Here is a 1,006,512-nt window from a genome sequence, read left to right as displayed (position 1 = left end):
CTCAGCAATTCTTTTCTTCTATATCAAAACTTGCCTCCATCTCTATTCCTTCATCAGACTCTACATTCAAAAATCTTTCTGCTAAGCACACATATCTGTGAGACTTTCTTGTCAAACTTTCATCCTTCCCAACAGTTAGGGAAGCATTCCCTGCTCTAGGAGGCATCCAGAGCTGACACCTCAGAAGGGAATTATCCTTCACTGCCGGTCTTGGTTCAGCTTGAAAGCTCTGCATCCACTCCATCTGAATCCACCTGCACCTCCCACCTCCTGAAATCCACTCAGGCAAACCCTAGATGGTTCTCATTGTAGGATCCATCAGGGAGGTAGAGGACATCTTTTTTTTGAGGACAATTTGAGGAAAATTTGAGGACAAATGGAGTGTGTTTTAACTGTCTCTGAAAATGAATGATTTAACCATGTCCTTAAAGGATATAGTGATGAAGTGGCACCTTCTTCCTTGCTTTCATACCAAGCTATCTTTAGTTGGCAGTTTTTTTCTACTTCTAGACCTATTTTCTTGAGGAGAACAGAGCTGATGATTATTATTAGCTGTAACTAGATGATCTTTAAGGTCCCTTCCAACCCAAGCTATGATTCTGTGATTCTATCCATGGTCTCTCTGTGTAGGATGTGTCACCATCCTCACATGACATCTTTCTAAAATAAAAAATCCTTTCCCCCTCCTCTATTTCCATCTAAGTGGTGACTCAGGCATTATTTGCAAACTGAGCCACCCTCCAGGCTTTAAATGTGCCCAGCCTGCAGCATGAGGAGCACAAATGAGCAATCCTGTGGGATCCTCTCAAAGCACCGAGACATTTCCCTCTGACCACCCCGTGATGCAGACAGGGGACAGCTCCCATGTGTCCCCAAATCATTTCCACTGACCCACTAAATCAAATCAAATCACATGCAAGGGTGAGGCACGGCCACAACATGACACAATGCACTAGCAAAGTGATTTTTTTGAAAAGAGAGCTTTCCAAAATGTTTGTGAGAGCAGTCCCATTGAGACTATTCTGGCATGCTTACAGCAGCCCTGGGCAGCTTTTGTTTTGTGCCCACATTGTGACAAACATCAGTGCATCCACCTGAACATTCTTGAACAAAACACAGAGATTTCAGCAACAAACTGCTCAGCCTTCCATTTGTGGGAATGTCCAAAATCCTTCTTCCCAATTTGTCCAACTCTGCTGCACAATGCTGCAATTAATTCTGCTCATATCAAAGGGCTCCAATGGAAGCACTTCAGGAATAAGTGTATATGGTCATTGTTTATTCTGTATGCTTTTTGGAACCATTTTTCTGAGGCAAAAATCTGCTTTCTTACCTTCTCTTTCTGAAACAAGGCATTATGTTGACTTTTATTTTCAGGGCAGTGTTAAGTTGATATTTTTTGAGCCTCCTATAGTTGGAAAAAAATGAGAAAATGGGAACCTTTGCCCCCTTGAAAGATAGAACATGATTAAGGCAAAGCAGTTTGGTGTTACATTGCAATCTGAGACAATGATATGCCAGCAGTGCCCTGCTGAACCCGACACAGAACAGTGTCTAAGGCAATGTGAGTTTCCCTCAGCAGAGGAAATGTTAAACAAATGGGCAGCAAAACCTACCAATCACTTGAGCATGGCAAAAGGGGAAAGTGATTGTGCTCCACACACTGCACAGAAGAGGAGGAGTAACACAAAATTTAAAAAATGGCCATGCCCACTGAAAAACATCTGGGGATTCTTGGCACAGCCACATTTTCTGAAAAAGCCTTTCCTGAGGATTTTTCCTCCTGAGAAGCTGAGAGGCCTCAGGAACAAAATGTAACCAATGGTTATCTGCTGCTGTGGGATGCAACAGGTGCATCTGGAATTGGTCTCATGTGGTTGTTTCTAATTAATGGCCAATCACAGTCCAGCTGTCTCAGACTGTCTGGTCAGTCACAAGCCTTTGTTATCATTCTTTTTCTATTCTTAGCTGGCCTTCTGATGAAATCCTTTCTTCTATTCTTTTAGTATAGTTTTAATGTAATATATATCATAAAATAATAAATCAAGCCTTCTGAAACACGGAGTCAACATTCTTGTCTCCTCCCTCATCCTCAGACCCCTGTGAACACGGTCACAGGTTATCCCACACTGTGAGGGTTGTTCTGGAGCCTGTTTTACCCATTTTAAATGGGATTTTGGTCCTCTCTAAACCCCATTCCATTGGTTATCTCACTGTCATCTTCTGGCTCTTCTGGCCAGGTCAGCCTTAGGGCAGGGCAAAGTGATTGTGCACAGAAAAGGAGGTGTAACACGAGATTAAAAAAATGGCCATGCCCATTGAAAAACATCTGGGGGTTATTCCACACTGTGGGGGTTGTTCTGGAGCCTGTTTTACCCATTTTAAATTGGATTTTGGTCCTCTCTAAACCCCATTCCATTGGTTATCTCACTGTCATCTTCTGGCTCTTCTGGCCAGGTCAGCCCTAGGCCCTCAGGAATATTCATAAAAAGTCAGATCAATCCATGCAGCACACCCAGCCCTTGCATGGAGAGTGTACAAACATTTAACCTGTCCTTGCATAAAAGGAGGCTCTGAAATTGCTTCCTTCTCTTTGAAAACTGTGATTGGAGTTCACTGCTGTCTTTTCAAAGTGACACTCAGCACCTTTCATGTCATTTGGTGGTGGCTGGAGAGCTCAGCATGAAAGCAGGAGGCTCAGCTCCCCTCCTTTTTCATTCTGAAAGGGTTTCAGCCCACTTATTTCACCTTGCAGGAGAGAAATTTGATCTTTTTCCACTTTGGGCTATTCTGGGTACTTTGTACTTCAACTCTTAATGCTACTATTTGATGCATGTGTACAGGAGGGAAAAATGGCATAAATATGTCTCTCTGTAGCCTGGTGCTTCAGCACAGGGAGGTCTCTGGTTTTCAGTGCTTCCTGGGACAGTTCCTGTAATTTAGCACTCATAGAATGTGCTTAAGCTGTCCAGGTAAGATGGAGAGAATGCAGAATTACTTTTTTCTCTTATCTGTCAGCAAAAATTGGCAGTAAACTGATTTTTTATATATATATTATGGGGTTTCTTGGTTCCTTGATTTGTTCTTTGGCTGGAAAGAGCAGCAGCTTCAAAGCAGCCCAGTGGCAAATACCTCACCTAAACTATTCCTTCATGACCCCATAAATGATGCCTGTGTGTCAGGGGCTGAATATTTTCTTGTTCTCTTGGAAAAGATGAAGGCTCTCAAGCTGAGGATGGATTTCAGAGCAGCACTCTCACCTCAAGGATGAATGTACCATTCCCTAAGTCACTGCATTTTAAGGTGGAGATCCCAGTCTATCCTTGGGTGTCCTGTGAAGGTGTTTGTATTTGGGACTCCTTCACATCCCTTCATCTATTCCAGCTTAAATCAAAGCCAGGTTTTAAAATTCTTGTTGCAGGCCAGGTGGATCTGTAGCAGGAGAAGCATTTTTGAGCTGCTTTTAGGCAGTTAATAACTGTATGCATTGTATAAATCATAATTTATGAGCTGTGTTCTTTATTTTCACCCAGATCCTGAGCTTCTGTCCTTTTTTAAGGACCCTCTCTCCATCATCTGCAGCAGAAATCAGCAGCATCTCAGCTCCTGTGCCAGACACTGAATATTGGATGTGGGCTTTGCCACAGTGTGCAATTAGCTGGAATGCCTGGAGTGGAGAGGGCTTCAATGCCATCCCTGTGGTGTGTCTGTGATTTTCCTCCTCCTGTGCATATTTAGGACTCATAGATTTTCTTTTTATCTGCAAGTCACATCAAGCTCCAACTGATGCTTGTGGCTTTAAATACCTGTAAAAAAGCATTTTATTTTGCCTTTTGTGTTCTGACAGCTGCCATAGGGGGTTTATTATTTCTTCTTGAATACAAGTGTTCTTTTACCTTGTATACCCCAGGACTGTTAAAAATTAGCAAATCAGAAGTGTTGTTTTTATTTGGATAATCTTAATATCACACAAGCATCAGATTTTCCCTGACCTCAATTCCTCCCCTTCCTGCATTGCATAACCTGGCAGCTCAGACTTCTGATTAATTCTTTGTAATTCCTCAAATGTGTCAGAACATATATGTTACAATCATTTGACATATCTAAGTGTAACAGGTGAAACCACAGGAAAACTATTCTCCTGAAAATTGAAATGGTTTCCTTTTTTTTTCTATGTGGAATAAATACACCCTTTTTTTTTTTGACTTCTCACCTCCTCATGTGTTTGCAGTGCCATGAATTTTGATGTAATAAAATAGCCTTGTATTTGCACTAAAAATATTTGCATTAAAAATATAGGCCACATTACAAAAGTCAATAATTTCAAAGGTTTTTTTTTCCCCCCTCAGAAGAGTTTGTGGGTTTGTTTTAAACCAACCATTTTTCAACAAAGATGTTATATCCACAAGGAAATATAAAGAGATACAAACCCAGTCTGGTTTAAAGCTTTTGGGACATCTGAGCTTCTCTTAACATTTCATAACATCATTTTTTAGGAGGGAGAGTCAGTCTGGGTTTTTTGCCATTTTGCCTTTTTTCCCCATGCTTTATTTCAGCTGGTTTTGGTCTTATTTTTCAGAGAGGGCTCACCATGCTGGGCAGAAGTGATAACAGGCTGATGAACATTGGACAGGCTCTGGGGAAACTGAGAAAAAAGGAAGTTCTTGAAGTGTGTGAGGTTTTGCCCTGGCTTTTTTTTTTCTTATTATTCTTTCATTTTATTTTTTTTTATTCTGTGGAGAAGAGCTTTCAGATGAGAAAAACTAGCAGCAATCCAGAAACATGTAGCTGTGTCCCTCTGGAAACTGGGAACTGCTGATTGCTACAAATCTGTTTAAGGCTGGAAAATCTGCAGCTGGCAGAGGCAGAGCTGGGCTCCCAGGGCTGCCCCCAAGGCTCGAGGGGACCAAGGGAGCACATCCAGGTGTCACTCAGCCCCTGTCCCTCACTGTGCTTTAGCCTGGAAATCAACCCCCTAAGATCAGCCCCATAGGGAGATATGGGAATGAGAGCCTGAAGAAAAGCAGCAAAAATTTCATATTGCACCAGAAGGGAGCTTGACATGACATAAAGACAAACCATGAATAAATCGGTGTTGACTCAAATTCGTTTGTACAACCACACAAAACCCCATTTTTCATGGTGACTGCCCAACCCCCAGCCCTCCAAACACTGCAAGGTTGAAGAGTGGAGGGTTTGGGGGAGTCTTGAATTTTCAGGGACTCCTGTGGCAGGAAGGAATGATGAATCTGACTCCATGTTCTCAGAAGGCTAATTTATTATTTTATGATACTATATTATATTAAAGAATACTTGACTAAACTATACTAAAGAATACAGAAAGGATAGTTACAGAAGGCTGAAAAGATAATAATGAAAACTCTTGACTCTTTCCAGAGTCCCAACACAGCTTGGCCCTGATTGGCCAAAGAGTGAAAACAACTCACAGCAGAATCCAATGGAACAATCACCTGTGGGTAAACAATCTCCAAACACATTCCACATGAGCACAACACAGGAGAAGCAAATGAGATAAGAATTGTTTTCCTTTTCCTCTGAGGCTTCTCAGCTTCCCAGGAGAAGAATCCTGGGCAAAGGGATTTTTCAGAAAATGTGAATGCCACAGCACCCAGCTCTCCAAACACTGCAAGGCTTGAGTGAGGAGGGTTTGAGGGATGTGAACAGCTTTCAGCTGCTGGTGGGCGAGCTGCAGCCCAGAGCCTCCCATGAGGAGGTGATGTGAGGATGAACCAAGGAGAGGATAATGAAGCAAAAGGCACTGACCACAGGATGCTAATGTGAACGGCTGCCATGGTGAGTGCTCCACACTGCCCCTTCCTGGGGCTGTCCTCACCACTGACTCCGAAGCTTTGGTGAGAAAAAAAGCACTTTTTAAAAATTATTGTGCTTGCTCTGAGTGTAAAACGTTTGGAGTTTCAATGAATCAAAGGCAAAGAATTCAGCTTATCCCAGACACGGAGATCTCAATCCTTCAGAGAGATGAAACAGCACTAATGCTGAGTGGCTGTGTGCACTTCCAGTAATTACTAAAGAATAAAGTCTGATATCAGTGGTATAGAAATGTTAGGTTATGTAAAGCTTGCCTTGAATGAAGGGAATTTTGGGGAGAGAAGGATGTGCATTCATGGCTTCATTTTCATTTGAAAAGTATTACTACTGGTAATGTAAATATGCTGTCTCTTCATTAAATAAAATAAAAAACGTGCCATTTCCCTGGAAAGCCTTAACAAACCCCTACTTTTCCCTGTCAAACCTGGCCATTCTCCAGTTCTATGATTCTGAATTTAAATCAGGGGACTTGAACTCTGGATTCTTTTTCTTGCCTTATATAAAAACCCTTCTATTTTTCCTTGACTGAACCATTAAATCTGTAAAAATCTAGAAAAAACCTCCTGGCTCTGGATGCCATGAAACACTGACAAGTCTGCCAGTTTCCAAAGGTGCTCAGTGCCAACAAAATGATTGAAATCAGTAAAGCCTGAAGATATTCATAACCCAGTAAAGACAACGTGTGCCCAAAACCTGAGGCACTCACAGATAGCAGGGAAATGTGAAAATGGATTCCTACACATCCAAGGCACCCTTGAGTAGAAGTGAACCAGGAGAGGTTTAGATTGAGTACTGGGGAACATTTCTTCACAGAAAAAGTTTTTAAGCCCTGGCACAGAGTGTCCAAGGGTGTGATGGAGTTCCCATCCCTGGAGGGATTTAAAAGCCATGTGGATGTGGTACATGGGTGTCACTGTCATATTTTCTGAAAAATCCTCTTTGCCCAGGATTCTTCTCCTAGGAAGCTGAGAAGCCTCAGAGAAAAAGGGAAACAATTCTTATCTCATTTACTTCTCCTATGTTTTGCTGCTTTGGAATGTGTTTGGAGATTGTTTATCCAAAAGGTGATTTTTTGATAGGTTTCATGTGAATTGTTTTGACTTAATGACCAATCACAGCCAGCTGTGTCAGGACTTTGGAGAGAGTCATGAGTTTTTCATTAGTATCTTGTTAGGCCTTCTGTAAGTATCTTTTCTCTATTCTTTAATATAGTTTTAATACAGTATTCTTTACTATCATATCATATATCATATAATATCATATCCTATAATAAAATAATAAATTAGCCTTCTAAGAACATGGAGTCAGATTCATCATTTCCTTCCCTCATCTGGGGACCCCAAAAATACCACACCTGGGGACAGAAGTTAGGGGTGGCCTTAGCAGTGCTGGGGGAATGGTTGAACTGGATGATCCTAGAGGGTTTTTCCAACCTAAATGATTCTGTGATTCTACAGAGGAGAAAGGGCTGAATTGGAAGAGGTGTCCTAATAGATGATTAATTCAGTATCTACCCAAAATGTCACCAATATTGTAGGTATCTTTTCATTACTGCAAATATTTGGCACTCTGGCAAGCTCCTTTCAAGCACTTTTAATTCTCTTTGCATCTGAGGATCATCTCCACCTTCTGCATGGAGAATCAAGGTTTTAAAAGGTGAGACTGTGAGCCAGAAATAGATTTGTGCTGTCTGACATCTGCCTTCCTCATGGGACTGGAATAATAGATCAGCATCAGGGAGGGATTCCTTGCTGCTGCTTTATTTGTGCTTCTGCAGAGGTTTTTCTGCTGTCACTCAGCAGTGCTCAGGCATAAATTCCTCTCTGTGCCATTGCCAAGAGAGGAGCCTCTCGACACTTGGGGGTGTGAACGTGGTGAGTGCAGTTTATTTGAGTGCATGGCAGGGGGCCAGGCAGGTGGGTGGTTTGGCTGGAGCCAGAAGCTGCCAAACACACAGGGTGAGATATCTTGGGAGGAAAATAGCTCTGAATCCTTCCTGTGCCAGCCTGATCCTCTTGGTTAAAGGTAGAAGATGAGCAGGGACATAAAATGATATTTAAGATCCGTTCCACCAAAGCCATTCTGTGCAATAAAGATGAAATTTTAAACCATCTTTCCCCACTCCTAATACAGCAAAAAGGCATGGTTTGGCTGTGCCAAACACACAGGGTGAGATGTCTTGGGAGGAAAATAGCTCTGAATCCTTCCTGTACCAGGCTGATCCTCTTGGTTAAAGGTAGAAGATGTTCCTGCTCATAGCAGGGACATAAAATGATATTTAAGGTCCATTCCACCAAAGCCGTTCTGTGATTAAAGATGAAATTTTAAACCATCTTTCCCCACCCCAACACACACAGATGCAGAAAAATTGAGAACTTTTCCACTACTGTTTCTTGCAAGAAAGAGAAATCCTGTAGCAGGATGGAATTTCATTCTTTCTTTAATTCCTCTGATAGTGAGATTTAATCATTCCCTTAGGACACAAGGGATGCTTTCTGAAGATGCCCATTGCAGTCATTAGAGAGTTTCTTATTTTCTCTTCTTCACATTGCAAGGAGAAGTAGAGAAGATGTCCAGATTGCCATAAAATCTCAGTGGTTTGAATTTTTTTAAAGAAAGTAATATAAGAAAAATAGTGATTAAGAAAAACCTACAACAACAAGAAAACCTGCCACAAAAGAACAAAAAAAAGGGCAAAAAGCAGGGCTCCTGAATGAGTTACAAATTCAAAATACTCAAAAGTGGGAGGGGAAATGACTCACCCCAAGGTCACACAACAGCTTGGGAGCAACAGCAGTGAAAAAATGCAAAAATCCCAGTTGGTTGCCTTAGAGAGAGGGACCCCCAGCATTCCTGAGAATCTCTGGAAGCAGCTGGGCAATGGAAGCGACTCTCCCTGCCTGTTTCCTTGGAGATGGAGAGCAATGTTTGCAGCAGCAAGCCTGAGAGAAGTTTCCTCCTTGTAAAGGGAGCCAGGTATCATCCTGCCTTCAGCCTGCTGGGATTCATGTAATCCAAAACCTGTACACACAAAAAGATCTTAAAACTCAATGTGTGGGACATGGGGATAGGGAGAGAGGTTATTTCAGGGCAGGATGTAGGAAATCCAAACCTAAAGCTGACTTTTCCTTCAAAGGCTGTGCTTCCAAGCTGCAGGGAATGAGGTACATTGAATATGCAGGAGCCTGGAGAAGGAAGGAGTTTGCCAAGTTACGTAATGCAGTTGGATGTTCTTGCTCTGACTGCTGACCTGGATCAAATCTGCTGCCAACTTGCTCGTGCAGAAGTCAGCAGCTGGTTCCTGTACTGGCCTGGGACACACTCTGTTCATAACATGCATTTTCCAGTGCAAAACTGTCACTGCCATATTTCCTTGAAAAATCCCTTCGCCAGGATTTCTTCTCCTGGGAAGCTGAGAAGCCTCAGAGAAAAACAAGATTAATATTATCTCAGTGCTTCTCCCTGTTTTGCAGCTTTGGAATGTGGTTGGAGATTTTTTTTTATCCAACAGGTGGTTGTTTTATTGGTTTCATGTAAGTTGTTTTTACTTAATGAGCAATCACTGTCCAGCTGAGTAGGAGTCATCTGAGGAGTCAGTCACGAGTTTTAAATTAGTATCTTGTTGAGCTTTCTGTCTGTATCCTTTCTGTATTCTTTAGTATAGTTTTAGTATAGTATTATTTAATATAATATATAACATAAAATATATATATATATATATATATATAAGTTAGGCTTTTAAGAACATAAAGAGAGTTGGATTCTCAATCCTTCCTTCATCCTGGGGACCCAGCAAATACCACAGAAAACCTACCAGAGAACTCAGAGGAAAAACATCCCTCTACAGATTATATATGCAGAGCTATCCACTAGAGCTAAAAATACTCCTTCTCATGCACCTCCGTGTAGTTTCGTGACTTTTGGCATTTTGTGCAAGTGTCTGTGCTTGTTCCAGGGTGTTCTGTGGAGGAGTTTGTGTCTCCTGAGGTGCAGGAGTGGCAGGGAGGGATGTGAGACTTTGCTGGGTGGGTGAAGGCGCTGCCAGACGCCCGCGCCGGGACATGGGCTGCGAGCACAGCCCCCTCTGCAGAGATGCCTCCCCAGCTCCAGGGGGCTGTGCCCATGCACTCAGAAAAGCTTTTTTAAAGCTTTTTCTATTGCCTGACAGATCTGTGTTGTGTGCTGGCATCACTTTGCACTAAGGCAGCTCAGATTTGTGGCTCAGCCCGAGAGCAGCCTCCCAGTTTATCTGAGCTGTTGGGTAATGGGACCTGACTCTTTTACAGGCAGCACCTTTTGGCTCTTTCATCTTGATCTAATTTTTATTTGTTTATTTCCTTTATCACAGAATCTTATCATTTTAAGGAATTATAAAATGGTTTGAACTGGAAGGGGCCACAAAACTCATCTCATTCCAACTCCCTGCCTTGGGTAGGGACACCTTCCACTGTCCCAGGGTGCTCCAAGCCCCATCCAGCCTGGCCTTGGACACTTCCAGGGATCCAGGGGCAGCCACAGCTTCTCTGGGCACCCTGTGCCAGGACCTCCCCACCCTCACAGGGAAAGAATTTTTTCCCAATACCCCACCTAACTCTGGCTTGTGTTAATTATAAGCCATTCCCCCTTGTCCCACCCCTCCATCCCTTGTCCCAAGTCCCTCTCCAACTCTCTTGGACCCTGTTTAGGTGCCAAAAGGCCAAATTAATTATTTTCTATTAATTTTCATTTGCAAGAATAGCTGTTTGTGAAGTCACTAAACTGGCAGGCTGGTCTGATTCTTCTCTGGTGTGAAATACTCATGCTTTGAAATGCTGGAAATCTGTGACTTCTCCACCTTCCCACTATCTCCACAACTCAATTTCTTTCAGTCACCTCAGCTGTAGCAGCAACACTATTCTAACATCTTTGCATTGAAGTCAAAGTCATTACTCATGCTTGCAGGCAGTCATAACAACCCCAAAGAATCATTGTTGTAGATCAAAGGGCAAATGAATTTATGACAGCCAATTAAGGCACAATTAATAATTAAATGGTGATGTGAATCCTTAACATGAATATTGTTTTTTTTCTAGCAAGAATGCTGGCATCTGACTCCGCATCTCAGTCGAGTCTGTGGCTAAGTATTAAATAACACAGCACACCAACAGAGTGGTGTCACTCCAACAGAGTTAATGAAATATTACACTGGAATCTGCTCCATGTTGCTCAGCTTCCAAATAAAGCACAGAGATTTTAAGAGAATACATTTGATGAGAAAAATAAGTAACATATTTATGCCTTGCTTTCAGTTTTGCTGCAGGCCCTGTCTCTGCAGAGATCTCTCTGCTGGATGGCTTGCCATAAACTTGCCAAAGGGTCATAAATTAAACAAAGAAAGAAAAAAGAGGCAAAGTAAGAAGCTGCAATATGGTTAGATTTCCCTTCCTCAAGCTTTTAAGTGAGGAAGGGAGATCTGCTCCATCCCTGGGATTGTCCAAGGCCAGGTTGGATGGTTGGAGCAACCTGGGATAGTGGAAGGTGTCCCTGCCCATGGCAAAGGCTGGAAAAAGATGATTTTTATTGTCCTTCCTACCCAAATTATTCTGTGACAGATCCAAGACAGAAATTGCAGGTGGATTTCTGGCTCTCACAGGAGAGGGAGGAAAATAAACTGGGTTATAAAGCACAGCAAAGCTCCTGCAGCCCCAAGGGAAATGTGAGCATTCCTGATGCTGTAGTTGGTCCCTGGACACCGATGAGTACAGAAGGCCCCAAAAAGGGATTTGGGCAGCATCCTGAGCTGTTCTCATGGGAGGTGTAGTGATTGACCCTGGCTGGACACCAGGCACCCACCAAAGCCACTCTGCCACTGCCCTGCACAGCTGGACAGGGGAGAGAAAATCTAACAAAGGGTTCATGGGTCAAGATAAGCACAGAGGGAGATCCCCCACCAAACACCATCATGGGCAAAGCAAATTCAACCTCTGCACTGACCAGGGGGCTGCAGGGCTGCTCCTCCTGGAACTGGCTCCATGGACATTGCAGCAGATTCCCACAGCAGCCACCCCTGTATCCCCCTCCCCACCAAAACCTGGCCATGCCAAGCCCATCCAGCTGAGAAACACCTACCAGGGACAGGGTTTGGTTGTTTATTCTTCCCCAAAGCCTCACAGTTCAGAGGATTTGCTGTTATTTTATTAGTCCTTCTCTGCCCCCTGTTATTTTTTTAACAGCTTCCTCTTTAAAATGTTTTAAAATAACAGTTTATCTTCATGCAACCAGTATGAAAACAGTTTCCTACCTCTACCCATGTGGTTGGGAAACCCTTATTTAAAATGCTTTCTCTCTCCCCACCTCCTTCCTGTACAAAAACAACCCAAACAAATAAAAGAGGGATTTTTTTTTTCTTTTTGAAAGTTGGCAGCAGTTTTCAGAGCTCCCACTGTCATTTCTTTAAGATCTTCAACTTGTTTGTTTAAATGTTCATGTCTTTAGGCCTTTCTTCCTGCTTTTATTGCTGGAAACCATGAGAGCTGCTATTTGTTCCAGAAAATAGATTTATTATTTCTTCTCTACCCCAACTATGACTTTCCTTCCATTTAAAGGAAAAAACTCAATTTAGTCTTCCAATATGCACTTTATCTCCTGTGACTTAGAGCCCCAAGCTGTGAAACAGCACATCTTTGGTGGGTTGTGACAATTGAAAATCAAGAGTAGAAGGCACTCTATAAAATTTAGGTGATGCATGCCCCAACCAGCTTCAATCTCATCAGTTCCAGGGTATGGCCTGATGATGGGAGGCAATAACAAAATGTTATAAAAACAAGGATAAATATGCATTTTGCATTACACCATATCAAACCTTGTCAGAAGGGAGCTGGCTGGGGAATTCACAGATGATAACAGTTATGTGGTGGGTATTTGAAATTTTAATGAGGCTTTCTCAGGTTTGGGGAGATGCATTTTCTGGAAGCACAGGGTGGGTGGGGGTTTGGGAGCCTGGCTGGGGAGTGTGAGAGGGGTCAGCCCTGCCACTGCCCCAGGCTGAATGTGCCACTGTGCCAGCACAAGCCCAAAGTGACACCTGGGAGAGCAGGGAGCAGAGCACAAAGGGGTTGGGAAAAGGGGCACCTTAACTCACAGATGTGCACAAGACCCGAGATCATTTGTCCAAATGAAAACTTTACCCAAGGAGTACATTTATTTAGTGAAAAAATACTCCCACATCAAATGCAATTTTTCTTACTCTCCCCCAAGAAAAGGCTCAATAAAGAGTAATGACAGAAAAATCCAGGAGACTCTGAGAAGGTGAATGCCCAGGATTACTTCTTTCTATGGCATTTCAACAGATAAGGAGGAGGAATTTGAATCCAGCCTCCCCACACCTCACAGCAGAGCTCCAGACTCTCTGCGTGTTCTAAAGAAGGCAAAGGGTTGTTTTGTATTTGTCACCAAAAATGCATTTAGAAAACTTCATTTCTGTTCTACATCAGCCTGGAAAACACATTTTGAAACCTGAATTTTCCATGAAACACACTTCTGGACTTCTTGCTATTCTGCTTCAGAGATCAGCATCTCAAATGGAGCAGTGGTCTTTTGATTGCCTTCAGAGACCTGGTTCATCTGTATGTGTAAAAAGGTAATTCAGGTCATTCAGTTGTAAATAGAAAGATGATTTCTGGCAAGCACTGAAATGCATGTAGGAATTTATTTATTTTCCACACTGAAGGAAGTTCTCCCTGCTAACCAATCCTGCCCTGAACACCATCACAGCTAGTGGCTGCCAACCATGCTGTTCCTTTGAGATACAATAAAGAGGAGTACAAAGAAGGATTGGTGATAAGAAAACCTGGGTAGAAAAAAGGCTTCTGTGCTGATTGTATTTAAAGATTTCTCAATTCAAAGCAAAACTGTTAAAAACTCACAATAAAAGAAATTGTGCTTTTAATGAAAGTTTAGTGGTGCACAATTTTGACAAGGAGCATATGGCAGATAATCTGAAATATTTCAGGATCCGTATGAGTATGTAGTACTACAGATTGTGATCTCAGAGTTTTGGAAGTTACACTGGCTCCTGATAGTCCTTAGATTTTACTTATTATTCTTTTCTATGTGAATTATTTTAAGATAAAACCTCACCTTAGAGGAATAAACTTATATTTTCCACCCGTTGGTTCTGGGGCAGCCTGGGCACTGTTATAATTTATAATTTTACAGAGCTGTGACTGTTTTCCATGGCTAGAGGGGATCAGTGTGAGAGGGAAATTGATAGAATATGAGGATGTTTAAATTGGGCCTCTGCAGGAGAGTTTCAGGGAAATGTCCTGGTCTGCCAGCATTTTCTCCACACATTGAACAGCAAAAAGGATGAATCAAACATCTTTGCCACCTGTCACAGATGCAGATAACCAGGCAGGAGGCAGCAGGAACTTAAGCAGAGATGTGAACAAAAAAAAAAAATAAAATAAATAGTGATTCAGTCCAATCCATGACTCCAGACTCACCAGGATCTTCCCCATAAATAACCATGAGGTTGTTTTCATTTCTTTTTCTGGAGTTCAACTCCACTCCCACAGGCCTACATGTGTATTTCCCACAGTGTCTCAGTGGAAAAAAATCTGCTTTTAATGGGGAGCAAACTGGTAGATCCCAGCAGCCCCAGCTGCAATCAATTCAAGCTACCCAATGAGGAGACAGTGATGCAAGGAACAGAATTCAGCCACTCCCATCCAGGAGAGCAGTGATACCTCAGTAGGGTCTGAACAGGGTGAGGAAGAAGAAGATCTGTGTGCTTCTTTCTTTTAATCTATTCATTTTCACTAGAAAAATATTGTATTCATATTCTGTTTGCCTTGCCTGCACCCAAAGCACACGTGGGTAAGGGGCTGTTTTCTGTCTGCTATAAAATTTATAAATGACTCTACTATTTCAGCATTTTCTCCCTCTGCATTTTGATCCCTGAATCTGAGGAAATTAGGACCTTATGGCTGTAAATATCAGCAACTGCTGTTGATTTTTCTCCCTCTGAAAGATGCCTTAAACCTCATAACAGGCCACATGCAGTAGGCAAGCATAGTTTCAGAACAGCCTGGCTGAGGCAACCATTCAGTACTATCCTATAAGTGAATCCCTATCTTAAAAGTAAATAAAACTGCATTAAGGCTGGGGAGAAGGAAGAAGAGCTTAAGTTAAGAAGGATTTTAAAGCTGTTTCTTCTTTGAAGTAGTTTTATTGCAAATCATCTCATGGTGTAAAACTCAGCATTAAAACTCATGTCTTCTTCCCAGATCATCAGTGTGGGGTTCACCCAGACTTTGTGGAATCCAAAAGCAGACTTTGTACATCACTGAAGTATTGCCACGGGGTGGGAAGCTTCATAATCCATGGATGGTGTCAGCTAATTCTCAGGTCAGGCTGCAGGAGAGGTCTGAAAAATCATTAAATTTGGAGTGAGCTGTGTCATATTGGTTCCCATCATGGACTGGCTTTGGAGAAGCTGCTGCACCATGTTTGGAAGGATGGGTGTTACTCCACCATGAAAATACTTTGAAAATACACAGGGTGGGCCAAACGTTTCACCCCATAGAACTGTTCTTACATGACTTAGTGTTTTAGGTTGGAAATGGGGGTGTGTATCTATTTGCCATCTGTCAGAGGTGGGGCAGTTATCTGCTGTTCATTGGGCAGTTTTCTTTATCTCTTCCACAGCCAATCCTCCCTCCAGGAGATCTCTGCTCTTCATGGGCCATTCATTATTAATTCTCTTCTGTCCATGGCCAGTGAGTGTCCCTGCATGGCTGATCCAATTCCATCATCCCATGGGGAGATGCTCCGCCCAGGGGAGGAGCCAAGCATTCCTACCTGGATCCAATCTGAGGTTTGGGACAGCCCAGCAGCCTTTGCCCAGTGCATTGCCAGAGGAGCAGCTTCTGCTGCCCTGCATTGCCAGAGGGAGCCCAGGCCCATCTGCAGCAGCCCTGGAGCTGCAGAGGAAAACTCCCCCCTTGTGCAGGATCCCTGCTCCAGCAGAGCCACAGCTGGCACTGCAGGAGGGCTGAGCCCCCATGGGATGGGGCTGTGCCACCCCCTGACACACAGGGGACAGGGCATGGTCTGACTCTGGCAGTGGTTTGGTTTTGTTTGTACTATTACATTTGTATTTTTAATTTTCCTAGTAAAGAACTGTTATTCCTACTCTCATATCTTTGCCTGAGAGCCCTTTAATTTAAAAATTATAATAATCCAGAGGGAGGGGGTTTATATTTTCCATTTCAAGGGAGGCTCCTGTCTTCCTTAGCAGGCACGAGGCTTTTCAAACCAAGACACTTAGCAACGCAGCAGTGGCCACAGAGCATCCCAGAAATCCCCAGCTGCAGAAGAACCATGGAAAAATGGTCTTTCCATTAGCAAGGCCACCTTTAGGACCTGAGTGCTGAAATCCCGAGTGCCATTTCCTCTTCCGAGCAAGTGCAATGAATCCTCACCGATTCTTCATCAAAAGTGGAGCTTTAATTGAATTCCTCTGCTCGTTCCCAGCAGGATGATGGTTTGCAATTGTCCTGTAGCTGCATGCCTGACTGCAGCCCTGCTTTATCTCACACACTGTGATTATGAAAACTGGCTGTACAGTGAATCATGCTGTGATTTACTTTGAAGAGGTCAGCTTAAAAAAATTCCCTTAGAGGAATTTTATTAGATGCAAACAGCACCAGGACTGAATTAAAATGCAGCCTCAGTAGTCTTATATCCATTTCATCAATATCATTATATTCCTCCCTCTGTTCCACCGTTATAAACTGATTGGAGGTGTTTTTTTCTTTAAAGTGGACGGGTCAAAAGAAGTTGTCTACAAACACAGGGTCAACTGTGCTCCACTGAAAATTATAATAAATAGCTGCAAAGCCTCAGTTACACTCTGTGATGAGTGGATAGAGGGTGTAATGGAAGGGCAGATGTGGAAAGTATCATTTAGTAATCACTCAGCCCAGAGGTTTGCTGCGTTTTTACCAACAGGCATGAAATGATGAGGCCACTGGATAATGAAATGACCATTTCCCTCTTCATCTGAGCCAGATCTTCCTAAAGCCTGTGTCTGTGCATATCCTCCTTGGCTAAATAGAATAAATCATAAGCACTGATGTAACACATATTACAGACTTTGTTCAGTGCTCCACTGGCACCTGATTTCATCACCACCTTCTGCTTGAGGGCACGGCCCTGAACTAGAACCCTTGGATCTGTCCTGTGGAGTCTGTGAAGGCTGTGAGATCTTGTAGAGAAAGAAATTCTTCCCTGTGAGGGTGGGCAGGCCCTGGCACAGGGTGCCCAGAGAAGCTGTGGCTGCCCCTGGATCCCTGAAGTGTCCAAGACCAGGTGGGATGGGACTTGGAGCAGCCTGGGACAGTGGAAGGTGTCCCTGGGAGTGGGACTGGGTGATCTTAGGGGTCCCTTCCAACTCCAAACCAATATTCTATAAATATTTGTGTTTGATTTGAATGTAGTAGAGGAATCCCTCTCTCATGTCCAGAGTAGCCAGGAAAGTTGATTATTTTTCTGTGTTACCTAATAGGAAAGGAATAAAGGATGCAAAAAACAGTTCAGCAGGTTTGCCAGTAAATTTGTTTTTCTGTACCAGGAATGGATGCCTTTTACCAATCTACACATGCTCTTAATGACACAATTTCCTTTATTATAACTAAGGACGCTGCAGAGCTTTTAAATGACAAAAACTTTGCTGCAGTTTTGCCTGGATTGCCATCTTTAATCACATCACTCCAAAATAGTTTATGGAAATCCAAGATTGGCTTGGAGCATGCATTAATCTCTCCTTCCCAAGGTGGAGATGGGCAGAGGAAATGCAACATTTCCTGGTGTGGCAGAGCACTCTGACAACCTGCCCATGGATCCGGCAGGGGGAATGGACACACCTAGCAGGAGGGCAGAATTAGGGAGAATTTTGAGGATTGGTGCATTTCTGCTCTGGAAGAAGTAGTAGTAATATCGTATTCAGTGAGTAAATGTTGGAATTCAGGACATCCCTCTGGCTGTCCTGGATGGCTCAAACCCCTGCCAGGGGGCTCAGAGACCTTGGCACAGAGCCCAGGACACCTTTGGTGACTTTGGTTACGACCCCTGGAAAAAGTTACCAACCTCATATGAGGATCTGCAAGCCACGAAAGTCTAAGTAGAATAATAATTAGTTTGTCATGGGGTGAAAAATAGATTTTTGGGGTTTTTAGAATGGGGGTTCAGGAGGCAAGATGGAGGAATCTGGGCATGTCCAGCCTTTCTCCTTCTTCTTCTTGGCCTCCATCTTCTGCTGTGATGGTGGCACTTTTGGATTGGTTTAAGGTAGAAGCTCACTGTCTAACATAGGTGATAGGTATTGGGAAGTTATGGTAAATAATGCACAGGTAGTTTTTAGTATAAAAAGATAACACCACCCTGAGGGTGGCCAGTGTGCCTCAACCCGCCCTGCTGAACGGAGCTCAGCAGGCCAGAGACAGAATTTTATAGATAAGAAACAATAAACAACCTTGAGAATGAGAACAGAAGAGTTCTGATCCCTTCTTTGACCACCAGGCTGGGAAAAGAACCTTTCTAACACATCTTGGGGTGACTCTGAGCAGCAGAAGTCCCAAGAAGTAAATATTTCACACACAGGCATTGGGGCGTAGCTCTGCACGTACATGACAAGGATTGTACATAGTCCTGTGCCACCAACATGCAGAAAATACTTGGGTATCTGCTAAAATTATAACAAGAAATTTCTGCCAACATACAGAAAACACTTAGGTATCTGCTAAAAGGATAAAAAGAAATAAAGAAGTTTAAAAGAATATAAAAATAATAATTTTTTTTTTTTTAAATTCTACCTGTTCCTGTTTCTTGAATTATCTATGTTACAAGCTCTTCAGGAAACACTATTTGTATCTATAGCCTAATATTTTCTATGGCTCATTAGCCAACTTTTGATTGTAATGATTCTTTATTCAAAGAGCCAGTGGTGCTCAAAGACATCATGTTATATGCCTAAAATCACTTTTTAGAGGACTGTGAGTTGCAAAATTAAGCTTCTAATGAGGTTGTTATAAATTTCTAAGTTGATTTTCAAAATTCTGCCGCTACAGTTGTCTGTGAGAATGGGAATTGTTGAAAAGAAAATACCATAGTGATTTAAAAGCACTTAAATTAAAATATTCATGCAATCTTTCCCTGATACTGGCCCAATTTAGAATGAAGAGGCCCCAGCTCTCAATTTTTTTATTTTACACTGCCTAAGCTGATGTAATTCAAGGTATATGATTAATTGATTTTAGCTGTGTGAAAACCTGCACTAAACCACAGCTTTATGTCAGAAAGGCAGAACTAAAAGTCAGGGAAACATTGTCATTTGAATCCCTCTGAAGATATAATTGTATATCATCTGCATAAAATTAAAAGCAGGTGCACTCTCAGGAAACAAAGAGGTAACACTGAAAAATTCAGTAAAACACAAGTCTGAGATACACAGAGCGCTTCCAGAAGATAATTAATCATCCTGGGACACCATAAAGACAAATTAAATGGAGTTCCTGATATAGCATGTTGGGAAAGTTCATTTGTAAATTTTCCTGAATGACTTAAAAAACTATGAACTGCCAGGAGTGGAGGTGATGGATCAAAAAAGATGCCACAGGAAACTGGGGGTGAGGAGAGGAATTGCCCCTGTTTGAATGAAAACCCAAAGGTCTGTGCTTCATTCCCTGGGGAGCATCCAGAGGATGCCAGTCCCTGCTACTGGCACCTGTTCCAGCTGTGGGGAGAAATTTGGGATTTATGCCTAAACAAAAAGGGTCCAGCTCTTGCCCTCACACTTGCCCTGACAGTTCCTTACCACTCTATTCTTCTTTTCATTTTCTAACTCATTATTCCCTTTCTTGACTCAAAGTCCATTCCTATCAAGGGGAATTTTTCCAGCAATGAGTTTGAGTTTATGTCCTAATTTATCCATTCTCCAGAAAGTGAGTCAGGACCTATCTGACTGCTGTAAAAGCAGCATTCAGAAATGTTCCTTTAGACTCAGAATGGTTGTTCAGTTCTTGTTTTGAACTGAACTCTGTAGAATCAGGTATTTGCCCAGTGTTCAGCTCTGCACCTATATTCTTACATGCACAATATTATACAATTGTTATTTTCCATCTCTTATTTAACATCCTCCTATGAGATGTCATTGATTTTTAAATTTCTTTTTTTTTTAAGAGAACCATCATTTCTCAAGAAATCTTATTTTTCTCTTTGCAGTCATCGGTTTTTCAAACAGAACAAAAAGCACACCAGTATTTTTGACTATTGTCTTCTTTATTTTTCCCCATCTTTCTTTCTCCCATGGCTTTTACTGGATAATGGGGAAGGAAAATGAAAACCTGAACACATATTATTTGTTCAATAAAGAAAATGAGAGTTCCAAAAAAATTATGATCATTTCTTTTTCAATCATCCCCACTTTGATATTTCAGACACCTATTCAGGGAAGAAGAATGCCATGTCTCATTCAGCAAAAGAAAAAAATACCCCTTAAATCTAAATAAATAGTGCACGAACACGTCATGAGCTGAAATGGGTTCACTTAAATTAGTATTGAACAATTCCAGACAAGAAATAAGGATGCAAGAAATTCAGTGTGATTTGCAAATTATTTGAGAACAGGAAAAGAGCAGCCAAATACACGGGATAACTGATTAATTGTAATTAGAATGTGGGTCCCTGGTCATGCATAGCAAATTTCCCACTGATTTGATTTCACTGAAAATAGGGTTTGGTCCCTGTTAATGAAATCTCTCCTCAAGTCAATTGATTTTTACTTCTCCTAAGGAAAATATTTGGTTCAGTTCAACAATAAAAACTGTCCCCATTACCTAAAAAGCTTCATAAAAATAGCACATTACCTCTGTACAAAGTGAGAAAAAGAGATGTTTCTACAGGACCTGTTGCTGTCTGACAAAAGTATTTGGATTTTTGGTAGCACAACACTGCATGGCATGGCAGCAGCAAATGCCCCAAATTAATTCATATTGATGGGAAATAAAAGTTTTGGATCAACATACTCCAAGGTGTGTATTTATAACAATCTCTTCCTCCATTAGAGCAGCAAACCAGCAGCAGCAGTGGATTTTTCAAGAAAATCTGTATTTTTTCTACATGGCTTGGTAGGTGGATCAGCTGCCAGAGCAGGTGATCTTCAGTGTGGCAATTGTAAAGAAGTAGTAAAAAAAAGAAACTAACCTGAATGTACCAAAATGGCTCCAAAATTCAGATGTTTCCCTACAAATCACCTAATTCAGAGGTATTTTCACCTTATTTTCCTCACTGCTGAATAAGTCATGCAAGAGTTTTGCCAGGAATTTTGGGGTTCACGAGGTCCAATGAGACTCACAGGTCGGAGAGAAGGAATATTGGAAATTGCTCATGTTAAATCTGAGATTAAAAATTACTTTTTGCTTCCTAACTGTAAGCAAACGGAAATTAAATAAGCAGAAACAAACCAAAGGAAATACTGCTTGGTTGAAAGCAGTAAGTTACTCATTTTCCAGCTTTAAAAATGAAAGATTTTTTTTGTAACAAATTGGAGACAGAATATTTCCTCAATTTTGAATCAAGGAATTAACAACCTGAAGATACATTAATTGTCCAAATGTTATGAGGTAATTGTTGAATTATTCAGAAATCATCAAGGAATCATCATTAGGAGGCTGACACAGTTTAACCTGGTGATTTGCAGAGGCAAAGAGGCAGAACCCAGAACTGGGGCACTTTGAGTTCTCACAAGAAACACAAAAAGGGGGAAAAATGCATTCAAAACCCAAATTTTCTCAGAGAATTTGGGAGAGGCAAAAGATTGGGTGGCTAAAAGAGAAGTGCACTGAAGCACTATAGTGCAAAGAACAATATTGCAGAGCTCTGATGAGTGTCACAGACAGTCAGGCTTGTAGTAAATAAATGTTATTAGGCTGCCACAATTACAGCATCTTCCTGTTTCCAGGCTGGTTGAGCCATCTGGCATGGGCATCCAGATAAAAGTTATGCAATTATTAAAACAAGCTAAATTAAATTATCTTAAATTAATCACAGTGTAGGAAAATAACTGGCCAGAAGCATTGAATCACAGTTGTTTTGAACATTATGACCTATTTTTCTGTTTTTCCTGGGCTTTCTCTAATTATGAGATAACATGTTCTCTTTGAAACCAGTGGCAAAAGTCCAGCTGAGTGAAAAGAAAGATGTGCACAGGGTAATATCTCCCTTGTACTCTACCAGTGTGACATGCACAATAAACAGCATGCACCTAATGAGGGGCACAGATGAGGATTTTTATTTCTCTGTTTAGGATGTGAAGATATCACATTGCAGCAAATTGTTTCCCAGGCTTTTTTGGGAAGATCCAAAAGACTTTTGTTCCCCTGAAGTTCTTCAAAGGGTTCATAACTAGGTGGTTTTTACTTAGATGTTTCCAAGATAATTGTTTAAATGCTTTATTTGCCACAAATTTAGGGGGTTTGTTACAAATTCAGCCAATGTTTTGGTGACAATGTGCTTAGAAAACAGTGTAAAATATGACTAAGTGAAAATGGCTTGGCTTAAAGTGCTGAAGAAATTGGGAAGGCATTCAACTAACAGCCTCCCAGAGCTGCTGGGAATAAGAGCAGCTGAGAGGGAGAACCCCAAGAAGGAGATTCCTGAAGAATTTCTTTCTGTATTTACCAAACCTGCTTGCTGGGACAAGGAGGGAGGAGCCAGCATCTTGCTGCTGCTTTCTCAGGGGCAGCCTGGCTCCAGGTTTAGGGACAGGTTTGTGTCCTGGCTCCAGGTTTATGGAGATGCTCATGTCCTGGCTCCAGGTTTATGGAGATGTTTGTGTCCTGGCTCCAGGTTTATGGAGATGCTCATGTCCTGCTGATCCAGGTTTATGGAGATGCTCATGTCCTGGCTCCAGGTTAGGGACATGTTTGTGTGCTGGCTCCAGGTTTAGGGAGATGCTCATGTCCTGGCTCCAGGTTTATGGAGATGCTCATGTCTGGCTCCAGGTTTATGGACATGTTCATGTCCTGGCTCCAGGTTTAGGGAGATGCTCATGTCCTGCTGATCCACGTTTAGGGAGATCCTCATGTCCTGCTGATCCAGGTTTATGGAGATGCTCATGTCCTGCTGATCCAGGTTTAGGGAGATGTTCATGTCCTGGCTCCAGGTTTATGGAGATGCTCATGTCCTGGCTCCAGGTTTATGGAGATGCTCATGTCCTGCTAATCCAGGTTTAGGGAGATGCTCATGTCCTGCTGATCCAGGTTTATGGAGATGTTCATGTCCTGCTGATGCAGGTTTAGGGAGATGCTTTCTGGAAAGTTCTGTTTAAATATCAAGCCTAAACTTGCTGTTCATCACCTACCTAACAAAATTAAATTGCAGAGGTGTAACAGTTGCAGAGAAACCCAGCTGTGATACACGTGACTTGGACCACTATGAAGTGAAACGTTAGAGGGGATTCTGTAGCTGTAATTAGATTTCAAGCATAAGGAGCCTCAATTTTACGAATTCCTTCCCCTTCCAAATTGCAGAAAAACCCTTTGGAGTAAAGCTGATTATCAACATACCAGTCTACAGAAATGAAAATGAATAAATTACTCGCCCAAAACGACAGAAGCCTTTACAATAGGAATCCTATCTGTAATAGCATTGTTATTACCATCATAATTGCTGCAATAATTTTTCTTTTACAATCTCATAAGTCTGTTTCTCATATGGGCATTTAATTCAGATTCTCTTTCAATTAACTATCATTCTTCTTATGTCTAGGCCTCAGTAGATTTGCCTAAAATATTTTCTTTTGTAAGTTTGTAAGTTAAGTTCTCCCTTTCTGAGCATGTAATTGATCCATGGCTATCTGCTGGGGAGAGAGATTAGGAGTCTGGAGGTGTGATCTTCCTTGGCCTTCTCATTTGGTATTTGTGAACTTTAGCAAAGCACCACAAAAAAAGAACAACAACAACAAAAATAGGCAGTACATTGGCCTTCACATTTCTTCTTTGAGTCACTGAGTTTTGCAAAAGGCATGGACTAAATGTAAACCTAACTATTTTTTTTTTTCCACAAACAAGGTTTCAGATCTTCAGCTGGAAGTCCCTAGAAGTGCTAATTATTTTTATTCCAGCATCTCTGTATAAACAATCCTGCTGAACAATCAAACACTGCAGCCTTTTATTATATTTTTTTTAATCTGGTTTGCTCCACTAGGATTAAAGTTATTTTAAAATACACATGAAAGACATCGGTTATTAGCAAAAGCCTTAGAGATTCCTCTTGACAGTGAGGAGCAGAGGGTTAAAGTCAGCTATTTGGAAATGCCTGCCTCAAAAACACCCACCAGACACTCAAGATGCCTGGGTGTGTGTACCAGGGTTAGCCATCTGCATTTGTCAGCTAATAAACCCCTGCACAAATTCCTGATTTATATTCATACCTTGAGGTTTGGACACACAAAAAGCGGCAAGGGCAAATCCCTGGGAACAATTTCATTTGCCTCACTTGGAAAATGTGGATCTGTCAGTGTATTTTGAGAAAGAGCCCATCTTCCTCCTTCCTCCTGAGTGATTAATGCTGTAAGGACCAAGTTAGACAGGAAGCACAGGGAAAACAGGTGAACGTTTAAAAGGGGGCAAGAGAGAGAGAGAGGAGTTCCCATCAGATGATTAATCAGACAAATGGGTTATTTGGAGAGAACTGTTTGCATGCAGCTGAGTTTTCTAAGATGTAATGAAGTAATTGCATTATGAAAATAATCAGCTGCTCTGCATTCTGATCATTAGATGCTGATGATATAATTGTGGTATAATGAAAAGCAGTCTGGTGATTATTCCATAGAGAAGTTCTCAGCAGATAATATTCAAATTTACTTTATTTTGGCATCTTTTCAAAGGAGCTGGAAGTACAATATAAACAGCTGGATGGTGAGGTAATGTTGTTAGAACTTCTGAAATATGTCCCCTTTTTAAACTATAATCTTGAAAAAGTTCTTTGAGCTTATCTGCATAATGCCAACTGAACTTGTTTGTGTTTTATGGCAGCTCATTAAATAACTTTGTTCTCTATTTCCATTGGGAACCAGCAGTTGTTTTTTGGGTTTTTTTCCCCTCTGAATAATTAATTAGAAAACATCCTGAAGCCATACAGAATCAATTCTCTTATATCCTGAATTATATTTTACCACTTACTCTCTTCTTCTGATACACTGTGATAAATCCCAACACCATGTATGACAGGTGACTGATATTTATGGTCCTTTGCAGGGTACAACACCAATCTGATCTTCCTCCAGATGTAATTTCACTGCTGTTTGAAAGCCAGGACACTGGATTTTCTCAAGTTAATCATTGATCTCCAAATCAGGCACCTGGTATCTAAATTGGGATTGCCTTCCCAATTTTTTGACACAAGTCAAGCCATTGGGCTTTGATGGGACAAACAGCTCCAAGCAGAAATCTGCTTTCTTGCTGAACATCTGGCAAGTTGTGAGGAAATTAATCTCCTGGCCAAGTAAGAAATCCAAGTTATTTTGCTGTCTTGTTAAAAGCTGTGTATTTTTCTGCTATCACCACTGTATTTGAATGCACCTTGAACAGTAAAATGTAGTTTTATGCTCTGCTGGCTATATTGCTTGCAGGGAAATGTCTGGGCTACAACATGGGCTAATCTTTGACTGGTAACAAGCTCTTTGTTTTCTACTCACAGTTTCTTCATTATCCTTCCCCAGACAAATGTGTAACTGCAGCCCTGTGTGATGGGGAATAGTGGTGAGAAAGCAGAGTTGAACATCCTGCTACTCAGTAAGACCCATTAGCTTCCCTTTGTTATAAACAAGCATTTCCAACCTCAGAATTTCCCAGCTGATTTAAATCCCCTCCCTGCCTTTCTATCCATGATACACATGGCTGTTTTTTGAATTTGTTCTCTAATGCAAAGAGAAAAAAATTGCCAATTCAGTGTGGTGTGAGGCCAGCCAAGTCTAGTAGCAGGAATGGGTGGAAAGGGAAATAGTGAGTGTTGAACAGGGGATCCTGAGATCCTGACCTCAAACATCCTCCTGCTGTATTGAAAATATGCTAAATACAAAGTTCTTGAATTGAGGTTATCTTGAGCTCTTAAGGAACATTTTTTTTGGTAGTTACAGCCTTGCATAGCCAAGCCTGCACTGTCTGGGAGGTCACTGTACTCTCTGGGTCACTTTATGCTTGTTCCACCTAGACCTGTTGTAAAACCAGAGTAATCAAATGATTGTAGCTCTTAATGCACAAAAACAGCTCCATCTTCTCTCATTCTCAGGGCTGCAAAAAATATGTTTACAACTTCACTAACACACCTGTGATGTGCTGAATCGAGTGAAAAGGCTGGAATAAAATGCTCTGTTTCATTTGATGATGTTTTAACAGGGGAAGTAGCAGCCCACACCTCTCATTGACTCTAATTAGAACAGCACATAATTGGCAGGGCTGAAATTAAAGCATTAAAAAAGCCCACAGATGTTTATTGTTGTCTCAGAAATCCAAAAGAAGGGGGGAAAAAAGGCAGGACCAGAACTTGAAAGGGATCTGTAAGCTTTTGAAAGGTGCTTAGTAGCTTAATTCTAAATTGATTTAGTAAAACTTAAGCACCTGTACCTTAAAGCTGTACATATATATATATTTCTCATATATATAATGAAACAATAACTCAATTTTAGACCTTTAGAGCCAGAATTCCATTTCCTGCTTTAGCTACTAAGAGTCACTGCCAGGTGGAAAGAGGTAGAAAAAGCCAACAGGACAGAAAAATATTGCCGTGCTCCAGCCTTTGCATTTCAGCCAGCCCAGGGAACTTTGGAGTCCAAATGCACTAAAGCTGGAGTTGATATATCTTAGTCTATTGGCCTGTGGAGTTGATTGCTGACTTGCTTTTCCTGACTTTGCTGCAGCAAGGATCTCCAAATGGCATTGTTACTCTAAAGTGCTGTAACAAGGAGTAACGACCGTGACTCCCTCCTCATTACCTTTCTTCACAGGGAGCTGGATTTTTCATGTAACTGTAAGGTAAGTTTCTCAGATGTTGCTTTTTCAGTGCTTTTTATTTTACTGCAGTAATCAAAGAGAAAAATCATTTCTTTGACATGTTATGTGAATCCAACAGAGAAATGCCTGAGGGAGACTTTGGGAATTGCTGGCTGTGTATTCTACTGGCAGCAGACGGGAAGGATGGGGATGATTCCTGCACTTTTGATGGGTTGTGCTGTCTCCAGATATTGCAGAATCATTGAGGCTGTAGAACTTCCACCTGGAACTCGTAAAAATGTTGAGGGCAAGCAGCATTTATGTCTAAAAATTACCACATTGAAGCACGTACTGAATTAACTTCTTTTGTTTCCTCTTTAAATGCTGCCAAGGAGAAAATCGCTGGATATACCTACAGGAGTTTGGTTTTTTTTTTTTCCTCACTACCACCCTCCAGTCTATCTAGGACACAAAAGGAAGCTCTGGATATGTGGGTCTTGTGGATAAAAAGAATAACTTTTTCTAGCTTTTCAATGGTGTATAAATGGATTTATTAAAAGTATGAAATAAAAGACGATTTCATTACTTTCACTGAGTATTGACATCACCTTTGCATTGAACAGCAGAAGGAAATCTCTGAACGTCCAAGAGACACAGTCAGATGAATCATGGATCCAAATGTGGTGGGAGAAAAGTCCTGGGAAATGTCAGAGCTGCTGGCAGGATGTGATAAACACAGGTTATACCTCTGCCACTGACTACACCTCCGAGAAGGGTCCTCAGAGAAACTATAGCAGAACATCTCTATTTTAAGTATTTTGAGACCAGAGCTCTGCTAACAGCTATGCTTGGGTATATTATTATTATATGCACTCCTGGGGCAGCACAGCTGATAATACTAAAAAGAATAGTCAAAAATATTAAAAGTTCAAAACTTACACATCAGCCAAGCTATTTTCTGCTTCCTCCCGTGCCCACTGTGCTAAGCAAATCACAGGTATAGTTAAATAAAGAAATCCTACCCATTCTTACTCCTAATTCACACAGTTTAAACATTCTGCAGAGCAGGGTGTTGGTAACAGATGGATTGTTACAGTGTGTGCCATGAATACCTAGGAAGAATGGAAAGTATTTTGTATCAATATTGTGATTGGGAAGTAAAAATCCTTGTGAACACTCATTCCTGTGAGTAAGCAGAATAATCTGGTGGTGTAAACTGGTGGAGTGGTGGGGAACAAGAAAATAATCATCCCCTGTAATGGAATAACTACCTCCAACAAATCCCTTTCCACAGGCAGGCAATTCTGATTTGTAAATAGCACACAAGCTAAATTAAGGGAAATATTAATGGCTCACAGATCAAAACTTTAGAGAGGAAATTTTAGCACTTGCTGTACTTTTGCAGCCAATTTAAATAAGGTGTTGGGGGAAGATTTGAACGACCTTAAATTAAGATAATTTAAGGGAAGCCCTTGCAGCTCAGACTGATCTTTCTCATAATGCATCATGCATGTCCTTGGTCTCTGCCATAATGTTATCATTTCCTCTGGTAATTATAGCCAACTTCTGTGTAGTGAGACTCCCTATCTACAAAGCCTCATGTTTCACATCTCACTTTATGCTCTCCTGCTGAAAGCAGTTTTCTGCTGCAACTGGATTGTCATTGCATGTCCCACCCATACTGAACATGGTGAGTTATGGCCCATTTCCTCCTTTCCCCTGTCCTGATTGAAAAACAACCAATTTTGACTGCTTCTAATAGACGCATTGCTCAGAGCTGAAACATTTTGGTCTTTGCTGACCACTTTCATTGAGCCCAAGAGTTGTGACCAGTGGCAGAGTCCAGCTGGAGGCCTGTAGGCAGTTGTGTGCCCCAGGGGCCTGTGCTGGGTTTAGTCCTGTTCTTATTATTCAGCAGTGAGCTGGATGAAGGGACAGTGTCCCCTGAACACGTTTGCTGATCGTACAGAGCTGGAAGGAGTGGCTGATCCATCTGGAGGTCGTGGTGCCATTCAGCAGGACCTTGGACAGGTTGGAGACTCAGCTAAAGAGAAACCCAGTGAATCTCAAAAAAGGCAAATGCAGGGTCCTGCACTTGGGGAAGAATAACCCTGAGCACCAGAAATCCTTCCCTGTGAGGGTGGTGAGGCCTGGCACAGGGTGCCCAGAGGAGCTGTGGCTGCCCCTGGATCCCTGGAAGTGCCCAAGGCCAGGCTGGACAGGGCTTGGAGCTGTTTGGGCTAGAGGAAACTGTCCCTGCTCATGGCAGGGGGATTGGAAGTGGATGATCTTCAAGGTCCCTTCCAAGGTCCCAAACCATTCTAGAATTCTGTGATATGTAAAGAACTGAGAAAATGCCCAACAAATATCTGGTACTTTTTCATTTTTATTACCAGTGGAATGTTATCTGAAAAGTAATTGGTGCTTGATTCCTTTGTTAGGATAAAAAAAGTCCTGAATTTTAGCAAAGCTCTGAAATTCAAATGCAAATGTGGGGTCCTGTACTTGGGGAGAACAACCTCAGGCACCAGCTCAGGCTGGGGCTGACCTGATGGAGCAGTTCTGGGAAGAAGGACGTGGGGTTGTGATGGACAAGAAGTGTCCATGACAAGGCCAACAGGATCCTGGGATTTATTAGAGAATTCCCAGGATGTTAAGGGAGGTGGTCCTGCCCCTCTGCTCAGCCACATTCCAGATTCCACACCTGAAATGCTACGTGCAGTTCTGAGCTCCTCAGGGCAGGAGGAACCTGGAGCTTCTGGAGATGGTCCAGTAGAGGCTACAGTGATGAAGAGGGGACTGGAGCATCTCCCTAACAGTGGAAGGCTCAGGGAGCTGGGGCTGCTCAGCCACGAGAAGAGACAGCTGAAAAGGGATTTATCCATGCATATAAATATCTTAATGGTGGGTGTCAAGAGGAAGGGGCCAGACTCTTTTCTGTGATGCTCAGCAACAGGACCATGGGCAGTGGGCACAAAGTGAAGCACAGGAAGTTCCACCTAAATATGAGGAAAATCATTTTATCCTGTGAGAGTGACAGCACTGGAGCACACTGCCTGGAGAGATTGTGGAGTCTTTTTCTTTGGAGCTATTCAAAACCTGTTTGAGGGGAGTGGTTGGACTGAATGATCTTAGAGGTTCCTTCCAACTCCAACCATTCTGCAATTCTCTAAAAAATTCCATTCCCATCGATGAAGCCAGGATTTGTCTGCAGCTGTTTATTTGGAAAAGTGGGCTAGGTTTGTGCTTGGAGGCTTTGCTATGTCCTTCCAAGAAGCTGATAACCTTTCCACAAATGCCTTCCCTGAAAGGAAACAATCAGCAGAATGAGAATTTAAATGAGTTGAAGCAGAAAATTAATCAACCAGGAGGCGTTAATGGATTAACTCCTTTCCAGGCAATGTCCCTTCCAGCATCCTTCCACCTTCCCAAGGACAGGGTGAGCAGGACAAGTGTCCCCGAGCCTGGAGATGTGCCTAGCAAAGCCTGGCTCAGCTGGTCAGGGAAGAATGCCCAGTCCTCTGAACCATTTGCTGAACAAACAATCATTTAATCTCCAATTAATCAGGTCTCTTAGGCAAATGCTGAACTGACCCCTAATACTTCTCTCTCTGACTTCTGCAACAAAGTACTGAGAAGCCTGAGTTACTTGGGGCTTTTCTTTTTTTTATTATGCATATTATTTTATTTCATATTATTTTATTATTTGATTTTCAAAGAAGGCAAATGATTGCATTATACAAAAGAGTATCTGACTCACCCTTAAAACTATCTTTAATGTTTTTGCAAACCCCAGGATTGCTAATGTTTAAATCAACAAGAAACAAAATTAGTTCCATCATTCTTTTTATCAGGAACTCAGCGACTAAAAAAGAAAATCTCTCAGTAAAATTGCTTCCCACTCCTAAATCCTGTGCTGTGTCACAATTTAAATAATTCAAAATTCCCACAAAGTCCCTCTGTTCCTGAAGGAGGTAATCTATCAGCTTTTTCATTGTTTGCAGGTTAAATATTCACTAATGGTTTATTAGCACATATATTGTAGATGATCAGCTTTGATTAATGTCTGAATGCCACAAAGTTTCTCATATTTAATAAATATTTTCAGTACTCCCTTATTGCTTTATCAACATAAATTACAATAACTGTCTAATAATTGTAAATCAATACAAACCCTGCAGTAAATCATTCTGAAGCAGAGAGCTGTTAAAAAGGGAAATCACAGAATCATTTAGGTTGGAAAAGCCTTCTAAGATCATCAAGTCCAACAGCACTGCCCAGGCCACCACTAAACCACATCCCCAAGTGCCACATATGTGGTTTTTTACCACCCCCAGGGATGTTTCAGAGCTGCCATAATTTTCCTGTTCCTTTCCTATCTAATGCAATGCCAATCTGAACTTCTCTTTCATTCCTTTTTATACTTTCATTACTAATTTTTACTTCTTTTTTCCCCTGAACCCTCAGCAAGTGGGACAATATATTGGTTAAATTACCTCATTTGAAAATAATTTTTTACCTTGCCTCAATTCACTGAGATTAGGAATGTGGGGCATTTGGGGTTTTTTTGCTATGGGCTGAAGATGCCAAGTGTGATTCTTGAAGTCTTGTGGTTATTTTTACTTTGCCTCTGCTTACCTCCTGATTCCTCTTCTATTTAAATATTTTCCTGCACCTTGTGTATGCACTGAATCCAACACTCCTTTGTGCAGATACCTTGGAGAGAGTGAATCACAGAGCCTTGGTTTCAGCAGAGTGGGACTGCTGAGAATCACAGGATGGTTTGGGTTGGAAGGGACCTTAAAAATCATCTCATTCCAACCCCCAACACCTTCCACTATCCAGGTTGCTCCAAGCCTGTCCAACCTGGCCTTGGACACTGCCAGGGATGGGACAGCCACAGCTTTCCTTGGCAATTTAGAGATAGAGCAATCCTGTCTAGATTTAGTTTGTAAGATGTTTTCTGCTGGCTGTTCCCCTGGGTATCCTCCATGGCAGTGGATAAATAGCAGTTCCCAAAGTGGTTCTCTGAAGCAGGCAGGAGACATCTTCCTCCACAAGTGACAAAAAAGGAGTGACTAACTTGGATTCCACACCTACCTTTTGGATGGCTGAAGTTAAGGAGGGTGAATCATGCTGCTGCTGCACTGGTTTCCCTCCTCTTTACAGAACAAGGGCTTTATTGTTGCTTCTATCTTTATGCAGTCCTTGCCCCAAAATCTCTCCTAGTTTTACAGTCTTGGAAAGACCTGTTTTACAGAGTCATGCTGCTGAGCTGAAATCACAGGCTGGAGTCTTGGTAGGAGGAAAACAAAACACCCTGGATTGAACTGCAGGATATGCTATTTGGTGAGCTGCCTTTCAATAAATTTTCCTATGGTTATTTTCTCTGGATTGGACAATCTGTTTAATGTTTCCTGCTCTTTCAAAGTGGGCCATTATGTCTGGGATGATTTCAGGCTCCTAATGTGAGTGTAAGTACTTTTAACAACAAAGTCTTTACTGTGCTGGAGTGAGTCACTCCCAGCCAGCAGAACTGTTTGTTAAAATTACTGCCAGTTCCTGCATTATTTGTCAAAAATCACTTCTCACCAATTCTATTTACTAGGAGTGATATGCCCTGCCTGAACATTTCTGCTAAAAAACCTCTGCTCAAGTCTTCCAGTGCTTGATGAGCACAACTTATAACACCCTCCACACACCCCCTTTATAGCTTGGTATCTATATTTGCTTTGCTGTGTGAAATCAGCCTATCTTCAATTTTTTTTTTCACTAAACAAACCAGCTATAATTTACTAGTATCAGAAAATGCTCTCAAATTCTTCCCTCTTGCTCAATAAACTAATCTGTCAATATATATATATATTTAGCAATATCCTGTAATATTCCCACAGAGATTGGTCCCACTTAAAACTTTTAAAACCATATCCAAAATTCCAGCTGCAGCAATAGATGCAGAAACAAACCAACACACCACAGAAATGAAGGTTATACCAGTATTTAGGTGCTGCTGCTCTCTAGGAAGTTTTCTGAATTTCTTAAAAAATATCAGGAAAAAAAAAAAAGGAACAAGTGATGTGTGTGGGAGAATGATGGACACAAGATATTAATTCTTGGAATCTGTGAGCTGTAGTGTACAAAATGAAGCCCAGAGCCATATGTTTTGGAAGTGTTAAATAACACCAGCTCTCCTTTCCAGCAGGCACAAACCAGCCAGCTAGACTGGGAGATGTCATTAAATGAAAAGAAAAGAATAGAATTATCAACTATCAACTTTATTTTTCTTCAAAGAACAGTACAACTTCTCTCAGAAGCTACAGATATGCATAACTATGGCCTAATATTAAAGATTTACAGGTTATAAACTCAGAAGACAACAGCATGTTCACTTAATGTGAATTTGGTGCAATTCATGCACTTTCACAGAGCACTTCTTGCATCAAGGCTTTTGTAACTTTTGACAACATTAGGGCTCTTCCAGAAAAAACCCCAAAGACTTGAAATGATGGGGAATCAATAAGCTGCTTTAGTGATCTGTTACACAGAACCCCCATGGTTTCAAAGTGTGTGTTTCATTTCCAAAACGATTTAAGTGATTTTGTCCATTGGCTTTTGCCATGCTTCTGTCAGCCAGATTAAAGAGCTTTCCATTATCAGAAGTCTTCTCTCCATGTTCCTACTTATGGATTAGAAGGTGACTTAATCATAATCTTTCCTCAGATAAACTAAACAAATCAATATTGTTCAGTCCTTGGCTGTAAAAAAGCCTTTCCAGACCTCTAGAAATCCAAACACTCTCTTGGACTCACTACTTTGCAAGGCGTGGTTTCATATCTGAAATATCTGACATATTTTCTGCTCCTATTTGTATGATTTCTCTGGTTTTATTGAAGTTTCTGTAGCTTAAATCAGGCCACCTCACCAAAGGGTTCAGAACATTCTGTGAAAGCAGTTTTTTATTGATATTATTTTTTATCAGTGAAAGCTCTTGTTGATAAATGATGTAGGGGTGCAGTCTGACTACTTACCCCATTTATAATCCAGATTTTATTTAGGTTTTACAGAGTTATGATGGATTTTGTTCACATTTTGTTTATAGACTCCTCTCAGAAAACCACTAAAATACTCTTCCTCTATGATCTTGGATGTCTTTTCCAGGAAATGATTCTATAATTTATTTTTATCAGAGTTTCACATGCTGCTTCAGCTTTTCACTTCTGGATGGCTTTTTGATAGACAACATCTGATGACCAAGCTTGGAAAATGCTATGACTTGATTGATTGATTGATTGATTTGCTTTTAACTGAACAGGTTTGGGGGTCCTGGTCTGGCTTTAGTGAGGCAATATTTTCCTCTGAAATGTGCCAAAGTAACTCATAGAGTTTACATCCTGATTGGGCAAAGGCTGCAAATACCATGGGATATTCTCTTTATTTGCAGGTACAAGAAGTGCTGACAGTATTTGTCACAGCTTGTGGGCTTGTTTCACATCATTGCTAAAATATTTCCAAATTTACCTCATACGGTGGAGTAGCCAGAGATATTTTCACGTGGTTCTCCTGCAAATGTACAGCAGGAAAGTCTTTTGTATCTCTAAGCTTAGAGGGGACAATGTAGGGAAGAGTCTCATTATGTTGCCAAATATTTCTATATATATACTTTAAAACTTCTCATTTACATGTGTTTCAACAGTCTTACAGAAGGTGGTAGCAGCTACCCTAAAGAAAGCTTTGAGCCTCTTGCATGACTTCCTTTTCCAGGAAATACATGTCTTTTTTTTTTCAGCTGGAGACCTCTTTGCTCTTTAATCCTATATAGGTTTTACAGAGGAAGCAGTTGAATCACTCTTTTCAAGTGAAAATATGTTAAAGAATAAGAACATTTCATGGGTTGTTCATGTGTTTACGACCAAAAAGTCAAATTTAAATCAGAATCTCAGCACCATAATCTTTTAGCAAATGTTACCAGCTGTTCAGCTCCACACTTTCTTCCTTCTTGAAGTAAGTAGGAAAGTGAAAATCCATCATATCAGTCAGCTAGAGGTTCTTAGTCCCTTTACCTTGACAGATGATACATCAGAGTGCCTGCCTTTCTGGAAATTTTAGTTTTAATGGGCTGGGATCCATCTTCCTGCAGATACTAAAATAAAAATATGCATCAAGTCATTTAGATGACTTAAGCCTATATATATAGGCTCACTTTGAGATGTTCTTCTGAGAAATAGGACTTAATTTTTCTTCCATGTCTATTTATTATGTCACACACAGCCTATTTTTCTTCATTGAAATGGCCAATGAAAACAGCATGGCTGCTCTGCAATTATGATATTCTTCCAAATGCTAACAAGTGTGAATTTATTAAAAAAAAAAAAAACAAACTAGAGGTGTGTAATAGGCAGAAAAATTCATCTCAGTGAAATTCTGAGAAATTTGCCAACAAAATTAATGTAAGAGAGGAAAAAGAAATCATGGAAGGACAATTGGAAAAAAAAAACCACCCCACCCACATGGAGAAATATTTTCTAAGTGTTTCACAGTAAATTGGATATCAGGAAAATTCCTTCTTCAGGCACATAGAATTCTTTATTACATATAAACCTAAATTACATGTATGAAATAGAAATACATTGTTTCCTGTGTGGCATAATACCTACTCTGCATTCTTCCCTCATAGCTGTGCAGAGCCCTGCATGACAGAGTGTGGATGCTAAACATCCTGTTAGATGATACTGTAATAAAGATCAATATACAAATTTACTGCAGTAAAGACAAGCAAATTATCCAGGGGTGAGTGTGGCTTTTGAACACTATAATCTTTGTCCACACAGCAGCAAAACAAGGTCAAGCTCTGAATATCTGAAATGCAGGAAGTAAAACAGCCTCTTTAATGAGGATTTTTTCCACATAGGTGTGGTAATGGGAAATAACAGACAGATCGCACTGTAGATTTCAGGTAACACAGGAACGGTCCTGGAATTAAGGGTTTTAAATTTTTTCTCCCCTTTGGCAAATAAGAACTTTGAAAAGTGAGCTGAGTGAGACCTTGTGCTGCCTCATGTACCACCCAGGGTGGCTTAATGTCTCTGGGGCATTTGACAGGAATAAGGGATGAGAAAATGAGGGAAACAAATGAGGGACGTTTATATCCATGACATTTTGTATTGGTACTTTTCATACAGAATCATCAAGGTTGGAAATTCCCTCTAAGATCATTGAGTCCAACCATTCCCCCAGCACTTCCAAGGCCACCACTGCCCATGTCCCCAAGTGCCACAATCACATGGCTTTTAAACCCCTCCAGGGATGGGAACTCCAAACTGCCCCAGGCTGCTGTGCCAGGGCTGGACACCCTTTGGGTGAGGAAATTTTCCCCAATATCCAAACTAAACCTCCTGGTACAATCTGAGGCCATTCTGTCACTCACTGGTTTGAGAAGAGCCCAACCCTAAATCTGGGGGAAGTTGCCCCAACCAGGATGGCTCAGCTGGAGCCTCCAGTGCACCTCTCCAGCAAGGAGTGGCTCCTTGGCTTTGTGCTCTCACCCCAGAAATTCCCAGCTCCAGATTTTTGATCCTTTAACTCATCAGGACTCCAAACTTTCCCAGCATTCCTAAATTTTTCTGTCCAGCTGTCAATTTATCCTGGATCTCCACCCTGTCCCTTGGACTGCTCATCAAATGGAGAAGTATCATCTTGAAATTCAAACATCTGCTGCTTTATCTTTCTTTAAATCCTGGTTTGCAGCTCATTTTTCTCATGTCCCCAAGTGCCACAATCACATGGCTTTTAAACCCCTCCAGGGATGGGAACTCCAACACTGCCCTGAGCAGCTGTGCCAGGGCTGGACAAACCTTTGGGTGAGGAAATTTTCCCCAATATCCCAACTAAACCTCCTGGTACAATCCATGGCCAGTTCCTCTTGTCCTGTCACTCACTGGTTTGAGAAGAGCCCAACCCCAAATTTGGGGGAAGTTGCCCCAACCAGGATGGCTCAGCTGGAGCCTCCAGTGCACCTCTCCAGCAAGGAGTGGCTCCTTGGCTTTGTGCTCACACCCCAGCAATTCTCAGCTCCAGATTTTTGATCCTTCAATTCATTAGGACTCCAAACTTTCCCAGCATTCCTAAATTTTTCTGTCCAGCTGTCAATTTATCCTGGATCTCCACCCTGTCCCTTGGACTGCTCATCAAATGGAGAAGTATCAAATTGAAATTCAAACATCTATTATCTTATCTTTCTTTAAATCCTGGTTTGCAGCTCTTTTTTCTCATGTAGCCTACTCACGATTTCCATTTGCTACTTGTTTACTTCCAACCTCTACCCTGCATTAACAGCAACAAAAATACTAGAAATGCCTAATTACCTCATTTCATTTTTGTTATTGTCCGTGGACTGAAATATTTTCTTGTGATAATTCATTTTACTTTCATTTCTAGTCAGCCTGGCAAAAAATGAAAAGAAAGATTAAATGATTTTGACTTGAAAGAGTATTTGTTTGACCTTAAACAAAGTAATTAGAATTCTTTCTTAAACCCTATCTTTTACTATAAAGAAATTGACTTTTTAAACACTACTTTTGGTTTGAAATGATCCTTTTTTTTTTGAAACATTATGCATATATTTTGCTTGATATGATTCAGCTTTTTATTTTCATCAAAAAGATTTGATAGAAAAATTTACCATACTCAGAGACATAAATGGACCACAAAATGTTTTAATACTTTAATATGTTCATTTATGTGCAAATTCAGACTTTATGTCCAATTTAATGTGTTTTTGTTTGAATCTATAGAGTTTTCTGGGCAATGATGCCTCCATTTAATGTTTGTGCAACACCTGCCACAACAATGTTTGGACCTTAGTGTGGATTTTTTATTCATAGTCCAAACCAAATGCCAGGAAAGGATGGAAATTTTCTACTTTTCCTGTCCTTTCCAGATTTAAACTTGGGTCAGGTATCTCTCAACAAATGTGCTGAACAGAAATATTCACATGAATAAAAGCCTTATTTATACAGCCAAGTGGGAGCACTTAAGGGTTGTTTAACTTCTAAGTACAATACTATTAACAAGGACATAAATTTTGCCAAGAATGTTGGCAAGAGAAGATGTATTCCTTCAAGGATTTATCTGCACCCATTAGTTTAGACCTTCAGCAAGATGTTAAACATCAGAAAAATTAGTTAAAGTGTCACTTTAAGGGCCTGACAAATGTTGGAGAGGGTTTGGACAGGAAAAATCACCCTTTGGTTTGTTTGGTGTGTTCTAAATAGCTCCCAAACCCTCTGGGACATGAGTGTGCAATCACTTGAGGAATATTGAGTTGGCTGCACGTGGCTGCTGTTGGGAGATGAGGGTGGGAGAGGAAGCCAAACACAACTTGCTGTGCTTGTGCCACCAGAACAGGCAACTACAAAGGGCCACCTAATTTTGGGAGTTGTCAGTCTTGTATCCACAAAATAACAATGATCCTGAATTTTAAGCTATGATGGAATCAAAGAATGGTTTGGGTTGGGAGGGAGCTTAAAAATCATCTTGTTCCACCCCTGCCATGGGCAGGGACACCTTCCACTAGCCCAGGTTGTCCAAGCTCTGTCCAACTTGGACCCTTCCAGGGATGTTTGGCTTCTTCATGCCATCAGAGGCAAATTATTGAAGAAGCAAAAGATAATGGCACAGCATTAGCTGTGTCTCCAGTGCTCCTCAACTGAATTATATGACAATTTTTGGAGACTTAGGGCTTCCAGCTGTATGGAAATGTCCCATTCAGTGGCAGAAATGCTGGTGGGGAGCAATGATCTCAAATTTCTGGTCCATTTTCAATTGGGATCTGCAGTGCCTTTTTCTGGTACCACACAAAGGACAGCAAGTTTTAGTATATCCTTAGGATATAATTTAAAATAACTGCACTAATTATTCCTAGCTGAATGATCCAGTCAATTTGTTAAAATATTTTTATTATCCCTTCCCCCTATGATCCTGCAGCACTTTGCAGGTTTGGGACTATAACCAGCAGGTTTGGGACTATAACCAGTGAAAACTTATCACCTGATGAAACACTATTGGTTCAAGTTGATAGGAAGAATTGCCTAAAAATGAGGAATCAGTTTTAAGCCAAGGGTTGTACTTTTAAAACCACTACTTAAAAAGGACAGGGTAATGTAATTACTCAGGGATGTAATTAGAAACATTTCAGTGATGGCTTGAGTGACATTTCTTGCTTTGCTGTGCATTTTGGAAATGTTAGACCCTGATTCAAGTTCTCAAAGGAACTTTTGTCTTGAACTTTGAACATGGTAGAAGTGGAAAAACCAGCTGGCAATTGCTTTGAGGGGATGCTCTTCTGAGGCTCCCCAAAATGCCTTTGCTACAACCTTGCCCTGTATTGTGGCCTTTTTTTCAGGTTGAAAGGGAATTTCAATCAACAGTGTCAGCTTGACCAAAGAGCAATCAGGCTTTGGATCTTGAAGAGATTTAAGGCAGCAGCTTCTAGAGACACAGTGATATTTGGGCTAGGACTGACTTCTGGCTCATGTTCAAAGATTTGGCTCTGGGATAACTTAAAGTGACACAGGGCAGGGATGGATGGGATATTGGGAATTAGGAATTGTTCCCTGTGAGGGTGGGGAGCCCTGGCACAGGGTGCCCAGAGAAGCTGTGACTGCCCCTGGATCCCTGGAAGTGCCCAAGGCCGGGCTGGGCAGGGCTTGGAGCCACCTGGGACAGTGGAAGCTGCATCTGTCCATGGCAGGGGGTTGAATTTAGCTGGTCTTTATGGTCTCTTCCAACCCAAACCCTTCCAGAATTCTAAGACAGCTTAAAATTCAGGATTGTTGTAATTTCATGGATGAGACTGAAAACTCTCCAAATTAGGTGGCCCTTTGCAGTTGCTTCTTCTAGCAGGGGTTTTGGGGCCAGATGTTATCTTATAATTGCTTTGGTAGAAACCCAGTGAAGAAAGGTGCTTTTTGAAGGGTTAATAAACATGAACAGAGCAATATGAAATGGATCAGGATAGAAAAGATTCATTGAGGGTCAGTGTTATGGATTGTTCTGGATGAACCTTAGGAAGGCAAAATGGTTTGGAATTGAATTGGGACTACAGCTCTAAGAACAGGTTTGAGTTTGGCAATGTAAAATCTCAAGCTTTTCATATGTAGGATCTGAATCTGCATTTATATCTTTAATTGAATGCTTTTCTTTTTTTAAATAAAACACATTTCCCTGGTATATTTGAAAGCTCTTCATGGTAGGAGAACAACTGATATTTTTAATGACTAGCTGTTCAGAAACAGCCTTGTACACACAAAAAAGCTGTACATAAATTTGCTTCTGTGTACACAAAAGAAAAATGGAATATTTTCAAGGCTGTATAACCTGTTCTTTTTTCCCCCTATGTAAAAGCTGAAGGGTTTAGCCTCTCTGCAATTTGCCAAATCAAATGTTCTTTCCCATTATCAGTGATGGATGGAATGTACAGATGTTTCATCATCCTTTAATACTGAGAAAACCCCTCCAGAGTTTCTCCAGACCTCCTTATCTGTTATGTAGTACCTGTTTAAAATTATGACTGGTATTTTTTTTTAATATATTAAATCCTTTCTTTAACAGGATGTCATTGATTATTTTCCTGTTTGATTTCTTTTTAATGTCTGGCCTTGTGGGGTTTGGGTTTTTTTTAAATTGTTTGGAGGAGGTGTGGGGTCTGGTGAGGTATTTTGGGATGAACCTATCTTTCACTGGAGGTAGTATCAGTTAAAACCCCTTCTCTCTGCCCCAGGCTTGGTATTTCTGGTGGCCCAGCTGAGCCCAGGGAAGGGTTAAAGCTGTGTTGTGGCAACTGCTTGGCACAGGGCAGCGAGTCCCCAGCTCAGATGACACTGCAGCCACTGTGGGAGAGGGACTGGTTAACCACCAGAGCCTCAGAGGAAAGCTTTGCCTTGCACCCTGTGACTTGTTTTTCTTGCTTGTGACACGGCGCAGGCTTTTGTTTAAAATGTGCATAATTTTGTAGCTACAGTAGTTACAGACTTTAATCAGCAGTAAAGATAAAACAGTGTCGCTTTTGTTCCCTTGCTAAAGCTCTTTTCATGTGGTGTCACCGGCTGCTCAACAGCCACAATTTAGCCTGGGTGTTTTGTCCAGCCTGGCCAGTCCATGGGAGAAAGAACATTCCTCATTTTTTTCTTACTACAGCAAAACATTTTCCACACATTTTCTCTCCCAAGTTTATGAACCACAGAATTCCCAGAATGACCAGGTTGGAAGAGACCTTCAAGATGATCAAGTCCAACCCAGCCCCAGCACCTCACCCAAACCCTGGCACCCAGTGCCACATCCAGGCTTTGTTAAACACACCCAGGGATGGGGACTCCACCACCTCCCCAGGCAGCCATTCCAGAACTTTATCACCCTTTCTGTGAAAAAATTTTCCTGTTATCCAACCTGTATTTCCCTTGATGCAGCTTGAGCCATGACCAATCCAGGAGTATCATCCATCCTTGCTCATCCCACAGCTGTGTATGACCCCCCAAAAATGTCAGAGCACAATTCCCCCACTATTCCACCACCCTCTCGCTTGGCTGATGGGCCTGATCTGGCTAAAAACTCCCAAATGTGAATGGTGGAGAAGGAGGTCAATTTGATCCCTAACAAGATACTCATGACAAAATCAGGTAGGAGGATTTATTTTCCCTTCACACCAGCAGATATGCAGACCAGAACCAGCAAGTGCCAGTTATAAATCTCATTTGAATGGAGTAACCCAGCTCTCTCTCATCTGATGATTTGGCCCTTCATTTCTCATCGGTAAGAAATAAATAAACTTTTATTGATAGAAGAAAGAAAAATGCTCTTAAGGCAGTCCATCAGTTGTGTAACGCTACTTGGATTAAGATGGGAAAACTTAAATGGAAACCACAACATTTAAATTTCTTATCAGAAATTAAGAGCAACATGCTTCCTTCTTTCTCCCTATGTGCCTGACCCATTTGTTGTTAATTTTGTTACCATACTGGAGATTATTGAAACAAAACTGAATCAGTGGACTCTGGTTGCATTGTGCTGTTTAGGGACAGTTTTGTGCTCTCCTCATAGCAAGGGACAGGAAAGAACCTGACATTTACCTCTGCTGTTTGCCAGGAGCCAGCTGGTCTGACAGCATATGTGTATTAGCAGGACAACTGGCAAAGCCAAGCTTTGTGTAGCACGTGCTCATTTCTTGCAGTGAGGGGGTCAAAAACCTGGCACAATAAAAACTGGAGATAGTTTAAGATTTTGAGGAGAATGTATAGAAAATATAGGACAGAAATGCACAGAAAGGAGAGTCTTTTAATGCTATTCATAGAGGAGCTTATTCTGTGCATAACTGAATAAGGAGGTCCATTAAAATGAGCTTTCCCAGAAAAGCTGCAATACCTTTTCTGTTTTAGTCTCTCATACTTAAATAATTTTGAGTCTATTCTTGTTAGTACAGAAAAGTCTATAGCTGAAAGGTTTTTCTTCCCTCTCTTTAATTTGTGGTGCAAGAACTGATGTCTCATTCTCATTAGTGTAGGGTTTTGTCTGGGAAAGGGTGTTTGACCTTATTGGACCAAGAAGAATTTGGCAAGAGAAGAGGTAATAAAGAATTTGGGTGCCTTAAGTTGATACCTGATTGTAAGAGTCCCTAACAGAGGGATATTGCTCTAGACTAACTCAAAGGAGTGGAAATTAGGACCCTAATTTTATGGCATTTGCTGGAACCTTCTTGTTTGCTGAGCAGGAGGAGAGGATAAGCAGGGCCCAGATCTCCCGTTTGGCATGAGAAATGAAAAGCTTGGAAACCATTTCTTGCCTGAAACTGTACTCTGCTGATCTGCAATCTACTTTTCCCTTCAGCACTGGAAGATGGCATCTCTAATTTCCACTTTCCTGACACTGAAGTGGTTCTGGGATGAAATGTAAAGGCACAGAAGGCTGGGAAGGCACATCTGAGCCAGCATGCAGGAGGTCTGTGTGCCAGCCAGAGCCAGCACCTCCTCTGCTGTGCTGCAGTCCCACATCTATGCACACATAATTTTCCAAGTCTCTATCATTATGGTCATTTACTTCAGCCATTTAGACTGACTCATTAAAAAGCCACCCCTTCGTCTTCCCAGATGAGGCACATTTAATGGGTATTTTACACAACCTCACACCTACCAGGGCTGCTCTGAACTCACATGAAGGGCAGCTCAGCTCTGTTCCACCACATTTATCTGAGCACCCAAGTCCCATTTTGAAGGTGCCAAGTGTTCTGTCAATTACTATTCTGGTCACTTTTTTGAGTTTCATTACAATTTCTAATGATACAGTTTTCAGAGGGAATCTGGAGATAAAACATGCACGAGATTAGGCAATTTTTCAAGAGATAACCACTGTCACCTTACAGAGAAAAAAACCCTGTCCTTAGTGTATTAGAATGTCTTGGAACACCTGAATGTTTGCCTACTAAGGAAACACTCCTGATACTTATTGGTTGGAAATAACATTGCAAAAAATGTCCGAGAAGGGAGATGTGAGATGCATAACAGGGTATTATTTAAGCTTATTTGCTCAATATCTGACATTTACAATTTCAGCCTCTATCTGATGTCCATGCAGGTGTAACTCATCAAATTACCATGTAATTTACAGCTTTATAATTCCCTGCAATTAATAACAGGCACAAGAATTAAGGTTTTAAGTGAGCAAGTGGAGGATCTTGTGGCAACTTGTGCTCACTCCTTCCCTTTTCACCCCTGCTAATCCCATTAGGTGCTTTGTAATGTCACATTCAGAGCACGTTATTCCTTTATTCTTACACCACCCTGGGCTGTGGGCAGCAACCTGGAGCCTCCCTCCTCTCACTCTTTTAATGGGAAACAGGGAGTTTTTATCAGGAGGCAAAAAAAATAAGGAGCCAGTACACAAAATCATCATCATCACTGCATTTTTACAGCACCAAAGAAAAATATTTCAAGATAATTTGCCATTAATATATATTAGACCACATCCTGTGGCTGTTGCTCTGAGTTTAGGCAGACCAAGGTCAGAGGATATCACAAAATACAGGATTTGGACCCTTTTGCTGTGTTAGCTCCTTCTGTACCTTTGGGATTTTCCTTTTAAGAGGGACCCACGTTGGAAATGCAGACTACGTAAGCCTTGACCCACTTTTGGGGAAGAGATGTTATTATACATTACCTTAAAAGGCTCTTAAGATATTTTTGGCCACTCAATACATAATGAAAAAATATATTCAATACTTTAATGCAGCATATTTCTTAATAGTCTAAATGGGTCAAGGAGGCACCACACCCACACTGACTTTAGATAATGCTCATTTTTTCTGCTGGTTTCCATGTCTTTTTCTTAAATCATTAGCAAGATTTTAAAAGCATTTACAGTGTCAAATAAATCACAGGTTTGAACTACTCTGACAGCATTTTACTCTTGGGTAAATTGAGATATTATCAGCAACAGAGTTGAGCACCTTGTGGGATGCCCTATATTGGCCACTCACCTTCAGAAAATCAGACACTAAATGGTAAATTTTGCTTTTTTTGTTGATTCTTTCCACATCTCCTGGAACATCTTTTTTTTTTGTCACTTGCTCTTATGACTTCTATGACCCTGCTGCCTCAAATGTTATCATTTGATCACATCTAGTGCAGCAGTTATCATTTGATCACATCTAGTGCAGCAGTTGCTGATATTCTTAGCACTCATGGCTTTTTTTGCTGGTTCATTTACACCTGTTGAGCCTTGAAAGGAGCTGTGCTACACAAGCTGACTCCCAGTTTTAAATGTATTTTCCATGTCTAGAACCCAGCTGATTGTCTTAGTGACAGCAGAAATCTGGACACAGAATCAGTCTGTGTATTATCAAGACATACTGGCATTTAGAGAAAATAAATATATGATACAAAGCACCTGATACATGTTGTTTTTCCACTCCCAGCACAAAGCAGTGCAATAACAGACACACCTAGATTTGTGCTCAGCAAGTACCCTGTCCTTGAGCAAAATATCCTTTAAGAGACTCAGGGCTCCCCATAAAACACTTGTTTTCTCATCAGCTTTATATAAATAAGCAATTTCCCAGAAGCACTTTCAATTTTACTCCCTATGACTCCAAAATCTCCCAAACCCATATGCATTTATAACCTGCTAAGGGGAAAAAAAACATTGAAGCATTAAAATAAAAGTATAAAATATGTGTATCTTGGTCCTTCAACTCAATTGCAAAAGTTGTATTAATGTCAGTGTGTGTGGGTGGGAAGGAAAGAGTGAAGTTAGCTAGAGCTTGAATATATAAAAAACCAACAAACCAGGAGTTTTTCCTAAAATTTCATGATTAGAATCACTTTTCACAGGGCTCTGTGACATCTCATCACAGTTCTACTGAGCACTTTTCCATGCTTTATGTAACTGAGACAGCTCCATGGCTTGGGGTAGAAAAGACCAAGAGAAAAGTCTGTGTTCTATTTCTTTGAGCATAAAGCCTTTCACCATGTGCTGGAAAAATGTAGGTACCACTGGCTCCTGCAGTTCCTCATCTCCTTGATCTTAAATCTGCTCTTTTCCAGATGCTTTTTCAGAATATTCTACCCTCTGTTGCTTTTATTTCAGTGCGGTTTCTGCTTGTTTCTCACTTTGGGATGTTCCCTTTTCCTTTTTTCTCAGCAACTTCACATCACCAGAAAACAAACTGCCACTAATCAAATGATTTCTACTTTTTCTGACAAAATTCAAGTATTTATTTCTGCCACGTTGTAGTTCTTGAATCACTTTTTGAGAGACTACAGCACAAAGCAAGGCAGATGTCAGCCCCTCTGAGGAGATGCATCAGTTGATAATCTGTGATTAAACCCATGCTTAACTCATGTATAGGACACATCTGGGTTAATTTAAGGGAGGAATATATATGAATTTCAATTTAAGAAATTGCATGAACTGTAATTCAGCAACTTTATTGCCTCACACAAATAAACTCTATCTTTGCCAACTCCTTTTCCATCTATTCTTCTGATGTAAAAAAATCCCAAATCTGAAAATACCCAGTCATTTAAATATCTCTGAAGGAAAAGACTCAACTGCCAACTTGGTAAATATCCCTCACAAAAAGACACTTTTTTTACTTACAGTGGTCCACCTGCAGAAAATGCAATGAGTTCCTTATGTGGGGTTTCATCAATGATGTCTGCATGATAAACCTGTGCTAGTTTTATGTCTTTGAGATTCCACCTGATTCTTATTGACAAAGGATTAGATGCAATTCCCTGTATCCACTTTGATTTCACTTAGATTTTACTACTGAAACAAACCCCAAAACCAATAACATTGTTGGCAATGGCTTGTGCTTGTTGACTTCCAGTTCAGAAACCACTAGAAAAGGTTTCACCAATGTTAAATGACTTTTATTTTTCAATCACTGCTATACAGAGTAGCAAACAGAGTCAATTAAAATAAGAATACTGTATCTAATGACATTACTTATTTATAAGACTAAAGCTATGTCCTTGTGGGTTTATGGTTATGCAGATCTAAGTTACAGCATTTGAAATTAGTCTTCCTCTTGACTGTGGCAAATAAGAAATATTTTTTTAAAGCCTGGAAATTTTTTGTTTGGACAGAAATGGCTTCATTTTGACATATTTATAATACAAAATAGAGCTAAAAGATTTGTAGGAACTGTCATAGCAAAATGTTTTGCTTTAAATTGCCAAAATTCTGTTATGGAAATCACTCAGGTTTTATAAAATATTTTATGTAGTTTGCATGAAGAAATCATGAAGTGGAATGGATCCTAGTTTCCTGTCAGAGAAATTCCCCAATTAGGATATTGGTAGTTTTTTTCCCCCACATTAGTGCAAGTCCTGTGACCACTCTGGTTTGCTGTGTCCCTTCAATATTTCTGAGCAGGTTCACCAATTTAATGAAAAAACATTTTCTGTCTTCTTCCTTTAGGTTTTTTGGGGTTTTTTTAAAGGGGCAGTTCATTCAGCTGCTATTTAAATAGGAAGAATGATTTGAAAATGTCAATATTCCTGCAGTGCCATTCCTGTTTTAGGTGTGCTTGATGTAAGGCCTGTGAGCCCTTAGGTACCTCTTGACCTGACTGACCAAGAGCTACAAACCCTTCCAGAAGCAATAAAGCTGCATAATTCAATGAACATTTCAATGAACTGAAACGTTCACAGCATTTCTGATACCGAAATCAAGGTTTTTATCTAAATGTGGCACCCTTGTTTCACAAGGGGCATTCTTCTCACACAATTCTCAGGTCCATGTGGGGTTTTGGAATGTTATTTTCCTTCTCTGTGGAATTACCTCCATCTCCAGGCTCCAGAGGATGAGCCTGCTGCTGGATAAATGCATAACCCTGGGATCATTCATACACACAAACACAAAAAGGAATTATTTAATGAGGACAGGGCAAAGGGTGTGGAATACTCCATGCATATTGCTCATGATCCATTAATATGTTCAGAATGAAAACCACCTGAATTTTATGTTGCTGCATTGTTCTGTAGATGAGAAAAGATTTCTTGGTTGAAGTACATGACCTTTAGCGGAAAAAAAGGGTTTGACCTTTCTAAAAAAGTTAATTAACAAGGAAGACTCTGTAAATTAGGTCAAAACATCCATTAAGATTCATGAAAATTCCAGCTTACAACACACTGGTCACCACCAGTAGTAGCTCCTGTCATCAGATGTCTGTATTTTAGTTTTTTCCTTGATTTTTTTCCTCTTCTTTTACTTACAGAACCTGCTCCATTAGAAAAATTAGCTTTCTATCATTTTCATGACTCATCAAGGCCTGAAGGAAGAAACCAGAATCATCCACAGTCTTCTCATTTGTGACACAGACTATTAACAACTTCATTAACTTTCTTCAGGCCATGTTTTTGTTCAAGGTCTCTTGTGCATTTTTACAGGAGTTACTGGAAGGATAAGCATTGTCTTGGGCTTCTGTCAAGAGGAAAAAAAACGGAATTAGAAAGTTTACATTCATTAAGACATGGGAAATGATTCCTGTAAACATTATTGTAAGTGAAACAAGTCTTGGTCACTGCTTTGTGCTCAAAAGATAGAGAATAAATATGATTGCATTTCTTCTCATTAGGAAACAATATATCACAACCATCTGCTTTAACCCTTTTAAGCACAGAGAACCATTGATGTAGTGCAAACCAGAAACTATAAACAAGTAGAAAAGTTTCTAAACCCGAGTTTCTTATTCTAGACTACCAACATGTAATATTATATCAGATAGAAATAATCCCTGTCATGTTCTGTCCTCTATAAATCTCATAAAGGCAACAGGAGATTGCATAATAAGGCCTGAGAAAGGATCAAAATTTAGCCCAATCCTCAGGACATGGAAGAGCAGTACTGGGATACTGAGGAATGCAGCAATTTTCACTGTGATGAGCAGGTACTGGACAGCTCTGCATCCCACCTGGGTGTAGAAAGCACAGGAAGATGTAAGAGTGGAAAAAGCAGAAGGTTTGAGGGCAGTAACTTCCCTCAAGTGGAGCAAATCCATTGGCTGCTTTCTTCAAGAGCAGAAGAGTTCCTGAAGTGGATGTGCAGCCGTGGCAGCACAGAAACCCTTCTGCCCCTCACACTGACCATTCTGGAGTCAATCCTAATTTGTGACAGTTACATTAAGATCTGGATGTTAATCCTTCTCCCTATGCTTTTCTTTGGCTGGGAAAAGAAAGGGATTCTAGTGACAGGGAAATTCCAGAAGACAACTTTTACCTAGTTCTGCAAAGGCATGAGCCAAAAATACATCCTGCAGTTCTTAATCTGTTCACCTTCTGCCTCATTCCTCTGCCACCTCCTGTCCCTTCTCTCACACACTCAGCCCAGCTCCCTCCTCCTCTGGTGTCTCCCTCTCCTTGCTCTTCCCTCCTGGCCAAGACTCCCAGAACACAAATTCTGTGCACAGATGAACCACACTGAATTACAGCTTGCATCATCACTGTTTACCTCTGACAAGTTTCCTTAATTGAGATCCCCAGCAAGAAAACAACGATCCTGGCGTTGCGTGGGCTTCCCAGGCATGGACAGATTTCCTGTTGTTTTGATGCAGTGTGCAAACAGAAGAAAATAGAAGTTGTTTTTCAAGGAGCTGACAACATCAGCAGCACGAGGCATGAAGTGTTTACAAACAACAGATGGGAGACAAACAGCTCGAAGGTGGGGGTCAACGTGGGAAACAGAGCCCTCTGCCTAAGAGCTGCTTGTCTGAACAAGGGGCTTGGAGGAAAGAAGAGCTCTGAGGAGAGAGAGAAAATGATTTTTTTTTTTCTCATATATGTACAATTAAAAAAGCTCTGAGGTAAGAGAAATGGAGGCAGCTTTAAAGAAGTCAAGTAAGTTGTTGAAGAAGAGCAGAGAAGATACATTTCCCTGAGTCTCAGTCTTTGAGACAGAAATATATTCATTTTATAAATGTGAGAAAAAGAAGTTATGGTATTTGAACTGAATATTCCAACTTTTATATCACATTCTCTGAATATATGCAAAACTTCTAAACCCTTCTTTCTCTATCCCCCTTCGAAATAACTCTGTATGAATCTACTGCAAAGTGTCTTTGCAATTAAAGGTGACAGATGATCTCCACTAACACACAACCCCCTGCTCTGATAATTGGTGGCATCAACTGAAGTTCAAAGGAAAATTTTAACAAAATTTAAAGCCTGTTCCTATGGTTTTCAGAAGAAACTCTTTAAGGAAAAGGCCTTTTAACAGCCAGCTCTGGTGGGCATTGATCTAAGTCCAACACCAGCAAACAGCAGGCGTACTCTCTGTGTTTCTCCTGAATTTTTAAATTCAGCTTTCTGAAAGCAGTGAAGGTACCTGCCCCATCCTCTCTGGCATTAATAGACAGACCTCCTGTGGTTCTCTCCAAGCAAACTGCATCTGCTGCTTGCCTGCAAGTCTCTTCAGGGGTCTGAGGCAGGCTAAGCCCCTGGATGTTCAGCCTGGCAAGGGGTGGCAGAGGCCTCCGTGTCACAGCCCACCTTGCGAGTGACTGTGGTATTTTTGGGGTCCCCCATCGTGGGGAGGAAAGATGAATCTGACTCCATGTTCTTAGAAGGCTAATTTATTATTTTATGATATTATATTATATTAAAGAATGCTATATTAAACTATACTAAAGAATAGAGAATGGACACTTACAGAAGGCCAAAAAGGTAATAATGAAAACTTGTGACTCTCTCCAGAGTCCCGACACAGCTGGCTGTGATTGGTCATTAAGTCAAAACAATTCACATGTTGGATAAACAATCTCCAAACCACATTCCAAAGCAGCAAAACACAGGAGAAGCAAATGAGATAAGAATTGTTTTCCTTTTTCTCTGAGGCTTCTCAGCTTCCCAGGAGAGAAATCCTGGCGAAGCGATTTTTCCAGAAAATATCACAGTGAAAAGTGACTCTCCATAAAATTTAATTTAAATTTAAATTTAAATATCCTGCAGGATGGAAAGGCCTCACTGTGCTGCTCATGGAACACCCAGCACAGTAGGAAATATTCAGTGCAGGAAATATTTTTGACACATCTACTTGAGCAATACAGACCTCAAGTAAATGTGTCAAAAATTACACACCCAAAGTGAAATTCAGATAATCAAATGTGTTCAGGGACAGGGAGTGATGTTACTCAATCCCTGGTTATTTATCTCCACTCAGTTAAGTCCAAAAAGAAATGTCTTATTATTATACAAGGCACTGAAAGACCTTTTGGGAGCTGCTGACAACCTGCCTTCAGTACAGGTAGCCAATTATCTACATTAAAGCAAGTTGGTTTGTCTTTAAACATCACTGGGCCTAAAAGAAGCTTCAAGTATTCCAAGTTCCACCTGCAGCTTTCAGTCTGAATTGCCTGTGAGATAGATTCTCCTCAATTTCTCTCACTTAGAGATCATTTAAATGATTATTTTCCTTAAAAGCCCTCACTAGTCTTAGCTTCCCTGTTCTCCAAAATTCTCTTTTTCACTAAAGCAACAAATGCTGTACGAATAGGAAAAGGCATTCAGGATCAGGTGGTGAAGAAAGCCCATTTTGACACAGAGGTATTGAGATAATAACAGAAGATGCAAGAACTCAAAAAAGTTCTTGAAGCAAACAATCAAAATGGTTTTCAGCAATGATCTCTCTTGGTGCAGAAGAAAGTTCTACAACAGAAAAGATGAGTAAAAGGTGTGGAGAGTTTTTTTATGTGTACACAGACACAATGCTGAGACTTTATGCTGGGGAAAGGGGGGAAATTCCTGCTGTGGTATTCTCCCAAGAGTGAGATGTAGAGATAAAAACACAGTTTGTAATGCTTCAAGAAGCAGACTAAGCTATTGTAAGACTGAAAACACGTCAAATATTTAGTCTAACTGAAGAAGCTGATATTGTACAGTACTTAGATGCAAGGAAAATACAGAGGAAAAAAAGAAAAAAGAGATAAATTACGTGACAGATATTATAGCAAAAGATAAATGTCCAGGTAAGCCAGTTGTGAGGGAAAAAAGAGATTTTTTTTAAATGTAACTGATTGTTACATTTAAAAAAAAGGACAAAAAGCTAGAATTAGCATGAAGAAATAATATAGTGATTATATTTATAAACATGTTCAGTTTAATTTTAGATCTATCCTCAATGTAAATCCTTCTGGCATGCTGGAAAAGATGAAAGTTTTAGGCTGTTGTCCTCACTATCAAAGTAACTTTGTCAGAGAACACATGTCACATGTAATTTTATGGAGAAAATCTGTATTTGCTGGAGTTTAATGGTAGGCAGAAGAAAATTATTTACACTACACTACATCATGTCAAGGTCCCTCCTTTCTAATATTGTCATTGAAGAGAAAAAAATTCCAAAGACGATTCAGAAAGTCAAGTTCAGATCTGTCTGGGCATCAGCAAACTATAGATTAACATTTGGAAGCCAGACTGCTGTGTGCTGAAATTTGCTGTGTGATAGATACCCTGGAACCAACCATCTGCCTGGAAAGCCACATTTACCAAAGCAGAGTTCCTTGAGCAGAGAAACTCAAACTCCCCTTGATTTCCTTTCCTTGTTATCCCAGGGAGCACACAGCTTTGGGTTCTTCCCAGAGGAACGCACTCAGAGAACCCCAGCGCTCATCCTGCCGTGTAAATCCTGTGAACTGGCCCCAGAGCTCACAAGACACCACAAATTCTGTGCATCCTCCTTCTGCTTGGTCCCTCTGTCCTCACAGAGTTCAATCCATGATCCCACTCCTGCCCTGATGGCCTTTCCAGATCTGAGGGCTGCTCCACCTTTAGGAGGTCAATGGGCACAGCCAGGGGGGTTCATCTTGCACAAAACCCGCTTAATAACTGGGTTCTAGATCATGACAGGCAGCTCCACAGTTGATACACAACTAAAAAAAAAGCAAAAAAAACCCATCCATGCATATTTCCCTCAAGCAGAACAGTCCTTTTGTCTTGCTAGTCCAAGTGCCCAATATCTCCACTGGTTTGGTGATGTTTCTTCTCTCTCCATGGCTGGATGTTGGCAGTGGGAGATGTCATGGAGTCAAGAGCATTTGTTTGGAGCTGTCCCCTGGCTGGTGTGGGCTACATTCACTCACTAAGCAGCTTAGCAGCTTACCTCAGTTTTTAGTAAACAAAGTTTTTCGTGGCATCAAATTCAGTTTTCTTCTTTTTCTTTGAGACAGTGATAAAAATAAGAGTGATTTCTTTCTTTTAGTGGCATCAAATTCAGTTTTCTTCTTTTTCTTTGGGACAGTGATAAAAATAAGAGTGATTTCAAAAATCACTCAATAACCTAAAGGAAAGAAAGAAATGACAGAGCTTCCTTCAGGACCATGGAAAAGTAAGTTCACAGAGCTCTTCCAGATCTTCAGATTTCTTCATGGAATTCTGGGAGATCTCTTAGCAACATGTCCAGCAATCCATGTCTTCTGTCTCAGATAAAAGTGATCTGGACCAGGTAAGTAACCTCATTTATTTCTGAAAGTGACACACTTTAAACCAAAACATACCAAACCAGCTGAATGAATCCTTAGGTTTAAATTTACAAGAGATGCATTTGAAGCCTTGCTACTGGTGAAGGGGAGAAATACTATTTTTCATAATCATGCTGATTTATTATTTGTGGTCTTACACGTACACTATAGCTCATGCTCATTTCAGTCAGATGCCTGAAGGAACATTTAGCTGACATTCAATTAGCAAAGTAATGCAGGGTGAGAAAGCAGTAGGTAATTTACCATGTTCTGTTTGGGAACTTTCCTTGTTGCCATTAATATTCACAATACATCAGCCAGATCCAAAGGAAGGCACTGCCCCTACCTAGAACAACAAGCAATCCAAAAACATTTGGATTACAAAAATATAGGCAAGAAACAGAAGGTCAGTAGGTAACAGTTTCCTCACATCACAGATCCATTTAACAGGGTGGGAAGGACAACAGTACCTAGAAAAGGAATTTGGTGCCACCTGCAAACCTATTAAAGCACAAACTAAACCCCCAGTTTGCCTTGCACCAAGAATTTGCATCTCATTATAAAGCCTCTGCTCACACCTGACACTGTGAGATTATAATAATTTCATGTATTTCTGTACACTACTGACTGTGACTACTTCCAGCTACATGGCTGCACCAAGTATGTGCCATGCAGCATCTGGTCACATTTAAATTCATATTTAAATGAGTTCTTGCCTAAGAATTTTTTTTCCCCAGCTTCAGTCCCTGAGAGAAGGTTCCTATGCAGCTCCACTCCTCACTTATTCCCTGTAAGAATGAATATAGATCCTGACTGTATTTTTATATGGGAAAAGAGAAGAAAAAGACTGGAAACTGCTGCCTCTACTTGAGGCCCATCAGTCACCTGTACCACTAGCATCATTCCCATAGAGGCTGAGGCAGGGAAATTGTTTTGGCAAGATCCCTGCAAGCCTAAAACTGTCAAGCAAAGGTAAAAGCATGGGAGGACTCCTCCCCCTCCCCTCCTTGGTGCCTGTGAGTTTCTGTAGAAGCCAGGGAAGCAGATGGATGCCACAAGAGGTGCAAAGGATGCCTGGAACGACAGCACGTCAGTGGGATCTGCATGGGAATGGCAAAATCCCCTGGTGACACCCACGCTCCACAGGGATCTTCCTCCACACCTGGGGTTTGGAGCAGGATGGTGGCAGCACGTTCTGGCCAAGAGAGACAGCAGAAGGTGCTGCCAGCGTAGTGAAAAAGAAAAAATAAGGTTGGTAGGATGAGCAAGAGGGAAATGAAAGTGCAAGGCTTTGCAGAGAGGACCAAAGCCTGGTGTTTGGTGCACAGAATCAGCAAATCACAGAATCAATTAGGTTGGAAAAGACCTCCAAGATTTGAGTCCAACCAACAACCCAACACCACCGAGTGCCACGTCCAGTCTTTCCTCAAACACCTCCAGGGATGGTGACTCCATCACCTCCCTGGACAGCCCTGACCCAACATCACCGAGTGCCACGTCCAGTCTTTCCTCAAACACCTCCAGGGATGGTGACTCCATCACCTCCATCACCTCCCTGGACAGCCCATCCCAATGTCTAACCACCCCTTCTGTGAAGAAATCCCTCCTAAAGTCCAACCTGAAGGTCCCCTGGAGGAGCTTAAGGCTGTGACCTGTCATCCTGTCGCTGGCTCCCTGGGACCCTGCACCCTCCTGCCAGGTAGGGCTGCCGAACACCCAAGGAAGAAAGGACACACACAGAGTTTCTGCAGTTGAACAGAACAGGGGAACCGAGGCTCCTGCCATCAGTCCTGACGGTCCATCCATGCCCCACCGCTCTTCCTTCTCCTGCGAGGCGCCTGAGGCAGCGCTCGGGCCATGACGGGGGCGCACCCAGAGAGCGTCTCCAGCTCGTCGTCCCAGCCCTGCTGCTCCCGGCGCTGTTCCCGGGCCACTCGGCTGTGCCCGGAGAGCCCCCGCTGCCGGCACTGCCTGCAGAGAATCTCGGGGTGGTTTGGGCTGGAAGGGCACCCCGGAGCCCATCTCGATCCATCCCTGCCTTGGGCAGGGACAGCTCCCACTGTGCCAGCTCGCTGCAAGCCGGTCCAACCCGGCCTTGGGCACTTCCAGGGATGGAGCGCCCGCAGCTTCCCTAGGCAACCTGTGCCAGGGCCTCACCGCCCTAATACAGGGATTTATTCCTATTATCTAATCCAAACGCCCTCTCTTTCAGTGCGAACCCATTCCCTTCGTGCTGTCACAGCCCGCTCTCGTAAACAGCCTCTCCATCCCTCCCGTGCCTCCCGCCGCTCCTGCGCCTCCCGCTCCGCACCGCCCGCACCGGGGCCGCGTCCCCCGCTCCCGCAGCGCCCGTGCCCCGCTCTCAGCCCCGCACCTGGCGCAGCCGTGCCCGCTCCATACTCACGGCCGGCCCCGGAGCCGGGAAAGCGGCGGGTCCATCCCTCCCTCCCTCGTCGGCAGCGCCCGGCGGCGCAGGCGCGCTGCCGCCTCCTCCCCCCGTGGCTGTGGCGGGGCGGCCGCGGCGGCAGCGCCCGGCTCCCCTCAGAGCCGAGCGAGCGCGGCTCGGGCCGGCGGCGGGAGGAGGGAGCGAGGCGAGCGGGGAGGCGGGGACCGGGCGAGGGAGCCGCGCCGCACACCCGGCCCGTCAGTGACCGGCGCTGCTGGGGAGGAGGAGGAGGTGGCGGAGGAGGAGGCGGCGGCGGCGGCGGCGGCGGCGAGAGATTCTCCCACCCCCACCCACCGAGCTGAGGTGAGGCCAGGGCAAAGCATCCTCCTTTCTTCCCCTCATCCCTTCCTCCCTTTCATCCTTCCTCCCGACCTCCTTCCTTTCATCCTTCTTTCCTTATCCTCCTTCCCCCTTATCTCGCCTTCCCCTCATCCTTCCCTGCGCTTCCTAGTCCTCCTTTCCTTTCTTCTCTCCTTAGCCACCTTTCTCTACTCCTCCCCATCCCCCAGGCTCCCTCTCCCCGTGCCCACATTTCGCACCCTCCAGATATAATAATCTTGCCTTCCCCCCCACCCCCCCTCCGGTTTTCCTTTTTTTTTTTTTTTTTAATGCAATTTCAATTCTCGCGCAGTGAAAGACCGGGAGAGGGAAAGAGACAGAGTCGGTCACAGAGATAATCCCCCCCTCCTGTAAAGAATAGATTTGAATTAATGGTCATTTGGTGGTGCGTGTATTATGGGAAGAAGGGGATTATATTTAGGGAAGAAAAGAGAGGGTCAGAGGTGTGTTGTTCCACTTATTCATCTATTTACCCGCCATCACTTCGAGGTGAAACCTGGCTCCGTATTATCTTAAGTCTTTTTTTTTTTTTTTTTTTTTTTTGTGGGTATTGTTTGAAATTATTCTCCTTTCTTCGGGCGTTGGACGCTCCTTCCTCCCTTTTATCCATCGCCCTGTGCGTCCCTGCGCTCTGCGGTCGCCGCTGCTCCGATTGTGTGCGGGGAAGGGTCGCGGGCAGCGGGGAGGGGGCTGCGGGCACCTCCTCCATCTCCATCCCCATCCCTTCCCTCCAGGCCTCTCCCGGGCTCTGAGACCTTCCCGAGCCCCCGCTGCACATCCCGAGAGGTGCCAGCTCCCAGCAGAAGATCCGCTCCGCTGGCGAGGAGCGAAAGTTTAAAGCGTGGCTTTGTCTTTGCGAGGAGCCGTGGGGATGCTGGCTGGCAAGCGACGGCAGCCCAAGTGTCTCCTTGCGGGGCTCCTTGGGCTGGGAGAAGTTTTTTCCTCGGCCATGGTGGTGGTGATGGGGAGTGCCAGGCTTGCCTGGCTGCCGTGCCCACCTGGGAGGTGGCGTTGGGGATGCTCGGCGGGATACCCGAGTGCCAGGGCTTCGGGAAAGAAACTTTTATACATATTTACAGTGGGTTTTAACAGGCACTCCCTCCTCTGGAGGATGGAGGGGTGAGTGCCCTCCCTGGTGTCTCCCTGGCTGTGTGTTATGCCTGAGTTCTTCTAAGGTTCTTTTTCTCTGTCACTTGGTGGTTGTGTCTCTCTCCTGTGGAGCATTGATTTGGTTGCAGGCGTGCTTCGGACAATTCCAGCCTTTTGAAACTTCTGCTTGCTGAATTTGAAGTTAGTTCATTCTTCAGCAGGATAGAAACGTTTCAGCTCCCTTGTTGTTTTAGAAATTGACAGATACCACAGCAGCTGATGCTACAGCACAACTCTGTGAGCCTGGACATTTAACGTGTATGTTGTACATTACCTTGGCATGTATTCCTGGAAAATGTTGGATTTGTCAAGACTGCTGGGAGTGCTGTGTGTGTTTTGGAGTGCCAGGTGGATGAGGAGCATAAACAGGGGCAGGCTCAAAGGATGCTGCTGATGTGCACACCAGATTTTCCTGGCTTTGTGGCTATTACAATGCTGCTGGTTTTCCTTTCTTACCTGTAGTGCCTGTGATTGATACAATGCATTGTATCAGCCTTTTCATACTCCAGGTCAAACAGGATTCTTTCTAGAGGAGAAAAAGTACTGACACGAAGGGTGAAGTTCTGCACTCAATTGTGTAAATGCTTGTTTACAGAAATACCACCTCAGCTGGGTACCAGGGAGCTGTAATTCCATTAATGGGCTCTGCTGGTGACAGAAGCCTCAACAGGAAAGCTCCAGTGTCACTCGAGCCCTTACATGGAAATACAACTGTAATTCATGCAGATTTGCTGAGAGGTCTTTTAATATTAATGTTGAGCATGCATGGTAGTACTGAAATGCCTTTGAAGCACTGAAAACCAGGAGTATTTGTAGACTGAGGCTTGGAAGCCAAAGGAAGCAATTAGATCTCCTGCTCTGACCCCTGACTGTTGGAGTCAGTTGGATTTCACCCAGTTACTCTTGAATGCAATAACGTGCATTTGGCTGAAACATGTTTGCCAGAGAAATTGGAATTTTGATCGGAAGACAGTGAGAGGTAGAGAATCTGCTGTTTATTAAGTTATTTGGCTTCAGCTTCCAGTCACTGGTTAATGATGTGCCTTTCTCCACTGTGCTAAAGAACTCAAAGTATTTTCTTACCATCGAAGTATTTATCTGCTGTAACCCAGTATTCCCTCTCTTTTCTACTTGAAAAACCAAGTGAGCTGAAATTCTTTAAATTTGTCACTGCATGCATTTTCCTCACAACTCAGTTTCTGGGGATTGTTTTTTCCAAATCCACTTTTTCAGCATTTTTACGAAAACGTGAGCTGGATGCAGCACACCAGAGCTTTGTCTCAGGAGTGTTTTGTGTGTTTAAATATTACCTTTCTGGTGTTACTCTCCTGCTTCTGTATCACATTTACATATTAAACCTTCCTTTGCAGCCTTGCATTTTGATCTCCTTTTCTCTGGGTACTCTCACTGTGGCAAACCCTTTGCAGGACTGTTTCTTTCCACAAGAGTTCATCATTCCCTAGACTGGCATGCGCTTTCCTGACTACAGCTTTACAACTTTGTACTCGGCTTTTTAAAGCAACACTTTGTTTCTAGCATTGATTGATTATACCCAACACTCCTGATGGCTTTTTGGAACTGATTTATCTCAGTTATGTAGCACTCTATCAATTTATACTTGTGCAAATTATGTCATGATTTATGGTGTAGACTTACAAATAGTTGAAAAGGTGTTTTGTGGTAGTGGCTCCCCTTTGGGGAGCTCCATGATAATGTGAGTTATGTTGTGATGAGTTCTTCTCAAAAGCTGCTCTTTTTTCTTTCTGAGATGTCACTTAACCAGTTCTTCACCAGTTTAATTGGTTCTGTTTGGTTGTCAGGCTCTCACAGAACACTGCACTAATGCCAGAGAAGTTTATACAGGCAGACAGATATTTCTGCCAATTGGAAGTATCAGTCATATCAAGGAATTAAATCACAATCTTTTTAGTAAGTCAGCTTTCATTATTTTACTTCCTATTATTTGTTACAGAGAGCTCTGAGGTATCAGTTGAGTCCCCCATAATTTCTCTTTAATTATTGTTTTGTTCAGAACTGCCATTGTTCTAACCTTCCTATGGTGACAGCCACAGCATATTTGTAACCTAAGTGTTCATTCAGACTGCTGGAATCACCCCAGGATTTTCAGAATTCCTAAAAATCTGTGCTGGTAGGACAGAGAACTCCTTGGACTCTTCTGGGAGTGCTTCTCCATGGTGATCTTTGGTCCTGCTGACCAAAAATATTTACTGCAAAGTAACACTCTTTTCACATGGTACTTACGATGAGATGGAAAAGTAATTAATATTCTCATGAGGTACCAGGGAATCATCAGCTTCTTTGCACATGCAGAATTACTTTTTGAATGCATCTGCCCTTTTGCACTATTGGTGTAGCTCAGAGTCCCTGTTTAGCACCACACCTGTGTGACAGCTGAGATTTATTTCTTTTGTTCCTGCAGTTCCCCCCTGCTTTTTTTTTTCCTGCTGCCAAGAATTGTCTTCATCCTCACCTATTAGTTTTTTACACCTACTGTTTCAAAAAGTATGATTTTTTTTTTATCCCTTAACACTTTTCTTCTTGTTACATATGAATTAGAACCACAGTATTTATTGAAATCTGTTTTGTGGTCAAATTGTGGTAGTTATGACAATGCCTTGCAGGTATTACATGCTGTCTGAACATACCAGCATGAGATTATTTTATTTTTTTTTCTGTCTAGAATGACAGAGAGATGTTTTGTTACATTTTAGGTGAGTAGGCTTTGCTTTTAATACAGCTTATTCTAAGGATTGGCTAAAGAAAGCTGAACTCTTTATTCACTTGCTCCACAGTTTGTTCATAGGTGTATAAAGCAAAGGAATACTTTGAATTTAGATATAATATCAAATGGTCATGGGAAGATGAAGGGCAGCTATGCAGAAATAATAATAAAAAAAAATCACAGAATGGTTTAGGTTGAAAGAGACCTTAAAGCTCATCCAGTCCCACTCCCCTGCCATGGGCAGGGACCTTCATTATCCCAGCTGCTCCAAGAACCAATGTCCAACCTGGCTTTGGACACTTGCAGGGATCCAGGGGCAGCCACAGCTTCTCTGTGCCTCACTCACAGGGAAGCAGAAGTAAGTAAAGAATACAATATGCAGTTGGAAATGAGAAGGGCAATGTGCAGGAATGAAGAGTAGCAGCCCTAACCTGTTAGTCCTTAGAGTGACACACTTAGGACATAACTTGCTGGGAGGTTTTGTGGCTCAGGTCTGTAGGAATTGCTCCCTTAGAGCTGCTTTGGGTGAGATGCAAGAAGGAGATGGGAAAAAGACCAGAATGGGAAGATGAAAGTTACAAAAAGAAAGTTGTATTTCACAGGAGAGTGAGAGCCACTCCTGACTAGGATGAACTTGTTGATTTTGTATAAACACTACATTTGTTACATTTGTTGGGATTAAGTGCTGTGAAAACTTTGCTGAGGCACAGCTTTCCAAGGGAGCAGGGGCAGCTGAGGCTCTCCTTCCTCTCTGGAGCTCCAGGACTGATGGGTGAGATCCTCCAGCTGGATCCACAGCACCTGAACCTGGCTGGGAGCAAAGTCAGTCTGAGTCCAGCCTGCCCTGGGCAGTGCTGGAAATTAAAAAAGACAGGATTTTTTTAAAGACTACTGTAGAAAAGGTTGAAGTGACAACAAAGATCAGAAACCAGTTTGTTTTTTTATATAAAGAAGTGGTTGGTATCTCAGCCACTGCAAGTTCTGTTAACCACTGGTACCACCCCTGTAAGTTCTGGTGCCCCCAAGAAGGACATGGAATTGCTGGAGCAGGTCCAGAGGAGAGCCAAGAAGTTGCTAAGAGGAACAGAGCATCCTCCCCATGGAGACAGGCTGGGAAAGTTGAGGTTGTTCACTCTGGAGAGGAGAAGGTTGTGTGGGGACCTCACAGCACCTCCCAGGATCTGAAGGGGCTGCAGGAAATCCACAGTGGGATCCTTCATCAGGAACTGCAGTGACAGGACAAGGAGTGATGGGTTTAAGTTGAAAGAGGGGAAATTTAGGTTAGAAATACAGAGAAATTCATCCCTGTGAGGATGATGAGGCCCTGGCACAGGGTGCCCAGAGAAGCTGTGGCTGTCCTTGGATCCCTGGAAGTGTCTCAAGGCCAAGTTGGACAGGGCTTGGAGCAACCTGGGATAGTGGAAGGTGCCCTGCCCATGGCAGGGGGTAGAACAAAATGGTCTTTAATAATTCCAAACCATTCCATGATTCTATTCTGATTTTAAGTTAATCCATTGTGGCTTCTTACTGTCTTAGAGGAATCCATGGTGCATCTGAATATATCCCAGAGTGATAACACTGTTGTATCAAGTCTTTGGTTGGGCAGGCTCAGCACTCTGTGGCTGTAAATGAATTTTGTATCAGGTTTCTGTACAAGAGCTCTACATCTCAGTTTTCCCATGGTTTCCTCAGCATCACACATGGAGTGAGCAGTGATATCTGGTTCCAAGCCCTGGTTGCTTACAGAAAGGCTTTCCTGAATGTTTCCAAACACTAGGATAGGTTGAAGTCATATTTATACAACAAAAGATCAGCTGCTCTGGAGAAATAAACTGCTGTGACCATCAGTTACCAGTACAATTGGTTGGAAGGCAGGATTTGTGTGTTCCTTGTGTTTTGAATAATTTTTTTGTTTTGGCATGAAACAAACAGGTGAATTTTAAAATTGCCAGCAAAATGAACAATCTTTCCCCTGGCAGGACTCTCCCTTCTCCCCCCACCCCCATACACATTTTATTGTTTCAGATTCAGATGTCTTGTGCTGTCATCAGACAAAGCATTTTGACTTTGGAAGGGGCAGGAGGAAAGCTTTTCTCTAGTTTTTCTTTGGTTGTGTGGACAAAGCACACCTTTCCTTGAAGTACTTTAACTCTGCTGAATCAGCATTTTCTGATAGCCAGGCCTTTTTTTTTTCCTTTTTTTTCCCCCTCCTTTGGAATATTTTTTGTCTAGCTGTGCTTTTCAGCCACATCACCCCCTGCATTAGTATTCTGCTACAGAGAACAGTGGGGAGACATTTTCAACGTTGCAGCAGAGACTGCCCAAGTTTTCAGGCTCCTTAAGTAATGAGAATTGCTCAGTTAAGTGAACCAGAATCCTGTAACATTAAGAACATCTCACAGGGGTTGCATTTGAAAGGTAAGAAAACCAGCAGATTTTGTAGTTATACCAAATAATTTCTGTGTTCAGAGTTTTTTCAAGCTATTTTTGTAGATACACCACTCTGCTGTTTTTTACTGGTGTTACAGTCATTATTATGTGACATTTCTTTCTCCTGTGGACTTGTCCTTTTCTTTGAAGCTTTGTATTAAAAAAAACCAACAAGCATATGTTACAATATGCTTAATGCAGACAAGAATTTTCAGATGGAAGGCAATTTGAGTGTAAGTGGAACTTAAATTCTGAATACAAGAAGTGGAAGTGGTTTTGGTCAGGGGAGGCTCCCAGTTGCCCAGGTGACTTCTGCAAATGGGGCTTAAGCTTTTAAGTTACTTAAAGCTTCTAAATGGATTATTCCCTTTGCCCTTTTCTACAACTAATCAAGCTTAATTTTTGATATGCTGTTATTTACTAACAAAACCCACTCACTCTTGCATATTTCATCTTTGTGGCATTTCTCCATTAAAGCCCATTCAGCACAGCAGGAGCAGCTGAATCTCCCAGTTCTCTCAGTTGTGCTTGTAAGGGAAGGATCAATTGGAAATATTCCTTATGTTTTAAACACAGAAGCTACGTCCATCCTGTGCAGAGCTGACAAAACCACTTTTATCAGTTCTCTGTGTCTTTTCAAACGTCAAAAGGAACTCCAGAAGGCTTCTTCCTAGAGACTGAACTTTCAAGTTAGACTGTGGAGTAAAGCACTTAAAAATGGAGTAAAATGTTGGTCAGCACTGGTTTTAGTTCTGTTCTAATGCCATTATGGCCGTGGCAATAGCTGTGTCCTTTGCAGAGGCTCTACACTAAGAAAAATGAATAAACTCTTGCAATAAGAGGCATAAGAATTATTTTCAAACAGATAATGTGAGGCACTTGTTTTTATGTAATTATTTTTTTTTCTCCTTTGCTACTTCTAGAAAAAGATTTTGTTGTATGCTTCTTGGGATAGTGAAATTTCTTCTTCAAGGCTGTTCTGTAACTTTAATTCAGAGGCTTCTGTAAATTAATATTTTAAAGTAAACGAATGAACATGAATCAACAGGACATAGGTGTGATGTCCTCTGTCGTTAAATACTAACTTTCTTGAATGTTGTTATCAGGCTTTCTTCCAGATATAAAATTACCAGCTGTGATAAGTTACTCATGGTTAATTCTTCATGATATTTGTGGAGAAACTGAATATAGAACCCAAATACTATTTTTCCTTCTGCATCTGTGTAAAAAATCATACTATGAAAATGGTTACTTTATTTTTTACAAGAATAGAACAAGATTGATTCTAACATTTTTTTTATTGAGACAGAATATTTAAGTAAAATTGTGTCATCTGTGCTTGGTTTTGATAGAGAATTTATCAAAGTGCTTCATAAATTGTTATCCCATGGTTACAAATGTTGACTGCTCAGATAAGAGACTATAGAGACTTATAAGGAAAGGTATAAAATGGATAACTACTAAAATATGAAATGAGAAAAATCCATGGTAATCAGGAGAATAGTAAAAGATAATGAAAATATATTGTAAAATACAGGAAAGCTGGTTACTTTAATTCTTGCAATTAAAATCCACAGGTGACTCCTTCAAATGAAGTTAGAGAATAGCAAAGAAACAACTTCCATAAAAGTGCCATTTGTTATCTTTTTTTTCCCCCCTTAATGGGGTCAAAGTGAAAGAGATTGATATATTTGTATTGCAGCACATGAACTCCTTCCTAATTCTTGTGCAGATAGTCTTCAGTGCTTACTATAATCAAGTCAGAAATGCAAATTCAGAATTACAGCTGCTTAGTCTAATTTTAAACGTCTCTATTATCTCCGTCATCTCCATTCCCAGTGCTTGGATGCTCCCAGAAATACTTCTAAGAACAAGAAACCCTCAGGAAGCCTGTGAATGAAGGAGGATGAGGTGTAGCAGGGAGAGAAGCAGGATAAAAACGCTCTGACAAATGTCCTGCTCAGCAGGAGCGCTGCTGGGAGGCTGCAGAGTTTGCTGGGCTGTTCCTTGCCTTGCATGGGTGGCCCATGCTCCCCCTAAAATTCCAGCTGAATTTTTTGTTCAGCGTGTTTTGGACTCTTGGCCTTGCCAAGTGTTGTTTCTGGGTCACATCTGACACCCAGCAAGAACAGGAAGGTGAGGAAAAGGAAAGAGGAGAGCTATTTCTATCCTGTGATTTGATTTTCCTCGTGTGGCTCAGGGAGAATTCTGTGTGTGGCTAAGGCAGCAAACTGAATCCCTCGATGCTCTCACACGCTTTTGCATCCTTGAACAAAGTTGGGCTTTTTTCTTTCACACTCCAGTTCCAGTCCTTGCATTCAGGCCTGAGCCCAGGGGATGTAGGTGAGTGTGGAGGAAGTGCTCAGGTGCTTTGTAGGTGCTAAGGAGCAGGGGGCACCCAGCTCCTGGGCAGGATTGTCTTTGCTCATTCAGGGTTTGGATGAAAATCAGCATCAAATCTCACACACATGGTATCATTCTCTGTATGTTTTCCTTATCTTCTGAATAACTAAAGTGCATTTCCAAAGCATTTTCTGCAAATGCTTTATGGTTTGCTTTGTTCTAATTCTGTACCTACTACAAATTTTGTTTACAAATTCAGCCTAAGCACTAGAGAATGTCTCTGTTCAGATATTTACCTTCAGTTGGCTGGGTAAGAAACAGCATTTCATTATTGTTTTAAATTATATTTAATATATCTAATTATAATTTCCTTAATGTGATCAGTGAAACTATCACCTTGCTTCTTGTGGAGTCTTCTTGAAACTCCAGCCAAAGGTATTGGATGGTCCCAGGTGATCTCAAACGCTGCAGCACAACCTAATTTACATGACAGAGTAGTATGGAAGCATACATTTTGTGCAAACATAGCCAAAAAGCCTTCAGAATTCATGTCTTGAAGCAGTTGAGAAAGCTGAGTGACTGTAGTAGCCATGGTAACTTTTTTTTCCCTTTTGCTTTTAAGTGGAAACCTCAGTGATTACAAGGCTCTGTGTGAGCCTTAAGCTGGGGATCTGCTCAGCAAACTACAAATGTGGTGGCAGCAGAGGAGAAATCCCAGCTAGCTGGACAGATTGAACACAGGGAGAGCAGTGTGGATTGGGTGCAAAAATAGTAGGCTTGCAAACACAATGAGGTTGAGAGCTCTAATTGTGGCAGAGATGCTTTTTTGGAGGCTCCACACTCCATGCTCTCCTTTTTTGCTGCTAGTTTTAGAACTGTTTTGGCTTGACATGTGCTGAAGCTGCACATCCCCTTTAGCTCAGATGCTGCCAGACACTGACTTTGGACTGACAGATCCTCGCAAAGTTGGTTGCATCCTAAGGGTGGAGTCAGCTTAACTTTATTTTAATTTTTTTATTGCTTTTGGGTTCACAAGAGTGATGCTGAGATGCACTGGCAACATGAGTGTGTTCAGGTCTCTTGTCAGCTTAATGAGTTTATTTTTGCTAGGTGGTTGACAGTCAGCCAAAAGAAAGAAAAAATTACATAGCCCAAGAACAGCTTCTTGGCTGGTTTTTCATAAAAAGATCAGTCAGGAGGAAGAGGAAACACTAGAGATGGGTATTTTTAATATCACTTTTCCATAATGGTGTAAAAATGGGGATCTCTTTATTTTGCTCTCTCTGCACCATAAACACATTAAAGGTGGGGTGAGGTCTGTTCTGTTGCCACAATATCCACAAAAAGGTTCTGTGCCACCCTTGGGGTGCTGCAGGATTTGTGATGTCTAAAGCTTGTCCTGGTCAACCCTTGGCAGATAATCCACAGGAATTAAATGTTTCTTGAACCAGAATGAGAGGGGCTGTGGAATGGTTAGGACATGGGTGGATGAGGGAAATTGATGTTTGATTACACAAAAAGAACCTTTGAGGAAGGACTGAAAACCCCATTGCCCAGGAATACATAGGAAGTGTTTCAAGGGCAAATCCTGGATGTGTGGACACACTGAAGAATGATATCCAGCTCAGGATATTCTGTGATTCTGTAAAACAAGACATTGGAATTTAAACCCTTCAGGTGTGTTTGAAATTACTGCTGAGAATTGCACAGTCTGATTGTGCCTCCAAAAGCTTTGAGTGACCCTCTACACTCACCCCTTGGCTGGGCTGGTTTGGATATTTCTCTTTCATTGCTGTTTTTCATTAATAAATTGTTTTTCATTGAGGTGAAAGCAAGATCGTGTAAATGAGGAAAGAATTTTGAAATCACTCTTTAAAAAAAAACCTGGTTTTAATAATTTCCACCTTGCTTTAACTGGAAATTGGAATGGAAGTCAGCTGCAATGCTCAGGTATGGGAAACACAGCAAAGCACAGCTGCTGTGGGACAGGTACATCACAGCAGGACTTTTAACAGCTGCAAGTAACTTAGAGGTCCTTTTATTAAGAGGAAAATATGTAAATACAAAAAAAGAAAAAATCCTGTGTCTGAGCAGGTAAAGCTCCTTTATGTATTAAAATAAAACTAAAGCACCCACATTGAATCTAAGCTCTGGTCTTCACTTAATCCTCCTTTTGCAGTAAATTCAGTGCTTTGAATCGGAAATCCATTCCTCCAGTTTCAAGAAATGTGCAAAACATGAGGAACACTTAACAAGGACTGAGTAGAAAGATTTATTTTACCAGGAGCCTCTTCCAGCAGATGGTTTCTGGCTGTCTTGTTTAAGGGACTAGTTTGGGTGTTCAGATTATGCAAGATTAAATCCTTGATCCTCTGAAATTAATTACAGAATTTTCATCAGTGTTGCAAAGCTCTTTCCCAACACTTCTGGAGCTGGTTCTGCCTTTGGCTGTGGATTTTCTGTGTGTTTTAAGTGGAGCTGGAGCCAGTCCTGTGTGCTATTACAGTGATGTATAAATTGCTTCTATCTCTGGAAAGTTCAAATGTTTTTCTGTGTTACCTTGTAGAGCAGTCATGAGCACTGATTGTGTCTGTTACATGCTTTAGAAAGCAAATGATTTATGTGAGCAAGAGGTTTTTTCCTTTTTTCTATTTTAACATTAAAAAAAAATTAGCAATAAGTGTCTGGAACATCAGCTCTTCTTTGCATCTGATTTCTGAGCTGCTGCAAATACACAATGCATACTGCTCAACCTTTCATTTTAATGAGTTATTTTTGTGTTGTTGTTGAATCCAAAGCCTGCTTTTCCTCTGAAGTGAAAAGCTTCTGTTGTCATGTTGGGCCAGTAGAAGAAAACATTACAGGTGGATTTAATTCCCTAAATATGACAGAGAGAGCTGGCAGTGTTCAGCTTTGCTCTTCACTTAGGGCACGGGGCTCGTGCAGCTCTGATTCTGTACAACATTCTGGGTAATAACTCAGTGCCAGAAACAGCCCCAGCCATACCAAAGCACTGAGTATTTAATAAATTTCACTGTATTTCTCCCCAAAGGTGCCCACATGGATGGAAAGATGCCCTGGGAGGAACTACAACTCAGGGTCAGTCTTTAGTGTGACAGGGTACATGAAATAATGGTGAAATTCCATGAGAGAACCAACATTTTGGCAAAGTGAAAATAAAATTTCAATTGTCTTAAATTCTGGTTATTACAGGCATGTGTTTATGTTCTGTGTGATGAATCTGAATTAACTCTGGGCATGTTGCTAAACACAGAGTTCTGTGGAAAACATCACAAGGAGGTGCAAGGTGTGTCAAGGGCAGTGGTCACAGTCAGCCTGTTAGAAAGGATTCATTATTTGTTCCTCCAAGGAAGTTCTGGTGTCTGAGGAGAAACTGTTGTGTTTTCATTTTTGGATCCCCCTAAATAAAATGGATTTGGTGGAGGTGTGTAATCACTTGGATTTCTTCTGTCCCAGCAGTGATACCATGCCACCCCTTACAGTCCTTGCACATCTTTAATCACCATTAAAGAAGCTGTTGGGTTTTTAATCTTATTTATTATGGTCCTCTAGTGAAAATGCCAAGCAAAAACTCACTTTTACTGAAAGGTGTCCTTGCCCATGGCAGGAGGTTTGAAAGTAAATGATCATTAAAGGCTCCTTGCAACCCAAACCACTGTGTAATCCTATTATTTTATTATTTTAAGAAATATTTTATGAAATATTTTAAGAAATGATTTTATTATTTTAAATAATTTTGTTGAGAGTCATTCCTAAAATTCAGACCAAAAAAGTGGATGTTTATATATTTCTAAATAATGGAGAGCAAATTACTTGTCAGTAATATTTTTAAAGCTAAAACCATTTGAATGGGTTACAATTGAGTTCTGCACAATATTGTGAAAAAGCTGAAAAATATGAAATGCTGTTTTTTATTATGCTAAATTATTGTGCTTCAGGTGATTCCTAGATATCTTATGTGTCAAAGTAATGAGCACTTTCCATGCTGCATTAGTTTTTGCTAAGTTAGGTTCTAAAGCCCAAGGAAAAATTTAAGTTTTTAGAGGTGCATTTCTGTGAAGGTTGTTACAAAATGTGAATCATTGTAGTGAGGCCTCAGTAAAATGCAATCTATTATTCCCTGTGTTTTATTTCAAGCCAGCTCAGTGTTGGGAGATGCTTTTTTGCTCCACTCTGGCTCAGAGTTGCTGCAGTCCAATGTTTTCTGTCCTGGTGCTATTTTTGTTGCTGCTGTTTGTGTTGAAGGCTTGTGATTTCATTAACAGTTATTTTAAAACCTGAACAACCTGACAGAGGGCTAAATAGAGCATAATTCTGTTTCCCATGTAGATAAGCTCAACAACACAGGAATAAAAATCAGGTTGGCCTCTCCTCCACGCTTCACAGGTCCCCCGTGTCGCTTTGGGAGCCTTTGGGAAATGGGCCGTGTTATCTTTAATTTTTTAAATAATTAGCATTGCTTTAATCCAAAGTGTATTTCTGGATGAATTTGCAAATAATAATGGATGTAGTTGTTAAGCTTCCTTTATTCCTGGCTGGTTTTGTCTGTGTTTCTAGCATGGGGGAGTGGGATCTTATCCCCGTCTCTGGGTGGGAAGCCATGCATTGAATGAAGGAGTCAAACAATTTTCCCAGACTTTGAACCCATTTAAGGTTGTGATAACCCTTGAAACCCCAAACTTGTGTCTTCCATGTTAACTGCACCTGTAAAGTCATCCTAAGAGTCTTTGTCACTCGGGGTGTCACAACACAGGCTGGCAGCTGTCCTTAGAATGAAGGAACTTTGATTAAATTCCACAGGCCCTCCTGATCCCTGTTTTCCTGGCACTAAGGATTGTGTGGTGACCTTCTGCTGCCACTACACAGAATGTGGGCTTTGTTGATGAATTTGAGATGTGCCCCTGAAGTTTCACCCCAGAGCTGCTTGTTCTACACGAGCTCTACACGAGTTCTACCAATGTGGTATTTGCTGGGTCGCCAGGATGGAGGAGGAATTGATGTATCTGAGTCCATGTTCTTAGAAGGATATTATATTATATAATATATATTATATTATATTATATTATATTATATTATATTATATTATATTATATTATATTATATTATATTATATTATATTATATTATATTATATTATATTATATTATATTATATTATATTATATTATATTACATTATATTATATTACATTATATTGCATTATATTACATTACATTATATTATATTATATTGCATTATATTGCATTATATTATATTGCATTATATTATATTGCATTATATTACATTATATTATATTCTAAAACTATACTAAAGAATAGAGAGAGGATGCAGACAGAAGGTTACAAAGAATGATAATGAAAGCTCATGACCCTCTCCAGAGTCTGACACAGCTGATGGGGATTGGTCATTAAGTAAAAACAATTCACATTAAATCACTGAATTATGCACCTGCTGGACAAACAATCTCCAACCACATTCCAAAGCAGCAAAACAGGAGAAAAGAAATGAGATAATATTGTTTTCATTCTTCTTTGAGGCTTCTCAGCTTCCCAGGAGAAAAATCCTGGGCAAAGAGGATTTTTCAGAAAATATGATGGTGACACTGCCAACTTTGTTTTTTGGGGCTATCCCTGTGACATTTGTCCCTTCTCCACATTAGGTTCTGTGTTTTGATATTTGTATTCATTTCATGTGATTTGTTCAATATAAGAAAACAAGCCTGTGCTACGTTTGTTTTTAAGTGAAGAGAAAAAAAATGCCTTTCTCTGGGATGATGACAATGAGCTGTTTATTACCACAAGCTGTGCATTTTATTTTCTTTTACTTAGAAAGTAGTGATTTGTCTGAATTTTTGGAGTGGTTTTTAAGTGAATAATGATATAAGAGCCTTCTTACTTGAGGCTTCTTATAAATGTAGTTATTTATATGAGGAGAAATTGTTCAAGCGTGGATTATTTATGCGGAGGAGAAAACTGGCTCTGGATTGATATAATTTTTCTTTCCCATCTGCTCTGAACGAATTTGTTTTCTCTGTGAGCCATGAGTGCTTGCTTGCAACTTTGTTTTAGATACTTAGGAACTCCTTTTAGTACTTCCCTTAATGAAGTGAATCCAATTCCAGCCTCACCTTTTGTTCTTCAAGGCAAACTTTGTTCTCTCATGGCTTCAAAGAGGTGTTGTGGCCTTTCCCCTTTCATTTTTAGCAGATTTGGTTTCATCAGGTGGTTAAGAAGTAGAACCATTCTTTTTTTCTTTGGCCTAGTGATATTGTCATGTTTTTTCCTTCATTTTTTCTTTTTTTTTTTTCCTACCAACAACTAAGAAGATTAATTGCACTTTGCTCCCACCCCCTTTTGATCTCACTTTTGGTGCCAGTCCCTTCCTAAGATGCTCCAGTCTATGCCTGGAGCCTGGGCTCAGCCTCCTGAGGGAACTGTGATGCCAATTTTCCCACCAGATTGTTTCCAAATGGGAAATTCTGTCACTGGGAATGTGCAGTTGTTGGTTAAAAGAGCATCCAAGCAACCTTCCTAAAGCATTGTTAATTATTGACAGCAAAGAGAGACGTGGAGGGGTTTATATCAATAAAGATCTCTCCTACCTACAGCCAAGAATGACCTTATTTTATTTTTTTTTTTTAGGAACACCAGCAGGATTTGTCTGTAAACAGTTTCTAAGCAACAGTTCCCTGTCCTCTAGAGAGAAATGTCACATTTTAGCCCTGACTCCTGGGTTTTGCAGCCCAGATCTGCCCTGGTTTGGGGGGAGCTTGGAGGAGCCTCTCCTGCAAGGATGATTCTCCTCCTCTTTTGTAGTACCAGCACCCACCCAGGGCTCGCTGAGGTGTTGGAAATTCAATCACTGTCTCCCTTCGTGCTGCTTTGCCAACAACTTTGCTGTCACAGGCCAGCACTGTGAATTATTTCTGTGCAGCTTCATAAACATTCTGGAATGATCAAAGAGCCCATATTTCTACTTCCATTTAAATCCAGGAGGTGACAAACCAGAAACACCTCGGTAATTTATTTTTTTCTTTAAATGATTACATGGTTTGAGCTGGTTTTAAGGGAAAAAAAGTGAGTTTTCCCCAAAGCACAACAGGTCTCTCTTTTCACCAAGACTTGTGTGGCATCTGTCTCAGACTGGGGGAAATTCAGAGGTAAAGAAAAAGAGCCCTTTGTCATCAGGTTTTTATTAATCCTGTCCCTGGAAGTAAATGTTTAGTTTGTTGAAGATCTGGGAGGAAGAAGAGTCACAACCTCATCAGTTAGCAGAGGATGGTGGGACCTACAGAAATGTTTTGTTCATTTTACTTGGTTATTTTTAATTTGCTCTGTTTTCTGCTACTGTTACACAGTATTTCAGTTTGAAAAAATTGTCTTGCTGCTTTTATTAACAGGAAAGGCCTGTGGATGTTGGGACTGTTTGGATTTGAGTAATGGCTATGATTGATCATATAGGCTGTAGCCTATGGCCTGATTTAAAGGAATTGTAGGGTTTATTTCTCCTCTAGATGAGGTGAAATGATAGGTCTTGTGTTTGAGAAAAACAGAGCTCTCTGTATGTTTCCTCTGCTATTGTGAGGAGCTGTCTAGTTCCTTACAACTCTCTTTGATTTCAAATCAAACAAAGGAAATAGAGATTTCTGCCCTGTGCAGAATGGGGAGTGGAAAAGCAGTGGAGGCACTTTCCTGGCTTGCATTAAGAAATAAAAATGAGTAGAAGGAATTCTGTGAGAGAGGGTTGGGTGTTCTGATGTGCAAGTGGAAAGCACAACAAGAAAAGAAGTTGAAAATACCTGTCTGTTTAAAACTTACCATCAAAGTCAAAAAATCTGGAGTTAGAAGATTGATGAAACGTGAGCTTTTGAAGAACTTTTTTATGAAAAGGGCAATAAAACTAAGATTTGTGATGTTCTTACTCTTTAGGGGCTGCTAGGGTGGCTTCCTGTCAAATACCATAAAAACAGGCTGATGAAAGAGGGAGAGTAAATTCTGGTTTTTACTGTTTTCAGCGTTCTCGCCTTCTCCATTACATTTTGACCAAGAGTAGTGCATCATCATAAAATTCAGACTGAAAGTGAGCTTTTGGGCCTTTGTGCCTTTCTGTTCATTTCTTAGGTAAAGAAAATGGTAATCTCAGGCAATCCCTACCAATATTTGGCTGATAATTCCCTCTAGCTTTGGGCCAAATTTACCTGATTATTTGTCTTTCATGTAGAATAATTCCTCATTATTGTCATTATTTCTCTGTTACTTCATTATTTCTGGGTTATTATGTATAAATAATGGATAAATCTCACTGAAAGAATGTGTCTGTTCCTTAAATATTTCACTGTATACTAAATATTCTTTTCTGTGCAAGGCAAATTCTTACACCTTTGCAAGCTCTAGGTTTATAGAAAAACCTCCCTTTTCATAAGCAAACGATTGTAGCTTTGTTTCCTGCATATATTAACAAAATGTTTGAAGATTGAAAGGAGTGAACATGCAGTGAGTCATCTTGTGTGGAGAATAAAACCTGATAGATTTGTGAATGAAATCCAGCTTTGGGAAGTGGAGCATGTAGTTTATTATTGCTGCTCTTTGGGGTTGTTTGGGGTTTTTTTTTTTAGTTTATTTTTGCTTTTAACAGATGTGTGAGGAAGGTTTTAATTAAAGTTGGGAAGTGCTGTCTTATACATTTGTAAATCAGCAAATACTGGGATGAATTGAATTCAGTGGAATTTTAATATGGGTGGGAATATCTGCCTGAGATATTTTGAAGAATTTTTGGAAGTGCCTCCATTGACTATTTCAGGAGCTTTGATTCCCAAACCTAAACACAAACATGTGGATGCCTAAAAAGTTTGAAAGTGAACCGAAAACTGAAAGTTTGGTGAAGTTCCTTTTATGGGTAGAACAAGTGTAGGATTTTAGCAGAATTGTGGGTAGGTCTGATGACATCTCTGGGATGCCAAACTCTGCCCTGTGTTGTACAAAGACTTCTCCAACTCAGAAAATACTAAACATGCTGATCACAGGGGAAGTGAATAATCCAATCTGTCCTTCTTTCTGTGCTGGTGGTTGGAAACAAGAGGATATGTGTGGTGGGATTGATCCCTGGGTATTCCATCCAGCCCCCAAGAACCAGCTGCTCATGGACTCCCTGAGCATCAGGGCAGCAACTGGAGCAGGGTTTTTCATTAAGGACAGAAATGTTATTGTTTCATGGATTCCCTCCTCCATGTTCCCTTCACTTCTGGAACATCCTGCTCTAATTGGTTCCACCAATCTGAGGGGACAAGTGTTGCCTGTTGGATGGTTTGAAATCTCTTGGGTGAGGAGTTTGAGGAGCATTTGAGTTCTTGTGTCATAGGAGCTGTCCTGAGCTCTGTGCCACTCTGTGCCATCTGTCTTCACCCAGAATCATGGAATGGTTTGGGGTGGAAGGGACCTTAAAACCACCCAGTCCCCACCCTCTGCCATGGGCAGGGACACCTCCCACTGTCCCAGGTCTCTCCAAGCCCCATCCAACCTGGCCTTGGACACTTCTGGGGACCCAGGGGTGTGGTTTAATAATATTTCTTCTCTGGGATTTATTTAAAAATTGAATAATGAGCTGTGTTTAGACTCTCTTCATATGGAAAGCATGCCATGTCACCTGACATGGAGGCTCTATAGATCCATCTTCTGGTTCTGCCAGAATGTAGATGTAAAATAGATAGTGACATACAAGGATTTTGCATTTTTTTTCCTGAACAAAGCTGTGCAGAGCTTTAATTTTTCAGAGGGCTCTGGGATTGGTTGCTATCTTCAAGCCAACCCTTTTACACATAGAGTTACTTTTCCCCATGTTATTCCCACGTTGTTCTTCGTTTTATGCACTGGTGAAAAATGCATTTTCATTACCCATTTTTGCCCCTGGTCACTGAGCTTGATAATATCTGCAATCTGAACAGGGAGATTTATGATGGAGTGTTCTGCTTTATTTATTTATTTCTATTAATCATTAGAAATGATTTACTTTTCTCTTTCACTTTACTCTTCACCTCCTTTTTTTTCCTAAAGTGGTGGCAGGAATTCCTTCTGGGGATTGGTGATGCTGTTCAAATCATAGAGGGAAGACGTGAGGTTGTGTTTTACTTTCCAGAAAGCTCAGAATCCAATTAAATAAAGGAGTTAATTTAGCAGGCAGTATAATTATACTGCATGGACTGAAGTTCTGCAATGAAGTAGGAAAAGCTCAGAGAGGATGAGGCAGAATTTGTCTGAAGACAACTTCACTGAAGTGTAGGCAGGGATCACAGGAGAGGAAAAACTTGGTTCTGAATGAGCTTGGGACTAAAACTGCAACTGTTGAAAACATCTGAAAAACGGGGATCACAGAAATTTTGGTTCAAAGCCTTGTAGGAGGTGGGGGAAAAAGGCAAATTCACGATGGTAGTGTTTAATCTCCAAAGAGAACTACACATACAGGGAGATATGATTAAAAGGCAATTAAAAAGAACACTTGGGGATTTTGTTCTTGAGAAACTTCACAGAGTCATAGAATCATTTAGGTTGGAAGAGACCTGGGAAATCATAGAGTCCAACCATTTCAAGGAAGTAAGGAAAATAAATAATACTCATTAAAACAGAAAATGAAGGAAAGACAATGAGGACTCAGGACAGCAGCAAAAGCTACTTTTGGATAAGAGAAGTTTTTAAAAAAAGTATCATAATGTGCAAGTATTCAAAGCCCAAAACGTTACATGGGAGGCCAAAAATATTTCTGCAGAAACGTTCAAGATGTGAAAAGCAATTATGAATCTTTTTCAAGTGCCTTGGAAGCAAGAAGTGTTGCAGAGAGTTGGCAGCCAGCAGCAAAAGGAGGTAGGAAAGGTAAAATGCAAAGAGGATGAGGCCCAGAGGAAAAAACAGGGAGAGCCTGAGCATCCTTGTTCATAGGGAAGCTTCCAGAAAGGATGGCTGGCACTGAAGTGTTGGTTAAAGGTGTTTTAGAGGAAACAGATACAATGAGTGATATCATGTCACTAAAATTGAATTATTTTCTAGCTCACCATGCACTCATGTGTTGCCCTGCCTCAGGTACAGCAGCTGCCTCAGGGGTCAGGTTTCATAGCACAGAGAGCATTGATTAGATCCTGCATTGACATTGCCTGCCTTGTGCCAATTTGTAGCACTTCTTAATATATTACTTCCTTAGAAAAGGTGCCAGTTTCATCTTGTTTTCCTTTTTTCCTTTTTTTATCTTTTTTTTATTTTCCTTTTTTTTCCTTTTTCCCCTTTTTTTTTTTTTCCTTTTTTCCCTTTTTTCTTTTTTTTTCTTTTTTCATTTTTTCCCTTTTTTCTTTTTTTTTCTTTTTTCCTTTTTTCCCTTTTTCCTTTTTTTCCTTTTCCCCTTTTTTCCCCCTTTTCCCCCCTTTTTCCCCCTTTCCCTCCCTTTTTCCCCCTTTTCCCCCTTCCCCCCCTTTTTCCTCTTTTCCCCCTTTTTCTCTTTCCCCTTTTTTCCCCTTTTTTCCCCTTTTTCCCTTTTTTTCCCCTTTCCCCCCCTTTTCCCCCTTTTTCCCCCTTTCCCCCCCTTTTTCCTCTTTTCCCCCTTTTTCTCCCTTTTCCCCCTTTTTCCCTTTTTTCCCCCTTTCCCCCTTTTCCCCTTTTCCCCCCTTTTCCCCCCTTTTCCCCCTTTCCCCCCCTTTTCCCCCCCATTTCCCCCTTTTTCCCCCCTTTTCCCCTTTTCCTGTTTTTTCCTTTTTTTCCTTTTTTCCCTTTTTCCTTTTTTCCTTTTTTCCTTTTTTCCCCTTTTTTTCCCTTTCTTATGTTTGCTCATTTGTTCTTTTGTGGGTTTTTGTTTTGTTTTTAAACCTGATCATTTTCCATCCTAATCCTATATGAAAACTCTTTGTATTCCACCAAGGTGCCTGTGATAATTTATTTACCTGATAGCCTGAAAGTTTCATTGCCTCTCCCGAGTTTATCTGGGTTCCTTTGTTTTCTTAATCTTCACAGAGATTATTTTTTTTTTTCAGAGACACTGATCAAAGATTCACTATCAAGATGAAAACTGTATATGAAAAGTTCCCCTGTGGAAAAATTAATCTGATGTTAGGAAAATTGATTGCTTCTTTTGAAGGACTGGCATTCCATTGTCACCTATTTACTCCTCATATTTCCTTTAGCCTGCAAATACTAATCACTTGTTAATTAATCCCATCAGAATGCAGCTTTTTATATATTTATGCAAGAAGTTACTGCATGTTTTAATGTTGGTAAAGAAGAAAATGCATTTTCTGTCTTTCTCCTTGACTTGGGGGATTTTCAGTTCCAGTAAGAGTCAGAGTGGAGAGGTTTTTTGAAGAGTGAAAACCAGATTAGATGTGTTGGTTTCCTCTGTGGTCAGAGCACAGAGTGAAGGTAATTGCTTGGACAAGTTGCAAACAATTCAAAATACAACTCTGCAGTTACTGTACCATTTTGTCTTGGATTTTCTGTTCAATATATCTCTCTCTATATTTTTTTTTCTGAGTTGGTATTATTCCCTTCTGTATTGCTTCTCCAAATTCTTCTCAGATACATTAGTGGTGAAATCAGTTTCCTTCTGAGAACAACACCATAGCACCAGTGAAAAACTGCTTTAAACTCTTTAAAATACCCTTGCACTGAACCTCATGCAATAAGTTGGATTTCTTTTTTTTTTGTGTTTAAATTTCAGTTATTTTGAGAACCGGTAATCTTTAAAATTTCCATATTCATTTTGAAAGGGCCACTTAGAGGATGTGGCAGTGCAGAACCACAGGCATCTCAGATTTATGTCATCTGACCATATGGATCTGGCTGCTGCTTTTCCAGATGAGTGAATTTGGAGGATTCTCAGTGAAATACCTGACACAGGCTGTCTCTCTCTGGACCTGTAAATGTGTGTTTATAGGTGACTCTTGGTTCAGAAAGTACAATTGTATAATGATGGATATTTTAAGGATCAAGCACTGTTCATCAGACCTCTTTATGTGAGAGATATAGAAAAATTCCACATTTAAATGCTATTTTTTTGTCCTAGCATAGGGATTTTTCTAAGTTTTAGGGGTCAGCCAGCTTTCTTTCCTCTGTGGAGTTAGGACAAAACCAAGTAAGCTGAGTAACTTCTGTGTATTTGTCTCACACCCTGCTGCTCTCTCCTTCCCAAGAGCAGAGATTTGTATCTGGAAATCCAAATATTTTCTCTCTGCCATTTCCTAGAGTGCTTTCCCAAGACAACTGCTGGCCTGCTTTGGGTACAAATGGATGGGGTCAGGGCAGTCTCTAATCCATGACAGCTCCAGGTTTCTTTGAAGTCCATGGGTGTCCTGAGCATCCTCTTCCAGGCTCAGCAGAGGGGATGTTTGAACAGCTTTCTCTGCACAGCAGACTTCCCACCAACTCCACAAAGCCACTGCATTTCTCTCAGCTGTTTAAAATTCATGTGCTCCCAGCTTATTAAGGCTGTTTTTCCTCTCTTTTCTCTGTGTTTGTGATTCTTTCACCTTCAGTCAGTTATGGGAAATCCTGTGCAGATTGAAAAGGCTGTAGAACCCAGCTGTCAGTCATAATGCCTCAGTCTTCCTTCGAATCAGTTGTTTTCAAAGGACAAGAAAATTGTTCATTATACGTATATTTAATGAAATCACACCGCTCATTGAGTTTATGCAGGTTTGCCTGGGGGTGGGAATAAAACCATGATCAATTTAAACATAGCATCAGTTCCTGTTCAGCCTTACTGTAAAAAGGATAATCAGGTTTTCATTACAGTCTTTGCTTTTCCAGAGGTTTATATCACCTACTAATTTACTCATTATAAGAACATTACATGGAAGGTTCGTGTACTAATCAAATTCCATTTGCAGAAAAATGCTCTCCAAACAGCCTTTCCACCTGCTCCAGAAGACAGGTGGTTTGCAAAAATTGCACTGAAACTTCCAGACACTTTGCTTCAGAGAGAAGGGAATGTCTCATCAGGGTTCTCTCCATCCTGGTGCAGGAGCTCCCTGGTTTTTATTCCTCTCTTTCATCTCATCCCAGGACTTTTGCCATGTGAGAAAGTGCTCTGAGGCTGGAGCTCCTCTGCTCTGGAGCCAGGCTGGGAGAGCTGGGGGTGCTCAGCTGGAGAAGGGAAGGCTCCAGGGAGAGCTCAGACCTTCCAGGGCCTAAAGGGCTCCAGGAGAGCTGGAGAGGGACTGGGGACAAGGGATGGAGGGACAGGACACAGGGAATGGCTCCCACTGCCAGAGGGCAGGGATGGATGGGATATTGGGAATTAGGAATTGTTCCCTGTGAGGGTGAGGAGCCTGGTACAGGGTGCCCAGAGGAGCTGTGGCTGCCCCTGGATCCTTGGAAGTGCCCAAGGCCAGGCTGGATGGGGCTTGGAGCACCCTGGGATGGTGGAAGTTGTCTCTGCCCATGGCACTGGGGGGAGCTGGATGATCTTTATGGTTCTTTCCAACCCAAACCAGGCTGTGATTTGATGAACATTATATCAGCACTTCCAGATTGGATTTCTGTTTCAATAAAAAAGAGGGAGATGGGGAACAAGAGAACTTCACCTTGTTGTTGTCATGTGGGTAGTGATGGTTTCTGTAATGGTTTTTATGACTCTTTGAGAGAGAAGGGGAGGCTGGGGTGTCACTTATTGCAGTACCTTTGGTTCTGAGTCTTGGGCAGCATTCCCATTCTGTTTGTGCCAGGTGCACTGCAAATACCTGGCAGAACCAGATTTAGCCCCTCTATTCCAAGTGAAAGCTGGATTTTTGCAGATGGAGTGCAAACACAGAGTTAGAACTGGTCACCAAGGCAAGGCTTTGTGATACCAACCCTTCCCAATCCCAGCCACTGCTGGGTTTCTCTCCATGGTGCAGCCAAGCCAAGCCCTGGGAGGAGGCTGAGAGGAAGCTATGAGGGAAGGGATCTTTGGAAGAATTTCCTTGCAGGTGTCTGTGGCATTCACATTCTCTGGAAAAATCCCTTCACCCAGGATTTTTCTCCTGGGAAGCTGAGAGGCCTCAGAGAAAAGGAAAACAATTCTTATCTCATTTGCTTCTCCTGTGTTGTGCTCATGTGGAATGTGTTTGGAGATTGTTCACCCACAGGTGATTGTTTCATTGGATTCTGCTGGGAGTTGTTTTCACTCTTTGGCCAATCAGGGCCAAGCTGTGTCGGGACTCTGGAAAGAGTCAGGAGTTTTCATTATTATCTTTTTAGCCTTCTGTAAGTATCCTTTCTGTATTCTTTAGTATAGTTTAGTATAGTATTCTTCAATATAATATAGTATCATAAAATAATAAATTATCCTTCTGAGAACAGTCAGACTCATCATTCCTGCCTTCATCAGGGCATCCCTGTGAATACAATGGGTGTCAAGCCCAGCCCCTGAGAGGTTGCAGTGTTACCTGTTTAACAGTTTGGTCAGCTGCTTTATGGGATGTTTGGAGCTGGACTCAATGTCCTGTTGCAGAAAGCTTATTTTCAGTAATTCCTTAGCTCCAGGGCTAAGTCAAGCAGCTGCTGTTGATGATTCTCATTCTGTGCCAGCTCCTGAGCTGTGCTCTGTCATTTGTGCACAGCTGATGTACCCTAAATTAACTTTCATTTTAGAAATACTTACTCCAAACCTGGATTTTTTTTTTTTCTGAGGTTCACTCAGTTTGTTCTGCACCTGAACAAGTCCTTGTGTGAGCAGAACTGGGAACAGAGCATGTGGATGGGAAGAAGTGGTGAGGAACAGGTGGATGCTGCTGAAACCATCAGTGCTGCAGCAGGGAAGGCTCATTAAACTGCAGCCCAGTGGGTGTCTGAGTGAAGTTTTGAAAAGCTTTAAAAGTGAAGGTGAGCAGAGTGATGCAGAGAGGTGATTTAGTTCTTGGGAGAAGTTTTGAGAAAGCACTGACTTTACAGAAAACTGAAGTACCTTTGTAGTAGTTTTCTGAGTGCATGTGTTGGAATAAGATTGCTGTTGGCAGAGTGCAGACAGTGAGGTGCAGGATGATAACATCAAGAAGAGGAGGGGGGAAGCATTGCTCCAGGTATGGGGATGAGTCACAATGTCACAAGAGCAGTATCTTGGGAGATTTAAGTGTAGGTTGGATTGAACAACATAAGAAGAAATCCAAAAATAATACCTGTATAATGGGACAGAGATAATAATTTCATTTTTGACTGGGAGTGTGATTCTCTAGGTAGAAAGTTTAGAGGCCACATGACTTCCTTCTGTACCTCTTGTTCCTTGGTAACTGCTCTAAAAGCTGAGTATCCAGACTGAATGCACCATGGCAGTTCTGCTGCTTTCCATATGACCTTTAAAACCTTTTAGTCTCTCCTTTCCACACTATTTCCACTCCCTTCAGAAGCAGTTAGTTTTGTTCTTTCTGTTTTATTTTACTTTTGATTTTTTTTTATATTGCATTGATTTTCATGAATAATCTCAATTTACCAAATAATCAGATTTTGTGGCTGAACTATTTTTAGTGCTCTCTTTATCCTTGTAGTGGTTGCAATTTCCTTCACTTTACCTAATTTTTTTCTTTTTGTCTTCTTTCTTTTTTAATTTCTTCTGTAGAAAATAGAAGATGCTTGGGGAAAATGTTTTATTTCAAGTAATGGACAGCCAGCTTGGACAGGCTGAAAATCTTCCTTCTGTGGCATCTTGGGAACATTTAAGCTGATTTTCTGCAGGCAGGTGGATAATGGATTTTATCAGGGAGATTTTTTTGCTCATAGCAGGTAGTTAAAGCATTGGATTTGGTCAGTGCTTGTTAGTCTTGGTGGAAGAAAGGTAAAGCAATAAAACTTTATTTGGAGTGGTTATTTTGGTCACCTGAATGTTGATCTAAGTCTTGGGCAGTTGTTCCACGTTTAACTTGGGGGTGCAGATATTCTTACATCTCACTTCTGGTTTTTTGTAGCAGTGAACATAGTTCTGTTGGTTTTGAGGGAGCAAATATCGGATGAATAAGGTCTCTATTGATACTTTGGAACAAGTGAAAATTTACTGATGAGTTTTCTACAAGTTACCTGCAAGGCTAAACATTCTTTCTGCATGGATTAAGGTTGAAGTCACAATAAAATCACAGTTTGAATGGAGATGTGTGTAAACAGTATTTGATAATTTCAGTGTTTAACTTCTGTTGTTTATTGCTGCATTCCGTGTTAATCAAAAGCTGGAAAAAAATACCAATCATCATTAAATCTATTAATTTCTGCCCTCATGCATGCTTTTGAAGAAACTCTAAATTATACATGGATGTTGGCACAGAAAATCATGAGGTGGAACATATTACATTAGCATTTGATATTACACCCTCCCCTCCCTTAGTCTGGGATGCCCTAGGTGTAATTTCAGGAAAGATTTCAAGCAGAACATTTTGTATGATGGGAACTTAGACTCATTGCAGAGATTAAACAAAGGTAGAAGAATTCAAATGTTAAGCAGGACTGAAAATGCCTCTGTAGCCAAAATTTGTGTTTGAAGAAATTATCATATTTTAGAATAATTATATGAATTAGCAAATTTAAAAGAGTTTTTCATTTATAGGGCAATAAAAGTATAGTCAAGCTCTTCCATGGTGCAGTTGTGGTATTAAAAACTTTTCTCAAACACTTTAAAAGTCAACAGTTTGCTCATGATTTACAAAAAATAAGCAAATGACCAAAAAACTAGAGAGACAATTTGCATAATATTGTTGTGAACTTCTCTCTTTATAAAAGAAATAATTACTGGGTTGAAAAGAACTGCTGATTTGCCTAAATGCTGAATTTCCCATTTGTACAGCAAACTTTATGTGGCATGAAATCTTAAATGATTGAGAAATCTCATCTGGGACCTGCAAAGGCAAAGCTGGAATAAAAAGACAGTTCTAGAGACAGTGATTTCTTGATTTCCTTCATGGAATTATAGAACTGTTGAGGTTGGTCAAGACCTCTGAGATCACTGAGCCCAACCATGGATTTAATGGCAAATTTGTGGTGAATTTGAACTGTGGAATTGACAAAGGAAAAGCCTGGGCCTGTTATTCCATACAAGAAATAAAATTGCTTCAGATGTATTAAACTTTTTAAATTTGGAATTTAAAAAAGGTGTTTTTTTTTCCCCCCCTCCTCTTTATTGTTATAATAGATCCCTCTTAGCCTTTAGAGTAATAGCACTTAATTTAGCCAGGAATTCAAACCAGCAAGTTCATTAGATAAGTTCCAGTTCAGTGGCACCTGAAATTTCCTCCCAGCTCTTCCTCCTCCAGTTCAGTTCTGACTGAGGCTAATAAGAGTTTGTTAATTTGTTCACATCAGAAAAAAAAAAAAAAAAAAGAAACCAGAAGCTGCAGTTTGCAGTTAACCTGTTTGGTCCCTGTGTTTCACTGCCACAGCTCAGGCACCGTTTGTGGTTCACGTGCTGCTGTCCTTCAAGTGTGCAATGGGAGCAGCTCAGGAGATGCAGCTTTTTTGGGGTACCTCGAGGGTGAAAGGGGTGCTCAGGGAGGTGGGGCAGGAGCAGGAGCCCTCCCACATCTACAAAACAGCAAAACACTGTTTTTTTGAGCATTTCTTAGATGCAGGAAATGAAGATGTTTGAGTAGTGCAGCACTGCAGTGCAGGAAGAAATGTTGATGGGTCATGGAATCACGGGATGGTTTGGGTTGGAGAGGACATGGAATCATGGAATGGTTTGGGTTGGAAAGGACATGGAATCATGGGATGGTTTGGGTTGGAGAGGACATGGAATCATGGGATGGTTTGGGTTGGAGAGGACATGGAATCATGGGATGGTTTGGGTTGGAAAGGACATGGAATCATGGGATGGTTTGGGTTGGAAAGGACATGGAATCATGGGATGGTTTGGGTTGGAAAGGTCCTTGGAAAGGACCTTTGGGTTGGAAAGGTCCAGTTCCACCCTCTGCCATGTTCAGGGACACTTTCTACCAGCCCAGGTTGCTCCAAGCCCCATCCAGCCTGGCCTTGGACACTTGCAGGGATCCAGGGGCAGCCACAGCTTCTCTGGGCTCTCTGGTCCAATGCCTCATGACCCATTTAGAAATTTGTTCCTAAAATATAATCTAACCCGTCCCTCTTCCAGTTTGAAGCCATTCTCTTCTGTCCTTTCCCTCCATCCCTTGTCCCCAGTCCCTCTCCAGCTCTCCTGGAGCCTCTTAGGCCCTGGAAGGAGCTCTGAGCTCTCCCTGGAGCCTTCTCTTCTCCAGCTGAGCATCCCCAGCTCTCCCAGCCTGGCTCCAGCCCTGGAGCATTTTCTCATATGGCAAAATTCCTGGGATGGGAGGAAATGTGGGACAAGATGAGCAGACAGTTTTTCACCATGATGTTGCTGGACCGGTTCTTGCTGGGATGCCAGTGTGTAGTAAACTCAGACTATCAACTAGAATAAAAAAAAAATAATTTCAGTTACAGCTCTAATTAGATTTCTGAGCAGCACATCCAGCTGGGTCTGCTTTAATAAAAAGAAATGGCTTGCAATGTGTTTTTTGGTTTTTTTATTTATTTGGATTAAATTTTGGGCTATAGCCGAAACTGGTTGTGTTAAATTTTGTTATTTGACTGTGGATATGAAGGTGATGCTCTTGGAGAGTGTAGATCAGAAATCTGTAAGTGATGTCACAAATTCTGTTTTCTAGGAGAAATGGTTGATAATCACATGATCTTTTTTAAGTTTTATCACCATTTCCTGTCTAAAAAAATACAAAAATTTAAAGTATGTATTTTCATGAGACAGCTTTTCTGAATAATTTGCTTAGTCTGCTCCTTTTTTTCTGTGTGTATAATTATCATCATACCATTGCCAGCATTATTTAATTTCTATAATTATCAGTATTAAAATGAAAAGCCTTGTTTTTTTGTCAGGCACTTTAGGTGATTTATCCTCTGACAGATTTCTCTTTCCTCCTTTGGTTTGTTTATTGAAAAGATTGGCAGTTATATAGAATATGAAGTTTTTAGATGCACATTGGCTTTCATATATTAAGGAAAAAATAATTATCACTCTTTTACTTCTGATTATTCCTGAATCATTGCAAGGTTTCAGAAATGGGATATTGGGCACGTGGTTGATGGGTGCTGGGTTCAGATGCTCTGGAGTGCAGCCTGCTCCAGAAATCCGTGCTCTTTTCCAGCACACACTTGGAAAATAGAGGGGATTTGTCATTTCTACAGCATAGAAATGTAGCTTTGAGATGTTTTATTAAACTAGGAGATAAGGAAAATGGGGATTTGGAGAGATCATATGTGCCTGTTTGTTTAACAAGAGGTGCTGAGTTGACCATCCCTATCCCAGGAAGTGAAGGTGCTTTAGGTTGAAAGTTGGTTGGAGAATTTTTCCTTGAGGCAGAGGTTACATTTCCAACCACATTGGTGTGGCAGCAGCTCTCTGGCCACAGAGAGAAGCAGACAACTCTCCCAGGCATCATTCTGGGGTATGGCTGTGAGAAAATCAGAGAAAAGGATGAGAAACAATTCTTACCTTAACTTGCACCTGGTGTTGTGAGCATGTGGAATGTCTTATGGAGATTTGTTTACTAAACAAATGGTAAAACAAACAAATAGTTTCTTAATTAGCCAGTGATGATGGTGTTTTGATTGGAGGACCTGTTAGGTCCAGCTGTATTGTAACTGTCTATAACAGTACAGGTTTCTTAATAAAGAAATCTGAATACGTGGAGTCTATGTCAATTATTACCCAGCAGGGACCTGCCTGTGCTGACACATTTGTCCCTCAAATCCAGCTCAGTTTTCAGATCCCAAAAAATGACTTCCCCCCCTAACTGAATCTACTGACAGATCTGCCTGAAGGACTTCATCCCTTCATCCCCACCCCCACCATTTTAGGTCAGAGGGATTTTTCCGCTTCAGCCCTGGAGTTGTTGAATCTTTTACTATTGGGAGTTGGATTGATCAGTCCTCTTCTCCTTCCCCCATGTTCTGCTTTAGGAATTCACTGAATTATTCCTGTTCAAGTCTGTCCCCTGCTTGCTGTCTGAAACAGCAGTGACCAGGGCAGGGATTGTCCCCCTGTGCTGGGCATTGGTGAGGCCACACCTTGAGTGCTGTGTCCAGTTCTGGGTCCCTTGTGGCAGGAGAGACCTGGAGGGGCTGGAGCTGTCCAGGGAAGGGAACAGAGCTGGGGAAGGGTCTGGAGCTCCAGGAGAGGCTGAGGGAGCTGGGCAGGGGCTCAGCCTGGAGCAAAGGAGGCTCAGGGGGCCCTTGTGGCTCTGCACAGCTCCTGACAGGAGGGGACAGCCGGGGGGGTCGGGCTGTGCTCCAGGGAACAGGGACAGGAGCAGAGGGAACGGCCTCAGGCTGGGCCAGGGGAGGTTTAGATTGGACATCAGGAATAATTCCCTCTGGAAAAGTTGTTGAGCATTGGCAGGAGCTGCCCAGGGAGGTGTTGACATCCCCATCCCTGGAGGTGTCCAAGGAAGGCCTGGCTGTGGCACTCAGTGCTTTGCTGTGGGCTGGTCACAGGTTGGACTCCACCATCGTGGTGGTCTTTTCAACCTAAATAATTCTGTGATTTTTGTGATTCCCATGCAGAGCAACCACCATCCACAGGAGGCAAAGCTCTAATGTCACCCCAAGGAGCCAAATTCAAATTTACAAGGATTGAAAGTAAAGGCCAGCAGGGAGATATTTTATCCCACCTTTCCTCTGGCAGCAATATGCATGAGAAGGATGCTGGACTGCCCAGTTGGAATATTTTGCTCATCTTTGTCTCAGCTCTGTCTTCCAAGAAGTTCTGTTCCATTTAAACTTGTTTAAATCCAGGATGGCTTCAAGTTACTGCTTTAGAGCTACATTTTAGTGTTTTGTTGTTTTTTTTTTTAAAGAAAGATAAAGGTTGAAAATAACTGTAGTCTAGCCTAGACGGTTGAATAATGTTTGGACAGAACAGAAATAAATTGTAAACATAATTCTTTTCCTTGAAAATCCTAAAGCTGCATTTAATAGAGATACTCTTAGATAGTTAAAGAATAATAAAGAAGTCTTGCCCTATCACTGAATGGTTATAGAGTCATTATTATTTCACAGTATCTTTCTTTCTCACCCTATATTTCCAGATAACACACAGTGGATGAAACTTTTTAATTTCACTTTGTTTAGATTAGTAATATTCTTACAAACACAGACTATTTGTTCTGTATTTGATAAGGAACATGATAACCCATTTGTATGGAAAGGGAAGTAACAGATACCTCTGTGCTTTTATTTTTAATTATTAGGTAGTGTAGAAGAGCACAGACAAATCCTGTGACATAAACACACACTGCTGGCAGCCACAACTTAAATTTGAAAGGCCATCAGCACTTCTCTGGGGTTTTTTTGCTGATGTTTTGGGCAGTGGAGCTGTGTCTTAAACACTCCTTGCTCTGTTTTGTTGTGGGCTAATGTGTGATCCACAGGGCTCAACATTGAAGGAATTAGAGGGGGGAAAAGACCTATTAGGTTTTATGGCTTATTTTTTTGACAATGCAGGATTCTTACCCCTTCAACAATGTTGTCAAATGTGTGTCTGTTGTTAGCACAAATGATCTTTTGAAGAGTTTTTTCCACAGTTTCTAAATGCAGATCACCACAGGAAAGGCATCCAGTATCTCAGTTTTTGTGGTTTCCTTGTTGTACGTTTCATTCATATTAAAGAATTGTGATGAGGAAAAAAAAATAAATTGAAGTTTGTTCCATTTTCCCCCTCATCAGTTACTTTTCTAAAGGCAAATCATTCTTCTTGATCAGTGACCTCTAAAACTACTTGATTTACATTTAAATACAATCTGTCATTTACATTCCTAATAAAAGGGGAGTGAAAGGGCCACAATGTTCACGTTGAAACATTAGTTTTCATCTATCACTGTAAAAACAATTTATTGTAAGCATCATATCTATGGAAAATGCTAACATTAAAATTAAAAGTAGAAGTCAATACTTGACAGACTGACATAATGTTATATTCTACATTTCCTTTGTGGTTTCTCCTTTGTCTGCCTGCTTATGAGCTGTTTAAATTCCTTTGCCTAATTTTAAAATTTTTAGAATAATTTGCATTTATATAGTGCTGGAAAATATTATTTGAGATGCTTGATTTTTTTTTTTTTTCACTTTTGGATGGAAATTTTAATTAACATACAGAAAATTGACATTTAAATAGTTCTTATTTTAAGACCATATACATATGCAGGGTGAATGCATTATTTTTCTTACTGTTTAGATCTGTTTAACAAACGTTATCTGTAGCTGTAAATGATTTTATTTATTTTTTGGGTATGAATGTATATTATCATATCCTTTCAATTTTAGAAGTGGGAGATTTCTGGTTATTGTACTGATTTTTTTTTTTCTTTAAATACTCAAATGAATAAAAGAAACAAAACTTCCCAGGATTTTCAAATACCATTTAGATCCTGAACCTTGGATGAAGGTGTGGAATTAGACATGACATAGATGTGATATAAATTCCAAAGCTGGAACATAAATCCAACTGTGATTTAGAGTATATGCATAGCACTAAAAAATGCAGATGGAGTTCTGACCTCAAGAGCTCCTGCAGAGAATAAAGGGCATTTTTACCCTGCTTCTCTCTGTGTAATAAATAAATTGAGGATTGGCTTAAAATTCAATGTATTACTTATTAAAAAAAATCAACCAAACAATAAAACATGATTTTGAAAAGTGTTCCTGGGTAAGATTTCCAAAAGCTTGCAAAAAGGAAACCATAAAGAGGTTTTCTCTTCAGCTTCATTATGAATTGATGAACCTTGCAATTTAAATCAGTTTTGCTCATTAATTTTCATGTTGGTGAGCTGAAGTTCATTGTATTGATCAGAAGTTCTAAACCTGATGAGATTAAAATCCATAAGTGCTGCAAGAGAACAAACACTGCTGTTGATCTCTGATGTGATTTCTTCTTCAAATTAACAGGATCTGGTTAATTTGCTGCAGTGGAAGAGATCTGGGCAGGTTTAATAATTCATTTTATGGAACAGGTGTCGAGGGCACTGAGTGCCACATCCTGTCTCACTGATTCTGATTTTTGAGGCTCAGTTTAAGATCATATCAGTAACTCATTCACAGAAGTTTCCAAGATGACCTTCAATATTATATTATTTTATATTAATTTGAAATCATCTCTCAGGAATGTGAAGCCAGGTTTCACTCCAGAGCTGTGCTGTGCAAAAATGAGGAAGGTGGAGCAAATGCTCTTGCAGCTGCCACTCGCCCATGGGCAGATTTTTGTTTTTTGTGTGTAGATGTCTGAGTAAAAGTGACAGAACCAGCCATATTTCAGTTGCCCCTGGAGAAGTTTTGGAAATTTGCCGCGAAGCTGGAGAAAAGCACATTTTAAAATCCTTTTTTTGGGCAGATTTTTCCTTTGCTCCCGCCTTCCCTCCCCGCTCCTTTCAGGAGTCAATGTTTATTTCTGTTTTGTGTTATTTTTAAGTGACCTCTCTCTCTAGAGTAATCAACTGACTGCTTGATTAAAATTGGATGTTTTGCATAATCAAATGAGCTTTTTGGCCTTTCTTGCTTTGAGGCTTGGTTTTAGTGGAGACCTCAGTGGTGCTGCTGCTGCTCCAGGTGTTTGGAGGATTTGGAAGTTCTAGTGAGTAGGATTTTGTTTAATTTTGATGGGCATGAATACCTTCCTGTAACTGATAAATTTTCAGAGGTTATATGATTAAAGAGAACCTAAGTTGTGCTTTCTCTGCTTAGGCTTTCTACAGTCTAATTTCCCTTTTTTTTCTTTATGTCACCATTATTTATAGACCTTTCAGTGTGAATAATTTACAGGTGAAGGCCTTTTGACTTTAATAAATTGGGATATATTTGGTTTTCCTGGTTCTGTGATATTTTATTTTAATTCTTTAGTCAGTGGTTGAAGGAGCAGAGGGACACCTTGGGGAATCCTCTTCTCAATGTCCTGATTTCCTCTCTGCTTTTTGTAAAGCTTCTGTACTCCCTTCAGCCAGTAATTTTGATTTTTCTATGACTTTGTGATGCATCTTAGACGAACATATTGCACTCTCCCTTTCCCCTTTCCACCACACTTTTTCTCTTGAAGCTCACAATGAATTTTCCGTTGTTTTTAACACATCCCCTTTAAATGGGAAAGCTTTCATAAGGATGAGCTGACCGAAATCAAAGGTTGAGCTCTTTGTCACCTGTCTGTCTCTACCAGTACCTGTGAGAATTATTTCTGTACCAGTAAACACACTTTTCTGTGGGCTTTTAATCACTCAACAGTTTCTGTGGCCATTCAGTTAGAAAAACACTCTTTGTCTTGCTTTTGATTGAAGACTTTCCATTAACTGTTTCTCAGATGTTGCTGAAACATTGGCTGCTTTGATGTCTCTGCATTTGAGTGCCATTATCTATTAATGAATTTAATAAAAAACCTCACCCATCAATAACCTTTAGTGCCTTAAACCCAGGAATTTCTTAGTCTGGCTGTTATGAACTTGGAGGTAGCTTCAGTCACATTGTTTACATATCCTTAATTATTATTTTTTCAGATCTATCATCTGATGTCCTACAGAATAATGAGAAAATGGATTTAAGATAGTGTCTGTTCTGTTTCCAGCCACTATTTCATGTGGCATCCTGCTCTGAGTGGGGCTAATTTGAAGCTCTGTTGATAACAGATAAAAATACTGATAAATACAGGATAAATACTGATAAATACTCTACTGAGGGCTGCTTCAGCAAAATTCAGTATTGCAGCAATGAATTTACCCAGGAAGAATTAAATTTTTGACATGAATCTGGTGATTTCAGCAGGAGGACAAGTAGGCTGTGTAAAAACAGGCAAGCAAAAAATTGCTTGTGAAGTGTCTGCATTCTTCTGGTTCTGATCTCCAGCCTGGTTTACCAATTTAGCTTGAATTTTCTTGTGTAAGGAAAATTATTCTGGGAATGTGCCTTCGTTCCTATATCATGGGAGTTGCCTGGTGGGAAGAGGCAATGAGATTTTGCACTGTTGGATGGGAATTTTTACCTGAGAAGAGAGAAAATTTTCCCTTTTTCCTGTCAAGAAAACCAGTACTAATATATTTTGTAATAAGCAAAAATATAGCCAGGTGTGTCTTAAGTAAAAAATCTCACTTCAATGAGCTTATTCTGGAATAATGCATCTTGTCATCTCTGATATTATAAGACTAAATATCCCATGTTTTGAGACTTAGATTATAGTAAAGATTTTCACAGTAGAATCAAAATCTCTTCTGAGATGTTTGGAGTTGATAGTTTGTACTTGTTCATCCAGAAGAATGATTATACTCTACACAGTGCACTCATAGTGATATCTTGTCATGAGAGATCCAAGTGTGCAAATCCCCAAAGATTTTACAAAATTAATCTACTCCAAACCTTAAAAAACAATCTAAATGGAAAAAGAAATTAAAAAAGCCTCACTGCACTCAATTATTCTTTATTTTTGTATCTTTTTGCTCTGGAAAATTATTTTTTGATTTAAAAATCTGTGTAAATTCTATTTTTATGTGATGTCACTGTAGATGTTTCAAATATTAAAACAAATTCTTGGTTGTAATGTCTTTAGAATCACAGCTCCTTTAGGGATCATTCATCTGGTGAAGTTTAGTTTTTAATAATAAGTTCCTATGAAATTCTTCCTGCCCAATATTAATATTTCCACTTGAACATAGATAAAGCCAGATTTTAAAAAAAATAGATAAAGAAAAGCCTTGGTCAAAGTCCATAAAATTTTATGATAAAAATGACTGAACTGTGTTCCTTGGAATAGTTGCTATGGAAATGCTTTTTTTTTTTTCCCACTGGGTTTTTGTTGTGTATGCAATGAGGCATTTAAATAACAGAAGAGATTACAGAGAAAGTCTGAAAAATAGGAGTCAACCTTTTAGTGCAAACACTTGGAATAATCATCCCATCCTGGGTCACTTAGCGCTGTCCCTTCCCTTTTGGCTTTAGGGATTCTGCTCTGAAGTGTCTCTTCAGAGTTTGTGCTATAATAAGGAAAATAGGAAATTGGAAAATTTGGCTAAAGAGAATAAACAGGCCACATTGGATATTGGCTTTATGGTCAGTGGTTTTATTTCTGACTAAGAATAAAGTTCAGTTCTGCTAAGTCTGTCACACTTCATTGGCTTGATATTATAAAGGGAACCAAAAGGAATCCAAATTTGCCCCCCATTTATTTGTCTTTTTGATCATTAATTTTATTTTCAAACATTTAAATGCGCTGGGCCTCAGTGTATGTTTGATTTAAAAACAAACTAGCAAAAATGCAATTATGATCACTCTGTCAAAAGAAAGAAAAATGTCTTTGAAATGCTGTGTTGATAGGAAAAGGTAGTTATAGAAAGTTTTTGAAAACTACTTGGGAAGAAAGAATTGGGACAAGTCATCTGCTGCACCAAATTTAGAAGTATTCTCCAAAGGTTGTTAATAAAGCAATAACGTGTGCCTATAATAAAAAGGAAATGGGAAACTGGAAAAAAATAGCTGCCTTTCAAAAAGACTAGGGGCTAAATCACATTTGAGAATTTTTGAAGTCATCATCAATCCTATATAATAGGAAGTCAAATCTTTTACCAGTTGAAGGCAATAGAGCAAATTGCTGCTGGTTTCAATAAAGCAGGTTTAGAGCCTGTATCATGGTCTGTAAGGGCAGACAGAAATCTCTGCTCTTGGGAGATCCTCTCGTGTCTGACACACTCCAGGCTTGCCAAGCTCCTCGTGAATCCTATCTCAATCTGCAGCACTCGGGGTCATAATTGTAACCTAAATGGGGTGGATTGACTGTAGTGCCAGTAAGTACAGCTTGAAAAGAAAACTGAAGTTATTTCAAGTAATCTGAAGAATGAGAATGTATGAACCTCGAGTATCAGGTTTTTCATTAGGTTCACAATAAAAAGTCTGAAAAAGATCCAATTAGAATCTAGTTTGGCTTTGAAATTCGTGTAATATTTAAGTAGTTTTTGAAAGTTATTTTGCCAAGGTTTTTAATGAATCTGCTGAGATTGCACAACTCAAACAAATAATGAATTATGTGATTTTTTTCAGCTACTGCAAATAACTTGGGCATTGGGAAACTCATGAATTCAGCAATGCCAAGTGCAGGGTGCTGCACCTGGGTCAGAGCAATCCCAGGCACAAACACAGCCTGAGAGTGGCCCTGCTGGAGCAGCTCTGTGGAAAAGTGCTGGTTCTTTAAAAAGTCTGATATATAATGAAAAGTAATGATAATACACTCCTCCTTTATGTTTTTAATTAATGAGCTGCCACTCACTTCAACGCCCAAGTCCTCTTTGAGTACACCAAATTTCCATTCTAAATGTAAACTTCAATGACCAAGTCCTCTTTGAGTACACCAAATTTCCATTCTAAATGTAATATATGTTCTCCTTTCTTGCATAACACAATACATTGTATAGCTGAAATCATAACATGGGATGTCTCACAAAACCAATTTATTTACTCTGTCCTTTGGCAAGCTGGAAATGCCGTTTGTCTGTTGCAGAGAATGGCACAGATGAGGTGGCATCTTGAAATTACTAAAAAAAACCCCAAAAACTGAGGAAAGGATTTGAAACAAAATTCAGTGGCTTCTACTCCAGTGTAATACCACACCCCAGAAGGATAATTACCTGTGGTGGGGCTGGCTCTCAAAAGGTCCCTGAGGAGAAGAGGAGGTGAGTGTGAGGTGTCGGAATTGTTCTGACATTAACAGCTCCCTGCAAGCTTCTGGCCTTGGGTAGGATGAGGAACCCTGGGATGCATCTTTTCACGTGGGCACTGCAGAGTTGTAAACTCTGCCATCACCACAATTTATTTCATTTCTGGCTGCCATGACTTCCATCCACGAGTAGGTTGCCTTCATCTTGCTGTAGCTGGAGCCACCTCATATGAACAGGCTAAGCTAATGTTCTTCTTGGCTGAAAAATTTGGGCACCATTGAGCCTGAAGAGTCATCAAAAAGTGGAGCTGCTTCCTTGGAGCAGTCACCACCATGACTGCAAGATTCCCTGTTAATCAACACAATTTAGTGAATTGCATCACTGGCATCCAGAACTGTCACTTCCTGTAGACAGCCAGGCTCACTGGTGTGATCTGTGGGATGGATAATTTATGGGATTTATGATCCCTGAAGGATTTTATAAATAACTCCAGCTTCACTGGGAGGTGCTGTCTGTGACTGGCATTAGTGGTGGAATTCAAAGTTCTGTATTGGCGTGGAGGTTCTGCACTGAAATAAATGTTCCTGAAAGGTCAAGTGGAATGTAGGCAGTCAGGTCTGGCCCCGTTCCCAGATTTTATGAATGAAAACATAATATTGGGCCTGTAAAATCATATCCTTTCTCTTTTAGTGGAAAGTAGTCCTTTTAGCATACTTCCTTTAGAATTTGTAACTGCTTGTGTGATGTGGTGTGAAAAATGAGGTGCTTTGCTGTTCTGTTTCCTTGGGTACAAGGTTGTCTTCTGTGTGGTCCTTTTTTCAGCTGATTGCTCCCTTTGTGTTACAGAGGGAATGCCATTCTCACATTCTGGCTTGAGTAAACATCTGTGTATCCATGGCAGATACTGAAGCTCTTTCTGTCCAAAAGCTTGTGCAGATGTCTCCTTATTACCCAAGTTTTAGGTTTCCATACACGGTAAAGGAAAACAACAAGAGCAAAAACAAAAACCAAACCAAAAAACCCAAACCAAAATTAACCCCCCAAAACCCCCTAACCAACAACAAAACCAAAAAATACCCCAATAACACCCCCTGCAAAAAAACCCAAACCAAACAAAAATAACCCCAGAAAAAAAAAAAAAAGGGACAAATTAATGCATTTTTTCTGCAGTACAAGAAAATGACTTAGAAGTTTCTGTGGGAGTTACACAGCATGAAGCAAAGCTGAAGTGCTTAATAATACCAGAGTCCTAAATGAAGTATATATATTTTACCTTGATTTGTTCTGCTTATTATTTTATGAAATTTAGCTTTTATTTTTTTTTTCTCCCTCAACATCTTTCATGAAAAATCTTGATGATCGTAATGTGGCTGTCAATGGGAACTTTGCTTTTTGTTTAGCTTTTTGAGAGTCGCTGGTGTATTTTAACTTTTTCCTTCCCATTTTACCTTCCGAAGTAAACACTCATTTGAGAACTTGGCTCTGTTTTTTGCTTATAATCTAGTTGAGTATTTTATCATGGACAAACTGCCTTAATTACCTGTGGAGTTTCTGCCTAGGTTACAGGAAAAGTAGCTGCTTAAAATATCAAAGTGTGGCACTGGTAGGAAGGCAAATGTGTATTCTGTGCCCAGAGGATTTCACTGTGAATGGTGGTGGAGTCATTAATCAAATATAGTTCCTTATTTTCCTGATAAAGGAGGAAAGAATGGGAGTTCAGTAAATGGAGATTTCAGTGATTTGAGTGGGAGAATGCTCTGCCTTTTTTTTTTTTTTTTTTTTTTGTTTTAATGAAATTGAAAATGTCATTCAGCCTTATCTGGAAGTTCCATCCAGCACTCTCAGGTTCGTGAGTTTTAGTGGTGCATTGAGCAGGAGTAATGTTACCTCTGAAACTGAATTATTGGGCCCTTCAGTTACTGTGTGTGAGCCTGGCTCAAACTGGGAAGTGTTTCAGCTGAAGGAGACCTTGGTGACGCAAATGACAATTTAAATACTTGGTTAAATATCAGGAAACACAAATCTCTTCAGAGAACTAATAAAACCTTCCACAACATAAATGCTGTTTTCTGGAGGAGGCTGTGCACACCAGAAGATATGCAAATATTGGATTTAAAGGTAATTTGTGTAAGCTAACACTGCTAATAATTGGAATTTACGTATGTGCTGGCATATGGGAAAAACTAATTAACCACTCATGCCTAATGTTGCATAATAGGAAATGGTAACTTGCAGGCAAATAAATGCATGAAAAACCCATCAGGTTCTTGTAAGCAGGAGCCATGATTCAGATTTTGGGATTCAGGCTGGGTGCTGCAGCGTTCTGTGGGATCAGCAGCGTGCAGTGTTGGGCTGCCTGTGAGCTGCATTGAAAAACAACCCTAGGACAAATCCCATTTCAGCCCTGGAGTGTGGGAGTGGAAAACTCTGAGGGATCCTTGGAGGTGAGATTGGACATGGGCTGTGGCACTCTCAGTCCTGGCTGGAAATCCTGTAGGGACTGGAATGTTGGGAGCGGGCAGTGGGAAAGGCAGGTAATGCCTGGAACGTCCCAAAATTATCAATTGAAACAGACTTTGGGACAGAATTGAAATTACTTTGGAATTTCCTCATCTAGCAGTCATAGGGAATTTCTGATTTTGCATGCAAAATGCAGAATTATGCATGAATATGTATATATTGATATATATATATATGATTTCAAACCAGCTATGTGCAATTCTTTATTTAAACACTTCAGCAATTATCACTTGAGAGAAGGAGGTAGAAGGTGTACAACTGCTGATATACAAGTTAGGGTTTATTCCTGTTTAACCATGAAAGTTGAATTGTCTCCTGTGTTAGAAAGCTGGCTTATACAGTTTGGTGTTCCTAATAATATTTATCCATATATTATGTTCTTTTGTGATGGATGTGGAAATTTAGAGTAACTTGTCAAATGGTTCTTTTTAATTTCAGGAAGAACTAGAAATGCTTTTCTGTTCCCTTTAACTAGAGGGATTAACTCTAATTTCCTACTTCACTTAAAAGTACCTGTACTTCTTTATTTGTTTGTTTTGCATTTGAGGAAAGTAAGAATAAAGAAAAAAAAATCATAATTCCTAAATCAACAACAATTTTTCAGCCATATAAATATATTTAAATTATCTCCCAAGAAGGCAAATTAAATATTTAGTATATAACTGTGGATTTCCATATGTTTTCAGCTATAATTTTAAGCTGCAGTTTACAACAACAGTACAAAATTACACCATTGAGACAGTGCAATTTATGAGATGTGTTTGTAGTTTTGCAGCTGATAAGGACAGGATATGAAAAGGAAAAATCACAGCCACAGTGCAGTGAAGTGACAAAGGAGACAATTTCTGTGATTCAGACATGACAGTGCAGAAGATTGTTTCAGGGAGCAAGGTCAACTGTGTACAGAGCTGCTCCTGAAAATGTTACATTTAAATTAATTAAGTTTGTTTTAATGGAACTCAAAGTGACTGGGTCCACACCGGGTATGGCTTTTATTTGCCCAGGGTAACTGAGCTACTTTGCGTTCCTCTGCCTCTGGCTGGTGAAATGAAACATTATCTTAAGGCATTCTGAGAGGATGGAGCAGTGGATGATGGAGAGATAACTCTGAATAAGAGTAAGGAACAGCAGTGGTGATTAGAACACTGATTGTATCAAGAACATTTAAGAAATCATCATTTTTCCCCTCCTCTTATCCACTTGTCTCACTGATGGCAGGATCAAAATTAATTCCACAAAATAATCTCTTCTGATTTCGTGCTTTCTTCTCATGAATACCATGTTTTGAGAGGGAATGCAGAGCATCAAAAATATTAATGGGAAGAGATAAGTTTGTGGCTCCCCATCTGAAGAGAGTTGTGCAGGAGGTGCAGGTGTGAGTGAAGATGAATGCTGAAGGTTTGCTCCCTTTGGGTTATCCCATCCTCAGAGTGCTGCCTTTGTCCTCAGGTGACTCCGAACAAAAGGCCCAGGACAGGTCATAAACGATGCCAAAAAAGTGCTGTCAATGTGTCTGATAACCAGAAATATTTACAATAATGGCATTATTTGGTCTACTTGAAGGTAGGCTTTGAGTATGAGATCTCAGTGCCAATAGAAATAAAATATTAAGCCCTTTATAAATGGTACTTTTCATTGTTATTTTTGTAAGGAAAATAATAAGCTGAGTTGTCTTAGTTAAAAGTAATGCACACAAATGTATTGCTGTGATATTCCTGGCAAAAGCCTCTGACCCATAAATCTGATTTCCAGGATTGTAATTTATTGCAAACACTACCTTAATTGAAATGACCCCATTTAGTTGTAGACTTCGGACCTGTGTTTGTGCAAACAAATTTTGCCACACAGAAGTAGGCAGGATAACAGTGAAATTCTGGGATTAACATTTTGTGTAATTCAGTTATAAACTGTATAGCATGGCTTGGATTTGGCATATGTTAATAGGTGAGATTCATTTATGGATTTGATGAAATGTGCTCATTGTTGTGAAATATTTTGTTGCAAGACTTACCTTAGGTTATTAGTTTAATTTACTTTGCTTACTTGCAATAGACTGGTGGAATTTTGTAGAAGTAGATTTTTCTTCCAAAATTGTATCAGTTATTACCAAGCCTTGCTCAAAAGTTTCCTTATGAGGCCAGGCCTGTGGTGATGTTCCCAAATTTCTATCTAACAAGGAAATTCAAAGTAATGGAAGTTCAGTACCTGGGGTTTCATAATGACCTCATGCATAATTAATTTTTCACCCACTGTGAGAATTTAGGGATGGTTTTTGTGGTGGTAGAAATAGAACAGTAGTAGTTTATTGATATATTTTTGATTGTAGTGTATTTTATATATTTGGAATTAAAGTTTCAGAAGGCAAGTATTTTCTTATTAATATCTGGTTTCAGTTGAGTTTGCTCTGATTATATTAAAAAAATTAATTGCTGGTAGGAATGTTTGATTTCCTTTCTGTGATCTGAGGAAGTAATTAAGTGCTGTTAAATGGAATTCTATTTCTTGAAATGAGCTCACTTTCCTTTGAATTTCCTCATTAGCTTCTAGCTTACAATTAAGTAATTGTGCAAGATCATCATTGATTAAAAGTAGTGTAGAGGATTTAAATGTGTATTTCTGCTTTTGGGAATGTGGGAACTATTGAGGGGCTAGGGAAGGGAAGAGGTGCAGAAAAAAGTGGGAATATTTGATTTAATGTGACTTTTTGTTTTCCTGTGAAATTAAAATGATAGTAAAGAGCTGATCAACCTGAAAGGGACTTAAAGGTGTTTTTTACAAGGCCAGAGAAAGGGATAGTGGGAAACAGCCTCAAGTTACACCAGGGTAGGTTCAGGTTGGATAGCAGGAGAAAATTCTTCACTGAAAGAGTGGCCAAGCATTGGAGGGGGCTGTCCAGGGCTGTGGTGGGGTCACCATCCTTGCAAGTGTTCAAAAAAATGAGTATTTGTGGTGCTTAATATGGTTTAGGGGGTGTGGGAAATGGAGAGAGAAGAACTTCCACAGACAAAGGAGGGTTTGGTCTGCAGCCTTGGAAGAAGCTTGGATTGATGTAAAAATAAAGTACACAGACATGAAGTAGAAAAATCATCAGCTTATGTTTCTAGAGTTGTAAGTAAGGATATGCCTTAAATAAGTGAGAAGCTGTATTGATGAGATGGTGAAGGGTTTATAATGTAGGGGTGTGGTTGTGTAGAGTGAGCTAAGTGTTTAAAAGTTATAATATATATAACATGTATTTCATCTGTGCAGGTGAGATAGCAGCTCATGGGATAAAATATCCACAATGCAGAAGTGAGTAAAGGTGATAGGTCAGAAAAGCAAAATAAACCCTGTATAGCAACTGTCCATTGGATTAAAAAGTTCTATATTGTCTTGTAATGAAGAGCTTGTTACTACTCTGAGCTGTGGCCAACTGTTTGCTCCTCTAAAATCTCACAGCCTCTGAGATTGATGTTTATCAGAACAATAAATTATTCTTAGCCCAGCTGTGGTCCCATCCCTTCATTAAAAGTGGTGATAAAAATAAGTGGGAACGGTGATACTCAGAGGTTGGACTTACTGATCTGGGGGTCTTTTCCAGCCTTAATCTGTGTTAGAAGACAAAAAAAAAGGCTTCTCTTTCTGCCTGATAAGTAGATCATATATAATGTTTAGAATCTGTTTTTTCTGTTGTGTTTTCTGTCCCTTTTGGCACCAGCAGCCCATGGAGAGTTGTCTGAACCTCCCTCTTGTCAGGCTGTGAGAGCACTGACAGCAGAGCCACTGTGCCACTGCAGTGTAGACAGTGAAGAAAATGCCACCACCAGTTCTACCCTTGAGTTTTTTCCCATGCCTGCCCTTCTCACTAGTGATTCCTCACTTCCAGGAACATCGTGGCTCTGTGATAAAAAGTAATTTTCATGAGTGCCTCTGTGTGAAACTGAATGGTTCCTCCATGTGCCTCTTTTAGTAAACGAAGCTGCTGATGCTTGAAAGGCAAATTGGAGCTGTCATCTCCGTGCTTCCCCTCAGATCCACTGAATTCCTTGGTTCCTGATCCTCCCTGTCAGGGCAAAGCCATTCCTGCTCTAAGAGCCTGGCACCACGTGCCCTGCTTGCTTTATCACAAGGGAAGTGGAAAGGGAGTAGATTTATCTCACTCCCAAGAGCTGGCCCAATCTTTTGTACCCTGGAGGTTTCCTTATCTGCTGGAGATCGTCTCCAAGTGATTTGTCTTGCTCTCCATCCTAGAGCAGGCAGCAGGCTGGGGTGACAACAGTTTCCACTCCATTTAATGAGGGGATGAAGTGGCTGATGCCTCTGAGTAAAAGTGTAGGAGAGCACTCCCTGATAGTTTCCTGGACTCCTCTCAAGCCTCAGGCAGCCTGCAGCTCAGCAGCTTCAGGGCAGTCTGTTAGGGGGTTTTTGCCTGTTTTGTGGGTTTTTTCCCTTTCTCTTCCCTTTCATGAATGAATGAAAGCATTTTATGAGCTGGTGTAAATTTCTCACATCTGTAGTGCACTATGACAGGGAGTTCCTAAAACTTTCTCGATAACGCCAAAAGGGTTTTGGTAATTTTTTATTTCCGTTGGGAAAGGGAAAAGCAAAACATTGTATAATTTTATCCATGACATAAAAGGTTATTATTATTCTCCTCCTTCTCCTTCTCCTTCTCCTTCTCCTTCTCCTCCTCCTTCTCCTTCTCCTTCTCCTTCTCCTTCTCCTTCTCCTTCTCCTTCTCCTTCTCCTTCTCCTTCTCCTTCTCCTTCTCCTTCTCCTTCTCCTTCTCCTTCTCCTCCTTCTCCTTCTCCTTCTCCTTCTCCTTCTCCTTCTCCTTCTCCTTCTCCTCCTCCTCCTCCTCCTTCTCCTCCTCCTATTACTATTTTAGGAAAAGGTTTTCCCCCCAGAGGGTGCTGGGCACTGCCCAGGCTCCCCAGGGGCTGGGCACGACCCCAAGGCTTCCAGAGCTCCCGGAGAGTTTGGACAACTCTCCAGGGAAGCCCAGGGTGGGATTGTTGGGATTCACCTGTACCACACCAGCAGTTTGACTTTGATGATCCTTGTGGGAGCCTTCCAGCTCAGGATATTTTATGTTTCTATGATTTTAGGTTTCTTTTGTTCTGTGAAGACTTTTTAATCTCTGTGGTTTTTTCCTTGAAGTCCTTGACTGCCCTTGTTGCCACTGTGCTCCTCTGTTCTGCAATATTCTTTGTAGGAAAGTGATGGCTAAATTATATTAATGATATGGATTTATATTGTCATAATGCTGTTTTCTGGTTTGTTCTTGCTCCCTTTTAGAATAATTCCTCACCTTATTTTTGTTGCTGCTCCGTGTTAAGCTGGCATTTACAGAAAGCTATTATAACTCACAGATTGCATTCCTGGGTGTTAATAACCAATTCAGAGCCCATCGTTATGCATGCAGGCAGGATCCTGGTCCTTCCTGGTTTTTACCACTTTGCATCTATCAAAGTTCAATTTAATCTGTCTTTTTTCACTGCCATTGTAAGAACTTCAAAGCAATCCTGGTCCATGGTTCTTGTTTGTTTGGAAGGAAAGAAGGGAGGAGCAGGTAAATGATCACATTCTGTGGGCTGGCATTTTGCATTTCAGTAATGTGTTCAGTCCTGAGATCAGTTAATTTATTGTCAGTAACCAGGTTTCCTGGAGACATAAGAGAAGAGGGAAATGACATGAAAGTAAAGGAAAATAATAAATGTTGGGCTATCTATTTTGAGTTCTTCCTGGATAGTTTGAATTCTTTCTGTATTTCTTTTCTGTATTGAGATACAGAAGTGAGAATGGAACCTGCAGCATTCCCAAAACCTGATGCCTTCTGAAGAGTCATGAATAGATGCCCAAACAGATGTCCTGCCAATGTTATAACAGGGTGGAAATGGACTTTCTGAGGCTGCCAAAGACAGGGCAAAATATGGTGTTACCCAGCAAACCTCCCCAAAGTGCTAGAGCTGAGAGCAAAGCCAAAGGAAGAGCTCAACCCTGAAAGGAGATTACATCTGTTCATAAATCCCTTTCATTTTCATTCTCTCTTCCTGAATTTTCTTTATTGTAATGGCCAAGCTGTCTTCTAATAAAATCTGGCTTTACTAATTCAAAGCTCTTGTAGTGTTTTTGGTTCACCTAGGTGAAAGAAAAGCTGTGAGTAGATGTGGCTCAAAGTAGGGGTTGACAACAGGGCCCAAATAAAGTCTCAGTGATGAATCTGAGAAATTCTTTCAGTTACCAGATGTAGTTTAGACCGACACTGATTTATTGAACTGTCTTGTCTTGACTCGTGGTCACACCAGAAATACCAGAAGCTAAATCAAAAACAGAAAATTCCCAAAATTTCTAGAACAGTGACCACAGAAGTTCTAGCTGGTAGAATTGACACATCTTTGTGTATGACAGTTGACTGATGAAAACTAAAAAAAATCCAAATTTGGTTTGCCAGTAAGTTTTTTTCCTTGGGTTTTGTTTTTTGGGGTGTAGGGGATTTTTTGTTTTGTTTTGTTTTGGCTCTTTGTTTTTCTGGTTGATTTTTTTGGTTTGGTTTGGTTTTGGTTTTTTTCTTTGTTGTTTTTTTTTTTCCCCTCCTTATTTCAGATGTTGAGTAATACAAATCTGAGGCATCTAAACATATCTTTTATAAGATATAATGCTGGGCTTTTGTAAAGCACAACATTATTGAAAAGTTATTTATGTTCCGAAGGTGTTGCAGGTCATGGTGGCTTGGACAGCAAATGAAAGCTAAGAGGACAACACAATTACATCTCAGATAAAAAAACTCTCCCATGTCCTTGGGATGATGGATTTCTTAATGGAATAGGTGGGGAAAAAACATGTTTAGTTCTAAGTACTACACAGAAATCAAAAAGTCCAGGCTGATGTTGATAAATTAGATTTTCTGTTGCAAAGTGGAGCATTAATAGAACAGAGTGGATGAGAAACAGCCCCGTCAGTCTGCTCTCAGACAGCAGAAAGCTGGAGCCACAGTGATAAGAATTATTTTTGAAGAAATAGGATGGCACAGAGGAATTAGCGAGGACAAATGGGGAATTTAAGGAGTGGGATGTAAACATATAGTTAAAACCAAGTGAACAACAACAAAACAGCCACAAGGGATAAGCTTAGAGTGCTTTGTACGTGGCAGCAGCAGGAGTGAGAGGATGCCATGGATTAGTGAGGGCAGCAGAATCACCTATTGACTGCCTGTTGGGATGCAGGGAACAAAACAAAAAAGAACTCGGGCTTAAAGGCTGAACATCCCTTGATCAGGGACAAATGGTGATTTTGGATACTTTCCATGCCTGTGCAATGAAGAGAAACTGTGATGACACTTGTCACTATTGAATTATCTGCTTGGTTTTCTTTCATTCTGCTGCAAATACCCCACTAAAGCCCAGGAACATTTCATGCTTTGTTGTGGTGGCTGGCAGCATACTCTGGAGTTATTAAAGACAGGGATGTAAGCCAAATCAAAGAAACTTACTGCCTTGAAAACTGGGTTTGTTCATAAGAAAATGTAAAAGAGGAAGCTTTAAAATACTGGCCATTAGGAAATTAACAACCGTGATGGGGAGTTTTTATTCTACTGCTGTGTATGTGTAATGGAAATACCAGCTGCCACTAGGTTGGGATTTTTCTGTCTGGAAAGGTGTTCAAGGCCAGGCTGGATGGGGTTTGGAGCAACCTGGCCTAGTGGGAATGTCCCTGCCCATGGCAGAGGGTGGGACAAAATGAACTTTAAGGACCCTTCCAACCCAAACCATTTTGTGATTCTGTGATTATATCATCTCTAGCTCTGAAAGTAATCCCTTTATTTGGAGAAATATTGCTTAAAATTCTCTGACCATTCTATGACCACACAGTTCTCTGTGTTTTATGGGTAGTTTTAAACAAATAGTGGATTGTACCAGGCGGTGCCAGTGCCTTTCCAGCTCCATAAATTGTGTTGCCATGGAGCATAAATCTCCCGATGTCACTGGCCTGTCTGACCCATTCCAGCACATTTATAATTAGTGGCAACTCTTAAATCTATATGCTCCTTATCTTAATGGAAGGTAGTGCTGTAGATTTTGTGGTGTTCTCTGCTGGAGTTCAAGGGGTCTGGAATTCAGTTGGATAAAAGCAGTTTAGTTCTTGCTTGGAGCGTGTGAATTGACTTTTCTGGAAACTTGGTTGTTTTTTTGGGACTGCAAAATGACCTTCAGGGTGTTTGTGTGGCTGTACAGGACTTTTTGCAATGAAGCCAGATCCCATCCTTTGCCTTTTTTTTAATTTTGTTTTTTGTTGACAGTGTCCTGCAGGAAGGAAGAGATGTGATTAGTGTAATCACCTCCCTGTCATGCACTGTATCTTCTAATGAAGTCAGTTCTGCTTAAAGTATTCCTTATCTTGGAGACTGTAAAGTTCTGAATTTAAAATAAGCATGGATGAAAAATCCATCTCAGGTTCCTGTTCCTCATACATATTTTTTTCCCTATTTAAAAATCTTTTAAAAGCTGTTTATTTCTGTGAAAAACTTGTGTAATTTCAGCTTTCATTCACTTTGCCTTTACTGGGGAATCTGTTACAATAATTTTTTATTCTTTGTTTTTATGGTTTTTAAAGTTCTCTTAAATAAAAATCTATAAATCTGTGATACCAAGTTTAATTTTGTTACCTCCCATGTAATACTTTGTTACATGTTCAAGTGTCTTCTTCTCCCATTGTTTTGTGAGAGATTAATGTTGAATTGTCAGCCTTGCTCTGACATAATTCTGCTTCTTTTCTGGATTGTCTTCAGTACTCTGCATACTCAGGAAAAATAAGAGAGAAGTCAGGTGTTAGAAGCCTTATCTCTCTCTTTCCATGACATTTTTCCAAAGTTGTGCATAAATTTTGGGAGAATCAGCTATTTATTTTTTTTTCTCCTATGCAAGTTACATTCTTTAAAGATGGCATCTTTTACATTAGAAATTGTACATGTCCCCTGATTGTCTGCAAGTTCTTTTTGAATAAAGAACTTTTCTGAATAGGAAACATTTATTATCTTTAATTCAGTGAATTCAGTTGAGAATATAATGTGATGCAGTTCTTATACCACATTGTATTTCAGTTTTTCCCAACTAACAGAACTACAGCAAATCCTGTGAATGTACAACTGGGGAAGAGGATAAAACTTTTGGGATATTATCATGCATTGTGCCTTATTTAAAACATCCATCAGCATAAAAATAACATCAGGAAAGTTTTCAATAATAAGTGACCAAGCAGAATTAAGCAGTTACAGTTCTTATTCTTGCCATTTAGTTCTATTGTTGCAGATTTTTACTTTGTCCCTATTTTGGATTGGTGATAAATAATTATGGAGTAGTACCTGTGGCTTGTCTCGGAATGAGGCCTATTCTGAACAGGTTTTTCCAAGGATAAAGGAACTTTCTGTAAAATTTTTAAAGGAAGAGCAGATTTAATGAACACAAGGTTAGATGATAAATTTCTCTGAGATTCTTAGGAGTTTCTCAGAGGCAGTTGATGAGCAGCTGGACAGATCAGATCCAGGATGATGTGACAGCTGGAAGTTGGTGGGAATGTTCAGAGAGGTGCTTAATGACCCCAGATATTAATTGCTGAGGAAAATGTCAGCTGTGCCTCCACTGGGCCTTGTTTGAAGCCAGCCCTGTTTAATGTGTTAATGATGGAGTTGGAAAATGGCACAGCTCCTTCTCCATCGTGTGGAGGCTTGTGGGCTTTCCAAGGGCAAGGGGAGACTCTTCTCATCCAGTGAAATTGTGCAGTCTTTGGGCTGGTTGTGTCTGTAGTTCACATAACTAAAGTTCACATAACTAAAGTTCACATAACCAAAAGATTCTGTTTAGTGCAGAACAGTGTTGCACCTGTAGGAACAACAGAAAAAAAAAAACCCTTTAATTAAAATGATGAATAATTGGATAATTTAAAACCTAATGAAAAGGAAATGTGTGTAGAGATGCTGCTACAGCCTTGCCATTCTAGTAAAACCAGCAGGGAAACAGCCTCCTGAAAAAGCCAAGCAAACTAAAAAAAAAAGCTCAAAACCCCCTAAAGCTTTGACTCTCCATAGGAAAATCTGTCAATTGTTTCATTTGGAGGCAGCAGTGGTTGATCTGCCTGGAATAAAGAGTTCCCTCTCAGAGAAGTGAAGAGCAGCTGCAGGGTAATACAGAGGTAAGGTTAATTGTAGTTTCCAAGGATGAGGAATTGTAAATAGGATTCTTTTGGTGAAAGGATGACCCCTACATGCAGGAACAGAAGCTTGCAAAGTCATGGTTAGGATTAAGTTCAAGAACTCTTTTTGAAGAGCCGTTGGAACTTGAGATGCTAATTCTATTGTTGTAAGGGGAGCAAATGTGTTAATTTAAACCAAAGATTGTCAGTACTTCTCTGCCTTTGTAAAATGTGAGCTGGTATTACTAATGCCAAGTTCATACAATGAAGAAAAGTAGGAAGTGAAATAGAAGAAGTGAAGAAATGTTTCTTTGGATTTTTTTTTTCCTGCAAGGTAATGGTGCCTTAAGTGGAAGCAGAAAAAAGTTTCCAAAACTTACAGTTTTATTACTAAAAAGGAAGGTAATTTCTGTAAATTCAGCATATCTACAGTAATTTATCTGTCTTTTACAGATATTACTTTGCTGAATGTAGAAATTTGCATCATTGGGGGAGGAAATGTGATGGACAGAGAAGGCAGAGTGCAGGATCTGCACTGAGGACCTGATTTAAAATGATTTGGTTTTCCTGGGCTTGCAGCATGACCTGACATGAACCAGCCTCTCAGCAGCACTGAGCTCAGGGGCTTTGATCACGTCCAGAGCTGTGAGAGAACTTTTATTAGGAGGTGTTGAGGAGCTGTGTGAATACAGAGCAATCTGGGGGAAAATCTATGGTTGTACAGAACAGACAGGACAGCCTTTTGCTGAGGTTTGGGCTGCCTTGTAGCACAGATTCCTTAAAATCTTTTATTTCACTGAGCTTTTAGGGAAGCTCCCCTACCTTGGCTGTAAAAGTTACTCAGTGGAAAAAAAGCCATGCTTGTATAAATAATACAAAATGAGTTATTTGAATATAGGAATTTTATGTATGGCTGTTCAAAGCAGCTTTCAAGCACTTTGATTGCTTACTCATATTGGAGTAAATTACTTTTCATGTGGTTCTACTTGGAATATTTATTAAAGCAAAGAAATGCCAACAATCCTATTTTTCATCCTTCCTAGGAATAGCACTCCCTAAATCTCCAGACTTCTCATGGAGAACCAACCATTAGAAATTTAGGTGTTTTAAGGATTGGATATTAGATATAACATCCCCCTGGAGTGAAGATCTTCTAAATAATAAACTTCACCTGAGTGCTGAATGATGGGAGAGCCTAAATAGACACTCAGACTCAGCTGTAGGTGTGTGAGCCCTTAAAGCAGAATTATTTTCCTAGGACATAGAGTAGATAAAAGCTGTTTGGACACTGCATGCAGTAAAGGTTTGCACAGAATTTCGAGGTCCATTCTCACTTTCTGGTCAAAGCAGAGGCAGCAGAGGGTCAGGCAGGTGGGTGGGGTGGGATCTCTCTGTTACTCCAACCCTTACACTGGTGTTTGCACCTTTCCTGGGAGATTTTCAGGGTCTCTCTGATTTCTGAAGGCCTCACACCTGATGCAGGTCTTGTTGTAGGCTGTTGCCTCCAAGACTGAGCTGGTTAATATGAGTGAAAAATGTCAATCTCTCCATCATTGCTGTTTTTAGCTTTTTTAGCCAGTTCTTGTGTTGGGGCTCTGCATGGTCTCTGTCCCACTGGCTCTGTTACCACACTACCTCTGTTACCTCCCCTTGAAAAACATAGGGGGATAGAAAATAAGTAAATAAAGGTAGTGTAGAAAGTAATCTTACCCCCTAAAGAGTTGCAGCTGAGCCAATTATTAAGGATTAATAGCAGGCCTGGTTTTAACAGGCCACACCTGTAGCCAATAAGAAGAGTGTTATAAAAGAGTGGATTGGTTGGCTGAGGGGGAGCTGGAGTCAGTTGGTTGCTGTGAGGATGAGGAAGAGTCAGTGCCTGGAGCTGCCTGCAAGAAACATCAAGGAGGTACTGAACTCTGGCAATATGGAACCCTTGCAATGTAATGACAATAGAACTCTTGCACTATAATGACAACAAGTGCTGACTCCGACGTGATTTGGGATAAAGGACTCAAATACTAAACTGTATGACCCCATAAATTTGGGACTAAACTATAAAACCCCATGGATTTGGGGAAACAGAGCTTGAATACGAAACTATTGGTAAAATATATCAATTGCAGCTATTAGTGTTTGTTAACTATGAGTATAAAAGATCTTGAAGATAAGTACTTTGTAAACTGAAAAAGCTGCAAAACTGAACGAACATTTAGAAATATATCTACATGTACTATAATATGTTGTCTGAACATTTGTATAACTATTAGTTCTGAATGAAATATATGAATGTGTCATAATGTAAATTTATTTGAACATTTCCTTCTAGAAATGCTGCGACTCCATAATTAAAAGGAAAAGGGGGAATTGTAGGGGGATAGAACATAAGTAAATAAAGGTAGTATAGAAAGCAATCTTACCCTGTTAAGGAGTTGCAGTTGAGCCAATTATTAAGGATAAGGAGCAGGTGTGATTTTAACAGGCTGCAGCTATAGCCAATTAAGAAGAGTGTTATAAAAGAGTGGATTAGTTGGCTGAGGAGGAGCTGGAGTCAGTTGGCTGCTGTGAGGACAAGGAAGAGTCAGTGCCTGGGGGAGCTGCCTACAAGAAACATCAAAGAGGTACAAAACTCTGGCAATATGGAGCCCTTGCAATGTAATGACAATGGAACTTTTGCTGTATAATGACAACAGTAAAGCCCTTTTCCCGCCTTCCTTGGTGGTTTATTGGTTAGAAATCTGAGTTTGCATCTTGGGCTGCTTCCATTTAAGAACTTGGTTTTGTTGAGGCCAAAGCAGAATCTCGCCCTGCTGTGGAGGTGGAGGGTTAGCAGAAGGAGAAAGGATTGTGAATCCAAAGGGAAGTTGAGAGCTTAGAAAAGCTCCAATTAATTTTTCTTCTGTGTGATTAGGCTTGGGAGTAGGGCCTAAAGGTTTAGTTTGGCTTGTTTCTTCCTCACCTAAATTTTAAAAGAAGAGAGGAGTCATATTCTTTAAACAAAATAAACGAGTATGTCAGGAAGTTGTTGTTCAAGTGTGGAGACAGACACTCCTTATACTCCTCCAAACCATCCTGCTCTCTTTATTATTTTTTTCCTTTCTCTGCTTTTTTAAGCAAGGTGATGGGAAGTGCCCACTTGAACTCTGATTGTTTCAGCCAGATCTGCTGGAGGCTGTGCTGGGCTGTCATTGACTAATGATAAGAGCTTTTTATCTGCAGAAAGGCATGTTCCCTATTCCCTTTCCCACTGCACTTTTACTCCTCACAGTAAGTCTCTGTCCTCTTAGCATTTCTGTTTTATTTCCTTTCCCTGCAATTGTTATGTGCTCCTGCTTTTTGTCCTTCTATCTCTATTTGTATTCTTGTGGGAGCGGAGACAGAGAATGAGCAAATGGGTTGGGAATTGTGCTGGAAACCAGGCTCCCTTGAGGATCAGAGCTCTTGCAGCTTCACTTTCTGCTGCTCAGGTCAGAGCAGAGGTGCAGCTGCATTGCTCAGCACTGCAGATAAATGTCAGGGAGCAGAATCTTGGCTATGTGTATGTAGGTTTATGTATATAAATATGTATATGTATATATCTGAGTGCAGCCCTCTGCCAGCCAGGCCAGCCACAGCTGGGCTCTCCAGGGCTCTGTGTGTTTGTAGGATTTCTGATGTCTGAGCTGCTTTGTCCTGTGCTCCTGCCTGCCCTGTACCAATCCAGAGCCAGCTTGTGCATCTCTGCTATGCTCTGTAGGCAGCCCCAAGGGTATAACCATTCATGTGTTTAGATTTCCACCTCCCAGTGAAGCAAATGTCTGTGGAATCAGTCAGATTTTTTTTTTTTTCCTCTGTCTGTCTCAAGGGCTTGTGTATCCTGCTGGAAGGAATTCCATATTCCTGGCAGAAGTCTGTCTCTGTGCAGAGAGGTGTTTGTTTTGACGTGGTTCTCAATCTTCAGATGAGAACCAAGGAAGTGCAGGCTGTGTTGTGCAGTTTTTAACTCATCTCAAATCGCTTTGTGTCTGGAGAGGCTGCCCTGCCCTCCGCCTGTGCTGCTCTTCTCAGGGCTTTGGTTGTCACCTGTGCTGCTGTGAGCCTGGCTGCAGAGGCAGGCAGGGGGCTGAGCCCTCCTGAAGGGTGAATTATCGTTCAGGCAGGTTCTGCTCCTGTGGAATTCACCAAGGGAGAAGGGTGGAAACCTGCAGGAAGAGCTGAACTGGGAGATCAGCTGGCCTTAAACCATGTGTGGAACTGCCCTATTGGCCTGGACATGGGGATTGCAAAATGATAATTAAATCCAGGGTGGTGACTGATGGAGAATCAGATGTAAAGCAGATTTTCTTCACTAGTCCATGTAAATGCCTTAAGCATAAGTTGTTAAACACTGAATATTAAAAAGTTAGTATTTTAACTTTACTATTTGGAAAGATTGTTACTCTTTTGCTAAATTATTCCTATTTAGCCTTTTGAGTCCTCTCACCTTACTGCTTCTCAACTTTGCTGGACATCTTTCTTTCACAAATAAATAAAATTTTTTGCCTTCCAGTGTCAAGTAGAGTGTTGGAAGTACAGACTTGTACTGCCAGCATTGCCAATTTACTCCTGCCAGCTGATTAATCCTACAGCTTTGCTATGAGTCAGGTAGAAAGGGTTTTAACTTTATTCTGGATGGAATGTTTACCATCTGCCTTTCATGTCTGCATTGCAGATGTGAGCTGGACTAACAGCTGGAGGTCTGCTCAAGACTGGCAATGTTTATATTTCTAAAAAAGTTATCACTTTGCTTCAGCAAAGGTTGCTTTTGCCGATGTAGATTTTAAATATTTTTACTCTTATGTTGGAGTTGCAGCACAGAAATGAGTTGCAATCACTCGTGAGCAGCTTTGACCCTCAGAAATCTGTGTGAGTCACAGGGAGAGTGGATCTGTTGTGGAGGAAAACCAGGCAGTTGTAGTGTGACAGACAAACAATGCCACATGCTGAACATTTTGGGTTTGTAGGATGTTCCAAAAAGTAAAATTATGCTGTGTGAAGAGGCTGGTGGCAAGGGTGGTGTGGGGTTAGACTTCTACTGTTGTGCCTTGTATTTGCAGGGTTCCCAGATGAAGGCAGGGATGATGAATCTGACTCTGTGTTCTTAGAAGGATAACTTGTTATTTTATGATACTGTATTATATTAAAGAATACTATACTAAAGAATACAGAAAGGATACAGACAGAAGGCTAAAAGATAATAATGAAAACTCCCGACTCCTTCCAGAGTCCTGACACAGCTTAATTGTGATTTGTCACTAAATCAAAACAATTCACATGAAACCAATGAAACAATCTCCACATTCCACATGTGAGCACAACACAGGAGAAGCAAATGAGATAAGAATTTGTTTTCCTTTTTCTCTGAGGCTTCTCAGCTTCCTAGGAGAAGAATCCCAGGCAAAGGGATTTTCCCAGAAAATATGACAGTGACAGATGTGGATTTTGGCTCCACTTGTTCCACTTGTCCAAGTAAATACTTGTTAGTATTTGCTAAAGTAAATACTTATTTTCTTTACAGATAGGCTTTGAAGACAGACTAGGTAAACAAATGCTCACACTGAACATTACTGAGCTGGATAGAGACATTTCTGTATTTAGGAAAAGCTAAAAGCTTAGAACAAGAGACATTTTGGCACATGCTCAAGGAAGGAGAAACACAGGCAATAGAATTCCTAAAATATATTCTTGAAGGAAGTCTGGAGCTGGTTTCAGGATTAGGACTGCAATGTCTCTATACTTCTACGGCAGTATTATTACAGCACTATTAAATTATATTTCCTTTCAGTGGAGTACTTAAAGCTACTTTTGGGGAATATTTGGTCAAATAGTCATAAAATACTCTGAGCATCCAGTTCTTTATCCAGCTGAGCAGTCCCTGTTTGCTGTAGGAAGTTCAGTGTAGAAATTGCAAGGAAGAAACACTCCATCTATTCTTACATAAACGCTTGGGCAGGTAACTTCTTTTTAGTCTTGTCATTTAAAATTGCTGTTGTGACAGCAGCTGAAGGAGTGTTGAAAAAAATACATTAATTTTACTTTTTACTTATTTGCTGTTGTGGTGTAGATTTGACTGCAAATGAAAAACTGTCATAAGTTTTTAATAAGGTTTTTTCTTGCGTGTTCCCTTTTTATATTTGAAAGCCACTGTGATGGATTTAGTGTTGGTTAATTGTTAGTGTATTTATTTTTTGTTGAGAGGTAGGATTGGGAAAAAAGTAAAGTAGGTTTAAAATTTTAAAAGGGTATAAAGAAAAATTTATTAATAGTAACTAAAAGAAAAAGGAATAAAAATTAGAATAAAATCACCTTTTATATTGAGTTCTGAGGGATATTTGCTTTGTTTTTTAGTAAAGGTTCTATTCTGGCAATGTTCTGGCTCTAACAACTGATCACCCAGGTTATTTTTAGTATCACCTGCATGACTGCCATCCGCTGAAGTTAATTTGCTTTTGTAGGCTCTGGAGCATGGCACAGCTTTGAATTTGTTTTTGAATTATGACAAGTTTGAGTACTCATGTTAATAGTTAGTGAGGAGAAGTGTGCTTAGTGAAAAGACTGTGACACATTTGAAAATATCATGACTCATAATTAACCAATTAGAATAATTGTCTACTTCAGGTTTATTGTTTGAATTCCAGAGACCAACTGGAGTGGAAACCAACTTTATATGAAAAAGAAACAGGCTCAGAAAGATAATTAAATATTATCTGTTGGAAGAATGATGGCTCCCACATCACCCATGTTTACAGCAGCTAGAAACTGTCTCACAAATTTCTTTAATCACGCCTGGGTGTTTTCAGCACTGTAAAACATGAAACCTAATGGGTTTTTGTGGGAGACTGGAAACTGAATAATAGCGATTTTAGCACTCACTAGATATTATCTGATAATTCTGTTACCAAATGTTTGCAAGTGAGAGGAGGCTAATGATGGTTTTATGTGTGATTTATAAATATATTGATTAGGGAGTTCTGATATGCCTCTCTTTTTGAGCAAGTATGTAAACCCAGTGAGAATCTTTTGCAGAGACTCACCAGCCTGTTTATATTGATTGATAGTGATTCCTCAAGACACTCTCCTGAGTAGAGCAGCAGAATTTATTTTGTATATTCTGGATAATGCTGCTAAATCCTGAGTAAGTACCTTGCTGAATTCATGAAGTGCATTGTGACCCAAGGAGCAATAGCTGAGTTTCTTTTGATTTTGTTCCCTTAATTACGCTGGTGATTAAGTCGTTTATTTATTTGTAAATTCTAGTACTGAAATTAGCTTATTGATTAAAAATGCGAAGATAAAATACAGAAGTTGCTAAGTTAAAAGTAGTAAAATTGTTTTCTGAAGAAAACAACTTAAAACTTTTGGGATATTGTATGCAGAAGGGCCTGACTCGAATCTCACATGAAATCCAGTATGATATTGCTGGTTTGCCTTTACCTGTTAAGTGTTCTCATGGTATACAGGACTTCTCATTTTTAATTTTAATTTTGAAATAAAGGGAAATATATATCAGAATTCTTTAAAATGAGCTTTTTTTATTAGATTTTTCTGTCTTCTTTGGTTTGGTGGACAGGTTAATTTACACGTGGCTTTGCTTGTCACCAAATACTTAAATCACTTTCCAGCTCAATAAGGTGCATTGGATGTGTCTTACAGCCTGACAGCTGGACTTCTCTGTATCTGGAATTTGCAGAATGAAGTCAGCTGTTTAGAAAATTGCATGAAAACCTGAAATGGTGACTGAAATGACAGCAATTTGCTGTTGTCTTCATTATGGGCTTTGTTTAAGCTTTTAAGCCTAAGGTGGTCTGGAGAATCTGTTTTAAGTGAGTACTCCTCTTCTTGATGCAAAATTAAGAAATGCTGAATACTGTGGGGGAAGTTTGATTCAAAAATCTGAACAGAGTTGTTGGATTTGTTTTATTCCACTTCTGACTCTTCCAGATCCTTGCCTCTCTCATGCTGAGTGGTGCAGTGGGATATGGGGGTTGCAGTAAGTTCATAAAACTTCCTTACACTTTTCCCCTGCTCCAGTTTGGGGTGTCTTTATGGGATGGAGTCCTTCAGGATAAACCTGGTTCCTGCCTGTGCCCTCCATGGGGTGTGGTTCTTTCAGGACACACCCATCTGCTGTGGTGTTGGAGGTACAGGAGTAAAAATAATTCAGAATATAAACATCTAAGCACCCATTGGATATGGCAGCAGTGCACCTTGGTATTCTTGTGAGTAGAGGCACACCAGCAAGATTATGGAGAAGTATTTAATATGTGGCTACATGTATTTATTCTTTAAATAAATGCTCTGCAGTATGTGGATATTGCAGTAGTAATTTTCATGCTGTGTGATTTTATCTGTTCCAGGGAGTATGACTTCTGCAACGTCACCAATCATTTTGAAATGGGACCCCAAAAGTTTGGAAATCAGGACTCTCACAGTAGAGAGACTATTGGAGCCACTTGTTACCCAGGCAAGTGTCTTTGGTTTGTTTTGTTTCTTCCTTCAGCCTGATGCTGTATTTACTCTCTTCACATAATTATCTTAATAGTAGTTGATAATAAAAACATGAGCGGTTTTTGTTCGTGATCTCTGTTGGAAAGCTCTGTTCAAACATGTTTAGAGACTCTTGTTCTAAATAATTTATAGTCTCAAAATGTGAGCAGGAATACAGTAGCAACAACTATTTGCTTATGTCTGTCTTATAAAGCAATTTAGAAACTTAACAAACAGTCAGTCTAAAATAAGGGTCTGACTGAGACATGCTTCTGGTTGGTTATTTCACCATGAAAGACAGGTTCAAAATGAAAACAAACCAAAACCAACCATCCAAATTGCAGAAACTATTAAAACCTGTTTTTATGGAGTGTTTGTAGAGGCCTGGTGCCTTTTTGTTTCCACGCTGCTGTTAATAAGGGAAAGCTGCATCTTTAATTCCCCCAAAATGATTTCTCTGTATGGTTCCTCTGCTCTTTCAGTGAGTCACTTTCCAAAGAAATGACATCTGGTTGTCTTTCTTTGTTTTTGAAAAAAAAACCGTTTTTTCTCTACAACTTATTCTGGACATGAAAGTCTCTAACTGTGTAACTGTGTGCATGACTTCACAGACTCGAGGCAGAGAGTTTGTTCTTTCATTCCACATGGTGATAGCATGGTAACTAACTTCCATTATAAACCCTTATAATTTTGTTCTTGGTATGAAAGACAGACTAAAATCCTGAATTCACTGTGAAACCAGCTGAAAATGAGGTGGCCAGTTCTCTGATAAACTGACCAGCATCAGCAAGTGAAGCTGCTGTGCACCAAACTCTGTTGTGAAACCCAAGTTATTGTGTCCTCTGGGAGGAATTTCTTGTTCTCCTTTTGCTTTATTTTCCACTGCTTTGCCCAAAAAGAGAACATCAGCCCAGAAGTACCATTGTAGCTTCACAGTTTCTCCAGGTGCTGGGTTAACTTTGGGCTCAGCTACACCTTGGTTTGATAGCATGCTTGAGCAGATGCCAATCAGGAGATGACAAGCTGAGCTGCAGGACTTGGATTTCTTCAATGATAAAAACTCATGTTCCCAAGATTGTATTTTGATGAGCAACAATGTGTTTCTATTTTAGCGGTGTGTCAAGGAGACTAGGGAAAATAAAATGCTGTCAAGAGAGGGTAGAGAAATGTTAGGCTATTGTTTTATTCAACTTTTATGAATATTTCCATTCTGAGTTCTTCTTTTCATGGAATTCTAGATAATATGAATAAATAAAGTAAAACCTCCTTTTTGAACATGTGATTTGATTTCTTGTATTAGGGAAATGAGTAGATTTGCTTATTTCCCTCTACTTTGATTCCAGTGTAGTATGTTTGACTAAAACCTGTTTTATATGAGCCACACAAATGAAATCACGAAAGCTCCAAGTGATGAAAAATGTGTTACCTTCAGATTGCCTTTATCTGTTGCATTTCTAGCTGAGGCTGTTCAGCTGCTCTTTCTGTTTTTTCTCAGATAAGTTAACGATCATCCCAGTTCTAAAGACCTTTTGTTTTTTTTTTCTCTGCTTGAAATAGCATTTGCAGCCTGCTCAGGTCAGGAATAATCTCTGGTTTACCTCTGCCTGTGCACTGCCAGCCTCCACAAGATGCCACATGCAAAAAGATTGGGATCTCCTTAAAAACTTTCAAAGCAATTTCCTTCCTGAGGGAGAGAACGTCTAATTTGAAACTTTATCTTGGCAAATAAGTAAATAAATAGATAAACTGAATGGGATTAAATACCTATACATTTGAGCTCTGAAGGCCACTTGTGGATTCAAATGAGCTGCTTAATGAGGAGGAGATCTTGGAGATGGGAACTTCTTCCATAAGTCATTGAAACAGGTCACTGGGTAGAAAGAGAGATTTGATGGCCACAAAATGCAGCAGAACTTTGACAAAAGTTTCTGAGCAGCTTTTGAAGGGCAGTCCTACTTCCATGGAATAATTCAGATTGGAAAAGCCCTTCAAGATGATAGAGTCCAACTTTTGCCCAGTGCTGACCTTGTCCCCAGCCCAGAGCACTGAGTGCCACTCCCAGCCATTCCTTGGACACCTCCAGGGATGGGGACTCCAAACCTCCCTGGGCAGTTCCAGTGCCTGACCACCCTTTCTTGGCAAATAAATAAATAGGTAAATGTATTGGTATTTAATCTCATTCTGTTTGAGTTCTGAAGGCCACTTGTGGATTCAATGAGCTGCTCAACAAGGAGGCCTTGGAGATGGGAACTTCTTCCATAAGTCATTGAAACAGGTCACTGGAGAGAAGAGAGAGATTTAATGGCCACAAAATGCAGCAGAACTTTCACAGAAGTTTCTGAGCAGTTTTTGAAGGCAGTCCTACTTCCATGGAATAATTCAGATTGGAAAAGCTCTCCAAGATCCGAGTGCAACCTGTGCCCAGTCCCCACCTTGTCCCCAGCCCGGAGCACTGAGTGCCACTCCCAGCCATTCCTTGGACACCTCCAGGGATGGGGACTCCAAACCTCCCTGGCAGTTCCAATGCCTGACCACCCTTTCAGTGAGAAAATTCCTCCTGATTTCCAACCTGACCACAGCTCCAGGCTGTGTCCTCTCATTCTCTTGCTTGTCTGGGGGATGAGACAATCCCTGCCTTGGCACAACCTCCTTTCAGGGAGTTGTAGAGGAATTTTGACCAGCAGTTTGGAGCAGATTAAATCCTGAGTCCCCTACAGCTAAATTTTGCCTGATCCTGTGATTTCCAGCACCAGCATGACAAATTCATGTTTCATTTTGGCTTTTTCCTTTGAATAATCAGAGTATCTTTTTGTTCTCCATGCTGTGTATGATTTTGGACAATGCTGGAAAAACTGGAAATTGTTGTACACAAGTTTTAGGGCTCCAAAAGTCCTAATTTAGTCCTTTGTATCTGTGAAGTTAGACCCTAAACTCAGTGTATGTGTACAAGCATGACTGACAGGTTTCCAGATGATGGTACATCCACTGCTCTCTGTCACCATTATATTTTCTGAAAATCCTCTTTGCCCAGGCTTTTCTCCTGGGAAGCTGAGAGGAATGAAAACAATAATTATTTGATTGCTGCTCCTGTGTTTGCTGCTTTGGAACGTGGTCTGGACATTGTTTACCAGCAGGTGAATGTTTGGTTGGTTCCATGTGAATTGTTTTTTCCTAATGGCCAATCACAACCAGCTGTGTCAGACTCTGAGTCAGTCACGAGTTTTTATTCTTCATTCTTGTTAAGCCTTCTGATGTACTGTTTCTCTTTCTTTTAGTATAGTTTAGTACAGCATTCTTTGAAAGAATATTGAAAGAATATTGAAAGAATATTGAAAGAATATTATAATAAATCAGCCTTCTGAGAACATGGAGTCAGATTCTCATCTCTCACCACGTCCTGGGGACCCTCACAAACACCACAGATCTCTACTGATACTTTGGAGAGTAATGCAGAAATGTGATGTGGGTTTGACAAAGAGCACCTCAGTGAGTCAGGGTAGGAGAATGGTGCATTAAAAGTGAATTTTAGACAAGCTCATTAGTGTTCCAGATGAGAAAATATGGATAACCTAGGAACTGATTGAGAAGAAATTAGAAGACAAGAAGGTTGTCTGAGCTGGAGGCAAAAAAAATCCAAAAATCCATTAACTGATCATGAGAATGCATTAGAAATGACAGAACTGCATTTATTCTAGGAAGCCCTGAACTAGCAAACTAATTAAAACATTGTGTGGCTGTCAGAGCTGTGAGAGGCTTGGAGCTGGCTGGGGGACCTCGTTCCCAGTGCTTGTTGTCATGGTGGAAGAGGAGCAGGTAGCCCCTGTCATGTCATTTATTAACTTGCCATTACTGAGATTTTCTAAGAAATACGTGCTGGAAAAAAATCATTAGAATGTCTGTTCTCCACTGGGTTGAAATTACTAATTGAAATGTGTTTATTTCCTGTGGCTTTAGTGTCACAATTAGCTAAAAGTATAAGGTAATTGTATTTGTTGGTAGTTTTGTTTTCTGACCTTTTGTTTTACCATGAGTCTTATAATTTTTAATTCCATTACATGTTTATAAGGAAATATATAACTAGAACATATTCTGAAGGGTTGCTGCCTATTACTCTCACCTTCCTGCATAGTTACCAAGTGGGTTGCAATTTTATTTGTTAGACTGTGGGTGGTTTTCCTAAGAAAAAAGAATTACATTTTTAGGAAGGTTTTAACTGCAATTACGTGATATTTTATGTATAGCTGAAAAATAAGACTGTTGGAGGTTATCCATAAGGAGTCAGGGGATTTTTTTGGTTGCTGTTGGTTTTGAGTGGTGATTAAATATGAATATGAATGCAATATATATATGTTAAGAAGAGAAAATAAATAATAGCCAACTATAAACCACCAACATCCATGCAATTGTTGGTTGAAAAGCACCAAAAAATAATCATGTATGTACAAACAGATAAAAAGATGAAGGAGCTGTGTCAAGTTTTTGAAGATGAGAAGATGAGATTTTCTCTGTTGCTAAGGTTTAAATTTTCTAATGTCAATCTGTGGTTCTTTTCATTAGTTTTGCCTAGGAATTTTAAATACTCAGCCTACGTGGGTGTTTACAACTGTACCTTTATTTACCAGAGCCATGCAGCAGTTGTGCCTTTTGGGATCTTTACATTTTTTGACTGTTACTTATTATTCCAGGGTTTTAACAACAGCACAAATAATGGTGAGCGTTCCTGTTGCAGATTGTTTGTGACTGATTCTGTTTTCCTTCAGTGTGACACACTTTTGTCTTTCTAGATTTGCTGTGGAGAGACAGTTCTGATTGCAGTGCATGTTCTGTGGGTTTTTTCCAATGAATTTAAGATACCACTTTCAGCATCTTAAAGGAAGCAACAATCTATCATGAGGCAGACTAAAAATAATTGATTAATGATTTTGCATTTTTTAAAATAATAGCATCACTCAGTAAAATTAATTGGCTATATCTGTGAAATAGATAAGCCATTGGGTAAAATTACAAATAGTATTATTTTGTGTTGTTTATATAGAAAATCATAATAATCATGGTTGATGTTATTATTCATGAACTTAGGGCTAATCCAATCCCTTGTACTCTGTGTTTGGAAAAAGAGCAAATTTCTATATTGCCATAAATAAATAAATATAACTGTACTCCCAACAATTCCAATGAATTGGATATTACTAATATTTGGTGAACCTTGGTTTTACTGCATTTGAACCCTAAATCTGGTGTGCTCTTTTCCATGAGAAAGACATTTATTAATCTGTCAGCTGCATTTGAACCACAGCTTTACTTTTATAGGGTTGGTGAATGTCTTTGCATATTTCAAACAAGTTGGGGAGAAGGTGGGTAATGGAGCACTTCATGCCTGATACCTGTTGCACTTGTTTCAGTAATTGCACTGAATTCTCCAGTAATTTCTTTATTTGGTAGCTGGATTCAGCTGAATTTGCCTTCAAGACAGACCTAAGGGAAAATGAGTTCTAAAGGTTTATTTTTTGATCACTCATGCTCAATTCAATTGTATAATAAGGTTAATATTAGGTCAGTATTATTATTATTTTTTTACCTGAACAGGACTATTCTCTCAGTAGTGAAACTAATTCTTGTTTAGGCTCTTCCTGTCAGAGCAGTCCCAAATCTCTGGTGTTTCTGGGAGTGTGGTAGCTTGGACTGTGCATGGATTGGGTGATGGCTGATCCATGCTGGGGAGACAAAGTCAAATCATAGCACAGAAGGAATATGGAACTTTTCTCTCTGAAACTGAACTTCAAACATTTTTACGAGGTTATTATGTTGAATAGGAAGAGAATCCTCCTTTCCTTCTCCAGCATTATAGAAGCATGCAATTGTTCAAGTGGAAAAAACCCTCCAAGATCATCAAGTCCAACTGTTCTCCAGCACTGCCAAGGCCACCACTGATCATGTCCCCAAGTGCCACATCCACACAGTTTTTACATCATGCCAGGGATGGGGGCTCCATCACTGCCCTGGGCAGCCTGTTCTGGTGCTTGACCACCCTTCCAGTGAAGAATTTTTCCTTGATATCCAATCTGAACCTCCCATGGCACAACTTGTGCTGTTTGTTCTTGTCCTAAGTTTGTGCTATGTATTGCCTAAAATAATTCCTGAATGGAGCATTGCCAGCTGCCTTTTTACTTCAGGATGTTTTTTAACCATTAGAGAGGCATCTGCTGCACTCTGGCTATCCCTGTTTCTTGTTTACCATTGTTTCAGTAACATTTGTGCCAGCTCTAGTTGGGATCCTCTCAACGTGGAGACTTTTTGTGCTGTCTAGGAGAACCTTTAGCTAAATTTTGTCATTTCTATTTTTTACTCTCCCGTGCTTGAAAGCTGCAGGGTATTTTTGGCATGCAGTGTCCTGTAAGATCTGGACCTTGTCAGTCTGTGCCTCCCATTTTACTCACTGTTCAGAGGTGTTTACGTTTGTACTTTGGATTTTATGCATGTTGGCGTTTGCAGAGGGGAGAATGAGGACTCAGAGGGATTTAGGACTCATCCATTACTTCCATGTTCCATGTTCCATTTTATGGAATGATGGTTCTTAACTCAGAGCAAGGCAAATATGATGGCTGCTTTTTCTCCTCTCCTGCTGCACAAGCCAGTGTGCAGAGATGGTGGAAAGATGGTGAGAAAATTTGTCACTGGTGTATCATAGCTGGAAATGCAGATCGTGCTGGGAGCATCTTGGGTGTGCAATAAGCTGTGACTGAAAAAGCTCATGGCTAAAATGAACCTGCTCTAATTTGTAATTCTTTGTATAAAATGCTGGATTTTCTGTGCATTGGATAACTCCTCAATTTTCTTCATCATTAGGCAATTTTTAGCAGCTCGGGGCTACTGGAAAGTGTTTTTGTCTTTATGTGATATGGACAAAATAATTTTATTTGAAGAATGGTTTGGTTGGAAAGGACCTGAAAGATCACCTTGTTCCAAGCCCCTGGACAGGCAGGGACACCTTCCACTATCCCAGGTGGCTCTGAGCCCTGCCCAGCCTGGCTCTTTCCTGTCAGTGTAGGGAATAATTAGTGTGACCAGTTCCACTGCTGGAGCCCAGGGAGGTCCCTGATCCTGTCTCCATCCTGTATCCTGAAATATCATCTTTGGAGCTTGTCTAGACAGCTTTCTAACCCAGTTCTATTCCTGCAGATGGTTTTCTGGCAGCTTTCATGGAAGGCTTTTCAGAAAACATTCTTGCCTGGGATTTCCAAGCTCTAATCAAGAAGATCAGTCTAATTACTGAAGTGTTCTTCTTCTGCTTGTGTCCTTGAAGATGTATAGAGAGGTCTAGTGAGACAGGGATGAGTCTTTTTCACATCCCCAAATCCACAACTCAGCAGGTTCTTAACAATCCTGTTGATTTAATTTGGGTCATCCCTGCAGAAGGGGAACATCTAAAGGTTTTGAGGGAAAATTGGCTCTGGTTGCATTTTTAGATGATTTTTTCCCAGTTTGCTGAAAAGCAGTTCTCTGTTTTGGGGTTTTTTTTAAAAACATCTTGTGAACTGCCTGTCACTTCCAAAATTTCTCAGGGTTAACAAATATATTAGCAAATTACATTTTCTTTTATGCTAAAAATGCTGATTAAAGCAGGACAGGTATATCACCTTATGTTTTAAAAGATGGTTGCATAATTGAAAGGCAGTGGCATGGATACAAAATCAGAAATGGATTTTCATTTTGGCTGATAAGGAAATCCTTGTTGATAACATAAAATTTCATTTACTCAAAGTCTTTGACACATTTGTTTTCCAGTGGTTAAATTAAAGACTGCAGAATTACTGCAGCAGATACAAGTGCTAATATAATAATTTATATAACTGGAATGGTTCTAAGTCTAGGATATTTTTGTCATACAAATGTGGTGCTTTAACGGGGGGGGGGGGGGCAACTTAAATAAAATGTTTTTAATATCACTAAATGTGAATCAAATGTATTAAAATAAAGAATTTTAGTCACATACTGTATGAGCAGGGTCTTGGTATGGTTTGTTAAGCAGCAGCTTCAAAATAGATTTTCAAATATCCAACTGAATGTGAGCTCATCGTAACATGATAAAATGATCCTTAAGTGCATCAGCTGCTGGGTGTAAAGTAAATTTTATTTAAGCATTGTTATTGTTGTAACATGGTATTTGTTAATGAGATTATTATTGGAAGGATTTCCCCTTCTCAAAAGAGCTGTTGACAAATTGGAATGAGATCAGAGAAAAATTATGTGAATTATTGTGGTTTTGTCTTTTAATGGAAGCCTAAAGACTTGGGATGCATTTCATCTATGCAAAGGCTTATCAATTAAAAAGAAATTGTCTTAAATTTGCTGCCAGTATAGATTTTGAGACTATTTCTGGTAGCACTTACAATGTAAATAGTATTTTATGATTCTAATCTTAACTAAACTAGGATATGGCATTCACACCCCGAAAATAGAACATCCAAACACTAAACAGCCTCATCAGGGATTTTGAAGTGGGATTTGCAGGACAAGTAGTAACTTAGTAAGTTAAGAGGTATTGTGGTCTTAACCCCAGTGTATGTTGGTGTATCAGCAAGAGATTGTCTTGTAGAGAAGGTTTTTTATTAATCCTACACAATCCTCTCCCTTGAAAATGAAATGATAAGTGAATATAAACTAGAAATAAAGGGTAAATTACATACAAGCTGGAAAAATGGGAACATCAGTGCTACCTGAATCTTTGATGAAGAATTGGATACATTTTTGAAGCGTGGCACTCATGAGGCATTTTAAACCCTGGGGTCAGTTTGGGCCCCTCATGGCAAGAGAGACCTGGAGGGGCTGGAGCTGTCCAGAGAAGGGAACAGAGCTGGGGAAGGATCTGGAGCCCCAGGAGAGGCTGAGGGAGCTGGGCAGGGGCTGAGCCTGGAGCAAAGGAGGCTCAGGGGGCCCTTGTGGCTCTGCACAGCTCCTGACAGGAGGGGACAGCCGGGGGGGTCGGGCTGTGCTCCAGGGAACAGGGACAGGAGCAGAGGGAACGGCCTCAGGCTGGGCCAGGGGAGCTTTAGATTGGATATTTGGGAAAATTTCATCATGGAAGGAGTTGTGAAGGGAGTGGAGTCACCATCTGTGGAAGTGGTCAGAAAACCTGTGGATGTGGCACTTGAGGGTGTGGTTTAGTTGTCCTCAGTTAATGGTTGGACTTGTGGATCTTAAAGGTCTTTTCCAACCTTAATAACTCTGTGAGGTGCTCTAGGTCTGCCAGGAGTTATAAAACTGGGAAAATAATTCCTGGAAGAACAAAACCCTGCAGTAATGGGTCTTCTCTCTTTCTGAATCATGGAGGGAGCAATCCCTCCCTCCCTCCCTTATTTTGTGTCATTGATCAGATTTGCCAGGGAAAAGAGAAACTAGAGCAGCACCTCTGTGATTAAATATGTGTGTTTCTAATGACTTTGGGGGCAATTTGGATATTGAAGTTTGTAATCCATCTTAGCTTCATTCTTCAGAGTGATCTGAAAATCTTACTCACTTTCTTCTTGTTCATTAACTTCATTAGCTGTGTGTGTCATCAGTCTGCAAAAGTTAGAACAGCTAGAAAATAATCCTAATTACAAAAATAATACCCTAATTACAAGATTTTGCTTTGAGGTGTTAATTAACCTAATTCTAATGATCCATGTTCTGAGAAGCAGTGGCAGTTTCTGTTCCATTGCCCTTCAATATGTATTTCTGAACATGGACTGATTTATTTGCAGTTCAAGGGACTCAGGGCATGGATACATGGATATTTTGGGTTTGATTTCTGTTTGTTTCCTTTGTTAATTTCTTTGGAATATTGATTCCATTGGGTGTGCAACCTTTAATGGATCCAAGTAGATTTTTTGGTAATATTGGCTGTTTTATGAAAATATTTTTTTTTTGGTAACAAGAGATATCTGAGCTTTTGGTGTATTTTAAAGATGACCTTGATTTTCAGCCAGAGAAATTTAGATGAAGTTTTGCATTAAGAAAGTGGTGTGATTGTGCCTTAAGCACATGGTGTAAATTACCATATTTATTTTCCTGTTTGGTATATTAATTTTCAGTATCTTTTCTCACAAGCTTATCAGTGGTCGGTGTTCTTGAATATTATGTGTCTGAGCAGCAAATGCTCAGATTGGGAAGAAATATTCTCTTCTACTTGTCTCTTTCAATGGCATGATTAATATTTTCCCCTTTGTATATTGGAGTCTCTCTCTTCTTTAGTCTATTTCTCTCTACTCCTGTAGTGCTTTGGTCCTCATTGATGGAACTTCAAACCTTTTACTAATTTATAATGAGGGTATTAAGGATATATAACTCTTGCTTAGCTTATTCAACACAGATTAATTCAATATTGTGCAGATGACCTTTGATGAATACAAGGAATATTTCTCTGCTGAGTAGAAATTTTCTTTTTTGTAGATATCTTTTTTTTTTTTAAGTAAGCCTTTTTAATATCCTAAATGAAGCCAGCGCTAGAATTTTAATTCTCATTCAGTTTCTTGGGTCAGTGTGGAACAAAGGACTATCTGCACAAATTTCCTCTCTTCCTTCATGAATAAAAGGGTGCTTAGCAAAAAAAAAAAAAAAGCATGGTCATAACAAAGTAACCTTGACATTTAATGTGTGTATTGCTCTTTATAAACCTCTTTTAAAGATGAAAATACATGAAATTGATTATATGTAAAATTTTAAGAAATACAGATTAATTTTCACTTAAGAAAGTGGTAATGTGGAAAAAGATAAACCAAAAATATTGAGTTTTCATGCCAGCTTTTGGTAGGGAGGGGACTACAGGGCTCAGTGAGAAGCTGCTGGAAGCTTCCCCATGTCCAGGGAGCCAATCCCAGCCAGCTCCAGGCTGGACTCACAACTGAACAAGGCTGAAACCTCTGCACTTTCTTGCTCTAAATCCTTATCTCCTTGTACAAACAATTAATCTGTAAGTTTTCAGAGAAGGGTTTTGGAGAAAAGAGATTTGCAACAAGAATTAATTTTTCTGATTCATTTCATCTTGCTCCCTAGTAATGAAAATGTATTGTATCTGCTTATGCTAATAATAAATACTTCCACTGGAAGGTGTTCGTGTAAAAACATAATGAACCCAGTGTGCTGAATGGCTTCTGAATGTGGAGTTGTTTCCAGGGAAGCTGTATTAATGTATTCCACTTTTTCCCAGGGAATTACACTCATCTACACCCTTAGTGTGGTGTGATTAAGCTTTTACTACTCTGCTTGAAATACTTTAATTGGCAGGTACATTTATACTTTCCTGACAAGGATGGAAAAAATTGAGGGAAATGCATGCATATAAGGCATAAGAAAAAGAAGATAGATATCTATCCTAGCTCCTATAATATCAGTATCTATAGATATTAAAATAGATATAGATAGATACCTGTTGTCTTTTTCTTCTTCCTTTTCTGTCTCCTTGGTACGTATTCTTTAAATCTGCTTCATTCCTGTGTTCCACCTCATGAGATCTTTATGAATGCTTCCATAGCCTGTAATATTTATATTTTTAATTTCTTTTTAGGCTGAGGGACTGAGTGTTTTCATGTACGTGCAATGTGATATTGTTGACTGTTGGAATGTGGTGGATTAACAAAGTTTGTGGCAGTGTTTTTACCCTTCATGGAAAAGGAAATGGTTTTTATTTGAGCAGTTCCTGTCTGACACAACTGAAGTACTTGCTAGAGGAGCTGGAAACAGGCAGGTGTATCCTTGTTGTAGTGCTGACTGTGATCAGTGAGTTAACTTTATAATGGTCCATGCCCTGTAAAATCAGCATTTCTTTTTGAGCCACTGAGAATGATGATTATACCCAGTGGCAAAGAGATATGTGCATTTTGGAGTTCCTGAATTCAGCAGCATTCCAGCTCCTGTGTTCAGGATGTATCAGGGTCACATCATTTAGTTCCAGCCAGGAATCACTGCCATGACTTTACACACGACCCTTCTCATCCACAGAATATTTTTAATGCTGTTACTGTAACTCTCAAGAGCTCCTGAAAGTCAATTTAATTTTGTGTTGGAATCCAAAATGCAGAGAACTCTCAGAACTTTGGGCCTGCAAGCCAAAGCTTAGAATTAAACACAAGATTTGATCTAGGACCTTGGAAAAGGCTTCCAAACTTAGGTGCTAGAAGCAAGAATTTAGGTTTATAGCTCAAAGAGACAAGTTAGGCTAATTAAAAGAAAGTTTAGAGTTTAAGATATAAAAAAATAAAATAGCTACAAAAGTAAACCAAGAGATTAGAATGCAGTACAGTAACAGTACCACAACATGATTGGCTAAAAAAGTTACACTGTACCATAAATCCATAAGACAATATTTAAAGATTAGGTAAAAAATAAATATCCTTGTTAGCAGGGTTTTATTTGTCAATAAATCCTTAAAAAGTCATGTAACTATAAGTCCTGTAACTTTCTAAACCATACTATAACAATTTGAGCCAAACTCATCCTTCCTGCTTATGTGAAAATTAAGAAAATGAACTGAATTATCAAAACCAACTCAGAAGTGCCACCTCAAATTCCTTCCAAAATTCCCCACAAGTGAATTATCACAATTGTGCTTGTGTTTGAGCACAGAAGAAGAAAATCCAGGCTGTGAGCTGCATCTGTTCCCATCCCTGAGTGGCAGACAGCTCTGGAGACAGAATTTTCTATTTCCTTGCTGGTTTGCTTGGCCAATAAGACAAAATTAGGAACATTATTTTATATTTTCTTATTGCTAGAGATTTCAGTCTCTTTGTAAGGGGCTTTCCTGTGTTTCCACCTTGGTTGTCTTTCAGGTTTTGTTTTACCCTCTCCAAGGGCATTCTGTGAGTCCATCTCTGTACTTAGATTTTAGTTGTTCTGAATATTGGGTAGAAAGTAGTGTTACATTTTTGTTAAAAGTTTAAAGGTTTAAAAGGTTTTGTTTAAGAAAAGGATGGTTTTTGACACTGCTAAAAAATTCAGTATTTGTACTGGTCTTTAGGGGATTTGGTCTCTTTTAAAAATTAACTTTTTTCTAGCAGTAGACAAGCTGCAAGAGTGGAAATGATCATTGTGATCATCATCCTAGACCTTTTTCAGGTGTTTAAATTTTACTGAACAAAAGTTACTAAGCACTTTGGAACTGAAGTCTGAAATTTTGAGCTCAGTGTAGCAAGTCACTGCATAATATTTTATACATCTTTGATGAGAGATTAGTAATGCATTTGTTCTGCACACCTCTCGGCCTTTTTCATTGAACTTAAAGTGTCCAAGAGTAAAATTGATACAATCAAGTTACAAAACTGTGTTCCTTTTTCAAGTGATTTGCCCTGCAGTTTTCTCAAAAGACATTACAGTCTGTGAGGGATGCTGGCTCTGGGTTTTTTTGTGGTTTTTTTTTTTTTTTTTTTTTTTTTTGTTTCTTTTTTTGTGGTTTTTTTTTGGTTTTTTTTTTTGGTTTTTTTTTTTTTGTTTTTTTGTTTTTTTTGTTTTTTTAATTTTGTAGCTGTTTTGGTTGTTTGATTTCAGTACTTTGTATTTATTTTCTTTGTTTTGTGACTGTTTTGGTTTTACAACTCAGCACCAGCCCTGGATGAGCCAGCAAAGACGTCAAACATCCATAGATCTTTTATTTTCTCATGGAAATGAGATGGAAAGCCTGGAATATCAGTTTGTACTGAGCTGTGGGAGTTTTGTGTATAATCAAATAGTGGCTTTATACATACTTTTGTAAGCAGAGGAATTAGAAACCGATTTTGTCAAAAACTAAGAATAAATGAAGATGTTTATGAGCTTTCCTTTTCATTAACAGTGATGCTGCTAAAGCTGGTTTGCCCTGAAGTGGGATAAATCCTTCAAAAGTCTTGTGCAACCTTTGCTATAAGACTTTTGGGAACCCAAAGGATCTTTAAATTTCTGTAACATCCTCATCCTCCTGGGCTCCCCTCCAGCCCTTTGCTCTCACCAATCACTTGGGTTTGTCCCCAGGCCCCATCCTGTTCCAAAATACCTATGGAACTTAGGAATTGTCAAGAAAGTGCAATTAAATATTTTTGAACTGGAAAGAAAACTACTGAAAATATGAAAGGTCTTGTTCTTTATGGAATGGAATTCTGTGAAGGAAAGCAGTTTTAGAACACTGGAGGTGAGGGTGTGAGAAGTTCAATTTCAGATTTTAGCTTCCTGCAGTGGCTTTATGAAGGATTGTCTTACTGCTCCCACTTGACTATTTTGTCTGTTCTTTCAAATACCTCCCTTTGCCAAATAAAAAAAAAATTCTGGTTATTTGTTCATCAATCTAGGTCCTGTAGTAATTTCTTCTCTTTTTTTTTTTCTTCCTCCTTATTCTTCCTGGATATAACACCTGGGTCCTCTTAAATTCTTTTCAGAATCTTTGCTTGAAAAAAGAAATTAAAAATCACTGCAGTTTTACCCAGAGGTTGTTGAGCCTTTCTTCAGGCCACACTCTGTGGTGGTCCTTGATTTTCTCTGCCAAACTCTCTAAGCAGGTCCTTGCTTTTACAGTTCTTGTGTCAGTGGTAACATCTGCTTCCAGGTTTTTCTTTACCCTTGACTCCAACACAGCTTTTGAATTTGTGTGTTTTTATTACAGGAAAGGGCAGAAATCAGCAGGGTTGCATTTATTAGTTTGGAATTACCTGTTTTAGAGAAAATGGTTTCAGGTTAACGGCCTGTTGGGTCTGGATTCATTGGCTGGCTGCTTATTGAGTTTCATGAGGCCTGTTTAAAGAAGCCTTCATTGGAAAATCAGTCATGTTACAACTGTTCTGGGGAGCTGGCAGTCTGAGCTTCAGGTTTAGCTGCAAATTTCACATTGAATTGCTGGCAGATACAGAGGTAATGCACACTGTGGATGAGTCAACTCAGTTGCTGCGAGTCAGGAGCTCTTCCAATGTGCCTGTTACTGCTGTGGCCATCAGAATGCTGAGGCTTCAAAGGAAGGTAGAAAATTGAACATAATGTATCATTTTTTATATCCCTTTTCTCCATCTGACTGTACAGAACATTTTTCTATTGATTTCCTCGTTGGTGGCTGCTCTGAACTTGCACAGGGCTGGGGTGGGGCTGTGGGGCCGTCACTGTGCGCTCTGTGAGGTGATGGATTTGTCACCACAGCTCCTGAGCTCTCTGCAAGGAGCTCACTGAGCCAGAAAATGAGTGTGTGTGTAATCAGCAGCTCATTTCACAGAAGTCCAGCAGGGAAGCCTGTGCTGGGTTTCCAGAATTTCCATTTCTGTGGGGTGGAACTATCAAAAACTTAATTGTGGCATCAAAATGTGCCTTTTGCTGGAGTCATTAAGCCCCACTTTTGTCCACTGAGAATATGTGGGAAACTTGATATTCATAAAGCCTTTATTAACATTTGTAATTTCATTTTATACTCCTGCACAACTCATTTTTACTTTTCATGAGATTTTTATGATGCTGCTTATCCTTGTAAATGTATTTATTGCAGTCTTAGTTTAGAAAAACTCATACAGGTTACTGAAGAACTTTACATAAAAAAACATGATCTGATGCTTTTTTATTGTGTCTTTTCCTGGTTTGACACATTTTCTTTTGAAGTAACTAAATCTCTGTATTTCAGATGTGTCTGAGACTTAGCCCAGATTTAGATTTAATAGATTTTGGATTTAGTTAAGATTGTCTCAATACAAGGTGCATATATATATATATATATATATATATATAAAGTTGCATATATATATATATATAAAGTTGCATATATATATATATATAAAGCATTTTGCATTACATTTTCCATATTGATCAGGTCAACACATTCTGTTGACCCTATTGATCAAGTTTGATTAACCACCTTAGACCTGAAAGCTCAAAGCTCAATTATTTTATGGCAACATTCACACATTAATCAAATATTTTTCCTTTTATAGGTGTTTTAGAGGAGGGTGATCTGTCCACACACACACAAAAAAAAGGGGGAGAAGGACGAAGGGAAAACAAAGTTTTACTGAATCAGATTATTTGATGCTGCTTCTAAATGAATTTGGAAAATATGTTTTGAATATTTTTCCCCCATGTAAGACTTTTGATTATATTGTATCCCCCAGAACAGTTAATATTCTGAAATTGCTTCTGCTTGGAGATGAGATGCCAATGATGGTTCACTGATCATTTCTGTTTGCTGTATCCTATTTCTTCATTTAGCACACACCTTTATTTTTTATATGTAAGTTATTCCACACAGGGAAGCAGAAGGCAGCTGTTCCCATGGGAGGACAGGGAGCCCTTCTGCAGCTGGAGAGGTGGAAACTGGGTGTACTGGGGAGAAAATGGTGAAATCTGGGAAATCACAACCTTCAGGGGCTGAAATGCTCGTGGAATGAGTGCTCACAGAACAGCCCTGTCTGACTTAGTGTGAGCATTTCATCCAAAACAAAGAAACTGCTTGCAGACTTCTCCTCCCAAGGTAAATTTCTATGACAGCAACGCTGTCCCCGAGTCTCTTACCAGATGTGTGTAAAAGATCAGCAAAATTTAGTCACAATGAGAACCTGACCTGCCTTTGCCTTGCTTCTGCAGTAGCTGATTGGAATAAAACATTGCTGGATGAGACAGCTGAGCAGTCATCTCACTTGATGAAAGAAGAAAAATAACAAAATCCTCAAGTATGTGCAGAGTGCCGCAGGCAATTGGGAAGTTTTGGAGCTCAGAAGAAGAGAGATTGCTGTTTTGTGACACTTGTTTGAGGTGCTGTGGTACTGCAGGGGTGATACACCAGCATGCTTTGAAAGAAAATGTCTGTAAAACATCAGTGTTTGCTCCATAGGTTTGTTTTTTTCCTGGCATGGTTGTCCTGCAGTAGTACATGATAAAAATAGATTCTTTTTACCCAACTTTAGTTTTACTTTATCAACTAATTTTTTTTTACCCAACTTTTACTTTATCAACTCATCCAAAATAGGAGTATTTGTAAACAGAGCTAAAATTGGAAGGTTTGCAGGCATTTTGTTGTTATTTTTGGCAAGGCACAGGGTGCCCAGAGCAGCTGTGGCTGCCCCTGGATCCCTGGCAGTGCCCAAGGCTGGGCTGGACGTGGAGCACCCTGGGCCTTGGGAAGGTGTCCCATGGCAGGGGCTGGAACTGGATGTTCTGCAAACTCAAACCATTCTGTGATTCTCTGATTCTTGAGTTGTACAAACACTGCATGTTTAAAATCTGCAGATTTAAATAAATAAATTTAATAATGCAGATTTAAAATCTGCATTACTCAAAGCAAGGATTTTTTTTTATAGTCAAGCATAGGAGAGTGAAATTATGATTAAAAAAAAAATATGGGTGAAAAATTGAGTTGTTGGGGAGAGGTCCCTTTGAGCTTATGACTTGTTCCTATTTATTGTTATTTTGAGATTTCTGAAGGAGAGAGGTGTGGAAATCACTTGGACTTGTTTTTGCAAAAAGGTTCAAGGTGGAATGAAAGCCAAAGCAGCCAATGTCACCTTGGGCAGCCTCTTCTGCCTCTGGTGCCTTCCTGAGCTGCACCTCAGCCATGCAGGGGATGGGGACACAAGGTCTGCTCAGCAAACAGCCTGCAGAACACTGGCAAAAAAACATTTTTCAATGATACTGGTCTGGAAATGGTAAAACCACCTTTGATGAGCTTCTTCACAAAAATGTAGTGTAATATCAACAGCCAGAGTGTGAAACTGGAGCAAGAGGGGAGATATAATTTCATGTAAATCCATAAATACTTGAAATCAGAGTATTAGTAGCAGATTGTCTCAAGTCTAATATTCTCCACTTATTTGTTTATGAGCTGAGAGGAATTAATTTTTTTTGCTTTCTCATCCTAACAAGTTTTGCTGTGAGAAATACTGTGGCATTTATAACGTGGTATCTTATAATTCTGCTGCATGACTCTGGGATTTACTGGTTCATTTTTATTCACTTGATTTATGAAAACAATTCAAACTCCTGCTAATTTTAATGCAAATACTTGTTTAGTGCTAAGGACATACTAAGTGCTGTGCTGGGTACAGGTTTTCCTTGAAATTCCTCCTTGGTAAGAACTGGAACTTTCAGTCCTCTGTTTCTTTTTAGCTGGTGCTTGTTAGGAAGAAGTTTAAAAAGAAATAAAAAAAAAAAAAAAGAAAAACAAAACAAACCCCAAAAGAAAGAAAAACAAAAACTCAGAAAAAGAAAGGGAAAATAGGATCTTACTCCTTTTAGCCTGTGAAATCAATGGGACTGTCCTGGACTGATTTTTGTAGCTCTACTGAAGAGACATTTTTCTTAAATGATACAATCTTAATTCTTTTTATAGTTGAGTAAAAATATTTTAAACATTTATGTTAACTTTGCTGTTAATGTGTGACAGGAAATTGCTGTAAAATACATTTTTAAAAAGCGTTAGGGCTGATAAAAGTTTTACCTTGTAGATTCCACAAGTATCTCTAGATTTGTTTTAAATCACGTACGCTTTTAGATACAGATTCCTACACATAAATGTAAAATCAAATTATTCAAAGATGGAATAAACAGAAGTGCTTTTCCTTGTGAAGGAGCATTATAGATAAAACCTTTTTAAAAAGGAAATCTGTATTTTGCTAAAGGAGATACTCAAGCTTTAAAATTCTGGTGGTTTTTTAGATGTTAGAATAAAAATTACTCATCATGGCCTTAACTATGCAGAGACTGCAAAAAGACAATTAAAATTATTTGTGCCATACCCTGGCACAGCACATGAGGAATATTTTCTGTCACTCACTCAGCTGCCCTAACACATCTCTGCTTTCAGCATGGGGAGATCTGGGCAGATTTTGGGCCATCTCTGAACGTATCCATGGACTTGAACAACCCAGTTTCTAGGCAATTCTTACACAGATTTTTCAGGTGGGACTGAATATGGTTTTTAGTACTCTGGTAGCCAGGAAATAATCTTTCCATGGCAAAAATTGAAATTTTAAAATTTTGAAATTTCTGTTGAAATTTTCTTCCAGCCTTTCAAGAGGGATAACACACTGACACAGGAATTATCACCTGCTGCATCCAGGCAGCAGAGGCACAAGTCCTGTTGATTCCTTTGCCTTTCAGAGGCAGAGTCCTGTTAAACAGCAGCAAAACCCCCTGAAGGATGGATGCTTTGCTGAGATGTGGTGCTGGGAAGGGCAGCCAGGCTGAGCTGGGGGTTGCCCTGGTTGCTGTTGTTAGCAGGGTCCAGGAGCAGGGGGCTCTCGGGGTCTCTTGCTGCTCACAGTGACCCCAAGGAAAGCTGGAAAGTCTCTTTTCCCAGCCCAGTGCTTGAAGAAAGAGTCAGGGCTCCTCAGTTCTCAGTCTCAAGGTTGTTTATTGTTTCTTTTCTATAGAATTCTTTCTCCTGTCCTGCCACGGTCTGTTCAGCAGGTCAGACAGAGGCACTCTGCCTGCCCCTGGGGTGGTGTTATCTTTTTATACTAAAAACTTTTTATACAAAAACTATGTGTACAATATTTATCATAACTTCCCAATTCCTATCACCTGTGTTAGACAGTGAGCATCTACTCTAAACCAATCTAAAAGTGCCAACATCCCAGCAGAAGATGGAGGCCAAAAAGAAGAAGAAGGAGAAGGGCTGGACGCACCCAGATGCTTCCATTTTGCTGCCCTGAATCCCCATTCTAAAAACCCCAAAATCTACTTTTTCACCCCATGATAAATTTGCTATAATTCTACTTAATTTGTTGTGGTTTGCAGATCTTCATCTAAGGTTGGTAACTTGCTCCATGGGTCATAATCAAACCCACAGGGGCATCTTGGGCTCTGTGCCAGGGTCTGTGAGACCCCAGGCAGGGCTCTGGGCTGCTCAGGACAGCCAGGGGGATGTCCTGGCTCCTGACAGGTGGCTGTGGGAGATTGCTTGGTTGGTAAATTTTGAGGGATCAATCTCCTTGATTGTCAAGAGCCAAGACTTCCTCAGCCTCAGATTTGGGCAAAAAAGGAGGTAGAACACAAAACTGGTGAAAATTTCACAAAGGGGATGTGCAGGGAGGAAGTTCTGCTCTCTGCAGTCACTCTCCTCTCTCTGTTTTTTGTTCCAGTTCCACTGTCTGTTTTTTGAGGCAGTGATTTGATTCTCAGCTAATTCTTGTCAGCACTTTTTGTGGTGTTTGTACAGGGTGTAAGAAATGTGGATTTTTGCAGTTACCTCCTGTATCTGGGATAAAACTTGACTAAATAAGGAGAGCCTGGTGCTGCTTTTCTTGACCTGTTTAAAACTTTTAATACTGCTTTAAGTGGCAATGCAGGGGGAAGCCATGGTTTAGGTGCATCTGCTGTGGACTGAGATTTACTCCCTGCTTTCACTGTCAATAAAGGTGTGTCAGCTGAATGGTATTCTGAGTTTTTCAGTGTTTTAACCAAAGGTCCAGGTGATGGAATGGAGAAATGCCTTCAACACCAAGCTTGAGCTGGAAGCCTGCTGGGAGACAGAATGAGGAGTCAACATAACCTTGGCAAAGTGCAAATGATAATCTGAAAATATAGAATCTAATTCAGTCCAGACAATTAGAAAGCTCTGCCTTTGGCCAAGTGTAATTAACTGCATAAATACACATCAGTGCCCTGCCATCACAGAGGGGACAAGGAACTGTAGAATCCCTCGTAGATGAGCATGGCAAGAGTGTTGTGATTTACTGAACAGGCCTGCACTAAATCAGCTGTGCATCAGAGATAATCCATCCTGAAAAGTATTCCTGCCATGCTTTTCAGCCCTGCTGGGGCTGTACTGGTCAAGCAAGGTCAGGGAATCAGGGAATATCCTGAGCATGAAGGGACCCACAAGGATGATCCAGTCCAGCTCCTGGCCCTGCACAGACACCCCAACAACCCCATCCTGTCCCTGGGAGCGCTGTCCAAACTCTCCTGGAGCTCTGGCAGCCTTGGGGCTGTGCCCATTCCCTGGGGAGCCTGGGCAGTGCCAGCACCCTCTGGGGGAAGAACCTTTCCTGATATCCAGCATAAATCCCCCTGAGCCAGCTCCAGCCATTCCCTGTCCTGTCCCTGTCACAGAGAGCAGAGATCAGTGTCTGTCCCTCCAGGATTTGATATAATGCCCAGTTTTAAACCCTGCATTGAGTAAAGGTTTGAGTTACAGGGTGTCTAGATAAGAGTGATAACTAAGATTAGAAACCTTGAAAACATGACTTTCAAAGAAAGATGGGACAAAATGGTTCTAAGGAAAGGTGAGTGAAGTGGAAAGTAGCACTTCTCAAATACATGAGGAGGCAATGGGACAATTTGTTTTCTGTGGCAGGGGTGGGTAGGAAGAGAAATAATGGAGTTAATTTCCAACCCAGAAGATTGCAAATTGATATTGGAAGGAGCTCTCTTGCAGTAAGACTGGGGAGGCATTGAAATAGATTTCCCAAGGAAGTCATGCAGGGGATGGATTCACAGAATCACAGAACCATTAAAGCTGGGAAAGACTTTAAGATAATCAAGTCCAACATCAGCACAGCACCACCAGGTTCACCCCTGTGTCCCCAAGTGCCACATCCACGCGTTTTTTGAACACTGCCAGACATGGCAACTCCACCACTGCCCTGCAGGGTCTGTTGCAATGCTGGACAACCCTTTCTGTGAGAAAGCTTTTCCTGATACCTGATCTAAGCCTCCCCTGCTGCAGCTTGGGGTCATTTCAAGGACTAAAACCAGAGTTCTGCTGTGCCAGTGCCAGGAAGGACAGAGAGGTGGAGCTGGTTCTGTTTTGGAGTGAGATGGCACCAATATTTTTACACCCTTTCCATGAATATAGTGCCAGAATGATTGTTTTGTCTTTTGTTTTTCCTAAATTTCATTCTTTGCCTTTCTGAACAGTGACAGTCACATCACAGCATCTCTTTGGAGCAACAATAGCTTTATGTATATCCTTGTTTTTTCCTCTGTGTGCTAACTTTTAATTTTAGCATTGAAGTTTGTCTCCCATTTTGTCCCTAAAAGCAGCAAGTGTCCTCTGTGCTACTTTGTGGTCAGCTTTAGTTTGATTAATTTCATTAGCATAATAGTGAATTTTATGCATACTGTGCCATCTGTTTCCTTTCCACTTTATTCATATATCAAATGCCAGAAGTGTTCTTGAGGTCCTTTTATTCCTATGTCCTTTTATTTATTATGTCCTTTTATTTATTATCCCTCAGCTGAATTTGAAGGCTGAAGTATTTCACTTCCAAGATCTCTATCACAGGCCTGGGAGAGAGTAAGGAAACTGATGGAGACCTTTGATGAGCAGAGGTGCTCTGTATGTAAGGTCTTGAGTCCAGGGATCTTAGCTGTTACATTTTAATTACATTTATTATTGAGTTATATTATTCTGGGCTTTGGGAAAGGTTATGATTACAGTCTGAGCAATTTCCTGAAAAGGAAAAAAAAAAAAAGAAAAAGATGTGAACAAACACAAGTCATAATATTAAGATTTTTTTCATAGTGCAAGCAGGAAAGGTTATGATGCTTTTTTTTGACCTTTCTCCCATTTCAGTTCTCAAGACATTTTTTGTTAAGAATAAAAAGATTGTTAGATTGTGCCAGTCTAAAAAAGCTGTAAGATTTTTATTAAGTTGTGGGATTGAGATCAAGGCCTGGGTCAAGAATAAACAAACACACTGTCTTCACACAGAGACTGATAATCAGAAACAATGAGAAAGGCAACTTTAAAGAAGTGTTGTGGGAGTCTTTGTGGTGTTTTGTATTTTTCTGGGAATTTTTTCTGCTATCTCTGAAAGGGTGATTCTTTCCTGTGTGTTAAACAGAAGGAAGGAATGTGCTCCTCTGGAGTGTGTGTGTGTGTAGGTTTTCCTTTTTATTATTTTTAGAGACTGCATAGTTTCAGGTCAGCACTGAGACTCCTCATTCTCCTAACAAATCATTCCTTTCCACGTCGTGTGAAAGAGCCTAAATATTCTTGGTGAGGAAGTTCTGGCTTCCCCCTGAGCTGGCTGCTCAAATTTTTGAGACTAATAAGCAACCTAACACCTTCTTAAAAATCAGGGAATTCATCAGCTGGAGATAAACCAGCTGCTTTTTTTGTGGCAACAGGATTTTAAATGGGGACTTTATCAGTGAGTGCAAGCTGTGCCCCAAGTCAGAGCAGGGCAAAGCTGGGATTCACTCCTCAGGCAGGAGCATCATGAGCTTAATGAACAATGGCACCTCCTTGGGCTTCAGTCCCTTCCCAGCCTCTGCTGCAGCTAAAAAGTTCATCAGAGATGTTGGAGCAGCAGGGGGACCACAGCCTTCAGAGCCTCTGGGGCTAAGCAGGAAATATTTGGGGTTTTCAGATGTTAGCAGGTGTGAAAACCTTTGCTTGTGCATGAAATTAAATCATTTTTCCATTTCTAACAGATTGTATTTAAGAGAGCATAAATACTTAATGACTTGAATTCATTTGCTGGCCAAAAATATTTAACAGATGTAAGTGGGTTTCTATGGTAATTGTCTGAGGTTGTCTCACTTAATGCCCTTTCTGTGACTCCTGCTTCATTTATGAATAAAAGTGAATATTTTAGCCTCATGAACATATTACTTCCACCTGCACTTGCCTGTGTGGGAAAACATCAGGTTATTTAGATCTCAAGTTTGCTTGGTGGTGACACATATGGGGAACATTGAAGGTGTTCTGTGTGTGAATTGTGTTTGTAAAACAACATCTGTCACTTAAAGGCAGATCCTGCCTCATTTAGAGGAGAGGTTTGTTGTTTGCCCCTTGTTTTCATGTTATATTATGATTTTCTTTTACCATATCATTTAATTTTGTCTCACCCACTCAATAGTCAACATTATTTAAAAAAAAATATCTAGAACATTTCCTATAAAATCTGAATTCCCAAGAAAGCCTTTGGGGGAGAATAAACATATCAATGGTTATTCCAGTACTGACCAGCTTCTAATTCTTATGGAAATCTGAATATATTAATTGAAGCAGCTTCTGCTTGTCTAATACTGCATGAAATCTTTGGGTGCTGACCTGGGTTAATTTAGTTGCTTAGGAATGGAACCTTTCCTCCTGATTTTATTTTAATTAATTTGTATTCACAGTCATAGGTGCAAATTTTTCAAATTATTAAAATCAACAAAAACAACAATACACAGAGGAAAATTAGAAAAGAGAAAGTGACACCCAAGAAATGTAAATATTTCTAACTATTCTTGTGTGGCTCAGTGATCTGTTTGTGTTCCTGAAAACAAACATTTCCTGCTCCTCAATGTGTGTAATCCCATCCTTAATTTCATATAACTACATCCAAAAAAGACACTTGTTCTTTTCAGACTCATCCTTCTTAATTGCTGATATTTTCAAGATGTTTGTTAAGATAGTTGTTGAACTTTAGAGTTTCTTGTCAGCTAAAAGCAATTCCTTCACAAATTAATAACTTCAATAATTCTGTGGATGTGTTTTTGGGCACTGCCCCTCTGTTGCAGACCTATGTGACTCTGCTGGGATCAGTGCAGGGATTGTTCATCCAAGTTTCTCTGAAGTTGTGGATTAACTTTGAACAATTCAGCATAAATCAATATATTTTTGTTTTCTGGAGATGGTGTTTTCCTGTTTCAGAAGCAATCTGACCAACCAGATTTATTAAAATTTACTTAGCAGTTTGTATCTAAAATGCAGATTCTTGGCTTGCACAGATTTGAGGAATCTCATAATTAAATTTCAGAGTGCTGATGATTTTATTTATCTGAAATGTATGCACTGAAAAGTCTCTTCTCTTCCTTGTGTCATGTAAAACTGAACAAACCTTTTGAAAGGGTTTTCCACAGGATGTGTTTCTTCTTTTTTTCTTCCAGTGCAATATTAAAAACAACCAAAAAAAAACCCTCAAACACCCCAACAACCTTTGCCAGGCATGTGCTGTTCTATATCCCACTCCCACACCTTCCTCTAAATCCTCTTCTCACCTTTCCAACAGTTTGTCAGCACAGCAAATCACATTTATTTGGTCCAAGATCTATTGCAAAACCAGTTCACTTAAGAAAGGCCTTCAAACTTACAAATAGGCCTTTGAAATACTAAATGGTTTACTTAATAAGTGGTAACAAATAAGTGTAATTTGTAAGACTGACATTTATTTTTCAGTTTGCAGGAAACTCCTTCTGTCATCAAAACTTGTGTGTGTACAGGAAAGGTTTGGCTGTTTATTTATTAATGAGAAAACTTGAGGCAAAAAGTATTAGGAGAAAGTAAATAATTGGAACAAGGGAGCAAAAGCAGCTTGCAGTACAATCCTGATGGAATTTTTAAATGGAGTGTTTCAATAAATAGAAATAGAGTCTGAATGTGCTGTCCTGCATTAAAGTAAGAAAGTTCATTTTCTCCTTCTGCCATTGTTTTATTTTAAATGTCAGGAGTCCCAAAGAGAATTGCCTTGAAGAGGTCCAGTATTTACATATTGAGTGGAAAAAGTGCAAGATCATAATTTTTGATAGCTAAATCCTAAACAGCATCTAAACACTGATGTGGTACAAGCAACCTTTGCATAAGGGTTCTTAGTTCTGCTAACACTGTAGTGTCATGTGTATGAAATCCTTTCAGCAGCTTGGTCTTGGTTTTAGATTCACAATTATTTGCCATGGTGAGCTTTGCACAGGTTTAACTCCATCAGTGGGTGCATAAGAGAATTTATTTGAGCCAAGTGGAAATGGGGTGCAGCTGTGGCTGCTGGTGGAGCAGGACCAGCAGCTGCAAACCATCGACTGCTGCTCCTGATGGGCCAGTGCTGCTGCCTAAAAAAAGATCCTTGTTGTGGCTGCAGATCAGAAAAAAAAGCTGTTCTGGTGGGAGAGGAGATGCAGTGGCAGCTCTGGCAGGGAATCTTTCCAGTATAGTTTTGTAATAATCAAATAAATAACTTTATTTTGTATCTCTCTTATCCTGGTGGTACCTCCAAAACTTCGTACATTTGCATTAAAGAAAGTACTGGTTTCAATTACTCATCATTCTGTTATCCTGGTGGATAGACCCCATAAATAACAAATTATAGAATTTGATATATAAATCTTAGTGAAGGTTTTGTTCAGTGATGTAGAATTATCTTCTAAAGTGATTTAACACCAAACTGCCTTCTGTTAACTCACTCCAGAACATACCTAATCTTTTACTCTATAGAAATGTAATGCCCTTTAAAATTATAAGGCAGTATTTTCTGTAAGGACTCAGAACTGTGTTCTTTATTACAAAACAAAACAAAAACTAAAACAAAAAAAACCACCCAAAAAACCAAAAAGGAAAAAAAAAAAGGAAGAAGGAAAATCAAGTATTTTCTTCCTTCCTTGATACTTATATTCATGTAATTTACAGCAAACAGCAAAAAAGAGAATTTATCTAGGAACAGTGCAGGAGATGCATTCATATTTAAATGAAACTTTAATCAATTGACACGGTTAATAACAAGAGGTTCATTATATCTAAGATAAAAGAACACAAACAATACCCAACCCAAGTATAAACACACTCCTTGAAGCAGCAGTAGGAGCAGTACTTAGCCTAATGTGCAAGCTTTCAAGTGGCAGACTGGAAGAATTTTTATGTTTAGTTTGACTAAAGGCTTGTTCTTTTAATCCTTTTTTTTTCTGCTTTTACTGTGGTACTTAACAAACCACTCGTAGATACTAATCTGAATTTTACTATTCCCAGTCTCTGGAGTCTCCTAGGTTATAGTATGGATGGTATTTTTACCAGCTGTTACATTCCCTGTGGTAACTGCCTGAAACTTCTCATACTGTACGTTCAGCTGGATTTATTTGCAAATTTTTGGACTTTTTGTGAGTCAATCCTTGTAGGGTTTTTTTGCTACTTAGAGATGTACAGATTTCTACTGACTTGATGCATTGCTCTGAAGGCAGAGAAATTAAACTGCATCCCCAAAGACTTAAAGTTGGGTGGTTTTCAACATTTCTAAGTAGCATTTGTGAAGAACAGCCACTCTTTGCCTGAGCAGTATTTTGTGGGAAAGGAGATTTGTGTTACAGGGCTTTGTGTACTCTTTACAGTTGTGCTGGAGAATTTTGGCATTTTTTAAAGGCTTTCCTTTTAATAATTAAAGAAAACACTTTAGACATGCTTGTTAGGAAGCTGACTGAAAAGATCTGTTCTTTTCCTTTTTAAATTTTAGCAGTAATAGCCTACTGAGATAATTGTTTTTAAAAGGTAGTATGGAATTATATGCTGTTAAGGATGACATCTCTGTTAAATAGCTTATTCTTACAAATACAGCCTGAAGTCCATATATTTAGTGTTAATTAATGCATTTGGGTTTTAGTAAAAAGCTTATTTGGTGTCTCTTTGCTTTAGTCAGAAAAACTGAAAACCAATTTAATGTCACTTTGTGTTTCAGACACACCAACTTCTCCTTGGCACCTGCTGTTCTGTTCTGCCAATTGCCACTTAGTGCTGGGAATATATATCAGATTCTTTTCTTTTACATTTCTAAGACTTTTCTTGGCTGTCACTGCCAGTTGAGGTTATAGCCCTTCAAATTTTGTGATTTTGTTGTTTCCCTCCCTGCAGGGTTAAGTTTAATCCAGAGTTCCTGGCATTGTGCTGCTATTCAGAAAATCAGTGCTGATGGTGGCAATGGCAAGGGACAGTGGGTTAGGAAGGAGTATTTAATTTGCAGCAGGAGGGGAAAAACGGCCTGAACTTTGCCATGGGGGAGAAAAAACACAATCCCAAATCCAGGATCAGGTGGGCAGACAAATGCCTGGTGCTGGGGTGATCAGGAAGGTTTAGGTGCCATATGCAGTGGCATAATTATGTGTATTACTCATGGTTCTGTTGAAACAAACAAAGGGGGGAAAAAAAAGAAAAGTTGATGTCTCCTCAACCAGATCTGTCTGTGGAGTGTGTGGGACAGAAGTGGCTGTTGGTTCTGTGTGGGATGATGTTGCTGCTCTCTGTTCTTCTGACAAAATATCTAGAACAGCAGGAGGAGGACAGAGATGGATCAGTTCCTGGAGAAGCCTGGGAGAAAGCCAGTGCTTACTTCAGGTTTGACCAAAGGAGGTTTCTGGAAATGTTCTCTTTTGCCATGTCTGGAATTCTGTCTCTGAACAACAGGCTGTTTGAATTAGCATCTGTTCTGCCTTGGCAGGTCCCCAGTGATGAAATTCCAAAACAAATGTGCATCCAAAGGAGTGTGGCCAGCAGCTCGAGGGAGGCGATTGTCGCCCTTTGCTCTGCTCTTGAGAGACCCCACTTGCAGTGCTGGGTACATTCTGGGTGCCCACAGTATAGGAAGGACATGGAACTGATGGAACAAATCCAGAGGAGGCCACCAAGTTGAGAAGGGGACCAGAGGACCTCCCCTATGAGGACAGGGTGAGAGAGTTGGGACTGGAGAGGAAAAGATGGTGTGGAGACCTCAAAGCACCTTCCAGTATCCAAGGGGATACAGGGAAGCCAGAGTGGGATTCTTCATCAGGAACTGTAGTGGTAGGACAAGAAGTAATGGGTTAGACTGAAAAAGGTAAAATTTAGGTTAGATATTGGGAGGAAATTCTTCCCTATGAGATCCTGGCACAGGTTTCCCAGAGAAACCGTGGCTGTCCCTGGATCCCTGGAAGTGTCCCAGGCCAGGCTGGACAGGGCTTGGAGCAACCTGGGATAGTGGAAGGTGTCCTTGTCCCTGAGAGGGGACTTGGAACCAGATGGTCTTAAAGTCCCTTCCACCCCAAACCATTCCATGATTCTGTGATTCTGTTTTTGTGTGCCAGCTTAGCACCATACCCTTGTAATTCATGAAATATGCTGTACTGGAAGGGGATGTGAGACCCCCCCAGCCTAAGTGGATGAGGTGGTTGATCTCCAATGGCAGATACAGCCTGTGCATCACCATCAAAAGATAGCTTTGAGTCTCATTTTAGCTATATAGTAATGACTTAAAAGCTCAGTCTGTTGCTATTAAAAAAAAAAAAAAGCAAAACAAACCAAAACGATCCTAAGAAACCTTTCTACAGACTCCATCAAATCTTTCAAACAAGTTGTTTATAACAATACAATTCTGTTCTTTTTCTGGTGGTGTTCTTTTAAGGATAGTTTTTTTTTCCTGTATTGCTGTGAAAAGATACACAATAGAGAGAAACATAGATGAAATATAGGCTGTGCTTTCTAACTGTAGATGAAATACAGGCTCTGTCTTCCAAGTCTCTTTAGAATGTTCAGGGGATATGGGGACTACAGAGGAGGTCAAAAATTGGCTGGGCTTCAATGGTAGGGGTGGCCACCAATTGCAAGGGAGTTCTGCAGAGCCTGGACAAAGTTGACCTTGTTTAATGTCTTGTCATTGGTCTGGGCAGGGGTGAAATGCACCCTCAAGAAATTTCCAGACAGCACCAATTTGGGAGGAAGGTCAATACACTCAGGAAGCAGGGCTGGCATGAGGAGTATCTCAGCAGGTGGGGAAATGGGCTGGCAGAACCAAGGGAAGCTCAGCAAAAGCCAGTGCAGAGTCCAGCAGGGGGATGGAGTCACCGGGTGCTGTGGTGTGGGCTGGGTGGAGGCTGACTGAGCACTGCCCTGCAAGGGAGAATGTCAGAGTCCTGCTGGAAAATTCAGAGCATGGCACTGGAGAGCCACATCAATGTGGAGCTGTTCTGGTGGGATTAACATAATAGAGAGTGGAGGGAAGCAAGAGATCCCCTCTCAGTACATCTGCAGTACTGAGTCCTTTTTGGAGCTCATGTCTTGTGTTTGTGGGGTTCCCAGACGAAGGAATGATGAATCTGACTCCATGTTCTCAGAAGGCTAATTTATTATTTTAAGATGCTATATTATATTAAAAAATACTGTACTAAACTATACTAAAGAATACAGAAAGGACACTTACAGAAGGCTAAAAAGATACTAAAGAAAAACTCGTGACTATCTCCAGAGTCCGACATAGCTTTGCCCTGATTGGTCATTAAGTCAAAACAATTCAGATAAAACCAATGAAACAACCACCTGTTGGATAAACAATCTCCAAACACATTCCAGAAGCAAATGAGATAAGAATTGTTTTCCTTTTCTTTGAGGCTTCTCAGCTTCCCAAGAGAACAATCCTGGGCAAGAGGATTTTTTTAGAAAATATGACGGTGACACTCATGAATAAACCAGACATTGCAGTGCTGGATCAAATCCTTATCCTACTTTGAAGGTGACCCTGCTTAGTTGAGGAGCTGGGCTAGGTATTCCAGAGGTCCCTTCCAGCCTCAGTGGAGCTCTGATGATGAGTGTGACAGCTATGAAGATGGTGAAGGCTCTAGGGGGGCGTACGAGGAGTGGCTGAGGTTGCTGGGCTTGTGCAGCTGGAGAAGAGTCAGGGTCTGCAGCTCCAATCTCTGCTCCCTGTGATGGTGACAGGGCCCAAGGGAGTGGCTGGACCTGTCCCAGGGAAGGCTTGGGTTGGGTTTCAGGGAAAGGTTCCTCCCCCAGAGGGTGCTGGCCCTGCCCAGGCTCCCCAGGGAATGGGCACAGCCCCGAGGCTGCCAGAGCTCCAGGAGAGTTTGGACACTGCTCCAGACACAGGGTGGGATTGTTGGGGTGTCTGTGCAGGGCCAGGAGCTGGACTGGATGATCCTTGTGGGTCCCTTCCAGCTCAAGATATTCTGTGATTCTGTGCTAATTTGAGAATTTTATGTTGGCGATGGAGATTTTCTGCAGTGTGTGAAATGTGCAAAATAAACAACCTAAATAAAGCACCCTTCAGGGAATACTCTCTTCTGCTTTCCTGTGTGGGAATTCATAGGTGCTCTGGATTTGCAGTCTCACCAGGACACTCTGTGCTGTTCATAACATAAGCCTGAGTGCAATGGAATGGCATGAAAAAGAAGTTAATTTCATTATTTTTCTTAATATTCAGAATAGACCCCCCAGAAAGTTAAGTAGTATCAGTTTTGGGGGGAGTTTTGATTTAATCTATATATATATATAGAGTGGAAGATTGCTTGCTTCTGTTTTCTGCAGTTCTTTATGGGCAAGGTTTTCATTAAAAAAAGATATATTAGTTGTTACAGAGAAACCAGAGCACTAACTCAGCACATATGTCTGAAATACTTTACTTCCTTCACTTACAGTACTTTACATCAACTGAAACAGAAACTCCTGGGAATCGTTTGCCTTTGGTATTTAGTGATGAATGAGATTGTTTTCAGTGCTGTTTAGGGCAGTTCACAAACAACAACATTACCCTGAGGAAGCAACTCCTGGTGGAGCAACTCCTCTCTCCAGCCTGGGGAGATCAGCTGCCTGTGAGAAGCTTAAATATTGTTCTACCTGCCTTTGTAGTTGTCTGCTATCTTATTTTGGTATCCAGTTGAGGATTATTTCAATCCTTTTGTGTTATTTCTTCTCGTACAATGTCTGAGTCATTGGAGAAAAAACCTAAAGAAAGATAATATTGAAGTTTCTATTCCAGATGTGGTATCTAGTAAGGTAGGAAATAAAACGTTCAGGTGTTTTAGTCCCTCAGTGTAATTCTAGAATGGTTTGAGTTGGAAGGGATATTGAAATCATCCAGTTCCACCCCCTGCCAGGGGCAGGGACACCTTCCACTATCCCAGGTTGCTTGAAGCTCCCTCCAGCCTGGCCCTGGACACTTCAAGGGATGGAGAGTCCACAACCCCAGAATTGGTTATGAAAAGCTGTAGAACCTCACTAAAGCAATTGCTATCTCACTTTTTCCTTCATTTTTTCCCCCTAGCCAGTACAACTTGCTGCCTGCTCTGTGGTTGAGTTCCTTTGATAACTACATCTTAAATACTGCTGCTTTTAACATTGCTAGCAGATTTTTAAACCAACAAGTGGCAAGAAAATACTGCATTAAATATCAGCTAAGAATTTCCCTTTGTCAGAGGTGCGCTGTTTACAGTGCCAAGGCTCGTGCTCTCCTATAGATCCAATAAAACAACACAAGTACAATGAATCCAGGGCTTTCACAGGACTTTTTATATTACTCTAGTGTGGTGTGCCCTCATGTGGTTAAATGCAATATCTTCCTTGGATCAGTCTCAGACCCTCTGGATTTATTCTCTGTTCTGCTAAAGAACCAGGAGAAATAAAGGCTGCTGGTGGAATGGGAGGCAGTGGGATGCCACGGAGGTTTTTAGCTTTTTTTGAGATGAGTATAAATGCACTTGCATTTGGTTCTAATTCAACTACAGATGTGTGTGTTTTCCTTGTCTTGGGTTTTGGTGGGTTTTTTTTGTTGTTTTTTTTTTTTTTTTTTTGAGATTTTGAGGATCCACTTAGTAATATTTAGGCCAAGGTGGTTTGTTTCTGATGATTAATGCTGAGAACTGAGTATGGGCATGAAAACTTGCTTGTTGATTTTCTCACACATAATACATAATAACAGCAATCTTTTATTTTTGATACTCTTTGAGACTTAATACAGAACTATTGGCTACATATTCAATGTGATGTGTTTGTAAGCTTGACTACCAGTGCTGTATTCAGTTTTGGAAGGAATTGGAGTTATTAGAGTTATGAGGTGTTGCTTTATACTTTGTTTTGTACTTTTTATTTATCATTCACATAGATTGTGGGCAGCTTTCTTGGGGGGGCTTCCTATCCTGACAGCAAACTGGAGATGATGATGGCTTTTATTCTACATCCAAAAGTAGTGCAACAAAATTTTTCCCAAAATTAAAAGTTGGTAAAACTGCAGAAAAACACGTACTTATGGATGGCATCAGTGACATTTACTGTTTTAATTAACAAGGAAAATAACAGATGTCAGCAGGGGCTTGCAGTAGTAATAACTTATTAACTATGAGAAATTAACTAAAGTTACTGAATGCAAAAAATTACTTCATCCTCAATTACTGCTCAGTGGTTGCCAAGATCATTTAACACAGCACTGGAAGTTGACATTTTTGGCTGCTTTGATGTCACTCTATTTAATGTATATTTACTGATTATCAGGTAGATTCCAGCTTTCTGAACTTTTTTAGCTGGGGTAAGATAAACTTCATGTTTTACTCTTTCAAGGAATGTTTTGTGCATTGTGGTCTGTTAAACCACTGCTGAGTTGCACAGAGATGATCATTTGGAGCCAAATAACTTTGCCTTTGGTGGTTTCAGCATTTTAAGTTCCCACATGGATACGTGATGTTGTCTCACATGGACAATGAGAAACAGAAGGAAGATAGTGACAGGATCACAAGCAGGAAGGATTTGCCAAATGTTGCTCCAATTAAAATTCAATCTCTGCTATATAAAACCCAGAAGGATCCTTGATTTAGAGCTTTGGAAGACTTGAAGGTTTGGAGGTGCCAAGTCCATTTAGGCACCCAGCTCTGGGAGTGTAATCCATAAACAGAAGTTACATGATTAGTTCTCCTTTTCAACACATGCAGAAGAGAAGAGAGAAGCTTAGGAGTGAGATTTGGAAGATGTTGTGGGAGAGATGTGAAAGGGAGCTTTTTGAAATCCCATCCCTTTCCAGAATTGACATGCTGAACTCTGAGCCTGCAGAGGGGAGCTTCCATCACATGGTGATTAATGGAGCACAAGTTTGCTTGGACTTAGCTTGAAATCTTCCTTCAGGGTTAAAAAATGGCTCATTCTTCTTCATGGGCTTCATTCCTCGAGCCCAAGCACGCTGGTGTTGCAGCCCACCTTCTTATGAAATAGCCCAGGTGTTGAGGTGGTCACCCCTGAAGGAAGAAGACCTGGTTCACTTCTCTCTGAGCCTGAGGAACTTCAGACTCACATTTCTTACCCCCAAGACAATGCTGTGTCCCCCAGTTCATGGTCTGGCCCCTCAGGTGGTCATCCTGCCAAAATTAGGCCATTGTGGGGGGAGGAATTCTTTTTTCTCTTTTCATCTTAGTGGGATCATGAATTACTCATGCATAATGAAGAAAGAGATGAGAGAAAATGCATGTTTAACACAAGGCATAGATATGAATTTTTGAAATGGTACAGCCTAATGTGCTTTGGTGTTACATAAAAAAATGAAATGATGGGAATCTGTGGATTCTGTGCTGTCTTTGGCTGCTGGACTTGTACTGGGATCAAGCCCTTTTGTGCAATTAGAAAACCCACAATGATTTACACATCGAGAGGAACATCTTAAAACTTGACTTTCATTATTTTCTTGCATTTGAAGGCATTGAACAAATTTTTTTAGAAGTCAGATTAAGCCGATGGTTTTGCTATAGTATGTGTAGTTGCTCCAATTAAACACCTGCTTCAGCTTTTCTCTCTTGGCAAAAGCTGTAATTGCCAAAATCCTAACAAGACACTGGAAGCACGTGCTCAGGAATGGGGTTGTTTAGTTTTTAAAAGTGAGGTTTTGCAATCCTGCCAGCACAGAGAGGGGACAGTAATGGATGCTGCTGCTTGTGCTGCCAGTTCCAAGAGATGGTCAACTCCTGGAGTCACCAGCTGACAATAGAATGGTGTGAGGAACCTCAAGGTTCAAGGTAAGGAGCAAGTGAATCCTTGGGAAACTTGAAGAATAGAAATCTTCTGTCTTTCAGGAGTGGAATATTAGCATAATTTCTTTTTCCTGTCTACCAGGTGATTCCTGGAATTCATATTTGGCTTCTAAATAGCATCACAGTCCTTTAGTGCCAATTAACAGGAGAAATTTGTCACAAAAGGAGAATTTAATAACCTTTGCATCTAATTTGTTACAAATTAGAGACAAATTGTATTATGGGAGACATTTTATTAGCTTAATTTAAATTGATTCTTGTTTCAGTTATGGGAGAGTCAGTGAAAACATGCTGCAGGTTTTGGTGCCTTCATTTTTCATGAAGATTTGTAGGAGGAACATAACCATGATTCTTCATTTAATTGTGTTTTTGTAGTCTTCTTTTTCTTAACAATATGTTTTGTGAAAACATATTTCAGGCTTGTATGTCTGTTGTAGACATTTTTGATAGGTTTTTGTGAAGATTTGTAGGAGGAAAGTAAGTGTGGGGTGGTTTATTTATTTTTTATTCATTTTGATAGCATAACAAGGAGTCAGAAATTCCACTGAGAATTAATACTTGCTGAAGAACTTTAAAAGTGCCTTATATAATATTCAATCACATTGGCCAGGATGTAAACCTCTTCCCGTGGTGGGAGCACTGATAAGAAAACTAAAAATTAGCAGCAGTGGTGTTGCTATCTCCAAATTGCATCCTAAAGGTGCATCATGTGGGCAGAATATAAATATGCAGATTTGTTCAGGAGTCAGTGTTTGGCAGCAGAAATGTGAATCAGGGCTGCTTGCTGTCCTCAAGCTACACTGAGGATTAAAATATAAAATATCCTGGCTCTAATCAGTGTTGCCTCAGTTATCTGGGTGCTTCCCAGCCAAAAGGGAGGTGGGGCACTGGCATTTTGTAGCACCCCAGCCAATAATTTCTGCATTAGGGAGAGGAGCCTGCTCATTTCTGAATGCCTCTCACCCCCAGGTGTTTGCAAACACTGAGGGGAGCTGGAAGGAGTACAAAAAGCTGGGTTAAACCACTGGAATTCAACGTGGATGGGCAAAGTTCTGTTCATCAATGAGAATCCAAATACCACATAGAATAGAAAGAGAATTTCAGTTCTATGAATTAGGTAGACAGCTGGTGCTAATCGTGCGGGGATAATTACAAGAGTTAATTATGTAAGCTGTTATGATTTATGGGGTAAGGACAGTGGCAAATTACTCAAGTTGATAGGGAAAATTGAAGAACAGTTATTATCAAAAAATGGAGCTTTGTTACAGACTGAATCGTGCTCAGCAGAACATCTGTGTTCACACATATTGGTGTAATAGGGGAAAAATACTCTTCTTTTTGTGTGGCACTAGAAAATAAGCACAAATATGGGAAAAAAACCCCAGCAAGTTATCTTCTTCTCTGCAGAAATGTGGAAAAAATCCAATGTAGTTGCTTTTCTGTTTTGTATGTGAATGAGAAGTAGTTGTTGAAAGCATTTTCTCCTGTGCTTTGCTCAATAACACCTTGCAGTTGGAGTGGGATCAGCTAATGAGCTGCTGCTGAGAGCCACAGCATAACTTGAGTCTTTGGTGTGCAGAGCCAGGAATTTGTATGGCAAAATCCCCTCCCTGTGTTTGCTGTGCTGCTGGATGGTCCAAGGGAAGGTCACAAACACAGTGCTCAGGTCTGTTCTCCACCTCATTTGGAGCAGGGAATCAAATTAGATCTTCCCCAACACAATCTGCTTCTCTCTCCAGGTGTTTTGAAAGGTCTCTTCTGCCAAAGGAAACCAAACAAAAAACCAACAAACCCATCCGTGAGACAGTTCAAAAAAAGATGTTTTGTGTTTCCAGACAGTTGTATTGGTTTATTTTTTTTTTCCTTTGATGCAACAAACTTCTTTTGGAAGCAGCAGGATTTGGAGTGCTCGGGGGGTGACTGTTGTACAGCCAGTGAGGCAATGAGAGGGTGCAGTGGAGTGGAAGGGCAGCTGATACCCAGAAGAAAAAAGGCCCTTCCACTGAAATGTCAGGGCTGTCTTTGCTCAGGACATTGAGTGTTTCCAGCACCTTGGTGACCTATGAGTGCATGAGAAGAGAGGAGTAACTTGTAGCTGTTCACATCCAAAAAATGCCACTAGGAAGAACAAATAATACTTACTTGAAAATACAAGGAGCATACGGGAGAATAGTGAATTTATTTTTTTTTTTTGCAAATAATTAGTCATCCTTCAGAGAAGCTCTTTTACATTGATTGCAACTGTCACAACCAGAGCCAAGTATTTGAATTGTTTTCAAATTTTCAGAGCTGTATTTGATTTGCCTGCTTTGCTCTGTTAAAAACAAGGAGACATATAAATGCTGTCCACTCTCAGAAAAACTCCCAACAACCTCTGTCGTTGATACTTAAACTTGTAGAATCACAGAATCATGAAATTATTTGTGCTGAAAGAGGCCTTTAAAGTTCCCCTGGTCCAGTCCCTGTGCCATATGCCACCAGTGTCCTCAAGCCTTTCTCCAAAGGGCTGCTCTCAATCCTTTCATCACCCAATCTGTGCTGAAACCACAATACCAAGGATTCTGTCTTGTGTGAGGGACTAGAGAGAAAACATAAGGATTAGCAAGATAATTAAAAAATAAAAAAAAGAAAAAAAAAAGGTCTATAATATTTGCCTCAAGAGTTGTCAATATGTGCTTGTCTTTAATGTGGTTATGGAAAGTCTTGGGTCACTCGTGCAATTTGAGCAGATACTGAGCAAAGGGAAGGCAGAGGGGGAGAATTACAACTCTGAAACTTGTGGCCCACCCCTTTCAGAAATCTGTAGGGAAGACAGGTGAGTTCAGAGAGCCAGGAATGTCCTTGTGTGAGCTGGAGCTGCTGAGAGGGGATTGATTTGATGAGTGTGTGATCCACCTCTGTCCCCTTTCACTTCTGCCATTCCCTGCCCGCACCTGACCTCTGCCACAGGGAAATCCATGCTAATAGAATATTCTGCTTTTAGCAAAGACATCCTCACCTTTCTTTTGTGCTGCTGGAGCTGGGTAAGGAGGCCTTAATGCAGGATGGGGCTGAACTATTAATTAGTGAAGTTCTGTTATTCCAGCAGAGATCTGTGCTAGGACTGTGTGAAGCTTCTTTAATAAAATAAGAGAGCAAGGTTCCCTAGTGTGATCACAAAGCCAGGATCATTACAAGGCTGCCAAATGAGCTTATGGTAATTATCAAGTGATATATTTGATAATTGTACAGAATTTTGGGTGACTTCTGCATTAATTAGTAACAGAAGCTGATAGAGACATTCTTTCCTTTGTATCACTTTAGGTGGGGTAAGATATTTAAAATAAACCAGTTAGCTTGAAAGCCCTGCTGAAAAACTGAGCTATTTTATTAAGATAAAATGCTGTTATTATTTTTGCCTCATTTGTTATATGCAATTTATATAAATTCATAGGTTATTGGATTTTTAAAAATAGGATGCCATGGATTTTTCTGTCACTGGTATCAGAAGCCTTTCTTCCCCTTTGCCCTGATCCAGTACAGCTGACTTTGTGGAACAGGAATTCTAATTTTGGAAGAGACTGCTTTTTTAGCACCTTAACTCATAATTTAATGTAATTTAAAGAAGCTGACACAAGGTGGGTAAAATGGCAATATTCCAGTTTTTATGAGTGATTTTCTTCCTATGAGATCTCATTATTACCCAGAACCCAACCTGTTGGTGCAGAGACTGGAATCCAGAATTCCTTTTCCAAGGGAATGTCCTAGCCCCACATGGAAATTTCTCTCCTTGCTTCATCTGAATGCTGTTGATCAGAGGGCAGTGAGATGTTCCTTTTTTTTTTAGATTTCATGCCAGTAGATCTTGTTTAAAATTTTAAAGCCTTTTCTTCCAGTTTACAAATCATTGAGCCAAACAAAGCCTCTAGCACCGTTTGTGATCTTGTGTTCTCTAGCTGGCACACTTCCATGATTATATTTGAGTCTCACCTTTTGACATGATGGAAACTTTTTTTTTTTTAATGTTTGAAACAAAATAAGTAAGAAAAAATAGAGCAGCAAAACATTTATGTAGTGGGCTCAAACAGCATACACCAGTATTTCCTTTTGAAAAAGAGGATTGACTTTGGGAGTGCTGTTTTCTACATGTGGGTTATGAGAAGTGGTAGAAGAAAACTCCATCTTCTGTGGTAATTTGGATTTTCCTATGGACTGTGTTAGTTCTGGACTCAGCAGCTCAGAGCATTGGCAAAGGTTTTCTGCCAGTGCTGGATCCTCTTCCTCTCTAGGACTTGCACATGTTCATCTGCTCTACACAGAAGTTCTAAACTGAGAGAAGATTTTGAGCACTTGTAGACAATTTGATTGTTATCTATTTCTGCATATTAAGCAGCATAACAAAAAGCAGTTCTTTTATTTCAAAAAGGCCCTAAAGAAAATAGTACTAAATATTTTATTTCAATATATTTATAACTATTTCCACATTGGGAAGTTCTGATAAACTTTTCTTATGGTTTAGTGGTGGGTTAGAATTATTTGCATTTCTGTAGGTGTCCATAGCTAGATGCCAATGACAATGATCAACTATGAAAGATCTTCAGGAAATTTCATGAGGAATATTTGCAAGGGAAAGCTAATAAAGAAAATATTATTTCTAGATATAAAGAGTGGAAAAAACCCCATATGATGGATGAATATTACATTCCAGTGGCCAAGCAGACTCCTTCCTGAAAGGAGACCCTGGATTACTTTTTTTTCTCCCAATACATCCATGTATATGGTATTTTCAAGCCCTGATTATATATATAGATATAGGTACATATATTTATTCTTCCACAGTCTGTAGTTTTAGGATGTGATTTGGAAAAAAGAAACTGGCTGAAAGAAAATAAAGTAGCACAAAGAGCACGGTAAAAGGCTTTTTGGTCAAAACTGTACCACAGACTTTTTCACTCTTCTGCTAATAGGGATGAGAGGACGGTGAATTTTCATACTTGTTTTAGAATCTTTTGGTTTGTAGTGAAATGTCTTTATTACAAAGGCATTTATTTTCTTACAGCAAATTTGTGGCTTAGAACACTGATACAACGCTAAAGGTGCCCTGGTTTGTATCCTGGTTAGGGAGAACTGCATCCCTGCTCATTTTTTGGTGCATTTAACACCTGATGGTACCCAATTCAATATTCCAGTTTTACTGGAATAAATATTCCAGTTTTATTCCAGTTTTACAGAGCAGCAGCCTGGTCCTGCTGGAGTGATGCAGGATTCCCTCTTTGCCCAGCACTCAGCTGTGGGATGTACACACTGGGCTGTGATTTTAAGCTTTTTAATCAGTTTATTGACAGCTCAATAAAGAATTCCTTCAGGAGATTCTGCAAACATGGAAGCAGTTTCCTTCTGTTTAAATACTGGTAGGATCATTTTGCTGCCTGCTGTGGTTTTATTACAAAATATTCGGAATATAGTGAAGCAGCGCTAAGGCAAAGAGTTTTAACCTGTATAATCTTTGCAGGAGGAGCTCTTTGTACCTTTCATGTCTGCAAAATGGCCAGAATGTTTTTGTCACCACTTGCATGTCACTGCAAGTACATTATCTCAAGGGACAATTGCTTTTTGAGTGGTTTCTGACCCTTGTGTGTTCAGATTCCATTTTATCGGTGTCTTCATTTTTAAAAAATGAAAACAAGTAACAAAAACGAGGCTTTGGCACCACAGCCCTGCCATGCCTGGTTCTTATCTTTTTCTTTTTGCTGCTTGGCTTTGATTTGCTTAGCCCAGACTGAGGAGAGGTTAAAAGGAAAACCCTCTTTTGGGGGACGTGCCGCTGGATTTTATACTTACAATTCTATCTATTCAAAACATGTGGCCACTGCGTCCCTTCCAGGGCACAGAAAATAGTGTGAGGATTGAATTAGGTGTTCCTATAAATAGAGAATTGTTCAAACTGACAAAAGCTTGTTTTTCCTGCCCAAAGGTAACGACGCTGGTGAACACGAGCAATAAAGGACCATCTGGCAAGAAGAAAGGGCGCTCGAAGAAGGCTCATGTTTTGGCTGCCTCAGTGGAGCAGGCCACTCAGAACTTCTTGGAAAAAGGAGACCAAATTGCTAAAGAGAGCCAGGATCTCAAGGAGGAGTTGGTTGCTGCTGTAGATGATGTTCGAAAACAAGGTATGTGGGAAAATGTCTTTTTTTTTTTTTTTTCACTTTTCTGCCAGGGTTGGCATTAAATGTGTGAGATGGTGTTTCTTGTTTGGACTCAAATCTTTATTAGTTCTTATGTATGTTACAGTCTCACAGAGTGTGAGTTATACAGCATTTCACTAACAAGGTAAAAATGGAGCCCCGTCTCTCTCTCTACAAGGTCTTTTAAGGATAAACTGGCCAATTAAGAAATTAAGTATTTTTACTTTTAACCCAATAACCAACCACCCATGGCCTGCAATGTGGGCTTTTTATCCAATTACACAAAACCACCCAAACCCGTGAAGAAGAAGGTAAAGAGGAAGGACCAGCCTCTGCCCTACAACCTCCATCTTGCTTTATGTATATTACTATATTCTAAAAACTTAAACTCTTAAGTTTCTCACCATGTGATATTACACACTTCTATTCAAACTCCCCACCCACAATCCCAATTCTGTCATTCCATTTTGGAAGTCTTCTCCACAGCCTCAGGTTAAATGCAGTGTTCTCTTGGGGGTCAGTGTCTGTCAGCACAGAAAGTCTGAAATTCTCAGGGTTCTAACAGTAAAAAATGCTTGATGGGAGTAGAGCTTTGCCCAGTGCCAAAACCTACTGTTCCACTTTCAGCCTGGTTTTTATTCTGCTCTGTGACAAAATGATGTGATTTTTTTCACTTGGCTGAATTTGAGCAGTGGTTTAAAGCCTGTGGGTGCAAATGTAGCACTACGATTATGGTACATGTGTTTCTGAACAATCTAACAATTATCAACCAGATAAAAGAGCAATATAGAAATACTTGTGATTTCAAAAATGTAAAAAAATAGTTTCAAAGCCTAAAAATACAGGTATAATAACAACATCAAGACAATTATTTTCTGGGTGTTGGTGATAAAATAAATGGATACTCACAAGGTCTGACAATTTTTTTTCAAAAGATCAAATGGGTATGAGGTGCTTCCAAATTTACCTGTGTGGTAGGAGAAAAGTATGTTTTCAATATATGCCTATGACAAAATGTTTCAGTTGTATTGACTTTGCAATTATTTTTATTGCAGCAGAATTAAGTACCTTTCAGGTTTATTCCATTGTAACTCCTACATCTAAAGATACCATCTGCCAGTATCATCAGCCCTGGGTTTTTAGAACAAGACTGCGAGATCTTCAACTGAGATTTTAAAGGGAGTCTAAAGGATTTGGGTGTAAAATACTGATATTCAGTGAGTTACTCCCCCAGAACTCATACTATGCTTTTTTTTTATCTTGTGAAAATTGGACTGAAGTGATCATAAGAGAGGGCAGGGTTAAATTTTGTGTATATAAGCCCTGATTAGTGAATATTCCAGTCTGTTCTATCCTGAGGGTATTTTTTCCTCCTCTCCACTCTGTTTTCATGTTCCTGTGTGGTTTGGGTTTTCTCAAACATCCAATTGTCAGTACATCAGAATAAGTTAAGTATTTGCTGTATACTCTATGTACAATGATATTCCAGTATTCTAGTGGAGTTTTATGGGTTTTGTGGGTTATTTTTTCTGCTGGATGTTTTTTGTTGTGATGGTGGGGTTTTGGTTGGGTAGGTTTTTCAGATTTTTAATGCTTATGTCTGGCTGTTCTGGCATTAATTTTCATTTGTCAACTACTTCAGTTTCTGTTGCTTACATGACTTATTTTGTGTTGTGTCAAGTTGTAGCTCAGCATCTTCAGTGGTGACATGAGTGCCCATGTGCTCTCTGAATTTATTAACATTTTCCCTTTTGGGTTTGTGATGCTGACTCAGCTTCTCCTCAGGAGCCTTCTCCTGAGTTAGAGACATCAAGCTAAACTTAGACATTCTTTATCCAGACTGAATTTCTGTCTTTTTACATGACAAAAAGACTTTTACTTTTCTTAACCTATATTTAAAAAAAAAAAACCAACCAACCCAAACAACAATGAAGAAGCAGAGAGGAGGAAAAAGATCTTAAACAGAATGACACAGACATTCATCTCTTGTCAACACTCCAGGCTGGGGAAAAAAAGCCTGTCAGAAAAGTGGAGCAGCTTTTTTTGGGGCCTGTTCAACACGATCCCATAATGAGGAGAGCAGGAGACACCACACACCATTATTAGCACCCACGAGCCGTGTAAATGAGAGCAGCCCTGGTGTGATGTGAAATGATATGTTTAGCTGGGTGGCATAAAGAGCTGGATTAATGAACTGAGGCTGTGTTTTCCTGGCTGATTTCCTGGCAGGGTTCCAGCTGGGATAATTACATCGTCAACCTAAAAATGTCTGCGGCACTTACAGCTGCCTCTTGGTGTGCTCCTCATTTCCTGCCCTGCCTTGCTGGGTAATGTTGTGTCCTACTAAAGGCAGCAATTCACTCCAGGGACTCCTGCTTTCCATTGATAGGTGTGGAACAAATGCTCTGCATCAATACAAAATGCTTTGCAATGAATGAGAATGTCCATGGTTGTTAAGATTCTTGTTCCTTCTGTAGTGTGGAAGGGTAATTTCTGTTGGCCGTAGAAAACTTTGGTGATAAACTGGTTTGATTTATGAAACATGTTCTAAAAACACAAAGAGCAAAAACCAAAAGTGTAAGAGCCTAAATGAGAGATGTGGGACTCCGGGCAGCTCTTCAAAATGCAGTTTATTGTACCCAAGGTGTCACAGCAGCCCAGGGTGGTGGGTGACAGAGCTGTGCCTACAGCTGTCAGCTCCAGCTGCAGGCAGGCCTGGAGACCCTGAGTTTAGGTTACAATGCATTATAGACTTTGCTTTTGGTCACAATGCATTATAGACTTTTCTTTGCTGAGCATCTTCATACAGTAGAACCAATCTAGACCTTAACTTTTATCTCTAGCCCATCATAACTACTGTCATTACCATATTCATGTCACTATTCTCCAATCACTATAAGTCAGTACATTACAGTTTAAGCCAGAAGTTGTTTTTCAGTTTTCTTGCAGTGGAAAATTCTGAGACCTTTTTTCTACTTGCACCATTTGCTGCCTTGTTTGCCTGTGCTCTCTTTCTGCTTGGTAAAAACATCTCCTTGTTTGGGGTGGGTTTATCTTTTGCTCTAAGCCATAAAAACCCCTTGTAACTCACACACCCTTTGCCTCCTTGGTTATCCAGTGACACTGGCTCAGCAATTCTTTTTTTCTATAATAAAACTTGCTTCCATCTCTATTCCTTCATCAGACTCTACATTCAAAAATCTGCCAGGCATACATATCTGTGAGACTTTCTTGTCAAACTTTCATCCTTACCAACACAAAAGATAGGATACCTAAAGCTCATCCCTGTGTATCTCTGTATCCCATAATGATTCCATGATAGGAACACTTACACTTCAGAACCACCTAAGTGAGGTTTTCCAGTTGGTGGATATTGAATGCTTTGCCGTGTGGATGTTTATTCTGGTACTGTCAGAGTTGTGTAAAAGAGCTCCCAGATGGGGGACAAAGAAGACCTGGGAAATTGGGAAGTTTATCAATCATGCCTTTTTATATTAAGGAATATAAATTAAGGAAAAGCAGACAGGTGTTGGAACCAGATGATCTGTAAGGTCCCTTCCAACCCAAACCATTCCATGATTCCATGACCATAAAGAGTGAAGCTACAAACCCTTAGAAGAGCAGAGAAGTGAAGGTGAACCCACAGGAATTAAAATACAGCATATGCTGTACTCACAGCATGAGTGTCTAAATGCAAATGGTCTTTTATTGATCAGTTGAGAACAAGGAAATTCCCTGTGGAGGAGAAATTCAAGCCATGATTGACACAAAAATCTATCAAGAACTGCAGTTCCACTGGGCTCCAGTTTGATTTAATGTGTTAGGACACAGCCTGGGATGCTGCAGAAAGCAGCACAAGGAAATAGGCTATATTCATGTAAATTTATTCAATCTGGTAAATGGCTTTGGCAATGTCTGTCTGTAGGTATGTGCTGGTGACTGCCTGATTTTAATGTAATTTTCCTGGAAGTTTTTCTGGTATGTAGCTGAAACTTCCATTAGAAACATAATTCAGTCCAGCTGCTGGTTGTTGTGTTTTAATTTTTTTTTGCTTTTCAAGCATGGTAGATAAAATTTCACGCCATAATAGGAAATTCATCAAGGGAAACAAAATACATATTGATGCTTTTTGTGTTTGAAGATAGGGTAAAATTGAGGTAGACTTAAATTTTGTTCATGCAGATTTATGGACATTGTGAAAAAGAATGCGGTCTGTGTACTCTGTGACTATCTTGACATTGGATCAACATCTCTGAGACATGAAAGTGACTTTAACTTTCTTGGCATTTTTTTCCTGACAGAACACACTAAAAATAATATTTTTAGTGCTTTAATGCTTTTAACTATCTACTTTTGAAAATTTTTGAGTGAAATTTTAAAACTAGAAGTAATTCTATGAAAGATGGTTTCTAGAGAAATCTAGAGAATCTAGAATCTAGATAACCTGTTTTTTAGACAAAAAAAAGCCCCTGATCTTTTCACTTAAACATATGCTCTCTCTATGCTTATTTATAACCTTTTCACTGAAGTATATGAAAACTTTTTTTTTTTTTTGCTTACAAAAGTTAGCAGGTGCTAGTTCTTGATAGTGGAAAAAGTGTCTGTGGAAAGAAATTACTGAGAAACAGATTTTTTTTAGGCATACTAGAATTTATATTCATCCTGAAAGGTGAAGTGGGTCATGTGAGCACTCCTGCTTAGTGGGACAATGAATCTTGGTCTGCACTTTTGAAAGAACCTGTATCTACAATAAACATATTCTCTTTTTTCCAGTATTATCTGTGATGAGCTGCCCTGCAACTTGCTTTTTGTCTGGCTGGTGGCTCATGCCTGGGCTGAAAGCTTTTAGCACAAAGATTTGAAGTCTTCTATTCAGTAAATCACTGGAGCCATGGCCTGAAAACTCTTACCTTGTTAATAAAAGTTATTCCTTTTCTATTTTGAATTGCTTGTTATGTAGGGAAGTGACTTCAATTGTTATTCATGTTTGCAATGCTCCTCTTGAGAAATCTGGGCCCTCAAGTACCATTCCATGCTAATTCTGGCTCTTTCAGACTCTTTTCCATCCATTAATTATCTTTCAGCTCTCTGAGAATTGAGCTGCAGAAAGACATCAAAATTCCTACTCCGAAATTATTTAAAGCACTTATGAGGAGCAAGCAGATGTTGTAGAGCATCTCTCAGAGTTGCTGTAGAGAAAAGTAGGGTCAGGGCTTCCCAAAAGCAGGAGTGAGGCTGCTGCAGCTCCATGGCCCCAGTTTGAAGCAGGAACAAGACTGGTGCTGTATTTCCAGTACTTGCACACAAACACGTCACCACCTTTCTCTTCACAGAGAAAAGCAAGGCACAATTCTTCCCAAGAATATTTCTGGGTTTCACATTCTCTGAACCTCAGAGAAAGAAAAAACAATTCTTACCTCATTTACTGCTCCTGTGTTGTTCACAAGTGGAATGCATCATGGAAGATTGTTTACCTGAAGGGAATTGGTAATTGGATTCTGGTGTGAGTGTTTTGATTCACTGAGCAACTGAATTCAGGTGTGTGTGTCAGGACTGTCACTGACAGTCACGAGATTCTGGGCAGTGGAGTGCAGTTGAGTGCTTGGCATATTCAGTTTAGATGTAATGTAACATAGTGTAATATAGAATAATATAGTATAATAAAGTAATTAATTAGCCTTCTGATAAGATGGAGTCCTCATCATTCCTTTCCTTTGTTGGGGGCAAAAATATCCACTATACAAGCACATATACACAGCTGATATATATGATAGATAAATAATATACATGTATATCATTTCTATTTATGGCTGACCACACACATCAGCCTCTCAGCACTCACTGTTCTATGATTCTGTGAGACACTGGAACTGTCTGCCCAAAGAGGTCATACTTTGTAGGGGGATAGAACATAAGTAAATAAAGGTAGTGTAGAAAGTAATCTTACCCCATTAAGAGTTGCAGCTGAGCCAATTATTAAGGATTAGGAGCAGGTGTGATGTTAACAGGCCACAGCTGTAGCCAATCAGAAGAGTGTTATAAAAGAGTGGATTGGTTGGCTGAGAGGGAACTGGAGTCAGTTGGCTGCTGTGAGGATGAGGAAGAGTCAGTGCCTGGAGGAGCTGCCCACAAGAAACATCAAGGAGGTACAAAACTCTGGCAATATGGAACCCTTGCAATGTAATGACAATAGAACTGTTGCATTATGTGTGACAACAGTGCTTGCTGCATCACTGGAAATATTCAAGGCCAGGTTGGATGGGGCTCTGAGCAACCTGGTCTAGTTAAGATGTCCCTGCTCATTGCAAGGGATGGACTAGGTAACCTTCAAAGTCCCTTCTAACCCAAGCTATTTTATCTTTCTCTGAAACAAACCCAACAACACCAATGTCTTGTCCTGCTCCACTCTGTTCCTGATTAGGATTGATCTTTAAGAAGAAAACTAAATGTGGAGAAAAAATGAAATGCATACAGGGCATGGCAGACGGGTTGGAACTAGATATTTTTTAAGGTCCCTTCCAACCCAAACCATTCCATGATTTTCTGTGCACATTAGATTTAGGCTTTTTGGGAGAACTGCTGGTGATATTGGTTCTTGGTAAAGCCAGCTGGCTGTCCAAGGATCTTCACTTCTTCTCTATTCTCTGCACCATTTCCAAAAGGTTTCTTTCTGTTTAGTCTTGGCTGGAGTTCTTCTGATATTCATTTCACTTTTCAGTGTTTTGTTTAAGCTCATGTTAGTTTAAATATTTTAAAGTGACTTTCATCTCCCGGGTGTGTTTGTTATAAGGGGTAGTTGGTGTTTGATATATTGCCTGAACATGAGAGTTTGAAACAGATTTTGCAAAAGCAGTGATATAAGTTTGAAAAGTAATATAAATTAATATATTTCTTATCCTATGTTTATTTACATTGTCTTTCTTGAAGATTTTATATTATTGTGGCTTTATATCAGGATGAAATCAGAATAATTTTTTTTTTAACCTGCCAACTTCTGACAGTTGTCAAAAATAAAATTATACTCAGAAACTGAAAGATAGGGAAGTAGTGTTTCCTCCAGAAATATTTCTTTTGAGTATTAAAATCAAATCCTAAAATTACTGCTTGTTCTTTTAGAAGAAATATTTCTGTTAGTAAAGGTTTTATTTGAGAAAGTATTACAGAAATTCAGCACAGTTAAAAAAAAAATCACTATCAAGGGACTGTAACTAGGCCATGTTTTGCAGTAAATATTTAACTCCACCACCCATTAGTATGCATGAAATTTCTGGATTCAGGTCAGATTTGGAGAATAGCTTCACTAGGATTTAAATTAAGAAAATTATTAAAAGAAAAAAAAAAATCTTACAAATTGGGATAGGTACCACAGGCAGTTATCTTGCCCTGTTCTGTCTTCCAGCAGTAATTCCCAAGCTGGATAGGCTTAATCCATAGTGAGTAATCCTCAGTAGCATTTAATGTACAGCCTTTTCAATTAAGTTTTGAACTAACCATGAGCAATATTCTGCAAGATTTCCTCCATGCATGAAATTTGTATTTGTGTCCCCTCTGTGCTAATTCAATGTGGAGATGGGAGCTGAAGTCCCTGACCCCTCAGAATGGTTCTGTGAAGCTGCAAAGCACCACGGGGTGAGCATCTCGACTTCTCTTTTTGAAGCTGTTCTGATTTATGTGTTATTGGAACTTCCTCTGACTCCCAGCTGAGTGCTGGAAATGAAATCACTGTTGATTCATTAGGCAGAAATTCTGAACTGAAATTCTTTTTCTTCAACATTAAAAAAAAAAAAAGAGAAGAAGAAGGAAATAGAAAAGGAAAAGTTTGAGTCATCTTTGAACTGGAAAATCAGTTATTTTAGTCTGTCAGATCAAAAGTATTTGGAAGGAAATTCCTTTTAGCCTGGCACAGGAGTGACCTCAGATGACTGTGTAGGTCAGTGATGGAAGTTTTTAGCAGAGCAAAGGAACTGAGAGTTTCACCAGCTGTCTGATGAAGGATAGGAAAACTGGTGGGAGATCAGGAGTGGTGCAGAGACTTTGTCAGGGATATTTAAATTGGGAAGTAGCATACTGAAGGGAGAAAGAGTTAAGGAGTTGAGCTTAAGGTTTGGTCATTGCTTTTTGCTTCAGTCACTGAACAGTGAATTTTCAGTCTTTCAAAAACTAGCTGGAAAATTTCAAGAATGACTTTGTGATGATTATACACACACACAAAATAAAGAATTGCTAACAAACTTTTACAATAAAATTTCATTCTGTTGAGTAAATTGTGCAATGGAGTTCAGTTTTTAAAAGTGTTAATTTCTGTGTTTAGACTGTAACTGTAAATACTGCTGTGATTTATCTAACATGGGAAGATCTAAAGTTTGGATCCATGTTACTAGGATTATTTCTTCTTAGTTAAAAGGGGGAATGGCATTAAACTGTACAAGGATAGGTTTAGATTAGAAATGAGGGGAAAATCCTCCCTGTGAGGGTGGTGAGGCTATGGCACAGGTTGCCCAGAGAAGCTGTGGGAGCAGAGGCTCTTCCTTTCAGAAATGGTGGCTTTTGTGTAGGTGGGAGCTTCTCTTCAGAGGTGCTTGTTTACAGTTTGCAACTGTAGCTACTGCTAAAGATGCATTTCACAATTAGAAACTGTTTCAAGGTGAATTTTGCAACCTCTGGGGGCAGCAAGAAAAGCCAGCAAGGTCCTGTGTGGGACCTCTTAACCGGAGAGAAGCAGAGAAAAGAATGATCAAAACAATTCTTGTCTCATTTGCTGCGCCTGCGTTGTGCCAAAGCAGAATGCAATATGGAGATTGTTTATCCAGAGTGATGGCGTTTTGTTTCCTTGACCAAGTGTGTGCGTGTGTCAGGGCTGTCGGCTGACACTCATGAGATTCTGTGCAGTGGAGTGCATTTGAATGCTTGACAGATTCAGTTTAAATGTAGTGTAATACAGTGTAGAATAATATAGTTTAATAAAGCAATTAATTAGCCTTCTGATAAGATGGAGTCCCTCTCATCATTTCTCTCCCCCTCATTGGGGTTGCACTGCATTTACCATAGTCCTGCGGTGAGGCCGCCGTGTGCCTGTGTGGACAGAGCCTCCTCTCATCCCCTCACGCCACAGCGGCCGTGGCAAGGCCTGGAAATGGCGGGAACCAGCAGCAGGAGCAACGCAGGCCCCACGTGAGCTGAAAAATTTTTATTTACCTCTAGAACTGCTCTGTGGGCTCCTGTATTTCTGGTAGTGTTGCTGCCATCTTGTGTCTTTGTTCCTGGGGCCTGCAGTCTCCCTTTTGGAGGGGATGGGTGTGGCGCCATCTTCCCTTTGTCCCTCAGCCACACGGCCGCCTCAGGCGGGCGCCATCTTGGGAAGGCTCATTCCAACATTTTGGGTCTCTCTTTGTGTCTCTGAGGGTTGTGAGATTGGACAGTTTTGTATCTAGCAGTTATTTTGTGTTGTTTTTTGTCTGTTGCTGCTCCATTTGTTAGTAAACAGTTGTTTTTTCACTTATATCTAATCTTTCCTTACTGGTGGCAAGGGATTGGTTGGAATTCAGCGGACGTGGCTCATTTTGGAGTGTCCAACTTTATAAATGGTCTTAAACCAAGACACTGTCCCATCTCTGGAAGGGTTCAAGGCCAAGCTGGATGGGGCTTGGAGCAACCTGGTCTAGTGGAAGGTGCCCCTGTCCGTGGTAGGGGATGGAAAAAGATGAGCTGTAAGGTCTCTCACAACCCAAACCATTTCATGATTCTGTGATTACCCAGTGGGGTTTAATGAGAAAGATGCAAGCAGTCCTTGGGGCACTAAGCTCTATCCTGGAGTCTTCCTTGCCCCTCTGCTCAGTCCTCCTATTTGCCTACAGTACATTTTGTTCTGTGTTCTTTATTTTTTGACTGCATTTTCCATGGCAGTCATCCAACTTTAAAAGTTGTATAAAAGCTTCTTTCTCCCATACAGATTAGGCTTTAATTTTGGATATGGTTTCAGAAAGCAGTATTGGATAAGAGAAGTATTAAAAATGACAGCATGAAAATTTGAAATATACTTTCTAATATCTGAGTCCTAAAAGATGCTTAGTCAGTATATAAAAGGCTTTAATTTACTGCCTTTACATTTACCATTTTGAGCACGTCTTTTTCTGAAGTACATTTTTCACATACTACAAAGGCCAGTAATACTTTACAGAGTGAGGGAATATAAAATGGTATAATCAAATAAGAGGCACTGATTTCCTCTGAGAAGTGTCAAATTATAGCATTCTGATCTCCAGCTATCTTGTTCTCTCTGTTTTAATCCCTTTATCAGAGACAAATTCTTTTTAGACTTTAGATCTATGAGATATTTCAGCTGCTGTTTATATATGAACATGGGAAAAGGAGCCTGTTCTGTATAGCTGATGGAATTTAGAATTATTTTCATATCTACTAAAAATTAAATTGTAGGCTCTCCACTGATTTTGATTTCGGATGTTTGCAAATTTCCTTCAGCTATAATTGTTTCAATTTACTTTGAGATCTGTGCTTTTTTCTTTTTTTTTGGTATTTTAGTTGTAGATAAGTCAGTTGTTAACCTCTGTTCATATTATGTGATTCCTACAGTATGTGATGAAATATGTGTTTTCTCTTCAGAAAATGTCACCTCTACTTCTTTTCACTTGTTTGTGGTGGACTTTATGGTTTTAAATCTCTCCTTATTTTATTTATTCAACACTTAGCTGTCTGAACAGAGAATTTGGCTGGAACTTGGGCAAAAAAGGAGAGTCAGTGACTTTTGTGAAAAGGGACAAGGGATGGACAGCTCAGGAAAGCTACAGGGATGTTTGGAGGTCATGCAGGGAGAAAATGGCAAAGCCCAGCTAGAACTGAAATCTGGCTGCTGCCATAGAAAACCAATAAAAAAGGATTCTACAAATTCATTAACAACAGGAGTAGAACCAATTTTGGGGGCTTCATTCTGTTCCCATGTCTGCCCTTCAGCTCAGAGCGCTGGGTACCTGAAGGACAACTCCTCTTACTGCTGGAGAGTGAGGCAAAGCAGGAATTTCGTACCTCAGCATTTTCCTCATCCTTGTGACTGAATTTTGCTCAGTCACAAAGGATGAGGATGAACATAAATCAAAAGGATGGACATAATGGGATCATGGAATGGTTTGGGATGAAAGGGACCTCAAAGCTCATTTAGTTCCAACTCTCTGCCATGGCAGGGACACCTTCCACTAGACCAGGTTGCTCAGAGCCATCTCCAGCTTTGATTCCCCTCCAGCCTCCCTTCTGCCATGCCCAGCTATTTATAAAGGACAGTCCTAACACTCAACCATTGTTTTTTTTTTCTATTACCTATACAGGCTTAGACTGATGATCATTTCTTTCTGTTCTCATTACAAACCTAATGATAATCATGTTTTGTTTATGAGCCTTTTCCTGTGCACAACAGCAATCTGCCTTTCTGGGTGTTGATGGAGGGCTATAGATTAGTTTTGTGTTTTGATCTCTGCCCTGGAATGTAAATTCACACCATGAGGCTCAGTTATCTCATTATCTCTGCAGAGAAGCTTTTGCAATTTTTAGACATTCAAGCAATGAGTATGGTTATATAAAGGAGCTCTTATATTAACACATAGGTGTCACTGCATGTATGTGAATTCCCATTGAAACTGGCAATAAATTATTAGGTTACTAAAATGTTGCCAAGTCAAAATTAGTTTTTTAGTCTTCAAGAATTAATTTTTAAATATAGTTCTCAATTTTGAAAAGATAAACTTAATTTTCATGTAACCTGAGGTTTTGAGCATGATTTTAGAATCTTTGGTTGTTTTATGGCAAAAAAATAACTGCATTGGATCTCAAATATAGGTTATTATAAACAATGTGTGCAGATTATGTGAACTAATTGAAGAATTGAAATAATTTTTTTAAAGTGCTCTTGTACTTTCAGTCTATTTCTCTGTGTAAACCTGCAGATGCTCTCTCTGTATTTTATGTTGTCTTCTTTATCATCTTTTTCTTACTGTAAGTCTATACTGTAGATTTTCCTTCTGTTGATGACTCTCCCATATCTGCTTTTCTCCTTTCTCATCCTTTCTCATACAGGAGTTATCTTTCTAAATTTTTGTATTTAAATTTTTCCTGTTTTATTTCTTTCTTGGCTGCAGACCCCTCAGTTGTCCAGCATTAACGTGCCTGTCCTCTTAATTCCCGCTGGGGCTGTGGGAAGGGTTTTTTTTCTACTTTTAGCTATGTCTGTTCCCTAGATTAAGCAGTGTTCCCTCCTTCTCTTACTGCTTCAAGACATTCAGGTAGGATCTAAGTGTAAGGAAAAGCACAAATTAGCAGGAACACAAAAGTGACCCTCAAAACAAACAGGGAGCTGATAATCCACCAGAGTGATCAATCTCAGCATCAATCCTTCCCCCTCCTCACAGTGCTGCCCATGTGCTGACATTATCAGCTTGCTGCTCCCTCTTTTTCACAGATCACTGGGATTTTTTGATAAATTTTGGTATGAAAACGCATCTTGCTGGAAAATATCAACCCTTTGAACTGAAGCTTATCTCAAAAAATATCTATTTCAAATAAACTCTTTATTGGGTATTTTCTATTCATGTGATGATAGAGAGTGATGGAACTGATTCTAATTATGATTTTGAACTTGGTTCACGGTGCCTTGGGCACAGATAGAATCTACCCTTGAACTTGCTTTCCTGTACAGTATTTGTGAGCCTCTTCAAGCCCCAGAATGAAAATAATATCCAGAATGGTTGAATCTGTGTGCCTAATGCCACAGTGGTTTTCTTGGTGGGCTTCCTTTTCCATGAATTTTGGGTGCTTTTCAAGTGTTGTTCCCTTCTGTACCTGATATGTTAAATTTATTAATGACAGCTCTATTTAAATTAATAAATTGTTATGCAGAAACCTATTAAATGATTAAACTCAAGATGTTAATCACTAGGACTTACAGATTTTTCTTTGTCAGTTCCATTCATTTTAGTCCTTTTTTACAATAATGATTTCAATGAATGTACCATGCACAGTTCACCAGAAAGACAGCAACTTTCCTGAACATTTTCCACTGCAGTTTCTTACTTAGGTGTTGAACTATTCTACTCATTTTGAATGTGCTTCTTGATGCAACCTTGCAGCTTTTGGATAAAGAGGAAAATATTTATTTTAAATTAGAAATTTCAAATTTTTAGTATGAACGTTGGAATTGTGGGAAAATTGGTACTGAACTCCTTGTTGATAGGACAAGGGAGAAGATATTTCAACTTAGAGTAGATGTAGATGGGATATTGGGAAAAAAATTGTTCTCTGAGAGGGTGAGGAGGCCCTGCACAGGTGCCCAGAGAAGCTGTGGCTGGCTCTGGATCCCTGCAAGTGTCCAAGACCAGGCTGGATGGGGTTTGGAGCACCCTGGGATGGTGGAAGGTGTCCCTGCCCATGGCAGAAGGTGGAACAAGATGGGGTTTATGATCCCTTCCATTCCAAACCTCTCTGTGATTCCATGTTCTGTCAAACATAGTTCAGCAGCGTGATTTTTTTTACCAGGATACAAATAAAGCCACATTATAATTCAGCTGAGCTTGATTTTTAAAATTTGCCTCTGTATTTATTGATATCTCGAGAGGTCCAATGTGGTTTTGTGTTCCCAGACACAGTGCTGAGCATCTGAAATGTTCATGTTGATGTTCCCTGAACTCTCCAGCTCAGTGAGGGCAGATCAGTTTCGTGTGTCCCTGAAGGATGTTAATCCTTGGGGTAACTGAGTTGCAGACAAAGAGGGATTAGAGATGCTAATGTATCCTCACATCCCAAATAATTTTGGTTTTAATTGAAATTTAATTGGGTTTTTATTGTACTTAAGTGTGTCAGTGATGTTCCAAATGCACGATTAATTCTGACTATTAATTAGAAAAAGTTCCTTCTAAAACATAACATTAGTGGATAAATTGTCTTACGTTGTCGTAGATATTGGCTAAATACCCAAAAGTTCTGTATTCTTGCTATTTTCAGTCCCTCAGGAAAGAAGTAGTTGGGTTAATTAAAATTACATATTTTTATGGTCCATGAAGTGAATGATGTGATGTGTTCTTGGATCTAAGAGAGAACATTGAATCTAAAATACCTACTAGATTTAAGGATATCCATCCATTGTGCTTTAAAATTCAGAGTGATTCATCTTCCATCCCTCTGTCTAAATATCAAATGTAGAGTGAGTCAAATGTAAGTGAACTGGATTGTCTGTACAATCAGTTCCACAGAGACACAGCTCCAGGAGCTGAAAAGTGACAGGAAAAGTCTGGGCTCGATCAGACATTGCCTTTTCTGGCCCTGCAATCCATTAAAATGATGAGAACAGTGGTCATCCTCCCACAGATGGAGAACAAAGTCCCAGCTGCAAATGGAAGAGGAGATTTAGGGGACATAGTAGTAAAGATTTAGGAAAAAGACTTTAAGGAAAGGGGAGACTAAACAGCCATTGGTGTGAAGCTTTTAGAATTATCAATAGAATTTTTAATGCATATTTGTATTTAGTAAGTATGTAGGATGAAAGTGGTCTACAAATAACTTCCACATTCTGATAATAGCAAACAGGTTAATACTGAAATGAACATTTTCAATTATGGAGAATGATTATTTACCACATCTCTTAAAACATCGTATTTTGTTTACAGGATTTTAAAAACCAATGTGATTAATAAGGTATGAGGAATATAGACAGTGAGAAACCAACCATCCAGGATCAGATTAAGGTCATTATTCCTAAAATTTGGCTGTTCAGATACATACTGGTATGGAAAATGGGTGATCCTACTCTATTTGGTGAATTTCTAGACACATCCAAGGGGTGTAAAACTGCAGATCTTTGCATCCTGAAGGGTTTGCTTTTGTTTCTTAAGACAACGTCCGTGGTGAAAGGATTAAAAACCTGCTTACATGATTTAAATATACCTTATTAACAATTATGGGTTGTTCAAATCTATCATATTATCATTTAGTATAATTCTCACTCTTTTAGATGGAATCTGCAACTCATTTTGGGTCTATATATTATTATTATAATTTATGATAGCTTCATAACAGTGCATTTGCTCTAATTACAAGGAGAGCACTCTAAAATACTTCCATTCTGTCATGGATCAGTTGTTCTGTCTTTTTAATCACGGACATGTAGAACAAAAGGAAAAATCTGAAAGAAATGGATTAATTAGACTACAGCTTTATTAACTTCTTCCATTTGGGAACTGCTCAGGAGTGGTGCATCCAATCAATTTGTCATTGTTCTGGTAATTATTTCCAGGTGTTTGGTGTATTGTCAGCATCCCATACTGATCACAGCTATTCTCTGCATTGCTACTCAGTGCCCATCTTCTATCTCTTAATAAACACTTCAGGGCTTTGGAAAAAATTATATTTCCTCTGTCTATTAACCATTGAAAGCCTTGGTTCAATGCTTTCCTCACAGGTAGATGTTTTACCCTAAGTCTGCTCGTGAACTTCCAGTAGCTTTTTTTGGTGACTTTTGCAATCATCTGTTGACAGATGTTTGCAGTTGTTAAGCTCTGGGGACATGGTGGCATTGTTGGGGTGTCCTGTGCAGGGCCAGGAGCTGCACTCAGTAATCCCTACAGTTCCAGCCCAGGATATTCTGGGATTCCATGAGTATTTCTCATAGCTGCAAGTGGTCCTAAAAACCTGCAGTTCTTATAATTTGTACTCCAGAAGCTGAATTGTTTCATGGGGCTGCTGTAATGATTATAGAAATGGATATTGTGTGCAATTGGAGGGGGCTGAAGTACTGCCCTTAGTCTGTCAGGACTCCTCACAAAAATTCACAAAGCCAAAAAGGAACAATAGGGACAAGAGTGGAATAAGAACACAGTGAAACTGAAGGACAAATGGGTCATGAGAAAAAAATGGATTTAAATTATCTACAAATACAGGCAGGATGGCATTAAAGTGTCCCTAATGAAAGGAACCTGTCAGATTCTGGAGTTCATTTTGGAGTCAGTTTCTTATATAGGATTAATTGGGGTTAAATGTCTGAGCTGTTTCTAAGATGGAAGCTTGATAAGTTGATGAGTGTAGCTATTATCATATTAAGATTAGTATTAATTACATTATCACTTGACTGACTGCAGTGGCAAGCAAGCAGACCTGATGGCTTCAGATGTCTGTGTTTCTTGTGTTGACCCAATTTTCACTGAAAGTAATTTAATATAGATTACAGAACAACTTGAAATGCATTTGGAAAGAAATGGATAACTAAATGGAGGGTTGACTTTTTCCAGATAAAAAAGTTTCTCTAAAGAATAATTGAGCCAGCTGAAGCTCCACTGATACCTTTGGCCTAAGAGTAGTTTGATGCCACTGCTGTAAAAGGATTAAAACCTGTTAATTGGCACTGAGAGAGATGAGCCTTCCTCCCCATAACTGCTAGTTTCTTTGATTATTAGTTTCTAAATTATGAACTATTAGATTTTGTTAAGTTTTAAACAACCTGCTGTGAACTTTTGTACTTTTTTTGGTTTGCTTATTTGAATATGTCTATTTAATAATTTCTACTTCATTGTTTTGGAGTTTTATTTCACCTAATGTGAGCTAAGATTAACTATCTAATCCAAGCTCTTTTAAGGTTTTTTGGTTTTGTTTGTTTCTGTTTCCATTTGACCCTCTGTGCATTTTTCCTCTGCCATTGAGTGTTGATTTTAAAATCTTTTTGCAAGGGATATCTCCTTGGATATTCAAGTCTAAGAAGATAATTTTCCTTCTTGCTTTCCCGATGCCACTGGCCAATTATCAAATACTACCTCTTTCTTTCATAGTCCAATATAAATATTTGTGTGAAGCTGCACACTGCTAATTTGGCAGAAAATGATAAAATCTCTTCAGTACCAAAACGGAAGTTAAACAATTTTCAGGCTTCTGATTCCAAAATCAAAAGCTTGCTTTGGCTTCTGCTTGGATTTCTCTAAAATTCAGTACTTTCACTTGCAAGGGGTTTTCTGCTGGATGCTTGGAATCACTTCCATCTCATCTGAATCCTGCTTAGAGCTTAAAAAAGGGAAAAACCTTGCTGGGATTTCCTGTGGTTGGTTGTGTCCTCTTGGGTTCAATCAGCTCAGTGTGCTCCAAGAGTGCACTTTGGAGCAAAGTCTTTATTTACTCTGGGACTCTTGGTTTCCTTTCATAAATAATTGGAGGGAAAATGATGCCTTACAATGTTACACTGGTTGGATGAAGCCAGTCCTGCACTGGGATCAAATTCCCAGCTAGGAAACTCACATCCAACCCTTGCTCATGTGCTGGGCTCTCAGCTGTTCTGTGGTTGCCCTCAATATCTCCTTTTACATGAAATATTGGAGTCACTGACTAATAATAAGAAGAGGTTTATTCTGAATTTTTAGCACACTCTCAGCCAAAAGTTGTGGATAAACTTTTCAAGCAACTGTTTGAATTAAAGGATGTGATAGAAAAAAATCTTTGTGGCATCAGAATTCCTTGCTCTTAGTTTCAGTGATTTTTGGCACACAAGTAAAATGCATGGGAAGGTAGGGACAGCAAACTGTGGTCCTCCTACAGAAACTTTGTTTTCTTTTTTACCTTGAATTTCAGCTCTGTGATGCTGAGCAATATAGCATTTAAGTATGTTTAGAAATTTGGTGTTCTCTTTTTTTCTAGCAATGATTTTTGTTAATTGTCTCCTAAGAAATTTGTAGAGAGTTTTGCCAACCCTATGGAAAGCTAAGAGGAATATATAGCTTTGGAAATGAGGCACTTGAATTGTGTTGTGAAATTTTATATTATCAGCTTATCATCAAAGATACTCTGCTTGCAAATTATAATTTGAACACACAGTCCTAATGGTAAATATAATAAGGAAAATAGTTCTGATGGGAATTAATCACTGTGGCCATCTTAAATCTCTCCCCCACTATTTGCATTGTCTTATGGGAAGTTTTGCCATCTGGGATTTTTTTTAATGTTGTTGTAATGGTCTTAAAAGCAATGTAAATATGCTTGGATTTCACATTAGAAGTACTTTCTTTTTGAGATTCTGCACTGGAGACAAACTGGATTTTTTTTTTAACAACAGCAAAGATTGGGTTAATATAAAATCTGTGAATCATAGCCAGGCTGGGAGAGGTGGGGTTGTTCAGCTTGGGAAGAGGAGGCTCCAGAGAGACCTTCCAGTGCCAAAATGGACTCCAGGAGAGCTGGAGAGGGACTTGAGACACAGCATGGAGTGGCAGGACAAGAGGGAATGGCTTCAAACTGCTGGGGTGCAGGGTTAGATGGGATATTGAGAAGGAATTCTTGCCTGTGAGGGTGGGGAGGTCTAGGGGGATAGAATATAAGAAATAAAAGGTAGTATAGAAAGTGATCTTACCCCATTAAGGAGTTGCAGCTGGGTTAATTACTGAAGATTGGGAACAGGCCTGATTTTAACCGGCCACAGCTGTACCCAATCAGAAGAGTGTTATTAGAGAGTGGATTGGTTGGCTGAGGGGGAGCTGGAGTCAGTTGGCTGCTGTGAGGACAAGGAAGAGTCAGTGCCTGGAGGAGCTGCCTGCAAGAAACATCAAGGAGGTACCAAACTCTGGCAATATGGAACCCTCGCAATGTAATGACGATAGAACTCTTGCACTATAATGACAACAGGGAGGCCCTGGAAAGATTGCCCAGGGAAGCTGTGGCAGTCCCTGGATCCCTGGAAAAGTCCAAGGAGAAGTTAGAGGGGCTTGGATTGCCCTGGGAGAGTGGAAGGTGTCCCTGGAGTGGATCTGGATGGGTTTTAACATCCCTTCCAACCCAAGAGTTTTGTGGTTCTCTGATTTTTTTTCCCCAGCAGCAGTTACTTTATATACTTCGTGAAAAAATAAAACCCACAAGTCTGGGCTTTAACATCCCTTCCAACCCAAGAGTTTTGTGGTTCTCTGATTTTTTTTTTTCCCAGCAGCAGTTACTTTATATACTTTATGAAAAAATGAAACCCACGAGTCTGAACGCTAACCCGAGCGCCGTTTGTGTTCCGCTCCAGGGGAGACGATGCGCATCGCCTCGTCCGAGTTCGCCGATGACCCCTGCTCCTCGGTGAAGAGGGGCACCATGGTGCGCGCTGCCCGTGCCCTGCTCTCGGCCGTCACTCGCCTGCTCATCCTGGCTGACATGGCTGATGTCATGAGGCTCCTCTCACACCTCAAAATCGTAGGTGTTTTTCACCTTCTCTCTTGGGTTTGTGTGCTTTGGGCGTGGAAAAAAGGATAAATTAGTTAGGAAGATGGCTGTCCACAGTCTGTAGTCTCTGCTTGGTTCTCTTGAAGTGCTGATCAGAGGTAGGAGTTAACACATTTCTGCATTAGTCTCATTCATTTTCTAATTATGCAGAAGTTAATATTTGAACATTTAAAGCAAACTTTGTGAGCTGTGAGTCTTCAGTGACTGGACTAATACTGCTGTTAAACAGCTCTCTGACCTGAACTGAAACATTTGCTTCACTCACATTTTATCCCAGTTACTTTCCCAGTATTTTTGTGTTCTGGCACAATTTAAGTGCTATAGCTGTCTACTCTTGTTTTTTTTCTCTTTGTGACTTCTGAATATATCTAAAGATTGAATGTTTAATTTGGAGAGCGACAATAGTACAACTGTCTAATCAAAGAGTAAAGAGGAATTAAAGATTACCATGGTAGTTTGGACAGATTTATATTCACTTTTGACCACCACATTCACAATTTTATACAGGAGTATTAAAAAGATTTTCAGTTGAAACTAGGAAATGCATTTTTCCACCTTCCCTAGCTGTTGCACTTACATTTTTATTGCAGAAACAAATAATGAAAAACCTCTGAAACAAAATAAAATTGTGCAGAAAATCATATACAAAATACTTAAAGCCTGCAGAGTGCATGTGTGAATTCAACAGAGGAGATGGAGGGTTGCTTCTTTTTAGCAACTGTTCAAAAAGTTGTTTGGTTTTTTTTCCTTTTTTTTAATTTGTCTTTTTGACGGTGCAACTGCAATTTGATGTTCTGGAAAAACAGAACCCTTCAACTTGCAAACTGTGCAGATAACCTGAATAGCTGGAAAACAGTTTTCATAAGGAAAGAGGCTGATTTTTCAGCACAGGTTCTAGTGAGCTCTGCTTTAATGGATAAAATGCTGCTCTCAGAATTGTCAGCACATGGCTCTGGTTACGTGCAGTGTAAGCACTGTCTCTCTCCAATATGCTTTAAATTTTTCCTCTCTATAATGCTCCATGTAACTGTGATTCAGATTGTCCTTTCCTAGCAAGGCCAACACTTGAATATCATAAACAACAGCTTTTTTCTGAACGTTAAGATGAAAATTTGTATTCAAGCTCTTTCATGGGAAATGAGAAATTCTGTTCTCCCATCTGAGATTTCCTTTGCAGCAGAGTACTCTGTTGTGTAAAATACAAATGTCCAGTGCTGGTTTGTAAGTGGGTGTACTTACTTGCACAGTTTGCACCCAGATTTGCAGGGGCTGTGTCTGGAAGTTGTAATCTCTGCATTTATCCAGTGGTATTACAAGTTCAGTTTCAGAAGTCAGTGATCTCAGTGGTTCTTTTCAGCAAAATTCAACATTCAACCTTAATTGTCATTTTTATTTTCATGTTAAAAAGGGTAATTTATTTCTGAGGATTGAACATGTAAATATCTTTATTTTACCACTTTACAGTGCTAACTGATTTTAGACAAATGAATTACTAGGGGGAAAAATGGTTATCCTATACAAAATTGATGGAGGAAAAGCTATTCTATTGACTCAGAGGTAACCTTCAAAGACTTGTGTAAGTTACCCATAAAATTAATGAACTCAAATAATTCTGCATGTCAGAGTAATGAAGCCTGATTTATGCTGAATTGTGCTGTAATCAGTTTTCTCTGAAAGCATGTCAAAGGCTTCCCAGGAAATGGTGCATTTTAATTAGTGTTTTAGAGGGAATATATGCAGGTGCTTTCTGGAAGGATTCTTGGTCATTGCATATCTTTTACACTGCTAAGATTAGAAATAGTGGTTATTGCAGAAGCTTTTGTAACACATTTAAAAACCATGTACCATTATAGTATGTGGTCATGCACACAGAGGATTATAGCTCTATTGTAATTAACTCCAGGCTAGTTAATCAGAGGAACAGATCAGTGGAAGTTGAGTGTTGTCTGAAGGATGGAGAATTTGCTCCAGTATGAATATGTAAAAAAGAAATTGTAATAAGAAAAATAGCATTAAAAAGGAGCTTGTGCTCCTGTCCATTCTAGTATTTCTCATAGCTGATTTCTTCCTTTTGGAGTCTCTGGTCTGACTGACATGATAGAGTATGATCAGCATCCTTTGAAATCTGATTATCAGAGTGGAATCTCTGACAAAATTTTCAGGATTTCTATTTAATATGGAGCAGGACTTAAAAACAAAACAGGTATCAGTCTGTCATGCCTGTGCTTGGCATTACAAACATAATAAAGATGAAACTTTCAGGTATTTTAATGTAATGTAAATGTTTCCTGATAAAAATGGAAAATGGGCGTATTTTGCAAGAAGTTCTGCAAGAGTAAGTTATTTAATACATTGATGCTTTTCCAATTTGTGTTAATGGTAAAGCAGTCAGTTCATTTTTTAAAAAAAAACACTGTTCTTAAGATTAAAAGAAGAGAGAACTTGAATTCTGAATAAGATTGTAGCTTGTAAATTGGCAGAACTTGGTTTATAATTTCCAGCATAACAGCTATGAATTTATGTTCCTGAATTATGCATTTTCCAATAGAAATGTATGAGTTTGCTACTCTACTGCCCTGTAATTTGTAAATCTGCAGTAAGTAGGTAAAAGCTCAAAATGGAAATATACTCTCTCAGTGGTAGGAAAACACAGAGCAACTCAAGCAATAAAAAGACAGGTTCTGCACATAATTGTGCCTTTCTAAACTGTTAGACACCAGCTACTGCTGAATTTATCAATTCCCAGCAATGTCTGGAGGGCTGCAGACCCTTCCTTGTCCCCATGCCAATAATCCCTTGCCTTTTGAGGGGAAAATTTGTTATGCATGTTCTTATGAACTGCAGCTTTTAGCTGAACAGCTTTTAGCAGGAAGGATCAGTTCTTTTCAGTTGTCAATATTTTTGCTTGGAGTTGCATTATCTTGCAAGAGGGAGAATAACAACTTTGAATTTCCATCTAGTCACAGTAATGCTTCCTTTACTTATTGCATGAAAAGAGCATTTTATCTCTTCAGATATTTTTCTTGCTTTGCATAAGGTAAAGGTTCTCAATACATTTGGTGGAACAACTTGTTTGTGTAAGTAGGGTTTTATATTTTTGTCTGTTAGCTACAGCATCACTGGAAAAGTGCAGGTGTGGGTTTTTGGGTAGATTCTTTTCTCAGTGTTAAATAACTAAAGAAAGAAAGCTCATAGCTGAGGAAAAAAGAAATAATGCAAATATTCTGGGTTGAAGCTATCATTTGATTCACAAAGATAGAGTGTTTTGGATTTATCAGGGTAAATTCAAACCTTAATGGTAAGTTTGAATTTCCTTTTTAAATATTTCTTGTTCCAGAAGTGATAACTTTGTTTTCCTATAAAGCCTGTACCACACATTAAGAACATACTTGTGTGTTTTGTTTTGAACCCCACAGATATTAAATATTTCATCAGATAAGTGTGGGTGGGGAAATTAAAACAGTGCTATCTTTGACATTATCTTTACATGATCCCAAAGCACACTAAATGGACAGTAATGCAGACTGACAGCTGCTCTATTAAAAACCTAATTAAAGTTCATGGGACTCTCATAAAGCTTCTGTACAGTGATGGATGTGAAACCTAAATTGGGTCCATGTAAGACAGAGTATTGGATGGAGCAGTCACAGACTTTGTCAAAGAGTGGCTTCAAATGCTGACTGAGCTGATTTATTGTGTTGTAGGTAGAGGAGGCACTAGAAGCTGTGAAAAATGCCACAAATGAGCAAGATCTAGCCAATCGCTTTAAGGAATTTGGGAAGGAAATGGTTAAACTGAACTATGTTGCTGCAAGGCGACAGCAGGTGAGTACAGGAGTGGCTGGAAAAGTCCATCTTCATTCTAGAGTTCTCCTCTTTTATGTCCAGGTCTGGTTTAAAATGTACAATGAACCACTAATTGCTATGCCATGGCCTATAATTTAATTGCACTGATTATTTTTGAATGTGATGAAGTTTTTCAGAAGTGCCATTTCTTTAAAAGTACCTTCCAAGAGGCTCAATTAATAACAGATTGAAGGGTGAAAAGGGAAGTGATTCAGGAGGTTGAGGATAGTTTCAATTGGATGATTATTTCCATTTAATTCTAACCTATGCAGATTTCAGGTCACTCTGACAGCTGGTAAAGCACGAGCTCTTTGCTAGTTCAGTATAATTCAAGTTCAGGAGGAACAGAAATCTACTTTGTGCTTAAAACCATTATTAATAATTTTCAGATTTTTTTAAAAAAAATATTCATTTATCCATTTATTCATTGCTAAGGCAGCTGAAAAAGAGGCCAGAAATTCATGATAACATTTATTCAAGGATGGTTATTGTACAACTTTGCAATAAAGATAGCTTTCCCCTGAACCCTGCTCTTTTCAAGATACTGTAGACTTGTATAAGGTCTCTCCAACTTCAATTATATTTGAATACCACCAATAATTCAAGGATGTGCCATCTTTGTACTGCATTGAACACTGGATTTGGAAAGCTGGCTTTCCATATTCATCCACCTATTTACCTTATTTTCTGAATTGCAGTAATGACAATTTTCTTCTGAATCATGATTGTGGGGCTTTTTTATGAAAAATAGTCTTTTTACAGTTATACTAAAATTGAATCATTGAATATCTCAAGTTGGAAGAGACCTGTAAGGATCATCAAGCTCATCTCCCTGCTCCTTGCAGAACTACAGAAAGCAAATCATCTGACTAAGGCAAATAAATTAAAATGTAGAATCTAGGCACTATATGGAGAATGCTCTTCTGTACATTCAGACAGAATGTACTTCCCCTGTGGAAATAGATCTGCAAATATGGGAAAAAGGGAAAATGTGAAAGTTAATGGATGTTTATATCTCTTAAGTTTTCATTGAAGACACAAGAATATGCCAAAAATTCTCTCTGAAGACTGTTACCTGTCAGCCACATGTGGTTGAAATTAATCAGTGGGTAGAACCTTTAAATCCAGAATATTTGGGTCCTTTTTCAGTGCTGTCAATGGATTCCATGTGTGGACATAAACTGTACAGCTCTCCAGACTGGTTTGTTCATAGTTTTAAAGTAGAAGTAATAATATTTTTTTATTTCTAATGAATATTATGAGGGCTGTCTTAATGTTTGTAAGGCTTTCAAGGACAATATGATATATACTATGATACAACATGATATACACTGTAACTGAAAAAAAAATCAGGGGTTATTAATAATAATAATACATAATTCTGATAACATATTGTGCAGTATCTGATTTTTGTCACAGGAAACAAAAGAAAGTATCTGTCATATTCTAAATATAAAGACTCTAAATGATATGAGAAATTGAGCAAAATATGAAGGGAACCAAAATAGAAATATTGAGAGGCATATTTAGTAGGTTTTTAAGAACTACAACCATATGGTGTTAGGTTATAGGTTGGACTGGGTGATCTCAAAGCTCTTTTCCAGCTTAGTTAATTCTTGTGATTTTTCTGTTAATTCCTATGATTCTATGATATTTGTCTATGTAATACTTCTAATTTGATTTTTTAAAGGTCTACCTTATGATAATTTTATAAAGGACGTGAATGTAGTAATTAGAAAAACAAGGCACTTGCTGCAACAGGAGTGTTGCCATTATGGAATCAGCAGAAGCAATCCAGTTGTTTGGGAAGAGTAATTTTGAATGTTTTATGCACATTTGTAGTGGGTTTTTGCAAAAGGGAAGTGACTCTTAGGTAAGATATTGCAAGCAGAATGTAACAGGTGTAGTGACACAGAAGGACTCGATGTCCTTGGACAGGAGGGGAAATTCTTTCAGTGATTTATGGTGGGTTCTGCCATGGATTCCATCACTGCACGGCGTCCATGCCTGGATGCTCCAGGCAGTGCATTCCAACACAAGCCCTTTCATTTCCACCTCTGTGTGCTCTCACGCAGGAGCTGAAGGATCCTCACTGCAGGGACGAGATGGCGGCGGCGCGCGGGGCTCTGAAGAAGAACGCCACCATGCTGTACACGGCCTCGCAGGCCTTCCTGCGCCACCCCGACGTGGCGGCCACCAGGGCCAACAGGGACTACGTCTTCAAGCAAGTGCAGGAGGCCATTGCTGGCATCTCCAACGCTGCCCAGGCCACCTCACCCACTGATGAGAACAAGGGCCACACTGGCATAGGAGAGCTTGCTGCTGCTTTGAATGAGTTTGATGTGAGTATCAGCAGAGTGTTACTGGAATAATTACCAATATAGCTGGATGCACGTTCCTGAGCTTGTCTGGCCCTTGGTGCTGAGCCAAAAAGTGGCAACTGTGGTGTTTTACCCCAGAGATACTATAGGCTAGCTGGATGTTGCAGCTGGGTGCTTGGAGGCAGTACAGGCATGCAGGAGCTCAGGTTTCCCTCTGGTGGAAAAGCTTTAAGGCAATGGTGAAGGAAAGGAGTTGGTTCTGCTGGAGGGTTTTGATTCAGAGCTTTATTCTGGCCCACAGGCCTCTGAATCCAGCAACAGCTCCAGTAGAACTCTCTAAACCACATGGTTTGCTCTCCCTTTAAACTGGGGGAGGGAAGGAATACAGGGACCACCAACAAGGTACCGAAGGGGAGGTCTCAAGCGACAAAGGACACCTGGATGGCCCAATGTCCCCAAGGGGTAGAGGGCATCTTTTGAATTCTGCCAATCACTCAACGCCCTTCTGGAATGCCAGGATTGACAGACAGTGCTCAGCAGGGGTCAGGGTGTGGAGAGGAGAGGTGATGGACATGCCTGGGGAAGGAATCTTCAGGGAGAAACCCAGGGTATCTGAGGCAAACCATGACATCTCACTGTGACATCACACTGCAACAGGGTGTGCAGAATGAGGTGTTTCTCCACACAATCTATAGAGCTTTTAACTAAGTTGTTCTTATACAGGACTGAAATTCCCCTTTTCATTCACATCCATTTCCTCAGACTGCAGAGGTATGGTAAATCAAGCCACCATTGCAGGGAGGAATGACACATCTGACTTTATGGATATTAGAAGGCTAATTAATTACTTTATTGTACTTATTACTGTATTATTTTATCCTATATTACACTACATCTAAACTAAATCTGCACAAGTACCCAACTCAACTGCCCAGAATCTTGTGACTGTCTGCTGACAGACAGTTTGGATACGTGCTTGGCCCTGATAGGCCAAGGAAACAAAACACCATCACTTTGGGTAAACAATCTCCATTTTGCTTTCTACTTTGGTACAATACAGGAGCAGTGAATGATATAAGAATTGTTTCGATTATTCTTTTTTCTGCTTTGCTGACTGCTTCTCAGGTTCAGAGAGTGTGAATCCCACACAGAGGCAAAGGGCAGACATCGATTTATGTTGGTTTTGGTGAGGGATAGTTGTTTGCTGCTAATGGACTGGAATTACAAGGAGTTATTTGTGCTCATATGCAGTGGCTGGGATAGTGAGAAAAATAAATTCTTGTTATCCTTAGGATCCTTGACAAATCTCACTACATGGCTCTAGAAAATGCAAAGTCTGATTAATCTGGCAGTTTGGTTATGTGACCAAGATCTGAGGTTGCTTGAGTGGTAAAATCATGTTTGTCTAGCAAGTCAGGAAGACAAGAAAAATAAAAAAAAGGAAAATGGTGATGGAGCTCAGTGTCCTGGAAACATTAACATTCAACTTGAATCTTGAATTATGTTAATCAAAGGCATGGAAAAAGGGAAAAAGCATCTTTCAAACAGAGTTGATAGCAGTCAGTTCAGCTGTGGGCAAAGTGCTGCAGCCTCTGTTCCAGCAAGAGATACAGTTTTGCTTAAGCAACTTTCCTGACAGCTAATTGTTTAGCTGTTAATTTCATTAGCAGTCCTGTCTGATGGTTTCTCCCTATCTCACATGTGAGGGATTGTACTTCAGGCAGTGAACAAAAAGGTTATTGCAGTCTCTGACAGACAGTCTCTGACAATATTTTCATCTTTCATTTTGACTTAAGGCGAAGACTTGTTGAGGTTATTATTGGGTAATGGTGTCCTTTTCACTTTGATTAAGGCACAAGGTTGCAATGCCAGCATCTGTCACATCAGGAGCTGCTCAGTCCTGCTGCATTTAGGGCTGAAAGTGGAGCTGTAGTGCAGGTGGTTCATCTCACAGCATGTTGCACTGGGCTTCTCTCCTCCATCTATTCTTACATCTGTGGCTTTTCCTGCACAGTTACTGTGGGTTAAGATTTGAGGAATTCCTCAGGGTTTTCAGGGCCCTCTCAGCCCACAGGTCCCTGGTTGGGAAGATCCTGGGAATAACATCCCTGTGTGGTCTGATTGTGCTCCAGCTTTTGTGTGGGACTTTGCACATTATGGACAGCAAAGGTTTGACAAACAGGGACAGAAAACATGTGACTTCTCAGTCCCAAACTGATGATGCTGCTGCTGCCTTCTGGAAAAAGGGCTGTTGTTCAATGCAAAGAGAGTGGCTGTGCTTAGTGAAAATCAATGTAGTGAAGACTGTGCAAGACATCAGATATTGTCCCCTGCCTGAATAAGAATATTCATCCTTTTTCTCCTCAGGTAAAGTCTTTTCCACTTTCAGTGATGGTGCAGGAGCCATGCATGTGTGTGGGAGATGTGTAGCCATAGTACAGTGTTCTGTTCATAACTGTGTGTGGGAAAACAGCCTTTTTGGGGAATTCTCTCTTATTTTAGGAAACTAAATGAAAACTTTGACTTATGAGGATATAGATACTGAAACAATTGTATTATCCATTTTCTAACTCACTGCTTAGCTGTTGAATGAGATTTATTCACACCTAATTCTGCAACAAAGATGACATTCCTTAAACTCCAGGGAAAGTCAGAATTTATAGCTGGTGATGGTGGGATGATTGTGAATTTACCTTTATGTTTTACAAGGAAGAAAACAAGCAATATTAGCAGACTAGTGGAACTGTGTCATGAGTTAAAAGGTGGTGGAGAAAAAACATTGCTTTTTATGGTGGCACTGTATTACTTCAGCAAGGGAAAGGAACTTTGTATATTCTAATGAAAATAATTTTACAGAATATTTATTTCACAGTCTCAGTCATAATAATAATTTTATATTTTGTAGAAGTGCTTACTGAACCCTGCATTATCTGCCAAGATGAGGATTCTGTATTAAAAATAAGTTTACAGTTTTTTTCCATTATTTTAACACTTCTCAGCCTTCATTATTTCTGATTTTGGAATCAGTGTTATGTGGCTTAGAGCTTCAAATAGCTGCAGTGTGAATAATTTGAACATTTTCTCAGTCAAAATATCATCACATAAAATACAAATAATTATTCTACGTCTTTGAAGCACAGCCATTGTGTTTAACTAGGTCTTTGGATAATTGTCTCACTCTATGCACAGGGGGGTTGTGTAGAGTCACCTGTGAGTTATTAGCAGCAAAGTTTTGAAGGTGGTTGTCATTTATTGCTTCTCAGAGATAATTTATGTAGAAATAAGGAGAGCTCACAAATCTGTTCCTTAGTAGATTTTTTTCCTTTAAATTCCTATTTGAAGCTGATTGATGACAAAAGAATGTGTTTAATGCCTTGTTGCTTTGTCCTTTCACTTCCATGTTGCTGCTTTACTCTTAGATCATTTAAAAATAGGTATTTCTGGTCTTACTAGTAATTTATTATTAAAATTTGGCATATATTTTATGCTCATGAAATACCTGAGTCCTTAATGAAACTGGGGGTGCACAGTTTATTTCCCCCTCATGATATTTAGCCAAATTTATGGGAGTTGCATAGATAAATTTTTGAAGAACTTACTTTGAACTCTGAAAAGGCTCTGTTTGCACTCAGGAAATGGCAGTTTTGATCTGGTAAGCTCCCATTTGGTTATGGAGGGACTGCTTTGTTGGCACATGTTAAACTGTGGGATGGCTTTATCTGGTGTCCTCCCCACAGCCCTCATGGTGAGCAGCAGAGACAGGACCTCCACATGAAACTGGAGTGTGGTGGGGAGGGAGATAAAAAGAGAATGAAATTATTGAGTGAGAAGAAATGCAATAAGAAGGACCAGGAAACTGTGCTGGATGAAAACTGAGATGAAGATAGATGGCATTGACACTGATGTGTGTTTGGGAACTGCAAAGGGGTAAAAATATATGAGGCTATAAAAATCTATATTTATATCTAGAAATAAAGAAAGGAATAACTTTGTTCAGGGAAAGGGCCGGAGCTGGGGAAGGAGCAGCTGAGGGAGCTGGGCAGGGGCTCAGCCTGGAGCAAAGGAGGCTCAGGGGGGCCCTTGTGGCTCTGCACAGCTCCTGACAGGAGGGGACAGCCGGGGGGGTCAGGCTGTGCTCCAGGGAACAGGGACAGGACAAGGGGACACAGCCTCAGCTGGGCCAGGGAGGTTTAGATTGGAAATCAGAAGTTTTCTTCACCCAAAGGCTTGTCCAGCCCTGGCACAGCTGCTCCACCATTTGCTGTGGTGGAGTCCCCAAGCCTGGGGGAGTTGAAAAGCCATGGGGATGTGGCACTTGGGGACAGGACTTATTGGTGGCCTTGGCAGGGCTGGAGTTTGACTGGATGATCCAAAGGAGCTTTTCCAATCCAAACAATTCTGTCATTCCATGATTGTCTGTGCCACAGCAAGGGCTGCACACAGATTGTTGGGAAATGTGTTCTCCATGATGGAATAGAGAGGGGGCAGTGACAGGCAAAAATAGGATTTACTGGGCACTTGGTATCTCTGGTGAGTAGGAGGGTGCCTGCTCTCAGAATATGGACTGGGATTACAATTCCTGAGTCCCAAGGAGTGGAGCTGTGTCAGTGGGATGTGCTGACAACACCTCAGAAGTGCTAATCACAGTGGAAATTCAGATTCTAGGGCTTTCAGACCTACAATTCTTTATATTTTAGGCAATTCTAAATAGTTTCCCTTAGATTTGGATATGAAAAATGAGGGCAATCATTCTTATACAGTGCTGGGAGGGTGGGTGTAACGGTGTTGTAAATATAAAGCTGTTTACTATGCATGCACCATAACTCCATAAAAGGATTATTCCTGTGTTTGAAGCAAGGCTTGAATTATCTGCAATAAAATTAAATAGAATTTATAAATCCTCTGACTTAGAAAGGGGAGGAGAAGATATCTAAAGGAAAAAAGGACCAAAACCCCTTTCCTCCACTGATGCCAAAAGCAAATATCTGGTTTTTCTGTATTGCTCCAGAAAGAACTGATGAGATGGCTTGGCTGACTTTTCTTCCCATCTTTTGTGTTTCTGTGTGCAAGTTCTGCCTCTAGCAATGGAATAAAATGATATTTTGTTTGTCAAAAGCAATATATAGTGCTTAGTTTTAATATATGTTAATCCAAATGGGCAAGCCCTATAGCTGAGTTTGTTTTATCTGATATTTTATCATTTTTTATCTTTTTTAATATTGGATTTATTGTTTCTCTATATTTTGTCTTTAAAGCTGCAGTCCAGCAGTGTTGGTCCTTGTTGCTTCTCCAACTGCTGAGCCTGTGGGTCACCCCTTTACTCTCTGATTTCTGAGTATGAAAATAATTTGGTTTATAAAGGAATTTAAAGGAAAAGGAGGGGAAGTGGTCACAGCACCAAACCTGACAGAGTTCAGGTGGGATTTGGACAATGCTCTTAGGCACAGAGTGGGACTCTTGGTGCTGTCCTGGGAAGGGCCTGGAGTTGGACTGGTTGATCCCTTCCAACTCAGGCATGGTTCTATGATTTGATATGGTTCAGAATTGAAAGAGGTGGTTAAAATGCTTTTAGTACTTGAGGTACTTATGTATTTGGGATAGGTCCCAGGGTACTGAAGTTGTACTGTTTTTTGTCATGAGCAGCATTTGAACTGAGAAATTACAGGCAGAGTAACTCAATCTTTAATGAATTTTTGAACAGAGCAAGTCAGCTATCTGGGAGATGACTACATTTGATGAGAAACAAAGTGTCTGGTGACACTGGTCAATGTCCTCCAGGCTGTTAAATGCAGCTCATAATTAATAAATGGGCTATCATAACATATTTTGTGAATACATTAATGCTCCTTAAGGAATATTTTGCATGGCTAGAGAATGCAGTGCACCTTAAATGGAGTGAAAGATCTAATAAGTGTGTAATGAGGGGAAAACATTACAGAGAAACTGAAAAGACAAAGTATCTGGGTATAACAACAGCAAAGACTGCTTTTTTTTTCTTTCAGTAATAAAATTAGGAGCTGTCAAAATGTGGCAGGAATGTAACAGACAGAAAAAATGCTGTGTCATTAAGTGACTACCTTTAAAATGTTCCTTTTTGGACAAATAACTGCTAGATGATCTGAGAATGGATTTTTGCAGAACATTTATGGAATTGCAATTTGCTTGTAAATGTATTCTTCAGAGAAGTGATTTGTGATGCTGCAGAGAACAGGACAAAATGTGAGCTTTGAAAGGAGAATTGAAATGTGTTTGTTTTGCCACTCAAATTCATAAGAAACAATTGCAAAAATATTACTGCCCATCTGACAGCAATTTGAAACCAGACTTGTTGAGCTTGAGTAGCTCTTGCCCAGGCAAATGGCAATTTCTGTATAATAGCAACTCTATATTGGATTTAACTAGGAATGCACTGGGGAATGTGTGCTGCAAATTCAGATAAACTCATGTATGGATTTGGATGAAATATGGAGGATTCTCAGAATGGTTTGGGTAGGAAGGAACATTAAAGATAATCTCATTTCAACCCCCTGCCACGAGCAGGAACACCTTCCACTGTCACAGGTTGCTCCAGCCCTGTCCAACCTGACATTCTCCCTTGTCCTGTCCCTCCATCCCTTGTCCCTTCTGCTCATCCCTCCCACCCTAACAGGGAAGAATTCCTTCCCAATAACCCATCTAACCCTGTCCTCTGGCAGTGGGAGCCATTCCCTGTGTCCTGTCCCTCCATCCCTTGACCCAGTCCTTCTCCAGCTCTCCTGGAGCCCCTTCAGGCCCTGGAAGGAGCTGTGAGCTCTCCATGGAGCCTTCTCTTCTCCAGGTGAGCAGCCCCAGCTTTCCCAGCCTGGCTCCAGAGCAGAGGGGCTCCAGCCCTCTGATCAACTTTGTGGGTCACATTCCCCCAAGTCCACAAATTTCTTGTGTTGGGAGCCCCAAAACACAGTTGGATTTTTTTTTTTTTGTCCCTGGTGCAGCTGAAGTGGCTTTTACACTGCAACAGCGTCAAGCCAACCTTTTCCTGTGTGAAGGCAGCCAGGCTGCACCTCAGTGTTTCTAAAACTTGTATGCAGTAGTGAATCCTTTGGCACTTTCTGCACTCCTCAGCTCTCCTGTGAGTGGGAAACATCAGACTGGTCATGCTTTGCATATTAAGAAAATAATAACCAACAGCAAAATGTTGCATTTTACACTAAACCCAAAAGCTTCACCTGTTTGCAGAGCCTTGTGTTTTAGGATGCTGAACTGATGTCTCAAATGAGGAAGAATCAGAGTAAATTTTTGGGATCCTGATGGTGCTGAGGGGCCAAACAAACTTTTCCTTTCAGTTATTCCTGCATTTCTCATTACAAGCCCTTCTGTGTATGTATGGGCTTGTTCATATATTACTGTGGAAAAGGTCAGCTCCAGAGTACAAAGGGTGGCACTGGAGATGTCAGGATTTTGGGAGCAAATGCATTGCAAAATGTGATTTCTGTGAAAGGAAGCACCCTGGGTAACTGTGGATTAGGATCTCATTGCTCTCATTTCCCTCAAGCAGTGGGAATGGTGCTGCTGAGCTGTATTTGCTGTATAGGAGCACCATCTAGTGGGCTTCTGGTTTTTTTTTTTTATGTCTATGAATTTCTTTTTTTTCCCTCTGAAATGCTCATATAGTGAATGGTATTATGGAAAGATTTAGCAATCAAACATACCTGTTGGAGTTTAACCACAGAATTTTGCTACCACTTCTTTTGGTGGTAGAAAGAGCCTTTTGCCCTCACACCAACTGCTGCCTGTGCTTCCCTATCAAAATACATGTAACCTGTTGGCAGCAGGCCACTTTATTTGCAAAGGAATTTTTGTAATCAACCCTCAAGCACAAATTTGTTAGACATACTAAAAATACAGAAAAGAAACACACTTTAAACACCTAATTATCACTTCTATAAGGAAATATGTTTTTGTAGCAGTACGGTTATTGCATTATTATTCAAATTATTGCAGGTTTTTTTAATTTCTTGTTAATGTAAGTATGAATACCTGGAGTGCTAAATCAAAAACATAATAAAGTTTGTTTCAGGTTGCTTATAACAGCTCGAAAAGAGCACTAAGTGAGATGTTCTAATTAGACTACACTTGCTACTATTTTGCCTGTGTTTATTTAGCGCCTCTGCGATGCTTCTGTAGCTGAGGTATGTGAGAAGTGAACACCTCCACTATTTCAGGGGAGCAGCATCTCCCATTTACACTTGGAGAGCAGTCGGGAGAGGGGGCTGGGAAGGTGGGGCTGCTGCTTCTGCTGGTGGCTGTGCACTCCTGCCTGAGTGGGATGCTTGTGAAGCTGCTGTGGGTGCATCCAGCCTGCTGTGCCAGAGGGAAAGGTCAGAGAATCACTGCATGGCTGGCTTGGAAAGGAACTTAAAGATCATCTTGTTCCACCCTCTGCCATGGGTAGGGACACCTCCCAGTATCCCAGGTGGCTCCAAGCACTGTCCAACCTGGCCTTGGACACTTCAGGGATGGGGCAGCCACCAACACCCTCACAGTAAAGCATTTCTTCCCAATATCCCATCTAACCCAGCCATTGCCCCTGTCCTGTAACTCCATGCCCTTGTCCAAATCCCTCTCCAGCTCTCTTGGAGCCCCTGTGAATTATTTCTGTGTTGTTTCATTGCTCCAGAGCAGCTCATTGGAAGCTGCAGTTTAGCATTGCACTGTCACACTCTTCCAGCTGTATGGTGTGTCTGTGTAACACAGCACTGTGGCAGGTAGGAATGTTTGATTTATTGCTAAACAGGAGATCAACAGCCTTATTAGCATTGCAGGAGACATGGACAAAGGTGCAGAAACCAAACCTGTGAGCACACAACATTTATTTTTGCAGTAGTGCAGGCGCTTCTGACAAAGAAATACATCAAACACTCTTATTTATGTGGTCTTGTCTCCAAGTTACTCAGAAAAACTAGGTCCCTCAGTATATCATATGCTTCCTTCTACTCAAAGGCAGTTTTTCCTGCTGCCTTGTGGTTGTGGCATTGTTTATCTAAAATATCTATCACACTTTGCAGTGGAATTTACCTTGAAAATTGCTTTTTTTTGTGCTGAGGGCAGTTGTGTATTCACTTTCTCAGGAAGTGTTCAAAGGCCTGTGGATCTGTGTCCTAGGGTGACTTTATGATTCCTGTATGTGGCCAGCAGGAGCAGGGAGCTCGTTCTCCCCCTGTACTCGGCTCTGGCAAGGCCACACCTCGAGTGCTGTGTCCAGTTCTGCCCCTCAGTTTGGGAAGGACTTTGAGATGCTTGAGCATGTCCAGAGGAGGCAACGAGGCTGGAGAGGGGCTGGGATCACAAACCCTGTGAGGAACAACTGAGGGAGCTGGGGGTGCTCAGCCTGGAGAAAAGGAAACTCAGGGGTGCCCTCATCGCTCTCACAGCTGCTGAAAGGTGAGAAAGGAGTCAGGTGAGGTTGGTCTCTTTCACCAGGCAGCACTGACACAACCAGAGGACACAGTCTCAAGCTGTGTCAAGGAAGTACAGGTTGGATATCAGGAAAAAGTTTGTTACATAAGGAGTGGTAAAGTTCTGGAGTGGTTTGCCTGGGGAGGTGGTGGAGTCCCCATCCCTGGGTGTGTTTAACACAGCCTGGATGTGGCACTGGGTGCCAGGGTTTAGTTGAGGTATTGGGGCATGGGTTGGACTTGGTGATCTTGAAGGTCTCTTCCAACCTGGTCATTCTGTGAGTTCTGTGTATCCCCCATTGGTCTGTTTGTGCTGGCTATTAAGTTCTGCACCTTTAAGACTGGTTCTGAGAGTGAAGTGGGGGAGAACAAGAGCGCGGTTTGTTTGCAGAAACTGCACCTGATTCCCCTGCATTCCTTCTCAGGAGCTCTGTTGTCTGCAGCACAGACAGCAGGACAGAGCTCTCCTTTGCTTTTGGTTAGTTTTTTAGCTAGCTGAGGCAAAAAAGTTCCTTGGACTGTGGCTTTTCTTTTTATTGGAATTGTTCCACCCTGCTCTGAACTGAAAAGCCAAAAATCCACCAAAAGTTCACGCCTGTGTCCCACCAAGGCCTGGGGTCTGACATTTTCCAGCACAGGAGGGACTGATAAGAGACTGAGCCAGCTGAGCTACACCCCACAACAAAGACTCTCTCTGAATTTGCCACCTCTTCAGAACAAGGAGAGATGCCATTGTTTAATGTTACTCATTTTTCCATGTTTGTGAGCACTCTGCTTGTTAAACAGTTTTTTCCACTTTTCTCAAAGCAGATTTATGCCTTCCAAACCCATGGGGAGAGAGGCTGCTTGAATTTGCTTTCTAGAGGGACCCCTTTGGAGGCTTCCTCCCAAATTTGCTCTAAACCAGGACAATGTAGCACTTGGTGAACATGGTGGTGGTGGTGGGTTTATGGTTGATGGTCTTAGAGGTCTTTCCAACCTTAACCATTCTGTGATTCTAAATCTTTAAGAACCATGTTAGGAAATGGTCTCTGCCCTGAAGGTTTCACTTTCTAAAAAGATGAATTAATGTGTTTAATAAATAAATCAGGCAGAGGTTCTGAAGAAGCTGCTGAAATTTCCTTAAGACTTTCTATGTGCAGAAACAAGAGGATGAGCAGATTTTTCATGAGCAATAAGGCAATTTCACATAATAATGAAGTCATTTAATTGGAAAATGCAGGCAATGATACAGTAATTCTAGGGTTTTTTGGAGTTGTAAAATTGTTTTAAATTATTAATGTAACATTTTGCTTTTGCTTTCCATTATATTTCTAATAAAGACTGAGAGGGGTTTTTTGGTATGGTTGAAAATGAGATTCTAATGCAGACAGATGTCACAAAGTTTCAATAATGATGTGCTTGCTCTCTGATTATACAATACATTTACATAGGGTATCTGGCTATTTTCAGTTTTTAGTTGAAGTATGAATAATTTATCCATTATTTTAAATTTCTGAAGTGGTGCCTTCTAGTTTATTAGAGTATGAGATAGTTTATTGCCTTCTGAACAAGAGAAAGTTGGTTTAGAGCAGTACTTAGTGTGAAGAGGTTTATTTTCAGAAGTCTCTAATATTTATTACAACATGGCAACTTCTCTGTAAACACACCTTGGTATAATTTAAGGAAAAAAGAAGAGTTGAAGAGAAAATAGTAACTATATTTAAAGAATATTTTATCATAAGTTTTGACAGTTTTCAAACAAATCTTCAGTCATATTAAAATTAATTTTCTTGGATTTTTTTTCAGCAACTGCAGCCAAAAATGATGTATGTTTACAGTCATCTGAACATTTATAAAGAGGTTTGAAACACTTAATTATAAGGAGTGAATTATGGTATCAGTCCTTGATTTATGGCTGTAATGTTAACTAATTAGAAATGTAAAGTGTTCCAGTTCATTTACATTCATCTTTCATTAACTGGCTTTTAAGAAGTGATGAGAAATTGCAACTTTTAAAGAAATTTATTTAGCCTGCCAACTATTTTTTTTCTGCTTTCCAAAAATACATTATTTCCTTGTTAATATATGTGTAAGAGTTTTATAGGCATCAATAACATAGTCTGAAGTTGAATTTTGGCACCAAGTTCTCTTTGAAGAAGAATAATAGCTTTTGTAAGCAAAAAAATTGTGTTTCTTTGGTTATTGAACATCAGGAGCTGTCATGGAGCTGGTTCTCATCCCCAGTCTCCTTTTTCCCTAAACTCCAAAATCTGTTTTCCTTGTGACATCTTTGAGAAAGAGTTTAATACAAGCATCTAGACTGTCAATTATTTATAACCACTCATCAGAAAGTGGTTATAAACATCATTATTTGTTATATTTTAAGCAAAACTGAGGTTCATGGTGTTGGGATGAGGTGCACAAGGGGATTTTGAGAAAATTCTGGATATTGGGAAGGAAAAAAGTCACTCATGATCACCCATGAAGTTGATCAGGCATTCAAACAGTAGGCAGAGAGGTTGGGAAAATCTCCTAAGATGGAATTCTGATCTTGACTGGGTGAATCCTTGAGCAACCTGGCTTGATGTTAAAGTGGTGTGTGTTTTAAAGAGGCATTTAAAGTATAACCTTCAGGAGTTCATTCCAACCTAAATTACTCTGTAATTCTGAATTGTCATTAACAGATATCCCGAACAAATATTTAATAATATTTAAGACTAGAAATGAATCATAAATAAAAAGTTTTATGGGATATAGTTGAAAAATTATTGAGTACAACTGAGTGACTTTTATTTTTCATGAGCCAAGTTTTGATCATCATAAATATTTCTTCTTATTTACAAATACCACAGAAGAATATTCCCTTTTTCCAGTTCAAAGTGAGGAAATCTGGCTTGGGTTAATTATGCATCCTCTGTGCTACACAATTTATTATTTAAAATCTAAATAGTATTTGTATGCAGTCTGTAAAGAAGTTCCTGAATTTATTCATGGAGTACAACACATCTGCTTGTGAAAATGTTGAGTTGGGTTTCAGGGTTTAGATATACTGGAGATATTTGGTCTGTAAGTTGTTCATCTTCAAGGCTCAAAAAGTATGGAAGAATGCACAGAATCCCAGGATGGGTCAGGATGGAAGGGACCACAGAGGTCACCTGGTCCCAGCTCCCTGCTCAGGCAGAGCACAGGGCACAGGGTTGTGTCCAGATGGCTCTGGAATATCTCCAGTGAGGAGACTCCACAGTCTCTCTGCACAATCTGTTCAGGGCTCTCAGTAAAGTTCTTCCTCATGTTCAGGTGGAACTCTCTGGGCTCAGTCCCTGCCCCTTCCTCTGGTGCCATTGCTGGGCCCTGGAGCAGAGCCTGGGCCCTGCTCTGACCTTCCCTGCACCCAGGGACACCCAGGGCTGAGGCCCCCTCTCATCTGGGGCTTCTCTCCAGGCTGAACAGCCCCACCTCCCTCAGCCTCTCCTGGGCAGGGAGATGCTTCAATCCCTTCATCACCTTTGCAGCTTTCACTGGCCCCACTCCAGGAGCTCCAGGTCTTTCCTGTCCTGAGGAGCCCAGAACTGGACAGGGTTCTCCAAATGTGGCCTCACAAGGCTGAGCAGAGGGGCAGGATCCCCTCCCTGCACTGCTTGAAATGCTCTACCTAAAGCACCCCAGGATGCACTGCTGGCTCAGGGACAGCTCATTGTCCACGAGGACACCCAGGTCCTTCTCCCCAGGGCTGCTCCATCAGGTCACCCCCAGCTGTGCAGGTCCACAGGTGCAGCATGCTGCATTTGCATATGCAAATAGATTTGCCCATGTGTATTTCCATACCAGGTAGGTTTTGGGTCTCACAGAAGACTTGAGTGCAGGGTCTTCAAATCTAAGGGGGAAAATTGTGATTCATGACTTGCTGAGAGGTGTAAGATCTGTCTGAAAGTTTCTGTGTAGGTAAGAGAACCTTACACCTATGGCTGGGAGGAAGAGGAGGGAAAGGGAAGCATTTCTGGGAGGATTGGTTAGGGATCTGAAACAAACAGCTTTGAAACAGATTTGAAACATTCTTTTCAATATTTTTTCGTGCTAATTCCATAAGTGGCTTATATAATTCATTTGGTGTAATCATAGCCCTGCTACTGCCATGTGAATTATGAGGTTGTGAAAATGAATTTATACAGCTGATTTCTGAAAATCCCAAGCATTACCCTTTGGCTCAAAAGCACCATTACATAAATATGCACAGGCCTAACTCTTGGAGAACTAATTTCTAATTTAGGTGCTTGTAAAACTGCTCTGCTTACTGCTGTGAAACACAGACCCCAGAAGATACATGTGAGACATTTTTCACATTCTGGCTAATGCTGCATTTTTTCTGCTAAGTCAGCAGTTCCTGGAGCTGGAACAATATGTTATCTGGTTAAAATTCTTCTATTTGTCCTTTTATTAAAGAATGGATTTTCATAAATTCCTTGTGTTTATTACTATTTAACTGCTGAGGATTCAGTGAAGTTACAGATTTCTCAGAGGCTCTTTTCTCTGTATAAGAGTGAGAGTTATGGGGTCTGTGTGTGAACTGGAAATTTTATTGAGAAATAAGATCTTTTCTAAGAGCCTTGTCCTGCTGAAACTAAGAAAATATTAAAGTTTGTCTTTAGGTTTGAATAAATCCATTTTAGCATTTTCTGATTAATAATAAACACATACAATTTTCGGTGCTAAAGGCACATGTTGGTCATGTGTCATGTTCCTAAATTTTAATGTACATTTTGATACACTGTATTGCTTTTGTTGTTTTTTTTTTTTATTTTTATTTTCAAATTACTTGTGTTGTTTGGCTTGCACTTGCTGATTGCTCTTGGATATTAAAAGAAATGGACTAATAATAAAGTTATCCGAACAATCTGAAAATTAAAATGGCTCATTAACAAATTTTATGTGCTTTAAAATAGATGTGATTATTAGAAATCAGAATGCTTTTACATTTTTCTTTCCTATTTCATGATTATTTCCTTTTTTAAAGCTCAAATAACAAGTGCACAGCTTACAGGGCATTTTTAGTCCATATGCAATTAGGAGACTTCTTTGCATGATTTCAACAAAAGGTTCCTGAACTACACCGTGTTGTAAATGTGCCTGGCAGTAAGAGCAGGTGATTATTGCTTTTGTATTTCTTACCTTGAACTGCAAGAGGAGAAAAGCAGGTCAAAATATAATCCAACAGTGACTCAGAACTCATAACTTCACATGGTGTTTTACTGTGAGAAGAGTAGAATCAATGTGGTTTAAACCTATTTGATATTTAGTAATAAGTTTGATAGATACAGTACACAAGTGTTCAGTAGTGATTGTAATTTAGGAATTAACCTTTCTTTATTAGAAAAGAGTCTTTGAAAATCAATTCTTTTTCTAGTAGAATAAAGATATTTTGCTAACCAGTAGACTGAAGATATTTCCAGACTGTCTTCATATAGTGCTCCCTTTTTAGTTAACTAATCCAGCACTTTTTTCCTGACTAAAAACCAAAAAAAGCTGTTAAAAGATGGTCTGCAGAATGGAAGTCAGAGATTTAGTATTTCTGTGTGTCATTATCTAGTAATGATTTCCTAACAGTCTTAACTTCCTCAGTTTTTTAAATTCATGAAATATTGAGGCAATATAGTAACATTTCAGCAGTGTAGGCTGCTTATTAAAATAATCAAAATGAAATTATTAACGGAGAGCATCCCACTCTATCTTCAGGAATAAAAAACCTTTACCTTGGACATATGAATGTCCTGAAGAGCCAAGAAATTTTCAGAATATTTGTGGAGAAATAATACTGCTTTAGCATGGAATGGTTTGGGTGGCACCTTCCACTATCTCAGGTTGCTTCAAGCATTGTCCACCCTGGCTTTGGAGACTTCCAGGGATCCAGGGGCAACCACAGCTTCTCTGGGTTACAAGGTTATGAATTTTGATATAAACATGTGTGTGTGTGTATATATATATTTATATACATACTTTATATATAACATACAGACATGTATACAAACATATATATATATGTATATGTCTGTATTTTTTTTTAAAGGTGTATATATATTTCTCTAATATTTTCTTTTTCAGGAATTTGGTAGATAATTGCTCCAGGAAAGTTTTGATAATCCTTGCGATCCCTTCTAACCTGCTATTCCATGATAAATTTTTTGTAGGAAAGACTAAAAACTCTTCCACTGTCGCAGGTTGCTTCAAACCCTGTCCAGCCTGGCCTTGGACACTTCCAGGGATCCAGGGGCAGCCACAGCTTGTCTGGGTAACAAGGTTGTGAATATATATTTATATATATACATACATATATATGTATTTCTCTAATACTTTTCAGGAATTTGGTAGATAATTGCTCCAAGAAGGTTTTGATAATCCTTGCGATCCCTTCCAACCTGGTATTCTATGATAAATTATTTATAGGAAAGACTAAAAAAACCTCTCCAAAGGCACTGAAAATGCCAAAGAGCCGCGACTGCTCACCGTTTTCCCATTTTTCTGTTCCTTCCAGAACAAGATCATCCTGGACCCGATGACGTTCAGCGAGGCGCGGTTCCGGCCGTCGCTGGAGGAGCGGCTGGAGAGCATCATCAGCGGGGCGGCGCTCATGGCCGACTCCTCGTGCACGCGCGACGACCGCCGCGAGCGCATCGTGGCCGAGTGCAACGCCGTGCGCCAGGCCCTGCAGGACCTGCTCTCCGAGTACATGAACAACGTAAGTAACGACGGCTTTAATGGATCTCAGATGTTGTAATGAGGCTTTGTGCCGAGCTGTTTGAGTTGTTGAAGTTTTTAATGCCTTGCAAAGGTTTGATAGGAGTTGGGTACGATCAGAAGCTCACGGGGGGTGGTGTTGTACCTGCCAAGGAACTCGGCGCTCCCCTTGAATTTGGCATTGAAGTTTCTTCTGATGTGATAACTAGCAGTTCTTTTGGAAGTAGAATGCTTTTTAAAATGAAAACAATGGTGAGTAATCTCAATGTGAAATGACCCAAGAATTATTTTCTTATTGAAGATGAATATGGGTAATTTTCAGCATGCTTGCCCCTGTGGGATGGTCTTTGTGTTTGATTTTTAGGATGTTACCCATAGATATTCACAAGAGGTTGACGTTTTGGTGTGTGGATTAAATCACTGAAGGTTTCATTTTCTGATGGAGCTATGGATTACTCAGCTGCCATGAAAGTAGGGGGTTCAGCACTACTGCTGTTCACACAATCTTACAAACAACTCTCTGGGTAGGTTTCTAGAGCTGTTGAATTCTTCGATGAGGTGTGAACTGGCAGTGCATAACCTTTGTTCTGCACAAACAGAACTTGTTGCAGAAAATTCTCTCCACCCAATGTTCTGTATTAAAACTCAGATGTTCTATTGCCATGTCCTTTTGAGGATGTGGGAAAAAAGACCAAAGCAACATCAAAAACCTGTTTTAAAATTAAAATATTTGCCAAGAGGTGTCAAACTGAGCATCCTCCGCTGTTTCTTTGGTTGCTCTCAAAGTATCAGATGACACATTTTGATCCCATTTTGCTGGAATCATCATCAAAATAATGCTGAAGAGGGTGTTCAAGGATAGACCTTTAACGTTGTTATTTTCATTGGTACTGTTACAGTTGTTAGAGTGATGGAATTCAGTATCAATAGTGCAAACTTCAGTCCTTTAGTCACTTCATTTTACAGTTCAGGCTTAAATGTTGCTTTTCAAAGGTACTGTTCATGTAACAGAGTCACCTCAAGGAATAGCTGTTTGACTGAATTGAAAAGCATTATTTGCCTCTTAGTTTTTTGAAACGATGGTTGACAGGTTCTTGTGAAAGCTTGAATGAATTTGAAGTTTTGCTGCTGTGTTAGGGGTTAGAAGTTATAAAAGAGAACACTAAATATCAGGTGTTGAGGCTGTGGTGGAAAAGAACTTGCTGGGTTTCTTCCTACAAAATCTTGCTTTGTAGAAGCAATACTGGTCTAATCCTTAAATGTCTTTTGAAAAAAACTTTAAGAATTGATGAGTGGTGGCTTCTCATTTTATTGTGGTGCCTCTTTTTCAGTACACAGAGTTTTGGTAATGGTGCAATTTGCCCCTGGATGAGAAACATTCTTATTTTGTTTCTGACTGCATTTACAGAGGGAGGAAACTTTTAAATTCCTGCAGGCATTTATGATCACTCTGAAGGTTACTAAAATTGTTTCATCATTTTTACTTAAACACAAAGTGGTGTGAGCAGCTGCTTTTATGGTTTCCACAGTATGGTTGTTGAAACAGTCTTTTTTTTTTTTTCCTTTTTTGTGCCCTTCGTCATCTGAGTTGCACAATCCCTGTAATTTATTTATTTTTCTGCCTTATACTGAAATGTAGTCAACTTAAGTAAGATTTTTTTTATAGCTATTGAGCAAACATTATAAAAACTGAATATATACTTAATTTACATAAAATGCAGTACTTCTGACTTTAACAGCTCTGGTGTGGTAGAATTTGACAACAATAGTTTCCAAACCGATGTTATCAGTTACTAGGAATGGGATTAAGATTAGATATTACTATGCCTAAATTTAATTTTTTTGTACATAGGGACAGGTAAAGTAGGGAGTGTCAATTCAGTTCTTTAGGGGTGGATGCCATTTTTAGATACCAGGTGTAAAAATTCCAATGCTTGTTTGAGCATTGACTCCTCAATCTGCCCCTCCAAGGAATTTGAATCCATGGGTCAGTTTGTAGCTGCCAGCCAACTTCCGTATCATGTATGCTCTAGGAATGGACTAATTACCAGATTCCTTCCTTCATTAAATCATTTGAGTCTCCATTGCCCAAGCTCCAGTTATAATTGTCAGAGACTGGATCAATACTGGAGATCAGATCAATACAGCCAACAGAGCCTGAAGAGCCATTGAGATGACAACTGTTATAATCTAATATGGGCAGGGGGTAAGTTAAATATCTCTAGACTTCTCTGATATATTAATTAAATCCCCATAGCCAGGACAGAAAATCAGATCCTGAGCTTGTAGGCCGCTTCTATTATCGAAGGGTTGGATTTCATCCATTCTGCCATGGCAGAATTTGCTTTGGTATTAAACCTATTTCCTTGAAACCTGTGGGTTGTTTTCCTTGGGTTCTCAAAAGTATGTTTAGTATATCAAAAGATCTCACTTGGAAAGTTTCATGAGTTTCAAAAGCGTAAAAGTGAATGGGACACACCAAACATGACACAGTCCTAAGTCAGATCAAGGTTGATTTTGCAGAGATGCACATCTTTAACATCTTCTGCCTGTGTGGCTTTAAACCACTGCAATCTTAAAATCTGCCCTTGCCTTAGAGATTGTGAAATTAATCAGTCATTCATGTTTTGGGGGTTCTTCTGTTTGATGATAGCTGAAAAATGATGATTTCTTTGGGATGAGTGTTGATCAAATGAGTATCCAGCAAAATAAACACTTTGTGGTGATATTTAAAGGATGCAGACGATGAAGGGCAGGGTGTTGGCAATGTGCTGTTCAGTCCTTCTACAGTTTAAAATAGTTCCTTTTCATTCATCTACTTCTATGATTTGGGCTCAGAGGGGTGCTTCTTACAAATCTTCAAGAGCTGAAGGAAAGGGCTATGAGTTGAAGAAAAAGTAGATACTTTCAAAATTTTGGCATCCAAAACAAAATCTGGATAGAAAAAGTTGGTAGAAAGGAGGAGAGGGGAGATTTTGACTTAGGTAAGTGAAAATGGTGCTGCTTCTGCAGTTGTATTATTTAGTGTTATAAAAGATGTGTTTAGGTTTCTGCTTCCTTCTCAGATAAATGTTGACTTGCTCCATTTCCTACCTGTCAAATAATGGTTTTAATTAGTCCCTAGGCTCTTAATGAATTCTATGAATAATTATATATTTGTATAGTTACTGCATTGACCAGTCTCACAGTACCTAAACCCTCTGCAAGGGAGATCCCTGGGAGTTCTCTGGCAGAACTTCTATGGAGATGAGATGTAAACTGCTTCATTATTCTTTGTATATCCAGAAATATGCATATTCTTCATTTGCCTTATCAGTAACTTCGACAAAATCTTTTCCCAGCTTATTTATTATTTATTTTAATAAATCTATTATTTCTCTCATGAACTCAACTGAATTTTAGAATCTGTTACTTTTGGGAAGCAAAGGCAAGAGAGTTCTCAGTTTGGTGTGTTATATGACTTTTTTTTTTGCCAGGGTCTCAGAGAAATTCGATAGGGTATTTTTCAGCTTCTTATGTAAATGTGATAAGTCCCATAATTTATTTTGAAATAAAATTACATTTCTAGACTTCTGTCCTACAGAGAAGACCTAAATGCAGCTCCACAGAAGCTCTTAATGCAATTGTTTTCCATTTGTCTAAATGAAAGCCTTATTTAACGGATGGTTAGCTCTGATTGGGGTCTAGTTTCCTGCTGCTTTTCTCTCCTGGATCCTTCATGATTTATATTGCAGGCTGTCAGGGAGCAAAAATACCAGGAACCTGGGAGTTCCAGCTCTTAAACTCCTGGCTCAGAAATGCACTGCCAAACTCAACCCAATGCTGGGCACCCTTTCTAGCAAGACTCTGGGTGCTGCTGGGTTGATGTCAGATTAACATAAGAAAGGGAGGAAATTATATCTTTAGAAATACATGCTTTAAAAAGAATGCTTTGAATTCCCTCTGACATCATCAAGTCAGTGCCAGAGATAGACTGAATGTTGTGTTGCTGGGGTGTATCAATGATAAATTTGGAAAGCAGTTGACAAGTGAGTAAGCCATGAGTGTTAAAGACCTCTGTAATCACTCCAGTACTGGCTTGGCATTAATTCAAATCTGCATTTGAAAAGGCATTTCCCAGCTGGTTCAAATATGATTTTCTCCTCTAAAGCCTTTGGGCTCATTATTAAGCCAACTTGCATTCCCCTGCCTTGCTTTCCTTCTTATCCAGTGCTCCTGCTCCCAGTCCCTGCTGACATTCCAGAGGAGCTTTTCTTTTAATTATAATTGGTTTTTTGGAACAGATAATATTTCTGTGTGTCTGACTGGTATGATCAGTCCTTAATAGAGTCTTGTATTACTCCTGATGATTTTATGTTTAGATGTGAGGATCACATCTGAGAACTAGATTTCCCAGAGAGGCTGTGGAATGTCCCTCACTGGAAATATTCCTGAACCATCTGGATGCAGTCCTGTGTAATGTGCTCTAGGAAGACCCTACTTTACCATGGGGGTAATGCTTGCTCTTTGAAATTTTACTCTCCAAAGTTACTACTTGTCCTTGATACCTGCTTACTCCTAAGTTGCTATAAAAATTTGTGTTTCTTATAAAGAAGAAAATGTTATTTCCTGAAACAACAAAACAGCAGAAAAACAAATGAGAAAACACAAGGCTGCTGGCAGCTTCTCTTCACAAATATATCAGTAAAAAAATTGGAATGGCTCAAAGGAAAAACAGAGTGCTGCAGTACATGAAGATGAAATGTCCTTAGCAGACAGCTGGTTATTGTGCTTGATTGGAGAACGAAAAACATGATAGCAACTGAAAAATCTATAAACTCTCAAGATACTGCCAGCTGTCACATTTAACAGCTTCATCTCAATTCATATTTAAGATCAGCAATAATTGGTGTGTACATTTCAGCTCTGGAGCTGACTTGCATGAGGTTAATCTGGGTGACAGTGAACAGTAAATTACAGTTAAGAGACAGAGGAATGTCCAGAGCTGTCCTGAGATGAGGAATCAGGGATAAGTGACAAGAGATTGACTGCTGGAGTAGCGGCATCGACCGACTCAGGCATGACTGGCACAGCAGGGCAGTTTTTCCCTTGGTGCCATTGTCGAATTCCTGGCTGGCCAAATAATCTTTAGAGGGACAGCAGCTTGTTTAAAGCTTTCCACTGTATTTCAAGCTGGAGAGGGGCTATTTTACTGTTCACTTGGCTCTTTTAGAGCAGTTTTGTCTTTGTGTACTTGAAAGAAACAAGTAGAAGCATACTAGTTACTATTGGAGGAATAGGATAGGTTCCCAAATGTTCTATGCATTGCTGCTTGGTCAGTTTAAGATTTTTGCACTTATGGATCCCTCTTGAGTGCCTTGACTGCTCACAATTGTACATAAATCACTGTCTAAGTATGCAACCTGCAGTGTGACTTGAGACACCTTTTCAGGAACCTTCTGTCTCTTCTATTTTGATGATGTCAGGCCCTCATCATAAGGCATGTCCATTATTTTTCAGTAGATTTATAGAAATGCTGCATTATTTACAATTGCACAAGCTAGTTTTGATTTATTTATTCATTCATGAATTTCCTGGTTTTGTAATTCCATATTCAGAGTTTGCTGTGTTTTTCTTATCAGATTCAGAGAACCACACTGGTGTTTACAATCAGAAATAAAAAAGCTCTGAGAAAATGGAACTTCATGGCTTGGAAATGACAAATATCTGAAAATATTGTCCTGATTTCAGGTTCTGGTGATTGCAGATTTACACATCCCTGTTGAGATGAGTAGATTTTTAGATTTATTGAAGTAATTTTCTCTTTACAACTACCTGTTACAATTTACTCTAAAAGAGGAGGGTAGCCCAGGTTCTTGTTAATAAATCTCTTGGGATGGATTAGAGTTAAATGACCCTGAATGAGTGTTTTTTGTAACTATACACATGTAGTGTTTATTGTAGAATAATTTGGTTGCAAAGGAAGACAGATACACAGGCATTTTGGCAGTTAGCTTTAGTAATATGACAATATAAGAGCACAAAAATCACCTAAGAAAATGCACAAGAAGGAAAGGCCAAGAATAAAACTGTCTCACCACCCAAAGGCTTCACAAGAAGACTTGGGCAGTGTAATTTTGATGGCACTTGGTCAAAATAATGGCCACAGACTAGACCCATCAAAGGATGGAAGAAACCTCCAAAACACCACATCTATTGGGTTTATATTCACTCAGATTCAGGTAGGAACACCCAGGTACCCAGGTGAAGTTCCCCTGGGGTGGGGAACCAGCTGGGTGATGTTGTGTTGTGGATCAGGAACACCTGGAGGATGGAATGGTGTGGATCAGGGACACCTGGAGGATGGAATGGTGTGGATCAGGGACACCTGGAGGATGGAATGGTGTGGATCAGGGACACCTGGAGGATGGAATGGTGTGGATGAGGACACCTGGATGATGGAATGCTGTAGATCAAGGACACCTGGATGATGTGATGCTGTGGATCAGGGGACACTTCAGGAGTCTTTGATGCCTTCCAATTCCATACAGCTGCCCATCACATCTGGGCCCATCACGGCCCCTCAGCAGAGTGAGCACCTTCAGGCCATCTGTGAATGCCCCAGGACCTCCTGGGCAGGGGAGTTCCCACAGCTGAGTTCTCTGATAAGGACAAGGAGACAGTTCCTGCCTCACAGGTTCCCCTCTTTCCTTATCTCATTCATCACCAGCTGTCTCACTGATTCTCTGACTCTGTGATTCTAATATTTGTGGGAGGAAATGGTGTTTCTTGAACCACAGTGCTGGATTTTCCTTGGTGGTATCAACCAGAGAATGTTTTGCCTCCGTTTTGCTCTTTGTCTTTAAAGGCAGACCATGATATGTCATTATAAAAGTGTTGTATGTCATGGTAACATGTAAATAAAGCAGAGGAGGTTTATGGAGTGTAAGGCTGAATTGGTGTATTAGGGTGAGTGATGTTTCTAACAAGATACTTCCCTTCAAATTAGCATGGAAATTTTCTAGACTGACAGTAAATCTAAACCTGATTTTCTCAGTTCCTGTAGGGCTTAGTCTGCCTGGGCCTCTCCTACTCAACATTAAAATTGAGGTCATATCAGTCTCAATTCATTAAAGTTTGAGTGCCTTGCCATTTCCACATCAAAAAATCTGCATTGATTGTATAATTGCAGTGTTTGCCCATTAAAATGAAAGCTGGGACAGAACCAACACATGACAGAATGAATGGCACAACAGTCAGAATGGTGTGGGATATAATTTTGATGATTTTTCATTGTTTTTGACCAACAACCCATGCTGCCTTCCTATAAAATATTATATCAATTTCTCATGTGCCATAGTGGGGAATAAATTATGCAGTAAGTGGACCCCAATTTTATCAATAGTCAGGGAACTTGCTTTTCTAGGGAAATGTTTTTGGTTTTCCTCCTTGTTTTATCTCTTATATGTATGTATGAATACAGAAGGTCTGACTGTACTGTTGGTACCTTTTGAGAGTATTTGATATTTTTATTTTCTGTGAATACACTACAATTAAAATTGTCTTGTTTCTTCAAAAACATCCCAATCAAAGTCAAAGCACAGCAATCCCCCAAAACTGCATTTTCATGCAATGGTTTTCATGTTCAACTCATTTAATTTTGCATTAATTAGTTGGTTGTTTTGTTTTTTCTGAAGTGTGTTCTTACAGAAGTGATGACTTCTGCACCAGCGCTTTTGATATCCTGGAAACCATTAGATGTAGTCTGTCTGAAAATGATGTTTTTAAAGCTGTTTGTCCACCTGAAAAAAGTCCTCTATCAATCTTGTCTCTATAGTGTGATTCATAACCTCTCTGATTTTATTTCTACTGAAATTAGCATTTATGGGCTATTAATTTGTTGTTTTTCCATGTCTGCAAGTCAATATCAATATGAGAGAGGTTTACCATGCATTTTATACTATGCCAATAATGTGATTGTTAGCTCTGTGTATTCCTGGTTTTGGTGTCCAAATCTTACTTTCAGTATTTACACAATCCAGATTAACATTGTTGGGTGTTGTATTCTTTTGGATGCAAAGAAAAATATTCCCAATACATTTGTAGAGCTACTGGGAATGAATCAAAATAAAAGAAGCATGGGCCTACTGCAATTAGTGAGCTTTCAGAAAATCAGATCAAAAATCTGTGTCTTCTTGGAGGCTACAAAACATCTTCTGTTGCACATTAAAAATCCTTCAGTAATTCTATAAATGTAGTGTTTGACTGTTGAAAGAGGTCCAAAACATCTGTATTTTCAAAGACACGGGATTTCTCTCTTTTTGATTTATTTTCTTTAAAAGCTACCTGAATCTTCTCAGCAGTTGGAGTGAATTTTTTCTATAACTGAGCAAATTCTGAATGGCTTTGGTTTGCCTGTTGCAGAATGACACATGATTAGATCATAATTTGGATAGTCAAGGATTCACTTCACCTCAGGAAAGGTCAAAGCTCTTTTCCTATCAGTAATGTCATGGCAGTATTTACAGTGCCATTAGCAATCCAAAGTACAGAAAATACGCCAGTTCTGTGTAAACCTGCAGTTTATCCTGCACTGGTTTGGATTATTTTTATTTGTTTACACCAGGAATGTTTTTACAAATGAGAGGAAGGCTCTGCAAGGCAGTGTTGGAGGAATTGGCTGTAATTTAGGGAATTTTCAGCTGAAATGATGGTGCTGGATATCCAGAAGAGGGCATGCTTGCACATCAGAAATGTTTTGTGCATGACTAAAGATCTGCATGCTGATGTGGTGCAGCTGTAATCCAAGAAAATGTAACAGTACACAAAGAAAAGATGTTACCTTGTTAGTAGCTATGGATTCTTCAGAAACAAATAGATTCAAAAGGTTGTTTGGGGGAAAAAGGTATTTTAATAAAATGAATATTAAGTGGATGAGCTGTCAGATAGAAATGAGATGGTAAGAAATGAGGTTCTACTTGCATTTTTTAGTAAATTATTTCAGCTATAGGTACATGAATGCTTGGGAACATGTGCATTCTTAGACAGAATAATTTCCAAGTTCTACAGCAGTGAAATGCATGATAATATGAAGCCACAAATATCAGTGTTTGGTAGGGTCTGATATTTCATCTGGGAAGTGATCTTACACTTCCAAAGTGCAATAGAAATGCAAAGGCATCATGTTTTGTGACACAGTAACTTGTTGCTTTTTCCACAGTTGTGTATTAGCCAGATGTTGGGAGCACATGAAGTTGGTTTTCATATTTTCACTTGAGGAATGAAAGACAAAAAAGTCTCTGCAGTAATCAGTTCCCTGAAAACTTGCTTAGTAATAGTAGGAGGATTGATTCTTTTTTTCTTTTAAGATGACTGCGCTGAAGGAATAAGCAATTTTCTTTTTGGATTGGATTATTTTTTGAATTTGAAGTATTGATTCAATCTTCATATTTGGAAACTTTTTCAGAACTTTTCCTTTTAACAGATATTGCAGCTGTTTACAATATTTTGGTACAACAGAATGAAATGAAACATTTTGTGAAATTCATTTGTCTATAATTTGTTGATTAATTTGTCTCCCTGTCCACATGAAGGAGTTGGAACTCTATGATCATTAATAATCCATCCAGCCCAAACTGTTCTGTGATTCTGTACCAAAGCTTTAAGCTTATCAGCTTTATAAAGTAAATAGTGTTTAAATTTAGGGTAACATACTGACCTGACATTTTCATGCTACCTATATTTTATACATACATATATATTTACCTATATTTTATATATATATATTCATGATGCCTATATATATATATACCTATATTTTATATCTTTGTCAGATCTTTGCTGCCTTATCCAATTCTAGCATTTATGGAAAAAGATCAACACAAAGAAAATGGCAACACAGGTGCATCATGACTGTTGTTATGCATTAAAGTTGCAATGGAATTTTTATATTCCTGTTTACTGAGATCCCTACAATGCAGTTGTGTAGCTGTAGGTGGCCAGTGGCTGAGCTCTTTGGGGTGTGCTCTAAAGTACACGGTGTGGAATAACGTGGGTACTGTGAGGCTGTTGGGCATTGGAGGGATGCCCTCAATCCTGGCATCAGATGAATTACACTTTAATTGGGTTTTAAGGCTAAGCTGAGCAAGTAGATAAGGTAGAATTAACCAGAGACTATTAATGCCATGAGACCTTTGGTGCTTTTCAGCTGTTGCACTAAACCCTTGCTGGGAAGAGACAGAATGGGTAAGCACAGAATGACATAACCCCTTACCTGGAGCCCCTTAGACCAGGATGCTGCAGAAAATCACATTACTTGGATTTTATTATAGCATTTAGGAAGGAAAGGAGACAAAAAAGCCCAAAGCTGAGTTTTCCCAAGCTGTGAGACCATTCACCCAGGGAATTTCCTAAGATTATTGAGTGGTGGGTGGTTTGTTTCTGACAGAGCAGAACAGAAGCTGCTGTGATGTCAAATGGCCAAAGCATTTGCTTGTGTATTTCTTTTCTCTGTGAAATACCTTATGATGATTTTGTTGTGGAACTTTTATATTTATTGGATGAATGACATTTTTTCCTGTAACTTCTTTTTGTCCTCCACAGGGATGCAATCAGATTATTAGAATTTTTTAACAGTTACAAAATTCAAGCACTTGAGCTCATTTGTTATTCCATTATATTATTTTTAACACTTTTGTTGTTGTTGTTGTTTGAAGCTGAGCAATAGTCTAATGGCTAAAGGCATTGCAAGGCAAATTTTAATGTTAATAATTTATTATCTAAGATGGAACAGGGGTCAGTGGCATGGCTAGCACACCATATTAGTCCATAAGAGTAAACAGCAGCCTTTACTTTTTAAAAATTTCCTATATAAATTAAAAAAACTAAAAAGGAAAACAGGAAAAAAGATAAAGGAAGTGAGAGGAGGAATTTTTATTGTTGATGTCTGTCATAAATCCACTCATTCAGTAGAAAATTATGTCTTATTCTTCTGCCTGGGTAAGTGAGCATGAAACCTTGTGCTTTGTGCAGTATTTTTGATTTCTGCGTATAGGATGAGAATATGGAGCCAAATCCTGTGGATGTCAGGGAATGTTGTTCATTCTTACATGTGTTTGTAAGGGATTCACTTGGGAATATGAGGTGCCTGATTTTAGTATCTCAGTACCCCCAGGAAAGGCAGTAAGGTTAACTCACAAGATATAAAACTTCATTGTATTCATTGTGAGAGTCGGGTCCTGGATTTTATGGGGTCTGATCCCTCCTGGTGTGTTCTGCCTGGAGAGCTGTCACTCTCCATGTTCCTTCCAAATGCTCAATTATTAACATTTTGTCAGGATGAATTCTAATTAAAATTCTGAAATCAGATTAAAAAAAAAAAAAAAAAACAAGAAAACCCACAACCAATTTAATATCAGGATTTAACTACTGAAATACATGTCGGTAGAAATACCTTTGTAGAAATACAAAGGCTTTTAAAAAAAATTCTTTCTATTTTCTTTCCTGTCCTTTCACTGTAACTAAAGAAAGAAGTGAGAGAATCAATTAAAGGTGTGCCTGATGTGGAGTGTGTAAGGCCAGACTTCCCAAGCAGATTTACACCCATTTGTGTGTACAAAACAATAAAACTTGAAGGCTCATTAGCTTGGAATGACCCAACTGTGTTTTATGTGAAGGGGTCATTTCTTTACTAATGAGCCTCTAAGCCAGATGGCCAAGCCCACAGTAGTCTGACTGCATTAGGGTGATTTAGGTTTTTAGGTAAATAGCTTTGCTTTTCTGGTCTTTCACTTTGTGTCTTACAGACAGGAGCTAGAGGGACAGCTTCTTCTAGGCTCTGTACTCACTGGCTTTCCTTAGAAGATAAATGGCTAAGGTGACTCAGCTTCTTAGGGTTTCATATCAATTTCTAATATTTTTCCTATTTTGTAGTGTATCTGTTGGATATTATGCTCCCTAGAAACTCTTGTGGGTAGGAAATTATTGTGACAATCTTTGCCTATTACTGGATTTTATTTCAGTAGATCATTAAACTCATTCTTATTGCCTCATCTCTGAGCATGTATAAAAATACACATGAAATGCAAAACTGCAATGATTTTGCACAGGTGATAGTGCAAGAATGACATATCCCATTTCTGGAAGTGTCCAAGGCCAGGTTGGACAGGGTTTGGAGCAACCTGGGCTAGTGGAAGGTGTCCCTGCCCATGGTAGGGGTAGAATTGGATGGGCTTTAAAAGGTCCTCTCCAACCCAAACCACTTTGTGATTCTATTATTTTCTTTCTAATATATTTTTTCTATCAAATTTTTGCTTGTGTTTATGAATTTAGGATGCTTCAGGTGCTTGGGGTGAGATGTGGTTGCTCATTTGAGACTGAGTTCATATCTCTCAGGCATGTAAGTGAGGAACCAGGTCCTTGTGGATAGCCCCAAAATTGCTGCCCTCAAAATATACTGAATTTTAAGTCTCCTGGATTATTTTCTTGGAATGCTTTTTTCTTACCATGACTAGATCATACACAAAAGAACCTTGAAAATGACATAAAAATCTATGCAGACAACAACCCAAAAGAGAAGAGAATTTAAAGGAGGGCAGCTTGTGAAGGGCAACATCATCAAGATGGTTTTGAAAGTGTTTCAAACACATTGTGCCAATGAATAGCCATGGTCCTTTCAGCAGTCCCACATTTCAGAGATGTGGATGTAGCAGATTGTCTGTTACTGTGAATTAAATAACTTCACATGGTGATTTGCTCATATCTTCTGGGAATTTGTCTCAATGGTGTTAGATAATTGTGTATAGGTTCTTAGCACTGAGAATTGGTCTTATCTTCAAAGAAGGTGGTTATATTTGGGGGAATAAGAACATAAAAGGGCTCAGAATAAAGCTTTAACTGGCCTAGTATCTTATCTCTGGTAATAGTCACAGGGGATGACTCAAGAAGAATATAAGAACCTGGCAAACATGCTGTGATTGTGATTCCTCTTTGCAAAATTTATTATCTTAGCCTCCAGCAATTTATGGTTCAGGGAGTTCCTGAACCAAAGGTGATATTTACTGTTTAAAAGTGAATAATCCAGATCCTTACTTAAACAGCCTGTAGAGCATTAAGATTTTAAGAGATTTACAAAAGCCTCTGGAATAGCTATTTTTGCATCATTTTGACCCAGTCGTCCTTTTATTTTTAACTCTTGTTTTCCTCTCCTGAGTTTTGCAAGATGCTTAGTCCAGGATGAGTTGGGACGGGGGAGAAATGGAGTTGGTTATTAAAGGAGGGTTGTGAAAACTCCTATACTTTAGTAAAACCTTTTTGAACCATGTTTTGTAGACATGATGCACTTTAACATGAATTTACTTCTCAAATACTGAACCAAAACAGAATGTGCTGCATCATTTCAAATGTATCAAGCCTAATACATTGAGATATGATCACTTTGTTTCCACGTGCTACAATTTTCCTGCTATACTTGCCTCTCATAGCATCAATAGCTTCCAAAGCAGAGGGAATTCCTACTGGGGAAAATTTACCTCAAATTAGCTGTGAAGATCTGGAGCAGGGATGATCTGGAATCCTGTACTCTCCCTGTGTGCTTTTTAAACAAACCTGATAACAAAAAAACCCCACCTTGTGCAGCACCTCCAGGGTGGCTGCACTGCGTGGTAGAAATGAAGATGCTGCCAATGCACTTTTCTTTGTCACAAAATATTATAAAATGTGCAGTAAAGCTTTACTTCAGTGAAAGGGTTTTCCTCTAAGACAAGTCAGACTGAGTGCTAAAATACACTCCCTCCAGAGAGGAGGAATAAAAACAGTGTCAGATCATGAGCAGAGTAAATGAATTTTGGATGTGAAAGTGCACAGAAATGGTAACATTGTTGTGATTTGCCCATGCTCATAAATGTCCTGCCTGGAGAATTAGGACATGGGTCATATTCTGGTGGAGACACTAATAATGGGGAAAAAGAAGTTTTTTCTCTTTTATCCTGTTTCTGTGTGTTCCCATTTAGCAACCTGTTGGCTAGAGGGTGTGTATGTCACATTTTCAGCTTCTGTCTCTATTAACCAAAGGCAAATGAGGTCTCTCCCTGAGTATTAAGTGGCAGGAAGAAAGTTATTCAAGTCCATCATTGCTTTTAAAATTTATTTGTGACGATGAAACTTCTAATGTATAATTGAGAATGGGAATCTGGTCTCCAAATCACACCTAAATCTGTAGTCTGGGAAATGTAAGTGGTATTTTATCTCTTTACTTAGTCTTGCCAGACTAACAGAATGACAATAATATAACTGGGTTTTGTCAGAGGATATAATTAAATGGCTATGAAAACTAAAGAGCATTCCATTCACTGAAGAGTGGTTACACTTGTACTGCCATGTAAGCAAAGAGAAACAACAAAATGAGAGAGCATCACACGCTGTGTACATTTGGATTTGTTAATAACAAATTTAAAAATTGTGAATACTTCTCCTACGGTAAAATTCTTACCGAATCCCTTGAGAATTCCATGGCATTGTAAGTGTAATTTGCAGTTCTTTACAATTATGGTTTAAATAGACCAAGTCTAAAGGGAGGCTGCCTATTTGATTTCCAAATTTGCATCACTTAAAATCCAATCAGACCAACTGTTCGGATTTTTATTAGATATGAAATACACGAATGGGTTCAAGGCTATGCTATGTTTAGCAAACACATACCTTGTTGTGCAGCATGGGTTATCTAACTCACTCCTTAGCATGTGGTTCGACCTTCAGCCCACCCAGACTGCTCAGTGACTCCTTGAATTGTTACTATAATAAACCCTTCGATTTTCAGTAACTGGTGTTTTACAGCCCAGCAGATTGCATTTGATTTTGTGGATTCGCTGGAACATATTGAGTTGAACGGATTTATGTAGGAATGTAAAACAAAAATAATACAGCAGGAGCTCTGAGTTTTCGAACACAAGGCATTAGGATTGCAGATGGCCGAGTCAGATAATGACATTGAATAATTTAGTGGGGAAGGTAATCTGGTTTTGACAGAATACATTAACATTTAGCTGATAGTACAGGTGTCTGGGTACTGAGCTGCATGCCCAGAGCTGAGGCACAGCAGAGTGATGGTGTGAGGTGCAGCTTTACAGCCTGACTGTGCTTATAAAATAAGTATCTTTTCAAAACATACTAAAATAGATTTAGAAGACCCTCAGCATTCCAGTCATTGCAATAAGTTCTCACTGTCTGGTGTAATATTTTTATTTTGTTGATGAGAGAAAAGGAGCAATACTTCTTTAATGGACTTTGATTATAATTGTATGTTCGTTACAGGGTGGATCTAAGAAAACAAGGAGGAAGAAAGCACAGCAATTAAGAGATTTCTCTGCTGCTCATGTCTTTTATGTCAAAACATGGCCTCTGCCTTTTCTCCCAAATTGGCAGTGAGACACACCAATCTTTTTTTCCATGACATTATTAAAATGTAGTAGACACGATGTTAATATTGATAGCTGTGCTTTAGGGAGAAACAAGGAGAGTAATAAGCTGGGACTGGTTGAGCTCTGCTGGCAGGAGCTCTTTGGGTTGGATTTTTCTGTGTGTACATTCCAGTAATGAGTGTTGCCTTGTCCCTCAGTTCCCTCTGACAGCAGCACAGAGCACCCTCACAGTCAGACTCACAGACCATCCAATCCAAATGGTTTGGGATGGAAGGACCTTAAATACCATCTCATTCCTCCCCCTGCCATGGGCAGGGACACCTTCCACTAGCCCAGGTTGCTCCAAGCCCTGTCCAACCTGGCCTTGGACACTTGCAGGGATCCAGGGGCAGCCACAGCTTTTCTGGGCACCCTGTGCCAGGGCCTCACCGTGGTTGCAGGCTAAAACTTCTTCCTAAAATCTAAACTAAACCTGCACTCTTTCATTTTAAAGCCATTCCCTCTTGTCCTGTCCTTCTAGGCCCATGTCCTGAGTCTTTCTCCAGCTTTTTTGGAGCCCCTTTAGGCATTGGAGGTGCTGGATGGTTCTCCCTGGAGCCTTCTCTTCTCCAGGTTGTACAACCATGTTAGTTTGTTTTCTTCCAGCCTGAGGTCGGTTTACCATGGCTGTTTTCTTTGTTAACTGATAGTTCTGGAAGAGAGTAACCAGTTCTGTGAAATACATTGCTTTAACATCTGCATTAATAAAGGTAGCAAGTACATGTACTTCAAGGAGTATTCATGAGCTCCTTGGATAATGAGTATGTGACTTCAGTTATGTATGTCATATTTATTCACTTTAAGGCTGCTCTTTTTTCAGGCATATCCCAAATAATTTTTGCCTTGGCAGAGAAGAACCTGCCAGTTTGCACATTTTGGAGCTTAAGAAGCAAAACATTTCCACTGCCTGTGTTTAAATGGGAATGTTTTTGCTGCCCAGCTGCAATGCTTGAGCCATGCATCCTCTCTTCCAAGCCTTGACTGTGTCCCTGACTGTACTGCCTGATCATCAGCAGAGCTCAACTATTCCAAATTTCCAGCTTTTCAGCATGGGGAGCTTGCTGAAGGAGACATTATGGCTTGGTTTCAGATGGAGCCTTGTGCAGGCTGGACCATTTTCAGGACCATTCAAGCACTGCTTGAGTCCCCATTTGACTGGCAATATTGAACTCAAAGAAGAATCTAATGAAAGGAAGGGAGGGAGCTTTCAGCAATACAGAGCAGAGGGCTTAAATCGAGTTATAATTTCTGTTTTCTGCATCTTTGGTCTTTCCCATTATAAAAGGCAATAGCTATAAAACTTTCTGTAAGGAACTAGTGCTGTATAGAGCCAAATGTGGAGAATTTGTGTTGAGCACTTGAAGATTTTCAATATCATAGAAAATTGAAAGCTAAAAGATGTAAGGAAAGAGACCTTAACGCAGTTAGCACACGAGTTTTATAAAGTAACCCATAAGTCTTATGAATGCCAAAATAGCCTGACCATGGTATTGATTTTATAATGTTGTTCCTGACTCTCACCTTGCAGAGCAGTGACATTTCATTAGACCCATTGGAGCCATAATAACTGAAGTGCAACACCAGCTGATGGAAATGAAATTAAATCTATCTTCAGTAATAAAGCAGTGATGTCCACCAAGAATAGCATACAAACCTGTTTTCTAGTTTTCTAATGCTCTGTTACAAGGAGCTATAAATAAAAAGTAGGTATTTGTTGCGGCAATGCTTCTTGTATATCAGCTAACAACCAGATAACCTGATCTCTCCTGGATTCACAGCAAGATGTTCTTAAAATAAGTACATCTCCATTGTGAAATTTGTATTCTGCAAAATATTTAACAAAGTTTATGAAATAGTTTCACATTTGTGGTGAAAGACATCAAAAGAGAGTCCCCAAAACATAAAACAACTCCTTGTTTGGAAAATATAAATCTGGGCACAGACACAGTTTACCTGGATTTTTCAAGACTTTTAAATACTACACATTGGATAGGAAATTCATTCTGTTAATTTCACTCACTGAGCGACTGAAACGTCACCAATCTGAGAGCTGGAATAATTTCTTGTTTTGTTGAATTCTTTTCTTAAATAAAAACTGCTGTCTTTTCTCAGATTCCTCATTGATTTTCTTTAAAAACAGTGTTTACCTTTGACCAAAAGCCATCTCTTCCAGGTCAACATGGGGAGGAGAGACCCTTGGCTTCTTTATTGACATTTTTTTTCTGAATACCAGGTGAAAATAGTGCCTTATTTAAATCTGGACATCCAAATCTTCCCTTTCATCATTTTGCTGATACCAAAGGCTTTTGCAAGGTATTAATTATGGCTCGTTGGATTCATGGCATTTTGCTAAGGATTGTTTTAGTTGGCTTTTGTGAATCCAAAGGGAAAAAACTTCCATCATAGCTTAATGCAGAAGGAATACTTATTTGCTCCTAGTTGGACTATCACACCAGATATATGGATGGTTATGTGCCCCATTCTTTGTTTCAGGTTCTCAGCCTTTTTTCCATCTTTCTGTGAGGTGCAAACCTTTATCAAAAGAGAGGCAGGACAGGATATTTCTCATGGTATTTTGAGTCAGTTTTGGGAAAATAAAGTACTAAAATTTACCCATTTTACTTCATTCATTTCTTTTTTGTGGAAGAAGCACCTAAAGCCAGAGCTGCTAAATAACCTTTTCAAAGAAGTTATTAAGAATTCATAACATTTCTTACCATTGTCACTTCAATCTTGATGCCTGTATTACTCTTACTGGAGTCATTTTCATTTCCCTGTCTCCTTTCCAAATTTCCTGACACATAACTGACAAGATTTACCTGGAACATAATGCCTGAGGACCTCAGCTGGAAGGGAGCAGAAGGGGCCTGACACTGGGATATGAAATGAAACCTTCACCTGTCACTTTATGATATCAAAGTGTGTCTGGCACCTGTGATCCCATTTCTCTGAGAGGAATGGTAAAAAGCATACTTGAAAAAAGTTATAAACCTGATCTGGTTTTGCTTTACTATGGTCTCAATTGTCATTATTTTCCTTGTATCCTAATTTTTTTTTGGTTTTCGGGGACTTCTAAATATTTTCAGTTTTCTTTAGCTTATAGAGCTACTATTTCTTCCTATCATGGTATATTTACTTTGTTAAATAAATAAAGGTGCAGAAGTGGGTCATGTCTATTGGGAAAACATGGTTTCTTCCCGTCCTTTTTAAAACTTAAAAGAAATTCCCGTACCTAGAGGGGGCTGGAGAGAGGAGAAATTATTTCCTGTGACAGTGGTGAGGCCCTGGCAGAGACAGAAGCTGTGGCTGCCCCTGGATCCCTGCAAGTGTCCAAGGCCAGGTTAGACAGGGCTTGGAGCACCCTGGGCTAGTGGAAGGTGTCCCAGGGAGAGACTGGGTCATCCTTAAGGTTCCTTCCAACCCTAATTCTGGAATTCTGTGATTTTCAGTGAGTTCTTTTAAAATGCTTTTCTGTGGATGGAGAGAGAGTGGAACTCAGTATCTGATTTTCCTCGTTATTTTTGTTGTCCCAGGCTGTCTGAAGGACAGTTGTGAGTTTATTTGCCCATAAACATTATGTGCTTTGCTGTCCTGACAAAAGGGGCTTTTGTAGCTAAAGTGGCTTTGATTTCACTCATGAAATGGAGGAGGAGGATGCAGGACAGCCCCCAAGGAAATCTTTACATCTGTGGGTAGGGTCCATCTTCCAGTTGGTGGTTTCCTTCTTGAGCTCCTAACCAGCACTTGTAACTTCCAGGGAACTCCTAGTAGGGAAGTCTAAGGAAATATTGGAAACTTTGCTGCAGTGAAGACATTGAGCATTTAACAAGATTTTCAGTTTTCCTCCAAGAGCAGAGTCAGGCATTGGAACAGGTTCAATCTCCATCTGGGGAGCTTTTCAAGACCTTCCTGGATAAAGCTCTGAGCTCTGTTTTGCCCTCCCAGCTGACCCTACTTGGAGCAGGTGATTGGGCTTGGTGACCTCTGCAGTCCCTTCCAGACTGAGTTATTTTATGATTCTGTGATATTTAAGAGAGTTGGGCACAGTGACAGCCTGTCTGACATCCTGAGCTCCTGTCCATTTCCAGCTGACAGAAGTTTGTACTCCCGGCATTTTGCAGAATGGGATGGAACTGATACTCCTGCCAGGTAGTGGAGAAACAGAAAACCAGAGTATTAGTTAAAAATGGATAATGATTTTTTGTAGAAGGATAGGGTGAAGGGATGCATAACTCCCAATCAACCCCTGTGGAAATTTTTAGGCTAAAAGTTTGGTAATTTTTGCTGCTTAATATAATGGAAAAGGGCCACAGTGTCAGTATCTTGGGTTTTTTTCTGGAATTAGGAAAATTTAAAATGGCCTTTACTACACTGTCTGTTAACTGTGTTTTAGAACTTACTGAAATAAATTTAGTAAAGAAGAAACATGCATTGGTTCCTTGGGAGAGCCCTAAATTCTGCAAGCAAAGGGTATATCAGGATAATGTACATAAAATTAACAAAAAATCAGTAAAATATCCTCTTTCTGTGATTTTCACTGGAAAATCATGTTTTACTTCACCAAATTAAATTACTCTCTCTTTTTCCACATTATGACTGTATGTGTTTTATCAGAGAGATTTCAATTGCTGAAGCCAACCAGGAATTTCTAGGCAGAACTCTGTGTGGTAGCTTGTCATTGTACTCTCTGCTCCTCAAAAATTGATTTGAATCTTTTTGTAGGATACCAGTAATTAAAATGTACTGTTGAGAAATTGGGAATTAATATTTATAATATGTTAACTCAAAGTTAACACAAATAGAATTTATATTGGAGCTTAATGGTCTTACATTCACCTCCACTTGTATTCATCACCTACCTGGGAATTTATTTTTCTATTTAAATCATTTACAGAGGAAAAGAACAAAAATGGTGGAAATACGCAATAATAAATAATTTTTAAATGTGTATTAGGCTTTTGAATAATTTTTTAAAATTATATTTTGTTTTTTAGATTTTTGGGGCTTTTTAAGGCTAAGTTACATTTCTTCTGTAACTTCTTTTCAGAATAATTTTGGTTTTGCATGTTAAGAAATAAAATATGTGTAAATGAGTCTCAAGCATACTTCAAGATGTCAATTTGTAATTACTTCTAAGTTATCAATATATCTGTGTTCCTGCCCAAATACAGGATTGCAGTTTGCAAATAAATTAGCTAAATTTGAGGCTTGAAGGCTCCAAGCCAAGAAAGTAGCAGGTTATTAACTTCTGTTACCTGTGCCATTATAACTTTAGGATGCTTGCAGATAAAATCTTTGCCAGTTTTCATCTCCAATAGTGAGGTTGATTTATGCATATTCTGCCTGAAATGATGTTCTGCAAATCTTTCATGAAGTAAAAGACTAATGAGGGGCCTCTTTGGTTTAGAGAATAAATGGAGACTCCCAGTGAATGCTGCAGGTTTCTCAGTGCCTGTATTTGTTGAGCAAATACGTAAAACAGTGATTTGAATTTGTGGTTGTGCTAATTTATGAGTCAAGGACTCACCTTCAAGGATTCTGTTGCTTGTTTTTCTTGAATGTTCTTGGAATTCTGGCACAGCATCAGTGCTTGTGAGCTGTGTTTTCAGTTAATCAAATTAAAACATATTTTGTGTCACATGAACTGTGTACAAACCATGAAAATGTGATTTACGACGCTTTTCTTTACCTATTCATTTTTGTGATATAAGCCTTTAAAAAAAAATGTTTTTTAACAGAATTCCAGTTTAAAATTAGTGGCTTTTAAAGAGCCTCATCTAGTCTGCATATCTGGCTGTGAAACTTAGGTGGCATTGGCAAGAGTGTCATTTTGGTGAAGAAAACAATTCACATTTGGGTATTTAAAATATTTTTCTGAAGCTAATTTAATGATATTTTACTATTCAATCATGCATGTCATTAGACTGTCACCATTTTTATTTTCATGGAGAAAACCACAGTAATTTAACTTTATATTGTGGTGTTAGGATTTATAGACTTCTTTATTAATGGCATGCATTTAATTAATAAAGGAAACACTCTTAGTAGTTAATAAATTAAATATTAGTATTGTAAAAGTTCATTTAGCAACAAAAAAGTCCTGAAAATTTCATTAGCAGTTGATCCTGTGTTGGAGATTCTGAGAAGTCTCATGTTCCATGCAAGGGTGAGAAGAAGTTTGAATTTTAAGCATTTTAAAATACATGCAGAGATGTATAATGGAAATAATTCAGTTGTGCTGCTTTTGTCCTGTGTGACAAGCCACTCTGATAGCATTCAACTGGAACCATGTTTGTAGAACATTTGCTTTTCAAATAATGCTTAGGAGTAAGAATTTTCTATGTTCATAAATTCTGTTTTTATTCCCAAAGACATTTTTTTGCCACTCCAGGCTCTAAGCAGAGGCTCCTATGCTTCATTGCTCCACTCACTTTTTTTTGAGTGGGTGAGGACATGGCTGATCAGAAGAATTGGAATTTAACTGCTCCCTCTGCCTCTCACCCCTGAAATGTGTGGCCAAGAGGCGGAAAAGTCAGAGAGGATCTGAATCCCAGCCTCCCTGTGTGCAGTTCATCTGCTAACCAGGAACCCAACTATTTTAGGGGGTTTGAAAGTACCTTCCACTGGTGTGTTGAGACTCATTTAATCCAGTAAAATTTGTGTGTGTGTTTGGGGGTAGTTTCCAGCACAATCTGCTTATTTGATAAAATATTTTAGTCTTCTGTTTTTTCTGTATGTGTTGAGTTCTTACTTGTTATTTTAAAAAATGAGTGTTCCACAGAGTTTTAACTACTCATAAAGATAAAATAAATATTATGGTCTGGAGTCGAGGAGAACCTTTTAAATCCATATTCAGTGCGGTAAGAAAAATCTCCAATTCTCTGCTTCTTTTTTTCCTTGGGCTTTGTGGAAAATCAAGTTTTCTTGAGTGGATCTCAGTGTCTCATGCTTCTCACTCTGTGTTAAGACACTAATTGTTATCCAGTCTTGTGAGCACTTCAGGTGAGTGTTGAAGGCATAATGATGATGTTATTCAATCGATAAATTGAAATGATGGGCAGTCAGGGGAATTGTTCCTTTGTTCCTTCCCTTCACTGAGGGGAGGGTGGGTGACATTCAGGACATGACTGATCTCTTGCTCACAGTCTTGTCTTTATGCCACACAAATTTGGAAATACCTGCTTGCCCATTATAAATTTAGTAGGACATTTAGATTCTGCCTGTCTTTAATGAGCCTCTAACTCAATTTTTTTTAATGTGTAACTAATTTCTTCTTTAAAAATTAGAGATGAGTGCAGAGATTAAAATAAATACAGGCACTGAGGATTTTTTTTCCTTCAGGGCTCTAGCATGGAAATGTAATCACCCGGGAAGAGATCTGGGTTCTCAGAAATGAGGTCACCTTGGCAACAAAATCTTCTGGTATTGTTGGAAAGAAGCTAATCAGTGACTTGGCAGAGCAAGAGAATGATAAAAGGGACCTCTGAGCCATTTCCTGTTTTCTGGTCCTCTTCTGCTGCACAAGGTGATGGTGAGGTGCTTGTACCAGAAGCTGCAGGAGGCTCCTGCCTTTCCTCAGTTCTCCAAAGGGAATTAGAGAACCCAAGAGGGATAGGATGTTGTGTTTTTTAATACCCCAAAGTTTATAACACCCCACTCCTCTCCAGTGGGATGGGGAACAGAATCGGAAAAATATGAAAAATCATGGGTTAAGATGAAGTTAGTTTAATAGGACAGAAATGGAAGGGATAATAATAATGAAAATAATGATGATAAGGAATATACAAAAGCAGTGATGCACAATGGGGTATTTCACCAGCCCTGATCAATGCCCAGCCAGTCCCTGAGCAGGAATCACAGTGCCCTGGTTGACTTCCCCTGGTTTTCCTGCTCAGTGATGCCCTGGGGTCAGGAATTTCCCTTTGGACACTTAAGGTCAGCCTGTCCTGGCTGGTCCCCTCTTGTCCCCTTCTTGTGCCCCCAGCCAGCTCTGGCAGGGCAGTATGAGGAGATGGAGCATCCATCACTCAGTGCAAACACTGCTCAGGAAAAATTAAAACATCACTTTGTTACCAACATCATTCTCATCCCAATATCTTTGACCACTTTCCATGACCAGTCAGGCAGCAATGGCTTAAAGTCTTTTCAATTTAAAGCCTTTTTAGTTTGTTTCATTTTTGTGTTTTTCCCTTTCTTCTGTCAATTTAATTGTGATTTTAAGGTGTCTGCAGCACATGTCTGATAAGGAGCAGCTGAGGGACTCAGCCTGGAGAAAAAGAGGCTTGGGGGGGCCTTGGTGCTTTCTGCCACTCCCTGACAGGAGGGTGGATAGATTTATGTTGAATTTATTTTTCCATATACCTATGAAAAATGACCAGTGTGTTGCTGACCATCTTAGGCTGCAATTCTTTATTACAGTTGAGCTTGTAGATGAAATCTTGGCCTTCTGCAGTCATTAATGGGAAGATTTGGAGTTCACTGCCATAGAATGCAACTGTGGAAAAGACAAACACACGCTGTAATTTGGGTGCTGTTCTCTACTGATAAGGATTTCCCACTGCTAGGCAAAGATAAAAGAAATGAATAATCAAACATTTGCATGTTTGTGTGAAAAACAAATTAAATAGAAGTCCTGTTTCTTCACACTTCTTTTTTTGTGTCAGTGTAACCAGCAGCACTTACAGAAAAATTAGGCTGATATTATAGATGGAAAGAGCAACTCTAAACATAAAGTGGGCAGGGAATTCAGTGCCTGTTTTCTTTGTTTTTCCCAATTCTCACTGCCTTAATCTTTTTCTGTCTTCAAAACATTGTATAGACATTTTTAGGCTATTTTCTGAACTTTTTAGATTCCTTAAGTTTAATTTGTCAGTAGATGCTGCAGCTGATATGTCTTGTTTAGGACACAACAACAGAAAGATTCTGAGGGGGGTGGTTTGTCATTTACTAGTATCAAAAAGGATAATATTTTATTTTATGCTGATTTGCACGTATTTTTCAGGGGGAACACTTTACAAAAAACACCATAAACCCAAGTAAACATGTAAACAGCACATTTTGGAGAACAAGATAGAAAATACTAGTTTCACTGTATTTATTTTTAAAAGTGTGATGTGCCATGTGGATTGTTTGTGTTTAGTGACAGTATCCACTGAATGCTGCAAATCAATAAACAGCAGCATTATGGCTTTAAATGCCAATATTCAGACAGGCAGAGATCAATGGTATTAAGATATACACAAGTTAATACTTCCATAGTTATTAAATAACAAAATAAAAATCCATGTCTGGAAAAGCACTGCTTAAACAGCAAAGGAGTGGAGATTAGAGAGGATTTGGAAAAAAAAAAAAAGAGTGTGTCAGGTGAAAAGGCAAATTCAAAGCTTTGTGTTGCATTGGAGAAAGCAGAAAACCATTGCTCCACATCACAACAATAATTCAGCACTTACTTTAAAGTCTTATTTTTATTTTAGTAGGAGACACAAACTGCCATATTTTTAATGAAGAACACCTGTGGTTTAATTTTAAAGCTTTAATTAAAAATGCTTGTTGTGTTCTTTATCTTTGAAATGTGTGAAAAGTTGGACAGTATGGCTTCCTTTTCAATCTTAAACTGTTGAATTCAAGAACAAGGGAAAGTTGTTCTTATCAACTTCAGCAGAAAAATTGACTTGGACACTAAGCTTCTAAATCTCCAAAATTGGTAACCAGGAAAGTTAGGTCTAATTTTCAAATGCTGGAGGGTTTATATTTGAGAAAAATTGTTTGCTTGTGCCATAATTTTTTTTTTATTTTTTCTTTTTGTTCTGAGAGATTTTTGAATTCAGCTTGACTGTCCCAAAAATTGTCTTGTATTTTCTTGTGTCTTAATTCCTGCTGAAAAATTCCTTCTGAAAAAACAAATTACTTTGTAAATATTAGTAAAAAAAGCTGTGGTGTGGTTCTGTTGAATCAGTGATCCTGTAGAAGGGTGGAGTTTTCCTCTGCAGCTCCAGGGCTGCTGGAGATGGGCCTGGGCTCCCTCTGGCAATGCAGGGCAGCAGAAGCTGCTCCTCTGGCAATGCACTGGGCAAAGGCTGCTGGGCTGTCCCAAACCTCAGATTGGATCCAGGTAGGAATGCTTGGCTCCTCCCCTGGGCAGAGCATCTCCCCATGGGATGATGGGATTGGATCAGCCATGCAGGGACACTCAGTGGCCATGGACAGAAGAGAATTAATAATGAATGGCCCATGAAGAGCAGAGATCTCCTGGAGGGAGGATTGGCTGTGGGAGAGATAAAGAAAACTGCCCAATGAACAGCAGAGAACTGCCCCACCTCTGACAGATGGTGATAGAATACTCAACCCCTCCCACATCTTGCATTTCCAACCCAAGACATCATTAGGTGCCTTCCATCCCAAACCAGTCTGGGATTCCCTGATTCCCAGTACACACAACCCTGTTATCCTGGTGGATGTGCAGCTCATTGCACCCACCAGAGCAGCAGTGCTCACATTGCACTGACAATGTGCATTTCTTACAGGCACTCAAAGAAATGCTCCTGTGATCCCCAGTGACAGACCTTTGACATTCTGTATTACTGCTGGATAGTTTCTTAAATTTCACATTCGCTGAGGGCTGTCTTGTTTCTTTTGTCTTACAAATAACTTGAATTCCATCTTTTTGACAGTGAGCATATGAGCATAAACCGGAAACTAAAGATTGTTTTTGCAAGGAAATCTAAAATTTGTACATTTTTTGCCGAATTTCTTTAAAATACAAAGTAGTTTTTCTTCACATTGGGATGATTGTCTCTTGGAGGTGGAAGGAAAACAAGTCTGTCTCTATTTTATTGTCTAAAAAGAAACTACTTAGAAACATTTCTTTTAAATATGAACTACTGCCTTTTTCAAAATGGTAATAATGGATCAAATTGCTCATTGCAGAGTGTTAGAGAAAGCTGAAATAATATTTTATTGCACTTGTATTTCTGACCTATTCTCCAGTGAAAAATCAGTTCATCTCTGAAAGAAAGACCTATTTTTAAAGTATTGTTATTCAGACAAAATCGCTTTTATAGAAGACATTCCTTCAGCTTGATTTTTTTGTTCCCACAGCATTATCTTGCACAATTTATTTATTGAAAATTGTCCTGAAAGCAGTATGAGATTGCTTTACATCTCTTGTTCTGTCCTGCCAAGCTGTAGGACCTGATAAATTTCTGTACATAAAGATGGAAACTCTGACTCACTGAATCCCCAAGTCAAAAATCGCTTGAAGGAGTGAGTGCAGGTAGTTGGAATTTTTCTTCCTGCTGATATTCAGATTAATATGATAAAAACAAAGGAAACATCTCCTGAATGTCTCACATTGCTTGTTAAGATTAATTAGGCAACATTTTTTTTCTAGGTATAGAAGAATGAACATTTTAGGGACCCTCTGCTTATGAGGTAGTAGTGCCTACTTAAAAATGGACAAACAGGCATGATTCCCAACAGATCTCCTGCACCCATGCTGATCTGTGAAGTTATGGAAGGAATATTCATGAAATGAATGGAACAAAGCAAGGGTATCCAAAATGTTCATTGATTTCTTGCAAAATTAAAGGAAAAAAAAAAAAAGCTACCCAGGAAAAAAATGCCAAGCAAACACAAAATTAGTGGTTATTAGTGGTAATTACATTTATTTTATTCAATAGTGTAATGCCTAGAAAAGGAGTGCTATCAGCTTAGATATATGGGATCAAAGTGAAATATGAATGTAGAATGTCTGTAGAAATAAAAACCAAAATCAGTAGGTGCTGAACATTATCCTTCCATCCCTGAGCAGTTTCAATAGCTGTCTGCAAGGGAAGTGTGCAATTCACTGAGGAAAATGGATCCACATTGAAACTTCTATCCAGGCTTCACTCCTTGCAATGTAATTCCACTCACTCTTTCCAGGTAGTCATTAAAGGGTATTTACACCTGCTCCTTTTGAGTGGATGCTGGATGGAGCCTCCAAGAATTTATTATGGTTTTTTAAAATCATTTCCAGTGGTATCAAAGCAATAATTTTGTTCTGTGAGGCCCTGTTAATGAGACACTAATGCACCAAGCTGATTAAAGAGGCAACAATTAGATCCAAGCACTTGTTTGTTAATGAGGAAGCTGCTTCTCTGAGCTAGACAATATAGTGGGCCTTAATAGTTAACTAATACCTTCAGCTAATGATAAATTCTTAATTAAATATGATTGTGCCTATAGTGGCAGAAAGAGCTCTTACATGCTTTTGTCTGATTGCATCACTTGCTACATTAGGTTCATTAGAAACATGAAGCAGTGAATAAAGGCCAAGGGAGATGAATAATTTTTAATGAATGTTGAGTTTTACTGAAACCATTCACTGAGCGAGGAGGAATAATACTTACAAATAATGTTGTTCTTCCTTTGTGGACTACTGAAATATATACATTCCTGGGGTTTTGTTGTGGTGGTTTTGCATTGATTGACTAAACTTAGCAAAATAGATAACCACAGCTTAAGCTCATCTAATATTTTTTTAAATTTCCTTCAGGATTTTGTCAGTGCAAGGATAAACACTGATGTGAGCACTTCTGTGACAGTCATGTCATGAGAGAACAAAAGATTGCTTCTAAATCTATCAGTCTCCTCTAAATTGTGTCTCTAGGCAAACCTGAGAGCAGAGGGAGAACACAGGGCTGTGAAACCAGGTCAGATCCTGGATTTGCAAACCAAGAACTCCAGAAAATTCAGTGCTGGTGGTTTCTTTTAATGCATTGGAAAGAAGTCTACCATGAATGCCCAAGTGGATCTCAACAGCATACAAGTGTGGATATCTCCTGAAACCCAGTTTTCAACACTTTTGGATTCTGGATGTGATTATCAGTGTTTTCATTTCCAAAAAGCTCATTTTGGACCTCAGTGTTTCTCAGATCAACTCAGAAAAAAAATCCCCAGAAGGTCAAAGTTGGCTGTCTAGCATGAGTTGGATGAATTCTTCATTCCTCACTGCTGTCACAGAATTGTTGAGACTGGAAGGGCCTTTGGACATCCTGTAGTTCAAGCTCTCTGCTCAGAGCAGGACCAACTAGTCCAGGTTTGTCTGGTCTGTGTCTGATAAATTTGGGATTTCTCCAGTATCTCTCCAAATGTTTCTTTCTAAATGCATTTCTCTGTAAACTTTCTACTGCAAGCTAGGTAGAAATTGTTATTTCTTTGTGAGACTGGGTTAACCCTGGTGTGTTATATGTGGTCTTTTACTGCCATTCTGCTTGACTCAGTTTTTTATTGAGTTGTCCATTGTCATTTTTGTTTAGATATTAATTTATTAGTAATTTCCTTGTTTCTCAGTAACACAGCCATGCCTACATCTGAGAGAGGGGACTCTGTTTTTAAAAATATAATATTACCAATTTAATAATTCTTAAATATTTATTTCAGATTGATTAATAGTTCTTGAAACTGTTTCTCTTACCTCACATTAAGCTTTGACTGCTGTTTCTAACTGTTATTTTCTCCATGTAAGATTCCTAAGATTGATAATCTGGTTTTCCAGTATTAATCCTGATGAATAGCACCAGGAGTGACAGAGTTCTCTAAGCAGGTTTAAGGAAGCCTGTGGCTTTCTTTGGGAAACTTTTCAAGACAGGGACTTGGGCTTTCCAAAAAAAAAAAAAAAAAAAAAAACCACAAAAAACAAACAACAACAAAAAAAATCAAAAAACCCAACTTTGTTGATCTTGGGTACTGTCAGAGGTTAAATCAAGTTGAAAACCATCAGCATTGTAATTCTTCTATTTTTTTCCCCAGATTATTATGCTTTTATCCCAGGTATATGAAGATGCTACTAAGATTCTAGCATTGTTAAAAGCCATTTAAATTAAATTAATGACCCTCCCTTAAATATGCAGCTAGAAACCTTCCTAGTTAAACAACTGCCACATTGATCAAACTTTATATTCCTAAGGATACCTAATGGTTCCTCTGGTAACTCAGGAATTTCTCCCCAGCATTAACATCAGTCTTCAGCCAAGCTTATATATAGAATTTTAAGTCTCAATAGATGGAAAATAGTTGAGAATATGTAATTGATAAATTTTCATTTCTATAGTGCATTGAGGAAAAACTTGCTCTTTAACAAGTTGATGGTATTTTGGAGTTTTAATGTTTATGTACAGCTTGTGTGACTCAATATTGGAAAATGCTGGAAGATGTATTTGCATATTTAAGGAGGAAGATTTTCAGTGACTTGATAAATACATTTTCATTTGAAATTAATGGAGTGGAAAATGTGTAAATAAATTACATCCAGAAATATTCTGATTTTTTTAATGGCTGTATTGGGCTGTGTTGCTCAATTTTCTTTATATGCTTCACTGCTTAATTAGTTTTCCCAATTGTTCCAGGATTACGTGCAGGATAAAATACTCTAGTGTTAGGCAGTGTGTGGAGTTTTAGAGGGATTTGTACATTTCTGCACTGGCATCTTCAGTGTTTGCACAATGAACCAGGCTGAGGCCTTTCTGAGAGGACGTCTGAGGGCAAAAAAAATGAAATTACTTGAGATGGTCAAGCCAAGAATCTCAAAGAAGCTGTAGGAGTCATGATTTAAATTAGGGATAAAAACGAAAAAAAAAGAAATAGATTTGAAAGTTTTTGTGATGAAGTGGCATTGCCAGGATAAAGCAAATCAAAGACTCTTTTTCCAAAGACTCCAAAGTCTTAGTTCTCTAAGACTCTTTCTCCAGTTTTATGTGATTTTGAAGTCAAACCACCTCCAACAGATAAATAGTATTGATTTGTGCATCAGATACTCCAATTATCTTCATGTGCAGGACTTTTTCACTACTTTATGCTCAAACTATTACAAGTTTTTATGTTGACCACTAGGTATATCTCACAATCAGAAGTTCTATTTTCCAGATGAGAAAGGTTTAAAAAACGCTTAGAAATCTATATATTTTTTCCCCCTCATAAAAATCCCTGGTGCCTTTTAGTAAAACCTGCCTTGCAGTCACAAAACTCTGTTCTTTGTGTCCTTTCTCTGGCTGTCAGCTTTCTGTCCCCCTGAAGGTTGCAATGTCAGAGTTATTACAGGCAAATACATCAAATGGCTTGTCAAATCATGCTGATTCCCTTTCTAATCTCAGAGTCAGCTTTCACCTCTTCAGAGGTCCAGGAAGGTTGTGAAATTAAATTCAGTAGTTAAAGGAAAATTCCTGCAAATGCAGAAAAGAGTCTGTGCTCCACAGCCCATTTGTGCTGCAGGATTTACCATTATCCCAAGGGGAAGGAGTGGAATTATGGAATCACAGACTGGTTTGGGTTGGAAGGGATCTTTAAGAACATCCCATTCCTCCCCATACCATGGGCTTTTTGTACAAAAAATTTGTCTTGTGCATCTTGGCTACTGTCAAAGGTTTAATCAGTGCTACTTATAGTTGAAAACCATCAGCATTGTAATTTTTTTTTTAATTGTAATTATTTTGCTTTTTTTATTGTAGTTCTTTTATTTTATACCTTCCACTATCCCAGGTTGCTCTAAGCCACTGTCCTAGGTTGCTCCAGCCTGGCCTTGGGCACTTCCAGGGATCCAGGGCAGCCACAGCTTCTCTGGGCACCCTGTGCTAGGGCTCCCCACCCTCACAGGGAACAATTCCTAATTCCCAATATCCCATCCATCCCTGCCCTCTGGCAGTGGAAGCCATTCCCCCTTGTCCTGTCTGTCCATCCTTTGTAAATTGTCTCTCTCCATCTTTCTTGCAGGCTCCCTTCAGGTCCTGGGAGGCACCACTTAGGTCACCCCAAAGCATTCTCTTCTCCAGGCTGAACCAAATACTAGGTGGTACCAAATAAGAAGATGTACATTTTTATACTTTTATTTTAATACAATTACTTCCTAAGAGTAGAATATAAAAGCACTATTAAAAAATCGTAAATCACATTCATTTCTTTCTTTAGTATTTTTGATATTTTGAAGGAAAAATAAAATCTAAATGATGTAAATCTCAGGCATTCACAAAATAATTTTCTTTTCTGAATAAATTCAGGCAAGAGAAGGTACTGACCTGCTAATTATAAAATCTGATGCTTCCTTCATTTTTCTGATCTTTTACTTTTCTTCTTTTTCTTGCATTCAATTTAAATGAGTCCTGCCATCTAATTACATCTAAAAGGATTTGACTTTAATTACTTTCCACTGTAGGTGTGAAAATAAGCAAGCAGTTACCAGAGCCATTACACCAAATGGTGCAACATTAAATTTCTGACCCTACAACTACCAGACAGAGCTGTTCAGCTTCAACAGCATCTTAGTGTAGTTGAGTCTAATTATTGCCTTCTGTGAATGCTGTCTTTTGAACTTTGTGCCCTGGAATTGTCTCGTTCACAACTAAAAAATAACAAGTGCCTTCATCAAAGTGCAGTGAATTCTCTGGCATTTTAAAATAACTGCCAGAACCAGCTGGGGAGTAGAAAATAATTGCCATTCAAATATACATTTTTTTGGGTTTTCCTTCTCTTCTGTCCAGCCATGTTCCTAAACCATAAGTAGTGAGAAACATTTGGGAGGAAATCAATTCAGTTTAATTAGGTCCTTGTTGCAGGTAATGTCTCCCTGAAGTTTTCTTCACCTGGAGAACTTTTTTAAAACAGCAGCTGTGGTTCTCTTATTAGAGAAAGGTGAGTTCTCAAATCAGAGCAGACTGGATCTGTTATATCCCCATCTTCCACTGGGCATGGGCAGAAATCAGGGCTCTCACCTGCTTTGGGAAGTGTCAGCCACTGCTCTTCCAAGGACATTTGTGGATTGCAACCACAGGGCCAAGATAAATGAAAAGTTATTTTCCCATTTTCTGCAGGACAGGATTGGACAAAACCAATATTCATTTCATTAGATATATTTGTTGGTTGTTTCTGAAGTAAATTTGTCTGAATAATGTATAAATAAGTAGAAACAAACATACACATAAATATTTCTCTCTTAATTTCCTGTATGAGAGATTATAATCTTTGTTCAAAACACTGAGTGGAATTTCATACCTATTTTTTAGGCTTGAACACCACAAAATGTGATCTAAATGCACATTCTGCTGTTAACATCTTTAAAGCTGTGAAGAATTTCTAATGTGTACACCTGCTCTTCACTTAATTCTTCTTAATGAATTGTAAATGATTTTTCCCTGTTCAATGGGAAATGGTAATTTTTGCCTTTATCTGTTTGTTGTAAGAACAGTATAAGTGTATTTTCTCTTTAATCTTCATTACACCTCCTCTGCTTTAATGTAGGCTTCACCTATATTTCAATGTAATTGCAGATTTGTTTAGTGCTCCTATAAATAACTATGGTAGCAATCTCCAGTGATTCAGAAAATTAATGCTCAATTCCCCATACACGTTATTTTGATTTAATCTCACTGATATTTATTAATATGAACACATTCTGCAAAGGAAACACAGACATACCAGCAACTTTGTTCTGTAACCTGTCTCTGAGTTATTCTTTGTAATAGTTGGAAAGTTTTATGCACAGCATAAAAATTTGGAAAGACGTAAATATTATCATTATTCTGCAAATGCTTTCACCACACTGACATGCAGGCTTGCCTCCTGCATTAATTTCTTAGTGCATGTGGCCTGTCTTCTTATTTAAGAGAAGTGCATGTACCCTGTGTTCTTATTTAAGAGACAAAAATTGTCTTTGCTTGATGAAATTTTCCCCAAAAAGAGCATTTTTCCAGCCTTTAAGCTCAGCACGTACAGAAGGCAAATGATTATGCCTGTGCTGGATAGTCAGGAGTACCTAGTTTAATTGCATTAATTTTTAATATTATTATTCCACTCTTTACAATTGGAGTGCTTCTAATTTTCTGTGTTTGCCATATAGTCAGTGAGAGACCCTGTAGCTATTGCAATTGTTCAGTTTTGGGAAAGCCAAGGGAGGAAATGGCAACTTTATCAAAATGTTTCTTTTTGTCTTCACCAGAGATTGCGTTGCATCCTTGTTTTGGTGTGCCATGGAAATGACCCGTTCCACAAGGCAATCTGTGCTTCACTGCTGAGGGAAACAGACTCCCTCTCTGCTCTGTATTTTTCTCTATTTTAATATTTATGGTAGAGTGTGGCATTCACATTCTCTGAACACGATTCCTTCACCCAGGGTTCTTCTCCTGGGAAGCTGAGAAGCCTCAGAGAAAAGGAAAACAATTCTTATCTCATTTGCTTCTCCTGTGCTGTGCTCATGTAGAATGTGTTTGGAGGTGATTGTTCCATTGGATTCTGCTGTGAGTTGTTTTCACTCTTTGGCCAATCAGGGCCAAGCTGTGTTGGGACTCTGGAGTCAGGAGTTTTCATTATTATCTTTTAGCATTGAGTAAGTGTCCTTTCTGTATTCTTTAGTATAGTTTAGTATTATTTAATATAATATAGTATAATAAAGTAATCAATTAGTCTTCTGAGATCATGGAGTCAGATGCATCGTTCTTCCCTGCCATGGGGCTCACTGTGCATTTCCTATATTACAGTTGGACAGTGGTGGGAGAGGCAATAAAGGGGGAAGGGAATGGGAGGCTCAACCATTGGTGCAGGAGGGGTAAGGAAGAGACTGACTTCAGCAGCCTGCAGAGACAGAGCTCAAAAATAATATAGATCTTAAAATATAGTACTGCAAAAAGTGGTGCAAGATACCTGTGTATTTCTTGTTCTTTTCAACTGTCTAGAAATTAAAATACAGTGAGAGTCTTTGTTGGATCCAGTCTTTGTTTAGTTATTCCACACTGACTGTAGAGGTTGTAGAATCTAAAGGAACTTCACCGTGGAAAGGGTTCTTATGTGTAAATGTGGCACGTGGGGACATGGCTTAGGGGTGGTGTTGGCTGTGCTGGGTTAACTCCATGATCCTGAAGGGTTTTTCCAACCTAAACGATTCTATAATTCTATTTAAATCCTCTTTTTGTGGGTAGCAGGGGCAAGCAAGAGGCAGGCAAGAATGTGAACCTCACTTTTACTGCCTCTGCATGGCTCCAAAGAATCTGGTTGTGGGTCTTGCTGGGTATTTGGGGGTTCTTTTTGCCTTTTTTCACCCATATGAACTTTCTTTTGGAAACAGACAGAAAGATGGTCATGAAGTTTCTCTGAGGTTTTGTGGTGTCACTGATTCCTCTTGCCAAAGGGAAAACCTTTGAAGACAATTTGTGCTGTACGTGTCTAAAGCTAAAGCCCAGCTCACCTTTATTTTGATAAAAGCTAGTAAAAAAACCATGGCATTCTGTGATACACTGATATCTTGTTAATATTGAATAACAAAATCAGGATCTGATGATCCTTTTCAGTTTGATGAAAGAGCAAAACAATTAAACTTTATTGCCCTAGTTTTATGCAAATAAATGATGAGATTGATGGAGAAATGAGATGAGAATCTCAGTAATAGTTTAGATCCTCTATGTGTTCTCCAAGCCATCAATTATGGGTAGAATATTTCTGACAAAAAAGCAGGGAACTTTCTAGTGTGTGAAAAAGATGCATGAGGAGCTGATAGTTCAAATTTGGATGAGGAAAAAGCCACCATTTAATAGATATAAATATACTCTAAAAGTGTTCGTTTTCATTTTCTCTTGACCCTGTTAGGTTTCAAGTTACTCTTAAGTAAAAATAGAGTTTAAACTAAGTGTTTAACAGGGTACTGCTCTGGCAAATCAAATGGTTATACAGACCATATTGGTATATTAATACAATGATTTACTTTTTACCCAATATGGCCATTCCATCTCTATTGTCTAAGACTGATTCCACATTAATGTTTTATCTATTTGACTTTTACAGAAAATTAGCAAGGAGATCTATATTTAAGATTTTAGAATCTCTGTACATTTTAATAAGACTTAAATATAACATTCTGCTAAACACTGTGGAGAAAAGGCCAACTGAAATCACTAATTGCCAGCCACTTTTTATAGAATGGCAAAATTACTTTTTCTTCACAATAATCCTCTGCAGTTTGGAACATGTTTGACTACCAGTTGTTAAATGAGCTTGTATCATTTAAGAGTAGGAGAAGAACATTTGAGAAAGTAATTGGAGTATATTTATTTTAAATTGGCAGATTAAGCTGTTACAAATATAATCAAGACTGATTTCTAATTGAAAACCTTCACATGGTTTTCAAAAATAGCTGTTTAAACCTATGTGTAATTTTGCATTATCAACATGGGCTTCTCTAAATCTTTTCTTGTATTTAGTTTATTGATATATATTCCCACCTGATCTTTAGTTTGGTTTTTTTTAGGGTTGCTTTTGTTTTGTTTTGTTTTTACTTTTAAGCCCCAGTTAAATGTGAGAGTATGAGAATTTACAGTTATGGACAATATATTTGCAAGTGTCTTGACATTAATCACATTTTTACTGCACATTTTTTCCCTCTTTGAAAAATTCTGTGGGAAATCATAGAATCATTGAGGTTTAAAAAGACCTCCACTACCATCAAATCCAACCTTGGTTCAGGCTCTTACAGTACCTTAAGAAGGACCAAATGGATACTTTTCACTCTCAGAGTTTCCTCTTAGCAGTTTGCTGACCTTTCTGGGTGAAATGATCCATCAGGATTCTCTTCCCATCCCTCCCCATCACTGCTGCCACCCTGATGGCATTAGGAGCTGCCAGGTGGGCATTGCAGCCCTTAGAGCTGCCTGGGCTGAGCTCTGCTCTGGCTGTTCATGAGTATTTTCCCTTCTCTCCCTCCCAGCTGTTACTCCTTTTCTCAGGAAAATGGATTTCTGTGGGGAATGGTCCCAGCAGCTTTTTTGGGGAATGGTCCCAGCAGCTGCACCACGCTGCTGGAGTGTGTGTTCCCAGCCCTGAAAGATCTCTGTGCTGTTTGTCTCCTTGGAATTTGGTACAATGATGTGTTGGCAGGTGAGGAACAGAGTCCCATTGTGGTGGAAAATAGGGTTTTAAAATTAACCTTTAAATAAATGAGCAGAGAAGGGATGGACTTGGGTAAGTGAAAGACTGAGTAGCAAGGGAATGGAGAGAAATGAGTATGACAAATCTCTGAGTAACCAGATGGGTGAGGGATCTGTGTTACAGGGGCTCTTGGGTGAAAAAAAGGAGATTTTTGGAACTAAACAGTCTTAGACTTAGAGAAGTTAAGTTAATAAACAGTGGAGAAAGGAAAGGGGAAAGGAAAGGAAAGGAAAGGAAAGGAAAGGAAAGGAAAGGAAAGGAAAGGAAAGGAAAGGAAAGGAAAGGAAAGGAAAGGAAAGGAAAGGAAAGGAAAGGAAAGGAAAGGAAAGGAAAGGAAAGGAGAAAGGAAAGGAGAAAGGAAAGGAGAAAGGAAAGGAGAAAGGAAAGGAGAAAGGAAAGGAAAGGAGAAAGGAAAGGAGAAAGGAAAGGAAAGGAGAAAGGAAAGGAAATAAATTTCTTCTTATTTTGAAGAAATAATCTTCTGAAGGGATGTGCCTCATCTTGGGAATGAACAGTTTCTGGAAGAAAACAGTTTTGTGTTGTGGAATTTATTCTGTCATCGTTTCTAGAGGAAGAAGGCTCCATCCAAACTCCTCGTTGTACCTTGTAACAGTGGAGATTTCCAAATAGTGAGAGAAGGGTGTGGTTCCTTCTGCAGAAAACTCACCTCAGAGGGCCAGGAGGCCTGAAAGCTTTCAAAATTAAGCTGACTCTGTAAATTGCAATAACCTTCACAGACAATTAAAGTGAAGAAGAACCCCACCAAACGTGAGAAGAAAGGATGATGTACTTGAGTGAGGAAGAACAATACATGAAATCATATATTACCTTCTGAAATAGAACTCAGTATGTCCTTAGATCTTTTTTTTTCCCATATAAAAGTATGTATTGTCCCTTGGGTAATGATTTAATGGGGGAAAACATGAATTAATCACAAAAGATTCTATCAAGATGGATTACTCAAATGATAGGAACTCTGTTTTGAACACAAAATAGGTGGTTAGATAGGCAATTACAGGCCAGTGTGCTTATTTTTCTGGAGACAAGTCAAGTAATACATCATATTAACTTCCAGACTCCTTGGCACACACATTCCAGATTTCTTATTAATAGGAGATCTTCATGTCAGAAGGTTAATTGTGTAAGCACTTGCAGACAGAGAATGGAAATCAGTTACAATAATGTCCACTTTTCCAACATTTATTGCTTTCTTATAAAGAAAGCTTTAAACATCTCATCAGAACTTCAGGGTAGGAAAACTTTTATCTTGGTGGTGGAATTTTTATAAATTCCCTGTGGTTCAAAGTATAATTTAAGGGTTAATCAGTGTTCTCCATTGTATGTGGAGACCCAAATATCTGAAAGAATGATGTTAAATTTGTTGGAATCTTGAAATCTTGAGAAACTCACATGCAAACCTATTGATCAATCTGATTTACAAGAGTAAAGCTTTGGAGCATTTCACATTGCCTAAGGTGCTGATGGATCCTTTATGGACTACAGGTAAAGAGGAAAAAATATCCCCAAAGATATTTGAACCTTTTGAGTTAAGATCTATATTCTGAAAACGAATGAAAAAGCTAATTTTTGATACAATTTCCAACCCATCTGAATTTTTGAAGGATGGTTTAGATTCTTTTTGCATACAATATCTACATGACTAAGTTAGCAGTGCTCCAGGGAAGTATTTCATCTGACTCATGGAACTGGAATTTCTGGGGTTCACATCCTTGTAGATACTGCAGAGCCTCGTCATATATTCGGTACTTGAACTCCCTGGGAAATATAAATATCTCTTTCTTCTGAAAATAGAGCAGATCTCTAAATATCAGTAAACCAGCGTTTAGCAGACTTTGAATATGAAAGCAAGAAATGAAAAGTCCTGCAGCAATTTCAGCTGTCTATAAAAGAGACCAAAGGATTTTAAAATGGATATCTAGAAGAAAAGCCTGAGGCAGAGTTCATTCAGCTTTGGTCTAAACCATTTTAAAATAAAATTTAAAAGCAACTGTATTGATTTGGATATTTGTGTTTATTGTAAGACTAAAAGCTCGATTGTGTTTAGAAACTAAATAATATCATATGAATTCCTAAAACCTTCTGGATAATCCAGTTACCTTTCCCAGTTAAACATAATCTTTACACAACCATTTTAGAGTCAGTGTCTTAATTTGGGAAATTGTTTTCACACACAAAAAAAAAAAAGTTGGAAAAAACCACCAGAACAATTTATTCACTTTTACCGATTTGACAAATACTGTGGATGTCTCCCAGGTTCCATTTTAAGAGGAAATCCATTGACAAAAACGGAGGGGCTGTGAGGCAGGAGGAGAGAAAAGCTCAGATTTCCTGAATCCCACAGCTGCAAGTAGCAAACATTGTATTTTGAGTTCCCCTAGTGGGGCATTCTCTCTTTAAACGACATTGGCACAGGCACCTCTGAGTATTTTTAAGGGTTGTACTGAACATCTACAGGGTGTTTTGTTACCATGAAAGAGGTGGAAATGTCTGTTATTGATCCATGGGTGCTTCAGGAGAGTGCTTTAAAAATAGAATGAGTTCTTCCTTGTTACATTTTAAAGTATTTCTACAAGAAATGGTCTCAGTTATGTTTTTAGTGTATCTGGCAGGTTTTTGAGATGTGGGGATTGCAGCTTAGTTGCAGAATTCTTCCTCCAACAAGTGAACTATTAAAGGAGAGCCCTCTGCTTTGAGTAGGGTTGAAAAAATGCTGCTGTTGGATAGGCTCCCCTACTTGACTTTAATTCCAGATGCAAAGATCCATTTATTCTGAACTGTAGAACTGCAACTTTTTGCCTTAATATAAGGACTTCAAAATAAAAATGCAGAATACACTTTGGATGTTATCTGGAAAGTATCCAGTAACCCTTAGCAGTTCTAGTTAAATACTTTAACTTTCATTCTCTATTGGATTATATTATACTTTCTTACTTTCTCTCCCTCTGTTTTTTTAAGAGATTGTCTTTAGAGCTGTTGTTCTCAGTTTAAATGTTTCTGAAGATGAGCATACAAATAGCTGCTAATTGGTAAATCCTCGTGTTTGCATAATGAGTTATTGGCCTGACTTGCATTTCTCTCTGAGGGATATGTGGTATTATTTCTTTCCCTTTGCCATCTTCCAAAATTTTGTGCAAAAAAAGAAAGAAATACACAAAGCATATTTAATCTTTTCTTTTGCTGTCATTGCCATGGAAACATTAAAAGTAATAGGAATTGTAGGAAGATATAAAGGTAGAGATAAGGAAGGAGATACAGAGCAGGAAAGAAAAAAGGCAAGTGGCAGTGATTTACTTGTGAGGCAATATTCATATATCAATTTATTCAGAAATTGTGTCTTGGAAAAGCTCGAGTTTCTAGGCCTGAAATGCAGGTTAGTCTGATCAATTTGTGTAAAAATAAGAGTATTCTTTCCATTCAGTAGAAATACTGAAAAACTCCCTTCAGTTAATGTCTTTTCTGATGTTTTCATGGTATTATAACTCTGGTAATGGTGGATATTTACAGCATTACAGTAGGTTGAATGTTTCTGGGCTAGCATGTGTTCTAATTGCTCTTATATCTTTTTCGTGTGTCTTGGACCACTGCCCAAACCCCTTGGGAGGGAAAAAAAAAAAAAAAGTCCTTCCTGACAAGTGCAGAGAAGTTGCTGAAGTCGGGATCCTTAAGTGTGATTTGGTCTGAAGGGCTTTGAGAGTGTATTGATGCTCTTTTCTCGGATGCGTGAATCTAATCCAGTTTTATCTGCATGCTCCTGCTCTAAATGCCCCAATCCCCCTGTCAGCAGGCACTCCCTGTTGTTTTTCTCCACCCAGCATCGCTGATTTTTTCTGGCTGTGCGCTGCCGGGTTCCAGCAGGTGGCAGCCCTGCCGCGCGGTTTGGGGCTTTGCAGGGTGCCTAAAGCCCTGCGCCGCAAATGGCTGCTTCTGCAGAACTCTCCTCATCCCTGTCATGCCTGTGATTTACCTCATGGACAGAATAATGTCCCCAAATCTCCGTTCTACACCTGACTTATCCCATTGTGATGTCTGCTAGCATATTCCACAGTAAAATACGTGGATCGCTTTTGTCGTTGTTGCGCTCCTCAATCCCATGGTGTGGTTTAACTCTAAAACACAGGCAGCAATTCCACTGCATTAAGCTGATAAAGGCAATGCTTGATACAAAATCCTGTTCCCTGTTGTATTTTTAATAAATAGATCTTACATGACTTGCTGCCACTATTCTATTTTGAGAAACTGGTACTTTGTTTGCATGGTCCAATGCTGTGTGGGAATGAAGTAGGATGTTGAGAGAATTAGGATGGAGTGAACATCTCTGTGTCACCTCTCCAGTCCCCCCTTCATTATCTGATACAGCAGCAGAACTCCCACTGCATCTATTTTTTCCTATTTATTTTGTCTGTTAACCAAACCTTCAATTTATCAATTTTAAAAGATGTTCTGGTGTTTCATAAGCACAGGGCAGAACTTGGTAACGTAGGAATTTCTTCTGCCAAAGAATAAAAAATAAGTTTAATGATAATGTATTTGTTTAACGATCATGTAAAACCGTGGTTTTAAACATTTAGCAGCCAAAAGTGTGTGATCTGTGTGACATTCTCTAAGTCTTCTACTTGCTTTGATCCTTTTAAGTCATGTTTGGGCTCTGGAATGAGAACCTGCTCCTTGGGAGAGCAAGGACATAAAACAGAAGAATCCAGTTTTTTGGATAAAGAACTGCTATGGATGTCATGAAGCTGCTATTTTCTGGACCTACTCATACATATGTTATTGTCACAGCCCTTTAAATAGAGTCGGTGTTGCTAAGCAATATTCAAATCATGTAAAGTTCTTCTGAAAGCAGTGGATACCTGTTAACATTCCTTTGGGCTATACTCGCTGATTTACTACTAGGAAATCATGAGTACTGAACCGAGTTCATGCATTTTAACCTGTTTTCCTTTTCTATGTTGTTTTGTTTTTACTCCAAGAGTTTAAATGCACTGCTGCAAAAATCGAACCCAGTGAGTGAGAGTAGGGAGCCAGTGGGGGGAACAGGGGAGGAGGGTACCCAAGGGGGAATGCTGGGCTCATTAATGCACATTTTCTGCCGTTCTGCTCCTTGAATTTCAGAAATTTAGAAAGTGGAGGTAAGAATTGCCAGACAGTGTTGTTGCCTGGCAGCCTGCAGAAACCATAGGATGCTAAGTGAGGCTGCCTGACCCAAGTGAAACAGATATTTTAGCCCCTTTCTTCTTCCTGCTAATTCTTGAAAGAGCTGTTGGGATACTGCCTGGTTATAGTGCTAAAAATTCCTCCAGTGAAAGGACACATATAGATACCAGGATATTTTTAGAAGTGATGCAATTCATATTTTAGGTAGGGTAGTATATTTTTACATTCTTAGTTGGAGATGAAAGGAGATGTTCTCATAAAGAAAAGCTTTATTGCAATTTATGATGGGAGTGTAGGCTGCTACTAAGTTGTGAATAATATAAGTAACCTATGGATATTGAGCTGTGTGTTGCATAAATTCTATTTCTCTGTAGAACTGAGATTTGGTATTAGTATTCTTGCTTTTATTTCAAAAAGCATTGTAGTCTTTTCCTTTCAATGAATTAAATCTTTGTGGTGAATCATCCTCTTTAAAGTTTAAGGAGGTTTTTCTAACTTAATTTTTATATCAAACACACACACACAAAGAGCAAAACAGAGGAATTCTTATTTTGATATGCTGCATATGAATCTCCTGTGTGTCAATGCAGCTTGTTAAAACAAGATTTAAAGAGATACCTTACTGGGTAAATATGAGTTTCTCTTTATATGAGCTAATTCTACTGAGGAGAGAAATACAACAGTTTTAAATTCGAGAAACTCATTGATCAACTTACTGAATTTCTTTTATTTTTTTTTCTTCCTTTTAATTGGATCTTGGAGAAATAATTTCCTAAAAAGATGGCAGTTTTAAAGCCTGGTGTTTTACCAGCGTGTTGTAAAACATCTACACGGGGTCGATGTTAGGAGTAATGATGATGACAGCAGTTTATTACAGAAGTAGGTGACAACAGCACAGTTCAGAGCTCCCTTCTGGTGGGTGCCTCACATCCTGATTGGCTTAGTGCTTTTAGGAGGTGATTAATGAGGTTTCTGAGACACTGCAAATGTTGGAGTGCTTTAGCAAATAGCAAGTTAACAAACACTAGAGGAAATAGCTAGTGAGGAAAATATTTGAAAGCCTAAAATATGTATTAAATATACAATTTCTCAACATTTGGATTGTCTCTTGGTGCATTTCAAGGCAGTTTGTCTCCTGCTTTCTTCTACCAAAGAGAAATAGGCACAGGGTGCCCAGAGAAGCCGTGGCTGCCCCTGGGTCCCTGGAAGTGTCCAAGGCCAGGCTGGACAGGGCTTGGAGCCACCTGGACAGTGGAAGGTGTCCCTGACATGGCAGGAGGTTGGAGCTGGATGATCTTTGAGTGTCCCTTCCCATCCAAACCATTCTGACATTCTGTGAGAAGTTGAGTGATCAGCTATTGTGCTCTTCATGAATTCTCTGCTATTATCTGATTTCTTCTTCTGTGTTTTGAAGTCAAAGATGCTTCATAGCCAAAACAGCTCCACCTGAGAAATCTGGAAGGAATATCTCTCTGCTGCTGATCTCTGGTTCACTCTCCCTTCTCAGGGTGATTTTTTCTAAAATTGGAAGCTTTTACTGCTCCTGTTTGGTTGCTGGTAGTCCTGTGGTTGCAGAGGCTTTATTTATGTGACCCTTTAATTAACTTCATTTCCTATTTCATTTGTCTTGTGGTGTTTATAAAAAATTGTGACACTTCTGTTTCCTTCTTTTCCAAGTACATGTTTAGATATCCTGGTCCTAGGCTTTTCATTTCACATATTTTAGCTGACAGCATTCTGAGATCCAATGTGTCACCTGGGAATTAAGAAATGCCAAATGATAGCTTGGAAATGCCAAGTTTTTGTGTTGATAGACTTTGCCTTTTAGCACAAAAATCCTGCCTTGAGGTAGTGCTCATTCTTTCATAAGCCATTGAATTCACAAAATTATATTTTTGGCTACTATCTTTCATCATCGCTTTTGTAATTTTCTATCAAGTACACATTAGGTAACATCTTCAGCACTGTCCCTTCTTGGATGTGAGAAAAGAAGTTCAGAATCAATATCTAATTTTTCCCAGCATACAAATTCAAATCCAGCTTTGGAACACAGATCTAAAATAGGATTTTGGTTTTTCAGGGCTTTGAAGGACTAATTTGCCTTTTTAAGGACAGTTCTAATCAATTTTCAGTAAAGTCTATAGATGTCCAACTCATAAGTAATTAAGTGCTGTTATTTCTTCTGATAATATTAATTATAAACTTGCTGCTATATTTGCTTTTATTTGGATGAATTTTAACTGCTCAAAAATAAGAAGTTAGGATTTCAAATACCCTGGCTTAAAAATCTTCTGACTCAGACCTAGACAGTCCTTGTTTACTCAATTCAGGATTTCACAAGCCTTGTAAAATCTTGCCTTTGTCTCAGTTTCTCCTGGTACTGTGTTACTTTGCTGCTTACTAATGTTGATACAGCCAGCAGTGGGCAAAAAGCACCAGAAAACCATCTGAAGAAAAACATGAATCTAACGCCTGATGGACAAACTCATTCTGTACCTGGAAGAGGTACTTTGTGTTCAGATGCAACATTTACATACCCATTATCACACTTAAAAGGTAATTGCAAAAATCTGTAGTTAATTAGGGTCAATTCACATAATTAATCAGGGTCATTACAGGGAAATACAGCTGCCTTTGTAATTAGGCAACTACTTTAATAACAAACAAGATTATCTCTCAAGAGAAGGGTTTGGCTATGCTGGGAAGTAAATGCTGCTCCTGCAGTAACCTTGCTATTTTTAGATTCAGGTGCTGCTATCCCAAGATTTACCCCAAACTGTTTAAACTCTGGTCTTTTCATGACCTGTGATCCCCCAAACTGTGCAGCCTCAGAGCTTAATGCAGCAGGGAAAAGTATTAAAAACTCCTTGGCAGTGAGTGAGTCCCCTCAGTGACTCAGCCTTTGATGTCAGTATTGTCAATGAATCCCCTTCCTGGCTTTGAAGTGCAAAAAGTGCCCAGCACTGCGTGCTGATCTTATCCTGTGAATATTCCAGTGCTTATGTCACCCTACATTTGGAGTTTTCCTGCCAGACCTGGCTGTTATTCCCTGCTGCCTGAGGGAGCAGTTACCTTTCCAATACTTCAGGTTTTCTGAGAGTAGCACAGGTGATGAGCCCTTTCCTTTTACAACCTTACACCAACAAAAGAATCTTGATTCCCGACACTATTTGGGATAAAAGAAGAGGATGTTGTCTTCTTCTTCCACAGAACTCATACCTGTTTAAGTCAGGGAAAACACAGATTGCAGTGCTTGTGATTCCCAGTGACAAAGAAACTTTCTGTAGTGTGTGTGTGTGTCTGTATCGTGGATACTAATGAGCCATGTAAACTCCACATTTGTTACTAACTTCACAGTGATTGATCATTTGCATCATGTGTGGATAATTACTTCCCCAAATAGAATTCCTAATGTCATGACAACTCTCATGGCCCCCTCAAACTGATTCACTTGTGTAACTGTGGCAGCTTCTTGTTGTATTGTGCTGCAAAGATTGTCTGATTAGTAAGAAATTGTAATTTATTTGGATAATGAAACTCAATGTACGTAACAAGGAAACTTAATGACCTCTTAGTAGTTCTCACCGTGAATTTTATTCTCAATAGCATCATAGCATTAGAGTTTTTGAGGTTTTTTTCCCCAACATTAGCACACAGAACTGAAGTTTAAGACTGCCATTACTGTGCTAATGCAGAATCAGAGAATATCTTTTGATGGAAGGAACCTGGGGATGGCATCTGATCAAATCTGCTCAAAGCAAAACTGCCTTTAGTGTATAATGGGGTTGCTCAAGGCCCTGTCCTCTCACTCTGTTTCCAAGGGTGAACTCCAGGGTCTCTTTGGGCAACTTTAGTCCTCTCCAGGAGTGCTTCCCCCATCTATAATGGGAATCTGCAATAAATAAATCACTTTGTTTTGTGAATTTTCCATAAAACAACCCATCTCTTTGTTTTTGGATGAAACATGTATAAAGCATACATTATTCTATATTCTATTGAAGCAATTTTTATTCTAAGTTAATCAGTAAAGAGATACTGGAGGGGTGGAATACATGTGCCTAGAAGAGGTGAGGGGAGGTTATTTTGGCACTGGGCTGCCTGGATCAGTGAGGTGGGCTTGACACTGGTGGAGCAGGGTCCAAAGTGCTGGTGGAAAAGATGAGGGGTAGTGGGTACATGTCACTGGTGGGGAGATTCCAGCTAGACACAAGGGGAGAATTTTTTCCCATCAGGAACAGTCAGCCATCGGAATAATCTTCCCAGTGTGAGAAATGATACTCACAAACATTTAAAAGGTTTATTAAAACCTAATCAAAAAATACAACAGAAGACTGAATTAGAGGTTCTGGGAGCAAAGGATTTTTCCCACCATGTGCTCATCCACACAGTGGAGGTTTTGGCATCCTGGCCTGCATTGGGAATTGTGTGGCCAGCAGGAGCAGGGAGGTCATTCTTCCCCTGTACTTGGCACCGGTGAGATCACATCTTGAGCACTGTGTCCAGTTCTGGCCCCTCAGTTTAGGAAGGATGTTGTGATGCTTGAGCGCGTCCAGAGGAGGCAACAAGGCTGGTGAGGGGCTTGGAACACAAACCCTGTGAGCAATGTTTTTGAAGGAGCTGGGGCTGTTTAGTCTGGAGAAGAGGAGGTGACCTTATTGCTCTCTACAGCTCCCTGAAGGGTGGTTGTAGACAGGTGGGGTTGGTCTCTTCCACCAGGCAGCACTGACAGAACTAGAGCACACAGTCTCAAACTATGTCAGGGAAGGTATAGGTTGGATATTAGGAAGAAATTTTTCACCAAAAGAATAATAAAGCACTGGAATTCTCTTCCCAGGGAGGGGGTAGAATCATTACCATCTCTGGATGGGTTTAAAAAAGCCTGGACATGGCACTTGGTGCTAGAGTCTGGTTGAGGTGTGAGGGCACAGGTTGGACTCGATGATCTTAGAGGTCTCTTCCAACCTCATCATTCTGGGATTCTGTTTTGCCTTTCAATCCTTTAGCCCCCCATCAACTCCTTTGCTGTCCAGTGGTGGAGATCACTTCCTTAAATCTTGGTTGGAGGTCAAGTGCTGCTGTAGTAAAAGCTGACCCTCCCAGATGTCCCAAACCCAGGTCACCCCCTGCTAACAATGCAAGGGAGGTAAAACACAGCTGTAAGTCTATAAAACTTCTCTAAACATCTATACATGATATTTGCCGTTGAACTGTGAGAGTCAACCATTGCATTATTCATCTGTCACACCAGTGAAGTAGTAGATTCCCCAGTGCTGGACACATTGAAGATTCAGCTGCACAGGTTTCTGGGCCATCTTGTCTAGACTGTGCTTTGGCCAAGAAAGGCTGGACCAGACAATCCTTGAGGCCCCTTCCAACCTGGCATTCCACGATTCTATGAAAATGTTTGCACCCAGACTGAAGGAGGTATTTTGCCATGAGGTTGAACCAAGTAATGTGTAAATAGCAGACCCTGCTATTCCAGGCTGCTCTGTGTACCCAATATGGGTTAGCAATAGTAAACTGATAATGTATTTGATTGCCATAATTAAAGGCATTTGATTACATCAGCTTGGAACATTGTCTATAATAATGATTAAAATGGTGCTGGGGTGCATTCAGCAGTTTTACACTTCGATAATACACAATATGGAATGAAAACCTGGCAGCAGGCTGAGGGATTCAATGTTGCATGCAGGAATACAGAGTAAGCACAATTACAGTGTTCAGGAGAAGACAAGTAATGCATTTCAACACATTCTGCTTTTGTCTTTGCTATGTCTTCAAAATGAAGCTTCAGATTTCACAAGAGCAGCTTGTAACTTGTTCAAGGTTCTTTTAATAGGTATTCTTGAAAGTGTTGAAAGAGCAGGATGCACATTCTATTGTTTGTATGTATTTCACATTCTAAATGAAAAGCTTAGCTGTGCTCTTTTCTTCACTGAAACAACTTGTTTTGTTTGAGTCTCATTCTTTTCTTTCCTTTCTTGTTTTCAGAACCTGATGTTTATTACTTATGTTGTGCTTTGACTATATTTTTTCTCCTTTTGTCTTTTAAATTGCCTGTTCTTCATCTTTTTCATTCTTTGGTTTTCCCCAGTGTTGTTTTTTCAGCTTTTTTTCTACTTCTGTTAAGGTCAGGATTGAAGTTCTTGAGGTAATATTTCATGTTTAGACTTAGATGTTTATTATTTTCTATCTATAGCTCAGTCCTACAAGGTGTGATTTCTGTAGTGTTTCACTAATGAGGTACAAAATGGTTAACTATTTTTTTTTCTACAAGGTTTTTTAAAGCTAAACTATTTAATTAAGAAATGACACAAATTATTTTTAGCTCAATAACTAAATACTTGTGTCTTGTAATGTGAACTTTTCTGTCTAATTACAAAATATTACCTAAATTCATGAAGAAGAAAGTGAAGAAGAACAACTAACAGCAACCTTAAAATCTCTATCTTAGCTTCACATATTACTATATTCTAACACCTTAAACTCTAAATTTTCTACCATGTGATATTACACACTTCTAATCAAACTACACATCCATAATCACAATTCTATCATTCAAAGCAAACAGCAGAATGGAGCAGAACTTCATAACAATTTTTGCCTCTACTTTCTTTATTCGTCACCATTTTTTAATACTGTAATATTTTTGAAGCAGTGTGAATGATTTATTGGTACTAATCACCATGCAATTATTTGTTGAGTTGAGCTGGCATTTGGGAAATCTCTTGCTCTTATTATTGAGTTTTTGTCAGCTAAATTCTTATATATGGGATAAGAGCTAACTTCCCTCTGTAATTTTACTAGTATACATCAACTTCAAACTTACTGAAAGTGTCAAGTCTCAAAGTTGCCAATCTCAAGATTAATTTGAAAAGTCATCAAACCCAAAGAATTTTCTTGTGCCTTTGAAGTGACAAAGTCCTGGCACCAAGGAAATGATAGAACAGGCTCAATGTTACTGTACCAAACTGACCACAAAATAAAATTAATGTTATTCTTGGGTGTAAAGCAAGACTTTTTGTGTTAGAGCTGAGAAAAAACTTGGTGGAAAGCTGTGTGAGAGGAGAGGACCTTGAGAAAAGGAATGAGAAAGGAGTTCCCAAAATGTTTTTCTGTGGAGTTTTATCTGTAAGGAAACACCTGGGAACGCGAATCTCTACCCCATCCCAGTTTTGGAGTCAAGTACCATAACTCTGTTCCTCTTGGTAAACATTTTTCTCTTCACTGTCATGTTGTGACTGATAGCTTCCACTTGATGCCTGGGAATCAAATCATTGTTATTTTCAAAAGAATTCACACATAATTTGAATTTCTAAGTGCCAGGTGTTGTTGTTATTATGTTCAAAGAACACAATTGCATTTAAACAAGCTGTCACTACAAAACTAAAATAAAATATGAAAATACTAAATAAAAACCCCCAAAGTCAGTGTTATTGCTTGTAATTTGATTTACTGCATTTTATATCCCTTTTCTGGTAGGTGGTAATCTTCTCCAAAATTAAATGAAATACTGTACTCTGTCACAGGAGTATGCATGCAGAAAAAAGCACTTTGCTGGGCTTGATGAGTAATTCTTTTGCTATCTTAACCAGGGAATTTAATCACACAGATAGCGTACTGAAATTTTACAATATTAAAAATTTACTTATAGTACATTGCATTTTGATTGTAATTGTCTTTTGGAAAAAAACTATTTCATTCATATAATGGTTCAATTCCTTAAACAATTGTGTTTTTGTGAGAACTTTTACCAGCAGCACCTGCAGATATTTTCCTGTCAGTTCCAACATTTTGAAATATATTTCCATCTCAAATGATCTTTAGGTCTCTAACAATACAGCAGCACATGAGCCCAGAGTGTCCCACAGAGATAAACAAGGCTGTGCTTGAAAATTTTGGGGAAATACTGAAGTTTGTATCCACCTTTCAAGCTAAGCAGAAAATACTTGCTTCTCTGCTATCTCCAAAGATAAAAACAAAGGCCAATTTAAATTGATATAAAATAGATTGAAATAGATATAAAATAGATAGATATTTGAATAGATAAAAAAAGGACAATTTACTTTTAGGCAGATTTATTTTTAAGAGAGAAACTCATGGAAGCAATGAATAAGACCAGGCCACAGCAGTCAGAGTGGGTCAGACCAGACCTTCAGCTCCCTGTCCAGTAAAAGTTGTTTAACAAAGAGTTCCAGGAGCATGGAAAGTGGAGTGAGCTTTTCCCTGCTGAACCTTCCAAGTTTCCACAGGCTATGATTTAGAAACTTGCTGAGTTGAAATTAGCATCTGAATCGCTGCTTTAATAGCCATCTGTGGACCCATAATCCACTCTTTTTGCTAAAGACTTATTGAACCCACTCATATGTTGGAGCTTCCCCGCAACAATGAGTTTCTGAATTTAATTAGATGCTGTATGAAATTGTAATTATTGTTGTTCATTTTAAATGTCCAACCTGATTATCCTATTTTAGATCTCTTAATTTATTGATCGCTGGCCAAGCTTCCAAATAACCATCTCTTACTGACCATTTTCTTCATTTAGAACCTGAACTGCTGCATCTACTCATCTCTGAAGAGATGCTAAGCCCTCAAATATATATTTAGCTTTGTCATTTTGTTCTTTAAAAGAGAATACTCTGGTCCTACATTGTGTATATGATTATCCTTTTAACCTGTCGTTTTACATATAATGTTTAGAAACTTGGTGCAATTTAATAAGTTGATTAAAAGAATGTGGAGGCAGTGCTCATATTCAGCTGAATAATATATTTGAAGGCAGATGTTGTGATAAGTTATGCAGTACAGTGTGTTAAATTTAGGTGGACAGCTCCAGAACTGCTTTGCATCTTCTCAAAGCTGAGAAGAACGAGATCAGATTCAAATCCCTACAGAATCATTAAGGTTGGAAAAGACCTCCATGATCAAGTGCAACCTTGACTAAATACCACCACAGCCACTAAATCACGTTGTGAAGTTCCAATTCTGCTTTTTTTTTCTGAACACTTCCAGAAATGATGACTCCACCCCGCCCATGGGCAACCTCCCAAGCTCTGTTCCAAGACCTTGTTTACAGCCAAGCATTTTGGTAATTAATTTTCTTAAACTTGCCTTAAAATGATAGAAAATGGCCCTAGACTGGAGTGTTGAGCTTCCACTGAGGGGCTCTACTTTGTTACTGTTATTTGTTAGTCACAACCCCCAGCAGCAGCACAGAAATACAACAGCAAAATTTATGCTGATGTCGCCCAATTTGTTATCTTTGAGTGACCTTTGGCTGAGAGTTAGCTACAGCTGAATAACAGTGACAAATCAGGGTGGGTCGGTTTTATTTGTTTTTAATACATCTTGATAATTACTCTTTAAATTAGATTTTCCAGAGGTTTCATTGTAATGTTGGAAAAGAATGTTGAGGAAGGAATTGAAAACCTGCAGCGATAAACACAATGCCTTAATTTTAGGCTATTTCTATAAAACATTACTGACATTTTAACAACAAACAGGGGGTCGAAATAAGAAGTGGAGGCCTGAGAAAAAAATTAAGAAGAGTAATAAAGTTACAGCCAGCAGTTTAATGGGATGTGATGATGGGGAAAATAAGTTTGTGGGTTTGACATGCATTCCCTCAGTTTCTCCTACATTCATTTGCAGTGTTTGGTGAGTTCCTTGCATTTCCTTAATCCGTGTGTACTTTTTTGAGAGGACTGCTTTAATGTGAGCAGTCACATGTTGATTTGTTATGTATTAAGGTAATTTGCTTTGGCTGGTGTTACAGAAATAATTATGGTAGTGTAAAATGAGTTTCTGGTCTTCCCAAATTAATTGAAGAGTAATGAGATTAATCATGAGTAGGAGTGAGTCCAACAGAATTTTAATATGGAGGAGCAAAATGGGATTATGTGGAACAGACTATCTTTTATCCCTCTTTTGTTAACTATGGAAATATTCTGTCATGGGAGTGGAATTCCCTGGGGTGTTCTGTGGTTGCTAAGCAGATGACATCAAGGGATGAAAGCTCTGCCAGTGATTACATGATGTAGTGCCTTGAGTTTCAGGCATGCATGGAGATAAGAAATGGAGACAACAAGGGGAAATTGCCTCAGGGTGATCCAGGAGAGGTGCAGGTTGGATTTTAGAAAAGTTTCTTCACTGAAAGGGTGGGTGAGCATTGGAACAGGCTCTCCAGGGAAGTGGTGGAGTTCACCTCTGTGAGGTGGAAGTGTAAAGAGCTGAGGGTGGAGGTGATCCTGGCTCCAGGCTGTCCCTAATCCAGATGGGACAGGAATCTCCTTCAGCCCCTTTCCTCAAACAGGGTCTGCACCACTCTTCACGAGTTGTCCCTGGTGTTTCAACTTGGGCAAACTGGTGCAGAGCCATGGATTTATCATTCTTTTTGTGTGATGAGAAGTGTTCAGGTGAGAAGAACTCAGCTTTTCTCCACTTGAAGCAAATCAATGTGATGGAAAAGTACATGGTGATTTAACAATTTTGGAGACTTAATTTAATTTCAAATAATCAAACAAGCTAATTAGATAGCTGAATTTCACAGAAATGCTGTCTGATCAAGGGTTTGGGCAACAGGGGATTTGCAGAAATGAGCAGATCTTGTTAAATGTTGTCAAACTATGAGACATCTCACCTTATGGTGTATTAGGGAAGACACTTGTCCAATCACAGAGATCATTTTGCCATTTTAAGTCATGCAGATAGAAATGCTGTAAAAGTGTAGAAATTCATTAGAAAGGCGATAAGTCAAGCAAGGAAAGTGGGAAGTTTGACTTTCCAATTAGTTGAACTTTTCCTATTAATGAGGTAGAGCTAAAATCTGAAGAAAAAACCTGTCATGGGCTGTTTGTTCTGGAGCAGGGTTTGTGTTAGACATGATTCTAGGCTTTTCCTTACATTCCTTTTTAAAGCATTATAATTTTCTTCTGAGAGGAGCACACAGCACAGGATGAAAGTCTGAAAAATGACCTGGTGTTATTTGGTACTTTCAGACTGTGCTTTGAAAAACAGCTTTGGACAAACAAATCAAGTTTTTTTTTTTTTTTTTATTATAGTAGATAAGACACAACATATTTGAATATTTGATTTTAAATCATAGTACTTGTTGTGTCATTACATGGTTGATCAGCCTGGGTGATGAGATGTGAAGCAGCTCAAGACATATCACAATAATACTGAAGTTCTCTTGTTAAAAAGTAACTTTCAGAGTACTTCAGCAGCCTCAGAAATGAAACTGGGTAGTTCCTAAATTGTCAGAGGATGTCAGGGCTCTGAAAATATTATTTTTAGTACTACTTTGCTGGCCAGTCTCTTGCTTGAGCTCATTATGGAGCATTCCCAAGGTGGTTTGCATCTCCCAAGAAATGAAGTTGTGCCCTAGACAGCTGCAGTCTCTATCCTCCCTTACAATATCACAAGACTTTATTTTTCTTCCACAAATGACTCTTGTTGGAGACATTGGTCACCACTGAACATCCCTTTCTGGGAGAGATGTGATCTGAAATCCACTTGGGTGGGTTTGAGTCTCTTCTGCAGGTCCCTTGGTCTCTTCCACCTTGGGAAAATAGAGAATTATGTATTGCATAGCCCATGAGGTGAGTAAGGAGGCTCAGGCAGTGGGGGTAAGGAGAGCTCTGGGCCAGACTCACCCAAATACACTGACTCCAATGACATCAAAGTTGGGTATATTTTGAGTGATTAGGCTTTGCAGGGGATGCCACAAAAGCATTCTTTAAGTTGGCTCTGTGTGACAAAGTGTGTTGGGATCATGGGAGTATTTTTAGGATGCACAAATGGTTTTTGTTGTGTGTGCAGCTTGGTTGCTGCTCTGGATGGAGCTCTTGGAAGCAGAAGAGTTGTCTGAGGTGAGATGAATTTTGAGTCTAAACTGCAAAGTGTAATAAATGACATACTGACTTTTTCTTTTTTGTTTTTTTATTTTTTTTTTACATTAGTCCTAAAATTAAGGAGTAAGTTACCTTAAATCACTGGTCATTAATTAGATGATTTAGCTAAATAGTCACAGCTAGGTATTAGATATTAGCTACCAGACCAGACTGAAAGTGCAGATCAATATCTTCTTCTTCATGCACAAAAACCATTGACAACAATGACCACAGGTTCCCTGTGATTCTTTCCCCCACAGAAACATGTCCCAGAAACAAAGGCAAAATCAGTTCTGGAAACCACTGAATATTCTAGAACAGGAGGGCTGTGTGTGCTGCCTGGGCTGGTGTTTGCTGTCCCACAAACACCATGGTTTGTGCTTTGCTGGAATTCCTTCCTCCCCTGCCCTCTCCTCTGCTACAAACAGCCCCTCTGGGAAAGTGAGGGCATGGTGACAGCACTGGAAGGTTTGCTGGGGAAGTATTTGGGTGTTTTCTGTAGAAATAGGAGGCTTTGTAAATCTGCAGAGTGTGGGTTCTCTGCAGTGCAGGGTGTGGTTTCTTCCCTGCATGTGAGAGTTGAAAAAGCATCCATCAATATAAATAATGAGGAGGAGAATGAACAGTAGCTATTGGCTTATTTCTGATTTTTATTTTTTTTTTAAATATACTGCAAAACCCATGTTAGGAACAATCAAAAAGCATCAGTTCTTACCCAGGGGATGTTGATCTTTTTCACTTTGATTTTTTTTTTTTGATGAGTGGGGTAGACAAATTAGATTTTTCTTGCTGTCTGAGTTGGCATTTTGGTCTCAGCCTAGACTGCAGATACCAACAGAGTGACTATTAGGTATTAGGATAAAAACATCTCATTACTCTTCATAACTGATGGTACTTGTTGCACAATTGTACTGTAAATTTGACCATAATATCTTAAAATGTTAGAGTTTATTTCTGGTTTGAAAGATTTAGATTTTTTTTTCTGCTTTACCACTGGGCTGCTGTTCACTAAAGTGGAATAAGGTAGATTTAGATTAGATATTGTGAAGAACTCCTTCCCTGTGAGGGTGCTGAGGCCCTGGCACAGGGTGCCCAGAGAAGCTGTGGCTGCCCCTGGATCCCTGGCAGTGTCCAAGGCCAGGTTGGATGGGGCTTGGAGCAGCCTGGGATGGTGGAAGGTGTCCCTGCCATGGCAGGGGTTACTGGGTGTGCTTTGAGGTCCTTTCCAACCCAAACCAGCCCATGACCCCTTGCAGTGGGGTGATCCCACTCTGGTTGGTCCCACTGAGGATCTTGGTTCCTGAGGCTGCTGTGAGAGCAGCTCCATGACAGCCCTCAGGGTGGCTGTGGGACACATTTGTGGCTTTGAAACCACTTCTCACCCACAATCCCTTCTCTGATATTGCTGGAATGAGGTAAAGCCCTAATAGAACTAGGAATTTAAAATAATTGGATTTCTTCTGATTCCTCCCAAATCTCTTTTATTTTTCCATCACTTTACCAAATTTTACCTCAAACAATTTGCTGTAGGTACCTGGTCATGGTCAGTTTGACACCTGCCAGATGATGAATTAGGAGCAGGATGAATAGTTTTATCATGTTTTGATGATTGTTCTTTTTCTCCTTTCTCTTGTCATCTGATTCAGAACATCATTGTTATAAAATAAGCCACGTTATAAACTACCTGCAGTGGTCACCAAAGGATTATCTCACTCTTAAGGCATTTTTTGTATTCTTTAATTACCAAAGAGAATTTAAATTATGAAAGGGCAAGACAATGCACAGTGAAAATCTGATTTTATATTTTGAATTTAATCAGAACAATTCAGTGCTGACCTTCAATGGCTCTCCTTAATATCCTGGATGAGTTCTATGACTGGGAGATTGCCAAGTCTTTATGAAGGTCACAGCCATGAAGTTACCGAGGGACTGAAACCCACAGCTGTGTTTAATATTTTAGAGATGGTTTTCTTTCCAATGCGAGTAAAAGACTGAACTGACAAGCTTCCTAGCATGGTGACTTTTCTTTGGCAGCTCTACATGATGCCATTTTGTAAAGCAAATTGAATGTCAAAGGATGTGATAGATTAACAAAAATATTTCAAAATTAAAAAATAATTCTTCCTCTAATAAGAATTTAAATATTTTGTATGCTCTTATTTTTTCTCTCTCTCTTTTTTTTTTTTTTTACTAGAAGTCTCTATTTTACTTTCAGTGATGTATTGACAATTCTCTGGAAGATCCTGCGGTCCCAGTTATAATTTTGGTAGGAAATTAAACCTCTAGATACAACAGTGCTGACTTAGAATCTGCAAAATATTGCAGGAAGCCTTGTAATTAATAAGGAATTATGAAAATATTCAGATCAGAATAATTTAGAAAATCTTGAATACGTGGAAGCAATATTACTATTATTATTATTATCATTATTTATTATCATCATCATCATCATCAGTAGTAGTAGTATTTGCTGATAATATTATAGGAAACTGATAATTGCTGGTAATATTATAGGGAAAAAAGACATGTATATATATATATATATATATGCCTTTAAAAGAGTCATGGGTTTTGGGGTTCTTCTTGTATTTTTTTTCCATGCATTGATATATATACATTGACAATTACCCCAGCTATTAAAGCCTTTATTGTTTTGTTTATAAATTCTCATTTATTTGGCTGTAGATTACAACCCAAAAGGAGCCCTGCTTCCTGCTGTTCCCTTCCTCTTTGGCTCTGGAATTATTTTGGACCCTGCTAGTTCATTGTCACTGAGTTTACACATTTGCATAATTGCAGCTCATCTGCATTTTTTTTTTTATTTTGTGCAGAAGTGTTTCAATTACAGCATCACAAGCTCTAAGAGAACAGGACTCCTGTAAGTCTGTCCAGAAAGTTTGTCCTGTTGCCTTGCACAGTAATCCAAAAGAAAACAAAGCAAAATGAAGAGAAAATTTTTATAGAGGCTTTAAGAAAAATGTCCAGGTATAACCATAAATTTCCTACATTCTGTTTAGTGTTGCACCTGACTGTGATTTAGAAATACACAATCACTGCATTTAGCTATCTAAAGCTGGTCCATTTTAAGGAGTTGACATTGTAAAATGTAAAAAAGATGTAGTTAACTAAAAAAGAAATGAGAAACCCATATAATGCAAATTTGTGTAGTGTGGCATATTTTACATCAATATTGCTGCTATAAAAGCTGAGCATGGACACAATTAAAGCCATGTGTTGCTGGTTTAGAAGTTACAAGTATCAAAGGCTTAAGAATTAGAATTTTATTTAAATAATATTCCCAATTATATGGCCCACAACAAACAGACTTCAAATTACTTTTTCCTTAGCAATTTGGTTTTGGTATTTGCAGCAGAGATTTATTCCTGTTTGCCACAGAAACTCAGTACAAAATCTTCTGCAGTTTCAGGGTGCTCGAATATAGGGGGGTCTTTCAGTTTACTTAGAAATTATCCAGTAATTCAGTTACACAATGGAAATTTATTTATTGATTGATTGGGAAGCTAGGAATGGTTTATCAACATCCTGTGCAAAACAGATTAAGCCATGATTTCTGGGGATCTGGGTGTTCAAAGACAGGCTGAGCATGATAACAGGGACAGCCAGGGTGAGCAGGGATGTGGGACATTCTAAAGAAAATTCCCTGCATGAAATGTAGACTTGACCAATGCTTGAAGTTAATGAATGTCACCAAGTGAGTGAGTGCTACCTAATAACATTAATGAGTCTTTCTCTGTTGAGGCATGCAGGGAAAATATTGGGGGGTTTTGGTTTTCCCCCAACTCTTGATAGGCTGTGTGCACTGAACCCTCAGACTGAGGCAAAACAGAATCAGGTGCCTCAGAATATTTACAGTTTCTGTGATGTGCTTTTCTGTGATAGTTCTGAGCAGCATGACTAGGAAAGCCTTGTAAATTTATAAATATCACACTTAAGGATTAGAAGTGCTCACTTTGATAGAGTTGTGTTTCACTCACTGTCCCTGCTGCTTTGAAGTTTAAGGTAGACGATAACAAAAGAGATTTTTTTTTTCCTCCTCTAATCACTGTTTCTGACAAATTCAGAACTGATGGAATATGTCATTAAGACAGAAAGTAAAAAGAACAAGCAGAACCACTGCTTTGTGCCATTAAGGTGTTGTTTTGTTTTTCTTTTACTTGGGTGACATTTTGGGGATAGGCTGCAATTATTTGTTGAATATTGTGCTTTGGAGTTGAAGAAGAAAGAGGTGTTCTCTCATTCTTTTGTTCTCCAGTGTTGATGATAATATTCAGTACATGTTCTTTTATTTCCCTTTGATATCTCATTATTTCTATACTGCTACATCTCTATTTGATCAGCTAAAGTATTGCTGCTTATTTTACCTCCTTAACCTACTTTTTCTCTAGAAATTTCTAACTGCCCTCACAAGATACTTCAGGCCACTCTTTGCCTTTTCCCACTTCCTTCCTCTTGGTTTTAGTTCTGGTGATCCACATAAACAGCTTTGGTACTATTTCCTATTACAAAGCTAAGACAAATTAGCCACTGAGATCTACTTTTGTTTCTCTGTATCTGTGGGACTTTTTTGGCTATTTAAGGCTGTAACACTTCTCTGCAGAGTTACAAAATAAATCTTACCCAGTTAACCTTCCCAACCCTTTAGCCAATGGTAATAAAGAGTCCATGCTGTAGAAATGGAAATACCAAAAAAAAAAAAAAAAAAAAAAAAAAAAAAAAAAAAAAAAAAAAAAAAAAAAAAAGTAAAACATTATGCTATCAAATACATTCATTTCTGCCATAAGGTAATTTGCCATTTATTGTTACAAGCTGGGCAGCCAGTCAATAATCCTAAGAAAGAGTAGAAGAAAAAGTGCTTTTCTCTCCTTTAGTGTGTTGATTGTCCATGAGAGAGCATGAAAGGACCTTAAATATAATTGAGTTCCACCCCCAATGGGCAAGGACACTTTCCAGCATCCTGGGTTGCTCCAAGCCCATCCAGCCTGGCCTTCCAGGGCTGAGACTTAAAGAAATACACAGTCCTGCATTATTGTATTGGTGTTTACCCTGCAAAAGTAACTTGCAGTGTAAAAGTATTTTGCAGTGCAAAAGAGAAAAATACTCAGAAGAGCATAAAAACATTCTTCCTCTTCGCTCAGAGCTTTACAGAGGAATTGAAATCCAGTGAAATCACTGAAGTAAAGATGCACATTTGAGAATAGGGAAGGTGATGGGGATCACTGAGATCAGCAGAGCTCCTTGAGCTGCGTTTGTGATCCTTCATTGGACTCATCCCATTTCCAGTTGCTCCTGTCCAAGTCAGGAATAGGGAGGAGATTCATGGTGTTTTGCCTTGCTTAAATCACTGAACCAAAATTTTCTTTCAAGCAGGAGGCAGGCTTGAACCAAAATTGCGCCTTTCAGCCATCATTTATCATGATAAAGAGAAATATCACATAACAGAGAACTTGAATTACCAGTACTATACATACAAAGCAAGGTGAGAGAGTCTATTGAACTCCTTTAATCTTTGCTCAAAAAAAAAAAAATCCATGCACCTTGTAAGTGCATTTTTAGTTCATCTTTCTGCTCCCTGCTATTCTGCTTCTCTGCTTGGAATTAATTGTACCATATATAATGACATAATTGTTTAATTTTGTGATAATTTTTATGCATTCAAAATTGCACTCAAGTTTCTGCAGGAACTGGTACTCTTGTAGCAATAGGAGGTTGTGGAAATATTTCAGAAAAAAAACCAGCAAAATTATTTATGACTTTTGAAAGGTTTGGGTTTGTTTTTGTTTGTTTTTTTTTCTTTTTTTCTTTTGCCCTTGAACTGGGTACTTGTAGTGGAATGGCAGAAAGATATAATTTAATCAAAAGGAACATGCCATGTTGAAAGTAACTTCAAAGCTGTGATTAAATGTACTTACAATAATTGGTTTCAAAGCATTCTAATGCCTAGCAGTGTTTGAAGAATTCAACATCTAATGAAGTAAAATAAATTGCACACCACTTTGTTCATTGAATAACCAGTTTTCTTCTCCTAACCACCATTTATCAACAGAGTCTTTCACCAGAAAACTTCCCAGCCTTCCTTTAAATAAAGCCAGCCCCAAGCACACTCCTTGTACCCCCTCCCACACACACACACACACACACACACACAAAATGGGCTTGATTGGAACACCCTGGCTGGATCATAATGTACAAAACCCAATTTGTACCTTTGGATTAAGAGCTGAGTCAATAGAAAGGAAATGTTCTGTAATGCTTTGCTTTAAAGAACTCCTGATAATATCAATGGAAGAAGACAAACCACATTTCCCAAATTCTCTTTTCTGATATTCTCAAGTGATGCTAAATTGAGATGTTCCGTATGTTACATAATTTGAACTGTAATTTTTTTGAGAAGGAAGCAGGAAATTTGGTATTTATCATTGTTGATTCGTACCAGATCAATAGGTCAGTGTTTTGGATGACTGAAGCAAAAACCACAGTATTCATATATCCTCAAGTGATCTTCCTGGCAGTGAAAATAATCTCACTTTTTGACCACAGGATGTGAAATATCATATGATTCCCCCCATCAGAAACACATTTCAGCAGCAACAAGAAGATTTAGGGGAGAAATTGAGAAAAATGGAGAAGTGTTCATGTTTGTGCAGCAGGAAAAGGGATTAGTTGGTGATCTCATAGACTGGCTTGCTTGTATTTTATATATTTCAAGTATAATGAGAAAGTAAATTAGCTTGAAATGGTTATGGAGTAGAGATGATTTTCAGTCCAAGTGATGCCGCAGCTCTTCTGCCTCTTGTCCCTTTGGAAATGCAAAAGACTGAGCTAGAACTGGACTTTTTGTAGAACTGGGAGAATTCAGCACATAGGAAATCCCTGATGCCACTGGCACCTCAAAAACAAAATAAAAAAAGGAAAGTTGCTTGGTTGTTCCCAGTGAGTCTGGAGTTATTCATGTCCTTCATTTGGGTTTAATTTCTTACTGTCTTTTGAGATCATGCTGGATTATTTTTCCCAAAGAAGGAATACAGTACAATTGGAGTTACTAACTGCCCAGTAATTTAACAAGAAACCATTGTGCCTATTAGTCTTCCTGTTCTAAAATCAAAATCATTTATTAAGTTTATTCTACTGCAATTTATAACATTTCTTAGAGATCTGTACAACTTGAAGACCTAGGATCAAAAAATGAAAATCACTACTTTCTTCTTTCTCTAATTTGATATTTTTTTCTTTCTTGGAGGATTTGACCCAGCATTTACTCTTCCATTTAGTTATTTATTTAGTTATTTAGTTATATTAACATTTGTCTAGGTGTATATGTGTCACAGTTCCCACAGGGGCTGTCTAAATGTGGAGTTTTCATGCTCTCTGTGCACACACTTGTGAGCAATATCTTTAACAACTTCTGTTAACTTGAATAACAGATTTTTATGAGTGATATAGTTGGAGTAAGTGTTTACTGTATTAGGCAGATGCTGTAGCAAAATTCAGAATACACCAGCAGTTTTTAATTTATTAAGTTTAATTTATTAGCAATTTTTATTTAAGTTTATTAAGTTTAATTTATTAGCAATTTTGAGAAACAATATGACTTATTTATTGCTAAAGACCATAAGATAGCAAAATGAATTTGCATCCACTTTCAACATGTTAATTTCCAGTCTCTGGGAAATAGGAGGGAACATTTAAGCAACTTTCCTTATTAATTTTCCATTTATAATGAGTATTGTATAATGAGTATTGTGCAGGGACATTTTAAACCACCTGGGAATATTTTGTCATAGATTAGTCTGTGACATAAGAATTCAGTTAGGTAAAGTAATGAATAAGCAGTGTGTGTGTGTGCATATCTTCTACCTATTTATCTATCTATCTATCTATCTATCTATCTATCTATCTATCTATCTCTCTATCTATATATTTGTGTGTGTGTTTGTATGTTATATATAATAATGGAGATAAACATATTGTAGTAATTGTTTTATTACCAAATGTAGGCAGAAAAGTTAAATGGAGGTAACAGAGCAATAATGGCCCAAATAAATGAAATTTTGGGAATTAAAAACTGGAAGGAGAGGCTCTGTCAGTCATCTGGATTGCTGACTGTCAGTTTGTGTTGATAATTCAGTGTGGATTAGTTATTGAAGAAATCCCAGCAATAAATACAGAGTTTACCTGCTCTTCACTGAGGACATGAAGGATTAGAGCTTTATTTTTTTTTTTCTTATAAGATTGTAATGAATGGTCTTAGCAAACCTCGTTATTGTTGTGGTAATTGTTACTGTAACTCTGGACAAAGCATTGAATGCATGAGAAGAAAAGTACCCTGTAAAAGTTGTGCTTATCTGACTTTGAAAGCTTTGGTTTCTCTGTTGCTGTGCAGAAATTTTAGGACTATTCTTGGCTATTCCATACTTTTGTTTTGATTTTTTTTTTTTGCTTCCTATATAGAAAATACATTCTGTTCTGCTCATACTGAATTATCAGTCCTAAATATATATATATACATATATATATATATATGTACACCCATGGAAGCTGCTGCTTCTGTATTCCCAGTTCTGGAAGAAACCTGGTGAACTAGACTTTCTTTTTTCCTGCAATTCAATCTGCCCAGTGAATTGCACAGATTCCTTGGAAAACAGTTTCTAATAAGATTCCCACAACTTTCTGAAAACATAAAACAGCCCAGGCAACAGGAGGTGTCTAGGAGGAAAATTTATCCATGGAACAAGTGTGAAGTGATTTTTGCCTAGAATGCTTCCCCAGCCTGAGCTAAATCATGGCTTGTAAAGGAAGAGGAGACTGAAAATCAAAATGCATTTGTTAAAAAGTCAGGGGACGAGTTTTATTTCCATACTTCTTGTGCAGGTATGAAAAAGGTACATGATGGGCAGGGTTCTGCACTGTTGTGGATAACTGGATACTGCTACTCTCTGTTAAGTTTTTGCTAACTAAATCTAAATTTCTGTCAGGATACATAAAAAAATTACTTAATTTATAAGGTGGCTCCCTACATGTGTTGCTCAAAAGAGAGACATACATTTATGCTCACTTAATGCCATATTTGGGAAGCTGAAGCAGAATCAGTTTGTTTTTCCTGAAATTTTAACTTTACTGTTATGTCAGCTTTCTTTTCCCCTAGAAAACACACTTTTATTGAAAGACATTAAAATACAGAGATGTGCAATGAAAAGTGTTTGCAGATATCTTTAATCCTTTGTTTCTTTTTAATATGATATTTTTTTCTTTAGTGAGTCAATGGATTTCTTTCTTTGGATTATTCCTTTCTTTGGGTTATTAAGCAGCATCACAAACAAGTTATAAAGAGCTTAAAAAGTTCAAAGGACAGTTTTCAGTGTGTTGATCCCCCTCTATGTCCAGAAATGGTGTCAAGGCTATGAGGAGTTTACAACACTGAACCCTCTGGTTTTATATTGTGTTTCTGCTTTTTGGTATTAAAGCTGAGTTGTGCCATTAAATGCTCACCTGGAAAGTGCTAAATTGATATTTTATGGTGATTAGAATTGGTTTATAGCATGGCCAGGAAAGGGAAGAACATTTTCTTAGGTACCAGGAGCTCTGGGCTCCATGACCTCCTGTCAGATAATTTTTCACGAAGATTAGGAAAGAAAATTGGTGAGATGAGACTCAGTCAATGTATCTGTGATCTTAACACAGTCTCAGGCTGTGTAAATCTGTATAAATCAGCACTCTCAAAAAAATCCCAAGTCTTAGAGAAATTATTTTCTTGGTAGTCTTCACACATGTAATAAACCCTTTTGTTTTTCTCCTGGGCATATATAATATATATCTTAAGATAAATGCTTTTATTTCATAGGAATGCAGAATTTTGGGTTCCTAGCTGTACTCTTTCCTTCTCTTTCTCCAAAATAATCTTTTGGGGGTTTGGTTTGCTGGGTTTTATTTTTTCCAGAAGTATTTTGTTCTGTACTGATTTACGTAGCACTGACTTAAGCTTGAGAAAATTATGGGCACCTCTGCAATGGCCCTTTAACCTGAAATTCCCTGGCTCTCAGTCACCTTGAGAGCTCCAGTATTTTCACTTTTGCTGTTCCTTCAATTCAGTTGCTTCCTCTTACAGCTGTTTCCCCCTCTCCAGATCCACTTCCAGGCTCCAGCTATGCCCTTTGGAAGTTGGAGGTGATGGTGGTGAGGCTCAGCACTGTTCTTGGGGCTGCTCTTGTGGGATTGGGATAAATTACTCCAAGATGAGAAACAAGAATTTACTTTTTGGTGTACAGCTGGGAAATAGCAACCAGAGGGAAGAGGCTTGTCCTTATTTATTTACAGAACAGTAAAACTCTTAGGTAATGTTTGAAAGGAATAGCTAATAGGTAATGAGTCCAAGAAAGATAAGTAAATAACTCTTGGTGTAGTGGTTTTTCTTCTTAAAATTCTATTTTTGTACAGAAACAAAGCAGATTGTCCTTGACTACTTCAGCCATGTTACAAAAGAAGTGATTGTTTTAACATACATAAAAACACATATAGAAATAAAGACAAGCTAGATGAATGAGGGTAGTTTTATGGGATAATTTTTCCTTTTTTATGTCAAAGGCAAGCCCTGCTTGTCACTCTGATGTTGGATTTTACAGAAAGGAGATCAGCGTTTCCAGATGACAGATTTAAATCTTAAAAACATTGGAGTTGTTCAAGGAAAACTTAGGAAAATTAATAGTCTGTGAAGGTTATGGGCCCTCTTGTTACTGAAAATCAGTGAGCTAACCTGTATTCTTTAAGTTATACTGTAGACCAAAGAAACAAAAATACAATTTTTTCAGAAGTCACCCTGAAATAGGAACAAATAAAAAAAAATAATGCATATATATATACATGAGAAATATTCTCATTGGTGTATGAGCCTATCTCCATATTGTCTTGTGTAAATGACAGTGTTGTCCCCAGTTTGTTATTGAGCCTAACCTTGGATACTTGGATATAATCACCAAAACTCATAGTGCAGACACTTAGGACTATTGCAAGGTCTGGTGATAACTCTGAATGTCTTTGTATCTGGAATTCTTTGTTCTGGCTTCTGTAACTCCTTGAACAGGTAAGGTGAAAGATGTGGAAAATCTGAAAAACAATGGGGCATAAATGATGGAGGGACATTAATAATTAAATGCATTGCAAGTTTAAAAAAAAAATCTGCTACAGCAATTCTTAATGATATCTTCCATGGACCATTTAAGTCGATGAATTTCAAGTGCAACCATTTGTGCCAAACAAGGTTAAAACGGCTAAAAGAGTGACTATATTTTAATGTGCTATAAAGGAATTAAAAGCAACCAGCAGTCCATAAAAATATCATCCTTCAGCTCAGAATGCTCTGGTCATTTCCAGGGAAAGGTTTAGTCAGTCTCAGGGCAATAACTTAACTCTGCAGCTGCAGTAAAGGTTGATGTAATTGTAGAACTGAGGCTTTCTCAGTTCAAATTCCAGTGTTGCCAATTCCTTTAGTCAGAAATGAAGTTTCTTCACTCTCTAAAGATGTGGTGGTTTGACAGGAAATATGTTTTCTGGGCTGCTGTGGTTAGGCCAATGGATGTTCAGATTTTAATATCGGCACCTAATGTGGCCATTGGGACATTGGATCCGCCTCTGAGAACACGGGGTTAAAAGCAGGGCTCTCCCCTGGGAGGCTCTCTTGACATTGACCTTTCCTTGAAGAGAGATAGAGTGGAAGATGAAGAAGGAAATGGGCAAGTGTGAGAGAGGTCTGGGCAAGTGAGAGATGTTGGAAGAATAGAGAAGAATCCTAGTGGGAAGAGATGATGGAGTGTCCTTTGCTGGACTTTTTGTGTAGCCATGGACAGAACCATGTTCCTTGTGATACAGAGACTGCATCCAGGGGGAGGCAATGCCTCAGGACCAAGAGAGTTGGGTGTGGGTACCCCTCGGCCCCAGGGGGTGAAAAATATGGGGGGGACAGGTGTCCCAAAGGTGAGACTGTGGGGACAGGTGTCCCAAAGGAGAGACTGTGCCTTTTTTGGAGTGGGACGAAGCATCCTTAAAAAAGACAACCCTAGAAGCAGTTCTGGTCCGTGTTCAGTGGTGAGAGCGCTGGACATGAAAGGAAGAGGTCGCCATTGGCACAAGAAGGACTCCTTCTCCTCTTGATGAACTGAGGATTGAGTATTCTGAAGGGTGGTGCTGGACTGAGAGTCGATGATTTGGGGGATGTATTGCATTGGGAATTTGGTGGGGAGGAGGAGGAGATGTATTTGTGAAGTTTTCATTTTCCTTGTGTGTTTCTTTTTTTTTCCTTTCCCTTGTAGTTTAGTTAATAATTTTTTTTTTTCCTAAGTGGGAGCCTGCTGTGCTTATTCCTGGTCACATCTCACAGCAGAAACCAGGGAGAGGGTATTCTCATGGGGGCACTGGCATTGTGCCAGTGTCAAACCATGACAATTGTATTTTAAACTTTTCTATTTAATCCATTCACTTAATGTACAGCTAATTTGTCTAATTCCTGGTGACATGGTTTTCAGTATTTCGTTTATTGAAAGGGATATGTCACATCCATTTACTTTGTTTATCTACACATTTGCAAACAATTGACAATAAATGGTGATTACTGTTATATGTTTCATTCTAGCATTGCAATTAACCTCTTGAATGTCAGGATTTTTATGATTTTGATAGTATTTTTGTGTGTTGCACAGCTTCAATGCTCTGAGCTCACCAATACCTTTTTCCTCCCAGTAGTAATTGAATCAAATAAAACCCATTAAATTCAGCCCAGATATTTGATTACCTCTATGTTGAAAGAGAAGGTGGCTTTTTTTTCCTTTTTTTTTTTTTTTTTTTAATAAATGGTTTTAGAATTGGATTTAAGTTTCAGATTCAGATGAGTTACTGCTCTTGGAACGGGGCAGATTGTGTTATCACAGAGAAATTTACCATTTGGTGTGCCAGCCATGGCATCCCTCACAGGCAGAGGGATTGCAGTGCTGTGTGTAGAGTTGGCACAAATATGGTCCCATCCTTCAGGCTGGGGCCCTGCTAGGTCCTTGCAGCTGAAAAATCACAGATGGGGAAATGGGCTTCTCTTGATGGGAGTCCAGAAAGGGAAAAAATGCTTTGCCAAAGGAGAGTGAACATAGAAGTGAAGCTGGGTGATCGTCCTCCTTCACCTTCCCCCCTCTGATCCCATCTTCAGCTCTCCTCTCCTTTGTGCAGGACCCTGTGCTTGCTTTGAAAGAAGAATATCTTTCAATTTCAATTCTTCCTAATTGTCTCTTTTTATCATCAAATCCTGCCAAATTTGACAAGCAGGAAAGACAGGAGTTTTCATACAAGTTTCTTTGGAGCAACACAAAGTGGGGGGGAGTCAGTCTCAGAAAGTGAGAAAAGTTGCTTACGTGGCTTTTTTTAATAAATTTTAGGTTTTTGGTGGGTTTTTTTTTTGTTTTAATTTCACCATGGCTGCTCAGTGTCTTGTTCTGAGCAGCAGCAGAGGCACTGCATCTGTCAGGCTTAGGAGGCAGCTACAGCATTGATATTCTTGCTTTCATGTTTCAGCAGTTATCTTTGCAACTAGAAATGACAAAAGCTCTTTTAAATACCATTTAAAATAAAAGCTACAATTCTGTAGACATTGATGACAGTCCTGTGGGAAGGATTGCTACTTGCTGTGAAAATATGGCTTTGTTAAGCTTCAGATAAGAAATGAATGAGATTATTAAAGACAAAAAAATGGGTTTATTCCTTTTTTTGTTACTAATGAGTGTGATTTGATAAATACATGGTAAGTTTTGGAATGACAGATCTGCTCCTGACACCGCAGGCTTTATACAAAATGAACATCCAAAGTAAAAGAGGAAATGACAGAATGGAATGGTTTGGGCTGGAAAGGACTTGTAAAAGTCACCCAGTTCCAAGCCCTGGGCACCTTCCACTAAACCAGGCTGCTCCAAGCCCTGTCCAGCCCTGTTGACTTGAACATTTCTAGGGAAAAAGAGAAAAATATAATTTCTTGGTGTCAGGACCATTGGGTGATGGGTGAGGTGTGCAGCACATGAATTTTCTTGCAGTTTGGTGATGGTGGGAGCTGGGCCTTGAAACAGTTGGGAGAGGGGAAGTAGCAGTGATCCCTGTACCAAAAACAGAGTTAGAGTTTTTCCAAGTGATGCTAAATTGAGAGTTAATGACCATAAGGACGTTTCAAAGGTGGGAAGCACAAAGAATAATCAGAAAAACTACACATTTAAGAATCATGGATAAACAGAAGGACTTTTTGAGAGTAGTCACCATTTATTAGTGCAAAAGGAATGAATGAAATGTGTGTTTATTACATACATTACTTACATTACTATTGAGTAAGTAATGTGGAAGAATAAATTACAAATGCATGGAATCTGAACCAGATTTTTTCATAATGTGAAAATAAAACTACAGCTGAGTGCATCCTCCTAAATCTAAGAGCAGAAGGAGAGTGGGAACAGGAGAACATGATTAATCTTTAACAGTAAACTTTTTTCTTGTCACTCTGAATCAAAGGCAACCATGCATCAGATGTTGAGTTTGAACTAAATAAATGATAAAAATGCATGATTTGATGGATTCAGTGAAAATTACACCAAAAACCTCTATTCAGTTGTCTTTAACATTGGCTGGCTACTCCCTCCATGATTCTCCTAGCTAAATTTTGAAAATTAGTGAAGAAACAAAAACCACTTGAATTAAAACAGTAGAGAAAGGGAGGGAATATTTTGAAATGACCTGTTTGTAAAAGTAGGGTAGATCCCATGCAGGAGGATATGCATAGCTATAATTGGATTTTGAGTTTTGCCTTTGAGGAACAGACTTGGAGCAGCCATCACTTTGTTCCTACCTGGATGCTGTAACATCTCTTGACAGTCACCTGTTAGCACAGATTAAAATGTTATTGCCATCAGAAAATGGAGCACAGCAACAGCCACTGAAGAGATGAGAATTCATCCAGGCAGTGTCAAACAAATGTTGGGTCTTTGCTCCTGTATTACAGTGATTTAGGAGGTGATTCTGTGATTCTATGAATGCCACCAGAAGTTCAAGCTGAGACAAAAATCAGTGTTTCTAAAATAGTACCTAAAACCTGAAGATTTTAGTTTGGCTTCTTTATATCCTTCTATCCACTCAACATCTCTTATTACAGCAAATTGTTAAGGCTTATAAACAAAAGTTGTGCTGAATTTTTATGCTATAAAGGTTTGTTTGGGGGAAAAAAATACCTTGGAACTGTCTCCCATAATACCTCTGTTTTCCTGTGAGTCAAGACAAATGAGAAAAGGACAAAAGCACCCACAAACAAAACCCTTTCTGCAGTGTCTGTTAAACAAAAACTGGAATGTAATTATATGTATGGATTGAAAGCAACTGAACTTCATATCCCATATATAGAGCTGGAGCCCATCTCTGGTGGTAGAGTAAATTAATTCCAGCATTCTCTCAATCTTTCCTTCTTGAATTGCTGAGTACTTCAGAGAGTTAGTGCTGTGAGCTATGTCGGCCCAGTAAAATATTTTTGTGCCAACACTAAATTATACTGCCTGTTTGTTGTCTACAAATTCATGGAGTTATACTGAGAAATACAGTTTTACCCAAGAGGTTAACTGAATTCTGTGAGAATCTATATTCTTCCTGAAATTGCTAGAGATTTGTTTGTAAGAAGATAATGTGCTGCAGCACATACTCTGGTTTTCCTGACTTCTTAATGTGGAGACAGAGAGTGAAATCAGGATAAATCCTCTAGCTTGCTTATAAAGTTCATTGTGGAAGAAAGACATAAAATTGTGGATACCCTATGGAGTAGAAAACAAGTTTAATGTACTACAGTAAAGGCCCTGACTGTGGTATGTATTTCTTCTATTTTCTTCAATTGCTATTGTAGATATTCATTATGACCTTAATAGCTTATTATGCACAGGAAGATTGGCTTAATGAATAACTGGTAGGGACCTGCCCTGGCTTTCTCGTGCAGCCTGAAGCCCAAGTCAAAGCCTTGTTTGTCACAAGACAAGCAGCATTTAAAAAAAATCCTCTCCATTCAGGATCATTTATTCACATTCTGCCTCTTAGTAGTAGAGTTGTAACAGTCTACTCTGCTTTTGTGATAGATGCCATCATTTCACTCAACAACAGCAGGAATGGGGTAAAAAAATACTGAAGTGTCTGCACATATGTATCATGTGTCATCTGAATGTTTCATGCAAATTTCTTAACTAAATAAAACCACAACAAGCAATGTGAGAATGAGCTGGAGCTACAGCACTTATGCACTGGAGTGCACTTCTTTCTAGTTGAGAGATAACAGATAAATGATAGCATGGAGTCACTGAGTGCCTTGGGTTGGAAGGGACTTCAAAGATCATCTCATTGCAGCCCCTCTGCTTGAGCAGGGACATCTTCCCCTAGAGCAGGCTGCTCAATAATATCTGCATTTTACAAATGAATTGGGGAAGTCACCATATCCTTGTGAGATAGGTAAATCTCTCATTCCAAAATCTGGAATTTGAAGGTGTTTCTCCTGAATTCTGTGTCATGTGAAGGGGAAAGGGAGCATTGTGGATGGGGTTGGAGTGTGTGTGCCAAGGCAGGGTCGTGTCCTGTAATCACTCATTGCAATTAATAATTATGTAATCATTAATTGGGATTTCATGCTGCTAGCAGCTTTTAATTTTCTGTCACCACCTGCCTCCTGGCAGCAGAGACTGTGCCTGGCCCTCCAGGTGTGGAATCTCCTGGATTGTCAGGAATGGGATGGGTTAACACATCCAGCATGTCCTAATGGCTTCTTACAAGTGGTTTGCTCCCACTTCTCTATTATGGATAAGCAGCATCAACACCTGATGATGGCTGGGACTGTTGAATTTGAAGCAGCCCTGGTTGAACCTCAGTGTTCAGACCACTTTCCCTGTGTTCTGATCCCTCATGACATTGCTGAAATTCTGTCTGATTCTCAGTTTCCTAATGTGAAAGTAGATAATATTTTTCTTATTAGCTGGCAGGTTCTTTTCCTTGCATACAGGAAGCTGTTGCTTTCTCCAGACTATGGAAATTTTTCCTGTTCCTTTCAAAGCTGTGAGAATGTTGTCACACATGGTGGCTTCAGTCACAGCTGACTGAAGACACTTAGCATCTCTTTGGGAGATGATGGGGAGAAATGAGGCATTTTCTCCATCATATGTTAGAGAAAACCCATTAATGTCAAAAAGTGAAGCTGTGGTACTTGTATGGTGTCTGCAGTGTGAGGGCTCTGCCATCAGCACTTGGGAAGCTGCCTCTGGGAAAGGGAAATGATGTTCTTAAAGAACAGTCATAGTATAAAAGGATGTGGGTGTGGAACTGGGTTCCTTCAGCCCTCAAAATTGTGATATTGTTATTTTAGACAGACGGGTAGGTCACGATTTTGTTGTCCCAAATGTTGTGATGCTTCCTGAATTGTGGAATGATAAAGTGTAACATTCCTGCTCTTTAACACACAGCTGTTCTCAGGGAAAAAAAAATCTGTGTTTGTTAGGATGGGAGTTAGAATTCTGAAATATAGACCCCTCCAAAGAAAAAAAGTATATATGTATATAAGATATGTGAATGGGAAAGGAAAAACAGGATGATACATAGCTCTACTTTTAGCATTTAATTTTGTATCCACATTTAGCACACTTATTTCTGGTAACTATTAAAGTTTCCATATATTTATCAGTGAATGAGGGTTTTTTTTCAGTGTGACTTTTAATTAGAGGTTGGGGGGAAATTGGAAAAAAAGAAAATCACACCTAAATTTTCCAAGTGTGGAATTATTTGGAAATAAAAAGAGGCAAAGTCAGCCACTGTAAACTCTGTGTTTCACATGTATATTTCCTCTCCATAAGCAAAATAATTTTAGTATTCTCTTGGTTGTCTTCACTTTTTTTCCCCCCACAAGACAGAAAAAAACCCCAACTGTCGAGTTTTTTGTTTGGGGTATTTATCTGTTTTTAGTATCTCTCAGCCAGCTTTTTAAAATCTCCAGGTATATTTATTTCATGTACTTTGATCTCTTTTAAAGTGAGGTGGCCGTTGGTGATACCTGGGTGATGAGAACAGCTGTGCCCTGCAGATGAGCTGATGGTTGTTGCTGCAGTCAGGTGGAGCTGGGAAACTGAGGCAAAGTTTCAAATTTCATATGAATTTGTTCAAGTAACTCCTAATACAGGAAATGGGACAAATATCCACAAAGTTGTTTAGAAACTCAAGCAGGCAGAAGTGGAAAAATAAATAAGAATTAGATATGCTGAAATCACCTGGTGGATCTGATCAGCTTTTTGACAGAATTATGAATTCACTGGGAGACAATTCTGTGTTTTTTAGGAGATAGGAATTCTCCATCCCAGATTTTCATCCTCTGTATTCGAGTTGCTTATTCCTAAAATATTTATTGCTAGATAGGCAAGGCTGGCCACCAAGGTATAAATGTAAGCACACATTGGGATCCCATAATAAATAGTTTTATTTGAGAGATCCCTGTGTCCCATTTGCAATCAGCAGGAGCAAGCACTGCAATGTGTTTGGTGCACAGTGGCAGGGATGTCAGATTATTAACAGCAGCTTGCACCCAGGAGCAGCAGAACAGGTGATTCATGGCTAAACTGAACTGGAGAGAAAGAAGAAAATGTCAACAGAAGTTGAATTTCCAGACAGGGAATGTCAAAGCCCTAGATCATGGAGTGAAGGGTTGTTTGAAAAGCTGACAGCACTTAAATCCTCTTCCCTGTTGTATTTCCTACATTCTTTTGGTCCACTACGACAAATGTACCTTGTTGAGTCTTTTGTTTGTTAATTAGTTTGGGAACTTCAAGGATTTAGTTTCCAGCATTAATTCTTGCACAGGAGGATCTGCAGTTCTGTGACTCACTGTGCTTTTGATCTTGGTGTAAGCATCATTATTCAACTTAAAACCTTTGTATTCTACTTTTTGGTAAAGTTATTTTTTCTCTCTGTTTTTTTTTCTTTTTTTTTTTTTTTAATCTCCATGTTCTTGATAAAATTGACCAAGAGGTTTGGCCCCTATATCTGCAGAATCCAAGCACCTGCCTGCTGGGTGAGAAGGGAAAGCTGGTGGAGAATGTGTAAGCAGTTTGCTAGAGAAAGTAAAAGGGAGAAGTAAAGGAGGATAGATATATAAAAGAAATATAGATGGTGCAATTAAACAAAGATAGAAAAAGAGAAATTATAGGAGACTAAAAGGAGGAGGTGAGATGTAGGTGAGAAGAATGTCACACGTTGTTTGTAAATCTTTATCTCTGGCAGCTTTTTGTTTCAAGTATGGGGGGAAAAATTAAATACATGGAATATTGCTCAGGACTGGGCTTATTATCAGGCAGAGAAGGAAGATACTGCTTGGTCCTGCTTTTCCATAATGAGACTGTAAAAATACATGAAAAGTATTTTGAGGGCTAAGTGTAAAATGATCTCCCTATGAACCAGAAAGCAGCACTGAGAACTGCACAGATGGAAACAGCTTTAAAACCAGGATTACTCCAGCTAGGAAATTTTTGTATTTTATATGTCCTGTAACAGTGTTTGTTAATATACCCTTGACTATCACACTAAGTTCACTTTGCCCTGCATTATTTCAACAGTTCAGGATTTATAGTTTGTTAATTCTCATTTTTTGTTTGCCACTTGTCTCTTTTTGCCCAGATGTGGAGCAGGAGGGGAGCAGGGAGCTGGAGTGGTTGATAACTCCTGATGTCTGCAGATGTTTGTGGAGCCTTTCCAAGGTCCTGTATAGATCAGGAGAGAGACCAGAGCACTTCCAGGCATTCCTTTTCAATGCAGGGCTGGAGAGATGAGTAAATACAATGCTGCTTTGTGGATATTTTCTTTTATCTGTCATTTTTAGGAGTGGGAACAGGTATCACCTGTCCAGAGATTCCTGTGTGACTGATATTTTCAATTCTTTCTAATAACAGTGTTTGACCAGCTTTCATCTTGTTTTGTTCAGGTATCTTGAAGGCTGATTCCCAGCTCATCTTCTGCTGTGTTTGACAAGCTGTACTTGTGTACTTGTGTTTGTTGCTGTACTTGGAACATATCAAAATGATTCTGTTTCCTGGTACTGCTGGTGGAGGTTGTCCTGGAGTTTCTTTGTGTTTGCATCTCCAGCCAGGCTGGTTTGAGAGTAGTTCCAGCAGAGCAGAAAGTTACAACCAGATAAAAATGGGCAAGAAGAAAGCAGCAAGGTGATTGTGGAGTGCCTACTTCTACTCCTTTAGTGGCTGGGAAAAACAAGGCCAGTAACACCAAATTAAAAAAAAAACAAAACAAAAAAACCAAAAAACACAAAACATAGGTTTGCTGGTATCACTGCTTTGTGTAGAAATAATTTTTTTTTTTTTTTTCTGGAATGGTTGATGCAGGCATTGTTTCTGTGTTTTATCATGTTGGGTTTCTCTGCTAGAGGTACTGATAGAGACCAAAGAGACACTGAACCATGACCTGCCTGCCAAGGGGCAGGGCAGGTTTGTGCACAGGGAAAATGGGAGAGGTGGGGGAGAGAGAAGACATGAGCTCAGTCAAATTGCAGTTTTAGGATTCCCAGGTCCCTTGGACTGGCTGAGATGAGGCAAATGGTGTGTGGAGCTTTTGGGGAATCTCTTATTTTGGCTTTTCTAAAGTGGGTTTGGGCAGCCTTGACCTACCTGCGCACTGAGGCTTGGCTCACTTTGCTGTGTTTTGTTTTTTCCTTAAAAAGTGGCACTTGAACACAATCTGGTTACTATTTTTAGGGAACAAACAAGCCATGAAACATGGTAATGTTCTGTGGATCAATAGTGAGGGATTTCAAGCCTAAAAAGACAAGTGTCTGCTTCTCTTTCAAGTTGGAATGGCGTGCAAAGGTGAGGTGACATTTCCTGTGCCACTCTGTGTCACAAGGGCTCCTTAGAGCTCACCCATACAGAAGTTTTATAGGGGACTAGGTGAAGTTGATCTTAAATTGCAGTTATTCAGTGATTTTGTAATTAAACAGAGAATAAAAAATGTGATTTGAGGTCAGTAGGCCATTAGTTTTCCTAATGGATTCAACTATAGGTTGTTATATGGCTTCTTTACATTAGGAGTATAGGAGCTGCCACTTTGCTTTAGACTGATGGTCTTTCAGGTCCTCTTTACTCTTGCAACTTTCATTACTTATAAGATTTTTTAAAGCATTTTTTTCCCATACTTTATTCTCTAGTTGTTAGAAATGGCCTTTGAAAATTAAGGCCACTTCAAGGTCGTGTTTCAGAACTTTTATTAGTGTTTATTTGTGATCCAGCAGAGGAAACATTCCCTAAAATTTCATTGTTTTTTACAAAGTCCTGTATAGCTGAAGGTTAAAAAATAACCAGAGGATGCCTCAATACTTGTATGTGCTCCTCTCTTAATTGATCAGACAGCCTGATGATAGAAAATTTAATTTATCTAATGTATTTCTCAATCTGCAAAAAACATTTCAATAATTAGAGCAGTGGCTTGGTAAAGGCTCTGCTCCTGCATCCCACAGAGATGAACATAAATGGACAGTGTCTTGCTGAAAGTCATCTGACAGCAAACACTCACAATTAAAAGTTCAGACAAGTGTTGGATTGATGTAATTTTTTTAAGGGAAAAATTCACAACTTGGCTAACACCTATTTCCAGAAATATTTTGTCATCCAAAAAAGGATACACTGGCAACTAAACTCAGACAATTTGTTTAATTCCCATGCAAGCCTTCAGTGCTTAAGTAGTCAATTTGTTTGGAATCAGGGCCCCTGGACTGTGTTCCCACTGTAATTTAGAGATTCATTTACTTAGATAAGGCACTTAATCTCCTTGGGTCTGTTTCCCAATAGTAAAAGAGAAATAATAAACCACAGAAGTCTTAATTATGGGTGTCTTGTTAGGTTTAATTAATTCGTAAAGGATGTTAATGTCACCCTATGAAAACTGGCGTGTGGGTAAAGTGTGTGTGTGTATAATTACATTTAACTCACACACACACGTTGTTAACAGAGCTCTCTGAGGGCTGCAGGGCCAAGCAGGCAGGAGCAAAAATGAGTTTTGCTTATGGACACTCCCTTGTTGCCCCTCATTATGGTAAATATTTAATTACACCTGTCGTAACGGCGGGAGAGATGCGACACACCATATGCGATGAATAGCAAATCTCGAAGTTTATTGAAAGCTTACACATATTTATATTAGTGTTAATGAAGCTTATGCATATTGCAAAATCTGAGCTCGTTATTGGTTAAAGCACACTATGATCAAACACACCTACTTCTATCTCTTAACAATTATTTTGCTTCTATGTGTACATTCTTCTAATTTCTCTACCTTGGGATAACTACATTTTCTGGCAAGCAATTTTCTCCCCCGTCTTCCCGTTTTAGAGAAGGTCACTGTGACCTTCGTCAGTAATTAGGCACCGGTTGCTCAGTTCCCAGCTTGTTTCTCTTACCCTTATCCATTGGTATCACATCGGAATGTCCTTTCTCAGCTAACCAATTTTCCAAAAAGCTCTCTACATCTCCCCTGTTTTTCTGTTGAACAAGCATAGTTTGATTAAATGCAGTAGTTATCATCTTTCGCACCATATTCTGTAAGCATATACAAAAACAAGGCAAAACTAATACTAACAGCAAAACTACAATAGCTACTACAATGCTAACCTTAATAAGTGAACGTAACCACGATCCTAAGTTTAAAGATTTGAGCCATCCATCAATACCAAGGCCTGATCTGTGTGAAGCCTTTGTTTCAGTGAAGTCTGACGTATCAACAAAGTCTTTCAGCATCTTGGTTAAACACAGGAAACAGAGAAAAATAACTCAGAACTAACTCACCTATAAAATATTAAGAAATACAAATCAGATGATGTGTTTTAGATCGGATATTTAAGACAAATAAGCAGTGTAGAATAACTCATGTGCTTGTGAATCTCCTTATGCAAAGCCAGTGAAGAACTTAACACATGTGAGACAAGCTACAGCTCACACTGGTTATTTTCAGAGGGAAAAAAAATATATAAGAAGTGATGGAGAAGTTATAAGTTGAGTCAGGTGCTTAGAGTATTGCAGGTTTGCTTTAAATTGAACAGGTACAAGAAATATGTTTCTAAGTACAAAGGGATGTTAATGCTGTGGTATGATTGTTTTTAAACTCATATTCTCTTTCAGATTAAAATGTAAATTAAATGAGAGAATATTTTAAATGACATATTGTGTTCTCACTTGGACAAAGAAAAAGGATAACAACTAAGTACAAAATACTCTTTGTTCGATGTTACAGGAAAAGCTAAGCAACAGTTTTCCTGTAGACTGAAATCATTATTCAAACAATAGAATGAATGTTTTCTAGGCCTCAAACATCAGTGTTTATGCTTTATGTTTTAAAAGTCAATTGATGCTTAAACAGTAAGGATGAATATATTCTTTTTGGTAATTATTTATCAAAATTGTCCACAATAATAATAATAATAATAATATTAATATTATGGTTGGAAGTCTATTATATATTTTAGTATCTGTTTTGAGTGGGAGTTTTGTTGTTTTTGTTGTTTGGAGGGAGTTGTTTTTTTTGTGCAAACTAACATTCAGGTTAAATTATAATTTTAAATGTTACATGACATCCAGTCCAGTTTTCTAAACATATAAATGTATACAATGAGTAACAGTTGTTTGGATTTTCTTCTTGCACCTGTGTAAGCAGTTATAGCATCCGATAAGGACTTTAGTGATCTTTTTTGGGCATTAAATCTAACTCCACTGTCCTATCACGACCCTTTTTGAGCAAATCAGTTAAAATGTCAATTTTCTAAAGAAGGGTTTTATGTTATTGAAGTGGAGGAGATATCCATTCCAAGGCCTGTATCTCCCCCGTTTTTCTGTTATGCTAAGGAAGTGCACTCAGTAAAAATTTTTTTTTTTTTTTTCTCACCAAACTGTCAGCTGTACAGGGAGATCAAGATCACGTCTGTGAACACTGCCTTGTGTAACACAGACCAATATCTGCTGCAGTGTTTCAGCCCGTTCAGGGGTTATACGAACAGGCTGTGCTGGATCAGTTCCCTTTAACAAAGGTCAAAGTTCATCTAACAGTTCATTGTTCGATTCGCATAGGTGGAAAAAGAATATACAGCATAATAGAACTCTCTCCTACATAGCTAGCGTCTATTATTCTAGATAAAACAAACAATCTTAACACTGTAGCTGAGAAATGTCCTAAAAGCAAAACTCTCACAGATAAGTCATCAATAATGAGTGGTCTCTTTACTCTCGTTGGGACTTTCGTGGGTGAACAGCCACCAAATTCACTGTCTGCTGCTGTTGCTAGGTCTACTCTGAGGCTCTCGGCGGTTGCGGGCTGAAGGCAGGTTTAGCTGAAGTGGTGATAGCTGCGGGCAGCCGCGGGGCGGGCGGACTCACCGGAGCCCGCTGCTCCACGGGGGGCGGGAGGCCCGTCCTGCCGCCCCCCCTCGGCTCGGGGACGGGGCGGCTGCGGAGCGGTGCTGGCGGCTGCGGAGCGGGAGGCGGCCGCGCTGCAGCTGCTGAGTCGCCCAGGGCCGGGGCCGGCACGAGCCTCTCCGGCGGGGCGGCTGCGGGCTGTGCGCTGCGGCAGGGAGGCTGAGGGTGCGGGTCCGGAGCGGGAGGAGGCGGAGGCGGTGCAGGGTTTAACACCGGGGCAGGCGGCGCGGACGGCACGGCTGGAATACGCGCGGGAGGGCTACTGCCCGCGGCAGAAGCCGATAGCTGCAGGGAGCTGCTGTTTAGAGCAGGAGCTTGTATCGGCGGGGACCCAAACCAGTCTCTGCAACTCCTGTTGCTTTCACGGGCCACGCTAGTCTGCTGGGCAGCTCTTTCCTCTGCCTGGTATTCCAAGAATTCAGCATGCACGACTCGCCATAAATTTCCCAACTCTCTCGCGGTCTTATCTTCATCTATGACTGCACGCCACAGCTTATTCCCGAATATACGCCACTCTGACAATTCATGCACTGTATGTGGATTACGAAAAAACTCCTGTGCACACCCATAAGCTAACAACCCAGGAAGTTCTTTCTGTAAATCTATCCCTCTAATCTGACGCCCTCGTAAAAAGTCAGTAAATAAATCATATGCTGCTTGCCTGTCTTTATCCATTTCAACGACGATTGCGCGCTTCTTGCGGCTCTATTCAGGTCCGGCAGCACGTAGCAGCCGGGCTCTCCTCTGAGGTCACCCGGGGCCGAACACCTTCCTTTTTCAGCGGTGTTTTTTGCCGTCCCCAGCCGCGAAAGGACCTGCACTTGACTTTTACGCCTCCGACCGTGGCTAGTCCCGAAGGAACACGTCCGGGGTCACCATTTGTCGTAACGGCGGGAGAGATGCGACACACCATATGCGATGAATAGCAAATCTCGAAGTTTATTGAAAGCTTACACATATTTATATTAGTGTTAATGAAGCTTATGCATATTGCAAAATCTGAGCTCGTTATTGGTTAAAGCACACTATGATCAAACACACCTACTTCTATCTCTTAACAATTATTTTGCTTCTATGTGTACATTCTTCTAATTTCTCTACCTTGGGATAACTACATTTTCTGGCAAGCAATTTTCTCCCCCGTCTTCCCGTTTTAGAGAAGGTCACTGTGACCTTCGTCAGTAATTAGGCACCGGTTGCTCAGTTCCCAGCTTGTTTCTCTTACCCTTATCCATTGGTATCACATCGGAATGTCCTTTCTCAGCTAACCAATTTTCCAAAAAGCTCTCTACATACACCATCATCTGCTGCCATCCCAGCAGAAAGCCTGTCTCATTCACTCCACATCAGCTGAAGATTTTCACCTCCTTTAGCCAGGTCGATTCCCCTTCCCCATCTCCAAATGCCTTTGGGAAGCTCCTGCAGGAATAGTCATGCCCAGGCATTTTTCTCATTTCAAGAACAGTTCCTTGGCATTCAGCAGATGGGTGTGTGTGTGAAAACAGTGGCCTTGTCTTCCCAATTGCAGATCCATTTCAGGAAGGAGTTTCCAGCTTGGCTGGCAGGAATCCAGCACTGAGGTTGGCAGAAAGTTTTGCCCAGCTGGGTGTGAGTGGGGCTCTGCAGCTCCAGGTGCCTGCAGGTGAATGTTCAGTAGCAGCTACTGAACAGATGCACCTTGGCTTTGGAAACCATCATGGACTGGCCCATTTTGTGTGGGTCAAAGAACAGTAAGACTCCCATCTGTTACAACAGCTCCCGTTAAGTTTCAGGTCTGTGAACCAGGAATTTTGTGCCAATGCTCATTTCTTTCTTATGGTTACTCCTAAGAGAGAATAAAGAACTCTGTCTGTACATGAGGGGGTGACATCCATATTTCATGTTCCTAGGAACAACTCTTTTATATTCAAAAAAACTGATGAGTGAGACAATTGTTTTCTAAAATTAGGGGATAGGAGATCCATGGAAAAATCACTGAAGGCAATAAAATGCAGTTACAGGATTTATTATTGCAGACTTTGCATTGTATTTCCCCAAGCTCTCAGGGTTCACTGATTGTTTTGAAATACTCTTTCTAAAGGCTAATTTTGTTTTAAAGAGTATTTGTTACTGAGGACTGCCAGTACAGCTAATCCATTATCCAGCACTGAGCTAAAATACAATATTTGCAGTGTTAGGCTGTGCTGTACAGTGCTGAACACCTTGTGGTGTTCAAATGTTTGATTTCAGTGAGGCTCACTGAATAAACCCTGCTTCATTCAGCTGGGAGAATGGGTTATGAAATTAGGAGAAGTGCCATCATTAATACCTATTATTCTTGTGCTTCAATGGAAGATAATCATGCTCAATGCTTTTCCTAAAAATAGAGGTGTTTTTCCAGGACACAAATTACAACTTTTTTTTTCTCTTTTGTTTAAAACTATTCATTATTATGTAAATAGGAAGGAAAATACATTAGGACAAAATTGGTATTTCTGTTCCATAGATTGAAACTTCTTCAAGAGCCAGAATTTTTAGAGAGGAAAAGAGCTGTTACATTAAATTAAAGTATTGCTCATTTTACCTCGTGACTGGGACAACTCCCATAGGCTTTTTTTTTTAGCATTATTTAATTTCTAATTTAAATAGTAGCTTGTTCTTAAGACACAGGCTGCATTTTACTCCCCATCCAAGGCACACCTTGGACTCTGGTGAAGCAAAAATAAATGACAGCAAAGATAGAAGAATTAAAGGAATATCTAAACAGAGGAGTCAGGATTGTTTTCATCCCTCAGATCCACAAGCATGGAATGAATTTGGTCCCATGTCAAACCCTTTTCCCAGCCCAAAGCATCTGGGATGTGGAGCATGCCATGAACTTCCAGGATGAGCTGCTGCTGTCACACTCAGTTACAGTGGCTCTGTGCTGGTCATCTGAATTTATGTCACTGCCCTGCTTTGGAGCAGTGTCACAATCATTCCTGTCCTCTTCAGCTGAGTTACTCATGTTCATTAGAACTCCAACATGCAGTGATTTGGTAACCCCAGGTTTCTGTTTCTTGAATTGCCCCATACCAAAGCAGCTCCATATCTGGGCTGTCATAGATCACATGGGAGGTGATGCTGGCCTGCATCCTTCAGGCTTTAATTCTGCCATGAAGGAGCATGTCAGGATCTCTTCCTTAGAAAAATAACTTAAAAACCTCCAAAACAACAAATTGGGCAGCAGCATTTAATGCAGTTAGCAGCTGTTATGTCAGCTTAATGTTTGACTTTTCAGCCAGAGATTGCAGTGACTTCAAAGACCTTGTAGCCAAGAATGGAGCTGTAAACTCTGCAATGTTGATGAAAGCTGTGGAAGTGTCTTTGAATGATGTGAGAGGTGAATTATACAGCACATATTGGCTAAAGTATTTAGAGTTGTCCCAATGCATTGTTTGTTTTTCTGCTCAAATAGCTCCAGGACTAAGATTTTGAATGATTACAAAAAAAAAAAAAAAAATCTGAAATGCCAAAATGATAATGAGTGTTTTAGAACTGACCTTGTGAAGGTACTTTGTACACTGATTGTTTTGACCAATCAGACTCCTATTCTAAATTCTCAAACCAGTGTAATAAGGCAGGCCCTGTGTTAATAAGGTGATAAACAGACAATAACCATAGCTACTCATTTTAAAAACACCTGAAAATCTGTAGCATCTATGTGCTAACAGTCTACGAGTAATTTAAAAGTGTAATCTTCCCAGGTGCTGAATAATTGCCAGGTAATAGGAATGCATTTCTGTGGCTCCAGTGAGCCTCTCTGTGATGCTGTGAAGTAATTGTGGGTGCACAGGATGTGGTTTGAGTGATGAGAGAAATTTGTCTGAGCCACTGAGCTGGATGCTCGCACGCAGCAAGGTCCACGAGGGATCATGTCTAATCTTGAATGTGCAGATGGTGAGGATTAGGTGTGAAAGGATGTAAAACCCAGCAGCAGCTGGGGACAATGAAGTTCACTATAAATCTATTGAATATTTTGAACTGCTACGTGAGAGCTGAGTAAAAAATGCAGCCAGAGGTGGCATTTTATTGATTCGGTGGATGTATTATTTAAATGAATCTTACTTAAAAGCAAACAACTCTTTAATGAGCATCTGTGGCACCATAAAGCTGGAAAATATTTATTAAACTGATTGGGTTCACCATGTAACCACTCCTTGAGTTTCCTGGATCTGGAATCGAATGTACACCTTAAAGGCTCAGTGCTGGAATTCAGCATGCTGCCAGATCTTTTTCACTTCCTCCTGCTGTATCAACAAACTTGGAATGAAGAGTGGATCCAAAATGAATTAGAAAATCTGAGGGGTCAGCAATGAAAAGTAAAAACAAACAAACAAACAAAAAAACAACAACAAAACCAAACAAACAAAAAAAAAGCAAAAAACCCAACAATAAAAAAAACAATGCCCCCAAAAACAAACAAAAAAAACCCCAAAAAACCCAAACAAAAACCAACTTTTTTTTCTTTTTTTTTTCTTTTTTTTTTTTTTTTTTTGGTGTAAACTTCAAATTGCATGATAAAAGATTGAGTATTTGTATCTTAGGAGGGCAGAAAGGTGGTGTGACCTGCACAGCACCACTCAAAGGCAAGGGCAGAACTGGGAACTGGGTGCCTGTGCCCAGAGTTGCACTCCCTGGACCATTGCAAGGGGTATTTTGGTGTAGCTGATCCACTGCAGCAGGGATTCACCAGTGGGAAATGTCCCTGTTACTGCTCAGCTCAGTGAGAACTGGGAGGGCTGGAGAGGGGGATTGAGGAGAGAGAGGAATCCAGGGTTTCCATGCAGGGGAGTTACTTAGGAGCTGTGGAGAGACGATGCAGCAAACAGTTCCTTTGCTGCTAAACTGGCTTTACTCCAGAAAAATAATAATAATAATGATAAAAAAATTGCATTACTCCAAGACTTTGGAAAAGTGAAAGAAGCCAGGGGGCAGCATGGCCACAGGGATATTCCATATCACAGAACATCATCCCAATTTATAAACTGGGGGAGTGTGCTGGGAGGGACTGGGGAGTGGATGCTGAGCCCCTGCATTGTCCATCCCCTGCGTTTCTTGGGGTTTGTGCCTCTTTTCATCATCATCATCTTTACCATCAATTATTATTAGTAGCATCAATAGCAATAACAACAATATTTTAATTTTATTTCCATTCTTCATCTGCTCCCATCCCAAGCCTTGGCTTTTCCATTTTTGGGCTCCTCCTCCCCATCCCTGTGGGGCAGGGCAGTGAGTGAGCTGTCCCATGGTACTTTGTTGCAGGCTGAGGTTAAACCACAAAATTTCCATAAAACCTCTCTTTAAAATAAAACTTCTTACAAAAGAGGTTTTCTTGACAAAATAAACCTCTTTTTTTTTTTCCCTCCTTTCACCTAATTCCATCAGGGATGGAAATCAAAGATGCTTACAGCTTGTTAAATTTTGAAAAAATATCATATTTTAAAGCTTTTGAAAATAGTGCAAATACTTTGGCTAATGAGACTTATTTTTTAAAGCAATGCTTTGGTCACAGAAGATGCCAAATTGATGGTCCTGCTAAATAACAAGCTCCAACCACAGATGAAAGCAGTAGAAGCCATGGATTGTGATGCTAATTTCCATACTTTGAGCTTTAAAATTGTTTAGGACTTTCTGTTTAAGCACAAAAGAGTTCTTCAGACAGTGCTGCTGCTCTGAAAATTTTTATTCTTTCTCTCTTCTGCTTGAAATGGCAAGTTAAAAATCAGTTCTCCTGACTAACTTCTCTTTGTAGATGAATCTCTGCTGAGGGTTCATACTGTGATTCTCATACATTATCTAAAGACATTTGTTCTTCTTCTTTCCTCATTTTATGTATTTTTATGTATAACTATTGACTTTAATGGAGCTGCTCCCAGTCTTCCCTGCATGTCTGGCATTTATTTTATTTTTGCTTTTGCTTAGGCTGTGTTGTGAAATGAGAATAAAGCCACCAGTTTGTTCTTTGAAAATATCCAGTATTATTGCTATTTATTAGAGCCATTATGAAAACTATGGGCTAAATGGAGAGGATGTGAGGAGAATTCTAATTTTAGTGACACATAGAAGAGAAGCATTTGGGAAATGGTGGCTCTCACCCTGGGGATCAGTTTGATTGTTCCTATAGATATGTATGCAAGCTGATTCAATTATTCTCATTTTAGTATGTTGATAAATATATTGTTTGTGGATAAAACTGATTTTTTTCCTTCTTTTTAGAATGCCAGGATAAATTATGAACTTTGTATATGTTCTTTATTAATATAAGAAAGAAGGGAGTCCTTTTCCAGATCTTTCCTTTTTAGAGCAGAGTGGTTTTATCCATAGAAATCCTATGCTTTAGGAATTGGATGAAACCTCAGACTGTACATAAATCAGGAACATACCAGGAAAAAAGTTTGACTTGTTTCTTACATACAGGCACTACACATCCTCTCTGTGTCGAAGGTGAAAGAGGCAATTTTTATTTTGGGAGTTGATCTGTATTGCAAACCATGAAAGCTTGGCTGTCCCAGAGCTTGTGCTTCCACCAGAGAGACACCACAAATGAACTTGTTGGCAGCCCCAAAGTGTGGCAGCGCTCAGACAGAGCCCAGCTGCTATTTTAATTGGCTGAGAGCTTTAATGAGCAAAGTGAGGTTAATGTACAGCCCAGCTTTGCAGCCCATCAGATTGACAGCGTTTCATTTTACTGTCAGTTATCCAAATGTGGCTTTTCTTCCCCGTGATCCTCTCTCATTAGAAGTTTTGCAGTAGTAGGGGGATGCAATTGATAAGCAGTCAAATCATTGCTGACAGAGAGATTTTAAAAGCTTTTAGATTGGATGTAAAGAAGGAAACCTTGTCTTTGCAGAGTCTGCTCAGCCCATCCATCTGCATTAAGCACCTTAGAGTTACGCTGAGCAGAAATGACACCTTAAAGAAGACTAAGTGCTGCTTAACTTTTTAATGTCATCTTGAGAGGTCTGAAGTTGAGTATTTTTCTTTTCCTGGTTGTGGTATCACTCTGTCATTTTATGAAAAATAAAGCAGTACCTGTGTTTTTAATAGTGGACTTTTCTATTGTTCGTTGTGCACCACAGAGAGGAGAGGAGTGGAAGCCCCACTCTGGGAATCAATTCATCTGTCCTTAAATATAAATTTATGAGAGAAGAAATAAAGCCAAAAAGAAGTCTCTAACATTTCTCACCACCAGACCCCCAATACTGCAGCCTTGTCTTTTAATCCTGCTTCCAAATCCATGAAGATTGTCACTAAAATTAAAGGTTATTTTTGTCCTGACACTTCATGATGGGCTGTTTCAGAACCCCAGTCTTGTTACTGTCAGAAATTTTATATTTTTTGAGATTGCATTTATTCCTTGTCAATTCACACAGGATTAATTTTCTGCCAACCAGGTTCTTCATCTTAAATCTTAGTCTGCACCATTCCATTCCGTAGCTTTCATCAGAGCAGTTTTACAATGGTCCCTCCCAGCCTTCCTTTTGCTACAGCTGCACAATCCCAGCTGCTTTATCTTCTTTTTTGAAGCCCTCCTAACTCCTTTTTTTTTTTTTTTTTTTCCCTGCTTTGTTCATTCAGATTCCTCTTTTTGGAACATAAATGACAAGAAGTGTTCCAGATGAAAACTCTCCGCCTTACTCAATTCCATCAATTATTTCCATTCTGTGCTTGCCCAACACTTCTGGTATTGCACTTTGCCTTATTCACAGGTAGATTAAACTTATTTAGAGTAATAGATCTTCCCTCTAGTACCATTTGCACCTGATGATTGCCTGACTTAAAACAAATTCTTACCAGTGGTCCCTAGATTAAACAGCTGAGCTTCACACTCTTCATTTCTAACCTGTGTCTTACATTTAAACCTCATGGTTATCCAGCTCTTCACAGTGAAAGGCATTCAGATTTGTGATTTAGATTCTGTCCAATTTTTTCTGCATAATCAAATTGCCTGACTGCCAGCATGGATGTGTGATTTTACTATCTTCTTAGTCTGGTCTTATTTTTCAGTTTCTCCCCTGCCCAAGCTCTGCCCTGCCGTTTCTTCCTTGGACATTCTGCAGCATCCTGCAGACTGGAGCCAACAGTCTCCTTTTTCCTAACCCTGACATTACTATTTTGTGCTCAGACTTCTCATTTTGGCCTCATTTCTGACCCTGTTGCTTGCCTTTTTTTGCCTTTTTTTTTTTTTTAATATTCAGTTTCAAAAACCATTTTAAACCACAGTTCAACTTAGACTCAGGATATATGAACATGGGTATAACCTTCCTGTACACTCCTCTTTAATGAAACATCTGCAAAATGGAACATAACTTAAAGTCTTTATTTGTATTTAACATTAGCTTCAAATGTCTCATCTAATTTGACATTTCTGCCTCTGAGTTATACTTAAAAGAAGTACAGAAAAGGTCTATGATCACTTAATGTGCAGTGGAAATTACAGCTAAGAATAGTGCAACCAAGTTTTGCTTTGGAGAAAGATTTATTTGAGGGGGAAAGTACTTAGCTATTCACAAGGAGCTAGGTCATGCAAGTATTAAAGTTATTTTCAACGCTGTATCAAATTCAAGGTTAAAAGCTCATTCAAGTCTTTTCTATTAAAGGTAATATTTATAATATTGGTTACATTGGATTGTGCTGCTCGAGACATTTTAATATTAACAATGTAAATGCTACAACAATGGTACCTCTGAGAAATATGTAATATATGTCTGTGCTGCTAATACAATTCTCACTGCCATTATCTACTTTATCTCATTTCCATTAAAGTGATGGATATTAAGCAATATGAAATAGAAATGGCCATTTTCTCTATTTTCTGCTTTTCTAGCTGGCAGTAGGTAACTGATGAAAATCTCATTTTATCAAGCACATTTTAGATTTCAAAACTGAACTGTAATGGGTGAATAGCAGGAATAACACTGACAATGACTTTGGTCATTAGTACATAGAGATATTCAAGGGATTTTCTAAGGGTGTTCAGTAATTTGCCTGAGAAACATGGCAATTCTTGTAGCCTTGCATAATTTAAATACTTCTTTGCTGTTTGTAGTCATGTAGCAAATAGATAGGAAACTTTGTTCTATGTAACCTAAAAATGAAAGCTGATTTGCTGTCGCAGAACTTAAAAATCCAGATGAAATGGTTTAAGGCTTCCTTCAGTTCAGATTTACCCTTTCATCATCTTTTTAAAGAACCACAGAATTACCTACAGGACACCTAAAAAATGACCCCGTCCCTTACACTCATTTAATTGCAGAATACAATAGAATTCTTCCCAAAAAGTTGTTTTGCCAGCCTGCTGAGGTCCTCTCCAGACTGACAGTACTCATGCTGTGCTTAATGTGTAATTGCCCATCTTTTTATCTAAATTATTTTGAAGAATAAACAAAGAATCTTCTCCCACAGGATGTTCCCCATATCTCCAACGTGGCTGCAATTCCCCTTTGTCCTTTCTCCAAGAAATTTTCAGAAATCTTGAAATGCCCTGAGGAGACTCAATGCTTTATCTGAGGATCCCTTCCCCATCCCCTGTCTCCTTGCCCTTGGCATAGTTTGTCCCTATTGTTGACTCTCCTAATTCTGCAAAATATTGGAATTGACTCATCCAGTCATGGAAACAGCAGATAATTCCCAAAAGTATTTCCTCTGAATGTGTGATGCAGGGGTGTACAGATATGAGATTCTCCTAAAAGCAAGAAAACAATGATTCTTTTAAAATTCATATGTACTTTTTTCCAATAGCCACTAAAAAAAAAATAATAAAAAAGCTGCAATTTATATAATTACCACATTGCAGAGGAAACTTCTTGGGGAAAAAGTGCAATGATTATGATCCATTAGTATGCAAAGCTGTAACTCAATACAGTAAAAAGAATTCATGGGCTTGTGATTGCATTCGGTGCAGTTAATTGACTCTCACTTCTTTATTACTTATAAACTGTGAATAAGATTTGACAAAGGCTCATACACACTCACACATATTGGTTTTATTAATCAGTAACCTTATTTTGTATTGCAATTAAGCCCTAAAAAACCCCATCTGTGTCCTCAGCTCTCTGTTGTTATCACCGGCATAACAAAAGCTTTGTGGGGTCAGGAGCCCTGAGACCACCCCAAACACTTTGTGAAGCTGAGACACAACTCTGTTCACTTCTGCTTACCTCCAAAATATTTAAAATCCTTTTATTCTGAGTCATTTGGCTGTGGTGTTTCTTTGTTTGTAGATGATAAACAGGACTGAGAGGAGCTACAAGCCCAGAATGTCCAACATTGCTGAGCATAAAGCCTTAGGAAATAAGTAATTGAAAATTGTAATTGACTTCACATAATTATATCCTTAATTTTCAGAACATTTGTATGTTAATCCCCAGGCAAAAATTGAAATACACTCTTCTGGGTTGTTTGTTTGTTGCAAAGGCAGAATATTAAAAAAACTTTTGTGTTATTCCCTTGCCTGGCTGTGTTCTACAGGGTTGAAATTGTACAAATATAATGTGCTGGGACAAATCAACACTGAGCACAGCAGCTTTCCTGCTATTGAAATGCTGGAGAGCTGCCAAACAAACAAAAATAAATCATTTCATATGACATTATTTTGACTACTTTGACAAAAGGGAAAAGCAACAAGACATTAATTACAGGGCTCTGCCAAACTCTGCCACTGTTAGCAAAGTGTTCTAACTCTCCTTTGCAAGAATTTGATACTGAAATGATGCCAAAATCCATATGTACCTTTTGGGTGCAGGTCAGTGCCATCAATATGGAAACTGCTTCAGGATCAGTAGTGACATACACAAAAAAAAATCACAATATTTTTCTTAGTTATGAATCCCACTGTGTTACAGTTCCACCACTTCCCAAGATTTGGGAACAACTATGTGGGCAAATTCACTGAAGGCTAAACTGAGGGATAAGGACAGAAAAGAATTTGCCTGGGTGAATTCTTCATCCTCAGCTTTTCCATCTCCTCTGTCCCCATTCAGCTCTTCTGGAAATGGATTTAAACAAAAACCTTTTCAGGGTTTGCTTAATGTCTCCTTTGGGTTTTGTCGGAAATACTCGGAATTGAAAGCTGCTTTTTGTTTATTTGTTAGTTTGTGGGATTTTATGTTTTTCTTTCTTTTTCCCTTCTTCTTCTTTCTACCTTAGCCTTTTCTGAAATGCAAGGTTTAGTTGTTGGTCAAATGTGAACTCTTTCTTAACACTGTGTTTTAGCAAAATCTGGGCTAAAATTGGGACAGTTCAGTTCTTAGAAAAACTAATTCTGTCTCTCCCTAGTTAGTGAGGAGGTTATTCTGGGAAAGCTGTCACAATTACATGAAGTGCTTCAAACACTCCTTCACTCCATCGGCTTTTGGCCAAGTTGTGCTCAGGAGTTCCAATGCTGAGGTAGGAGATAGGGTGTGCTTCTAAATCCAGACTCTAATTGAAGGGAAGGAGAGCTCTTCACCTGAGAAATACTCCCCCACAAGGGTCTGAAAAGGATGTTAGGAACTCTTAAATGGTATTTGAACAACGATTTCCCAGGAGGACAGATCTCAGAGCACATTTATACACTTCCTTTTCCTCTTGCTCGAGTGCCCTCCCGTGCCAGGGAGACAAAAGCCAGGCCAGGTTGTGTGGTGAGCTTCAGACAGCAAAATCATTTTGTCTGATTTTGTGCTTGTTGTCCTTTCTGCTTGGCTATTTCAGGCTGGTGGGGCTTGAGGCAAACAAGGATGGGAAGGATGTGTCACTGAGCTGACCCGAAATCTTCCTTCAGAGGCACCATTCCAAGCACTGTGTCCAACCTTCCAGCACCAACTTCCTTCAGGATATCCAAGAATTTGGGCTGTGGTCTCCTTTAGGGCCATGGCAGGGTCTGAGGGAGGGAGAGCCCTTCCTCCAGCCCAGTTTGGTGTCACCTCAGCTCTTTGACACAGATTGAGAGCAGGCTGTTCAGTGGGTTTAGAGGAAACCTCAGCAGGTGGGGATGGGAAACCTTTGAGCTCAGCAATCGCTCCCACTCTGAGGACACTGAGCCAGAGAGGCTGCAGTTTCTAGCAGGACCAGCATTGATCTATGGGATGTGTGACCACACAGAAACCTCTTCTTTCACCTTTTCACCTTTTTTTTTTTTTTTTTTTTTTTTTTTTTTTTTTTTTTTTTTTTTTTTTTTGTATTGGTGTTCAGGCTTTTAAGTAGAGAGGGGTGAAAAGAGCCTTGCACTTGGGAGAGCCTCCCAAGCTTGAGTGGTCCCAAGCTTGAAAATATCTTGCTCAGGGACTAGAGTGGTCTGTCAGCAAATGGGAATGTTAAAGGAGCAGCAGCTAAAACAAAGCTGGTGGATTTGAGCTGATTTTTTGTCTCTACTTGTAAGTTTTTAGGCTGAAGAGCTCCTAAAACTCCTCCTTCCTAGGTGGGCTCTGTCTTCAAAACAGGCATTCTGAACATGTACTGAGGGACTCTGAAATCCAAACTTTTTCTTTTAGTTTTTTTTTTCCTTTTCTTTTTCTTTATTTTTTTTTACCAGAAAGGAGGAAGGTACAAACCCCATTTAAACGTCAAGAAAAGCAAAACAACAGTTTAGAGAAAATGAGTGGAAAAAAATCCACAGGTGTGTTAGAAACTGCAAAATGACATGACACACTCCTCAACTGAAGCTCAGGGAGTTCTCTGCTGCTGATTTCTACAGTTTAGACCCACTGTGGTATAGAGAGCTATGCAAAGAGTTATCCCATGGCCAAATAATTATGGAAGGGTATCTAACATCCTGAAAATTATGGTAGGACACAGGTAATTTGGATCAAAATATATAAGAACATTCAACAAAAAGTAGAAAAAAGGTTGTAGGTTGAGCAAAGAATTGTGAGAAGTGATTAAGATGGCAGAAATACACCATGCTTTTAAGTGAGAATGAAGACATGAGTAGAATTAAAGGAATTTGTTAAACATATTTGAATGATCTAGATTGAAGCACAAGAATTGATTTTTTTCTTGTAGTCTTGCATTGTGGAACAAAAGCAGAGACAAAGCACTTGAGCTTTGTGTAAAGACTTCATGATTTATTTTTTTTTTCATAGGTAAGATTTCAATCTCTTCTGTTCAAAGATCCTGATACTAACTTACAATCAAGACCCAAATTAAAATCTGCAGAGAAAGGTCTGCTTTTCCATAATGGCAGATTAATTACATGATACATCTTAAGACTGACTGTAGTACCAAACCTCTATCTTAATATTTTTTTTAATATATATAAGGTAGAGAAAGAAGGCAATCCAGATTCGACTAATTCTGTCAGGATTTCCAAAGGAAAGGTAGACAGCAGTGTTGAATTTACTTGGCAGTAGTGAAGTTGTACATGTCAGTACATCCTGCTGTGCAGAAACTAAGAGCTGAAAGACTCTCATGGTCTTTCAGACTGTGAAAGTATCTTGATGGTAATAAATTGGCCACTCATCTTTTAATTAAGAAAAGCGACATTAAAAAAAAAAACCAAAAAACAAATCAGGTGTTCCTGTAGTGTCTCAGTGTGGTGTGTGGGAGTCTTTGAGGCTGACATGTCTCTGCCTGCTCTCTCTGCAAGAGACCTGGAAAACCTTCTCCAGAGTCAGCTCCCTGCAGGGCCCCCTGACAGCTCTGATGGGCACCAGACCTTCCAGCCAGCTCCTGTCCATCATGGAAAAGAGTCCTTACAAAGAAAGGGAATCCCATTCAAAATGCTGCAAAGTGCTGTCCTGTTGTTTATTCACATTGGCAGAAAGTGTCACAGTTCTGTGATGGCTGAGGAGAATACATCTCATGGTTGGGTCACCAAAAAGGGAGGAAGAAGGAAAAAAAAAACTTTTAAAAGTAACTGCAACCCCCTTAAGCCTAAAGAAGAGAGTATTTTCTTCCTGCCTCATTGGCTTAGAGCTACTGTTGGATAGCTGGGGCCAAACTGTGAGAAATTCACCCAGACAAGGTATGAACTTGTGGCATTCACATTCTCTGAACAGAGAGACATAATTCTCTCTCTCTCTCAGGGATTTTTCCTGGAGAAGCACAGACAGAGGAGGAGAAAAACAATTCTTATCTGTACTTGCTGCTCCTGTTGTTTTGCACATGTGGAATGTGTTAGGAAAATTGTTTACCTGAAGTGATTTGTCAATTGGATTCTGCTGAGGATTGTTGTGTTTCCTTGGCCAATTGGAAAAAGCTGTGTCCTGACTGTTGGGAGACAGTAATGAGTTTTCTTTAGTATGTATCTTTATATAGTATAGTATTCCTTAGTATTCTTTGTAGTATAGTTATAGTACAGTATAATGCAATATAATATGGTTTAACAAAACACTTGTTCAGCTTTCTGAATCAGTGCAGTCAGATGCCAATCACTTCCCTTCTTTGGGGGTGCCCTGTATTTTACTGTATGAACTAAACCTTTTCTGTGTGCACAGACACTCACCCTGCAGCCATGTAAATACCTGAGATCCTGCTGGCTGCCCCACTGTGCCTTACAGGGACTGTGGTAAATCATGGGAAAATGTGTGGAGATCCCAAGGATTTAACCCTTACACTCTTCTCATCTGGATGTGGTGGGCTTGCTTTTTAATTTCCCTGCAATTACAGGACCTGCTTATTAATGAGAGAAGGGGATTCTGACTGGTCTCATTCTGGGAATGTGTTTCCTAAGGTTCAGACATTTTGCCTCACTGAGGATGGGAAAGGAGGAAGAGATCCAGAGGGGGCAGATTTGGGACACTGGCCTGATCACCCAGGGCTCTGCTGTTACCAGAGAAACAGGACAGTGCCTCTGAGTTTCCTACCTGGCTGTGCAGAGCATTTACTAAAAGCCTGCTGGGTTATTGAGGCATAACTTGAAACAGGAAACAAAATCTGACATCTAAGAGGAAGAAAACTTTGACATAGTTTAATAGAAATGATTAGAATTGTAATCTCCCTGAGACATGTTAATTAAAATAACACTACAAATGGTGCCTCAGTGCAATTTGACATCCAGTGTGGCTTTAAGTTGTTTTTAATAAACGTAGTAGACAGTAATATCAATTTAGAAAAAAGATAAGCAGGAATAAAATTCGAATTTAAATGCAAAGGTTAGAGTAGAACAGATGACTCATGCTTTATCTGTATTGAAGTAATTATACAGTGAGAATTCAGAACAGTGGACTTATAAAGAGCAAATCACCATAGTGAGATTTATCTTCTAGCTAATTTTATAGGCAATACAAAAGTTTCTAAAACCTGCTGCTTGAAGGATGGGTACAAAAGGTCATTGCTTCTTGATTTCCACCTATTTTTCCCACTGAAGAATTTATCAATCATTCATGTTTACCAAATCATTTTACTTTTTCCCTGAGATTTCTTATTGAGGCCGTTGATTGCTTTTTCTGTGCATCTTTAAACTTTTCAAATGATATTCATGTCTGCTAGAAATGGTTGCCAGCCCATTTGCAGTGTAAGAGTCTGCAGGCACGGTGATAAACAAACGTGTTCTCCGAGGAGATTTGGGAGATTACTGAGTTTTTTATTGTGCCTTAACTCACCTCTGAGCATCCTGAGTGCTTGCTGGGACTGGTGCCTCTGTTTGCAGAAATGTTTGATCATAAAACAGAACAAAGACATTTTAGTTATGAGGATTATAGAGCTCTTGGTTGAAGCATTTTTAAAGTCTGACGTCAGTAGATGTCAACCTGCAGCGAGGTAGAAAGTCAGATTAGTGTGAGGCTATGAGGTGCTTTGCAGATGGCTGAAATGCTGCACCAAAACAGAAAAACACATGATTTGTAATGTTTATTTCCCCCTCAATCAGAATTTATCATTTTGAATTCATTTCTATTTTTCCCTTAATAATCAAGGTTAAAAAATGTATTGGTGTCTAATCTGTTTTCTCTCTGTATTCAGGAAAAGCAGATTATTACATGCCATAATTAAGTGCTTTGCAGATCAGATTCTGCCTCCTTGGACAAAAGGAAGAAAAGATTCCTTAACTCTGGGGAATGGAATAAGTTTTCACTGTTTCAGGAAACATTTCAGGGGTGCAGGTGTGAAGATGAGATGCTAAAGAGACCATCCTCCTTCCTCGTGGTTTCCCTCCCCCTCTCCTCTACATCCACTTGAAGTGGGAAGAGACTCAGTGATGGCAGAGCAGGACATAAGGGAACTGGGAATGAGGTTTGGGCTTCGATATCTGAATACCTTTGTGCTGCAGGAAAAGTTTTAATGAAACCACTCAAAGTAGTTATCAGGCAAATAAAGTCCCTAACCCAATAGCTGAATGTCATATTTACTGGTTTGGAAATAACTGACTCCTTGGAACAGCACTGAGCATTTATCTACTGCTGTCCATCTTCAGATTCCTCAGAAATATTTGTCAGTCTTTTAATCCACTAAGCAGACTATTTATTTCCTTCCTCCAGCCACTCGTGGAATTGTTTCAGTTTTCTTGGGAAATTGCCCTTCATGTTAAATTTTCAATTCACTCCTCTGGTTGATATAAAGCTTAACAGAACTTGCTTTTCTCCATGGTGCTGTTCATAAACAGTTTGCATTTTCCTTTTACCTGAGAGCCCATGTAGGCTGTCATGGTAGGAAGGTGTGGGGAGAGCTCTCCCTCTGTGGGATTGCTGCTGATCCATCCACAGCTCTGATTCCTGCAGGGGGGAAAAGCACCAGGAAAAAGGAAGGTGGAACAAAGTTCTGCAGACATGGATGTATCAAAGAAATGGGATTATTTCTTCACCTTTTTGTGATATAACACTCAAATTATTCCTGACATTTCTCTCAGGGGCTGGTTTATATTTTTTTTTGGCATTACAGGATGAATGTATGGTGAGAGATTGTTTGGAAACCTGAGTTTTCAGCATGATTTCAAATTCTTTTACATATCTATATATAGCTGTATCTATTTATATATATCTCTCTCTATATATATATGCACATATATAGAGATATATACAGATATATATATATAGCTATACAGACATATATAGATACATACAGATATAAATATAGACAGATATATATAGATATATACATATATGTATAGATGTATATATATATAGATATATATATATATAGATATAGATACATATAGATATATATAGAGAGATATATTCTGACATAATATCCTCCATAATAACTACATAATATCCTTAGCATTTTAGCATTTTTACCTGGGTTATTAAATATTTCACCCATCATAATCAGAGTGTTGTTGTGATTTAATGCAAGAATAACACTGGTTCCAATTACATTATAAAAAGGATTTTTTTGGTTTTTTTTTCCCCCAAGTACCTGTCTGTGTAACTTGGGATTATGCAGGTGGACCTTACCAAAGGGTTCTTTGTTGGGTGTGAGTCAGGCAGTTTAAAAAACAGGATTTATGCACCCAGGCAAAAGATCTGCACCTTTGTATCCCAGTGTATTTCACTGTGGGGATGTTCCAGCTTTGTTCCAGCCCAGCTCAGATGTTGGGCTGGGCTTTTATTCAGTGCAGAAACACAGAATGTGATCTTTTACCTTCTGCTGAGGTGCCCCAGCTAACCAAGTGAAGAGCTTTCCATTAGATATTTTGGCTACTACCAGAAGTCTTTCTTGTCTACAAGGTGGAAAAAAGCAAGAGAAGAGTCTCTCATGACTCAGTCTAATGCCAGCAGGAAAGTAGTGAAGAGATGAATTTTATGTCAGGTAATAAACCTTGCAATGAGAGAAAGGCCAGATAAAAGTCCTTTGAATACACTATTTATTCCTGAAGTGGGAAGATATAAGCTCAACATTTCTTCCTCTTATAATCACAAAATGCTGCTCTCTTAAACATCTTTCTAAAAAAAATAAATTTATTTAGCTAAAAAAAACCAAAATCTCCTGCTATCAATATAAGCAAACCTGCAGGGCCAGAATATAAAACATTAGAGATGTTGAGATTCTTCTGAAGGATTTCTGGTTTAGCTTTTGGGCTTTTAAGAGTAGAATTGTAGTAATAAACACCTTTATTAAAAGTTCAAGGTATTTTATTTTAAAAACAAATAGGTGAAAACAGAAGGGGTATTTTTTTCTATACAATATAGTTTTTTCAGCTAATCAGTTAAGAAAAACTCCAGGTAATAAATAATTTTGCAAAACCTGAAGAATAATAGTCCTCAGGGAGCAAATGTTTTCAAGACTCCAGTGTGAAGAGATGCCAGGGCCCCAGTGCAGTCAGATGGCTGTAATTACTTGGTGTTTTGTAGTGTATGAAATAACCTTTGAGTTCTAAGGGAAAAAAGATAAAGACAAAAATAGAAATAGAATCAAATCAAGCCTGAATTGTGCTGTGGTATCAGGAGATTTTGGAAGGGAGTGGTTAACAGCTTGTTCAACCACAATGATTAGGTGTATTTCACAGGATTTACCTTTTGTGAGAACCAAGATGAAAATATTTAGGCAATTTGGAAGTTGTGTTCCACTTTCCCCATGACTTTGCCCAAACTGTAGCCATATCTATTAAAAAATGAGATTGTTAAATGATACAACCTCTCACATTCACTGTTGTTTTCTCTAAAGAGCCACTCAAACAATTGTAGATGGAACTGTGACAGATGGGCTCCCAGGCAGATCTGGCTGGCTGGAAGTTTAGGTAGTTGCTATGACATCATGAGCCCTGAAATGTTGGTGGGAGGATGCTTTTGGAAAACACACTTGGCATGCATGAGCTGTCACCTGTACTATGCCATGGATAGTCCTTTGGGAGATCTGACAGCAAAGTGGTGACTTGGGAAAGGTACTCATTCATTTCATAAAAATACTCCACATACCTGAACATTTGTGAAGGGCAGGCAGACTGTTCTAAAACTTTTCCCACTGCTGGTGTGCTCTGGGTTTCTATCTTGAGCAAGGAAACAAGGAAGGACACAGAAATAAAAGCTAGTACTGGACTTGACCTGTGATGGAGGTAAAACCCTCTGGCTTTGCTCTGTTCTAAAGGACAGTTCTGAAAAGCAGCTGCTCAGGGATGGAGGAGCTCCATTCCCCTGCTCTCCCTTCCCAGGAGAGCTCAAAGACAAATCCTCTTTGGAAACTTGAAAGGGAAATCATTTACTGGCTCTGTGTTAAGTGTTTAACTGCTGTCCCTTTGAAAAGGTCCCCTGTGCCCCCTCAGGTGAGACCCCACCTGCAGAGCCACCCCAGCCCTGGGGCCAACAGCAGGAGGAGCTTGAGCTGCTGCAGAGAGCCCAGAGGAGGCCATGGAGATGCTCCAAGGGCTGGAGCCAGGCTGGGAGAGCTGGGGGTGCTCACCTGGAGAAAGGAAGGATCCAGGGAGAGCTCAGAGCCCCTTGCAGGGCCTAAAGGGGCTCCAGGAGAGCTGGAGAGAGACTGGGGACAAGGGATGGAGGGACAGACACAGGGAATGGCTCCCACTGCCAGAGGGCAGGGATGGATGGGATTTTGGGAAGGAATTGTTCCCTGTGCAGGTTGAGGCCTTGGCACAGGGTGCCCAGAGAAGCTGTGGCTGCCCCTGGATCCCTGGAAGTGCCCAAGGCCAGGCTGGATCAGGCTTGGAGCACCCTGGGATAGTGGAAGGTGTCCCTGCCCATGGCAGGATGATTTTTTTGATCCCTTCCACCCCAAACTGTGCTATAACTCTGTGTGTGGTTCTGTGAAACAAACCTGGCAGGTCACAGAATCACAGAATATCCTGAGCTGGAAGGGACCTACAAGATGCTTCAAAATTCTTGAAATTTCCATGACATGAAGGAATTGAAGTGGACCGGATAAATCCATTAATTATGCAAAATTCTTGAAAACCTTTGGGATAGCACAGTGCAGCATCTTTTTCTTGTGTCAGTGAAAGGACAATTTTGGTAAGGTGCCCTCCACGTGACCCTGGGCTGTTCAGCAGGAGGTGAGCAGAGAAAAGTCACCTTCAAAAGTGCCACTGTCCATGCTCTGTTGTGCCCCTTCTCTGAAGGTTGCTGCATCTTTAGTAGATTTGAGAGGGAAAATACGTGAAAATTCCTTTGCATCGGGACAAATGTCAGCAGCAGAGCTTGAGGCCATAGGACAGACCCACTTCTGCCAAATTTTCAGGGACAGTAAGATCTGGCAGAGGGACAGAATGAGCAGCTGGAGAGCAGGAGCATCTTAAATCTCTACAGCTGTTTGCTTCTGTGCAGCTGAGCCAGAACTTCAGTCAATTCCCCATTAGCTGGAACTGTAACAAGATAAATGGAAATAAAGCAAGGTTGCATTCAATCAATCAAATTGTGAATGGTTAAATTGAAACAGTGTTCTCACATAGATGAATCCTATGGTGCATTAGAAAAATAATTTAAAATAGAGATAACTGCAGGAGGACTTCATTTAGGACTCCGGATTAAGAAAAACAAGAATAATCTCTTTTTGAATGAGTTTGTGTTATGCTGTATAAGACACACAGGAAAGTGTCTGGTGTGAAAAAACAGCTTCATCACAATTTAAACAACTTCAGGGGAAAACTGAGCCAGGAGTTTAGTCCTTGTACTCCCACTCACCAGTGTCTAAACTGCCAATAGAATGTAAACTCTTGATACCCAGGTAGAATAAGAAGTTTATTTCAGTAAAGTCAGCCTGGAGTCTGGGTTTGGGCTTGGCATGAAGGGTTTGTGTGCCAAAGGGAAGAGCAGCAGTTCTGTACAGCAATGCCATTGAGATCCTGGCTGCAGGAGAAAGGTCAGAACAGAAAAGCAGCCCAGGGACAGTGACAAGTCCAGCTCCAGCAGATTCACAGCCTGGCTTCACCTGGAGTCAGCTGCAATCATCTCCTGCTTTCTTTTTTTCCAATAAGACATTTTTAAAACAATAAAAGTAAAAAGGAATGAAAAAATGGAAATGATGGTAGGGAAGGTGAAGGACTTCCTGGGAGATGTCAGGACCTCATTCCAGTGGTTGTGATTTGCTCCATCCAGATTCAGTTTCTTTTTTCCTCAGATTTGTAAACTGAATTTTTTTACTGTCTACTGCATGGCCTAAGCATATTATTTTTTTTCCAACCAGTTTCTTCTACTTTTGGCAGTTGAGGCTCCTTGTTGAAAATCACTGGGCTAGTTGGCTTTGCAATTCTTTTTCAAATGATAATTCTTTATGGATCTGTTATATTTAAGAATTTTGAAACCAGTGCTCTCATGGATAACTATTTTTAATGTAAATCATAAAATCAAATTTGAAATATCAATTATTTTTAAAAGGTCCAGCCGTTGAAATTCTTGCATTTTCTTGCTCTCATCACCTTCTTCTTCCATTTCACTGCCACTGTAGTGAAGTGTCTTCCAGTAATGCATATTTAGTGACACGTCAAACAGCTGCTATGAACTATTTATCCTTCCTCTAATCTTTTTTCAGAGTAAAAATACCTTTGTCTGTAGGACAGGCATTGTATTATTAATGTTTAATTTCCTTGACACTCATCTCTGGATCTGCTTCCTCATCTTCCTGCATCTATAGCTTTATTTCTGTTTGTGTTTATCTATATCTTTATACATTCTTTAGTCATCTTTTTAATTGAACATAGAAATTTGTGTTATTTTCTGTGCTTGGTCCTTTCCCCTGTAGTTTGGAGCTGAGCAATAAAAACCCATTTCCTGTAGTGAGGAGCTTTCCCTCTGTGCCAGGGGTGAGTGCCAGGGGTGCTGCTGTCCCTGCAGGTCCAGGCTGGGCAATCAATGCTGTCCCCCAGGCTGGAGCTTGCAGGAAGGTGATGGTTTCCTGCCCAGCAGGATGGCACAAACTCACAGGTTTAGAAAGAAAAAAATCACTTCTAAGTTCCTGAGCTAAAATCTACCCATGAGTTTTAGGCTGTATAACTCACTGGAAAATTAATTCTGTTCAAGTTTAACTGCACAGATTTTTTTGTCTGGATTCAGTTACAGTGGTAGGCAATAATTGAAAGTCAGCCCTTGTTGGCTGCTGGGGAGGAGCTGGGAACAGTTTGAGGTGTTTCACTTGGTTAGCACAGGCCTGAATTACACATTACTTTGTTTTATTTTGACCTAGAAAAGTGTCATTGTGGTAAAGGATCATTGCTTGCACCTGGAGCAGGACCAGCCCATGGGCACTGTGGGCTGTTTGCTCTCAGATGAGCCTCAGAGGGAAGCTGTAAACATTATTAATCCTAAAGTAAAGCCAGTGTGTTAAGGATCATAATCAGGTGATTGAAGGGAGCCCAGGGAGATGATTGGCTGGACCAGATGCAGGTTCCAGTAGAAAATACTGTATTATTCCTGACTTTCACTGCCACACAGATATTTACTTACAGGCATGTATGTATGATCTTTTATTGGGTAAGAGATTTCTCTTGTGCAGCAAGAACAACTTCAAAGGTAAAGCTACTGTGTTTTGTATTTTGGGGGGGTGGATGTTCTTTTGTGTGGTGTTTTGTTTTATTTTTATTTTTTTCTTAGCTGAGTACAGAGTATCTTGTTCACATTTGGGCAGATTTGAAACAGTTCATTATTGGTGAATTATTTCTAAAATTTTAAAACAATCCCTTCAGTCATGGATGAGGTCAATTCTTTACCCACTTTGAATGGAGAGGAGATGAGGGAAAAGAGATATTAATTAAAAAGAAGTCTCCAGGCTCCATCACCTCTCTGTGGCAGACAGCTGCAGAACTTGAAAAATTACTTTGGGCTGCTTGGCCAAATTCTGGTTATTTGCTTGGCTGCATGATAAAACCATCCACAACCTTCATCACTGGAGAAGACTACAAATCTTTTGTGGTGGAGAAAAATGCAGAAGTAATAGGAGATCACTACAATTTCTGAAGTGGAAACTTTAAAATCCTCTTTTATACTTACATGGGCAAGAATGATGAAAATGTATTCTGTAGGGAGAACAAAAAGGCCATGGAAATTTCCAAGGCAGTTGATGTATGAAGCATAGTTTTAAATTGTTTTATCATAATAATGTAACATTTCTGGCTATTAGTATTTTGATTTAGGCAGATAAATAGGTTTTTTACCTGCTGAAAAATGTCCAGCAGTATATTGCAAAAATGAAAATAGGCAGTGGTGCTATCAAGTACAGATAATTGGTCAAAGGCAGATAATGGGGACTGCAAAGCAATTAAAATTCATGAAAAAGCTGTAGAAGCTCAAAGCTGTGACTCTTCAGTAGCAAGGACTGGGTTTGATAGTTCTGTGATTCAGCTTTTCTGTTGTTCCCATCTAATGGACAGATAATGGTTGCCAGGGCAAGTGATGTCAAAACCTCCTTCTGACTTGAAAATGAGATTGTGCCAATTACTGAGTGCTGTGTAAGGCTACAGGAAGATCCCAGTGTGGGCATCATTTTCCCTTGGCAATTGTCATTATTAAGTGTTTTGGGTAAAATTGCTAAACACAGTGAGTAGTGCAGCTACATCTGTCCTTCCTTATGAAAATAAACCTTCCAGTCTCTAAGAAATTTCTGTCTCTACACATCACCTTTCTGATGGTGTTGGTGATGGAGATGAAGAACAAGGGCTCATAAATTCCCTTTATTTTGGTATTGCTTGCAGCAGCAGCAGCATTTGCCTATGGATTAAGTGCTGCTGGGCCCAAGGAAGGGTTGAAAATCAGTGCTGCACTTGCAGCCAGAAATCTCTAGCTTGTCCTGGGCTGTGTGCATGGGGGAGCAGCCAGGAGGCTGAGGGGTGGGTATTGCACTGAACTCAGCCCTGTTAGACCACACCTGAAATAGCAGGGAAACATTGCCTCTGCAGAGAATCAGAATGGTTTGGGGTGAAAGGGACCTTAAAGCTCCTTTTGTTCCACCCCTGCCATGGGCAGGGACATCTTCCCCTATCCCAGGGTGCTCCAAGCCTGATCCAGCCTGGCCTTGGGCACTCCCAGGGATCCAGGGGCAGCCACAGCTGCTCTGGGCACCCTGTGTCAGGGCCTCACCACCCTCACAGGGAAGTATCCCTTCCCAAAATCCCATCTAATTCTGCCCTCTGGCAGGGGAAGCCATTCCCTGTGTTCTGTCCCTCCATCTCTTGTCCCCAGTCCCTCTCCAGCTCTCCTGGAGCCCCTTTAGGCCCTGCAAGGGGCTCTGAGCTCTCCCTGGATCCTTCTCTTCTCCAGGTGAGCACCCCCAGCTCTCCCAGCCTGGCTCCAGCCCTTGGAGCATCTCCATGGCCTCCTCTGGGCTCTCTGCAGCAGCTCCAGCTCCTTGTGCTGTTGTCCCCAGGGCTGGGGTGGCTCTGCAGGTGGGGTCTCACCTGAGGGGGCAGAGGGGCAGAATCCCCCCTCTCCTGGTGCCCACACTGGGGGATCAGCCCAGGGCACACTGGGGCTTTCTGGGCTCCAAGCTCACGTTGCCAATGAATTCATGTTGCACATCATTCTTTACTTACACATACAGAGATACCTGCAGTGCTGCTCTGTGGCATTTATTACATTTCCTGTGTGATTTCAGCATCACTTTCTGTGTGATTTTAGCGTTTAGGTCCATTTATTACATTTCCTGTGTGATTTCAGCATCATTTTCTGTGTGATTTTAGCGTTTAGGTCTGCTGTGTCTGGTTGTGTCCCCTTACAATTGATTGATTGCACATGACACTGAGTTACCCCACAGCTCTGAGAATGGATTGTTCCTGTTACTCTCTTGGGGTTGCTATAATTAAAAAAAGGAGGAAGAAGCTTCCAGAGGTTTTCCAGCTGCTTTTCTAGGCAAAGGAATGGATGAGGAAGTCAGGACTATCACCAAACACCCAATCCTGCTGCACTTAACCTTGACTTGTCACCTCCTTGGTCCTTGTGTCAATGACTTGGCTGCACCTGGCAAATTAAGGCATTGATAGGCTCCTTCCAGCATAAAATAGCTTCAAGTTAGCCATTTTAATTCCAAATAATCAGTATTGTTTCCTGTAGCCTGCTATTATCAGCTGAATGCATCCTTTCCGATATAAGATAGAAAATATGATCAGAATATAAATGCTGAATTAATTTGAAATCCATTAGGTTTAATATAGCAATGTCTCTATAACAGCTCAAAATATTGTAGAGAAGAAAACAACACAAGCTCTTGCTGCAGAACAAATATTGGCTTTAGCTACTTTTGCAATATTAAAATGTCTTTCTTATTTTCAGTAGCTGAAGTGTATGGAGAAAACTATTTATATCAGCTTTTCAGCTCCAAAGGGGAGATAACTAAGCTTGGGCAATTATGTATTTTTGTAACTGATGGGAACAGTGTGGTTTATTTATAAAGGAGCCTATATGCACATATTAGTGTGTAGGTTTTACATCCAGAGAGTTCACTTGAGCACTTTATTTTGTTTTTCTGAAGTGAGTTGGGGCTAAATAATGAGGCAATTGCCATTAGTACTGACCTATATGCAGCTGGATTCATTCAGACTTTATAGTGTTAAAAAGAAGTCACAGAATCAGAATGGTTTGGGTGGGAAGAGACCTTGAAAACCATTGAGTTCCACCCTTTGCCATGAGCAGGGGCACCTTCCACCATCCCAGGTTGCTCAGAACTTGATCCAGCCTGGCCTTGGACACTGCCAGGTATCCAGGGGCAGCCACAGCTTCTCTGAGCAACTTCTGCTCATCCCTCCCCACCCTCACAGAAAATAATTCCAATAATTCCAATCTCCCATCCATCCCAGCCCTCTGGCAGTGGGAGCCATTCCCTGTGTCCTGTCCCTCCATCCCTTGTCCCCAGTCCCTCTCCAGCTCTCCTGGAGCCCCTTCAGGCCCTGGGATGTGCTGGGTGGAAGTCCTAATGCTATAAATCAAAAAAAAAGTGTGGTTTTGTTGAAGTTTTTTATACCTTATTAAAAACATGAAGCAATGGGAATTTTTGAGTCAGTGTAATCTGAACTCATAAATAATTTCATCAATCTGACTTCTCATCCCTGATGATAAGGTGGTTGTCACATTGATTCCACAGAAATCCCTTGAGCAGGGGCTCACTGATCATTAAAGCCACCAGACAACAAAGAGGAATAACCCATAGCTAAAAGAAAATTTTGGCAATAAACTCTTTAAATACACAGAGGCTCTACCTGGTAATCTCCAGTGTGCTTTTATACCCCTCCAGTTAAAAATATGATTTTGTAGCACCAAAATTCACCTGTCCCTGCCATCACATTAATAGTTGTGCTCATGTAGATAAGATTAATTAATCTGCCTTTGATGTGTTCAGCTACCAGTTTGCCTACAAACATTACAGCTCCATAATTCACAACTCCAAAACTCAGTTTACATCCCAAATCCTGTTTTACTGTGTTTATAGTGTTCTTGCAGCTGTGGAAAAGTTTTGCACATAATGTAAGATAATCATCCTTCTATAGTCAGTCAATGGAGAGACACACAGAGGAAAAAAAAGTCAGAAATTACTTAAGACACCTATTTGTGATGGGTTAAATTATCCTTTGGATCTGTCAAGTGTAATGATCTTCTAGGCTTTCTTTTTCTAAAATATCACTTGGCATAATATAAAGTTGGATTTTGAAACTCCGTGTAACTACTCAATTTTTTTAAAAAGGCCATAAAAAAGTATATGGATGAAGATAATTGCATTCATCACAAATAAAGAATTTAATATTACTTATCTGTCTTTTTGCCTTTTATCTAGAGATGTCAAAATACATGACAAAGGATAAAAAAGTATCACTTTTGAATTTTGCAGATAGGGAAAATAAGTACTGTCTGTTATTTTCCTCAAAGTCATAGAAGTCTATAGCAATGTATCTCAAGTTATTTTACCATGTCTAATACCTTGTCCATTAAAAGATGCTGCTTCCAATAACTTTTCAACCCAAATGGGATTTCCATTGCACTCACAACTTTAGGTTGAAACAGATACAAAATCTGTAGCACTATTTAAGATAAAAACCCAACTCAGAATGACTTTCTCAGAGGGTCACATTCAGACTGATGCTTTGCAGATTTACCATTTTGTGCTTTCTTTTGGGGAAAGCAAAAAGGAATCAGCTTTTAGCTCCCCCTCTTCTTGCCAAGAATACTTTATCTTTTCTTTAAGCAAGTACCTCTTGTGCTAAACTCCTGCACTTCTCCTTTCTTCTGCTACTCTGCAGCTGAAGGGCAGCTACTGCAAGGAGCAGAACTTCCTGGGAAGTATTTGACAAAGGCACTTTGGTATTAAAAATGAGAAGGTGCTTTTAAAACAGAAAGAAAACAAAAGATGAATTTGTAGTTGTCTTAATGGCTGCCATTTGTTGTGGTCATCACAGCATTTATTTCATGGTTTTATACTTGTCTTAGAACCACAGAATCGTGGTTGGAAAAGATCTTTAAATCGTTGAGCCCGACTGGTGCCAAGGCCACCACTGACCATGTCCCCAAGTGTCACATCCACATGGCTTTTGAATCCTTCAAAGGATGGGGACTCCAACACTGCCCTGGGCAGCTGTGCCAGTGCCTGACCATCCTGTGGGTGAAGAAATTTTCCCAAATATCCACCCTGAGCCTGCCCTGGCCCAGCCTGAGGCCGTTCCCTCTGCTCCTGTCCCTGTTCCCTGGAGCACAGCCCGACCCCCCCAGCTGTCCCCTCCTGTCAGGAGCTGTGCAGAGCCACAAGGGCCCCCCTGAGCCTCCTTTGCTCCAGGCTCAGCCCCTGCCCAGCTCCCTCAGCCTCTCCTGGGGCTCCAGACCCTTCCCTGGAAACACAGATATCATAGACATTGTCATGCTTTCCTCCCGTTTTATTCCTTTTTACCCCCAATTATCTTCCAGGTTTCACTGCATAACCCTCTTTCCTGTAATCACTACAAACTCTTGACCATTCTCACAAAATTTAGTGCTAAATATTCTCACAACAGCCCTGTGTTTTCATGTTTCACCTAACCCAGCTTTATTATGAAGGTTTAGTGTTCTGTATGTATCTTTTGGAAAATCCTTTTCCATGAGATGCTTCAGTATTCCTGAGTCTCAGCAGTTGTTCAGCACTTTGAGAGTTGTTAGGAATTGTAACCCATCCGTGGAATTCAAACCCTTCAAGCATTCCAGAGTTTTTTAAAATCACTAGCTTTGATTTAGGTGGGGAAAAAGAAAAGGTTTTCCAATTGCTAGGGTAAAATAACAGATTTTGCAGGCTGATGGGGCTCACAGATTTCACAACTGACCTGTCTTAGTTTTGGTGAGAAGTGACTTGGAGCTGCAACTAAAAAGCATCATTTGAAATGTGTAATTTTGTTTCATTTTGCACAATCAGCTGCAGTGAGGGGTGACAGTCCCTGAAAATTCACACCCAAGATCAAACTGAGGGACTGTATGAAAACTTTTCCCATACATAGGATTGACACAGGGGATGATATTGTGCCAAAATTTAGGATCCTTTAATATATAAAATAATAATAAAATAGTATTTTCTCAAGTGTCTATTTTTTAAGAGAACTATTTCAAAGTTGGGTTTTTTTTTATCTTTCAATAGATATTTAAACATAGCTGAATCTAAATATCACTGTGTGTATGTGAGGAAATTGATAGCTTCTTTAAAAAGATATGTAATAAGGTATAAAAATGTATATTAAAAAATGGGAAAATTAAATGCTTAGCAGCAAACCTGAATATTTATTGCTTAAGGTACCTTTCAGCATTATTAAAGTACAGGGTAAATAATGTATCTGTTGTCCTTGGAAAATACCAGAAAATATTCCTGATTTATTATGTGGGAGGAAGGACATGAAAAAAGATGTGGTGCTGAAAAATTGTCCCTGGCAGGAGAAAGAATTGACTAACCAGCAATTTGTAAAGCTTAACCTGCTCTGTGCAAACTCCTTCTCCTGATTCTGGTTTCTGGTGTATAAATCATCCATCTCTTCTCCCTGTATGTGCTGAGCAGAATTTGGCTTTTTTTTGGGAAGTTTTTGTTATATTTTGAATTCTTTTCCCAACAGAAAAGATGCACCTATGAAGCTGGTATAGCCTCCCCCTTAGATAAATGAATGAATGTTTTAAAATAAATCTATAATTTGCTATTTTCACTTTAAATGCTGTATTTTACACATCTGGTCTGTGCCTTTGACCTAAAATAATATTTTTTTCTATTTTATATTTTAAGTGAGTTTAGTAGTTTAATAGCAATTTTCTCAGTTCTCCATAATGTCTGATATTTCCTTTAAGTTTTTTTTTTTTTTGTTTTGAAAGTTGCCTACTTAAGCTGAAAATCCACACTAAATAGAACAAACCACAAATCTTTAGTTTTTATTCAAAGAGTTCTGCTTTTTTTGAATTTAAAGCGGTGCCATTATTTTTAGCATGATCATGTTAAATGATATTAACTAATTCAATAATTATAAAATTTATAAGCTAGCTTATATATTATAAGCTAGAAAGATCTCAGGAGGTTTTTAGCTCACTCCTCTGCACTACCAAAGTTTTTGGTTGTGAAAAATGGGTAAGATGGAAGATGAAGTGGAGGGAGGGGAGCAGGCAGGATCCCAAAAACCAGACCTAGAAAACTCTGCAGTGAATGGCTGGAGATAAAGGATGCCTCAGCATAACTTGCTTTTATTTAAAATTATTTCGGCCTTTGATTATAACCACTGATCAGTGACTTATGTTCCAAGATAAATCCCTGTTATATAAGGAATGATTCTCCTTCTTTAGGCTCCTTATTTCATTAATTACACGAGCTGAAAGCTATAGTTGGAAACAGGAATAGGCAGCAGGAAAGGAAAAATACAAGAACCCTTCTGAGTGTGTCTCAGGGTCCTCTCTTCAGTTTTGATGCTGAATAATTTCCCTAAATTTTCTTTATGTGGCATTGTCAAGGTGTGCAGCCTTTTCTTGGTGCTCAGGCTGATCCCCTTCACCCCTGCCACCTGCTCTGAGAATTTCCAGGTGTGTGCTGTGGGTTACCTCTGACACTGGAGAAAACTTGATTTCAGGACGTCTCCTCTTTGCTCTGCAGGGTGGCCAAGCTCTCTGATAAGAGCACAACCCAAGCTGATTGGAATTTTCCCTGTATAACCTTTGCCATGGGCAGTATTGATATCCAAAATCTCAGTTTTGGCTAATTTGGGTTAGATCAGCTGTCAAAGATTCCTGCTCACTTTTCCAGTGTTTGCACATCATGAGAGGACTCCATATACCCCATGGACACTGAAAGTATTTGATAATTGAGTTGTACTTGATTTTCCTAAAAAGAATTTCTAAATTTCTACATGATGGCAAATATGATATTTTTTCAGAAATGTTCTCTTCATATCCAGATTGAGGTTTTTTTTTTTTTTAATTTTCTGAAGTGGGATTCCAGTTCCATACCATCCTTAGAGCATTCTTAGCTTGCATGAGACAATACTTGTGTGTTAGAAATATATTTCTGCTTCCAGTTGGTTTAGTTCTGGGCCACCAGTAAGTATTTGGAAAAGCAAAGTCTAATCAAATCAAGTCAGTAGAAAATTACAATCCTTGTGATAAATCTGAAAGGTTTTAGCAGCATGCTTCTGGCAAGCTCTTGCAGAAAAGGACTCAAATAATCATTTTCTGAAACTTATAGTTTGGCCAAGTAAAACAGGTTAGCTTGAGGACAACTTGATGGCTGCTAATTCTTGGATAAATTTCAGAGTAGCAGTGGAAATAAAAGTGTTAGGGCTATTAAGAAAACAGTTGGCAAAATGAATATCAGGAGGGTTGGTAAATGACCTTAATAAAGGGATTGATGCTGTTTCCTCATATCTTCTGACAAGTCTCAAGAGGACTTGGGGGAAAAATTAAAGTCAACATCATGCAAAACCAGGGTGGGGATGTTGTGAGGACATTCTATCCAAAACAAGAAGAGCTTGAGGTTTTTCCACAGAAAAGGTAAAAAGAAACTGAGCAAGGGTAGTCTAGCAAAAAGTGAGTGAGGATTATATTTCTTTTCCAAGTGATGTTTGGAGATTCACATGTTTTCCTTCCACTTTCAGTCATCTCCTTGGTATTTATTTCATTTAACTTTCTCTTTCTCTTTGTTATTGTCTTTTCCTCCTTCCCCCTGTTTTTGTGCCTTTCCCTTTCTCTTTTCTTCTTCTTAGGTGTAAAACAGCAGCAGAAGAATATCTACATGTGCCTCCTAAGATGCACTTTCTTTCTAAATAATGATGAGCTTATCCATCCCTTTTCTCTTCAAAGCAAACAGAGTATTTCACTAACATTGTTTTTTGGTTATTGCCACGGCGCAACCATCCTTTAAAAGGCTGTAGCAGTTTCAAAAAGATACAACAACCTTTGGAAAACGTGCAAGAATTGAAGAATATGAATTATATTAGGGCAAAAGTGTGGATTAAAAAATAATTAAGCAAATTAGAATATGGTGAAAATAGGGATGTTAGTTGGAATTCTCAGAAATGCTTTGGAGGCGCATTGCAGTAGATATCACAGGATCCTAAAGAATGAATTCTGCTCTAAGGAACCCATGCTCTGAGCAACCCCTGAGTCCAGGGGTTTTATCAGTCTAATTATGAAGAGCTGGGCTGCAGTAAAGAAGACTTTTTGCTGATGTCCCATTTAGTAACTTTTTTTTTTGCTACTCAAGTAGCCCCATCAGATAGAAAAGCAGCTTAATTGAGCAGCACTATCTTTGTTCCAGAAGTCTGGTGCCATGCCCCAAGTCCAGCAAGACGTCTGTTCATCAGTGGAGTGTCTTAATTACAACACCACAATTTTGTCTTTTTCAATTTTTTTTTTTCTTTCAACACTTAAATTGCCAACTTCATTGGCCTAAAGCTGCTCAGATTTTGTCTTGTGCCATTTTAAGTCCTGCATTTTCAATTGTGCTCTTTTAAATTTATCATTATTGCTGTTTACTCATTGCCAAGGAAGTTGGGGTGCTTTTTCTTCCTCCTTAAGTATACTTTGCTAAAATAAATTGTAGCATGCATATTCTCTTTAGAAAGAGATTTCAGCCATTCCTGAGATGGTTGCTGTGTTCAGCAAGTACTGATGGATCATTTCCCTCACAGGGAAGTGAGGTAGGGGATGAAATGGTGTAAAATGAGAGGAGATGTGGTAGAGGAACATTTGCTCCATCTCATGTTCAGCAAGATTGGCTGACTCAGGAAAACACCAGTAGGAGCTGGGTTTGTGAAGTCACAGAAGGAGATGATAAAATAAAATATAAAGGAAATGCTGTTACATCAGTCAGCAGGAGGCTGAGCTTGTAGAAAAGCTTGCAGGGGAAAAGAAAAAGGCAGAATAAAGCCAGAAAATTGAAGGAAAAGGGGAGGTGAAGTAGCTCTTGCCTTCTGTAGCCCCAGGGCAGAGTGTGTTTGTACAGATGCTGTGAAGGCTCTGTTTGATGGGGGCTTTTTCCTCCAGCAATGCAGAAAACAAAGTCATGTAATGTTATTTTTGATGTTCTTTCTTCAGGCCTGCCTTTACTCTCCAGAAAGGATCTCTTAATTTGTCAGGATCAGAATATATGTGTCATAGAATTTCAAGTATCCAAGAGCATATTGCAGAAGTGCAAGAACTGATGGAATCCTTTTTTTTTTTCTCTTGAGCCAAGCCTACCTCTGCTTCACTTCAGGAAATCACCCACTTGAACATTGTTTTTCTTTGTGTTTTTTTAACATTGTTTTTCTTTGTGTTTTTTTTAATAACCTGTCTGACTTTATGGTTGCATCTAAAGGGATGGAATTATTTGAGTTATTATAATCAAAATCAACATTTTTGTACATTTTCTTCTGCAACTTGAAAGACTCAGCTGTAATTCCTACTATGCATCTGCTAAGTCATGGTGCTTTTTTTATTGCTTACCATGAGAATGCTGTTTTGTTCCTCAAATGGAATAATGGACTTTCTTAAACAAGTAACACTTTTTTTTCTTTTTTAAAAGTTACTTTTAAAAGTACCATAATGTACTTTTTGATATATAAAAAAGTAGTGCTGTAAAAAACAATTTGGGAACACTTTAGTCAGTGGACAGGGAAGACTTCTACCATATTTAGAAAGATTTGGGGTAAAGACAGGAAGGATTCTTCAAACCAGAATTTTATAGCAGGCATAGATAGGGTCAGGGAAGAAAGAACAGGAGTGGACAGGATTCTGTGAAAAAGGAAAGGATACAAAATTCCATTTTTCTGCAGTTCTTGATGAAGGATATGTAGGCATAGTCTTTAAAAAAAGTAATATTTTTTGAAAATTGACATTAAAAAAAAAAGTAATATTTTTTCCATTCAAGATCCACTTTTTTTTTTTTTTTTTTCCAAACTTTTCTAATCTTTCTAAATGTCCTGTTATCATTTAGAGAGCTGGAACTTTTCTTTTACATTATCTACCCAGTCTCAACAAATTCCAGAATGTGGGGTGCTACCAGCTCCAATCAATTTAAATCCTCAGTAGCCCATGGCCTGTGAGTGGATGACTCCAGGAATTTCATTTCTCTTGGCAGATCAGTGATGTTCTGTGAAATACCCATGTGGATCAATTGTGATGCCCACTAAAATGGCATTTTTTGGTAACTGAATTGAGTTTCTCCTGTGTGATGGATGCATCATCTGAAAATGAAAACTTTTGGGTCATCCAGGGAATGTTCCTGTGGTGAAGGGACTCATGGGACCAATCTCTGAGGATTCTGCCTTTGCCATGTCATACAGGAAAACCATGGAGAATGGAATCTGACTCTGAACTCCAATTGTCCCAAATGCAAGGCTCAAATCTGGTCTTGTGTTCAGCAGAGCTATGTCCCAGTCCAGAGGATTGGCCTGGGGCTGTATCCTCTGAGGAAGCTGCCTTCTCTCCCATGTAAACACAGCCTGGATAAATGCTCAGGCTGGATGTCTCATTTCTACAGGGTTATATTTAAATGAAATGAAACCAACCCTTAATCTAGCTGCAGATTTTTCATATGCAAATGAACGTGTTAATGTTTCATTTTCCTCTTTTTTCCCATAGAAGAGATCATTAGGTGTGACCCAGAGCTGATTGTGCTGCACCATACAAGCACATGGTACTTCAGGAATCATTAAGAGGAGAAACAGGATGGGTATCTAGCACAGAAGGCAAAACTGGACATGTGTAATCACATTTTATGTCACTTCTTCAAAGCTATAATGACCAAAAGTACTCAGCACAGCATCATAACTTCCTAAAAGAAAAGAATACCAGACTATCCAGTATTGATTTTTATTTTTTTAAATATTTTTTAGATTTGTGATTAGATTTAGATTTTAATATTTTTTTAGATTTGTGCTTGTGGCTTACAATTCCTCCTCCACCCTTCCCTTTTCAGTCTTATTTCTAGAAACCCCCAGCTGCCTCTTGGTAACATTCCTGCAGCCATTGCTGGTATAGCAGGTCAGGCTGAAAAACTGTGCTTTGAATTAAGTTCTTTTTTATAAGACACTTGATGCTTATTAATTGGATGAGTCATAGACTTGATTCACCACAGAGTTTCTATTTACAAATAGTCATGAAAGAATTACTCGAAGACCACGAGCTAAATCTCTAAATGGAAGTTGTCTTCTAAACACATAATGCTAAAATTCCAGGAATTTTTGAAAAGGAATTATTAAAAACAGGAACAACAGCAACAACAAGAAACCTGAAATGAATAAACCATGTAAAAAACCCACCACAATTAAAACCAAGAAAGAACGTGGCTCAGAAGTGTATAATAGCAATGGAAACAAAAGGAAAATAAAAACATGAGTGCATGCAACATTTCCTGTATAGAATTCCATAGATACTGAGATTAATCACCAGTTACATGATAGATGTAAACAGAAAACCTCAGTCTTATGTCAGCATTACACAGAATTCATAACACCTCTGAGAGTTCCTTTCAAACAATTACATTTTTTAATTAATAGAACAACTTTAATGGGATCATTATAAAAATTGGAGGACTATAAAGTTAATAGCATTAATAAATCATAGGATATTGTGCAGTTATGCTGAATTAAGAGATCGCTTACATTTACTCAGGAAACACCATTGGATATCATGTATCCAGAGAGTTAAAGAATAATGATTATGTTTAACAAATGTATTTTCTATTAGAAAAAAAAAGAAGCAAAAAGTGCTAATAACTGAATATTATACTGGAAAAATAGGAGTTCCTTTTGCTCCTACCAACATGCATCTTCCCAGAGGAAAGGTAATTTTAAAATAGTATGTCTAGACCATAAATTGATTGATCCTTGTGGATAGAAGCTGGGTCCTTCTAGAAGGAGTGACATAAATGGATTTATTATTACTTTTTAAGGCAGGGTGGGCTCTGACTAAGGAAGGGCTCAGTCTGCCTCAGTGCTTGTGGACTTTTGAAAAACAGGAGGAGTTTTCATTGATTAATCCTCCAGCCATTTCACCATCAAGGCTGGGAATGGAACAGAATTCTTTTTCTGCAGACCTTGATTCACCCATCTTGGGACATTTATCACAATACAGCTGGCATTTGCTTTTTGCAGCTTGACAGAACTGAGCTTTTCAGAGCTGCTGGGAGGTGGCAAAGCCAAGGCCAGCACAGGGCATGGCCACAACAGTCAGGCACAGGAGCCAGGTGGAACAAAATATTTTATTTCATGTAACTCAGACACAAACCAGATCCTTTTTTGTTTTTTTTTTTTTTTACATCTGCTCAGCATCAACAGAACTTGTTAATTCAAAAAGCACCTTGGGAAGGAACATGGGGAGAGAGCTGCAATTCACAAAAGCTCTTTCTTGTCCTTGACCTTTCCATTCCAGCACTTGCACAGGCTGCTGGGCTTCGTTGGTAAATGCCAGCCTGGAGTTAGGAAAGGATGAAAAATTATCAATTATAAAAGGAATTGCCTTTTAAATGAAGATCAATAGAAATCCTCCTGTTGAGGCAAGCAGGGCTACATGCAGAAGCATTCAAATGTGGGAGCAGGAGGAGGGATTTGTGTTCTGGGACCCTGTTAGATATAGCTACAGGCACCTTACATATCCATCAGAGGAGAGAGCTCTATTGCAAATGTATTTCTATGCTCAGATCAAAATGTTGGGGGGTTTTGTTAATAATTGCTACATTCCTCCTTTATTTGCTCACTCCTGCTTTCTGCTCTTCAAGCTGATGCTTACTGTGAGCAAAAAAAAAAAAACCCCAAACAATTACATTAACAGACATAAAATTGAGGTGTAAATTTACTTGGAGGAGAAGAGAATTCAAGTGATGGTAGCTTAAACACTCCTTAAAATTTCTAATACTCTGCCTGTGCTGCAGGTCCTGGGATGTACAGAGGCTTTGCAGTTGGAAATTGTATTTTCTGCTCCAAATGGAAATACAATAAATCCTGATCCAATTTGCTCTGGGAAGGTTCTTGAAGAATTCTGGGATGTAGAAAATACTCCCTAAACACTCTGAATTAACATAATTAGGAAGAAATATTACTTAAGGGAAATAAAGGCTTAGGAAATTTAGAAGAGAACATAAAGAAGGCATGAGATATTTTCATCAAGGTGCTGATCTCATATCTGGTTAAAATCTTCATTTTAAAATGATTTGAATCCATTCCAAAGTTTTCATCTCAAATGTCTTTAGGGTAGGTTTGAATTTAGGTGTGGTTTTGTTTTTTGTGGGTTTTTTTGTTTTGTTTTGTTTTGTTTTTTTACTTTTGAGACTTTGCATTTTGCCAGTCAGGATCCTCCCTCTTGCCCAAGAATCTGCAGTCAGTCTTGGATTGCAAATATCAGGCAGGATGCAGGAGCTCCTATTAACTGCTTGTATTCCACATATTTTCTGAATTTAAGAAAAAGAAAAATGTTTTCAGAGAAATCTCATTTATTCTGGGGAAAGACACATGTGCAAATACACTGAAAAAACAATTTCTGTTTGTGATTCTTCTAATTAAGCTTGTCAGCATAATCCCTTGATTGAAAAAACCTGGCACATTTGTTTCTTTTTAGAATTGGTAAGTTAATTAATATTCTAAAATAATTTTCTGAAGGTTTTCTATTGTTTTACAATGCTTACAAGAAAATTCCATGACTCAGGATGGACCATCCATAAGTCATGGGTCTGAAACTTCATCTGTTTTAACTCTTTGATTCTCTATTCATCAAAGACGTTCCACAGTGGAAAACAAAAATTAGAAGACAGTATCAAAGGCAGAAAAGAGTTGCAACAATTGAAGAAATTCCCTCATTTTTCTCTTCTGATCTGCAAATTACTGCTTGTTACAAAATATGGCCAAAGAACAAAACACATGAGGACACTTAATTATCTTGAAAACCTTCAGAAATAAAGGTTCCTCTTCAATGCCTGCCTGGTATTATTTTTTAAGCACTTTGGAAAATTGTATCTGAGATGAGATAAATGCAGCTGCACATTTAAATTAAGATTATCTTTAGGCTAGTAATCTCATTTACTGCTCAGCAATTTGAATTCAAGTCAAGACAGTGCAATTAGTGTCATCATCCTGCTGGGATTTCTCATTGCTTTATGGTTGTATTTACTGTTAGGACCAGACAACTCATATCAAGAATAAGTCAAGATAATACATTATTAGAGGGGGAATATGTCAGTAAATTTTGCTGCTGCAGCTCGATGAGCTGGACTTCCCTTCAGACATTGATTCTGTGTGAGCTCTAACAAGAAGGTCTCATTAAAACACTTGACAAACTTAATAAATTTCCATTTCAGCACAGAGATTAATTTATTTCAAATGACATTCTGGAAAGTGTTTGGGTTTTTTTTTTCTTTTTTTTTCCCCCACTTCTTTTAATTGCTGGCTTAAAATTATGGGTGCTTTGAATATTTATATTACTGGTACTTAAATTTTAATTTGGAATCGTAGCAGCCTAATTTAATTATTTTAAATGAAATTGTTGTTTCTATGTGTGATTCTGTATGTGATCTTTGTTAGTGTCAGTGTGAGCCCCTGTAGTAGTGTTCCCTTTGTAAAGGACTGGGAGTGGCCCATTCCAGGAAGGGTAAAGGTTCTTTTTCCTGGGGTTTCTTCTCTGAATATGCTGCTGCTAAGTTCAATAATTCCATGGCAGTGAAGAGGAGATCTCCCCACTGTGTCCAATCTGTTAAATCAGAAAGAGTGCAGGCATGGGGGATTTTTTTACAAGGAAAATTTGTGAAGGAATGAATCAAAAGCAGAGGGAGGACACTTCAAACAAAGCAGGCAAGATTAGGTGAGGTTTGAATTGCATGCTCAATGAATAGTTTAGTGTCAAACTTAGGTAATTGTTTATAAATAAATATGTGTAGAGCTGGAGGGGCATGGCTGTGTCTCATTGGTGAGCAATGTAAACTGTGCAAAAATGTGTTGTGCCAGGAGCATTTCCAGTTTCCTGCCATAGTGATGTTAAATGTGTACCTGGTTTTAAACTTTTCAACTGAGTGATGGGATTTATTTGAGAGGACTCTTCATATCTACCAACTGCCTTAATGTTTCAGCAGGCAAAGCAGCTGGTGCTATCACAACCTCAAAGTGGTTGTGTGTGATACCCTCACACCTCTCTCTCTGTCTCTGTGTTTCTCTGGGTTTTCATAATTAAGGGAATATTTAGAAAGACTGCCCTGCTCCTCTATAAATCCTCCTCTATGTGTATTTGTGAATCAACCCTGCATAAGATGATTTCTGCCCTGGCTAATAAATGTGCTTCTCAAAAGATGATCCTTGTCAGATTTGCTGTTTCTTCTACATGGAATATGCAGTATTTAATTGAGGGTGTCTGGGTATATGAGGAGGGAATGATGAAGAGAAAATTTCGTGGAGCCTGGAGAACCCCACCACAGCAGAGTTGCTCAGGTCTCTTCTCTATAGTTTTGAGTGTGTTATGCACCATTCATTTGTTATCTTAAATGGAATCATCCAGCTCTGTAGTAGTAGATACAACATTGGGAAATGTCAGGATTTAGCAGATTGAGTAGAAAATCAAAGCAGTTTCAAATTGCTTAGCTAGTGAGGTTCTAGCAAAACTGAGGTTCACCTGTCCCTTGTTTTATTGTAATATAATTTGTTGTTTAATGCTTGCTGCCCTGGCTGTCCATCAGGTTGTCCACAAGTTTTGGATTTTTCTTTGTATAACTTTGAATGGCTTGAGCAACAACCCTTCAACAGAGAAAAACACCAGCAGAACTTAAGGTTGTTTGAGACTGATTCAAGATGTGCTCAATGAGCTTGGGACCAGCTGAAATTATCCAAGAAAAATTAAAAAAAAAAAAAAAACCCAATGAATTAATTTAAGGACATCTTTTTTACCATAAAAATAAAATCATCAGGTAACAGCAGCACTTGCCAGAGTCATTCAGAGTTATGAGCAAGGCCATGTTCTCACTGTGCTGCAAAACTGGAAAGAGGGAAGGGAAGAAACACTGAAGATACCTTAGTAGTATTTTTTTTTAATTCTTTCAGTGTTATTTTAATATCTAACCATTTTATTTAAAGTCTCCAGTGACAAAGTGCGAGAGGAAAATAAAATTGCTGAAAAATACAGTAATTTCTGTAGGGCCAGCAAGGTGAGATGTGATTCTCATAAAGAAACCGAAATTGCAACATTTCAGTTGATATTGGCATCTTGGGCAGACAAGATTCCATCCCCAAATGGAACAATTGTTCGCTAAATTGAATTTAGAAGATTTTTGCCATCTCAGCTTTTATAAACTCCAGTTGTTCATGGGTTTATCTGCTCTTAAGCCTGGCCTAGACTGAAGGAAGCAGAAGCCTCCAGCAGAACTACTGAAGTTGTCTCTCAGGGGTGTGGGAGTTGTGCTTGGGTTCCCAGGGGATGGTGGAGGTTGGGCTGACATTGCAGACTTCTTGTAACAATTAGGATTTGTCTCCTGCACCTTCCTAAATGTGAATTTTCAGAATTAGGTATTTTCAGAGCTGCTGTCACCCTTCTATGAAGTTGTGATTTAGCTGAGAGGGGTTTTGGTGGTCTCTTTTGAGTAGGATGACGTTCAAGCTCACACAGGTCTGGAGAATGGTTCCCAACCAAAAACCTCAGGTTGCAAACAGCACAGGACTCAGATTCAACAAATGCAAACCTTCTGGCTTGATTCCCTTAATCTTAAAAGCCCTGGTTTTAGATTTTAATTAGTAAATAAATATTTAGTTGTGATAAGCATGTTGATTAAAAGTGCTCAGATTTATTGGAAAAGACTTTTATTTGGCTAGACATGTTTATCAGCTAGATTTGAATCCTGTGATGCTAAATGCTCTATACTGAAAGAAAATTACATTTCCTGCCCTAAGGCAAAAACTTCATTTGTGTACTTTCCTAAACAGAATATTGGATGCAATTTGCTGCCGCTGCATTTTTTTTGACTTCTTAATCAAATTTTGTTATTTATTTCACAGACATTTCTGCAGTGAGATTATTTGAATTATAAAATGGCCAAGGCTGTGACTTTAGGCTTTGTGCATCTTGGAAGGGGTCGCCTGTGTGTAGGCATTGGGAAATTCTTTATTAGAACCCCCCTTGCAAAGCTGTGACAGGCACAGAGCAAATGGAAATACCTGAATCACATTTCCAGGGAGTCTCTGCTCTTCTCAGAACATGCTCTGGTTCATAAAACTGGCAGATATTTCCAGGAAAAGATTAATAAATATTACAGAAAATCAGTTTGTATATTATATATTATATTTTATAGTTTATGTATTTGTAGAGACTTTTGCAGGGGGAAATGGTTCAACTGGCTGTGTCATCTCCAAGGTTTAGGAACTGAGATGTTACCACATGTTAATTCTGGGGCCACCAGTACGGAATTCTCTTCTTTATATTTTATTAGTTTTCCATGAGAAATATACTCTATATTTAGGGAGAGCCAAGTTATGCTGGTTTGCAGATAGTTCATTATGCATGTTTGCATATGTAATACAATATTTTTTTCCTGCTTACAATAAGAAAGTAAAAGTAAAATGTTACATTTTCCTGTCATTTTTAGATTGGATTATATTATGATACCTGTGCCCCACAATCATCTGGAAAAGTTCTCTGTGTATTCTTAGATTACAAAAATTAATACAACTTTACACATTAATACATTTTTTATATCTTGACTAGCAGAATGTGTTTCACCCAGACTTTGGTCTCCAGGTCCAGTTCAAAAGTATCAGAGAATCCCAGAATGGTTTGGGTTGGAAGGGACCTCAAAGGGACCAACCTTCCAACCTTCTGGTCCCACCCCTGCCATGGGCAGGGACACCTCCCACTATCCCAGGCTCCTCAGAGCCCCATCCAACCTGGCCTTCACAACTTCAGGAATGGGAACATCCATGTTGGATTAAGCTCTTTTCTGACCCACAGATGGGGAAACTGAGAGGAGTTTTAAAAACTTTTATTCTATTTTCAGTCTCATGTGAAGGGTGAGACAGTGCAGCTGGGCAGCAAATCAATTCCAAGTGATCACCTGATATATTTTCCATAATTCAGTTACCACAGTGCTTAGACCAACTTTCAGAGCAGGACACCCCCAAAAAAGAGCAGCCTGTAATTGTGCTACTTCAGGAGCGGGGTTGGGATGAAATTTATCTGTGCTACTCTTTACATGCATGAAGAAAAGTCATGGAAATCTCTCTTGGAGCCCATTTTTCATTTCATTCCATTTTCATTTCCCCCCCAGTGCTGATTCAGCCATGCTGGGCTCCTGCAGGTACAAAGTCAAGGCCGGCCCTTCCTGCACTTCACCCACTCTTTAGACAATTAAAATTGAGGATTTCAGTGTTCTCCATGTTGGCAGCAAAAGGAAGCAAGAGGATAATTTCATAGACTGCCCTAGGTGCTGTGCTAGCTTGGGAGGAATCTGAACATGCAATTTCCCTCTCTCTGATGTAGTTTACAGGCACAACTTTAGGATGGCTGAGATTGGGTAAAATCAATTTTGTGCTCCTTCCCATTCTCTGCCTTCGGGTCCTGATTGGATTCTCTCTTTTTTGGGAATGTCCACCCCAAATTTACTTGACAGCTTCATTTTCATTAACTCTTAACTTGCTTCAGTGGAGCATTGCCAGTTTGGGCCATAGAACCACAGACTGGTTTGGGGTGGAAAGGACCTTAAAGACCATCCAGTTCCAACCCCCTGCTCCATCTCTTGGCAATGTTTTGCAAGATGAATAAAAAAACATTTCAGATCATTAATTCAGTTTTCCTAGAAAATCAGGATTTTTCTCCTCCTGTGATCTTTTAAAATCTGCCAACTAAAGATGATCAGCCTTTTATCCTGGGAGCATATTCCACCTTCAGACAGGCATCACTTGGCACAGCTTGGAAGGTTTCAGGGATCTTTTTGAATGGCTTTCAACCAGTAGCATGATTATAGTAATAACTTGTGTTAGAGTATTATAGTTGTCTCCAGAGCATTCTTAATTGTATATGTGGAAAGCAGTATAATATTGCTCATTGAAATTTATGTTTTCCTGTTATCTTTAATATGGTCACAATTCTTCCTGCAAAGTGTAAGTACACCTGGGATGGTGATTCTCATCTTCCATGCTGTGCACACAGAGCCATAATTTTATTTTGTTAATTATATAATTTAGTTACATAAAATGTGCCCAGAAATCTTGTTTTACAAGTAATAAAATTAAAAATAGTAAACTGTTTTGTTTACATCGTGAATATGCAAGTTCTATTAATGTAGCTGTATGAAATAGCTTTAGTTAATATTTATGCATTAATATTTTTAGATAAATGACATTTGCAATGGAAATTTGCTTGCAGATTCTCCATTATGATATAAAACTGACTTCTGTGGAATATTTAATCAGCCTCACATATTGGCTTCTGATCTTTTCATCCCCAATTTATGTTGTCTTCCTCATAAACCAAGTTCTTTATATTAGAGTTTGGGTTAAGTGAATTCTCACTCTGTTGCATTTTCCAGAAATCAGTGTGCCAAATATTGCCCATGTTAGAAGTGGGAAGAGTCTTGTATTGCAAGTTATCTTCCTTCAAACTTCTGCAGAACTTTACATCCAATATGTACAAGGCAAAAATACTAGAATAATTTTAGGGTTTATATATTTATAAATCTAGCAGTCACCCCTCTTTCCTGCCCATAAATGAATAAATAAATAAATACATTAAATTAAATCAGCTGTAGAATCCCTTGATAATTTGCAACCATGTATTTTAAAAAAGGAATAAACTTTGCATAACTCACATCATGATTCTGTCACTACGTTAACCCTATATTTTTATAATTAAGGGATCATCTCAGGCTCACTGATGGAAAAACAAAATGGGTTTGGCATCTGAAGCAGGCACAAGTGTCTGAAAAACCTTGTAAACCTCCATGAGGGTGGAGAAGCAGTGGTGCTGCTTTTAAGGCTCTTTTTGGTGCTCACCTTGACACAGCTTGGGACAAATGGCCATCCTCAAAAAGTTTTAACCCTGCCACAAACCCACTCTGTTTAAAAGCTTGAAGCTGCAGTATGTGTTCTTTCATTTTGCTGTTGTTGTGTTCTGCTTTGCTTTAGTTTTGTGTTACAGAACCAGGTGCTCTGCCAAAGCCTGTGAGGTTTGGGTTTCTCTCTGGCTTAGATTTGCAGGAGATTTATCAGTTTACATTGCTGCTGCACTCTCAGATAGCTCTGATTCAGACTTCTCCTGAGGAGTGGGTGTCCTTTGGCCACTGGAACAATGTGAACAGTCTCCAAGAGATGTCACAGTCCCAGACTGCTCCAAATAATGTAAAGGGAGATGCTTGACATGCAATCACAGAATCACAGAGTGGTGTTTGGGGTGGAAGGGACATTTAAAGCTCATCTAGTCCAACCCCTGCCATAGGCACAGACACTTTCCACTAGGCCAGGTTCTCAGAGCTCCATCCAGCCTGGCCTTGGGCACTTCCAGGGATGGACCATCTGAATTATCCACATCATCACCAAAAATGCCCACTTTTTCCTCTGTTCATGCACCTGGAAGTTTGGCTTAAATGTGATAAAGCACAAAATTCTGCCCCTGCCTGAAATGTGTAGATGGGTTTAGCCCAAGTGCCCAATAAAGTGTGTTATTAGAACTGGGCCTAAACTGCAAGCCCTGATAGGAACCTGATTGCTTCTGCTTTCTCTGGAGATTTACAGCATTCCTTATTTGTGCTGTGCCTTGTTTTCCGTGAATTATAATAGCAGAGCTAATCAAAAACGGCAATAAATACTGATATCACTGACATTAGATCAGCAAGGGGCATTAATACTGGCTGCAAAAAAAAAAAAAAAAAAAAGCAAAACCCAGGAAGATAAATTATTGGAGGAAGGGTAGGCATTTCAGCTGATTTTATTGTGACACCAGAAATTAAAATCTAGTGCAATATTGACATTAAAGTATGCTCCCCTTTTTTTTATTTGCTCAGTAACTTTTCAGTGCATTTATCATACTTAGAATGTAATAGCTTGGGCCAAGTTAGAAACCAAAAAAATAGTCCCCCTCCAAACCCAACCCAATTCTAATGCTTAAATCCTTATTTACAAATCCTATTCCACTGAAATATTTCTCCTTCTGTGTCTAGCAATTAAGCAGAGCATAATTTGGCACGCTGACATTACTGATCAAGCTTTGAGTTGCTCTCAGGGTGCTGACACCCACTGAGTCTTTCCACAGGGCTCAGTTTGCTGCATTTACCAGCCAGGACACAGATCCTGCTGGGATCTGCATTAACCCAGCAGCTGAAAAATGTTTAACCTGCATCTAAACAAACTTAATTTTAAGCCTAGAAGGAATTAGCAGACCTAGAGTAAGGTGAAAAAAAAAGATTCTGTTTAAATTTAGGGAAGGGAAAGAAGAAATGTTTAAGGGCAGGTATGGGCCTTGAGTTAAGGCTGTCTGGAGCCTCCCAGCATTTCTCTGTCCATGAGCCAAATTCTGGATGGGATCTGTGGTCAAGGGGATTCCCTTGGGCTATTATGATTTTTGGTGTATTTTATTCTGGAAGGAGGGAGCATTCTGTCTAGGAGACAAGGAAATGAAGCAAATCTCATTTAGAAAAGCTGTGCCAGTGCCTAATTTCTGTATTGTTAAAGCACAAAATTAAATTCTTGGTAGCTCTGCAGTTTTATATAATTGCTACCATTTTTCACTGAGCAAGGAAAAAATAAACAATGCTGCTTACATTAAGGACCAGACAGTGATGCTGCAGAACCTTGTGGCCAATGCTTGGGTCCTCCAGAAGTACAAATATTGATGAGTTCACCCCCTCTTGACCTTCATCTTTTATTCCTGTAGTCTTTCATATCCCTGACAATGTTCCACTCTAAAATTCACAGCACCAAAAACATTCCAAACCAACAACAGCACCTCAGTTCTAACAGTTTTCAGAAAAAAAAAACCTCAAAAATAACAACAATGCTCACATTCAAGATTCATGATCCTGGCTGACCCAACTTTTGTGAGGGAATGAGATTTTACTGCTTTTTCTTCCCTGTTTAAAAAAAAAAACAACATGTTTTTTACCATAATATCTTGATAACTTTCTTGAAATGTGCTTACCAATTCTTCCCTATGGCATTCACATTCTCTGGAAAAATCCCTTCACCCAGGATTTTTCTCCTGGGAAGCTGAGAAGTCTCAGAGAAAAGGAAAACAATTCTTATCTCATTTGCTTCTCCTGTGTTGTGCTCATGTGGAATGTGTTTGGAGATTGTTCACCCACAGGTGATTGTTCCATTGGATTCTGCTGTGATTTATTTGACTCAATGACCAACCAGTGCCAAGCTGTGTCAGGACTCTGGAGAGAGTCACCAGTTTTTTATTATTATCTTTTTAATATTCAGTAAGTATTCTTTCTGTATTCTTTAGTATGTTATAGTTTAGTATTCTTTAATATAATATAATATCATAAAGTAATAAATTATCCTTCTGAGAACATGGAGGCAGATTCATCATTCCTCCCTTCATCTGGGCACCCCACAAATACAATATTTCCCTGGCATGTTTTGAAAGTGCAAAATACAGTGTCACCAAGAATTACTTGAGGAACATCATTGGATTAGTTTTTTGGGGTGTTTTTTTTTTTTGTTTGTTTGTTTGGGTTTTTTTGGGTTTTTTTTTTTTTTTGTTTTTTTTTTTTTTTTGTTTTTTGTTTTTTGTTTTTTGTTTTTTGATCTGGTGATAGTTTCTGTTTGTAGATAAAGGTTTCCACCTTAAACCAAAACTGTCAAAACATTTTTCTTACCTACTCTAAAAAAATGCCTGAAGGAATTCCAGTCCTGGTGATTTGGATGCCTCTGAATCTGACTTCAGCAATGGGAGGATTTTTTGATAAAAAATCAAATTTCTCCCTAAAAGAGAAGCGTGTGTTTTCCCAAGTATATTGTCCTGAGGAGCTGAGAACTCCACTGATAGATTATTTCTCAAATTATTGCAAGGAATAAAGAGCCTCATATATTTAAGTAAAGTGGCATAAAGCTCTTTAAATGTTCAGAGCTGGAGAAAGGGGATGCAGGAGTTAAACGAGGAGCAGAAGAGGAGATGAAATTGTTACTTAAATACCAGTTTGTGAAGGGAAATGTGTTTAGGGAGTGCATTTTGTCTTGTATGCATTGAAAAGGAGACAGCATTAGGGGGAGATTTTTACACCTAGTGGGACTTTTCTGTTGTTGTAGACAGGAATAGAAGAGCAGGATTGATGCTCTGAGTGTAGGAAGCACTTCCATTTCAAAGTTTCCTTAGATTTAGAGTGTAACCTGCTCTTCCCCCTTTAACATTTTAGAGCTTTATTTTCGTTGGAATTCATTACAGTGCCAGTATAAAAATACATTAAGCTATAATACAAACCTTGGGCTTGATCCAGGTATGATGAAGTCAGTAGGATGCCTTTGGATGAGACTTCTGGTTGTTCTCCCAGCAATTATTTATGCCTTCTGGAGAAGAAGCATTTTTAACACAAAAGTCTAACCCATTGATAGGCTCGTGGTGGAGTTCTCAAGGCTTTTATTTAAGCCACTCTGAGATAAGATATGACAGTACAAAAACCATTGAGGTCTCACTTTGAATCTCAGTGTATTTTTTTTTATTTTTAAAACTGACACAAAGGAAATAATTTTCTATTATATCCATTTTTAGACATTTGAATAAATTGCTTGATTGTTAAAGATACTAAGCATTCACACTTCAGAAGAGCACTTTGTACTAGTAAATGATGCAGGATGCTTCCCTCCTCAAAAAAAACAAAAAACAAAGAAACAAAGAGAACTGAGAAGAGAAGCAAATGTTCTGAAAATCATTGGCTGTGACCCATTCTGCCTGGAAACAAGAGATACCTGGTGCTCTCCTTCATGTCCTCCAGAATCATGTCACTTTGTGAGAACAGCTTTCTGTCTGAGGGGTTTTGCTGGGTTTGATCTTTGTGAAGCAGCTGCAAGGGCTCAGCTTCTCCAGGGACAGTGAAACCTGTAGGAGAACTCAGCATCAGAGAGGAGCCAGCACTGGTAGCTGTCAGTGCACAGTTTGGAGCCTCATCAAAACAGAACAGAAGGAGCTGTGACAGCCAAAAAGGTCCCTCTGGGTTTAGGGATGTGAGGAAGGAGTGTGGGAATGTGGGAAGAGCTCAGGGTTGTGTTGTGAGGTCCTTAGGACAAGGTGAGAGATGAGAATTAGACTCCATGTTCTCAGAATGCTATTATATTATGTTATATTATATTGTATTATATTATGTTATATTATATTGTATTATGTTATATTATATTATATTATATTATATTATATTATATTATATTATATTATATTATATTATATTATATTATATTATATTATATTATATTATATCATATTAAATCATATCATATTATATCATATCATATTATATTATATTGAAAGAAATAGAGAAAGGATACATCAGAAGGCTAAACAAGAATAATACTGAAAGGCCTTGACTGACTCCTCAGAGTCTGACACAGCTGATGGTGACTGGTCATTAATTAAAAACAATTCACGTGGAACCAATCAAAGATGGAGCTGTTGGTAAACGATCTCCAGACCACATTCCCAAGCAATCTCAGATAATTCTTGTTTTCATTCTTTTCTGAGGCCTCTCAGCTTCCCAGAAGAAATCCTGGTGAAGGGATTTTTCAGAAAATATCATGGTGACACTCAGGATTGTGTGAAAAGGTTTGGATGGATGGACCCCATCACAGAGTGGGAGAGTTGGATGGGAAGAGGTTTTATGGATGGCACAGAGCAACCTGGCTTAGTGTAAGTGTCCCTGCCCAGGAGAAGGGGTTGGAATTAAATGGGCTCAAGGTCCCTTCCAGTCAAAACCATTCTGTGAGTCCATGACACTGTGCTTTGGAGTGATGGGTGCATTGTGGAGAACAGCTGGAGATGTTGGGGAATGTGGGAGTGAAGTGAGGATGTTCACCACAGATTAAGGATGGAGTTGTACCTGCGGAGGTAGAGAGATCAAAGATCTTTAAACTGCTTCTGAGAGTAGCTGGTAACAGCTCCTGAGGTCATCAATAAGTGCTGAGTTATCCTTCTCTTTTACATTCAAGGCATTTCTGAAATAAAAGTTGCATCTGTGACATTCTTCTGTAATAATTCTTGAATTTGTTTAACTGTTTTTGGAGTTCTTTAATATATGGCTCCAAGATATCTATGACAAATATTTGTGCGTTACAAAGTATTTATTTTCCTCTGTCTAATCACTCAGTGCAGTTCTCCCCAAGGTCTTGTATAATGAGAGCAATGAATAATTACCTTCTAGTCACCTTTTCCATTAAGTTTATAAATGTATGGGTCTGCCTTTTTTTTTTTTTTTTCCCTTCTTTCTCCACAAAGCTCATTTTGAATGGAAGAATTTTCCTACCTTGATTACTTTTGTCTGTATTTTCTCTTCTTTGGCTCAGCTGTGGCACTGCAGGCACAGGTGCCCTCCCACCTTAATGGGTAATGGTCTCTTTGTTGTTCTCTAAGCCTTTAAAAATAATTAAAATAATTCCTTCTGTTCATTTATAAATGTGCTTTTACAGAACAACTCAAGTTAACCCAAGATTTCCTTCCTGAGTGAATTGCTAAAATAGGAAATATTGTTATAAATCTGCTGTTGGGGTGATGCAACACTTGAATACCCATCTAGTTTTAACTGTGCTGAATATTTTGGTATATAAGCAGATTTCACTCCTTCACCAGCTCTAGATCAATTAGAGACATAAAGATGAGCAAAGAACCAAAGCAGATCCCTGTGGGATTCTGCTCATAACTTCCCCTCATTGGCAAAATTGACTGTCTTTGATCTTTTAACAGGATACAGATCTATGAGGGATTTTTTCCTTGTTACCAGATAGTTTCTTGAAGAGCTTCTGTTAATGAATCAATCACAAAATTCTACTGATGTGGTGGTAATGTTCAAGCCTTAAAAACTTAATTATATCTCGCTCATCTACACTTGCCTGGTGATGTGTCTGTATGCAGTAAGGTGGCAAAATTTTTTAAAATTTCTAAGGTGGCAATTGTAGAGGAAAAAACAGACAAAAAATCTTGTACAATTGATTAAGAAAATTTTGATAGGAAATGGAAGAGAAACAGAACCTAAATCTGAATGAATTTGATCAAAATTTAAAGAAAACTATAAAATGCTTTACTTATACATTTTCCTAGCAGTGATTATGTTGAAAAAGTAAGAAAACTTTTTATTTCCAGGAAACCTTTATCTTGAAACTGCAGCCTTTGGATATAACTAAGACTTGGAGTGTGTTTATATAATATTCATCTCATAATCCAGGGCTTTTCATGATCATTAACACTTTATTCCTCTTTCTGCTTTAGTTTCATTATTTCTCTGACTCTTTTTGCCTTGCTATGAATTACTGAGCAATCTCACCTAGAGATGTATCATAGACAGGATGTTCCTTCTGAGATTAAGTTCACCTGCTTAAGGATGTCCAAGCCAGCAGATTTGGGGGGCAGTAAGAATTTTTTTCCTTGTTAAAAAGATTACCAAGGATTTTTGTCTGTTAAAGATTTTGGAACTGCCTCATTCCCTATAAGCCATTTTGTTAGGAGGAGCCAGGACAATATGGATGGTTGGAAGGGGTTGTGTTCTCTTCCTGCTGTGGGTTTTACTTGTAACTTCTGCACTAAGAATTTAGGCAATTACTTAATTATAGGGTGGGTTTCTTTGGAGTGTTCTGTAATCCCTGAGCTAACTACTGCAGGCTGATGACTGGTCCAGGTCAATTTTAAGTTTGGAAGTTCTGAGAGTCCAAGTGTTTTTTTTAAAGTAAATTCTTGCCAGTCCTCAGGTAAGCAAATTACAGAGAAATGAAATTATATTAATGATACTTTAGATAAAATTTTAGCTGTAACATCTGGCTTCTGTTACCCACTGTGCATTACTTCCCATCCCAGCCATGCTAAATAATAATTTCTCTGGTGAATTATTATTTTGTTTCTTTGTGTCAGTATATTAATAAAAATGTCAGTATATGATTAAAGTACATAATTCTATTCTGTCAGTGAGAAACTGCCATTTAAAAATAAACAATAAGGACAGGGGAACTGTTTTATTGTTTTGAATGGGGAAAACAATCACAGAATCATAAAATTATTTGGGCTGGAAGGGGCTTTAAAGACCAACCAGTTCTACCCCTGCCACTTTCCACTACCCCAGGTTGCTCCAAGTCTGTCCAGCCTGGGCTTGGACACTTCCAGGGATGTGGCAACCACAGCCAAACCCTTGGCCATATTGAAATGAGAATCTTGAAGATGCCAAAATATGAAGGGTTTGTAGTACACCTTTTAAGAAAAATAAGTTATTTGGTTCTATTGTGATATATCTCCTTTGCCCTTAAATTCTGGTCCTGTTCACAGTTATACCCCATTCTGCTTATTTAGGTGCATACACCTGGCAAATCCCAGTGAAAACGTTAGATCTGAAAGGGGTAAAAATTAAAACACGGTCAGACAATCTTTATTTAAAATTGTGTAAATCTGATGTTATTCACCTTTTGCCTAACACACTCTTCTGAAGTTATTATGTTTATTAAAGTGCATTTTTCCAGACAGAACTCAAACCACAATCCTCTATGCAGATAAAAAAATACTGTTTTTTAGGAAGTGGAAGAATTTCATATCACCTGTCTCTTGAGACAGTAGTAATATTTATTTTGTAAAAAAGCCATTTTTTCTTAAAGATTCCAGCAAGCATAGGATAGATTAGGGAAAATTCCTCTGGTGCAAGGTACAGACCATGTTCTCAGCTTTATGTACCTGATAAATGTTGTTCAGGTTTTGTCAATGTCACAGGAGCCATTAGCAGATCGCTTCAAAAGTTCAGTCATTTAAAAATGAACTGAGCTTTCTTTATTGACATCCATTATTAAAAAGAAATATAACCAAGTTGTCATGAATGACTTTCATTTCACATCAGTTTCCCACCCATGTAACTGTGCTGCCTACAAGGGACCTGCTCCTAATCTGTAACCATTATGGATTTTAAAGTCAAAAGGGCCATTCTGATTATGTGTAATCTGACCTTTGGCATAACATATGACATAAATTTCCACTTGCATTATGTCTGGTGATAAAGTCAGTGCTACTTTGAAAGGTGATGAATAATGTATCTCAGCCAACTTCACCTCCCAAAAAAAAAAAAAACCTGTCATAGCCTGAGCTCTCTTAAGTAAGTGGAAAAGAGACAAGAACCTTTCAAGAGTCATCCCATGTGTTCAGTGACTTAAAGTGTGACAAATTGAGCTGCAGCTGAGGGTCTTGTCTGTTCCCCCTGCCTTTGTTCTGGTTTAGACTGGCTTTGTGTGTTAACCAGCTCAGACCAGCTGATGTACAATCATGGAATCACAGAATGGTTTGGGTTGAAAAAGAACTTAAAGAACATTTTCCCCCACTCCACTGCCATGGGCAGGGACACCTTGCTCTCTCTTAGGTTGCTCCATGCCCTGTCCAACCTGGCCTTGGGCACTCCCAGGGATCCAGGGGCAGTCACAGCTTCTCTGGGCACCCTGTGCCAGGGCCTCACCACCCTCACAGGGAGCAATTCCTGCCCAAAATCCCATCTGTCCATACTCTCTGGAAGTTAGAAGCCATTCCTCATTGTTCTGTCCCTCCAGGTCTTGTCCCCAGTCCCTTTCCAGCTCTCCTGGAGCCCCTTTAGGCCCTGGAAGGGGCTCTGAGCTCTCCCTGGATCCTTCCCCTCTCCAGGTGAGCACCCCCAGCTCTCCCAGCCTGGCTCCAGCCCTTGGAGCATCTCCATGGCCTCCTCTGGGCTCTCTCCAGCAGCTCCAGCTCCTCCTGCTGTTGGCCCCAGGGCTGGGGTGGCTCTGCAGGTGGGGTCTCACCTGAGGGGGCAGAGGGGCAGAATCCCCCCTCCCCTGGTGCCCACACTGGGGTAGATCACCCTCATCCACTGAGGGTTGATTTTAGGGCTGCCCAAAATCCAGTACCTCCAGCACATCTGTACTTTTCCCCTGCAGCTTTGATGAGAACATTTCACCGAGCCTTGATCAGTTTTCCTCTGGGTTTATTATTCTCACTTAGGAGTTTATTGGTGTTCTGAATTTTTTCAGCTTCAATGCCCAAGTATTGAATCATGGAAATAAATCTCTATCCACCATCACAGGGAGAGTCAGAGTCTTTTCCTCCTGTAGAGAAGGGTAAAACTTCAGATGAAACTGGGTCAGAAGGACACTCTACTTGCAGTTCATCTGAAGTCTGCAAGACATCTGAGATGAGTCTCTCCATATGCAGGCTTTTGCTTTTGAGTCAATTCATCAAAATAAGCATCCAGAATGTTCCAACTGAATATATAAAACTACTCAAGGAGTTGGATTATCAGTGCCTCAAATCTGCTTAGAGCTGTTCAGTAGAGCCCTTTTTGGTTTTCTCCTGTATGTAGATGGCTGCTGATGTGTGTTTGTCAATGTTAACCTGCCTCCCCCCAGAGCTCATTTACCAGGAGTCATTGAAATAAATCCAAAGAATTTGTTGCAGAGTTACTGCTTTCAGTATCCTTGGGTGTTATCCTTTTGGTATCAAATGATGGTGGATTTTCCAAGTTGTGTTGATGTTAACAGGAGCAGGATGAAACTCTGGGAATCAAGGAGTCCTTAGATGCAGTTGTGCTGCATAAGTCAGGCTGAAAAGATGTTCAGAGCAGCTGTGATGACTGGGGACAAGACCAGTAAATTGTTTTAGTTATTGATTTCTGCTGGTGTAGCAATGGATTCTTCTGTATCACTGCATTTTAAGCCAATTCATTTGAATAAGTATTTTAAAATTATTATACTTATGTTTTTGGTTTTTTTTCTCCCATTGCCTATTGATGTGAAATTTTCTGCACTTTGTGAGAGGACCAAGGGGAATGGCCTCAAGCTGTAGCAGGGAAGGTTTAGATTGGAAATTAGGATAAATGTTCTCATGGAAAGGGTTGGCAGGCATTGGAACAGGCTGCCCAGGATAGGGGTGGAATTGCCATCCCTGGAAGTATTCAAAAGGTGGATGTGGGAAGTTGGTTTAGGGCTGAATACAGTGGTGTTGGGTAAATGGCTGGACTCAGTGATCTTATTTTCTGACCTTGGTTTTACACCTGCTAGCCTCAACCAGATAAATTTAGACAACTTTCTATGAGAATGGCTTATTCCCAGCCTGCTCACAGGAAAGGACATTCACATTTGGGATGGTTCTTTTTGTTATTACTTTTAATACCTCTGATAAGGGATGATGAATGCAACTGGAGCTGCTTGTTAGAAAAACAAGGTGTGAACCACATAAACCTGGTATTTTTGAGATCTCCCCTGTTTCTACTCTTCCTGCAGAAGCAAGCCCTGGGAAAGCTGACCCCTCATGTTCTTTATTCTCTGATATTCCAGGGTGTAGTTTCTGGATGCTGAAGGGAGGTAACTGAGCTGCTGACCCAGCTACCCATTAATTCTTGGGAAGTTTGCAGGGCAGTGAAGGTGCAAGAAAGTTGAGAAGACCAGACAAAACAAAAATCTCCTTGATATATAGGATTTCACTGTGTCCATAATCCATCAAATGCCTATTGAAGCAAAAAAAAAAAAAAAAAAAGACCTTAACACAGAAGAGTCTGGGAGACTTACTTGGAAAGCTGTTAAAACAGAGCTGTGGATGAAGAGAGATACAGAAGTGCTGCAACTTGTTTCATTGATTATATCATACAGAGGCTTTTATTTATTAACTGGGAGTAAATTCTGTTGTCAGCTGAGTCAATACAATTTCTGTGCAAGAGTTCTGTGGGGAGGGTAAATTAGATCCAAGATCGTTTTTATCATTTGCATCATTAGCAGTCAAGAAAAAAACTTTGCTTTTCCAAATGTTGCCAAAAATTATCTTGTTGCTTGTTTTAAATTAGAAAAATTAGTAAGATAGTCAGGAAGGATGTTCTTGATATGCTTCTGAAAGGCTTTAGAGACAGATCCCATCACCTGTGGAATCAGAATTTCTGAATAGTTGCTGAGGTATGATCAGTATCTGTGAAAGAGCTCCATAAACTGCCTGGTTAGCAGACACCAGCCCTGCTGGGTCCAACAGAACATTCACACAGTGTAATTTAATCAGGTTCTTGAATACACATCAGGATTTTCCAGTTGCTGTGTGGTTCCCCTGCTCAAGTGTAAAGCAGAAAACAGAACAGAACATTTAAACCAAACCAGAACATTTCAAAGTGTGCCTGCAGCAGGCAGTTCATCTTACAGGAGGCATTTGAGGCTCCCACAGATATCTCAGAGCTGTTCTTTGCTCCCGTGTCCCCTCCGATAGCACAGCTCGAGCACGGCTTTGCAGCCATGGGGCTCCATCACCTCCCAGCCCTCCTGCACATTCCTGCTGCACCCTTTGAACCACCTCCATTCAGCCAGCATCAGATTATGTTATTAATAAGGCCAGGCAAGTAGAATGACCTTATTACTGGATATCCAGGCTGTACAATTCCTTGTTAAATACACAGAGAGCGCGGATCGCCAAAGGACCAGATCCCATTATTAATGTCCTTCTGTGTTCTGCAATCAGAGCCTTTCCCTAAGAACCATTTGTGTCCTGCAGGATTGGTGAAGGGACAATCTCCTTTGTGAAGGCAGAAAGAGAACAAAGTGTCTTCAGGTGCTCGGTGCCCTGTGAAGCTGTTTAATGTAGCAGTGGTTTTAATGTGCTGCTTTATGTGTGCTCACGGCCTGCAGCCAGGCAATGCTGCCTACAGGTCACCTGTTAATTGAAGTTTCACAGCCTTCAGCTGATGAATGTTTTCTGGCAGCAGTTATATTGGAAATATTTTTTTTTTTTTTATTTGGGAGATGTAGGTGAAATTTAAAGAGTCACATGGATATAATTCTGCTGTTCTTCACAGTGAGCCAGAAGCCTGCTCTGAGAGGGGAATAATGGAGGATAAAGAAAACCACAAAGGAAACTTTGTTTATTCAGTTGGACCTTAATAGGAAATGCCTGTATACTCAAAGAGCCAGGCCCAGCTGCTTGCTATCTTTTAATGAGGAATTATATTTAATCAGCGTTGCCTCGCAGTGGCTGCTCATGAGACTTTCAGTTCTTGTCTAGGAGGTATTAGTCCTTAACAATAAATGAGAAAGGACTCCTAATGACACCAGTTAATAGATGTGAGGGCCTTGTGCCGCTGTTTATGGTCTGATGGGTCAGTTAAAATGAGACAACAAAACATTCAAGTGCAGACGGGAACAATTTGGGCTCTTTGTGGAAAGATGAATGTCCCGTGGCTTAACTAGCAGGAGGAAGAATGAGCTTGCACAGCCCACCCAATTACAGTTCCTTTCTCCCAAGAAAATGAAATAATTTGGAGACTTTGCAAAGGTTGCTGTGTATTTATGTACAAAGATAAAAGGGATCTTTTCATGTGAGCAGGCATGCAGCACGGGGCTGTGATCTCTTTGTGCAACTCCTAACATTTCCTGGACCAAATGTCCATTATCTCCTTATCATTATACAGACAAAAACCCTGAAGTAATGACTGTTTGAACTGTTTATGCAGCTGAAGCTGGCAGGTCTCTGAGGCCAGAAGTTACAATGCTGACACAGTGGTCTCTTCAGGACAAGGCAGAAATTCTGCATTTACATCCCTGGCATTGGATATGGAAAGTATTTATAAGAAAGCATAGAATGGTAGAACCACAAAATGGTTTGTGTTGGGGTTTTTGTCATTTTTTTAACCTGTTCCCCTAGGTCTGGTCCAGTCTCAGCATTATCCATGAAGGATTTGGGTTCAAAAAGGAAGAAGGGAGTGTAAATAACTCTGGCACCTTGAGCATTATACTGGTAGACACTGTACAAAGTGTCTGAAAATTCAACTATGAGCAGGTCTTGGCTATGCAAGATTAATATCTCATGTTGATCTGAAATCCTCCCTTCTGGTAAAGCTCCATCCTTTCTGCTCCATGTTAGAAAAACACATCACACCCTTTGTGCTCCTGGTGATGCTCATTAAAATATAAAATACCATAAGATCTGGCTGACATGGAGTCATAGAATATCCTGAGTTGGAAGGGACCCAAAAGGGTCATCCTGATAAAAGAGTTTGTGGAAACATTTCTTTATTAAAACCAGCTCTCAAGTCACTCTTTCTCTTCTATTTCACAACCAATACATTTAGTGCTAGACATGCTTTTCTGTATTTTTCAAAAATACACAGTCTCAATCTTTGATATGATGTGAATCCTTCTGTACTTAAATGGCAGAGCATGGAAAACCAACCTGCCAAGAGTAAATCTTTGTTTGTATCTGGGAGCATTAGATTTATCTCATAATTTGAATTTTCAGCAGTTTGCTTGAGTTGGTTACAGATTCCTGTGTGCTCCTGCAGTCTCTTGGGAGACTAGGCTCTTCTCACATCCATTTTCCAAATGTCTCTTGAAGAGGGAGAAACTTGTGTTTTGGGGGGTTTGACTGGGAAATGGCAAGGTATTTAGTAACTTGGAAAATTTCTGGTTAATGATAATAGTGAATTAATTGAGTGAGAAAAGGCAGGATGGGAAGAGATCAGCTGTTAATTACAGGGGGTTCCCCATCCTGAGGGGTTTGTGCAGGGATATTGTGGGGGAAAAAAATGTGTTTTTTAGGACTGACTTGACTGCTCCTACTAAAATCACAGGTGAGAGTGTTATTGTTCAGAGCCCAACTACTGCATCTTTTATAAACCACTGCTTATAAAGAAATACTGCAAATAAAGGTACATGGAAGGTGAGGGAGGAAAAGCTTCCCTTTAACAGTGGGAATTTAGGCTGCTTCAGGTGCTCAGGGATCTGTGGGCTGGGTAAAGCTTTCCACTCAATGACTGTTGAGAGAAGCCATTTGCAAAGCCAGCATATGGAATTGGAAATGATGTGACACTGCATTGTTTGTCCAACACACCAACATTTTATGGTCATTGATATAAAGATTGGAATGAAGGAGTCGTTAGGAAAGGCAAAGAGAAACTGTAGGAACAGAGATACAATAGAGACTCACATGGGAAGTGACCCAGGCTGCACCATCTTTGTTAATAATAAAGGAAACTTTTTCTGTGGAGTTAAACACTGATTATATGGATGAAGTTACAAAAAAAAAACCAAAATCTCTACAGGGAGAGCTTTTCTCTTTTATTTTTTGTCCCTTTTTTTGGTTTGTTTTTACCAGTTAACTCAGGTTAGTTTGCTAAATATGATTCCCAAAAATCACCTTGAAGTCAGAAATTCTGGGAAATTTTCCAGTCTAGTTCTTTTATGAAGCACCACAGAAAAAATGTAGAACCATAGAATCACAGAATGGCTTGGGCTGGAAGGACTTGAAAGCCCATTTCATTCCAACCCCTGCCACCCCTGTCCAATGTGTAGCATGAACTCTGTGCAAAATAAAGTAACTCATAATTCTGCTGTATTTTAAACTAACATTTTAAAAACTCTAGCTATGGGCCTGAGCTTGGAAACATATTGTAAGTAATGCAGGAAGAAATATCAGAATGTTTATCTCTGATAAGGAACCAGTGCTCTGGTTATAAAGATAAATATTTACTACATTATAGTGTGTTGTTTCTTTGAGGTAGAGAATAGTCTTAAGATAGTAAAATGCTGAAGCATAAAAAGTAAAATCAAATTTAATTTGTGATACGTGTTCATTTTCAGGGTTACATTACAAAGTTAATTAAAATGTAATATTATCTCAGTTGCTTCAGAAAGCCATTGTTTTTGTTGTTTTTTTTTCCATAACCTCTTCCAACAGGAATTGTATGATGTAAGTTTGATAAGCAGAGAAGTGTCCACCTTAAAAACAGTTGTTCATACTCCCAACTGAGAAGTCATTTCATAAACCTTAGCCTTTTTAATGGTTATTTATCTTTTCTGCATTGACTAAAATTAATTGATGGTCATGTCTAATTGCTCTTGGGCGGAATTGCCCTCTAACTTGAGTCAGTCTTTGCTGCTCTTTTCTTCTAGAGGTATTGGCTGTTGAAAATACTCCATCCTTCTGCTTTTATTTACTCTTGTAAGCACAGCGAGTCTCTCTGGGTCCAATTCCTTGCACAGAGAGCCCTGTGCTGCTGAATGCACTGGCAGCAATTTTCTCTCAGTCCTTGTATTTGGGGTTTATCAGCCTTGAAAAGGAGTGATAGGAATTTTTTTTTTTCACATTTTAGTATCAATGTCTCAGACAGCAACCATGATACCTTTTTATATTGATGTTACATGAACTCCACTGTGCATTTGAAAACAGCATTTGTCTTGTAATTTTCTGGTTTGGAATCTCAGCTGAACGTTGGATTTGTATTTATAATGACCAGAGTGTGAGAAATAGCTACTCACTTTTCATAGTTTATGAAGGTTTATTAAACCTTATCAAAAACACAACAGAAGACTGAATAAAGAAAAAAAGGGATGGTGCTGGCAGCAAAGATTTCCCCTGCCATGTGCTCAGCCCCCTCCCAGTGGAGGTTTTCCCTTTTTAGCCCTTTCACCCCTCCCAAAGTTCTGTCCATCAACCCCTTCTTTGCTGTCCAGGGGTGGAGATCTCTTCCTCAGATCCTGCTTGGAGATCAGATGTCACCACAGTGATGAGCCAGCCCTCCCAGGTGTCCCAACTCCAGCTGTCCCTTGATGTGACGGTGTTCACAGGGGTTGTGGGATGAGGGAAGAGACAAGGATCTGACTCCATGTTTCAGAAGGCTGATTTATTATTTTGTGATATATATTACATTAAAACTATACTAAAAGAATAGAAGAAAGGATTTAATTAGAAGGCTTGAAAGGAAAAGAATGGAATCATAACAAAAGCTCATGACTCTCAGAGTCCGAGACAGCTGGACTGTGATTGGCTATTAATTAAAAACAACCACGTGAGACCAATCCCAGATGCACCTGTTGCATTCCACAGCAGCAGATAACCATTGGTTACCTTTTGTTCCTGAGGCCTCTCAGCTTCTCAGGAGGAAAAATCCTAAGGAAAGGATTTTCCATAAAAAATGTCTGTGACACCTTGATAACCACGGGAGGGGGTAAAATATAACTATAAATCTATAAACTTTTCTTAACCTAAATACATGATATTTGTCCATTAATTGTGAGAGTCAATCATTGCATTGCTCATTTATCACAAGAGGTAGATTTGAGTTGTACAGGATGGGTTGCAAAGGCTGTCTTAAGAAAGTCAGATCTCTGGAATAGTTTGGGCCTGTTGTGGTTTGGCACCATCCAGCTTCTCCAGCGCTTACCCAAGGAATGCCAGAATCTCAGCAATGCAGGTTTGATGGTGCTCTTGGTATGTCCAGGATGTTCACTGAGCTCTCAGAACCACTGGGGGTTTTTATTGCAAGACTGAAATAATCACAGAATCGTGGAATATCCTGGGCTGGAAGGGACCCACAAGGACCGAGTCCAGCTCCTGGCCCTGCACAGACACCCCAACAACCCCCCCTTGTCCCTAGGAGTGTTGTCCAAACTCTCCTGGAGCTCTGGCAGCCTTGGGGCCGTGCCCATTCCCTGGGGAGCCTGGGCAGTGCCAGCACCCTCTGGGGTAGAACCTTTCCCTGCTCTCCACCTCAACCCTCCCTGATACAACCTCATCTTGGTTCCTATGAATGATTGTTTCTGGCTTTATCTCAGAAATGAGTGTTCATCTGAAAATAGCAGCATTCAGGCATAAGGGATGTCATGTAAAACAGGTTTTGTTTTCCTTTGGAATTAGTTTGATGATTTTTATTTCATTTTTCCTGAGGACGTGGCAGCTTTTGATGCCTGCAAGGAAGTATATTTTCTTAGAAAAGAAGCTTAATTAAGAGTAGTGACAGTGGCTGTAATAATAAGATACGTGCATAAGTAATATATAGAATGGGAATTTATAGATTCATCCTGAGAGCTGAACAGGAGGAAGGACTAATATATAGAAATATTAATGGGAGATGTCTTCAGTGCCAGCGTTTTCATATTCCCAGTAGAAATACAGTGGTAGACGACACCTAGTGGAGTTTGGCATCAACTACTGCAGGGATGGACCTGAGCCTAAAAAACTGGTCATCCTTCGAGTTAAATAAAAAAAAAAAATTCCTGGAGCTGTTGCATCTCACTGTTCCTCTTGTTCTATTTACAGATAGGAAAATTTTGTACCGTTGCTGAATTATTCATCCTGTTCAAAAAGAATTAGTCACAATGGGAGAGTAAGAAGAGGAAGCAAAAGCCTTTTTTAGCCTTTAATTAATTAATTTACAAATATTTATTTTGTGCTTTCTGAGGCTTTAGGATTTAGAATTATAAATAGATTATTATTGGTTATTAAAAATGTAGGTTTGTCTTTACATGGCACATGGTGGGATTCTTGGGGTTTCCTGGGTAGGACCAGGAGTTGTGCTTGATTATTCTGATGGGTCCCTTCAAACTCAGCATATTCTATGATTCTACATGAGAATTATTCAACCAACCTATACAATGGAAGAATAAAAGCATTTTTTCTTGAAAAAAAACCCAGAGTATCTGTGGTGTTTTGTTTTTGTCGTATTTAAAAAAAAAAATTAGGGTTTCTTTTGAGTCATGCATTTAATGAGAACCTGAAGCATTGATTTATTGGTGCATCAAAACACCTAGAAAGAAAAATATGAAAAATGTTTTTCTTCTTTCTGTAGATAGCTTAGGGGTAATGAAATAGGTGTTTTACAAACAAACTTGATTTCCTGGTAAAAATACAGTTCAGTACTTAGTCTTATTGTATAAAATTAACATAATAAATCACTAAACCACCATTTTCATCATCAGAGTCTCACCAGCATCCACGTGCTTAGCTTTGTGGACAATGGTGATTTGTGTTTACAAGGGGATTTGGGTTCATTTTGGAAATTAGACTCTTTGGGTTTATTATTAATTATTTATTTTTTTTTTTAAGTACAGGTTGAAGTCAGCTCTCTGGTACTCACTTGTTCATGAGCCACATTTGAAGAATTTGTCAAAAATGTATAATTTGTGTGTTAGTGCCAGGTGAGCAGGGATGTGCCAGGAAGTTTTGTGTTTCTTTAGTTAAGTCTCCACTTGTGGACATGAGAGCCACAGGAGCACTGTCACCTCAGAGACCACAGGGAGCTGTGACACATCCAAGGCTGCTCATAGGGTGGGATCAGATGGGTTTGTCCCAGCAAGAGGCAGCTGCAGCACTGCTGTGCCTTTCACACCTTCTCTGTCTCTGGAGAAACTCCATTTAATAACCCATCTCCCCTGAAAGCTCCAGTGGTTGATGTTGCTCTATGGCAGATGTGCTGAATTGGCCAGAATCCATTTTAATTTCTCATTTACTCATTCTGATAATGAAGCCTTGACCTCCCAGCAGATGGGACTTGCAGAGCAGTTCTGCTCACTGCTAACAGGGATCTGTGCCCGGGCATGAGGCTTTTCTCTCCAGTGGAGTGGCATTTATGGTCAGGGATGCAGGGTGATGGAGTCACAGTAACTTGGAATTATTAGATAAACACGTACACAGGCACCAGAGCAAAGTGAGTGCTGCAGTGCTCTCTGCTTTGTGGTGGTCTCACTTCCTAAATAGTGTGTTCAGTGCAAACATGAACTTCCAAAGCTGCTAAAGCCATTTAGATCAGCAGGCAATGCAAGAGAGCAGTCAGTCTCCAATCTCAGTCCAATTTGCCATTCTCTCTGTCCCTGGAAGTGTTCCAGGCCAGGTTGGATGGGGATTGGAGCAGCCTGGGACAGTGGGATTGAAACTGGATGAGCTTTAAGGTCCTTTCCAACCCAAAGTGTTCTGTTTTGCATTCAGAGTCAGAGAAGTTGGGTTACACAAACCTTCATGGACAGAACAGAGGTGTTACAGATAAGAAAGGCTTTAAACAGAGAGGCCTTGTAAAACCATGGCTCGGGCCTATTACTTTGGTGAAGTCAAACAGGACTGTCAGAAAGAGACTCAGCTGAATTAGGGGTAGAGAAACAAGTTACATAACCATTGTGTGTTCACATCATGGTGTGTGGTGGTTGGTTGAATTATGTTTGTTATGATTTAAAACCATGAGAATGGGCTAACTGCTGAAAAGACCTGGTTTTTGCAGTAGAACAGCTGTCCTTTGCACCTGCCTGGGAACTCTGTCACTGCAGACCCTCACCAAGGGACACTGATAGCAAGGTCAGTTCCTAACTTGGAAGCATTTAGATCCCCTTTGGCAGCCAGTAATTCCATCTCTGCCCTGAATGGCCTTGTCCCTTCCCTGCATGAGGGCCCAAACTACATGATGGACTCTACTACATCAGTTTGGAAATACCCATTCATATGTTCCAGGTGAGGATTTGGTGGTTCTAACGTGTGTAATTATCACTGATAAAAGATGATAGCACTTTTAATGTCCTGCTGGGACTGCAGAAATAATTTCTGGAACTGTTCACTTATCCCATCTCTCATAAAGCAGAGGCAGCCATAAATGTTTTCTTCATCCAACGTGTCAGATTTTGAAGTTGCCATATACTTAAAGCAGCTGTGATATGCAGAATTCCATGGACAGGCATGGAAAAGTCTGGATTTCTGTGTCCTTTGAGTGGGTGTATGTGAGTGTGCCATGCACCAGCTGAAGCAGAGGTGAGTTTGGTGTTTGACATCCAACAATGAGCAACCTCCTTGTCCCACAAGCTGGCAAAATTTAAACTAGGGGTCTGCATTCAGTCCTTTCAAGTCTTCCCAACTTCACTGACATTAGCATCATATTCTTGAGGGGTTTATGCAGCCTGAATGTCACATTGCTTGGTGGGAGACACATTTGCTGACCCTTTCCTGGCTGGGCTCAGGTGAGCTCATTTTGCTGGCCCCGAATCCCAGCCAAGTTAAATTCCAAATTCCTGGGACATGCTAACTCAGCTGTCACCACTGCAAATAAATCTGAGCCCAGTGGTGAGATCCAAGTTTATTTAGTGTGTGCTGAGGACAGACCTTCCTCCAGTCAGTGCTTCAGGGCCCCTTGCACAGGGAATAAACAAAATCAAGAGATGGAAATACCACAACAAATTGATATTAAAAGACCAACCAGAAAGCCAGCTTCCTGTGCTGATGCTGACTATGATTCCTAGAGTGAAAATAAATTAAAGACCTTTTTTGCACTGCCAAAGACTTTCAAATATTAATCTTACAGCAGCCCACATAGCACTAAGGGCTTAAATACTTTATTTACCAAATTGGCGCTCAGAGTCTGTTGCAAAAGCTTGGAAGGACTTGAATCAATTTATCTTTACTTTCAGTTGAGCATCTTTAGGCAGGGCTGGCTCTTTGGATGTTAATACCAAGCTGCTGGTGTGCATTTACTTTTGTTTGATATAGGCAAGATAAAAACCCCGATGTGATGTTCTGTAAAGTCCACAGGTGTTGAGAACTCTTGGTACAGTGGTCAGGCAATGCCAGCAGCAATTTTGGATTGTGCTCCACTATTATGAATGCAGGCAACCCCAGCAAGGGGAGAGGATGATGAGGAGGACTCCATCTTATCAGAAGGCTAATTTATTACTTTATTATACTGTATTATGTTCAAGAATGCTACACGATACTATACTAAAGAGTACAGAAAAGATACTTACAGAATGCTAAAAAGATAATAATGAAAACTCCTGACTCTTTCCAGAGTCCCGAAGCAGCTTGGCCCTGATTGGCCAAAGAGTGAAAACAACTCCCAGCAGAATCCAATGAAACAATCACCTGTGGGTGAACAATCTCCAAACACATTCCACTTGAGCACAACATAGGAGAAGCAAATGAGATAAGAATTGGTTTCCTTTTCTCTGAGGCCTCTCAGCTTCCCAGGAGAAAAACCCTGGGTGAAGGAATCATGTGAACGCCGCACTCCACGTTTTCTAAAATAAACTGGATTTCAGAGTAGGGTATAAGTGGGGAATGAGGCCCAGTCTGGAGCTGTATCTGAGGCCAGGCTCCCTGTGCTCCCATCCCTTTCCCTGGGCACTGCAGGCTGCTGGAGCAGCAGTGATCCCACTAGATGGAGCAGGGGACCAGCCCTGCTGGAGAGGTTGGGGCTCAAAGGCAAAACCACTCAAATGTCTGTCAGGAAAAGGCAAAGAGAGGGGAGAGAATGGGGTGAGAGGCTGAAGAGTGAAAAGTGCAATATGTGAGGAAGCAAGGAACACACTTCAGGAGGACAGTTTTAGAAAACAAAGCAGAGGGAACCTGTGGAATCTCTTATCCTCTGAACAGAGAGAGACATGGTTCTCCCAGGATTTTCCTGGGAAGCTGTGGGAAACTTAGAGGAAAGGATTCAAACAATAATTATCTCTCTTTCTGTAACCACTGTTTATAGATATGATTCTCCAGAGTGTGCTATTCATTCAAAAGTGTGACAGAAGATTCCTAAAGGCAGTCAGGTCTTAGGTCCACCATTGTTTCTATAAGAACTGTAGATTTCTAATAATAAAGTGTCTTTCCATGCCTTCTGATGATGGAGTCTCTGTATCACCTTTGTCCCTGTTACCCTTTTGGTGATAGGAACCTACATTTTGTAGTAATACCTATGCAGGAAAACAATGTGAAAACAGCTGCTGAGTCTTATTTTTTAAATCCTAAGTGCATTTACTCTTTTCTTTAATCCATATTTTCCTGCATTTCTGTTTTCTCTATTTTTTCACCATAACTGTAAATAAAATTTAGATTTCTTTTAATAGGTAAAATTTTATTTTTATGTTGAAAGTATTACTTAAAGATGAAGTATCCTCATCTTTAAGTAATACTTTCAACATAAAAATACTGCACTCAATTCAGTGTTATTTTAAAATCTTCCCTTTCTTTGTTTAATTTCAGTAGAGAAGATTTAACTTCACCTGACTATTCCAGAAATATTCTTAAACTACCTCACCAGGTTGCTGAACTCTGCTTTTATTGCTCTGATTCTATGCCATATTTTCTTGTTGATGCAAGGAAAACAAAGATGTTCAGTGGTGATTTTTCCACTGTTGCTGTTAAATATTTTTGAAAAGAAATATTTTACTAATGACTTGTAACATAAACCTAACCTGCTAAAATTTATCTCAACAGTCAGGTACTGAAAGTTGCCAACTCTGTTACAGATTTTGCCTTCTTGATCATTTTGGGGTATTAGGAAGATGTTAAGGAAAGAAAGATCTGATGCAGTAAGTCGGGTTTATTTCTGAATGATCTCTATGAAATTAAAGTAGAATAAATCAGCAGAAAGTTGTAACTGAAGGTTTGGGGTTTTTAATGGAAATTACCCAAGATATGCTTTGAACTTAAAAATGCAGAATAATGGAGAATATCTTCCAGCAACAAAGGAAGTTCTATTACAGTAAGAAATCATTCAAATCCCATAAAAATCAGTAAGACTCTTCTCAGACATAGGGAGGGTTTTGATCAGGACCATCTGGTCCTGAGGTTGCGTCCTTTATAGCATCATAGATCCTCCATACCTCCCTTTCAGCATCGTGACATCAATTTCAGCAGAGTTCTGGGTGATTCTAATTTCTGCAACTGCAGATCCATATTTTAATCCAAGAGCAGCTGGGGCCATGCTGGTAATCCACTCTGGTTTACATAAAATTTTCCTTTAGGGGAGAGCTTCACATTTCTCTTTCTATGGTAAAGAAAAGTTATTCAAGACTTTCAGTTAATCCTCATTTTCTCTATGGTGCTGTGAGAAAGCTGCATTCCAGCTGTGCCTCTCATTGGAATTATTTATGGGACTTCATTAAAAACTCTATTAATGGAGACCAATAAATTAAAAAAAATAAAAAATAACCAAACAAACAATAAAAAAGAGAGGTCTTATCAGAGAATTCCAGAATAGTTGATTGAAATGGAACTTGGAGACCATTCAGTTCCAACATCCTGCCATGGGCAGGGACATCTTCCACTAGACCAGGTTGCTCCAAACCCTGTCCAACCTCACCTTGAGCATCTTCAGGGATGGGGCAGCCACAGCCTCCCTGGACAAAACATCTCTGGTCTTCCCCAAAGACCAGACTTCTTCTCTATCCGAATACTCTAAAGCTAAATATATTTGGGAATCTTGGCTCTCCAATGTTCCCCGTGCAATCTTTTTACATCTGTAAAAATCTGCATTTACATTGGTGTCTCTTTAAAGCTGGAGGCATGGTCAGGGGTAGGAAATAAATGTTTGGAGGAGATCAGGACAGGTCAGTCTTGAAGACAACCTGCAGTTGCAGAATCTCTGCCAGTGCCCCAGCCAGAGTTTCTCTGTACTGGTACAGAGTCTCCTAAATGCTGCTACCTGAAACCAGCTCTTCTCAGTGATCACTGTCTGGGGAGTCCAAAATTTGGAATAAATTTCCATAGGTGCTGCAGCTAGAGTCACCATCCCACCTCTAGGGGGATAGAATATAAATAAATAAAGGTAGTGTAGAATGTAATTTTAGCCCCTAAAGAGTTGCAGCTGGGTTAATTACTAAAGATTGGGAACAGGCCTGATTTTAACAGGCCACAGCTGTAGCCAATCAGAAGAGTGTTGTAAAAGAGTGGATTGGTTGGCTGAGGGGGAGCTGGAGTCAGTTGGCTGCTGTGAGGATGAGGAAGAGTCAGTGCCTGGAGGAGCTGCCTGCAAGAAACATCAAGGAGGTACAAAACTCTGGCAATATGGAACCCTTGCAATGTAATGACAACACCACCAGCATAAAAACACTGGGTTTATAGTGGTAACAGAAATTGTAAGTTAGGAATTAAGAAGTTCTAACCTAATTTTGGGGAGGAAATAGCTCAAGAAGTTACATAGGCACTAAGGTAAGGAATTATATGTGTTTTGATGATTCATGCCCTCAATGGATTGCGATCATCATTCATGAGCTCTCTACGTTTTCTCTTGCATGGAATAAAAAAATGAAAGAGAAGACATGGCAGTGTTAGAGCTGTGGTATTTGGGAGTAGCCTTGAAAATGTTAATGAATCTGGAATTAGCAGTAGGAGTAGTTCATGGGAATTGTGAATCATTTGCTGAGAAAAGCAGATCTGAGCAAATGAAATGGCTCCAAATAGCCATGACAGAGAGCTATACATGGGATTTGGGTAGAGGATTACTTCATCTCAGTACCCGTGAAGTAACAAAGGGTGTTGGTGGCAAAGAGGAAAAAAAAGTACCTCATACAAAAGAAAGGAAATAAAAAAAATACAGAGCAAAGTTTGGTAGATTTGATGGTGCTATAAAGATTTCATGGGTAATACCCAGCATCAAGACAGAATGAACAATTCAGAACCTCCTTCCCATTTAGCTGTGAGACAAGCACAGAAAAGTGACCTGTGAAGGTCTCTGTTCCAAGCCTGTGGTCATCTTAGACCAGATTGCTCCCAGGTCTTATCCAGGCAAACTTGAATATCCTCAAGGATGGGTATTCCAGAACAATAGGGAAACATCAATATGAGAATAACAGAAATGCAGAAAAGAGAAGCAATAAAAAGGAGACAGAACCTACTAGGAGCCTGTGAGGTTGTTTTGGCAGCCCAATACAGCAGAGGAGGCAAGAGATGGGCAGTGGGTTGATGCTTCAGGCCTCTGAAAGTCCTGGGCACTGGGAAAGAAGGAGGCTGAGCCTTTGATGGGTCAGACACCAAATGCAGCAACTCCAGACCTCCAGCAGCAGGGCAGGTGTAGTAGAGAACCAAAAAAAGTACAGCAGGATGGTGGTAAAAGGGGCCAATGTTAGAGCCAGGCAGGTGAAATAAAACTTGGTGCAAGGAAGTCAAAGAAAACAAGCTGCAGGCAATTCCAAGATGATCTAGGCTGCTTCTGGTGGAGAGAAGTCATCAATGTCAAGTCAAGTCTCATCCAACCATGAAAAAATAAACCAGAATTAACTCTATTTGAGAGCCACTGTACTGCTTATGAAAGAAGTCAGTACCACATCTTTGTGCTGAACTCTGTACTGATACCTCTGCCCCCACAGGTCAGGAAATGCAGGTGTGGGAGGAATATTAACAGTGCAAGTGGGTAAAACAGGGTGCAGTGAGGTACACAGAGCTGAGGGAAAGAAGCATGAGTTGCAAGTGACTGCACTGTGAAAAAGAGGCAAGGAAATGTTTTTATTATATATAAATTTTGTTATATGTTATTTTAAATATTTTATATATCTTTTTAAAGTTTTTAATATATATATATACACACACACTGGGATACATATAATTGAAATTTAGAGTAGATACATCATCTCAGTATACACTGCATTGTATCCCAGCACTCTCTGTGCCATTATTTATGTCAGTAATGAACCAGTCTAGGTGTACAATCAAGAAAATACCCAGTGCAAGATGTATAGTGCCTAAATTATCAATAATGCATATTTTAGAATAAAGTGGAAAGCAGGAATTTGCGGTTTATTGCTATAAAATGTACATTTTGTGTCTGTCAAGGTGAGGCTGGTAAAGGCTTGCTGTGAAATGACAAAAATGCCTACAGTACATTGAAGCAATCCAGAGTTCATGGCCAGCATTACTGGTGGAAGTAAATGATTTCTCTTTATTTTTCCTTTTGTTTGTCCTTTTTTTTTTTTTTTCCCTCTTTTCTCTTTTTTGACTTTCCAGTTTGAGACAACTTGTCATTTGGGAGCAGTGAGGTACTCTGCATTTTTAGAAATTCAAGGGAGCTTACCTTAAGCTTTGCAGTGAGGATTTGAAGCTTTTTGGGAACTTGTGTATTCCTTTGGTACTTGTGTATTCCTGTGAGCTTGGGCAAAGGCACAGGGGAATCAGCAGTGGGATGTGGAGTTTCTGCCTCTCATTTTGCTCCTCTGTGATTTTACCAAAAGGGGAATTATATCAGTGCCAGGAATCTGGCTGTTTTCTACACAATTCAGATACCTGGAAATTCAAGCACACTACAGCTCCTGGGAAAATACATGAGAAACACAGAGCAAGAAAGAAACCAGGTTGCTATCACCGGTATATATCCAGTCCATTTTCTTTTTGACATTTTTTTGGGTATATTGCAAGTTTTTCCCTTCCTTTCCCTTCCCTGAAATTAACATCTGAACAAAAGATATTCCACACCCCTTAAAAATATTTTCTTTTTGAATTTATTTTATGAATTCATTATCTGAGGAGATTTTTTAGGCTTCAAAAACTGTCACCACATTTGATACAAAGAACAGCTGACACCTCCTCCTTCCCTTAACTCAGTGTGGATGTTGTGCACAAGATAGCTGACACAGAGTTATGATATGATCAGCATCATTTAACTTCTTGCACCTAATTTACCTCATTAACATTTTTATTCCATTTTTGTTACTATTGCATGTTGAGAAAACACAATTGTGAAGTCACCCAGCTCAGGCTGAGCACCAGCACGAGGCCCAAACGTGCCTTGAACTGGATTAAAAGTGAAACTTCCCAGCTTGCCCATCCTGTTAGCAGAGGTGTGGGATAATTTATGATTCAGGGTTTCCCAATTTTCCAGGTCACATTCCTGCAGTCTGATCAAATGATATACTGGAAAGAAAAATGGTGTGTGGACCATGGGGCCAGTGTTTGATTTCAAGCCTTGATGCACCAATAGCTCAGTGGGAAATGCTCTCGGTGGGATGGGAGTTTGCAATCTGCCCTCACACCATGAAGGCTGTAAATTCCCCCACCTGTGCTCACCTTTCTTACTGATAATAGGTGGGAAATGCTCATTTCTGGTATTTTAGTGGTTGAGTTGCTGATGGTCACAGATGTGTGAAAAAATGGGGTGATTTTCTGCAGTGGTGTTTAAAGGGCTTTGTAAAAGAATGTTGATATTACATACAAGATTCTCATAAGCATGCTATATTATCATCCAAACTTTTAGATACCCAAGAATTTAGGGGATCAGATTCTTCTGGAATTCTTGTAAATGCTTTCAGTAGTTTGGTTTGGTTTTTTTTTTTTCCTTTGGTGAAATGTAAATGCAGTCTGGGTGTTAGGAGCATGTAATTTCACCTGAATTTCTGTTCAGTGGTAAAGAACTGAAGGTCATGTCATTTATTTCAAAGTCTCTTTTCCTTTCAGTTTTCAGAATGGTCTTTGTAGCTTAAGGACTGAATGTCATGACATTTTAATGATGATAGAAATTATATAGGCTGCATTTTTTTCCCCAGAGTTTATACCAGTCTGTAACCACAATAGAAAACTCAATTTAACCTTTAAAACTCAGTTCATTTGACATAGGTGGTCAAAACAGTTTCTTAAATTGGTGATGTCTGATGATTTATTATATAAATAATTTCCTCTAAGACATAATCACATTCACTTTGGAAATATAAAAATAAGTAAAAAGACACTGTAGAATATCACTTTGTTAAGAGGCTTCTGAAGTAAAAAGGGTCTCAAGTTTCTTTCATAAACCCTGAGCCTTTGCAGAAATGTTGCTAATGAATTTTTCTCCCAATTCTTCTGATTTGGAGGGATTAATTAATTTTTAATTCCTTCCCCATTCAGTCAATGCTAATAGGTTAATTTGTTTTCAGCTGTTATTTTTATTTGTTTGGCAGTGAAACAAAGCTTGAACATCTGGTGATCTTCATCAGCCCCTCCAGTGATGGTTTCTGTGGTGGCACCAGGAAACTCCTGGGAGTGGGGCTGTCACACCATGAACTTAATATTGAATTTTCTATTCTAATTGCATATCTGCTGCTTAGCCTAAAAATAGCTGCTGGTGTCTGCTTGATCAGGGCTCAGGTAAACAATTTGGGAAGCCTGAGGATGGAGAGAGGACTTCCCCCTACAATCCTCAGGTTTGCACCATTCTTTTGAGAACGGCATTGATATCGCTGATGTGTCACTGCCATGTCTGAGCATCTTTCTCAGCAGCCTTCAGAGTGAAAATCCCAGGTTCAATTTTCCCTGAATCATTGTTTATTCACACAGAGGGCTTGGATTTCTTTGAGGAATGCATCCCCATCTGGTTATCACTTCTGTGCTTAGAATTAGACTTCTCTCATCCTAAATCCATTACTTCTAGCAGGTGCAAAGCCATAATCCCTTTGGTGCCTGGCAGCAGGCAGAGTTAAATGGATCAGGTGGGGAGTTTGAAAGACTGTTGAGGGTCTTAAAAATCAATTGAGTCAGATTCTGGTTGGGTTACACATAATCTCAGCTCAGGTATATCATGTGAAGGCTTTAATTTTTGTGTCTAATGTCAAAATGTCTAGACTTCAAAATGTATATACCTTCCTAAAAAAAAAAAAAAAAAAGACAAGGAAAAAAAGAAGGAAGTTTTTGTTCATAACTGTATACACTTGTACAATTTTATGGCCTGATTTGCTCAGAATTTCTGCTCCCCATCTTCTCAAAATGTGTATTGTCAGCCTTGAGGAGAAAATACAGGAGGAGAAAAACCCATGTCTGTGCAGGATTTGCTGTCCCAGCTTCTCAGCCCCAGGAGATCTCAGCCTCGATGGTCTGTAGGAGTTTATTGAGAGGATCCAAGAAGAGCCTGCTGCCTGATTAATCAAATAATTAAGCATTGCAGTTATTTAGCCTTAAATTAATATTTATAGAGTGCTGTCTCTAATAATGGAAATAATCTGTTTCAATCAAGTCATAATTCCACATGTTGCTCTGTGGCTTTCAGTTATGCTTTTTATTTGCCTGTTGCCCTTGTAGGCAAATTTGTGTTTATTTACACATATGTGTGTGCTTTTGTGTTTATATACCAGAAAAAAATTACTGAAAATGAGGGTTACAAAAGCCATTTCTTTTGCCCTGAAAGTTTTTTGTGGAATGCTGAAGGTATTTTGAAGCACAGACCCACACCAGAGTTTTACCACAGAATAGCAGGGGTACAGGAATTGATACAGGAATTTGAACCTGGCAATCAAAACAATAAAAGTGTGGAATTAGTGACTCCCACTGCAACTTTCACTTTGCATACACAGTTAGACATTCACTGGTTTGTAACAAGGGGAATTATTTATTCTGCCCTTTGTCTGTTGGAATTAATTTTTTTCTGTCTTCCTCATTTCAGAGTGAGTTCAGGAAAGGGAAATACAATCTTGACAAAAATGTCTGATGCTGATGAATCAAGATTTTCTTATTTAAAAAGAAAAGAAATCCCCAACATTGACTCTCTATGGGGTATTTTTTCTGTTTGCTATTTATTTGCAGAGACAAAGAGTTTCCTTTTTCTGTTCTGGAGAATCACAGCATCTTTTAAGACAGGATTAGAAAAATACGCAGGTGGAAAAGTTATTGAGTTGTGTGATTTATGTAGGAGTTCCCAGTGCTGTTGTTTATGTGCTCTTTGAAGGAGAAGATTAGTGTGGAAAAAATGTGTGTCTGTGGATCAGTTTATCTTCCTAGAGGAGCTCTGTTGTCACCTGTAAGCTTGAGACACAGAGCAGCATGATCAGGTCCAGAAAAATGATATAAGCAGGCTAGTGACTAATGGGTTTATGGCAGAACCATTTCTCCCTTTTAATGAATGAATTCAAGTAATTCATTTATTCACCTTTCTGAGGGGTGTTCCCTTGTAGCACTAACTGTGAAATTAGCTCAGGAACAGTCTGGAACTAGAGAATATTCCATAGCACTGCAAAAAATGTGAAGGAGCCGCCTCTCTTTCCTGCCAGGTATGATTTCAGTTTATTTCCAAAGCTGTGGTTGGTACATTCAGAGGACTTTGGTGCTGTGCTCACACCAGGCTGATTTCAGCCATAATTGCAGATCTGTGTTACACTCATTTTCCAGCTTTGTTCTCATTTTGTTTTGTAATTCTTTCCCCTGCTCGTATTGGAGCTCTTTCTTCCATCCAAAGAGGTGGAAATATCTTTTTGACAGAAACAAACCCGAGGAGTGTGAAGGTTTGCAGGAGTTTTGAGCACAGGGAAGCAGGAATGCAGATTGTTCTGCAGTCTCACATAAAACATTTGCACTATTGGGAAGGATATTATTATTAGCTTGTATAAAATATTCTCCTTTAACCCACCATCAGACCCCAGGATCAGAAAGCAGGGAGCTGGAAAGGGCTCCCTGATTTAGAGAAACCCATCCCAATCTAACATCAGCTACCAGCTTACACAGACCCTTTCCTGAATTTTTATCCTGATCATCATCTATTCCAATCCCTCAGCAAAGGTATTTCTTTTTTTCCTTTGATATGTTCACTTGTTGATGCATGCTATGAACTGAAATATTCTGATATATATATATATATATATGGAAAATCTATCCTTAGGAGAAAGCACTTGCTTTTCTTGTGGAACAAAAGACAAAGAAAAATGGTTTTAAAAGACCTGGATGACTTCATACCTCAGGTTATGAAGTGAATTTACACAAAGCTGATGCATGTGCAAATTTGGCACTTGTTAATAGGTAATATTCCTGATTAACACTGTCTCCATATTGTTAGAGGTTATCTAGATAAATTACCTCAGAAATTCTGTGATTCTATGAAATTCCATGCTGTTCCTTTTGCACTGATTTTTTGGTAGGCATTTTGAAGTCAAAGACCCAGAGACACAGAAAACTTTAGGCTTTTGATTATCAACAAGGGCTTTTTGATCTTAGAGTGACCCTCAGAACTGAAAACAAAAGTTTCTTTGTAAAATGTGAACAGAGACATCAAAGTTCTCTGAAATGCAGAGATAATAAGGTCCAGTATGTAGAAATCCCACATTCAGCCAAAGGGAAGATGTGAGGAGAAGAGGTACCTGGATGTGATTGTACAGAAATGCTTCATGTCTCCTGTGTTTTCTGTCAGGTTTAAATGGCTTTTGTCACTTTGATAAGCTCTCCCAATGAAAAAAAAAGTGGGCTCTATGAATAAATAGCATTAGACCATGGCTATCAGGCTATGGCAGGTCATTGAGCAAGTGAGGGGCTCCTTTTTTACTTTTCCCACTGATCATGTTTTGTCCTGAATTTAATCTATCCTCAAAGGAAGAACAACCCACAACCAAAACCACTTTTTCTTGGCTGACTTCAAAACTATCCACAGGAGGAGAATTCATAGGCCACCTACTCAAAGATGTGTTTTTGAGCACCTTCTAAGAAATTTCAGTTCCTTAGGAAAATACCAAACGCTCCAAGTGAAAAACAGACTATTAAAAATTGCTCCTGAATCCTGGCAGAAGAGAGTGTTAGTTGAAAATTTCTCCAAAAAACAAAAAAAAGCAGGGAAAGGAACCAGGTGATCCATCTCCTAAAGTGGAGGATTGCAAAACAGCCTGGCAGGATGGATTCTTTGGGGTAGTGGCCAACTATTTGTGCCCTGCTGTTCCCATTTGAATGAAAAATCAGCCACCTCACAGACTCTGATTGTCCTCCACGTTCAGTGCCGTGGCTGAAACAGAAATGCTTCTCTCTGGAAGGTTCCAGCACAAAATGGAAGATAAAACAGCATTCATAACATAAAATTGAATTATTAGCCTGCATAAATACACTCAGTACTTAGGAAGCTGCTGCAAAATGCTGACAATGACAGTGATTTTTCTTTGGAATGGTGGGATTTTGGCTGGGGTTGGGTTATTCTTGCAGTGATGTGAGATCAGGGGTCACCAGCTCTATCATTGGTAAAATCATCAGGAAAACTTAGCCCTGTGCAATCCCTTTTTTTGGGCACCTTTTGCTGAGTACAGGGAGACCCTGCAAGTCCTATACCCACAGTCTAAGAGCACAGATCAAATATTTATTGGCTGCTACACACAGCAGATTTCTAAGCTCAATATTACTCAGCCAAGCATTAATAGAGTCTGTCCTGTGCTGCCTTGGAGGTTTTCAGCCAGGTGGGGAAAGCTTCTCCTTCATTGCTCCTTGGAATCCTTGTTGTGGTTTTTCTTTTCCTTGAGATTTTTAGGAAGCTTTTCACAGAAATATTTGGCAATGCCCAAATCTTTGAGCTGTATCTTGGACTCCAGGGGAGGAGATGAAAATCCTGCAGGAGTGCTGGGAAGAGGAGCAGGTAGGGAGGTTGAAGGGCAGAGCTGCTGATGGAGATTGCAGTGGGGGAGAGAAGGGATGTGGGCTTGACAGCAGCAGGAGTGGAAGCAGAAAGACAAAAATAGTCAATACAGAGCCAGATACTTGGTGGCTAGATGAAACCTAATGAAACAGGGAGAAAATTCAAGGCTTTTTCAAGCAATTCCTTTCTTCCCCCAGGAAACTGGAGAGTGAGCCCAATGATTAATGGTTTTCCATGGCATCAGGATGCAAATCAAACAAAAACAAGATCAACCCCCCCCAAACCATATTCTTTTCATTATTTTAATGAAATTTCATCTTTTGGAAGCTTGGACCATTATAAATTTTCGGTTAAAAGTTTCATTAAGTGTGAATTTGGTCCTCTGTGTCTGTCACATGTCACAACATTATTCTGTGGACTTCTCTGCTTATTTCTGAGCACAGCAACTCAGCTTGCAGCTCTGGACAGTCACTCACTCTCCTAATTTTAATAATTGCATCCAAAAATTGTCTAATTTTAAAACTCTGACAAGTTTTTACAAAAACCTGTGTATACACTTCACTTCCCTGCAATATCAGTGGATCAGGAAGATGAAGGTTTGGATAATTTTTGGCTCTTTAGTATTTTTAAACTGCTGGTTCATCCCCTGCAGCTGCCTTGCATTTTATAGGTGCACTAAATTTGTTGACCGTGAAGGGTTGTTAAACAATAGATTGTGATAAAAATAGTTCCCTTTGCTGACATTCTGTGTTTTTTGTAAACTAGCTCCATAAATTACATCAACAAAACTACTTGCACTGATTTATTTTTTTTTAATAGCATTTGAGACGTAACTGAGTTGTCTCTGTAGGACCAAGAGCAAAAAAAGAAGCACATACAAGTGATGGACCTGGTAGTTATTAAATTTAAATGCCCTTTTTCTTGCAAATGTGGTTGTTTAAAGACACTGGATTTCCCACACCACTCTTCTGGAGCATGTACCCAAGAAACTCTTACACAATATCCTTCCTACAAGGTTTCTGTGGATCTTGACCCCTGAATGCAATTAACAAATTCCTGTATGAATTTCAGGCTGAATGAATTAATGTGATGTTTGATGAGTGAACTGGAAACGTGAACTGACCCTGGTGTTTCTGTAGAAATTTCCTTTTCTGGCTTATAGAAACAGTTCTGGGTTTCAGAAACTCGTGTGTATCGTATGTGGTGTGAAATATTCTTGAAATGAAACTTTAAATGGTATCATTGAAAAACAAGAGATAAGCATTCAATTACCTTGATCCAAGAGGTCCAAGAGGAAGCACTTTGAGAGATGTTGACAATTCCAGTGGAAGAAAAGTAAAGGAGAAAATAAATTCTCCTGAGCCAAGGAAGAGATTACAATAGAGAGAGGAGTATTTAGAGAGCAGGCAGTGTAAGGAAGCTGATAATAATAAACTGTATCATAACAGGCAAGGTCATTTGGAGAAACAACTGCCTGATTATTCAGCTAATCAGGAGAATCAGCCAGGCTCTCCTGCCTGCCTGTTCTGCAGCTCCATACAAGGACAGAGTTCCTGATAATAAAAGTGCCATAATTGCATGGCTGCGCTCTTGTCTTCCAAGCCTTCTCCTTGGAACTGGAGGGGTGAGGTCAAAAAGATGATTGCAGTTGTAAAAGAGGAAGGACAGGCAAGAAGAACTGGGTGATAAGTTTTACTTTGAGAAGTTAAATGCTGGAATTTCTGAAATGTTTATATACTCAGTGAGGTTTTTCTGCCTAAAATGAAAAGTTGTAAAAATTCCAGCCCCAAAATAACTATATATCTCCTTTTCTCCTTTTGTTTGGTTTGACTTTTGAAATGCATTTTTATGGCCATTTTTCTTTGTGTACTTTTTCCCCTTCCACCCCAGAGCACTGACCAACTAATATTAATATTCTCTAACACAAACCAATTAAAGATTCTGATTCAAATCTCCAGCTCTTTTGGAGTTACTCTTTAATATCTTCCTTCTTAACTCTGGAATGTGAAATATGCCATTATCAGCTAATGTTTTATAGATACCTAAATGGATACTCATTGGGCATTTCTCCTCTTTGGATGATATCAATGTAAGATGAATTATTGCTCATCTTATTAATCATATTCTTAGTAGCAGTGTGCTAATTAATGATCCAACAACTCACTTGCTTCTCCAGAAAGTCCTTCTATTAAAATAGAATATGAGCAAATTATCAGGCTCCATCTAATAGAAAACCAAAAGCCAATAAATTAAATAAATTTTAAAAAAGCTAAAAACCAAACTAAAATCCAAAACCCTGGAAAAAAGAGATGAGACATTCAGACTCTGATCATATGCTGTTCTTCTAGTTTTGCTTTCTGTTTATGTCCTTTCCTTAGAGTACTTGAGCTGTGGCATGCAGACAAAATCTGTTAAATTTCAAAAAGCAGTTATGGATATGCACAATTTGATAGTTTTTTCTTGAAATGCTGTCCTTTGTTCTGAGGATTTAAAGCTGCCTCAGCTTGTGTACATAGTGTGGGAAGGGGGGAAAAGTTGACAAGATGAGCTCATAAATCAGTGATGATGAGGAGAAATCTGTCATCAGCTCAGCTGAATTACAAACTGAAAACAGGAATTTCACAGTTGTCAAAAAGAATATTAATTATGCCAGATTTCCACTTCTGTGGCCTGGCTTGAATTTTTGTCATTATTTTCTTAAGATGCATGTATATAAAGATGGTTTAGCAATATATTACATTAATTAAAAAAAAAAATTCCAGTTTTTTTCACAATTTTGTTTCCCTGCCTGTGTAATACCATCTCTTTATGAGTCACCCACCTTAACAGTGGTTGTTCAAGTATGTTTGATTCAAAATGTAAAGACAATTTTGTATTTCTTTTTCAAGAGCCCATGAAAATTTCCTTTTTGCTGCACCATTGTCTCATTCCCATTACATTGTGAAAGGAAAGGAGAGCAGATTATTTGTCAAGAGTGTCTTTGCTGTGCCTTGGCTTCACAGCTTTTTCTGCTCCAGTGATGAAAATTGAACATAATTCTCATATGAGCCCTCAGAGCAATGAACTGTTTCACCCTTCAGAGCAAAGAAACAGAAAGCAATGTTATAGAAAAAAGAGGTTAAAGAGCTATTTTTGGAAAAATAGGTAAGTGCAGCTGAATCAGCCCCTCCCTTCAATCAGCTCTCAACAGTTTGCTTGGGAAGATGCTGGAATATTTCATTTGGCAATCACTGCCTCTGTTTAAGGCTCAATAATGCTCGACATTGACATCTTGTCATGAAGAATTAGTTCAAACATTGGATCTGGAGCAACTCAGGAGGATGTGATATGTATGTAGGTGTTTGAAAAGCATGGATATGGGGAAAAAAAAGAGAAATTGTTGAAGCTGATTATGTAACTCTTAGTTCCAGTTGTTTGTGAGAGATTGAAATGAGTACAAGGAGGATTAAAGCTGAAAATCCACAATGTCTTGACCAAGCAGGTCAAGACAAACATGGACTTATTCCAGCTCAGTGAACATAGCCAATAAAAGTCCCTTGACCAGTTTGCTTTTGGATAAAAATCATGTCCTTATACTGGAAGAAGTAGATCTGATGCTTAAATCAATGAGATATTGTTGCCTCCTCTGAGAGCTGTATAAGTACAAGATGACTTTGCAGGTGTCTCCTGGTTTGGTTTTTTAAGCATCTGTGAAAATTAACTTTAGTCAAGACTTCCTTACAGGAGGGCATCTCTTACTAAATAAAACTTCACCATTATTTAAGATCAACTTAGCAACAGAACAAAACTCACTTTGTTGAAAAGTCTGAGATTTAAAAAAAAAAGAGTCATTCAGATGGTACAGGGTCATGACACAATGACACAGAGAGAGTGAAATATTAAATAGCCTCCAAAAGTTCCAGCTACACCTGTTCTCTTTGACTCTGTCATTGCATTTACTCATTATTGACACTTAAAGTCTGAGGAGATAAGTGGTTTTTCCAGACTCCACCTCTGAAAGGTAAAAACACACATAATTGGTTTGTTCTGCTTAATTAGAGAAATAGCCTCTCAGGAATCTTGCTGTAATCAGATTTTTTATTGTATTCTGTATATACCTTCTTCTTTTCCCAAAAGCCATCAAACAAAAAGACAAAAACACTGTGGTGAAATGATATTTTTGAGATGCTTCTCCAAACTTTGAGATTGCATTCACTCTCCTTGAAAGGTGATGTGTCTTTGTCTGGTCGTTCAGACATTAAAATGGAAGCATTCCTAAAAACCAGGTTGGGATTCCTTCCTGGAGGGTTAAACAGCTCATTTGTCACTGAAGTCTTGTTGGTTTGGCTACTGGCAAGTCAGAAAGAAATATGTTATAGCAGAGCCATCTGGAGATCCCAATGAAGGAGCTTCCAGCAGCAGCATTGTTATGTGAAAAGGCTGAAACCTCTTTGGGATCTTTCCACTCCTGCCTGGGGATCACTGCTGGGCCTTCACCAGGGCTCTGTGTTTGCTCAAGGCAAAACAACAGCAGCAGTTACATTAAAATAGATAACTAATGAGGGACTAAAGGAAGTGTTTTGTCTCTGTCCTTATAATAGAAACTTATTTTCTCCTAAAGGCTCTCTCTCTCCACTGCATCTGTATTTTTAGCAGGGTGGGCACACTCTCTGCTGTTAAAATTAGTTCTAAGAACTCCAGAAGATGCTGATAAGTATTAACTACTTGATGATATTAAATTATTGTAAATGTAATACAAGAAATTCAAGAAATTCTTAGGATTAGTCTTATCTCACTGATAGTGATAGCATGGCTGGAACAGAAATATCAGTCAGCATAAATATACATATCTGTCTATATATATATATTTATATGGTATTTATAATCTTATATATACACTTATATTATATGGGAAGGAGAGAGAGGTGCTGGGGGAGATTATATATGGGATTTACCCTGCCTGTGCTAAATCAAACACTAAAGATTCAAGGCCAGGCAGTGAATTCATTAATTCAGCTGGGGATTGCATTGGAATGAAGAGATGAACTGCTGCTTTTAACAGTCCTGGAGTGTCCATGTGAAATACAAGAATGGTTTATCCAAATACTCATGTAGACTCACAAAGATATTGATTGGATTCAAACTCTTGGCAGTCCTTGCTCTGAAGTCTGAAAATGAGACAGTTAAAAAAGAATGTTCATAAAAAGGATATATTTAATCCTGAATATAGCAAATAAAGTTGCTAATGTGCTCTAATCAACATTTCTGTCTGCTTCCACACGAGAATCATCTTTGGGAGTAAATGGCAAAGCAGTAAAGTTCAGGACATACCAGGCTGTGGTTACTCACACACATGTAAAAAAAAAAGTATCTCCAATCAGATAATCTTTAGCATTAAATCATATACATATATAAATAAATGTTCTTGTTAATAATATGTCTCTAGATGATTTCTCTGGATCCATTTACGTCATGGAAAAGTTCCAGTGTTCACAGCCTGAAGTATTACGTCAGTCTGGGTTTAGTCAGAGATTTCATTAAATCCAGGCAATTTTTTCCTGAATTAGGACTGAACAGAAACCTCCTAAAGACCAAACTTTCCCAAATGCTAACTGTGATGCAGCTTTAATGCCAAAGTCACAAGTGACAATAACAACAACAACATTCACATTTAAAAGGAAAAAAAAAAGAAAAAAATGTATGAAATGTTACATTCAGAATGCAAATGAAGACACAAAGCACGTCCCAGAGAGATTACAGCCCAAGCAGAAACTGGAGCAAATGTCTGAAAACCTGATATTACAGCTAAACTTAGAAATTCAGTATATTTGGAAGGCATTCCAGCTTAACACGTGCTTTGAGTAAAAGTGTGCCTTGAAGATGCAGTGCACATGCATGAAATTAGCAGAAAGAGAAGAAAAAAAAAAACAACTTGTAATAGATAAAAATAATAATAAAAAAAAAGAGTATGTGGCTAGATATGGAGAAATTAATCATAAATTCAGGTCTGTAGCCACAGGCCATAGATATTGAGAGACCCTTTGTGGAGTGGTGCCATGAAGATGTCTTTGCTTGTAATAATGTGGAAGGGATAAAGCTGGAGCTGAGAGAGAGAGACAAGGAAGAGATGCTGGTGTCAGGTCTGCAAACAGACAGGATAGGATGGAACAAAAAAAATTCAAGCAAGAGAGGTGTGGAGGAAGCAGCTGATTGCATGGGAAGGAGCACAAGAAAGAACAGTCCAAAGCTGTGAGCCTTGGAGACAAGGAAAGGGAGATTGGTGTGCACACAGCTGTTTAATGCAGAGGGGATAGAAAACCACAGGGAATTTGTGATAAAAATCAGTGATTTGTGTGAGACACCTTTGTGTGCATTGACAATTAGGGGCTGATCCTTGGCTGGTGAATATCAGATTTACAGCAAATCTCCTGTGGAGCCAGGCTGGGAGAGCTGGGGGTGCTGGCCTGGAGAATGGAAGGGTCCTGGGGGAGCTCAGAGCCCCTGGCAGGGCCTGAAGGGCTCCAGGAGAGCTGGAGAGGGACTGGGGACAAGGGATGGAGGGACAGGACACAGGGAATGGCTTCCACTGCCAGAGGGCAGGGATGGATGGGATATTGGGAAAAAATTCTGCCATGTGGGGGTGAGGAGCCTGGCACAGGGTGCCCAGAGCAGCTGTGGCTGCCCCTGGATCCCTGGCAGTGCCCAAGGCCAGGTTGGACAGGGCTTGGAGCCACCTGGGATGGTGGAAGGTGTCCCTGCCCATGGCAGGGGTTGGAATGGGATGGGCTTTGTGGTCCCTTCCAGCCCAAACCATTCTGTGATTTTGTGATATGTGAATTCTCTCTGTTTGCCTCAGTGACCTTTGAATCAGGTCATTACAGAGCTTTAACTTTCACATCTCCCACCTGAATATTCATATTCTCATTAAAACATTCTTCTTGACATGTCCTTTGTTGTATTTTTTTTTTATTAAAAATTTTTAATGAAAACCTACAAAGATCAAAGAGCCTAAACAAAGATCAGAGCTTAAAATAATATTTGGGATGCAATTTAACCCTGTTTTACACAATACTGAATGATTGATTTTGTTTGAGGTATTCTGAAGTCAGCTTTGGCTTTTCATAAAAGTTAATATAGTTCCTGTCACCTCTGTGATGTCTCTCAAATGTCAGCTTACTTGGGCCACATCCAGAGGAAGCACTGCAGCACTGTCAGGAGAGCTGCCATTCCCTGGGAGGGAGAAGAAAATGAAACCACTTCACATGACAAAAAAAACTCCCTCAATATACTTATAAAATAGGATTGCTTAGTAGTGTCTTGCCCAGCATATAATTGTTCTGATGGGTAAATTATTTTCTGAAACAAAATTTCCTTCAAATAATTCCTAAAAGTGTTTTCCAATACGGTGCATTTCCAGACTGCAGGTTGTGAGAGGAAGGACTTATTATTTTATTTTTAATGGCTTATTCCCAGTTTAGGTCACTTTAAAAGCCTGTATTTCTGGATAAGGATATTTCTGGTTAAGTGCCTGGCTGAAATAGGCATATATATAAATTAACAGCTCTCCTAGTGCAAATGTATTTATGTGTGATCAGTTTAGATGAATGAGCTTCTTCACCCAAAGAAAAGTGGTGCCTTAAAAGAATGTGGTTTCATGTATACACAGTATTGCCAGAACTGAATTTTATGAATGCAACTGAGATATTAAACAAAACACAGACTACAGTGAGAGGAAAAAAAAATTAATTACTATTAAGTGTGGATATGCAGGACTTCAATATTTACTCATAAGAAAGCAAAATCATAAAATCACAGAATTCTTTGGTTTGAGTTGGAAGGACCAGAAAGCTCAAATCATTCCAACCCCTCCCATGGGCAGGGACACCTTCCACTGTCCCAGGTGGCTCCAAGCCCTGTCCAACCTGGCCTTGGGCACTTCCAGGGATCCAGGGGCAGCCACAGCTTCTCTGGGCACCCTGTGCCAGGGCCTCATCATCCTCACAGGGCAGAATTCCTCCCCAATGTACCAAATAAATCCACCCTGTGCCAGTGTGAGGCCATTCCCTGTATCCTGTCCCTCCATCCCTTGTCCCCAGTCCCTCTCCAGCTCTCCTGGAGCCCCCACAGGCCCTACAAGAGGCTCTGAGTCTCCCTGGAATTTCCTCTTCTCCAGGTGAGCACCCCCTGTCCTCATAGCAGAGGTGCTCACATCATCCTCTTATCATCCTCAACATCTTACCTTGATCTTCTTCCCTTCTTTTTTACCTACCAAAAACATGCATTTTATAAAAATGGGCAGCAAATCCAGTGTGCAGGGATTCTTTGGGAAGGCTGTCAGTGAGACACAGTGTACCATAACCTGTTCCTGGGCCAGCCAGATTTTCTAAGGTTTTCTAAGATATTCTAAGCAGGATACATCACCCCAGCACTCTGGGAAGAGCACTGCTGAATGCTGTGTCAATTTGGGGTACAGACTTCAAGAAAGATAAAGTCTGATTGAAAAGGAGCATAAAAATAATGATCAAAGTCCTAGAAAAAAATCAGATCTATGAGAGGAGATTGAGTGAACTGGTGTTTTGTCTGGAGAAGTGAAAATTGCACCCATTTTTCCTCCATGTCCTGAACGACAAAAAATGCTGCTGCAAAGTGGAATAGAATAAACAGGTTTCATTTTGCTATTGGATGGGAGAAATAGTTCTGGAATAACATTGCAGCAGGAAAAGTTTAGATTAGAATTAAGGACAGTGTAATAGGAGTAATGAGAGTAAAGCACAGAAGGATTTTGCCTGAGGATGCTGCAAAATCCTTATCAGTGGCGGGTGTTGATAATAGCCACATTTGTCAAGAATGATACAATTGATTTTGACTTTTTGCAGGCAAGTAAGCTAAATAGATTCTTAAAATGCTTTCCATTATTCTATTCTGTCATTTTAGCTTCTGAATAACAATGTTTAATAGACTTGTATGCAATATTTTAGAAATGAAATTATAAAGACATTGCTGAATTAAGCTGTTCCTTATCCCTGCTGTCAAACCCATTTGGAATTGTTCAAATTTTAGTCCTCCTCTGAATATGAACAATCTGAGTTAGTGATGCCCATTCTTTCTTCTGGCAATCTTCCTTCTTTAAACTGAAATAACAAAAAATCTTGGAATGAAAGCAACTGAAAGAAGCAGAGATCAAAAATAGTCCAATTTATAAACTAGGAGCTTAATAAAATAAACTCAGGGATTTACAGCTCTGCCCTACTCTACCTTTATGTTACATATAAAACAAGGAAATAGAATAAAGCTGACAGCATGTCCTTGTTTCAGTCTCCAATTACACTTTCTTTTCAAAATCACTAAGCAATGGTCTCTCTGTGCTGTCAATCAACAGGAATTTCCATTACCTTGAAGAGCAGCAGTGTTCAGTCTGTCCAAAGTGAATTAGTGACAATATATGGATGCACTTCCAAGGAAAAAAAATGTGAGTTTTTGCCCCTCTGAGTGACAGCAGCTCTTCCATCAAACCTTGCAGTGAGCTTCTCCCAACAGCTGCCCACAGACCTGCTGGGGGCTGGGGGCCACTCAGGAATTTCCCCCCTCAGAATCCCAGCACAGGGATTTCTACACACCAGCTTGATTGTCAAGGTCAGCTGTTCCCTGAAAATTCCCTTCATTCAATTGAATGGTTTCATTACGTGCCAGTTTGTGTGCTGTCAGAAACTTGGGAATGCACATGCATGCCCATCTACATTTTACTCAAACATTTGTGTGCCCAGGTTTCTTTAAATTAAGAAAATATTATGAGATGACATAACTGAAGAAGGTCTTAATTTTTTGTAGTAGAATGCAAAATGTTCCAGTTCCTAAAAAGCAATGTAATATTGACAGTTATTTGGAAGAGTCTTAATTCAGTTCAGTTGCAATAAAGGATTAAAATGCTGAAATTCTGAGCACAAACAGAACTTTCTTCATCTTCTGTGCTGAACTATATTTACAGTTAGCAAATGCTTTCTAATATGGAATACAAATCTCTTTTGTTCCAAATTGAGCTGATTGCTGCTTATCTTACTCCACATAGAAGATAAGATGATTGAACAGTTTCCCTTAAGAAAGACTTGAAAATCTTATATTGTTTTTCAAAGCCACTCTTGTCTGGAATAGAGTTTCTTATCCTGTGAATATCATCTGATGCAGTTCTAGGGGCTGGTCACCCCAGCCTAGATTGAAAGGATTAAATTAGCTCTAATTCAGCCATTTGATATGCTGGTGGCAGCACCTTATTACAAGGAGTTCTTTTTTCTGACATTAGGCAAATCTCTATTTTCAAAAGACATTACTTACCTGCTTAAGGAAATTCCTCTGAAGTGGGGTGTGAATTTGGAGAGCAACAATTGGTGAGCCTTGCTAGGGAAACTTGTATTGCCCAATCAGCCAGAGCTAAAGGACCTTGCTCGAGGTGACTTCAGTTATTTTAGTGGAATTTATGCTGAAATTATGGCTGCTCCTGGGAGTAGCTGTTCAAAGCCATATTCAGCAGGCTGCTCTCCTCTCTGGTGGGGTGTGTCCTTGTGTGGCTAAAGACTGCTCCTGCTTGACTCTGAAATGTGGGACCACTCATTTCTGTCCATGCCCCAGATATCTGGGGGGAGCTGGTACTCCCTTGCCAGCATAATTCTGGAGAATCTTCACTTATCTTTGAAAACTCTGAAGTCAGCCAGCTGAATACACAAATTTAGCAGAAACTTCCAGAAAAATGAAGGCTGCAACACCACTAGAGGAGTAGAAACCTTCTGGATGAACCAGACTGTGATCTGAGAATCACGTCTCTTAGTTACCATGGCAGAAGTAAAACAATTTTTTTTTTCTTCTCTGATAGCATTGATATGTTTCAAATCTCTAACCTTTTTCACAGAGTTCTAAGGAAATGGTCTAATCACCAGTGTTTGTGTTTTGTTAGCTGTCTAATAATCAAAGGTAGCCCTTTGACAGTGAAAGAAGACAACAAGGTTATTGAGGAGCACTGCATTGATAGCTGAGAATTAGAGATTGCTGTGAGATTTAGCCAAGCCTTTGATGGAGTGATGTGTCTGAGGAAAAAAACCAAAAATCTGTCTCCAGATCTCTCCAGACGTGCTCCAGTTTAATCAGCATCAGCCATGCTGAGCTCCCATCTGTGGAATGAGGCAAAGGGAAAAGCTCCATAACCAAAGAGGTTCTGGTTTCTCTGTGATCCTGGTGTCCTTGTCAGTCTTTTAGATTCCTGTGGTAAACTCAGACTTGGAAATTAACTGAGCTGAGCTACCAACCTCTAGACCTAGGAGAGGTCTAGAAATAATTTTTGGGCTGTGAAAGCCTACATGGAATGGGAAGATTGCAGTTTATGCTCAATTAGCTTGGCTTCCTCCAGGGCTTCTATGGTGAGGGGTGAAATCAACTCACCTACAGATCTTGTGGGTTTAGACTTTATTGCCACAGCAGTTCTAGGCCAGCCTCCATTCCACTGGAAAAATTGGATCCATGTTTGGACTGGGAGACATCCCACTGTTCACTTAGATGGGAACAGCAATGCCAATGGCAGCTTCCCCTCAATGACCCTGGGGTCTGCCAAAAAGTGTCACATCTGAAACAGCAGTGACAGAATCAGCCCAGCACTGTGAGCCACCAGTTTGTGAAAATCCATGCAAGCTTTGACACTGAGCACTGAATTCAGGTGTGGAGAGTTGGTGCTTTATTACCCACCTCTACTGTATTTAAAACTCTGGTGTCTAAAACTGGGATCCTTGCCTGTGGATCCTCCTACTCCTTGGCAAAGCTACAGAGTCAAGACTGTGCATCTTGATATAGGTTTGTGGCAAATGCCAAATGTGTTCCTGCCTGATTTTGTCATGTCAGCTGCCATTCTGCCTGAAGAACTGTTGAGGAAATGAGGCAGATTTTGACTGTAAAACGCAGAAGTATTAATTCAGTTATCATGCCGGCATAGGTATCCTTGTAAGATAAGATTAACATAATTAAGAGATTAATATCATTAAGATTATTAGAGATGTAAAGACATTAAGAGACTGGTATTTATTTCAAAGGAGGCATGTGCTTTATGATACATTTATGTTTGTTCACTTACATTAGGATGGATTCAATAACAGGCTTGAGTTTGTACATAAACCTGCTTTACACAGCACAGGATCTTCCCATTACCCTTCCCTTGCTGCTTGGTTCAGTCCTGTAGTGAACTGAGTGCTGAAAATATGAGGAGCTTTTTGCTGTCTCAAATAGTCTAAAAGTTTTTTTTGTAAAAATTGTTCATCTATTTTGCTATTGGCATTTTCTACCAGCTTTCCAGTGACCTTTCTGGCTTCTGCTGGCCCTGCTCAGAAAGTGCGTGCATACATGATGATCTTCAAAGGTCTTTCCAGGGATGACAGACTTGACTGTGACATGTTTTCCCATCCCAGATTTCCTAGGAGGCATCACTTAATAGTTAGCCATCCTATTATGTCTCTAAGTACACAGCTGTCAGTATCTCTTTAGTATGGGAATTTAATATTTTAGGTCTTGCAATGTGAAGTTTCCTTAATTTTGTGAATGTCACAGCACTCTGGTGTGAGCTAAGCAACTTTGTTTGTTTTCTGGTAGTCACAGGAAGAACACAAAAGTGATTTAGGTAAAAATCCTATTGCTCTCTTCAATCCAAGGCAAGAGGATCAATGGGCAACTTCTGAAGCTGAACATGGACTTTAACATTTCAGTTAATCTGAGCAAGTCTCCAATCCTCTGCTATAAATAGATGAGCATATATGGCTTAAAAAAAATATAGACTTACTCCAAAAAAAATTGTTTCTTATGAAGAAAACCAGGGGAAAAGGAAGGATTTGAGGCAGGAATGCTGTTCTCTAAGAGGCTTAAAACCCTCTACATTATTCTCCATTGTCCTCCTTGCCCATGTCACTATGAAGAGAGTTTTCCCCAGTATCTTCCCTTCTGGTTGCTTCAGTGCTCTCTTTTTGCTGTGTAGGCTGTTCCTTTGTTGGCTCCCCAGGTTGTCCATATTTGAAATCACAAGCAGCCCAATAGGCAAGGCTGAGAACTGCTGCTTCATATGTTTGGTGTCACAGCTATTTAGACACTTGCAATTTCTTTCAATTACCCACTTTTATTGGAATCTGTTACTGTGGTCTGCTAGCCAAAATAAGGACTTCACTAAAAAAAATAATAAATTGCTGGCTAATATTATTTGCATGGTAATTGCTTTGCAGTGCCTATTAAATCAATGTTTCTGGCACAGCTCTGTGATAGCAATAGTACAGATATTAATATACTATGACAAAAAGCTTTTCTCATTTTTGTTTTTTTTTTAATTAATTGCTATTTTCCCATGGGAGGGTTGGGTGGGAAATGGATCTGTTGTTGCCCTCAGCTCGGTGGGGTTATGGTGAGGATCATTACACAGGCTGGGAAATCAGTGATATTTGCAGATGCTCAGGGAAATGTTTAATGGGACAGGGTCAGCTCCATCACAGAGTTCCTGTACCTTTACAGCCCAGCTGATGGGCACAGGAGGAGAAAATCCAGGCTGTTTCCAGCTTGAAAATACCTGCTGAAATGTGCTGTTCATCACATGCCTGCTGTGCCTCCTCAGTACAGTTGATCTGCACGTGTGCTCCAAGTGCAGCACTTCCAGCCAGGCTGGATTTACTCTGTGCCTTCTCCGTGTGCTGAGCACATTCCCAGTCAGTGTAACACCTCCTGATGGAATGGATTCCTGGCCATTCCATGCATAACAAAGGCTTCTGGATTTCCTTCTGGGATGTGCAGGCAAGAAGAGAATGAGCCCCAGATAACTCCCAATGCAGGCTGGATAAAGCAGGGGTTTGATCAAACCGTGTGGTTTGGTCTCAGTTAAACTTCTCCCTGCAGAGTGGTGGATATATTGAGGATATGTTGTCTGGGAGAGTCTTGAGAACCTGACTGCATTTGTTAGATCTGCTCACAAGCTCTAGTTGGTTAAGTAAGCCTTTGGAACCACTTTTAATCTTATCATGGAATGACAGAATGGTTTGGGTTGGAAGGGACCTTAAAGCTCATCTCGTTCCAGCCCTGTCTGTGGGCAGGGACACCTTCCACCATCCCAGGTTGCTCCAAGCCCCATCCAGCCTGGCCTTGGGCACTTCCAGGGATCCAGGGGCAGCCACAGCTTCTCTGGGCAACCTCTGCCAGGGACTCTCCACCCTCAAAGGGAACAATTCCTTCCCAATATCCCATCCATCCCTGCTCTCTGGCAGTGGGAGCCATTCCCTGTGTCCTGTCCCTCCTTCCCTTGTCCCCAGTCCCTCTCCACCTCTCCTGGAGCCCCTTTAGGCCCTGGAAGGGGCTCTGAGCTCTCCATGGAGCCTTTTTTTCTCCATGTGAGCACCCCCAGCTCTCCCAGCCTGGCTCCAGCCCTTGGAGCATCTCCATGGCCTCCTCTGGGCTCTCTCCAGCAGCTCCAGCTCCTTCTCCTGTTTGACCCCAGGGCTGGGGCAGCTCTGCAGGTGGGGTCTCAGCTGAGCAGGGATGGGGCAGAATCCCCCTCCCTGCTGCCCACAGGGGTTCTGGGCTGGAGCATGTGCAGCTCTCATCCCCCAGCCCCTTCACCTCCTTCTCCCCAGGGCTGCTCTCATCCATTCTGCACTCAGCCTCGTGTCTGTGCCTTGGATTGGCTCATTCTGGGCCAGGACCCTGCACTTGGCCTTGCTGAACCTCCTGAGGTTCTCCCAGGTCCCTCTCTCAGCCCATGGATCCCTGTTATGCAAAGTGTCCTGCTTTAGACATTTCTGAGATGCTTCCTACCAAAGCTCCTTTGTCTGTAGTGCATCGTTTCACACCAATATTTTTATCTGCCATGATTTAAAAATGTTGCTGGAAATCACATTTTTCTATATGATTTTTTTAAAAATGCTCACAGGAGTCACTGTAATTTGTAGCTAGTTTAATTACTTATTAAGCATATATAACTTCCAATCAATAATTTAGATACTTTTGGCTCACAAGCTTTTGAAAGGAGCTTGGTTTACGAAGAGTGAACAAATATACCATTCCATCTGTTAGCCAAACCACCTGGCACAAAATCATTTGAGGCATAATTATGTAGTTGGCAAGAATTAAAAAAAAAAAAAAAAGTGATTTCTAGAGTTTTCATCCCAATTGATGCTTTACTTCGTAGTGATGGAAACCTGACTAATGCAGCAAAGACCAGTTCTTTTTTTTTTTTTTTTTATTTTTTCACACCTCTGAATAAAATAACTTGTGTTCACCTTGCAAAAAATGCCTAACATGACAAATATAGGCACCAAGAGACAGGCATGGAATAATCCTGAGCCTAATCAGGGGAAGGGAATGGGAGCTGGCCTGTTCCTGCAAGCAGTTGGAAAGAGTCACGTAGGAGGTGCATCATTGTCCTTGTAATCTCTGTAGGAAGAGACTCGGGACAATTTGGGAAATGATTTTTCCTTCTTGGTGGCATTGCAAATGTTTTTTCTGAGCTCAGGGTTTTATAAGATTGCTACATCTGCAAATCTGTTTTCCTATTCTTTCAGTGACAAAATTCCTTCTTTAATCCTCTGGAAGCACAGAGTACACACAGAAGAGACTTAGCAAATAATATTTGCCATGTACAGAAACTTGAATTAATTTGGTAATGGAAGAGCAAATTGCTTGCATCTTTATACACAAATCTTTTGAATAATCTGTTGTCTGGCTATTTTTAACAAGCTCACATTATCAAGACATGGGTTTGCTCTTCAGATTTAACATGTGAGAAGTCAAAATGTGCCTTGTTTGTGATTTTATTCTTCAGTTTCAGTTAAACAAATTAATTATTCAAATGAAATTAAGGATGCTCTGAACTCCATCTGAGCCATAAGAGGACACAAAAAGGCACCATCTCAGATAATCAACAGGTAATTTCAGAATAATTTATAGAAGGGCAGCAGCCCTGCTTTAATTATTAAAATGCATACAAGGGTGTCTTACAAGCCTTAATTAAAAATACATTCTTAGGCAATTTCTTAGCAAATCACCTTAGCAAGGGTTGATATTTCTCCCTATCAAATACATAAATTTACCTGCTGCATCTTAAAAATCACTGCTGAGGGTGGCATTTGAAGCAGGGATTGAGAAAATTGAAGTGATGGAATGATTTTTACAAGAGGCAAATAGAACTCCTTGTCACCTCTCATCTGCCCTACAAGCCCAGCCTGGTACACTGGAATTAATTATCTTGAGGGTGCAGTAGATGCAGCTGAAGGATGTTCACTTCTGCTCCAGGTTTCTTTTGTTTTCTTCTTCTTTTTTTGGGGGGGTAGAATGTGCTATTTTAACAGAACACCCAGTTCTGACAAAGTGTTTGGTGTTACCTCAGCCAGAGACAGGGCTGAGCTCCTGCTCAGCACCCCAGCCCCTCTCTGCACCCAGCTCAGCACCTCTTCTCCTCAGTCCCAAAGTGTTCCAGGGTGCATTGTTACAGAACAGCAGCAGAAAATGGGCTGGTATGGTAAATGCAGGCCACCAGTGAGGGGAGAGGATGATGAGGAGGACTCCATCTCATCAGAAGGCTAATTTATGGCTTTCTCATGCTGTATTATATTAAAGAATGCTATACTGTACTAAAGAACACAGAAAGGAGACTTACAGAATGCTAAAAGCTAATAATGAAAACTCCTGACTCTCTCCAGAGTCCCAACACAGCTTGGCCCTGATTGGCCAAAGAGTGAAAACAACTCCCAGCAGAATCCAATGGAACAATCACCTGTGGGTGAACAATCTCCAAACACATTCCACATGAGCACAACACAGGAGAAGCAAATGAGATGAGAATTGTTTTCCTTTTCTCTGAGGCCTCTCTTGCTGCCTTTCAGCTTCCCAGGAGAAAAACCCTGGGTGAAGGAATCATGTTCAGGGAATGTGAATGCCACAGTCTGTTATATTGAATTATGTGGAAAAAATTGTAAAACTGGGGATTCTTCCAGTTTTAGTGCATGTCCTACAGAAGACAGAGGAGGGTGTAAGTGAGCAGGAATAACCTGTGTGTGTTCAGGATGTGGGGATGTGAAGGGCTCACCCAGCCTCAGTTTCCTCACGTGTGCAGGTTGGTTGGAAACACAGAAATTCAGTGACTGGTCCATGAGTAAGAAATTAAAAAAATCCATTTCCACTGCACGATATGCCCTGTCCCAGATGCTGTTCCTAAAAAAGTATCTTGTTTAATCTATAAAGTTTTAGGGATATATGTACCAAATTAGTTCCATGTTCCCATTTCTGTACAACTGTTCCTTGTTTTTAATGCCTTTTTTTTTGCATCAGTGATGTGTACAGTGACTTCCAAATGTTATTTTTAAAATTTTATGATTGTTCCTGATGCCAGGGTGTGCGTGGCCCCTGTCACACTCTGCATCCTCTTCTTGCAGGCAGGCAGAAAAAAAATAAAAATCCATCTGCACAACAGCTTGTGCACTGAGTAATGACAAGAAACAACACAGGAGTGCAGCAGGCACTTTAATGAGGAATAGAAAATAACAATATACGGTGAAGGAACATCAGATTGAAGGGGGCATAGAAAGGACGGGTGTGTGCTCGTTCCGGAGCTGCTGCCCGTGCTCCGGGCGCGTTCTGCAGCAGCCGGTGGGGAACGGCCGCTAGAGGGGGGGTGGATCCACGTTTTGCTCTCGTGGCGCTCCTGCAGGTCCGGTTTCTTCCCCTCCCTCCTCGCAAACTTTCCCAAATCGTTCATCCTCTCACCTGGCAGGAGTTTATCCTTATCTAGCGCTCAGAGCCTTTCCTAACTTAGCCTTAACAGAATTTTCTAGCTGAAGCCAGAGGAGTGGTTTATATCACACTATTTAATTTCTGGAGAGCTGTTCCATTAGGGATGTTATTCCACTTTTCTTTTCTCCTCTTTTTGCCCTCTCTGCACACTGGGCAGAGATTTTAATGCAATATCCTGGAATGCAGTTGTCCAATTGTTGCCTATAGCTTACATCAGCGAGGCACAGATGAACAGTTTCCTTTATACCTTGTCTTTTGCTTTGTATTTGACTATTCAGAATTTCATCCATCAAACCTTATATAAGATTCAGCCTTTGGAAGTCCCTTTGCACATCCACACCATTTCCATTCTTTTTCACAATATAAATAATCTGTCATTTGAAAAATGCCATCTATTTCCTGATCATAGCTGAGATGATTCAGCAGCCTTGACCCTGGGACCACACTGTGCTCCATTTTTTTCCCTGTATGAATAAAAAGCCACTGTATTTTTGAGTTCCTACCTAGTTTTCTATGACAATGGAGCTTGCCTTATTTATGGGAAACTGAATATCTTGTCAAAAGCTCTTCAAAAGTCCAAATATAATTTGTTGTTTTAAATTCCCTAGTGCTTTACACAGGCCTTCATTTCCCAATTTCCAGCATACAAAAAATAGATCTGACACAGATTTTAGCTTGTTTGTTTCAAGTTTGATTTTCCAGGACTTGTTCATCAAATCCTCATTAAGAGTTTTCATTAATAGCCATAGCTTGACTCCTGTGCTAATGAAAAATGACAGATTGGGGCTGGAGCATCCTACATGGTGGGAAAAGAGAACCAGGGAAAAAAAAAAGGGTTTTCAACTCTTATTAGGAAAGATACTCAGTGTAACTTCATAAATCTACTCAGGGAACTTTTTGGGAAGTTCTTCATTCTGCCAGCTAGGGAATTACCTAATGTAATTCCCAACAGTTGCCAGAATCAGAGGAATAGACACACAAAGCAATATGGGAAGGTTTGCTTCAGTCTTGAAGTGCCACCCATTGAGAAAACAACTTTTGGCTTGGCATGTTCCCCATGAAGGCAAAGCACAATCTCCAAGGGTTCAGTTCTGTGCATGACAGCAATGAAAAAGCAAAAATCTTTAAAAAATCAACCAAAAAGCCAATCATGACAAAGCCAAGATGGACAGAGGAATAAGCCCAGGGTTCAGCTCCCTGGGACTCTGTGGATTTTGGTTTCCCACTGCAGATGTAGGTTTACACAGGCTCATTGTGTTATCAGAAATCTCCACAGAGCTTTGTTATCACCTAGTGAGGATCAGCTGTGTTGGTTGCCATCTAAATCTCTTTCTGATTCATCTGTTATGGGCACTGTCCCCTTTACAGATTCCCCCTCTATTTTTCAGCAGTGATTTCCTCTATCCCATGTGATCCCCCTTTCCTTTCAGCTGCTGCTCTGTGCCCTCCACCTTCCCCAAGCCCTGTCCCACACAGGGATTTTGGTTTGTGGGTTTTCCCCAGAGAGGGAATGGCAGCTGCATTCCTCCTGCTTGTTTGCTGTCTCCAGGATTTCTTCATCTCCCAGGCCATTGGATGCACATCCAATTTATTAGACTGCAGCAATTCCATAAGAAATTCATGGCGTCCAGTTGTTGTTTGGGAATTTGATCTGACAGGAACAGCAGGTTCTGGGCTGTTTGGAAAGGGAGTTATGGTGCAGGGGGAAGGTTTGTGAAGGTGGAGGCAGCTGAATTCACTGGTAAAGAAACACAAAATGTCCAATATTAAGTGACATTTACATGGGATTAGGGTAAACATTTGACATCCAGTGGCCTCTTTAGCATGAGGATTGCAAACCTTTGAGCAGCAGCCACAAATTTGTTTGCTGTGGAAAAAAAAAAATTGCATTGGGAAGTAATGTGGATCAGATAAGTAAATTTTCTGTCATGATAAGCTTTAATATGGAGCCAAGTTTTAAAAAAAAAGAGTGGGTAAAAAAGTCCCTGGATGGTTTATCTCATTATTATTAACATTCTTTAATATTTACCAGGCTCTCTAAGCAAGCCAGGCTGTCAGAGAGGCACTGGACCACAAAGACAGATCCAGGTTTACTCCTGGGAGCTCACTTTACCTCTCATCCTGCAAAGAGGGTTGATAGCAGACATGTTTCAAAGGGCTGACAGTTGTGAGAAGGCTGAAAACCTCAGGAATTCAATAGCTGTGGACTGTTCTTGCAGCTTAGTTTGGGATTTTCAGAGCTCTCCTCTTCCTCCTCCCCCTCTTGTTTTTTGACTCACCCTGCCTGTGAGGCTCTGGGAATGAAAAATGTGAGAATGGGTAAGAAGGGGTAAAAATTAGAGGAGAAATAGATATTTTGAAAGGTATTCAGAAATCTGTTTTCAGTTTGAGTCCCCCAGCTCTCAGAGGATGTTTGCTCATACCTGACTGTAGCCACTAGGGTACAGAGGTGTGCTACTGCAGGAAGATCTGCTGTACATAAGCTGCATTTTTTTCATTGGATCAGCCCTTAAATCAGTTTGATGTGTCCATGCATATTTTTACAAATCTTAGATTTTACCAAAAACGTTTTCAGCCCTCTCTGCAGTGTTGTGCCCTGTTTTGCTCTCAGGAGAAAGGCACATCAGCAAAAAGGGCCAGATTAAAGTTGGGAATAAATGAATAGCTGGGCTTACTGTCTAATCACATCAGTCAGAGAAATCTGCTGTGCTAAAAGTGATAATTCAGTGATGAAGTAGATTTTTCTACTTACCTATTGCCTTTTAAATCTTGGATTTAGTCTTTGTTAGCTCAGAAATGGAAGGGAATTGGTCATGTTCCCATAGCACCCGTGCTGAAAGACATTTTCTGGCAGTAGTGACTGTGTATGGTGAGGATGTGAAGAACATGAGAGCAGGGAAATGATTTAAAATAAAAGTGCCTCAGCAGAATAGTAGGTGCTGTTTGCCAAGCATAGATGTGCATAGTATTAATGTATTAATCCATTAGCACTGCCACCTATCTCTGATTTTTATCATATTTACATATTTGGGTTTTTAGGAGGGGGAGAGATGGAGGGAAAGGTGAGAAGCTGGTGTTTATTTTCAACTGAATTTCTTCTCTTGTGATGCAAATGTGGCACTTGGAGCTCAAACTCCTTTCAGTGCAGCTTCTTCCCTTTGACTGTCTCCCCCAGCTATCACCCCAGCAAAGGGAGTAAGAACAGTAATTGCTTTAAAGCCTCAAGAGTTGTGCCTGAATGCCAACAAGTGACGTGATCTTAATTGAAAAAAAACAAAACAAAACAAAACAGAAAAACCCGAACAAAACAAAACTAAAAACCCCAAAAACCCAATTGCCCTGTTCTCACAGAAATACAGATTTCATTGCAAATATGTTCACTTTAGAGCAGACAGGGTGCAATAAAATTACAGTGCTCTGCAGCATTCATCTCAGCTCTTCACAGCCACCCACCCAATTACAAGCTGTGTCTTGCCAGCAGAAGACTGTTGCTTGGTTTCTGTATTATTTTTATAGCTTTGCTTTCCCCCCCCATAACTTTAGAGGTAGGCTGTGCTTACTCCTTTCCTTTCACCAGGTTTTTCTTCTGCTGTTAAAAAAAAAAAAAAAAAAAATTAAAAAAAAAATTGGCTGGTATGGAAAGTCTTTCGCATGGCTCTAAATGTGATTTGGTTTTTAATGTAGAATATGCTCTGAATAGTTGTCTCTAATGCCTTAATAGCTCTGGTTTATGTCAGTAATTATATGAAAGGTTAATCTTTAAATCACCAGCATTTCCTAAATTCCTGATCAACTTCATGCTTGGAAAGGAACTCGCATAAATGCTCAATTTGTTAATATTAGACTGGGTTGGGCAGGTCAAGGAAAAGCATAACCTTGGTGCATAATGGTAATTTGAACACAGCAAAAATATCTCAGATCTGTTTGTCATTAGAGCTGGGAATGTAAAGCTGACTGTGAGTGTGGATATAATTAGCAGGAGAATCCGCAGTAGCTCAAGATCACCCATCCCTCTCTATGAGGGTTTCTTAAAAAAAAAAAATAATAAAAAAAATAGCTATTTGGGGTAGAAATGTCTGCTTTTCTAGCAAGTCTGTGGTGAGCTGTGATTAGGACAGCCAGGAAATGCAGCCCGCACACGCTGGTGGCAGTGCCGGAGCTGGGCAGGCGGTGATGGATGGGGGGACACTGACTGCGCTCCCGGGCACGGGGAGGTGGCGGAGGAAGTGACGGGGCTGCGGGCACGCGTCTGGGGAAGCGCGCCCGACTGCGCCTCCCTCCCTGCTCGATGCTGGGCATCTTCCCTAAACCAAACCCCTGCTCTTGTCCTTGCCACAGCCCGAACGTGGGAGGGGAAGGCACGGGAAAATCTCATTTCCCATGTGTGCACAGTGCCCCCCTTGCCTCCTCACCAGCTCTCATCTTCCCTTTCATGCCGTCCCTTCACCCCTTCCTTTTCTCTCTCCTGCTGAATGGAGCTATTTAGTGGTGTACCCTCCTTTGCAGAAGCTGCTTCATCCCTGCTTGCACAGTTTTTAAAACTGCTTTCTCCACCCACCCTCGGTCTTGGTTTTTCATCTGTGCTACTTCTTTAGGTTAACCATCTTTACAAAAGGAAAAGGCAGAGGAATCCAGAAACACCCTGAGTTTGGTTGCCATTGCTCCAGTCTTTCCTCTTATCTTTTGTCTCCTCTTAATTTCATTATTATCACTGCTGTTATTATTATAATAGCACTAGAAATGAGCTTCCTCATTAAACACTCCCTTTTTGCCATTCTGAATACCACTGTGGAAGCTGGAGGGGGGAGGAAGGGGGACTCAGAGTCCTTTTGCTGTTAATGCAGAATGAGACTCACACAAATGTAGTCCATCTCAAAAGCAAATGAGAGTTGTTTGGGGTTTTTTTTATCAGCACCGAACAAAATGATCAAATAGACTCGTTTCAACTACCCCTCAATGCCTTAGCCATGAAAACATACAGAATATTTTAGAGCATACAAAAATACCCTTGGGGATGGTTCATGGACTTTGTGTGGCACAGGTGGGCAGGGAGCTGGGTCAGGCTGCTCCAGAGCATCCTTGCTGTGACCACAAGCAATGGGCCATCCCTTGGGCTCACCCCCTGCAGCACCCAGACATGGCAAAGCAGGGAATTGGCACCTTGAGCAGAATTTCTTTGTATTTTATATTTTCAGGCCAGAAACAGAATGTGGTACATTAGCATTGATTCTGTGGTTTCATACCATTTTTTTTTTTTAAGTAGTACAGAAAGGAAGGGAAAAAAGGCAGAAAGGAAAATAAATCATCCCTTATATACATTCAAAGCATACACAGCAACAGTTCCTTCAGCACTGGGTGCACTGTGAGTGGGTATTGATGTTAGCAGAAAGAAAATGCATATTAGAGATCTGTAACACTGGTACTGCTAACCAGCTCAGCAAAGGTAGTGCTTTTGCTTGCCTTTCACCCTGCTTTTTGTGCAAAAAGACAGTTAAATATAAAAAAATAATGTTCATTACCTAATTATAACAGGGAGATTAGTCCTATTAAGTGGAACGTCGAAAAGGGAATATTTAAAATATTTCCCTTCCTTTGATATTCCCCAAGCATTTCATGGACAAAACACTGTTCACAACTCACCCCAAAAGCATCCTTTTTTTTCTTTTTTTTTTTGTCCTTTGATTTTGGAGGCATTTAATAGGCCAGAATAAGGGCATCAAAAGAGAGGGAATAAGTTATCTCTGGGCAGTTGTTGAACATGAAATTTGGAAGAAAGAATTGGGGAAAATCTGTCCCTGCAGTTGCTCTAAATGCAGTACAAATATAATAACTCTCATATACACCAATGCAAGTAGCCTGGAGCAGGATGAATAACTGGATTTGCAATAGCTGGATTGAAATGACATACAGGCTCTTTTATTTCTTTATTACCCACACATATTTCATGTAAATTTTCAGCCTGGATGTGGGCACCCTGTGGAGTGTCTTCATGCCACGTAACAGCAGTGACACCCTCTTTTCTCCAATAAATATTCAGAGGGTGTCAAGATCTCCAGAAATCCTCTGGGGATCACTGGGAGGCTGTCTCTAGAAGGGATTACCCTTCTAGAAAAGATTTCTGCAGGAGGATTTTGAAATACATCCTTCCTGCTGTGCTCTCCATGGAGGGATCCATCCATCATCCTGCTCAGGGTGGCAAAGCACTGGTGGCCATCACCTCTCTGCAGGAGAAGTGGCACCAGGCAAACCCCAAATCAGCTCTCACTCAAGAAACCACTGCACCTTCAAAGAAAAATGCTCTGTTCCATTTACTTGGGCTGTCAATGCCAGATGCATGGAGCACAGAGGTGAATAAATTCCAAAGGCAGAATTGCTCAAATCCTTGCGAACGTAGCTGGAGGTTGCTAACACCAATGAACAGCAGGGATGACTCCAGAGGGGCGCAGTCACTCGTGTGTTTCAAATACAACCCACAAAAATGCTAAAAATACACGGAAATACAACCACAGGATGATTGTTTGTTGGTACCAGGCTTGTCTCAGGTTCACAGGGCCAAAACCACGACTGCACCAACACGTTTCCTGATAGCAACAGGGGGTCATTATCAAAATAAAACCAGTTCATATTTTGTTTTACCATATGCAGACAGTATTTTAATAACCTTGGTTGATTTGGGAAGCTTCCTGGCAAGTGGCTGTACCCAAGTGCTGCCTGGTGGCTTGGGGAGCACATAGCCCAGTCCAAAGTTAGAGAGTCAATTTTTCACACTTAAATTCCCTATCGATTTCAGAGAAAGGTTTAATGGAGAAAATAAATTTAGCTGGGCCCACAGTTAGCATGGCATAAAGTACTTTTGCTTCAAGCATGGTCAGGAGCCCAAAGAGAGGAGGGGTTCTGAACCTTCCCTCTGCCCCTCCTGTTGGGTTTGTACGTGCACACTCAGCCCCTCAGGTCACTGGGGAGTTTCAGGATGGATCAAGCCCTTGTGGGCTTGAGGCACAGAAAGAGAAATGTGCATTTGTTTAAAGAGAGAAAAGCCTGGGTTTAACAGTGCTTGCTTGTTTGAAAGCTGGGGGTGAATTTGCAGTTGCTTTAGGAAAAAAAAGCATTGATTTTCATTAAATTTTCTGTGGCACTGTCCTCTCCCAGTACATAATCTCATTGCTTTCATAGATGATATTATAGTCTCACTGAGTAAAAATTTTGATTAAGAGGTTATTTTCATGTTTTATAATACATGGTATGAGATATACCAAATAGAGGAAAATAAGTCCTGACTCCTTAAAAATAGTTTCAGTCAGAAAAGAAATGCAAAATTCACTCTTTACATTTTAAATAAATGACTAAAACCTGCTATGCAAAAAAACCAAATTATTTCTTCTGTGCCTGTTTTTCTGCTTTATAAGCTTGCTGTACCCTTGTAAGAGTAGATAGCACTTTATTGCAATGAAAAAGGAAAAAAAAAACCCCTGTGTTACATTAAAACACATGTAAAATTTTGGAATTGCTCCTCTCTTGGTGGTAACCTGAGGATAGAGAAACATGTACAAAGCATAGAAATGTCACCCAGTTCATTATCCATCACATTTTATTCACATGTAATGCTGTAGGAAGAAAATTTCAAGATGCTCTGCCTGATGTTATAAAACTCCCTCATCGTCAATTAGTGCGAGAGGAGCTGCTGAAAAGATCAATCGTTTGCTTGTTCACATTCTGGAATGAAAAATCCAAAATACAAGGAAAGGAAGCCTTTATTTAAGGGCAGTCAGATAAAACAGCTGTGGGATCTACATCATGAAATCACTGCTTATATCCATCAATGCCATTTCTCAGTCCTTGGTAAGGAGGGTACATCTGCCTCCAGCCTCTGCAGAGGTTTTGGGGTTGTTTTGTTAGGGGAAGGGAGGGACACGAGCTGGGTTTTGCCAGCACTTTACTACAGGACCCAGAAGGGTGCTCTGGAAACTCTCTGTCCTACCCTGACAGTGGTTTTGCTCTTGACTTTAACCACTGAGATCCAAATAATTGCTTTTGCTTTTCACCATGGACCCACAGAGCACAAAATGAGGGGGTATTTGCTCTTGGCATAGCTCAAAACAAGCATTAAAGTGGTAAATGCAAGTAAAAACCCTTAAATTTAGCTTTTTTTTTGGTTTGGTTTTTAATATTAAAGAAAATTCTGATGAGCACATTTTGGCAGTGTTTCACTTGTTTGGGTTTTGTTAGAGACTCCTCACAATATCATCAGTTTTGATACAAAATACTTTTAGGGGTTCTAATGCAGTTTTTATGGATCTTACAGCAACTAACAAGGGAGCTGTACTTAAAAAATCCTCAGAAATCCTGTCCTAGTGACACAGTCAAAACTTCAGCCTTTCTGAGGTGCTCTGGCTCCTTGTTGTACTGACATCCAGTTACAGGTAGCACATTAACAAAAATAGAATTCCAGTGTCATGCTTCATATCTTCAGCAACATGATGTACGTGAATGTGTGCTAATTACAATGGGAAGCCACCTGGGTCATTTTAAGCTTTCTATCTTATGTGGCTTCTTTGCTCCTCTACTTTTCATTTCAACACTCAGCATGAAGAGAGAGGTTAAACTGTTGCATTTTGTATACAGGGAACCATTCATGTAATATACACCAGTCTGTAAAAACTGTAAATGCTATTTTTTTTTATTTTAAACAGTTTTCTTAGTTTACAAAAGATCAATAATTGGTACCTTTTTTTACACTCTCAGATTCCTGAATATTGACAGATCTTCAAAGGGAGTATTAGCATATGAAACCTTAAGATTGGCTGTCCTGAAGGTTTTTAAGACACGATAAAGCTAAAATATCAAGTCTTTTGGACAGCCCCTCTTAAACAATTTGGGCAGGGGTGCACGTCAGAAATCACCAGCAAAGCCCAGCACCCCCCCCCCCACCCCGTGCCACTGTCTGCCTGCACGCTGTTATTTGGTTGCACACTGTTTAAATCCCAAAGGAAAATCACACCTCGCATTCCCTCGCTGGCTGCTGGTGACAGGAGCAAGATCCGTACTCATTAATGATCACCAGGGCTCCCTCAATGTGGTTGGGTTTGTAATCAACATAATACTCCTGGGCTGACATGGCAGCCATTTGGTGCATGGTCTGTTTCTGCTTCTGCTTCCTGCGCTGTGTGACAAAGCACTGTCTTAGTTGCCTTAAGCCGGCCGGGAAGCACTTCCAGGAGACGTACAACACCAAAACCACGATGAGGAAGGAAAAAATCAGTGCCATGGTGCCCGTCACCACCTTGTGAATCTGCACGGCGTTCTCGGAGTTCTCGCCGGGCATGGTGATGGTGACGGCGTACGTGGTCCGGTCCTCGTCGCCGTCGGGCGCGTCGTAGGTGGCGGTGGCCGAGCCATAACCCAGCGTCTGCTCGCTGTTGTTGGTCACCGGGGAGAAGGTGTTGACGCTCGTGGGGTCGGCGTCCTCGCACAAGTGGAAGGCGTACACGGCGTCCAAAACATCCTCTCCCTGGGCGTACTCGGGGGTGGCACAGAGCAGGTTGCTGTCGTAGCGACCCTGGAAGTTGCTGAGCCAGGAGGCCAGGGCGCAGACGTTCCGGCTGCAATCCCAGGCGTTGGCGGAGAGGCTGATGCTCGTGAGGGACTTCCAGGAGTCGAGGACTCGGGAGTCGATGTAGGTCAGCCGGTTGGAGTCCAGCTGCAGGGATTTGAGATGAGGTACACTCTCGAAAACGTGAGGTTCGATGTACTCGATTTCGTTGCCGGAGAGATCCATCTTTTCGAGTTGCCATATCCAGTCCAAAGTGTTTACTACGATGGTAACTTTATTCCTTCGCAAGCAGAGGGAGTGCAGGGAGATGAGCCTGGGAAAATGGGCTAAATTCACTTTCACCAAGTCATTGTGCTCGAGGTGCAGCTCAGTGAGTTTGAACAAGCCAGCAAAAGAGTTTCGAGCCAGGCTCTTTAACTGATTGTATCCTATGTCTAGAAACTTCAGGCTGCGACAGTCCTGAAAAATTCTCACCGGCACGAACTTGATGGCGTTCGACCGCATGTGCAAAGTTGTCAGTTTTCTCAGCCCGTGGAACAGGTCAGGCTCCAAAGACTGCAGGTTGTTGTATGATAAATCCACACTGCGCAAGTTTGGCATGGGGCGGAAAGTGGTGTTGGGCAGTTGGGTTATTTTGTTGGAACTCAGGGTGAGCTCTTTAACTCGCCGCAATTTTTGAAAGGCATTCCCCTCCACTGAGCAAATGTGATTGTGATCCAGATAGAGCCACGTGAGCTGCATTAACCCTGTGAACTGTCCATCATGCAGCTCTGAAAGGCTGTTGTACCGCAGAGACAAGCCCATCATGCCCGACAGGTTGCGAGGCATCTCTGTGAGATTCAGTGATTCACAGTACAAAAGCCTGCCCTCACACCGACAGAGCTGTGGACACCCACTATTCACAGCTGGAAGCATTTTAGAAAAGATACCCAGCGTACACAATATCAACCCCGGGGGCTTCCTCAGCAGCCAGTTTAAACAGAGACCAATAAGAAGGAAATCCATTAGCAAGAATATTTCCAAATAGGCTTGAGAATGTCCATTGAGTCTTTTCAAATTCTACATCATATTTTATTTAAGGGAGAGAAAAAAAAAAAAAAAAGGCAAACCAACGAAACAAAGCCCGAAAACCAAAGCAAAACAGCAAACAGAACAAACACAGAGGCAAATATTTCACTTTACAGCATGCAGGAGCTGTGCAGCATTAAAGTTCACAGACATTCAAAGGTAAAATGATAGTGATTTTGTTCATTTTAAATGCTGCAGCAAAGGAAAAAAAAAAAATCTTTCTTCATGAAAGAATTTAATTAAAAAGTGTCTTACCCACCCTTTTCCAGAGAGTGACAACCTCCATTCAGTTGCTTCCTTTGTGTTTGGACTAATTATATGCAGAGCTAAAAAAGACCCCTCTGTGCTACAAATTCAGTCCCTTTCAATGTTGTGCAAGGCTGGCAAGCTCACAATGTCTCACTTCGCTTCTGCTCAACGAGCGAAAGGCTTGTCCAGCTAGCTTTTGAGCTGCCTCCTAGGACCTGCAAGTTTCAGAACTATGTACATGAGCTTGATCTTCTCCTTCTCCCTCTGTCCTTTCCTCTGCAGTTAACACTGTGGCGTGAAAAAAACTCCAAACTCTTTACTAACGACTCCACAGGATTTGTCAATCTGTTTAATGTCCATCATTTGCAACGACCATGGACCGGCACAACCTTTACTCCAGAGAGAGGTTACAATTCATTCACAGACCGGCTAAGGGTCGCTTTATTTCCCATTCTTTGTTCGCTTTGCTTGTTAGGTGATGCTTAGAGCAGAGAGAGACAGCAAGAATCCCTTCCCTTCAGCTGAGCAGTATGTTGCTAGAGCATGCAGAGGCACCCAGTGTTCACTGAGTGTCGTAAGCTGCTCATGATTGTACGCCTGCACTGTGCATCTCAGACATGGGCAGATTGAAAAGGGGTGGGCATAAAACCAACATCGGAGCGAACCAGGAAAGTAATATATGCTCTTTGATGAAATGGAAAATACTTTAAGCCTATCTCGCCATTTCTCAAACAGGCACGCACACACAGCCGCACAAATCATCAAAAGCAAGGCAGTGCTAAGTAGGAAGCTTGAGAATTAGGATTCTTTCTCTTGTTCTTTTCCTCGGATGCTTTTGTTTAAAGTCTGAATTTATAAGCTATTAGCCGGGAGAGGGAGAGACTCGATTACTTGGTTTGGGAAGGAATATGTAAACCAGTCTTTTTGGATTGCTTTTTCTCTCTAATTCCGATGATGAGCTTTGCCTTTTGGTCTTTGGGTGGGGGATTGAGGGGTGTGTGGGGGGAAATGTGTTTTATTTTTTTTTCTTCTGACATTGTCTAAATAGAGCATGATTTGAAATTCTGTGCATTCTTTCTCATAGAAATGCAGCCAGAGCTCTGCAAATAGGAATGTCTCATTTCATATAAGCTTTAATTACATTTGGTCTTTTTCCATCCTGCATATTTTGTGTGTTCAGCACATGCCTTTCCTAAAGGCCTTTTTTTTTTTTTTCTTTTTCTTTGCGGTGTATGCTACGGCACACAGAACTCCAATTCTAGCAGCATTGAGATTACTGTGCTTTTTGAATAAGATCAATGCATAGGTTGCTGTGAGTGTGTCAGCAGCATGCAAAGAGGGGGTTTCAAACCCCATTAGTTAATAAGTTTAGCAGATCGTGCTGATTTTTGTTCTGTGTTCCAAGAAAAAAAACCCAACTCTTTGCTGGGTAATTTTCAGTCCTCATTCTCTATGGGAAAGGCATCATCAATGAGCTCTGTAATTTTTACTGACTGAAAAATGTATGGTATTTCTGTCAGGAAAACGCTGGCCATCTTTTCCTATTATGAAATAGAATCTCAAGCCCCTGTGCTGCTGAGAGCGATCGGAGCTGACAGCTCCCAATTCTGCATCAATACCCAATGAAGAAGTTCCACACGGATCTTAGGATGCAAGGATTGCAGAGGATCGTGCTGATTTTATGTGGACATCGGATGCAAAGCGCTGGAGGGACAGGGCAAAACCACTGTGTTTGTTTTCTTTTTCACAGCTGTGTTAATTTAAAAGAAATTCCTTGTTTTGGTGGTGTCTGTTGCAGAGCTAAACGTTGTGTTTGAGTGTGGCTGCTGTGAGTGTGTGCTGGGGGAGATCAAGGAATGCAGTAATTTGATGCAGTAAAAGTTGCTTTGCAGAAGTCTTGGCAAACTTAAAGCTCTTGTGCATAAAAATAAAAATGTGTGAAAGAGATTCATTACTAATGGATTTGCCAGAAACCATCTTAAATAAATTACAAATATAAACCATTTAAATTGTGGTTGCAGAACCTGAGGATCAATGTGCTTTTATGCCCCCTGTTCAGTTTATTTACATTTTTCTGCTCTTCGCAACATTTCAGTGGTCTCAAAGCAAAGATGTGATGCTTTAATAGTATATGAACCTCATCTGTGTTTTAGCATTTGGGCAGGAGAGCTGAAGGTGGTTTTCCTCTCCTCAGATCATGCAGTTTTATTCAAAGCAGGCTGTTTATGCAAGTGTCCACTGGTTGCAGTACACCTTAATTCTGTTTCTCGGTACACAGAAGCAGGAGGGAAAGCAGTGACAGAACCGACAGAAAAAGCATTGAAGCAGGAGAGACTAAAAAAACCCACCCAAGAATATATTCCAGATTGCCTTGATGAATATTTTGGTGCAATTAGCAGGGGGAAAAAAATTAAAGGATGACTTGAACTTCACAGATACTGAAAAAAGCTTCAAAGCAATAAGGTTGTGTCCCTTAAAAATCTGCAACCCCACAAGTCTTTTTTTGGGTGAAGCCTTAATGCCTTCTCCCATGTAAAAATTTGGAGAGAGGTCTGCAACAGCAGCCCTGAAAATTTCAATTATATCTTCAAGGAAAGCTACCATTTTCTGCAAATCAGATGATGATAAGGATCACTTAGTTGCCATTTAAATGCTATGTATAAAGACTTCTTCTAGTAGAGATGAAGCTCCCTGATACATCACTAAGGAGCTGAATATATATCTGAATATATTTTTTTTTTTTTCACTGCTTCTCCTTGTTATCACCTGGGATACAGCTTGGATCCCAACCAATGTGCCTATTCCCACTCTGGCATATAATCCATTATCATTTGGTTTTCAAAGGCAGGAATTAGAGCAGACAGTAGCAAACCTATGTAGCAGCAGCTGGAAGACTGACAACCAGAATTAGGGACCCAGAATTAATGGCCCTGAGTGCACTCTCTCAGAGCTCTAACAGAGGGCTTTTGAAGAAGAAACTCTGCTCTTACCCAAAATTTGGTTGTAAAAAAGAATCCAGGTAGTCTCAAGATGAGAGACCTCAGTGTATGTTTGAGGCTCTGATGTTGAGGCACAATAGTGACCAAATTCAAGAACTGGGGCACCTGAAATATCTTTTGTAAATTGGTGTCCTACTGTATTTTGCAATGTACCCTTTTTGCAATCAAACCAGGAATCCACTTTGAAGATGATTGTAATGCAAAGGGCTTAATTTCCACTGTCTGAGCTGTTATCACAGCCAAACTGTTAAGTTTACACATTTTCTGAAGTTTCAAAGCCTCTGGCAAGTCTCTATAAATTAGCAGATTTAAATTAGCTTTATTAAATGTGCTATTATAAAACATTTTAAGAATGGCAAACTAAGTTTGTATGTGTTTAAAGGAGCTTGATTAAATCAATGTAAAGTAGGTTACAGAAGAACAACATGAATAAAGTTTTAGAAAGTTTAGGTGGGAAGCTTCTTCTTGTAGTCATGAAAAGGATAATTCAGTGGCAGCAATGGTCAGAATTTTTCAGTCTGGAAAAGAAAAACACCTTTCAATGTGTTTGCTCTACACATTTTTAAGATTGTGTTCAGATTAATCATAGAATCATCAAGATTGGAAAAGACCTTTAAGATGATCCAGTCCAACCATTAAATGTCCCATATAACTTAACTGGCCTCAGAGTGATTTAATTCTTGCTAATCCCTTGAATATTCCTTTGCTGTTTGTGCCTGGATATTTACCTTACCTTAATTTGCAATCCAGGACAGATGGGGTTGGGACAGAGTACATGAGATCAGAATGTGGCTGCTGATGTCTAACTCTTCATACACATATCTTTTCATAAATTCTCCACCAAAATATGAAAAGGCAAAACAGCCTATTACATCCTGAGTGTACTTCTTCCTTTTGGCATTTTCTGAGTGGTTTGTATCAGAATAATAAAAAGTGATGCTCTTAGTGATGATTTTAATTTCCTTTCATGAATGGAAGGACTCAAACCTTGATCTTTGGTAGTCTTTAATTTTCAAGTGTGCTGAACCATGACATTTTGCATAAAAGAAACATTTAAAAGCAGAAAAGGGGGAAAAAAGATATGACCTAAGGTAAAGCAAACTACATCTGTTATTTCTCTTGAATTTGGTCATCCTGAACATTTATTGGCTGCCCCTTCTGTATAGAATTTAGGATTTCAGCTGGTAAGAAGTCCAGTTCTATAACATGTCTGTTTTAGTAGATATAAAAACGAGTAACATTATACAAGATTTTGACCAGAATAATCCTGCTGGCTCCAGATGTCATTAAATTCTTACAGTACTTGACAGGCACATTGGATTTGTGGCTACCTTTAAATCACAGATGTTCTTATGCTAATGACCTTTTTGTTTTTGACAAGGTGATAAACATTTCTCTGTCTCATTGCAGTTATTCCATCCTCATCAACCACATTCATTTGCAGGTGGTCATGCATGGCTCTAGAAGGTCACTGACAGAAGAGACTCATGTGCAGAATTGTCAGCGCAGTGCAGAAATGTCAGTTTTTAGGACAACATATCCAGAGTATGGAGAAGTAACTCTCTCCTCCATTTATGGCTGATAGACTACTTGAATAAGCTAAAAAAGGACTGACTCTCCTAAATAGCTGTGAAAATACCTTTGGATTTCTGGACGTGATGGCAAAACTCTTGTCAGAGTTACTGGTTCTGAATGTCCAGGGGTAATGGGAAAAAGACAAGAAGTAAAATGATCCTTTTGTGATTAATCAACACATGAAGATCATGCAACATCCTGGCTAGGCAAAGGCTGCTGTGTTACTGTCACGTTACCAGGTTGGTGGAACTCCTGGTTTGCAGGAAAAGTGAAAATTTAAAGGGTTTTGATTAACCCTTGCTAATTCATATCTCTAAAAATGTCTTAGGAAGAAGTCATGGAGGAAGCACATGTGGAGTGCAATGATTAGCAAGTGTCAAGGTTTTAGTTGGTCATATTTGATTGGAAATCAATTAGTTCCACCTTCAGAAGTGCTAAGTGAGACACTCCACAAAAGTTTATCTCAAGATCTTCCCAAGCATTTCTGAAGGTACCAGCAAATAAACTGTAATTAATTTCCAATTCTCTTAGAAACAGAGAGGGCCACTGCTTATCCACACTCCTGAATGCATCTACTGTGCCCTCTGCTGCTGCTGATAGCTCATCTGTGAGGGTTATTTTTGATTAACTCTGGTGCTAAACAGAATTTTATTTATGCCTTGAGACTCATATTGACTGAAGGGTTGTTCTTCCATGGATGTTCCTTCTTGCAGCTGTTCCAGCTGGGGTTGGTTAATTGGCTGATTGGTTGGTTGTTGGTGTATTTACTCATCAAGAGGTTGGATGAAGTGACAGAATAGCAGGATTGTTTAGGACTGTGAAAAATCCCCCTGTAGCCAAACTAGTTATGGCCCTAAATCCATCACATTTTACCAACATTTGTGTCCTTTTCCAGAATAACTTGGGAAGTTGTGAGGTCTCACCTGGGGACACAGGTAGCACCATGCTGTAGAGAAGTCATTGGAAATACATTGGATAACCTTCATGATGGAAAATCCTTCATTCTTTTTACCAATGGCAATACCTTGAGGGGCAGTGAACACGTTTTGGATTTCCAAAGTGCAGGACATATGGAGAATAGAGAGGAATTTATGAAATCAATTATTAAAAGCAAGGATGAACAAGTTAAAAGCTGTTTCTGGCAGTCTTCTGGAAAGTCTTTTTACAAGTGGATGAACTGCTCTTGGAAATTTTTCCTAGAACAGAAAATCTGTTCTCAGCATTAGACAACCAGTTGTCTTAAATCCATTTCTTGTGCTCATTTCCAAATGTATTTTAAAGCAAAATCAGAAAAGACAAAACAAACTTCATGCTGGCCTTTGTAGATACATTATTTCTAGAAACACAGGTTAGTCATGAAATTGGTGCTGGTATTTTGAAATTGAATAAGATTTCTATTGAGTCCTCTTCTATCGCATAGAACACCATTTGAACTGACTCCACAGAAAAATGGAATCATAAAATTGGAGAATAGCTTGGGTTGGAAGGGACCTTGAAGACCATGTCCTTCCATTCCTTGCTGTGGGCAGGGACACCTTCCACTATCCCACATTGCTCCAAGCCCTTTCCAACCAATGATTCCCATATTCTGAAGGGAAAACTCAAGATAAAATGTATTGAAATCCTGGTTGCATGTGTATTGCATCTTACAGGGAGATTAGAGGGCCTCTGGATCATTAGCTCATAGACAGAATTAATAATGCAGAAACCAGGTTGAAGACTCATATTTCAGAGAGAAGTCATTGTGATTTTTGCAAGCCTAAAGAGGATGGTTTGTTGACTACCTGCAATATTTATGGTTTCATTACGTTTTATTTGCAACTGATGTAATGTCTAAGAGAAATAGTCATGGGTCAGGAGTCTCCGAAGGACACATTTAAAGGCATAACAAAAGATAGTCATGCCTTCTTAAAAAAAAAAGAGAGAATAACCTGACCTTCTTTTTTTAAACCAACTTAAAAATACTCAAGGCATTACTGAAGAGTTTATATGGTGGAGGAGGTTTGTGTGTGGTGTATGTGTAATCTTAGAAACTCAGCTTTGCTCAACGGCTAATTTAATGTTGTGAGATCCAATGGCACTCTTTGAAATATGCACTCCTGATTCTTGTTTGGTTTTGTTTCAATGTATTTTGAAGACTTTTCATGTTTCAGAATGAAGAAACATACAAAGTAATCAAAAGTTTGTGTTACTCCATTGCTTTTAATAAATATATAGAGGCATACCAAATTCTAGTAAAATATGCAAAGATCCTGAATTTTCCAAGGTTTTAGAAAGAACATGCCAAATGCATTCTCAAAATCTGCTCAGTAGCATGAATGTAAATTACCCTGCCATGTTTTTAATGGTGAAACAGCAGATTTGGAGGGCAAACAATAACAAAGCTTTAGGGTTCACTTCAGCTGTGTTTCATAATCACATTCCCTTTCCTACTGCTGTACTTTTGAATCTTTAATATTCCTGTAAAATGAAGAGCTTATTGTTTCCTAAAACTCAGTTTATATTTTAAATGAGTGGAAAGATGCATAATCAACTTGAAAAGGCAGGAAAATATCATCCTGTTTTTCAAGATATAGGACATTTTATGGAGTGTTTTGAATTCTAGAGACCCGTTTTAAAGAATGCTTGGCTTAGTTCTGCTCTTTTTTTTTTTGTCGTGCAAATTAATTATGATTTGACAAGAGTGTACTTGATTTTCTTCTTCAGATTTGGTGCAAAGCCAGGCTTTATTAGTTAGAGTCTCTAAATCAAAACCAAAGGTCAGTATCTGTAAAATGCTTGTGGCTCAAGATATATTGTAGTTTTTTCCCCATTATTCAGGTGGTTTTTGTCCATGAAAAGGTGTTTGTGTCTAAGTGGATGCTGTGTGATGCACACATGCCTGTGGACAAGTACCCACTTTTCATGATTGCATCAGTAATGTTCCTTGCAGCAATCCTAAAAATTTGGGAAACCTTTGGTGTGAAACTCCTGAATGACCCCCCCCCTTCATGCTTGGTGTGGTCTGTGAATGCTGGCAGGGGATGTTGTGTACCCATGGCAGGTAGCAGACAAAAGGTGATTTAGCAATGCACAAATAGTGAGTGCCAGACCTGCTAAAAATCAATCCTGGAAGCAGGTCCAGACCCTCACTTTGCTTCTTTTAATTGTATCTCTTTTTTTTTTTTTTTTTTGCTTGTTTTGTGCCCTATTTCTTCTTACATCTACAGTTGTTGCTTTTTGTTGGGTGTTATTGTTTCCAGTTCTTAATTTCAGGGATTGTCTCTTCCTATGTCCCTGCATAATGCCCAGCATGGACTATCCTTTGCTGTGTCAGACAATCACAGGCATTTGGGGTTGAAAAGGACCTTAAAGAAATCATCTCATTCCAACTTCCTGCCATGGGCAGGGACATCTTCCAGCATCCCAGGTTGCTCCAAGCCCTGTCCAACCTGGCCTTGGACACTTCCAGGGATGGAGTAGCCACAGCTTCCCTGGACAACCTGTCCCTCATAGTCAAGAATTTATTCCCAATATCCCATCTAACCCTGCTCTCTGGCAGTGGGAAGCCACATCCCTTGGCCTGGCACTCCACACCTTGTCCCAAGTCCCTCTCCAGCTCTCCTGGAGCCCCTTAAGGGCTCTGGGGTCAGTCTGGAGCCTTCTCTGCTCCACGTGAACACCCACAGCTCTTCCAGCCTGGTTCCACATGAGTGGTGCTCTAACCACAATGAATATTATAATAACACAGTTCTGGTGTTCAAGGCAGCTGTTGGACAAGAATTCAGTGTTTTACTGCTCCCTGGTATGGGATCTGTTGTGCAGCTGAGCTGGGGCTGTGCACTGACACCAGGTCAGCAGAACTCGCTTGAAGCTGCTCCCACGAGGTCATGAGAGCAATGAGCAGCAGAAGACATTGAAAACTTAGTGGGAAGAAGTTTCCCTAGTGCCAGTGGGATGAAGTTGGGTGGTATTGGCTTCTTTACCTTCACCCCAAAGAAAATCCCTTTATCCTTTGTTCTGTGCTGCTTTTCCTTGGCCCTCACTCTGCAGGACCATGGAGCCTGTTGGAAGCATCTGCAGCGCTGCAAAGCAGTGCTGACCTTGGGATACTTCCCTGAAACACATTCAGAAGCTTCTGAGCTGTGTTCTCTGACTGTCTGGATTTTCTGGCACCGTTGTGTCCATTAAATACTGATTAGATTTAAGAAATCCAAGAGACCAAATAATGCTATCATCTCTTCCCTACTTATCTTAATAATATTGCCAGTAATACTCCTATATATCAATTCTAGGATATTCTATACCTAATCTGGTGCAGGGAAACAGGGACAGTGTGCTTTTTTGTTTCAAAGGCAGAAGAAAGCCATTGTATTTATTGATTTGATTTTTTCTGTATTGCCTAAAGATGAGGGTAAAAAGTGAAAGCTGCTTTCAAGGGCTGTTAGAGAAATACATCATTTTTCATAATGTTTAATGAATTGCTTACAGTACTTGTTTTACTTAAAACTGCAATTAAAGATCACCCTCTAGTCAAAAGAAAACTGTGATAAGAATGTGACTTGAAACTGGGCAGAACATTTTCTAAAGCCCTTTGGGAGTAATTCCAGTAATTATTCAAGCTGACGTTTTCCAGCGAAATAACCCTTTATGTGTGAACTCCATTAATCATAATAACACAGTTCACATGTCAGATACTTCTCTCCAGTCACTTCATACTCTCCATTTATTAAGAGACTAATAAACATCCTCACTAAACATGAGAAAATATTAAACTGCTTGCAGAAAATCCTGGTGTGTAGGTTCAGTCTTGTGAGGTGGGACGTGATCTCTTGATGTCTGCAAATACCTTGAATTTCTGGGCTGTAGCTGCTATCAGCATCAAGTCTCCTCCTCATTTGGTGTCATTTCAGTCACAGCACTTTCAGGACATTTCTGTTTTCTTTTTTTCTCTGAACTGCCCTGGAGAGGTCTGGTTTGTCCGTCTGTCCAGTAAAGACTTCCTGTATATAATTTCTTAGCTAAATAATTGGTCTTTTGCAAGACCTGGATGTAGGAAACAAAAATTCTGCTTTAGATCACCTACAAGCACAAGAGTGAATACTTGAATACTTTTTTTTTTTTATGATATGAACTTACTACACATTATTGGAACAGCAAAATTAATATGGACTGTCTTTGATGATAAGCAGCTCTAAGAAGATTTGTGTTATGTTTTTCTGTGTTTCGTCAGCTGAAGATACTCCTAAATATTATCTTGTATTAAAAAGTGGTGGTTGAAAAATGCAGTGGTGATTAGATGCCCATACTTGAAGAATTTATAATTCTCTCCTTTTCAGATTTTGACATTCTTTTGTGCTTTTGAAGCTGGCAAGTGCAATTATCAGTGTTCTGATGAGGAGTGATAAATATAATCTATTGCTGAATGTGGATAAGGATGCAAATAAGATTGGTTTGACACAGCCTCCTTGTGCATCTTCTGACTTCTCAAAAGCTGAGTGGAGAATAATTCTTTGTCTTTGGAGATTTGCTTTATAATATTTGATTGGGGTTTTTTTTGTGTGTATTTTTTTGTCCTGGAGCCATGCAGTACCTGGACTGTTCCTGTGACTCATGCTTGAAATTCAGGATTTTTGCATGGCAGTTGTCATTCGTTGCACATTCCAGTAGATGGCAACTCCAGTCTTCCTGACATTTCATCTCCATTCAAACCAGGAATATTTGCTGTGCCCCCACCCCTGCATCTCATTCCTATAAATAGCTGTGAATTTCACAGAAACGTGAGGCAATATTACTTTTATTGAAATTACCACACAGTATCTGATTTCAACTCAAACAGTACCTAAAGGATGATTAAAAAAAGGCCTGTAAGTGCCAATCCTCCTGGATCATAAAGCAGGAGGGTTGTGTTACACACTGATTCCCCTGTAACTTTAGAAAATATTTTAGGAATTTTCTTAAAAAGAATTAGTACCCCAAACTTCTTTTTGTGTGAAATAAAGGAAGGAGTTGGCTGCAAGTACAGCACACTGGCTTCAGGTTTGACAGTCTGGCTGTGAGTTGTATCTCCCCCTGATTAATGCTAAATTATTTATTTTTGCTGTTCATAGTAAACACTTGATCAGACCTGTAAAACTTTGTAAATTTGTGAATTTCATAATGATATACCTGGATGCAGCTTGTTTTGGGCGAGGGCAGGAGCTGGCCCAGGGGTTCTCTGCATGGTTTAGCCATGGGAATATTCTCCAGTTTCCCTCCTGCCCTCTTCGTTGTGCTCCTATTCCCTCCCATCAATTGTACCACCAAAGCACCAGTGCAGAGCAGCCTATTTCTGGTTTTTCCTCTGCTGACTTTCACAACTTTAATACTTGCCTGTAGAATTGGAAGCCAAAAAACAAAGCATCTCTCTGTGAGTGAATGCCAGACATCAACCCCAGGCACAAAAGATTGTGCTTGCTCTGCCTGGGATGGAGGCTAAGGATCATAACAGTCACACAAAGGGTCCTTTCTCTATCTCTCTCTATCAAGACTGTAGTTTAATTTTCAAATCACTTCCACTGTGTCTAGCAAGGTTTTATTTTGAGGTTGATGGTTAGAAAGGGACAGAGTGAAGTACTTTTTTTTTAAAAAAACACTACAAATCTGACTTAAAACTAATACATGCTACTTATCAAGGATTTTTTACCTACTTCATGCATAGAGAACTTCCAGTAATCCCATAAGAAACTCTCAATCTGCCAGAGTCTGGAGGAAAATTTGCTATTTTATATTAAGTCTTGTGGTCATAAATGCAAACATTTCTTGTTTAAAATAAACTGAAGAAAAGTTCTAAAGTAGAGCAATATTTAAGGCCAGATTTATATGTTCACACTTTTATTGGTTTAGTAAAAACCTTGATTTTCAACCCAGACTTGATTAGCCTATGGATATTTTTACTTCACAGAAACAGTATTAAAATAAATTACACTCATATAGGACAAGCAGAATATTGGTCCATTTAAGCCTGACTGATTTTTATGTAACAAATTAGTGTGCAAGGTAATTAGATCTCTTTTGGATGCCTGTTTCATTCCTGGAAGGAATCCCAAGAACCTCAGAAAACTGACTTTCAGGTTATATACAGGTCCTGGGTCTATTGCAGCTAAGTGGCTTGTTTCTCATTATCGCATTTAGTGCTGCAGAAACGACTCCACCAGAGTCTTTATTAAAACTTGCTTAAGGCCAGCATTTTCCCTTGGGTCAATAATGACTTTAGAGGAATGGATGTAGAAGCTGGATCTGTTCTGGAATGAATTATGTCTCATCAGGGCCCCCAGGCTAGTATTTCAAATTCGCCACCAGGCACTTGATCAAAAATTCTGTTCCAGGATTGGAAAGACCTTGTTGCTCCTACTAGGGAGTGCAGAGCACACATTTGTGGAGCTTTCTCTGCACCTGAACTATATGACTCTATTTTTTTCACTGCTAAAACCCCATTGAATGCCACCTGCATCATCGAGGATGTGGTTTAGGAATGTGTCCTGAAGGTCTCGTGCGCTGGGAGAGGTCATTGTCAGTTATTTCTGAATAAAATACAGAGCACAGCAGAGCACTGAGTTAAGCACTGGTAAAAGCCATTCAAATCCTACAGCTCCTGGTGTGAGCACAGTGCTCATGAGAGGGGTGGTGAATACCATTGCTTCCTGCAAGTCTTGCTCATGAGCAATCCAGATATTGCACATCATGGAATCACAGAGCAGTTTGAGTTGGAAGGGACCATAAAACCCATCTCATTCCAACCCCTGCCATGGCAGGGACACCTCCCACCAGCCCAGGCTGCTCCAAGCCCCATCCAGTCTATCCTTGGACATTTCCAGGGATCCAGGGGCAGCCGCAGCTGCTCTGGGCACCCTGTGCCAGGGCCTGCCCACCCCATCCTGCTCTTGGCTTACTCCCCACCTGTATCTCAGCTGTTGGGAGAGGAGAAATGTTCACAACATTCACAGGCTGCCCCATATGACCAAGGAGAGGACAGGAGGATGTGGAATGGAAAATCAAACTCAACCTGCAAAGGAAAAACAGTCACCAAGGAGCTGTTGGGGTTTAACCCCAGCCAGAAACTGAGCACCACAAGCCACTCGCTGTCACCTTCCCCATTCCTGCTGGCTGGAATGGGAAAGAGAGTTGGGGAAAAATATTAAACTTTGGGGGTTGAGGTAAAGACAGTTTATTAAGTCAGTAAGGGGAGAAATAATAGTAATAATAATAATAATAATAATAATAATAATAATAATAATAATAATGGACAAAACAAGTGATGCACATTGCAATTGCTTGTCACACACTGACTGATGCCCAACTCATCCCCAAGAAGTGATTGGCCTCCAGCCAGCTCTCCCCAGTTTATTCCTTAGGATGGTGTCCCATGGATGGGAGATCCCTTTGGCCAGCTCAGGTCAGCTGTCCCAGCCCTGCTCATTCCCAGTTTTTTATGTGTTTGCTCTCTGGCAGAGCATGGGACACTGGAAAAGTCTTGATTTACAGTAAGCACTGCTGAGCAATAACTAAAGCATCAGTGTGTTATCAACACCATTCTCATCCTAAATCTAAAACTCTAGAAAATTATCTCTGTCCCAGACAAAACCATGACACACCTTCATAAAAAATTTCCTCCTTAAAATTTCTGTCTTACTCATGTGGGCAAATATTTCTGAATTCAGTTACTCAATAAATTAAAAAAAAAATTTGTTTGTTTTTTTCTTTTTTTTTTTTTAGTTTGTAAAATCTTCTCATGTTGATGAGCAGATAAAATAAAATTTTGACTTAGAATAAGATCTTTAATTTATGAGCCCAAACCAAAACTGCGTGTTTTCCCTTTGCTGGTCTGGTTTTAAAACACGATCATGTGGCATTTACAAATGCAGTAGTTTGGGAGTGTTTGTTCTCTTTCAGTGCTTTACAGAGACTGAGGTGTCCATTGAAATGCAAAGATGTTTGATATTAAAAGAGATTGCTAGTGGATAATAGGCAGACAGGTGTTTGGCTTTCCTTTATGCTTGTCAAGGACAGTTCCTTGGATGGCTCACAAGCACATTCACATCCTCATTGTTTCCTGCTGACTGGATTTTCCCTGAGTGCTGCGTTCAGAGATTGCAAATGTGACATTACCTAAGAGGCCCCATCAAAATCTGGAGCAATGGTGGGTGTTACAATGGGTATTGCACTCCAACTGCTGTGTCTGAGGCTCAATATTAAATATAAATAATTACTTTTAGATATACAGTGAAATTTCCCCTGTAGCCATTTCCATGGTTTATTTCTAGCCTAACAACTGCAGGAATTGAAATAAAAAATCTACTTTTGCTATATACCATACATCACACTCCTTACTTTTCATTTTGAAGTCGATTTTCCAGATGTTTCTCTACAAAACAGAATGGAGTAGTTTAGCAACTACAGGAGACTGTAAAAATATATTTACTTTCTTGCAATTTTCTTTTGCAGTATTTTCTATTGGAATTTTAGAGAATACCAGTTTAGATAACATCATGTCAAGGCTAACGGAGTAAAATCTGTGTGTAGTTAAGTTTTGCTTGACAGTTTATAAAGCTGAAATATTTCACAGAGTGGGAATTAAAAACCACCCTCATATGAAATGTGTAATCCAGTCAGCTTAATCAAAATACCAAGAAACAGAAAAATATTGATAGGTACACTACGTGTAGAATCACAGAATCATTTAGGTTGGAAAAACCCTTTAAGATGATGCACCAAGGCCACTTCTAAACCAAGTCCACAAGATTCATTTCTCCAATATTGCACTTAATCCCTAAGGAAAAAAATAGAGTTTTAGTCAATATGTAGGACATCATCTTTTGCAGAAACTTCCAACATTTAGCTTCCACTTTAACCAGTAAAAATAGAATACAACAGTGGAGCTATTCTAGGGGCTTATTTTATTTTAATTTTTAAAATATTTTACTTGAAGTCTAAAACAAGTTTGAGTTCAGTGCTGAGTGTTTTTAGAATATGGAGAATAGAGAAAGTTTGAGAATGTGTGCTCTGATCTGTAGATCCTCTGGAGCTGAGGTGGATTCTCACCAAAATGGTGGGATGGGGACTTCTGCATTGCCTTTAAAGCTCTGAGTCAGCCCTGACCCTATTTTGAAGGCTCCTTATAAATAACATTTCACTTAGAGGTTCCCATTAACCCAGTCTTCTTAAAGAAATATTAACCCCTCTGAATAAGAGTTAAAAAGTCGCTCAGCTCCATTTTACATGATTCTTTCTGTCAGTTATGGCTGGGCAAGCTATATCCTTGCTTTATTGCTGGACTTCTTAGTCCATGGAAGTGCAATGGATTTAAAAAATCAGCTGGTCCATGTGTTTGCCCTAAGGCAGTATTCATTTGGTCATTCCTTGTGGAGAGCTTTGTGGATAATTGGCTAGCTGAGAAAGGCCACTTCGATGTGATACTGTTGGATAAGGATAGGGGAAACAAGCTGGGGATTATGCAACCAGTGTCCAATCACTGACAAAGGTCATGGTGACCTTCGCTGCAGCAGGAAAATGGGGGAGAAAATCGTCTGCCAGAAAATGAAGATAGCCTAGGTAGAGTAGCTATAAGAATGTAAACATAGAAACAAAATAATCATTAGAGCATAGGAGTAAGTGTGGTTGATCTAAGTGTGCTTTAACCAATAATGAGCTCAGCTTTTGCAATATGTATAAGCTTCATTAACACCAATATAAATATGTGTGAGCTATTAATAAACTTTGGGATTTGCTGTTCACGCATATTGTGTGAGGCAATTCTTCCGCCGTTCACGACAATTCCTGACACATCAGAGCCTCCTGAAGGCTCTGAAAACTCCTCAAGGGAAAGGTTCTTCCCCCAGAGGGTGCTGGCACTGCCCAGGCTCCCCAGGGAATGGGCACAGCCCTGAGGCTGCCAGAGCTCCAGGAGAGTTTGGACATCCCTTGGACACCCCTGCTCTCAGGGTTGGGATTATTGGGATGTCTGTGCAGAGCCAGGAGCTGGATTCAGCCATCCTTGTGGCTCCCTTGCTGCTCAGGACAGTCTGTGATCTGTAATTCTGTGATTCACTTCTCAGGTTGAAGGAATTGAACAAACCCGGTGCACTCAGGCTTCTCCTGTTGGTGCAGTCCTGTGCTGATCCTTGGTAGCTGCTTTGGATCTGTTTTGGATCCCTCCTAAACTTTCCACATTTTCTGAGTGCCAAAACAAAGGTGTTGAAGCTGAAGCACTTCTGACAGGGAGGAGAGGCTCCCCTGGCTGCTGCTGGCTTCTCCTGCTGGACAAGGGCACCTGCCTTTGTGCCACCTGGGTGACACTGGTGCCTCGTGATGCTCCCGTGGTGTGCAGAGCCCGTGGAGCCTCTTCTGCAGATTTTCTATAGAGCTGCTGCTTGTTCTGGGGTTTATAGCTCTTATTCCTGACTGAGGGAACATCTTGCACATGACCCTGTTGGAATAGCATCTTTTTTTTCTTTTTTTTTTCCCCTTTTTGAGAACATAAGTTCAATTTGTCAAAATCATTTTGGAGGTTTGTTTTTGGTTTTTTTTGCTCTCCTGAGCACTTTCAGTGCTTCTCAGCTTGGTGTCACCTCCAAATTTAATAAGCATATTCCATGTGCTATCACCCAGGTCATTAATGATGATATGAAACATAGATGGACCCAGGAAAAAAACCTTTCTGTGTAATTTCTAAGTGAATTTCTCTAGGTAAAAAGCTCATTATATAGCATGGATAATTATATTATGTTAATGAAACTGTAAAGAAGGAAGTATCTACCTCAAACAGTGGTGATGGAAGAACTTGCCTACACCAAGAATTCTTTTTCTCCTCTCAATTTTTGCCTGAGGTGAAGTTACCTGACTGTGCCTCAATGCCATCTGAGGCTCATGAGCAGGACACAGGAAGAACAAAATAAATTTTCTCCTCCCCTAGAGCTGAGCTGAGTCCTGTAATGAGAAGGAAAGAGTGTTTAGGTAACATGCATAAGCAGTGCAATGCATATTTCATTCCTCTGCCTGCCCAGAAAGTCTGTAGAGTACGAATAAACTCTGTAATTTAAATAAGGAAATTTGCAAGAACTCACAATAAAAGGGATTTTCTTCATCTTTGCTCTGATCCCATAAGTGCCCACACAACTGCAGCTCCCATCTCCACCATTTCATTGTGTAACAGCCTTTCCCACAGAGCCTGGGAATTGTAAGCATTCACTTAAATGCACCAATCACTTTGTGCTGAATTATGGATTTTCCTAAATTTTATTTTAATATGAAATAAGTTTCTGCTATTTTAAATAAATACACCTTCTCATGCCTAGCTGTACATCTTCTGTGAGACTTCCTACGTTAATCTACATTAATCTATTCTGTCTCTATGAGCTCAGTATAACATTTGAATTACTGATGACCTGCATTATGTGTAAAACTTGATGGAGCTGGACAGCTGTGCCCCTGAGGACTCTCAAAGGCATTAACTATTGCAGTGAAGGCCTGGAATATATTATGTGCATTAAGTTGGGTCTATTGCCTGCCTTTTCCATCCCTGTTAGTGACCATTTCACATGCAAAATATATTCAATGAAGTGACCCTTTGGCACCTTTGGGTTTCTGAGCTGAAATAAAAACTATTATTATTTTTTCCATAGTGTTATTCTCCTGGGAATATACCCCAAGAGGTTTGCTTTGGTTTGGTTTGCTGGGATGGTTATTTACAAGCCCACACACACAGAGTAAATGACAAACTGATAGGAATTTTTTTTTTTATTATCTAAACTGCATTTCCATGATACTTTGGCTTATGTGGAATGATCTATTATAATATTTCTTACAATTTATTTGACACCTGTCCAATACTCTAGGCACTTCCAGCTATCTAAAGTATATCTGCAGATTCCAGTGCAATAGTATTTTTGCAATTCCAGTATTTTTCTTTGTGTCATTTATCTTCAAAACACTTGCATGAAATATTCTTGCTTATAAATAGAGAAGGTAAACAGAGGCTAAAGAGCACAAACACCACACAGGATTCCTATGCTGAAGCAGAGATTTTTTGCTTCAGAAATCATAAAACTGACACCATGGGCATCCAACCCTTTTCTTCTGTCTCTTGTTGCACAAAACATCCTGCTCAGCTCCCCCCCACACAGAAATTTGGTTTTCATGCCCACCAGGTTGTAATACCTTAGTGAGGCAAGGAAAGAAAAAAGAGCAGTTTATCCAGAGCTGGCTTTTTCTTTTCTATTTCTCATTGCTTTATTTGTATCTCAGGATTTGTTTCGTGTAACCTGCCTCTCTAAAGGGGTTCACTGTCACACAAGGGCTCTCAGGTGGCTCCTGTACCCAGCCCTTGGGGACCCAGATCAGTTGTGCTGTTTTCCAGGCTGATATTCCCACCCTGGGGTCTGGAAAGGGCTGGCAGCAGGTGGATTCAGAGCTATTCTGCTCCATCCTTCTGATGCCACAGCCTTAAAATCTCTGTGGCAGTATTCTGCTGAATCATGTTACAGTGTTTAAATGTTCTTTATAAGATGAAATTTCCCCCAGTGCAGCTTCAAATCTCATGTTCCTTATTAAATGCTGAGGGGATTTTTTTTTTTTTTTCCCCCCAGGGTGGTAAAATCTATTATCTCTGTTGCTAATTGTGATCTTCTCATTTTTCCTGGCTGCTACTCCTTCCTGCAGAACATGAGTCCTGCTTTGGTCTGGGGGGTTGCAGCAGGAGATGGCCACATGCCAATGGCCACTCAAGCTGATGTTGGTGTTTTTTCTGCACCTGAGCATCAGCTGTGCAGAAGCATTTGCAGACAAATCCCAAAGGCAGATCCCAATCCTAATGCCTTTGGGATCTGTATGTCCATTGAAACACTTAATGCAGAGCATGTCTCATTTTGTCTCATTTTGAATTAGAGTGAATATTTGTAATATAACCTTTAGAAATGTTTTGTTTGCCTGGACCCACCTGTGTCACAGATTTGGGGAAGCTTGGCTGGGAGGAGGTTTTGGCACCCCCAGCTCCCAAAGAGCCATTTTACCCTGCAGATCAATGTGGTTTGGGGCATCAGCTTCTTTCCTTGTAGGTTGAGTTCCCTCCTCAGTATTTTCTCCCAAAGCTCCCTGTTCCTTGCCCCATATTTTGGTTCCCCAATCAGGCCAGATCATTTGGCCAGAATGGAATCTCAGAGCTCTCACTGGGCAAGATTTTACTGGACTTGCCATTTTAAGGCAGGAACCACTGACAGCTTTTGCAACCCTTTCTCCTCTCCTGTGAATCTCAGATATTTGTGTGGCCAGAACAGCTGAGCTGGTCAAGGCTCTTTGAGAGAGGCTGAATTAAAGGATGGCTTGTAAATGGAAAGCCAGGAATTATAGCTGGATTTGAAAGGTAGGGAAGGAAAGGCTGGGAATTTCTGAGGTTGAAATGGTGAGTAGTGAGAGAGGAAAGAAAACAGAGGCAGAACTGACTCAGAAAGAGTTAAAGCAGATATGGAAAAACACAATATTGGAAAAAAGCAGGGGGGAAACCCCATAAATTTACAGGTACTGATACTGTGAGGAAGTTTCAAGTATTTGATGGAAGTGGTGGGAATGGTAGTTTTGAGACAGAAGTTCTACAAATATATATGCCCAGTGATTTAATATTTAGAGACTTGGGAGAAAAATGTGCCCAGTACAAGTGGTGCTGGTTCCTGAAGGTCTGCTGAAGCTGTCAGCAGATCTGAGCAGTTCTGCAGTCTGTTACAGGCATGCAAAGATCATATTCATTGGTTCCACTCACAGCAGAGAGGAATTTAACATATGGATGATATAGTTTAACCTGCTTAGCATATGGAGAAAACACTATAATGCAAATTTCCTGCTACCTTGGTACATTGCCTAATAATTTAGGATAGTTGAGTGTGCAATTAAAATTAAAATCTGTGAACATAAAGATGCTCAGTAGCCTTGGAATAAGGAAAAAAATTAGGGTAGTAACAGTGGCACAGTCTAATAGTGGGAATTTAAAATGACATTTAAATTGAATTCTTGCCTGTGTTTGTAAGTGTGGCAGTGGTTAATGAGGTTTTGATCAGTGCAATATGAGCACAGACAGGAAATTTGTCCACAGTGCATCAGCAAAAGGTTCCTGTGGGTGTGGTCCCTCCATCACCAGCACTAGATTTAAATAGGATGGATGAGTTAAAGATGGGTCTGTAGACACTGGAAGCCAAAACTCCATTTCTGTTCCTCGTGAGAAGCTTCCCAGAGCTGATCCAGGGCTTCTCTTGGAGCACCCCAGAGCACTGGAGAGGTTCAGACAAGTGGAAAAGGTCACAAAATGCCCCAAAGAAATTGCTCTGCATTGTGTAATCTATAGGGGAAATCAGGAAGATTTCAGCTTTTTTGTTGTTGTTGTTTTCTTCCCTCTCCAGAAATTTACCCTACATTTCTGCTTGGAACAGATGTCTTCAGAAAGTGTGTGGGAAATTTCCAGGAAAGTCTCATGCACTTGGATTTTATTATGTTTTTCAAGTAAGATAATGATTTCAGAGATGACTGATGCTATTATTTCCTTTAGTTTGCAACATTTTGCTTTTCAATTCCTTTTATTGAGTTTGCACAAATACAATTAGCTGTTGTGCTTATCACTGTGCTAAATCACTGGTTAAAAAAGAGAATACACAGGATTTCATTTTTTAAATATTTTTCAAGGGTTGTGAAATGTTCCCTTTTGTTGTTTCTTTTTTATTTTTTTTTTATCTTTTCCAGATTTGATATTCATGTGTCTCTGTGAGGGCACAACATTCAATCCCAGTGTTCAAAACAAGCCTTTGTGTTGATCCTGTATGGCAGGAGAGAGTGAAGGCTGAAAAGTCAATTGGTACAAAAATTTGGGGCAGCACTGAAGTAGAGAAATGGAAGCAGAGGAGAGAATTTAAGTGGGATATTTTGAGGGGCTGCATTTCCAGCTTAACAAACCAGGAGGTGTCTCCACAGGAGCCTCATGGGCTCTTCAGAGGTCTCAAGTCCAAAATTATTTCATGGGTGAACGAGGATGACTTGGACGAAGCAGGAGGCAAAGAAAATGTGTTGAGCCATGGGTGCCCCTCAGCCCAGGGAACAAAACCACTGTTCTGGAAGCAGAGCAGATTGCTGAGCACACACAGGTGTTCTGCAGAGCACTGACAGCCTGCCAGAGGAAAGCCAGGTTATTTAGTGGGTGTATGGAAAGAGGGAGAAGAAAGGAACATGAAAAGAATTGTGACTGTTGTAAGAAAACAACATGAGCCCAGGCAGTCAATTTGAGATTGTTTAAATAGACAGAAATTCAGCAATAAACATCAAAACTGCCACTTAGAGAAGCAAACCTTGAACCTGTGGTCAAGAAAAATTGAGAAAATATTTGGAACCTCCAAACTGGAGAGACAAAGGACTGAACCCTACAGGCTGGAAGGACCCTCTGTGACAATGTTATTCCCCATCTGCCCTTTCCCACTGCACTGCCCATTCCAATCAGACCCCTTGGCTTGGGAGCAGCCAGTTTGAGGATCCTGACCCTGATGGAGGCAGCTGGGTTTCATCCTGGAGGCGTGTCTCTGTGCTCATACATATGCATAAGGATTTGCATGTGTTTGTGGAACATAAAGGAAATGTTGGGCGGTGTTTGCAGCTTTCTCTGAAGTGATACAGAGGGAGTAGGTGGCAACTGCCCCAGAATGGGGAAGGGCTTTGATGGTGAGGTAGGAGGATGGTAAATATTATTTTTGTTTTGTGGTTGATGTAGCTGTAGCTCTTCTGTTTCCCCATCACCAAACATTTCAGTTCTAAGTTCTCATATGTTCGTTTCACACAAAGTATTCCTGATTTTGTTTTAATAAAGGAAATTTCTAATGGAGATATTTGAAGCACGGTATCTTAAGACATAAAAAAACCCAAACATAAAAAATGCCTTAAAAATGTTTTATTTTAAGCAGCATTCTTTTGGGTTTATGTGTCTATTTCAAACTCTCCATATTGCCATTATTGCATCTCTGGATTTTATCTTTATGAAGTTCAGTACAGTGGGCTAATGTCACCTGAAAGGGATGTAAAGAGGGGAATCATCCCACAAGGGCTCTCAAAGAGGAATTTTGAAAAGATAGTAAATGTTGAAATTTGTTAAAATTGCCCTACTATATTTATAAAGTGCATTCTAGGAATCACTAGAGGGTTTATTCCCCTTCCCCTGGTTTGCTAGTTCAATGCAAGTCCTGCCAATGGATGAAATAAAAAGTATTTTATAGATAGTCTGTAGTGGTCATAGAACATTTATCAATGCAAGCTGGTTGAGGCATCATTTAGCTGTGGGAATGCTCTCTGGTGCTATAGTAATTGACATTTAAATAAAGACTTGGGCAGAAGAATGTTTAGGTTATTGGCTTTTAAAAATAAATATTTGCAGATCATATTTACAAAACAGAGAATTTCACCCTCGGTTTTTGAAGCAGTAAGCAGATCTGTTCATTTTCTATGTATTCTTTTAAAAGGATTATTGTATTTAAATGCTGGTTTTACAGTGCTCAATTCAATACAAGGCATTAATTTAAAAAGTAATAGTTTGTATAGTGTGTATCAGTGCAGGAAATCACAGTTAGTGTTTTTAGTTACAGTTACAGTTCAGTTTTTATCACAGTTACAGTTTTTATTTACAGTTCAGGTGGAATCTTGCCCTTTGTTTGGAGGTGGGATATCAGATCTGAGCCCAAATTCTCACTCCAATTCCCTGAACCCCCCAGCTGATCCAGCCACTGTTGTGCATCTTTTCCCAGCTGAGCTCAACCAGGATCTCAAATCCACTCCACAGAGTGGGAGAATGCAGAGAGAAAATCTGGGACATTTTCAGAAATACAAATTTTGTTTCTTAGACTGGTGAATTAATTCTCATTCTGGTAATACCGAGGGCAGGTTTGAAGTAGTTTCAATTACTCTGCTTAGGAAAAAAAAACTCCAAACTGAATCAAAAATACAGAATCCAAATGAATCATGGAATGGACCTTTAAAGATCATCTGTTCCAATCCCTCTGCTGTGAGTCAGGAAGTCTTTCACTACATCAAACCTCTGTCCAACCTTGAATGGGGCCTGCCCAGAGATGAGGCATTCAACCTCAAAATGTGACCTTTGAAATTCCCAAAATACTTGAGAAAAGAGGAAAAAAACCCTCTAAGTTAATGTATTTATTTCAGAATAACATTTGTGGAATAAAAAGGCCCATAAAATCCATGTAGTATAGAGGAACACAAAAAGCAATAGGAGAATTTGTTTTATATCCCTTCTACAAGGTGTTTTTTTGTTTGGTTGGGGTTTTTGGGTTTTCTTGGTGTGTTGCTGTTGTTGTTGTTGTTTCATTTTGGTTTTTTTTCCTAAAAACTCTGCTGTTTAAAACAGTTTGTGCTCTCTTTCAGTGACCTCTGAAGTCAGTGAGCTTTTCCACTAAACATCATAAACTTATTGTCAGGCTCAGGAGATTAGACATGATCATGATTTCTAGTCCAGGAAACTGAAAATTGCTCTATATTCATGAATGTGCTGTATAATAGGCTGTTATAAATCCAGTTGGGTTATTAGGATTTATTACAGAAGGGAAGAATCATGGTCACATTTAACTCACTGGATTCAAGGTTTACAGAAATAACCATTTCTAATAATGCTTGTCTTGTAATAAAAAAAAATATCAGCAGTCATACCAAAGCTAGTTAAGTCAATATAATTCAAAAGTCAATTTAAGCCAGAAGTCATGAGGATACAAAGCCAAAAGTTTTTGTAAAATTCTGTATTCAGAAGGAAATACTTTTCCACATCAGTTTTTGCTGTTCTAAATAATTTCTCTGGGTGCAGGGAGGGGGTTTTGAGATTTGATTTTATTTCTGATTGTCCTACTCTGATTTGCTTGGTAATAAATTAAACTAGTTCCTCCCAGCTGAGTCCCTTTTGCCCATGACAGGAACTGGTGAGGGATCTCTCCCTGTCCTTATCTTGACCTTTTCCTGCCCAGCTGAGGAGGGCAGTGACATTAAAGAAAAAATAGCAGTTGAATTAAGATATTTAACACAGTCCATAATATTGGGCCCTGTCCTTCTCAGCATTGAAAATATTAATGATACCAGTCCAGAAAACATGACTATTTTGATTTGTTTTGATGGTTTCATGGTAAAACATGGTGTACTGGAATTACAAAAGCATTACATACTCACAAATGAATAAATATGTGTCACCCAGCTTTCTTTTTGTCTTGATAAAATTTGAAGTTATGTGGTATTTTGGAAATAGCTTTCAGAGGCAACAACTCATTCTTCTGCACGTTGTTGCAATTTGTTTCTGATGTCAAAACCACGTTTTTGTGGAGCAGAATGATATTAGAAGGAGAGAATTTCACTAGGAGATGCTATTTGTTGTAATAAACTACTCTGAAATTCATCAGTCAAAGTGAACACTGGCATAGGCAATCGTTCTACCAGCCTCATTTTGTTTTTTAAAAAAGCACTCCTTACCAGAATTTAGCTATATTAAATGATTGATGGGCACTCTTCTCTTGATTTAGCGAGTCATCTAAGAAAAGAAATTTCATTTTTGAGTTTAAAAATATCTGCAAACATGTACACACAGTTGTGCACTTAAGGCAATTATTTGTTTAAAGACACAGATCTCTGTGTAAAGAGAAGCTGATGAAATATTAACCTGGTAAACAAACTCATTGCTTTTGTTTTGCATGAGCATGTGAGATTAAATAGGTTCACCAGAGACATTCATCAGTCTGGTCATGGATTTGAGGATCATTTATCATGGTCATGGATTTGAGGATTTGTGGTTGTCCACTCCCTGTCCATGCCCATCAGGGAATGTGACAAAGTGGCCCTTCCTGATGACTTTGTGTCATTTTCCTACATCACAGGGAAGCTTCCAAAATGAATTGGCATTTTACCTCTAAATACAGGCTAACCCCACCTAACCATTACTGTATTTGGAAATATGCACATTTGTAAAATTATTTCAAACATTAAACTAAATTATTGAATTATGAAATTTAATTATTACACTAATTCAATAATAAAGTATTAAAAATCGAAATTAATAACATATAATTCCCAAACTCTATTAAAACTGAAATGTTCTGTCCATTCCCCTCCTGGTGCCAGAGAACAAGCTATGAACACACAGATACCTCAGCAGAGCTCTCTGGATCTGTTTAGAGTCCTGTTCTGCATCATTTCCAGCACTGACTTGTCAAACCCTTTCCTGTGGCCAGCCCCAGTCAACCCATCTGTGTTCTGGGAAGTTCTTCTGAAGGTCAGACCTCAAGGATAGTTTCAGGACCAATGCCAGAATGAGTTTACACTCTGTGGATGCACTTTTGCTCTTTTTCTTAGGCAGTCACTGAATGCCTCTGAGTGTTCAGAAGTCACAGCCCTGCAAAGTATGATTTGGACATCCATGTGGTATTTAATCTCAGGAAATAACCCTTTCTGACCTTTTTGCAATGAACAAAAGAAAGTAAAATATTGTATTGCATGTTGTTGAAACAGATTATTAAGGAAAAATATTAAGGAAAAATAATCCTGCTTCTCAGCTATTAAACCTGAACTAGGATTCTCTTATTTAATCTCTGCTATCTCTTGATTTTGATCTGGGACTGAATTTCGCATGAATGCTGCATAAATATTTTAATGTCTGTGTAATTATTCTTTAAATAGACAGCAGTATTTAGCCAGGTCATTACAACCAATTTGTGTCACCTTTTGTCTTGGGGAAAGCTCCTCTTTGATTTTTATGTGGTTTTCCCCTTTCTTTTCCTCAATCCTTGCAACTTTTAATAACAGTTGTTAAAAAAAAAAAACCTTTAAAAAACAATAAAAACCCCAGCCTTTTCTTCTTGCAGCCTGTTGTTATGCATCTAGGTGTTAATTAATGGCAAGAATCCCCTCTGTTCTCTCAGAAGAAAGAAAGGTATTTTCCTACCCCATGCTGTGAGGTAACTTTTCAATTAAAATTACCTTTTTTTACCTCAGGACTGAGGGGCAAAATGAGTGTGTGGCATGACAGGATTGAAAGACAAACTTAATGCAAGCTGTGTCCTGCACTGTTCCAAAATCAAATCCTCCCTGAGGTGCATCCCTCAACACTCACAGAAATGCTGGTCTTTGGCATGGATCACAACACTATCCTGAATTCCTAAACTGAGGAATATCACCCAAATATATTCATAATTTACTGAGTTTGTAGTGGTGAACATGGCAGTGAGCTGTTGGACTTGATTTTAGAGGTCTTTTCCAACCTTACCCATTGTGTGATTTCCTGACAGCTCATGAACCTCTAAAAATTCTCCTCCAAATCCTAGCACAATACAAACAGTGGAGCACAGCAGAGTTTCACAGGTTGAGTCTTTACACTTCTCTCCCACATACAAAATCATTAGGAAAATAAAGTTTTCATTCCTGTGATTGCTCCTGCAAGATAAAGAAAAAAGGAGGAAAAAAAAAAAGACTGTTCACTTTATACTGGAGAGGTAATATGCATCATGGTACTACTTTGAGATGAGATACTTCCTACCCATTTCACACTTTAGAAATAATTACTTAACACAGTGCAGCCCATTTTATTCACAGTAACTTTTTCTCAGTAATTTACTTGGTAGTTTTGAAGTGAAAAGCATCATGTGGTGTGGAAAGCCGCAGAGGTTCTCCTGCTGAGCTTTAGTTTGTTGGTTTTTTTTTTAAATTTCTTTAGGTGTTTGATCATCATGGAATTGACTCACCCTTAACACTAATTGCCATACTGAGGAAAACTTCACTAAAATGTGGTCTGTTAGATACCAGGAGTGGGAATTAGAAGTAAAGTTCCCATAGACTGTGGATTCAGTTGTTCTCCTCTTGGTGAACATCACAACCAAGTGGAATGTGCAGAAGTTCCTCAGTTGTTCTTGTTTTAGTGAAATCATTCATTTTTATAGTAGGCATTTGTTCAATTATAATATCAAAGTTAATGCCAGTGGGATTATAGGTTGTGGCATATAAGAGTAGAGCAATAAATAGGAAATGTGGAATGCTGCATTGTATTAATATAGAAATTGATATTGGAGTCACAGAAGATTGAATTAAAAGCTGAATTAAGCTGAACTATTGGAACAACACTAATTAAAATGCTTGATATCCTTATATATTTAAATAAGTTTGATTTGTAACATCAGGTCTTTTGGGAGGGGAAGGATCAAACCAGATGTAGTGGTCAGTCAGCACTTTTACCACGTGCAATCAGTTTTGTAGGCATTTGTCATTCAAAGGGGTTCCAAACAGCTGCAGATGTGTGTGGCAGTGCATGATTTGCACTGAGACTTGCAAACAACCCTGTTTGTCTTGATACAAACCATTACCCATTCCTCAGGGAAAAACCTCCTGCAGAGAGCAGCTCAGCACAGCCCCAGATCAGGAGCTCACCTCCAGAGCCAGCCTGATTGCTAATGGGAGGCACATCCAGGGGAATTGAAGGATTTCAATTCCACAGCCTTTCATTCCTTTTAAAAATGTACACGTGTGTCTCATTGGATGAATTTTCAGAAGGATCTAGATGGCTTAGAAGGGTATAAATAACTTTGGAGCTGACAAACCAAATCCAAGCCTGTTTTAATGTTCTTTGGATGGCTGGTCTTCCTCTGGCACCTCTGAAGTCTCGTTCCTTTCATTTATGAGCATCAGAGTGAAGGTGGTGCCAATTAGCATCTGTTTCAAATTTATTTCAGGTCTTGCACTGGAACCACAGGTTTCAGTCTGCTGTGATTTCATTTAACATTCCTTAACATTTTTTCCACTTCATTTCTTCCAAGAAGTCTTTGTGGCAATCTACCAAAAGAATTAAGTTGCTTTTAACCCTTTCTGAGGTATTTTCAGGGTTTTATCAGTGCCAGAAGATGAAGGTGTGGCAAGGAAACTTGGCAAAATAGGATAACATTTTAATTGTCACTATTTTAAAGGGCAGAGTATGAGCTGTGCAGTGGTTTTGCATGTTGCATATTCACTTTCTTCCTTTCCCATTAGCAGTGAGATTGGCTCCAGTGGCACTTTCCTTGGGAATTTCAATTCCATCATTACCAAGGGGGCAGAGTTAACTTGTCACACTGCACAGTCATAGTAATAACTCTTTTTGGAGGCATTTATGTGCTGTGCAGAGCTATTCATTCAATTACCCTGTGGACCAGGCAGGGATGGTCAAATTAATTACTATCTCATGAATATAGAAGATAAAGGGCCAAATCCAATTAAAGACCTCAGAGTCTCTGAGCTCAGAATTACAAAATGATAATTTTAAGTGATTTTACCATAGGGGCACCTAGACCTGGGCTATGCATTGTGGTTCTTGAAAAAAGTGAAGTCTCTTCATTCCAGGAGACTCACTGTGCTGAGTAAAGTCTGGGCCCCATCTCTTTTGGATCTTAAAAATCCAATTAGGCCTGGAAGGAGAAGGCTTTTTCCAGCTTTTGTCAGTTCTGTCCTGAAGGCATGCATGGATAGGGGCTTTAAAATTAGAAAAAAAAAAAAAGGAAAAAAAAAATCTAACACACATAAAGGTTATTCTACCTCCTATATTTTAATTTTAATGGTTGAGGATCACACAGGGCTTCAGTCTACTTTCCTACCATGAGGATTCACAAATCCCTATTTTCTTTACACCTCTGAACTGAGCACCCTTTTCCCTGTTCCAGTGAAACTGAGCTGTGATACAGATTGGGGTGGAAGAGTCAGAGGGACTCCAGGCACGGTGCCCACCCCATAATATCCCACCTGGGGACTCCAGGCAGGGATTTCAGGGCAGGTTTGCATTTCTTTTTCCTTTGGAGTCCACCAAATTTGCAGCCCTGCCTTCAGCAGGAGAAGGAGTCATCCCTTACTCTTCCCTTCCCATTTCACCCATTTAATCCAAGTCATCTGCTTGAGGATTCCAAAAAAAAAATCTTTTATTCAATGGAAATTTGGAGTGTCCATGAAAAATGAATGTTCCAATCATTCAGTGGAAATAATGGCAAAACTCCTGCTGACTTGGGAGAGAGCACAGAGAGGCTTTGTAAATGTACCTTTACCTTCAGTAAAGGTCTTCATGTATTTAATTTTATTCTAATAACAAAACAAAAGCCAAAAATATTTCTGATATCTACAAGAGGAAATAAGGCCTGTAATCAGTCTGTAGAAGAAAAGCTTTATTTTATGCCTAATTAGTTTGTAATAGCATTTCCAAAAGGTTTCTTTTTCTGTAAAAAAGACTGTTGATGAAAATGTCACAGAGTTATTTTCACCAGGCTTTTGCTGCAGATATCCCACATGGACATTCTGTTATTTTGTGCTGGCTTTTCCACTAATGCCCTGTAATTGTGTTTCACTTCCTCTGATTAAACTGACAAGTAATTGGAATGGTATCACTTAACACATTGATCTGAGGCAGTGGCAGGAATAGACCATGGCTTTGCTCTGTGAAAATAGAGCTGGCCCTTTGCTCTTGAACTCTTTTGGAAGTTGGCTTGGAGTTTAAAAACTCCTTTTTTTCCTTTTTTTTTTCTTATTTTATTTTCTTCTATTTCATCCCTGTTGCCTCAGAGTTGTGATGTCCTACAAAGGAGCATGTGGACACAAAGAAGCCTGCACTCAAAGTGAAAGCTTAATTACCATAATGAGGATTGAGCTCTTTTCTTTGCTCTGTCTCCATTCATTCCAAACAGGAGCTGAAGTTATGGTACCTGTGCAGTTACAGCTCACACTCATTGTTTGCTTGAAGGTGGGGTTCTCACAGGAGAGTGTCAGAGGGAAAATCTCTTCTTGCCAGGCACTTGTCACTGTCCTCAGAAGGTCTGAGACATCCCCAGGTAATTGTGGAGGCTGCACAGCATCTGCCAAGTGGGGTCCAGCACTGGGAAGCAGCAGTGGTTTCACTGGATGCAAGAAACATCGCCCAAAATTGTGTCAAATATTGTCTCACTGTGAACTGTAATAAAGTGCTCAGAGGAAGTTGGGTTACTAAAGAGAATTCACAGAGGAAAAACCCTCCCTGGGTGGTCTGGAGGAAACTGGCAAGATAAGGGGAAAAAAACCTAAGAATTCATTGGATAATACATTTAGTCTTCTGTTATAAGTAGAAATATTGAGTTGACATTGACTTTCAGCTGCCTGCCTTGATGATCACATTTTTGATTGGGCATAAACAACACTTGTTTCCTCATGGATCACCCAAGGAATATAAGCACAATGCAATTAAAAAGAAAGAAATGCAGATGTAATAGTCAATACACATCTCATCCACAGGTCTATTGCATAGTGACAGATGCAGCCAACCGGTTGAAATCCTATTTTTCAGTGATATTTGTTAATCAAAGCACTGGAAGTGCAGCCAAAAGAGTTCTGTGCTTCCAGGGCACAGACAAGGAGACATTTGGGGGGGTTGAATTCTGTGTAATACTTGTCTTTGTGCCCTGAACAGTAATTCTGCACCTAAATAGAAAAGCAGAGGTGGAGCTTCAATATTTTCATGAGAAAAATTCATTTTATACCTGTAAATGTGAATGCTCTGATGAACCTCCAGTGGTCACTTCATTTGTCAGAGGTGCTGATTTGGTTAAAAAGCTCCTTTGCTAAAAAAAATGCATAAAGGTCCATGCTGTGGAAGGCAACATTGCAGACAAATGTTGCTACCAAATGGAGCCTTTTTCTTAAATACCTAAACAAACAAAAAATCCTTTGCTTATAATCAAACTGCTATGTGGCCCTTCTCTTCCTCCAAGAGAGAGAGCTGGAAAATTCTGAAAGGATATTTTTAAGGAATTTTTAAGGCGTTTTTAAGGAATTTTTAAGGAATCTCAGGATTAAGGAATGCTGAGACATCTCAGGAAATCCTGCATTTAACTCCTGCGACTCCTAATGCACCTTTAGTCTAAAATTAACCAGGGAGAGCAGAGCTATAGGTGCTGTTTGAAAGAGAATATAAAACATAAAACTGACAGAATTCCAGACGTGGATATCACCTCCACTAAGAGCTCTGACAAGCATTTCCACTAATCTGTGACATACCAAAGATTTAGTCAATATATTTCAGAGTTTAGATGCATGAATTATTGGTCATCACATGTTATAAGACATCCTCTACTTCTCTACCCCTCCTCTTTTTTAGTTGCCCAAATTGCATCAACTTTTTCACAGACAGAATTTTAATAGAATGCATGACACAAGGTTTTGTGTCATATATATATGACTCAGGAACATTATTATGCTTAAAATAATAGAACAGACTTTTCTCAAAAGCCTGCATTTAGGTAGGTAAATTCTGACATTTTTTATTTGCATAGTCCTTCACTAAGGGCTTTGATATCTGAATGGAAAGAAAAAATTGTGTACTATCTCCTTTTTCTCATTATTTTAGATTAAGAGAAGGCATCCAGGAGCAATTTAAAAGCAGATTGCAATTTACAGCTGCAAAGCATTTGGTAGTTAAATGAGGAGTTTGTAGTGGACCCTTTGCAAGTAGAAGTCTGTGAAGAAATTAGAATAATTTTGAATTCTGGAGTAAACATTTTTGACCTTCTAAATGGAAACATCTGCAAGATTTTGCTTAAATGATGAGTGGGGAGATTCTCAGCTGGTGTAAATTAGTGTGGCTTCAGTGAGGCTGATGTTTTTATAACAGTTTACATCATTCACATTTCTTTCTTCAAAAATTCTATTTTTTGTAAGCATTTAAGCGTAACAGCATCAATTTTCTGTACCAGCATCTTCTGAATAGAAATGTGCAGTTTCCTCTATGAAAACCCTGATGTTTTCCTCTTTGAGTAGGCATTGCAAAGGAAAAGATGTTCTTTAAGTGCAAGAAATATTCTGCCCTATTAAAATTCTAGCACATATTGCTATAAAATCACCCCTGGAACAGGAAGGAGTGAGGGGAAGCTTCACAGACATCAGCTCCCAAGGACAGTGGGACAGAAGGGAGGAGAAGAAGTAGACTTGCATGCCAACACTCCTGCATTCCCAGGGACAGAAATCACATTTCACACACACTGCCAGAGGTTTCTCCAGCACTGTGAGGGTGCCAGGATGAGGTGAGAGATGAGAATCTGACTCCATGTTCTCAGAAGGCTGATTTATTATTTTATGATATTATATTATATTAAGAAAATTCTATATTAAAACTATACTAAAGAAAGAGAAAGGATGCATCAGAAGGCTTAACAAGAATTAATAATAAAAACTCATGACTGACTCCTCAGAGTCTGACACAGCTGATGGTGATTGGTCATTAGGTAAAAACAATTCACATGTTTGGATAAACAATTCTCCACATCACATTCCAGAGCAGCAAAACATGGAGAAGCTGAAGCTTCTCATCTTCCCAGGAGAAGAAATCCTGGCAAAGGGATTTTTCAGAAAATATGACAGTGACACTGGACGTATCAGAAATCCTCTCTCAGGGTATCAGTCTTGGCTCCTGCAGCTGCATTTCCTTGTTTCCCCCCTTATCAGCAAATTTCAGCTCCAAATTAGGGTGATGTTGCCATCTGGCTGTTACCTGATTAGAGAAATACTGATATAACTGGAGGGGCTCTTTGGTTTTTCTTCATTAAGTTGTAATGTTTCTGTCTCCCAATTCCCTCAGCTTTTCCTCTCATGGCATTCCCAGATCATCCTCCTGGGCCCTTTCTGGACCTTTTCAGCCTACCCACTTCTCTTTGGCCTATTTGAAAATATTCAACAATATTAAGCCCAATATTGATCCCTGAGGATCAATATTGTCCCACTTGTGACAGGCTGCCAGCTTGGAAAGGACCTGAAAGTGTTAAGATTCAATGTTGGATCTAAATTATGAAGTGTTTTTTCTTTCAGACAGTGGGAAGAGGGTGATTTTTTTTTTTTAAATATCCCATCCTAGAAGGACAAGAATGTCCTGTGCAGAATTTTTAAAAACAACCTTTATAACGCTATATTTTTTAATTCTCTGGAAGAAAATCATGCCAACTACACATTTGTCCAAGACAAAATCCCCAGCCTGATCTTTAGGAGGGCTGGACGCTCATTGCAGCTATTAAACAGGCAGTTTATCTCATGTAACTCAGAATTCTTCTAAACATTAATCATCAAGTGCTTCAAGCTCCCCTCCACTGTCAATGGAGAGAAGCAATCCCCTGTGATGATAAGTACTCTGTATTAAAATAAATATGCAAGACAGATGGGTGCTCTAAAAATGCCTCTCACTATATCTTGAATATAGAAGGAGCTAAAATAACTAGATTTGATTCAGTATTTCAGAATGGTAAAATTAAATGGGATGGTCCTACCCTGAGCACTATCACTGCTTTCTGGAATGACAGAGTGCTACATTATAATCTGAATTTCATTAAATGGCACACCTCTTTAATGGTGGCACGATATTCTTGCCAGGGGGAAAAATTTCTTATTGCTGCATGGCTTTCACCCCCTGTCAAAAAAAACCTCTCCAAACAATGCATGTGTTTTATGAGATAAAAATCAATGAGATTTGGAAGTTACACAGGCTTTGTCACTTAGGAAGGGCCCACCAGCTGCCTTTTCTGAATTTTCAGAGCCTCAGAATGCTTTAAAATCCAATCTTGGGTAGTAGCTAGAAAAGCAAGAACATGTTCTCAACATGGTGATGTTGGAAACCCTTGTTCAAAAATACACAGAAATACAGAACTATTCAGTGTATCCTCTACAACTGAAAAAAAAATCACCAAACCCAAAACGTTGCTGCCTTCATTCTCAAGAGTGAAAGAGTTCTCCATTTTATGCAGCCTCTAATAATTTAATAATTTACCAGTTCTTTTTTTTTTTTTTTTTTTTTTTTTTTTTTTTTTTTGGGAGCTTAGATGCCAGGACATGATTATGGGTAAATATCAGTCAATAATAGCAGCTGCCACCTGGGAACCAGGATGATCAAACCCTAATCCTAAATGGAGTTTCAAACCCAACTGCTGCCACTGATGATGTTTCTGGAAATCTTTGGTTATTGCCAAAAGACAAGAAACAGCTAAAAAAGTGAATTATGCAAAACAAGAAAAATAATGACACAAACCAAAGTAAAATACTCCCCTACACACAAGTTTTCCCATTTTGGGGAGGTTAAAAGAATAAACTGCACGTGACTGATATTAAACAAACCATTTAATTCACCAATTCACTACTTGAAGGCATTCAGATATTGTGGTGATGTGGCCTGCATAAAAAACCACACATAAAATATAACAAGAGAATCTTCTTCAACCATTAATGGGTACAGTTTTTATTATTTATTTTATTACATACTTAGTTTTAATTATGTACAGACCTAGATAAAACTTGCTTGGATGCAGGCCAAGGATAAGATTTGCACAGCTCAGGTACTGATACTGTGTCCAGCTCGTGGTTAATTTTAATTTTATTGACTTTATTTACTATCTGAGATTGCAAGGATGTGGCTTCCCCAGCTTTCTCCATAGCTGTAATTATTCACACTCCCCTGGAACCAGATAGCTTCACTGGTCACAAGGTAATTAAACACTGCTGAGAGCAATTGTTTTATTTAAAGAGAACTTATAGTCTGTATCCTACATTTATGAGCAGATTATTTAGTGAGCGGCATTTTAGAACTGAGCATTTCTGTGGAAGGAAGGGGCTGTAATTCAGTCACCAGGAGGGGATTTCTGTGCATCCACAGCAGGGTGGGCAGCAGGAAAGGGGGGATTCTGCCCCTCTGCCCTGCTCAGGTGAGACCCCACCTGAAGAGCTGCCCCAGCACCAGAGGAGGCACCAGGATGATCAGAGGGAGGGAAAGGCCAAGAGATTTGGGATTGTTCACCCTGGAGAAGAGAAAGCTTTGGGGTGACTTCACTGTGGCCTTCCAGTGCCTGAAGGGAGCCTGCAGGAAGAAGGCAGAGAGGATATTTGCAGGTGATGGAGTGGCAAGACAAGGAGGAATGGCCTCACACTAATAGAGAGGAGGTTTAGATCAGATTTGGGATTAAATTGTTCAGAAGCTGTGGCTGCCCCTGGATCCCTGGGAGTGCCCAAGGCCAGGTTGGAGGGTGTAGGGGGATAGAATATAAGCAAATAAAGACAGTGTAGAAAGTAATCCTACCCCTAAGGAGTTGCAGCTGGGCCAATGATCAAAGATGAGGAACAGGCCTGGCTTTAGCAGGCCACAGCTGTAAGCAATGAGCAGAAGATGCTGCAGAGGAGTGAGGTGGCTGGGTGAGAAGGGCCCTGGAGTCCCGTGGCTGCTTTGTGCACAAGAGCCAGTGCTGTGAGGAGCTGCCCACGAGAAACATCGAGAAGGTTTGGAGCTTTTGTGATGGGAGACAACTGCATGGGACCCCTGCAATGAGATGGCAACAGGATGGGGCTTGGAGCAACCTGGGCTGGTGGGAGGTGTCCCTGTCCATGGCCGGGGGTGGCACTGGCTGGGCTTTCATGTCCCTTCCCACCCAAACCATGCTGAGATTCCATGAGTTCTGTCTTCTCCTTTCTCTGTGGTGACTCAGCCTTTCTCCTTTGCAACCACATAAACAAAGCTCTAAAGACCTTACTACACAACCTTTTCTTTACAAATTACAAATTATTTTTTTTTCTTTCTCTTGATGAAATAAATGAATTATTAAGAGGACATAGGAATGCACAAATTTCAGTTCCACAGGAGGGGTTTCCATAGCAAAATTGAAGCTGGAAAATGGGTGACTGCAGAACCCCCAGTGCACTTCCTTAGAATAAACTCTAAAACCAAAATAATTTATACAAATAAAAATATTATAAAATCACTGAACTGAGTACCACAGTAATTCATGTTCATAACACATTTCCAAGAGACTTCTTAACACTCAGTCTTTCCTTAAACGTATTATTTTAAGAAGTCTTCTTCAGCTCATCTCTAGAGGAACCACACAGATTTTGTAAAACTTGTTTTCCTGACCCATCTCCTTAGAAAATTTCTAGAATTTTCAACTTAGAGTGAACTTTAGTCTCTACTTCTCCTGGAATATATTACTTAGCCTTTTCCTGACCCAAAATGAATAATCTTCTGTCAGAAGGGGACTATGTATTGGTATGTTTAAACGTAGATTTCTGCTTAAAAGCACTGATGCAGCCTATGCCTGCTGTTCAAAATGTTTTTCCTTTTAGTACTAAGCTTCTCTTCATCACTTTTAAAAGGGCTGTTGAACATGGACATAGTTTTAAAGGAGTGATGTTCAACATTTAAAATAAAATATTGGGACAGATATATTTTTGAGCAGCAATTTACACCTTAATAATACATTGTGATATTGAAGTTCTGAATAACCTGTAAATAATGGAGCCCTCTACCTAGGGGATGATGAAAACATAGAAATAGATCAGTGTTTGGTAGCTTTTGGATCAATAGATAATCTTTCCAGCTGTCTCCTGGAGGCTAAATTACTTGAAACAATAGTGAGAGTGTCTTGGACATGCAACACTTGATGTTTGAGGAGATTGACTCTCCCAGATATTTTGGCTTACATCTGAAGCAGCACAGAAAAAAGAGGAATGTCTGAAAATGGTGGTTCCAAAACATCTTTCATTGATTATTGTTATTAATATTGTTACTGTTTAATTGAAACCCCGAGCTTCTAAATTGCAAACTTTAAAGGAAAATAGTGTTCTGTAACAATCACTCTTTCAGTTGTGATACACATTGGGGTTTTGCCTGTGATATTCTTTTGTAGCCTGCTCTTGCCCCACTTTTTGTGTATTTCTTGGCATTCCATCCCCTTTTATAGGTCACCATTGTCAGGTTACTTACATTATAGGTTACTTGTTCATCTGGCATTTTTTTATAATAACGTGCTCGAAGTATTGGCTTTGCTCCCCCAACATCTCTAGGTGATCCTAACTTTTCAGTGCAAATATATTCATTACAATAACATCTGTCCTTATCATAATTTTGGTAATAGTAATTTCATCTGTTTTGTGGGCTGAAATTTGAGCTCTGCGATTTCCTCGTTTGTGGTATATCAGGAATTATTAAGAACCAACAACACAGTTCCAGTGTGGAGCACCTTCTTCCAAGGTTGACCATATCTCATCTCAAATGCACTGAGTCTCTGGGCTGATTGGCCTGGCTGTCCTTGTCTTGGTTCTGTGAATTCTCTAGGGTTAGAAAAACGTCCTGTTCAGTACCTCATGCTGATCAAAAGACTTCTGTAATGAGCAAATCGTGGGATGTAAATGTCCTTAATAGTTGTGATACATATTTGGGGAGTTTATTATTTTACCTTAACAGTTTAAAGTGTAAAAAGGAAAAATGGAAGGAGAGGGAAAGGTCTTTGTAAAAAGGAAAACCAGTGCTATACCTTAGCAGAGATCTTTCTAGCATTCAGCAGATACTGACATTTCTCACCATCCTTAAGTGCATTTTGTTCTTATTTTATTTCATTTCCTAACCAAATGAAGTTGAAATTCCCTGTATAAATAAATTCTAGCCTTAGTACCACGCAGTTTTACCTGTAAGGCTTTTCAGACTTTGATACACATTACTGTGTTCTGTCTTTATTGTTCAGATAATGCTGTTGGCACTGGTTGGGACTGTAGGCATTTTCTGGAGTAACAGAACCGTCAGTACCTTGATTTCTTCCACTTACCAGACATGGATGTGTTGAAAAACTACACAGCTTCTCATGTGAGGTGGCAAATCAGGCTTACAAACACTTTAGTGTTAGTTTTCAGGGAGCTGGATCTGACATGAAGTGACCTGGGAGGGACCTGCAGCCTCGGGGCAGGAATGCAGTGGAAGATCCTCTCCTGACCCGGGGCAGTCTGCAGCCAGCACAGCCCCTGGTCAGAGCCTGTTGGAATTGGCTCATCCTGAACTGAAAATAAATCAGATGGGCAGGGAAAAGCTCTGAGGAAATTAGAATGGAAGCAACTCAGACTGAGAAAATTGTTTGAAAATATCTTGAGTATGCAAATGCTGTTAATGGTCACAAGAAATCAGGGACTTGATTAATATATTCTCCTGTTGCAAAGTTCTCCTCATTACACCATGAATAGATGTAATTCTGTCCATGAGAACTTGAATACAGATATTTTGGCATTCAAGGAATTCTGTGCATTTCTCCTCCTTCTCCTTTTAACCCAATGCCAGCAGCAATTTTTACTTCCTTTTCATCCCAAAGTATCTTTCTTCCCTTTGCAGAGAAAGATTAACAGAGAAATGGCAAATGGCTAAATACCAAGCTTTTTCATTTTTTCAGGAAACCAATAAATTCCTTTCTATCCCTTCTAGGAATGAAGGCCAAAAATTTATCACAGAGCAACAATAAAATAAGAGTATTTAAGGACTTAAATAAATAAACTTTAATAAACTTATATTTTCAGCACAGAGCAGATGGTGTTTGACAGACCTGCCTGAAGCTATGTAGCATCACATGCCATGCTAGTTATTTTTCAATAATGTGATTTACTAAACAAATTTCTTTGAAATCATATGCTGAAGAAGGGGGTTTGTATACAGACTAAAAGGCCATTTTATAAGTAACAGGTGAAGGTCAGTTAAAATTCCTGCATAAGTAAAAATGGTGCAGAACAGGAGACTTCAGCCTTATTTGTGTGCATTAATAAAATGCTGTCATTGAGAGAGCTCAGCTGGATCTCTTGTTTTGGTTTAGTTTTCCAGCACATCCCATTTAGCATCTCAGGCAGCACTGAGGCACAGTTTGGGCAATTGCACACAGAAATGTGGGACAGGCTTTGCTCTGCTTCGGAGGGACCAGGGACTGGCCAGATGGATGTGGACAGTTTGTGTTGTGTGGCCTAAGGGTCACAGAAGGGTTCCCAGTTGTTTTGTGTTTCACAATAGGATGTACCTTAAGGGCCACTGTTTATATAAACACTGTTTATTTAAAACTGGAGTTAAAAAGTTACCAGATAGATTTGGAGGGAGGTTTAGGAGGGATGCTGGATTTAGGCTGCCATGAGCCTGCTCTCAGTGAGAGTTCCCACCTGTCAGACAGACAAAACACCCAGATTAGGAACATCACAAACTTTGAGGTCAGTCTCAAAATTTCTACTTTTATTTTTTTTTTCAATGCCCTTTTCCAGGAGCCTTTTCCTCTAAATGGTGCTGTTTATCAAATGCTTAATTTATTTAGTGTCACTCTATCCCATAGCTGACTACTCTGGAAGGATTCCCAAGTTCCTGCTCAAGGACAACTTTCTGACCCCTAAGAGGGTGCCAAGCATTAATTGCTTGACCTCACCATGTTGGTGGTGAATATGAAATATATCTGCCCTGCATGAGGTCAGTGAAGGGGAATTGTGAACCACTTGTTTTATTTGAGACCTGTAAAATACCATCCCTGTGTAGTCTTAAGTGTCTTGGTGTTTGCTCTTTGATTATTCACATTGTGTCAGTCTCACCGGAGTTTTGGCCTGTTTAGTAAATTATTCCCTGATTTTATTTAAAATAAGGAAAGAAGAAGTGCCAAGCAAAGGTTATCTTTGCCCTAAAAAGAAAAAAGTCTTAACATGTCTTCTGTGGTTTTGGATCTTTCTAAGCCAGTCCATTAAAGCTTAAACAATTAGAAGGAAGAGAAGAATTTAAAGAATATTAGATAAATTGAGTTATTTGACTGGGAAAATAAAGCATCCCAGAGTGTGAATTTAACCAAGGAAACTTGGTTCAGCAACTGCACAGCACACAGCTGGAGTAATTTTCTTTTTTTCTAAGTTTTCTTAGACTGTAACTCTGCAGTCTAACAAACTAGAGCCAGGCTGAGGCTGGCTCATCTGGCAGTCCCTGCTGCACCATTCTATCATCAGGAGAGGCTTCCTGAACCCAACTTTTCTGCCTCAGCTTTATTGTGAAATTTCAGCTTGAAAAACAGGCTCGATTGTGTGCACATATGACACCTGCTGTCTTGAACAAAATACCAGGGACTGAATTTGGGACATCTAAAACCAAAAGCCTGTGCTGACATTGCTCAGGCTAAAGAGATGTGGTTCTTCAGCTGGGGACCAGAAGAACTCAGTCAAAGGATGAACACAAGAAAAGTGAGATAAAAATATCAGCGGGTGACACAGATGCCTCCTCTTGTGTGATAGCAAATGCTTTATCTCTGTTTTCTGGTGTCAATTTGTGTGATTAATTCCAGAATTTGTAATGGATCCTTTTTAGAAAGCTAAGAGGTAAATTTATGTTTTGTATTAAATTCTGGTGGCACTTGATATTGTTATGTTTGAATTTCTATATAAAAGAAAGGGGATGGTTTTTACAGATTTTTAAATGATCATAAAAGCTTTGGCCTCGTGTCATAATTAGGATTACAGGCAGTAACAGCAAGCAGGCGTTCTCTGGAATGAATGCCTAAAGCAAAGACTGGAACAGAGGCCTCTTGCCAATGTAGGGCTGATAACAGTGCTGTGCATGTGAGAGGGTACCATTGAAAGGGTGTCTTTAATCCCCATCCCACCCCAAAAGTGACTTCTCAATAGCTCCCAGAAACTGTGTGCTATTAGGCTCAGCTGGAAAGAGAATATGGCTCTTAATCATATGCAAGGAACAATTCTAAATAGAAGCATTTGAAAACAGCCTTGGGAAGGAAAGAGTACAGCCAGAAAGAATGGAAGATCATTTTGATTCTTGATGAAAAGCTTTCAAACAGAGTTCAATGTGCAAAAGATGTGACAAATCTTTAGAGAAGTAGTTTTCTCTTAAGAGAAAGGTAATACAGCTAACAAAGTCACTTCATGCTTTTTGTGCCATTGAACCTGAAAACCATATTTTCCCCCCATTGGTTACGTGACACAAAAGGCTTTTTTCCCCCTTTTTAATCTTCATGAGGAGTTTTGCTTTGAGACTTCCTGCAGGAAAGTGTTTTAAGTGGAATTCTTCTTTATACTGAACCTAATGTCTGCCAATGTGATTCCTGTTACAGGCGTAGGGACCATTTTCCTTCTGTCCTCAAGCTGTGTTGCTGCTTATTATCATGTTTAACATTCCCAGTGCTTGGCAGAATGGAGATTAGCAACTCTTAATATTCATTTTATAGTGAAAGGTCTTGCCAGATTTTTTTGAGTATTAGCTATAATATATGCACATAATTTATTGGTGGAAAAGTTCTGAACTCTCCGGTGAGTCACCTTAATCTTTGTTCTTATCACTTTAGGATTGTTCTAAAATAATCTTCTGTGCCTCCTGCACGTAAACACGTTAAAAACATTACTTTGGAAATATCAACTTGATGGTAGCAAACAAAAAAGCTGCAATAATTTCCTTTGATGAATCCTTATAATTTTTTTGTTAAAGTTTATATTGCCTAGAGGATTTTTCTCTAACTCTAAAATTTTCTGTTTTTAACAGACTGGAAGGAAGGAGAAGGGAGACCCACTCAACATTGCAATTGACAAGATGACCAAGAAAACACGAGACCTTCGGAGACAGGTGAGCCCTGATTTTGATATTTCCTGATTTTCCCAGGAAATCATTGCTTTCCAACTCCAGGCTGGTTTCTCCACATGAGGAGGTGTAAAGAATTGGTGTCCTCATTTAGATATGGCCCTACATTGCACATGACATTAAGGAAAGTAGCGACAGTTCCTGTGACAAAAAAAAAGGCAGAAGAAAATGCATTCCAAGTGCAACCCCCAATGGTCTCTCCATGTGGGAGGGGAGGCAGATTGTCCAGACCTTCCCTGCCTTGGCAGCTCAAAAACCCAGTCATGAAAACAGTGGCATATGTGCTTATTTGTGTTTTATTTGAATATTCTCACTGGAGTAACAGGAAAGATGAGCAGAATATGAAAAATTGTAAGAGTAAAATATATTCAAAGAGAACTTCCAAGGTAGTGTACTAAATAAAGATCCTGTGAAGGTACAGAAAGTCATAATAAATAAAAATTTTGGTAGAGAGGTGGATGTCCCATCCCTGTAAACACTCAAGGCCAGATTGGTTGGGTCTGAGAACCTGATCTCATTGAGGATGGCCCTGGCCCTGGCACAGGGCAATAAACCAGATGACCTTTAAATGCCCCTTCTAACCAAAACTATCCTAGGATTTTATGAATAACTGCAAAAACTAGTTTAAACCATACATTTTGGCTTTCTTCTATTACATTTATCATTGTGTTTTGTGAGAAGAAAGGTTAATTTCAAAAGCTTGAGATGGAAAAGAAGTGAAAGGAGGTTGGCAACCAAAAGGGAGAGCTTTCTCTTTATACCTGCAAGTTAAGGCAGGACAGATTGCCTCTTTTTAGGTCTTTTTTTCCTCCCTGTGAGATGATGCCAGTTCTGCATTTTTTTTTGTACAAATTATTAATAATAATAATGATAATGAAAATTCTACCTGGCCTCATTGAAAATGATCCCAAATCCAGAAAACTACCAAACCAAGTAAAGATTTAAATGTATCCTCAGGTACCTATTTGCAGCATGATAATTTTGGAGAGAGTGGCCCCTGTAGGCATTTTGAAATCAGTGCTCTGCAGTGCTAAAACTCAGCTCATTTCAGCTCTTCCTTCCTAACCTTTAGCAGACATGTTTGAAGATCATCTTCTCAGAGCTTATTTTGCCAAATAAACCCCTTGCAGTGGACCTACAGACAATATGAATCACTGAGTCTCCTATATAAAGCCTGGCATCACATCTCCTGCTCAGCTAATGACAGGAGAGAGATCTCTGCTGTTCTGACCTCCACATTTGTGGGATCCTCAGCTCTGCAGTGGAGCTGGGACCATGTGTTGCCTCCCACCTCTGTTCTCACTGCTTCAAGGAAGTAGCAGACTAACACATGAGTGAGTTCTGTGCGAGGCTCTCAGCAGTTGCCTGAATTACTCATCCCTAAAGCCAAATTTACTCTGAAACGTGATACAAAAATGGCCCCTGTCTGAATAAGCTGTGTGCTTCTCATGTGTATTCACCCCTGTGCAATGATCAGCCTCAGAGAGGTTGGAATTCTGCATGTGGGTAAAGTGAAACACAGATATTGTATTTTCCTGCTTGGAGAGGAAGCTTTTAATACAGTTTCTGGTATTTATGGAAGTTAATCACGTAGGTATAATGTTTATTAAATTGTGGCAGTTGCTAGTAAACTAATCAAGATTAAATCATAATTGTGCTGGGTTTTGCACAAACATAGAGGAAGATGGAGTCTGCTTTCAACAAAGTGCATTCTGACTGTAAATCATGATCCTTCAGAATTATGATCAATGTTCTGCCTCATCACATGAATATAATCAGCAGAGTACCTGTGTGTGGCTACCCAGACCTGCCCATGCACTCCCTGCTAAATTCCAGAATGTGAGGGTTTCACTGAGGGCTTGGTTTGATGCTGGGGAGAGAGGCCTGAAGATTCAGAGGAAATGAGCTGCAGTGGAGATTACAGTGTCCCTCTGTTTCAGTCTTTCTATTCTGGGCAAAATCATTGCAGAGACAACCAACTTTGAATATCATCATGCCTTCTGTCTTAATTATTCCCTTTTAAAGCTTGCTTTTCAGACTTTGGATGTTTAAAGTTAACCCATAAAACTAGAAAACCTGTGACAGTGTTCACAGGGGTCTTAGGATGAGGGAAGAGACGAGGATCTGACTCCATGTTTCAGAAGGCTTGATTTATTATTTTATGATATATATTATATTAAAACTATACTAAAAAAATAGAAGAAAGGATTTAATCAGAAGGCTGGCTAAGAATAGAAGAGGAATGATAACAAAAGCTTGTGTCTTGGACAGAGAGTCTGAGCTAGCTGGGCTGTGATTGGCCATTAATTAGAAACAACCACATGAACCAATCCCAGATGCACCTGTTGCATTCCACAGCAGCAGATAACCATTGGTTACATTTTGTTCCTGAGGCCTCTCAGCTTCTCAGGAGAAAAAATCCTAAGGAAAGGATTTTTCAGAAAATATCATGGCTACAATAACCTACAAGAGGTGTTTTGGTGATGAAAAATACAAACATAGATAAATGGATTTTTTTTTCCCCCAATTGGTAGTCAGGGTCCCTTGCAAGTTTTCAGTTTTCACTCATCTAAGACTGATTTTCCATTTTCTCCCCAGGTCACTTAGCTCTTTATTTGGGAGGTTTGATTTCATTATCTGCATAACATGCAGACATGGGAAATGATTGTGGATGGAACACATGGTGCTAAAATTCCGCCTCACAATTCACAGTCACTTCAATATTTCTTATTCTGATGGAATTACATCTTTTAAACTTATCATTTAAACTCTCCTGGGAATTGGGAAACTATAATAGAGATCTAATTATATGTCTTACTGTAAACTGCCAGTAAGAACATGAAGCTAAGTCAGACTGAGCAAGTTCTTGGAAGCAGGCACACCTCACCAGCCCATGGCTTACTGCTGCCATTCCTTACTGGATTTTCACCAAATCACAGCATGGTTTGGGTTGGAAGAGACCATAACACCCATCTCTATCCAACCCCCTGCCATGGGCAGGGACACCTTCCACCAGCCCAGGCTGCTCCAAGCCCCATCCAGCCTGGGGGCACTTCAGAGACAAATACCTCTTGTAATTTATTTGTGCAAATTTGGTAAAACAAAGACCTTGGGGACAACATCTTGATCATATTCAGTTTTTATCATCTTCATAGGTCTCTGAAAGGCCTTGAAATCTGCTTTCCTTTGATTAATATGGGTTACACCAGTTTGAACTGGATCCCAGGCTTCAGCATGTTCTTGGATTTATCATCTCTCTCTGTTCCTTGAGCAGCAGTGTCTCAGCTTGCTCTTTCTGTTGCTCACTTCCATGTAGATTGACTTGTATCACTGTTTATGAATGATAGTTAGGGTAAAAAAAAAAATAAAGTTTAGCACTTTGAAGCTGGCCAAAAATTGGTGTAGACTCTAGAAGGACTCTCAGAATAAAAAGCATGAATAGTAACTCATGGAATTAGACTGACGGCACACCAAAAACTGAAAGAATGTGTTCTGTTGGAACAGATTTTATCACAGCTAACCCATACAATGTCAATTAAATTATAGATAGACTCTTATATAAGTTTTCAGTCTGTGGATTAAATCTCTCTACTCAAAGATATGCATAGGTTGCCTCTTTACAGAATGTCAATGCTTTGAGGAAAACACAGGACTTCCTCCAAAAGAGGAAATCTTATTGTCTTGTTATTGCAGCAAAGCTGTCTCACACCCAGACCAGATGACTTCAAATGCTGTAGGGAGGGCCAGCAGCACCTAGAAATTAAATCTTGGTGCTCTAGATCATGATTAACTGACTTAATTTTTCTGTTTATCCTCTCTTTACTGTGCTCTGTGAGGATAAGCAAGACTTACTGTCCAGTTTTAGAAGAATAATCTGAAGCTCAGAAAATAAAGTTGCTTCTGAAGGTGAAGCTGCCTCACTTGAGGTGTTTTGTGTTGTACCAGCATTAGGAGGTGCACAGCACCTGGATATTAAAATATAAGACAAAGGGAAGCATAAGGGCTCAAAAAGCAAAAAAATCTTTAGTGAAAAACAGTGAACCCATTTCAAACTTAATATACATTAAATAACAAACTTATTTCAGCTTCCCAAATGAAGAGCACACCCAAAGAAATAAAAAACTCATACTGAGGGGGCAGGGGGAAGAGGAAAAAAAGAACTCTGAACATTCACACCAGCTGATGTCAGTTATAGAAATCAGGTGGAGATATAAAGAAGTGATTTTCCTTCAGCCTCCCTGCAATCACTGGAGAGTTCATCTCTGGAGGGTGACTTGGCATTTTCCAGGATGTGTCTCGTGTAAGCTCTTTATACACAGGGAGCCATGAAAAATCTGATTTCTAAGTAAGGCATCCTAAAGGTGGGTTTGTGTGAGGAGTGCTTTGGCTTTCCAGCTGTCCATAGAGCCAGTCAACAGTGCAGCAATCAGTGCATTTCTGGGGGGGCTGGGGATTGTGTTCTCCTTCTCTGATGTGCCCTTTGTTGCAAACCTGAGGGCATTGGGTAAAGTTATAAATATTGAAGGGGGCTTTTTTTTTTTTTTTAATTAAGATCTGTATAATTTAAATAAGGGAAGAAAACAGAGAATGAAATAGTCACAGACCTTCCCTAGCTCACATAACACTGTGAGAGTTTGTAAGAGTTGATGCAATGCTCTGAAAATGTAAAATTTCATGCAAGTGTGAAGTAGTAGCAGAATATCCAAGGAGGCTGTAACTTCAGAATTTAGTCTGGCAGGAATGTTTATTAAGATTTATTTTGCAAAGGCAGAGTTGAAACAAGGTCACACTTAACCAGACGATCCCCAGGAGTCTGTGCTGTATTACCAAGGGGGAGTTTTGGCTGTTTCCAAGAGGAAGTGCAGTGCTGTTGCTGAGATTGCCCCATTCTGTTGCATGAAAATACATTTTGAAAAAATGCTGGCATTTTTCAAAGGGAGCCAGCCACAAATTAATCTGAACCCCTTTGAACCTCAGGCCACCTGTGGCATCAGCTCTTGCCTGTGAGAAACTCAGCACCTTTCCCTTGTTGCTCAATAGGTTTGATTTTCACCTGCAGTGACTCCAGTGCTCTTGAATATGGAAATGTGGAAGCTGGCTTCCCAAAAGCAGTCTATTAAATGCTAATACAGGTTTATTTCTGTGCCAGGGCTACATGTCTATGCCTTGTATTGATTTGATAGGGATGCACTGCATTGTTTGTAGTTCTTTTCTAGATTTGTAGTTGTTTTCTAGGTACAGAGGTGTTAGTCTGGACTCTGGTGTGATGCTGGCTTAGAAGGCAGAGGTAGCAGTGCCCCAAGTCCTCTGCTCCTACAGCTTCCACTGAATCTATGGCCTCAGGATTAGGGACACTCTGAATGTCACCAACGTGGTCTGAAAGCACTGGGAGCTCCTGGCATGCTGATCAATATTTTCACTTTTTGTCTGCTCCCATTTCGTAGAAAAAAGTGGTGTATTTACTTCAGGAAAGGACTTCTAGTAAAATTTTCAAACATCTGATCTAAAGAATTAGGGAAAATGCCCTGTTATTTGAATTACAATCAATAAGGATTTTGATTTTAACTTCTTTGAAAGCACATGTCTTTGTCTCCCTCAAAATGCACTTCTAGGTGTTTATCACTGTGACATTGAGGTTTTTATGGTGCTCTGAAGTGCTCCAGAGGAAATGGAGAGTGCTTTAATACTGCTGATTTACTCTTTCAGGTCTGCAGTAATTTCCTTACTGCCTAATTATAAGGCTTGGTTTAATTTACTCTACACATAATGTTTACTGATGCACATATGGTGCCATATTTCAGGAAACTATGCCCATATCAGGTACTTTTGGGTAAGGCTGCAGTGTGTAACAGTTTCATCAAACAAAGGAAGTTTTGAGCTGCAACATAATATTCATGATGGATTTTTTTTTTTTTTCCTGGCAAAAGCTTCAATGTAGTAACCATGGCTGCTTTTGCTTTTTTGAAATAGGGACTTGATTTTTTTTTTTTTCTTCTTTTTTTAACTGAAGTCACTTTAAGTGAGCAGAGGGTTGGCCTTTCAAAGTGCCTTGAGAAGAATTAGGAGGCAAAAGTCAGTGACAGCTCTATTGGAAGAGAATACTGCACATAATTTGTGTATTATTCCTCAAATACTGAGCCCTCATAAAATCTCAGATATTCCAACAAATCTTTGTGTTTGGAAGATGCCTCCCTCTCTAATCACTGCAGAGGAATGAGTATGGAGTTTTTAAAATACTTTTTCATAAAAAACCACTGTAAATGTGGGAGAAACTCAATGGGAGTGTGTGATGTTGCTACATTATCAATAAAATTACCCACAAGCCAGACTAAGAAGGCAAAAAACCCACCAGAAATGTATTTCAAGAGACTTCTGTTGATAGTAGTTTTACATAAAGAAGCTTTCACGGTTTGTAGTGTCATCTCAAGAATGACCTGTAGTCACATCAGCTAAAGGCACTTAGAGAAGTTTGGGGTGATAAAAATAGCCCCAAATGTTGGTGCAGTAGCATGAGATAGGGAGCACCATAAACATGGAGGAAAACACAATCCTCTTCCAAAGCCTTCTCCAATTCCATCCTCCTAATGGCTTTTGAGCAGTGGCAAAGTACATGGAGTTTAATTGCCAAATGGGATTTCAACGTTACATTTGTTTCTTAATTGACATTAATTTTGTTCACTAACTCTATTTCTAAGTGTTATGAATTATCTTTAATGTTATGTTCTACTTGTAATTAAGCAACCAGACACAAAAGGTTTGTTTGCAATTGTTACTGTGTAAAAATTACTGCAAAGGAGAAGAAAACAAAGTATAAGTGAAACGAGATAAAAGACAAAAAAAAAACCCAAAAAAACCCCAAGAACACACCCCAGACTGATCTCACTGCTGGAAGGGCTTTTTGAAAAGCATGGGTGATAATTGATAGTATCAGATATCAATCATCTCTGTCCATAGGGCAGGATCCACTGGTGACTTTGAGTGAGTCTTGGACAGGATGATGAGAAATCCATCTTTGCAGCACACAATCAATTTTTAATCTTGTTTCAGCCATTGTCTGGCACTTCAACAGACAGGTCTACCCAAGAGCTGTCATCAGCTTCCACTGGGCTCAGTCTCTGGGTCTTGGAGAAGCTGAAGCCAATATTTTACTATGCCAGGCTGATCATGCAGCTGGGTTAGGTGGGACTGCAAGGGTGACACATGTGACATTTATTGTATTAAACCTGTAAGACTTATTGGATCTGACTGCTCACACTGAGGATAACTTCATTAAGGGTTTTTGTAGAAAATTTCCTTCTCATCTTGACCAAATAGCCGTTTCATCTCCCCAAACCAGCTTTTTCCCTTTTATTTATTTACTGTATTTGATTTAAAAAAGCCCCATAAAGCTCCAATGCTCTACTTGATTTAAGTATAATTTCAACAGGACGTGAGACAGTAAATGAAACTACACAATAGATTGTGGTTCTTAGTTTAATCCTTGCACTATTAATCCATTTTCTCTATTCTTCCTCATTATCCTCTTTGTCCCACCTCTTTTACATCAGACTCTAGGTTTGCAGTTTTGGTGACATTTCTGACACTTTACAATCTTCTTCAGTTTTCACAAGGTTATTTTTCAAAGTCTTATCCCTTTTTTTTCTGCTGGGATAACCTATAGTTTTTTCCCCCTCTTTGTTCCTACATGCAATTTCCTGTTCTGCAATTTCATCCTCCCACATTCACTTTATCACAATTCTACCCTCTCAGGTCATAGAGAATGCAAAAGTTAATCACTGTCTCTTCACTTCTGGGTTATTTTGACTTCCCTAATGTTTTTTCACTGTCTGCTCAATTCCTACCTGTATTTCTGGTTTTCCCACATTTTTGATTGGAAACTCTGTACTGTCCTCTACCTGTTAATCCCCTGTATAATTCTTTATTTTTAGAAATAATGAATATTTAATAGAATCCCAGCACTGCTATCAGAGTTGGGTCTTTGTTGTTCTATCCAGACATGAAAGACAGAGTTCATACCCTGATAATCCTCACATGTTTGGGGTGTATGTGGTTAGCATTCCCCCAAACATATAATTTTTTTTCTCTGCTTTCATTTAACTGCACTAATATTGCTAGCAAGCCTGAGGCTTGCCCTCACTGAAAAATATTTTTTGAAAAGGCTGTATAAAATTTTTCTGTCATGAAAATTGATAAACCACCCACCTTAGGCCCTAAAAAAAACCCCAGCAAACAAACAAACAAATTTAAATCAATGGGGATTAAGTACCTTAGCACAATGGGGATTAAGTACCTTAGAACTGGGTTCTTCCATGCTTTGGGACATGAACCATTTTGAGGAATCCTTTGTAGTGGCCCATGACTAGGAGGAATGTTCTTTGTGTGTGTTTCTTATACTCTTCCAAATTTTTGGTCAAAAATTGTCACTTCAACTTGCTTTCTGTTAGCAAGTTCACCCCAAATCTTTCTCCTGATTATGGCAGCTTCTCTATAGAGAGAGGAAAGCTCACACATGGAAAAATATATTCAGAAGCTGAAACTAAAAGAGAGCAGGTATAGATTAGATTTTAGGAAGGAATTGTTCCCTGAGAGGGTGGGCAGGCCCTGGCACAGGGTGCCCAGAGCAGCTGTGGCTGCCCCTGGATCCCTGGAAGTGCCCAAGGCCAGGTTGGACATTGGGGCTTGGAGCAGCCTGGGCTGGTGGAAGGTGTCCCTGCCCATGGCAGAGAGGTTGGAACTGGGATCTTTAAGATCCAGGCCATTTCATTATCCTAATAAGTATTACCTGTCTTTGTTACCTGTATTTGATTTCTCTTTGTCTCAAATATTACTTTATCAATCTATTCCATAGATCTGTAGTTTGAGTATCCAAGTGTGATACATGTTCTAAATATCAGTCTTTTTGCTGTTTAATCTGCCAAGACAGCACTGGTGGTGTTGCTGTCCCCATCCCCCAAGTTTACCATTCTTTGGTCAGATCCTTTGTGACAAACTCTGCAGAATTGACTGAGACTTTCTCTTTAGCACCAAACTGCAGCAGCTCCTAATGGTCACTGCCTTATTCTCCAGAAACTCAATTTCACAGCATATTGGAGGTGACACACCTTAACTTAGTGGAGAAGGCTTTATTTTCATCCCTTTCAACTGAATTAATGCCTGTTTGGGAGCTCTCTGCAGGTGCAAACTGGAGCTGGGTTGCAACACCCATTAAATGGAAAATGGTGAATAAGGTGCTCCTTGGTAAACTTTTGTTACAGGCAGCTCTGCACTGCCAGGCTTTATAAAGTTTAACAATCTGTTGGAATCATTAATCTCCTGCTGTGGCTTTACCTTCCAGTGGCAGGATTAGACATTTAATTCTCTACTAGACTGTAAGTAGCACTGAGACATTTTGGTTCTAAAATTGTTATATAGCCATGGAAAACATCGTTTTGGTGGGCATTTAACCTCTTTGAGCTCAATTATGGCTGTGAACTGACAATGATAAAAGTGCCCTAAATAGTGCTTAGAACAGTGGAGCATGATGCTATCAAAAACAGCAACTTGACTGTGCACCATAAACTGATGGAATTGACTGAACTGGAAAGGCATAAAATCTGCCTGTGCACCATTCATGCTTTCAAAAATATTTCCAGGTCTTGATGTTTACCTTCTATATTTTTTGTTGGTGTAGCAAATTTCTTAATCTGTTAGCTTTATGTACATTAATAAAGTTTTCAAGTTTTCTTTCTGACAAAATGAATTAAGCAAGACCTTAATTTAATGTGCTTCCTCCTCTAATAAATGAAGTTTCACGTGGTGGAATTTGTGCTTTGAATTCATCTCTAAATTAAAAATCCTGTGGGGGAAAAAACCTAAAGCGTTGTCTTACAAGTAATAGTGAGTGTCATAATATTTACATCAGAACTCAGCATAAATTAAGGCATTGCAGAGGCATTTGTTAATACAGGTGCATGAGCAAAGCCCTGGTGCTGGTTTTGGAATAAAACATGACAGGCTTTTGCTGCTTTCAGATTCAAGTCACAGCCTTCTCCCATTCCCTTCTGAGCTGACATTACCTGCATGAAACTGAAATCTCTGGGTGCACAAGCCATCACTTAGACTGGGCTTTGTTGCAGCGTGCACAGGAACACACAAGATTGCTTTCCCAGTAGTTATTTACCTTGATGAATAGCCCTAATTGGATCAAATAGACTGGTAATGGTGAGCCAGTACTTTTAAATGTCTTGTCTTGTGCCATTTATATTACCTTGTCATGTATCCATTTGAGCTCTTGCATGGATGTCTTGCCTTCCTACTGCTGTCACATTTAACAAATGATTTTGTCAAGGTATTCTTTACAGCTTGTGGTGAAGGATGGCAAAATTTGTGGTCTCCTGCTTACATAAAACCTGTTAACTCTACCTTTCAACTTCAATGCAAGGACGTCCTAAAACTCAGATAACAAATTCCTAAAGAAATTATAGTGCCCGTTTAGAAGAGGGGCCAGAAATATTCTTCTGACATCTATGATTAACACAGCAGAAGAAAAATAGAGTGTATTAATTTTGTATTTATTAAATCTGTGACAGTCAGAATTCAGATTCTTTTTTTTCAGCTGCTGCAATTATGAACCTCAGAGTGAGTTACCAGTAGAAACCAGATATCCATTTTATCCATTCCTTTTGATTCAGAAAGAGCTCTACTGTATATTTACTATGGTAAACCCCAAATTGCTGGTTAGCTGATGCTCTTGCTGTCCTTTTTATTGATTTCTGGTACGTGGTTGTAGGCTGAAGATATTTAACAGTGATGAAAATATGCTGCTTACCTGAGCATCCTGAGACTGCTGTTACAATTCCATGGGGCATATTGTTACAACCTGATCCATAGCAGCACATTACCTTGGATTAAAAATTGAATTCTTGTTCATTGAATAAATACCAGCCTTTGGAACAGATCCCTCCTTATGGCAGGACACAAACAGGAAAGTGCTGGTGCTCATTTAGCATTTAAAGTAAGGTTTTTAGTGCAGTGGACAGTAGTTTTCACTGGCACATACTGAATTTGAGCAAGTGGAATTTTTTAAGCATCTCTCACTGAGAATGAGCTGGAAGCCACATTGGATTTTTAAAAGCTTGCTGTGTTCCTTTGGAAATGCTACCATTTGGCCTTTTTTGATACAATGGGCATCAAAGTCTAACTGTGGGTACACAAATCAGGCATCTGATCTGGAGTTTGCCAGCAAGCCCTGGAAATGGATGTCTGCAGAGGAGAATTATGCAAATTTATGATGCACCTTTTCTGGCAGTATTTCTCCCTTAATGCTGGCTATAGGGGCAACTACTGATTTAATAGGGAATCACAGAATATCCTGAGTTGGAAGGGACCCACAAAGATCACAGAGTCCAACTTCTGGTTGTCCTTCACAGAGCAACCCCAAGAATCCCACCATGTGTCTGAATTCTTAAGTTAAAAAATTTTTATAAATACTGACTGGAAATCTATCAACCATAGCATGCAGGGTGCTGTGCTGCTGCACTATTCTCTGACACTGAGCATCTTAGAACATTATTTCTTCTTTCTCCTGCAATGTTTTGATGTATTTGGAACAATATTGTTATTTATATTGAGATGGTACCTATGAAAACTATTCATGGATCGGGGTCCCATTGTGTGAGATGCTGTGCAAATAGACCCAAAGCATGGTCTGAAAGAGCTTTTAATGTAAGAATAAAATAAGAGTCAGCAAGTGGAGAGCAGCAGATTGATGGGAGAAAAAAATAAGGAGTACAAGATGGAAATGTAATAGGTGGTAGCAAACACACACCAGCTTCCAAACTGTTGGCAGGTCTCTGATAGATGATTCTTTTCTTCTTTTTGTCTTCTTTCCTCCCCCTGTTTGTATGTGTTACTGAGTTAGCTATTCTGAGTGCCTTTAATCATTTTGAAAGTGGAAAAAAAAAAACTTTCCAGGTTGAATCTGAGTAGAATTAATTTTTAAGGAGAATTGAGAACTGCTTAATACGTTGACTGCTTCCGTTGTGATGGAAATAAAATGAATACCTCCTACAAGCACATATATGCTATTCTGCTTTGCTTGTTTTTGCTGCACCACTCAGGGAATGAAGGAAAATATTCAAAGTTAGCTTTCTCCTTATTCAAATAGAGCTGAGAATTGCTGCCATCAAACAGCAAATGCATCTTGGATTGTGTATTTGCAATGTCTGACAATAGGCCAGTTTTCAGTGTGATTGGGTGTTTTGATGGCACCTTGTCTAGCTAAAGCTTTCTTGTCTGGGCTGCAGAATAGAGAAAATTACCTCTCTGGGTGCTTCATCTAACTAAAAATGCATGATTTAAGGAGACTAATGGGTACCCAAGGCTCCAGGCTGAATAGCTCCTAACTTCTGTTTGAGTCCACAGTTTTTCATTCTTAACAACCCAAAAGCTGGAGAAAACATAATCAAGATGTTTCTGATCCACAGTCCCACAGAGCAATTAAGCTTCCAGGAAGAATTATTTAAGATTTCAGTCATTTTTCTGGCTGTCTTTCAAATTTTGGAGAAGTTTGACATTAATTAGTGGTCATTAGCAAGGTGGAAAAGAGGTTAGTGACATCATTCTTACAGTAATACTGTTTCAAATAGATGTTTATATAGACTAACAGGTGTTAAATCTTCAGTAACTTGTAAGGTGTTTTTTTTTTTTTCCTTTAGAATGAATTGGAATGTTTTCTAATCTGCCTAGAAAATGGTAAAAAGGTTTTCTGTTTATACTTCTTGGAGCTATTCAAAAGGGAATACAAAGCACAAAGCATCTGCTTCACAAAATATTAATTATTGCATGGAATACTATTCACTGGAGGAATTAGAGAAGGCTTAGAAATATCCAGGCTAATATTTTTTAATGGTTGCTTGGAGTTAAGCTCCTTAATCCATATTTGCCTTTTAGTCAGCTGAACTGTTTTTTCAAGTAGTGTGGAGCTTTCAATTCTCATCAATTTGCTGTGTCTTACATGAGTTATCACCATCATTCTGTACAGATCCATTCAGGCCAGTAGGATTAGGTGTATGTCAGCACAAATCCCAGGAGGGCTTTGCAGAGCCTGGGCCCCCAAGTTTTTAATTTTGCTTGCTGCAAATATTGGAGAAAAGAAAGCAAAAAAAACCCAAATTCCCACATAACGCCACAAGACGCAACGCATCGGTGCTGCAACATGAACAGGGGGAATGTGTGCTGATAAATGTCCTTTACTTACTGCTCTGCTGTCCTTTGTCCCAGCTCCGGAAGGCAGTGATGGATCACATCTCAGACTCGTTCCTGGAGACCAACGTCCCACTGCTGGTTCTCATCGAGGCCGCCAAAAGCGGCAACGAGAAGGAGGTGAAGGAATACGCTCAGGTCTTCCGTGAACACGCCAACAAGTTGGTGGAGGTAAGCTCTTGCTGTCTTTGTGCTTTTGGCTGACCTTGAGATGTGTCAGAGAGTTTTTTTTTCCCAGCCTGGCAACCAAAGAAGGAGTTAGGATTTTTTTTTGTTTTGGTTTTCAAGTGTGGTGGTGTTCACAGGAGTCCCAGAGCGAGGGAAGAGACGAGAATCTTGACTCCATGGTTCAGAAGGCTGATTTATTATTTTATTGTTATATATTTATATTATATTAAAACTGTACTAAAAGAATACATGAAAGGATTTCATCAGAAGGCTTGAAAGGAATAGAAAAGAATGATAACAAAAGCTCGTGACTCTCAGAGAGTTCAAGCCAGCTGACTGCGATTGGCCATTAATTAGAAACAACCAACATGGACCAATCAATCAAAGATGCACCTGTTGCATAATTACTGTTTTTCTTTTCCTCTGAGGCTTCTCAGGAGAAAAAATCCTAGCAAAGGGATTTTTCAGAAAACATCATGGCTACATTCAAGGTTGTTTATTTTTCTGTTACCTATAACATTTTTTCTCTGACCTGACGAGGCTTGTCTGGAAGGTTGGGTTGAGGTACTCTGACTGCCTTCAGAGGCGGTGCTATTTTTTATACTAAAAACTACCTGTGTATTATTTACAATAATTTCTCAATACCTATCACTTATGTTAGACAGTGTGTTCTACTTTAATCTAAAAATGCCACCATCACTTAGAAGATGGAGGCTAGGAAGATGGAGAAAAAAGGACAAAACACACCCAAATTCCTTTTTCTTGGGACTTTGAGCCCCCATTCTAAAAACACCAAAATTCTACTTTTCACCTTGTGACAAACTAACTATCATTCTATTTACACTTTTGTGGCTTGTAATTCTTCATATAAGGTTGTTAATTTTTTTCTATGGGTCAAAATCAAAAGCACAGGGGTCTTGGGCTCTGTGCCAAGGTGTCTGAGCCCCCTGGCAGGGGCTTGAGCCATCCAGGACAGCCAGAGGGATGTCCTGGGTTCCAACAGTAAGTGACCTTATTGACACAGCCAGATTTCCATCTGGCACCTCCAGGAGAGGCAGGAAAAGTTACAGACTGGGAGAAATGTTAGAGGTGTTGTTTCAGGAGTTTTGGTCAACTTTACACCAGTGATGGCCCCGGAAATGTTTGGATGATGGACAGAGGAATGTGCTGTGTTTTAGTGGTTCATTAAAGCAATTGAGCATGTTAGAAATGGTGTTAGCAGCAGTTTGTCAAAAGACATGAGCAACAAGAATTAAATTTCAGTTCAGCTTCACTAACAGTACAATTGAGCTGAATGTCTATTAAGTAAAAAGCCAAATCAGTGCTTCACAATCTGGTCCTGGCCAAGGACTGCTCTAGACTTAATTATTAGTCAGTCTGAACTGAAATAGGGAAAAGGACCCACAGCCTTAAGAACATATATGGTCTTGAAAATTCTGTAGTTCATATATAAATATATATATATTTATAGTACCTTCTCTTTCTGAAGAGACACACTGTAAATTCAACTAGTGATAATTACAAGTCTTCAGGGATGATATTGAAATAGCTCTATTTTGCCATGAGGAGTAGAAAATAAAATGATTGAAACCTTGAATACTCATGGAATGGACATCTAATAAAATAATGATAATGTTCATTCTGGTTTGCCCTCCAACAGGCCAAGAACTATGAAAAGTGCTTTTAAAAAAAAAAAATATATAACTCAGTGATTTGCTCCATAACATTGTGTGGCATTTTTCTGCACTAACAATGTTTTGAAGTCTTTGTAGCCCCTTTGCAACACATTTTCTCGTCACACAATGTGCTGTTTAGCAAAGGGAAATGCAATTAGGGAACTACTGATCTGACAGGTACTGAGCTACACATCTGAATGCCTTCTGTTAAAACAGGACTCATCCTAATTCTGTAGAGCCCGAGCTGAGGCAAAGAGTAAGGGTTTCTTGGTTAATATTGACTAAATCTGGATGGTTCCCTAATAAAATAAGTCTCTGGATGTTTTTTTTTACAGTAGATGTGTGTTTTCAAATGTTCTAGAGCATCTCATCTTGCTATGTACCAAACAGGGAGTCAAGGTAGCTCATTCTGCTCTGGAAATCGGGTGTTTGCTATAGTACTTAACTTGTAGGTGCCTAAAGGAAGGTCTTGGGGGGGTCTAAAATTTCTGTGCAATGCTGAATCCAGTAATTTTTTATTGCTGTTGTCTGCAAGAGGATCACAGGGCTGTCAGCAACCTTCCCTCCCAGCCCCTGTGTATATGCAAAGATTTATTGCTGCCTCCTTGTGACTGGAGCTGTGGCAATGAAAAAGGAAATAGCTGGTAGGTGTGTAAAGAGAGGGAAAATAAACCCCAAGCAAATGGAAAACCCCCTCCACAATGTTTGTTCATAGTTATATTATAGTGGCAGTGGAGTTGTAGGCTTATATGCAGTGAACATATGTGGGGTTAGTGTTATAGCAGTCACATCCTCCACACATTTGCAGAAAAGTGTTGCAATGACAGGTCTGATAGCATTATTAAAAAAGTTAAAAATAGCTAAGTAGATATTTTAAAAATATTATAAGAGGTAATGGCATAAAAGGAGGAAAAATACCTTTTAGGGGTGTAGTTAAAAAAAAAAAAAGCCAAAAACTCCCTGCCAGAAAAACCCACAACTTTAATGGGAAGAAGAAGGAGCTGTAATGCTGTTAAACTGTCAGAGGGAGAATTTAGGTTTATTCTTAGGAGGAGATTCTTTACTGTGAGCATGGTGAGACCCTGATGCCCCCAGAAAAGCTGCCCCATCCCTGGAAATGTCCAAGGCCAGGCTGGATGGGGCTTGGAGCAATGTGGGATTGTGGAAGGTGTCCCTGCCCATGACAGAGGGTGGCACAGGATGGACTGAAAAGTCTCCTCCAACCCAGGGCATTCTGTGATTCTATGAAACCAAAAAAATGTACAGTTTCAATTATTTAGTCTTGGTTTTACAAGCCTAAAATTACATTAGATTTGTCTTTCAGACCAAACTGGAGGTTGGTTCATGATTTTTGACATGTGGTTAAGTTGTACCCCACCAAAAAGCAACAATGTTGGTTTTAATAGATGTCTCGGGCTAATACCTAATATTTTTATTCCATTTAGGCTATTCCAGACTATTAGAAGCAGATTCTTAATTAAATTCTATATATCTGTGACAGCTGGTGCTGGCTTGTGGGTGCATTCTTACTTTTTTCCAAGGATGGGTTCCTTTAGGTGGATCTTGCCCTTTTAGTAGTAAGAACTATTTCTGGTTCAGGTAAAAAGCATCTTGAAAAACAAATTTCTAGTGCAAGTGAAATTTTTAACCCCGAATTTCAAGTTCATCAGTCTGCAGAAGCAAACACGTATTTGGAATATATTTATGTCCCTTTTATACTGGATTTTTGCACTTCAAATAGTTTCATCCTTTTTACTTACTGATGCACAATGGAATCTTAGCAGATGGACTTCTCTGGTTTTGTGGGTCAAGTATCTTGCAAATAGTAAAGTGTGGTTTAAAGATGAGCCATAATCAAGTGACTATGAAATGTAAGATGCTTTCCCAGGCACGGGGCCAGAACTGCTTGCTAAGATATGCAAACACAGCTCTGCTGAAAGGCGTGGAGTTGCACTTGCTCATGGTAGAGGAATTTGGCACTGCCGCTTCAGTCCTGTGAAAAGTCTGTAGTATTAATCATTAATTTTGAAATCTGAATTTCTTGGATGTCCTACCAAGCTCAATAGACAGCCTGTCAAAAGGTCAGGAAAAAATAATACATGTTTTAATATTTCTTTTCGTGAAACCTGCATTTTTCCATCCTGAGGGGGAAAAAAAAATTGCACTTCTTGATATTTGTTGAATAGAAATGGCAGAATTTTCTCTGCATAGCCAATACATTTTTAAAAATACATTTTGTCAGCTTGAGCCTTAAGGAGGTTAAGTTTCTTTTATAGTCCATATTGCAGAATATTTAAATCTTCTCTCAAAAGCCATTTTCATTATATAATAATTTCCCTTCCCTACCTCTTGCCATAACATTAATAACAACAAAGATGGATTGTCATTTTTCGAGACATTCACTGACAACTAGATTTGTCTATGGGTTTTGTTGGAAACACAGAGTGAGGTGTCACTTAACTATAATGTAAATCATACAAAATAAATCAAATTGTCAGACAGATTCTGGGGGTAAATCATAATAATATAATAAAACAGAATTTAGATGGTACCAGTTCAGGTTTGTATGGGTAACTCTTTCCCTGGCAATGTTTTTTCACAGCCATTTCTCAATTTTTTTTCTGCCTTCTGAAACTGAGGTTAAAGAAATTATGGTGCTTTTCCAGGTCATGATCTTTACCTCATGAATTCCTTTATGTTTTTTTAAGAAATTATTTCCAATGACTGAAAGTAAATTCCTGAGCTGTGATGCCAACTTCAGATGTGACCTTGGGACCATTGAACTTTTCCACTCAAGCACCTTCATTAGTAGCATAAGGTTAATGACAGATAATTCTAACACCTACCACACAAAGGCACCTGACTGATAAATCAGTTCAGATTTATTCAATGCATCTATCAAAGCACTATAAGGAGGCTAATTAATTAATTTGCATTGTTCTGTTTACTAGAGGTTCTTTGGTTTAAGTGTTGGTCCCCTGGACTGTTTCTTGAAAAATTAAATTATTAAAGCTAACAAGTTTTCCTGGTAGATGACATTCAGCATCCAGTAAACTCTTAAGAGCCATGGTAGCAGGCTGTTCAGTTGGAATTCAAATTATTGTGGAATGGATCAGACTTTCCATTCTCAAAAGGATGGGTATAAGGCCAAGAGATTTCTACTAGTTGTTTCACTTTGGATAGTTTTGATATTTTTAGTGAAATGCTTCACCATTTTGGTAGTCAGTGAACATTTACAAGAGTTAAACTCAGTTGCATTATTCTTATTTCCAACAAAACCTGAATGAAGGGGCGTTTTCTTCTTCAGTATGAACTGATGAAGCACCATATTTAAAGCACTTAAAAATCACCTTTTGAAAAGTCCCTTATCACTCTTGCATTAATTGATTTTTATGAAGAATTTTGTGGAGCCCACATGGATCTGTCTGTTTCACCTCATACAAAATTAAAAGATTTCTGGAGACACAACAAATAATCAAAAAGTTGCCTTGTAAGAACACCTGGCCAGTGGAAGAACTGAGTTAGGCAATGGTTTATGGTGATTTAAAGTGGATATAGTGAAAGCACATCAATAATATCATAGGGTGGGATGGTAATTTGGAGCAGATGAAATCTAACAGAACCTGGTTTTGGTTTATAGTCTCTCTCTCTCCAGTCAGTTTGCAGGAACCTTTAATAATTTTCTCAATGTAATTGCCACTTTCAAGAGGATAACGGGGTTATTTTTGGGCAGTTAGAGCTTGGGGTTTTTAATTTTACAAAAGAAAAAAAAAAAGAAGAAAATAGTTTGAACTTCTTTATGAGACACAATTCAGGCTACCTTTCATTTTCTAAGAATTTTATTATTTGGAGATCCCTAATTCAGACTGATTGGAATATTTCTCATCATAAAGGTGGAAGCAGGTTTGCATGCTGAGGACAGGAGGGGAGAAAAAATCCATTGTCAGTGTTCCCTGCACATGAAACAAGCAGCTGGGCCTTCTCAGTGACCCCTTCTTAGCTCAGCTGGTAATGGGAGAAAAGGGACAAAATTGTGAAAGAGGATTTTACTCTGGTGGTCGACAATGGCTTTAATCTCAATTTACATCAGCATCAACAGGAGTAATATCCAAACAGTATTTTTTCTTCCCAGAAATAACTCTCAGAAAACCACAAAGAGTATTTGCTTGATGAGAAATGCAAAACTGGACTTTCTCCTGGGGAGTGGAGACCATCTGTGGGACTCTGCAATGCACCTGAGGTCCATGCAGTGCTGGGAGCTCACCTTGCAGGAGGCACTGGTGGCCTTCATAAGGAAATAAGGAACAGTGACAGTGTTTTCTTTGTGCTTTTGTAAATATTGGATAAATCCACGTATTGACAGATTTTAATTTAAGACAGACAGAACCCAGAGGAAGAAGCCTAAGCAAAAAAATTGGCTCATTTATTTCTGCAACTTCAGTTCAAGGAACAAAGGCTGTTCCTGCTGATATTTTCACACATACTTGACATGTTCTATTCTTTTTTTGTTTAAGTGCACGCTGCTGCTTCATCAGAGTACACACCTAGCTTCTGATGATGGAGAAAAAGTGTCAATATTCTGTCATAGCTTCTGCATCCAGCTTGCATCCTGAAAAATGTCCACATCCCTGGGTTTACTCTTACAGACTGAGCAGCTTTTTCTCTGCATTTTTCTTTTAGCTGACATTTAAGCTAGATAAGAAGTACAATTTAGGAAGTGATAATCCTTGCTTCTAATCAAGGACTGTTAAGAAGGTCATAGATTAGTTTAATTCAAGCTCTTCATTCAAGTTGAGAGATTTTATTTGAAATTAAAGCTGTGAGCTACCTTTGTGTCCTAGTGTTTCATCTGCTCAGTTTTAATTTCCATCCCAGACCTTTCTTTGTTGTGTGTGCAGCAGATGTTCCTCATTCCTGGTAAACATCAGGAGTGGACTGGCATAGCTAAAGCCACAATCCACTTATTTACAGCGAGACAATGAGAAGTTTGGACTCTTTGAGTGAAGTTCCTGAGTCCTTCCTGCAGCCACATCTGATGTGTTTGTCCACCTTGGAGGGGTAAATGCTTTTGAGGCAAAATAAGCTGCAATTCTTTCAGGATAAAACTTTCTGATAATGCAGTCTTATGGGTGAACTCTTTATCTGCTCTTTTTACTGACTTTAACCACTGAATATTGGTATTCCACTGGGATCCATGCCAGTTTCATCTTCTGGTATCTCAGTTAATGCAGAAATGGAATCAAAGCCCCTGAGACAAGGTGAGACACAGAAACAGCTGCTGCTTTGTGACTTTTAGAGCCTCTGGTGGTCCTGTCTCTAAAGAAGGTAGGTTAATAAAGGAGGTAAATACTCAGTGAGTATGAAAGGAGGTAAATACTCATGGTCCAGACTGGTTTTGTCCAAAAACCATCACTGCCTTCAGGACGTGAGGCTCCATCTCCAAAGTTTGGCGTCTGCTGTGGAGGGAGAGGTTGCAGAGCCTGTGATCTCTAAACTCCATTGCTGACACCAAAATAGGGGGAAATGAAACAATTGGACATGGAGAACTTGGTACAGCAGATGCTGATCCCTCAACATCTGCCCTGGGCAGGTTTCCAGTGACACCAAGGGATCCAGGATGGCTGCAAGGGGGAGGAGCTTCCTCATCTCATGGCTGCTTTGGCAATATAAATGTGTTCCCCAGATTTCTTCCTGTAAACACCTGAGTAAGCAATCAGTCACACCAGAGGCAGTGAGGCTATTGCCATGCTCTTGAATAATCATTTTCTATTCATTTGTCCCATTTTTCTTAGACTGCCGCAATCTTACATTTCACGGCAACACCAAAGGGTTGAAGGATAATTTTGTTTGTTCACACATCTTTCTGTAATGTAAATAAGAATCAAATGCTACATGAAGTTAGCAACTTGTGGGTAATGATGGTTTTCTTCCTTCCCAGGAGAGTACAAGATTTAAAATTAAATTTGAAAAAATACTAACTGGGACATTGCTGCAGAATCCCCCATGCCAACTTGAAAGCATTTTTAGCTTTGGGACTGAAAACATAAAGCCAGTGCTGGGCTGGTTCTGTTATCTGATTTCCTAGAGGTCATCATTTGTTAAAAAATGACTTATCATGTGGTTTTACTCATTGGAAAAAATGCTGGAGGATTTCCTATCAACAAAAGTGTAATGCAGCCACTTTTTCACATTTTTTCTGTAATCCTTTTACATTTCTATGTGTTCTACATTACTTATTTTCATGAGAAATAGTTTGTTATCTCCTTGCAGCAAATTTTTTTTCGCTGCAAGGAGATAACCTTGCAGCAAAATAATAATTTGGTAATAATTTCCGAATATTTTCCAGTTATCTGATTTTTTTTGATAATTAACTTTTAACCATGTTTATTTTAGGCCTCTTTAAAATAGATAAAATCAAATGATTCCATTTTTAATCAGTAATATTTTTAAAAAATTCTTCTAGTGAATAACACCCTGTGAGCAGGGGACTCACTTCAGTCTGATCATGCTCTGTGCTGTGTGATTCATATTTTCCCAAAATAACAGGACTCCTACAAACTCCAGTCTCCATTTATGCCTACAATCCCTCACAATCTGATCACACCCCAGTCTCTGTGATTTATAACTTGTTAATAATACAATCCAGAGCACTTGGTACTTTTGTTCATGAACTGATTGCATAAATTAAGGATTTAGCTCCTCCAAACCAGTTGTTTGAATTTGTAACCTTAGTGCACCATTGTGCAGGACAACATCTGGCATGTTGGATGTTCAGAAAGGAGTTTTTCTATACAGCCCCACCTAATTAACCTCATTCTTTATTTTTTATTCTCATATCGCATTTGGTACAGTATTTATTTGTGCCCTAACCAGAACTGATTTTTTTTTTTGTGCTTTTTTAAAATGGGTACCTCAATGTGTCTTCTCAAACCTGTGTGTTGGACACGTTTTTGGTACTGAAGGCAGGTTAACATTTTATTACTCTGTAAGAAGTTTAGCATCTGGGCCTTAGTTCTCTGATGTATTAGCAGGGTTATATTTCAATTATTAAATATTAGCCCTGTGCTTTTACATGAGCATCTTACATTGTAAGAGCTTAATTAAATAACCTGTCCTAGAGCACAAAGTGTAAGGGAAATAAGGGGAATGGTGGGGAGTGAAAGGATGAAATACAGGAATCTAATCTGTTTTTCCAAAATCACAACAAAATAGGAAATTAAACAAACAGCTCTAATTACTGTAGAGAAAGGGAATTTGTCATTAACAATTGAGCCATTTCAGGGCAGAAATGGAGTGGCAGAACTATATAAAAAGTCAGAAAGTTCAATAAAACCTGTAAGTGCTTCTGAGGAAACTGAAAAAATTCATTTACTAGGAAATAGTGAGTCAGAAATATTGGAGAGCATTCAGACCTGCTCAAAAGTGAATAGATATCCAGAGAAAATACATGTCAAGGATTGGAGCCCAGAACAGCATGTTTAATGATGGAGTTTTGAACTGGTGCAGAAGAAGAAATTGTAACCCTTTATCTGGGAATGTCATGATCTTGAACAAAAGTTACAGCAGTTGTTGTTTAAAAAGATCTTGCATGCAAAATACATGTGTCAAATACTCAAATACAGACCTCTGAGTAATAAAACTGATTTATTAATTTATTCATCCAGAACAAAATATGCATCTAAATCCCAGTGTCAAGGAACACTGGAATTGCACTGGGGTGTCTCTGTTGCTTCAGCTGATGCAATGTGTGGGTCTCAGTGGATTTTACCCCGTTTTTTTCCATTAGCTGGATGCTAACAGGCATTGTGGTTATGGTAAACCAGTCCTAGGTGTATCCCACATTGCTTTTTTTGTGTGTTTTCCTAGAATTCCAGGTGTTTTCAGGAATAAAAAAGCTCCTGTTTCCATTGTGGATTGGTTCAGTAACTGCTGTTGTCGTGTTTTGACACCAATAGTCTCAGCCTTGAATGGCCTGGGCAGCTTTAAACTCCTTTTCTGTCAAAGCAGATCCTGAAGATAAGCAGTAGAGTCAGATAAACCATGTTTTTGTTTCCCCTAGGGCAGTTGTTATTTGGACAAAATATTCATCTCTTGCTGGGAACTTTTGCTACAGAATTGCATGAGGGAAATTTTAGGAGAAATCAGGATGATGATATGAATGGACACAGAGCAGGCTGTGAGAAATGTGATCTGGGAGAGCTGCTGGGGCAAGAGAGGGTTTTAGGGTGAATTTTCAGTGAATTTATTCATACCTGCTTGCAATGCTGCTGCTGGATGTCAAGCACATATGGGGATAGATTTTTTTTTTCTCATTTTTTTTTTAACCTATTGACAACCCATGGATTCGAGAAGAAAATTCATCATGCCATGTAGATATGGATCCAGAAAGAAAGTGTTCTTAGTCAGAATTATCCTAGAGCTCACTTATGAGGGAGGAGACATGTTAGAAAGCCTCATGAAATAAAAGAGCAGCAAGCTCATTCAGAAAATACCTAGATATTACTGAGTAAAATACCATAAGCCTACTAACAAATCTCTGTAGTGTTTGAAAATTTATTTTTTACCCTAATTAAATTTTCAAAGATAAAACCAACCACCTCACCATTCCTCTAGAATGACATTTTAACAAGTGTGTGGATCAGACTTCACTAGAAAATATTTTATGAAATATTGATGGTAATAAAGGAGGACTGACTCCATCACTTTGCCTGAAAAAATCATTGGTTTCACTGCTTTATTTCCAGACTTGGCCTTCTGAAAATCAAATAAAACAATTAAGTGGATTTTCTTCAAAGTCCCAGAAAGTTTTTCTTATGGCCTCAGAGCAGGCAGCAGCAACTTCAGCCTGAGGACAACTTCTTAAGGAACTTTTAAGTAGCTTTAAAAAGGATTTTAGTATGAAAGTGTAATCTCAACAGTAAGTTTAGTTTCAGCGTACACAGGTTATAAAACTCCTGTTTTGATGATCCTGAAGTGCTCCCAAGACTTCAGAAGTTGAGGAGAAGTGGTTCTGTAAGCCTTAATCTCCTTACAATATGTTATGCCTGAAAAAGCACAAGATAGAGAAGGAAGGAAAAGCCCAGATTTTATCACCAGCTGCACTTCCTGCAGTCCAAAGGTTTGTAGGATTCAGGTCTGGTGAAGGATGAGTAACTGACTCACCCTAATGATGGGGTCACTGTATCTGGGTGACAGAGTCACTGTTTTGTAGTGAGAACCTTTTACCACAGAGCCAGAAATGGAGGTGTCTCCTCTTCGTCTGTAATTTCACCCTCCCACCCTTTGGGGCACCAGTCAATGGGCTCCAGTTTTTCTTGTAGTTGTAATGAAATAAGGGCAGTTTTTGATTGTAGCACATCAGCTGTTACCTCCCCAAAACACAGTTTTTACTGATCAGAGCTTCAGGGGATTTGGAAATATCAAGATTTGGATTTATCATGGCCAAGGAAACAGGTAAGAGCAGCCATAAGGTCTGAAACCACTGTTTGTGACATGACTGAAAGTGCCATGGGTGCTTTTTTGTTACTGGAATTGTTCTTGCTGCAATGTCAGAAGGAACATGAAGGCAGCAGTGTGTATTAACAATAAAACAAGGATTTTTAAATAGCAGAGGGGGAAATGAGAAAGAAGCAATAATGATACTTTATTCGACTCAGTCCTCACAGGGATTATTATTCTTGTTGGGATCCTAATACAGTTGTAGAGTTTATGCAGGAGAGGAAAATCACTGAGGCTTTGTGGGACCCCTCTCAGGTAATAACAGTGTCAAAGGACATCCCTTTGAACAAAAGTGTTGGGTGATTTTGTTGGTTTGCATTGTAAAAATTGAAGTGTAGATAGGACTAGCTGCTACTGAGCACAGTTCTTGCAATATTGTATTATATTAATTATAATAAAGTATTATATATATAATACTTTATATATATAATATATTATAAATATTATATATTATATATAATTATTATATATATAATTATAATAAAGTATTATATATTTTATATATATACAATATTATATATTGTAATACAATCTTAATAATAATTACAATATTAATATTAAATCTTACAATATTAATATTAAACCTCTAATCATGCATAGTATTGCAGCTAATCACTGAAGTTACCTTAACATCCACTGGTTTAAAGAAAGTAAAACACTTAAATAAAACAAATAGGAAGCTGCAACACTTCATATTCCCATTCTATGCAAGGGAAAGCAAGAGCAGATGAAATTTTGTACCTTGGCTTGCACAAAAATATCTCAGTATTCCTATAGTCTTTGCCCATTTCAGTGCATACTGGTAAATAAATAAATAGGATGAACAGATCACTGGCAGCATTATACAGAAGGTTCTACATTAATGTAGGTATTAATTACACTCATTTCTGACAGATGATTTTCAAAAGCCTAACAGATAAAAGCTTTAAGACCATAAATCATTGGTTTAATCTGATTATTTCCAGTCAGTCCTTTATTTACTGTCTGCTCAATTAAAAATTGAAGTTAATGAATCTTTCAAATGTACTATAATATTCTAGTACTCATTATTTCCCCTTTCCACCCCAGGTAAAAATCTATCTTTTTTTTTTCCTCCTTTCCATCCCTTTTTGCATTGGAGAGGCAGTCCTGAGTCACACCGTGTATTTTCATTTCTGAAAGGGGCTGATTGCAGTTTTCCCATCTGAAATGTGTACAGAGAATGAGATGGCAAAAAGCCAGGCAGCAGCAGGAGCTCTGGAGAGCAAACGTGCACGTGCAGTTTTACCTTGGTCTTACCTTACAGCTTTCTGTCTTGGCCTTTTGCTGCAAAAGTTTCCTTCTTTCTCATCCATATCATAGCCATAAACCATCTTTTATTTGAGTTTTATTTCGAATAAAGCTCAGAATTCTGCTGAGGAACTTGCATTTCTGTCCCCACTTTTGAAATTTCCTGATTTGCAAATGAATGAGGTGTTACCCAAACATATCCAAAATTGGTAGCAATCATTGGAATGATTCATCATTTTTATGCATCACAGTTAGAAAGACAAAAAAATCCTTCCCCAGTGTTTTTACTGAGTCCAATCCTATTCTTTGTTGTTACCTGCCTTCAAAAAGTCTTTTCTCTTGCAGAGAATTCTTTCCAACAGCTTCAAAGCAGAATAGCAATTTTTTTTCCTTCTTTTTTTTTTTTTTTTTTAAATATTTGACACAAATGACTTTGGTATTTTGATGCTGTAGGTGAACATGTGAAACAAGATGCTTAGCTGGGGTAAAATGATAAATCTTCCTCCATCTCCACAGACACACTGTCAGTGTCCATCAACCAGGGCTAAATCCAGGACTTGACTGAAGTTACAACTACAGCAGCTCAGGTTGTCTTTGGGTGATGCTTCTTGCCTCAAACACTTCCAGTGCTCCAGAGCACCAAATGTCTGTCTTGCTTCACTTTTGAGAGTTTGGAGTGTTTTATTCTGTTTTTTTTGTTGTTTTTTGTTTGTTTGTTTGTTTGTTTTGTTTTGGGGTTTTTTGGGTTTTTTTGGGATTTTTTGGGGTTTTTTTATGTTTTTTGTTGTTTTTTTGTTTGTTTGTTTTGTTGGTTTGTTGTGTTTTGTTTTGTTTTTTACCTCAGAATGCTTTTTTAATTTAATCATTAATATGATCTCCCCTTTGTAGGCCATATCCTATTAGTGAACCTGTGGCAGATGGAGAAAAAGGATCTGATCATTGTGATTTCTATCAGTGGTTCATCAGTGAGATTTTCAGACTCCTTGTTCCAATTTCTGCATTTTATCCATAATATCTTTTGACTTTTGGTTGACTTGTTATTTGCATGTCACTGAAAATAGTAGTCTAAATACAAGTAAGCAGAAAACTTTGAGCATTTAGAAACCATTAGATGCAGCCTACTCTTTACTATATTTAAGCCAGTAAAAGTAAACATAGTAGATTTCCAGGATTAATTTTAAATAGCTAGAACCTTGCTAACATACAAAACAAAATTAATTTTGCCCAACTTTTGCCTTCAACCTTTTAGATGGCTGTAGTCTGTACCCTCTGGGACAGCACAGTAAGGAGATGGAATTTTAGAAGGTGTTTATTGTCATCCCAGAGTAGAGGAATCAGACAAAGTACATGGGATGCACTGACTGAAGATCCCTTTCTCCTTTGTGGATCTTTGTAGGGATCTGCCCTCTTTGCAGCTCTCCCTTGGATGTTTTCTGATATTTAAGGTAGCAAGCTGTTAGAAATCATCCAGGGGAAGAGCTGTGGAGATGGAGGAGGATCTGGAAGAGAAGCTGGGTGAGGAGCAGCTGGCATCACTTGGGCTGTTGTGTCTGGAGGGGATGGGTCAGACCCCATCAGGGTCTGCACTCCAATCTCTGCTCTCTGTGGCAGGGACAGGAGCCAGGGAATGGCTGGAGCTGGCTCAGGGGGATTTATATTGGATATCAGGAAAGGTTCTTCCCCCAGAGGGTGCTGGCACTGCCCAGGCTCCCCAGGGAATGGGCACAGCCCTGAGGCTGCCAGAGCTCCAGGAGAGTTTGGACAGCGCTCCCAAGGGTGCCCAGGGTGGGATTGTTGGGGCGTCTGTGCTGAGCCAGGGGTTGGTTTGATGATCCTTGTGGGTCCCTTCCAACTCTGGATGTGGATCCCAGACAATTAGGGGCAAAAAAAAGTCTTTCAGACAGCTCATGATGTGTTGCATATGGTGAAACCTCTGGAACAACAACAGTCATGTCTGTGGCAAAAGCTTTTCCCACAGAAGATGCTGCTCTTTCCTGTGGTGTTCTTCGAAATCTGCCTTCAGTTTCTTGCAGAGGGGATGTTGTGTGCCTGTAATTGCCTTCTGGTGAGAGCTTGAAATGCTTCATTTACATCAAATCCTTCCCTTGTAATAACACCAACATATCAAGTCTCTTTGCAAGTGAGACAACCAGTGGCATGTGTGCCTTAGGGGAGCATCAGCATTTCCCACCTCATGCAGGGTGAAGTTATGTTTCACTGATATTTTCTTTTAAGCTGCAACAAAAGAATAACATCCTGGAGCCACTGCCCATGGTCAGTTGGATCTTCACCTGTTTGAGCTCCCCAAGTTTATTTTAGTTTGCAGTGTCTGTCAAAGATGCTCCTGTTCCCATCTTGTGTGCTGGAAAGCTCTGTTGGCATGTGGCTGTAACACAACAGATGGGACATGCTGCATCTTGGCTGACCTCTACTTTCAGCATTTAAATAGCTAAACTGATTTTATTACCACAAAATAAACTTCCAAGAACTTCTTATGCTCTAGACCAAGCTAACAAGTGCCAGCTGCAACCCTGCAATTGGAGTGGCTGAGGAGGATGGTTTTTATAGAGGTTTTGTGGGATTGGAAGAGATTTCCATTGATTTTAGTGAGAACCAGAGGGATGAAGTGCCTGGAAAACTTAGATTTTCTTCCAACCAAGAGGAGGAAGTGAAATTAACATTGTTAGGAGCGCACATGGATTTTATTAGAAGAGATTCCAAAGTCATGTTTATGGTTTTCACTGTCTTTGGAAAGAGACTGAGGACAAACAAGGCTTGAATATTGGCACCTGAAAAGTGGTGCTGAAGAAATGGTCAGCCCCCTTCATCTCAATCTGCCATTTCTAGAAGGGTTTCTCTTTGCTCTCACTGTTCTATTGCTTTCAGCTCCTGATGCCCCCATTTCTTTGGGATTTACTCTCCTTTTTGGGCCGATTGTGACACCAATAGCTACCAGCTCTAAATCTTTTACAGGCCAGGTTTTATTTTTTATATTCTCCCAGAGAATTCTGGGAGGAACTCAGGTACTCCACTGCAAAACTGAGGGATGCAATCCCCTCCAGAAAAATAAACACTAGAAGTTTCTATATCTAGTAAAATGGAAAAGACAGGAGTTACTAAAAGCAGTTAAAAAGTACCCTCGGCTTCTGAGGGAGGGATAAAGGTCTCATTAACATTTTCTTACCCTTTTTCAACACTTTTTTGTCTTTAGAGCTGATTATTATTACACCTTTACACGTCCTAGATTCATTTTTCATACATGAATTTAGGCTCCATCCTTTTGGCTCCTGTCCCATTTGTTGGGTGGGAGTGTGAATGCACTCAGCTAACACTGATTGGGAGTTTGAATATTAAATATAGATATAGATATATATATATATAAAATCATTGAATCATATTTTTAACAATGTTTGACACGTTCTTTAAAATTGAGCAAAATATGTTGTATTTTAAAAGCTTGTATTTTGAAAGCTTGTATTTTAAAAAACAATCTGACTGAGGTAGCACAGCAACATTTTCCAATGTTTGCTTCCTTTGGGCTGCTGGGAGACTATCATGTGCTTTGCACAAGGGCTTTTATTCTGATTTCTTCAATTATACCAACTACAAATGTTACACACACAGTTACAGATACAAGCAAATACCGTGATCTGATTACAAAGACCTTGGAAAAATGATTTTCCTTTGCCAGATGTAAGCACACTATTAAGTCTAGTTTTAGATGGCATCATTTTGTTTCAGTGTTTTCAAAAAAAGGACAAAAACAACTTTATGCAACTAAATAACACAGATGCTTTCAATTGAAATTATTACAGTAGGGAGGCAGAAATCTATTTTTCTTTTTTACTCACTGATCCTTTTCACTACAGCTTTTTCTGCACAGGTTTTTATACTTCTTTTCATTCTTCCTGTGTGAATTTTTCTTCAGTAATATAAGAAATAAAACCAAGCTCTTGTGTGTTCTTCTTCATGTCTTGTCTAAGCATGACATTTTTTGTTGTAATACGATTTGAAAATAAAAAAAGCCCAGCTATATTTGTGTGCATAAAGAAATGGAAATCTGAATCTTACAAGAGGGACTTATTTAGTCTTTATTGAGATGATTCATAGAAGGCGTGGAGGAGAGAGAAATAAAGGAACAGTGCTGTGGCTTCAAACTCTACCTTTATTTCATAAGCAACTTTATTGCAAAGTGAAGAATACATCTTTGTTATATAAATAATCATCTTCAAGAAGTTCTTCTGGTTAAATTAAATTTCATGTTTGTGCCTCATTCTGCAACTCTGTCCTGCTTATGATAATTATCATTATTATTTTTTCATCTCGATGTCTAAGAGAGCCTTTTCTTGTGTTAGAAGACAGGGCAGAATTAAAATTTCAGATAATTAAATTTTTCTCACAGGATATATGAGATACTGCACTTAGCAGCAGAGCAGAATACTTGCTAGGAAGGTGGAGGAGGCTGCCTGTAAAGACAAACAAGACTAAAACAGCAAACAAACAAACCAAAAGCCTAAACAGGAGGCAATTAAAACCCTGCATATAATAGGCTGAATGTCAGACAAACAAAGTGGGAGAAAGTAAATAATCATTCAAATTCTCTAAGTATTCAATAATCTAATTCTAGTCCAATTTCGAATCTGTAAAATCCAGAAAATTTCAAGCTCTACATCAAAAAGCAATTTGGAAAGTGATCCAGAATTTTATTCCCAAAATGACCACAAATCTTCTAAATTTTGGTTTGAAAATCCTACCAGAATGTGAGGTTCTTTTTTCCTCCCAAGCACTTACCTTGGATGCATTTGTAAAACATTTATAATGTCCTATTTCCCCAAACTTCCTGGCAACTCTTTGTGCCTCTCAGTTTCTGCTCCTCTTTTTACACTTGAGACTGTTCTAAGTGAAGTTTTTCAATGGTTTGTATTAACAATTCATTGTATTTTCTTAAATTATCACTAATTCTTCAGCATCTTTATCTATTCCTGTCCTTGATGCTTTAGTTCTGATCTGGTTTATTTAGGTTTTAAATAAATGCTCCCACAAATATGACTCTTACACTAGATTATTATCTGTGCTTGTAACATGTCAGGATTGTTATAATTCCTTCTGATTGATCAGGCAATAGAATTTCTATCTCTGCTTAATCTTTTCCCTGCTCTGCAGTTGCTTGGCCTGATGGGCATCGAGGAAATCCAGGTTTCTTTGGCAGTTCCTCAGTGAATTAACTCCAAGCCTTTTGGCCTTGTAGATGTATCTGTAATTCTGAATAAAAGAGGATCAGAAAGCTCCTGCAAGAGCTGAGGTAATTCAGTGGAATTCTCATCTATAACAATGCAGATATAGAATAATATCTCTTTCTAAAGCAGTTCTTTACTTCCCTTGTTACACTTTAAGGGAAGATCTGCTGGGAGCACGTGGATAATCTAAAGGGATAGTGTTTAATCATTTGTGTTTAATCATTTGTGGAAATCACTTTGTGCCTGGAGACTCTTGTGATACTGGCCTTGAAAAGAAAAGTTCCTTCCCAGAAAACTGTTTGTTGAAATGTGCACAGGCAGAATGATCATGATAAGGGCACTAGCAGGTGGTGTTTAATCTGATTTTTTTCCCCCTCACCTCATTTTTTGGTCATGCTGTTTCAACCATTTTAAAACATACTGACATGTATTTTGTCATGTCAGTGCTCTGAAAAATTTCAGGAATTCATAAGATATCTCAGAAGCTGGAGCTCTCAGGTAATTGATGATAATGGTTTGATAAATATATCTGCATTTACAGCATGAGATTATATGGGGCTGAAAAATGCACTAAAATGTCAGTTCCATGAAAAATAGGCAGAAATTTTCAATGACAAGAGCACTGAAAAATAAGACAATTCATTAAATGTTTGGGTTGATGTTAGATGCTAACCTAAACACTAAGAAAGGAGCCTTGATAATAAAGGGTAAAACTGGCAGGTAAAAGTCGTGGGTTTATTTAAAAATAACTGGAGGAGCAACTCAGAAGCTGCTGAATGAATCCATAAAACTGAACACAAAATCTCCTGACACCTCCAAACAAATCTACATTGGGAATTTAAAATACAGCAATGCATATTGTATAAATATAGGTTTGAATTGTTCTGGAAAAACCTGGGACTTGAGAGAAGCTGTGTGAAATATCTCCTATGAATGTTTTCCTGGTAGGAAATACACTTGTAGGTCAATAAATTTGTAACATGTTGGATTTGGCCAATAGGAATTTACTTGATATCAACCTGACACAATTTTTTGGTGATTATTTTACTTTCCAGCCACCAGACAGAAAACAAAAATTATTTAAACAGTTATATTTTTGGCACATACTTCATATACAGATCGTATGTCTGGCACAATTTCTTTGTTTTTATTCTCCTGTTATGAAAGAATTTTCCTGAATTTGTCATATATGTTTATAATCAATTGCAACCCTCAGCCATATATATTTCCTACCTCAATAACAATAAAGATCTGGAGGAAAAACACAGGATAAATTACTGTATTAGTAACATCTTTTGAAATTGTGTGGGAATTCTTGCATATTTTAGAGACTTGGTCGTGTTTCCTGCAGGAGTGTGTAATATCAAACATAATGCCCTGACTAATTGCTGTTGGAACTATTTTACTCATCCCCCTCAGTTTTGTTTAGCTGATATATTCTTCACTTCCTTCCTTAAGCTGAAATGTGGAAATGTCAGGGTTCTTTTGTAAACAGCTCATAAACTCTGTTATAAAAACCACCAGACTGTTCTGGGTAAAAAAAAAAATAAATTAATTGTGAGCTTGATAAAAAACAGCCTATGGATTATTATAAAATAAAATAAAGTTGATCCTGATATGTATTTAATGCATGCATTAGGGGGAAAATGCAATAGCAGGTTGACATGATCTTATTTCTTCATGTAAGCCTTTTTTTTTTTTTTTTTTAATGTACTTAGAGGGCCCCAGTTGTCCAGGAGTGAAGGAAGGAAATTTTCTAGTTCAGTTTTCTGTGCTAGTCCTCCCTGTGAGGGTGCCCAGAGCAGCTGTGGCTGCCCCTGCATCCCTGGCAGTGCCCAAGGCCAGGCTGGACAGGGCCTGGGAGAGTGAAAATTGTCCCTCCCCATGGCAGGGAATGATCTTGAAGGTCCCTTCCCACCCAAACCATTCTGTCATTCTTTTCACCTGGAAGTCAACAGACTGAGACATGTGATTTATGATTTCAGATAGAAAGGAAATCCTTTGTTTTATGTAGGTTGAGGGAATATAGGTTGTCTTTACTGTTACAAAAATAAGCTAATATTATTAGGAAAAGTTGATATGTTAGAATTTCTGAACCCTGTAGCAGTTTAATGCAGGATCATATACTATCAGCATAAAGGATTGTGTGTAATTACTCTCTTTAAATAAATTTTGCTCACTCTTGAAGAAATACACCATTTAGCAAATGCTGACACATTCTCCTTTTTAAGACATAAATGGTTAGATAGGATTGCTTTGATTTTCAAGAACTAGAATTCCCTTGCTTTAGCACTTTTATCAGCTTTACCCTGAGTTTTGCCAAAGGAATGACTGTTTTATTTCAAATACCCTTTGAAGGAGGTTCAGAATTATGTGCAATTGATTGGGTTTGGGTTTGGAACAAAACCTTTGCTGATTTTCATGAAATTTCAAAGGTTTTTCTGCATAGTGTTTAAACTTTGCTACAAAAGGAGAAGTGAAAAGTGCTCTGGAACCTGTCTGCAGAGGCTAAAGCTGTTTGTGCAGGCAAAACATAGAAATAATCCAAGATGTTTAAAAATTTTGTTTTCCAAGGATGGATAAATACTAATACTAAATACTCTTCTTCCCACCAAATTCCAAAACCAATTCTCTGCTACTGGGAAGGTGGAATGGGAGAGGACAAAGACTTTTACCTCCTGGAAAATGTCACCAGCTGCGACCCTTTGGAACTGAGGTTTTCCCTTTGGCTCTCTCTTTTTGTTTGTGCTGGGAGAGCAGAAGCAGATTTGAGACTCTGTGAATTTGGTTTCCTACAAATTGCTCTGAGCTGCTGAACCAGATTTTACTGCTAAGGCAGAATGAAAAACCCAAGTGTTCCTTTGGCTGCAGAAAGCATTAGGAGCCTGAGAGCCTGAGTAAAAATAATTTTATGGGTTTTGTTAACTGGATGAAGTTGCAGAAAAATGAATGCATTTTGGGCATACAATTTTTTAATCACTTAGAGGAACTGAGTTTCAAATTTATAGTATTATAGACAGAAGCTGAGCCTCTCTTTTGGAATTACATTGCCCTTCATTACCTCCTGACATGTGGAATTAGCTTGGAAAACATAGTGCAGCAGCAGGAAAAATATTACAATTCTTATTGTCTCTGGTTCATCATCATGAGATTTTTTTTTTTGTTTTATTTTGTTAACAGAGTAATGCAGATAGAGACATCACTGCCAAGTTAAAATGCTCTCCCAATTCAGACCAGGCAGATTATTATCTACCTTTTTACAGTGGACATGAGGTTTTAACTTGTCAAAAGCAGAAAACTGCTTGATAGCAGCAGCTGGGCCATCACTAAATATTAAGGAGGATTATTCTCCTAGTTTGAAAACAGCCTGCAGTCCAGAAAAGAAACATCCACTCCAAAATCCTCATGGGTTGGATAGGATACTTCTTACTGGGGTTGGATGGGAATTCTTTTCTAATTGGCTTATCCACTGTATAAAGGAAAGTTTTTTTTTTCCCTCAGAGCAGACAAAATGAGAGAGTTTGTTTAGTTGTTTAATAAATGTTTAGTTATTTAATTAATTTATTAAATTTACTCCCTGTTCTGCAAGTAAGGATTAGACAGCTTATAAAAAACTCTCAGGGAGCTGCCTGAAGCTCGTGGTGCTGGTATTTGTTCTGTTTTCACCCATATTTAGGGAGTTTTATGAAAGCCTGTGGGCTCACATGCAGGCTTTGGTCTGCAAAGCAATCATAATCTGGGTACAGGTCTCACTGAGGAAGGAGGACAAGATTGTCACATTTTGCCCTTATACACTCACCTTGCATATTCTGATGTGAATATGTAGAGAACTGGGCAGCAGAGACTTCAATGCCTTCAGGGAAAGAGGCATTTATTAAAGGAAAAATTGAATTTTGGTTAATACATGAGTGCACTTCTAACATGAAGAACAGCTCGCTAAAGCCAATGAGCGATTCTGGAAATGGATAAAAATGCTTCAAAATACTTGAGAAGCTTTCACAAGCATATTTGGGCATCTAAATTCCAATTTGAACAGCATTTCTCAGGAGAAAGAGATGCAACTTGAGCCCTCTCAGCAGCATATTTGGCCTTTGACTGAGGACTGAAGATGGGCTTCAGTTGCAGTGTGTAAATCCAGGGTAAGAACATGAGTTCAGTCCTGTATGTCTAATTATATATATTATTCATCTATATGGAGATGAATGCAGTACCTGCCCTACTTCATATTTAGGATTTTTCAAAGGAAGATTTATTCCTGGCTGGAATGTTTGTTTGAATGCCAGTGTCGAATGTCAGCTGGAGTGTTAAATGTTACTTTGAGTGTCAAATGTTACTTTGAGTGCCTGAAGTTTGAATTTGGGTTTCTTTAGCCCATGTAGATGAAACCAGCATTTCTCAGGCTGTTGAAACACTGCAAGGTTTTGGTTTTTTTTTTCCCCTGCCATAAATCATGTGAATTCAAGTAGAACATTAAGACTTTCAACTTGACCGTGTTTGCGTTTAAGCCTTTCTCGTGAAATGAGATCGAGATATTAAATTTAAATCACCTCTGTGCTCCCTTTCTCAAATTGAATGCTTGTCTAAACTGGGAATAACAGAATGTGAAAATCAGCTGTTCCTCTGTGAACTTCTGAAATGAGTAATGCTGATCTTAAATACACCAGTGTTTTCTCAGCATCAAATATCAAATGTTCAAATATCCTCAGCACAAGTCCATTTGCCTTTATTTATACTGGGTTTTGACAGCTAGGAAACAAAAATTGAGGAATTTTGACCTCAGTTGATAAACTGAAAAATATTTTTTGTTTGAAGTTTAAATAATCCTGAATGGCTGCATGACTACTGGTGTATGTGGTATTTTTCAAATATTACTCTTGTGTCACCACACAGTTCTGGTCATTTTACCTCATTTCTTGATGAATTTCTTAAGCCTGCAGTGTAATATTGGTGTTAATATCCTGCAGACAATTTCTCTGTCATTCACTCAGAAAAGGTGGTTTCTCAGGTGGGCTTTGCCTAGGGTAAGTTCTATTTCCATTGCCTCAGAAATGGAATTGATTTCCTTGAGCTTACACAAATAAACATTTTCCACAGCTGTTACCCCAAAACCACTGAGCTCATTTCTCCTGTCATTCACACCGGCATAAATCAGGATTCATTCTCCTGTGGCAGGTGATCCTGTAGTACAAAATACACAGAAAGAATCAATAATTTGATATATCAGAAACATATTTTGGAGAAAGACAGAGGAAAAAGTAGGATGAAAGCTTTTAGCAGTGAGAGGTTGGAGCACCTGCTGCCTTTTGGGACCTGTTGTCACTGGGAGGAACCCCTGTTGCACAGCAGCTGTCAAGGGCTTTAAAAAGCTAAACAAAATAGTAATGGCAAGAAAGTAAAGATTTTAAATACACACACACACACATATATATATGTGTATATATGTATATATCATTAGCTTCCTGACAGTAGGAAAAAAAATGTATTTAAGAGCTGAAGCAAAAAGTACCTGACTCTTTGGCTTATTGTTATTCTGGCTTCATACTAATGCAGTTCCTTCCTGTTCAATATCAGTTTATAAAGCTGTGTTCACTGACCCCCAATAACTAACAAATCCCTCTGTGCAGCAAGATGAATAAATTCCAGTTTGTGGTAGTGCAAATGTATGCTGATGGCTCTTCAGTGAATACATAACACATTAACCATTAAAGAGTTGAGGGTTAGAAGAATAAAAGGATGTAGGATTGATGAATTTCTGTAATACATTACCCATTATTTCTGGTAGCAATGGTATATTTTTTATATAGACTATGGTATACATTTTTTATATAGACTATGACATGCTCTTTGGTCAGCAAATCATGCCCTGTTCCTGTCAGTGAAAGAAAAGCTTTTATGATAAATTGACACATTTGGAAAATACTATTTTGTTATTTATTTCAATACATGGAGTGGCACTACAGAGACAGTTCTACATAGAATGTCTTGAACATTCTGGAACGCCATTGTGCAGATGGAGAAGTGAAAGCACAGAAACATTTGTATTGTTGGTGGATTGATTGTGGAATTCATTTGTACCTCAGTTATTCAAAGCTGCAATTCACAGAGCAGAGTGTGTTCTAGGAGCCAGGGCTGGGGTCAATCACTGCAGCTTTGCTGCTCTCCATGGGCTGAGGATCTCCAGCTTTGTCCCAGGCCATGGGTTGAGTGGAGAGGCTCCATCATTTTGTGTGGGGCTGGGTGGGGTTTGTGTCTGCATTGAGAATTACTGAGTGAGACAATGAACAGAACCTTTACTTAGCTGCACTTGACCCCCCTTTATCTCTTCTTCCCACACACAAAACTTAAAGAATTCAAATTTCCAATTTGCTAAATCTTTTCATATGTTCAGGGCCTCTATAGCTGTTTCTCACTCTAAGAACAGGATTGGTTTTCAGAATTGAGTTGGCTGCAATCCACTTTAGATAACATGAGTAGTGATCAAACTTTCATCATTATTTTTGCATTGTCTGGGGAGTCTGAGCTATTACAGACATCTGAGTGGAGACAGCAATAACACATTAAAGACATCAGAGCATGTCTCCTGTTCTAATGATACAAAGAAGTTCTCTGAGAGAAAGAAAAATCCTTCAATGATATGTTTTAGTTTTATTTTTTTCTTTAATCTTCCAAGTGCATAAAGATATTCTAAGAACCTGGGTAACATGTGGCAATTTAATTTAAAAGATTAATTTTTAGACTCAACCAATAATCTTCTGGGTCATGTTCCAAGCACAGAAATGCACACGCAAAAAAGACAGTATGAAGGGGTGTCAAAACTTCTTTTAGCTTAAAATGTCATCTCCACTGGTGGTATCTTCTTGGTATATCCCATTTTAAGGGTTTTTTGGTTTGTTGTTTTTTGGTTTTTTGGTTTTTTTTTTTTGAGGTCCTAAAGTGGTGTGAATTTACTATAAGCAAAAATAGTCCTAATGGATACAGATATACTGTACAGTAGGTAAATGTGATTTTTCCTTGGTCTCTTCACTCAGAAATCTGAACAGAGCAGACTTAGTTTAGCTCACAGAGAGTCTGCAAAGGAGGAATGTGCAGAGATGTTTATTGAGTTGAGTTTTTTATTTTCCTGTTGCTGTCATTACTCAATCTCTTAATATACATTTGAATGGGCCCTGAGCACAGAGTGGAGCACACTCCTTGCAGTTGGTGCAGTAAATCTGACCTCATCACACACTGCTGCTGTTTGTTTTCCCTAATGAAATGTTCCATGTACAGAAATCCATGCAACTGCTATCAGTGCAGGCTCTAAGTGAAACAAACACCTGCCAGCAGTGCTTCAGGCACTGCTGATGCTGCTTTCAGACAGGAGCATCATCTGCCAGCTTTCCTCTCCAATCCAATTTCCATAACTTGGGGTAGGATTATATTAATATCAGTGCAGAGATGTGGATGTTCTGTGGTTTCTGTAAAAACTGATCAGACTTAGCCACAGTGTTCCCAACATTGAAATAAACTTGATTTAGGTGTTCCAAAAGAAGGACAGAGGGTTATTCCCCACCTGCTTCACAGATGGGCAACCTGTGGGTTAAAAAAAAATAAATACATCCACCATACAGGTAGCATCCATCACCTAACCTGGATATATTATTGAGTGAAATTATCAATTTTCAAAGCTTCATGAGGGGACTTAATAATGCTCCATTTTATTGTATATGTCCTTTCATTTTTTTTTTCCTGTTCCAGGTTGGTATCTTAGAAATCATTTAATCTAAAAACTGTTCCTGGAAAACTGAATGATGACCTGCAGAGTGCTGAAAGATAAGTTCCCAATAACACAGGGGGAGAATGTACTCTCCTCATTCCTTCACCTGGGGCTAATTTTAAAGGTGATTTACTAAAAGCTTCTTACAGAAACCTGAAACCAAAGTGCTGGAGCTACTCCTTGGCCCAGTGCAGGGTTTCAGACATCCAGGCTCATGTTAGAAATATTAATTTCAGATCATCCCCATGGTCAGGAGGCCCTGTGGAAGCAAATTGGAGCATCTTCCAACTGCAAGCCTGTCCTCATGTAGCAAACTCTCCTGTTTCCCTGCCAGAGGTTTGTCAGGTGTGCAGTTCTTGCTGTGGCTTTTTGGAAGAAGGATTTCCTTCTCTCAGACAAGCAGCTCTGTAAACACCAGACAGGATGAATCATGGTCTCTTGGAGATTTGTAGTTTGCAATCAAGTGTCAGATCCAAGTGAAGCTTTTCCCACAGATTGTAAGAACTTTCTCAGCTCCTCAGGATCCCCAGTGTGGGCCATGAGTTAAACTCTTCCTCAGTGAGGCATCAGGAGGATAATAAGGTTTGTGTCCTCAAAACAATTGCCTGTTTTCACTGAAATTTAATTTTCCTTACATTTTAATTTTTCATTGAATTTAATTTTCACTGAGGCTTCTCTGTTCCTTTGAATTAAATTAATCAAAAGCTTAAAAAAATTACTAAGGTGGACTGCTGGAGAGAGTCTCTGCAACTTCATCATGGACCTACTGGCCCTTGACTTTCAAATGGCAACTTCCAAAAAATCCCAAATTCACAGTGCTATTGCCTTCAGAACTAACAGCAGAGACAATTGAATTATTATTGTCATCTCTGCATGCCAGGAGAATATTAATCAAAGCACAGTGAATTAAAGGTGTCTGCAGTTCTGATTAGAATTTTGATGTCATTATTGATTTCTTAAATATATGTTTGTTTCCATTCTTTGTTTAATGCTGAAAGTCACATGAAGAGCTCTTGATATAAAATCCCATTATTAAAAATTAGTTGTTTGTTAGCTGCATTCACATGACTTTTTTTTTTTTTTTTTTTTTTTTTTTTTTTTTGTGGAGCCACAAAAAAAGTAAAAACCATCACTGTAATACACAATAAATAATCTGGGTTTTGTTGAAATGGTTTTGGGTGTTTTTCAGCTAATGATGATCCTTTGCAAAGGTTGCAAAAATCAGCTTTCATACACATAACTGCAAACATGTGACAACTGGGACAAAAATGTAAGACTGGCTCCGACAGGTTTTAGTCAAATAAACATGATTGAGTTCACAAGTGAGATGAAAATTTCCATGTTTACTATAACAAAACCAAAATCCTGTGCAAAAACCCTTAAGAGTGCAGTGTTAAATTAGGAGAAATTATAATTTGAGGATATGCATCCCAGTACATTGAATAATTATTACTGTGGGGATTTTTTAATGTATTCCCCATTTCAGATGAGAAGAGAGAATATAAAAGCAGTTTTTTCTCAGCCCATTATCATATCTTTAGGAACACATCCAGGTTTCTCAGTGCCATATTTTTGGCCAACATCTTTTTGATAGATATGAGAGAGACCATGTGTACATTACAAGAGGTCATTCAGGGTAAAACTCTGCCTGGGATTATGTTTGTTGTTGAATAAAGGGGGATGAGTGTCAGCAAGTGCTCAGGTCTGTGTTTACCTTACTGGTATAAATGCAGCTGCTGGTAAACAACAATATTTAAGAAATCTCTTTTTCTGGTCATACCAAAAGGATGGACAGTGACAGGACAAGAAGTCAGGAATAATGGATTGATGAGGTGGTTTTTTAACACAAAACTTGGAAAGTACCTCATATCAACATACAGCTTTTCTGCAAAGTACTCTGGCTGGTTTTTTTTTTGGTGTCAGACACTCTTATTGTAAGGATTATTGGCATAAATATCACTTTTCCAAGAGAAAAAACAATTTATTAGCAGAAAAAAGGGCTGCTAAGCAGGCAAGTAAACTAAATGATGTTTTGAGCCAATATGAGCTCTCTTCATGCCAGGGTTAAAGCTGACAGGAGGAATGGGAAAGGGAACATCCAGTTCTGTTGCCTTGTCTACACCACACATTCTGGTTCTGGGCAGATGACTTAGCTCTGCATTCCTGTTGAGCCATTACTAAATTATTGTAAAAACATTTCACAAACTATTCATGCACAAAAAATGGGTTCATGTAAAATCACTCTTTCTCTGAATGGGATTTTGTGAGTCTTTCAAATACCACTTTTTAAAGATGGGAGTAGTGTTGCCCTTTTTCCAGCCACCTGGACTTGCCCTGACTGCCATGACTTGGTGATTATGATGGAGAGTGCCTTGGGAACTGCAGCAGCCAACTCCATCAGGACTCTGGGGTGTTGTGGTGTTGTGAGGGTCCCCAGGACGAGGTGAGAGATGAGAATTTGACTCCAAGTTCTCAGAAAGCTGATATTATGTTATATTATATTATATTACATTACATTATATATTATGAAAATGATACACTAAAACTATACTAAAGAAAGAGAAAGGAGACATCAGAAGGCTAAACAAGAATGAATAATAAAAACCTGTGACTGACCACAGGCTCTGACACAGCTGGGTGGGATTGGTCATTAGGTAAAAACAATTCACATGGAAACAACCAAAGATGCAACTGTTGATAGGCAACTTCCAAACCACATTCCAAGCAATCAGATAATTATTGTTTACATTTCTTTCCTGAGGCTTCTCAGGAGAAAAATCCTGGCAAAGGGATTTTTCATAAAGTATCACAGTGACTCTGGGGTGCATCTCCTTCGATTCCATGGACTTGTGCTCATTTGGGTTCCTCCGCTGGTCTCCAGCCTCATTTCTCTGTCAGCAGGAGGGACTTTGCTCCCTCAGTCCCTGCCTTGCTGTCCCTCCTTTGGGAAAAGAGGTTGCTATTGAACAATGAGGCAAAAAAGCTGTTGGGTACCTCAATTTCTTCTGTTCAAACTGTTGTCAGTTTGCCAGTCTTGCTTATCAGGGGGGATGCACTTTCTGTGACCTTCCTTTTCTGGCTGATGCACCTCCACAAGCCCTTATTGTTCTTTGCATCCCCTGCCAAGTTCAGCCCCATCCACATTGGTCAGCTAAATAAAGTTGGTTCTACCCAACCTGCAAGTTATGTTTCTGTAGGGATCAGTGATTATAATTTGTGCTTTGTTTATACCCTGGGGTGTCTGATATCACACTGTTAATGCCTTCAGAGCTTCTGTTAATGTCTTGAACTTTTCTCAGTTCCAACACAGTCCCCTCTTTTTCTTCAACAGCTGTCAAAATACAGCTCCCTGATAATATAACTAACATTTAATTATCACAGCCTAGTCAGGCATGCATCCATGTCCCAGGGTCACTGAGCAGTTTGCCAAAATAGTGGACTGTTATTAGATAGATGGATTGCTTTGGTAACTGCTTACTATTAATATCTATTAATTACAGCACTGCCAGGGGTATGTTGTCAAAATTGCTTTATGGGATCGACTCACACACATTGCAGTGTTGTAAATCTTCTTTCCATAGGACACCAGCTGCCCTCTTGCTCCTTGGATATTTCAGGATCCATTGCTCATAATTCATTATGAGTTTTAGTAGCAGGGGCCTTGGCTGCAAATTGACCAGAAAGGATTAACACACAAAACTTCCTGAGTTTTGTTGATGTACCAGACTAAGAAATTGTTTTGGCCATTTTTCACACTTTGGAACTTCACACTTACTGTTGGAGAAAGGTTCTGTTGTGTGTGTCAGTGTGTCTCTGACATTCAGAGCCAGTGCTGTCATTTCTGTTGTGTTCCTCTGCATTCTCTGTTCACTGGTGTTTCGTTGTGAATAGACCAGTAATGGAGGAAGAGTGTCTGAAATCCTTTACCTGTTATCAAATTAAATAGAAAAGGAACCCAATCCTGCTAACAGAGGTGAAAAAGCACTGAGCTGGGTCTCTGACCTCTTGTAGTGGGGCATTTTACCTTTGCTTTCTGAGAAAGGAAACAAAGGCGTAGCAATGTGATGTAAAATGCAGTTTTAGCTGTAACTCAGAAAGTCAGTAAATGAAATTAAACAATTTTAGCTAGACTATCTAGGCTCAGCAGTCATGTGACTGACACAGTTTAGAGCAGGTTATCCATTCCGTGATCCACCTGAATAGATGAACAGCAGGGAACAGATCCCCTGCATCTTTACAAGCTGATTTCTTGTAGGAGAAAGACTTGCTGCATTCTATCAGTTCAATGCTACATTGCTCAAGGCCAGTTAAAATTAAAATACAAATCTGGTCTTAACTAAGTCCTGCTCTTCTTCTTGACTTACTCCAGCTGTTTGCTGTTTATTTCTTCAGCAGTGGGTGCACATGAATAGAGAGGAATTTCAGAAATTATGTTAAAATAAATCACTGAAGGGAGGAAGCTGAGTGCCCTGCTGCCTTCCCAGCTCCTGGGGGAGTGAACCTCAGGAGGGAACCCCTTTCCTGCTGCCCTCATCTCTGGGCTCCCCACTGCTTCTTTCATTTAGTTCTCTTCCAGCTGAATGGCTCACAAACACAGCCTCAAGACAACAAGGGAGCATCATCCATAATTCCTGAGGGAGTTTTCAGTCACAGCACTGTGGTATTTTCTGAGACCCCCGTCAAAGGGAGGAAGTGATGAATCTGACTCCATGTTCTTAGAAGGCAAATTTATTATTTTATGTTACTATATTATATTAAAGAATATTATTATATTTTTATTATTATATATTATTTTATGTTACTATATTTCATTTATTATAATATATTTATTTTTCTTTTTATTATGAATTATAAATATTATAAAATATTTAATTGTTTTATAATTATATATTCTTTTATGTTACTATATTATACGAAAGCTATACTAAAGAATAGAGAAAGGATGCAGACAGAAGGTTAAAAGATCCTACTCAAAAACTTGTGAGTCTCTCTTCAGAGTCCAACACAACTTGTACCCTGATTGGCCAATAAGTAAAAACAATTCACATGTTGGACAAACAATCTCCAACCACATTCCAAAGCAGCAAAACACAGGAGAAGAAAATGAGATAAGAATTGTTTTCCTTTTTCTCTGGGGCTTCTTAGCTTCCCAGGAGAGAAATCCTGGGCAAGGGGATTTTTCAGAAAATGTGACGGTGACACAGCACAGAGAATTTCCTCCACTGGTTTCAGCTCTGGGGGTTAACATCCACATCCACTTTTTTAAAGTCCCTGAATTTCAAGCTATTTAGAGATCCAGTGGAACAGAGGAGTTGTGACAGATGTGGGCCTGGATTTTAATTGTGAGATTGGATCTTGAGGTAGGAGCTGGGGCAGTTGCTGTCAGGGCCATTGGTTCCAGCTGAGAATGCAGTTGATAGTTCTGGGCAGTGTCTGCTGCAAGTGTCCAACAGCATTGCTTGAATAATTTTACAAATTAAAATAAAGTAAAACTGCAATCCTGAATAAAATGGAAAAAGAAAAGCAAACAAACAAAAAACCCCCGTAAAACTGAAACTGAAGTAATTTCCAGAATTATTTTTCTCAGGTTTAAATTGGAGAAATGCCCTGAGAAGATCACCTGATTATTTTCTTTAATCAATTTGCTTTCTCCTGTTTTCCATAGAGAATTCACAATGAGAAATCACAATGACCTGGAAAGATGGTTTAAAATCAGAGATTGTCCCACTCTTCTTCTAGAGGCTCTTTAGACGCAGTGAGGAGTTTGCAATCAGGCACATTTCTCACACTTGAGGCTCATCAATATGGTGTAAAAACTTGCCCTGTTTCAAGCAGAGTTTTGTGATCAAATTCCATATATAAAGAGACAGGAAAGAAAAGAAGAGATGGTATTTACTTCTATGATTTTTTTATTTATGTCTGAAATCATTATTATTGTGATATGAAAAGTAAAAGATCAAACATAATATGATACCTTTTTCCTCTGTGCTTCACTAGCAGCTCTATAATTGAACATGAGACAATGTTGGCTTCTTTTCAGTTATGATAATAGTTAAGTAGAAGGACTTTTCAAGGTACTTCATTTTAGATCTCCCTTTTATTCCATCGTATAGGCCATAATTGTGCATGCACCAGAATGGTTGGGGAAAATGAAGGAGGTTCAGAATGATTTAACAGCACTTCATTGAAATAGTCTAAAATTAGGATCTTTTCATTTAGAGTTGAGCTTTCTGTACACATGAGGCTTCCAAGCCTCTTAGGTTTCCTTCAGAAATCTCAGACGAAGACCTGCTGAATTCATTGAAGTCTGAGGTACTTGGAACATTACCAAAACCAAAAATCTTTTAAAGCTCTTCCAACTAAATCTGATACAGAGTTGGAGTGTGTGGAAAAGCCTCATTCCTGTAGTAAGTACAGAGAGAAAATGCTGCTGACCTTCTGAGAGTGAAAAGAGGTTTTCCTAGGTTCAGTGGGCAGCACATAAGACATGAAATAAAACATTCAGCTGTTGTGCTTGACGTGCTCTGTAGCTTTCTAACATCCTGCTGGTACCAATCTCCTTAGAGCCATATTGTAAATGGCTGAGCAGTGCATGGGAAATATGTTCAGGGTTTGGTGCTAGAAATTTTCAAGGCAAACATCAAACTCAGGTCATTATTAATTTATAAAAGTAATGCCTTTTTTTACTGCTTTGCATGCAGTTAGATTATTTAATAGATGTGAAATATATGTACAGCTGAACTTAAAAATCCATCTCTTATGTAGAAAAGTGACTGGTTAATATAAAAGAGGGAAAATTGGCCATGTTATCCAGTATGAGGTTCTCCCCATGCCATATGGAATAGGCTGGAAGGGAGAAGCCACAGTCCAATATTTCCATGGCAGTACGAGCTGGCACTGCAGAGCATGGTGAGGAACAGGAATCTGCTGCAATGTGCACTCTCAGTGACATTTTTGATTTTTTTGGCACTTGTTTGTGTGTGTGCAAAAACTTCCTGTCCAGTGATAAATAGAGTTTTGCTCATAATAGAATGCTTGAGTGAGTACAGCGAGGATAAATAAGTTGAAGATCTTGGGTAGCTTGGCTTCAACTCTGCTCTCCTTTAGAAAAAAAAATCTCTTATTTGTAGCTCCATGAATATCACTGGGCTGCCTACAGCAGTACCACCATTAATATATGTCAGAATTTTTAAGGATTCAGAGATTGAAGCAATATCTGGATAAATTACTAAGTGAATGGACAAATAATTACAAATAGTTGAGATACCACAGCTCAGCAAATTACGTCTCATCAGCTGAACATGGTAATTGATTATTGGCTTGGCTTTAGTCCCCTGTGAGTACTGCAGAAGTCTCTGCCTTAAACCACCTTCAGCTCAAGCTGAATCACTCAAAAAGTTTCAGCTTCTCAAATATGTGGTGTAGGCATAGCAGTTTACCAGTGGCTTGGGTTTGTGTAAATTACTCTGCATTTTCCTAAATAAAGAATAACTTCTTGCAAATGTTTTTCTTCCTATTACATCCACCAGTTAATTACAGTGAAAACATAAATTACATAAATAGAAAAATGTGAATAAAACTATTTAAGAAGAAATCTTAAGTATTTAAAAAAAAAAAGTGGAAAACTAAGAAACTGAGATAGAAATAGATTCCATTCTATACCTTTAAATGGTTAAATGACTGGGGAAACTGAACAGAACCTTTTCAGTATTATTTCTTCTAAGCAATTTATGGTGAGAAAAAAAGAATAAGGAAAATGTTAAAAAATAGGATATTCTGCAGCTTTTGTGTTGCTATTGCTCTTTTGCTGTAGCTTATACTGCTCCCTTTTTTTACATTTTTGCTCTAAGCAGTACATTTTTCTTTTGGACCTTTTCACTTGGGTTGAATTCCAAATGGCCATGTTAAATCTTTGAATTTAATTTTGAAACAGAAGACAATGGATTTTGGTAGTCAGAAGAGCACAATATATCTTGATAGTCATGGTTACCTTTAATAATACAAAGGGCTCAAGTCAAAAATGGAAATAGTCTCATTTAAAACCACAACAAAAGGTAGCTACACCTGATTTTAATCAGTGTAAAAATGAAGTCAATTGATATGAAAGATCCTTGATTGCTTTTGTAGTTTGAAGTGCAATTTTGTGGCAGAAATTAAATTTTCCTCTCCTAAGGTCGCCACAAAGAGTAATAAAAATTTGCATTAGAAACAAAGTCATTCCCCACCCTAATCTGCTATCTAGCAGGAAACTGAGGCTGAAAAACAAAAAAAAAACCCAAAAATACAGACAGATAGATTTTATAGGAACTGGTCCTGTGTGTATTTTAAATAACTAAAACTAATGGAACTCCTTGCATGATTTAAGACATATAATGGCAAGGTACAGAAATGCATCTTGGGCTGTCAGTGCCACTGATAGAAATTCATATGGAGGAGTTGGTTCCTGCTTTTTCACATCCCCAGGTTGAGTATTGGTTCAGTGGATTTGGTGATTACAGGAAAATACAGCATCACTGGAGCTGGCTGTTTATCTTCTTGCTCATTACCTCTCTGTGCTCTTGCAGGACAGGTTTAAGGTGTTCAGCAATTGTTTTGATGGTAAAAGAGCAGCTTAGCAGACCTGAAATTCTGGACAATAATGTTCATCCACACAGCAGTTTCACTGATATTAAGTTCTCCATGTGTTTTTGAGAATGATTCACAGTTCATTGATTTTGATATTTAAAATGTGTTCCTTGATATAAGCACTCTTCAGGCAGTTCACATTGATCTCAATACAATCCTAAATTCTGTTTAGATACTCACTGAGTTCAATGTTCTCAAGGAACTTAGTAAACAGTAAAAGAAAAGAAAAATAAATTAACTACCTGGTTGCTTCCATAGCCTCTCAGGAAACTTCTCCTTCAATGCTTTGGTGGAGACAGAGAATTTGAAGTGCAAAGGTAAAGGCTTAAAATCAAAGTCCTGCTAAATTGGCAGCTGCACTAAATACACAGCTTTTTTATTTTCCTTTCCAAGCTCTCTGCTCCATCCAGCCCGGGAGTGGCACATGAAGGAAATTCCCAGCTCAAAAGTGTCTCTGTTCTTCACAAAACATGTTCCATTAAATACACCCATGCCAATCAAGTTATAATGCACCAGTAAAACACCTTTTCTTTCACTAATACCTTTTCCAACTATCACCAGGGGCAGCTGTAACAAACCAGACACATCTAGAGCATGAGCCAAGCAGGCACCTGGAACAGCCCCTGGAAGGGCCCTCCCTTTTTTATCCATTGTCCAAAGGGATCAGCTTGGCACCTAATCCAGAAATGTCAGCTAAGTGGGGTGCAATTGTATATGAATCTTTTCATTCATAGCTTTAGGTAGGAAAAATATCTGAAGTTGCTGAATTTATAATAGGCTTAAGCAGAGGGAATTACCTTGTGGTTTCTATCAAGTCAGAGCAGGCATGTGGACCTTGCTGTGGCCAGAATATTAATTGATGGTGACTTGACTGTGTATGTGATAACAAAGTCAATCAAAGTAATTAAAAGTGAGGTATCTGGTGAGTGAGCACCTAAAGCTTGTGTTGTTTCACAGATCCATGCTTATGCACTGAAACTCAGGCTGGAGCAAGTAAGGCGATTTCTTGCCATCTTTTAAAAATTAAGTTTTGGGTAAAGTCATAGGTTTGTAGCGCTGAATTCAATTTTATCCAGATTGCATCTGCCATTGTGGAAATTGCTTATCTCTGTGTTTATTTGACATAATCAGATCTTGCTGTGGTGCAGGCTGGCACACTCCCTGCTGGATTGTGCAATAATATTGCTGCCTGACTGCTGATGATGCAGGGCTGGATTTATGCAAGCCTTGAAAAATACCACAGAAACTATCAAACTTAGGGTTATACTTGATGTGTAGCATTATTTCTTTTAAACAGACAACTGTAATGCTCTTTGATATATGTATTTCATGGAGCAATAATTATGTTTGTGCTCTTGTGTTGATAGTAACACCCAAAACAATGTACTGAACTCTATTTTACAAAAAAAGAGAAAAAAAGATTTCTCTGGTTGTGTCTGTATCTTTCTTGGAAAAACAGAGTACTTTGCAAGATCCAAATATTGTCTATCAGATTCTATTTAAAGAGTAATTAATAGACACAGAGAAGAAATAAGTTTTATTTTTGCTGGTTATATCTGCATTGCTCCCTTCCAGAGGAACTCAAAGACCTGCTTTAGGGTTTGATGGCCATTTCATGACACCCAGAAACCTTCATCACATATTTCTATCTGCAAAAATGTAAATGTTACATCTGAAGCCTTGGGACAAGTTCTCATTGTGTTAATCACCAAATGTAAGGGCAGTCTGAAAAGCCACTTAGTTCTAATACAGGAAGGTGGCTCTTGCTAAACTTAATATCATTTACTGGTTTTTAAAGTCTGTAATTTCCACTTATGTTAATGAATTCTAAATATTATCCTGCTTAGCTGTTGGTTCTGGTGAAGATGAAAGGGTTTTGTTTGATGTGTGCAAAGAAGTGACTACAGAAAATGGTAAATTAATTGGAAGATGTCATCTCAGGAGAATGTTTCTGACAGGAGGGCTGTAAGGCTGTTAACAAACAGACCAACTCATTTGTCTCATCATGAAATGAAAATAAAAAATCACAACATTATGATAAAATCTTGACTAGGAAATGCCTGCAAGACTCTTTGAAGCCTTGGGTTCTTTCCTTGCCTGGGCTTTGGCACTCTGATTTATGCAAACCACGCTGCACAGAACTGGAAGTGAAATAGGTTCTATGCAGAACAGATGGATCAGGGCTAGGGCAGGGATGTGCACTGCAGATGAGAACAGATTAATACCACAAGGGGAGACTGGAGGAAAATTGGGAAGAGGGGGGCATTTGAACTAATTCATGAATCATTTCCAACTGATAGCTATGCCTTCAGGCACAGTGAATTATATCAAGGAAGCATATTTAAAATTTTATAAGTTTGTTTTAATGAAGATTAGAATAAAGAGCCATCATTTTGGATGATTAAAAAATATCCTGTATTCCCCCATCCCAAAATGTACCTTAGTGATTGAAATATCACAATGTGCACTGGGAATTGCTGTTTGGAAAACCCAGGGCACAGTCATGGAGTTGGCACAAAGATTTGGGAATGGATTTTTTGGAAAAGCTGGGAGAACATGCTCCCCCACTTGAATCCAAGCCACAGAGATGCAGCTCTGCTGTGTCTGGAGACATGGTCTGATTTCTAGGTCTCATTCAGATGTCTCTCCAAGTCTTTATCTTATCTAAATAGCCTTCAGTCATAGAGGCTCAGACTTCCCAAAGCTCTTCCATGGCAAGCAAATGTGGATTTAAAGATCTTTGAATGAGATCTTCAGATGTATATTACAGAACAGAGGTTTCAACAGAGTTATTTCACATCTCTAAGTGACTTTACTGTTACTAATGGATATTTTACTGCAGGGCAGACAAACACATAGAAAGAAAGAAGTCCACATGAAAATTATAATTATTTTAATATGCACAAAACTATGAGAAGCAATGAAAATATTTGAGAGATATGTAACTGCCCACTATCAGTTTTGATTATGGGTTGAAAAGTATGATTCCATGTGTTAAGGCATCAAAAAGCCTTCCTTTTGCCAAGCTCAGAGTGTATGGATGAGCCTGATTGCCTGTATTAATCATGAACATAGTTCATAAGAGGAAAAAGAAACTAAGAGGAAATGTACAGATAAATATCTGGATGTTCTGCATTCCCTATATAACTTCTCAGCAGATAATTTTTGAGCTATAGAGAAGGATTTGAAACACTTGACAGTGAAGGAAGATTCTGAGAAACATCTGAAGAAGATGGGTAGTTCAGTTTGCTAGTAAGGAAATCATCTACATGGGTTTCTGTTCACCAGCACAGAAGATGTATTATTCCTCTTGTAAAACAACTTTCATTTCAGGCAAAGCTTAATAAGAACAGAGAAAGGTATAAAATGGCTCACTTGCCTAAAACTTGATTCTCATCCTGATGTTTTCATGATTTCATTGCAGGTTGCAAATCTGGCCTGTTCAATCTCCAATAATGAGGAAGGTGTGAAGTTAGTCCGAATGGCAGCCACACAGATTGATAGTCTGTGCCCACAGGTGAGTGGAGATTCCTGCTAAAAACTACTTGAGAAGTCTTTTAGCACTTAAAAGCATTAGAAGAAGAGCATGGCCTTGTCTTTGTCATGAGATTGTTGCCTGAATTCCATGAACTGTGAAAAATGCATCCATGTTTTGAGACCCTTGGTATCAAATGCGTTGTATGCTGTATTTTTAACACAGTCCATAAGCTATGTGCTCTTTCCCTTGGAAAAAAAAAAATAAAATAGAATAAAATTACCACTCCTCCTCAAACAAATGGCTTTGATTAACAGGTAATTAATGCTGCACTGACATTGGCTGCCAGACCCCAGAGCAAAGTAGCCCAGGACAACATGGACGTGTTCAAGGACCAGTGGGAGAAGCAGGTGCGAGTTCTCACTGAGGCTGTGGACGACATCACTTCAGTGGATGATTTCCTCTCTGTTTCAGGTACTTTTCCAAAAATATCCTACTAAATTAAAGCATTGGGTCAGAGCAGATAAAAGCTATAATTACTAAAGCATCATTAATCCATTAGTCTGTGTGTATTGGAATGCTGAACTTGTGTACTCAGTAGGACCAACCACGCCGTGTTAATTAATCCCTGATAGCAATCCAGCTTCACCTCCCAGAAAATAGCACCTATTTGTGCTTCTATTCCTAGTGAATGTTTGTTCCAACTCAGGCACAAAGTAGGATTTTGCCTACTTTCTAAAAATGTGTTCTAGACCTGTTACAGGCTGAGAGTATTTGTAGAAATTGTTGGAATCCTTGTGCAGTTGTGTGAAAGGTGAACTTTACAGAATCACAGGATGGTTTGGGTAGGGAGGGTAAAGAAGGGATGGAGAAGAGAAGGACTGATCCTGGATCTGATCCTGGGTCACAGTCTTTCCCCCATCCTCCTGCTGAAATGCTCCAGCTTGTGGCAGAGTGGATTGTTATAACTTGATCATACCCAGTGAATGCTGTAGTTGCAAAGTGGTGCATGGCTTGGGTTAATTTCTGCTGCAGAAAACTCATTTTCTTTTTTTGCTTAGAAGGGTGAATTTCAGTGTTGTGAGTAAGGACATAGAGTGTGCCAAGAGGGCTTTGCTTACTCAAATGTCTCAGAAGAGCCAAACTTCATGAGACAGTCTGGCCGAAATGTTCTTTTCCTTGACATTTCTTAAACTTTCCAAAAGAAGTTTATGAGAAAAAATATTGAAAGAAAAGAATTATTTATCATTTAAAAGGATCCTTTCATTTCTTTTTTTGCCCTCTTGTTTGGTTGTGTCCTGCTCCCCTTATTAACAGGGAAATTATTTGGTTTAGTTAATTACACTCCCCTGTTCCAAAGCCCTGCAAGTGTTTCCTGCAAGCCATTGCAAGAAAATGAAAATGAGCTCTCTGAACAGTAGGGCACTTCAGAATATGGGAGCACATTGATTTTTATTTGAGATTTGAAGCTGGCAAACACTTTCTGGCAGAACTAATTCTGAGAGAAAGGGATGACCAGGCTGTAAACTGCAGACCCAGCCCATGTGCCAGAGTTGGAAATCTGGCTCCAATGGTTATTTCCTTCTTTGTTTGAGGACTTTGCTTACTTCAAGTGCTTGTGTCCATAAACCAGAAATTATTTAAATGGATGATGAGCTTTTTAATTTCTTTTTCTCAAATCTTAATTCCCTCAAACAGAGTTTTGCCTTAGATCCAAACTTTCCAAGGCAGCTGAGAATTATTATTTCTGTAAAGTTTAGATTCCTTTTTCCTAATTCTCTGCACAGACATCTCTGTTAAACATGAGGTAGCAGACATCCTGTTGCTCCTGCTGTAAAGCTTGGAAGCCTCAGCTTACACAGAGTATTTTTATTTTTGGATGTTAAACCAGTGAAGCAGTCAAAATGCCACTATCTGGTTAAAAGTACCTCCTAAAATGACACCTCCTCCTCTTCATATTGACTGTCACATTTGATGGTATGTTTTAATAATGTGGTGGCTACCAGAAGAAAGCTGACCACAATTTTAAGAAGTTATTTCATATTCCAAATGCACTGTCCAAATTCATGTACTGCTTCTTGTTGGGCAAAATTTGTTTGTGCCATGGTAAAAGCAAATTGGTGATGGAGAACTGGAAACAGCAAAGAAAAATTTTAGCAAAGCACTGCTTTTTTATTCTGAGTAGGGAGTGTTTGAAACAAAGAATTTTGCCTTGCAAGTTATTCAAATTCACAGCTCAGGGGACTTTCAGTTTCCATCCAAAGTTGTTGCAGTGTAAAATGTGACATCGTGTAAAACATTTCTGAAACCCTCAAATGATCCAACCTCAGAATTTTTAACTGTGAAGATTAGTGAGTCATTCTTTCTAGTGGCAAAGGATAATTAACAAAAAACAGTTGGTGAACTGATTAATTCTGTTTTACTACTACTACTACAAAGAACAGCATTTCCTTTTCAGTTCAGAGGTGTCTCTTGCAAAAATTCAAGTTGCTGTTTAGAGTCACTGAGTTTCTCGGACTGAGTTTGGTCAAATACGAAATTCAGTCTTGGTCTTAGTAAAATTATTTTTGACTCTATTGACTTCAGAGAATAATGCCTGACCTAGTCAGAGTCTTCATACTTTCACATAATTTGTATGTGAGAATACTACATAAATTCTGATGCTGTAGCACATGAGAGGAGATGGCCTGATCCAGAGCCAGAAAAAAACCAATGCATGTCCCAAGAATCCAATTAAAGTGCTTGATATCACCTCCTCTGAGCAGAGTCACTGTTGTCATCTCTTGCTTCAGATAATGCAAAGTCACACATAATTATAAGGGTGTGTTATTAGAAATTCCCAGTTTATTCTCTGGCATAGATGGAGTGAGGGAGATGAACTACCCATGCCCAGATTTTGTGCTATCTACAAAGGCCATTTGCTGTTGTCTTTTCAATGTGATATTTTTTTCCCTGACTTACTTAGGCAAAAATGTGCCAAATGTAATAAACATTTATGGGAGAGTGTAAATTCACCTTCAGAAAATTGCTCAGCTTTTTATTAGAGAATCTACAAAATATTTGACTGCTTTCTATTTTGCATTCATTTTAATTACAATTTCATTATGATAAAATTCAGTGTGATGTTTGAAATTAATGTGAGTGGTTTTAAAGGAATTACAGGTTGGGACACACAGCAGAGGTAGGATGATGTAGCCCAGTCCCTACTAAAGCTAAATGTCACACAGATTTTTACTGTTATGTGACAATATCACAGAAGAGCTTTTGTTTTCCAGCCCGGATAAAGGTAGATATCCATTTTTTAATATACTGACATTTGCCCAAATGAGTAAGCTTTGCTGTGAGGAAGAGTGCAATCAAACCAGGTGTATTTTTAACTTCAATTCCAGAAAACCACATCCTGGAAGATGTGAACAAGTGTGTGATTGCCCTGCAAGAGGGGGACGTGGACACGCTGGACAGGACCGCGGGCGCCATCCGGGGCCGCGCAGCCAGAGTCATCCACATCATCAACGCTGAGATGGAGAACTACGAGACTGGGGTGTACACTGAGAAGGTGCTGGAAGCTACCAAACTGCTCTCTGAAACAGGTGAGTGTCTGTAAGAGCTAAAAAGAGGGATGCAGGACTCCAGGCAGCTCTCCAAAATGCAGTTTGTTCCATCCAAGGTGTCACAGCAGTCCAGGGCTGTGGGTGACAGAGCTGTGCCTACAGCTGTCAGCTCCAGCTGCAGGCAGGCCTGGAGACCCTGAGTTTAGGTTACAATGCATTATAGACTTTCCTTTGCTGAGCATCTTCATCCAGTAGAACCAATCTATACCTTAACTTTTATCTCTAGCCCATCATAATTACTATAATTACCATATTCATGTCACTGTTCTCCAATCACTATAAGTTAGTACATTACAGTTTAAGCCAGAAGTTGTTTTTCAGTTTTCTTGCAGTGGAAAATTCTGAGACCTTTTTTCTACTTGCAACATTTGCTGCCTTGTTTGCCTGTGCTCTTTCTGCTTGGTAAAAACATCTTCTTGTTTGGGGTGGGTTTATGTTCTGCTCTAATCACAAAAACCCCTTGTAACTCACACACCCTTTGCCTCCTTGGTTATCCAGTGAGACTGGCTCAGCAATTCTTTTCTTCTCTATCAAAACTTGCTTCCATCTCTATTCCTTCATCAGACTCTACATTCAAAAATCTTTCTGCCAAGCACACATATCTGTGAGACTTTTTTGTGAAATTTTCATCCTTCTCAACAAGTGTCACCCTGTTTTTTTAAGTTTTTCTAAGTTTTCTAGTGTTTACATTCTTGTAACAAACTTTCTCACACACTTTATGTAAATAACCTATTGTTTTACATTCTTTTATGGAAGAAGTGAAATTTAATAGACTGTTAGTTTGTCCAGTATCATTGGAGAGGTGGCACTTTCACCTTCCAATCCACTGTCGCTTTTAAAAATCTATAAATGTTAGAGTCAAAAATTAAAAACTCTCTATTTTACCTTGAGATAGCTGCGTGTCCACATTGTTTTATTTCATGTCCTATAGCAACAGGTGAGTTTGGTTCAATGCTGAAAGAATTATTGAGATTCTCTTACTTACTCATTTAAAAATTTCAGGTGGTTCTCTGAGATCTGTTCTTGAAAATAAGATACAAATAAATTCATGGCTGGGAGTGTGGTTTTTGTTTTCTACTCAGTGGTGTTGCAGAAGTCATTCTGACAGGAGCCATATAAGAGAAGAAATTCAGTAACACATCAAGACTAGGCCACTACATCAAAGTTTCTATGATTTGAATAAATAATACACAGCCTTTTCTTCTGAGTTGATTGATTATGTGTTATACATCTCCAGAAAATCACTGCAAACATTACTCTTTGGTCTGTGCGGGTGAATGTACTTCTTGATGACTGAACTGTTGCTAAACAAAACAACTTTTCATTGAAAAATACATATAAGCAACTGAAAATGCACCACCTTATTGAAAAATTGAAAATTCTGCTAGATTGTATAAAAATACATAGATTGTATAAAAGTAGAAAAGTCTGCAAGATTGATAGAGCCAGAAGAAATATTCTTTTTTTCTTTTTTCAATCTGTTTTTGCCTTGCCAGAGCAGGGATTGGATTCATCTCAGTGTATGTGATTGGGTCTGTGCTGATCATTTTAAAGCCCTTTATATCAGTGCTCTCAGTAATTCAGTGCAGGCAGTGCTGCCAAGTGCTCTCATCTGAAAGCAGTGGGTTTGGCTGGTTTTGGGTAAATCATGCTCCAGATTTCATTGACCTCACAGTCTGGGTCTCCACACACTGATCAGGTGCCCTGGTGGGATAGAGGTGCACGAATTGTGGGTGTCTGGAAGTGTCTGAGCTCATCCTCCCCTGCCTCTCTGCACTTGTTCATCTGAGGTTGATTATTTTAGATTATTTTAGAAGGAACAAATGAAAATTGCACCAGTTCAGGACACTTTAAGTGTGACTTTTGGACCAAAAGCCCAGGACCTGCCCTGTGAGATGGAAAAGCAAAAGCTGTTCTAGCTCTGCAGTCTCTGTGTTCACTTTGAGAACAGGAATCAACAAAACAAGCTAAAAACTGATTTGGGGAGGATTAAATATTACTTGTGGTATTGTAGCCCCCAGCTTAATGTCAGCCTATTTTTACTACCCAACAACAGATCAGTGGAATAAGTACTATAAATTTAGCTCCTTTTTAAAAGTTTATGAGCTGGTTTTATGAATTCACAGAAGGAAAATAATCTTGCCAGTTTGACATGGTAAAATATTTTGTTGCACTTTTCTGTTAAAGCTGTCTTTTGGTGGAAGAGGAGCTATGAAGAATTCTCCTACCATTTAAATTTCTTTATTAAACAAAACAAAATGTATGTCTGAGCTTTATATTCAGCTAAAATTTGTGACCCAACATTCTATACATTTTCTTATTAAAAATTTTTAATGGGCAGGTATAAAGTGCCATTATATAGATCAACAATATGCATCAAAAATACTTATATTCCATTTTTAATTCACTTTTTGATATAATTTGAATTATAGGTAAGTGCTATGAACTCTGGGCTGAGTGCATCTTGACAGCATCAATGTGTTTTTGTTGGGATTCAATAGTTTAGAACAAGTCCATGTTCTTCCAAGTCAAAGTTTTTATTTTATTTTTTTTATTCTATAAAGTGTAAATAAACTTGTGAGTATTTAAAAAAATTAAAATATTATGTTTACAATATTAAGAACTTTGTATCATGTACAAATTGTGTAGCAGCAGTTCAGGGGACAGAATGGCCAAATTCAATGAAGCTGATGAAGCTTAAACAATTTCTGCCAGTTGTGAATGTGGATCATTAATATTAGAGCACAATTTCTATCTGCAGCTTTTCAGGCCATTTACAAAGGCATTGATGATGATTTCTGTATGATTAAAAGTAGAATTTACTGAGTCATTTCATTGCCTTAGAATAAAGTGGTTAAAATTGAATTTAGTCCCCCTGTGCCATTCTGGAATCACCATCCTTGCAGCGTTCAAACCCTGTGGATGTGGCACTTGGGGACAGAGTACAGTGAGCACAGTGGTGCTGGGGGAATGCTTGGACTCCATGGTCTGAGAGGAATTTCCCAAGCTCAGTAATTCCCTGATCTGGGTACCTGTGGATCCATACATTTATTGCAATATTCTTTCAATTCCCCACCTCGAGTACCTGCCCAGATTTATTGAACGCTTAGGAATTGATTTATCAGATATACCAGGATCCCCCAAGGCAGGAAGGAATGATGCACAGAACTCCATGATATCAGAAGGCTAATTAATTACTTTATTATACTATATTATACTATAGTGCAAATAATACTAAAGAATGCTAAAAGAAAACTCGTGACTGTCTCCTGACAATCAGGACACAGCTTGATAGGCTAATTAAGATAAACAATTGCACCAGAATCCAATCAAGCAATCCTTGGGTAAACAGTCTCCAGAACACATTCCACATGAGCACAAACACAGGAGCAGCAAATGAGATAAGAATTGCTTTGATCATTCTTTTCTCTGCTTCTCTCACAGCTTCTCTCTGTTCAGAAGACACGTGAATACCACAGTGATTGATTGGGATTGATTGGGATTCAGGTCCCACCCACACATGTGCACATCAAAATCTTTATGAGAAGCACAATCATGAACATCTCACTGTTTTCATCTTTATTCCTTCCTTTTTTTTTGTTTGTTTGTTTTTTATTTTTTAACTGACCTTAATTTAATTTCAAATGAAGTGCTTTTGGAAGCTGGGAAAAATTTAGTTAAATGATGATGCAAAAAATATAAGCAAATTACTTTCTTTTATAATTATTATTTTCTTTTAATTGTTCACTCAGAAAAGGAAAACCTCTGTTAAGCCTCTTCTTCCACAGATTTCACTGTGATCTGTGAGTATTGGGTTGGAACCACAGTGGAGAAATATGGATATAGTGTTTTGGAAAGACAAGCACCTTGCTAATGGTTTGGTTTGAGGTTTTTTTTGGGTTTTTTTTGTTTTGGTTTGGTTTTTTGTCTGTTATTTGGGGGGAGAATATTAATCTCTCATGAAAATGATATTGATACTTTCTGAGAAATGGAAACTGCAAACATTGCTTCAATAACCAGTCTCACCTCCAAGGTTTATTATTTGTTGCTTTAATTTACAGCCATTGGAATATATGGGGTGGAGTTTTTAGTGTTTCAGTGCTTTGTTGCCTGTGCCAGTCTAACTGCCTTTAAAGCCAAGTCCTTGACAGAGGCTGGATTCTTTTCTCTGGCAGCAGCTTTAGGGAGTGACAGACTGGTTAAAGTCCTTTTAAAATAGAGAACTTTTATTTTCCTTTAAAAACCATAACAAAAACTTCACTTTTGCTTGCTGATTTTCTTATAAATCCAAGATGAAATCTATAAAACCACAGAGTCCATGGGGCTCACTAGGAACACCAAACTCACAGATTTCACTGGATGTTACTCGTGCAGGAGTAAACCAGAGCTCCAAGGTTCAAATTTTTTTTTGTTGAATGGCTTTGAGGTGGATTTTGGTTGCTTCTCCGTGGGGTTTTTTTTGTTTGTTTGAGCTATTTTAGGGCACCTCTGTTAAGGGCTATATTGGTATTCAGATTTGTGGAAATCATCCTGTTACAAGTTGTCCATGGAGGGGAAAAAGGAGAGAAGGGTGGAAAGGAAAAGAGAAGAAAGCAAAAGTTAAAAGCAAGGATAAAGGCAAAAGGAAAGGCAAGGAAGTAAGAGGAAACAGAGCAGAATTACAATTATATCATTCTGCTCAGAATTGGTTTGAATATTGAGGTTCTTCATCCTGCTCAGTACCCAAGGCCAGCTGAGACTTTCCCATTGCCTTCCCCAAGGAGGAGACTGAATGTGCTGAGCAGTTACTTCAAAATCTGTAAAAACTGAAGGCAAGAAGCCTGTGCTTCTAAACAAATAAAAATAATTGTCCCAAGAAAGAAATCAAGGAACAGGCAATGAGGCCAAATCCTGTTTTCCAAGATTTTTCAGGGTCAGGAAGGAGAAAAAGCCGTGACATTATTTAAAGGCCGAGAGTTGGATTTAAGCTGGGAAAACTGGATTAGAAATTGCAGGGTTATGATGAAAGTAAGTGAATGGGAAATGAAAGGGATAAGAGCAGAACAAGTAGGACCAGGACTGCCTGGGAAAGGCTGTGAAAACTTCCCAACATTTTGTTGGTTTTTTTTTTTTGCACTGGGCTGTCTGGAAACCATCCTGGAACAGCAAGTACCATAATACTTGGGTTACTCCTGTGAAGGACACTGGAAATTTGAAATCGTCTGATTCACACCAGAAATTGGAGTTTCAGCTTTTAGCATGTTTTAAAAATATCCCAGTAACTTTGTAACACACTGGTTTTAAGTAGGTCACTCCGACTTCTGTTTTGACACAATTTTGGTTTATTTTGTCTTTATCAGAATGGACTGAAGTTGAAAATCAGCACTACTGGCAATTCAGCAATAAGCCTGTGAGAGTTTTATCAGTGTGAGTAGGGCAAACTTTAAAGATATTTATCACTAGCAAAAGGCAGCTCAATGATGTTATCAAACCTAATACTAAAAATGTGGGAAAGATGGATTTTTCAGCAGTGATATGAAGGGAAACAAAATGTAGAAGCAAGAAGATGAATTTAAGCATAGCTCTAATCAAAAAAAACCCCATATTGAATCTGAGGGAGAGCTAAAAGATGTGAAATGGAGCCTATTTAAAAAATAAATGATGTTAAATTCATGTTTTATGGGAGTTCAGGTAGTTATAGTAAAACTTACGGGTACCATCATCCTGAGTACATGAAATCATTTATCCAGGAGTTCTGATCAAATTATGACTTTTATTCTGCAAAGTACTGTAGCATTTTCTTTAAAGTTTTCTCAAACTGAAATGCAAAGGTCAAGGTGCCACCAACAAAAAATAAATGTAATGCATTATTAAAGAAAAGGTATTTTACAAAAGGACCAGAGAACACCCAAGATTGTTGGTTTGATCCAAATAACTTTTAACCAGAGAAACTCTGAACAATATACAGAGGATTACACTAACAAATCATATAAAATGCATTATAAAGCAATTAAATGAGACATAAGAGATGAATAAATCACCACTGTAGCTCAAAGCTGAAATGCTAGTTCTTCTTCTCTCCACTTTTACAAATGGAATAGAGTGCTAAAGGAGAATATAACATAATTGATGTAGATTTTCAAAGGCTTTTCCTGACATGCTCCACCCACAGCTTTTTGGCAACCAGGTAACCATGGGGTGAGTGTTAAAGCCTTTGATGGATTAAGAGCTGGTGACAAGGCAAAGCACAAGGGATCGTTTCTCAGCAAGCAGAAAGGGAAATCTTGTGTCACTTCAGGGCCAGCACCATGGTTGGTGTACAGTGCATTCATTGCCAGGTGAATAGTGGTGCCAAAAGGAAAATGCTGTTTGGGCTGCTTGGGAGAGAAAGACAAGACTAAAAGTTACTTTTAGTTAATTTCTCTAGGTCAATGGAACAATTAAATCGATATTATCTGCATGGACAGAAAGGTTCTGAGCTAATTCATTGTCTCAGAAAAACAGTGGCATTGTAAAGGGCAGCTGAGAAATCATATTTTTTCCATGCTCAACAGCTTCACATCAGTGCTGAAGATGTTAGGCTGTACTTATAGGAGGACATTCACTGAAAACCCCAAGGAGATATTCCCACTTTGTTCTCCACAACCTAAAGATTCCCCCAAGGAGATATTCCCACTTTGTTCTCCACAACCTAAAGATCTTCCAGAAATGGAAGAAGGTCAAGATAAGGATTATATAATCAAAGAAAATTCAAGATTTAGCTGTGAATTAACTCATTGAGAGTTTAAAAAATACCAGAGTCATCTATTTTGGATGTGCTAGACACCTTATAGTGAATAGTGGGTTAATATAATAGAAATGTCCATTTTCATAAACCAGTATTATTTAGTCACTGTTCAAATCTGTTCTCAAAAATATTTCATGCTCTTAGAAGCCGTTTTTTTTAAATAAGGAGGGTGGTGGTAGAAGTAGGAAGAAATTTCCCAGGTCTACAAAATCTAGGCAGAGAAATGGAGTCAATATTCATCCACCAACCCCAGCAGAATGTTCTGTGAATGCAAGTGTGAACTGTACAATAATGTTTTAAAATAAAAGCCCTGGTATTCCTTGCATCTCCTTGCCTACACACACCTACATATTGATACACACAAACATCTAGCTGAGCCAGGAGGGTGGTTTGCTTTTTACATAACCTGCTTGGTGTCCAACAGCATGAGAATGCTTTCTTGAGGGAATCTTCTGAAGAGCTTGCTTCCATTGGAAATATTACCCTGAAGGGTTCTGTTTGGCAGGAATAATATTTTGGGGGTGCTCACTGTGTGGAATCTTGCACAGGTAGAGGGGAGAGAGAGACAGCTGAAACTGGTGAGACACAAAAGACGTTTGTTACCCTCCTCTGTCCACTTTGGGCTGGACCTGTCCTTAATCAGTGGCCTCCTGTGGTGGCCAGGATGCAAACAGCACTTACCTGACATTTATCTTTCTGTCAATGCAGTTCAGTCAGAACAAAGCTTGAAGGTGAGTTTTTCCCTCCAGTTTGTGTGTCCCTGTCTCCCAACACTTGGTACCATAGCTCCAGACGTGCCATTGATTTCTGTAATGTCTGTCTCACCTGGGCTGCACATGAGCAAACCCATTTCTTCCATTCCCACATCAATCTGCTGGGGTGCATAAACCCACACATAAAGTTGGAGCCTTCTGGGAAGTTCCAGAAGACTTAACACAAGTGGGCCAAAGGGTCAGGGCTTGGCCATAAATTCAAGGAAGCCTTGAGAATTTTGTTTTTATGGCCTGTGGCTAGATCAGTGTTTGGCAGTGAAGGCTGATTCTTCCTGAAAGTCTTGTGTTCACTGCAAACTCCTGTAGGGTGTGGATATTCAATATTCATTATTCATTATTTTATTGCTGACTTTTAACCATTTCACCAGAGTGAGACACATGGGGTTTGATTCTCAAAACAGAGCTGGGGAAGGGTCTGGAGACCCAGGAGCAGCTGAGGGAGCTGGGCAGGGGCTCAGCCTGGAGCAAAGGAGGCTCAGGGGGGCCCTTGTGGCTCTGCACAGCTCCTGACAGGAGGGGACACCCGGGGGGGTCGGGCTCTGCTCCAGGGAACAGGGACAGGACAAGGGGACACAGCCTCAGCTGGGCCAGGGAAGGTTTAGGTTGGATATCAGGGAAGTTTTCTTCACCTAAAGGCTTGTCCAGCCCTGGCACAGCTGCCCAGGGAAGTTTGGAGTCCCCATCCCTGGAGGGGTTTAAAAGCCGTGTGGATGTGGCACTTGGGGACGTGGGTCAGTGGTGGCCTTGGGCTGGGTTAATGGTTGGACTCTGTGATCTGAGGGATCTTTTCCAACCCAAACGTTGATATTTTATGTAATGTTTCAGTAGACTTTTATAAAGCTTTTTCTTTTTAATTAGCAACATAATAGTCATGACTGAAATGTGAATTATATGAGACCAGGACTTGAAAACATTCTGTGAAGTATTTAGAATCTTCTGATAAGGAATGTACAGTTCTTTTAGAAACAGACTTTGACAAACACTTTGAGCTAAATAAGGTATCATTTTTCATTCCTTATTCATCTGTCAAAAGAAACAGAGAAACTGTGCTGTCTTTTGCAGACAATGTCAGATATCCCTTGGGAATGATCTTTTAAGTACCTGTTTTAAATACTTGAAGTTCCCAGTTAGACTGCATTCTTTCTTCATTTAAGTATATTAAAAAATTAAAACAAAACAAAAAGAAAGCAAAAAACAAACCACACAAACACAAAAACCAGCAGAAGAAATTTCATCCAGTGCTCTGAAATTTTTAAGCTGTAACTTTGTGAATTTTTAATACTAAAACCTCTTAAATCTGGATAATGGCTGAGCTTTTTTTCTAAGAGAGCATTTTTTTTTTTTTTGTAGTGTAATGGATCATTCATAGTTTTTCTTTCTTTTTAGTCTCCCCTGATAATTTTAAGTTATAAATCCTGCCTGTCATTCTAGATAATGTTCTTGATTTATGTGACACAAACAACTATGATGTTTAGGAGAAGCACAGACATTTTCAGGGATCCTGAAACTTTTAGCAAACCTTTAGACTGCCATGTCATTCTTGAATAATCTTACCCACAACTGACCAGATTTTTAAAGCCATTCGAGGGCTACATAAATAATGTGATTGGTGCCTTAAATGATGTGTCTCTATCAACATGGCATAGGGAAAATCAGTTTTGTTAAGGATGGATAGAAATGCTTAAGCAAATACAGAGGTATGAGGGGCAGCCAGAGGGCAGAGATGGTGCAGTGGGTACAGGGAGCAGTCATTGCTCTGCTGCTCAAATATCTGATTTGTCTGAGGACATTCTGGCTCTAGGGAACAATCCCTGGTCTTTGAGAAGGGTGCTTCCCTTGGATCCAAATCCCTGGATTATAAAAATCTCAGGTAGGTGCTCATCTTTTCAAAATGAAGCTCTAAGAAATAGCTCTGCTGGTGCTTTTCAAAACTTGTCAGCTGGCCAGAAAAATGCCCCAAAGATGATACCCCTGGGAACCCTTCAGTTCCAGTGAGGTTGGGATGGAATGGAGCCACGTTGTGCTCAGCCTGATTCAGAGCCAAAGCTGTGCCAGGATTTGGTGATTTAGGCCTAAACTTGGTTGTCTAAATCAGAAATCTGATCTAAGCCAAACACCTCCCCCTCTGTTCAGTGGCAGAGGAAAATCGGAATTTTATCCAGGTGAACCTGAGTCTTTAAAGTAGGATAGGTGTGATTAATTTTCTCATGGAAGTATCTACTGTTCTCTGCCTGGTATAAGGAAAGATTTAAAACTTTCAGTTGTATGATGTGAGACAAAACCAGACAAATTTCTTCACTCCCATTGATGCTACTAAGAATTAGAAACTGTGCACCTGAAGGGTCCTTGACCTTTATTGCTTTTTTTTGTGTCTTAATTATCCCTTTCCACATTTCTGAACATTCACATCTACTTAAGATTCTGAGGAATTCAAGTTCCTAAATAATAAGGCCATAAAAGTACAATAAATCAGCAAGGCATTCATTTAATCTTGCATATTAATGAAACTTTTTGTTCCAATGCTACGAACAAGAACGCCCAAACATTTTTTAATTTCTATCTCAATAATTTTATTATGTAACCTAGCATTTCTCTGTCTATCAGGGATCTTATTGTTCCCATATCACTAAACAAAATTTGCAGTGAAGTTTCTAAGTACAAAAATTGCAGTACAAACTGATTGCCATAGGAGAAAAAGTCAATGGGGAATATATTTTTAGGAAACAGGTAATTACTTGATAACTTTAATATGTAGGAGATATGGGTGGGTGGGAGAAAAACAAAAACTTTAGAGAAAATATTTTCTTTGTGGAACAGAGGGGTTCACAAAAAAAAATACAAGTTTGATCAAGGCATGAATTCACACATGGTGATATGCTGGGTTTCTATTATACATCAGCCAAAAGAAAAAAAGTATAATTCAAAAGAATTGATCAGTTGATAAAATGGAAATATTTTCAACTTTTCTGATTCCAAATTTTTCTCCAGCAGCCGTTCAACCTAGATTTTGTTGGCATTGGTCTTGCTTTCAGTGCCATTGGAAACTCATCCACAGAAAGGCTTTCAAATCTTTATTTTGTTGGAATTACAAAGTCAGTGAATTAGAAGTGTTGCTATTAACTTGGGACCTGATTCTGTCAACATTTATGCAGGTGCCTAATTAATTCATGTAGTTAGGCTGAGAGATTTTAATGGACCACATTTTTCAGTCTAAGCATATGTGTGACTGTTTTTAAGGCCACAGCTCAAACTAAGAAACCAATGTTTAATTTTTCCCCAGAAGTATTGATTTACTTCTGAATCTAAAATTTATAGCCAATTCCTCTGTGCCTAATAAATGAATCATTCTCTGTCTGATACATTTGCAAGTTTTAACCCCAGATTCAAATACACGCCTTTGCCTGAATTTTACTTGTGGTTCTTTCACCTTTGGCACAGGAGTATCCTTCTTTGTGTGGTAAATACAGAGAAGAAAGACTGGAGGTTTTTTATTTTTTCATGGAGCTCAATAACCTTAACTGGAGATTAATACATTTCTCCACTCAATTTTCTATTTTCAAAAACTTCCTACATTAAATGACAACATATGCTTAGAGAAGCAATAAGTAATAGACCCCTATTGAAGGTGTTTTTTCCTTGCTTGCCCAATCAAAAGTGAGCACTGATGTAATAGTACCATTGGCAAGCAAACAATCATAAAGCATTTTAATATCTATTCCCACTTTGAAGCAGCAGATAATATTTACATGTCGTATTTTAAATTAGGGACTAAATTATAGCCAGGTCTGCAAAATCAGAACAGATCAGAGGAGCTTCCACACCCAGTGGAGGTAATAAATGTGGTCAGGAATTAATGCCTTGTGTTCAGGAATATGAATAAAGTGTAACTTTCCACCTTACAACCATTTAATTTAAATTTCCCTTGTTTTGTTCTAAGAATGTCACATGTGGCCATGACAAACCCAGCTGTATCTGCTTCCCCCCATCACTACCCTGTCAAGGGAGATATTCTAAAAGCTTGGTGCAACTTATTGCCACAAATCTGTTGCCTGTCCAGCATCTGCTGATTATTTACAGATAATTAAACATTAATTGCTCCATGTCAAGTTTAATTTTATTTCTGAGTACTAAAATTATGTTGAATGTAGTATAAATCTTCCTTCCTTTCTTCTCTACCTTTACAAGAACCTTTATTATAAGGATTATATGCCTTTATCTAAAATAGACAAGTGCTTCTTTTTGGTTTTTTTTTAACAACTCTCTGGAATTTCCACCATTAATGTTTTTCTTGAGTTCTCTGAAAATGGTTCAGAAATTGCTTTATTTTTTGTCTTAAAAACTACAGGGTAAATTTTACTTCACTCTGTTAACTTGAACACATGTGTAAAAGATAAATTTCCTTATGCTTATGTAGATGTTCTTCAAACTACCCATTCCTAATTCAGGCCTGTTGCACCTACTATTAATTATATCAAATACCTGACCACCTCTGCTAGTTAAGAAGTTATAAACTGAAATTTAAGGTTTAATTTAATTTAACCCTAAATATTAAGGTTCTTTACCTCCTTTTTTTTTTTTTTTGGCATTATTGCATCTCTAGTATTACTTGTTTTATCCCAACAACCCAAAATAATTTCTGGTTTATTCTTAAGGTTTACTTGTTTAGATTGTATTTTTAATGATTGCTTTTTGATATTCAGGCTTGAGACTTACTTATGCAATCATATTAGTCTCCTACTACACTTTCAAGTGTTCTATTAATTAAGGTAATTTGATATATGCATTTATTAAATACGCTTTCCAAAACTTTCATCTCTCTTAAACTCCTTTTCTAATTAAAATGTTTCCCCTCTGCCTGGCAATGTTTTGTTAATGTTTACTTTTTTAAAGTCTATTGTTGCTGTCACTTTTTCCTGTTTCTCCAGTGTATCCAGGAACTTTCTGAACATTATCTGCATGGAAAATACAAATCTGTTCTTTCATCTGTCTATGTGAACATATATATATATATGTATATATATATATATATATAGTGATGTATAAACTATATTTGAATCCTTATATCCCTTTAAAGGTTTTCTCATTTGCATCCAATGCATAATATTTAAATGCCAGAAACAGAAAGTTTGAGCTCATGGTTGCTGCCTCTTCTTCAAAATGTAAACTATTCTTAAATCATGTGTTTTTGTGGTTTTACTTTAAGTCAGATTCTGTAAAATGAATTTAAGAACATTCAGTCAAGAAGAAAAAGTGGTTTCCTATGACAGTAGAAGTTCCTAGGAAACAATGTCACTGCTCTTGATGAAAATAACACTGGAGATTCCCCTTTGTATTCATCAGTTGGGTTCAGGTTACCAATAAGTGTACTAAAAATAGGGTTTAGGGAAAAGATGGGCAAAAAAGGTAGTATTTTAACAACAAAAAAAAGGCAATAACTGTGGTGGGAATTATCATTTCCTGTTCTTCTACTTATATTGCCAAAACAGTAAAGTCAGTGATGCATGATCTGGATGCCTAAATGCTGGAATAAAAGTGATGTGAGCATGATGAAAAGATGGCAGCCTGTAAGTCTTGACCTTGACCCTACCTCCTTAAATTCTTAAGAATTAATCCAACTGCATCTTTTATCCAGGTTTCTAATGAAACATTGATTATGTTTGTCCTCTATGAGCACAGTCCTCCAATATTGATTTTAAAATTTTGAAGAGGAGTAAACAAGTACAGGAATGGAGGTGCAGTATAATCAGTGGGACCTGATGTTCATGTTTTTAAGATTTGAGTTGTTAGGGGACTGATTTGGGGAATAGTTATTTTCCTGCAAACACAACATGCAGAAAGTGATTATGCCTTCAAAGGAATCTTCTATGAAATTTGAAGAAAAATCTCTTTCTACTTCAAGCAATGCTCTGAAACCATTTACAAAAGTAAATAACAGCTTTAGATTGTATATTAAATAAGTTCATAGCACAGTTTATAATATTTTTAGCCAATATCTGTGGCTGTGTTTTGTGTTATGTACATGGTGGTAGCAAAGAAACAGAAGATTCATTTAGATGTCTTCACAAAAGTATATCCTTGATTTTGCATTTTGTCTCTTATAAAATTATTATTATTTAGTATGAGCTAGAGTGTAAATTATGTAAATTAGCAGGCATAATGGCTACAGTTTGTTTTGATCACTTGATACAAATATTTGCTGTGCTCTTCACAGGTTGTAAAGCTCTTGAATGAATTTTACTGCCTGCTCAGGGATCTTGCAGCCTTTTAAAAGTTAGTAAATCAAAGTTTGGGAAGGAAGTTTTCTATTCTTTGTTGCACAATTGGAGGAGAGAATGTAGAGATGGTTATTTCCATGCTGTCAGATCAAGTGCCAGAGCTGTCCACGTGCAGGGTGGGTACAAACCCATCCCTGAGCTCCCGGTGGAATTTCCAGCACAGCATGTGCCGTGCCTCCTGGAAACTATCCATGCCCCAGAGAGAGCAGCAGCAAAGCATTCAGGAGAGAACACACATCTAATCCTGCTGCCTTTTCTTGTGTCCAACCCAGTGATGCCCCGTTTTGCTGAGCAAGTGGAGGTGGCCATTGAAGCCCTGAGTGCCAACGTGCCCCAGCCCTTCGAGGAGAACGAGTTCATCGACGCCTCCCGCCTGGTCTACGACGGCGTGCGGGACATCAGGAAAGCTGTCCTGATGATCAGGGTATGTCAAGCACCTGGGGAGAGTGAAAAGCTGGGCTTTACAGGGAGGTCTCATGGATAAGGGGAATGCAAAAGCTCCTTGGAATCAGCCTCATGTTGTAATAGGGCAGAAAAGATTGACATTGAAGCATGCACCAGATTGACAGTGAAAAGATTGACATTGAAACATGCATGAAACAGAAGTATGTACAACAACAAAAGAATTGGTAAATAAAGAGATGAGGTTTTTTAGTGGATGAATCACAATTAGTATGTTAATCAGCTAGAAAATTTGATCACAACTGCCAATAGATGCAAACGCCATTACTGTTTCCATAGTAATAGGGTTAATTTGCCAAGCTCTTCAAAGTTTGTGTGGATTTTTTGTTTATTTGGGGTTTTTCCCAATGTATGTGTGGTGCCTGGGATGTGAGGTAGGTCTGGTTAAAATCTAAATGAATAAATTATCTTGCTGCTTCAGTGAGCCGCTGAAGGGATGGTTTTAAATGTTTACCAAGGTAAAAAACGTGTCATTTCAGTGTTGACTAACCAGTTGATTCAATTTGTTTAGACATCTTTTAATAAAATAAACAAACAAATAAACGACACCACCGAACAGCATCATTATTGTGATAGTAGGTGTGTGTTGCTTTTCACTTGAGTCAGCAGACAAAGATTTAAAAAAGAAAAACAGCAAACCAAACCTGGTTTGGACACCTCTTGAGCAACTGAAACTGTTATTTGAAACACAAATTGCCTTGAATCTGCCCTAATGTACAAGTAAATCTATGGAGAAAATCACAGAGGAAACTATTGAGGCAAATAACAGGGCTGAAACATCAACTGACCCCTTTGAGCAAACAGGTAGTGTGCACTTGTGGTTGTGAGTGAATTATGGCACTGATGTAAGACTTCAGGCAGTTGGAACACTCCAAAATAGCTCCATTTTAGTCATCTGCCACTATGCATTAACATTTACAGAAAAAGCTTTTGACAAGCTTAATTTTATTACTGCCAAACATAAATTCCATTCTCATACCCAGTGCTTTTCCCAGGTGGCCTGAATTATAGTCCTGGCTTGTGGTGGGGGCAAAGCCATCCTGATCTCTGGGTGTGCATTGTTAGAGGATTGGCAGGGAAGGGAAAGGGAAGGAAATCTTTGCTTGAATTACTTCCCTGTGAGGGTGGTGAGGCCCTGGCACAGGGTGCCCAGAGAAGCTGTGGCTGTCCCTGGATCCCTGGAATGTCCAAGGCCAGATTGGACAGGGCTTGGAGCAGCCTGGAAGGTTCCCTGCCCATGGCAGGGTGGGACTGGATGGGCTTTAAGGTCCCTTCCAACCCAAACCATTCCAGCATTCGATGATTCTGGAAAATGAAAGATCTGCATAGTAAAGGATCTCTGTTTTCCCTTTGATTTTCCAGTTCCTTAGACAGGAACAACAGTTTCCAAATTTTCTTAGGACAAGGACAATTGCTTAGCACACTTTAACCTTTTCTAGTCATTTCAAACTGTGATTGTGGCACAGACTCAATCATCAGGTGGGATCTCCTACAAACCCAATTTTCCCCTCCCCTACACAGAGCTCCATCTTCCAGCAACCCCCTACACATCAGAGTTATCCCCAAGAGTTTGCCATGAAATGTCCATCCTGGTGAGATGTTTTTAAGTTTAAATTTTGAATTTTGAAGGCCTGCTCGCTTCCTTGGTCACTGCCTGACACTTCTGTGAACCTGGAGTGCTGATCAGCATTCAGGCTTCTCAGTCTCCTTAGGAAAATCCCAAATTACTTTTGCTATTATATCACTACAACTTTCCACCCATTGTATGATATGAGTTAATGAATTCTGTTGGCCCAGATTAGGAAGATTTATTTTTGCCTTCAGAAAATTAACTTATTTATGGAGCTCAATGTAATACTCCTTACCCAGGCAGAGAATTAAAGCACATAAATGGACTCATTATCCATGTGAGTTAACTGGAAAAATCCACATATATAAGCTTACACAGACCAGAGTTTGCTGAATCAGAACCTTATTTGCTGTAGAAAACAAAATTAGTTTCACTTTGAGATACTCTTTAACATTTCCATCTGAACATCTCACACTGAAATGGGATGTATAATTAAAGGGTGAGGCTATAAAAGCCTTTAGAATATTTTCATCTATTAATCTGTCAAATATTTGCACCCTTTAATTCAGGTGGTAAAACTTTTTCAGAATTGCAAAAAAGGAAAAAAATCCAATCTTGCAAACTTTTTAGAGCATCTGACACAATTATTTTCAGGCAGTGATTGTTTGTGTGGTGCAAGCTGTGAAAGATTGAATTTATCTGAGGTGAGTCCCCTCATTCCAGAGAGTAAATAAAGCCACTTTTGAAATTAATTTTGGTTGGTAATATTACTTTTAGTAAGCTGAAAGAAAGGGTGGATAGTCTCTGTTCTTCTCTTTTTCCCTCAAAAGGGGAGAATTTATTGTCCCTCTGGAGGAGAAAGGAGACTCATTTTTTCATTGAGGACTATTATTATTATATATACAGAAGAAAAAGATCTCTTTCACAAGTTAAGAAGTAGTATAAATGAATTTAAGAGTATAATTATAGAACCTAGAAATAAAACAGAAAATAATAACTTCATTCCAACACCTTTTCTGTTACTGTGTAGGGATGAAATTGCACTTTGTGTTTTCATAGCTGCTTACGAAATTCCCTCAGTTATTGGCCAGAAACGCTCTCTACACTCAGAAGGACTCACAATGGCAACTTTTCTCATTCTTATGAATCTCCAAGGCCACTTTACTGTTATTTACTGGTTTTAAACATGGCATTTGCCATTAGCAACCTCTTCTTCAGAGGCATCTACATCAATTGAGCATTACATTTGTTTGGGTCAGGAGTGCACTATTGGAGCCCATGTCCAGGTGTTTCCTCTTGCCATGTTTTAGTTCAAGTTACAGAGAAGACTTTAAACATCTGTGAACTTGATTCTTTGGGGTGATGCCTGGAGCTGCTCTCTGGGAGCACCTTAGGACACGAGGGAGCGGCTGGAGCTGTGTCAGGAGAGGTTTAGGTTGGATATCAGGAAAAGGTTGGTAATATTACTTTTACCCAGGGCAGTGGTCACAGCACCAGGTGTTGAGTTCTGGTTATTAAAATTGTTAGAGAGATGCCTCTGCCTGTGTTAAGGTGCAGACAAGACCATATGATGAGGTTGATAAAATGGATTTTATTTAACAGTAGTGTGAGGGAGAGAGAAAGAAAAAGAGGGGCAGGGTGGGAGAGAAAATGAGTGAAAGACAGATCAAGCAGAAAATACCAGCACTCTGTGGATCCTGACAGCATCTCATTGATCCCCCTTCTTCTGGTCTTCTCAGTGGTGAGGGTCCCACAAACCTAGAGCTCAATGGGTTAATGGATGTTTGGGCCACCTGGCAATGCCCGGTGCCTCCCCTGGGGGACAAGTTTGAAGCTCTCTGGTGCAGCAGGTTCTGGGTCTGTGGCATCACTTTGCATCACGTGCAGTTCTCTGCTGCAGGGCCTCAGCAATGAGTCAGGGGGTGTTTTGGGGCTCTTTGATGGTTTCCTGATGGTTTATGAGCCCTCCCCTGCTGCCCCTCACATGAGTGTCCTGTGGATGTGGCCACCCCAGGGTGGGTGGGTTTTACAACTGAGCCAGTTTGTGTAAGGCAGGGTGGTTTTGTATCCACATTCTCTGAACAGAGAGAGACATCATTCTCTCTCCCAGGATTTTTCCTGGGGAAGGCAGTGAGAAGCTCAGAGAAGAAGATAAAACAATTCCTATCTCTACTTGCTCCTCCTGTTGTTTGGCACCTGTGGAATGTGTTATGGAGATTGTTTACCAAGAGTGATTTGTTAATTGGATTCTGCTGATGGTTGTTTGGATTGATTGGCCAGTTGGGTCAAAGCTGTGTTGTCACTGTCTTGTAAGGGCCATGAGTTTTTCTTTAGTAGTATCTCTTTAGTATAGTTTTAATATTGTATTAGTGTAATGAAGTATAGCTTAACAAAGCATTTGTTCAGCCTTCTGAATCGTGGAGTCAGAGCACATTATTCCCTACAGTGAGGTTGCCCTGCACCAATAAGGTGGGTGCTCACTCCCTCTGTCACACACCCAAAATCTCTCCTCTCCCCATCAAACTGAGCTGATTCTTCTCCCCAGCTTTGTTCAGCTCTCCCTACACCTCTCTTTAGACCTGGACAATGGTACCACCTTTACCTTTGCTCAAGTTCCCATCAAGGTGGCTTAACTCACAGCCCAGTTCCCCTCAGGAGCCACATTTGAACAGGGCTTTGGTGCTCACAGCTTCTCCATACAATTTTGTCATAATGGCCAAGTCCTTTTTTAACAATGTTTAAGCCATTAACCATTTCAGTCTCTCACATCAAGCCTGGCAGAATTCAGGAAGCATTTGGATAATGCTCTCAGGAACATTATCCATTGTGGCTCTTGGGGATCTCCTGTAGGACCAAGAGTTGGACTTTGATAATCCTTGTGAGCTCCTTCCAATTCAGGATATTTCATTCTATTATTAACTCCATTTCTCTTCCATTATGTCATTAAGGGATTTTCAATCCTTGGGAGAAAACCTCAGCAAAATGACTGTGGGGTCCTCAGCCCCAACTGTTTGGGTGTATTAATGTTGTATTAATGTAACTGTATTAATGCTCTTCTCCTCTGTCAGACTTGTCAGGTTTAGCCACCATCACCTCTGGGGCAGCCATTGGAGTAAAATCCAAAGTGCTGCAGCATTTCGTATCCTCTGTAAAACCAGATTTGGTGCAGAATCCCCTCATCTTTTGAAACATCCTATCTCCAAAGGGTGTCCTGGGGTCCAGTGTTTCCACTGAGTGCCTGCTGCTCCTCAGATTGATTTTGAAGTGTTAGATTTTACTGTAAATCACCAAACAACTGAAGACCTGCAGTGAGAGAGGGTCTCTGATTGAGGCTCTCACGTGCTGCTTGCAGCTGAGTCACTCAGGCTGCAGTGGGAGCAAAACAAATGTACAGAATGGTTTGGAGTTGGATTTAAAAGCACCTTGTAAAGTCTGGGGTTTTTTCTCCTTGTCTTCTAGAATTAGAAGGAATTTTCATTGTAAAAAACAGGGGAGTATCTTTTCATCTCTTCAGTCTTTGCTCTCGTTACAAGGTTAGCTTGACTTGGTGTTCACAGTGCTGAAATTCTTGTAATTGCATTTTACAATTGTTAAGTGCATAGCAAAGTGGGGTTTCTATCTTCATCAAGTACATTTGAGTTGGTGAAATATAAAACAAATAGCATTTCTAAATCTGCATATATATGCCATTTTATTCCTTATACTTGTATAATTCACATTTTCAAACTGCAGCCACAAAAGATTTAAAAAATGACATAGATGGAAGATATTTTGTTCACAGCAAGCTCTTCAATCAAACAACCAGAGGGATATTAAAAAATATATATGTATTCCAATGCCTGGAATTTGAAAGTCACCACATTCATATTAGAAATAAAACATGCATCTCAAAAGAGGAAAGCATATATTTATTGTGTGATTTATCTGGGATTGTGAAAGATTTTTCTTCACTGGAAAACTTCCTCTGAGTTAGATGAATGTAGTAGAGATAATGTATTTGAAAAAAAATCTTGGGATTTTTTTTTTTACTCTTATGGCTTGTGCTACAAAACAGATTAAAGATTATGAAAATGGTCCATTTTTCTTCTGAAATCAATCAGTGCATAAAATCCATTAGTTTTGAATATTACTCAAGCTTCCTCTGCCGCTGATGGCAATGAGCTCTGTTTGGAAGCTGTCTTCAACCTCAGATCTGTGATTCCTACGTTTGTGTAACCATAAATCCAGGTGTCTGAAAGACAGAATCAGTCTTTCTATCTTCCAGCTCCGAGAAATGAAGTCTCAGACTCTGTTGTCTTGGAAACAAGGTTTTAAATATCAAGGTCCTGTTAGTTGTGCACAAAAATTAGTCTCATTCTAGTGTATTTAGAAGGCCTTGCTAAGAGTAGTCCTTTAAGTCAAATTCAATATAATTTTTTTTTTTTTGGTACCTTTGTGTCTAAAAAAAGGGAGACTATTTTTTATGGGCTGCATCTCCAGGGGATCAGTTGAGACAAAGCAAAGGTGCAATGGTGAAAATCATGAAAATGCTCAAAATGGCAGCAAACAGGTAAAAGTTAACCCCACTTCTTCACCCTAAAGCAAAATGCAGCTGTTTGGGGAAGAAAATGAGAGTGTGAAATTCACCACACTTGAAAACATGAAAAGAGTGAATCAGAAAGATCACTCTGAATTAGATCTCACTTGTACAGAGGGGAAATAGGAGGATGTCTTGTGCTTGTAGTATATTGCTAACAGTTGCATCACTTGCCCTTTTGGTTTGCACTACATTTTCTCCAAGTTCAACATTCATACCCATTAAATTTCAGTCTTTTAAAGGCCACAGATTTCAAGATCATGAATGTCAGTAACAGCAATACTTTTTTTTTTTTCTGGATATTTCTTCAAGAATAAGTCCTTGCATAGACTTTTCAGAATATTTTTTTCCTTTTTAAGAGGCAGCCTCATGTCCTTACTGGTTACCATGTTGAGATGTAATATTTTGAATATTACATCTTTACTTCAAGTTTGAATATGAAAGCCTTGGAAAGGACTGCGCATTGTGTTTTATAATCTTATTTATAGAAGTGGAGACAGAAGAAACTAAGAGGAATATATTTGGAGTGTGAAAGGATACTGGCTTTACAATGACCAGTGAAACTGGCTCATTGAGTGAATTTGGAGCATGGGGAAGAGCCAGATGGTTTATTGAAGCTCTGCACCCTGTTCTTGTTCTAAACAGCAAAGCCTAAGCAGATGAAAAGCTGAGCCTTGTGATAGAAAACACTCTTTGCTCAGGGAGTTGTAGGATTCTCTTTGTACCTTGTTGTTCATGACAGATTTTAAGGTCTCATCCTGCCCTCGGGCAGCTGAGCAGAGAAAACAAAGAGATTAAAGGTGATTGGAAAACAGGACTATTGGATGGGTACCAATCCTTCTATTTTACCTGTGACAGTAGAGGGAAGGTAAATTCATTTTTCATCTGAACTTCTCCTCCTGCCTGTCCTGTTAGACACACTCCCTGTGCATGCCTCTTTTCAGAGGTGCACTTTCATTACCACACTGTCACACTTGGTTATTTCTCCCTCCAGCTCAGCACCAAAGCCCATGTTTAATCCATCCTCTCAGTGTCACACCAAGGTGGCTGTGTTTTACTCTCCCCATCCTGTGCACTTCACTGTGCAGCTATAAACAGGGATGTGCACTTGGTGCTGGAACAGAAATATCACCAGAAGATTCCTCTGCGTTACGTTCGAGGCTTTGGAGCCGTTCCTGGCGACTGAGCAGCCCCAGCCTGAGCTGTAATGACAACTGGCAGTGATTAGCACCTCTGCTGGGAAACTTGACATTGCCTCCAAGCACCAAATGCCAGCCTGGATGATTTCTTCTGTAGTGCTTTGGCCTTCCAGGCTGTCACTGGGGGTGATGGGTGTCCAGGAAGGTGAGGATTTCTCTGTAGTTACTGTGCTTTTCTTTTTCTTTTCTTTTTCTTCATACCTTTGTCATGCTTGGTACCGCAGAACTTACTCAGGCTGTTGTACCAGATATTATTCAACCACAAAATGGAATATAATCTTCTTTCTAAAGTTCCCACTTTTTTGCACCATCTATTTTAAATATCATACTAAATACTGATTTTAAGAAGACCGTCTCTCTAAATGTAAATAAGGAATTTTTTTTTTCTCAGAACTTTTTGCTGGAAGGTGAAAAACCCCAAATGAACAGATCCATCAATTATTTATTTTTCTCCCTCCTTCCAACATTTTAAACAATCTGAAGCCTGAAAATACGTAACTTGATTTAATCAATCTTCCAAGGAACCTTCCCATCATTTGTAGGGAGCATCAGCATTGAAGACATCATGGTATCAGCAGGGGGATGAGTCAAATTCCAAAGCTCTGTATATGAAAAGGAGCGTGTGAACTAACAAGATTACACAGATTATGAATTTCATGTTTGTTTCAAAACCACTTGACATAATTTACACTTTCTTTCAATGGGAAATATTTTATTTGCTTTGATAAATTTTTCTTCCAGGATTTTAGTTGCTTTTTCCCAGGTATTTACTTTCTCTTTTGAAGATTACTTGTAGTTTCTAGTAACATAATACTGTTAGTGGCCCTTTATATATGAAATAACATAATTTTAAAATACTGCATTCCAGTTGTTAGTGTTTCCAAAGGATATTTGTTCCTGGAACTGCATTCATCATATTAACAGAGTTAAGAGAAATTGCAGCAAGAAAAGTTGTGGCAAGGTAATAACAAATGCCATTTGTAAAGAAAACTAGGGTTGAAACAATTTAATTTTTAAGACAATTCAATTTCAGTTCCTGACTGCTGGGGCAGACAAATTCACTTCAGAGAAGAACAGAACAGCATTTCCTGGGCTGGCAGTCAATGAAATAAGAGCTCACTGTGCAGAGGACTTGCTCTGTGTCCTTTCTGAGCTTGTCACCTCCTCTCTGTGGCTTTTGTGTGTCCCTGCAGACCCCTGAGGAGCTCGAGGACGACTCGGACTTCGAGCAGGAGGATTACGACGTGCGCAGCCGAACGAGCGTCCAGACCGAGGATGACCAGCTCATCGCTGGCCAGAGTGCAAGGGTGAGTGCAAACCCCACCTGTGTGTCCAGCAGTGACAATCTCTGCCTCAGAAAGCAAAGGTGATCTCCAGTCCTCAGGGTTGTTTAAGAAAGGATGGGACCAAGCTGACGGAGCTGTTGAAGATTTTTTTTTTTCACGTCAAACCTTTTTAAGTAGTATTTATTGAATGGTCTCGAGGCTTTCGTGGTGCCTAGTATCAGCTGCTTGCTCCAGCTAGTGCTGTAAGAGGAGGCTTTGCAGGTTTGGAATGTGCTGAAACTGTGGGAGTAGTCAGCAAATTAAAAAAAAAAAAAAAAAAAATCCCATCAGCGCACCATGTGCTGTATCCAGAGAAATCTTACATTAGTCATGTTTCCCAGTGTGCAAACCTGTCAAGAAGATCTGTTTAAGCTACTGAGTAGTCCCTGTAATTTAATTGTAATTGAAGACATTTGCTACTGAGTCAATGTAATTTTACCAGGGTAATTACATCATGATAAACTCCAGTCACTGTGATTTGCGACCTCAGCTTGTGCATGGGGATTGCAAATTAAGCTGATGAGTGCTTCAGGGGTCACAGGTGCTGGGGAAGTGAAGTCTGTTAACACTCAGAAATATGCCTGTTAACACTCAGGATTATCCCATCCTCTGATGAATGTTTACTGAATAGTCTTCTCAGCTCAGATTATTAAAAAAGAAATAATCAGAATATAATTTTATGCATCATGAAAATACATTTGACTGGAGAAAAAGGGGTTTTTTTTTAAAGAAAAGCTTTTTTTAAAGAAAAGCATCTTTTAACATTTTCCAAGAGACAACCAGCAGGAAACTGGGAATTATCTGAATGATTTTCATGGCTGTTTCACACAGGTCTGATTTGTTCTGTTGTGCTAGAAGTGAAGCTATGGACTAAATAAGAAGCATCCTCCCCATACACTCAAACAGCAGCAAAAGTTTGTAACTGGAATGGGGATTTCTTACCTTGGAGTCTGGAAGAGGATTTGTAGGGCTGAGAACCTAAAGACCAGCAGGCAAAGATGCTGTGAAAGCTCAGAGGACCAGGACAGAGTTTTCAGCTGCTGCAGGCTGGTGCTTGACACAAAGGTTTTACACCCTGAAAAGAAACAGTGGAGTAACAAAAATCTCAAAGGAGCTTACTCAGAGGTGTGGGAGAAATGCAAGGCGTGGATCCAGTGAAATAGGCAGAGATTTCTTTTTGTCTTAAAATTATTTCCCCAAATATTGAATATAGATGGTAAATAAACCATACCATGCATCAGAAAAATGGGAGTTTTATCATGACATCCCTAAGGCAAAAAATACCTGGATTCTTTACTGTGAGGCTGGTGACAGAATGTTCTGGATGTAGTTGAATATCTTTTGTGGTTTTTATATTTTAAAGGGTATAAACTCCTGTTTGAGATATTCAAAGTATGGACCACTAAAGCAAATCTCAGGTATAACAGAAATGAGATACAGTACAGACTATTTTGTCAGATTTCACAGCCTTTCTCACCTATTTGGGTACATTTAGGACTGGGTAGCATGTCATCCTTTCTTGATCTGAAACCCAAGTAAAGACTGCAGTAATTTTTCTTACTAAGAATCGAGTTCACCTGGGGATTTAGGGTTCTTGAATTCTAACTACATTTATTGTGGTTATTACTACTGCTGCACTTAAATCCTTCTGCTTTGATCAGGTACACACTGTATAAACATAATATATCATAAAGGCAGTTCCTGAATAACATATTGCAATGTGGCACAGGAAGCAACAAATTATAAAAACCTAAAAGGGAAACAATGCTAAGCAGAAGCTGTCCAGTCCCCGTTCTGGAGTGCTGAGCAGAATAGAATCCTGCCTGAACCTTTCCTGTGGAAAAGATGCAAAATACTTTTATTTGTGCCATGTAATGGATTTGTTTAATATGCTTACTCCATAAGGCTGGTGAGTGTTTTAGCAGAAAGACTTGTGTTGGTCTTCAGTGGAAATAAAAGTGGAATTTACAGGCTGCATTTGCTGTAGGATATGGCTGCTTAGAAAGCACATCAGCAGCTGGAACAGAATTATTAAAGCACTGTTTACCAGCTTAAAGAGTGCTCAGGTGAAGCAGCCACTTAAGAACCCACAGGCAAGTCATACAGACAAACTTCCCAAATTTCACTACTCCTATCACATTGTCTTAATTTCAGCTAATTCCTCAATTCTGTTGTTTTACGTGCATTTTATATATTTATTTATTAGCTTGACTTATACTGCATTTTTCTGTGCAAAGACTATTATGCTCACATTTGAAACTGCTGAGTTACATTGATAAGGCCTAATTAAAACTCGTCTTGAATTTTAATTTGATTAACTTGCAAATTTCTCATTTTCTGATCTACTGTTTATAACCCTTTTTAATTTCAGTTTGGGAAAAGGTCAATTACGAATTTTTAAAAGCCAAGAGCATTTTAAGAAAATGTAGAAAAAGACTGCAGCTGATTGAAAGTGACATAAACAAGAAAAAAATGTAATGACACTTAAATATGTGTCACACCCCATTAAATGCATAATGTGGTCTTCAGAACCCCTAGAGCCAAATAATAGCTTAACTTGGAAATCATTATTCAAAGTGTCCATTTGATCTTCAAAAGTAATTATTATAATTTTTTTAGGGTGTTTTTGGAGGGGAGCAGGAACTTTGTGCTTTGTTCATGCTGAGGCAGATCAGTACCAACCTGTCCAGTGCCTTCTTGCATCTCTTCCAAGAGAAAATCGGAACACTAAATATCATTAAAAGATACACTTGTTGCAATTCACTTCGAATGTATTGTCTTGTGTGTCATAGCTTATTTTAGTGTTGTGTTAATCTGAAATCCTCTGTTTCTGACAGAGGATGAGACTAGGGGAGACACAGCAATTCAGTCTGCCTTTTCCCATAAATGTCACTTGTTGTGTTCTTCCTCAAAATTGAGATTTAATTCTCCTTTGTCAACTGGTGAATAATCACGACATCATAAATATAAATTTTATCATCTTGAAAGTGCAAGAAGAGGCATAAACATGCTGTGAATGTGCTTTTACCTGTCCTGACAGAAATCAAATGCCTACAGGATTTTGCATCTTCAGCTCCCATAAAAAGTAACTCAAGCTGTTGGGGCCACTGGAAAGATCCAGTTTGTAGCTCCCTTTTTTTCATGCCCAACCCCTGTATTTTCTCCAGGCTATCATGGCCCAGCTGCCCCAGGAGGAGAAGGCAAAGATTGCTGAGCAGGTGGAGATATTCCACCAAGAGAAGAGCAAGCTGGATGCAGAGGTGGCCAAGTGGGATGACAGTGGCAATGACATCATTGTGCTGGCCAAGCAGATGTGCATGATCATGATGGAAATGACAGATTTCACCAGGTAAGGACAAAACAACCCCAGCTCAGCAGCTCAGACGGGCCACATCTCCCCTCTTCTGCTTGATTTGTACCCTTTTGAGATGATTTGCTGTGGTTTTGGGGATGCAAAGCCAAGGAATGCTCATCATATCCACTGCTCTGGGTGTTTGTCCAAGTGGGATTAATCACATTAATTTTTTGGGCTATTTGCAAGTCTCTTTTATTTGCAGATCATTTTGTAAAGTTAGTCTGTGACCTTACAGACACTCCAGTGACATTTCCTTTAGTACCCATCTAAGTGCATGTGGCTCTCTGAACTTTCAACATTTCAGCACAATTTGTGTCAATCAAAAATAATGGCAAAACTATTTATATCATTTGAACATTGAACTTCCTTCCAAAAAAAATCCCAAATGAAATGAAACTGGTTTGATCTCATGCTTCGTGGGAGTCTGTCAGTAATGATTTTTTTTTTTTTACTTTCATTTCTTTTCTCTATTGATGCCTTATTCTTCTCTAATTGCAGAGGCCATTCATTAATGATACAATGTAAACAGAATTATTGTCTTTTATTATGGCCATGTTGTTAATCACACCAGGGAGAAAGGTTTACAAGATTCTTTGAATTCCAGATCACTGTAGTAAATTAAATTTTGTTCAGTGTTTATTTTTTAAGTGGGTTCAAAAGTGTAAATGGTATTTATCAAAATGTGATTACACAAAACAGGATGAAAATCTTTGTGATTTTTTTTTTCCAGGATTAAAATCAGACATCCATTTATTCATCTCTTTGTGTTGCCCCATCCCTGGAAGTGTTCAAGCTCAGTTGGTTGGGGCTTGCAGCAACCTGGGATAGTGGCAAGGGGTGGAAATGGATGGAGAGGATATTTTACACAATTATGTGTTACTTTTGTATTTGTATTGTCTCTGATCCTTCTGTCAGCAAAACATAGAGTGAAAACTGCCCAAACATTGTGATTATATCATGGAAGGAAGAACTGGTGTTCTAAAGCAACAGCCCAGAATATGCACAGTTTCTGCAACCTCCTGGACAACCTTTGATATATTGACCATGAAACTGGAAGTTTTATAATTGTATTTTCTAGCAACAAAAGAACAAAACTAATTTGAGAATGAGATAAAGACTACTGACACGTTTGAAGTAAATAAAAAAAAATAAAATCAAAGTGCACCTCTGTCTGCATCAGATTAAATAACAAGTTGTTCAATATATTCCATTAAAACAGAAACAAGCCTTTCACACCTTTTTGGTTGGCTGTAACCTCAGCAGTGTTAGAATAGAATAATTTTTCAAATGCATGGAGTTTGTGACAGTCAGAGCTGCTCATGTAATTAATGTAGAAGCACACGAGGTCACCAAGAAGTATTTTTGCTGCAGTTTAAGTTCACCAGAAGTGGGATACTTGTATCTGTTTAAAGTGGTAATGAAAGTCTGGAAGGAAGATTAAAATGGAAATATGTTTCAGCACGTTATTCTTGCTATTATAGATTTTAAAAAATTCCAAAAATAATGCAGTGTTGTGCTTAGAAAAAATGACTTCTCTTTAATTTAAAAAAAAAAAAAGTTTGATCATATTGTCATTTTCCACATTAAAAAAAAATGGAAAATGAATTCACTTCCAGTTGAGACTTTCTCAGAAGCAGCAGCAATTTTTTTTTGGTACAAGCAGGATTAAAGTTTTGAGTCTGATGAAAACTCACAGAAGTCTGTGGAGACCTTCTGTCTTAATACATTTTGGTAGCTTTAATGACTAAAATCAGAATTTTGTGCAACATCTTAAAAATATGGTGAAAGATCAGACCTAAAGCTAATTAGAAACGGTTTAAGTGTAACATTCAAGTGTGTAACATAATGATTATGCTTCACCTCTCTTTATTTTCCAACAAAAAATCTTCTAAAAAAATGTCTTCTAAAATGTGACATTCTTGCCTTAGACATGATGGGCTGAACATTTAGCACTGGCTTGGGAATCACATCATTTTGAAATAGTTGTGTATTCCAGGAACAACATTGGCTTAATGAGCACTTAAAAATGCATATACTATTAAGTACAGCTCATGTGCTTGAAGGCACCATCAGACTAAATTGCCACTGAGGCATTTGGTAAGGGAGAGGAAATACAGCAGAAAGATTTCTTAATCAAGCTGTACTATAAAGTACTTAAAAGGCAAAATTGTAATAAATTAGGAAGACATTTGTGTTACTATTTTAAAAATGAGCACTAAACAGGGTCACTAAAAGTGTTGCTTTTCGTGATTTATGGAGACTGTGGGTAATTGTCTTGTGTTTCACAGAGGGAAAGGCCCCCTGAAGAACACATCTGATGTCATTAATGCAGCCAAGAAGATTGCAGAGGCAGGATCCAGGATGGACAAACTGGCACGGGCAGTAGCTGATCAGGTAGCCCCAAAATGAGCTGAAACACGATGGAACCTCTATGCATGAGTTGCCTTTTGCAGGAAAAGTGTCTTACCAGAAAATCACCTGTTGGGAATCTGGATCCAGATCTTCCCTTTGGTTCTTCTAGACCCATCAGCATTTTGCAGAGCAGAAAATTCATAAATGAGTTTCTCCAAAATTCAGAAATGCCTGGCTTGTTCCTAGGCCTCACTTCTGAGCCTGTTAGAATTAGACAGAGACTCCTCCAGGTTGGAAAAGATTTATGAGATCATCACCTCCAAAATGTCTTTGCTGTTAAAAAAGCAGTAAGGGTTTGGATGCTCTGTTTCCCTTGCCAAGTCCCTTGGAGTGCTTAGATTCTTTTCAGCTCATTCTTCCAGCAATTTTCTCTTGATTTGGCTCTTTCCTTCTTCAAGGTTCTCTGACTCCCTATTTTCTGGTTTGCCTCAGTGTGTTGTGCATGCTGTGGGGTCTGTGTCCCCACTTCCTTTACGAAATTCAAAATATATATACAGCTGGACAGATGACCTTGCTGTATGTATATTTTCAGATTTATCTATTCATCTGGAGAGCAAGAGGAAGCATTGTATTAAAAGTCAAGAGCCAAATTTAAATCCAGGTCCTACGTAGCTAATTTTAGATTTAGACAAATTAAACTGCACTGTTTTTCCCTTTGTAAATTTCCTATAGTTTCTTTAATTTCATTGTCATCAAGAGAAAATTTGCTGGAAGTGGGAGCTGTTAACTTCCTTGCCTCTTTCTCTTCAAAATAAGAATGTCATTTTCCTCTTCAAGTAAGAGTGTGATAATGTGTAACACACCTTGCCATGGAATATGGGCCAGAGTGGCAAAAAAGCCCCAAAGCTTCCATTTTTCTGTAGCCCCAGAAATGTTGGGTTTAGGTCTTCTTCAGCAGCAGCAAGCATTTTTCCTGTAGTTAACCCATTCCAGTCCTTCAATTGTAGCATCTGTTCATTTTAACACAAGAAAGAAGAAATCCATCTGTCAGCTGATGAAATTCCTGGTCTGCAGTGTTTGCAGAGGTGGAATATTTTAAAGAAAGAAACAGAAGGAGACTTGTTAGGCTTAGAGTGCCTTGACTTGAGTCATATTTTAAATTTCAGAGGACTGTAACCCTAATAATAAACAGTGAAATTATTTTGAGAGTATTTGTTTTAATGCTTACACTTTCATGATATTTCACAGAACTCTGGGGGCCCTCAAGCAATATAAACTTTTTGTGGACAGTTGCATTTTTAATTACTGTTCCAATGAAAGAGCCCTTACATTTTTTTAACTCCAAGGTATTTATATTTAAATCCTTGACAACTCTTAAGAAGTATTGCTTTAAATTCATTCCTTTCAGTTCAGCAACTTCAAGAACTGAGTAAATATTTTTATATTAAATTGCCATCAGTAGGGAGAAGATTTCTTTGAGGGATTAATGCCTGAAAGGTGTGGCAACTGTCTGAGGAAGAGAGGCTCTACAGCAGCCACAGTGAAGATCCAGCTTTGTTTATTATTAGTTTTAAAGGGCAAGAAAAAAGCCAAGTGACTCCATTTGGGGTTATAGACAACAATATATCCAACTACTTCACCATGAGCACATTCCTTGCCAGAGCAGTGATCTCAAGGTTGGAGCTGTGATGTTGTTGACTCATGTGCATTTAATTCTATCAGTTTTTCTTCAAATGCTCTGATAATATTTTTTTTAATTGAGCACAAACTCTGTAAGGTGATAAAAAGGCATATTTGGAATCTTGGTTCCCCAGGCTATGCAGGAACATTGTCAGTCAGACTTTGCTGGGTAGCCCCAAAGAGTATTTCCTGGGGACATGCTGTTAGCAGTGGGTCCTTTCAGCTCTTTTTCACCAGAGTGAATTACTGAGGTCTGCTCTCCTGAGGCAAGGCTTGGAATATTAACTACAAGGCTGTTGTTTGTTATGCTGTTGATATTGTGAGGGATGATGCAGTTTCTATTGAGTCCCAGAGACTATGAATAAATTGTAATGGGGCTCTTTCTAGTTCTATTGATTGTGAAACCCTCACAGCATCCAGCACATTGCTAATCTAATCCTCTGAATGTCTGCACAAATGCCAGGGGAGCTGCCAGGCAGACAGGGGTTGGCATTGGCGTGGGGGTAACCACTCACAACTGGGTGTATCTGGACATTAAGTGGCCCATACTGGATGTTAACTTGGATGTCCAGCAGGCAACCTGGAGTTTCAAGTTAAACCTGACCTTTTGGGTGTTCAGTACAATTCCATAGATAATTGCGGAGCATAATTTAAAATTATTATTTTCATAATGCCGATAAAGAGGTTTCTCATTTTCGAGAAAGGTAGAGTGCATCTTTAGGTTGCAATTCATAAATCTTGAGTCAAATGAAAGATAGAATTTGAGTTTTCAGATTTGATCTAGTACCTCATGTAAAGACAAAGTGGAATAGATCCACCTAATACACACACTGCCACTATCTGATTACCTGTCTCTGATCCCATGAACTCGGCTCCATCTGATCAGTGTTTGTGTTGTCTGCAGTGCCCAGACTCAGCCTGCAAGCAGGATCTGCTGGCCTACCTGCAGCGCATTGCCCTCTACTGCCACCAGCTCAATATCTGCAGCAAAGTGAAGGCAGAAGTTCAGAACCTGGGAGGAGAACTCATTGTATCAGGGGTAAGCTGGGATTTGTGTTTAGCCATTTGTTTCCCATGTAGCACTTGAAAGGGAGAATTTTTGATTGCAATAATGTGCAAAACAAAAATCCACTGAATCATAAGTGAGTTTTTTTGTTTGTTTTTTGGGTTTTTTTGGTTTGTTGTTTTTTTTTGTTGTTTGTTTGGTTTTGGTTTTTTTAAATTCTATCACCATTATTCCAGGCCTTACAATAACTTGTGTAGAGCAATTTGATTTTCCAATTACCCTTTGTTTATACTAACCTTGTAGAATCTTCATTTTTCCAAAAGAAAAGTAATTTCATAGCCTAGAAAGTCATTGCCAAACTGTGAATATTAGAATTATTTGGAGCTTTTGTATATTTGCTCGTTATAAATCTTCCTTCCTTTGTTAGTACTGGTAATTTCCTTCCTCTGTGCAGAAGCCAACTCTCTATGAAGTGCATATTGTTAAGATGGTGATGACTAATGGGATTCATTCACTCAGGTTCCAATGCACACTAGGTTTAGCAAAAGACTCTGGAAGGCCAGCAAAATACTTTAAATTTTAATGCATATGCTGTTTTTAAGTCCTATTGCAAACACAGTGATTATATACTCTAATACCACCCAGTTATTTCAGTTATTTTCAATGAACACTACAAACTCCTTACATACAACCTTTTGCAGAAATAAAGACAGGCAGCAGTAATATCGTAAGCAATAGGTTTTTTACATTTTTAAAATATTTTTTTTCCTTCTCCTATGTTGACCTTTGAGCCTCTGGGAATATGCTAGAACCACAAAGAAGCAATGACTGCTCTTTGTGATTTTTTTTTCTTTGACACTAGTTTAGCCCCATGACACTTTTGTTATCCTCTAACTCAAGTACAGACCATATGTATGTAAATTTGTAACATATTCCACTCTCCTGAGTGGTTTCAAAACAATAGTGATTTGTGAGACCCAAGATGCCGAAAACAAATTGTTCCCAAACATGGTTTTAAAAAAGCACCCTTTCATTGTTTAAGCCCAATCAAGTACGAAGATTATTAGAGCAACAAACTTGTGCCCTTCATTCCATCCATGAGATTCCCCAGTGGCATCACTGGCCTTTCTCAAACATATCAGAAGTCACAGAAAGTGTTCTCAGTCACAAAATATTTTTTGTTTTTGCAAAGCACCATAGAAGGTCTTAAACACTTGCCAGGCTTTCTTGGATCAGGCATTCTGAAGTCACATACACAATCCTAAAAGGAGCTGCTTAAAGGTTCCTGTATCCGTCCTGCAATTGGTCTTCACTTCTTGACGTATGTACGTATGTAATTTTAATGCCTTGATCTTCCCACAGCAATGAAAAATCCTCTTCCATTTCCCTGACAGCAGCGGCGTGATCTGTCCTTGTATCACTGACAGCTTTGCTGCATCGTAACTGCCATGATCTTTTCTTACCTCCTGCTACCTGGGTCCAGCCTTTCATTCCCATTTGGTTGTCATGTTCATCTCTCTAAAACAACCTCCCGAATCAGTGCTTCTCCTGGCTTGGCTTTTGTGGTTGTGTGTGTTTCTTTTTTGGAGTCTCTTTATTCAGTGTTTGTGGATGCTGAATAAGCCATTGTGAGCCTTGCGCATCTCCTCGTTCCTGGAACATCCCCATCCGTTGTGGAATTATCAGTGGCCAAACTGCTTGAGTTCATCATTCCAGTCTGGCATTGTTGGCATCCACTGCTTCCCAGGCTCCATCACCATTGTGTTTCTGTTTGGTGGGGTTTTCACAGTCAGTCTCAAAAGGCAAAATGAGCTTCAACCACGGAAATTATTTGGGTCTGTTCCAAAGACTCGGTAAAACTGAAAATTTGAAGATTGCCCAGCTTGCTTCTTCTGCTGGTGCTCTGAGCAGGAGGAGGTAGAGTGAGTTGAACTCCTGTGCATCCCTTTGTGAGAGCATTATCTTGTGATCTGACATGCCCCAGTCAGTGCAGAGCTTTCCTGGCAGTGTTTTCTGAGCTGTTGATCTTCAGGGTGCTGGGTACTGTATGCTCCTTTGCTATCCAGAGGTCTGGTATCCAAGTGCACATCCACATCTGCTTGTCTACTTGCTGCTTCTGCTTCCATCTTCTTCTTCATTCTCTCTTGGATAGCCAATTACAAATAAGCAGTATTTTATTTATACTAAAATGAAATACCATTATTTAGCAACTTGCATACAGTACAATGTTAGAAGTACTAGAGAAATCCAGAACTCAAGCTTCCCAACCTATGAGGACAGAAGTAAGTTTCTGTGACTGTGCTATGTTGAAGTGTTTTGGTGTAAATATCAAGCACCATGACAATTATTACAATATTGTAATTTACTACTGTGTTTACAAGTACCACGAGACAATTCAGAGCAATCCAAAAGATGACTTGCAATTCAGAACTATTATGGGGAGTAGGATCTCTGCTTGATTTTTTTCATTATTAAGAATATTAATCAATATTTATAAATGAAATGAATGTATGCATATGTATGTTTGAATCTTTGTGTGGGTGTATGCATAGTTATATATAAAGGAAAGAGACATAAAACCAATTAAAAGCTAAAAGACAGATGAAAGCCACCCCACAGTTCTTACAGTTTTGTTAGAGAAAAATATGTTGCAACAACTTCAAAAATACTGTGTACATAACATTTAATGTGCCTTATGTCTTTTGATGAAACTTCTATTTCCTTTTTTCCCCCCCAAGATTCAGTGGTTCAGTATGGTTTACCTCTGAAAATAAGCATAAAGCTGATCTTGTTTGCTTTTTTCCTCTATAGATTGGTATGATTCTAGCATAGCATATGAAGGGTCCTTTTTGGCATCAATGACTTTGCTGCAAATAGGAAAACAGATCAAAAAGTAAGAAAATGTCACAGTCCTGAATTGTGAATTATTTCAGTAAAGAACCCACTGTTGTTTTCCCTTTTCTTCCTCCCATTCCTTTTCCCCTCTGCTCTTTTTTCTCCTTTGATCTTTCCCATCAGACTCCCTCCATGCAGATAGCAGAATCATTTTTACAGTTAAGTAAGACCTGGCAATTGGGAGTTAGCACACATCAGCTAATCCCACATTAATATAAAGAGTGCAAGCACAATTTAGACCTTCTGTTGACTCGGCCCTTTATGTTCCAAGGTGAGACTCTTAATTCCCAATTCCAATGGAGTTTTGAAAAGTAAAATAAGGAAAAACCCTGATACCAGTTCTTCAGTGAGGAGCCCTGGAAACCCAGAAAAGATTGCAGGCAAGAAAATAAGCAAACGTGGTGAGGAGGATGTTAGATAAAAGCAAAAAGAAATTATTATCAAAAATTAAAAAATATTTTAAAAATATTTCTAACTGTGTAGATGATAGCCTTGTTCATGATAGACCTCTCTTTGACCTTGGTCCATAAACAGATTTACATTTCTGTAATTTTAGATTTTAATATTCAATTTCTAGTTCCCCTCTGAGAATAAACAACCTCCTTTAATGAAGTTACAGAGTAAAAGCACTTCAAAATAATTTGCTTTGTCTCTTGCTTTGGTTTATTTAAGGTAATGCATATTTGCTTCATAATCACTTGCAGTATTGTATTGGAATGAGTCCTCTGAGGTGCTGAGAGTACACTGCTCTCAGTGAAGTAAATCCCATTTACATATACTTAACTCTTGCTGATGGCCTTGCCTTTTTGTGGGAGCTACTTTTGTTCAGTTGCTTTTAATGATGTTTCTTATTTAGATAAAAAAATTGGACTTCTAACTCTAGGCCTCCTTTATTTTTCTAGCATTTCTGTCTGCCTCTTGTTAGCAAGAGAGTGACAATAAAACAAATCTATGTATTCATTTCCTATCCTAGAGTAAATATCCACTTGTTCTCTTTACTGTTGCTCAGTAGCTGATCAGCTCATTTACCAACTATCCATTTAGGCTGTGAGCTAGCATTTTTTAAAGTTCTTGTTTATGTTAGTAGATTTGCCACAGTTTTTCCTGTAGGATTAAATTGAGCAGAATTTAAGAAAATCCCTTATCCAAGGCAGTTCCTTATCATGTTCAGGTTTGATTTAGAGCCCTACAGATAAAATCAGCTGTATTATCAGAAAATTTTCCAGAAGTCCTAAACGTCTGAACCAGACAGATATGCAGTGTCATCCAGAGTAGCAGCCATGTGCCTTTGAACACTGTCCAAAAGTATGGAATCAATAGTTAAAGCACACTCCAAACATACACTTCAGCTGGATCCAGCTCCCAGTTATTTTCCAAGTCCTATTTATCTTAACATAGTAGGCTCAACTGCGATACCCAGAGAAGGATTCCTATATTCTGTTGAAGGTACAAGACAGTGTAGGTAAGATTGTGAGTTTGTCAAGGAGTTCTTGCTTGGTGAATTGAAATGAGGAATTTAGCTGGAACAGGAAGGTGAAAGGGCTGGAGCAATCCCATTAGTTTTGGGTGGGACATGATGAAAATTGACAAAACACCTGGACTGGGAGGGTGAACATAAAAGGATGAACAAATAGAGATATACTGCAAAATAATTACATGTTTATTTGTGATCAGTGATAAGAGTAAGATAACCAGAAAGAGCCAGTCCTCATCAAATATGAATGAGCCTCATTATTTATCAGAGAATAACAGTGAGCATCCAGCAGTTATTTCAGATGAGCTCACCAGCAGTTTCCCTATCAATTCTGCCTATGGATCTTACATCTAATAAAAATAACTTAAATATCCTAGTTTTATTTTAATTAAGGCTGAATCACTCTAAACTACCTCACACTGTAAAAGCAAGTTGGTATTGTGTGGGCAGTAAAGTATCAAGTTACTCCATATTAATTCTATAGACTCAAAGAAAAATCAGGTAGTTTGAAGTTCACCTGTTACTAAAAGTGAGCAGGGCCATCTTTCATTGAATTTGGATGAAGAGCACTTGCTGAAGAGCCACTGATGGGGTGTTTCATTTCCCTGAAACAGAAAGCCTTTCTGGGGTGTTTTCCTTTGTTTTGAAGCTGGCAATCAGAGAGAATTTTTGCATTTAAAACGCTTAAGAGAATGGGAAAAGTGTTGATTAGGAGTTTGGTAAACAGACCAATTTCATACTCCTGAACTAGGCAAGAATTGAGGATTATATAAAATAAAGGTTCCTGAAGGGAGAGTTGGCAAATTGACAAAACTGTTGGGTTTCCTCTCATCAAGATTCTCAGGAGTGCAAAAAGGTTACTCAGCCAGTGACAAAATGAGTTTTGCTATAAATTTATGATAGAAATGGAACAACTGGCTCACATATCCTTGTCTCTAAACTGTAGAGAAGAGGATCAGGAGCTGGCTGATTGGTCCCACTCAAAGAGTTGTGGTGAAGGGCTCACTGCCTAAGTGGGCACCAGGGATGAGTGTGTTCCTCAGGAGGGGTGGTGGGACTGGCCCTGTTTAACATCTCTGTCACTGACATGGACTGTGGGATCAAGTGCACCCTCAGCACTTGTTTTGTGACAGCACTGAGCTGTGTGGTGCCACTGGAGAGAGGGATGTCATCCAGAGGGGCCTGGACAGGCTGGAGAGGTGGGTCTTTAAGGACCTCATGAAGTTCAGCAAAGCCAAATGCAAGGTCCTGCAGCTAGGTCAGGGCAATCCCTGACACAAACACAGGCTGGGAGGAGAATGAGCCGAGAGCAGACCTGAGAAGAGCTTGGGGGTGTTGGTTGATGAAAAGCTCCACATGACCCAGCAATGTGCACTGGCAGCCCAGAAACCACACGTTCCCTGAGCTGCATCCAAAGCACCGTGGGCAGCAGGGGAGGGAGGGGATTCTCCCCAGCTCCCAGGCAGCCAGCCAGAGGACACAGTCCTAAACTGTCCCAGAGAAGGCTTAGGTTGGACATAAAGAGGGATATATTCATAGAAAAGGTGATTAGACATTGGAATGGGCTGCCCAGGGAGGTGGTGGAATCACAGTCCCTGGAGGTGTTTAAGGAAAGACTGGACAAGGCACTCATGGGGGTGCTGCATCATAGGATGGACTCAATGAGCTCAGAGGTCTTTTCCAACCTCGTTGATCCTGTGATTCTGTGGAAGCAGAGGGTAAAGAACAGCACTTAGGAAATAATAAGGAAGTAAGCCAAAGAAATAGGAGATATGAAACGTTCAGGGGAAGAAAGCCAAACCAAAAGCAAGATAAGAGTATGAAATCAGAGAATTGCAGTGTTGGGAAAGGACTGAGATAAAGTCAGGACCATAAACTTGATTAACTCCACAATAATCTTTACTTGCCTAATAGAACAAGCAAGTAGAGGAAATGAAAAACTCAGGGTCTTTATTTTGACATTGTGAAAAGACAGCTTCCAGGACAGGAAGGCTGGGGCTGGGTTGTGAAAGTGAGACCTTTATCTAGATAGGGTATTCAAGTAGCTCATGTCATCTGCTTTGGGAGACATTAAAGGCATGAAAAATACAGAAAGATGTTTAAGCTGGACAGTTTGGGTTGGAGATATATTTAAGTAACCTCTGCATAAGTGTCTGAATGTATGCAGATAGACTGATACATGTGAGGGTGAAATGCAGCCATAGCAAGTGCACTCAGTTCCAAAATATATTGCTATGTGAAGCACATATACTTATACAGGTTTGGATAAACCTTTATCTGGAACAAATTTGTTTGAGCTGACTAATTTAGGAATCTACAGCTCCTGCTGGCACAGAATGTCCCTCAGTACACTGTCCATGAAGGGACTACCTGATGATGTGGTAACATAAAAAATTTATCATCCTGACACTGAGTCAATTTACTACTCCTAAAGGACAAAGGCACCAGTGAGTTATGCAGGTTAATCAAAATGAGTGCTGGTAAAATCCCTCATGGTCATCTATTCATTATATATGATGTATTTTACAGAAGCTCTATCTTAGGGCTTTCTCAAAGTTAAAACGGTGAATAATTCCTAATTATCCTATGAAACATCTTAAAGATGAATAAAAAAAAAAATTAAAAGAGGCAAATAGATGCACCTGTAGCGACTCCAAAGCTGTGTGCAATACCTCTCCCAAATATTTGACAATAATAGGAATTTAGTTCATTATATGTAGCTTGCCTGTTGCATCCCAATAAAGGGAGAATGGACCAGGAGCTCAGAGGGTTTATGCAGTTGGCTTCCTTGGAGGGATCCAAGCCTGCAGCAGACAGTGTAGAAGATAAGAAGCTCTAGTGTTGGTAATCAGGTAATTTCAAGTTAAAATTATACAAGAGTCCTCCAGAGTTCTCTTTTAAGTGACGGTTTTACAGAGTTTTGGTTCAGCCAAGTGAAAGATCCTGCAGGATCTTGTTCCTGAGTCAGGGAGTTCACAGGGTTTTGCCTTTGTCAAAGGTGCTGGATTGGATGATAGGGCACACCCTGAGCTTTGGGCATCAAGGGGACCATAACTGTGATCCACAGGAAAAGCTGTGCAGAAGCCTCTGGAAAGGTTAATCTGTTTTTCTTAGTGTATGCCTGTTCCTTCAAAGAAGGTGGATGGTGGCAGACAGAGTTTATGTCACGAAAAGCAGATGAGCAAAGCTCAAGACACAGCTGAAAAATCCAACAAGGAAATATTTTTTGTGCAATAATCTCAGTCCTTTTGAAGCTCCAATTTTTATATAAAAGGCTATGTTTAAGGCTATGAAAATACCTCAATTTATATGAATGCATGTATAAACACACATAAATATGAAACAATATATCCTGCATAAATGGAAAGTTGTTATCTAGAATTTAATTTGCAAAGCAAAATTACACTGCACTTGTCTTCATTATCATATATTCATGGAGACAAGAAGCACACACACCATCTATATGTCTGCATTCAGTAGGTTTAAATTTAGACAGGTCAGACTTTTATCCTTTTTTGAGAAGCATTTTGGCTCTGGGGAACATGCTCTTGTGCTTGATCAAGTGACTAATAGTCATGCATTTGTGAAGATTAAATTTATTGAAATTTCTCATTAGAACAATTTTCTGCAAAGATTAAGCATTTCTGACACCAAACAATATGAAGCCATTTAATTCCTTGAAAACAATGTAAAATGTTAGAGTGTCAAGACTGAGGCTTGAACCAAATATGACCATAGAAAAAGGTTAGAGAGTTGAAGGAAATACCATTGTATGTGCTTCATTGCATACTGCATTTGTTTTAAAAATAGTAGCCACTCAAAAATTCACGGCTCACCTGCTCCAGTGGTTACAGCTCACTTCAGCCTGTTTTCCTATTCCAGGCCATGCTGAATGTGCTGGGAAGAAAATGGGAATTTAATGGCTTTGTGATACACAAATTACAGCAGCCCTACAATAATTAGCAGGGCTCAAAGACCATTCTAACACACCCTAAGATGGTCCCAAAGGACTATTCCTGTAAGAATTACTATAAAGAAAGAGAGGACTTTGGTGCTATTTTATGTTCACTTGTTTTCCCATCTTATTGCCTTTAACAGAGATGGTTTGGGACCAAGCATCAACATTTTGTATTAAATAAGAATTCCTTTCCCCTGGGGCATTCTCAGTTGGCCTCCCTAATGCACAGCATAGATTTGCTAATAGGTTCATCCCAAGGCCATAAATGAAAATGAGGTTTGTTTCTTGCACATGGAATTATGGGGGACTGAATTTCCATAATGACAGATTCAACCCACAATAGGAGATTTTGGGTTGTGTTTCTTATACAGAAGTACATCTTGTAGCTCTTGCAATTATTTAACTCCTTGAGTTGGAAAGTGGTGACATGAAATCCCACTTATGAAAGTACTATCAGATGGTGCTTTTGCAGATATTAAAAGAATAACAGCTAAAGTTCAGACTCATCATTTACTTTGACTGTAATTGTGTTTCTTGACAACCAGAGTTGCAGACAAGTAACACACACGCAGAACTATTCACAGACAAGAAGATGTGCACTCAAGGGAAAACATCAGCAGGTTTTTCCAGCCTAAGCAAAATCAACTGCAAATACTGAACAGAACAGCTTACAACAAAGTTTTTCATAAAATCCACAAAAGAGATGTGTTTCCATTAAATAAGGGAGGTCATAATGGCCTTTAGGAAGAGAGCTAACTGACTGAGGAAGGTTAAAAGTAGCCTTCTATCTTTAACCTCTGACATATTTTCTTCCACACTTGGGAGATTTGATTATTAAAATTTTTATTTATGTATCTCACAGAAGCAAAGGAATAGTTCTGTTATCACATCTAATCTTACATGACTGATAAGCAGCTGCTTCAACAAAAAGGGTTTGGTTTGTATTAATGTAATTAAGACATTGATATGAAATCAAAGTAAAAAAAACTATCCAATATCAGAAAAATCAATCCTAACCTCTTAGGTTAGATATTCTCAAAAGCTTTCTTTTAACATCACTTTTTTCTGATTCTGACTAAAACCTCATCAAAACCTTGTGAGCTGGGTTACCAGGAAGGTAATAGCATGTCTGGAAACTGAGATGAAATATACAAGTAATGTGTGCTAAATCTCATAAAAGACCAAATTAGAATTCTGTAAAACTGGATTAGAGCATCAATATCTGAACCAAAAGACTGCAGAAACATTTTCATCCCCTTTTTATACCTGCAACTGGGTTCAACATTTCCATTGTCAAAAAGTGAGAGAAGTTACAGCTTTACTCAGTGTCAGGTAGGATGTTCCGTATTTCATCATCCCTTAACTCTGACAGATAACGTACAAAAAGGATTCTCCCACTTATCCATCATGCTGATGCCCCAGAGCAGCTGGCCCTCTTTGGGTCAGAGGTGTGTCTGTGCAAAGCTCTCAGACTTTTATGCTAAGTGTCACTTTGGCATTTTTACACGGCCTTTTCCAGCTTTCGTTTCAATTCCTTACAATCCATCCTTTTTTACCTTCTGTGTCTGTGCCAGTCTGGGTGGTGCTTTTGCAGGGTTGGTTTTCTGTGCTCAAACTCCCCAGAGGTACCTGTGTGGTGCCTGCCTTTTCCACCACATGTTCATCCTTTTCAGCAAGAAAGAAAGAACATTGGGATTTTTTTCCATCAGATCTTTGAGGTCAGGCTAAACATGGACCCCTACTTTAAGCTGATTTCTGGTGCCTGGGTGCAAGTGATTTAATCAATTACTTGACCAGCATTTACATAGTTTTCTTATGCTGTTAGGCTTAACTTACATCCCTTAAGAAAATATTTGATATTAAAGTCTTCATTTAATGTTTCTTTGCATTTCCATGCACTCATTTAATTAATCTTGTGTTCCTTGAAACATTTGGAAGATTTATGCACTTTCTTGAATGTATATACATTTAAAAATAATTCCATGAGGTGTGTTCTTTTTCTGCTTTATTCAGTAATGTGTTTAGGTCTATGTGCACAGCTCTTAACTTTGCTCTTCACTTTATATTCTCTTTGTCAACTACAGATATCATACTAAGCAGGTCAAAACAAGATTTCAGATTTAAGTAGTATTAGCCCCAAAATACCATCTGGGGTATAATCTGCCACCCAATCTATTGAACTGTTTACATCACATTTTTGGAATTTTCCATATTTCTCCATATTTCTTCTCTTTTTACTGGAGAATGTCCTTGGCCATACTCAGTCTTCCAGGATTTAATTCTGCTTTTTCCATATGTTTCATCCCAATAAAAGACAATTTACCTCTTTATCTCTCTAAACTCTCTCTTTACAAGATCTTAGAACTGCTGCTACATGTGTAATTTTTCTGATATTTAAGGTTATATCCTCTGAACATCCTTCTCTTTATCAGAAGGAGCAACCTCACATAGACTCCATCAGGACTGGTGGCCATAGGAGTTTGAAATATGTTCCTACTTTATTTGGCAAAAACAACTGTGGTGCAGTAGTCAAGACATAGGTTACCTGAGTTATGAATTCACTGAATAATACTTGGTACTTTTTACCATAAAAGCCTTTAAAAATTGGATTTTACTTTTCTCTTTATCAGGCCATTAGACATAAATATTAATAAAGAGTCAGTGCAGTACAGGGGACCAGAGGAGGTTTTCCTCCTGTCTGTTTTCAAACATGCAAATAGTTTGTAATCAAGAGATGATGTACAGAGAACACAGTTAAATGATGAACAGCACTGTCACATTTAGCATTCCTCAGCTGCAGCCTAGTTTTGCATTGTGTTCCTGCAGTCACATCTCATCTCTAACAGCCACAATAACTCTTCATTTTGCCCACTGGGCACCCATTTTTGTTGAGTTTTTAATCCCACAAATGCACTGCTTTAAAGCAACATCTGCAGATACTGCAGGATAACCACAATGATGAAAGTTTTGAAGGTTAAGAAGGTAAATGCTTGATTCTGTTGTCAGGTGGAGTGACTGGTACTAGACATGAGTCACACACTTCCTTTTTTCAGTCTAAGGAAAGGAGAGAAAAACAAAGAACACACTGACAGAGCAGGGAATGCACATTAATCATTATTAAGACAGAAATACTAATCATTATTAGACTATAATTCACATGAACCTTGTAGCACCAAAAAAGCCTGAGGGAAAGCATCAATATTAACTCCATGTGCTTATAATACATACCCTCAAAAGACATTTAAGGAATATTTATTTTTTCTCTTCCAAAAGGCAGGCTCTTACACTAGCAGTCTTTACTGGCACTGCATAAGTCCCCCATTCTCTAACCAGTTTTATTTAATAGAGTTAGGTGTAGCAGCAGAAAAAAAAATACACTATTTTTCAATTTTAGTCTACAGCTAGGTTATTAAGCAAATCCCAGTGGATAATATAAGCAATTATGTTTACTCCCAAACCTGCTTTTCCAGAATTTGGATGATAAAAATATAATTTACAATAAAGTAGACTAAATATCCCATTTCAAGTCCTCCAGTATCAGTCCTTGAGATGTTGTTTGAAAAAAAAAGTGTGCCTCAGCCTGTAGGGCTGTCATTGTCTAAAAATGTATATTTTTAAAAACATCACCTCTTTGCAATTTTATTGCTATTTTCTGGAACTTGAAAGTGTGCTCTGTAAATAAATGTATGCCCAGAATTTTTATACTTCCCTCACTTGTTCTTTCAGCACAGTTTGTCAGTTCTAATTTTCAATACAAGAAAACCATAATTCTGTTCCTGCCCTCCCTCTTGCATTGGTGCAGGAGACCCAACCCTCTGGATTACTCTACTCAAGGGTCAATCCACGGGTGTGAATTGGATGTTTATCCCACATGGGGCAACACAAGTGTAATTCCTGTTGCAATCACTGAAATTTTATCTGCTTGCACTGGTGTGGATGTTTCTGTGCAGTTTGGCTGGACAAAACCACACATAAAATCAGGAATCTATTGACCAAATTCAGGCCCGATCTGATGTCAGTCAGCGTTTAATTGGGATAGAGCTTTCTGTCCTCTCTGGTTGTCATCAAAAAGTGCCAAAAACGTTCCCCTTTTGAATCAGCAAGGCCTGTGCTGTGGGAAGGAGTGAGAGGAACCCCAGCCAGTGGGGTTACTCATCGTGGAGGAGGCCCTGTGTCCTTGGCCAAGCATAGCTCCTTCAGCACACGTTCCCTCTCTCCTCGCTCTACGCTACGGCACAATATTTCTCTTGCTCTCTCTCTCACTATCTCTTTTCTGTATCTCTCGGAAATCAGACTGGAGTTCAGAGCACTTTCACTACCTTTTATGAGGTAGAGTGTGATGTCATAGATGGGGGCAGGGCTAGTCAACTTTCCACCCACCCACCCACCTGTGCTGAGGGAGCTACGCTTGAGACTGGAAGCGGTGACTCCTCAACGGTGAGTAACCTCCTGTCTCATCTTTGTCTTTGTAGCTCTGGGGGTGGAGGGAAGACACATCAGAATGGGGGATTTTTTGATAGTTTCTCTTTTTTTTTCCAATTAACCATAGGACTCACAGAGTTAATTGCATGTGTTGTCTCAATCACCTGTGGAGAAGCGTTTGCTCCCTGTCCAGAAGTCCCAGAGTTAAATTCACCTGCAAAGCAATTTCCCTGCACAGGTGGTCCATTGGCTGATGGTTAAACTGATCCTTCAATGTTTATCTTGCCCTGTGCAAAGGCAGACTCTGGTCCCCTTGAACTCAGTTGCTGAACTTCCATTAATTTAATTACAGTATTTAATTACGGTGCTGGGCCATAATTTTCCTGAAGTTCTTTATGATTAAAGATAGATGGTGTTATTTATAAATTTATCATTATTAACTGTGGATAATGGCTGTTTATATGGGACAGGGTTTCTTTTTTGTTTTTAATATTCTCTATTACTGTTTTATTCACTTTATCCAGAATATATGTGAAGCTGTGTATTGACAATAAGCCAATTATAAAACCTTTTTCATAGATGAAATAAAATTCAGAGGTAAATTGTGGAAGACATAACATTAAGCAGAAAACCCAGAAGAGATGTAACTCAGGCTTAGCCTTTGAAATTATAAATCAAAGCATTTGATTTTTTTTTTTTCCTTTGATAAGAACTTGAGATGGGCAGGGATGCTGCTGACTGAATTTCTTGGTGTGTTTTTTGTCTCACTACCTAAATGTTACAATTTTACTTTAAAGCATTGTCTTGTTACCTATTTCCCTCAGCCCCACGTATTACTGCTTCACTGTTTTAATATCCCTCAGCATATTAAAAAAAGACAAGATGGACTACGAAGATCTTCCTTTCTTGTTCTGCCTCCTGGGTATCTATCAAAGCTGTCAAGATGTCAGAGCTCTCATACTAAAGGGCAGAAGAAGGATCATATGAAGATTTTGGGTCCTAGGGATACTGCAAATCTTGCTGTTCTCGTTCATTTGAAGTTCTTTACCAGCTTTGTGTGGGGTCTGCTCATATCCCAGTGAGAGGCACTAAAAGGCAGCACCGTGTCCTGGATAAATCACAGGAGGAGAGTGCAGCCCCAGCCTTTTCAGCAGAGGGGCTTCATAGGCTGATGGATGAAGTACTTCTGTTTTCAGGTGACTGGGTGGCTCTGAGCAGTTGGGTGAAGGTGCAGACCATTCCATCATCTGGTCAGTGGCATTGCTGGGAATTGGTCCATAGTGATGCACAGATATTCCTCCCTGATGACTCAGGGATGCTCTTTGTATCCAAGCACAGGACATGTAAATGGAGTTCAGGGAGAGTGAGAGTCTTGTTTACAAAGCTACCTACCAAAAATTTCAGAAATGGTTGTTTCCCTCCCTGTCAAAGAGAAAAATAATGACAAAGAATATAAAAATGTCTCCCTGACAGGCTTTTCTAGCTTTGAATAATGTGCACGAGGTGTTTTATTACTACTGCCTATTCCTTTAGTAAACCAGACACTGAAATCTTCAAATCTTCCGCTGCAAAGCCATGAACTTGCCTGGCAAATTTAGCTTCCCCAAACTTTAATCTTTTCAGGAAAGGAAAAGGAAAAAAAAACAGGTTAGTCAATCTCTAATGTTTCACTGGGAAAATTTCATGGGAATTGCTTCTCTTAAAGATGATTTGAAGTTTGTTCTTTTCAGAGGCAAATGCTTGGAGGTAAAATTTAATTTAGATCCTAAGCACATCCTTTGCTGATGAGTTTATCAAATTGCCTTCTCACATAATTATTCTTGCATAATGCAGGAGACTTGAGTTTTTGCACAGAATTGATAAAACACAAAGAGCAACTGTACAGTGCCCTAATCTCACTTCAATGACACAAAAGCATTTTGGTGGCATGGAGAAACTCTTTTTAAGAGTGGTGTAAGTATTGGGAAAAGAAAATCGGAATTGGTGTCATTCAATATGGATGGTGAATTAGAGACAGTGATCAGCACTGAGGGGATATTGTGGAACAGAGATGTCAGTGGATTTCTTTGAATCCAGAGAAATTTGCATTCTAAAGTTGTCTTGTAAGATGAGCAAATTAGCAGTTGGCTGACTTCTGTATAGTGGGGAGTTTGTACAGGGGAAGATACTCCAAATTACATGAACTGTTGCAATAATTAACCTGAAATCTGTCTGTGCCAATTCTAATAACAAATTTTTGTCCAGGTAACCCCAGGCTGTGAGTTTGGCTGAATAGCTTAACTTTGGGAGAATAAATAAACTCATGCTACATTTACTGAGCTAATTCCCCTGTTAAATTATTTTACTGGCAGCTATGATTTAAAAAAATATTAAAATGTCCAAAGTGCATAGATTCCTACATTTACAGCTTTGGCTTAAATGTGTGTTCACTAAATTATGAAGTTTGTTTAATATTATTTACATGTACATTACATTAAATTAAAATGTTATAAGGCCTAGATTTCAGCTGATTTTATTTAGTGTTTAATATGAAAACTTTTAAAGCAAGTATCTGAGAAATTTCTTCCAATACATGCTAATTCCAATGAGTTAAATCATCATAAATTATTAGCAAACTGAAAGTTAATTTTTGATGCAGTATTCTTAAAAAATTTATACTTGCAAGCACGTTGTGTATAATCATCTCAAAGCAAACCCAATATATTAACTAGTCTATTTACATCTATACATTTAAGGAGATCAACATTTAGATGAAAGATTTATTCCTCAGTCACAATGGCAAAGGGTGAGCAATAGTTTAATGATACAAGATCACCTACAGGGATCAAGCATTTTTTTCAGTATGATTAAAGCAGCTATGTGAAATTCTCAATTTTTCTCTATTTGCCAGGCTGGTTTATCTTACAAGTTGAATTAAAACTTTGTGGGTTGGTTCTTACCTTCTTTTTCTCTGTGAGAAGTGAGGGAGAGCTGTGAAATGCTCCATCTGTTCCCAAACCATGTCAGCTGGCAGAGAGATGCTTCTCCCCCTGCCCTCTCTTCCTGCAGTTTTGGGCTGGTTTAACACCATTGCCTCAACACGAATTGTGTGGATTTAATCCTGTTTCAGCAGAAGTCACAATGACAGTGCACAGCATTCTAGAGGACTCTTCATGTTGATTTGAGTCCTTTTAAACCTCGACCTCAGCTTGTTTGAATTAACAACACAAATTTACACATTTACACTTGAACTGAGTGTGGTGATGGAGGAGACCAGGACTGCCTTAACACCCTGGACTTTCTGATCCTGGGACAGTTGCACTCAAAGACATTCAATAATGATTCTCTTGAATCAATAATCCCTTGGATTTTTATCAGTCCCATCTGAGTGTCTCAAAGCAAACACATGGTGTACCCTGGTAAAACTGAAAACAGAAATAAATATTGTCATTATTTCCTTTCTACAAATAATCCTGAGCCACGCTCAAGGCAGAAAGGATCTATAGAATCACAATGGGTTTCAAGCACTACATACTCCTTCATGACTGTAGTCGTTTTGGTAATTTAAGATTTTTTTAATTTGGAGACTTCTTAATTAATGTGTTGATGAGTGTGCTGGGTTTTAGTGTTGGTTAATTACTTATGTACTTATTTCTTGTTGTGAGATATGATTAGGAAAAAGGTAAAGTAGGTTTAAAATTTTAAAATCTTATAAAGAAAATTTTATTAATAGTAACTAAAAGAAAAAAGTAGTAAGAATGAAAATAAATATTTTAGAATACTTCTTTCTTTATATCTTTTTTTCTATTTAAAATGTAAAGAAACAAAGCTTAAAATTTTGAGTTAGTTTGCTATTTTTAAAATAGTATACTACTAAAATACTCAGTGTTCAAGACCAGTGTTTTTCTGCCTTGCATTTGATGTTGCAGTTTCCACTTTGGATGGCCAAATAAAATAAAACCAAAACCAAAACTAGCCAACCAAAACCAACAAAACAACCCCCAAAAAACAAATGAACCACAAATACAAAAAAAAAAAAAACAACAGGAGAAAGACTTCACCCAAGTTAAGTATGGTTTGAAAGAGATAGAATTAGAAAGAAATTCTGCAGTAACAATGGGAGGCTGCCCCACTCAAGCTGTGCAAAAAGATGAGAGTAGGTCCCTTCTGTAATGGAAACTGATTATTTTATTATTCAGAAAGATTTTAATTGAATGATGAAGAGGTCTGTGGTCTCATCTCTATTGCTGTGTGAATCCTGACTCATCTAGCCAAGTGTAAACATCTGCATCTGGGATTTTCACTCCAGCCTTCCTTAGTGTGGAACTCAAGAGCCATTTCCAGAGGGATGAGAGATTCTTATTCCAGGTAGATACTGACAACTGCCTAGATTGGTAATATCTTAAAAAATACACAGGCATAAGCAGGTGAATTAAACCATGTGTACAGAGTCAGAAAGTTTAGCCTTGGGCTTCTTTTGAGGGTTTATATTCATATGGAAGTAAATTCAACTGAGCTGATGTCTAATTTTTTCCTGGACAGAAATTTTTAAATTGCTTATTATAATTTATCTGTAAATTTTCTGTCTTGGTGCCCTGATTTTTTTTAGGTTCTGGAGGTTGGAGAGATTTGTATGTCTTGTATTTTGTGGGTTTTGCCCATTTGACTCTTTTGGGGAGACCAAAAGAGAATTAAGAAAAATAGTCACAAAAACATTCATTAAGTTGTTTGAATTCTTGAACCACTAGGCCAAATCCAAGGAGTGTTTTTTTGCAGATGTTGAGCACCTGCCTCGATTCACTGTATTAATTTTAGGATTCTGATGCAATTTAGGATCTCTAAACTGAGTTTTAAAGGGGAAGTGCTCTGGCCCATCTCTGTAGAAAAAGAACCCATGAAAGACCTCGAGTGCTCCATGGTCTTCCTCACCGAGAAGAAAAGGAATCTGAAATCTTTTGGTCCAGAACCTAGAATTGGGTAGATTGAGTGCAAGACTTAATTTGTAGAAATGAAAGCTCTGAACACTTTGACTCAGTCACCAAACACACCAAATCAATGGATTTTAGGAGCAGCCCTGTTTTTCCTGCTTTCATTCCTAGGGAAATTGCTCAATAACAGGCATCTGAAAAAATTCTGGGGCTTCAAGTGACACAAGCCAGGACTAATATTTAAAGACATGACTAATATTTAAAGTTTGAATTTTTCTGATGCCAACTAAGTGCATCAGTCTAGCCTGTGGCTTAGCATGACTATTTAAATCAGAACTTTATAAGAAAAGAGCCTCTGCAAATGCCTTTTCATTTCACCATACTTCTGCAGTCTATACCTTCATCTCCTTTATGTAAATTCTGGATTAGTGGTAAGATTTGGAGATGTGGTTGAATTAATTTGTTTTGTGGTGGGATGGTTGTCCTGAGGTGAAAAGCAGAGGAACCCTTTGGATTATTTGAGTCATGGAAGATATCAGTGCTTCTGCATTTATTGCTCAGGGAAAATTCTGCCTGAAGTACTGAACTGCAAAGGAAAAGAGACTCCAGGAAAATTTGTAATCCCTGACACAAGTATTTTCTCAAGAGAGTCATAATGGACTTAAACAATTTCAGTTTAAATTAAAAATTTGTCAAGAAGTGATATTTTTTTTCCTCCTTTTCTACAGCTACTCTTTTTTTTTTTTTTCCCATTTGGATAGGACACTTGCTCTTTTAGCAGTGAAAATGAGATTGCCAACATCATCTGCACAGGTCACAGATACATTTGTATGTGTACAGAGAAGGCTCAGAGAAAATATTGTTGCCTACAATTACCTTGGAGGAGGGTTTGGAAGAACCAGATCCAGACCTGTCAGAGTTGCATGGACATAGGGACAGGAAAAGCAGTAAAAAAAAAAAAAAGTTTTCACATGGGAAATACCAATTAGAGATAAGGTAAAAATGTTTTAATTGGAGGGTAGTGAAATTCAAGTGCAGGGTGTGGTTCTCTAGCCCAGAGATGTGAAATTATCCATCTTGGACATACCCGAATTTCAGCAAAATCCAGAACAACCTCATGTAATTCAAATTTTCAACAGGACATTGCACTAGATGACCTCAAAAGGTTCTTTTCATCCTTAAAGTATATTTGCATAATAAAACATGAGTAATAAAAATGAGCCCTTAGAATTCTGAGCAAGATTTTATTCATTCCAATTTATTCTCAATTTGCTGTCATCTTTACTTGTTCTTTCCCTGTGAATTGCAATGGCCTTTACAAATGTTTTTGTTCTGTTCTGGTTTCATTTGCTTCCACTAAGAACAGGTAATTACTACCTGTTTTAATGGTTTTTAATGACATTTAGTGTTAGCTAAAGTTTAAAATGTAATGAACAAATGCATTTACAAATTGTTTGTTCAGTAATTGACCAGGGAAAAAAAAATCCTTCTAGTAGGGGGCTCTCATTACTTACTGAATGTTGTTTAACTATTGATTGGGTTGGCCAAATAAATAGAACAGTTAATAATGAATAATTTATTAGGTATAAAATTGTAGAATTTCCATTAAAAATTTTTTGTTATATATGATTAAGCCATCTGTGTCAGACTGAAATAGAGCTTCCCCTTGAAGACTATGGTGGAGTTTTGATTTTTTTTTAATTGTTTTTTTCTTTTTACATTGCACACTGTTGTAAAGTCCTGGAAAGTGCGCAGGGAATCAAACAGAGAAATGAATGTTTTCAGTGATTGAGTTGATCAACACTGGGAGGACCCTCAGCTCCAAGGGAGAAAAATCCTTTTAGCACCTCAAAAATGATCAATACCTTGAATGGTTGGAGCCTTTATCTGTTTCTACAAGACATAAAATACACATGAAGAACAGCAGGCAAACTTTAGGAAGCAAGGAATAGTTGTCCTGGTATCATCTTCCATTCTACAACAAGATTTTATTTTATTTTATTTATTCTGATGTGTTTGATGCATTGTTTCCAAGACTTTTCCTGAGAAAAGCCAGCTGTACCTGTGCAGCACTTTGATCTTCGAAGTGTCCCTGTGCTGACCTGGCAATCATGATTTTAGAGATAGGAGAGGAGCTGGAGGAGCAGATTTGCCTCAAAAACTGGCAGATCCTCACAGCTGAAGATATGGAGATAAATCACATACAGATACCAGTCTGACACTGGTACAAATTAAAAAAAGAATTTGGGGAAATAGCACATTTCTCAGCATTGTAGTCTTAAGTCCTGCTTTGTGCTGCTTTTCCTTTTGTTTTCCTTGAGACAAAATCAGGAGAAATAGCAGGAGATAACACATTTACTCATGTGAAGCATAGAGTGTTTCTGTGCTTTATTGATTTTTTTTGTATCCAAAGTCCCCTGCATTTTATCGCTGAGTACAATTTCCAGCCAAGCAGACATGACTTGGACTCATTTCAGGTAAGATTGTTAGAAAGACATGATTTTTTTTCTTTTTATTGTACCTGTTCTCTAGATAAAGAACAAAAAGATTTGCTCCTAAAACTCAGGTTGAAAGAGCATTAGATTATTTTGGGCTTTTAAAATGTATTTCTATCTTCACATTACAAGTCAAAACACCAGTTGGGAGCAGGGAGATCAGTATCATAGATTAGTTAGAGATCATTTATTTCCTCTTTTTTTCAGATTTAGCTGCAATTGGATATGTAATGGAAATGTGTACTGATGTTTTTGACAGAGACCTGCCCTTGCTTTTCTGTGACCTCAGGTTCAGACCATGTTGTGTCTTGGGTAGACTTCAGGCATGTAAATACCTCTGTAAATTAGTGTAAATTTCTTTTTTTTTTAAATTTGGCTTGATACTGAGTTTTGGCAGACTTCCTACTCTAATTTTCTTCAGGAATCCTCCTGGCAATATAAAAAAATTTTAGTTATAGCTCAAGTTTGCCTCTCCCATCAGATAGAGTTTGGACTTCATCTTGCTGCAGACTTTTTATCTTGTTGAACGTTAGGTTTAAATCAGTCATATCAAATTCTATTTCCTGTTAATCATCCAAACACTCAGAGAAAATTCCATGGGGCAGAATGGTTTTGAAGTTGTAAATGTGTCAAGTTGTGCCAAGTTCGCTTCAGGGAGCGTTGGAGTTGTGGTGGCCATTAGACAATCCTGCTCTTTGTCCAGGACATTCCACCCTTGCCATCGTCCTCCAGACTTTCCTTCTGTGCAGAATGAGGAGGATTTGGAAGAAAAACATTACAAATCACCATGGCAGGAGACTCATTCCTTTGTTTCTCAGTTGTGGGTTGATGTAGAAAGCGCTTCTTCCTCTACATTCATCCTTAGCAAAGAAAACATGTGGCATAAAGAGCCAAATTTTCCTGTCCCCATCTACAAAACTCCTTTAGCTTTATTCACTGAGGATTTCTTCCTTGTCCTCTAGAGTTTTTCCAGATATTTTGGCATGCAGATTGTTGTGAAATACTTTAATTCAGCAGCAGACTCTGAAAGTCCTGAGACAGTGCTGTAGCATGGAAAAGACTGCTAAAGCAATTGAATTTTAAAAATCCAATGCTGTGTAGGATTGCTTGTCCTTACAGAGGTTCTGGTAAGTGGTAAGAATTGTACTGGTTTGGCATCTTTTTTCTCCTGTGAAATGGCAGATAATGAGTAGAAAAAGAAAATTAAGTGTTTCTCTGAGATTTTTTTGTTATGGGTCAAAATAATTTCCCCCATTAAATTCTGTAATGAATGCAACAAGATATTAATTAAATGTTAAATACCAAGGAAATAACCTACATTATATTTGGTAACTAGATGAATTATTGTAATTTTTTTCCATAACAATAGTATTGGAGAAATAATTTATTCACTGTAAATGCATTTGTTAAATAGGAAAAAAATAGTATCTATCAAAAATTCAATAATGTGTTTTCCACCTTTGGGACCTGCAGGCTAGAGAGACACTAGCAATAATTATTTTCCAGAAAAATAATTAGTTAATTAGGTAATTCATTAACTTTCAGGTGTTTCCAATTGTCTTTTTGTCATTTCACCATTTCACTTGTTAAAATATGAGCTTTCCCATTAAGTGTTCTTCTCAAAGCAAATGAATTAGGATATCATTTTGTCCTTTATCCTTTTGTGTCTGAAATACTAAAATATTTCCTTGGAATAAGTAAAGCAAATGTAGAAATGCATTTCTATTATGGCTGTTTACCTTTTACTGGGAATGTCAGTTCTGGGAGTATTTTTATTTGCTTCTGCTTTTGCAAATTAGCATACAGCAGTTGGTAATGTGTTTTAAAGTGACTATAGTCCATAGAAGACACAAGATATCCATAGTTATTGCTGTGTTTTTGTGCTTTCTGCTGTCCTTGGACGTGGCAGCCTTTGTTTAATACAACAAAATGGGCTTGGGAATCCCCTGGGTTTCTTACCTGTAATTGAAAAAATGCAGATGAGGGTGGTTATTCAGTGGATTGGGCACCTATAAAACACAACTATCCCCAGAATGAATTAAATATTCATCATGTACAAAGGAGTAAGTTAATTGCAGTCAAATGTGAAAACAAATAGCTAAGAAAGGACAAGTACAATACCATTTTCTCTGCGTGGCTACAGATCCATTTTTAACATTATTATGACCACATTACATTCCAGATAAAGACTTCTTTTGAGAGAGAGAGAGAAATTTCCAAGTATTTAGGATAGTTTTCTCCAAATGGACTGTAGCTAGCAAGAGCCCTGTGAGATTTTGAAGTGCCTGAGTAAAACAGCCCCTCAGTGGTGTTGATAAAGAGCAGATGTCTCCTTCCAAAGGGAAGGGAGCATCTGAATAGCAAACAGGCCATTCTTGCATTGGCTCTCTCTAACAGCGTCATGTTTTATGCATGAAATGTGCCACAGAAATGTAAGATATAATTTTATAAATAAGATCTTTTTCTGGCACGCCTCTTGTAGGTATGGATTCACTGTTAATCTCAGCTGAGAGGAAAATGTTCTGCTGCATAAGAATACAATCTGAGAAATCCGTACTCCTGATTTACCATCCAGGGCCATAATTGCATAATTGTAGCCTTATTTTCTCTGGAGACTGTTGATTGACCTTTGGGGTGGGATAAGAGCAACTGTGCCTTGTCTAGGAAAGTGTGAACTTCCTTTGGAAAGGAGGAGAAGCAAGGAATTCACCCAGAATTCACAGAATCCTTAAGGCTTGGCAGTGCCTAAGTCACCCGTTCAAGGTGTACAAATCAAGTCTTAGCCAGGAGTACTTGAGGGGCTACAGGTTTTATTTCAATGTGTAAAATAAATTATATTTTCTCCTCCCAATCTGTACCAAGTGTACCAGACAAACTCTATTTATCAATAGCTCCTCATGCTAATTTTTTGTTTTCCTACCTTTGAAGGTCACTAGGGGTGTTGTTATCAGCCGAGCTGCCTTCCTGCATAACTGATGCCCAGGCTCCCTGAATTGATGTGCACTAAAAATGTCCACTAGTTAATACATATTAAGCAAAACCATCCAATATTGATTTTACAATTTCAAGAAATAGAATCAATCTTTCATGAGTTCTCGTGATTAATTAATATAACTGCTAAATAAATAATTTCAGGTAATTAATAACTAAAATGACCTGCTTCGCCTCTCAGCCTCTAAGTTTTGTTTTATCTTTGTCTCACATGTGGAACTTTAAATATAATCAGCTTTGTTGACATGTACTTGCTGATTTCAGTCAGTGAAAACTCATTTTTTTAGTCATTCACTTGAAAGTGGGAAAAAACAGAGCTGGCTGAATCTTTCCCATAAAAGATGGTTTTTTTTGTTACTGAGGTTTTTAAAGTTTTTTTCCCAGTTCCTCAATATTGCTCTTGCATTGAGAAGAGGACTCAGTATCTCATGATTGTGGACAGACAATAAACTGAATATAATTGAACCTATTTAATCAATCTCCTCCTTTTTGGGTACTCAAGGAGAGATTGCCTGGGATCCTGCAGAGAATAAAGTTCCTCATTGTGCAATTAGGCATCCTCTGCTGTAGATCTGGCCAGAATTAAATCTACATTTGTGGCTTTTAACAGGTATCAATCACTTGCCCTCTGCATGACTTGACACTTTCCCAATTGTTATCTGCAAATTTCCTCAAATGAGTGACTCCCTTTCCAAGTTTTAGAAGAAATATTAATATTCTGAAGCCTCCAAATGCTTTCTCCAAGGCCCCACTGTGAAATTCACTGCTGAGCACTGTTATTTATTTTTGTGTGTTTGTGTACTTCTGGAAGCAGCTGCTGGAGAATCTGGAATCCTTCTGTGTCTGTGTCTTGTTAGTTTTGTGTCAAGTGAGTTTTTAATCAAACTGTCATGTATTACTAAGCAAAAGACCTTTCAAAGATCCAATTATACCCACAGCACTATTTTAAGTAATTCAAAGTTTAATCATACCAAAATATGATGTAGGTTACTTTGAAAATATTTTAACCCACACAACCCTTTGTTTACCACTAACTGCATTTCTTGCCTCTATTTATGGAGTCTGCCACAGACATTGCATCATTTAATTTGGGAGTGCTGTCAGCTGAGCTGGCCCATAATTTCACAGGTCATTTTATTTTCATTGCTCAAATTTTTAGATAGACTAGAAACTATCTACAATTCTTTTGATGCCTTCACCCACTTTTCAAGGTTTATTAAAGTCAGCAGTAATAATATAGAACATTCTTAAACAACCAGCTCTTTTAAAACTACCCATTCTGTATCCTTACTAGAAATACAGATTGGTTTTGGTTTTTTCTCAATTTCCCTTAATTTTTAGGAGTATTTACCATTATAAATATGAAGACATCTCTGGAAGTTAGATTTTCTCCTTTCTAAAACATAAATTATAATTTTTCCCCATTACAGCAGTGTGACAATGCAGGGAGAACATCTCTTTTCATGGCTTTACAGTTAAGGACAAAAATTTCCAGGTTTATTCCCTCCCATTTCTTCAGCTATTTTGTTATTGCAATTGCTGGTTATTTTACTTTGATTATGTGTAAAAGAAGCAAGAAATCTTGATTATCTCAAGATTCTGGAAAATTCTGCAAATAGCAGAGGAAAATTGCAGGACAGCTGAGAAACAGCTCAAAAACTCCTCAAAACCTGAAGGATCTTCTCTAGAGGGAGGAAAACCCTGGAATTATACTCTTGGCAGATCTTTTCCAACCTTAATTATTCTAAGTGACCAGGTGCAGTGCAGTTATTCTTTGGTTCTTTATGAAATTTGAATTTTCCTCAGCATTTACTGAGTGTCATGGGATAGTCACCTAAGTTTAGCTTTTTTTTTCCCCTAAAAGCAGGCAAACATATTTTTAAAGAAGACTAAGCAGGAGGACACCATTACTTTGTGCAGCAAGTCAAAGTCTCTGTTGGCTGTTTGGACCAAAATCCATCATTATATCTATAATTCTTTGTGTATTTCAGGGAGTAAAGGTTGCCTTCTGTATTACTATGAAGTAATTTTCCTAGTGGTGCTTTAATTTGAGATGTTAATTTTCCTTCTTATGATTTTTTTATTATTATTAGCATAACCTTTGGAAAAGTGCACAGGTTTTGTAGGGAATTAACACTCAGGGCTTGATTCACTGGTGCCTCATTCCAGCCTTGTGTGGCAAAGCACAGCTTCAAGCTGGAGCAACACGGTGGTGTGGGAAGATCCAAATGTTAATTGGGATGATGTTCATTCAGTTTAATTGTTCTTTGCTGAGCCATGATACAGGCAAGGAGCTGGGAGCTGTAAGAAAATCATGGGAAGTGCTTGGGTGGCCAAATTGGATGCATGGAATGACCACCAGCAGATTTTGGAGAGCACTCACAGCCTGTGATGAGGTTTTATGTCTCTTTTCTGGTTCCAAGACTTGGAAGTGTTTTACAAGATAAGTGGATATTAGGGTTAAAGACTGAGTATCTGCATCCTAAAATGTGATTATTAATGGTGAAAGCAGGGAGCTTTTATCTACTCTAACAGCATACTGAAACTGAAGAGAGTTAAAATGGCATCAAAATACAAAACCTGGTTTCCTAAAAGGTGTCATTGCAGCTTGCATCTGAGTGTGAAGAAGTGGAAGATTCTGCACTCCCTCATCACTACAGTCCATAAAATTACTAATTGCTGTGTTCAGAGGTGTAGATTGAACTGTGTATGGGTTTAAGTATCTAATTTTGGTGCCCCCTCATTTTAAAATGATTCCTTTAATTATTCTGTTTCTTAATATATGTAAAACAGCTTTTTGTGGTGGAAAATGTGAAACTGTTGGAAACCTTCAGCAACCAGAATTCATTCAGGAATGTGCAATAGAGGCTCAATCCAGTCAGTTTATCCACACTGATTATGAAGTAAACACTATTTGATGGTATCACTTTATATTCAATATCAATCCACCAGTGTTTCAAAAAGAATAATTTAACAATGAATAATGCTTGATTGTAGATCTCTGTAGCAAATTAGAATATCCTAATTTAATAGAGTGTGATCTGTTATTTGCCAACAAACATACAGATTGCCTTATAAATCATGCAGCAGTGTGGTTATAGAATAACACTAGACTGGATTATATTTCATTACTCCCTATTGAACACTCATGTTTCTACCATGTAATGTAATTTTCCATCTTTTAACTTCGTTTCTTTTACTAACAGAAATACAAATTAGTCCCAGGGAAAAATATTTACTAGGGGCAGGCAATTAACTGTGCATTTCAGGGAATGGCACCACGGACGTGAATGTCATAAAAATGCTTTTTTTTGGTTTTCACCTCAATATATGTAGCTGTTTATGTATTTGATGAACTATAATGAGTGTAAGGCCAGAGCACAGGAAATAAAACAGCCCAGGTAAGTATAGATTAATGTGGTTTCAAATATAGGCTTTCTGTAATGTCTGTTTTTGTTCGCATCAGTCACTGACCCTTCAGAAGGAGATTTCTCCTGAACTCTTCTGTTAATGATGCAAAATGCTTGAGGTGAAGTATGGTGTGGCTTTTGTTATTGCCCTATGACTGTTTGTCATTGCTCAGCATTTATATTACACAGCCATGTGCTCCCAAAATAGGGAGCAGGAAAGGTTTGGAGTGACACAGGCCGTTTGTACTAATTAAAAATAGCTAAAAATTTACTGAACTGTGTGGGGTAGAATCAAAGAGGTAAAATAATACTACATCCCATATCATTCCTACAGTCTGGGAAAGGCATAGGTAATTGAAGCAGCTTCCATGGTGTATTTGAAAGGCTTTACCACAAAAAACATCTATCCCACTCTTGGGTATTTTAAGAAAGGGATAATTGAACATCATAAGTAGTAACCTGGCTTGTTACAGTCCTTAGTGGTATATTTTTAGGATTTATTACTTTCAGAATATCCACTTGGATCTGGCGAGTACCTGATTGACGTTGTGGAACATTGAGGCATTGCCTTGGAAGTCCCCATTATATGTTGGAATCCTTTTGAAAATTTTGGCCAGGGGTATGTACTTCACTTCAGTGTGTGATGGAAGCTTGCTGACTGGGAGTCCCAGTGTTTTGAAGCTCAGCAAGCCCTTGAGGGCTCTTACATCCTGAGGACACCCAGGAACCTCAGGCAGGTTCGTGCATGGGAGAAGCACAAAGGCACAAAAAGCCTGGTAACCACAAAGTAACATTCCTTGAGACCAGAAGTAACTCACACATTACAGGAGCTGCCAAAACCTGCAGTTAACTGTCTCATCTTTTGATTTCTGTAGGGGTTTCAGAAGCTCCTTTCATCTTTTCAGATGGGATTCTTTAACAAGCTCAGTGCTGGCCTCACACTGTTCCTGTAGACATCACTGGGGGGGTTATCCTGGGCTAACAGGAATAATTAGAACAAACTGGAACACTTGGGAAAAATCCCTGTTGACCTGTTTTGCAGCTGACACGTAACAGTAAATTTTTAAAGGTTTAAGTAAGAAGTAAAGGGGTTTTTGTGAGAAAACAGAAAACTTCTTAAATTGTAGAAAAAGAATCAACAACCAAAAAAACTCACAAACAGACAAACAAAAAAAATCAACTCCCAGACAACACAAGCTTTTCCTTTAGCTTATTAAAAAAATGTAATGTGAGGCACCACAGTCTTACCTTTCCTGTTCAGTGCACAATGTTGCCTGTGCTGGATACTCCAGGGTACCCCGAGGAAGAGGATTTGTTCCATCTTTGATGAGATCTGGGAGGATCCAGGCTCCAGTCAGGAAATGGCCCAGTGATCCAGCCGTGGAATAACCTTGCTGTATTTTGCTTTGGAGTAACCTTGCTGTATTTCATTTTGTTTTCTGTTTTTGTAGCTGGACAGTGCCACTTCTCTCATCCAGGCAGCTAAAAACCTGATGAACGCTGTGGTCCTTACAGTGAAAGCATCATATGTGGCTTCTACTAAATATCAGAAGGTCTATGGCACTGCTGCAGTGAACTCTCCAGTTGTATCTTGGAAGATGAAGGCCCCCGAGAAGAAACCTCTAGTAAAGAGAGAAAAACCAGAAGAATATCAGACAAGAGTGAGGAGAGGGTCCCAGAAGAAACATATTTCCCCTGTACAGGCCTTAAGTGAATTTAAAGCTATGGATTCATTCTAAACCACTGAGCTTTACCAGGAGGGTTTTATATTCTTTTTTGTACGCATACCTGCCGACTTGTGTGCGTCTGGCATGGGGAGGGGGGGACAAAGTGACAATTTGCATGCGACCTGAGCCTCTATTCCAGTAAATAACTCTCTGCAGTGCCCAAAATTCAGGGCGTTGCCTTCTGATGTTGAGTGGACTTAACTCCAAGCTTCCTTTTTAAAACTAAACTATCGCATTAAATTGGCCAAAGAATTTGCGTCACGGGGGTGTATACGTGTGGAATAAATGATAAATTCAAGTCTAAACCCCGAAATTTTTATGCATGCAAGAAACATTAGGTTGGCAGGTATATTAAGTGAAAAATAATAAAAAAAAAAAAAGGAATTGTAATGGTAGACCATAAAGCTTGTATTGCTTCTGTTGCAGTGCAAAAATGTACTAGCCAATATGCTTCAATGTGTGGCCCAATAATTAAATGATATAACTTTTAAGTCATCTTCATTATAGTATGTGAATTTTTAAAACAGATTCAAACTAATTCATCTTAAAAATGCTTCTTTTGAACCAGATTTTGTTCTTTATATTCTAGTAGTGTTATGACTGCTCACATTTCAATTAATCCCATTAATATGACCAGAGGTTTACTTTTGCCAATTGAATTCCTTATGGTGGAGTATGAAGCACAATATGGTGATTGACATTGCCTTTTATATTATGATTATTATTATTCTGATTATTATTATTATTATATTAGTAATAGAAGACCTGGTGGTGGAATGTTTAGAGACACGGAAACTGACAGTGTGAGAATTTAGAGGCAAATATGTAGGTGTAGCTTGGATTACAGGTATCTGACATACCATTGTAACCACTAACTCAATAAACTCATTTAACCTTGGAATCCTCAATCTGGCTCGTCTCCTTTAATGCACAGCTATCTCCTGAATTACAGGAGATGTATAGAGTTACTAATTCTGCTTTGTGCTTCCTTTCTTATTCTTAATTTTTGTGAATTTTCTCATTTTTTAATAACCAGAATAAGCCAAACATGGTCAGTGAGTCAAAACCAGAGTTTAAATCTGAGAAAGGTTTAACCCTCAATACACATGAGATGTATGTGTCATGAAATTATTTGTTTAAATGCAACACCTCAGAACAATCATAAAGAGAATTCAGTTCATTCACTTGTAAGGTTGGCACTTCACAATCTTGGAATCTTCTGTTGTGCCATGCTTTACAGGCCTGTACAAAGTCCACTGCACAAATATCTACTTTTATTCCCTTTTGACACCAAGAGTTACTTAATTACAGAGCCTTTATTGCCATTATCAAAAAGGCTGGGTGTATATATAAAAGAAAACAATGAGCATCTATTAATTTTTCTTGTAATTAGATAATCAAGTGGAACATTTGTGGCCTCACAGGGGATTTGAAACACTGTGATAAACACTGAGTTCCAGCAATAGTGACAAGTGTAGCCCTTGCAGAGTTTTTGAGAGATGTTTGGATGTTGTCTCAGATACGCTGATTATTCCTCAGAATAGCAAAGCACCAAATTTTGTTCTATTGCCCTCCTACACAGTCTATGTAAAGAAATGTACTCTCAGAGGTCTTTTAGGAAATTACTATTTCTGCTTTCTTTGGTTGTACTGTGTAATAAAAGCAGTTGCCCAATCAGAGATGGAGAGTGTAGGCATGACCAAAATTTGAGATGTGGGGAAGTCCTTGCAGAGCTTTCCCTACAAAGCCCTCGAGTGTGACATAGACTGACATTGCTTGTGGTAATAATTAACCTCCTAAAAGTAATTAGGATCTTTACAAATGAGGCTACTGAGACAAAAGACAGATACAGAGTCTAAAGACAAAAATAGCAAATATCAGACAAGTAAAAATGTCCTGGCAGGCTGCATGGAAAAGGAAAATAGGCAATTTACCATGAAGAAAAGCAATAGCCCTTCTTCAGAAGTGTTTTCCTCTGAAACTCTGATGGATTAACTCAATGGTTGCTTTAAAATGATGCTGTTGCTCTAAAAGGCTTCTCAAATTTGGAAAAGTTTAGAGGAAAGCACGGAGTCTGATGGATCCTGTGAACATGTGGACTCACCTGTGCTGGGGGCTCCATGGATAAAGATCACAGTGAAAAGAGTTTGGGACCAGCCACTCACTCAGAATAGCCACTGTGTCTGTGAAATGCTCCAGGAAAATCAGTCAGTGAGGGAAAAATCCAGAGGGATTTTGGGCAAATTAGTCCATGGCCATTAGAGTCCTGCTTTTGGAGGGATGGTTTGCCTTTTGTCCATCTATGCTCTAAATATCTTCATGGCCACACAATAAAATGTAGTGTTGATACATTATAAATTAATGCACATGAGAAAATGAGCCAGGAGCCAACCAGGACGTGCCAGTTCAGTGCCCAGCTCGTGTAGTAAAGCCAGCAGGATGAGGACAGGTTTGATAGAGGAAAATATTGGGTGCCTGTGTTTGAATTGTTCATGCAATTTTCATCCACTCATCTGAAACAAGGGATGGAAAAGTGCATGGAAAGATGAGAATCATTACAAAACCTGGAATTGCTGTCCTGCAAGGAGAGACTAAATCAGGTAAGGCACCAACAGTTTTGAACTATATGTGCTTTAAGGTCCCTTCCAACCCAAACCATTCTATGATTCTGTGAATCTAAATAAGCAAAAATAAGCACTAAATCTAAATAAGCAAAAAGTAACCACTGGCCCTTAGAACTCAGAAATCCAGTGTTACAAAGTGAACTGTCAAACATCAAGTTCAATATTTAAAAAAAAAAAAAATCTTAAAATAAGTGATTGTGAAATTCTTTTTCACAATGCCGTAATTGCCACAATGATAATTCCATTAACTTCGCCAATCAAGAATTTATCCCACAGAATTTCCATCTTCAAATCTTGCAAATCTTACAGATCTGGAAGAATTTTGAGTGTAGTATAAAGGGTAAGCATAAAAAAATAATGTGGATTTTGTAAATCCTTGAGACATTGCTCCATTGAAAAAAGGGAACTCCACACTTCTGCTCAGAAATCTGCAGCCCTTTCTCATGACTATCACCTTGGTTCTCAGCCTAAATGTGTGGGTATCACACATCTTCCTGTGTACCTGGAAAATGTTCAAGTTGTACCAGAAATGCAAGAGGAGTGAATATATTTATATATTTCTTAATGACAGAACTTAGTTATTTTTAAATAATTTGCTTCCAGCTGATAAATATGCAGCAAATGACTGTTTTGAAGAGCAACATGAATGTCAGAGAGGCCTCCCTGAGCTGGAGACAGTTTCTATTGGTGGTTTCAAATTCTGTGGTCGCTCTTCCTGTTATTCATATGCCAGGCATTGTATTTCTCTGTGAGAATTAGACACCCAAGGTACAAAGTCAGTCAGAAATGTCTGTAGCTTTTCACCTGTGGCCATGAGAAGAAGGCTAGAGAAAATTTTTAGCTTTTTATTTTGATAAACTTCCCATTTGATAAATTTCATATTTTGGCTTTCCCCTTTTAATAAACCATGGGAAAATGACCATGAAGGTATTTCAATTTATAATACACATCTTCAGCAAGGAGACAGTTCCTGAATTAAGAAGTCAGAGAACACAGAAAGCTGTAGATAACTTTCAAAATAATTTTCCTAAGGTTGTTTTTTTTTTTCCCTTACTTGTTTATTTATTATAATGACAATCTGAAAGTGAGGAGTTATCACAGCTAAATCTGTATTTTAGGTCAAGAAGCTACTGAGCAGGTTGTTACTACAAAGGAAGAGAGGTTTGAGGTGTAGCAAAATAACTTAGTCCATTGCTCAGACACAGAACTTTTTAATCCTTCATTCCCACTGATCTCAATCTCATTATTGAACTCACACATACATTTAAGTGCCTGGCTTCATATGAAGGATAGTTTTCATATGTTTAAAGCTGAACAAATGAAATGTTTAGACAGTAAGGGAATGGGGGATAAAGCATCTGCAGAAATTCACTTTGATCCAGTGATTTCCTGCTACACTGCCCTCAGAGTCTGAAATGCTGATCTGTAGTTCAGCTCTTTTACACCTTAGAAAGAAGTGGACCAAGGTGTGGAAACCCAGAAGGAAACAGTCCCATGAAAACAAAAATACTGTGTGGATATTTTTATATCTGGTGCTTTGTTCTGTATCCCAATGACAGCTGGCCAAAGCAAAGTTCCTGAGTCTCTCTGAAACTCGATTTTAATACAGAGGATGGCTATTTATAGACTTAAAATGACATTTCTCTGTATAAAAATGCAGATTTCAGTTGGATTTTCAAGCAAAAATTTAGTAGGTTTGGGGTTTTTTTTAAATAAACCCCCTGGTATGAATCTGAATTAAAGGCATGCAATGGAAATAAGTCAATGTATCTTTTTTCACTCTTTTTATAAATACACAGAATTGTTTTTATAAACAACCCTTCAGACCAGACTGGGCTGTTCATTAAATTTGTCAGGTGATGAATATGTGTGTGAAGAAGGAAAGAAGCTGGAAGAGACAAAAAGGATAAAGTTTAATGGTTGAAACTTCATCAGGAGCTTGCCCAGAAGGGAAGGGTCAGGTCTGAAGCTGTGTCCAAGGGCAGGCACATTATCCCACAGCATCCTAGCAGGAATTCAGGCCCCTCAGAATCATCCTGATTCTACTGCTGAGCTGCACCTGCAGAAATCAGGAATAACCAAGATTTTTTTCCTGTTTCTCACTGAATGACCAAGTGCATCCTCAAGCGAGGGTTCGCACATTTCTCTTGCTTTAGATATTTTTCCCTTTATGACTCAGTTAACACCAAGTTATGGAGAACTTGACAGCTTGATAAAAGCTGTGGGAGGTAGAAATGTATTTTCATGCTCTAGTTATACCTTTAAAGGAATAAATATTTAATTACTTGAGGAATGTTTCCTCCTTTTGATAATGTTGGGTGAGGTGTCATAGGTGAGTAGCTGTTGCCCAATCTTATCTTCCCCCTTTGGGCAAAATTTCAAAGTTCCACTGTTGTTTGGTAAGTCCTGAATAATAATGGGCTTGAAAAGAGTGGAATCATTGCAGAATGTGAAATGTTTATGCTTACCTGCTTTATCCCAGCTCACTAAAAATTAAACATAAGGAAGAAAGAGAGATAAAGTAGGGTTTCCAAAGCCTCCTAGAATATTCAGAGGTAATGACTCTGCTAGGAGGATGTGTTTGATCTATTATTTTCTTTTCCTGAAATATTTAATGCAGAAATTATTTAAAAAAAAAAGGTTCTTTGGCCTGCATTTTGAGGAGGTCATATTAAATTATCTTTATGGTTCTGTTTTCTCAGTGAACCATAGAATTAGATGCTAGCAGGAGGATAAATGAAAACAAAAATCCACTTTTAAATCTTAATCTCTCATAACCTACTTGACTATTTTTCTATAACTGTGACTGTTTTTAATTATGTGTACTCTACTTGTGCCTGCACAAAAATTTCCAGGATACAGAGAAATGACCAAAAATCTGACAAGCAGAAACCTACACCCCAGGAAGAAGCTGTTGCATTTATTTAGCTGGAATATTGCATGAATGTCACACACAGGACCTTTGGATGGGATGTGATGAGTTTTTTGAGATCTCTGCAGATCCCAATGCCTGAATTTATATAAATATGTGTGTGTATGTGTATTTATATAGATATATATATATATATATTGGGCCTATATTGGGCCACTTACTCCGAGGCAAACACTGGGGCTGGAGCTGTCCAGGGAAGGGAACAGAGCTGGGGAAGGGTCTGGAGCCCCAGGAGAGGCTGAGGGAGCTGGGCAGGGGCTCAGCCTGGAGCAAAGGAGGCTCAGGGGGGCCCTTGTGGCTCTGCACAGCTCCTGACAGGAGGGGACAGCCGGGGGGGTCGGGCTGTGCTCCAGGGAACAGGGACAGGAGCAGAGGGAACGGCCTCAGGCTGGGCCAGGGGAGGCTCAGGGTGGATATTGGGGGAAAAAATCTTCATAGAAAGAGTTGTCAGGCATTGGAACAGGCTGCCCAGGGAAGTGGTGGGCTCACCATCCTTGGATATGTTCAAAAAATGAAGTGGATGTGGCACTTGGTGACGTGGGTCCGTGCTGGCCTTGGCTGTACTGGGTTAAGGGTTGAACTGCATGATCTCAGAGAGCTTTTCCAACCTAAATGAATCTATGATTTTACATATATATATATATCTATGAACCCAGACACAGTTTTTAGTGGGTTTATATTTGGCTTTGGTTGGGTTTTGGCTGTGTGGAAGCCCAGTCTGGCTCTGTTAAACCCCAGGCCCTGGTTTCCTCAGCTTGCACTGAGCTTTACTCAGCCTGGAACCTGCAGGATCTCCTAGACACCCTCTTCTCTTTGTCATACACCAGTTCCACCATTAATTAGGCCCTGGAAGATCCATTATTCGGTCCATAATTGTGGAATAAATTAAGATCTCTGGACTTTGTCACAGAGCTTGGTGAGGCCCACGTGCATCTGAGGTTCTGTTCCTTCAGACAGAGCTGTGGATCTGCTGGGGGCTCAGACACCTCTGGGGTCTTTGAGTCATTTATTTATCCTGGGAAGAAAAGCTCCCCCAGCTTTCCCTCGTGCCCTGATCAAACCTGACTTGGGTGCTCACACAGTTTTCTGTATTTGAGGAGCAAAGGGCAGAGATTTATGATTTCCCTTTGCTGGAAGTGATGTCTCCAAAATCCCACACGCGCTGTGGGAGATGCCTGTCACTGGGAGCAGTTTAAAGCACAGGTCTGTGTTTGTGTGGATTAGTGGGAAAAGTCCCTGCCAGAGGGCACAGGGTGTGCTGCAGGTATCTCAAACATCAGCTTTATTGTACCCTGAACATGAGTCACAGTCCACAGGAAGAGATTTTAGCTTTTCTCAGTGTGTGCATTTCAAGTGCTTCTGCTGCTCCTAGAAATAATCTTGCTTTTTCCTTTTACCTACAACAGTGACTTTGTAAAGTGATTGTGGGGAAAAAAATCCAGTTTATACCTGAGCTCCTATTTTGCATGGACACATGAAAGACATCTCTGTGGGAAGGAGTGATAAAAGTTCATCAATCATAGCTATTTCCTAGAGTCACAAAAATTGTATTGGATAAGCCCCTCCAGGTTGCCTTTTCTCTTTCTTTATTTCCTTATATCATCCTTCCTGTTTTGAATTATCCACTTCTAACTTTTGTTTCTCTTTTATGAATAAACTTCCATCACCTCAGCCTGAAAAAGGTGGAAGCATCTCTCCTGATTGAAGGGGACTTGGATTGCTATTTCACCCACTAAAATTCTAGGGCTGGGATTTGATTTTTTGCACAAATCAACCCTTTAAAATTTTCTTTGCTTTTAAAAGAATCATGAAAATGTGTTACAGTTCATATCTCTGTGACAGCATTTGTGTGAAAGCAATTACATTTTGTACCTTGAAAATTTTCAAATTAGGATCTTTGGGAGGAGGAGGAGAAAAAGAATTTTGCGCTGGAAAGAAGCCTCAAAAAACAAATCCTGAAATAAAAAAGGGCATGGTCAGGTATTGTCATCCTGAAGTTCTATTACTAATTCCTTGGAAATAAGTGAAGAAATGGGTTAAAATAACTTTAGATATGTATTTATTTGAACAAAACTTATTTGATGTTAAATTTTAGAGAGATGTAAAAGTGTATGGAGCCTCTATAATTTAAATTTTAATAGATCTTAAGGAAGAATATAGGAAACCTGGGGCTTTTATTGATCTTCAATGTCTCTCTTCACCCCTCTTCAACATCCTAAGGACTTTCCATGGTGAAATTGCAGTCAGATGAGCATATTGTAATTATCCAGCACAAGGATGAAGGGTCTCCCATCCCAGTTTGTGTTAATATATGCTGTAAATAAAAGAAGAAAATAATTATTAAAAAATTTACCAGTCTGTAGAAATTTTATATAAATTTTCAGACTAAAAGAGACCTAAACCACTGGCCACAAGAGACCTAAACCACTGGCCACTGTGTGCCCTGAATAAGACAGAAATATTGGAGACTTTCACTGAACCTCCTCAAACAAGCTGATGGTAAGAAAAATAAAACTGAATTAGTCTAAGTCTACATCCACACAGATACTCACATGGAAACCAGTAATCTCTGTTAATTTTCTAGAGATATTTCATCAGGAAAGGTATTGTTTGAACTGCTGTGCGTTCCATTTTGAGACATATTGTTACTGCATCCTACTTTATCACCATCAGTTTCCTCAGCTAATTTTTGTGATGAATTTTTATGATTCCTAAGAATTTTATTTTTAAAAAATTATCTGTAGTGGATTGTTTTTTGTTTTTGGTTTTTTTTTTTTTTTCAGTAGAGCACAAGTCAATAGAAACCACTCAGAAAGATTAAAAAAAGAAAAAAAAATAGCACCCTCATATATATTTAGTTTTCTCTTGATTTTTCCACATATCAAATCTACAAATATCGTACCACAACACTTGCAACTCCCCTCCTCAGAGGTCTGCACTCTGTGGCCACCACCCTTCACAGAGAAGCTCTTACATCTTTCAGATTCAAATTTTGTGGATTATGGGAAATTTTCAAGTCTCAGTCTGCAATTAAACAGTATATGTATGAAATCGGTATATGTATGCTGATTTCATGGATAAAGGTTTTCACACTGGGATTGTATTGGCCAGGCTGAATCTGAGAGAATTCATAAATTAATATGAGTCCTGTCCCCAGATCATTTCATTGTGCACAGCCAGGCACAAGGACCTTTTGGTCCCTTCCCTCACTACAGAAAGAGCACAAATCTGCTTTCAGACTCAAATAGAACTGTAGAAGTGTGGTGTTTGTTTCCATTACAGAAACTACTGCCTTGCTTTAATAAAAATATGAAAAACTCCTTTTTTTTTTTCCTTAGTCTCCTTCTCAAATGCCTTCCAAACTTAGTGGAGGGGCAGAGAAAGAGAGAGAAAATTACCAGGGCAGCTCTAAAGCCTGTTAATTTCTCCTGGTTTTACTCAAAAAACTCTGAGAATATGGTTTGTTAGCTGGCCTGTAGAGCATCACGTTCTGGGCACAGTAAATTGTCTCCTGACAATGCCCTCCCCATCAAGGCTTCTTGCCTTGGTGCAGCTGATTGGGAAAAGAGGCAGCAGTTAAACTTCCAAAGAGACATGGACAGGCTGCAGCTGATGTGGGAATGTCCCACTGCAGAGGGCTCACTGCCCTTTGCTGCCCTGGGCCTTGGGTGAGATAAATACAGAGATTTATGGGCAGCTGAGCCTCCCATTAAGTTTAATTGCTCCTCTGGAGCTTCCACAGTTGAGTGGACGTGATTCCTGCCTGGGAGGATGTGGGCAAGGTAAGGTTCTTTCCAAGGGAGGGATTCACATTCATCTGTTTTATTTTTATTTCATTTTATTTTTTTTTTTACTTTTTTTTTAAATTTTTATCCTATTTTTTATTTATTTATTCATTTTTAAAACTTTATTTATTTTATTCTTTTATTATTTTATTCAATTTTTCATTTTTTTATTTTAAAAATTTTATTTATTTTATTATTTTATTATTTTATTCAATTTTCCATTTTTTATTTTTTACTTTATTTTATTTTATTTTTATTTTTTTATTTTTTACTTTTAAATTTTTTTAAAATTTTATCTTATTTTTTATTTATTTATTAATTTTTAAAATTTTATTTATTTGATTATTTTATTATTTTATTCAATTTTTCATTTTTTATTTTTTACTTTATTTTATTTTTATTTTTTATTTTTATAATTTTATTTTATTTTTAAAATTTTATTTTTAATTATTTTATTTTTTTGTTTTTATTTTTTATTTTATTATTTATTTTATTATTTATTTTTTATTATTTTATTGTTTTACTGTTTATTATTTTATTTTATATTTTATTTTATTATTTATTTTATTTTTTATATTTTACTTTATTTTATTTTGGGGCTCAGGGGTGACGGCAGGAGCTGCAGAGGCCCCTCAGATTGTTGGAGCTGAGCAGCAGAATCTCTGTCTTGTGTGACAAGGGCAGCTTGCAGGAGGTAACCTGCATTTACAGCACTTCTACAGGAAAAAAAATGAGCCAACAGACCTCATTCAGAGTCAATTGCATCCATTATTGATGAAGTATTTTAGATTGCAGTGACATTTTATTTTTCCTTTCAGGATTGCTGTTTCTTACTTGGGAGGTTTTTCTACATTATTAATTCAATCCTACAGAGCACCTTGCTCTTTTATTTTCTGCTTTCACTTTCTTCTTATTCCTTCCAAAGCTGTGGGATTTTAGGTTTGCAGTCAACCTATTGAAAGCTCTGTTCTTTCTTGAAGTAATACTTCAGTGCTGATTATTTTATGATTTTTTTTTTCCTACCTCCTCAGCATTTTGTGTTCAGGAGGAAGCATCATCGTTTATATTAACCTCATTAGGTGGGCATCTTATAACTTCCCACTGTGATGGCATCAGGAAGGTTTTTTAGTGTCCTGGAAGAGAGGAAATGTCAAACAGCTTTATCCTTTATCTCACATTTCTGCAAGAGAAAGTTTGGGCTGACTGCATCCATATCACAAAGGTTTTAATGGGTTCTGAATTCTCATTGATCTTCACCTCAGACCATTCAGATGGGTCCAGGCCTCTGCATTTCCTGTGTTGTTTTTTGAGATGTTATCTGTCTTGTGCCACAGAACATGACTTGGAGATAACCAAACTGGCTGTGCCTGAGCTGCAGCTGAAACCAGAAGCTGTAAAATGGCTCCACAGAATTTTTCTGAGCAAGTAAATCCCTGATAAGCAGCATTTTACAATGGCTGAAAAAGTTATCCAGGGCTTCAACACAGAAAAGACATGACTTTCCTCTACAGTAATCTTTTATAAGGAGATTAAAAGAGCTGTAAAAGTCAAGATTCATTATGCCATAATATTTCTGAACTAAAGTGCACAAATGTCTTGAGAAAACAGGATAGTCATAAAAACCCCAGTAAGTGCAGAGGACAAAGGCAGCTGTTCAATCACAGCTGGTTCCTTGAACCCAGGCTTGGTTTCCATCAGTCACTGATGCTTTCTGACTGGAAACTCTCCTCAGAGAAGCTCCCTTCCCATTGGCTTCATTGCCTGCCCCTCTCCGATTCCCTTCCCTGCTCTTTGTGCTCCCTCCCTTGTCTTTCCCATTCTGGCTCCGTTCTGGAGCCCAATTTCCCTTTTCCCCAGGGATCACCTCCTTCTCCCTACCACTTTTCCCAGGAAATCTCTGTCAGTTCCGAGCTGGCTGGGGACCCTCTGCCCCAGGTGCTGTGGGGTAGGGATGTGCAGCTCTGTGTCTCAGGTGTGTGAATTAGGATTGGCCAAAAGCAGGGCCATCCCAGACCGTCTCCAAGGCATTATTTGTCAGAAGCAAAATGTTCCTTTTGGATGACCCACTCTGTGGTGATTTCCCTTTGAGAGGAATGGCAGATTTGGCTTTACAAACAAGCTGTGGGTCTGCTGGTAGATAAAACCAGCACTGGGAGATAAAAGAAACAATGGGAAGGATTCCTCTGATTGATGACTGGAAATAAATATTTGCTTTTACAAATAAACTTCAGGTTTGCTGATAAATGAAATTAGACATTGAGAGATGAAAGAAACAATGGGGAAGAAAAACCCCTAAATTCTGTAAGAATTAAAAATCAAAAGGGAGAGTTATACATTAGGGGGGAATCTTTGGTATCGGGTGTTCTGGGAAGTCTGAACCTCTCAAGTACCTCAGAAATGGGGAAAGAGAGAAGGGAAATGCAGCTGGGAAATTGGGATAAAAAAGAGGGTGCATCCTCCAAAATTGGAGACAACCCAGAGGAAGGCCCCATGGCCTCTCCCTTTATTTGAACAAAGCCAGAAAGGGCTCCTCTGTCTCCTTTTTGGATATAAGCCTCTGGTGTTTGTGGATTGATTTTCTTTACAGCTGGGAGCAGGGCTGACAGCAGGCTCTGTATTCCCCTCTCAGGCTGCACTCAGCAGTGACCTGAGACCCTCTCTGCTAAACCACTGAGCTCATTTTGCTGCCTGCCTGCAGGGAGAAACTGGGCTGGGATAGCCCAGGAAAACACCCCAGGGGCTCCCCACAGTGGGCCAGCAATGTAGGGTAGGAGGAGAGGGGCAGGAGCAAATTTCTATTTCCTTGCAGCAATTCCATCCACTTTTGGGACACTTTCCCAGCTATTTCCAGTTTGAAACAGGACTGTTGCCCTCCCTCATTTTGGCTCTTTTGGGATTTGGGGAGGATTTAAATTTTTATTTACTTCTGTCAAAGTGTGATTTCTCAGAGCAGGTTTTGATGAGAGAGATTAATTTCCATGTTTTCTGTTATGGGTGTGTTGTCTGAACTGAAATTGTGCCATGCGTGGCACAAGTGTTACTGTGGGAACCAACCACTCAACATTACCCTCTTAGCAACAGCTTCCCCTGCCTGGAAATCCTGTTTTCCCTGGGCTTTATATTCTCATAGATAGACCCTGAAGTGCTGGTGTGTTTGTTATAGACATTTGAATTTCTCCACTTGTAGATTTGTGCCTTTGTGAGACTCACAAAACTTGCTTGCAGACCGCAGTGCAGAAGTGTGTGTGCTGGGTAACATAAAACTGGATTGTTTTATGGGTTGTTTGATTGGGTTGTTTACTGCAACTAGGGCATAAAAGGCAATATTTGGGCATTTAGCATAATTCCTTGGGTCAGGTTGCATTTGGAGGTACAACTAATCTTTCCCCAAAATGTCAGATTGCTTAAAAAATAAACAGAAGTCTGGCAGACGTGGGAACTGGTGGTGGAGGTGGAGAAGGAAACCAGACCATGGATGGAAAGGAAGTGTGGGAGTTGAGGTTATCTGATCTCTTCAAAACACCCAGAACTTCTCCACTGAATGGGGGAATTTTGGGGTTGATTTTTGGGATCAAGTGGGGGAGATGAGTTTACCTGATCATTTTACACGATCTCTCAGATAAACTGAGAGAATTTACTCAGATACTCAGAAATTCTGCACTGAATGGAGGAGTTTTGGGGTTGATTTTTGGGATCAAATGAGTTTACCTGATCTCTCAGATAAACTGAGAGAATTTACTCGGAGACTCAGAAATTCTGCACTGAATGGGGGAGTTTTGGAGCTGATTTCCATGATCAGGTGTGGAAGTTTTTCCTGCTGCCTGACTGAGATAAAATCTCTGCCTGCAGTGCCCCAAGGGCTGGGGCTGGGGAGGGCCCAGGAGCAGCACAGGGCTCAGTGAGGGTTTGTTAACCTGTTAGCTCTGCCTTTTTTCTCTTTATTCTCACTCCTGGCTGCCTGTCTCATTAACCTGCCTGATCTGACACCGTGACTGTAGGAGGCCACTTGAGCACAGAAGTTCTCTCCCCGTGGAAGCTTCAGAAACCAATTTAAACTTGACAATAAGTGGTGGAGGAATTGCAGGAGCTTCACTCCTGAGGTCATAAATGTATATCAATGAATAGGAACTTCATAAGTATGCTATGCAAAATCTTCTATCTGCAGTTAATTCTATATTAAAATCCATATATTGGCAGATTGGACACCAGTAAAATATGGATAATACTGAAGCAATGAGTCATTTCACCAATAGTGAGGCCCCTTGTGAAGAATTTTATCAGGAGTTTATATTAATTTTTTTTAATTGTCCCAAACATCTTTTATTGTAATTATCTTTGTCTGAGGTTCTGGTAAGAAACTGTAACATTTTGTAATGCCAGTTCTTCAGAACTGTGGATTCTTGTCCTGTGCAGTAACATTAAAGTGACTTTATATCCCTTATGTGCACAAATGAAACAGGAGACAATTCAAAATACCCTCTCTTTATCATGAATTGATTATAATTATTTTGCCAAAATGACCCTTCAGTCATAAGTTAGCTTAGCTTATAGTGCACTGATATTGAAAAAAGATTTTCTTCTTATACATCTATTTTCTCCAACAGTAGTGATTTGACCCCAGTTGAAATTTGTACTAGCAATGAGATGTTTTCCACAGGGTCTTTTTGTTTTGCTTTGTTTAAAAGAGGGGAAGGGAATCTATCTTTACTTCAACCCATCTAAAATCAATTAACGACAGCTGATTACCTCTTTGGAATGCTGCTGTTGTTTTAATGGATTATTTTTGGGTTTGGTTTTGTTTTGGGCATTTTTTGGTGGGTTTGGGGGTTTTTTTTGGGTTTTTTTTTTTTGGATTTAGGTGGGATTTTTTTGGTGTAAAATTGAAAATGCTCGCCCAGATTTTCCTGTAGCACCATTGACAGGGGGCTCTGGCAATGCCTGGCCCCTGGAATGGCTGGCTGTGGAACAAGCTGCAGCAGCCTGGTGACTCACAGAGATGATGCCAAGGAAGGCCTGCAGGGAGGGGGTGGGAAGCTGCTGGGTGGGAGTAGCTGCAGGACTCCATGGCAGAGATCCCTGGTGTGCAGAGCAGGCTCCAAGTGCTTGCTCTGCCTTTTTCACTGGCAGTGTGCTCAGTGAGTGCCTTTACAGGATCACCAGCTCCGCGAGCCCGGAGCCTTTTGGGTTCTTCCAATGTGGAACTGCTTGGGAAGTGACTCAGTTGTTGTGCTCCTCTCCAGAGGAAAGGGGAAATCACTGGAATTTAACTGGAGTCATGCAGCATCTGGCCCAGATTAATCCACAATTTTGTGTGTGTATTTAATTTTTTACAGTTTGTAGGCTTGCACGCACCAGTTGGTGAGGCTATCTTTTGAAGCAACTTTGGGGAAGAGAAGGCTCTGGCAGCTTCCAGTGCCCAAAGGGGCCCTGAGAGAGCTGGAGAGGGACTTTGGGCAAGGGCCTGGAGTGACAGGGCAGGAGGGAATGGCTCTGGGCTGAAGCAGGGTGTATTTAGTTTGGATATTATGTGCAAACTCTCGACTGTGAGGGTGGTGAGACAAAGATTGCCCAGAGAAGCTGTGGCTGCCCCTGGATCCCTGGAAGTGCCCAAGACCAGGCTGGACAGGGCTTGGAGCAATCTGGCCTGGTGGAACGTGTCCCTGCCCATGGCAGGGGTGAAACAAAGGGATCTTTAAAGTCTCTTCCAACCCAAACCATTCCATGATTTGTTGGTTCTGTGAATATGGTCCTGTATTCACAGCTTTGGCTTTAGCAGCAGCTTATTTGAGTCAGTGAGTTTGGATAAGCTAAAAAAATACCCAAACATTAAATGACCTGAAGCTTCTGAGGTATTCAGACTGCAGGAAGCTGTATTTATTTGACAAAGCCTTACTAAGAATTCTAAATAATAAGGTCCTAAAAATTGCATTCTCATGCAGGCACAAGGAGCAGATTTCATCAATAATTGATGGCTGAGTGTTTAATATTGGCTACAGCTGTTCTTGTGTGTATCTTTTTATTATTGCACTGTGGCTCCACCAAGATTTCTGATTCCACTCTAAGGCCTTGCTGCAGGCATTTAAGCTTACTCTCTCAAGCATGCCACAAGTACAAGGCACAGAGCTGATGGCTCTGAGCATAAAAATAAGAAAGAAATCAGAGATCTGTGTTACCAATGAGCTCCTGTCTGTGTTCGAGTTGGAACATTTAAGAATAACTCCTGAAACACAGAGCACCTTGACATCAACACTGTTAAATGTCAAACAGGGGGGATATGCAGACAGGTGGAGAAAATGAAGCCTGGCAACCATCAGGTTTCTGTATTTTAAAACACTTCAGAGCAAATTGAGGAGGCTCTTGTGTCCCCAGCACAGTTAGAGATGATTTGTGATGCTCCATGCCCAAAACAGCCACTGGCAGCTCTGGTCTCTGTCTGACAACCTCTGGCCCTGCTGGACAGAGCCTGGATGATAATTTTTCTGAAGAAAGACAAGATATTATTCAAATAATGCACCATGTGAACACCTCTGTCATAGAAATGAAGAATAAATTTGCCATAAAATTTTAAGAGCTAGAGGTGAAGGGTTCAGTTTATAGAATATATCCAAGGCTGGAAGGGTTTCTGTGCTCCAAAACTTCTTATTATATCTTTCTATAACTGACAGCAAAATTCTTTATTTTGATGCTGTGTCCTTAAATAAAATCCTCCCTCTCTCCTGTCAGTTCCACCTTAAATAAACACAAAAAAAAAAAAGTTTTTAAAGTATTACCTCCTTTGAATTGCAACATTTTCAAGCAGACTTGGCTAGGATCAGTATTTACTGACTAGGTCAGTATTTACTTTGAGAGGAAAAATATTTGTTACATTATTTCCTAAATATTTTCTTAGCATATAATTTAGGGAGGAAAGTCCAATAACTAGAGTTTGCTAAAATGCCAAATTTATTTCCACTCACAATAAGAAAAATATATACTGAGGCTTTGAAGGGTTACAGTGAGCAAGTGATCTTCCTGTTGTCAAACTTTAAATCAAACAAAGCTTTCTTTGGAAAACAAACAAACAAACTTTTTTTTTTTTCCTGTGAGAAAAAAATTAACAAAATATAGTTCCAGGTAGATGTGTTTTGAAGAGAATCAGAGATTTCTCCACAAAGGACATCATCATCTGATTTAATCCAGAATAGCTACACTGTCATCAGTAGTTAATCTTTTTAAGGTCATTTAAGTTATTACCTGATAGGATTTTAAAAACTGGATGATTTCTGCATTCTTCACTCAGTATTTTAGGCAGGACTCACCTGGCTCTGCATACTGGAACACTTGTATTGTATTTGCTGGAACCCCCGTGGCAGGAAGGAATGGAGAATCTGACTCCATGTTCTCAGAAGGATAATTTATTATTTATGATACTATATTATATTGAAGAATAACAAAGTGTACTATACTAAAGAATACAGAAAGGATACTTACTGAATGCTAAAAAGATAATAATGAAAACTCCTGACTCTTTCCAGAGTCCTGACACATCTTGGCCCTGATTGGCCAAAGAGTGAAAACAACTCCCAGCAGAATCCAATGAAACAATCACCTGTGGGTGAACAATCTCCAAACACATTCCACATGAGCACAACACAGGAGAAGCAAATGAGATAAGAATTGTTTTCCTTTTCTCTGAGGCTTCTCAGCTTCCCAGGAGAAAAATCCTGGGCGAAGGGATTTTTCCAGAGAATGTGAATGTGAAAAGGCTTCTTTTTTGGATGCTGGCCTTTTTGCCAAAGTGCATCATTTCAAGAGTGACATTTTCTATGCTGTGTGTTTCTGAACCAGCTGAGAAAAAAACAGTCTGAACTAAATCTGTCCCATTTGAATTACAGGGTGGTAGAATTATTGAGGTTGGAAAAGGCCTCTGAGATCATCAAGTCCAACCATTCCCCAGCACTGCCAAGGCCACCACTGACCCCTGTCCCCAAGGGCCACATCCACACAACTTAAAATCCCTCCAGGGATAGGGACTCCAGCACTGCCTTGGGCAGCTGTGCCAATGCCAACCCTTTTTGTGAAAGGTTTTTCCAAATATCCAACCTCTGGCAGAACCTGATGCTGTTTCCTCTTCTTCTATTGCTTGTTATATATTCTTACTATGAGTTGGAGATTATTCTGATTTTTTTTTTAGCCCAAATGGTGTGTGATGGCATAAAAAATGCCTTGTAGCAATTTCAGTTTGCAAAAGTGACACCGTACACTTTAATAATGTGCAATTTCCTGAAAGGAGGCATTAAATTAGCTTGATAGGATCACTTTCAAAAGAAAATGTGATTTATAGCATCTTGTTTTAGGTCTTTATCTGCTATATCTTGTGTCAACCATTATTTTCCTCGTAACCACTGTCAGGATGATGTGCCTGTAGTTACGTGTGGTTTATCTAAATATTGGTTTATCTAAATACCAACCCTCTCTCCATTTGAAGGATGTGGATGCAGGACACAGGGGATTGCTGTGTTTTCAGATTCATTTTTTTTCCAGGATTGGAAATCACCCCCATTCATCTGGGCTAATGGGGACACGTAAATCTTGCAGTCAAAGATGACACTGCTGGGTGCAGCTGAGCTCCAGTTCATTACATCCTCACACATAATCATGAAATATGTGAGATTAACTGAGCCCTGGGAAATGCCTCTTTCTCACTTGTTGGTGATGGAGGCAGTTTAGGATGATTTGCTCATAGGTGTCCACACTCTGCCAACTCCTCAAATTAAATATTGTTCAAAGAAAGTAAATAGGACAATGGAAGGATGGCAGAGCCTGTCAGCTGAGCAATATTTCTGAGGGAAATGGAGTGTGATGAGTGACTGCCAAGGAGGAAATCACAGGGCAGACAGAGCATTACTGACAGCCCATCTTTAACGTGGCAAAATCAGGCAAAACTCATACTTAAAATATCTGACTCTCTGCTACCTGCACAGCCAAATTTCTGTTATCATGTTCGTCTAAACTAAGGGACAATTTTAAATTATTTAAGCACAGACATTTTTTTTAAGCAATATTCTTTCTTAATCCACAAGTGTGATGGAATTCTGGGAGTACACCAGGGCTGCATTCAGAGGAGGTTGTCTGTCAGACTTCATCTTCTCTGTCAGCAGCTGGGCTGAGCACACCCAGGGACAGCAGGAAGGGGACACATCCTCGTGGTGAGCCAGGGAATAAATGAGATTTCCACCCCTGCCTTCAATTAGGTGATGCCCATTAAGTAATTTCAACCAAACTTTGCACAAATGGTCACTAATTGAGAATCCCTCACCTCCAGGTCTCTCACCTTCGCATCCCATGTGGTGACTGGCAGGAGTCTGAGCTCCTGCAGTAGCAGCCAAAACCACTGAGTCTGTGCTGGAGAAAAAAAAAACACAGGATATAAGGATAAGTACCCTGAAAAAATATTCTAGGTGTTCCAGGCTAGACAATCCTCATTATTTGTATTTACTTGATTTTAATGTCTTTGTGTTTCAGCTCCCTCTGGGTAGAATGGACACGTTGCCTCCCAGCAAGGCTAATTTAATTAATATTTAAGAAGTAGTTGGTTTTTGAAGTGATGAGCACACTAGAAGGTTCAGGAAGAAATTAATAATTATATTTTGAAGCTGGAGTTGACTAGGGCAGAGTAAATACAGGACAGCTCAGTAAACTGAAAGATGAGTGTCAAATGGCAGCTGATTAAGTGAGCACTGTCCTTCCTGCTCTGTGGATGAGGTGTGAAATGCAAGCAATTATCTTTCTGTCTGTCTTGAACCCCAAGAAATCAGATAACTAAAATTGGACCACTTTTTCCATGAAATGATGTGGTGAAACCTTGCTTTAGAGAGTTGTGTTACCCTGGGAAAAGAAATTACTTTTTCTTACTAAAATGGTTTGAACATTTCTCAGAATTTCTTCTTTCAACTGGAAAGAAAGGGTAAAAAAAAAAATTGAACAGAGCATTTTACTCAAGAAAACACCATTTCCAACATTTTGAACCCTGGAAGGTGACACTGACCGAACTCCAAGTCTTTGTCTACTTTAGTGTGCAGGCTTCCATGAAATCCCAGAGCAAAACATCAACACAGACACAAAGTTTATGCATTAACAACTTCTGTGTAGAGCTGAGCCCCTGGATTTGTGTCCCTAAGAAATGCAAGTTTCTGTCTCAGGCCATTCTTAACTGAATCATGGAATGGGTGGGGTTGGAAGGGACTTTAAAGATCATCCAGTTCCCACCCCTTGCCATGGGCAGGGACACCTTCCTTCCACATTCTTGTGATGTGGAAAGGAACAAAGGAATGGAGGCATAAACTTTATCCTCTGATCAACCACTGGAACTTATGTTGAGGGGTTTTTGTGAAGGAAGATGTACTTCACACCCCTGGAATTTCGTGTATCCAATGCACTTGTGAAAATAACCCTGTCCTGGAATAATTGCAAATAATAATAGTGATATTTTCTTAATTAAAATGCAAATGTACAGAAAATTCTCTAACAGTGATTCCTATATAACACTCTTATCAGTGGAATATTACTCTTTAAAAAAAGGAGAAAAGAAGCAGAACCATTCCTTTTGTTTTACAGATAAATAAATTGAGGTCAGATACATTACAAACAGTACATACGGCAGAAATTGAAATATCATAAAATGCCATTTCTATGGTATCATGCATCATAAAAGTAGAATAAAGAAATTAATGTTCACTACTCAATTCAATAAACTAGGAATTATTAAAACTTACAATAGATTAGACATTCTCTTTATGCCAATTAAGTAATCATTCTTGTGTGCAATATCTACCTGCAAAAAAAGATTGAATTGCATGCTGCTATCAGACTTAATAGTGCTGTTTGAAAATGTTCAATTGAACAGTTCCTTTTTTAAAAAAATATTTTGCTTTCAAGAATCTGACAAAAAGAGGGTTTGGGGATGGGGTTTTTTGGCAGTTAGAATTAGCAAGGGATTTTTCCAGCTTTCAGAATGAATGCGGCATATCGGTAACAGCCACATCTAAATTAGTTAAAGTAGAAAAATACTAATTTCTTATTTCCCTTTCCCAGAAAATATACGACTTTTCTAAGTGTTATAAACAAAGATGTTTGTTTCATCTGTCAAAAGTTAGATTGGTGGATAATTTTCCCGTTTTCTATGATAAGTATCCCTTACAAGAACCATCTTTTTTGAATCTGACCACAAGACCAAGCAAATGCCTTGTGTATGGAGAAATGTCAAAGGCAGATCCAAGCAGCTTTGCCCTGGGAAGCAGCAGGCCTTGTTTTAGGAGGTAAAAGTATTGCTGAGGATGAGCAAAGGCTCAAGGATCTGCTCACTAGCAGAGACACCCGTGAAGTGTCGTGACTAATTGGACAAGCGGCTCTGAAATTAGCATTTGCTGAATGGTTTAATAAAAATCAGCGTGGAACCAAAAAAAAAAAAATAACAGCAATTACTGAGTTGCATAACTCTCAGGCAACATCTATCAGACATCACAGACTAGCTGAAGATGGATAATTTAGCATTCCCCTTCCTCAGTACTGCCTGTTCTTGCTCAAGATGGTCTCTCTCCACCATCTCCCCCATCTGCTCCACCCCCGCTTCCTATCCTGTCTCGTTGCTTGTACACTTTTTTTTTTTTTATATTTTATTTTTTTATTACTGGTATTCATTTTAAGGAATCAATATCAGTCCTCCAGTTGAATCTTCAGGCTGCTGAAGTTAAACAGTGATTCCAAGTCCCATTAGCTTCAAGTCACTGGTTTCCATTTAATCTTAAGTTTATCTAGCCAGGCCATGGCTCTGCTGTCTACCAGTGCTATCAGTGTTTGGGTTGCAGTTGTGTGTTGGCAGGGAAATTTCACAGAGGAATCTCTTCTCAGCAGAGCTGCTTTTAACATCCTGTGCACAGTGCTGAATCTTAATTTATTTGTGAATGAGGGAGTAAAATGTCACAGTCCAGAGATGCTGAAGGAGGATGCTTGGGAGACATCAGCGTGTCCTCAGGTGAAATACATCCTGTGTATATAATTATTGTTGCTGATGATGTTTTTTTGTTCTTTTTATATTTCTTGGGCTGTGATAGTTTAAAATGGGGGTGTTTAAGACCAGGATCTTGAGGACAATTTATGAAGACTTGGCCAAGGCTGTGGGTCGTGACTCACCACTGGTGTCAGGGGTGCAGAAGGGCTGAAGGAGCTCCCTGAGGTGCAGTTCATGCAGGTGGAGCTTTTGTGAGGATGAGCAGTGTGAAAGCCCTGATCCAGCACTGCAGGGACATGAGGGCAGGTGGTGAGGAAAGCAGGATGCAGTGGTCAAATCTCTCCCTCCAGCAATGTCTCCCTTCACTCCAACAGCCCCAAGGACTCCTGATGCCCCTTAGCCTTTCACCCTCTTCCAAAAGATCTTCTACATCTCACAGCTCCTGTCTCTGACTTTTGCAAATCATTTGACCATGCAAACTACTTGATATTTAATTTCTAGGAATTGTGCCTATAAAGATGTTTAAATCACCTAAGATAGGACTTCAGTTTGGGTTGAAAAATCTTATAATACCTTTGCTGGCTCAAAGATAGAATGGGTCTTTTAGATGAGATCCTGAAGGGATTATCTGCTGAATTTAGATACTTTTAGATATAATAAAATCTTTTTCTATTGGAAGCTGACAGCCTATGAGTACATAATCTCCTTGCAGAGGAGGTCTCAGTTACCAACATTTCCAATTTGGAAGCACATCCCTCCCAGACAACACAACCTCTTCTTTAAATGTCATCAGCTTCCCTGTTTCCAGCCCTCACAGGGAAAAACACCTTTTCCAGTGTGGATACAGCATGTGATAAATTAGACAGAAGCTGGTAGCTACCTGTTTGTTTTATTGGCATTTCTGACATGTGTAAAATTACTGTAATATAAAGAGGGTTAACCACAGTGTTTAGCTGAGAGACTGCTCAAACAGTGACTGGAAACAAGTGCTTCTCTAATAATCACAGGCAATTAAAAGAAAAAGTTAAAAGAGAGGAATCTTGTTTATCTAATAAATAGGTCACTAGAGAGAAGCTGATAAGAGGGGAAGAAAAAAAAAATCAATGACTGACATGAGTGGAAAAGTAAAAACCACTAAATTTTCTGTCCTACTCTGACAACACCACTTGTCTTGACAGTGTCATAATTGTTTGGGCAATTTTGAGTGACAACAAAATTCTAGTTATGCTGGAAGAAGTTTTGTGACCTGCTATTACAGCTTTAAGTTGCCATTAAACAGTCACTCTTTGCATTCCCCTGCAATTTTGTAGCTCCAACTTTTGACCACAGAAAGAACTCTTCTGGCTGGTTTGTGTTCTGCATAGTAATGAAAATCTTACACTTGTGCTGCAGCAATGGAACAGGATTAAACCTTGAGGACAGCAGACTGTTCTGCTCAGCTTTTTGTGGGATACAAGGAGTACACGGGGAGGAAAAAATTGAAATAAACCCCCATATTCTTACAGCCAGGCTTTTAAACATGAGACACATTCAATCATAGACTCATTTAGGCTGGAAAAGCCCTCTGAAGTAATTGAATCCTGCCATTAACCTGGCACTGCTGAGTCCTCCACAAACCCACGTCCCCAAGTGCCACCTGAGGGTTTGTTTTGGTGGAAAGAAGTGGAAACAGGTGGATATAGATTAAATGCCTGTGTAAAGCAAATTGAGGGAGCCACACCCTCCAAGTGAGCTGATGTAAAATGAGGAGTAATAAATAACACTGGGGGAAAAAAGAGGCTCTGAAGAGAATTCCCTCCCTGTGCTGTGCTGGGGGCTGGTTTGTCCTCTGGTGGAAGGTTCTGGATATTCCTGTGCACTGTGGGAAGCTGGGGGCTGCTGTTGTCTCGTGTTCCTGGGGGAGGTAAACAATTGCTGGCATCACTGGGATTGGTTCTGCAGAGATTTGGTTGTCCTCAAAAATAAAGCTGGTGTATTTTTGGAAGAGGAAGCTACTGATAGATTCAGATATTCTCCAGTCATTTGTTGAATGACCTGAGCATCGTCCAAGCCTGATGTCAGGGGTGAGGTTGCCTGACCAAACAGACTCTACACTGCAGATATTTAAATTATTACAGTGAGTCACTGAAGGCTCTTCTTTTAGTAAAAAAAAAAACAACAAACAAGTGACTGTAGGGTGCTGCTAGTTGCATCCTAAAGCAGGCAACTACCTTTGGGCAAGAAGATCAAACTCTAAAATAGTTATTTTTGCCTTTGACAGAAAAAATCAAAAGGACCCTGAGGTGTCTTGCTCAGGTGTGAAGGTGTATAAATTAGGAGATGTGAGTCCTAATCTGCATGCATTAGGACAGAGAATATTAGGGAATGTAAAGGCAGGTGAGGAATTAATATTTAATTAAAATAAGGAGTTAAAGTATGATGACAAAAACATCAAAATGTTTTATCTTAGATGAGAAGCAGGAGAATTAAAAAAAAATATATTGTGATTTTTCCTGCCTGTCAAGATTGTTTTGAGATGAAAATGAACTTTGCATCAACTCTTCCAAGGATAAATTAAGCTTGATGAGCAAATAGATGAGTAAAGCATGTTCCATCTTGTGAGAAGAGTTTTACTTTTTCAAGCCTTTCTGCAGCTAAGGAGGCCAGGATTAGCACTACTGCAATGTTTTTTTAAGTAAGTCCAGCATTTCCTAGTGCAATATTTTCTAAAAGATGAGAGGAGTGTGAAAATTAAAAAGAAGAGAGCTTTGTGCCAGCATTTTAAGAGCTGCTTAATTTCCCCCTTGGAAACAACGTATGGCTCCCTGTGTGTTTTCTGGTGTTTTTTATAGGACAAATATCTCTCAGTCTGAAGCCTGAGTTGATGCATCTTCTTCCTGATTTTACCTATTTTCTTTAATCTTTAAAGAATAGAAATGTCAATATTTGATGTTATATGTAACAAATACATATTAAAATATATTCCTGTTCACCTCATTATTAAGTACCATAGCAGTCTCTCAATGGGAAATCAGATAATGCTTAGAGGGTTTTTGAAAATTGGTTGTTGGTTAAGGATATTGTTGCTGGAAAGTTATTCTGGTAATGTGAAGGAGAAGAAGAGCACATATTAAAAAATATGTTGTAACAGAATATTTGTAGACAGATATTCTAAATTAAGGATATCAGGAAGGATAAGATTCTGCTTTATAGTATGGTTGGGGCTGAATTTAGCCATATTTCACCAAAAAAAAATATAGTAGAGATACACTGTATAAAAATACAGTGAGGAAAAGTCTGAAGATTTAAATTAGAATACATTTTTCCTTGTTGTCTTTATTCTTACCTCTATACTGTATAAAATACAGTAGCGTTCCTTGGAGCAGAAACACAAATCAGAATTTTCCCAGATGAAGTCATGAACCACCTAGGCTAGAGCTCTAAACTCACCCTCTCTCTCTCTCCAGTGTAATCTTTAATTACATTATATGAAATGAAACAAACCCAAAAGGAAGAGGTCAGGGATATCCTTTCCACATTTTACCCTGGCATATTTATAATATGTTGCACTGCATTCTCCTGGAGAAAGAGAAGGTTTTGAATCCTCCCAGGGAAAATCAGGCATTTATTCTGCATCCTGGCAGCGTGCATTAAGTTCTAAGCTAGAAAAAAATGAAGATTTTTTATTTTTTCTGAGTAAGAGCAGGAGCTGAAGAATAAATTCGGAATCAAAGACTCCAAATCACTCAGCCTGGGAGGGACCCCTGGAAGTCATCAAAATTTGCCTTCTGCTTGGGACAGGCCATGGAACTTACACCTAACTTATAGGCTAGACCTATAAGTCTATTCAGAAGAGAAATTAATATTCATGCATGGTATCCAGGGTCCTCTTTTTTTTTTAAGAAATAGCATCATTGAGATTGCTTAAAAAATTTCATCCTTCTGGTGATCATTCATTCATTCAAATCATTCATTACCACAGTGTGCAATGTGTGTCTTTTTAAACACATGTGCAAAGTGTTTTAGGCTAACCAAAAGTACTTCTGAAAAATCTGGAGAAACATTGAATTTATGTACATAACACCTAAGGCATTTGATATTCTTCCATGATGAAGAAAATCTGTGAAGAGTGACTTCACAATCATGTATTGGATTGGCTTGGCATAGTTTTATAGAGTAGTTGAAGGAAGTAAATATTTTCTTATCATGAAATTTATTCACCTTAGTTATTGTGTTCTATGTATAGCTAATGATTTTTATTCCTCTAATGGCTCCAAATGTGCAAAGAACCAGGTTTCATCTCTGTCAGTGATCTCACAGTCTCCACTAGGCATTTTCAAATCAATATACGGAAAATTATACAGAAAAACATGAACAGAGCATGACCAAAAAATTCAGAAGAGCTGAGGCACATTCACAGATTTCCAGAAATGCCTTTTTGTCTTTCTGCTGCATTTTCTTTGCCTTTGTTTTTGGAGAGCTGTGGGGATGCTTCACAACCTGTGCTCTGCCTATCATCACCACTCCCATGGTCTTGATTGAAGACTCCAGGTGCAACTGCAAGAGAATTAATAACAGAAAAACAACATCAGGAAAGGGGCAAAAGAAGCAGTGGGAAGGTGGGACAAAACCAAAAACTGATTTTATACTGTTGAAAATGGCCAGGCTTTGAAGTACAAGTGAAGAGAGGGGGAAAAATAAAAATGGAAAAAAAGAAAAAAAAATGTTACTTGGAAGGAAATGCAATAATCTTGTTTAATCCTGAATCATTGTTGCAATCAATTCAATTTTGTAGGTGAGCTCCCATGACACATCTATTCCAAGAACTAACAAAAGACAGAGCTGAAATATCAACAACCCCAACAGGAGCCCAAATTTTTTGTTATGATGAAAATCTCTGCTTGGAGAGGTTTCAGATCTGTGTGATCAGTGTGAAATTGAAATTACTCCAAGTGATTTTGATGAGCCACTGTCTTCACAGACAAACTGTTTGATGTTAATGCAAGACAGGAAACAGAGTCATGAGACCAAATTAAAGCTTTGGGGGGAGGCACTAAGAATTATTATTTTTATATTCACTATAAATACATGTGATAGAATTAAAAAACAAAACCAAACAAACATAAACCCCAAATAAACAAAAAAATCATTCAAAACCAAAACAGAAACCAACCAAAACCCCCCAAAAAACAACAACAACAACAAAAAAAAGAAAAGAAGGAAAAAAAAAGAAGACTATAAAGATGAGCAGGGTTGAGCAGATATACAGGATTTATTCTTTTCACAACAAAAGAAGAAATGAGCAACAGCAGAAGATAATGTTGAACAGCACATCAAAAGCTGAACTGTGTGTGTATCAACTGAATCCTTCATTTTGAATTAACAGAGTATTGTATTAAAATGAAAGGGATCTCATGTGCTTTCTGTAACTCATAATAACAAAGTTCCTGCCTTTAGTGGGGATGAGATCTTTTAATCTTATGAGGCATTCATGCTGACAAACAAGCCAACCCTTTAACAGCAGCCAACTCATTCATCTCCTTATTAATTTGCGTCACCAGCAGCTCTGACTGAAATTGAGCCATTCTGGGATCAGGAGCTGCTGTTGGGCAAGGTGATGTTTGGTCCTACTTTCCTCCTGCTGGGGATAATAATATTTATTGAGCTGCACTAAACTCTTCCTTCTCTGCCATGATTTTAACTGGGGTTCTCAGCATTTTAGTGCAAACCTTGGGGTATTTGGTGTCGACATCTCGACATTTGGGGAATGTCTCACCCTCTGAATGTAGATTCAAGAATATGTGAGGGTTTCCTTTTTTAAGATCAGACTTGAGCTTTCCAAAGAATGATTTTTCAGTTTCCAGAGCTATTATTTACCAGCCTAGCACACACAGCTGTCAGAAGTCTTCACAGTGCAAGGTCACAGAGCATTGTGAATGTGCAATAAAAACTGGTGGGTTTCTATGATTTTCATCTCAAATTGACAAGAGGATATATATTTTTTAAGTTTCTAAAGGACCTTTAAATACCACTAATCAAACCATGGGGACAGTTGATGGAAGTGGTTTTAAATATTTCTGAGGGGCCAGGCACAGTTTGTTTGCCCAGCAAGCAAAACTGGAAACTTGAGTAGTTCAAAAACTTGGTCCTTGTTTAATTCTTGCTCTGGAGGGTAGAAAACTGTGCCAGCTACTACTTGGCATGGCTTAGCTCTTACATGCTTACTCTGGTTGGAAGAGCTCTACCAGCTGATAAATTGGCAAGGTGGAATCAACACTTAGTGGTTTTTTTGTTTTTTCTTTTTTTTTTTTTTTAAGGGATTTTTATATGGTCCACCCTCTGTAAAAGAAAATATAAAAACAACTTTCTACTGTTAACATAGATCCAACAGTATCTGAAGTAATGGAAATAGGAATTTCACAGCTATCTGTTTTGGGAAAAAGATGGCCAGGAAAATCTGAAATTGTTCTTGCCTGCAAGAAGAGCCCTGGCTCTGAGTCATAAGGCTGTGGCTCTTTAATGACTCGTGCCAAAGCAGTTTTTCTTCACCATTATTTGCATTTTGCATGACATATTATATAATTGTAAATTGACAATGTTTTCATCTACTTTTAAGAATCTTTGAAGTTTGGTTTTCTTTGCTTTGGGGTTTTTTGCTGTGGGTTTTTTTATCATGTAAATATTTTTTATCTTTTTTTTTCTTCTTCTTTGGGCCAGAAATTGTAAGTTCTGCTTCCCAGATAAACAGGCCAGCAGGGTTTGCCCCATGCAATTTATGCTCAGGTTGGTCTGGGTGACCTAAACTTGAGGATGAATGGAATTTAGGTCTGTGCCTGTGTCTTTGTAGTTACAGCACACAGAGATACTGTCTATTATTGTTGTTTTCTATTTGCAATTGCAAATGACCTGAATTGTCAACAGGTTTGGGTGCCTGGAGATAGAAATAGGGATGTAGAAAGATGAAAAAAAAATCAGGGAGATATCTATGTTTGTCAGGTACTTTAATGTTGCTCCTTCTGTCATACAGCAAGATGCAGATACTGCTGACAAATCTCTTCAGCTGTGCCCCATTGGGCACAAAGATCTGGACAGAATTCCTTTGATTAAATAAAGAATCCCAGGAGTCTTAAGGTACCATGCAATGGGAAATAGGATTTGATAGAGAGCTCTGTGAAGTAGGATAGAACAGGATTGATTTTCAGATGTCCTCAGCACACTCAGCTTTCCTCCTCTTGGAGGAAGCCATGGTTGCTCTTTGATTTGGATCCCCCATTTTCAGCTTGTTGAGTGAATTCATGTTATTACTTGCTAATACTTGATATGTGACACTTTCTCACCAAGCACATTGCCTAGTGCTTTCTAGGGCCAGGATCTCTTCAAAGTAGATTTCACATATGAAGGAAATTCAGAAGAAAGTAAACCCAAAGGGAAAGTGTGCCCTTGAAAGGACTGAACATTTATAATCTAGATCAACTAGTCCTGTGGTCTAATAATCTAAGTATAGTTCTCATTGGTTTCAATTTTTTTTAAGAAATAAGTAGAATTAATTTGAAAGAAAAATAATTTCCTCTTTAAAAATTAGTTATGTTTATGTGGTTCCTTTTATTCTAATGGGTACCATAATCTTTAATAAATTGACTATGTACAGAAGTCATTGATTCAAAGAATTCACAGAATCACAGAATGACCAGGTTGGAAGAGACCTTCAAGATCATCGAGTCCAACCCAGCCCCAACCCCTCAACCAAACCCTGGCACCCAATGCCACATCCAGGCTTTGTTAAACACACCCAGGGATGGGGACTCCACCACCTCCCTGGGCAGAACATTCCAGAACTTTATCACCTTTCTGTGAAAAGCTTTTCCCTGCTATCCAACCTGGATTTCCCTTGGTGCAGTTTGAGGCTGTGTGCTCTGGTTGTGTCAGTGCTGCTGCCCCAGCTGAGCACAGGCACCTTTCAGGAGCTGTGCAGAGTGATGGGGGCACCCCTGAGTCTCCTTTTCTCCAGGCTGAGCACCCCCAGCTCCCTCAGGGGTTCCTATAGAAGGTTTCAGCTTAAAATGAAAGAGGGTAGATTGGGAAGAAATCTTTACTGTGAGGGTGGGGAGGCCCTGGCACAGGGTGCCCAGAGAAGCTGTGGCTGCCCCTGGATCCCTGGAAGTGTCCAGGGCCAGGCTGGATGGGGCTTGGAGCACCCTGGGACAGTGGAAGGTGTCCCTGCAGGGACAGGGGGTGGAACTGGGTGAGCTTTTAGGTCCCTTCCAACCCAAACCATTCTGTGATTATTCCATGATGCAGAGCTGTGGGCTGCAGCATCCAAATGTTGACTGGAAGCCATCCTGTGCATGAATTGAAAATTTAATGTGCTTTTCTCTCTTTGGCTTCATATGCCAAGAAAACCAGCAGCCAACTGATCTTCCTGAAGTATTTTGGTGTAAAGAAAAGTGTTTGAATGTGTAAGTTCTCTTTAGAAATTGTCTTTGAATCAAGGCTTACCTGTTTAGCATGCAGTAACTTTCAGAGACACTTTATCTCCAGGACAATACTCATAAATACTGATGGATTTTACAATAAGGTTGAGTGGCATGAGCTGAATGAATCCTTGGCTTCTACTTAGGGATTCCTGCAGACTAGTGGAATCAAGAGGTTACTGAAAGAAATTACTGGGTCAGAACACACCAAATCAGAACACACAATCAGTGACTGGGTTTTTTTGGTTTTTTTTTTTACCTGGGGTGAATCAAATAACCCTTTTGTAGGTTGCAATATCAGAGCACTTGGAAAAAATGATGCATCACCCTTGTCATTCTCTCAGATGTACTCACAGGGCCACCTAGCTTAACCTGTGAGTGGCAGGGACAGCCTGGGAGGATTTGGCTGTGTGCTCCTTATCAGCCTCTGTGGGACAATTATGTTCATCAGAAGAGAATCCTGTTGCTAAAAGCCCAATCCAAATCACTTTGAAAAAACTGGAAAAGCTGCCATAGGTTTTTGGATCAAACCCCCTAGTACAAGCTGGATGTAAGAAAAGCTGCTAAATTCAGATGGAATTCTTTTCATCCAGATGAAAGATAAGCTCTTACTCAAGCTGTGAACTCCCAAGGGGAGAAAAATGAATAAAAAAGTTGTTCAGACACGAGGGGCTCAGCTGTGCCTGACCCTGTGTGGGTGCTGGGGGAGTGGGAGATGAGTGCCAACAGGATTTCCAAGCTCCCCCAGGGGAGCCTGCTCCAGGTTAGACACAATTGTGGCCCTTGAGATGAGGGAGCCCAAGAACTGGCACAGAAGAAAAGCCTGGAAAAGGGAAGGGATGTCAGGATGCAGAGTGGTTTACCTCCACTGGCAGATTCTGAATCCTTTAAAGCAGGGCAGCTGCTGTCACACACACTGGGCAGGATGCTGGCATCAATAAATCAGCTCAAATTAGCACATGCTTAGAGTTGCACATAAACTGATTTGCCTAAGAAGATTGGTTTCTGTGCTCCCAGGAAGCCTGGCTGGGACGGAACAGGGCTTTCTGCAAAGGACTAGCACTGGAGAGAGATCAAACAGCTGGATGGGAAAGGAAACAACTGATAAAAGCTCTACAACATATTTTTAGAAAGATACAGTCTTAGATGGGCTACCTGCATGTGTGTACTGCTGCTCTGTGAGATGAATTATCTCCATGTACCAGGAGCACAATGAACAGTCCATGGGTATGTGGGAGGACAAGGGGCAAGGGCTTTAAGAAAAGGAGGGCAGATTCAGATTGGATGTAAGGAAGAAATTGTGAGGGTGAGGAGGCCCTGGCACAGGGTGCCCAGAGAAGCTGTGGCTGCCCCTGGATCCCTGGAAGTGTCCATGGCCTGGATGGACAGGGCTTGGAGCAACCTGGTTTTTTGCTGTGGGTTTTTTTATCGTGTAAGTATTTTTTATGCTTTTTTTGTCTTCTTCTTTGGGCCAGAAATTGTAAGTCCTGCTTCCCAGATAAACAGGCCAGCAGAGTTTGTGCCATGCAATTTATACTCTCGTTGTTCTGGGTGACCTAAACTTGAGGATGAATGGAATTTAGGTCTGTGCTTGTATCTTTGTAGTTACAGCACACAGATAGTGGGAGGTGTCCCTGCCCATGGCACGGGGTGGAGCACGATGGGGTTATGGTCCCTTCCAACCCAAACCATTCTGTGCCTCTATATTCCCACCACAGCAGTAAATCCCAGCTTGTCAGACTGGGAAATGTGCCTCCTGCTCCTGCCCCTCTGCACCGGTGTATGGAAATGAGCTGAGGGTGTTTTATTGATCCAAAGGATCAGAATGAGGCTCTCAAACTTAGAATTGGATTTGTAGCCAGAGTGAGCACCATTATTATATTTTTATGGTTATGGGGTGAATAAGGTTGGAGGGGTGGTCAGTGAACCTTACTGAGGGTGTCAATGCAAACAAAACAAAACATTTGGTGCCACTGGCAGTTCATGGGCTCTTCAGCCAGGATAGTTTTTCTCTGTCCAGTTGCTGTATTTTTCCTTCAGCCTTTTGACCTTCATAATCAACAAGAAAAGTCCATCAATTCTGCCTTTTACTGAAAGAACATTTCCCTTTGTCACTGAGAGGGAGAAGTCAATGATCCATTTTTTCCTGAGTTGGCACAGCTCCACTAACCGATATTTTTTCAGTGAATTCAGGATCTGTGATTATTGATTCACCCATTTAATGACAAAGCAGGCAAGTACTGCATAGACAATGGCAGTGAAAACTTCAGTGTACTTCAGGAATTATCTGGAAGGAACTTGATCAGAAAATCTCCTTTCTTTCTTTCTTTCTTTCTTTCTTTCTTTCTTTCTTTCTTTCTTTCTTTCTTTCTTTCTTTCTTTCTTTCTTTCTTTCTTTCTTTCTTTCTTTCTTTCTTTCTTTCTTTCTTTCTTTCTTTCTTTCTTTCTTTCTTTCTTTCTTTCTTTCTTTCTTTCTTTCTTTCTTTCTTTCTTTCTTTCTTTCTTTCTTTCTTTCTTTCTTTCTTTCTTTCTTTCTTTCTTTCTTTCTTTCTTTCTTTCTTTCTTTCTTTCTTTCTTTCTTTCTTTCTTTCTTTCTTTCTTTCTTTCTTTCTTTCTTTCTTTCTTTCTTTCTTTCTTTCTTTCTTTCTTTCTTTCTTTCTTTCTTTCTTTCTTTCTTTCTTTCTTTCTTTCTTTCTTTCTTTCTTTTGCTGAATGTGCTGCTCACTGTCAGCTGAATATGCAGCTCAAACATGGAGATGTGCAAAAAACCCAAACTGTTTCCCTTTCAGTTGACCCCCTCCAAAAATCTGGTTGTGTGTAGCCTCTTTTAAACTGATTCATGCTGATTGTGGGTGTAGTGGAAAGGGATATCATCTCACCATGCAAAAGTGAGGAAGTTTGCTCTGAGTATGTCAAACAAAAATGTTTTGGCCTTTCTGATGTGCAGAGTTTTTTTCTTAGTGAAATTATTTGAGAAATGTGATGTATCTTTTCACACCTCTGGGGTCAACCATAGTCAGGAGTTTTTTAAGATCATGCCATTGAACCCAAAACTTATATAAGATAAATCATTTTAAACCATTAAAACCATTTTAAACCATAAAAATAAATCATTAGAAAAATTTCAGTGTGCTTCAATGAGCTTAAACCTGTTTCCTAAATGAATCATTTTACCAATGGACCCACTCCTTTCTCTGCCTAAGGTATAATGTTCTGAAGGATTTGCAAATTCTATCAGTGCTTCTTTCTCTTTTTCCCTCGAGCCAGGGCTTAGTCAGAAGCCTCAGCCATTTGTCTTCAGCCCTAACTTGAAAATGCAAGGAATAAAGCTTAAATACTGCAAAATTCATTCTGACTCCAGCACAGCTGCATTTTCTCCCTGAGATGTTGGATCTTTATACAAGCAGAAGAATCAGTGACATTTTGCCGTGTCACTAAATCCATGCAAGCAGAAGTAACTTTTGCCAAAGTGAAGAATATGAAGTTGTTACACACAGTTAAGCTTTAAGGGTTATGCCAGAACAATTCTTTGAGTCTTTCTAAATCCAGCTGAAGATGGCATCAAATTTATCTTCCTAGGCCTTATACAGGAGGAAAAGACTAAAATATCAAACCTGTCTCTGAACCAAGTCTCTATTTAGCAACCAGTATTCTGTCTATCTATACAAGATGTTTTATACACATATTTACATGTGTATCTACATATTTTCATTGAAGTTAGAATTTTGTGATTTATTTAACCACGTATAGATGGATTATATATCACAGGCTATTGAACAGAAGAGTCAGCATACATCTGTAATTTCCTACAAAATGACTAATAATTACACATACAGATTAGATATTTTAAAACAAACCATTCTAGCTTCAGCAGTCACATCTCTGGGAAGAATTTAGGCTACAGTAACATAATTTGGTAACAGGAAGATTGTATTTTCTGCTACTTATTATCAGTTGTCCCAGATAAATACCATTTTAAAGGTGGTTTATTTGTCACTCCTCTTTAGAATATTCTGTCAGAAAAGCATTGAAGTTATTTGAGGAACTCTCTTTCTGTGCTGTACGCCCAATATTTTTGCAAAAAATAGCAGCATTTGGATTAACTGTAATTTAGAATTTCCTCTTATAGCTCTTGTTTTCCCAGTTATTGCACTGTTTGTGTGATTTTTGCTGTATCTTTAGAAAAAAAAAAACCAAACCCTTCTATGTTTACTTATACTTAGCTCTCGAGACGCATTCATTATGTTCACAGTGAATATCATTTTTCTGTGTGGGAATGGCATAAAGTAGAAGTAGAACAAGTGAAGTGAATTCTTGGAAGATGAACACAACCCACTGGGTGTTTCTCTCGTGACACCAGTGGGTTCTCCCTCCCCTTCCTGCCCCCTCCCTCACCTTCCCCTCCTCTCTGTCCCTCTGATGCCTTAAGGGGCTGGAACAGAGGGAGTTAAGAGGAATAAAGTGGGTATTTATTGATATTTATTGAGGTGCCTTCAAAGGCCACACCCCAGCAGTACCAGAGCCACGGTTATGGCTCTACCTGGATGGCTCCAAGATGGAAGCAAAAGAGAGCTTGATCATGAGATCTCACATTTTTATAAGTTTTAGTCCATTTGCATAGGGCTAGAGGGAGTTTAGAGCAATAAAGTGGGTATTTATTGATATTTATTGCTGCGCCTTCAAAGGCCACACCCTGGCAGTACCAGAGTCACAGCCGTGGCTCTGCCTGGATGGCTCCAAGGTGGAAGCAAAAGAGAGCTTGATCACCAGATCTCATATTTTTATAAGTTTTAGTCCATTTGCATAGGGCTAGAGGGAGTTTAGAGCAATAAAGTGGGTATTTATTGATATTTATTGCTGCGCCTTCAAAGGCCACACCCCGGCAGTATCAGAGTCAGAGTCGTGGCTCTGCCTGGATGGCTCCAAGGTGGAAGCAAAAGGGAGCTTGGTCATGAGATCTCACATTTTTACAAGTTTTATTCCATTTGCATATAGGAGTTAACTGTCCAATTAATAGCTTCAAATTATGAAGTTTCATCCTCCTTGCTTGCCTGCCCTCCTCTTTTCATGTTGTTTGTGCTTGGGGCCTGAAGTTTGAAGAGCTTGTCCTTGAGTCTCCAGCTGGAACAGGATTGTTTTGTCTTCACCACCCTGTGAAAACATTCTAGTGACACTTCATATAAAAGAACAGAAAACCTTAAAACCGAAGGTATCACCTTTGAGCCCAGCCCTGTGGACAGTTCCCTGCACTCAGGGTCCTGTGGAGCAGGACTGCAGATGGACATTCCTCACCTGCAAACCCTTGGGGAATCGTGGCTTTTATGGGTGGTGCAAGAGGTACAGCTCTTCCTTGGCTCTGCTTAGAGGGCCATGAGTGGTGTCAGGGGCTGAAATGATCCAGCAGCCCTGCTGCTGAGGGGTAGAATTGAAATTTAAAACTAAAATTTAAAATTCTCAGCATCCAGGGTTCCAGCACCTACAGAGAGATGTTATTTAAACCCTGAAAAACAGAGATATTTTTTTTTTAAACCCTGAAAAACAATCTCCTGAATGTGTCTTCTTAGATCAGGACAGAGAGAATTTTGAAATTCAGCATGCGAGAGAGATTTCTCCTCCTGCTGTCCCTGTTCCATGGAGTAACAGCATCCCCTGAAGCTGCTCTGACCCATGTAGAGGCTCTGGACCACCTGTGTCAGCTGCAATTTGTCCTTTGGAGGTTCCTGCCTTGCCCACTGCCTGCATGGCACCAAATTTGCCCCATCCCTGGAAATGCCCAAGGCCAGCTGGGATGGAGGATCAGCAGCTTGGCCCAGTGGGCGCCATCCCTGCCCATGGCAGGGGGATGGAACCAGGTGATCCTTAAAGTCCCTTCCAACCCCAAAGCATTTTATGATTCTGTTGTATTTCCTTTAGAAAAACCCACAAGAATTTATTAGGATTATGATTAGGTGTTTTTTTTTTTTTATTTCATTTGTTTTGACTTAATGAGTATTACAGATAGGCTAAAACTAAAGTAATTTTGAGTCCAGATTGAAAAGTACTTGAAACAAAGTACTTTTAAATAAAGTATAATTTATAAAAGTCTGTAAAAAATCCCTAATTGGCATAAAAATCAAAACAAATTTATATTAATAATTGACAGTCCATTTTAAGAGAATGTTTAACATATGGAAAGTGGGGAAAAAAATTAATTTTAGTAACATGACCACAAAATAAATCAGTCCTTTTCAGTTCCCAAGTGGTTTAGTCACACCACTGGAAAACAGTTTATTTACCTAGTCTAGATTTTGTGTCTTTATTTGTGGAGTTTCCTTCTCATTTATAACTGAATGCTGAAGTTCTCAGAACTCCAATTTCACTCCATCTCTACACAAAAAAAATAACTCCTAATGTCGTATAACTATTTCTGGAATAGATAACTTAGATTTAGCAAATGTGTTTGTGTATCTTGCAATCATGGAATTTGGTAAAATGTATTAGGTTTGCATGTGAGACTTGAAAACTTTAGCTCTGTTGAGATAGTCAAGGATTCTGACTGAGGTGGCAAAAATGCCAGGTTTTGACCAATTTGTAGTGAAGCATTCAGGAGTTTACCAAGTGGTTCTCTATGGTGCAAAACCTCACTGGCAAGGTCTGCAAGTGTGCAGACAATGGCAGTAAAAACTCCAGGAATGATCTGAAAGGACCATGATGAGAAAGCTATTATTGCTTTCTCCATTTTAATTTCTTTCCCCTGCTGAAATAACCCCTCATTATTTCTTGCTGAGGGGTGGGGATCTCCCTCATCAGCTGGCTGCAGATGGAATCTGGTGTTCCCCACCCAGGAGGGGAGGTCACACCTGGTGGCGCCTCCAGGTCTCTCCTGTGGTTCAGCTGGAGTGCAAACCCTCATTTGAGTGGCAGAGGTTGTGTGTGAGTGGTACCCATGCCCAAGTCACTCAGAAGTATCACATTCACTCCATGGTTTGAAGCAGACATTTTCATAAAAATTACCCTTGGGATTGTTCGGTTGGGTTTGAACTCATCAGTTCCCGATGCAGACTTTCAAATAAATAAAACATAGCCTGGTATTACTTAATATCATTTCATACAATTGGTGCAAACTAATTTGATGATCTTGTAGAGGGATTTCTTATTTCCCAAAAGAGCCAACAGATGACATCTATCTAATTTGCCAGTTAAAATTCGTACATGCAGATTCTGTGAGAAAGTTGATTGGAACTCACTTGACTATGGAATGAGATTCACATCAGAAATATACTGACTGCATTAGTGTTGCCTAAACTTCAAACCACAAAATACATTTTGCCTCATTTTATTTGTAGAAGAATGGCACAATAATTTTGTGAATAATCAACTCTTCAATTGTGCTGCATTTACATCCTGTTATAATAATTAAAATTGCACCCTTCTATTCAGATTACTTGAATGGAATAATAATTTCTCAGCTCAAGATATAAGTAGATCTTTCTTCTTTAATCCCAAACTTCAGAAAATAGGATTATTTTATAATCATATGTGGGTTCTATACTTCTGTTCAATCTTCACTTGGTTTAGCCCTCAATGCTAAAATATGGCTATTTGAATACCTGTGACTAAAATTCAAGGACTGTATTATTTAAACTTTTCTTTATGGAACACACCTTTCCATCAGACTATTCATTGAAAAGCAGGAATTTTCATCAGTCTGCAACTGAAGTTTCATTTCCTTCAGCATCTTGTGCTTATTGGTGGCTGGCAGATAATGCAGAATATTGTACAGTAGGCAGTTATTTTATGCATGGCATCAAGGAAAGCTCCTTAGGAAATGTGGAGGATTTATATATATACACTCCCTAATTCTTATCTATTCACTATTTAAAGCTCTTAAATCTAAAGACTTAATATTTCCTTTTTCTTCCTGAATGCACTTTGATCTGCTTATGACTCTTGATACCAAATTGCTGTGCTGCTCCTACGGCCGATATTCCAGCAGCAAGAGGGGTCTCTGGAATATCTGCTCAGCTGCAGACTCCAGGAGAAACACTCCCCTGTGTCCCCAGCCTGAAGGAGAAGGCTTTTCTTGGTAATCCTTCTCCTCCATCCATTTTTCTGTGCAGCAACGAAGCAGGGCAAAATCCAGAAATGACACACATATGTCTTGTCTCCTCCACTTTGGGAAATTTCCTTCCTTTTTTCTCTGCCCATGAGTGCTCCTGTTCTCTGCTAAACAGCAGAACTGATACTTCACCTCTCCAAGTGCAAACCAAGAGGAGGATCTCTGCCAAGCCCAATCCATTACAAAACTTCAGCAGATCTGACACATATGGGTTGATGAATCTTCTGATGTCTCCTCCTCTCACTTCTCACAACAGCAACAGGAGGAGATGATTGTCTTAACCTCCCCAGTTTCAGCTCACACAGCTAGGAGCCTGCTCTAAAACACTGTGGTGGTTGAATTGATATTATGCAGAGATTTATTTGGGAATTTTCAGTATATGAAGTAGCTAAAAAGACACCTGGAATGATCTCAGCAGAGCAAATAACCTGAATAGCCTCCTGTTCTGTGCTTTGGACTCATCTGTGGCCACCACACAAAACCCTAAATGGGAGTAGTATTTTGTTATTTGTACCAGAGCTGTGAACAGATTTTATATAAGAACAAAACACTGTTTGCAGATGGCAGGAATGCCCTGCACCTGGTGGCAATGGCAGGCATACTGCTGGACTATAAAACAATAAACTTACCTTGAGAAAATGCTGCTTTCTGCATCAGTGATCTCAGTTCCTCTCTAGGTACAATTCAGAGCTAAGTAATAAAAAAGCTGCAGGGTACATTAATATTCTATGATGCCACGGAGTTCTTTTTCACATTCATAGATATTATATTTCTGCATATATGTTTGCACAATTAAATAAATTATAATGGCACATTAGAGGAGAAAGAAAATTAAATCTCTTTTTATCCTTAGCTTCACTATATGAAAAACTGCATGAAAAAAACCTCATAAGAGCTAAGTTATTAAATATTCTTATGAAGTTCTCTACACCTGGTCATCTGTTTTATGAAAGATATGAAACCTGGTGTATCCAAGCATCTGTAGCACATTAAAAGCAACATCCACAGTAGTGTACAATCAATTAGTACTTTCTGAAAAAGGTTCTTGTCTAGCAATTTGTGCTGGGAGCACAATCTTGTTTTTGGAACAGTAGGAATGTATTAATTATTTGACCTTACTGCAGATTTTGAGAATGGTGTCAGATCCTTCTTCCTGTTTCTCAATCCTCCTTATAAAATGGGAATAATAAAGTTAGCCTGTCTCCAAAGTGTTTTCTAAAATGCAACCATAGAACACATATATGACATCAAGAAGGTACAAACCCGTTCTCTTGATTCACTTGATTCATTACAATTTTTAATCTGTGGAAACCACACTCACTTTCCAGTAATTTCTGAAAATTTTTGTCTTTTTAAAGAAGTTTTGAGCCTCAAGCCTTTGCAGTATCACATATTTCTATGGGGTTTCAAGAAAATAAACAGGCTTAGCTTGGATTTAACTCTAATTTTGCACAGTAAAAGAAGAAAGATTTTTTTATCATCATGCACAGTCTGAAAGAAAAAGAAAAAAAAGGGAAATCCTACTTCAAATATTTATTCCTGTCCTAATTAATGTATAAAATTCCATGCTGAGTTTCTTTTCAAGATTGAAAAAGCCTGAAGACTTTTCTTCTACAACTGTTCTTACTTTCAAACTTGACATACACACCCCTTTTATGGCTTGTGTATTTGTTGTAATTGCCATTAAAAGCATGGAAACTGGTGCTGAATATTGTGCAAACCCAGAGACACTCACAAAATTTGCCCTGAGGAATTTTCACCTAAATCAGAAAGATGAGCAGAGTTTGAATAGAGAAGGGCTGGTTATGGTAAAGAGCAAAGGCTAAAGGTGCAAAAATGGCATTTTTGGCAGAGGAATAACTTCAAGGAAAAGGAAACAACATGAACTGAGCAGCATTCCCTGAGGAGTGTGAGATAGACACGGGGTGGCCTCAATGAAAAAGGAATGAGAACATGGGAGAAAGAAAAGTCAGCCAACAGTGCATGTTCCACTCTGCAAAGGAATCAAATATTTACCTCCTTTAATGCTAATTTTCCTACAAGGTGCAAGCTCTTTTTCCTCCTCCTCTTCATGTTTTTGTTCACCTCTGACAATGCAGGAAGAAAAGGTGCCATAGAGACTCTCCTGCACATGTTCCACAAAGTTTGGGGTAAAACAACCCAAAGACAGGATTTTACTCTGTATTTCTCTCCTCCTACTGCAACCACATCTCCTCCACTTGGTCCTGCTTCTGAGATTCCCCTCAAATTTAATTAATCTGCTGGCACTGCTATTAAAAATTGCACTTTGAGACAATATTGAGGATCTTCTCAGCTGTTTCTGCTTCAGTTGCTGAATTCCACCAGGTTGTTTGCACAGCCATTGCCTTAGCTGAGAGCAGCACGTGAAGAGAAGTGCTCAGGTAGGTGGGATTGCCCTTCTGCTCCCAGTGAAGTTGGCAAACCTGCTGGAAGCTGATGAGGTTGTAACCAAGGAGCAGTGTTGGATAATCACCAGGAGGTTTATGGAAAGTTCAAGACAGAAAAATAAGACTTTAAGTAGGAAAAAAATCAACTTTTCCTCCCTGTTACTTTTGTACTTTCATTTGGGCACCAGCATAATTTTTAAAAAACCCACTAGTGTGCCTGCTAGGCTCCCAAGTACATGATTATTTGGCTATTGTTGTTGCTATAAATAACAAAATTAGAAGTTTGTGATAGCTAATCTCTGAGGTTTCTGAGGGTTTGTTTTATGACTTGGAATCAGTAGGGCTAATTTGCTGTGTTTGCTGCCTGCCAAATGACTGCAGTTGCATGGCACTGAGACCCAGCTACCTGCAAAGCTCTTCCTAGGTGGAAAAAGCCAGTCCAGCACTGGAACTTGCTTTGCCCAGGGTTTGCTGCTGGGTTTGTGACTCCCACCCTTGGCTGGAGGCTTTTCCCAGGCAGAAACTTCTAAAGTCCCTGAATTTCTTGGTGTAACACCAGCTGGGTTTATTTCAGCTGTGATCTCAGGTGTTGCCCTGTTCTTCTAAGTTCCTCTAAGTTCCTCTAAGTTCCTCTAAGTTCTTCTAAGTTCTTCTCAGCCTTCTGATGGTTACATTCTTGTAATGAACTTTCTCACACGCTTTTATGTAAATAATTATTGTTTTACATTCTTTTCCAGAGGAGGAGAAATCTGATGGACTGTTGTCTCGTCCAGTGTCATTGAGGAGGTGGCACTTTCATCCTCCAATCCACTGTCACTTTTGAATATCTATAAATGTCTTCTTTTTCACCTTGGAGGTTCCAGCATGCGTGTAGTTTTATTTCGTGTCCTATTGCGACAGTCAGGCGAGATAAAGTTCCTAAAGCCCCTAAAATTCCAGGTAGAGAATCCAAGCTCTAGGCAAAAACTCATTCCCCAAAGCCTCTCTTTACCTTCAAGCTCAGCTTGTACAAAATCCCATCCTAATTTAGCGTCATCTAAACCTAACTGGGGAAAAGGCTGCTCTGAGGCTGCTGGAGTTAAATGCCTGGTGAATTAAACTTCTTCTGTCTGCATCAGACTCCATCATGTTGTTTCCTGACTCTCCTTGTTGTAAATCTGTCTGTTCAGTTTTTTGTAAGTTTACAAGATTCAGCCTAGTTTTGAGCTGAATCTTTACATTCTTGTTGAATTCTCTGAGCTAAATTTTTTGGGGAAGGTTTTGGAGAAGGAAGGACAGCCACAGAAGAGTCTGTCTTCCCCCTCTACTAAATACAAATAAATGTAGGCATGCCAATTTAGGGAAAACTATCTTGTGAAATCAGCTTGGTCGGTTTCTAGCTTGAGGTTTTGAGATCAACAAATAAAGATGATTCTGATCATGAGAAAGCAGGAGAGAAAAATAAAAGATCTGGGACTGATTGATCCTAAAGTGCTGGTTCAGTACTGAGACTGTCAGTTCTTTGATACTCAAGAAAAACTCTGTATCTCATCTGCAAAAATACTAAACTAAAGATGGGAAGAGCTTTTCTTTGAAGAGACAAATGCAAATATGCCTAAAATATTATACAAATGTGTTTTGAAAGGGAGATGCAAAAAAAAGCAGTCTTAATTACCCTCTACCTCTTCTCCCTTTCAATAAAATGAGGACAATGTTATTTTTCACAAAATCTCAGAGTGGCTGAGGTTGGAAGAGACCTCTGGAGATCATCTGGTCCAGCCACCTGCTCAACAAGGGCCCCCTTAAAACATTTGTCCAGGACCATGTCCAGATGGATTTAATTTTCCACAGAGATATTTTGAAAATTAATTAATGTTTTTGAAGCATTTGGTTACTATAGTAATAAGCACTGAAGAATTCAGGAGGAGATTGAGCACTCTCCTCTCTGTGGAAAGAAACAGTAGAGAATTAACAAAAACTCATATAGTTAGAAAATATAGTGCACACTCTAGTCCATTGTCTGATTGTTGTGACCTTGGTAATTCTTAGGTGCAATTTATATGGTTTTTGTTTTATAAATGGTCCAGTAGTCAAACTGGCTATCCAGTCAATAAAATATTTTCTTTATTATTTTAGTGCTTAACTTATATTAAGGCTTTGTGAGAACTCTTGCACTGCTTATGCATGACGAGCAGGAAATAATGTTCTGCTTTCCCTGATATCTTATTTGTTTTGAGTGTAACATAATTCTTGGTCAAGTGAATCAATAAACACTGAATGCCTTTGCTGTTGTATGAAGAACATGAATCTCATCACCACTCCTGCTGTATTAGGGGAGATTTCAGCCATTTAGGCTCCTTCCTTTTCTCTTTTGTCTGGCAGGCAAACCAGATGAACTTTGCCCTCAGTGTGAGATTGGAAAGTGTTTAATTAGGACCAAAATGAATGCTGTACCCTACTTCTTCTCAGTTTCCATAGCTTCTGTTCATTCAGTGCTAAAAAATAATCCTCTCTCCTATTTTAGCTGTGTTCTGTGAATGAACAGAAGGGAAGTAATAACACTTCCTAATCCCTCTTCATGTTAAAATGAGGAGTATAAAACCTGCACTTCTAGCACCTTGCCCTCTCTGATTTGTTCTTGTTTGCTGCTTCTTGCCATATTCCTTTACTTCCAAGTACAGATTTTTGTATCCCTGCCCTCCACTTTATCTGTTTAGGAAACACTGATCTGAATTCTGCTTTCTGAATCCTTACTCAGCTACAATAGTTCTCTAACTCTAAAGAGATTTTTTTGTTGATTTTATCTTGCATCAGACATGTTTTGAATTTGGTAGGTTGTATTGCTAGACTTGCTTTAACATTTTAAAATGCAGTGAAAAAGCTAAACCAAGGAGGACCATATCCATCTCCATTTTGTCACAAGTTTATTCCATTTGTCTGCATTTGCAGTGGTCTTTGCTGCAATATCTTGATGGATCAGGTGGATAGGATGGAAGAAAAGAGAGAATGTCTCTTGAAATGTGTTTTTTTTGTATCTCTTAAGGAACTGAGAGGCAAAGGCATGAGACAGTCGCTGACATATGAAGAGTGACACTTTAATGTGCAAGTGACACAGTTCTCTCCTGGGTGGGATTGTCAGTCTTTTATAGACCTGGAATATCACCAAATTGCACTTGGGGTTCCAGTCTCAGCCATCACATCAGGGCAAGGTACAAGACTCTGTTAAGAGGATGACACTTTTCCTTCCCCTTTAACCAACAGTGCAAGAGGGTATTGGCCAGTGCAGGAGTCTGGTCACTTATTGGGACCCCAAAATGAAGCAGAAAATTGAGCAGGTTTGGGTCAATCTACAGGGTGTTTTTTAACTGAGCACTGAGGCCATCAAAACAGGAGACACAGAATCTCAAGGTCACATTTTCTTTATGCAGCTCTCCCCTGTGCATGATAAATCTCTCTGAGATTCTGAAAACTGAGGGTTTGGCTTCCACTCAGCAGCCATCCATCTCAGGGATGTACAGTTCACATCACCTCCACATCTGAATGTCTTGCATCCTTAATGTGTTGATCCTCCCAGAAATCCTGGGAGGCAGAAAAAATAACATTTCCCCTGTTTTAGAAACAGGGAATTAAGACACAGGGCATAAGGCCTGAAAGTCATAGAGCAAGCCTGTTGAGGTGCAGAGAACTTAACCTGCCTTAAAAGTTGTAAGGCCAAGCCCAACCCATCCTCCACTTATCCCAAAATAAATTAAAATCTCTGCTATGTTAAAGACTCAGTTGTGCTTTTAAACACTTGCTATTAAAAAAAAATTAACAAAACACATTGATTTTAACTTCTAAACCATCACACCTTTTTGGTTTTCTATCAGCTGTATAAATATATTCTTGTTTTCTCTGCTTCAAAAACAGACCTGAAAAACCTTTCATCTTCTTTGAAGGTTTTTGGGTTTTTTTGTGTGCATATTATTTGAGAGCTCCTTCACAAATTATCTTTTCAGTGATATAGTTTAACTGCTTTCCATTTCCAAGGCAGACAAAATCTTGATGACATAGAATGCAATCGAAATATTTTTCTTTTAATTTGGTAATCTGTCTTGACACTGTATTCAGTCAAAATAGGATGTAACAGTTTTTACATTGTCCTAGTCTCTTCATCACATCCCATTACTTGGACACCCATATAAACACTATCAATTTATTATAGTCTTAGTAGTTATAGAGATAAGCCAGTCAGCTGTGTTTAGCTGAGAAGGTTTAAAATTAGGTTCTTCATGTGAGTTGAAGATTTTATGGAATTACCATGACTCTTTTTTTTTCAAGACAGACCAACCAGCCTGGGGGTGGAAGCTCCTGTCCATGGGGGTCTTAGTTGGATAATAATTGTCCCTTAATTTAGGCATAAAGTTAGAGGAATTTAAAACTGATCAGGAGTAACTGATGAAGACTGAAAATTTCTTCAGACTGCTATTTTTGCTCAGACTCTAAAGAGACCAGGGCATGTGCAGGTTGACAACTGATCAGAAAGATCAAAGCCAAATGCAGGAGTTGCTGTGGGGTCTGGGAGTCGAGTGAGACTCGTTTGCACATGAGAGAAGGGAGAGGGGGATCAAGGGGCAGCTGCTGAATAAACCATTTAAATCCTGCTGCAGGGGAGATCTATAAGTGTGTATGATCAACAGTCCAAATGCAGTGTGAATATCTTCAAATTTTACACGATGCCCTTAACTTGGAATCTGCTTTTTCACTGCTCCCCCTTTGACAGTGCCTGGGAATTTGGCCATTTTATATGATCCTCTGTTTTTAGGAAAGCCCTCTATAACACGTATATAGGTGAAGTTATTCATGCCAAGGATTTCTCTCTCTGTCCTATACCACAGGCTGCTAAATTATAAACATATGCTTCTCTATTAGATTAGAGAGGAAATATTCAGGCTGAACACCTTTATATTCCAATCCTCACTCAAAAAACATTGCTATTCTGGAAAATACTCAAAGCTGGCTAACTTCAGTGGGACTGCCAGATTAAAAGTAAACAAATAATGTTCTTTATTGAGTTAGGACCATTATCTGGTTTCCCACTAATGCAATTCCACCAACTTAAATTCATTTCTGACAATTGAAGGGAGAGAAGGATCAGTGTCAAGGTCCCACATTGTTCTCCAAAGCCAGTAATTCACAGGGGAGTGGGAATACTGGCAACAAATCTCCCAATGTTGTTAAATCCTTTTGAGATCATGGTCTGACAGTGAGATGGGAGTTCCCATGGATAAGAAATGTGTAGGGCTCATGTGTCGCAGACATCTTTTTGTGAAAATCCTTTCTTAGGATTTTTTCCCTTCTGAGAAGCTGAGAGGCCTCAGAAACAAAATGTAAACAATGGTTATCAGCTGCTGTGGAATGCATCAGGTGGATTTTTGATTGGCCCATCTTGGATGTTTATAATTAATGGCCAATCACGACCGAGCTATCTCGGACAGAGTCTGAGGGAGCTGCCTTTGTTATCATTGTTTTCTATTCTATTCTTAGCTGGCCTTCTGAGAGGAACCTTCTCCTTCTATTTCTTTTTAGTATAGTTATAATGCAATATATATATATATCATATAATAATAAATCAAGCCTTCTGAACGTGGAGTCAACATTTTCGTCTCTTCCCTCACCCAAGAACCCCTGTGACCACTGTCACACTCATGGAATTAAGCCTGGTGATGGTGACAAAGGATATTTTATGAGCAGACTTGCATTGTTTGGGCTAACCCCAACCTGCAGTGGGCTGTCCTGAGAAAAACGGAGTCAGGCTGTGTGATTTTCCAGTTCTGTTTTCAAAATGGCTTGTGATTAGGAGTAAATGCAGGGAGTTTTGGTGGCTTGGTTTTTGTTTGTTTTTTTTTTTTTTTTTTTTAATTGTGGGTTTGTTTTTGGTTTTTTATGGACAGAAAGTGAAGCCGAGTTCTCCTCATCCTGCATCTTTGCAGACAACGTTTTGAAATGAGTTCCAGGAGGCAAGAAAGCAACCCCAGAACAGGAGAATAAGCCTCTTGCATATACAGAAAGGAAAGCTGGAAGAGATAAGGAACATTTCTGAAATAAATTTACACTGATAGAAAGGGAAAAATTGGAAGGCAATGAACTTTGGAGGAAAGTTCAATTATAGAAACAAAGATGGGTGGATGCCCTGTAGATAAGAACAAGATGCCATAAAAGAAATTCACTAGTGATGAAACACTTCCCTCAATATTAAAAAAAAAACAACCAAACAAAAAACCCCTCAAAATATTTAATTGATTTTAACTGTAGAGAGGGTTCTACTAAGAAAAGGACTGGCCACAGCCCAATAATTTCTACTGAGTATTTGGTATCATTAATTATCCAAGAGGTTGATTTTCTCTGCCTCTTCCTGAAATAGGTTGAGAGACTAAAATTTTCATGCAATTGGATGAGTTCTGTCCTGGTTTTTCTGGAAAGTTCAGCTAAATTTGGTTGAGATCAAAGCAATGTGTGCAGCATGAGTGGTAAAACAGGAGCTGAGATCTTGAGATGCCATTCCTTACATTGCATGAGTTCAAAGATGGCACAAGTCAAGACACTGATTGTGACGTGAATTACTTTAAAAGAACTTTAAAAAAAAAATCCTCTTCCAGTGCTATACAAGCCTAAAAACAAATCTGCAAATTTAGATTTTATCATTTCACAAATGCTATAAAATTCTTTTTTATGTTCTTGCTCTGCTGGGTGTTTTCAAACCCCTCTAAGTTTGGAATATTACAGCAGAATAAATAAGATTTTTTTTCCCTTTTTTTCTTTCAAGATTATGTAGTGAATATATTTAACAAAGCTGACTAAAGAGAAAAGGAAAAAAAAATCACACCTAGTTTAAAAATATTTGTTTACCCTCCACCTTCTTTCTGAAATTTGAAAGCCATGTGAAAGATCTAAAAGTAGCTGTAAACAACACAAGGAAGAAACTTTTATGAAAATTTCCCTGGTCCCTGCCAGTTGAAAAGAATGAATTCTAGCAGGGAAATTTCATTAGCACTTGAAAACTTTGAGTGGTTCTAAGATCCAGTGTGACCCATGCTCTTAGAGCTATTAGAGGCCTCACTGCTCCTCCTGCTGCACTCCTGTTTAATAATTTTTTTCTATTTTCCCTCTTTTCTCAGATTACATGGCATAGATGTACCTGCTGGTATGTAAATACAATTTCATGAGGTATTGCATCAAATGTCTGGCAGATTCCAGTGTAGCTCTGAGTTAAAAAACAGAAAGATCTGAATCTCTCTGTCTTCATTAGCAGAACATAATTTGTCTATATTTTTTTTTCTTGAGGTCAGTAATATTTCACTAATGATCATTTGGAAAAATATAAATAAATTACTTCTAGACAGGAGAGACTGTAATCAGCATTTGTTGTACAGAAGGACATCAATTCCAGACTTCACTGGGCTAATTCCTGTGCAAATCCAAAGCAAAAAAGATGTTCCTTTTGCTTAATTTGATTATTAATTAAAGGACTATATAAAAATAAACCCTATGTTACCAAATGTTTGAATCTCAGAGGACAAGGTAGTTTTTCACTATGTCAGCCGAGAAGACTTCATTTATTTTTGGTTTATTTACGTCCTTCCTATAAACTCCAAGGATCTGTTGGTGTGGATTTGTCCTCTGGACCCTGGTCACTTTTGCAGTCTTTATTACAGTGGCCAGAAAGTGTCACAGTGAAGGGGGGAATTGATGGGGACATAATAAGTTTTGAAAGAACTGTCATAGAGGTTAGCAAGAGAGAGGCTCAAGACAGATGAGATGAGGACAAAAAGTCACCAAAGAAACTTCATAGAAAAGGAAAAACAATTCCGAAGTGCTAAGGTTTGATTTGCTCTAGAAATGGAGAAAAGTGGGTTATGGATCATGGAATCATGGAATGGCCTGGGTTGGAAGGGATCTTTAGGATCATCCACCCATGCCTTGGGCAGGGACACCTTCCACTATCCCAGGCTGCTCCAAGCCCTGTCCAACCTGGCCTTGGACAATTCCAGGGATGCAGGGGCAGCCACAGCTTCTCTGGGCACCCTGTGCCAGGGCCTGCCCACCCTCACAAGGAAGGATTTTTTCCTAATAACCAATTTAACTCTATACTCTTTCAGTTTGAATCCATTCCCTCTTGTTCTGTAGCTCCAGGCCCTTGTAGAGCCTCTCCCCATTTTCCTGTGGGTTCCCTTCAGGCACTGGAAGGCCACAATGAGGTCACCCCAAAGCTTTCTCTCCTCCAGGGTGAACAATCCCAATTCTCTCATCCTTTCCTCCCAGCAGAGCTGCTCCATCCCTCTGGTGCCCTTGGTGGGTTCCTCTGGACTCTCTCCAGTGAGGGGGGAGAACTTTTGGGGAAAGAGACATCAACAAATCAAACCCTAACCATGAGGAGGAGGCTGGGCATGAAGGTGCCCACAAGAGAGGGAGCCAGGAGGAGACCCCTCTGCTACAACTGCAGCACAGCTCTATGTGAAATACATCCTCACATCTCTGAGTAAAATACCTAAATGCTTAATTAAGGCAGTAATTTAAGGATTATTGCCAGCAGGAAAAGCTAACTGCCCTTTCCACAACCTCTGGAGAATTTGTGACTCTGTTGCTCCTGAGGACCTGACGTCCTTCAGTGCTTTGATTTTTATTTTCTGATGTGAACCTGTGACTGTGTTCACAGGGGTCTGAGGATGAGGGCAGAGACGAGGATCTGTCTCCATGTTATAGAGGCTTGATTTATTATTTTATGATATATATTATATTAAAACTAGACCAAAAGAATAGAAGAAAGGATTTCATCAGAAGGCCAGCTAAGAATAGAAAAAGAAGGAATCATAACAAAAGCTTGTGTCTGACCGAGAGTCCCAGCCAGCTGACTGTGATTGGCCATTAATTAGAAACAACCACATGAGACCAGTCCCAGATGCACCTGTTGCATTCCACAGCAGCAGATAATCAATGTTTACATTTTGTTCCTGAGGCCTCTCAGCTTCTCAGGAGAAAAAATCCTAAGGAAAGGATTTTTCATAAAAGATGTCGGTGACATGAACCTCTCACTCTGTGGGGAGAAGGCAGGAGAGATTGCACAAATTTGCCCAAAGGATGGAAAGTTGGTTTGTTTACTATAACAGGTTTACTCTATTGCCTATAACTGCAGTATGTAACAACCATGTTAGAGCCAGCAGAAAATAGGTACTGGGGCAATCAGCATGGACAGGCCTGTAAAAAAAAAAAAAAATTAAAAATTGCCCATTCTATCCCCTGGTAAAAGGAAGGAGAAGAGAAGGCTGGATGGTGGGTGTTGTGCTGGCAAAGGTCTATACAAGGAAAAACAGGAAAGAGGAAGGTTTTATTATTCAACTATCAAATCAAATATATGTAATTAAACTTTAATTTTTTTTAAATGAACTTGTTGTTGAAATGAATTTTGATGTTTGCAGTTAAGCTGTAAATTGTTTTCCCTATAATTAAGGCTGTAGATGAGAGGTTGGACCTCGTAACTTTCAGAAAATGCATTCATGTCAGGGATAAAAATATGTGCAGTGAGGGGAAGGTCTAATTGCAGAGAAGTTTGAGTTCCTCTTTCACTCAGATGTCCTTGCAAGTGCTCAAGTTACTTCTAACTTGCTGTGTGCACTTCCCTGAGGTTCACTCTCTGTGCAGGTGTTTCTGTGCAGACAGTAAATGTAACATCAGCTTTCTGTTTAATGGTTTGTGTGGGACCATGACTTGAAGAAGGGAATACGCTCTTTCAGGTGATGATTATTAGAGTGATTGTGGTTTGGTTTTATTGTTGTTGTTGTTGTGGTGGTGGTGCTTCCCACTCTGATTGCCCATGCTGTCACTGCCAGGGGTCCTTAATTCCCTGTACTCAGCCTTTGTAAAACACACAGGATGTGCACGTGTATCTGCTCATGGTGCTCCCCTAAGCTTTGTTGCCCCTGGACATGTGGAAAATTGCTGTTTGGACACCTCCTCCGAGGGCAACAGCTTAAAAGGTCTTGAAGGTGTGGTTCCCACCAAGGAAGCATTCATGTTTCCTTTTTGTGAAATGAAATTCCAGAAATTTTTATGAAATGCCCCCATGACTGCTTGGCCCTGAAGTCCAGGGAGGGCAATTACCAGAATTTCTGAGCTTGAACTCTCCGTGGTTACCTCAGAAGGGACATCCCAGTGACCAGGATTAGTTTGGGAGAAAGTGTTATTTTGTACCTGGCGTCGTGTCAGATGTGAAAAGGGAGTTGGTGGGGTGGGTGGGGAAGCTGCAGCACCAATATATCACTGTAATATCACTGTGGTGCCTGTGGCAGAGCCCATTCTGAAGGCACTGAGGAAAGCAATACATCATGAGGTGACTCCTGAATTTTCTCTGTGCCTCTTGTGTTATATTGCCTGACCCCCAAGACTGCTGATGGATGCTCTCCTGAGGTGCTGCTTTCAACCCCGCTTGACCTCTCTTCACTGCACCTCATTTCATCTCAGTACATTTTGGTGCACTCACTCCATTTAGAATTTTTTTTTTTATTGCATTTGATTTTATCCTATACCCTTTCCAGAGTGTTTTTCCACTTTGTTCTCTGATTTCAAATTCTTCCTTTCAGGAAAGGAAATAAAATTTTGTGATTTCAGTGAAGATCAACTGGGCAAAGTTTTGTCCATTTCTGTGCATTTAATGTCATCCCATTCATTTTTCTTTTTTTCACTTTGTTCCAAAATTTTCTGTCTTTCTTTTGTTCTATTTAATTCCTCCAATTTCTCCTCCTTTCTCTTTATTTATCTTTCTTTCCTAATTTTGGGATTTCAGCATGAATCATTTTGGCAAGTTGCTGTCCTTTTCACTGCACCTCATTTCATCTCAGTCCATTTAGTTTTAGTCACTTCATTTGCAAATTTTATTTTTTTTTTCAACTGCATTTAATTTGATAAGATCTTCTTTCCTGAGTGTTTGTTACACATTTCCCACCAGTATTTTTGAAACTGGAGAATAGTTCAGATTTAATCGGATCTTGAAATTCAAGCAGAATTATCTAGAAATGTGTTTCATCAATACTACAATCTATTCCCTCTAAGCTTTAGTCTGAAGGTAACAGCATAGGTGACAGAGAAAAATATTATATAAAGATCATTGAAATAGACTAAAATTTTAGTATTGAAACCAATTCTGTATGTTACAGCTCAAATAGTAACGCTGAAAACTAAATATAATAAAAAATTTTGAAAATAATTCGTTAAATTTTGGTAAATTGATAATTTGATAAATTTTGAAATAATTTGATTGTCAGTAAAAAAGTAGGATACGTATTTCCAGGAGGCTTTTAAAAGAAAAATAATTACTGTAGTGAGATAAAAAAAAGGAGGGATATAAATATAAAGGGGTAAAACAATGTCAGAAATTGTCAGGGGTTTAAAAAAAGCTTTGAACTCAGAGAAGGTGGGAATGTCTGCAACAGTAAGATTTAAGAAGCCACAAATATCAGCACTGCAAAATCAGTCCAGCAGCAGAATCTCACTCTCTTAAATCTGTCACCTATTCTTGTCATTAGTAGCAGGACTTGAAATGTTAATGAACATGCCCTGATGGAGTAGCCCTGGGAATTGCTGCCATTACTAAATTAAAGGTGTAGAAAATGAGGCAGAGAGCCCTGTGTCCTGTAACTTTGTGCAGCCCCTCTAACCTTGTCATCCAGCTCCCACCCTGAGCTCCTGGTGACACAGCAGCACTGGCACAGGGAAATTCAATTTTCCTCTGCTGCCTTCCCTGAGCCATTGGAAAGCTCCACTATCAGTTTAGTTTTCAATGAATCCCACTTTAAGTGATGCTTTCAAGGACATGTAAACCTTTGATGGCTCTTTGGGGAATTGAATGCAAATTTATTCCTTATGCAACTCAGGCAAGCACATCATTTTTCATAATAGTGCCATAGATATCAGAAAATTTCTGCACCAACCTGAGAAAGCCACTGAGGGCTGGGATGGAAATGAGGTGGGAAGATGCAAAGCATCTGACTGTTTACACAGGCTCTCAAGACCTTGTAATTCACATGGTGAATGAATTCAACAATTTTTTTTATAAATTAAGCTTTTTTTTTAGTTCAATTTAGGGAAAAAAATTCCATCTCTACAAGAAATACGTATTCTGATTTGCTTTCAAAAAACCCCCCAAACTGTTATTTTTCTCTTTCCTCTCATTTGGTTCCACCAATTTAAATAAATAAAGAAATTGCTAGTCTTCTGCAATCATTAATCTCTTTGAACAATATAAACATTTCTTAACATCTACAATCCTGCTAGCAACAACTTTATGTCCAGTTTATCATGGGACATAAAATGCTTCAAACACTGACCTGGTCTGGTCAGCATCAGGAGTTGTTTTCTGATACAGTCCTCTCTCTGCTGGAAACCTTTGCTCCCTGTCATAATTAATCAAAGCTTTTAAAAGTCAATGTAATTAAGAGCAAGGCACTTCTAATGGACCCACTGCAAGCTGTCTGCACTGCATCTAAATAAAGCAACCAGTCAGTGTAATCATTTCCTTGGCACAAAGGAAGTTGTCTGACCCTTTTCTTGTCTCTCATCTCCAAAAATTTGTGTGTCCATGTGTTCCTGCTATGCTGGATGTTGTTTCCCCCATTTTAGAGAGAAAATGAGATGCCAAAGTGCTGATTCACCAGGGAAAATGACCTTGCTGGAAAGATGAAATCTAAAAACTAACCACCCTGCCACCAGTGAGTGTCAAGAATAAAACCTGCTATTTGTGAACCTCTCAGGATAAGATGTACTTCAGCAGGAATGGATTTCTGCAGTGTTCCTTCTGGAGAGAGGAAAAAAAATCATTGTTCTCTTGTGATCACTTGTTTTTCTACTGCAGTAATGCATTCAACAGCCAATCTTATATCCATAAACTCAATGCAAGGGAAATTTCCTCTTGAAGTGTTTCTGAGGTGAGCTGGTGGGTGGATCTGTATGAGGATCCATGACACATATTTGACATCATATCCTCCTCCTGGAGACATGTAGCCATAAACCACGTGATGATTTCTGCAGGATTTGGGGACTGAAGTGGGGCAAAATGACACATGAAGGGAAAAGCTAATTGAATGAAAGCTAGTAATGAAACTTCATTGAAGTTGGCAGGAAATATTTGATAATATGAATGACTCAAGATGCTTTAAGATGATAATATCCTAGAGTCATGTGATGCTGAGCTTGGGCGGGACCTTGAAGATCATCTTCCCCATGGGCAGGGCCACCTTCCACTGTCCCAGGTTGCTCCAAGCCCCATCCAACCTGGCCTTGGACATTTCCAGGGATGGAGCAGCCACAGCTTCCCTGGGCAATCTCTGCCAGGCCCTCACTACCTTCAAAATAAATAATTTATTTCCAATATCCAATATCCAATATAAATCTGTCCCCTTTCACTTTAAAGCCAATCCCCCTAGTCCTATCTTGTTTTGTTTGTTCTTTAAAATTGGTTTGATTTTTTAACTCCCCTCGAGCTTGCTTTAAGTGATTGGCTGTATCTTTGGTCCAAATCACCTCCTGGAAATGTCCACATCCTACTCTAGCCAGCACAGCATCTTGTGGCATTCACATTCTCTGAAAAATCCCTTCACCCAGGATTTTTCCCCAGTAAGCTGAGAGGCCTCAGAGAAAAGGAAAACAATTCTTATCTCATTTGCTTCTCCTGTGTTGTGCTCATGTGGAATGTGTTTGGACATTGTTCACCCACAGGTGATTGTTTCATTGGATTCTGCTGGGAGTTGTTTTCACTCTTTGGCCAATCAGGGCCAAGCTGTGTTTGGACTCTGGAGAGAGTCGGGAGTTTTCATTATTATCTTTTTAGCATTCTGTAAGTATCCTGTCTGTATTCTTTAGTATAGTACAGCATTCTTTAATATAATATAGTATCATTAAATAATAAATTAGCCTTCTGAGAACATGGAGCCAGATTCATCATTCCTGCCTTTGTCAGGGCATCCCTGCACATACAATAACATCTGGTGTCAGACCATGTGCTCTGTGTCTGATGGGATGGCCTTGCTCCAAAGCTTCCATCAGGATCTGCTGTGCTGCAGGGCTGTGGCCCCTGGCAGCCAGGCACGACAGGAACAGGAACTTGCTGGAGGATCCTGCACAACTTCCATCCCCTGTTTTCCTGGTTTTCTCTGTTTTCCCTGACTGGTGGCTCCAACCAAACCTGAGGTAGGTAGAGCTGATTCAGCCCAGGGAAATGACAGTGCACTCTTAGGAATTTTATGCTTCTCAGAATCCCTGTTATGTGTTTATACATGGGCTCTCAATACAATTGACAAAAACAGATCATTCTAAACTATTCTGAAGCCTGAATAGATTTGGAATATGTTTAGGATCTGTATCTCCTTTGCACTGGAGGTAATGCAATAATCTTCCTAAGCCTTCCTAAACTTTGATTTTTGGCTGCTTTATTCCTGCTGCTGATAGTGTTTTTTCCAACTGGCACAGCTGCACACAGGAAAGCTGTTTAGTAATATCTTATTTCTATGTTTCATTATCTTATCAATGCACTCATACACAGACAGGAACAAAAATATTTGAAATAAAAAGTTACATTCTATGCTACAATATGATCACAGAGCCATTTTTTTGAAGAACAATAAGAACCTGTATTTTTAATGCCTTTGGCATTTATTTCCCTTATACTGTGTGTTACAAGTCTGATAAAACTTCATGAGATACATTGCAGCTTTAAGATATTGCTGTGGAAGGTTAGCCTCACTCAGAAACCCAAACAAATCCTCACACTTGGTTTATTTGCTCTGTGTTGGCAACAATAATTAGCAGTAAATATTAATGTGAATGCAGAGGTTTGTGAATCCATTAGACACAGCACCAGTGAAGCCTTTGTGCTGCCTCAAGCCCCAGAATGTGACACTTGTCACCTACAGACAGAGCCACAGGATGGTCACTCGTGGTGTGGATGAGACTTGGATGGTTTCTGACAGATGAAGATAAATTGTGGATGATTATGTACCAGTTTTCACAGAAATCCCCTCCAGAGCACATGACCAGGCTGAAGCAGGAATGGGATACATTAAATCATTGTATGGGTCAATGTTTAAGTTTGAATGACTGCCTCTTTTTTTTCTTCTTCTCCTTTTTTTAATCTCTTCTCCGTTTTTTTTTTTTTATTTCCTCCTTTTAAAATAAACCCAGGGATTAACTCTTCATTTAAAATCAAGTGTCTTGGATGCAGAATTTGTTGCCTAGGAGTTTCTGACTGAGAGCTTGAGGGTCTAGTCTCAGTTATACAATTCCTTCTCAAATGCTGCTTCTTCTCCCTCTTCACACCCTCCACCCCTCCAAAAGAAACAAAACCACCACAGATGAAAAAACAACACGTGATAGCCTCAATATAGACATTGTATGATCTGAAAGACATTATGGGAAATTGCTGCTTCTTTACTGATTAAAGTAAAAATGTTTTAAGCTCTTGGGAAATAAATAAGCAATGAATGTGGAAGCACACCAACAATAAGATATTATAGACTGTGTTCTCTTTCTAGCTCACCAATGAGAGTAAAATTCTGATTATAGCTATGAATTCCATTTTCTTAGTACAAAGGGACTGTTTTAATACCATTGCTGTTATCAGAAAAAAAAATTAACAACTTGAATTTAAAAGACCACAGCACAGCCCAGTTCTTTTATTCATTAGCACAAGTTCATTAGGTGGAGCTCAGATTACTCTGCTTGCCTTCCCAGAACATCAGCAGTGACACTCACAGGTTTAAAAAAAGAGAAAATACCCAACTGATAAATAACAGTGCAGTGCAGGTTTCCCCACCCAAAGCAGTAATTGTTCCTGATGTCACCCAAGGGCTCCTGCCTTGCACCAGGCCACCGGCAGCTGGGGGAATGTGAGGCCAGGGGAGCTCTGCCAGCAGCTGCTGGGGCTGCTCTGCTCTCCCCATGGGATTGAAGGTGCCTGTTGATATCAGAGGGCTCAGAATTTATTTCCTGAACGTTGCCATCTTCACTGTCAGCTGTAAGACGTGGCACTTCTACAGTCCAGAGCTGCAGGGTTGGGCAGGAGGGCACAGCATGGAGTAACAGGCAGGGATTGTACAAGAGGTGTGGAGGTGATGCCAGGAGAAAGCCAGGGACTCAGGCTGTGGCAGGGGCCTTCTCCAGCAGGGTTCAGCTGGACAGCTGCTCCCTTTCCAAGAAAAATGGGATTTAAATTGTAAATAAAAATTATTGTGGGTCCTCTTCTCTAGGAGACCCCACCTCTTTCCTTGCTTTTTCCAGGTGGGTTGGACTGGGTGGTTTTTAAGGCCTCTTCCATCTCAAACTATTCTATGATTCTCCATAAAAAGTGCAGCATCTGCAAGCACAAAGTGTTTGATCTCCTCAGAAAGTGCAGGCAAGATATTATTGCCATATAATTCGTGTTCTTTTGCTGGCAGAGTTCTGTTTCCAACAGTCTTGGAAGAATATAAGGAGAATCTTTACTCCACACTAATGAGGCTCTTTGTTGGTGCCTTTCCAGATTATTGTTTTTTCTTAACAGCAAAAGAAAATTTGCCTGGGGAGATAAGAATTGTTTAAGTGAGTACTTGGCTTCCAAAGTTAAAGAATATCCTAATTTCTTACAGCACTTGGTAGAAGCAGATCACTTGCACATCCTTTGTACAGGGAGAAAGGGAAGTTTGGGCAAATGGAAAATAATTGCCCAAGGCCACCCTGCAAAGCAAAAAGTAAAACCTGAGGCATTTGGGGGCTGACTAACCAGCCAGTTCCCTGGCAAAGCAGCTGTTTTGTGAGAGCAGAATATTATCTGCACAGGGTGGGATTCTTGGACTGACTCTGTGCAGGGGCAGGAGCTGGACTTTGATGATCCTTGTTGGTCCTTTCCACCTCAGAATATTCTGTAATTCTACCTCCAGCAACCTAATTCCATTGGCTTTGGTACAATACAGTTTATATTGGTGCTTTGATATTTCTGAATCTTTATTTGACCACGAGAACAGAATTTTCAGGGGTGGGATTGTCGTTATAGGGCACAAAAGAACACACGCTCACACCGTTCTCAAGGTGAAAGAGAAAAAAGGGCCGTTTATTTTCTGACTCCAACATTTATAGTTTTCCAAAAGTGACAGTGGATTGGAGAGTGACAGTGGCACCTCTCCAATGCCACTGGTTAAACCAACAGTCCATCAACTCTTTCTTCCTCCATAAAGGAATGCAAAACAATGAGTTATTTACAGAAAGTGTGTGAGAAAGTTCACTACGAGAATGTCAACATCAGAAGGCTTAGAAAATCTTAAAAAACCAGGGTGACATGGGATGGAATTCAGTTTGCCTAGATTTAGCCAGGAAAACGACTGGAGAAAGTATTGCATCATGAGCACAAGAACATTATGTGAGTGAAAGAAGGCTGCACATTCCTCACTTTCCATCCTCACCCCACCATTCCATGGGACTTTGACACAAGGGATCTGCAGCTACCCAGGAAATTGCTACTCCCAGCACGGGCAGAGCAGGCAGCTCCTAGTAATTATTAATTATGTTAATGATGCCAAGGGGTGAGCTGGATAAGGCATTCTCCAAAGGAAAGTGGGCAAAGTTGCACATCCATTTGATAGCTATGGTGGCTCTGTCATATGAGGTGCTCTGTGAGCACCTCTGTCACTGTCATATTTTCTGAAAAATCCCTTCACCAGGATTTCTTCTCCTGGGAAGCTGAGAAGCCTCAGAGAAACAGGAAAAGAATATTATCTCATGTGCTCCTCCTGTGTTTTGCTGCTTTGGAATGTGGTTGGAGATTCTTTATCCAACATGTGAATTGTTTTTACTTAATGACCAATCCCTGTCCAGCTGTGTCAGGACTCCAGACAGTCATAAGTTCTTCATTAGTATCTTGTTAAACCTTCTGTAAGTATCCTTTCTCTATTCTTTAGTATAGCATTATATCATATCATAATATTTAACCTTCTAAGAACATGGAGTCAGATTCATCAATTCCTCCTGGGAACCCAGCAAATACCACACGCCTCCCCAGCAGCATCCTTGCACCTCTCCTGAGTGCCTTCCCTCTACCCAGGCTGAAATAGAAAACTCAAGTTTATATTAATGTCACCTGCTCATCACTGCTGCAATGATTTTTAGGATTCTTCCACAAGCCAAGTCACCTTGTGGGGACTGTGAGACTTTGTGTTCTGCATTTCCCCCTCTCTGTCTGTGTGTTTGGGGTGGGTGGTTTGGTCCTCACTCATGAGTGCCCAGGGCAGGCTCTCAGCAGCAGCAGAGCATTAAGATCTACTTGGACAATTTGAGGCCAACTCTTTTCCCAAATCTCATTTTAAGAAGTATTTTGAAAGTTTCCGATTATTTCCTCCTCTATATTTGGATTATAATATGGGTTTTAAAAGAAACCTTGGTAGCAAAATATTTACAAATCATTCTTAGAATGTCTGTAAGTACAAAACATATCTTTGGCTGTGTGTCAGACAAGCTTATTGATTAAGAGTATATTCTCTTGAATCACCAAGGTCTGTGTCAAAATTGGCTGCTTTAGAATTGCCCTGCCTGGTAATTTTGATGTCCAACTTGCAATTTATTTCCTGTGTCCTGGTCCATTTTTTTTCAATTTCATTTCTCAATATTGTTTCTTCAAACAAGCATTGGACATGACACAACAGAAAAGATAAATATTTAACAACTGCAGTAATCTGGAATATGACCAGAGCCACTGAAATTTGCTCCAGGCTGAATTTTGAAGATTTGTGCCTCTGATCAGATCTCTTAACATCACCAGTCCCTTTTCTTAGAGGATCCTTTGCATTATTAGCATCATTTGAATAAAACTTGCCATTACTTTGAGGATTCTTCCAATTCTTTAGCGTCATTTGAACAAATCTTCCCTTTACTTCCAGGAAACACAGATCATTGGGATTCAATGCAGGCAGTAATTTAGATTTTGGTAAGGGTTAGTGGTGTATTTTCTGAAGATCTTGAACACACCAGATAAAATCACCTGTTTTCATACAGATAAACCTTAAGTATTATTTTTACCCTTTATTTGAGAAAATGTGTGAGGTAATCAGTATTCTTGAAATATTTTGAAATTTTTAAAAAAGTATCCAAGGACTTGGGTGTGTTTGTGTGGGATTTCACAGACACACACACACCCTATTGAAGGATTCTAGGATTGTTTTAATCTCTTGTAGCAATAAAGTAACTGCATTTTTGTTTTCCCTTTCTTTGAGACCCATCCTTTCTCACTGCCATAGAATTTATGCCTTGCACACAAATTGTGTTACTTTCTCTTCCCTTTTATATTTTTTTTTCCTTGTTCCAAAGTGTAAATTCTTTCATGCCACTCTACAGGGTTTTTCTCCCTTAATGATATGGAGGGAGATAACTCCTGGAGCTGACAGGGGTAAGAGTAGCAGGATAAGTAATACCTCAGCTGCAGAATGATGTACTGCTAGTGGGAGTAAACTCCAGATTCATATCCCCAAACACTAGTTAGTCTATCAGCACTTCTGCCATTATCTCCTCAGCCACAAATCCAAAGTTTCAAGGTCAGCTGTAACTGTATTGAAAATCTGGAGCTCTAAGAAAAGCCCAGTGAATTAACAGCCTTTTCTGCCTGGATTTTGTTTCTGATCTGAGGCCACTCAGATTCCTCCATTTGGCTGGATCAGTGCAATAGGTTAAGGGTAAAGCCTACACAGATCATATCACATTTTTGGAGGGGAGAAGTCATTTTTGAAAAAACATACCAGGTATTTTAGACCAAAGTCTATTGAAAAAAAGATCATGTACTTTAGACCAAAGTATGAGGCCAGAAAGCATTTTGTGTTGAGGCTTCAGTAATTACCCATGTGAATAAACATGCACCATTAATATTGGCACCATGATAATTGGATCAGAACAAAGACTGGTTGAATCGATTCATTTCAACCTGGATTTAATAGTTCCAAAGTCTTAAGAAAAAAGGAGTAAGGGGAAGAAAAGACAGACTTAGGTTCAAAATTCTACATTTAGGTATAAATAATCAACTCTAATAGGGTTCAACAGAAGAAGGAAGCAGGAAGTGTGATAGGAAATCAAGAAATGCTGCCTCTGAAGAAAACTGGAGAGATCAGGGTTATCTCTTGTAGAAAATAGGAGACATAATATGTAATGTAAGTGCTACTGCAGAGGGGGAAGAATAGGATAATGGATGGGAGGCTGGTGACAAACTCAAGGTTACAACTGATTTGTTGGCCAAACTTTCCTAGTGAGCTAGCATACACACAATCTTGCAAACTCAGTGCTTTATTTACTGCATGGTGTAAACCTGTCTGAAGTAAATTTCCCACTGGTATCAAACTCTGAGTCTCTCAGCAACACAGATCATCTTTTGCTTTGTTCTTGTTTCCCAGCAATCTATTAGCATGAGGTTGGCACTAATGCCTTTCCCTACACATGAGATCGGGGTCTGTAAAACCACTGTATGAGTAAACTGTTCTTCTATTCACATCCATCAATAAATTTGGAACTGAAGTGTACATGCTCAAAGCAGGTTTTAACCTTCATCTTAACTTTTTGAGTAGCTTTTTACATTAACATGCTACAGCTGTCTCGTAGTCTCACATCACTATCTGAATTTAGGACTGAAAGTACATCCAGCTTCAGCAATTGCTTGTCACTCACCTGTTGAAATCTGCATTTATATTGCTAATTAATCTGAGTGATTTCTCTCTCCTAGCACTGTGCCCACTACTGTTCTACCCTTACCTGAACTGGCAGAAACCATTTTCCATAATAGGTCAAGAGAGCTCCTTTAAAAAATCCTTTCAGCTAATGCAAAAAAGGTTTGTGCTTTTTTTTTTTTTCTTGAATATTGCAATGCTTTCAGCACTTTCTCCTTTTTGTGTTTGCTCATGTTCTCTGGAACTTGGTTTTAGATGAAATGGAAGCACGCTGGATGGATGCCTTTTTCCTTATGACCTGCAATTTGCTCTGAGCAGCCATTTAGGAGCGGTTCTGATGAAACTTTAAAGACTGTATGTGATTCTGTGCTCATGTAGCTTTTCAGACCAGTCCTTTGTACCATCCAGGGTAGGGGATGGGCAGGTGGAGCAGCCCTGGAAGAAGGACTTGGAGGTGCTGGGTGGACATGACCCATCTCTGAAATCCCTCATGTCCTGGGCTGGTCCCCCAGCAGGGAAAGGGGGAATTCTGATCCCCCAGCAGGGAAAGGGAGGATTCTGATCCCTCAGTAGGGAAAGGGGGGGATTCTGATCCCTCAGCAGGGAAAGGGGGGATTCTGCCCCTCTGCTCAGGTGAGACCCCACCTGCAGAACTCCTCCAGTCCTAGCACCGAGCACAGGAAGGACCTGGAGCAAGTCCAAAGGTGTAGGGGAATAGAATATAAGCAAGTAAAGACAGTGCAGAAAGTAATCTTACCCCTAAGGAGTTGCATCTGGGCCAATTATCAAAGATTAGGAACAGGCCTGAGTTTAATGGGCCACAGCTGTAACCAGTGAGAAGAAGAGTGCTATAAAAGAGTGGGGTGGGTGGATGAGAGGGGGACTGGAGTCACTTGGCTGCTTTGTGAAGAAGAAAGAGTCAGTGCTGTGAGGAGCTGTCCACAAGAAACACCAAGCAGGTTTGGAACTTTTATGGTAGGAGACAACAGCATGGAATCCCTGTGATAAGATGATAAAGGAGGCACCAGGATGATCAGAGGGATGGAGTGGCTCTGCTGGGAGGAAAGGCTGGGACAGTTGGGGTTGCTCAGCCTTGAGATAAAAGGGTCTGGGGTGGCCTCAGTGCAGCTTTCCAATGCCTGAAAATGCCATGAAAATGGAGAGACTGCTCATGAGGCATCTAGTGAATAGACAAGGGGGAATAGATTCAAACCGAGAGGGGGTTTAGACTGGATATTAGGAAAAAACTTGTTCCATAGGAGAGTGGTGAGGCCCTGGCAGAGGGTGCCCAGAGAAGCTGTGGCTGCCCCTGGATCCCTGGAAGTGTCCAAGGCCAGGCTGGATGGGGCTCATGGAAGGTTCCTGCCCATGGCAGGGGTTGGAACTGGATGGGCTTTAAGGTCCCTTCCACCTAAACCATTCTGTGGTTGTACCTTCTGAACTTAATTAAGTATTTCACATATAAGGCCTCAACAGTCACCCAGAAGATTGTTTCTCTGACAGTTTTTCCCACAGTGCCACTTTGTGTAAGAGTCTGTATTGTTCCTTCTGATTTCTTATTTTTAGCTTTTTAGCACCACATATTGATATGATGGAACAGCTTGGTATCCCTCCAAAGAGACAGTCATATTTAGCATTTATATGAAATGGGAGAATCTTTATCCCAGTCTTGAGCTCTCTATTTTAGATGAGCTTTGAATAACTGAAACAATGCCTGGGAAAGTTACAGGTTTGTTATTTGCTGCGAGGCTGAGGCTGGAATCCTCCAGTGCTTAGACAATCTTTGTAGGCAGTAGAATGGTCTTAGAGTTATGGATAAAGCTGGACATTTAACACACATTGCAGTGTCTGGGATTTTCTTTGAGCACTTGAAGATCAGAGAGGAGAAAAAATAATAATTTTAATTTTCTTTCCACTTAACTCGAAATAGTGTGTTTCGATAGCAGCTGACATATGGAAAGCTGGGGGAAAAAAGTGCTTTGAAATGTAAGTAATGTTTGTCAGAAATAGAAAGCATGTAATGATATGACAATATCCCAAACAGTTTGTATGGTGCCTTAACCATATTATTTGTTTTGATTTGACTGTGATAGAAAACACCCATCCACAGACTCTGCCTGGCTTGTCAGTTATGTAAAATCACCAACCTGAAATCAAAGCCATCAGCTCCTTTTTTCTGCTAAATATCAGCACAACCAAACAGTACCACCTGCAGACCCTGTCCTGTATCTCAGTCCACCTGCCCTGAGGCCAGGGAGCAGGAATGGTCCACAGAGTCAACTACAGGTCTAAAGAAGCTGTTGACTGTGTTTGTGGATTTAATTTGCACGTATTTAATCCCACTTTTGGTTCACAATTTTTTATAGTCTGTGTACTGCAGTCATGCAACAATTAGGTTGTGAGGGAATATATAAGGTCTGTAGTGAAGGCTCCTGTGCAAAAAAAAGGATTAGCCACAAAGAGCACATTACTCAAAACTTTGTCCAGTTGAATATTAAAAATTTCCAAGGTTGAATGTTTAAACCACTACTTTGGCCCTCTGTTCTGGCACTGAACCAGTTAGTGGTGGCCTTGGCAGCATTAGGTTAACAGATGACCTCAATGTTCATGTCTTTTCCAACCTAAATTATTATCTGATTCTTATACTTCTTCCTCAGTTTTATTTTGTCTCTGCTAATGTTTGCTAAGACTCAACCACTCTCCTCCTGCTCCTCTACTCAGAGGAAAGACAGGAAATTGGAAAAAACCAAATTCCTATACCTGCAATGGCAATGAAAGAGTCTTGGGGTCTAAGAAAAAAAATGTTTGTGCTCACACATCCTATTTATGTCAGGCTGTTAATGAATGCCATGCATACCAAGGGAAAGATAAAATTCAAATGTCCTGCACAGATAACTGCATGGCTCAAAAGCTGTCTGGAGGTGATGCCTGTGGAAAAGATTAAAAAAAACACCTATGTAGGAAAAGCAGCAAAAATGGAATAGAAGCCCCACTCAGAGTCATGATGTCCTGGTAAATCTGATCATGATTATCCCTGCTTCAGATCCAAGGCTCTACATCTGAGCTACAACAGAAGCTGCATTTACTTGGAGAGAGGGAGGTGTATTTTTTAAAAAAAATCAAATGTGTTTTCTATGGGATATATATTTGGAATGAATTCTCTGCAGAAGCTGAGAAAGCAGCAGCTTTGCCTGATAGATCCTCCCAAGGGAGCTGTGGCTCAGAGCACTATCACACTTGTGCTTCTCTTCACAATGGAGCAATCCTGGGAGAAGATAAAGTGCACAGAGTGAACACCCAGAAGAAAGGCTTAAGTTTGCCAGTGATAAAGAGCATTCATCCAAAGCTAGAGAGAGTTGTTTCGGGCAGGTTTCTCTGCTTTATTTTGTTAAACTTCAGTCTGATCACCACTCGAGCTCAACAGAGGTTTAAAAGCTCTGAGAGCACAAACCCAGCCATCCTATCATCCAGCTTATGTCAGCTTATTTTGATTCAATAGGGGCATTGCAGACAGACCTGGTACTGCTCTAAGCTCTCTGTGGGTGCAGTTTAGTGCTCAACCCTCCTTCACAATGCCCAGACTTAAGAACTAAAGGGAAAGGAAGGATGAGGGAAGGAAAAAAAAACCTCACAACCTTTTCACTTGCTCTGTGAATCCATATGGTTTCTGAGGAAAAGAGATGCGGTGTTCGTGATGGTGCATTTGGATTCCTTAAGAAAAGCATCTCCCTCTTGGATTGATCCCATGGTGGAAATAAGGCACTGAACTTATTTTTAGATACAAAGCAAGTGGTTCGCAGCCACCTCGTTTAATGAGTTTCTGTGATATACTGCAGCAGGGGCAAAAAAATCTCAAGTGCAGGGCTGTAAATGAAGTCTCCTGGCTGAGGAAGTAAATTCTGTCACTGCAGTGCCCATGTAGGTTAATTCCTAAACCCAAAGCACTGAGGTGTTTTCAGAAGTGGATGTCTGTAGGAGGGCAGGCTTTCAAAAGCAACTCATGTACCCAAAGCTGTGAGGAACTCCCTGTTCACTTCCCAATGCACTATAAAAGATTTCCTAATTACTGTTAAACAATTAAACATTACTTGCCCCCTCTTTGCTATCCTAAGGAACCTGGGGAACAGGGGTACATCCACATGTCAACCTGAACCTGGGCCCTTGACCTGCTAAATTACTTCCTGTGAAATTCTGAGCCCAATTTGGGAGTCGTGACATTGCTGAGATAACTCCCAACAGTTTGCAATCAGCTACAGCCATGCATCCTTTCCAGAGCCCTTCACTTTTGGGGCTGTAAATGTCAGCTGTGATACTGGATTTAGCATAGAACTGTAACCTCAGTCTGTTTGAATGTGGCTGGGGCTCATGAAAGAGGTCTGTAATTATTTGTGGACATTTTTTGTCTGGTATTCAGACTGTAGCTGCTTTCTGCACATTTCATCTTGCTGGATGTTTGTTGACTAAGCCTCTTAAAACATTTGAAACATCAGATGGATGGTTGTGAAGTCTAAAAAATATATGAATACCTGGTTGTTTGAAGCCACAGAATAATGAACAGAATTCTGAAAGAAGCAGAAGGTCAGAAAATGCTGGTATCTGATGTTTTATACATGCAAAACCATGGGCATAGCAGAATTAATTTCTTTGGGCAGCAAGGCAAGGAGCAAAGGGAAGAGCAGCTTAGATGGGAGAAGGATGAACTGTGAAATAAGCAAGCTTAAAAAAAATAAATATTCATGGGAAAAATGTTACTTTTAACATTTTAAAAAAGAAAAAAAAAAGATCTAATTTAATATGTTGTAGGGATGACTATACTGCTACAGAAAAAAACACCTTTCTGATTAAAAGGTGACTCTTAAGGTCCAAATCCTCCAAAATAAATAATAATAATAAAAATAGCACATTTAACTTATTTAACTGCAGAAGCTACATAAATAATGGTCAACAACATACTGCCTGCAGTTGCCTGCAGAATTTTAACTCTGTCCTCCTGCATACACATTAAAATGGAAACTTAACTGGCAATTCCTCTTGAGCCCAGGTTATGGGAGTATTTCTTTCTTATTTCATACAAAAGACATAAGAGCTTTGTATACAGCAGGGAGCAGAAGATTACAGATGCAGCCTGTATAATGCTCTCCTCTATTTTGATCATACCTTAAATTCTGTAGGTGCTAAATGAAGGGATGAAAACAAAGGCTCTGTATGTCCCCAGCTGCTGGAATCCATGATCAATGGGATCTCTCATATCATATTCAGCAGCACAATGTTAATCAAGGTCACTGTCTCTCTCTTTTTTATTTTTTTTTTGCAGTGATTAAGGGTCATGTCAGAGAAGACATATTTCTTTGATTGTTTATGTTATTCACATCTGATAGGGACTAAAATCACTCATTCCCAGCTAGATGTTCCTGCCTGAGGCAGTTTAAATGGATGCTGTGACTTCAGCAATGTTTTTAGTTCAACTTTTCCTGTATGTACACATTGTGTGGGATTTTCTGTGAGGCACACTGGAGTTTTAAGGATTATATGTTGCCAGTGGGCACATTCCCTTGATTTCTGTGTTTTCATCTTCCTTGTCTCCAGCAGTCCAAAATCAGTTTGAGGGTGATAAACAGAGTTTTCCAGGTGTCCTTTTCTTCTCCTGGCCTTAAAGGAAGGTCTCTGCTCCACAGAATCTGAGAGGAGGGAAAAATTGTGGCTGTTAATTGCATAAAAAGTTCATTATTCAAAATTCACAGCTAACTGGCGGCAGCACACCAAAGGACAGTTGGGTATTTTAACAGCTACTGAAGAGGCTGTGGAAAATCTTTCAGAGTCCCCCAAAAAATGAGAAATTGGTGTGAGTACAGCAGAGAGGGCTGGAGGCAGGAGCACAGGAATGAGAGAAGCTGCAAGGGGAATTAGAGCAACCTTCCTTCCACTGCCTGCGGCGACACGGAGAAAAGACAGAGGAGAGTCTTGGGGTTGCACAAGGAAAGGTCAAGAGGCAAAGGCCACATGTTTCTGCAGTGGAAATTCACCCTGGAGTTTTGGAAATTCATCTTCCCATCAGCACAGGAACAGAGGCTCAGCAGGTAGGGAGCAGAATCACAAAACCTGCAGATTTTTCAGACTTCAGAATTGCCCAAGAAAGAGACAGGACTAAGGGAAATGGCTTCAGACTGGAGGAAAATAGGTTTTAATGAGATATTGGGAAAAAATTCTTCCTAATAAAGGTGCTGAGGCACTGGTGCTGGTTGCCAAGAGAAGCTGCCCCATCCCTGGAAATGTTCAAGGCCAAGGTGGACAGGGCTTGGAGCAACCTGGGAGAGTGGCAGGTGTCCCTGCCCATGGCAGGGGCTGCAATGACATGATTTATAAGATCTCTTCCCACCCAAACCATTCTGTGGTTCTGTGACTCTATGAAATCTGACTTATCTTTGAGGCTGCTCCTGCTTTGAGCAGAAGTTTGCAGAGCAGACCTCCAGAGGTTGCTTCTGGCTCTTGGGTATTCTGTGGTTGAAATGGCTCCCGAGATATTAGAAAGTCTCTTTTTTCCCAGCCCTGCGACCGAAGAAGAAGTCAAGGTTCCTTGGCTCTGGTTTTCAAGGTTGTTTATTTTCTCTTATCTATTTCATTCTTTCTCCGACCTGCTGAGATATGTCTGGCAGGTTGGTTTGAGGCACTCTGACAACCCTTGGGGTAGTGTTAGTTTTTTATACTAAGAACTACATATACTTTATTTACAATAGTTTTCAAATACCTATCACCTATGTTAGACAGTCTGTCTCTACTCTAAACCAATCCAGAAGTACCACCATCACAGCAGAAGATGGAGGACAAGAAGAAGAAGAAGGAGGACAGGACATGCCCAGATTCCTCCATCTTGCCTCTTGAACCCCCATTCTAAAACCCCAAAATTCTACTTTTTCACCCTGTGACAAATTAGCTATCATTCTACTCAAACTCTTGTGGCTTGTAAATCTTCAAAGCTGGTGATTGTTTCCATGGGCTAAAATCAAAGGCACAGGTGTTTGTGACTCCGTGCCAAGGTCTCTGAGCCCCTTTCAGAGTCTCAAGTCCTCGAGGGCAGTCAGAGGAATGTCCTGGGTTCCAAAATCTGCTCACAACTGTTGTCTGATTCTGTGATTCTGTTTGTGTGCAATCTCTCTTGAGAAAGGGAGATCCCCTCTGAAATAAGAAGTGGTGTTGGAGAAGCAGCAAATGCAATGGGTTTTAATTAATAGGATGAGATCAAAGGCTTTCATCAGCTCAGTTCAGAATAGTTACATATGACACAGTTCAAAAGTCAAGACAACAAAAGTTGCAGGGATCTATAAACACCTTGGAAATCACCAGGAGCTTTCCAAAGCATATATCTTCTGTTAATAAACTGAGCATTTCTAATTAGTGTAAGTGACCACAAAACTCCAACCAAGGAGCACAAATTAGAGAAAGCACACGGCCTAATTTAATGACTCTAGAAGTTATTACCTGCCTACACGAAGCCTGACATGAGGAGAGTATTGAGTGAATTATGTGGATTGAATGAGAAATGTGGTGGGTTTGTGCCAAGTGGAGGAATGAGAGGGAAGGAGGGGGGAGTAGCTCATTTACCCCGGATCAGAAATCCATATGCTTGTTAACCAGGCACTGGCTACATCCCAACATGAAAAATGAAGTTTACATTGTGTGTGTGAACCAGTAATTTGCATTGATTTGCACATGATTTGTGTCTAATTTGCTAATCGTTAAACTCCATGTGATATGTAAATAAGTAGAAAGTTAAAACCTCAGCTTTAAATTCATGCACTCTGACAATTTAATCTGGTTGGCAGGAGTTGCCTTCCCTCACACAGTCTGGGTACATTGAAGGTCACACTCCATGAAAGAATTGCAAAAAGACTTTTCTCTCATTGGTTCCTTCTATCATTCCTGTCCAAAGACAGACAACTTTTCCAGCAGTTACCTATTTTTTAGGATTTTTGAGATGCTTAGACAATTCCACAACCATTTATGTGACTTGTGGGCCACCTGTGTGTAAGACTGACCAATACAGCTAATTATCCCTTTGAGATCCCTGAAATTTGGATGGGATGCAGAGCAGAAAATGTAGGAATGACAGAAGTGAAAATAGCTGCCTGAAGGCCCTGCAAGACTGATGTTAATGTGAGCAGGACCAGGATAAAAACCTAAAACCAGACCTTCTAATATTTCAGAAAAACACAAATTGGTTTATTTAAAATGTGTTTAAATGCAAAAGGACAATCTCTGTACAGCACCATTAAACAAAAAAAGGTAGCAATTTGGTAGGGTTTTTTTTCTGAGATAGAAATAAGAGGTGACTAAACTGGGATGTTTGATATTATCAGTATCTCAGCTATCTTGGGTGATTTCAGGATCATGAGAACGTTGATACCAAAACTGGAACAAAAAAGTATGAACAGGTTTCAAAGATCAAATGGGGTTTGACCTCCTGTTGAAGAAAGGCTTGTCCACAATGTATGCAGTGTTAATGCATTTAGTTGGCTGTAGGAATATATTAAAGTTTCCTGATGTCCTAGGAGACAAAAATGGTATGTAAATGAATTTGTTTCATGTGTGAGTTGTTTGGTATTTTTTCTTTAAAAAAAAAAAGATCATAAATATTTTAATAACACAAAAAATTCACAAAGTGTAACTCGGTGAATGGAGCACTGGATTATAAAATGACATAATAGTTTTATTCACACTTGTTTGTCATGAGTCTATAACTCCTCAAACTGAACAATAGGAGTAATTAGGTATGACACAGGAGGGAGAAGAGGTTTCAAAGTGGACTCTGCAGAGCTAATGAACACCAGCCAATTGAGAAATCATCAATGGACCTAATCCTGCAGCAGTGGAGCCATTGGAAATATTTGTCTTCTCTGGGTGCAAAACCAGACCTTTGAGGGTGAGGTCAGTTTGAATTCTGCCAGCAATGCCTTGGCTGTCCTTCCATCTCACTGCCCTGAGCCCTGCAGCCCCTGCATATTGGGCTATCCATTGATTTAACACTATTTTGATGGGTTTATAATGCAAATGCTGACCTTGATAGGGGAAGGTTTTCACTTTCTGCCTTTTTGTATTGCGGTTGCCAGCATAGCAATTAATGCATACTTAGTGGAATCCAAAATTAGTCACTCCTGAAAGTAATTATGTGCTAATTATGCAATTATTTTATTTTATATAGGCAGCAAAAAAATTCAAAGTACTTCAATTATAGTTTCTTCAAAAAATCAAGTCAACTACTACTTGACTTAAATAGTAATTTATAAAATAATTTGTCACTTGACATTTTAAGACTTATGAGATTTTACAGCATTTTTATTGTGTCTAACATTTTTATTGTTATCTAACAAAACCATTTTTCTTTATGTGCCTTTTCCCCCCTAGTGCTAGAAATTTGATGTGGCTTCACTTTTCCAGTCTGTCTGAAATTAGCAGATTATATGTTTATATGAATTACTTATTATCAGATTAGCATACATTTGCCTGACTCCTAGCAGTTTTGGTGGAGCTGGAAATAAGCCTTAAACAAATTTGAAGAAGAGGGGGGCAGAATAATTTTGTGTGTAAGTGAGGCTGATCAGACCAAATTTTATGTACCTGATGCTTCATTTCCTCTTTATGCTTTTTGAATCTGCTGCCTGTTGTTGCTCCATTTTTCAGAAGTGGCAAATGGAGAGAGACAAGGGTCAAATTTTTTGGTGAGAATTCTGAACAGGCAAACAATGCAAACCAGTGCTTCCAACCAAAGCAAACCAAGTAAGCTCAACCTGTTTTGGCTGGCCAGCTAATGTTTCCAGCAGCACCTCCTGACTGATGTATGGGCAGCTCTAAACCAGGCACAGATCCCCAGGGATCAGTCCAGATCCATGACAAGGCAGCTGCAGCATCACAGTGGCTTTCCCTGAACTACTTATTGTAGCAAGGAAAAGATTTTGGGAACAGATGATGAGGGAAAGCAGTAGGAGATGTAGCAGTAGGACTCCAATACAGAGGAACACGGGATTTTCTACTTCAGCTCCTTATGAATGACTTTAATTCTCCCTTAAAAGATGCTTTATCTCCATAAAAATATTGTTCCAGACAGTATCTGCTGTGCTCAGGGGGAAACTCTCATTTGTGTACAGGAAACAAATAGCATCAATCAAATCACACTTATGACCCTTTCTGCATAATAATATAATAACAGGGGTCGGATTTAGAGTTACTCAGGCTACGCCGGTAATGAGGAGTTCAAGTGAATTTCAGTCTTATTATTGTAAACAATATGGAAAGACATTCACAGAAAAATTACAAAATAATGTTGTGCTGTTTGATAGCTGGGAATTTAAAGGCAGGGAGGGGTGAATTATAAACCCAAGATTTTAAGTGCTTGTTGACTCTAGCACTGAGTGAGTCATTGTTGACACTAAAAGAATTTTTATCAGTATCAAAAATCAAGCAATATTAAGGTGTTCATGTTTACTAAAAAGGATTTTGCCAAAACCTCTGTAGATCCTGTACAGAAAAGCCCATCTTTATAAGAAAGCTGCCCCCTCTCTCCCCAAAGGAAGATTATTCCTCACTCTCTTGAAATGGTGCCAGTTGCTTGCATCTATTTGCTCTGGATATGGTCACTTTTTGAAAGTTTTATCCCATTCTTGTCAGTAAAAGTACAGCTGGGGAGAAGAGTGAGATGTTCCTGGAGTCCTTGATCCCACCCAGCAGCTGTCAGTGCAGACAGTGCTCCCTGAGGGACTGTCCCCTGTCACCCTGCACTGCTTCTTGCTGTTTCCTGAAGGAGGTTGTGGTGGGGCAGTGGGGACGTCTGTGTGTGTCTCATCTGAGCTTTAAACTGAAACAGGCTATAGGGAATGAATCTTTATCAGCTGCTGCAGGAAGTTGTACTGTAGGGAGTGTGCTGATACTGAAATATGAAAATATTCTCTAGGATTTATGTCTTCCTTCAATGCCTTCTGTGATCAGCTCCCTTATTCTGTTTTTCCCTCCCTGACTCGTGCTGCTGTCATTGACTGGCAGCATTGCCAATTTACATTTGCAATCAATAGAGCGCTTTGGTTTTCAATTAAGTTATTAACATGCATTTGATAAACAACAAAGTTAACTTTCAGCTGACATTTATGACTATGCACTGAAGCAGAAACACTTAGAATCTGATTACACAGAGCTCTTCCTGGATGCATCTGTCATATACACCTCTCCTTTCCACTCTCCTTCTTAAACACCATGCAGGGCTCCTCCCCTGCTGACAAGCTCTAAAATGTTTTGCCTTCTGACATCAGTAATAATATGTACACTATTTTAATAGAGAGCTAGTCAGGCAAAAAAACAAGGAGCTTGGACACACCAAAACAGAAGGATGGGATGCAATTTCCTTTGTGTGTATTGTCTGGGAACTTTGTAATTTAATTAATCTTAACGTTTGCCTTTCAAAGTCTGTTTTGGTGATCACCAAATGCAGATTTGAGCAGCAGGTTAATCTGGCCTGTCCCTCAGCACCTACACCCTTGTCTGGTTTGGAAAGACAGGTGTCTGCTCAGGAAGGCAGGAGCCTCCCCTGAAATGGAAAATGCAAACCCCCTCCCTCCAAATTGCTATAAATTTTTAATTAAGGGGCTCTCAGGCAAAAAAATGGGAGCAGGAATAATGGCTCTTTATTAGGGAAGAAAATAAAAGGATAAAATAAACAATGCAGTAAACTAAAACAACACTGACAGAGTCAGAACACAACCTGACACCCTGTGGGTCAGGGTGTTGGTATCAGTCCCATTGGAATTGTGGCTGCAGCCCTCCTGCAGTGTCAGGGGTGGTTCTGCTGGAGCAGGGATCCTGTAGAAAGGTGCAGTCTCTGCCTCTGAAGATGCAGTGGAAGAGGCAGCTGCTGTTCCTCTGGGAAATCCAGTGGAGAAGCTGTGCTGGTGTTCCAGAATCTCCAGATTATATCCAGGTAGGAATGCTTGGCTCCTCCCCCTGGGCTCACATCTCCCAATGGGATGCTGTAGTTCTTATCAGCCATGCAGGGACATTCAATGGCTGTTATCAGCAGATGTCTCCCTGAGAGAGGAGTGGGTGTGGAAGAGGTAAGGAAAACTGCCCAATGAACAGAAGACAACTGCCATGCAGGTGGCAAATAGAATACAACCTGCTTGGCAATCCAGGACAACCCTGAAGATGACACACAAGGAATCTGGCCTTCTCCTTATGCTAAGCCAGAATGGGAGTGTGGGCCTCCCTCTTCAGTCTGCTGGGCCCAAAAGGGAGGGAAGAGCTGCAATCCAAGTTTAACTGAGATAACACATCTTTTTTTGGGATGTGCCAGCTTGAAAAGAGATGGAGCAGGAGACAATGTGCCTGCTCATGAGAGCACAAGGGAAAAATGGAAGTAAACAACTGGAGAGCTATCAGTGCAGGGGGATAATTTTCCCTCATTTCAGAGTGGGTAATTCTATTGCTTTGAACTCCAACAAGCTGTCCCAAATTCAAGCCTCTAGCTGGGGAAACTGGGAAAGCACAAATGCAGGCTGAAGGCTGTGCTTGATCAAGGGAGAGACTAAGAACAAGAAATGAAGCTCTGCAGTGAAAACAGCTTTACTTTCACAGCAGAGGAACAGAGGGTGGGAGATAAGAGGAAAAGAAAAGCCAACAGGTAGAAGAGCGCAGGATCAGCCCGCCTTTGTCCCAGGCTGCAGAAGTTGTGAAAAATGGGTTGTATGTGATTGTGTGGCCAGGTTTTGGGAGCAAGGGTGATACAGGCTCCTGGAAACTTCCCCCATTTCCAAGGGGGGAATTCCAGACCCACTGCTGTCCAAGGTTGAGCCCATCCATGATGGTGGTGGTGCCTCTGAGATAATAGACTTAAAAAGGGGGAAAAAGCCCCAAACCAGTAACTTCACTTGGAGAGAGAATAAGAAAGAGAAACAACTCTGTAAATACCTGGGGAATAAGAAAAATCTGGTTTTGTGGATAATATTTCTTTTACTGTGGTTTGGTTTTTTTTTTCAGATGGAAAAGAAAGATTTCACAGGAAAATTGCTTAAAACTTAGAGGTTTTGTCAAATGGGATGGCACAACTGGGATTCCCTGTGAGGGAAGCAAGCTTAGGATGCAATACAGTTATGAGTTCCTAATCAAGTGTGACCAAACACATAGGTATTTACATCACTATATTTTGGAAGGTTCAGCATTTATTGTTAACCTTAGAATCCCAGAATCACAGAGATTGGAAGAGGCCAGCAATGGAGACCCTAAAACGTCTCTGGGCAACCTATTTCAGCATTCAATCCTCTTCACAATAAATTCAATTTTTCTCATGTTTAAATGGAATTTCCTGTATTTCCATTAGTATCCATTGCCTCTTGTCCATTCCATGACCACCATAAAGAGCTGGGCTCTTTTCTCCTTATTCCCTCAGGTGTTTACCCATGTTAGGAAGATCCCCCTGAGCCTTCTCTTCTCCAGGCTGAGCAGCACAAGTGATCTCAGCTTTTTCTCATGTGACAGATGCTCCAATCCTTTAATCAAGGTTGTGACCCTTCCCCACTACAAAACGTCCAAGAGTCTTCCTTGTGCTGAGCAGAAGGAAAGGATCAAATCCCTCACCATTGCTCTGTTTTCAGCCTTTTTGTATTTTGGGGAAGAAAAGTTATCTTCCCCTTATTTGATGTTTTGATCTTGAAAGCATAGAGAAAAAAACCCTGTCTGTGTATAAATGGCCATGGAAGGAATGGTGTTGTGGGAAGAGAAGCTTCACCTTAGGATTGCAAAATTAAATGCTAGTCCTGGAAAGAAAAAGAGTCTGTTTTTGTAGCAGATGGTGCATTTAAAAATTGTTAATTTTTGGGATGCTCCTATGTATTTACATATTAAAACTACTTCTAATGATAAAAGAGAGAATAGTGAAGGAGAATGAGAAACCCACCTAAGAATGTGAAACTTTTTATACAATGCAGCAGAATAAAACATTAAATCGGGAAAAAAGTAATCCAGAAGACAAGAAAACCAAGCAAATTTGGTGGCATATGTTTTAAAACTTTTTACAGCAGTGAAAATATAAAACTGGACTGAGTATTTGAATTTATTTTGAAGTTTGGTGTTTTGGGTTGTGAGATACTCTCTGCTGAATAAGTACTCAAAAATTATGGATGTATATTGGAAATATTATACAATTTTCAATATTAAATAGACTTTAATGAAGAAAAGAGAAATAGAATAGAAAAGAAAATAGAATCTATTGTTAATTCCTTCTAGTATTATTTTCACTCTATAATTTTTTTTGAGTAGTGGGTAGTTCAGGATTTGAATTGTGTCACAGTGGAAATAAGTTACTCTGCTGTTCACTAAAATAGGTTTGTTTAATTTGCTGAGATTTATCATTCAGATGTGAAATCAAACATTCCACCTGCAGTTCTTGTTAAGATATTTGGCTTTTCTATGCTGTTAAACTTTTGGGGCTTGCATCTTCTTATCAGAATAATAATTAAAATTTTAAAGAAGTACATTCCTGGATGCAAATTGATTCTGTTAACATCCAGCAAAGGAGAGGGAAAAATGGCTGTTGTGATAAAGATCATTTTGTGTTTGGAAATTATGGGCTGATTTACATGAGAAGAGTTTATGGCAGGTCCAAAGCATTGGCCAGCTGAGTGGGAAGGATGCACACTATTACTATTGACATTTTGGAGTCAGGAATGGCTTTATGGAGTAATTAAATTGGTCAAAGGTCTCTGAAGATATTGGCAATAACCTCACATTTGCTGAATGTTCATTTCCCGGCTGCACAATCATCTTTCATCTCAGAAATGAATTGTCTTTTTTTAATAGGAAAACAAAGACTTATTCAAATGTGTTAGTGAAAATAAGCTCCTTTTTGTGCAAAACCAGATTTTCCCTCCATAATCAGATGATATCTGAACCTTCTTTCTTTTTTTTATTCCACTGTATTTTAAATTAAAATATGGAGATTTAAAATTTGTTGTACTACAGGGATTGTACCTAAAGCTAAAGAGGAGACAGGGTCTTGTCCTTAGAAATTGTTCTCTCCTCAGAGCTAAAAAGACCCCATGCTTTCATGATCAATGATAATCTTTAAGATATATGTCTGTTCTGCTGAGTAACTTCTGATTTCTTTAGCTTGGTCTCTTAATCTGTTTTTTACTGGATATTGATTTCAGTTCACTTCTTTTCTGGGAGTACTGTACCAAAGATTATCTTTCAATAGACTTCAAGCATGAGTGGCTTAGTAAAAGTCTCTCATCTTATTAGAGGTTTATATTCATACAGCAAGTTCTCTTTCTCTTGTAACACAGAGGCTGGTACTGCAGACAGATCTGTAAAGTCTCTCTTAACTCTTTGGGTGACTGCTTGCAATGACATTGAAATCTGCACATTGTTTCAATAGGAAATGCAGATATTATCTTCATGCTCATATATTTTGCTTGAAATTTTGTATTAAGTTTTCATTAAGATGATTTCTATCAGGAAAGTCTCAGGAAAAAAAGATGCAGTTCTTGTTTGCAATCTGCTGGGAAAGGCTTTCTTTTTTTTTCAGAATAATGTGGAGTGGTGGAGAGTGGAAAATTAATTAGGAGCATTCAATTATAATCAGGCAGATTGATGTGTGAATAAACAGATAGTGTCCAGGAAAGCATTCTAATTACAACATAGGATTTCCTTAATCTGAGGCAAATTTAATTAATTTCAGGTGTGTGTTAGAGTGACTGTTTGATGACCAGTGACAGAAAGGGACTCAACATCTCCAAATGACCAGAGATAACCATTTGACTTAGGGGTGAGGGGCAAGATTCATGAAAGCACCAAGGTGCTTGGTGTGCATTTTGCTGCCCAGTTATGATCCTCAAAACTTACAACCAGTTTAGAAGGTTTTTCTACGTGGTTCATTTGTGATTTCCCTTCTGCTCAGCTCAGCTGTGAGATCCTGTCCCTCCAAGCCTGCCTAACCCACAGCTGGAGTGAGCACTGCACACCTGACCCCCTTGGAACTTCAGCCACTTCAGCTTAAAAAGACTGAACAGGTTAAAAAATTCACGAAATCCAAGCAAAGCTGAGCAGCGTCACTGTGCAAAAGAGATTTTAAGGTTCTTTGGAGGAATCAAGCCATGAGCTTGCAACAGAAGGGGGGAAACATGAGTTCAAGCTCTCTCTTCTGGGAATGTTTTCTCTGTGTAATAGAAAAAGTCATCACTGGGCTTTCTGTAAGGTGACTCAGTGCAATGATGCCTCTCTCTGGCTCCCAGACAGTCTGGGAGCTTACTTGTAGCTTACCTGTATTAACAGGAAGGTTTGTATAGAATACAAGAATAATATTTTTTGAACAGTCCTGCAGCTTACCTGTATTAACAGGAAGGTTTGGGTCCATGGGGTTTGACCTTTCCAATGCTGAACTCTCAAAACTCCAGGAAGCAGCAGCCCCGGGATGAGGTTGGGTGTCCTTGTGGGGCAGCATTCCCAGAGAACTTCACCTGGATTTTGTGCCTCCAGTTTGCCATGTGGGCACCTGAGTCCCAGAGACAGAAAAACGGATACCTATCAATTGTCACATCTCTCTGCTAAACCTGGAAGCTATTAAAAATCACTTTACAATTAGGACACAATGGGAGTGTGATAAAGGTGCATTAGCTTGAGTAAGCAGTTTTCATGCCTGGATGTGCAAAAAGTCTTTACACAACTCTTATTTCCATTTAGAAATGGAAAAATTTAGAAAAAAATATAAAAAAATAGAGGAAATGTGAGAATCTCCTGTCTTGGACTGAAATATTTGGAATTCTGAGAGTCTAAACAGAGCAAGAGCTGGAGCACAACTGTGAGACAATTGTGTATCAAGAATGTAGATTGTCATAAAAATCTGATAAATAAAATCTGATCAGGAGGAGAAAAGCCACTGTGCAGCTGTGGAGAAGGCTGGACATTAAACACATGCTCTGTATGATGTTCTTGGGCAAGTGTTTGTGTTCTAGGAGTCCCAGGAGCAGTCTGGGTTCTTTGCTCTGATTTAACAGTTGCATAAGCTGAAAAGATCCCAAATGTCTGTGCTGTGATGCATCTGCTGAAAGGCCCTGGAGGATGTTAAGTTGGATTAAATTGATTTAGTTTTGCCTTTAGGCCTCTTCTTGGAGTCAGAGACTGAATTCTAGTAACAATACAACTGCAGAGCAAAAGCCCCCATTGCAATGCAACCCCCTTGAAAGCCTGCTGGGAATGGCTTATTAAGAAATAAGAATATAAATTTATGGAGAATGAATAAAATACAGTTTACCCACTTGAAAACCCAACTGCTTAAAAAAAAAGAGGAAAAAACCCCTCCCCAAACACCTAGGGGTTTATTCAGAATTCATGCAGAATCCTAAACTGATTTGATCAAAGAAATAGCAGTTATTCTTCCTTCTCAATTCCTCCTCCCCCATAGAATGAAGACAAACAGTGGAGAGGAAAATCCTCATCTTTAATTTGAACTTTAGAAAGCCCTGACACATCCATCTGCTTCATTCTTTGTAGGGGGAAAAAAACCCACATGCGAATGATTCTGAATTCATTAATCATTAAAAAAACAAATTATCTGAATTCTACCACATCACAGAATGTAATACACAAAAGATTTCTACATGTGGTGTCTTGCTCATAATTAATACTCCTGTCTTTTGTGGAATTACATCAATCAAGAATATTTTCCTTTGCCAGCTTAGGTCATGTTTCTTCATTTATAATTTTATTTTGTTAATTGGATTTTTGGGGGGAATTGGTTTTTGGTTTTTTTTATTTTTTATTTTTGTGTTCTCAGCATAAAATCTAATTGTCTTGTAACACTCAATTTTTAATGAAACTGGGCAGCAAAATCAGACAAGTGATGCCCGATGAAATATTTCTGTTGTATTAAGAACCAACCTTTGTTCTTAAACTTTTTAACAAAACCTCTAGCTTTTAAGTCAAAATTCTTAAAAGTTATTGAACTCTTGCTATGTATAACAAAAAAATTTGATGTGAGAGTTTCTGATCTGGGGATTTAGAAAGAGACTAACTGAGATTAAACTGAGATTCCCATTCTGCCTCACTGTGGAAACACCTTGATAAGAAAGTAAACAAAGGGTGCTACTGTTCTGATTTCCAATTTGCTAATTTTTCAGTTTAAGACTTCAGCCATAAAATAGTTAGTTTTGGGTTTGTTTGTAGTTTTCTGGTTGGGGAAGTGGACTCCACAGAAAGGAAAACAAGCACACGACCTCTTATCTCTTACCTGCTAAGTGTGTTACAAGATGTACTAAAGGAAAAGTACAGTCATAGCATCACAGGGGTGTTAGGGGTGAAAGGGATCCTAAAACCCATCTGGTTCCAACCTCTCCTTCACTTTTCCCTATCCCAGGTTCCTCCAAGCCCCATCCAGCCTGGCCTTGAACATTTCTAGGGATGGGGCAGCCACAAGTCAGCCAAACTTCCCTGTGTTTATTTTCCAAGCACAGGAGGCCACGAGTCTGGCTTTGTTCTTTTAGAAAGAATAATATTTTTTGAACATGCAGAGGACCAAAGAGCTGTATTTACTGACAGGCTCCTCAAGTTTAGGAAGGATTTGAACTGTGAAAAGTAAACCACCACCACACCTTAGGAGAGGAAAAAACACCTCATGACATTTGCACTAGAGCTGATTGAAAATTGCAAGTAATATTCACAAGCTTCATTGTCTGGAATATTCATTGTCTGGAATATTCACTACCACATCCTCTTCTTCTCATGCCCTGGACCAAGTTTGTTTTACTCTACAATTTACATCTGAGGCTCCCAGTAAGAAGGCTTCCTACCTCATTCCTCTGATCCTATTACCCATTTTTACCACGTGTCTGTGAGCTCTTATTTTCCACATCAAACCTGATCTTTTTTTTTTTTTTTTTTTTTGTTTTAAGGTCCTTTCTGATCTGGTTTCTATTGAGCTTCTTAATTCCTTTTAATATGGTGCAAAGTAGTAATTCTAGCCTAATTAATTTTCCTGTTTCTTCTTTTTTACTTCTCATGCACAAGCAGTTTGCCTACAGAAGCCAAATGAGCAGGGAATATGTACTCTGGACTGTGCACTGAACTCTAAATCATTTCCAGACTAATCCACATAGTGTTCGTACCTGTTCATTTTTTTATCAACTAAGTCTAATTTAGTGAACATAATGTTCTAAAGGTTCAATATTTTAAAGGAGTTCAGGAGTTTTATGTTCTTGATCGTGTTCCATATCCTGTGTCCTCTGGATTGCTCATAAATCTGGGCTGTTTGGTTGCCATTTTCTCAGAGTTTCACTCCAGTGAAAGTGCAGCCTTTGTGGGACAGAACTGGAGAGTTCATCACATTTCCAGTCCATTTGAATGGAACACCTGTCACTGAACACAGGACTGTTTACTGTCCTCAGCTGAATAAGACACTCATAATGGGGGAAAATTAAAGATTTTCCTGAAGCAGAAGAAACTTTTTCTCTTTTTTTAATTGATCACATTAATCATAGTTGGTTTTCATTTGGTTTCATTTGGTTTTCATTTCCTGATGGGCTAAACCCACCTTGGGAGCAGTAGCATCAGCAATTTCCCCCTTACTTCTGGTTTTTGGAGGGAGAAGACAGGAGAGGAGGGGGAAATACCAGCATTATGCCTGTCCCTAACAAAGTCTGAGGATGGGAAAACACCAGTAAAGTCTTTTACTACCCTTGATAGAGACCAGAGCATTTACTGCAGTGCTATTCCAGCTCTTATCCTGCTGCCTAGCAGTACATGGGGTAAAAGAACTCCATCCAAGAAGATTATTCTGAGCTTCCATTCCTTTTGAGGCTCCAGTTGGGAACACTTTTTTCCATTTAATATACTCATGGGTTGTAGGGTAGGTAGATAATTCCTGGGATGTTGCACTAAGTTCTCTTCTTTAACAGGCAAACATAAAATTAGCAAACTCCATTTTGAAATTAGTAAAACTCTTTACCCATACCTTGTACAATTATTCAAATCTTTCTCTCCATGCTCAAATTTATTATCTTAAAGAATTCACTTCAACATAGCTTTTATGCCATTTATTTTGCACGAGGGCATTTTTTTACACCCCAATACAGTTATAGAGCCTGCTAGCACAGTTAATAGATGATATAACTTGGTGGTCATAGCTGCTATCTAAACTCTGCTTAAAGTATTTTTATTTCTAAACCAGTTATTTTTAATGGTATCAAAACTGTGCTTGAAGAAGCCTGAGTTTCACAGATTTGTATACCAAGAAAATGGTATTATGGTCTTTGACTGTGATGTTTTTAATCTCAGAGGCTGTGGATCCCCACATGGTAAGAGCTAAATCACATCCATATGAGAGTACCAGGAGGAATTATCATTCTCACTGCCCAGAGTCTGACCTTTCTCCTGGCACAGCTGTCCATTTTGTCTATGATGCATCCAGGCAATCTGGTTTCCATATTCAAGAAATAATTCTTTGGGTTATTTTCATATACCTTTTCTCATTGTGCTTTCAGCAGTCAAACTCATGGAGATTTGACATTCACTTTGGAGAGTTTAGTTTGCAGACAAATTGCCATTTGATATCGGCTCCAAAATTACCTTCACTGAATTTCCAGCTGTGGTTTCCTTTTTTTTTGATTGGCTTTTTTTTTGTTTGTTTTATTAATGAAGTCTGTCCCATCTCTGCCACCTTAAAAATTAAAAAGCCTTTCTTTTCCTAACGCTCAGTTTTCAAATGCACAGACATAGTTATCATCTCTGGCCCCACAGCCATCATTCAACCACACTGTACATAATTACTTCTTTTAATCTTTGCTAATAATGCATCATTTCATTAAAAGCCAGCAAGACACTTATTATAAAATGTACTCTCATTCATTTTAGCAGAATTATGGCATGTCCTGGAAAAGCAGATGTCAGAGCAGCCTTAAGTGTTGTCCTTGCCAATTTTAAAGTGGGCAGTAGGTCCTACAGGTAATAGGAGAGGTTTGGCATAAGGACAGTTCAGCTGGAATCATTGATTAGTTCACTTAGATTTTCCCCTGCTTGGTCTGTAGCCTGACAAACAATCTGGTCAGAGAGAATGAGCACAAGTAAAGTGCTTTTCCTCATTTCTTTTGGAGAAAGCAAACATATAACACCAGGCTTGGTATGAACTCTAGGCCTACCTGAGCTGTTCTTTGTCCTGGTCATTTCCTCGTGCCTCTGGCAGAAACAGTCTCTGTTCCACATTGCATCACTTGCCATGGAAGTTTAATGTGTAAATGCAAGACAGATGTGCTGTATTTTTCTGCATGTACACAGAATGTTCATGTCAGAAAGAAAATAAAATATTATTATGTTTAGGATCCACTGTGCTTATATGCCAGAGCAAGACTAGGAAGCATCACAGAGACAGATTAACTGTTACTTTTGTAAGTGGGCAAAAAGATAATTCTCCTTAGTCTCAAAATACTTGCCTGCATTCTTAATTCAGGGTCTTTTTTCTGTTCAAGATCAAGATACAAACAACCTCTGGGATTCAGTGGAATCATAGAACAATTCATCAGACAGATTGGAAGGGAGCTTGAAACATCACCTGGTCCAGCATTTGGAACCTACATGGGATTATTGAGTACCCTGCCCAGTCACCTCTGAGAGGTGCCAGTGATGGGGGCTCTACAACAGTCCTGGGGAGGTTGTTCCAGTGTAAAGAATTTCTTCTTTATACCTGGAGGAATCCTCTTCTGGTACAACTCATGCCTGTTGTCCCTGGTCTTCTCCATGGGCTCCCTGAGAGCTTCCACCCTCTTTGCAGTCACCCTATAATTACTGGAATTCTGTGGTGAGGGTCCCCCAGAGACACCTTCTCTCCAGGGGAAAAAGACCCAAACTTACTCAGTCTTTCCAGCCCTCTGAAAATTTTTGTGGCTTTTTTCAGACCATCTCCAGTCTGTCCACACCCTTCTTGAGCTGTGGGGGCAGAACTGGACACCATACTCCAGGTGTGGGCAGTCACATTAAAATCCAGTTGGTGTTTCTTTAGGAAAAGAATATATGGGGTGATATTATTGCAGATCTAATAAGATGGATTTGCTCATGAGGCTTTTAAGTTTTAGTGGGGTTTTTTTTTATGCCACATCATTAATCCATATCTTTCTTGGCTAGTGTGTTTAAGAGTTTTAAAGCTTCTCTCCTGTCTTCCCTAAACTTTTTAGGTCCTCAGGGAACTATTTTGTTTCTGTGTTTTTCTAGCCTGTTGCTGAGTGGAATATAAGACTATAAAGTCTCTGTGGAAATTTTGTTCATTATTCATTACCCTTGCCACTACTGATGGTGACAAATGTCATTACTTTAATGGCCATCATTACCCATTGTCATAATTAAGTGAGATCATTTGATGACACCAAATATAACATTCCTTAATGCATCAAATTAGGAAAAGATGTAATGACTAGGTACACAACTTCACCCATAATTTTTAAAGATGAATTAATAAATTAAACACTTTCTCCTCATTAATATGACAACATCATAATTTTAAAAGTTCACAGGGGCAAAGAGGCAATAGGGTGCCAGATGTTGGTTATTTCTTATTTCCTCCCAGTCTGGTGATGAGATGGGAAGCTGGATGGGGGCTTATCCCCACTTTTGGGGGCTTACCAGAACGTTTCATGACTGCCAGTTATGCCTGGCTTGTGCATGGCTGCACTTCTCTAAAGAGTCCATTGTTCAAGTCATCCTCAAGTCAGTGTAGCTCAATTATTGTTACAGCTGACAAATGTATCCTTAATTTAGGTGACGAGGATCTGGATCTCTGCATGGACTACCGTGAATGGTTTGGCAGATATCTCAGAAGGCTGAAGAAGTCTCTGGACCGCTTGTTGACAGAAACCATGCTGTGTGAAGTAGCAGTGCTCCATAATAGGAATGGAAATAATCCTGCATAACGGAGAAAGCTAATGAAGGTCTGCTCATGGTGTCAAATTCTTCCATTTAGACAGGGGGGGTCCACAGCTGAGTAGGGTTCTACACCTTTCTTGGGCAGGTTTGTGGTGCTGTTCACAGGGGTCCCAGGATGAGGGAAGAGATGAGAATCTTGACTCCATGTTTCAGAAGGCTGATTTATTGTTTTATGATATATATTATATTAAAAGAAAATAATATATTAAAATTACACTAAAGAATAGAAGAAAGGATTTCATCAGAAGGCTTGCAAGGAATAGAAAGGAATGATAAGAGAATCTTGTGACTGACCAGAGTCCAAGACAGCCAGACTGTGATTGGCCATTAATTAAAAAACAACCACATGATACTAATCACAGATGCACCTATTGCATTCCACAGCAGCAGATAATTATTGTTTACATTTTGTTCTTGAGGCCTCTCAGCTTCTCAGGAGAAAAATCCTAGCAAAAGGATTTTTCATAAAATACCATGGCGACACAGGTTTAGTGGCTGGACACTTATCTGGGCTGTGAACTGAGGTCTGGATGTTCTTTGAGATCCTGTAGGCCATCAGTGATTAGATACAAGATGGAATTTTTTTACAACCAGGGTGGTAAATAGGTTGTCCAGAGAGGTGGTAGATGGCCCATCCCCGGAAACATCCAAGGTCAGGCTGGATGGGGCTATGAGCAAATCAGTCTAGTTGAGGATCATGGAATGGTTTGGGTTGGAAGGGACACCAAAGACCATCTTGTTCCATCCCCTGCCATATTCAGGGACACCTTCCACTACCCCCAGGTTGCTCCAAGCCCCATCCAACCTGGCCTTGGACTCTGCCAGGGATGGGGCAGACGCAGCTTCTCTGGGCAATCCATGCCAGGGCCTCACCACCCCCACAGGGAACAATTTTTTCCTAATATCCAATTTAAACCTATTGTCCTCCAGTTTGAAGTTGTTCCCAAGGTCCCTTGGGGTTGCCCTTGCAGGGTGTTGGAGTAGGTCCCTTCCAACCCAAACCCTCCCGTGGTTCTGTGGTCTGTGCTGACACAGCAAAGAGGATGCTCTGATCTTGGGAGTCTGGATTTCTGTTTGATGGTAGGATCAGGAGGAACACACCATATGGTAAGTGGGCACAGGGGAAGAGAAATTTAGAGACAGAACAGGAAACGAAAATAAAAGATTGAAAGACGGGAAATGAGAAGATCCATAGAGCGTGGGTCAACATGTGAGGAGAAACATTTGGCAGGCGTGTGGAAGGAGGTTTAGCCATGGATTGTATTGGCTTTGTGACAGATTGAGGACCTCTAGAGTCACTTGTACAGTCTACAGCTTGTCTAAGCAATGGAGAGCAGGTCACCTCATCTCTCTGCAAAAAGAGAAGACCTTCCCTCTCAAAGGGAGCAAGGTTCCCCTGGCAGTGAGGATGTGACACACAGACCTTGTTATCACTGACTGAGAAAGAGCAGGGGAATGGATGATAAGCAGCAATTAAGAAGAGGATATAGCTCAGAACAGCTCTAGAGAGAGGAATCCTTTACCTCAGAATGAACATAATGTTAAAACATTGATGCTGTCTGCAACTTGTGTAGCTGTGTGTGTATTAACAAGATGGAAGATTTCTGTCTGAATATTAACAGGTTTCTTTTTTTTTAACTGGGTATTTTAGCTTGTGAATCCAATAAAATCAGTGTAGTGGCACAGCTGCGAACTAATTGGCTATCTCTCAGTCATATTTATTGATACAAGAGCAAAAATGTCTGTAGGTGTGCAGCTCTGATTTAACACTGAGCCTTACTGCAGATAGTAAGGTTTGCTCTAGAGTTTCAAATATTAAAAATCATACCCTTCAGGACTGAAAAATTCTGAAAAGATTTTTGGTGTTTTTTTTTTTCAGGACATGCAATTTTTAAAAAATTTATTAGGACTTGTCAGTAGATCAATGGACAGTTAGGCCTGCTGATTTGGATTCATAAACTGTAGAAAGTGTTGCACTTTCTACAGATTTTTTTTCTCTTTGAGTAACAGGAAGAACTCTTTGAGAACACTTTCAGCCTCAAGGACAGAATACATAATTGTGTTCATGAGATAAATCTATCACAATAGGGGAAGAATTCCCTTGTAAGTATTAAATGTGAGATATTGGGAAAGAAATTTTAAAAAAAAGGAAAGATTAAAGCACATTCTACCTCCCCATCTCACCCTTTAGATCTCAGCTTTCACCATAACTTAAATCAGAAAAGTGCATAGTGGGTAATCTATGCCCAGCAATTTTGCATTTCTCACTGATTCCCAGTCCATGCTAAGATATGAAATACTGCATTTCTGGTGTCCCATAAAAACAAGAATCTCACATGGAAAAGGAAACAAACAAACAAAAAACGACAAAACAAATAACAAAGTATTTCCTTCCCAAGAACCCCTCATTTTCACCCTCTTTGTTTTGGAGCTGAAAACTGGATTAAAGCCCAGCTGTGCACTTTGGAATGAGCCTGAGAGGATGTTGAGTTCTGCACTGTTCACACCTAAAGTAGCACAGGAACCAAGAAGCTCTAGATCAAAAACCCCCATTTTTCCTCACTGTCATTCAATTCATGAATGTCTAATCTCTGTTAATTTAACTTATCTGTCCAAATAACAGCTTAAGGAATAGAAAGCCACCAAACCACAAAACAAAACAAAACCAAAAATAACCAAAACCAAAAAATATCACAAACCAAAAAACCCCACCACTGCCAATCAGTGAAACATTCTCTTTGGGAGCTATGTAGAGTGCCTGCTTGAAAGTTTTTTTAGCATTTTAACTATGATTGAGGGTGAATCCTGTTTTTAGTGCTAGATATTCAGTCAGAGACATGGATATCTACTGTGCACCTGCAGAATGCAGGAAGAGGCTGTCCCTTAAATAAAACAGGATGATAATAATGAACAAACTAGGTCCAATATTTCTTTATGTTTCTGTCGATTTGCAGTCAGCATTCACAAAGCCAGAATTAACTTACTGTTGCCTGAAGTGTAGCATATTCCATCTCTCTCAGTGGAATTCTTCCTTTTTAGGTTCCACTTCTCAGTACCAAATTAATGCAGGGTTGTTGGCCAAATACCCTGCCACTACACTGAGACAATGCAAAGGAGCTAAATCAGTGGAAATATTTTGAAGTTATCCCAGTTTTATTCCATGTCAATGAGCTTACTAATTTAATAGATTTTAAACATTTTGTCTGTGAGCATCTTTGACAAAATATAACCATGTGACACTGAAAATTCATTAAACCTAAGGAAGTGGTCACACCTTGCACCAGGCAAGGTTTAGATTAGAAATTAGAAAAATATTTTTTTCACAGAAAAGGTTGTAAAGCTTGGCCACAGGCTGGCAAGGGCAGTGGTGGTGTTACAATTCCTGGGAGTGTTAAAAGAAAAAAATTTCATATGGCATTTAAAGACATGGTTTAATGGGGAACATGGTGGTGGTGCTGGGTTGCAGGTTGGATTTCATGATCTTACAGGTCTTTTCCAAATTAAATCATTCTGTGACATAATGATCATAACCTCTGCACTGAAAAAAAGAGTAGGAATTGATTAGATATGGAAGATCAGATTAGTATGTCTTGAGACGTAAATAGTTCTGGAAACTTGCTTTTCAGGAAGATTCTCAGGATTATCTGAATTTACCTTCTCAACCAACTCCATGACTGTTTCTGTGAATCTGTATTGAAAAGTCCCATTTAATACAGGACATTTGGTGAGATGAGTTCTGAGAACTGTAACACTTCACTGACTGCTTAGAAGGGATGGCAAGAAAGAAAATCAATTAACACAAAGCATCTATTTTTGCAATTTAATAGAATTTAAAAAAATCTCTCAAAGCTGCCAGGGTGTCTCTGAGTACTTCTTGTCATAGGCAGTTTAAGACATTTTTATTCAGGACTGAAGGGACGGTGTTAGATGTGTGAAATCCTTTCCCCAGCTCTGGTGCTGTGCTGAGCTGTTTTTTAATTTCAGTGTATCAGTCTGTAAAGTGGCAAGTCATGATAATTTACTTCTCAGGAGTTCTGCAAGATTTCATAAATATTTTTAAGACTTTTGAGATGCTTGGATGAAGTGTATGATAAAGTGAAAAAGAAAAGACATACAGAGTTCAGGTGGGCTTCTCTGTTGATGTTTGATGTTGTGACTGCTGTGTTTGGCCTAGGTTGTCCAATATTCTGCCTGGTTTGTCTTTTGGAACCCACAGCAACTCTAATGCCCACTTTAGTTTAGTGTCCAGTGTCTGTGTGCTTCCCTTTCCAAGATAATGCAGAGTGTGTACAGAAATAACATTTTCTTGTTCATGAGCAGAATCCTCGTATGACTGAGAAAAACAAGAAATGATGGGAACAGTTGGGAATGAAATGCTGGTCATGAGTAAAAGTGCAAAATCTCTGACCTCCTGCATTACAAATAGCCTTGGGAATATTCATGATTTTGCCTTTCAATTCCTCGTACATTAAATGGAGATCAGCTTTTTTGAGTGTTTTTGTTTGTTTGTGTTGGTTGGTGGGGTTTTTATATTTAGATGTCCTAGCTTTATATTTTTCCTAAATTATGTTTTCCATGGTGAAGCAGTGTCCTCTTATATACTTCAGGATGCTGCTTCAAGATGGAAAAATTACTCTTGTTTTTCCAAGTTCCATCACAACAAGAGAGCATAAGGAACCTACCTGAGAAGGCAGTGCCAATATTTGTGTCTTGTACCTGCACACTTGTGGGGATACTGCTTTGAACATTTTTTTTAAACCTCTTTTCCCTGCTTGAACAATTTAACTTGATGCCAGCTTTGTAATATAATTCATCTTATAGCTCCAGATAGATTTATTCTTGAGTGCTCAGAGTGTGATCTTTAAGCACTCTGAATAACAGACCTGAGAAATGCAGTTAGAGTGGTCCTGTCAGTAAAACTGAAATTGTGAATAATAGGTTGCTCTTGGCACATAAAAGTAAGACCCATGTACAGTGATATTTGTGTTTGAAGTATTACTGTGAGCTGATGATTGGAATGGTGGTCTCCTCTAGAAGGAGATGCTTCACATTTGTAACCTAATATTCTCTTTCTAAGGGCTTCATATTTTAAGAGTTTTGAGCTGTATTAGATTAAATATTTTTTGGAGGCTGCCAGCCTTCTTGTGATTCCATCCCTATAAAGTACTCTGCAACTTCTTTCTCATTTTATGCTGCTGTTTAGTCATTTTTCAGACAATAACACACTGATTTTTTTAAGTCGATGGCCTAATTAGAGCAATTAAGTTCAGCATGGCATAAAGCATATTAAAAATTGGCTCAACGTTGGACCTCAAAGGTAGTTTTAAAAAATTGCTGTATTGCGATGTATTAGTGATGGTGTGTTCATTGCAGTCCTCCAGTGACTAGTTATAAATTCAATTCTACCCATATATTTTATGATCATTTTGCTTGTTTTGGCTTTTTTTTTTCCAGTGGCTGGTGTGAGCTTTGCTTTATTAAACTGTCTTTATCGCAGCCCAAGAGTTGTGTAGCTTTTACCCTCCTGATTCTATTCCCAGTCCCACTGTCCCCATAAGACAAAATATTTAAAGATTAATATTTAAAGTTTAGGTCAAAAACATAAATATCCTTATTAGCAGCATTTTATTAGTCAATAACTCATTAAAAAGTCTTGTAACTAAAGTCTTGTGTCCTTCTGAACCATGGGGTAAAGATGTGAGCCAACCTCACCCTTCCTGCCTGTGCAGAAAATAAGAAAATAAACCCCATCATCAAAAACAGCTCAGAGGTCCCATCTGTAACTCATTCAAAACTCCTTCAAAAATCCCCATAGTGGGAGAATGAGTGAGGGGCTGTGAGGGGCTTGGGGTTAAACTATGGCAATAATATAACCTGAAATTGCAAATTTTGTAGTATTCAAATGCAAGTGCAAGTCTGAAGATTTCATGGAGTGCCAGAAATTGCTCAAAGACTTGGAGAGTTTTTTAATATCAGTGCAATTAGCTGCGTAAGACTTGGATCGAGTGAGAAAATATCTGATACTGGAAGGGCATCTTAATATCTTAATACTCAGTAGTAGGAACTGGATAAGTTCTGGGAAGGATAACACAGCTTTTGAACAGTTCAAGAAAAAAATCAAATGCTCTCAGTTTAGGATCATTGTGAATCAAGAGCAAGAGATTTTTTTATGGGATTTCAACATTCAACTATAACATTTTGAGGCTGGTACTGAATTTGGACAGACTCTGAGGCCTATACTAATCACGCATTAATAATTCACTGTCTGCTTGGAAGTCCTGCATAAAAAGAAGACCAAAAAGATTATGTAGCGTGCTCATAAACTGAATCAATTTAATTTTTAATAGGGTTATCTCAACATATTTTATTCAAGGATTACACTCAGATTTGAACCACTTCAAGGCTGAAATTACCAATTCTTTCATTTTAACCAATTTCACTAAGAAACGTTGCCTATCGGAAAGTTTTTGAATTCATGACATATTGAGAAATTTCAAAGCAGGTAACACTGATTCTTCAGGGTTTTTATTAAAACCTGCACTAAACTTTAAAATTACAGTTGTATCATCAATGAAATGCAGCACAGCACACAAAGTGTTTTTGCTCTTCATGAAAGATTTCATAATGTACTGCAGATCGTAGTTTTTGCATATTTTGTTAATGAACCAGTTTCAGGTATAAGTGCAGCACTTTTGCTTTGGAGTAGCCATCTGTTATGGCGTGGCCATTGTGCCAGTGACCCATTCTGGGTGGATGAAGTTTGGGAGCCCTGGGATTCCTGTGATCTTTCATCTGCACATTTCACTCTTTTATGGAGCCCTCCCAAGTGTCTGGAGCACAGCAGTGCTTGGATGCCTGTATTGTTTTCAAAGACACTCACAGATTTGCAGAACCTTGGGCACATTTTACAATCCTGCTTTCCCTCTGGGTTTGTGGGAGGGCTGAGAAAAATGTTGGAACTATCCTTCTTACCCACAGAATCACACCCTCCTGTTTCTGCAGAACAAACCTCTTGCATATGTTTCCTATATGATTTACTTCACCCATGATCCACATTTTTTTTTTAAAATTTTACTTTCCTTTTTATCCTGGAGTTAAATATCATCCAGGATTCCAACATTTTAAACTGTGGGACTGATAAATGGTGCTGAACTGGGGGGGCTAATTCTGATGTCCTAAACTGGTTTTGTGGTCTGTGAGCAATTATACACCTTGTTGGAACCAGGAAGCTTGAAAATAAACTGTCAGGAGCTCCGTGCCCTGACACATTTTACCATTCCAACCTTCTGATTATCACCAAATCAATGTTTTGCTCACTGAGGCTTACACCACTTGATGGAAGTTTGAAGCTGATAAGCTACTGTAAGGTGCAGCCCTGCTGTGAGCTGCTGAGGACCTCACAGAAGGCCAGGTTACACTTTTCTGGTCACTTAATGCTCAGTGTCTGAATGAAAAATAATGTCTATCAGGTTTTGGACCCATGGATTCTGGAGTATTGGAAAAAAAAAAAAAACATTGAAGGTAATTTTTCTATTGTTAGACAGACAGGTAGGTACAAAACCACCACAGAGTAAAATTTTCAAGCTGAGCTTAGTTAACTATGGTAAAAATTCAATCTTTTTCTTTTCCCCTTCAGACTTTCATAATTATAACATTTTCTTAATTAAAGAACAGTTTAAAAATACAAAAGAGTTTCAGTTCTCTCAATTCACTCTGATAAAAATAGCCCTAGGATTTAAAGGAGGACAGTGTCACTTGCCTTGGGACTCTTTCTTACACATTGTGCACAAAATGGAAAAGGTAAAGTTAAAAAGGAAAGTTTGCCTGCAAGTTTTAGCTTGGACCATAAATACTTGGTAGATTATACCCAAATGTGAACAGCAGTGTGTTGTGACAAGCACAAGGCAATGCCACCTAAGAAGCTTTGTGTAGCTTCCAAGGAAAAATGAGGACAGCAGGTCCTTAAGTTACAATAGCAAATACACCACAAAGCAGGAAAAAAAATGCTGCATTAATGTTTTCTTCAAACACCATTTTACTTGGTTATTTTCCATAGCAAAGCAGGAGGGAAAGGTGTCTTTCTTCTACCCTGTAATTTAGCTGGTTTAAAAAGGGTTCAGCTTCAAGATTGGACACCTAAACCAGTGGCCAGTGTGGGCCCATCTGCCAGATTAGTTTATTTTGTGCTGTGGTAGCAGGAGATCAATCAACAGCATCAGTGCAGGAATTCAGGTCTATCACAAGAGACTTTGTGAGCTCTGGAGCTTTTGAGATTCCACTGACTGATCTTTGGTGACCTCTGAGAGGATCTGAGGGAGTGGCTGGAGCTGGGTCAGCAGAGGTTGATGTGGAAAGTCAGGAAAATCTTCCTCCCCCAGAGGGTGCTGGGCACTGCCCAGGCTCCCCAGGGAATGGGCACAGCCCCGAGGCTGCCAGAGCTCCAGGAGGGTTTGGACACCACTGCCAGGGACAGGGTGGGGTTGTTGGGGTGTCTGTGCAGGGACAGGAGCTGGACTGGATGCTCCTTGTGTGTCCCAGCTCAGGATATTCCATCCACATGTACATTCCCCAGGAAAAGCCCTAAGATGCCCAAAGGGCCATGAGTCTTTTCCAGATGCTGCATTTTGTCTGCCAGCCCCAGCACCCAGCTAAGTTTTGAGCATGTTGGTCTGTGAGTAAATCTCACTCTTCATTTCCTTAATTCCATGTTTATGGAAATATTTTTGTTGCTTTACATTAGGGAGCTCGGAAACTTCAAAAAACATATTTCAATTTGTGATGTGAACCAGACAAAAGTGGGCTAAACTAAAGATGTATATTCTTTCAAAATACTTTTTGTCTTTGTATGAGATAGGCAATAATGTTTAGAGGATGAAGTCCTCATTAAAATAGCAAATACAATGCTCTGTGCAAAACCAAGGCAATACTGACTAAAAATAAAAAAATTGTTATTGCTTATAGATAAAGTAGTAAAGAAAGAGCATTGCTGAATGAAAGAGATTCAGAAAATGAAAAAGCTATAGTTGTTCTGGGAAAGCAGCCTAACATTAATAAATGAATAAATACATAAAACATCCAAGCATTTAACTCAGCAAATGAAGGTTAAGAGAGGACTTGCTGATGTTCTGTGTAAATTCATCCTCTGAGACTTCTGAAAGTGAAGGGCACTTTAGTCCATCAGAAAAAAAAAGAAGTATAAGAAACTGTAAATCACACAAATTTAACAATTAGCATAATTAGTCATCAGAACAACAACTCTATCATTTATCTTTGGATTGAAAATTAATGACTTCCTAAAAGACATTCTAGGTCAAGTACAAGTTTTTAATTTTGGTGTAGCAATAGCTTGGAGGAAATTTTCTAGTAAAATATTCAAAACATGGAGTTAATGAAGTGGCTAAACTGTGATCATTTACAGATAAAAGAGGGAGAAAAGATACTTTTATTGTCAAATAATCAGATGATCTCCTCTGCCTGCATCAACACATGACAGAAATATGCTTCAGTTAGATTTTTAAGAACTAGATAAGAATTTACTTATTGCCAAGAGCTATTCTTTCCTTATTTTCCTGAGTTCATTTTTTAAAATTAATTTTTGATCAAAATCTCTGTTTTCTACATAGGATGTGTATTTGCTTGAAAACAGCTAAATGGTAGAACAACCATCAAGTATTTCAGTTCAAGGCCAATTGCAAAAAAAAAAAAAAAAAGATAAGCAAGCAGTACCTACTTATCAGACCTAGAATTGTAAGTATTGTTAATTATATATATTTCTGTCTTTGAAATAATTTTGGACTAAAAGTAGGTGAGAATATAGTAATATATAGTGTATATTACTACAATATAGTATTTTTGCTATTTGCATATGCACATTGACTACCAATGTAATACTTTGGTTATTAACATTTGCAACAGCCACTTTACTCTTTTAATGTATTATTTCATAAAACCACAGTCAATTTGTACATTAAGAAATTGGGTGGCTGGCACCAAATTTTTATGTACTGCAAGACTATTCTTATCAATTTTCACCTTCTACTTTGCAATTCAGTGCAGAAAAATTCAAGAAGGAAAGAATTAGGTAGTGCACTTTATCTATTTTTTAATTCCTGTGTACAATAAATCACACATAGTGAAGCCTCTTCCTAAAGAGATAATTAAAATTGGAATTAAGAAGTATGAAGTGCCTCTTTGGAGAAGAAATGAGAATATCTGGAAAAACAGTGATTCATTAGTGTGATCCATAAGGGAAAGTGGAAAAAGAGGGGGGGGGGGAAGTCTCAACACTCTGTTCTGATAAGAGACATGAAAAAAATCTACTGACTAATGGTGGTTTGTGGGACAGATGGATGGAATTCACTTACTATATTTCTTGCAATTATTTAATGTCACAGGCATATATAAATAGTATGTATTTATTTTCCCTCCTGCTCTCTTTCCCTCATTCATAAGTTCCAGCCCACCTCCAGTTTTGACTATCTGAAACCAAAACTGCAATCCTCAAGTTCAGCTGCCACGTTACCCCAGATGCTCTTAAACTCTATTTTTCAATGGTTATTTCCCCAAGCCTCTGAAGTTCTGCATGGTCTTAGCATGAAGGTCCAGACCAGACCCTCAAAGCTCTTGTGTCACCAAAACCATGGATGTGAACATCCCACCTCTGGGATACTGTCCTGCTGTAGGAAATTCACCTGCTGGAATCATTTTCCCTTTTGTGTTTGAGTGTGGATTAAAAAGAAACAGTGGGTAAATGGTCATGGATCAATTTCAACAGAAGCTGGAGTAGATATGGGCTCTCTTTGCGACACCTGTACTTGAACCCACCTTCCTTCTCACTCTGTTTTTGGTGGGCATCTCACACTTCCTAATTTTTCTTTTCTTTAAAAGAAAGGCCCATCTGCTGTTGTGATATTGAAAGGTAGATCACAAAGGCCTTCCTTTAGTAAATGGTTTGTGCTGTTGGTGCCTAGGGAAAAAAAAAATTAAAATATTTCTATTTGAATATTAAAAGTCCTGGAGAATGATTGGATTTAAAAGATAACTTTTTTCCAGTGTAGGACCTAAAATAAACCAGGTATAGGAAAAGATTCCTGGCAGGCAAAGAACTAGGCAGAAAAACTTAAAAGTCAAAAACCTGTAAGTTTTTGCTTGCACTATAATAAAGAGTAATTTGAATTGTCTAACTACTTCTACACAGCCAGAGAATGGTTTTCTGGAAACTGAGGGGGAAAAAAACCTCAAACAAACACCAAAACTAAAGACAACCGCAGAAAAAAGAGCAGAGTATTCTGACAGTCCAAACCACAAGAAGTGAGAAATAAAGGTTGACAAAGGTGGATTAGAAAGTGCCTCTATTTCAACAGAGAAATTCTTTCCACAGTTGTAACTAGGAGTCTATAAAAATTAGTAATTAGAAAAGAAAGTGAAGAAGAAAACCAAAGGAAGCAGGTTCTGACCTAATAACATCAAGAAGCAGCAAAAGGATTCACCCTGTGGTGAGACGATGTTTGAAGTATCTCTCTTAATTACAGCACTGCTAATTTGCAGTAGTTGTTAAATAAATTTACTGTATCCTGTAGTGTTTGATAATGAAATAGTGGTGAAATGGCACGAGGCTTCAGTTTTGCTTCAGAGTGTCACAGTGAGCCAGAGGAGGCATTTGCCCACATGGCTGAGGATGCTCTGCTTGCTTTTGTTCAACCTCTCCTTGGTGAACACATCAAAAGGGTTTTCTCAATTGGCAGCCCAAGAATATTCCTCATGTGGCTAATGAAGGTGAACTCCCCTAAAATTAGGGTTTCTAATATTGAGCATGGTAGTGTATAAATCCTCATGTGCATCTCAGATTTCCTCCTCCAAGACAGGAACTGCTTTGCAGTAGTTGTGCACTAATTTTGGAGTCACTTTGGGTGCACCCTGGAGTCACACTTGACAGCAGCATTTGATTGCCATTAACACAGGCTTAACTGTAGGAGTTATGAATGGGGAAGTGCAACTAGGTCATGGAGAAGAATTGTTCCCCCTGGTATCTCCTCATTTTCAACCAGATTCGTTTAACATGAAGCTATGCCTCATTGTTCTTTGGACAGTCCCAAGGGTCTCTGGCAGCTGGACTAAGCAGAAATTCCTCCTGATGGCTACACAGTGATCAAAGCACTCTGGAATGGTTGCATGCTTACCAAATGTATTTTTACAAAAGCATTATGTATGTATTTGATAACCAGAATAAATGTGCTGGCAACTGAAAACTGGAAGCCTGTTACTGGAAATCATTTTTGCAAACTGTACTTATCCAGCAGCAATAACACATTTTAACATCTGCTGCTACCTTCCTGGAGTGTATGGATGTAGTTATTACTAGAAACTTAACAAGCCCAGTGCCTTGATCAGCTGCTTTTCACATCACTTTATCATAGGAAGAATTCTTCAGGGAATTGCAGCCATGGTGTGCCATAATGCATTTAGCAAATGACAAATGCAAACGTTGAAACGCATATGCAGAGAAGGAAAAATGCATTTCCTGGGCTGGATACTCCTTGGGCTGGGAAAACAGCCTAAAATCAAATAAAGACCTAGAAAGTATCTTAAATAAAACCCCACCAAAATAACTGTGGAAGCAGATGAAGTAGATGGTGGTTATAAAATATGTGCAGAAACGTGTGGGGTTCATCAATATCCTCCAGCTGTTTTACTCTGAGGGTAAGGAGCAGCACTCCCAGTTAAATCAATCTCATGGCTGATTTGCATTGTTGGATGGAGACAAAGCATCTCAAGCAGCACAGAATTCCCTAACAGTTGTATCTGTGCAGTGCCTTGATCCTTGTTTTGTATTGTCCCTCACACACGTCCCAGTTTTGCTCTTTCATAAATTATTCTCAAAACCAATGAATAAAGGCAAAAAAAAAAAAAACCCTAAATTCTTAAGCTGGTCATTGTAGCTCTTATCTAAGAAAAACTTTCTGGGATTTTGGACTTAGATGCTCCCCAGTGGTGACTAGGGCCACGTTAAGATGACTCTTGGAAGACCTGTTCTGTTGTAAGGGAGTCTTGGTTCTCATGTTCTTGCATCCTATTCCTGTCCCTTGTTGTGTTGTTTCTCATGTTTTTTAGACCTATCTGTTTTCCTTTTTTACACCTATCTGTTTTCCTCACCTCTCCTATGCCTTATCAGCCATTTTTAGTGTCTATATCAGTAACAAGCAGAGCTAATTTCATCTAGAGATTTTATCTGTGGAATATTGGCTCATTTTTTATTTCATCCACTTGCTGCAGTCTTTAATATAATTTACATTATTGCTGAGTTACTGAAACGCAGATAAAAACATTCTGCATTATAAAGTCATCTTCTCCTCATGTCCTTGCTTAGCAGCTCTTTTGGGATGGCCATTGGCAAAGACTCCTCCCTGTGATTACACAAAGAGTGTCTGCAATGCTTTTGAGGAATCTCTGATAATTTTCACAAAGAATTGCTGTGGAAGGCATACATTTTCACTTTCTATCTTCCATTGCTGTCTGTATTCTACAAAATTCCAACTTCAGCTTCCAAATCTTGAAAATCTACTGCAGTCTTAGAGCAGAGATTCTGCTCTGTTTTCTGCAAGGCCCTGAATGTACCTTATATTGGAACTGTGTCCTCTGAGCATCTCCTGCTCGTTGCAGTGGTTCTGGCATCCAGCAGCTACCATGAGAACACCGTGGAGGCATTTCCAAAAGTTAAGGAAGGAGCACTGTCCTCTAAACCTTGACCAGTCCAGCTGCTGTTTTCATGACCAGCCCAGCTGGTTTGGAAAAGTCATCAGAGGAATAGATTGTTCAAAAAGGATAAAAAAGATTGGCACCAACCTGCTCAGTTTTCTCAGTATGGCTGGGCTTGTGTCCCCCTGGATAAGCACCTTCTGCATGATTCTGGGAGAAAAGTCAATGATTTGTATGACTGTGCTGAAATATCGATCAAGCAAGGCAGAGCAAATGGATTTCATTATAAGAACTCCTAAAAAGTAACAGGATACAGGTCTGCCTATGAATTATTAAGTAGTGACATATGTAATAATAAAAGTTTACTGCACTAATGCAAGGATAACTGTGAAACAGCAGCTGTAACATCTTATGCACATCTTATGTACACTCATAGGAGAAAAGTGAGGCTGTGGCTCTAACTACAGGCTGAAATAACTTCCAAATACTTACCCATAGGTCTATAGTAGCATTTCTTTAAAATAATATTATGTTGTCCTCAATACAGCATGGAATTTTTATTTCATTTCCCTAAACAGCTGCAGTTGCTGCTGATTTATGAAGACTGACTTGATTTCTTTTGTATAAGTAATTAGCAATCTGTTCCTAGATTACTGGATTTATACTTCATAGAATTTGTGTTTCCAAATCACTTTTTCCTTGGAAGATGCCAGTGGACTGTATCTCTTTTAGCTGACTGTAACAGTGGTGTCTGACCTTTTACCCTTCCAATTCTCTCCCTCACTGATGAGGAATGAGTGCTGTGTGATGCTGGTGCTGGCTGGGGTTTAATCACAATGCAGATTTAGGACATGTAGGAGGAAAAAGTCAAATGTTTCAAGAGGCAGATGCAAAGCAAAGCTCTCTGTGCAATGTGTTAAGTGCTCTGACAAACTTGAACCTACATTAATCGTCTCTAACTTTCAAGTTCAAAAAAGCAAATGAATGGGAAATCACCTGAAATCAGGTTTTGAATGTCCCTTTTTCACCACTGTAATTTTGCAGGTCACAGGCTTTAGCAAAGGAGATTGAATCCCATAAAGCATTAAAACAAAAAGAAGACAAAGAAAAGAATTTTAATGAAACTATTAGGAAGTTGTGATAAGTATCAAATCAAAATTATTTATCTATCAGTCCTCAAAGACAGCAGGGAGGCAAAAAATTATAAAGACTTTATGTCTTAGATATAGTGGTAGATTTAATTTAATTAGGAACAGACATTCTCAGCTGGGCAGTAGAAATTAATCTGAGTGCCAAGAATCATGTTGGGGAACAGACCTTTACATGAATAACTGAGGATTAGCCCATGACTCTGTGAATTGCTGAAAAAAGGAGTTTGGGGACAACCTTTATTTTAGAGAAGCTCCAGGAAGCCAAATCCTTTGAGAATATGTGCACATATTAACCTGAAAGAGGACATCAGTAGTCATCAATTCAAAGCCCACAGTCTCACAGACCTGATGATCTTGTCCATACTGAAGGTTATTCTCTGCAGGATCATCAGGTCAGGTCCTGATTGAGAATCTCTTTGTTTCATGGTTAATTGTTTCATCTGATATCTGCATGTTTGGCTCTGGCCTTGAGTGCTGATGTCTGTCAATGCTGATGTAAGAGGAGATCCCTTCAATTTGCACCTGGAGGGTTTAGGCTGGATATTAGGAAAAGTTTCTTGACTGAAAGGGTGATCAGGCTTTGGAACAGGTGGCCCAGGGCAGTGGTGGGGTCCTCATCCCTGGAGGCATTTAAAAGCCCTCCTGTAGATGTGGCACCTGGGGACAGGATAAAGGGGTGTGTTTGGCACTGTTGGCTTGAGGGTTGGACTCAGTGATCTCAGAGGGCCCTTCCAACCTCAGATTGCACCTGGAGGGTTCAGGTTGGATATTAGGAAAAGTTTCTTCACTGAAAGGGTTTCTTTCACTGAAAGTTGTCTTCCCTGACAAGCCCTGGAGCAGGTGGCCCAGGGCAGTGGTGGAGTCCCCAGCCCTGGAGGGATTTGAAAGCCACGTAGATGTGGCACCTGGGGACAGGGTGAAGTGGTGTGTTTGGCACTGTTGCCTTAAGGTTGATCTTTGAGGGCCCTTCCAACCTAAACATTTTGATGAATCTGTCACTGTCTCACACTTCCATGCTTGCTCTGAAATCCTCACTCCAGACCTTCCCAGCGTTGTTGCTGTGTCCATGCACCAGTGCCCATTTTCACTCAGTAGAGTTAAACTTGAAAATGCTGTGACAGCTCTTCCTGTGATATTAGACCCAAAACCATGGATCTCCATAAGAGCATAACTGAGGGAAAGTCAGAATTAATTGACTTGGTTGCAGGTTTACCCAGCTGATATAAAATCTGTTGTGATCCTTTGTCAAAGATCATGGATCTGTTAATAATTTGATATGTCTTCAGGTATGCTTATTAAGAGTGACAAGTGGCTATTGTGAGCAAAATGACTCCGTACACTTAAAAATAATCTAAATCTTAATAAAAAAATAAACCTTAATATATTCAAAGATAATCTAAACCTTATTTCTTTATGCAGGAAATAGGGTTTAGATTATTTTTGAAATATACTTTAGTTCATGATAAATTTTGATCATTCACTGAAAACATTGAATTTTAAAGAGGTTGAAATCAAACTAGGAGCTAAAATGCCTCAGTTAATTAAATACCAATGGTATAAAGGGATTTCTGCAGCACTAGGGCACTGGGCTCCATAAAATAACTTTTTTCCAGGAGCTGAGAAACCCAGCTCTGCCAGCACCACCACGTGTGGTGGAGCCCAGTGTTCCTGGAGATGGCTGAACTCCTGCCTGCCCACAGGGAGCAGGGAATTAATTCCTCACTTTGCTATTCCTGGAATATAAAAATAGATATGGTGGAATACATCTATATTGATTTTTACATATGTTGTGCTCCTATTCAGCCAGAAAATGTAGCAATTGGAACCTCTACTGACATTTACATGTTGAAAATGTTTTTCTTGACAAAGTTAGCAGCCCAAATATCTCATGGCAGTGCTAGGTTCACATGGATCTCAGAGGGACTGCATCCCAACACATTTTGACATTTAAATCAGTTGCAGAACCAATGTAGATGACCCCTTCCTTTCTTAAATACCTTGGGAATAATCCTGATAGTGTGTCTAATAAAAAGGAGGTTTCTCCAAAAAAATATTCTCTTCCATTCACCATGATAAAAATAATAAATACAACATAATATTTCATTTCTTACTGTTGATTATTTATGGTGAAAATTCCCTCCTTCACAGATAAGCTTGGTTATCTTTTGTCAGTGGCTCTTGGAACTTTGGAATGGAATGGCTGTGAGTAGGCACATTTTACATTTGGTGTGCAGAAAATTAGGCCCTGAACTGATGAGGGAGGGAGGGAGGGTGTGCATTTAGCTTGATTAACAACTGGAACATACTGTCTCCACTTTCTGCTTTGTCTCAAGCTTTCAGTGTAACTTTTGTACAGTTTTTTTCTGTCTGTGCATTCCATACTCCATCCTCCATCCTCAAAACTGGACAGAGTGTGGCTCTGTTTCACTCTTTTGCTATTTCAAGTGTGATGCCTTTTCCTAACATTTGCTGCAATGAAGCTCCAATTTTAGTTTCTGTCACTAAAAATCACTGTAAATCCCAAATACCATTGTCTGATGTGGGAAATATGGCATAAAGTGGTGAATTATGTTCCCTTTCAGACCACAGCACTGCAACTTTCTCCATCTTTAGTCCCTCTCCAAAATGCTTTAAAAGATTTACCTTGGAAGCTGGCAGAAAGAGTAATATGAAATATGGACTATTAGAGCTTCAAATTAGGGATAGCATTAAGCTTACTAAATTCTTTTCTTTCATAGCAGCACATTAGTAAAGAGTCAATTATTAACTCTGCTACTTGATTTATTCCAACGTTTTGAGTGTATTAGAGGTCAATGTATTTAAGGTTTTTCTTTTTTTTTAATTATTATTTCGAGTAGAAATTAGGTTCTCAGAGGTTAAGTAGATTATAATAGATTCCAGCTCCTGGGCCCATGCACTGCTATGTCAGTAGGATTTATTGTAACTCATACCTTCAGAGAATAAGAATTAAGTGTAATTTTCACTTTTAGTTAATGAGATTATGTGCTGTTCAATAGGTATTTTCAGTGTGATTTGATTGTGAATTCTTACTGAGAGATTCAGGCTTTGGCTTTATCCGTACAGTTTCTCAATTTCTGATCACTTCTTTTTGTACCTTTCCAATTTGAATTCACATTTCCATTTTGATATGCAAATTTATCACCAGATACAGTCTTAGTGCTTCACTCATAGGGATATTAAGCTGTGTAGGCTCAGTGAAAGCTCACTGAACAGCTGAATAAAGGCAGGGAGTTTGAATCAAGGCAGGGAGTTTGTAAAATATGTTTTATTTAATAGTTAAACAGGTGAATTATGTATTGTCCCTGGAAATGTAAAATAAATGTTCAAATGTGGTGATTAGAGACATGAATTAGCAGTGGACTTGACAGTGTTGGGCTGATGCTTGGATTTGATGATCTGAGAGATCTTTTCCAGCCTAAACAATTCCATGGTTCTGTGACACTATGATTCTATTTGTCCTAAAAGGAAGTGGAATGAGACACCACCACTTGCACTGTTGGGGCAAAATCTCAATGTAAAAATGATCCTGAGAGAACTGAGAACATGACAGAATTCACTGTTTATTAAATTAAACTTTTGTAACCTTGTAGGAATTTTATTGTCCTCATTTCATTAAGGTGTAATGATGCAGGAAGGCTGAATGAATTCATTTTATTAACTGATTTGCTGTTTACTCAGAAACTGAACTCACATATTTATTTCTTGAACTATCTGGATTTTTTTTTCTTAATTCAAGCAAATGCAAAGCAAAGCAGTTGCAGAATTTGCTGTATTCGCTGTCAGAACATGATATCACTATTTAGGCAGAAAAAGGGATCAGATTGTTCCTGTGTCTTGTTCAGGCATGAAGTGGGGAGAACACAGCAGCAAAGGAAAATTAGAGTTTTTCATCTGTAAGCTATGAACCAATCTTGCTTTGCCTTTGCCATCAGTCTGAAATTATTGTCCTTACTGCCACTGAGGACCAAACAAATTTGGTTTCTAATTTAGGTGCAAATAATTTTTTGATAGATAATGCCCCTCTCTGTGTAAAGAGGTAAAACTAATTCTGGTTATTTTAAGAAAAGAAAGGTTTGTAGAAGATTTCTGGGTTCCTACTTTGGCAGATCCTTGGAGTAAAGGGGTACAGAGAGAAGTGGAAAAGTTCTGATAATATGTCCTGTTCTTCAAGAGACCTCAGTCAGAAAAATCTCATGAGCTGCTGTGTTTGTGTGAGGATGGAGTTTTTGGGAAAAGATGCAAATATTGAGGACATGGGTTGAATTGTTTGATTTAATTTTTTTTTTTCACTTTGACTAATGATTCCCCATGAAGGTTTTGGTATTGTGACATTTATGACTTTTGAATCACTCCCTAAAATACTTTTAAAATTTTTTTTATACTTTCAAGCAGAGAGTTTCCTTGATAGCTTTCCTAGATACTGATATATTATTAGAAAAATAATCCATATATTCCTGCAGGTGTATGTAGAGCCCCACAGTCAGAAAAATGTTAGAACTGGAAATATCTTCCCACTGTTCTGCTTTTCCTAATAACTGTTTGGTCAGTATCTCACAACCTTAGTGATCCAAGAAACTACATCATGGGAAGACTTAAAAATCTTCTGCCTGGTAATTGATTGCAATGTATAAAGGAGAGATTGATTTTTCTTCACAGTTATAAATTATTTTCAGAAAACTGAAAGGGCTATTTTGAGAAGCAGTGTGAAATATTTTGACAGTCCATAAACTGGGGGTTTTTATAAGTAAGTACAAACCTGCCAAATTATGGGGGTTCTTTGTCTTCAATTACGATAAAAGTTCCAGCATTGAAGTAAGAATCAGACTTATCTATTTTCCTGACTCAGAATCTGAATTAAAGAGAAAAATAAGTCAATTACTGCAAATATATAGTAGAAAGCAATTTCCTCATTATAGATTTAATTGAACTTTGTTTCTGGGGACAGCAGTATCATATTGTGTCAATTTAGGAAGAAATGAGATCTTGCTTTGGAATTTCAGATCCTGCCTTTGCAATTTAACTTTGGCCCTAGTATAGAATTCCACGAAATCTTGGAATATCAAAAAATCCACCTTCCTTGTTAGCTGAAACGACCATTACCCTACAGAATTGCACTTTTGTGTAGTATGGATTCATGGAAGGGAAGAAGGAAATCTTTAGACTCCAATACAACAGGAAAGTTTCTCATTGCTGGGTTTGAGCCCTAATAATTCCGTGGGCTAGATCCTCATCTGATGTTATCTAAAATTACCTTCAAAGGAGAAAGAAATCTTAGAGTGCATCAGGTAAGGACCTCCCTTCAGGGTAAGATCAGCATCTTACAAGCATCCAGGACACTCCAATTTAAATATTGCATAGTGTTCCAAATGGAAATTCCATCACATCAGTGGGAGCTGCAGAAGGAAAAGCAGGTTGCTGCTTGACAATTTTACAAATTATTTAGATAATTATTTGTTGCTGGGGAAGTTAATGTCAGGACTGTTTGGTGAATAAAGTGGTTTCTTATGTTGTTGGTGGCTTGTGTCACAGTTAGCTCAAGAACAGAGCTGGGGTAATGGTGGTGTTCTTATTATCAATGCTTATTATTTAGTAAGTCTGTCACTGTGAGTGGTGCATAAAAAATACAAGGCAGGGCAGGTTTTCCTGGTAAGACTTGGATGAATTCATTAAATAAATCCTGGCTGAGCCAGAAATTGAAAATAAGAAAGGGAGATGGAAAAAGAGAGGTTATGCATAGTCAATAAAATTGTTTATTCAGAGTCTGTGTTGTAAATATGAACAGGTGAAGAAGCTCTACCTGGGCCTGAATGGGGGTTGATAAAATCCCAGCTGATGAAGAGGAAAAAGGAAGAAACAGAGATGCTAAACCAGGGTAGAGATGCTTCTTTACTGTGTCCTGAGTTGGCTGATGTGTTACAACATGATTTCCTTACTAGCCATAAACAACAAAAATGTTGGTTAAGCTTACAGGAACAGAAAAAAAATTAAAAATGCTTTCACTGGAGTCTGATGGAAAAAAGAATTAGGGCCATAATTCATTTGTCTATTGGTGGTGTTTTAGCTTTTTTATTGCTGTGTTTCCTACAGATAATATTCAGGCTGAACTCTTGGATTCATCAGCTGAAAGCTTTTGGGAACCAAGTTTCCCAGAAGTATTGTTTGGAGTAATCATCAGACTTCATTAACAGAACTCTTTCATAATGAATTCCTGTGCCCCATATAATTTTGAGTTGATTTTCATGGAGAAATTGTTCTTGAAAAAGACTGTGAAATGAAAATCTTATTGTTATTCTGAAGCAATTTCTGAATGATTATAGCTTTATTAAATAGGTTTAATGCAAATTAACTAAAATCAAGTATTCTTGAACTTGTGTGCCTGTATAAAGCCATGTATGTGCAATTCTGAAATAACATCACTCTTCATATTCCTTATGAAGATAAATCTTGTGTATAGAAGTATGACAGGGCATCAGAACTATTATAATTATTAGACTATCTCTCTGTTGTCCTGGAAAAAAAAAAGGCCAGTCATTTAGAATATAATAATTACTTGTAACTGCAGAGAGGTCTGAAAATTTTGACTGTTGGGCTCCACTCCCGTCCCAGAGGTTGTCACCATGATATTTTCTGAAAAATCCCTTCTCTAGGATTTCTTCTCCTAGGAAGCTGAGAAACCTCAGAGAAAAATGTAAATAATAATTATCTGATTCGCTTCTCCTGTGTTTGGCTACTTTAGAATGTAGCCTGAACATTGCTTACCAACAAGTGCATGTTTAGTTAGTTTCATGTGAATTGCTTTTATTTAATGACCAATCACCATCAGCTGTGTCGGACTCTGAGGAGTCAGTCATGAGTTTTTATTATTCATTCTTGTTAGAACTTCTGTCTGTATCCTTTCTTTAATATAATTTTAGTATAACATCCTTAATATAATATAATGTCATAAAATAATAAATTAGCATTCTAAAAACATAGAGTCAAATTCTCATCTCTCACCTTGCCCTGAAGACCCTCACAGACACCACAAGAGGTGGGAAGCTGCTGCCAGAATTCAGGGTATTTAGAGAAAGCAGATTTAGAAGAGAGGGCTGGCCAGAGCATGTTTGAAGGTGATTGTGAGTTCCTTTTGAAAAGGCCCCAGGGAAACTCGTGAAGGACTTTAAATAATTCACATGGCAAAAAAATGCATCCGGAGAGCTTGGAGTCAATAAAGCCTGCAGCTCTTTATAGTACTTTATGGCTGAGCCCTGGTGGATTAATTCAAGCTCTCAGAGGCAAAGACACCACATTCTCCACGTGCTTGGGTGCAAATGTGAGATACCAGATGGGACTCAGCCCCGAGAGGGAGGACACAATAAACCCACAGTCAGAAAGCTGAAATAAGAAGTGGAATTGGTTCCTTTAGCATAAATAACACTTTTTGCTGCCCTGCATTTCATGGGCCTACATTTCTGATGTGAATAATTCTGAGTAGGAAAATTGGGATAGAGTAGAAATCTGTGTGGGATGGAAGATAAATTTAGGTCTGTAATGAGGGACAGTTTGAATTATGAGCCCAGTGTATCAGCTGTTAAAGACATTTTTCTTTGCTGCTTAAAATGCAGAAGTTTCAAAATGTTTTCCAGCCAACAGTATTTCTTTCACTTTCTGTGGATGTTATAGATTTCTTAAAAGGAAAAATTTTGCAAATAATGTAAAAAGCTTTAAGCAGAACACATCACTGGTTTCCCAAAGCCTGTATTCAAGGGAAATGAAGCCCAGCTCTGACCAAGCAGTTATTTCATATTAAAGATATAAAGAATGTACAAGATAAATCCGTTGACATTATTGAAAACTATTTCTCTTCTTTGGGTTAAAGTTAATATACAATTTTTTCATTTTAACAAGTTTGTCCAAATTTGCTAAGAAAAGATGCAAATTTCTGACTTATTAAAAATCTAATCAGGAGATATGGAATCTGTTTATCCATGGTTTCACCATTTCATCTGTACAATTAGAAACACTAAATGTTTGAACAGGGATAAAAGGCTTTTTTTGCTACCATTGGTTATGTCAGTCATCCAGTGACCTTGAAATTTTGGGAGGAAAGAACAAACCTCAAGACAACATCATTAATTGGGTATGGAAAATGCGATCATTGCTTGTCACTTACTTTGCTGTGTTCTGATAGAGAACTTCTTGAGATCTGGTTTGAAGTGGAGATGGAACAAGGGTACAAGGTGTGGTTTCCTGAAAAAAGAAACCCAAAAAGCCAAACAAACAAACATACAAAAAAAACCCCCAAAAAATAAACAATGAAAAAAAAAAAAAAACCAAAAAACCCCCCCCCCCAAAAAAAAAAACCCAAAAATCCCAGTGATTTTACCCCTACCCTTTTTGCTTTTTGCCCTGGTCACCCAAAAGGTGGCATCTTCTAGGAAGAAATTACAGAGAAATTCCATATTCAAGGAATTCCTGCTATGGAGAAATACCCTTTTAAAGCCTGGCAGTGCTGTTTGTCATACAGCTGGGAAGATTTACTGTCAAGTTAGCAAAGAAATATATGCTCCAACCTAAGATGTCCAGTACAGAACCAGGGTCCTGCAGAACATAGGACTAGATATTCCATAAAAAGATGCACGAATTTCACACTGGGAAGAAGTGTAATGATCTGTTCTTTACATTGTGTCTTCTGCTAATCTCTAATATTCAAAATTATATTAAAACTAAAGGATGGTGCTCAATAACTGTCACCATGATATTTTCTGAAAAATCATCTTTGCCCAGGATTCTTCTTCTGAGAAGCTGAGAAACCTCAGAAAAGAATGAAAACAATAATTATCTGATTGTTTCTCCCTGTTTTGCTGCTTTGGAATGTTTCTGGACATTGCTCACCAACAGGTGCATGTTTGATTCGTTCCATGTGAATTGTTTTTAATTAATGGCCAATTACCATCAGCTGTGTTGGACTCTGAGGAGTCAGTCATGAGTTTTTCATTACCATTCTTGTTAGGCCTTCTGTCTGTATCCTTTCTCTTTCTTTAGTATAGTTATAATATAATATAATATAATATAATATAATATAATATAATATAATATAATATAATATAATATAATATAATATAATATAATATAATATAATATAATATAATATAATATAATATAATATAATATAATATAATATAATATAATATAATATAATATATCAGCCTTCTGAGAACATGGAGTCAGATTCTCATTTCTCACCTCGTCCTGGGGACCTCACAAACACCACACATAACTTCTCAGAACTTTTAACATTAACTGCTGTAACTCTACAAAATTTTCGTAGTCTTGCTGATGTCCAGTTTTACCAATGTCCAGTCTTTATTTCAGCCTGGTAAAGTGGAAGAGGTTTTTTTGGCTGTTTTGTTTTGCTCTGACACTGATGCTCTGTGTAGGTTAAAGCTGAGGGGGGCTTCTCTCCTCCTTGTAGAAAGCCCCATACTTTGTCCTTCCAGTGACTCTTATCCATCAACCACTTCATAAATCCTTTCAATAATTAAATAAGAGCTCCTTTTAATAATAGGTTGGTTTATTATTTATTTTTTTTCAGCAGCTTTTACTATCCTTGTATGCTGGTTCACACTCCTGACAGGGTAGAGAAGGGAAAGTGTGAGAATAAGGAATGGAATTTCATTCAACCTCATTTTCATGTAATTTCACTTAATTTCATTTTCACTGCTCATTCCCACTGAGCGGTGCCAGGGAGAGGCTGGAAGTGAAAGAATCACGACTGTGAGAAGCCCCACAATCTTCTTCTGTCCTGGAACTCCAGTGTGAGTGCAGCATATTGATGGGTCAGCTCCTCAGCTGATGTACCAGAGCTGGGAGATGGCATGTTCAGGAGCTGTCCCTGGGACTGAGAGACTCCTCTGTCTGTTTGGCTCCATCCACCCACCCACCAGCCATCCATCCATCCATTCCCAGGCCTTCTGGTGCCAGCAGATGCTGGAGTGAGTCACAGCCTCTGTTTCCCCCTCTGCAGGCACAGTTCTGTTAATGAGGGGATGTGAGGAGTGCTCTTGGCATAGAGGTCTTTCTTTAGTGGCTGATGGAGGCAAAACCCAGCTTAAAGCAGAATAAAGTGCAGACATCACTAACAGAGCATCCACAAGTGGCACTTGACACAGAGGAGGGGATGCTGAGGGAGGAGGATGGCATTTGGTGTAAATTTGGGAGCATATCAAGACTATTCATTCCTTTTTGGGAGTGAGAGCAAACACCATGACTCAGGGGCTGGCAGGACTGTGGGACTGAAACCAGGCTACCTTTGGCTCCATCTGTGCTGGACTCTGACACAGCACCTGGCACTGCTCCTCACAGTCTGTAAAGCTTGACTGATCTGGGTAGAAAGATGAAAGTTAAAAATATCCAGGCTATCCATGAATTTCCCAGAAAACCTATCCTGAGAGAGGTTTTCCTGCAGTATAGAGAGGAAAGGACTCAGGAGATACAAACCCAGAGCATTTAAATGGCACCAGATGGAGAGTTTTGACCAAGGGATATTAGGTCAAGTATAGAGAGAGTTGATTGTATGAATGTGGTAATTTAAACCTCTCCCTAGTCAAGAGACCTGTAAACAAACAAGACAGAGAAGGCTAAAACAGGCCAGTCATGTTTGAATTCTTGGGCATGAAATCCAAGCTGAAAATCCTTTATGTGTGAAAAATAAGCCCAAATTACCTGTCAAGAGCAAGACTGTGTGCATTGTTGCCAACACCATACCCAGAAAGGAAATCTGATGGAGCTGGTGATTGTTAAAAATCAGAATGCAAGGAAAGTTGCTGGGGTCAGTATTAGATGTTCATAAATCACAGACCACTGAGAGTTACAGGACTCTAAATACTAATTCATTAAAGTTGCATGTAATGAAATTGCTGGGCAGGAATTTATTGTGGACTCCTTATTCTCAATAAAGAATGACCTCAGCTACATCAAAAATTGTGTCACATGGAGCAATTTTAGCTGAGGAGTTTTAATTTGACACAGTGACAAAACCCACTTAGATTTCAAAACATCAGAAATACAGCAAAGTCCATAGCAAGGGAAAATTTTATATTCTCAGTAAAAATTTAATCACTAATTTAAAATATAGCAGCTCTGCAACTAACCCATGATTATTGCCTGGTCAGGTTTGTTTTGTGCAAAGAATTTGTGGCCAACAAAAAAACGTAGGAATGTTACAAATGAAAGCAAAGGAAGTGAGGAACTACAGCAGGCATTAGCATTAAAAAATTATGATACAGGACATTTTAAAAGCAGATTTACCTTTCCCTAAGTCTGGAGTTCACAGGAAGGGGAGCTTGTGTTTGTGAAGAAAATTAAGACAGCTGATGGGGCAGGAGCTTCTATCAGATGCAAATGAACTGAAAATGTTGATGGCAAGGGCAGGGTTTTGCTCAGTTTGGGAAGGGTAGAAGCTGTTCTGGTAAAGTTTGAGAACTGGGAGTAGGAAACAGCTGGCACTGCTCATGTAGGCAGAGTGGATGGACATTGAGGGCAGGCACCTACTGATATCACCCTAAAGAGGGTCAGAATGAGGGACAGGCTGCAGGTCCCTCATCCTGTGTCAGCTCCAGGCTGCCTGTCCTGCTGGGAAATGTGATTGAGCTTTCCTGGTCCTCAGGATGGAAAGAAAACTTGCAAATCCTCATAAATTGTCTTGGGGCCTCTTGCTGCTCAGAGTGACCCCAAGGTGTGTTAGAAAGTCTCTTTTCCCAGCCTGGTGCTCAAAGAGGGAGTCAGAACTCTTCAGTTCTTGGTCTCAAGGTTGTTTATTGTTTCTTATCTGTGAAATTCTTTCTCCTGTCCAGCTGAGGTCCATTCAGCAGGACAATCCAGGCACTCTGCCTGCCCCCAGGGTGGTGTCATGTCTTTATACTAAAAATTACATATATAATATTTACAATTACTTTCCAGTACCTATCACCTGTGTTAGTGAGCTTCTACTCTAAACCAATCTGAAAATGGCACCATCACAGCAGATGGAGGCCAGGAAGAAGGAGGAGAAAGGCTGGACACACCCAGATCCCTCCATCTTGCCCCCTGAACCCCCATTCTAAAAACCCCAAAATCTTCTTTTCCATCCCATGATAAATTCACTATCATTCCACTTAAACTTTCGTGGCTTGCAGATCTTCATCTAAAGTTGGTAACTTGCTCCATGGGTCATAATCAAACCCACAGGTGTCCTGGGCTCTGTGCCAGGGTCTCTGAGCCCCCTGGCAGGGGTCTGGGCTGCTCAGGACAGACAGAGGGATGTCCTGGGTTCCAACATAAATCAGCAAACCAAGGCAATGTGTCATAAGCATTGAGGGAGTTAGCCACAGGGCCCTCTGGACCATGAGTGTTTGTTAGTAATCAAATCTCGATTCCAGAGTTTGGAAGATTACTAATTTCAGTATGGAAAAGGGCTAAAATGAATTATATGGGGAAATAAACTGCATCAGTCTGTTGATTTGTTCTAGATAAAGTAGCATAACTAGTAAAATATGGAGGCAGGCACCAGCAGCAAAGGACTAGAAGAAAAGAACCATAAGATTAATGTCAGCATTGCTTCAAAGAAGTTTTTTTTTAAAACAAGAGCATTTGACAGAATTTCAGGTCTAGCCAAAAAGGTCTGTTTGTTATAGAGAAACTTTGGCTTTCTCAGAGCATTTGATGTATGACTGGCTGTCATTTGAATAAAAGAAACTTTCCATACATAGAATGAACAAAGAACATTAGGTGGATTAATAACTTTGTAACAGGCAGATCTCAAATTAAGTTCCTAATCAGGAGATGTCATTAAAGAAATTATTCCTCATGGGTTCCTGTCCTTTATCCAGCAACTCAGATCTTGTGAAACCATGAGTACAGCAGACAGACTGCTGGGGTGTAAACAATGTTGGCATGATCTGAGATGCCTGGAAAAATGGTCACCATTCACCAGAATATATTCTGATATATTTTGGATGCAGTGATACATTTGGAAGTACAGAACTCAGTTTTTCCTGCAGGATAGGGAAGTCTCCTGGAGAGCAGGGATGTAGAGAAGATTTAAGAGTTGCCTCAAACAGTCTTCTCATTTTTCATTTCAACAGCAGACTGCAGCAATTGATTTTTCAACAACAGACTGCAATAGCTCTCCTTGTGGGTTTTGTTTTGATTTTGGTTTGGTTTTGTGCTCAGGAGAAATTTTCAAATATCAATGAATTCTTGAGACCTTGGGGTTAACTATCCAGACATTTCAAACAGCTTTTTTGCATTGGATCTTTAGATTGTCTTAGCTTTGAAGAATTCTCAAAAGAAAGTTATTTTCAAAATTAGTTCCCCCCATTCTTTGTTGTGCTTTGTGGTATTTTATTAAATTAGTTATTTGTGTGTAAGAGAGAGGAAGGCTGGCTTGAGAACATTTACAGCTGAAGAGAAGTGAATTATTTTCCTGTGTTACTCCATGCAAAATGGGGCTGATGAAGGAACAGCAATTTGGCAGCCTCTTACAGCACTTTATACCAACCATATTGAAGCAATGATCAGTCAAATTGCACGAATTATGCTTTTCTTTCCATGGATAGATGAGTGCACTATTCCTTACTGTGCATAAAAATAACCTATATGATCATTTCAAAGGAAAAGGAAAAGGAAAAGGAAAGGAAAGGAAAGGAAAGGAAAGGAAAGGAAAGGAAAGGAAAGGAAAGGAAAGGAAAGGAAAGGAAAGGAAAGGAAAGGAAAGGAAAGGAAAGGAAAGGAAAGGAAAGGGAAAAGGGAAAGGAAGAAAGGGAAAGGAAGAAAAGAAAAGAAAGAAAAGAGAGAAGAGAAGAGAAGAGAAGAGAAGAGAAGAGAAGAGAAGAGAAGAGAAGAGAAGAGAAGAGAAGAGAAGAGAAAAAAGAAAAGAAAAGAAAAGAAAAGAAAAGAAAAGAAAAGAAAAGAAAAGAAAAGAAAAGAAAAGAAAAGAAAAGAAAAGAAAAGAAAAGAAAAGAAAAGAAAAGCCTGTATGTTGAGCAAAGAGAAATGAGCCTGACTGTCAGGAAAATCACAGAGGGGGCCCCAAGCAGAGCTACATCCCAGGCAGATGCGAGAGCTTTTTGGCTGGCAGGTGAGCTTCACTTGTACCTACTTCCTAATGGAAATGGTATTTATACTCCATCAGTCCCTTCAGGTGTTCTGGTAGACTTATTCCAATAATTCTACCATTATAATAAATCTGGTGAAATCTTATTGAGTCCCATAGTTCCCGCTGAGAGATGCAGAATGGGGTGGTTATTGCTGAATTGTGAGCTACCAACTGGATCTCTGTTATACTTAGAAGGAAATTATTTTTCTTTTCCTGTATTTTCACATTAAGACTGACAGCTATTCAGCTTGCAAACCTGTGGGAGTGAAATGGGATTGTTTATGCCTTTAATCCACTGAGGATGTCTAAATGGATATCCCAACGGGAAAACTGCTATGAAGATATCCTAAAAGACAATAACTTCTGAAGGTGTTTTACAGTTATAACCTGCCACTGCCACTTTTAATTGCTTCTTTTCAGCTCTATGGTGGAAGCTCCTCCAGTGAAACCCTGGCAGGACCCATAAATATGGCAATTCTTAAAGCCTGTGCTCATCTCATAAAGCAATGCTGCTCTCATGCGGGCACAAATCTGAAGAACCTTTATTGATTGCAAGTGCTCCAAATTTAAACTTGGACACCTGATCCTCATTTCACTACTGCTGGAACACCACAGGCCATTTCTCTTTCTAATTTCTTTCTGTTTGAGGGATTTGGGTTTTTAGCTGGCTGATTTCAGTAGCAGTGATTTCCCTCACACATCAGGTGAGAGGTGTCAATACTAGAACAGAACCAATAAAAATCAGTGGAGCTTTGATCTCAACGCAGATCTGTCAACACAGAAGCTGTAACACAATAGAGAGAGAGAAAGAGAGAGAGGGAGAGAGAGAGAGAGAGAAAGGAAGAGAGAAAGAGAGAGAGAAAAGAAAGAAAAGGAAGGAAGGAAGGAAGGAAGGAAGGAAGGAAGGAAGGAAGGAAGGAAGGAAGGAAGGAAGGAAGGAAGGAAGGAAGGAAGGAAGGAAGGAAGGAAGGAAGGAAGGAAGGAAGGAAGGAAGGAAGGAAGGAAGGAAGGAAGGAAGGAAGGAAGGAGAAAAAAGAAAAAGAAAGAGAAAAAGAGAAAAAGAGGAAAGAAAGAAAGAAAGAAAGAAAGAAAGAAAGAAAGAAAGAAAGAAAGAAAGAAAGAAAGAAAGAAAGAAAGAAAAAGAAAAGAAAGAAAGAAAGAAAGAAAGAAAGAAAGAAAGAAAGAAAGAAAGAAAGAAAGAAAGAAAGAAAGAAAGAAAGAAAGAAAGAAAGAAAGAAAGAAAGAAAGAAAGAAAGAAAGAAAGAAAAAAGCCTTGACTATTTGTTGATATTTACAAAAAAAAAACCTGGAGAGGGTAATGCTTCAATATGGTGCACAATTTCACCCTATTTTGAAAATATCTTTGAGCTTAATTCAGTGCTTAACTCTATTTCTTTGACAGTGCAATCCTTTAGGAAATAATGAGATTCCAACAGGTAAAATTGGATGTTCAGAGTTTTTATCCCATTCCTGTATTTCAAAATGACCAGAGTCAACCTATTGCACTTGTCTTTGCTGCTCAATGCAGAGTGCTAATTAGGGATGCTGACTTATCTTTTCCTAATTATTCCTTCATTCAAAAATTTAAACCAGTGCCAATTAGTCTGGCTATATAAAAACAATAGTTTCCAACTGGTTTGCTTATAGCTCCATTTACTCCCTATACAGGGAGCTCTTTCTTGCCTTGATTTTAACATGTGCATAAATGTGGCTTTACTTCCAAATAATTGTTCTAATGGTGAAAAACTTCAGTAATTCCCAGAGATTCCCTTGTGTGTATGTTCTGCCCAAACTTGGAGATATGGCTGTGCAAACATTCAAGGGGATGTTTAGCTTTTTGCATTTTTTTTTGAATATTCAAACCATGCTCAGGGAGACTGTGCTGGTTCAGTTTTTTATTCAGCTTCTTGCCAGAGTCAGATCAAGGCTGGAAACTGTTTTTAAATATTTCCCCGGAGCATCCTTTTTTCAAAAGGGTGAAGATGGAAAATGCTGAGGAAAACTTTCTTCCTCCCTTCTCCTCATCCTGTAAGGCTGGGGCCAAATCAAGACTCTTATTTTATTCATTCCTTAGAAAATGAAGTGGTGATGGTGCCTGCCTGATGGGTTTAGTAGTCCGAGAGGTGAAGCTTCTCTCTCAGACCGGTGCTGCAACTCTCCTGGTGTCAAGGTTAGGCTGGGCTACAACTGGGGAAGGGGAGGTGGAGATTAGAGCAAACCAAGAGCAGAAGGTGCACAAAGGAGAGAGAGAAACCACGAAAAGCAGGAGGAATTGTTCTTCCCATGACCTCATTCAGCCTCTGGAGGTGACTCTGCACTGATGTCTCCATTGACATCTCCATTGGAGGTCAAGCCCCCAGGCTGGACTGTTCAAGTTGTTACCTCAGGAAGTGAACTCCAGCTTAACTCTCTCCCAAGCAGGAGCTGCTCTTCCCTCCCTGAACTGATGCCTTGTCAAGGCTGACCTAGAAGAGACTAGATGGAGTTAAAGAATAAAGCAGGGATTTATTGAAAGGATCTCCTCAATGGATCCACCTTGGGCAGCACAAGAGCCCGGCCAGGGCTGCACCCAAGATGAACTAAAATGGTCACAAAATGCACGACAGCTCACGGGATCTCTCACTTTTATAAGTTCTGCTCCATTTGCATCTTGGAGTTAATTGTCCAATTACAGCTTCAGGTTATGAAGTCCCATCCTGCTTGTTTTTCTCTCTCCAGCCCACGGTGTTTGTGCTCTTGGGCTGAGATTTGGATCACTTGTCCTTGGCCCCCAGCTGGAGCAGGAATTGTTTTGTCTCCCTGCTCTGTGCACAGAGTTCACCATCCCCTGATATGAAGCTCAGACCCACGCACTAAAGCAGCACAGAATCTGAAAAATAGAAAAGCCAAAACCTGAGGCATCAGAACAAGGGAGAAGTGAAGGTGCAGCAGCACAAAGGGCACGGTGGGGTCAGTTGGGATTCCAGGCCAACCACCCCACATTTCCATTGGCGGCTGCCTAAAGGCCACACTGGATTTTAAGGATCAGAGTATCCTTTGAGGATGCTGATGATAAATGCAAGAGGTTTGGGAAAGTGGTTATGTGACTCATACTTTTCCCCACCTCCTTCCCATCTCCTCAATGAGAGTCCTTATCACAACCACTTAACATTTTAGGGTTATTTTCTGTGAGGTTTGGCAGTCAGTATGGGTCACCCTCAAGCCTTTCATTATTAACTGCTCTTTTGTACTATTGGGTGTATTTTTAAAGCATCAGATCTGACTCTTTTTCATTTTTTCCTCTAGGTTTGTTGCCTGAACTTCACATTTTTTTTAAGCTTTGCTTTTCTTACTCCAATTCTCCCTACAAGTCAATTACTTCAGAACATGTTTAATGTTATTATTATTCACTGGATACCAGGTACTTTATAAACTCCAACTTCTGGCACTATCCTCCTTTTACAGAGCCCTTTTCATCACCTATCTAACACTACAATTTAATTGGTTTCCAGCTCACTGCACACCCCTCTCCCTCAGAAGCACACACACAAGGCACTGACACACACACACTCATTTATTTCCCTCCCTGCTCAGGCTGCAGACTGAATTTAAGAAATCCAAGCCTGCTGCAAAGCTCAGCCTGTTAGAGCCAGTGGACCTGGTACTGATGGGGATATTGATTTTCTACAACTTCCTGGGAGGCAGCAACAAACATTTTATCATTGACTGGACTGTATGTTCTTCTTAAATCCCTGCTGCATGCTGCAGTTCAGACAGGGCTCTGCGCTCAGCGTGGGGCTGCAGATTGCCTCTTCATTTTTGGACTTCATTCTCTTACCTGGAGTCTGAGGAATAATGTCTGCTTTTTGTGGGAAATGCAGCAGAGAGTTTGAAAAATACATTTTGTCACAATTCTTAGTTGGAATCCTCTGTTGTAGTACGTGATTTTATTTGTGATCTTTAGTGTAGTTATCCTCAGAATTTGTGTGACATGGGACATCACCTTTTTCCTCCAATTTGCATTTAAAAAAGACCTTCAAAGTTACAGAAGGATCTAATTCCAGTGGAGAACCCCATTTAGGCTTAAGCCTTAAAATCTAGGATTAAATTATATATTTTTTGCATGGGTTTGAATCCTTTCCTGCTCTACCTCAAAGTAATGCTGAACATGACCAAAGTCTTTGGATCAGGTACCTCTCTTTGCATGTTGGCAGAATATCAGATTATTAGGATTTACTTTCCTTGTTGTTGTTTGTCTTTTAATGTAATACTGGATGTTGATTGGGAAGATAGAATCATTAAGGCTGGAAAAGATCCTTAAGATCAAGTCCAAGGTGGGCTAGGTGGACCAGAAGCTGCAGGACAAGTAGGTTTTTTCTTCTTGTACCTTTCTTGCACTGATGAATGGAATTTCTACTTCCTGATTCCATCTTTGCCTTAGAAAATTCAGAATATAAATATAAGCCCTCACTTTCTCAGTCACTGAGATGGGTGATTCATCACTCCTCAGTGTTTTAATTGGGCAGCTGAGTCAAAAGTGGAAGATCTGAAATGAGCAGCAAGAGATCCTCCAGGTATTGGCCTGTACCTGCAATGAATACTCAAAGACATGGAGGGAAAAAAGGACCACATTTTCTTGCTTATGTCCAATTTTCTTTCTGCTGGAGGATAAGACATTCCTTCAGCTGTATGTAGAGAAGAAGGAGGCACCATACATATGAGAAATAATTAATTTTCTTCCTTCTAGAGAGCAGTCTGGGGCAGTCAGAGGATGTGTGGGTTAAAGGAAGACAGTTTCTGCCAAGTATTTGATCAGGAAACAATAGCAATTAGAAAGAAATGCTTTGCTTTTTGAAGCCAAATATTAGCACATTTATTGTTTTCCAAAATTACTATGCAAAGGTTACAATACTTGCTACTAATAAATATATTAAAATTAGTGGGGCATGTTATTATTATTCACTGGATCCCAGGTACTTGATAAAGTCCAGCTTCTGGCACTATCCTGCTTTTACAGAGCTGTTACCTTAATAATAATTTTTGGTGTCAGACTCCATCTATGCTGCTTTTATGCATTGAAGTCCACACCCTTGTTTAGTGAAAGTCTAAACTGGAAATGGAATCTTTTGCCAGGAGATGAATTTACTCTGAGACATGACTGCATTAGGCCTGATTTATTTTCATAAACACATGGAACAATAGGTGAGAACAAGCATTTTTTTTGTGGCAAATGTAATTACCCAGCAGTTTGTCATGGAGAGAAGCTGCCTTTCATTTAAGGCAAAGTGAAAACACTGAGGAAATTTTCATGATGGATTTTTTTTTAAATGTCAGGGTGTCTGTTTTCCCAGCTGTGTGGAAATGCAGAGAATCTAGAAAAGGTGGCCAATACATTGTCCCAAGTCCTTCTCTGTGCCATGGAGTGGGGACACTCCTGGCTTCTCTTTGTCCCAATCATTCCTTCATCATAAATCCAGGGAATGTGGAGATTGTGTGAGATGTAGTTCATTAACACTCATTAATGAGATCACAGTCCCTGATTTGGAAAAAGGGGGATATGAAATGTAGACAGACCATTCTGCAGAGCTGTTATTTATTTCAAATGCAATTTTTCCTCTATACAGCTGTTGAAGAACCCACATTTCCTCCCTTTTAAATGTTTCCAGGGTAATACAGCTCCACAGTCACTTGCTGTCTACTGTGATGCATCTAAAGTTTTCTGATGGTTCTTAGAGGTTGTTTTAAGGGGCATTTCTGGGGTGAGAAGTGATATTAAATGGGTGACTGACATTCTACCAGGTGATACACGAGAGAGAGTCTTTCATGACCATGGTAGGATGTAATTAATATTTCTGACAGAACGTGCAAACCTGCAGATGTTACTGTTCTCTCATGAGCTCTTTTTTAGGATAATGAATTTATGCCTTGTGAGGCAGAGTCTGAGCAGATACCTCAGCCAGATAAATGCTAGCACTGCAATTTTAACAGCTTTTTTTTGCAATTGCAATTGTAACAGCTTTTATTTTGTAGAGATCCTGATGCAAATAACTGAGAGACCTGGCTTATTTCATTTTCCTTAGAAACTGTTCAGCCAACTTTACTAAGACCTATTTTATATTTTTGCTTTCACTTCTGTCTCAACCAACACCCACTAATGACCTACAAGCATCAATTCTGCAGATGTATCATTAGGACTTTCCACATTAATATGAGATACAAGGTTGAGTGTACAGAAAAAACTTCCCAAAGGAGATTTACTCCTTGGCTTCCCAAGTGGGGGAGAGCTGTTAATATTTTTCTAATGCCTACTCAAGTGCAAGAGATAGCACCTATTTTTTTCTGAAGGGCCATTATCATTTCCAAGGCAGTAAGAGCAGTCAATATCTGGAAGAAGGAGTGCTGAAACTGCCTCCTAAATAAATTAAGGATCAATAGTGTTTGGTGGGAGAAAGGAGGATTTTAATCTAAATGGAACCCCAGGGAGATTTAAGAAAAAGATTGGACATAAAAACCAGAACATTTTGCCAAGGAAAGAATGTTTCCTGATGCAGCAACCTGAGCACATGGAATGGCAGGGGAACAGGTTGCTGGCCACAGAAATAAAGGAAATGTTGAAAATATGTCAGACAGACACAAGGAGGGAAAGAGAGAGGTTTGGAATTTAATCTGATGATAATTAGTTTATTCATAATTAGTTATTTTATTTTCCTTCTGCTCCTTCCCCACATACCTCTTACCTTTGTCTTCATAAATCTTTGTTGCTGCCTCATTGCCTTGATGCTGGAGGTAAATTTTCATTGTTTTCACCAAAAGTGGCTCCAGATGAGTCCTAAGTGGAGATTTTGATGGTCAGGAGAGGGATGGATCTCCTGTCTCACACAAAGCCCAGGGGACTGAAGGGGGACAGAAGGAGGCCTGGAGGAGGAGCTGGAGGTGGATGAGGTTTGCTAAACTCAGAATTATACCCAAAAAAGCTTCTCTGATGGGTCTGAGGACACAACAGAGAATGGAGCTGTGAGCCCCAGGTCTCAGCTGAGCCTGGAACATCTCATGGGAAATCTCTGCACAGAGTTGAAGACCTTTGTTTCAATCTTCCTCATGGATGAAGTGGCCAAAATCAATAGGAAATCTCCTGAAATGGGTGAAAAAACCACAGATACAAGCAAGTAACTAAAGTGAGACTGACCTTCCTGTGTTTAGTGCCCATACTCTGAATTGTGAAATCTGCCTGTCCCAGGAAGCTGTGAGATTAATGAAGGGATTTACAGAAGTCCCTGGCTAACTAGAATCTAATTTAAAATTTCAGAGTAAATTTCACCAATATCCAGACCAAATTTGAGCATGTACACGTTTTAATGAACTTTCATTATGCATACATACTTTCTTGAATTTGACATGTCAAATTACATCTATTAAAGTGAATATATAAGACAATTCTTTTCACTTAAATTCACAATCACTTTTCTTGCACAGCTTCTGTCACATCATTTAATCTTTACACATTTTGATGTGTCTAAATTAAGAAAGTAGAATCTTGATCTTTCTGATTTTTCTTCTTTTCTAAAGAAAAAGAAAGATAATTTGAAACTTTTTTCCATATTTGAAAGTTATAAAGTAACTTTTTACTGAGTTGCAGCTGGGACTCTGCTGGTAACAGATTATTATTATTATGATAATTTAAATGTCACATCATGGTTATGTGGTTTTCTTTGGTTTTGCACTTTTAAAAATAAATTGATATAAGATGATGTATAATAATATAAATAAACAAATAAAAATAAATTTAAAACCATTTAAGTGTAATAATAAGCTTTAAATAAACATTTTCTTAGATAATTAAAAAAATTATAGTACTTTTTACTCATGAAAACTGAGACAAAAATGTGTGAAGGTAGAGAAATTGCTCCATTGGGTTAAAAACTCAGAATTCAACTTCTGAAAGACAATGAAGATGTGATTTTAATTAAGCAGTTCATCAGGAATTCATAATATTTAAATTCTTCTAGTCTTCAAAATTCTTCTTATAGCCTTGACCAGAAATTTATCCTTAACTTTATCAGACTTTTCTCTTAACTGGCGCTTTTTTTTTCACTTTATGCTTTTATTGCGTGTCCTAAGCAAAACAAATGTGTTACAGCAAAATAATCTTTGCAGTTGCAGAAAGACAAATCACTTCTTGTAAATGTGCTGTTTGAACAACCATCCATGCTCTCCCATCAAGAAAATGAATACTAAATTGTGCATTTCATGAGGCTATTAAGTAAAATTTCTTGATTGATTCCCCCCTTTTACACTGGTAAAAATTCTATTGTCCCTCTTGCAAAGCCTCTGGGAAAAGATGAGCCCTCAGCATCTATGGCAGAGTAAAGGAGGGTTTCTCCTTTTTCACAGTTCTCTGTAGCATAAAATTCATTCAGCCAAAAGTAGTCACACTCTTGAGTTCACAGTGACAAATATTCTGACAGGATGTTAAGGTTTCTAACAAATATTTTCTTACCAGCTATTAAAAGTGTTGCCAAAAGTATTCAAAATGAGAAAATTCTTGTTGTGTTACAATATCAGACACCTTTTTTGCCAGCATATCCCCATCTCACACAAAACTAATACAAAATTTGCCTTCAATCTTTTTTTTTCTTCCAGCTCCCAGTTATACGTCAAACTGTTCTTCGGTTTTAAAAATTAGAGAATGAAGATATTATTTCTGCAATCTGAAACTGTCAATTTTGGCAGTTCATGATGAATTAGTACAGTACAATACAATGAAGTAAAATACTTATTTTTAGCAAGGCATATGCTTTTTTACCTGATCTTTTGGCATTCTTACAGACCTTGATTTTGCAAAAAAGCGGGGAGGGCATCTCCTCAAAGGAAGCCTGGTATCTTAAGGAATAAAATTATATATATTTAGGCATTATAGAAATGTGAATTTCTGTGTATTCAGATGTGACAAGTTAGGTGGTTTATTCCCTTTGAAAGTAATGGGAGAACAGCTGAAAATTCTGTGCTTTTTGAGTGTTTCCTGTTTTCAATAGGAAAGCACAAAAAAGCACTTGTCACAGAAAGCACAAAAAAGAGCACAATGTAATGTGTTTGCAGAGCTCAGTGGTTAATGCAGGACAGATATACAGGATTTCACAACATTTTGTACATAGTTAGATGGGTAATTGATGTAGGAAATGAGCTGACAGCTTATGGACTGTGAACTGCAACATGGAAATCTCCTTTGCAAAGGCAGATCTACAACTGTAGAGTTAAAGAATCTGATCTGGATCACATTTTCATACAGTTAGATTTTTTTTTCCCTTTCTTCTTTCTTTCTTTTTTTTCTTTTTGGCCTAGGGATTGTACCTATCATATTAAAAATACATAATTCTACCTCCATTATTCCACTTCTTAAAGCAATGTAGGAGATAGATAGCATCTACCCTAAGTACTGGAAATGTGACTTTGTGAATATCCTAAGTGAAATAAAAAATATAGAACTAAAAGTGGATTGATTTTGAATTGAGGAGTCAGATATACTAGAACTTCTAATGGCATATCTGCCTTTCCCTTTAGAAATGTTTTATGACAAATAAAATAAATTAGGAGTAATCACTTCATTCATATTAACACAATCTCATGATCATAATCAACTCAGCTTCAAATTCAAAGGTAGTTAATAAAAAAGTTATTTAAAGTAAAATGGAGGTTACTATTGATGGGTCATCTTTTAATTATGCATCATGAGGGGAGAATTAAGCTTTGTAATACCATGGTCTGGTTTTCCAATATGGAAAACCAATTCTCAATTGTCTGCTATATAAAAAAGCACAGTGTGACCAAGAAGAAAGAGTGAGTAATACAAAAAATAAACCCTTTTATCTGGAGGAAAAAGTATGATACAGGGCAAGCCTTGGTCTCTAAAGTACGAGGCCTTTCAGAGGTTAAGACATTTTACCTCTACTTCTGTAACTCTAATTCTTACTCACTGTGGGTCAGTGAGGGGACAAAGTAAATTTTTACTGTCCTGTAGCTTTCCATAGAGAGGCTCAGAATTTAATACAGCTTCTAGTGACAAACTCTCTGTACTTCAAGGCAGCACAATCAGGGTGACAGGGATGGCATTAATTTCTACCACAAATCTCCTTTGCCAGGCTATAGCAGATTCTTGAAGATATCTTCATCTTTTCCTGTTAATTCCTCTCATTTAGACCTGCCCAGGCAAGCCTGTATCACCTGATTGACCAGCTTTGTTCCTTGAATTTTCTGGTACCTTTTACACCTTATTCTTTCCATTTAATAAGGGAAAATGAACTATCCTCGTGATACAACCTGCCCAGTTTGCTTTAATCATTACTCAAGGCTCAATAACCTCCATTTTGGGCAAAACCAGAACAAAAACCTCGCTGTGGATCTCGCCCTATAAATCTTTACTGTGATTTCAGCCCCTTCTACTTCAATAGGCACCAGCTGCATGAGAAAACTCAATTGCCAGGGCTGAGGATTTGCAGATGGAGGTTCCCTACCCTCCTCCTGCTGCTGAGCTGGTATTGATTTCCCTCCCCAGTTACTTCAGTGTGCAGCTAATGAGGGTTCTGATGAGCTTGTGTGCCTCTGACATGCCTGCCAGTCGATCATCCCCTACCAATGGAGTGTTAAACACCACTCAGGTGGCCCAAATACGTGATGTAATTTGTATTTCCTGTCCCACTGTGTTAATTTGTGGCAGTCCACATTATGCACACTTTTACTTTTGTGCTGATGTATTGAGCTCATATTAATGTCATGAAATGAGAGATGCACTGTATATTTGCATTTATAGAATTTCTGGGGGAGGGGTAGCTTTGTTAATGCAGCGCACTTCAGTGTCTCAATGAAGCATTAGTGTGAGGTGATAGAAAAAACTCAGGTTCTGCTTCTGCCCCTTTTTCTGTTTGCAGGGTGCCCCAATGAAGGAAGGAATGATGAATCTGACTCCATGTTCTCAGAAGGCTAATTTATTATTTCATGATACTATATTATATTAAAGAATACAGAAAAGATACTTACAGAAGGCTAAAAGGAGAATAATGAAACTTGTAACTCTTTCCAGAGTCCCGACACAGCTTGGCCCTGATTGGCCAAAGAGTGAAAACAACTCACAGCAGAATCCAATGGAACAATCACCTGTGGGTAAACAATCTCCAAACACATTCCACATGAGCACAACACAGGAGAAGCAAATGAGATCAGAATTGTTTCCCTTTTCTCTGAGGCTTCTCAGCTTCCCAGGCGAAAACTCTTGGGCAAAGGGATTTTTCCAGAGAATGTGAATGCCACAGCCCCTGTAAATCATTCACGGAAGAAATCAGCTTTGATTACACTTTCATGACATACTCTTCCTTCAGTATTCATTAGCATGGAAAAGTGGGAATGCCATTATTGAAATCTAGAAACAGTTAATTATTTCCCAATTATATATCAGGCTTTTGAAAAATGTTAAGAATTCAGAACTTTCCTTTCAGTTTTGTTGTGAAGTGATATATTTTTGTATTCTAAGTAAAACAAATAGGTTTTTAAATTCCTTCTCCATCAGCATGATAAACTGTTTTTTCTGCTAAGGAAGCAAAATTATAGCAGTAATTAAAAATAATTGTTTTTGAGTCCTCTCTACCTTTTGAATAAAAGACTTACAAAGTATTTTCTATAACTACCAATAGCATCTAACAAAGTTGTTTTTTCTTCTAAATTCAGAAAAATCAAACAAAGAACTTGAATTAAAAGGACATTTTACCTTGAATTTGCTCTGTAACAATAGATTAGGGAAAGCTGGAGAATGAAAAGATATTTTGCTCTGTTCCTTAGGAAAGATGATGTGCCTTGCCACCTACATTTTCTATTCCTGTTCCTGCCTCAACTTCCTCTGTAACCTTGGACAAGTAATTCCTTTCTACATTTCAGTTTCCTGAGCTGTGAAGTTGAAATGTCCCAGATAGCAGGAACATAGAGAAACCAGCTGGGACTTGTTGCATTGACATGAAAATGGATTTCCCAGAGCTTCTGACAATGGAAACAAGGTTCAGCAGTCCATCCATCCCAAATCTGGATGCTGGTGGTTTATCAGTCAATTTTACTAACAGAAAGAAAATGCTCCCTGAGGAATAATGCAGCATCTATTCTCCCTGAGGAGAAGTTAGTAATATTTTACCTTTTTAATTGTAGAAACTAGTATTTAGTGTGCTGGGATCGTGATCCATCCCTAGAATTTCAGGGCACTGTGATAGCCATAAATATTAACAGCAATAACAACAACATTTTGTGTGGCTTTTTATGTCCAGAGTCCCTTCAGGTTATCATTTGTTCCCTTATTCTTTCCCTAGACCTTGGTGCTCTGCCAGATTTGGAATCAGCACTACTAGAAAGCAACTAGGATTAAATGCTAAATTATTTCACAGCCAGGTGAAATGGAGTCAACTTCTTCAGCTCCAAACACAACAAAGGGTCAGTGTTAGAGGGGCTGAAGAAATCCACACATGCAATTCTTCCTAGATAAATCCTCTAGGATCTTTGGGACAAAAAAAAAAAAAAAAAAAAAAAAAAGGGAATTCTTGCATTCCTGTAATCTTTCCTGAACTTGCATTCCTTTTGAGGAGGGATTGAGAGAAGTGCCTGTCCCTTGAGAAAACCTGATTCCATATGAATTTACTTTTGTTTTTATTGCTTTACCTTCATCTTCTGTGGGAAAAAGGCAAAGAACCCTTGCTGTCTAAGGGTCGATTTTAGATATGGGAAGAAAATTTCAAAATCTTCTTAGGGCAGGGTGGGAAATAATTTGGGTGGGAAGGGGTTTACCATGAAAGAATCCATGGTTTTGAGATCTGCTTTCCAGTAATAGCAATCTTTGTAATCAACTCAGAATTCCATACTCTTAGCCAAACTGAATGACTTGTCCTGCTTGCCATGATCTTCTTTGGCTATCTGTAGAAGCCTCTGACATCTGATAAAAGTCTTAATGTTTGTGGATAAGTGGGGTATTTTCTGGGTCTCTCGTCAGAGGGGGAAACGAATGAATCTGACTCTATGTTCTTTATTATTTTATGATATTATATTATAATAAAGAATGCTATACTAAACTATACTAAAGAATACAGAAAAGATACACACTGAAGGCTAAAAGATAATAAAGAAAAACTTGTGACTCCTTCCAGAGTCCCAACACAGCTAGATGGTGATTGGTCATTAAGTAAAAACAATTCACATGAAACCAATCAAACAATCACCTGTTGGTAAACAATGTCCAAACACATTCCAAAGCAGCAAAACACAGGAGAAGCAAATGAGATAATATTGTTTTCCTTTTTCTCTGAGGCTTCTCAGCTTCCCAGGAAAAGAATCCTGGGTGAAGGGATTTTTCAGAAAATATGATGGTGACAGATAAGAATCTGTATTTGTGCTATTTTAGTTGATGATATGGCTGGGGGTGTAATTTTTTTGGTGAGAGAGTAGAAATTATGAATGATACTGTCATGTGCCTCCCTCCTTTGTATTCTGGAGGCCTTTATCTTCTAATCACCCATTTTTGGAATTTGGAAGAGTGGAGATCACTGAAAACATTTTATCAGCCCCTGGATAGGGCAGGCTAAGGGGGGATGATTTTGTTCCAGACTCTGTCTTGGTAACCAAAGGGACTTTGGTATAACTGAAGGTTTTTGAGAAATGGGCATTAATTGAGACTAAATAAAAAGCTACAGACTTCCATGTTATGTCAAGAGTACCAACAAGTTCCTCAAGAAGAAACATTTCACATTGTGGTGGCCTGCAGACCATAAGACACCTATCTGAACTTGTTACCCTGAACCCACCTCTGATAAGTCTAAATGGATGCCCCAAGTCTTCCAGATCAGCCATGGCCAAGTGGTGGCTGCAGGAGAATATTTCAATATTTGCAGTGTTTCAATGAGCAGGAACTGCTTTGACAATTCAGACATAGCCAGGCCAATGTGCTGGTCCTTTCTGTTGGTTCTTCTCATGTTGATCCAGCATTTCTAATAAACTGTGCACCTTTGTGCTGTGGTTTACCACCCCACAGCTCTGCAGTAGAATGTGATTAACAGCTAAAAAGCTTTTTTTGTCAAAAAAGTCAATGGGGTTTCAGAATCAGTGAAACTGATCACAAATTCACAGTGAATTAATATAATTGTTTCAGCTTGGTAGCAGGAGAAGGGGAGGAGATGAAGAAATCAAAGGGATTCATGTCACCACTTCTGAAATAAAAGATTTCGAAGCACAACACTTCTGTTTGGAACTTTATCTGGATTTAATTAAAATAATTCATTAGTATGCATGGAAAATATGAAAAATAGTAATTTCTTTCTGTGCCACTCCTGCCCTTCTCTGTTGGTATTTTAACTGCAATCAGCTCTTTGAATAATCCTAAACTGAACTGAATGCTGCACTGTGGGGTTATCACAAGGCCTCATGCAGAATTTTGGAGTGGAACCAGCCTCAGGCTCCCAGCCCAGCCTGGGCAGGGACTCAGAACATGGCAGTGGCCAAATTTCTGCTCAGGACCCACCTGTGGGGGCTCCCAGGAAAGGGGAGATGTCCTGCTGGGCTCCTGCTGCCAGGTGAGCATCCCTCAGCCACAGAGGAACACTGATGGGGATGGATCCAGGATCCATGTGCTGCTATCTTCTTTCAGGTAACACACAGAAATAGAACTATGGAATAATTTTTTCCCATCCTAATGCTTCTGCCAGGCATCTGCTGTGAAAATCAACATAACCACATGTTTCCAGTGGTCAATTCCACGAAAACTGTGATCATGCCTTGCCCAAGGCTACACAACTTTAATTTTGAGCCCAGTCAAATTCTTTGCGGGAGATGGTCCTGCTTAGCTGCTGAAATCTCATCTAATCTCTGCTTGAATTACTCCTGGCTTTTTGGTGTTCTACACACCCAAAAATGTGAGTGTGTGTGTGTGTATACATCTATATTTGTATGAGTGTATATGGACATCTTTTTTTTTCACTCAGAAGAGACCTTTAGAAGGATTTCCTTTTATATCAGCAGTTATCCCATTGTGTATGACATTTCTGGGCCTGACTGCTGTTAAAAAATGTCTCCTAAGGAAGTTTCTTTCCTTACTTTTATGGAGACCTGCTATAGCAGGTAAAAAATGTGAGGTATCAGGAAGAAAAAGAAGAAAATTTACCTGAATTTCTGAATGTTCTCATTCCCAGTTTGTATAATAATGGTGAAGTTTGATTAGACAAAACTATTTTGTGTGTTTGCTTAATACAGGGGAAATAATTCCCTGTAGACTGAGTTAACCTTTTCCTCCACTTATTGTTACTAAAAAAATGTGTAGTATGGGCCTATTCTCTATTTATCTACTTAAACAATAAATTAGAGATATGCATGCACAAAAGTAAAACAATCCTTCAGTAAATCATTGTTAAAGTCATCTCTAGAACAGATGAAGGGTTCTCCAGGTTGCTGCATCTAAGGCTGCTGGTGTGGGGCCAATAATTATCCATGGGGTAGGACACTGTGCAAGCTTTTCTGAATCTGTTTTTTGTCTTGAAGTCACCATCTATCACTCCTCAGACACATAAAATTTAATCTGTATTTGGCAGAAAATGAAACAATTAATGTCAGGAGAAAGGAGAGAGAATTGAGCAAGTGCACGCCTATCCTATAACTGAGTGATGGTCCATCCAGGAAACACTTCAGCAGTCCTTGCTATTCCAAAAGGGTCCTTCTGGCCTTGCCCAATCAAAAATATTTTTTCTGCTGGAATTAAGAATGTAAAAAGGAGTTTAGCAGCAAGGTATTTACCCAGCACTGCATATGGTTGATTATCTCAATTTCATGCTGTGCTATGCTCAAGAGGCTCAGATCCAGTGTCCTACATGGATTTGGGAGACTCCTACCACTGCAAGGCTGCAAAATCAGATTTTCAAAGAACATAATTGAATGTGTGAACCAATTTGTGAGCTTTTGGCTTCTTCTATGGCCTTGATAATCTTCCCAGTCAAATACACAAATACCAAATACACATTCCAGTGGTCAAAACCCAGATATGGCAACGACACATTCTGGAATCTGTTCCTGTTTTAATGTTTTATACATTATTTGACCATGCACAAGCAATTTACTGCCTGTAAACCATTTTCTCTATCTGTAAATTCAGAAATATGGTGCTCCACAAATCTGCTCTAAAAGAACAAAATTGCTTTCATTTGGTGCTACAGAATTCATTAAATACATACACAAGCCATCGCATACAGAAGCCATCACACAGGTCCTTGTCCAGTGGTAATTTATGATCATATGTTAACATTGACCATTTTCATATGATCATTTTCTTCTCCTCTTCTAGAGTAAAATAAAAAAGAAGTCCTTGCTATCAGATGGCAACTTCCTTATCACCAGAGCCAAAGCATATTGAATTTTCCTGAAATCCCCCTTTTACAGGGGCAAGCTGGACTTGGAAAACCCAAGAATTATTGGACAAAAGAAGTATAATTACTGCCATGAATTAATTCCCCCTGAAGGATAATGATTTAACACAGATGGTTTCTTTCTGTACATTGAATTGCAGCAAATATAAGCATGTGAAATGAAACACATACATTCTTTAGGTAGTGTCCAGGCAGAGGATAACTGAGATGGTTTGAACCATAAGTTTGATAATGAGCAGAGGAAAAAAACAAAAACAAACACTTATTTAGGGAGGATTATTGCTTAGTTTATTCTACTAAACATATTGTTTATCAGAAGGATAACCTTTATTTTCCTCTTATTGTATGGCACACAGCTCCTGGTTTTTATGGGAAAAACATTCGGGGTTATTCAGTGCTTTGTCAGTGGATTTTGCTGATTTGGTATTCAAATTTATTTTGAAACTAATGATACCTTTCCATTGTATTTCTTTGATTTATCTTTTAGCACCAGCCATGAAGTTGAAATAATTTTGACAAAAGACATTTAGAACACAAAATGTCCAAAGGACTCTAAATTTCCAAATTTAAAACATAAAATATCCAAAGTTAATTCTCACTGCTTCCTTCTTCTCTTCAGTTCCCACCATGTCATCTCCAATTTTCCCTACATTTGCAGTTAGGGAAAACTTCATTCTCACTGCCATTTCAAATTTTACTACTTTTCCTCATGTCTTATTTCATATTAAATAAAAATAAAGCAGCTCATAAGCAACATTACTTAAAAAAACTGAAAATCTGAAGAGGTAACTGTGGTATTTCTCTCTTATAGTATGTCTTTTTTTCTGCTTGCAGATACAAAATGTTTTACTTGTTTTTCAAGGGCTAAGCAGCCATAAATGTGATAGCATAACTGAGAACAAACAGGACTCATTCTCACCTTGTTATCTCCGCATGAGTTTCAATATTGGATGGGATTTATGATGTGCTGTGATTTCTCACTCACAAGGCTGTTGCAGGAGAAGCCCATAAGGCCAGAGCTGTGATTTTCACTTGCATTGGGGGCAGTGTTTATTATTCAAATGGCACTAAATGGAAAATCTCAATTCAACACGTGTTCTACTACGTCTATAAAATTTTTTTTTGAAAAAGTGAAACCAGGATAATTCTTTAAAGTGGGTGCAGAGTGGCGAATGTTGTTCTTGCTGGTTTGTCTGTGCTTTTGCAGAGCAAGGTGATAGTAAAGGTGGTTCATTCAAAGTCCTTTGAGAACAACTAATAAGCCACAAATCATCTTTAGTGCTCTGTCTTCCCATGGAAAGTGGAAGGGATCCAATTATGAGTGGCGGACGTTCTGCTGAGATTTCTTTAATAACTTTATAGTAGAAGGAAGCAACATATGGAGTCAGAGTGTAATGCCAAAGAAGAAAAATAGCAGAAAAGGAGAAAATGTGATTTCTGGAAGCTTTTGGAAAATACATCAAAACACTGCCTTCAGGAGCTTATTTTGTGGGTTAGGAAATGTGGGCAGGCTCGGGACAGAAGCCTGCCTTGGGACAGAGAGGATGAACTGGATGTTCAAGGAGCAGGGGTCAGTTCAGCTGTAACTTTTTCCCTGGTCTCAAGTGCTCAGGCCAGTGGTGATCAGCTGCAGCAAATAAGGGAATAAATGCTCCATTGCCACGTGGTGCTTCAATGGCTTCACTGACATGTTCTTGATGAGGATAAAAGGATCTGGACCAGCTCCTTGCCCCCAGCCTGTATGAGCCACCATCAGGTAGGGATAGATCAGTGGGAGGCAAGAAAGGATGGGAAGTGGGATGGTATGAATATTTAAATTGAAATTTAAAAAAAAATAAATTAAATATTCATAAATACTTCAATTTAAATTTAAATAAGAATTTGAATTATCTATCTGAGTTGTCTGTTTTATCACCCAGACTGAACCCAGCATTTAAACCTGCTGTAAAGCAAGGGGCAAACCATATAACCTCTGCCTCGGTTTTTTGTCTCTGCAAGGTAAGGATAAAATTATTTTCTTAAGTATCCTTTTCTCAGAAAATTAACTTTCAAATGTGTTGTTAAAAAACATAGCAAAACAAACAGCCTACCAGTAAACCTAGGCTGCACAGATTTATTATCTGTCTAAAGAATTTGATGGGTAAAACTGAAAAAAAACTCTCAGCCTAACAAATAATACTGTTATTAATGGGGCTTCTCAAAGTATATTTTCTTGGCAATATAGGCATGCCAATAAAGGTTAATTAAAATGGCAGGCAATTGTGATCAGATTAAATGGGGTGTGTACTAATCTCCTGCACTTGCACAAGAAACTAAAAAGCATATGACTTGGGGATGACAACTGAAAGCACAGTATTTTTAGCTGGATTCAATAGAATTTTCTTACACTCAATTAATTTCTGCATAATAAGGAGATGAAACATTTGTTTTTCTTCCTATCATCTCTATAGGAGGAGTGAGGCATAATATCAATATTTCTGGCACGAAAGTACATCTGTGAAAAGCTGAGAGTATTTCAGGAAGGAGAAATGCACCTATGGAAGAAGCAATAGTGGGTTAGTATTTTTTCTCATTTTCTTTCTAGTGACAGGACCTGAGGGAATGGCCTGAAGTTGTGTCAGGGGAGGTTTTGGCTGGAAATTAGGAAAAAAGTCCTTCCCCTAGAGGGTGTTGGGCACTGCCCAGGCTCCCCAGGGAATGGGCACAGCCCTGATGTGGCATTCACATTCTCTGAAAAAATCCCTTTGCCCAGGACTTTTTCTCCTGGGAAGCTGAGAGGCCTCAGAGAAAATGAAAACAATTCTTATCTCATTTGCTTCTCCTGTGTGGGACGTGTTTGGGGATTGTTTACCCACAGTCTGATTGGATTCTGGTGTGAGTTATTTTGACTCAATGGCCAGTCAGGGCCAAGCTGTGTCAGGACTCTGGAGGGAGTCAGGAGTTTTCATTATTATCTTTTTAGCCTTCTGTAAGTATCCTTCCTGTATTCTTTATTATAGTTTAATATTCTTTAATATAATATGTATCATAAAGTAATAAATTAGCCTTCTGAGACCATGGAGTCAGATTCATCATCCCTTCCTGCCATGGGGGTCACTGCAAATACAATACCCCGAGGCTGCCAGAGCTCCAGGAGCATTTGGACAAATCTCTCAGGAATAGGGTGGGATTGCTGGGATGTCTGTGCAGGGCCAGGAGCTGGACTGGATGATCCTTGTGGGCCCCTTCCAGCCCAGGGTATTCCATGGTTCTGTGTATAACATTACTGGATCCTCCCCTGGAGCTGAGAACAATTCCCAGCAGCAGAAGGCACAGGATGGTTCCTTCTCCCTTTGCCATCACTGTAGCTTAACCACCAATTCATTCTGTTTAGAGCATCACTCAGACATTTGGATGACATCACACATTTTGGGGGTGAAGGCACCTTTCTGGCACCTTTTTCTGGCACCTTTCACTGAACAGCTCCTGGTGAGGCTTTTGTCACCTGCAGTAATCTCTTTTGGAAAAGAATTGCTCAGGCCCCAAGGAGAGCAAAGGCAGAATGAGAGCTTAGATCCACAGGTTGGTGTGAAATGCTGGTCCTGGTCACTCATAAAACAAAGAAACCCAGGACACAAAATAAAATCTTTCTGCCCACATCCTTGATCCAGAGGGTACAAACACCTCTGGAGAAGAGGGAAAAGTATATTTTTTCTATTTTTTCTTACCAGATGAATCTGCTTTTTGAGGATTTTCTATAATAACCCACTGAGAGAAGCACATTGTTGTTACAGATGTAAAATTATAACTTTTAACATCTGATGTTCAAAATATTCTAATTCCATTAATAAGGACCCAAACCTAGGGTTTTTCTTCATAATCCAACTGTCTTGATAATCAATAATGATTCAGATTCCCCATCTCCACCAGTTGTCTGAACTGTATCTGAATGGTACAAAATAGATGTCCCTGCCCATAGCAGGGGGTTAAAACAAGATAATCTTTAAGGTCATTTTTAACCCAAACTTCTATATGGTTTTATGAGTAAAAATCACTTGAAGGAAAACTATTGAGATGAGAAAATTTAGATCTTGTTGTTATTCCTTTTTTTTTTTTTTTTTTTTAAATTTTCCATTCACTGTAGTGGTTTCCAGAAGCAAAGTACTGATATCTCAAAATACCTGTGAAACTGCAGGGCTGGAAATGCAAATGAGCCTCCATGAAAACTGTAGTTTGCTCACATTAAGTTAACACATAGTAAAGATGTAGTAGTATTACCATAAACACAGTTTGGTTTAATTTATGGACTTCTTTACATGCACACTCCTGTATCCCTGAGGGCCATAAAACAAAACCTGAAGAGAAAATAGAAAATGAATAAAATATATCTTGTCTTCATTTGTGTCAAAATCACAATAAAAAGAGGAAATATAATCAACTGAGATGTTGTTTGCTTTTTATTTATAAAGCTTACTGTTTCTCTCTGTTTTAATTACCATCATAGTGTTATTAAAGTGTGTAGCACAGAAAAGGCTGCATCCCACCTTGGCAGCCAGATTAGTATCTAGTTCTAAATGGAGGACAATTAATTTAAAACTAGTTCTATAAATAATTTCTCAAGTCTCTGTTTTCTGGGGCCTTGCTCCTCTGTTTTTTGTTGTTGTTGTTGGTTTTTTTGGGTTTTTTTTTGGTTGGGTTTTTTTTTTTTTTCCAAGAACATTTCCTTCTAATTTTATGGGTCTTAATGGGCAATTCTTTGAGCTGGATGAAAGGAATTGAATATTTCACATTCAGGGCTGTGTAAGGCCAACCAGAGTTGTTTCTAGATGAATGGTATATCGAGCTGTGCTTTCCCCAGGGCAGAGGAAAATATGTTGAACTAGATACAATTGCTGAAAAACAATAACATCATTTTTTTATCCCAAAAATGGATGCCAAGTAGGAAAATGGAGAGGGAATATCAGAACGCACCCAAAACAATGCCAATATTTTTTGTTTTATCACTGCAACACATCTAAACATTTCAGATTTTTTTTTTCTTTAAATCAGAGAAACAAACAGACTAAAGCCTTTTCATATTGGAATTTCTCTTTGTAAAACTCTCTGAAGGGCCATACAGATCTTGTTAGGATTTGACTGAATGGCCGTAGCTGGGTGCATTACAATCTGCTCATGGGTTTGGAGTTTATTGCTGTGTGTTTCTGTGCAACAAAAAATACAAAAATTCTCTCTGAAGAAACAGCACACTGAGACCTCCTGCTACACACCTTGCTTTGTGACCAGGGCAGAGCTGAACTGTCTCGATTAAAGAATTAAAAAAAAAAAGTTTACAAAAGGCCTTTGCTGCTTTTAATTAACAGAGCAACCTTTGTTTGCAAGGGTTGTGGTGGAAAAACTTTTATCATTGGTTAGCACTGCCAGGCTGGATTAATTATAGATACATTAATAATATATAGTGCAATTTTATATTGTTTAATGATTTTGATCTTTCATGGTATAAACCTATTGAGGTTATTAAAGCTGGGTTGTTTATTTTTTTTGTTCATTGGGTTATCTTTAAATTATTGTAGATAAATTAATTGCAAAAGAAAGAAGGGCATAAAAGCAGAGAGAAGGGTAACAAGTTATGGAACTTCTTGTTTTAGAGCAATTCACCACAACATTCAGCAGGTAAACACACAGAAATATGGGGATCCATTTTTAATAGGATAGATTTTTTCTTTTATTTGCAATTCTGTTGTGTAAAAAATAATGCTAATTAAATGACAATAGAACAGAGCCCTGGCATTATTTTTTCAGGCACTGTTCAAATTCCTCACATATAAGGTAGCTGACATTTGAAACAGGCAGAATCTCCTCCAACTAGAAAATCCCTCCTTCCTCTAAGAATTTAATAAAAATGAACCTTTAAAACCAAAGTTAAGGCCTTCTTCAAGCAAACCCCTCCCTCAATTTGCTGGCCAGGCTTCTTTTCACACAGCCCATGGTACAAGTGGATTCCTGGGCTGCAGGTGCCAGCTCGTGCCCAATTCTCCATCTACCAACATCCCCAACTCCCTCTCCACAGGGCTGCTCCCATTCCATTCATCACCCAATCCCTCTGGGCCCCTGGAGCTGCCTTGGTGCAGGAACTCATCTTTGGGCTGGTTGAATTTCAGAGTGTTCACCCTCTCCACTCCTCCTGCCTGTCCAGGTCCCTCTGCACGGCAACAATTCCCTCTGCAGAACCAACTGCACTGCTCAGCCTGGAGCCACCACAGACTGGCTGTCATTAGCCCCCACTGGCCCTAATGGGTCATTAATGAAGATACTGCACAGATCTGGTCCCAGGACTGACCCTCAGGGTCTCCACTTGCCACTTGTAGCAGCCACTGACTGCAGCTCCTTGGGTGTCACCATCCAGCCCATTCCTCATTCATCTGTCCGTCCCTCAAACCTGTATCTTTCCAATTTAGCAGCAAGGATGTTGTGTGGGACCATGTCCAAAGTCTTCCAAGAGACCCAGAGTTTCAAATAAGCACCCTGGGACATTTAGGATTAGGGATTAAATTAGGGATTAGGGAATCAACTGAGTTTGGATACATACCTGAATTAAGAATACCTGAAGGTGCTTTCAGCCCACAGATCCTGCGCAGCTTTCCCAGCATTAATGATAGCATCCTTGCCCAGAGCTGGAGTATATTTTCTTATCTTTATTTTACAAATAGGGACAGCCTGTGGTTTTGAATTAAACCCAGTTATCCTCAACTGATTTCAAAAGAGAAGAATGCAAAACTGAGTTTGAAGAATCAAACTTACAAAAGACCTCTAGGCTGGGGGATTTTTGTCTGTTTATAGCCTCCCATTTTTGGAGCACTTTTGAGTGTCTGTCCTCAATTGTTGGTAATAAAACACTTTTAGAAAGTCTCATTTAAAGGATTTGCCTACAGGAAGAAGGCCAGATTGTAGTAAATGAGGAAATGAAACCAGTTCTCTCAGGAGCTTCCTGTGCTCTCAGCCAGAATAGAATCCCTTTTATGGTTTCTTTTTTTTCTCCCTCACCAAGTCAGACCTTCTGTGTGACCCTAGAAAAATACCCATGGAGAGGTGATCAAAGAATAACAGCATGTGTGGTTTTTTAATTTCACGTCTGCATGCTGATTTCAAAACAACTTGAAATATGTTTCAACAGAATCTGTTTGATGGGAGAACTGAGCAGCCAACAATGGATGGAGGATATTTATCATGAGGCTGATGAGGAGAATTTTTTTTTTTTGTTTCCACAGGGGAAACTTTAATCTCTAAAACTGAAGATAAAGGAGAGGGAGATGTTATTGATGGAGATTGCAAATCTGCCTTTAATTGATTGAATGTTCTCAGTGATTTTGCAGATATGAATTTTACTAGCCCTAAGAGACTCTGAAAATTAAAATATTTGTCTAATACTTAAATATAGCACTTGGCTGCATGCATTTAATGCTGTCTAAATGAAGATTTCAGACTGTCTGTACTTTAAGCCTCACTGTTCTCCAGCATTATGGGGCCAGTAAATCAAATACCTTTATGTCGGGTCCGGCTGTCTGTCTCTGCCCCGACACGGGTAGGGTGGTTCTTTGGTGGCACGCGATGCAAAGGACGAGTCTGGACTCTTCAGCTTTTCGATCCTCAGGTTGTTTATTATTTCTTATCTACAAAATTTTTCTGTCTGCCCAACAGAGGTCTGACCTGCAAGCAGTCACAGGCACTCTCTGACCACCCACGGGGCGGTCATGTCTTTTTATACTAAAATCTACGTATACAATATTTACCTTTATTTCCCAATGCTTTTCGCCCATGTTAGCAAGTGCACCTTCACCATAAACCAATCTCTAAGTGCCAACATCATCACAGGAGATGGAGGACAAGAAGAAGAAAGAAGAAGGACAAGACACGCCCCGATCCCTCCATCTTGTCTCCATAACCCCCCTGTACCAAAAACCTTAAAGTCTATATCTCACCCTCTAAATGTGTCTCTTTTACACCTTTTACTCTACAGTGATTCTCTTGTCCTCAGACTCTTGTTACTTCTGTGGATGGATCAAAATCAAGCCACCAAGCACTCTTGGCAACATTCCAGGATTTTCGAGACCCCCAAGGGTTCTCCTGGCATCTCTGGACATCGGGAATGATGTGCTGAGATCCCACACCTTTAGATCTCCAACTGTACCTCAAACCTTGTGCATTCATTTGTGACCTGGCGGAATAATTCCATGGTCTATATGCAATTTTTACCTTCTTTTTGTCTTCTCCCTGTTCAGTTTGCATTGCCCAGGATGATGGATTAGTTTCAAACATCAAACATCACCACCTATCATGATGCTCCTGAGAAGTGGCTGGGGTCAGGTGCCCCCCACCTGTTTCTGACAAGGCCTTGGCTTCACCCTTGGGGACATCTCTGAGAGCGTGGCTTAACTGGTGTTTGATGGATCCCAGTGAGAAATCAAGCAGGGGAACATGCTGCTTGCAGCAATTGGCTGGGTTTGCTCACACTGCCATCAAACACCCCAACACCTTTCCCTGCTGTGGTGCCTCCTGTGAGAGTGAACATGGGCAGCAGCAAGACAGGTTCACTCCCTGACAGTGCAGGAATTTCTCACACAGAAAATCCTGTGATCCTTTTGAATAGTGTTGCAACTCTGTCTTCCTAAATTTCAGCTTACCTTCAAATTTTTGTTTTGCTTTATTTTGGTTTTTTTTAATTTGTTTTGTTTTGCTATGTTATTTTATTCATTTTTTAATTCAGAAAGTTACCTGGTTTATTTCTATTTAAATAATTCTCATTTTCCTTGGTTTGTTTTCCATGACCTGTTTTCCTTTTATTTCACAAAGCCACATGCTGAAGTAAATTTACTGTAAAAATGCATGTACTTTATAAAATAATATGTACCTTAAGAGACACGTAACTGTTGATTGAAAATAGAAATTAATAATGAAAAATAGTGAGGAGAAAATAAAATATATGAGTGTAAGTGGAAGGGGTCAAAGTTTGCCAAGCTGGCCATTATTATTACTCAATAGAAGTGAAAGAAATTTGTTTTTCATTTTCATGACAATTAGTGGTACTTCTGCAGTGAGATGAAAACAAGAGCTTCAGTAGTTTCCCATGAATATTTTTTTTTTTTAAAGTGCAGCAGTCAAGGTTAACTTATCTCTATCATGGATATTTTTCTTGGAATAGATAGGCCTGATATAGAAGAAGTTTTGAAATGCAGTTTTCATAGCCTGTGACATTATTATGCAAAATAGTTCATTTTTTTTCTTCTTTTTGCTCTTTATTTATGTGAATATATGTTGACAAATATATATATATGAAATAAATACACTTACATATATATAATATATATTGATCAACATTAGTATATTTATGTAAACAATTTACATTTTGACAAAAAAGTATATATGTCAGTCTGAAACACTTTCTTAAACCATGTTCCACAGAAACTGCCACTTGTGAAACATTCTCTTCTTAAAAGAATTGCAAGGACTTGCAATATGAGCTTTTTTACCAATTTTATCTGAAAGACATGACCTAACTTCATAAAAATGAGAAGAACACACAGGCAGGATGCAAACGTACACAACAAATAAGGAGGAAATTTTCCTTGTGTGCACAGACCTATTAATGAGCAGCGAGAAAGAAAAAAAATCTGGTTGTAAACCAAATTATCTTGTATTCACAATGGTCTGATTCCATGAAATAGAAAAGCACAGGCCTCTCCTGGAGTTAAAGCATTGTAATATTTTTATCAGAAGCCCTGCAATATTTATGGCTGGCTGTAGGGGTTACACAAGGTGGCAGCTTGGGGTGGGATTAATCAGGACCCGAATGCCAATGGGCTGGCAATGCTGCCACAGGAAGCAGAATCACAGAGACACCTGGCAGATGGGGAGATGTTCGAGTGTTTTGTCATTTAAGGCATTTATTCAGTAAAGACAGTCAATGAGGACATAGATCTTAACTGGTCACTGAGGATTTGGACACTTCTCTTTTTTGTTGGTTTTTTGGCCATCCCATGTGCTGTTAAAAACTGTGTTTCTTAGTTTATCTGCTCTTTCTCCCATTTTCTTGCCAGCAAGACTTCCTTGTGCATGGGTCAGCAGAGAAGGAGAGAAGAGATTTTCAGCACTGTTCATTTGGGAGGGCTTAGGGAGATGATAACAGTTGTTCATTCAAACATATCAAATTCATCTCACCCTCATTGGGTATTAATGGCATTTTGTCTATTACAAAATATAATTATCTCATCTTTTGTCACGGTGACTCTGCCATGTGAAACTTTCCTGACTGAGTGCTGGTTTATCAATAACTAAAAATGTAAATATTTGAAGAGTGCTGGGGATTTGTTCTAATCAGCCTCTTTGTTCCTTCTCTTATTCTTATGTTTGGCTACAATACATGGGGCAATCCTATCCAAATTCTTCTTCTCAGCTATAGGAATTTTTTATATTCTGGTTTTATTCTGACACCACTTAGGAATGTAAGACCTAAATTCCTGGGATCTATATTCCTGGAGCATGACTGCAGCCAGTAAAAGCACTCTGTTAGCAACACAGTTTTCCTCTCCTAGGTACACTCAGAGTGCCTCTGACAGGGATTTGTTCTCTTGATATTTTAAGATGAAAAGTTCATGACTACCAGTACCTGTTCTGTGTGCAGAGAAGCCAGATGGAGCCATGAATCACTCTAAATATTTCTTTTGAGGTTAGCATAAGTGAATTGCTTTTCAGGTGGAATCCATCAGGTTCCCAAAATGTGTTCTTGTCTACAAATTTGTCCTGCTGCATTATATTGCTCTTCTTCAAAATGTTACATGTCTTGATTTGCATTTGCAGGAGTTGATTGAGCCCTTGTTCTTACTTCCATGCATAAGGATTGCATTTTATCCTTTCTTTTTCACTGTAATTTTTAATTCATGTTTCTTTCAGAGCCACTGTTATATTGGCTTAATTTTCAAATCATTTTACAAATATATATTTTCTATTGTCACTGTGAATTTTGATTAAAATGTTGGCTTTATTTTCTTCTCATTTATTAGTTTGCTCACCTTCTGAAATCCCCAGTTGCATCTTCTGATGGAGATTGAATGAAATGCTGTCTTCATTTAGAAAATTATCCCATGCAATAGCTGTGTTAGATTTTTTTTTTTTCAAGAATAAGAAAGAAAAAGATAAAGAAACTCTCATTTTTACTAAATCATGTTCTAAGCAAAATTTTCAGCAGTTCCATTACACTGATCTGTGAGGGAGATTTCAGAATAAAGTCCTCATTTTCAGTAAAAGACCAACACCTGTGATGATTAAAATCCTAATTCCCTACACTTAGGGGTGAAGGGAATTCAGCACCATGAGCAGCAGGACCATGTTCTAGTGGAAGGTGTCCCTGGGAACTGGATGCTCTTCAAGGTCCCTTCAAACCCAAACCATTCAGTGATTTTTTGTTTCTATGACAACCTGACACCATTTTGTGTTTCTGTGACAAACCTGAACTCGGAATCATTTTGCAGAGATGACCAAAGTGGCTCATCCTGACTTAGACATATAATCATATCTATAATTATAATCACATTCAGGTGATGCTGTGCCAGACAAACATATCTCTGGTTTGGGACAAGCCTTGAGTGTTGCCAGCATTTGTGACTCACCCCTGAATGAATTCTGGATGCAAAAGTCAGTGTTAAAACTGCCAAACAACCCCAAAACTCCATATCTTACCTGTTACCTCTCTGTACCACCTTACCTTACTCTACCTTTCCTTCCCTTCAGTGAGACTGGAAAGCAAGAGGGAAGATAAATTATCTTCATTGGCTTATATATCTAAGATACAGGGCTTTAAATAAAAATTATGGTGGATGTAGAAGTGATTGATTAGAGCATGTTGTTTGCATTGTGTTTGGAAATGAAAATGTAGGAAGGAGGGAATTTCAATAGCAAAGTGGAAATGGTTGTCATCAGGATTAATGTTAAATGATCATTCATGTCTGCCTTATCTCACACTAAGTTTTCTCCAGTAGAATTTTAATAGTGTAGACTTGATTGTGCATTATGGTGATAAGATCCTGCCAATGTTGACTTGAGCTGGTTAATTTACAGGAGCTAATTTAAAAGGTAGCTCTTGTGTTAGGGAATCTGTCCTGTTGGATTGATAACCCAGCTTTTAGGATATTATTTCCATGGAAGCAGATCTTCATCTTTTCTCTCCATCTATGCCCTCCTAATTATTCAAGTGTGAAGGGAATTTCCTTCATTTTTAGACATAAACATGCTCACCACATGATTTATAAGGTTGTCTCTAAAGTGAACTGATTATTTAGGCTTGTAACTGTTTCTATAGAATTTTGTGGTATGTTAAGTTTGTGCCTGGGGATAAATAGAAACTCTTTCTCATTTAATCCCAGCTTGGAGAGAATTTTTTCTTCTGAAAACATTTTTATGTATTTACTCACAAGTTTTATCATCAAATGTAGCCATTTAGCATACAACTCATGGATGCTTATAACACTTCACAGGCACTTTTCTCACCACTGAAATTGAACTACCGATGCTGAATGTGGCAGCTCTTTAACAATTCTCATCTGTGCAATGTGAGAGTTTAAACAGAAAATGGCCTTACTACTTTCCCAGCTTTAATGCATATTCAAACATTTTCTGTCAGCTGTCATTTAGTTCCCTCAATTCCTTTTGTGTGTGTGCTCTGGCTGCCATTTCTGTTGTCAGTCTGAACTGAATCCTGGGATCTTTGAAGATTTTCTTCTCTACTGGCCTTCCTAAAATACTCAGCACTCCAGGATTTAGAGAAATTTCATCTAATCCATTGAAAAATATGACTGGCAAAATTAAATTCTCTGCCTGGTTCTTGCAGGCAGCCCTCATCTCTTCACCAGCCATAGTAAAAGATGTAAAAGAGATTTAGCAGCAAAGGATTTCAAATTCTCACATCTTTTCTGCTCACTTTCTGCACACACCCAGACAATGAAGTTTTACTGGCACAAATGTTCACAGCAAATGAAAATGAAATCCTCATATGAGCATCTCTAGAAAGTGAGATTTAAATCTGAAAGGCATCCTGTGGGAAGCTCTTCTGTGTTCACCCATTCAAAGAGCAGGAAGACACAAACATGGCATATTTTCTAAATGAAAGTGATAAGCAACACATGCTGAATCTCAAATATTTGCACTCAGTCCCCAGGGAGAAATACTGGGAGATGACAATGGTGAAATAAATTCACAGAGCACCCAATCTAATATTCATTAAAATGAATGAAAAGACAGTTTGAAATTGGACTAGGCCTATGGTCCCAGCCTAGTAAGGTACCCAAGCATGGGAGAAGTCATTGTCTTTGAGCTTGTGTTTAAAGTTCTGCACATGTTTAAATGCCAAGTTCCTTTTGGGCCAGAATATATTAAATAAGGAACCAGTGATTTGCCCTGCAGGGGAAACAAACAAACAAAAAAAAACCAAGGACAACAACAACAACAAAAGGTTAAATTTGTTTGATATATTTTAAATATGTAACAAAACATATCCACCAACTAAACAGAGATATTCAAAGAAAGTTTTCTAAAGACTTTGCATTGGCAGAATGCTAAATTATTCACCTTTTGCAAGTGGCAGTGCAGCAGATGCCACCAGATAATTTCTCCAAATCCTTTGAGGCTGGGGTTATTCTTTTTGCAGATGATTGTTCTGTGTTATTCAAGTATGCTTTGATGATGAGAATTATAAACCTTGTGTTTTGTCTTCTCCCTTAGAAATACAGAGTAAAGCACTTCATCAAAAGTCCACCCAAACCAAGTATGCTTAAAAGTTAATTTTTTGTGACTCTATGCTCCACACTGGATTCTAAAGGTAAAACCTATTCAGAATATGCCCTCCATTTTTTTTTCCCCAGACTTGTGTTTTCCTTTGAAACATTTTTATTGAAATATTTACCAGATCTGATCTCCAGAAGTTAATCAAAGCTATGTCTTATAGCTGTAGTTAAGTTTTTCTGTCTTTCTTAAAGCAAACAGAGTTTTCCTCTGGATTCAATTCGAGTACTGCTGGGAGTAACTACAGGCATGGCCAACATCAGGAGAAGGGATTTTGTTTGTACCTACTTTAGAGAGAAAGATCATTCAAAAACATTTCAGAGGAGTTTTTGCATCTGAGGAATACCAAAGCTAGGCTGTGTCTGGAATACATTGCTGAACTCACATTTTAAACTACTTGAACATGAACAAAAACTGCATAAACAAAACCAAAAGAGAATGGAACTTTGTAGGTAATAACATAAGGAATGGGCAGAGGCAATGGACCATATTAATAATGTAATTTTAATTTGATGTTCTGGTCGACTCTGATTGCAAATCACTGCTTCCTTTAGTACTTTAATGTCTCTGTATATGAAATGTGACAATTTCCAGGCTGTTCAACAAAGAAATTATATTTATTCTCAGAAATATGGGATGTACATTATTGGAATGTTTCATTTTGCTTTGTTATCAACTTTGTCATAGAATGAAAGAAATTTAATTTCAGATTGCATTCAAAACAGAAATTATTGATACTTTATCTGCTGTTGTTATGACAGTTAGAGATCTTTCTATATTTCAATTCTGAAACCTTAAATTTGATACACTGCCTCTCAGGCATTTAATAAGAAACAAATCTTTAACAAACTTTAAGTTGAAAAATAACATCATGATTCTCATCTCATTACCTTTTCTCCAATGTGCTTCCTTTGTAACTTATCACTTTGTGGATGTGCACATCCAAACATTATAAATCAAATTTTATACCTGCATAAAGCACTGAAATAAATGGCTTTGTGCTGGCGTAAAAAATCCAGTGATGAACTGGGCTCTGATCCTGCTTATTTTGTTCTCCTGGGAAATAAGAAAGGAAGACAAAGACAAGTAAAACATCCAGAAAAAGATCAAATGTGAGACAACATAAATGGCCTGAAATTGATTCCTTTTACTCTGGTGACATTTCATTAACTTCAGGGAAGTTTTGGAGGATTTTTATAGAGAGGCAAGTGAGAAGAAAATAGGGAGAAAGGAAAGAAAGACTTTTCTTCCAGACCCCAACAGCCTGATTTGCTGAACTGTAATTTTATATAGGGAAGAGCAATACACTACTTTCAACTCTCCAAAATAACCTTGTCTCTTATCTCTGTATTCACAGGTGACTTTGAAGCTCATTTATATCAAGACTTTCTGGGGAAAATCCCAGCCATGCAGCAGCCTGGAAAAAAGGCTCCTACCAAAAAATCCCAATCACAACTCTGGTATTTTAAAGTGTAAGTTCTTTTAACCTGTTTTACTAGTCACAATAAGAGGCTGTGACTATGTGACTATTCAGAAATGTCCCAGGAAGATGGGTCATTTAAGGAAACCAAATATATTGTGTTTTTTCTATCTGCTGGTGACTATTTTTTAGTTACTCCAACCAGAATAAATGTACCAACACATAGCCACTGGGAAGTGGAGCTTTTAATTAAGCAATAAACAATCATCTGTATTTGGAACATCCCCTGCTCCACATATTCAGTGGGGAAATATGAACACTAAAACACTTTTTGACTCAAAAATCAGGCTATACCCAGAATTAGACCCAAAGTTCCTGCTATTTTTATCGCTGTACAATTTAGTACTTCTCTTGATTTAGGTGAAACACTCAAATTTTGGGGTGGGCCTCAGCTTGCAGATTCTGCTACATCTAAAAGCGGATGTCTGTGAGAGTCTGGAGGCAGTTGTTGCAAACCAGGGATCTGGAGCCTCTCCAAACACAGCAGCAGAGCTGTGGCATCTCCTCAGGTTTAGACAGGATGGGGAAAAAGCCACACATCCTCTGGACTCGTGTGGCTGCAAACCACACTCAGTGTCCTCCTGGAGTGTCCCAAATGACACCAGGTGTGTTTGGCATTCATAGACCCCATGGCAGCCATAAAGAAGTGAAAAAAACAACATTATAAAGAACTGGTGAGCAGGCACCTCCAGCAAACAGCTCTTAGGGCTCTGCTAAGATCACAGCCAGGGCAGATCTGATCAGTGTCATAATTACAGAAACAGACTCAGGCTCAGTCTGATGGACCCCACTTTTGCTGGACAAATCAATGCCATGGGAGTCAAGATACACTCTGCTGTAGCAAATGTAAAAATTACCCTGCTGATAATAAAACATGGAGAAATGCCCCAGAGAAGCTGTGGCTGCCCCTGGATCACTGGAGTGTCCAAGGCCAGGCTGGACAGGGCTTGGAGAACCTGTGGAAGATGGCACAGGGTTGGAATTGGATGACCTTAAAGTTCCCTTCCAACCCAAACCATCCTGTTGTTCTGTGGTTTTATCACTTTGCCTAGAAAATAAATGAAATATCCTATAACTCGGGCTGTGCACTGAATTCAAGAACTTGCCTGATTTCAATACTTGCATACAGCTGGTGCTCTTTTTCTTTGAAATCTGTCAATTTTATTCTCTATTTTAAAATATGTTTTAAAAATTTCATGACAGTCAGGCAGTGCCAGTATGAAAGTAAGTTTTTACAGCCAAGTAAAATCCATGAAAATCTGTATTCCTTATAGAGGGATTAATGCAGCTGCTGGTGCAAACAGCAGTGCCCCAAGGTGTGCTTATATTATTTTGTGAATGATACCTGCTGTGAAGGGTGGCTGAGCACAAAGCTGCCAGATGCTCTCTGTGACTTGCATATCTGTAAGGTCATTTGTGTGTTCTGATGACTGAGGTGTGAATGATAAAATTATGGAACAAAGAAAAAAATCTTTACCAGGCCTGAGTTTCATCTCACGGCTGCAATGATACAGCAATGATGGACTTTTAATGGAACTAAATTTAATTCAGGAGAAACATAACTGAGTCATGATTCCACCTGTTTTCAGCTGCTGCTGAGGCAGTTTTCTCTCTCAAGCTTTGAAGGGTTGCAATGGTGAAGAAAATGTTCTTCTGGGTATTTATTGATGTCACACATTACTTCATCCAGGAGAGTTCTTGATGGGTTTGGTTTGTGACAAAATTCATCTTAGTTTTTATAAAAATGCAAATGTGAAGTTATCCATCATTGTGGTGTTATCCCAACACCTCAACAAACGCTTCATCCCTTGTGCTGTTCTCCTGTCAGACTGGGGAGGAACTCCTGGAGGTCCTCTAGGTTAAATTCACAGTCAAAAAGATTGAGGTGAAAGAAAACGCTGAGATGGAGATGGGGAAATATTTCTGAGAGATGGGGAATCTGCCATTCAGTCACCCAGAGACAAATTCACCCTGAGTTTACTCCTGGTGGAACCTGGAGATGACCCAAGGATTTGTGCTCTATTAAATAAAAAAGGGATGTACCAGTCACACAAAGAGATTTGTTTTACATGATAGTTTTTGATCTCTCAAACAAATCCTGTGTCAGCACAGCTGAATAAAGCATTCGAGACCATGGAACAATGAATGTCAGTTATGAAGACTGAGTGCTGGAAATTTAAGGAGCTACAAGGGTCTAAGAGTTCTGCAGTCAAGAAAATCAAGCTTTCTGTGCAATGGTGTGACTGTGATTCCTGATGTACAAAGCAGGGATTAATTCATTAAAAATGAAGGTTAACAGTAGCTTTCCTGTGATATCTGTGAGCCCAGTATTGGAATACTGTGTTCTCAGTGAGAATGCTCAGTGATTTTAGAAGGATATTAAAAAGATGAAAAAATGAGCAGAGAGCAGGCACAAAGAAAGGCTTTTGAAGACATAAGAAATTCCAGAGAGTGATAAATATTTGGATTTTCACAAGGAGATTGAGAACTGACTTCATTAGAGCACATAAATACTCCCTCTGAAGAAAATGCCAAGTGCTAAAGGACCTTTAATCATGCGTAATTGTTGAAATTTAGAAATTGATTGATATAAATTCAAAACAAAGCAAAAATCCTTCACATGGAAAATAATTACAGTGAACTACAAAAACTGTGACAACTCCTCAGCCTCCTGAAATCCTCAAAGTCATTCAAGAGCATGAATAAAAAGTGATTGCTGTCTGTCAGGAGATAATTCGATGACATTAAGTGTCCTGTGACATATCAGGATCTGACTGGGCCATCTAATAACTTGAAACTTTTAAAACTATGAAAACAGTTCAGGTTGGATATTCAAAAATACCAAGAAGCAGAGGAAGCAGGAAGTTTGAGCAAGGAATTTCTCTTTTGCTGAGAAAGATGGATGAAGGCAGGATGAACCACAGAGAAGATTGGCAGCACAACCGAGGTTCGAGGCAGGCTGAAAGAAGCCTGTGGATCCCTGAGAATACAAAAGCAGCTTGAAACTCAATTCCAAACCCAAAGTGTTGCTTTGTGAGTGGCCTGAAATCGTTGCTGAAAGCTCACACACGGTTCTGTGGCCAAGGCTATCCAGCCTTTGTTTTCTTTGTTCATATCGCTTCTAGCAATCTTAATTTGTCTTTCTTTCAGGCTCCAGAATCCAGAGTAGATGGCCCTTTGGGATTTAGATGACATTTATTTAGCTTTGTGTCATGCATCTGGAACAACAGAGGGAAAGATAAAACTTCCATGTCCAAACACACTGATCTGTTAGTGTATATATATATAAAAAAAATACTCTCCCAAAGGATGAAGTTCAAAAAGAAAACAAATTAAAGATATTAAGCATGGAAATTATATTAAATAGGCCATTGAAAAATATATTAGGAAACTGAAATCTGAAACTCTCCTGGGAAAGCTTATTCATCAAGCTTCCAACCCAGATTCTGGATCAAATATTTATGGGCAGGTTCAACGAGGCTCAAATGTTTTTGCATTTTTTGCATCATTAAACCTTCAAACCTCCTCATATTCATTGATATCTTTATTCACACTTAGTGATAAGCAAACATGAAAAGATAGAGCCCTCTTATTCTGAGTGTATTCAGATATGGAGTCAGATTAATTTTTGGTTAATTTATCCATATTTCTATAGTTCATGGGTACTTATTTATGAATTGTAGAAGACAGCACAGTGGGAAGATGTTAAGCAGTCTGTCCAAAGAACAGACACCTATTGGGCAAATATTTGGCAAGAGCTACAAAGCATTTTATGCTTGCAAATAACTTTGGGGTCATTTTGTTTAAGAGCAGGGCTCTGGTTTGTCAAAGCATCCATTATCATTAAGCCATTTTTGTTACATTTACAGAATCTAAATCTAATCTAGCATGCACAGCTCATAGAATTTATTCAGTGATGCCTATATTAATTCCCTAAAATCTTCTGGTTAAACCTGCTAATATCACTTAAAAAGCCTTTTTAATCTTGGAGACTTTAGCTCATGGAACTGATCATGTTCTTGGATAAACTTTTGAAACGCTGAATTAACCTTCTTTTTTAAACTGTGGGACTCATTTCTTATGTAAATTTGTCAGTCTTTGGACCCCAGAGATAACATTTTGTTTGTTCAGTGGTTTCTTTTGTTAATATAGACATTTCCCCTCCATCCATATGGTGCATATCCATAAAACGTGCCCAGACTGAGATCCCTTGGCTTCCCTGCAGGATATTTATGAGTAGATGATAATCTTGCATTTGACAGGGAAATTGCAAGGCTTGGGTCTTGTCTTCAGGGAAACTTATTTGGTTTTTTATATAGTTGCTTCTGCAGTAATACTGTTCACTATGGCAGCCAAGGTAATGATGATTTCTGATGATGCTTAGATTTTGCATAAAAAATTCCTTGTTTCCAAAGCTTTCCTGCACAGTTGATGGCATTTCTTATCAGTTATAAAGTGAAAAAAGAGAAAAGAGCTCAATTTTCAGGCTTTAGCTATTTTTTTTCTCTTGCCAGAACGTTTGAGAGTAAAGCTGTCTGAAGCAGATATTGCTTTAAATATGATACCATATTCCAATGCCACCTAAATTTCTAATTAACCCCAGTTATATATACATATGTATTTTAAAATTTTTTTTTTTTCAGATGTACCTCAAACTACCAGCAGAGAGATCAGAACAGAATCTATTAATGTTGTGCCTCTAGTCAATAGTTAAATATGGAATAGGCTTTGGATAAAAGGAGCTGAGTCTTTTCTTTCTTAATATTCCTAATAACTTTTTGGCAAACAAATTCTTAATTTTTAGGTAAACTGGTCCAAGTTAGTGGCACTCTATGATTTATGTGCTTTACATGTTCACAGGATTGTGGATAGATTTGAATTTGGGTTTGTGTTTGTAAAGCCAGGTACAGCTGGAATACACAGGGTGAAGTTGTGAGGAATTTAGGTGACTGTTTCATTTCATGGCTTTAATTATAGGAGGTCAACAAACCAACAAAACAAACAAAGCAAAAAAATGTTCAATGAAGTATCAAATATTGCAGACCAGAAGAAAGCTTTGTGATTAAGTTTGTGGATTCCCCAAGTTAAAGAAACCAAAAGGTGCAGAAGTCAAAAGGGGAAACCTTGAGTTTGTTTTGTGAACCTGAATTTTTTTTTTTCCTAGATGTCCTTGTTCCTTTAGCTGCAACAAATGACTCCACTTGCAGAATGAACAGCTAACATCCCAAATTATCAAAAATCATCTGCATGATGATAGTTTTACAAGCATAGGAAGTATCAAAATATTTCTGCTTTATAGGCCTTTTAGTGTCAATTTATTACTTTTGATTATTTTTAATCATAAACTAGTTAATCATTCATCCACTACCTTTTTACATATAGAAATAATAGTCCAGTAACTCCTAAATGCAACATATATTTAATTCTAGGGTTAAAAATCAAGTTTGAGAATGATTTTGTAAGTATAGAATGAACTTGTGTTGTTACATTGATTCCTTTCCTACCAAAACAGAAAGAAGGAATAAAACAGAACAAATAAAAATGAAACTAGCTTATACTTTCCTTAATGGCTTTTTACAAGTTGCAGGGTTATGCCATTTTTCATGGAAAAATTATCGTTCCTTTTCTAATTGAAGATTTTAATTTTAAATATGTTTTTCCAGCTTGTCTCTTTTATGCTTTTGCCAATAGAACAATTGACTGTGCAGAGCTGTGATCCAGCAGGTCAAGGAAAACTATTTGGGGCTTTTTTGGGCCTCATGTAAAAAATTATTCATCTTCCCAATGGGAAGGGATTTGAAAGGGCCAGTTGAATTTGGAAAATGGTCACAGCACTGATGGGCAACAACAGAACTCACAGTTCTGCAAATTAAATGCAATAATTACCTACAGTTTCAGACTGTAAAATGTAGGTATCCTCATGTGGTTATTGCCACTGCTTTACCATGCTCCTGGTTTCCATGCGTAGACAGTTATTTTAGAATATCAGGCATTTTGACATTTTTATTTAGTATATCAGGCATTTTGACATTTTTATGGTGAAATGTTAAAACTTGAGGTGTTATCAGCAATAGATTCTGTTGAAACGTCCAACACCGGTCTGGCAAACAAACTTTAATAGGTAAAGTTAAAATTGTGGTTTTCTAATATGAACCACATTTATTTCTATCACCTGAGATGCCGTTTCCCAAAGTTCCTCCTAAATAAAGTAATATATTATTGTTTTTATCATTGTTGTTGTTGTTGTTTCTATTAACTTTGTTTCTATTTCTTTGCACCTCAACAAAGGTTTGGCATCACCCCAGAGACACCAGCCTGTGAAGCAGGATGTAAATAACCACCACCAACTACAAGTTGAAGATGATTTTATATGAAATTAATTGATCAGTTCTGATCCAAATCCCCAATAGACAGGCTGAATGCAGGCAGAAAACCTCCCCTGAGCAGATCAAATGCCCAGTGATGAGGACAAATTTGCACTTTTCCAGTCTCAGCATCCTTTCCACAGACAAATCCTTCAGAACTGTCAATTCAAGCTCCAACCAGAATCTTCCTCACTCAGAAGAAGCACACATTACCCATTTTTAATTCATTATCCCTCATTTCAGCTATAAGCTTTTGACTGCTTCACTGTGGTTAGACTGCTTCTTTTTTCTTTCTAATATCTCACTTCCCCAGCCATTCACCCACTGCCACTTTCATTTCTCTGTAATGCCATAGGTGAGCTGTTTTCATCTCCAGTCTTCTTAAGAACATTAGTTTGCAAAAGGCTCCTTGCAAGGCAGAATTATACAGACAAAAAAGAAGTCAGAAGCACTCACAGGAAAAAGAGATTACACTAGATGTCTTCATCCTGACACTTAAATAGAGCATGACACTCTTAAAATATTAGTAGAACATGGGACATCAAGAATACAGTAAAATATTTGTGTTCTATCAACAAAAAAAAAAAAAAAAAAAAAAAAGAGAGATGTGTAGGTGCACAAAGGGAGATTAAAAGCCAGGAATGGCAGGGTGGGTTAGGAAAAAAAAAGATCTGGTAAGGCAGTAATACTATCATGTGGAGAAAACAGTATTGTACTTTATAACAGATGAAAGCTTCTGTCTATGGCATGAAAGAGATAAAAAAGAAAAGCAATAAATTCTGCATAATCCAAACTCATTGTTCAAACCATGCACTGCTCATTCCCTGTCACCAGCCAAAGGATAAACATCAGTGCTATGCATGTAAAGGCTGCTTTCATAAATATTTAAAAAGCACTACACTGAGGCAGTGCAGTAAATAATACCATATATTAAAATAGATGGAATATGTGAATTAAGGTCACTTGCTGGCACAAAGAATGGAGGCATCAATCTAAGCCTGCTCAACCCTGGGATCAGCAGATTCAGTTTTTTTCCCACTCAAAGGAACATTAACTGAAATATGTAAAGAGAAAGCAGTTCAAGCCTGTGACCCTCTCAAGTGCTGCTTCTGGTTCAAGCAGAGCTTACAGGGGCAAGGAAGAAAAAAAGGGAAATAAAAAGTTCTCCCCGGAATAAGCAGTTCCACATTTGGTTCTCATTTGTCTCCTGTCATGTTTAGGGAATATTAAACCCTCTTTTTCTCTGTGACACATGAATTTCTGATCAGATATATAAGTAAATCAAGAATGATGTATTGTTTGTCTTTTCTGGCGCTCAATCTGAGTGAAGCCAATTTCAATTTTTTTCATGTAAATATACACAGCCTTGTATATTTACATATGGGGAAAACTACTACAGGTAAGGTTAAATTGTCCTTTTATTTTTGAGGGATTAATTTAGTGTTGGCCAATATTTCAAAATTTGAGAGAATGTCAGATGGAATAAACATTAAAATAAATATTTCATTTGTTACACATGAATTTTTTTCCATGTGTAACTTCGCAGGCTGCAAATGAAAATATTTCATGCTGAGATTATTCAAATGCTCAACAGGAAGAGAGGCAGGGGGTCTTCAGTGGAAGAGAATTTCACCACTAAATCCTACTTTGAGGAAGAAATCCAACTTTTTGAAGTGATTCTGCTAGAATGATATCTTTAATTTTAACTACTGCAGATACTATTTACCATATCTCTACCTCCCAAGCCCAACCTACAAAATAGTTACTACTCTGTCTTGGAAACAAGAATTACATCCTCTGAGGTTTGTGTATCATCATCCCCACTACTAAATGTCAGCTGCTATTTTTGGTGTCATGGAAGAGTAACCCCACAAAAAAACCTGTACCCCTGACCATATCTCCTTCACTGAGCAGGAAATATCTTCAGTAGTGTTAACAATTATTCTGTTGCTGTAGGTAAGGAGTAATGGAAAAAAAACCCATACAAAAAATACGGGCAGTTCTCATGAGTATAAGGAGGAAAATGTACAAGGAAAAAAAATTGGATTATTATAATATAATATAATATAATATAATATAATATAATATAATATAATATAATATAATATAATATAATATATTAATAAATTATAATATAGTATATTATGTAATATAATTATATAGTATAATTATATTATACTATATAGTATAATTATATTATACTATATTGCATTTATGAACAGATACCTAACAGATATTTAACATCTGCCTATTTATTTTCCTCCTTACCTAGGTGATTCCTGCATCAAACTCATAGCAATTTGTAAATGTGCCAATGCATTTCTTTTAGAAAATTACTGATTTGAGAATGACAGCAGATGAAATATTCACCGTCCACCCAGGGATAATGTTCCAATGGTTAATTTCACTCATCCTTAAAATGTTTCCCTTATTTCTGTTCTGAATATATCTCCCTCCATCTTCCAGCCATGGTGTCTCATTATACTTTTGTCTTACAGATCAAAGAGGTCTCTTCCCTCAGAAATCTTTTTATGTTAATACTGATCATCCATAATTCTATAAGTTGAATTTTGATGTTATTGAAGCTGATTTGAGTTTTCATAACTTTTTCTTTTTTTTTTTTTCCTTTATTCTTGCACTTAATGAATACAGGAATCTTAAGTTGCAATGCCTGACATATTTCATATTCCTTTATTTTAGTCTCTGTACCTGCAGGACAACCTGATGAACTATTGATAGTTTGGGGGGATTTCTAAATGTCCCTGTCAGTAAATTTGTTTTTCTAAAATGTTTTCAAAAGCTTGCAAGACCCTGAAAAACCTCTTTTTATTGCCATAGCCAATGACCTTGTCATGGGATAATGTTTCAAATCCTCCTTTTTCTGCCTGGAGTCATATTATACTTTTAAAAAGGGATGCACTTTAGGAAAAAAAAAAAAAAAGGTCAGTCCTTGAGACCTGGTATGTTACAGGACATGGAAAATAGTTTAAAGTTAAATCACATTATGAAATTCAGCTAGTCAGTACAGTTTTAATTTTGAAGAAACTGCTTGAAGGCAACCTCACACTGACCCACTTTCTTCCTGTCATTCCCTCAATAAAAATTGATAACACACTCTTGCCCTTGCAGAATTTCCATATTGACAGAGGAAATTTAACTCCCTGCATGATGAATGGCCCAGGCAGGGCTCTATCAAACATGCAGCATGCACTGGGATATTCAGTGGCTCTGACAGCCCAGGAGTGATGATCCTTGGGAGGGGTGGAAAGCAGAGCGTGACAAAACTGCAGCTGCTGCTGCCTCCTGCCACATCAATAAAATGGCACCACGCAACAAATGGGACTCTTGACCTCATCACTTACAGTGGAGCAGATCATTTGTATAAACAAGTTATTTAGGTGCTTTAATGTACTTTGTGGTTGATTAATAGGGCTTCCCTTCACCTTTTGCACATCAGATTCTAGAGAGTGTTTGAGAAGGGAGAGAAGCAAGGCATGGGCCTGGGGGTGAAGCAGCATGCTGCAAATTTCAGTTCTGTGCAGAGCTTTTCTGCACATCTTTGGTTCTAAATTGGGCAAAGGACATATTTGCTAAGGCTTCACCTTAAGAAAGTGTTGTTCATGAATATGCCTGTAGGTGCTACAGAAATACTCCAGAAATGCCAATTTCATGGCAGACTTTTTGTATGTGATAGTGTGAGACTTGTGCCGAGCAGCACAGCAGCCTAATTTTCAAACCAGCTCAGCTGGTATTTGCTCTTCTGACTATAGAGATCTGTTATCCTAGCTAACCATTAAATAGCTTTCATTATGCTTTAGGTAATTTTTCTCTTTTTTTCATCTTATTTTGGAACTTGAAAAACATGGGAGAAAACAGAGCAGTTCCTGTTACAGCCAGAGCTGATCTGGAACGCTGTGCTGTGTGTATTCATGGAAAACCAGGATTTGCAATAAAGGCAATGTTTTATTGAAGCAATGATTTAAACTAATGTTTTCCAAAACAGCAAAGTGTTCTGTGCCCATCTGCTTGACTTGCAAGGAATGAATTTTCAAAGGTCATTCCAGGTATCCCAGGATTTCAAGCTGTCATCAGTTTCTGAAGTATGAGGCAGGGAAATGATTCAAAGGCAGGGCTGTCTGGTTTCTGGGTAATTCCCATTATGCAGGGGAGTCTTTCACTCCAAAGAACTCTACCTAAGCCAGTTAAAGAGCTACCATGCACCAGGCAGCCTCTTCCTCTTCCTGAAAATAGCAAATGCCTGCACTTATTTTAAACTTTGTAAAAAACTTTTAGGGTTTTTTTTGCCTTGGGTTTGTTTTCTTTGGTTTTGGTTTTTGGAAATGTTGAGATTCTGTTTCAATTTAGATCAAAGCTATTTAAAGAATTTCTGATTTTTATCTACTGGAAAAAATACAGCATTAATGAGGTAGACAAGATTCTATCTTCACTTTGCAGTCTTTATTTCTGTCCTTCTCTTTAGACCTAGATTTTGGAAAGTCTGGTTAATTCTCTTGATTTTATCTTTCTTACGGTTTCTTGGCACTGTTCAAAGTCAAAAGAGGATATTGCTGAAGAAGACAATAAAATCTGTTCTTAAGTTCCAGCTAGAGAAAGAAAGAGCTTAGACAACTGTCAGGAATACCTGTTCATTATCAATTATAAATCTTGTACAATATAATTATAAAATTAATTTTAAAATCAGATTTCTTACCTATATGGCCCAAGGCATTTAGGGAAGCTCTTTGGATTCACATCTCTCAAAACAGGTGGAGGAACAAGTACACTGCATTCTGCATTCATGTGAAGCATTATTTTATGTCTTTTCATATTTTGATTTATTTTTTGTGCTATTTTTATTTAATTTTTTGCCCTTACATTATAAAGCAACAGCAAAACATTTTGTATTTTTGCCTACTTCACAATAGTTGGATTATATGTGAAGAAACACTGGTCTGCAATTTAAGCTACTCTAACTTATTCAGGCCTTAATATTCTCCTTAGTAGTTTACATTTCCTTCTACAACGCATACAATGTACTATCTATCCCCCAGCAAAATTCTCACTCCACTCCCCCAGTGTAATTTTCAAGGAAATGTCTCCTCACTTGATGGAAGCCTTAAGATTAACCAATGAACCACATTAACTGGAATGTGTTCAGCTTTTCACAGAAATGCAGGAGGAGAAAAAAAAAACCAGATGCTGCTCTTGGTTGAAGGAAGAAAAATCAATTTCTGGGAAAGGCTGTCCATTCAATGCTCTGTTAGTCTGTCCTGTTTCTGACATCTCAGGTTTTGGCTTTTCTATTTTTCAGATTCTGTGCTGCTTTAGTGTGTGGGTCTGGGTTTCATATCAGGGGATGGTGAGCTCTGTGCACAGAGCAGGGAGACAAAACAATTCCTGCTCCAGCTGGGGGCACCAAGGACAAATGATCCAAATCTCAGGCCCAAGAGCACAAACACCGTGGGCTGGAGAGAGAAAAACAAGCAGGGTGGGACTGCAGGGACTAAAGCTGTAATTGGACAATGAACTGCAAGGTGCAAATGGAGCAGAACTTATAAAAGTGACAGACCCCGTGAGCAGTCGTGCATTTTGTGACCATTTTGGTTCATCTTGGGTGCAGCCCTGGCTGGGCTCTTGTGCTGCCCAAGGTGCATCCATTGACGAGATCCTTTTAATAAATCCCTAATTTATTCTTTAGCTTTGTCTAGTCTCTGTTCTTGGTCAGCCTTCACAAATCATCATTCCCCCACTGGAACAAAGCAAAACTCACCTTTCTCCTAAGTCCGTAAGATTTCTTGTATCTGCAAATAATGGGCCCATAAGAATTTTACTAATTCTGGTGGTTGGCAGGGCTCTGAAAATCAGCAGTTTTGCCTTTCAGTCTTTTACTCCATCTCTGGATGCCAGGGAAGCAGAGGAAGAGGAACCAAGCAGAGCTGGGCTGCTCAGTGCTGCTCTGAATTGCTGCTGCCTTTGCTGCCTCCTTCCTTTCCTTTCTATCACCATCACAGTTTCTGAAAAATCCCCTTTGCCCAGGATTTCTCTCCTGGTAAGCTGAGAAGCCTCAGAGAAAAAGGAAAACAATAATATCTCATTTGCTTCTCCTGTGTTTTGCTGCTTTGGAATGTGGTTTGGAGATTGCTTATCCAACATGTGAATTGTTTTGACTTAATGACCAAATCACAGCCAGCTGTGTCAAGGCTCTGGAAAGTCACGAGTTTTTAATTGGTATTTTGCTAAACCTTCTGTCTGTATCCTTCCTCTATTCTTTAGTATAGATGGAATGGAATGGAATGGAATGGAATGGAATGGAATAGAATAGAATAGAATAGCCTTCTAAAAACATGGAGTCAGATTCATTCCTCCTCCATCTGGGGACCCCAAAAATCCCACACCTTCCCTCCTTCTACCCTGGGAGGAGGCCACTGAGTGCTGGGTGTGTGGTGAGCTCTGGGCAGGACTGACCCACACACAGTTCCTCTGTTTTCCTGCTCCTGGATTTTTCCTGGGTGGTGTTTGCACAACCTGTGCCTGTCTCTGGACTGAAGAGCCCTGACCTTTAGTGTTCACATAAATACCCAGCTGTGTACTAAACCTTCTGAGTGTTCTGTATTGATCTCCACATCATCCCAAGTGTTTTATCAGGCAGTAACATCACCTGCCTGGGAAAGCTCTTTGTCTTCTCTGGTGCTCACCTCTCCTCACTGCATGGTGGCTAAATCATGACAGAACCTGAACCTCCTGGTTGCTGTGTGTGTGATCAATATTCATTTGCACAGCCAATATTCCTGGTACTGCTGGAGTCAGGGGTCAGGGCCTGGTGCAGCTTTCAGCACAGGAGGGGCAGTTCTTTCCTGGAATTGTCATTACTCTGCTCTGTGATCTTCTCATCAGGAAGCTGCTGTGTTTCACATGTTCCTGGCAGTGTAAGCAGAGAGGGAGCTCAGACCAATACATAGATGAAAACACAGCTTGATTTTGCAGTTAATAACATGAATGGGACTGAAAGCAGAAGCTTGTATTCTCCTTTAACCCTCATCCCAGCTCTGCTTTTAGGTAGTTCTTCCTGTTACACTGTGAGAGGATCTATGAATTCAGTTGCTACTGAGAGCAGGAGATATCTGTCAGCACAGATGCTTTGCTGCAGCACCATCCATTTTAACTAAAGATGTATGAATTAATATTTCTGATTCAGTTATGCAATCTTTGCTGACAAGATTATATTATATTAATTATATTATATTATATTATATTATATTATATTATATTATATTATATTATATTATATTATATTATATTATATTATATTATATTTGCTGACAAGTGCTGTCTCCTATTGTGACACCTCCCTTGAAAAAGGAGTACCTGGCTAAGCAGGAATGTAGTAAACACAGTCCTGCTGCCTGGATGTATTTTAAAGAGATTTACTGTGGCTGCAGGTAAAGGAGAGAGAACTTTCAATATTACACTAAAAGTATTTGCATCTAAAGTATGTTCTTCTCATCCTGCTCACAGCCAGGAGGACAATTAGTTTATAATGCAGTCATAGAGATTTGCTGGCAGTATATCAGGTGCTTTGGGACAGCTGCACTGGAACCACTTGCACAGTCTTGTACAGAAGCTTCTGCAGGTTTTTTCTGTGGGAAAAGGAAGAAGAAAAATCCCAGTAGTCTTTCAAAACCTTAAAAGGGAATTTCAGTCAGGTTTGTCACTACATTGGTGTTGTGCTGTTTAAAGAAACTCCTTGGTGAAATCATTCCTGAAGGTGGAGTGAAATGTGCTTTATTTCCCATCCTTTATACCCAACTCTGGCCCTGGGGAATCTGCAGCTGCTCCTGTGCTGTGCAGGAATGATTGATCCATGAACCAGCATGAGATGTCATGACCATGGCACCCCAACCCTGCAAATCAAGTGATAAATCTTGCTCCTCCAGCATGACCCTGCATTTGTGATGATTTCCTCTTGCTGTACCTTCATTTTTCCCAGAGATGAGTCACACTGTGTTTTTGTGAGGTTGTGACCACCAGCCTGGATAATTGTTTTTTCTCCCTGGCCTATTCCTGCAGTTTTCCCACTCAATTTCATTTACCTGGTAATGAGGGGAAGAGGCAGGACAGGTTTTAGTGTACACCAGCAAGTTTCAGAGTAAGGCTGACATTTCTATTTCTAACTCAGCCCTGCAAGTAACATCTTGCATTTCAGAGCTCATGTGATTTGAGTGACATGGGGGAGTTTATTGTGCCATATCAAATTCTTTGCAGCACTGTAGATGAGGAGTTAGAGAGGCAAATAAAGCAAAACAAAAACAAACAAAGAGAAAACAAAAACAAAGGGAAGAAAAGAATTAGAACAAAACTGAAAACATTATTCTGTCAGTATTTTGCAACTCTACTCACTTTTACAGGAGCTGTGAGCAAACAAAATTCTAATTTGAAAATAAAGGGGGTGAAATCCAAGCACTAGGGATGAATGCACACATTGGCATTTTAATCTGTATTCACACAGAAATTGTAGATCCTCTGAGACCTCACAGCCCTGTGGGAAGCAGCAGCAACAGAGCAGGAGAGATTTGGCATAAGATAAGATGGAAAATATTAAACTCAGAGGGAGAAATAAATTGCAAGTTGTTGTAACATCATAAAAACCAAGGGAGCAGAGAGGTGAGAATCACATACAATGTTTCTTCATGTTGACTGAGGCACATCTTATGAGATCAGTTTTAACACCTGAATAGCAAAAATGCAAATAGAATTATTGCTTAAATATGCAGAGGAAAAAAAAAGAATAAAAGAGAATAAGGGAATTGCCCTGGTCTCTGGTCTGACATTACCTTTTAGATATTTACAGGACTTATTCACAGCCCAGTGTTGCTTACAGAACACAGCTTTACAGACCCCATCCTGAGGAAAATTCAGCAGAGAGAAGCAATGATCACTTCTCCATCTCCTTGAAAGTTGGGATAAGAGCAGATTGTTTTATTTCTAGCAAGGAAAATATGGGTTAAATATCAGGAGCAAAAAGACTGTCAGGGCTACACTGGGATATATTGACCAGGCAAGCTGGGGAGTTCCAACATGAACAGATTATACAAAAACCTCTTAGAGATGATGGGAACAACTGAACCTACTTTAAAGAATACAAAACCCTGCTTTATTTTTTGGCCCTTACAACTGTATAGTTCCATACTTCTGTCTGATGTAGGATAAAATAGGAAACCATCTGAAAATTTAAATAAACAAAACAAAAGAAGGCCAGCAAGTGCAATATAATTTATTCTCAAGTACTTTGCTTTTCTTCACAGCATCTTCTTTAGCAGTCCCTCTCCATGAAAAGCCTCTCTCTGCCTCATTTCCTCCTGAGGAGGAAAACATTAAAAGAGAGAGGGTCTGTTCTGAGTGTTCCTGTGTTGTATTTTCAGAGATCCCCTACCATGGAAGGAATGATGAATCTGACTCCATGTTCTCAGAAGGCTAATTTATTATTCTATGATACTATATTATATTAAAGAATACTTAACTAAACTATACTAAAGAATACAAAAAGGATATTTACAGAAGGCTAGAAAGATAATAATGAAAACTCCTGACTCTCTCCAGAGCCTGACACAGCTTGACCCCATTTGGCCAATGAGTCAAAACAATTCACACCAGAATCCAATGAAACAATCACCTGTGGGTGAACAATCTCCAAACACATTGCAAAGCAGCAAAACACAGGAGAAGCACATCAGATAATTATTGTTTTCCTTTTTCTCTGAGGCTTCTCAGCTTCCCAGGAGAAAAATCTTGGGCAAAGGGTTTTTTTCAGAAAATATGGTGGTGACATTCCTGTAAAAAAGAAAACACAATCCATTCAACTACAAGGTTTCTGGCACCTTCTTATTGTCTTGGTTTTTTTTCCATTTTCCCTTTTTCTCAGTATAGAGATGTTCCAAAGTTCAAAAGATACATCCCCTGGATATGGTGCTCATTTACCAATAATTTCCTCCTAGTGCTAGATCTTCATTTTTTTGCCTATGTGACAGCAGATTTCTCTTTCCAAAGGATCTTTTTAAATTTTGGTCACTCTACTACTTCACATTAGCAAATCTTAGGTGTTCTGCATTGCAGCATTCCCTTGTAAGATCTCCCTCTTGATTAGCTGCATAGGGAATGTGGATCTAAACTTTTACTTTGCAATACATTTAAATTAATTATCTACAGCAGATGATGGGATCAGCAGTCTGGGTATGTTTGTATTAGAGAATTAGTACCTGGCATAGTTTTGGTGGGGGTTTTTAAGGGTTTTAGTTGTTAATTTAAGCTGCCACTACAAAATTACTTTAAAAAATAGGTATTGGACATGCAGTTCTACATTTGCCAACTCAATATATTTATGTTCCCCAAAACAGTCCTGCTGTAATGTTATTTTCTCCCATGACACTATATGAATGAGTAAAAATTTCTCATAAAATCATCGAATCTTTAAGGAAAAGATCTCTAAGATCTTTGAGTCCAACCATCAACTAACACTGCCAGGTCTGGCCCTAAAGCCTGACCCCAACCATCTCACCTTCCCATTTCTTGGACATTCCAGGGCCACCCTGCTCAATGCTTCCCCAATCCTTGCTCACATGGGCAAGTTCTTTGTTCCAGGTGATGTCCAGCCATCCCTGCATCCTTCACAACTTTCAAATTGTTCCCTTTGCTGGACTCCACAATTTGCACTGCATCTTCTTCCAAGGGAAAAACAGTGGGGCTGTGATTTGGCAGTTCCCAATTCTCTAAACATCTCTTCCCTGCTCTCCTCTGGTTTCAGAAAAGATTTGCTCCTGGGTTTCTGCCTTTCTACAACAATTACAGTAGAATTGATACAGAAGAATTCTAGGGTAAAAATACACCTATAAAATATTTCCCAGTCTTAGGATGGCAAAGACAAGATCAAGCCTAAGTCACTAATTACCGATAAACTAGAAGGGAAAGATTAATTTCATGTAAGTTGTTTTTTTTAATTAAAATTCAACTGTGCTTTGGATGTATGAGAGGAGGAGGAATGCAAGAAAGTTTCCACCAAGAAATGTGAAAAAAAAGTGGTTTGTTTTTTTTTGTTTTTTTTTCCAAAATATGGAGGACTTCTGCCTGTATTGATCCAGATTTACTGCTATGGTGTGAAGCAGTGCACAATCCTTGGAACACACTGAGTGTTCACTGAGTGCATGGTGCATCCTTGCACTCCTCTACTGAAGTGTTCTGAGGCCAGGACCCACCTGTATTTCAGAGGAGTAAAAAGGCCTTGGGATTCCACCACTCCCCAGGTGATGTGGTGACACTGGAACACTCACTGGGGGGATACTGACTCAGGGCTCACCAGTGTTCATCCCTAAATCACCACCTGTGGGACTGAGAAGGGGACAACACCTCTGGGCTGCTCTGCAGAGAGCTGCCATGCTTGGCTGCACATCATTAAATGTATGGATTCAGTGCACACAGGCTGGAGAATTGACCACTAATTCAGAAAGACAACAATCCATAGGAGGAGCTCAGGCTTGAAGCTGGGCAGTTGCCTGATCAATTTGTGAGGACACAAAGAGAAGAGAATACTACTTTTGTTTTCGGGGTGTTTTGTTTGGATGTATTCTCTTTTTACCTGCAGTGTAGACCAGCAGATCTTTTCTGATTGCATTCTCTCTGTGCAGCCATTCCTCCCTGCAAACACTCTCAGATTACTTACACTTGCAGATTTTTTGTGAACACTTTACAAGGGAAAATATCTCAAATGACAGTGACCTCGCAGCTAAAGCCATGTAAAAGTCAGCAGGTTTTGTTAGCTGGGATGTGTGCATGTGTTGCATTTTGGGTTTGGTTTGCATGGATTCATGCCAGCTGAGCTACAGGTTCAGACAAGACATTAAAACCCACTTCAAATCTCCCCTTTTATTCTGGCTTCACAGTGAAACCACCATAAACACTTGGCTCCTCTGTTTGAAAATAAAAGTCATGACTCACCACTACTTTCTCCAGCTTTATGCCATTTCTAACTCCACTGATTTCAGAGGAGTAAATTGACATAAACTTAAAATGATACAACATAAAATCAGATCCCTCAGGCTTAAAAGATGCAGTGCAATGATGTCTGTTCGTGGACATTTGTGAAATGAACATGGAGATTTTGGTTGAGTTTCTATTTGCAGGAAAGAGTCAGCACTGAAGCCACCATCACTAAGGCACCTCTGTGCAGAGCAAGGGCTCAGCAGAAATAAACTCCTCTACTCCACCAGAACAACTTTAAGGGATGCTGTCATCTATCTTAGGGGAAGAGGCCACCTCTGGGGTCATCAAACACTGCATTCTGCATCCATATCACACACAGAAAAAAATCTCTTTTATGCATTGAAAACCTTGCCCTTAAAGAAGATTTTGTTGTTTCTTTTTGCTTGGCAATAATCCTCTCCAGCCATGACATGGGTCAGTGAAAAAGCTTTGGCAAAGGCCTTAGGGAATGGCTTGAGTTTGTTTTTCACCTTTCAATTCTTTGACATGAACAATAAAATATTCAGACTTTGAACAAAGAAGCAATATTTCACAACTTGCAGGATAAACCTGCCACAAGAACTGTCCATGCATTGGAGCTACATGAACGTCACAGAATCCTGGAATGGTTTGGGTTGGAAGGGACCTTAAAGATCTTCCCATTCCAGCCCCTGCCATGGGCAGGGACACCTTCCACTATCCCAGGCTGCTCCAAGCCCTGGCCAAGATGGCCTTGGACACTCCCAGGAACGGGGCAGCCACAGCTTCTCTGGGCAAATAAGCACTGAGATGATTTTGCCTCTTCAAGAAGGAGTTTTATTCCACTCTTACCCATGAGACCTGATTATGGCCATTCTTTATCCCCTCTAAGCAGTTTTGTGACAGGTCCTGTGTCACCATGATATTTTCTGAAAAGAATGAAAACAAGAATTATCTGATTGCTTTGGAATGTGGTCTGGAAATCGTTTACCAACAGGAGCATCTTTGATTGGTTCCATGTGAATTGTTTTTAATTAATGACCAATCCCAGTCCAGCTGGGTCAGACTCTGAGGAGTCAGTCACGAGCTTTCATCATCATTCTTGTGAAGCCTTCTGATGTATCCTTTCTCTTTTTTTAGCATAGTTTTATTAGAATAGAATAGAATAGAATAGAATAGAATAGAATAGAATAGAATAGAATAGAATAGAATAGAATAATCAGCCTTCTGAGAACATGGAGTCAAATTCTCATCTCTCACCTCGTCCTGGGGACCTGACAACACCACAGTCCTCCAACCTTTCCCTGCATTAATGACTGAGATGTGTAAAGTGAATCTGTAAAGCCCATGTCTTGGTTGATTAAAAACCAATTTATTTCCTTACAGTCTTGCTGGATCAACAACAGTTTTAAAGGAGTGAACAAATTGCAAATTCCTTCTCAGACAATGCTTCAGGCAGTTGTGGTGCCTGGGCCAACACAAAGTGTTGCACCATAAAAAACTAGGGTGTAGTTTGTACTTTCTGTGGAAAACTTACCTGATGCCTTGGAAAGCTGGTGGAAATCAAGCGGTTTTGTTTTTCCTTCTTATGCAAACCCTGATCAAAATTTGCTTTAGCTGGATTTTTCCCAAATGTCCCTAAATATTATCTGCTTTGAAAAGTACTTTGAAGTTCACTGATGAAAAGCACACCAGGTAGTAGCTGAGTACTGTTATAAACACATCAGACAGGAGATCTGTAAAACTTTTATTATTTCCTGCCTTATTCTTGTGGTGAAGAACACCACATATTTCTGTTTTCATTTATCTTCTATTGCTTGAAAACATCCAATCACTGTTAATAGTGAAAATATGTAGTTTAATACTTTTCTTACCTATCTATTTATCTTGGTGGACCACAGAGAGCCCTGATTATTTTCAGTCTACAGCCAATGAAAATTGTCACCTTTTTTCCTTGATTTACACCCAGAGCTCTAATCATAAAAAATCTTAAAAGAAAAATGTGTGAGGCTGTCTGCCAGAGCTTTCAGAAAGAGCCTGTCATAACTCAGCAGCCATTCCAAAAGCAATTTCCAAAACCTTAATTTTGTTGGCCTTAAAGTTATTTGTGCTTTAAAACTTAACTATTGGTTCCACATCTGTGTTCTTGAGGGGGAGAAATGCAGAGTTTATGCTTTCTCTAATAAACTTACTCTTTTCCAGAAAAAAAAGGGAAAAGAATTTTAGTATTTCTTTCACATGGAAATTCCAATTAAAAATTGGAATACCTAACTCCAATTTAGTTGAGCAGAAAAATATGGGATGTTACAGCTGACATTTTATTGTGTAAGAAGAATGAGTGTGAATGGGATAACATGCTGAAAATAAGATTAAGGAAAGGAAATACTATTATGTATTTCTTACCCAAGATTTTTTTATCAATAGATATTGTCTATATTTTTATATATTTATATATGCACACAATCACACACACCTATATGTATATGTGGATATACATATATATATATATTTATTTATTTATTTTATGTGTATTTAGGGGGATAGAGATGTATCTACAACATTAAAACTGAGAGGAAATAAGCCAATATTTTAGGAACTGGTTGCTAGAATTATGCCATTGAATAATTCAAATGGGATTGAAGTCTTCCCTTTTTCCTATAGGATGTAGTAGGAGTAATTAATTATTAAGCAAGTGTAAGAGGGAAAGGAGCACGTGCAGCTACAAAACTTGAATTTACAAAGTAATTTTTTTGTTAATGGCAATTATAGGAATAAAAGGAGACAAAGAACCAGGTGGGAGAGGATCTGTTCAAATTCCCCAAATAACCAGATGTCCTAAGGGCTGGACCACACTTGTTTGTGTAAATTCATAGGGCTTGGACATTAAAGAGTGAGATTTAACTCTTCAACTCACAGAATAATTTGTGGTGGAAAGGATTGTTCTTCTGCCTGTCTAAATATGGATTCCAGGATTTCTTATTTTGAAAGAAATATTTTACTTTTTTATAGATGTCAAGCTTCTTTATACACAGCATTACCTCAGCTTGGTTGAATGGCATCGTTTCAGTGTGGGTGATCCAATCTCTATGTGCAAGTCCAGGCATTAGGTAGGATTTAAAAATAACTTTAAAGAAGTCTGTCAGTTCTACTGGACATTTTTCACACCCCCACACCTCCCCACCTATCACACACATTTGGGATGGGTGCCTGTCCCTGAGTCACCTGTCTGCAGTGATTTCCCACAGGGAGTTCTCGTAGCTTAAACTAAACCCTTGACATTTGGGAAACACAAAGCTGAGTGTCAATTTTCTGCACAATTTCCAGCCATTGGAACAGTGTTTTAATAAAACCTCATTTGGAAATCTCAGAGAACATTCATTACCCATCCAATATTTTATGAATGGGCTGCTCACTGAGCTTTAGCACACCAGAATTCTGGTTATGCCACAGCTTTAAATTGGGGGCAACCTACCCAAACATTCTGCTACTTATGGAACAACCAGCTCTAACAAGAAACCTGAGCAATGACACATCCAAACCAAAAAATACCTCAGAGAGGGCATACCAGATGGAAACACAAGTGGAAGGAGCACACCTGACTGCAGACAGCATAGAGCTGATGTCACCCATGCCGTGCACTGCAATGTTCAGTTGTCACAATGCTTGTCCTGTCTTGGATTAGGGTTTTGCTCAGCCTCGGGCCAGGAATGGTATTTGAAATCATTTCAAACCTCTTGTCCTCACAGTCCTTTTGAAGCAGTCCAAGCTATTTTGTCTTCTCCTTGGTGCTTTAGATATTTTTTCCTCAGCAGATCAGGCACAAGTACATCAGCTTAGCAGATCACAGGAGCACACATCCCATTCTGAACATGGACACTCTAATCCCTGAAGGCAGCAGCATTTCAGAGCCTTTGTCACAGGAATCCTTAGTCTTTGCAGATTTCTTACACTTCCATGCTGTTCTAATTAATACTCCTTCCTTTAAAAAAAAATCCATTCAGTGTAAGTGGGCTAAGTGCTATTTATCTAAAAGCCCTTGGCAGCTGAAGTTGGGATTAATCTTCTAACCCAAATCAAATCATGTCAGCTCAGATCAGCTTCCTTGTATAATCTGATTTTTTCAGGAAAGTCAGCTTCTCCCGCTGTGTGTGACCTGTGGCAGCAACGTGGAGATGGAAACTTGGCATCTCTGTGTGAGGAGGATCCTGAGACACAGGAATTCAGCACAGATTTCTTCCTTTCTTAGAACTTTAGCAGTTTAAATCACCTGAAGATATGGCTTGAACTCTTGAATACATTTCATGGACCATAAATTTAAAAAGTAATAAGTCCAAAACCTTATTTTCCTATTTTATTGCTTTCTCTTGTGGTAAAGTTTCCCTGTGTCTATTCACCAATCTTAGCCCTGCATAATTTTATAGAATAGCAACATAAATTCTCATACTTGTTCTGCATATGCATATCCTTATATTTAGCTATCCTGAGAGCTTCTATGATGCTCTGCAGCATTTACTTCACAATCTTTATGCAGAAGAAAACCTATGCAAGCCTCCATTTAAAAATGAAAAGTCTTTAAGAGGCCTGTGGAAATTGCAGTAAACAGAAAATATTCCTGCAGACAGATATTGACTTTACAGTGTGATTAAATTATATCCATCTCTTCTCTCTCTTACTGTCACGCATCTGAACTAGACTTCAGTCACTTTGGCTTAAATTCACAGTTCCAGAGCAATTCTTTTCTGCAGTGACTGTTGCTGATGATTATTTTATATCCTGAGCAGATTAATATAGTATTTTTTAAAGCATGTTACCAAGTATTGTACATCCCTTGGCAAGATAAGTTCTCATTCTAGGTTGGCTTTTGTGAGTCTGATTTAACCTTAATCATATTCATATTCTGAATAGAGTTGCTTTGGTTTACAGACTCAAGGTCAGTGGTACTGTAATATCATAGAGTAAATTGGAGCCACAAAAAACAAGCAAAGAAACAACCCTCTAAACAAAGAAAAACAATCAACCAACCAAACAAAAATGCCCCCTTCTCAGAAAAAAAAAAAAAAAAAAAAAAAAAAAAAAAAAAAAAAAAAATTAAAAGCAGTGTAAGAAAAAACACAGGTCTCAGAAATATTCATATTTCTCAAAAAATATCCAAAAATCCTGAATGCAGGAGGGTGGGAGAACTATGGTTAGGAGAAAATTTGGTTCAGAGTTTTCTGTGTACTGGGTCTTGTTTGGTTTGGTTTTGGTCTTTTTGATTTTTTTTTTAATTTTTAAATTCTGAAGAACAGTGTTAATTGTAAATCAGTCATAAACCTACTGGAAGTTACTTCTTTGCTGGCATTAATTTCATGTCATATGTTATGGCCTTTCTGGCAGGAAGCTAAATTAGCTTTTTCATTACAAGTGAACATTTTCTCTCTCTCTATGTCTCTCTTTTTTTTTTTTTATTAATGTGTTCAGCATCTTTGACAAGGAGACACAGTCCCATCTGTAGATTACTACCTGCATGTGATGTCAAATTTGCTGCTTTGCAACAAGACTCCTGTGAGCAGCGCCGCTTAATCATAAAAGGAAGCTATTTAGGGTTGAATCCATAAAGGAAATTAAAGTGTCAAGTTTGACTCCTGCATTCAAGACATGGACTTCCAGCCACATCTCCCTGGGACATTTCTCCCCCGTGTCTCCTGAACTCAAGATCTCCAGGCAACGCGTCTCGAGATGCAGAGGTTCCCCAGGAGTCTCAGATTTCCTTAGGAGTATTTCCAAACCCATCTTGTTCTTGATAAAACTGATTTTTCCATCTGCCAGATGCCTATTTCCCCTCCAAATCACAAGCTGGGGTTTTTTATATCTGTCACCAGTGCCAGGAGTGATGGAAACAAAATGCAGAGTGTGGATTTAATGATTTTTGACTGCCCAGGGACATAAATGCCATAACTCCTACTTGCTTCACGTTTCTTCTAATCACAGCAAACAAGCTATTCCTGTATGTCAGGAGGCAAATATCTCTGGATTTCCCTTAATTAACTACTTTAATTTCATGCAGAATAACTGAAGTTTCTTTATGTTAACAAGCAAACAGTTTTATCACGCCAGTGTAGCCTAATGGTTGTTGTATCTTGCTTGGAAAGGATGACTAAAGCATGAACTTTGCTGCAGTGCCCTTTAAATGATTTTATCCAATGTGTAGTGGCAGAATTGCTATAAAATAAAATCTTCAATTCTATTGCTGTGATAAAGATGAGGCTGTAGGACAAATATACTGACTGGAAGCACCTGTTGACTGAGAAATTACCTATGGATTCTTCAACAATAGCAAATTATTCTGCATGAGATCTTCATGATCTCTTTTAAATATTGGTTATGCAAACAAGACTTAAAATTTCTAGAAGAACAGAGTGATGTCTTTTCACTTTCTGCAGAGACATCTGCCCTTGGAGCTTATGTTACTTGTCAACAAAATTGAAGAATAGTTGTCAATAATGCTGTCCTTAAACACTTCCTCTGTCCTCTACAATGCTAAAGTGCTCTTCAAACTCAGACATAACTTTTTCTCTCTCTTTATATAATATATAAATACATTTAAAGATCTCTTAAAGATCCCAGATAGCAGAGTGTAACACCAACATCTTTAGATGATTCTGCTGCGACACAGGTGAGCTGGCAAAGGTGATAATTGCACCAACACGAGCCCCTGAAATCCCAGCGTAATCATCTGAGCTCTTTTGTTCTGGCCCACCTGTCCTTTGGGAAATTTTATCTGGAGCTGTGGACCTATGAAAACGATGTCTCCACCTCAGGGAACAGCCTGTACACACTCAGTTTAGCCATTAGTTTACCTGGACACTTAGCAGAGACACCAGAGCAGCCTCCTCTGGGAAGTGCTGCTTGGGAGCCGAGATCCCGCTGCCTGCACGGCTCCCACCATCTGCAGGTTGGTGCTGGGGCTCCTTTGGAAGCTCAGTCTGCTGCTACTGACTTCAGTGACTCACAGCTACACAATACTCTGCATTTTTAACATCAAGGTTCCCAGCTGGAGATCACTGAGTGAAGGAAACAGAAAAAGCCTGGTGGCATCCATGGATGATGCAGACATCGCTGGTCTATGAGAACACCCACGGCACGGAACTGATGAGCTGCTTGAGGAAGAAGAGCAACCACTGTTTCCTTAAACATTTCTGTTCTGGCATCACTCCCAATTTGTCTAGCTGCTTAACCATTTTCTCTTTCTTTCTCAAGCAATTGATAGCTACTTTTCCCTTTCCAGAAGGACTTTTGGCTTTTCATGTTACATTTCTTTTACTGTGTTGCTTTATACAGCAGACAAAATTTCAGGGGCCCCTCATGTAATGAACTTCTATCATAACTTCTGTTCCTTTTCTAGGCTTTGATTTGTTAATCTAGCCAGCTTTAATTTTGATCTTACTTTGGTATAATCAGATTGATATCAGGAAAATTCCTGGGGAATAATGAGATCAAAGCAAGAAGACTGGTACAGCTGATCCAAAATGAATCTACCAGGGCTCTTCCAATTTTAACAATAGAAAATACCAGCTGACTTACATGGGTATCTAAACCAGAGACATGTAGCCCATAGGTCCATGACAAATCTCTGGCTGATTTGATTTTTTTCTTGTATATCTGCAAAAAGGGGAATAGGTCCCACTGAAAACCTAGAGTGAAGGTTTTTAATAATAACAACAATACTGACAATAAATGAAAAAAATCAAAAGCAAATGAGGTAACATTAATATCTCAACTTTGTCCCATTTTCCACCACAATGTGGTAGTTTTGCATGGGAGGCATTCACAGACATGATGCAAAGCTTCTATGTTTATTTCTGTTCTATATTTATTTCTATTATATGTTTATTTCTATTCTTTTTACAGGAGGAAACAATTTGATCCCCTTTAAAATGATTCTCTTCTTCAAACCCAGTGGAGCCTCTGATGAAGCAGCATATATTCTGTACAAATGTGAAGTGACCAGTGTGAAGAGATGTGGCTGGAAGCTGATGAGAAATGTAATCCCAGAAAAACCCTCCGTTCTGTAAAAATTAAGGCAATTAAGGCTCATTGAGCACTCCTCTGGACCTACTGTCAAGGCAAATAAACAACCACCCAGCGGTGCATGAATGTGTAATCAGATAGAGTCTGGTGTTCACTGAGACGTGTGCTTATGCTTTGGACACAATGTCAAACTCATTATTTTGCCTTGGAATCTTCTGTTTCTTATACCTCTGCCTCCAGCTCAATAATTTATCTATAACACATTTAAAAGGACACAAGATAAACAATAAAAAAAAATAGCTCATAGAAACTAGCACAGCTGTACACAATGGGAATTTAAACACCAAAGTAAAATAATCTGTATTTAAAAGCTGGCAGGAAATACAACTGTGATTCACTTAGACAGATATTATTAACTTAATGGAATATTAATAGGATATTCCATTTATATCTCCTGTTCTGTCCCAAAGTCTCCTGAGATATTTTTCAATGAGATTTTAATGATAATATAAAATGCAGCTACTCCTGAGATAAACATCTATTAGAAATTAGCAACAAATGCATAATTTAAGAGCTGGGTAAGAAGAATTTGCCTACTAATTCTATAAATTACAAAGTAGAAAGAACACTGGGCACGTTTTCTAAACCTGGCTCATGCAGTCATTGAAAATTCACACAATACAGTAGGAGCACAAAATCTAAGGTTTTATTAGGCAAAAATAGAATATTTTTTGTTGCCCTGTTCTTCTAAAATTCTTCTAAGCCTTCTGACATTTACGTTTTTTGTAGTGGAGTTTCTCACACACTTTTCATGTAAATAATGATTGTTTTACATTCCTTTCTGCAGGAGGAGAGAATTGATGGACTCTTGGTTTGACCAGTGTGGTTGGAGAGGTGGCAATTTCATCCTCCAATCCATGGTCACTTTTGGAATTCTGTAAATATTGAGGACCAGAAACAAACGCGTCTTCTTTGCCTTGGACATCTCAGCGTGCGAGTGTCGCTTATTTCGTGTCCCATTGCGACAAATTTAGGTTTCCCTCTGGGAAATCCCTCTGGGACCATCAGACCCAACTGATGCCCCAGCACTGCCAGGGCTATGATTAAACCCTGTCCCCAGGTGCCACATCCACATGGCTCTTACAGCCCTCCAGGGATGGGGACTCCACGGCTTCCACAGACAGCCTGTCCCAAAGCCTGACGATCATTTTGGTGACGAATTTTTTTCCTTGATAACCAACCTAAACCTCCTGTCCCTGTTCCCTGGGAGCAGAGCCTGACCCCCCTGGCTGTCCCATCCTGTGCAGAGCCACAGGGTTCCCCCTGAGCCCCTTTTTCCCCACCCTGGTTTCCATTTTGTCTTGTCTCCTCAGTGTTATTATTTTTCTCTAAATTCTAATTTAACCACAGAGCAGAACCTCCCATACCCTACAGCTGTGTAGTACAACTGGAAAGTCTTCCCTTCCCTTCTGCTCACACTTTACCTTTCTGGAGTGATTTTTACCTTTCTGGAGTGATTTTTTTTCACTAATTGACCACCTTCTTTGAGGTAACAGAATAGAAAAATATAGGTGACAGGGCAGGGAAGAGGATTTTTCAGATTTTTCCGACACATTGAAAGAGGTAAATCCTTTCTTTCTCTCTTGCATCCCTTTGAACATGCTTTTAACCTACATTACTAACAAGCCTTGCTGCTTCTTATTTAGAAATGCCAGTGAAAGCTTACATTTCTGAAGGGTTAAACTGACAGGCTCCAGGAACTTCAAGGTGGTCTATTGAGTGTAGGACATGAATTCAAACTTGTTTTTGCTTTTTTAAAGCAGGCAGATTTGAGGTGACTGGATGTAGTACATTGTACTGCATCCCTGCATTTAGCTGGTAGAACAATGTGTCTTCTAAGGATCCAAACCTGTTCTCATGGCTTGGGGTAAAAACATTTTTATGTCATGCTGGTCTAAATCAGATCATCAACTATGTTTTGACTTGAAATCTTGGGTTTCTGCTCCATTTTTCTCCCTAAAATTCTTGATATTATGAAAGGTTGGTGCAAAAGAATAAAGTTTTATCTGGTTATGTGCAAGTATCAGAAAACTTCCTTACCTCAATTATTATTATTATGGTTTATTTATTGAGATAAATCAAGGATGTTTCAGCTATCCTATTTTCCATACAGTTTTGAAGCCCATAAAAGGAGACAGCCATGAATCTGAAACTCTTACAGGTAAAGCATCAGAACAAATTTGCCTTCTGGAGCCAGCATTGTCCTTTTTACAATAAATATCTGTCTGCATTTTAGAAGAAAAATGACTGCAAGATGTCACTGAAGACAGGTCTTTTTAAGGTCATGTTCTACTTCATTATTTCATAGTTTATTTTAACAAATCTGGCATTTTTCTATTTTAAAGGACACTGTTAGCTGTCTAACCTGAACTGAGCAGTCCTCTTCCCTTTTATATAATACCGTACCTTAAAAAATTAGGTTATATTTATAATGTACTTGCAGAATAATGAATAGCAAGAGATAATTGGCTGAGGATGTTCCAATTCTCTCAGACCTGAAGAGCCCAAATTGTGAAAATTAGGAATCACAGCTCAATCTGATCCAGCTGTTGGCCTGCCTGATGCTGCTCTTTAATTAAAACATTCATTACAGAGCTAGCAAAGGGCTACAATGGCATATCATCTTAAAACATGACTCTTTAGTCACCCTTATCTTTCCTCGCTCTGGGCCAGGTAATTTTAAAGGGGAACATATATGAATAATGTATATTTAAAGCAGAATTCCTCTCATACCAGATGCCATTTCTCAGAGTTATCACTGGACTGCTGAGAATTAGTATAATAATAATAATAATTGTCCAGCCATACAGGAAAAAAAAATTAATATTGTAATTTCCCACTCCTAGGGCAAATTACCATATTTAAAGTCAAACTAACTCTATTTTTGAGGAGTAAATTGAAAAAACAAGGTGATGTATGATAAAGAATAGGATGTGTAAGAGGCCAGTTGCAAAGATAGGGGATACATTTTGTTTGCCCAGGTGTTTTTTGTATTTTTATATGTTATAACTCTGGGTGTTCCTGTTGTGGATGAAAACAATGAAGGAAACAAGAGGAACTCTTAATGAAGATTTACATTATACATACATTAATAAATTAAATAAAGTAAGAAAAAAAAATACATGTTTTTCTGAATGACAGGATATCAGACAATCAAAGATACGAGAAGGGGAAAAACTGCTTGTTCTTTCATCTGGACCCTGAAAAATTGCTTTCTAACGTGCATTCCTGACCATTTTCAGAAACAAAATTTTGAAGTCTCATGAATTATTTTTTGTCATGATTTCTCCCTGTAGTCTGCAGTGTCCTGTCACTGTACTTCCCTTAGTTAATGCAGCACTGAGGTCTGAGTGCCATGGAATGGGACCTGGTTCTTAGCAGTTCTATTTGGATCAAATAATTCAGCTTTTTCTGAATCTGTGGCACAGACCCATCAAAGGCTTCAATTCTGCTTTCAAAGAGATTGCAGCAGGAATCTGAACATATGGCAGCAGTGAACACTGCAATAGTAACACTGTTCTCAGAAGGAGCCAGTGTTTGTTGGACACTGAATATTTTTACTGAATAACAACAGGAAACATTAATCAAGAAATTTAAGTTTTCAGAAAGTTTGGTATATTTGAATTAGACACAAGTTTTTTAGTTTTTGCCCCCCAAGGCCATTGGTCATTTGGGAACTGTATGACTACAAGCATTGCTCAGAACCTGACATCTGTGTGTCCTCATTTTCAGCCAAGGGGTAATGTGCAATACTCATTTCAGATGCACTCAGGAATTTGATGTTAGGAAAAATATAACTGTGGAAATTATTTAAGTCATCAATAGGAAGCATAGCTATGTCTCCTTGAATTCTGACACTGACCAAAATTATATCTTCTCTGACTGAATTCAGGAATCAAATGTTAATTTAAGAGCAATGACAAAAATTGAAAGTTCCCAGAGTTGAAAATGCAGATTTATGTTAGCATTGAAAGTTCTCTAATAATAAATAATCCTTTGGAAATGCAGATTCATATATCATTTTCTCTGGTGTAAATTAGGAGTAAATTATTGAAATCCCCATTAGACAAGAGGCCAGGTTGTGACCCTGCTCCAACAGGCACCAAGTTTGATCCCACCACCAACTTTGGGATCAGTGCCCCAAGGCTGTCAGTGTTTAAGAAGGATTTGGAAAATGCATTTGGAAATGCTTGACAACACTGACTTTTGGTCAGCCCTGAGCTGGTCAGGCCACTGGACCAGATGACCAGGACAGGACCCCTCCAAATGGAATATTCTGTTACAAAACTTCATTTCCCCAGTCCCTGCCCTGAGTGTCAGGGGTTGAGAGAAGTGGGAAGAGAGATGACTGCTGAAATCAGTGATGAACACATTTCTCTCCCTGTGGGAATCCATAAAATCAGAGGGTTTTGGGAAAGCTGCAAAAGGCAGCCCCAGAGAGAGCAGAACTGTGATTAGAGCTAAGCAGCAGCCATGAGATAGATCAGCAGAAAAATTATGTAAAATGTAGAAGAGCAAAGACAAATAGAACAATGGTCTGTGTATTAACGCTTGCCTAGAATAACTCCCTAAGCTACAGAAAGTTTATCTAGCAAGATATTAGGAAGTTCTAAGCTCAACAATGGAGCTCTGTGCATTGTGTTTTAAGGTTTACAAGCAGGTGTTGTATTCCAAATAAGCAAGCATTGTTTTAACCAAAGGTACCTGTGCTTATAGTGGTTGGACAGAAGTGCTGTCAATGTGCTTTTGCTGTGTGTGATTGCTCAAAAAACTTATAAAGTGAGTTGTAACATTGAGTTCTTTGTCTGCTGCCTGGGATGTGAGCTGGTGGCATCTTCCTATTGTCATAACCATGGAATGAGGCTGATGCTGGAAAATAAAACCCCTCAAGGCACGTTCCCAGCAGTCCTGTCCTGTTTGTGATTTGTACAGAGCTGGTGATACTCCCAACAAGGCTGTATCCCTGCACAAAATATTGTGTAAACCTGAGAACTCCTGTTGGTTCCTATTGAATTCCTCTCCTCAACTGCTCACCATACCTCTGACAGAACAGATTTATTAATCACATTAAAGGCAATTTGGCATATGAGTGAGATCAAGCCATCTATCGTAGGATGTCGTCTGTCAAAGGACCAAAAAAATTCAAGGGTGCTGTTGGTCATTAAGAGAACCCTGAAGGTGAACAGCTTATTATACACATTTTTTTGGTTTGTTTACAATTTCATTTGCTTTCACATGCTAAGTCTAGAAACTTTCTGTAATTCTATGGAGATGATGGGGTCAACTTATAAAGCTGACACACAAATCCTCTTATATCTTTCTGGGATTTCACAGTCTGTTCCTTTGAGCCCAGAGTGCTTCTTTATAAAAACAAACAAACCCAGAGAAAGAACTCACCTTCTATTCAGAAAATACAAAACTAACAGAGGCTAATCTGTCCTGCATTTAGGTATTTTAGTGGTGTCAAGGGAAGAGTGTTTGTGTTCAGCTTTGCTGAAGAGGGAGAAATGATAAATGTTAAACAGACACTCAGTGCTTCGTGCAGGGAGATTTGGACAGAGAATGCTAATGCTGGAGTTCACAGCACTGAACTCCCATCAGTGGAAGATGACAGATAAAACATGGGTAATGATAATTTAAACCCATTAAACAGAGTCATAAACCTTTGTCATCATCTGAGAAGTTGATTGTGAAATGTGCTCAGCTTTGCAGCAGGTTAAGGATACTTGGAACTCAAAATTCACAAGTCTAGGCTCTCTAGGTGTCTGAAAAATCTGCATGCATCAAAAAGTGACAATTCAGTTAATATTCAAAAATTACTGGCACTTTTTGTGCCCAGGATGAGCCCGTGTATTCCTGTTACATTTTCCCCTGAGTATCTTCACTGAGATATTATGGGTTTGCCCCTGGCCAAAATGACACAGAACATGCCTGGCTGTACCTCTGTGTTCCTTTCCCTGCCTGCTAACAGCCATGGGCAAACTGATTCTTTCACTTCAATGAGAAAATACCTCAGTTCCTAAGATATGAAGGCAAGACATGGAGGGATTGTTTCTATGCTGAGTTGTTTGAAATCTTTGTTTTTACAGAAATGCTGTGCTGTGAGTGTAAAATGCACTTGACTCCACTTTAAACGTTGTGTAAGCTTAAAGCACAAAGTAAAAGGGTTTTATGGAAAAAATGGGAAAGATTACAGTTTTGTTTAGAAAGTCAGAAACACATTTACATAAGAAACACATAAAACCAAGTATAGTGTGCACACTGATATGGTAGTCTACTTATAGCTGCAAATTCAGATATTTTCTGATGTGTCTAGCAGAAAGTTAAAGCTCCCGCTTGGTAGGGATTTACTACCAAATAAAAAGAGCAGGCTTTTCCAGGGTAATTTTCAATCTCTGAATTTCCATCTCTCCGTTTTGTTTCATAGCTTTACTTTTATCTTGTCTGCTGCAGAATGTAAATTAAATTTCAGAGCATGTCCCTCATTTTTTCTATTAGTATCAGAGACCTTTCTTACTGTATTCTGCTTTTCTGTTTTGGTTGTGGAGCATCTAACAGAATAATAATTTCAAACTCTAGAACTTATCCATAGGAGAGTCTCTTTGAGAAGCAGAGAGACCTTAGAGCATTTCCTGTGCATGCTATTTAATTCTACTTTCAAAGCAAGAAGCTGACTTGTACTTTTCCACTGTAATTCAGCATCTTCTGTTCAAATCAGTTGGTTTTGCACACTGTTCTTGCTAAGATTTTTTGGTATCATGCAACAGTTTGTCTTTTGGATCAACAGAATCTTATACGTGATTTTACATGTCACTCAACTTGCTTTTCTCACTTGCTTTCCATGTGCAAGGTTTTATTCATTCAGAGAGTGAAACTGGGACCATCTCACCCCAGCAGAGACAAATATTCTCCATCAGTTATTTTGCCTCTGCTGTAGGACACTCATGTACACACCTGAGCTTGGCACACTACAGAGGAGCCTTCAGGCTGTTGTAGCTGATGTTTGTGAGCAGATGGATGCTTGGATGGGACCAAAATTAAATTAGTACACTACAGGTGGTGACAGAACAAATTATACCGAGCGTTATTAGTGCAGAAATCCACCGAGCACCGAAGGCAATTCAAATGGAACCCATGTTCCCAGCAATGGTATGTGTAAATAACTCACCATTTGCTAAATGCAGTGATTAAAGGTTGGATTTAGCATTTTTGTCATCAGATATTGCTTGGACATATATTTCAGGGCTTGCACTGTAGGTAACTCCTTGGTAATTTTTTAGAGAGTCTTGTAAATCTCAGTCAAGGTCATTATGAACTGTCCTTTGCCAGTGTTTGTTCTTGCATGGTTGGGACACAATGGCCACCAGCACTTGCTGAAGAAGGAGGTCCAGAGAGAGGCACAGGTGCCTAAATCTTCATTTAAATGTCTTTATGGACAAGAAATCTGCATGGAGCTGGCTGGTGAGATGCCAGAGGAGCTGTAGGACACGAAATGAAATGACATGCATGCTGGAACTTTCAAGGTAAAAGAGAAGGGAAGTTTATTTTCTGACTCCAACATTTATAGATATTCAAAAGTGACATTGGTTTGGAGGATGAAAGTGTCACCTCTCCAATGACACTGGACAAGACAACAGTCCGTCAAATTTCTCCTCCTCCAGAGAAGAATGCAAAACAATAATTATTTACATAAAAGTGCGTGAGAAAGTTTGTTACAAGAATGTAAACATCAGAAGGCTGAGAAGAACTTAGAAGAATGGGGCAACACCAGAGGAGCTGCAGGAGAACTGAGCCACCTGGATTTTTAACTCTACGTTGTAGTGCAGTAGTGTTGATATGGAGGCTTTAGTGAGGAATGGCTCAAACATGGTGTCTCGGTTTGGAAAGCCAGGTGTCTGCTAAGGAAGGCAGGAGCCTCCCCTGTTATGGAAAATGTAAACCCTCCCCAACCCTCCAAATTGCTATAAATTTTAAATTAAGGGGGCTCTCAGGCAAAAAAATATGGGAGCAGGAAATAACAGTTCTTTAATAGAGAAGAAAATAAAATGATAAAATAAACAATGCAGTACACTAGAACAACACTGAGAGAGTCAGAACACAACCTGACACCCTGTGGGTCAGGGTGTTGGTATCAGTCCCATTGGAATTGTGGCTGCAGCGCTCCTGCAGTGTCAGGTGTGGTTCTGTTGGAGCAGGGATCCTGTAGAAAAGGGTGTAGCCTTCCTCTGATGGTCCAGTGGAAGAAGAGGCAGCTGCTTTTCCTCTGGGAATCCAGTGGAGAAGCTGTGCTGGTGTTCCAGAATCTCCAGATTATATCCAGGTAGGAATGCTTGGCTCCTCCCTCTGGGCTCACATCTCCCAATGGGATGCTGTAGTTCTTACCAGCCATGCAGTGACATTCAATAGCTGTTATCAGCAGGTGTCCCCTCCTGAGGGAGGAGTGATTATGATCACTCAGAGAGAGATAAGGCAAACTGCCCACTTGACAAAAGACAACAGCCATACAGATGGCAATAGAATACATCTTGCCATGAATGAAGAGAACTGGCACCAGGAAGGTGAAACTGAGGGACAAATGGACAGAAATACACTGGAGCTTCCTGCTGGGATATATTGCTCTGAGGGAAGCAGAGCACAATTTGTCTGAGGGATTGCACTGTGAACTTGCTGAGGATAAGACATCAAAACTGAATTCACAGAATTTTTCTCCCGGTGAGCCCTTTCTATGTCGTAGAGGTGAGGCAAATTTGTGTTTTTCATTAGTTCAGTGTCATGTAGGATCATGTGCATAGGAATGACCTTCAGGTAAAATATTCTCTTTCCAGTCATGAGAGAACATGATCTCCTAAGATCAAAAACGCTGCAGGAAGAAAACCTGGGCAGGATAAATTTTGAGTGCTGTGTCTTTTTTATCCAAGAACATTTGTGCCTGCTTTTGGAGCTTCTGCACTGAGAGCAGAAGCAGGAGACCCCTCATCAAGTTAGGAGCTCTGATAAAGTGATTTTCCTCTACACAGGCCTTGCCTGCTCAACTTTTAGGTAAATTTCTTCAATAAATGTTATTTAGATCCACACATTTAAGAGAACATGGCAGAGAACCAGAAAGGGAGGGAGAGAAACGAGACAAGACCCAGAACCAGAAGAGACCCAGCAAGAGGGGTCTTTTTGTCTGTGGCTCTGAAATGGTGCAGGCAAGAAGTTGGGTACTTGATGGAAAACAGAGGTCCCTGTCCTAGTTCAAAATTAAGTTTCCTGTTTGGTTGGTTTTCTTTGTAGTTGTTTTTCTTTGTGTGTTTTTGGTGGGGTGTTTTTGTTGTTGTTGTTGTTGTTTGGGTTTCTGGGTTGTTTTTTAATTTTTTAAAATTTTGTTTCTTTTCTTTTCTTTTCTTTATTGTTTTTTTTTTTCTTTTAGGTGTTTTCGGTATTCTTTTGTTTTTGTTTTTGGTTTGTTTGGGTGGTTTTTTGTTGTGGGGTTTTTTTTTTGTTTTTTTTTTGTTTTTCTTTTGGAGTGGTTTTTATTGGTTTTTATTGGTTTGGTTGGTTTTTGTTTTTTGGTTTGGTTTGGTTTTTTTTCTAATTCAATGAACCATAGCCTGTATAAATTCTTGTATAATCATGCCTGTGTGGAGGTAGCCTCTTGGTTTGGTGAAACAAGAGCACCAAAAATGGATAAGGCTCAAAATGGTTAATTTGGCTGTGGGAACATTTTAAGCTCCATGTTTCTTAGTGAGAGACCTCCAGCTGTGAAAGACTGATCTACACAAGGATAAAATTCTGATTTAGGATGACCCTGCTTGGGCAGGGAGGTTGGATCAGATGAGTCTCTGTGGTCCCTTCCATCCTGACCCATCTTGTGATCCTATGGGATTCTGTAACTTAAAATTAGGGGAGGGAAGTGAACAAATATTTTACAAACTCACTTCCAAATTGTTTTTCTTCCCTCTGCCACAACCCTTTTCCTTTTAAAACCAAATCTTTAAAAACATTTTAGACAGGAAATGAAACCTGCAGCAAAAACCTCCTCATATCATTACTTAGAAATTCTTCCTGATAAACAACAATTATGGTGCCACATTTTAATATCAAAATAGCTTCACAGGAAAATTATTCAGGAAAATTATTATTGTCTTTTATCATCTAAATAATTTAACAGAGAATCCTTTAGGTTTTTATTTTTCAATGCACTCTTCCAATGTGTTTGTCCTTTGTGAATTTTTATTTGTATGTTTGATTTTGGTGGTTTTTTTGTTCCCTTTAGAGGTTTCATGGTATTTTAAATGCAAGATTTTCATTGAAATCTTTCTAGTAGCTTCTGCTGAAGAGTGAGGCAAACTGCATTAGGCTGATGGGAGCTCCATTCCTTTCAGTGGGAGCCCTTGCTATTTTAAAGTCAAGGTTACTATTTCAAGTCCACTCTTTCTGACCACCACATTTGACCAGGATGGGATTTTGTTCAAGGCCTGAAAGAAACCATGGGCACAGAGAATTTAGGAGATCATTATAATCCTACCAAAACTAGAATTTTTACATTAGTTACCCTGCATATTCCTCCACTCCTTGGTATCTGGCTTTTTTCATGCTGTAGATGACTGGGTAAAGGGAAAATCTCCTTATGGCCATGTTAATACTAAAATTTGCTGTTTCTCAGAAGGTCCATAAAATAAAGCTAAAAACTGTCCTGTGCAGCATCAAAGAAGGAATGTGGGATTGGGAAAGATTCTCTGGGTTATTAAATACAATCCTTTCCTTTCATACTCAATTAACCATGTCTCTAAAGACTTTTTATTCAAAATACAGGATGAGAGATATGAACTTGGAGATCAGAGAAAAAGACAGAATTGCTGTTAAGAGTAATTTCTATATTTTTTTAAGTGTTAGTTATTGGCAGCTGATAAAATTTTGTGGTGGTGGCTCTGGCCACCTGATTGGGGATACCTCGTTACCCAGTACAAAGGTTCAAACCAAATGAGACCAACCAGACCCTGAGTATGTTAGAAATAAAACCACCACCAAAAACATCCCATGTGTATCAATACAAAATCATCTGTCAAGCTGCCTCATTCAACTTTTAATAGGCAGAACAGAGCTTAGCAATTAATGTCACTATCTGTTATTTTCTTTGTAAATGATGTGGTTTTTGTTTCTTCAAATAATCCCTCCTATGCACTAATCTATTTCAGTAATAAGTAAATCCCTTCCCATTGGGATAAAGTTGAATTCAATTCCTTTGAGTGTGAAGAAATGCCATGAATGTGCCCTGCATCCTGGCAGGAAAGCAAGCCAAGAGGCTTCCATCAGGTGTTCTCTTAAAGCCAGAGCTGGGCTTGTAAATGGAACTGGTGCCCTTCATGAAAAAGACATGAGAGGCTCTGACAAGGGTCATGTTCACCTGGATTAAATTAGTTCACTGAAGTGTAGTTTAATTTCTTACTTTAAGCTGCCTCTACGATCAATATGCATCCCCAAATGCAAAGCTACCTTTTTTTCTATTCCTGATAAAACAAATAGAAATTTTGCTGTTCTATTCCATAATACAAATGTGGTTTTTGTTTGTCTATGGAATTCCTTGCTGTGTGGAGAAAGTGCAGAGCTCATCTAAGTCATCATGGACAAAGGTACAGAGTGCACTGCACTCAATGAAAATATTTCAAACTCAGTATTTGCAGTTTTAAGGTTTAAAAATTCCTCCTTACTATTTTGTCCCTCCTTGCTTTTCCTTCACCCCTCAAAAAGGATGTGTTCTAATGACCCTGCCTCCAGAGAAGCCAGGTTTTTATTTGGATAAGTGAATTTCTAGAAACATGCATGGTTTAAGACACAGCCAATTGCCTCCAGATTGGCTTGTTCAAAATCTGTCAAGATCAAGTTCCTGATTAACATGGGATGTAAGTCTAAAAATTGATAATTTTAACCCATGATGATTGAGCTTAAGAACATAATCAGAACATGTTCTGTGTCTATTTCATCTCAGTACAGGGTGGAATCTGAATTGAATGGCTGTTAAATTTTTAGAGAAAGTAGAAAAAGTGCAGCAAATCAGAAAAAATTCAAAGTGAGGATTTAATTTATTTCTGAACAAAAGTAGGAATACCTATTATCTCCCACTTGTATTTAAATTCCATCTATGTTAGATCTTCATCTAGTTGCCAGAGGATCACTTTATTTTTTACTTTAAAACTGGCAGATTTTGACAATGTTCCTATACTTGAAAGACACTGTGCTGTTTTGCTCTGCATACACTGCCTCAGACCTCAGATGATTTCAGAAAGTGAAACTGCATGTCAATTTTCTCCCTAAATCTCTCACAGGGCCTGCCTATTTCAGAAAACCCATTTCTCTGTGGGATAATTTGGCAATCAGCTCATTATGAAACCTCTCGTGGTTATGAGCACAAGGAGTTAAATGGTGAGACGAAATGCACATCTCTGCAGCAATCCAATAGCTCTTATTTCATCATATTGGCACTCAGATTTTTGTCTGAGGAACAGGAGGGGTTTGGCTTTTGAAAGCTGTGATGTGTGGTCACAATAGGTATATCCTCTCAGCATTCTCTCAGGATGGTCCTTTCTTACTGCCTTTGTCAATTTTCTGCAGGTTTGGATGTAGATCATGCACTGAAAGCCTCTGGCAGGCATTTTCTTAGTGTCCATTCAGATCAGCAAGCCTTGTGATCATTAATAAAGCTCACATTGTGTCCAGCACTGACTTTTGCACACAGTTATTCTAGTGCTAAGATTATATATAAAAATGCTTGCAAAATGAAGTAATATTTTTCTTGTGCTGAGGAGCCCAGAAGTGGATTTGTGACCTGAGCCATGCAAATTCTGTCCCTGTGATGTGTGGTCACAATAAGTGTATCCTCTCAGGATGGTCCTTTCTTACTGCCTTTGTCAATTTTATGCAGATTTGGATGTAGATCATGCACTGAAAGCCTCTGGCAGGCATTTTCTCTGTTCCATTCAGATCAGCAAGCCTTGTGATCATTATTAAAGCTCACATTGTGTGTAGCACTAATTTTTCCACACAGTTATTCTACTGCTAAGATTATGTATAAAAATGCTTGCAAAATGAAGTAATATTTTTCTTGTGCTGAGGAGCCCAGAAGTGGATTTGTGACCTGAGCCATGCAAATGGTGTCCAGCCCAAAGGAGGAGCAGAATCACAGAATGGTTTGGATTGGAAGGGACCTCAAAGACCATCCTTTTCCAAACCCCAGCCCTGGGCAGGGACACCTCCCACTATCCCAGGTTGCTCCAAGTGCTTTATTCTGCTGCCCAGACTGGTCTAATCTGCTGCTCTGAAAGTGGGAGATGGGACCAGAGGGGGTGTATTGTATTTGCAGGGAATGCCCTGACAAAGGCAGGAATGATGCATCTGACTCCATGTTCTCAGAAGGCAAATTTATTACTTTATTATATATTATTAGATTATATTATATTACTTTATTAGACATTATATTATTATTTATTACTTTATTAAATATTCTATTAAGGAATACTATACTATACTAAAGAATACAGAAAGGATACTTACAGAATGCTAAAAAGATAATAATGAAAACTCCTGACTCTCCCCAGAGTCCCAACACAGCTTGGCCCTGATTGGCCAAAGAGTGAAAACAACTCCCAGCAGAATCCAATGAAACAATCACCTGTGGGTGAACAATCTCCAAACACATTCCACAAGAGCGCAACACAGGAGAAGCAAATGAGATAAGAATTGTTTTCCTTTTCTCTGAGGCTTCTCAGCTTCCCAGGAGAAGAATCCTGGGCAAAGGGATTTTTCAGAGAATGTGAATTCCACGGGCATGGCTAAAAGCAGCCTTACTGCACTGTAAATGCACGGCAGATAACTCAGTTTAGACCTCCTCACACACATTTCTCCCTCTCTTCAAGCAGAACCCCAGCTGTAACCCAGTTAAACTCAGCAGTTCACAGGTGTTCAGTGGAATTGATTATACACAAACCCACTTTTCACTTCAGGCTTCCTTAATATTTTCATTGCTATTTAAGTTTCATGCAGTAGGAAATAAAAATTAAAAAAAAAAAAAAAAAAAAAAAGAAAAAAATCCCATGGACTAAAGGCTGAAGTGCAAATGAAGAAATGACTCCAGAAAGAGCTTGGGGTTAATTTTAAGGCATCTCTGCACATTACCCTATAATTCCTGCTGCACTACCCTAGAACTCTTAAAATTTAAGAAATCTCATATTACTTATCCTGCTTGAAGACCCACTTAAGAAGAACAAGTATTTAGCAGAAGAACCATGGAACTTGGTGAAGTTATAAATCAATATATATACACTTTCTGGTAATTCAAAATATTTGTTTGTCCAACAGTAGCTTTCTCCTGATCTGGCTGTGCCAGAGTCATGGCAGGTGCTCCAGTCCCTTTCCTGTCATTCCCCTCTCCCATTCTCTTACCCATTGTAGGAAACCCAAACTGTTCTGTGGATGCTTCTTTACTTGCAGCTTTTATTGCCCAGCTGGCTGCATGCATTTATTAGAGAGCTGCTTGCTCCCTGAATTTTTAACTTCATACATGGAATGTTTCCCCTCATATGGATGTGGTATCACCTGCTGGCTGATGATGTGCACCAGTGTGGAGCCAGCAAATGATCATGGGATAGTTCTTTTTAATCTCCATATTATGCTGTAGAACCTTTCCCTCCAGCTTATTTTAGGAGCCAATACACTTAGGAATTCATTATCCCGTTCCAGTCAGTGGAAGGAGATAATCAATTATCCTGCCATGGATACAGAGGGCAAAACCTAAATATTAATTATTAAAAATCTGGTTTTAAAAATCCATTTTTCAGGGATGCCCTTCACCTCATTTTGGACTTTAGAAATTTTGTTATCTAGAAAAATATTTACTTCTTGGATGATTTTTTCCATGAGCCTAGGCATGAGTTTCCAAATGACTGAATTTCCCTGTTTGTAAGAAGGAGCCCATAATTGGGTGGTTTGTACTTGATGCCTTTTTGACAGATCCAGATGGAATCCAGGCCCTTGAGATAATCTTTTCTCATTTAACCTCGACTCTTTGGAGTCATTACAGGAGTCTCTCACTGGGAGAAATGATTCAGTCAATGCAGAAAGGTCAGTCCCGATGATCATGAGAGCACATTTACCTTCTCTATCTTTAAATTTTATGAAGATAAAGAATTTCCTGCCCTTTGCCTCTCAATAGCCATTGAATCACTGATTGTAATTATAAAAGTAAAGAGAATTTATGGACTTTATCATCCAAGTTATTTTGTGTATATTAAGAGTTTACATACTCCACAAAGAGAACCCTGAGGTGGTAGCAGAACACAAAATAAGCACAGATGACAGCAGATGAAGAATACAAAACTTCCAGCATTTTGTTTCTGTATGTAATTTTGATTCAGGTTTGTAAATCAAATGTTTTTATGTTGACTCTTACTCAACTTTCATTTCATACTGTTCCCATTGTCACATTGAGTGCTGTGCTATTTATCTTCCTTCCTTTCCTTCCAAAGAACAAAAATTGTGCTTTTGAATTTCTGAAAAGAAACACTTTCCACAAATGTGTTAGGCTTACTGGGAAGAGAATGGGGGAAGAAGAGTAACAAATTAAGAAAACATTTTAGAATAGATTTTCAGATCTAGGTGCTGTTTCTTGGCAGCATAGACATTTGACAAGAAGCTTTCTTTGGAAGAAAACAGTGCTTTTTGTTGTTGATGTGCAGCTAGATAACAAACCAGAACTGGTTATAAATTCTACATTCCTAAGAATAATACAAAACCCTTTTAAAAATTGATGCATTCTCTTCAGACAGAGCATTCCCAGCAGGTGATGGGAAGGGATTCTTGGAGGGATGGGGAGGTGCACCTGGATTTCCGTGGCCATGCTGGGCTTCCCAGTACAAGAGAGACACAAACATACTGGACTGAATCCGAGGAAGTTCCTCAAGGATCATTAAAGGATGGTTAAATCTCACCACACAGAAAAGCCTACCAAAGCTCTTCATCTGGAATTATTTGAAAAACTGAAACGTCACTCTCAGATTTTTTTCTCATGATGAGTAGATGTTCTACTGCCTTTGCAGGATTTCCAAGCAGACCCAATCTTTCATCAGAGGCGTAGCTGCCACTGGATTTGGAATGAAAAGACCCATTTTTGTACACAATATATCAGTCCTTGCAGGTTTACTTGCTGCAGGGGAGGGAAGCAGCTCTGCTCAGTAGCTGAAGGCATGGCCAGCAGGCATCACTGTTTAAATAATTGTAGCCTTGAGCCTCGTTTTGCATCAGCTGGGCAATTACCCTTCCTTCTGCTTTCTCCAGGCTCAGAGAAGCCTAAACAGTGGTGGCAGATTTTGTTGCAAGGTGATCCTGTTGTTTTTTTGGTTGGTTTCCTTTTTTTTTAATAACATTGTGTGGAGGGCAGAAGTTATAGCTCTGCAAACTCCCTCCATAAAGGCCAGATGTTGGATCTATAACTTGTATTAAATGCTTAAAATCTATTTGGATTTTGTTCTCCAGGTAAAAATAAAACAGCAACAAATTTGACCATGGAACTGATGCAGAAATTTCCACTGAGAATAGGTGTTCTGCAACCATAAAAATGAGCATAATCAAGAAATTCACTGATGAGGGTCACTGATGCAGAGGAGCAGGGAAATTCCCAGGTATCAATTTGAAAAGGAGTTTGTCCTTATTTCCATCTAAGTTCAACCCCTTCCTGATGGATGTAAATCAGTTAATGGACCAAGATGGGCTTGCTGTATTTGTAAAATCCCTCCCTGTAGAATTTCAATTGCTCCCTTTGGAATTCTGTAACTCATTCTGATCTCTCACACAGACACTGATGCTTTTGGCCATTGACTTCTTTCCTTTTCTACACCTTTTTCAGTTTTAGTTCATGTTTTTTGATGTAAACAGGGGTAGTACTCAAGATGTGACCACTCTCAGAAGCGACACAGTGGCTTTAGGGATTTCCTCTGGTTTTCTATTTCACTCCCAATAGCCCAGTATTGTTTTGCTTTTTGTCTTCTTCTTATTAATATTTTCTCAGAGCTACCTCAAGTGATTCTGAGATATTTCTCCAATGCTCCTATCAACATCTAATGCAATTTTTTATTTTCCTGTCACTGGTACCCACAAACTCTTTCAGCTGTTGTTACAGCCAAGTCTCTCTTTACTTCTTTGGGTAAATTTGAAAAATCACTAACATTTCTCATCTCTCTCTCTGTATCTTTTCTGTATTACATATGCTGGCAACTTCCCTTCATTTTAAAAGTTTTCATTATTTCCTACCTTTCCCCTATTCGTTAATCACTAGTTAATCCATAGGACAACTTTTCTTTTTATCCTATGACAACGAAATTTCTTTTGAAGAGAAGTGTTTTCAAAAGCTCTTTGAAAATCCAGGTTTAGTATTTATGTGTGAGTTTAAGAAGTGTACTCTTAAAGACATGTTTTTCATATGAAAAAGTGACTTTCATGTATTTTTTGTGTGTCTGTGATTACTTCTTTATGCTTGGTTTGACTTTTTGATAATATTTCTATGAATCTTCATGAAAATTATAACGTCTGAGGAATAAAATTTCATTAATATTCTATGCAATATAACAAAGTAATTAATTATATCTTTCAAGAGAATTTCATGGGAACCATTCTTGGGATCTTAATCATATATTTATTAAACCTCTGGTTAGAATACTTTCTCTAATTTTTATGTAATATTCCATCAAAATTTCAGAAGAAAATTCCTGAGTGTTTCATTAACTACTTCATAATTATTTTTATGAGTTTTTTTAACTCTACAGAAGTTCACTTCTATGTTAGGAAATACACCTGTACAACACACCTTATTTGAAGCATTCATAAGAACATAACTGATCACATTTCAGGAGAAGTACTAATCTTTAATATAAATGACTCTCTTTCCCTCAATCTTTATCTTTACCACAGATTCATGGAATAGTTTGGGTTTGAAGGGATCTGAAAATGGTTTCCAATCTTGCTTACCTCCTTGTGTTGCTGGCCTGAGGTGTATCCAGGGATGGAGAGCAGACACCTATGGACTGATCTCCAGAAGGCAAACTCTGTTCTTCCCTCAGCTGAATTCTCAGCAGCTCTGTTGCCAGATGCTGCCTGGAGATGTTGGGCTTTGGAGGGAAAAGATTATCAAGAAAATCAAAGAATAAAAATGTGAACATTTTTCTCCATCCACTCTGAAACACCACTTCTGTGGCTTTTTTCCCGCTGGGAACTGGGCAGAATGGGGTAGGGAAAAAGCTTTGCATACTGAGTGTTAAATTGGCCTTCTGGGGCAATGGCAGCTGGGACCTGAAGAAGAAAAGTAAAGCTGTCTGGACTTTTTTTTTTATGGTGGCAGAGCAAATCCCTGATCAGTGGGACCAAAGAAAATTACTTTTTTTTTTTTTTTTTTTAATGAATCTTGAGAGATGACTAGAAGTTGCTTTGGCTGCCAGTTACCAAAATGGTCCCTAATGAGATCCTACCAGGATATAGGTCATCTATTTGATGATCTTGGAGGTCTTTTCCAAGCTTAATGATTCTATGATTCTTATGCTGGAAAAACAACCAAGAAACAATTTTTTTTCTTCATCTTTCCCACAGACAAACATGTGAAATAAATGCTGTCAGCAGCAGAGGATTTAGTGGTGTCCCCAGGTTCCTCCCTCATTTGTGCTCTGTTGAATTCCTGTAATTTCACACGTGTTCAAGCTTCCCCTCTGAAACATTTCCCCTGAAAAGTTTTACCTGCTGCTAAAAGGCCAAGTTTTGTGTTGGATGAAATGTCTACATAAGTGACCTCAAAACAGACAGACTGAATGGTGTGATAAAATACTATAAAATAAACCCACACAGGGAGATGGTGCAGCAGCCTGAAATGTACCTTATCCCATGCAAAGATAAAATCCCATGGATGACATCTCACACAGTTCTGTGATGCTTTGAACAGCATTTCAAAGAGAAATTCCATGAAACCTGTTACCTCCAGCAAAACACTGATCAAATGACAAGGGACATTATTTTGGATGGTGTCTGGTTTTTGCAGTATTGCAGTAGGAGTGTTCTGGTTAACTTTTATCACTGGAATTTGCAGGGACAGTGGGGGACTGGGCAGCAGAGCCACAGAATGGTCTGGATGGGAAAGGACCTTTTTTCCTCACATTTTGTCATACCAAGGTTTACCTGGCTTAAGGTAGATTTTTAGCTGAAGCCACTGGAGTTAAGTTCTGGTCCTCTGAGTTTTGAGAACCATTGTTGACATAAATCCACCCATACGGATGGAAATATAATGAAGAATAAAAATTCCATTTTGCTTCTTCTCCAGGACTCTAACAGAGCCTTATTACAGAAGGCCATGAAGTTTTGTTCATTAACAACTTCTCATATCCCATCAAACAGCCTGAGAAAACACCTGAGGAAGTCTAGGAAGTACCACATGGTGCTTGAAGCTGATATTTCCACAGTGTTACCGAGCTCCTGGCTGACTTACCCACTGCCAAGAGGAACTCTTCAGACTGAATGAATATCAGAATCTACTTCAGGGTGATCTGAAGAGCTCTCTAACCCCCTCTGAGAGTACTTCCAGGAGACACTGCATGTAGTAATCACTCAGCCCACACACTGCTCCCACACAGGCATTCCTGGATTCAGGCATTTCAAACAGCAAGTTTGAATCCTGCTACTAAATTTCATAAAGCTGTCACACAACTCTGGTGCCTAAAAAAGAGGTTTCATTCCAATTGAGTGACACTGTGCCCCTCTAAGAGGAGTTGGCAAATGTGACACTGGTGGTTTAGAGGACTTTTCTTAGCATTTGGTTGAAATTCCTAAAGATTAAAGAGTAATCCTTGTGCCAAATTCTGTTGCCCACTGAAGACTTTGTAGGGAGTCTGAGGTTTCCAAGTGGAGCTGAGAGGATTCCTCTGTCTTTCTGGAGTGGCACCTGATGCTACTAAGCACTTTCATTTAAATTGCTGTTCACTGAACCATTGTGACCCTTTTCTTTGCCGAGGTATGTTCAGTTTTTAATAATCCCAAATCCTGATTTCTGAAAATTTCATGCTGATCCAGGGAAAACAAGGTATTGAGAGCATGTCTAAAGACAAACACTTTCATAGTATTCACAGAATACATACACCTAGTTAAACAATGTAGTCATTATTCCCATTTTTTGAGTAGTCATGTATAAAGTCTACCTATAGCTATTGCTTTTTGAATGAATAGTTTTTTGAAGTAGAATAGGTTTTTTTCCCCTTAAGTTACTCAAAACAGACATGGGTGAAAATAAAAAATAAAAAAAAATCCACACCTCCTGAGATCTAGACAGCAGGAATTTATAAAACATGAACTTGCCATCCACTGTGAAGCTAAGAAAGAGAGGTGTGTTTAATCTTGGAACTGATTATTAACTCAGTGTCTGTCCTTTTTGCTTGTCATACCTAATCAAAAATAGCTCCCTAGCCCTCAATTCATGCACTGACAGCTCATACCACCATACTTTAGCACATGCTACTGTGGTTTTTTACATGAAAGATTCCTAAGATGTGTTTAAGGTGAAGCATCTTAGTTTCTGTGTCAGGATGTCACAGCAGCAGTGGCTGCTCAGATCTGCTCCTGTTTAGCTTTCATTACCCACCATCCCAGACTCTCTCCTTCAACACAAGCAGCAGGCTTCAATTTGAAGCAGGCTGGTGAGACAGACAGATTCTGGCATTTTTGGAATGAATATTTATAGCCTTCCACTAGGCTGTGAGTCACCCCTGCAAAACAGAAATCTCTGCTTTGGAATAACAGTGCCTCAGCAGAGGGAGAGAAGCGCCAGATTTGGGGAGAGGGATGGGATGCTGTCATCTCATGGCTCATGGGCCAGGGCTGCTCACAGTCACAGGGCTGGCAGGGATCCTGTATTTAAGGAAAAGAAAAGCCACTGAGAGGCATTAAATACTTCTTTCTGGACAGTTTTGCTTACAATCAGTGCCCATAAACCCATGGAAGTTGGGTATCATTTCCAGAGGGTTTGCTGGAGGCTGAAGAAACTTGACCAACTTCATAGAATTGTCCATATTTGTAAAGGTTTTAATGGGTTTCAAAGGCAATTCATCCTGGCTGTGTTTAAAATTCATCAAAAATGTCCTTCTTATTCCACCTCTTGCCTCTGGCAAGGACTCCTCTGCCTTAGGACTCTTCACACTGGGATGTTTGAAGTATTTCTTATTTTTTATCACGGAAACTTGATGTTACTCCTGTTACTTATAAAAATCTACGCTTTGTCTCCTGCTTATAGGGCCTGGGAAGAGGAGGAATCATCAGCCTGGTAGTCATAAAGTTAGAATAGAACCATATTTCAAATTCTCTACCAGAGTATTTCCACAGAGACTGTGGCCTGGAGGTACAGAGAAACACCAGCTGGGGTGACCTATGTGCTGTATCTTGGTAAAGAAACTTTCCTGCATCTCCCCAGTGTCTGACACTCAATCATGTAACTGCAAAATTCCCCAGCTTGAAGCTCAATTTTGGTCTGAGTGCTTCTAGAAATTTCCCAAATTCCTCTGGCAGAGGCAGAAACATGATTATGAACTTGGAGAAAAAGCTTTCTTCAGCTTCCAGATGAAAATCTGTCTTCTAAACTGAGACCACCACATCACCTAAATGGAGCCAGGATCACAGAGTGAAATGTAACACAAAAACAGATCACCAATCAATAGACATTCCTCTCAGGTATGACCTTTTATTGTGTATTTTATTTTCTGCATGCAGAAAATGTAAATACATCAGTAAAATAATAAAATGTTCAAAGAATATATTCCTTCTGTATTATTCTTTGAAAAAAACCATAAGATAATAATAATAACAATAATAATAATAATAATAATCTCTCAAATTAATGTCTAGAAAAATAAATCTGATAAAAAAAACAAGCTACATACTTGCCATCTAAACTGCAATGCAACCAATAATGAACAGGGAACATAAAGCAGTGTTTTCTTTTTTCTTTCATAGCTATGGAACAGAAAAAAAAACCCCATAAATGTAACTTGAATTTAATAAACTCTTGCTTAATTTATTGGATTAATTTAAAAATACACCTCATAATGACTTTAGCCTCTGAGAAGTTTCAGAAGCTTTTAATGCTTCAAAGGCCAGATGCTGCAGCGTGTGCTGTATGTTCAGGCATAGTAGGTCTTACCAGATGAAGAAATAACATCCTTAAAAGGGTTTTGTGCCTCAGAAATGCTCACACGGGTAATTTGCCTGACATTTTAAAAATTTAATTTAGGGTTCTTAAGAAAGAGACATAATCATCAAAAGCAGCTCACTTTCCATCCACAGAAATTCCTTAATGGTTCGAAATATGTGCTTACTCTGAAAAATTACTTGACTCACAACCATGAACTTTTAACACAATTAATTTAATTTGTAAATTGAACAATATGCATCATTAATGACTCACAATTTCCAATTTGCTGAACGGTTTCTGCCTCATCTCTCAGGCATTTCGGTCAAGCCATTTTCTGCAGCTTTCTGTTGCCTTTAGGATCTCTGCAACTTTCCCACCTTAACTCTGTCCTGTCCAGTTTGGGATTTGCTGCTGAACATTGCTGGTGAAGAGAGGGGCCTTCTTAAGAGCTGTTCACACAGAATGAGGAGCCCTGCCTTCTTCTCCCTCCCTGCAGATGATGGGTGGAGTAAGATCTCAACTGGAAAATTGTTCCCAGGCTTCAGCATCCAGCTGTTTAAAGATTTGCAAATAAAGCAGGTACCTACATAAAGTACATCAAATTTTAACCAAAATCTTTGTGTTTGTACAATGCATACAGACTAGTGGCCTGCTCCATCCCTGATTTATCATGTTTGAATGACTCCTCACAATCAGAGAACTACAGAATCACTGCGGTTGGGAAATACAGCTCCAAAAATATTAATTCCAACCATTCCCTCAGCACTGCCAATCCCACCACTGACCCATGTCCCCAAGTGCCACATCCATGTGGCTTTTAAATCTACTCCAGGGATGGTGACTCCATTCTTCCCTGGGCAACCTTTTCCAGTGCTTCACAAGCATTTCTGTGAAGACTTTTCCCCAATATCCAATCCAAACCTCTCCTGGAGTAGTTAAAAGCAGTTTCCTCTTGTTACTTGTTACCTGGGAGAAAAGCCCTACTTGGCTACAACCTCCTTTCAGGGAATTGCAAAGAGCAATAAAGTCTCCTCTGAGCCTCCTTTTATTCAGGCTGCACAACCTCAGCTCCCTCAGCAGGAAGTAAAAGAGAGCTCTGAGATTTTTAACAGCCTGAAAGTACAAAGAGTCCATGAAAACAAGGGAATTTCTAAGAAGAATTTCATTTCGAGAACGATTTCTAAGGCATTAGTCAATATTTCCTAAATCTGTCAGGCATTTCTGTCAGGTAGGAAAGGCAGGTGGAGGAGTTTTTGGTATGATCATGCTGTAATTAACTTCTTTGGGGATTTTCTTCCTCAAGGGTTGTGCCAAATAATGAGAATTATAAAACTGCCTCTTGGAAAAATGAAGTAGCACTAGGACAATCAATTCTGGCTACTTTCCTTTTGAAGTTTTGGCTGGGAGGGAATGTTCTTTGAACATACCATGGTTTAGGATGTTTCAACAAGATGAGGCAGGTGGTTTGATGTGCCTGGGAGACTGTGATAACTGAGATCCTTTATTTATGAGGCAGCTTGTGTTGAAAGCCATGTGCCCATTCTGAAACCCAGGAGAAGGTGAACAGAAGAGGTTTCCATTCAACATTGATGTAAGGGATACTGGATCAAATTACTCAGCTCTTCAACATTTCAGGATGATGGACCAACAGGACAAATTATTCCCCCAGAGTTTTAACAACTTTATTTTTCTTTCCATAGGTCTCTGAGCTAATACATATAAATAGTGTAGCTATCAGTAGAGTGATATTTATTTTTATAGTCATATACCCTTAATATCACTAGACACAACCCAAAAAATGGTAATTTCTGTTTCAACTTGAAAATCATTCAGTACTTTATAGGATGGAGTGATGTGGTGGCACTGATCTGTGTGCTTGGCCACTGTGAGAGAGACAATATAACATTTTCCTTTTACTATTTTATGTAACACAAAAAGACATGATAAGGAGAAATTCAACAGAGAATTCAAAAAGGCAGCAGGATTTCCTGAAAACTGTGCACAGCTAAAGATAAATGCCTCAATAAATCAACCCATCTCCTCATAAAGAGCCACATATAAAAGTGGAATGCTCCTAGATAGTAAACCTGTGTAGAGATTGAGGGTTTTATTGCCTAGGTGTGTTTGACCCACAGGTAAATGACAGCTAATAACATCAGGGAATGAATGTGGAAATTAAAAATAACCTTTATTTGGACAAGATTTTTTTTTCATTAAAATCACATATTTTAAATTACAAAATAATTGTTAGATATTTAACGTAGCAAGAAACTCAGTTACAGTAATATTCAAACACATATTTCAAAATTTTAAAAAACGAAACAAGCAAAAAGTTTTGAACTAAGAAAAAAAAAAATAAACCAAACCAAAAAAAGCCTATGTTATTTTTTTAAACCTTGGATGTTGTAACAGTGACCGATGTTGCATGTGTGATGTAACGCCCTGTGTGTGATCCATGACTGATATTGCAGTGTGATGTAACACCCTGTGTGTGTGATCCATGACCGATGTTGTGTGTGTGATGTAACGCCCTGTGTGTGTGATCCATGACCGATGTTGCATGTGTGATGTAACGCCCTGTGTGTGATCCATGACTGATATTGCAGTGTGATGTAACGCCCTGTGTGTGTGATCCATGACCGATGTTGCATGTGTGATGTAACAGCCTGCGTGTGTGATCCATGACCGATGTTGCAGTGTGATGTAACACCCTGTGTGTGTGATCCATGACTGATATTGCAGTGTGATGTAACGCCCTGTGTGTGTGATCCATGACTGATATTGCAGTGTGATGTAACGCCCTGTGTGTGATCCATGACCGATGTTGCAGTGTGATGTAACGCCCTGTGTGTGTGATCCATGACCGATGTTGCAGTGTGATGTAACGCCCTGTGTGTGTGATCCAGGACCGATGTTGCAGTGTGATGTAATGCCCTGTGTGTGTGATCCATGACCAATGTTGCAGTGTGATGTAACGCCCTGTGTGTGTGATCCATGACCGATGTCGCAGTGTGATGTAACATCCTGTGTGTGTGATCCATGACTGATATTGCAGTGTGATGTAACGCCCTGTGTGTGTGATCCATGACCGATGTCGCAGTGTGATGTAACGCCCTGTGTGTGTGATCCATGACCGATGTTGCATGTGTGATGTAACGCCCTGTGTGTGTGATCCGTGACCGATGTTGCAGTGTGATGTAACGCCCTGTGTGTGTGATCCATGACTGATATTGCAGTGTGATGTAACGCCCTGTGTGTGTGATCCATGACCGATGTCGCAGTGTGATGTAATGCCTTGTGTGTGTGATCCATGACCGATGTTGCAGTGTGATGTAACGCCCTGTGTGTGTGATCCATGACTGATATTGCAGTGTGATGTAATGCCTTGTGTGTGTGATCCATGACCGATGTTGCATGTGTGATGTAACGCCCTGTGTGTGTGATCCATGACCGATGTTGCAGTGTGATGTAACGCCCTGTGTGTGATCCATGACTGATATTGCAGTGTGATGTAATGCCTGTTTCAGCTATCCCAGTTCTTTTCCCAGGTGTGCCAATGCCCTCTCCCTTCCCCTCCCCTTGCCTCCTGCTGCGAGCTGTCCGTCAATCTCGGCAGGCCACCAAGGCCATCGTCTGATTGGGGACGTTCAAAAGATGCCTGTGAGCCCTGGGGACATTGGGCCATATGTGGCAGCCGTGGCTTTCAAGGTCCGCCGGAGCCGCCGTCCCCACCTGCCAGCGGACGGAGCGGGAGCAGTGCGCGGTTTCTCGGCGCGGTGCACATCAGCAGCGGTCAGCTCTGCCAGGGGCGGACAAAAAAGCACGGGACCACAGACAGGGAATGGGAGAGCATCCAGGTTTTATACCAGAATGTGGAGTAACACCCAGGGGAAGCCGCCAGAGCGAAGGGCAGCTGGGGGAGGGAATACATGTGTTATATAGGAGAGACGAGAGGGGGAGAGCTCAGACAGGCAGCGAATCGGGGCTCATGATGAGCGTGGGTTTTGTCAGAGTGACAGAGCCGGTAACCAACCGAGAGAGCTCAAAGGTGGGACCCCGGTCCCCGGCCCAATAATTCCATGTATAGCACCGAAGTTTCTGGATAAAAGGGGGGTATTTGGGGGTGGCAGAAAGGGCGCGAGTTTCCGGGGTAACCGGTGATGGACAGATAACTGGGAAAGAGGGGGAATTCCAGACAGAACCATTATACAGAAAAAGGGGGTAACAGAACATTCCAGCTTAAACCGGGGGAGCATAGTAACACAACACAACAGCCATACGGGTGTCATCTGTCCCCTGAGACTTCTCCCCCTCACCTGGTTGGTGGCACACCTACCCCTTCCAGACTTTCCCCCCTCACCTGGTTGGTGGCACACCTACCCCTTCCCTCCCCCTCTCCCTGGGATTAAAGACCCAGCAACCACGCGGTTTGGTTCTGTTGGAGCTGGTGCTGCATTCAGAGGCCTGGGTGCCAGGAATAAAGCTCTGGATCGAAACCCTCCATCAGGACCAGTCTCCTTTTCCTTCACCATCACCTAAAGCCTTTCCATCCGAGGGAAACCAGAGCTCCTGCTTGCCTGGACTTGTCCCAAGCACCCAGCTGCAGCATCCAGCCAGCCAAAGGTGTCCCTGAGGTGGAACCACCACAGCTGCCAAGCAGCAAGGGCCAGACGATCCCAATATTCCATCCGGCAATATTGGGATTTTATCCCAATAGACCATCGCAGATTTCTTCACTGTGACAGTCTAGTGCTGCTTTGTGCCGCTCAACTTTTCAAAGAAATTATTTTCCGTGCAGGAATCTACAGAGAGATTCTGTAGAGGAGCAAATTGGAGTGTTGGTGCAGTATTACTATCATCAAGAAAACAGACAAGAGTATTTTAAGTCGCAGTTAAATTTGATTTACTGATCAGATAAAGTATTTTTATTTTGAATTATATTAATTTCAGCATTTTTTATAGAAATTGCATAAGGTAGGTATGCTGTGAAAAAAACGAAAGTATATTGATTTTGAAATAAAATATGTTTGAAGTAATTACTTATAATAAACTTTACTTAATGTAAATCAGATGTCAATTGACTGGCCTAAATAACTTGGATCACTGCATATTACTTCAAGAAAAAAGGATTATGAAGGGAAAAGATAGAAAATTAATCCACCTGGGGTTCCCACTTTTTTGTCTGCATATACCTGTTCACTGTAGTGATAAGCCAAGGGGAAATTGAAGGCTTCAAATTGAAAGACAGGGGGGATAGAAGGGATATTGGGCAGGAATTGTTCCCCATGAGGGTGAGGAGCCCTGGCACAGGGTACCCAGAGCAGCTGTGGCTGCCCCTGGATCCCTGGAATGCCCAAGGCCAGGCTGGACAGGGCTCGGAGCACCCTGGGCTGGTGGAAGGTGTCCCTGCCCATGGCAGGATGAGCTTTAAGGTCCCTTCCAGCCCAAACCATTCCATGATTTCCCAATTACACAGAAATGAGTCAACACTGCTCTGCTATCACCTTGCTCTAGGTAAGGTGAACCATTGGGAAGTTCTTTTATCTCACTGTAGTTATTTGCCCCAAGCCTCTCAAGCAGAGCTAAGGACACAATAGGAGGCAGAGGGCCTATTTCACTCAATTTTTCTATGATTTTTCTGTAGATAAAACCTTCTTGTGGAAGGTGACAGAACTCAGTCCTCCATAATGTGAAATCTTCACATTGCAAGTTTAACCAGAATGGATCTGCTGATGCACATTCACTGAAACTTTTGCCCAAACTTTTGGGGAAAGTTCTGATTTTGCTGTTTTGGCTTTTTTTTTTTCAATGTGTCACATTAACTCTTCCATCTGTATAGAGAAATATGGTCACTGGTTTGCAAATAGGAAGAGAATATGATAGATCTAACAATTCAACAGAAGAAATCTGTATGTATTTTTTCCATCTCCTCATGGCTGTGTAATAATTTAGAAGCCCTGAAACTAATTGCCTATCTTCTTTCATGTAAAAAAATGTTATGTTTGTGTCTTCACTCAAGGCAGGATACTTCCCTGTCAGTCTCTGTCACTGCAATTCTGAAAAAACCTCTCTGTGTTGGCTAAATTAATTTAAGATTGTTCCTACTTGTAAAAAATCCACTTAATTTTCTAATTATCCTACCCTGATGTGTCAAAATGATAATGTCACTACATATCAGTGAAAAGGTCAGAGGAAAAATATAATTGCATCTAGTATTATACTTGGTACTGGGAGAAGACTGTAAATGGTTTAAATTACATGGAAACCAAAGTTTGGTGGTTTGGGGTGTTTTGTTTTGTCTTTTTTTACTGGAGAGAAGTCCACATTTTAAGTTTTATCATTTCACAATAATCTTCATCCTGTTGTCTGTCTTTTCCTTTTACTGATGAGAGCAAGACCTTATTGAGGAAAAAAAATAACTGGCCTCTTTCAAAGTGCAGTAAAGCTCTTGAAAATGTACCCAAAACCCCCAAGTGTACTGTTATTAAAAAAAGAAAAATGCAAAAACCTTTCAGAATTCTAGAGCAGAGCTAAAATTCCATTAGCATATTCTATAGAGTAGTCAGGGTGAGAGAGATCATCTGTCTTATTCCATCCTGTTGGACTTCAACATATATATAACATATATATGTATGCATCTATGGAGAGAGAGAGAAGTGTATTTGTGTGTGCATCAATATATTTTAAGTTAAAATTTGGGTTACTTCAGTATCTGACATATCTTGACAGCTCACAGATATTCTACTTTGCTTCTCTACAGCTTTGAAATCCTTCTTGTTTATGAATTCCATGCACAGTGCCCTGCTGGAAGCTCAGTCCAGAATACTTCTGTTGGGTTTGGAATAGCTTAAACAACAGCAAGGCAAAGCAGAGTGTGTTATTTATTCTCACTACTTATTGTTGTTCCAGTCCATTAAAGAAATATTCCCCATGTCCCATAGGACATATGAATTCTGTTGGAAACATATTTTATTTTAAAATACAAGAAAATGCATTGAACTTCTAATGTAGGTTCATGCTAATGAGAGAAGAAAGATTGGTAAATAGAAATTGTGCAACTCAGATATAAATTTTACATTTAAAATACATGCTAAAAAAAAGAAAAAATATATGAAAAACAGAGGTGTTGTTCTCCTTTTGTCACATATAAATAAGAACTACGTATCTAATTTATACAGGACTTCTCCTAAATTATTACCACAATTTGTATATAGATTTGAGGTCTTTATTAATTCAGCAAAATTACATCTTAAATACAACAAAATGCAACAAAATACATCTGCACTTTCAAGACTGGGCAAAGAAAGCTTTTGCCTCACACTTGCATGAAATTGGAATTGAATGGACTGTGCTAAAATTAAATCAAGGAGAGAAATAAAAAAAAAAAAGCATGAAGTCACATTGAAATCTGCTATGTTTCACTTGACTCATAATAAAATATAAATGCTGCAAAAATATAGCAGAGAGTCATTCCCAGGCCATGTTATCATCAACTTTTTATCTCCCTTCCATGACTTTTTAATACTCTTTATCAAACCTGGTCTAAATTTCAGCTGAAGAGTTGCATTTACTGTAATTTCAGCTTCTTGTTGAGAGTTTCCACAGTCCAACAGAGAAAGATGAAAAACAGCTCTTACTTTCTTTCACCACCTGCAAAAAGGAAACAACAAGTTCTGAGTGAAATTTGCAACCTGGACCTGACTTAAATTCTGGGAAGCACCAACTGCACACAGGTAAGGAAGGAACATCACCCATTTTTTAGTCAAGAATCCACTGTTTTAGGCACTCAAAGAAGAGATAGGGCAAGGAAATTCAATTTCCTTCTCTACCTGTGGCGATTCAATCACAGATCTCTCATTACTCACAAGTGTACCCCAGTTAACCTGCAAGGTGTGACTGTGCCTTTCTCTGCAGTTATCCCACTGACAGTGTTCCACTTACTCTCATGGTGCTTTCGTATGCAGTGGAATTAGGTCTCAAGTCCTGGCACTCCAGATTAGTTCCTAATCCCTAATTTATGGAGTTATTTTCCCTTGTTCTCTCACACTGGCTAAATAAATGGCATTGACTGGGAAGGCTGCGAGTGCCCTAAAATAAAATATGCTTCACTATATGAACAAAGCCCTCTCAGCATGATGAGAATATTAAACCTTGATCCCCCCTTCCCACGTGAGAGCCTGAATGATGGGGCTCTGCAGCACAAGGTAGTGAGACAGAATTCCTTCATTTTCCATGGTGGGACAAGTGCCTGCATTGTTTTACTGGAGAGCTACAAACATCCAAGCATAAAACAACTCTCTACAATTTAATATGAAAATAATTAACCACTGAAAGAATCTGCCTGGGGATATGGCTGATTTTTTTTTGTCATGTGAGGCTTTGAAATAATGCTTCAACAGACATTGAAAAGAAATTATTGTTTCATTTTAACCTATTTATGTCTTATTTGAACTAGTTTTAGGTTTTATTCAAGAGTCAGTAGGTGAAATTTGAAGTCTCCTAAGCTGCAAGGCAACAGATGATATTTATCTCTTCTGTGCCTAAAATCTATTATTTTTTTTAAGTTGCCTTTGATTTTTGTGTATTGTTATTTATTGTCCACTCTTCTTTTTCCTTGCTTTTTAATTCTGAAAAAAACCCCTACATTAATTTAGTGAAATATATATTTAAAGTCACCTAATTTATTCTTGTAATTAACATTTCAATGTTTTTTAACATAATGGTACTTGGAGCATTGGAAATTGTAAACTATTAATCTTGACACAAGTTTCTGTATTTGATTAAAATATTCTGCAAAACATTTTGGCATAACACTAACCAAGAGAATGAAAAGGTCAAAAATTCTTTTAGTGGTTGGTTTTTTAGAAAGCTGGAGCAATAAGTTAAAATTAGGAGTCCTTCAAAGGACTTGGAGGGAAATCAAAATTCTATAAAGCTGCTTTGCCATTAATAGATTAATTCATTTTCACTAAATCACATGTTAATGGGAAACACAAACAGATTATATTTTACATTTATATTTTTAAGTAATATGCTGCATGAAGTAAATATACCCCATTATGTGCTGGCCCACTAAAAGTGAGGTAAAATCAGCACTCTCCCCAGCAGCAGCCACAGAGGTGTTTTTTTTCATTTTTCAAAATTAAATCATTACTTTCCAACACAGAAAGGCCATGCAGAGGAAGCAATGACATAGGATTCACATAAAATTTATCATGGAATCAACTCTCTTGCAAGCAAGCTCCAAATGCTGCACAAGCACTTGGCCAATCAAGCTTTGAAACATCTCAAAGGATAAATATTTTTATAGCCTGTCATGAAGAAAAATCTTTTCCTCATATTAAATTGAAATTTCCTACATTTCAATTGGTATCTGCTGTCCCTTGTATTTTCCCTGTGCTCATCCAAGAGTCTGGCTCCATATTCTCCTTCCAGGCAGCTCAGGACAGCAATATGATCTCTTTAATTGCTGAGGCAAAAGAAACCAAATTCTCTCAACCTCTTCTACTCTGTCCTCCTCAGCAAAGTGTATTTTTTTACAGGGCTAAAGGTCCTACATCTCCAAGTCACTGCAGATGCAAAGCTGGGACAAGTTTTACACAAAAATGAGAATGGCTGCTGTTCTGGAAGAATCTTGAGATATATTCACCCAAGCACATGCCACAGAACAGGGGAGAAAATTTGCATTTCTGCCCCACCATGATGAACTGAGTGTTCTGAATGCACATTAATGAATTCTGGTCAGCCTTCTGAGGCTGTTAATAAGGGCCTATTGCAGTCTTGGATACATCTGTGGGAGAACATGCCAAATACTGCAGGTAATGGCTGTGCTAAGTTACTGTCAAACCAGTGGCAATAGCTGGTCACTAAATCTTAACTGGGCTTTTACTGCAGCTGAAACAAGCCAGGAATACTGAATTTTTTCTTCCTGACTGAGAAATAAAAAGGGTCTTGAGATCCAGAAATACTTCAAGTAGGACAGAGGGACTGAGGTGATATGTGAAGAGTTTAAGGGTTCAAAGAAGGGTTTTAAAAAAGAAAAAAAAATCCAAAGACACTACAGGGGTCTCTAGAAAGGAGGTATAAAGGCACAGTCTTTTGTATTGGGAAAGTCTGCCGTGGTGGCAGGACCATCTGAGGTTAGGGAAAATACTGTAGAAAAACTCCTTGGTGCAAAAAGAAACTACAGCCTTGGAGGGTTGCTCCTTTTTCCTCTGACATACAGGAATAAAGAATTCCATAGCACAAGGCTTCCTTAGATTAGGACCTCCCCCATCCTTATGGGAAGGATCTGGCAGAAGAACCATCAGTAGATCTGTTCCAACACAGCCTGCCATCCCTGATGGGCAAAACTCAACACTCAAGAGATGGAAAGGGAGCTGGACCATGTCTGTTCCTCCACTGCTCCTCAATCCACCAGGAAAAGGGAAATCAGGATTCAGTGGGTGAGAACTGGAGCATAGAATGGTTTGGGTTGGAAGGGACCGTAAAGCTCATCTCATTCCACCTCCTGCCATCTGCAGGGAACCCTTCCACTATCCCAGGTTGCTCCAAGCCCTGTCCAACCTGGCCTTGGACATTTCCAGGGATTCAGGATCAGCCACAGCTCCTCTGAGCACCCTGTGCCAGGGCCTGCCCACCCTCACAGGGAAGAATTCATTAAATTCTCTTCTAATTTAATTTTGAAGTGATTTTCCCCTTGATTTTTCTGAGACACAATTTCACCAGATATCTGCAGAACTTTTATTCCTGGAAGTGCTGAGCTGATTTTTATCACAAGCAGAAAGTGATGATGAAATTAGAGGAAAACATATCCTCACCAAATCAAATTACTTTGCTGTTGAATGCTTGGAGCTTTAAAATAAATAGTGCTTAGTAATACAGGGATTGGAATGTAAGTCACAAAGTAGAAAAGATTATTTTGTGAAACAAGCCAGAAAAGAGACACATAAATCTGAATGAACTGCAAACTAGAAAGGTATTTGTTCCATTAACAGATTTTACATAGGTTTTAAATAAAATCCTGTGGTTTTATTAAAAAAAGGCTATTTCAATTCATGTCAGGCCAATGCTATTCCATGTTTCCTGAACACCATCTTTATAAATATTTATTGATTTCAGGTGATGGTTTATTAAATTAAAGGCAGTAATAAAACCCCAAATGTCTAGTTGGGTAGAGCACATATTATAAAACTTAGTCAATTAATTTGCCTCAAATATGACTCCATCAAACTATGTAAACCTAATTTCAGAAGCCAACACTTTCTGATCATGTTGAAGAAGCACCTTTTTAGGACATAATCCCCTCTTGGTATTTTTTCCCTTTGTGTATGGATATTTAGACTAAACATTCTAAACTTCTAAGAAGTTAGAAAGAATGCTTTAAAATTTTACTGTGGGTGCTGTTTCACCACAATTTTGGGAAGTCTCAATCTGACCTTAAATCAAAGATTTATCTTCTGGTTCAGAATAAATGATCCTAAATACAGGTCACTTCATAACAGGCCACAACAGGGCTTTAATTGTTTTCTATGGTGCTGCTGTGCTTTCAGCTGAAAAGAGTATAAAAGATCCCTGCCAGCAAAATCTAAACTTCTGGTATATCTTCTATAGTAAAAATTGATGTTTACACAGAAAAATATAACTGGAGAGTACCATTAGAGACAAATAACCAATATAGTAAAAATAGGAAACTACGTTAAATGCCAAAGAAATTCAATTTTCGTACCTTACATAATCAAACAGAAAGTAGGTTTCTAAGCTTCTTGATGGATCTCATTTATGTTTTTTCCCCCTCATCTAATTCTGTCTTCAGTGATATCCAACATATGAAAAGAAGGGTCATGACCAATTTTCAGCACTGAATCTCACATGTACTATCAGGCCCTTTGAATGACTACTACGACTCCCACTTCTGTACAGTGTTAAAAATTAATGATGGAGCTCTTGGTTTCACAAGCACAACAGTCTTGAAAAAATGCTCCAGACTATCAGTGCCTGGCTTTTCCTTTGTTACCACCTGTGTGACAGCCAGCACAGATAAAATAGTATTAAACCATTGTTTTGAGGGCCCTTTTGCTCAGTTTCAAAGCACGTAGCAGAAACCTGATGACAGGTTTGCACATAAACAGGTCACTTGGCCAGTTTGGTCTGTGAGCTGGGCTCATTGGAAGGGTTATTTTCTCATGGTTTGAAATAACTTTTGAGATAGAGTTGATAAAAACAAACTCTTTAGTGAATTTATTATCTATCCAGCCTTCAGCTTTCCTCCAGCCTTTAGCATATCCATGCATTTCCCCAGGGTTAGGCTAATGTGTTTCTCAATTCCTGGATTGCTTTAACAACATGAATAAAAGAAGATAACAAAATGAATTCCCAAACCCACCCATGAGTTTTGAATTTTAAGTATTTTGTTGTTTGTTTCAAGGCAAGCCCTATAAACAGAATTTTCTGAATCAGATAGAAAAGATTTGTGAAACACCTCCATGGTGTCTTACTGCCCACCAGCCAAATAATTTTATACCTGTGTCATGAAGAGCAAATCAACAATGGCACCTTCTAGAAAATTAATTAAGAGCAAAGAACTCTTAATGATCACAGGCTATATTAGACAGGGCTTAATACTAGGGAGTTCCCAATCATAAAATGTGAAAAAAACCCAAAACAACCCTTTAAAGAAAACCAATGAGAATATTTATGTATGCTTCCTGCTGTCAAGTATTTTGGATTCTTGTCAAGTCTTTCTGAGATATTTTATAAGCACAAAAATTGAAAAATAAATAGTAGTAGAAGGCTGACTCATTTGTCAGATTAATGACACTAGGATTCAGTGTCCTGGCAATATAGATGGCATTACACTTTTTCAGATTTTGACCTCTTAAACATTTCCCAAGGAAGTTGTAGCTCCTTGTATGACTTTACAGACATGAGCCTTGATTTTCTCCTTAACCTGTCACAGACCCTGAAAAAGCTTCAGTGTTTCACAGGTGATGAAGTAAAAGTGCTGATTTGCTCTAAAATATACATGAATTTAAATAACCAGTGTGCCTTGGGTAACCTCTTGAATTCCTCTGACTTTAGGTAGATAAACTGTAAAATCTACTATAATATAGGTTTCTTCTAGTGCCAAGAAAGAGAGATCTCAAGATATTTGATATTTTAAGATATGAGAGGGTTGAACTGCTCTAAATTCAATGGTATCACAAAGGAAAACAAAAATTTCCTGGGTCCTGCTTCAGCTGTTTTCTTGTTGGGAATTCTTTGGTTTAAAGAAAGTTCTCATAGTGCAGTATGAGTGAAAAAACCAGGTTTTTCATAGGTGCACAAAGAATCACAGAATCGTGAAGGCTGAAAAAGACCTTCAGGATCACCAGTGCAACTGATGCCTAGGGAGGCTGACCTAGAACAGAGGTTAGACAGAGTTAGAGAATAAAGTAGGGATTTATCCAAAGGCCTCAATGGATCCATCTAGGGCAGCACAAGAGCTCAGCCAGAGCCACACCCAAGAGGAACCAAAATGGTCACAAAATGGATGAGTGGTCACAGGGTCTCTCACTTTTATCAGTTCTGCTCCATTTGCATATTGCAGTTCATTGTCCAATTACAGCTTTAGCCCATGAACTCCCATCCCTCTTGTTTTTCTCTCTTCGGCCCATGTTGGTTTTGCTCTTGGGCCTGAAATTTGATCATTTTTCCCCAGCTAGAGAAGGACCCTGCTCTGTGAAGAGACCCTACCACACTTAACATGAAGCTCAGAGCCACACACTAAAGCAGCACAGAATCCAAAAAATATAAAAGCTAAAACTTAAGGTGCCACCACCATCAACCAAGTTACATCCACAAGCTCATCTGTTATGTGGGCCACTTTTTCATAGAGGGAGGTTAGGTTGTTCAAACAGGACCCTTCTGCTTCTCATAAATCCAAGTTGGCTGAACTTGGTCTCTTGGTTGTCCTTCATGTGTATTGGCACTCAGGATGATCTCTTCCACAACCTTGCTTGGAACAGAGGTGTAAAGCCCTGGTGCCAGAAAGTTTATTTAAAAGTTTATTTAATGTAAGATACCACATTTCCCTGAGGTGGTGCAAAGGAGAACTCAACAAAATTTCCCAAGAGGTTAAAAACCAAACTTTACTGGTAAACTTTAGAAGATCAGGAATTTGGCAAAACTTAAGGCAAGAATTCAATCAAAATAAAGCATTTCATAAAGCACTGATTTAGCAAACTCTAACCCATCCAACCCTAAATTACCCGGATTTCAAGAAGAGAAAATTAGGAGTAGGAAAGGAAAGAGAAGAAAAGAGAGAGAGGAAGGCACCCAGAATACTGAGATCACATTAAAAGAGTAATGAAAATCTCAGTAATTATTTTGTGTGTTTTTATAGACATTACCTGTGCCACTGTTTATTTGTAGGGAATAACCTCTTGTTAGCCAGAACAATCCCTGCTAGCAAGACTTGCACTTTCATTTTGGTTGGCTTTTTCTTATTGCAAGATGCCAGTTATCACATCTGTCCTTTTGACCACATTAAACACTTTCAGTTCATAGGATATATAAATCTATTTTTCTTCACTGGTCGTAATTCCCCCTTGTTTCTCGTGTATCTCTCCTTTAACAAGGTAATAAATATCAGTTTGTCACCCAGAGAGAGGCCAGCTGTGAAAGTCAAGCTGAGATTCACTGTCCAAAATGGGAGGGAAAATTACTTGGAGTCAGAGAGGGTCAGACTCCTGTGGGGTCTGCTGTTTGACCTCCCTGAACAGGCACTTGGGCTCTGCATTTGCTTTGGTTTTCCTTTTCAGCAGCACAGAGAACCAGGGCAGCTCCAGGAGCAGCAGCAGGGGAGGTGGAGAGATCACAGCTTGCAACAACACGAGGGATAAAAAGTCCAGGTGAGAAAGGAAATGCATAAATCTGTTTTAAAAAAATGACATTTGCAGAAAGTTTCTGATGTTTTAATTTTTAAAAAATATAACCTTGCAATAGTAATTAATGGACTTTTTAAAAAAAGTACTTCTCAGAACATACAATTTAATAGATCATTTGTTTGAACACCAGCTATGAAATTTTGCATAATTTAGGAAAGAGGGGAACAACTTGTGACTCTGTTTGTCATCATCATAGATTGAAATGTGAGGAATGAGGGACAGATGTTCTACAGCATCAGAACTCACCTTTCAAAATGAGATAGGATTCACCACCAACTGAGCAACATACCTGCATAAATCAAATTAATCTCAACCACGAGCTATATATTTGTTTACACTGTCTTTACAAGACACTATAATACATTTTCTGGGGCAGTTTTTCTTTTTAATGTATTCAGTAAACTAGAAGAGGCTTCACTTGGGTGTCTTAGACTTACTCATTAGGCCACAAAAACTCAATCATTTGCAATTACTTCTCCTTATCCACACGGAACAATCTGTGAGAGACTTAAGAGACAGCAGGGCAAAAAAGAAGAAAACAAAGAGGGCAAATAATTTGAAACAACAGCAAGTGAAAATAATTGGAAACAATCTTAAGTGAAACAATCTTAATAAGAATGAAGGTTTTAAAGGTGAGTAAAACTTAGGAGACATGAATGGTGTTTTTATTGTTGTTCAGGCAGTAAGTCCACACAGTCAGTGATGAGTTTAAGAAAAAGCATTAGAATCATAAAATGTTTAAGTTGGAACAGACTTTTATGATCCCTTTTTAAGTCCAACCCTTAACCCAGCACTAAAACTAGGGCACCACTAAACCCTGTTCCCAAGGGCCATGTCTACCTGTCTTTTAAGTCCCTCCAGGGATGGTAACTCCACCACTGCCCTTCCAGAGCCTGACAGCCCTTTCTGAGAACAAGCTTTTCCTAAAATCCAAACTAAACCTCCCCTGGTACAACCTGAGGCCATTGCCTCTTGTCTTATTGCTTGTTACTGGGAGAAGAGACTGCTCCCCCCTGGCTCCACCCTCCTTTCAGGGACTTGTAGAAAATGGTAAATTTCCCTCTGAGCCTCCTTTTCTCCAGCTCCCTCAGCCTCTCCTGGTTCTCCAGACCCTTCCCCAGCTCTGTTCCCTTCTCTGGATCTGCTCCAGCCCCTCAATGTCTTTTAACATTTAAGCTCACTGTCACAATCCATGCCATGAATTCCTCACAGCTTTTGAGCTAACAGAAGCAAATGTCCTGTGAGAAAAATGCCACGGAATTTTTGTTGGGAGACTCCCATAGTGTGAGCACTGCCAGCAGGTTACGAAGGCAGCCGCCAGTTCTGACATTCACTGAACTTCAGGTGCTTGGATTTACAGCCTTAGGGAATATCTTGTGGAATAGTTTTTTCATAATTAAACATCTGAAGGGGTTTTGGTGTGTGTTATTGAATCACAAGGCATCAGAAAGGTTCCAGTTTGGGCCGTTGGACAGACTGGAGACCTCAGATCTATAGAAGCAAACATCTGTCACTTCAGCTGCCTCAGTGACAGCTGTAGGAGGTGGTTTTCTGTCACATGGCCAATGACTAGAAAGAGAATAATATTATAACTTGATGGTAGCATTTTCTGACATTGACTGACAAAGAAAGAAGGCCAGGAGAAAGAATTCTGGAGTTTCTCCCAGTGCATCATTTCCTAACACTCTCTGTGTTTATACTTTTCCCTGGTCATGATAATATATTTTTCTCCTTCCATTCCCTCCCCTTCAAATACCTTTTTCAGGGTACATCTGTTCTTATTCTAATTATACTTTTTTTTTAATCACTCTGCATGCCTTTGTAATATTTGGTTACCTTTCTCATTGCTTTCTGCCTTAGCTTTACTCTTTTTTTGGTATTTCTATATGATTAGACTGTAAACACCTTTAAAAAAAAATCTTTCACTCCTCTGAATCCTGTTATTGGAGAAGGTTCAGCTGTATTAATTGAAACTTAAAAAAATCACATGTACTGTGAAGCAGATGTCTGAAGGAGGATACTTTATCCTGAACAGTTTAAGCTCTAGAAAATAATAAACCTGCTTTAAAGTCCTACAAGTTGAAGTATTAAACTTCATTGTGTAGTTGTTCTCACCAAGGAACCTCCTGACCACCTGCTGTATGGGGTTTTTTCTCCTGCAATATCCATCCCTAAGGAGTGCAGACAATACATGACAAACAATAGCCTGAGTCCAAGAAGTTTAAATAATCTCAGAATATATTCCTGTTTGTTTCCTTGTGGATAAACCATTCAAATGCTTCAGTCCCTAAGGCAGATCAAATGACACTAGTTTTGTTCCATATTAGAAACTTAGGTTATTGTTCTTAGTCAAGTTTTTATGCCTCATCCTCTAACCATCATTTAATAAACGTTGTGAAACCAGTCACCTCCTGTGCACCAAAGAAAACATTCATCTTCCACACAACCATGAATAGAGCCTCCAAAAATCCTACTAGAAGGCTGCAGTGAGGCAAGTCATGCTTTTTAAGGGAGAATATGATTTAGGTTCTGCTCCCTGCACAGACAAACAGTTTTTAGGACTTGTTCTTCCTGAATACAGCACCTGGAAATTTCCGTGTACAATTCTCACCACGTTGACAAACAGAGCACAGCCAATAAACCCTGCTTGGGACTCCCCACAGTTGTGGTGATGCCTGGTAGATTAATGAACAAGCAGAGCAAGATCTCCTCTCCAGAGCACACAGGCTACAGATTTATCTTTTGGAAAACAGAGCTGTATTTTCTCCCATCTTTTCTCCAGGAGATGAGAGAAAAATATTTGCAGCCACGGCTGTGTTAACAAGAATGTACAAACCTACAACACAAGAAACAACAGCCCTTATCCCTCAGGCTTCAGAAGAAAAGCCTGTGTTTCACCACAAACTCAGCTCAGGAGAAATATATGTATTTTTTGATCTTGAATATTTCTGATATATCAGAATATATCTGATTTCTGTACACAAGCCATAGGATTTCTTTCTTGGCATTGCAAAGATTATTTGGAACAGGTTTGTAGGTATGGATAAAGGTGAAATGCTTAAAGAAGGAATCTGCAACTCCCATCAACCTCTCATCCACTGGCAGTTATCAGCAATAATTAGCAGAATTTAGTTATCTTTTTTATTTGGTGTCCATGGCAAGGTGTTGGCAGCAGGGCCTGCAGGGAATCCTCTGCAAGAGAGTTTGGGGGCTGCCCCATCCAGCTCCACGTGGATATATTTATATCTATGTAATATATATATTCTTAGGTTCATTTATACATCAAATAACTGCAGTATCACACTAAGACCTTGTCCAATCTTACTGTGAGTCAAAAATGTCACATCTCATAGAGCAGCAGGAAGGTGACCCACACTTTTCATTGTTTAACATGAAAGTACATGGCATAATTAAAGACTGCAACAAGTGAGGAGCAGTGGCTGTGCTGTATCTTTTTTAGCCCAAAATGGCATCTCCTCTGCTGTGTCAAAGCTATTAAAATCCAAACCCTACCTAGATCCAGACAGAATTGCTAACTTTTCACAGACATGATTGATTGGCCGTTGCAAATTGTTGAAAACCAGCTGATTAGGCTTTTAGACAATCAATTGCACGATGATGGGCAGCAAATGAGGAGGAACCAAGGAAATGCATATGCTTAGAAACTAATGACTTAAAGACTTTAACTCACACATGCCAGGCAATTTAATCATAAGGAGTAAAAGCTGTGACCTCTGAGTGAGATGGGGTAACTTGGCAATAAGAGAGGTGGCAGTAGCAGCATGCTTTGGTCTTTCTTTGCCAGACCACTAAGAAATGATTAAATTATTTGTGTAACTTGCAGCAGCTTGAACTCATAACTGACCTAACTCTTTTGTTGTTTCAGATTTCAGCAATCCCCTCTCTTGTATGCTTACAGCCCTAAGAAATGTGTAGGGTTTAGAAACCTACATGCCCTGTTACAGCATAATACCCCATAAAGGCTGGTGAGTTTTCTCTCATCCGCTCTTCCTATTCCTCCTGCTTCTTCTTCAAAAGATGTGCCTGAAGCTGTCCCAGAAAGAAAGAAATAATTCAATTCTGAGAATGTTTTGGCTGATTTGAAATGGTTTGAATGATTGGGAATGGCCTTTGTGTTCTCTCACCATTAGGATCTCTGGTAGATCTGATGGCTGAGTTGTGAGTGCTCCACAAGACTCTTTTGTGACACATGCAGGAGGCAGGTTTTGGGTAAAGTTTCCAAAAAATAGTGAACAAGATTTTTGGCATTAAACTTGCCCAAAATGACAGATTTGGAGATTTCCAAGTGAGAAAACTGTGGCACTTCTATATGTACATATATATGTATATACCTGTATAAAATGGAGGGAGAGTTTGTAGCTCACACATACATGTATAAACTTAATAAGATTATATAGTAAATAAGATTTATATTTCCTACTCATTCTGCTCATTTCTGGTCAGTAGCTGCTAGACCTGCCTACTAAAATTAACCAATACAAGACAGCAGATGAACCTATAATTAATGAAATTAATGACACACATTGACCCTTATATTTTGTGGTCTTTAACTTTTTATTGCAGGATTTCACAGCTATAATATTCAACACTCTTTTTCATTACAGATCTATTTTGCCAGGTTTTTTTAGCCACAATAAATAAGATTTTGTGAATTGATATGTTTGTGAATAGCAACCACATCAAGCCATATCTGAGCTTAAATTGTCTCAATTTCTATTGGAAAAGGGGAATCTGAACACTACAAAGAGACTTATGAAAATCAATCAAATAAAATGTACAGCTAAGAGTGTCAATTCCTTACAGTGGGCATCCTTTCTCTAATCATTTGGAAACTTAGTGGTTCAGACTCTGAAATGAACACATTTTGTTCCTCTCTAATGTGTGAGTGCTGGGTTAGTTAACACATGCATCTGGAGTCGAACAGCAAGGCAGAACTGAGGAGAATCAATGTCTTACTGTACACAGTGATTGCACAAGTTAATTGCTCTTTATAGATGAAATACATTTCTTTACAGTAAATACACTGGAAAACAACAATTATTAAATAGCTACTTTTATAAATACCACTTGGGTGACTACTGATACCTTTATGTGCCATTGCACATAAAAAAAAGTATTTGCTTTCCTTTTTTTTTTAATAAAAAAGGAATATAAAATGTGAGAATAAGACTAAAAGTGAGGGTAAAGCATGTATGAAACATTAACTGTTTTAAGAAGCCATTCCTACTCAGTTATCTGGAAATATCCTGTATTCTCTTGCTCCTGGAGTACACTCAACCAAATTTTAAATTATTTTATTTTCTTTTGCTGTGAAAAGGACCAAATGAAGTTTTAACCAGGTCAGTTATTTGGCAAGTAGATGAGGAGGTGAGCATCAAAGGTTGTTTAAAAGGTGCCAGATCTTTTGCCAGTTAAACAAATGACCATCACATTGGAAATAAAAGGCTTAATCAATTTTTTGCAGACGTTGTAGGATATGGTATGTGTTGGGGAAGATGAAAAGGGAAAGCCTTATAAATATGATTGCCTGGCAAAAAATTTTGAGAATATGGAAGCTGCAAGGGAGATTGAAATGAAAGCAAGCTTTGAGATACCTCAGTTACTGAACAACTGGAAAACAATGGTGTGGCCAGCTGAAGGTGATCCCCTTTTGATGGAACAACACCCTCTGCTTGCAGACAGGTCACAGGGTCAGAGCAGACCCTACAGCTTGGCAGAAGGGGCCCAAAGAGGAGTTTTTAGGGTTTAAAATGTAACACAGTATGGTAATGTAATGATTCTTATAGGCTGTATGGAAATGCTATAGGATTTGTATATTGTACTAGATTGGTTAGTGAGAATTAGAATATTCAACACAGGAGAAGATTTATGGTATTGTAACGGGAACCTCGCTCTCTGATCCTCTTTACCACTCTCTATTCCTCTCTCTCTCCTCTCAGGCCTGCTCTGAGCTGTGCCTGGCAGCTCCCAGCAGGGCCCTGCTCCCAGGCCCTTTGCAATAAACCCCAATTCCTGACCTGGCTGCAGAGATCTCTCATCTCTGTCTGTCCCAACCATCCTATCCCCAACACTCCTACAGGTATGGAGCTTTTATACAGTGAACCCCACCTTCGAAACACTCCAAGGGAAGATCTGCACAGCCATGCCACTTCAGTCCAAGATAAAGCTCAGAACAGTACCCCAAGTCCCTCCTAACTTATACACCTGTGGTGCTTGCTTGGGACTTATTTCCTCACAAGCCAGCCCAGGTTTACAGAGTTTTGCATATGGGAAATGGAGCAAGGCAAATGAAGTGCCTTGCCTCAGGCTAGGTGAAAAGGCTGGAACAGAGAGAAGTGTCCTGGCTCGAGGCACTGCTGCTGCCTGCCTTCTGGGGGGGATGTTGGATTTACAGGGACTGGACCTGTCCAATTTCCTGTCCCTGTGCTGAGGGTTTCAAAAGGCACTGGCTGCTTTGTACTCTTTCAGTTATGAAAAGTGAATTAAATATTTACCTGGGTTATCAACTGGTTCATATTAATTGTTGTGGGTTTGAGCAGCCAGAATATATAGAATGAGGTGTTTGTAAGCTCTTCCATCATTTTCATGAGCATGTAATCACAACTGGCATAGGAAAAGTTCACTCAAACCATAAAAAATGTGTACACTGGGTACATGTAGTGTATGTAGCTCCATACTGAGTACATATAGAAATCCAACTCTACCCTAGAGTAAACCAGGCCTTGGGGAAGCACAAAGTGAAAATACAAACCTACATGAGCCTCAGCCCTTCCCAATCTGACTCTCACCCAGTTAAACCAGCACCCTGGGAAAGCTGGCTGGTGCCTGCCCTGGGATCAGCCTGTGCTGCCTTCCTGCACTGCCAAAACCATCTCAGAGCAGCTCTGCTCCTCAGAGGGGCTTCCAAAACCATCTCAGAGCAGCTCTGCTCCTCGGAGGGGCCTCCAAAACCATCTCAGAGCAGCTCTGCTCCTCAGAGGGGCCTCCAAAACCATCTCAGAGCAGCTCTGCTCCTCAGAGGGGCTTCCAAAACCATTTCAGAGCAGCTCTGCTCCTCAGAGGGGCTTCCAAAACCATCTCAGAGCAGCTCTGCTCCTCAGAGGGGCTGCTCACAAGGAGCAGGAGCAGCATCAGACATCACTGAGGCAAACACAGCCAGGCTGAGCTCAGCCAGTTGAGCACCCAGCTGCAGATTTGCTCCAGGTGTAAGCAGGAGCCTGTGCAGAGGGTTTCTAGGAGCACTGAGCTCTGCTCCTGAGGCAGCTCATTGGCCCAGGAGTGGGGAAAACACAAGGAAAACTCATCCCATCATCCATGGAGCACTCCAGCACCACAGGGATGTCAGAGCACCTCTCTGGGTGCTGCCCCACCGTGTCCTGCTCCAGGAGGGAGGAGTGACCAGGGGGTGCCTGCAGGAACACGAGCAGCTGGCAGAGGATCCAATTCTTCTGCAATGTCTAATAAATATCCACAATCAGCAGGGATAATGACTTGCCTGTTTTCTTTATTACTGAGGCAAAGTTTCCTAGATAAAGGACTTTGTGCAAGAGATAAGACAATGTGTTAGTGGTGCTGTGGGATGTGGATGAGATGTCCAGCCCTGTCTTGAGCTCCAAGACTGAAGTTTAGCTGACACCTGAAGAGGTCAGTGGCAGACCCTGACTGTCCTGAGGGGACACAGCAGGCCCACACAAAGTCTTTGGTGAATCTGAATTGTTCTGGCCAGGTGTGCAATAGAGCTTACAGACAAATGTCAGGGGTTTCTGTGGTCCCACAGAGCGGGGATTAGTAGCAGTTTCTATTTTTGCTGATTGTTCTCAGTCAGAAAGAAGTAGCTCACACAGAGAGACACATGCAGGTGACTGTGAATGTATCAGCCTGGAGATAACAAAATTTAGTAGAGGCATCACAGCTCAGGGACAGAGGATGTGACCTGACTACAGTTTGTGATTTACAGCTGAAAGGTCCTCTGCAGATACAAAATCTTTGCTAATACAATAAAAATCCATTCAGTTTGACAGAGCTGGGATGTTTCATGTCAGCACCCAGGGCACAGCAAATAAAGCAGCTCTGGGAGTGCTGCTGCCACTGGCCAGGGGGACTGGAGGCCTCTGCTGTGAGAGGTTTTGCTTTGCCTGCAGTGCTGTGAGCACAGCCAGGGATGCACAGGAAATGAGATTCCCTCTGCCCAACACTGACACTGTAAATCCAGCTCTGCAGCTCAGAGGGAACCACCTGCAGAGGAGAGAGTGTCTGCACTGGGCATGTTCTGAGGTTTTACACTCTCCACTGGCTCTGCTCTAGCACTGCTTTGCCCCAGTGGGGCTATAAACAGATCATCACAAGTGATCAAGTTGATTCTTCTCAGATGAACAGTGGCACTGATATTCTGGGCATGACACCCCCCTGCAAACACAGAGTAAAATCTGCCAGCCCCTTGTCTGTGGACTTGGAGAAACAGTTGTGGAAAGAGAATTCAAATGGCCCACCAGGAAATCTCAGCATCTAGATCCCACAGCTGCTGAGCTTGAACAAATCTGCTGAATTGTGATGTTAAACCATGAGAGCTTGTTTATTTATGACTGTCTAGATGTAGTTCTCCTGAGGAAAGTTCCTTCCATGCCCTGAAATGTGCTGCTTATTCACAACTCTCAGTGCTGAATTAGTGCATGACTGCTGGCATAGGTCCTCCCTTTTGACTTTGAGTCAAGTTTGAAGTCTGATATTCCAGCTAATATTAAGCTGAGACTTGGGGCATTCTCTGTCTACTTCCCCATACTGAAAGATGTCTGAGGTCTGATTTCTTATATTTTTATTTGGGGAGAGTAGTTCAACTTTTCAATTAATTTTTCAAAACTCTACTTACAGAAATAATTTAATCTCACTGTTCCTCATGCACTGAATTAACCCAGGGGCTTGGCAACCATGCAAACACCTGTCACACCTCAGTGAGATGGCTGCTGGTGGAAGCAGGAGCCAGAGAAATCTCAATTTGAACTACAAACTTTATTTTCAAATGCAGCTCACACTGGTTTTGTGATAAGGCTTTCTTGGGTTGTTTCCTTTAAAAAAACCCACTGCCTCTGTCTTTTTAAAAGCAATGGCTGCTTCTTAATGCAATGAGATTTTTCTTAATAATGACACAGCACATAATTCTGAAAGCCTGGGGGTGCAGTTTGGCCATTTGGAAAAATGACCTTTGTACTATTACTGGAACTAGCTGGCAGACTTTGGTGCTTGAATTTTGTTCTCTCTGTACCATAGAAAATAGTTCAAAAGCTGTTGCTCAGTGCACTGGTTTGGTCTGGGGTTGAGTTAAATTTCTTTAGTGACCAGAGTGGGGCTGTGTTGGGATTTCTGCTGAAAAGGGTTTTGATAATACAAGGATGTTTTTCTTATTGCTCAGCACTGTTCGTACAGCATCAAGGCCTTTTCTGCTTCTCACTCTGCCATGCTGTTGAGGGGGCTGGGGATGGCCTGGCTTTGGCTGGGATAGACTTAACTTCTTCTCAGTAGCTGCTACAGTGCTATGTTTTTGATTTACAAGGAGAAAAATCTCGACAAAATACTGATGGTTTTGTTTTTGCTAAGTCCTATTTATCCTAAGTCAAGGATTTTTTTTTTTTCATTTGGGTCTCATGCTCTGTCAGCGAGAAGATACAGAAAAGGAACTGGGAGGGAGAACAGCCAGGACAGGTGACCTGAACTGGCCAAAGGGATACTCCACAGCAGAGAATGGCATGCCCAGCATATAAACTGGGGGAGTTATCTGGAACAGGACCTGTCTGGTTCAGAAAGGCAGCTCTGGCATTGCTGGTCAGTAGGTAGTGAGCACTTGTATTGTGCATCATATGTTTTTGAGGTTTTTTTTTTTTTTCAGCTGTATCATCAACATTATTATTATTTTTTACCACTATTATGGTATTTGATTTTGTTTTCAGTTACTAAGCTTCTCTAAATGATTAATTTTTGAACTTCTCTAAACCTACAAGTTTTACTTTAGATTCTCCTCCCCGCTCCACCAGGGTTGGGGGGAAGAGAAGGGTTTTGAGCAAGGGCTGTGTGGTGTTTATTTCTGGCTGGGGATGGAACCACAAGAGGCTGCTTAGGTAGTTGGGAGTAGACACAGCTCAGCTGAGCCAAGGTCAGGGTTAGTGCACCCCAAAGGGATGTTCTGTACCATATTCCATCAGAATCAGTTCATAAAGAGGGAGAAAGAAGGAAGAAGAAGGAACCTGCTGGAAACTCAACCCAGCAGGGGCAGCCTGGGAGGGCCCTGGAGTGTGTGGGTGAGAACTTCCCTTCCTGGCACAGCTGGTGAGCCCACCAGGGGAACCAGCTCTGGAAAAAGGGGCAGGCAGCTCAGGAAGTGTTTGTGGATGTCTTCAGGTCATGTAGGAACAAAACTGAGCAAAAGCTCAGAACTTATTTGGCCACTTTTGTCAAGGATAATGAAAAGTTGTTTTATGAATGCAATAGGAGGGCCAAGGAAAACCTCCATTCCTTACTGGACCCAGGAGGGAATACAGTCACCAAAAGTAAGGAAAAGGCTGAGGTATTTTACAGTCTCCCTGGAGGTGTTAAAGAAAGACTGGACATGACACTTATTGCCATGGGGGTGTTGGGATGTAGGATGGACTCAAGGACCTCAGAGATCTTTTCCAACTTGAGTGACTCAGTGATTCTGAGGAAATGTTTGGAGTTATGGCATTGGTCTGCCCATGGGCTGGCAGGTGTTCTCCCATCTCCAGGAAAGATGGGCTCCATCACCTGTTATGACTTGGGAAGATAAATGCCTTAACTCCAAACGTGTCTCATTCCTCTTCCTTCTCCCTCCTCTTTCAATATTCTGATCCCATGTTCTGTAGTCCGGCAGATCCCTTTGGGCAGCTGAGCTCAGCTGTCCGTCTGTGTCTACTCCCAACTCCCACCCATCCCCAGCCCAAAGCAGCCCCTGGGAACGTGGCCACCCCTACTGAAGGATGAGGAAGGTGCCTGGGCTGCCCTGCTCCACGGCAAACACCAGCACAGCACAGAGCTGCATGTCGGAGGGGCCGCTCAGCAGCAGCCGGCAGGAGTGGGAGCTGGGCAGCACCGTCAGCTGCCAGTCCTGCCACTGGGGCAGATGCTCCCAGGCCGTCTGCACCAAGTTCTGCACCCAGCAGGCGATTTCCTCCACGTCTAAGTAGGAGCCTGTGCAGAGGTTCTGCAGCAGGGGTGAGTGCTGGGTCTCGTTGGTCTTGGAGGGGTGGGCAAAACATGGACTGTTCTCCGTTTGCCTGGAGCAGGTGCACTCCAGCGCCACACGGATGTTGGAGCACCTCTCTGGCAGATAGGTCTCATAGTAGAGCTCCAGCCTGAAAGAATGCCTGGGGGGTGGCTGCAGGAACACGAGCAGCTGGTACAAGATTCGGTCCTCAAAGATACTCCAGGATTCATGGATGCCGTGTTTCCCCGTGGCTGGGTGCATCTCCGGCATGAAAGTGTCCTTGGAAAGCACTCGGCAGACACGGAGGACATCATGCATCATCTTCTTCACATCCTTGCAGATGTCAGACAGTTCCTGCATGGGCAATAGGTTGGGCACAGAAAACAGCCTGACCCTTTGGCATGCTCCTTTGAGCTTCTCATCCTCATTGTCATTTCCTTCCTCGCTGCCAGAGCTGTCCTGCACACGGCAGCTGCAAGGGGCAAGCTTCATTTGCCAGGCCAGCCAGCAGACCTCCATGAGCAGGGTTACTGCAGCAGCCCAGAAGAGGCAGAGCTGCAACCCAGAGAGGAGTGGAGCTTCTTGTGGGGGGGACCTGATCCACTCAAGCTCCTGCTGCAGCCTCATCACCTCCTGCTTCAGAAACTGCTCGTGCTGCTGGATCTGCCGGACCATGGCCATATCAATCTGTGGATCTTGTGTCTGCCCAGGCAGGATGGCCAGCACAGCCAGGAGAAGGATGATTGTCATAGCCATGGCCTGGAGGAGATGGGAGAAAGGTTTATCCAACAGAGATAACAGGCTTGAAGGGACCGCAGACCTGGAGACAGCACAGGGCCCATCTTGCCCAGGCCACCCTGATGGTCATCCCTGGCTGGGCTGTGCCCCATGAAAGGGCAACAGACACCTGAGCACTGTCCTGAGGCCCCATTCCTGCCATGCTGGAGCATTCCATGGAGCCAGAGGCACCTGGCACATCCCCAAAGCCTCCCTGGCACCACTGGGAACCCTGAGCTCTTCTGCCCCCCAGCCCAGAGAGTGGCACCCTGACCTGCCCTGTGGGGCCCAGGCCTCACTCTGAGTTAGAAACCCTCCCCGGGCATCTGTCCCATTCCCCATCCATCCCAGCCTTCCCTGTGCACGTGCACTCACCAATTGCCCAAGTCCAGCTGCAGGGGGATTGCCTGGTGTTGTCCCTGGGGATGGCTCCCACTGTCACCTGCTCCCTGTAATGTCACAGCCACCAGAGCTGACAAGCCCCAGACTTCAACCCTACCCCCTGCTCAGTGGCTCCTGGGCATCTGCACCGAGTCCAAACCCCACTGCAGGAGGTCCCAGGGGGTCTCTTGGCAAAGCAGGGACAGGCCCAAAAGCCAGCACAGGGAGCCCCAGGTCCCACTGTCCCCAGCCCCAAGGGCAGAGCCTTGCCCTGCTCGGAAGGGCTCAGCCCTCACTCAGGGTTAGGACCCCCCTGGGCATCTGTCCAGTGCCCCATCCACCCCAGCTGTCCCCGTGCACGTGCACACAGGAATCAGCCCAGTCTGGCTGCAGTGGGGCTGCCTGGTGCTGCCCTTAGGGACAGATCCCACTGTGACCCATCCTCTGTGATGTCACAGCCACCACAGCCTCATCACCCAGCTGACAAGAACCAGAGCCCACCCCCAGCCCCTCTCAGCGAGTTCTGGACATCATCACCAAATACAAAACCACTGGCCAGGAGTTCCTGGGGCTCTCCTGACAAAGTGGGCAGCCCAAGCCACCCTGATGGTCATTCCCTGGCTGGGCTGTGCTCCATGGAAGGACAAGAGACACCCAAGACACCAAGAGAGAACAAGAGACTCCCGAGGCCCCATCCCTGCAACAGTGTGCCATAAAACCCTGGGCATCCAGCGCATCCCCAAAGCCTCTCTGGGCACCTGGCACCCCCCAGGAGCCCTGAATCCCTCTGTCCCCAGCCCCAAGGGTGGTCCTGGCACTGACTGACAGACCCTGGGATGGACTGACTGACCCTGGGATGGACTGACTGACTCCTGGGATAGACTAATTGTCCCCGGGGTGCACTAACAGACCCTGGGATGGACTGACTGACGCTGGGATGGACTGACTGACCCTGGGCACCAGGGATATACACACTCCATGATCCCAACCCAATGGACAGAGCTGTGGCCTTTGAACTGATGGTTGCCTCACCTAAAGAAGCATCACATGTAATCTCTCTCTGACCATATCTCTTAAATTTTGACCTTTGCAGTGGTTGGGTCAGTTATTTCAATGGTTTCTATAAATCCAGTTGGGTTCTTACAGAAGTCTGACTTGGATTTACTCGGTTCTGAAAATACTGCAGGCAGTTCTAGTGAGGATTTCTGAGGACAATAACGTATCTCTGAAGAATTTCAGTTCCAAATACAAGTTTCTAGACACCTCAAAAACTTTCCTTAGCCCTGCTGCACATGTGCCAGGACTGGCAGGGCTGAAGTTTGTGTCATTCACCATGTGCAGAACTGTACATCTCATGGGCCCCCCTGTCCTAAGCCTTCTCCAGGCAACAGGAGCAAGGGGGATGTCAGCAGGATGGTTGCACACCCTGTGCTCAGAATCTTTTGTCAAGGTGGTGGGGACCTGAGGTCCCAAGTGGAGGGAACACAGAATCCTACAATCATGTAGGTTAGAAAAGACCCTTGAGATGAAGTCCAGCACCACCAAGGCCACCACTAAACCACGTCCTGAAGTGGCACTTCTGCATGTCCTTTAAATGCCTCCAGGGACGGCCACTCCTTCTCTGGAAGGAGAACAGGGCAGCCTGTTTAACACCTGAGCACCCTTTTGGTGAAGAAATATTTCCTAATGACCAGAACTGGTGGCAGCCTCCACACCATGCAAACCTGGCTGCTGCTTTTTGCACAGATCTGGTTCACACAGGCTCATGCACACATTCCTGCCCAGCCAGTGTCACTACCTGGAAAAATGGGGGTTAATATCTAATTTAAAAAGCCAGAAAACAACTTATCACAACCTGAGGGCTCCTGTGGACTTACCTGAGTCGTCAGTGGGAATCAGTGTCCCTTGTGTCTTGCTCTTGGAGGTACCTCAGTGCCTCAGACTGTGCTTATCTCTTCCACATGCATGTGATAAGATCCAGCTGACTGAGTTTGTATAGCTCCTCGTGTAGTCTCGTTTTTGCTGCTATGGGCTTTGGTAGTGCTTTTCCAGAGGCACAGTTTCCCAAAGGTCAATAACAGCACAAGTCACTGCTTTCCTTACAGCATCCCTGGCTGGCTGCTGGTGCTCAAGGCAACCCTGTCCCAGAGGAACTTGTGCCAAGGGAAAGAGAAGAAGGGATCTCCACTGACACATTATTCCAGTTGTGCTGGAATAAAATCTGTTGAATGGACTTGGAGAAAAACCCAGTGAAACAGCCTGTTGTGGATATGGTAGAAATTACTCAGAATTTCCATGGCTTTATTAACAGGACAGGGAAAACACAGAAATTCATTTCTGTAAAATAAAAGTCTAAAATCCTGATCTTCTGTCCTTTCTGCCTTTCAAGCTACCACTTCCAGATGACAATACTGGAAGAGATTGGATTATCAGAGTAATAAGAAAATAATGGCAGGAATGTGCAGTTTGCAAGTGTTGTATGGTCACTTAGGGAACCACAGCCTGTGGCATAATTTAGACCACATCCAAAGGCTGCAATGATCATTTCCTCAGTTCCAGAGGTTGATCAAAACACCATTCTGAAAATGAATGATTTATATTTGCTCCTCGTTAGCCCTCTACCTCTCTGCTTGCAAGTAAAAGAAAGAAAAGGAAGAAATCCAGCCAAAAAAACATGTCCCAGTTGGGTAATACACTTACAGATTGGAAAGCTGTGATTTTTTTCAAAGAAATAATGGGCTAAGAATTTTGTTAGGGAATATGACATTAGGGAGTAATTGTAGCAAAATATTAATCATATTATTTTTCCAGTAAAAATGTATTATAATGGGATTAAACACAGATCAGAAATGGGTTAAAGAGTTAAAATATTATACTTTCTGTGGGATTTTTTTCCATTAAAGGTAGAAAGAACTGCAGATGGAGAAGTGTGTGCTTACAAGTATTATACATCACATTCCTTATGTAATTATATATTCTGTGCATATAAGGAATTATTTAGCAGCACATATGTTAACATATGACTTTTAAAAATGCCAGCTATGAAGCTAATAACAAATAACACCATTTAAAAAACAGCCCCAAGGAGCAGAATATACTTGGTATAGCAAAACTATCAAGTGAAGAATATGCTGCTCCTTAACATTAAATGTTTATTTCTAATTTGAAGCAGGAGGTGTCATACCAGAGAATTAATCTCTAGTGATAGAAACCTTTATGAGTCTATGCCCGCTTTTGCCAGCAGGTGCATCCAGCTTGCTCCTAAAAGACAGAGCTGTAATCACCATGGGGCACATTATCTCATGGTAAATGTAATTCTTACCAGTGCCTTGGAGAGCCTTGTCCATTTGTGTGTGTTCATCTCGTGCAGAGCTGCTACAGATGAGAGCCCTGGAGGAAAGCAGGATTGTGCTGGGGAGGGCACAGGCTCATCTGCATGAGGAGCAGAGACTTGTGTTGTTGAAGAGAATCTCTTGTCCTTGATAAAGCTGAAAGATCATTTCCTCAACTCAGCATCTTTCCTCACTGTGGATTTGCAGAAGAGTGTGAAATATATATATATATATATATATATATATATATATATATATATATATAAATATATATATATATATATATAAATTTTTATATATATAAAATCTATGTGAATATGTGTGGTATTTTCTGAGACCCCCATTGTTGGAAGGAAAGATTAATCTGACTCCATGTTCTTAGAAGGCTAATTTATTATTTTATGATCTATATTATATTAAAGAATGCTTTACTAAAACTATACTAAAGAATAGAGAAAGGATACAGACAGAAGGCTAAAAGAGAATAATGAAAAACTCATAACTCTCTCCTCAGAATCCCAACACAGCCTGCCTGTGATTGGTCATTAAGTCAAAACAATTCATATGTTGGATAAACAATCTCCAACCACATTCCAAAGCAGCAAAACACAGGAGAAGCAAATGAGATAACATTGTTTTTCTTTTTCTCTGAGGCTTCTCAGCTTCCCAGGACAAAATCCTGGGCAAAGAGATTTTTCAGAAAATATGATGGTGACAAATATGGTTTAGTTTTTTTTCTAGTGAAAGTTGCTGGAAATTCTAGAATAAGATTAAAACACATGTATTATGTGTTCATCACACAAACATGAAATGAAAAAAACCAAAAAGCCAGTAAGTTTTAAACTTGTTCAACCACTTGGAAAAAGGAGTTTTAAAACCTTAACTGCCAGTAACATGGAACAGGTTGTCCAGAGAAGCTGTGGCTGCCACATCCCTGGAAGTGTTCAGGTGTTGGATGGGGCTTGGAGCATCCTGGTCTGGTTTAAGGTGTCCCTGCCCATGGCAGTGGGGTGGAACTGGATTATCTTTGAGGTCCCCTCCAATCTAGGCTATTCTATGGTTCTGTGATCCTATTATTTCACTTAACACGTTAAAATATCATGTTTCTGCTCTGCCTGTTTAAATAGTTTCATGGTTGAGTCTGAAATGAGCCATTTCAGTTGCAATTGTTGATTAGTAAAATCTATTTTCATGCCAATAAATACAAGAGGATTCTGTTTCTAACTTTGGACCACGTACAGGAAATCAGGAATTGTCTGGCCTAGCAACTGCTGAGTGTGCACCAGAATTATCAAAGGAGCACCAAACCCAGCTGAACCTCAGATGGTCTCTGGGCACTTTCAGAGATGACAGCTTTATTAATTTAACAAAAAAATAGGTAGTAAATGTGATGGCAGAATATAAGCAAATGGCAGATACATGAGAAATACATGACAGACGGAAAATAAATGGTAAAATAAGGCAAAATGCAATTCTAAGAGAAATCAAATCTTTTGGTATAGAAAGAACCACAACTCACTCTGGATTTCAGCTACCAAACACCTGGATTTTATTAGGCTGTGTGATCAACAATACATCATTTCACACTTATTGCCAGTGAAGTAATGGATTCTGTGTAATGAACCAAACACAGAGTAAAGTTCTGTGTCTCAGCAAGGGAAAGAGCAACCAGAAGAGATGAAGTCAGAAACAGAGTTTGGAGCAGATAATTATGGTTAACAGAGAAGCAGTTACATGAAACAATAGGAGTGAACTCCTGGAATGGCATCTGTGGCTATTCAGGAAGAAACATCCAGGGAAACAGAAGACAGGCCTGGGAGGTTTGTTTGTTACACCTTGCTCATGGCTGTAGTTCACAGAACCACAGACTGGGTTGGGTTGGATGAGACCTTAAAGCTTTTCACGTTGCTCATGATGTCACTGGCCACATCTAATTCCATCAAGGCTTTATCTTCCTGCCCTGGTCCCTGGCTGTCCAGGTAATTTCTCTGTGCTCCTCCCCTCTGACTGACATGAAGAGAAAGGTGAATCAATGGGGTGTAAGATGTAGATAATTACAATTGGACTGGGTAACTGTGGCATTTACTGAAAGAAGATGGAGAATAAACACACTGTGTTAGCACAATTGTAAAAAAGGTAACAATATCATCTCTAAGGCAGGCACTGGGATGGGAAAAGTTAAACGTTTCCACATGAACGGAACAATTTCCACAGTCAGGCTTTTCTTACAGAACTTATCATTTTATAATTTTTTAATTAGGCTGGTTTAATTTATTCATGATTGTTATTAAATTTACAATACTTTTCAGTTCTTAAATAATTCCTGTATTTTATCCTGAGGCAAAATCTCTTTAGCCTCTGGCACTTAAACTCAAAGCCTTCTCACTCATCTGCAATAACTCCACTATCTGACTTGAAACAAAAGAATAAGAATATGGAGCCACACAGGGCAGATATCCAGCACTGTTATAATTTAATACTTCAGCCATTCATCTTGGGAATAGTTTGTGCCATTCATCAGTGTGGAAGCTTTGCTTCATGTTGTCACTGGGGCATCTCTGTGTTATCCAGTGATATCCAGCTCAGTCATGTTCGGGGACCAGCTCCCTTTTCTCCTGCCCATTGATACAGGCTCTTTTACAGGGCAGTTCAAGCAAAAATCTGCTGTTTGTGCTTTGAAGCATGCACCTAAAAAGCCTCTCTTTGTTCTGTGATCAGAGCATCAGAGCAGGGGCCTTAAAGGTTGTAACAAGTCATTCAGTAGCAGAGAGCCACAAATGGGGAAATGGGGTGACTAACATTTTTCACCTCTCTTTTCCTTTTTTTTTTTTTTTTGGCTTTCTACAGTAGTATTAGTCTAAATAAATCCATGGATTAAGACTCAAGAATTAGCTACATGAATAAAACACAATATTTGCAGCTCATTTCTATTCTTCTTTCTCCTCAGGAAAAATTGTGTGTGGATTGATGAGTGCTTTGATTTCTAAGGTTCTGTTTGAAGGAATTGCTTACCATTTTTTATTTTCTTTTCTCTTACAAAATATTTAGTCTGCTGTGTTGGTGAAATCAGTGCAAGGCATTAACTTGATATAAAGCACAAGATGACAATGAATTTGATGACTCTTAGATTGCAGACAAATCTTTGTCTCCTTATCATATTAAGGTATTTCATGTGAGAGAAAAATTGTTTTCTTTGTAAGAAAAAAGTTAAAAATCCCAAATCTTCTTCCAGAGATTTAGGTGTTCACTTTGGTTTTGCAGATGTAACTCACCCATGCTGAAATAATACTCCTTGATTCTTCATAGGAAACCCCTGAAGGAGCAAAAAAGAACATTTTTTCATTATGAGGATTTAAATATGGGGGAAGAACAGCTGCAGCTTGTAGCTGTTCAAAGTGTTAATGGCAGTGTAGTCCATTCACTACAATGCCCACATCACATTTGACTTTTGCCCTCAACTTTTTTTTGCTGAAGCTGAGTTTTAGTTCTTTTTCCAATCAAATACGAGTAATAATGTGAGATCTGTGCCCCAGTCTGCCAAAGTGAGGATTCAAGACCTTTTAGGACAGTAATGTAATTTTTTGTCAGTACAGCAGAGCTCCCGAGTGCTCTTCCTGAGAACTGCACTCAGCTTTCATTTCATAAAAAGCTGGTTGGCTCAGTGCAAAAGAAATGACAGTCCCAAAATAAAATATATTTTGTGTCAGGGGACTTAGCATTGGACATTTATGCCACCTTACTGTGATAAGACGGGCAATGACTTTTCAGGAAAACAAACAAGAGGAAGAATTGTTAGGCATATTTCTATTAATTATTCTGCTTTATCTGGCTTCTGGCTTTGTCCTTCTTTATCCTTCTGTCCTTCTGCAAAACTTTCTTTTTCCGATACCATTTTCACTCACATTTAATTTGTACAAAGATTTTTTATCTTTAAGGACAGACTCAAAAAAGTAGAAGTAAATTTTCTCTTTTAGGAGGAAATGTTGCTTCATTTCTCAGAAAAAGTACCCTGAATTCCTGAAAATGTTCTTTCTGCAAAATATCTTATCTTCCTGATTAAGGAAGGAATATTCTCTTCTTTGTCTTTCCCAGGTACTGTTTCATTTCATGTTCTCCATGAAAGGAAAAGCATTTTACTACACCTTTGTTTTATTTACTTATTTGGAAATGTCAAATTATTTATGCTTATTATCCTGCACCTTGGAACAATTAGGTTCCTTTGTATAAAAATGGATTTCATCTATAACCCCAAAATTCAGGATCAGGTGAGAGCTCATGTCTGTAAAATCTCCTGTCAGATTTCAGCTCTAAGACACCCTTCCAGACAAAACTAACTCATTCAGTTGTTGGGGTTTTTTTAACATAAGCACAAGTCAGTTATCATTTAGAGACTGGGTTATGAGTCCAGGAACTGAAGACATTTGTTCCAGCCTGTCTTCAGTTGCAGAGCTTTCAGATTTCCAGCTTCCTCTCTCCGCAGAAGCACTCTCGTGAAAAGACTTGTGCTACTTTCACCATTCACTTCATCCAGAATTATCTGGAAGAAACTTTCCTCTATTGGGAAATTTCACCAAAAAAAAAATCATATTTTAAAATTTTAATAAATTATAATGCCATTTTATAATGTAAAACATTATTTCCAAGCTGTCCTACTGATGACTCAACGAGCTTCTTGAGTGTCAGGAGTTTATCCTCACGCGATCTTTGTGATGTAAAACAATCAAAACTCATTTTTCCAGTGGAATGGTGCACAGAATCACGAAATCATGGAATCCTTAGGGTTGGAAAAGACCTACAAGATCATCAGGACCCACGAGATCATCAGGCCCTATGAGATGCTCAGGCCCTATGAGATGCTCAGGACCTATGAAATCATCAGTGTTGGAACCCAGGAAATTCCTCTGGCTGCCCTGCAGGACTTGAGCCCCTGCCCAGGGGGCTCAGAGACGTGGGCACAGAGCCCAAGACCCCTGTGCCTTTGATTTAGCCCTTGGAAAAAACTGTTACCAACCTTATATGAAGAATTACAAGCCATGACAGTTTAAGTAGAATGATAGTGAATTTATCACAGGGTGAAAAATAGATTTTTTGAGGTTTTTAGAATGGGGGTTCAGGGGGCAAGATGGAGGAATCTGGGCATGTACAGCCTTTCTCTTTCTTCTCCTTGGCCTCCATCTTCTGCTGTGATGGTAGAACTTATGGATTGGTTTAGAGTAGAAGCTCACTGTCTAACATAGGTGATAGGGATTGGGCAGTAATTGTAAACATTGTACATGTAGTTTTTAGTATAAAAAGACAACACCACCCCAGGGCAGGCAGAGTGCCTCTGACTGTCTTGCTGAGTGGACCTCAGCTGGCCAAGAGAAAGAATTTTACAGATAAGAAATAATAAACAACCTTGAGACCGAGAACTGAAGAGCTCTGACTCCTTCTTTGACTGCCGGGCTGGGAAAAGAGACTTTCTAACACATCTTGGGGTCACTGTGAGCAGCAGAGATCCCAAGACATCAGGACCTCCAAGGTCATCCAGGTCATCCTCTGAGTGATCACCACCATGTCAGGTAAACCACAGCACAGCCAGCACCACTGGGACAGACCAAATGTTCCACTGGACACCATGAACAAAGTGAGCTTGGGAATCTCCAGGTCTTTTTAGTTGTTGATGTCACTGTTTACTTGTGGAGCCTCACCCTTTAAGTGTTCCTGGAAACAATATTCTCAACACTCAGGCAGGACCAAGAGACCAGAGGAGGCAAGACGTGGTCTGGTTACAGGGAGGGCAGCCTGGGTTAAATGCCTGGTCTGCTCACATTGATTGAGTTCTTTTAAATGGGCAATGGGAAGCAGTGTGGTAACTGCAAATTCAGTTTTTATTTGTTTTCCAAGGACTCTCCATGAGCTACTTGTCAACTGGAGTTTTCTCTCTTTTTCTTTCTTTGCTTTTTCTTTCTTTACTTTTTCCTTTCCTTTCCTTTTTCCTTTTCTTTTTCCTTTCCTCTTTCCTTTCCTTTCCTTTCCTTTCCTTTCCTTTCCTTTCCTTTCCTTTCCTTTCCTTTCCTTTCCTTTCCTTTCCTTTCCTTTCCTTTCCTTTCCTTTCCTTTCCTTTCCTTTCCTTTCCTTTCCTTTTCTCCCCTTCCCCTTCCCTTTAACTTTATTTTACTTTATTTATTTTTATTTTGTTTCTAATTTCTTTTTGTTTTATTGTGTTTTTTTTTTCCCCCTCTTCTTTTCCTTCTACTTCTCTTTTGTTCTCATCCCTCTTCTTTCCCTTTTCTTATTTGCAAAACTACTTTTTAGGAAGCAGAGAGATAAAATCCCACCAGAAGAAAAGAAGTGATTTCCTGGGGGCAATGTCACTGCTAATATGACACGTCCAAAAGCAGATGTTGGTTGCTTCAGGCTGCCCTATGATATTTTTTTTAAATCTTTGACAGTGCACCATGGGGACTGGGAGAACTGTATTCATAGGGATCTGAAGTTGGTAACAATATTGCAAAATTCATGCTGTCCTGAATAAACTGCTCAGTAATAGCCTTACCCTCTGCACAAGGCTTTCAACAGGGCTCCAGCTGAACGAGACATGTAATTCAGAGCAGATGAAGCATAAAAACCCATAAATATTGTACAATGGCTCCAAAAGGATCATGCATGACTGCATACATCCTAATTGTCCTTGGTTTGTGTGTAGATTCAGCAGTGCAAACACCAGCGCCGTGCCATGAGCGCTACCAACATGGATTTCTAAACTAACCTCAGGAAACAGTGTGGGAAAACAATGCTTGATTATTAGTGCATGATTTTGACCCAGAAAAAGCTTCCCAAGTGTTCATCTGGCAGCACAGCAGGCTCATTGTCTGTAATAAAGGAACTATTTCTGAAGGAAAACACAACAAAATATAAACAGGAGAGAAAACCTTTGGAAACCCAGGGCACACAGGGAATATTTCTCTGTCTGCTCTGGGGTGCCCTGACCCCCAGGGCAGCACTGACTCTGACCCTCATCCATGGAGAAAGTTTCCTAAACTCCAAAATAGACTGGAATCCACAAAAGTGTGAAATGGATTATAGAGAGTAGTGTAGGTGTATCCCTTGGTGAGAAATTGAGGTTCTGGGATTTTTAGTGTGTTGTAGATGGAAGCAAGATGGAGGGCACAGGGTGTCATCCTGGGTTTCTTCCTCATGCTTCTTCTTCCTTCTTCTTCATGGGTTTGGGTGGCATTTTGTAATTGGGCAGAAAAGTCTGCATTGTGGGCTCTGTGGGATCAGTTATTGGGTGAAAGGGGAAATAATCTAGGTGTCCTTTTTTAATTGGATAGTTTAGTCTTAAAAGACCTTGGAAGAAGAGATTGTTGGCCATTTTGTGCCTTCTAATGAAAAGCTGCAGAACTGAGACTGTTTTACTGATAAGAAATAACAAACACCTGAGTCCAAACATGAACTACTGTCTCAAGTGCCTTCAGTCCAGACCCAGAGAAACCCACAACTGGTACCCCCACAAAAACCCAAAAAATCCAATAAGGTGTGTAGGAGCTGGATGTTGCACACATGCAATGCACAGGGGGCCGTGCTGCAGGGATGGTTGCCGTGGAGACTGAAGGATGATAGCAAAAATGCAATAAGATCTGAGAGTGAGGTGCTGGGAGCATCCCAAACCAACCCTCAGCTCCTACAGAATCAGGGGCAAGTTGAGATCTGTCCCTGTTTCTTGCTAAAGCAGGCTGGCACTGGGCAAGATGAGACTGGGACAGGCAGCAAGAGTGGCACAGGAGCCACCAGGAGGTGTCACCTTCACAGGAGCTGCTCCCCAAGGAGCAACCATCCCAGGAAGAAAAGGATTTCATTACTGCTCACCAAGACTGCTGCCAGTGCACAGCTTTCCTTTCTCAGAATGAGGAGTAAATGACTTGGCCTTTTAAATAAAATATCTTACCTCAGCATGTCCAGCTGGTGAATCATGAGTCCTGTGTCCTACTCCCACCTCTGATAAAACCTTCCCTTTCTACAACAGGGAATATTAAAAGAGTTGCTGCTTCCTTTCTTGCAACTAGTACCACAGCTGGAGCAGGGAGTGCTCAGGATGAGCCTTGTTATTCTGTGCAGCAGAGCACAGAGGTGGCAGCCCCATCCCCTGTCCCCATCCCCTGTTCCCATTCCCTGTCCCCATTCCCTGTCCCCATCCCCTGTTCCCATCCCCTGTTCCCATCCCCTGTCCCCACACCGAACACAGTGGTGGGGCACAGTGAGGGGCACTCACAGGCTGTCACAGTGGGTTTAAAGCTCCTCCTCAAAACACAGGACTGAAATCCTGTCCCCAGAATCAATCCTATGAGAGTCCTTCAAAGAGCACAGTGAGGCCACAGTTCTCACATTAAATGTTAACTCCAGCAGAGGAGATGCTGCTTGCATGGTCAGCTGAGGCTTTGGGGACTGAGGCTGCTCAGCCCCAAGTGCTCTGTTCTGATGGCTTTTCATGTTCACCATGACCCAGCCACCCTGAGCCCACACAGAATCCCACTGACCAAACAGTGCCAGGGGTAGGATTCAGGTGGATGTGAGGATCTCTCATTCCTAAATCAAATCACTCTTCTCTTCCTTGCCCCAAATGGTGACACCAAGCTAAAACCTGGCTAATAAAAAGCCAGACTAGTTACATTCATGCGTATTTTTTCTTTGCCTCCTTTTGACCTTTAAATAATTGCTCCTTTTTCCTTTTTCTGTTTCTTTCTTTTTTTTTTCTTTGCTTTTGACTGCACTTCTCATTTATCCTGCTGCTGAGTTTTCTAGCAAGGGAAACTAATTGGCTTCCTACATACTTGACTCTGGGAATGAAATTATGTGTTTATAGTCCAATAAGGTAGGATCTAGAACCCTGCAGATAAACAGGCAGTGAACCAGTTTATCAGTATAGATACCATAATAGGTGTAAGTGCTGGTAAAATTATATAATCAGGAATTGCTTGATTAAAAAAAAAACCTAAAAAAAACCCCCAAAGAAACAAAATCAGAACAAAATCAGAAAATTGCAGGTCCCAAAGCACTTTCAAAGCCTACAGTCCTGGAGAAATTCTTCCTGTACAAGAAGCTGAATTTTCTTTCATGTGCACAGCACATTGTTCAGTATGGAAACAGTATTGAAATAATTACCTGTTATTAAAGGAAAATTATTGGGACCACTTTTGGTCCAAAATTACAATGTGTAGTTGATTAATGGGGCATGCCCATGAGGGGAAATAAAATTTATAAATGAAATCCTGAAAGCTGCTAAAAAATTCTTAAAATGCCTAAGAATTATTTTTCTCTGAGCAGTTGTGACGGATGTATGAGACCATTTATCATAGCCAAGAAGTTTATGGGTTTTAATCAGGTAAGAAAGTTAAACAGTAGAGAAAACTTCTACATAACTTCTAAATCATTGAAATTATTTCTTGTTATACCTATGGAAAAGCAACTCCTTCCACATATTACTAAGTTCTGCTCTCCTTTTAGTCATTGGTTTCTCAACACCTCTCTGAGTAATAGAATATTATTTCTTGCAAATCATCCTATCATGCACACATAAATAAAAGATAGTAATCACCTGCTCCCTGTAAATAGTTCTGCTTATCAAGTACTGGCAATTTTTTAACTTGTTTTTAATTTTAAAAATGTCCATTTGGAAAAAGCATATCAGTAACATGCAGTACCAAACTCTTCTGAGGTTACATATGCAGATATTTCTTGTGCCAAAATGAAGGTGATATAATCAATCTAAATCCTTTTTGCTACCCTGTGCTTCCATGCAGTCTTTAACTCTGTGTAATTTTTTTTTCCTCACCATAGGAATTCAACGTTTTTCAATCAGCATTTTGGATGGTTATAGAGGAAATGTGAGCAAGAGACCTGAAGCTCTCACTCAGAAGTCTGGGTTCTGTAAATCTTTTTGAATTCAAGGTTTGCCAGATGAAATGCAGAAGGAGACCTTAATGTTCTCTATATTCATTATGTAAATTTATAATCCATAAATTTCATTAGTTGCTGTAGTTTACCTATTGAATTAGCAGATCTAGGTGAGTTGTTTTAGCAGTACACAAACCCTAACGATTACCAAGGTGTTGCTCCAGTGTTTCCTCAATATTCCACTTCTTCCAAGTGCATCACAGAATGACTGCTTCATGAAAGTCCATATTTTGTTGACATGGTGGATTGAGCCTGTTTGTACCCCTGCTAAATGAAATACAACATGATACAGTTTCTTTATAAGCTATTTTTCCTGGTTCATGCTGTGTTTTGGGGCTTAGATGGTCTTCTGTTTGACCCCACACCACCTATCCATTACAAAATCACTTGTCATACACACAATCTGTGAAAAATTGAGAACTTTGAATCTTAAATCCTTCAAAACTAGCTAGACTCGGAAACACGACAGTGCCTTGTGAAGAAGCACATATTTTTAAATAAGGGAAAAACTAAGGATTTAAAAAATTCACACGTTTTATATTCATCAGGTTGTCATTCCTATGTCAGACTTTGGCAAATTTTGCTGGAATCTGCCTACTATATCATCAGTGAGAAGTAAAAATAAATACACATCAAGTGTGGCTGCTTCTTCACCTTGATACTAATCAACCACCCCACCTGCCTGGGATCTCAATCCTTGCAGGCATCACTATTCAAGGTGTGAATAGTTGAAAGTTGGTTTTGGCACCTTGCTTTGATTGCAATCCTTCCCTCCACAATGTGTGGTTTGATCCTTTGCATACCCAAAGAAGCTTTTAGGAAGTGCCAGGCTTTAAAAAAATCATTTACCCTGTTCCTGTTAGACTTGTGATTTCTACAAGATATCAGCCTTCAACTTTGCACTCCTATTGATCAGCTGCTTTTCCTATCAACACTTCTACCCTTCACATCCACTGCTGAAAAAGTCACTCTAAACATTTGTGAAGAACTTCTATTATCAGTTTCAAATAGTTTTTTAAAACCTGCCTTGTCTCAGATTACCTATTCCTCCAGCTTTTGCAGCTACATGGAAAGCTTTTTTTTTTTTTTTAAACACAGCTTTCTCAGTGTCTTTTTAAATTTGTGTCTTACTGCTGGGATAACTCACCATACACAGCTTGTTGACCTAAAGACCACAAACACCACCCTTTTTATCCTTTGCACCACTCTTTCCTATGCACTGATCTTTAATTAGAGCTCTTAAGGCAACAATCAAGTCTTGAATGATGCAATTAAGATTAATATTCATAACAATTTTGGTACGGTGAGCCTCCAACAAAAACTACCAATTGTTTTGGAGGAACACATGCAAGCTTAGATATTTAAATCCCAGCTGTCTCAGTCCTGTGACTTTAAATATTTAAATCTCAGCTCCCTCAAGGAATGAAATAACTATCCCAAGGAATAATGCATTGGATGATGAGTAGACCAAGTCACTTGCTGGACATACTTTTATTCCTTTCTGTGATTTATGACACAGCAGCACCAGTCCTTACAGCTCCATGGCTGTTTGAATATAAAGCCTGAGTTTCAATAAAAATCCTGGCACCTATCCTCTGGAGGGGCTGGCAAGGAGAAAGCCTTGCTCCAAAGCACACTGTGCTCTTGAGTTTCAGCCCAGCAATCTCTGCTTGAAGGGTTGCACTGCTCAGAATCATCACGGGAACCTGTGATGTGGTCAGCAGGGTATGACAAAAAAGGCAACTGGAAGAAGAAAAGCAGAAATGCACTAAAGCAAGCTGAGAATTGTCATAAAAAAGCACCCAGGCAGTGAGGGGAACTGTCATGGAGCTCCTTAGTGATGCTGGGGGAACATATCTCAGAAAGGTCTGGGTTATTTGCTTGAGACAATAAATAAAGAAATAGATACTCAAGTAAAAGCACTGAGGAAGCTTTCTAAAGTTGTGTGGATCAAAAAGCATTGCAAAACCAGACTCACATTCAGATCTGTGGGATGTGTTTGCCAAGTAACAAAAGATTGCAGTTCCCTTCATGTGAGGGAAAATATGTGTATCCTTCTGCAAGGTAAACAAACCCAAAGCAGCTGCAGATTCCAGGAAGCTGAAGCCAGAGCAGACACAACTGCTGGCTGGTCACTCAGGATTCCTGCAAATACCTTCAGCAATCTCCTTTTTACCTGCCTGCCAGGTATTATTGCCAGAGCATTTATGTAGTTATTCAGTTTATTCAACTATTCTGTTGGAAATAGGAAGTTTTATTTTTTTTTTTTCTTTTTGAGGTAGAGAAAATTCCTTCCTTCTGGAGGAAAAATGTGGGAGGGACACATAAAGCTCTTAAGACATCAAAAAGTTTAAAAAGTGCCTGTTCAATACAGAAAAAAACACAATGTACTCACTTTGTTAAGTTTATCCAGAGCTGCTTCAGGGCACTTCCAGCCTGGCTGCTTCAATTAAAAAACTCACCATAAAATAGAGAAAATCATATTTCTCCTATACCTTACATTGCCTACATCCTCCATGAAGGTCAAGTGGGACAAGGCATTGATATGGAAATTACAGGAATAATTCTAGGAGTTCACCAAGGAGATCTTGGAGCTACAAAGCCCCCTGCAGAACAAAGCAAACTATCCCACTCTGTACTCTCCCACCTTTATGGATGTGCACAACTGGAATGCACATCTCATAAACGACTGTCCTGCAGAGAAACACTGTGTGTGCATACACTGCAAGAAGTGAAGCTGCTCTGTCACAAGGTTGGGCATTAACAATTCCTCATGAAAAGGCTGGTCAGACATTGGAATGGACTGCTCAAGGGAGTGGTGAAGTCACCATCCCTGGAAATATTCAAAAAACACATAAATGTGGTGCTTAGGGACATGGCTTAGTGGCGGCCTGGCAGTCCTGGGTGAGTGGTTGGGCTCAATGATCTCAGAGGCCTTTTCCAACCTAAACAGTTCTGTGATTCTGTAAGAAACACAGATTAGAATATGTATTAATCAGGTAGAGTGAAGAGTGCATTCTTTTGGTGGCTTCTTTAAGGACACAAACCCATCATATTTTACCCATTGAGTAGTTCCACGCATCAAGTGAGATATTTCATGACTGTTTTTCTGTTGGGGAAGAGCTACAGAGAAAATGTGCTGTGAACATAGCTCAGCAGAGAGCAGGAGGGCAAGAGACAAAGCTGGGACCTTTGAGTCCTCTTTGAATCACGTAACTTTGGTTGCAACAAAAATTTAAGATGCAGAAAACTCCTAACCACTAATGCTGTTTGCTGTACAACAGAATAGTGTTGGAACAAATGTCTGGTGACCAAGAAGTTCTGTGGGGCAGTGCTGACTTGTGCTGGAGTGTTTCTGCCACCAGCAGCCTCCAGAGCACACTAAATCAACATTTTCTGCTGGCTGTGGGAAGCTGTACAGTCATGACCACCAGACCTTGCTCCCTTGGTCACTTTATCACTTGCCTCCTCACACTTGGCCTTGCTGTTCCTCTGCCCTTTTCCACCCTCACAACATTGCTGCAGGTTCCTTTTCCAGACTGAGGCAGGGTAGATATTTATTCTGTGTCTAAAGACATCTCTTTGGGGAAAATAATTGCATTACTCAATTTTGTCCACCTCCCCTTTCCTCACAACACTTTAGCCTCGATGCCAAACACAGAAAAGTTAGAACATCTGGTTTCGTGTTCTTTTCTAAGGCAGACATGGACTTTAAAACAGAATCCTCTTCTTATATTGGATCTATTGCTATACCAGTTATGGAGTGCACAAGTCCTTTACAACCCTAACAAAAATCTCCCAGTGTAGTAAATCAGATTTTCCACCAAAAATTTGTCTGGCCATATTTCCATTTTGTCAATCAAGGTGGCACCTCATGTGCCACGGGAGTGATGGACTCTGACTTGGCTTCAGCTTTGAGGTACACACTGAAATTCCTTTTCCACAAAGACCAGATCATTCCCTGCTGACTGTAGAGTATATCCTTGAATAGGGAAATGGGATTGTTTGCTATCAGAGTATCAATGCAATCCATAATTTTTTTTTTTTTTTTTTTTGCTTTTGGTCCTTGAAGTCCATCTACTGCTGTTGTAAAATTTTTACGTGCAGATTTCCTGTAGGTGCCATGAATTAGATGATAATAATAACAACAACATGAAATAAGGATTACTTGAGTTTAGCATTAGAGGAAAGTAAAACTGACTGTGAGCTGCTGTCTTCCCTTTCATGGCATTCCTCTCATTCCATGAGATCAAGTATTTCATCTTTTGAATTATTATCAGCCAAACAGATGGCAAGAGCCCAAGTGTGCCTCACTTACAGGTATTTTCAGAAAGCTTTTCATTAAAGGATAATGGGATAAATTCAATATGCAGCCACATGAAGGTACAGCCAGCCTGTGCCCCTGGAATTACTCCATGTATAAGCTGGGAAAAAACCCACACAGAGCAGAATTTGGTCCATTATCTTTAGGATTAATGCCTGAATGACATAGATCTGTCAGCTTTTCCTGCAAATGTAACTGTATTGCACTTCATTATGGATATTATTAATTAACACTCCATTTGCAGGTGATCTAATCAGTTAATATATGCCTTTGAAAAATGTAATATTGCCCTACTGCAAATGAATGTTTAAGCTGACTTGTAGAAATCTATTTCTGGCCCTTTTCATTCCAATATTCCTATTTCTAACTTCATTGCTTCAACATTTGGCAGGGAACACTTAGACTGTGTCAGGCATCCCGTGATCAGTATCCATGGGCTAAAAATGTTGGGAGAAACCAGTGTGAAAGCTGCAGGGTTTCCTCTAAAAGTACTAGCTCTCTGTTTGAGCTCCCTCTCAAACAGCATATTTGACAAGCAAAAAATTAAATAAATTATCAACAGTTTTGCTAAGATGCATTCCTGTCAGCATGAGTGAGTTCTCACAGATTTTGAATGGACATGTATGAAGATGTAAATCAGGGGAGAAAATGAATGGGAAGTGCAGCAAAATCCATTTAGGAGAAGTTCTTAATTTATGCAGAAATAATAAAGAGTCTCAAATTCATGATTAAACATAAAAATTATGAGAGACCTTTACTCCTCCTCTGCCAGTATTTCCACACTTCTTGCTTTGTGTGAAGCTGTAATTTGTTGATTAAATTAACATTTTCTATAGGCATGTTCATGGAATGAGCAGCAAGGGTTATTACAGTCTTAAAGCAGTTTCCCTGGCATTTTACAAGGCAAGCATAAATCGCATTTCGAATTTCAGAGTTTCCACTTCCCTTGAGGGCCTTCAGTGAGAAATGTGCTAACTTAAGCAAAAGAACATGAAATGCCTGTATTTTTGGAGCACAGTTGGAAGAGTAAAGTAACTATAGGATGAAGGAATATTTGGGAAAAAACCCAGCATGGGTACCTTAGTTGGTGGCCTAGAATTTAGGTCTTTTGCTAAGTTTAGAAACATTGCAATATTTATTGATTTACCAGATTATTATCCTGCTTTCTGTACTGCCTCAGAAAGAGGACTGAACCATGTATATAAAAGGTTAAGGAGTAGAATAAAAAAATAAAAACTATCTGGAGTACAAATTACAAATTTGTCAGCCCAGATATTCTCAAGCAGTTGGAACCAATCAACAGCACACCAGATTATCAGCAATGCATCCCAGTGTCATTCACTATATAAATATTCATATAGAGAAATAAAAGCTGCCCAGTCACAATTGTTTGTTTACAAGAAAAACAGGGACCAAGTATCATCAGTGAAGAGGGACAGTTATAAGTACATGGAGGTTATGTAAATGCTCAGGAAAAGTTTTGTAGTTTAGACAGAGATATGTTAATGGCTTAGCTACTACACATAACACATAACTAGAATATATTTTATACTTCCTTCAGAATCATAGAATGGTTTGGGTTGGAAGGGACCTTAAAGATCATCCATTCCACTCCCTCTCTCCATGGGACACCTTCCCAGGGTACTCCAAGCCCTGGCCTTGGGCACTTCCAGGGATCCAGGGGCAGCCTCAGCTTCTCTGGGCACCCTGTGCCTACCCTCACAGAGAAAAATTTTTTCCTAATATCCAACCTAAACTTGAAGCTTGTAAAATTCAGACAAAAGCCCATATTTCAACAATGACAGTAACTAGAACAGTTTATCTCAACATCCCTTCAAGTAATGCCACCAGGACTCAGATTCAGCTCTATCTGAACATCAACCCACAAGCATCATCTTTGCTATCTCTGATCCTTTTCCTTATCACGGTGTAGGTATGGCTACAGCTTCCTCTCCTCAGTGTCATGTATTTGTTTTCCAGTCAAAACCCAATTCATTATGCTTCTTGAGCACATGTCTGCTCCACAAGGAGCACATCTGAGATCATCTTCAGGAGCCAGGCTTGCCATGCATGCAAACAGATGATTTGTAGCAACAGAGCTGGATTTGGAACAAGGCCCTAATGATTTATCCACGAGGCTAGGTGGGATTGCAAGCTTAAATCTACTGCAACAGCCTCTTTCTTGCCACTCTGGGATAGATAAACAGCAGCATGGAAGGAAAGCAAAGTACTCCCAGACCAAGCCACTCTCATCCCAGAATAGTCAGTCCTGGTTATTACTGCACTTCTAGAGCATGATATCTTCCAGAATGAAATTTATAGTCATTTTGAGTACCTCCTTGCAAAAAGAGAGGAAAATGAGCCTAGTGGGGCAAAGATTTGCCTTGCAAAATCTCATGAATTTTCAAGTCTCCCCTAAAAGCCAGGTTACACTGGCTGCATGATGCCAAAGGGTTGATGAGAGTCAGAATACTTCTGGAAAAAGGAATGAAAGTAAAATACCAAAACTAAGCTGAAAAATGAGAGAAGGCAGAACATGTCCCACACACACATTTATGTCAGTGGCACACATACATATTAAGACTATAATGCCAGTTCCATACCCAGCTGGCTCTGCTGCAGCAGCTCTCTCCTTTCACACTCCTGGCTTGCACCTTACTCTTAGCTGCTCTTCATTTCTTTCAGCTTCACTGGGCCAAATTCCAATTACCTGGAGAGAGAGAAAAAGTGGGATGGCTGAGAACATGGACAGAAATAGTAGCTGAATCTTGATGGACCTACCAACAGCTGCAGCAGCTTAATTTCTATAAAATATTATTACTTTTTCATCTTCAGATAAACAAATGTGACATGCAATGACTGGGATAGATGAGACAAATGGTAATGGATAAAGATGCCACCTTACTGTATCCCAGTGGATGTAACTGGGAAGCTGCAGTTTGGTCTTTTTCTTTTTACATGTAAAGGATATTTTCTTTATGTCAGTTTTGGTCTTGTCAAAGAGAATGAGTTGTAAATTTAGAAAAAATTGCTTTGCTTGACATTCATTTCTTCATTACCAGAATAGATTTGGAGTACTTAAAAAAAGCTTTCACAGAGTGACTGCTTGAATGAGTGAAGTTAAAAAAAATAGCAACAATAAAAAACCCTAAATACAATCAAGAGAGATTATAAATGTCTCATTAAAATTGATGACAAAAGCTCACTCCCCCTCATCAGCATCCAAACCCTTAATCCCAAAAAGGAATAGGACATTAAAAAGCTTCCTTAGAGTTAACATGCTACCAAATTTTTCCTTCCAAGCCTATGCAACCATAGAGGCCCAACTCCTGCAGAATTATCAGTGTTGATTCACCAGGAATTACAACGTGACAGAAGCAGCAAAACTAGCAGGTGAACTTTCCCATAACATTAACCACAAACACTCCTTTGTGTAATAGTATTTTCCACTTTTCATCTTCAGCAGCCATTTCAAACAGTGTAATTTTGCTAAGTGCTGACTAAGAGAACAGGATAACTGTCTGCAAAGGATGTTAGGAAAGGAGAGTAAAATTTTAGGTCCTCCAGGGGAGCCTCACTAAAAGTAAGGGAATGCAATCAAAACTAGAAAAATCAGTGGCCCCATCCTCTTAACACCCACCAAGCAATATCACACTTCCTATAATGAGTCCCTAATTAATTGCTGTGTCTGGTTTTTGATAACACTTGTCAGGTACTTATAGAGCACCGTGCTCTTGCTCATTGCCAGGTGAGGCAGCATTAATGGACTGGTTTCTGTAGGAAATGTGAGTCCACACTGTGTGTTTACTGTGTAAGTCATTAGGCTATCTAACAGCTTAATAGGAACTGACTTTGAAATGTGTAATTTTGTGTATTTAATCTTACAAGTGAAGTGTGAAAACCCCAGAACTGAGGCTGTTGGAAAGTACCTGCAGTGAAAAAGCTCAGTGCAGTTGTTTCAGAAGTCCTTCAATCTGAATATTTTTCTATACACCCTCCAGGCCATTTGCAGGCCACCAGAACTAATCATCCAATTTCCAGTGCATTATTAGACCCTTTTTCCTGAGTGCAACGTGGGAAATGGCTGCTGATTACATGGATTTTTCAGGCAGTGGCAAGAGGCTATTTTGTGCCACTGGCTTTCTCAGCCACCCCATAAGGTGACAGATGCTGATGTGGGAATGACCAGGAGGAAATTACTACAGACTTCCTTCAGGTCCCTGGAAATTATGGCACCCAGGAGCAGCACCAGATTTACTCTAGGCTGCCACCCAGTTTGAGCCTGGCTTTGAGGGATATGCCTTGGGAAGAGGTCTGCAAAGAGCAGCTGGAAAAATAAGTCACTGGCAGAAGTCTGCGGCTGGGTGACATCTTCTCAGACTCTCCTTTAGTCCAAGGAGCTGAAACAAACACGGGCAGGAGATCTTTCTCCTTTTTAATGGCTTTTAATGCCTTTATTAAAAGCGATCAGCTGAGGTGGGAAGAACCGATGGGTCCGCACTCATGCCGCCGCTGCTCCCAGGAGCGACTTGGAGGAGAAGGAAAAGTGCAGCTTTGTCCACTGGTCTGTGGGCAGAGCTGGGGGTTCCATCCTCATATGAGCATCAGGAGATTCCCAAATTTTCTACTTAAACATTTGGGGTCCTCTGTCTAGCCGACAGCCTTAGGTTAAGGTGAGGGGTAAAAAGGGTTTTGGCAGGTATTAGATTCTGTTCCTCATGTCTAGCCAACATCCTTAGGTTAGGGTGAGGGGTAAAAAGGGTCTTAGCAGGTACTAGATTCTGTTCCTCATGTCTAGACCTCACTTTGATTCATCCATTTTGTGTTGGCTCATTGTTTTAGGGGTTTTTGGCTGGGTTTGGTGAGGGGTTTTGCCCATTGCATGCTGGCTCTGATGTCATTTGCACGCCAACTCCGATGTCCCCTCCTCGTCACCATCTGGGTGCCATCCTCCAAGAAGCAGCAGGGTGGCACTCGACAAAAGGGGGAATTCTAACCAGGTAGTTAATGAAAACTACAGGTGATTACAATAACAAACAGTTAGAACTCCACCCTGGCAGCAACTGGCCCAACCTATGAACTCTGCAACCTTTTAAAAAAAATGGGCAGCTGTTCTACTCATAACAGGAGCCACTGAACACAGGTTTTATGCCTCGTGGTCAGCATACTGGATATGTGCAGTAGATTTTGGTGGGTAGTAGTGGGCATCTTCTCACTTCAAAGGGATATTTAAGACCTGATCTGCCCGATGGAGGCAGAGCACGGCTAAGGCGGAAGCCTGAAAGCTCTAGCCAAATAAATCAAGTCTCATCATCTGCCTTTTGATCACAGAACTCACATTAGATATAGAAATTGGATATTAGATACTAGGAAATTCTCTGGATTCTAATGAAACCTCACATCTTTAGGTCCTCTTCAAATTAGCGCAATTTTTTACCTGAATGACTGCAACTAAGGAGAGTTAGGTATGCACTTCTCAGCTGCAGAAAACTGAGGACTGCTCTCCTTCTTTTGGGAAGCTCAACTTTCTTTTTTCCAATTGTGCTTCATCTTCCTTATTCCTCCTCACATACATTAGCTCCTACCTAAATCCTTCACACTGCATTTAGAACCAAATAAAGCATTAATATGTTCATCTGTGTGAAATGTTCTCTTAACTATTACCTCGGGCAGTCATTTCGTTGGATCTGATAGGGGAATACATTGACATTGTTAAGGTTAATGACCCAATGATTAACAATACACATTTTGCAGCTCAGTGCTCCCAGCCACTGTTTCAGAGTAATGTGAACAACGACGTGTATTATGCTACAATATATGGAATGGAGTCTCTCTTCCCACATAATAAGTGCTGTAAAAGAAATCAGCCCATGCTGAAATTGGTAGTTTGAAAAGATGGACACAGTTTTATACTTATCAAAAATGTGAGGAATCTCACCAAGCTCATAGATGATATTATATTAATCCTGATTAGCTCATAAAACCAGTCAGCTTATATATAATTTGTGTCCCACCGCATTGAGCTAAATCACCCACAATTTTAAAAAAAGATACTTTTTATGCCTATAATGACATCTTACTAAAGCTGTAGTGCTACACTGGATCATGCACAGCACAGAGCTGAGCTGAAGATCCACTTGACTGCACTTCTATGCAGAGCACAGGGTATGAGCTGTGTGCTGAGCACGGGCACACGGCTGTGTTTGGCACAAGGGCAGAGCAAAGGGGAAAAAAACCCCAAAGCTGAGTGAAATAAACACGGGCAGGAGATCTTTCTCCTTTTTAAACACCTTTATTAAAAATTATCAACTCAGGTGGGGAGAACCAATGGGTCCGCACTCACGCTGCTGCTGCTCCCAGGAGCACCTCGGCGGAGGAGAAAGATTGCAGCTTTGTCCACTGGTCTGTGAGCAGAGCTGGGGGTTCCATCCTCATGAGAAAAAAAATTCCTTATTTCATCAGGAAATTCCCTGCTTTTTGGTTTAACATTCGAGGTCCTCTGTCTAGCCGATATCTTTAGGTTAGGGTGAGGAGTAAAAAGGTCTTGGCAGGTAAGAGATTCTGTTCTTCAGATCTAGACATTGCTTTGATTCATCCATTTTGTGTTGGCTCATTGTTTTAGGGGTTTTTGGATAGGTTTGGTGAGGGGTTTTGCCCATTGCATGCTGGATCTGATGTCATTTGCATGTTGACTCGATGTCCCTTCACCGTCTGGGTGTCATCCTCCAGGAAGCAGTAGGGTGTCATTTGACAAAAGGGGGAATTCTAAACCATCAACGACAGGTAGCTAATGAAAACTACAGGTGATTACAACAACAAACAGTTAGAACTCCACCCTGGCAGCAACTGGCCCAACCTGTGAACTCTGAAACCTTTTAAAAAATGGGCAGCTTTTTCTCCTCATAACAGTCCCCCCTCTTTTTCTTTGATCGGGCTTAGACTTTAGCTCGTAGCACTGAGTGGGGAGCATGAGTGGGGGATGTCTCAGTGTGTGCACCATGGTGGGTTCACTGGGGTCACACAGGTGAACCATCCTCTGGAAACAGGATCTGTGTTTGAGGGCAACACTGGCAGCTGCAACAAGGTTCCTTCTCCTTGAATACCCAATTCTGTGGATAGCTTTGACTCTCACAACAAATCTCACAACAGTAATCTCACTCAGTTTCCCTTAAAAAAACAGAATTTCCTCTCTTAGGTGCATCACATTGTTTTGAGAACACTGATATCTACAAATAGCACAACTACAAGAAACATTATTATTACCATCTCAGGAATTCAATCCCCATTTGAGTATTCCAAAATAATTTAAAAACATTAAGTAATTCACTAAGTTGCACAGCACCCTACTTTTATTGTTAGCACTGCATTAGCATTTTCAAGTATTTTACAGGATTCAAATCTGTGCTTGGACTCGCTTGTACTAGATAATTTTCAGGTTAATTTTAGCCATAACATAATGAACTAGGCAAGTAAACAGGACAGTGGCAAGTTCTGCTAAAGAAGGACAGGAACAAGATCATGTTGTTAGTCATACCTGTCATGAAAGCATCTTAACAGATTAGTGAATACATTTATTTTGATATATTCATTATAAATTAGGAGGTGAGCTGAGACATAACTGAGAACATAGCAGTCGTATTTGCTTTCCAAATTTAGGCACTTGAACGTTCTGTTTTTCTGAAGGCCTGTTCAATAATATGTTATGTTTAATTAGTGGAAGAGGTAAGTATTCAGTCTCTAAAAGTTTTAACAGTCATTAGGTAATTAAACATAAACTGAAGCAACTTTCTAATTATTTAGTTAAAAACCATGGAACTAGGGCCCAGATTCTCATTTACATTTACATTTTAGCTCACTGCAGGAAAAGATATATGCTATAAATTACACAGCAGATATAAATGGGTTAAAACATATATTATGTTATTTTATTTATTATTATGTGCTCCTTTTGGAATAGATTGCCCAGAGAAGCTGTGGCTGAGCCCTCCCTGGAAGCATCTAAAGTTGGACAGGGCTTGGAGCAACCTGAGATAGTGGAAGGTGCCCCTGCCCATGGCAGGGGATGTTATTGGATGGTCTTTAAGGTCCTTTCCAACCCAAACCATTCTATGATTCTAAAATATTAGTCCTGAATAATGATTTTAAGGGAAGGAATCCATCTCAGAGGGTCACTGCAAAAGGCACATCTCTTTTCTTAACAATCTTCATCTGACCCCCACAATAATCACCTTACCCTCACACTGGCTCAGGTGCTACAAGATTTTGGAGGTCTAAGGTGTCAGGAAAATGTGTGAGCAGAGGATTGGGCAATTCCCATTCCCTACATCTCCCTGAGATCCCTACATCTCTCCTGGTTGCAACCAGGCAGCATGTCAAGGCATTCCAGTGGGACCAGCATCAAAATGCACCTCAGTGCCGTGCAAGGTCACTTCTGAACACCAGATGGAGAAATTGTGGGATAATCCCTGCCAGTCATATAAGAGGAGGAAATTTCATGAAGAGAAAAAGCTCTCTTTCATAAGAAAATCAGGATGAAAGGCTACAACTTGAAGGCATGGATCAAAGAAGAAGAGGTGGGAGGCAAATGTTCTCTTCCACACTTGACAGACGTGGCAGATGCAGCCAAGATACTGGCGGTAAAGCAGGCCAAAGACACAGAGCTGTTAAGCAAAAATATCTTTTGTTTAATTATCTCCTTTACCTCTAGAACCTCATGGAAATAGACAAGGCTGCCTGACTCACTCTGGACTGCTTTTGAAATGGTGTCTTAATAGCTGCTTTACTGGCTCTGTACCAGCCCAGAGTTGGTGACATTTTCTGCTCAGGAATCCATAGCTTGTTTAATGTATGTGCAACTTTCCCTTGCTCCAGGACAGGGAATTTTGAGTGAGGCTATGAATAGATCAAATATATTTGGTCATCATAGAATCATAAATCATTTAGGATAGAAAATAACCTCTAAGACTTTGGAGTCCAGCCCTTAACCCAACCCTTCCAAGGTTACCACTAAACCATGTCCCTAAGCACCACATCTGCATGTCATAAATCCCTCCATGGATGGTGATTCCACCACTGTCCTGGGCAGCCCATTCCAAGGTTTGAGACGACCCTTTCAGGAAAGGGATTTTTTTGCAATACCCAATCTACACATCCCCTGGTGTAACCTGAGGCCATTTTCTCTTGCCTCATACAATTTAAGTTACATTTCTGCTTCTGCCAGGGCTATTGCAGCTCTCTGAAGTAAATTCCACTCTGCAATCTTAATGGTTGTTTGCAAATAATCAAATAATCACACGATGGTTTGGGTTGGAAGGGACCTTAAAGCCCATTCAGTTCCACCCCCTGCCATGGGCAGGGACACCTTCCACTATTCCAGGTGGCTCCAAGCCCTGTCCAGCCTGGCCTTGGACACTTCCAGGGATCCAGGGGCAGCCACAGCTTCTCTGGGCACCCTGTGCCAGGGCCTGCCCACCCTTGCAGTGAAGAACCTCTTCCTAACATCTAATCAAACCTTACCTCTTTTAATTTAAGGCCATTCCCCCTTGTCCTGTCAGTACATGCCCTCATGTGAAAATGAAAAGTTCCTCTTCAGCTTTCTTGCAAATCCCTTTAGGTACTGGAAGGAACAGATCTTGTTAAAATTGTTCTCAGAATATTCAGTTATTAGCAAAAAGCTTTTGAATTTTTATCAGTCCAGGTTTAAAAACAGCAGTGATTGTTCTGCTTGTGATCTTTCCTTCTGCATCCAACAGTATAAACAGATAGTTGAAATATAGGTCAATTTTTACCTTTTTTTTTTTTTTAATCAAAGTTACCTTTTCATATCAAAACTTCATCTTGAGTTACCTACTGTCAAATTTCCTTAGTCTTTTACTTCGTAAAAGCTAAATATGTATTGAAATGAAGTGTTTTCTATGATTCAGTATAACACATGACTAAGATATTACTAAATCTTTGCAGTATTGGAGATAAGCTCTTTGTCTAACGAGGTCTTTGTGGAAGGATGTGAAAAGGGGGGATCATTTATAGCAATGCATTCATCAGACATGGGTTTTGGCAGCTATTTAAACAACAGTGTGGCAGCAAGTCAATCTTCCTTCCATCACAGCAGTTACATGATACACTTCATTGTGCTTATGGCAAGAGTTTCGCTCTCAAAAAATCCCCATGGATATCTTTACAAAACTTGAAGTTTATATCTAAAAAAAAATGCATTTTATGGTCATTCCCCTGCCCAACATTAACAACTGGCAATACAAATAGAAGACAAAGAGTTTGGGTTTCCATTTTTTTTTTCTTTTTTTCCTTTTCCATTGAGGTATCACTTTCAAGGCACAAGGTACATTTGACAGATAATTTAGATTTTTTTTTGTTAAAACCTCATTATGATACAAAAAATATATTAGGTAAACTGAGGATCACAATTCAATAGTCTTTAGAAATTTGCAGTGTTTAGTCAAAGGCTGTTGACGCCATTTATTTATCCCTGGAAGATAATACAAAGTTTAATGTGAGCTACCTGAAGCTTGCATTAAATTCACCTGATTATTGCTGATGCTCCACCCCTGCCAATAACCTCAAATAATCTGGCTTTCTATAGCCAAAATATTTTATGACTTCAAAAGGAAAGGAAAGGAAAGGAAAGGAAAGGAAAGGAAAGGAAAGGAAAGGAAAGGAAAGGAAAGGAAAGGAAAGGAAAGGAAAGGAAAGGAAAGGAAAGGAAAGGAAAGGAAAGGAAAGGAAAGGAAAAGGAAAAGGATCAAGAGTTTTAGAAAGCAGTCAGTATACATGTGTGAATATGACATTTCCAATTCTGTCTGGAAGTGAAATTTCTCCATTATCATAGTGGCTGTAAAACCACACAGCAAAGATCAATTTAATCCAGAACTAAATGTTTCCCTGAGCTAGTCAGATTTAGGTTAACTGGCATCCTAACCAGGACCCACTTAGAGATGGATAAATATGAAGCAAATCTAAAACTCCTGATCCAAGACCCCTTAGATGCTTGACTATTCAATCCTTTGCTTAAGGGCTGAGCTTTAAGGTTCCACCAAAGATTTAAAAAAGTTTTCTGAATAGATTTGACAGACAAAGGATATTCCAGGCAATCAGGAGTGAGCTGACTTGCTTCATGAAGATGCACTGCAAGGCACAGCAAGGAGGAATCTGCACCAATAATCTCCATGGCTGATTTCATGGCCAATGACAACGGCTCCTTGTTTTGCAAGGAGAATGACCAGCACATCAACCACACTGATTAATAAAACAAAACTGCAGAAAACTTCAAAGCACTACAAAAAACCTCAGTATTTGGAAACACCGTCATGTCAGTACAGACAGGGGGGCTTTTACTCTTAATTGTGTTTGTAAATGATCTTCTATCACAGGCAAAAAAGCTGAGCACCAGTGAATATCTATGAGAAGCAGAAATGTTAATTGTAGTTAAATTAATTCTGCCTTCATCAGAGCAAACAAAATGCCACTTTCACCTTAACAAGCCTGCACAAACAAATTAATTCTAAATGAGGCAGCATCATCCTGCCAGTTCTCTTGCAGGGCTCAGTTCTACCTTCTGCTGCTTCTCTTACTCTGTTTGGAAATTTTCTTTCATGGGGGAAGGCAAGATTTCTACTGTGTGGAGACACCACACGGTAAAACACATATATAAAGGAGATGAAGACCACATTAGCCTCAATTCATCTTTAGAGAATTAACTCAGGCACCTATTCACCCTGGACTTTTGCTAGGAGAAGATGTTCAAAAGAAAGCAAAACGGGCATTTCTGAAGTGTGAATTAGATCTAGAAGTGTACCCACAGAGTACAGAAGGGGCCTGGTTTCCAAGGAACAAAATACTTCCTTGCATAGGCCTGTAGTAAGCTGGAGTAGATTTAAGTCCTCCTGCATTTGAAGCACAGCCTTGAAATGTGGAGGATAAGACAGAATGGGAGGTGTCAACATTAAGGGCTGGAAGATGCTTTCCACCATCAGAGTGGGAAGGTGAGAGAGGTGTGATGCTCCTTATTTTAGTACTAGTGTCCTCTACTAATGTCTCTCCTTTAAAGGAGGGACCCTGAGAACTCACTGGGGTGTTTATTCATTGCTTATTAAGAAAGTTTTCTAGTCTAATGACAAGGCAGAAATCAAAGGTGTTATATTAGAGGGAGGAAAATAGGACAGGAGATTAAACAGTTTGCCTTCGGTGAGCCTTTAAGACACTCAGTAAGCAGGGAATATCAGACAGACCTCCTGAATCCCAGTCAGACACTCCAACCACACAAATTGCCATTTCTCCAACTGTTTAATCATCTGGCCATGCACCACAACCTTGAAGTGATTGGACAAGGTCAAGAAAAGGAGTGGAGGGCAAGGAAGCTCTCCGATCTCCTCAATTTCTGTGTCTTGTCTTCATCCAGCTAAAGGAAAGGCTTTTCTTATCTTTGATTTTCAAATCACAGTCTATGACTTCCCTCTTTTTTTTTTTTTTTCCCAAGAACATCTTTCTTTTTTTACCCCCCTCTTGCCTTCATCCTTCCTGCTTCCTTTTTCTATATGGTTCCTTTGGTTGCGTAGCAACAGCACGTTCCTTAAAAAAGGGACTTGCTGGATATAAATGACTGAATGGAAAAAAGTGAGTTGTGCAAGGTCTTAACAAGACCATAAACCAACCATATTTTCTGGCTGCCTCTTTTCAGAGTAATGACTAAGGAGGTGTGTGGGCTGAGGGGAGGTAGGAGTCAAAAAGAATCAGCATTTTTGCCACTTGTATTCAGTTGTCCCTTTCTAGGCCCTTGGCCAGGGTCCTCTGTAGCTTCCTCTGTTTGGAAAGTCCAAAGGAGTGTGTGATAAACAAGGAATGAGGGTTTAAGAACCAAGCAGCCAATGAGAAACCCACCCCAAGGAAACAAAGGAAAGGAAATAAACCTGTATTCTTTCCTCACAGCGAAAGCCCAAACTGTACTTCCAGCTCTGCAGCTTTGAAGGATTCTTCCCTGAAAGCAAACTGATTTGCTCAAGGACACGTGAGCAAAAACAAGTCCTAAGCTCTGAAGTTATTGATTCTTCTCAACATATTAAATAGTTACTGGAAATCCCACTGTGGCATTTTATTTACTACTGCAGTTTGGCTGCATTTATCATAGACAACAGAATCAAGCAGGATCCTCCAACAAAGGCCACTATACAGAACATGCAATGCTTGAGCAGAAATAGTAATAAATAGAAATAGGAATACTGAAAGAGGTTGGATGTCTTGGTCAACCTGCTTTTTTCATCTTGATCTCTCATCTTCATGTATTCATTTAGGTTCTCTGATGAATCCTTTCCTGTAAAGCAGAAATAGTCTGGTTCTATTTCAGGGAAGTTGTGTGATGAACGTTTCTAAAAGCCTATGAGGATAAAAGCCAGATTCAAGTATTCAAGTACTAAGTAGTAAATGAATGGGATGAATTAAGATAAAGTTGAGAGAGAGCCTTGCCCCATCCTTCTCTTTGACTATTGGGAAATTTGCCCATGTCTTCACTTTAATTTGTGATGACCAGGCTATTAAACTTGAGCTGCAGACCAGCAATATTTTCCTTTGAAATTTTCCAAAGGAGAAGAGTTTTGATTCCTTCCTATCTTTTATGGATAAAAGCAGTAACAAAGTATTTAAAGAATTAGAGTATTTTTTCATTACATGGCAGAAAGCTCAAAGAAGATGGGACTTGGAGTCAGAATGGGTGAAAGGGGTGACACATGAGAAAAAGATCTGTCAGATGGGATAAGGAACTCAAAATTCAGAGGGCTGTAATGAACATTTCAGTAACTGTGATCCCACTCCATTAGAAAGGAATTCAGAAGAAAACATTAGATATTTTGAGGCAGTTTTAGGATTAATGAATTAATAGAAAGGTTGATTAAGACTGGTGAGAAGTTTCTAGGAACAAAGATAATTTATCTGTAACACAGAATTAAATATTGAAGACACATAAACTCAGCCTAATGCTGCATGAGGTCCAACCATTTTATTGATCCAAATGACAAAAATAAAATTGTAGAAAAGACTGAGGATTGCTAAGGAAGCTATGATCATCTCAAAGCCATAGGAAGCTTGGATACTTGATGCAGACAGGAGCAGAAATGCATTCAGACAGAAGATTTGCAAGAGTCAGGTGTGGCAAGTCCCAGGAGACTGCAATAACTGGAATATCCTTTTGGACACGGACAGAAATTGTTTTTAGAATTCCATAAAAAAACTAAGACAAATAGCATCGAGAAGTCTTCAAACTAAAACGCATCAGAAAGTGTTTGAAGACATTTATAATGAATAAGTCAGCAAAGGCAATGAAATCTCCATTAAAGATGCTCATAAGCAGGCTAGACTACACCTCCATATTGATGCTGACAGTATGGTACAGAAAATGCAGATATTTTACTGCATCTCCCACCCAAACATCTTCACCTCCTTCAGTTCTTGTCTAATAAACACCTCCTAGAAGGATTTTTGTCAGTTGGATCCAGATACAAACAATAATTATACAGTGCACATTCTTCCCTGAAATGCAGATCAGTCATTAGATACTCCCAGGCACTTTCACATTTGATGAGCACTGTCCTTGTTTGCCAACTTCCAGTAACCACTCTGTTAAACAAAGTCCTTCAAATACTGTTTTGTGAGTAAATGTGCTGCTGGTGCAGGGAAAATTAAAGCACTAATAAATTAATCTCTCTAGCTAGCATAAACTGATTAAGCTATCTACACTACCTGTCAAGAACTGCACACAGGACTACAGCTCTCTTTTAAGAGCAAGGGGAACTAATCTCTCCTGATCTCTATCTTCTAGCAGTAGTGAAATATTTCATTTGTTCCCTTTGCCTTGTCTTTTCATCTAATCTAAGGCTGTCAGCAGAGGTAACGTTGGTTTGTGAATACAGAATGCTGCATGAACTCACATTAAAGACTCTCCATTCTTATCAGTTGGCTACTGAAGAACTCTGATTGGAAAACTAATTTCAGGGTGGCATTCACCTCCTGGAACAATATTCATTTATTCCCAATATCTTGGAAGGGTGAGATGAATTGCTTCCTGGAGGTGACTACTACAGACTCACTGACTGCTAAGAAAGGCTGCAAAATGAAATTAAAATACATCCTGAGACTGCAGTTGGTGTAAGAACATCCCCATTGACTTTCTGTTCAGTCTATGACTTCACAATGATCACTTCTTCATCCCATCACTGGCTCTCTGAACCATCTGACCTTTGAACATTATGAACCTTTTTGCTTTAATTATTTGCCATACTCAGTGTGATAGTAAAAAAAAAAATCCAACACAATTCAAATCTGTAAGGAAACCACTGAATGTTAAGATAGTGCATGAATAAATAGCAATAAAGTGCATTTTTTTATCAATTCAGTGACATTTCTGTGTTGTCTCTGTCCTGATATGTAAGAATGCAACTTTGCTTTAATAGATCATCTCATAACATTTACTCTGGTGGTTGATTTAATGAATCATGTTTATTCCCAAAGATGAGCTCTCCAGATGAGCTCTGGAGAATCTTCTGTGGCAGCGTAACACATAAGAGCCCTCAGCTCTCTCTGTCTCCATCCATCTATTGGAGTTTATCACACCCTAAACACAGGCTAAGAGAAAATGTCCCAGTGCATTTTCTGCTGCCTTTAATTGTTCTGTAGCTGAATTTATAATCACAGTGAAAATGAGTTTGCACTGGTGTGGTGGTCTGTGAAGTAGAAAAAAACAGGTAACTGCTTTTCTACACAAAATAAAATTGTATTTGGCACAGATAAACAAAAATGGCAAAAGAGGTGGTATAATCTACTCCTTCCCATTAGTTCAAGTGGTTTTTAGAGCCATGAGGGTCATGGAATCATAAAATGGTTTGGGTTGGAAGGGATCTTAAAACCCATCCAGTTTTACCCCCTGCCATGGGCAGGGACACCTTCCACCAGCCCAGGTTGCTCCAAACCCCAGTGTCCAACCTGGCCTGGGACACTTCCAGGGATCCAGGGGCAGCCACAGCTTCTCTGGGCACCTGTGCCAGGGCCTGCCCACCCTTTACAGTAAAGAACCTCTTCCTAACATCTAATCAAACCTTACCTCTTTTAGTTTAAGGCCATTCCCCCTTGTCCTGTCCCTACGTGCCCATGGGAAAAGTCCCTCTTCAGTTTTCTTGCAAGCCCCAGTAAGTCCTGGAAGGCTGGAAAACTGTGGGGAAACAACTACCTCAGACCTGAGAAATCAGATCTCTGAGATAAACTTCAGGGCATAAAACACATCAGGACTAATCCCAGCTAACAACCATCTCTAGTGCTGCAGAGGATTTTAGCTAGGAAAGCGAGCTGGTGTTATAACAAATGAGCACAGCCAGGAGAATCACAAAATATAACACACAGATGCATTAGTGATGCACATGGTGTGCACTTGGGGCTTAATTAGTGATTGGCTGTAGGCCTGAATGCAAAAATAACCTGTGAATTACCCACTGGGGAGGCACTGGAGCCCTGTGTCCCAGTGCTATGGGAGGCAGGCTGGAGGGGGCAGGTTCTTTCCTGCAGGATGAGGAAGAGTCTGGTTAAGTCTTCAAGCATCTGGCCAATTCTTGTCTATCCAGCCAGCAGTGCACTCACTGCAGCACGTGGGGAGAGCATTTGATCCCTCCCTAAGCATTAACAAAAGCAATGAGATCTCTTTCAAGCTCATCTGCTGTTCTGGAGAGTGACTAGGGCAAGGAATCAGATCACCAGTTGTGAGAATCTGTCCAAAATATCCCTCATTTGCCTCATGATTGTCACTGGGGACCACTGAAGGAAAGACCCTTGTCTGAAGTGTCTGGCCCCACTGGAGAAAGTTACATGCCAAGGGCCCTGAGACCTGAGCACAGTCTAAGCTACTGTTCACAGGTGTATTTGCTGTATGCTACACTGAACCTGGTGAGAAGAAAAGAAGAGCATCCTGACCTTTTTGCAACAATAGCCTTGGAAGCTGTCCCACCTCTCGGCCTGGCTGGACTTCTCCTGAGTTTCAGGTGGTCCCCACAGAAGACCCCTCACTTGTCTACAACCACCGTGACAGACAGACTGAGATGTGAGAAGCCTCTCCATCAAAGACCCATGAAACCCCCATGTGGAAAGGCCCCTCTGCTCCCCCCAAGGACTGGGACTGAAACCCCCAACCCAGGGGAGGTGTGTGGGGGAGGCAAGCTGACCAAAGCCAGATGTTTGCCTGCAGGTTGTGACCAATGGCTCTCACTTACTGCTGAGAACATGGACTACCTGTAACATCTATTCCTTATTGTATCTGTTTCCTCCCCCTCACAATTTCCAATAGAGTTATCATAATAAAAACCTCTGAGTTAGCCAGAGACTTTGAGATCTTCCCGACGTAACAGGCGGATCATTGGCTGGACTGGACCAAAGGACTTCGTCTCTACGCTTGGTAGCTGTATCCTGTTTCTCTCTCTCTCTCTTTTCTCTCTCTTTCTCTATTTTTTTCTCCCCCTTAATCCCTCTATCACATTTTGCTGTGGTCATTCAATAAGGGTGCATTTGTTTTGATTATTACTGCAAATCCCCTGTGCTGCGTTGGTTTTATTTTGCACCCTGAGATCAAGCCCTGAGAACCATCATGAAACCCATCCGTAAGGACGGATGGTGACACCAGTGCTAGCAGATAATCAGCGTCAGTGCCACTCCAACTGGAACTGCTGCTGCTGCTGGCTGGGATGAGGGTAGCTGGTGAACACCTACACAAATACTCCCAGGTGAGGCTGAGGAGGAAAGAATTCATCTCTCTTTGAAGGCCATGCAAATCACAAGGTCAAGGGGGAGCAGAGACTAAATTATCAGTCAGAATGAAAACAAAAGGTGCCTTCTACTCAGGGCTTTTCATGGAGGTGCCAATCTAATCTGTGCAAAGTGAAATCAATCTCCTCTGACACCTGATTCCTTTGGAACAACCATTAGAATAACAAGTGGAGAGGCTACAATGGAATGGAACCAAAGAATCATTTCTGTTTCTAACAACTGCCAAAATACCTATTTACCACTGAGACCAGAACAACTCCGAAGCAGCTGTTGTGCTCTTCTGGGTAAATAATATGTGTTAAAAAATGTATAAACATTTATACATGTTTACCTTTGAGACATCAGCTTTTCTGAAGCAGACACTTCCCTTGCTGCATACATAATAAATACATGCTTTGTTTGAAAAACTGCCTGAATTCATGAAGGGAGAAAATCCTGTAGGGCTCGGGGTGTGCACAGTGTTGTGATCTCTTGTAAATGCAGATGTTGTGGAGCCCTAGCACATAACACGATTTAAATTTTGTGTCTAAGGTCTTTTGTGAAATGGTCAAAGCACTGCTGTAAGTTTGGCAAATACTTTTTTCAACAGATTTCTAGGAAAGGACAGAATTTTTAGAGCTGCACCCTGAACTGCAAACTTATTTTGCCTAAATCCAGTGTGAGCCACAGCAAAGAAAAAGTGAAACCTTCTCAACCAGTGGTGCTGCACAAGGTTTCAGCTGTTTTCCCATTACCATTAGGGGTCTAGCTTCAGGTAATGCTTGAGGATCCCTCTACAGCCCATGAAGAATGAAAAATACGCTGAATGCAGAGCCTGGACAGTATAAATTCATCAGAAATATTAGCACAAGTGACCAGCTGATCTACCAGGAGAAAATGATGTTCAGCCAAGACATGTGACCAGCCAGAAGTCCAGCTCTCCTTGCTGACCACTGAGCACAGCCCAGCTGAGCAAACTGTAAAAGGAGCACCCCATCCTCAGGGAGCATCTTGCTCCTGGAGGGCAGGAGCCTTCATGGCATCACCTGCTCCAGCCAAATAGGAAATCTGGCTGGAAATGTGGATTCTCTGTTCGTATTTTCTACCTCTGTTGAGGTTGGTATTGAAGGCACTTGAGAGAGTAGTTCATGTTCGGACTCAGGTGTCCATTATTTCTTACCAGTAAAACAGCCTCACAACAGTTCTTCAGTCTTTCATTAGCAAGGTACAAAATGGCCAACTATCTCTTGTTACAAGGTCTTTTAAAACTAAACTGTCCAATTAAGAAATGACACCTGGATTATTTTCCCTTTTAAGCCAATAACTGATCCCTTGAAGCCCACAATGCAGACTTTTCTGTCCAATTGCAAAACAGAACCCAAACCCATGAAGAAGAAGGAAGAAGAAGGCAAAGAAGAAAAACCTGCCACTGCCCTAAAACCTCCATCTTGCTTCATATCTATTGCTGTATTCTAAAACCCCAAACTCTAAGTTTTCCACCCTGTGATATTACACACTTCTAACCAACTCCACACCCGTAATCCCAGTGCTATCAATCAATTTTGGAACCTTCTTTACAGCCTCAGGTCAAATGAGGTGTTCTGTTGTGGGTCTGTGCCTTTCAGCAGAGAAAGTTTAAAATTCTCAGCATCCAGGGTTCCAACAGGGCACCCCGTCCTCAGGGAGCATCTTGCTCCTGGAGTACAGGAGCCTTCATGGCATCACCTGCCCCAGCCAGAGGAGAAATCTCCACTCAGAGGTGTCTTTGTGTCTCATTGCTGCACTGACATCCCCACTGTTGGCAGCTGCTCTGTAAAAACTACATGGAGAGATACAACAACTGGCTTTTCTTCAGCGTCATCTTATCCAATCTCCACACCCTGGTTAATAAAAATCCGTAAAATTAGTCATGTCTGCTCGAGGAGTCTGTGAATGGCTGAAGTGAAATTTAACAGGGCTCATGCAATGCAACATTACCTCTGATGAATTAGACAAAGGTAAATGACACTGTGGTGTGTGGGATGCTGACCCTGCTAAGAAATATCTGTGGGCCTTCCCCACCCTGTTCCCTCCCTCCCTTCTTCTTCCCCTTGCACATTTTACTCCTATCTGTTGGCAATCATTTTATATTCCCAAACTCGATGTTTAAAGTCAACCCTTTTACTCTTTAATCAAAGCAAATTCTTTTGATTGTCCACACTAAAAATCACTCAGTCATCACTTGGCTTTTCATATGCAAATCTGCAGTAACAACATATTATAAATATTTGGTCCACAGCAGCAAGGGAGTTAAAAAGTATAGCATAATAATAATAATAAAAAAAAGTAGAGCATTTTTTAATCAGAAACCTCCTCACTGAGGAAGAAATAAACCCATATTTATTATCCTTGTTATTCCTCTCTAGGCACAAAAGCTAAGTGACAGTTTGTAGCATGAGTTCCTTGCAATTATACTGCAACTTGTTTTCTTGTTCTAATCCACTTCCACATTTTTAACAATTTGATCAATCATTATTCTCCATCTAGCACTTCCCTCATTGCCAAGGTGTCATCACAGTCTAAAGAAAGACCTATTTGAGTCTCCGGTTTATAAATGATGGAGCTTTAACTATTAATTGATATATTATTGATAAAATCATTATGACAGGTCACAGTCTTTGCACCATTGAAGGGGAGAGCCTGTCCTGTGGTACCTTTTTTATCCAGGAGATCCTTTTTTTTCTAATATTTATTTTATTAGTTACAGGATACTCCTAATAAATTAATATTATTCCAACTTCCTGATAACACTACTATAAATCAAAATTATCAATGTACTCATAAGTGCAAGAGTATGGACATAACAACTTATATCCTAATGATGCTGACATTAAATTCTTTTGGCACTTTTTGTGTGGATTGATGTTATCTTGTTTGACAGAAAAAAAAAAGCTTTTAGAAGCTTTTATGAAATCTATCATTTTTCACAGAAATTTGATGATTCCTTTGTACATGAAAACCTACTCCTGCATGGAAGTAATGCTATTAAATAAAACCTGATTTTTAAAACTGCAGAACATGGACAACTCCTACTGGAGATCAGGTGGAACTACTGATTCCCATCAGCTCCATGAACCCCAGAATCACGGAATGGCTTGGGTTGGAAGGGACCTTTAAGGATCATCCCATTCCCCTGCCATGAGCAGGGACATCTTCCACTGGCTCCAAAGTGGCTCCAAGCCCTGTCCAGCCTGGCTTTGGACACTTCCAGGGATCCAGGGGCAGCCACAGCTTCTCTGGGCACCCTGTGCCAGGGCTCCCCACCCTCACAGGGCAAAATTTCTCCCCAAAATTTCTCCCATCTCTCCCCACCCTCTGTGAGTTTCTGCCCATTCCCTGTGGTGTTTGTGAGGTCCCCAGGAGGAGGTGAGAGATGAGAATTTGACTCCATGTTCTCAGAAGGCTGATTTATTATTTTATGATATGATATGATATGATATATGATATATGATATATGATATATGATATATGATATATGATATATGATATATGATATGATATGATATTATTATATACTGAAACTATACTAAAGAAAGAGAGAAGATAAATCAGAAGGCTGGACAAGAATAATATGAAATCATCGTGACTGACTCAGAGAGTCTGACACAGCTGGCTGTGATTGGCCATTAATTAAAAACAATTCACATGTTTGGATAAATAATCTCCAGAGCAGGTAAACAAGGAGAAGAAATCCTGGTGAAGGGATTTTTCAGAAAATATCATGATGACCATTCCCCCTTGTCCTGTCTCTCCAGATCCATGTCCCAAGTACCTGTCCAGCTCTCTTGGAGCCCCTTTAGGCACTTGGAAGGTGCTAAAAGATCTCCCTGAAGCTTTCTGTTCTCCAGGCTGAACAAGCCCCAAATTTCTCAGCTGCTCTTAAGAAAAATAATAAAAAAAATTAATAAATCACTGAGTTTGCTTGGTTTTTGTTTATCAGTTTAGGCTGTGCAGAAGTCTCCATGTGATGCTCTGAGGTGCTGAGCCCTGCAGTGGAGTCCCTGGGTGGAATCCCCTGCTCTCTGTTACAGAGAGGCCATTCTATGGTCTAATGATCTTCCCATGCCTTGCTCACTGAGCTTCTGCAGCTGCCCTTAACAGGAGTTCACTATGGGACAAAATTTTGCATGTCAGGCAGTCAGGAAAACCAGGAACCCATGAAAATTGAGGGGCCTGGTTGTGTGTGATCAGATATGACAGCTCAGAAAGCAGCTGAGCACAGGACTTAGAGCAAGTGCTCACAGACTGCTTAATTTGGTGCAAAATGTATCATGGAAAATGAAACAGGGAATTTTAAAGGAGGGGATCTAGCAGAGGTCTGGTTATCAGCTGCTTTGCCCTTGTATTTCTAATTGGTCTGTTCTAAATGTGTACTGCTAGAACAGCTCAAGATGGAAATAAATTTCTCTGTGCACCAACTATGAAGAGGAAAAAGCAGCAGATCAATACATTGGCTGCTGATGACAGTGATAGTTGTAAGACAAACAAGTGTGAATGTGATATATCAACTGCTAAGAAAAAGGTGAAAACATGAAAGAATGTTTAAAGAAAACTTTAACAAAAAGAAAGAAAACTTTACTACAGTTCCAAGAACTCAATCTATTTCCAAATAATATTGGTAGTAACTTGCTTTCGAAATATTCAAGGGAAAGATTAATTTTAAGCATCAAGAAAGACTAGAAATTATACAAATTATTCAAATACTGAAATGGGTTCAGTGAATTTCTAAGGTGCATTTTATGGTTAACTACTAGTTTACAGTTAAAGTCAGTACAGAAATCTCATACCATACCAAAGTTTTGGATCATTGTGGCCTCTGAAGAAATGAAAATTCTCTGATCTTTTTGCACCTGATGTATTTTTTACTAATTTTGTTTGTGCTCAACAATTTGTTTGGCCTTTCCTTTGCAGCACCTGATTTTTTTTTTTTTTTCAGTGTCACAGGAGACTTAGCAGCACCCTGGGCAGCAGGCACAGCCTGGCTCTGGTGACAGGAGTTTTAGAAAACCTCCACACTGCTGAGAAGTTGGCTAAAAACCTTCATTTTGTGTCATCAGAAATGTTACTACATGTGACAGGAGATGAAGGAAGCTATTCACTCCATCAATACAGAAAAGGAAACCTTCCTGAGTATAAAACCTGACCACTAATCTTCTCACTTTCCCAGACTTTTTCCTCAGTCTTCTTTGCTAACAATCCTCCCTTAAATCTCTCTCTCTCATGTTCAGGAGCTGAAATGAGTCTGACTTTTTGTGGTAGCTCACCTCTGGTAGTGCACAGGAGACACAGAGATGCGTTTAAATTCAAACTTGGCAGTGTGTTTGAAAGCCAGAATATTAATGGGATACCCAGGCTAAAGGGAATGCAAATAACCATTCCCACTGAGTATTCCCTTATTATAGTCACATCTAATACTTCCCTAGGGCCACAGCCAAGCTCATGAGAGCAGAGGTAGGAGAGGAGAAGGGAAGCTGAGAGTTAGGCATGTCCTGTGCTGAACTGGAGAAGCTGGGGAATATATGAATTTGTGTGTTCTTCAGGCAGCTACATGCACACACTGCTTAAATTTTAGATATCTGACTTTCACCTCCAAAATAAATTTGTATCTTAAGGTAGTAATTCTATCCCTGAAGACAAAATCCCTTCACTCATCCTGATGTAGCATGATTACACTGACCTGTGTCACAGAGCAAGTAAGGTCTGATAAATATGTGGAGAAATAGGTTAAAAAAAAAACAAACTGATTAACACATAGAAGGTGCATGAAGTGAAGAGGCAGATTTTCTGAATGAAATCCACAGACAACTCCTGCAAGTAGTACATAACATTTGAAGCTGCTTACATATGTTACATCTCTATTAGGAACAAGAATTTGATTGGATATACATAATTTAGCTGGAGGCAATGTGGAGTCTTCCACAGGAAGCAAATATTAGTTCCTCTGCCAGTCCTATGTGGGTCTTTAGCACAGGAACTGCTCTCCTGTATTAATTTAGGAGATAATTTAAAGTGCATTTAATAAGATTCATTACCCTTAAGCAGTACATTCGTTGTTATCACTAATAAATAATCTAAAAAGAAAAAAAAAAAGAACTCAAAGAATTTATCCAGTTTTATATCCAACCTCTTTTCCTAAATGAAATTTTTATTAGTGTAATTGAAGACAGCAGGAAGTACATGACACAAGACTGCTCTGCATATACAAATTTGGACATTTTACGGGCTTGCTTTGACTTTAAAATGCACCCTTGAACATTGCCAATGCATCCCTCGTAATTTAAGATCTGAGTCACACTGACGAAGCCGAGTGGCTGAGTGTGTCTGGGCTCTCAGGAGCAGTCACACCATAGCTGGAGCCATCACAGAGCTGCTTCCCTGCCATTCTGGGGAGTGGGAGTCAAGGAGACATCTGTGCTTTATCAGGTGCTATTTTTATACCTATTATTTTAGGTACAAAATAATCTCAGCATCTGACGATGAGACATTCTCTGGCTTCCAAAAATATGGAAAGCATCAAATCTATCACAAAGCTAAAAGAGGCAACAAGTCTCTGTAGCATATGCCAGTAAGACTTCCTTTTTTTAAGTTTAATTTTCTCTTGGAAAGAGACAGTGGAGCTGACCTCTTTTACCAGACAACCTTTGGATCCTCTCCTCACCAGAAGGATAAGTTTCTTCAGTGTTTTGTATGTAGGATTCAGATTATTCCCCAATTCCCTTACATCTTTCTAAGGAAGCTTCTTCCTCCATGACTTCTGTGTTGATCCCCCCTCTCAGTATCTCTTCATAACCTTCTGTTTTCTAATTAGTTTCCTCTTTCTACAATACAGCACCATCAATCCCTTATTCCTTTTCAGGATTTGCTGTCCCTCAGCAATGTGTTCTGCAAGGGCTGTTGAGGAGGAATTTTAAGCTCAGCATAGGGTCAGTTTTCATGCAAAAGACACAAAAAAATTTTGTGACTCTCCCAGTAAGTCAAACACGGAATCACTGTTCTGTGTGGACTATTGGATGAGAAACCTTTCTGACAAATCAGTGCAGAAACTGCAAAGGGGATGTGTGTGTAAAATGATATTTTCCACATACATTCAAATGTCCAAAGACTCCATTTGTTGTTAAGAACTATGTGCCACAGAGACTTGGACTCAGATGAATGCCCCATGCCTGGAATGTTCAAGGCCAGCCTGGACAGGGCTTGGAGCAACCCAGGATAGTGGAAGGTGTCCCTGGCCACAGCAAAGGGGTTGGGAGCAGATGGTCTTTAAGGACTCTTCCAACCCAAACCCTTCTGTAATTCTGTGATTCTCTGATTCTAAGTCCCATCTAATCCACATTGACACCTTCAACATAAAACACTAGTTTTACATGAACCTGTTTCTTGTATTTGTGGGGTTCCCAGACAAAGGCAGGAATGATGCATCTGACTCCATGTTCTCAGAAGGCTAATTTATTACTTTATGATACTATATTATATTAAAGAATACTAAACTAAACTATACTAAACTGTACTAAAGAATACAGAAAGGATACTTACAGAATGCTACAAAGATAATAATGAAAACTTGTGACTCTCCCCAGAGTCCCAACACAGCTTGGCCCTGATTGGCCAAAGAGTGAAAACAACTCCCAGCAGAATCCAATGCAACAATCACCTGTGGGTAAACAATCTCCAGACACATTCCAAAGCAGCAAAACACAGCAGAGGCAAATGAGATAAGAATTGTTTTCCTTTTCTCTGAGGCTTCTCAGCTTCCCAGGAGAAAAATCCTGGGCAAAGGGATTTTTCAGAAAATATGATGGTGACACTTGTTTCTTCTTTAAAAAATAATTTTAAATTATTTCCTAGAAATGAGACGAAGTCAGAAGAAAGGAGAGAGGTTGTTCCTTCTACTTCTGCTAATGAACACACCTGAAAGATGGAAGGATCCAGATTAGCTCCAGTGGGGAGCTCAAACCTAGAACACCTTTTGTTTTGGTGTTTGTCTACCTGAAAAAAAGGGATTTGTATCCAATGCTGCTTCCTCCTTCTGTAGCTGTTTTCTTGAACACTGACCCAGCCCTGCACAGCTGCCACAGGAGATGTCTAGAGCTTCCAGCAGGTTCCAGCTGTGGTGCCTAGACCAGAAGATGAACTCTCATGCCATGGATTAGAACATAAAATGGAGCTATTGGCATTGTACTCCTTTTTGGGGTATGATAACTGAATTACACATCATTATGTGCTCCACTGCTCCAACAGCTGAAGCCAAATAAGTTCTAAACAAAACAGAGGTCCAAAGCTGTGAATCCCATCAGAAGAACCCAAGTTTATGAGGATAAGATTTAGCTGCACTTTGAAAATGCAGAAACTGTGCATAAACTGCTTTCCACAGACATAAGAAATGCATATTTATTTAGGAAAGGAATTGTGAGTGCCCCAAATTTTAGCCATCAGTGTCCTCATTTATATCTGCCTACCATTACAGGTGACAGCCAGTATTTAATGGGCAGGCATGTAGAAATCAGGGTTCATGTGTGATACCACTGTGCAGCTGTGAAATTCTTATTGCTCGCACTGGTTTCTCATACAGATCCCTGAGGTGAAAAACGAGATGCATTTTCCAAGACATGAGTAAATTTTGATTGTGAATTATTCCATGTAGCTGCACAGCTGAAATAGCCATGTGGGGAGGATGTTTTTTGTAACTCCCTCTCACTGGTTTTCTTGAGACAAAATAAATATATTTATAGATTTTTGAGGTTGGAAAAAGTGTTGCAATTGTTTCATTTCTCCACTTTTAATTAAAAAATCCTTCAATTAAATTTCAGTTGGATTACTTGAGGTAAAATAATATTAAAAAGATGCTGAGCTCCAAAATGTAATTAATTTAAGTGAGAATTTTTTTATATTTTCCCAGAGTTATGGGATATTGTTCAGAGGAATTATTCATATAGTTATAAATATTTTAAACTAACAAGGTCAAGAAAAAAAAAACCTTTGTCTTTCCATCTTGGGGAAATAACTCACACTCCTTCCTCCCTAACACCACCTATGAGACACCCAATGTGAAAGCATAAAGGACATATTTATGAAAACAGCAAACCACAGAAACTGAATTAAAGCAAAACAGAGGAGTTTAAGGAAACTAGAGATTTTTTTTCAGCAGTGCTGCCATTTGTAGTTTTTTACTGGTACCTCTCCAGAATCATTTAATTCTGCCTGCAAGGAAAACCTGCAAGACCTGATGTGAGTACCCTGAATATCCCAGCAGGGATATAAAGAAGTGAGACCAAGAGGATGATCAGCTTGCTGATAATTCAGGGCCTGTAGCATTTTCACCCCTGGACTTAGAAAGGGAGACAGAAATAGCAAAAGTGCTCACAAGGTGTGAAAAAAATGAAGGTAAAAAAAGAGTCCCTTTGGCTGGGCACTTCGAAATGCATAAAAGCAGAAGATTATGAAAAATAAAGATGATACAGAGATTCTTACCTTTGGAAAGAGGAAGACTCCTTCTATTCAAAGGAAATATTTGACCCAAGGCCAGGAAAAGCATCAAGCTGTGCTCAGGTCTGTGACAGAAGGGAACAGTCACATTGCCCCAACTCAGCGTCCCTCTGAAATTCTCCAGCTATAATCCATGTGGGACTGGGAGCCCCCTCTCTGTGCCACCTCAGCCCAGCTCACCCTTCCTGGAGGTCTGAAGCACCAGTCCCAGCCAGAATGTGAGCATTTGAGGCAGGGATCTGCAGCTAGAGCCCAGTGGAGGTAAAGCTGCTCCACACTGGGCTGAAACCTGTGAATGTCCAAGAACTGGGGGCTCACAGGTTCCACCTGTGCAGTGAAGAGCAGGGGCCAGGCTCCATTCTTAGGCCTTTGGATGGAGGGATGGATGGATGGATGGATGGATGGATGGATGGATGGATGGATGGATGATGGACAGATGGATGATGGATGGACGGATGGATGGATGGATGACGGATGGACGGATGGATGGATGATGGATGGATGGATGGATGGATGGATGATGGATGGATGATGGATGGATGGATGGATGGATGGATGATGGACAGATGGATGATGGATGGACGGATGGATGGATGGATGATGGACGGATGGACGGATGGATGGATGATGGATGGATGGATGGATGGATGGATGATGGATGGATGATGGATGGATGGATGGATGGATGGATGATGGATGGATGGATGGATGGATGGACAGATGGATGGATGGATGGATGGATGGATGGATGATGGACAGATGGATGATGGATGGATGGATGGATGGATGGATGATGGATGGATGATGGATGGATAGATGGATGGATGGATGATGGATGATGGAATGGATGATGGACAGATGCATGATGGATGATGGATGGAGGGATGGATGGATGGAATGGATGAATGGACAGATGGATGATGGACAGATGGATGATGGATGGATGGATGGATGGATGGATGGATGGATGGATGATGGATGGATAGATGGACAGATGGATGGATGAAGAGATGGATGGATGGATGGATGGATGGATGGATGGATGGATGATGGATGGATGGATGGATGGATGGATGGATGATGGATGGATGGATGGATGGATGGATGGATGGATGGATGATGGACGGATGGATGGATGGATGGACGGATGGATGGATGGATGATGGACGGATGGACGGATGGATGGATGATGGATGGATGGATGGATGGATGGATGATGGATGGATGATGGATGGATGGATGGATGGATGGATGATGGATGGATGGATGGATGGATGGACAGATGGATGGATGGATGGATGGATGGATGGATGATGGACAGATGGATGATGGATGGATGGATGGATGGATGGATGGATGATGGATGGATGATGGATGGATAGATGGATGGATGGATGATGGATGATGGAATGGATGATGGACAGATGCATGATGGATGATGGATGGAGGGATGGATGGATGGAATGGATGAATGGACAGATGGATGATGGACAGATGGATGATGGATGGATGGATGGATGGATGGATGGATGGATGGATGGATGGATGGATGATGGATGGATAGATGGACAGATGGATGGATGAAGAGATGGATGGATGGATGGATGGATGGATGGATGGATGGATGGATGGAGGGATGGGTATAGCTACATTTTTTTACATACAGTGGCTCCATGCAGAGCAGCTGCTGAGGCCAGGCTATTACAGAAAGTTGACAAATATCAAAATTGTCATGGAGCACAAAAACCAAATATGCTCCACACCAGTTCTCCAAAACAGAGCAAAAAGAATCTTCCCCACTGCCAAAGAAAGCCATGGCTTGTTTCAGGACTGGGATTTGCAGGTGCTGGTGGAATGCAAGTGAAAAATCAGGAGATATATTTTCTTTTAACAGATAAGAAAATAGTTCAGCAAATTAATCTCTCTGTCATTTATAGCAGAACTTCCTTTTCTTTGGAGGACCTCTCTAGCCTTTCCTTGTTCCCAAAGAGACAAAACCAAGGGTTACAAAATTTACACAGGGGATGCACTTCAATTTCCTGAAGCAGTGCAAAGCTATGCCTACACAGTCTAAAAGCTAAGGGAAAAGACATAAAATAAAATATACTAAAAAAGAATAGAAATGTGTTTATCCAGACAGCAGGTATATTTTGCATCAATCTTTGGTAGGAAATTCCCACAAAGCAGAAGAGAAACATTGATAAACCCATGCAGAGCCAAGCATCTAAATACATAAAACGAGACTGAATATGATACTTATACAAAACAGAAAGACAAAGAAGAAACAATACCTTTAAATCACAAAATTCTTACTGTGTGACTATGCAGGGGAAGATTTTCTATCATCCAGAGCTTCAGAACAGTTTCTTTTCATGCATAAAATTTTACATGCAACAGATCTCTAATTTCAATGATTGACATTTTGTGTGCTGCTCTAAATTCAAGTGCATACTGCTCTGTTTACTTTAGAAGATGACAGGAGTTTTGAACAGGTTTTTTACATCTCATCATTCAAAGAAAAAGCCTAAGGAATTTCATTTATAAGGGAGTTAATGGCTGGTACAACTAACAGATAATATTAACAGGTAATAATAACTGATTACCATGAAGCAAACTGGGATATTATTTTTTTCTCCACCATGCTAAAATGTGTTCTGCCTTTTTAAAGCAAGAGCTTTGAAACAATTTCAAATGACTCAAAGCTATCTGCATTGATGTATCTTCTCATCCAGCCATAGAAATAAATCTGAATTGAATTCTGAGCTTAGACTAGGTTGGATCTGTTCTATGTGCAGCTCCTTGAGACTGAGAGAGGGACTGGGGGCAGGACACCCCTCTTTGCTTCTGCCTCCTGGTATCACTCTAACTTAACTATTTTGTCTTACCTGCAGTAGGGAAGTAAGAAGGCAGCACTTCATTCCTTTGAAGAAATACTTGTGCAGCCATCACAAGTAAGAGCTCTGACAAAGAGTACCAAAAGACTTCTAAGACTTTTAAGGGGAAAAAATGATCTTTTTGCTCTAGGAGTGGTTCTCTGTTTTTGTTTTTTTTTCTACTGTCAACCATTACAGTGGCCAAGTGTATATCTTGGGATTTTGCTCCAACAGCTCCTTCTGGTTGCACTTGTGAAGTTTAATATTAATGAGTGCTTCAATTACAGACATTCCTAATATACTTATCACCTGTTCTGCTGGAGAGGATCCAGATTCAGGTGATCAATACATCATAATTGTTGCACACACAGCTTCTCCTGATTTTTACATTTTGTTTCCCTTAGGTATGTCCAACTCTGCCTTTTCTTTGTTGAGGATTTCAGAGGTGCTAATAAAGGCTTGCAGCCTTCTATGAAGATCATAGGAATTTCATACCTGGCAAGAATTAGCTTTAGTTTTTTGCATGACCTGTGCAGCTGACAACCATGAAAATACAGCCAGGTCTGTATGTTTGGAGAAATAATACATACAATAATGTATGTGTGTGTCCTCTCAAAAAAAATCAGACTAACACACAGAAAAAAAAAAAAAAAAAAAAAAAGCTGTTGCTTCCTGCTGCCCAGGTCTCTCAGGCAGTTTTGCAGAAATTCATGATATTAGCAGCTGTTTCCTGGGGACAGGGGTGTGTTTGGATATTCATTCTTGTTTGCTTATTTTTCCTCCCATGTTATATTCTTCCCAGCTGTTCCTTAGGTTTGAACCATCCTGGTCAAACCCTACAAACTGCTGCACTCATGTCATGTCTTTGTTTGTGCTCTTGCAGGATTTTGGAGAACAGATTTTCTGAAAGGAGAAAAACTCTGAAACCTCAGAGAATTCACAACGCTTTCATCCTAAAATCCCTGTGTTTAATACTGTGGCCATTTCATCCCTTGGGTTCTCTCTTCTTGGGCAGCACTGAATACATTTGATTCACATTGAATAAATGATTAACTAACAAAAAAATTAATAGCTGTGATTTATATTGATTGAAAGAGTATGGTCAGGTCAATATTAGCATACATTTCCTTGAACACCTTCCTCAAAAGTCTCTTCTTTCACATGAGGTTTTGCTTAGCAAAGACTTTCCCTGAGACTATTTGCTGCTAACAAAGATTAAAAGAAAGCACCATCTCTGATCAGTCTCTGAATCTAAAAGAGAAAGTTGTTTGTGGAACAGGAGTTCTCTAAGGGCAGAGATGCTTCAATCTGTTTGGGTGTTATCAAACTGCCAAGCATGTAAAGACTGGGCCTTTTGGAGGTCTCTGTGAGTTTCTGAGCAGCCTACACATGCTGGAATGTACCACTTTTTTATTTCTCTGATTTTTTTTTTAATGTGGATACTATATGGGTGTGAGTTTTTTGTCTGCAGACAGGTTTTCTTTGATGGAGACAGATTTAGATATAGATATACCAAAGAACTCTGCATCCCTTGCAATTACCTCTGCATCACAGGCAGAATACAGAATATTCCACAGAAGAGGTAGATGTATCAATACTTCTTTAATTATGCTCAATGACCTTGTTACTTCCTTTCCAAAATCTGCCCTTTCTGGTGATTGAAACATTGCTGCATTCACAGACTTTGCTGAGCTTTTTCTGGAGCTGCAGAAACACGCTGGTTCACCAGAACTTCCATTTCTTAATAATAAACAGCACACATTTATCTGCTCCTTGTCACAGGTAGCAGCCTCATTCAGAGCAAGGCCAGCTTGCTGAAACTAGCTCAAAATCCATCATCCTCAGTTTTATTTCTGTCATAAACCAACACATCTTCTGCTTGGCAGAGGATGCCAAGCAACCCTGGCAGCATCCTAGATTTCTTTTTCAGAATTTTTCTGTTGCTAGAGTGATGCTGACTGGGAGCCAGCTGACACCAGTATCTTCCAAATATAATGATGAATACAGTTAATGCTTAGATTCTTCCATGAAAAAGCTGGGGAGGAGAAAGGCCAAGAGGACTTTCAAAGTATATAACTTTGGGAGTATTTGGTTTCTGATAAACAAGCTAATATAAGAAGCTTGTTTTATTTCTCCACATACATATGCTAATTTTCTGCTGAGCTTTGGGGCTTTCATTGCATATGAGTCCTTAAGCACTTTTATCTGTCATATCTTTCATTCTCTTTTGCTCTTTTTTTACCTTCTCCAGTAGGAAAATACAGAGGTCAGAGACTGCTGCTGGAATTGCTGATGTCACAACTTTGATTTCATATTCTCTTGGCTGCTCTTCTGTTCCCATAAAGACATGTGGCCTCATCTCTTCAGTAATTTGTCTTTTTGCTGCTGATGCATCCTTGACCTTCTTTTGCTGTCTGCACAGTGGGAAAACATCAGTCTTTGCATTATATTGTTCCAAGGACTTCATTTTTCTCCAGTTCATCTGGATACTGACCACAAACACCATATGCTGCATTCCTGTATATATTTTAATTTGCCTTTATAAATATTCATTATTAGACTGCATAAAAAATTATGATCTAAATTGTAAGGACAACTTTTGGTTAAGATTTTCAACATTCTGTTCATGCTATTTTTTTTCTATTACAACAGAAATAAGGATTTGCTTCTACCTAAGGCTAAAAGTCCTCAGATAATTTTTATTTTCCTGGGAAAGTGGCATGGTCCTGTAGAATCCTCTGCCTTTGGTGTAAACTATATCCTCTTTCTTTTCTTCTGCTAAGCATGGGTGTCAGCTGTACTTTGTGCTTTACTGTAACTCTCACAGATTTTCCATCTTCCTGCCCCACTGAAATTTTCTGGTCTTTCAGTTCTTAGCGTAGCAAATTCAATGGGACTCTTTGAACTCTTTCCTTATTGCTATTTTTCTTTATTCAATCCATATTGTCTGAGATTATCTCCCTTCCTGCTACCAAAAAAAGGTATCTTTTTTTTTTTTTCTGTACTAGATCTTCTACCAGGAGTGAGATCTAAATGTAATTGAAATTGTGCTAATAGGCCAATGTCTCTGGCACCAGCAATTATCCTCGTCCTGACTACATCTCCTTTTACCATTTCATTTTTGCAATGTTTGGTTCAACTCACTAGAATAGTGACACCTTGCATTCGAACCCTTCATATATTTTATCACTTCTGCCCATCAAATGGGCATCAAAAGCTTGTCATTGCTGCAATTTGTTTTTGACTGACAGTTTCAGAGCATAAAGCTTGGTACTATTGGAACAATTCTGACAAACATCAGATGCTGTTATTATTGGACTGTCCCCTCTTGAAGCAGAAACCTTCCTCTATCTTCTCTGAACCCACTCAGGCCAGATGTCCAAAATCTCAAGATTGAATTACTCCAAGAGCCATTTCTCATCTCTGTCCCAGTACTGAAATAACCCCTTTGTTAAAAGAAAATTAATGGATCTTTCCCCTCAATTTTCCTCTGCCTTTATGTCCTTGTGTTTCTTGTTGCTCTGGGAGTCTGTTATTTATTTGTCTTCTCAGATGGAATAGGACAAAGGACAGAAATTGACTTGCCCTTCGTGAGTTCCCTACCTATTACATCTTCCCCACATGAGATCTTTCAGCATTTCAGTAATGTATTTTCCTTTTAATTATTTTTATTCCAATATTTCCTGTCCTCACTATTTTTTTAAACAGTAGAAAACTATCACTAACTCTCAAAAAAAAAAAGTATTGGGAGGGAAAGTGCCCATTTCTTTCCAGCACTACAGAGTATGTGTTGTTACAGACACCAGTAAATTCATTGACTGTAAAATAACAGGTCAGTGGGAAAAGCAAAGAGCCCCCTGGAATCCTGGAGAAGCACTGACCTCACTTAACTAAACAAAGGGACAACCTGTGCCACTGCCTTCAGAGGACTGATTTCCTTGCTGTGTCTCTGCTAAAACCCTGGGATTTAATCATGTGAATAATCTGCCTCAGTTCCCAAAGGAATCACCCTGGATCAGTTTAACTTCACCTAAAGGCAGAAGTTTGCTTGTTTCTTCATAGGGGTGCATGTAAATCTTTACACCCTCTGTGAGGTGTCAGTAAAAAGAAAGATTTGCCCAAGGCACCCTGCCTGTTGCTTGGAATGGTGTATTGGCCCAGATTATATTTTATCAATATAAGGTTTCATGGTTTTTATTCTAGACACAAGCAAGATTTTGCTTTTTTTCTCCTCTTACTCACTCTTTACCCTTTCTCTGTCTCATCTGTCCTTTTCCTTTCCTCTTCCCTTTCCTGGCTCAGAATATTATTTTTCTAGCTCTTGATCTTGAGCACCTCTGTTCTTATGCGCACTGATGTGGAATTTCACCTTTTTTTCTGAAAACCCCCTTTTTTTCTTGGCCCTATGCACAACATGGCAATTCCTCCTTTGGCAAATGAACTCAAAAGGTTGCCTGCATGGGGAACTGTTATTTTTCTCTCTTTTTTTTAACACCTATACTTTTTTTTCTACTCTTTATGATCATTCTGTACCTGTACAACTCCAGTGCTTTGTATGCAGAACAGTGTGTTGGGCTCAAAGTCCTGTGCTTTGGAAAAATATCTGGATTGAATCCCCTCTTTACTCCCTGTAATTTAGGGGTTTGCTAGCAGGATCTAATTTCAAGACTCTAATTAGAAATGGTCTGGAAAAATAAAGAGCTCCAAGGCTAAACACAGGATAGCTTTTTCTGCTGCCTATAATGCCATAATTCACCTGCTCCTTTGATGCTTGTAAAATGTTAACCTGTCATGCTTGTTAATTTTTTTTATTATTTTTAATGCACTATAAAATTATATCTTCCTCCATATTTTATGCTTTTATTCATGTTTTATGGGAGCAAATAATGCTTGCAAAGCATTATAGGAAGCAGATTTCTATTTACCTGGCAGGAAAGTGTGCTGCACAAGCAGTAACAGCTGCAAAGTGTTTCAGAGACAAGAGGTAAAAGCTTGTAAAGCTCAAGAGCTTTTTGGTAGCATCCATGATCTTATTTATCAGCTCTTTTTGGTTTAGGTGCAGACATCTCAGCCTGTGGAAAACCTGCATAAAAACTCATCATGCCTTGCTAACAGTGAAACACTAAAAAAGAGCATGTCCTTATTTATTTAGGGAATTTAGGTAAGATTTGCAGATTTGCAGTAGAAATTCTTCCCTGTGAGGGTGAGGAGCCCTGGCTCAGGGTGCCCAGAGCAGCTGTGGCTGCCCCTGGGTCCCTGGAAGTGTCCAAGGCCAGGCTGGATGGGGCTTGGAGCAGCCTGGGATGGTGGAAGGTGTCCCTGCACAGGCCAGGGGGTGCAATGAGGTGGGTTTGAACATCTTTCCAACCCAAACCATTCTGTGATTTTCCAGTTTGTTTTCCCTTCGCCCAGCTCTCATCTCCATGTCTCACACTCGGGAACAGCAGCTGGAAGCGTGTGCCACCAAACTTCCACCCACACCCATAGAGCATCCATATAAAACTACCCTCACTAAACAGTCCCAGACACTCTTTGGCAGAAAACTGCTCAGAATAGAACAGACAGGTCCAACCTCGAGTTATTAAGCACATTGATTTGTTTTTACCCTGAAATCAGTTTAGGTTTGATGACAGATCTGAGCAGACACCCCTGCATACTGTGCTTTTTATTGCCCCAGCTCCTGATTTTCTTTAAGGCTCCAAGTTGTGACTGTAATAATTTTTATAGTGGGACAATCAGTGTTGACTTTAGATAATTATGCCTTCCCTTGAAAAGCCATAAAGGAAGAAAAGCAATAATTTGTATTTTATCTCTACAGTTTATGAAGCTCCAAGTGTAGAGGTTATGAACTGATACTTTGACATTTTCCCCATCTATCTTTTTTTTGTCACCATCATTTGATGGTGGAATCACCATCCTTGGAAGAGTTCAAAAACCTTTTAAATGTGGCACCTGGGGACATGGTTTAGTGGTGGCCTTGGCAGTGCTGGGTTAAGGGCTGGACTTGGTGGTCTCAAAGGCTTTTCCAACCTAAATGATTCAATGATCATAAGATTCTACATGGCTGGAATTAATTGCTTCCATAGTTTTGTAATTACAAGGAAAAGGTCATTTTCTGAAATGCGGTTTTTTCCTTCTAAAAAATTTAGCATGAAATTTGAAATTAGCTTTTAAAAGGAAATTTTAAGCACTGTTTAATACAACAATTCGGATATCCTGTTTATCACTCACAATTTTCTAAGCTATTGCAATTCAAAACTTAAATCCAAATACCATAAGACATTCACAAAACTCTTTTTGAATTGGTCATAAATAATTCTTGTGTAAGGAACTTCAGTTCTCCTCGTGACTTTGATGAAAGAGTCTCTAAAACCAAAAGCAGGGCTCACAAATCAGGGATTATTTTTAACATCTCATTTACCCCAGAGGATGGATATGGTGTGTATCTTTTTTGCAAAACTACAACCATAAATTAATGCAATGTTTGCCTCTCACATCACATCATCTCAGCAAACATCTGCTAACCACAGTTTGAAACCCTAAGTAACACATGCTTTAAACCTAAGTCCTCTTTTAGCTGTGCCCCATAATTTGGATGAATTGCTTCCATCCATCTGTATCTGGAATTAAAGGATCTGTCCTACAGTATTGTAGGGAATTATTTAAAACAAAAAACCAAAAAATGGCACAAAATGGGATAAAATGGCATAATAAAATATTGACTTCACTCTCATGTTCAGGATCCTACAACTCAGGCTCTAACTCCATTTTTCTTTAATAAACATCGTGCAAAGAGAAAGGAAAAGTTTATGCTTAAATGCAGTTGTATGGCTGCAGGAGTTGGCAAAACTGATGAGCTGAATCCTGCAAGTTACATGAGGACATGGAATTTGCCACTGTAAGAGCTCAGCTAACTTTAGGAACAGAGTTGTTGCCATTAGCAACGGGCCAGGCATTTATAGAGGGAGAGATGTTTATCACTCAGGGCTGCTCTGAATTTTTACTGCTTGGCTCAGTGGTAGGGAAAAAAGAGGGGTGCTGCTGCATTTATTTGGTATTAGTTCTGCTCTTGTGCTGGTTGGGAACTAATGTACTGTGTTGTGCAAATTGCTGGTTGCAGGGAGCCACACACCTGGATTTGCTATTGAATATATTTACTTTGCTACTGCTTTATTTCAGAGCTTTTGGAGAGAGTTTGCTTTGATTCTGCACTGCCTTGCATAGGCTTTCAGAGTCTTCTCTCTGTAAAGGTTCAGAAAAGCCATTTCTTAATCCCTTATATACAGATATGAAATTTTTGTGTGAATAATACTATAATTTTTTCTTATTTTGATTATATATAGTTTTCTTTCTGCTCCTTTTGTTACTACTGCATTCACTATGATATTTGCCCCAGTTCCCTTTGCTGTCAGTAGATCCTTTACTTTTTTCTCCTATTTTTAGTGTTTGAAAGCTTTTGGCCCTTTCATCTTTTTTTTTTTCTCGACACTGACTTTCTATATTTGCTAAAACAAGTGAAGTATTACCCTTCCTCTCCTTTATTTATATTTTCCACCTCTATCATCACAACAAGCCTGATCACTGGGCCTGTACTCTGGGTGTGATTATCTTCCTTTCATCCCCACATACAATTTTCTATGCTTCTCAGCCAGTTTATTAGCAGTTCCTATCTTGATTATTGCACTGAGACAAGTGTATACAGGAGCTGCTCAATAATCATGAAACAGAGTCTGACGTATAACCAGAATTTGTTTTCTTCACTTTTGTAAAACACAGGCTTTCTGTAAAATGTGGTTTGCAAGATCAGTTGTTTTTAACCGGAAATGATTTTTAAAAAATGGAAGGAAGTTAAACAAAAGTGCTGGCATTGAAATGAATAAAGTGACCATGACTGCACTCACTTTGAAACAAAACTCTCTCCAGTCACTGAAGCAATGAGTTTTCAAACAAGTCCCAAAGCAGACATATTTGATTTTAAAAACATAAATATTTTAAAAGGGACCCTCATGTACTTATTAGCAAGATTATGTAGTAACATTAAATGTGAGTGGATCCAGAGACATTCATTACACAATGATTTCTCAGCAGCAATGTCTGTAGGATAATCTCACACTTGAGGACTAAACTGAATATGAGTCTCTTGTACATTGTTCCCTTGTCGTTTGCTTGTCTGTCTTACAACCCAGTGCTGTAAAATAAGTCAACTGCAGAGCTGATGATACAAGAAAATTTGAAATATAACTCTCTGCATAATTGGGATGGGCAGTTCCTTGGTCCATGATCCAGAAGAAATGAAAAACAGCGCTAGAACTGAAATCTTTAGGGAAGTATAAATGACAGTGGGCAGGTTTAATGCAGAGAGAGCAATTAAGAGCTGAATGCTGATTTATTCTGTTTACTTTCAAATGTTATAATTATAAACCATCATTCTTGGTTATTTTGTGGGTTTTTTTGACAAAATGTTATAGAGCTCAAAGAGAAAGAGCTCTCTTTTGAGCCATATTTCTCTTTGGTCAGCAAAACATGGCTCAAAACCCAAACAAAAATAATTACTCCAATTTCTTTAAGTAGGTGGTGGGCACAAAGGAAAGGAAAGGCACACAGGAGAAATGAATACCATGGAAGCTGAACAGATGACAAGTTTAATTGTCATAGCTGTGTGCCTGAAATAATGAGCTTAACACAGTAACTGAGAAGGAGCTGTACTTTAGACTAACAAGCTGGATATTTGTAACACTTCAAAGAACTTGTGGAGGTCTTTGTAATATTTACATAGTGCTGGACAGAAAAGATACATGTGGCATTCAGTAGGAAATGACACAGAAACTGCAAAATTCCTAAATATGTCTCTGAAATATAAAATCTCATGAATTGTGTGGATGTGGATACCTGGAATTTGTGTGAATGCCAATTATATAGGTAGATTAATTAACAACTTTAAAATGGGGTGAGAGAAGATAAAAGCCATTAGAAGGTGCAAGATACATTGCACAACAGAAGGATTAAATACATATTAAAGCAAGAATCATGGCTTGCATGATTTAGCTTCAAGGTGGTAAACAATTTTTCCTATTCTGCTCTGTTTGATCAGTGATGCATAATGACTACATCTGAAATAGGAATTAACCATCCTTGGGACTGCTCTTTAGTTATTCAGAGTTATTCAACAGCTATGGTCATCCAGAATCCAGACCTGTGCTAGTGAACCCTGCTGACTCCAAATCCAGGTGAGCTGTCTGCTCAAATCCTCTCTGTCCCTTTCCAACGGCCATATTCTTCTGGAAACCATCTGGAAGAACGCTCAGTGGCCAAAGCCAAAAATATTTTTGATAGTTTAACAGTGTGGGCAGTTCAGTTTTTTTGAGTAGATAAGAAGGTAAGACAATAAATGTTGGAGTGCCAGTAGAGGGCTGGGATGTTTAGAGAACTAATGGACCCCAAAGTGTCAGTAAGTCACAGAGGCACCAGTAGTGCAGGGTCTGAGCCTGATCTTAGTCTGAGGCTCATGAGAGACGTTGAGGTGCTGGAGCATGTTCAGAGAAAGGAACTGAGCTGGACACTCAACCCACCCTCAGCTGCCCTCTTTTCCTGGATGTTCCTGTCAGGAGTTGTGCAGAACCACAAGGTCTCCCCTGATCCCCCTTTTCTCCAGGATGAGCCCCTTTCCAGCTCCCTCAGCCTCTCCTGGTGCTGCAGACCCTTCCCCAGCTCCATTCCCTTCTCTCCAGCCCCTTAACATCTCTCTTTGTCATGAGTGGCCCAGAACTGGACACAGAATTCGAGGTGTGGCCTCACCAGTGCCAGCAAAGGGGGACAATCCCTGCCCTGGTCCTGCAGCCACACTGTCACAGACATCTGTTATGAAAAATCCTTTCCTTAGGATTTTTCCTCCTGAGAAGCTGAGAGACCTCAGGAACAAAATGTAAACAATGATTATCTGCTGCTGTGGAATGCAACAGGTGCATCTGGGATTGGTCTCATGTGGTTGTTTCTAATTAATGGCCAATCACAGTGAGATGGTTCAGACTCTCTGCCTGAGACACAAGCTTTTGTTATCATTCCATTCTTTTTCTATCCTTAGCTAGCCTTCTGATGAAATCCTTTCTTCTATTCTTTTAGTATAGTTTTAATATAATATATATCATAAAATAATAAATCAACCCTTCTGAAACATGGAGTCAGATCCTCGTCTCTTCCCTCATCCTCAGACCCCTGTGAACACGGTCACACCACACCACAGTTGGCACAGGCCAGGTGACAATGGCCTTTTTGGCTACCTGGGCACAGCTGGCTTATGCTCAGCCATTGCCACCAGCACCCCCAGGTCCTTTTCTCCAGGCAGCTTTCCAAGCACTCAGCCCATGGTCTGGAGTGTGACTGTGGTCACAAGGGTTTTCAGGATGAAGAAGAGACGAGAATGTTGACTCCATGATCAGAAGGCTTGATTTATTATTTTATGATATATGTTACATTAGGACTATACTAAAAAGCAATAGAAAGGAAAGGTTTCTTCAGCAGCTAGCTAAGCTAAGAATAGAAAAGAATGAATAACAAAGATCTGTGTCTCAGACAGAGCAAGAGCCAGCTCTGCCATGAGTGGTCAAGAAATCCAAACACCCACAGGAGACCAATCACAGGTCTACCTGTTGCATTCCACAGCAGCAGATAACCATTGTTTACTTTGGTTCCTGAAACTGCAGCTTCTCACAAGGAAAAATCCTAAGAAAGGATTTTTCATGAAAGATGTCTGCGACACTGGAGCTCTGCAGGGGCCTGCAGCAGATTTTTCATCTTCTCCTCTGCTTTTTGACTGACAGTCTGAACATGCCAATCTTTTAAACATTAATGCAACATCAAGCGCACTTAAGGTTAAGCATTTAACTTACATTTAAGAGAAATCTTTCTAAATACATTTTTCTCCATCAGCTTGGGCTAAGAGGAACTCCAATATCTCTATTTTTAGTAAGCTTTTGATATAGAGGCTGTTTAGCCTCCATATAAAAATTTCCATGTGCCTCCTCTATGTGCTCACATTTTTGGGGAATGAAGTTGTGGAACCTGAATGTGTTGTCATGTACTTTTCCCCTCAAAAACACACAGGGAATTGGGATTTTTCAGGCTGGAGCAGAGAAGGCTTTGGGGAGATCTAACTGGCCTACTGGGGAAGATGGAGAGGGGATTTTTGAAGAACATGTAGTAACAGGACAAGGAGGAATGGCTTCAAAATGACAGAGAACAGCCCTTTAACAAATGATGGATGTAGAATTTAATTAATTCATTAAAAACTGTGTTCCAGAACATTAGCAAAATACCCTGGTATTTAGAAGTGTTGATTAGCCAGTTAACAGGGACACATGTTTTCTGTGAATTTGGAATTTAAATCTCAGCATGGTGTGTGATAGCCTCTCACAGATTAAACCATCTCAAATGAGATTTCATGTAAAATGAAATTCTCATGAGTACTTTCATGTAAATATCTACTTATGAAATACTTGCCTATGCTCCCACTGGAGTCAAAGCACATGGAGTCAAGGGATTCTATGGATCTGGGGACTTAAATCTGTTTGACTGCAATGGGAGATTAGGTGTCCAACTCATATGTGGGCATCTACAGAGAGACACCTGAAAGGAGGCTGTAGCCAGGTGGGGGTTGGTCTCTTCTCCCAGGTAAGAAGCAATAAAACAAGAGAAAATTTCCTCAAGTTTTGCCAGAGGAGGTTTGGACTGGATAACAGGGAAAATTTCTGCACAGAAAAGGGGTGATCGGGAACTGGAACAGGCTGCCCAGGGCAGTGGTGGAATCACCATCCCTGGAAATGTTAAAAAATAAAATAAATGTGTAGATGGGCTTGGGGACATGGTTTAGCGACAGCCTTGGTGAAATGATTTGACTCAGTGGCCTCAGAGGGGCCTTTCCAACCTAAATGATTCTGTGATTCTAAATGTGTCTTGGTCCACAGGCTGAACCCAAACCACCATGAGCTTCCTGACCAACACTAGAGGAAAAGCAACCAGCAAGGCCAGCTTGAACTCAAGACTTTCTAACATGTTTTCTTTCACTTGCACAAATATTTGTAGAATTGGAATATTTTTCCAATGAGATCTGGAGTCTCTAGGCCAACATTCATCATTTCTAATCACAGCTATATAGAAAATGTAGGACTTTCTGTACATGCACCTATTTTTACATGCTCCAGTTTGTGCCATCCTATTGGTCTACTGGTCCTCAAGACCCAAATTTAATCTTGCAAGAGGAGAAGGCTCTTCTGAAATAGGTTTTGAACAATCTTCTTTCAGGAAAAACATTCTGGCTGCTTAGCAGAGGCTATAACATAGCTCTAGTCTGACAGTGTATTTCTATTCATGTTAAAGGTATTTCTCATGACAATGAACATTCACAAAACATAGGAATTTTCATATTTTCTTCCTCAGAGAAGAAAAGTTCTTTGTTGTACTCTCTTTGGATTCCACAGGCTGAGGCAAGAATGTGGATGTGCTGTGATCACAGCAAAAGTCAATGTCAAGGTTGAAATAGTTTACTTATATTTTAAAGCTTTGACTAAGGGAAAAAAAAAAACAACAACTCAGAGAACAGGATTTGATACCATCCATATCTCAAATGTTGAACTGTCTTGGACTGACAACTGGTAGTGACAGAATGGGAATTGCTAGATTCTTATTTTGACATTTCTTCCACTAGATTCCACACATTTTCTACTAGAATGTATTTTCATAAAAAGATATTTATAAGTCTGAAAGATTCCATATTCTTAAAATTTTAACCTTGTATAAAGAGCTTAACTATTTGGGGCAGGAGGAGACTTATTAAGAAGAAAAGTGGATTTTCTTTGTTTTGAATCTCCATTATAGACGACTTTCATTGGATTAGCAAAATCTGAATTCATCCACACAGTATTAACTGTGATTTGTTCCAGCTCAGGATGGTAATTTTGTTGCTTTTTTCTTTTTTTTTTTTTCAAAGAGAAATGAAAGCAATCTATCTTTTAAAACATGACTTTAAGAAACTTAATACAGCATAAATCCCATGCAAATATTGTTCCTGAGCCACTCACTATAAAAACTTAGAGACATGTGTTTAAATTGCTAACCTGCTCACCTAAAAGGAGCACAATGTAAGAGATAAGATTTACAATTTTAGAAGATGCACAGAGTCAATTAAGACTTCCATTAAGTATAATTGTTTGATTAGTTTGTTCCTAAGGACCATTACCACTGCCATTTTATTTGAATTTTAGGTGTAGTCTGTCTGAGCATTTAACTTGGTTTCTTTTCAGCATTTTCATTCTCTTAATCTAGAATTGAAGTTGTTGCATATGAAGGCATAATGTGCATATATAGAAAACCCACCCACCACAACAGGAGGTATTATTGCATTGAGAGATTTTCTTGCAACTAATGATTTGAAAGTTATTTTTATCTCCTGAAAAAAAAAAAAAACAAACCCAAAAAACTACAAACCAACAAACAATAAAAACAAACAAACAACAAAAAACAAAACAAAGCCAAACAAAAACCCCAAAACAACAACAACAACAACAAAACCAACTCAGACTTCCAAGAGCTGGAAATATATTTAGAAATTATTCTAAAATCTTTCTGGTGAGAATCAGATTTATCAGTAGTAGCTGCCCTGAACAGTGAATAGTCACAGAGCAAATCAGTAGCACTGTGTATCAATAACATGGAGTGAACATTCAGGCACAGCCATTAAATATTCAAGTGATTTCGCTTGCATTTATTTGCCTATAGATACTAATTTGCTTATGCACAGGAGCCCTTTACAAAAGGATGGATGTGGAACTCAATTAATTCTCTAAAAACTGTATTCCAGAATATTAGCAAAATACCCTGATATTTAGAGGTGTTGATTAGCCAGTTAACAGGGATGCATGTTTCCTGTGAATTTGGAATGAGGAGTTTAAATCTCAGTATGGTGTGTGATACCTTTAAAGATTAAACCATCTCAAATGAGATTTTCATGTAAATATCTGCACGTGAATTACTTGCCTATGCTCCCACTGGAGTGAAAGGGGATGGAATCAAGGGATTCTAAGGATGTGGTGACTTAACTCTGGTTGACTCCAATAGGAGATAGAACAACAAAGTTATTTACTCTTCCTCTATTTCTGGATGAGGAACACAAATTCTTTCATAGCCCAACCTGTTGACTGTGGAAACTTCTTCTCTTTTATGTTACAACACATCCAAATTGTGTGTTACAGCATGGACCAGGAGCTTAAATTTTCAACTGTAGGACAAGATACTGTGGTGGGTTTGATTCCACTGTACCATTTGCAATAAAAACCTAATTATAACCAGCGAAATTAAACTTAACAAAAATTATCCAAGAATCAAAATGAAAATTATGGACATGAATGCACATGAATATATATTAATGTACATACCACATATAATCCTTATAATCAAAGAAACAGCTGATCCTGGTGGTATTTTAGGGTGTTCTTCCTATCTGTGCTTTATTTATGCAATGCAAACCCAGTCTGGATGTGAACAGGAAGGTTAATTAAATCCTGCACAAGCCTATTTCTCACTAAAAGGGGTTAAGAGTACATCATGCAAATGAGTCTTCGGGTCAGAATATCAGAATCTGGACTTCATATTCAAATTGCCCACTAAGTGATCATCTCTGTACCTTCTGTGTACCCAGTACCTCACTCACCAAACTCACAGGTAATACTGAAACTCTGCATAAGCAACAGAGTTTATATTGATGCACTGAAAAGAAAGTCTGCTTCTTCATGTAGGTTTGATTTTCTCAGTTTTGAAATCTGCAAGGCCATATTATAATTTATTAGAATTAGCAGGGAAATAATACAGAAACTTCAAATACACTGGATGTTAGAGAAGTTCAAGCAACAAGCCCTTGACTGACAGAGTTAATTGTACTTCTTGTTGCTTAGCACTGAATTTTTTTAACCATATATCTATGAAGGCAATTATATGAAGAATTAGTTAATCCCCCAGACATCAGCTTTACCTGCATAATTTTAAGTACCAAAGCCACTGAACAGCACAGCCTGCAAGGAGATGGAAATACTAGGCAGACAGGTAAACATATGCATATGAGCAAACACTATTTTGGGGTAGCTCCCATAACAAGCTGTACACTTCCTAAAATAGAGACAGGCAAAAGTCTGAAATCTATGCAATCTGCCAGAGAGAGATGAGCTGATATTCTAAGATATCACTTATCAAACATTAGCAGCACACCACAGCCAGCAAATAACTGAAACATTGTCTGCAAAACTGAAGGAAATGTGTCCTGTTGTAAGATTTGTCCTACAGCCATGAGCTTTCAGGTGAAACCTGAAACACTCAGCCCGTGAAGGCTCAGGGAATGAGGCACTCAGCTCAAAGTGGGGCTGCAATACCTGAGAAGACACAGGCTGATGGCACAGTACCCTCTGGACTTTCCTGGATAGGAAGCAGCAGGCAGTAAGGATGGAAAATTCAATTTTTAGGTGCAAGGACACCTCTGTTTGTGGCATGTGAGAGGCTGCAGAGTAAACTATCCTATGTTGGAAGGGAAAGGGGGAATCAGACCTCAGGATAAGTTATAATCTCCACACTCCTGTTCTCCAAAATGCTGTCAAACACAAAGGCAGACAGAGATCCAGAGTGATGAGATGGTGATGCAGTGAAGAGAGACTTAAATTTACTATGAATTGGGGAAATTTCTGAGATTTGAAGAACTTGTACTGAAAATATACTTGTACTCGTTCTAAATGTACCCAATGAATGTCATAGAAAAATATTTAAGCTAGGAACAGGGAAAAGCCAAAAGACACACAAGGTGTCCCCCAGGAAACAGTGCTGCAGATGATTTTATTCAGCTAAACAAACTCCACTTAAAAACAATGAACAGAAAAATAAACATTTACATCCAGATGCTTGTAATCTTGTTCTGGTAACCAAAAGTCAGAAGGAAAGTTAGGAGCAACAAAAAGACCTCATAAATCTGAGTGAACCATGAAAAAAAGTGGTCGAAGTGCTTTATGTAGTTATGAATAATGCATCTATAGAAAAACAACATAAACCATGTATATATGATGCCAAATATTGAAGTGATTTTTTTCTAAACCAGTCAGTCAAAGAAGCCCATGAAATGTGGTGCCTCATCAAAAACAGCATTAAGAAAAAGGAAGAGGTGTCATTTTTTCAACACTCAAAAAAGCAGAATTTTATTTCATCTCCCTGTTTTGAAATACTTACCTAGAAGTTTAGAAAGTAAAATAACCAAGATTCTCCCATGTGCTTTATCTGGCTTGACTTTGCCTGAGTGAATAGATAAAGATGGGGATAAAAGCAGCCCCAAATGTGTAGAGAAGAGTGGAAGACACATCCGAATTTCCCTAATTAAAGCACACCCCCCCCCCCTCGTTTATTAATTGTTCTGCTGCCAGACCCCTCAAGGCCTGACAATGTAGGAAGGAAGTGCCTGTGTCCATCAACCTGCAGGAGCAGCCTCCTTAAAAAGACTCTCCAAGCATCATTAAGTTAAGAATATTTCTTAAACAATACAAGAGGTGGACCAAGAACTTTGGAAATGTTCAAGCAAACTTTTTGTGCCTCACTGGGACTTATGCACTAAATGGATTTGTTCCAGAATTATTGAAAACTATCGCTTCAGTTTACTGAAATAAAAAATTACAGTTTTTTTTTTTTTAATGATAAATGTATGGATACAGCTATAATGCAGTGTGAAGTCTCAGCTTAGAGCTTCTTAGGTTGGATTACAGATCACACTTAAAAGTCTAGTTAGTGTCACAGTTTGCCTGGCACTGCCACTGAGTCTGATATTGACAGCTAAAAATATACAACATATAATATACAACAGAGAGAAATTCTCTGCTGGTAGAGGTTTGAAAGGCAAACTATTAAATGCTTCCAGCTTGAGTTATGGAATTTAAGCATTGTTTCTGCAGCTTATCTTAGCTTTAAAAACCTTTTTTAAATACATAAATATTTTAAGAGCAGCAGGACAAAATATCTATCCCAAAAGATGAGCTCTAGAATCCTTGTTAGGTTATGAGTTGTAAAGTGTCTGAAAGTTAAGTAATGGTTTAAAAGCAAAACTAAGAACCTTGAGTAAGATGAAATGCAGTTTAAATTCAAAGTCTGGCATTTGGGCCCAACATTTTAAAGGAAATGTCTTTAATATGTTCAGAGGAAGGCTGCAGTGAAAAGCAGAGATGGCCAACCCAGGTTCTGATAAATAGTTCACTCCCAAATAATAATGTGGGTGTTATGTGGTGACCAGCCTCTACTAAGCCATCCTGGACATCAGAAATGTTCTGTAAATGGAAATAAAATGTGCTGTTGTAACTAAACTGATAAATTTAACCTACTCAGTCAGCACTGAGTTATTTCAGCCCTCTGTGGCCATCAGTTCTGCGGGTTTTGCCTCCTGCTCACATTTTGTTGCCTGTGGTTATCAGAACTTGCTGCCCTACCCAGCCAGAACCTGGAGAGTTCCTGTCCTTCTCTCCAAAAAAGCCATGCAATAAACTGCAACTTATAATATGAGGAACATTTACTACAAGAAGTGGATGGCAGCAGCAATTGCATTCAATTCAACATAGTGAGCCATTCTAGTAACTCCATTTACCAGTCCATTACAACTGGGAGTTCCTTTTCACCCATCCCTCTCCCCACTCATGCTCCTGGCAGGTATTGGTACACATTGAACCCTTTACAAGCTGTTTTATGTCGCTGATTTAGCAGAAACTAAATCCAGGAAATAAAAAGGTGGGTGGTTTTCTCTCATGTTAGTGACTTTGTGGGATGATCCAGCAATCACTGAAGATGAAGCAAGGCAGGAGATAGGGTTGGGTGGTCAGCAGCAACTCATATGTCTGAAAAACAGAACTAAGGAAGATCAAGGGAATGGGAGACATCCCCTTCTGGTGGAAACACTGTCAGAAAGACAAAACTACCCATGAAATTGTATCTCAGGACTCTAACTTATATAAACCACAGTGACCTAAGATTTGCTGCAGCTCCATTTCAGACACTCTTGAGTCAGATACATTCCCAAATTCCAGCTGCTGAGGTCAGGAGCTGCTTACCTGGGAATTCAGGGAAGGAGCCTGGCAGAGCTCATCAGAGCACAGAGATGTTTGCTCAGTGCTGCCTTTGGGTGTCCTGTCACACAATTAGCACTCACAACTCTGCAGGAAACAGGCAGCACTATATTAAAGGGTTGGAACTATATCCAGACACAGTGGGTAACATCAGAGGAATCTGAGTTGCTGCAATTTGCACTTCCTCCAGGCCCCAATAAAACACAAGTTACACCAAGTTGTGCTCCCTGAGGCTACTCATGAAATACTCTCTGTATGTGCCCCCATCAATCTGCCAATGCCATTTTCAATGCACAGCTCTCTTTCCTCTCAGATGGGCTGAAAGACTGAAATTTTTGAGGTTGCAGAAAGATAGATGAGGTTTGTTAAAGCAAGACAATCCCCTAAACCATGATCAAAATCTTAAACACAACACAGAATATTAATCCAATGGCCTGGATTATGGTTGCATGGTTAGTATATTAAAACATGTTTAGGAGGAATAGTTTGTCAAATGGGGTGTGATGATTTCAGCTGGGATAAAGTTCATTTTCTTCACCAGTAGCTCATATTCTGACTATACAACAATTTACTAAATAGCTTTGATACTTTTAGGGTCCTCCCTGGAAACTGATGCCTGTTTTTCATCAGCAATGATCAGCAGCTCAAATCAAGGAATTTGAGACCTGATTTGCCTCCAGTTTTGGCAAGGACTCTCACAACAGTGCAAACCCCATTACAGTCAGAGCCTAAAAATGCTCTCTTTCTTGTTTTACTGGGAAATTACCACTCTTTTCTTGTTTACCATACTTTCTGTCAACTCTGTGTAATCCTCTAGCAAATCTACTCCAGTAGAGTTAAACTGCAGCAAAATTCAGGCTGCTCAAGCAGCTGGAGTTTGGGGGTTAAGCACTGAAAGCTGCTGGAGATCTGACCTTGTTGAACGGTGAATTCTCATGTCACAGAGGTGACCAAGAAAATAAACAAAAAATCACTGTCAGAGGGGATTGGTGTGCACTTTGCAGCCAGCTAAGGGCCACTGACACTTCACAAGGTGGGCTCAATTAGTGGAAGGAAACTATTTTGTCCATTTAACTCCTGGTCCTGAAAGGAGGAGGGCAGGGCAATCTTGGGAACAGTGACTATGAGAGAATCCCACACTGATCCAGAGCACAAATAGTGTGACAGACCCTGTCATCTGAGATGTGACTTCATTGGCAAAGCCTGCAGGTCAGGTCAAATTAGCCCACACCTTTCACAGGTGAGCTAAGTTATTTTTCAGTACTTTCTTCCCCTGCTCTTCAGCCCATGAGTTTATAAGCCTCTGTTTAGGCAAACCCCCCATTTTTTTAGCTTTTTCAAGGACTTTCACATATCTGCCAGAGACAGCTGATGTCTTCTATCTGCTGTAATATTTGTACTTTTAAAAAGTCTTTTTATGCTACTGGCAAACCAGGTTCAGACATGTTCTCTGTTGCAAGGCCAGCTGCTCTTTCGTTTCTTCCTTGTGATTTATCTCACTGAATTTCTCAGGAAAGCCATGAATACTTGTCTGAATAGCAATGCTTCCCACCACTTTTGCACAGGTGTTTCTAATGCAGGAAGCTCTATCTATACTTGTATCCTGGAGTCTTTTAACTATAACTGGACCAAAGAGATTAAAAGAGATTAAAAGACACCAAGACTGGTGTATTGGCTGTGGCCTCTGTTGCTGAGCCACAGCACCAAGGATATAAAATAAAAACCCAAGGAATATCCACTGAAGAGAAATACTAGTAATCAGTTAAGAAAAAAAAAATCTATGAATTTGAATTAATTACAATTAATTAATTCTTAATTTGATTTTATAATATTTATATTCATCAGTTGAGGTCCTTTATGCTCATGTTTTGGATTGATTTGGGAACAAGCAGAAATGCCTTCAAAATATCAGCTCAGAAACAGCTACAAGCAAAACAGGTGCAGCACTAATAATAACATAAATCTCCAAAATATTTTTTTAAGAAAACAATGAATTTCTATTGTATTCACTGTTTCTCTGTAATAATTTTTTAACCCTTTCATGATTCTACTTTCTCTAAAAGTCTGACAAAATGTGATTTTTTTTCTACTATCTCACATAGGATGGAAAGGAAGAACAGATATTATTAATAAATGTATTTTTAAAAGCAGAAAAACAAAACAATGGAAAAATAAGACTCTTCAAATCTGAAAACTTCTATTTAAAACTTCTCTTATGCAAGACTTTCTTTTCACCAATGATATTTAAAGCCAAAATAACAGTATTTTATTTTAAATTTGAGTAATAAAAGAAGACCAAAACAGACCATTTACTTCTAATCTGTTTTTAGGGCCTATAGTGAAGGTAATATTTGATCTATAAAACATCTTTTTCTTGTTTGCTTTAAACCCCGGCATTGACACAGTAATAAAGTTGAAAAACTAAGCGATAAATCTTACAGCAGCCACATGTTTTTTTCCAAATGTGCTTCCTTTGGTATTACCTGTTAAATGCTTGAAAGCAAAAGATTTACAGTTTTCTCATATCATGTAACTTTCTCTGAAGCCCAGTTAAATACAGAGCCAGCCTGGGATGTTCTCCAGCCCTGTAAGATGCATTGCCTCCTGCAGCTGTTTATCTGCTTCCAGTCCCTTGACAGGATACCCAGACAGATATTTCAGATGAGACACCTGTCCTGGGATGACTTTATGATGCTGAATTTTATCCCCATTCATTTGTTTAGCCCAGAAATAAGTTCTGCACCTTTAAAACTAGATCAGAGAGTGAAGCAGAGGAGAAGGAAAAGTGATGGAATTATTTTTGTGGCTGTATTCAAAACATAGAGATGTGAGAAACACAGCTCACTATTTGAATTTTTTTTAAATTGATGTTTAATAAGGAATAAAAGGGACAATATCCAGTGCTGGGGTGTTTTGCCAAAAGCACACCATTGTGGCATTCACATTTTCTGGAAAAATCCCCTTTCCCCAGGATTTTTCTCCTGGGAAGCTGAGAAGCCTCAGAGGAAAAGGGAAACAATTCTTATCTCATTTGCTTCTCCTGTGTTGTGCTCATGTGGAATGTGTTTGGAGATTGTTTACCCACAGGTGATTGTTTCATTGGTTTTCTGTGAATTGTTTTGACTCAATGGCCAGTCAGTGCCAAGCTGTGTCAGGACTCTGGAGAGAGTCACAAGTTTTCATTTTTATCTTTTCACCATTCAGTAAGTATCCTTTCTGCATTCTTTAGTATAGTTAAGTATAGCATTCTTTATATGATATAGTATCATAAAATAATAAATTAAGACTTCTGAGAATATGGAGTCAGATTCATCATTCCATCATTAGCTTATAACAATGTCCTCATATATTTTTACATCACATGGGTTAAATGCATATTCATTAGAGTTATACATATTCAAACATTCCTGTGAGTTTAGGTGTTCCAGGAATTCTTTTGCTTGGTTTTTAACCTTTGAATTGTCTGCATGACATCCTGTATGATTAAATCAATATATTTTATTTCTTCTTGAGGCTCCATTCTGTTTTTTTACACTTCCTGATAACTGGAGAGTCAGTAAATTTTTCTCTTGCTGTTCTGGTTTTTGTCACTATTATCTTATCATTCAGATAAGATAGTCCATAAATGTGAGAAATAACATAGCTATTTCACACTATTACCTGAGTTAGTTACACAAACAAAAGCATTTTAACATTACATAGTTTCCATTTAAATATTATGCTAAGGGCCTAAGATACATATTTATCACACTACTACTTACATAAACTGACAGATTATACTACACCAAAAAGCAGCTAAAAGGAATTACAAATTGTACCATATCAAAATCTTTGTGGTTAAAAATAACTTGCAAAAGCCAATACATAAATGCAAAAGCCAATACTATATTGTCATTTATAAAAATGCTAAGAAGTCCTCAGAGTTCTCCTCTCCACAGACAGGGAGTTTTCCCTTGTTGTTTTCACTGGTTTTTCTCTCATTAGCTGAGGCCAGAAGGTTTTTTTTGGAATTTCAGCTATTGTTTGGTCTGAGAACACCAGGACCATCAGCCAGGACACTGGAGCTGTGGAGAGGCTGAGAGAAAGCTGAGGGCACAGCCACCAAAAGGACTCTGAACTACAAAAGGACTCTCTCTGAATTTGCCATCTCTTCAGAACAGTGACAAGTTCTACTGTGTCAGGACCCAGGACATTCCTCTGGCTGCCCTGGCTCAGAGACCTTGACATGGAGTCACAAACACCTGTGCCTTTGATTTTAGTCCATGGAAAAAATTACCAACTTTGTGTGAAGATTTCCAAGCCACAAGAGTTTGAGTAGAATGACAGTTAATTTGTCACAGGGTGAAAAAGTAGAATTTTGGGGATTTAGAACGGGCGTTCAATAGGCAAGATGGAGGAATCTGGGTTTGTCCTGTCCTCTTCTCCTTCTTGTCCTCCATCTTCTGCTGCAATGGTGGCACTTGTGGATTGCTTTAGAGTAGAGACAAACTGTCTAACATAGGTGATAGGTACTGGAAAATTATTGTAAATAAAGTACACGTAGTTCTTAGTATAAAAAGCTGACACCACCCCAAGGGCAGGGACTGTGCCACAACCCAACCTGCTGGACAGACCTCAGCAGGTCAGAGAAAGAATGTGATAGATAAGAGAAAACAAATAACCTTGAAAAGCAGAACTGACAAATCTCGACTTCTTTGGTTGTGGGGCTGGGAAAAAAAGACTTTCTAACACCTTGGGGATCATCTCAACCACAGAAACCCAAGACCACTGTTCCATATTATTCATTTTCACATGTTTGTGAATACTTTGCCTGTTAAATAAACAGTTTTTTTCCCACTTTTCTCAAAGGAGGTTTATCTTCTGAACAGATGGGGACAAGGGCCACTGAATTTTGCCCTTTAGGGGAATATTCCTTTGGGAGTTCCCTTCCAAATTTGTCCCAAACCAGGACAGACACCTAAATTTCAAACACCTGAATTCTAAGATAAGTGAATCATCCCCTTAGTCTCTGCCTTTACACTCAACTATGAAAAAGATCATCTCATAGTTCTAAATTCTTTGAATATGCATGAAGCAGAGTTGGGATTTTTTCAAACCAAGCTAGAAAATTGAAGTTTTTCACCAGATCCATTTACACTGTGAACTTCCTGCCACTTCAGAGCTGCACTTTGAGGGAAAAGAAATGGTAACAAAATGGATATTTGAAGCAACAATCAGCTGTTATATTGCTAATGAAGGTAATTTTATGTTAATTCTTTTTAAGGATGAGAGGCTGGAATGGGCATATGAAAATTAATAAAATAATTTATAGCCTTCTTACACGATGCACCAAAATTTATTAAAGAATCAGTCAAAAAAGTGTTTTAAATCTCAGTCAGCTGAGAATTCCTGGCCCTACAGAATATTTTTCATAAGAATTAAATCTCTCCATTTATAATTTTTTGTCTTATCATAGAGGAAAAGGAAAATAAATAAACACTATAAAGTTATAATTAATTATTATGAAAATTAAGACAATCCTTCTCACCTGCCTTAAACCTATTTCATCTGGAAAATAATGACACAAGTTCTAAGAAACAGGAAATATTACAAAAACTTTTCATAATCCACATGCTGCTCTGCATTTACCTAATGGTTGTGGATGGATGCCTGGAGTTGCTGAAGTCTATGATGAATCAAGCTCTACAATGTGACTCCTGTCCTTTGGTGACTCACATGTAACTTTTTGGAATGGATTATACTCATAGAAGAATTTTACAGTTGTACCAATCAAAAGCTGTATTAAGTGCATGATGTAACAGAAAAGCTTCAGTTGTAAATCAAGGGATATACTCAAGCAATCTTGTCCATGGGCTCTGAAGACTGACCTCACCATCTCTATGCTCATCCACAGAAAACTCCCCTGAGGGCCAATAAATAGCTGTTTTACCTGCCTCTCTTAGTCCACTGCACATTTTTTGGTGGTATTATGCTTTATTGCTGGACTGGGTTTTATTTAGAAGGCTGTGGAGGCTCCCTTTTTATGGAGAATTTAAACAATCATCTTGATGTTTAAACTGGGTGAGAAAACTCCCACCTCACTGCCTCAAGTCTTGTATTTGTACACAGCAAGAAGCATCTACTTGATTCAGCTTTTTTGCGCTCTCATTGTGATGCAGAGAATACAAAAAAGTGAGTGATGTCCTATTCATTATATGTGTCACTGCCCCATTACTTTACAGGATAATGTGGTTCAGTTTCAGTTCATAAAAATTCCTTTTCCATAAAGAACTCGATGTATTATAGCTCATATAAAGGGGGATTTGGAAGTGAGCATTTGATTTATTCACCATAAAACACTAAATAACATGGTGACCTCTAACTGATCTATGGTACACGAAACATTCCTGAGGAATTTCAATTTTTTTGTAATCCCTACAAATCAGGCTCAGGTGCACATTGGAAGGAGGCTGATTCAAACTGCCCAGTTGTGCAAATAATGTATGCAGGATGCCACTGGCATATGTTATTCACTTTGAGGATTTCATGATTTTGCTTGGCATAATCCAGCATAGCTGAACAAAAGAAATTCAAGTTTGCCCTGACAGTCTAAAAAAAAATAATTGGAAGAGAAAAAATTAATTAGATACAGTTTGGAAGACAAAAATGGAGAAAATAATAATATACGGATTAAAGTTAAAACAATTTTATGTGTGAAAATAGTTCCCCCTCCCCCCTTTTTTTTTATGCTCAGAGAAATACTTTTGTTCAATATGAATGCAGAAACGTCCTTGTATTTTCAGCCAATAAATAAAAATTTATGAAGCCTGGTCCTTGTAAGGGCACACAGAGCAGGATGATTGAAATTATTTTAAGTGAAATTATAATTTCCAGTCATGATTAAACAGATATGATATAAATCTAAAGGAGAAACCGAGAATGGGTGTACCAGGTCAAAACAAATGCCTACAGATGCACTGACAAACAGCAGATGTCCAGATGTCCAGGGTACAACACAGGACACACAGAGAGACCTTGAGTATCCTCACAGATGCTCCTTTTAATCTAAGGATTTAATAATGAGATTTAACTTTGCTTTGCATTTTGTACAGTTTGATTACCATTTTAAGGAGAGACTGTTATTCATCTGTTGCTTTTATGTGGGACAGATCTTTGTGGGCAGTGGATGAGTTTTGGGATATACCTAGATATAGCTATATAGATGGGTATGGACATTGCCATTTTTGATCCATCCTTCCCTCTGGGCCTGAGTGGCTTCTAGTATTTCTGAACCATGATGTACATGTTTCAGTGAAACCATCTCCTCACATGGATTTATATTGCTTTTACTTTTCTTTTCATCCAGAGCCAGACCCCTGAAGGTCAGAAAATAAGCTGCCTGATTACCACAATGCATCAAACAGAGCAAACTACCTCAGCTTCCTCCTTCAGAACTCGTGGAGCACTTGACACTTTTCTTTACCTCGATTTTTTTTTACTTGCTTATTAAAAGACATTTCTTTCATGGCAAATGCATGGAGGCTTTAAGAATCTTTTGGGCTCTCTGAATCTCTCTTTCTAATGTCCAGACAGTGCAGGCAAACATTGTCAGGTTCTGATAGCTAATTCTCATTTACTTTGCATTCAGGGTAGCTACCAGTGCCACTGCAAGAGCACTGAATCTAAATCAGATGAAAAAGTTCATCAGATTGGAATAGCAGATGGTGAAGGGTCTGCAGGGGAAGGTGTATGAGGAGTGGCCAAGCCTGGAGGAGGCTGAGGTCAGACATGATCATGGTCTTCACCATCCTCCCAGAGAGCAGAGATTGAAGCACAGGGGCAGCTCCAATCTCTGCTCTCTGTGATAGTGACAGGGCTTGAGGAAATGGCTGGAGCTATCAGGGAAGGATTTAGTTGGTGTCCTGGTTTAGGGAAAATTTGGGAGAAAACCTCCAAAGGGTGTCCATCCAGAAAGCAAACCCACACGGCCCCTCCTCACAACCGGTTCAGGAAGGATTCCTCAGAGAGAAGTGGAAAGAACCTGTTTATTTAACAGGCACAGCACCCCCCAGCACACAAAATGAACAAATACCAGATGACACCACTCTGTCACTGCTCTGAAAAGGTGACAAATTCAGAAAGTCTCTCTGGGGGTGCTCGCTCTGTTCTCAGTCCCTCTGGCGCTGGGGCAGCTGCTGCCCAGAGTAGGCCCCGCTAGGCCACAGGGTGCAAACTCTCCGTGTTTGCCAGGCCCCAGTCCAGAGCAGGCTCGAGTAGGTCCAAAAAAAGGGAAAGAAAAAACAGTCCAGGGAAAATTCAGGCTGCTTAGCTAAACTAACTAATGAGCAGAAGCAAAAAAGCAAGGGCAAAGCAGGAGAAAAGCAGAAGCAAGAGCAAAGTGAAAAGCAAAGGAAAAAGCAAAAGCTGCACTATGTACTGCCCTGTCTCTGTGTCCCACCAGCTGTGGGGGAGCAGGCTGATAATAAAACCAAAACAAAACATTCACTCTTCAGAGCCAGTCTTGAAGGCACAGAACATAATAATCAGCATAAATAGAACAGTCAGCTGGGGATACAAGCATCATAACGTGACCTAGGACAGTTGGATATTAGGGCAATAGCCACTTAGGAAAATATCAGGGAGCTGGGTGTGTGTCTAACCCCCAGAGGGTGGCTGGGCACTGAGCAGGCTCCCCAGGCAGTGGTCACAGCACCAGCCTGGCAGAGCTCAAGGAACATTTGGACAATGTTCTCAGGCACAGGGTGTGACTCTTGGGGGTGATCCTGTACAGGACTCAAAGATCCTTGTGGGTGCCTTCCTACTACAGATATTCTACAATTCTATTAGTAATGCCTATCTTTTTCATGTATCTCCTTTTTTTCCCCCATATTGCTCCCTGCTGTAATTAAAGACTGTGGAGTTTTGCCATTGATTTCAGTGAGAGCAGAACTACAATTTAGGTTACTGCACAGGCTACATATTAAGGACCATGCTTTCATCTTCATGATTTCAATTTCTTCTTGTGGTGATGTGCTCTTTTTTTCCCTGTCAAGTCTTTCTTTGTATTGCTACCCATGTTTAAATTGTTCAGTGAGATGCTCAGTTTAGGAGCTAGCAAAGAATTATTTTTCTGTAAATGTGTGGGATGTCTCTATGTGCTGCAAAAACGAAATAAGGAATAATATAAACCTGTCAAAGCTTTAAGGTTTGTACCAGGCAGGTAGTTGTGGTTGCTTGAGACAGGAGATATTAAAAAGTGTAAAGTTCTAAGGAAGTTCTAAATGATGGGTCTTTCAGAAAAAGAAAAGACACATTTCCAAGGCTTTAGAAATTAAAAATATTCAATTTTGTTAGGGACAGAATTGTACTATTCTGAAAAGCTAGATGATCTGAAAAGAGTTAGAGATCCCAAGAATATCAATTTGTCCACAGTGGGGAATGTCAGGGGTAGTGAAGAGAGAGTTTTGGTAGAAAAACTGCAGATTGGGGAAGGAATAAAAAGAACACTTTCTTCTTAATATTGAGAGGAATGGCAGATTTGTCTTTACAAACAAGCTGTGGGTCTGCTGGTAGATAAAACTAGCTCTGAGAGATAAAAGAAACAATGGGAAGGATTCCACTGTTTGATGAATGGAAAAAGATATTTTCTTTTAGAAATAAACTGTAGGTTTGCTGATAAATTAAATTGGACATTGAGAGATGAAAGAAACAATGGAGGAAAACCCTAAATTCCATAAGAATTAAAAATTAAAAGGGAGGGTTATACATTAGAGGGGAATCTCTGGTACCAGGTGTATCAGGAAGTCTGTACCTCTCAAGTACCTCAGCCAATAGGGAAAGAGAGAAGGGAAATGCAGCCAGGAAATTGGGATAAAAAGGGTGACTGCATCCTCCAAAAATTTGAGAGACCCCAGGGGAAGGCCCCATGGCCTCTCCCTTTATTCAAATAAAGTAAATGGACTCCTCTGTCTCATTTTTGAACGTAAACCTCTGATGTTTGTGGATTATTTTTCCTGACAATAGAACTGAACAGTGATCTCTGCATTCAATTCATGCATACCGAGACCTAGGAAAAATGCACTGGTGCCTTCTGCCTCTCTGCATGCTCATGTGGCCTCTGCACAATGCCACTGCAGGTTGGAGAGCTGCCCCTGCTTTACTGGCTGCCATCCACCCCTGCACTGAGACACTTCTGTCATCTGAATTACTGACATGAGGGCAAAACAAAATATTAGCAAGGTAAGGCAACTTTGAGCATTTTAACCAGGCTGAAGAACCGCCCTCATAATGAGGAAATCTCAGCTCCAAAGCCAAAGGGGAAAAAAGCCACACAGGAAAGAAAGGAACACAGAGAAGAACACAGAGGAAATGAATGGCTTGGGGACAAGGCTGCCTTGCTGCAGGGCCCTTCCCCTGTGCAAGTCCTTTCAGCAGAAAGCCAGAGCCAACAATGGGGCCCTGTTGTCACCCTGATTGTGCTTTATGGCTTTGAAGCACACAACTGATTACAGGTCTTGCCTTCATCACTAAGTGCTCTCTGTATTCCCAGCCCTCACCATCAGCTGCAGCTGCAACTCATCTCTGCTGTTGGAGCTGGATTTTTCCACTGCCAATTCAAGGATGTGTTATAATTGAGTGCACTTCAAGTATCTACCCTAAGAACCATTGATATTTAGAACTTTGCAAAAGTTTTTGTTGTTGTTTTGGGTTCCTTTAAAATCCCTGTCCCCTGAGATTTTACAGTGTGGAATCTTGGGGTTTCCACTGACTCCTCCTGCCTAGTACTGGATAAGTGAATTTATTTATTCAGCTCTGCTGGGGGCAGAAGCAGAACAATGTGTTTGCTATTTACTAACACTCCATCTTCCAGCAGCCCAGGTTCTTGATATCCTTGATGTTTGCCTCTGAGGAAAAACAGACCATTGCCCATTTTGCATTTAATCTGTTGGAATTGTGGCTCCTCATCTAATAACAGCATTTTGGCACTGTTGGCTTGATCTCCTCTCTGGATACAGTGCATTGTTCCTTAGCACCATCAGGGGATACTGGGGGATCTGGGCATGTGAAGGGGAGAAATACCCAACAATCAGGGAGGGTTAAGCAGCTGTCTCCCAGTCAAATTGGCTGAAACTGAATGCTCCCAAAAGTGACCAGAAGGCCATTAGCACAAATTCCCAACTGGTATAAACCTGGCCTGGCTCCAACAGAGGCTGGCCATGGGCAAGGCTAAAAGGCCTTAGAGGAGTTCTGTGTGGAAGGGTGAGAGAAGGGAGAGAGATGGGGAGACAGCTTAGAAAAGTGAGAAAAAGAAAGATCCTGGGGGCCTTATGACAGAAACTAAGGACTATTTCAAGCAATAAACCTCCTAAACTCTAATATTCCTGAAGGATGGCAGAGATCTATCACCAGGGTTCCTCAATATGCATTTGGAATTTGACTGTCTATTGTGTTGTACCTTTTTGTTATTCTTACAAGTATTACAAACTACTGCTGCTTAATTTGTTTTCTATATGTGAAAAACACTGCCAAAGACACAAAGCAATGACAAATCTGACTTTTCATAAACAACACAGAAGAATATCTTTTGTCATTCCAACTTTACAACTTCTCACAAACTAAGTTGCTCAGTTTCTAATACTGAGTTAGACATAAAATTCAGATTAGGCTGATGTGCCAGGCTTGATATTCAGGGAGATAAACTGATCACAGCTGCCTTCTGAATAGCAAGTTTATCCCTTTAAACATGCAGTATCTTTTATTTTAGTCCACAAAAAAGTCACTGACATTTCAACTTCTCTGTAACACATTATTCTAAAGGGTGAAGAAAATACAAGTATTTGTCTTGGAATATTTCTCCCTCAGGCTATAAAAATTTACTTGGTTTGTAGAATTGTTAAATGCTGATAGAGAGACAGAAGGTGAATTCACAAGAACTTCATCCTCAGTCAGTGCAAAATGATCTGTGAATCATGATTCAAAAATGAATAAAATGTATTGGTAACTGCTTTATAGTCCTATTAACAGCTAGGTTTCCTTTAGAAGTAAGGAAATAAAATGTAAATAATCATGCTATGTGTTCCAAGGAACTTTGCAGGAGATGTTCATTAGTGAGAACTCTGGAAAAACTTAGAAGAAAATTATAATTTATCTGGTGCCAAAAGACAATGGTCAGGACCTCCTGACCTTAGCCACAAGGTTGTTATTTTCTGAAAAAGTAGTTTTGCAAACATACATTTGGCTTTTTAAATAAACAGTTACAGCTTCTACATTTCTCTGCATGAAATTTTACTTTTCCCCCAAACCTTATGCAGAACAGGCTTCTCTGTACCTTTAAACAAATAAAGCATGATAGATGAAAAATTAGAAAATACCAGTGAAATGCAATAGAGTTCTTCCCCTCACTTTGAGAAGGAAAAGATGAAGTCTGTATTTTGGTGTTGAGTTTTTGGGGGAAATACAAGTTCTAGTGCCCTGACAGTCCACACAGGGGCAACATGGAAATTCACTGCTTGACTGAATAACTGAATTCCTTCCACAATAAATGAAACTGCCTGGTAAAGTGGTGGATAATGTGGTTTCACCTCAGCACAGGATCAGAACAGACAGAGCATGATCTCAGGGGCCACAAGGGAAGGATGCAAGGCACTGATCTCTGCTGGTAAATAAAGAAAGTAAATAAAGAAAGTGGCAAGATAAAATATTCAATACTCCTCACTAAGATGATAAAATGGCAACTGATAATGGACACAGATCTCAGGCCAGTGAGTGCTTTGAGCTCCTCTGCTGCCATTTCAGCTGCCAGTGTGTTGGCAGCTCAGTAAGCCTTTGAGATGATTCAGGCTGATAGACCTAACCTTAGTTCTAAGCAAGAACAAGTTCCATTGAGACAGAATGTGGTTTTCCTTGTCTACACAAATGCTTTGCTCTAAAACAAATGTACAAATGGCTGAAGTGAAGGGTTTATACTCACCTCCTGCACACTGACAGTTTAAGGCAAGAGGCAAAAAAAGAGGGAGAACCATTTAATAACTACATGCATCACCAGTTTTTTAGAATAGAGAATGACTCTGACACAAAATCCTAAACATGGTTCACTGCAAGGAAAAGTTTCCCCAGATTTATGTGAAAAGCTGGTTTTTGTTTTGCGGGAGAAAGCAGGCTAACCTGCTGCCAAAAGCAATCTGCTTATGTAACACACATTGAAGTCAACGAGGGAACAGTGCCACATGCACTGGGATCCTTATCGTGCTCTTCTGAAGAATCATAAACCTGAAGACAACAGGATTATGCTAATGGAGTGTTACTGTGGTGGGATCAATCTAAGTGTCCAGATTAGCTACATCATGAAGAGTACAAAAACTAAAGAGTTGAGTGAAATGTCCTAAGGGAAGAAATGAGCAAAAATGTTGAAAAGCAAATTGGTTGAGGTCTGTTTGTTACATTTCTGTGCTCCAGAGAATTTGCAGTAAAGTGTCAGTACCATAAATGTGGCTGTGGGTCTTTATTTCTCTGGGGCCAGCCTGACCTGGGAGCCCTACCCCAGCCTTTGCCCATGGGCTCTGGAGATCTGTTTAATCCCCACCCTGGCCCTTGTCTGAACTGCAGTCCTGTTTCTGTCTCCTGGATAGACCCTGGCTGTATCTGAAGTGCACCCACCTCCATTCACATCTCTGGCACTGCCTCCTGAATGAACCAGTGACACCAAAGCTGCAGCCCTTTCTCCAGTTCTGCCTGCTACAGGTGGATAATGAGATGATTGGCTCTTGCAATTAAAAGATAACTATTGTATGAATTGTGGTTTAGATGTCCTCTGTTCTCCCCATAGCTCCCTTTCCCCCCTGTACTGTTGCCATCAGACAGCCTGGGCTGTCCAGGACAGGTACAAAGAAGCTGCACAGGTGTCCCTGGCATGGGGCAGTTGGGAATGGAAAAGCTTGGGGGTGCTGAGGGGGTGAGGCATGGCAACACCTGACCTCCAATCCAGTGACAAGAAAGCAGCTTCCACTGATAAATGGCACAGAAGAGCTGACTGACAGACTTTGGGAGGGGCCAGGGCTGGCTGATGCAGCCCCCAAGGGTATAAAAGACTGAGTGTCCATCTTGAAGAAGAACTGGCCACGTGGTATCCACGAGGGCAGTTCCCAGTGCTCCAGATTTTTTCTTATGTAGTCCTTTGTTGTATTTTTGTCAAGGTTTAATAAACCTTTTTCAAAGTGAGCAGTTGTCTCTCACATGCCTTTGGCCCCTCTCCCACTGCTCCTGAGCAGAGGAGTTCCCAAAAGAACCTGCAACTGGGGTCCTCAGCCTGCCTTTCTGAGACTTCCAGGTGACTTTACCAGAACCCTGCCCTGCTGCTCAGGTGTACCTGGGCTGGGGAAGGCCCTGCCTGGCCTGTGGTCACTCTTCATTTGCCCTCTCCCACACCCCTGCTAGTGCTGTGCCTGAGACAGATGACACTCTTTGAGTAGATGGATTGTCCCAGATCCGTCTCATTTAAGCCAATTTGCATGTGAAGGGTGAAAAACAGGATTGTTCTATGAGCTCCTTCCTGCTATTATTGCTGAGCTCCTCAGGCCTCAGTACATTTAATGGTGACTAAGTACTGCACTTCTGATCTTACCCATTGTGCTAAGCTCTTCTTTTTCCACACAAACGCCTCTAAAAATGCCCTTGACCAGCACAAGTAGCTTGTTCATCAATATGCACAGGTACTGATGGCAGCTGAGTTTTGTTCAGACCCAGCCAGATTTCTCTGCCAGCCTCCAGCTCTGCTGGCCAGAGCAGAGTGCAAAAATTGCAAATGCGCTGCAGAAGCCACATTTGCATTTTTGTTCTGTTGGATGCTCTCGACTGCAGGACACTGGGAGGAAGGAGGAGAAGCTGATGTCTTGTAGGCAGAGCAATAGGGGGTCTGAATACATTTACACACACAGCATTCATAAGTTAAATTTTAAGCAATCATTGGCAGACCATCAGGGATTAATACCACGTAATGGAGGGCGGAGGGAAGTACTTGCTGCATGGAAGAGGGAGGGTTGCTGCTAACAGCAAATCCAGTGATGAAGAGAAATAAATGGGCACAGACTTGCATGCAGACAGAGACATTACAGCAAAACATTATATTATTAGGGAAGTAATGGTGCTGCATACCATGCACCTTTCAAGGAAGATCATTACTAAGAATATGTCCTGGCAGTCTGAAATGAGGGAGTGCTAATAGGAGACAGGAGCAGGAGTACAGGGTCATGGCTGTGATTAAATTTGATCAGGCAACATGCTCAGGAGCACAGCTCATGAAATATTTTTCTCTTCACAGAGGACAGTCAGATGTGTGGGTAGGTTTGCAGAGTGCACTGCAACATCAGAATGAGCAGCACCACAATGCTGTGCACCGATGCTGATTTGTGAATTGTGTTATTGTAGATGGCTGATGTTTGCACATAATTAGGGAGTTGCTGGTTATTTAAATGTGAGTTAAGGAGTGTCTCTTGAGTAAAAAAGTCTGGTTAAAGACAGAATTTTCCCTGGAGAAGATGGAAACTTTTTGGAATAGTAGTCAGGGATTGCTGTTTCAATGTGCAGTACAAAGTCACACAAGAGCTGTTACACATAACACATGTAGTACATCTCCTTCACATGGTACAGAAGAATTTTATGAGATGTAAATCACTTCCAAGTAGATTTGAACTTAGCAAGTACAAGCCTTTTGGCACACAATTCTTAAATATTATTTTTCTCTTCTCATCCAAGGCATTCCAGTGAAACATTAGTCAAGAAAAAGGATTGGTTCCTGGTAGAACTCGTTTGGCTGAAACCTCAGTTCTCTTCTTTGGTATTCCCAGCTAAATGTCCAGATTGCATCTGCAAATTTCTGCCATCTAAAAGTTAGTAAGGACTAAAGATGTTTTGCCTAGTGCAGGAACTGACTCTTCTCAATGGCCAAAAATGGGTTCCTAAAAGGAAACACTGCAAGGAAATACACCAGTGTGTTGTCAGGTTCCAACTGCTTCTTGCCCAGAGACTTTCCAAGTCAGAATTGGTTTCTACACATCTAATCCACCTGTCTAATCTAGTATTGTAACCCAGCTTTGTAACTATGGTAGAGAAACCAGGCATCTCCCCAGAATGATTTATCCACTCTGTGAGTGTGTCCAGGGCAGATTAGATGAACTGCTCTCGGATTCCACTTTTGGTCCTTTCAAATGTTCTGTTACTTGAGGCTGCATTTTAGTGTCACATTGCATCTTAAAGGGGAGCAAATTCATTGAGGGTAGCAGGAGAATCAAAGGCAGAACTGAATTTGACAACATGAGGGGACACAAAATCCAGGATTAGCAAGCCCACCACAATTTGCCATTTTAAACAATACATACAATTTTAAAACGACACACATTGTTGGGTTCGTTTGGCTCAAGATAGCCACAGGAAACAAACACCTTTCACATTCTTACAGGCTGAATTGTCAAAGTCACCAAGTGAAGCTTACACTGAGCAATAGGATCTGAGTTTTCTATCTCAGGCAGTCCTCAGAACATCAGCATTTGCCTCCTTTCATCCTCCAAACTGTACCTCTGGCACAGTTAATAATTCTTTAGACGTAAAGAACTGGAGAAGTCTGGGACTGAGTTTGGATCCAGCTAAACCTAAACTCACTGAGAAGGTGTTTAGAATGCAAGAACATCCTTTCTGAACCTCATGACTCAATGGCAGGATCTCCCCGACTGTATTGTCTCACCCTGTCCCCTATGCAGTGAATAATCCAGTGTACCTAGCAATTACACCTTGCTAAAACACCGTCTCATTTATTATCAAACTTTGTTAAATCACTGTTGTCTATCAATAAACATGTTGCTGTTCCTCTCTTGGGAGTGAAGTGTGTCACTCCATCCATGACAGCATCCAACAAGGTTTCTGAATGCTTGTTGTTAAATATTACATTCATATCACAGCTTGATACTAAGGCACAAACAAATTAATTCAGTTAATATATAGCAATTTTTTCCAAGCAACTAAACCATCCACAGCTTGAAAGACCTATTCTGCATTTTCAGCATGGTGCTAAAACATGCACATTACATTTTTTTTCTTACTCTAGGAGGGACTCTGTTCAAAGTAAAAGAATGAGATCAGCTGGTTTAGATACTCAACGTTCTTAACAAAAATCCCAGCGAAGTCCATAAAATGTGAAAATGTTTTAATGTGAGAATAAAGTAATAAACCAAAAGCCCTTCACTGTTCTTTTCCATCATGGCTTTTAAATAGCAAGAATTCTGCAGCTGAATAAAAACACAGGAAGGGAGGGTCATGAGTCTTCCTTCTTTTATCCCAGTGGAAATCAAGAGTAACCCCTCTGACACCTGAGGAATTACAATGATGTAAAACTGGTGTATATGAGGGGGAAAAAAGCCATCCAGAGGAGTATACTTCATTGGTTTCAATAAATTCTCTTCCTTTTTAACACCAGCTGTATAAAAACCTCCAATAAAATTTTATGTGCTAAGTCTGGTGCTGAAATGACCAGACGCTTTCCAGAAACATAAAACTGCAGTAAGCAATTAGAATATTTCTGCTTAAATACGTTGTTCCAATTTGTTTAGTGTCTCATCCTGGAGTAATTCTCCCACATCATCCACTATCTCCAGTTTTATCAGCATGATTTTCTCCAAGATACAGAGGAATATTATATTGAAACTTGTATTTATATCCACATCTTTCTGTGTATTTTCCCAGATGCTATATTTCACCTGAAGTTTTGCTATTGCCTTGTTAGCAATCATATTCAAAATGCTTATATTTTATACTGCTTTATTCCTACCATGAGAATATCAAACCATCTCCAGCACAAATAGTATGAAGTCATGGAGACTTACAGATTTAAATACTAGAGTGCACATTAATTAGTATTACAGTCTTTTATGAGTTCACTTAATTTTATCTTACTGTTGCATTTTGAATTTCAGTAACAGCACATAAAATTTTTACTATTAAACTCTGGACTTTCAAAGTAATTTGGCCAGGATTTAGATGGCATTGGAAAGTTCTTTAAACATATGTTATTGCTATTAAATCCCCACATTTTCCCCTTCAGTTAATGAATACATACATTTTAGTGAAATTGTGCAAATGTGAAATCTATGGTCACCCATTTCGAGGCCGTCCTATTCCTTCTGCTACAGTGAATAATCCATTAAAAAGGTCAGGACTGACTTTCTTCCTACAACTACCATGGCTATTACAGTGAGCAGAAACAAGCATTTGAAATGTTTCACTATTGATTAGCCCAAGCTGCTTGTTCAGGCTCTCAAATGTGAGCCAAGATTTTAAATGCCTATGGCATGCAAACCTGTAACAGCCACCAGCAGGTGATGATCCAGCACAGAGACAAAACATTTCAGTGATGAACTCTACAATCAGTCCTTGCATGGTGAAGACATCAGATTTGAGAGTGTGGATGGGGAATAATTTTTCAGTCTGCTGATCAAATTTAGCTAAATTAAAAGTTGTTGCACTGAAACATCACTTAGGTACCAATTTTGGCTAACCCAAAATTCTTATATGGTATCAAACAAATGGGATTTTTTTAGGGTCCTCCATCACATCCACACTCTTGAAAAAAGGTTGTTTTCCTCCACCTTATGAAATATAAGTACAGGTTTGCTGGTTTTCCCAGCTTTTTAGAGATGGGGCAATGTCACAGACATCATCTTTTATGAAAAATCCTTTCCTTTGGATTTTTTTCTCCTGAGAAGCCGAGAGGCCTCAGAAACAAAATGTAAACAATGGTTATCTGCTGCTGTGGAATGCAACAGGTGCATCTGGGATTGGTCTCATGTGGTTGTTTCTAATTAATGGCCAATCACAGCTCAGCTGGCTCGGACTCTCAGTCAGACACAAGCTTTTGTTATCATTCTTCTTCTTGCTTGCTAGCCTTCTGATGAAATCCTTTCTTCTATTCTTTTAGAATAATTTTTAAATAACATAATATATATTTAACAAAAAAATAAATCAAGCCTTCTGAAACATGGAGTCAGATCCTCATCTCTTCCCTGGTCCTGGGACCCCTGCAAACACCACCACAGGGCAATTGAGAATTGATTTTAAAGATTTTATTCCATTACCAGTCTGGATGGAGGGTGAGACATAAGAGATGTAAAGCTCTGTGCTATTTTATCAGAAGCCAAGCTATTTCCTGGTTACAATACCTTGTAAATATTTTTCAGCCTATTAGCTTTTGCCACACAACGCTGCTAATAGTTCTAACAACAATCACCCATATTTTTACCCCACATGGTCCTGCTGTAATGCATCTTTCACAGTTCTAATTCTCTAAAATATCTGATCTTTTTACAAGGCCATGTATTGAAACTTGTTTCTAGTTCAATCTCTCAACCATGTCATCTCTATTCCATGGCCTTCCTAGGTCAGCACCCCTTATCTCAGTGTTTGCATACACATGTACAAGACTGTGTGAGCTTTCAGTCAGTGTTTAGAATTCCTTACAAATCCATTTCCCACACATGTTAAAATGTAGCCCATCCTTTCAAACTGGAATTGAGGAAAATGTCACACTTGCACTGTCATTTACACTGTCCACAGTGCTTGGTTGCTTTAGCTTGAGCATCCCTGTTTAGTCTTTGCTATGTGCAGCAGCACTTTGGGGCAGGAGGCTGTAAACCTGATTTTGTGATTCCCTCTATCCTTGTGCAATGCCATGTCCAGGGAAGAACTGGCTCATTGTAAAGATTGTGAAACAGGATTTTCATGAATTAGAATGAGAATATTTTCAATGCAGGTACAACACTACTGCTACACAAAAGGGGAACCAGTTATCCAAAGCTGGACAAGAAATGTCTGAGTTCAAATCCCAAATCTGTAAACAGCGAAGTTTTGGAGCCCTTTTCCAGTGTTAAATCTTCAAGCTGAAGATTTGCCTCCCTGTCATACAGGAACTTCCCCTGTTCTAACATGTTTTGCAACACACAGTAATATGAAACATCCTGTAAAAGTGCACAGCAACATTCACTCAGTCACTGAATTCCATCATTTGTGCTGAAATCCATGATTTTCAGGTATGTATTTGCAGGTGTATGCATCTACTCTATGTTTGTAAATATTACATGCACGCAGAGTGTAACTAATAAACATTTTATAGAGGAAAACTGAGGCACAGAGTAGTTAAATTTGCTAGGGAGATTCCAGGCATCTGTATGAAAAGCATGAGCTGAAGAACTCCTGCACCTTTACTTGAACCAGTGCTGCCTGTGCCAAATAAAGAACTTGATTTCTAGCAAAAATTCACTCAGTTTAACAGCTTAAATCCCACTTTCCACTCTTTTTTGTGCCTGCCACTGTTTCAACTAAAAAGTATCTCTCTAGAAGTGTCTCTCTAGAGCCTATGTTTTTCAAAAGAAACAGGAATATATGAGTCTCTGAAAACATCAATTAATGTCATTCAAACTCTCTTTCCAAATGAAAGATGAAATGCAAATAAAGATTATACCCAATGTGTGGAGTGGATTCAACACACCAATTACAGGCGAGAGTACGGTTAGAATATCAAAAACACACACATAATTTATAAAACAGACACCAGACAAGAAGATATTAATAGTTACAATAAACTTGATTTAAACACCCTGGAACTTCACGTTGCAGATGTGCATATGGTGTCCCTCCAGAATGAGACTTTTTTCCCCCCAGAATGCTCTGTACTTCTAACAGGCTTTATCTGATGAATTTTTCTCATTCTATATGTGGCTGCCATTTTTTGGCCATTCTTTTTTGTTTGGTTGGTTCCTCATTACTATTCTCATATTTTCCTCTTTCTTGGGGTGAAACCTAACACAAAAAATTTTGTTCTTTTAATTTGTAATGAAGATGGCTAGTTTTCATTTTCATAATTCTGGGTATTTTCACATACCACATAATCAGTAACTAACTTTAACACTCCTATGTATTAATTTTTTCTTTTAATCTTAGTTATTCAGAAAGATGAAAACCAGGTCAAATTAATTGGTTTGAAGCTGGTTGAGTGATTTCTGTGTCTTTGCATTGTGGCCAGAATAAATCCTGTGTTGCTCAGACTGAGTATTTTACAATGACCTTCCTGAGAGCTACCTCAGGAGGGAAATGGGAGATCAAGAAGGGAATTCTCAGGCAGTAGGAAAGATGTTCTGAGGGTTGTACAGTCACTCTGGTGCTTTGGCTGATCACAACTACTGGAGCAGCACTGGAGCCAACCGTTCAATATCAAACCTCCACCCACCTGGGGCTGGGAGGGGCACTGTGCTACACACAGGCATAGATACATTGATGATTAGCAAAGTACCTCTAATTACAATGGGAGGAAAACATTCTGCATATAAATATTTCATATGGATATAAAGCCGTGATTTGTATGCCATGTATCTTAGTGACAGTGGTGCTAATGAGGACATCTTTGAAGAGAAAAAGAAAGCAGCAATGCTTGTAGTAATTTTTTTTGCAGTAACATCAAATTCTATTCCTTCTGACTTGCAGTCAAACAGATTTTGTTAGAAATCATTTTCTCTAGGCAAACTCTTAACCCCATCCTGAAGAGGGTGATTACTAATTTCTATTTTTTCTTCTGTTCACGCAAAAGTAGAAGTGGTGGGGAGCTCTCTATAAATATCTCCATCAAGGAGGCACTTGGAGTTATGGCACTTATGGAAAAGGAATATTCCATCCAATTTATGCTTTTGTCTAAATGGCATCTCTTGATGATGTGTAGGAATTAATACTTGAGAGACAGATGTCCAGAGAAAGACTGTTCAACTGCTTCCCAAAAATGAGGGGTATAGTTCTAATTCTTGCTGCTTTCAAATATGTATCTATATATTACAGCAAAATCAGAGGTCATGTTCACATGTGCACTGCCATCAAGGGCATTTCCACAGTGCAGCTGGTTAATCTGGTGACATCAGCTAGTCATTCTCAATTTTAATTCCGATTTCTCAAATACTACATAAATGTAAAGTAAAGCAATCAAAACAAACTGCTACTCATGGGAACCACCAAAAAAACCCACAAGATTTTACACTAAAGAAGTTTTTGTAAAACAAGTTATCGTCCTTCTGTTATCAAATACGTGGCAAAAAATAAAATATTCACAAGTACCTATGCTTTATACATATGAGCTGCATGTGCAGCAACATTTTCCAGCCATAAATGATACAGCACACACCAAGTGAAAATGTTTAAATGCAGATGAGTGATAAGGATAGACTCAAGTTTAAAAACATGAAAAGACTGTAAAGAATAGGAAAATAAATTGGTCAGCCAAGCAGCCCCTTTGCAAAGGTAATGGATCTTAGTTAAACAGAAGGCAGGAGCTCTGTGAAGAAGCTATTACTGATCAAAGAAATTACCCTGAATTTATGAGGAAGCAGCAAGAGCATGAATTGATGCAAGGCACTTACACAAAATCACATTCCGAGGGAAACGGAAAGATTTCATGGACGATTAATGCCTGTGCAGCAGAAGAGGTGAAAGCATAACTTCATTTAATGTAAACATGATTATGGTCCTGATTCTGCATGAAATTCAGCTTCATTCTCATCTGGTTTGGGACTCTTGGAGTGTTTCAAATTCAACACATTCTTAAGTAGGATGCTGAACTGTGGAAAGGTGTCATTATGTGTGATGAGTACTAACAAGGGTATGTTATGAGATAAATATTAAAATACATTTAAAATATACATCAGAATTAGGTTTTTAACACTGTTTTACAAAAGGAACAATCAGAACATGAAGTTGAATTATGCAAAAAAAAAAAAAAAAAAAAGAAAAACAAAACAACCAGAGACCAGAATGTTTTATTAACCAATTTATAACCACATAATTCTGTATGAATGTTTTTGGAATGGGTATACAAATACTGTCAGTAGTTCTTGTGCCTCCAGGGATATACAGGCCATAAGAAATAGTTTTAAAATTTACTTTGATTACTTATATGTTACCAACACTTGTGCTACTTTTGAACTCAGTGAGGAAATACTGTGTGTCTAAAATATATTCCTGAACACAATGAAACCTGGTGTCCTGGTTTATTATATATGGATTTTTTTATGGTTTTATATCCAGATGTCCTGGATATAAATACTATCAGGATCTAGAGAATCTGGCTTTACCTTGGTAGCTTGTCCAGGGATTCAACATTTTTATTTTTAATTTGAATATAGCTCCCATTTAAAGTCTCATTTTAACTAAAAGATACAATGAGAAAAAATGTTTTTAATACAAAAGTTGATTAATACACCCAAACTATTAACAAGCAAAGTCAATTTACCAATAGAACAACATTTTTCACAGTAGGAACTATCAACAGGATTTCTCTTGAAAAATTAATCTTAATTTCAAATGTAGTCCAAGGTATTCTTACCTACTTCTGCTCTATTGCTGTTCACTTGATACTTGAGGACTCCAGTGGACCTGCAGAACCATTAAGATTTCTGGAAAAGTAGCTACACTGCTACTTTGTGCACTACTGTTGCATATTAAATGGGGTAGAAGTGCCTTCTAAATACCAGCCAAGAAGTTTGGGGCAGGGAAATGACAAAGCACATTAATTCCTCCATCCAACACACTCCAAGAAGGACAGGTTTGGACCTGCGATATAAATCAGAAGCACCACTTGGATCAGAAAGTTTTTCCGGCAAAAATCTTGCCTTAGACTCCCAGCAGAATGTCCCTTATCAGGCAAAGGAAAGTTTCCTAAGGAAGCCTCATGCACTCAGAACACACACTACTGTCAGGTGAAATGCAAAGTATCAAAGGATACATTTCTAATACCCCAGCTTCCCAATGTTCAAACAGACAATTTCACCAAGTGCATGGCTGTAACAGCCAAGTGAGGCCTGACATCTGTGAGCCATATTAACACAACACTGGATCTGGCACTAAATCCCTTTGCTTAATCTGGTGAAAGTAGCAAATACAGGGATTCCAGAGCAGTTCAGCACATCCATGTTGTCCCTGCCACCTGATCTTGGGTTAGCACAGGACTGGGGATTTGAATGCCTCTGCTCCCTTTGTACAGAGTAAGCTTCCTCAGTGTAGCTGTAATAATCTTTCAGGAAGGAGCTAGTTTTAGGAGTTAAAAAACAAAAAGCCCATTCTTGGCTAAATTCCAAAGCCTGTGAGTAGAAAAAGATACTCCACAATTTAGTTAAAGCTTCTTCTGAGATAAAGGCAAATGTACAGACTTAACCAGACAGACCTTACACAGCCTTGGGCCAGCCTCAGTTAAACCACACCTACTGTAACTACTGACAGGCAAAACCCAACAGAGGAAGACACTTAATTTTGTCTTTGCATGTCCATACTGCTTGATATTTCATCTCTGTGAACAGCCCACAGGAGGTGAATCCAACAAAACTGGGGACTGTTTGCCTAGGATGCATCATCTGCATGAGAGCAAGGTGATTTTCTCAAATATCTTGGCCAGGGATGTTTTCACTGACTGGGAAGGCAACTGCTGTGTTGTCACTGTGACCCAAAATTCCCAACAGAAACACTGATGACTCAAGAAACTGAGAGTGAAAGGGCTCTGAAAATGCAAGCTTTAAAGAATTAAGAGGTTAATCCCTGAGGGATACCAGGGGTATTCTTCTTATTAATATTACTGCTTTTGTTCATGTAAATGTAGGACATAGATTCAAACCCAATTATTAGCATCTTATTGCAAAAGTTCCATACCTTCTTGGTGATTTCTCATGGACATCTCCTCACAGCACTGACACCTACTTCTTCACAACACAGCCAACAAACTCCAGCTCCCTTCTCAACCAGCTAACCCACTCTTTTATAGCACTCATCCTTATTGTACACAGCTGTGGCCTGTTAAGGGCAGGCCTGTTCCTAATCTTTGGTAATTAGTACAGCTGCAACTGTTCAGGGGTGAGATTACCTCCTGCACTGTCTTGTTTTCTTACATTCTATCCCTCCACACCCAATAGTTCTAATAAAAAACAAAGGGGAAGAAACAAAATAAAAATAATAAAAAAAAAAAAGCCAAAGAAACAAACTCCCAAGCCCCAAAAGAAACAAACAAAAATCTCCACCAAAACAACAAACCAAGCAAACAAAAAACAGAGGGGAAAATGAGGTATTTATAAAATTGTAAGGTGGGTGGAGATACTGCACATCTGATCAGATATCCAAGGATTTTCTCATGGCAGAGCATTCTGGAAGACCCATAGCATTCTGGAAGACCCATGGTGGGAGGGTTGGGGCAGGCAGTTTCCAGGAGTTCCCAGATTATTATTAATCTCTCCATTAATATGATTGTATGAATAACATTTTTTTTATGCTTGAGGAGGTGAATGGGGAGGATCTCTAATGGACAGCTGAAAGGAAAGGAGGAACAGATTTACTCTGACACAAATTCAACTTGCCTCCTGCAGGAGCACCAAAAAACTGAGGGTGTGTCAGCCTGGACCTAGAACAGATTTTCTTTTTCCAGTTCACACCTGAGAAGGAGCAAGGTTAGTTCAAAATCCTGCAGCACTTCCACTTTAGCTAATCTTTGACAGGGAATGCTTGGAGATGCTGTCTTTCTTTGGGGCTGCATTTGTAGCAGCTACATCAACAATTTCCAGAGTTCCCTCACTCTGATCACAGTGTCTGATGGGGAGGACATCCAGAAATCCCAGAAAATGTACAAAATCCATTAATTCTGCCTTGGAAAAAATTGTGGGAAGGAAAAAAGAATGTATCTGCAGAAATTCTAAATAAGAGTGAAAGTGAGATGGCATCTGTGTATAAAGTTTTAATAGGACCCTTAGGATGCAATAAATCATGTAAAGACAGTGAGAAAATATTTCTTATTATTTCCTTACTCCAGAGTCTCCCTTTTCATTCTAGACACTCACAGTAGTGTTCCCCTCTGACCACCTGAAATATTTTCTTTTAGCTGTATTCTCAGTCTCTTTCTACAATTCAGGGAAAAATATATGCTCTTCCTGAGAGAAATTCACCCAGTTTGATATCAGCAGGAGATTGCTCTCAATGGCCTGTGACCCTCTCTGAGTTTGGTATGTTGCTAATGCTACTGATCATGTCCATATATATGTGATCAGAATATCAAAGTCACCACATAAAATTATTTGGATCAAGCTTCAGCCATTAAATTATAGAGCTACATACTCCATATATTTATTTTAGAATGGAATAAATCCACCCTATCATTCCAAATAATCCCATCTCTGGCAACATTATGAAAAGAGCCCAGATTGTTTTTTTATGAGTTTGGTACCCGACTTGCACATGGAAAACTTGTGTAAAATGAATGATTATATGACATCTGTTGGACAGGACTGTGATGGACAATGGAAATGGAAGAATCCTTATCACCAGATGATACTTTATAATATTTTACTGTAATGTGCTGATATTACAGGGTATCAATACAATAGTAACAAACTGTACAAGGAAAACTCTTGTGAGCACATTTGTAATGAATTGGGGATGATACTCAGATAAACAGGGAGTAAAAAACCCTTATATTCATTAAAGAATATGGCTCTATTTTTAAGTAAAATACACTGCCCTATAAAGCAAAGTTTAAAATAATTAGATTACATGCAGTACATCCCAGGGACCAGCAACTCTGGTTCAAGCTAAATTAAATGAGGCTTCTTTTTTTTTATATTATGAACAAGTGCTATGAGCCTTGGGCACATCATTTTCATCAGCCATTAATTAAGGATTCTGATAAATATTTCCTTCATAAACTACAGCAAGGTCTCTTAAATTATTATCTAAATAGTAAGTGCCACTGAATCAATATAGGCCAGTTGCACTGCTGATTTTAATGAAATGCTCTTTTCTCTGCTAGGCATATAAAAATTCTGAACATATTCTGCAGCAAAGCAAAGACAATTTAGAAAGCTTTAGAACCAGCAGAAGCAGTAAGGAAGGAAGCAAGTTGTCTGACAGATGTAGGAACTTATAACATGGTCACATTAAGCCATAATTAAATTTGGCACTTCAACGGGGTCCCACAGGCTACAGTGACTGCAGTCACACCTGTGGGGAATTCCAATTAAACACAAACATGGGCAGGGGTGAAACTCTGAGAAATGTCGATCCGTAATTCGCAGCACGCAGAGCAGAATCCTCACCTATTGCACTTCCCTTGCTAAATTAGCACCTGATTTAACTCAGCAACAATGTGTAACTCAGTCTTGCATGAACATCCAGATTTGCATTCCTTCATTCAGCCATGCTGCTGGATATTGCCATGACAACATGTGGCATTCTGCTTTTAGAGGACTTGACAAGGGCATGACTTTGGTGGCACAACTGAGAATACCTGGCTGAGCTGTAATATGGGGTCCTGCAGGTAAATTATATTCTGCTCCCTTCCAACACAAATCATTCTTTGATTCTGTGAATACTTTTTTGATAAAGAGAATTTCATTGTACATTTTGCCCAAAGAAAAATAATTCTGAAGTCATCCTGTGTTAACTGAAGTGTTCTGGTGATTTGCTGACCTCAGGAAATAAATTTGAGACAAATTATTTTTATTAGCAGTGTTTTCCACATATAATAGAAAAATGGGCAAAGTTCAAATCTGTTTTCCTCCAAAAGATATGCTCAGAGCTGTGCATCGACTGTGAGGGAAGAACTTTGCATTTCATTCTTGAGTTCTTGTCTTCTGACCCTGGTGTACCTGGCTGGGTACATGCTCATTTCCTTTGGAAACCAGCTACTTTTCTTCAAGATTAAACCTAGACACAGCAGACAAAATGGTTTTCTACACATTCTGTCCCAAGAAGAGTATGGATATTGACTGTTGCAGGTTGGGTTGTCTCCAAAATCACTCAGCCACCTTTATGCCCCCGTGCCCTCAAGCTCCACAGCAGCTCTGCTGTCACAGAGAAAAGAACTTGGCTGCTCAACTGCAGCACACATTCTATATTACCTTGGGCACTTTGAATTAAATTTTCTCATGGTACCTTTGGGTCCACAGGGCACCACAGGGAGCACACAGGAACGGTGCTCGAAGAGATGGAAAGAGTCACTCACTCATCTCTACAGAGGCTGACACTCCCCAGCATGAAACTGAACATATGACATCTCTAACTTCTCTTACCGAATTGTACTGCTCAATGAATGAAGTAGTGTTACACCCGTAATTTTTCTGGGACATTGACAAAGATGTATTCCATGGTCACAGAAACACCTGATATCCTACTGTATTTGCTGGGAAATGTCCCAACAAAGGCAGGAATGATGGATCTGACTCCATGTTCTCAGAAGGCTAATTTATACTTTAATAATATTTTTTATTACTTTATAATACTGTATTATATTAAAGAATACTAAACTGTACTAAAAAATACAGAAAGGATACTTACAGAATGCTAAAAAGATAATAATGAAAACTCCTGACTCTTTCCAGAGTCCTGACACAGCTTGGCCCTGATTGGCCAAAGAGCAAAAACAACTCACAGCAGAATCCAATGGAACAATCACCTGTGGGTGAACAATCTCCAAACACATTCCACATGAGCACAACACAGGAGAAGCAAATGAGATAATTATTGTTTTCCTTTTTTCTGAGGCTTCTCAGCTTCCAGAGAGAAAAACCCTGGGTGAAGGGATTTTTTCAGAGAATGTGAATGCCACAATATCCCATAATGACATTTGTTTTATTCTTTTCCTCTCCTGTTCTTCCTGCTTCATTAATATCTCAGCTGTTGGTCACTGTTTCCACCAGGTACACTTTGACTAACATTTTAGCAAAGGCTGAACATACAGGTCCAAACTCCAGACAGGTCTAAGGCAACAAAAAAGCAAAATAAATTCACTAAAGTAAACAAGCCTTCGAAGGTAACCTAAATTCAACTTTCACACAACTCATTTTCCAGCATGTGACTTCACAGTCATCTGAGCTGTACAGGACTACAAATACAGTGATAAAACATGTGCATGCAAACATGGCATGAAGATCTTTGTTCATATTTCCAGTCACACAAGGAGATCAGGACAAACAAGCCTGAGCTGTCCTTGGAAATGGGGTTTACTGTTTTCAATCACCTTCTTCTCGTTCACGTTTCTTTCTTGACTGTTTGAGTGAAGTGAGTGCAACATTGATATTTTCTCCTCTGACTGCTGTTTTCTTCATAGAGGAGGGAGAGCTTTCACACTGGCCAACTCTTGTGCATGTTCAGCTTCCCTTGTTAGCCCTTAATCTCACACTGCCGCTGCCTCTTTTCTTTTCCAAATCCTCTTGGTATGCAGAGATATCTTGGAGTAGGCATTTCCAAGAAGAAGAAGGCATTTAATTTCTGTGTTTTTTTCACATTCTGAATCACAATACTGTCTCTCCCACCCATATTTTCCCTAAACTGCTACTCCCCATGAGCCACCACCGAGATTCTTCATCTCAGCAACCCTCTGGCAGGGAAACAGAGCTGTGCAAGAGAGGCAGCGCACAGTTATAAGTGAAAGGAGAAGAGAGACACTCTCTGGACTGTCCATATTCTTATTCTTGTCCTGCTCCAGCTGCAAGAATTGCCTGGGGACACTTCCAAAAAAATGAAATAAAAATTTCTGTTGCATGCCCACCACTGGACAGACTCAGGTGTATTCTGATATGTAAGGTGATATTATGGCAGCTGCCCCACGGCAGCAGCAAAAAATATCTGTAATGTGTTGAAAGCTGAATTTATTTTTCATGCATATGAAACCAATGGTTGCCTGCAGAAGGGAGCCATTGTTTTCCTAAGAAGTGGAAACTCAGGCACAGTGGGGAACAGGATCTTAACTGAATAACATTACAGACAGTGTTTAAATATGAGAAGGGGGAAGAGGAAGATGAAGAAATCTAGAGAACAAGACAATATCCAAGACAGGCAATGATGAGAGAAAACCCAGCAGTGCACACAAAACCAGGCAATCAAAAAGCAGAGAAATGTGAGGCTGAAGACAAAACAGATCAAGGGCTCTAACAATATCACATTGTTCCCAACAGGAGAAAACATTTACTCACAAAACCCATTTAGTGAAAGAAAACCGCAAGGTAATGAGAAAGCATCGACCATAAGGCAAAATTTAAGTCAGTTTATCAATCCAAACTAGGTTTTGGGCTCTGATTTGGTGATTTTCATAGATGTCACTCTGTCACACAGTCATTTAAAGAAACAGTAGGTGTGAGTTGCACAGCAGAGAGAAAAAGGAATGTGTTCTCCTCTTGCTGCCTTAAGCTGAGTATAAAGACAGCAATGTATGGATACAGAAAAAGCTGTATGATCCTGTTTTCTGCAATTTTCATGAATTTGCAATGATCTGGGCTGCTCTGGCTGTGTCACTGTTATCTCCCAAACTCAGAGTTAGCTCCAAGACTGCTGGAGGTACTGTACATGGTTAGGGTAAGGAGGCACCTGTGCTCCTCCCATCAGCTGCTCTGCTGTTTCCTAACCTGCTGCCTCTGTTTAGTGCAAAAAAATGGTGTGTAACTGTCAGCAGTAAGTGCATCCCATCTGATGTAGAGGGGACTTTCTCTATTTGAATACTGAAAGCTGCTTTAAAGACTGAAACTCTCATGGAGAGTTCCTTACAGGAGACTGTACATTGCTAAAGAGCAACTGCACGTAATTGCTGACTCCTGAACACTGATTATAACACTGCTCTACAGAGTATTAATATGCAATTTTCATAATTAATAAAAATATCCCTCTGTAGATGCAAAGTTATAATTATAAAATTTATAAAAACTTTGGTTTTGTTGAGCAGAAGAAATACATTTCAGCTGATTTTATATGTGTGTTCTGTAGACCATAATGATTCCATTACCAGGTAGTATATTTTGCTCTTTTATTCAATTGCTCATAGTAAAGCTGGCATCAGAGACCATCTTTCATTCAGAGACCAAGAAAAAAAAGATGATTTTTATGAGTGCCATTTATGAACACAAATTCCTTCCTTCTAATCAACCTGGTAATTAAACTCTTATGAAAAAGTGCTATCAAAAAAAAGAAAAAAGAAACCAAAGTATCCTATTGAAGTCCTTTTCTTGTCAGAAAGCTTCTTTTCACTTGAGTTTCCTAAGTAAGGCTGCCTTCCTCTAACACCACTTACAGTTTTCAATGGCTGTTTCTAAAGTGCCCTTATTTTCTTTTTTCCTGTCCTTAAAGCCTGATTGTACTCACACCAATGAAAAACACAGAGATTTCTGAAAAAGGTTATAATTAAGATCCCTCCCAGAAAAATGAGGTGGATGTATTTATTAATTTGCACTCACATTACAGAAGTGTTTGAAGGACTCTCTGTAATGAGTAAGGCACAAACACATCTTCAAATATTGTCCTGCTCCAAAGTTTTTGTAAGAAGGAAGGGAAAGGCAGAAGGATTTGACTGATGTGAGGATTATTATTTCCATTTTCAAGTGGGCTCTAATGCACAGACAAGGAAGTGTCATCCTGAGAGTCACAAAGTGTGCCAGAACTAGAAATCCACCCGGTCTCCCGAGTCCATGGCTTCATCCATGAACCAATTTTCACCTTTCCATGTGCTTTCACCCTTTCACCTTTCACTGTCTTCCAAGGGGTTTACACTTTGAAGTTCTAAATCATATCCTAAACTCCTAGAACAGAATACATTATGGCTAAAATAAAGTTACAAAAGTAACCTTATCAAGCTGACAGGCCATCTATCAGAGTTTACCACACCAATAAAACTAAATCCCATCAACAAATGACTGGTTTAATCAAATCATCAGGGTTTTGTATTCAACCAGACCCTCAGTGTTTGCCTTATACTCCTTGTTCCACAGTGCTGTGCTGCTCTCATCAATATTAATATTAAATATTCCTTGCACAGCCAAAGGGGCCCAAAATAAACAACAAAATATGTTATTGGGTTCCTGGGCAATGACCTGAGCTGATTTTTCTGCATAGCACACTTGAGGCACTTCTTGAAAGACTGAAAGTGAACTTCTTAAGAGAAATTCCTCTCTGTGAGGGTGGTGAGTCCCTGGCACAGGGTGCCCAGAGAAGCTGTGGCTGTCCCTGGATCCCTGGAAGTGTCCAAAGCCAGGTTGGATGGAGCTCTGAGTAACCTGGGGTAGTGGAAGGTGTCCCTGCCCATGGCAGAGGATTGGAATGAGAGGATCTTTAAGGTCTCTTCCAGCCCAAACCACTCTATGACTCTATTATCCTATGATTTTAATTTCTTTATTATCTGTTCTAGTTAAATAGTCTTGGATCTACATGAACCAATAGCAATAACAGCACTTCCTGGCTCCAATAAATTAACTCTCAGTATTGTAAAGGTCACAGGTAAAAGGACACAGACATCTCAAAGATTCCTGACATGAAGCATGACAGGAGAACCCAAGTCTGCCATACACTGCTTATTTACCTGACCACTATATTCTCTGCATTATGCTTCAAAATCCACTTCATTTGAATCTGTTTATTCAAATAGTCTAGAAATTGGTTTTATGTGTTTTAGAATTGATTTTAAGCATGGGACCTGCAGGACTGTTCCTCACACAGGACAGGACATTTCTGATGGTATTTTTGCATTACCCTTGTGAGGTGGTGCTTCATGTGTTTCGGATCTCAGCATTTATCATTAAGCAATCATCTTTATCAGCAGGGAGACAATCTTTTCATGTAAACACTTGGGTTGTTCGCAGCCAGTCAGGTGTCACAGAAAACAAAAGAAACACAAAATTGTAGTCTAATTCACACAGTTTCACTCTCAGGTTGTGATCCAAATGTATCTCATAAATAAGAGTTTAGAGACTTCCTGTTTCAAATGTATTAGGTTTGTGAAGAATATTTTTAAAATTAAAACTTTTAGATGTAATGCTAATTACACCCTTGTTCAATATTAAATTTCTTATAATTTTTCTTTACCTGTTTGTAAAAAACCTCCCAATTCTTGCATCAAGTCAATTTTTCTCGGTCTGACAGTGAGATTTTAGTCAGGTGTAAACAACATTATAAAAATGGAATATTACTTTTTGAGCTAAATGTTTAAGACCTTAAAGTGGCATCATCAACTGGTTCACTACTGGAATTCATCAACTTCTCACACTTCATTAAACAAGCAAGAGGAAGACCAATCTTTCCTATCACAACCTTTGAAGCTTAAAAATTATATCTAAACTGTTAAATTCCCTATAAGAGTTTTCATAAAAGGGATTTGATACCACTGAATTTAAAGCTGGAAGAGACTATTAGATAATGGTTGCAGTTTTCTGGGTAATACAGATGAAGTATTTGATGATATTCTTTGCAAAGATCCTAATAACTTCTATTTATCTACCTTTCTGTAAAACTTCATGACATGAATATGGACATATGAACTGTAAAGGAGCTGTGAAGAAGCTCTCAGCACAGAGATTTCAGCAGACTTCATAACTGAGGACTTCATAATAATCATTACTTGTAGCAAATTGGGTTTAAGAATGAAAGAAAAAAAAAGCAGATGTTCAGAACTAACAGGAGAAATGTAGAGAAATACAAAATCAAGAAACAAAACCAATGTAATAAGTAGAAGATCATAAGACATAAAGGTGAGAGAGCTAAATGTATGGAGTCTGGAAGAGTAAAAACTGAGGGGCAACATGGTCCTAGTCTATAAATATCATCAAGGTGAGGATAGAAATAAAAGAAGGAAATTATTCAGTTTCAAACTATGCAGGCTGGCAGGTAAGGCCTGTCCCTAAGAGGGAAGTTTAGATGAAAGGTTTAGCTGTAGGAAGAGATGAAACAGTGAGCAGAAAATGTGACAGTCAGGATCTGACCCTGAAATGGGGTGTTCACAGCAAAAGAGATGTTTCACTTGTGAAATTTCATCTAACAAATCTCCTGCTACTTCAGGAACTTGAGCTGCCATTGATTTCTCATGAGCTCCTCTCAGGCAGCTTTTAAGCTTCTGACACGTTAGTACACTGAGCTGCTGGTTTGAAATTGGTCACAGGTTACACAGGGAGGGAGAATATTTGATGGCCTGAGGTAAGCTGATCTCTTTGAGGTATCATGGGGAAGTTAGAAGAAATATGTTTATAGCTCTTTCTGGAGGTGTTACAGAGATACCAACTTCTGTGGATGATCCAAGTGCTCTTTTCCATAGCAACTTCCAAATATCACATCTATCCTTGTTCTTGATTCAAATGCTTCTTAGAACAGACACTTCATTTTCCTTCCTTTGCTTCACATCTTTCTTTACTTGAATACCTCCTCAAAAATACTCCTACTTTATTCAAATATCTCCAGACACCTTCTTTTCCTGCTATTCCTGCTCCTTCTGTGACCCTGCCTTCAATCTAATCCTTCATCGTGACCACAATCTTGCAAGAACTTCTGAAGTTACCTTCAGAAATTGAGAGCAGTCTAAAGAAGGAACTTCCAAAGACTCATCTCCCCCTCCTTCACCTCTTACAGCACTATTTAAAGCATCAGATAAGGTTTATCTCACCTTAGAAATAGCTCTTCCCCAAGATGTGTCAGTCCTGTGCCAGCTCATGTAGGACCATAAAGTGAAAATGTAGAACATCTTGGTAATGACTAAAGCTGAATGACAAAAACATAAAGGGCTGGAGGGTGGGCCTGTTTAATGAACTTGGCAGATATTTATGGCATTTCTCAGCCACTGTAAGCCCACCTGCATGGTGCTTTTAGTGAAAAATGTTGATGGCAACTTGGCGTAAGCTTTTCTTACACTGTGGGGGAAGAAAAAAATTGCAGACCTGCAACATCATCAAAGAAATAATTCATAAGAACTTGGATCTTGTTTCTTTTCATGATTGTACTGAGACAAAATAGAAGAGTACATCCCTCTTCTGAAGGAATTTTTGAATTCAGTTCTCTGAATACTATATTTTATTTACACCCAATGAAGACAAACCTTATTTATAGAAAAGGGAACTCGGTCTCTTTGGCTAATGTAGTCAATTTAAGTATCTTATTATAATTCAAAAGGCTAATTAGCAATAAATACAGGTGTGTGTGTATATATTATATCTATCTCTCTCTCTCTATATATATATATATAAATAAAAATATATAAAAATATATAAACCAGTAAAAGTTAGATCCATATTTTTTATGGGTAATAGAATCAAGTCTGCTGGCTTGCTATATGCATTGGAAATATGGAGAGATTCCCAAAAAGACCAGAATCATGATTACAGAATTAAGAACTTGGTAAATATTTGTAGTACAGGAAATCTGACTCTAGCAGATGAGAGCTGATCATTGTGGGGGGAAGAGCAGGCACAAGATCTTTAACTGCATGAGACACCTGGAAGAGAAAAAAGGAACTAATCTGTTTTCCTTCTTCATTATGGATAGAACAAGCAGTAAGAGGCTTATACTTCTGAAATAGAGCTTCAGTTAGGCCTGAGGAAAAAGCTTTCTGAAGATAAGGAAAGTACTGGCATAGATCTACTGGGGAGATTATGCATCACAGAATCATTTTTGTCTTTCAAGAGCAGTTTAGACAAACTCTAGTTGAGAATAATGCTTTAGATAGAGTCAATCCTGCCCCGAGGCAAGGAAAACTTCTGAGGTTTGCTTCTGCCAAGAAGAGGAAGGATGGACCAGAAAGACTCTTGCAATCCTTTTTAAGGCATTTCCTTAATGACAAGGCTTAATGAATGAAAGCTGTAGCTAATTTCATGTAGGTGATGGATAAAATCTGTATTTTTAATAGGGAAGGTAATAATGAAAAAAATGTGATAAGTGATATGTTTAATTCTCAATTCATTCAAACAATTTTAAAAATAAGACTGAATACAGGAATATAAAATAATTGCCAAATTCAGTTTTAGCTAATTACCAAGACAAAGGAGTTATTTCAGGAGAAGCCCTATGGCCTATTTTATGCATCATGTCATAATAGCTCTAATTAATAATCTAACAATTTTGTTTATTTATTTTAGTTTGTTTGCTTTTTCCACTGACCGTGTTAATTTATCAAACTGCTTCCTGATTCTTGGTCCTTTGACAGCATGTAAAAGGCTTAAAAGATTTTTTAACAGTTGATCCCAAAGAACTTTTCTAGATGTTAATTCTTCCACTTAATTCTTTTACTTAGTGGTTTGCTCACTGTGGGTAGGGGGACATGGGGGACTATAGGAATCCCCTTCAAGACAAAAAAAACCAACCCACTAATATGTTTGAGGCAAACATCTCTACAATAGTTAATGGTGCTGTGATTAACAGAAATACAGATGAAGCCATTCTGCACCTCAATGGCAACATCCTTAATTAAGACAGATTTAAGTACTAGGCATTAGATTGCAAATGGAGACAGGAACAATGAAAGTACTCAGAGCAGTTTCCCTCTTTTCATGCAGCTTTTAAACCCTATTTAAAGAATTCCCTGGTTTGCAGCTTTGGGCCTACATGCCTGAGAACAAGAAACGTAAACATGAACAAGAAACCATACATTAGACAAAGATTTGTATTCATCCCCATCTGCCACTTCCTCCCTATGGGACAGACCAAGGGCCTTGATCAGTGCAAGTGCAGTTTAGGGGTAACTGGTCCACACAAAAGTAGGAGAAGAAAGATTAAGCCCAGTCCAAAAGGAATTTGAGTCTCTGCACAAGTCAAACATCAAAATTATTTAGACTTATGAAACTACTCCAGCGTTCACTGAAATAAAAAGTGAATTCCGTCTACTTTTACATGGGCATGGTGCCTTCCAAGAAAAAAAAAATGAGACTCAGTGAATTGATATTTTCATTTAAAATCTTTGCATGGGTGTATAAAAATTAGAATAAACATTCAGATTCCTGAGACCTGTTCAGTGGATTTTATCTAAAAGTTTTACTTCATTCCTCTAAGACTTCTTACACAACTGTCCCATTTCTCTTGGAGAAAAAAGTCCCACTTTTTCCTCCTGCCTGCAGTCCTCTAAAGTGCAGTAAGACTGAAATGGTGAAAATTAAAAGGGATAAAAACGACCTGAGAAGGAATGGCTGTGTACCTGTTCATGCAGGTGTCACACACCAGTGGCATCCATCTGTGCACTGGGGCCAGAACCAGAGAAGGAAATTTTTTATGCACATCTCTTCTCTTCTTGCAGGTGTTTCAGTCACTCCAGCCAGACTTTCTCTGCTGCTTTATTTTCAGGTAAATAATTCCAGCAGAAAGCTGTTTCCTCTGCACTTGAGCAACACTTTTAGTCAGATCTCAGCACTACTTTTTGGGGCTGATTTAATCCAAGATGCAAACAAGGGCAAAGATTTTATTATTGAGTATCAGACATTTCAGTCCCATCTGCAGTGGCAGTTAAAGGGGTGTCTCACAGACAACGAGAAAAAGGGGGAAAAGAGCTCACTGTCAATTTGGATAGTGACTATTCATATCACCAGGTCTAGCAACCCAAAGCAAGATGAATATTTGAACTGCTTGCAAACACAAATGATGTTGAACAGGTTAAGTGCATCTCCATTTATGATGCAAGGAGCTGAGGAAGACAGAAAATATTTATTGTTAATAGAATATTCATCTCAAGCTATAACAGTGTGGCTTTTGTTTTGATAAAGCTTGTCCTCAAGAAGCCAAACACAAACTTCTGAGTTTTCCAAGGATTGATATCCATATTATATAAGGTTAACTCAGTAGGGATCTGAGTCACCAGCTTCTACTCTGAAGGTGATTCTACATCTTTACAGGGGGAGTGAAACCACAAAAGCTCAGAACAAAAGTTTTCTACTTTCATTTTGCAACTGTAAAAATGATGCATAGAGGTGTAAGACATCATGGAGCAACACACAGTGCCCCTTTTTTTCCCTTCCTGTAGAAGAAAATGACCTTAAATTAAAAACAAATTTCATCACAGAAAATTCAAACAAATAAAAGTACTGGCAAGCAATTGGGCAGCATCTATACATGAGAAATAGTGTAACAGCATTACAAGTTTTACTCTATCTTCAAAGCCTAGAATTTACTTCAACCTGTGTCTTCAAAGAAAATGAAAAGGCTGAAATATGAGCTAAAAAATTGCTAAACCCAAACCAGACATCTGAGAGATGAATTTTGAAAGTATCATGAATCCAGAGTAATGAGGATCCATGTTTTTTGATCTAGACAGCAAAAATGTAACTCCCAACCTGAGTCCAGACTTGCAGGAACAGAATCAGATGAGTCTGTTTAGTTCATTCATACTTATTTATTATACACACATATATTAATCTTTGTTTCTCTTCTCACATGATTTAACTCATTACATGGCATCACATTCAGCAGGTAGACTTGATGGAAGAAGATGATAAAAGGCAAAAATTTACCATTAGTCTAACTGAATAACACAACCTCATTAATAGGGCTGAAAACAAAATTACAAACTGTCACATCCCAGTGGTCTCAGGGAATTCTAAAGGATAAATCAAGGACATAAGAACCAAAGCCTCAGTGATTCTGCTGGAATATGCTTGAAGCTATTTAATAGCTCTTGCAAAATGGGTTGAGGAGAAAAAACAGCCATTCTGAAGCAAAGTGAAGGGATGAACAAACAAAATCACCACCTAGAAAAGTCTTAAATAGCCTTTATTACTGCCACAGCAGCAATAGTGCTATTAAGTAAATACAGTCTTCAGTGGATATCCATATTTAAAATAGTCAATAACCAGTACTTTTTAGCCTGCTCCATATCTCTTTATTGCCTTTCTAGTAGAAGAGACAAAAAGCATTAAAAACTGACTCATATTCGGATGACCAGTTTCAGATAGTTATGAACAAAGCAAATGAGAGGGCCATGACCAGGGAGCAGCTCTGCAGAAAAGGAGAGAATAAAATGTTGCTCTCTACTGTCTCTTTATCAGTCCTCTTAAACAGATGATAAATTTAAGTTCTTTTTGGGACTACAAAATGAAGCCCTTAAGTAAAGTGTCATAATGCACAATTGGACATTTAAAATTTCTATTCAGAGGAACAATGTAGGGGAAAAAAAACCAAAACAAAACCCAAACACAAATAAACACATTTTGGGAAATTGTAAATAATGCAGAATAGTCTGGATGGTGCAAAATTTTTTTATGTTCTCAGAGAGGACAGTGTGAGGGTAGAGGCAAGAATAGGTGGTTTCAGAACAGATGTTACAGTTCAATCCAGCTCCATCTGAGCTCCACATGCTTCAGTGGACAGAAACAAAAATGCTTCAGGATGAGGCTGAGCAAACCACCATGCTGCTTTCAGATAGACCACTGATGTCATTAATGTTTTGCTAAGCTCACTGATAGTTTTGGGGTCTGGACTAAGTGAAGAATCGTGACAACTCCTTCTGAGATCCTGAAGGCAGCAGTCCCAAAAGAGATAGACACTAACCCAAGTGAAATGGACTACAAAATACAGAATTAAATGACAGCTGTTCACCTTTCATTTGAGCGCCTCTACAGACAAAACTTTCCAACGGGTGTTTAATTTCACCTGACAAATTGTTCACACAGCTTCTCCTCAGTACAGAGGAGAGAGCAAGTGAGCTCATAGCCAACAAAATTCCTCCAAACACTCTGACTGGAACATACCCTAGCTGGTAAATTAGAAAAAGTACTGTATGAAAACACTGCTTTTTCTAGAAATAGATTATGACTAATTTTTTTTAATCAATTTTGTAATGAGAGATTGTTCTCTGGGTTATATGTACTCACATTTTACTAGCACAGAGACAATAGTGTTAGCATGCAAAAAGGTAAGTCCAAATTAAGAAATTACATCTTTGCCTGCATTTGTTTTGCTTAGAATCCCAAATGCTTAAGCAGAGCAGTAAAAAGAAGAGGAAAGTTGCTCCTATGGGCTCAATTCTTAGTTGCAATCCCCTTGGATTTTTTTTTAATTTTAATATTGATTTTTTTTTTTAATCTAAAGTGAAATGCTCTTTTAAGATGATGCTGCTGAAAGGTGATGCTTTTCTGTAATTAGTGAAACTGTTAACAGCATTAACAGTGTGTTGAGATTCAAGTTCACACGTGTGCATGAAGTGGTTTAGGAGTGACTCTAAGGTCCCTTGGAGTAAGTTGGAATTTGTAAGGCAGTCATCCCCTTTTATATTTGGCTTTCAAACACTTGATAACACTACAAAAACTGCCTCTTTGTGATGGAGAGTCCTTGAAGGAAATATTCTGTAAATTATTTCCTTCTGGGCCTCTGTTGCTGTGCCAGTCTAGAGAAGGAGCCACAGGCTGGAGGACCAGCACAAGGGCTGGTCCCTGCCTCAGGACATGGTGACTGGAGCCAAACCTGGATAATTCAAGCCCCAAAACCTGGAAGTTTTCCAGAACAGGTTACATGGACTGAGTGACATGAGGGTATGTTCTACTTCTTTTCCCTCTTTTTCCTTTCCTTCCCTTTTTTTCTCCCTGGCACAGAACTCAATGAGTTCTTGATTTCTCTTAGATTTCTTTTTGTTAATATTGTATTAACTATACTTCTTAATTTAGAAACAAAATTAATAGTGATATATCTGCAAAAATGCTGGGAAGTTTGTTTCTTTTCTCTCCTTCTGTCTCATTTATTCCACTATTTATAGTTCTACTGCACAGAGCAGAAACCCAGCATTAAAGCCTGTGTTTAATTTTCAGTCTGTATTGACCAGATGGATTTAAATGAGGGGAAAAAAACTCAACCAACCAAACAAAAAACCCCTGACTTATTTTCTATGAAATAAGGCTTTATTTTCCTCTTCTCAAATACTGAATCTCCAACCCAGGATGCAGTTTTTGAGAGCAGTAAGTAAGAATTATGAGGTGGAAGAATGTTATGTAAAGACAGAGAGAGATAACTTAATGTTTACTGGAAGAGTGAGTATAAAAACTTCAAGCTGAAGGAGTGTATAAAAACCAGGAAAAGATAATAAATAAGAAAACCTAAGAAACTCACCCTGTGCTTGACAATAGAACTCCTTTCTACAAAACCTGTGCCTACACTGAGATATCTTCTCAGAGGTAAATCCTTAAAGGAGGGAAGACATTTCCTAACCCTGCAGAATTTGGAGCAAGGAGATGAGGAAAGGTGACAGAGTTGATGTCAGCTAACTGGCCAAGTCACAATGGCCACAACAATGCCAGCTCTCCTCCAGGAATGCAGCATTTGGATGGAAAGAAAATCTTCACCTATTCTGCACGGAAGAGGTTTAAAATTGAGGCCAGTTCTGCTGCCAACTAAAAAAGTGCAGCAGCTTATGAAAAGCAGGATCTTTTTCCAAATTCAAAGCACAAATAGATACTTCTCCACAGGAAAAGAAAAGTTTAATAAGAAGTACCCTGTTATCTACATTACATACAAAAGGAAGGAAAGCTTGCTCATTAGTTGTGGAAGAATAAGTCACAATATATGCAATACTTATTGTGTCTAACACTCAGTCTGGAAAGGACATTTTTAGCATCTCATCACAGATTTTCTGCAAGGAAGTACAGTGACACATTTACTTGTACAGGCAATATTCTGGGCAACAAAGAAAACAAACAGCAGAAAGGATAAATCAGAACTAAGTTCAGGTCTGGAAAATGTGCTTACAATAATGAATGCTGTGCTTGAAACATATTAATCTGAAGGATTCCTTTACAGGGTACTAGGAAGAAAATATTGGAGAACTGTATGAAATCAGGAACACTTAATAGAAAGATTTTTTTTTGTTTATTTTCAAATGTGTAGACAAATTTAAAGACCTCACATGCAGTAGTCACTAGGTAAGGATGAAGATGTTCAATTACATGATGGAGGTTGTGGAGTCTCCCTCCTTCAAGATGATCCCTGAGGACAGGCAGATTCCTCTGCAATAAACTTTGTAACTTCCATAGTTTTCAGGATTTCATACAAGTAATGTTGAAAGAAACAATGAGAAATTGTGTGTACAATGTAATTTTTACTTCTCAATCCCTTTTAGCTGTATAATGCTTGCCCATTGAGTAATAGTGCATAGAGGAGGCACTTGGTGGCATTGCCAATTCAAAATCAGAATTGTCTTCTGAGATTTGCTGGTTTAACATTGAGGACTGAGTGGGTTTTTATTCTACCAATGACAAATCAGCCTTTTTAAAAAAATCTGAGTTATGAAGGAAGGTCACTGAGAAGGTTTAAGCCGCCAAAAAAAGCCATCAAGGCAAAAAGACAAGGTAGAGAATAAAAAATATTTTAAGAGTCAAAAAAAGCCACCCACATACAAAGAAAAAGAAACAAGAGAAAAAAAGAGATACAGCTCCAAAGAAGAAAATGGGTAAAACATGGCTTAAAGCTGAAGAAAATAGTAAAAGCATGAACAGATTTTGGAACTGCAAGGATTTAGAAAAACCAAAAGACCCCGATTTGATAGAATAGAAATAGATTTTAAGATAGAAAAGGCAAACCTTGCAGCAGTTCCTCATACAGCATTTGCCTCTGCCATAAACCTGATCTTTGCCTGAAGCAGAGGCAGATTGTCAAAGCCAGGGGGGAAAAAGGAAGGGAAAGATGGAGGAATTAAGGCCCTACATTTCAGAGCATTGCAAAGCAATGCTGATCATCTCCTTGCCACAGAGTGCTTCTGTAAGCACCCTCTACTTCTGTCACAGAAACCCCACCACAGCCCAAACTGTGTAATACACACTTGTTCACATATTCACACTAGTTTATAATTTCATTTAATTGATATAGATTCAATCAGAGAATAGGCTTCTGTAATATATCAGAACCCTTAATTGCTCTGGAGCAGAACCCAGACTGCATGAGATCTGCTGAAAAGGTAGTAATTCATTCAGCAAACTTCTCTAATCTATTCATTATGGATTAACTGTTTGGAAACCCCTTATAAAATATTATCAAGCTTTAGGTAAAATAAGCACTTCCTTTAGGACAGCAATGCAAACACAGCACTTCTTGTGCAGTAATTTCAGATCCTTTAAAAAATCAACCCAAAACACTAAGAAAAATTGAATGTGTGGAATGGAAGCCACTACTTGGGCAGAGCAGGATGGGCTGAGACAATGCAAAATCTGAAGGATTTGTTGCAGTGCTGGGATCTACAAGCCTTATCTTGTAAAGCTGTGCCCTATTTCCTTCCCAATTTTCCATCTGTCCTCTCAATACCTTTCTTCCTTCCCCACAGAAATGAGAAAATGAGGCTGCTCTGCTGGAGTGCTGGAGGATGCTTGCATTGGTTTTGATAATTTCACACTGTTCAAAGAATCACAGAATGGCTGGGGGTTGGAAGGGACCTCAAAATCCATCCTGTTCCAACCCCCACCCATGGGCAGGGATCAGGCATTCACATTCCCTGAACATGATTCCGTCACCCAGGACTTTTCTCCTGGGAAGCTGAAAGGCAGAGAGAGGCCTCAGAGGAAAAGGGAAACAATTCTTATCTCATTTGCTTCTCCTTTGTTGTGCTCACATGTGGAAAGTGTTTGGAGATTGTTTACCCACAGGTGATTGTTTCATTGGATTCTGCTGGGAGTTGTTTTCACTCTTTGGCCAATCAGGGCCAAGCTGTGTCAGGACTCTGGAGAGAGTCAGGAGTTTTCATTATTATCTTTTTAGCATTCTGTAAGTATCCTTAATATATTCTTTAGTATAGTTTAGTATTCTTTAATATAATATAGTATCATAAAATAATAAATTATTTTATTTATTTATTATATATTATTATTTATTATATACTCTTCTGAGAACATGGAGTCAAATGCATCATTCTCTCCCCTCATCAGGGTTGCCTGAATTTACAATACAGGGACACCTTCCACTGTCCCAGGCTGCTCCAAGCCCTGTCCAGCCTGGCCTTGGACACTTCCAGGGATCCAGGGGCAGCCACAGCTGCTCTGGGCACCCTGTGCCAGGGCTCCTCACCCTCACAGGGAAGAATTTCTGTTCTATACCTGCCCTCTGTCAGTCACTATGAGTGACTCAAAGATGAAATTCCTTCCTGTCTGGCAAGATTGTTTCCCTCAAAACAAAATAAAACAAAACACACAGCTTCACACACAAAGATGCTTTCACACACACAACTAAAAACAAAACAACCAAACACTTCTTGAAGTATTTGCTCATTCTCTGGAAAATCCTGGCAACGAAGAAATGGTAAGCCAGCAATACCTTTTCCAAGCAAGATTTCCAGACATACCTAAAATGAATGTAGGTATTTTCTAGTCAGCAAAACACTATGGAAATGGCCAAGTATTTGAAACTGCAATTTATGCTGGCAAACACAGCTTTAAAAGCAGCACATTTACTAACCCATGTGTAGGTTACCTTTCTGTTCTTTCTGAAATTACTAAAATAAAGTAATGTCATTCACAAGACTTTGAAAAAGCTGAAAATCTATTAAGATATGAATAAAAAATCTTAGTCACCATTTTCTGTAATACAGAATAGAGCTGGTTTCAGAAGAAAATGTAAAGTCATAAAGTTCTGTTTCTGACAATGATCTGAGGGCATTTTGAGATGAGTTTGCAGAGATGTGACATATAGCTGTGAATTACATATATGGCAATTTAGTGTTTCAATTTACTTGAGCTCCATAGTACAGTAATTTCATAGCTATTGTTTCTAAGAAAAAAACTAACTATATGTATTTTTTTATGATGGATGAGGTCAGATCATGAATTTAATATCAGTTCAAGGAAATACCCTGCCAAATTATAAATCCTAACGAGAGACAGAAGAACTACTAAAGGAGAAGACACAAAGTTCTCACAAGATTCCTTCATTTTCATAGAGAAGTGATTTGACTTGCTTTGATAAATTCCTAATGCAGTGTGGAAATGGGTTTACCAGGCACAGAATGAGCATATCATCTGGTTACCTGCCAAGGAATGCAAAACTCACTGGGAATCCCATTCAATGTCTGCTTTCAAGTCCCAGTGAAACTAAATGTCTGTTAGCTTAAAGGGTCAAATAAGTGAGCAGTGTCAACATGATTTTCATTTTTATTTTCATTTGTGTACGAGCTCAATCCTGAACTCCTTCTGTTCTGGGCCTGAACAGGTATTAGTTAATCCCTGCTGATTGTTCTGCAAACAATCCCACTGATGGAGGGGGAATGAATAACAACAGGTAAATCCTCTGTCTGAAGCACAAATCAAGAGTAAGGAGGTTTATTTTAAAGACTTCTATGTGATCAACTTTGAAGAGCTTCAGGGTTCTTGGAAAATGTAAAGGATGGAAAACATACTCGCACCTGCTGCACTTTTGTAAAACATGGCCACGTTTCTATTTCTAAATCCATTTGCATTCTGCATGGCTCTGCTGCACTGATCTGCCTGTAAGTTGAAAAATGTCAATTTGGCATCAGGCATTGAAGACAGCTCCTGCTTACCTGCATGAAATGTGTCCAGAAGCCTCCCTAGCATGAGGAAGAGAAGAAAAAGTACAGGCAAGGAGAAATTACTAAAGCTCACCTTCCTCCTTTGCCACAGATTGCTTGTGCCTCATGGGGTTAGATTAATTTTCTATCTGTCATGTGTATTAATATCCACATTTCAGTAGTTTGGTTCCAGGTGAAAGAGGTAACTAAAAAAGCAGGTTGCAGGGCTGTGACTCTCTAAATATTGTATGAGAAAAATCAAAATCAGTCCCTTAGAAATAGGAATAAAAAAATATTCTAGCAGTTATAAAAGTCAGGTAGAAATAACCAACAGGAAATACTAAGCACAGTGGGAGCCTTTTTTGGTTTTCTGTCTCAGAGATGGCTTCCAGGACATCTTTTTATAAAGAGTTTGCTGTGATGCTGTGTAAAGCTGTGCCAATACCTCATAGGACTGAGGTGCCATCTCACCTAGAATTCTAGTGAGATTTAACAACAAACTTCTCAGGACAGGCAGTTTTGGAAACAAACAGAAAGCCTTCATCAGTTATCTGAATTTTCAGGTCTAGGAAATAGAAAACAAGTTTGAAGCTAAACATACCCAGTCTTCATGTTGGACTTCCTCTTACAGTGCTCCAGAGTTGGCTCCTGTTTTTTCCAAACCTCAGGCAGTTTTCTGTAGAAAAGGAATTGAAAATATTTCTCTACTCCCCTGGGATGTTTTATGTATCACCTCTTGTGCAAAGGTCCCAATAAGAGGTATTATATGGAATAAAGGAACCTTATTTACATGTGTTTAGTTGTGCTATAGACTTTTCAAATACAGCACTGATTTATTTAATTCAAAAATTGTGGGCATGGTGAAGTGGTGTAATTTTATACACGTGTTGCACCATTACACAGTGTTACTCTTTAAAATCTTGGCTTGTAGGATGTATTCATCCATGTTTAGCTTTTGATTTTTTTAATGGGTACCCTTCCTTAAGGTTTATGGTTATTCATATATTTTCTTCTCCGCCACACAGCAGTCTAAACTGAATTTAAAACACTTGGAAAAATCAGCTGCCTAATTATTAAAGCAACTCACTTGTTTTTATCTATTCTATCCTCTCCTAATGCTGAAGGCAAATGTTCCCTGTGCTTCCATGGGAGCAGAGTTAAAATTCAGAGGAGCACACTGGAAAAATTCCACTCCATTTGGGTGTTGTTCTACAGTATCTTTGTCACATACCAAATGGATTTATCTCGTGTACAACATGAATTATACAACCTCCATGTGCAACAGGGTCACCAGTGATATAACTTGGGGCAAAGAAAAGGTTTGGGAAAGTCAGCAGAACAAAAAGACAGGGAAAAGGTTCAAATGGCACAGGCTGGCTGGAGTCACAGCATTTTGAGACACCTTTGGCTGAGTGGCAATTCATCTGCATGCCAGAGTGAGAAACAACTGTTCACTTTGAACATTGAAAAAGGTTTATTAAACCTTAAAAAAATACAACCAAGGACTACATAAGGAAAAATTCACAGCACTGGGAACTGCCCTCATGGATACAACATGGCTGGTTCATCTTCAAGATGGATGCTCAGTCTTTTATAGCCCTGGGGGTTTGATTCAGCCAACTGTGGCCCCTCCCAAGGTCTGTCAGTCAGCTCTTCTGTGCCATTTATCAGTGGAAGCTGCTTTCTTGTGGCTGGATTGGAGGTCAGGTGTTGCCACCCCCTCAGCACCCCCAAGCTTTTCCATTCCCAACTGCCCCATGCCAGGGACACCTGTGCAGCTTCTTTGTACCTGTCCTGGACAGCCCAGGCTGTCTGATGGCAACAATACAGGGGGGAAAGGGAGCTATGGGGAGAGCAGAGGACACAATCTAAACCACAGTAACATAACCATACATCACTAAAGCTTTTCTTAACAGTCACACAATGATTATCTTTTAATTGTGAGAGCCAATCATCTCATTAGCCATCTATAACACCAGTGTGCTTGAAAACAAATAACTTTATTTTCTCTGCTTTTGGCAGTGGTGTTGGTGCAGCACACTACTATTAATTTGCCCCCAGGTGTGAGAACACTGCCCACAGGTGAGACAGTGAGCTCCAGCCACACTCAGAGGATGGATTCCTATCAGTAAGACCTGCATGGCAACAGGTACAAAATGCTGATCTCTAAGTTAGAAAGTTCAAATGAGGCTAAAGCCTGAATGGCATGTGAATAAGCTGTTTTTTCCCCTCACTCCTTTGACCTGTGTTGTCAGAGCTCCACAGGTCTATAGTACAGCTGCATGTCCTCTAACTGAGCTGTGAACCTCAGCATCTATAAATAATAATATACAACAATATTGAATATTCAATAAGAGTATAAGAGCAAAGCAGTTTCTAATACTGCATGAGCTGTATATTAGCCTGTGAATTATCCCACAGATCCCTTTCAGTCTATTAGAAGTAGCTGTATAAAAAATAAAAGTTTCTGTCAAGATGAATTCCCATTTATTTGCATCTGATCCTTTATATATTTTACATGGTGATAAGAACTAGACCTGTTATTCACACATTTGATGCTCAAATATGTAACATTAACTGAAATTCTTTAATGCTGTTGTACATGTGACACTTCTGAAGGAAATATATGTATGTACTGGGAGAAACTACAGGGATCAAAACACATTTGAATTTCTGTTTTGATTTATGAACCTTTGTCTACAAGAGCAGTCCCACAAGTACTTACTAATCCATGGCTAATGTGAGAAATCAAATAATACATATGAGTGAAATGGGAATTTGCAGTGATTTTCAGCCATATACAAATATGCACCTCATTAGCCACGACCTGCATTTATTTCAAGGGGGAAAAAAACCCCAATTTATGCAAAGCACCTCCCCCTTCTGCAACTTTCACCTTTAATTTCAGACTGTGGCTGATGGGAAAAACGTAGATTTACAACAGCAGATGTTTTGTCTTCTATTTTCTCTGCAAAAATGAGGTTTGCTTTTGAAAAATGAGGTTTGCTTTATCCTTCCTTTGGCCAGCAATGCTCATGAGGTCATCTACAATGGCTGGACAATCATCTCATGGCAGTAATCAGTGTAAGACAAAAGATGATTCAGATGTAGGAGTTTGCCTCCCTGGATGATAAAAATACTGCCAATTTCTAAGCCAGGTTTAATTTACCTCCCTCTTACCCTGAAATAGAAGAATCCAGAATAAGAGCCTAACTTGGAACTAAAATAGCCTCAAGGTTAGGCTGGTTTTTACCATGGAGGGCAGCCTGTAAATGTGTCCTGTGAGAGTGCCAAGACTGCTTCTGAGCACAAAGTCAGTGCAATATTTATAGAATTTTGAAATATTTCTTCTATGGAATTTTGAAATTCCTTCTTCCCCAGTGGTAATACACCTCTGGATTGCAACTGCTCTTTGCAGTCATCATGGATATGCTCCATTGCTGACATCTAAACAAGGGCCTCAAACTATTTATCCCCTTTGATGAACTAAGATTTTTAAACCTCTCCTCCTAATCATCACAATCACAGAATCAAATGCTTCTATATCAGAAAATCTGCAATATATTCCAGGTGATTAATGATGAAGATGGCCAGAAAACCCCAAGTGTTGCTTGTCTGACAGGAAGGGAAGATGAACAAATGATTATTAAACTTCTCTTACACCCTCTTGACCCCTGTTAGTCTGCCTCTGGATAAAGCACAGTTGAGAATACAGAACACTATAAAAATATCTACAAACATGCAGTCCAGCCCTAACTATGCAGGATTTATCCTCATATATAGTTTGTAGCAAAAATTTTCTCTCTATTCTGATTGTACTTTCTGAGAGTAATGAAACATACTGAAACTGATTTGTGACTTGACTGTTTTGTGTGTGCACAGAGTCAAAAGTTTGAAATTGAAAAGAATTATCTTCTATTTGGAGTCATTTAGTCAACACTTTTCCCCACTGTTGGAATCTCTTTTGGTGCAGAACTTATTTATTTCTTCAGTAAAATTATAAATTGGCTCAACTATGTACTTTCTATCATCACAATAGTTTGCCAAAACCAGGAGGTTGATCAAACATAGAAAAACTCTTAAAACAAAAAAGATTAAAAATATTTTTTAGGGTAATTATAAAACAATAAGTTCCTAAGAAGAGGCTGTGACCATTACCACATTTCTTCATTGTCCAGAACTGGGGAAACTTCAACTATTTTGGGAATATTTTAAAATAACAGGAAAACTAAAGCCACACTATCTGTTCCTGGGGTTGTTCTTTGTAGTTCTATACCCCATGAAGTATGTAAACTTCATGGCCAATAACTCATCTGCTTATCCAAAAATTGCTTTAATTTACCTTCTTTCCCATTTATTCTGTCATTAAATTATATAGATTATGGGGTTTTGTGCAATTTACACTTTCTTTTGCACTTGACAGTTGGAACTTTATAGGGAAGATTAAATTTACAGATATCTGTAATACTCCCATGAGACTGAAGGGGGTTTTTACATAGGACCAAGGAAGGCTTCTTTCTGAAAAGGATTAATGTATGAAAGTCAACAAGTCTCCCACCACCTCAAAGACATGTTGTCAATGAAAAGATCTTCAGGATAAAACAACAGCAACAACCTCCTCTTTTCTAAAAATTTATCATTTAACATGAGCAATCATAAAACCTGAAAGGAGCTTTGGGAAATACAAGTTTGAGTACCTTGGAGTGAATGAGCTGAAAATTTTGTGTGGTGGCTGCAGAAGTATCAATTGAGGCATATAAATTGTCTAAAATACACATTAAAGAAATCCTCTAAGTAGCCATATCCAGAGCAGGAATTACAAGTTGGCTGAATTCAGGCAGAATGTGTAAGGTTATGGATGAAGCACTTTTTAAAGTGCAGGAATCAATGAGTTAAACAGTTAATGTACTGTTGGCCTCATGAATATGAAGACTGGGAAGAGGGGGAGACTGGGAAGAGGGTGGATTAAATAAACCTGATGGAGAAAGAAATTTGCTAGGAATTATATACTCTGATATATCGAACCACGGAAATCAATGAAGTACAACCCAGGCAATGAAGACAACTGATACAGCACTAAGCAAAAAAACCTGGTGTAATTGGGTGAGCATTCTTACAAGCCTTGTTGGGGAGAAATAAATGGCAAGAGGTAGTAAGCAGCACCAAAAAAAAAAAAAAATAAAGCTAAGGAATGGTGAGGAAGTATGAAGCATTATCTGGGCTGATTGTGAAACATAGCTGGGTGATAAGAGGGTCATCTGGCCTGCTAAGGAGGCAAAAAGGGATCTGAGAACAGGAAGCTAATGAGCACCGTAGATCACACAGGCTAAGAAGATAAATGGAGAGGTGATAGTACAGGCAGCCAGGGAGAGCATTAGCATAAAGAGGTGATAAAAGTATGCAGTTCAGAAGGGAGACTGTAAAAATCCAAAGATAAATCTGACAATAAACAAGTACCAATATACTTGCCTGGAAAAAAAAAAAAAAAAAAAAAAAAAGGAAGGGGAAAATCCTTCCATGTGCACAGACTTCAAAGGACTCAAAGGTCAGTCAGGCCTCGATTTAAGCAGAAACAGGCCCTGCAATGAGCAGCAGATCTGTAAAAAGCCATAATGCCAGAAAGAAGCCACAGCTGGTTGATGTCTGGGAATATTTAGACTCCTCTGCAGATTGGGCCAGGTGTGATCTCAGCTGTTCTGCAGCCAGTCCAGAAATAACCCTGTTCATCTCTGTTTTAACTGTGCTAGCTGAATGTGAAATGGCATTTTAAATAACCAGGTGGTTAAAGCTCTTATAAAGTCCTTGCTGCATTTTGAATACTTGGAAGTCATTGCAGCAGATTTGTTGTGCACCATTTTTAATAGAATATCAAAAGTAACATGCCTCGAAGAGGAAATCCACATATGAAAATCAACCCAACCATCATCACATTCCAACAGAAAATGTTGAATCCCACTTCAAGAGAAATTGATAAATTACTCACAAAAAAAACCCAAACCAACCAAACAAAAACCAAAACAAAACAACAAACCAAAATAAACACAGAAACAAGAAAAAAAAAAAAACAGACCAACCCACAAAACGTAGCCCATTGGAAATAATCACTTTAGTCTGAATCAAATGCTGAAGTTTAAGAAGCTGTATTATAATTGCATTATTATAAATAAAATTTATAAAAGTCAGGTTCCATTTTCTCACATACTTGTGCTCTGTGGGATTGAAATTCAATAAGAATAAATAATATACCACTCAACTAGCAGTCTAGTTACTCTCTCATCTGTACACCATAAATCTCCTAAAGACTTATTCTTGCAAAGCAAAGAGTATCTCTGTGGGGCACATCAGCATTATTGGGTTTTTGGTCAGATTAGGGGAACCAACACAGCTGGAGGTGAAATTATCTTTCCTGCTGTCATACTACTCATAGAGATGTCTGTGGAGTGATTTAAATTCAAACATTCCTCACAACACTAAGTCCATTCCAGATGATTAAACTCACAACAACTGATAGCGAGAGATAAACTATGTTGATTGAAGTAGATCTTAGAGACTTTTTGAGTATGAGTAAACAAATATTTCCTTACTGTAGCCATGATATGTGAGGTAGGAAGACTTGGATTGAAGGACAAATTCAGCTGTTCCAGAGTTCATGACCTGATCATGCCCAAGGATGCTCAGAAAGGTGAAGTGGAATTGGGCATGGGATGCACCAATCACCCTGGACCGTGAGCTCCATTCACTGGCCAATGTGAGCCATGAATTCCTTTTATTGAGTAGAAACTCAGTTGTGAGTTGTATGTGTTCACAACTGGAGTATTTCTGAGCTACCAGCCCTGGTCTGATTCCTCCTTCTTTTGAAAGAAAGTACAAGATATTTGCTGTTGAAATCATGGCAAAATTCCCAAGAACTTGGATGGAGAAAAGGTAGGTCAAACTGTGAATATTTGAAAGGACCTTATGACAAATGCTTTAGTAAACTTTGCACCATTTTGTGGATAATTTTTTAAACATATAATCATGTAGGTAAGGGCATTTTGTCATTTACAGGAAGAGTTTGAACCCCTGGAGGCAGTTATTTGAAAAATAAAAAGTCATGCTAAGGCAGGACATGTGAAATTATTCACATCAGCTATAATTCTGTATTTTATCTTCTCAAATTTTTAGAGATCTGAAGTACATCTTCAATGTGCTCTGTCACCATTTGCTATTCATCAATTACTTAGCATTTGCAACAGTTGCAATTCACTCCAAGGGTTATGCTTTCTTTTATGCCTGTTGAGATACCAGAGGTCAGAATTTTCCTTTGCAGAAAACACTGACTGTAGCAAGCACATAGAATTTTATTTCATTTGAATGTGTGCATTTATACAAGCTAAGCCTTGAGATGAATTTAAAGGTGGCCTTGGTTGTTTTTGTAATTTCATTTTGTATTACCATTTGGATAGTTCAGCTTCTCCTTGTGCTATTTCTTTGATTTTAAGACATAGAAAAAGATGATAAGGGTCTTGTGAGAGTGAGTTCCCTCAGGCTGTTCCTCTAGGTACAAGCAAACTGGATATATATGGTTTCTCCAATTACATTCAGCCAGTGCTGTGGTGTGCAGCATCTGCACAGGATACTTCAGGTCTTGAATAATTATTCTGCCAGACTGACAAAGAGTATTTCTCACCTCAGACCAGTTCCACTGAACATGTACCAGCAATTTTATGCAGAAACAGAGCTGGTGTGTAAGGCCATTTGATTATTTTTCTTTACTATATTAAATCCATATTTAATACTGGAAAACATCAGCTGCTGGTGCAGGTCAGCTAATACACAGGATCATTTCCATTTAAGTGCTGAATCAGGTATTACCCACCCAAACTGTTAAAATCCCACTGGTATCACTATAATCAGCACTCAGGATCAGTAATGAGAGTAAGGAACAGGTGAACAATTAGAGCTTAAAGTAGCAAATGCCTCCCTGCACCTCACATTCTGGTTTTGGGATTGTTCTGCTGAAGGATACAGAATCAGACTGATCTTTGAGAATAGCTTTATGGGTCATTGGGACACAAAAGCTAAAGGCTGTGAAAACAATGTGCTGATGGATATTTTCCCATTTTCTGACTTGACACAGACTGTATTGTTTTGTTTTTTTAATTGAAAATTGGATATATTTTTCTACCGTTAGAGTATCCACCAGCATGTGTCCAACAAGGCAGAAGAGGTAAAATGGCAATGACCTTGAAGACAGAATTTCAATTTGGACGTAGCTCTTTTCCACTTTAATGATTTTTATAGAAAGTGCAGACAATAGGATTTAATCATTCAGCACTGTTACCCAAATGAAAGTGATGGTGACTTCTAAAGCAGTTCACCTCATAATAAAGCATCTGGAAAAGTATTTGTATGCAGAAGTAGAAGGTAGAAGCTGATGAAACACTGGGAAAGTCAGAAGTCTTTTACTCTCCAGAGGTAAATTCATAAAGAGTCCCTATCAGCAAACAGGGCAGTAACTCTGCCAACTTCTCCCATTTGTGTTGGGATTGACAGAAACTGATGAAATGCATTTGGTAATTAGGGATGCAATTTCAGTTTTAACAGGTTTATGAGTATTTGATATTAAATGCCTGAAACATTGGCAATGCCACATCATTCTGTGTGATTATGTCACAAGCTTGAAGGAATCTAAATCACTCATTATTCCCAGAGCACTTGGTCAAATTTTATGGGTTTTTTCCACTAGAAAGTTAGGTGCCAACATTTTCAGCATTGGGTTTTTCATATTCAGTGACTCTAGGTGTTGTACAGGATGTTTTTAAGTGGAGAGCTGTCACATTCACATTTTCTGGAAAAATCCCTTTGCCCAGGATTTTTCTCCTGGGAAGCTGAGAAGCCTCGGAGAAAAGGAAAACAATTTTTATCTCATTTGCTTCTCCTGTGTTGTGCTCATGTGGAATGTGTTTGGAGATTGTTCACCCACAGGTGATTGTTTCATTGGATTCTGCTGGGAGTTGTTTTCACTCTTTGGCCAATCAGGGCCAAGCTGTGTCAGGACTCTGGAAAGAGTCACAAGTTTTCATTATTAACTTTTCAGCATTCTGTAAGTATCCTTTCTGTATTCTTTATTATAGTTTAGTTTAGTATTCTTTAATATAATATAGTATCATAAAATAATAAATTAGGCTTCTGAGAACATGGAGTCAGATTCATCATTCCTTCCTGCCACGAGGGCACCCCAAAAATACAACAGACAGTTATTCCAGGAAAGGAGAGGTGAGTGCAATTTAAATGTGCTCATTCCATCTCTAAGTGATAGGACAAGGGTGTGATATTCCTGCCCTTTTAACCATCACTACTTCTCAACCTGTAGCTATGGAAGTGCACTGATTTAAGCTGACATATATAATGAATTTCACTAAAAAAAACCAGAGAGAATTACTTATTACACTTGTGACTGTGTTCACAGGGGTCTTAGGATGAGGGAAGAGATGAGGATCTGACTCCATGTTTCAGAAGGCTTGATTTATTATTTTATGACATATATTATATTAAAACTATACTAAAAGAATAGAAGAAAGGATTTCATCAGAAGGCTGGCTAAGAATAGAATAGCAAGAATGATAACAAAGGCTTGTGTCTTGGACAGAGAGTCTGAGCCAGCTGGGCTGTGATTGGCCATTAATTAGAAACATCCAACATGGACCAATCTCAGATGCACCTGTTGCATTCCACAGCAGCAGATAATCAGTGTTTACATTTCATTTCTGAGGACTCTCAGCTTCTCAGGAGAAAAAATCCTAAGGAAAGGATTTTTCATAAAAGATGTCTGTGACATACACTGGTAGACAACTATCCATAAAATCATTGTGGCAGTCACTCTCTTAATTTTATATGTTAGCCATGGATAGTCAAGTCTTATTTTTTAGTTGTGGGTGGTAGGCAGAGGGGTAAGTCAAAAAAAGAGGTTTTGCATGCCAGATTGTTACTGAGAGTTCTTACTGACGGGACCAGAAAGAAAGAACAATCACCTTACAAACAATAGCTTAGACAAAGTCAGTATTATTATCAGATTTCCAGGCACTTCAGGCAGTGTCAATGAACACCAAATCCAAACTCTCTGGCAGATGCCCATCCATCAAGTTAAAGGAAGAATTCCTGCAGCTGGAAAATAAATACACTGAGCCTATATCTAAGGATGTATTTCTATAAGGACACATCTCTACTTCTATATAAGGCCTTGAGGGGAAGTTGTGTGAGGAGCAGCTGAGGTCACTGGGCCTGTTCAGCCTGGAGGAGACTGAGGGGAGCCCTCTCTGCATTTACAGCTGCCTCATGATAGAAGAGGAGGGGCAGGCACTGATCTCTTCTCTGTGGTGACAGTGACAGGACCCAAGGGAATGGCCCGAAGTTGCTCTCGGGGGAGAGACATGAGATTACACCATTAAGGCTCATGGAAACTCTGCTCTGATGCAGGAGAATAAGTCTTAAAACACTGTTTTCTCATTTCCTCTTCAAATTGTGGCTTTTTGTGTGGGATTCAACTGACATTTATTAAAATGTTCTCAGCGGGTGAAGTGACAAAACATTCCGTGGCAACTGCTGGCACGGTGTCAGGCCAGCTCTTAAACTGTGAGGAGATAATCAATGCTGCTCCAGCATTACAATTAAAAATGTGGAAAAGGCACTATTGCTACAAATTTTCACTTACATGATCCCAGTGAGAAAGAACAAATTTAACTTTCATCTCCCTCCCTATTTTTTCAATTCCTTTGAAATACAAAAATGCTCATATTTTACGAGAGAGACTGCTCCCTATTTTTCTGTCTTTTCATGCAACTTTGGAACACTCCAATGACTATGATGTCACCATTTTTCTCCTTTTCCACATGAACTTCATGTTCTATTGCATCACGGTTGAAAGACATTTGTAAAGTAATGTGATTATCTACTGATACCTAAAGATTCCCCCTTTGAGGAGGATCCCTTCTGCAGCTGAACCATCCTAGTGCTGGTTCAGAGCACAGACATCCCAGAAAATGCTGCCCCAGAACACACGTTTTATTTTAAATCATCACCATTACTTTTCACACACCCAAGAGCAACCTCTGGTTACCAAAGCTGTTTAGCTTTCCTTGCACCCAACATCATGTCTTAGATGGGTCTGGGCAACAAGACATCAGTTTGAAACTCTTATTTTAAGTTTGGAAAACAGAAAGTGGTGCTAATAAATATAATTGAAGAGAAGGTTAGGAATTTAATTGAATTTTGTTCCTTAAAATGTATTTTGCCAAAAAAATAGCAAGGAATAAAGGACAGTCTATGTGTTCACACATTTGGCACTCTTGTAAGATGGGAAGGGGATGTGATATTGGAATCTCAGCAAATCCAGCCTTCCAGTTAGAAAAGGACTGCTAAACATCACATAAGATACAAATCCAGGTTCCTTCAGAACAGAATTAAAAATGCAACTTTTTTCTGAGTTCATCAAGGTAGCCAACAACCTTGCTGGCAGTAATGATGTGTGCCCCAGATGTTTGTACTGCTCAGCATACGGGCTGAACAGGACAGCTCGCAAATAATGGAGGTAACAGTCCTGCTAATAGCATTTTGTCAAACAGAACATGACACAGCCCTGCAAAACCTTTGTCACAATTTGACCTAACAGGATCTGACAGGATTTGCTCCAGCACTTTTCAATCTGGTGTCATAGCACACGAGAGACTGTCACTGCCCTGTGCAGGGACCTGGGTGTGATCACAAGGCTGGTTCCCCTGCTACCACACTGACATTGAACACAAAAATTTTAAGTCAAAATTAATATTGACTTAATATTAAGTCAATATCAGACTTAATATTAAGCTGTACTTCACACTGGTGATCAGGGCCAGTTTAGTGATCCCAAACGCTTACACAACTGGGAAAGTAGAGGAAAAAGGTTTTACCTGCTTAGGGTTTGGATTAGTGGGATTTTGTGCTGCCTGTTGCCTTCACAGTGACAGCTCTGAAACAAGAGTCCCAGCAGCAGCACAGCTTAGGTTTGTGAGCAGCAGGAATAAGTGTCAATCCTTCCAAACAGAGTACTGTTAACCTAAGACAAGTGCTTCAGAACATCAAACCTCCTGATCCAGGCCAGCATTAGTGTGAAGAGACCAGTTTCCCTCTCAATGTCATCCAGAGATTTTTTTTCTTTCTTTGATCTTAATACATGACATTTATACACAGCCTGTCCTTTGGGTCTGAATCCTGCCAGAAAAGGATTCAGGATTCTACAAGCAAAGGCAGGCAAACCCTGTAATCCCCCACTTAAAGGATTTTTCATAGCCTTTGCCAGGGAAGGATAACATTCACAGGAAAATGCTGAACTCCACGAGTACAGGGGAAGCTCAACCTATGTTCAGTTGTCTATCAAAAACAAAAGGAAAGGGGTAATTTTGGCCACTGATCCTGTGCAGAAGCTGTGCTGACAATGGGCCTGAGTGTTTGCATGTTGAGAGGAATCAAGAGCCTTGCCAGCAAAGCCCTGACAGCTCCTCTGCAGGGAGCAGGCCCTCGCTGTGGAAGGAGCAATTCCATCAGAAGGAATTTGCATTCTCTGTTGCCAATGCTTGTGGCTCTCCTCCCACAGTGCATGGACTCAGTCATTTGCAAACACTTCCACAACAGAAAATTATACACATATATATTAACATATGCACTTAACACTATTTTCTAATGGGGGTGAAAGCATTAGAAGAAGAAATTCCCCTTCTTCCAGAGAGGAAAATGACAGGTCTACATCTACACTTCAGTTCCTAGCCCATTTATATTTTCATTTACAGCAATAAAGAAGCATATAATAAACCACTCTGTGATGTACACTAGCTCCCATGCATTAATTTCTGCTCTTATATTCAGAGAGTTAGTAGTAGAAAACATAAAATGTCTTACTTTTTGCTGCTGTGGGAAGAGCTCACTTTCTTAGAGCCAAACTTTAAACCTTCTTCCCCCAGGAAATAAATTGCTCATCTACCTGATTGTTTCACTAGGTTGGCTTTGTGCCTCACATTCCCTTGAATAATTAATTTCATAAAGTAACCTGCTGCATGTTCACTTCACTAATGTGCATTTTTCAGTTCCCACTGTAAAGGATCATTTCAGTGAATGATGGGTTAGAATTACAGGGAGGGAATGCCACATCACAAGAGAGTAAAGATAAACAAAACTCTTATAAAGAACACTATCATTTATACTAGTGCAAATTCTGCCTCACCTCTCAAACCTTTAGTGTAATTTCTCTGAATTCTGCACTGGAGGTTGCCCCTAGGACTTAAATTTTGGACAAGATGAAGGAAAATGCCATGAGGGTACTGGATAATTTTAACCTTTCAAAGGGTTTTGTTTATTCACTTTGCCACATGGTCCTTCAGCCTGGCTCCCAGCTTTGGCATGAGTATTCCCCTTAACTCCTCTCCCTTTCCCTTCTGCCAAAACCCAAGAAAAAAAAGGGGCATAACTGGAGGCATCAGCTCTCAGGTGAATGCAGAGCAAGGTCTTATTCCCCTTGTTATAGACCATGGAAAAAAATCCCTGAAATTCAGTAATCTACACTGCAGTGCCAAAGCTGCCATTATCATCAGACCCTGGGAGCAGCAGGGCTGCCACCGTGGGCTCTCAACCAGCTGGGAGTTGATTTATCACCAGGGTTTGTCCTCTCTGAACTGTATTTATTGGCAGCATTGACTGGGGTTCTGCTGGCTACCATGCCAATCTGCAAAGGGAGTTCTGATCCCTGTCTCAGTTCCCATTCACGTGCTGCACATGGATCAGCATCTCCTAGTGCCTTTACCTTGTTGTAATGCAGTGAACAGCACCAACACCAGTTGTGATTGTGGCCATTGGATTTGCTTCTGAAAGTGTACTAGAAACCAGAAATATGTGCACTTTCAGGCTTTTTTTTTTCCTTTATGCAACAGTAAAGATTTTGCAAAAACAGAAATAGAGGGTTAAAAAAAGGACAGAAAAAATTTAAAACTACAATAAATACATCTCATGCTTCTTTCATTGCTGAAAGATAATAAATTCTAAAAAAATAAAGTGGCCAAAACACCCATCAGTGTGCTCAGTTACTGGGATGCTGCTGGTGCCTACAGGGGGACACTACAAATGCAGAGCTTGATGCTAGAAGTAGGAAAACACCCACCTGAATAATAACATAAGAACAGGAGCTCAGTTCTCAGCTGGCATGGACACAACCAGCATCCAAACCAAAATGGGAATCAACCCAGGAGGGACAAAAATCCTCAAAAGCCAACATGAAATTCATGATTATCCATTCTCCACATTGGAGCAAAACTGCTGTAACTGGAATCAACACAGGAGGGACAAAAATCCTCACAAGCCAACATGAAATTCATGATTATCCATTCTCCACATTGGAGCAAAACTGCTATAACGTGTGAAGATTTTCTTCTAAGGTTTTTTTTTTTCAGCCACACACACACACAGAGAAAACATGATACAGCCTAAAATCCCCAGTTTAACGATATCCAGATAGTGGAAATCATTTTGCTTGCCATAGGATTCCAGATGAAATAAGGATTCCAGGCAGAAATTGGCCTTGTGTTCATGAATAAGTCATTCTGACAGAACTTATTGATGTATGGGTTCAAGCACACCGTGCCAGCCCAACACAATGCACACACAGCCCTCCTTTAATAATTTACAACACGGATGTTTGGAGTCTGGGTTGCCCAGCTGCTAATGCCTTTCTCACAGTGGGGTAGAACGGATGCTCTCAGTTTGCTGAACTGTAGACTCAAACAGATTATGATGTGTCCATCATGTGAAAAATTAGAGATATCAAAATTTGGATTTTTATGTGCACACTGCAGCATCTTAAGAGGTTTTAGTAGACAATATATCCTGCCATTATATCTAAAAATGTTGTTAAATAATTCTCCTATTGCTGCAAAGTTTTGAATTCACATAACACTTTTCTTCAAACTTCCCTCCCCAAAAAAACCACAAAACCAAAAAACCAAAAATCCCACCAAAAAAAACCAAAAAACCACTACCAAAATATTCCTCTGAAAACAAACAAAAAAAGTCAGGAAAAACCCAACCTCACACACATTAATTTTAAAGTACTGGTTTTGGAAAGGAAATTCATAGCATTTGGGGATATATTTAATTGAAAGAATTATGATAGGAGAAAAGGGGCAGGAAAGATCCCTTAATGCCTGTCTCTTTCTCTCTCTCCCAGTGAAAATCTCAATTCCTTTAAAATCTTTCAAGAGCATATATACCCTCCATAATTCTACTTCCAGAGGTAACCTTTATGTTTAAGAGTTGAAAAAATTGCTATTTCTGTAAGATTTCATCATCTATGCAGAACTATAATTTTATTGTCAAAGTAGCTGTAGAGTACATGGTGCATCAGGAATAAAACAGAAGGTTAAAGATTCTATTTCCTCAGGCTGTTAAAATACAGAAAATGAATTAGGTGCCCAGTTTTCCTGAGGTAAGGGAGGACACATGAACCATTTGTCTAATCTTACTCTTATTTTATGTTTTTAGCAGATCAACATCTTCCTCAATTTTTTTTTTTGTTTTTTTGGTTGTAGTCAGGACTTCCTCGATGCAACAAATCAGATTATCCAAACCATTATCAGAAAGCTCAGTGTCTCCATAAAACTGGTGTTGGGTTGCAGCACTAAGAGAAACCTGCTACTTATGATAGAGCTGAATATTCACAGAGCTCCCCTCACTGCTTTCTTCTCCTCTATGTTTTACAATGCATTTTTCTGTGATTTTGAACAGTTCTATCATGGTCATTTAATGCATTAAAGATACTGCCATTTAAATATAAATCTATAGCATTACTTTGCTAAAGTCCATTTAATAATAACAAAATGTGTTTTCCTGATTTCTTTGGCTGCCAGAGTTTGTTTTATTCCTAGAAGCAAACAGCCCAGACAGCAGAAGATCTATGAAATCAGTCTTTACCATGGAATAATACTGGACACTTGGAAGCACCAAATAATCTTTATATATATTTTGACTCAGTTCTAGCTTAAAATGGGGAAATTACTTTTGTGCTTTTATATTTTAATCAAAGCATAAAAGATAAAAGCTACTCAGTTTGACATAAGAAATTGGCACCAACTCCTGTCTGACTCGTCTTAGAATGACCTACCCTGCTGACAAAAACAATTAAAATAATATCACTGTTAGCTCAGTGCAAAAGCCTTCATCCTGTGAGAAACAAATGGAGACAAATGAAAGATTAAAGTAGCCCACAGGTGACTTTAACTTACAGTCACAGCTGATATTAGTGAGCTTTTGGTACTTTTATCCCGTGTGCTCCAACTCCTCCACTCCATTAAACAGCTGGAAAAGAGTTATTTGGGAATGCCAAGCAGCAGACAGGGTTTGAGAAACAAGAATAAACAAAGAAACTCAGGGAGAGACACAGCAGTAGAAGACCCAGGTCTCTGCAAGGAGGCCAGCACAGGATTCACATGGATGCTGTGCAGGAATGGGCACAGCCAGGCTGTGGTTCTCCTTGTAAGCAGCTCACCTGAATAAACACACAAGATACTCCTTTTATTTTCCACTGCTGATGCATTAGATCTGTGCTAGGAGTGTCTGTGTAAACCTGGAGGTCTGATACCAATTATTCCTCAGGCAGAGGAATATTGGTGATATTTTTTGCCCAACATCCAGGAGAAATGATGAGGAGGACTCCATCTTATCAGAAAGTTAATTAATTACTTTATTATACTCTATTATTCTGTACTATATTACATTAAATTACATCTAAACTGAATCTGCACAAGCACCCAACTCAACTGCACAGCCCAGAATCTTGTGAGTGTCACCCAGCAGTCCCAACACACACACCTGGATTCCATTGGCCAATGAATCAAAACACTCACAGCAGAATCCAATGACCAATTCCCTTCAGGTAAGCAATCTTCCACAATGCATTCCACTTGTGAACAACACAGGAGCAGTAAATGAGATAAGAATTGTTTTTTCTTTCTCTGAGGTTCAGAGAATGTGAATCCCAGAAATATCCTTGGGAAGTTGTGCCTTGCTTTTCTCTGTGAAGAGAAATGGGGCTACAGAGGAATAATCCATGAAGCAAGGAATTTTCTCTCCCCATAGTTTAACTTCCCTCAAGAAGTGATGGGAGGTAACAGAAACAGAAGTTTCTTCTGAACAGCACTAGAAGTGATTGTCTTTTTCTACTTTCTGGTGTGCCAGCCTAAGTGATTTGTGGTAATCCTGTTGCTTTCTGGTCTCTCCAGGCTCTTCTCTTGATAGTCAACACCTCTTGATAGTCAATACAATTCCTTTTGCCTTGTTGCCTGACCAATATAAATAAACATTTACAAAAGTCATCCAGCTTTGGATAAAAGTTTGCACAGTTTAAAGATGCTTAAGGATGAGAGCAGCAGCTGAGGGCCAGAGTGCAAGGAGCTGAGTGAACTTCAGCTTAGATAAAAACTCCAGTCTGCCAACTTTGCTGCCTTTAAAACACACTTTCTAAGAATAATTTGAGAAGGTCCCCCCAGAGCAGCCTGTAGGTTTATACAGATTAAGAAATTAAAAACTTGTGCCATGGAGTTGCAGGAAAACTCGACTGTGGCATACAGAGAACACAGGAGTTACTGAGTGCTGAGATTATGGAGCATGCACTTGTGAAATGCTGACTCCTGTCACATTCCTTTGAGAAACCTCAACCCCCAGGGTGCTTCATGTTGATAATCACATCTGAAATGCCACAGTGTGGGCAACTGCCCTGTAATACATCACTTTTCTGTTTAGTCAGAAAGTGATAAAAAAGGGTGCAGAAAAATAATAGATGATACATTTCATTTTTAGCTCTTCTTTATAGAGGGGAGAAGGACCTGTAAGGGCTTCCAAGCCGTCTGTTATCTGAGCATGTCAGATTGTTACAGGTGAGAGACAGTTTACTTTTTAATACCAGAAGAAATTTATAGGAATTCTAATGGAGATGCTGTTCAAAACATATGGTAGTATCCATAATACACCTGTGTTAGCTCTCAGCACTCATTACGTTGTGGATTTAATCATTTGTCCATTATTAGTCTTTTTAGCTGCAAGATAACCATCAGATGTGTTTCAGTGAAAGCTGTGAAAGTCAAAATGATGCAATCTTGAATAAATTCTTGAGTAATCCAAGATGCAAGGAATTTTCTCTCCCTGTAGTTTAACTTCCCTCAAGAAGTGATGGGAGGTAACAGAAACAGAAGTTTCTTCTGAACAGCACTCAAAGTGAGTGGCTTTTTCTACTTTCTGGTGTACCAACCTAAGTGATTTTTGGTAATCCTGTTGCTTTCTGGTCTCTCCAGGCTCTTCTCTTGATAGTCAACACCTCTTGATAGTCAACACAATTCCTTTTGCCTTGTTGCCTGACCAATATGCAAATAAATATTTACAAATTCATGCAACTTTTGATAAAAGTTTGCAGTTTAAAGATGCTGTGCTTAAGAATGAGAGCACAAATTACACATTTTATGTAACCAATACATAAAATCTGAAAACATTATCTAAAATACTAAAATATTACAGTAGTACCACTTCCTTTTACACATTCATCAGCAGGTTGAGGGACATCATCCCTCTCCCTCTTCTCAACACTGGTGAGGCCATGAGCAAAGGATTCTGTCCAGTTCTGGGCTCCCCAGTAGAGCAGAGTCATGGACACACTGCAGAGAGTCCAGTGAGGAGCAACAGAGGATGAAGGTGTCACATTCACATTTTCTGAAAAATCTCTTTGCCCAGGATTTTTCTCCTGGGAAGCTGAGAAGACTCAGAGAAAAGGGAAACAATTCTTATCTCATTTGCTTCTCCTGTGTTGTGCTCACATCTGGAATGTGTTTGGAGATTGTTTGCCCACAGGTGATTGTTCCATTGGATTCTGCTGTGAGTTGTTTTCACTCTTTGGCCAATCAGGGCCAAGCTATGTCGGGACTCCGGAAAGAGTCACAAGTTTTATTATTATCTTTTTAGCATTCTGTAAGTATCCTTTCTGTATTCTTTAATATTGTTTAGTATTCTTTAATATAATATAGTATCATAAAATAATAAATTAGCCTTCTGAGAACATGGAGTCAGATTGATCATTCCTTCTTTCATCAGGGCACCCCACAAATACAATAGGAAGGCACTGGAGCCTCTGTGCACTCAGGCCCAGGGTGAATTATCCCTGTCTCTAAACAGCTGAGGAGAGGATAAAAAGGAGTAATATACCACTAGACATGAATTCATCATCTCTTCCTAATACTACCTGAGCAACAGAAAAAGATTTGTTTGTGAGATTTGTTTATCGAGTAGAATTCTTCCAATGATTTCCAACTGCAAATCTGTCATTGAGTAATTTGTTTCTACAACTTAGATTAGTGGGATATTTAAATGTAATTAAACTGAAATCAGGTTAATTTTATAAAATATTTTAAATTAAATGTAACACTTGGCATAGCTATCACTGTCAAGGGAAAAAAAAAGTTTGTAATTGAAAATATTACTGTGATGCTAACAGATCTTCCTATCAGTGACAATCCCTACTTACCCCAGTTTTAAGACAGGACAAGTTGTACTCTAAAATATTATTTATTGATTAAAGAGGGAGTCTAGAAAAATATCTTCAGTCATTTTACTTTTAGATAGCTACTGTAACATGTGGTGAGATTTCTTCTGCCCTTAGAATAGAAAATTGCCTTGTGCATTGTCAAGTCATATCCTGTCACTGTCATATTTTCTGAAAAATCCTCTTTGTCCAGGATTCTTCTCCTAGGAAGCTGAGAAGCCTCAGAGAGAAATGAAAAGAATAATTAACTGATTGCTGCTCCTGTGTTTGCTGCTTTGGAATGTGGTCTGGAAATTATTTACCAACTGGTCATTGTTTGATTCGTTCCATGTGAATCATTTTCACTTAATGACCAATCACAGCCAACTGTGTCAGACTCTGAGGAGTCAGTCACGAGTTCTTCATTAGCATTCTTGTTAAGCCTTCTGTATCCTTTCTCTTTCTTTAGTATAGTTTTACTATAGCATTCTTGAATATAATAAAAGTACATAAAATAATAAATCAGCCTTCCGAGAACGTGGAGTCAGATTCTCAATCGCTCACCTTGTCGTGGGGACCCCTGCAAATACCAAATATCCTCCTCTCCTTCAAGCATTTTCCTGCCCCTCACCCATAATTATCTTCTCAAGTGCCTTTCTGACAGAAACCACTGCTGAACTTGTTCCTCACCAGTGAACCCCCTCTGCATCATCTCAGATAAGATACTGGAGGTGTCATTTCCTCCTGTAAACTCACTCAGCCCAGAAATCCATTTACACTTGTAAAGTCTCCAAGTACTTTAAGCATAGACACACACTTAGAGATCATAAAAGCTTAAAGAAGTGTGGGCAGGAAGAGACCTCTGGAGGGCATCTGGTCCAACTCCTCATTCAAATGAGGCAGTGAGGAGTTATAGAGGGTTTAGGAGGTGATCGTTCACTAGAAACAGCTCCCACAGACTAGCAGAACCCCTTTATAACACCATGAATTTAGGGTTCCCAGCCTCTCCAGCCAGCAGTAATTCTTCTGGCAAAGTGGTGTTTTAGCATCTACAGAAGTTACTGCCCGTGGGTGTAAACCACTGATTCAGCAGTTTCACAGATTAATCTTTTCCAGATTCTGTGGAATTGTAGGAAATGTTCCTTTTAACTGCCCTAGACAATGATCAATTCTCTGACCTTTCATCCCCACATATGGGAGAATGGCCTGCAAATAGGCAAGCAGGTACCCATTTTCATGAATATTTAAGGTTAAAATTCCAATATTACTAGGCAAACTTTCTGTCCTTAATCTGTATTATGGAAGGAAATGCTATATCCAATTCCCTTTTTGCTCTAGATGATGGAAACTTAAAAATATGAAAATTTTGTATACAAACAGGAAAGATTTTGTTAGAGCATGAAATAGGCAGACAGGCACACAGTTACATACCACAATAATGTCTCTAAACCATGATGTTTCTACATAAGAATGTTCACTAGCTATGGTTAGGAAAAAAAAAATAAATAAAATAATTTTGTCCTTCCGTTAGCAAGCAAAAAGGCATCTACCACCCCGAGCAATTTGGAAGGAGCATTAAGGAACAGTTAGCAGTCCATTTTCAGCATCATACCTGGAGGTTTCCATTAGTTATACTACTATTGTTCTCAAGAGATGCATAACTGATTGTCTAATTGCTCAGGCAATGTCTTGAAAAATTACTTATTAAGCAGAAAATATGCCAATAGTAATTCCATGCTCACAAAAAAACCAATGTGAAAAATATTTCAAAAAAAGCAATTACATAACTGTCTCCAAATTGCCATCATTAGTCATTCCCATCAGAAGATTCATTCTTTCACAGAAATCCTCAGAAAAGAAAAAGTGTTTGCACCTCAAATTACTGCTTATTAATGTCTGGTGGAAAAAGGTGAGCTGGAGAGACCTGCATTTGAGTTTCTCCTGTACTAAAGGTTCTGGTGAGTCACATGGTGAATGCCAACACGACCCTCTGCAGCAGTTTGCAAAGCTGAGCTGGCTCAAATATGAGCACATTGCCCTACATGGAGGGTTCAAACCCTGTATCACAGCTGAGAGTGACAGATTGGAGCTCCCTGTTAATGAATTGTTCTGCTTGTAACACCACAGCAGGCTCAGGTACACCCCACTCATGGGGACCTGCTCTGTGCCTGACATGCTAGTTTGTAAAAGGATTAATTTTTTTTCCTTAGCTGAAGGATATCACAGGGACAAACAAAAAGAGAACTCCAAGGTGTTCAGCAAACATTAGTGGGAACATAAGCAAACAGAAACTACATAACTTTTCTTCTTATGGGAACCTATTCACAAAGACCATTGGTGACTGATTTTTAATAGATTATCCTTTCTTATTTAGTCTATAACCCTCAAACACAAGCCACAGTAACTCCACAATACAAATGCATGGTCAGATGCAGTGAGCTAGATGAACATTAGGTAAAACATTGCCAATTTGTTATTAGTTTTGTTTAAATGTAAATCTACCTGGCCTCTCTCCTCAGCTGATTAAGAACTGACTTTTTCAAGGGTCAGGTAAAAGACCAGAGCACCTGTGTGCAGTCACTGTATTATTCCAGGTTAAATTTACTGGAGGAAAACCACCTACACCTTCAAATGCAGTGCAGCTGACATTACTCACCCAAACATGTTTGTCCCTTTCAGATGAGACAAGAGCTTATGAAAATTTGGAGTCCTGCAGAATTCAAATCTTTGAGGAAATGTAAGAACTGCAGGGTTTTTTTTTAAAGCCAGTCTCTGCTTTTGCAAAACTTTTTCCAAGTATTTTCAATATTGTACAGACAGCTCATTTTAGCAGAGCAATAGCTTAGTCTAGCTCTTTGAAGGCATGAGAAATTCAGGGACTTATGAAATATTCTACCCAGAGATAGGCCAGCCATTTGCTCTCTCAAGTGTTACAACATTTTGTACTCCAATATTTTTCCTGTCATATAATTTTACAGATTACCTCTGCATTTTAAATTCAGCATCAGGGTACCTTCTCCTGAGTTTGCTGTGCCCTGATGTACTTCCTTGGGGACATTAATTTTTTGCAGTGTTCACACTGAAATGGTCACTCCTAATTATTTTGGCCATCAATAAGAACTGTATCTGGTGATCATTCCTGTGCAGCTGAGATGGGATTGACAGGCTGAATCCTAACTAAAACAGGCTGTGAAACACAGTCTGATGGAACATAAAGCTGATCACACGGTGACCATGTGTGCAATTCTTAGCTGAGCTGTGACTATGAGCTGCTGTCAAGCAACCTGTGTGATAAATATGTATAAATAATAAATAAACATGTATTTCTGGTAATTCATTATAGTAATGAATTGACCACAGCCTTCAAATATCAAACTAATTATCTAGCACATACAGAGTTGGTTCCAGTGCAAAGTTTTCCTCAAAAATGTCACTTTTTTACTTAACACTCCCCCGATATGTAGTGGTAGAAAGAGAAGGATGTGCTGGATTTGTTACGTGAGCACATTTATTCCAAAATTTTATATATATAGATGGATTGAGCATGAAAAATTTAAAAAAATTTAAATATTTGCAAATGTTACAGAATGTTGCACACAACAATGGGGTTTTGCCATTTTATGTGTGTATAGAGGTGTTTGCCTTTGTGGAATTTTGGGGCTTCCTTGTTTGGGGGGAGCTTTGGTTGGTTCTAGGTTGTTTTTCTTTTATTTTTTTTCTTCTTTTTTTTTTTCTTTTTTTTTTTTTTAGGATCACAGATCCAGCTGTAGATATCTTGAAACTCTGAGCAACCCTGATACCTTTCCAGTCTATGCTGGTGTTACCAGTAGTAGGCAAGATTCATATTCACAAAAATTGAAATAAACCCAAACAAATGATAAAGCATGATTTAGGGAAGATGTAAAACCTGATATGAAGCTACATCAGTAGCTCTTCCACTCAGCCAAACTCAGCAGAGCAAGTGGAAATCCAAGAGCAAGACATCCTCCTGAACTTTATGCATCTTTATGCCAAGCCCTCCAAAGGATCACAGTAGCCCCACATTAATTGACTCAAAAAATTACTAAACTTTATGCAATGAGCCAACTTCTAGCAGAGACAACCAAAGGTTTTGTCTCAGCTTTCATGTGAATTAAAGCAGGCCCTGGGTAAGTATTTCTATGTTCATTTCTTCTGCAGGTTTTATAATAAAATCTCTGCCTTCCAAAAGGAAGAAATATTATTTAATCTTTTGAGGGTATTAAAATTCAAAGCAAACAGCAAATTCACATTTGCACAGTTAAGAATCTACAGAACTAATCTGAAGTATTCTCCTGCTGACACTTCTATGCCATGAGATTCCATAATGAACTAAAGGGTGTATTTTGTACTCTAATTGTTAACATAGGTGTGAGCCATTGACATCCATCTTCAACCTTAGTTATTGTTTGCCTTTGACTCCCATGAAAAGTAAGTATAGGCAGAAATCCTCAGAAATAGGGAAGGACATGTAATTTGAGTCCTTTTTACATATTTAATCTATGTATGATGCACATTTTGGGAGAAAAATGGGAGTTTATGAGCGGAGTCTTACTCCCCGTATCACTTCATTGTGTAGATAATGCAGAACTCCTAATTCTTTTTCCAGTTCAAGGAGAATATAAAGGTGCTGTACATCAGCTTCACATCTTAGTGTAGAACTGCTCAGCCCCAAACACTTCTCATCCTCAGACTAAGATCATTGAACACAGCTTGGCCTCAAACAGCTCCACCCTTTGGAATAATGCAGATATCCACTTTGGTGTTAAAAGGGGAACTGCGCTCTCTGACAGCACTGCTGCCAACTGGGACTGGTCAGAGACAGGTTTGACAAGTCATCACTCAGCTGCCATCTCACTGAAAACCCCCAAAATGCTGAGGTTTTGATTACACTGACTGTGAGCTTCTCTCGCTGAGACTGAGGGAGAAATTCATCACAGACTGAGAGGATTGGAGGCACTCAAGATCTTGCTGTTTATCCTCCTCCAAAGCAGCACCAGCTATACTTGCAATTCTTCATGACAGTTATTTTTCTAACCTGTTCTCAAAAGCCTTCCAAGTTGGCAGCAAGGCTGCATATTTTCTAGCAGGTCATTATACAAGCCTTTCATTTTAGTGTTTCTTCCCCCTGCAATTGCCTAATGTGAGTTTTTCTGGCCACCATCTGAAGTCACTGCTTTGCAAACACCTGATGAGTAGGGAAAACATTCTTCTTTTATATATCCACAAGCAGAAGGTACTGTACTTACTGCACCCACCCCACAAACTCTGTTTTTAGAGCAGACAAACACCTAGAAGACCACACTGTCAGACCAACACACAGCTACCATAATATTTTTCTTTACAACAGCAGTCAGTGATAAATGGGTTAAAAAAATCATGTAAAAACTGGTATGGGAAGAGACCTCCCTTGTAGAATTCTCCAAAATTTCAGCAACTGCAGCCCAGAGATTCCTGACATTCACTTCAAAATTTTTACATTTTTCCAACCTGATAATGGTTTTGGTTTGCAAAACATCCTTTGGAAGGTTTGAAGCTTAGTTACTCATTGCACAAAAACCAAAAGTTGAATAATCATCCCATAATCACTATTTCTGTACCACTGAAGATTTCATATTCTCTATCACATTTTAATTACAACAGCCTCAGGTCATTCTGTCACTCCTCATAATTAGTGGTTTCCAGACCATTATTCTTCTCCAGACTCAAGTGTTCTCTGTCCTTCTTGAAATGCCACATCCCAAACCATAATTCTGGCACACAGGATGAAGTGGTGCAGGGCTGCTGGCTCATTTTTGACACATTATTTGTGCATAGAAGAAAAACCTTGCATTTTTCTGTAATTATTAACATCCTTTAAATGTTTTCAGACTGTATTTTAAAACTGGCAAAATTTATTTGAACTTCTGCTTGCTCTCCCAGTGTACCTGCAGTCCTGAAAAATCAAATGACCACAAGCTATGATCTATCAGCTACAAACTGACTACAGTATTGATTGGTCTGAAATCCAAGAACTCCAAGAAACTTCTCTTAATACATTCCTCTGTTTTGATAATAAATCTCCAGGAACTACTCTCCATATGTTTTTCAAGACAGTTTTGTATCTACCTTGGCATATTTCAAATTATATGTAGACTATGGATCCCTGGGTGCTTTATGAGCATGTCAGGTAAGAAGATTTACTAAAATTGTTATCATTACTTACTAAAGGGTAAAGATTCATACAAACAGAACTGCAGTTTTGACACTCTCCTTTGTCTACAGCACTTGTTAATGTGTTGTAGAGGGAAACTGGATCAATTGACCTAAATCCATAATAATTATTCACCTCCTTGTTTTCTGGTAATGATAACTTATTTTTCAACCTTTTTTTTCTGAAGCTAATCAACCCACAACTCCCAAGATTTGCCCCCCCCTCCCCAGCTCTTTTCAAAGATCAAAAGCAAATTCTCCCTTTGCCAATCCTCTGGTTACTCATTTATTCTCCAAACTGCTTTTAGAGATCATTGGCACCTCTTAAGTACCCAGAATGAAGTTTACTGGGTGCAGATGTTTAAAAGCCTCTAAATTATAATTAGAAAATGTTAATGGGTTCTGTGCTGAGGGCTTGTGTGTTTTTCAGTGGCTGCCTCTGTGTAACAGCCCAATTATGGCTTGTGTTTTTCTGCCCCTAAACATAGGAAAAATGGTGAAAATGCTTTAGCCACACCAGCACATGGATCTGCTGTTTGTGCCCCTCTTCTGAATATCTTCTGGATACTTTAATACCTTTTTCTTAGTACTAACCTACTTGTAATTCTCAGTGTCCCTCAGTGACTGTGTCTCCTTTTGTGCTTTGGCTTTTCTCACTGGTTATTTTTATGCTTTCTCCTGTCACTTCTCAAAGTGACTGTGCACGTACACATGCAATACACTGGTGTATTTGTTAGATTTCTTCATGCCCACTTCCACAGAGTAAAATCTTTTAGCTGGACAGAAGCTGCTCTGGCAATTTAAAAACAAAATCCCCTAAAAAACCGCAACCAACCCAAGTTTCAGCTCTTTCAGTTTCAAAATAGAAGTTAATTTTATTTTTCCATTGATACCTCAGGCTGGAAGGACTAATTTTCATATCTTACTGTTTAAATCCATTTGGATTCTATTCCCAGCTTTCTGCTACAGAATGAGATACAACTTAGACCCTTAATATAATATTAGATGCTTAAGCAAAATATTTTGACAGCATCAAACCAACAGGGTTTTTTTTTAGTTCTTTTTTAAGCCATAATTACTACATTGGTAGTAAATGTACCCTTGGAGGACAAAAATACCTCCTGTCCCTTCCTGCCCCACAGAATTTCAAAATAAGGACAAAGAATCACAGTGAGGATGTGCCAGAGGTGTGGTGGCATTATTACACCATCTCATACTGGAACAAGATAACTGAGGCAGGAAATGATAAAAAGGCATAAAAACATGACTGCCAAGGAGGAGATGAGTAGGGAAAAACTGATCTTGGCTCCTTCCACAAAAGAGCTACTGACCATAGACAGACCAATCCAGGTTAATGGCAAAGCAGGGAAAACAAGACAGAAAGCTGCTTTTTGTAAATACACCTGAGCTGGGGAATCCCTTCCAAAGAAGGGATGGAAGCTTCCAAAGGATGTTGGACGTCCCTACAAGGACTCCAGCTGGGATTGTGCAAGGTTTTGAACTTAAAGTTTGATGAGGATTGCAGCAAACACAAAAACCACTGGGTTCTCTGGGAGAATTTGACTTAAAATCAGCTGCAAGCAGGGAGCAATAAATATGAGAGCTTCGTTCCTCTGCTTCACCTAAACTACCAATTTTTGGCTGGAACATGATGCTGAGGTAAGTATTCAAATATCACACAAATTTCAACATTTTTTCCTGTAAACACACATTTTTCTTCAGCACCTACTTTATAACATATAATCTCCTCCATATCACTTCTTGGCTGCATGTGACAACTTCCTTTTTAAGCCACCAAAGTTGGTGCTATTTTTCCTATTCTTTCCCATTTTTTTTCAAACATATTCATATCAGGGTGTATTTGTGAAGCTTGTTTTCCTGATTTTGTATTCCAGCAATAGATTTTCATATGATTAGTAGTCTGTAAACTCTGATTTAAACTTTTCTCATTATTAGAACAGTTGTTTCTTTTTCACTACTGCATTTCCTAATTTCTGAGAAAGTTTTTAGATAATTTTTTGACATTTTTTGCAGTGAAGGCCATGAATATGGTCTGAGATCTCTGCTACATGGTTGCCTAGTTACCTAAAGCCCATTAGGAGCATCTTGTCTTGAAGTTCTTTACTAAATTTGGTTGAAACAGGTAGAATCTAGAAGGGATTAGAGCAAAGGAAGCACATGGGTATGTCCTGTTCCTTCAGAAAAGCAACCCCACATTCCACATTAATTAGCTGCAGTACAAAGCAAGTTTTATCTTCAATGCTGGGTAATTGGCCAGTAAAAGTAAAAGAGAAAGAGTTTATGCTTCTTTCATAAAGATACCCAGTACTAAATTCATTGTGCTAGAGTGAAAATTTTGCTAGGGAATTGGGTTTTTTTATTTATTATTTAATAGCTTTTTTCATTATTGAAGTGTATAGACTTTAGTGTCAATGAGCAAAGAGTTTCTGCATAGCTTCATCTTTCTACAAATTCCCTGTTCTTGTCCCAGTAAAACTGAAACACCAGAACTAATAAATACTGTTTTATTTTCATGCCTCCAGCATTTTCAGAAGCTTTACATCTTAACTTGGACCAACACATCTAGAAAATTCCCTGCACTGCTAAAATCCATAGCAAAGACAAATTTTCTGTACAACAGCCTCTTACTTTTACGGGAGGATGTTTATGAGGAGAATAATTAAAACATCCCATTTGCTTTTTGTGTCTCCTAATGCCCAATAAAAGAATCCTTGCTCTTTTAATCACTCCTCCACCAAAATCTACATGACAAACTCTTCCATTAATTTGCTCCAGTGCAAAGCAATAGATAAAGAGCATTTGCTTGATTTTTTGTGGGATTGGGAAAATTTTTTTGACTTTTTGTTATAACTGTAGTGGAACAGATTATTAGAGATAGGACTTCAAATTATACATCAGATGGCACAGCTTTGCATGCACAGGCTGACCTATAACAGCAGGTTTTTTGTATTATTTATCACAACCTCAAATTCTTGTTTTTCCAATCTTAATAGACATTTCCTATTTACATAAGCAGGAATTGAAATAGTAAGGATAAACTGAACATTTTCTCTAAAAGGATAAAATCCTTCCCTTCCTTCTTTTCTAGGTCATCTCCCCATTATTGCTCGTTAAGAATTAGAATTTATGCCATAAGTACAACTATGCTGCAATGACACGCATGAAAATCATTGGGAAATCACATGATTAATCACTGCATGATTCAAGGTGGAAGGTGAGTCTCAAATGAACAACAGGAAAATATTTTAGTATGGTTTGCAGCAGCCTAGCACCCCTTGAAGGGAGCCCCACGTGCTGAGGGTACAGCGCTTCCACCTCGTGTCACCACAGAAGAAAGTTTCACAGGCTCTGACCATGGTGAAGTTTTTCTTCCTTTGTCTGTGAATGAGTCCCTAGGGAATCATCCTTGTGCAAGAGCTGACAGAAATTCTGTTTGCTGTTGATATTCACCATATTTCTACCCAAATCCTCCTCCCTTGCTTTCCCTCCCCAGTGCAGGTTCCGTACTAAAACACAGGGAAAAGGCTCAGGTACTGGAATAAACTATACTATAATACATACTATATTGTTTATTGTTACTATATTACATACACTAATATTATTTATTATTATTTTTATTATATGTTATGACTTGATTATTATTACATTACTATATACAAATACTGTAGTAGAGATCTTGAGTGATCCCCATTATTTACTCACGTAGGAAAAAAACCTTAAAATTCAAAGTATACAATTTTTTGCTTACTTTTTTTAAAAAATCATTTATTTTTTTTTTTAATTTTATTTATTCCCACTCTCCCACCACAGGCAGAAATAAGCCAATCAATTCAGGAATGATGGTCAAGGAGAAGGAACCTGGGCACACACACAGAGCACCTCCACACAGACACAGCTGACAAAACCACCACTAATAATTCTCTCTAATGGAGAATGCAAACCAACAGCTCTGGAACACACAGGAACACTAAGTGATTATCTGAAAAAAACCATTTAAGGATTTAAAAACACTGAACTAGAAAGTACCATATTTGCATTTGCTTAGCAGCACATCAATAGGGATTTCTTGTTCCCTCCCTTTTCCCTGACTAATCCAGGCAAACTTAATAGGACTTAGATCAATTTAAAAAGCAGCTTTGACTTACTTGTCTACTGATCTTCTGCTTTAAAATGTTTTGATCTGGAAAGCATGCAGTGATATTTATTTCTTAGCCTATCATTAAGAGCCTGATTTTGCTGTATTTCAACTGAATAACATGACAAGTTTGAAAGCACTTTAAATTTAGGTCCCTGTTGGCTTTAGGTTATATTTGTTCTATCCTATGAAGACTGGTACTTTCAGATTCTAATCCATCCCATCACTAAGGCAGTTTCCATTCTTTTTTTTTTTCTTCTCATTCTTTCCTCTTTTGGGAGTAAATAACTCATTCACTGAATTACTTTAACTGCAATATGGCTGACTCTTACTCCCCAAAAATCCTGAAAACCATTTTGCTGGAGATGTTTACAAAGTGCATTTATAAATGAACCCTTTCAGCTCCTACTGTACATTTTACATAGTCAATTCAGGCATCTTCAAATAAAGTTTTGCAATCTGAATTAGTTTTTTCTTTAGGTTACCACCTGGATGCCTCTCACAGGAAAGAATTCCAGTAGCCCTGGAGAAGAAATAAGTATTTCAGATATTCTTAAATATATATTTACTACACCATTGTTTCTGATTTTTAGTGCTGAAGACATTTTTGAATTTTGTATCTCAAGACCTATCAGCAGATTAAAAGTGTCATGCTGAACATCTGTCATCCTTACTCCTGAAACAGAGGGCATTTGATTTTCTTCATTGTACATAAAACTGAGAAGACCACAGCATGTTTCTTGACTGTACATGATGGGCAAAACTTAATCTTTCAGATTAAGGTTTATTGCTACAAATTGTTTGATTAGGACATCCATGCCAGCAGCTTGATAAATTATACTTCTTTCCCTGGCCATTACCAAAAAATTTCTCAACAGAACTGAAATTATTGGGTGCCAATGTTGTGTATTTCATTTAAAAACAGACTGAGAAGCCTCAGATATTCAGAATATTTTCCATTTCAGTTATTTTCAAAGAGGGATGCAAAGAGAGTATCTTCAGTTTGTTCTAAGTTTTTGTTTTGAAATAAATATAAGAAATTGAGATCAACACTGAATGCCTGTCAAAACTTTAGAGGAAAGATTCATGTGAAATAATTATTTTCAATCTGCTGCCTTGCAGATGTGTGAAATGTGGATTTTTTCCTCTCTACAAAATACACAACACAGAAGCATGGAATGGGAGCACTGTCTCTTAATTTAGAAAGATACTGAGTTAAGGATGATCCTCCTTCAGAGTCGATGCTTTCACATTTCAGTTCATGCTATTCTTGCACAATTTTTGGGATTTAATCTCTGACTCATTTCCCATGTGTAAAACGAAAAGAAATTTGTTAGCAAAACTTACTTTTTCAACTTAGTTACTATGAATTTTGGCACCAGAAAGTTTCATTATGCCTTTAACAATCTGCATTTGGCTACTACAAAATACTTGAGTGCATGCTTGAAGAAATAAATGTCTTTAAATATTTATTTCAACATACATCATCTAAAAGTCTGAAGATTTAAAAATATTCCTAAACCTTAAAATATTTTCATATAGGGCTGTATTTACATAAATGTTGTGGGCTCCAAGTCCCTCTGATTCATTCATTCAGTTTGGAGTTTATCTATCCCTGAGCTTGACTCTTGACGAATTTGCAGCTGAATCTGTGAGTGCCACCAACAAACTGCAAAATGGGTTGTTCCAGTATGGTGAGGTCATCTAGGGAGGCTTCCATCAGAGCTGCCACACTCTTTGGAGAGTTCCAGCTACCTGGTACCACAGGCTGTTTGACACCATGAGTCATTGGCAGAAAACATTACACAGCTTTAGAAGTTCCTTAAAAAACAACATTTTTTTTCTTCCCCTAGTCTTAGCCACTTTGCTTTAATTAAAAGAGTGCAGAATTCTATACAGAATTAAGAGATTCAGTTATTCTCAAAAAAAAAAAAAATCTGAGTTATCAACCTTTTGACATTTTACAATGAGAGTAAACTCAGCCATCCTACACAGAGATGGAGAAACTGAAACAGAAAGTGACCTAATGTAACAGTCAGGATCCTTCCTCCTGTCCTGGCTCACTTTATTGCTCAGTAATCTGGGACACTATATATATTTTCTCATCTGTAACCTGCTTTTAGCTGGAGCTTTGAGCTCGGATAGCTTCCACTTGTGTTTTTCTCCCCCTGACCTCCTCTTCAGCTAATAACACCATTTAAAACCAGCTAATGGAAGCTGGAGAAAGCCTGCCACTTGACATTTTCAGTACTGCAGAAGAAAATTAAACTCTGCAGTAGTGACTAAAAGAATTGACTTGCTATTTCATTGTCTGCTCCTTGCCAACCTGAAAATCTTCCTGTTTCAACCCCACTTCAGGAAAACTTCTCTTATAAAAGATATGAATTCAACAGTAAATGAATTGCCCTTTCTGGCACAAGAGCTCACTCCTTTGAATCTTTCTGTTCTAGGTTCAGTTTGGGCAAACAAGACAGCACCTGTGGCACTGACTGTGCACAGCTGAATTAATTCTATTAACACTGTGAATCCTGATGGGGCAGGGTTAGCTGGATTCCTGCCAGACAAAGAGCAGTAAAGTCCTAAACTGAAAGGTTAAGGCATTTGGATTAGCCTTGCTCACTCTCCTTGGATACTCCAACCCACAGCAACTCTTCAGATCAAGTTTTTCAGGTCAGAACGCAGAGGCAGATTGTTCAGCTGCCTAGTAGGGTGATAAATGATTTTCCTAGGCTGTGAACATTTTCATAGACTGCAGAGAGAGAAATTTAAGGTCTTCTAAGGTTGAAATAAATGCCTATTTCAGAGCAGGCACTTAAAGCATTTACCACAAAGTGGGGGACCAGCTTTGGGCTGAGATTAAAGCCCAATTTCAGCCTCACAGATTGCTGAGGCTTGAACCAGACAGCCCTGGCCCAGGTAAATGCTGTAACCACTGGAACACCAGCAAATCTTTCATGGCATGCACAGAAACCCTTAGCAGCAAAGATGGGGAGTATTTGAGAGTGAGATTTCTTGTCCAAACAAGAAGAAAGGCATCCAATTCAGCTATTTATCTGAAGCTGTCTGAAGGAGCATTTACACTTGTTCTGTTTATGGCCTATATTTCAGAGCACTCAACAGCTTAGTGATAAGGATGCTCATTGAATTTTCAGAACTGAATATATAGTCTCTGGTCCAAATCAGCTACAGAAGACTCTTCAGTCTCAGCAAATATCTGCACGTCAAACCAGCTCTTTATTCCAACACTTAATATCTCTCTTTTCCTTCTTCTGCAATTTATTCCAGCTCCCCAGCTCTTTGAGAAAAAAAAAATGCAATTCACTGGAAGATTTTCAAGTTTTTTATGTAGATACATAAACACCTACGGATCAGTGTCCAGAGCCATGTGTATGGCAGCCACTACAGAATAGCTGAGGGGTAGAGAACACTTCCTCTCCACTCTGAAGAGACAGTACTGCTGGTTTCCAAATTTCTTTGATTTCCAAAGATCTGACATGGTTTTTTGGGTGTCTTGTTTGTGTGAACCAAATCAGCTGGACAGCATGTATAAAAACACAGGTGTAATACTTGAATCATACAATTACTCCAAATTTTCTTGCTCAGAATTGTGCTGATAACCAGAGCATACACCAGCTGATAGCATTTAAACTGATGGTAACTATGTAGTGGTAAGAGAGCTAAGAATCTTTAGGCTGGGATTTAGAAAATCTCCATAAGTTAGCCTTAGGCAAGAGAGACTGAAGAGTCAGTGCCTAATCACTCACCCCTGGCACTACTATGACAAAACAAACATATAGCTTTTTTTAATTTACCAAAAAAAAAAAAAAGGTTATACCATTTCTCATAATCACTTCAGAAGAAGGATTTACAGAGTATCAGGGGAAAAAAAGAAACAAACATAGCAACTTTTGGTTTTAAGATTAACTAAGAAGCTAATAACAACAAAACCAGGGTGGAAAACAAGTAGCTGCTGTAAGTCTTCAGAAATCAAAAAGTTTCACTGGAGAGTTGACTTTTATTCCATGGACATCTAAAAATTAAAACCAATTTTTCCTTAAGACCAGCTCTTTCTTAGTCCATCACTTTTCAAATAGCTTTGTTTTATTTCTTCCTTAATTTTTTCCATCTCTTTTTGCTCATTCTCACTGGCAGCCTCTTTCTATTGTGTGCCATTATTCTATTTCCTTACAATTTTCCCAGAGGAAAAATACTCTTCTATACACAAAATTCATTTCAGAAACAGTAAACAGTGTAACATTCAACTTCCAAGTCACACAGGTAAGTGAACAGCATGACTGGCAAAGCAAAAATAAAAATCAAGGTTGTATTTTAAATTGTTCAGCCTGGAAGACAGTGGCTGTAACTGGACATATCTTGGAGTCAAGAGCCAAAAACATTTCTTACAGCAGTTGATGACAGAAAGTGAACATATGGAGCAAGTGAGGAGAAAAACACTGGAGGAATGAAGAGTACTCGGGAAGTTAAATCATGTTACAAGAAGCAATTTATCAAATTCTCCATCAGTGTGTCCTTTCTGCAAGGACTTAGGATGGGGATCTTGATAACTTCTTGTAAAAGTTGAAGAAAGCAAAAATAGGTTGAAGCCACGAGGGGCTGAGAAGTAAAAGAAAATAAAACTAAAACTTGCTGTCCAGCCTAGGGGTGAGTGGTTGTCATCCTGACCACAAGTGAGTTTTAAGATTAAAAGGCAAAAGTCAGAAGCCACTAAACCCCTACAACTTCTGCTGGCAGAGATTCTCTGTGCTGGACAAAACCACAACCCTTTATTGGTCGATCAAGAACATGGACATTTAAACAACTCACAACACCATTCCAAGGGGAAAAATGGCATTAAAAAGATCAAGTTATTCCTCCAATTAGAACTTTACAGTGAAGTTAAATTAATGTTATGTCCTCATTTTCCACCAGACACAAAAAACCCACACCATCTTCAGGAACAAATAAATAATAAGGACAAAACCCCTAATTAATCAGGACCAAACTAAAAGACTGTCAAGTAGGAAACACATAGATCATCTACAGGCAACAAAGAGTTCAGTGTTTAATCACTTTTTCTAGTGTTCAGGTAGAATTTGTATCTGACAGAGCAGCTCCCTAAGCGTCTTGTACCAATCAAGTGTACACCAAGGTCAATACCCAGTGTTGTAGCACTCCAAGGAAGATTGAGTGGAAAGTCCTGAATTACAAACAGCAGGTGAGAATATGCAAACATCAGGTACCACAAATCAGCTGAAGCAGGATAATTTGTTGAGGAAGACAGCTGTTCTCGAGACGAACCCCAGGAGCAAAGGACCTGAACCTCATTTGGCTCACCTGGCTGCATCTGTTTTTAAGGCTGGGTGGCCCCAGACCATGCAGGGCTTGGCTGCATAACTAACAAAATTCTGAAATGAGCTTAACACTCACTGTTCACAGGCATCTCAGTGAGATTCACCAAGAACAGAGGGAAGCTAAATCACCAACAGGGAAACTGAAATATTATCAATTATCACTCCATGAGATGTGATCCCTCACTCAGGTTCTGATGATATTCTGTAAAGCCATTTAGATGCAGAGCTGTGGTGTGAACCAAGAGGAGCCCATAGCAGAACATTGGTTTGAATAACCTTCCTAAGAACCAGAAACCAAGAAGTCAAAATCAGTCTTGCTACTACACTGAGCATCTTCCTAATCAAAACCAAGTATTTAACATGAACAACAGAGTTTTTCCCAGCACCTTTTCTAGACAGAAATAAAAGTTCTAGATGTGTGTCTGCCCAAGGCAGTGATAAAGAACCTGTAATTTATCCCTTCTATCAGTCACTGCAGCTGATGAATCACTGTGACATGTAGCAAAATACTGACTGCAAAGAAAGAAATCTCTCAAGGCCCCAGAAGCATTTTTTCTGAGCCAGATGGAGTTTGTTGTTGCTGAACTATTTTAATTTGGAATTCCAGGTAAATAAAAAATAACAAAAGAAAAGCAAGCAAACAGACAAAAATCCCCACCCCAAACAAACTAAAAATGAATGACTAATCATTTTAATGAGACTATAATTCCTTTGCTATGTCAATGGAATAATTAATAAATTTAATAAAAATCAAAAGACATAGCAGCTCAAGTTAAATGGAAAGCAGAATTACTCCATTCAAGCAGTGAGATACTTTGCAAGCCATTTACCTGCTATGCAACTTAATATTGGACAGGAGATCTAAAACTTCCAGGCAAATGATCCAAAAGAAAAGAAGATGGTGGTATTTATATAGAAATTTTCATATTGAAGGGAATATATATCCATATGGCACATGAATGTCTGGAGTCCAATAACTCTTGGAAAGAAATGATAAATGCTCTAAAGGGCATAATTAAGAATTACATTCCTTTAACCTTAGAGCTATGTATTTCTGTTTGCAGAGCATATATAGACATTTACAGACCTATTGGGAAAATCCAGGATATAAATTCAAAGGCAGTATCAGATGGATGGTCACTGGATTTGAATGAAACAAAGATTTGCTTTTTAGACCTTGCTGATTCCTTTCAGCTCTGCAGATGGGGAATATGCATTAGAAGTCAGCAATTCACAGCCATGTTTTGATGCTAAGAAATTGATCATTAAATATTATCTCCCATCTCAAGCAAAAAACTCACCCCAATATATTTAGAAGCCAATAAAAGGAAAGAAGAGGACTGCAGGTATTCTTTGCAAAAACAAGTACATTAAGCACAGCAAATTGCTAGCTACCAGCACAAAAACCAATTTCTGCTTGTTTCAAGAGGAATGTATAAAATTATAATGAAAAGGTTGCATGTAACTCTAAACCATTTGTTCAATAGGGTAACATCAAAACAAAAATGTATTTTTACTGAGAGTAATAGGATTCCATCATTTTGTTGTACAGCACCACAATCTGCTTGTTCATCAGGTACAAATCTGCAGAGTGAAGAGTGATCAGAATTACCACTATGGTAACACAAACATCAAACTTTCTCGACTTTCTCCTCTCAGTCATCCTTCAATGAATGAAGCTGAGTGATTTTACAGCCAAAGGAAAGTGACAAAAAAAGGACATGCCAAAGGGGAGCATGACTTGAGAATGCAGGCAAAGAAGGAAAGCACAAGTAGTTACCCTGGATTAATGGAAAGGAAAATCAGAGACAGTGTTAAATTAAATTAATGGTTGAATTAAAACAAGCAGTGCCAAAAACCACATCTGAGAACTGAGTATCAACCAGGGAATTTACCTCTGCAACTGAAATGATAAATTTAAACATATAAATAGAGGATGGCCATTTTCTTAACACATTTACTGGCTAATGGTATTCACAAAATTAAGTATTCAAAGAGAAGAAAACAAAATTTATAAATGGATGTTTTATGTTATGTTCTGATTGTTTCAGTCCTGGGCAGTTCTGTTACACCTCTTGCATCTCTTTTCATGAGTAAAGTGGAAAGCATTAGCTGGAAATCACTGCAAGACACACATAAATTACTAATTCTGTGCTGAAGGATCATGTGTGACAGTGATCCAGCAGTCCCTGTGAAATACTGGAGAATCTCCTTAGTATTTCAAAGGAACAAAAAAATGCTGCCTCATAATCCACATTTGTAGAAGATTTATTAGAAATCTGAATTGAAGTCAAGCCTTTTAGTGGTCTCCATTTTCTGGTTGGTAAATCTAATGGCAGGATAGACTTTCCAAATGCAATAATATTGATCTGGGCAATGCAGCACCAGTAAATTAAAGTCAGCTTTTAAAAAATCTCTGCATGCCAACTATATCAGAGGCATGTGCAATGAAAAGCTGCAGAGATATCTGAAGTCACACAGAATCAGGGCTACACAGAAGAAACTACAATGAAAATGGCAAGATTCAAAAACTCAGAAATGTTATTTGTTTCAATAAAAATTATTTTTCAGGTTTCTCAAAATGCACACAGGGACATCCTCTGATAATTGGCAATTTCTATGTAAGTGGTAGTAGTTTGTACAGCTTTATGTCTCCTCTGTTTTGCATAACTTGAGAGGAATCACAGTGTTTTAACCATTTTGATAGACAGATTTTTTTTATTTGTCAGTTGCAATCACTGTTCCACCTATTCTGCAAGGCTAAAGCACCTAAACAGTTTTTTTCTAGTGCTCCCACGTTGACCTAGATCAACCAAAACACCCCATGTAATCCCAAACTGTAGACATCAATAATCACTGAGTTCTCACCACCCTTTGCTCCAGGTACAGGTGCCTATCATAAACCTGCTCATTTAAACCTGTTTCATGACACTCCATTTCCAGCATGTGGTCCCATAAGGAAAGAGAAGACAAACAACAGCTACACATAATCAATTGTGTTGCTTGATCTGTAAGATACTTAGATAAAAGAGGTATCAGCATAATATGAAAACTAAGGCAAAAGGAGTCCTAAGCTGAAAAGTCATGATTTACACCCACAGCTGTCACGTATGCAGCAGAAGGTTTCTAGCATCCTCTCATCTATGAAGAATTAGACTTTATGCAACCATCCAGTAACTATGCCATGACTTCATTTCCAGTGGGGATGGCATTCTAGGACAGCTAAGGATTCACACATTGATTCTTGCACACATATGCATATTTTATGTATCTACCCATACACAAGCACCCATCCCTCAGTGACATCCTTCCTACAGGTTGGAACATCTTGGTCAGGAACTCAAGCAAGCAAGCTCAGTTAATTCCCTATTTAAGGAACACAATCTATGGACAGGAAGACTTATCTGAAAAGCAATCAAAAAGTGGCCTCTGAGGAATGTGGAGGCCACAAGCAGAGGCTTAGTTTTGTGTTTAAAAGTTAAATTTATGCATTCAAATACAAGCATGCCACAATGCAGTACCAGCCAGAGAGGGGTTTCACACCCATGTATGCCCTCAGGAATGTCCCCACTGAAATACTATCTGAAGACAGAACTAATTTTCACAGCAATGCAGTCATTGCAACTTCAAATTGTGTTCTTTATGTTCTATAAATCTTAAAAGCACATTTGGCATTAATGTAAGCCTAACCTTGATTAAGATATAACTGTGCTCTAAGGAAAAGGACACCCACTGCCACTGCTGCCTTAGTGCTCTTTGTTCACACTGTTCCTCCTCTGCAGAATTGTGTTCAACACTGCCACAATAAAAGGATGCACTGCCTCTATTGCTCTGCCTCCCTTCTGCAGCCCTACACAAGACTTAATGAAATAAAGTAGTTTTTTTCCCAAAGTCTCTTGACACTATTGAAAATGCAGCTTCTTTGAAGCACTTTGGTTGGATTTAGCACATTAACTGCAGTTACCTGCTCCTTCTGTAGCACAGAGGTGACAGCATTGCAAGGTAACAACACCCTGAGGAACAAGAGAGGTATAAACAGATAAAATAAGATATATTCTTTTGTTTGACCTTTCCTCTTCACAGTAAGAAGTGGGTGGATAGCTTTTAACCCCTCTCCACCCTTGCCCATACATAAGTTCCCTTCTTTTTTTCCCCCCATACCTATTTTTTTGGTTTTTTGCCCTTGAAAGATTTTTCTTGGTGATAAGTGAGTAAGAGAGACTGAAAGCATGAGCTGAAATAAGCATTCAAAACCACCAAATGCTGATGCAAAAAGGGCAGCCCAAATGTCCCAGATCTTGATTCAGAACTCAACTTGCTCATTTTCTCCTCACATCAGACTTTGCTCCAAGTTCATCTTTAAGCCAAAACCTTTGCAAACAAAAAAGGTCTCATATGGAAAATTTTGGAATTGATTAAAAGCAAATACTTTGCAATAGAATCTCAGTTGTGCAACTCTTTACCACAAGATATTGTTAGGTTTAACTAGATTAAAAATGATTGAGTGTTCCTGTTACCCATTTATAAATATTAAAAAAGAGATGGCAGGACTTTGAGAAGATTAAAATTACATGCTCTGGGGCTTAGGCTAAATTTAATGGGGATTCAGCAGAATCCCCCACTGTGAACAGGTAGTTTACAGCATCTTTCCAAAGGTTTTCTTGTGCTTCCTTGTGAAGGCAGCTTATCCTCAGCTGTCTCAGGGGCTGTATCTCAGGGACAGGCAGTTCATAGGAGTCTTGCTGATTTTTATATCAAATGGCAAGTTTTGGGTGTCAAAAATGGGAATGGCTATGGCTATATCAGATATCAGGGATTGCAGGGGATGCCTGTATAGACAGAATGTGAAGATCAGGGCAATGTTCAGTTTGCTGAAAATACCTGTAGCAACCCATGTGAGAGGAATAACTTGTGTAGTGAAAGTTCGACTTAGTAATAGGGACTGTAATATTTATTTTAAGCCTACTGTGAAGTGCAGAGTTTTGCCAGTGAGCCAGAAGCCAAGGAAAGGATGAGGTCTGAGTCACAGAAATGTATCAGGAAACTAAGGTTGCCAAGACAGGGTGAACAAACTGATTCCATTTGTTCAGGAATTCAGGCAATTGCAGTTTCTGGCTAATCCACAAAGAGTTCAAACAGGATTGAACTGCATGGACAGGTGATAGAGGAGATGTGCTGGGTGTGGCAGTCACTGCCCAGGGTGTGGCCAGGCTTTGGTCAGTGGGTCCTGCATCACAGAATGATTTGGGTTTGAAGGGACCTTAAAGATCATCAAGTTCCAACCCTCGCCAAGGGCAGGGACACTTTTCAAGATCCCAGGTTGCTCACAGCCCCACCCAGCCTGGCCTTGAACACTTGAACACTGCCAGGGATGGAGCAGCTCAACAGCAAACAATTTCTTCCTAAGATCTAGCCTAAACCAATTTTTTTCCATTTAAAGCCATTATCCCTTGTCCTAACACTAGTTTTGTGATCCTATCACTTATTTTTATGTTCTTTTACCATTATTTTCCCTTTCCTTTCTGTCCTATTAAATTGTCTTTATCACCAGACACAGTTTTACCCTTCTCCCATTCTCACCTCACTGGGGGGGAGTGAGTGAGCAGCTGTGCTGTGCTGAGCTGCCTGCTGGGTTAAACCACAATGGGGTCCTTGTATTCCAGCTACATTATCAGGTAGAGGCTTCTCCACGGGAATTTCCTGGCCATTTAAATGTACTTGTTTCATTGCACGGTGGGGGGGACGTTCCTTTCAAATATGAAGGATAAGGGCTGTGGTTATTAAACAGAATTTCACCAGCTGCACCCTCCATGCATAAAGACTCCCAATACAGTGAAAGCACATTGGAAGTTGTGCTTCAGCCACAACCAAGGAATGGCTTTTAAAAGCTACTTCAGGAGATGGTGACAGACTTGATGCAAATCCAGACAACTCAGCACTGGCCACAAAAGCATCTCCTGCTCATGGTCTGCTGTTAAGTGACATCCAAAAGCACTCAGTCTATCCCCAGTAGCTAAACTGTCTCTAATAATTTTGCCATGATACTAAACTTGCTGCTGATGTTGGAAAGAGATTGGATTTAGATACAGATCTCGTGGCGCAATTGCAGGATAATAAGAATGCATAAAGTGTGCAGCAGCCACTAAAGCATCCTTTTAATCAACTAGTCAGGCACAAAATTCACATCACATTTATGTTTCTGGGCTTCTCCTGTTCAATACAGTGACTCTGCATAACAAGTTGAGAATCAGAGCCCTGTATTTTTGTTTTCTGTGCACCAAAGTATGGTTTATTAAAAGGCACTTCAAATATGAATCCCTTACAAAACCTTGGTGCTGAAGGTAAATACCAGATATTTATTCCTAATGACCACAGTCATTTGGGGAAGCAATAATATAAATCTAGAAAAAAAAGAGCTTTAGTCTCCCTTTAGCAGCATTTATTTAACTTACCTTGCAAAGCCCAGCTCCACTCCTTCTAGTTTTGGTTTTTTTTTTATTCTCAACCAAACAATTACTGTTTTGCCCAATTATGGGTTTGATAGCTGGGTTTACTCTCTGTAGTCACTGATGAGTGCCTCAACTTCCTCCTGATCTTTATCTCTGTCTGTTGCCCCAGCAAGTAACTACAAAAATATAAATAAAATAATTTTTACACAGAAATTTTGTATCTCTACTATCTAAAATATTATTCATTAGTTAGCAACATACTGTAAATGGTCTTTCCCCTCCCCCCAAAAAGTCATTTTAGACATTTCCATCTCTTGTTGGCTGGAGATCAACAGACATTACCACATAACTGGTCAATAATGGTGACCAATTTGTCCAAAATAGCAAGTGATTCATCAAAATTATCAGTACTTTAATAGGATTTTAGGGCAAATAAAAGACATATTTTACAATAGCAGTAAAGAAAAGTTCAAGTATCTACAAAAATTATTGTTTTGTTCTACTAATATTTGTTGCACTGGAATTTTGACAACCAAGACAGAGGTTTTGCATCATTAAAAAAGTTTGATTAATAAAGATAAAAAACCTTGCAGTCAAGATGAGATTAAATTAAATACTTCAATTTATCTCAGATTTTCTTAAGGTCACATTTACTAATGGAAAATACTTGTCAATGCTGACATAGAACTTGTGTTATTTCTTCATCAATTTGAATTTGCAGCTTTCTGCTTAGCATTTTCTGGCTGAAAAGTTCAGCCCAGCTCTAACAATTGGTTAATTTAGTAATGAGAAATGCCTGACTCATGTCTTGACTAATTGCTCAGTTGCCTTGTGCACTGTGACAAATAGACAATCTCTCTGATACATGCACAGTACAGTTGGCTCCTCTCTGTATATACTATGGTGTACAAGAGGAAAGAAGAGACATTTCTGAGTATGCCACAAGGAAAATTTTTGGCTTTTAATGTCAATGCCAAATTCAGTTTCCCCCATGTGCCACAGGAAGACCTGGTTTGTGACATTCAGATTTTCTGGAAAAATCTCTTTGCCCAGGATTCTTCTCCTGGGAAGCTGAGAAGCCTCAGAGAAAAGGAAAACAATTCTTATCTCATTTGCTTCTCCTGTGTTGTGCTCATGTGGAATGTGTTTGGAGATTGTTCACCCACAGGTGATTGTTTCATTGGATTCTGCTGGGAGTTGTTTTCAGTCTTTGGCCAATCAGGGCCAAGCTGTGTCGGGACTCTGGAAAGAGTCAGGAGTTTTCATTATTATCATTTTAGCCTTCTGTCTATATCTTTCTGTATTCTTTAGTATAGTTTAGTATAGTATTCTTTAATATAATATCATAAAATAATAAATTAGCCTTCTGAGAACATGGAGTCAGATTCATCATTCCTTCCTGCCTCAGGGGTGCCTTGCAAATACAATACTGGCTGAAAGTTCAAACACGAGAAAATGCCACACACACTTTGTACTGAGAGTGACTGCACTGTGTTTGTCCAGAGATTTTGTGGGGTTTTTCTCCTTTGGGATACTCCAGCTTCTCGTGGCCCTGAGCAAGCCCTTGCACTGGGCACCAGGGTGGAACCACACAATCTCAAGAGGCTTTTACCAACCTCAGCAGCTCTGCACTTCTCTTTGGTCCATACACTTCCCCCCAGAAGAAAATGTTACAGGTTTCAAATCTCATCTGTTCCTCCCCCAGAGCATTTCACAGCTCTTAGGCAGCCTTGAGATGACACTGAACAGACTCCAGAGAGCACATTGTCACCCTCATAAATGGAAACTTTAATTCCTATTTCACAGAATAATTTTTCTGCTTTCTGGTACTTCTATGGCACCATGATCCTTGAATTCTTGGCTGCACTGTGATCCAGTTTTAATAAGAGCTGTGGAAACTATTCCAAACCAATGTGTTCTCTAATACATTATTCTGCCACCTTCCTGTAGCTATTTAACAAGTATTCAAGAGATGGGCAAGACAATTAATATTTTCTACTCTGAAAGAGGAGTATCAGTCAGCTATAACAACTAGATTATTTAAATTTCTACCTCAGGAAGCACCTGAGTCTCCCTGGGGTTTGTTTTTGTTTGGTTTGTTTTTTCGTTTGGTTTTTTAGACATATGTATGTTGTACAAGTTGATGTGTGTTTGTGTTTTCAATAATTTACACACTGTCTTCTGTCTCTCACTGAAGAAATTATATTGCACTATCTCCACTTCCAGTCATTTACTGTGGTGTTATGAAGCTCATTTTAGACACAGGAATTTCCCACTCAACTGAATAAGGACTTATACACATTGTAAATCTCACCTAAAAGACAAGTAAATAGAAGTCAGGTATAGACAAATTTTGTTTTAACACGAGGGCATCTTTAATACTTAAAATAATCATTGTCTGAGCTGCTTAAATTCTTAATAATGGTATTTACAAATGCAAATCCATTTCATAAAGCTTGAGCTGCAATTTAAAAACGTCTACAAATTGTACATGGTCACAGCTGGGGTTTTTCTATAATAAAAGGAAAGTCAGAAGTTACTTCAAGTTTGTTTAGGGAGTTGTTTTGGTTTGTTTTTAAGGGGAAATTCAAGGCTATAGAGTCTTGCAGGCTGGATGGATTTTCTTTCTATTCTCATCTCCTTGTACTGAAAAAAATATCCCACAACAAAACAAACCAACAAACAAACTTACCAAAACCCAATTTACTTCTGCAGACAGCATCTATGAGCAAGGGTCACACAGCAGCAGCTGTAAATATTCTGGTATCAGATTCTGGTAACAGATTCCTCTATCATTTCACTGTGCTCCTGTCTTTTACCTTGTCTGGAATTCAGGCTCTTGGGGTAGTCCTGCCTTGTTCTGTTTTATTCACACATCTTCTGCCACACAGCAGCTGAAATGCAGCTGTCAGGTGCTCTCACAGTTTACACATATTCTGACAGCTCTCTAAAAAGGATCTGTGCACCTGATCCAACATCAAGAAACTTTCAGGTAAAGCTGGCTTAGAGGAAAATAAAAGACATGAGTGAATCACTTTTTGTCACAAAGCTCTGCTAATAAACATGGACTTTGCAAATCAGTGCTAATTTAAGCAAAAGTTTCCTTTAAAATACAACCAGGTGACATCTAAACACATTGGAGTGAACCATTTCAAACTCCCAGAAGTGAAGCATTTCAATTTTTGTTTTGAGTTTGTTTCTGACTGTTAGAATTATAGTATGGAAAGGGATACTTAAGAGTCACCTCTATCTGCCCCTACCATAATATTTCAATCAATCCTAAATAATTTCCATTTTCCCCTCTGGAAAAAAACACTCATAAAGACTTCATGCTGGCAGGTTACTTCTATACTAAAGTCTGTTACAGCATTGTAAAACTTTCTTCATTCACAGAATGTGAGAAAACTAAACCCTTTGCTGATACCTACATCAGCAAAAGCCTATTCCTTGAGTGAATTTGTCATTTCATGACTAAAATATGATTTAGGAATTCTTGGTCCTAAATAGCCACTGAGAAAACTATATTCTTTAGAACCTCTCACTACTGCCATGTCCATGCAGATACATTCAAGTTTCCCTCATATATAGCCCCTATTCTTTTTAAACTCATTTTTTAAACAGTTCTCAGAGGCTGCTTTCATTCCCTTTCTCCTCTCTCACACAAAGGTCAGTAATTGTACTATTTTTGCTCTATTCTCACTCCAGTCTCCTCTGCTCTGAGTGTTCATGTCTCATCTTGTCTCTTTAGATTTCACATTTCTCAGTGAATGGTCTGTGCCTCACTTTACATCAAATTTTAAGAGATGAAGATGCTGGTGTTCTTTAGGTACCAATAACTTGGTCTGTGCTTTTCTGAGACAAAAATTCCATATGCAAGATGCTTCAGCCAGGCAACATAAAACTCAAACAAGGTGAATAAACTCAGGCTATGAGCTTAAGGCAATTATGAGAACTGCAAATAACAAAAGGAACATTCTATTAATAGCACCATCCAGAGAGAAAGACACAGTACCTGGAAAAAACTGCAGTTTTAACAGCCAAATGGAGTCTGACACAGCAGCAAAACATCAGCCAAATATGCAACGAGCAGCTAATTTGTTAGGCATGCTTAGCCCACCAAAAGGATGATTGATGACAAGAAGTAATGCCAAATGCTTACACTGAATACCAGGAAGAGCAAACCCTTGCAGCTCGACATTCTTAGGTTTTTGTTTCATATTTATGGTTGTTAAAGTGACACTTCAGACACAGACCTGAATGCAATATCAAGTTTTTCTATTCACTGTGCAGTGCATCAAATAAATGCTTCCAATATTCTGCTGCTCTATTGGTAATATCTTTGCTCTTCTTTTAGTTTTTTAAGGGCTGTGGCTGAACCTCAAGCACGCAAACAATTTCCAGATAGGGTGGATAAATACTGCTACAATACTGTGGTTTGTCTTTGCACCACCCATTTTTAACTCCCTCACTGGAAATAGGAAGCATTTTACAAGAAGAGGGATTATTAAGAACTATTTAGCAACAAATTTCACTTTTGAAATGAAAAAGTACATTCAAACTCTAATACTTCTAATAACTTCAGATCATTCTAGGGAGTTCATGCTTTCCTTCCCATTTTCCCAATTTCAGTATGTGGAAGCAAACTAGGTTAGCATAAGCTCTTTTAGGCCTCTGTTATTCACATTCTGTCCAAACAATCTTTAAAAAAATCTGAATTCATAACATCTCAGGGACTGCAGTGACATATGTGCTCTGAATCCTCCACCAGCTATTATGTCAGGTCAAGATATCCCTTTTCCCATTGCACAGTTCTGCTGACATTTGTCCCCTCCATCTGCCCTTTAGTCCACCTTTGTCTAATTTGGTTCTAAATGCCTCATTTGTAGCACTGAGATCAGCCCTCTCCCATCTCATTTCCAGCCAGCTCCTGGATCTGGATGTCATTCCCCTCCAGACAGACCAAACACCAATGTAGCCACTTGCAAATCCTTTTGGCAGCTCCACTTTATCTATCTAGAGAAAAATCACATGTCCTGGAGGTACTGGGAGTTTTTTCAGCAGATTTTACTTTTTCAGTGGAGGAACACAGATGACCAGGTGTATGTGATGCTGCCCTGTGCAGCTTCTTCCTTGCTGAACCTTGGCCAGAACCCTGCTCTGATTTTCAGAACTTCTGAAATGAACAATTTTGACTATTTGGAAGCTGGGCTTTTCTGAAATTACAGTATTGTTGCCTGGTGTAGGGCAGGTCATGCTGTTGGGAGTGGGAACTTCTGCTGTAAGTAGATCAAACAAAAATTTCTAAGCCAAAAGGAATAAAAGCAACCTCTGAGCTCACACCATTAAGAACCAAATGAAAAGCCTGACCATGATTTCCTGTAAGTTCAGGAAATCCTTTTATGGAGAAAGAACAGAGCAATCCCCACAGCCTGGGAGGTTGGATACAGCAGGAGGGGAGGGAGAGAGACCATGGGCATTGTTGGCATTGTGGGGTAGGCTCAGACACTCCAGTGATCAGGGCATGAAGGGGAATTGATTGATTGATTGTTTCATTGATTGATTGACTGCCTGTCTCTCTTGACCCATTAGCCATAGAAGACCCATTGTTAAGAAAATAAACAATTACAGACTTGTCCACCCTCATTCCCACCTCAGTTCAGAATCCCTGAGATGTTTAGGTTTGGGAAGAGCTTTAAGATCAAGCCCAACTGTGGTAGTGATCACAGGGGTCCCAGGATGAGAGAAGAGACAAGAATGTTGACCTCATGTTTCAGAAGGCTGATTTATTATTTTATGATATTATATTAAAAGAAAAAGATACATTAAAACTATACTAAAAGAATAGAAGAAAGGATTTCATCAGAGGGCTTGCAAGGAAAGGAAAGAATGGAATGATAATAAAATCTTGTGACTGACCACACAGTCTTAGACAGCTGGATTGTGATTGGCCATTAATTAGAAACAACCACATGAGACCAATCACAGATCCACCTGTTGCATTCCACAGCAGCAGATAATCAGTGTTTACATTTCATTTCTGAGGACTCTCAGCTTCTCAGGAGAAAAAATCCTAAGGAAAGGATTTTTCATAAAAGATGTCTGTGACACCCAACCATTCCCCCAGGACTGCCAAGGCCATCACAAAACCTTGTCCCCAAGTGCCACATCCACACAGGAAATCTGCAGTTTAGGACTCCTGCAGAGTAAACTGGTAGAATTAATGAAACTACTATGCACCAAAAATTACATGAGAAAATAAGAAATAGCAAGTCAGTAATTAAAGTAGCATCATCAAACATCTAATAGAGCTCAACATACTTGAAGGCCTCCAAGAGTGCCCATACATCTTTTGGAACAGCAGAGTAACTCTAAAACTTGCACTGTTGCCAAGTTTTGAACTATTTTTCACTGAAACCTACCCACCATCAGACGTTTCAGTGATGAGTGTGCCACATTTTCTTGTGAAAAATGAAAATTATTACTGAGACAAACATACATATTTTAGTGGAAATAACATTTTAGAAAAACACAGAAAGAAATAGTGTTGTAGCAATATTAGCTAAAAAAAAAAATCTGAAATCTGGATGGAAATATGGTCTTCTGCAGGAGAGGAGAGGGGAGAAGGGAAAGGAAAAGGGAAAAGAAATCAACAAGTATATAAAATGCAACGACCAGTGTTTGTTAAAAAAACAGCTGTGGTACATCTGAGCCACTTTTCCACCAGACAGAACTGCAATTTACTCCTGCTAAAAACCTGGCCCAGAACACACTGAGGTGTAACATCAACAGCAAACCAGCTGAACTTTCAGAGTACATATCAGTAATTCCATACCCACTCAGGAACACAATAATTCTCCATTAACTTCAACAGATATTGGATTAAAGCCCCAAGTCCTACTGCATCTAAGTTTCCTCACTGAAATCTTTAGCTGTAAAATTTTTCCCTCTGAGAGATTTTTATCAGTTAAAAGCTTAGAGGACAAATTATGTGCCCCTCCACAGACACATTTTGAGCACAGGCAATTCAAGAATATCTGCATTACCTTGTATAAAAGCCTAAAGGAGAAACTCTACCTCATGGAGCACATCCTTGAATCTGGACCTCAAATGTGGGAAATGGAAAGATAGGAAATCCCACAGATTCAAGAGGGTTTGATCTGCAGCCTTGGAAGGAGCTTAGATTGATGTAAAAATAAAGTACACAGACATTAAGTAGAAAAATCATAAATTTATGTTTCTATAGTTATAGGTAATAATATACCTTTAGTAAGAAAAAAAACTATATTAAGATGGTGAAAGGTCTACAGTATAGTAAGGTAATTATATAAAGTTAAGAGTTTAGAAGTCATAATAAAAACGTGTGTGTACATACAACAACACCCTGTTAGATAAAAGTATCCACAATGCAGCAAAATTAAATAAGGGTAATAAGTTAAAAAAGCAAAATAAACTTTGTAGCAACTGTCTATTAAGTTAGAAAGTTATATATTTTCTTATAAGAAAAAACTTGTAAATAATTTAAGCTATAACCAACTATTTACTCCTCTAAAATCTCAACTAATCTCTACAGCTAATGTTTATCTGGACAATAAATCATTCTTAATCCAACAATACTCCCATCCCTTCATTAAAAACAGTGACAATAATACTCAAATATCCAGTTCCTAACTGTTGTTCTTCCACTTGATGCCAATGCTTTTCCCAGATTTTGTCCATTACTCTCCATGCCTGAATATTGTATTTATATGTTGCAGAACTTGTTTTATATTGGTACATTACTGCTTGCAATCTGGATCCATTCTGGAACCCAGAACTGAAAATAATGAGATTTCTAACAAATCAATATTAGAAAACCAAACACTACTGACATGCGGTATTTTTGTGAGACTGAGCAACAAATCCCTTAGTTTTTCATGTAAAATGTTAGGCTTTTCTTATTTTTCTTTGAATGAGGTGTAAAAATTGTTGGCTTTGGGTTGTTTCTTTTATAAAGCTTCTTTTTTTACCTCTTAACAGTGCTTTCAGAAAATTAAGAATTACTTCCAGTTAACACACATATATACATATATTAAATGGAAAGCGAAAAAGCAAAAACCTAAAAATTCTACTCATGCATCTCAGGAAATACAGACTTCATAGAATACCACACAAAGTTTACCTTCTATTTTTTACATTCATATCTATGAAGTGAAAAAGTAACAGAACCAAATTTTTCCCTTGCCACCCTTTAACTCTGTACACCATGAAACAGAATTCATTACCCTTTTGGTAGAAAATGGCATTTTTAAGATGAAAAAATATAACGCTGCACACAAATTTGCAAATGCACTCATTGCTACATGACCCAGCCCAGACACAGCCCCTAAATACAGAACCTCAAGGGCCAAATTCTTTCAGGTACTACACAGGGCAGGAAAAGGATTTAGCACAACATACAGAAGTGACACTGCTGCAAACTCTTTGAGCCTTTTCTATCCAGCATACATTATAAATTAATTTTGCACTGATCAGAATGACAACCTGGAGTTTTATTATGTCCCAGACAGTTCAGTTTCCCACCTGGAAGATAATTGGCTCAATAAGGTATAAAAGAACTTGTAGGAAAAAATAATAAAGTAATGCAAGCTAATCAATAAGAAAGTTTGAAGCATAAGGCTTCAGGATGTTAAATTTAACAGTCTAGCAATGATTTTTCCCAGTTTTAAAAACCCAGCACTAATTCAGTTTTAATTTCAAATTACCATGTCAGACTGGAAAATCAAATCACTAAAGCAGCCCTGTATCACAAATGCCTAAGTCAGACCTCATAAGCAAAATTACAGCACTTTTTTTCCCCATTTTGTATAATAGCAAAGATGCTAAATCAGGCAGGAACACAGAGGTTAAGCCCTTGTGACATCAAACAATTCATAGGGTTCCACTACTAAATCCAAAATTATGATTTAGGGCATTGTTGAAGAAGCATGGGGATAGCAGCTCTCCACTTCTACAATACAGGCTGCTTCAGAATTGATCAGTGGAAGCAATTGTGGCACCTAATTAAAACAAAACCACAAAAAACCAAAACAAGATTAAAGGAACCCAAAACAAATCAAAACAAACAAACAAAAAAAAGCCAACAAAACCAACCAAGCCAATCCAAACAAACCAACCAAAAAAACCCCACCAAATCCCAAAGAACAACAAAACTCCCAAACTCCCCCCACCAAAACACCAAAATTTAAACCCAAAAAACACCCCCACAAAACCAAAAATAAACAAACAAACAAAACCACCAAACAGCATCAAAACAAACATCAAAAACCCTCAGACAAACAGCAGAAGAACCTCAAACAGCTTTGTTTTCCCAATGGAACACCCTTGGCAGTGTTCAGGACCAGGCTGGATGGGGCTAATGAGTGAGCTGGCCTAGGGGAAAATGTCCCTGCCCATGGCAGGGGGGTGGAACTTGGTGCTCTTTAAGGTCCCTTCCAAGCCAAACCATCCTATGATTTGAAAGACTCAATTAAGTTATTAAATAGATATAATTTACTATCAGTCATGGAGCAAGAGAGTGAAGCTACACTTGGGAGAGAGAGAAAAGGTAGTAGCTTTTTTCCCTCAATACCCAAATCTAGTTTAATTTGCAACAAATTAGAGTCACAGAATCATTTGGGTTGGAAAAGACCTTTAAGATCACCATGGCCAACATTAGCCAAGCCCATCACTAAACCATGTTCACAAGTGCCACATTTACACATCTTTTAAATGTCTCCAGGAACAGTGACTCAGCCACTTCCCTGAGCAGAGCATTCAAATGCTGATAACTTTCTCAAAGTTGAGCCTGTTTTGGCAATGACTGTAAGTATATCGATGCACCTCTGTTTGTCTCAACTCATGAGCTTTCTCATCCTATTTTCTCCCCTCTCCTGATGATTACCTTCTATGTGAGAAGCTGGGTGGGAATTTGGTCCTTAATCATGGTTAAGTCATCACAAGAGTATGTGTGACGTCTGCAACAAGGAGTCCACAAAAAGAAAGATAAAACAAAAAGAAATTAAATAAGGATTTTTAACAACACAAAGCACAGTTCTAGGCCTATGATTTGTTGCCCACTAAACAGAAAGAGAAAATGTTCTTTGTCTGAGTGCAGCAGCCAGCACATCTATTTTGTGCTATACTAAATATAACATTACAGCTAATCTGTCCAATTTATAGCACCAAGATAGCTTTTCTTGCTTCTTGTCTGGGCTATTAAAACATATCACCATAATAAAATAATATCTATAGGAGTGTTGTGGTCTAACCTCAGCTGGCAAGGAAGCCCCACACAGCCACTCAATCACTCTCCCACACAGGATGGGGGAGAGAAGCAGAAAAGTGAGAAAACTCATGGGTTGGGATGAAGAGAGTTTAATAGATAAAGCAAAAGTCATTTTTGCTTTATCTATTAAACAAATAGATAAACAAGCAAAGCAAGGAATTCATTCCCTAATTCCCATGGGCAGGGAGGTGATCAGCAATCACTCTTAATTTGCCTCTTTCTTATTCTCCTGGTTTTATATGCTGAGCATGAGGCCCTATGTTTGGGACATCCCTTGACATCTGTCCTGGCTGTATCCCCTCCCACTGTCTTGTGTTTAGCTGTCTGTGGTTACCCAAAAGTCTTTCCTGAGAGGACTTTTGTCCCCTTCTGTTGTCTTATATATCATGAGTTCTATTATCATTACAGTGCAAGGATTCTATGTCACCAGAGTTTCAAACCTCCTCAATGTTTCTCGTAGGCTTCTCCTCTAAGCACTGACTGTTCGTGGTCCTTGCAGCAGTCATCTGACTGCAGTTCCCACCAATCCACTCTTTTACACCACTTGTTCTTATTGGCTACAGGTGTTGCCTGTTATCATCTGGCCTGCTTCTAGTCTTTAGTAATTGGCTCCAGCTGCAACTCATTGAGGATAAGATTACATTCTACATTACCTTCATTTACCCATACTGTGTCCCCCTACAGTTCCCCCTTTTTTTTTAACCACAGAGTTGCAGCATTTCCAGAAGTACATATTTAACATTATGACATATTTGTACATTTCATTTAAAACTAGGAGTTATACAAGCGTTCAAACCGCATATCATAGTATAGATATATATTTCTACATGTTAGTTCAGTTCTATAGCTTTTCCCAGTTTACAAAGCACTTACCTTTAAGGTCTTTTACACTCATATTTAACAAACACCAATAGCTGTACTTGATACATTTTGCCAATAGTTTAGTACTCAAATCCTGTTTCCCTGAATCCACATGGTTATATGGTCAAATCCGGCTTCCCCGAATCCATGGGGCAATATAGTTTAGTATTCAAGTTCTTTTTTTTTTTCTCCAAACCGTGAGGTCATTTCCTGAATCACATCCCGAATCACATCAGTCATATAGTTTAGTATTAAAATCCATGGGTCCTGAATCACATCAGGGTCACCATTTGTTTTCTTATATGTCAAGAGTTCTATTATCATTATAGTGCAAGGATTCTGTATCACCAGAGCTTCATACCGCCTCGATGTTTCTCACAGGCTGCTCCTCTAAGCACTGACTGTTCCTGGCCCTTGCAGCAGTCATCTGACTCCAGTTCCTACCAATCCACTCTTTTATACCATTTGTTCTTATTTGCTACAGGTGTTGCCTGTTATCATCCGGCCTGCTCCTAGTCTTTAGTAATTGGCTCCAGCTGCAACTCATTGGGGGATAAGACTACATTCTACATTGCCTTCATTTACCCATACTGTGTCCCCCTACACCCTTCTGCTTTGCAGGATCCCTAACAAGGAGCCACAAGTAGGCTGCTGGTGTCCTGGGACCAAATACTCCCTGACAGACAGGTAGTGCTGAAAAAACATTTTTCTTGTCTTCCAAATTACTGACACCCTGTCAGCACTTGTACTCAGCCAAGAAAGAATCCCACTCAATTTTTTGTCCAATTTTGGTGTTGCCTAGGAATGAGGGCTGTCTGCCCAAGGACTTGAGGCAGCTGGCCTGGTGGAAGCAATAAAGGACACTGATCATGAGCACACTCCTTAGCTATTTGCCCCTGGACCCTATGCTTTTCCAACAATTGTCTCTGAGACAAGCTCTGGGCTCTGTCAGACCTTGATCTCTGCTGGAGCTGCCTTTGGAGAATGTCCAAAGCCAGTTTGGAAAAGTCTTTTGCAGGCATATGCCTGTGCTGAATACATAAATCCTGCCAAAACACTGCATCTCCTTGAACTCCTCTGATGTCAGGCAGGAGGGATGGAACCCTGATTGTTCTGACACAGAAAGACAGTTCTCATTTTATAAAAGCTTGGAATATCTTGCTTTTGAGGCTCAAAAGAAGTCACTCAATCCCTCTCTTTTATAGATGCTCTAATGAGTCTACAGGGTGATTTGTGTTAGCGTAGGTTAGAATTGGCCAATCTTGGGTTATTTGTTCCCCAACCCAATTGTGTGAAGAAGGCAAAAAAAAAAAAAAAAAAGGCAGAGCAAACCTTAGCTTCCCTCAAACCTATTGGTTTGTCATGTAATACTTTTATATATTAGAATTTCCTGAAAGCTCTAAAGATGTTTTCATGTGTTATTTCTGAGACTGCTGAAGAGGAAATGAAACTTCAAGCACACCAATCTGAGCTTTGTTCTTTGTACTTGGTGTCAGAAGTGGGGGTACCAAGCTGAGGCCAGGATCACAAAAGGGAGGGAAGCACTTTCACTGGAAGTCAAGATGTTTTAGAGGTCCCGTGACTCAGCTATTTGTTGGATCTAAACTCCCATTCTCACAAAATAAATTCTCTTAGCAAGTCTGGCCTGTCCCACCTGTCATTAGAAAAAGCCCCTCAGATTCCTCCAGTCCTGGATGAAAATCACACACACCTGTGCTGGGGGCAGAAGGAATTTTTCCTCCTTCTCCTGACAGTCACAATGACCCCATGGACATGGAAGCTGCTGATCCATATTTCAGGGAGTGCCAGCGGAAGAAGCTTTTGGGAAACCTGATGCAACTCTCCAGGTTCAGCAACAAAAGACAAGTCCAATATAATTTTTGTCACAAAAACTTTCTTTAACATTGTCATCATTATCTATTTAATTGCTATTTCTGGCATTGATTATTGAACTACAGTAAGGTTACTAATTACAATGTTCTATTCCAAAAACCCCTTTCTGTGAAGAGTTATCTGAATCTCTCCATCTGACAACACAACATTTGTTCTCTGAACTTCTGCTCACTTGGAAGTAGAGTGAGCAGAAGTTGGAATAGATTCTTTAGAATCTCAGTTCTTTCAACCCTTGTTTTTGGTTGGTTATATGGGTTTTGGGTTTTTTTCCCTTCTTTGAAATTGTTTCCTTTTATAAGATAGAATGAATCAAATAAAAGCAAAGTGGATTACAGATAGAAGTTGTATGAACAACGCATCCAAATAATCTTTCATTATCAGTTTTTTCCTTTTCACTAAACTATGATCACAGGATGGCAAAAGGACCTGAAATACAAAGATGTGACTCCATGTGCAAATTTCTATCCCAGAGTTTGGAAAGACATTTAAAAACATTTTTTAAAGTTCTCCAAATGAGGATTATATCCAGAAGCATTACACTATCTCAATATTCATATTTCTAGGTAGATGTAAGTGTCAAGATGTTAGGAAATCTGCAGATTTTGTTCTTTTGCCTGCTTTCAGAAAAATACTACTGCCAAATTTTCAGTTTGAAGAATTTGTGTCAATACAAAAAGGTGTTTAATTCTGTTCTTACATGAAATATTGTAAAATCTCAGTCTTTCTGCCATTTATCTGTAAGATTATAGCACAGAAGTACTATTTTATTTTAAAGATGCTGTAAAATATGAAACAAAGTAGGTGACTGTTTAGGCTCTAGTTTTATAAAAACATATTTATAGAACAAGTTTTAGTGATTCAATGTGGGCACTGATGTTGATCTTGTCTATCTTATTCAAGGCACCAAACCTCATTGGATTTTTGGTAGAGGAATGTTTTCCTCCTGTGGTCTGGTGCAGAGCTAATCTAGACTCTTTTGATCATTGTTTCTTGATATTCTGTGCCTTCTGTTTTCAGTTTTTATTACCTTTCCTGTGAGCTCTTCCTGGATTTAGACAAGAAGTTACTTGAAGCAGAAGTATCCAGGCCTGGCATAAAATAATGAGTCATGGCTGAAAACTTTCTGTGCAATAGAAATACAACTGGAAATAAGCCATGGTAACAAAAATAGATTGACCATACTAACCTATTATTTTTTTCCCCTCACTGTGGTCATCCCAGTGTCTTCCCAGAACATGAAATTCTAGTACTAGTAGTATGTACAATTCTATTTTGTGTTTTTCCCCTCATCACATATTATGTGGCAGTTTTGTTCATTTTTTTTCCCCTTGGAGAGAGGCAAAATTGCAGAGGCTGTGGCCTATGCAGTTGAATTGCTCTGGGTAGTATGATAGTATGGTCAGAATTCTGTTAAACACTGACAATTTTTGAAATAACGAAAGAAATAAACTTTGTGACAAATACAGATCCAATAAATAGAACTGAAGTTCCATTAAAATTTCATTAGACTATTCAGCCATACTCTTCACACTCCATTCCTTGTCTTCGTGGGCTAAATCAGATGTTAATGCACATATATTTCTGACAGATTTTGATTACTTTGCTGCTTTTCAGAGATTAAATCTGACAAGCTAGCAGACCCATTCTATGGCTGGGGATAGAGAGGTGGCAATAACAGGAATAATTTCAGGCAGGGGAAGCTGTGTTAATATTGAAGAGCAGTTTTCAAATAAAGCAGAAATTAGTGAAGTGCATTAAGAAATCCTTTAAAGTCTCAAAGCACTGTGTCTTTTCCATTTCAATAAAATCACGGTAAATTTCTGCGAAGAGCTTAATGACAGAACCATTTGCTGTTGTAGTGGCTGTAAAGAAAAATGACTTCATGAACATGAAGGAACAACAAAATGTTGCAACACTAGCTGTTAATATAAAAGCCTGTTTTTCCCAGGCCAGGAATGTAAGTCTTGTTTACCAACATTACAATTTATAAACTCTTGCACAACCTTATTACAAATAAATAATCACACTGAAGAACAATTCCATTAATTTCCTGAAATAAGGTTGCAAAGCTGAGTGCACAAAAGCTAAGGAACATTAAAATTTATGTTGTATTTTGTTCCTATATTTTTCCTAGAGCCATTTTCCACTAAGTAAACTGAAAATAAAAATTGCATTATGTGGAGAAACACTCATGCCCTCAAGAAGGGTCAGTAGGGAGATTTGCCTTCTCTGTGTAGATCCATGTGCTTTTTTATTCTCTGCCTGATATCCTGAGGATGAAATATGCTTTGATAGCATAGCTTTCAAATGATTAGTGGTAGGACGGGCTGTCTTGGCTGAAATCTTCCAAAATATTTTTAGCCTAGAGTGGACATTTAGCATGCAAAAATGTCACTTTTAGTGTTTTAGGCTTGTCAAACAAAGTTCTGCTTGCCAAAATCAAGACCTTGGTTTTAGCAGATAACCTTGATCCATGGCTGTGATGGTGGAGAACAGGTCAGATTCTGGAAGTTAGTCCTGGTCCTTCCCTACCCATGTTCAGCAATCATTACAATTGCAGCTTTTGATCACATTCATTTCTTAAAACTAAAAGGAAGGATTAATTACTGCCTAAGAACTCTGTTACACTCCCTTTAAAAGGTCTAATTGAAAGCACATAAAATTCAACAGAAAAGCTTGAAATTACTTTGTTGCACATTTTTACAGAGAGAAAAGAGGCACATCCCTGTACAGCCTGGAGAGAACCTTGAACTCCTTAGCATATCTATTAGAAATTAAGGGAGAAATTACTTTGTTTTCATGGTAAAATAATCTTCTGACCAAACCTACTCAGTCCCATCCTCCTTTTGCAAGCAAGGCTGGATGTCTCCTCTGCAATTTCCTGAAATCCCAGTTTGAGTCTGCACTGGGGGAGGATAAAACCCACAGCTACAGACCATTGCCTGAGGAGTTTGTTTCTTGGGGCTTTAGCTGCTCAGACAGACCCCAAGTCACCACTTTCACATTAGAAAATCTCTTTTCCCAGCCTGCTGTTGAAGAAGGAGTCAAAACTTTTCAGTTCTTGGTCTCAAGGTTGTTCTTTGTTTCTTATCTATAAAATTCTTACTCATGGCCTGTCAAGGTCCTCTCAGCAGGACAGACAGAGGCACTCTGCCCATGTCAGAGGCAGTGTTATCTTTTTATACTAAAAACTATGTGTACAATATTTGCAATTACTTCCCAATATCTATCACCTATGTTAGACAGTGAGATTCTACTCTAAACCAATCTAAAAGTGCCAACATCACAGCAGAAGATGGAGGCCAAGAAAAAGGAGAAAGGCTGGACACGCCCAGATTCCTCCATCTTGCTGCCTGAATCCCCATTCTAAAAACACCAAAAAATCTATTTTTCACCCTGTAACAAACTGATTATTATTCTAGTTATACTTTTGTGTCCTGCAGATCCTCATATAAGGTTGATAATTTGCTCCATGGGTCATAATCAAAACCACAGGCGTCTTAGGCTCTGTGCCAGGGTCTCTGAGCCCCCTGGCAGGGGTCCTGGCAATCCAGGACAGCCAGAGGGATGTGTTGAATTCCAAGGGTTGTTTTCCATTTCTTCGTGCCCATGAGACACTGGAGTATCCCACAGAGGAGAATGGCAAGTTCCCTCTCTGTTTCAGGGAAGGGAATGGCTCTTGAGGAGCAGATTCTGTGCTTCCATTCCTGCCGGCTTTGCTGTCCTTGCTCCATTGAGGGAAGTTTATTTCTCCATTTGGCTTTTCACAGCTGGCCCGTATTTCAACCTAGATCAACTGATCCCCTACAAAGACAATATCTAGAGGTAGCAAAATTTTCTGCTGACTCTTGGCCCAGATGTTCAGCTTCCAGCTGCTTACGATTGCTGAATAGGTTTTGATTCATAAACAGGCAGTATTGACAGTAATCCCTCACAAAGCCATTCCTTCATATCAGGCATTTGCAGCACATAAATTCTATTCTCCGAGGAAAATACATTATGTTTTCTCCTTTTATATACTCAGAAACACTGCATACAGTACATAATACCATTCCCTCATAAAGAAATTTAACAAAAAAGAACACACAGCCATAACCTGCTTCCATCAAGGTGTGCAAATGCATCAGACTTGCACATCACTGGAGATATTGTCAGAATGGCAATAACAGTAAAAATTGCACTGACTTGTCCCTTGAATGGATGGATTTCTTTTTTTTTTCCCCCTTCAGGTTTCATGTGATCAGCACTGTCTCTCTAGGAAGTTTGCTGATTCTCAGCAGGACTTAAACAACAATTTATTAAGCTACTTCTGTAAATTCTGCTGGCTACTCAAAAAGAACCTTTAGTCTTCTTTGTATATCAAGTCATTGAGCTTCTAAATCACTGACACTCAGCTGATACTTGAATCAGACACCTACAGAAAGAGAAATTGCACAGGAGTCAAATATTCAAATAGGAAAAAGAGATATCACTGATTGATTTACATGGTCAAATTTAAAGATAGTCAATGTACAAAAGACAAATGGATGCTTTTTCCATTGCAGCGATGTGCTACTGTCAGGCTTTTGTTATTTAAAAATAAAACATGGATTGCAAATATTGTTAATGTAACAGTATCTGGTCAGTGAAAAAACAGCACATAAACCACCTGGTGAGCACTTGCATTGATGTATATTCATAAAGGTACTTTATGACCATTATCAAAGTGCTAAAAGAAAACACAGTTTTGCCAGCTGATAAATACAGGTCATGAGTGTGTGTTTTGTCTGTGTGGAGAATGAACAAAGAAAACAAGAAACAATTAAACTGGAATTTTTAAATAAAGAAAATGTACTTTTCCACCAGGTAAAAAGTCAAGATGCTCATCTATTTTCATGGTCCAAGTAATTTTTGCCCTCTCTTCTAAGATGGCAGGGGTTCATTCCTGTATAAAGATTGAACATAAGCCTGTGTAAGTAAAAAGACCAGATTTTAATTGGCTTCAGGTAATTTTGAAACAGCACCATAGATAAAATTATTTTTAAATTTTTGCAATAGATAGAGGTGAAAGAAACCTAAATGCATAGAATAAAATGTACCTTAAGCTTGGTTTAGTTCTTTACTAGCCACTTCTGATTTTGTAACAAAACTCCTTCCTCTCTTTGGGCAGGATGCATCTTTACACCAATAACTCACACCGTGAAATAACCAGAAAGAGTTCAGGGCAGTGCAGGGCTTTGCAGACAGCCCCCAAACAATGAGGAACATTTTGGTTAAGTAAGTACATGATCTGCTACCAAGACTGATGTTCCCAACTAATAAAACTGTTGTGAACCTTTTCCTTATCCATCACCTGAAGTCTGTGACCGTGTTCACAGGGGTCTCAGGTTGAGGGAAGAGACGAGGAGGATCTGACTCCATGTTCATAAGGCTTGATTTATTATTTTATGATATATACTACATTAAAACTATACTAAAAGAATGGAAGAAAGGATTTCATCAGAAGGCTGGCTAAGAACAGAATAGGAAGGAATGAGAACAAAGCTGGGCTGTGATTGGCCATTAATTAGAAACAACCAATATGGGCCAATCCCAGATGCACCTGTTGCATTCCACAGCAGCAGATAACCATGGTTTACATTTTGTTCCTGAGGCTCTCAGCTTCTCAGGAGGAAAAATCCTAAGGAAAGGATTTTTCATAAAAGATGTCTGCGACAGAAATCATCTAGAAATTTTATATGATAAACTACACTACACATATACAACATAACTTGACACAACTGTGGGGTTTTTTTTTTTGTTTTTTGTTTTTTGTTTTGTATTATTTTGTTTTAAAGAAAAAAGAGAAATTCATTCTTTATGAGATGCTACTGTAGGGACAGTTAAGCCCTTTCCTTTAGGTTGACTCAGCAGGGAATCTGATGCTGAGTCACACTCATGGAGTGACTGCCTGGGAGCATTTGCAATAATAATCAGAAGGATTTATAACGCAAAATTTCAGCAAGACACCCCTTAAAACATCACCTGTCTTTAAGAAGGACATTGTATTTCATCACTGAGACTCCAACTAAACCATAGCTTCAACAGATTTTTTTAAAAGCTCATGTGGTCAGGAAATTTGTGTTCACATTATGTGTTGCCTGAAGTTTTTTAGATCACAATCAAACCATTTCCACTTGGTTTAGTTTTATAGTTTTGTTTTGGTTTTTCTATAGTAGATATTTTGTCTTTCCTTTCCATACCTGTTTTTTTTTATACTTCTTGCCTATTCCAGTCTGCCCAGGCAGAGCAGGGAGAGCTCCTCTGTTCCTCTCAGTGCTAATCTTGTTCTCAATTTTGCCAGTTCTTCTTTATGTGTATTGGGCAGGATGGCTTGGCCACATTGTACTTACCTTATTCTTTATCTGGCACCTTTTTTATCATGTGGTTGTCTTCAAGTTGTTTACCTTTAGTCATCACATTGCTCAGATGATGGAAGAGCTTTACAAAAAATAATCATGTGTCACTGGTGTGCTGTTAGTGTTAGACTATTTAGTGTGTTTAAATGTGGGTTCAAGGCCAGCTAACTTTTTTTTTTTTACCTGACTAATTAATTTTTAGTTTGAAATTGTCACAGTGCCCTGCTTTGGCTACACCAGTCTTCTCTGTTTACAGCAAATAAAATGTGTATTAGATAACATGGGAAATCTGAAGGCAAACCTCCTCCAGAGAGGTACATTGTCCAAATTCTTTCAGTTTGGACATCCTCTTCTTTGTGTGAGTAATGAAGGTAATGACTCAGCCAGATTTACTTAAAATAGCTTCTATAACTCCAGATAAAACCTGTGCCTCTATTTGTGGTGTGTTTGCCTGCACTCTGTCTAATACCTGCTGTCACATTCTCTGCCTCTCCTGAGAGTCTTCAGATTAACAAATGCCACGTTGTGCCTGTGCTGGCTCCAGAGGTCAGACTGCAGAACAGCATCTGCACTAAGGAGAAAGGGAACAACATAATCTGGTCACTGCTGCATCAGAATAACAGCCAGGAGACATGGATTTTATTCCTGGCTCTATCAATATCACTTTGTATGGCTTTGAGGAAATAATTCTGTTTACTGCCCTTTCAGTTTTCTTGTCTGCAATAAAAAAAAAGTTTGTTTTTTCAGTTACATCCATGAAATTAAAGCATTGAAAATAATGTGTGAAAACTAAATATGGCCAACCATTCTGAGATTTATTTGAATTGATTGTCTTTGCCTCACCATCCAGTGTGAAAAAAAGATCTGCAGAATTAAACAGAAAAAGTATTAAGGTTCAGTACTGTAGGACAGTTTCATTGCCAGTGTTGACCTTCCCGTTTTCTTTTCATTTGGAAGAGAGGAAAATAAGCTCTCTTTGTGTCCTGTAATTTTTAATTCAAACCTAATTGCTAAATTATTCCATGTTGGCTTAAAACTTGGACTAAAAACACCCTTTAATTGTCAGGTCAGCAAGAGATTAAAAAAAAGCCCAAGTAAATATATTTGGTGGACAAATAAACTAAAAATGTATTTATTTATTTATTTATTTATTTTGTTGGTCAGTTGATTGCTTATTTATTGAAATAAGGAGCTTAATAGAACCAAGGCCTATGTTATAATTTTACCTAATTACACTTAGGTTTCACTAGCTTCTAAATGATTCCTTATATTTCAAATTTCAGTGCTTGTGGTAGATTCGGGAATCCATAAATATAATTTTCTGGCTGACATCACACAAAAAGACTCACAATAAATAGGAATTAAAAGCGTGGCTCTGGTGAATGTCCATTTAACAATTAGATCTTCGAGGAAAATAGGAGTGTTTCCATAGATAAATGATTTTTTGTGGCATCTCTTAGCAGAGTGGGGGCCACTCACATCAGCCTGGCCTGGTGGGAGGTGTCTGCCCAGGGCAAGGGGGTTGGAATGAGGTGGCCTCCAAGGCACCTTCCAACCCAATCCATTCTATTGGATTTCTTTGTTACAGACAGCAGAAATTTGAAGAAGCCACAAAATAGAAGTAACAGCAACACTTTGGTTTGGGAGAAGTGTCCCTGGAAGCCTTTGCTGTCTGTGCCATGCTTTGGACACGACAAACATTGTGTGCCATATGAATTGACTGGCTGCAGAGTAGTTTGGTGTATTTAGGTCCCAGGACATCATTAATCAGGACTGACTGAATTCAGCTGAGTAGATTAGGTTGTCAATGGAAGCAGATCTCTCAAGGAGATATGGTAAATACGAGGTCTTGGCAGGATGTGAAGAGCAGCCGCAAAATTTTGAGCTTCTACACTGGCCTTGATCTTGCCTAAATCTGTCACTCTTCCATATCCCAAGACTGTTCCCTCCTTAAGTTTCAATTTTTTCTTATTCACACAGAAATACCATTCATTTTGAGTGTATGGGATAAATTTCTTATATTGTTAACAGCTTTTCTGAAAACATGTCAGTCTTGGTGATTAGATTATATACAGCAAATGAATATGTTCTTTTTTTAGCTCCAGAACCATCACTATTAAATGGGTATTGTCATTACATAAAAATGACCAAAATAAATGTGTAGTGACCATCTGGAAAGCTCATTTCACAATCTGAATTTTCAGTGTTGGAAAATCTCAACCCATCTGCTCCATATTTCTTACCTCAGCTAAGCATGTGATGTACTTTACCTGCTAATAAATTTAATTTTGTCTTTAAATTGTGTTTCTCCACTATGGCAGGTTATAAGAATACCTTGAGAGAAAGAGCAAGACTCTGGAAAAAAACCAAAAAACAATCCACTCACGACTGCTTTTTTAAGGAAAACCCATTTTTTTTTCCAGTCCATGTAATTTGAATGGAAAAGCAATAAGAGCCACACAAGATGTGTGCTGCTGTCTATAGATTATCTGAAAGAATGGGTCTGTGAAATGTGACTGTCATTCTGTCATTTTCCACAGTCCTGAAGCTTTTTAAGTCAGGTAATAATAAATTTATACTTAATTGTATAAATTTATGCTCAGATTTTGCACAGTAGTGCTGTATTTTTAGATGGACTTTGGGTATCTTTGAGATTACACCATAGAGGAGGTATGCTCTTCTCCACACTTCTTCTATACTTAATATCATTGTTTGAATTAAAAAAAAAAAAAAAAAATTGTTTCTAAATCAAGTGTAATCTATGAGAATATCTTCTTTAATCTCTCAATGCTTGTATTTCTTTAATATCCACGTGCTTTTTTATAGCAGACAATGTAGCAAATTGGTAAGTAATCAAAACCGGGTATGTTTCTGAAAAGCCAGAATATATTCAAAAAGTGCTTTTTTTCCAAGATGGAATCGGAAATAATAAGTGAGAATTTTTCATGCTGTAATTTATTTACTTGCTAATGAACAGTAAAGTTCTCACAAACTTCCTTAAAAAGTTTCTTACAAATGATGCTGTCATCCTTACAGACCTTGATGCAAGAACTAATTCAAAGGCCTCTACTAGACAAGGTTTCCAATGAGAAATGCATTTCCTGACTGTATTCTAAACTTTGGGAAGAGGAGGCTACATGCAAGAAAGAAAATACCTGTCATGTTTCTGAACTTGCAGAAATGTTGTTTGTCTGCTTAAGAAAAGCTTTCCTGGAGATGGCAAACTGGCTGCAGAAGACTTTGGGGGAGACCAGGGTGATCCTAGTTGTTGTTGTTATCACATATTGTCAATTCTACTCTGAATAATTCAGTAGGAATTTTATATTGGTGCAGGTGGAATTCTAAATTCAGTATGCTCAGACTCTCTCCCTCTGATAACAAAGAGGTAAAAAGGATAACTTGGGGAAATGTTTCCCTTAGAAGTTCAGTGAGCTTTAATTGGTTTCCTGAGTAAAAATCTTCCAATGCACATGTCAAACCTACGTGCTTCCTCACCAAGCCTATGAACGTGAGACATATCCACAGATAAGTTACAGAAACCTCCCAGATGCCCAGCTCCTCTAAAAACTTACACTTATCAAGTTGTTGGTTGTCCTCCACTCTGTAGTTGACTCAGCTAAAGGTAAAATCAGGAATTATTGCCCCCTTTGAGTTTTTCAGCATTTTCACTTCCAGCTGATACGTACAAAAAGTTGAAATTCTCTGAAGTGCAGGAGGAAAGCATAAGTCATCTTGAGTTAGCTCATCTTCTCCCAAAGTTCACAAGATGCTGACTGTGCAGGAATCCCATTCTTCTGTGGCAATAAATTCTATTTCTCAGAAAGACAGAGAAAAAAAAAATGCAGTAAGGAACATAAACTAGAACCTAAATGGTGAAATACTTTTTTTCTTTCACTGCTTTGGGTGTTCAGCACTAGACACTGAACTGTAGCTCATGATGGTCAGCTCCAATGTATCAGTATTCCTGGATGTTTATTCAACACATGAAATTTCATCTTGGATTATAAATGACCAGAAATCAAATACATGAGAGTAATCCAGATGGGAAATAGAATATATCTTTCTCAATATCGTTGCTGCAGTAACAAGACAATCTGAGAAGAGAAAAAAACCTTTGTCTTTAATTTTATATTGGTAAATTGGTAATACTGGGCACAAATTACCTGCAGCTTCTTTGTGGAGGGCCAATGCTTCCTCTGTAGAGATTAAAAATGTTCTGGGGCTGGTTCCAGCCACTCAATAGACAGCAGAGACTCCTGAACTTTATTCACAACCTTCCTGGCTTGAGAAAACATCTTCAATAAAGATGAAGCAGATTAGAACCTACATCATACAGCACAGCTTACTTTATGGGGAAGGAGTTTAAAATCACAGATGTTAACCAATCACTTTTTGATGCTGAATTGATTGGAAACTTGATTAAAAGCTGCAGAGTGCTTGCTGACTAGAGAAGCATTATAGCACCCATGGAACATGGATTCCAGAAATGACACATTAATCTGCATAAACCCTCCACGTATGTGTGCTTGGCAGGAGGAGACCAAGCTGTTCTGCTCAGGGCTTGACTGACTTGGATTTCCACAAATACTCAGAACCATCTCAGAGGCTGTGAAATGCCTTTCTGTGAGCTTGGCTAATGGAACTCTGTCCCCCTCTTCAGCTAAATTTGGATTAATACTTTTTACTGCAGGTAATCACTTGCAAAGTGTATCCTACTTCCATTTTGATGTAGGAGCAAATAGCATTGAATAATTCTAATTTTAGTGTGAAATATGCCTGTTCTGAACTATCCTGACAGCCACAGCAACTGAGGCAGAACTGCTTTTCTCTTTTTTTAGACTTGAGGATGCAAGAGGATTCTTGAGAACTGAAGGACAGGCAGCTGAGAGATACTCAAAAATCATTTAGTGGTGAGTGTATAAACCCACGCTTATATCACTGAAAGAAGATGTGGAGGTTTTTCGTTTGCTAAGGTGTAATTTATACATTAGTATTAGCTTTGAATAAATGTACTTTGAATAGAAGCTGTCCAATATATACAGATTATATTCTGGAAGTCAACTACTATTTAAATTACCTCCAATGTCTTACAATAATAAAAACCAATGCTATTCATCCATCCATCTCTTCCTATTTTCTTTATATACTTCCTGTAGGAATGCTGTGCCCTGCAGCCCAACAAGCTTGGCTGAAAGAGACAAAAGCCCCACATCCAAATGTTTGCTCAGAGGGTACTGCCCAAGGCTTGGAGGACAGAACAATTGGGCAAATTTGTGAAGAAACTGAATTTATACCCAGTAAATCAGAAAGAATCTGAAGAGTTTACCTAAAGGCAAGTAATCACTCAATTCGTGACAACAATTCTTGGAATTGTGATTAGAAAATAATATTTGGTTTTTATCCTTTCCCGTAAGGTTATTTGTGGTTATAGAGAATAGCCTGATGACAAAAGGTGATGACAAATCTGAACAGGGATCAATAAGTGAAAAACATTCATAATAGCTAAAAGTATAATGAATTAATTTTCCATGGAAGACCTGTGCTACTGGTGATTTCTCACTGACAAGGACAGAGGTGGATTTTTCTAGTGTTGCCTACACTATATTTTTTCAGAGTTTTAAAGAGAAACTTTATTCATAAAGAAATAATTGCTTTGTGTGCCATTGTCAGGAACAATAGATTTCTTCAAGAAACCGGTGAGAGGATTGGTGCAGATATGAATTGCACCTCCAAGCTCATCTAAGCCTGAATGCATTGACACTACTGACAACTCTACCCCTTCTTTGATAGAATGAGTCTCACAATTCCAGGACAAATTCATTCATTTCCTCTGTTATCTCTGCTTCCCCTGTCATCACTTCTTCCCCAGTCCAAGGGGAAAGGTTTTCACTGGCAGGTGAGAGCATCTTATTTAAACTCATCTCTGGCTGTCATAGCTGCTGCTCAAGGCTCTTCCTGCAGCAGCCTTGGATCTTTCCAGCTCTTCCTTAACACCCATGATTGCACTCAGAGTCACTCCTGAGTTATTCTGCCACCTGCATCGCTTACGTGCATCTTACAAATTTCTCACATAAAATTTATATTCCTGCCATGACTTCTGAGCCTGCCCCAGGTACTGCAGACAAGTTGGTCCTTTTTTTCCAGCTTGTCCTGAGTTTCATGGAAGCACTGCCAGCAGCTTGAGCTTTCTGCCTACGTGAGCTGGCAAGGCTGCTAAAGTCACTTCTGCACTGCTTTCTATCAGATTTTCTGAGTTCATCTCAAACATAAAATAAACTCTACCAATCACATGGTCCTGAACCCTGTGTCAGTTGCCTAGAAATTGGGAATTTTTAGTTGATGGTTATAATATCATGGGACATCATTTCCTTATCACTGAAAATAGTTATTTTCAGTCCATAACTGGTTTCTGTGTCTTCAACTTCATTAACATGTTGCGTGAGGTGGTGGTAGAAATAGAACAGATATTTTCTTTTCCTTTTGTTGGTAGTAAACTAGAATATCTAATTCTTACTCTCTGCATGTATTATTCACCTACCTTTCTGTGGTCACTAATTGTTGCAGTATTGTTGTGAGGGTCCCAGGACGAGGTGAGAGATGAGAATTGACTCCAAATTCTCAGAAGGCTGATTTATTATTTTATGATAATATATTATATTAAAAGAAAATTATATACTAAAACTATATTAAAGAAAGAAAAAAGAGATATCAGAAGGCTAGAAAAGAATTAATAATAAAACCTCGTGACTGACCAGAATTCTGACACAGCTGGACTCGGATTGGTCATTATGTTAAAACAATTCACATACTGGGTAAAGAATTCTCCGAATCACATTCCGAAGGAGCAAAACATGGAGAAGCTGAGGCTTCTCATCTTCCCAGGAGAAGAAATCCTGGCAAAGGGATTTTTCATTAAATGTCATGGTGGCAGTGATGGTTAAAATATCATGGGACATCATTTCCTTATCACTGAAAATAGTTATTTTCAGTCCATAACTGGTTTCTGTGTCTTCAACTTCAATAATATGTTGCATGAGGTGGTGGTAGAAATATAACAAATATTTTCTTTTCCTTTTGTTGTTAGTAAAGTAGAATATCTAATTCTTTCTCTCTGCATGCATTATTCACCTACCTTTCTGTGGTCACCAATTGTTGTGGTGTTGTGAGGGTCCCCAGGACGAGGTGAGAGATGAGGATTGACTCCAAATTCTCAGAAGGCTGATTTATTATTTTATGATAATATATTATATTAAAAGAAAATTATATACTAAAACTATATTAAAGAAAGAGAAAAGAGATATCAGAAGGCTAGAAAAGAAGGAATAATAAAAACTCGTGACTGACAAGAGTTCTGACACAGCTGGACTGGGATTGGTCATTAAGTTAAAACAATTCACATACTGGGTAAAGAATTCTCCGAATCACATTCCAAAGGAGCAAAACATGGAGAAGCTGAGGCTTCTCATCTTCCCAGGAGAAGAAATCCTGGTGAAGGGATATCTCATAAAATATCACAGTGACACCTTTCCATCCACTGACTGAGGGCTGTAGGACACTAGAAGTTTTGGAAATTACAAATCTCAACAAACACCCAGTCAAATTTCTTAAACTTTTTCACATTTGATGTTAAAAGATCTCCACAGAATCTTGGGCGATTGTAAATCCCTCCCAGTGCTGAACAAAGTAGTTTTATCACCTCCAAATCAATCGGTTGGCGTTTAAAAACCTATCCAAAGTTCCAGAGCTCTGACGTGTTTTCTTGCTTGTCTCAGAGAACAAAACTGCTAATTCCTACTAGAAACATCTTCTCTTTCCCTTCTGTTTTAAGGGAGCAGAGAACCCTTGTGGAAATGGGCACCTGGGAGGGAATATTCCCAATCTCATACCAAACCTTTGAAGATGTTCAAAAGACTGGCAAAAAAGCCCTCCCTTATTCCTTTAATCATTAGTAAACACAAAACCCAATAACACTTCTTTAAGAGCTTTAAATCAATTTATTGGAAATCTTTTCACTTGTATCCCAGAAAAGCAGCATCATGGAAGTGATTTTCCTGTTACCTCAGCAGTTGTTGGAGGTATTTAAGGTAATCACATAAGAACACTCAGATATCATCCTTAGTTCAGCTTTGTGAAACAACACTAACACAATCAGTGGCATGACATCAAAAGATTCAAGGAAAAGCAGGAAAATTAAATGTGGTGAGTCTAAAAACACTTAGAGACAAAGGCAGTCACAGAGGCACCAATAAATAAAATATAGGTCCTAAATAACTCTCATAGTCAATTATTTTCATGTATCAGATATCACTGTACAAACTTGGGTGCAAAAGTCTGCATTGAGTTCTTGCTGAATAAATCATTAAAAGGATCTGAACTTCTGCACGAGAAACAAAACTAATTTCTCAAGAAAATAGCTTTGTTGAAAGCCCTGTGTTTTCATAAATATTTATTCTTCACTCCTCAGTGAGCACAGTATTCAAATGTGAGGAATTCACAAGATAAGTAAATAGATTTGAATATTCTGATCCATATGGGGATTCCACCTCCCCCAATTTAGTAGGCGTTTTATAAGCACCTTCATAACGGGCTGCTGACAACAGTTAACAATTAATTGAATCACAGAAACAGCCACAAAAGATGCTCAGTGTGATACTCAAATAAAAAAGATTTATGAATTTCTTGACTTGAGTTTTGGGGATCCAGTATCTTCATCTAACAAATACTCATTTTCTTGTTTTATTGTTTTATACTCTTGATCATCCAAGTTTGCCCTGCTCTGTTCTAAGGAAAAAAGTAACTGTAGCCAAGCTGGTTTTGAGATTTTATTACTCTGATGATGGACATTGATCATTTCTCTGGGACACAAACACAAAACTTGATTTAAGTCTATATTCCTGCCCTGATTTCCAGTGTTCCAAATCTATATCAGTACTAAATTCATAGTATTCACCTTAAAGTCTAGTAAGTAAACAAATGAAAGGTTAAACTTTTCTAAGTCCCAAAAAGAAATGTGAAAAATTTGCTGCCCTCCCATCCAAAGCAAGCTATTGAACAGACTAGACCTGAAAGGAGAAATACAATACAGACTTATTGAGCCTTTTATTAGATGCTTTTATCTAGCAGATGCTTCTGTAGTTAATAATATGCTTTATTTCTGTCCAATTTTAAAGAACCATGGTGCAAATGATTGCACCTCTTTTGACATGTTAGAATTATAGACAGGTTCAAGTATATTTATATTTATATTTATATATATATTTTATATATATATTTTTATATTTAAAAGTATATTTACTTTTAAATATAAAAAAATATATATTTTTTATATTTAAAATATAAAAATATATAAAATATAAAAGTAAATATATATAAAATATATTTACCTTTAAATTCTGGCAGATTACTATCACTGCAGATTACAGAACTCTGAATGGCTTCAGCACTGCACTGCTTTCCTCTTCACACTCAAGATTCAAATATATACTTAAGCAGATGCATTTTCACTTTTATTTAAGAATCTGTGAGAAATTTTACTGCAAGAAACCAGCTTGGAACTTGTAGACATAATGGCACTTATGGATCTATGGAAGTAAGGTCAGAGGATCTCAAACATGTACTTTCTTTAGAAATAAATATTAAAAATAAAAACAATTATGACACTGCAAGTTACAGTGGCAGAGCCTGTGTTTGCCTCTCCCAGATTCCTCATTTCATCTTTGAAACTGAGCCAAATAGGGGCAGAAGGAGAGGTCATTTCATAGAATCACAGAATGGTTTTGGTTTGAAGAGTCCTTAAAGATAATCAAGCTCCAACACCCCTCCATGGTCAGGGAACCTTGCACTAGACCTGCTTGCTCAAGGCCTCCCCCACACCTTTTTTTTCCTACCAGCATCTCTTTCATGAATTTAGCAACATCAAACAGCCTGACAGTACAGCTGATCAGATTCTGTGCCAGCCCTGGGGAAGAGACCATGGCACAGAGAATCTGGAACATCTACACCACCAGCAGCCAGGAGATACCTACAAAGTTTTCTATTTGCTCTGTGCTTCTATCCTACAGAAGCTGAATTAAATATCATTCAAGTACCTGAACACGAGGAAAAGATCCATTGAACAATCAGCGTAACAAGCTGGTGATTCAGAAGGAAGCCCCCAGCCATAGGGCAGGTGTGAGATAACATCAAAAAAGCAGCAAGCAGGGTGAGATCAGCACAGAATTGAGTATCACAGACACAGCAGAGCTCAAGCAAACACTGGAACTGAGCTTCAATTCAGTGCCTGGACAAAATTCAGTGCTCGTGGGCGTGGGGAGGTCCCAGGCGAGGCTGCCCAGGGTCTCAGAGCCTGATGGTGCAGCCAGAGCTCTGGCAGCACTGCCTGAAGACATCTGTGTGACAGATTCCAAACTCAAGGCAGGAGCAGTGAAACAAGACAGACCTTTCAGGTTGTGTTATAGAGCATTATTCAGGTAGGAACACAGTGCATCACCTTTCCTCTAGCTTTTCTAATAGCCCCTGTTTTCATTTTTAAGAGACTCAACCCTTCAGTATGTGTGGCTTCTGAAATGCTTGCCCAATTATCTGGGGAAAGACTGAAGCAGGATCCTAATTATGAAAAAAGATGGTTCTGAACTGTGAAGAGTCTCGTGTGAAGCCATGAGGTTTACTAATAAAGTTTTGCAACAGCTGCTCTGTGAATGACTGTGGCAAGAGATGTGTAGAAACAGATCCCTGGCTGGGTGCAACAGTTGAATTCTAAGTGTTTGTTGCTTTTTCTGAAAGATTTCAAATTATGCATCAGTGTGTGTAGCTCTTGCTTCTTTGCTTGCCTCTCTTTGCCTAAAATGGTGTTCCTTTCCTCAGGAGAGCTGGATGAATATTCCTAAATTATAGGAATTTATTGCCTTGAAATCAGTTATCTTGCTTTGGTAGTTACTTAAAACTTATGTTGCTTCACTTTTGAGTCTGTGGTCTGTGTATTTTGGTGTAACATCTCTGAAATTACTCAATCTTACATGAACAATTCAAGAAATCTTACCAGAATGGGATTTGTCCTAAAACTTAATGCAGTTATGACTGACAGGTAGAACAAGGTGCTGGAATGGACAGGCTTTAAATGCCTCAGGTACTTCCTGGGATAGTTGTGACTTAAATACAAACACCATTTGAAAATGCTGTGGGAAAACATGTTGTATTGATTTAGCCAGGATTGCCATCAGCTGCTCTTATTTCTGATTCAGTTTCACAGAGGAAATGCTCAGGAACCTCATTGAAATGCCTCATCTGTCCTCGAAAAGTGCTTCTGTTTCTGGACATGGCCGAGGAAAATTGAGAGAAACAGAAAAGATGTGGGAAAAGATACTTGCAGACAGATGTTGTTAGTGGAAAGGTGGGTGACATCTGTCTTGTTTTCATCCCCAGGGAGACACATACTGCTTTTAAAACCTTTTAGTTGCGTTAGAAACAGCTCAGTGAAGATCCTTATCTCAGGACACTCATCTAAGAAACAGGATGAGCACCTCATGTGCCAGGTCTGAAAACAACCAGAAAGTGGAATTGGAGGGTAATCCCCCTGTGAGAGCTGAATGCAGTTCCATGTGGAAATGAGTGTGGTGGATGTACACAGGTCTCCATCAGAAATATTTTCCTGGGATATATATTTAAATCTTATTTAGTTGTATAGACTTTCCATGTGAAGTTTTTACTCTAAAAATAGAGTATCCATATGCTCTGATGATTTTTGCTGGTATGTGTTTATCTGATAAGAGCTTATCTGTACTGTTTGGGGTACAATCCTCAAAACTTTTCAGGCCAGAACCTTAGGGATTTGAAGAGATATAGGATGATGTATTGCTTAGGAATTAGGCTATGAACTTATTTTTATAATTTCTATTATTTATATAGCAAGGAATTAAGCTATGAACTTATTTTTATTATTTCTAAAACATTGGTCTAGGTGGTCCTTGCTTGCAGTAGCTTTTTTGCCTTCTGTCACTCTCTCTCTGTCTGTCAAATTAGCCTATTATTTTTATTAAATATAGAATTAAATACATTTATTCTTTTCAATAGGTTCTCAAGGCAAATTCTGACCCACTGTGCTAGTGTAAATCTGAGTTAGTGGCAGGGGATGATTCAGTCCTACACAACTGGAATCCATTAAAAGCAAGGAGCTTTGCAGTGGTGCTCTGAGGGATAAGGGATTTTCAGGAGTCCTCCACACAGGTACCTGTGCTTACTAAGTGTGTCAGGGAGAGGTACAAGAGAATAAACCTGATTCTTTCTGGAGTATCCATGAGAGGTTTCACAGCTCTCAGTCGCAGTTACTGGATGCACTTTTTGCTCCTTTGAGTGGCTCAGTGTCAGGGCAGGAGTTTCACCATTTTCCTCTGCTCAGGGAGCATCCCAGTGGAGAAACCCTCTGGAGGAAGGCTGGGACTGGCTTTTCCCAGACAGCAACCAGGCTGGAGGAGGAGGAAGTTTGTGGAGTGCAGAGGTGGGCACAGAACAGCAGGAGATGCATAACCTACAGCACAGCCCAGATGAGAAAATACTGACAAAGGTGGAACTGGCACATAACCAGACCTTGTGTAGCAGAAAATATTTTTTTTTCTGAGTGACCAGAGATGACTTTTGGTGCAGTTCTGGATCCCATTGAAAGGAAATTTGTGGGAAAGACATTCTGTGCTGTCCCTGTGAGCTAGCAGGGCCTCCTGAAGATAAGGAGAAGCCCTTTATGTCTCCCGAAGGAATGCCAAGGTCGATACCCTGGAGACCAGAGAAGGAGAGAAAGCTGGAAAATATGGACTCTGACGTGGCTCCCTGGTTGTCTGCTGAGAACTTTGTTTCTCTTTTATGGCCAATGGGCACTGTATATGTGTTAGATGGGTGTCAATATTTGGAGGAACTATAAAAGCTACATTGGTTCAATAAAATCTCTCTCTTTCACCCTTATGGAGTTGTGTATTATTGTACTGTGTCGTGCTCTATAGTGACAGAGATTGGCCTGAGACCAAGCTTAAATGAAAGAAATTTGCACCTGCAAAGAAAGTGCTCAGGTGGAATCAATATTTTTTATTTCTATTCTGCTGCTTCTTTAGTTTCTTCCACTTCAGAAAGTCTTACACTTGTTTTACTCCCAAACTATTTTTTTCAAGTCTGCTCATGATGGATTTTATGTACTTCTTAAGATGAAATGTTCTAGTCAGTCTTGCATCCAAGTCCTGCCTTCCTAGGATCCAATGGGATAGAATAAGGTAGTGAGTGCATGAGACAGAGTAATGAAAGCCTTGGGAGGGGTGAACCTGGTCAAAAATGGGCATAGCAGAGTCTGTTCAGAGACTCATAGAGCCTGTATCTGATGTGGCTGCAGAACTGGATTATTTAGGGTGGAGCAGGTGGCTGGCTTGCCTGGAGATCTGTGCTGATGGATGGATACAGGCTCTGCAGGAAAGGCAAGGAGCACAGAGCACAGCCTCATCTGTGCTGGTGGACGGATACAGGCTCTGCAGGAAAGGCAAGGAGCACAGAGCACAGCCTCATCTGTGCTGATGGACGGATACAGGCTCTGCAGGAAAGGCAAGGAGCACAGAGCACAGCCTCATCTGTGCTGATGGCCAGATACAGGCTCTGCAGGAAAGGCAAGGAGCACAGAGCACAGCCTCATCTGTGCTGATGGACGGATACAGGCTCTGCAGGAAAGGCAAGGAGCACAGAGCACAGGCTCCCCCTCCAAGAGAAAGAGCTGCTCAGGTGTGTGGAGCTGTCCTGGACAACAGCCTCAGGATCAGAGGAGAGGCCAGGCAGGGTAACTGCAAGGGATTTTACAGACATGGTCAGGGGGAAAAACCAGATAAAATCCATGGAACTGGAGATTCTGTCCTGCCAGTTACTGAAAGGGGAGTGTGGAGGGGTGCAAATAGCTCAGGAGGCTCCTGAAGGGAGTCAGAATTAGCCTTTTAACATGGATTGGAATCACAAAATCATCAAGAGTGTGAAAGACCTCCAAGATTAAGTCCTTCAGAAGTCAGGTGTAGATATCTGTGTAGTAAAGACAGTTAATTCCTGGTGTCTATGAATTCATAGACTGAGGCAGTAAGAGCATTATGACACCTCCATCTGGTCATAAAGGATTCATTTTTCTTCAGAAAGTTTCCTCCCCTGAACCTTTGCATCAGATATATATCAATATTTATTACTTATGCTATATTTTGTAGATTTTTATTTGCTGCTGCTTATATTTATTTAAACTGAAGTAAATAATATTTTAAGGGCTTGTAAATGTGTTAAAGACATTTGATCTGTCCTTTGGAGTAAAGTCAGTGGATCAAGATGAAGAACTAATATATCTTGCCTTCTTTTCCTGATTATTTTATCAAATATACATTATTGGTTTCTCTGGGTCTGGATTGAAGGCACTTGATATGGTAGCTCATGTTCGGACTCAGGTGTTTATTATTTTTTAGTAGAACAGTCTCACAACTATGAGTTTGGTAGCTTTTCATTAGCAAGGCACAAAATGGCTAACTATTTCTTCTTATAAGATCTTTTAAGACTAAACTGTCCAATTAAGAACTGACACTTAGATTATTTTCCCTTTTAACCCAATAACTGATCCCTGGTAGCCCGCAATGCAGACTTTTTTGTCCAATTACAAAACATCCCCCAAAACCATGAAGAAGAAGGAAGAAGAAGGTAAAGAACAATTCACTTTTACTCTAAAACTTCTATCTTGCCTCATATTTATTTCTATCTTTTAAAATCTCAAACTGTAAGTTTTCCACCTTGTGATATTACACACTTCTAACCAACTACTCAACTCCACACCCATAATCCTGGTACTATCAATCAATTTTGGAAGCCTTCTCCACAGCCTCAGGTCAAATGCTGTGTTCTCTTGTGCAGTGTTCTCCCTTTAAGCACAGAAAGTTTAAAATTCTCAGCATCCAGGATTCCAACAATACGTAACTTAAGAAAAATAATGAAAACACCAACATTCACTGCACTTTTGTGTGGTTATCCAATTGATGTTGCTTGTCTTTCTGAACCTTTAAAAATTAACTCAGTATAAACATATGACCCATGTACATGCCCACTTGAGACAGTTCAGAAGGCAGTAGCTCACTTTATTAATCTTTAAAAATCAACAAATTAAATCCAGACTAGTAAAAGAGTTATGCAGATGTTCTTGACATGACAATGTAGTCCAGCTGATTAGTGGTGCAACCAAGGACACCAAAAGGCTTTTAAGAGCTCAGCTTTGTACTTGTTGGGGATAAAATATCAAGTCTTATCTGCTACTAATCTTTATTGTTAGAAAGAAATAATGCACTCAGGAAATGCTCATATATGACCTTTTTCTCATAATGCATTCATTCAAATACTGATATTTAAGTTATTAGCCTGAAATACCTTTAGGAAAATACCCTTGGGCTGAACAGAATAGCCCTCCCTGGGAATCTTAACATCTACATCTGCTGTACTAAATTAATGTTTCTGATGATTATCAGCCAAAGAAGCAGAAGAGAGATTATTGTTTTAACCAAAAAATGGTGATTGTAGACTGCAGCAGAGTTCTTAGCCAGCTGTAGTTTACCTGTGTGCTCTGATCACACATTTTTCTTTAGTCTTGGAAAATGTAAAATAATATTCATGCTCTCTCTCCCAGTGTTTAGCAGCTATAAGCATAATTCAGGTATTTTAATAATAGTATTTAAAGCTTGAAGAAGACTATGGGTCATTACTGGTATATTTTCCTGAAAGGAACAAAAATCATTCCCATTTCAACTTCTGCCCTTGGTGTTTGACTGCGAAACCTCACATGACCATCAGCACAGCATTCCTTCCCAAAAATCACTAAAATCTGTGGTGATTCTTTTGAATGTTCATTGTTCATCTCTGCAGTCTTTGAATATATCTAATGGTTAGTGTTGGAAACTAACAACTAACTAAATGTATCCTTAGTGTTCTGTACTATAACAGAAAAGAAAGGAACAAGATAAGTCACTGTTGCTACTGTACAGAGTACTCAGATCACATCTTCGAAACATTTTGGGCTAAAAATCTGAGAGAGGATGACAGCTCCTTCTTCTGCAAAAGGAAGATCTCACCATTTATGCTTGAACATCTTTGAGAAGGCTGGAGATGCAGTAATCTGCCTGAAAGCAGGATTCCATTGTCTCCCTAATATCAAAGGAAGAAAAGAGGTGGATGAGCTTTAGATACAAGATTTAGCTTTAGATACAAGACTGGGAATCAGGATGTCTGAAAAGCTTTGAACAAGATCCCTGAGGAGGGTGAAACACCCCACCTGAATCTGTGAGAGACCAGAGCACAAAGGAAAACAGTGGAGCAGTGACTTGCAATCTTTATATGCACACATTTGAGAGAATTTTCAGTTTTGTGAATGTATAGTGAACATCACTGCTGATGCAGATTCAAGTCTAAGGATACTGCAGAGTTTACAGTCTTTGACTTTTTTGGGAAGGTGAATGGATCATAACTTAAAATGTCTGATAATTGTCTCCATCAGTATCCCAAGCACTAATATTCCACAATATTCTATTGAGAATGGGACAAAGTTCTCATCCACTTCTGCTCAAGATATTTTGTATTGCAGCTGTTGTACTTGCAGAACCAGCAATATCATTCATCCACAATACAGTTTGTCTTCCTGACTACAAAAATACTGATATTTATCCTGCATTTTCATTTGTTTCCAAATTAGAGGGGATGGCAATCAACTGTTATCACACCATAAGATATGTATAAAAGTAAGATCCATAGGTGTGCATTACTTTGTGATGTATTCCACTTTCACAAAGTGGTATTTGAACGTGCCAAAACTTAAATGCTGCCCAAATTAGGATAGCTATGCCACATCCTTAGAGGTTTCAGCAGAATATCACTGCTTAATCTAAATAAAAGTGCCAGAACCAATGTTGTTATTCTTATGAAATATGGTGCCAGGAGACTTACAGTAAAACCTGACAATTCTCTGACTCCTCTAGATGAAGTAAAAAAAAAATCTTTATGGATGATGATTAAATGAAAGAAGTGCCTTTGGATTCAAAACAGTGTAATGTTATGTTGGTCATTAAAGTGAACTGCTGTTTTCCTTTCATTTTTATGACAGAATTGAAAAGCACTTGAAAACCACTGATCTTACAGGATGAAAGAGTATAGTATGATCCTTTGCAAGGGGCAATTTGCAGAAGTGAGTACTGAGTTCATGGATGTACAGGGAATGGGATTTATTCCATCTGATTTTAGACATCCACAATGAGGTGTGTATGAGTAAGGGAGTTACTTCTACAGCCAATAGAGAGAAACAGACTCTTCCTGGAAAGAGTTCCTGTGTGTTATTCTCTTCAAGAAAATATTCCCTCTGTTAGGGAATTCAGAGAAAGTGCCTGCTGTGCAGACAGGCACTCAAAGGCAGCCTCTGATGTGGGGCTTATTCTGATCTGGCAGGCTGACAGAACACAATCATAGAAAGATTTAAGGAAAAAGGACTTTTCAGTGAAGGACTGACAAAGTTAAATCAATTTCCTCAGGGTCTTATCCAGTCAGATTCTGAAAATCTTCAAGGACAGCGGTTCCACAACCCCTTGGGTTGATTTAATCCTTAACCACCGTCACACCAAAGGATTTTTTCCATTATGTCCAACCAGAATTTCCCTTTTTATAACTCTTCTAGTGCCTGACCCTTTAGGTTCTAGTGTCTCCTCAGCACAGCCTTCATCATATTTGTCTTGTGCTGCTTTCAGCACAGAATGTCTGTCATCAACAAGGGCCTCATTCCAAGAGATATCCAAGGTTCTTGTTTGGTGCCATCCATCAGGATACATTTCCTTCATCTTTTCTCACTTTTTCCTGTTTTCACCACTGGGAACTGTGAAGTTCATCCCTCTTTGTGTATGGTTTTCCAAGTGGATATCCAGCTATGTGAGGACAAGATTTGATGTGCCAAATTTTCCAGGGCACCTGGTTATTCTGCATTCCAGCACAGTACAGCCCATTCCAGTAGAATATTAATTCACTTTTTTGTTCCATTCATGTGTGTTGGAGATGTTCTAACCAGTATCAGTTGATGAGCAGATCAGATTAGAAAGGTGTGCATTCATACACCTTGGATGTGAATTTTCCTTCTGGGTATAGAATGAAAATTCTATAAATTCTTCCTTCTCTGTATATCCCTTTTCAAGGTTGTTACTCCATAGAACTGATTATTTGGTACTCCTGGTTTATTAGTAAAAAATTGTTGATCTTATGGACAGACCTCAAATTCACTGAGAGTTGTGCTCAGATCTGTGACTAAATCCTTGATTTCTTGTTGCATTAATTGGCCTTTACCTTGATCACTCCAGATAAATTTTCACCTCATTATCCAGGACAGTGGCATTTCTCTGATGGCATTAATGAAAATGTGCTTGTATTGCCTAGAGTGGCTGAAGCAGCTGTTTAATTTTTTATTTAAAAGCCTTGTATCATTAATCTTAATTTTCTGCTGGTAGATTGGTAGATTGAAACTTTCTGTGTTGTGAAACTATGCTATTATTCCCATGTCCAGAAACACAAAAAAAATCACTTAGGAAGCCTGACATTGGCATTGAAGATTTAGAAATTTTATCACATCCTTGAGTTTTACAGAACCTGGGTAGATATAATTGACACTAAGACAGTAAGACTGAAGATTATTCAAATAGATGGGTGTTTGTCCTAGTGTCTGGAAGACTTGTGAAGATCAAATGTCTCTGTTATATACACTCCATTTTCTGGAAGTATGAGGTTGCTCTTTGACTCCCCCTGTATTTCCCCCTATGTTTTTCTAACCTTTATTATTCTGAACTAGTGATCTTAATTAAAGAAAATGAAATAACTGTCACACACTTGATTATAATTCAGTTGTGGTGACTTGGCCCTTAAAATCAGATGGTACTAAGAGTTTAGAAATGACATTTCCTGTTCGAGATGAGCACCAGCTGTATAGCTTGGACATGGATTTCAAGCCACAAAGATGTTCAAGTCTGTGGGTTTAGTTTTCTTGTCTATCATCACTCTATATTTAGAGATGTATTTTAGAGATGACTCTCTAAAGCATGTTTTCCCTTTTGTAAATTGCATCCTATTTCTGTCCCCCCTGCACCCCCCTCATTCTGTACAATTAACTGTATTTTAATCTGGCTGTGAGATGCATTTTGTTCTGAACAGGGACCATCATTTATTACAGATATTTTCTGCAGTGTCTGTAAATTAGATAATTATTCTCACCAAGCTTTCCAAAAGGAGTCAAGTCGGCTTCTGCTCAGCAGTCTGAATGCATTTTGAGTAATTCAGCACTGTCCAAACAATTACCTCTCTTTAGAGTTCTGAGGAGGTAGAACAATAGCTAAAAGAAACTGTCAACTTCTTTTCCCAGAAAAGCAATTCCTAAAGATGCAGTCTAAATCTTACATGGTTTTCCTGCTGAGTCTTACAAGATAAGTAGGCTTCAGGTCCAACACTGAAAAGGGAGATTGGTAATCCAGTCTCCCAACTCCCTGAAAAACTTTGGAGTTTTGTATGGATACCTGGCACTCCTAAACTCTTGGTAATCAGAACAGTAATTTCTGGATTTTGAACAGAATTGTTGCTAGAAATCCCACACTCTGAATAAGCAGACACCATTCAGAACCAGCAGTTATTTCTAAGTTTGGTGTTAAACTTCAGAGCAGGGTCAATCATCTGTTTCTTGTTTTCTCTTTTTCTATCAGCATCTCCATGCATAATTGTACCTAATTTTCTTTCTAACTGAATCCCTTGTAAAAATTCACCCATCCCATTCCTTTTTTTTCCCCTGTCAGGAAAGATTTTCTGTGTGCTTTTCATTTGCTCCATTTTCCTTTCTCTTTCTAATGGGCAGTATTACCATTTCAGTAATTTCAGTGTAGAATATGGACTCTCAGTTTAACCAGGACTTCAGATTTCATTTTTATTGCTTGTGGTCACAAAAGGTTTAGCACAGGAAAGAATTCCATGCCTTTGTAACATCTCACTGAATTAAAAATATCAGAGTCTGCTACGACACAGACATGGTTGTGTGGAAATAGAACTGCATTCTGGAAGTATCCATTAATTTCCATTAACTCTTCCTTCCCTTCCAGGATGTCTTTACCATGTTTGTCTCAGCTGGGAAAAGATGCCTTGGATAGAAGTCTGACCTTGTCATTATTCATTAAAGACATGTTCAACAAGAGGGTGTCTCAGAAATTCATACCAAAATTTCTGATTGACCAGCATTTTCAAGTTTTTGAAAAATCAAAGCAATAGAAGTTTTTGACTCTGCCACTTCAGATTTCGGGAAACAACTCCAGTGCTGTAAAAGAATAGGTATAGTCTAGCAAACTTACATTTCTGAAATCATCTATGAAAAATTATTTTGGTGGAGGGGTCAAGCCAGTAAGGTTGCTATGTTCCAAACCAACAGAGATGTCTGTTCTTGAAAGAAAATAAAACTCAACTCTTCTCTTGCCTTGCTATTACACAGTTCAGAGCTGGTAGATGAAGGCAAACAAGTAATCACCTCTGATGATAAAGACATAATTCCAAGCTTATGCATAGTAATGTTAACCTTATTTTTCTGCAAACATTAAAGAGAATATACCAGAATAATGCATAAACACCACATTCACAAGATGCTTTCAGTCACATCTGTAGTAAAAAGCTGTCAGGCACAACATGTAGGTGTAATATTTTTACTGGTTTTCTGAACTCTGACTGGATTGGACAGGTCTGCTTTGAATATGAGAATAAAGTTTATTATGAAGACTTAAATTTGATCCAAGTTAATCAAGAGGGTTATAAATCAGAGGGCTTTTCAAGAAATGTACTTAGCTTACATGAACCCCTATGCTGCCCTGCTGGAAGAAGAGGAGGTAACATGAAACCTAATTTGACTAATTTGGGGCAGCAGAGCTTGGTTTGACTCTCAATTTACTCATGGTACTAGTATGAAACTATTATCCCTAAAGGCATAACACTTTGATGTTCCTTGCCATGAGTCCTCATGTCAGAACTGAGTGGATGGTCCAAATAGGGGCTGATTTATTGCTGAAAGTTGATAGGAATCCACTAAAAATTTCACATGAGTTTTTGAGTTGTCAAACAAGTGTTAGTCTGTGCTTCTTGTGCAGGAACTTCCTTCCCACCAGGGCAGAACGGTCTCTGGGGTCCCTTGATGGTCCAGTTACAAAGACCTTTCCTGGCCTTGGTCTTTTGAGAAAATCAGAGAAAGTAACAAACCTTGACAACCCTTCATCTTTCTGCCAAATTATTCTCCCTCTCATATGAAATGCCATCTATTGTTTGCTACTTCACAGGTGATTCAAACTAACATGATTGCATGGAAGGCTTTGCAAAGCCTTTTTTTAGCCTGTAAGGATGTGAGGCTATTTATGAGTCAAAGCAGGCTACATTTACTTGTCAGTGAGCCTGTGATTTATTTGGCAGGATTACTGGATTTTACTGATTTATCTGTTTATTTTGTTGCTGTCATACAGTGCCCTTTAGTTAGTGATGGACTAATACATTCAGTTTTGTTTGCTTGCTTCTTCCTCATTAGTAAACAGCTCCAGACACTCTTAATTTGCTTAAGCCATATGCTTTCCAGAGGCTTTGGCCATTCATCTGTGATGAGAGTTGTGATGCAGAGTGTGCTGTCCACAGCTTACCTTGTGCTGTCCCAGGTGGATCAGATGTTAACAGAGACATTTTCCCTTTTCCTCCTTATTTCACAAACAGCACCATTAATTTCTGTGTGTACATTCCTGCTGCAAGTCTACCAACAGCTGAAGCAGAAGCTGCTTGCCAGCCATGTGGGAGTGAGGAAGCTTGTGAGTTATTTTAACTCTTTATTGGTCACCTTGAATTTTATGACAGCAGGTTTTTTGTGTGTGTGTTTTTAAAGCAAAGAAACAAAACCCCCAGCTCTTCCAAAATAAAATGCACTGAAAATAGCAAGCTACAGAGCTTTCTGGAACAGCCTGGTGGATTTAGTAAGAGTATTACAATAAACTTTTACAGATCTGTACATAAATTATAGACATGAAAATACCAAGTTCCACAGATAGAATTGTAAAAACCCTAGAGAATTTAAATGAAAATCAGAGTCTTTTAAAAATTGCTTTTTTAACCATCCTATAAATTGTTAAAACGAGAATATTGTTCTCTACTAAACTCTTTAAGGAGGCTCTGAGAGTTTCTAAAGTTCTAATCATATTTCAAGAGGTGACTCCAACTCTGCAGTTCTCCTCACATGATTGGATTCATTGACAGCAATGGATTTGTTCCAAAAATGCAAATCCTATGCTTTTCATCATGGGACATTTTAGGAAAGTTGTCTAATATAAATTATTGTCTTACTTCAGAGTGCAAACCATTCCTAGTGCAGATTCTTATATTCCTATGGCAGAATCTACAGGTGGGTTTGGTGGATGGCTGCCATGGTAGCCTGCCCATCTGAGTTTGTGTCAGGAATTACCAACACAACCTTAGATCTGACCAAATTCCCTCACCAAGGGAACAAAGAAGAGTCCCGGGAGGAATTATGCCACTCTGGGAACACCCTCCATACATCCCTTTATTCTCTGAATTGCTGGTTGTATTTATAGTTGTAGATCACCTGTGCAGGTACAAATGATTGTTGGACTAGGGCTCTGTAACACTCACATTCTCTGATAAAATCCCTTCTCCCAGGATTTCTCTCCTGGGAAGCTGAGAAGCCTCAGAGAAAAGGAAACCAATTCTTATCTCATTTGCTTCTCCTGTGTTGTGCTCATGTGGAATGTGTTTGGAGATTGTTCACCCACAGGTGATTATTTCATTGGATTCTGCTGGGAGTTGTTTTCACTCTTTGGCCAATCAGGGCCAAGCTGTGTCAGGACTCTGGAAAGAGTCAGGAGTTTTCATTATTATCTTTTTAGCCTTCTGTAAGTATCCTTTCTGTGTTCTTTAGTATAGTACAGCATAGTATTCTTTAATATAATATAATATCATAAAGTAATAAATTAGCCTTCTGAAATCTTGGAGTCAGATTCATCATTCCTTCCTGCCACAGGGATCCCTGCAAATACAATAGGCTCCCTCTCTGAGAGGTAAAGGCAGGCACAGCCATAATTATTCCTGTTCATCATGATGGGATAAAAAGACTGGAGGGTGCTGGCAATCCAGGATCTACAATAAAAGCATGAAATGCACAAAAAGAAAAAGAGATTGTGCTTTGTTCAGTACTAAGTCCCAGCCTATGGCCCTTCCTACTACTGACTGTACAGTGAAGTTCACTGCTGCCATTTTACTTTAGGGTTCTTAATGAATAATTAAATTAAGACCTTTAATGTGATTTTCATTTTGATCTGTGCTTAATTTTGAATCTGAGTGATAAACAGTGGTGATCTCATTTGCTCAACCAGTGATAAGCACCTCAAATGCAATTCCTGAGACCAAAGTCTTCACGCCTTCTTGTTCAGGAAGATGTTTTTTATTCACCCTCAAAATCAGACCTAAGCCCTTTTGTGCTTCAGGACTGTGTTGCAGTTGGTTTCACTTCTTTTGGAGAGAAGCTTATCACAGAGACAGGACTTGTGTTTTGCTTCCAGTCAGATGACTGTGCTGTAACACAATACACTGCACACGAGATTTTAAAGCACTTCCACACCAAGCCTGTCTCTGCCTTCTTTTTAGTGCCTGTCAAAATAGTACTCCTGCAAGCCTTCTGTTTTACAGAGGGTGAAAAAAAAAACCCCTAGAACAGCAGAAACTGGCAATCTCTGTATTCCAGCAAAAAGAAGAGAAATTGCTTTGAGATTGCAATGTAATTTCAGGCTCTGAAAATGAAATTGGCTTCATGGAGGAAGAAAGGGAGGGGAAAAAAATGGAAAAGAAAAAGAACTGCTACCGAAACATTTCCTCTCTGTCTCTTTTGGCTTTAATTGCTTCTCTGTCTTCTGGCCTGATTGCTTTTAATGTGAAGTATATATTTAATGTTGAAATAGTGAAAACATAAGTTGTTTGCCTGAAATCAGTTGCATTTCAAAGGGAGATGTCATTTCTCCTCCCCCTTATCTTCACGTTTCTGTATATGCTTTTGAACTACAGGATAAATCAGAAGGAAGAAATTATACACTAGGAAGAGATTCACCTTAATGGTGATTCTAATGGTGGGAACAGCTGTTGGTTAAACAAAAGTCTTTTGAAAGATTACCAAAGAATGGACACACTTTGAAAAGCAATCAAGTTGTTTTTCTGGCCACTATTACTGATAGTGGCCATTGTTTTAGGCTGTCCCAGTTGTGAAGGAAAACATTATTTTAACACACTTAGTCAAACAGATCCCATTTTTTAATTAATTTATTTTTTCATTTAGGTCTTTATTATCAAGGGATACATAAAATGATGGAGGAATTTCACAATTCCTAGGAAGGGTCAATTGAAATGGCATTGTTCCTGGCTATGGGATCAAACATCCATCACTGATACTGTGAAGAAAATGAACTCTGTTCCTCCCCAAGGGGCTTGATGTTCTTTAAAAGGTCCCTCCCAACCCAAACTATTCCATCATGCTTTAAATATATTTTACTTTATTTAAATAATTAGTAATTCATTCTTTACATTATCAATTATTATATTAGTTCTTATTTTAATCCACAAGTTTTACCTGTCTTTGATTCTGTTCCCCATCCTACTATGCCAGGGGACTGAGAAAATGAGCAAGGGGTTGTGTAGTACTGAGCTGCCAGCTGGGGTCAAACAACATCAGACTGTCAAACTGGCATTAATAAAATCACTTCAGTTAAAGAGAAAAAACAAAAGCCTCAGTTTTTAAAAGCAGTGAAAGAATTTTAACAATCTTTCTATGACTTTCACATTCTCTTAACAGGATTCCTTCACCCAGGATTTCTCTCCTGGGAAGCTGAGAAGCCTCAGAGAAAAAGGAAAACAATTCTTATCTCATTTGCTTCTCCTGTGTTGTGCTCGTGTGGAATGTGTTTGGAGATTGTTCACCCACAGGTGATTGCTTCATTGGATTCTGCTGTGAGTTGTTTTCACTCTTTGGCCAATCAGGGCCAAGCTGTATTGGGAGTCTGGAGAGAGTCAGGAGTTTTCATTATTCTCTTTTTAGCCTTCTGTAAGTATCCTTTCTGAATTCTTTAGTATAATTTAGTATAACATTCTTTAATACAATATAGTATCATGAAATAATAAATTAGCCTTCTGAGAACATGGAGTCAGAGTCAACATTCCTTCCTGCCATGGGGGTCCTCCCAAAATAAAATATATTTCTCTGTTTTTCATGGTCTTATCAGTAAAAATATCATGAATTCTGGTTGTTAAGAAGAAAGTCCCCCATTATCAAAAGTGAGAAAGGAAGACATGTTAGCAGTACTGAAATGCACAGAAGGGTTACTGCACACCAGAAACTGCCTCTTCTCCATGACCATATATCAGCTGAAAAACAAGAGGCTTAAAATTCTGTCTGGGGACGTTTATGTTGAACTGGAGGGAAACTTTCCTAGTGGCTCATGGTGAGGACCATGAAATAATTAATAGATTACCTGAAAGAACTACATAATTTCCATCACTCTAAACATTGAAGGCCAGGGAAGATAAATATTAATCAGAAATGGCAACTCTTTGATTGACTGGGGTTTGAGTCAAAGGCATAATGACTTGATGCTGCTTTCAACCTTTTTTTTTTCACTTTTATTGTCTAATAATCCATAAATGACCATGGATTAAATCAGTTAATTAATTTTTCTTGGGCCTAGTAAACCCCCTTATAAACAGGGGTGCCCTTTGAGAAAAAAAAATATAAATTAAGCAGTGAAAAGAATTTTTAAATTAAAAAATGAACCTGAAACTTAAGGAGATTAGACAAAACAATCACTCAAAGTTCTCACTTCTCCCCCTTGACACTGGAAAGATCCCTTATTGTTAGACATTGATGCTGTCAAAGTCTAAACTCAACTGAAATGCATCTCCTCCCCTGCCTAAATCCCCAAGGCCTGACTTCAATAAACAGGCTCAGTCTATCTAACACAAATCAGAAATGCAAAGCTCTTCCCAATATGAAATGCCAGACATTTTCTTTTCAAATAACATAACTTGATTAGTGTGGCCATCTGTAAAAATGAATAGAAGACTTGGTTGAATTCTCACCTTTTCCTGGAAGAGGTCCAAACACAGATCAATCTTTTCTCAGAAGAGAGCTCACCAGAAAGCAGAGTAAATTACCTCCATAGAAAAAAAAAAAAATCAATGTTTATGAAGTCTGTACATTTCAGCAATGAAGTCTGAATCCTTTTTTTTTTTTTTCTAATGGATGGAAGAGAAAATTTCAGGATGTCAGTCTTGAAAGGACAGAGGTAATTGCTGGCAGCCCTGATTTTCACACACAAATTCTGGAAGGGAACGTGTCCTTCTTGCTGACAACTTTAAGTTGTTCCTCAGTTAAGAAGAGGCGTTTTTCAAGCTATTCTTTGGCACACGTTGCAGAAAGCCCAGCTGCCTAGGGTCAGCATTCTCTATTCCATCCATGGATAAGTTTCAGGCACATAAATATTTAATGAGATTTTTGAGATGTCTGAAAATCCTGCCTTATGTCTTTTAAGGTAGAAAACCCACAACAAAATGCAAGTTAAAAAAAAATAAAATTGGAGTTTCTCTAAACTTCCTGAAACAACACTAACAACCTGTTGTCTTGCTCTACTGTTTGCTTTTAATGGTGCTACGTTTGGGTCTAATTTTGGGGGTTGTATTTTCTCTAATTAGTTCATAACATGCATTCATAACAGTTTTTTGTGATTATAACTTGACTTTACTATCTTTATAGCACCCTGTGTCACTTGGCAAAAAGGAGGCTTATAAATACAGCTGAATGCATTGACATGCTTTTTTAATTTTCCATTTTCCTCTTATAAATGCAGTATTAAAATATGGCAAACAGTGAATTCTAAGGAGAATGGAAGGTGCATCTATTTAATTATCTTCCCAGAAAGAGAGAAATCTTCCTGATATTTGGTTATTTTTGGTTTTTATTGAATCTAGAAAATTCAGAAGAAGTTTATCAGTGTTTGTAGCCATATTTACACACATACAGTGCTCTTTAAAACCACATAAACATTTTTCTCTTTAAGTCCTCAAAGATATGCAGCAATAGTTAAATGGCATCTGGTCAGATTTCATTGTCACTAATAAGGATTAGTTTATTGAGATTGCAACAAGATAAACCAACCTCCTCTATGTTCATAAACTTTTTTGGGTGTGATTTTGACATCACACTGCACACAGCTCAAGCTAGGCTGTTATCTGTACCCGAGCTAATTAATTTGAGGTCTTGCCTTGAATTCACCACTGTAACCCCATTCCAGGAAACAACATTTGGTTTGTGCCTGCAGGTAAAAGGAATTATCATGTTTCTTGACATTATTAACAATCTGTAATTTAATTACTTCAATTTATATCAGAAAGCAAACAACAATGCAGTTTGTGAACCCTAAGGTTTAATCAGTGGGAGCTGATCTAAGTGAACATAGTTTTTACTTTCATCTTTTTACTCAACCTGATCCAAGCTGTTTTCCTGACCTAATCTTGGACCTTCCATGAAATCCCACTGAGAAGCTGGGGTGCTGCAGCCATGAGCCAGATTTATCATTCAGTTGAGTTTTGCTTTGCATTCTACCTTTAGTCAAAGCCAGGTTTTTGTTTTGAAACCAAAAAGAAAGGTTGAATAAAGGTAGTTTCAATCAAGGAATGTCCTTACTTGCAAAGTCCTAGGATATGCTTCCGGAGTGAACAAGACACCCATATTAAAGCTTGGGTACACAATATTAGAGTCAAACTCCAGGTCTGACCTCTCACATACCTCACATTAGTGGAATAACCTTTTTCTCCCAGGCCAGAATAAACCACTGTGTGAAAACTGATCTTACCTGAGTCTGGATGTCACTAAAACATCAGAATTGTTCTCACTCCCGACCAAAATCCCACTAAACCAGAATTGTTTGCAGTAGTGGCTGAACCAGGTGCCTAGGAAAGATTGATAGAACAGGACCAGCTTATACCTAGATTTCTCTATGCATCTGTCCTTCCAGAACCAGGTATTTGCACAGGTTCCACCACTGGCTTTGCACTGAGCAATTGTTAATGGATTTCTCTTCCACAGATTGCTCTAGACACATCTTCAGGTCAACTAAACCTTTCCAATCTAACACATCTTTAGTTAAATAACAACACCAAAGGCATCCTTTATGAGCTAATTTAACCTGCAAACCGAGTTTTGTTGTAAGTGTGGGGAAATGTGAGGTTTCATTTAGAATTATTACTTTTGGAAAAAAGTCCCCTAAAAACATGAAAACCTGAAAAAAATAGGTTGGATCTGTGTTTTACACGTTTCATGTTATTGCAACCGTTTACAGAAGGCAATGACAACCCAGGTTCCTGTTAATAAATCCCTTGGGGCAAATTAGAGTCAAAAAACACCAAATGAAGGGTGTATAAATACACACGTGTACAGCTTATTGCAGAATAATTTAGTTGCACAGGAAAACAGGCATATAGCCATTTTGGTTTCTATTATCTATAGCACTATGACAATATAAAAGCATAAAAAAAATCACTTAAGAATAGGTATAAGAAAAAAAAAGGAAAGGACAACAATGTGGAGATCTCACCGGTCATACACCTCACAATGAGATCTGGTTGCTGAACACTCATGGTCATAGTGTTGGTCACAGACTGGATCTTTTGGGTAGCAACAAAAATTTCCCAGGAAATTCCCAAGGGAGGGGGGGGAGTTTTGGGGTTTATATTCACTCAGATTCAGGTAGGAACACCCAGGTACCTCCCCTGGGGTGGGGCGTTTCAGCTGGATGATGTTGTGTTGATCAAGGACACCTGGAAGATGGAATGGTGTGGATCAGGGACACCTGGATGATGGAATGCTGTAGATCAGGGACACCTGGATGATGTGATGCTGTGGATCAGGGACACCTGGAGGATGGAATGCTGTGGGTCAGGGACACCTGGAGGATGGAATGCTGTGGATCAGGGACACCTGGAGGATGGAATGGTGTGGATCAGGGCACCTGGAGGATGGAATGCTGTAGATCAGGGACACCTGGAGGATGGAATGCTGTAGATCAGGGACACCTGGATGATGTGATGCTGTGGATCAGGGGACACTTCAGGAGTCTTTGATGCCTTCCAATTCCATACAGCTGCCCATCACATCTGGGCCCATCACGGCCCCTCAGCAGAGTGAGCACCTTCAGGCCACCTGTGAATGCCCCAGGACCTCCTGGGCAGGGGAGTTCCCACAGCTGAGTTCTCTGATAAGGACAAGGAGACAGTTCCTGCCTCACAGGGTTCCCCTCTTTCCTTATCTCATTCATCACCAGCTGCAGCCTGGGCTGGGCTCATCCTCAGGTAATCTGCATAGCAGCTTCCTCTGGTTGTTTGAACTATCAGCATCCCAGTCTCTCTTCCAGGATCACTTCTGGATACATTCTTCTCCCTAGACCTGGGATTGGACAATAATATCCCCTTTTCTCATCCCAAGTTCCTGTCACAGCCCAAATTCTGTACTTGGGGAGGGGCAGCTTCAGCAGTCACAGATGAGCAGCTCTTTCCTTGCAGTTTGCTACAATGGGGAAAAATCCTCTGATTTTAGCAACATTAATGATTTCAGTCTCTCAAATGTCTTCTACAGATGGGACAATAGACTTTTAATAAATTTTTCACATTTTCACATAGACATCCGTTGAGGATTCAATAGAGACGCTTCTATTCTGACTAAAATGTCCTTTATGCTAGCAAAAATAGCCTCCACCACTTTCTTCACTGCTGCAAGAGCTACATGTGATTCAGCAGATTTGGAGCCTGGTTACATCATTTAACATCTGTGTCTCTATCTCACTGGCAAGGTCAATTTGCTTCTGCAAATAGATTTCCCTCAACTACCAGGGACAGTCAGTTCATTAATTCCCAGGGGTTCAGTTCTTCTTGCTTTTCCTTCTCTCTGTCACAATTCCAATTGGGGATGCTATTAAGCATTGTAAAGTTAACATTCTGCTGTGTATGGATAGCAGCACTCAATTTTTATCCATCTTTTAGGTCTTTTTGTGCTGAAGTCCTCATTGTAGTCATACTGTCTACATGGTATAAAGCCAGCTTTTGAATGAGTTGAAATTTATTTTTTATATTTTTGAGCATTGATGGAAGGCCAGATTGGTCTTTTATGCTGCTGATGGGCTGGACAGAGAAATCCAATGTTTCCAAAAGGAAATCCTTTATTTTATGTTTCCATTGAGATTTTAATTTTATATTTATGTTGAGGTTTTGATTTTATATTTTCCTTGACTTTAAAAAACATTTTTTTTCTTTACTACTAGTATTGAAGGAGGCCTGCCAAATTTCATTCTTCAGTATATTTCTTTTCTGTGGCTAACTCTGGTAATTACAAGAGGAATTTAAAAAATATATTGTAGTTTATTGGTTCAATGTTTGTTAATTTTTCCCTCAGGTGAAGTGTATAGTGGATCAAAAACCTTTTATAAAAAGTACTAATTCAGTATTTCAGCTTAAAAAGCTCAGTCTAGAACTGACATATTATTCCAATATTATAGATTATTTCCTTGACAACTAGCTGTCTATACAAGTCAAAGCCATACCAAATTAAAAAAAAAATTACAGTTAGGATTTTGTTGAGCAGGAAAAATTTATTTAAACAGACATCTGGAGTTTAAAAAAAATAAAGGAGCAAACCCATATGACATTATTTGAATCCAGCACCATTTGTTTGTTCCTTTGTTAATGTTTTTCAAACTGAAATTGCATAAAATCATTGATTTCATATATATATTTGTAGGAATCCCTCTAACTTTTTGTTCCAAGGAAATGCTTGGAATACATCTCCTTAGCAAAGCAAATGTGGAAATCGTATATAAGATGTTAACAAGAGATCAAGAGCAATATGAAATAAGTACGTGGCATTTAATCTTTTCCCTTGTAACCTGGTTTCCTGACATAACTCCACCAACTTCAATGAAACTACATCAAAACACAACAGCTGGCTCCAGGCAAGTGAATTTAAAGCCCTTTCAGAGTAGGGGCAATGGGAGTCCTCCCTTTTCAAAACATCAAACACCCAATAAAACAGAAGGGATAAATCTCCTGCTGCTCCGGTCCCATAACTCACAGCGACAGCTCGGGTCAAGGAATAGCTCAGTTGCATTAATGCAGCAGTAGTGATAAAATAGTGATAAATCTTCAGCAGCAGCCAGAGCTGAGGTGTTTGGGATGAAGACAAAACACGCGGAGCTGTGCAAAGCTGCCTCAGGTCTGTCAGGGTCAGCACCAGGTGGGGTTAGCAAACCCCTTTCATTCCTGAGAGCACAGAATAGAGATATTCAAGGCAGGTCTGGAACAAGTAAGGCCTTTGTGGTAATCTGGGCTAATAAGGTTTGCCAGGGTCCAACTAATTGCATAACTGGACTACTGTGCCCAGTTTTGGGCCCCTCAGTTTGGGAAGGACGTTGAGATGCTCGAGCGCGTCCAGAGGAGGCAACGAGGCTGGAGAGGGGCTGGGAACACAAACCCTGTGAGGAACCCCTGAGGGAGCTGGGGGTGCTCAGCCTGGAGCAAAGGAGACTCAGGGCTGCCCCCATCACTCTCACAGCTCCTGAAAGGGGCCTGTGCTCAGCTGGGGCTGGGCTCTTTCTCCAGCAGCACTGACACAACCAGAGCACACAGCCTCCAGCTGCACCAAGGGAAATACAGGTTGGATAGCAGGGAAAAGTTTTTTACAGAAAGGGTGATAAAGTTCTGCCCAGGGAGGTGGTGGAGTCACCATCCCTGGGTGTGTTTAACAAAGCCTGGATGTGGCACTGGGTGCCAGGGTTTAGTTGAGGTGTTGGGGCTGGGTTGGACTCGATGGTCTTGAAGGTCTCTTCCAACCTGGTCATTCTGTGAATCCTGTGTAATAATTCCATGTGTTTGCAGTGTTTTGCCAATGCCAGTGGGATAACCCAGCAGAGCTGATGTGTGAAAACACATGGAATTAGCTGGAGCCTGGCAAACCTTATTAGCACCAATCTGCAGGACTTGGTTCTGCTCAGAAGATACTTTAACCCTCCTCTCTCTTGGCAGCATGCAAAACAGTTCCAAAAACTGAGCACAATATGGATAGGAGGTAATGTCTTTAACTGGGAGGTTGCATGTGGCTGAAAACCTAATTAAAATCAAGTGAATTTTTCAATAAAAACGCTGCTATGTAAAGGCCTGAGCCAAGCACAGAGGAAGGTTAAGACAAGATGATTATAGAAGTGCTTCTGTGATCCTTCACTCTGGAAACTGGGCTTCAGTCTACTGATTACCTCTTGGGAAATCTCTTGAACACCTGTCTGATCTCATTAATAAACATTTTAATTTATTCACACATCTTGACTGCAAACAGAATCCTTCTTTTTAATGGTCATGAAAGGTGGATAGTGCAGTGTCTGTACAGTCCTAGAAAATGAGGCAGGTAAGGAACACAAATTAATAAACTCTTCCAGTAATATCGACTCTCTGTGCTTGTTCAAATAAACACTCAAAAAGTCTTGGGACAAACTTGTGTACAGTGAAAAACCAACATGATAAATCATGCAGGGATTATTCTTCTGAAAAGCCACAATTTTCTGCACTTGATTAATTTACTGAAAGTGCTGAGAAGGACAAGAATATCTGCTGGGCAGTGTTTTCAGTGGGGTCCATAGAAGATAGCTCCTCAGCAGTGTAAATCTGTGCAAATCGACTGTGTGAAGCCTCTTGACCATTATTATAAAGGGGGTGTGTTTACTACTTCAGGGCTTAAAAAACTGTCCAAATATCCTATTTTAAGAGGAAAATTTTAAAAGTATACATATGTATTATAAATTATTATTTTTTTTTTACTTAACAGATTTACAAACACAAATCCAGTCCAGATTTGAAGTGAGATCTATGGGTTATGTGCAATCTACAGCAAATGTAGATTGGGTAGTACACACAACCAGAAAATGTTGTCGAACTGGGATTGTTTTCTCTTGTTTTTTTCCTTGATCCTTATTTCAGTTGTGTGCCCTAACATGGGTATGAGAATGGTCAGGGAAGAACTGAGGGGAGCTGTTAAAAAAGCTTTTCTGTGAAGGCTGAAACATCAGGCAGGGTAATAAAACCCTGGAGGGGTAAAGGGGAATGTGCTCCTGTTCAAAGGTCTGACAGCTCTTCCTGCTTCAACCTCCTTCAAGACTTTTCCTTGCCCTTCCTATTGTATTTCATTTCATTATTAAATTTAATAGCATGTCCAGCCTTCTACCTTTCAGAGGACAAGAAAGATCTTTTATATCCCCTATGTTTCCTCATGTCATGATACAAGCATTCCATTATTGGGGTCTTTCTACTCCCCATTGCCCCTGAGCCACCCACTTTGAACCTGAAGGTTTTGTTTAAAAAAAAAAAACCTGCAAAATGCTGTGGAGCTTGACTAATAAAACCCATCATCCTCTGAGCCATGCCATGGACCAAAGCATTTTGGAAAATGGTGTCGTTTTTGGGATTCTCCTGCACAGGGCCAGGAGTTGGATTCCATGATCATTGAGGGCCCCCTTCCAACTCAGCATACTTTTGGTTCTATGGTTTTCTCTCCACTCTTAAGCTTGATCTGCTTTTAAAGTATTCCAAAAGTGGAAATGTACCTGGCTTTCTATCCTGTGCCTTATTGTGGCATGGATGTATCCCAGTGTGTGATTAACACATGTGACATGGACATTCTGGTTTTAATGTGGAGTGAATTTACAAAACTCTTCATGGATATTACAAGACTGGAGGACTGCTGGCACTCAGAGGGGAAGATCTAAGATATTATCCTCCTGGCTTTATTCTTTGTAAAAGAATGTGATTTTCTAAGCAAGGCATATGCAAAACTGAAAGTACAGCTTGTTAATTCTTCTTGAGGATCTCCAACATGTCTGGTTTTAGGGAATAGGAAGGTAGCCAAAATTTGCTGAGAAGAGAATATCCTAAGTAGACAAAATGCTTTTGCCATTTGCATTTTTATTCTGAACTTTATTTAATTTCCTAAAGTTACAAGATTTGAGAACAAAGTTCATTGAGTCTTTCTGCACAATGAAGGGAGATTGTCAATGTTAATGGCAGGGTAAATGCAAGATTTCATGGTGCTTTTTCCCTGAAAGAATTCCACACTTGTCTGAGATCCAAGAGCAGTGCTTTCTGGATCCAGCTCCTAATACAGAGTCCTTGAATAACTCAGAGTAACTTTTTCTTGCCCTTTTATGCCTCAGTTTCCTACATTTGCCCTGAAACTCTTCTGACAGAATGAGAACATGATAATCTGGGTTTTTGGTGGAGACACAGACACCTGAACACAGACCTCAGCCCTGACACCATTGGGGTGTGTCAGAGCATGATCTGACACAATTCTGTACCTAGTGACGTGTTTTGTGGTATCACCAAAGCTGTTTTAGAAGTTTCTAAAAACACATTGAAAATAAATAAATGGATTGACTAGAGGTATTCTTATCCTTCATCATATGAAGGCTTCTAGTTCCAGAACTTTCTGCTGCATCTCCTCAAGGCCAAATTTTTCTAACTCCAACAACCTCTTTAGGGAATGTCACATCAGTCCAGCATTCAAATAAAAAAGGAAAATAACAAAGCCACAATGAGGTAAAATGTAGATGAAATAGAGATTAATCAAATAAAAAAATATAGTCTCTTATCCTGAGGCATTTAAGAGGCCCATTAGATTCTGTATGGAAGGACAAAGATCTGACTTAAAATAATTCCTGTTCACAACAAAATCTTGTCCAAAAACATTGCATTTTCCTAGGGTTGATGCTGCATTTCTCATTATTATATTTCCACAGACCTGCAATACCCCTGAAATTTCCTTTTCTCCATACATCTTTTCTGCTTTGGAGTTTATTTGTATTTCCTTCCATTACTGACCCTGTCACTTTGCTTCCACTCCAGACTCCCATTGTTCTGCTCAAACTATTTATATTCCAGTCCTTGGTTACACTTCAGTCCATGACTTATTTCTGAATTAGTTACAATCCCAGACACATTAATAAATCTACTCCTTTCTTTTCTCAGCATCTTATCTCTCTATCAGAATTCATCCTCCCACTTAGGTTTTCATCAGACACAGAGGTCAAGGATGGCTGATTTTTATTCATAGCACACAACTCACAAATATGAAATAGCACTTTTTTACCTACTTCCAATTTTTATTTTTTTTTCATAATTAACACACATTTTTGTCTCCAACAAAAAGACATTATTATGTGCTCACAAATTTCTCTGGATAGCGATGAACTGAGCAGGAAATATTCTTACCAGTCAAGTGTATTTTGGCAGTTCTGCTTCCAGCTGATCCAGAAATGCAGATGTATTTCATGGGAACCTGCTGGATAGGGGCTCCATTGGGTTTGCACCTCACCAACACACGCTAGTTTGCTACATGATCCTGAAAAAGTTTGGGGGAGATTTTATTTCATCCATTCTCTTTTCTTTGTGCTGAATGATGACAAGGTAGAATAAGTTATATTCTGTTAGTCCTGATGGATGTGCATAGGGGGTCAAAATAATGTATTTTTTGTATTTTATAGGAACAATTTTCCCAGGACCAGCTTGAAAGGTGAATGCACCCATCCAGCATCTGATCTTTAGTAAAGTGGGAAGAACAAAGCATGAAATACTGAGATTAATAAGCTTTGGAACAGTCCTTACAAAGACAACACTAAGAATTATTTTAATGCTGCATTTTTTACCAACCTGAACATAATCAGTTTGTTCTGCATGTTTTCCTTTTAACTGACCTTTGTGTCAATTTTCCAGGATATTGTTTACTCTGCTTTATGCTGTCTGGCTTTATAAATGGATCTATTGTGTAGTAAAGTCTCAAATGTGGGTGTTTTTTTAATTTTATTTTTTTTTTTCAGAAATGTAGACAAATTATGCCCAATGCTTTTACCTTCAATGGGTTCAACAAAATCAATTCAGTTGTATTAGTAATGTACTTTCCAACGCTCAGCAACCATCTAGGCTTGAAGTTTAATAAAACTAACACACTGTGTATTGGCTGGTGCATGAGTAGTAGTATTATGTTGCACTTATATAATAATAATTCTATTTACTAGGCAAGATACAAATGAAACACCCAGAATGTAATAACATTAAAAAAAAAAAAAAAAAATTAGAAGTCAAGATACTTTTTCAAGCACCATTACACCTGAAAATTAAGTGAGCTGCAATGCTTTGTTTTACTTTTTCTCTCCTCCCAGGCAGAGGTCCTGCCTCCTTAGGTAGGGAGCTACAATAAGTTTAGCCACTCGGTATTGATGTGAGTTGCTGCACTGAATACATGATGATGTGTAACCAAGACAATCTCTAGACACACTCTGTGCCATTGTCTGTACGGCACAGCATATGGGAGAAAGTAAATCTGGAATTATCAGCCAGCCAGCAATGAAACAGCAAAGTCTGGGGCCTCCTCCTACTGCCTGTGCTGGTACAGAAGAGGTAATTCCAGTACACCAGTCCCTCCTTCAGATCCTTCAGGTACTCAATTTCACCACTTGCTGGGAGCCTTTTCCAAAAAAATCAACAGCACAAATTGCTGGATGACTGGAGAAGATGAAGAACAACTTCTTTTGTGCTAATGAAGCATCTCACTGCTGAAAACAGTAATTTAGCACTGAAGGTGGAAGTATTGGCAGGACAATGAATGTGTGTACTAAGCTGAACTAAATATCTCTGGGAGGATATTTATATACTTATCCCATTTGCTAGGCTTAATGCAGTTATTGAAGGAGGTCTGTGTGTGAGATTTTGTTTTATTTCAGGTTTTCACAGAGATGCTGAACTTAGACACCTGATTTAGTGGTGGCTTGGCAGTGCTGGGTTCATGATTGGACTCAAAGATCTTTGAGGTCTTTCCCAACCTAAATAATGCTATGACTTTTAAAGTGATTGAAGAGATTTATAGTATTGTAAAGACACTGGACCCAAGGCACTGTCTGATGGAACCATCTGCATCTTCCTGCTTTCTCTTGTCTTTGCTGTTGTGTTTATTAGCCCAGATTAGTTACTCACAAAGACATTGGGCACCCTGCAGTCAGGACAAAGACTCATTTTCTCTCTCTGAAAAAGCTTTATGAACAACAACTCCTCCTCATTTGAGAATTCTAATTAACAGCGTGCTATTAAGAGAAAAGACATCATAATTTTGCCTTGGTGCCAATGTTACATAATTAACATACCCCAGAGTGATGTCACACTGCTGTGAAATACCTTAACAATGAAATACATCATTCCTCAGTTAAAACTCTATCCCAAGAAATGCTAGAAAAGAAAAAGAAGTCCTACAACATTCCTTCTCATCCTAATTTAGAACAGAGATTTTCCACACTTCAGCTTTGTTCCTGACATCAAAGTGTAAATTTTACAGGTTTTAATTAATTTCTCATGCAAAACCCCACCACGTTTGCAGTGCATGTATTATTTCCCCTCTGCTGGTGTTCCTAGAGCCCTGATTCTGTTCCTGATTCTTTTCCTGGCATGTATTGTGTGCAGAATGGGGCTCCTGTGAATTGTCACAGTTTCAGTTGAATGAAGATGTAATAATGTGTTTCTTCTGAGAGTTTTGTTGAGGGCCTCTGCTAACACTGTGGGAAAGCATCAAAAACACAAATTGGAGATGAGTGCTCAATGACTCTTTGCAAAGCTCGCTCATCAAATGTGCTTTCCTCTTTATTAGTACTGTAAATGCTTTGAGTGTGGAAAACTCATTTTGTGCCCTGCTACAGAAAATCTTAGTTGAAAATGGACTATGAAATATGCCAGTAATTTTTTTTCAGTTAAAACAGGAGGAAAATGCACTTTATAATTACAGGATCACAGAGTAATTTAGGTTGGAAACAATGCCCAACATCATCAAGTCCAGCCTTTGACTCATCCCTACCTTGTCATGCAGACCTGAGCACTGAGTGCCACATCCAGCCATTCCTTGAACAATCCCAGGGATGGGGACTCCAAACCTCCCTGGGCAGTTCCAATGCCTGACCACCCTTTCAGAGAAGAAATTCCTCCTAATCTCCAACCTGAGCCCCCCCTGGCACAGCCTGAGGCCATTTCATCCTGTCCTTTTACTGATTTCCTGTGTGAATTTATTTCTGATCATTTTGTGAGCACCCAATTCAGGTTCCTTGAGGCTTGAATTCAAGGAACCTGAGCACTCACAAATTCATAGGCAGCTGTAGCTCTTTAAAATATAAGTTTAAGAATTGTAACCATTATGTGCCCAAAGACAAGGAATACTGCTATCACATGACCATTAAATTCTTCAAATATTTCGCAAATTATGGAGCTAGTAAAGACTGGGTTTGTATTTCTTTGTGTCTGAGCTGCCCAGTAAGCTTCAAATTTCAGCAAAATCTCCCTTTTTCTGCTCATAGTGTCCCATGTGAAGGCACATACTCTGTGTTTTAATAAGGATTGACCTGAACTTCATACTTACCAGAGCAATCAATAGGGTGCTTCTATTCTATCCAACTTCTTAATTTGAAAGGCAGGAAAGCAAAGGCAGGGTTTATAGTATGTCAATTTATTTGCCCATTAGATTTGGGTGGAATTGGTCAACAGCCTCAAAAAATACAGAACAAATAAAGCAAACACCCAGAAAGGCATGAGTGCAATGTTCTTCATGGCTTACAAACCACTCTACAAACCCACAGCTGCACCTCCAGCCAGGGCCAATCTATTTATCAATATTGCTTCTCTGAAATTATGCTGATTTTTGTCCTTTGAGATCTAAGATCTTTGAAAATTTCTGTTAGAAATCCTGTGTTGTTGGATTTATTGTACTTTAATCAACATTCAGCTTTCCTTCAATTCTCCAGGGTGGTAATGAAAAGGAAAAGCAGGACATAAATGAATCATGGTTTCTGCAGTTCTGTTAGAGAATTTTAAGAAAGAGTTTGGGCTGATTTATTGGCTATTGAGTAACACAACAGAAAACATTCATCATCCTTCAATCTAAGGTCACAAGATGTTCTCAAAGATCTAAAATCACAGTAACAACTGAGGACTTAAATTTACTGCAAATGAATTGTAACATCTAAGGATCAAGAGATAAAGGAGAAAAAAACCACTGTGTTTAAGAGATACCAGAAGGTGGATAACACTTGTAATGTCAAATGAACAGGCTTTGATAATGGATTTGATTCTTAGACACTATTTCAGAAAAGGGAAAAAATTATTATTTTTATTTTATTTTATTTTATTTTATTTTATTTTATTTTATTTTATTTTATTTTATTGTCATGATGATAAGCATTGATTGATTAATTAAAGTTTCAAATTTCACTTGCTGGATGGTATTTTGTATAGAAACACAGGTTAAAAAAACTTACAAAAGGTCACATTTAATACCATTAATCATAGAACCTTAGAACCACAGAGTGGTTTGGGATGGAAGGGACTTTCAAGATCATCTTGTTCCAACCCCCTGCCCTGTGCAGGGACACCTTCCACCATCCCAGGTTGCTCCAAGCCCTGTCCAGCCTGGCCTTGGACACTGCCAGGGATCCAGGAGCAGCCACAGCTTCTCTGGGTTACCTGCTCCAGAGCCTCATCACCCTAACAGGGAAGAATTCCTAATAAAAAATATAAACAGACCATTCTTATTAGAGAGAGATAAGGCTGACAAAATTAGCTAAATATTACTGGTGACAGATGAGCTTAAAAGGAGAATATGCCATTATGTAAAAACAGGTATTAAACTTCACTGGGGATGACTGATATGTCTTTTAAGTTAAATGAAAGCAAAATAGAGCTTTAAAAAATTATAGGAAAGGAAAGATCTGCAGTATTGTTAGAATTTTATGTGAGGAAACAGAGGGACCATAAAGAGGGCACTGACAGTACAAATGGGAATAATGAAGCAATACTGCGGAAGAATATTAAGATAAACATAAAAGGTTCTTTAAATACAATAGAAGACAAAGATAGGAAACAAAATATTAAGAAATTGAAGGAGAAAACAAAGCATAGCAGCGTGAATAGCTAAAAATGAATAGGCAAATGAACCTCATCTTTACTAGGAGAGTATCTTCAGCACAGTTGTGCAGACATGGATTTCCACCTGCTTTCAGGAACAAAATGAAATAATTTGAGCAGTAGAATAAGAAAAGGACACACCTCATAAGCATCCTGCCTGTAAAAGATTTCACTCAGAGGTGGAGAGTGAATTCACAGTACATTGTTTGGGGGATTTTTTTCAGATTTAGTCAGTGATGGTTCTAAAAGGCCATTCCCTCTGGAAGTCACCACTTCATGAATATGCACATGAAGAAGAACATGCTGAAGGAAGAAAACAGAAATGCAATGGCTAAGCCATAAAGTTTATAGGTTTGGGGGCTAGTTAGATATGGTTTAATTGAAATCTGAGGATTTCTTGTCAATGTCAAGAAAGATGCATCGCTTGATTCAGTCCCTTTGTTTTGCATTTTCTCCATTTCCTTTTGAAGCAGCTGCTGTTGACCACTAGTGGATATTCATCCTTCACTAGATTAATCACATTTCTTCTTTTTTTAAGTGCCCTGAGAACTAAAATCAGAACTTAACTCTGGAGATATAGAAGTTCTTTTACTGCAGAGAGTAGTTGTGAACTTTTTGTTCCCTGGTTTTGTAAGGCTAATAGGCAAGATCCAGGGCATTGCTTCCTTCTTAATGTGCTGATTTTTCTGGATGATGGAAGAAGCAGGAGGAGGCATGACATTTGCAGTTTATAATTATACATACTTGGGTCCTTTCCTTCTCATAATAGTGAGTGATAAAACCAGAGCACGCTCTTTCCTCTTGGTGCCTATTCTTTACATAATGCATCTGCATTATGTGATAATCAGCACATCTCCCACTTCGGTATAATATATACAGCCAGGAGTTGCAGGAGTTCACACACTCTGCTATATTCAATTTATTGCCTTGTGGAACCCTCAGAAGTGCTGCAAAGTTTGGCCACTGGCACTCTTAGGAGTAAATATTGCCCTGAGAGGGAGATGTGCTGACTACTCAGGAAAGGAGAAGCGCATTTAAAAGAAGCAAATACCATCACAGAAGGCTGCAATGAAATAACTTTTAAGCATTTGATTAGGAGCCTCCAAAGCCACAGAAGTTTAGAAGAAACAGCAAGGGCAGCTAATAACCTTAATTCAGTAGCATCCTGGCAAAGGTTGGCAATACACTTGATACTGAGGGAAATACGGCGGAAGGTTGCTGAGTGAGCAGGCATGCTAATGGAGATACATAAACTGCATTAACTGATGGGACTGGGGAGGGGAAGTCTGCCTGAGTTTTTAATATACAAACTCTATCAATTAGGGTGTTTCAGAAGAAATAATATATTCAACAATTTTCTCTCTCTCACTGTCCCCCACAGTGAGGAGGGGACAGCTGGTCCAGTGGTATGCTGGGACAGGAATCAAAAAGAAGCTTGAACATGGTTTCAAACTGTTTTCAGAGAAACCAATGACTTTATATTGTGCAAAAATCGAAGTAATGTAAGAAAAACTTAGGAAAAGCAAATATTTCAGAGGTCAGGGATCACTCAGAAAGGATGATATGGCCCAATGCAGGTAAAAAAAAAATCTAGCTTTTATTTCTGCTTCTACCGCTATATTTCCGTGTCACTATTGCCATGTCACTTCATCTGACTGCACTCCCTAACAGCACTTCTCAAAATGGGCTGAGAGTACTGCAGGGATGGGCTGGTTCTTACAATGTATTTTCATTTATATAAATTTAAAAAAAAATCACATTCACCAACAGATTTGGTGGCCAAGAATTTTTAGCTTTCAAATAAATACATGAACAAAAAGATTACATAAACCTGACTCGAAAGTGGAGGCTCAGAAACAAGGAACTTGTGCAGCACAGTTACAGAGAATGCAGGGAGGTCACAAACTCCAGTAAGCCAAAAGATTTTAAGAAAGCACATATAATGCTGCCCTGAGCATCTCACTGCAGAGGAACCAGGGCAGGAGACTGCCCAGGAAAACTCTGCCTCCTGTCACACCAGACTGTATAGAGTTTTCCTGATAAATGATTGGTGTGAACAAGAGAAGCTCTTTTCTACCCATGCCCCTTCTTTGGTACTTTTACATTTGAATCCAGACACCTGAGTCTGAGAAAGGGGGATTTTCTTTTCACTGAACTCTGCAGACAGTCCCTGGCTTGGGAAAGGGCAGTGCAAGTCCTGACTGAACCCTTGTGTCCCACCTGTAATGTACAGACACTGAGTGCAGACCACAGGAGGAAACCTAATTGTTGTTCCCTGGTCGTTGTTCTGACACCTGTGTGTCTTGGTTTGAAAGGACAGGTGTTTGCTAAGGAAGGCAGGAGGCTCCCCTAAAATGGAAAATATAAACCCCATCCCTCTGAATTATTGTAAATTTGAAATTAGGGGGCTCTCAGTCAAAGATATAGGAGTGGGAATAACACCTCTTTATTAGGGAAGAAAATTATAATAAAATAAACAATGCAGTAATATAAAACAACACTGCAGAGTCAGACCATGCCCTGTCCCCTGTGTGTCAGGGTGGTGGCACAGCCCCATCCCATGGGGGCTCAGCCCTCCTGCAGTGCCAGCTGTGGCTCTGCTGGAGCAGGGATCCTGCACAAGGGGGGAGTTTTCCTCTGCAGCTCCAGGGCTGCTGGAGATGGGCCTGGGCTCCCTCTGGCCATGCAGGGCAGCAGAAGCTGCTCCTCTGGCAATGCACTGGGCAAAGGCTGCTGGGCTGTCCCAAAGCTCAGATTGGATCCAGGTAGGAATGCTTGGCTCCTCCCCTGGGCAGAGCATCTCCCCATGGGATGATGGAATTGGATCAGCCATGCAGGGACACTCACTGGCCATGGACAGAAGAGAATTAATAATGAATGGCCCATGAAGAGCAGAGATCTCCTGGAGGGAGGATTGGTTGTGGAAGAGATAAAGAAAACTGCCCAATGAACAGCAGAGAACTGCCCCACCTCTGGCAGATGTGGATGAATACACACCCCCAGGCACATCTTCCAACCCAAGGCACTCTGGCACCAGGTCTGTCAGTAAAACCTGAACAAGCTGCAAATGCACCACCAGAGCCATAAGCAGAGTCTCTGCCTGCTCATGCTGGCAATGAGCCACGTGGTTTCCCTTCAGCGCAGGTTCCACTCTGTGTCCCCTTGGACAAAGGCATCTGCAGTCCCTGTGACAGCACCTGTACCTGGGGTTACACATCACACCCACACCATTTCACATCATTTTCCTCCTAGTAGGCAATGAATAGTTCTTCAAATGCTTCTGATCCTATCTGAAATTAAATGCTGGGCATTCTGTACCAGCCTTGTGGGAGATGGAATTTTTTTTTCTTAAAATCAGTGCTTATCAGTCACAGACATACTTTCTCCTTTTCATGTGGTGTCATTGGATACATCCCAAAAATTAGTGCATTGTGGTGAGAAAGAGAAATTTTATTTTATTTTCCATGCAATGACGCAAGAAAGCTCTGATCAACTAAAGGATAAAGGTTAGGAAAATAGCAATTAATGGAGAAACCTCCAGCTCCATGAGGACAGAGAAATATTAAACTACATTTTGCTAAACATGTAGCAAAAGCAAAAAATAAACAAAAAATAAGAAAAAGGTGATGTGATAAGATGACTCATTTTGGCCACAGATACTGCAAACAGTGGGGGATTTAATTGCCTTGCAATTAAAGGGTGAAGGCAGAGAGAGGGCAATAGCTTCTATTAGGCAGGAAGACAGCTCGACCAGCAATGAATCATTCCTAAAAAACAAAGACTTTTGAAATAGTCTGATCATTTGTAGATGTCTGCAGGATAAGTAATGTGTGAATGTGGGAAAATTCATGTAGGCCATAACAATGCCAGAGTTCCCCTAAAGACTGGAGTGTCTACCATACCATAAGAGACAGATAAGATAATAATATAAAAACTTCTAGTTGATTCCAAAGCAGAGTTATTTTGCCATTGTGGTCCTATAAATAAGAGTTAGAAATGTATTAAATTCCCCTTCTTTTTCCCCCCTTCACTTTGTTAGCAAAACAGAGAATTCTCTACAGAGACTACTAACAGCAAATACTGCTAAATGAAATGTGATACATTTGAGGCCATTTCCCTGGTAAATAACTCGGGAAGATATCCAAATAGAGTCAGTGATTTGTTAGAGATATAGCACACACAAAAAATACCACTTCTAGCAAAATATTTTTTGCTGTTGATAGAGTGAAGGAGGAAATCTGAAGCAGAGGGATGAGAGAGTATCTGCTTAGTACAGGAATAAACAAAATCCTCCTTGCAATTCACAGAAAGCTGTTTCCCAGGTCATAGTGGATATTGTCATGAGAAGAAATCCCAGTGAAAACATCATTTATAACATTGTGCATTATCCCAACATCCTCTTATAACAGATTAATAGATAAACTGTCTAATCTTGTGTTCTTTTTGATTATATTTGATTATCCAGACATATTTAGTGTTATGAAAGTGGGTCTGTGATAATTGGAATTTTGCTGTACTGACATCTGACCCTTATTAAGGTATATTAGTAAAGTGGATTGCTTGCCAGCAACCTTTAGTACAGCAGAAAATTAAAAAAAAAACAACAAAAAAAAACCAACAAAAACATTGATAGCTTAAGAAAAAGAGAGCTTGTGCTTATCCTCCTCAAAATTTACTTCATAAAATGTAACATTGCTGAAAACACTCTGCCCTGCACAGCAAACTCCTGGAGCCTGATTGTCAGGGAGCAGGGGGGAGCAAGGGTGATTCTCTCATTCTGCCACCCTAAAGGTTTTCTCCCCTCACCTTCTTTTCACTCTGTCCTTCTTGTGTTTATGACATAATATGGGCTCCCTCTGGTGACTAATTGAACACCTGCAAATTCCCAAAGCTTTTAATCAAGGGCTGAAGCCTGATGGGCTGAATCATCTGCCTGCATCCAGGGGACTGTGACGTCCCTCTGCGTTTCAGCGTGTGCAGGAATTCCATCACAAACTTATGCCAGAAACAAATCTGACAGAAAGACACCTATTTTGCCCAAAGATTTTATTGTGATATTTTCTAACCTTTCCAGACCATCCAAAGCAAGGCTGGAATTACATGTTTCACGTGAAGACAATGATTTTTTGCAAAGCCATTTTCCTGATCCAGGGATGGGAGTTGTCAGGGCCATGTGTCTGCTCTCAGGGTGGGATTCTTGGGGAGATCCTGTTCAGAGCCAGGAGTTGGACTTGTGTGATCCTTGTGGATCCCTTCTAACTCAGGATATTCTATGTAAAAATCCACTGTAGTGCTCTAGGATGTTGCAATATGATTTATTTCAGAGGAGAAACAAGGTCAGTTTTTAAGATGCACAGCAAGTTCAAAAGGAAGCAAGGCTAGACTGAACTTTCTGGGATTTCTGGGGCAGAATGCAGAAATTCATGGAAATCACCACTGCTGGTCCTCTCATTCCTCAGCATTTAATAGGGCAGACATTAGATATTAGATAATATCTAATTATATTAATATCTTTAGATAATAGGGACTTTTTAGATATTCTTAGAGCCTGCAAACCCCTCCTAACCTTGTTTTTGGTTATAACCACAGAAACAGCGCTTCCCAACAGCTGTCACATAGTGAATGCAGGCAGCTTTGCACAAAAGTAAGCAAAAAAATGTTACTTTAAATGAAGAGAGAGTAATGGGCTTTGTTAAATGTAATGCAATTTCGGGGACAAAAAATTCTCAATTTTAAGCCACCCTGAAGGTCTCTCACTATTTTCCCCATGTTGCAGGATCACAGAGATGTCTGAGATGAAGACAGGGCATGTCCTTTGGAGTAAGCCTTTTAAGGATGAGCATCCTGACATATGAGATCCCCAGCAGTTCTCAGTGTCTTTTGGCTGGATAATAGGAGAACCATAGAAAAAAAAAATAATGATATCTCATTTTGAGCATCATTCAGAGATGCATAATTTTTCTTACTACATCAGCATTATTACAACATTTAAGGCATTGTTTAATGATGGTTATCCACTGTAATATGTTTCATTACACTTTTTCTTACGAATTTCATAAAACTTTTAGAAGGTACAGCAAGAGTTAACTTTAATTTTGGTTTTGACCTAAGGACTATCAATATGTATCTTCATTCTCCAATATGGTTGGGGGTATTTTTTGTAGCATAAACTTTTTTTTTCTACTTTTGTATTTGAAAACGCAATGGTACAGTAAATTCTACAAGTATTAAATCTCAGTCTCTCACACTACCAGGCTGCATTCAAGGGTTTGGTCAGGCTGAGAGAGTTGGGGTTGTTCAGCCTGGAGAAGAGGAGGCTTCAGGGAGACATCTGAGCACCTTCCAGTTCCTGAAGTGGTGACAGGAAAGCTGGAGAGGGACTTTGGACAAGGACTTGGGAGTGCCAGGAGAAGTGGAAACAGCTTCAAACTGACAGAGGGTGGGGTTAGATGGGATATTGAGAATAAATTCTTCTCTGTTAGGGTGGTGAGGCCCTGGCACGGGGTACCCAGAGAGAAGTGTAGTATTATAGAATTGTAGAATTCCCACCCCTGGAAGTGTCCAAGGGCAGGCTGGACAGGCCTTGGAGCACCTGGGACAGTGTAAAGTGTTCCTGCCCATGGCAGGGGCTTGGAATTGGATGATCTTTAAGGTCCCCTTCAACCCAAACCATCCTGTCATTCTGTGATTCTAAGTCAGACTGCTCAAGGAATTAATAATATCCAGGGGCTTGGAATTGGATGATCTTTAAGGTCCCCTTCAACCCAAACCATCCTGTCATTCTGTGATTCTGAGTCAGACTGCTCAAGGAATTAATAATATCCTGGAGAGACATTGGAATTGTCTTGAAAGGGCTGACTCAGATTATTATAATCTCATTTATAAATAGTCACAGACTTTTCAGAATCTCTAATGTCACCTGCTAGAGAGTTGGTGTACTGAAGTCCCTTCCATTTTCCTGTTGTGAGATGATCTCTTTTTACAACGTGCTGTCTACCTTGTATAAACTGCATGAATTCTATTTTAGCAAACACAATGAATTAATAATTTCTTTACCCTACCTTCAAGAACCAATAATGATAATTATTTATGTTGCTTTTGCACCTTCAGTTTTTCCACTTTAAAATTTTATAGACAGAATTTTTTTTCTAAAAGTTTGCAAATTTTTAGGTTTTTCTAATTATTAGCTACAATTCTTTTTTTAAAAAAAAATTATTAGCTATGGATGTTTCTATATTTTCAACACACTTTTTCCAGTTTCCAAAAATTTTCTTGTGTAAATTCATTGCTTTCTTGAAAGTAATTAAGCAGCAAGTGGACTGCTCCTGTTTTTAGTGTGTAGAAGGGAAAAATACCTGGAAATGCTTTGTTATTTCTGTAATTGGAGATATCAGAAATGCATCTTTTGGGCAAAACATCTGAAATTTTCACCGTATCAAGAGAATTAATGTGTAAAAATTATACAATTTTTTTCTGCTTCAGAAAAATGTAGGCCTTTTAACAAAGGGTTAATCTTTGAAAAAAAATACCAATTTTTGCAAGGAGCAAGTAATGTGCAAACATGACTATGAACAGCACAGTGGCATCATAGAATCAGAGGATGTTTTTGGGTTGGAAGAGCTTCTCATTCCACCAGACCAGGCTGCTCCAAGCCCTGTCCAACCTGGCCTTGCATATTCTCATTGCTCCAGGTGCAGCCACCTTGTTCTTCTCTCTGATTTGTTTAGTGACAGGAATCAAGATCTTTGTTCTTAGAAACAGTGAAATCATTTAATGATCCATTATATGTTTTCAGACTTTCTTACATCTGACACTCAATCTCAAGCAGCTGAAAAAAATGTGTGTGCATAAGACACGGGAGGTTTTACAGAAATAATTGCTGTCTTTGCCATTTCAGGGGAAAAAAAAAACCAAAATTGTCTCGTTCTGAAAGAAGCCTCAGTTAATCTTTTTGAAGAGAACAGATTGAGCTGCTAAGGAATTCTTTCCACTGCAGCACCATTACTGCATGAAAAGGTGCCAGCCATTTAAAAGCACAGCAAATATTGGATTTAGTCATGGGATATGGGCTCTCTTCTCTCCATTCTCCTTCTGCTGGTAGAACAGATCCCAGGCAATTTGTTCCACATACACAATCTTCAGCTAAATGTGGGTGTGTCACATTCATATTTTCTGAAAAATCCCTTTGCCCAGGATTTTTCTCCTGGGAAGCTGAGAAGCCTCAGAGAAAAAGGAAGAAGATCCTTCTCTCATTTGCTTCTCCTGTGTTTTGCTGCTTTGGAATGTGTTTGGAGATTGTTTACCCACAGGTGATTGTTTCATTAGTTTCTGCTGTGAATTATTTTGATTTATTGGCCAATCAGTGTCAAGCTGTGTCAGGGCTCTGGAAAGAGTCAGGAGTTTTCATTATTATCTTTTAGCCTTCTGTAAGTATCCTTCCTGTATTCTTTAATATAGTTTAATTTTGTATTCTTTAATATAATATAATATCATAATAAATTAGCCTTCTGAGAACATGGAGTCAGATTCATCATTCCTCCCTGCCATGAGGCACCCCACAAATACAATATGTGTGTATGAAATAAATTTATTTTATGGATTAAAAATTACTTTTTCATACCAAAAGAATGAGTAATTAGAAGAATACAATCTTTGGTAGTATTTTTTTTTCTTTAGGTGGGTCACAAGTTTTGTTTGTTGTTTTTAGAGAAAGGAGATGGATGTTGGATTTTTTCTTCCCAAACTTTGTAAGAAAGCGTCATCAGTCAGGATCTTTCACAATCAAAGATACTGAAGAACTGCAGCCAGCTGTAATTTAAGGTTGTGTGGCATGATACTTGTACAATAATGCAACAGAGTGACCTGGAAGTGGTGGAGTCACCATATATATATAATAATGGTGTTCTGTGTGAGCTCCTTTCCTTTAACAAAGCACTGAGCCTGGAAGAAAATTTCCATTAGTAATTGGTGAGGCCAATGTGTGATAACTGTCAGACCCTTCCAGAACAAATGGCTTCATCCCCACATCCAAGTCTGCTTGGCACAACACCCACCCAGGGCCAGCACTATGCAAATAATCAATAACAAATCTTGCCAGACTGTTTTTTAAATTTTATATTTCATTTTCTTCAAAAGCAGAAGCGAGAGCTTTTGAACAATGACATTTTTAGAGGCAAAATCCCAAGCTAAGAGCATTACTTCTGGTATGCAGTTCAAGGTGGTTTTAAGAGAATAGATTTTTTTTTTCCCTTTTGTGATTAATTTGCATTGCTGGGTGCTTTGAGCTGTGAAAACAAGGTCACTTTGTGGTGGCTTGGTTGAGTGAATCAGTCTTGGTGTAATAAATGATGGAACTGAAGGACACAATAACACTTAAAAGGTCAAATCAAAGAAACCATGGATGTTACTTTGAAAATTTGATAAAGCAGGGCCTGTTCGTGAGGCAACAATGGGATTGGAAAACATGCAAGGATCAGTTTGAAATTTTCTCAGAGGCTGTTCTTTCAACATGGGTTCTCCACCCTATGTAAAACAGCAGGACAATGAAAGGGAAGAACAACAATAACAATAGTACCAAATCCTTCTCTTATTAAGGAAGAGAAAATGCGAAATGAAAAATTAAACTAAATATGAAAATGGTTTTCATAAGTTGCCATAGAATTACTTCCTTTACTCAAACACACACAGTCTTCAATGGCCTATTGGAATTAATATTGATTTCTAATTAAAGCTAAAGGTGACATATTCAAATTGAAAAAAAATTCAGTTCTGGGCCATCAGAAATAATTCATATTCCATACATTTTTGGAAATGGCCATGTGGGTCATGGTTAGATAAGTCCTGGTTTTGTTCAATTTGGTTTCTGTTTCTTTGGTTTGTTTTAATCAGAGATAACCTAAATACTTAAAAATATTTTTTAAAAATTATGCACATGGTAAAAAGTATGTACTTAAATAAATAGGAATCAAAGAAAGCAGATAAATTCACTTGCTACACAGGCATCTTGCAATAAAGTCTCTTGAGATACACAATATATAGAATAGCAAGAATGTAAATACTTCTCATTTAACCAAGTTCAATACCTTTTTTCTGTGGAAATACATATGCAAAATCACTTTGATATTTAATGAGAGAAGCTGTTTCTATTTAAGACTTTACATATTTTTTTCAGGTTCCCATCAAAATCAGACAAAACTGAAATAATTTGGGAAGCTTTTCTAAGGGAGTAATCCTCATAGCTTTGCTTGTCTTGTCTTTGATACTGAAGTGTTGGTAATGGCAAATATTGGGAAATGGGCAGGCTGCTCCTTGGCTGTTCCTTTTTGGTCCCACTTTGAGGATCCTTTGTTCATTGTATCCTGGTCTCTGCTTCTTTCCTTAAAAGAGCTGAGGTCTAAGAAAAACAGTCTAAAACAGTCTAAGAAATTAGGAGAATAATACTGAACTTTGGAGATGGAACTTTTCTTTAGAGGCCGAGGAGAAGAAAAATGTATTTCCTGCTTTCATCTTTTCCTGGCATAAGTCCTTTACAGATGCTGTTGGTGGCCTCATTAGTTTAAGAAATTTGTTAATAGAAGTGCCTGTCTTTATCCCAGGAAGCCTTGGAACATCTTTCTTCTTCTATGAGCATGTTCTGAGATTTCTTAAAGAATAAAAAAACTGGCAGGAGTTAAAGCTGTTTCTTTATATATATATATATATATGTTTGTATTAGTTTTAGAGAAATGGCTTTAAGCTGACAAAGGGTAGATTTAGATCACATTTAGGAAGAATAAATTCCCTTTGAGGGTCGTGGATCCCTCAGGTTGCCCATCAAAGCTGTGGATGCCTCATTTCTTACAGTATTCAAGGCCAGGTTGAAAGGGCTTGGAACAACCTGGAATGGTAGAAGGTGTCCCTGCCCATGGCAGGGGGTTGGAACTAAATGATCTTCAAGGTCCCTTTAAACACAAATATTCTGTGATTCTGTAATACTTTTAAAATTAAATCTGAGTAATTTAGATACTTTTTTTTAAGGTATTGACCTTTTTGCTTCCCATTTTCTGGAGACATCTTTTGTTTCTTTGGCCTTTCTTAATAAGTTTGGTAAGCAACTTTCTAGAAGTCAATCCTTTGATAAGTATATTGAAATGGATGAATATTTTAACTGTGATTAAAACCTTACTGTGTTGTGCCTAACCAAACTGCCATTTAAATAGCTGTGCTCTAAAGAATCTTTTTTTTAATCTTAAACATTTTTCTCCAAAGTCACACTTACAATTCAAGCTCTGTATGAGAGGGATGTGCTGCTGAAAATATTCCAAATGCCTCATCATTAGCTCCAAACTGGTGGAGATTTCCCCCTTATTTAAAAGAAGATAGAGAGGAAATTCTCTTTCAGGAGAGGGTGGCTGGATTGGATAGGTTGTGTGCCATTTCTATATCAAATTTTCACAGAGATTGTGGAAAGTATTATCTCCATACTCCATATCAAGGGGAGCTTCATGCTGTTTGAGAGGAATCTCCATATACTCCATGTCAAGGGAATTTCATGCTGTTGGGGAAGAATCTCCATATACTCCATACCAGGGGAATTTCATGCTGTTGGGGAAGAATCTCCATATACTCCATGTCAAGGGAGTTTCATGCTGTTGGGGAAGAATCTCCATATACTCCATGTCAAGGGAGTTTCATGCTGTTGGGGAAGAATCTCCATATACTCCATGTCAAGGGAGTTTCATGCTGTTGGGGAAGAATCTCCATATACTCCATGTCAAGGGAATTTCATGCTGTTGGGGAAGAATCTCCATATACTCCATACCAGGGGAATTTCATGCTGTTGGGGAAGAATCTCCATATACTCCACACCAGGGGAGTTTCATGCTGTTTGGGAAGAATCTCCATATACTCCATATCAGGAGAATTTCATGCTGTTGGGGAAGAATCTCCATATACTCCACACCAGGGGAGTTTCATGCTGTTTGGGAAGAATCTCCATATACTCCACACCAGGGGAATTTCATGCTGTTGGGGAAGAATCTCCACATACTCCATACGAGGGGAATTTCATGCTGTTGGGGAAGAATCTCCATATACTCCATACCAGGGGAATTTCATGCTGTTGGGGAACAATCTCCATATACTCCACACCAGGGGAATTTCATGCTGTTTGGGAAGAATCTCCATATACTCCATACGAGGGGAATTTCATGCTGTTGGGGAAGAATCTCCATATACTCCATACCAGGGGAGTTTCATGCTGTTGGTGAACAATCTCCATATACTCCATACGAGGGGAATTTCATGCTGTTGGGGAAGAATCTCCATATACTCCATATCAGGAGAATTTCATGCTGTTGGAGAAGAATCTCCATATACTCCATACCGGGGGAATTTCATGCTGTTGGGGAAGAATCTCCATATACTCCATACCAGGGGAATTTCATTCTGTTTGGAAGGAGAGCCAGCTGGCTCTGTGCCCTAAAGCCAAAGCTCCCACCTCTGAAGCCCAGAGATGTGAAGTCCACAGGGATGCTGCTTTTGGCCATGGGGTTGAGTTAATTTTCTTCATAGCAGCCTGTCTGGCACTGTGGTTTGGATTTGTGACCAGAACAATGAGGATCATTCAGGGATCTTTTCCCTGTGGCTGGGCAGTGCTCACACAGAGCCAAGGCCTTTTCTGCTCCTCACCCCACCCTGCCAGTGAGGAGCTGGGGGGGCACAAGGATCCAGGAGGGGACACAGCCAGGACAACAATCCCAATTCCTCAAGGGGTGTCCCAGATCATATGGCCTTGTGCTCAGCATGTTTTATTTGCTGGTATATTTTTTTCTTTTATTCCTTAATCTTGTGTTTCTCTCAGCCCCTGTGGTCTCACTTTTATTCTTCCAATTCCCTCTCCCTTTCTGATGGAGACCTCATCTGCCTGGGTTAAACCACAGAAGGTTACATGAAATCAATTCTTCTGAACACTCCCCACAACATCAAGATTATCAAGGCTCTGATCTAAATGAGGAGATGGATGTGGAGGCTGTGACTGCAGATTCTGGAGCTCACCACTGAGGGCTGATGCTCTTTTGCATCCTTTTTCTCTTTGCCTGAAGATCTACATCTTATCTTATACCTACATGGTAAACACAGGTCTTTGTGCAATCAAGAGTTTTCATTTTGTAAACTTGTGCCCATTCTTTATTAAAGGAAAACAGAGACCTCCTGGGGGCAAATCTTATTAAACTGAACACTTTACTTTCTAAATCAAGCTATTAAAAAACACATCAAATATGGGAAGGTGATAGAGATTTCTTTTTCTTTTGAATTTTAGTCAGGATGAGGCATGTTTGTATCAGTTTTGCAGAATTAACACAGCTTTCTTCTGTGTCACTACAGTCTAGCACCCAAGCTACAGGAATTCCTGTGCTGCTTCCAAAAGAGTGTTTTAAATCTATTTTTTCTATATTGATATCAACTCCAATATATGTTGCAGCTGAAGTAATGTTGAGTTTAAACATCAAAACTGTGCTCCTGTAACATTGAAAAAATGGTGAGAGACCTTCAGGGTGCCTTAATAGAGAAAAATAGAGAAAATAGAGAAAATTTAGAGAAAATAGAGAAAAGATAGATAAAATTCCTGTAGCCTCCAGGCTTGCTTTTTAACTAATGGGAATTAATAGTGAGTCACTGTTGGGTGTAAGAAACAGGTGTTTAAATGGAAGCTGCATTTTGTGTCAGCTTTTAAACTACATTGTGGTAGGGATTCATGACTTGGGACATGGATATCTGTAAGAGAAGCAATATGATTGGGGAAAAAAAACCAAAACAATTTCATTTGTCTAATTTACTTCAAGGTTATACATTTACTTTGAGGTTAAACTTCACAGTGTTTCCTCTGTGAAGTTTTAGAAACTGTAGCCATGTAAAGCAACCAAACCTGGTATTTTACTACCTACTATGAACTTATTAATGTATTTCATGTCTTTGTAAACTTAGAAAGATATTGGGTATCTACAGGACAACATACAAATGTCAGCAAAATAAATAACACTAATAGGAATTGCTCTCTAATCACTATTTGAGCATATATATTTTTATTTTTTTTTTACTTTCTGCTCTTATTTAATTTGTGTGTTTATTTGCTTTATTTTACTGAATACTGCCCTGTATCTCCACTTTCCTTCTTTTTATGGAGCTCCCTCTTGATGTTATGTGTTCCTTTTATCTGTTTAGGTCTGGCACTGATGCTACACATTCACAGGAAGACTGGGACATTTAGTGAGGGAAGGTCTGAATTGAGGTGACAACCTTGACTGCCCTTTCACCTGGCAAAAGAAGAGCAACAACATTGAAAAGAACAGGAACAACATTTTCCCCTTGGAAATATTTCCTTTCTATAGAAGAAGTAAAATGGGTGATGTACTCACTCAGTAGTTTTTTTGTACCTTTCCTGGTTTTCACCCAACAAATTTTTTCCCTTCCTTGAAAATTCCACCCTGACATTTTAGAATTGAACTTTGTTCTTATTTCATCAACACCAAAGGTGTAGGAAGGGGAGAGAGAACAGAGTTGCCTTGTTCTGCTTCTTTTCTCCCAGTAAAAATAAGATGGGGTATTGACCCAGTGTATTTTCATCCATCTAACAGCTAAACCTAAATTAGAAATTAGGAATGTGGAAATTGGGAAATTAGGTCAGGAAAGATTATTACTTAATTTGGGTGGGCCTGTTTTTTTCTCTACATGTCCCAGTGGTGATGTAGAAATTCCAGATTTTCATTTAAGATGTCCTTGGTAAGTTAAATCACATGAGCTTCTGCTGCTGTGGCTTGACAGTCCATACTGATGTTTTTGTCTTAGCAGTCCTTAGATGGTTTGGGAAAAAAAAAAGGAAAAAAAAAGTTAGAATTATGTAACTTGAGATTTCTTTTCTGTTTTCTCAGAAAAAAATGCAGAATTTGGTGTTGTCTTTTGACACAGTGGTTCACTCTTTCCTGGCTCAGAGTCTGGTGGAAGAACAGGAGAAGCATTTGGGACAAGGGAACCTCGAGATACAGGTCATCCAGCTGTTTTCAGGTTTAAGAATCATTTAATCTGTTTTGTATTGCTTTAATGGGAATGAAACAAATGAATGACCTTGACTCTTTTATTTTTTTTTATTTAGGAGAAATGGGCACTTCTGACCTATTTTCAATGTCTGTTTTAGGCTGCTATTATATGAAATATGTTGATTCTCTCCATTGACACAGAGGGTTTTCCTCTGAGGGCTCAGGCACATCCTTTCACTTTTTCCATGTCTCAATATGACCATATTATGTCTTCTCTTGCATAAGTAGTCTGTGCTGTTTTCCACTCTAGGGGCTGCTTTCCAATGTATTTTGCCTGAGTTTAAAACAAAGTTTCTCTGTAATGTAAGCAAAGGAGATGAAGAACCTTCCTTTCTGTTGCAAGGTTAAAATACTTCTGAACTTCCTAAATCTCTGCTGTTGACTGTGCAGCAGAATTACACAGAATCGAAACTTTCATGTATGGGTTTTTTTCAGATATCTTTCTGATACTATGAGGATGTCTCACAGTATGCTCTCAAACTGAAAGATGTTAAAGGAAAAAACAGATGAGAGAACAATTTCTCTCTTTAAAAAGAGCTGCATGTATACCCAGATGTATAAAAATGTCAAACAACGTGTTCCAGTGTGGAATATGTTTAAATACGTCGTTATAATTATCTTTCTGAAGTGATGCCATTAGTTAAAAAATCAATGCTCTGAAGTAATGCTCTTAGAGAGAATTGTTCAGTTGGAAGTTTGTTCTCCTAGATAAGACCTTTAGTCAACATCCATCATTCAAAGGATATTTAAGAAAAGCAGATGTGTCTCTCATCTGCTCTGCTTTTATTAGAAAGAATGAAGAGATACTTTTTAAAGTTGTTCCACAAAAGCAGACTAATTAAAAGGCATGGTTACACACAGTATTTCAAATTTCTCAATTCAAATGACCTTTATTTTTTGCTTTCCTCAGGTACAATAACTACTCTTGGAAAAAGACTATTTCAGTCTGAGATGTTAAGGTTGAGGGACTGGGCTGGAGATAATCCATGTTTTCCAGTGAAGCTGCACTGTTTACAGTTTTCAGGAGATGGGAGAGATACCATAAAAAAAGAAAATAAGAAGTTTTTGTACCTTCAAGCACAGGGTGTTTGCCTGGTTGGATAGGGAGGCTTTGGATGACTTCTTTCCAGGGTTCTTCCTTAATACGTAATACAAACATTGGTCCGTTGGATCTGAAATAAATAATAATAAATTTATAAGATTTTGTCACTTTTACCACAGCTGCCAGGATGCTATTCACAGTCCTTGCCTTCCTGGCAATTCCCTGAGGCTAAGGTGAGGAGAGCATCTCCAGAACTCTGGGTGAAGAGGGAAGGGGGGAAGAAGAAGAAGAAGGGGAAGAAGAAGAAAGAAGAAGAAGAAGACAAAGAAGATGATGACGAAGATGAAGAAGAAGACAAAGACGAAGAAGGCAACGATGAAGAAGACAAAGAAGAAGATGAAGAAGGAGAAGAAGGAGAAGACTAAGAAGACTTTGTGTCTGCATGTCCTTGGAGGGGATTTCAGGCTTTGCATGAGAGAGGGATCCCCCTTAAATCCTGACTGGTGCCCAAGATGTGGAGGAAAGCCTGCTTTACCAGGAGATCTGTGTTTAACTCTTGTACTGACAGGTTTTATCTGTCTCCCAGTTCAGGGAATTCATATTTAGACAATCCCTAAGGGATCTGGAGTCCATGCCAGACACTGAAAAGTTGCAATGTCATACTTGAGGCATCCAAATCTTTTTGTGTTTGTGGCCCATGAGTCACTCCTGACTGTCCCACTGGTGTTGGTGCAGGGCTTCCTTGCTCCATTTTCTTGTTATGATTTCTGAGATTCTGATTAGAAAACAAAATGTAGTATTTCTTCTTGAAAAAAAGACTAAACAATATTTTCAGGAATGTGTTAGAAGGTTAACTTATGGTTCTAAAATCTAAGAGGAGTAGGAAAAAGACTAGGAGCTACTCTGATTTAGTGGAAGGTGTCCCTGCCCATGCCTGTAGGGTTGAAACAAGATGATCTTTAAGCTCCCTTCCAACACAATGCATTCTATGATTTTTTGAATTTATATCTTTTATTTTCTCCCCATCACCTTGGAGTTTTCCCTGTTAATTTTTAGAGCCTAGACACTTTTTCCCCAAATGCTTATTTCATACTACATGTTTTCACAATAATTTTGCATTTACTCTAATTAAGTCTTTATTGATTTGACACAAACCAACGACTGCATTTTATTCTGGAAGTCAGCTGAAAAATGTATTTCATCTACTAAACACAGATAATACACTTGTGAGTGCAGCTGGCATGTAATAAACTCTATTATAATTTTTCTACCTCTTCAAACACAGTATCAATCACATACTGATATTTGCAGAGATTCTAATTGATAGGCTGCATATAAATGTCTTTGCAGTACAATGAACCAAACACCAGCTACACTTAGATGCATTTTAATAAGGGTTTTACATTAAGAGAATTCTTTAATGTGGAAATTATTTTTCATTTGAAATTCATTCTCTTAACCTCTTCTGAACAGCATTATATTTTATTGAAATAGGAGCTTTACTGTAGTACAGAGGTGCAGAGAGTCCAGGAGCCTTCCCAAAACTACTGTGCTGCAGGTACAGGACTCCAGATTTTCCTGAAATACTTATCTGGGCACATGGATAGCACACAATCCTTATATCACTTAAAATCTATCTCTACTTTGCAGAGAATTTGGTTCTGTGCAAAGTTATAAAATGCCATTTATTCAGTCCATGCTGGATTTTGGATTCCCTCTTTCAATTTTCAAATTTGCTAAAATATAACTTATTCATGTTATTATTTCCCGTCCGTGTTGTTTGCAAATACTTTCCTTCTTTTCCAATTCTATTTATTCATTCCAACAGCAAACCCAACAACATTTCAAGGCAATCTAGACAGAATGCCTGCACAGTACAAAAAAAGGAAAATGACAGTAGGGAAATTGCTTTACTTGCGAGAGGAAAGGCTTCTGGATTCCAAGTTATTAACCTAACATAACTTATGGCTGTGAAAACAGTGCAAGAAGAATTTCTCCCTCCTCCATATTCTTCTTGTCCCACCCCCATTTGCAGAATGATTCTTCCCATTCAGGCTTTGTACCTGAATTCTTCTGTTAATAGAATAATCAGTTTCAAAGACATTGTTGATTAAGTTAAATACTTATAAATATTTAAAGCACTTTGCATAATATCCAGAGATAAAAAAGGAGAAAATTAATGGAAAACTCCTTTCTATGAGGTTTTTTGGGGTTTTTTTTTGCCCATTATCCATCTGGTGATGGGGAGATTTAGAAGAAGTTGTCATAGTAACAGGGCAACATAACTTTTAGAAACTGCAACTACTACATTATAATAATGGAGCAATTTTCACAGCCTTGTATTTTTCTATTCCAGGTTGTGCTTGAGCCAAATCTCATGCTGGCAAGATGTAAGGTGCATTGTGGGTTTGTTCTGGTTGCTTGGTTGGTTGGGGTTTTCTTTCTTCCCCAAGGTTTTTAAGAGGATCACAGATGGAATGAGAACATTTAATTCCTATCCCTGAAACAGGATTACTGCTCCACAAATAACTCCTCCCTTGAGTACTGTGTATGTCACCAAGGTACCAAGGCTCCCTCTCCATTCCATGCTTAACACCTGTCCTCCTGACTAGGAAACCACCTACACAGTGGGAAATGCTAAGGAAAAGGATGTATTTGAGTTCCTACCCCTTCTGGGGCCATAGATGCAGTGCTGGATTCATCCCTGAGAACAGCAGGTATTTAGGAGAAGGAGCAAAGTTAAAAGCTAAGCCAGACCAGGCTCCTTGGAGAGTTGTGGTAATCACATATCCTCTGAACAGAGAGACATAGCTCTCTCCCAGGATTTTCCTGGGAAGCTGTGAGAAAGCTCAGAGAAAACAATTCTTATCTCCACTTGCTGCAGCTGTTGTTGTGCACATGTGGAATGTGTTATGGAGATTGTTTACCAAAGGGTGGTTTCCTAATTGGACACTGGTGATGGTGTTTGGATTCATTGACCAATTGGATCCATGTGTGTCAGGCCTGTCTGGCAAGGGCATTGGGTTTTTCTTTAAAGTAAAGCTTATATTAGTGTAGTAACAATAAAGCAATTGATCAGCCTTCTGCAATCATGGAGTCAATGCTCATCATTCCCTGTTCAGGGGCCTGCTGCTACAATAGAGAGTCAAGAAAGTACTTACAGAAAATAAATTCTGGCTGTGTCTGTGCTGAGTCACCTGCAGATCTGCTGCTTCTCATCAGTGCTTACAGTGCTGGGAAGCAGAACTCTGGAAGGAACCTGACTGAGACATTTTAGGAAGCTCCTGGTTGGGGGGAAGAGCTCCAGAGTGCATTGACTTCCTCTGAGAGCAGCTGCCTAAATTAGGAAAGAAAAGTTTTCCTCTTCTTTTTTGGTTGTTTTTTTTTTTTTTTTAATTTTTTTTTTTTGGGGGGGGGGGAATTTCTTGCTTACTCAGAAGATTGTTGGGGAAGCCTTATAAAAATAGCCAACAGAAACAGGGCAAGAAATCAGGCTGCGTGGACAACTATTTTGGGAATTCAGCTAGGAGGAGAAATCTTGACTCCCTTGTGCTTGGAATACCTCTGGCTCTTGGGTGTGAAACAAAAGCACAGTCCAGCTGCAGTTCTGCTCCCTCTTAGCTGTGCCCAAGCTGCTGCTGACACTGGGCTTGCTTATGGCTGCTGGTCTCCCAGCTTTGTCTGCAGTGTCGCCCTGTTGCCACCTGCTATCCTCAACATTCTGCTCAAGTCCAGCATCCCTCCTAGCATGGAAAAAGGAGCAGAGTTTTTTCCTGCAATTTTTTATATTTATCCATTAAAATGAGTAAAATACTGGGAGACAGAGCTTGGAACTGGCTAGATCTTGGTATTTAAGGGTTTGTGAGCTGGATAGAGGGAGAGAAGGAAGCTAAATTAACTTAGTGATTCTCTCCTTGTCTTTAATGTCTTCAGCGTGTCCATGAGTTGAATCCTGTTATCCCAATTTTCTTGTTCTTCTAGGCCTCTCTAAGTGATGAGTTCCCAAACTCAATGCAGCATCCATGACAGATAATTACCTCACAGGGCTGAATATAAACTGTTAAGCAAGAAGTCTATATACAAACTGTTAAATAAAAGGAATAAACCCCAGTCATTCTGGGCTAAAGAGATGACAGAAAACTGCTGTATCACACATATAACTATAGACCATGTCTAGGTTTTATTGTTGTTCTCAATATAAAATAAAACTGCTCAGCATTAATAGGATCCCTGTGGATTCAACTTCTCAGAGACTTTTTAAGAACTCAATTCTAAAGAATTTAGATCAGGAGTGACTGCTAGTCACTGGGGAGGGCAAGCAATAAAATGATAGACTCCTTTTTAAAAATTGTTTGTCCACAGTGCATATACCCAGATGCCTTTTCCATTTTTTTAATATCTTTTCCCTCTCCTCTTTGCAGCCTGGTTTGTATTCATTGTGCAAGGCAACAGAGATGAAAATCATTCCTCATATATGCACTGAGTGAAATAAGAAGCATGAAGGTACAGAAGTCAACACTTCCAACACACATCACAAATACTAAACAGGGCCTGGCACAAACATGGCAACTCCTGAGGTGTGCATTTGAGTGCCTCAAATGTATACTGCATGAATATATTTGATATTTTATTTGTATATATTTGATATTTATTTGCATGTATATATTTGATATTTTATTTGTATATATTTGATATTTATTTGCACGTATATATTTGCTACTGTGTGTAGCAGGACGTCCACAGGGAGTACTGGACCTCTCCTGAGTGAGCCACAGCATCCAAATGCAACAGGAATGTGGATTCAGGCACTGCAAAGCTGGAACTCCTGAGCTATTTATTTAGTTCAGCTTGCTGCCCTGATCAGGACACATCTGTGCATTCTTTAAATTATAAACACAGATCAGCTTTCCAGGGAGGTCATAGCAAGGCCATAATTAGCTCATTAAGCAAATTGTTCCACTATCTGATCAGGTTTTTAGTTCAGTATTTCTATTAGGTTGTCTAATATCTTAATGGAAAGGATAAAATTATCAGCTGGTGTCAGTCAGGGAAGGGCCTACAGTCAACAAAACTATGGAGAATTACAAATAAATTGGAGTCTGGCCTGTTAAATGCCCCCTTTTCTTACATTTTTGCCCTCCTTGTGTGCTTATTTTATTGGAAATGTTTGAGATTCAGTCTCTCATGCAGGAACAATGTTGAAGCGGGATAAATTCATGCTGTGGTTAAGTAAAGCACATTTCACCATGGTGGGAGAGAAACATCATTAGATGATGAAAAGACATTGAGCACCAAAGTGAAGGATGAGAAGAAGTGAATTTACATGTTGGTTTGTGTTGCATGCTGAGATCCCAGAATCACAGAAGGGTTTGGGTTGGAAGGAGCCTAAAAGACCATCTCATTCCAAACCCTTGGAATGGGCAGGGGCCTTCCACTAGACTGGGTCGCTCCAAGCCCCATCCAACCTGGCCTTGGCCACTTCCAGGATGGAGGAAGCCTCTACAGCTTCTCTGGGCAACCCTCAGAGTAAAGAATTTCTTACTAAGATCTAATCTAATTGAAAGATTTTGATTTCTACTGCACCTTTATGTTACTCAAGAGGTAGGACCCTGCCTTGATTCCACTGTGTGACTCAAAACCATCTTATTTTTTATTTTATTTTTTTTATTCACCAGATGATAACTTAGAGCTTGATTTAGAGATAAATTACAGACTCCCTCTGATCTTGATGAATGCCCCCAGAGGATTTTTGCTGCAGCTGGTGTGCACTATTTTCCCAGCCACTTAGGCAGTGAGGCAGGAAATGTGGGATGTCATCTGCTAGGGCATTGAGATAGTGAGAGGATTTAAATACTTGTATGGATCAGGACTTTATTGCTTATACCTTTGACTTAATCCAAAATAGAAAAAGACAATACCTAGGAAAATGACTTTTTTGTCCACTTTATAGCTATGAAGTGGTGACAGAGGGAAATACAGGAATGCTCCTCGTGAATGAAACCAAAGGTTCATTCGTTCCACTCCCTTGTTTCTCACAATTATCAGTAAGATTAATTCAAGGCTGAGACACTTAGAATTAAATATCTAACCCCCTGGAGATTCAGGTCATAGGTGCTGGGTGACCAGCATGGCCATGTCACAGGATCTGTAGGGCTGCTGTGCCCTCCTGGGGATCAATAGAAAGCAGCCAGCACTTGTAGGACATCTGAGCCAGCACTAACCTGTGTCTACATGATTGAATTACACCCTCCAGAGTTTGGGGAGTTGTTTTTCTCATCCAGTGAAGTGCCTGTGATGTGGGAGCTGAATTCCCCTCCACATTTCAGGGATGACTGCACTGGTGGAAGTGCACACACAAATGTCAGCATTTACATCTCAGCGTCTTCCTTTGCAAGCCCAGTCCCATTCTGGGGCATTTTAAACATTTCAACATTTTAAAAGAAACAAAGCTTATATCCATGGATATTCTAAACAAAATGCCCTCTCAGTGAGGACTCACAGATTTTGGCAATCTGCAGGCTTGGGTTTTCCAAAACAGATGTTGAATCCAAATTTTCATACCTAATAGGTCCTGGAGGACCTCCTTTCCTGGTATTTTGCTATTCTTTTTCAAACATTAATCTATATTTTTGGCCTCTGTACCATTCTGTGGCAATTATTTCTACATTTTTAGCATTAATTTATTTAAAACCTGCTGTTTGTTAATGCCTTTGGGCACTCATCTGTGTAAATGAATTAGTATTTCCCTATTCATTTTCTTTCATGTTGTTCATAGTTTTATAAACTTCTGCTTAAGTCTCTCTTTTTTTTTTTTTTTTGACTGAGGCATCCTAATTTATTTAATTTCTTATCTTAAAAAGCACCACACACCTCCAGCCATTTTACTGCCTTTTCTGTATCTTGTTTAGACCACCCTGGTAAACAAATAATTTGGCCATGGTGAATATGGACGACATGCAAAACATGCATAAGTCATTGCCTGAACTCCTGAGAGGTCTGGGTTTCATGTAGGGGATCTTTGCCAGCTCAGTAAAGAGTTTAGGGCCAGCTGCCTCCAAGTCCATCACTGTAGATGAGTCCCCTTTTATTCCAGGCCCCAAACAACTGATTTAGACCATGGAAAAGATGGAGCAGATTCTCACTGCTTCCCTCACAACATGGCCAGAGCTAAATTATTTTCTTACTTACAGTATTTGAAAGCGAGAAAGAAACAAAACCCAAACCAAATCACACAAAAAACAAAACAAAAAAAAAAAAAAGCAGAGTATAAAAGGTGCATGAGCTGGAGAGGCTCTTCAAGTAGATTTAGAAAGGGTTAAGGAAAATGTCCCAGTGGCCAGGAGTGCTTAGTGAGCCACAGAATCTCAGAGCATGTGTACCATGGCACAAAAGTAAGAAGCAAATAATCAATTGTGTGCTTTATCAGCATGGTATTCAATTAAATTTCAATTAAGAAGGAAGAAATTGCAGCAGTCATTATCTAAGCTGTGGCCAGGCCCTTACACCAAATGTCAAGATATCCTTGTCAATTTGCAAACAGTTCAGATAAGGATTAAAATTCTCCAGACTGCACAGGAGGCCACTGTGAGCATTCCTAATGGTCTCTCTGTCCTTGCCTTGGAAACACTTCCAGTTTGTTGTTTACCAAAGTTAATGCCTCTCTTTTGAAAAATAATTCAATAAACCATTTTTGAATAGAACTTTAAAATGAAAAAAAGTAAGGATGAGATATTATCAGGAATATGCAATTGCTAAACCAGAATAATTCTGTCTTTAGCATGCTAAAAATCACATTATTTCTCAATGGAAATTGTTTTGAAAGACAAGAAGATGCCACCTTGATGGCAAGCACCTCCCATCCAACATCCCTTCTTTATTTACCACTTCAACAATCAAGCTCTAAAGAAGCAATTTATCTCTATTTCTTGGCTTGAATTCCTGCATAAGGCAAAAGAAAAAGACAAACAGCTGAGTAAGTGATGTTATTTTGTTTGATTCAGGATTAGAATGAAGAGATTCCTGAATTTCAGGCTCAGATAACTGACCTGTACCTCTCAAGGTAGAATGTATAAAAGCATTTATAAAAGATACGTATAAAAGAATTTATAAAAGCACCATTTTGACTAATTTTGTCTTCCTTAGTGAGTGCAGTAGTCCCACCAGAGCAATAGAAGATGAAAACTGATTTCCATTTATGACAAACAGAGTGTAGAATCATGGAAGTCTTCTGTGCTATATTGTGTCTAGATAAGAGATATTCCAGTCACTAGAGAAATAAAGAACAGAAATAGAACAGGTTTTTATCCCAGTCCCCATAGGTGGAGCATGTTTGGCTTCCCATCAGGTAGCAAAGCTTCTGGCCTTTGGCAGATTTTGACCTCTCACATTCCTCCCTTTGAAGCACCACAGCTTGGGCAGCCCTTGGAGTGCACAAATGTGAGCTTTCATTGCCTGTGCTTCTTCCTCAATTGTAATGTATTTTAAAATCCACCTCATCTGGCTTTTTCAAACTCTTCCTGTAACAAAAATGCAGGAGGCAAACTTGAGTCAAGTGTGCTTGTTCCATGATAGCAGCATGCTGCTACTCCTCTATTGAAAGCTGTGCCCATATACACTAAAAAAATTGTTCTGTTACATGTGTCTTTCTTGGCTATGGTGCTTTTTGAATAATTCCCCTGTTGAGAGCTGGAAGGATACCACAGTAACTTGGATTTTTGTGTTAGGCTTTTTTCCGTGCATGTCTTTACTACTCTGACCAGATGTGCATTTCTCTTGTTCTTGCTCTTCCTTTTCATGGCTGTCACTACCTTTTCTCTTGCTAAGGGACATCTCTCTCCCCAGCTGGATTTTCTTTTCTTTTATCACTTTTCTCCTGTGATTACAATCCACTGATGCCTTTGGCATATTGTCTTGTGTCAGCAGACCAGGATCTATTAGAGGCTGTTAAACAGATAGAATTTAAGCTCGGATTAAAGTGTGTTTTGATATGTGCCATTTCTCTCTTCCAAGTGGATAATGATTTATTGATTTATGGTTTTTATTCACTACAAAATCAGGCTTTTTTTTTTTGTACCTGCAGGTAAAAGCTATGGGCTACTTACTGAGCTCTGGATGCCTCGCTGCCAAATTCAGTCCCCTCCCTATTTTATGCAGGATTAGAAGGGCTGCTGTGTCTCACTGAAGATACAGAAGTAAATCTAGAGAGATTCACATCCTTCAGGGATAGTTAATTCCATAATTTGGGGAGCACCATTAAGCCAAGCACAGAGGCCGGAGCAGTTATTACCTCACATGGTGGAGAAGGAATCCCACTTGAAGGAAGGAGGATTTTCCCTACAGAACACAGACATTGCTATTGGCAGTGCAGGCAGGCTCCTTGGAGAGCTGCCTTTCCACTGCTCTACAGCTGGGGATATATTTGTTTTTAATTATTATTTTGCTCTAGCCTGTGGCACAATGCAGAATGCAAATTGGTGTTGACTAACACCACCTGGGAGGCAAATCAAGCTAAGAGAATAGAACATAAATACAGTTAAACCTATAGGTCAAATCTGTACATTGCAATCATTTTTTGGGCAGAATTAAAAAAAATGTAAGTTCCACCTTTCAGAATATTTTCTGTGGAACAACTCAAGCTATTTGAAGAATAGCTGAAAAAATAACTTTTTTCCCTAAATAAATTTTTACTGCGCTTGCAAGCAAAGAACAAACCCAGAGATTTGCACAGATATATAAAAGTTTCATTTTGGGCCTGAGAAATGCCAGTGGAGAGCTGTACAAGAGAAACCACAGCTGGAGAGAGAACATGCCTTTCTTCCCTGGAAAGCATCTGCCTTGTTCAAAACACTGGGATTTCCCCCTAAAAACATCCCTATGGGATCAGATCACCTCTCCAATAGCTCAGGACCTTATCTGTGACCATGGCCCATAGTGGATGCTTAAAAAAGACTAAAAAACCAGAACAAAGGTAGTACTGCTTTTTCAGAACACATTCCCAAGATTCAGACACCTGCATCTTGGGGATTTTGTGACCCAGAAGAGCTGTCTCAACCAGAGACAGATTTTCTTGCATTGATGATTCCATTAACTTCTTAAATGTCTGTGACTTTTTTGTATCACCAAAATTCTGTGACAAGATATTGCTCAGGATGACAAAAATGACATGTTACCTTTTTTCATTTTCAACCAGTCAGTTTCTTATCTCACTACACAAACCTGCCCTAGTTTAAAAAGGGGAAAAAATAGACATCCTTTTCCTACTTAAATTTTTTTTTCATTCTTCCATTGACACAACAGACTGAGCCTCAGAAACAATGTGCAAAACCAACCATGTGGAACAACAGCATTTTCCTCATCATTGCTTGTACCCCATTTGATAAATTTATAATTTTTTGAGTCTTATGAGCCATGGGTTAAATAGAATTGGATGAGGATGTCTGTAGAGCTCAAGTGGGAGAAGACAAGGTGAACTGGTGATATAAAAGGGAAGAAAGAGAAGAGTGAGAGGATGTTGTGGTTTCACCCCAGCCAGCAGGCAAGCCCTTCATAATCCTTCACCAGTGGGGCTGGGGAGAGAATCAGAAGGGTAAAAGGTAGAAAGCTCATGGGTTGAGATAAAGAGAGATTAATAGGGAAAGCAAAAGCCATGCACACAGGCAAAACCCCCCCAAGGAATTAATTCACTGCTTCCTACAGCCAGGCAGGTGTTCACTCACCTCCAGGAGAGCAGGGCCCATCCCGTGAAAGAGTGACTTGGGAGGGCAAACACCACATCTCCAAATGTCCCCCCTTTCCTCCTTCTTCCCCCTCTTTCCATGGTGACATGGTTTCCATGATCCCTTTGGTCACCTGGGGTCCCTGTCCTGGCTGTGTCTCCTCCCAGGCACCCCCAGCCCTCCCCAGTCTGGCTGCAGGAAAAGCAGAAAAGGCTCTGGCTCTGTGTGATCCTGCAACAACAAAAACATCTCTGTGTCATCAACCCTGTGCTCTGCACAAACCCAAAACACAGCCCCACCCCAGCCACTGGGAAGAAAATTAACTCTAGCCCAGGAAAACCAACACAGAGAGGGAAGAAAAAAATAATGAAACCCAAGAAACACATTTTGCAATTGTGGTGTTTGACACAGAGGAGAGCTGGGCCAAAACTCCAGCCCTGAATTCCTTGAACTTTGCCTTCATGCATTGTCAAGCACATGTGGCTTCAAACTTAGTGGTTCAAATTCCTGTCTTGTTAGTATGCTCACCAACTTTTGGCACAAAGAATTGTCTCCATCTTCCAAGGATTCTGGTGGAATTATCCAGCCCTAAATTCCTTGAATTTGCCTCTGTGTATTGCGAAGTACATGTGGCTTCAAACTTGGTGGTTCATATTCCTGTCCTGTTACTATTCCCACCAACATTTGGTGCAAAAAAAATTATCTCCATCTTCCAAAGATGCTGGTGGAATTTTCCAGCCCTGAACTCCTTGAACTTTGTGTATTGTCCAGCATATGTGGCTTCAAACTTGGTGGTTCAGGTTCCTGTCTTGTTACAAATTCCTCTCAAATTCCTCTCTTGTTATTCCCACCAACATTTGGCACAAAAAAATGTCTCCATCTTCCATGCTGGTGGATTTTTCCGGCCCTGAATTCCTTGAACTTTGTATATAGTCAAGCACATGTTGCTTCAAACTCAGTGGTTCAGGTCTTGTTACTATTCCCACCAACATTTGGCACAAAAGATTGTCTCCATCTTCCAAGGATGCTGGTGGAATTCTCCCTGAATTCCTTGAACTTTGTGTATTGTCAAGCACATGTGGCTTCAAACTCGGTGGTTTAGATTTCTATCTTGTTAGTAGGCCCACCAACTTTTGGCACAAAGAATTGTCTCCATCTTCCAAGGATGCTGGTGGAATTTTCCAATGCCAGCAATTCTGCAGGGCAGGTGTGACAGTATTTAATTTATAAGCAGGCAGGTAACTGGGACTTGCTTGGCTTTGCTCTGCAGGGCAACGTGGGAGCTCAGAGCAGCTCCTGTGATCTTTGTTCCCTCTCCAAACATTTGACCCCTCCTGGCTGCTGAAGGGAAGAAGCAACAGCACAAGCTGGGAGAGGAGGTGTAAGCAGCCTCCTCTGTCTCTGCCTCAGACAGCAATAACAGAATTTCAGGATATTTCAATATCTCTGACAACCCCTTGGGGCTGGCCCCACATTTTGGGAACATTTTCTTTGTGTGAAATATAAAGAAGCCCTCTCTCATCCTTCTCAAGGTCTTTTTTTGTGAAATAACAGAAAGCTCAAACAATGCACAAGTGGGAGAGGGGATGTGAACTGGGGGTTCCTTGTGGCCATAATTAGCCAACAACCAGAATTTCTTGGGTGGTCTCTGCCCCTGATGGTCACTAGTGTGAGCACATAATGGGATGTGACTGCCACAGGCCTGAGGCAAACATCTGAAACTGAAAACAGACTGCAGAGACCAGCTGGAATCATAACCTACCAACTTCTATTGAATCTCTTTCCATTTTTTTCATCATGTGGGAATGTGGGGCTCTTTTTTATGATCTTCCACTTTTTTAAGCAGGACAGAGTAATATTGTTTTTAATTGACTTGATATCTCCCACAGACACAGAATGACCCCAGTCTCCAACCCTGAAAGCGTTTTTCAAGAATAACTTTCAGGAACATATGTTAGAAACTGAGACATACTCTGAAGGAAGCAAGTGAGAGAAAAAGAGTTCAGAAAATAGAAACAGATCATTGTAGTACTATAGTAACACACTTTGTTTTTAATTTACTCATTTGTGTGTGATTTTAAACAATTTGATGCTGAGAGATTCCACAGCAAAACAAAACATTTCTATTATTTTATTAACAGCTGCTGAGTCCTAAGTATTTTTGAAGGTCAGGTGGTCATTTATTTACTTAAATATAAGCTTAGAGATACAGCTTAGCATGATAAAAACACACTGCAGGATCTTATGCTTTGTGACTCTTGTAAGATAGCTCCCTACTTAAAATTATCACGTGGCTTTCATATTTATCCATGCACATGAATTATTCACACTGTGGATTTGTCCTTTCTGCCCTTTCAGCCTCCTTTCAGTCATGGAGATGACTGACCTAGAACTTCCCTCACTGTCACCCATGTGCAGTTCCACACTTGATGGAAAGGGAGGAAAGGAGGAATAACTGAAATTCTGTGTATAGTTAGCCACGTGTACTCTTTTGTTGAAAGTATGGAAGTGAAACCCAAAATTATTCTGCATTTCCTGCTTCTTGGAGTGGTTGTGTACACGACTGTTATCATCTTGATTTTCCTGAACTATTTTTAAAGTGATGTGTGGGCTTGTTTGTGCTTTGTTTGCTTTCCATACAACCCCAGTTTATAATCTCGTTATTGGTCAGCCTATTTCTCTTTTCTGGAGTTGAAAATTATTATTTCTAGTACAAATATCCATGTTGGCATCTATCAAGAAGTGTATTCTTTTCAATTCTTTATTCTATACCTCGAGGAAGAAGTTTAGGCACAAAATATTAATGTGGGATATTCATGATCATCCTCTGTAATATAAGCATAGTTGAAATTAAGAGAAGGCAATCAATTCAGGCTCTGAGAGTTGATTTTGTTTAAAGGTTCATTAAATTCTTTCATGTTCTACATCCTGTGAGGGCTGCAAAAATTCTGGGTTCAATTCAGTGTGTTTGAAACTTTCTGTGTGAATTTGAGTTATTTAATGGATTTGAATTATCTTTGTGCTTGTTATCTGGGTCTAAGTGGGGAATAGACCTGGAGATAAAAGGACTGAGACACAGATGAAGGAATGTGGATAAAGGGAAAAGGGACTTGTGTTTGGAAACCTTCAATTACATTCAACCCTTCTCCCACCATCAGAACTAGAACCATGGACAAAAATCTGTGCCTTCCTTCTAAAGGGTGAGGAGAGATTTTTGGTCAATACAAACCAGTCCTTAATTCTCTCTTTTTGTACATGCACTGATTTATATGGACTTGACTGGAGGGAAAGCCTTCTTAGACACAGAAATATAGGATGAAAAGAATATAGAAATAGGATAAATATAGGATAAATAGAGGATATAGGATAGAAGGTAGAAAGGGATATGCAGCCAGGTCTAGCTTCCTACCATCCTGTTTAATAGTTCTATGTGAATCACCTGAAAGTGGAGAGCTCAGCTTGAGGCCCAGAGAGCATTTCTTAAAACCCAGAGATTCAGCAGGAATATCCCATATGACATTTCTCTTTCTTCTCCATCTTTCCTCCTCTGCCACATAGACAGGCCATTATCTGTCTCCTCAGGCAATATTACAATTCAATTGCCATGAGGGCAAAAGCCTTCAAACCTTAATGTGATGGTGTTCACAGGAGTGAGGATCTGACTCCATGTTTCAGGAGGCTTGATTTATTATTTTATGATATATATTATATTAAAACTATACTAAAAGAATAGAAGAAATTATTTCATCAGAAGGCTGGCTAAGAATAGAAAAGGAATGGAATGATAACAAAGGCTTGTGTCTGGGACAGAGAGTCCGAGCCAGCTGGGCTGCGATTGGTCATTAATTAGAAACAACCACATGAGACCAATCCTAGATGCACCTGTTGCATTCCACAGCAGCAGATAATCATTGGTTACATTTTGTTCCTGAGGCCTCTCAGCTTCTCAGAAGAAAAGAATCCTAAGGAAAGGATTTTTCACAAAATATCGTGGCTACGCCTTAAAGCCTGCAATTTGCCTGAGGAAGAGAGAAGGAGCAGAAAAGGTCAGACACACGAGTGATGTCTTGGTCCTGGTGTCCCTTTGGCTTTAGTGTGCTCCCAGGCAATTGTTAATATATTTCCAAGCACAAAGGTGCCTTAGGACCCAGCCCTCAGAGACTGAGTGCTTTGGGCACAGCCTTCCCTTTTCCCGTGCTTTGAAAGGCTGGCAGCAAAGCTCAGGTCAGGTAGAAGAAATCACACTGCAGAAATATTTCTCACCTGGATAAATCATTCTTTTCTCCCTGTGTGAGTTTTTTTTTTTTTTTGCAATGAAACAGTCTCACAGCACTTTGCCCATCTGTGCTATGGAAATCTCTTTTGACCTTGCAGAGTGGCCTGGCCATCCATCATGTCAGGGCTGAGCTACCTGCAAGGAGAGCACTGGGGACTGTCACCTCCCCTGCCTGCCTCAGTGACTGCAAAACCAGAGCAGAGCCCACCTCAGCTCTCCCCATGACAGATACATCCCCTTCTCTGCCAGTCCTTAGGCTTTTCCCATCACTTTCTCCAGATTTATTTCTCATGGTTCAGTGGAAAAGTGAAAGTAAGCATACACACAAGGTCTTATTTACCTTCAGGTGAATATCTCTGGCATCAATCTTGGTAGCAAAGAAAATCTCAATTCTGCCACCTCTGTCTTTGTTCTATTAGAGCACATATTCACATTTCAGAGCTAAAGAGAGGCTGATTTGCTCTTTCCTACAAACTTTGCCTCACCAGAATATTTCCCCATCAACTTTAACACTCAGGCAACAAAAAGGAATGGGTAACAAGATGATGACTTAATCCAGCATCTGTTGAAGTCTATGGTCGCCTTTCCTTTAGATCAAGACCTAAATCCTTATTCCTAAAAGCAGCTTTGACACTTAATCCTTGGAGCAATAAAAAAGAAAGGCAGCGAGTCAAATACAATAAAACTCTGACATTTTTGAATTTGAAGGACACATCAACATGAATGCAAAAGCTCTGCTTGACCTATGCAGTGGCTTTCCAAGGAAACTGTGAGGAGAAGGTAAATAGGATCAATCCCTCCTTTTGCAAAGTTAAACCTGAGGCTGAAAAGAAGGGAGAAATCGAGTTCAAGTCTCAGAGGAAAAAAAGCAAAGGCAGAGGGGTGGCCTAATAGTCCCCTTTTCTCCTAATGTGATCATAATAGTTGTAATGTTTTTTAATGGGGTTTTTTTTGTGGGTTTTTTTTCTGTTTTTTGGGGTTTTTTTGTGGGCTTTTTTTTTGTTTGGTTTGGTTTTTTGTTGTTTTTTTTGGTTGTTTGGGGTTTTTTTTTTGGTTTGTTTTTTTTTTTTAGGTTTATTTGTGGAGGGGGGTTTTGTTTGTTTTTTGTTGCAATGAGTAAAGACCTCAACTCCTGATGCTGTAGAATGGCTCTTTAGCCTGTTTCAGGCGACACTGCCATTATGCCCATGGCCTGCACAAAATCTGCAGCTTGTGCTGCAGGTGCCTTCACAGCAGCGCTTGCTGCAGGATGTTCTCAGTGCAAAAAGCCATCAAAAAAAAGAAAGTTTTTCACATTAGAACAAGTAAAAACTCTCTTTTACAAGTCATTGCTAGCACAGGCTGGCAGTGTTCCTCACCCACCTAACCTTTAGTTCTGTTCAGTGTGCGAGGTCAGATCCCTTTGTGCCCGCTGAGAGCCTCTGAGCTTGGCAGAAATTTTGCATGAATGCAGATGTCTACAAAAAAAGGAGCTTTTTGGCAGGATCAGGACCTTTTGAATCATTCTGAAATGACAACACAGCTGGAATGGAGAGCCTGGCATGTGTTCTGTGGCTGTGGTGGTCAATGATTGCTTTTGGTTTTACACAGAAAACAAAAACATCTGAGGTCATTCTCGCCATCCCTCCCACTACGCATTGCTCTGCTGTCCCTGCTCAAAACCAGTGGATATCCAAGGATTTTACCTTAAAACCCTGGACTCCAGAGTCATGGTAGCACACAAGTTTTTCTGCCTTTTCTGCCTATAAATACTTCTATAAATAGATAGCCAGATGACTTCTAGATTTCAAACCTTCGAGGAAAAATAAAACCCATGAATACTAAAGCTTGAAAACATAAAATATAAAGAGCTTCCTACTTTCTAAAAACTACATCAATAAATGTTGTCCTTCCTAGTTTTTGCTGCATCTTTTTAGTATTGCAGTTTTTAAGCTGAGCTGATAACCTGTGAACAGCTCATGTCCATGAACCAATGTTCATGAACCAATGTCTCAAAGCTGGCATTTAGAGTAGAATTAATCTCATTTAATAAAATTTGTATTTGGTAGGTGTCCCTGTCCATGGCAGGGGGTTGGGAATTAGATGGACTGTAAGGCCCCTTCCAAACCAAACCATTCTGTGACTGTGATTTGAATCTGTGATATATAAAAGTAAGATGTCTGAACAAAGACAATCACTTAAATCAACTGTTTTAAACTTCCATATCAGTTAGGTTGAGCTGCCTTCTGCAATTGTGAGCTGCTGTCCTTTGACTGCAGCCAGTGTTTAAATAAGCTGCTCATGCAGTTAAATGCATGAGTTAAATGCACTCTCATTTGTGTGGATAAATGGCTTCTATCCACAGGCTATGGCAACACTGTAGAGTGACATAAAAATAATAATCTACCCTCAAACAAATGGGTTTTATCAGTATCATTTTAAACTAATTGCACTTCCTGGAAAAAGAAAAGAAAAGGAAAAGATTTTGGCTTCTTCATGAAAGATAAAGTTTTTGAATTATTTATATTGGTGTCTATATTACTCTTTAATATATGATATTTCCCTTCAGGACAGAAAAAAAGAAGAGCTGACCTCACCTGTGACATAACCAAAGTAAAATGTATCTGGCTCAGAGAAATATTTAATGGGGCTGTGAACTCTCAGATGCAGGGGTCAACTTCTTATTTTGCATTTGTGCTGTGTGTGAAACACTGGATTCTTAATCTATGACTGATTCCAAGTAGTATTATAGTAACAATGTGTAATCAGAATTTGTTTCTCCTTATAAAAAATGATTTAACATAGTTCATGAAAATGAGACATTGTCTGAATAGATAAACATGTCAGGTTTGTTACCATCTCCAGTGCTGGGTGTATGAAATCAGGGAAGTAATTTATCTCTACCTTAGGTTTGATTTAATACCAGCTTCTTCTGCTGGAGATTGACTTAAGCTCTCTGCTAGAAAAAAAATAGGATGCAAATCTGATCCAGAGACTCTTAAAATTAGGAAGAAACAACCTAATTAGAAGAATTTTTTATATGTGGCTTCCTACAGTACTGCTGAAGACTTTTCCAAAGACCACAATTAAAACAAGCCCCAGCCAAGTGCCAGAAGCCTCTTTTGTGTTTGTCCACCCTCAGAAGTGACTCATGCCCAGGAGTGTGTGCTGAAACACAGCTCCTCCATTATTCAGATTATATCAGCTGAACCTTCAGCTTTTTTAACAAAGGAAGTGGCAAATGTCTCTCCCTTTCCCATTAGAATCTTCTCCTGCAATTGTCTCAGTGCGTGTGAGTAGATATAATAAGCAGATTGCAGAAATTAATTAATTATGAGAGTTAACTTTTCACTTTCACCCTTCACCGAACATCTTTTGTTCCTTAGCCCTGGCTTTTGTAAAACTGAAGTTATTTCCCAGGGTGTGTGGCTTTTAACATGACTGTGTCCTGTTTTTAGCTGCTACAGCACACCAGGCATGTGGAACCTTTTAGCAAGGAGTTTTTAATGAATCCCTGGAATAAAGCACCCTCAAAAACAATACTTCAGTATGTGAGTACTTCACTGCAGCAACAAAACCATTTAAAAAAAAAAGCAAATATTTCCTATTACATTTTAAACAATCTTTAACCACAGTCATTTGCTGACAGGCAAATTTGGATAACTGGTGTTTTCTGCAAGTCTGTGAATGAATTATTTCAGACTTTTGGATGATTTGCTAGAAAGATGTGTTAAAATGCTGGTAATTTGAACACCAGCAAGCAGTTTGCCTACTCCTCTCAACTTTTTTTAATAAATGCCATCACCTATTCTGTATTGCCCTCAGCTTCTCACACTTGTGTCAGAAGGAAATGAGGGATTTTTAACACAGCCAACAAGTTCAGTGCAAAGTGGAGAGGGGCAGAATTTCCCTCAGGTCTTAATCCCAGTAAAATTCAGGGCACTGCATGGTTGTAATCAGTCACTTGTCTTCCTGAATTCCTTTATTCAAAACCATGGGCAGCTCTGTAATGTCTTCTTTTTGTACCATCAGATGAATATTATGTGGCAAGAAAGCAAAATTAGGAAAGGGCCAATAAGGAAAATAAGGACAGAGGATTTACACCCAGAGTTTCTGCTTGTGGGACTTTTTGCTCTCTTTATTCAATATATATTTAAATTACCAGCATTACTTCCCTATGGCCGTGTCTCAACTGTTTTAAGTGTTAACTGAGCTGATGTTTGCAAAGAAATTTCTGCCATTTTCACAGAACTGAAGGCTGCAAAGGAATTCCTGTCCTGAAACTGCTTCTTCCCTTCTCCCAGCCCCCAGTTTTAATTGATTTATTTGGTTTGGTGATTGCACCACCACCCCTACCCTGGCTGAGGCACCATCTCCCTTTGCTGGCTCTTTGCTGGTGGAGAGGATGAGGAGGATTTGGGTAACAGCCCTGAGGGTTTTAAGGCAAAAGAATGAAGAGTGATGGTTTCAGACACAGGAGTCAAAGCCCCTTTCCTTCTGCTAATGATCTGTCTGGGAGAAAGTCAATTATGGCTGTATTTCAGCCAGAGCCAGTCCATGACTTTTAAGGTGAAATGGAAATCCCTAAACTAGGAATAGCTGTAATCACCAAAGTCTGAAAAAACTTTTTTACATTTTCAGAAGGTTCTTTCAAGGCTTTGTCAGAGCCATGTAAAAATTAGGACAGGAACAAAAGTGCTAAGTCCTTTTCATATTTGAATTTGGAATAATTTTTATATCCCTGAACCCACAGAGAATTTGAAAAAGATACTGATGGACAGATCAACTTTCAAAAAAGGATAAAAAGCTAAACTGTCTTGTACAGCCACAGGAATCTTCAGCTCTAGGCTGCAGAGTGAGAAGTCTAAGATCCAGCAAGTACAAAATAATATTAAAGTTTTATGCCAGCAGGTCAATCTGTGTGAATTTCTGTTCATTCACACACACACACTCCTGTTTTATTTTACTAAATATATATTTATATTTTTATTTTACTCAATCTCTATTTATATTTTTATTTTACTAAATATATATTTACTAAGTATATATTTACTAAATCTGGACTTTGAGACAGTTGGTGGGTCAGCATTTGAAGATGTTTGCAAACAATCGTTCCTGATCAGGTTAAAGCTCCAATTGTCTTTGTATTCTCTGTCAATAAATGATAGAAAATGTGTGTGTAACAGCAAGGTCAGAAAGGAATAAAATGGTGCCACTTTTCTGGTTAGAGAAATCTAGAATGAGAAATTGCCTTTTTTATGGTTCTATATACTATATATTTGGCTTCTGACTAAGCCAAGCAGTAATCCTGCAACCATCTGGATTTTCTCCATACTACCAGACTTTGTGGCAGCAGAAAATATCCTGAAAACAAAGAAAAGTAAAATATTTCCCCATTTTCTGTTTTCTTTCTCAGTCACCAAAAAAGGGCTGATTATGAGCAGGCTGCAGAGGCTGGTCCCAGTTAGTACATATGCATTTATACAGGATGGGTGTTATAGGAACTCACTAGGATGAGCTAGAATAAACTGTGATTTGCTTTTGGAAGATGTGCATTAAAAAAATGAAAAAGGATTTAAACACAGTTTTCCTGTAGGCTGGTTTAGCTGTCCTCTGACTGTGTAGGAAAGATTTGGCTTCCCAGTTTGATGAACTTAATTAATTAATTTTTTCTTTTTTGCCTAAACCATTTAGCAAATGCAGTTTAAAATTTGGAGATAACTGTGAGTTAGTCAGAACTACAATTTTAGAAAGAAAATTGTTTAAGTAATCTTGGCCACCTCTCTAGCAGACTTTGCAGTTCAGGTGATTTTGTAGATTAATTTACTACTTCAGACTTTGGAATTTTCCCCAAAGACCTTCAACACTGACAGAGTTTTTATGACCACTGTCACTGCAGATTTAGGATATAGTCCAGCATCTATTAATTCAGTGGAAAAACTGCCTTTCATTCAGAAAACACTGACTCAGAAACCTATTTGCACTTACTTGGAACTACAAACTATGGTAGTTTGTGTGGCTCTGAACTTGTAACTGTAAAAGATATAAGTTAATGTCCATCTAGCTAAACTGTACCAGTGGAATTAAAGAAGTAAGAACAGCATCTGAAAAGGGCATTTGTGGCATGTTTCTTGCAGTTTCACCTTTGTTGCCAGAGGTCTGCAGTTCCATGAATTAAGGTGACTTAAAGCTGCTTGCCGGGCTGCAGACACAGGATAACTGCACCCATCCATCAGTCTGCTGATACAGGTGAGGCTCTTTAACAAATTGCATTGCTCATTTAATTTATATAGCCTTGACCTTAACTGCTCCCAGAAAGCAGCTTCTGCTCCTACCACAGGCAGGGCTCTGCTCCTTCCAGCAGGTTCCCCTGTAGGGCTGCCACCCCAGCCCTAATGCCAAGGGTTTCAAGTGGAATCCAAGTCATCCTCTTTGGATGATGCTCGTTCATTCCCAGCTGGGAGTGGCATAAAGACTGACCTGGACAGGAGGTTGAGAAGGTATCCTGGTCACCTGTCAGTCTTTTTCAGGACAATAAAAAGGGTGTAAAGCCTTTATCCTGAAGAAAGAACCCTCCCACCCTCTTTGAGCTCCTCCTGAGAGGTGGCTGCTACCACTGAATCTGCCTCCACCGCTGCTGCAGTGGCGTTCAGCTCTCAGCCAACCAGAGAATTGAGTTTTGTAAATAATTATAATGTCTAAAGTGTAAATGCTTTTCTTAAAATAAAAATCAAATGTGTTTTGTTGCTTGTTTTTCTCACAAATAACTTGAGTTTGGAGAGCTGTTTAGCACTTAAGTACTGCCAAAGAGAAAACAATTTTTGTTCTGAGTATATGCAAAGACATGATTTTGAGCAGGAATTTTCTCTCTTCAAAATGCTAATTAAAGAAAACAATGAATTTTGATAAATAAGTACATCTACAAGTTCCTGGCCTCAGGGAAGTGTCACCACAGTATATTTTGTTTGCAAGAATGAGTATCTCACACAAACACTTTCCCTATTAAAAGATACAAAGCTTGTATTTCAAATTAAAACAGCTGTGCGGGGCTGTTTGTGTGTGTTTGTGCATGAGAGTGTTTTTCAGATGAGGTCTGAAAATAGATAGAGAGTCAATTAAATGGAAAAAGACAGGGAGATGGATGCTGTTGAGAGGAAGATGTGCAGTGCAACTTGCTTGGAATTGGGAAACCCAAAAAAGTCTGGAGAGGTTGCCTGCCCAGCTGTGCTTCCATGAGTGCCTTTTACATCTGCAGCCATAAGTGAGATCAGATATTTACTGGAAGTGGTTCATAAAGGCCTTTAGAAATTATCTGTATCTGACTTGTAATTCCAATATCTTTCCTTTCTCCAAAGGTAAGAGCCACGTTTGCTAACGTGGAGGTTTTTATTTGAAACCTGAGCCACAGAATACAACAGAGAAACAGCAGGATAAAAACCTCCCTGCGTGGAACCAGAGAGACTTAAATCTCACATACAAAGTTGGTTTAACTTGGTTAGTTTAACTAAGATATTTAACTTTATTAAACAAAATTAAATGCTTTCAGGTTTTAGTAAATGGAGTTGATTTTCCTAGATTTTATTGTTGTGGATGTAGGACACCCCAAGGAACTGCACAACCAGAGCCATTAAAGGAGTTCCTCCAGGTTGATGTGACACCAACAGCAGCACACAGAACACTGAAAGCCATAAAACAATTGCATGTTCAGTTATTTATTTTCAAGTAAACATTCTTGTTCCACAAAACCACAGAAGCATTTAGTTTGGAAAAGGATGTCCTGAGTGACTCACCCCATCTAACTCAGGCATCCAGTCCCAGAAATTCCATAAAAAGATAAATGTTAACACCTTAAGAGGAGCTAGTGCTTCAACATTTTTCTATTCCCTCATAAGAAGCAGGTTAATATTTATATGGAACTTTTCTATACACCTTTCATTAATATTCATTAGCATTTGCATTACTTAATTCTTTGTATTAACAGGGAATATAAATATTTTATTTATATATATATATGTAAATAGAAATATACATACAATAGAAATATATATGTATATATATATACATATATATATACATTAAATAGAAAAAGAGAAAGCCTTTAAGAGATGTAGAAAAAAACACTAGAATTATTATTTTCATTAAAATATTTTCTCATTCCCTTCCTGATCTATCATTATCACCTTTTGATAAACTGTACACTGTACTTTATCAAATCCTCATTCTTATCAAAATATACAGCCATAAAGGCCTACATGCAGCACTTTTCATGTTATTTGTGAGAAGAGGAGGAAATATCATGGGAATCTTATGGTTTCAAGGGAACAAACTTCTTTTGGAGTTCCCTGATGGCTCCCAGACTGAAGAAGGAAAATGAATTGTGACAGTGATTGCAGGGGTCTGAGGATGAGGGAAGAGATGAGGATCTGACTCCATGTTTCAGAAGGCTTGATTTATTATTTTATGATATATATTATATTAAAACTATACTAAAAGAATAGAAGAAAGGATTTCATCAGAAGGCTGGCTAAGAATAGGAAAGGAATGGAATGATAACAAAGGCTTGTGTCTGGGACAGAGAGTCCGAGCCAGCTGGGCTGTGATTGGCCATTAATTAGAAACAACCACATGAGACCAATCCCAGATGCACCTGTTGCATTCCACAGCAGCAGATAACCATTGTTTACATTTTGTTCCTGAGGCCTCTCAGCTTCTCAGGAGAAAAAACTCCTAAGGAAAGGATTTTTCACAAAATGTGTCTGTGACTTCGAACATGTTGGTGTCGCTCGGTGTGACAAAGGACAGATTCCTCACCGTGCTGTAGAGCAATGCTGTCACCACTCTGCTAATAAATTGCCATGATTTAAACTTCTCAGAGCAGGACTCTCCAGGCCTTAATGGGGAGTGTTGGGGTTGATGCAGGGCCCATGTGCAGAGCTGTCCCAGCCTGACCTCTCTTGCCACCACCACAGTGGGCTCTGGTTGCACCCTGCTCACTCCAGCCGGGTTTCTCTCCCTCTCCTGCTCCCTGCCAGAGCTGTACTGCAGAGATGCTGAATGTCAGCACACATTTTAGCTCCTGACAGCAGCGTGAAAAGGGGGTGTAAAACCTGCTTTAAAATATTTCCACGGCTGGAAAAAAAGTAGTGGCTTGGTTAGAGGTGAGAGGAAAAGGAGTGTTTGTCTCCCTGGGGCTGGGTGAGGTCCAGCACTTGTCATGAGTGCAGACCCTGAGGACAGATGGGTGCCC

The 1,006,512-nt window shown here is 39.3% G+C and overlaps 2 protein-coding genes and 2 long non-coding RNA genes across 5 annotated transcripts; 1 reads left to right on the top strand and 3 right to left on the bottom strand.

Moving 5' to 3' along the window:
* Positions 1-33,141: 33,141 nt before the first annotated feature.
* On the bottom strand, positions 33,142-55,393 carry LOC129120672 (uncharacterized). Its single transcript, XR_013182180.1, has 4 exons — positions 55,256-55,393; positions 53,146-53,227; positions 43,082-47,855; positions 33,142-37,321 (listed from the first exon to the last, which is right to left on the bottom strand). It is a non-coding gene; the product is annotated as an uncharacterized LOC129120672 (long non-coding RNA).
* A 92-nt stretch (positions 55,394-55,485) lies between these two features.
* Positions 55,486-534,157, top strand: CTNNA2 (catenin alpha 2). 2 transcript variants are annotated; one of them, XM_054632611.2, is made up of 18 exons: positions 55,486-55,630; positions 114,061-114,167; positions 154,572-154,767; positions 173,813-173,983; positions 177,718-177,833; positions 179,930-180,196; positions 196,118-196,321; positions 418,979-419,059; positions 432,335-432,487; positions 469,970-470,062; positions 470,338-470,494; positions 473,410-473,610; positions 487,718-487,869; positions 496,446-496,559; positions 499,745-499,926; positions 502,221-502,326; positions 504,869-505,003; positions 532,974-534,157. In XM_054632611.2, the coding sequence occupies exons 2-18, from the start codon at positions 114,066-114,068 to the stop codon at positions 533,259-533,261; spliced, it is 2,718 nt and encodes a 905-aa protein (XP_054488586.1). In that variant the 5' UTR covers positions 55,486-55,630; positions 114,061-114,065; the 3' UTR covers positions 533,262-534,157. The 2 variants fall into 2 exon arrangements, with proteins under 2 accessions (XP_054488586.1, XP_077033973.1); XM_077177858.1 differs by lacking the exons at positions 55,486-55,630; positions 114,061-114,167; positions 154,572-154,767; ... (2 more) ...; positions 179,930-180,196; positions 196,118-196,321 and adding an exon at positions 376,784-376,920.
* LRRTM1 (leucine rich repeat transmembrane neuronal 1) lies at positions 375,860-378,687 on the bottom strand. Its single transcript, XM_054632614.2, has one exon. It carries the CDS (start codon positions 377,756-377,758, stop codon positions 376,196-376,198), a length of 1,563 nt encoding a protein of 520 aa, XP_054488589.1. The 5' UTR covers positions 377,759-378,687; the 3' UTR covers positions 375,860-376,195.
* A 223,901-nt stretch (positions 534,158-758,058) lies between the features above and the next one.
* LOC143693994 (uncharacterized) lies at positions 758,059-801,102 on the bottom strand. Its single transcript, XR_013182179.1, has 3 exons — positions 800,937-801,102; positions 773,940-774,046; positions 758,059-760,389 (listed from the first exon to the last, which is right to left on the bottom strand). It is a non-coding gene; the product is annotated as an uncharacterized LOC143693994 (long non-coding RNA).
* Positions 801,103-1,006,512: the final 205,410 nt, after the last annotated feature.

Source organism: Agelaius phoeniceus, chromosome 4, assembly GCF_051311805.1.
Source record: "Agelaius phoeniceus isolate bAgePho1 chromosome 4, bAgePho1.hap1, whole genome shotgun sequence".
Lineage (NCBI taxonomy): Eukaryota > Metazoa > Chordata > Aves > Passeriformes > Icteridae > Agelaius > Agelaius phoeniceus.
The sequence above is the reverse complement of the archived record's forward strand: the minus strand, read 5'-3'. Positions and strand labels throughout refer to the sequence as shown.

Excerpts from the sequence above, each read along its gene's own strand:
- LRRTM1 (XM_054632614.2), bottom strand. The coding sequence starts at position 377,758 with ATGGATTTCCTTCTTATTGGTCTCTGTTTAAACTGGCTGCTGAGGAAG.
- CTNNA2 (XM_054632611.2), top strand. The coding sequence starts at position 114,066 with ATGACTTCTGCAACGTCACCAATCATTTTGAAATGGGACCCCAAAAGT. Across the intron at positions 173,984-177,717 it reads CTCACACCTCAAAATCGTAG|AGGAGGCACTAGAAGCTGTG; the intron begins GTGTTTTTCACC and ends TGTTGTAGGTAG. Across the intron at positions 496,560-499,744 it reads TCGCTGGCCAGAGTGCAAGG|GCTATCATGGCCCAGCTGCC; the intron begins GTGAGTGCAAAC and ends TATTTTCTCCAG.